This window comes from Schistocerca nitens, chromosome 9 (genome assembly GCF_023898315.1).
Source record: "Schistocerca nitens isolate TAMUIC-IGC-003100 chromosome 9, iqSchNite1.1, whole genome shotgun sequence".
NCBI classification, from domain to species: domain Eukaryota; kingdom Metazoa; phylum Arthropoda; class Insecta; order Orthoptera; family Acrididae; genus Schistocerca; species Schistocerca nitens.
The window spans coordinates 177,275,247-178,229,753 of record NC_064622.1 but is presented as its reverse complement, the minus strand read 5'-3'; the positions used below and the strand labels follow the sequence as shown (position 1 = coordinate 178,229,753).

Below are 954,507 nucleotides of genomic sequence, written 5' to 3'. Positions count from 1 at the left end.
ACGTTGACCCTGGACGAGCTGTCCAAGGGCATCCAGTAAGGCCTGCGTCTGCTGGTTCTGTAAGCGATAAAATTCGGACAGTACATCTGGAGATTGTGGCGAAGCCTGCGTGAGCTTAAACGCGTGCCTTTCGGCTTCCTCATAGTGGATTGGCTGTCTTGCCAATCCACAACAGAATAATTCAAACAAAATCTAACATAAGTAGTGCAGAAGTGCCACAATCAAGCAGTGTTAACTGGAAGCAAATTAACCTATTGAGTGAGTGTAGATGGGGATTTCTATGGATTCATTGCAGATGGTAAGGACAGACAGTCTTGTAAACCAGTTCTGAACACATTTTCTGAAAACTGTCTTTTGAATAGAGACACACAATGGAAATATTTTAGACCTAATAGCTACAAACAGGCCTGACCTTACTGGCAGTGTCAGTATAGAGATGGTTTAGTGATCATGATATCGTCATAACAATAGTTCTTTTATCACCATCATTGTTTTTTGACTCCAGTTTCCTGGGTGTGGTGTACAAGTGCTTGCCATCTCCTTCTGTCTTCATACATCTTCTGTTACAGGACAGCTTTCCATTTGTGTCCTTTCTCCTCCATATCTGATCTTACAGTCTGTATCCAGCGTTTCCTTGGTCTTCCCAATGGTCTTTTCCTACAAGGTTCAGGTTGAAATACTTATTGGCAGGTCTTTCGCTATTCATTCTCATTATTTGCCCATACTACTGAAGCCTGCATTTTTTTTATGACACAGGTAACAGGATCTTCAGTACCTGTTATTCCATTCACCACATTCCTGATTTTGTCCTATCTAGTTATTTGATTCATAGTTCTAATGAATCTCGTTTCTGCTGCCTGAATTCTGCTGAAGGCTGTGTTTAGTAGGATCTGTGTATCTAAACCATATGTAGGCATTGCTTTTTGTGGCATTTTATCATCCCAGAGAAGATTTCTGATTTGACTGAGAATTGGATGCTTTCTGTATCCTGCTGAGTATTTCCTGGTGATGGCTTTTGTGATCGAAATGCGAAAAAGATTCTACCTTGACTCCTCCTAGATAGTATTTGAGGTTGTTCCTTGTATGTTGATGCTCATTTCTACTATCTTTGTTTTGTTTATTTGTAGTCCGAAATTTTTGAATGTGGTGTTCCAGTCATTAAGTTGCTTCTGTGCTTGAGCTTCCCTCTCCCCATGCTATCAAATCATCAGCAAAAACCAGTGCATTTGGTTCGCTGTCTATTTCTTGATAACTTTTATGATCTTGTCCATTACTATTATAAACTGGAGTGGCGATAGACACGTCCTTGTTGGACACCTTTTTGTTTCAGACCATTCTGATCATCTGTTGCCTATCTGGACACAGCTGTAACACTTTGGGTATAGCATCTTGACTTAATCAGTTAGGTACCTTGGCACCTTTAGGTCGTTCAAACATTCCCATATCTCATGTCAACTAATACAATCACAGGATTTCTTCCATATTCCCAGTACTTCTCTGTCAGCACTCATACTGCAAAAATAAGATCCACAGTACCTTGGTCTTTCCTGAATTCATGTTGTTCTTCCTCAAGCAAAGGTTCTATTATCTTTCCAAGTATCATTTCTATGGTCTTTTCTGACTGCTTTAGGGTATGTGACAGCAGCATGATGCCTCTGTAATTTCCACATTTTTGTCTATTGCCCTTTTTGAGCAGAGGGAGAATGATCTCCTTTACTCCAATCTTGTGGGTGTTTGTTTTCTTCCCAAATCACTCTGTATAGCCAATTTAAGCATATATTCCAGCTTCCTTGTTCATATCTGATCTGAGATCATCAAACCCTGTCGACTTTACATTACACATGCTCTTTAATGCTGTTTCTACCTCATACCGTGTTAACGGGTGTCTGTTGATTTGGACTTCATTAATTACTCTATAGTTGTTGATGGTTGTGTTGTTACCATCTCCATTTAACAGCATGTTGAAGTACTTTTTCATTTCAACCCCAACCTCTCCATTTGTTCATATTAAGTTACTGTCATCTGTTTTCAGTGCAAGGATATTTACAGATTCATTTTGTTAACTCTTTAGTACGTTGTATAGTAATTTCCTACTTCCCTGACAGTCTTCCTCTATCCTTGTAGTAAAGTCCTCCCAGCACTTTTCCTTTTCTTTCTGGATCAGTCTTTTTACAACTAGTTTCTTTCTCTGGTATTCCTGTGCAAGATGCTTATTCATTTTGGCTGTCATCTGTTTTTGTTTCTCATGGTCTAATTTTCTTTCAGTATGTTCCTATCTTTTTCTGTTGTCTTCACCTGATCTTTCACCAAGATGTTTCCTTCTCTTATGATGTGGCACTCATTTTTTCCGTCTACTCCACCTTTCTCATTTTTGGGTAATTTGGCTGTTATTCTTGCTTCATAGCTTCTTTTCTTTTCCATGCCTTCAATAGCCAAGTCTTAATCTTTGGCATTCTCTTTTGTTTAAATTTTGGCACTTGAACATTTTAGGTCAGCAATTAATAGCCAGTGGTCGCCATCTAGGCCTCACTGAGTATGACTTTAACATCTGTAACGTACAACCACTTTTTCTATGTGATGATGAAGTCTATTGTAGCCTGTAACTCGCCATTCCAGCTGTATCCCATTACAGGTAAGTTGTTTTGCACACAGAAATCAATTAGGTTATCTCCTTCTCTGTTATTTTTTCTTCAAGTTCATTAAGAAAAATGCTCTTTCTGCTCCATGGTACATCCTATCTGTGATGCATATACTTGCAAAACTGCACGCTGTTTATTACCAGCCCTTAGTCTCATCTGAATGATCCCGTCACTCACGTATTTGACGTATGTCTGTATGTCTATATCTTTATGGAGGGTGAGGCTGGCTCCATGTTTTAAGTCACTGTTGTTACTACTCCAGTACAGCAGACATCTGATTCTCAGTTATTTCTTCCCACAGCTTTATTACTAGTTCTTCACATTTGTTGGTGAGAATGAGGATATTGAGTGTACCAATTTTCAGTCATTCCTTTTTGGGAGGGTTTTGGGTCTTTCGGTATCTTCAATGAGCAACAGGCATTTTTTTGTCATTAGTTCAAGTAGTATTAGAAGAACTGTCACGTATTTTGTTTAATTCATTCTTCCATCTGAGGCTTGGTTTAGGTATGAAAGCAGTATATATTTGCTCGGCAGTTGACAAAGCCTAACACAGTTAAGGATTTTCTTTCAGGGTTTATTCCCTTAGGCTTTGAAGACCCCTCTTCTCCATGAGGCTGTGGTGTCCTCTTCTAATTATTCCCAGGGAGTATGGGTTGCCTCATCGGCCATTCTGAAAGTGTCCTTCTCTGCCAAAGGTGCCATTAAGGTTTTCGCCCATTACCATGGGCATGGCTCCCACATTATGCCCCTTGACACTGGGTCCCTGCCTGAACTTAGATATCATTTCACTCCGGCCTACTCATGTGGAGGATGCCTAACACTGCAGTGTGTATGCACTACACAAGAATTACCCTAGTGGATGATTGGGAAAGTGGTCCTATCTTCCTTAAGCTGCATTAATGGTTCTGTAGAATGCCACCAACCTAAGATTGTGGTTACTGAAATTAATAAATCCATCAAGAAGACTAGGAGAGATTTTATTCAGGAAAGAGCAAATTAGCGGCCGTTCGCATTGTTCTTAATTCCAGTATGATGGCCATAGAGAAAGTATGGGCAATGTTTAAACTGATTTTAAAACCTTCTGTGGAGAAATATGTGCCAAATAAGTGGATTAGTGAAAAAGATCCAACTTGGTTTAAGAACAAAATTCAGACAATACTGAAGAAAGAGAGATTGTTGCATTCTAGGTTCAAAAAATAACACAGAAATGTCATCAGGGGAAGTTGGTACACATTTGTGTGTCTGTAAAAAGACTGATTCGCGAAGCAGACAACTTCCACCGCATATGCTAGGGAAGGATCTCGTTGAGAAACCAAGAAAATTAAGGACCTAAGTAAAATTTGCTCAGTGGATTGAAGGTTTCAATTCAGTCACTCATTGCCAGTCTGGTTTGGCAACAGAATCTAGCCAAAGTAAATTTGGAGTTTTAATTTTCACATTCAAAATATCATCCACATAGGAGGAGCATTAATTTTCACATTGAAAATATCATTCATGCAGGAGGATCGTACATACATGCTACCATTGGACTGTTATACAGGCTCTTGTATGGAAGAGACAGAAATAGGCATTGATGCCATTGAGAAGCAACTGAATGAAAGAGTTGAAAACGAATAAGTAACGAGGTCAGGATGGAATTTAAATTTGGTTTTATAAAGATTGTTCTTCAGCATGGGCCACTTACTTAGCTTGCACTTGCACAAATCTTTCACCAAGTGCAAAGTCCCAACTGACTGGAAGAAAAGCACAGTTGCGTCATGTATATAACAAGGATAAAAGAACTATCTGACAAAATTAGAGACTAATATCCTTAACATTCATTTGCTGCAGAATCCTTGAACACATTCTCATTTCGAATATAAAGCGTTTCTTTGAGTCAGAAATGCTTCTGTCCACAAATAAGCGTAGTTTTAGAAAGCATTAGTCATACAGAACTCAGCTTGATCTTTTCTCACAGGAGATCCTGCTGCAAACCATGGATGGACTGGCAACAGGAGGCAGATTCCATATTGCTAGATTTCCAAAAAGCATATGACATGATGCCCCACTGCAAACTTAAGGAAGGTATGAGAATATGGAATAGGTTCCCAGATATGTGAGTGACTTGAAGACTTCCTAAGTAATAGAAACCGGTACATTTGCTTCGACCGTGGGTGATCGTCGAAGACAAGGGTACTGTTAGGAGTGCCCAGGGAAGAGTGATAGGACCACTTTTATTGTCTGCATACATAAATGGCCTGGAGGGCAGGATGAGCACCAATTTATAGCTCTTTGCTGATGAAACTGCGGTCTATGGAAAGGTTTCATCGTTGAATGGCTCTAGGAATATAAAAATATTTTCGACAAAATTTCTAATCGGTGCGATGAGTGGTAGCTTGCCCTAAATGTAGAAAAATGGGAGTTAATGCAGGTGAGTAGGAAAAAGAACCCTCTAATGTTTGGATATAGCATGAGGAGGGTGCAGTTTAACTCAGTCACATCGATTAAATCTATGCGTAATGTTGCAAAGTGATATGAAATGGAATGAGCACATCAGTTTGTTAGTAGGTAAGGTGAATGCTCAGCTTTGTTTTATTGGGAGAATTTTGGGAAAATGTAGCTCATACATCAAGGAAACAGCATTATAGAATGGTAGTATAACCCATTCTTGAGTACTGTTAGTGCTTGGGATCCCCACCAGGTCGAATTAAAGGAAAACATCAGAATGATTCTGTGATGTTCTGCTTGATTTGTTATCGGTAGGTTCAATCAGCACACACATATAATGGAGACACTTCATGAACTCAAATGGGAATTCCTGGAGCAAGATGATGCTCTTTCTGCAAGGCACTGTTGTGGAAATTTAGAGAAATAGCATTTGAGACCAGCTGCAGAACGATTCTACTGCTGCCAATAAATGTTTTGTGTAAAGTCCATGAGGATAAAAATTGAGGCTCGTACGGAGGCTTCTCATCAATCATTTATCCTTGCTCTATTTGCGAGAGGAACAAGAAAGGAAATGACTAGTAATGCTACAAGGTATCCTCTGCCATGCACTGTATGATGGTTTGTGGAGCATGTATGCATGTGCAGATGAAGATATGTTTAAGGTAGAAGTTAGCACACCTAACAACTGGATGACAGATCGTGCATGGAGTGGAACACTTCATAACAAAACCCCACTTGGTTCACTTCAAACAGTTGGATGCCTGTCCACAGTCCTCACCATTAGTGCTTTGTTTTACTAAATCTCACTATTAAAAGACAGCACTTTGCACACATTCAAATTCGCATGATCACTTTGGTCAAATGATTTTACAATTTGAAGAGTATAACTGTGCATTCCCTTGTTTGTGTTAAGTTAATTTTGTAACGTATAAAGACACTGTGAAACAAAATTATGAGCAGTTTCTCACAAATAAGTACAATTTAGAAACAACAATGGCTAACCTGAACAAAATAAGAAGCTTTCATTCCTACTCCTACTTCTAACTCATAAGTGTTGAAGAAGAGCAGGAGTGATTGTGTGGCTCTTGATGTGCCGAAGCAGTCTTGTTCCTTTACGAGCTGCTTTATTCACAAATAGTTTCATCAACAAGAATAAATAAAAGAACCCTAAAATCCTTCTTATAACAGCTGCTTCCTCAGTTGCGCAGGTGCTGCAGAACCATATGTTTGCCGCCCAAAGCCATCAAACAGTGCAGGAAATTCCAGCTCAGTTCAAAATCTCCCACTACATTCAGCCACTCCTGTCTATAATTTGGAGGCTGTTGTTAAACCTACAAGAAACTCAAAAATAAAACTAAACACTTCAGACAAAATAAACTCCATCCCCACCACACCAAAAAGAAAAAAGGCTGCCATGCACAAACAAAAACATACTACTGAAAATTGAAAGAAATGTGTTATTCCGTAAGTGCTTCCATTCCATATTCCTCTACAGTGTTAAATATTCAAATATTCTTGGACTCCTGACTGTAAGATTTAAACATGAAATAAGTGTTTTGCTTTTCAGAGAAAGACACATTCAGCGGTCAACAACTTGGCTTGATATAGTTTTCCAGAGATTTGAACAGAGCTTGGATTGTGATAGATTTTTATACTTGAACTATAACTTCAAACTGAGGTAACTATTCCCGTAGCAAGAATTCAAAGTGTCAGAGCTAATCTTGTCGCTAGTGGTATAGTGTCTTTGTATTTTCCTTTACTATCAGTGGTCCAAAGTATTGCCTTGAAATCATGAACGAATACAATTATGAAACAGAATACTCCTTGCCATCATTCTCTCTCACAGGGTCCACACATGTTTCACAAAAGGTATTAATTAGCCCAGTGTTGCACTTCTTTCTGTGATTTCATCTTTGCTTCAAAATATACTGCTGTGGTGACAGTTGCTTCTAGCAATGTGGACAGCTTGATCACTGGAACAGTGAGTGTAGTTCTATCTATGTGTAAATGAAGTGACACATATTGAACAATACGAATGGAGCTACACACGTGCCTGGCAAACGAGGACATGGCAAACAGGTACAAGGCACACAAGTGTAAATGCATATTTAGGAGAGTAAACCATGATAGGACTATTCTACCTGGTTTGGAAGATAAATGTGACAGGTTAACTCTCTCCTACTTCAAGAAGAATGTAATAATTCCACTTACAAAGAAGCATGTGTAATGATTACCATACCATCATTTTAGTAATTTAAGGTGATAAAATGGCATGAGTTATTTGCAAATTAATAGAGAATTTTGTGGAAGATAACCTTTGGGAAGATCAGTTTGGATTTCCAGAGAAATGTAGAAATATGCAAGGTAATACTGACCGTAAGACTGGACTTAGAAAATGAGTTAAAGAAAGGCAATTTTACATTTAAAGCATTTTTAGATCTTAATTGAGTGACAATGTTGACTGGAACACACTCTTTGAAATTATGAAGATAGCAAGGATAAAATACAAGGAGCCAAAAGTGATCTACCACTTCTACAGGAACCAGACTGTAGTTGAAGAGTCAAAGATTATGAAAAGGAGACCGTTGAGAAGGGACTGAGGCAAGTCTGTTGCCTCTTCTTGATGTTATTCAATGTGTACATGAGCAAGCAATAATGAAAGCCAAGAAGCAGCTTGGGAAAGGAATTAAAGTCCAGGGAGAAGAAACAAAAACTTAGAATGTTTGCTGACAAAGAACACTGTAATTCTGTCAGAGGTGCAGTTGTGGGGAGTGGATAGTGTCTTAAAAATATGTTTTAAGGAGCACATCAACAAGAGTAAAACAAGGTTAAAGTAATGCAGTTGAATTAAATCGGGGATGCTACGGAAATTGGATACGGAAATGAAACACAAAAAGTAGCAGATGAATTTTACTATTTTGGCAGCAAAATAACTGATGAAGTGGTGAAGGTATAGGGGGAAAAAATACAACATCAAATTTATGTGACTATGTAGACTTTCCCAGCGTATTAGTATATAAAATTCTTGTCGGGTTTCCAGCCAGATCAAACTGCCATCTGAGCACAGTATTTCAGCGGTCCACCTGGCTGCTATCATCAGGCGAGAAAAGCTATGCTGCTCTCGCCAATAACTGATTCCACTCGCAAATGACTGCACCTTTATATGCATCGGAAGTACAAACATGCACGCGCTAGATACAGTACGCATGTGCTCAATCATTCCTGCTGCACCCTGGCGCAAAAAGAGTTGCAGCGCCGCCTCCAGTGGTGAATGCTTAAATGTTAAACTCTAGAGCCCCCTATAACTGGCTGGATAAGTCAGATCAAAAGTTGGAGGAAAGCAAGGTCATACCACTTCCAATACAATATCCCCCATCATGTTGAGACTTGTGGCTGAGGACAGCATTTAAACGTAGATTGAGTATTAACAAATATTTCATACCAATTTGTTGTTGTTGTTGTTATTGTGGTCTTCAGTCCTGAGACTGGTTTGACGCAGCTCTCCATGCTACTCTATCCTGTGCAAGCTTCTTCATCTCCCAGTACCTACTGCAACCTACATCCTTCTGAATCTGCTTAGTGTATTCATCTCTTGGTCTCCCTCTACGATTTTTACCCTCCACGCTGCCCTCCAGTGCTAAATTTGTGATCCCTTGATGCCTCAAAACATGTCCTACCAACCGATCCCTTCTTCTAGTCAAGTTGTGCCACAAACTTCTCTTCTCCCCAATCCTATTCAATACCTCCTCATTAGTTACGTGATCTACCCACCTTATCTTCAGCATTCTTCTGTAGCACCACATTTCGAAAGCTTCTATTCTCTTCTTGTCCAAACTGGTTATCGTCCATGTTTCACTTCCATACATGGCTACACTCCATACGAATACTTTCAGAAACGACTTCCTGACACTTAAATCTATTTAAAAATTGTTAATTAATTAATGATGCACTTTCAAGGAACTGTGTGGCGGATATTGATCTTGGTGAAGTGTATTCTCTCTGATTTTCAGAGATCTTTGGACCAGTCAGATGTTAACTTGTCTTTAAAGTCATGTTTCTCTTGTACCAATTTTGTATACACTGTCTTGTGTTAATAATAAATCACACACGATTGCAAGTTGTATTATTGGTGTTTATTTGTCGTAGACATAATTAACCACAGTGGTGACCCTGATATGATTTGAAAACACAACCTGGATCACTCATTTTGGCTGCCTCGCTTCTCTCAGGACTGATCAGGGCTGCCAGTTTGAGTCTCAGTTATTTACTTGCCTCTGTGCCTCATGCAGTGTTGCCAAATTTCACCACTGCTTATGAGCCACAAAGCAATTGCCTCACCAAATGATGGCACAGAACATTGAAAATGGCTTTAATGTCCCATGGTGGCCTCTGGTCCAAGGTTTTACGATGTGTCTTTCTGAGCATCCGATCAGCCCACTAAGACAATTTTGATGCCTCTCTTGCTGAACTACTTATATGATGAGCCTGTGGTCATCTCAGCCGAGTTCATCAAGGATACCCCCTCCCCCCTTTCATCTGACAATCTACCTGCTCCTGTTAAGCATGTTCATTCTCACATAGGCAATCTTTGCACACCTCCCCCCAAGGCCCCACACTCAACCTAGCTTGTTCATCCATTGAGTATATTCAAATTTATGATGCTCATGATGGCACAGTCCAAACAGCACTCTGACCCCCTTATTTGGGCACACATGAGGTCCTCAGCAGTTGTGGTCTAAATGTGATAGGGATACTCCTGAATGGCAAACTTCCGACAGTATCTCTGCAAATGAGACACTGCTTGCAGATGTCATTCCATGTCTAGCAGGCACTGTCAAATAACGCTCTTCACCCATGTCCACCGCCCCTTAGTCTGACCCTTCATCAATGTATCTTCAAGATGACCATTCCCCCAGCTTCCTGCCTCCTGTTACTTGCACCAATCATCAGCTGTTCCTTCCGACCTGGCACGAGGACTATATCATCTTGCACTTATCCGCTGTTCCTCGAGCAACGACTCACCTCCCCTTCATTTGTCCGCTGCGCTCCCCATTCCAAGAGGAGGGGGGGAAGGCTCTGTGGTGGATATTGACCTCAGTGAAGTGTGCACTCTCTGACTTTTCAGGATCTTTGGACCAGTCGCTTTGTTAACTCGTCTGTGAACTCATGTTTCTTCCTTATTTACTGATTTTGTGCATAGTGTTTAGTATTAAAAATTAATCACATATGATTACAAGACATGTTTTCAGTGTTTATCCAGTGGTGTGTGTGTGTGTGTGTGTGTGTGTGTGTGTGTGTGTGTGTGTGTGTGTGTGTAAGTAAAATTGCCCCCTTTTTTTGTTACTGTTTGCAGTATCATAATGAAGGAACAAGCTGATGTTGAGAGTAGATGTAGCACAGTGGGCCATTTGCATGTTGAATGATATGATGAAATAGAGCAATGAATGTAAACAACCACTTTTCCTAGAAGTCATATTTTTCAAATGCTGTTGATTTTGGTATCAACTAATTTTTTATCAACAGACCAGAAGAAACAAGGCATTGAGTCAATCTTTGTTAGTATATTGCAGCTTATATACATAAATAATACAGCTCTTTCATTAGTTAGTTACATGTTCTGTTTATCATTTGCACAATTTTTAACAAAATGATGTGTACTGAGTCAGTTTACAGGCTGCATGTTTCTGTAAGCTACATGCTGTCCATGTACAGGTTACTCTGTTGCAAACTGGTTTAAATTTAATTAGAACAAACACATTAGTCTTTAATATTACTCTCATGTGGATATTGATATGCTTGACTTTATTATTATTAATTCTCATATGCTATCAATCTGCAACAGATGTCTATTTATAATGTAGGAAAAGACAGATTGCTACACACACACACACACACACACACACACACAGGCATCCCGGCCCAAGATTCTGGAGTTGGCAGTCGTGTGTATGAGGTGTGCTTGCTTGTGTGTGTGTCTCTCTTACTGACGAAGGCTGTAGCGAAAAGCTATGTGTGAGTGCCTTTTGATTGTTTCCGTCTGCAACTTGATGTGTCTTCTTTATGGTAAGTAGCAATCTGTCTTTTCCTACATTGTTAATGTCCCTACTTGGAGTTTCCATTGTTTGATAGATGCCTATATTTGGAATGGATATAATTGTCTAGAACAAATGTTTTTAGGATGGATTTAAATTTGCTTTGCTATCTGTCAGACATCTTACACTGCCTGGCATCTTACACTGTTGGGCAAATGATCAAAGATTTTTGTGGCTTCATTTGAATTTCTTCTTGAGTCACTGACGTCTTTAGTAATAAGTAACGCACATAATTTTTTCTTCAAGTCATGTTGCTGTAGACATCACTGTTCTCAAATTTTGATGAACTATCTTTGTCATCTTCTGGGATTAGGCATTTGCATGTTCTGTAAAATTCATGTACATTATTAAATGCTGACCTGTTGCTCTTCCTATTCAGATTGGAGTTCTGAATTTTCTTGAGTAGTATTCTATTCATGTTTCCTCCAACACTATTCAGTTGTTTCCTCATTCTTTTCCATCAGTCTCCTGACTGACTGCGGCCCATCACAAATTCCTCTCCTATGTCAGCCTTTTCATTTCAGAGTAGCAATTGCAACCTGTGTCCTCAATCATTTGCGAGATGTATTCCAATCTCTGTCTTCCTTTACAGTTTTTACCCCCTATAGCTTCCTCTAGTACCGTGGAAGTTATTTCCTGATGTCTTAATGTACGTCCTATCATCCCGTCTCTTCTTTTCAGCATTTTCCACACATTCCTTTTCTCTCTGATTCTGTGGAGAACTTCTGTGTTACTTACCTTGTTAGTCCACATAATTTTGAACATTCAAATGCTTCAATTCTCTTCTGTTCCAGTTTTCCCACAGTCCATGTTTCACTTCCATGCAATGCTGTGCTCCAAACATATATTCACAGAAATTTCTTCCTCGAATTAAGGCCTCTGTTTGATACTAGTAGACTTCTCTTGTCAAGAAATGTCCTTTTTTCCAATGCTAGGCCGCTTTCTGTGTCCTTCTTGCCCTACCCATCATGGGTTGTTTTGCTGTCTAGGTAGCAGAATTCCTTAACTTCACCTAATTTGTAATCCCCAATTCTGATGTTAAATTTCTCACTGTTCTGATTTCTGCAGCTTCTCATTACGTTTGTCTTTCTTTGATTTACTGTCAGTCTGTGTTCTGTACTCATTAAACTGTTCATTCCAATCAACAGATCCTGTAATTCTTCTTCACTTTCACTGAGAGTAGCAATGTTGTCATTGATATCCCTTCACGTCATATTTTAATCCCACTCTTGAACCTTTCTTTTCTTTCCATCATTGCTTCTTTGATGTATAGATTGAACAGTAGGCACAAGAGATACATCCTTGTCTTATACTCTTTTTTTTAATCCAAGCACTTCATTCTTGGTCTTCCAATCTTATTGCTCCCTTTTAGTTCTTGTACAAATTGTATATTACCCATTCATTCTTTACAGCTTATCTCTATATTTCCCAGAATTTTGAACATCCTGTACCATTTAACATTGTTGAATACTTTTTCCAGGTTGACAATTCCAATAAATGTCTTTGGATTTTTGTTCAGTCATGCTCCCATTATCAACCACAAATTCAGAACTGCCTCTCTGGTGCCTTTACCTTTCCTGAAGCTGAACTGATTGTTATTTTACAGATCCTCAATTTTCTTTTCCATTCTTCTGTATATTATTCTTGCCAGCAACTTGTATGCCTGAGCTACTAAGCTGATTGTGCAATAATTTTCACACTTGTTGGCTCTTGCTATCTTGAGAATTGTGTGGATGATGGTTTTCTGAAATTCTGATTATATATCACCAGTCTCATATATTCTAGACACCAATGTGGATAGTCATTTTGTTGCCATTTCCTTCAATGATTTTAGAAAGTCCAATAAAATGTACCTATTCCTTATCTCTTATTTGATCTTAAGTCATCCAAAGCTCTTTTAAACTCTGATTCTAATACAGGATCCCTGAGATCTTCCCTGTTGACTTTCATTTCTTCTTCTATCATATCATCAAATAAGTCCTCCCTCTCATAGGACCTTCAGTGTATTCTTTCCACCTATCTGATCTCTCCTCAGCATTTTTCTACCTATCCGATCTCTTCTCTGTTTTTAACAGTGAAATTCCCATTGCACTCTTTAAAGTTACTCTCCTTGCTTTTAATTTCATCAGGGATTTTTTTGACTTTTCTGCATGCTGAGTCAGGCTTTTCTTATTAACAGCACATATACTCAACTCATTCTGAACATTTCCATTTTTAATGAAATCTTTCATTGTGTAGCCGTTCACTTTCCTCAAGAATCCCATATTTGCTGTTTGTATTTTACTTTCATACTTTTATTTCTCAAACTCTTGCTTCCATACAATAGTAACGGTATCACTACAGTTCTTTAAATTTTTAATTTTTGTATATTTTCAAGTTTTGTAGTTAACTGTTGCGCTTGTAAATGAAAAGCTGCACAGATTTCAGGTAATATATCATTGCAATCATTACAATAATCATTACATATCTCGCAGCCCAGATATATAAAATCTGACTCCTTTTCAATTATTTTGTTGTTAGTCACTATTTTTGACCTTACTGTATGTTTATATTGGAAGTTCTTAACGTTACTTACATAATGAAATTTTAATATTGGATGTTTCATTGCCAGGCTCTCTCAGGCCAGGGCAGGCCACAGTTTCAGGTATGAGGCTCTGCTGTGGCTGTCAACGCACTGATCATGTAACTACACCTGGATCAAAATAACATAGTGACTGACAACTAGGTGTTTACTGGATAGCTATCACAGCAATAACTAATCAGAGCACTAATTTAGTCACTCTTCTAGCTCTTTTCACAGTTGATGTATCGATCTGTGTCTTGGTCACCAGTGTGCTGCAGACAACAAATACAGTCTGTAACATTTGACACACAGTTCAAATCTGTGACACTTATTCCACTGCAAAGAATGCTTTAGTTGTCATGTAATGAAACTGAAAAATATTTTATTGCCATTCATGGCACCTTTACAGCACAATGGTTCACTGATGGTATTCTACTCCATGTTTTATTGCCCTTCACTGTAAGCCACCCTCGGCTTATATTTCAGCAAGGTAATGCCTTCCCACACACGATGAGAGTTTCTACTGCCTGTCTTCATGCTTGCCAAACCATACTTTGGCTGGCAGGGTCGCTGGATCTTTCCCCAGTTGAGAACATGTGGAGCATTATGGGCAGGACCCTCCAGCCAGCTAAGGATTTTGATGTTCTAACACGCCATTTGGACAGAATTTAGCATGATACCCCTCAGGAGGATGTTCAACAACTTTGTCAATTAATGTCAAGCTGAATAACTGCTTGCACAAGGGCTATAGGTGGACCAACACATTACTAACTTGCTCAATTTGTGAACCTCTTTCTCTTGAATAAATCATCCAGTTGTTCTGAAATTGTAATCATTTGTTTTTCTTTACATGTACATCACATCTACCAATTTCCATCCCATTTGAATAATTCTTTCATGGTGCATTGTTTTTTGAGTGTATTTTCAGCTGAATTGGTTAACACAGTTTATAATTTGCCTGTTGCTGTCATGCAAAAGATATTCACATAATGATTTCAATGAGTGAACTATGTATTATGTACTCTTAATCTATTTAAAAATATTCAAAATAATTATTTTTACTCAATCTTTCATTTAGTAGTTTAAATTTTTTTCAGATGATGTGTTGTCACATTCAAACTGTAGCAGTTTTCAGTTGTAGAAGCAATGATATAAAAATTATTTTTTGTTCCTTTTTTAGCAGGACTTACTTTGATTTAGGGAAAATTTATTTATTTCTTGGACAGAGTCTTTAATTTTAATGTTGTTTTGCATCAGATTTGGACAATATGCGTAGTTCAGTGATATTTACAATGGAAGGTAGTTACCGATCATCATTTGGAACTATTTATCTTTGCATAAAATGGAATATTGATATATGCCTTCAAGTTTTACTACAAGAACAATGTTTTACTGTGAAATGTCAGATTCATAATATCCTTGGAACACTGAGTCCAACCATCACATCTCTAATGTACCTGTAAATAAATGACAATATATGGTGCATATTGTAGAGGAGTTTATTAGCACCAAAGACTGTATTTTAATTCTTTTGGTAATAGGGTTAAGTTATCATATTGCCAAATGGAGAAATATTTAATTGTATGTTTGAGTATTTCTCATATATATTTGTTTCCAGAATAAATGAAATTCATGAGTCTTTTTAAGGTCCTCTTTAACAAATCAGACCACCGCCTCCCACCTTTTATACACACACACACACACACACACACACACACACACACACACACACACACACACACAGACTGTGACTGCTATCTCTGGCACCTCTGACCAGAATGAAAATCTCACATGGAATGAAAGCAGCAATCAGAATTAAGATGGGGAAGAGGTAGCAGGGCACAGGGAGGGATTGGGGGGGGGGGGGGGGGGTTGAGGAGAAAGGGAGAGAAAAACACTGTCTGGTGGTGGAGCATGGAGCACTGAACAGATAAACACCTTTTTGCAAACTGTCCGAGATGTAGGCTGCACTTGCGCTTGGCCAGATGATTTCCTGGTGAATGTACATTGCCTTAAATTGTCAGGTGACGCCCATACCTATATTGAATCAGTGCACACTCTTAGGGACACTATCTCTTTCGCCACATTAGAAGCTGGCTTGTCTTTCGCCACATTAAAAGCTGGGCTGAAAGAAAGGTATTCGGAATGATGCGACATGCGCTATTACAGGGATAAGTTATCCACCCTCCGCCAGAAGCAAGGAGAGGACGTAGAATCATTTGCTGACCAAATCTGCACTGTGGCTTGCCACACTTACATGCTGGGTTCTAATCTCGCATGTAACGAAGTGTTAATTGAGTAAGCAGAAGCCCATTTGATTGACGTATTTATACGTGGAATCGACCCGTACGTGGGAGGGGAGGTCAAAATAGCATCACCTGCCTGGTTGCATGATGTCATACGACTTGCAATGATGCGAGAGGAGGTAGCACATTTTGTTGCTAGTTCGGCGTGCCTGGACGAACAGCCGCGTCCAGTTTTCAAATACGAGCAGGCATGCCAACGATGTCGAAAGGCAGGTCATGCTGCCACACAGTGCCATGCATCTTATTGCTCTCAGTGTGGAATCATATGGCACATTAGTGAAAACTGCCCGCAGAACTCAGGAAACAGGTGCCCCTTGTATAACCAGCAGAGGGAACAATTCACCAACAATCAAACCCAACCCCGAAGACAGTCAGGAAGCAGTCGAGGGGCAAGTCACGCCACCAGACCGTGCCCCCTGTAAAATTTATGCATCCAGTCCGCCACAGTGTCGTAAATGAGGCTGCGAGTATCCTCCTCCAGGGTAAAATTAGAGGAAAGAAGGTAAGAGTACTTATTGACATGGGAGCAAAAATGAGGGCATGGGGATAGACAGGTGTTAAAACCAACCCGTCACCACATTAATGGTCTGACTGATGAGATAATCGTACCCGCTGGGTATCGTCAAGTTAAGCTGAAATCGGAGCCAGCTACTACGCTTTTGACATAGGTGTAATTTGGAAATGATTAGATTAGATTAGTTTACGTTCCATAGATCCATGCTGAGGAGATCCTCGTGGATGTGGAGCATGTCTTTTCTTTTTTTTTTTTTTTAAAGCTGAAATAACAATACTAATAGTATGAATATATACAATACATCATTTGTTTCTATTAAAAAATTCGTCAATGGAGTAGAAGGAGTTGGCCACTAGTAAGTCTTTCAGGCTCCTTTTAAACTGATCTTTATTTGTAACTAAATTTTTTATGTTTACTGGCAAATTATTGAAGATGAGTGTTCCTGAGTAGTGGACCCCTTTTTGAACTAAAGTAAGTGCTTTTAAGTCCGTATGCAGATCATTTTTGTTCCTGGTATTGTATGTATGAACTGAGCTGTTTGTTGGAAAAAGAGATATATTATTTAGGACAAATTTCATTAATGAGTAAATATACTGAGAGGCAGTAGTTAGTATACCCAGTTCTTTGAAGAGGTTTCTACTGGACGTCCGTGAATTTACTCCACAAATAATACGTATTACACGCTTTTGGACTGAAAACTTTTGTTTGACTTGAAGAGTTACCCCAAAATATTATACCATATGACATTATGGAATGAAAGTAGGCAAAGTATGCAAGCTTTTTCATTTTTATGTCGCCTATGTCTGCTAACACTCGAATTACAAATACAGATTTGTTAAGGCGTTTCTGCAGTTCTGTGGTGTGCTCTTCCCAACTGAATTTATTATCAAGTTGTAATCCCAGGAATTTAAGACTGTCAACCTCTTCTATCTGCTCTTCTTCGTATTTTATGCATATGCTGGGTGGAAACCTCTTACAGGTTCTAAAGGCAAGGTTTCAATGTCATCCTGGGGAGTGATTTTCTTCACCACTATCAAAGTGTGGTCGATTACAGAACGCAAGCCGTCCATGCCGGTGAGGAAACCCACCGTTTTGGCGGCTCCCATGTCAATCCGTCACAAGGAATTTGTGAAACACGGCCACTTCCACACAAACATGGGCGTTACGTACAACTACCTCTGTTAGAATCAGTGGTGGCACGGAGCACATTTTTTGGCTTGGGGTCAAATCCCGCAAACTGCCAAGAACAGCTGTATTGATGGATCCTCTCCGTCAAAACGATGTCCTTGACAGATTACAAGTCCATGTTAAATACAGTTTAACAATAGCAGAAATGGAGGGGAGAAATTTTATGTTCCTGTCTGTTTGGACAATTTTGGAACAAAGGAGGTAGAGATTCCTAGTGGTACCATTATAGCTAGCGGCCAAGAGATTGAAAAAGACTACCCTGTACAAGAGAAGCCAAAATCTAACCAAAAACACTGGCTCCCGGGACGTAACATATGTCATATCGCTCCCGTGCTCAAAGACAAATTTAAGGATCAGTTAGCTCATCTGCCTGTGGCTGACCAAAATAAATTGTACTCAGTCTTGGAAGAACGCTCCTGTTTATTTGAGGAAAGGTGTTATCTGCCGGCTACTGAACTCGTTTACCATGAAATTCCCACCGGAAATGCAAGGCTCATTGCACAGAAACTGTATAGACTTCCGTACCACTTCCAGCCTGTTGTGGAAGAAACTATCCAACAACAGCTAGAAGCAGGGATAATACAACCCTCCGCCAGTCCCTGGTCATCCCCAATCGTTGTGGTCCCCAAGAAGTCAATCAATGGGGAGAAGACCTACCATCTTTGCATCGATATGAGAGCAGTAAGTAAGGTAACCACTCCAGATATTTACCCTCTCCCCCGTATCGAGAAGACACTAGACAGGTTAGGAATTTGTAAGTACTTCACTACCCTTGATATGAAGAGTGGGTACCACCAAATACTGAGTACACCACAGGACAGGCCAAAAACAGCGTTTGTAGTTCCCTCTGGTCTATATGAATTTCTGAGAATGCCATTTGGGTTGCGCAACACGTCAGCCGCTTTCAAAAGATTTGCCGACCTATTAGTTAGAGGACTGAAACCCACAATGTGCCTAGTCTATCTAGATGATATTCTTGTTTTTTCCGGGACCATAGATGAGCATGTTACCCAGTTAAGAAATGTTTTGTCTAGACTAAGAAGTGCTAATTTAAGCTTAAAAATAGAAAAAAATGTTTCTTTGCTGAGAGTTAAGTGCAGCACCTTGGGCACATTATTAGTGCTGATGGAGTAAAACCGACCCCCGAGTAAAACCCGACCCCTGTCTAATTGAAGCAGTTAGAACCTTCCCTTCCCCTAAGAATGTAAAAGAATTGCAAAGCTTTCTGGGACTCGGCAATTACTGTAGGTGTTTTGCAAAGGACTATGCCACAATAGCTAAACCTCTTACCCACCTGTTGAAAAAAAAAAAAAATTATCCTATCAATGGACCACTGAGTGCGAATCTGCCGTGCAGCATATTAGAGATATTCTAACCAGTTACCCCTTGTTGATCTATCCCAATTTCGAAAAACAATTCATTCTCTCATGTGATGCATCCAACTTTGCTGTAGGAGCTGTTCTGAGTCAAATTATTGACGGCGAGGAAAGACCAATTGGTTACGCATCCCGTCAACTGAACCAGGCAGAAATTAACTACAATACAACAGAGAAAGAATTACTGGCACTAATGTTCGGAGGTAACTACCTTAGGTGCTACCTTTATGGGAGAAAATTTACAATAGTAACAGATCATGCAGCACTGCAATGGCTATTAAATTTAAAAGACCCTAGCAGTCGTCTCACTCACTGAGACCTGAAATTGAGTGAGTATGATTACCAAGTGCAACACAAAGCTGGAAGATTGCACCAGAATGCTGAGCACTTAGTAGAAAGGTGAGAGTAGCTCAAATAGGTGATGTACTAATTGATGAATTAAAAGACTCCCAGGAAAATGTTGCCAGTATCGCTCCCATCCAGATTTTGTTACAGAGGACGGAATTTTATATCGTAAGACCCCCTGGGTATTAGTAATACCAAAGGATTTGTAATCAAGAATTATTGCCCAGTGCCATAAGAGCATCCAAGCTTTCCACAGTGGACGACGAGCCATAAACGCCCATATTTCCGCAAAATATTGGTGGGACAGCAACACATGGCGAAATGTTGCTAAGTACATAAAAAATTGCCTACCATGTGCCTGAAGAGCACCACCCCCACGAATCAAAATTCCCTTACAATCTCTTCCCGAGGCATCTAAACCTTTTCAAACTTCCTGGCAGATTAAAACTGTGTGCCCGACCGAGACTCGAACTCGGGACCTTTGCCTTTCGCGGGCAAGTGCTCTACCAACTGAGCTACCGAAGCACGACTCACGCCCGGTACTCACAGCTTTACTTCTGCCAGTACCTCGTCTCCTACCTTCCAAACTTTACAGAAGCTCTCCTGCGAACCTTGCAGAACTAGCACTCCTGAAAGAAAGGATATAGCGGAGACATGGCTTAGCCACAGCCTGGGGGGATGTTTCCAGAATGAGATTTTCACTCTGCAGCGGAGTGTGCGCTGATATGAAACTTCCTGGCAGCTTCCCATTGACAAGATGAAGTATAGTTCCAACAAATAATGAAAATGAAGTGGGAGCTATTGCACAACTTTGCTTCACAACCATCGTGATTTTGAAATTATCTCCAGGGTCATTGTTGACAAGAACTACGCCATTCATGTTATCATGCAGTAGTCTAAGAATGTTAATGCACTTCACAGGACAGCCTATTTTAACTAAGATCTTCCATAAAGGTATCTCCCTTGACTGAGTCAAAAGCCTTGAAGAGATCTATGAATGCATTGTACAGAGGATGTTGTTCTGTACATTTCTGATGCATTTGTCTGGCACAGAAAATCATATCTGTGGTACTGCAATTAGATCAAAATCCACACTGTGATTCAAGTAAACAAACTTCAGTGAGAGGTGTCAGGCAGCGGACAGAAGTTGAACAAATCTTTTTCCAGCAGCAGATAGAAGGGATGTGCACAGAAGTTACCATAGTCAGTTCTGTCGCCTTTTTTTTGGAGATGGTGACTATCAATGCATCTCTGAAATGAGGAGGAATGGTTTTACTGCTCCATATTTTGATAAGGAGAATTAGTATACATTCAGTGACGACACGTCCATCTTTCTTGAAAAATTCAGCAGGGTTTCTTTCTGATCCAGCAGCTTTGTCATTTTTGAGTTGTTTTTTTAATAGCTATCTCAACTTCTTGTAGTGAAGGGACTTCACCAAGATGAGGTTTTGTAGGTTACTGCAGAACTATGGCAAATATTGTTTCATTGATATCTGGGTCTTTATTCAAGAGTTCTTGGAAATGGTCCCTCCATATTGTGTTAAAGGAGTTGTCCTTCAGGAAGGTAGAGCTATCCCTAGATTTAAGTGGGTTTAGACCTTGAGTTAAGGGGGCATATATAGTTTCCGTCATGCTGAAGAAAGTGGGAGTGTTGTTAGTTTCTGCTAGATGTTGCATTTCTTGAGATATCATCATCCACCATTTGCTTTTCAGAAAATGAGTTTTCTCTGCACTTCTGCCTTGCTTCTTGATAGTCTCTTTTTTTGGTGATTGGCTTAGGATTGCTCTCCCAAGCCTGGTGTGCCTTTCTCTTTTTGTTTAGTAGTGCCTGAATTTTTTGGTCATTTTTGTCAAATCAGTCTTGGTATTTGATCTTGCAGTACTCAACTGATTCTTCAGCAGCTGACATTATTGCAGCATTCAGTGCCCCCCCCCCCCCCCCCCCAATGTTCTTCAGTGCTTTCAGGGTGTTTACCCAGTAGCCTTTTCTTGAAGAGTTTCTGGAATTTTTCTTTATTGCTACTATCCTTAAAATGGTCCACATTCAATTTAGATCTTGCAGGGTTTCTTTGTTTCCTTCGTTGTGAGTAAATGTGAAGGATCATCACATACTGTATCAGTCAGTGGTCCATTCAGCAGTCATCAGAACTTGTCAATGATTTTGTGATAATGACATCACGTTGGTCTCTGTGTGCACAATTACGTAAAAATTTATGTGGCAGTATTTTGACTGTGTATGTTCCCATGAGGTTTAAAACTTATCCTTCTGCCTGAAGAAGTTATTAGTGATAACTAAGTTGTATGCTGAGCATTTCATGAGCATAAGAGTTCCATTAGAATTGCACTTCCATACCCCCTCTTTTCCAATTACCTTTGGCCATAGTGTTGAGTTGCTGCCAGCTTGTACACTGAAGCCTCCCAAGAGATTGATCTTGTCAGTTTGGGTTATTCTTGTTAGAAGCATTTCGGGTTGGTAGTAGAAGGCTTCCTTCTCATTTTCACAAGTAAGGGTCTGAATGTATGCACTGGTAACTGTAATGCACAGGTTATTGGTGAGTTTGAGGCATAAGCTCAAGAGTCTTTCACTTATGCCAGAAGATAATTCATCAAGGTGAGCAATAAGTTTGTTTGTGATAGCAAAGTCAACACTATGAATGTGGGGTTCATGAATTTCTTTCCATATATATTTGGATATTCCAAACATGCTGCATCCTTCATCCGTCTTTCCAACCAGAGGGGAAAGCTTGGTTGTCCCTGTGTCTGGTCTGCTGTTGAGGGCTTCAGGACCCCCTATCAGCTCATCTGCCTTCCTAGGAACCCATTGGTGTAGTAGAGGGGCTCTTTATACCAAGAGTATATCAAGAATTTTCTGTCAGGGTTTACTCCTTTAGCCTTCAAGGATCCTTCCTCATCCTACAAGACCGTGGGTTCCATCCATATTAGCCCAAGAAAGATAGGTTGCCTCTTCTGCAAGCTCTGCAGTTCTGAATTCCACATTCCCTGTCTTTGCTGCCATTAAGGTCTTCACCATATCCTGGCAAGGGACCGTCATGAGGTACTATCACCCAGGCCAAGTGAACCACGGTTTTTTTTTAACGAGGTGTTACTCCTCCCACTACTCCTTTCTCAACTGAGCTCAGGACTGTCTATGCTACATCATTTGCAAATAGGCATTAAAAATTTGTTCCATGGGTTGTTAAGCTATGCATGTTGCACAGATGGCTATGGGTACTAAATAAATTTTATGGGCTATTTCACTGTACATCAAGGTATAGTCAAACTGATAAAGGAGGGAAGTGTGGGGGGAGGAGGGGGGGGGCAGAGCTGTTTAGATGTAGCTTGCAGTAGTTTTCAGAAATTAAGAGGCCTTGTAAAGGATAGACTCACATTGAAAGCTGCGTTGACCCAGTATTTGCACTGAGGATAACGACTACTACTACTACTACAGTGTGTTGACTTTAAGGCAGCAGAGTTTAGAGGGAGCAGCAATGTTTGGGGGTTTCCAGATAGGCTGAAGCGGGTCGAGGAACTGTACGGGTAGGGGGGGGGGGGGGGGGGGAAGCCATGCCTGGCCTCTGCAGTGCTGGCACCATAAACTGCACATTGTGCTTCTGCGACAGCAGAAGTCTCACACACAAGTGAAAATCACTTTAAATGTTGTTTGTACATGAACATCATTAAAAAACATTCTAACTGCAGCCATTAAGCTGATTTATCAAAAGGAAAGGGAACAGTATGAAATAGAAATAAAATATACAACACACTGAGTGGCAGTTTTTCGTGTTTATTTCAAACCATATGGTCATTTGCTTCCACTGTCATGATATTCCCTTTATGTCTTTGTTTCTTCCTCACTTCTGATGTGGCTGTATTACAGATAATTTCATCAACAATGGGACTGTACTGTAATATCAGTCTGTTTTGAAATAGTATAGTAACCAGCTGTGTTTTCGTATGAAGCAATATGGCAGTAATGATAGGCACAATACAAAGCACTTTGGACAAAATAAAGGGCTTCTTCAAAGTGATATCTAACAAAAGATCTAAAATTGAGACTCATCTTTTCTTAAGAGGCATTTCCAGTGATTCACCAGGATGATTTTTTGTAATTGTTTGAACCTCCCAATGCTTTGCATGCTTTGTCCTGTGTAGGCCTATATGGCAGTTCTCACAGAAGATCTGTAAATTGATTGGATCAGTTCTTTCCAGCAATTCGCCAGGATGAGTTTTAGTAACTGTTTGAACCTCACAATGTTTTGCATGCTTTGTCCTGTGTAGGTCTATGTAGCATTTCTCACAGAAGATTTGTAAATGGATTGGATCAATTCTTTCCACTCCCTTTCCATTTTGCAGCATCCAATTGCATTCAATACAACTTTGTGAGCATCGCTATGTAGCACTGATTTATTATGGGTGACTCCTGAGATGGCCAGGAACTGTCTTATCACTCGTTTTGATAATGTACTGCAAATAAAAAACACTCAAAAAATTAAATGCAAAACAATAACAAAAACAGGCAACAATAAGTACCACACACAATACGGTCAGCTACCTAATGTTGGCTGCAGACAAAAAAACAAATGACTGCCGACTGAACCCTTCTGACATCTGCCAACTTCTACTGATTCTGGACTAGGGAGCAGTCTGCCAACTGAAAGTTAACAAGCTGTACAACAACAATAACATTTCACTGTTAATGTTGGAAGGTGGTAGCTCATCACACATAGCTGCAGGTGAGGCTGGATATTTAAGCCTTTGTGACAGAATGAGTCCCTCTTGGTGTACAGCATCAGAGGCTTGTAGATGAGACAACCAAGCAGACCTGTATATCTTGCAGTCACAATCATGTTGGGACCATACAAGGGTTATACGAAACTGAAACAGACTTCTTGGCTGCTCCCAAAGTCTTCTGATGGACATGCTGTGGTTGCTGTGAGCAACTGTGTCTTTAACAAGTTGCCTGCTGCACATGTAGTGATGTATGTTTCATCAGCATGCCAAGCAAGGCCATGACATCAAGTATAAAAGCTTTGTAGGCGGCAGCAGCTGGCAGTCAATGTGCTAAGCTGTTTCAGCTGTAGGACCCATTTAAAGTTATTATTAAAAACTGTGTCCACAAACCTCTTGTGGCTATCATTCCAAACCAGGAAGCTTAACAAAACAATACAACACACCACACAATAATACCACACAAAACACACACATACACAGAACACACACAACAAAAACAAAAACACACATACATTCATTTTTCAGAGATAAGTGTGAAGCTATTGTTTTCAGCACATCTCTGCAGTCTCTCAATTATTAATTAAAACTGTTAATTGGTTTCAGGGAGGCAGTGAGGAGCATAAAACAAAATCATCATCCAGCATTCCTGGAAACCAAATACACGGAGCTGCATGAGAATTATGATGCTTTCTGCCTCCGAGTAGTATTGCATCCTTTCTGAACACTGAATAAAATGCCCGTTATGTCATACACCGGAAAACCATTCATACAGCCACTTACAGCTTGATCAGGTTACCGACAGTGAAATGGTGTTTCCTTAATCAAAGTGGCTGACTGGATTCTAAGGGCCAGCCAAGACAGTGGCTAGTAACCCATTGCGATGTCTTTCCCAGGCAGCTAGTGGGTGAAATACTACAAAAGCTACTCTGAGATTCCAGATTTTAGGAGGAGATTTAAAATACTTTCTTCATGAGGTAGGAAATCATCCTTTTTCATGTATAAAGTTAAAAAGAATAAGGAGGATTTCCATAGAATTTTTTTGTGGTACCACATGCTGTAGTTTTTTTTTTTTTTTTTTTTTTTTTTTTTTTTTTTTTTTTTTTTTTTTTTTTTTTGACTTCACGTGTGCTGCAGACCAGCGCAAATCCAATTGTCACATTAAGAAAGCCAGTTGTAGACTTAGATGTTTATAGAACAGTAGTCCTAACTGCTCCTTTAAGTTACTGCTCAATCCCTGGGCTATGTCTCCTCCTTTGCTTGTCTGCAGAATCCCAGAATTCTTCTTCACAGACTTAACTGAGCACTTTGCACTCCATCATTAAATCATTGAGTTAGTATCTGATGTATTGGTGTGTTGGTAATATTGATTGCATTCAGGAACTATTGTCAATATTTCTTCTCACTTATACAATGGCATATCCAAAAGGTTGTGAGGTTCCCAGCATAGGGTCTGCAGTTAAACCTGTGCAGATCAAAAGGGATGCTTTTCCGATGTTTGGAAGTATGCCAAAGTCAGTATTTTTAATGATACACTTCAATGGATGTTACAGCTGAAACTGATTAACACTGCCAGGTGCTGCCACCAACACAGCAGAGCCTTTACACACGACACCATGGCCTTTCTTGGCACAGCGATGGAACATACATCATTACATGTGCAGCAGTCAATGTGGTAAAGACACAGCTGCTCAAAGCACCACAGCATTTTCACTGACAGACATTGGGAGCAGCCTAGAATTCTGTTTCAGTTTCATATAACCCTTGTATGGCCCCAACATGATTGTGATTGCAAGATATACAGCTCTGATTGGTTGTCACATCTACAAGCCTTTGATGCAATACATTAGGATGATTAGAGATTAGATAAGATTAGATTCAGTTTTCATTCCATAGACCCAAAAAATGAGCTGATTCGCTTGGGTGTGGAACATGTCAGAAAGTATAACATAAAACATTTGAATATAATACTTACTACCCTGATCATTTGTCAGGAGATAGTCAAAATAGGTTAATAAAATGTAGTAGACTGGAACATCTAATATTTTCAGAATTAACACACTGTCAAATGAACACTGTTATGCACTATTAATAAATTTATCATACACAAAATACCTAATCTTGACTGTTGTGACCAAGAGTTGTCAAAACTGAAATCTAACAGATATTTTTACTTAAGCTCGCTTAACAGTCTCTGTTAAGATATTCATCCATGGAGTAGAAGGAATTGACTATTAAAAATTCTTTCAAACTCTGTTTAAACTGTGCTTTATCTGAAACCAAGTTTTTTAATGGGTGCTGGCAATTTATTGAAAATGTGTGTTCCTGAATATTGGACCCCTTTCTGGACCAAGGTAAGTGATTTTAGGTCTGTAAGTAGATTGTTGTTATTCGTAGTATTGATACCATGTATTGAGCTATTGGTTGGAAATAGAGATGTATTAATTGCAACAAATTTCATTAAGGAATAAATATACTGAGAACCAGTGGTTAGAATACAAAGTTTCCTGAACAGGTTTCTACAAGATGTTCTTGAATTTGCACCACAAATGATTCTTATCACACACTTTTGCACCCTAAAAACTTTTGCTCGGTGTGATGAGTTGCCCCAGAATATGATCCCATTTGACATAATAGAATGCAAATATGCAAGTTTTTTAATATTTATATCTCCTACATCTGACATAATTCTCACAGAAAATACAGACTTGTTTAGGCACTTAAGCAATTCTAGGTTTCCCTTCCCAACTGAATTTATTATCAAGTTGTAATTCCAGCAATTTAACACTGTCAACCTCTTCGATCTGCATGTCTTCATATGTTATACTCATGCTGGAAGGAAATCTCTTACAGGTTCTGAACTGCATATAGTGGGTCTTCTCAAAGTTTAATGATAGTGAATTAGTTTTAAACCACTTATTAATGTCAGTGAAAATTTGATTAGCAGCTATTTCTAAATCTGTACTTGACTTGCTACTTACTGCAATGTTTGTATCATCTGCAAATGAAACAAACTTAGCATCTGGCAATGTAACAGACGAGAGGTCAATAATGTACATAAGAAAAAGCAATGGACCCAAGATGGAACCTTGTGGAACACCACATATAATTAACTCCCAGTCAGGTGAAGACTGACTGCTTACTGCAGAGGTGTTTTGCAATTACAACCTTTGTTTCCTGTTAGATAGATAAGACTCAAACCATTTTGCAGCATCGCCAGTGACACCATAATATTCTAATTTACTTAAGAGAATGCTGTGGTTCACACAGTCAAAGGCTTTTGACAGGTCACAGAAAATGCCAGTAGCCTGTAATTTATTATCTAATGAATTAAGTACATTCGTGTAAATAGCTTTCTCTATATCAGAACCCTTAAGAAATCCAAACTGTGGCTTGGACAATATATTATTTGTAGTCAGATGCTAAAGGAGAATATTTTTGAGAAAGCCAGCAAAAGTGAAATTGGGCGATAGTTTGATGGTATCTCTTTATCCCCCTTCTTGTAAAGAGGCTTAACTTCAGCATATTTTAGCCAGTCAGGAAATGTTCCGCAGATAAGAAATTGATTACACAAATAACTTAAGATAGAACTCAACCCCCATGAGCACTCTGATTAACTTTGTTGATATGTTATCATACCCACTGGAATATTTAGATTTTAAGGATTTTATGATGGATACTACTACTCTGGGAGAAGTGAGTATCATTCCATTTTACTGTAGATATTTTTAAAGACTGGTCTCCGATATTCCATTGCACTGTTCACCGAACCTGATAACCCCAAGCTGTCAGTAACAGAAATGAAGTACTTGTTTAAGAGGTTTGCAACACTACATGTACTTGTTACCAAAGTCTCATTTATTTTTAGAGCTATCTGTTTCTCTTACTTTTTGGCCCCACCTGTCTCTGTCTTCACAATATCCCATACAGTTTTTATTTTGTTACCTGATGTAATTATCTTTTTCTCATAATAAGGCTACTTCGATTTCTGGATTACTTGCTTCAATATTTTGCAGTATTCTTTGTAATACATTACAATTCTAACATCAGAGCTGTTCCTAGATAGTGCATACAATCTCCTTTTTGTCCTACATGATATTTTTATTCCTTGCGTAATCCACAGTTTATTTTTTGACTTCTGTGTGATTTGAGTTACCTTTAGGGGAAAATAATTTTCAAAAGTAGAGGCAATTTTATTAATGAATGCTTTGTATTTTTCATTTGAGTCAGACGTAAACATCTATCCAGTTCGTGTATTTGGGCAGTTTCCTGAATTTCTCAATTTTTGCCTTATTTATTACCCTCCTGTACTCAGATATAATAGATTTTTTATCCTGAGAAGTTTCAACATTTAAAACAAGATGCTGCATGTCATGATCAGATAGCCCATTTACTATTGGTTTTGTGATATGACTTTTCTCCCTAGATTTGTCTACAAAGATATTATCAGTAGCAGTCTGAGAGCATTTACATATCCTAGCAGCAAAGTTCACAGTAGGAACTAAATTGAATGATAGTGTTACTGACTGCAATAATTGTTCACTGACAGAGCTTTTCAATAAATCCACATTAAAATCCCCAGCAACCACTATTTCCTCATTTTTTTACTATGAGATGGGACAGCAGAGATTCCATATTTTTTTATGAAGAGGTTGAAATTTCCTGAAGGTGATCTGTATATTAGCACTGTAAAACTTATAGAATCTCATTTAATTGTTCTGGTATGTTCCAGCAAATTATGAAAAGTGTATCCCTTTGTTGTTTAACTCTTATTTTGCAAAACACAGCATAAATTTTAATTTCCGGTATATGAAAACTTCGCACATACGGTAGTAGCTTTGTTTACATACAGTTGCAACTAGGCCTAATTTTTGTAAACGTGTTTTTCTTCTTTTTTTTCGGTAATCTAACTTATTGTCACTAAAGTAAGTATGTTTACATACGATTGAGAGTAGACCTAATCTTTCATAAACGTGTTTTCTTGTTTTTCAGTAATTTAATTTGACTTATTCTTGCTAAAGTAAGATTTTTACCATGACGAAAGTGCCTGATGTGCCACAGAATTGTTAGCTGCAGGGTTTGGTGTGATGGCTGCAGTAGTTTTTTCTATTGGGGTGACTGTAGCGGCGTGGGAAATGGGGAAGTGGATCACACTCATCAGTGGTTCTGTAGGATATGCAGCAGAGATAGGAAAATAGTGAACCAGGAGGGGAAAATTGCTGCCCTTCAGGCACAGTTACAGCAGGCTAGGGAAGAGCTGAACAGGGTAAAGAGGGAGAAGGGTAAAGAGAGGTGGGAAGTGGCAACGGGTAACAGGAGGAACAGACCTAGAATTTTGTCAGACAGCTTCATGTGAATGTGAAGAATAAGTTTGACCTGTTGCTTCAGTTAGAAACTGATGAGCCTCAGACAAAGGTAGGTGTAGAGAGGGTACAACAAACTTTCAGTAGAAAATTGAATAAGAATGTAGGGAAGTCAGCAAAGAGAAAGGAAGTTTTGTTGTTAGGTAGTTCACATGCTAGAGGTGTAGGCCAACTTTTGCAGGACCAGTTATGATCAGATACCAGGTCACAATTTTTTTAACCTAGTGCTGGTCTGGCTCAGGTGACAGAGGATTTAGGTTCACTCTGTAAAGATTTTACCAAGGAAGACACCGTGGTTATTGCGCGTGGGCTGGGCAATAGTATTGAAAGAGATTCTGGGTACAATATAGAGTGTGACCTGGCAAAGATTGCATCAGCAACGAGACATACCAGTGTCCAGTTTGTGTCTGTTCTGAGATGCCATGACTGACCTCATTTAAACTCTTCTTTCGGGAGAGTTAATTTGGAGTTGGAACAACTACTTGGGTCGGATGCGGGGTCACATATTGGTTTGGTTCCAGTTGATTCTCTCAGTATGTGGGATTGTACTAGACATGGCCTACACCTCAACATGAAAGGGAAGGGTAAACTGGCTGAGCTAATAGCAGGAAACATAGGGTGGGGAGGGGGGGGGGCACTGCCATGAGTGGTAATATACCAGTGGTAATAGGTGTTGGAACAACACCTTTTTTAGGATAGGTAGGACAGAATGAAGTCAAGTTCTGAGAGAAGTAAAGATTGAAACAAACCTTCAGTTTGAGAAAGAAATCAAACAGCATAATCCTGGCATGTTGGATCAGCGAAATGGGCTGTTGGTTAAAAATTTACAGCAATCAGCAGAAATTTTATTTCCACCCAATTTCATCTCGGCAAATGTGAAATGCCAACTATCTTTAGTGCATCGAAATATTCGAGGGCTTTGAAGTAAAATTAATGAACTATTTATGTGCATTGATGAATTAGAGTCATCGAACCCAGATGATATAATCTGCACTCTGGTGTGACCACTGGTATAGATATGTAGATATGTTAAACCTTACAGAATTTAAGTTTGCCTCTTACTTCTGTAGACAAAATATGGAGAAAGGAGGAGTTGCCACATTTGTTAAAACAGTTTGAAATTTAAGAATATTGACGTTAATAAAATTTGTTTAGAGTAGCACTTAGAAGCATGTGCAACAGAGATAGAATTTCATAATAGGTCCTTTATAATAGTAGCCATATATAGAGCACCTTCAGGAAATTTCAACCTGTTTGTAAATGGTCTTGAAGATTTATTATCTCATCTAAAATTAAAAAACAAAGAACTAGTGGTTGCTGGTGATTTTAATATAGATGTCCTGAAAAACACTGTCAGTGAACAGTTACTGAAATCAGTTACATTGTCATTTAATTTAGTTTCTACTGTAAATTTCCCAACTATGGCATACAAATGTTCTAAGACTGCCATTGATAATATCTTTATAGACAATTCTAGGCAATTAAGCCACATTACAAAACCAGTAGTAAATGGGCTACCTGACCATGACATGCAACACCTAACATTAAATTTTGAAAATTGTCAGGGTAAAACATCTATCAGAACTGAGTACAGAAGGCCAATTAAACAGTCAAAAACTGAGAAATTTAGGAGATTGCTCAAAGAAATTAATTGGATGGATGTTTACAGCAACCAAGACACAAATGGAAAATACAAAACATTCATTAATAAAGTTAGCACTTTATTTGAATTTTTTTCCCTGAAGGTAACTCAAATCAAGCAGAAGCCTAATAAGAAACCATGGATCACACAAGGGATAAAGATATCATGTGAGACAAAAAGGAAACTATCTGATATTTAGGGACACCTTTTATACTAGCACTATAGCTCATTACAAAAATTACTGCAAAATATTGAAGAAGGTTATCCAGAAATCTAAACACCTGCATTACGATAATCATCATCAGTGTTCTGCCAAAAGGCAGGTTTTCACATGGTAGTTCTCCAGGCTGTCTGGTCTTCCGCATCCTCCTCAGGTCTACATAATTTCCTCTTCCCTTTATGTCGTCTATCATCTTGTATCTCCTTCTTCCTCTCAGTCTTCTCCCAGAAACCAATCCTTCCAAAGCATCTGCTAGCAAGCACACCCTTCTTAATGAATGTCCCAACCAGTTCTTTTTCCTTTCTCTTACAACCTTCAGCAGACATCTTCTTTCACCAACCCTTTCCAATACTCTTTCATTACACACTCTTTCCATCCAGCTTATTCTCTCCATTCTCATCCACATTTCAAATGCTTCTAACCTTTTTTCATCCTCTCGTCTCAGTGTCCATGTTTCTGCCCCATATACTGCCACACTCCAGACAAAACATTTGCCAAGCCTTTTTGTTAGTCCTTTATCTAATTTCTCTTTCTGTTGAATGACTCAGTCTCTATATCAATTCAAGTTTTCACCTCCTGGTGACATCTCAAGTCTTCAGTTATTGTGCTTCCAAGATATTTAAATGCACTTACTTGCTTAATGGTAGATTGTCCTATTTTAATATTGGACAGTCTGCGTCTTTTACTAATGACCATACTCTTTGTTTTTGCTGTGTTTATTTGCATCCCATACTCCACACAAGCTTCATTCAGATCTTTCAGCATGTTATTCACTGTCTGCTCACTTTCTGCCACTAATACCATGTCATCAGCAAATCTTATACATTCTATTCTCTTTCCACCAGTACATATTCCTCTTTTCCCATCTAAGCCTTTCGTAATAATCTCTTCAAGGTATACGTTAAACAACAGTGGGGAAAGGCAACAACCTTGTCTAATACCTCGCCCAATGCTGCTTCCTTCTGACATTTCATTTCCTATCCTTATCCTTACTTTTTGGTGTAAATACAGATTCTGTAGCAGTCATCTCTCTTTCCAACCTACTCCTTCCCTCTTCAAAATATCCATCAGCTTGTTCCACTGAACTCTGAACTGCATTGTGAGAAGAAGATAAATACATCCAGCAATAAAATAAAAACAATATGTGATATAGTTAAGTCGGAGACAGATAGGACCAGAAATGAGGAGGAACAAATAGCTTTAAAAATAAATGAAACCTTGGTAACAAATGCATGTTGTGTTGCAAATCATTTAAACAAGTATTTTGTCTCTGTTACTGATAGCATGGGGTTGTCAGGTTCAGTAAATAATGCAATGGCATATCTGAGACCAGTGCACACAAGCAATCTCAGTAAAATGGAATTGACACGTACTTCACCCAAAGAAACAGAATCCATCATAAAGTCCTTGAAATCAAAGCATTCTAGTGGTTATGATAACATACCAACAAAGTTAATAATAAAAGAGTGTTCATATGAGCTTAGTCATATCTTAAGTTATTTGTGTAATCAATCACTTATCACAGGAAAATTCCCAGACTGGCTTAAATATGCTGAAGTTATACCTCTCCACAAGAAAGGGGACAAAGAAATACCATCAAATTACCGACCAGTATCACTTTTGCCAGCTTTTTGAAAAATCTTTGAAAAAGTTATGTTCAAGTGTCTAATTAAGCACCTTACTGAAAATAACATACTGTCAAAGTCACAGTTTGGGTTTCTTAAGTGTTCTGATACTGAGAAGGCTATTTACACTTACAGTGAAAATGTCCTTAATTCATTAGACAACAAATTAGAGGCAACTGTCATATTCTGTGACCTGTCAAAGGCTTTTAACTGCATGAATCACAGCATTCTTTTAAGTTAATTAAAATATTATGGCATCACTGGTAGTGCTGCAAAGTGGTTTCAGTCATATCTTACTAATAGAAAACAAAGTGTGTCATTACGTAACACTTCAGCGGTAGGCCATCAGACATCATCTGACTGGGAAGAAATTACATGTGGTGTTCCCCAAGGTTCCATGCTAGGTCCACTGCTCTTTCTTGTATATATCAATGACCTGTCATCTTTTACATTACCAAAAGACAAGTTGGTCTTATTTGCAGATAATACAAACATTGCAATAAATAGTAAATCAAACATCAATTTAGAAAGGGCAGCTAATCAAATTTTTATTGACATTAATAAGTGGTTCATAGCCAATTCACTGTCATTTGTCCAAGAGGTTAGCATAGTACTCTCCAAAAATTGTTTGCCCGGTGGTGAGATAATCAACAAACAGAATCCCCTTTGCGTACCAAAACACTGATGCTATGACCTTTCCTGCCGAAGGAATTGTCTTTGCTTTCTTTGGTGGTGGGGAATCAGTGTGTTTCAACTGCTTTGACTTTTGTTTTGTCTCTGGGGTATAGTAGTGCACCCAAGTTTCATCTGTGGTCACAAACCAGCACAAAAAATATTGTTCGTTTCTCCTAAAATAGGCCAAACATTGTTCCGATATGACCATTCTCATGCATTTTTGATCCAGCGCCAATAGTTGCAGCACCCATCTTGCAGATAATTTTGTCATTTGTAATTCTTCAGTTGAAATGTGATATACTCTTTTAGATGACATTTGGCAAGCATGAGCAATTTCATACACTTTCAATAGGCAACCCTCCATGACCATGTATGCACTTTTGCAATGATTTCTGGAGTAGTGACATATCTTGGCTGACCACTGCACGGATCATCATCTAAGCTCTCCCAAGCACATTTAAATTCATTTGTCCACTTGGCAACAGTTGAATATGAAGGAGCAGAGGCCCCCAGTGTATTCTGGCAATCGGCATGAATGTCCTTTGCTTTCGTACCTTTCTTTACAAAGTACTTAGCCACTGCTCGAATCTTGATTTTTTCGATCTAAGGAAATCACTACATTGGAAAAACAACAGAGCCATGTCACTGCCACAGCTCTCTTCCAAGAACACTGATGTGGCATGTGTTTACAGGCAACTGTCCAATGAATATTCTATGAACAACTCGTTGCACTAGCCCTGACTTCTCGTGGTGATTCTGAGAACTTTCCAAACCACACTCGTACTAGCAAATTCCACCGACTTGAGTATGAGAAAAATTGCTTATCATAGTTATTTTGAATCTGTCATTAGATGTGGGATAATTCACTGGGGAAGTTCAAGTAGCATATCTTGAATACTGAAACTGCAAAAGAAAATAGTCTGATACATGTGTACTGCACAGCAAACAGACTCTTGCCACCAATTATTTTGGAAACTGCAAATCCTAACTATTCTCTCCATGTACATGTATGACATTACAATTTTCCTACACAGCAGACAAAAATTATTTGATCAGAATCGTTTTAACCGTACATATAACACAAGAAATAAAAATAATTTTATGCTATCCACACACCAGTTGGCATTATATGCACGGACTCCACAGTATATGGGGCTGACAATATATTACAAGTTAATGGGAAAAAAACATATTTAATAAGAAGCCAGAAATTTTAAAAATGAGGCTACAGCAGATTCTGTGGGAGAAATGCTGCTATTCAACAGAAGAATTCATAGGGGATGAAATGATCATTTGAGCAAGGGGTAATTAATTATTAGATTTTATTGTATGTATAACAAAAGTGTATTATTATTATTATTATTATTATTATTATTATTATGCTGTCTGTTAAAATCAGCTGTTCTTTGTATGTGGTGTAATTTTACCACAATTTGACGTGTCTCCTGCACCTCAATCAAATGATTTAGATTAAGTACGTTATGAGACAAATAAACTACAATTCACAAAAAAAAATCACAATAAGCCTTTTATTGGTTATATAGTGGCATCTCTTGCCTCTTTAGCTGCCTGGAAAACTTCAGCACAATGGGTCAGTAGTGTGGTGGATCATATAGCTGAAGTTATCCACCTGATCCAGGACTCTGTCTCTAAATTCAAACACAGCTTAGTTTGCTTGAAAGTGTCCAGTCTGACTTGTTGAACCACCTTCTGAGCAGCTTACTTACTACTGGTATAGGCAATATATTAATCATATACAGTTGATGTTCCAGACGCATGTTGAGTCTTGCCTTTATCTACGGTGATGATACAGGCTGGAGGAATGAATTAATTTGAGAGCCTCAACAAAACTTATACGAGTTTAGAATGGGGAACAGCAATGGGCTGAGGCGTGAGTTGGAATCTGTATCAGGTAGGGAGATCTGTTAGGGCAGTTCGTGCAGCTGTGGTAGCTGAAGTGCCAGTGTGGTGCAAAGATTAGTGCATCTGCCTAGTAAGCAGCAGACCTGGGTTCGAAGCCTGGCACTGGTACAAATTTAATTCATTGCTTCAGCCTACACCATTATCGTTACTTACTGCCATTGCATTGTGCCAAATCAGGAAGCTGTCATTGGAGTACAGATTAGCAATCACTTCTTGTTGATCAGCATATCTGAGAGCAAGAGATGGTGACAACATCAACAACAGAGACAAACCTGTAGCTGATACTTACCTGCTTTGCCTCATGTTTGGAAGACCTAAATTTTATGTCAACAAGAGACTGAACAGCAACCCCTGATGCTGCAGAACACAATAGCACGTGGTATTCACTAGAGAGAAGGAAGATGTCATTTAACATCCTGTCAAAAAGGTCATTAGAGATGGAGTACAAGCTTGCATAAAACAAGGATAGGAAATAAAATCACCAGTGTTCTATACAAAGAAACTATTCCAGACACCTTAGAAGCCACATAAAACTTAAATCTGCATAATTAGAATTACATATATCTAAAAACAAAGATGATGTGACTTACCGAACGAAAGTGCTGGCAGGTCGATAGACACACAAACATACACACGAAATTCAAGCTTTCGCAACAAACGGTTGCTTCATCAGAAAAGAGGGAAGGAGAGGGAAAGACGAAAGGATGTGGGTTTTAAGGGAGAGGGTAAGGAGTCATTCCAATCCCGGGAGCGGAAAGACTTACCTTAGGGGGAAAAAAGGACAGGTATACACTCGCACACACACACATATCCACCCACACATACACAGACACAAGCAGACATTTGTAAAGGCAAAGAGTTTGGGCAGAGATGTCAGTCGAGGTGGAAGTACAGAGGCAAAGATGTTGTTGAAAGACAGGTGAGGTATGAGCGGCAGCAAATTGAAATTAGTGGAGATTGAGGCCTGGTGGATAACGAGAAGATAGGATATACTGAAGGGCAAGTTCCCATCTCCGGAGTTCTGACAGGTTGGTGTTAGTGGGAAGTATCCAGATAACCCGGATGGTGTAACACTGTGCCAAGATGTGCTGGCCGTGCACCAAGGCATGTTTAGCCACAGGGTGATCCTCATTACCAACAAACACTGTCTGCCTGTGTCCATTCATGCGAATGGACAGTTTGTTGCTGGTCATTCCCACATAGAAAGCTTCACAGTGTAGGCAGGTCAGTTGGTAAATCACGTGGGTGCTTTCACACGTGGCTCTGCCTTTGATCGTGTACACCTCCCGGGTTGCAGGACTGGAGTAGGTGGTGGTGGTGGGAGGATGCATGGGACAGGTTTTACACCGGGGGCAGTGTAACCCCGGTGTAAAACCTGTCCCATGCATCCTCCCACCACCACCTACTCCAGTCCTGCAACCCGGGAGGTGTACATGATCAAAGGCAGAGCCACGTGTGAAAGCACCCACGTGATTTACCAACTGACCTGCCTACACTGTGAAGCTTTCTATGTGGGAATGACCAGCAACAAACTGTCCATTCGCATGAATGGACACAGGCAGACAGTGTTTGTTGGTGATGAGGATCACCCTGTGGCTAAACATGCCTTGATGCACGGCCAGCACATCTTGGCACAGTGTTACACCATCGGGGTTATCTGGATACTTCCCACTAACACCAACCTGTCAGAACTCCGGAGATGGGAACTTGCCCTTCAGTATCTCCTATCTTCTCGTTATCCACCAGGCCTCAATCTCCGCTAATTTCAATTTGCTGCTGCTCATACCTCACCTGTCTTTCAACAACATCTTTGCCTCTGTACTTCCACCTCGACTGACATCTCTGCCCAAACTCCTTGCCTTTACAAATGTCTGCTTGTGTCTGTGTATGTGCGGATGGATATGTGTGTGTGTGTGTGTGTGTGTGTGTGTGTGTGTGTGTGTGTGTGTGTGTGTGTGTGCGCGAGTGTATACCTGTCCTTTTTTCCCCCTAAGGTAAGTCTTTCCACTCTCAGGATTGGAATGACTCCTTACCCTCTCCCTTAAAACCCACATCCTTTCGTCTTTCCCTCTCCTTCCCTCTTTCCTGATGAAGCAACCGTTTGTTGCGAAAGCTTGAATTTCGTGTGTATGTTTGTGTTTGTTTGTGTGTCTATCGACCTGCCAGCACTTTCGTTTGGTAAGTCACATCATCTTTGTTTTTAGATATATTTTTCCCATGTGGAATGTTTCCCTCTATTATATTCATATCATTAATTAGAATTACATATATATTAAAAGGTATCAGATAGATTATATAATGGTAAGACAGAGATTTAGGAACCAGGTTTTAAATTGTAAGACATTTCCAGGGGCAGATGTGGAGTCTGACCACAATCTATTGGTTATGACCTGTAGATTAAAACTGAAGAAACTGCAAAAAGGTGGGAATTTAAGGAGATGGGACCTGGATAAACTGAAAGAACCAGAGGTTGTACAGAGTTTCAGGGAGAGCATAAGGGAACAATTGACAGGAATGGGGGAAAGAAATACAGTAGAAGAAGAATGGGTAGCTTTGAGGGATGAAGTAGTGAAGGCAGCAGAGGATCAAGTAGGTAAAAAGACAAGGGCTAGTAGAAATCCTTGGGTAACAGAAGAAATATTGAATTTAATTGATGAAAGGAGAAAATATAAAAATGCAGTAAATGAAGCAGGCAAAAAGGAATACAAACGTCTCAAAAATGAGATCGACAGGAAGTGAAAAATAGCTAAGCAGGGATGGCTAGAGGACAAATGTAAGGATGTAGAGGCTTATCTCACTAGGGGTAAGATAGATACTGCCTACAGGAAAATTAAAGATACCTTTGGAGATAAGAGAACCACTTGTATGAATATCAAGAGCTCAGATGGAAACCCAGTTCTAAGCAAAGAAGGGAAAGCAGAAAGGTGGAAGGAGTATATAGAGGGTCTATTCAAGGGCGATGTACTTGAGGACAATATTATGGAAATGGAAGAGGATGTAGATGAAGATGAAATGGGAGATACGATACTGCGTGAAGAGTTTGACAGAGCACTGAAAGACCTGAGTCGAAACAAGGCCCCCGGAGTAGACAACATTCCACTGGAACTACTGACGGCCTTGGGAGAGCCAGTCCTGACAAAACTCTACCATCTGGTGAGCAAGATGTATGAGACAGGTGAAATTCCCTCAGACTTCAAGAAGAATATAATAATTCCAATGCCAAAGAAAGCAGGTGTTGACAGATGTGAGAATTACCGAACAATCAGTTTAATAAGCCACAGCTGCAAAATACTAACACGAATTCTTTACAGACGAATGGAAAAACTAGTAGATGCCGATCTCGGGGAAGATCAGTTTGGATTCCGTAAAAATACTGGAACACGTGAGGCAATACTAACCTTACGACTTATCTTAGAAGAAAGATTAAGGAAAGGCAAACCTATGTTTCTAGCATTTGTAGACTTAGAGAAAGCTTTTGACAATGTTGACTGGAATACTCTCTTTCAAATTCTAAAGGTGGCAGGGATAAAATACAGGGAGCGAAAGGCTATTTACAATTTGTACAGAAACCAGATGGCAGTTATAAGAGTTGAGGGACTTGAAAGGCAAGCAGTGGTTGGGAAGGGAGTAAGACAGGGTTGTAGCCTCTCCCCGATGTTATTCAATCTGTATATTGAGCAAGCAGTAAAGGAAACAAAAGAAAAATTCGGAGTAGGTATTAAAATCCATGGAGAAGAAATAAAAACTTTGAGGTTCGCCGATAACATTGTAATTCTGTCAGAGACAGCAAAGGACTTGGAAGAGCAGTTGAACGGAATGGATGGTGTCTTGAAGGGAGGATATAAGATGAACATCAACAAAAGCAAAACGAGGATAATGGAATGTAGTCGAATGAAGTCAGGTGATGTTGAGGGTATTAGATTAGGAAATGAGACACTTAAAGTAGTAAAGGAGTTTTGCTATTTGGGGAGCAAAATAACTTATGATGTACGAAGTAGAGAGGATATAAAATGTAGACTGGCAATGGCAAGGAAAGCGTTTCTAAAGAAGAAAAATTTGTTAACATCGAGTATAGATTTAAGTGTCAGGAAGTCGTTTCTGAAAGTATTTGTATGGAGTGTAGCCATGTATGGAAGTGAAACATGGACGGTAAATAGTTTGGACAAGAAGAGAATAGAAGCTTTCGAAATGTGATGCTACAGAAGAATGCTGAAGATTAGATGGGTAGATCACATAACTAATGAGGAGGCACTGAATAGGATTGGGGAGAAGAGGAGTTTGTGGCACAACTTGACCAGAAGAAGGGATCAGTTGGTAGGACATGTTCTGAGGCATCAAGGGATCACCAGTTTAGTATTGGAGGGCAGCGTGGAGGGTAAAAATCGTAGGGGGAGACCAAGAGATGAATACACTAAGCAGATTCAGAAGGATGTAGGTTGCAGTAGGTACTGGGAAATGAAGAAGCTTGCACAGGATAGAGTAGCATGGAGAGCTGCATCAAACCAGTCTCAGGACTGAAGACCACAACAACAACATATATGAAAATCACCACATATTGATTTGTTCATGAGTGTACAAAAGGTTGATAATACAATTATCTTCTTAGGAGCTTCTGCTGTTGGAGCCATTACTAGCAGGCTAGTGATTGCAGTTAGAGCTAGTGGAATGGTATGCATCATCTACAAAATGGCTATATCTCCTTTAGCCCTCTTCCCACTAACAGTGTCTTTACCTTGGAGTCCAAGCATAAGTACAAAGGTTTATCCTGTTTTAAAAATCCAATGTCTTTAACTTGCAACTTGAACCTTTTTTATATGTTCCACTATAAAATCGGATTCATATTACCAATGAGATTATGTTATGTCTTTCCCAAGATCTTTCCACCAGAGTGGCGATAATGTGATGGTTGTGGAATGTACTGGCTCAGTCAGGCAGACTTTGATGTTTCAATATCAGCATTCAGATCAATCTCCGATCTGTCACTCAGGCATGGTTTTTGACATCTTCTTCTTGCAGTTTTCTGTATCACCAATTTCTCCTTCAATGGAAATGGTTGCAATTTGGTTACTGGACAGAACTTTTGATGATGCTCAGACTGTCTGAAGGTATGGACTTTGAACTAGTCTGCATTGGGCAGTCATATGTGAGGTTTCTCTTTTTTGAGATTTTGAATTTCAAGAAATACATTCATTTTCTGTAGAAGATGTGGGTATTTTTCTCCTCACACACATAAGAGATGCAAATGACATTAAATGTCTTTCCATTATAAACTGAATATGAATTGAAAGAAGGAAAAACTAATTGTATGTCCTTTTTTTTTTTTTTTTTTTTTTTTTTTTTTTTTTTTCATATTTAAAATGTCTGATACAGATGGAAAGGAAAAGTGAAAGACACACCAATTAATCATTTGCTTAGCAGCAAAATGATGACAACACTACCCAACCACAATGGACTGGTAAAGAAAGAGGTCACAGATTAATTTTAGTGCATGTTTCGAAATGGCATGCAGTTAGAATTAGCATGTAAAAAATTAAGATCTTAGATTCAGAATAATATCTATGATGAAATGTATTTAGGGATAATTAACATTCCAGTTTCCCCCTTTTTTGTTGGAAGGGCTCAATAGCTAACGACGTTCACGTCTTGTTAGAGGAAATATTTATTGTTGAAAATTAATGTTAATTGTAATGTCAGAGCGGCTCTGCACTGTTTAATGAAACTATGTCATAAAAATAATGTAATTAATATTACACTGCAATTGTTTTACATAGTTTGTTTTTAATAATCTTCTACTTGCATTGTGCATGGTCCAGACACATTAATGTGACCACTGATTATGTTTGACATCAATGCGCAATAACTACTCACAGATTTCAGCTGACAGCACTAGTAGTGGAGAGTATATAAAGCTGTAACATAGCAAGTTATTACGAAATAACAATCGATGCAGTAAGGCACGCAGCTATGTAGCATGGTGGCTTCAGGATGGCTATGTTTTTTCTTCCCTTTGACTCACAGCACAGCTGACGTTACCAGCTGTGAGAACGGTCTCAAGTAACATTCAGTCAGTATGCAATGCAAATTCATACCCCTTACAAATCTAAATAAACCATAGTAATTATCATCCAATTGTGTTCAAACTTGGTATGCAAACTTTTGTTATTAAGGAAGGGATCGTGTCAAAATTTCAGATACTTATCTATTATAGTTAGATAGATTGAGAAAATTACTTAAATACACTAAAACCAACAATTATGTTCCAAAACTCAGTTAGGAACAATAACTAAATGTCTTTTATTATCATCTGAAGTCATAACAAAGCTTGCAGTATATAAAATCACTTAATTGGAATTTTCTTTTCAAAACTTTAATTACTCTACGTTATGTAGTATAAAAATCATTCAAAATTATTATTTGCTTATTATTTTCTGGTGTGAATACACGGGAATGAATGAGAGACTGTATGCAGGACATAGGTTAAAACTTAAGTCATTTTATGTAAAACCTTATAAAATTGAACCGTGGGAAAATTGTGTTGCAACCACGATGCTGATGACATATGTCGATGTGTGCTTGCTTTTGTAAGAGAGCAGTCCAGAATAAAAGGCTGTAGTGGAAAAAGTTCCTATATTAATTTTAAAAATATCTTGCATTTTGTTCTATTTTATTAAACAATATATTAGAAATTGAAATTGTAATGACACAAATGACTATCTGATTAGCAGTTGGCTAAGGCAATTTTTGTCGTGAGAATGATCTGGAAGGATCATTCTGATTGATCATTCTGATTGGTCATTCAGATCAATAGCCAATCAGAACTAAGCAGTTCCTGCACACAGATAGTTAGATAGGCAGAGAGGAGACAAGCATCGAGAGAGTCGCTCGCCAACCTGCTTTGGGGTAACCCCATGCTAGATGTCTCTGTGAAAATAGTATGTAAAATGGAGAACTAGAGAGTTCATTGAGTTTAGAACCTGTCAAGACTCAAATGGCTTAAGTTACGAACATTTTGATGAAAGTGTGATATTTCTGAATTAATTACTTGAAGTTTTATGAGCGTGTGAAATTTTTGGTCATAGTGGCAATTCCGAGTGGAATATTCTGTGTTCTTTATGGAATACTTTGGCGAGCACTTCTAACACAGAAGACCACTGAAACAACCAAATGTTCAACTTGCTAATAGTGGTGGGTCAGTGACTGTTAGATAGCAAAATTAATCGGGTTGGACTTGCAGGAATTCTGGCTGCTTTTTCATGTGAAATATGTTGTAGAGACGGTCAACTTGGAATGAATACAGCATTTGCATTATTAAATACGGACTTGATAGCCATTTCATGTGCTTCCTTATGAATAAAAAGACGTTAATAGAATTTTCAAATGCTTACTACAATTAAAAGTGCATTCTCGTACTGCCCAAAATTTGTGAAAATTAACTTACAGGAACTGATTTGCAACTTGAGTTACGTGGCCTCTGTGTGGTAGGTATTAGGTAATGGTTTTATCAATGCTGCTTTACACTGCCTAGCGTGTATCTACTACTGCAGAGTGAGAGGACTTAAGAAGGAAGAAATATAGAGGTAGGTGAACAGTTCAATGAAAATGACAGAGTGAGTAAGGAGATGAAAGAACGAACGACCGAACCTGTGCCATCGCAAAGCATGTTGGGGGATGTGGAAAACAGTGCAGTCGTCATCATAATGTGGAAGAGAGTGATTTATTTGACATCCAAAAGGGCATGATCATTGGCTTTCAGGCCAAGAGTCCACACATTGTCAAAGTGTTGTATACTGTTTGCATGCCAGCATGACTAAAGTATAACATGAATGGCAAAATGGTGCTATCCAAAACTGGCACCAAGGCAATTGTAGTGCATCACATACTATAAATTATAGGAGTGTATGATGGCTATGAAGATCTATACTGGCTAATAAACATGCAACTGTTGAGCAACTGACCATCCATATGAGCCAAGGATCTACAAATAGTGTCTCCTCAACGACCATTTAGTGAATGTTGATGTGTAAAGGCCTCCACACCAATGCCTGGCTCATGCATCCATGCTGACTGCTGTTCATCAGTGACCAAGCCTGGGATTTGCATGACAAGAACACAACTGAACATCCACTGAGGAAACAGATGGCCTTTCAGATAAATCATATTTTATGCCCCATCGGACAGATGGCCATTGGTGTGAAATGACTGAAAGTAAAACCTCTGTAACCAGGAGGGAGCATTATGGCCCGCACAATGTTTTGGTGGCATTTCATGGGTGATATCATCATTCTGGAGGTCACAATGGATCAACACAAGTATACATCTATCCCTGGGGGCCATGTCCACATCTACATGCAGTTCATTTTTCCTTGGCACAATGGCATCTGCTAGTAGGACAACACATGACACACAGTTCACAGTGTATGTGCATTGTTCAAAGAGCACCACAATCCATTTATCAAACTCCCCTGGTGGCCACCAACCCCTCCCCCCCCCCCCCCCCAACCCCTCCGGATTTAAACCCAATGTAGAATCTGTCTGTGGGACCACCTTGACCTGGCTGTTCACACCATGGATCATCAGCCATGTAACATAGTATAGCTGGCCACGACACTGGAGTTCGTACGTCTCTACACCCCATCGGTACCTCCCAGAACCTCACTGGCTCTCTTTGTGCAGGTCCGCACTGGAAAAGGTGGTTATGCATGCTTTTGATAGGTGGTCACATTAATGTGACTGGATCATGTATTTTTTTGAATGTACAAATAATGAGGGCTTAGTTTTCCCTCTGCTACATAATTAGAAAAATTACTACTTGCTTCTTCATTATGTCACAGTGGTAGTCATATTTTATATAAGGACTTTTTTCAGGACTGAGATTATAGTTCTTTCTGGTGGAAGTGTGAAGAAGTGTCCAATCTGCAGGCTCATTAGAACTTCATATTACACTATAGTGAGAGTTCAACGCCATATGTAGCACATTTTTTTCTGGATTATTGAGTCATGGCAGTGTACGTTGAGACATTGCAGCGTCACATCGCAGGGTAGTGCACATGATGATAATTATCACTTACAGGGATTGGCCTACCTTTTTCCAGCAACAAGTAAGTTGAATGTTCAGTGCTAATGAAAGGAACAGAATTAGTCACACTGGAATATGTCCCGTGGAAGTGGTGGTTGAAATACACAGTTACTGAAGTTGGATACTTACTGGATGTGTTCTTGTCTTAAGCAGAACATTCTCTAATCTGTACACAGCCAAACTCCTATTTTGCGTTTTCGTGAAGTCCAGACTTAAAAAGCACAAAACTGAGGAAAATGCAGAATTGAGGAAAATGTTCAAACCCCCAAAAAACAAGCAAAAACACATGTAATTGGCATATATGATTAAAAATTGCAATCCTCTCCATTACTTTATATAAAATCTTTCTAAGTGAAGTAAATTAAATGTACAATACAATGTTTATACAATAATTTGTGGTAATAAATTTCATCAGTTCTTAAAAAATGACAGATGTGTAACAGCACGTAAAAATTAATCAAAGAACTGCAATTGGTATCTAGGTACAAGGTAATCAAGCCATTTTCCAGCATGCTACAATCACAAATTATATGTCTAAAACATGTGTTTGTGAGAGCCAGAAAAAAGTAAAATTTGATGAACATGTTGAATTAAACCAAAAACACAGCAACTAAGTGGTTAAACTATAACCATAAATGCAGACAACTGCTTAATGACAAACTTTGTAACCATTGCTGTTATTGTATAATACTTTTCTTAAAAGATGCACTTCATATACTCACCACCATTAAAAGTGTTATTTTAAGCTTGATGAGAGAAACAGAGACATGAAAAAATGAGTTTACTTCCTTAACTGACATTACAAGATTATTAGAAGTCTGCTCTGTGAATTTCTGTACACTGTATAAAATGCAAATCTGTAAGAAATCTCAGGTGCTACAGTTTCACTTCATGCCCTTTATCACTGCTACCAATCTTTACAATCTACATTGTGTGGTGTATGTGGTGCAAAGCATATGCGTGAGTGGTGTATGTAGTAGTTACAACTGTATTGTGTTAGATTTGAAAATGAAAGTCTTTAAAATGTGCTATCACAAAACCCTTGTTCTATTTCCGTGTGACATCTCTGTCACAGCACATCATCTGCACGAAAAGTGTATTTTCAGCAATTCAGAAAATGCTTTCACCCCTACCTGCACTCCCATCTTTGAAGGACCATGCCCCCTTCTCCACACATCCAGTAGGCGAGCTCATTTTATGTATGCCAATGTGGTGTGGTGGCTGCACTGGCTAGTGGGTGACTTAACAAGTCACCAGCCAATAAGAGTTCACTATCCAAAACTGGGCAACATTTCCTTGATTACGACTGAGCATATTCTTCAAGATTCAGTGTCTGGATTTAAAAGGTTGATGATTGACACTGTTACTGAATACAGTGCATTGGAAATACATGCAAAAAGAAACTGACGAAGGCTGTGGCCAAAAGCTTTATGTGAGTGTCTTTTGATCATGTCCGTTTGTGACTTGACGTGTCTTCTTTATGGTAAATAACAATCTGTCTTTTCCTATATTGTTGATATTTCTACCTGGAGTTTCCATTGTTTGATTCGATAGACTGAGTTATAAGTGCCACAAGAAAAGGTGGGGCTGGTCCCCTTCATCAAGTATTGGCTCTGTCATGAACACTTCATGTCAACTGTCTTGTTTTTCCATCACCGCTGCAACCTAGAAGTAGTTGTACCATTAGTGTATGGTGAAGCTAAATGTTGTGAGTTTTGTTGGTAACACCAATTGTGGATCACATCAGCATTTCCTCTTTTATGTCTCTCCTCTACACAATGATCTAAAATACTCCCTTAACTCCACCACCACCACCTGTGGTGCGAACCATCTGCCTTTTGTGCCACTTACAACTCATTCAGTCACATCAAATGTCAATAGGAATAAAATGAAAAGAAGTCAAGTGGACATTGAGTAAGAATTTAGAACTGAGGTAAATCTTATTAGGAAGAAATGTAAAATTGGGGAATCTTTAGCATTGATCTTATGGACTTTTTACAGGGCTTACAAATTTATGATGCAGAATCATGAAAAATGTGAAATCAGAGAATGTAAAATGGAAGTTCCTCTGTATTTCTTTAAAAGCATAATGGTTATTTACATAGACAATACTATACTAAATGTGCAAAGAGCAGTTTGGTAGACATTTAAAAGCCACCACGTAAAAAGCCACTTAACTAAAAACTTTGTTTTATGCCTCATTCAGGATGTGTCTGTGCAAATACAAATTAGTTGTATCATTTCAAATAACATCCACTTCATTGAATGTTTATCATTTCTTTCACATTCTATCATAAAGATTTCTTTTATTTGCTTTACAGGTCAGTGTATCCAGATGACAGGTTTTTGGAATCCAATTGTTATTCATGTAAACTCATAAAAGTACAATTCACAGGCAAGCCTGGAAACACAGAGTAAGGTATTGTGGATGGGCATTTACAAGCAGTGCATTGGATGGATAATTTAGAGCCCTCGCTCCATACAACAAAGAGACCCTATTGTTACATGACTCAACAGTGGCAGAGAATTGAATACCAATATGAGTGCAGGTATCTTATCGAGCTCCCTTTTAAGTCTGTTACTCTTTCAGCTTCCCCTGCAGCTTACGCATTACATCACTGCAGAAGGAAACACTATTGTAAGAAATGAGGATTTGGGGAGTTCTTTCATTAATGCATTATAAGGCTTTATTTTTATAAAATAGTGGCACCTTTTGAAATGATCCTCCTGTCTTTAGAGTATTATTATTATTATTATTATTATTATTATTATTATTTCTTTACTTTCTCAGACGTTAAGTCTGGTTGAGAATGGAAAGTGACGCGGACCTTGATCAAGCGTCACTTCCTATTAACTGTACGGTATGTGTTATATTGCATTTAGGAACTTTCGGGTAATTGAACATGTATCAATAATTACGGATTTCTGTAGTTGTATATATGTGTTTGGATGTAGCTGTATTGCATTGATGTACTGGTGGATATTGTGTGGTATGACTCCTGTAGTTGATACTATAATTGGTATGATGTCAACTTTATCCTGATGCCACATGTCTTTGACTTCCTCAGCCAGTTGGATGTATTTTTCAATTTTTTCTCCTGTTTTCTTTTGTATATTTGCTGTATTGGGTATGGATATTTCGATGAGTTGTGTTAATTTCTTCTTTTTATTGGTGAGTATGATGTCAGGTTTGTTATGTGCCGTTGTTTTATCTGTTATAATGGTTCTGTTCCAGTATAATTTGTATTCATCATTCTCCAGTACATTTTGTGGTGCATACTTGTATGTAGGAACTTGTTGTTTTAAAAGTTTATGTTGTAAGGCAAGCTGTTGATGTATTATTTTTGCGACATTGTCATGTCTTCTGGGGTATTCTGTATTTGCTAGTATTGTACATCCGCTTGTGATGTGATCTACTGTTTCTATTTGTTGTTTACAAAGTCTGCATTTATCTGTTGTGGTATTGGGATCTTTAATAATCTGCTTGCTGTAATACCTGGTGTTTATTGTTTGATCCTGTATTGCAATCATGAATCCTTCTGTCTCACTGTATATATTGCCTTTCCTTAGCCATGTGTTGGATGCGTCTTGATCGATGTGTGGCTGTGTTAGATGATACGGGTGCTTGCCATGAAGTGTTTTCTTTTTCCAATTTACTTTCTTCGTATCTGTTGATGTTATGTGGTCTAAAGGGTTGTAGAAGTGGTTATGAAATTGTAGTGGTGTAGCCGATGTATTTATATGAGTGATTGCTTTGTGTATTTTGCTAGTTTCTGCTCGTTCTATAAAGAATTTTCTTAAATTGTCTACCTGTCCATAATGTAGGTTTTTTATATCGATAAATCCCCTTCCTCCTTCCTTTCTGCTTAATGTGAATCTTTCTGTTGCTGAATGTATGTGATGTATTCTATATTTATGGCATTGTGATCGTGTAAGTGTATTGAGTGCTTCTAGGTCTGTGTTACTCCATTTCACTACTCCAAATGAGTAGGTCAATATTGGTATGGCATAAGTATTTATAGCTTTGGTCTTGTTTCTTGCTGTCAATTCTGTTTTCAGTATTTTTGTTAGTCTTTGTCTATATTTTTCTTTTAGTTCTTCTTTAATATTTGTATTATCTATTCCTATTTTTTGTCTGTATCCTAGATATTTATAGGCATCCGTTTTTTCCATCGCTTCTATGCAGTCGCTGTGGTTATCCAATATGTAATCTTCTTGTTTAGTGTGTTTTCCCTTGACTATGCTATTTTTCTTACATTTGTCTGTTCCAAAAGCCATACTTATATCATTGCTGAATACTTCTGTTATCTTTAGTAACTTCCCCCATGAACCATGGACCTTGCCATTGGTGGGGAGGCTTGCGTGCCTCAGCGATACAGATGGCCGTACCGTAGGTGCAACCACAACGGAGGGGTATCTGTTGAGAGGCCAGACAAACATGTGGTTCCTGAAGAGGGGCAGCAGCCTTTTCAGTAGTTGCAGGGGCAACAGTCTGGATGATTGACTGATCTGGCACTGTAACACTAACCAAAACGGCCTTGCTGTTGTGGTACTGCGAACTGCCGAAATCAATGGGAAACTACAGACATCATTTTTCCCGAGGGCATGCAGCTTTACTGTATGATTAAATGATGATGGCATCCTCTTGGGTAAAATATTCCGGAGGTAAAATAGTCCCCCATTTCGATCTCCAGGCGGGGACTACTCAGGAGGACATCGTTATCAGGAGAAAGAAAACTGGCATTCTACGGATCAGAGCGTGGAATGTCAGATCCCTTAATCGGGCAGGTAGGTTAGAAAATTTAAAAAGAGAAATGGATAGGTTAAAGTTAGATATAGTGGGAATTAGTGAAGTTCGGTGGCAGGAGGAACAAGACTTTTGGTCAGGTGAATACAGGGTTATAAATACAAAATCAAATAGGGGTAATGGAGGAGTAGGTTTAATAATGAATAAAAAAATAGGAGTGTGGGTAAACTACTACAAACAGCATAGTGAACACATTATTGTGGCCAAGATAGACATGAAGCCCACGCATACTACAGTAGTACAAGTTTATATACCAACTTGCTCTGTAGATGATGAAGAAATTGATGAAATGTATTATGAGATAAAAGAAATTGTTCAGGTAGTGAAGGGAGATGAAAATTTAATAGTCATGGGTGACTGGAATTCGACAGTAGGAAAAGGAAGAGAAGGAAACGTAGTAGGTGAATAATGGATTGGGGCTAAGAAATGAAAGAGGAAGCTGCCTGGTAGAATTTTGCACAGAGCATAACTTAATCATAGCTAACACTTGGTTCAAGAATCATAAAAGAAGGTTGTATACCTGGAAGAATCCTGGAGATACTAATAGATATCAGATAGATTATATAATGGTAAGACAGAGATTTAGGAACCAGGTTTCAAATTGGAACACATTTCCAGGGGCAGATGTGGACTCTGACCACAATCTATTGGTTATGAACTGTAGATTAAAACTGAAGAAACTGCAAAAAAGTGGGAATTTAAGGAGATGGGACCTGGATAAACTGAAAGAACCAGAGGTTGTACAGTGTTTCAGGGAGAGCATAGGGGAACAATTGGCAGGAATGGGGAAAAGAAATACAGTAGAAGAAGAATGGGTAGCTTTGAGGAATGAAATAGTGAAGGCAGCAGAGGATCAAGTAGGTAAAAAGACGAGGGCTAGTAGAAATCCTTGGGTAACAGAAAGTATATTGAATTTAATTGATGAAAGGAGAAAATATAAAAATGCAGTAAATGAAGCAGGCAAAAAGGAATATAAACGTCTCAAAAACGAGATCGACAGGAAGTGCAAAATGGCTAAGCAGGGATGGCTAGAGGACAAATGTAAGAATGTAAAGGCTTATCTCATGAGGGTTAAGATAGATACTGCCTACAGGAAAATTAAAGAGACCTTTGGAGGAAAGAGAACCACTTGCATGACTATCAAGAGCTCAGATGGAAACCCAGTTCTAAGCAAAGAAGGGAAACCAGAAAGGTGGAAGGGGTATATAGAGGGTCTATACAGGGGCGATGTTCTTGAGGACAATATTATGGATATGGAAGAGGATGTAGATGAAGATGAAATGGGATATATGATACTGCGTGAAGAGTTTGACAGAGAACTGAAAGACCTAAGTCGAAACAAGGCTCCCGGAGTAGACAACATTCCATTAGAACTACTGACAGCCTTGGGAGAGCCAGTCCTGACAAAACTCTACCATCTGGTGAGCAAGATGTATGAGACAGGTGAAATTCCCTCAGACTTCAAGAAGAATATAATAATTCCAATGCCAAAGAAAGCAGGTGTTGACAGATGTGAAAATTACTGAACTATCAGTTTAATAAGTCACAGCTGCAAAATACTAACGTGAATTCTTTACAGACAAATGGAAAAACTGGTAGAAGTGGACCTCGGGGAAGATCAGTTTGGATTCCGTAGAAATGTTGGAACACGTGAGGCAATACTAACCTTACGACTTATCTTAGAAGAAAGATTGAGAAAAGGCAAACCTACGTTTCTAGCATTTGTACACTTAGAGAAAGCTTTTAACAATGTTGGCTGGAATACTCTCTTTCTAATTCTGAAGGTGGCATGGGTAAAATACAAGAAGCGAAAGGCTATTTACAATTTGTACAGAAAGCAGATGGCTGTTATAAGAGTCGAGGGACATGAAAGTGAAGCAGTGGTTGGGAAGGGAGTGAGACAGGGTTGTAGCCTCTCCCCGATGCTATTCAATCTGCATATCGAGCAAGCAATAAAGGAAACAAAAGAAAAGTTCGGAGTAGGTATTATAATCCATGGAGAAGAAATAAAAACTTTGAGGTTCGCCGATGACATTGTAATTCTGTCAGAGACAGCAAACGACTTGAAAGAGCAGTTGAACGGAATGGATAGTGTCTTGAAAGGAGGGTATAAGTTGAACATCAACAAAAGCAAAACGAGGATAATGGAATGTAGTCGAATTAAGTCGGGTGATGCTGAGGGAATTAGATTAGGAAATGAGACACTTAAAGTAGTAAAGGAGTTTTGCTATTTAGGGAGCAAAATAACTGAAGATGGTCAAAGTAGAGAGGATATAAAATGTAGACTGGCAATGGCAAGGAAAAAGTTTCTGAAGAAGAGAAATTTGTTAACATCGAGAATAGATTTAAGTGTCAGGAAGTCATTTCTGAAAGTATTTGTATGGAGTGTAGGTAGCCATGTGTGGAAGTGAAACATGGATGATAAATAGTTTAGACAAGAAGATGGTTCAAATGGCTCTGAGCACTATGGGACTTAACATCTATGGTCATCAGTCCCCTAGAACTTAGAACTACTTAAACCTAACTAACCTAAGGACATCACACAACACTCAGTCATCACGTAGACAAGAAGAGAATAGAGGCTTTCGAAATGTGGTGCTACAGAAGAATGCTGAAGCTTAGATGGGTAGATCGCATAACTAATGAGGAGGTATTGAATAGAATTGGGGAGAAGAGGAGTTTGTGGCACAACTTGACTAAAAGAAGGGATCAGTTGGTAGGACATGTTCTGAGGCATCAAGGGATCACCAATTTAGTACTGGAAGGCAGCATGGAGGGTAAAAATCGTAGTGGGAGATTAAGAGATGAATACACTAAGCAGATTCAGAAGGATGTAGGCTGTGGTAGGTACTAGGAGATGAAGAAGCTTGCACAGGATAGAGTAGCATGGAGAGCTGCATCAAACCAGTCTCAGGACTGAAGACCACAACAACAACAACAACAACAACATTTTTCCTTGATTTAATTGAACATTCAGTTGGCCAAAGCCAGAATAACATAAAATTAAATAATAATTTGAAAACCAAATAATAAAAAATAAATAATTATTTTAAAATCACCTATTTATGTATGGACATTTGTATGTATATGTATTACTGTAATTTTGGTATAAAAAAAAGTGTATATTTCTGTTACATGAAAAACCACTGTATCGAGATACGAGACAATTTCTACAAGCCAGGTAATACGAGATTTGAGCATGATCCTTTAAAGAAAAAACCACGACTCGAGACGTTGCTGAAGCACAGTAAGAAAGGAGGTAAGGACATTACTGTTTTCCTTTGCCTTGGTGTGTAAAGTCAGTTAAGGAGTGTTAAATTCCAGGGGGAAAAAAAAGTTGCTCACAAAGCCTGCAAATTTTTTTGTCAAATTTTGCAAAATGAAATGTCAGCAAGTTGGCCGCTTTCTAGAATGACTGAGAATCGTCGCTAGAGTGTTTTGTCATAAATTGCCACACATGTTTATTAAATTCAGTGAGACATATTTTTTAAATTCATAGGCAAAGTTGGAATAAACTTTAAAATGTCTACACTGCCTGGAGTAGAGTCAGACGTAGACAGCGACGAGCAAAATATGGCAAGTCAAAAAACTCAAAGTAAAGAATTAATGGCGGGTGAAAATGCACCTATGGCTGAACATACTGAAGAACCCAACCAGAGTGAATCAGTTCCTACTAAGTTCGCAGAACTGTTCACATTTTTCAAAGAACAGATGCAAGATTTACATTGCGTTGTTCATGAACAAAATGCACACTTAATAGATGTTCAAAAAAATGTAATAGACAGTTTAGATGTGAAACTAAAAAATGTGACTGACAGTTTAGACACAAAACTTCAAAATCAGACTGACAGTTTAAATAGAAAATTTCAAACCTTGGCCACTGAAATTCAAAATAATATAACCGCATTAGCAAACGAAAATTTGAATGCCATAGCCCATCAGATACAAGAAAATGTTGCCACACAAATTCATGACGACCTTAATAGAAAATTCAGTAAAATTGAGACTAACTTCAAAAATATTAGTGATGAATTTAACGAAATTCAAAAAACATACAAGCACTTGACCGAAGCTGTCAATGATGTAACCAAGCAGGTCGCACAAGTTAATGCAGCACAAAGTACATTAGAAAATTATGTGTAGCAAATAGGTACACAGGTACAGAACTATTGAACAAGAGAAATCTGTAGAAGTGAAGTTTGTAGAGAAAGGCAATCAGTTTACTCTTGACTTTGTAAACTGGTTGAACATGAAGGATAACCAATTTCAAGAATGTTTATGGAATGAACTGCCTGTAACCGTAAAGAAAGCGACACATGAAACTTTGTCTGCAGCAAACATGTTAGGTGAAAACACCAAACAGATATCTGAATGGAAACAGACACTTACACAAGAAGTAAACACATTAAAGAAGGAGCTTGCAGCAATTAAAAAAACGCATCAGGTGAGTCTGATTTGCTTGTCAATAAGTTGCAAGAGATGCAGACTGTGACATCTCTAGCAGCGACATCAATCAGCTTTCGGCAAAAATGCCTAGTCTGCAACCTGTTCACGTAGCTTGTGAATAGGTGGTGGCCAGTGCTCTCTCTAACATACTTGTGGAAGAGAGTTTACTAAAATACAGACAATTCCAAAGTTTTACACCAGATTGCAAAATACCACACCCTGTTATTTTTATCAAAAGCTTACTTGGTATACTACCAAAATCATGGAATGATAAACAGAAAATACAGTTTGTTACTACCTATATTCAAGGTGATGAAGCCTTATGGGCAAGTGAAGTAATTAATTATTGCCATACTTATGAGGAATTCAAGAAAGCTTTTCCAAATAAGTATTGGTCAGCAAAAACACAAGAACATTTAAGGTGTGAGGTGTATAATCCCGAGATGTATGATAGTGAAGCAGGTACATTGAATAAATATTTTGAGAAGTATATAAATAAGACGAAATATTGGGATGAACCAACGCCCAAACAAGAAGTCATATGGCTTTTAAAATTAAAATTACCAGTCTGAATAAAAGAAAAACTACTTCATGTACCAGATTCAGATGTAGAACTTTTCATGTCAATGCTTGATTGTATTGACCTGTTGTATGAAGAAATGAAACTGAGTGGGGGCAGTAATGCTCAAGTATCAAACAACAACAGTAATAACTATTTCCAATATCACAATAAAACTGGCAATGGTCACAAAAATGGGAATAGTTCGCCTCAATCTTACAATGGTAATAATAACTTAGGACAAAGGGATGGAAGAAATTCTCCTCCTTTTAATAAGAGACACAGGCAATTCAACAGATATCATCCAGGGTACAGTAATTACAATAGTAATAACAATAATCAGCCAAACCACTGGCAACCAATACTGCAGCAGTCAAACAGTAATTGGCATCCTATTACAGGAACCAATACACAATCAGCTGGTGCTTCTGCACCATCGAACAATACCACTGAATACAATAGTTCTGGACAAAACTGGAGACAACAGCCACCAGTAAGAATTATAGAAGTGGTGGGCAACACTACGCCCAGCACTTCAGAGGCGTTAAACTAAATGCGAGCTCATACAGCCCTCTTATGGCAGTCGCAGAAGAAAGAGGGGGCAAATGTTGTGAGAGCTTGTATTTAATAACATATAATCAGGGCAAAAATCTGAATGATGAACTTTGCAAAGAAAACCATTTGTGTAAACTAACCAAAAAGGAAACAATCCAAGCTGCATTTCACACAGTAATAGGTGGAATACCAACCACAGTTACTGTCGACACTGGCGCTGCTACAAATTGTATGGCTTTAGAATTCTATAATAAGATTTGTGAACTTCAGACACCATATACGCTGCCTGCACACAATTGTAGGATCATTGGTGTGTTTGGAAATAAGTCAAACGGAGTACGTGTGCAGACTCATGTATTAGTTGAGGCAGGTAACATAGCTATAGAGAGCACATTCCTGGTTTGTGAAGGTTTATCAGTGAGCTGCATATGGGGAGTAGATTTCTTACAAGAAAGATATGCAGTAATTGACCTTTCTTGTGGCAAATGTGTATTAAAAGTGAATGGGAAGGGGATAGCCCTACCACTCATTAAAAGTAAACTGGTTCACAGTAAGATATGTCAAGGAGTCTGAATCAAATACATAAAACCAAATGTAATTATATGTGACAATCTATTTCCTATGCAGCCAGATCAATCACAGCCCAGTCAACAGCAATATGATGTACAGTCTTGCAGACAAGAAATACAAAGCAAAGTCTATGAATCAGTTTATTTAAACACTGTACAACAAAACGGACTGACTGACCTTTAAAACAAATATATATCTGTTTTTGATGAAAAGCCCAGTATAATTAAAGGATATGTGGATACAATGTAAGTAAAGCCTCAGGAAACATTTTGCCACTCTACCTGTTCTGTCCCATGAGCCAACAGAGGAGCTGTATCAAATGAAATCCATCACATGTTACAACAAGATATAAAGAAATATTTTACTGAGTGAACATTTCCTAGAGTGGATGGACCTATGTAAATATTATATGAATTTGTAAATGTGTTAGTATGTAAGACATTTCACAGTGTACGTAGTAGTCTTAAGACAAATTTATTTTCTTCTTGTGCATAAGTAGATCTTAAGTAAACCTTTTGCTGAACAACAATCTTTCACATTAGTAGTAGAAGTTCGGGAATAATCTTTTAAGTAAAGTCATTTCATTAATATTATGAAGAGAAAAGTAACAAGAAACTTATTTTGATGTTATCTCAGTAATATTTTCATGGATGCAATTATTCCATTTCTTTTTCTGTGCAATTCTAAGTAAAGAAACAAAGGCAGAAGTCATACAGGTGATAAAGTTTTTCTATCAGTAGATTTTAAGTTTTCTACAATTGCAATGATTTGTAGTATAAAATAATTTTCTGTTTATGCCTAACATGTAGTTTGCAAACATAAACAGCAGGCTACTGTGGATTGTGTTTTTAAAGTGAAGTGATAAAACTATTGAGATTTTACTCTGATAGTAGTGAAATGGCAACATTATGCCACAAGTAGATTCGTATTCTGCAGTAATTCTCATGACTAATTTCAATGGTACACACCAGTTTGTGAGGGGTAAAAACAGTCAGTGATGTCCTTAGCTCCAGTAGTAATGACTAAGCTCGCATTACATACTGAAGAAACACTGTAAAGCTAGGCTTCACTACCACAAACAGCCACACAACAAAATTAATGTTGCGAAGAATTATAAGGCAAAAAGTTAGAAAGCTATAGAACATAAACACTATGTAAATCATACAGTTAGTACCTACAACATAGTACATAAGCTGTGGGATTTTTCTTTGAGCACATTTGTAAGTAACATGACATGTACCAACAGGAGAAAGTGATAAGTTGTCAATGGAAAACAGAATTTTTCTTGATTTAATTGAAGATTCAATTAGCCAAAGCCAGAATAATATAAAATTAAATAATAATTTCAAAACCAAATAATAAAAAAATAAAATAAATAATAATTTAAAATCACCATTAAAAGGTGCATGGCAGAGGGTACATCCAATTGGCTGGTTATTAGGGTTTCTTCCTATTCCATTCACGTATGGGGTCCAGGAAGAATGATTGTTTGAATGCCTCTGTGGCTGCAGCAACTTTTCTAATCTTATCCTCATGACACCAGTGTGAGCAATACATAGAAGGTTGTAATATATTCCTAGAGTCATCATTTAAAGCTGGTTCTTGAAACTTTTTTAATAGACTTTCTCGGGACAGTTTACATCTACTTTCAATAGTCTTCCAGTTCAGGTCCTTCAGTATCTCTGTGACACTCTCACACAGATTAAACAAACCGGTGCCCTTCTCTGTATATTTTAAATTCCCCTGTTTGTCCTATGGTGCGAGTCCCACACACCATATTCTAGAACTGGACACATGCGTGATTTGTCAGCAATCTCCTTTGTAGACTGACTGCACTTCCTCAGTATTCTACCAATAAACCAAAGTCTGCCACCTGCTTTACCCATGACTGAACCTATGTGATCATTCCATTTCATATCCCTACAAAGTGTTACACTCAGATGTTTGTATGAGTTGGCTGATTCCAACAGTGACTCACTGATTTTATAGTCATAGGATACTATGTTTTTTTCATTTTGTGATGTGCAAAATTTTACATTTCTGAACATATAGAGCAAATTGCATATCTCTGCACCACACTGAAACCTTATCAAGATCTGACTGATATTTATGCAGCTTCTTTCAGGTAATACTTCATCATCGATAACTCATCATCTGCAGAAAGCCCAATTTTACTGTTTATATTGTCTGCAGGGTCATTAATATATTATATAGACTGCAAGGATCCCATCGCAGTTCCCAGTGGCACACCCGAAGCTACTTCTACATCTGATGATGACTCTTCATCCAAGATAACATTCTGTGTCCTCCCTACCAAAAAGTCCTCAATCCAGTCACAAATTTCACTTAGTAATCCATATGAACATACTTTTGACGATAAGCGTAGGTGTGGTACGGAATCAAATGCTTTTCAGAAATCAAGAAATACTGCAGCTACCTGGTTGCCTTGTTCCAAAGCTTTTAGTATGTCATGTGAGAAAAGTGCAAGTCGGATTTCACATGACTGATATTTTTGAAATCCATGTTGGTTGCCATTGAGGAGATAATTGTGTTCAAGATACCTCATTATGCTTGAGCTGAGAATATTTTCTAAGATTCTACAACAAAGCGATGTCAAAGATATTGACGGTAGTTTTGTGGATTACTTCTACTACCCTTTTTGTAGACAGGTGTGTCCTGTGCTTTTCTCCAAGAACTGGGTACAGTTTTTTATTTGAGGGATCTACATTAGACTATACTTAGGAAAGGGGCTAACTCAGCTGAAAATTCAGTATAGAATCTGACAAGGACTTCATCAGGGCGTGGAGCTTTGTTCAATTTTAGCAATTTCAGCTGTTTCTCAACACCACTGACACTAACACTTATTTCACTCATCTTTTCAGTGGTAAGAGGATTAAATTTCAGAAATTCTCCTGGGTTTTCCTTTGTAAAGGAACATTTGAAAATTGAGTTAAGCATTTCATCTTTTACAAAATTGTTAAGGCTTTCGTGGCCACTTGTTGACAAACTGCCTATTGGCTTCTGTCTCGGGTTCTTCGGCCGACGTTCATCTAATGATTTTTCTGACGTTTCGCCAGCACGAGTGGCTGGCATTGTCAAAGCTTCACCCTCCATTGCCGGTGGTGAACTGGAGGTGAGCTCGCGGCCGCAGACTATATGTACCTGGCGCGCCAACGTCCGAGGGCTTCTCCGCGGTCATTTCCGGTGCGGTTCTCCTCTTGCTACCTGCGACGGTCGTTCGCTGCAATACGGGAAGCCAGGATCCGTTTACCTTAAGGCTTTCCTCTTTCTTGTTGAAACTGTTCGCGTGTTTTTGGATTTCTACAGCTTCTCTGAACAAGCGCGTGTGATAGTGCTTCTCTACAGCCAGAACTTCCGTGTCGGCGAATTTTATTACGTGGTCGGTCTCATTCAGTGCGTGCTCTGCCACGGCTGATTTCTCCACCTGCCCCAACCTGCAATGTCGCTTATGCTCTTTGATCCTGGTGTTAATGGATCGTCCAGTCATTCCGACATAAACTTTTCCGCATGTGCAAGGTATACGGTATATTCCCGACATTGCAAGTGGGTCTCTTTTCTCCTTCGCCGATCTAAGACACTCTTTGATCTTCCTTGTCGGTTTGAAAATCGTCTTTACGCCGTGTTTGCGCAATATACGGCCGATCTGTCCGTCACTCTGGGAATGTATGGCAGAAAGGCCGTACCCGACATTTCTTTTTCTGGTTCCTTACTTCGCCGAGTGTTTAGCTCTGTTACACTTCTAATGTAATTTGTGGAGTACCCATTGCTCCTCAGAACAGTTTCCAGGTGTTGCATTTCTCGTTTGAGGTGTTGAGGCTCACATATTCGTCCTGCTCTCGTTACGAGCGTACTAATCATGCCTCTTTTCTGGCTCGGGTGGTGGTTTGACAGTTTGTGCAGGTATCGGTCCGTGTGTGTCGGTTTTCGATACACGCTGTGTCCCAGGTTTTCGCCGTCCCTTGTGACCAGCACATCTAGAAATGGCAGTTTCCTGTCCTTTTCTACCTCCATGGTAAATGTTATGTTGGCATGGAGGCTGTTCAAGTGTCTCAGGAATTCACCGAGCTGTTCTTCACCATGGCTCCACACCACGAAAGTATCATCGACGTACCTGTACCACACCTTAGGTTTGCAAGTCGCCGAGTCCAGTGCCTGTGCTTCGAATTGTTCCATGAAGAAGTTGGCCACCACTGGACTGAGAGGACTACCCATGGCGACGCCTTCCAGCTGTTCGTAGAAATCGCCATTCCACGTGAAATAGCTCGTGGTGAGACATGCATGGAAGAGCTTTTTGATGTCTTGCGGGAACATGGAACCAATGTGCTCCAGAGCGTCGCTGAGTGGCACTTTCGTAAATAACGAAACAACATCAAAACTGACCAGGATGTCGTTTGGCGCAAGTTTCAGTTTCTTCAGCTTCTCAATGAAATGTCCTGAGTCCTTAATGTATGTGTCGGTCTTTCCCACGTGTGGCTGGAGCAGAGAGGCCAAGTGTTTCGCCAGTTTATACGTTGGTGAGCCAGGAGCGCTAACGATCGGTCTCAGTGGAACGTTGTTCTTATGGATCTTGGGTAATCCATACAGCCGAGGTGGTAGGGCTCCTGTGTTGCGCAGGTTTCTCTGTATGTCCGCCGGCAGAGAAGACGCCTTGATTAATCGATTCGTATTCCGAGTGATACGCTGCGTCGGATCTGCACTTAGTTTTCGGTACGTCGTCGGATCTAATAGGTCTCGGATCTTTTGCTCATAATCTTCGGTCTTCATTACGACGGTCGCATTCCCCTTATCGGCAGGCAGTACCAATATACTCTTGTCGGCGATGAGATTCTTAATGGCTTGTACCTCTTCTTTCTTCAGGTTGCAAGCTGGTGGTTTTGCTCGGCGCAGTATCCTGGCTGTTTCAGTGCGTATTTCCTCTGCCCTTTCACAAGGAAGGGTCCGAATGGCTGCTTCGGTGTTGGCAATGATGTCCTCCATAGGTATAGTTCTCGGGATGATAGCGAAATTCCCTCCTTTTTGAAGGACTGACACTTCCTCTTCGGTCAATTGTCGTTCAGTGAGGTTGACCACTGTGTGTGACATGTCGGGAATCGCCTTGTCGGTCTGCTTCCGGCATCTTTCAAACTTTTTCTTTTGCCGCTCGGTGCAGCGCTCGAGTTCCACAAATTACATTAGAAGTGTAACAGAGCTAAACACTCGGCGAAGTAAGGAACCAGAAAAAGAAATGTCGGGTACGGCCTTTCTGCCATACATTCCCAGAGTGACGGACAGAATCGGCCGTATATTGCGCAAACACGGCGTAAAGACGATTTTCAAACCGACAAGGAAGATCAAAGAGTGTCTTAGATCGGCGAAGGAGAAAAGAGACCCACTTGCAATGTCGGGAATATACCGTATACCTTGCACATGCGGAAAAGTTTATGTCGGAATGACTGGACGATCCATTAACACCAGGATCAAAGAGCATAAGCGACATTGCAGGTTGGGGCAGGTGGAGAAATCGGCCGTGGCAGAGCACGCACTGAATGAGACCGACCACGTAATAAAATTCGCCGACACGGAAGTTCTGGCTGTAGAGAAGCACTATCACACGCGCTTGTTCAGAGAAGCTGTAGAAATCCAAAAACACGCGAACAGTTTCAACAAGAAAGAGGAAAGCCTTAAGGTAAACGGATCCTGGCTTCCCGTACTGCAGCGAACGACCGTCGCAGGTAGCAAGAGGAGAACCGCACCGGAAATGACCGCGGAGAAGCCCTCGGACGTTGGCGCGCCAGGTACATATAGTCTGCGGCCGCGAGCTCGCCTCCAGTTCACCACCGGCAATGGAGGGTGAAGCTTTGACAATGCCAGCCACTCGTGCTGGCGAAACGTCAGAAAAATCATTAGATGAACGTCGGCCGAAGAACCCGAGACAGAAGCCAATAGGCAGTTTGTCATTTCATCTTTTGCTTTGATACTGTCAATTTCAGTTCTTGTCTCATTTGCTAGGGACTGGACACTAGCATTGGTGCCACTAACAGCCTTTAAAATATGTACAACCACGATATCTTTGGGTTCTGTGGAAGATTGTTTGACTATATCCTGCTATGGTAGTCATTGAAGGCATCTTGCATTGCTCTCTTGACAGCGAAATATATTTCATTCAGCGTCTCTCTATCTATAGCCCTACGCTTTGTTTTACACCCATTATGCAGTAATCTCTCTTTCTTTAGAAGTTTCTTTACAGTGACTGTGTTGCTTGCTTAGCTGGGTGGTAAAGTGCATGCCTCCCATGCAAGTGGGCCCGGGTTTGATTCCTGGCCAGGTTAGAGATTTTCTCCACTCATAGAGAGGGTGTTGTATTATCCTCATCATCATTTCATACTCATCACCGGCACGCAAGTTGTCCAACGTGGCATTGAATAAAATAAGACTTGCACTTGGCGGCCAAACTTCCCTGAATGGGGCCTCCTGACCAACAATACCATACACTCATTTCATTCCCATTTACAGTGACTGTATACCATGGAGGTTCCCTCCCACTATGAACTGTTCTACTGGATAGATATCTATCCAGTGCATAATCAACTATTATTTTAAACCTGAGCCAGAGTTCCTCCTGATGCTCCTGCCCTATGGTCAAAGTCCCTGTGATTAGCAGAGTCAGAGGGGCACATTTTTTAATTTAGTGTCAGGTTATACAGACAGAATTTAAAGAAATTAGAACAGAACAGGACCATAACAAAAGTAACTGTTTCCAGACAAGTAAAACCAGTTTGTTTCATCAACACATAAGGGGGCTGAAAAACAAGTCGGATGAGCTTCTTCTAGAAGATGTGGAATATTCTGAAGTGATGGATGTTCTGTCCCTCTCTGAACACCATGTAACTACAGATATAGAAAAGTTAGGTATCATGTATCATAGACTTGTGTCATTACATAATGTGTAAAAATTTGATACACACGAAAAACATTGAAAGAGGCTGTTTTAGCATAGATCAAAACCTAGAAGCATGTAATTTTGAGCTGTTACTGCAGTAAACTTCTCATATAATTATAATAGCCTACAGATACCCTCCAGGAAACTGTTAAATGTTTATGAGAAATCTAGATGCTTTGGTGAGCTACCTGCCAAACATGAAGAAACAATTATAAGTTCGTAGAGGTTTCAATGTATATTCCTTTGAGATACTGACAGAAAAAATGAATTGGTATCAGTATTTGGGTGTTTCATTCTGATTTCAGTAAGTAATTTTCCAACATGCTTGTAGCAAGATAGCTGGACCTGATTGATAACATTTTTATAGACTGTGCTCCATCCAAAACAATTAATGTTTACCCAACTGTTAATGGTCTATTTTAATATGATGATCAATTAATAAAAGTAAACTTTGTAGTGCGTTAGACCTCAGAGATATGTACATATAAAGCCCTGAGATTTATTAATGAGAAGAGACTACAGTTTTTTAAAAATAAGTTAGAGGAGGTGGTATGGAATGAAGTATATATAGAAAGACTTGCTAATGTGAAATTCATTATATTCCATGGTAAACTTATTTCAGTATTTGAAAGCAGCTTTCGTAGAAAGTAATCCAGAAAGTCCATTTAAAAAGAAAAGTAGGCCATGTGTTGGTAAAGGGACTGAAACCTCAAGTAAGGGGACAGCAGTTTACATAAAGGCTACAGTAAGTCAAGATCTAATGTTACCTGTGTTAAAAAAAAAAAAAAAAAAAACTGTAATATTTTAAATAAAGTCTTTAAAGTGTTGAGAAATATGCACATCCTAACAAATTAATAATTCTGCTAATAAGATTAAAACTATATGAGATATTGTGAAAGAAGACACAGGACAATCAGTCAGTGTACAAGATACTTTAACAGTTAAACTAGATGACAGTGTTGTGAACGGTAATTCATAAGCTGTGGGTATTTTTGACAAACACTTTCTACATGCAGCAGCAAATACATAATTAAATGGTTCAGTTTTAGCAGCAAGATAATCAGGGGTGCCCGCAGAGGTGGTCCAGAGTGGATAGTTGCCCCTTGTAAGAATTCATTTAGTTTATGAGTATGAAAATGAGCCTGTGATCACAGAGACCACATCCTTAAGACCTACAATATCTGGAAAATTATCACTAAAATACCTTGAATATATAGATAATTTTATGTAAAAATGATATGAGACATTTGTGAAGTCAGTTATGAAATGAACTAGAGCAATGAAAAATTAACTAATTAAATTGTTAAAAAAGTTAATTAATCTAAAATACCAATGTTCTTCTTCAAGAAATGTCATTCTTTAAAGATGTACCAAGTTGTTCTATAATGATTTCGGAGCTGTTGCAGCATATGACAGTCAGCATGCAGAGAGTCTCAGAAAATATTTTTCAGAAATTAAGAAATTCAGCCTTCAGTTGCAAAGTAAAATTTTATTAGTTTACCTAGGTTTTGATGCCAATAATGGTATATTCTTCAGAACCTATAAATTGACTCATACGGTCATATGTTACACAATGAAATACATCATCAATCTAATGATTTCGTAATAAAGAAAATTGTGGTACTTACAGAAATTAAATTATTTTGAGGGCCAAACATTGGCCACATCACAGAATAAAATTAAAACAGAATAAAGATGCATAGTCATAAGATTGTGTCTGTCAAACGAAAAACATTAAAAACAAATATAGACGGAGCTACGCTGGCCAGAAATAAGAGTCACACGTAAGCAACAAGAAAACTAGGTGTCGCGAACAGTTCCGGAGTGAGGCTCAGCCAGCGGCCAAGTGCAAGCACAAGCACAAGTACAAGTGCTCGAGACAAGTTGTCTCAAAATTACTTAGAGCAAATGTAAATTATAAACAAATTGTGATGGGAAGCAGTCCTACAAATGGACAAACCTACATATTGGTACAGTACATTAAATAATTTACCTGAGAACTAGCTACAAAGTCAGGGCATGAAAATTTACATTCAAATATTATAATAAGAGGTCAAAGCCCCACTGCAGTAGCTAATAAATTAGTATGTGACACACAAGCATGCAAAGCATAAAGTATCTTGAACATAAAATAGGTAAATTAAGAAAAATCTTAGCAACTAGGTGTCATTACCAGTATAATGCAAAATACATAGAGACCCAATGTACAAGCGCACTATAATAAAGGGACAAAGCAGATAGGAAACAGCATCAGCCATTCGAAGCAGACTGTGGGTCAACAACTCCACTGGAGTAAATGTTGAAATCCTTAGAAATAATTTCTAGTTTTTAGTTGCAGCTGATCATTAAGTAAATTTTCTCTATCAATAATAAGACGTTAAAAAAAGAACTCCGTCAAAAATTCAGTATACCTGGCCAACAAACTCAAAACTTTAGCTTGTTCTGACATCACAAAACTCGTATCATTTAATATTATAAGTTTGTATACTATGTACCTGTTGAGCAGACAATGGACGTTACAGAAACCAATTTGCAATACCATAAAAAATTATCTGTCCCCGAGATTGATGATCTAATGGTTCTGTTACGCACCACTCTCAAATACAATTACTTCTCTTTTAATAACAAATAATATTCACAACCCTGTGGTCTAGCTATGGGCAGCCCATTAGCTGGTATCATGTCAGAGATTTTATAAACTCAATGGAGCAGATGTTTTTTCGGAATTATCCAGACTTGGCAAATAATGTAGTTTCCTATGCGAGATATGCAGATGACTTGTTGTTTGTGTTTGAAGGTCCCCATGAAGACCTAGAACTGTTATTTACCACTTTCAATAACCTCCATGAAAAAATTAGCTTCACACAAGAAAATGAGACAGTTGATAGAACCTTAGACTATCTTGATCTGACCATCCATTATTGGCATAGCTGATTCCACCCATCCTCAGGCCCATAAAATGGCCTTCTTTCACTCAAGTATTCATCGAGCCCTTTCCATTCAGCTTTCGCCAGTCAATTTACAGAACGAATTAAAGTCCTTGAAAACATCACTCAGAATAATGGATATAATCCCAGTATAGTGAGACAGTTGTTTAACAAAAAAACACGAAAGAAAAATACCACCCTTTCCAGTTCAGGTACCCACAATCAAGACCAGGCAACGAAATACATATCAGTTCCCTTTATAGGTAACGTATCCTATAAGGTAGGTCGTATATTAAAAAAGCTAGGGTGTAAAGTTTCATACTCTACCATGAACCACCTTAAAAAGAATTTAGTCCATTCTCTTCATAAAGGTACTGATAAATCATCTCTGTTAGGTGTATGTAAGATCACTTGTGCTGAATGTACCTGTTATTACATTGGCCAGACAGGAAGGGCTCTGTCTGTTGAGTTTTAAGAGCATCTGCCAACTAAAAGTGGTGATGGAACATGAGGATCTACGTTTGCTGAACATCTTGTCCCCCCCCCCCCCCCCCCCCCCCCTGCAGGTTCGGGGGTTAGAATAGACGGTATTCCTGCCTGTCGTAAGAGGCGACTAAAAGGAGTCTCAAATGTTTCGGCCTTATGTGATGGTCCCCTCTCGGGTTTGACCTCCATCTTTCTAAATTATTCCGAAGAGCGAGCCAATTGGGGAAGGGCGCCTTACATGGTGCACTGTATCCGTCGTGTATTGAGACCTTTAGCCGGCTTTTTCGTCGTTGCAATGGTGTCCCGCTCGTTTTCCATCTCTTGGGCTAGGATACGTCTCTGGGTGCGATTACCACGCTGCACTCTGCAGTGTTGCTTTTAACTGCAACGACGACCTTGGACATTTTTGCACCTAAGATCCAGCACGGTAACCAGTCCGTTGTGGTGGGGCCGCCATGTACCCTGTTGGTTGTAGCCCCCTGACAACACAGGGATCGCTCTACTGATGCCTTCGCCATTAACTCCCCACGTATGCCAAGGAGTAGATGCCCATCTCCATGGGGCATCAGGACTCCCGGCAATGGCCATCCTGCCAGGTGGCTATTGCTGCGGCTGGGTGGCGCCCTTGGGGAGGGCCCTTGGTCGGAGTAGGTGGCATCAGGGCGGATGACCCGCAATGAAGCGTGGTACATCATCTCTCGCTGGCAGCCAGCCACCAGCAGTCTCTAAGCGTTCGAGGGCTCATTTTAAAGCTAACGTTTATGACCCCAAATCGTTCCCATCCCTGGCCACTCCATGGGAGGAACGAAAGGCAATGAATGACAGTGACGTGTATTCGCCCAGGTATCTCGTCTGTACCAGAGCTGATGGTGACTCGTTTCTATCCGTGAAGCCTCAGTTCTTTGTAGAGCATTTAGAGGACAAGTTTGGGGAGGTGGAGGGCTTGTCCAAAATGCACTCTGGGTCAGTTTTGATAAAAACGGCCTCCTCTGCCCAGTCACGCAGGTTACTTGCTTGTGACAAGTTGGGGGATGTTCACGTTACCATCACCCCACATAAGAGTTTAAATATGGTCCAGGGTGTTATTTTCCATAGGGACCTCCTTTTGCAGTCTGATGACGAGCTGCGCGCCAATTTAGAGCGCCGAGGTGTACATTTCGTCCGGCGTGTTCATCGGGGTCTGAGGGACAATCAGGTAGCTACCGGTGCCTTCATCTTTGCCTTCGAAGGTGATACCTTACCAGAGAAGGTCAAGGTGATGGTCTACAGGTGTGACGTCAAACCCTATATCCCTCCCCCGATGCGGTGCTTTAAGTGCTGGAAGTTCGGTCACATGTCCTCTCGCTGTACTTCTAGCCTCACATGTCGAGATTGTGGACGCCCATCTCATCCCGATACTCCATGTGCTCCGCCTCCCATCTGTGTCAACTGTGGAGAGCCTCATTCACCTTGCTCGCCGGACTGCAGTATCTTACAGAAAGAACGCAAAATCATGGAATATAAGACCCTGGACCGACTGACTTACACTGAGGCTAAGCGGAAATTTGAACGGCTACATCCCGTGCGCATGCTGTCATCTTATGCCTCCACTGTCACTCCTGCTCCAGCTCCTTCAGCTGCAAGATATACAGTCAGCTCTCAGAGTGAGAGGACCTCACCTGCCCCCTTGACGATGGGGGCCCCATCTCTCGCTGTTGCTCCCACACCATCTACCTCGGGAGCAGCACCCACTAAACCAACGGGGACACCAGTCTTCACTTCTAAGCCGGAGAAGCGTAAGTCTTCTTCGGCTTCTCTCGCTCGGAAGGGATCCCTTGGGTCACTCCCTTCCCAGGTTCCTACCAGCGGCACAGCAGACACCAACCAGTGGCTGAAGAAGCCAAAGGTCGCTGGTCGACGGGCTTCGCGATCCTCTTCGGTCCCAGAGACTGACTACAATAAGCCCTCTCAACAATGGCAACCAAAGGAACGGCGAGAGAAAACGACCTTGAAGACCCGTAAGTCCAAGACACCTGTGGTGGCACCTACTCCACTGCTACCTAAAAGCTCTGCGTCTGAGGATGAGGTGGAGATCCTTGCGTCCGCTGAGGACCTCGATCTCACCGATCCCTCAGACGCAATGGATAGCACTTGCATGGGTGCTCCATCGGAGGCAGCAGGTGACCCAGCGGTGTAATCTGCCTTTCTCCGCAATGGAAAATACCATCCTCCAGTGGAACTGCAGCGGTTTCTTCCACCATCTAGCTGAGCTCCGCCAACTTATCAGCCTTCACCCTTTCTTCTGCATTGCTCTTCAGGAAACTTGGTTTCCAGCAATGCGAACACCCGCCCTCCGTGGCTATCGGGGTTATTATAAGAACCGGGCAGCATATGAAAGGGTGTCTGGTGGCGTCTGCCTCTATGTCCTTCACACTCTGCACAGCGAGTCTGTCCCCTCTCCAAACACCTTTAGAGGCTGTCACTGTTCGGGTGTGGATGCCACAGGCTGTTACCGTCTGCAGTCTTTACCTTCCACCGGATGGTGATGTCTCGCAGCATGTCCTGGCTGCGCTGATAGCCCAATTGCCGCCACCTTTCTTGCTATTGGGCGACTTCAACGCCCATAACCTTCTGTGGGGTGGGTCAGTGGCAACAGGTCGAGGTGCCACCGTTGAGCATTTATTGTCGCAGCTTGATCTCTCGATTTTAAATGATGGTGCCTTCACACACTTCAGTGTGGCGCATGGCACATACTCCGCCATTGACCTTTCAATCTGTAGCCCTAGCCTCTTACCGTCTGTCCAATGGAGTGTGCATGACGACCTGTGTGGTAGTGACCACTTTCCGATCTTTCTGTCACTACCACGGCGTCACTCTTTTGGGCGCCCTAGCAGATGGGCTATGAATAAGGCTGACTGGGACTTGTTCTCCTCCACTGCCGCTATTGAGCCTCTCTCTAATGATGACATTGATGCGGTGGTTCAATCGGTCAGCACCGGCATCGTTACTGCCGCCAAATCTGCCATTCCTCGTTCTTCTGGGTCCCCTCAGCGGCGGACTGTGCCTTGGTGGTCGCCTGAGATCGCTGCAGCGATTAAAGATCGCTGGCGGGCGCTCCAGCGTCACAAGCGACATCCCTGCGTTGAACACCTCATCACCTTCAAACGGCTGCGTGCGCTGGCCCGCCGCCTTATCCGCCAAAGCAAGCAGGAGTGCTGGGAGCGGTATGTGTCCACCATTGGCCTCCATGTCACTCCATCGCAGGTCTGGGCCAAGATCCGACGCCTCTATGGCTATGGGACCCCTGTCAGCGTCCCTGCGCTCGCACTGAATGGAGCAGTTTGTACAGACTCCGGCGAAATTGCCAACAACTTGGCAGAGCATTTTACTCTTAGTTCCGCTTCTTCCAATTACCCACTGGCCTTCCGCTCCATTAAAGAGCGGATGGAACGTCAGAGCCTTTCGTTTTGCACCCACCACCCATAATCTTACAATGCTCCATTCAGTGAGTGGGAATTTCGCAGTGCCCTAGCCGCTTGCCCTGATACCGCTCCTGGGCCAGATGGCATCCACTGTCAGATGCTGAAACACCATTCAGTGGACTGCCAGTGGCGCCTCCTCGATCTTTACAACCGTCTTTGGGTCGAGGGGGAGTTTCCGTTGCAATGGCGGGAAAGCATTGTCATCCCTGTTTTGAAACCTGGAAAGAACCCTCTGGAGGTGGACAGCTACCATCCCATTAGCCTCACCAACGTTCTTTGCAAGTTGCTTGAACGTATGGTGAGCCGGCGCTTGAATTGGGTACTGGAGTCTCGGGGCCTTCTGGCTCCATCTCAGGGTGGGTTCCGTAAAGGCCGCTCCGCCACCGACAATCTGGTGAGCCTGGAGTCGACCATCTGTACTGCCTTTGCCCGCCGTCAGCACCTGGTTGCTGTCTTTTTCGACATGCGGATATCGTACCTTCCACGTGCAAGTCGCGGCCTCGTATAGTTCCTCCCACGTCCAGGAGAACGGTGTGCCACAGGGTTCTGTTTTAAGTGTCTGCCTATTTTTAATAGCCATTAACGGGCTCGCTGCGGCCGTGGGAAATTCTGTGTCCGCTTCCCTGTATGCTGACGACTTCTGCCTTTACTACAGCTCTACTGCCATTGCAGCTGTTGAACGTCAGCTACAGGGCGCTATCCACAAGGCGCAGTCTTGGGCTGTAGCTCATGGGTTCCAGTTTTCGGCAGCCAAGACCTGCGTTATGCATTTCTGCCGGCGACGTACTGTCCACCCGGAGCCGCAGCTTTCTCTTAACGGCGAACTTCTTTCAGTGGTGGAATCACACAGGTTTTTGGGGGTGGTTTTCGATGCCCGGTTGACTTGGCTGCCTCATATCCGGCAGCTCAAACAGGCGTGTTGGCGGCATCTCAATGCTCTGCGATGTTTGAGCCACACCCGCTGGGGCAACGGCCGATCTACCCTGTTCCGGCTCTACCAGGTGCTAATCCAGTCTCGTCTGGATTATGGGAGTCTGGCTTATGGCTCAGCTTCCCCATCTGCGTTGCGGATGCTGGAACCAATCCTCCATAGCAGGATACGCCTTGCCACTGGTGCTTTCCGCACCAGCCCTGTGGACAACATACTAGTGGAGGCAGGTGTCCCTCCACTGCGGTTACGACGCCAACAATTACTGGCTGCTTATGCTGCCCATGTTTTTAGCTTGCCCGGGCATCCAAATTACCGTGTCCTGTTCCCGCAGTCAGTCGTCCATCTGCCAGACCGTCGGCCCCGGTCGGGTTGTCCGATCGCCGTATGCGTCAAGGAGCTTCTCTCCGGGCTTGGGTTTTTCCCTGTTCCACCTCCTTTCCGGGCACCTCTGCGTACACCCCTGTGGTGTGTTCCTCGCCCTTGGCTTCGGTTCGACTTGGCACAGGGCTTGAAGGACTCAGTCCCTCCAGAGGCCTTCCGCCGCCGCTTTTATTCCATCCTGGCCATGTATCAGGGTTCTGGAATTGTTTACACTGACGGTTCGATGGTTGCTGGTCATGTCGGGTATGCGCTAACTCTAGGGGACCATTCCGAACAACGTTCCCTGCCGGATGGCTGCAGCGTTTACACTGCTGAGCTGGTCGCCATCTTTCGTGCCATAGAGTATATCCGCTCCTGCTCAGGTGAGTCCTTCGTTATCTGTAGCGATTCCCTGAGTGGTTTACGAGCTCTCGACCAGTGTTTTCCTCGTTCTCGTCTGGTGATGGCTATCCATGAGTCCCTGCATACTCTTGCGCGTTGCGGCCGCTCTGTGGTCTTTGTGTGGACCCCCGGTCACGTCGGTATCCCGGGCAATGAACGTGTTGACCGCCTGGCCAAACAGGCCACCAGTGAACCCACCCTGGACATTGGCCTCCCGGAGACTGATTTGCGGGCAGTCTTCCGCCGCGAAGTTCTCTCGCTTTGGGACACTGAATGGTGCAATCTGCCCACGCCAAACAAACTCCGTTCTCTCAAGGCGACGACGCGTGTGTGGCAGTCATCCATGCGAGCCACTCGCATTGGCCACACCCGACTGTCTCACAGTTATTTATTGCGTCGTGAGGACCCGCCTCTCTGTCGCTGTGGGGCGGTTTTGACGGTGGTGCACATTTTATTAACTTGTCCGCTTTTAACTGTGCTCAGGCAGACATTTGCGCTGCCTGATACGCTCCCTGCCCTTTTACTAGATGACTCTGCATGGTGGACTTAGTTTTGCGTTTTATTCGGGCAGGGGTTTTTTATAGTTTCATCTGAGTGTTTATGTTTTTTAGTGTTGATTCTGGCTTTTAGCCTCTGATTTCAAACTGAGTTTTTAATGTGTTCTTGGTGGTTGGCTTTTCCTCTTTTTTTCTCTATGGTCGGCCAACCACCGTCACACTCTGTGTGTTTTAATTTGTTTTGTCTGATCTCTGTCGGAGTCTTTCTTGTCCTGTGTCGTCTGACGTCTTTCCTGCTGTTCGTTTTTTATTCTCTTTGGGCGGTTTTAATTTTTTGGAAAAAGGGACCGATGACCATCGCAGTCTGGTCCCTTTAATCCCACAAACCAACCAACCAACATCTTGTCCAAATGCCCCATGCTCCCAAGCCTCTAAAAGATGCAGAACTTTTGCATAATGAAGTCAAAGGATGTAAATTAGACAGCCTTGAAGAATTTCAAATTTTTAAACATATTATTCGTAGAGAAAATTTACTTAATTATCAGCTGCAACTAAAAACTAGAAATTATTTCTAAGGATTTCAACATTTACTCCAGTGGAGTTGACCCACAGTCTGCTTCGAATGGCCGATGCTGTTTCCTGTCTGCTTTGTCTCTTTATTATAGTGCAATTGTACATTGTGTCCCTATGTATTTTGCATTATACTGGTAATGACACCTAGTTGCTAAGATTTTTCTTAATTTACCTATTTTATGTTCAAGATACCTTATGCTTTGCATGCTTGTGTGTCCCATACTAATTTATTAGCCACTGTAGTGGGACTTTGACCTCTTATTATAATATTTGAATGTAAATTTTCATGCCCTGACTTTGTAGCTAGTTCTCAGGTAAATTATTTAATGTACTGTACCAATATGTAGGTTTGTCCATTTTTAGGACTGCTTCCCATCACAATTTGTTTATAATTTACATTTGCTCTAAGTAATTTTGAGACAACTTGTCTCGAGCACTTGTACTTGTGCTTGTGCTTGTGCTTGCACTTGGCCGCTGGCTGAGCCTCACTGTGGAACTGCTTGCGACGCCTAGTTTCCTTGTTGCGTATGTGTGACTCTTATTCCTGGCTGGCGTCGCTCTGTCTGACTATGCATCTTTATTTTGTTTTAATTTTACTCTGTTACATGGCCAACGTTTGGCCCTCAAAATAATTTAAATTTTGTAAGTACCACGATTTTCTTTATTACAAAATCATTAGATTGATGATGTATTTCAATGTGTAAAATATGTCCATATGGATCAATTTATAGGTTCTAAAGAAGATATCATTATTGGCATCGAAACCTAGGTAAACTAAAAAAAAATTACCTTGCAACTGAAGGCTGAATTTCTTAATTTCTGAACAATTCACGGTTGCTGTAGTAATGCACTATGTTAAAGATTTATAAATATTTTTCAACCAACTTTGATTCCAACAGGAACCATTGTGCACAGCAACCATAGATTGAAAGGAAGAAGAGGTGCACAGCTGTCAGCTGCAATTCTGTTAGCTTTTATTAGGCATGCAAAACTAGATTTCAGCTATAAATAGGCATCTTCAGTGCTAAAGTACAAGGAAAAATTACAGGATCAAAATAAATTTACTTTACATAGAACAATAAGAAACACCATGTTATCTAATAGCAGCTACCCACTCTTGTCAACATACCATTTTCATTACAATTCAATAGATTCACAGCAGTTTACATCACCGTATGTTCTTACAGGTGTATAGGCAGGACACTGATCTGGTTGTTTACAGCAAGTACGACAGCCTTAATTTACACCACATAGTATATGTAACACCCTCTATGTTACAAATTAACAAACAGAGTTTTGTTCCAATACAGTAGTTTAAAAAGCCTTTTTATATAATATCTAAAATCAAAAAGCATTTTCGCATTTCACTCTGAAATATTCAACAAAAGCCAAATTACAACTTACTCTCTTGTATCTTACTGGTTCAGCGATTCAACAAAATCTATGCAAAGGATCGTTAATCGGTTCACATACTATCTTATACAAAATTATTACATCACTTTAGAAATAAAAATTAACAAATTAAAAAGATCTGTTGAAGCTCATCTTGATAAAATACTGTTACATACAAACCGAAATTCATCAGAAGCTAAAGCCTAGCACAGTCACTCATATCATAGTGGTTATGTGATTCACTAAATATTTAATATGAAAGAAATAAAGTCCTAACAAACAATTTTTATGAAGACCTGTTAATATCATAGCAAATTAATCAAGATAAAAATTACAAGGCTGATTTAACCAGACACATTTAATAAAACATACAAATGACCTCTATTAACAAAAAAGTTCATACATAAATGTATTGTCTTAGTTGCAACTGCTTTGTACTGTTTGCAGAACGACGATCTAACAAACTGCCATTATAGCTATCCTTCAGATTAAAACTGAATAGTAATTTACTTGTTTCATGGTAAAATAGACATCACAATGGGTAGTACCAACAAAGTGGAAGAAAACATGGTCCTCTAATACTAATAAATTATGTTTTCACATACTATCATGCCAAGTGTTGTCTTTTCAAAGGCATGCTGAAATTCCCATATCAGCTCCCTCGTGGATCACGACATCTCTTGCCACAAAGCAGAAAATCATCGAAGAGCTCCCAAAATTGGCTGCTCCTTACCAATACCTGCTCATCAAGAAAGTCGATCCCAGATGATCTCAAATGGCAGTATATCTCCATCTCCTCTAGGAAGGCCATGAACCTGCCTTTCTCAGCCTTGTGCAATAACTTGATATCTAACCTCAGAGAGGGTAGGGTGTGTCCCCTCTCAACCAGGTGGGTAGCGAAGTTTGATCTCTCAACTATATTCCACCTATCCAAAGCTACATGCTCACCAAACCTGATCTCAAGTCTTCTACCTGTCTGTCTCGCATAACAGGCGTCACAGTTTGGACATTAGATTCTGTACACACTCGATTTGTTGTGTATGTTTCTTTTATCAACAACATTAAGCCGAAATATGCAGAATACTGTTTGTAGTTGAGAAGGAAACCTTTATGTTTTGTTTTTTGAAAACCAATGCCATTTTAGAACTAAAAGTGCCAAAGTACAGCAAGCAAATGTATTTGTTATCTGCATCTTCCACTTTGTTGCTATTTCTCTTACATTTTGGTATTTTTTTACAATCTTTTTTAAATGTTATCTTTGTAATGATGGGGTATTTGTTTGCCCTGTCAACATGTTGAATAGTGCCTAATTCTTTTTCATGTTCAGCTGGAGAGAGTGGGATCTTAATAAGACATTTAATAGAAAAGGAAAGAAAGCATTCTTATGTTGATTCAGGAGATTTGAATGGTAGTCAGTAATAATATTAGTATAAGTATTTTTTCTGTAAATTGTGAATCCATGCCTCCCATCATCGTTTCTGATGTTTAAGTTCAAAGAGTTAATGGAACCACTGGTTTCCATTTTGCAGGTGAACTTCATTTTTTGATGTAATGCATTGAACCTTTAGTACTAAAATAGACCCAGTTTTCAAAAAACAAAAAAATGAAGGTTTTCTGTTCAACTACAAATGGCCTTGGAGATATTTTGGCTAATGGGGTTGATAAAAGAAACGTACACCATGAATCGAATGTGTACAGAATAGAATTTGCAGACTGTGATGCCTGTTATATGGGACAGATAGGTAGAAGACTTGAGGTCAGGTTTGGTGAGCATGTAGCTTTGGATAGGTGGGATATAGTTGAGAGATCAAAATTTGCTGCTCACCTGGTTGCGAGTGGACACACCCTACCTTCTCTGAAGTTGGATGTCAAGTTATTGCACAAGGCTGAGAAAGGAAGATTCATGGACTTCCAGAGGAGATGAAGATATACTGCCATCTGAGATCGACTTGCTGAATGAGCAGGTATTGATGAAGAGCAGCTAATTTTGGGAGCTCTTCAACAATCTTCTGCTTCATGACAAGAAAAGTTGCGACCCAGGAGGGAGTTCATATGGGAATTTCAGCATGCCTTTAAAAAGACAACACCTGGCATGATAGTATGTGAAAACATAATTTATTAGTATTAGAGGATCATGTTTTCTTCCGCTTTGTTGGTACTATCCAATGTGATGTCTATTTTACTGTGAAACAAGTAAATTACTATTCAGTTTTAGTCTGAAGGATAGCTATAATGGCAGTTTGTTAGATCATCTTTCTGCAAACAGTGCAAAGTAGTTGCAACTAAGACAGTACATTTATGTATGAACTTTTTTTGTCAATAGAGGTCATTTGTATGTTTTATTAAATGTGTCTGATTAAATCAGCCTTGTCATTTGTATCTTGATTATTGTACTATGATGTTGTTTGTTAGGACTTTATTTCTTTCATATTAAATATTTAGTGAATCACATAACAACTATGATATGAGTGACTGTACTAGGTTTCAGTTTCTGATGAATTTCGGTTTGTATGTAACAGTATTTTATCAAGATGATCTTCAACACATCTTTTTAATTTGTTAATTTTTATTTCTAAAGTGATGTAATAATTTTGTACAACATAGTTATGTGACCCCATAATGATCCTTTGCATAGGTTTTGATGGATTGCTCCACCAGTAAGACATAATAAAGTTCATTGGAATTCAGCATTTCTTGAATGTTTCAAAGTGATATGCAAATATACTTTTTGATTTTTAGATATTATATAAAAAAGCTTTTTGAACTACTGTGTTGGAACAAAACTCAGTTAATTAGTGACAGAGGGTGTTACTTATACTAAACGACATAAACAACCGCCTCGGTGTCTTTCTGCCTATACACTTGTAAGAAGTGCCATGAGTCTGTTGATTTGTAACAAAAATGGTACATTTACAAGAGGGTAGCTGCTATTGGATAACATGGTGTTTACTTATTATTCTGTGTAAATTAATTTTGATCTTGTAATTTTTCCTTGTACGAGGGCGGTTCAGAAAGTAACCTCCGATTGGTCACAGTGCGGGTTGTGGGGGGAGTAGCGACGCCATCTGTGCATTCACGCACTCAACAGGTCAGTCAGCATCAAGCCGTGGTCGAGTGAACGTCGTACCTGCGCTAGTTTAGTTTTTGTGGCAGTTTGAAATGTGTGCTGCAATAGAAAACCCCACCAAATGTGAAGTGCGTGCTGTCATAAGGTTTTTTCCAGCCAAAGGATATTCTGCAGCAGCTATTCATCGTGAGCTTTGTGCCATGTACGGACCAAGATTCATGAGTGAAGGAGTTGTCCGTGAATGGGTACGTTTATTTAAAAGTGGACGAGAAAACGTTCATGATGAAGAGAGGAGTGGTAGACCATCATTGGTGACTGACGAACTCGTTCAGACAGTTGATGCAAAAGTTCGTGAAAATCGACGTTTCTCAATGTCGGAGTTGTCTACTGGTTTTCCACAGATTTCTAAGACTCTCTTGTACGAGATAGTGACAGCAAGATTGGGTTGCCGTAAGTTCTGTGCACGATGGGTGCCCAAAATTCTTACCGACCACCACAAAACTCAAAGAATGGCCTCTGCATTAGACTTTCTGTCACGTTATGAGGACGAAGGAGAACCATTGTTAAACAGAATCGTGACCGGTGACGAAACCTGGATTAAGTACGTGAACCCTGAGACAAAAGAACAATCAAAGATGTGGGCACATTCAAATTCGCCTACCAAACCAAGAAAAGCCTCGCAAGAGTTTTCTGCCAGAAAACTGATGGCAACGGTGTTTTGGGATGCCAAAGGGGTGTTGTTGGTTGAATTCATGGAACGTGGTACGACCATTAATCAAGACGTGTACTGTGAAACAATAAAAAAGTTACAACGGGCTATACAGAACAAACGCCGTGGTATGCTGACTTCCGATATCGTTTTTTTGCACGATAACGCCCGTCCTCACTCTGCTCGCAGAACAACGGCCCTTCTTGAGTCCTTCAAGTGGGACGTTATCAACCATCCACCTTACAGCCCAGACCTGGCGCCAAGTGATTATCACCTCTTCATGCATTTGAAGAAATGGCTCGGGTCACAGCAGTTTGATGACGACGAAGAGCTCAAAGATGCAGTCACAGGCTGGCTCCAGGCACAAGCGGGTGATTTTTATGCAGAAGGAATTTCAAAGCTTGTGAAGAGATACGATAAGTGCCTCAATCGCTATGGAGACTATGTAGAAAAATAGTGCAAAGATGTAGTTGTAAGATGTATATATTAAAATATTTTTATTTAACTTGGTGTATTTTTTTAAATCAACTGGAGGTTACTTTCTGAATGGCCCTCGTATTTTAGCACTGAAGATGGATATTTATAGCCAAAGTCTAGATTTGCAAACACAATAAAAAATATTTTTCATCATTTACTGAAACAACTGACATACACTCATTAATATTTTCTTATAGTTTTAAAAATGAATCCAAATAACGAAACATGAGTATCTTTATTTCACAAACGGATCTTACATTTGATACAATATCTATATTTTTTTAATACCCGTAACTGGTACAAATTAACAACACTAAGTGATGTGATAATGATAGTAAGCAGATAAACCATCAATTTATTTTCAGCATGTAGCAATGCTTTCTTAAGCAACATTGTAGCATTTTACTTTGAGGTATGAGCACTGTTCATTCTTGAAAACATTAAAAAATGAATTGTTGTGTTATAAAGGGACATGAAACATAAACATTTAAATACTCAGTAAAATCTTAAAAACTGAACTCCAGAAAACCGTACTATGTTGACCTACTGCTGTGTCATACTCTGGCATGGTCATGTTATGAATATGCCGTATGGTGGGGCATGCAGTCAGCATGTCACTCTTCCAGCTATTTTAATCTTTTCAGATCTTATAGCTGCTAATGCTCACACTCACTTCGCATCATGAGGTTCAGTGTACCCTGTACCAGTTCTCACACCAAAGAAAAATCACTGGTACACATCAGGGTTTGATGCTCTGACCAATCAGCCACAGAGGCAGGCCAAGTGTGGCATCATTCTTCAAAACTCAAGTACAGTAGATTACTTGTATGGCAAAAAGTGCAAACTTATATTTACATTTCTGTAGCCAGAATGGTCTACCTCTACAGCTGAGGTCCCTAATGCATGACTGTGCAGTGGTGCTTGACTCTGAGGTAAACAAACTGGCACAAATACTGGTGGTAGAAAATTTCCACAGCTGGTCTTTGGCTGAAAGGGGGAACAGAGGTGGTGGCATAAGGTTTCTGACCACCAGTCTTTGTGCCAGTGTCCTTGATTAAATTCGAAACTTCTCTGCTGTATCTTATAAAGTGAGAGCATGTGACAGTGTCGATGGTGACCTGTCCGTCAAATGGGTCGATAAGGTTGGTAGCCCCCTTGCCTCTCTCCGTGAGGAGTAAGCTATTTGTAGGAACCGAGTTTCAGCGTCTCAACTTCCTTTCAGCCACAAGAACACAAACCAAAAACTATACTGAAAAAGCAATCATCACAGCCACCAGCATGATACAGATACATTCCTGGCACTTCATAACGAGTTTGAGGAAAGCAATGGCAAACCACCTGCACTAGGACATTGCTTAGAACAGCAATGGATTTGTGCACCTTGTCCACTATGCTCTGCCCATGAATACTGGACTATTTTGACTCTGATAGACATAATATTCAGGATTTTAGTATTTGTGAACAATGTGTAACTACTCATAAATACAGAATGGCAACATGTCAACAAACTCTGAGCACTATTAATAAGCTATAATAAAATGAAATGAAGCTGCCAGGCACATGAGTGACAAAACTACTACAACTGTACATTGTCCTATTATGTAGAATGTCCGTGATGATATTTGTCTTGGAAATTTTGCTGTCCTAGGGATCAAGAAATTACCCACCCAATTCCCCTGTGAATACATGCATAAATTTTGGTAACTCATGTGGTTATCAGTGTAACAAAACAGCTGGACAACAAAATACTCTCACCTAAGCATACTCCTTCAGAATTAAAATAATGGTGTGCCATGCGGCTAAGTCAGTGATCAGTGATTTGTTTTGATATATATACATATCTTGGTTCATCCCTATGAAATCCCCAAACCACCTTCCCTACCCTCTGGCTCCTACCCTTGTAACAGCCCCCGGTGTAAGACCTGTCCCATGCACCCTCCCACCACCACCTACTCCAGTCCTATAACCCGGAAGGTGTACATGATCAAAGGCAGAGCCACGTGTGAAAGCCCCCACACGGTTTACCAACTGACATGCCTACACGGTGAAGCCTTCTATGTGGGAATGACCAGCAACAAACTGTTCATTCGCATGAACGGACACAGGCAGACAGTGTTCGTTGGTAATGAGGATAACCATGTGGCTAAAAATGCCTTAGTGCACGGCCAGCACATCTTGGTACAGTGTTACACCGTCCGGGCTATCTGGATACTTCCCACTGACACCAACCCATCAGAACTCCGGAGATGGGAACTTGCCCTTCAATATATTCTCTCTTCCCGTTACCCACCAGGCCTCAACCTCCGCTAATTTCAAGTTGCCGCCGCTCGTACCTCACCTGTCATTCAACATCTTTGCTTCTGTACTTCCGCCTTGAATGACATCTCTGCCCAACCTCTTAGGATTTTCATATGTCTGCCTGTGTCTGTATATGTGCGGATGAGAGAGTCTTTCCGCTCCCGGGATTGGAATGATTCCTTACCCTCTCCCTTAAAACCCACATCCTTTCGTCTTTCCCTCTCCTTCCCTCTTTCCAGATGAAGCAACCTTGGATTGCAAAAGCTTGAAATTTGTGTGCGTGTTTTTTATTGTCTCTATCAACGTACCAACGCTTTTGTTTGGTAAGTTACAGCATCTTTGTTTTTATATACACTCCTGGAAATTGAAATAAGAACACCGTGAATTCATTGTCCCAGGAAGGGGAAACTTTATTGACACATTCCTGGGGTCAGATACATCACATGATCACACTGACAGAACCACAGGCACATAGACACAGGCAACAGAGCATGCACAATGTCGGCACTAGTACAGTGTATATCCACCTTTCGCAGCAATGCAGGCTGCTATTCTCCCATGGAGACAATCGTAGAGATGCTGGATGTAGTCCTGTGGTACGGCTTGCCATGCCATTTCCACCTGGCGCCTCAGTTGGATCAGCGTTCGTGCTGGACGTGCAGACCGCGTGAGATGACGCTTCATCCAGTCCCAAACATGCTCAATGGGGGACAGATCCGGAGATCTTGCTGGCCAGGGTAGTTGACTTACACCTTCTAGAGCACGTTGGGTGGCACGGGATACATGCGGACATGCATTGTCCTGTTGGAACAGCAAGTTCCCTTGCCGGTCTAGGAATGGTAGAACGATGGGTTCGATGACGGTTTGGATGTACCGTGCACTATTCAGTGTCCCCTCGACGATCACCAGTGGTGTACGGCCAGTGTAGGAGATCGCTCCCCACACCATGATGCCGGGTGTTGGCCCTGTGTGCCTCGGTCGTATGCAGTCCTGATTGTGGCGCTCACCTGCACGGCGCCAATCACGCATACGACCATCATTGGCACCAAGGCAGAAGCGACTCTCATCGCTGAAGACGACACGTCTCCATTCGTCCCTCCATTCACGCCTGTCGCGACACCACTGGAGGCGGGCTGCACGATGTTGGGGCGTGAGCGGAAGACGGCCTAACGGTGTGCGGGACCGTAGCCCAGCTTCATGGAGACGGTTGCGAATGGTCCTCGCCGATACCCCAGGAGCAACAGTGTCCCTAATTTGCTGGGAAGTGGCGGTGCGGTCCCCTACGGCACTGCGTAGGATCCTACGGTCTTGGCGTGCATCCGTGCGTCGCTGCGGTCCGGTCCCAGGTCGACGGGCACGTGCACCTTCCGCCGACCACTGGCGACAACATCGATGTACTGTGGAGACCTCACGCCCCACGTGTTGAGCAATTCGGCGGTACGTCCACCCGGCCTCCCGCATGCCCACTATACGCCCTCGCTCAAAGTCCGTCAACTGCACATACGGTTCACGTCCACGCTGTCGCGGCATGCTACCAGTGTTAAAGACTGCGATGGAGCTCCGTATGCCACGGCAAACTGGCTGACACTGACGGCGGCGGTGCACAAATGCTGCGCAACTAGCGCCATTCGACGGCCAACACCGCGGTTCCTGGTGTGTCCGCTGTGCCGTGCGTGTGATCATTGCTTGTACAGCCCTCTCGCAGTGTCTGGAGCAAGTATGGTGGGTCTGACACACCGGTGTCAATTTGTTCTTTTTTCCATTTCCAGGAGTGTATATGTATACAGGGTGTTTCAAAAATGACCGGTATATTTGAAACGGCAATAAAAACTAAACGAGCAGCGATAGAAATACACCGTTTGTTGCAATATGCTTGGGACAACAGTACATTTTCAGGCGGACAAACTTTCGAAATTACAGTAGTTACAATTTTCAACAACAGATGGCACTGCAGTCTGTGGGTGCGCCATTCTGTACGTCGTCTTTCTGCTGTAAGCATGTGCTGTTCACAACGTGCAAGTGTGCTGTAGACAACATGGTTTATTCCTTAGAACAGAGGATTTTTCTGGTGTTGGAATTCCACCGCCTAGAACACAGTGTTGTTGCAACAAGACGAAGTTTTCAACGGAGGTTCAATGTAACCAAAGGACCGAAAAGCGAGACAATAAAGGATCTGTTTGAAAAATTTCAACGGACTGGGAACGTGACGGATGAACGTGCTGGAAAGGTAGGGCGACCGCGTATGGCAACCACAGAGGGCAACGCGCAGCTAGTGCAGCAGGTGATCCAACAGCGGCCTCGGGTTTCCGTTCGCCGTGTTGCAGCTGCGGTCCAAATGACGCCAACGTCCACGTATCGTCTCATGCGCCAGAGTTTACACCTCTATCCATACAAAATTCAAACGCGGCAACCCCTCAGCGCCACTACCATTGCTGCACGAGAGACATTCGCTAACGATATAGTGCACAGGATTGATGACGGCGATATGCATGTGGGCAGCATTTGGTTTACTGACGAAGCGTATTTTTACCTGGACGGCTTCGTCAATAAACAGAACTGGTGCATATGGGGAACCGAAAAGCCCCATGTTGCAGTCCCATCGTCCCTGCATCCTCAAAAAGTACTGGTCTGGGCCGCCATGTCTTCCAAAGGAATCATTGGCCCATTTTTCAGATCCGAAACGATTGCTGCATCACGCTATCTGGACATTCTTCGTGAATTTGTGGCGGTACAAACTGCCTTAGACGACACTGCGAACACCTCGTGGTTTATGCAAGATGGTGCCCGGCCACATCGCACGGCCGACGTCTTTAATTTCCTGAATGAATATTTCGATGATCGTGTGATTGCTTTGGGCTATCCGAAACACAGGAGGCGGCGTGGATTGGCCTCCCTATTCGCCAGACATGAACCCCTGTGACTTCTTTCTGTGGGGACACTTGAAAGACCAGGTGTACCGCCAGAATCCAGAAACAATTGAACAGCTGAAGCAGTACATCTCATCTGCATGTGAAGCCATTCCGCCAGACACGTTGTCAAAGGTTTCGGGTAATTTCATTCAGAGACTACGCCATATTATTGCTACACATGGTGGATATGTGGAAAATATCGTACTATAGAATTTCCCAGACCGCAGCGCCATCTGTTGTTGAAAATTGTAACTACTGTAATTTCGAAAGTTTGTCTGCCTGAAAATGTACTGTTGTCCCAAGCATATTGCAACAAACGGTGTATTTCTATCGCTGCTCGTTTAGTTTTTATTGCCGTTTCAAATATACCGGTCCTTTTTGAAACACCATATATATATATATATATATATATATATATATATATATATATAAAGAAAGAAAGTGATGAGACTTACCAAACAAAAGCGCTGGCAGGTCGATAGACACACAAACAAACACAAACATACACACAAAATTCTAGCTTTCGCAACAAACGGTTGCTTCGTTAGGAAAGAGGGAAGGAGAGGGAAAGATGAAAGGAAGTGGGTTTTAAGGGAGAGGGTAAGGAGTCATTCCAATCCCGGGAGCGGAAAGACTTACCTTAGGGGGAAAAAAGGACGGGTATACACTCGTACACACACACATATCCATCCGCATATACACTCTCACGTGGAATGTTTCCCTCTGTTTATATATATATATATATATATATATATATATATAGAGAGAGAGAGAGAGAGAGAGAGAGAGAGGGAAACATTCCACATGGGAAAAATATATCTAAAAACAAAGATGATGAGACTTACCAAACAAAAGCGCTGGCAGGTCGATAGACACCCAAACATACACACAAAATTCTAGCTTTCGCAACCAACGGTTGCTTCGTCAGGAAAGAGGGAAGGAGAGGGAAAGATGAAAGGATGTGGGTTTTAAGGGAGAGGGTAAGGAGTCATTCCAATCCCGGGAGCGGAAAGACTTACCTTAGGGGGAAAAAAGGACAGGTATACAACTACGCGCGCGCGCACACACACACACACACACACACACACACACACACACACACACACACACACACACATATATATATACAGACACAAGCAGACATATTCAAAGACAAAGAGTTTGGGCAGAGATGTCAGTCAAGGCGGAAGTACAGAAGCAAAGATGTTGTTGAATGACAGGTGAGGTAGGAGCGGCGGCAACTTGAAATTAGCGGAGGTTGAGGCCTGGTGGGTAACGGGAAGAGAGAATATATTGAAGGGCAAGTTCCCAACTCCGGAGTTCTGATAGGTTGGTGTCAGTGGGAAGTATCCAGATAACCCGGACGGTGTAACACTGTACCAAGATGTGCTGGCCGTGCACTAAGGCATGTTTAGCCACAGGGTGATCCTCATTGCCAACAAACACTGTCTGCCTGTGTCCGTTCATGCGAATGGACAGTTTGTTGCTGGTCATTCCCACATAGAATGCATCACAGTGTAGGCAGGTCAGTTGGTAAATCACGTGGGGGCTTTCACATGTGACTCTGCCTTTGATCATGTACCCATTACACCAACAACCTGACTACAGCTTTCGCATCCCGCAACTACCCTCCCGACCTGGTACAGAAGCAAATAACCAGAGCCACTTCCTCATCCCCTCAAACCCTGAACCTCCCACAGAAGAACCACAAAAGTGCCCCACTTGTGACAGGATACTTTCCGGGACTGGACCAGACTCTGAATGTGGCTCTCCAGCAGGGATACGACTTCCTCAAATCCTGCCCTGAAATGAGATCCATTCTTCATGAAATCCTCCCCACTCCACCAAGAGTGTCTTTTCGCCGTCCACCTAACCTCCGTAACCTGTTAGTTCATCCCTATGAAATCCCCAAACCACCTTCCCTACCCTCTGGCTCCTACCCTTGTAATCGCACCCAGTGTAAAACCTGTCCCATGCACCCTCCCACAACCACCTACTCCAGTCCTGTAACATGGAAGGTGTACACGATCAAAGGCAGCCACGTGTGAAAGCACCCACTTGATTTACCAACTGACCTGCCTACTCTGTGATGCATTCTATGTGGGAATGACCAGTAACAAACTGTCCATTCACATGAATGGACACAGGCAGACAGTGTTTGTTGGTAATGAGGATCACCCTGTGGCTAAACATGCCTTGGTGCATGGCCAGCACATCTTGGCACAGTGTTACACCGTCTGGGTTATCTGGATACTTCCCACTAACACCAACCTATCCGAACTCCGGAGATGGGAACTTGCTCTTCAATATATCCTCTCTTCCCATTACCCACCAGGCCTCAATCTCCGCTAATTTCAAGTTGCCGCCACTCATACCTCACCTGTCATTCAACAACATCTTTGCCTCTGCACTTCTGCCTCGACTGACATCTCTGCCCAAACTCTTTGTCTTTGAATATGTCTGCTTGTGTCTGTATATGTGTGGATGGATATGTGTGTGTGCGCGAGTGTATACCCGTCCTTTTTTCCCCCTAAGGTAAGTCTTTCCGCTCCCGGGATTGGAATGACTCCTTACCCTCTCCCTTAAAACCCACACCCTTTCATCTTTCCCTCTCCTTACCTCTTTCCTGACGAAGCAACCGTTGGTTGCGAAAGCTAGAATTTTGTGTGTATTATTGTGTGTCTATCGACCTGCCAGTGCTTTCGTTTGGTAAGTCACATCATCTTTGTTTTTAGATATGTTTTTCCTACGTGGAATGTTTCCCTCTATTAATTATATAAATTTTTTATTTTTTTTTTTCGTGGAGATGAGATGCTCCAGCCAGGTTGTGGCAGTGTAACTCAAGGCACCAGTAGAGAGAGACACACGAGCTGTATGAGGGGAGTTGCGGTTCTGCACGGAATGAAATGGAGGGTGCTGCCTGACGTAAGAAGACAATGCTTGGTGTCCATGGCTATGGTGGATGTGTTTATTTTGGGCCATGGCTGGAGATATCAGAACTGTGGCAGCCATGACTGAGGCTAGTGCTTATCATTACAGTAGTTACCATTTGAAATGGCTGAACACTGAACCATTAGTAGGACATTGCCGTAGCTGTCACTGATTGACATTAACAGTGAGCAACTTTATATATGAAGACAGTAACTGTTCTCGAAAGAACAGAATACTGTTGATGACCGTGCAGCTTTTCCCTGGAATAAATGATGACTAACTGAAACCCTCAGCTGCCGACAGGTGTTGTTGATATACCTAAATGTGGACAGCTGAAAATGTGTGCCCCGACCGGGACTCGAACCCGGGATCTCCTGCTTACATGGCAGACGCTCTATCCACCTGAGCCACCGAGGACACAGATGAATAGCGCGATTGCAGGGACTTACCCCTTGCACGCTTCGCTTGGTGAACTTCAAGTACTTATGTGGATTGTAACTTACTACCATGGGTGCCTAGTGCCTAATTGTGGGATGATGACTAGATTGTTAGCTTTAGCAAACACCTTACCTTAACACAGCTGTCAGTACATGTTATTCATTATACAATGTAAATCAGTTAGCAGCCAAAAGTTTAGTTGCTTTGGTGTTTGCAATTTATCTGCTTGCTAGGGTCATGTGACCTGCCTTCTTCTGAACTTTTGCTTTGACTCATTAAGCTGTTTATCTCCAACAGTTATGTATTATTTGATGTATGAATTATATAATTACAATTTGCAAATTTTGGGTCATTACTAAGCTAATTTTTATTGTGTAAAAGAAAGTGTAATTAAATTCTGCATTTGATTGGTAATATGGAACAGAGTTGTGCCTGGCCATTGAAACTATAAGCTTTAAAATTTATGTCTTCAAGATTGGTTGATAAGCGTGAAGATAGCACATGTTATCCATGCACTGCATTTTAATATTGATTTATCTTACAGGTTAAAACATCATTGTTCTTTCTGTCAATTAATTGTTATCTCTATCACTTATTTCAGTTAAGACAACTTGTACTGTGTGTCTAGTCTCACCCTTTATTTATTGAGTTTTTGTCTAGTGGTTAATGTGCTTATTTAATGACGGATTCGTGCCATTGATGGCGACCACTATTGATTCAAATTGAGGCATCTTTACTCAACTATGCTTATTATCAAAAGTTTGATCACATGGGGTATAAAGTGAAATTTGTGATTGGATTGAAGACTTCTTGGTAGGGAGGACACCGTGTGTTATCTTGAATGGAGAGTCATTGTCAGATATAGAAGTAACTTCGGATGTACCCCAGGGAAATGTGTTGGGACCCCTGCTGTTCACCTTGTATATTAATGTTCTTACAAACTATGTTAATAACAAAATCAGGCTTTTTGCAGATGATGCAGTATCTATAATGAAGCACTGCCTGAAAAAAGCTGCACAAATATTCAGTCAGATCTTGATAAGATTTAAAGTGGCACAGAGGCAGGCAATTTGCTTTCAATGTTCAGAAATGTAAATCTGTGCACTTCACAAAAAGAAAAAAAAAAAAAAAAACCATAGTATCTTATGAGTACAATACAATGAGTCACTGTTGGAATAGGCCAACTCATACAAATACCTGGGAGTAAAACTCTGTAGGGATATGAACTGGAATGATCACATAGGCTCAGTCTTGGGTAAAACAGGTTTATTGGTAGAATACTGGGAAAGTGCAATCCATGTCTTAAAAGGAGATTGCTTACAAATCAATTGTGCAACCCATCATAGAATATTGCTCAAGTGTATGGGACCCATACTACATAAAACTAAAAGGTATATTGAATGTATACACAGGAGGGAAGCATGATACCCTCTGCCATGTAACACATGGTGGTTTGTATAGTACTGATGTAGATGTAATGTAAAACTATCTTTCATTTATCTGCTTTTGCTAAACCTGAGTTAGGTTCATTTTTATCTTTTGGTCATGAAGCATAAGTGTTATTTTCTTCTACTGCTTCAAAAAGTTTCTGTAGGTACTGATGTGTGTGACAGTTTATTCTGGCACCACTAGTAGTAGTTTGTGTGTTAATGGCCTTCCACTTTTTCACTGCTGCCTGGCACAGTATTCTCATGTAACTGTTCTTGTTAAAGGCCAACTTGTCTGAACTTACTCATGCATTCTAGTAATTGCTTCAAATTGCTTGTGTGTTTGTTGACAGTTGGACAGCTATAATAAATTCTGAATTGATTCAAACAGTTGTGTATGTCTTGTAATGTCTATATTGCCAAAGTTTTGGTTGATTAAATTGCGTTATCATTTTGTTAAATGCCTCCATAAAATTTTACTATTTACATCTTGTGAAAGTTACCTATTGGGTTTTTGGAAATAAAGTTTGTTTAACTTGATTAAGACTTTACTGGCCCAGCACCTTACCACTCTCCCACCCTGTCCCTACTGCTTCAAATGGTTAGCAACTGTTAGGTGCTGATTCAAAGTAGCATACTGTGTTATATTTCTTTTCATTTGCTGAAGGGGTGTTAACTTTTAGTGTGTGGCCGTTGATCGGCATGTGCTAGTAAAGTAGGTCATTGTCATTGGAACTACTAGCAACCTTAGTGAGCTAACAGTGGGTGGTGCTCGTTGAGTAAGTGTTGTACAACGGCCTTCATTTCATTAATTTCATAGCATGAATGTGTCTTTACTGCAAAGTAGCAATCTATCTTTTCCTACATTGTTAATTTCAGGAATGAAGTAGATGATTAAAGAGAACATTTCAATGGGACTGATTGTCATTAGATCCATCAGTTTATTCTAAAGCAGCTGAAGGTGCACTTTATACATTGTGTGCTTTCCTACCCACGTATCACGCAGGGCAAACAAAAATCATGGTGCATACGTAAGTCGTCTTTTCACCATGTCAGGAAGTTTCAGGAAGCTGAAAAAATGTGTATGAATTCCAAAAGGCACAAAGATGCAGCAGAAAAGTCAATTTTGTTGACATTATGAAAAATGAAAACAAGAGTGTAGATTGTACCCTGTGGAAGAATTCAACGAGAATCCTGCAAAATTCATACAAATGAATCACTAAGCTGAAATCAGTTGTTTCTTGCACACTGTTTTGGGAATTACACAACTTCCCTTTAAGAGGAAACACAAATTCAAATACAGTTCTTGATAATTTATTACAGTTTAAAGAGTCAGATGGCAATACACTGCAGAAACATTTTGAAAGTGCCCCTCAAAAATGCCACTTAGTTTTCTCACATACCCCAAATAATTTAGATTCTGAAACAAACTGCACAGCCTTGTGTCATGCATTATCTTGGAGGTTGTACACAAGTGGGAACATGATGTAGCTTCCACATAAATTGATTTGAAAAGCAATGTTAAAGCATGTGGTAGTGGTTCAAAAGTGCAAAATGTTGAAGATGTTACCCGTCTGAAAATTGTAATGGAAGGAAAATAATTAATTTAGAGAAAGGGCTTACAACAGCATCAACAGGAAATGACAAATGGGAGGAAAACACAAAATCTGGGGATGTAAAAACAGGCATTACTATGAGGGGCATTCAATAATTAATGTAAAATATTTTTCTCTGAAAACAGGTTGGTTTTATTCAGGATTCAAGTACACCGTATTATCCCTCACTCTTTTGGCTACAAAACCCTATTCAAGGCTACGGCCTTAACCACCTTACTGGTAGGGTCTGAGTCTCAATGGTACCACTACTGTACTGGTCGACGTTGGAGCCAACATCTTTCTGCATCAATAACCTCCCCATCATTCCAGTACTGCTTATAAAGGAGTGATGCCTTCATTGGGCCAGATAGATTAAGTCTGAAGGTGCGAGATCCAGGTTATAGGGCGGATGGGGAAGAAGAGTCCAAAGAAGTTATGTGAGCTCCCCTGTGGTGTGCAGACTTGCGCAAGACCTTGCACTGTCATTTACATTTTTGTGGTAATGAACACGCTGAAGTCATTTCTTCAATTTCCTGAGGATAGCACAAAATCTTCAGAGTTGATTGTTGTATTATGCAGGAGGTCGTCAAAAAGAATTGTTCCTTCAGAATCCCAGATGATTATCACCATGACGTTACTGGCTGAGGATTGTAAAGGGACACCCTCCTCTACCATTACTTTTCTTCAACAGAAATTATCGATACCAAAAATACTTTCTACCTTTTAAATAGGTTAATATTATCTCAGCTGTTTAACTAAAATAATTTCATATGATTTTTACAAGATGATGTATATTTCAAGCTGTAGTCCATAAAATGAAACCACTTTATTTGCGTTGAATATACAGTTAAAATTACTTTTCTTTTAGAAACATTTGAAAATTATGAAATATTCAGCACATTTAAAATTCCTATTATTAACTGTGCAATCTGACAATATTTGTTATGTTTACTTCTGGATTCATTTATAAAATAATAATATAAACTGGTGAAGATTCATTTGTCAAGAACATTTGTAAACTCTTTGCAGTATTGATAGTACCGCAGAACAGTAGTAGTGGGCATGCCTCTGATGTGATTAGATGCGTTTTTATGTTTGCCAATAACAATGTACTTTTAGATTTTGATGTGGAAATTGGAAAGAGGTTGATAGAGAAAAATGTGGAAGAACAAAAATTACAGAAACAGAAATTACTTCACAGGCAATTCTTTCAAAAGTTATTGTCAATTAGAAACATGAGAACCCATAATACCAAAAAATTTCAGCTTCAAGAATCAACCCCTAGACGCGAAGAACTGGAGCCAACTACGAGAAAAGAAGATAAGTTCAAAAGTTTACCATACTATAAATCTTACTCCTCTTGAAGCTTATTAAAAGTGTTTATTATGAAGTCAGTGACAATCAACAAATGAGGGAGGGGTAGATTATGGAGTGCAGCTTTGAACTTTTTCTCAGAGGAAAGGTGGTGTGCCACCACTCCATGCATTGATGTTTTGTTTCCGGTTTGAAATAATGAACCCATTCTTCATACCTGTGATGATGATAGACAAAAAATTGTAACTAACAGCCTCTTAATATGCAAGCAATTCTCCACAGTTGGTCCTCTGTTGCTCTTAATGGTCTTCTGTTAGGTGGCGAGGATCCCAGCTGGCACGCATCTTTGAGTACCCCAATTGGTGGACAAGTGTGTCAGCACTACCAACAGAGACGTCCAGTTGAGCAAGGTGTTTGTTTGTGATCCATTGATCACTTTAAATGAATTTGTCCACACATTCCAACATTGCAGGAGTCACAACTGTATATGGCTCGTCAGCACATGGGAAATCGGTCAGGTTTGTGAGACCTGGTTGCAGTGATGATAGTCATCTTGTCCAAAGACTCGTCATGCTTTTGTTCACTGCCAGGTCTCTGTAGACATTCTGCAAGTGCCTAAGAACATCTGTGATGCTTTAGTTTTCTGCCAAAAGAAACTCAATGACAACACTCTGCTTGGAATGTATCTCCATTCCAGACACCTTTTTGAAGCCTATGTATAGTGCTGCCACCTATCGGAGCTTCAAGAAACTAAGGGCTGAAGCGAGAATATTGCACAATTGAACTGACCAAGGGGGGGAAAAAAAGTATCACATTACTTATTGAATGCCCCTTGTACAATTATACTGTTAGCTTGTTTATGTTTATAACATTGACCAGATCCACCGTAGTGACCAATAGCAGAAAATAAAGAAAAGATAACAATGTCCTAAAAATTTCTAAATCACATGTAGGCATAAATGGTTTTGCCCCTACCGACTTGACATCTTTGGAGTGCCCATAAAGAGAATATATTAAAAATGCCATTCCAGGAAATTTTATGCGACTAAAAGGAGCACCACATCATTAAAATTAATAGAATTATAGAAATTCTAAAGAACAAATGCCTTTATCATTATGATTGAATTTCCATGTTTTGAAGAAGTTGTTCTAACTTAGTAAGTAATGCTCTTACTGATATATTTAACCACAGTGAACTTTTTCATATGAAAATATGGAATTGTTAAACTGCTTTAGAAGAAAGGTGACAAGATATACTTAAAGAATCATGGACAATTTTCCTTGCTGACATCTTTTCCTGAATATTTGATGAACAATGTATTTAAGGGTAGCCTTACATTTAAACAGAAACAAGTATATTACTGTTTAGATTAAGGAAGGGTCGCATTTATGCATTCTCTTACTAAGTATTACAATATTTAAATAATAAAATATTGACATCTGGTATTCTTTTTTATTTTTTGAAGGTATCTGATTGTGTAGATCATACAAAAACAGGATGCAATAATAGGAGACATGAACACAGACTCCAAGTTCCTTAATGTAAATTAGCTTATGTATTTCAGCTTGTTACATTGCTGTAACCACATCCAATTTAAATTCGTTACCAGCCAGAATAACACCTGACTCACAATCTTGCATTGACGTTGTTGTTAAAAATTTAAATAGGGAATAGTCAGCGGTAAGAACCATTGAAAACTATGTCTAGGACCACACTTTTTCAGTTGAAAAAGTGAAACTGACCATAATAAACTTACGGAGCACCTTGTACACAGAGATAGCAGAATATGTACAAATCTGATGATAATAGTGAAAAGTGAGGCCATTTACATGAAATATTTAAATACAGTTTTAATTGGTCATGTTCAATAATAAAATATGAGGAAATCTAACTACACAAATAATATTAAAATTCCTCCAAAAATCCACAAACTAAAGAAATATATGGAATACCTATACGTGCTGTTCAGAGATACGAAATTGCAGAACTCCCTACAGAAGTAAAAAAGCACCAGAAAAATGTACACGGAATTCCTAGAGACTCTAAAAGTACACTATTATGTTGAAGAGGTCCAGTAAAGTTAGTACAACAGTTTGGAATACAATAAACAAAGAATGTGAATATAAAGAGAATCCAAGTTGTTGTAATATGGCACTAGAAGAAAATGGAATGTTGGTGAGTGATCCAAAGACACAAAGTGAGACCTTCATAAAACAGTTTAGTAAGCATACAAATAAAAAATTGAACAAATACTAAAAAAACTTATTTAAAATGAGCAATTTGTTTTTCCTAATGAGTGTAATGGAACATGAGACCCTAAAAATAATCTCAAAACTCAAAATAAAAACTATCTACTGGCTTGGATAGCATATCCTCTACATTACTTAAGGAATGCAAAAATTAATTAATAAAACCAATAACACATTTACTAAACAATTCGACTGAACAGGGGGACCATTCCCGGTCTTTTAAAAATTGCTGAGATATGACCAGCGTATAAAATGGGAGCAATCACTGACATGAATAATTACAAGCCAAATTCATTAACTTCAACACTTGTCAGGTTTTTCTTGGATGGAAAAAGACCTAGAGGGCACCCAAGAACACTCTGGAAAATGGGAGTGAGAATATCTGTGGAAAGGAGAGGTGTGACCTGGCAGCAAGTGGAGGAAGAAAAGTGGTGGGAGGACCAAGCCAAATGGAGAGGACTCGTCAGCACCCAGACCCAGCAGTAGCTGGAGCGGGATCCAGATACAACAACAAAAACAACTTTTAAGGTGGTTTGAAAGAGTAATTCTAGATGAAATTGAATATTTCTTCTGTAAATACACCCTATTAAACAACTTGCAGCATGGGTTCTAAAAGGGTGATCCACAATAACAGAAGTAGCACCTTCTTTCCATGAACTGCTAAACAGACTCAATCAAGGAAACAATGTCATTGAGAATTTTCTAGATTTGTCTAAGGCCTTTGATTCTGTGCATGCAGTAATATTAGCTGAATTAAAAACTTGCGGTACAAGAGGAAAAGCACTAAACTTTGTAAGTTGGTATCCCCAAAATAGAAGATAGTGTACTAAATTATGTTATAAGAATAAAAGTAAAATCCTAGCAGTAAAATCAACTACAAAACTACCTGTGAAGTCCCCAGGGAAGTATTTGTGGGGGCAATCTTATTTCTTGTATATATTAGTGACATAACACAGATGCAAAACTCGAAGCTAGTGAACTATGCTGATGATACATTATTAGCTGGGGACACACTGAACGACTAGTATTACATAGGAGTAAGGCAAACTCTGAGCAACCACAGAATATCTAACAATAAATAAACTTACTCTGAATAAGGACAAGGCTGTTGTCATGATGTTCTCCTTAAATTATATCCATTCTCATACTGAACCAATGTCTATATTTGAAAAATTTGATAAAAATAAGTTTTTAGGCACTGTGACTGAGGAACATCTTACATGGAAAAAGCATACCAGTTACACCTGTAAAAATATTAGCTGCAACATTTACTTACTGAAATATCTCTCAAATGTGACAACTCCTCCTGTCCTTAAATAAGTGTACTACAGATTAATCCACTCACGTCTGCAATAAGGGACTGAAATTTGAGATGATACACTCAGTCTACATGGGTAGGATATCCAGACTTCAAAAGAGAGCAGTTACGACAATTGTAATACAAGCAAACACGAGTCATGTAGGGACTACTTCAAAAATAATAATTTACTGACTGTGTATTTATTTTATGCCCTTAAAAATATTGTTGTTGTTGTTGTTGTGGTCTTCAGTCCTGAGACTGATTTGATGCAGCTCTCCATGCTACTCTATCCTGTGCAAGCTTCTTCATCTCCCAGTACTTACTGCAACCTACATCCTTCTGAATCTGCTTAGTGCATTCATCTCTTGGTCTCCCTCTACTATTTTTACTCTCCACGCTGCCCTCCAGTGCTAAATTTGTGATCCATTGATGCCTCAGAACATGTCCTACCAACCGATCCCTTCTTCTAGTCAAGTTGTGCCACAAACTTCTCTTCTCCCCAATTCTATTCAATACCTCCTCATTAGTTATGTGATCTACCCATCTAATCTTCAGCATTCTTCTGTAGCACCACATTTCGAAAGCTTCTATTTTCTTCTTGTCCAGACTATTTATTGTCCATGTTTCACTTAACAAATTTCTCTTCTTCAGAAACACTTTCCTTGCTATTGCCATTCTACATTTTATATCTTCTCTACTTCGACCATCATCAGTTATTTTGCTCCCCAAATAGCAAAACTCCTTTACTACTTTAAGTGTCTCATTTCCTAATCTAATTCCTTCAGCATCACCCGACTTAATTCGACTACATTCCATTATCCTCGTTTTGCTTTTGTTGATGTTCATCTTATACCCTCCTTTCAAGACACTGCCCATTCCGTTCAGCTGCTCCTCCAGGTCCTGTGCTGTCTCTGACAGAATTACAATGTCATTGGTGAACCTCAAAGTTTTTATTTCTTCTCCATAGATTTTAATACCTACTCCGAACTTTTCTTTTGTTTCCTTTACTGCTTGCTCAATATACAGATTGAATAGCATCGGGGAGAGGCTACAACCCTGTCTCGCTCCCTTCCCAACCACTGCTTCACTTTCATGTCCCTCGACTCGAATAACTGCCATCTGGTTACTGTACAAATTGTAAATAGCCTTTCGCTCCCTGTATTTTACCCCTGCCACCTTTAGAATTTGAAACAGAGTATTCCAGTCAACATTGTCAAAAGCTTTCTCTAAGTCTACAAATGCTAGAAATGTAGGTTTGCCTTTCCTTAATCTTTCTTCTGACATAAGTCTTAAGCTTAGTATTGCCTTACGTGTTCCCACATTTCTATGGAATCCAAACTGATCTTCCCCGAGGTCGGCTTCTACCAGTTTTTCTATTCGTCTGTAAAGAATTCGCGTTAGTATTTTGCAGCTATGACTTACTAAACTGATAGTTCGGTAATTTTCACATCTGTCAACACCTGATTTCTTTGGGATTGGAATTATTATATTCTTCTTGAAGTCTGAGGGTATTTCGCCTGTCTCATACATCTTGCTCACCAGATGGTAGAGTTTTGTCATGACTGGCTCTCCCAAGGCTGTCAGTAGTTCTAATGGAATGTTGTCTACTCCGGGAGCCTTGTTTCGACTTAGGTCTTTCAGTTCTCTGTCAAACTCTTCATGCAGTATCGTATCTCCCATTTCATCTTCATCTCCATAATATTGTCCTCAAGTACATTGCCCTACTATAGACCCTCTATATACTCCTTCCACCTTTCTGCTTTCCCTTCTTTGCTTAGAACTGGGTTTCCATCTGAGTTCTTGACATTCATACAACTGGTTCTCTTATCTTCAAAGGTCTCTTTAATTTTCTTGTAGGCAGTATCTATCTTACCCCTAGCGAGATAAGCCTCTACATCCTTACATTTGTCCTCTAGCCATTCCTGCTTAGCCATTTTGCACTTCCAGTCGATATCATTTTTGAGACGTTTGTATTCCTTTTTGCCTGCTTCATTTACTGCATTTTTATATTTTCTACTTTCATCAATTAAATTCAGCATCTCTTCTGTTACCCAAGGATTTCTACTAGCCCTCGTCTTTTTACCTACTTGATCCTCTGCTGCCTTCACTACTTCATCCCTCGGAGCTACCCATTCGTCTTCTACTGTATTTCTTTCCCCCATTCCTGTCAATTGTTCCCTTATGCTCTCCCTGAAACTCTCTACAACCTCTGGTACTTTCAGTTTATCCAGGTCCCATCTCCTTAAATTCCCAGCTTTTTGCAGTTTCTTCAGTTTTAATCTACAGTTCATAACCAATAGATTGTGGTCAGAGTCCACATCTGCCTCTGGAAATGTCTTACAATTTAAAACCTGGTTCCTAAATCTCTGTCTTAGCATTATATAATCTATCTGATACCTTCTAGTATCCCCAGGATTCTTCCATGTATACAACTTAAAAATATTGTGTTTGTAAAAAGAGACTGGTGAACTAGGCATACTGAAAAGAGACATTCACAATTACAACACACAACCCAGATGTGATTATCGAAGGATACGAACTGGTGAGAGGGCTACAGATCGCAGCCCAACTGCAACTGGATGACAATGCTATAATATTTTGCCAAATGATAATACGCAACCAAGCAAAAGTCTTTTTAAGAGGGAAACTGAAACAGTTGTTAATTGAAGGATGTCTATGCTCAAAAATTTCTGAGCTCCATTATTGACAGTTCTACTTTTGTATACTGCATTATACCAATGGTGGTGAAAGTTTATGTAATAACGTGATGTGCTACTTATTGTATATACATATTCATTATATGTATGGCATGATGATGATGTAAATGTACAAAAAATGGCAGTGTCCAAGATCGGAATTATTGTGGACAAATAATATTATTATTGTTACATTCTTAGAAAAACTTATTTTTCTGGCTTTACACACAACTGGCTTGAATCATACTTAACACACAGAAATTAAAGCTGTACTGCATAATTCAAACAATGTGGAAGAAGAGAAAATTATAGTGGCTGGGGAGAGATTACAAAGGGAGTCTCATGGTGTTCGATTTTGGATCCACTCCTATCCCTTGTGTATGTAAATGACGTTCCACATAACATTCAATACATACTTTTTGTAGACAATACCAGTGTAATAATAAGTCCCATTAGAAAGAAAGCAACAGAAGAGATTGTTAACAATGTTTTTTTAAAGAATTATTATGTGGTTCTCTAAAAATTGACACTCTTTAAATTTTTAGAAAACATGCTATATTCAGTTCTGTACATCAAAGAATGACATACCACATCAACAGTAGTCTGTAAACAGGGTAGAATACTCCAAACTTTTGGTTTACATATTGATGACAGCTGTAACTGGAAGCAGCAGCATTTTACTGAGCTGTTCAAACAATTAAGTTCAGCTGCTTTTGCTCTTAGTAACATTGCTTGTCTTGAGAACAAACGGCTCAAGCTCCTGACTTATTTTCCATATTTCCACTCAGTAATATTGGATAGAATAACTTTCTGTGGTAGCTCATCACTTAGAAAGTATTGATCAATTACGAATAATGTGTGGTGTTCACTCATATCTCTCATTTAGGCACTTCTTCAAGGAGCTGGGGACTTTAAACTGCACTATCATAATACGTATGTTCATTAACGAAGTTCATTGTAAACAATTCTCATAGTTTGAGAAGAATAGGGACATCCATACCTACAACACTAGAGCAAAAAATAGCCTTTATTACCCATTGTTAAGGCTGTCTGTGGCTCAGAGAGGGGTTCAATATGCAGCAACAAAAAATTTTTTGATAACTTTCTGAATAATGCAAAATGTGTGGCAGATAGCTAAACAAGTTTTAAGTCTAAACTAAAATAATTTGTCCTCAAGTACTACTCCTATTCCATGGATGAATTTTTATTTAAAAACTAGTAGACTGAAAAAGGGACCCCAGCTTTCAAATGTAGTTGCATAGGCAGGACTAAAAATATGTACATTAATGTAACAACTATCATGTACACATATCATGTGAACTGACTCATTCCACATCATTTCTATAGGAGAATTGGTCAAATGCATATGCAAGATGTAACAAACTAAAAATACACTGCTGGATATTGTTTAGCTATGGGACAAGGTCCTTCATCAGAAGGTGCGCGCGCGCACAAACACAAGACAACAGCGCTCAGAGATGACAGTGGACATGTGCGAGTTAAATAATATCCAACTGTCTACTTTAAATGTTCCCATCTGCGAATCAACCCATCCTCTACACGGTAAGTAGTAATCTATTCTAATGTTCATAAATTCTACGAACAAACTGAGATTGCTATGTCATCTCCTGTAACTTCATGAATCATTAACCTGTATATTTAGCACTTTAAGGAAAGAGTTCTCTGGAAACTGTGCATCTGATATCAGAATTTACCAACAGGTATGTGGGGAACTGTCATGGTTTGATCACATGGTAAAGAAAATCTGTAGAAATTTCTGCATCACCTCAGGAGGTTTATAGGGCACCTTCAGGTATATCAAGGATGTAAAATAAAATGGATGTCTACTTCTCCCTGAAATCTTGATAATGACAGAAACTAGATGGTACACTGGGAAATTCCACCTACAAGAAGAAAACATACATAGGTCTAGATCTAAGTGCCGCAAGTTCCTGCCATCCAGTTAAGTGCAATAATGTGCTCACCACCTTTGTACAAAGTATTTGAGTCATTTGCAACAAGAAAAGCCTGCTTGCCAAGTTACAACATCCAAAGAAAACCTTCTGTATGAAGAGTTACTCTGAAAAGCAAATACATGTGTTTTCCAGATTAATAATAATAATAATAATAATAATAATAATAATAATAATAATAAACCCCGTGGAGGCCCGGGAAAAGAATAGGCCTCCGGTATGTTCTGCCAGTCGTAAAAGGCGACGAAAAGAACAAACCACTAATAGGGCTAACCCCCCTTTTAGTGTGATTACTTGGTTCAGGACAGAACTAAAGAAGCCTCAGACAAGCGCCGTCATGGTCGGGGACGGCGCTTGAACCCTATGCCCGCCCACAATGGTAATGACACTGCTAGCCAACTGGAAAATGATTTAAATCCAAATAGAGGTGTTTTGCAGGATATGCTTCCTGCAACCACCCTAGAAGGAAAACAAAGACAGAGGATGAGATGGTCAGATGAAGTTAATCGACACCTCATGTTCTGTTATTACCAAGCAACAAACCTAGGAACCAACACAACTGGATACAGATCACAAGTATACACAACATTTATTACCAGATACCCAGAATTAAAATTTTTAACAGAACAACGACTAGCTGATCAGATCCGTGTAATAATCAAAAATAACAGGATACCCCAGTCAGAATTAGAAAACATCAAACAACAAGTACAACAAATACTGGAACAAAATAATGTGCAATTAGAAGAAGAAGAAGAAGAAAATACAGTAATGGACTCAAACATCCCAGAGCAAACAAACAAAGAACAACACGCATCAATTAAACAATCAGAGGAAAATGAAATTTTAAGACAGCCACCAGCACAAGCACAAATAGAACACGAAGTGACACACATGTTAGATATAGAAGAAAAATTTCAGTTGACATATATAGAATACAAAGACACAAATACAGACATTAGACCATTCTTGCATAGACCACCAAATAGCCCACAAGTCGAAACAACAATAAAAACTATCAACACAATCATACACAACAAAATAAATGAATACACAACTATGGAAGAGTTACAACTACTGGTTTATGTAGGAGCACTCACTACACTAAATATACACACTAGGCAGAGATCAGAACCAACCAACACACAGAAGAAACCCACAAAACCAGCATGGCAACACAGGCTACAGATCAGAATAGAAAAACTGAGAAAAGACATCGGACAGTTAACACAATTTATAAGAAATGAAATATCAGACAAAAAACGAAAAAGGTTAGGTAAAATCTCACAACAAGAAGCGACAGAGCAATTAGACGAAAAGAAGCAGAAATTACAAGCATTAGCCAAACGACTCAGAAGATACAAAAAAAGTGAAAATAGAAGGAAACAAAACCAAACATTCAACACAAACCAAAAGAAATTTTACCAGACAATAGATAACACACACATTAAAATAGACAATCCACCAAACATAACAGACATGGAACACTTCTGGAGCAGCATATGGTCTAACCCGGTACAACATAACAGGCATGCACGGTGGATACAAGCAGAAACAGACACATACAAGATGATACCACAAATGCCTGAAGTGATAATTTTGCAACATGAAGTCACCCAAGCAATTAATTCTACTCACAACTGGAAAGCCCCTGGAAAAGATAAAATAGCAAATTTCTGGCTAAAGAAATTCACCTCAACACATTCACATCTAACTAAATTATTTAACAGTTACATTGCAGACCCATACACATTCCCTGATACACTTACACATGGAATAACTTATCTGAAACCTAAAGATCAAGCAGACACAGCGAACCCAGCTAAATATCGCCCCATAACATGCCTACCAACAATATACAAAATATTAACTTCAATCATTAAACAGAAATTAATGACACATACAACACAGAACAAAATTATAAATGAAGAACAAAAAGGCTGTTGCAGAGGAGCACGAGGATGTAAAGAGCAACTGATAATAGATGCAGAGGTGACATATCAAGCTAAAACTAAACAAAGGTCGCTACACTACGCATACATTGATTACCAAAAAGCTTTTGATAGTGTACCCCACTCATGGTTACTACAAATATTGGAAATATACAAAGTAGATCCTAAATTGATACAGTTCCTAAACATAGTAATGAAAAATTGGAAAACCACACTTAATATACAAACAAATTCAAATAATATCACATCACAGGCAATATGGATTAAGCGTGGAATATACCAAGGAGACTCATTAAGTCCTTTCTGGTTCTGCCTTGCTCTGAACCCACTATCCAACATGCTAAATAATACAAATTATGGATACAATATTACTGGAACATACCCACACAAAATCACACATTTGCTATACATGGATGATCTAAAACTACTGGCAGCAACAAATCAACAACTCAACCAATTACTAAAGATAACAGAAGTATTCAGCAATGATACAAGTATGGCTTTTGGAACAGACAAATGTAAGAAAAATAGCATAGTCAAGGGAAAACACACTAAACAAGAAGATTACATATTGGATAACCACAGCGACTGCATAGAAGCGATGGAAAAAACGGATGCCTATAAATATCTAGGATACAGACAAAAAATAGGAATAGATAATACAAATATTAAAGAAGAACTAAAAGAAAAATATAGACAAAGACTAACAAAAATACTGAAAACAGAATTGACAGCAAGAAACAAGACCAAAGCTATAAATACTTATGCCATACCAATATTGACCTACTCATTTGGGGTAGTGAAATGGAGTAACACAGACCTAGAAGCACTCAATACACTTACACGATCACAATGCCATAAATATAGAATACATCACATACATTCAGCAACAGAAAGATTCACATTAAGCAGAAAGGAAGGAGGAAGGGGATTTATCGATATAAAAAACCTACATTATGGACAGGTAGACAATTTAAGAAAATTCTTTATAGAACGAGCAGAAACTAGCAAAATACACAAAGCAATCACTCATATAAATACATCGGCTACACCACTACAATTTCATAACCACCTCTACAACCCTTTAGACCACATAACATCAACAGATACGAAGAAAGTAAATTGGAAAAAGAAAACACTTCATGGCAAGCACCCGTATCATCTAACACAGCCACACATCGATCAAGACGCATCCAACACATGGCTAAGAAAAGGCAATACATACAGTGAGACAGAAGGATTCATGATTGCAATACAGGATCAAACAATAAACACCAGGTATTACAGCAAGCATATTATTAAAGATCCCAATACCACAACAGATAAATGCAGACTTTGTAAACAACAAATAGAAACAGTAGATCACATCACAAGCGGATGTACAATACTAGCAAATACAGAATACCCCAGAAGACATGACAATGTCGCAAAAATAATACATCAACAGCTTGCCTTACAACACAAACTTTTAAAACAACAAGTTCCTACATACAAGTATGCACCACAAAATGTACTGGAGAATGATGAATACAAATTATACTGGAACAGAACCATTATAACAGATAAAACAACGCCACATAACAAACCTGACATCATACTCACCAATAAAAAGAAGAAATTAACACAACTAATCGAAATATCCACAACAAATATACAAAAGAAAACAGGAGAAAAAATTGAAAAATACATCCAACTGGCCGAGGAAGTCAAAGACATGTGGCATCAGGATAAAGTTGACATCATACCAATTATACTATCAACTACAGGAGTCATACCACACAATATCCACCAGTACATCAATGCAATACAGCTACATCCAACCATATATATACAACTACAGAAATCCGTAATTATTGATACATGTTCAATTACCCGAAAGTTCCTAAATGCAATATAACACATACCGTACAGTTAATAGGAAGAGACGCTTGATCAAGGTCCGCGTCACTTTCCATTCTCAACCAGACTTAATGTCTGAGAAAGTAAAGAAATAATAATAATAATATAGAAAAGAAGGAGAAACCAGAACAAAAAAAAATTGTCTGACATTTCTTCCGCATGCAGAACTGCACACTGCCAAAATGAGATGCCAGAGAAATGGTACAAAATTTGTATTCCTTTCACTCAATATGCCACACTGAACACACAATGGGCACCATCAGAAATTAGCTGCGGATATGAATGTCTGGAATTTACAGAACTGAGTGCCAGTGCGGCATGTAATCCACTGGCCAGATGTGGTGCCATATGTCACAGTGCTGTGTGGATCACTTAACAAGTATTCACCTCTGATAAGAGTCTAGTCTTCAGGGCACTGCACAGCATAAACTAAGGAGATATGTTGCATTTTGAATAGTCATAGTTTTCGTGCCATGTCAGTGGGCTCTGGGAGTCTCTTCGAAGAAGCAGTGGAAGTACGAGTGCTTAATGATATCAACTGGATACAGTTTTCAATTAAGTTCTGCATGGGACAGTATGTTAGTGTGAATTCATCAAGAATGCTTCAGTTAGAGCTGTGAAGGCAGCATAGGCAACACCCAGACCCTCCAACTCAGGTAAGGATATACCCTGCTGAGGAAACTGTGGTCCAGCAGTTTAAAAAAGAAAAAAATCAAACCCCCAAGAGAACACAAACACTTCCCCTGAAGAATGACTAGTAGGAAACTTGTTGAAGGATTGTTTTAATATGACACTGCCACTTGTCTGATCTCTTGAGAACGCTTTATCAATGAGCACATGATATTTTGTAACAAAACACTTCTGCATGAAACAGTAACGGCAATGGCAATGGCAATGGCAATGGAAGGAATGGGGGTGGGGGGGATTTGCAGCTATACTTTTAACTGCTGCAATAATTTCCACAGTTTTATCTTTTGTGGTGTATGTTGGAGACAATGTAAATGAAAACAGGATAAGAAACAGAATTTGTGAAGTCCTAGTTAATGAGGCCACAAGCATAGATTCTGTTATCAGTACTGATACATACATGAATTCTGTCACCACTAGTATTACAACTCCTGGATGCTGTTATACAATATCTACAATGAAGAAACATTTATGGGTTTGGATAAAGCAAACAATTTCGTGTTCTGCAAATTAGACACAAATTTATTGTTCCCAGGTTTACATGACATGAGTCTGTGGGTGACAGCTCTTGATCACTCATTAGCAGATCACAGACTGTAGGCCTAATGCATAATACCCTGACCAGCACACTACTTAAAAAATCTTTCTTGCTGAGGAGATTTGAATTTGCTCATATATTCTCAGTATTCAGATTTGTCACCATACTAGTAAAATTACAATTACAGCAGCAATGACATTTCATAATGTTCAGTTAATAAAAAGTAAATCTAATTGCAAGAGATTTGGCTATACACATATAAAGGATTTTGTCACTGTAAAAGAAAAACAGGCCTTCTAAGAAAGGGCTGCTTTGAGTTCTTTGCTCTGTGACAGTTTTACTCTCTGACCTGAGGACTGTCATTTCAGGGTGGAAAAATTATCAGAGTAAAATTAAAATCTGTAGATTCAAAAATTTCATGCAGTAATTCACATTAATGCTTTTGAAATATTACAGCACAAGATGCACTGACCTTACATCATTTACAGCTGCACTAGAAAAAATATGGGATTCACCTACATTCTGGAAGTATATGTCAATAAAATGAAGGAAAATATAAAATTATGAATGCATTTCCTTGAGATATGAAAACCACAGAAATGGCCCAATAATAAAATATACAACTTATTAACTATCATGTATAAAATTGGCAATTACATTAAAAGTTGATTTTAAATGAATAAATACAAATTGTGCAATAACACTGATTTATTCAGGTTTCTGACCAAATAGTAGAATAGTTCAGAAACAAGCCAACTCTCTCACAATTTTAAGAAAAGTTTTTGTTTTAATTGTTTCCTAACAAAGTAAATATTTGGCTGCCAAAGGAAAAATTTCATATATTAGCTATTTATCTCACGATATTCTTCCTTCAGTGTTCTCTGTTCATTCATAATTAGTGCAGCAGAATGTTTTTATGTAAGTTATTAAATGCATCAACCTGTTATTTTTGGAACTGTGCACTAATGAGGGCTGTTTTCCAAAAATAAACTACCTTGACAACAGAAATAACGGTGCAAGTAAAAAAAAAAAGTATTAAAAATTTACTGCACTTGTTCCTTCTTAATGAAAAATGAAATAAGCATTGCAATGAGTCTCTCTTTTATTCTTTATGAAGCAGATATAGCAATCACACATTCTAGTGCCCATCTTCAGCTAAATACCATTCACTGTAAAATAAGAATGCTACAATATATTACTAATTATCAAATTAAAGTTTATTTGAGCCACTGTTATTGAGGCTGCATAATATAGGCTGGAACATAATAAACATGAGCAATATTCAATGGTATGGACAAAACAGACATATCATGTCACCATATTGTAACTTTCACATTTTAATTTTTAAGCAACATCTCTATATTTGCATTTCTGTTTACCAAGAGTTTTACATATTACAACATATGACTGCAACATACTTTTAACAAAGAACACCACCAATTTGATCCATAAACACTATCGTTTTATGAAATTTACACTTTGTTCAGCAGCAAGTATGAAGTAGCTTTGAAATCCAAAAGTTAGTGTAGCACAGCTTTCTTAGAACTTTACAGGCTTCCTTGTGATTCCATTACTATCCCACACAATACACTGTTTGGGTGCAAGTAATATTCAAGAGCATTGAGTTTCACTCACCATCTGGGATATTGCACAAATTAGGAAACAATGGCTCAATATTAATAAGGCAGATTAGAGAAACTGTGTGCAAATTTAAGTATACACACTATTACTCCAGTGATGACTTTAAAAAAAAAGCATGCATGTGTAGACTTACTGCTTCACCTAGCATACAATGCTTATTACAGCGGCAGGTTCTGGGAACTTTTGATTATACACACTGTGTGTGTGTGTGTGTGTGTGTGTGTGTGTGTGTGTGTGTGTGTGTGTGTGTGTGTGTGAGAGAGAGAGAGAGAGAGAGAGAGATAGGAGTTGTGTTCGCAGACAGAAAAAATCTACCAGAGCCAAATGGCATATAAAGAGAGAACTAAAAAAACAGGGGGGAAAAAACGTACTTCTAGTAAATTCAGCATAAATGCACTGTTAAATTTGCAACAGAAAAGACATGTTTAAAATCCATCTTAAAATGACACATAATTTGCTTACTATAAACAAGTGACTCAGCCATAACTTATTCCCACAATTAAATTACAATACAAAAATACAGTGCAGTTTTTATCACAGAGTAGAGTAATAACCTGCATATCATCTTCTTGCACTCCATCTTTATTTACAAACAGTGGGCAAAAAAATGGACACAAATTCTTCACTTTATTGGGAACTGCCTTTAAACATTTTTCTGCTTATTAATAAGCTGTAAACAAAGACTAGTTTCCATTATATAAAAAACTTCAGAAACTATACAGGAAAGACATTGTTGATATAAATATCTTATTCAAACTGCCCTCAACATACTAGTTTAAGATACACTAAGCTGGTTATTCTGTATTCAGTATGTCCAAAATCAACTCTTTCACAGAACAGCACAGCAAGTCTCCAAACATCTTGCACGGCTCAGAAACGTGAAGTAGATAACTGCAAAGCACTGCTTTTCACTCACACAAAACAGCACAAAATTGTGTAATGTAATAACAAAAGTGACAAGCAACTAAAACAAGGACCAATGAGTTTTCAGAGACAATACTACGATTAGAGGTAAACCGAGCTGTGCAAAATGAGTTTCCAATCTTTGAGATAACTTCACTTGTCTATGGTAGTAGTCCATCATCACATCATTTTCATAATGCACAAAAAAATCTTTAACAGTAACAACCACGGGCCAAAGTAGCAGTAGCCAGAAAGAACACAGTTTCACAGTGACAGTGGTGCTGCCTATCCATAACTGGCAGTTTCCTCACTCCAGAAGCCCAAAATGGAAATGAAATGAGCATTCTCTTTCCATTGATTAACAAATTCACAGGCAAGTTGTGTCCAAACCTCATACATATGGTACCATGCGAGACAGGCGCAGAATGAAGTCGAGAATGAAGAACCATGCACGACGAGCTGTCTGGGATCGCATCATCAACATCCTCCATATCACCAGTACTGCCAAAAGCTGTGTCACTCGATGAATCCAGAACATCCTGTAAACATGAGAGTTGGTTAACTACTTGACATAAGTCTAACGGAGGGAAGGGCGAAACTAACTAGAATTCAGTACCTGTCTGTTGAAGTGCATTACTTACGGTGCCTCCATTACACACTATTTTTGATCTGTTGACCTACCTCATTTATGGAGAAGTGCCAATCAGGTTGAAGTTTTTTTTTTTCATAAACACTGATTCACATGTTCAGGGATTTTGCAGTTTTGGACACAACAGAATGTGCTAACAAAGTTTTGATCACAAAATCACTATGAGCAATGAGACACGACATATAACTGAAATTCCTACACCAAGAAATAAATAAACCAGTTGGAGAAAGATCACCACTATGACTGAAGAGAGAAATACAAGTAAGAACCAATATGAAATAAATGTTTCATGTTCCTGAAGGTGTTAGTCCATCATGAATTTGTTACCCCTGGGTAACATAGTTAATCAGCATTCCTACCTTCATATGCTGAAAGACTGAACAAGACACTGAGAAAAAACAGACCATGTTGTTACTGACTAAAGACTGGATCCTTCACCATAACAGCAATAAACATCAAATAATGCTGAATGTGGGGCAGTTTTGTTTTGCAGCCTTCCTACTCAATGTTTTAACCCCCTTCTCTAAAATTAACTGATGTATAAGACAAGTGCTTCCACAATATACAACATGTGAAGCAAAAGTGGCCAACATAACAGCATTTAAAAACACAAATACTTCAGTCTATTTGATGCTTCTGCATCAATGATAGTTGGTCAACTGATTCAAAGGAGTGTTTAGGAGAAGCACCTAGTAGGAGATTGCATCACTAATACCCCCATTGAAAGTAATGAGAACATCAGACACTTCAGTGGTTAGTAAAGAAAGGAATAGACAGGAACTGTAAAATTACAAGAAAGAAGATTCTACAAAGTAACGGAAGAAAGTGCTTTTTGGAGTATCATTTTTCTTCATTAAAATGTAATTATTTGTATGTACAAGTTTATCTACACCCCACCTAACATGCATGCCTGGTCACTTCAGCAGAACAATGCTGTGTTGAACTTCAGAGGAAATCAAGAAACTGAAGACTGGGACACACAACTAAGATTTTACAATCCAATTATCATCATCTCTAGAGAAGTAACACAACTGAATAACATACAAAGTCATATAAAACGAAGTGATATACACAGTATACAATTTTAATTCATTAATTCATTCATCTGTTTTCACTCCATATGTATCTTGTCAGTACTTAATATAGAACCATAATCAGAGTTTTCAGATATTTAAGAGATTGGATTCTTTTGTTGCTACCCAAGATTATTTCTGTATCATTAAAGCTCTCTTCATTATATGTGTGAAAATATAATTCACACATTATTTGCAATACTTTACTGTAGTGATGACACACTGAGTTGCAGGCAGGCACACAAAATGGAAAGACTTTTACACACTGAGCTTTTGGTCAAAACCTTCTTTAAAAAATACACACACACACACACACACACACACACACACACACACACACGCACGCACACAAGTATTCATAAGCAAGCATACCTCACACACATGATCACTATCTCCATCTTCTCCACCCAGAATGCAGCTATTGTGTTGAATAAATGCTGCATTGTGGAATGGGGCACTGAAGGGGGAAGGATAGCAGGGTACGGGTGGCGGAGAGAGGAGTGCTCTCTGGCAGACTCGATGACTAGAGGACTAGATGATGGCAGAACAAGGCTGCTGGACACAGCTTCAGCTTCTGGAAAGCTGTGAGGGAAAAGGGGGGGGGGGGGGGAGCAGAAAAGAAGAGGAGCAGAGAACAGGAAAGGGTTGACGAGTGTGAAGGGTTGACGAGTGTGAAGGGTTGACGAGTGTGAAGGGCTGACGAGTGTGAAGGGCTGACGAGTGTGAAGGGCTGACGAGTGCGCTGGCCGAGAGGGGTGCACAATGAGGGTGAGGAGACAAGAATCGAGGGGAAGTGATTGGATAGATGGAGCGGAAATTGCTGGGTGGAGGTTGACGCCAGGATAATTTTGAGAGCACAGAATGTGTTTTAAGGCTAACTCCCATCTGTACAGTTCAGAAACGATGGTGATGGAGGGGAGGCTCCAGATGGCCCACATTGTCAAGCAGCATGTTCACCTGCATGTTGTGCTGTAGGGCAGTCTGCTTTGCTCTCAGCCACAGTTTGGCAGTGGCCATTCATCCTGGTGGACAATTGGTCGGTATTCATACCAATATAAAGAGCTGTGCAATGATTTCAGCATAGCTGGTATATGGCATTCCTGCCTCTGATGTGACAGGATTAGCTTGTGAGAAGACTGGAATAGGAAATGCTCCATAACATGTTAGTCCATCCTCCTGTCACTCCCAATCCCAGCCCCTTGCCACAGGAATCATATTCCTGTGGACAACCCAGGCACTAGACCTGCCCAATCCACCAAGTCACAGTCCCATCACAGGTTTATCCATTAGAGGCTAGGCCACCAATGGGAGCAGCCACATCATATGCCAGCTCTGCTGCAGTCATTGCACAGCTTGTTATATTTACATGACGACCAACCAGATGTCCTCAGGATGAAAGACCACCACACCACCAAGCTGTGGCCAAGAGCAGAGTAGACCACCCTGTGGCGCAACATGTAGCTGATCATGACATGCTTGATTTCAATGATTGCTCCACAACGCGGGCCATATGGATCCTCCCCTCCACCACCAGCTTTTCTGACCTGTGCAGATGGGAGTCATCCCTGTAACACATTCACTGGTCCCAAAATTATCCTGGTCTCAACCTAAGGCAACCTACTGTGCCCACACACTCCCTCCACCCAACAGCTTCTGTCCCCTCAGTATTATCACCTCCTCCCACTTCACATCCCCTCACCCTCCTTGTTCACTGATCTCTGTCAATGCATCCACCAATCTTCTTCCCTTCACTGCTCCCCTCCCCTCCCCTTCCCTCCCTCCCCCAAAGCCTCCCCATGCAGTGCCTGACAGCATTTTCCTGTTGCTGTCTAGTTCGTGCATGCTCCACCAGATATTAATATTTTGAAAGCAAAGGCAGTATCATTTCAACTTTCCTTCTTGTAAATGACGGAACTGGCTGTATGTACTGTTAATACCACTTTAATGTTGCATTATGATTTGTAGATATTCAAAATGGCATAATACCAAAATTGCAATAGTAAAATAAAACGCTAACATCTGAAAGCAAGACAGCATCATTTAAAAAATTTGTAGAAGCTGTGGATCCATATTACAAGAAAGTAATTTTACTTCTGTTTAGAGCTTATAATCTCTCCTGTATAAACTTCACAAGGTATATCTTTAAGGCTGGCGTTCAGTGTGCCATATGAGAATGTGAGGATATGCTTTAATCAAACAATGGAAAATCCAGGATGGAATGTAACAATATTATCAGAAGGAAAGTTGCTATTCACCATACAGTGAAGATGCCGAGTCCGAGTCACAGATAGGCACAACAAAAAGGGCGCAAGCGTGCGGCTTCGTCGTGTGTGTGTGTGTGTGTGTGTGTGTGTGTGTGTGTGTGTGTGTGTGTGTGTGGTCTTGTTGACAAAGGCCCACGGCCAAAAAGCTTTAATTGTGAGAGTCTTTTTGTTGTGCCTATCTGTAACTCAGCATGTCCGCCGTATGGACAGTAGGAACTTACCTTCTCATAATATTGTTACATTCCATTGAGGATATACTTTCATACACATTATGAACTACAACATATAATGAATACAGAACACACAAAATGAGCAACTATTGGATAGAAAAATAAAAAAAAGTAGTAATAATAATAATAATAATAATGATGATGAATCATGAGGGGAGGATGTGTGTTAAAATATCACTGTAATACAAGTTTCTAAAATTAGCAAGTGCACAAATTAGCATTCACCTTTGGAGTTTCCTTCGTGCTGAAGGCAGGTCATCGGGGCGTTCCTTGAAGATGAAGTGGCGTATGCCAAGCACATAACTTTCAACATATGATGACCAGTCAATCTGCTGCACATCAAATGGAAATATCTTTCGGTCCTCAGCACTTAAAACACTGAAAAGCTGACGAACATTATCGTCCTTGAACTGCCACTGCTGGGTTGAGAAGTATTCTAAGCAACATGCTGCCTTGTCTAGCTTTTCTTGGGTTCTTACCATTCTGAAAAGAGGAAGATCTGAAATTTGTACCATGCATTGCTGATCACAAAGTGCAGACCAATAGATACTGTACTACGCAACATTCGACAACATAGTCTGATGTATATAGCTTACCACTAATTACATGATTATAGCAAATACTCTGAGGAAAGGCATCCAGTCACAATCCTGTAACAGTGTTCATCATCAAACAACATTTTCTATTAATGTATGACTAACTACAGCAGATGCACAAAGAATTAAAATAAAAGTAGGAATGGTTTTATTTTTATGGTGGATACAAGTTTATTAACCTATTCCCAAATATGGCAATGTTGAGCCACAATAAAAATATTCTAAATGAGCTAACACAGCATGTGGTCAGTCAGTTCAGTTATGCATATGATCAATTTGACTGGGGAGGGGGAAGGGGAGATGCATTGGATGGTTAGAAAAGGTATCAAAACAGAGGGTGGATAAGGGGAGGGGCAGAGGGGACAGGGGAAAGTAGATGAGGTACCAACGGAAGGGAGAGAGGAAAGTAGACGAGGTACCAACGGAAGGGAGACAGGAGGGACTGACAAAACAGGGGGAGGGGAGGGAAGAGTACACAAGTGACTGACGGGAGGACCAACGCCGCGGCGGCTGACGGGAGGTGGGGTATTTAGAGTGAGGACTGACCTGACATGGAGAGAGGGAAGAGAGTAAAGAGGGAACCAACAGGTGGATGGATAATGTAAGGAAGGGAGCAAGAGGTGGAGTGATGGAGTAAACAGGTCTTCCAGAATTTGGACATACCTCCATTTTGATATAAATTCCTTTATCAGGCTATATGGATTCATTTATTCTTTTACAGTACACACATATTCGCAAAGTACATGTCTGTTGATAAAACAATGAAATGATAATTAAATGGACACCCTAGCTGCAAACAGGCGTTGATATACTTCATTGGGGACATGTTGAAAATGTGTGCCCCGACCAGGATTCGAACCTGGGATCTCCTGCTTACATGGCACATGCTCTATCCATCTGAGCCACCGAGGGCACAGAGGACAGTGCGCCTGCAGGGCCTTATCCCTTGCACGCTCCCCGTGAGACTCACATTCCCAATATGTCCACACCACTACATTCGTAGTGCGCCTAATATATGTTTGCCCATCATACTCATTACTTGTGGCAGATTAATCTACCAAGTAACGTACGAGTTTGGGCATAGCATGTGCGTTCGCACAAGAAGGTCAATGGCTGGGAAGCCATATTTTAACTATATAGGAAGGTAGAATCTGAAGTATATCAACACCTGTTTGCAGCTAGGGTGTCCATTTAATTATCATTTTATTCTAACAAAAGCTGCACAGTCATCAATGGTAACTGTTCTTTCCGGAACAGATACTACCTTCCTTTATAGTTGTTAAAACACTTGCTAAGCTGTAAAATATAAAACTTGGAAGACAGCTTTTTCTTTTTAAAGGAAACATATGACGAGTACAGCTAATAAGTTAATTATTCAATCAGACCAACTTTAATGTCAGTTGGTAGTGTTTCACACAAACGCATGAGTGCAATGCATCCTAAATTTTTCAACTTTCACACCATAAAAGCACATGCTGCAGAAGTCAAACACTTATATCTACATCTACAATTTTAAAATTGTGTTCTGCTTTTCTCCTTGTATGCAGTTTGTAAAAGCTGTACATTTTTACCTGAATATGCATGTATCCCATTGGGTGATGCTGAGGCAATTAGATTAGGAAATGAGACACTTAAAGTAGTAATGGAGTTTTGCTATTTGGGGAGCAAAATAACTGATGATGGTCGAAGTAGAGAGGATATAAAATGTAGACTGGCAATGGCAAGGAAAGTGTTTCTGAAGAAGAGAAATTTGTTAACATCGAGTATAGATTTAAGTGTCAGTAAGTCGTTTCTGAAAGCATTTGTATGGAGTGTAGCCATGTATGGAAGTGAAACATGGACGATAACTAGTTTGGACAAGATAAGAATAGAAGCTTTCGAAATGTAGTGTTACAGAAGAATGCTGAAGATTAGGTGGGTAGATCACATAACTAATGAGGAGGTATTGAATAGAATTGGAGAGAAGAGGAGTTTGTGGCACAACTTGACTACAAGAAGGGATCGGTTGGTAGGGCACATTCTGAGACATCAAGGGATCACCAATTTAGTATTGGAGGGCAGCGTGGAAGGTAAAAATCGTAGAGGGAGACCAAGAGATCAATACACTAAGCAGATTCAGAAGGATGTAGGCTGCAGTAGGTACTGGGAGATTAAGAAACTTGCACAGGACAGAGTAGCATGGAGAGCTGCATCAAACCAGTCTCTGGACTGAAGACCACAACAACAACATGCATGTATCTGTATTTAGCTGCCAGCTTTTGAGTTACTGTACTAAAATTCAGCCTGATACTTAAAATGAAAAAGCCAATAGATGAGAGATAAATAACTAACAGATGAGAGTTAATTTTTTTCAAAATTAAAATCGCATGAACTGACATGACATACAAATAAAAATTCATTCTCAAAAGGATCGAAACTCAGTTTAATGTTCCTGCATAGGAGTCACAATAGCTTCTGGTTATAGGATGCAACAGAAATGCAAAACTCTGTATTAACTTAAAATACTTTCATTAGAGTATTCTTTTCTAAATAAAATCAACAAAATTTTAAATTTAATAACAAGAAAACTTACAATGGCTTCTTTCCAGATATCCGTCTAGCAAAATCCATGGCATATGCAGGTAACACATGAAGTGTCCAACGAAAAATGGCATTAACAACACGATGCGTATGGCAGGTGCCATCTGGATACCACAAGACATCATTCACAGGATGTGAACGCATGTACAGGAAGCACAAGTCAACAAAGTGTTTCCATGTAATTGGCCGTTTCTGCCCAGTGCAGCAGTTGTATACAGCAATGCCATCAGGCCTGAAAAATTATAGTTGAACATCGTTACATTTCAACTCTTCAAATGTTACAGCTACTTCCACATGTACGCCTACAAAAATCATGTTCTAAGATGAGGTTTACATACATCTGGCTCAGTGATCTCCAGTTTAAAACATTTGTGTGTCACTTACATTTCTTTTTGACAAAGGTCTATAATATAACAGAAAATAATCATAATTTTTGAAAATTTGGAAGTTGTGAAATGAATAGACTTTAATAAAGCAAAGGAGAACTACTTTTACCTTACAGATGCTGTCCTCCATGCTGCGCATATCATCAAATTAATAACAACATCCACAGGTACCAAGTCAGCAACTTTGTCATTGGAACACATCATTGTGCGGAAGAAACCTTTACCAGCAGCAGCTATTAATCCTGTAGGTCCATTCAAGTTATCCACCCATCCTGCTAGCGGCTCACGCAGAGCTGACAGCACTATGGAAAAGACGAAAAAATTTGTCTCCTATCACTCATGAACTGACTGCTACTGAATATGTTTGCCACTGCTATAATTAATATGAAACAAAAACTGTAATTTACTGAAAACTACAGTAAATTCTGACTAATGTTTCTTACTCTTTGGAGGATATTTTGAACATGTGACGTGCACAAGTGTACCATCTCTCATGATTAAAATGCACTTTTAGATTAGTATAAACAAATGGTCATTCACTAATTCTTGAACTAACTAGAAACCTACAGATGATACACCCAAATTTAGTATTTGAATGACAAAAAAGAGAAAGGGTAAGTAATTCCTATAAATGACCAAGATTTCCCACAAACCAGAATTATTACTTTGCCAGTACAGGTCAGAATTGCTTCTTGCCCACAATATGCATATCGTTCAAAGTTTACAAAAAGTAATTCTGAAAATCCACAGTGTCTCAGTAATGTTCAAAATGTCACCATGAGTGATGGGTAGTCTCCTGCTGAAGACAACAATTTTCAAAAATTGTCTTTTTTGCTAAGCCAAATAACTTTGTTGTGTTATTTTGGTGCTTAGGCAATCATTCCAACACACACCAATAATCATTGCAAACCAGTACACAACAGGACCAATTTTCAAGTCCCCACTCTTGACAATAATATAAAGATGGGCCCATCTATTATAGAGCCAGAAATAACAAAAATGTTTGGAGGATTGTGACATTTCATACAGAACCACCCCCCCCCACCCCCCCACACACACACACAAACCTTTTCTTTTTTATTACATCTGTCATACTTCATTATTAATCAACAGGAGATGCCTTAATCATGTTATTAAAGAATTCTGTAAGACAGCTTGTTGGTAGAATATTCTATTTATTGCCTTGAACAAGAGGCACATGCAACTCAGTTCAGTGAAAGTTGTCTGCGTGGCTCTAGTGTGGGGGCCTGTCTGAAGGCACGAGAATAAACAACTATACTGCAGCATGACACAGTCAATGAAATAGCCACAAAAATGCTAACACCTCTTAAACTGTTAATAAAAGTGACTAACTGTTATATGTATGACACTCAGTGAAACTATTTGTTTATTTGCAATGTGATATAAATATATTATCAATAACAAAAACAGCTGATGTTAGTAACAGGAATCAATTGTCTACAAACATATATTATGTTGTATGAACTTTTTCCCCCTTTATTTCTTTTTCTTTTTTAGTTATGAAGTACTAACAAGGTCAACTAAGACGGACAGTAGTTGCTCAAACATAGCCCTGACAACTCGCCCATGCTAGGTCAAGCTTTATGCAGTATTTTTTGCTGTGGTACTAACAACAAGTGCTGAAGTTAGTACAAGTAACCTATTGACATAAGGTCACAATGTAATGTTTATGAACATTAATTTCAATAATTATGTTTTTAGGCAGAATGTTCCCACCATTGTTTAAACTTAATGAAGATTTGCACAAGATGGAGCATAATTAAATGCAATTTTCACTAATCAATTTATTTCATTTGTGCCTCCCCAATCCGTAGCTAAAAGTCTCCGATTTGATTATTTGTCATGGGAAATACTACCTCCAAAAGCAATAAAACTGGTGCTGTGTCTTTGTTAGTAACTCAACAATAAAGATCTTGCCAGTTTTTTCTTTAAATCTACTTCTCCCTGCACTGTTAAATCACCCAAAGAAGGTTGTATAATGTCACGAGTACAGATTTAACTAGGAGGAGGCTACAACATAAAGAAAGGCACATGTTTTTCAAAGATTACTTCGGTCCAGGTTTACCAAATGATTCTTGCTTGTTACACATTACTCTGGTGGGAAAGAGGAGACTGGTGCAACTGTAGAAACATCACAGAGAGATACCAGTTCTATGGTAATGAGGGCATTGTGTGTTCATTGTGGATGGGAGTACATAGCCTCTTGGTATTGGAGAAATGGTCTTACTGTCCAGAGGTAAGGAGATGGCCTGTAAGAACATGCATAGCTTATCAAATGCGTAGTTGGTCCATACATCCTCTTTGTGAAGACATTGAAGCATACTGCTTCCTTGATAGAAGAATTACTTTTAAGTGAAGATATCCAGTACACAAAATGATCAATGAGAACTCCGGTTATAAACCCTAAGAAGCATACTGCCCCTGGTTTACATAGAGACACTACATTGCAAAACTCATTTCTTGCAGCCACCAGCACCAAAATAGTTTTGTTAATGGCTGTCTACAGGATTACATCAGTGTAAACTTCAGTTTCGGCATTTTATGAGAGCCTAAGCACCATAGTCCTACGAGAAATGATGATTTGGCAGTTAAATTAGTAGTGGCAGAGTTCATTCTTGCCTACATGAATCGGTACAAAACAGAAAGAATGAAAATGTTTGGATTCTTGACTGGATGAAGATAAGATGTCAGTTCTGGTGTTCATAAACCTTGTTGAAACAAATTGTTGTGCAAGACCCTTTAAGCTACATCAACCGCCTAAGAATGATGTCACAAGAACTCCTCAGTCTTCTTAACAGAGTTCAAAATGCACTCACAAATTAAAATACTGAATGTGAGAATCATTATCTTCAGAACTGAAACTGCAGATCACATTGCATTTATTTTGGCAAGTGTCTATTCTCATTTGCCTCTTAGAATATCCATATCACACTGCAAACTCCACAGTCTGTAAGTTGGTTCCAGATACTTGTGATGCGTCCTAATTATAAAGTATTTTTCCAATTTTTGCACATGAAAGTTTTTTACTTCATAACATATTAAATTCTGGACTTTCACCATTAACTCCACATTTTATTGTTTGGCTAACTTCTGTATTTGCAAAGCTGTGCTTTTAACAAAGCTGGCTATTTGGTCAGTATCTTCAGTGGTTTCATACTGATGTAGGAGCACTTTCTACAGACAGGGATCTTTATTAATGTTGAGTGTCTTCTTATTTCTTCCTGAATGTATTTTGGTCAATAAATATGACACTGTCAATCCACCAACATTCGTATCACTAAGAATTGTCACAACTGCAATACTGCATCACACTTTCTTCTTGTAATGCTTTTTCGTGTCTGGAGATTTGTTTCAAAGCCTTTCAGCCCAATGTCGGACCAAGTCCAGTGTTTCTCTCTTCTCAAGCCATAGTTCGTCAAGGGTACACCTTGTGGGGCAGATGGAACACTGTATTTCTGGTCTTATTGCCCCTTCTTTCTTGTAATAAATATCATTAATGTCCCACAAACCCCTATGCATACCGTAACTACCCAGAAGCCAACTATGTTCTGTTTCCCTCTTCATGCTGCATTTCTTAAATCGGTGCCAAACCAAAAATCACATACAGCTGACAGCTGTGTGTTCTAAAAGTTGGAAAGTTCTAACTTTCAAAACTGCGCACTGTGCACTCACAGTGGCTACCAGTACCATTTTGAAACTTAGTTTCGTAATGTAGTGTGTCTATGTAAAAGGACCTTAGAGGTGCAATGGTGGCTGCTGTCAAGGACTCTTCCAAACATATGAAAAGTTCTTTCCAGGAAATGGACTGACTTAACAGAGCTCTCATATCAGCTCACAGAGAGCATGCCTTGTCACTACTAAGCATGTTAGTTTTGTTGTTGCATGAGAGATTTTCTAGTTTTGCTTTTGCAATATACGTTCTCATTTTGAGAAATTCCCTGATTAGTTGTTCAGGACACTGTTTTACTTCAAACTTCTTGTGATTAAGAGTTACATTGATCCTTAACACTCTTAACATCCTGTAAAATCAATGTGCTTTTGTTTTTTGATTATGCTCAACGTTCAAACACTGGTGCAAAAACAGTTTTCATAATCTGCATATTCTTGTAATATCGCAAATATTTTACTCTTAAGTCTAGATGCTAAATAATGAACATAAACATATCATGTGTGGTTTTGTGGGTAAGTAAGTAACCAAACAAGCACCTGACTAAAAATCAAAAGATCTGGGTTTAATCTGCAGGCAATTTTAGCTTTTTTCTGTTGCTTATTGTTTATTTCACCTCTAGCTGTAATTCAGTAATGTGAAAACTGTCAGGTTATGCCATGACTCAGAGTGAACACTGAATTGTACATTCCCCTATGACTACTTATGTAAGTCAGTTCAAAGATCAAAAGAATGTAAGGGCACACAATCCCTAATGCCATGCCCAACACAGCACTTTGGTACTGAAAGCAACCTTTGAGTCTAAGACTCCTTTACCTTAACCCCTTCATACAGGATGGCACATACTAGTTCCTTCCTCCTTTTACAGTGTGTCCCTCTGCAGGAGCACAGGAAACTCTCTGGCTGTGATAATTCAACATATCCCCACCACAGATGGCAGTTAAAGACAGACTGATGTACCCCTGTGTTGTTTATTATGTCATTAAAGTTTGCAAGTCCTACTGATGTGAAAGGACACTTATGGGGGATTTTGAGTGTCATAATCCATTTCCACAAATGCTCCTAAGTAATTCACCTGAACAGATATGATGATTATATCCCGACAGGGCCCAAAGTCACAATCATGTTTTGCACATAAATATATGTATGACAATGCACGACCTTGTTTTTAGTTGTTTTGGTAACATTCTCCCTAAATTTGAAATCTTTTGGTACAGCATTTCACAGTTTTTCTTTATAATGCTTATAATCATGTAAAATATTGTTTAACAATTTTAAGTTTATTTGTATAGCATTTTTTATAACACCGACTACTTATTATTCCTAGTTTCATAATTTTAAATTGCAGGGTTGTACTATAATTCCGAGTCTCTGTTCACAGACATGAGATAGAAAACCAATGGGTTATAAACATAAAATCCAAATCCAAGTAGCATACCAATTTAAACTAAACCATACAGAATAGTGACATTGTACACTGCACACTGGTCTGACTGATTGCTGTTTCATCCCTGACCATGGTCCCACTTAATGGAAAGTACAGAAATGACAGGTAGTTAAAACAATGTTCTTTTGACTCAGAACTTCCTTCATGCAACATCTGAACTATTACTACTACTACTACTACTACTACTACTACTACTACTACTAGACTGAGTGGACCTCAGTATAATGAAAAATCCATATTTTCACTAGAAATCTGCATCAAACCCTCTGTGGGTGTTCAACAACACAACAGATGCAACACAAGGTGTGTATAATATAAAACAAACTCTATGAAGAATTTTTGTAATTTGTTTACTTCACAAAAATTGTGTATACTGATGCTACAATGGTGTAGGGAAAATTTCAAACGAGGATGTAGCAGAATTCTTTATTAACCAACAAAATTTATGGAAAAATTTTCTAAATTTGCAATCTCTAAAAAATCACCCTGTTAAGGTAAATTGTTACTTGCTTGATATCAGAAAAAGAGAAGGACAAAATTTGGTTTTGAAAAAACTCAACTTTATACACATTTATGCCTTACAATAATTTCATGGCAAAATGTAGAGGGTATTGACTTGTGGGCCATATTTCATGTGCTAACATACAAAGAGAGGACAGAAAGCTGTGAGAAAGCCAAATACACATACAAAACAAATAAATGGTGCTGTCACCCAAGAACATAATCAATGGTTTATTTTAGAATACAGCTGGGCAGAAATCATTTTGCAATATCAAATTTTAAAGAAATAGGTCATGCCGAAACTTATTTATAGAGAACAGAAATGAACTCACCAATGGAAGGTCTAACTATGGCCACAGGAAGATTCCCACATTCTGTAAGTAACATACTTTCTGCAAGAGCCTTTGTAAAAGTGTATGTGTTTGGACGGTTGCCTATCAGTCTGAAAAATTGGAAAAAAAAGCCATATTGTTAAAGATGTCACTGCATGTTCATATTAATTACACAACAGTTAAGAAAGTCTATCTGATGTATTGACAAAGACCACTTCTTTTACAAATTGTACCTTGTATCATTAAGAAATTTTTGCTCTTCTGTGCTATTAAGTTAATAACCTGGTCTTTGCTATTTAGATGCTGGTGCTGAAAAAGATTCTAAACATAAATAAAGATATCAATACAAATAAGGAAAATTGTGGAACTGTCATATCTCATAGCACTTTCCTCCTAGGTTTTCTTGCTTCTGTTTTATGATATGGAAAAAAAAAATATTACACCACTGCCTCAGATACATCGGAGAGAAGTCAACGACTCTTCCGTATTTAGTATGCCTGCTTTTACGAAGAATCCTATTGGATGTTTTCACATTTTTGTGGCCTCTGTAGAGTGATTAATGAAATTCAAGGACACCAGTTTTTCCCCCTTAATACTGAATGCCACTTGGTGCCATGCTGCTGGTCTGCACCTGAGCTGCTACAATGCCATTTACCTATCCCTGTTTGCAGTGTCTGTAATATGGTTGGTCTCTTTACATAAGAGGAGGACTTTGATGTGGAATAATCAGCAGTATTACCAATAACAGTGATGCAGTCAGCCACTTCTTTGATGCTGCATTTCTGTGAAAATACTGCTAATTTCTTACACAGCATTCAGTTTGGGCTTTTCAGTGCCTGTGATTTCTAATGTTTTAAATGAGCCCTTTTTAGGGTACTTTTTCTGTAATACCGGGCTGGGGAATAACAGAGCAGAAATAATTTATGGGAAAGAACTCCATCCTGGAAAGCACAGATTGGAAAAAAATTAAGATACCAGTACTTTTAGATCCTTTAACCAACAGTTAAAAAGCATCATAAACAGCAAATATATGAGCTCATATTACTGCAAGAAACTTAATAGGTATTTCCACAGACGTGTTATATATAAGAGACCATCATTGGGAAGTCACACAAACTGATCAGATACTTTATACCACATACACACAAAAACAAAGTTTCAGTTCTTCTTCTTCTTCTTCTTCTTCTTCTTCAGTCCAGAGACTGTTTTGCTGCAACTCTCCATGCTACTCTATCCTGTGAAAGCTGCTTCACCTCTGAGTAACTACTGCAACCTACATCCTTCTGAATCTGCTTAGTGTATTCATCTCTTGGTTTCCCTCTACGATTTTTACCCTCCACCCTTCCCTCCAGTACTAAACTGATGATCCCTTGATAACTCAGAATATGTCCTAACAACCAATCTCTTCTTCTAGACGAATTTTGTCATTAGTTCCTCTTTTCCCCAATCTATTCAGTACCTCCTCATTAGTTATGTGATCTATTCATCTAATGTTCAGCACTCTTCTGTAGCACCACATTTCAAAATTTCTGTTCTCTTCTTGTCTAAACTATTTATTGCCCATGTTTCATTTCCAGAAATGGCTACACTCCATACAAATACTTTTAGAAAAGACTTCCTTCCTGACACTTAAATCTATACTCGACATAAAGAAATTTCTGTTCCTCAGAAATATTTTCCTTGCCATAGCCACTCTACATTTTATATCCTCTCTGTTTTGATCATCATCAGTTATTTTTCTCCCCAAATAACAAAACTCCTCTACTACTGTAAGTGTCACAGTCCCTAATCTAATTCCCTCAGCTTCACCCGATTTAATTCAATCACATTCCATTATCCTCATTTTGCTTTTGTTGATGTTGATCTTATATCCTCCTCTCAAGACACTGTCCATTCCATTCAACTGCTCTTTCAGGTGCTTTGCTGTCTCTGACAGAATTACAATGTCATCAGCAAACCTCAAAGTTTTTATTTCTTCTCCATAGATTTTAATTCCTACTCCAAATTTTTCTTTTGTTTCCTTTACTGCTTGCTCAATATACAGATTGAATAACATCTGGGATAGACTACAACCCTGTATCACTCCCTTTTCAACCACTGCTTCCCTTTCATGCCCCTCAACTCTTACCATACAAATTGGAAATAGCCTTTTGCTCCCTGCATTTTACCCCTGCCATCTTCAGAATTTTAAAGAGAGTATTCCAGTCAAGATTGTCAAAAGCTTTCTCTATGTCTACAATGCTAGAAATGTAGGTTTGCCTTTCCTCATCCCATATTCTAAGATAAGTCGTACTGTCAGTATTGCCTCACGTGTTTCAACATTTCTACAGAATTCAAACTTATCTTCCCCAAGTTCAGCTCCTACCAGTTTTTCCATTTGTCTGTAAAGAATTTGTGTTAGTATTTTGCAACCGTGACTTATTAAAATGATAGTTCAGTAATTCTCACACATGTCAGCACCTGATTTCTTTGGGACTGGAATTATTATATTCTTCTTGAAGTCTGAAGGTATTTTGCCTGTTCCTTGCTCACCACATGGTAGAGTTTTGTCATGGTTGGCTCTTCCAAGACTATCAGTAGTTCTAATGGAATGTTGTCGATTCGTGGGGCCTTATTTCAACTTGGATCTTTCAGAGCTCTGTCAAATTTTTCATGCAGTATCGTATTTCCCATTTCATCTTCATCTACGTCCTCTTCCATTTCCATAATATTGCTCTCAAGTACATCTCCCTTGCACAGACCCTCCACATACTCCTTCCACCTTTCTGCTTTCCCTTCTTTGCTTAGAACTGGGTTTCCATCCATGCTCTTGATATTCATACAAGTGGTTCCCTTGTCTGCAAAGGTCTCTCTAATTGTCCTGTAGACAGTATCTATCTTACCCCCTAGTGATACATGCCTCTACATCCTTACATTTGTCCTCTAGCCGTCCCTGCTTAGCCATTTTGCACTTCCTGTCGATCCCATTTTTGATACATTTGTATTCCTTTTGCCTGCTTCATTTACTGCATTTTTATATTTTCTCCTTTCATCAATTAAACCCAGTATTTCTTCTGTTACCCAAGGATTTCTACTAGCCCTCATCTTTTTACCTACTTGATCCTCTGCTGCCTTCACTATATCATCTCGCAAAGCTACCCATTCTTCTTTTACTGTACTTCTTTCCCCTGTTCTTGTCAATCATTCCCTAATGCTCTCTCTGAAACTCTCTACCACCTCTGGTTCTTTCAGTTTATCAAGGTCCCATCTCCTTAAATTAGTACCTTTTTGCTGTTTATTTAGTTTTAATCTACAGTTCATAACCAATAAATTGTGGTCAGAGTCCACATCTGCTCCTGGAAATGTCTTACAGTTTAAAACCTGGTTCCTGAACCTCTGTCTTACCATTATATAATCTATCTGAAACCTCCCAATGTCTCCAGGCCTCTTCCATGTATAAAACCTTCTTTCACGATTCTTAAATCAAGTGTTAGCTATGATTAGGTTATGCTCTGTGCAAAATTCTAGCAGTCGGCTTCCCCTATCATACCCGGCCCGATTGCTGAGTGGTCAGTGTGACGGATTGCCGTCCTACGGGCCGGGGTTGGATTCCCGGATGGGTCAGGGATTTTCTCCGCTCAGGGACTGGGTGTTGTGTTGTCTTCATCATCATTTCATCCCCACCCGGCACGCAGGCCGCCCTTTGTGGCATTGAATGTAGTAAGACCTGCACCAATGTAGCCGGACCTGCCCCGTAAGGGGCCTCCCGGCCAATGACGCCAAACACTCATTTCCATTTCCCTATCATTCCTTACCCCCCAGTTCATATTCATCTTCCACTTTTCCTTCTCGTCCTTTTTATACACCAGTCCCCCGTGACTATCAAATTTTTGTCTCCCTTAACTATCTGAATAATTTCTTTTATCACATCATACATTTCTTCAATCTCTTCATCATCTGCGGAGCTTGTTGGCACATAAACTTCTACCTGTGGTAGGTGTGGGCTTTGTGTCTATCATGGCTACAATAATGCATTCACTATGCTGAATATTATATTTCCGTAATATATCTAGAGACATAAAAGCACAGAACAACTTGATAACACCTTTTGAGGTACCTTTGTAATCAGTCAATGAGTCAAGATATATTTCATGAAACATTGGAATATACTCACCATAATGATGACCTGGTGAGTTGCAGACAGGCACATAGAAAAGATTCTTACACATTATAGCTTTAGGCCAAAGCCTAAAGCAGCTTTGACTGGTTGGAGCTACCAGTGGTAGCAGACATGTGCATGTTTGTGTGAATGTGTGTGTGTGTGTGTGTGTGTGTGTGTTTTCTTTGCTGAAGAAGGCTCTGGCCAAGCTATAATATGTAAAAGTCTTTTTTGTTGTGTCTGTGTGCAACTCAGTGGGTCATCTTTACAGAGAGTAGCTATCTATCCTTTTCCTAATATTGTTGATATTCCAACCTGGATTTTCCATTGTTAGATTAGAATGTACAGTAGTAATACTCATTTATAAATGTGGAGATATGCAAGTTACCTCTAATTATAATCCTATTCCTCTCCTTTCTGAACTGTCAATTATTATTATTTTTATTTATTTATTTATTTATTTATTTATTTATTTTTTTTTTTTTGAGAAGCTAACTTACACAACAGCTCACTTTGACTTCTGTTGAGAATTTTCTACAAAGAAAGCAATTTATGATCTAATGAACACTACACTGTGTTGTTTGCTGATAATACAAGTATAGTGATAAAGAAAGCAATTTATGATCTAATGAACACTACACTGTGTTGTTTGCTGATAATACAAGTATAGTGATAAAGACCCAACCATATCCATACCAGGCACTGCCTGAAGAACATTTGAATAGCCATACAACTGGTTTGCAGTAAACTACTGAAATCTTGACCTTACAAAAACCAACTACACAATTCCAGACAAATAAAAAACAGATTGTAGGTAGCAAAAATAGACATCAATGGGCACACACTAAATGACAATGTGTGTAAAATTCCTTAATATCCTAATGTATAACAAACTGAGGCAATACCAGCACACTGATAAATTAGGCTGAAGTTTAGTTCGACCTGTTTTGTATTTACAGAAGGTTTCTAGTTGTGTAGACCTACAAATGGTTTTACTGCAATTCTTTCACTCAAAACTCCTATAGCACAATCTTCTGGGCCAATGCACCTGATGTCAAGAAAGTATTTATTCCACAGAACTAAGGAAGTTCATAATGGACAATCTGCAGAAACTTGGCACACTTATGCCAATACCTTCACTTTATAATTGCACATTTTGAAAATAATGTGGGTGAATTTATAATCAACTGTAAAATTCACAATCAACAGCTACAAAGAAAACAAAATTCCATACGGATTATGCATACCTGTACAGCGCCTAGAAAAAAAGACTGATATTTGGTACTCAATTTTGTAACATACTGCTGACAAACATGTGATAGGAGATTGAAAATTCCAGGTGTTGGGTGGAGGGATGGGGGGGAGGAAAGAAGAGTACCTTATTGTACGGAGACATAACTGTCTAGCCAGTGTGAACCTACAGGAGACAAAAGTCTTAGTACTGCCTATATAAACACTTAGAGCATAAAATATGAATACTAACTTACACATCACTTACTTTTCTTCTATAACATGAGCTTCCCTCTCCAAATTTCTCTTTTTTATTGCAAGCTCTTATATTTGAGTTGATATGTAAAGTAATTTTCTGTTCTCATATCCCATCCTTATTTACCTTACACTTCTGGAAATGTCACATAATTTTACATTATTGCGAAAGGTTTTCTTTAAGCCTGCAAAATGTCAGAACATATTTGGTTTCTTTTTTTGTGCATCTTCTTTTTGTTGTTATGTGTATGGTCAGAACTATTTCTAGCCTTTCTTTACATTTACTGAAGCAGTTGGTCTAAACAGCTTACTAGGATAAGAAGTGTGAGATAACAGAATATCACATCATATCTTTAACTTTTGTCTGCTTGTATTAACTTGGGAAATATGAAGATAAAGCTTTTCTGAAAATTTCACAGCACGTCATGATTACGGCAGGGACTTATAAGAGTTGGAGGTGATCCTGTAGCTCACATATTGTATAATGGAAACAACACTGCTGCTAGTGTTTTTGGAATGTCATAAATAGCTTCCAAATAAGAAAGGATAATTTCATTAATGACTTCATAATAAACCACAATGCCAGTATAGAATGTCAACAGCATGTACTCTTACATCACCTCAACTGGTAGAAATTAAATAAAAAGCATAGTAGATACATCATTTCTAATATACATTGACCATTCAAGAAGTTGCGAGACTTATTTTATTTCTGGTGTCAGCAAAGTAACTATGGTGGCACCTTGAAATAACAACTGCAAACAACAAATGGGCATTCAACCAATCAGTTGGAAAAAGACAGAGTTAAGTTGCACAATAAGTCAAACATTGTCGTCTTACAAATTGCAACATCTCTAAATCGAGTGTTCAAGGCATCCAGAGTGATTTCAAGGACAGAAAAGTGTGTGCAAAGTTTTTTTTTTCTCTGATACACTTGACTCCCAAACAAAAATAGTGAAATGTGGACTCTTGCCATGACTTGATAAAAATTTGAAATGTGGACAATTGCTTTTTGGAAAAAAAGCATAAAGGGGAAAGAGTCTTGGCGTTACAAATAAGGACCTACAACAAAATGGTAAGCTGCAGAAATTAATGCTTTGATGACATACCAGACATTCAAGCCAATGCGATGTGCAAATTGGACAACATCCAAAAGAAAACTTTTCTGATGGTTTCATATGGTTGTAAGAATGATGTTTGTGTGGTTCTCAAGAAGAGTGGGGGGGGGGGGGGGGAGATGATGATGACTATGTAGAACACCTGAAGCATTAAAACCACAATCCATTTTTTTCTCCGTTTTTATCAAACAATTTTGAAGCTTTTTGAACTGATGGGATATATTTCCACTGCAATTAACGGTATATTAATGTCAGGAAGTTTTTCAGACACATTGGAAATAACCTAGGTAACTCCAGTTTTCAAGAAAGATTAGGGTTGGTCAGTTGGGGGGGGGGGGAGGGGAGGGAGAAGAAACCTGACAACAAGGTCATCAGTCCTTCCATCCAGGAATGGTGCATAGAAAGAGAAGAGACATCCATGAATGTTTTCTAATCTAGTCATGAGCTTCATAACAGTGACACAGAGAAGTAGAAATCATCATGGACATCTTTTGTGTTGTTGTTGTTGTGGTCTTCAGTCCTGAGACTGGTTTGATGCAGCTCTCCATGTTACTCTATCCTGTGCAAGCTTCTTCATCTCCCAGTACCTACTGCAACCTACATCCTTCTGAATCTGCTTAGTGTACTCATCTCTTGGTCTCCCTCTACGATTTTTACCCTCCACGCTGCCCTCCAATGCTAAATTTGTGATCCCTTGATGCCTTAAAACATGTCCTACCAACCGATCCCTTCTTCTAGTCAAGTTGTGCCACAAACTTCTCTTCTCCCCAATCCTATTCAATACCTCCTCATTAGTTACGTGATCTACCCACCTTATCTTCAGCATTCTTCTGTAGCACCACATTTCGAAAGCTTCTATTCTCTTCTTGTCCAAACTGGTTATCGTCCATGTTTCACTTCCATACATGGCTACACTCCATACAAATATTTTTAGAAACGACTTCCTGACACTTAAATCAATACTCGATGTTAACAAATTTCTCTTCTTCAGAAACGATTTCCTTGCCATTGCCAGTCTACATTTTATATCCTCTCTACTTCGACCATCATCAGTTATTTTACTCCCTAAATAGCAAAACTCCTTTACTACTTTAAGTGTCTCATTTCCTAATCTAATCCCCTCAGCATCACCCGATTTAATTTGACTACATTCCATTATCCTCGTTTTGCTTTTGTTGATATTCATCTTATATCCTCCTTTCAAGACACTGTCCATTCCGTTCAACTGCTCTTCCAAGTCCTTTGCTGTCTCTGACAGAATTACAATGTCATCGGCGAACCTCAAAGTTTTTACTTCTTCTCCATGAATTTTAATACCTACTCCGAATTTTTCTTTTGTTTCCTTTACTGCTTGCTCAATATACAGATTGAATAACATCGGGGAGAGGCTACAACCCTGTCTCACTCCTTTCCCAACCACTGCTTCCCTTTCAAGCCCCTCGACTCTTATAACTGCCATCTGGTTTCTGTACAAATTGTAAATAGCCTTTCGCTCCCTGTATTTTACCCCTGCCACCTTCAGAATTTGAAAGAGAGTATTCCAGTTAACGTTGTCAAAAGCTTTCTCTAAGTCTACAAATGCTAGAAATGTAGGTTTGCCTTTTCTTAATCTTCCTTCTAAGATAAGTCGTAAGGTTAGTATTGCCTCACGTGTTCCAACATTTCTACAGAATCCAAACTGATCTTCCCCGAGGTCCGCTTCTACCAGTTTTTCCATTCGTCTGTAAAGAATTCGCGTTAGTATTTTGCAGCTGTGACTTATTAAACTGATAGTTCGGTAATTTTCACATCTGTCAACACCTGCCTTCTTTGGGATTGGAATTATTATATTCTTCTTGAAGTCTGTGGGTATTTCGCCTGTCTCATACATCTTGCTCACCAGATGGTAGAGTTTTGTCATGACTGGCTCTCCCAAGGCCATCAGTAGTTCTAACGGAATGTTGTCTACTCCCAGGGCCTTGTTTCGACTCAGGTCTTTCAGTGCTCTGTCAAACTCTTCACGCAGTATCTTATCTCCCATTTCATCTTCATCTACATCCTCTTCCATTTCCATAATATTGTCCTCAAGTACATCACCCTTGTATAAACCCTCTATATACTCCTTCCACCTTTCTGCCTTCCCTTCTTTGCTTAGAACTGGGTTTCCATCTGAGCTCTTGATATTCATACAAGTGGTTCTCTTCTCTCCAAAGGTCTCTTTAATTTTCCTGTAGGCAGTATCTATCTTACCCCTAGTGAGACAAGCCTCTACATCCTTACATTTGTCCTCTAGCCATCCCTGCTTAGCCATTTTGCACTTCCTGTCGATCTCATTTTTGAGACGTTTGTATTCCCTTTTGCCTGCTTCATTTACTGCATTTTTGTATTTTCTCCTTTCATCAATTAAATTCAATATTTCTTCTGTTACCCAAGGATTTCTATTAGCCCTCGTCTTTTTACCTACTTGATCCTCTGCTGCCTTCACTACTTCATCCCTCAGAGCTACCCATTCTTCTTCTACTGTATTTCTTTCCCCCATTCCTGTCAATTGTTCCCTTATGCTCTCCCTGAAACTCTCTACAACCTCTGGTTCTTTCAGTTTATCCAGGTCCCATCTCCTTAAATTCCCACCTTTTTGCAGTTTCTTCAGTTTCAATCTGCAGTTCATAACCAATAGATTGTGGTCAGAATCCACATCTGCCCCTGGAAATGTCTTACAATTTAAAACCTGGTTCCTAAATCTCTGTCTTACCATTATATAATCTATCTGATACCTATTAGTATCTCCAGGATTCTTCCAGGTATACAACCTTCTTTTATGATTCTTGAACCAAGTGTTAGCTATGATTAAGTTATGCTCTGTGCAAAATTCTACAAGGCGGCTTCCTCTTTCATTTCTTCCCCCCAATCCATATTCACCTACTACGTTTCCTTCTCTCCCTTTTCCTACTGACGAATTCCAGTCACCCATGACTATTAAATTTTCGTCTCCCTTCACTACCTGAATAACTTCTTTTATCTCGTCATACATTTCATCAATTTCTTCATCATCTGCAGAGCTAGTTGGCATATAAACTTGTACTAGTGTAGTAGGCATGGGCTTTGTGTCTATCTTGGCCACAATAATGCGTTCACTATGCTGTTTGTAGTAGCTAACCCGCACTCCTATTTTTTTATTCATTATTAAACCTACTCCTGCATTACCTCTATTTGATTTTGTATTTATAACCCTGTAATCACCTGACCAAAAGTCTTGTTCCTCCTGCCACCGAACTTCACTAATTCCCACTATATCTAACTTTAACCTATCCATTTCCCTTTTTAAATTTTCTAACCTACCTGCCCGATTAAGGGATCTGACATTCCACGCTCCGATCCGTAGATTGCCAGTTTTCTTTCTCCTGATAACGACGTCCTCTTGAGTAGTCCCCGCCCGGAGATCCGAATGGGGGACTATTTTACCTCCGGAATATTTTACCCAAGAGGACGCAATCATCATTTAATCATACAGTAAAGCTGCATGTAAAGCTACATGTCCTCGGGAAAAATTACGGCTGTAGTTTCCCCTTGCTTTCAGCCGTTCGCAGTACCAGCACAGCAAGGCCGTTTTGGTTAATGTTACAAGGCCAGATCAGTCAATCATCCAGACTGTTGCCCCTGCAACTACTGAAAAGGCTGCTGCCCCTCTTCAGGAACCACATGTTTGTCTGGCCTCTCAACAGATACCCCTCCGTTGTGGTTGCACCTACGGTACGGCCATCTGTATCGCTGAGGCACGCAAGCCTCCCCACCAACGGCAAGGTCCATGGTTCATGGGGGAAGTCTTTTGTGGTGTCAATTACAAAAGTAAGACGAAGGGGATAGGGAAGTCAGCAGGAGAGCATCCCCAGGGCTCTGCATCAGGGAATGTCCCATCTGCAGCTGCCCCAACACACCTGATCCATTACAGCCAAGAGCATCCACTATTCAAAAGAGTATGATACCCAGAACAGAAAATTGGGTGTGGCAGAAAGGAGACTGACTGAATCTAAAAGTGATTAAAACAGAGTAAAACAGGGTTGAAAGAGCGGCCTGGTCAAAGAGGTAGAGTCGGGGATTGTTCAAACCTAGTACACAGTGGGAGACGCCCCATCCCCAATTGTCCTGGTCCTGCTCCAGAGGTACACTGAAATCTTAAACCAGTTCCATGGAAAACTGTAAGCCAGTTCAACAATTCACGAATCATCCAATAATAATACATCTGCCAATATTAGAGGCAATGAATCTGGAAGTGCATACTTAGCATAGAGGACCAAAAGGAGGAGGAATCCCACCAAGATATAAGTAACTGTTTGTAAGACTCCACAACCACGATGTGGGTGTGGGTGTGGTGTATTACACAAAAGGAAACTATTGCTTAACCTGGTAACATCGATGTGGAGACAACATAAGACTACGGATTCCTTCTGGTGAAAATGGAAGGAATGCTGCAGTAGTATCCTTGATTGTGTGGTGATTATTACGTGGGGCAATAGCCTACCAGACGTCGTTCCATTTCCTAGAGAGAACTTTGATGCCATGGCTAATAATGAGATATAATTTTTTTCTTTTCTTTTACTACCTTGTACTCCATGGACATATTGCTGATGACGTAGAATATTTTTCATTTGGTTATACAGTGTAGAACATGAAGTGTGTGTGACTACGTTTGCTGTGCTATTTTCTGTACGAGTTCCTTATGCAAAGACTTGGATTTTGTTTCTGGGGATCTTTCAAATAGTTTTATTAAATGTATTGTGTGAAACAGAAAGCAATAGGCAGAAGTGTTTTAAGAACTGTGGAGCGAGAGAGGTATCGGCAGTTGTCGGGTCGAACAGTGTGTAACAAACTGGAGGGTTGGTGTGAAAGCATGGTGGTATGGAAGCAAGTACTGACTACTGTGTGTAGCAATGGTGTGTGTTTAATGCAATATTAATACCTGACGTTTTTGTGTTAGACCAGTTTGGAATTTAACTTTATGATGGATATTCTAAAAGGACATTGTATCACGCAAACGCTGTTGGTATTTGCAGAACGATGTCTGTGGTGATGACAAGGCAGTCGTGAACAGACAGTATTGTCATCGTTTTAGAACTGAATTGCATTACATAAACTGAACTTAATATTGCTCTTTTTCTTGACTACGATACATGATGTGTGCTAAAACACTAACTGCCAATGTGGAAACTGTGAACTGTGTTGCTACGTAAGTGACTGTATTCGCAGGAATAGTATTATCGTGAACCATGAATATTAATAGTAGATGGACTGTCTAGCTTCACAATTGGTGAAGTATAGCAAGTGGAATGTTAATTTAAACATGTCATGTGGACCGTGCCAAACTGTCGTGTGTGAAAGCTGCAGTTGCATTAATACGACCTTCAGGTGCTGCATAAGCAGTTACTTTCTTCCGGCCTACGAGAAATGGATGCTACGCCACTTATTACCACTGACAGCCCAAACAAGATGTAAGGAAAGAGGACAGTTTAATGCCAAGGACACGACTGGATAAACTTCATTCATATCAGCAACTTCAAAATACTTCTACCGCCATCACCACCTCACACAGGCACAGAACAGCTAACACCTAAAAACATTCCACTTTCGAGAAACACAATTGTAACCAATTTTATTCCTTTATGCTTCGTAATAGACTATCTCTTAATATTTCTCTCTATAAATAAAAGTAGTGTATTGTAAAGACTGTTCACCTTCAGTGATTGCTGACCCCACCCCTAACAGTAGTTATTGCCATCATTTATTTGTTTCTGTTCTTCATAGTACTTGCATTAGTTGTTGCATGCGTTGTATGCGTCTTTTGGAAGGGCCTGCTTTGATGTGTATCTGCAGTACTTTAGACAGGAGAATTTATGTGTTGCACTGCAAAACGTGGCTAAACGTGAGATTTGAAGCATCTGCCATTGACATTATTTACACCAACCAATTACAAAGAACTAGCTTATTCACCATTGATTCAACTTAGCATATTGGAGGGAATTTTGAATCTGACACTTGTTAAAGTACGCAATCTTTGTTTACATGCCACTTAATGTGATAGTCCCATTCATTCATGTTTAGGTGCAAATTTATCTGGGTTAGTTACTTTTAAGCAAAATTACAGTACACTGTGTCATTATTTATCAAATTAGCTTCAGATTGTTTTACTGTTTTCCGCTATCAAAGGATTTTATTATCAGGAGTTTAACAGGATTCGGAAACTCCTCATATAGAGGTGTGCTTTTGACATTTCCGGAAGTAAAACAGGTTCGTGGGGTTTACACAATATTAATTTTCTTCCTGCAGTTTTTCTTTAAACATTTTCTGATTACAAATTCACGGTCACAGTAAATATCCAGGAACTGTTTTCTTCACAGAACACATCTCATCTGCACCTTCAAATCCACACCTGGTGTCAGCAAAGCAAACAGGCAAACAGAGAGCAAGTAGGTGCTCCTCTAGCCAAACGATTGGCCAGTTCCTCCCCGGGATACCCACATGACTTGAGACCCAGAGAAAGACAACTGAGCAGGCAGTATAATGAAGGCCAGTGAGATCATGAATAGCAGAGACCGAAAGGTTGCAAGAATAGCAACGGTCAATAGACTGGAGATTGCCCACTGAGTCAGCACATATTAAAAAATGGTCAGGGGAAGTCTGTTTACTAAAATGTAGACGCTGTTAACAGCTGTCAGCTCTGCTGTAAGTACAATGCCATAGTTTTATGGCCTTTGATTAAAAGATGGGTCCATACTGGAACTCTAAGAAATGGACCTAACAGATACCTAGAGGTCATGGCAATGACCAAGACTTTAGGACCTGGAAGAGATCGGCCCTAATCTGTGGCCTAGGAACCATTCAAGAATGGGTGTGTGAGAAAACATGGTGAGCAAAATTCAGGAAGGGGAGATGGAGATCTTGGCAGAGGGAAGGGAGGCACATTCCAACTGCTAGTTTCACCGGAGGTGTCAGGAAAACACCCCTCATGTATAGAGAGAATGGGAAACATTGTATGATCAGAAAATTGTTGAATTTTGATTGTATACAAGACCAAGAGCTTGTACTGTTGAATCTGAAGGGGCAGGATCCCCACTTCAACAAGAACACTGTCTACAGGACTAGTCTGAGCGGCTCCAATGGCCAGATGCACTCTTGATGGGGGTCAGGGCCTAACAGTTTTCAAGCTGAAGGTGCCACCAAGTCAAACATGGGAATTATAGTCCAGTCAGGATGAAACCAGGACCCAGTAAGTACAGATAAGAGTAGCACGATCTGCACCTCAAGCTGGGTGAGCGGTGAGCAAAGATATGGAGAGCAGCTTCTGCACGAAGGTGGACTTCAGGTAATGAATGTGGGCATCATTTTACCAAAAAGGAGGCCAGAGAAATGGGACTGTGCTACAATATTCAGGTACTGCATACCTAACTAGAGTTCCTGGTCAAGATGGACCATGGTATGATGGCAGAAATGCATGGCATGTGTTTTTATAGGAGAGAATTGGAAACTGTGTGGAAGAGTGCATGCGGAGGCCTGCCAAATGGTACCTTAGGTCTGGCATTCAGCACAGACCCGAGAGTGGGGGCTGTACCAAATGCAAAACTCATCGACATGCAACCCAATGGTGACCAGCAGCCCATTAGAGGTCACTAACCCATAATGGCGATGAGGAAGACAGAGGCCTGTGGAACGACTTTCTCTTGGACTCATGGGGAGACTGAAGTGCTGAGTAACTCTGAACAACCAGTGGGATAAAAACTGATGAATAAAAATTTGTAGGGGAACTAAAAACCCCAGGTCATGGAGAGTGAGTAAAATGTGATGGCTCCAAGCAGTGTTATACAGCTTATACAGTCGAAAAATATTGTGACAAGGTATTGGTATTTAGAAAAAAACATGTCAGATTGTCGTTTCCAATCCAAGCAGATGGTTGGCTGTGGATGTCCCTCCCGGAAACCACACTGACAGGGGGATGAAAGGTCCTAAGATTCAAGAAACCAGCATAATCTGTGGACAACCAACCTTTCAAGCAGTGTATAGGGTATGTTGGTTGGGCTAATCAACTGGCTGCTGTGGAGACATGTCAGGTTCTTGTCTGGCTTAAGAATTCAATAACTGTGCTATCTCTCCACTGCAAGGGGAAGGCACCTTTAAGCCAGTGGTGGACGAAGACCCTGAGGACATGTTGCCTTTGGTGAACATTCAGGTGCTGCATCATACGACTGAACTGAATCAGGGCCTGGGGATGTATCGTTGGCAGAGGCAAGAATCTGAAGTGAAAGGTTTGTTATAGGATTCAGCTTGGTGGGGAGTGAAACATAAGGAGATGTCTTCAACTTGTTACTTTTGTAGTAGAAAGGTAGCTGGATAGGAAGAGGATACTATTACTGTTACAAAGTGGGTCACAAGGTGTTCCACAAGAACCAATAAATCAGTACAAAGACCAATATGTGGGACAAGACCCAGAACAACTTTGAATGTTGGTGGCCTGTAAGACCACCCAAGATTAAGAGGCACACACCCACAGAGAGGAGATGTAGTGCTCCCAGCATTAGTTCTTACTGCATTAGATTGAAAAGTCACCCCTAATGTGCAGTCTCTTTAAAGTGATAAGGTTGGTTTAGGAAGGATGTCATTTGAATCAACATGGTGCTCAGCGGTTATCCTAGAACAGCTATTGCATTGTCTTTGGTCTACCATGGCATTCGTCGACTGTGAGGGAGATACTTAGAAAGGGGAGTAGCAGTTCCAGTGGTGTGGATCATCATGTCTGAAATGCCTTGCACAACCTCATGAATATAATCCAACATAGAGATGGCAAATGTAACAACAAAGATATAGAAAGGCCAGTTGGCTTGGTGAAGTGCCCAGTGTTGTATTTGGTCAGTCTGGCAGTAGTAAGGAAATGACAGAACAACCAGAAAGTGATCACTGTCACAATGTCACTGTGTAATGACCAATGTAGAGAAGCTACAAGATTACAGGAAGAGATCATCAATTAGAAGGCCCCTACCATATGAAGCAGCACTCACCCACATGGAGTGGTGTGTGCTAAAGTCCCCACACAGGAAAAAAGGGGGAAAAGTTGTTAGATTAATGTGGTCAATTCAATGTAAGTATATGGTCTGCCTGAAGGTAGGCGAATGTTGCAAATTATAATTGCTGAGCTTGTTTGCACCCACACCCCTATTGCCTCCAGTGAGATACAAAGGAGAATCCATTCACCGACGACATCTGTACGAACCAGAGTACAGATCCCTCCAGATGACTTCTCGGGACCAGCACAGTTGTGACAGAACACTCGATAACTGTGGAGCATTAGAAAAAATGGCCACCAATGGAGTGCATTTACTGTAGAGCAATACAAATCACGGAAGAGGAGACAATAAGATGTTGTGGTTCTGGCAGGTGACAGCAGTGCCATTACAGTTCCTCTGAATGGCCAAGTGACTGGTGTCCAAGCTAGGCATGAAGTGGCCAGGAGGGCTGGACATGGTGCAGGATCAATGCTTGTAACCAGTGAGGATGGAACCACACCACAAACATCAGCTCAGAATCCAACTGCATGGAGTACTGGAGGAGCCTTTTCCCAGTTCTTCTTCTTCTTCTTCTTCTTCTTCTTCTTCTCATCCTCCTCCTTCTCTTCCTTCATACCCTTTGGTGGGTACAGTTTGTTTAAGGGGCTATTCACACTGAGCGCAAGGACAGATGAAGAGTGGACTGCCCTGGGATTGTTTGATGTCAGGCCTTTGACTGGTGGTTGCCTCCGGAGAGGGAGCCCTGCCAAAGGTAGATGCCAAAGAAGAATACTTCTACGGTCGTGTGTGGGAATTGTTTCCCAGAGAAGCTGCTGTGGGAACCATGGGTGTGGAGATTGGTGGGAGACGGGAGATATGGTTTGAGGAAGACCAAGATGAGGGTGGGGTGAGGGGTCAGAGTCATGATGATAGTGTAATTAATTGTCAAATCCAACAGGATGTAGGCATTAATATTTCTTCTGTACCTCAGTATATGATTGACAATCAATAGATTTCTGTTACTGGAGCATCTGTTCTTTTTTGAAAACTGGTGAACATGGATGGTGATGTTCTGCACAGTTGACACATAAATGTGGATATTCACAAGGACATCTTCATGGCATGATTGTTGACAGCTGCCACATTTTGGACCCGCAGTGCAGTGGGATAACATATGCCTGAGGCCCAAACATCTGAAGAACTTCATAGGTGGTGGGATGCATAGTTTTGCAACATACCTGTACACCATGATCTTAACCTTCTCTGAGAGGACACTCCCTCCATACGTTAAGATAACGGTATCTGTATCCATACAATTATCCTTGGGCTCTTTTTGTACACTGCTGGTAAAATGTATGCCTCACCTCTGGTGATTAGACCACAGTTTCTGATCTGTTTGGAGTGCAAGATCTTTGAGGAAGGTGAGTCCTTGGATCATGTTCAAAGTTTTGTGTGGGGTAATGGTCACAAGTATGTCACCTAGATGATCACTTCCCTGCTGAGCTGTAGCCTGGGCAGCAGAGGAAGATTTAATTAATAATAACCCATTTTGCATTTTCCTCAGTCTCCACTTCCTCAAATTTGTCTTCAATGTTTTTGACAAAAATTATGGTTTCATTGCAGTAAAAATATCCACTTCAGTCATGGTACAGACCAAGTATTGGGTGACGTATTTTGCTCTTAGACATATGGCTTGTCCCTCTTCCCAAAGAGTGGCTGGAGGGAGGGAGGGCGGGGGGTGCGGGGGGACATTGTGGGGCCATATTTCTCTGCAATATAATAATCTTCCTCAACTGAAGAAACTGCTTGGGCCTTGTGGCTGCCAGCGGGAGAGAGTTTAATTTGCTTCATGTGTAAACCTTCCACTATGGCACCACCCAGTCCAAATGAGGGCTCTTTCCACGGGTACTACCCAGCCACATCTGGCCAGTAAATTGTTGTCTGGAACCTGTGATGGGTACATACTCCTTGACTTGCAAGGAGAACTTCCAGCTCAGGCACTAACAGTGCGATTCCTATGTGGTCAGAGGGGCTTCCACCACACAGGTACTTAAACAAATGGCACCTGCAGTATTCTGTACATTCAGCAGTCATAACAAAAATATTTTAAATAAATTGACTTTTCAGCTGAGCTACTGTTGTCTCTTAACTAAATTGTTTTAAGATTGACATCTGCATATTATTAATAGAAAATAGTGCTAAAGTCTTACTTTGGTGTTAGGGCATCAATGAGATCATCATCCATCCATTCCATGCATTGGATTATCTTGTCGGGATCATAGGGTGGAGGATATATCACTTCATTCACTTCCTCTCTATCACAATTGCAATACGCTGTTGACACATGGATTAGTGCCTGAAAAAAGGAAAATTTATTATATTAAGAGGTTACTTAAACATTTGAAATTCAACATAATTTCAAGAACTAGTCAAAACAGTACAGATAAATGTAACACTTAACAAATACCCACTATAACAAGAGAAGATATTTCCCATAAAATGGATCAGTTCCCTAACTGTTACAGATAATCATGGCAAACACACTTATTTCTGACTGACGTAATTGTTGGTTACAACTTGGTCTTTTCTTTTGTTTTAAGGTTATTACAATATACAAGAATCAAACTGAGAAATAAACTAAACTCAAAAATTTAATATTATGCCTTGCAATTTATTTTTATAAATTTAATGACTTCAGCTACAAAAACATCTACCATCCATAGTTTACAAGCATATGTACAGTGTGTTTACTGGAGAGGGGGAAGGTTGAATGTGTGAAAAGCTTCAATTATCTGCGTAGCACCGTATCACACGATGGAAGTTCCAAACTAGAAGTCTTAAACACAATAACAAAAGGATCTAGCTTCTTCCATCAAGTACGAAATCTAATCTGGGACAAGGAAGTCCCCCCAAAGAGCCAAACAGACCATGTATAAAACTTATCTCCTGCGAATCATGATATACAATCTAGAGGCCTGCGTCATAAATTAGAAGAGAATCAAATACAAGCATGTGAAATGAAGTTCCTTAGGTCAGCGCTACAAAAAAACTAGGAGAGAGAGAGAGAGAGAGAGAGAGAGAGAGAGAGAGAGAGAGAGAGAGCTAGGAATGATTATGTAAGGAGAGACCTGCAGGTGACATCAATTACAGAGGAGAGAATGAGTGCTTTGAGATTGAAGTGGTTCAGTCATGTGAAGTGAATGCACCTGACTCGAACTTCACTCCAGTATTTGGAGATGGAGGTACCAGGAAGAAGACCAATTGGGTGGCCTAGAAAGAGATGGACAGACCAGGTTAAGGAAGATCTCAAGAGGAGAGGAGTAACATGGGACGTAGTGGACAGAGAAAAGCTATACCAGGGCACAAACCAATGGAGACATATTGTTCACAAAGTTCCTACCCGGCTCGCTGGAAGGAAATGCCGATGATGATGATGATGTACAGTGTGTTTACCATGGTGCACTAGAATCATTTTCTCCCTCTGTGAATTGTGTGTGGGAAGGAAGACTGCTGGTAATCTCTGTATATGTCAAAAATTCTTTAATTCTGTCCTCACAGTCATTACATGAATTACATCTACATCTACCACATGACTGCTCAAATTTACAATTAAATGCCTAGCAGAGGGTTTATTGAACTAGATTCAAGCTAATTTTGTACCATTTCACTCTCAATCAGCGAGCAGAAAAAAAATTAAATCTTTACGTGTGATACAGATCCCACACCACATAGCAATACCCCAGGAGAGGCCAGACAAGCATAGTGTAAGCAGTTTCTTTAATACACCTGTTATATTTTCTAAGTGTTCTGCCAATAAATTGCAGTCTTTGGTTTGCTTTCCCTACAACGTTACCTATATGATCGTTCCAATTTAAGTTATTCATAATTGTAATCCCTAAGTATTTAATTGGATTTAAAGCCTTTAGATTTGTGTGGTTTATCCTGTACCTGAAATTTGGTGGATTCCTTTTGCTACTCATATGTATGGCTTTGCACTTTTCATTATTTAGAGTCAATTGCCACTTTCTGAATCATAAAATATCTTATCTAAATCATTTTGCAATTGGTTATACTCATCTGATGAGTCCACAAGATGGTAAATGACAGTATCATTTGCAAACAAACTAAGAGGGCAGCTCAGATTATCTCTTAAATTGTTTTTGTGTATCAGGAACAGCAGAGGGTCTGTAACACTTCCTTGGGCAACGCCAGATATTACTTCTGTTTCACTCAAAGACTTTCCATCAGCTATTTTGTACTGTGACTTTTCTGACAGGAAATCACAAATCCAGTTTCACAACTGAGGCAATACTCCAGAGGCACACAGTTTGATTAGAAGTTGCTTGTCAGGAATTGTGTCAAAAGCCTTCTGGAAATCTAAAAGTTACTCTGAAGTGAAAGTTACTCATGTTGCAACTGTTCTCAATTTCAATCCTGGAATATTTACTTCATCTTCTTTTGTGAAGGAATTTTGGAAAACTGTGTTTAGTAACTCTGTTTTATTGAAGCTGTCATCAATAACATCACCATTGTTATTGCGCAGTGAAGGCATTGACTGCATCATGACACTGGTGTACTTGACATACGACCAGAATCTCTTTGGACTTTTTGTCAGATTTAGAATGAGTGTTTCCTTGTGGAAATTATTAAGAACATCTTGCATTTAACTTCATGATAAATTAGACTGGTACAGTGTTTTAACACTCTTTTCCTGGAACGTCACGTCACAGGGTACGAGCGGCCCTCTGACTGTTACGAATCTTTGACTACATCTTGCCTATGCTTCATTCTGGCAGTCAAATCAACAGAAGGTGCTGATTGTTTGCTTAAGTCTGTCTTCATTCATTTGGGTTATTTCCTTTTTTATTTTATCATTTTTATATTCTGTGATCTACGTAAACTTGCTTTTAGGTGTATAATTATATTTTTAACCAAAATTCACCACAAGAACGCATCAAGATTATTGTCACTAACTACACTGAAACACCAAAGAAACTGGTATAGACATAAGTATTCAAATACGGAGATATGTAAACAGGCAGAATGCAGTGCTATTGTTGGCAATGCCTATATAAGACAACAAGTGTCTGGCACAGTTGTTAGATTGGTTACTGCTGCTACAATGGCAGGTTATCAACATTGAAGCGAGTTTGAACATGAACGGGTTACAGCATCTCCAAGATAGCAATGAAGTGGGAATTTTCCCATGTGACCATTTCACAAGAGTATCGTGAATATCAGGTATCCGGTAAAACATCAAATCTCTGACATCGTTGCGGCTGGAAAAAGATCATGCAAGAACGGGACCAACGACGGCTGAAGAGAATTGTTCAACATGACAGAAGTGCAACCCTTCTGCAAATTGCTCCAGATTTCAATGCTGGGCCATCAACAAGAATCAGCATGTGAACCATTCAACGAAACATCATGGATATGGGCTTTCAGAGTGCAATGGCCACTTGTGTACCCTTGATGACACACAATACAAAGCTTTATGCCTCACCTGGGCCCGTCATTGGACTGTTGATGATTGGAAACATTTTGCCTGGTCAGACAAGTCTCATTTCAAACCGTATCAAGTGGATGGACATGTTTGGGTATGGAGACAACCTCATGAATCCATGGAACCTGCATGTCAGCAGGGGACTCTCAAAACTGGTGGAGGTTCTGTAATGGTGTGGGACATGTGCAGTTGGATTGATGTGGGACCCCTGATATATCTAGATATGACCCCGACAGGTGACAAGTACGTAAGCATCCTGTTTGATCACCTGCATCCATTCATGTTCATTGTGCATTCCGACGGACTTGGGAAATTCCAGCAGGACAATGCGACACCTCAGAATTGCTACAGAGTGGCTCCAGGAACACTTCCCAGACATGAATATTATTGAGCATATCTGGGGTGCCTTGCAATGTGCTGTTCAGAACAGACCTCCACCCATCCACACTCTCATGGGTTTATGGACAGCCCTGCAGCATTCATGTGTCAATTCCCTCCAGCACTACTACAGACATGCCAAGTCCAACTCACATCATGCTGTGGCACTTCTGCATGCTCACAGGGGCTCTACACAATATTAGGCAGGTGTACCAGTTCCTTTGGCTCTTCATTGTTTTTTCTTTTTAGCAATGTATTGTATTTTATTAATTTTGTTGACTTATACACCTGGTAAGCCACTACAGACTTTAACAAGTGTATTTTTCTTTTTATTCTACATCATACAATATTTTATACATGCGTAATGATGTTAAGCTGATTGTGCATTTATTTTCTAACAGTGCCACTATGTCTCCATTACATTAGGACATGTTTTCAAAACAGGTAGGTGCATAATTTTCACATGTATGTCAGTAATACTTTTCTTTATGGCCTATTTTATTACCTTAAGCTTTACCACTCATTGTATTTGTGTGTTTCCCATGTCTGCTGCAGATCTGAATATGGTCACTGCTGACCAAAACCGACAGTTTGAGGACCCGACAAGTTTATGATAATAGATGGAAATAAATAAATTTTCTTCACTTTTTGGATCGCTATTCTACTTGCAACCATGCCACAGCTTCTGTACTATGAAGTATTTGGCCAGTGCTGCTCCTGAGGAGCAGGGTAATAAGGAGTATCTATGAGGAGCATCTAATGACAATGTTTGATCTACCTTTGACACTTATTGTTACCCAAATTATTTTGGATTCAGAACCTGTAAAAAGCTCACTAGACATTATTGTGTAATTTACAATTATAAAACATGCCGCCGCCACCGCCACCACCGCCGCCACCACCACCGCCACCACCACATACAAACTTCCTTGTTTCATAATTAACAAAATCACACATACACTATATCATCACAATGTCTTGATTTAGTAACTTTCTTTTTCTCCAAGAAAATACATGGATATGTAGTACAAGTAAAAGTTTAATGTCCAGAAAATGAAAAATCTTTGAGATCTATGTGGACAAAGACATAAAGGCTATAACAAACTCCATTTCATAACAGTATATGACAATTAAAATATTGATTACTCATAATAAAATTAAACACTGCCAAAATGGAGCTGAAGTAATGGCTTTATTAGCAATGGATTGTGTGTGCTCCTTGATTATATGTACCAATTATATCAATTAAAAAAAAAAAACCACACACATCACTGTGAATGATAATTTTTACCTCAAGGCCCAGCATACGATGACACAGCTCGACAAGGCGCTTTGTGCCTAGCATGTTAATAGTAACAGAGAGCTTCAGGGCTTCATCAAACTTCACTGTAGCAGCTGAATGGAAGACAACAGAAACAGTGCGAATCAGCAGGTTCTGGTCAGACTGGCTAATTCCGAGTTCAGGTTCTGTAACATCCCCTTGAATTGGCACAATTTTGTTCAGCTCTTGCGGACGCTCTTTCCTCAGGCGATCAAATAGCTGAAATTATTAACAGATATCATTAGCTACAAATATAAATATCATTCTCTCTCTCTCTCTCTCTCTCTCTCTCTCTCTCTCTCTCTCTCTCTCTCTCTAAAAATGGCAATTTTTTAAAATATAAACAGTGTGTATAATTCCTGCACATTCAGGTACGAATTCTGGTGGGAGATAACTTCTGTCATTTAGATTTCAACTACAAGTCCTGACAGCATCATTCTACCTCCAAAATTATGAGATGTTTAAGAAATTTGTTAGTCATATAAGGTTAGATATTTGTATGAAATTTACACACTGCCATTTTATAGTCTAAAATGAAATACACTATGAAAGTAGTAAAAGTTTTACACAGAATGCCATGATTAACAGTTTCAGCTGCAGTTTTATGCACACTGAATGTGTAAGTTACATTCAACTTAGTGGAGACCTAGAGTTTGCAGAATGCTACAAACCGACACATTTCATCACTTTTGTTGATGGAAGGATGCTAACGCAGCTCTGATGCGCAGAATCAACTAACTGTTTTTCCATGTGCATTTTTGATGATCTGGAAGTGTCAGTATTTGGTACCACAGAATTAGATGGTCAGAAAGATGAGGGGGAACTGGAAGAATCTTCAACATTAGACATAAAGACCAAACACAATGAACAATGGCCAATAACTCCACAATTGGTTTACAATTTAAAGCACTAGAGTCACACTGGGATAAATATTTACAATAATTTAGACAATCACCATGAGGTTAAAAAGAGAAACCTAATGAATCAGTATCTTTATATGTTCTGCTTTCTGCTGTGTTACTTGTAGCTGTCATTAAACATGATGACAACATTGAACTGTTGAAATGTGACAAGGAATGCAATAATAATAGTAACCCATAGTGTCTTACTTTTTACAACAAAATACTCTACAACACGAAAACAGCTGGGAGCACAAAAACCCATATAAAGATAATAAATCTATCACTTCCCTCTAAATATCAATGATATTTTGGGTTGAGTTTCACTCTGCATTCCAAAGTCATCCACACTTGCTTATTTGTTGCAGATACAGATTGTGAAGTGGGTGTTTACCATCTTCCTACGACATCAAACACGTGTAGCACTTTCTGTCACATTTCCTACTGGTTATGGGCTTTAATGTTTGTTACAATAAATATTCGATTGAGTCAGTTGTCAAGACCTTAGGTGGCATGCCATTTACATTGATTACAAAAGTTTTGTCATTAGATTAAACCACTGTCTTTGGTTCATCCACATTGCAGTGGGTTTTGGATATCATCATGGCATATGAAAACTTACTCGAACAATTGGAGTTTCAGAGAAACAAGAAGAATTGAACATGCAGTTCTCTTTCTAGTAGTATGCATAATAACTCACCTCACAGATATTGCACTAAATCTGACACTTTAGTGACACAGCTCATTGTATTGGCAAGGGATTCATTGGGAAATTGATTGATTGACTGTAGACTGTTTTGGCCACTGTTAAGCTGAGGTCCTCCCTAAATGCTATTCCCAAATCCACTCAACCAACAGGTTATGTCCTAACCCAGTTTTCACATGCATGTCTTTCAAGATGTAGTGTAGATGCCTGTGTAGTTGTTACATCAGTCTGTCTGACGCAAGATGGTTGGCAGTTGTACATACCAGGTATTCAACTTAAAGGCTGCCTTGGGTGGAACATCCTTTGAATAAATATAACTAGTTGCTTTTTTGTGGGTAAGTAATTTGGGTAGCACAAGAAATGATTGTTTTCTGTCACGAAATATACATCTTATTTGACAGTGGACTCATATAGGAACAAATGTACCAGCTTTACGTTGGCAGGGAATGTGCAGATGAACAAAATTCTTGCAGCCATCTTACATATTCGGCCAGAAAAAAGATTTTTTAACCAATCACATTACTCACTTTTACAATTGTGAAGTGATGGGGTGCCACGCTGGCAGAAGCCCGCTATTATGAATGGACGTATGCGCAACACTGAACGGTTGTAACATAGCTTTTTATTTGACTGTTGTACTTTAATGCATTAGAGTAATACACCTGCTGAATTGATAATGCATGCCTTCAGCTCATTATTTTGCTCCTGAAAATGAACAAGAGCTCGTAATAGATCTTTGACATTACTGGATTAATATAGGAGAGTAAATCCAGTGGTACAGTCTGCTTGCCATCACAATGGTTCTTGTTGCTTGTGAACTGTGCAGTACAATACTAATTCTGTAAGCTGATGTGCTGAGCACTGTCAGGCCTTTGACAGAAAATTAATTTCACTGTGGTCCTGTGAAGAATTCGAACTGCCAGCCTTCGGGCATATGCAAGAAACGTTTATTGGCTGTGTAAGAAGAGGTTAGTTTGCGAGTGTACGAAGGCCAAATCACTTGAGTGAGTGCCACCTGTTGGATAAAAAATTCCAAAGGCATCCACATTGTGGTGAGTGCACTTAGTAGTGTGGTTCCTGCAGCAGTTGCGAAACTGTCATCCATTACAGCAAGGGACTCTCTAAGATGGGGACGTTATTTTTCAACCTAGAGGAAGTAGTGTTTGCTGCATCTATTCATTGCAATAAATATCCAGATTTTGGCGGTATTTTAAAAAGTTGCTAACTGACACTGCCAATACTAGGTAGTCAGGGACCAATCTGCACTGGAAGTTTGTTAATCTTAAAACCCAATGCAACTTGTGTCATGTACAAATTTGCACGGAACTTCCACTCTTTCCTTTGGTGGTAGTATTCCTTGTGCATTCACGACTCTCAGGAATTGCATCTGTGTACCTCAAATTGGCAATACAAGGTATGTGCTGTCAAAAACTGTTGAGTATCTGCTGTAGGTGACTAAGGTACCGGACATCCATAGCTGACACATGTGGATCATTAATGAGTAGACAGCAGAAATCGAATTCTTGAGTGATTTTGTCAATGATCCACTGGAGTGTTTGTATGGCACAGCACAGCCCAAATGGCATTCCCAGAAACAGGATGCTTCCTCTGCTCATCGGGTTCCTGGGGCGTGGAACCACAATCAGTGCACAGCGCTACGAAGACACTCCGCAGAAATTGCAAAGTGCCCTGCGTCAAAACGCCCAGGAATGCTGTCGGAGGTAATCGTCCTGTTGCACGATAATGCCTGCCCCCACGCTGACAATCGGACAAAGGCTACGCTTCAGCAATTTGGTTGGGAACACTGCAACGTCCTCCGTACAGCCAAAATCCTAAACCTCTTTCACGACCTGCAGAAAGGCACACGTGGACGTCAGTTTCAGTCTGACGAGGAAGTGCAAGACTGGATGAGGTTGTGGATCTTCTTGATGGAATAATTTACCAACAGCCGTATGTATTGTAGAAGTTTATTTTATTTTATGAACTTCTATGTGCTACCAGTTTCGGCATTACATTGAGGCCATCTTCAGGCCCCACTCGTCATAGTCGTAAAATCGCTATACACGGAAGGAGCCATATAACTGGATCTGTGAATCAAATCGTCCTGCAACAGCTCTTGGTGGCCAGGCGACACAGACTGACACTGCCTGAAGATGGCATCAATGTAATGCCGAAACTGGTAGCACATAGAAGTTCATAAAATAAAATAAACTTCTACAATACATACGGCTGTTGGTAAATTATTGCATCAAGAAGTTCATGCCAGCCATTGTCCCACGATCCATAATGGATCAACGAAGAAGGTTGTGGATCAGTCAGCAGCCGATCAAATTCTACTTAATAGGAATTGAGTGTCTTATGTCCCAGTGGGATAAGTGTCTGAATGTATGTTGTGATTACTTGTGAACAGAACCATTCCATGATCCCCTGCTACACTGAATACCAAACACACATTAGATTCCATGATCCATTTGACTGCCACTCAGATACTGAATAATCCGTTGCAGTTTTTCGGGTTTAAATATCGCAGCTTGTCACTGTAAGTAAATTTACGCTTATAGTTACGACCCGCATGTTGTTGTGCATTTTGTTTTTGCCGCTACAGTACGCCACGATCGGCAACATGGTTACTGGGGAGCGCGAATTGCCAACAAATCGTATGACAACTGTAATATAGGAGAGATGGTGATACTCACCGGTCCGCTGAGGAGCTCTGCGATCCGCGCCTGCACGTCATGGCCGCGCTTGGGCCGGACCAGCAGGTAGATGGTCTTGATGCCGGGACACGCCCACAGCAGTTTCTCAACGAGCACCTTGCCCATAAAACCCGTGCCGCCCGTGACCAGCACCGACCGCTCGCTGAAGAACTGCGACACCGACACTGACGTCGACGCCGACGCCGGCGTCGGCAGCGCCACACTGACACCCCCGCTGCTGCCGCTGCCGCCGCCGCCGCCCCCGCCTCCACCACCCCCGTCCGCCATCTCGCCTGCTACACTGAATACCAAACACACATTAGACCTTCCAAGTTTTTGGAAGAAATTGATCACATTCTTTCAACAGCTACATCTACGTTTGGGACTGGCAAATTTTTAAAAATATCGGTCTATGTCGCACGTAAATTGAAGGCGAAGAGGGGGGAAGGGATGAGAAGGGATTACTGATGTCAGCTGGATCGGGACATTATGCGGAATCAACGGCAACGAGCGAAAATGTGTACCTGACTAGGATTCGAACCTGGGATCTACTACTTACTAGGCAGATGCGTTAACCACTGAGCCATCTGGGGACAGTGTTGTCGCAACTGCGCGGACCGTCTCGGCACGCCTCATGGTCGACCCACACTCCCATCGAGAGCCACCTATCCGCAGCCCCTGTCCATTTTCTTCATGTTCGCTACTCAGATTTCCACAGGAGGTCGGACGTACTATGCATCTACACTAAAGATCATATATGTTGTATCGATATTTTTAAAAGGTGTCGATATTATCGAGCCAAAAATACTTTTCAAATATCGATATTTTCGGCCCATTCCCAGGCTTGAGAAGTCTCGGGACCGTACAGACTTCACACAACAGGAACGTATTTTCCATTAAATACCAGTGCAGTAATGCGTGTGATTTTGTGTCAAGTCTACTTCAGTTTTACAGTGCGTCTATCAGACGCATGGCTGATGACATACGGAAGTTTGGGCCTGGCCGTCAGTCGTGGACGAATAACCAAATGGTACGGCATCCGCTCGCGATACGTGGGAAATTCGGTTCGTGTCGCGGTCCGGCACAAATTTTAACTATCGTCATTCCATTCTACAGCTGATGGAAGCCCTTATTCCCAATTGCGAATTCATTTGCTGTGTTTCGTAACGGCTGTGGTCGCCGCAGTGCCTGTTCCGTAGGACTGGCATACATGCCCAAAGGAACTTTGCATCGTGATCAGAATAAGACAGGCACTGCAATATCGTATCGTATCTTTTCTTGATCCAGAAACTCGGGACGTACGGAGAGCGCACACTCTGCCTCATAGTTGGGAGCAGCGAGTAGTAATTTCCACCAGTCTTAATACAATGTTGCCACCAAACGTGTTCATTTTGCACCTCGTAGCTAACATTTGCAGTGGTAGAAATGACACACGGAAGTTGCAAACTTTCATGAATATGCAGTGTAGATACATTCATGATGACCATTTGTAATACTGAATATGAAATTAAATTGAGCCCATTCTAAGACACTTACAGTAAGAGTAGCTAGAATGGGAAAGAAGTCTGCCAATGAGAACTACAGAGCCGATGAGTCAAGACAAGACAGACAATAAAGATTATTACTTTCGATGCTGAATATTTAACACCCATTAATCGAATGTCGATCATTTAGGCGCAGGAGATATATATATCGATATAATCACGAAAAAACATGTATATTTTATCATTGGTTATTTTTTTGCTCGTCCCTAATCTACATCTGCAAATACACTGTGTAGTGTACAGCAGAAGGGTACTTGGCGTGGCACCACATGTTAAGACTTCTTCCCGTTGAAATCGCGTATGGAGCGCAGGAAGATTTACTGCTTAAATGCTTCCGCAATCAGTCTAATCCCACCTGCATGGGCTCTGCGGGAACGATATGCAGGGTGCCGAGGACTATTTCTAGATTTTTAGCTTAATATTGGTTTTTGAAATTTTGTAAATAGGCTTTCGCGAGATTACTGGCATCTATACTTCAGAGCCAAGCAATTTAGTTTTTTTTGTTTTTTGTTTTTTTCCCCAAACAATTTCCGTGACACACTCCCATGAGAAACATACATCTGTGACAATTCGTACTGCCCATCTTTGTGTGTGTTCAGTTTTCCCGGTCAGTTTTATTTGGTATGGGTCCTACACATTTGAGTAACGTCCCTGGATGGGACGGAGCCTGTGCGATCATTCCATTTACATCCATACAAACTGTTAGTCTTTGATTCATGAATTCCAGGATGAATGTGAGAAACGCAGAAGTTGGGAGAGGTCGTTCTGTTTGAGCTACGGTGCGAAAGGTGGCAACTGATCCTCAATAATGATGAGTGTGAGGTCATCCACATGAGACTAATAGGAATCTTGTAAATTTCGGTTACTCAATGAATCACACAAATCCCAATGTTGCAAATTCAACTAAATACCTATGGATAACAATTACAAACAACTTAAATTGGAATGATCACGTAGATAATGTTGTGGAGAAGGTGAACCAAAGACTACGTTTTATTGCCAGAATGTTTAAAAGACGCAACAAATCTATTAAAGAGACTCGCTACATTAGGCTTGTCCCTAATCTGCTACAGTATTGCTGTGCAGCATGGGATCCGTACCAGATAAGATTAACGAAGGACATCTAGGAAGTTAAAAGAAGGGCAGCTCGTTTTGTATTACGCCAAGTAGGGGAGAACTTGTCGCGAATATGATATGCGAATTTGGGTGGCAATCCTTGAAACAAAGGCTCTTTTTGTTTCGGCGACATCTTTTCACGAAATTTTAATCTCCAGCTTTCTCCCCCAAACTCGAAATATTTTATTAATACCCACCAACACAAGGAGAAATGATAATTGTAATAAAGTAAGAGAAATAAGAGCTCGCATGGGAATTTTTAAGTGTCCGTTCCTCCCGAACAACGTTCGAGAGTGGAACGATAGAGCAAAAGAATGAAAGTGGTTCGATGAATCAACTGCCAGACACTTAAGTGACAACCGTAGAGTAATCATGTAGATCAAGATACAGACCTCATTAAGTTTGAGCTCATAATATACTTTAGGATTCTACAACAGAGAGACGTTAATAAGTTTTGGGAGGGGGTACTTTTGCGAATAGTTTCTGCTACCCTTCTTGCAGACGGGAGTAACCTGGGCTTTCTTCGAATCACTAGGCACAGTATTTTGTTCAAGCTAGCTACCGTATTTTCATCCAGCAGTGTAGCAAGAACTAACTACGCGGGAGTTTGTAATATTGTAACATCGCTACTGAATCCAAATTCGGAAAATGTATAAAACAGTGTACCATTAAAAAGCGATACAGACTGGAGAGAGACGGTCTATGCATAAGGTGAGCGGCGCATTGTCTTCTCTGACCAGAGAAGTCAGTGGTATGACAAGACAGACAGTGAAGTGGGAACGTGAACGAATGTACTTGGGTGTCTCCTCCACGTGAAAGGGTACAATATCAGCATGTGTGATCGAATCTATATTCCGCAAGACACCATACAGTATGTGGCTGAGTGTACTAATGATAACCCCCTCCTCCTCCCGCCCCCGCGAATGTTAAATGGCAACAAGGACTGTGACTAAGTCTCCGAATGAGCACGAATTTCTCTCGTTTTCCCCCTGCTGGTATTTCGTGGGATGTATGTGGGAGGATTATAACATGTGACTTTTCTTAGAACAAACGCTCTCGGATTTTAAATGACAAACTTCTCCGTAATGCAAAAGGCCTCTTGCAGCGTCCGCCACTGACCCACTCGATTAAGCCGTCGCGCTTACTCACCGATCCCATGACGAAACGTACATCTCCTCATTCGACCTTCCCTATCTCGTCCTTTAATCTAACCTGATAAATATTCGAGACTGATGAGCAACAATGAAGACTCAGTCGAACGAATGTTTCGTATGCCATTTCTTTAGTGGATCAATTACCGGTTCCGGTAGTTACTGGCTTTCTTCTTAGCTTTCGAGATGGTTATAATGTCAACTTCCGCCGTATGCAGCAGCCCCTGCATTAAAATACATTATTTGAATGTTGAGGCAGCTACTCACATCGATACAATTAACGCTTTACAATGTAGGCCTAATATTATGAAAAAAAATCTGAAGATGGGCGATGACTGCCGGATACTGAATCGCAACAGAGTGTGTAGTACAAGGAGTGTTATTAAAGCAAGTTATGTTTAGAAATTCTTCCACTGCAACGACGTGATCGCCATTTTGTGCATGCGCGCTGCGTGCCGCACTCCGTTGGCAAGCCACAGAGTCATTCGCCGTATTTAAGTTTATTTGGGAGTATTTGAAATGCCTCCTCCGATTGAGAATCCAACCGAATGTGAAATACGCGCTTTGATTCGTTTTCTTAGTGCTAAAGGCGTGAAAGCGGCTAATAGGTGCTGAATCTTTTTACAGACACATGCCTACCCTTATATTCTACGTTAAGGTTGCTGCGAACGGTTATTTCTAGTTTTTTTTTGTGGCTGTAACTGCTCCCGGTGATTTATCGCTAATAACGTAATCGAGCATTACAGGATTCTTCACCTAGTTATGGGCTGTACGTTACATTTATTTACGTCCAGGGTAAAATGCCACTCCCTGCTCCAATCGTCGATTCGTCCACGAATAGCCTCACACAGACATCAGCGTTATCCGCTATATCATTATCATAAATTATTAAGAATAACGGCCTTTAACACTCCCTTGGGTGACTCCCGAAATTAACCTTGCGTTTGTCCATTCTGTTCAGTTAAGAATTTGTTGAGTTGTAATTGATACAAAGTAGTGAATTCATTTAAAGATCAGGTCTCATAATCTGTAACCTTGTGTTTTGTTCACTAAACGAGAACACGGATCAGTATCAAATGCCTTCTCTGTTTGCGAAATCCATGTTACGTTTTATGGAAGAGTTTTTAGTTTTCACAAAGCGATTATGTACATGACTAGAAAGCGCCTTGATACCAGTGATATACATCGTGTGGTCTGCCCGACGACCCTTCTTGGAAGCGAGTGTCACCTATTTCCAATCGTTTCGTATCCTTCGTTGCTCCAGCAATCCATAGTAAACAGCTGATAGAAAGAAGAAGTTCTGTCACATAATTTTTGTAGAGTCGCTCTCGTAACTAATCTGCTCCAAGTACTTTCCAACTGCTTAACGACTGTAGCTTAACTATGTAACGTTGGAACAGCACTGGATGGCCAAATACGCAGGTCTGGTACGGTTTTCAAGGGAATCTTATGCCGTTATTTCAGCAACCTGGTTCCACGTTGGGTAGTGATGCTGGAGGTGGACAGCGATCACGAGCCGTTCTCTCCAAAGTAGACAACAAAGGCCCGATAATATTGTGATCTGGTGACTGGGGTATATCAGAAAACCAATCCTGGACTGTGTGAGCCGCGTAAACAGGAGCCATGTCGCCTTGAACAACCATTGTACCATGTGATGGACCTTAACAGCCAAAATGATCACGTAATCCTTGGCAGTAATGCAACTTTCCTAGTACCCATGGAATACAACAATACAGCTGCCCAAATTATCACAGAATCCCCTAGTGTTCACTCTTGGGACGTACACTCGACCAAACAGTGTGAAACAAGACTCATCCAACCAAATGACATTCTCGCATTGCTCCACAGTCCAGGTATTATGGTCTCGGGCACACGTTTTCCTCTTACAGGCATTTGTATAACTAATAAGTGGTTTTGAAATTCCACCTCGGCCTGCAGTTCCCTGCTTATGGACCTCCCTCCGTGTTGTTTTGCTGCTGACACGGTCGTGAGTGTGACACAATTCAGCAGTGACTTTTGTAGCTATCGTCCACTTATTTTTAGTCACAATCCTCTTTAATGATCATCCATCAAGATGACTCAACACACAATTTAGTACGCGCTGTCATTGCGTGAATAATGTTATTTCTGCTTGAAACGTAACAGCCCAGTAAGGCTTATTTAAAACGAACATTTCCCAGTCTAATTCCACGATCGCACATGTAAACAAAATATGTAACTCGCCTAGAAAAACTTATAACTGAAAAAATAACGGTTTAATCTATTTCAGTTCAAAGCGTAGAAGCTCTATAAATGAAGGGAATAATTCCCGCTAAGGGAGTCTCTAGTAGTTAATAAAAACAAACGTATTATTGTAATTTCTTATTTGAGAGTTTATTCTCGAATGGCATAACAGATAGGTACTAATATCATAGTGTACTTACTGTACTGAACAGACATACGTTTATATATGTATTTTCAGTTTTTTGTATAAATTTTAATTGTTAATTAATCAAATATTCATTTTAAACAATGCCGGGGATTGTTCGGGATTATTTGGAATATACACTCCTGGAAATGGAAAAAAGAACACATTGACACCGGTGTGTCAGACCCACCATACTTGCTCCGGACACTGCGAGAGGGCTGTACAAGCAATGATCACACGCACGGCACAGCGGACACACCAGGAACCGCGGTGTTGGCCGTCGAATGGCGCTAGCTGCGCAGCATTTGTGCACCGTCGCCGTCAGTGTCAGCCAGTTTGCCGTGGCATACGGAGCTCCATCGCAGTCTTTAACACTGGTAGCATGCCGCGACAGCGTGGACGTGAACCGTATGTGCAGTTGACGGACTTTGAGCGAGGGCGTATAGTGGGCATGCGGGAGGCCGGGTGGACGTACCGCCGAATTGCTCAACACGTGGGGCGTGAGGTCTCCACAGTACATCGATGTTGTCGCCAGTGGTCGGCGGAAGGTGCACGTGCCCGTCGACCTGGGACCGGACCGCAGCGACGCACGGATGCACGCCAAGACCGTAGGATCCTACGCAGTGCCGTAGGGGACCGCACCGCCACTTCCCAGCAAATTAGGGACACTGTTGCTCCTGGGGTATCGGCGAGGACCATTCGCAACCGTCTCCATGAAGCTGGGCTACGGTCCCGCACACCGTTAGGCCGTCTTCCGCTCACGCCCCAACATCGTGCAGCCCGCCTCCAGTGGTGTCGCGACAGGCGTGAATGGAGGGACGAATGGAGACGTGTCGTCTTCAGCGATGAGAGTCGCTTCTGCCTTGGTGCTAATGATGGTCGTATGCGTGTTTGGCGCCGTGCAGGTGAGCGCCACAATCAGGACTGCATACGACCGACGCACACAGGGCCAACACCCGGCATCATGGTGTGGGGAGCGATCTCCTACACTGGCCGTACACCACTGGTGATCGTCGAGGGGACACTGAATAGTGCACGGTACATCCAAACCGTCATCGAACCCATCGTTCTACCATTCCTAGACCGGCAAGGGAACTTGCTGATCCAACAGGACAATGCACGTCCGCATGTATCCCGTGCCACCCAACGTGCTCTAGAAGGTGTAAGTCAACTACCCTGGCCAGCAAGATCTCCGGATCTGTCCCCCATTGAGCATGTTTGGGACTGGATGAAGCGTCGTCTCACGCGGTCTGCACGTCCAGCACGAACGCTGGTCCAACTGAGGCGCCAGGTGGAAATGGCATCGCAAGCCGTTCCACAGGACTACATCCAGCATCTCTACGATCGTCTCCATGGGAGAATAGCAGCCTGCATTGCTGCGAAAGGTGGATATACACTGTACTAGTGCCGACATTGTGCATGCTCTGTTGCCTGTGTCTATGTGCCTGTGGTTCTGTCAGTGTGATCATGTGATGTATCTGACCCCAGGAATGTGTCAATAAAGTTTCCCCTTCCTGGGACAATGAATTCACGGTGTTCTTATTTCAATTTCCAGGAGTGTATATATATATATAGGGTTACCATATTGGCATAAGGGAGTCAGTACTTGTGTGATTTTGGACAGAGAGCATGTAGCTGGTTGTGCATAATTAATTCATTATTGTAAGTATATAACAACTTATTTCAGATTTGTCAAGATGTTTTTTAATTAATCTGAGAATACAATAAATGTTCAAGGGAAACAACAAGCAAGATCAAGCAAGATTAATTATTTAAAAAATAACTTTGTAGTTTTTTTCTTTTCTTTTTCTTTTTTTTCAGTCACTGTCTCACGACTTATGCAGCACTTGATTGGCAGATACGATAAGTAAAAATTACCCCTAACAATGATATACGCTTTACCTGTATGCGGTATAAATCTTCGATACGGTGCCGCTTGAAACACCGAACATTTCGCCTACGTAGGTTACGGAAACACCCACCATACGAGCCCCAACAATTTGTCCACATTCGACTTCACGTGTCTCCGGCATAATGCACGCAGAACCAGACAGAACACCACTGTTCCGACCACGACTGGCACTTGCAACGTACTGAGGACACTGCAGAGGTGCCCTTCGTGGTCAAATACAACAGTGCAGTCTAGCATTCCATTCATGTTGTGGCATCCATTTCTCGCGATGTTTACATATTCTTTGCAACCCCTACAGTTGCAAATGAGCGTACAGGTTCGTCCGGCGCTGTCTGGACGCTGCAGCATTCGAAGTGGTGTAGACCTCTACATCCACGGTTTCACTGTCTAGGTCTCACAAACGCCTCAGACTGCAATGGACACGCGAACGCCATCTCTTCGGTCACATTCTTCGAAGAACGAATGGTACAATTGTTCTGGTGTCCTGCAAGTTCACCTGCCAAGTCATCCACGGTGCGTGTGTCTGATATGGCTAGTCGGTAACTTGTTTGTCATGGGCCTCTAGCAGCCGTGCGGACGCTTCGTGAACTCGCACGGAAGTGAAACATTCTCCAGGTTCTTGCGCCGTTTTAAGAGGCTCTGTATGCAGTATGTTAAACCTTTGCACAAACTAAATTTTCTAGGTCAGAGATCATGGACTGTTCTGCACTCGTAATCGTTCGCGAACTGTCTTGCTCTGTATCTGTGGCCTGGATGACGAAAAACGGAGTGGCAGACCGTCTCTCTGTGAAGAACTACAGAAGAGAATTTGAGGCCTTGATGTCGCTATACTGGTATACCATAAGCGAAGAGATTGGAAGAAAACTGAAAAGCACTCATGGTTTACTTTTCAACATCTTACACAACGGTTCAAAGGGCTCCAAGCACTATGGGACTTAACATCTGAGGTTATCAGTCACCTACACTTAGAACTACTTAAACCTAACTAACCTAAGGACATCACACACATCCATGCCCGAGGCAGGGCTCGCCCTGCGACCGTAGCAGCAGCGCGGTTCCGGACTGAAGCGCCTAGAACCGCACGGTCGCAGCGGCCGGCCTTACACGACGTTTCGAGCATAACAAATGTTGCATCCTACTGATTTCTGCTACTGCTCACATCCGTTCAAGAAGCCCACCGAGTCGAGACAGCAGTGGAAATTTTGCGGTTGTGTCAGGCCAATATAGATTACTACTTTAGCCACGTAATCGTCATGGACAAATGCTAGCCGTATCATTACGATCCTGAGACAATGGAGCAAAAGAAGCAATGTAAACATGCGGATTCATGACTGCTGCAAAAGAAGAAGACCCAACCATCATCGGGCAAAGTGATGCTGGGTGGGTTTTGGGACTGTAATGGTACGGTGCTCTTAAAAAGGCCAAACTGTCACAGCAGTACACTAGCAAAATCCCTTGACGAGGGTACAGGAGGTGCTCAAGGCGAACGGTCTTTGAACAAAATCACCCCTTTGACAGCTTCCGACGTCAACGTCCCAACTCATCTTGACACACACACACACACACACACACACACACACACACAAACACACACACACACACAAACACACACGCACGCATTCTGCGATTTTGAACTATCGAATTTTGTCTCATCCCCAGATTCGCCGGACAGCTGAATGTATTCTTTTAGGTGTTAGATGTTACTGGATGTTTACGTAATTCATTTAAAGTGAACACAGTACACATTAACAAAGCGAAGCACCAGTCAGTAGCTTATTTTATAGGCTACACTGGCGATAGGCTATGTTAATTACTACCTGTAGTTAAACGTATCTGCTGAGATAAGCGAAAACGAAGGAAATAAAATTAGCTGGAGCGCTGTTGTGTGCTCATTTATACTAAATATCTTCTTTATCTACTTTTGCAGGGTAAAAATTGAGGTCTGTTTACAATGAATATTGTTATTTTGCATGTTGTTAACAGAAGCACAGGAGGTGCTGACAAGAGCTCTGGGAACGTTTTCTGAATGCTACAAGAACCTCCTGAAGCCAAACCCACACAAAACAGAGGTATGCGCTTTCTAACTGCTAAAAAGGCAGGCAGGAAGAAGACAACGTAATTTGGGAAGACATCGAGCCAGAGCACTGTTTCACACCCAAATACTTCGGAGTTGCCATTGCCCGATCACTCACTCACCGGCGGAGCTGCCCTAATACCAAACATAAGGTGTCAGCCCAAATAATCATTATGTGGAAACTTGTTGGTAGTGACGGGGTGCCCAACCCCAGGTGGTCCGTATTTGTGATATGGCACTCTGTTTCTCAGCTGGTAAAATTGCCTGCCCAGTGCGGTACAAATCCACTCACACGAAAGAAGTAGACTGTGACCTTTAATGGAAGGGCAAATCTAGTAACTGGGTGCTGGAAAGCAAGTACTGTTGCATGGCAGGCATTGATCCTCCTGACATACACCGGGAAGTAGCCGCAAGAGCTGAAAGGGGGAAGTCAAAGAAATTGAGTTAACACCAAGAGCTACACTATGTGATCAAATGTGTCAGAAAACCCCTCAAAACAAACGTTTTTCATATTAGGTGCATTGAGCTGTCACCTACTGCCAGGTACTCCATATCAGCGACCTCAGTTGTCATTAGACATCGTGAGATAGCAGAACAGGGCGCTCCGCGGAACTCACGGACTTCGAACGTGGTCAGGTGATTGGGTGTCACTTGTGTCATACGTCTGTTACGCGAGATTTCCACACTCCTGAACATCCATAGGTCCATTATTTCCGATGTGATAGTGAAGTGGAAACATGAAGGAACACGTACAGCACAAAAGTGACAGGCCGAAGTCGTCTGTTGACTGACAGAGACCGCAGACAGTTGAAGTGGGTCGTAATGTGTAATAGGCAGACATCTATCTAGACCATCACACAGGAATTACAAACCGCATTAGGATCCTCTGCAAGCATTATGAAAGTTAGGCGGGAGGTGAGAAAATTTTGATTTCATCGTCGAGCGTCTGCTCATAAGCCACACATCACGCCGGTAAATGCCAAACGACGCATCGCTTGGTGTAAGGAGCGTTAACATTGGACGATTGAATAGTGGACAATTGTTGTATGGAGTGAAGAATCACTGTACATAATGTGGCGATCCGATGGGAGAGTGTAGGTACGGCGAAAGCCCGGTGAACGTCATTTGCCTCTCCTCAGTGCAGCAATGCGTGAAGAAAGGGCTGCCATTCCCCAAGAAACCTTCCAGCACATGATTGAACGTATGCCTGCGAGAGTGGAAGCTGTCGTCAAGGCTAAGGGTGGGGCAACACCATATTGAATTCCAGCATTACCGATGGAGAGCGCCACGAACTTTTAAGTCTTTTTCAGCCAGGTGTCCGGATACTTTTGATCACATAGTGTATGTTGAAGCCTAGAAAGAGCTTTATACTGTCAACACCAGCACTAAATACATCAGGCAGCCAAAATAGATCACGTCCAAGCAGAGGTTCAGCCAGTAGAACTCTTACCAGCTGGACATAACCTGGGCTGAACAACATGAAGATCACTGAACGAAAGGGCGTTGGAAAATCTAATGAAATTGTATACAATGGTCAACACCGTGCGAATATGAGGAAGTACAGACAACGAAGGATCTGTGCCTGTGATTATGTTGTCCTGATTCTTGCAACGGGGAGTAGTTTTCAAATGCGCAAGAAAATGTTGCAGCAGCTACTCGTTTCTGCGCGAAGACAATTTGATTTCAATTCTCAACGTGTTTTTAAGCATAAATTCGTTGTATTGCTGTACTTGAAATTGTACATTTATAGAATTCTATGAGTATGCTTCTGACTCGAGTGAGTAAACAGACTCTTAAAATCTTGGGTTTACAAAATCCAACAATTTTTCGTAGCAGTGGCTAACGACAGTTTTCTTTTGTACATGCAAAAACCTTCATTTCCTGTTTAATATCTTCCAGAAGCTTGTAAGTCTTCATACCAAAATGTGTAACCCCATTCAATCTCAGACAAGAAGGCAAAATTGTTCAAATGGCTCTGAGCACTATGGGACTTAACATCTTAGGTCATCAGTCCCCTACAACTTAGAACTACTTAAACCTAACTAACCTAAGGACATCACACACATCCATGCCCGAGGCAGGATTCGAACCTGCGACCGTAGCAGTCCCGCGGTTCCAGACTGCAGCGCCAGAACCGCACGGCCACCGCGGCCGGCAAGAAGGCAAAGTCTTCATCGGAATTGATATTGTGTCTCTGGGCTATGAAAATCAGAGTCTGGCTGAAATTTAGTTTTATTATCACTCATAAATATCGTTACAGGCCGGATGTCTCTGAGAAGATGGTCGCACGCCAGGAGACTAGCGATGTTAATCACACGCCCAGCATGGCTGGCAAGGACCCGCATTGACTAATCGATTTATGTTTAGTCTACGTATTTATACTTGCGTAAGGATGTTTTACACTGGGTTCGCGACGACTGACGTGAAGGAGCATTTCTGAACAGTCATGCCTTTGGTGTTGAAAAAAAAAAAAAAAAAGGAATAAAAAAGGAAAAAACTCTCAGCAACAAAGGATTTAACTTATTAGAAGAAATGCATTCCCTATATCGTCTGTTTATCATTTCCATTTTATTTTTATTTAGTTTAATACGACGTCTTCGGCTGTGGAGCCGTCTCAAGTACACTACTGGCCATTAACATTGCTACACCACGAAGATGACGTGCTACAGACGCGAAATTTAACAGACAGGAAAAAGATGTTGTGATATGCAAATGATTAGCTTTTCAGAGCTTTTTTTGTGGGGTTTAAGGGCGCTCAACTACTGAGGTCATTAGCGCCCAGTCACAATTGTTAGAGCACATAGAATCTAGTAAAACTCAAGGGGAGGGGGGAGGGGGACACCAGAAAGTCCTTACAAAGATGCAGATAAAATAAGTAAAAGAGTTAGATGTCTTTGGACAAGCCAGTCAAAGTTATAAAACGAAGAACACGAGCAGCTGCTCGAGCGTCATCAGCTAAAATATCCGGTAAAGTAGATGGCAGGGACAGGACAACACGAGATTGACTAAAGCGGGGACACGACAATAAAACATGGCGCACTGTTAATGCTTGACCACAAGGGCAATGCAGGGCTGGGTCACCGGAGAGCAGGTAGCGTTGGCTAAACCGGCAATGCCCAATCCGCAACCTGGTCAGAAGGATCTCTTCTCGCCGAGATGGTCGGGAGGAGGTTGTCCAAGCAGTTGGAAACGGTTTTACTGCCCGGAGCTTGTTTCCTTGATTGGATGACCAAGTATCCCACCACAACGACACAAGCCTCTTACAAACAACCCCACTAACGTCAGATGACGGGACACAATGGGAGGCTGGCCGAGGCAGGAGGACTGCAGCCTTGGCTGCAGCATCAGCAGCCTCATTCCCAGGCACTCCTACATGGCCGGGAACCCACAGAAAGCTGACAGGAGAGCCACCCTCAGCGAAAGAATGGAGGAACTTCTGGATCCGTTGCACCAAGGGATGGACCGGATAGGGAGCTCCAAGGCTCTGAAGATCACTGAGTGAATCAGAGCAGAGTACATACGATGAATGGCGGTGGCGGCGGGCATACTGAACGGCCTGATTGAGAGCAAAAAGCTCGGCCGTAAAGCTGGAACATTGGTCGAGGAGCCGGTATTTAAAGGTGACGGCCCCGACGACAAAGGCACAGCCGACACCATCGTCAGTTTTGGAGCCATCGGTGTAAATAAAGGTGTGACTGGCAAGTCGCGCTCTAAGTTCGACAAACCGTGACCAATACACTGCAGCTGGAGTACCCTCCTTCGGGAGCGAGCTGAGGTCGAGATAAATATGAACCGGAGCCTGGAGCCAAGGTGGTGTCGGGCTCTCACCCTCTCTGTAGGTGGTAGGGAGGGCAAAATCCAACTGTCGAAGCAGGCGACGAAAGCGGACTCCAGGGGGCAGCAGGGCAGACACATACAACCAATACTGACGGTCGAGAGAATCGGCAAAGAAGGACTGATAAGAGGGGTGGTCGGGCATTAACAACAGCCGGCAGGCATACCGACACAGCAGTACGTCGCGCCGGTAGGTCAATGGTAATTCGGCAGCTTCAGCATAAAGACTCTCGACAGGACTAGTGTAGAAGGCTCCGGTCGCAAGACGTAACCCCCGATGGTGGATGGAGTTGAGACGGCGTAAGAGGGATGGCCGAGCAGACGAGTAGACGAAGCTCCCATAATCCAGCTTCGATCGGACTATGGACCGATACAAGCGAAGGAGGAGAGTGCGATCCGCTCCCCAAGATGAACCACTAAGAACTCTGAGGACATTAAGGGAACGTGTACAACGGGCCGCCAAATAAGAGACGTGCGGAGACCAACAAAGTTTCCTGTCCAATGTGAGCCCTAGAAACTTAGTTGTTTCCACGAATGGGAGAACAACGGGACCGAGATGTAAGGATGGCGGAAGGAACGCTTTATATCGCCAAAAGTTGATGCAAACCGTCTTCTCTTCAGAGAACCGGAAGCCATTTGCCACACTCCATGAGTATAGGCTGTCTAGACAACGCTGAAGGCAGCGCTCCAGGAGGCATGTTCGCTGGGCACTGCAGTAGATCGCGAAGTCATCGACAAAAAGAGAGCCTGAGACATTAGGGGGAATGCAATCCATAATTGGATTGATCGCGACGGCAAAAAGGGCTACGCTCAAGACGGAGCCCTGAGGCACTCCGTTCTCCTGGAGGAAGACGTCGGACAATACGGAACCCACACGTACCCTAAACTTTCGATCTGTTAAAAAGGTATCAATAAAAAGGGGCAGGCGACCGCGTAGACCCCACCTGTGCATAGTGCGGAGGATACCTCCTCTCCAACAGGTATCATAAGCCTTCTCCAAATCGAAGAACACGGCTACCGTTTGGCGCTTTCGCAAAAAGTTGTTCATGATGAATGTCGACAAGGGCACAAGGTGGTCAACAGCGGAGCGGCGGCGACGAAAGCCGCATTGAACATTGGTAAGTAGCCGTCGAGATTCAAGAATCCAGACTAACCGAGCGTTAACCATGCGCTCCATCACCTTACAGACACAGCTTGTAAGAGAAATGGGGCGGTAACTAGAAGGAAGGTGTCTATCCTTCCCAGGTTTGGGTATAGGAACAACGACGGCGTCACGCCAACGCATGGGAACCTGACCTTCGGTCCAGACGCGATTGTAGGTACGAAGAAGGAAGCTTTTGCCCGCCGGAGAAAGGTGTGCCAGCATCTGAACGTGAATGGCATCTGGCCCCGGAGCAGAGGACCGGGACAGTGCAAGCGCACGTTCGAGTTCCCGCATAGTAAAGGGGGCATTATAAGTTTCCAGATTCAGCGAGTAGAAGGAAGGTCGCCGAGCCTCTTCTGCCTCTTTCCTGGGAAGGAAAGCGGGGTGGTAATGGGCGGAGCTTGAAACCTCCGCGAAAAAGCGGCCGAAGGCGTTGGAGACAGCCACAGGATCAACAAGGACCTCATTACCTGAGGTCAGGCCAGGTACCGAGGAGTGGGCCTTAATGCCCGACAGCCGGCGCAGGCCACCCCAAACGACAGAAGAGGGAGTAAAACTGTTAAAGGAGCTGGTGAAAGAGGCCCAACAAGCTTTTTTGTTGTCTTTGATGACTCTACGGCATTGCGCTCGGAGTCGTTTGTATCCAATACAATTCGCCAACGTAGGATGGCGGCGAAAGGTGCGTAAGGCACGTCGTCGAGCACGGATAGCGTCTCTACAAGCCTCATTCCACCAGGGGACGGAAACGCGACGTGAAGAAGAGGTAGTATGAGGAATGGAACGTTCGGCAGCATTGATATAACAGCCGTGAGGTATTCGGCCTGACTGTCACAACTGAGAAACTCGTGGTCCGGAAAGGTCGCCAGGGAGGAGTAAGTCCCCAGTCAGCTTTCGGTATGTTCCAGCTCGAAGGACGTGGGGATGGAGTGTGGTGCAGGAGACGAACGACACAGGGGAAGTGGTCGCTCGAATGGGTGTCAGAAAGGACATACCACTCGAACCGACGGGCAAGAGTGGTAGAACAGATCGAAAGGTCCAAGTGGGAGTAGGTATGAGTAGAGTCCGAGAGGAAAGTCGGGGCGCCAGTATTGAGGTAGACAAGATTGAGATGGTTGAAGACATCCGCCAAGAGGGAGCCTCTTTGATAGGATGCAGGAGAGCCCCAAAGGGGATGATGGGCATTGAAGTCGCCAAACAATAAAAACGGCGGAGGAAGCTGAACAATCAGGTGCATCATGTCAGCCCGACTAACTGCGGATGACGATGGAGTGTAGACGGTACAAACGGAAAAAGTAAAGGCAGAAAGAGTAATATGGACAGCTATTACTTGGAGTGGGGTGGTCAATGGGATGGGATGGTAATAGACATCGTCCCGAACGAGCAACATGACCCCACCATGAGCTGGAATACCGTCCACAGGGGTGAGGTCATACCGCTCCAAGGTATAGTGGGTAAAGGCAATACAGTCAGTTGGGCGCAACTTGGTTTCCTGGAGACCAAGGACGAGCGGACAGTGCAGGCGGAGGAACAGTTGTAATTCCTCCCGATTAGATCGAATACCTCTTATGTTCCAATGTAACAAGGCCATCGCTAGTCAGAAAAAAGGGGGGAACGAGACGGGGGAAGAGCTGGTCACCTCGACGGCCGCGGAGGGCCAGGTTTCGAGGGAACAACGCTACAACCGGCGGGAGGCGGATCCTGTTCTATCGAGTCGTCGCCAGCTGCGGCCGCTGTCCCGGGTTGCGTAGGAGGGGCAGCATCATTTGCCGACAAGAGGCCAGCTGAGCGCCTGGCAGCAGAGCGTCCCGGCGAAACTGAGGACAGCCGGGAGCAGCGACTCACGGATGGAGCGTCAGACGAAACGCGCCGGGGTGGAGAGGGGGATAGAGTCTTCTTCTTGGAGGCCTTCTTGGAAGTCCGAGGAGGCACAGGGATGGTGGGCTGGACCCGAAGAAGGTCCTCACGCGCGGGGTCCGTTTTGGAACGCCGGACCTCGGAAGCCGGGGTCCGGAACGTTTCCCTGATGGACGCCTGAGAAGAGGATCGCTTCTCAGGCGTCGGGGGGGGGGGGGGGGGATAGGACGAGGAATGGTGGCCCCTGGGGCAGAGGGGGCGGGGGCCGCGGGGGAGGAGGATTTGGAAGGGAGGTATTTGGGAGGCGGAGGCATAGACCCCGGATGGGGGGAGGAGGTGGAGGGGGGACAGGATAGGGGTGAGGATACTGTGGAAGGAGTGGACACAACTGAGGCAAACGAAGTTGTCAACGTCACGGGATGGAAGCGGTCATACTTCTTCCTGGCCTCAGAATAAGAGAGACGATCCAAAGTCTTGAGTTCTTGAATCTTTTTCTCCTTCTGATACGCGGGGCAGTCTCATCAGATTGCAGCAGGAGGTCCCGATGAAAAATAACCCCCTGCGTCCTATTCAGTGCCAGATGCGGGACAATGGACACTGGGATGTCCCCAGTCGGTCGCACGCCTGGAGCGCCGCCGACTGTTTGGCGGAGGTGGTTTTGATAAGAACGGACCCCGAACGCATTTTACTGAGAGCCTCGATTTCCCCGAAGATGTCCTCGATGTGCTGAACAAAGGACATGGGCTTGGAGGTGGCGAACGTCCCCCCATCGGTCCGAGAACAGACCAAATAGCGGGGGAAGTACTTCGCCCCAAGCCGGCGGGCCTGTCCTTCCTCCCAGGGAGTGGCCAAGGGGGAAAGGGCAGGAGAACCAGAACCAGAGACAGTACTTTTCTTTTTAAAAGACTCGGTCGCAGAGCGACCTGATACATGTTGACGTTTCATCTGCAAAACGTCCGCCCCGATACCACCCACTCCGACCAGGGGCTCTCCCCACGGGCGCCACCCAGCCTCAGCAAGGGCCACCTGGCAGGATGACCGTTGCCGGGAGTCCTGATGCCCCAAGGAGACGGGCATCTACTCCTTGGCCGACGTGGGGAGGGTGCAGCTCAGGTATCGGCAGTACGATCCCTGTGTTGTCAGGGGGGCTACAACCTAGAGGGTACATGACGACCCCACCACAACGGGCTGGCTACCGTGCTGGATTTCGGGTGCCATGGAAAGTCCATCATGATCGTAGGTGCAGATGCGGACGCACTATGGGCGTAACTTGTACAACCCATCAGGCGTTTAGGCCCAATTTGAGGAATAGTGGGTATGGTTACAACGCCGTTACAATGCTGAGTGCCAAGGTCTTAGTGCACGGAGGACTAGTGATACACCACGTAAGGCTCGTACTTCTGTAGAATTTTGAAAAATGGAGGTCAAACCCCAAGGGGGACCATCACATGGAAGGCCGAAACGGTTGAAACTCCTTTTAGTCGCCTCTTACGACAGGCAGGAATACCTCGGGCCTATTCTTACCCCGGACCCGCAGGGGGACTTTCAAGGTTGTGCTTGAAAGCTGTAGCCATGATTTTCGTTCATTACAAACAGTACTACACAGCCAAACCACTCACTCTTGTGAAGGAGATAAAAATAAAATGTGTATGATAAACATCCGATACCGGTAACTTATTTCTTTCAAGAAGTTTATCGGACCGTGGATCCCGTTGCAACTAGATTATTTAAAGGACGTAACGTGGATGTAAGATTTTGGTGACTCTGCTTTAGGCATGACAAAAACGCATGATCCGGACACGCATTTCGAATATGAACAAACGTCAATTGATGACTAATTCGGATCGTCGGTTAACTGTTGTTGTAAGACAAACTGTCCTAGAAGAAAGATTTCTGACACATATTAGATACCTGTTTAACAGCTCGGGACTATGCTATCGTACAAGCCAACGAGATTTGACATATCTGTACGTCAGAAGGATTGCGTCTAAGTTCATATCACATCACCACTTGCTGTTCAGGTAAATGAAGCACCGCCGCTTGTAAGCCGGCACGGATTCATAAAAAACACCTTTAGGAGAATACACTCATTTTTCGAAGCTCGTCACTGATGATCAAAGTCGCATTATTGTTATACTCCCAAACTAGGCAGTTCTCGCCTTTTATACGGCACAAAAAAATCTTTAGAAATGAAGATCATCATTAGGTCACTACTGATTGGCTTCTCCGATACTGCCATAATTTTTCACAAGGATTTCGTTTCTCTTGGTCACTCAATAAATAGAGTTGATTAGCGAAGGAATTCCAGGGAGGACTTTAATTGTGACTGGAGAAAGGAGTACGGCATGACTGATTGGAATGCTTCACCGAGTCAAGAAATAATGTCATGTGAACCACTACCCATCTTTTTTTTGCAATGTTTCTTGCTAAAAGTACGACTTCATAATTTGATAAAGGATATCTTGCTGTACACTATGAGCTGCGCTTCTGAAGTATTTATTTGCCGGATTAGTATTCAGACATACTGCCCATCAGCAGCGGGTTCTGTACAGAGAACAGACAGACAAATTCGTGCATATCTCTGTTTGTAGCACAAGAACATTTTGTATATACTACAGTAGAAGCAGAGTAGTATTACATACATGCTGTGCACGGTTACACCAAACTTCGTGTGTCTGTTAAAAAATTGTAATGATCGCTAAAAATGTGGATCTAGAAGATATAGAGCCCAGTAAATATTTGAAATCTTAATACCCCTGCAAGTAACCATGCCTGAGGTCCACCCGGTTAGTCGTGCGGACTAATGCACTGCTTTCCGTGCGGGAAGGCGTGCCGGTCCTCGGCACGAATCCGCCCGGCGGATTAGTGTGGAGGTCCGGTGTGCCGACCAGTCTGTGGATGGTTTTTAAGGCGGTTTTCCATCTGCCTCGCCGAATGCGGACTGATTCCCCTTATTCCGCCTCAGTTACACTATGTCGGCGATTGCTGCGCAAACACTGTCTCCACGTACGCGTACACCATAATTACTCTACCACGCAAACATGGGGGTTACACTCGTCTGGTGAGAGACGTTCCAGGCGGGGTCCACTGGGGGCCGAACCGCACAATAGCCCTGGGTTCGGTGTTGGGCGGTGGTGGGGTGAGTGGACTGCTGTAGCTTGTTGCGGGGTTGTGTACCACTGCGGGCTACGGCGGGAACGAAGCCTCTCCGTCGTTTCTAGGTCTCCAGTTCCGTACAATACAACCATGCCTGCAAGACCACAATAATGCCCGTTATGAACCTTACCTTTCCAGTATACAGGTCGTCGTATCTACATGTTGTGATTGATCCACTAACTGTAGTGTCCTACGGCCAGGAAGTATGGCCAGTTATTGTTTCAGAGTTGTAACATTTTATGACCACAGACGTAAGACACAATAAATCCTATCGTACTAAGTGTTTTAATTATATTTTAAATATTCGCGGGTTTCTACGTTTTCGCCGGCCGGTGTGGCCGAGCGGTTCTAGGCGCTTCAGTCTGGAACCACGCGACCGCTACGGTCCTGTCTCGGGCATGGATGTGTGTGATGTCCTTAGGTTAGTTAGGTTTAAGTAGTTCTAAGTTCTAGCGGACTGGTGACCTCAGATGCTAAGTCCCATAGTGCTCAGAGACATTTTTTCTACGTTTTCAAGAGTCATGTCATTTTTAACAACTATAAAGATTTTATACTTGATAGACAATTAGTCTGGTGTAGACGTGCACAGTGTGCATGTAACATTATGTTCTACTTTCGTGCAGGCCTATACAGAATGTTCCTGTGTTATTGACTTCGATATGCAGACGTTTGTTTGTCTGTGCTCTGTATCAAATGCCACTGGTGATGTGCTGTATGTCCGAACACAATTGAAGTGCAGTTCATGATGTGCAATAGTGTCCATCAAGTACGTGCAAGCTGCGGAACACCAAACATACAAGATTTTCACAAGACGTCTGTAGTTTCTAGTCCACCACATTCACAAGAACCCAAATTTTAGGAGCTAAGAGAGCGTCCAGGAGATTGAAGCAGGATGCTTAACACGCTGTGTGTGTGTGTGTGTGTGTGTGTGTGTGTGTGTGTGTGTGTGAGAGAGAGAGAGAGAGAGATAATAATAATAATAATAATAATAATAATAATAATAATTTAAAAATGAGTTGCCGAAAGGTCACGGGAATGGTTGTCCGACCTGAAGCTGATCCTTGTACGCCCCCCCTGAATGATGCGACGTTTGGCGTGAATGTAGACACGGTATCTGAGCAGCCCTTCACAGAGAGGTGTGCTATGAACCTTGCAACACGTCGTACGCTTACTTACAAGGTTTGTCCAGAAAGCAAGTTCCGATCAGTCGCGAAATGGAAATCACCGGGAAAATCCGATAAAGCGTTGTACAGATGTGTTGGGCAGTGTTTCTAGTATGCCCGTCGATCGTGTTGCGTCGCTCTTTTCAGTTTTGAGTGAACAGTGAGCACGTAAATATGCGTAGGGAACAGCGTCTCCCGTTAAGTATGAGGGCCTGGTTCGAGATTTCTCCTGTGTCATGCAGCCCACATAACACAGCTGTCGAGCAGTTCCTTCTTCATGCCAATTCTCGGCCGCACACTGCAGGGACAATGAAGACGATGCTGCAGCGTTTTCGATGAGAAGTGTTTAATCACCCACAATACAGTCCATAACTGGCTCCCCCCGTGTCTCATCTCTGCCCCCAAGAACCGCTGGCTATGAAAACAAAATTTTTCCACAGACAACGAGCTGCAGACCAGTGCAGATAACTGGTCGAAAGCACAGGCGGTTGCTTTCTATGACGAGGATATTGGGAAGTTGATACAACACTACGACAACACTCGAAATTGTAGCGACGACTATGTAGAGAAGTAGGTGGAAGGTGTACCTAACTGTTGCAGGTAAAACGTTTCTGGTTTTTCAGTGTGGTTTACATTTCGCGACCGATCGCAATTTACTTTCTGGACAACCCTCGTATTTTGTATTTTGAACGTGGGATGATAACCGGTGGTAACTAATCAAAGTGTATCTGGGATGAAATAAGAATTAAGGTTTCGGAGGTCAATAGTGTCTAGGGTAGATCTTCAACACAGGAGAGAGAACGTTTCAACACGCGTAGGCCGAGAACAGGACGACCTCAAGTATTTGACGAACAGACTTCCACAGAGCCTAAGTGGGTGATCGACTGTCTACTGGGAATCAGGTAGCAGGCGAATTGAATATGGGTCGTCGTCATGAACTCTTTTCTAGCAGACTGTATATAAACAAATGCACCGGACAGACTTCAGCATTCGACGAGCAACTCTTGTCTCTTTGCTGGCATCTAGACATAGAGCTCCACGACTTGGCATGGGCCCGTGCCACCGTCTCTGGAATATGGAACAGTGGTGGCGCGTAGAAAAGGCCGATGAAACCCAATTTCAATCGTATCGAGCTGATGGGAGTGTAGACTGCGTATGCCTGACGAAGCTGCCAAGGTTATGTTCAGGCTCAGTTATGGCTTGGGCTGCCTCATTCGCAATCAGGCCCAATTGTCCGGCCGCCGAGATCCATCATTATGTGCACGTTACGTGGACATTCCAGTGCACCATCGGCATTCCTTTCTGGCATTAGAGCATCTCAATGAAAATGTAATGTTTCAAAAGGAAGCGTGATGTGTCATCGCTCTTTGGTTGCATATTCTGCAACCAATAAGATGTCTTTACGAAGGCATCTTCTCATGCGTGCTACACATGTCCTTGTTAGTCTTTTCTTCGTTGTGCTTAGAAAAATTCTGGTAAATGCCCGGCTATTAGCTAATCGCTTTTGGTGTTCGAGGTAGGTGTCCAAATGATGACCCTTATTTTGAAGAGAATACGGCCATTGCTCTGCTAGACTAATCACCCTGTCCGACTGGTAGCTGTGCAAATGGGACTCGCTCCCATCCCTTCATATTCTTCTTTTAATCCATGACAACATGATTTTTCAAAGTGCTATTCCTTGAATTCACTTCTTAAAGCGTATCGTCACAGAAAGCGCTGGCCATCGCGTCCCATCTGAGCCGTCTGTTTCACCATCTGCTTATTTCTGTATGCCTTCACGCTTTAGCCTTGCTTCAGTTTTTCATTTCTCGTATATTCTGGGAACACCTCTGTTTCGGCACCTTGTGCCGACAATGTCTGTGTTCTCATTCGTTATTTTGTCAACTATTTGGACTACTGTACCAGTTGTCGATGTAAATACAATAATCTTTTCGAGGCAAATCTTGAGCAAGCTCCAAAACAAACCGGTTTTTTGTTTTTGTTTTTGAGGAAATGCAATTCCACCAGGCTGTATTTTTACTTTATACTTTATTAAACACTATTAATTTCGAGCGTGGCTAATTCTAAGGGGCATCTAAAAACATTACACGCCGTAACTGAGTAAAAGATAAAATTATAAAAGACTCGACAAATGCATTCACGAGACCGTAAATAGTTGTTTGGTAGGTGTGCTGTGTGGTTATACAGCGTCAGATTTTGTCTTCTCATTTTTATTGGTTATATTGTGGCTTTTTAACTGTATTATTGCTGTAGTTCTTACAACCATTGTTACGCTGTGCATTTTATATTTCACATCGTGCACTCTGACGACTGTCCTGTGCATGACTTAGACGCATAGTCTAAGACTTTGTCTGATGAGGATGATACATCGACGTCTGTGGTCGGTAATCACTGTTTTTGAGAAAACACTGAATGCCATGCAGTAGTATAGGCTTTTATGTTTTGACTTCATTCAATTAGGCTTTGTTACGTTTTTAAATACAGCTGAGAATGCATCGTGCTGGAAGCTAGTAGTGCGCAATAAAGCACAGTTTTAAAATAAAGCCTGGTACAACCATTACTTTCTTAAGATTTATAGAGGCTGCGGTGCCCAGCCAGGAGAATTTGAAGTTAGTTCCTCTTCGGGATAATAACTGCCGTAATTTGTGTCCTTTCCAGCAGAGCCAACGAAACAATTGAAACTGGCTGAGAATACATTAACTTGAATGATGGGAGATGCTATCTAGTGGTAGGATTAACCAGGACCGAAACTCCTCATGCTGCAGACGTTTACGGACGTACATACACGTCGAACCCACTGAGAACGCACAGGCCATTGGCGGATATATCCGTCATGCCCACATGAAGGAATAAGTAGTACATTTTCCTTATCAAAAATTAATCAATTATTTGTGACCCAAATTTCCTCGAAGTTTGTTAGTGATGTTTTGGAGTACATCCGATTTTGATTCACTTTCATTTCATTTTATGGCAGTTTAATTCATGATTTAACCTTAATCATGAGGAAAGACTTTTCGCGAAGACGCAAGAACTAAGGAAAACATTCTTTTCAGGGGGAAAACAAGAGTTTAGCGTTGCCAGGGATACGGTGCCCTGCCGCTCTATTGCACCCGTCGCGGTCAATAAGGACGCAGGCAGCCAGCATGTGGCCAATATAGGGATCCAGGTTGCTGTGCTTCCTCACCGTGACGTCGGCAGCAAACGTGTCCCAGACGCGACACCGAGGACGATCAAAAGTGCGGTAACTCCAGCGAGTTTCGCTTTGGCGTTCAAATACAGACAAATACACATTGCTCCCAGAGCTTAACACTGGACGAAGTGATTTCATTTAGGGGGTTGGCGGTAATTTTTTCGCAATATTAGAAACTGAAGTTCCTCTTATTTTGATCCGTCATCAAACGTGCAAAACTTTGACTAGCTCTAATGGAACACAGATTTTGGTTAGATGGAACACAACCAAAGAGACTTCCTTTTTCATGAATTACAGAACCTCTTATTGCAACGATACGGGGGCATATATAACGTTTTCAGTTCGTTCGTCAGGAGCGTAAGCAAACTTAGCGGCGTGCTGCTCGTCATCAAGCCAGATAATAGGCTATGGCCTTTACAAAAAAATGGCTCTGAGCACTATGGGACTAAACTTCTGAGGTCATCAGTCCTCTAGAACTTAGAACTACTTAAACTTAACTAACCTAAGGACATCACACACATCCACGCCCGAGGCAGGATTCGAACCTGCGACCGTAGCGGTCGCGCGGTTCCAGACTGTAGCGCCTAGAACCGCTCGGCCATACGGGCCGGCTATGGCCTTTACACCTCCCACAGAAGCTGGCATGGTCTTTAAGGTGGTTATTCTCATTGTAATCCGATTTTTAACTAAATGTTCCGTAGATCTTAATGTAGATTCGCCATTCTTGATCCTCCCTTCCTGCGTCGACCTTCCGCATACAACACTCTCTCCGCCAAAGTTTTTCTTGCCCTAGTTTTCGAGGCTCAAATACGTTCCTGTTGTGAACGAAACTCCATTTTCTCAGTTGTTTCTGACACCCGGATAGATTCTCGTCTTTAGCTGGACGATTTTTCCACTGTTTTGAAATGTCTTTTACCATTCTGAAATGATTTGTTATGAAGTGTAAACTAAGCGAAAAGTCTTATAAAATTCGTAAGAAATGTTGTGAAATCTCTGAAAAATCCCCTTTCATTGTTTTCGGAATATTCGCTGAAACTATTAGAAAGAGCATTTTTTATGCGCTCTGTTTTTTAGTTGTTTCCGGCGCCAAGAGTACCTTTAGAAGTTTTATACAGTTACAAAGAATAAACGAGCACGTCATTGTGTTTTGCGAGGGAATTTGGAAAGAGGGGTAGTTTCTACGTTTTGATCAGATGTAGACAGTAGAAATTTTTCTCTTATTTTGATCAACAAGTGTGCGTATTTCATCAAAATCGGAATAAAAACGTGGATATCCTATAAAACAATAAACCCGCAGATGCTCTTTATATACGCAACAAATGGGCTACCTAAGTACCTGACAGTTCAACTGAAAATGACGAACTAAATCTTTCATATAATCGAAACAGTACTATTATTAACATCTTCCCGACAGTTAAAATGGCTCAAATGGCTCTGAGCACTATGGGACTTAACATCTAAGGTCATCAGTCCCCTACAACTTAGAACTACTTAAATCTAACTAACCTAAGGACAGCACACAACACCCAGTCATCACGAGGCAGAGAAACTCCCTGACCCCGCCGAGAATCGAACCCGGGAACCCGGGCGTGGGAAGCGAGAACGCTACCGCACGACCACGAGCTGCGGACCCTGACAGTTATACAGGATATATATCGTAACGAAAACGTGCACAATTGCGGAAAAGACAAGCCTAAGGACACCTCGCCAATCTGATGAGTTTTTTTCATCCTCTTCGCTAAGGCGTTATTTTAAGGCTGTGCACATTTGGTCAGCACATAGTATCCAAGTTGTTAATGCCAGCATGTAAACCGAATTCGCCAGGTCCTCTTAAACACCTACTTAATTTTTCTCTCGACGCTACGACGGACGCAGTTCAGTACCGAAAGGGTTGAAAACGAAGATTTTTGTGGCTGGGGACTGGTCATCTTGGAGATGACATTACACACCGCAGGCAGTCAGCAACAGAAGCAGGTACTACTTTACTAATGTAGGAGACTACGGTACAGGGATGTTGAGTGTGACACATGGAACTTTTCTGAGTTGGTCTTGCAGGCGTGCACGTATAACCTAAGAAAGCGGGACATAAGAGTTCGAGTCCCGGTCCGGCACAAATTTTCATGTCACTGACAGGTAGAACATCAACACCTAATACGGCTAGCTGATGCAAGCCATTCGCATTCAGCGAATTTCTTTCCATCTAATTTCTAATATACACACATGGTGTGTCCCATTTATATGAGGGTAATCCCAAAAGCAAGGTCTCCTATTTGTTATAAGTACATAGACTGTTTATTTCTACAATGGTTTACATCAGTTCACAGCTTGAACATTTAGCTATTTTTCGACATAATCACCATTTCTGTCATGCATTTTTGTAGACGCTGTGGCAGTTTTTGTATGCCCATGTCATACCAGCTAACCGCCATGCTGTTTAGAAAGTATGAACCTCTTCTTTCACATCGTCGTCGGAGCTGAATCACTGGGATCACAATTAACGCTGACGGGTACTGTGAGACTCTGAAAAAACTCAATTCAGAACCGGAGAAGAGGAATGTTGAGCAAGGGCGTACACATTCTCCATGACAACGCTTGCCCACATATCGCTCGGAAAACCGTTGCTCTCCTGCAACGGTTTCAGTGGAACATAATCACCCGCCCACCCTATAGTCCTGACTTGGCGCCCAGTGACTATCACCTGTTCCCTAGGTTAAAAGAACATTTGGCCGGAAAGCGATTCAGCTGCGACGACGAGGTGAAAGAACAGCATCGCGGCGAGCTGGTATGACATGGACATACAAAAATTGCCACAGCGTCTACAAAAATGCATCGACAGAAATCGTGATTACGTCGAAAAATAGCTAAATGTTGAAGCTGTAAACTGATGTAAACCCTTGTAGAAATAAACAAGTCTATGTACTTATAAAAAATAGATCTTACTTTTGTGATTACCCTCATAATATAGGAAACGTATAACGCAAATGCTGACTAATGCAATTTATTTAGCGACCGGTTTCAGTCAGGACCATGTTCACGGAAGTCAAATATGCAATTATAAAACCAACATTACATATCTTACATTATTCATACATTATTCGAATCATACATTATTGGTAATTCTTTACATATTTACTTCAGACTTTCGCAGGATACTGTAATAAAATATGGACAGCCATAGACTACATACTTTTCAAATATATGGAGTATGTAATATAAGATACAATAGGCAAACGTTGTTGGCAAACAAATTTTTGCACAATACTCTAACAAACATTCAGACGGACATAGGCTATGTGTTTCTTTAAACAACAATGTAAGAAACAGGAAAGTTGCGTAAGTGGCTTACCGGCTTATGATTAGAATACTACTACGGAATAGCAATTATCCGAAACTTTGTAATCCTACATGTTAACAGATTAAAAGCATGCGGAATATTGTCGTTGAAGCTACTATCCTCGCAAATCCAGCAGCTAGAGAGGTTTCTCTCATATACCATACACCAATGACCCCAACAGATTTACCTGTTCATTTTGACGGACTTCAATTTCCAATCAAGGTTTCCTTTGCAACACCAATGAACAAGGCTCAATGTCAGAAAGAAGGGGAGGAAGGAGAAGGACGACACTGGGGGGTGAGGGGGAGGGCGAGAACGACAGAGAGGGGGGGGGGTGGAGGAGATGGAGAAAGGGAGAGGGTGGAGGAGATGGAGAAAGGGAGAGGGAGGAGGAGATGGACAGAGAGGGAGAGGACACAGATTAAGATGTACATTCAGTTCCCATACATATTTAGCAACTGCAAAGCACTGCCATGTTCGCAAGGACAATGTATAGCTGAAATCAAATTTTGATGGATCGTGTTAATTGACGCCGTGCTAGGAAACAATGTTCATTTAACACCTTGCTATACTCTGAACAGACCACGTCATGAAGTTCAATACATTTGTTATAAGCTCAGTGTTTTCATGCTCCGGACTTTATTCATACTCCGCCCATATCCAACTATTTGAACCACCCTATCATTGCCCTCACTACAGGTGTCAGGTGCATATAATCTGTTTCCATGTCACATATTTAGAGATGTTTCTCTACTATTTTCCAATCTATATTATTAACCCATATAGTCCAATGAAGTATCACTAACACTGTACGAAAAACCACAAAATACCGTGGTGTGTGACCCAACAATTGTTATCAAGCTCCCGTATCTGTTTCCACCTCAAAGATGTACGAAGGGTTCACGGAGCGCGGCACGCGGCTGCTGGCAATTTGCCGCTTGCGGCGCCTTTGGCCAGGTGCCCGACGCATTCCGTTTGCTTCAACGGGGCCGCCGTGACACTAACGTCTAAGGACGCGATGACCAGCCGGTTAGCAACCAAGGTCGTTCTCCTTAGACTGTCCACAAATTCGAGGTCCTCGCCAGATGCAAACAGCCTTGAATAAATCTGGGGATGACACGGGCGAACAGAACGACGCGTATGTAAATGACTTTCCTGTTCATTATATTCCCACGAACCTTAATCAGGCATTACAGGAGCGAACTGTTTGAGAACAATGGCCCATAGTATCTCTGAAGACTGTGCCATTTTAGCGTTGGAGTTTGCACGCATGTGCTGATGTACAACTGTTTTAATACCACGTGTGCACTTTCTCTTGAGCATTAGACGCCTTGGCTCTCAATCGCCGCTGGGATTCAGTCCCCAGTTTGTCAACCTTGTCGATTAAAACGATACAGTTTGGCAGTCATCGTAGGGAATAGCGAGTAGTGCTAGGAGTGCCTTTGTGGCGGGGAGTGATAAGCCATCTCGTTGGCGCCATCAGATTTCCCTCAAGATTGATATTTGCCGTGAGGCAAGGGAAACGCTCGTACAAGTGTAATTATGAAGCGTAATGAGTGCTACCAACTGGGGATTTCAAGCTGATTTCATATTTTTGATTTCGAGAAGGCTTCTGACATCGTTCCTCACCATCGACTTCTAATTGTGTGTCTACACAGCCTGTCAGATAGGTCACAGTTCGCAGCAATCGACGGAAAGTCACCGAATAAACTAAAAATGATATCTGGCCTTTCCCAAGGAAATGATTAAGGTTCAAATGGCTCTGAGCACTTAACATCTGAGGTCACCAGTCCCCTAGAACTTAGAACTACTTAACCTAAGTAACCTAAGAACATCACACACATCCATGCCCGGGGCAGGATTCGAACCTGCGACCGTAGCGGTCGCGCGGTTCCAGACCGAAGCGCCTAGAACCGCTCGGCCACACAGGCCGGCGAAATGATTAAGGCCCTCTGCTGTTCCTAATCTATATAAACGATTTAGGCGGCCATCTGAGCACCCCTCTTTGATTATTTATTCTGTCCTTTTAACGTTTAGTAAATTCATCAGAAGATCAAAACTAAACGCAAAATGATGTAGACAAGATATCTGTATGACGCGAAAAGTGGCAGCTGACCCTAAGTGCGAAGTGCGAAGTCATTCACACGAGTACTAAAATAAAACCTTTAAATTTCGGTTACACGATAAATCACACAAATCTAAAAGATATTAATTCAACTAAATACCTAGGAATTACAATTACGCAAAACTTTAAATGGAGAGATCACATAGATAATGTTGTGGAGAAGGCAAACCAAAGGTCGTTTTACTGACAGAGTTTTACTGACAGAGTTTTACTGACAGAGTTTTACTGACAGAGTTTTACTGACAGAGTTTTACTGACAGAGTTTTACTGACAGAGTTTTACTGACAGAGTTTTACTGACAGAGTTTTACTGACAGAGTTTTACTGACAGAGTTTTACTGACAGAGTTTTACTGACAGAGTTTTACTGACAGAGTTTTACTGACAGAGTTTTACTGACAGAGTTTTACTGACAGAGTTTTACTGACAGAGTTTTACTGACAGAGTTTTACTGACAGAGTTTTACTGACAGAGTTTTACTGACAGAGTTTTACTGACAGAGTTTTACTGACAGAGTTTTACTGACAGAGTTTTACTGACAGAGTTTTACTGACAGAGTTTTACTGACAGAGTTTTACTGACAGAGTTTTACTGACAGAGTTTTACTGACAGAGTTTTACTGACAGAACACTCAGAAGATGTAACAGGTCTACTACAGAGACTGCTTACACTACGCTTGTCCCTCCCCTTCTGGTGCATTGCTGCGTGATATATGATTCGTACCAGACAGGACGGAGAACATCGAAAAAGCTCAAAGAAGCGCACCTCGTTTTGTGTTATCGGGAATAGGAGAGAGGGTGCAGTGAATATGATACATGAATTGGGGTGGCAAGCGTTGAAACAAAGGCGTTCTTCGTTGTGACTAGATCTTATCACGAAATTTCAATCTCCAACGTCCTCAGCCGGCCGAAGTGGCCGTGCGGTTAAAGGCGCTGCAGTCTGGAACCGCAAGACCGCTACGGTCGCAGGTTCGAATCCTGCCTGGGGCATGGATGTTTGTGATGTCCTTAGGTTAGTTAGGTTTAAGTAGTTCTAAGTTCTAGGGGACTAATGACCTCAGCAGTTGAGTCCCATAGTGCTCAGAGCCATTTTTCCAACGTCCTCCTCCGAATGCGAATACACACACACACACACACACACACACACATATATATATATATATATATATATATATATATATATATATATGTTACACATACCCACCGACATAGGGTGAAATGATCATCGTGATAAAATAAGAGAAATCAGAGCTCGTACGGAAAGATTCAAGTGTTAAATTTTTCCCATGTGACGTTCGAGAATGGGACGGTAGAGAAATAGTGTAAAGGTGCTTCGATGAACACTCTGCCAGGCAAGTAAATGTAAACTGTCGAGCAGTCATGTCAGCGCAAGTGTAAATCACAATAGTTGGGCCGCTGCATGAGGGTAATTGTTCTAGCTCCAGAATGAGATTTTCACTCTGCAGCGGAGTGTGTGCCGATATCAAACTTCCTGGCAGATTAAAACTGTGTGCCGGACCGAGACTCGAACTCGGGACCTTTGCCTTTCGCGGGCAAGTGCTCTACCAACTGAGCTACTCAAGCACGACTCACACCCCGTCCTCACAGCTTGCTCGCGAAAGGCAGAGGTCCAGAGTTCGAGTCTCGGTCCGGCACACAGTTTTAATCTGCCAGGAAGTTTTTATTGTTCTAGCTATTCTCTCGACATCGGTGCTACAGAAAAATATCGCCCACAGTGTACTTCTTCAATAGCACCATTTGTAGTTTGGACTACATGTAGGCAACACAATCTACTGTTACACTTGAGGTTGGATAACTGGTGTGACCGCTCCTACCGCATGTGCAGCGCGTCCCACTTAAACCTCGTCCACTGGAGAAACCAGACCTGCGTGGAACGGGAAAAGGAAGGAAGATCTGTGGCGACGAGTTTATCACAAAACTGATCACAAACTCAGACTGTAAAATGGCACTGAAATAATTCAGCCGTGACCTTTTAAAAGTAATCCTATCATTAACCTTAAGTGAGTTAAAAAAATCACGGTAGCCATAAAACTGGACAGCCTACGGGAATTTAAATTCCGCTGCCACCAACAGGAATCCAGTGCGTTTAACACTGTGCCACTTCGCTCCGTTCCGTAAAATGAAATACAAACTGCGATCAAGTCAGACGTTTGTGGTGACGATGGAACAAGTGCCACTCGCAACTCAGCTAGGAAGCCAGAGGAGCTTCTATTGGAGCACGAAAGACTGACTGAAAAGTGGGATACCAGCTGCCTTATTCTGTCTTCCTCAGTTCTTCAAAAACTTTCGCAAAAATATTGGCACGGGAGCATATTCGCGCTCTTTTTAATATGCAACTCACCCCTGACTCCCTCTAGCTTCCCCATCTGTAACTCACTCACACATGTTGGTCCATCGCTCTCAGTCGCTCACATCCATCCACTCCCACTTGCCCATTCTCTCTCACTCATTCGGCCCAACTCATTGTCATTATCTCTTTGTCGCTCTTCAACTATCACTGTCTCCTGTCTCGAAGCCACAGTCGCTTTCGTTCTGTCCAACTATTACTGTATCTTCTCACTGTCACTGTCTCCCTCTTGTTCTCCCTTACTGCTACTATCTCTTTCATTCCCTCACTCTGCTTCTGTTTCTTCTCACTGTCTCTATCTCTCTCTCTACCTCGCTGTCATCGTCATAGAATCTCTCTCTCTCTCTCTCTCTCTCTCTCTCTCTCTCTCTCTCTCTCTCCCATCTCCCTCTCTCTCTTTCATTTTCCCTGTCCCCCACCCACCTTCATTTTCACTTTCTCCTGCTCTTCATCCCTCTCCCACTGGCACTGTCTCCTTCACTCTTTTCCTAGCATTTTTCTGTCACTATCAGGTATGTTCCACTGCTACTGTGTCTCACTCTTCCTCACATTCCCATTGTCTCCTTTGTTATTTCTGTAACACAACCGCTATCTACTGCCTTCCAGTATTTATTACTTCTCCGTCTCCTCCTCCCTCAGCACAAAAATACGTGACTATGTTCGAATGCCAAAATTTTTGTGAAAATTTTACAGGTGTTGAGGAAGGCACAATGAGGCAGCTGGTATCCCATTTTTTTAAGTCAGTACCTTTCAATTTTAGGTGTATAAGTAGGGTAAGTTTGAACCTCTGTATGTGGGAAAGGGATAAAGATATCCAGAAAATTTTCAAGGGTGTTCGAGATCGGCATCTTAGGAATATACAAGGTGTTACAAAAAGGTACGGCCAAACTTTCAGGAAACATTCCTCACACACAAAGAAAGAAAATATGTTATGTGGACAAGTGTCCGGAAACGCTTACTTTCCAGCTGGTATCCCATTTTTTTAAGTCAGTACCTTTCAATTTTAGGTGTATAAGTAGGGTAAGTTTGAACCTCTGTATGTGGGAAAGGGATAAAGATATCCAGAAAATTTTCAAGGGTGTTCGAGATCGGCATCTTAGGAATATACAAGGTGTTACAAAAAGGTACGGCCAAACTTTCAGGAAACATTCCTCACACACAAAGAAAGAAAATATGTTATGTGGACAAGTGTCCGGAAACGCTTACTTTCCATGTTAGAGCTCATTTTATTACTTCTCTTCAAATCACACTAATCATGGAATGGAAAAACACAGCAACAGAATGTACCAGCGTGACTTCAAACACTTTGTTACAGGAAATGTTCAAAATGTCCTCCGTTAGCGAGGATACATGCATCCACCCTCCGTCGCATGGAATCCCTGATGCGCTGATGCAGCCCTGGAGAATGGCGTATTGTATCACAGCCGTCCACAATACGAGCACGAAGACACTCTACATTTGGTACCGGGGCTGCGTAGACAAGAGCTTTCAAATGCCCCCATAAATGGAAGTCAAGAGGGTTGAGGTCAGGACACCGTGGAGGCCATGGAATTAGTCCGCCTCTACCAATCCATCGGTCACCGAATCTGTTGTTGAGAATCGTACGTAAACACTTCGACTGAAATGTGCAGGAGCTCCATCGGGTGAAGAACATGGGGCCCAATCAAGACATCACCAACAATGCCTGCCCAAACGTTCACAGAAAATCTGTCTTGATGACGTGATTGCACAATTGCGTGCGGATTCTCGTCAGCCCACACATGCTGATTGTGAAAATTTACAATTTGATCACGTTGGAATGATTCCTCATCCGTAAAGAAAACATTTGCACTGAAATGAGGATTGACACATTGTTGGATGAACCATTCGCAGAAGTGTACCCGTGGAGGCCAATCGGCTGCTGATAGTGCCTGCACACGCTGTACATGGTACGGAAACAACTGGTTCTCCCGTAGCACTCTCCATACAGTGACGTGGCCAACGTTACCTTGCACAGCAGCAACTTCTCTGACGCTGACGTTAGGGTTATCGTCAACTGCACGAAGAATTGCCTCGCACATTGCAGGTGTCCTCGTCGTTCTAGGTCTTCCCCAGTCGCGAGTCATAGGCTGGAATGTTCCGTGCTCCCTAAGACGCCGAGCAGTTGCTTCGAACGTCTTCCTGTCGGGACACCTTCGTTCTGCAAATCTGTCTCGGTACAAACGTACCGCGCCACGGCTATTGCCCCGTGCTAATCCATACATCAAATGGGCATCTGCCAACTCCGCATTTGTAAACACTGCGCTGACTGCAAAACCACGTTCGTGATGAACACTAACCTGTTGATGCTACGTACTGATGTGCTTGATGCTAGTACTGTAGAGCAATGAGTCGCATGTCAACAAGCCATTACCTTCCTTGAATTGGGCCAACTGGCGGTGAATCGAGGAAGTACAGTACATACTGACGAAACTAAAATGAGCTCTAACATGGAAATTAAGGGTTTCCGGACACATGTCCACACCCATCGTTTCTTTATTTGTGTGTGAGGAATGTTTCCTGAAAGTTTGGCCGTACCTTTTTGTAACACCCTGTATAGTACAAATTTCAGTCAATTTCTGTGCGTAGTCGTTTTGGAATCCGCAGCTGGGATTTGGTCTGCCACTGACGGCAAAAATTGCGAGAAACGCTTTTTTTTGTTTTCTTAGGAACCGCCCATAAACTAATTCCGCCTTCGTAATTCTCATGAAACCCACTGTAGACTACATCAAATGCAAAAAGAACCAACCGATTTGTTCCATTTGCCTAAGCAGGAGGAAGTGTGTAATACTAATACTTTAACGCTGTAGTGTAGGATAGGGAAACTAAACCTATCCTCGTGCTGGGTATATAAATGGTCCCTAGCGTAATCGCTATCGGAAACACTTGTCCCTATTTTTTTTTATTACTAACATAACCCGAGGTCTGAGCACCGGAAAATCCCACTTTTAAGCGCAGTGCTTTGAAACATATTGGTAAGCGTGCTGTCGCATGCCTACCGGTATCTTAAGAAAGCTCGGGATTGAACTGACGTATTATGATGATGTGACGATGTTTTGAATTATGGGGCGCTCAACTCCGCGGTTATCAGCCCTCGTCCAAATTCCAAACCTTTTCTCAGTCCAATCTTTGCCACGTGCATGAATGATGAAATGATGATGACAACACAAACACCCAGTCATCTCGAGGCAGGTGAAAAAAATCCCTGATCCCGTCGGGAATCGAACCCAGGACCCCATGCTCGGGGAGCGAGAACGCGACCGCGAGCTGCGGACCTTACGTATTATGGACAGGCAATGTCTTACTGAGAAAATGGCTCCGGGTAGCAATTATGCACTGGTGTAATTTTCCAATACTTCTATATGTCTGGAATATATCATTATGCATTCGACAGAGGATATTTTCCCACCAAACAAGCCTCTAGGAGACTGTAAGGTTATTACATTTGCTATCAGGCGTCGCATGGTGGCTTTTATTCCCTCAAACACCGCAACTGTACGTGATCGTTTGGCTTCGTCCAAAGGTGCTGTCATAGAGAAATCATTTTCTATACACTATTTCCAAAACACACACACACACACACACACACACACACACACACAGATTATATGTAGTGTGTGTGTGTGGGGGGGGGGGGGGGGCGTGGCGGCGTTGATGCGGCAGAACAACATAAAGCACATGCAGTTTGTAACAACCCAGAAATGTCTTTCCGTGAGATATCATTAGATTTAAGCGCATTCAGTTGTCTGGCCACCAACATACTGATTTCGTTCCGATTTCTTATTAAAAACTGCTAGTAGAGAGTTAATATAGCTGAATGCTATGATTCAACGCTTCTTTCTTGTCAAAACAGCGCAGAGTACTGTGAGCAGAAACAGCTTGAAATAATTCGAGTTGATCTGCAGATAATTTTAAGTATATAACTTTCGACTATGTGATAAAATTGCCGAAAAAGTCGTATACACCAAATATTCTGCTAACAAAATATAATGTTGACTTTTTAGATCTCTTATCTCCGAATGCCAAACAATTAAAATATGATTGATATAAATTCCATCGGTGCCAGGCTGCCAACTTAAGGAAACACATTTCAAGTGTGTAACAAACCGCCACCTCTCCTACCTTCTCCAACCAAATACTGAGGATGAAAATTTCTTTAACCATCAGGATTCAAATAGTTTCCCTCGCAACCGGGCACCACGGCGCGTTAACGGCTACTCACTTTCTTACATAAGCGTATCTTCAAGATATTACAATGAAAAGATATTACAATGAAAAGATGTACCTTTTACATCGAAGTCCTTAGAACACCAGAAACCTCTCCGCGTTTAATGTGTTCAGGCATTACTTCCAGCTGATAACAGAAAAAGGGTTAAGTATTGAGAATGGTCGCATAAAAAGATGGTGGATATCGAACTTGGCCAGACATTGTAATTTGTAAGTGATGAACCTTGGTTTCACGTTTTCGGTCATACAAATAGACTAATCATTATTGGTCCTCTGAAAACTCTCATCTTCACAATAACTAAAAAAATAAAAAAAAACAAAAAAACGGAGTTATTTGCACGATTTCTGGTAGTATAATTACCGATCCGATGCTCTTTGAAACCACTGTCACAACAGACGTTCATCTTCTAATGTACAAGAACTACTACTCTCAATTATGAAAGGCAGTATTGCTTTTTAAAGCACTGTGGAGCTTCAAGCCACACGTCTCGTCAAGAGCTTTTAGATATTCATGAAGCCTTCACTATAAGGAAATGTTTATGACCGCCTCGTTCGCCGGACTTGTCTGCTTGTGATTCTTGTCTATGGTGATATTTGAAAGGGAGAAGTACACAAAAATAACAAAAAAACTGTAGGCCAACTGAAGGAAAATATACGCCTGAGTAGTGAAACAATCTGTCGTAATACAGAGTACAATGAGTTTGAATGTAATTTATGAGCTCATTTTCAACACACATCTGACCTAACACATCTAGACAGTCCTATGTATGAAATGCGGAACTGAATACTAGCACAAGCCGGCAGTTGTAGCCGAGCGGTTCTAGGCGCTTCAGTCTGGAACGGCGCTGCTGCTACGGTCGTAGGTTCGAATCCTGCCTCGGGCATGGATGAGTGTGCTGTCCTTAGGTTAGCTAGTTTTAAGTAGTTCTAAGTCTAGGGGACTGATGACCTCAGATGTTAAGTCCCATAATGCTTAGAGCCATTTGAACTGACTACTAGACGTCACTAGGGACGGACCCTGCGGTATACAAGAAGGCAGGAAGCATTGTGTTGTCAGTGCAGAACCAGTAACAGCAGAATTGCAGGAGAGCTCAGTGACTTCAAACGTGGACTAGTCATCTGACGTCACTTGAGCAAAAACATCATCAGTGACATTTCACTCCAAAATCTGTCCCGATCGGCTGTTGGATGTGATTGTGAAATGAAAACTGGAAGGAACAACCGCCGGCCGGCGTAGCCGTGCGGTTCTAGGCGCTTCAGTCTGGAACCGCGTGACCGCTACGGTCGCAGGTTCGAATCCTGCCTCGGGCATGGATGTGTGTGATGTCCTTAGGTTAGTTTGGTTTAACTAGTTCCAAGTTCTAGGGGACTGATGACCATAGATGTTAAGTCCCATAGTGCTCAGAGCCAAGGAACAACCACAGCTAAAACAAGACCAGGCAGACCTCATGTACAGACAGAAAGGAACTGTTGAGTATTAGGGAGGGTGGTTGTAAAGAATCGCATCAAATCAGCGAAAGGATTCACACTTGAGTTCCAAAGAGCTATCAGCAGTCCAGTTAGCACAATGACTGCGCATAGCCAATTAAAAAGAATTGGCTACGATGGTTGAGCAGCTCCTCATAAGCCACACATTTCTCTAGTCAAAGCTAAGCGACGCTTGAGGTGCTGTAAAGAGCTACGCCACTGGACAGTGGATGAGAGGAAAAATTTGGAAATTTGTGGTACGGTTGTATGGGACCGAACTACTGAGGTCATCGGTCCCTAGTCTTGCACACTAATTAATCTAACAAACTAACTTACGCTAAGGACAACACACACACACACACACACACACACACACACACACACACACACACGCCCGAGGGAGAACTCTAACTTCCAACGGGAACAGCCGCGCAAACCGTGACAAGGCGCCTAAGACCGCGCGGCGATGAGTGGAAAAGAGCGATGTGACGTGATGAAGCACGTGGTAACCTTTGGCAAAGGGATAGAAGGGTTTGGGTTGGTGAATGCTTGTTGGACGTTACCCGCCATCACGTATGGTGCCAACAGTGAAGTACGGAGCTGGTGGTGGTTAAACGGTATGGAGGTTTTTTTCGTGGTTACAGTGTGGTTCCCACATTGCGCTTAAGAAAAAAAAACCGCTAAATGCGGAAGGATATGGACACATTTTAAGACATTGTGTACCGCGTACAGTAGAGGAACAGTTTGGGGGCGTGTATTGTTTGTATCAGCATGAGAATGCACCCTATTGTGAAGCAGCATCGGTGAGGTAGTGGTTTTTAGACAATAGCACTTCCCCCCAGTCCCGTACTGAACCCAATGGAACACATTAGAGGTGAGTTAAAACGTCGACTGCGCTCCACACCCCATTACCTTATGCGGTTTCGGGTCCTGAGAAGACATTGAGACACCTCACTGAAAGTATCCCCAGCAGAATTCAGGTTTCCATGAAGGCTAAGGGAGGTCAGACCCTATATTAATGTCCACTAATTTCTTGCCGAACACTTTTGATCAGATGGTGTATGCTGAAAAACACCACCTTTTGACAGTAATCCTCGGCGCTGCTTCTGTATTGCGCGGGGCAATTTCTTAATGGTCTCGCAGTAACCACGTGCACTGATTGTTTGGCCTCGTGGTAAGAAATCAATCAGCAAAATGATTGCCCTTTTTCGTCCAAAAAACGGTGCACATGACTTTTCGAGGTGTCAAGATTTGCTTAGGCTTAAATTCGTTGGGGATGAAATGTGCCTCCATTCCATTGATTGCCGTTTTGTTTCAGGGGTGTATTACGATATCCAAGTTTCATCCCCCGTGACTATCCGAGAAAGAAAACCATCGCCTTCTTCATTGTAGGGTGTCAAAAACTGAAGTGCACTGCCCATCCGTTGTTTTTTTGTGTTGTTCAGTAACAATTTCGACTACCCAACGCGAGCAAAGTTTCCGAAATTTCAGTAACAATTTCATGAATTAGTGATCGTGAGATTTGCGGAACTTCCACAGCAAGGGCACCAAGTGTAAACTAATGGTTGTGCTTAATCTTTTCTTCAATTGTGTGAACCAGTTCATGAGTAACCACAGACTGGCGTCCACTTCGTTCTCCATCGTGCACTTGATCACGTCCTTCATTGAACAGTCTGACCCATCTTCTAACCACTGAATCACTCATAGCATTTTGTCTGTAAACCTCGCAGATTTGCCGATGAATTTCCTTTGGTTTAACTTTCTTTGCATTTAGAAAACGAATCACAGATCTGATTTCACACGCGTCATTTTCAATTACGGCTGACATAAAGAAGCACTACAAAGCACATGTCGTCAGCAGCGATCTGAAAATGGCGTACATGTCTTCTCCTTGAGTGCCCCGCATGCTCAGAACTGCGATCGTAGAGCTGCCGCGGATAGAGAGAGAAACGGAACTTACTTTGTGGACTACCCTCATATCTAGTGCATACATATTCTTTGTATTTACATCCAATGTTTGTATTCTGTGAATAAGTGTGAAACCAAGTGCAACTAAATACTGTGTATATTTGTGTGTACACCACATACTAAAAGGTATCAGATAGATTACATAATGGTAAGACAGAGATTTAGGAACCAGGTTTTAAATTGTAAGACATTTCCAGGGGCAGATGTGGACTCTGACCACAATCTATTGGTTATGAACTGTAGATTAAAACTGAAGAAACTGCAAAAAGGTGGGAATTTAAGGAGATGGGACCTGGATAAACTGAAAGAACCAGAGGTTGTACAGGGTTTCAGGAAGAGCATTAGGGAACAATTGACAGGAATGGGGGAAAGAAATACGGTAGAAGAAGAATGGGTAGCTTTGAGGGATGAAATAGTGAAGGCAGCAGAGGATCAAATAGGTAAAAAGACGAGGGCTAGTAGAAACCCCTTGGGTAACAGAAGAGATGCTGAATTTAATTGATGAAAGTAGAAAATATAAAAATGCAGTAAATGAAGCAGGCAAAAAGGAATACAAACGTCTCAAAAATGATATCGACAGGAAGTGCAAAATGGCTAAGCAGGGATGGCTAGAGGACAAATGTAAGGATGTAGAGGCTTATCTCACTAGGGGTAAGATAGATACTGCCTACAGGAAAATTAAAGAGACCTTTGGCGAAAGGAGAACCACTTGCATGAATAAAGAGCTTTGATGGCAACCCAGTTCTAGGCAAAGAGGGGAAACCAGAAAGGTGGAAGGAGTATGTAGAGGGCATATACAAGGGCGATGTACTTGAGGACAATATTATGGAAATGGAAGAGGATGTAGATGAAGATGAAATGGGAAATATGATATTGCGTGAAGAGTTTGACTGAGCACTGAAAGACCTGAGTCGAAACAAGGCCCCCGGAGTAGCCAACATTCCATTAGAACCACTGATGGCCTTGGGAGAGCCAGTCATGACAAAACTCTACCATCTGGTGAGCAAGATGTATGAGACAAGCGAAATACCCTCATACTTCAAGAAGAATATAATAATCTCAATCCCAAAGAAAGCATTGAATAAGTCACAGCTGCAAAATACTAGCGCGAATTCTTTACAGACGAATGGAAAAACTGATAGAAGCCGACCTCGGGGAAGATCAGTTTGGATTCCGTAGAAATGTTGGAACACGTGAGGCAATACTGACCCTAAGACTTATCTTAGAAGAAAGATTAAGGAAAGGCAAACCTACGTTTCTAGCATTTGTAGACCTAGAAAAGCTTTTGACAATGTTGACTGGAATACTCTCTTTCAAATTCTAAAGGTGACAGGGGTAAAATACAGGGAGGGAATGGCTATTTACAATTTGTACCGAAACAGATGGCAGTTATAAGAGTCGAGGGGCATGAAAGGGAAGCAGCGGTTGGAAGGGAGTGAGACAGGGTTGTATCCTCTCCCCGATGTTATTCAATCTGTATATTGAGCAAGCAATAAAGGAAACAAAAGAAAAATTCGGAGTAAGCATTAAAATCCATGGAGAAGAAATAAAATCTTTGAGGTTCGCCGATGACGTTGTAATTCTGTCAGAGACAGCAAAGGACTTGGAAGAGCAGTTGAACGGAATGGACAGTGTCTTGAAAGGAGGGTATAAGATGAACATCAACAAAAGCAAAACAAGAATAATGGAATGTAGTCGAATTAAGTCGGGTGATGCTGAGGGAATTAGCTTAGGAAATGAGACACTTAAAGTAGTAAAGGAGTTTTGCTATTTGGGGAGCAAAATAACTGATGATGGTCGAAGTAGAGAGGATATAAAATGTAGACTGGCAATGGCAAGGAAAGCATTTCTGAAGAAGAGAAATTTGTTAACATCGATTATTGATTTAAGTGTCAGGAAGTCGTTTCTCAAAGTATTTGTATGGAGTGTAGCCATGTATGGAAGTGAAACGTGGACGATAAATAGCTTAGACAAGAAGAGAATAGAAGCTTTCGAAATGTGGTGCTACAGAATAATGCTGAAGATTAGATGGGTTGATCACATAACTAATGAGGAGGTATTGAATAGAATTGGGGAGAAGAGGAGATTGTGGCACAACTTGACTAGAAGAAGGGATCGGTTGGTAGGACATGTTTTGAGACATCGAGGGATCACCAATTCAGTATTGGAGGGCAGCGTGGAGGGTAAAAATCGTAGAGGGAGACCAAGAGATGAATATACTAAACAGATTCAGAAGGATGTAGGTTGCAGTATGTACTGGGAGATGAAGAAGCTTGCACAGGATAGAGTAGCATGGAGAGATGCATCAAACCAGTCTCAGGACTGAAGACCACAACAACAACACCACATAATGCCAATTATGGGAACAGATTTAGTATGGATACCACGATGCAGTGCCCTGTAAATAAGGTAAGAACGTTTCTGTTACATAAAAGTTTCGTTACCGATTACTAAATTTCCGTCATTTTCGCAAGCCCCATCACCACAGCGTCTAGCTCCACAATATAATGTTCCTGTAACGCCACCACCTGATGATAATCTTGCAGTAGCTCGAAAACTAGTTTATGGTGCAATAAATCGTATCTAAAATCCAAAAAAGCTACTGGTTACATATTTATAGCTAGTTAAATCGCCGATTTAAATCACAGTTGCAGTTCGTCATCCATAACGGCTATTCTGTTATGAAATGTCGATGTGTCTATCTGTTGCCTGTTAATGACTGTGATGAGTGTATGTATAAAGCAGAGTTGCGTTATGGGTGAACGAAAGGGAGAGGGCGAAGCCTGATATCGGTATATAATTATAGCCTCCGCCTCTCGAATAGCACGAAGAGGGCGGGGGTCACTGAGCTTACGTTCCCGTCCGACAGAGTGATTAACATGCCACATGCCTTTACTCCATGAAAAGCTGGGAGAGATTTTGAATTTTATCCTTGGCTTTGGTGCCTAGTCTGGCTGAGCTTGACTCCACCAGTTCTCCTCCCAAGGCTGAAGGTTTCTTCCACTGAGAAGATTCGAATCTCCGTATCGTGCAACGTCGAACAGTGAGCGTTAGTGACGTCGGCCTTTTACTTTTATAGAGTTTCATCTTCGGATAAGGCTTTACACCAGGGATGGACACCCTCTGGTGACCCGCCGGCGTAATTCACGTACTTAAGCTCGCAGGCCAGCCCTTCACGCAAATCGGCAGTAGCGCTCCTAGCGCATTAAGTCAGAACTATGATATAAATTGCACACCTTTCCCGACACGTTATGGCAACAAATTATGCCTCAAAACACGCGCTTTTGAGAGTACTTTCATTTTATGTTCACTACGTGTTCAGATGTTTACATTTATTTACGCGTCGTGAACAATGTTTACTTACTACGAAGCACAGCAGCTGTCCAAAAAAAAAAAAAAAAAAATACCATTGCAAAATTCTGTAACGCCGTTAGTGAAGAAACAATGTTCGCGACACGTAAATAAATGTAAACATGAGAATGTGAGATGCTACGCATACTAAAACGTCGATATGGAAAACTGAAGGCCTATAAAAGTAACTAATTATAGCTGTTTCGCTATAAATTACATTAAATTCCAACACTTGCAATGTTCTAATACGCTGTTCTCTCTCCTTCCGGGAGCCGGATTAAAATCAGTCGTGGGCCACCGGTTGGACACGCGTGCCTGACACGAAATAAGGAGATGCCAGACCCCGTAAACCACCGGCTTCGAAGAGCTTCGGCATATTAGGACGCAGCCACACAGAAGTAAATCCTATGCAAGAATTATGGTCACTAAGATTGTGTTTTCCAAATCGGTCGAGATCGGCGGCCGTGGTGGTGGACCAGTTTCGAATTTAATTTAAAATAATGCATAAATTCTGCGACAGCTTTCATAGCTCAAACGTACACGCACGGACTAGCATCCGAACGTGATCTTTCAGCGCATTGCTATCGCCTCATTTAGATAAGGCTTCCCTCTTGTGTATCTGCAATGGATCGAAATCTCCGGAAGTATTGGGTTACGGGCCACATATTTATAACAACTTTTTCGTATTTCCGAGCGTTCTAAACACGCCGTCTTGTCCGAAGTGGAGCCTGCATCAAGACCTTTAGCAAGGATTTCATTGAAAAGCTGAAGCTTGCTGACCTTCCACAGGGGTTATTTTCGAGCGGCCCTCGACTAGTATTCCCAGGTTTGTCGAAACTATTTCAAATGGCTCTGAGCACTATGGGACTTAACATCTGAGGTCATCAGTCCCCTAGAACTTGGAACTGCTAAAACCTAACTAACCCAAGGGCATCACACACATCCATGCCCGAGGCAGGATTCGAACCTGCGACCGTGGCGGTCGCGCGGTTCCAGACTGAAGCGCCTAGAGCCGCTCGGCCACACCGTCGGCGTTGTCGAAACTGCTTAAGATGTTAAGCTCTTATATACTGAAGGCGGTAATTCTGTCCACTTTTCTGATGTATGATGAACAGTTGCTGCCAGGTTCAAGTGGCCTCCCGGCCAATGACGCCAAAAGCTCATTTCCATTTTTCTCTAGGCTGACATGTCACAAAAATGACGCTTATATTTTGAGCAGGCCAGTCCAGTAAATCAGTCAGATTTTTCCTAATCAAGATCTACTGCACTTTGCTTTAAATAGGCGATCAAATATCAAACAGTTACAATTGAGACAGAAGTAGGTCATTGAAACAAGATCATCTGAGCTGCAATGTACGCCATCTACAATAGGTTTGCATAGTCATTTATAGAATGCCTTACAATTCAGTGGTAATCATTCCTTAGCTCTAAACGGGAGTTAGCGGTTTTAAATGCTTCCCAAGTGTCAGCTTCAAATGGCGTCGTAAATGGTCGACTGAGGATCCCTGTTACTCTTACGAAATATTTCTGGCAGAGTTACCGAACTTGTGGAACCCTAAAGCCATCTCCCTCAGTTCTCTCCGTTGGCAGATTCTGGCAGAAAACACGCAGTGAAGTTGACGCGTTGTGCCTGTACTCACAGACTCTCCCACGCACAGTCTGCACCGCTCGCGCTTTCGTCGTGACGCCAGTGCCTGGACGTTTTGAGCTACAGCGCACCTAATTACGGGCCCTTCTTCCTGCCTGTCACGTTGGCGAGTAGCGCGCATACCTGTTGCGTTGCTCGGGGTGTAGTCGCGTCGTCGCAGTTGTGGCATTAGCTGCGCGTTCGTCGCAGCTGTTCCGGGCTCGCTGCCTCCTGCTATATACCACTTCCGAGCGGCTGTTTGTACTTCATGATTCCCCCAACCTGCAACAAGACAATATGCGCTATGTCAAGTTACTGGTTACTCTAGCTATAAAATACCCCAGAGGGCACATACTAAGCCACAGTGCGAGCATTTAGTAAGACGTTCCATAGATAACGTGAGCCACGCTTTCGGTACATTTCAAGCCTAAGGATATGGCGGTTTGTGTTGTTTTTGGGGAAGGAGACCAGACAGCGAGGTCATCGGTCTCATCGGATTAGGGAAGGACGGGGAAGGAAGTCGGCCGCGCCCTTTGAAAGGAACCATCCCGGCATTCGCCTGGAGCGATTTCGGGAAATCACGGAAAACCTAAATCAGGAAGGCCGGACGCGGGATTGAACCGTCGTCCTCCCCTAAGGATATGCGTAGTAGTGAGACTCGGGCGAGGTCTGTATAAAGCATATTATTACAATATTTTCAATATTTCTAGCAGGACAAATCACACTATCTTTCAGCTCGTGTTTGGGTGCTGCCATACAGCCATCCATCCGTCACAATAGGCCCTTCCATATTTTTAGACCTGTCTATAAATACACTGCAGCCAAGACGTCACCCTAACCTAAACTAAACTGAAATCCGTGCGAACAGGTCTCGAAAGGGCCAACGGTACTGATTGACTTCCGTGTCATCCTCAACCGATAAGTGTCACTTGATGCGGATATGGAGGAGCACATGTGGGCAGCACACAGCTTTCCCGGCCGTTGTCAGATTTCGTGATCCGAGCTGCTACTCCTCAATCAAGTAGCTCCTCAACCGGCCCCACAGGGGCTGAGTGCACCCCGCTTTCCAACAGCGTTCGGCAGACCCGGACGGTCACCCATCCAAGTGCTAGCTAGCCAAGCCCGACAGCGTTTAACTTCGGGTGATCTGACAGGAATCGGTGTCCCACTGCGGCATGGCCGTTGGCTAAGGCCTCACCCTCCTCCTATCAATTGTGACATAGATGATTATCGCTTAGTATCAAGAGGCGTCAGGTGTCACATTGTAAGAAAGAGAGAGAGAGAGAGAGAGAGAGAGGTATCTACTGCCCCCGCCCCCCATCTCTCTCTCTCTCTCTCTCTCTCTCTCTCTCTCTCTCTGACCGACCTCTCAATGAAAATACTATTGTTTCTGTATACAAACTTGATAGGTAACACGTCTCTATGCTCGCTGTGTGTGGGTTTGTCGACCATCTTAATCTTGGTGTCATCTCGTCTGGGTCCTAGAAACAATAGGAAGATTTTCGCTTCACAGCGGATGCGTGTCGAAATTTGGAAAATTTTCAATTACACGAAGCCTTGCTAAATATGAAAGTCACATTTAACGACAATATAAGATTTCTGAACAGACGGCCCGTGTTTGAAGCTTTAAATTCTAAACTGACGTCAAACACTTTTAATCCGCAAAGTCAAACAAAAATCTATTCAGAACATAATATGTACGTGGACTGCAGAATAATTAATTACATGCTTTTCACTAGTATAGTTACAACGGAAGGTGAACATTTTTTATTAATAATACTACAAAATTATCAAGCGTTCGCCATTCATCAAAATTTCGTAGAACACAAAGAAATGGGAAAAATAGTTGTTGCAATTCTTGTCATCGTAGACGGTTTAACAAGAGTTCTAAGTCAAAGTTTAGTGAAATAGAAGAAAGATATCTCGTTAGGGTTACTAAATCAGCCCAGCGACCAAAATACCGTCCATTTTCGGTTATTTTTACACGATACTGACTTCCTACACCGGATCGGATAGCCAGGCTTGTCAGCACGCCGCCGACGGCATTCATACAGGGGCGCGGCCTCTGATCGAATTTGCCAGGTGGATTAACGGCGACAGCTGGCGAATCCGGCAGCCAGGACGTGGTTTTTAGAACGTTTCCCCACATCTGTTTAGATGAACACCGGGCTGGTACCCACGCCTCGCTTCAGATACACGATACACTAACATTTAGAAAACTTTCAAATGTATCATACTACTAGCGGACACCTGGGAGTAGGGAGAGGAGAGGGAAAGGGAGTAAAAGGGTGGCGAAAGGAAAGGCGCACACTAACATTAACGATGCCAAATCTGGTAATAAACATGCCGACTCGATGTAGAAAGAACAAGAGAAAATACTGATTTCCCATTCCTTCCTGAACCTATGAGTGCATGTTTACGTTCGCCGTCCCGTCTTCGTCATGTCATCAGGGGACTGAACAGAAAATCAGACGGGGTCGGATAAGGTAATCGACTGTAGTTTTGTTGAAGAAACCATGGTAGCATCCAACAAACGATTTGGCAAAGCCTAAATGAGGATATTATGTTATTAATGTTACATTACATCTGTCTGTATAGAACAGAATAAAACCAATTGCTTCATGCCATACATATTTTGTCTTTATTCTTTGAACGGCACCATGAGTGCACTGGAGTATGAACTTCCAAGGTTCAGCTGGAAAGTGCGGTGAATGGTCTCCGAAACTAAAGGAAACCAAAGTTACACATAAAATACCTTTACTGGTCTTCAATGTAATCAGCATTAGCTACAATACACTTGTGACATCCGTTGTGAAGCTGTTGGAAACGGTCAGCAAACGCTTCTGGTGGAATCGCTCTAAGCACCGTGGTCACGCGCGGTCAATGCACGTGAACAATAGTGCTCACACTGTCTAATCTTCGATCCCTTTGCTCTCATTCTAATGTCACCTGCCGAGATTCCGCAAGCATTCGCTGCATTCGTTCGTTGTTGCTGAGGTTGTGCGTGTTGCCTCGAACGTGGCTCATCCTCGACATTGTCCTTCCCATACTAAGGCGTTCAAACCACCCAAACATACATTTTGCTCACTGCTTCAACATCGTACTCTTGCACTAACATTCGATGAGTCTCCGCCATCGTTTTCCCTAAATTCAAGTGAAACAGGTTAACGCATTGCTCCATTTTGTGCTCTGTTTCGCAATGACACGAGCTCGATGGCTGCTTGAGGATATCTTTGCGAATGAAAGCAGAAGAGTTGAAGATAAGCAAAGACCGTGTAAGCAGCCTTATTCACGAACATTAGCAGACGTTGCGGATATCCAACAACGCGTGACCGAGGTGCTTCGAACGATTCCACAAGAAGTGTTTGCTGACAGGCCACTAGAGGTATTTACATTTCAATTCTTGTTTCCATTATTTGGGTGTGATCATTCACCGAACTTTGCAGACGCTCGTTATAGTTATGTGTATACTATTTTGTTTTACGTACTAGGAGAGTAGATTGACAAGTCCATTTAATTTTCATGAACGAATGGAACATTTTTGCTGTACCTTCATGGTTGGTAAGCTTGTTAATTCCAAGGATCATATAATGAATTTCAACAATGTTGACAGCTATCTACACTGGTCAGTGTGTCGACTGTGTTTAAAAATGAAGAAAACAGAGTTCCGTGCCGTTATTAAACATTTTCATTTGAAGGGTAGCACTGCCGTACAAATCGAAAAAGAATTGGATGAAGTTCATGCGGACTATGCACCCTCATTAAAGACCATTTATTTTCGATTAATGAATTTAAACGTGGTCGGACAAGACGAAGGGCGCTCAAGGCGTCCAACTGAGGTCACCACTAAGGAAACCATTGACAAAATCCATGGTAAGGTACAGCAAGACCGCCGAATAAAAATGCGTGAGTTTGCTGAGGCTGTAGACAAGATCAACTGAGTGCGTGCTTAATATCCCTCACGCAGTACCGGCTATGAAGAAGCAGTGATCGAGGTTGGTGCCGCGATTGCTAAGTCGACCAAAAGCGCATCCTCCATAACATTTCAACACAATCTCTAGCGATGTTTAATCGCAATCCGCAAGACGTCTTGCGTCGAATTGTCACTGTTGATGAAACCTGGAGCCATAATTACACGCCAGAGTAAAAACGGCAGTCAAATCAATGCACAAAGGCAAGTGAAAGTGCACCGAAGAAAGCAATGATCATTTTGTCAGCAGCTAAGGTGATGGCACTGTTTTTTGGGATTCCCACGAAATAATCGTCATAGATTACTTGAAAAAAGACAGAACCGTAACTCGACTCTATTATGCTTCATTGCTGGATCGTTTGAAACTTGCGTTGGCTGAAAGAAAGACCAAGGTTGGCACGCAAAAAATTGCTCTTTCACCAGGATAATGCACCATCCCACACATCAGCGATAACAATGGCGAAAGTGCATGAATTGGGCTCTCATCCGCCTTATTCATCAGACGTAGCGCCAAGAGACTTCTTCCCGTTCCCTCACTTGAAACTTTGGCTTGCTGGGAAGAAATTTTCACCAAATGAGGATGTGATAGTTCCACTCTACGAGTATTTTGCAGTTTGACAGAACCTATTTTTCTGATGAGATGAAAAAGGTGGAGGATCGCTGAACCAAGTGTGTATCCATCAAAGGAAACTGTCGAAAAGTAAGGTGAGTTATATACGAAACACTTTTTCTTGCTTTTTTACCACACTAACTAAACCACCTTCGTAGATACTGTATTACAGCGCTCCTCGATCAACTGCATTATGCAGGCAGTATTGTTGGACAGCGTTGTCTTAGCATATTGTGTTCGTGAAACATTTTATATTGGGTAACTACAAATCTGTACGTTGAATTAGAGCGTACAGTAATTGTCCTCCGACAAGGCAACCAATGTGAGCTGATTTCAAGGAAACTACAGTACCTATCTCGCGGTTTTAAAAGCAAAATCGACGGTAAGAGCATATAGCTAAGAGATCCGTTCACAGGCACAGCAGAGGACAGCTGGTGAATGAACCGCAGCGGCTGGCCTCCGCGCCGCCCTTGGTGAGCTTATGTAATCGGTTCTTTGGCGCCACGCGCTGAGTCTCTTGCACTATCTCCAGTCTGGCAGTGGTGTCTCTGTGCTGACGTGTGTGAATGAAACATAACACGTAGGCGCTGTTCGAAGTCAAAGTCGTTAAGTTCCTTCTTGTAGATGGGGGGGGGGGGGGGGGCTCGGGTCAAAAAGAAGGAGAATGTCAAGGAGTTACGAATTTACACCAGCTTATCAACTGTGCACATTCGCCAATGGTTCTCAGTCGATTCAGCTGTTGAATGGATATGAGACTACCAATACAAAGGTTCGTGTTTCAGCCTCAGTTCCAGTACACTGTCAGGTAGCGTGGGTTGAAACTCTTTCATTGCTTTGTGCGTGGAAGATACATAGCGTCGCATGACATGCTGAGTGAGGCAGGTCGGAGGAGAGAAAGTAACATCACTTCTGATTAAATCATTTACTTTCTTGGTCCAGCAAGTTTATAGTCTGCTTTCTAGAACTACGATAGATGTCATTACGGACTACTATTAATGTAAAGAAAGTAGTGCAACTTTATACAATTATGCCGCGATTCATAGTCTGATTATTTGTCCCATGTGTAAACTGGATAAAACACACACCTATATAAGAACTTTTTATCATATATTTCAACCTCAGGTCACTCATATGGTACCATTACTGGTTTCGACATATTACCAAATTATCATCAGATCTGTTAAAAAAAAATATAAACCAAACTAATTCTTATACCCAAATGTACACACTTGAGTGCGTTACAAAATAACTCGCCAAATCTGCATTAAAGAACGTACAGTTATTTATAGAGATTAGTCTGATTTGTAATTTAGTTTCCTAGTCTTTTACTATCTCCCTTTTTCTTTTTTTTACGGAGATATTCCCATGATGACATGGTAATAAATCCAACGCAATAGTGATATCGTTTGATTCACCTGAAGCTGAAATATATATAATACAACTTTACATGACGATCACTGAGTTTTCCTCATGCAGTACGGATGTAGCCTGTGTACGTAAGAACTTTTGGAGAAACAACAAAACCTAATATGTTCCAAACCTCTGCACATAAAAACGGGATTTTCCGTTGCTCATTCCCCGGGGTGCTGTTGGTGATAAAAACGCAGGGTCAAGTGTATCGGACGGCCCTTAGTCTAGGGACCATTTGCATATCCAACAGAAGGCTCACCTCAGTGTCACTGTCCTACAGTACTAGGTCTTCTTCCTGTTTAGCCAAATGGAGTAAATCGGCTCCTTTTTGCATTTGATATAAACGGAGAGCTTGACGGGACTTACGGAGGCACTACTAGTTCATGGGCGGTTCCTCGGAAAACCCTTAAAAAAGGTTTATTTAAATATATTTTGGCCATCACCAGCGGACCAAAACCCAACCGACGATTCAGAGACGGCTATGCACAGCAAATCATTGAATTTTTAACCATGTATTTCTAAGGTCCCGATTTCGGAGAACCTTGAAAATATTCGAGTTATCTTTAACCAGATACAGAGGTTCAAAGTCACCGTACTTTTGACGTGAAATTATGCAAGAAAAATTGAATGACTAAAATGTGGGACACCAGCTGCCTCATTCTGCCTTCCTCAGCACCTCCAAAAAGTTTCGTAGAAGTATTATCACGTGAACCTATTCGCGCTTCTTTGTGCTGAGAGAGAAGGAGACAGAGGTAGTGGCAAAGAGATGGAAAAGTAATAAATACTGGAAGATGGCAGACAGTGGTTGTGTTATAGAAAGAGCGAAGACGAGCATGGCAGAGTGAGAGACAGAAAGGGACACAGCGACAGTAGAACATAGCTGACAGTGACAGAACAGTGCTAAGAAAAGAGTGAAGGAGACAGCGGCCCGGTGAGGGGCGAGGAGGCAAACACAAGGAGAAAGTGGTGGAGGGTGAAAGCCAATTATAATGAGAGACAGAGTATATTACGATGACTACGAATGAGAGAGAGAGAGAGAGAGAGAGAGAGAGAGAGAGAGAGAGAGAGAGGATACAGCAGCAGTAGGAAGGAAGGAATAAGATGCTAGCATTAAGGGGGAGCAAGAGGGAGACAACGACAGTGAGAGGAGACTGTAATAATAGGGCAGAACGAAGGGTACTATGACTATTACACAGGAGACAATGGCAGAGAGACTCAAAGAGAGTGACAGTGAATTGAGCTGACTGAGTGCGTGAGAAAGGGCAACTGGGAGTGGTTGGGTATGAGCGACTTAACAGCGTAAGTTACAGTTAGGGAAGCTTGTGGAAGTGAGGGGAGATTTGCATGTTAGAACGAGTGCGAATATGTTCGCTCGTCAAAATTTTTTAGAGGTGCTGAGGAAGGTAGAATGAGCATGCTGGTACCCAACTTTCCAGTGAGTCTTCTACATAAGCAACAACATAATCTCTTTTCTTTTTGTTCCCATAGGAGCATTTTTCCGCTGATTACTAAATACTCCATAAAAATGAAAACGAAAGAAAACGTATAAGAGGTTTACTAACGCAGAACAAACAACGGCAGTATTCGTGGCAGAGCTACGAATTGATAATTTCTTGTCGGTCTAGCTACGCAACAGCTACGTGATACACATAATGTAGTTCCCTAATTTATTAATAACGTCTCTTCTGGTTTTTAGCCGAGATAACGATTCCTGTTTCTCACACTATTTCGAGACTCATGTGGCGCTTTCTCGAGAGCTGAGACACTAGCGTGGTTTTATGTCTGCTCAACTGCCTGCTTACAAGCATCGAACACCAACGCTCAACAGACTACGTAAAACTGTACGCAAAAATTGACTGTCAATTCTGCTGGGAATTACACACATTGACCAACATGGATACCAATACAGCGTTCGTTATGAGGTCAATGTAACGTCAATACGTACACTTTACTTTTTCATGATCTCCATTATCGTAAAGGACAACTTCCTGTATTGGTCCGTAGCTGAAAGAGCATTCTTTTTGGAAACCGCAGTTTCACAGCCGCATCTCTCTCTATTATTTCATATTTCGCTACAGATTAGTGCTCCGACTTCGAAACTAACAGGGAAGAAAGAAATAGTAATAAAAAATTTTACTGTGCGACTTATTTCCGGAAATATGCTTCATATATTTATTGTAGGTTGATAGCGCATCTCCTTTTGCAACGTACGTACAGAATAAGGAAAACAGGCGCCTTTTCTAACGTTCACAAGTATATAAAGGCAATGCACCGTCGGACAGGTATCATGTGATTTAGGTCCCGTTTGCCACAATATCTAATCGGTGCAGATAGTTACGAAGTCACAGAATTATGAGCTTATTCTGCTAGAACCATGCCTAAGGAAATCCTGTGCCTGTTGATAAGTGCTGTCCTCTTACCTGAACAGCAATCTTGATCGTGACTCATTGTATCTAAAGCCCGTTAATCTAAGATTATTAAATACTGAAAACGATAAGGAAACATTTCTGCCTAAGTCTTCGTAATTTTACGAGTAGTTCTATCTGTTTCGCATGGAGATACATACGTAAGCATGTTTTTCCCAGACGTCTTCTGAGCCCATTTCCCGTCGCAATCTACGGAGATGTAGCGTAAAGTAAGAAGTTCAAACAAAATAATGCTGCTTTCTTTAAAAACTTAAAGAAGTTACACACTACCAATTTAAATATATACAAATGTTTCTCTTATTAATTTATATTCCAGGAACAACAAAAAAATTCGCTCTAAACAGTTGCTCCGAATACCATCTTTACCAAAGGAAAACGTGTGAACTATCACATACCCTCAATTTTTTGTATAATGATTCTAAGCGTGCTATCGACAGTTATGATTCTTTACCTGCCTGTCTTAAAAAGTAAGATTACGTAATATCAATCACATAGACCAGGTTAACTTGTTGGTTGACAAATGTGAGCAAGTTTTCCTTAGCTGCCCTTCTGCCTTTCGATTAAAGTGCGACTATACAGAAGTGGGTTTGTAGTGTTGCTCGGTATGAAAATCAAGGCTGCGCGCACTCCTGTGTGTGTGTGTGTGTGTGTGTGTGTGTGTGTGTGTGTGTGTGTGTGTGTGAGAGAGAGAGAGAGAGAGAGAGAGAGAGAGAGAGAGAGACTAAAAAAAAACAAGAATTAATCTAGTGCCGTTAAGCAAAGCGGAAGAAAAAACATATCTATTACATAGTCAGTGCCCGCGACCGCTAAGTGCTGCACGCAACACCCACTCCAAATGTGCCGCTGAAGAGCTTATCGAGACTTTATCGTCAAATGGAAACTAGCACTTTTCTTCAAATCCTAGAAGTCTGTCACATTCGCTGCAGCTGTACTGCTTCATGCAATTATGTGAAGAAACGATAGTGTTTTTTCGAGGAACAGGCTTGCTTTCTGACAGTTGCTTCGATGCAAACTTCTATTTTTGTTGTACCCAAGCTGCTCCTTCGTATGCGAACCTCATAGTTTGATATGCGTAGACACTAAGGAAATGTCAACGGCACTCCCACTAGGTAAATATAAAAAGCTTTTTTTAATTTCTCATATGTGAGTGATATGGCGAACCACTAACTGTTAACAGACAGACTGCATTCGGATTTGCCCCTCATTGCTGCGTTCCCGTCTTCATATAGCAAAATATCACTGAGACGTCTTGTGGCAGTTATAAGATTGAGGCTAACTTTTTCACTTTGTACCTGCCCGTGCAGCTAATAACTTAGGTGACACGGAGGCGTGCCACACTTCGGTCGATTTGTTGGCCCAGGTTAACAGCTACTGGCCTAGTACAGGAATAAACGCGATTCGTGAACACTATCGTCTTTATCTCAGTTGGACGTGATGGTATGGCATCAAGAAATGTCCAATCTAGCGTGAACGAGTTAGCAAACTTGCGTGAAAAACGAAAATAGCGGCGGGGTGGGGAGTAAGTGGAAATTCGTAATTATTAAATACCACCACCTGAATATTCAGGTCACCCGCGCAGCAAAACTTCAGCACGACATTTTAATTTATTACTTCTTTACTAAAGACTCTATATGCAACACATTTTGCAGATAGTGTCCGGTTATTATACCACTGAATATACCTACAAAATTGTATCATTGTATGACACACAGTTCAGGAGATACGTCACAAAAGAAAAAAAAATGCATGAAAAACTAGCTTTTGCTTAAAACGGAGACCACCCCAAATTACATATTGCAAATAAGTGCCAAGAACACTGCAAGGCAAAGGTCTTGGCGTATGACACCGTAATGTTGCTTGATTTCAGACCACGACCCATTATTCAGACTTTACCTTAACACTTTTCTTTCGAGAGTACAGTGTGACATTGTAGAGATTACTTAAGCGTCGCGAATGCGGAGTACTGGCACAAACCTAAATTTCTCTATTCATTTACTGATCATTCGACACCTCTAATTCGTGTTGTTCCGATATTTTTTTTCTTTCTCAATCACTGTAGCGCAGACGTCAGTGATACGCTCAACAAGTGAAGAAGTAATCACATTAGGACACGCCCATTTCGGCAAACATTCGTTATCTTACGCCGCACGGGAGATTAGAAAGTTGCAGAGACTACATTTCGGCGAAATTCTATCATAAAAGATGTGAGACGACACTTTTCACACGTGTTGTATGGCAGCTTCTCAGTGCATTTTTCAGTTAGTGGAACTAGCGACATAGTTCTATTGACCAGATTATTACGTTCGCGAAGGGCTAAAAACTAAAGTTAACTGCATCTAGTGAGTGCTAGAGGTGACCAGGGATGGACCAAAGCGTTACTGAAATTTGCAATTTGTGAAGCTCCTTCTCTTGCATAAATCATTCAATTTTTCTAATGTTGTAATCTTTTTTTGTCAGTGCACGTACATCACATCCACCAATTTCCGTCCCTTTCGGATAATTCCTTCGTAATACGTCTTTTTGTTTATCTTAGAGTGTTATAAAAATAACTTACTTGAATGTGAGGCAGACCGAGCCGAGACGTTTAGCCAGCTGTATCATATTCATAATTCTTTAGCCCGATATTTAACGGTTCTTTAGCAAAATGGCTTCCTTTCATTATACCTCGAAGACAAATGTACAGTTAGCACTAAAATCAATCTGATTTCAGATCTCGCGACGTATAAAATCATGTACGTCTTACTTGTTCAATAATTTTTTGACTGGAGAAAAATTCACCATCGACTTTGAGGCTTGAAATAACTTGCTTTGATGGAATGCAAACGTAACTAGAAAATTCAGGTAAGTACGCTGACGCAAGCAAAATATTAGTGACGCAGCATGCTCCTCGAATTGTATAGGTTTTTTTGTCTATTGTTAACAGTAAAATGACACACACCGATTTTTTAAATCTATTTTTATTCTTCCCTTCTCTCCTGAGAATTGAAAATTTCATTACGTGCTGTTAGTATGTCTTATATGTAACTAAAATATCTTCCAAATATTATATTTTAATATTTGATTAGTTCTAATACTACAAATCACGAGTGGCAGTATATCTCCAGGAATATCATAATGAAGGCGTTAAGACTGCAACTCTGTCTTTTGGACATTGGAAATCATTATAAAATACACACACACACACACACACACACACACACACACACACACACACACACACACATCAGAAATGGAATATACGAATCCTCATAGCGGTAGAAAATTTTAGTTAATGAACATTTGGCTGCCCGGCGAGTAGGAGCTGTGTGGTACAACTATTGATCAACGAACTACATACGAATGTATTTGGTTATATTGTGTGCCTCTCCACAGCATCTAACATGAACATTAACTTTTAACGGTGATCCGTGTCTTTGGTGAAGACTTCAAATTCGGATGTTTCCTTATGTTACCAACACGGCAATCACTGAACTCTCCACGAACCCATTGCAACCATGAAGAATTCAACAATGAAGAGGTACATTTATACACATAAAATTCTCACTTTACGAAGAAGAGGAGCCAGAGACCTGAACCATCCTTGTGAATACTTTATAAAATGTCAACTGGCTATCTACTGGATATTTGGATGAAAGTAATTAGAATTCGTTCGTTATTCACCAGTAAGTTTCAAGGATGAAGTTCTACGAAGAATAAAATGGGTTTCGTAAGGTTGAAACTAATTCTTTGCATGTACAGTCGTCGAAATTACGACATGAACGTGATCAAACAGATTGCTCATTTCCAAGAAGCAAAAAATTCTCTACGTGCGTTTACATATTCGCGTCGGACGAAAATTTCACAAACGGGTACGGAGCAGAAACTCTGTCACGAAACAGAGCCACTGATAGGACGAGAAGCAGTGCACCTGCGTTATCTGGCATGCGATAACAACAGAGGTAACGCCAGTTACATCACTGCGGCACAGATTATTTATCTGCACAACGTGTCTCCGGCGCCGGGGACGCACGCTTTTACAGCCAGCTAGCGGCTGAATCCTCCCATCCGCGGCACTTTGTTTATGGCCAGCACAGGAGTAGTGATATTTCAGAATATAGCTTTCTAATTGCACTTAACTTAGTGAAGAACACATACTTTCTGTCCATCATTATTTCGGGTAGACCGTGAAAATACTGCACTAATAAATTTGAGTATCTCTGTCGACGACAACGAATACGTATAATGATGATTAACGATGAAGAAAAAAACATGTCCAGTTGTTTAAAAAAGATTGATATTAAATAACCAAGATTTTTGGTTTCAGGACTAGAACATAACGACTATAAGAAACTTGATTTTTGTTCGTAGTATAACCAAGTAATTTAGGCTCTCCGGGATATTTTGTCCTCCTCCTCTAGACTGTTGCTAGTACTTACGTAGGTCTGAAGTCAACTTTGAGCCAGTCTCCAAGGGTAGTAAGCTATTGCAGTGGGTACTTGTTGCCGCGAATTAAGACTTCTGAAGTGTACTTGACTCGTTATCTTTGACCTTCGCTGTATTTACACTGCGTTCGTATGACATAACGTTTGCACCTGGTAACCATTTATTTTTCAGTTTGCTTCTTTCCTTTCTGCTGAGATGTCCTCAGCTACAAATGTTAGTTTTATAGTGCGTATTTCTTAATTGATTCCTTAATAGTCCAAGCTTAATGCATATTCGACCACTGAAGAATTTTCTTAATTCGGTTACCTGTATCGTCTCACATTTAGCAAAAAAAGCCCCGTAATTCTGACGCAATTTTTCTCGCTTGAGACCGAACCAGCGACCCCCCCCCCCCCAATTCTTTAAACAATCTAACTTACAGTATGAAACAGCTTCAAACGTCTGATTACAAATGAACTGATGTGTTAAATATTGGACGTTAAACATGAAACGAGAGAAAATTTGGAAAGGTTTCAAATTACGTTGAAACTTTGTTGGATTCGCTAATTGCTCTCATTATGAAATTCTGGATGAATTAGTCTGAGTAATTTGCGCTCTGTTTCAAGAAAAACTAATTTTTCAAACATCTCAATGTTTATGACGTCATCCCCCTGAACTGTGTGTCGTACAACGATATAATTATGCAGGTACAGTCAGTGGTATAAGTGGATACTGTCTGCACAATGTGTTGCGGGTAGAGTCAACAGTTAGGAAGTAACACATTAAAACGACGTGCTGAAGTGTTACTGCGCGGGTGAGCAACCGGTGGCCCACGAGCTGATCCAGCCCGTGTTTGGTTTCAATCCGGCTCGCGGAAGAAATTCGTCGGCGAGCGAGCTAGGCGCTGCAGAATTTTGCAACTAGCAACTATTGTAAACGTCGTAAGGAAACAAATAATGTGCATGACGCGTAAATAAATGTACACATCTGAAGATGGTATGAACATAAAACGTATGTACTCACAAAAACGTTTGTTCAGAGGCATCATTTCTTGGTGTGGGGCGTGGGGAAAGGAGTGCCATTAACACAGATGCGTTAACTCATAAACAATTAACATCATAACGCTGTAGTTTTGGTTTCATGCGCTAAGAGCGCCGATGTCGCTCCACCTGACGTTGTGGCACGTGAGATTCAGTACGTCAGTCAGACCCATGGGTAATCAAATGTTGCCCATGCCTATTCTACTGCATGAACAGCGAAATTGTGATAAGCGATAAACTTACTTTCTTTCATCATTTTGTGGTGGGTTGAAGTTTCGTAAAGGTTTTAAATTTTTTGTTAACTTCAGTGGAAGTCGTTAAGTGCTCTAATTCTCAACTAATAGGGGAATATAATATGTAACACTTGTCTTACCGTGTGGAACGTTTAACGTAAGATCGTAGCTCTTACTGAGAAGGTCATGACTAAATTTTCAATTTTGTCAGTAATTATATGAAATACTGAAAATTAAATTGTTGTCCCAGGAAGTCATTACGTAGACAACCTGCAACTTGGACCGAGTGACCGTGCACCAGGTTAGTCGTTTGGTAATATACGAGGGGCTTTCTATAGGTATTGCAAGGCATTTTTCTGATACCAGATTGGGTTTATTCAGGATTACCGTACACTTTATTTCCCGCTGTATTAGCTACAAAACCTTACTTTTCAACGTAATCTCTGCTCAATGCGATGGCCTAACGCCACCCTACTGGAAGGGTCTGCTTGCCCCCATGGTACCACTCTACTGGTCGAGGACGGAAACAACATCTTGCTGTATCAAGAACCTCCCCATCAACGCATTGCTTCCCGCCGAGTGCATCCTTCATTGGGCCAACAGATGGAAGTTGGTAGGTGCGAGATTCAGGCTGTAGGGTGGATGAGGAAGAACAGTCCAGTGAGGTTTTGGAAGTTTCTCTCGGGTGCGCAGTCTGGTGTGAGGCCTAGTGTTGTCATGGAGAAGTTCGTTTGCATTTTAGTGGCGACGAAGACGCTGAAGTCGTTTCTTCACGCTCCAAAATTGCTGGCGTCACAGCTTTGTGCACCTTGCCAGCACGCGGGAAATCTGACAGGTTTGCGGACCTTGTCGCAATGATGACAATTGCCACTGTCAGCGCCTATTAATATCTCCGATGCTCCGGTTTTCCGCCATAAGAAACTAAATGACAGCTCTCTGCTTGGGACGCACCTCTGTTACAGACGCTATTTTGATGGCTACCTGTAGCGATGCCATCTATCGCAACTTCATGTAAGTACAGAGTCTGAAGCGCAAATATTCAACGACGTCCCGTAATAAATTCCTCATTTTTCAGCCGAAACTGACCGAGAACAAAATGTGTTGCATTACTTATTGACAGTATCTCGTAGATACGATCCAGACGACGTACGCGATTTTTGCCTTTCGCAAGCAAGACGGCGCACACTGAGTTTGCGAGGTGCCGGGGCTAGTAGTGTATTTATCACTAAATTCTACTAGAATCCACATGTGTAAATCATGCTCTAAGCCCCCCCCTATTCTAACTCCGACTTTTGCTGTTGCACAAGGATAAAACAAATACGCGAACTGACTCTAATCAACCCTGCTAGTGGAGTAGAAGAGAGTTTGGCACCTGCAATAATTTAATTTGATAAATAAGTTAAATAAACAAAGGTTTCATTAGCATAGTGAGGAATGATAGGGTTGCTCTATTGATTAACAGAAAGAAAGTTCTGTCCAAAATAACAATATGATTTATTAAGATTAAACGCAGAATAGTAAAAGAGACACAGGAAATATAAAACATCAAATTGGCTAAAATTGGAGATTCATACAAACACAGTAAAGGTGAAGTTGTCCCTAACTTAGATCGTGAGGTTTAAGACGAAGTGGTATGTGGAGCCAATTCCTTTCCACTCAAATCTCAAGAGAGACACACAGCTAACCCAATAGTAATTGCTGCTACTCGAAACTGAACAAAGTTAGAAAAGGATGAACAGGCGCGCTCTGCTGAGCTCTGATTATCACCTAGGAAAATCCCTATCTGCCGGTGCTGCGGACGTACATTACCAACAGTCTTCTTATCTCCCAGAACACGATCTGGCGTACCGCAGGCGAGGGCTGGTTGCTCCGACGTCCTCGACCGAAAGGCGACTGCCGACTACTCAGAGCACCCGTACAGGCCGAACACCGAACATTCCCGCCCCCACGACAGTGGCCGTGGTTACGTTCCAATCAGCAACTCGAAAACCGGCGGAAATTCCACTCCATTGCCGGAGCACTACCATTCCACCAATGGAGATTCTTGGCGCCAATTTCTGTGCTGATTTTGCAGAAAGTGCGGGAATTTTCCCGCCACAACTGCGTGGGTACACAAGTCATTCCCACGCCTCGCTGGTAGCCCGCCAGAAAGTGTTTTCGCAAAGTTTCTCTGAAGTAACGGAACCTCTAGCCCAGCCGCTACTTCACACCCCAGCGGGCGTGTCTCTTGACAATGTCGGCGTCTGAAAAGCATTCACTCGACTGCCTCACACACGTCGGCTTAACTCTCTCCAGTTCCACAGAGCCCGCCTGTCACCGGCCCACCCGGGTGACGAGAGACGCTGCGTGGGAAGTACGCGTGTTAAGGAAAAGCAACCCTCCACCGCATGCAACTAGAGAGGAGAATCGTAAGATAGAAATATGAGAGGGGGCTCATGCCACCTCTCAAGTTTTCGTTTGTCATAGCCAATGTTCAAACACTTGTCCGACCATACTGGTTTGGATTTCCCGGGATTTCATTGAATCACTCCAGGCGAATTCAAGGGTAGTTCCGTTGACGGATGTACTCCATTTTTCCTATCCGCTTAATAGGTCAGGAGTCCAATACACACAGGAGGTGGCTACACGGGTAGCGGGGGCTGTGCGGAAGGGACTGGGCGGTTTGTTAGGTTAGAAGGTCTCAGGGAACCACAGAAAGGACGCCCATCTAAAAGGAGGCAGGTAAAACAGTAGTTGTAGAAACGATCGGCATTGTAGTTGCAAATTGTGGTACCCGTGTTGGGAAAGAACCAGATCTCCAAGCCCTAATATAAAGCACTGAAGCTCAAATAGTTATAGGTACAGAACGCTAGCTAAAGCCGGAAATAAGTTCAGGCGAAATTTTTTCAAACGTTCTAACAGTGTTCAGAAAGTACAGATTAAATACACTTGGTGGTGGAGTATTTACTGCTGTCGGAAGTAGTTTGCCTTTTAGTGAAGTTGAATTTGATAGTTCCTGCGAAATATTTAGGATAGAGGTTATACCTGACAATCGGACTAAACTATTAATTGGTTCGTTTTACCGACCCATCGACTCAGAAGTTGTAGTTGCTGAACAGTTCAAAGAAAATTTGAGTCTTATTTCAAATAGGTACCCCACTCATACAATTATAGTCGGTGGTGACTTCAATCTATCCTCGATATGCTGGAAAAAAATATACGTCTAAAGCCGGCAGCTGGCATAAAAAGTCATCATAAGAAATTGTACTGAATGCTTTCTCAGATAATTATTTTGAACAATTAGTTCATGAGCACTCGAAGCGCAAATGGTTGCAAAGCATACTTGACCTCTTAGCAACAAATAATCCTAGACAAATAGTGAGTATCGTGACGAATACAGGGATTAGCGACCAAAAGGCAGTTGCTGCTAGGCTGAATACCGTAATACCTACAACCATCAAATGAAACGCGAAGTGCCGCGCGGGATTAGCCGAGCGATCTTGGGCGCTGCAGTCATGAACTGTGCGGCTGGTCCCGGCGGAGGTTAGAGGCCTCCCTCGGGCATGGATGTGTGTGTTTGTCCTTAGGATAATTTAGGTTAAGTAGTGTGTAAGCTTAGGGACTGATGACCTTAGCAGTTAAGTCCCATAAGATCTCTCACACATTAGAACATTTTTTGAAACGCGAAGTGTATCTATTTAAAAAATCTGATAAAAACGCTCTTGCCGTCTTTTTAAAAGACGGTCTTCACTCCTTCCGATCTAATCACGTAAGCGTAGAAATGTTGTGGAATGATTTCAAAGAGATAGTATCGACAGCAATTGAGAGATATATACCACATAAATTAATAAGTGATGGTACTGATCCCCCACGGTACACAAAACGGGTCAGATCGCTGTTGCAGAAGCAGCGAAAAAGCATGCCAAATTTAAAAGAACGCAAAATCCCAAAGAGTGGCAAAGTTTTGCAGAACTTCGAAATATAGCGCGTACTTTAATGCGAGATGCTTTTAATAATTTCCACAACGAAACTCTGTCTCGGAATCTGGCAGAAAACCGAAAGAGATTCCTGCATACATAAAACACACCAGTGGCAAGACGCAATCAATACCTTTACTGCACGATAACAAGGTGAAGTCACTAATGACAGTGCCACTAAAGCAGAGTTATTAAACACGGTTTACCGAAACTTTCACCAATGAATACGAAATAAATATTCCTGAATTCCAATCAAGAACAACTGCCAAGATGAGAAACATAGAAGTAGATATCCTCTGTGCAACAAAGCACCTTGAATCAATAAAGTCAAGGCCACCGGTCCAGATTGTATATCGGTCAGGTTCCTTTCAGAGTATGCTGATACGATAGCTTCATATTAGCTATCAACCGCTTCTCACAGAAAGATCCGTACCTAAAGACTGAAAAATTACTCAAGTCATACCAATACCCAAAAAGGGAAATAGGAGTAATCCGCTGAATTACAGGCCCATATCACTAACGTCGATTGCAGTAGGGTTTTGGAACATATACTATGTTCGAACATTATGTATTGCCTTGAAGAAAACGATTTATCGACACATAGGACGGATTCAGAAAATATAATTCTTGTGAAACACAGCTAGCTCTTTATACTCATGAAGTAATGAGTACTATCGACAGGGGATTTCAAATCGATCCCATATTTTTAGATTTCCAGAAGGCTTTCAACACCGTTCGTCACAAGCGTTTTCTAACCAAACTGCCTGCCTATGGAATATCGTCTCAGTTGTGCGACTGGATTCGTGATTTCCTGTCAGAAAGGCCACGGTTGTAGTACAAGAGGGAAAGTCATCGAGTAAAACAGAAGTAATATCCGACGTTCCCCAAGGAAATGTTATAGGCCCTCTATTGTTCCTGACCTATATTAGCGACATAGGAGAAAATCTCAGTAGCCGTCTTAGATTGTTTCCAGATGATGCTGCCATTTACCGTCTTGTAAAGTCATCTAAATCGATGTGCAACTCGTTTTGGTCATCTGATGAGATACCTGTATGGTGCCAAAAGTGGCAGCTGACCCTGAATAAAGTAAAGTGTGAAGTTATTCACACTAAATTTCGATTACGCCATAAGTCACACAAATCTGAAGGCTGTAAATTCAAATTACAATCACCATAAATTGGAACGATCACGCAGATAATGTTGTGGGTCGAGCAAACCAAAGACTGCGCTTCATTGGAATAACACTTAGAAGGTGCAACAGGTCTACTAAAGAGACTGCTTACACCGGGCTTGTCCGCCCTATTCTGGAGTATTGCTGTGCGGTGTGGGATCCGCATCAGATGGGACTGACGGATGACATCGAAAAAATACAAAGAAGGGCAGCTCGTTTTGTATTATCGCGAAGTAGGGGAGATAGTGCCACAGACATGATACGTGAATTGGAGTGGCAATCATTAAAACAAAGGTGTTTTTCGTTGTGACAGGATCTTCTCATGAAATTTCAATCACCAGTTTTCTCCTTCGATTGCGAAAACATTATGTTGGCACCCACCTACATAGGGAGAAATGATCATCACGATAATATAAGAGAAATCAGGGCTCGCACAGAAAAATGTAAGTGCTCGTTTTTCCCGCGTGCCGTTCGAGAATGGAACGGTAGAGAGACAGCTTGAAGGTGTGTCATTGAACCCTCTGCCAGTCACTTCATTGTGAATAGCAGAGTAATCACTTAGATGTAGATGCAAACAAGGTACTGCCATTAATGAAACGTATGTTAAAACATGTCATGAGAATTTACCATGTAGGGGTTGCCGATGGAAGCCTAGCTATGGGCAAACACTAACTTTAAAAATGTAAGAATGTGCGCTCCGCAGTTTTAAGAATTCAGAAGTTTCTGAGGTTGTCTGGTCCGCTAACGTCTCGTTGATTCTACCAACCGGATAACCACTTGAGAGAATGCCCGTATCTGAGTTACTAGTTTGTTTTAACGTGCTGTGTTTAACTTCAAGGCCAAAAGTTAACGTAGACTCGTGAAGACGGTAGTGTGTTGTGTGAGACATCACGAATTGCACGTCGCATAAGATTTATCACGGTTACGACTGAGTGAATAGCACGTGGTTACCGCACTACGGTCGCACTCGCGAAAAGTGATGTTGAAAACTCATCCGGCAATCCTCATTTTGCTTTTCCGTGGTTTTCCTAAATCTATTAGGGCAAATGGTGGCAGGGGGGCGGCTTACTTTGAAAAGGGCATGGCCAACTCTGTCCCCCATTTTTTCCAACAGGAGTTATGCTTAGTCTCTAATAACCCGTTATCGACGTGACAAACTATTTTTTTTCCTTCCATATTACGCTTACAGACGAGTCACGCACTAGCCTGTTCCCTACGTCAGCAGAGACTCGCGGGAGAAGTGGTGATTTTTCGCTGTGCGATCTCACTGAAACTTCCTGGCAGATTAACATTTTGTGCCGGTCCGGGACTCGAGCACGGAACTTTACATTTTGTGGGAAATGCTCTTACTAAGTGAGATGGCCATGCGCGATTCACGACCTGCCGTCACAGTCTCATTTCTATTAGTACCTATCCCCTACGTTCCAATATTTAGACGTTCCCATTTATTTTATTTATTTAAGGTCTATACAGTGAGGTCAGGTCACGTTACCACGACCCTTTGCGAGGGTAGCTTTCTTGTGGTTTATGAGTTTCCTACCTTCCGCTAAGTTTTTGATGTTAGAAATACTGTGCCACACCAAACTGAAGCAGCGTTTCATTAAAAGGGGATTAGGCTATACCTGAAAATATTTACCTTTTATCATATGAGTTACCAAAACTGTTATGAACAATGTTTCAGAAAAAAAAAACAAAGTGCACTAAATATTTGCATCAAAATTTTAGTTTTTTTAGTGTGAACCTTTAGATTGTCTATTTCCTATCTATCTGATATTCCAAATACTGGTTTGAACTGGAAGTGAATGTTGTGTTTCAGGCAACGAAATGTCATGCTATCTATTCTGTGTCGCTTTGAAATAAACTCACAGATCCAGTAATCTATCTGGAAAAAAATTATATATCTATCTCTTCTTTTGAAGGATTTAAATAAACTCATTCCCATTAGTAGGAAGGCTTTGACCAATAGTTCACAGTCACAAGTTCGCAGGTGCGAATCTTTGATTCTTGCCTTACTTCCTGTGGTAGCCACCCGTGTGTCACTGTGTAGAATGATTTTTAAGTGTTCTAAAGACCCTTGAGGGAAACGACAGGATTTGTACACGCGACCTCACAGCTTCATTCAATATGTTGGTAGCTGTCTACTGATTTACAAACTTTTCAGCATCCTGTGCTCGAGCAGCAACACTAGGAGAAACGCTACGGCGGGCAATAGCATGAGCGTCGCCTAAGAAAGGCTACGATACGAGTTCCAGTCCTGATCCCACCAGGAAGTTTCACACTAACGAAAACTCAGCTCCACAATCAAAGATTCAGTTTGGGGATTTTGATAGTACGTTTCAACGACTTAACACGGTTGTATTCCTGTATGTTTCTATATGGGCACTCAAGCCGATCCCATAGCACAGAAGTCGGAGTTACATCAGGCAGAAGATCCAGACAGAGCTGGTTAATTCAAGAAACGTCACGCGTGTCAGCGGCAGACAGCAGGCGATAGCAGCGCTAAAGATTTGTTAACGATATCTCTTGCAGGTGCGTCACGTTTCCTGTGTTCTCTTTTCATGATCCACTGTCTGCCGACGTCACTGATAACGTTCTTCTGCAAATCCCCAACGAAACTGTTACACCTTCGTGGCTTCAGTGTGATATTTTTGACGGTGTAAGAGACTCTTTAGCTCACTTATATTATCTGTATACGAGTCAACTTAGGTACTACTGACGTTAGTTTTGTTCAAACAACTACTAGTAATTGCCCTTTCACATTGCGAGCAAACGCTAAATAATAACCATTTCGTCTCTCATTCCCCGGAAGATTTACCTTTTACAACATACGTGGCAGGCCCTGGACCTTAAATCTGTTGATTCACTTGGATACAATAGTAACACACCCCACGACTATTAAAGGCTGTATAATCTTCAACGTTAATTTCATTGCAAATGTCTTTTGGACGACATATCACCATGTTGTTACGTGTCGTGAAAGTACTCCTACTTTTCCCGCCTTTCCGCGAGTACACTACTACACTGGCGAGGAAAGAAAACTGGCGTCACCGAGATGGAGTTGTGCGACATAAACGAAAGTTAGAATTTTATATTAAAACCTTGAGCTGCTGACGGGCATTGATATATATCAACGGGGACAAGTGAAAGTGTGTCCCCAGACCGCGACTCGAACCCGGGATCTCCTGCTTACATGGGAGACGCTCTATCCATCAGCCACCGAGGGCACAGAAGATGGTGCGCCTGCAGGGACTGTCTCGCGCACGCCTCCCGCGAGACCCATATTCTCACCATATATATCCTCGCACTACATTCGTAGTGTCCCTACCCAACACAGTCATTACTCGTGGAAGATATTCTTACCAAGTCCCGTAAGAGTTCGGGTAGTATGTGTGCATCCGCACAGACGAGGAAGGTCATGGCCAGTATTGTGAGAATTATATACTTATATGGATATGGTGTCTGCTCTTTCGCACATGTCCGAAAGAACAGACACCATATCCATGTAAGTATATAAACGAAAGTTGGTAGGCGTGTTTCTACATCTGAAAGATGATGTATATTCAGATTTCGCGCCGGCCGTTGTGACCGAGCGGTTCTAGGCGCTTCAGTCCGGAACCACGCTGTTGCTACGGTCGCAGGTTCGAATCCTGTCTTGTTAGTTAGGTTTAAGTAGTTCTAAGTTCTAGAGGACTGACGACCTCAGATATTATGTCACAAATTGCTCAGAGCCATTTGAACGATTTTCAGATTTCGCGGCACTCTTGTAAGAGTGTCGCTAGTAGCGACACTATGTAGATGCAAATCAGATTTGCTTTAAATACACGCTGTAACTTTCGTGACGTTAGTTACCTGTGAGATTGGACGTGGTGAGTTGATGTTAGTCAAGGATACCTTCAGGGCGACAAAGACGCCATGAATTTGAACGAGGTTATATAATAAGGCTAGGAGGGACTTCATGTTCCTTCCGCGAAATTGCAGAAAGACTTGGTAGCAACTGTAGCCACTGTACAAGATTGCTGGCAGCGGTGGTTACGAGACTGTTCGGTCGCAAGATGACCGGCTTATAGACGGCCACGTGGTACTACAGAGGGAGCATACCATCGTGTTCGGCGTATGGGTCTGGCGCACCGTACTGCATCTACAGCAGCAATCTGTGCAGCAGTCGACACCACAGTGACGCAAAGAACTGTTACAAACCAGTTACTCAAGGACAACTCCGAGCCAGCTGCCCTGTAGAGTTTATTTCACTGAACCCCAACCACGGCCCACTTGCGACTACAGTGGCGTCAAGCTAGAGTTCATTGGAGGGCAGGGTGGAGGTTTGTTCTGATTTTGATGAAACTGGTTCTGCCTCACGTGTTGGTTAGGGGGCGGCCAGGTGAGAACCTGCACCGACCTGTCTGCGGTCTAGACACTGGACCTGTGTCTCGAGTTATGGTCTGGAGTGCGTTTTCTTATGACAGCAGAAGTACTCTCGTGGTTATCCCACGCACCCTGACTGCTAATTTGTTCGTCAATCTGGTGATTCGACCTGTTGTGCTGCCATTCAAATGGTTCAAATGGCTCTGAGCACTATGGGACTTAACAGCTGTCCCCTAGAACTTAGATCTACTTAAACCTAACTAACCTAAGGACATCACACACATCCATGCCCGAGGCAGGATTCGAACCTGCGACCGTAGCCGTCGCGCAGTTCCAGACTGTAGCGCCTAGAACCGCTCGGCCACTCCGGCCGGCTGCTGCCATTCATGAACGGCATTCCAGGGGGTGTTTTACAACAGGATAACACTCGCCCACATACCGCCGTTGTAACCCAACACCTACAGAGTGTCAACATGTTGCCCTGTCCTGCTCAATTACCAGATGTGTCTCCAGTGGAGCACAGATGGAACACTGGACGACAACTCCAGCGTCATCCACAACCAGCATTAACCGCCCCTATACTGACCAACCAAGTGCAACAGGCATGGAACACGATCTCACAAACTGACATCCGGCACCTGCATAAGGCAAATGCATTCAAGTTTGCTTGTTTGCATTCAACATTCTGGGCATTACGCCGGTTATTGACGTAACACCATTTCACATTTAAAATGGCTTGACTCGCGCTTTCAATAATCTGTGATCCTAAAATGTTAATCACTTAAATATGTAATCTAGCCAAATGTATTCCCGAAATTTCATTACCCTACATTAACTGTTTCTTGTTGTCGGGATATCGGGATCCCTCTTTCTGTCAGTGTGTAAGACTCTTCGAGTGCGTACAAGTAAGTCAGTAACAGGTAATGCACTGATTATTATTTTAATAAAGAACTGAAAAAGACCCAATATATAGTAGTTCTAGCTCTCGAATAAACAGGTTTTCGCTGGGTAACTGGCGTCTTAATTTCAGCGTTTACTAGTTCAGGTTTATCAACATTTCTGTGACGGTCTCCCGTGAGTCAAACAAACCTATAAACATTGCGATGGGTCAGTAAAAATGGTAGCCCCACAACTGAAGGACGCTGCTTTTATATCCGATGACTGACTGAACGTGTACTTTAGAAAGGCTGTGGAAGCACACCATCTCCGTGTGAAGAACCAAGCACTTACCCTGGTGCTAGAAGACATGCGCACCACAATCGAGGAGGTAGTGTATAAAAAGTGAAAATTCAGTTGGGAATTAGCTTTCATTTCACGCTACATTTTGAACATGACGAACATCGTCGTCCACTGTGTTCCGCGACTGCTCACACACATGTAACAAGCACGCCGAAACGAGGGAGCAGCGGACATGTTTACAGCTGTGCAGCCCATTCCAGATTGTTCATTCAGCCGTGTAATCACCATAGACGAGCGCTGAGCGCATTACTATGAGGGCGATACAAAGAAACAAAGCAAGCAGTGCAAACGTGTGGATTTACAGCATCCGAAAAAGAAAATCCAAGTACCACCGGGCCAGATGATACTGAGTGCTTTTTAGGTTTGCCATGGTGTGATACTAACAGATTCTGTTCGTAAGTGGGCAAATCCCCACAGGAGCATACCATCGAAATTGCACGATGAGGTTACACGAGGAAGTCAAAGAAGCGTCTCGAGGCACAGTCCAAGAGGACTTTTTGCATTTGTACAACGCTTCAGTTGATTTATCACAGGACACAGATACGCAACTTGTTTCTTTGGGATCTCAAATTTTGCTCTACCCTCATACTCTGTTGACGTGGCACCCAATGCCTACACTTTCTCTTCTCACGAGGAGAACACGGCAAGTGCCATTATCTGATTTCCCAGAATATTCGCTCGGTGGAAGAGGAGTCAAAGTAAACGAACAAATGTCTCGGCTTATCCGCAAATACTTGACAGTTTCTGAGGAAACGATAGTGAAAGTTTTCAACGTAATTTAGATACCATTCAGTGCGCGTTAATCTTAGCCGGTATGGTGGCGCAGTGGATAGCGTCGGGGCCTCTCACTTTGGCGCACCGCGTTCGTAACCGCATTATCCTTTTATTTATTTATTTTCGTTTATCTAGCCATGACCGTAAAAGGTTACTGCAGGGATGTTTCTTATTAAGTTAGGGGATACAAGGCCGTTATATCAACTGTAAAATTACAGTTGGGTTTCGCAAGGACTGTCACATTTATTATGTAATTTGTGTGTACATGGTATTTTTAAATTCTCAGATTCTTAAATCAATATTTATATGTATATTTTATTCCTATGTTTACTCTTCAGGAATATTTGGAGCATTCCCTTGGCAGATACCGATCGTAGAAACATTCGAGACACAGAAATTCAGAACAGCACAACATTCGTTCGAAGGCAGGTTTGCCACAGTGACATTTCTTCATATGAATCTCATCGAGAAAGAGAGGTCGTTAACAATGCTGAAGATTTCACGGATTGGCAATAATTTCACGGCAAACCACACATAACGGATCACTTTACCGAATATGTGCTTGCAATTAATTATTAATCAAGATACACTACAGGAATTTCACAGATAACTTAAAAAAAAAGGTCATTCATTTACTTTTCTAAAAATTCATTCACGAGATTTGCATTAGTAGATCAATAACAAAAACGTTATTTCAATACACAGTGCAAAAGAATCTTGTACTAATCTTTTACGGACATGGGCAGATTAAGGAAAAACAATAAAAGCAATAATCCGAGCCGCACGGGATTGGCCGAGCGGTCTGAGTCGCTGCAGTCATGGACTGTGCGGCTGGTCCCGGCGGAGGTTCGAGTCCTCCTTCGGGCATGGGTGTGTGTGTTTGTCCTTAGGATAATTTAGGTTAAGTAGTGTGTAAGCTTAGGGACTGATGACCTTAGCAGTTAAGTCCCATAAGATTAAAAAAAAAAAAAATCCGATCTCGAGCACGGGCCGCAAAACTGTGAATCCGCGACGCTGACCACCGTGCTATCGCTGAGGATGAACTATTTACACGCTAAATAGCACAAAGTACCTCGCACATTATGACGGTCGTTTCCTCTGAAACAATCGAGTATCTACGGACAAAACGAGACACGTGATAGTTTATTCTGACTCCTCTACCACTGGGGAAATCTCCTGGAAATCAGATTATGGCACTTGCCGTGTTCGCCTCGCAGGATGAAGAAACAATTGCGTGGCAGGCATTTACAGAATGACGAGGTTATTTTCGAGGTGAAACGTTTACTCGTCAGCCAATATGCTCACTTCTACAACCAAACTCTACTCCGAGTCATCCGTTGTCGGGAAAAATGTGTTGCACTGAATAGTGAATACGTAGAGAGGAACAATACCACCACCACCACCAAGTTTCGTGGTCGCAGCCTGATATTTTCAAGATGATAAATAAAAGACCTTACGACTATCTCTCGTATTGCCACGAAGTATCCTTTGTGATGCAATGTTATCACGGATGATACTTTGTAGCAATACTAGGGATGGTCATGAAGCTTCACTTATCACCTGAAGAAAAATAAATAAATAAATAAATCAGGCTGCAACCACGAAACTTGGTGGTGGTGGTGGTGGTGGTGTCATTCCTCTCTACATATTTGCGAAGAATGTATTATGTAGATGTAAGTGTTTTTGTATCAGCAATTCGTGAAGGTTTGTAGCCTCTGTGGCTAGCTTGTGGGAGAACTGAGCGGCAGCGAGCGAGCACCAATGTATGCGCGCCTCTGAGGCTAGTGGACGCGGCGGCACGCGCTTCCGGCGACAGTGGAGAAGCTGGCCGCGTGACCCGGTCACTGCCACTGGCAGTGGCCCACTTCTGCGGCTAGCGGTACCGCAGCTTCACGGGCCTGCCTTGGCCGTGGCCAACTTTCACAAGGACCCCACCGTTCGACATCTTCCCGTTGGCTGCGCACTGTACCGCCTCGGGTTCAAAGTGATTGCACTAGGACGTCTACAATGCGCTGCTTACAGCTCTCAGCGGTACGAAATTGCATAGTCAAACAGACATCTACATCTACATTTATACTCCGCAAGCCACCCGGCGGGATGGCGGAGGGCACTTTACGTGCCACTGTCATTACCTCCCTTTTCTGTTACAGTCGCGTACGGTCCGCGGGAAGAACGACTGCCGGAAAGCCTCCGTGCGTGCTCGAATCTCTCTAATTTTACATTCGTGATCTCTTCGGGAGGTATAAGTAGGGGGAGCAATATATTCGATACCTCATCCAGAAACGCACCCTCTCGAAACCTGGACAGCAAGCTACACCGCGATGCAGAGCGCCTCTCTTGCAGAGTCTGCCACCTGAGTTTGCTAAACATCTCCGTAACGCTATCACGCTTACCAAAATGACCCTGTGACGAAACGCGCCGCTCTTCTTTGGATTTTCTCTATCTCCTCTGTCAACCCGACCTGATACGGATCCCACACTGATGAGCAATACTCAAGTATAGGTCGAACGAGTGTTTTGTAAGCCACCCCTTTGTTGATGGACTACATTTTCTAAGGACTCTCCCAATGAATCTCGACCTGGTACCCGCCTTACCAACAATTAATTTTATATGACCATTCCACTTCAGATCGTTCCGTACGCATACTCCCAGATATTTTACAGAAGTAACTGCTACCAGTGTTTGTTCCACTATCATATAACCATACAATAAAGGATCCTTCTTTCTATGTATTCGCAATACATTTCATTTGTCTATGTTAAGGGTCAGTTGCCACTCCCTGCACCAAGTGCCTATCCGCTGCAGATCTTCCCGCATTTCGCTGCAATTTTCTTATGCTGCAACTTCTCTGTATCCTACAGCATCATCCGCGAAAAGCCGCATGGAACTTCCGACACTATCTACTAGGTCATTTGCCGCGCGGGATTAGCCGAGCGGGCTAAGGCGCTGCAGTCATGGACTGTGCGGCTGGTCCCGGCGGAGGTTCGAGTCCTCCCTCGGGCATGGGTGTGTATCCTAATTTAGATTAAGTAGTGTGTAAGCTTAGGGACTGATAACCTTAGCATATTAGTCCCATACGATTTCACACACATTTGAACATTTTTTTAGTAGGTCATTTATGTATATTGCGAAAAGCAATGGTCCCATAACACTCCCCTGTGGCACGCCAGAGGTTACTTTAACGTCTGTAGACGTCTCTCCATTGAGAACAACATGCTGTGTTATGTTTGCTAAAAACTCTCCAATCCAGTCACACAGCTGGTCTGATATTCCGTAGGCTCTTACATTGTTTATCAGGTGACAGTGCGGAACTGCATCGAACGCCTTCCGGAAGCCTAAAAAATAAAATCTTTTTCTTCGTTTATCCTACACCATCGGCCACTTTCACTTTTATTCTGCTCTAGAATGTAAGTAAATTTTGTAAGAAACTAATGGCAAGTTGATGTAGTTTCGTAATGCAGTCAACTGAAGGAAAGAAGAAATTGCTGTAGGCGGAATCTTCGAAGTACATTTCTTGTCCTAGGAAGCACGCATGACAATACGAGCTCTGTTAAAGAAAATCAACGCAAGAAATACAGAAACAGAAAAAAGCAATGCACTCCTCCAATTTGAATGAAACCGTTTTATCAATAAATGGAACATTTACAAACGTGCAAGTATCTGACAGTTCGGTGCTAAATACATACCATCTTGTGTCACAAAACTTGTCTTATTTCACACATTAGGTGTTCTGCATTAAGGTAAACTAATTTTGTTGGCGTGTTAAACAGAGGTCAAAAAATGGCGTCATAACCGGTTTAAATGTCTTAGCAAATCATCAGATGATCTGAATATGTTCCATAGTGCTGAAGTGTTTCAGGTTGGCTTGACCTGCTTGGTGGTTTGTTATACACGCATCAAAAAAAGTTTTGCATCATCTCGATTCCGAGAGTTCCGAAACCTGTACAGAAAATTGGAATAAAGATCAACATAAACATCATTTCCGCCCTTTTTATTGCTCATGAAAACCACACATTGCATGTTGTACCACCATACAGCGAGACCTTCAGAGGTGGTGGTCCAGATTGCTGTACACACCAGTACCTCTAATACCCAGTAGCACGTCCTCTTGCATTGATGCATGCCTGTATTCGTCGTGGCATACTATCCACAAGTTCATCAAAGCACTATTGGACCAGATTGTCCGACTCTTCAACGATGATTCGGCGTAGATACCTCACAGTGGTTGGTGGGTCACGTAGTCCATTAACAGCCCCTTTTCAGTCCATCTGGATAACATGCTGGCCACTCTAGTCGAGCGATGTCGTTTGTCCTGAAGGAAGTCATCGACAAGATGTGCACGACGTAGGCGCGAATTGTCGTCCATGAGGACTAATGTCTTGCCAATATGGTTGCACTATCGGTCGAAGAATGGCGTTCACATATCGTGCAGCCGTCGGTCCCACATAATGCCACCCCAAAACAGCAGGGAACCTCCACCTTGCTACACACGCTGAACAGTGTGTCTAAGGTGTTCAGCCTGACGATTGTCTGGTTGAAGACACATGCGACATTCATCGGTGAAGAGAACGTGATCCTATCCTGAGCGGTGCGATCGGCATGTTGCTGGACCCCTCTGTACCGCGCTGCATGGTGTCGTGGTTGCAAAGATGGACTTTGCCATGGACGTCGGGAATGAAGTTGCGCATCACGCAGCCTATGGCGCACAGTTTGAGTCTTAACACGACTTCCTGTGGCTGCACGAAAAGCATTATTAAACATGGTGGCGTTGCTGTCAGGGTTCCTCCAAGCCATCATCCTAGGTAGCGGTCTCCACTGCAGTAGTAGCTCCTGGGCGGCCTGAGCGAGGCATCTCATAAACAGTTCCTGTCTCTCCGTACTTGTCCGAACAACATCGTTTTGGTTTACTTCGAGACGCCTGGACACTTCCCTTGTTGAGAGTCCTTCCTGGAACAAGTAACAATGCGAAGCGATCGAACCACGCTATTAACCGTCTAGGCATGGTTGAACTACAGACAACACGAGCCGTGTACCTCCTTCCTGGTGGAATGACTGGTACTGATCGGCTGTCGGACCCTTTCCGTCTAATAGGCGCTGCTCACGCATGCTTGTTTACATCTTTGGGCGGGTTTACTGGCATCTCTGAACAGTCAAAGAGACTGTGTCTGTGATACAGTATCCATAGTCAAAGCCTATGTTCAGGAGTTCTGGGAACCGGGGTGATGCAAAACTTTTTTTTGATGTGTGTACTTCACCTCATGCACCAAACACTAAAATAGGCTGCCATCTGAAAAATACTTAATGTTGCTTACTGAATATTCGGTCGCCGATAAGTAGTATTAATCAGGGTCGAGCTAGTCTGTGTCCTGAATCTGTGTGCCTTCTTCCTCCAACTTGGCTCAGACTTCGCCTCCTTACAGGTTGCACATAAAGCTCCTGAAAATTAACTTCTCGTTCTCATTCACTCCATCCAATAAGTGAGATTCAATTCACCTTCTTACATTACCATCAAAATTACAACTCAATAGCCGGCAGGAGTGGCCGAGCGGTTCTAGGCGCTGCAGTCTGGAACCGCGCGACCGCTACGGTCGCAGGTTCGAATCCTGCCTCGGGCATGGATGTGTGTGATGTCCTTAGGTTAGTTAGGTTTAACTAGTTCTAAGTTCTAGGGGACTGATGACCTCAGATGTTAAGTCCCATAGTGCTCAGAGCCACTTGAACAACTCAATACATGATAAATAAGGATCGCTCTTTTCAGACATCACGTGCTCAGCCCTGTACCTGGTACATCGTCTATTCGGAGAAATCCATGTCCACCATCGTTAACTGCCTTGCGCAACAACGTGTTGATAAACGGTGTCGCCGTCGACCATTGCGAATTTTAACAGTGGCTCATCGGCCGCAGTGAAGCAGATCTCTAGTCAGTTCAGCGCTGAACAACAACAATAGTCGTCATCAGCAACAACCACCTCTATTTAGGGTATAGGAGTCTCTGTCCCAGAAGTGTAATTCTGTTCACGGCAAGCCAAGAGACAAATGTTACTGCGAGCGCAAAAACATTGCCATTGGGCGCTTGAAGTGTAGGAAAAAGGCACGCCGACGGCAGATTACAAGTACGTCGAAAACGACATGAATCCCAGGATGCCGCTTGCAAATAGCGTACTGGACAGGCAGGTGACAGAAGTCTTCTCGTATGGCGAATGCTTAGAATGGACGAAATGAGGCGATACAAGCCGATGTGCTTCACAATCGAACGAGACAGTAACCTACAGTCACAGTCAGAGTGTATACTTTCGTGGATTTCTCCTGCAGCACACCAAACGGGACTTAACAGCTGAGACATATTAAACAAGACCATCGATTACAAACTGCGCGAGAATGGTACGAGGAACAGTCCACGAAGATGCTGACTGCTGGCTTGCTAGTTTCCCGACTGCTTATGGCTTTCGTCCCTTGTTCTCAATAAAGCATGAGCAACGGAGTTCTTTGTGAATTATGGGCCGTCATCAGTTGATATTCCGCACTGTATCATTCTCCGCTCTTTTACTCTCACAGAACTGTGTTAATTTTCCAAGGAGGAAGTAGTAAACTATCTTCTATAAAGCCACTAGAAGGTGTGTGAGAGTTTCTAAGGGACTAGCCTCCGGCGAGAGGGGCTGCACAATCCGTGACATGGCACCTCTAACCGCGCGACCACTCCGCGCGGCCCGCTAGAAGGATTGACCTCGGAAGCAGAAACGAAAATTATACTGTATTGACCGACCAAGTGCAGCAGGAAAGGAACTCCATCCCACAAACTGACATTCAACACCTGTAAAACACAGTGCTTGCACGTTTGCATGCTTGCATTCAACATCCTGGCGGTTACAATGGTTATTAATGTACCAGCATTTCACATTTTCAATGGCTTATCTAGAGCTTATATTAACCTGTGATCTTGCAAAATTGTTCACTTAAATGTTAGATAGACGAATGAACTCTCGAAATTTTGTTACTCTACAGCGATTACTTTTTGGTGCTGCGATTTTTTTCCATCACTGTATTTTCCATAGAAACAATGACTAAACAATATACAACATACACAACGTAACTCAAACAAAGTTTTGTCCACTGAAGACACAATACTTAACATTGTTGTCGGAATACTTGTATGCAGCAAGCGGAATATCGAGCTTGCAGGTTACCGGTGCTTTTTCTTCGGAAAAAAAAGCAACAGAAAAAGAAATCACAATATTCTATACTACGTTTACGATAAAAAATAAAAAATTAAATCACAATATTTTGCACTACGTTTATGATAAGAATTTCTGGTTGTGAAGACGTAGATGAAAATATCGGAGAGTGGTTCAATAGCGGTGTCTATGGAAAAGGATTTGAGCAGCTAAGTGACGGGGCTATCATTAACAACGTGTTTTTGGTAGACGAAGAAAGCGAAAGGATTGTGGAACCCGGCACTCAATTACCATTATCTCTTATTGGTCTATGAAGGACGAAATTTGTTTGCCTATACTGATATTTTGACTGTGTAAAAACGATAACAGTCGTCAGGGAATAAATCAACTAACAATAGAAACAAAAAATATCGGGCCGTTATTTTCCGAAAGTGAACTGAAAGCAAGTAATACTAAATACAGTATGTTTAAAGCATAATTTTGCATATACTTTTTGTTTCAAACGAATAACGCGTAAGTAGAACAGCGGATGGAGAGAAGTGACATGTACCACGATTTTATATACAGTATATCGCAGTTACCGATAAAAACATGTATCCGTGTTTCTCGGTTATTCGGGCTCTCTCGAGTCTTTATTGAAGGCAGATAAACGGGACCTTGGAGTATGTACTTTCTGCTCGATGTCTCTTACTCCAGCGAGAAATCAGAAAGCTGGCCGCTGGCATGTGCCACGCATGCTAGCCGGTGCAGGATGTGACAGCCGACAGCTCCGTCACCTGTCCTAGCGACACGGTTTCATAGAGCCAACAGAAAGCGATATGCTACGTGTCATGTTAATAATAAAAGCCAGCTTGACTCACAGTATTTAACACAAGCATGCAGTGAACTGTTTGAAATACCCTGGGGTGACAAAAGTCACGGGATATCTCCTAACATCGTGTCGGCATAGCGCAGCAACTCTACGTGCGTGGACTCAACAAGTCATTGGAAGTTCCCTGCAGAAATACTGAGCCAACCTGTCTGCCTCTATAGTCGTCCATAATTATGAAAGTGTTGCCGGTGCAGGATTTTGTGCAAAAACTGGCCACTCAGTTACGTCCCGTAAATGTTCGAAGGGATTCATGTCGGGCGACCTAGGTGGCAAAATCAGTCGCTCGAATTATCCACAATGCTCTTCGAACAAAACGCGAACAGTTGTGGCCCTGTGACACGGCGCAGTGTCATGCATAAAAATCCCGTCGTTGTTTGAGAAAATTACGTCCATGACCGGCTGCAAATGGTCTCCAAATATCCGAACATAGAAATTTCCAATCAATGATTGGTTCATTTGGACCAGAGGACCTAGTTCGTTCCATGGAAACAGAGCCCACACCTTTATGTAGCTACTAACAGCTTGCACAGTGCCTTGTTGACAACTTGGTTCCATGGCTCCGTGGGGTTTGCGCCGCACTCTAACATTACCATCAGCTCGTAACAACTGCAACGTGAAACCATGACATGGTTTTCCAATCGCGTAAGGTCCAACCTATACGATTACAAGCCCAGGAGAGGGCTCTTTAACGCCAAATTTCGCCGCACTGTCCTAAAAGAAACGTTCTTCGTATGTCCGACAGTGATTTCTGCGGTTATTTCACGCAATGTTGCTTGTCTGTTAGTACTTACATCTCTACGAAAAGCCGCTGCTCTCGGTCGTTAAGGCTGTCGGCCACTACGTTGTCCGTGGTAACGGGTAACGCCTGGAATGTGATATTCTCGGCACACTCTTGATACTGGATCGGGGAATACTGTATTCTGTAACGATTTCCGAAATGGAATGTCCCTTGCGTGTTGCTCGAACTACCATTCCGCGTTCAAAGTCTGTCAATTGCCGTCTTGCGGCCATAATAGCCTTTTCACATGAACCATCTGAGTACAAATGACAGATTCACTAACGCATTGTGTACGCGATACTGCCGCTATCTGCATATCGTTATCCCATGACTTTCGCCGTCTCAGTGTATCAGTTACAAGCATCTTATTCTCTGCATGACTACCGCAACCTTCATCCACTGAAGCCTACTTACTGTACAGTCAATTTTAGTCCGCCCCCGGGTTCGATTCCCGGCGGGGTCAGGGATTTTCTCTGCCTAGTGATGACTGGGTGTTGTGTGCTGTCCTTAGGTTGGTTAGGTTTAAGTAGTTCTAAGTTCTAGGGGACTGATGACCATAGATGTTAAGTCCCATAGTGCTCAGAGCCATTTGAACCATTTAGTCCGCCCCACTTCATTTAATTAACGAATTAATATTTATTTGCGGCTCTGGATGTGCACTATCAAACTATCCCTCCTTTTATTAGAGTTGTTTCATAAATTCTTTCTCCCCATTTCGATGCAGTACCTCTTGGTGAGTAACTATCTACTCACCCATTCTCTGACATTCTTCTGTACCATCAGATTAAAGTATCCCCCGTGTGCAAAGTAACGGAGCTCATTTTATAATCTTTGAGCGGGAACGGTAATTTCAGAGTTTTTTTTCCTTCAATTAAATACGCAAAGTAGTACTTTTGTAACGCTATGCACGGCAATCATTATGATGACTCTTAGCGAAGCGCTTGGGTAGATAATTTATTCCAGCTGTTTTGTGAGAGAAAAATTGGACACCGCCTGCAGGTCACTGGTAGCCATAGGGAGCAGTATTTAGACCAGGGCTTCCCAACCTAGGGGTCCGCCGGCTCTTTCTAGGGGGTCCGCGGCCACCTTTCACCAAATCGTGTAAAATAATGAGTAAAATTATTGAATAAAAATGGGAAAATCAAATTCATCACTATTTCTTTTTCGTGTGAAAAACGTGTACTTTTACTTCAGGTCGTATCCCCAAGCAGCCTTTGCGGTTCCTAAGTGAGAACGTATGCATAGTTTAGTGCCGGAGAATGCGGCTTCTCTGATCGACTGTTTAGCAACAATACGGGGGTCGTTTGTGCGCTGGCTCACGGCGCTAGATGCGCTGAAACATACGCATGCGCGGAGCGAACTTCGTCGACCAATCACATCTCTCGCTGGCACGTATGCGGCCCCAGGCATCATTAAATGTTAAACTTGACTTGTCAGTGAACTACCTGTTTCATAAGTCGATTTTTGACCAGTTTATTACTACTAACATGGATCGGTACCTGAAGTCAGGATCATTGAAGAAGGCTGCAGTTTCTCCATCGCCATCACGAAATATGCATGCTACTTACAAAACAGTAGCCAAACAGACGAAGTGAACAGACCATAAGCGGCAGCTTGTCAACAGCGAACAGTTTGGACGTGACGTTGATTGCTCTTGGAGCTCCATCGTGTGAAATTTCAATTACCAAGTAATTTTAATCAGGCTATATTGTGTTGAACAAAGAGAGTAGATCCACTAGAAAGTGTCTGTATACAGTGGGAATTCAAATTGGTTTAGAGATGAATGAAAACAATTTGAAATTAACGATCCAAAGACTATTGATACTTCGGGGGGGGGGGGGGGGCGGCCGGAGTGGCCGTGCGGTTCTAGGCGCTACAATCTGGAACCGAGCGACCGCTACGGTCGCAGGTTCGAATCCTGCCTCGGGCATGGATGTGTGTGATGTCCTTAGGTTAGTTAGGTTTAATTAGTTCTAAGTTCTAGGCGACTGATGACCTTTGAAGTTAAGTCGCATAGTGCTCAGAGCCATTTTTGAACTTCGAAGTTACTATGCTGTTGACTGACTAGGGGTCCGCCATGGATTTTCGACTGAAGAAGGGGTCCGCCAGCTGAAAAGATCGGGAAGCCCTGATTTAGACAATATGAAAAAAAAAAATTTAAGCATTTACTAACTCATCATTTGCCTGCAATGAAGTGAGGACCAATGAGGTGGTCGCCAATGATTCCGCACCACACATTTACAGTCTACGGTCACTGTCGCTCTACCTGTCTGAGCCAGCGAGGATTGTCCACGGACCAGTAATGCATGTTCCGTAGATTCACTGCCCCGTGGTTTGTGAAACCCGCTTCATCGGTAAACAGGTAGAACTGCAACGCATTCTCTGTTAATGCCCATTGACAGAATTGCACTCGATGAGTAAAGTCATTACCATGTAATTGCTGATGTAGCGACACATGAAACGGGTGAAAGCGGTGACGATGCAGTATGCGCATGACACTACTTTGACTCAGTCCACCGGCTCTCGCAATGTCCCGTGTACTCATGTGTGGGTTCATGGCAACAGCAGCTACCACACCAACTGCACCCGCTTCTCCTATGACGGGCCTGTTAAGGACCCGTTTGCATGCTACGACCATACCTGTTGCATACAGTTGGCGGTAGATGTTTTGCAATGTGCGGCACGTTGGATGCTCTCTGTCCGGGTACCGTTCTGCATACACCCTGCAGGGTTCAGCTGCATTTCGTCGACACTCGCCATAGATGAGTATCATCTCCGCCTTTTCAGAGTTCGAATACACCATGGTCACAGTTCCTACAACACTACACTACAGTTGGTCTGCGTGCGGAGACGAATGCAGAATAACAATAGCAGCAAGCGCTACATGCGGACACTACGACAGCTAGACCAAACCACAACAGTGCACTACAGCCACACTCGTAAACACGGTCGTCATCGTAAACATGTCCCTGCAGATGCTGCTCGCCGACCGTGGCCCGTGTCTGTTACAACACGCAACTGAACGTCGGAGGTTTCAAGCGTCAACTTTAGGTTACAATATCTCCGGATGTAATTAACATTTTACAATGCAACAAACGGCACTGATTGCGTATTTGTTTATATGTTCAGATGTGCTAACAAAAGGGTTCTACTTTAAAAAATGTAGGTTTGTGTTAAAAAACATACTTCCGTGCATTTTTTTATGGTTTGTATTAACCAATTACACTAGCCCTTCTCCTCACGTTCGGTCTGTGGAATCGATTCGTCAGTATTTGATGTGGTTTACGAAATATATCCAGCGGTAATGTTAGGTGACTCACCCTATATATGAGGACTGGTGAAATAAGGTTAGTGCTCGACACTTTGTGGCCGTCGGGGTCATCAGAGACTGATCACAACATCAGGCAAATGCCAGGATCTTTTGTTGTCGAATCTTAAATAATTTAGGGAATTAATGGGAAACCTTCATTCGGAGGGACGAACGAAGATTTAAACCCTACTCCCTCAGAATACGAGTCCAGAGCTTCGGTCGCAAAGCTCCCTCGCCTCAAGAGGACTGCTAAATAGTCAGATGTCTACTACCCAAACAAGAAATAGGTCACATTCCTAATTTGATGCGTAGTTTTATGCTGACCGATCGTATTTTGCAAGTAATTATACTATTCAAATTACGTTCCGACAACATGCAAACAAAAGTATGCTACGTGGCGACAATCAGTACGAATATGTAACCGGTAATCGCATTAGTTCTCTTGATACAAAAATATTATTAGAAGCGAATATCTCGTGCAATCAAGGTGTCACTTCTTCCGGAAATAAGTGTTTTAACATTTCCGAATGAGATCTGTAATATCATTCGCAACCAGTGTGCTACACAATTCCGGTATACAGTGATTTCGACCTGTGCCCACTGTTTAAGTTTTGTACTAACTGATGTAAGTGTTCTTTTTAATTTTGCTTTTGTCATCAGTCAGTTGGTTTGGTGAGGCTCACCAGTGACAATCTCTCGATCTCAGAGCAGCATTTACACATGCTGCCTAAATTATTCGTGCATATATTCCAATCTCAGCCTTCACCTTTCGTCTTTTATGGCATCATCCGGCACTATTGAAGCTACTCCTTGATTTCTGAACCCTGCTCCATTATCTTGTCACTTATCCAGTATAGCCCTGCTTCTTTTGTGAAAGTAAATAAATAATAAAAAAAAAGAATTGGTGCAGGCACGACCAAACGTGTAAGCTTATGATCACTGTTAATAGAGCGAACAGCGTTCAGCAAGTCATGAAAAACTGGGCAGAAGCTAACTGAACAGTACGCATGTTGTGTGACAGCACTAGCGTATGCTCTTTACACAGGGTGATTCCATGATATAACAAACTTTAGGAGATGATGGAGAAGGGTAAAAGTATCAATTTGAAGCAAGGGGCCTTGGTCCGGAAACAACCGAGTCAGGAGTTGTAAGCTAAAATCGTTCTTATTCCTCTGACATCGGCGCGGATGCACCGGTACCGTTGTTGCGAAAATTGTAGGGTATGATGCTTTCGGAGGAGGCAGCATGGACCAAAACAAGGAAAAACTTCTAGTAAACATGCACTCTAATTTTCATATCTTAGCTATAAGCACTTGTTCATCTTCACTAACGTGAAACATATCTCTTAAGTTATCCATTTTAGAGCTCGTATTTGCTGGTTTTTTTCTTGTTATTGTCCATATTACCTCCTCCAAAAATACAGAAAACATTAAGCTTCCAGTAAAATATTTGTATTTCAAAATAACACAAGCAAGTGCTCATAGCTATTTTGGTAAGCATTTTAGAGCCCATGTTTACTAGGCTTTTATTTCATTTTTTGGTCCATGTAACCACTTCTGAAAGTTGCCTACCCTACAATCCCAGCAACAACAGTACCGGTACAAGTATTCCACTGTCAGAGGTATCAGAATGATTTTCGCTTATAACTTTCGATTGAGTCGTTTCCGGATCCGGATTCCTTATCTCAAATTCATACACTTGTCCTTCGCCATCACCCCTGAAAGTTTGCAGCATTATTGTGGAAACACCCTATATTACTACAGAAGTAAAGCAAGTGGGAGAACATCAGCGAGAACTTATGATTTTTTTCTCTTCTCATTAAATCAGGACAGATTTATAAACGTTACTGAAGTTTTTATTGCGTCTACGAATGACTTGCGCCGACGCTAAAAACGATTAAAGCGACACTTCATGCTTTCAGCATGGTACAAGAGATAAAAAGTTCAAGTTAGCGGTGCGACTGAATCCTAGTTTTGCCCAGTATCAATGGATAATTGTAAAATACTCTTTTTTTCTAATTTTCTACCTGTGCTTATTACGCAAGTGTAGATCACTGTTGAATAGTTTCGCTTTCTCAACAAACTTTCAAAACCCAGACGCTCCGTTCTCCTCTTTAAGGAATACATAATGGTCCTTTATGTCACCACTTCTGCAAAAATCTGTCCGACCTGGTTCCGGCAGAGACAAAAAATCGTACAAGAAAACTCTGTCGCGTCACATATCCTGTTCTATTCGAAACACTTTATACGTCGTTGAAACAACAGCTCACGAGCCGGGCACGAAATGCAGGCAGGGCCTGCACTTCCTGTCACATAGCATATTGAACATTTCTTCCAAACAGCACAGCAGCTGACGTCCGTAAGTCCATCGACGTCGAGCGTCAGTCAGCTCGCATTCCGCGAACAGGGGACATAAAGTAACCCTCAATGCAGTTCACGTAGAGTGATTCATGTCCACCGCCACGCACGCCGTTATAACTGTTGCGGAACACTTCTCCGAATTGCGATCCAATAACGTCATGCGTACTGTCACAGTTACAGCTATAAAATTAATGAATAAATTGACGCGCACTTCAAATTTCGCAACTATCTCCAAAATACAACTTACCAGCTATGCAACATATCCTTATTGATATATTTTTAGATGATAAGCCGTCTGGATATCGGTTCTAAAGAGAAACTAATATGCCTTTATGAATTAACAGAACAGTCGCATAATTTGTAACGATGTGTTTGATGTAGATGCTGGTAGGGGCATTCACGATCAATCTGCAAATGTGCACCACATCGCTATCAGTTGTCAAGTGACAGAGCACTTGACAAGGTCCTACATTAGATAACTATGCTAAATTAACAAAAATAAGCTTAGATTTTTGTGTATTTTATTTTTGCAATTATTTTAATAAAGAACTGAAAAATTTTCTGATGTCTAATAGCTTCTATAGCATTAAGAAATGTATAAATTATTCACATACGTCTATCACTTTCTTGTAAGATGTTTCTATTATTCAGTCATTAGACTGTATTTGGCGCAATCGGCTACGGAACAACTTGTTAAGCAAGCCTGGTATTGAACAATACCGATAGTGAGGGTGGCAAATATATATTACAGTACGTATAAAGGGTGCTCCAAAAGGAACGGTCAGGACATGACAGAAACGATCATTTGAAGCAAAACAAAGTCAAGGTATGCTTTTAGAGCCGTTGTTTACTAAACTTTTTTGTTTTGAATGATTGTTCCTGTCTTATGCGTGAATACTGACCACTCCTGCTACACAGGAAAGGATTAGAATATAAGGTACTGTTTTTATACGATGTTTTCATGTGATGTTATCTTTGGAAAGACTGTTTTCGTTTTTAGAATTTTACATTCATATAGATCCTCTGTAAATCACTGAAGGGCATGGATGAGGGTACTCCCCACTGCAACACATTAGGGTTTCTTCCCGTTCTATTCACGTGTGGAGCGCGGAAAAAGAAACTCCTAAATATCTTTGCGCGCGTAGTAATTAGTGTACTCTTCTCTATACAGTCTCTACAGGGGCAGTATGGGTTCCAGCATATTCTTCGAATCCTCAATACTGGCTCCAGTAAAAGTAGGCTTTCGCGGAATATTTTGCGTCTAAATTGTGATAGGTCGGTAAAAAGGGTGGCGTTACAGCTGAAGGACCTACTGAGCGTATAAATAACGAAAGTTGTGGAAGCTGTAGAAAAAGAGCAGGAGCTTAACAGTATCAAATTTTTAGTAGTGCTTACACACTTCGTATGGCTGCTAGTATTGAGTCCACAGCGGAACGAGTAAGCGCATCGTTTCATAAGCGCAAGGTCTCTGGATTAAATCTGCCAATATTTTTCTCATTCCCATGTAATTTTAACATCAGGTTTATTATAACTGTGCAGATTATCATCATTTACTAACACATTTATTATGAGGAGCAGCCAAATAAACTCCATCCTGGATGCTCTTTCGCTAGACTGACGATTCTCATCTTGTAATCCAACGGAACATAATTGTTGTCCATTTCGTCTGGCTCTTTTCGGACTCGTAATCGTGTGGTGGTGGTGAAGCGATTTCTTCAGTTTCTTCAACCAGACCTTATTTGTCAATTCCTTGGTGGGCAATTAGTTCGTCTTCTAACACGAATTCTTTCACCGCTATCATTTCAGATATGTTGCGAAATATTTCTTCTCCAATTTTCATGTGCTCTGCAGAAGGACTATAAGGGATGAGATTGTTTTGGAGAAAGAGTTTTTCGGTGTATACGAGCACCGTTTTTAAACGCACTTTTGAAATTTCACAGTAAAGCGATTCCGCTTCACAATCGGTTCATCTTCCCTTGCTCTACCTCGGTGTCTAACATACGAATGAACGTTGTGCTCTACACCAACGGAAAATCGTTTTTGCACATGCAGCTATTTCTCGCGGGTCAAATCTACCAGCAGGAATACAGTGAAAATGGGCTCAAGGTGAGTCGAAACGTACCTGCCGGAATACTATGGGAAACTACTTGTACTTCCAAAATTGTAGAGGAAAATTCTATTTTTCTAGGTAAAGATTTTGAAAGTAATAATGATTCATTAGATATTGATAATTTGCACATCATAATAAATATGTTGTTAGAATTACGCGAGAATGAAAAAAGGTGCTTGCAGCGAGATTCGATTCAGAGACCTCATGCTTAAGGTACTAAGCGCTTACTCGCTCTGCTGTGGTCTCCTTCAGTACTAGCGACCATACGCAATATATTAGCACGCCTAAAATTTTCAAACTCGATTTTCTCGAAAACGCTCGAGAGTTGCATCTTCCCATTCACTTATGTTGAGTCCTAGCCGTGCTACATACACACACTGTCAATATGAATCAAATTGGTCAGGGGAAGTTCGTAAACTGCCTTTGAAAGGAACAGGCCCATTACTGCAGAATTTTTTTTCGGACGTTTCCGTTGCTTACTTTTAATTTAGAACCCATCCACTAGGCGTGCACAGTGTCTTATACTGTACGCTGGAAAATCCCAGTGGTAGGTTCCACTGACTCGCCACATCAACTCGTACCAGGTTGTTGTGTACCTTGAATACTGCGACTGCGAACAGAGACAGTGATACCTGTGAGATTGTTCCACAAGGGACTTTACAAACTGCCTTTCTCAGATTTTTTTTTATGCTTGCAGGATTTGATGTACAGTGCTCCGACATCAAGTGCCTCAAGCGGCACGACGCAATCATCATAAAAACTAGGGAACAATGCTTTCGAACATTAGATAATTTCCGGTCACTTAACTGCGAAACAATCAGAGCTTTATTAATAGAGTTGCCGGTAGCTCAGCGCTTAGAGGAAAAGTCTAGAATCTCAATGATAGCAACTTTTATTTAAAATTCATATTTATTAATAAATAAGAACGTTACTTAAAAACAATCATAATTTTTAATAAACATAACATCTTTCTATTTTTAGTAATTAATCGACTGAAAATACGAGTATTCCCAATGAATTAAAATTTAGAACGAAAATTGGAAACATCAGACTAAAACGATTCTTCTAAGACTCTAAACCCCATTTAGGGAACAGCTTCGAACGTTGGATTATTTTACAAATAAGTTACTGTGTTAAATATTTGACTTTAAGCATGTAAGCGAGAACAATTTTAGAAAAAAATTGAAATTTGTTGCAAGTCGCTAAGTGCTCTCGTGCTCTTATACCGGATGAATTTAGTCTGAGTGTTTGCATGCCGTCAGTTACGCTGGCTCAAGATAGACACACCATTTCTACGTGTAACACTTGTTTTATTGTATTACAAATTTAACGTAGGATTACATCTCTTAATGAGTAGATTACGGCAGCATTTTAAATTTTTAAGTACGATCAATAGCTATGCGAAATATTGAAAATCAAATATTTGTTGCCCTGGAAGGCGTTAGACACACAACCGGCAACTGGCAATGTGCGGAATAGCGGTTTAATAATACACATACTTTCTTATTTCTAGAGATTGAGAGGTAATACTAATGTGTATAACTTTTCATTTCCCAATATGACATTTCGCATGTATACCAAATTTTAATTTTTTCAGGTGATAAGTAATTAAAATAGAAATGTTATCTTTATGAAGAAAATTGGAGGGAGAGAGAGAGAGAGAGAGAGAGAGAGAGAGAGAGAGAGAGAGTGCTCTTTGTCAGATGAATTCCGGCGCAGTGCATCGACAAATGTTGCACACCACAGATCTGCTCTAAATGCTGCACACCACAGATCTGCTCTGAGCGCAGCTGTTTTTTGACAGTTCATGATAAGGTATCGTGCAAACGAAGCCGACATATTCTCTAGAAGTTCATATAATATAGAGATCCACTGTGTACCTCACTAGATCATATGGAGTCCAAAATAACACTTTCGCACGAAATATGAAGCACAACAACAATAATTTTAATGTTTCCTTTCGAGAAACTGATATGATATTGGAGAAAATAGATCGTAGCTTACTACAAGACGAATTATGAAACAATGCACTATGCTCCTATAAACATCTTTTCACCCTTCCAACGTAGCAAAAAGTTAATCACGTGGACCAGATGAGACCTACCAAACAAGAACGCAGACATTCGGAACCTTCAAGTGCTGGGTGTGCTTTATAACATGCAGCAGTATTGGTTATTATCCTCAGCGACATGTCGTCTTGCAATTTCCTTAAATGATGAAATGCATAGCACCGTGATAATATGGCTCGACAAGTGAGCGTCAAACTTTTTAGCCGAGCGGTCAGGAAAGCAGGCGTACCACATCACGAAAAATGTTGTAATTGCAACGGTGATAATGTTGAAACGCAACATACATATGAATGTAATATCCACACGTAAGCCCTTCGTGATAGTCACACAATGTTATTGGTAAAACATTGTCTTAAAATTGCTGCCTGTAACAGCTGACTTTAAATCCAGGTCAGTGGAACAAATTTCTCGTATTGGCAAGTTAACGGCACACTATGTCATGTTAAATGAAAGAGGGACAGATGGGGATAGCAGTAGTAATCGTTGGCAGTTACAATGCAAAACAGGCAATGGAAGCCAATCGGGCAAAGAGAACAACAGTCTAGTTCCCACCGATAGTTTATCTGAGGGACTCACTCGATATTAAGTGCTCATTATCGCAGCAACTGCGGGAACACGATGTAATCGGGCCTAGCGACAATTCCTAAATTTCTACTGTGAAATGCCTCGGGAATCCTTCCAAAGAAACAGCTGGTCGAACGAGCTATTAACCTCTTTACTAGGGAGAAATTATGTTGGTTACTGATTATACAAGTTGGCCGTTGTCCTACAGAAAAACCAGCACACTCTGACAAAATGCAACCAAGATTGTACAACGTAAAACTGACTATACGAGCGTGGGGAGAAGGGAAGACAGAATGCCCAGCTGGCTTTTATTTGTCTCTGAAGGCTGTCGATGAAAGCAGAGGGCAATGCTCGCACTGATGATCGTGGGAGCAGTGCTGGAGTATTCACTCCTTAGACAGTGTAGCTTACAAAACAATAGCCTGTTACAAGAGCAATGAGAAGTTTGCTGCCGACATATTTCCGTTATCGTCTGACCAGCAGTCATTTGCACACAGAAATATGCCCTTCAGTGGGGGTGGGAGGGGGGGGGTGGAGGGGGGGATAAAAAGAGTGCACTTCCATAGGAACACGCGAAAAACGGAGAAAACAATACTCATCGACGAGTGTTCTGTTTCTACACTTTTGAATGCACCGACAACTGGCAATATTCAGTAGTAGAGCCAAGGAAATCTCTTCGTCAGTCTATACACTCGACAAGTCATTCTCGATATTCCCCAAGTAGTATACTTCTGCGACGTAATGTTGCTGAGTGTCATTAAAGAATGTTTTTCAAACCACTGACACATCCTACTTCTTGTATGGCTAACGCACATATGCATAAATTTCTTATACCATTAAAATTGTATGCGCACAGGGACTAGACTCGGACACTTGCCTTTTGTGGACAACGATTTTACCGATTACGCTAACCTCTTCCCTGGGAAACAAGTATATCTGGCCCCGACTGAAGATATGCCTTACCGCCTACGACAGTCAATAACCTCTCTTGCTTTCCAAATCCTACAAAAGCTGCGCTGGCACTATTCGGAGGAACCCTATCAGAGAGAATGGACTAGTCACAGCCAAAAAGTTCTTTGCTATCAACTCATTCTTAGTGAGCGGAAATAAAGTCACTTTAAGTACATTCTATCCTCAATGCTCATGTGCAATATTTTACGGCACATGAACATAATTCGATATATCTCAAACAGGACAAGACAAAGAAACAATAACTGTAACTGACGAACCTGCAATGTCGCGCCAGATCATAGGATTTCTCCCACCCGGTTACATGTCTAAAACGAATATGTAGTTTAAATATGAAACAGAGAAGAATACAGCATTGTAAGATAGAAGCAAGATAGAATGGAAAATGACAAAATGGTTCAAATGGCTCTGAGCATTATGGGACTAAACATCTGAGGTCATCACTCCCCTAGTACTTAGAACTACTTAAACCTAACTAACCTAAGGACATCACACACATCAATGCCCGAGGCAGGATTCGAACCTGCGACCGTAGCGGTGTCGCGGTTCCAGACTGAAGTGCCTAGAACCGCTCGGCCACACCGGCCGGCGGCAAATGACAGATCCAGGAGGGAATTACTACTGTTTATAGCCTCTACTTTACTTTGTAGATAGTTATTTACCTGACAAATCCCTAGTTGTTAGTAAACAGGAAATGAAGGAACCATTAACAAAAATACTTTTAACATTTCACTTTAATAGTGAAATGCAGTCTTGACGAATACAATATATATATATATATATATATATATATATATATATATATATATATATATATATATATATATATATATATATATATATCTATATCTGTTTGCATGCGGCTTCGCCCACGCACACGGATGTCACATATGTTGTACACATCTCCCCCTTCCCCTACCCTCTCTATTCATGCCTCTAACCCTGTCATCCTCATCCTCCACCCCTCCTCCTCATCCTCCACCTCTCCCTCACTCCTCATCTTCATCCTCTACCCCTCTCTCCATCGTCCTCAATCCCCTCCTTCACCCATCTCCCCCAACCACCAGTTCCATTACAGCTGCCTACATTTCCACCCTCTGCCTATCTCGCTTCTCCTCCTCCACCTCCTCCCTCTTCCTTTCCCACCTACCTGCCACGCTCTCCACACTATCTTCCACCTGCCTCCTAAATCTCCCGCCTCTCTCTGTCCATCTCTTCCTCCATCCTGTCCATCTGCTACTGCCGCTATCTGCCCATCTCGTCCGTCTCCATTACGGCCTTGCAGAGAGGCAATGTAGGAATCGCACATCTGCACTCAAAGTTCGAAGCTCATTTTCTGAGGATGGGAATGACCAAGGTTTCTGGGCCATGTCCAGTTTAAAAGTGGCACATGAACCATTCTATAGCACCTCACACTATGGCTATGCACTAAAACTCCTGTGGATATAAAGTGCAATTAACAGACCATGTCTTTGACACATGACACTGTGGTAGTTCTGCCTCGACACTGAACAGCTGTGTTTGCTAATAGTATCATTATGTGAAAATATTTTACTTAACCTAAAAGTTGAATTAAGGATGAATGAAATTTCAGTTGCCACAGAAAATCCTCATGTGTCTGAAGTGTTCCTTCTCCCTCCACTCGCTCTTTCACTACACAGGGGATTTTGGGAGGGGCGGGGAGAGGAAGTCAGAGTAGGTTTACACTCAAGGTATGATTAACAAATACCTTTTTACCCGCGGGTAGCCTTTTCGCAACGACCATTTTTCAGGAGTGAGAGGTCAGTTTTCGAGCCGTTGCCGTAATCCAACTGCTGATAAATTATTTATTATGAGGTCTCTCACACTTTGCTCCATGAGATTGGAACTTAATACCCGCCTAGGTGGTGTAGTGAATAAAATCTCTGCAGGCATTTAACAGGATGAAGATGGTGCTGCGCGGTGGGACACATGCTGACAGACGTCATGTCCCGGCTCTGCCGGCTTGACTTCCGTGAACAAACCAACCGCAGGCCGTGATTGATGGCCAACTTACTACACTTGCCTTCCGCTTACAGATTTTGTTGCTGCTGCAAAGAAAAGAAGTCCAATGAAAATGGTCACAGTTGTGGGAGGTCTCATAATAGCCTAAAAGAAGACTTTATGCCGCAATACAGCCGAGTATCCCGCGAAAAACCAGATCTCCCAAATCAAGCTAACCAGACGTCGTAACTCTACTATAACGTGCATCCGGCTGGTCACGGCTGTTACCCTTCATATCTTTACAGGATGAAAGTCCACCCAACTGAGAATACAGAACTCAACCATTTGATACTAGGGTGCTCACACACTGACAGACAATGCCACAGGGTTTTTAAGGCCTTGATCAGAGCACGAATTCCATAACCTACGTCTGTGACGGACCTGTTTCGACAGCTGACCACAACGGACTATGTCAGTATTGCCTGATTTCTGCAAGAAGCGGGTATCCAGTTATATGTCAGACACAAGGGTTCCAGCATACGAAGTTGTGATACATAGATTGTATTGAGTGTGTGAATCTACAAAGTGTACCATGAATGTTACCTGGAATTAATGTCATTTCTAATGCCTATTCTGTATATCAAATCTGTGGTTACTCACTTCTCTGCATAAATTGTAATTGCCAAAGGCTAATAAATAAAAAAAAAGAAACAAGCGCAGTCGAACTGCGATCCATCACAACGTAACTCTGATCGGCTTCGCGACTAAATTTAAATTTCACGTTTCAGATTGACACAACCAGGATCTATCCACCCACTGCGCTTATTTTATTCAAATGAGCATCCTGTGTATTTTGACAAATCTAACGCAATAGTTACTGCAAAAAATCTCTCAACTTCTTGACTTTTTCGAGAACACAAAGTATCAGCCAATATTAAAGCACAGATGACGAAGATTTCTAATAATCCGTTGAACAGTAGCTGGAAGTAATTGCGCTCCGTACTTTAATGTGAAACATTATGTTAATAGTCGTCCAATATATCACATGAGAGGGTGACTTTAGCTCAGGATCTGTGCATAACACCCGGCACGGTGAAATGCTCATTTCGAAAGCATCAGCCCAAACACCCCACTTGGGTTAATACACATTTCATAGGAGCAGCCAACAATACGTGAAATAAACGTTGAAAATTTACAGTCAAAATCACTACTTATTAATCATAGTTCGACTACTACAATCCAGAAATGAAACAGGGTCAGATGTAATTAAAAACTGGCATCCTACGCAAAGACATGTCCCTGATAGGGGAAAGTGCTACTGACTGTCATTAATGACTGCAGCGACATTTTTGTAAGAAATATGCTTGTAAAGGACAAAACATTAAAGCAATGCATAGGCAGTATCACCAAGATATTACGACAAAGATCCATCGAGTGATCACGGGCGGGAGAAAAATTACACCGACAGGGATTCGAATACTCCCCTACACGAAATCCCACCCATCGGTCATTTCTTCTAGTCTGCACTTACGAAACTAAGTCGATCCCCCTCAACCCTCCATATTCAGCAATAATAATGATTCCTCTTCTGCAATGAAAGAGTCGCTGAGTGGAATATATTTCACAGCGTGAACGACGTAACTGCTATGGAGAGTTTTTCCCAGCCAAACGACAGTTTTTCCCAGCCAAATGAAACACTTTTATACAATATTGCTCACTGTTTAGGAGTTGCATTATTTTATTTTTACGAACTTCATACATTTCAAAGTGCACTTTTTGCAGCAATCAAGTCACCAAACAACAGTTAAAACAATTACGAGGTCATGGAATAAATATTAAGAGATAGTTATCACTGAATGCTGGTACCCAAGTAAATGGTCGAATTTAGATTTGAAATCATAACAAACTCTAGCTCTTAAAACTGCAACAGCACGAAGTCAGCATATACACTGAGGGATACCACTTAATATCGTGCAGGATCTCATTTTGTTCGGTATAGCGCAGCACCTCGACGTGGCATGGGCTCAACATCTCGTTGGAAGTTCCCTTCAGAAATATTGAGTCGTGCTGCCCCTGCAGGAGTCCATAATTGAGAAGTGTTGCCGCAGAATTTTGTGCACGAACTGGCCTCTCGATTACGTCTCATAAATGTTCCATGGGATCCACGTCGGGCGATCTAATTGTTCAGAATGTTCTTCAAACCAATCGAGAAAAACTGTGGCCCAGTGACATGGTGCATTGTGTTCCATAAAAATTCCATCGTTGTTTGGGAACAAGAAGTCCATGAATGGCTGCAAATGGTCTAGAAGTAGTTCAGTTGGATCAAAGGACCAGTCCGTTTCATGTAAACACCGCACACGCTATTATGGGACCACTACCAGCTTGCACAGAGCCTTGTTGACAACTTGGGTCCATGACTTCGTGGAGTCTGCGCCACACTCTAACCCTACCACAAGATCGCACCAACTGAAATCGGGACTCATATGCCAAGTCCACGGTTTTCCAGTCGTCTAGGGTCCAATCGATGTGGCCACGAGCCCACGGGAGGCGCTGCAGGCGATGTCTTGCTGGTACCAAAGGCAATCGTGTCGTTCGACTCCTGCCAAAGCCCATTAATACCAAATTTCCGCCCACTGTCCTATCGTATGCGTTATTCGTACGTCCCACATTGATTTCTGCGGTTATTTCACGCAGTGTTGCCTGCCTGTTAGCAATGACGACTCTACGCAAACGCCGCTGCACTCGATCGTTAAGTGAAGAATGACGACCACTGCGATGTCCGTGGTGAGAGGTAATGCCTTCAATCTGGTATTCTCGGCACACTCTTGGCCCTGTGGACCTCGAAATACTGAACTCCCTTACGATTTCTGAAATGGAGTGTCCCATGCATCTCGCACCAACTAGCATTCCGGGTTCAAGGTCTTAATTTCCGTCGTTCAACCATAATCACTTCGGAAACCTTTTCACACGAATCACCAGAAAACAAATGATAGTTCCGACAATGCAGTGCGCCCTTTTGTGCCTTGTGTATGCGATACTACCGCCATCTGTATAAGTGCATATCGCTATCCCATGAAATGTCACCTCTGTGTAACAAATGTCTAAATCACATTAAGATTAATACCTGCTTGGATAAGTAAATTATCAGCATTTCAGTTTAATCACACAAACTAGTTACGAATGACGCCATATACATTCTGTAGTATGTTACTCCTCCAGAAATCGCATTTGAATGTTTGTTGTTTGTGAGAAGACTATCATGACTTGTGTAAGAACGAGAAATGTCTATTACCACATGTCGGAATTCGACAGCGAAAGGATCGTGCCCTATTGAAACTGTGGGGTTATCATTCAGCGATACTGTTGCTCGCGTCGGCCAGATTCCCACGACTGCCACGCGACGGGTTCAGGAAAGCCATACTCAACGCCATGCAGGATCTCAATGGCCACAAGTGACTAGTGCCCAAAGACACACAACGTTCACTCGGCCGTCCACAATCGTAAGGCCAAGTTACATACCTTTAGTGAGGAAAGGTCTCGTTTGCAGCAAGATAAGTATCCACTAGGGCAGTGTGACGAGGTGTGGCGGATCACTACCTGTCAGCATGGCGACCTTTGTTGCGGCTTCACATGACGTGGCGAAAGTGAAAGTCATGCCCACAGTGTGGCGGTCAACGAAAACACTGGGCATAGTATTGGCATTACATCTATTCAGACGGGTCCCAATTTTGCGATGGACGTGTCCCTTCTTGGAGAGATCGAAAGTTGCTGGATTTCATTTGTAATCGCCGTACATGTCTAGCACGTGGCATCATGGTATGGTATGCCGTGGGATACGCAACACCACCACCACTGGTTCGCATAGTCGGTAATGAAGACAGTAGCCATTACATTTTTGACGTGTTAAAGGTAGTGGCTGTGCCCAAACTTTGAGATCTGTTCACGTTATCTTTTAACAAGATAACATAAGACCGCACGTTGCCCGTGCTGTTCAGATCACCCTCGATACAGGTGAAATCTGACTTTTCTCTGCCAGCAAGTTCCCTAGAGCTCTATTATCGACAAGATTTAGTCATGGGTTGTCGAGATTGGCAAACCACCACTCGGCAGCCACTACGATTGACTTAGCCTGCAGTTGAAGCAGCATCCAGCCAAGTTCCCGTACCTGTCATCGAAGCTCAATCCGACTATGCCAGCTGGGTTAGAGCTGGTGTTTCTGCTAGAGGTGAAGCTCCGTGTACGAAATTTTGCACCCTGTACATGCCCACATCACCTACGAATTAAATAATCTATTCTTCCGACTATACAGTATACGCACAATAAATAAAATTTCATTATTTGCAATCATTTCTCGTGTTGCAATTGTAGTGGACAGCAGCGTAATGTTGCATACATACGGAAACTTTCGCAAGAAGATTACGATTTACAGTTTACTGAGAGGTTGCCTTACATCATATTCAAGTTTAATTTTTGCAAATGGTACGCAGACTCTCAACTGGCATGTGCCAAACTTAACGCAGGTTACCCTATCCAATATACTCTTAACGTTTTAGTAGGGACAGTACTATGGTCAACCATTATTTACAATTTGGTGACTCTTCTCTTTCAGTAACTGCGATCTCCGGTTAGTTCAACCAATTCAGTAGACAGACTGGAGGACATCTTGCAGTAGTCTCCACGTCAGAAGTGTTTCCTGTTGTACGGCAGAACACCGACTAACCTATAGACAGAAAGGTTAGTATTCACATTACCGTCTATACATTCCTTCACCTTCCAGAATTAGCCCGGTCAACTTGTTTCTGATTAAGTTGTACTGGGCAACAGTAGTGAGCGCGTGTTCGGTTATCGTGCAGCCCCCCCAGACTTCAAATCGGCTTTTCGCCAAAGTCGCTTCTCGTTTGCTCTCAAAAGCTGATTGGCTCCGTGGTAGTTCTTCGACCAACGAAAAATCATTGGGTTCTCCGTCAGCTAGAATCGCTGTCCACCCAGAATAAAGAACTAGGAACTCTGACGCCTTTAAGAAAGTGATGATTAGGAAAACCAAAAATGAAGGACGTGAACTGCCAAGCCAGTGACTACACTTTTCGCCTCAGTTGGGCGACTAGATTCGTGATTTCCTGTTAGAAAGGTCACAGCTTGTAGTAACTGACGCGAAGTCATTTAATAAAACTAAATTGATATATAGCGTTCAATAGGAGGTGTTACAGGCTTTCTGCTGCTCTTAAGCTATATAAACAATTTAGGAGAGAATCTGGGAGGCACTGTTAAGATTTTATGCAGATAATTCTGTCGTTTATCGTTTACTAAAGTAATCAGAAGATCAAAACGAATTAAAAAATGATTCAGACAAGATAAATGTACACTGCGAAAGATAGTAATTGACCCTAAACAAAATTTTGAGATCCTTCACATGAGTACTAAAAAAATGCGTTGAAGTTCGATTACACTATAAATCATAAAAATTTAAAAGTAGTCTATTAGATACCTAGGGATTAAAATTACAAAAAATTTAAACTGGAACCATCAAACAGAAAGCTTTGATTTTTATTGGCAGAACACTTAGAGGGTGTGACAAATACTCTCCATTGCCTAAAGTAATACGCAGCTCGTCGTCTAGGGGCTAGCGTTGTTGCCTCTGGATCACGGGGTTCCTGGTTCGATTCACGGCCGGGTTGCGGATTTTCTCTGCCCGGGGACTGGGTGTTGGTGTCATCATCTTCATCATCATCATTTGTGAGAGTGACTAGATTGGATTGTGAAAAATGGACTGTGTAAAAATTAGGACGTTGTACGGGCGCTGATGACCGCGCAGTTGAGCGCCCCACGAACCTATCATCATCATCGCCTAAAGTATGATTTTCTGTCCTCTTTAGAGTACAGATGCGTGTTATGAGATCCTTACTCGTAGGATTGACGACGGACATCGATAAAGCTCAAAGAAGGGCAGTTCGTTTTGGTTGGAGTTGTTTGGGGGAACAGACCAAACAGCGAGGTCATCGGTCTCATCGGATTAGGTAAAGAAATCTTCCGTGCCCTTTCAAGGGAACCATCCCGGCATTTGCCTCAAGCGATATAGGGAAATCACGGAAAACCTAAATCAGAATGACCGGACGCAGACTTGAACCGTCGTCCTCCCGAACACGAGTCCAGTGTGCTAACCACTGCGCCACCTCGCGCGGAATTATCGCGGAATAGAAAGGGGGGAGGGGGGAGTCGCGGTTATAATATGCGAGTTGGGGGTGGAAATCATTAAAATAAAGGCGTATTTCTTTCCGGCGAGATCATTTCACGAAATTCCTTCGCCAGCTTTCTTCTCAGAATGCCAAAAGATTTTGTTGACTACTACCTACAAATGGAATAATGATCATCGTTATAATATAGGGGGAAATGAGAGCTCACACAGGGAGATTTAAGTGTTCATTTTCCCCCACGTGCTGTTGGAGAGTGTAAAGGTCGACAAATAGTCTGAAAGGGGGTTCTAATAAACCTTTACCCAACAATTAACTGTGAATTGCAGAGTAATCATGTAGGTGTAACATGTCCTCATTACCAACTAGGTGCAGTCTTTAAGATTGTGACATTCTGATATGGTGCTTCTTCGCGCTGGAAAACGATTCAGGTGTCCGTGCCCAATTTACAGGAATATCAACAGGATTCAATTCCTGTTTAGCAGCAAGGAACTACTTCATGGACAATAACTTTCTTTTATTAAACTCAGCTTATTATCTCTCACTCCTCTTCCTTCCAGAGACATTTGACTGCACCAAACGGCGAGGTGATGACGTACAGTAACGCAGGTACTGAAAAGAGAGAGAGGACCTGCGAAGAGTTTACGAGCAGCCAAGAAAAAAAGAGCTGCAAGAAAACTTTTCTGTGGCTCCACAACCATTGCGACACAGAGCAAGAAAAGCTTGCTCATAACCAAGTTGTGATGGCAGCAAGGGCCTGCAGACTACTGACACAGGAGACGTTTTCCGGGCCGAAATGGCGCCCGGCTAGCTTTGTCGGAGGCTTTCCAACTCCTGATAAGACATGCCGTTGCTATGTTAGCTAAGCTGAATCAGTGTCTCCAGGTGAAACAAGGCTAAAGCACTCTGAACTGATTCACATGCGAATCCCTTATTCCATTTACTGTCAGTGGTAAATGCGTTATTATGTAGGTATCGGTACCTCTTCGCAGTGTCAGGGTTCCAAAATTAGTCTTCTTACATCTGGCTGATTCAGGATTTGTTGCAGTAGCTTGGAATTAATCCACTGTATCTCAAGCACTTTGTTTACGAAATATTAACAGCCAAATGTCTGTGCCTGTCTAGTACAAAGGTCGCACTAATTGTGGAATTCATCACAATAATGAAGGCGAAAGAGGCTATCAGTTTCCAGACGCGGATTACTGTTATAGACAGTGATAAGACAGGAGAAAAGGTTAGACCTTAATGATCAATGGTCAGCGAGGTCATTTGAAACCGAACAGCTCTGATGAGATGCTAACTGGAGTAAAACCTGCCGCTGGGTAGGTGGTTTATGGAAACTACGACAACCTATATCTACGGAATTTGAATACCTTTCCTCCAAAATACGAGTCTACTGTCTTAACTACTGCCTGACACAGCTCGGTATGGGCGGGCCAAGTTCTGCACCCACTATTACAAAATCAACTTAGCTAAAAATCCCATATATACAATTATTGTGGTTGCCTTGGAAGACTTAACATGTACCTCTCCTCGCTATGCAAGTCATTTCATCTCTACGTAACTACTACAGCCTACACCCAGTTGAATCTGCTTACTGCAGTAAAGCCTTGTCTCTCTCAAATCTTTTCCTCGCAAATTGACTATTCTGTGAAGCCTCAAGTTACCCTATCAACAGACTTTTTTTCTATAATCAACTTGTGTCATAAATTTCATCTCTTCCAATTCTATTCAGTACCTAGATATCCGATCTACAAATTTTATCTTCTGCTACTCGGTATTTCGAAAGCTTCCCTTTTCTTCCTATCTGTACGGTTATCGTCAGTGTTTCACTTCAGTACAAGGCTAAATTCCACACAAATATCTTCAGAAAATATTTCCTACCACTTAAACTAACATTCTATGATAAACTTCTAATTTTCTAAACTATCTTCCTTGCCTTTGCGTCTGCATTTCACAGACACACTACTTTGTCCGCCGACAGTTATTTTGCTATCCAAATAGCAAAACTCATTGACTACTTTTAACGACTTATTTCCGAATCTAATTCCCTCCGCATCGCCTCGTTTAATTCGACTACATTCCATTATTCTTGTTTTACGTGTGTTGAAATCCATTTTATCACCTCTTTTCAAGACACTGCTCATTCCGTTGACCTGCTCTTCGAAGTCTTTTGCCCTCTGACGATTACAACGTCTTCCGCAAACCTCAGAGTTTTTATGTCTGCCGGCCGCGGTGGCCAAGCGGTTCTAGGCGCTTCAGTCCGGAACCGCACGACTGCTACGGTCGCAGGTTCGAATCCTGCCTTGGGCATGGATGTGTGTGATGTCCTTAGGTTAGTTAGGTTTACGTAGTTCTAAGTTCTAGGGGACTGATGACCTCAGATGTTAAGTCCCATAGTGCTCAGAGCCATTTGAACCATTTTTTTATGTATTCTCGCTGAACATTACTTCTTTTATCAAATTTCTCCTCTGTTTAAAGATTTTCAACATAACAGCAACTGTTGAAATTCTTCACGATAAAGGATGAAGGTATATTTATATGTACCGAAACCTTGGTCAAGAATTTTAATAAATTTTTATCCTGCAACTGTTTTGGCTGTCATCCTTTCTCCTCTTTTTCATTTACTGCTTGCTCAACGTGAAAACTGAATATGCTACAGCGTTGTCAAACTATCTCCTTGCCTGTCATGTGTTTCGACACTTACTCGTTTAACCGCAGGCCGGTCTCTCTAAAAAATTTACCCTCCCTGTATTTTCTCCCTGCTACCTTATCAATATCAATGAGTGACATACCTGTACACTACTTCATTTATCTTCTACAGTCCAGTCCAAATCTCACGCAAACCAGTTCGGCTCTGAGATGGTCCACACAAAGCCTGTTGATAAAATGTCCACTATAATCAATGTTAAGATTCGCTGGTGATATTGCTACACTCAGTGAAAGTGAAGAAGAATTACAGGATGTGCTGAATGGAATGAACAGTCTAATGAGTACAGAATACAGACAGAGTAAATAGAAGAAAGACGAAAATAATGAGAAGCAGCAGAAATGAGCAAAACGAGCAACTTATCGTAATTGGTGATGACGAAGTAGGTGGAGTTAAGGAATTCTGCTGTCTAGGCAGCAAAATAACCCATGAGGAACGGGGAAAGGAGCACAGAAAGCAGAGTAGCACTGGCAAAAAGGGCTTTCCTGACCAAGTGAAGCATGCTGGTATCAAACGTTGGCCTGAATTTGCACAAGAAGTTTCTGAGAATGTACGTATGGAGCACAACATAGTATGGTAGTGAGACATGGACTTTGGAAAAACCGGAACAACAGAGAAACATTTGAGATGTGGTGCTACAGAAGAATGTTGAAAATTAGGTGGACTGATAAGGAATGAGGAGGTTCTTCGTAGAACCGGCGAAGAAAGGAATATCCAGAAAAGACTGACAAGAAGAAGGGACAGGATGATAGGAAATGTGTTAAGACATCAGCGAATAACTTCAATGGTACTATACGGAGATGTAGAAAGTAAAAACTGTAGAGGAAGACAGAGATCGGGATAAATGGCTCAAATGGCTCGGAGCACTATGGGACTTAACTTCTGAGGTCATCAGTCCCCTAGAACTTAGAACTACTTATACCTAACTAACCTAAGGACATCACACGCACCCATGCCCGAGGCAGGATTCGAACCTGCGACCGTAGCGGTCACGCGGTTCCACACTGTAGCGTCTAGAACCGCTCGGCCACCCCGGCCGGCAGAGATCGGGATACATTCAGCAAATAATTAAGGATGTAGGTTTGCAACTGCTGCTCTGAGATGTAACGGTTTGCACAGGAAAGTAACGTCCAGTCAGGAACAGAGGATATTGGAAATAGCAGAATCTCTGACCACCGACGGATGGGAAATTAACTGGGCGTGGTTTTGTTTACTCAACTGGAAACGCAACCACCTTGAGCTAGTTAGTTCACAGAAAACCAAAATCGGGTTGGCAGGACGTGGACTAGAAACACGTCCCTACCGAATATGTGCCCAGTATATTGACCACAGCATCACCTCGCTTCATTATTATGGAATGAAGCTACTGATGACTGAGCCATCCATCGGATAGTACCGTTCAGACTGACAGCTCCATTCCTGCGCGACCCTCAGGAACACCACACGCGCACTCAGCTTATTTCCTACGATAATTCGGCTATGCAGTGGGAACAGTCCACTTGTGTAACGATGTCTTTCATGTTTGGCGGTCGAACTGCCCCTTGGGGTATCCCACGCAACAATGCAAAGACAGAAAAGACAGAAAAGTGGGCACCATTATCTTAAGAAGTAACAACGTCACACATATAATCCAAATATTTATACATACAAAACTGTACATAAGGCAATCATGAACGAAAAACAAATACTTCATTATTTTAAATGCAAGGACTAATATGTAAAGATGCATTACCGGAACAGATATTTTCGCGGTACTTAAAGCATCTGTAACTGCACCTTAAAATCATGTACACTTACCTGAAATTCTAAAATGCACTGCCTCCGAGTAGAAAAATCTACTTCACAAATTTGACAATAGATGGTCTGTATGCAGTTTACGGGCCACGTTCACTGTAACTGAATATATAGCCGGGTAGTTGGAGAATTCTTTGACTGTACGAGACGGCTGCCGCGCTGGTTCAAGTCGGTAGCACCACAGCACAGTGACCGGAACTAACGGGCCAAACCGCAGGAAGGTGTGCGTCTGCCTATGCACGAAAGGCGTCCAGCCGGCGACTGAACGCCGTTGCGAGCGACGGCGTGGGCAAAGTGGCGCGCTGCGCGTGAGTCACCACGTGGGTGGAGCCGACGCTCGGCACGTTCCGGTGCCGTCCGAAGACGTCCGAAGCCCAGCGTCGTGGAGGCGCGGCCACGCGCTTTCCTCGCGGCCTTTGGCAGTCTTCCGCTCGCATCTGCCCCGCTGTATCCAACTCATTTTACCGCAAGCTCTACACAACTTTTAACGCTTTTGGTGTGGATGAACGAACACACTGCCGCTCGCGATTCCGGGATGTAAAATTTCGCCTGCACATTTAGCTATCTTTATACAAGATTTAACAAACATACTAAATAATTAGTTTAACAAGCAAACATCAGCAACGTGAGCTCATATTCTGAGGAGGAAAAAAAAAACATACACGCACACTTAAAAGATATCAGTCCTAGCAATTGCTCTGGCCGGCCGGTGTGGCCGTGCGGTTCTAGGCGCTTCAGTCTGGAACCGCGTGACCGCTACGGTCGCAGGTTCGAATCCTGCCTCGGGCATGGTTGTGTGTGATGTCCTTAGGTTAGTTAGATTTTAGTAGTTCTAAGTTCTAGAGGACTGATGACCACAGATGTTGAGTCCCATAGTACTCAGAGCCTTTTTGAACCAACTATTGCTCTCATGCGAAAATTTGGGTTATAATTCCGATGCTACGCTGTTATGATCTTCTGAACGTATAGCTTTTAAATTTGTGATCAGACCGGTTGTCACTCGCTCCATCCCACTGGAGTTGCTTAGTGCCCGAGCACGAAGTACTGTACACCGGAGTGCGTAAGAGGTTTGTGAACTGCTGTTTTGACACTGGTAACACGCTTTGTTAAAGTGCACTGTCTCTAACCTGCAACTGGTAACAGATCTCTCTGCTTCGAACATTTTTATGTTGCAATTGACAAATGAATGAACGAATGAGTGCGTCATTAAAGAAGTAGCGCAGCACTGTATAATTGTGAACAACGCTGTTGTGCGTTATTTTCTTTGGCTTGTAAAGCTGACTCTCTGTCAATGTGCATTATATTTCCAGGAGATGTGCCATTATTCATCGTGATTGGCTTGATCAAATTTTATATCTAGAATTATTAGCTTTTATTTCATAGTAATTCCTCACTTGCTTAGGTCTATCCAATTTCATTTTGAGGCGTATATTAATAAGAGAAAATATATATATATATATATTTGTGTGTGTGTGTGCGTGGTGTAAGAGAGGCTACCTTTCCCTTCCTCTTCCCTCGCCTTCAAAATCTCGTGAATAGGAGATCTGGTTGTCATTTCTTCATGCAGTGCTTTGAGCTCGGACATTAGGCGGCTGCAGTGGTGCGGAGCGAGTGACTAACAACCGGTGCGCGCCAAAGTTTAAAAGCTAAACATTCAGAAGGTGGTAACTGCATACTATGTTCAAAACGTCTCTCCGCAATGCCGTATGATTGTTAGCCGCGGATGATTGTTCGCCTGCCTGGGTTACTTCCCTACAAGTGGACTCTCCCAACATTCCACTATTTCGTTTATCTCAGCCAGTGTCAGTAGCATCGTTGGTGTGTCGTTACGTGTTGACGTGAACATTTAGTTTAGTTCTGTTTTTCGTTTGTTTCGTTTTTGTCACTGTTAAAACTGAATAACGTGTGTTTTTAGTCGAACAAGTGTTCAAAGCTGGCGGTAAATACACAGTTTCAGTTCGTCAAACATTTAATTCCGTTTTCCCGGAGACAACACTCCCATATGGCCATACTGTGCGACATCTGATTAACAAATTTCGAAGTACGGGTTCAGTGACAGATGCACCGAGAAGTGGTCGTCCTAGCGTTTTGTCTGAGGATAAACTACTTGATATTTCTGATAAAATGTCCATGAGTCCGAACAAGTCAGTAAGAATTCTCGCCCAGGAAATCGATGTTAGTGTCGGAACGGCCCACACAGTTGTAAGGAACAAATTAGAACTTTTCCCATATAAAGTGATAGTCGTGCAAGAACTGAAAAATACTGATCATGGCAAGAGACTGCATTACTATCAATGGTTGAAAAATTTCGTTCGACAAAATGGAAGGGATATTCTTAATGAAACGTTTTTCGCTGATAAGGCGTGGTTTCATTTATACGGGTACATGAACTCGCAAAATTCTCGTATGTGGAGTACTGCAAATCCATTGTGTATTCATGAGGAACCACTTCATTCTGTGAAAATAGTAGTTTGGATTGCAATTTCTAGACGTTGGATTGTGGGTCCCATATTTTTCAACTAAACAATAAACGCACAACGATACTGCAGTGATATTCTGTACCCATTCATAGGAGAACTTGTGTTAAGTGAAACACTGAACGGTTATTTTCAACAAGATGGTGCAACCGCGCGCATACAGCTCGCGTTTCAAAGTCACTGCTTGCTGATGTTTTTGGTGATCGCATAATTTCACAGGGACTTTGGCCTCCACGACCGCCTGACCTCACACCACCTGGCTTTTTCTTCTGGGGTACAGCGAAAGCAACTGTCTATAAAAACCGTCCAAAATCTATTGATGAATTGAAAACTGCAATATACGCTTTCACTACTTCTGTTACAGAAGGAATGTTACAGCTTGTGTTTGGAAACACGATTAGACGAATAGCATTGTGTATTCAACAACAGGGGGGGGGGGGACACTTTCAACATTTAATGTTAAAATCTGAAAGTAAAAATAAATACATTAATAACTTGTATTTCACTGAGTTTCATTTCGGTATATTCACTACGGCATAGGGCACGCGCGGCTAACAATCATACGGCACTGCGGAGAGACTTTTTGAACATCCCGTATAAGTATTATCACCCAAATTTTCGCGCTGATATAATGCAAGTGTATCCAGTCAGCCATGACACTGGAGGAAACTCACGAAGGAATATTAGATGTTGGGCCATAAAAGAACATACTGACAGACAACCTTTCTTACAGCTTTTACATGTGGCCATCAGGCCATCAAAACAGTACAATAGTAACTGGACAGTAGAGTTGGGCAACACGATTCTTTTTCCCGATTCCATTCCTACGATTCAATCTCACATCGCGAATCGATTCCTACGATTCGTTCACGATTCTTTCACGATTCATTCTAGTCTGCGATGGCACGAGTCTTACGGAATGCAAAAAGTTCTACATCTTACTCACAGATGGCAGGACATGTCTGAAATTGTCAATGGGGTTAGAATCGAACTGTGTCATGATAAGATATGCCAGAAATTGTTTATTTATGAGGAAACATGCATATGACGTTACAAGTGTGATTCTCGATTTATACGTGTAATGCCTTAATTGATGAAAGGTCACGTTTGATTTGATTGCATCTATTGTTTTATTTCAGTATGCCAGGAAAGAGGAGTCGATTTGTGCGAAAGGCGATGCAAAATTAAGTGGTATGCCAATTTGGCTGTGTCGCTTGAACGTATGTAACTACTCACATCTGTTTTATAGTAACAAAATCTAGCAGTGAGGCAGACGTGGTTTGGCTCATATCATCCTGTTTCTCTGTGCTAAGATGTCTTTCCAAGTCCACATCACCCTTGTAATTCATAAAGCAGCTGACAGCCCTCCCACACAACAAATTTAGCTTAACTTTCATTTCTTCTAAATACAAAGCATAGGCATTTTGCTTTTAATTTGTCTAAGAACTTGCCGCTGTCACTACTATTTACGTGAGAAGACGACATACTTCTAAACAGTAGGATTCAATCGTATACAGCGACATTACTTCACTAAAATTTAACATAAATCTGAACACGATAACATTCGAAAACTCGAACTTGACATTAATTAAAAAGCTTTTGTTTAAAGACGGTATTACACGGCGATCCGCCAAGAAAGGTGTTGGTTAGAGCGCCTATATTCTCTCTAATAAGGCTTGACTGCCATCTGGCGGTCGTAATCATTCGGCACGACTCGGCATGATTCAGAAGTTGCCTTCGAAGCATAGCATGCTAAGAATCGATGAATCGTTGGAACTTGGAATCGTCACGACGATTCGTCCGTATCACGATTCGATTCTTAAGATTCTTTATTTAGAGTCGTTCAAATGAACGATTCATTCACGAATCGCCACAACTCTACTGGGCAGTAGGAAGAAACACGCACAAAGGAGGTAATGCTCGTGGGCTGCTTACAACTGATACAAGATACAAGGTAAATCATACGTTCAGAACTAAAGAAAATGTGTGAAGAGGATATAGACGTTTCACTTCATGGAAAATTCTCATTTCTTGGTTACTAGGAAGAAACAACAAATAGAGTATTTCATACAGAAAAAATGCGAATTAGACACATCCACACTACGACAGAAGCAACAGAGGTAGTTACAGGAATTTATCTGGGAAGTAAAATCACGTTAAAAAAACAAAGAAGTTATTCGGATATTCCCACGAGATATTTAGGGAAACCAAATCGCGATATCGAACGGCCTAGCAATGTTAACACCGGTTTTCATCATATCACCGAATTTAAGCGTTGTCGGTGTCGGCTGGCACTTGGGTGGGAGATCTTCTTGGTCTGCCGAGGGCTGTTGGCGAATTGCGTGCACTCAACCCTTGTGAAGCCGACTGAGGAGGTGACGACTCTGGTCACGGAACACGACAACGGTCGTGAAAGCGGTGTGCTGACGATATGCCCCTCCATATCTGCATTCACTGACGCCTACGGGCTGAGGATGACACGACGGTCGATCGGTTCCGGTGGGCATTCGAAGGCCTGCTCGCACGGAGTATCAGGATAGAGTGAACACTGTTCCACCAGAATACAGCACAGGCCTGGTGTCTTATTCGCTTTGAGTTGTCTCAATTGCTGTTCAGCACTGGTGGATACTTACAAGATTCTTCAACAACGTGTGTGTGTGTGTGTGTGTGTGTGTGTGTGTGTGTGTGTGTGTGTGTGTGTGTGTGTGTGTGTGTGTGTGCGCGGTGGCCGAACATTATTATGGTAGTACCCTCATGTGTGAATACATTTTTACAAGGAGACTTCAGTACTTATGCTTTCTGTCTGCTATTTTCAGCTTCAGCACCAGGCTGATCCTACAGATATGTAATGGAAAGTGGATCCGTCAACGGATTTTTCACACTCTATGTGATCAAAAGTATCCGGAAACCACCAAAAACATACGCTTTTAACATTAGGTGCATTTTTCCGTCACCTACTGCTAGCTACTCCATACCAGCGACCTCAGTAATCATTAGACATCGTGAGAGAGCAGAATGGGGCGCTCCATGGAACTCACGGACTTCGAACGTAATCAGCTGATTGGGTGTCATTTGTATTATACGTCTGTACGCAAGATTTCCACACTCCTAAACATCCCTAGGTCCACTGTTTCCGATGTGATAGTGAAGTGGAAACGTGAAGGGACACGTACAGCGCAAAAGCGTACAGGCCGACCTCGTCTGTTGACTGACAGAGACCGCCGACAGTTGCAGAGGGTCGTAATGTGTAATTGGCAGACATATATCCCGACCATCACACAGGAATTCCACACTGCATCAAGATACACTTCAAGTAGTAGGACAGGCGGGAGGTGAGAAAACTTGGATTTCATGGCCGAACGGCTGCTCATAAGCCACATATCACGCCAGTAAATGCCAAACGACACCTCGCTAGGTGTAAGGAGCGTAAACATTGGACGACTGAACAGTAGAAAAACGTTGTGGAGCGACAATGTGGCAATCCGATGGCAGGGTGTGGGTATGGCGAATGGCCGGTGAACGTCATCTGCCAGCGTGTGTAGTGCCAACAGTAAAATTCGGAGGTGGTGGTGGTGTATTTTTCATGAAGGGGGCTTGCACCCCTTGTTGTTTTGCTTGGCACTATCACAGCACAGGCCTACATTGATGTTTTAAGCACCTTCAAAATGGTTCAAATGGCTCTGAGCACTATGGGACTCAACTGCTGTGGTCATAAGTCCCCTAGAACTTAGAACTACTTAAACCTAACTAACCTAAGGACAGCACACAACACCCAGCCATCACGAGGCAGAGAAAATCCCTGACCCCGCCGGGAATCGAACCCGGGAACCCGGGCGTGGGAAGCGAGAACGCTACCGCACGACCACGAGATGCGGGCTTTAAGCACCTTCTTGCTTCCCACTGTTGAAGAGCAATTCGATGATAGCGATTGCATGTTTCAACACGATCGAGAACCTGTTGATAATGCACAGCCTGTGGCGGAGTGATTACACGACAATAACATCCCAGTATTGGAATGGCCTGCAGTCCTGACCTGAATCCTATAGAACACCTCTGGGATGTTTTGGAACGCTGACAACGTGCCAGGCCTCACCGATCGACATAGATACCTCTCCTCAGTGCAGCACTCCGTGAAGAATTGGCTGCTATTCCCTAAGAAACCTTCCAGCACCTGATTGAACGTATGCCTGCGAGAGCGGAAGCTGTCATCAAGGCTAAAGGTGGGGAAACATCATATTGAAATCCAGCATTACCGATGGAGGGCGCCATTAACTTGTAAGTCATTTTCAGCCAGGTGTCCGGATACTTTTGATCACACAGTGTATGAGCCAATTTCCTAGGATTATGACATATTTTGCTAGGATAGTACCACGAAAGTTGTAATTAGGATTTATGCACAGCCCTTACACATGCTCAAGTTAGCATTCAATGTATCCCTGCATCTCTCTCTCTCTCTCTCTCTCTCTCTCTCTCTCTCTCTCTCTCCGAAGTGTGAAGGAAGGAGAGGTGTTTGCCGAGTTTTATTATTTTATTTGGTTCGTAATTATACAGCCCGTGGTTCCCGGTGTCTTTGGGCTTTGGCGATGGTAGTTGCTCTACGTTAGTCGGACTTCACTTAAATTTCTCAGTCCGCCTTTTATGTATGTTGTTAGCGGCCATCATTTCGACCAAACATGTAGACTTTCCCTAGTTTTCTTGACGAGCCTTTCGGCTCTGGTAACGCTCGTCCTTTATTAGTATAATAATCGGTCATCCCTATTCCACTTTGCAGATAGCCAGCGTTTGTAACCAGAGGGTTTAAAATTATTTCTTTAGTGTGTGATCAATCTAGCTATTTGTTGAAGGAATTTGTCAAAGAGTGTATTCAACAGCACTCCGCAAAACAAATTGTGCTTATCGTGTACGTTGTGTTTTCAGTCGATACTGGGCAAATTAAAGTCATCATCTACTACGACCGCGAGGTATCTCGATGCTATAGAGTTTACGTTATCTGTGAATGACTACGACCGTTGAGTACGAACATGGTAGCCGGTAGAAATATCAAATTATTAATCTATTTCACCGACCACAGTTAGTCTTGTCCATATAAGTTCGCAATCTGATTCACTATCGATCTAGCCAAAGCAAATGTTTCCGCTTCTTGTTGTAAATCCTCTACCTCCTAGGGAGTCCAACCTGTCTTTCTAATATACTCTCTACTTGCTGGGAATATGTCTCTACACTATACTTCGGATTTCAACCAACTCTGAGCATCTGCTATGATGTGAGAGCGACTGCATTTCAGAAGGCATGTGAGTCGTAGGACTTTGCTGCAACGCTCCGGTTGTTAACTACTAATATTTTAAGATTTTCACTGCGTATTTGTTTACAGGTCTACTGCAGCTTTCGGTTCACTGATGATGTCACAGAACGGACGAAGTCTCAGGTTTAAACGAACACCTGAAACCACACCCGGTAACCCTGATCAGACGTCGGAATTACAATTGTGCTAAGACCTCGTGAGTGTGGTTAGCTGTCTTCACCATTTCTGCCAGTCTCCTCCTCGAAGGACCGAGAATGATCTCTGATCCCAGGCGACAAACGACGTGACCGACGACGAGCAGCTGGCCGCATCCCGTGTCCTCACTGCTGCAGGGATGGTCTCTTGCACCTGGAAGACGATTTCTCCCGGGATACACACAGAGCGACGCTACTTCACTACAAGGAAGCATAATGCGCCTAACATTGCAACCATGGAGCTACAAATAACCGCCTCCTCCTCATTCTCATCTGTGGCTGCGTGGGTCTCCAAAGAGGAGAGAATGCTACTCGAGCAGGAGATAACCAGAACAGTTACACTTCTTTTCTTACGAGATTAAGAGTATGAAATACATGGATACAATAATTACGTGTGCCAATAAAAAATTAAATAGTAATATTGTTACTGCCAGACAGGCACAATTACCTTTGATGCAAAATGTTAAGAATGTACGGTGCAACACATTGGGAGAGGCGAAGAAAATGGTTTAATTGGCTCTGAGCACTATGCGACTTAACTTCTGAGGTCATCAGTCACCTAGAGCTTAGAACTAATTAAACCTAACTAACCTAAGGACATCACACACATCCACGCCCGAAGCAGGATTCGAACCTGCGACCGTAGCGGTCGCTCGGAGAGGCAAAGACATTGAAAAAAAAAAGACAAGTGAGGAACCGCAGGAAGGGTTGTAACACTGAACAGTCGTATTAAGGAAAACGTTCCATGTCCGTCCGTGCCAACTCCCAAATACGTCGTAGGGCATTTATTCCTGTGTTTTTCAGTTTTAGGAAGAAAAAGGACACCGAAGATGGTCCTGTAGGAGCTCAACATTCGCTCAGAGTAGCTAGGTCACTATAAGAATTACTTCTTGCTTCTCTAACTTTATAGAACTAACAAAGCTATATGGTAGGAAAAAAAATTATTAGTATATTCAACACACTTTGTTGGTCATTTGCACGTTTACTAACAAATGTTGCAAGCATAAAAAAGAACAGTGTTGATATAAACATCATTACTATCTACAGCGCAGGACATCGACTTTCTTATTATGGTATGTTATTGAGATTTGACACTCATGTGACAACTAATGTCCATTACAGCATACAAAATGTCCTTTTGGTAGCTCTGTCGTCTTATTGGCTAAATAGCAACTTCAAATACGATTCCTGTTTAGTCGCAGGACTTGTGTGATTTTCGTTGTGCATCTGTTCAGGTACGGTGCACGAGGACAGAGAAATTTAAGCCTTACTCTCATTCTACGTACCGATGGCAACAAATGGCTGCCCAAGTCTAAGAGTGGACGATACCGTCTCCAGCTGGATTAAGTATTATTATACTTTGAGGTGTTCAAAGGTGTCGTTCGTCTTATGATTGCTACAAATAAAAATCCATTCAAACAAGGTGTTCCGGTTCGGAATTTCACTAGAAGACAGTCCATGTTAAGAAAACTCACGATCTACGAACATTTCTCGTTCACCAAATTATCATTTGTCAGCTGAATACCACCACGCGGGGTTTGCATTTTTTTCTTTTCTCTTTTCCGTCGTTTTCTGCTATCATTGCAAGGTCGGCAGGAAATGAATTTTTGGGTATTGTGGATAAGGTGGGAACACCTTTGTATATATACAAAAACTTTATACTCTGCCTGCCACTACACAGTGCTTGGCGGACAGTACTCCGTATCGATGTGGACGACTTTTTGTCCTATTACATTCGTGTACGTAGCTAGAAGAAAACGTATGTATGTCTGGCTCCTAAACGTCCTTCCTTTACCGTGCGGTTAAAGGCGCTGCAGTCTGGAACCGCAAGACCGCTACGGTCGCAGGTTCGAATCCTGCCTCGGGCATGGATGTTTGTGATGTCCTTAGGTTAGTTAGGTTTAACTAGTTCTAAGTTCTAGGGGACTAATGACCTCAGCAGTTGAGTCCCATAGTGCTCAGAGCCATTTCGTCCTTCCTTTAAATGGAGCCGTAATCTCTCTGTGTATTCTCGTGGTCACTACGCGCGTTAGACAAGTACGATAGCGGCAGTACAATCATCCTGAATATTTTATCTCTAATTACGTCCAACATGATCTCGAGATTAACAGTAATTTTCTTCCAAAGTTGCACTTCAGTTACTTGAGTATCATCTTTACACTTCAGCATGGAGCGCAAAGGGTTGTTGTTGTTGTTGTTGTTGTTGTTGTTGTTGTTGTTAGACTGGTTTGATGCAGCTCTCCATGCTACCCTATCCTGTGCAAGCTTCTTCATCTCCCAGTACCTACTGCAACCTACATCCTTCTGAATCTCCTTAGTGTATTCATCTCTTGGTCTCCCTCTACGATTTTTACCCTCCACGCTGCCCTCCAATACTAAACTGGTGATCCCTTGATGCCTCAGAACATGTCCTACCAACCGATCCCTTCTTCTTAGTCAACTTGTGCCACAAACTTCTCTTCTCCCCAATCCTATTTAATACTTCCTCATTAGTTATGTGATCTACCCATATAATCTTCAGCATTCTTCTGTAGCACCACATTCCGAAAGCTTCTATTCTCTTCTTGTCCAAACTATTTATCGTCCATGTTTCACTTCCATACATGGCTGCACTCCATACAAATACTTTCAGAAACGACTTCCTGACACTTAAACCTATACTCGATGTTAACAAATTTCTCTTCTTCAGAAATGCTTTCCTTGCCATTGCCAGTCTACATTTTATATCCTCTCTACTTCGACCATCATCAGTTATTTTGATCCCCAAATAGCAAAACTCCTTTACTACTTTAAGTGTCTCATTTCCTAATCTAATTCCCTCAGCATCACCCGACTTAATTCGACTACATTCCATTATCCTTGTTTTGCTTTTGTTGATGTTCATCTTATATCCTCCTTTCAAGACACTATCAATTCCGTTCAACTGCTCTTCCAAGTCCCTTTGCTGTCTCTGACAGAATTACAATGTCATCGGCGAACCTCAAAGTTTTTACTTCTTCTCCATGAATTTTAATACCTACTCCGAATTTTTCTTTTGTTTCCTTTATTGCTTGCTCAATATACAGATTGAACAACATCGGCCGGCCGCGGTGGTCTAGCGGTTCTAGGCGCTCAGTCCGGAACCGCGAGACTGCTACGGTCGCAGGTTCGAATCCTGCCTCGGGCATGGATGTGTGTGATGTCCTTAGGTTAGTTAGGTTTAAGTAGTTCTAAGTTCTAGGGGACTGATGACCACAGATGTTAAGTCCCATAGTGCTCAGAGCCATTTTTGAACAACATCGGAGAGAGGCTACAACTCTGTCTCCCCTCTTTATAAATCGCTGCTACCCTTTCATGCCCCTCGACTCCTATAACTGCCATCTGGTTTCTGTACAAATTGTAAATAACTTTTCGCTCCCTGTATTTTACCTCTACCACATTTAGAATTGAAAGAGAGTATTCCAGTCAACATTGTCAAAAGCTTTCTCTAAGTCTACAAATGCTAGGAACATAGGTTTGCCTTTCCTTAATCTAGCTTCTAAGATAAGTCGTAGGGTCAGTATTGCCTCACGTGTTCCAATATTTCTACGGAATCCAAATTGATCTTCCCCGAGGTCGGCTTCTACTAGTTTTTCCATTCGTCTGTAAAGAATTCGTGTTAGTATTTTGCAGCCGTGACTTATTAAACTGATAGTTCGGTAATTTTCACATCTGTCAACACCTGCTTTCTTTGGGATTGGAATTATTGTATTCTTTTTGAAGGGTTGTTATGCCTCTAGAAACGCGCCTCAGGATTCTGAATTCGTTCACCATCTGCTGCAATATTTACTTGATACGGACTCTTAACGCAAAAGACTTGTCACATTCCCAACAATTTTGTCTTCCTTCGATTTTCCTACTGCTGATTCGAAGGCTCGACAAATTTCTCATCATTATCCCTAGATATTTAGGTGTGAGAGAGTTTCAAGAGCTGAGCTCCATATTGTAATCTCTTTATTATGTGGGATTTCTTACATTTACCAATTTGCAGTGAGCTGTTACTCGGTACAAAAAGTGGAAATTCTGTCTAAATTGCTTTGCATCTCCTTATGATGACCAGCAACGGTGTTTTCCTGCAGACAACAGCATCGTAAGCATATAGCTTGATAGTACAGCAGATCGGATAATAATTTAGATGTACTGAGCTCTTAAAGCGGAACGCTTATGCCTTATTGGGTACCAATCGATTTAGCTATCAAACATTCGTTCCGAACATTCGCCATCCTAATGGGCACATTTTGTCCCCTTAGTTAAGCTGACTGTGCGGTACAATAAATAGCACCTTACGGAAATCATGGATAATGGGAACTACCTGTTAAACAGCATCTAATATCATATCGTCTGTGAAACGAAGACGTGAGTTTCCCGTCAGTTTTTTTTCTCCTGAAACCACACAAATTCTTTAAGATCAATCTGTTTTGTCCAGGGAAGTCATGATGTTCTAACATAGGATCACGCAACAAACTGACAGTAGGAACAATGATGTACCATATGTGTGTACGTTCTTTTAGTAAATTAATAAATGGGCGTGGTCTGCGCTCTTAACCAGTGACGACGTAGTACTTACCGAGTGAAAGATTGTCGGCAGGTATGAGGTATGGAGGGGGTTATTTGCGCAGCGCATTCAATGTGGAATCTAGTAGAAATCCAATCAGTAGCCACATTGGAGGAGGAAACATGCAAGCAACACACAACCTGTTACGTAATGTATGTAAAGTCTTCAGTCTGCCGGCCACATTTGGAACATGTTTGCTAGACAAATTAGTTTCTTCGTTATCAGTGCTGACGTAAGTACAGCAAGGTACCTCTACGAGACTCAGCCCTACGTTTAGAGCCCTTTATACTTACAAGACACTTTTCATGTAATTTTCTACTCGAACCTGTGTGAAAGCTCAGTTTGCGCTGAGCAAGGGAAGGCTCGCGTGTGGGTCGGCAACCATAGGGCACGGGAGGGGTTCAGCGACTGGATGCGCAGATCGTGTCCACGCCGGCTGCAACTGCACACAGCCGGCTGCTACTGGTGCCGACTGCGAGCACTTGCCATTCGAAACCGGTAGTGGCGGTACTTAACGGGAAAAAAATACATCCCGCATGCTGCCTAACTGGCCTCTGAAATGTGGCGTGGGCCACGCGTTCCTAGAGCCTTGTCTGACACGGTTCAGCGCAGCCACATAAGGTGTCCCGAATTTGTAACAGTACAGGAGACTCCAGAAGTTCAGTGTCCCACTTTACACTGCTAGTATCGCGTATACAAGGTATAAAAGGGCAGTGCATTGCCCCAGAGCTGTCATTTGTTCTCAAATGATTCATCTGAAAAGGTTTCCCCACAGGATTACGGCCGCACGACGGGAGAACAGACTTTGAGCGCGGAACGCTACTTGGAGCTAGATGCATAGGACATTGCATTTCGGAAATCATTAGGGAATTCAATAGTGCGAGATCAATACGGCCAAGAGGGTGCCGAGAGTACCAAGTTTCAGGGATAACCTCTCACCACGAACAGCACTGTGGCCGACTGCTTCATTTAACGACCGAGAACAGCGACCTTTGCGTAGAGTTGTCAGTGCTAACAGAAACGTAGCACTGCGGGTAATAACCGCGCCGAAACCAATGTGGGACGTGCGACGAACGTATCCGTGCGTTAATTGAGATTTGCGTTAATGCACTATGGCCACAGACGACTTGACGCGAGTGCCTTTGCTAACAGCACGACACCGCCTTCAGCGCCTCTCGTGGCCGTATCGGTTGAATCCTGGACGACTGGGAAACCGTGGCCCGGTCCGATGAAACCAGATTTCAATTGGTAAGAGCCGATGGTAGGGTTGGAGTGTGGTGCAGACCCCACTAAGCCAAAGACCCAAGATGTAAACAAGGCACAATGCAAGGTGATAGTGGCTCCATAATGGTGTGCGATGTGCTTACATGGTTTGCACTGGGTCCTCTGATCCAACTCAACCGATCATTGACCACTTTCAGCCATTTATGGACTTCTCGTTCCCAGACAAGTGTGGAATTTTTATTGATGACAATGCGCTCCGTTTTAAGAAAAAATAAATTTTTCAAGCATCTCAGTGTTTATGACGCCGTATCTCCTGAACTGAGTGTTGTGCAACAACACAATTTTTCAGACACAGACATTTGTATATGTAGATACGGTCTGCAAAATGTGTTGCGCAAAGAGTTAGAAGTAAAGAAGTAATAAATTAAAACGCCATATCTGATGCAGTTTTACTGCATGAACAGCGAAAATGTAGTAAGCGATAAACTTTTTTCCTTTCAAAAAAATACTATGTAAAGGTTTGAAACTATGAGTAAAGTTCGCTAAAAGTTGCCCAAATGCTCTCATTCTCAAATATTGGACGAATATATGGTAAACTGTGCGCCGTGAGACACTGTTTCAAGACATAATACTTGTGTGTTAAAGCTTTAAGGAAAGATTATAGTTTTTTATGAATAGATTATGGCAACATTTTAAATTCGGTCGGTAACTGAATGAAATATTGAAAATCAAATTTTCGTTGCTCCCCGTACGCCGGTGATAGTCTTGAAAGACGACCTCGATTTTGATGCGATGGCGGCGCAAGCTACCTGAGGGATAGTAAATGTATTGACAATGGTTTCAACATCGTCCGCCAACAGATAGCGCAGCGACACAGCTACCAGAGCGCTCTATGTGTTTACCCTACAATAGGGAATTCTTACGGCCAGAAGGCTCGATGCGGTGCAGACAAGTGAAGTAAGCAAGCAAGCGGGCAAGCATGCAACAGAGACGCATCTGTGCTTCTTACAGCCAACTGAGCAATTTTGAAAGGGGCCAAATTGTGGCCTTCTGAGTGGAGGGACGTTCCTTTCGGAGAATTGCCACACAAGTTGGATGTGCTGCGTCAGTTATCAACGATGCTGGTATCAGTGGTCACATGAACATTTTTTAAATCTTTGAGCCCACAAAAACTTCACAGCGCCACATACTATATCTCTGTACCTGACGATGGCGTAACGTCGAAAACAGCTTTGTAAAATATTAATATTGTAGAATACCACATTATTGTCGGTAAAAACGGACCCTTATAGCACCATTTGTTTTCTGTCTGTCGAAAACTCTTTTCTTCAGCAACGGATAGACGTATTCCGTTAAAATTTGTTCCACATACTGTGCCCCTTGGTGGTGCAAAACATTGAAACTTCTAAGTCAATGCAATCAAAAGATACGAACATTAATGTAACATATTTCGATAGTCGCAAAGCCACTCTCCAAACCTATAGGATTTTTCCCGTTTGTCTAGAATCACGAAGTGAGTCAAGAAGCAAGGTGGATAAAAGTACAGGCACAAATACGAAATTTGTTAATTTATGATTATATCGCCAGAAAAAATATTTCTTTTCTCATTTGTTACCCGACGTGAGACTTAATTTAAACACTCAGCAGTTCTCCATTCATGTTGACTGGGTCGCAGTGGTAAAAGTCAAACATCAGGCAAGGAATGACTTCATTGCTCATATGACGCGTTTCGGGATTTATCAATCATTATCACATGTCCAGGAGTTATTGCTGCATGTAGATATGGCGTTTTAGGCTGCTTGTGAAAGAAACATTCACAGACTAGTTAAGCGCCATATCCATGTACAATAATGGCTCCTGGATTTCTGGTGGTCGATGAATTCTGAGACGCCTCATATGAGCAATAAAGTCATTCCTTGCCTGATGTTTGACTTCTACCATTGCGACACAGTCAGCATGAATGGAGAACTACTGCTTATTATACCAATGGTTGCCTTCCTCCTACAGCATAACTTCATGTCACATTTACATTATTGAAATTAAAACATCATCGAAAATCGTGGAATTCCTGGGAGCGATATCTTGGCAGTGTCGTTGTCGATGACAGGCAAAAATGGTCGCTATTATTTATTCCCGGAAAGGATGAACAATCAACATACTTAATTTAATTTGTATGGAATCCACTATGCGCGAATCCTACTCGCTCCGCCGCGCGGGATGAGCCGAGCGGTCTCAGGCGCTGCAGTCATGGACTGTACGGCTGGTCCCGGCGGAGGTTCGAGTCCTCCCTCGGGCATAGGTGTGTGTGTTTGTCCTTAGGATAATTTAGTGTAAGCTTAGGGACTGATGACCTTAACAAGTAAGTCCCATAAGATTTCACACACATTTTTTTACTCGCTGCTAACCATTTTTCGCGTTCATTATCTATCACTAATAATTATGTCGTGTGACCTTAGTCCATGTGAAACATCTGAAATGTTTGAGATTAGATCCAGGAAGTAAGATTACTGACTACGCATCGATAACTGGAAACCAATGGTTGTTCTATTCTTATCGCTTATAACACTATTTTTAGTGGTGTAAATTACTCCTGGAAGCTGTATTTGATATGCAATGTCGTCATCGGCATCTGAGACCGATAGAGGCATAATGTCCCTACGTAGCTCTCTGGTAATCGGCAGTGCTGCACACACACACCGCGCTTCAGGCCATCCATGCCTGCGTATCTGGAGCAGTGTGTTTCTCCGCTATCCCAGACGGCCCTAGTCGCGTCTCACTTCGTTACCGCTGGCTCCCGTTAGGGGCCAGTCGCTATGTAGACCGAAAGCGATCACTGCTCTGACTGCGGCCCCACTCCCTCCCTCCGTGCAGCAGCACGGTATTGTCGTTTGCCCTGCGATGTGTTATAGATCGTGTCGCAAAAATATACAACGTAAGATTATAATCAATCGCGTGAACAAATCAGAATGTCGACCGGCTGGTGGTCATCTTCAGGCTACGGACAGCTGTTATCGCCGAAACAAAAAGTTTTGTTATATCTTTTTTTCCTCGCCAGTTGAAATTGACAGTTAAAACCACTCAAAATAACCGGTTTCTGAAATAACCTAAATTCGGTTTTTTGTTCCTATTATTTCCTGTAAAAAAAAAAAAAACAGAAATCTAACAGATTGAAAAATGCTGACTCAGTTTCAATATACAAGAATGACAATATTAAACAGACAAATAAAAGAATACTTAACCGTCCACCGCTCGCTGTTTTTCTCGAAAAGTGGTAAGTCGTTACATTACGAAAAAATTACCAATATTATCCTACTGACTAATTTTTTGAAACTGCTGAAGAATTATGTTGTAATCTGTGACGACACCACTATTTGAGCATTACGAATAGTCAGTACTAAAGGGTGAAAACTGAGGAACTGAAGAACTCTGTTTTTCGTGTTAATTTGTCCGTTTTCCAGGGATACGACCAGATAAAGGCTCATTAGACATAGCCAGCAAATTAGCTACTTATTATTTTTATTGTTTACTGAGAATGAACTGTTGTTAATTTTTAAATTTATTACTGTTACCATAATTTCCTTCCGCTTATTTCACAGAAATGGCAGACAAATCTTTAATCTTTTAAAGCATTGTATTTCACTGCTAGATCAATTCGCAAAAATATTTCCAGACTATAATTGGTGACATTGTGCAACACAATGGATGTCCGGTGACGACAGGGAGAAACTGCCGTATAGATCAAATGGGGGTGAGATTTCCACACTGCACGTGCCCATGTGCATCAAATCACTTCACGCGGCAAAAAGGACATCGTCTCCGCAACGCTGTACCAGTTCTTAAGTTACGAGCTTGTTGTTCGTTTCTGAAGGTATGTTATTAAAATAGCACTGATCGCTTTTCTGATTTTCTATAGCAACGCAATATTTAAAACCAATGCAAATTTTATGAATAAAAACTGCTTCTATTTTTTAAAACTGTTTGTTTAAAAACGAAAAATGTTTGCACTGCTGCTATAGCTAATTGATATTTCGGTTTCCACAGTCTGTTATTAGTAAAAAATTAAGAAACACCGATTATTCAGAAATAAAATACCGGTATTGGTCTTAAACGGTTGATTTTCTCCATCCCTATTTCATACTGTCAATGGATAAAAATGACAAAGAAGCAGTATCAAATCATAACATCCGCTGCACAACTATCTACATAATGTGATTAAGATAAAACCTACAGGTACACGCTGCAAGCCGAGACGTACCGTTTTCGTGACGTTATCAGCGATACTAAGTCTCAGCAAGTAGAGGTCGCACTTTTCCGAATACAAACATGGGTGAACAGACAAAGAGAAAATTTCACTCTCTCTATAAAATCTGGACTTCCCTCTACAATTTCCTCTAGCATTACTGACAACAGAACGGGAACGTAACGTGCCGCTAAAATAGGTGCTTTTAGGAACTTTATTCTTTTCTACCATTCCACATCTAAAACTACAATTAATAAAAAAGGGACAGATCACTTTCGCCTAAGAAAATAGAAACATCACGCTTCTTCATTTTCTTGTAATAAGCGTGCCATTCTTATTTTAGGAAAAAGCTTAAATCCTGTAGCAATTGTTCCACTTATGCTGTTCATTTTCGCCAATTTACATCTAACACTAGTTCAAATGGCTCGGAGCACTATGGGACTTAACATCTATGGTCATCAGTCCCCTAGAACTTAGAACTACTTAAACCTAACTAACCTAAGGACAGCACACAACACCCAGTCATCTAACACTAGTTCCAACAATACATAACATAGCGTAAAAAAAATGTTCTGCAGCAACTACAAATAATTTCCATTGTTAAAAAAACATGTTCCTGCGGATACAAGATTTTCATTGCTATAATCGGCCTTTTTATCATCATTGTTAATTTCTTATCTAATGTCGATAATTTGAAGGACATACTGACAATGGCTAAGCTATACATCCACATTCGTAAAACCTCTTAATTTTTTTTTATTTCGGTTCGATACAGGATTTAGTTACGAATGTTAAAAGTTTTACGAAACGATCACTACATGACGCTATTGAGATATGACGCTACTATTGTTTGAATATACCGAGCGAGGTGGCGCAGTGGTTAGCACACTGGACTCGCATTCGGGAGGACGACGGTTCAATCCCGTCTCCAGCCATCCTGATTTAGGTTTTCCGTGATTTCCCTAAATCGTTTCAGGCAAATGCCGGGATGGTTCCTTTGAAAGGGCACGGCCGATTTCCTTCCCCATCCTTCCCTAACCCGAGCTTGCGCTCCGTCTCTAATGACCTCGTTGTCGACGGGACGTCAAAAAACACTAACCTAACCTATTGTTTGAATATTTGTGATGTAACTGAAACAGGACGCCTGGACACACTTTTTGGCATTCAATCACCTTTTGAAGAGACACATTACTTTCGATTTGTAGAATTTCGTTGAAGTCTTGATTCGGTCAGCGATGACTTTCTTAAAGATCAATCTAAATCAGCTGTTGGAATTTCTGGCAGATTAAAACTGTGTACCTGATCCGACTCTAATCTGGGATCTTTGCCTTTCGCTGCAAAGTGCTCACAGACTGAGTTATCTAAGCAGGAATCACGACCCGCCCTCACAGCCTTGCTGTGGATAAGCCGTTTCACCGCTGTATCCTTTCTTCCAGGAGTGCTAGTCCCGCAATCTATCCGGGAAACCATCTCCAAAATTTGGAAAATAGGAGATGAGTTATAGCGGAAGTGGAGCTATGCATATGGTTTGTTGGTCGTGCTTATATAGCTAAGTCGGTAGCTCACTGTACCACGAAAGGCAAAAGTGACAAGTTGGCCGGCCGTGGTGGCCGAGCGGTTCTAGGCGCTACAGTCTGGAACCGCGCGACCGCTACGGTCGCAGGTTCGAATCCGAATCCTGCCTCGGGTATGGATGTGTGTGATGTCCTTAAGTTAGTTAGGTTTAAGTAGTTCTAAGTTCTAGGGGACTGATGACCTCAGAAGTTAGGTCCCATAGTGCTCAGGGCCATTTGAACCATTTTTGACAAGTTGGGAGTCCTGTTCCGGCCTACAGTTTTAATGTACCAGCAATTTTCAAATCAGCGCACCTTCAGTTCCAGAGTGAAATTTCATTCTGTAAACCAGCCGTATCCAAAAACATCGATACTGGGCGCAACATGGTTGAAGAGGATCTGCTTGTGATTTACCGGGAGAGGGAGGCTCCCTTCAGGGTATGTAAGCTTGGAGACATTCTCCATGAACACAATACTTTGAAAAAGTATGTCCCCGATTAATTGCGCACAATTTGACCAAAGCCCAAAGTAGGCTGTGTTAGCTGGCGCAAGGAAATACCAAATAATTCGACCGACGAAAAAAGCGAAATCCATACATAACATCGTAACAAGAGCCGAAAATTGACTATATTCGTACGAGTCTGAAACCAAACGCAATCCACTGTTTGGGTGCTCCACGATGGGCCGATATCAGTGATAGTGGTTTCGTTCGAGAAGCCATTCCAAGAAAATGATTGTTTATTTCTTGGTTACACTAAAAATGAGATTCTTCAGCTTCTCCCGGCGTACTTTATCACGAAATGGCCCACGGGCGAATGGACGGATGTCACTTTCTAACAGGCACAATATATGATAACGTGGCTCGTAGCAGCCAACGTCGAAAATGAGTGCTATTTCGAGCAGACGGAAGGAGTAGCCATGGGGAGTTGACTATCACTAGTTGTCCCCAACATGTACATGGAACAGTTCGGGAAGGAAGGTCTGGAATAAGCTCACTTGTTCATATGGCCACATGGAAGAGACATGCCGAATGATTTCCTCACACATCTGAGTTCCACATCAGTTACACCACGGAAGTCATAGCGGATGGAGAGTTTCCTTTCTGGGTGTCCTGGTAGAGAGAAGAGCGGACGGCACGTTGGACCACAGAGTGACCTATACATGAACGCAGACAGTTGCCACCACCCAGAATAAGGGAATTGGGTGCTTAAAACAATAACGCAAAGGGCTCGCTGCCTCTCAGACAATGTATGTCTCAGCCAAGAACTTTATCATAACAGGACGGTGTTCCAGAAGAGCCACTAATAGGAATGGCAAATTCGGAGATCCCTACGTCGTATACCTACTGCACAACTGGTGGAAACAGAAGATGAATCACAGGAAGAGGCGGCAATTGCTTTTATTCCTTTTTTTAGCGCATTAGCCGGAAAGATAGGGCGAATTTTCTGGAAACACAAAGTGAAGAAAGTCGTCCACTCACCAGCTAAAACACGAGCACTGCTTGGTAGCTACAGAAATCCTCACCAATGTGGCAATACATATGTAGGTCAGATGTTGTGTACTAAGTTCGTTGCCAAGAACACCAACGAAACACCAGAATGCAGCAGCCTAACAAGTCGGCAGTCGCAGAGCATAGTCTGCTGTAATTACACTGGCTGGATTACGACCATGCTAAGGTTCTGACACTGAGGCCTAACTTCTGGGGCCGTGTCATAAAATAATCTATCGAGATTCAAATAAGAAAACAGCGGATCAGTCATGATAGTAGCTGCATCCTTAGTAAGGCATGGAAATCGCAATTACTCTGCTTTGAAAGAGGAAGGAGATATCCTACAACGAACTGACTAGGTGCCGCCAGCACACGTACCTTAGCGCGAACCTACGGCAGAGAAACAAGGTGGCGGGAGGACTGGGGGAGGTGATCATGGGCGCAGACAGTGAATATCGCGGCAATATCGGTTAGATGCGGTGGGTGGGTGGGGACGTAAGAGAAAAGCGCTGCGCCTACCCTAAGCGGTCAGTGCATCAGAGCACCTGAGGACGATAACGTGGTCGCCTGTGGAAGTCTTGTGCCTTTTGGAGACTGAGGTACCAATCATTCACCAGTTTACAATTTTGTATACTAGAAATTTTGTGATTACTACTTTGAAGGATCGAAAAGTTGATACAACAATTGGTTTGCAAAGAGTCAGCGATGAAACCAGGCAGAATACATGAAAACATTATACCATTCTTCATTATGACACAGTACGTCAGACAACTGATTATTTCAAGAACAAAAATCTGATTAATGTCTTACTGCCAATATTCACCTGACTTATCGCCTAATGACATCTTTTCGTTCCCGTATGTCGCAGAAAACAAAGTGTGGAACTGATTATAGTCACCTCAAGACGATACTGAATCATTCCAAAATCTGTTCTTATTAAGGTACCAACGTCAGAGTGGGGGAAAAAGCTTCCTCAATTAGTTTGGACGCGTGCAAAACAGTACGTCTGTATATTTTAAAGTACCTTTGAACCTAGTGTAAAACTTAATTGGATTGAAAGTCGATGTAGCATGACAGTTGGCAATTTGCTACATCGAATAAGAAGCCGGTTTAAGTGGTGATATTGCTAAAGCTACATCTACATCGATACTCCGCAAGCCAATTGACGAAATGTGGCGATGTGTACTTCTGGTACCACTAACTAATGCCCCCTTTCCTGTTCCACTGGCGAATTTTTTTTTTTTTTTTTTTGGTTATGGTTTTAGGGCGCAAAACTACTACGGTCATTAGCGCCCGGTCTGTGACGTAGGAAAAGGCAAAAAAACGAAACTGGAAACCAGCAGCAATGGCAACAAAACTCAAAAAATTGGAGAAACTAAAAACAGAAGGAAAGTTTTAAAAAACCACTATAGAAGGGGGCTGGTTGTCCCCAAAAAGAGCTTCAAATGACTCACGTCATCTCACTGGCACTAATAAACTCGAGAACGCGATCGGTTGAGCGCGTGTCAACTGCTAAAATGGAAGATAGATCAGGCGACAGCTGTAGACGGGCGCATAACGGAGTAAAATAGGGGCACTCAAGTAAAAGGTGTCTTACCGTCCACAGCTGAGAGCAGTGGGGACAGAGTTGGGGAGGATCGCCGCTTAAAAGATGTCGATGGCTAAAAAGACAGTGCCCTATCCGAAGTCTAGTTAAAATTTCCTCCTGCCGACGACGCGTTCGGGAGGAAGAGGTTCAAGCACAGGGAAGAGCTTTCACGTCCCGCAATTTATTATTGGGAAGTGTCGACCAATGTGCGTGACATAAAAGAACAACACAACGACATAAAACACTCCGTATATCGGCGAAGGGAATCGTGCGAATAGCTGGCCGAAGAAGAGAGACTGCAGCCTTGGCCGCTATATCGGCCGCCTCATTTCCACAGATACCAACGTGTCCTGGGATCCAGAGGAACGCCACCGAGACGCCCCCCCAAGTTGAGCAAGCGTAGGCAGTCCTGAATCCGGTGGACCAGAGGGTGGACAGGGTAGAGAGCTTGGAGACTGATGAGAGAGCTGAGAGAATCTGAACAGATGACATACTGTATCCGCTGATGGCGACGGATGTATTGGACAGCCTGGAGAACAGCGTAAAGCTCCGCAGTATAAACCGAACACTGGTCGGGAAGCTGAAATCGATTTGGGGTGTCGCCAACAATATAGGCACTCCCAACACCTAACGATGTTTTTGTGCCATCAGTGTAAATAAATGTGGCATCCTTCATTTGTGCGCATAGAGCAGCAAATGCCCGACGATAAACAAGTGAAAGGGGTACCATCCTTGGGAAACTGACAAAGGTCACGGAGCAGACAGATCCGGGGACGGAGCCAAGGCGGTGCTGTACCCCAAGTTGCCAAGAAAGTTTTAGGAAAGCGGAAGGAAAGAGAATGGAGTAGTTGACGGAAGCGGACTCCCGGTGGTAGTAGGGAGGAAGGGCGGCCTGCATACACTAAATCCAAGGAGGCGTCGAAAAAAATGTCATGGGCCGGATGTACAGGCATGGAAGACAGATGGCTAGCGTAACGACTCAGAAGGACAGATCGCCGATTGGACAGCGGAGGTTCAGCAGTCTCAGCATAAAGGCTTTCCACAGGGCTGGTGTAAAAAGCTCCAGACGCTAAACGTAATCCACGGTGGTGGGTAGAGTCGAGACGCCGAAGAATAGACGGCCGAGCAGAGGAGTAAACCATACTTACATAGTCCAATTTCGATCGCACTAAGGCGCGATAGAGGCGGAGGAGGACCACTCTGTCCGCTCCCCAGGAGGTACCATTCAGGACATGGAGGGTGTTGAAGGATCGCAGACAGCGAGCCGAAAGATAGGAAACGTGGGAGGACCAGCACAGTTTTCTGTCAAACAGAAGACCCAAGAATTTAGCGACGTCCGAAAACGGAAGGTTGACAGGTCCTAGATGTAAGGAAGGTGGAAGGAACTCCGTACGACGCCAAAAATTAACACAAACGGTCTTACTGGGAGAAAAGCGGAAGCCGGTTTCGATGCTCCAAGAGTGGAGGCGATCGAGACATCCTTGAAGACGTCGTTCAAGAAGGCTGGTCCGTTGAGAGCTGTAGTAGATCGCAAAATCGTCCACAAAGAGGGAGCCCGAGACATCAGGAAGGAGAAAATCCATAATGGGATTTATGGCAATGGCAAACAGTACAACACTTAGCACAGAGCCCTGGGATACCCCGTTTTCTTGGGAGAAAGTATGGGAGAGAGTAGTGTTCACCCGCACTCTAAATGTGCGCTCTGCCATAAATTCGCGAAGAAAAAGGGGCAGCCGACCTCGAAAGCCCCAAGAGAACAGTGTGCGGAGGATGTCTGTCCTCCAACAGGTATCGTATGCTCTCTCCAGATCAAAAAAATTGCTACTGTTTGGCGTTTCCGGAGAAAATTGTTCATGATATAAGTGGAGAGAGCAACAAGATGGTCAACTGCAGAAAGATGCTTTCGGAAACCGCATTGGGCAGGTGTTAAAAGACTGCGGGACTCCAGCCACCAAGCTAAACGGCAATTCACCATACGCTCCAAAACCTTACATACACTACTCGTGAGAGAAATGGGGCGATAGCTAGAGGGGAGATGTTAGTCCTTTCCAGATTTCGGAACAGGAACGACGATAGCTTCCCGCCATCGTCTGGGAAACGTACTGTCGGTCCAAATTCGATTATAAAGGCGAAGGAGGTAAAACAGACTATTGTATGATAAATGCAGCAACATTTGGATGTGGATACCATCCGGTCCTGGGGCGGAATAGCGAGAAGAAGAGAGTGCATGTTGGAGTTCCCGCATGGAGAAAACAGTATTTTAGCTTTCGCGATTTTGAGAGGAGAAGGCAAGAGGTTGCATTTCCGCAGCGCGGTTTCTTCGGGAGAAACGCTGGCGGGTAATTTGAAGAGCTCGAAATCTCAGCAAAGTGTTGACCCAATGAGTTAGAAATTGCGACGGGGTCCACTAACGTATCATGCGCGACAGTGAGCCCAGAGACCGGGGAGAAACTAGGCGCGCCAGATAACCGTCGAATCCGACTCCAAACTTCCGAGGAGGGAGTCAAGGCGTTAAATGAGCTAGTAAAGAAGTCCCAGCTTGCCTTCTTGCTATCGCGGATGACGCGACGGCATCGCGCACGGAACTGCTTATAGCGGATACAGTTGGCCAACGTAGGATGGTGTCTGAAAACGCGAAGAGCACGCCGCCGCTCGCGTATTGCGTCACGGCATGCCTCGTTCCACCAAGGAACTGGGGGGCGCCGGGGCAATTCGGAGGTGCGAGGTACTGAACGTTCCGCAGCTGAAAGAATAACGTCTGTAATATGAGTGACCTCATCGTCGACGCTAGGAAAGTGACGGTCATCGAATGTCGCTAGAGACGAAAAAAGTGTCCAATCGGCTTGGGCAAGCTTCTAGTGTCGCGGGCGCATATATGGCAGGTGTGGCTGCAATGGAAGGACACATGGAAAGTGGTCACTCGAGTGTGTATCAGCAAGGGCGAACCATTCGAAGCGCCGAGCTAGCGGAACAGTACCGACCGAAAGGTCCAAATGAGAGAAATTTGTCGTGGAGGCAGACAAAAATGTAGGGTCCCCAGTGTTGAGGCAAAAAAGATCCGCTTGGTGGAAGACGTCTATCAATAGTGAGCCAAGCGGAAAAGTATGTGGAGATCCCCAAAGCGGGTGGTGGGCATTGAAGTCCCCAACCAGCAAATAGGGGGGTGGAAGCTGACCCAAGAAGATGAAGGAGATCAGCTCGTGCCATTGGTGTGGACGATGGAATGTATACAGTACAAAGAGAGAAGGTGTATCCCGAAAGGGAAAGACAGACAGCGACTGCTTGGAAGGAAGTGTTTAAGGGGATTGGGTGATAATGGAGAGTATCATGGAGAAGAAGCATGAGTCCTCCATGTGCTGGGGTGCCTTCAACAGAGGGGAGATCAAATCGGACTGACTGAAAATGGGGGAAAACAAAGCGGTCGTGGGGACGCAGCTTTGTTTCCTGAAGACAGAAGGTGACCGGCGAGTAGGATCGTAAGAGGATCGTCGATTCATCCCGATTGGCTCGAATGTCGCGGATATTCCAATGGATAATGGACATAGGGTGGACAGAAAATGGAAGAATGTGACCAAGGTTGCCGTCAACTCAACGACCGCTCAGAGCTTGCGACCGACGGCGTGGAACGGCACTCAGCCGAAGGCAGAAGATCCTGATCCATAGGTTGTTCAGGAGCAGCTCCTGCCACCAGCGATCGGCCGGTTGATAGGCCGCCAGCAGTGCGCCTCGGCGACACAGAAGACGACCGAGGGCGGTTACCGCCAGGCGGTGCAGTAGATGAGACACGCCGTGGCGGAGAAGGAGAGGAACTGGGTTTCTTATTAGCCTTCTTGGAACCATGATGTTTAGATGAAGGAGGAACCGATGGTTGTGAAGTTGGGGTACGTAAAAACTCTTCACGAGTATGCTCTTTTTTGGAATTCCGGATGTCTGACTTTTGGGATCGAGATTTAGCAGAACCCGATGAAGGGTAAGGCATGGAGTGATAAGGGCGAAAGTGGGGAGGTTGAACGGGCGATCTTTGCGCTGGTAGATCTGACGACCGTGTCACTAAAGGTGAGATCACAAGTCTGCGTGGCCGCCTCCTTTGTTGGCTGAGGAGAGGCAAGGACAGTGCTGTATTTTCCTGTCTGAGGCACAGTGGGCTTTCGACAGGCGAATAATTTTCGAGCAGCAAAGGTCGACACCTTTTCCTTCACTCTGATTTCCTGAATGAGCTTTTCGTCTTTAAAAATGGGGCAATCTCGAGAGGAAGCAGCGTGGTCACCCATACAGTTGATGCAACGAGGGGATGAAGGTGGACAAGTACTCTCATGGGCATCCTTGCCACACGTAACACATTTGGCCGGTTTGGAACAGGACTGGCTGGTATGATTGAACCGCTGACACCGATGGCAGCGCGTAGAGTTTGGGACGTAGGGGCGAACGGAAATTATCTCATAGCCCGCTTTTATGTTCGATGGGAGTTGAACCCTGTCGAATGTCAAGAAGACAGTACGGGTTGGAACGATGTTCGTGTCAACCCTTTTCATGACTCTATGAACAGCCGTTACGCCCCGGTCAGACAGGTAGTGTTGAATTTTCTCATCGGACAATCTGTCGAGGGAGCGGGTATAAACGACTCCACGTGAGGAATTTAAAATGCGGTGCGCTTCCACCCAGACAGGGAAGCTGTGGAGCAGTGAAGTACGCAGCAATTTTTGTGCCTGGAGGGCGCTGACTGTTTCTAACAACAAGGTGCCATTCCGTAATCTGGAACAAGACTTCACAGGGCCTGCAATTGCGTCGACACCTTTCTGAATAATGAAAGGGTTGACCGTGGAGAAGTCGAGACCTTCGTCAGACCGAGAAACAACGAGGAAGTGTGGCAACGATGGAAGAACTGTCTGTGGCTGAGACTCAGTGAACTTACGCTTGTGAGCAGACATAGTGGAAGATGAGGAAACGATTGCGGAAGAATACCCCATGATTACCGGCGTCTCCGATGGCGCGCTCCTCCCTTGTGAGGGCGCTCTCTGAGGGCACTCCCGCCTTAGGTGATTGTTCACACCTCAGGTCACACCTCCCGAGAAACGGACGGAGGGACCAAACGGCACTTTCGCAAGGTATCAGCTCGGGTAATCACCCCTCCCTGGGCCTGGCCGTTACCAGGGGGTATGTACGTGTCCTACCTGTCTACCCGGGGCGGGGAATTACGCGTTACCCCGTCACCGGCTACGCATGGAAATGCGTGGGTCGGCCTTCAGACACGCACAGGGAGGAAAAAAGAGAAAGGGAAAAACAAAGAAAGGGAAAGGAAAGAAGAGAGGTCTCAAACGCCGCAGCGGAGAAAAGGGTAAAGAGAAGAGGTAAGGAAAAGAGAAGGGCAAAGGAAGGATGAAGACGTGCAAGCAGAGAAAGCGAAGAATGTGTTACAATTTCGAGCGTCCGTCTCTGGACGTAGGCACAAAACATACTCCCAGAGGGGGAGAAAGGGAAGGAAAGAGCCGGCGGTGAGGGAAGGGGGGGGGGCGAAGATGGGGGATAGGGAAGGATGCGGAAAAGGAAGGGATGAAGCCCCGAAAGGAAGGAGGGCCACATTAGCTCGGGGTCCCGTGCTCGCTATGCACGTATCCACAAAAGAGTTGTGGACCCCCTGGGGGGCCACTGGCGAATGAAGCATGGGAATAATGACTGTTGGTAAATTATTCATGCGTGATGTCCAGAAAGTTGAGAAAAGGTGTTGTTCTGAACTGTGGCCTGGTGACATTGCCAGAAGCAAGGGAGGTAAATGGTGGGACTGTTCGTATTTTGAGCGGTGAAATAAAAGGATCAAACTGATAGGTCAATAGTCCCTTCATCTTATACGTATAGAATCCGAATAATCCTCGAATAATCCTCAGACAAAGGATACAAAAAGTATAGTCTGGTAAGCCCAACTGAATCCAAGATCCAATAAGACGGAGATAGAAACAAGGAGAAGTAGGAGAGGAGTGAGAGAGAGTAAGATGGGCGAGCTGCACTGCCCACAATGCAATTGGAAGTACCTGGGGCTTGGTGTGCGGTGCGAAATACACCCTCTGCATCCGACTTGCACTACCTCATCCTCCATTACCACAAGCAAACGAGCAGTACAGCCAAGAGCATAAAATTTTTGAAAAGACAAAACATTAAAAATGCAAATATAAAAGAGTATGGGGAATAAAAAGATGAGAAATGCAGGACCCGTGCCACGACAGACCACTGACCAATGGCTTCTGTGGGTTTCCTGGGAGAGAGCAGCCACCAAGGGGTGCCCCCTCCAATCCATCAGGCAGTCAATGAGGCCAAAGTTCCCCAACTCACAGAACGAACAGAAACCACCTTCGCGGGTGAAATGTAAAACCAGGTCAGCACTTTGGCGTCATTTACTAGCACCAGAGGTAGGGTATCAGGAAGTCTAAAATGTTGCCGCAAAAAAAGTCAAATTTACGCAATCTAGTAGGATGTGGAACACAATCTGGCAGGCATCACATCGACAGTAAGGTGGTTTTTCACATCAGAAATGTGGTCTTGGGTCAGCAAAGTGTGACCAATGCATAGCTGGCAAATGATAGTCGGTTCGCTGTGAAAGGCCACATGGTCGCAGTCTCCTTTATTGCCCTTGGTCTGTTTGGGGAGTCCAGAGCTTACCATTCTGAATTCCAGACTTCCAAGAATTGATGGTATAGAGTAGATCGTAGGTCCAGTTCTGGGACCTCCATTTGCAAGTTTGGTATCCAGGTTGCTAAATTTGCCAACCAGTAAAGGGGTCCAAACAAAGGCGACCGACCGTTCAGCTTGATGGAGCTCAGAAAGAAGATCCTGGATAATTGTGACTAATAACTGACGAGGGTAGCACTGTTCTATAGCCTGAAGGCTGCTCAGGGACTCTCTGCAGATTAGAATCATCTTGCCAGTGCAAGAACGAGCATGGCTTAGGATTCGTTTTATGGGCAACAATTCAGCAGAGAGGACACTGCACCCATTCGGCAGGGAGCTTAGTTCACTGCATCATGCATGTGTGTATGCAAAGCTGGTTTGTCCATCGACTGCTGAGCAATCTGTGTGAACCACTCCTGAACCCAGAAATGCATCGTGAAAAGCCAGGATCACACAGTGAAAAACAATGGGGTCAACTGAATCTCTCATTCCAAAGGATAAATCCAGATCCGAGGTCAGAACACACGCCATGGAGGAAGGAGGGGGAGGGGGTGGAGGTACATGAAGGCTCCCTGAAACGAGGCGACAGTGGGGGAAGTTGGAGCTGAGAGCAGATTTGTACTCTGAGTTGTAACTCCAAATCACATGGTACTTCAGATTCTTACGGGAGCTGAGAGTGCGTTTATCATAACTGAGTAGCTGCTGTTGGTGCCTGGTCTATAAGAGGGACCCCAGCCTCTGTGAATAAGCTGTTCCCAGGGGTAGATCGAAAGGCTCCTGTTGGAAGTCTGACGCCACAGTGCTGTATCGGGTCCAGTTGTCATAATGCTGAGGGTTATGCCGAACTGAATGCCCAACTCCCATAATCAAGACGACTCCCATAATCAAGACGACTCCCATAATCAAGACGACTCCCATAATCAAGACGACTCCCATAATCAAGACGACTCGCATAATCAAGACGACTCGCATAATCAAGACGACTCGCATAATCAAGACGACTCGCATAATCAAGACGACTCGCATAATCAAGACGACTCGCATAATCAAGACGACTCGCATAATCAAGACGAATCCCATAATCAAGACGAATCCCATAATCAAGACGAATCCCATAATCAAGACGAATCCCATAATCAAGACGAATCCCATAATCAAGACGAATCCCATAATCAAGACAAGACAGGATCAGGGCTTTGTAAAGCTGCAGCAAGGTAGTGCATTCTCCACCCCAATTGATGTTACCGAGGCAGTGAAATGTATTAAGGTGTACTCAGCACTTTTGCTTAAGTTGGCGAAGATGCCACTTCAAATGGCCATCAAAGACCAGTCCCACAGAGCTTTAAGTCTCCACCACACTAACTAGTCATCCAGGTACAGGTCTTATTGTGGATGAACAGTACAACCTCGGCAAAGGTGCAGGGGGATACATATTACAGATGGTAAATCCTGAAATCTCCTTACCCAAACAGCCACAGCCTCCAAAGTTGTATCAAGGCACTCAAGTTTGCTACCTACAGAGTCTAGAACACGTGAGCGAACTCCACCCCACACCCTATCATAGACACTGTGATTCTTAAAATATCCCTAGTAGTTACAAAGGGTTAGGGTCTGCACTGCAGGGGCCACTGGAATCTTCATCTTCGAATTATTTTTATTCTTCTTATTCTTACTGGGGTTTAGATGGCTCGAGGGCTTCTCTGAAGCAGTTTGTTGTGTTGCAGAAGATCGCGAAGCCCCATGACCAGGAGCATGTGGCTCCTTCAACCACTGGCTGGTATCAGGTTGCACACCAGCAGAAACTTTGGAGGGGAGTGTCCCAGGGGTCCCTTGCTGCCATGAGAAAGCAGACGATGGTGATCCATCTCCAGTTGAGGGGGGGGGGGGGGAGGAGGGAGGAGAGATCGGTGTTACTGGCAGGTAGGAAACCATTGCTCCCAATGTGGGGGTGGAGGAAGCAGCAGGAGGAGAACCCCCAACCATCAGGGGCAGGCATGGTAGAGTGGCCCCGAGGGCCCACTGTAGGAGTCATAATAGCCAAGAATACTGCCATCAGAGAGGGTGACATCATCATAGCTGTAGCATACGTCATTTTCATGCATACAGAATTTAGAAGCTTTCACTTTTGCTTGGCCTCTTGGTATGTTAGTTTATCCATAGCTTTATATTACTATCTTTTTTCTCACACAGAAAGACGGTGCCTCTGGTGGTCAGGGAGAGTGGTGCTCGCCACGGTTGATGCAGAGGGGCACAAGGAACATTCATGTGCAACAGTCGTCCACAATCCCGAGAGAATGGGCTGGCATTGCAATGAGAAGAGATGTCCTCGAACATCATAAAGTTGAAAAACCCCATGGGGGTGTGGGTGGGGGGGGGGGGGACACGCAGTTTCATGTCACATCGGTATACCATCACCGTGGCATTTTCTAGCAATGAATCGTCCTCAAAGGCCAAGATGAAGGGTCTTCTACTAACACAATGTCCGCCCCAACAGCTGAGTGGTCAGCGCCACCGACTGTCATGCCAAGGGGCCCCGGTTCAATTCCCGGCTGGGTCGGAGATTTTCTTCACTCACGGACTGAGTGTTCTATCGTCTGCATCATCATCATCACCACCACCACCACCACCACCACCACCACCACCACCACCACCACCACCACATCCCCATCGACACGCAAGTCGCCGAAGTGGCGTCAGTTCAAGGACTTGGACCAGGCGGCAAGTATACCCGACGGGAGGCCCTAGCAACACGACATTTACATTTACTTGAACACAATTTTGTGCTATGTAAGTTACTCTTCATCTGATGGAAATGCACAGTGTGTTTTTTGGCATCCAAAACTGATGCGTCTTTTCAGTTATCTTGCAAAGGGTAAACACCACCTGGTAAATGACACAAAAGTTTTCTGGACGAACTGCATGAAAATACGTGAGAGACATGACTGAATTTCAAAAGAAAAAATATTTTACAGAAAAATAGACCCACCCACAAAGGTGCTTTGGCGATGGGGAAACTGAACTATTTGAAGTACAAACTGTTGGAACATTTAGCCTGTTCACCACTTTGACACTATGATGTCTACATACTCCAATATACAAAGAAATTTCTAGCTGGAAAAAAAAATTGCAAAATATGTTTATATAGTACACCTTGCAGAACAGCATTTCAATGATGAAATTTACTCACTGGGGAAAAGTTTTAGAAATTCTGTTTACCTAAAAGCAGACTAAGATGAAGAAAAGTCATTTTCAAACAAAAACATGCAGGTATACTGGCGATACGAGATGGAGTGTTTTCTTTTTAAGAACACCACGTACCTTACACGTGACTATGCACATAGATCCTTTTTAATATCAATATGTCAAGTAATCAAGCACATTTTTTGCAGAACAGTTTAGACAAAAATAGAACAGAAGCTTTCGAAATGCGGTGCTACAGAAGAATGCTGGAGATTAGATGCGTTGATCACGTAACTAATGAGGAAGTACTGAATAGAATTGAGGAGAAAAGAAATCTGTGGCACAACTTAACCAAAAGAAGGGATCGGTTGATAGGACACATTCTGATACATTAAGGGATCACCAATTTACTACTCGAGGGAAGTGAGGAGGGTAACTATCGTAAAAGGAGACCAAAGAGATGAATACAGCAAGCAGATTCAGAAGGATGTAGGTTGCAATAGTTATTTGGAGATGAAGTTCGCAGAGGATACAGTAGCATAGAGAGCTGCATCAAACCAGTTTTCAGACTGAAGATAACAACAACAACAATGCACTCTGCACAAAGTCTGTAGTGTAATGAGTACCACCTGTATGAGGTAAAATTTTAAATTAGTTAATGTAACTCTTCTATAGTTTGATTAGCAAGATTACGTTTGTAGCATAGGTAGAACGAGCAAATAACTTATAAAAGCAAATATTTCGTGAAAACTATGTTTACTGGGAAACCAAATTCTATCAGGGTTAAGTTTGTTATAGTCAATTTGATGGAAAATCAAGGCAAGCTGGGAAACCAAATTCTATCAGGGTTAAGTTTGTTATAGTCAGTTTGATGGAAAATCAAGGAAAGCAGGATTTTATTGCAGAGATTCCTTAGAGCGACAGCATCATTTACTCGTTGTTAAAAACAAACTCTGATGTTTACCGACCTGGAGGACGGTCTTATTTCTCAAGAGTATTACTTACATAAATGACGTGGGATACTGACGTCAATGGAGGTATAACCTTTGATGTTACAGACAATTCAAGAATTCCAGAATGAGATCTTCACTCTGCAGCGGAGTGTGCGCTGATATGAAACTTCCTGGCAGATTAAAACTGTGTGCCCGACCGAGACTCGAACTCGGGACCTTTGCCTTTCGCAAGGTTCGCGGGAGAGCTTCTGTAAAGTTTGGAAGGTAGGAGACGAGGTACTGGCAGAAGTAAAGCTGTGAGTACCGGGCGTGAGTCGTGCTTCGGTAGCTCAGTTGGTAGAGCACTTGCCCGCGAAAGGCAAAGGTCCCGAGTTCGAGTCTCGGTCGGGCACACAGTTTTAATCTGCCAGGAAGTTTCAATTCAAGAATTAATTATTTCCACACGGGTTGTGGAGTAATTGTTGCTTGTACCGGAATGCGGACTTTTTCACTACGCAAAGTTTGTGATGCACACATTTATTTTCATTGCGACAAAGCGACTGCGTGGATAACAAGTTGTTGCAAATTTATGTAGACTTTAATTCTGTATTTAATTTGCAGTAAGAGACAGGCCAGAAAACTGTTGCAGAAGCAACGAAAATGCATGTCAGGTTTAAAAGAATGTAAAATCGGCAAGACTGGCGATGTTTTCCAGTAGTTCGAAATTTAGCTCAGACTTCAATTCGAGATGCTTCTAATGGCGTTCTCAACGAAATAATCTGATTCGTAATACGACAGATAATCCTAAGAGATTCTGGTCGTACGTAAAGTACACCAGTGGCAATACACTTACTTGATCAAATCGACACTACACACACACACACACACACACACACACACACACACACACACACACACACACACATGCGCGCGCGCGCACGCTGTCCAGTTACAGACAAACAGGGTGTTTCAAAAATGACCGGTATATTTGAAACGGCAATAAAAACTAAACGAGCAGCGATAGAAATACACCGTTTGTTGCAATATGCTTGGGACAACAGTACATTTTCAGGTAGACAAACTTTCGAAATTACAGTAGTTACAATTTTCAACAACAGATGGCGCTGCGGTCTGGGAAACTCTATAGTACGATATTTTCCACATATCCACCATGCGTAGCAATAATATGGCGTAGTCTCTGAATGAAATTACCCGAAACCTTTGACAACGTGTCTGGCGGAATGGCTTCACATGCAGATGAGATGTACTGCTTCAGCTGTTCAATTGTTTCTGGATTCTGGCGGTACACCTGGTCTTTCAAGTGTCCCCACAGAAAGAAGTCACAGGGGTTCATGTCTGGCGAATAGGGAGGCCAATCCACGCCGCCTCCTGTATGTTTCGGATAGCCCAAAGCAATCACACGATCATCGAAATATTCATTCAGGAAATTAAAGACGTCGGCCGTGCGATGTGGCCGGGCACCATCTTGCATAAACCACGAGGTGTTCACAGTGTCGTCTAAGGCAGTTTGTACCGCCACAAATTCACGAAGAATGTCCAGATAGCGTGATGCAGTAATCGTTTCGGATCTGAAAAATGGGCCAATGATTCCTTTGGAAGAAATGGCGGCCCAGACCAGTACTTTTTGAGGATGCAGGGACGATGGGACTGCAACATGGGGCTTTTCGGTTCCCCATATGCACCAGTTCTGTTTATTGACGAAGCCGTTTAGTTTGAACATGGTGTTATAGTCGGCTCACGAACGATGGGACGCACCATCTCTGATGAAGCTTCGTCAGTAAACCAAATGCTGCCCACATGCATATCGCCGTCATCAATCCTGTGCACTATATCGTTAGCGAATGTCTCTCGTGCAGCAATGGTAGCGGCGCTGAGGGGTTGCCGCGTTTGAATTTTGTATGGATAGAGGTGTAAACTCTGGCGCATGAGACGATACGTGGACGTTGGCGTCATTTGGACCGCAGCTGCAACACGGCGAACGGAAACCAGAGGCCGCTGTTGGATCACCTGCTGCACTAGCTGCGCGTTGCCCTCTGTGGTTGCCGTACGCGGTCGCCCTACCTTTCCAGCACGTTCATCCGTCACGTTCCCAGTCCGCTGAAATTTTTCAAACAGATCCTTTATTGTATCGCTTTTCGGTCCTTTGGTTACATTAAACCTCCGTTGAAAACTTCGTCTTGTTGCAACAACACTGTGTTCTAGGCGGTGGAATTCCAACACCAGAAAAATCCTCTGTTCTAAGGAATAAACCATGTTGTCTACAGCACACTTGCACGTTGTGAACAGCACACGCTTACAGCAGAAAGACGTCGTACAGAATGGCGCACCCACAGACTGCGTTGTCTTCTATATCTTTCACATCACTTGCAGCGCCATCTGTTGTTGAAAATTGTAACTACTGTAATTTCGAAAGTTTGTCCGCCTGAAAATGTACTGTTGTCCCAAGCATATTGCAACAAACGGTGTATTTCTATCGCTGCTCGTTTAGTTTTTATTGCCGTTTCAAATATACTGGTCATTTTTGAAACACCCTGTATGTAAATAGCCAGAATACGGCGCCGTGGTCGGCAACGCCTATGTAAGACAAGTGTCAGGCACAGTTGTTAGATCGGTTACTGCTGCTATAATGACAGGTTACCAAGATTGAAGTGAGTTTGAACATGGTGTTATAGTCGGCTCACGAACGATGGGACGCACCATCTCTGATGAAGCGACGAAGTGGGAATTTTCCTATATGACCATTTCACGAGTGTACCGTGAATATCAGGTATCCGGCAAAGAAAAAAAAATTCAAATCTCCGATATCGCGGCAAGAACAGCACCAACGCCGACTGACGAGAATCTTTCAACGTAATAGAACTGCAACCCTTCCGCAAATTGTTGCAGATTTCAATGCTGGGCTATCAACAAGTGTCAGCGTGTGAAACATTCAACGAAACGTCATCGATATGGGCTTTCGGAGCCAAAAACCAACTCGTGTACCCTTGATGACTGCACGACACAAAGCTTTACCTCGCCTGGGACCATCAACACAGACATTGGAATGTTGAGGACGGGAAACATGATGGCTGATAGGACGAGTCTCGTTTCAAATTGCATCGAGCGGATGGACATGCACGGGTATGGAGACAGCCTCATGAATCCATGGACCCTGCATGTCAGCAGAGGATTGTTCAAGTTGATGGAGGCTTTGTAATGGTGTGGGGCGCGTTCAATTTGAGTGATATGGGACCCCTGATACGTCTAGATACGACTCTGACAGGTGACACGTACGTAAGCACCCTGTCTGATCCCCCTACATCCATTCATGTCCACTGTGCATCGCGACGGACAATGCGACACCCCGCACGTCCAGAATTGCTACACAGTGGCTCCAGGAACACTCTTCTGAGTTTAAACACTTCCGCTGGCCACCGAACTCCAGAGACATGAATATTGTTGAGTATATCTGCGATGCCTTGCAGGGATCTCCACCCCCTCGTCCTCTTACGGATTTATGCAAGCCCTGCAGGATTCATGATGTCAGTTAACTCCACCACTACTTCAGACATCAGTCGAGTCCATGTCACGTCGTGTTGCGGCACTTCTGCGTGCTCGCGTGGGCCCTACACGATGTTAGGCAGATGTATCAGTTTCTTTGACTCTTTTGCAGTATATATATATATATATATATATATATATATATATATATATGTGTGTGTGTGTGTGTGTGTGTGTGTGTGTGTTTGCGGTGAAACATCGATTTGGTCCAGTAGCCTTTATGAATTAAGACACAAAGGAATTACAGACGTCGACTGCAGATCCACAACAGGCTCGAACTCTTACGGGAATCGGCGAAATCCCGCGACTAATGAAAATAACGGACAAGGGGCACTAAATTAGTAGTGTGAGGGTAAGTTGAAAATTTGGGTCCGCTGGGAGGCGTGCTAGGTTAGTCCATGCAGTTGCAACAACGACGGTGCCTGGATGGCTCAGTCGTCAGAGCATCTGCCTATTAAGCAGGAGACTCGAGTTCGAATTCCTGTCCGGCAGAAATTTTCAACTTTCCCCATTTATTTCAACGAATGCTCGCTCGCAGCCATTGTCTGTAATTCCTTTGTATCTTAACACATTCAATATTTTCACTGCATGATAGCGATGATAACTTTACCGATGATAGCGCCACTAAAGCGGAGTTACTAAACACCCTTTCCAGATATTCGTTCACCAAAGAAGACGAACTAAGTATTCCAGAATACGATTCGAGAATTGTTACCAAGACATATAACTTAGAAGTAGACATCCTCGGTGTAGCGAAGCAACTTAAGTGAATAACGGCAAGTCTTCCGATGCAGGTTATATATCATGTAGATTCAGAGTATGCTGATACGGCAACTCCATGCTTAGCAGTCACATATAACCACTCGCTCGACACGACGAAAGATCCGTACCTAAGTAGTGAAAAGTTGCACAGGTCTGACTAATACGTAAGAAAGTAAAGAAGTAATCCGCTGTATTACAGACACTATCACTGACGCCTATCTGCAGTAAGATTTTAGAACATATATTGCGTTCGAACTTTATGAAAGACCTTGAAGAAAATTATCTATTGACACATTTCAGCACGGATTCTGGAAATCTCGTTCTTGTGAAACGCAACTGAACCTTTATTCCTACGAAGCAGTTCCTATGAGAGGGGATATCAAGTTGATTTCCAAAAGGTTTGAATACCGTTCCTAACAAATGGCTTCTAGTCAAATAATGCGTCTGTAGAGTATCGCCTCAGTTTTGCGACTGGATTCGTGATTTCCTGTCAAGAAGTTCGTAGTGACCGACGGGAAGTCAGTGAAAGAGAAGTAACATATCTGGCGTTCATCAAGGGAGTATTATAGGCCCTCTGCTGTTTCTCATTTATGTAAACGATATGGGAGACAATGAGAACAGCTCGCTTCGACTGTTTGCAGATAACTTTCTAGTTTACCGTGTAGTAAAGTCCTCAGAAGATCAAAGCTAATTACAAAATGAATTTGTTCGGCGAGGAAAGTGGAAATTGATCCTGAACAATATATAGGGTGAGCTGAGGTCTGCCGGCCTATGTGACCGAGCGGTTCTAGGCGCTTCAGCCTGGAACCGCGCGACCGCTACGGTCGCAGGTTCGAATCCTGCCTCGGGCATGGATGTTTGTGATGTCCTTAGGTTAGTTAGGCTTAAGTAGTTCTAAGTTCTAGGGAACTGATGACCTCAGATGTTAAGTCCCATAGTGCTCAGAACCATTTGAACCATTTTGAGCTAAGGATGGAGGGGAAAGAGGTGAAAGTTTGTGTCGGCATATGGCGTACCCCTCCAAATAGAACGAAAGGATCCGCCGACCTTACTTCTCCATCCGACGGACTGGTCACTATCAACAGTGTCGCATGTCATCACTTCATGAGAAGCTTCGGAGAGGACTGGAACTTAAACTAAGGTTCAAAATGGTTCAAATGGCTCTGAGCACTATGGGACTTAACTGCGGAGGTCATCAGTCCCCTAGAATTTAGAACTACTTAAACCTAACTAACCTAAGGACATCACACACATCCATGCCATAGGCAGGATTCGAACCTGCGACTGTTGCGGTCGCGTGGCTCCAGACTGTAGCGTCTAGAACCGCTCGTCCACCCCGGCCGGCCTTAACTAAGGATATGAGCGCAAAAGTCAGGTGACTAAGAGCTGTACACCAAGTCCCCTTATCGGCCAGTGTTAGCTATGAAGCTTTCTTCCGACACCAGTATTTGAACTGTCTCGGGATCGAGCGTCACCTCACATGTGTCCGTCCATTAGCGATCTCGGCTATCTTTTGTTAAAGTAAACTGTTTCTATGTGCTAAAAGACAACGAATCACAGTGTAACACAATTGTTGATACAAGCTTAACCATTATTAGTACATCCTTCGAATTATTTACATTAAGCAATGAATTAAAAACAAAAATAAAAATACACTAACGAAAAAAATTCCCTCCATCAAGAAGGAGTTGTGTGTGATAAACAGAAGTTGGTAAACGTTTTTCTACGCAGAAAACGTCTATTCAAATTTTGCGCCAGTCGCATAAAAGTGGAACCAGCAGCGCTACTATGAAGGTTCAAATCAGGTTTGCTTTAAATACACGCTTTAAAAAACGGTCGTAAACGGTAATTACCTTTGAGACTGCACGTAGTGAGTTGATATTAGACACGAATGCCCTTAAGACGACGAAGATGCCGAGTCTGAATGAGGTAGTGTAACAGGGCTACGAGGCGCTGCATGTTACTTCAGCGATACAGCTGAATGTCTTGGCAGGTCACAGGAAGGTACGGTCGCAAGTAGACCGGAATCTGGAAGGCCACGCACTACCGAGTGGAAGACCGTCGTCGTTTGGCGTTTAGCTGTGGTGCAACATACTGTATCTGCAGTAGCAATGTGAGCAGCAGTTGGAACGACAATGACACAACGAACTGTTACTTCAAGGACAGCTCCGAGCCAAACGCCCTGTAGCGTGCATTCCACTGTCCCCAAACCACCGCTCGTTGCGACTTCAGTGTTGTCAAAAGAGGCCTCATTTGAGGGAGGAATAAAGGTCTGTTGTGTTTTCTGACAAAAGCAGAAACTATTGCGTCACTTCATAGCAGACAGCTTCATGCGACGGAAGTGGCCTACGTAGTGACATGTGTGTCGCTGCCTGTCTCCCGCTGCAACTGGCGACGTTTGAATTCAAACGTGTTTGAATCTTGTCGCTGCAGCACGCGCGATAGTGAGCGACAGCAGTGGAGCGGACGAGACGGAAGCTATGAAACACTTATTCGATTTTAAGAAAGCTATTTGGTGAAAAAATTTGGTTCTTCCTCATCTTATAGCTTAATATATTTAAACGATAAAGGTCTGAATTTATTTTCGTTATTCGTCATAGTTACTGTGCTGCACGAAATTGAGTACATGGCTGCACGAAATTTTTAAGAATTTGCAGAGGTAAAATCACATCGCGTAGACTTTCTATATAGTTCATTTAAAGCCATACATTATTGCGTATGAAATGTAACCAATATATCTAAGTTGTATTTAAAGTTGAGACCGGAGTGATATCTCTCTTCATTCTTGAGATATTAGTTGTTATATCCGCGGATGAGTCGCTCGCGGCGCGTCCGAACCTTTCCTCCGCTACGGAAATCAAGTGGTCGTAAAAATCGTCGTTATCTCATAAAAGGTTCAAGATATCGAAAGGACGATTTTTGGAAATGACAGCAGGTAGAAAGTACTTTATTATTGTATGATTAACACTCGATGCGTTTCTGTAAACGCGCGAGCAGAGAGAAAACAAGACTCCCTATAAATTACACCATGAGGTTGTCCGAATTTTCATAGCAAAGGGAGAGATACAGGAAACGGGGAACCAAAGTGGCCAGCATGAGGTCTAGTTTTGCAGGAAAATATTTAACTGCTTGAAAGTCATTAGGGTAATTAACGAAAACTTAATGAGTTGAGGAAAAAGTGAAATACTTCACGAATAGCTGCTGCCAAGCTATGTAAATGAAGTGTCAAAAATTTCATCTGTTCAAGGCCTAGCTATTTTGCACATGAAAAGACACATTGGTGCAGTATGTAAATGTCAAAAAGGCTTCCTTCGAATCAAGTACGTTAGGAAGGCAAACGAGGAGTCAGTGAGATCATGCTTTCTGATAAGACTTGAAAATAAAAAAATGAAAGATATCAGTCAAATATTTTATGAAATGATTTGAGTAAAAGAAATAAGTAGATCAGAGAAACTTTCTACGTGCCTCTGAATGATGCTCGAAATCATGAACAGAAAATGAGGTGCACCAAACGTTTCCCTAATATTTTTTATTTCATATTCAAATCATATTTCATATTCAAATCATTACATAAAGCGTTTGACTTTCTTCTCAAAAATTTTGTATGCTTTACTTTTACAGATTATTTAGATTAATTGAAACGCTTGGCCTTAACACTGACTGCTGATGAATTATGTTCGCAACATCAAATATCCGTAAAATTTCATGGTTCATTGTAATTTATTAGGAACTTGATGTGTGTGATATACTGGGATAGGTGCGTATACACTTACAGATCAAGTTCTTTGGCAAGACCTTAAAAATACTCTTAGCGATGCAGTGTAAATAGTATACATAAAACTTAGTATACAGAATTTTAACTGAGTCAGTTAAAATATAATTATAAAGCTGGAATCGAACCAGTTTCCTTGTCAAGATACGTAATCACGATCTATAACGCTACCGCTACGCCACTTTTTTTTATAAAAACATTTATTAAAAAAACAATGTTACACTCCAAATACATACTAAGTTATGAATACATGAAGTTATTTAGACATTTCAGTTACTCTGACGTTAAGGAAAGACAACAGAGGATTGTGTTACTGACTAATTACCAGAAAGAATTAATTTAAACATCAAGAACAAAATTTTTAATGACATTCAAACTTCAACCTGAAGAAGTAAAATCTGCACTTTGAATTCCATGAGGTGCAATCTTTACAGAAGCATAATTTCTTTATGATGGATATCAGCAAGTTGATGGGGTAGTTTTAATTAAAACAATTTAATAATCATATTTGACAATTTCTGAAATACTTGAGAATGGCGGAAAGGAGACACACAATAAATTTGACTAGCCTTCCAACTACACTTTCTGGACATTAATTGAATCTGAAGTGATCAGATCTATATAATCAGTCTTTCACTGGATCAGATCTATATAATTAGTCTTTCACTGAGAAACTGACTTACACATCACAGTGCAAAACTGAACAGGGCAATGTGCCAGCCATTGAATATTACATTTATCAGATAGAATCTTATGGTTTTAAACAATCGATAAGAACATTTCTATAAAAACTGTCTATTTCCAAATTTCTAGTATAAGCCAATAATGCACCTTTAATGTTTTGTGTTTTGACACTATTTCGACACACAATCTCAATGTCACATAAGTTCTGTACATTAGCTTATAAGTTGCAAAAAATACTCTCTGAAGTAGAAAAAGTACACATCATTAATATACTGTAAAATCTTAAATAGTATCCTTAAGGTAACTACAATACATCACTGTCAACACAGTCTTCTTTTTTGTATTAACCAATGCCTATTCTTTCAAATACAATTTTTAACATATTACCGAACTTTTCTTGTGATTCGAATAGCTTCTAATTTTGTGAAACTCACACAGCATGTGTACCTTGAACTCTATGATGCTATCGGATCCTAATTTGTTAAGGACGTAGTTAACAAAATTTCCTAGGAACCAGTGCACAGCGTTATTTTTTGCTTCTGGGAAATAGCGTGCGTCAGGCCTGTGTATCAATGACAGCGATATATACTCGGGGGATGTTCTTGTAATCAGAGCTATTTGCTCTCGGATCCACTTCCAACTATTCATGTGACCACTGCAAGTATATCTGTGAATTACTGTGTCAACTAGATGGCATTGCTGACATAAATTTGTTTCACAGAGTCCGATTGCGTGCAGTCTTTCATTGGTGCTAACTATGTTGTTAACTGTCTTGTACCATGCCGTTTTTATGTTAGACGTGAGCACATTAGAACTAATGTTTTTCCAAATCTCAGTCCACTCAGTGTTTGGAAACTGTCGTTCTATTTTGTTTCTTCCTTCGCTTTTCTTTCGTTCCCGCATTATGGCTCTCGATGTTAAGTGTCGTGACTGCCTGAGTTCGACACTGACATAACTAAACTCAACATAGAAAATCCTCACGTGCTGTAAGCGACTGTTGATATTCTGCACGTCAATCGGGGGAAGCAGGCTTGGAGATTTAATGATCTCGAAAAGTTGGCTGGTTATGCTTTCTCGCGATTCTCTTATTAAATTACTTGCCTTCTGATAAAAAGAGCAGAGGCTTTATCCGTTATATCAGTTAATCCTAGTCCACCATTTTTAGGATCTAAAGTGGCTACTTTAGCAGGTACTCTGAACACTTCACCTCTCCACAAAAAGTTGGTGATTTTGGACATTATTCTCCTCGCTATCATTCTCGGTACTGGAAACAGCTGGGCAGTATAATAAGCCTTAGCAAGGATGCATGAGTTGATATACTGTGTTCTTTGAACTTGGTTCATATATCGAGTTAAATTCTCTACAATGGCTCCTTGCACTTTATCTGCTGCAACTTTCCAATTTAAAGCCGTCGTTTTCATAGGACATGCTGTCAGGGTGATCCCAAGTGTTTTATGTTGTCGGACTATTTTTGCCCACTCGACGTTGATATTATCAAAACCTCTGAGATTTAACATCTTACTTTTTTTTCGTTTTCATTGGCTCTCGATGCTCTACAGTACGAATCAATCACCGTTGCTAGCGTGGTTACCTCGTCATTATTCCTTATAATGACCCCTATATCGTCAGCACAGGCTCTTATAACTGTTTTATTTCCTGATAATGTTAAGTCTTTTAATGTAGCATGGACATGTCGGAGAAAAGGTTCCAGCGAAATGGCGAAGAGCGACATGGACAGAGGACTTCCTTGAGGAACACCTCGTTGTATTTGCATCGGCCTGGATTGTTGACAATTCACCGCTATTTTAGCATTTATTCCAGTTGCTATGTTCTTAATCAACTGTATGACCCTATCGTTGAAACCTATTTTCTTCAATGTCTGTAGAAGATATTCATGATTTACTACATCGAACGCTTTAAAAAAATCTAAAAACAATAAAGCACACTTTATGTTTGTTACAGAAGTTATTGCAATGATATCCCTGAATTCCGCTAGATTTTGAAAAATGGTTCTGCCTTGCGCACAGTTCTGATGTTGAGTAATAATTTTATCTGTAAGGCATGAAATTCTCTTGTTTATTATTCTAGCAATTAATTTATAATCAGAATTCAGCAGTGAAATTGGACGAAAATTATTTAAATCTTTGTTTCCATTATTTTTTGGCACCAAAACAATTTTACTCTCCTTAAACTCAGCCGGAATCATTTTCCCCTGAATAATCTCATTTACAATGTCCGTGATTTGGATGGAAAACTCTGCTGGCAGACCATCCGGTCCTGGGGATTTTTTTTGGTGGTGAGGCGCACAGTCTCTCATACACGTCTTCTTCAGTGACAACCTCGAGAAAATTTTCGTTATCATCTGTCAGCTGTGGGGCTAGGATGTCAAGGAATTCTTCCAAGGAAGCATCTCTACTTTGATGTACAGAATATAGCTCGCAATAATAGCGATAAATCTCGTCCATGATATCCTGCTGGGTTCTGAGAATCGTACCGTGTTTTGTTCGAATTTCATCATTAAAAGTCCTTCTCCCGTTTTTCGTATGCTTCACTAAATGATATAGGGAACTAATTTCATCTTCTGACACCGAATTTGCCTTCGATTTTATTTTCAACCCTTCCATTTGACTTCTCTTGATATTAAGTAACTTGGCTTTGACTTTTTTGATGTCTGCTATCCGAAGTGAGGAACCTGCTGAGACTTTATCATATAGATCTCTCAAAACGGAATAGTAATACTCTATAGTGCATTTCATTTCCATTGCGCTCTGGGCACTGTATTGAATAAGAACTTTCCTCAACTTTGGCTTTGCCATTTTAACCCACCAGTCAATAGCAGTGGCATATCTACTACGGGCTCGCAGGCATATTGCCCATGTTTCTTTAATCAGATCTTCTAAATCATGATTTACTAACAAGGAAGTGTTCAAATTCCACTGATTCTTGAATCGGCGAACCGGCTGTCTTGTTAGATTTATGCAAGCTAAGACACTTGAATGGTCTGAAAAGTACGTAGGAATGGTTTCTACTTTTGTCACGGAAGTTTCAAGATTTTTAGAAATATATAGTCTATCAATCCTGCTGCGTGATATTGCCGTGACATAAGTGAACTCAACACTGGAGGGGTATTTGATTTCCCACACATCCTTTAATTCTAAACCAGTAACTAGTTGTTTTAGTTCACTTGAGAAATTAAAATTAGGTAACTGATCTTTTCGATTTAAAACACAATTAAAATCACCTCCAAGTAATAACTGTCTTGGTGATTTCCTTAACAAGTATATCAGGTCATCTTTGAAGAAACGTGCCCTGTCAGCTCGATGAGAACTTCCTGAAGGGGCGTACAAGTCGACGATAGTCACATCATAGATATTTAGTCCTATTCCTCTTCAGGATTCCAGTCGTTCCACCTCGCTTACTGCAATCCCTTCCCTCACCAAAATAGCTGTTCCAACACTTGTTTCGGGAGACACATTTATGTAACTGACAAAACCGGGAATTACCAAATCCGAAATTAGAACTTCTTGTAACAGGGCAATATCAGTCGCGGATTCGTACAAAAATTCCTTAAGGGCCGATAATTTCAAACCGGTCGTGATTTTATTTATGTTTATAGTGGTGACAGAATAAGATTGCGTCATTGTGCTGTCACTATGTAGTTGTTTTGATGAACTAATATAGTTTCATGTGGTTCAGGGTTCAGTTAAGCTGTAACAGCTTTCTCGGAAGGCTGAACATGGAATAACACTTCAGTCAGTTTATTAGTTACTGTCCCGTTTTTTTCTGCTTCTAATGTTTTCTCTTGTAACGCAAGCAGACTGATTTCCTGGTAAACTTTCTGATTTTTCCTCCAGTGATTCGTGTACGACCGTTTCGGACTGAACATTCTTTGGGCTTGGATCGCCCCTACCGGATTTTCCTTTCCCTTGGTTACGAACTACATTTTCATTTGGTTGTGTCGGTATTTTACTTCGCGGCTTATCTGGAGCAGCAGCAGACGCTTTCGCAATTTCGGTTGCCGGCGCCTGCCCTGAGGTGTTGACCGTGATTTCAGTTTGGCCACCACTTCCTCTTTCTTTATTAATTTCACTCACTTTCTGATCGAGGGAAACAAGTGGAGACTGCAGTTTTGCAACCTCTCCCTGAATCTGTTTATTAACAGATAGATTCTGATCTTTGCAATCGACTACTGCACCTGATGTTTCTTGCAAATTAATGCTGCTTACACCCCCTTCATTTTCTGGTACCGTATGTGTATTATCTTTCTGTTCATTAGTTTCCATTCGCATTTTGCCTTCAGGTTCCTCTGCCTCCTCATCGCACTGTTTTTGCTTGCGAAGTGAGGGAGTGGGACAAGACAGCTCGTCCTCTGAACAACTATCAGTTATCTCCAGAGGTCGTTTTTTTCGGTTGCGTTTCAGTTTCACGAGTAGTGGCAACAGGGTTTACTTTTGTTGTTAACGGGGGAAATTGACTGTTATCGTGAAGGGAGACATCAGCTTGGCCCGCTGCGTTAACATCCTCAACCAGTTGTTCCGGGCTATTCTTTGGTAACAGATCATTTAAGGTAAGCTTCTGACGCTGTATCAAATTACTTTTAAGAACAACAGTTCGCCGCGGACATTCCTGTCTGAAGCGGCCGGTTTCGTTACATATATGACATGTAGCTTCCTGACCTGTATAGACAATTTGTGCCTTATACCCACAAACAGTTATGTGAGACGGAATATTCATCTTAACGTCCATCTCTACACAGCGGACCCCGTTAAAACACTGCAGTTTAAAGCGAGGCGACCATCTTTCATTTGCAATTGATTTAACGTCTCCGTAGTTTGAAAGAGCTTCCTTAATATTATCATTTTCAATTTCAATGGGAAGATTCAAGACACGAACGGTTTTGTAATGAATGTCCGCTCTATAGATGGAAACCTTACTTTTATAACCATTTCTATGCACAAAATCTACTTCATAGCCCCACTTTCGTAACACTTTATCAACAGTCGAAGCACTGATTAACTTGACAAAAACACAGTATTTTTCCTGATCCAGTTGCCAGGTGTGAACGGTTTCAGAATTTAGACCAATTACCTGTGTAATCCAGTCATCTATTTCCAGGGATGTCGGCTGAGCAGGACGGGATTCCTTGTCAAAAGCAAATACCAGAGTATTCTTCCTGAGGTTTGTAGCCATGGTTAATCCAGCGAAGCAATTTCGGTTAAACAACCGAAATTCCAAGTAGCAGCAGCAAGACCAGAAAGAGCGATCAGATCACAAGGAACAGGAACGAACACGGAGATTAACGGACGGACGACACTCGGCGGAGCACAAGTACAGCGATGTAAACACTGAAGTGCAGCGCAACAGTTAACAGCGGCCACTCGCGAGCGCGGCTGAAACGGAACGACGATACCCTGTTGTATTGTGGTATCAATCTTCACACTAATGTAGTTATTTAGTGTATTTAGTCATTCATTCTTCCGCATTTATTGGCTGTTAAAAGTTCTTGATCATGTGAAAAACATTCGTATTTAATTTATTGATGAGATAAGTCAAATGCTCCTCTGCTCATTCACGTGTATTCGAAGAATATGTATGGTGATCTTCGTAATTGATGATATTTATGAAATTCTCCATGGAGATTCCTCCCTTTGTAAATTTCATGCACAGCATTCCGTTTCGCTTTATTTTCTTAAGTAAACCTAATTTTGTAGCCTTGTTCTCCAGCTACAGTATTCCACAGTTTAGAGGCGCCGTTTTATAGAAGCAGCTGGTTGGCTCTAAGCAGCCATCTTGTAGCGCGAGATGGTCGTTCCCTCGCAGGACACCCAAACTTCATGCCCGATGCTGCTGCTTGTCGCTGGAGTGTCGCCTATCCACAGGTGGCTCACGTAGGGGCGACCTAAGCTTGGATGCTGAGTGCTGCCGTGGCTCGATGGACGCACAATAATAGCGTCCTGATTATATACCCACCGGGGGCTGCAAGACTGTCTATTTGGTGAATAAGGGTGCGATTTCATTGATGTGGTGAAACATACCAAGACACACATAATAGAGAAACTCTCAGTGGTAAGTAGCCTAAATTATCGTTTCCGCCTGCGAGAGCGCAGCATTGTAAATAACAGCAATGAATTGTTAGCGTTCCGTGATTTTGAACAAACTTGTGTATTCCGTGACTTTACTAATGATTTTTTTCCGGTAGTAGATTTAACTTCGGAAGGGCCGTGTACTATTGTTAAAAAAGAAGCGACAGCCGCCATTGCTGCGAGATATAAGAAAATAAAATATTAGTTTTTGTCAATATACGCTCTTGTAAGAAGTTGAATATATACTGTAATAGTTGAGCACGGAGAAGAACGCTGTTACGAAATAATAATTATCTTAAAAGGTAAAATTTTTCTCATTTCTGAAGTGAATATTATGCTCATCTTTCCTCTTCTAGTAATTATGATGCAAAGGGCAAGCAAGAGGAAGACTTTGGATTTTGAATGCTATGTAGTAATGAGTGTTCCCTGTTTAATAACACAATATTTTTAAATGAGCAGATTCTCTTCGGTGAAAAACGAAGATTTGTGAACCTGCCCTACCGATACAGACTACCATAGTTGTTCAGAATCGTATTCGTCTGACTTGCTTTTTAATAACAGCGACAAAAATTTTGCAGAGCTACATTACGACGCAGAGCTTGAGAAACTGTTTCTCACACTGGCTGTTAAGAAGATCGTTAACATTGGGTGCGCTCGATTGCACTCCAGAGATGCCACACATTACTGAAAAATTAATAATTTACTCTTTTTCAGCCAAGAAGACAGTAATTAAGATCCACAGCACTAAATATTTTATTTTTGATGAAAAGGTCAATTTCAGTTTTCATATTCAAAAGTAACACCAAAGGACAGATTTATTTAAATCATTTGACGCTAGGAAGGAAAGAGGACCTGGTAAGAGTAGGGAACAGTAGTTATAATTAATTTTGCAGCGGAAAGTTTCGAGGCTGCCTGTCTGTTCTTTTTGCTCTTATACTACATACTACTATACAGAAATACTAAATTTTTCTAGTGGCCACGGGAGGGTCATTACAACACACCAGACCTACACCTGGAGTTATGGTCTGGAATGCGATTTCGTATGTCAGCAGGAGCACTCTTGCGGTTAACCCACACATTCTGATTGCAAGTTCGTATATCAATCCTGGCGATTCGAACTGTTGTGCTGCTATTTATGAACGGCATTCAAGAGGGGTTTTCCAACAGAATAACGCTCGGCCACATACGCAGTTGTAATCCAACATGCTCTACGTAGTGTCGACATGTTGCCTCGGCCTGCTCGATCACCAGAACTGTCTCTAATCGAGCACGTATGGGACGTCAATTCCAGCGTCATCCACAAACAGCATTAACCGTCCCCGTATTGAAAGGACCAAGTGCAACAGGCATCGAAATCCGTCCCACAAACTGACATCTGGCACCTGTACAATACAATAAATACACATTTTCATGCTTGCGTTTAACATTCTGGCGGTTACACCAGTTATTAATGTAGCAGCATTTCACATTTGCGACGGTTTTTCTGGCGCTCACATTAACCTGTGAACGTGCAACGTAATCATATACGAGGGTGAGTCAAATGAAAACCTTAAATTTGTAATAACAAATCGAAACTTCGCGCCGTTATCCTGTACCTTGGTAAGCATGCTACAAACAGCGTGCAGAATGGCCTGTAGGTGGCAGCATAGTGCAGATGCACACATACCGTTTCAGAATCTGTATAAAGATGGCCGCCCCACTTGCGACTTGCACCAGAGAACAATGTTCTGTTATTCGGTTTTTGCGTAGCGAAGGTGTGAAACCTATTTAAATTCATCGACGAATGAAGGTTCAGTACGGTGATGCATGTTTGTCACAGCACCAAGTCTACGAATGGAGTAGGAAGTTCGCAAATGGTGTGACTTCAGTGGAAGATGCTCCTCGTCCAGGTCAGGCACAACGACTGTGACTCCACAGAACATTGCAGCAGTTGAAGTCATAGTGAAGGAAAACCGCCGAGTGACACTGAATGACACTGCAGCATGATTACAGATTAGTCATGGGTCAGCACACCACATTGTGCATGATGTGCTCCACTTTCACAAAGTGTCTGCAAGATGGGTGCCACGGCAGCTGACTCCTGAAATGAGATAACGACGAGTTGATGCTTGTGAAGAGCTTCTTCGGCGCTTTGAACGAGAAGGTGACGGCTTCCTTGCAAGAATCGTTACTGGGGACGAAACCTGGGTTCACTTCCATCAACCGGAAACGAAGAGAGCGAGCAAGGAATGGCGCCATTCCTCATCACCAAAACCAAAGAAGTTTCGAACAGAACCATCAGCAGGGAAGGTTATGCTGACTCTCTTTTGGAACGAAAAAGGCGTCATTTTGGGGCGTTACATGCCTAGAGGGACCACTGTCACCAGTGCATCATACACAGAACTCCTAAAAAATCATCTGCAGCCTGCAATCAAAGCAAAGTGACGTGAATTGCTGTCAGCAGGTGTCCTTTTGCAGCATTACAATGCAAGACCCCACACTGGCCGTACAACAGTTGCAACAATCACAGACCTGCATTTTGAGTGTCTTCCTCATCCACCACATTCATTCACCAGACCTTGCCCCAAGTGATTTCCATATGTTTGGACCACTCAAAGACGCAATGGGGGGAAAGAAATTCCGTTCTGATGAAGAGGTACGCCACGCGGTGCGTAAGTGATTGCGCGGACTACCAAAAGAATTTTTTTCTAAAGGAATGTATGCACTTTCTAAGCGCTGGAGGACTTGCATTGAGCGTGGGGGAGATTATGTTGAAAAGTGATACAGCTTTGTACCACTTCTGCACAATAAATAATATTAAAAAAAAAATTTAAGGTTTTCATTTGACTCACCCTCGTATATTACGAAGACAAATGAATTGCCGTAATTTCATTGTTCTACATTAGTTATCACTTGGTGCTGGGATTTTATTTTCCGTCAATGTATGTGACAACATCTGTCTACATTTTGAATGCAGAACTATTTTTAACAATAAATTCGTTCCATAATGAATTTCCACTTTGCAGCCGAGTATGCGATGATCTGAAACCTGCTGTTAAATTACAACTGTGTGCCAGATCGCGACTCGAACATGGGACTGGAGCTTTTTGTGGGCAAGTGCTGTACCGAGCGCGCTGTGCAAACAAGACTCACGACCCGTCCTCAGAGCTTTGTTTTCGGCAGTACCTCACGTCTCGTCTTCCATGCTTCGCACAATTTCTCCTGCATACCTTCTGGGGATAGCACTCCCGGGATATCGCGGAGAAATGGCTTAACGTTTAAACAATGCACTCTCAAGTGCTGAGTGAAACTTGACTGTGGAAACAATCCCCGTGGCTGAGGCTACACTATCTTTCGGCAACAGTTTCTCTTCCAGTACTGCTAGTCCCACTAGGTACGCGGGAGAACTTCTGTGAACTTACGAAAACACACCTGTGCCACGAGAGGTGTCCTAAACATTTAGGCCAGGCTGACGAAGGGCAGGGCAGCCGAAGTTTTGTGACTCGTGGATGTAAATACAAGAACGCAAACTGAGGGGCAGGTGAGAGAAGCACAGTGCCTGCTTCCGCCTTCGCCGCGGAGTGGCCGGGACACAAGACCACTGCGCGAGCGCCACGAACCTGGCGGCCGGCATAACAGACCGTGCTCCAGCGGAGTGGGAACGGCCGGTTTGTTAGCCCATTGTCCGCTCGCTGCAAATCTTTTCCAGCTTCTTATCGCGCAACCACAGCAGTAGGTGCTAAAAATGAAGGACAATATAACTGAAGCAATTCGCCCGTACATGGTTTTGTTTGGTGTTGTCTTCAGTCCAGAGACTGGTTTGATGCAGCTCTCCAAGCTACTCTATCCTGTGCAAGGTTCTTCATCTCCCAGTACGTACTGCAACCTACATCCTTCTGAATCTGCTTAGTGTATTCATCTCTTGGTCTCCCTCTACGATTTTTACCCTCCACGCTGCCCTCCAATGCTAAATTTGTGATCCCTTGATGCCTCAGAACATGACCTACCAATAGATCCCTTCTTCTAGTAAAGTTGTGCCACAAACTCCTCTTCTCCCCAATTCTATTCAATACCTCCTCATTAGTTACGTGATCTACCCATCTAATCTTCAGCAATCTTCCTTAGCACCACTTTTCGAAAGCTTCTATTCTCTTCTTGTCTAAACTATGTATTATACACGTTTCACTTCCATACATGGCTACACTACATACAATTATTTTCAGAAACGACTTCCTGACACTTAAATCAATACTCGATGTTAACAAACTTCTCTTCTTCAGAACGCTTTCCTTGCCATTTCTAGTCTACATTTTATATCCTCTCTACTTCGACCATCATCAGTTATTTTGCTCCCTAAATAGCAAAACTCCTTTACTACTTCAAGTGTCTTATTTCCTAATCTAATACCCTCAGCACCACCAGATTTAATTTGACTACATTCCATTATCCTCGTTTTGCTTTTGTTGATGTTCATCTTATATCCTCCTTTCAAGACACTGTCCATTCCGTTCAACTGCTCTTCCAAGTCCTTTGCTGTCTCTGACAGAATTACAATGTCATCGGCGAACCTCAACGTTTTTATTTGTTCTCCATGGATTTTAATACATTCTCCGAACTTTTCTTTTGTTTCCTTTACTGCTTGCTCAATATACAGATTGAATAGCATTGGGGAGAGGCTGCAACCCTGTCTCACTCCCTTCCCAACCACTGCTTCCCTTTCATGCCCCTCGATTCTTATAACTGCCATCTGGTTCCTGTACAAATTGTCAATAGCCTTTCGCTACCTGTATTTTACCCCTGCCATCTTCAGAATTTGAAAGAGTATTCCAGTCAACACTGTCAAAAGCTTTCTCTAAGTCTACAAATGCTAGAAACGTAGGTTCGCCTTTCCTTAATCTATTTTCTAAGATACGTGGTAGGGTCAGTATTGCCTCACGTGTTCCTTGGTTTTGTATGATACCAATAATTGTGATTACATAAAAATTAAATTAAAACAAGAAATTTGGGATGCTACCGCGAAAGATCTGAATACACAGTGGGGTGACAAAAGCCATGGGATACTTTTTGCCCGGCGAAGCGCAGCTACTCGACATGGCATGGACTCAACAAGTCGTTGGAAGTCCCCTGCAGAAATATTGAGCCATGGCTGCCTCTATAGGCGTCCATAATTGCGGAAGTGTTGCCGCAGGATTTTGTGCAAGAAGTAGCCTCACGACTGCGTCGCATAAATGTTCTATTGGATCCAAGTCTGACGATCTCGGTGGCCAAATCATTCGCACGAAGTGCCTAGAATGTTCTTCAAAGCAATCGCGAACAGTAATTATTGTGGCCCGGCCACATTGCGCATTGTCATCCATAAGAATTCCGTCGTTGTTTGGAGACATGAAGTCCACGAACGGCTGCAAATGGTCTCCAAGTAGCCGAACATAACCAGGACCCGGTCCATTCAATATAAATACAGTCCACGACCAGCCTGCATAGTGTCCTGTCACACACTTACCCTGCCATCAGCTCTTACCAATTGAAATCAAGACTCGTCTGGCCAAGCCACGGATTTCCAATCACCTAGGGTCCAACTGACATGGTCAAGATCCCAGAAAAGACGCTCAGGTGATGTCACGCTGATAGCAAAGGCACTCGCGTCGGTCGTCTGCTGCCACAGCGCATTAAGGGCAGATTTCGTCGCACTGTCCAAACAATCTTACACTACTGGCCATTGAAATAGCTACACTACGAAGATGACGTGCTACAGACGCGAAATTTAACCGACAGGAAGAAGATGCTGTGATATGCAAATGATTAGCGTTTCAGAGCATCCACACAAGGTTGGCGCCGCTGGCGACACCTACAACGTGCTGACATGAGGAAAGTTTCCAACTGATTTATCATACAAACAGCAGTTGACCGGCGCTGTCTGGTGAAACGTTGTTGTGATGCCTCGTGTAAGGAGGAGAAATGCGTACCATCACGTTTCCGACTTCGATAAAGGTCGGATTGTAGCCTATCGCGATTGCCGTTTATCGTATCGCGACATTGCTGCTCGCGCTGGTCGAGATCTAATGACTGTTAGCAGAAGATGGAATCGGTGGGTTCAGGAGGGTAATACGGAACGCCGTGCTGGATCCGAACGGCCTCGTATCACTAGCAGTCGAGATGACAGGCATCTTATCCGAATGGCTGTAACGGATCGTGCACCCACGTCTCGATCCCTGAGTCAACAGATGGGGACGTTTTCAAGACAACAACCATCTGCACCAACAGTTCGACGACGTTTGCCGCAGCGTGGACTATCAGCTCGGAGACCATGGCTGCGGTTACCCTTGACGCTGCATCACAGACAGGAGCGCCTACGATGGTGTACTCAACGACGAACCTGGGTGCAAGAATGGCAAAACGTCATTTTTTCGGATGAATCCAGGTTCTGTTTACAGCATCATGATGGTCGCATCCGTGTTTGACGACATCGCGGCGAACGCATATTGGAAGCGTGTATTCGTCATTGCCATACTGGCGTATCACCCGGCGTGATGGTATGGTGTCCCATTGGTTAAAGGTCTCGGTCACCTTTCGTTCGCATTGACAGCACTTTGAACAGTGGACGTTACATTTCAGATGTGTTACGACCCGTGGCTCTACCCTTCATTTGATCCCTGCGAAACCCTACATTTCAGCAGGATAATGCACGACCCCATGTTGCAGGTCCTGTACGGGCCTTTCTGGATACAGGAAATGTTCGACTGCTGCCCTGGCCAGCACATTCTCCAGATCTCTCACTAATTGAAAACTTCTGGTCAATGGTGGCCGTGCAACTGGCTCGTCACAATACGCCAGTCACTACTTTTGAACTATGATATCGTGTTGAAGCTGCATGGGCAGCAGTACCTGCACACGCCATCCAAGCTCTGACTCAATGCCCAGGCGTATCTAGGCCGTTATTACGGCCAGAGGTGGTTGTTCTTGGTACTGATTTCTCAGGATCTACGCACCCAACTTCCGTGAAAATGTAATCACATGTCAGTTCTAGTATAATATATTTGTGCAATGAATACCCGTTTATCATCTGCATTTCTTCTCGGTGTAGCAATTTCAATGGCCAGTAGCGTATAATTAAATGTTTCCCTGAGACATTTAAGTCTCTTTTTATTATCTACGATACTTTATTAAAATTTGTGCTGCTGCCAGGACTCGAACCCGAGTCTTCTTGCTTGCTAGGCGGAAATGCTAACCATTGCTGCACTAACTAAATGAATGAATGAATGAATGAATGAAAAATGATTCGAAGTTTTTGTTGGGAAGGGCACTCAGCTTAGGTACTTCGTGCAGCAATGTTGACCATCGTGCTGTGGTAGTGTAATGGTTTGCATTTCTGCCTAGCAAGCAAGAAGACCCGGGTTCGACTCCTGGCCGCAGTACAAATTTTAATTCATTTCGTCTGCTTCGATCATTGTCCTAACAGTTTTCGTCGTACGTCCAACATTGATTTCTGCTGCTATTTCACGCACTGATGCTTGTCTGTTAGCACTGACAACTCTGTGCAAACGCCTCTGCTCTCAGTTGTTAAGTGAAAGCCGTACAAATGACAGCTCCTCCAGTGCATTGCTCTTTTACCGCGATACTACTGCCATACATATATATGCATATCGCTGTACCATGACTTTTGTCACCTCAGCGTACATAATGTTAAGTATTATGCTTTATTACTTTTGTTTAGTTCAAATTTATCATGTTAAGCATCAAAGAAAGAGTAATGACAATTTTTTTTTTAAATTTCTGTTCTAATAATGGTAATTGTTTCTCAAGTATTTTTCTTTTGAAGTACTGTCTGCTTGCCAAGGCACACTTCCAACTGCCTTCAAGTAGTCAGTGAACTTCTCCCTTACAAAGAAAGCACTTACAGCACTCCTACTATTGTTTTGTATCAGTGGAAGTAGTCGATTGTTGGGCAACACTGCAGAAGCATCATCACCACCACCATCATGTCCATTGCTATTAACATTAAGATTAGTTCTGAAGTAGTCGTGTAGCAGACACGCCATCTAAACACAATGACAACACTGTCAATTTCAATGTCAAATAGTTTTCCGATAACGAGATTCGTGATTCTAGTATTCCAAAGGAGCATTCAGCTGTTTGCCTTGCTCGCGAAATCCTGTAATTGAAAACTTTGTATTTATAATTATCTGTAACGCTTCTGTTTGGGTATGGTCTCATTAAATTGTATAGTAGAGGAAAGGCCTCATCTGCCATATAGACTTACGGGAGCTGTTTTCAGAATCAGACGGTGGAGGTACATGTAAATTGGCTCTTTAATTTCTTAGCCAACGAACTACTTCAAAAATATATTCCCATGACTAAATATTTTCACTGAAAACTCGTTGTCAATAAGACACTGTGCAAGGTAGCGGTGCTCCACCATGTTGTGGGCTGTGATTATATGGAATGGACTGGGTCCTTTGGTCCAACTAAACCGATCAATGACTGGAGCTGGCTATGTTCGGCTGCTTGGGGACCATCTGCACCCATTCATAGACTTCATGTTCCCAAACACGTCACAGGGCCACAACTGTTCACGATTAGTTTGAAGAAAATTCAGGACAATTCGAGCGAAGATTTGGCCACCCAGATCGCCCGACATGAATCCCACAGAAATTTATGGGACATAATCGAGAGATCAGTTCGTGCGCAAAATCCTGCATCAGCTACACTTCCGCAATTATGGACGGCTATAAAGGCAGCATGGCTCAATATTTCGGTAGGGGATTTCCAGAGACTTTCTGAGTCCATGCCACGTCGAGTTGCTGCACTACGTTGGGCAAAGGCAGGTCAGACACGATATTAGGTGGTATCCCATGACTTTTGTCACTTCACTGTATACAGGCTGCAGAAAAGAAAACTGATAAGGGCAGGAAAGGGTGGGGCGGTTGAGGCTAAGCAAACTTTCAATTCCTATCCGTGGCTCGTTACGTTGGAAGAGATTTTTCTGTGACATTTACAGAGAAGGTCACAATGAATGTTAAATCGTTATGAAGTTACAAATTATTATACTGCAGATGCCAAAGTCAATTAGTTTAAGGGACTGTTACAGAGTTGCTCACAGCTGACAAAGCAAGTGTTACAAAACTGGAGATCCAATTAAGGAAATGAAGCAATGGCAATTTCAAAAAGAAATTCAATTCTTATTGCCATGTATGACAAACCAAAACTGAGACAATTATCAGGAAAGCGATGACATATAGTGAAGTGGCCTCTCAAAATGACAACGAATGTGAAAATATTGGAAGTATTGATAGTTAAGGGGAAGTTACATCTCAAATTGAGGGTCTGCAGATTTGGGCATCTCCTCATTAATCAAGCATCGATGTTATAAAGAATAGCCAAAGAAAATGAAGAAACTATGTTTCCAAGCCTATACAACATTCCATTGCGCAGCGTGCATAGAGCAAATAAAGGAAAGGGCCGTTGAACGTAAAAAAGATTCAAGACTCAAAATCTGCCAATGACCCACTACCATTTCTTCAGGTAAAAATATGCCAACAACAAATCAACATTTCACCCGAGATAAAACATTTGAAGCGGTTTCGCAAGCTGCCTCATCTCTCCTAGGAATTCGCAGTCTTTCAGCTCAAGAACTCGAACCACAGCGAAACTACGACGCAGCAAGTGCTACATAATAATCATACTCTTCGAAAGCCAACGGTATATATTTGACAGTTCTTTAGAACTCAGTGGACGTGTCTTTAATTACAGCTGCTGGGCCGGCCGGTGTGGCCGTGCGGTTAAAGGCGCTTCAGTCTGGAACCGCGTGACCGCTACGGTCGCAGGTTCGAATCCTGCCTCGGGCATGGATGTGTGTGATGTCCTTAGGTTAGTTAGGTTTAATTAGTTCTAAGTTCTAGGCGACTGATGACCTAAGCAGTTAAGTCGCATAGTGCTCAGAGCCATTTGAACCATGTGAACAGCTGCTGGGCCTTACGCTTAACTCGTGAATAGAAACAACAATTTTCCCCAATTAATTTTCCAAAGTAATCTATGAAACATTTGTTTATTTCTTTACTTTGTAAGAATTTCAATAAAACTTATATGAAGAACACAGAGTTTTTCTTCTCTTCTAGTCGATATTTGGGCATAAAACCCATTAGAAAATATAGATCTCCACGCAAGCTCGTGAATATAGTGGAATTCACTGCGGTCTGCACGTAAGTAACTCTTGAATTGTTTATCAGAAAACTGTGATAAGAAAGCGAATTCGCCATGAATATTTCTCTCTTTCATGTATCCGCTTTTCCATTCTTACATCTTCTGTTTTTATGTGATTATGTAATATCACCATGTCTTTTCCCTCGTCAGAATCTCACTCTGAACCATACCTTCACAAGGAAAGACTGTGCCCTGGGTAAACAAGGAAAAATTTCGCACCAATGGCTGAACTGCCTCACACCATTCGCACACAGTGTGTTGCGAAGTATTTCCTTCGTTTCGCTGTTCTGTGCTGCCTTGACCCGCCCTTCGTCGGCTGCGCCCCGCTGTGCGCCTGTACCTTTGCGATAACTCAGATCCTTGAATGAATTTTACTTTGTATCGGAGAGTGCGCTGAAATGAAACTTCCTAGCAGATTAAAACCCAGTCGGTAAGGCACCTGTCCGCGAAAGGTCACGGTACCGAGTTCGAGTCTCGGTTCGGCACACAGTTTTAATCTAACTGGAAGTTTCAGCTCAGATCCCTGCTTGCATTTGGGCCTCAGCGCAAGGAAGGTTTGTGCACGAAGATGAAAAGGCTCTGCTAACGCGCTTTAGTACTCTCATCATCAATCTTCTGCTCCTGTATTTCGTCAGAGCCCGTATAGTCTTAACTGATTGTGGATGGCGTGTGACGCCTTACTGCTGTCTCTAGACGGCTGGTATCAAACGTCAGACGCCATTGTTCCTTCTGTAACCGGCTAGTCTACTTTGCAAATGAGATCGGCTTATGCTGTACGTTCGGTGTAAGATATTACTTTCTGCAGTGGGTACACTTGCGACAGTGGGAACATCGACGGTTAAACTTCGATCAACACAATAATAGTTATCGACATGGATACTGGGTTCCACGGAAATGACGACGTTCGAAAAGGTTTTAATTTGAAGTCTGAAGTCGGACAGCCGGCCGGAGTGGCCGAGCGGTTCTACGCGCTACAGTCTGGAACCGCGCGATCGCTACGAGCGCAGGTTCGAATCCTGCCTCGGGCATGGATGTGTGTGATGTCCTTAGGTTAGTTAGGTTTAAGTAGTTCTAAGTTCTAGGGGACTCATGACCTCAGAAGTTAAGTCCCATAGTGCTCAGAGCCTCATTTTTTTTTTTTTTTTAAGTCGGACAACATCTGACAAAAAATATATGAACAGTTAACTGGTTTCTTCCATTTACTTTTATTGTGAAACCTTTCTTCTTGCCAAATTTCTTGATTCTACGTTAATGGGAAGCACCCTAGATATTTTAATCATTGAATTTCCGAGTATGAAAATATATCACAAAAATGGCTGCATCTTAGAAGCGTCAAATTGTTACACCAAAAAAGAGGCACAGACCTCAGTATGTGACAAATTTCAAATTGATAAGTCTACCCGTTCCTGAGAAAAAAGGGACTGAGCGGACGGACAGTCAGAAAACAAATGACAATTACAAATGAACAATTTTCGGATTTTTTCCTTAAGTTGTAGTGTGAAACCTTGCTTTCTGCCAAATTTCATGATTTTAGGTCAACTGGAAATACCCTGTGGGTTTTGATGAGCGAGTTCGCGAATATCAAAATATGAGACATGAATGGTTGTATCTTTGCACTGATTTACAAGCTTCAATTTTTACACCGCCAACTGACTAGTATGTGACAAATTTCAGCTTGATACGTCTACTCGTTCCTGAGAAAAAAAAATAAAAGATAAAAAACAGGAAAATAGCCCGTCATTCTGAAAAGAAGTAAAATTTGTCAAATAGTTTTACACATGAATGCTAAAATTGCGTACATAAAAATCCAAGTCTCTTATCGTTGATGCTGTTGTCGAACGCAGGTCATAAATTTCTTCATTCGAAATCATAGGAATATATGACATACGAGCAACGTGACATTCTAGGTGTGATAAATGTATACCATCAAAAAGAATGTTTACAATTCTTTTCACGACCTTACCAACACAACCGAAACTGAGTACCTCGCGAGCTGAAAATAGTAGTGTATACTGGGTTCCAAAAACCATACATCACTTATACCTAGTTGGCCTTGACTCTACCGTAAGGGCAGCTGAAAGCCTTGGTATTTGCGTAATACAATTACTGATGAAACAATAGCCATAATATCTGATAATATGTCAGTCCTGCAATTAATCAGAATCCACCACAACAGCCCAGTAGGTAATGCAAACTTAGGCATCACGCTTGAGATGGACAGAAAACATCGAAATATTGTAAAGGTTTTGATAAAACGACACACAGTAATTCAAATCTGAGGAAACACCAATAGCGGACACGATTCTCATACCCAAAGCAATTGACAATCAAATTTTTTTACGGACCAATTACGTTATCTACTTACGTTGGTGAGAAGTTACAGAACAAATTCGACCGCAACAACAGACTGTATCAGGGCTGGGAAAATTCGATATTACGGGCGCGGGCTCTCCTTGGGTTCGTATTGCCTGCCTGCTTGCCCCCCACCCCCACCCCCACCCCACCCCCCATATATACACACCCCTCTCTGGCAGCCAGCCTGTTGAATTTCTTACAATCCATTATCAATCATACTTACGTATTTATAGGAAGAAAACTATGTGGTGCATACTTGTGTTGCAACGAAACTAAGCTGTCACACAGTTCTTAATATACGAAAGCAGTTTTGTCCGTAAGCCACGGAAAATTTTATGTTCAGCGAAACTTTCTCTTTCAGGGAGAATGGTCTGCAGAAATGCTGAAGAAATGGGGAATGTCGTGGCTGCAACTGAAAGACAGAAATGAATGTTTGCTTATTTGTATTTTGGTTTTGAACGAATGTGCTGATGTAATGACGTCGCTCGGCTTGTAGTGTCTGTAGAAGTGTTCACGCCGAGTTAAATGTGACGGAGGAACTCTTGATTTTACCCCAATTCATGGGACATCCATAATCGACGTCATAGTTTCTTGCGCAGAAAATATAAGCATAAACATGATTCCAACCTGTGTCATTGCTTTGGTGAGAAAGAAGTTGGTATCTAGCAAGAAACATCAGCGATACAATATGTTCTACATTGCTTTAATCTGCTGGAAAAAATGTTCCAAAATAAGTTGCGTTGTGGACGTAATTATGAAGTCAAAATGTTGAGATCGTCCGGTTGTGGCCATCGGCTGATCACATCTTTCCTAGTAAGTCACTGACAATATAGCGATATGACTCATTTTTTCTGAATATCACTGACTGAGTAGAGGTGTTACCTTCAAAGTTTTTATCGATTTCCTAAAATCAGCGCTGTTCATGGAAATGTAAAAAAGGTCATCATTCTTCAAAAAACATCTTTTTCTGCTGAGAACTTTACACTTCGGTGCAAGATTAAATAAAATATGTTTCTTCTTCTCTTACCTAATAATAATAATAATAATAATAATAATATTTTGGCCGCATACTTTTTGGCCACCTTACAGTGAGCTGACACACAAACTACACTACTCGTTCCGTCGTTGCAAACCACAGATATACAAGCTCCAGAGACTTCGCTCGGCGACAGACACTACGCGTAATGGCAATCTGTGGCTAAGCGGGCGATCGAAGCTGAGATTTCGTCCATCATTATTAGCTGCAGGATGAGCTTCTGCAGTTAAAGAGACTTTTCAATGATGATGATTGGATTGTGGGGCGCTCAACTGCGCGGTTATCAGCGCCCGTACAAATTCCCAACCTTTACTCAGCCCAATTTCGCCACTCGCATGTATGATGATGAAATGATGAGGACAACACAAAGACCCAGTCATCCCGAGGCAGGTGAAAATCCCTGACCCCGCCGGGAATCGAACCCGGGACCCCGTGCTCGGGAAGCGAGAACGCGATCGCGAGACCACGAGCTGCCGACGGCACTTTTCGAAGCAAACGAGCATTTTCCGCAACAGATATTAAAGAGCTACAAATAAAATCTAAAGTGGATATAAGGAATAAGGAAGGAGACATTTAAAAACATAGCTTTTCTGCTATATACGCGAAACCTTTAGTTAAAAATTGATCGGATCCTTACCAAACAAAGTTAAGGTAATTTTTCGACCTCCATCGAAGAAATCAGTAGTTCTGGATTCCGTCAGAGATGACTTGATTCTCCGCATGGCTGGGGTTTACAGGAACCCCTCCAAGTATGGCCTCTCGTACACCGAGCAGACAACTTTTACACGCCATGAAACATGTATGGAACGCCATAGGTACACACGGCTCTTGCAGCCCAATAAATCAGCTGGGGCAGAACATTGCATCGGCACCGGTACTATATGCCAGTGGTCGCCAAAATTTTTTGCTCAACAGCCAATGCCAACATCGTGGGGCGGCACTTCGGACCGCATATGTACCGATCTTCTTATTAATTTGCAACCTAGATACATTAGTATATTACGAGCCCGCCATAGACTAGCTGTAGCAAGGAGCGGTAGTGGGTGACGTAAGTTGGCTAGCAGCCCCCAGTACTGATCATTAAAAGTCGGCATCATTTGGAACACTTCGTATTGACTGTTTCCTGTTTCTGGTTCAAAAATGGCTCTGAGCACTATGGGACTCAACATCTTACGTCATAAGTCCCCTAGAACTTAGAACTACTTAAACCTAACTAACCTAAGGACATCACACACACCCATGCCCGAGGCAGGATTCGAACCTGCGACCGTAGCAGTCCCGCGGTTACGGACTGCAGCGCCAGAACCGCTAGACCACCGCGGCCGGCCCTGTTTCTGGTTACTGACAAAGTGTTGCTCTGTTCTCTGTGCAAGCGGATTATTTAACTGATTAACAACCGTAATTGTACATATATTCATTATGCAGTATGAGACATCATCAAAATCAATCACTTCCTGTTTGGCTTCTTTACACCATTGTTGTACAGGAACTATGAACCACATGAGCACAGCAATATGATGCACTCGCAAATAATGTGATAGTTATAATCTTCTGAAGTAGGGCACTGCGTACCTGCAATCGTGTAAGGATATAAAATTTCTTTTATGCAACTGGTTGCTGATTATTTCGACATCCGATGACAAACTTTTAGGCTACTAACTAATGTGAATGTCACTTTTCTTCTACGCATCACGTTATATTATCTTAGCCTTCATTTCACTGTATATTCGTTCTATAGTTGAAATGCAAGAATGTCGCCGGCGGCCCTTAAACACTGATCGCTACATGTCGGCGGAATTCAGAACACTTACTGTTGACCGTGACCTGTTTTAGATTTCTGCAAATATCAGCGATCAAACCGATCTAACACTACAGTAGCAAGTGAAGCTTTTTGATCTTACTACATCTGCGAACGACCTTGACTATTAATAGTATTTGTGCTTTTATTTAAATGTACTACTGAATACGAGACACAATCACTAAAACTTGCTAAGCTATTTAAATGTCACTTTCCTTCCAATCACTGCGTTGTAACAGCCTTTATTAATTTAATGTTCATTGCTACAAATATATACCGCATTTGAAGATGACCATCTCCATAATGCGCGTTCATGAATCTACGGTACTTCCAATAGCAGCTGATCGGTATGAGTCGCAAACAATAAAACATTCCCCGTATCACATCCTCTAATTACGCAATGGTTATGCTATTTACCCCGCTACCCCTGAGGTAAGTAGCCAACTTAATTCCGCTCACGGACGGTAAGTGAATTAATATTAAGCACATCTGAAAGTATTGCTGTCTCTGTGAGTATTTTTGTTTATTACTGCCGGCCGCTAGTGGCCGTGCGGTTCTAGGCACTTCAGTCTGGAACCGCGTGACCGCTACGGTCGCAGATTCGAATCCTGCCTCGGGCATGGATGTGTGTGATGTCCTTAGGTTGGTTAGGTTTAAGTAGTTCTAAGTTCTAGGGGACTGATGACCTCAGCAGCTGAGTCCCATAGTGCTCAAAACCATTTGAACCATTTTTTTGTTTATTACTGAGCAGGAAATTACACACTTTCGAAGCTCTTAATGTTAGTTGACGTTTCTGCATTCAGCTGTTGGTTCCTAGATGCATATTGTTATAAAATATGACAGAACCGCGGACCGCACCAATACTTGATGTGGTCCGCGGATCGCAGTTTGAACACCGCTGATCTGTAAGGTACGAAAACTTCGAAATTCTAGCGTCGACGTAACTTTTTTGGAACTCTGTGGTGAAAGAAGCAGTTTAAATTCATTTACCGAAGAATTTAATGAACAGAGACTGCGGTTTCAACCTGGATAAACTGTGGAATGCGTTTTTTTTTTTTTTAAATAAACTCTGAAAGACATCGCTACAGTGCAGCTAATGATGAGACATAGGACAGCTGAGCATGGATCGCCCGCGGACCCACAGATTCATTTTGAGTCTGAAACGACGAAATGGGTAGTGTACTCGTCGCTCGAGTGAGTCTGCTGACTCTGAAGATGGCCGCAAGAAATGCTGCCGAAATATTAGAAGAGAAACAGTTTATACGACTGCACCCCCAAAATTTAAAGGATCAATTATTACACCCTGAAAACATCAGGGTGCACATGTTAACAGATGATTAATGAATATGACATGTTCTTCGTTTGTTGTTTGACGTGTAATGTTCTATTTGTGATGATTAAATTAAAAACGTATGAGAACGCTTCGAAAATGAGTGTGCTAAAACTACACAGGTCGTAATAGACAGGCATTAAATATATTAAATTTGTGATGATATCCCATGCTGTGGAACCAAACTGCTGACGTCATCGGTCCCTAGGCTTACACACTACTTAATCTAACTACCTTACGCTAAAAAAAAAAAAAAAAAAAAAAAAAAAAAAGAAAAAGAAAAAAAAAACACGCCCGAGGGAGTACTCGAACCTCCGACGGGAGGCATTAAACATATTGCGTTTATTCGCCATTGCGAATGTGGACAATCAACAGCTGCATAATGGAATGACGAAAATGAAAATTTGTGCCGGACCAGGACTCGAACCCGGATTTCCCGCTTACCGCGAGCGGTCGCCTTTTAATTCGACGATCCGAGCACATCTCACGGCCAGACCCGAACTTCCCTATGTCGTCAAGCATGCGTCTACAACCCGTACACGTACAACCATTTTGTATGTTTTCGTGCACGAGGGTGAGTCAAATGAAAAAGTTAAATTTATAATAACAAATCGAAATTTCGCGCCGTTATCCTGTAAGTTGGTAAGCATGCTACAAACAGCGTGCAGAATGGCCTGTAGGTGGCAGCATAGTGCAGATACACACATACCGTTTCAGAATCAGTATAAAGATGGAGCCCCACTTGCGACTTGCACCACGGGAGAACAGCGTTCTGTTATTCGGTTTTTGCGTAGTGAAGGTGTGAAACCTATTGAAATTCATCGAAGAATGAAGGTTTAATACGGTGATGCATGTTTGTCACAGCACCAAGTCTACGAATGGAGTAGGAAATTCGCAAATGGTGTGACTTCGGTGGAAGATGCTCCTCGTCCAGGTCAGGCATAACGAGTTGTGACTCCACAGAACATTGCAGCAGTTCAAGTCATAGTGAAGGAAAACCGCCGAGTGACACTGAATGACATTGCAGCATGTTTACAGATTAGTCATGGGTCAGCACACCACACTGTGCATGATGTGCTCCACTTTCACAAAGTGTCTACAAGATGGGTGCCACGGCAGCTGACTCCTGAAATGAGATAACGACGTGTTGATGCTTGTGAAGAACTTCTTCGGCGCTTTGAACAAGAATGTGATGGCTTCCTTGCAAGAATCGTTACTGGAGACGAAACCTGGGTTCACTTCCACCAATCGAAAATGAAGAGAGCGAGCAAGGAATGGCGCCATTCCTCATCACCAAAACCAAAGAGGTTTCGAACAGAACCATCAGCAGGGAAGTTATGCTGACTCTGTTTTGGGACGAAAAAGGCGCCATTTTGGAGCATTACATGCTTACAGGGAGCACTGTCACCAGTGCATCATATACAGATCTCCTAAAAAATCATCTGCGGTCTGCAATCAAAGCAAAGCGACGTGGATTGCTGTCAGCAGGTGTCCTTTTGCAACATTACAATGCAAGGCCCCACACTGCTCGTACAACAGTTGCAACAATCACAGACCAGCATTTTGAGTGTCTTCCTCATCCACCATACTCACGAGACCTTGCCCCAAGTGATTTCCATATGTTTGGACCACTCAAAGACGCAATGGGAGGAAAGAAGTTCCGTTCTGATGAAGAGGTACGCCACGCGGTGCATAAGTGGTTGCGCGGACTACCAAAAGAATTTTATCTAATGGAATTTATGCACTTTGTAAGCGCTGGAGAACTTGCATCGAGCGTGGGGGAGATTATGTTGAAAAGTGATACAGCTTTGTACCACTTCTGCACACTAAATAATATTTAAAAAAATATTTAAGGTTTTCATTTGACTCACCCTCGTACTTTAGAGTCGCTTGCCCGGTGTGAGCGTATAAATACGATACCGGAGTGCCAGTGTTATTACGAATTACGATGCGAAGTTTCTTTGGACATGCATGCATCGTATTTCAGAATAACACGGACACTGCAATATCTTATCTTAATAGGTAGGTGTGTGTCACCTGCGACGAGCAAGGCAACTGGAGTCTCTGCAGAAGATGACGGGCCGCCCATGCATCGGGCTCCCGCGGCGACAGACCTGCCCGCGGTGCCCGCGAGCCGCCTACCGGACAGCCCTCGAGACCAGCCCTCGATATACACAGACGGTAAAAGAAAATCCCAATACCAAGCAGGAGTTGTGCGACATAAACGAAAGTTGGCAGGCGTATTTCTTCATCTGAAAGATTACGTCTATTCACATTTCACGCCAGTCGCATAAGAGTGGCGTTAGAAGTGCCACTAAGAGGATGTAAATCAGGTTTGCTTTAAATACACACTGTAACGGTCGTGAAAGTGAGTTACCTTCGAGATTGGACGTGGCGAGCTGACGTTAGTGAAGAATGCATTACGTGGGAGGCTGTCTGCACACACACATTACGAAAATGGAATGCATCTATAAAGGAAATCGCATACAAGACAGTAATGCAACCAATTGTAGAGCGTTGATCAGTCATTATCGAGAAGGTATGACAACACACCTCCAACGGATTCAGACTCGCGCTATTAGAATCATAACAGGCCGGTATAAACCATACGAAAGTGTAACACAAATGCCCGGGGAACTTAAATGATAATCTTTGGAAGAAAGACGATACAGATTTCCTGAAACCCTGTTTGATGCATTTAGAGAACGTGTATTCGAGGAAGATGATGCGACTTTTCTAATGCCACGATCTTTTATTTCATGTAGGGGTCATGAGAATAAGAGGGGCATATAGACAGTAATTTTTTCCTCGCTAAATACGCGAATCGAGTACGACAGTAATTCGATAATATTGACACGATATACTCCATCACATACACTACTGGCCATTAAAATTGCTACACCACGAAGATGACGTGCTACAGACGCGAAATTTAACCGACAGGAAGAAGATCCTGTGATATGCAAATGATGAGCTTTTCAGAGCATTCACACAAGGTTGGCGCCGGTGGCGACACCTACAACGTGCTGACATGAGAAAACTTTCCAACCGATTTCTCATACACAAACAGCAGTTGACCGGCGTTGCCTGGTGAAACGTTGTTGTGATGCCTCGTGTAAGGAGGAGAAATGCGTACCATCACGTATCCGACTTCGATAAAGGTCGGATTGTAGCCTACCACAATTACGGTTTATCGTATCGTGACATTGCTGCTCGCGTTGGTCGAGATCCAATGACTGTTAGCAGAATATGGAATCGGTGGGGTCAGTAGGGTAATACGGAACGCCGTGCTGGATCCCAACGGCCTCGTATCACTAGCAGTCGAGATGACAGGCATCTTATCCGCATGGCTGTAACGGATCATGCAGCCACGTCTCGATCCCTGAGTCAACAGATGGGGACTTTTGCAAGGCAACAACCATCTGCACGAACAGTTCGACGACTTTTGCAGCAGCATGAACTATCAGCTCGGAGACCATGGATGTGGTTACCCTTGACGCTGCATCACAGACAGGAGCTGCGATGGTGTACTCAACGACGAACCTGGGTGCACGAATGGCAAAACGTCATTTTTCGGATGAATCCAGGTTCTGTTTACAGCATCATGATGGTCGCATCTGTGTTTGGCGACATCGCGGTGAACGGACATTGGTAGCGTGTATTCGTCACTGCGATACTGGCGTATCACCCGGCGTGATGGTAAGGGGTGCCATTGGTTACACGTCTCAGTCATCTCTTGTTTGCATTGACGGCACTTTGAACAGTGGACGTTACATTTGAGATGTGTTACGACCCGTGGCTCTACCCTTCATTCGATCCCTGCGAAACCCTACATTTCAGCAGGATAATGCTCGACCGCATGTTGCAGGTCCTGTACGGGCCTTTCTGGATACAGAAAATGTTCGACTGCTGCCCTGGCCAGCACATTCTCCAGATCTCTCACTAATTGAAAACGTCTGGTCAATGGTGGCCGAGCAACTGGCTCGTCACAATACGCCAGTCACTACTCTTGAACTGTGATATCGTGTTGAAGCTGCATGGGCAGCAGTACCTGCACACGCGATCCAAGCTCTGACTCAATGCCCAGGCGTATCTAGGCCGTTATTACGGCCAGAGGTGGTTGTTCTGGGTACTGATTTCTCATGATCTATCCACTCAAATTGCGTGAAAATGTAATCACATGTCAGTTCTAGTATATTACATTTGTCAATGAATACCCGTTTATCATCTGCATTTCTTCTTCGTGTATCAATTTTAATGGCCAGTAGTGTACGAGGGCAGTTCAATAAGTAATGCAACACATTTTTTTTCTGAAACAGGGGTTGTTTTATTCAGCATTGAAATACTCCAGGTTATTCCCCAATCTTTTAGCTACACAACACTATTTTTCAACGTAATCTCCATTCAATGCTACGGCCTTACGCCACCTTGAAATGAGGGCCTGTATGCCTGCACGGTACCATTCCACTGGTCGATGTCGGAGCCAACGTCGTACTGCATCAATAACTTCATCATCCGCGTAGTGCCTCCCACGGATTGCGTCCTTCATTGGGCCAAACATATGGAAATCCGACGGTGCGAGATCGGGGCTGTAGGGTGCATGAGGAAAAACAGTCCACTGAAGTTTTGTGAGCTCCTCTCGGGTGCGAAGACTTGTGTGAGGTCTTGCGTTGTCATGAAGAAGGAGAAGTTCGTTCAGATTTTTGTGCCTACGAACACGCTGAAGTCGTTTCTTCAATTCTGAAGAGTAGCACAATACACTTCAGAGTTGATCGTTTGACCATGGGGAAGGACATCGAACAGAATAACCCCTTCAGCGTCCCAGAAGACTGTAACCATGACTTTACCGGCTGAGGGTATGGCTTTAAACTTTTTCTTGGTAGGGGAGTGGGTGTGGCGCCACTCCATTGATTGCCGTTTTGTTTCAGGTTCGAAGTGATGAACCCATGTTTCATCGCCTGTAACAATCTTTGACAAGAAATTGTCACCCTCAGCCACATGACGAGCAAGCAATTCCGCACAGATGGTTCTCCTTTGCTCTTTATGGTGTTCGGTTAGACAACGAGGGACCCAGCGGGAACAAACCTTTAAATATCCCAACTGGTGAACAATTGTGACAGCACTATCAACAGAGATGTCAAGTTGAGCACTGAGTTGTTTGATGGTGATCCGTCGATCATCTTGAACGAGTGTGCTCGCACGCTCCGCCATTGCAGGAGTCACAGCTGTGCACGGCCGGCCCGCACGCGGGAGATCAGACAGTCTTGCTTGACCTTGCGGCGATGATGACACACGCTTTGCCCAACGACTCACCGTGCTTTTGTCCACTGCCAGATCACCGTAGACATTCTGCAAGCGCCTATGAATATCTGAGATGCCCTGGTTTTCCGCCAAAAGAAACTCGATCACTGCCTGTTGTTTGCAACGCACATCCGTTACAGACGCCATTTTAACAGCTCCGTACAGCGCTGCCACCTGTCGGAAGTCAATGAAACTATACGAGACGAAGCGGGAATGTTTGAAAATATTCCACAAGAAATTTCCGGTTTTTTCAACCAAAATTGGCCGAGAAAAAAAAATGTGTTGCATTACTTATTGAACTGCCCTCGTATATACTGGTGTAGGCGCGAGATCTTGCTCCCGAGCTAATTGCACGTTGTTTGCTTCAAATTAATGCAGGTGCATCTTATTTCAGTCTCAGTCAAGAAACCATTCTTTCGCGTGCATTAAAAATGTGGCCTACATAATGGACTAGTTCGTGGCAAACCCTGACGTGAATGCAGTGGCAGAGGCGGAAAGCCTTGGACCGAACCAACGTTCAGGACTGCCAAGAAAGTCGACTCCGCCATGAGCTGCCAGATTACTCAAGATGCGTTGCACGTCTGCGAGGCATCTGTCCAGACAAGTCTGGGCAGCCTTCCAGATTCCATTTGATGAATCTCGGTGGAATCTTCTGAGGTTCGTAACGCTATGCGTCATTTAGTCTGTATCCGTGGCTGAGATGGCAAGGCTGCCGGTGACCACGTGAGATGCTGCGTTCGATCCGTGGACCTACCAGCGTTTTTTTCTTTTCTTTTTCCCCTCGCCGGCCGCTGGTGGCCGAGCGGTTCTGGCGCTACAGTCTGGAACCGCGCGACCGCTACGGTCGCAGGTTCGAATCCTGCCTCGGGCATGGATGTGTGTGTTGTCCTTAGGTTAGTTAGGTTTAAGTAGTTCTAAGTTCTAGGGGACTTATGACCTCAGCAGTTGAGTCCCATAGTGCTCAGAGCCATTTTTTTTCCCCTCCTACGTAGGAGGGACTAGAGAATAGTCCTTGTGAGGAGCTATTTCCAGGAGAGTTACCTCTGTTTCGAAATCCGAAACTAATGGCAAAGAGAGCACTATGTTCGTCCAGTAAATCTCTCTCTGTTTCACTAGAATCATCACGCTACTTCTATGCACTTGTCAGCGTAGTCATGGTACACAACAACAGCATGCAGAATACCTACAACAGATGGTACGAGAATGAGACCATTCCATTCCACATAGTGTGAAGACATATTCTCGTAAATTATTAGAACTTACAGTCATAGCCTGTGGGAGACTGAGTAATGTCTTCTGAACGACATATTATTCTTTTACTGGAAGTTTGCGTGATGGTCCAAATTTCAGGTACGGTGGAGATTTATCAATTTCAGATAGGGAAACCCAGCCGCGAAACACGCACGCAAGCTATAAGGCACAACGACAACATTCCAAAATTACTGTTGTTCAGCTGATGAATTACACAAACACAGCCTGCACAAGGAACTAATTCCACAACAGACGTTTGAACTGGCGTCCCTCAGATTCACACAGTTGTAACAACGCCGCACAAACGTCAGTTGTACCAATTCGAAAAACCGCGGCGTTGTTCGTATAAGGTGAAAGCACAGATTTCTTGCAAGGAGATCATGTTAGTATCGCTACACCTCTCGTACACAAGACTTTCCAGAAGGTTATGTCCCTTCCCCCTCTCCGAAAAACCTCTCCCTCTTCTCCCAACCAACCAACCAACCAACCAACCAACCAACCAACCAACCAACCAACCACCCACCCACCCACCCAAGAACAAAACTCATGCGAGAAGCGGGACAAGCCGAATGAACGAGCTACTCACAAAGTAAGACCACTTCTTCTTTCGAATGGAACGTCCAACTTAGGTGGGATCCTCTCATGGGGAGGTACCATATTGGATGGATGTAGGGGGCTTCACCTTCATTGGTAATCCCAATACCGTTAAGACCCAGGGAAAGGGTACTGCCACCATCTGCGGAAGTTTTCAAGACGCGCATTTGGAGCAGACTCCCATTCCCGCCGCGATAAACCCTGTTCACATCGAGCTACTCTTGTAGATGACTTAATTACGATTAAAAATATCGATCACATGGAACGGCCAACGAGACGTCTACCTTAATCCTGTACCGCATACACTGAGGAGGTGGAAGGCTGCACATCAGCTGGAACTCTTCCATACTTTCGCTAAGCTGTTTCAGAATTATGAAGCAGTTCTCCGGAACGACTTCATAGAGAGCCTTCCACATCGTCACCAGACGTATAGTATAGCTGTTACTAACTGTATTGTTGTTTTCGAAGTGGTTTTCCGTTTTGTTACTGTTTTAAATGTATTTCTTCGGTCTAAGAACGTTACGAGCTACATTCTTGACACACCGTTGCATGTATGTGCTTTGCGATTGTTTCACTTTGTGCAGTAAATCCTTCGATACCTTTTTCAGCAAGTATGCTCTTGTTATTTGTTCAAATGTGTGTGAAATCCTATGGGACTTAACTGCTAAAGTCATCAGTCCCTAAGCTTACACACTACTTAGCCTAAATTATTCTAAGGACAGACGCACACACCAATGCCCGAGGGAGGACTCGAAACTCCGCCGGGACCAGTCGCACAGTCCATGTCTGCAGCGCCTTAGACCGCTCGGCTATCTTTATTTCTTAAGGTGTTTGACGCTAAAACACCAGAGACGCGACATGGCCAAGGGAGTCAGATTCAAGTACGCTCGTTCCCTTAACATGTTGCTCAAACACATTAGGCGTTCGCCTTCACACTCACTTCGTTAGACAGGCCGAAGTAGACCTATCAGCTTCAACTTAATATTCTGTGTCCTATCGGTGGGTTCTCAACACGTCTCTCCCTGAGCCTGCAAATGTGTTTGTACATGCTGCCATTAAAAAAAAAAAAAGTCAGTGTATTCACTCAAAGATTTGTTCTAGACATACGTAGCTTCTGTGAAAAGAAAATACTAGAAATAAAAGCGTACTTGGTTTGCCCTATGTTACGGAGCGGTTACTAAGTGTCCTTCAAACAACAGAACAGCGACGGACAATAAATTTACTCGTATATGCTCTGGTATTTAGTGCCTCATGGCGACGAAATCCTCTGCGCGCTGAATAAATTTCTCAGGCCGTCCAAGCACATGACAACCAAGTCCTTTCAGACAACCCGCACTTTTCCCAATATTCACCGTATTAAACAAAATCTACCATTTTCTTTCGTCACAATTAAATCCATTCTGGAAACATCCCTTACCACTTCCCGCCTTTTTTTTTATTAAACTCGCCGTATTGAAGAATTTTATCTCGGTTACTATTTAATTTAAAAAGTTATTTTGTTTAAGATGTGAAACAAATACATTAGTATACAAATTTTTAGAAAATAGAATTTGCACCCGGAAAGCTTTGAGGCAGACAGATGATTTTTTTACCACTCTCTTATTAGGTCATTATCTTGTCTGTGTTTGTTATGTACTAACCGATTAGGTACAGAGACTAAACATTCAACATAATTCAGAACTGGATGACACGACAGTATCAAATCACTTCCTTGTCCGGTGAGTGGCGGAGGGTACTCTGTCTACCTCTGCCGTTTCCCATATTTCCTGCCGCAGTCGCGAGTGCTTCGCGGGAAGAACGATTGCTGTAAGCCTTCGTATGAGTCCTGATCTCTGTAATTTTACTTTCACGGTCTTTTCGTGTGATATACATACGAGGAAGCGATATACTGATTGACACAGCTGAAGAGAGACTGAAATGAACCTGAAATTTATTACATATGTCTCTTTTGTAATCTCATCAAAATGTTTAAAATCGATAGAAAAATATCATACACCCAAAACTATAAATCAGAAAATAATTATTTAAATAAAAATCAAGTTTTAATATACCACGTTTTTAAATCGGACTAAAACGTATAAAATAATTTCTCCTGCCCTATACAGATTATGATAGCTATGAAAATACTTGTAAGGTTTAAAACGAAAGACGTGGGAAGCTTGCAATACGTAACAGATGCATAGATACTTCGCCTTCTTGCTATTATCTAATGCATGCGCCCCAAGTTTTCCGTTCTAAATCTTACAAGTATTTTCATAGCTATTAAAAATTCACAGTAAATTTTCAGGTCTACTGAACGGGTTTAGGAATCTGTAGCAAACGCACTCGCGTCGGTCATGTGCTGCCATGGCCCATTAACGCCAAATTTCGCCGCGCTGTCCTGACGGAGCCGGCCGTTGTGACCGAGCGGTTCTAGGTGCTTCAGTCCGGAACCGCGCTGCTGCTACGGTCGCAGGTTCGAATCCTCCCTCGGGCATGGATGATTGTGATGTCCTTAAGTTAGTTAGGTGTAAGAAGTTTTAAGTCTAGGGAACTGATGACCTCAGATGTTAAGTCCCATAGTGCTTAGAGCCATTTTTTTTTTGTCCTGTCGGGTAAGTTCGTCGTACGTTCCACATTCATTTCTGCGGCTATTTCCCGCAGTGGTGCTTGTCATAACACTGACAACTCTATGCAAACGTTCCGCTGCTCTCAGTCGTTAACTGAACGTCGTCCGCCACGGCGTCCTCCGCGGTGAAATTCGGTATTCTCGGCACACTCTTTGCACTGTGTATCGCGGAATATTGAATTTCCTAGAGATTTCCGAAATGGAATGTCCCATGCGTCTAGCTCCAACTAACCTTCCGCGTTCGAAGTCTTAATTCCTGTCGGTGGCGACACTCACATACGAAACTTGTTCATATGAATCACCTAGTACAAATAACAGCTCCGCCAGCGCGCTGCCCTTTTATAACTTGTGTACGTGATACTACCGCCATCTGTATATCTGCATTTCTCTATCCCGTTACTTGTCGCCCCGCCTCAGTATACTATTGAATAACGTCTTAGTTTTTAATCTGACCCTATGCGGACAGTTTCATTCTAATGTGTTGCTACGAACTTAACAAGATCAAGAAAACTTCACTACATATTAATTTAAGAACAGATTTCAGGTGTATTAAAACTTATGACGAATTTTTTAAAGTAAACTGAAGTCTTGTCAGAAGTAAATACAACATAGTTGGTCTGGTTGGATTAGTGTTGACAGCTCGAGTACGCTAAATCTTAGCTATAGCACCTGACGAAAACTAACGGGTTAGTGTACGAAATGTGGTTCATATTCTCGTGATATTTTCTGAACTTTCGAAGCCGGCCGCGGTGGCCGAGCGGTTCTGGCGCTTCAGTCCGGAACTGCGCTGCTGCTACTGTCGCAGGTTCGAATCCTGTCTCGGGCATGGATGTGTGTGATGTCCTTCGATTAGTTAGGTTTAAGTAGTTCTAAGTCTAGGGGACTGATGACCTCAGAAGTTAAGTCCCATAGTGCTCAGAGCCATTTGAACCATTTGAACTTTAAAAGAAGACAGCAGTATCGTAGGTGCAACCACATCGGATGGGTATCTGTGGGGAGACTAGACGAACATGGTTCGTAAAGAGAGGCAGTAGTTGCAGGGGCAACAGTTTGGACTATTAACAGATCTGGCCTTTAACAATAGTCTACATGGTCTTCATGTCCGTAGCTCGTGGTCAAATGGTTAGCGCCACTGCTTCTAGATCACGTTGTCCCGGGTTAGATTCCCAACCGAATCAGATTTTATCTGCCCAGAGACTGGGTGCTGTTTTATCATCAAGATCATAATCATAGACGCCCAAGTCGTCAAAGACTTCCATTAGACGGCCGAACTACTCCAGATGCCGTCTCCCGGCCTATAATGCCACACGATAATTTCATTTCATGGTCTTGATATCTTGGTACAGCGAAAGTCCGGCAGCAAAGTGAAACTAGAGCGTCCGAGAAAATGCAGTTCTACATCTACATCAATACTCCGCAAGCCACCTGACGGTGTGTGGCGGAGGGTACCTTGAGTATCTCTATCGGTTCTCCCTTCTATTTCAGTCTCGTATTGTTCGTGGAAAGAACGATTGTCGGTATGCCTCTGTGTGGGCTCTAATCTCTCTGATTTTATCCTCATGGTCTCTTCGCGAGATATACGTAGGAGGGAGCAATATACTGCTTGACTCTTCGGTGAAGGTATGTACTCGAAACTTCAACAAAAGCCCGTACCGAGCTACTGAGCGTCTCTCCTGCAGAGTCTTCCACTGGAGTTTATCTACAGTCTCCGTAACGCTTTCGCGATTACTAAATGATCCTGTAACGAAGCGCGCTGCTCTCCGTTGGATCTTCTCTCTCTCTTCTATCAACCCTATCTGGTACGGATCCCACACTGCTCAGGAGTATTCAAGCAGCGGGCGAACAAGCGTACTGTAACCTACTTCCTTTGTTTTCGGATTGCATTTCCTTAGGATTCTTCCAATGAAACTCAGTCTGGCATCTGCTTTACCGACGATCAACTTTATATGATCATTCCATTTTACATAACTCCTAATGCGTACTCCCAGATAATTTATGGAATTAACTGCTTCCAGTTGCTGCCCTGCTATATTGTAGCTAAATGATAAAGGATCTTTATTTCTGTGTGCTCGCAGCACATTACAGTTGTCTACATTGAGATTCAATTGTCATTCCCTGCACCATGCGTCAATTCGTTGCAGATCCTCCTACATTTCAGTGCAATTTTCCATTGTTATAACCTCTCGATATACTACAGCACCATCCGTAAAAAGCCTCAGTGAACTTCCGATGTCATCCACAAGGTCATTTATGTATATTGTGAATAGCAACGGTCCTACGACACTCCCCTGCGGCACACCTGAAATCACTCTTACTTCGGAAGACTTCTCTCCATTGAGAATGACATGCTGCGTTCTGTTACCTAGGAACTCTTCAATCCAATCACACAATTGGTCTGATAGTCCATATGCTCTTACTTTGTTCATTAAACGACTGTGGGGAACTGTATCGAACGCCTTGCGGAAGTCAAGAAACACGGCATCTACCTGGGAACCTGTGTCTATGGCCCTCTGATTCTCGTGGACGAATAGCGCGAGCTGCGTTTCACACGATCGTCTTTTTCGAAACCCATGCTGATTCCTACAGAGTAGATTTCTAGTCTCCAGAAAAGTCATTACACTCTAACATAATACGTGTTCCAAAATTCTACAACTGATCGACGTTAGAGATATAGGTCTATAGTTCTGCACATCTGTTCGACGTCCCTTCTTGAAAACGGGGATGACCTGTGCCCTTTTCCAATCCATTGGAACGCTACTCTCTTCTAGAGACCTACGGTACACCGCTGCAAGAAGGGGGGCAAGTTCCTTCGCGTACTCTGTGTAAAATCGAACTGGTATCCCATCAGGTCCAGCGGCCTTTCCTCTTTAGAGCGATTTTAATTGTTTCTCTATCCCTCTGTCGCCTATTTCGGTGTCTACCATTTTGTCATCTGTGCGCCAATCTAGAGAAGGAATTAAAGCGCAATCTTCCTCTGTGAAACAGCTTTGGAAAAAGACATTTAGTATTTCGCCTTTTAGTCTGTCATCCTCCGTTTCAGTACCATTTTGGTCACAGAGTGTCTGGACATTTTGTTTTGATCCACCTACCGCTTTGACATAAGACCAAAATTTCTTAGGATTTTCTGCCAAGTCAGTACATAGAACTTTACTTTCGAATTCATTGAACGCCTCTCGCATAGGCCTCCTCACACTACATTTCGCTTCGCGTAATTTTTGTTTGTCTGCAAGGCTATGGCTATGTTTATGTTTGTTGTGAAGTTCCCTTTGCTTCCGCAGCAAACTCGGTTGTTGTACCACGGTGGCTCTTTTCCATCTCTTACGATCTTGCTTGGCACATACTCATCTAACGCATATTGTACGATCGTTCTGAACTTCGTTCACTGATCCTCAACACTATCTGTGCTTGAGACAAAACTTTTGTGTTGAGCCGTCAGGTACTCTGTAATCTGCTTTTTGTCACTTTTGCTAAACAGAGCCGGCCGCGGTGGTCTAGCGGTTCTGGCGCTGCAGTCCGGAACCGCGGGACTGCTACGGTCGCAGGTTTGAATCCTGCCTCGGGCATGGGTGTGTGTGATGTCCTTAGGTTAGTTAGGTTTAAGTAGTTCTAAGTTCTAGGGGACTTATGACCTAAGATGTTGAGTCCCGTAGTGCTCAGAGCCATTGCTAAACAGAAAAATCTTCCTACCTTTTTTAATATTTCTATTTACGGCTGAAATCATCGATGCAGTAACCGCTTTATGATCGCTGATTCCCTGTTCTGCGTTAACTGTTTCAAATAGTTCGGGTCTCTTTGTCACCAGAAGGTCTAATATGTTATCGCCACGAGTCGGTTCTCTGTTCAATTGCTCAAGGTAGTTTTCAGATAAAGCACTTAAAAAAAATTTCAATGGATTCTTTGTCCCTGCCACCCGTTATGAACGTTTGAGTCTCCCAGTCTATATCCGGCAAATTAAAATCTCCACCCAGAACTATAACATGGTGGGGAAATCTATTCGAAATATTTTCCAAATTATCCTCCAGGTGCTCAGCCACAACAGCTGCTGAGCCAGGGGGCCTATAGAGACATCCAATTACCATGTCTGAGCCTGCTTTAACCGTGACCTTCACCCAAATTATTTCACATTTCGGATCTCCGTCAATTTCTTTCGATACTATTGCACTTCTTATCGCTATAAACACGCCTGTTGTGTTATTTGATATCTTCGTGGGTAAAATACTCTGCGGATAAAGTAGTTACTTTTATTATCTCCGGACGAGAACTACTCAGGAGTATGTTGTCATTAGAGGGATAGGGAGGGGGAGGGGGAGTGAGAGAGAGAGAGAGAGAGAGAGAGAGAGAGAGAGAGAGAGAGAGAGAGAGAGAGATATCGAGATCTGACGTTCTCTAACCCTTATCGTGGAATGTTAGTTCCATTAATCGCGTTAGTACATTAGAGAATGTAAAAAGAGGAATGGATAGGTTGATGTTAGATACATTGTTATGACGTGCAGGAGGGACATAACTTCTTGGCGAAACGTTTCTTAAGAACAGAAATTCGTTAACATTGAATATAAATGTAAATGTCAGAAAGTCCTTCTGATAGTGTTGAGTGTAGCCTTACAAGGGAGTTATACGTGGATGCTGAGCAGCACAAACAAGAAAACAAATTTTGAAACGAGGACTTGGAGAATAATGTTGAAGATTATATGGGTACTTCGGGTAACTAATAAAGAGATACTGCCTCTAATCATGTAGGGAAGAAATATACAGTACAACTTGAGAGAGAAGGGATGACAGATAGCATATAGCCAGAAGCATTAAGGAATAGGTAATTCCCTAATGAATGGAAATGAGTGCAGGCGGGGCGAGAGAGAGAGAGAGAGTGAAATTTACTACAGTAAGCAGGTTCAAAGTCGATGTAGAGTGCAGTAGTCAAAGAGATGAGGCTAGTTGCATTGGAAAGACTACTGCGCAGAGCTGCAGCAAACCAGTCTTCGGACGACGACAGTTACGAGGAGGAATCAGGAAGTAAAATATTGTGCAGAAATATTGTGAAGAATACGAGGTCTGTTCAAAAAATTCCGGAAATTTGTCCACAAAAGTTGTCTACGTTTACCTTTTACTTATTGTGAAAAGTCTCATTCGAAACTTTCTCCCCACAATTGATACACAGCTCCCAACGCCATTTCCACTTCCCGAAGCAGTCTTGGTACGCCTCTTGCTGGATCGCACGAAACACCGTCTGTGAATTTTCTTTTATCTGGTCTACCTGCCTATCTCCGTCCTTTCAACGCAGTTTTCAACTTTGGAAATAAAGAAAGTCTGCAGGGGCCTGCCTGGTCTGGAGAGTACAGAGGACGAGAGAGCACAGTGATTCGATTTTCTGTGCAATAGTCACGCGCCAAGGGGCATGAATGTATGGGTGCGTTACCGTTAAACAACAGCCATGAATTGCGTCGCCACATTTCAGGCCGTTTCCTTTTCACGTTTTCTCGCAGGCGTCGCAACACGTCCCGATAGTACCATCGATTAACAGTTTGTCCCTGTGGTACGAAATCATGATGAACTAATCCTTCAAAGTCAAAGAAAGCTACCAGCATGGCTTTGACTTTTGACCTAACCTAGCGAGCTTTTTTTGCCCTTTAAGAACCTTTCCCGAACCACTGTGCAGACTGAACCCTACATCATAAACGTACACTCACGTCTCAACATAAGTTATGATTCTCTTAAAGAACATCTCGTTCTTATTTGCGCGATCCAAAAGCTCTTCACAGATTGCGAGGCGAACGTCTTTCTGGTCTTGACTCACGAACCGTGGGACGAACTTGGCGGCAACACGATGCATTCCAAGATGGTGTGTCAGGACTTCACGACATGTTCCAACTGAAATGTTACGTTCTCTCAGACAGTCGGCCTTCGATTGGCAAGCACAATTTCGTTGACGTTCCTGACATGAGCGTCGTCGATAAGCGTCGAAGAGCGTCCTGAACCATGGTCATCTAACCTCCGTCCGGCCATTTTAAACCGTGTGAACCACTATCACTATAGGCTTCCTGTGTCGTTTGGTGTGTGTCTGTAAAGGTTTTGTGGCAACGGCCTTGCCGCAGTGGGTACACCGGTTCCCGTCAGATCACCGAAGTTAAGCGCTGTCGGGCGTGGTCGGCGCTTGGATAGGTGACCATCCGGGCCGCCATGAGCTGTTGCACTCAGCCTCGTGATGCCAATTGAGGAGCTACTCGACCGAATAGTAGCGGCTCCGGTCAAAGAAAACCATCGTAACGACCGGGAGAGTGGTGTGCTGACCACACGCCCCTCCTATCCACATCTGAGGATGATACGGCGGTCGGATGGTCCCGATGGGACACTTGTGGCTGAAGACGGAGTGCTTTTTTTTGTAAAGGTTTTCTTGTTCCACGCAAAATATACTGCAGACGCGTTGCTCCTTTAAGTCTGCCATCTCTAAATTCACAAACTGTGCAACACAACGTTCTACCCAACACAGCACTAAACAATAACAGGCATACAACACAAAGTTTCGGCAGCCACACTAAAACACAGACATTGTGCAGGGATGCCAACCGCATTTCGCTTCAACACATCACGGTGTTCCGGAATTTTTTTAACAGACCTCGTACACGAAGTTTGAACTCCGAGTGTAAAAAAAGGGTTGATGTGTGCATGAGAAATAAAGGCTGGAACTTACATGTGAGATTCCACATGGAGAATAGTCTGATATTCGGCAAGAGTGGGGAAGGGAACCGATCATAGCCTTATTAAAGAAGTCACGTCTTGATAAATTTCAAGAATCCGCGGAAAAGCTAGATATAGACGGCTTGACTGAGACATAACTCCACTTCTCACGAGTGCAGTTTCTGTAAAGCTGCGCTGTTGCTATGAGTACATGAGAGGAATACACGGTAAACCAGAACTAACTTTCAGAGGATGTTCAGGAATACCTTGTGAGTATTTTGGTATAAGAGACCCATGGTATGCGGCGGCTCGTTACAGTGTTATTGCATTTCGTTTGGTTTCTATCCCCAAGTGGCTTAGTACTTCTATTGCTCCTAAAATAGTGCACAACAGAGCAAATGTCGACGATATGTTCTTTTTCTTGTTTGGAAGCAAAGTTGTTCGATTCCCTCAGGTACTTGCTGTAACAACAGTACCGCCCACTTCAGTTCGTTTTTCCGGCAGTGTTAGTTGTACGTTAACAGTGATACACACCAGTACGGATAGTTGTAGTGGTGATGAATAGCCCCCGGGCGTGGGTTCTCTGCATGCAGTGGAACAACGGCACAAGGAGCCATGCTGAGCTGTTCCTACCAAGGCGGCAACCTCAATACAGTACTCATGCATCTGCATATATGCGTCTACGCGAAACAACATCCTTTCGTGTTAGAATGATAGGACTGTACAGATATTTTCATTGGATAAAGGTATTTTCACAGAAACAAAGGTGACTGGGGTAACAAACCGAATAAATCGTAAATACATTAGTACTCAGTAACGATATGCTGTGGATTGTGCGTCCGTTGTAACAAAATACTCTGAAGGTAACCCTGAACGGCCTCTAGGTTTGTCGTTGGAATTCTGGTTCACCCTGTATTTACTGAAACTGAAGTACATATAATGCAGCAACCCGCTATACACCTTTATTTGATACCTTAGTGAATGCTCAACCTCACGATAATAGAAAGTATTTAGCCGGACTGCCGCACCTTGAAACAGAAGCACTGTGTTCTACGTACCTCTGTGGACCGTCGACGACGCAGTATCAAAGTGCAGAACGAGCCTTGGTGCTTCTCGGTCTTATCCTCCCGTGAATGAGACGAGTAACCAGTGTTCGCGCAGTTCTCCTAAATATTTTTTTTCCGACCGGAAATCTCGTTGTCAGCATTCTCAGAAACCGTAGCGACTGTGGACAGAAGTTGTGAACGACGGTATTAGCTTTTATTCTTAACGCTCTGTTCGCTAACACTGCGTTCGGGCTGACCGCGAGAGCAATTTGCATTTAACAGTACCAATTTAAGACTGCTTCTTTTTTTCCCTTCAAGTAATTTTCGCAGCAGCACCAGTACAATATGAACATTAAACAGACATTTAGTTATACTGCTATCGATACTCTAATGCGTTGAGTAACTGATAGAAAAAATATTTTATTTAAAACACACACACACACACACACACACACACACACACAAACAGAGAGAGAGAGAGAGAGAGAGAGAGATCAATATCTATACAAATACATTCTCCTTCCGTATGAGGATGCATACGATCTCAATGTAATCATGACACTTGCAGCTGGACAATAAGCCAGCGATAGTTTAGTTAATAAGGGTCTGCGTCATGTAAATTGTACTCATGTGTTTTGTTCTGCTTGATGCCTGAAAGTGAGCACCAGTGACTTGAAAAGCATTGCAAATAGATCAGTTACAAAAGTAATAATCCATAAACAATGGGAGTGGGTGCGGTATAAAGACATAAGTTTTGAATCCGCGTTATGCAATATGAAACAGGATGCTTGTCTCTACAGTGCAGCACCTGCTACTCACACACATACTGAAGTACGGTACTCTGGACGCGTGAGTCATATTAGGATTAGGACGACACTGTGTCAGGTGATTAATCGTCCTGATTTCCTTGCACCCAACGGTTACAAGGAAAGACACTCTTACGATTACCTTTCGTCGTTAACAGTTATCAGTAAACCAGTTCATTCCTGAAATCATGCATTAGCGGGAATCCATGAAAAGGCACTTTTAACTTAGTTCCCCGAGAATCACTCCCACTGAGTAGGAACAAAATCTGTATTTTAGACCGCGTGTATCGATGCTGTACCTAGTTTGCTTTATTAACCCCATTTGTTACATAGTTTAATTCTTAATTTCTTTGCGTCTTTTTGGTACTTGCATTGTTTAATTCATAAATTTCGGGCGTATTACAGTATTTGAGAGTTGTAGCATCGCGTTTTAGTACCTGAATAGTGTAAAATCGCGTAGTCTCCTTCCGCCGCCAAGCAGTGTGTCAGCAGTGCGCAAGTAGCAGCATTACTGCATTTACTAGGCAATCTTGTATTTTAATAACCGTTTAAATTTTGTGTCGATTTGTTTGTGCCCTCTGTAGATTAATTCAGACGTTCTTTGCACAACAGTTTTTAGCATGGATAGGGACTGCAACTGCTGTATTCGGATGCAGGCTGAGTTGGCATCCCTTCGCTCCCAGCTTCAGGCAGTGTTGGCTTCGGTCACACAGCTTGAGGCTGTTGCCAATGGGCATCACTGTGGGGGTCCGGATGGGGGTTTGTCGGGGACGGCCAGCTCGTCCCACGCATCCCCCGATCGGACTACGACTGGGCTGCCCGGGATACTGCCCACATTGAGGCTGATCCCTCACCTGTCTTACAGTGGGAGGTCGTCTCGAGGTGTGGCAGGGGGCGAAAGACATTCCGGAGGGCTGAACGGAAGGCCTCTCTAGTTTGTCTGAAGAACCGGTTTCAGGCTCTGTCTCCGGCTGATACTGATGTTCGGCCGGAGATGGCTGCTTGTCCTGTTCCAGAGGTTGCCCCTCAGTCTGCAAGATCCGGGCAGTCGCAGAGGGTGGGCTTACTGGTAGTTGGGAGCTCCAACGTCAGGCGCGTAATAGGGGCCCCTTAGGGATATGGCAGCAAGAGAGGGGAAGAAAACCAATGTGCACTCCGTGTGCATACCGGGGGAAGTCATTCCAGATGTGGAAAGGGTCCTTCCAGATGCCATGAAAGGTACAGGGTGCACCCACCTGCAGGTGGTCGCTCATGTCGGCACCAATGATGTGTGTCGCTATGGATTGGAGGAAATCCTCTCTGCCTTCCGGCGGCTATCTGATTTGGTAAAGACTGCCAGTCTCGCTAGCGGGATGAAAGCAGAGCTCACCATCTGCAGCATCGTCGACAGGACTGACTACGGACCTTTGGTACAGAGCCGAGTGGAGGGTCTGAATCAGAGGCTGAGACGGTTCTGCGACCGTGTGGGCTGCAGATTCCTCGACTTGCGCCATAGGGTGGTGGGGTTTCGCGTTCCGCTGGATAGGTCAGGAGTTCACTACACGCAGCAAGCGGCTACACGGGTAGCAGGGGTTGTGTGGCGTGGACTTGGCGGTTTTTTAGGTTAGATGGCCTCGGGCAGGTACAGAAAGGGCAACAGCCTCAAAGGGTGCGGGGCCAAGTCAGGACATGCGGGGACCAAGCAGCAATCGGTATTGTAATTTCAAACTGTCGAAGCTGCATTGGTAAACTACCGGAACTTCAAGCGCTGATAGAAAGCACCAAAACTGAAATCGTTATAGGTACAGAAAGCTGGCTGAAGCCAGAGATAATTCAGCCGAAATTTTTACAAAGGCGCAGACGGTATTTAGAAAGGATAGATTGCATGCAACCGGTGGTGGCGTGTTTGTCGCTGTTGGTAGTAGTTTCTCCTGTAGTGAAGTAGAAGTGGATAGTTCCTGTGAAATATTATGGGTGGAGGTTACACTCAACAGCCGAGCTAGGTTAATAATTGGCTCCTTTTACCGACCTCCCGACTCAGCAGCATTAGTGGCAGAACAACTGAGAGAAAATTTGGAATACATTTCACATAAATTTTCTCAGCATGTTATAGTCTTAGGTGGAGATTTCAATTTACCAGATATAGACTGGGACACTCAGATGTTTAGGACAGGTGGTAGGGACAGAGCATCGGGTGACATTATACTGAGTGCACCATCCGAAAATTACCTCGAGCAATTAAACAGAGAACCGACTCGTGGAGATAACATCTTGGACCTACTGATAACAAACAGACCCGAACTTTTCGACTCTGTATGTACAGAACAGGGAATCAGTCATCATAAGGCCGTTACAGCATCCCTGAATATGGAAGTTAATAGGAATATAAAAAAGGGAGGATGGTTTATCTGTTTGGCAAGAGTAATAGAAGGCAGATTTCAGACTACCTAACAGATCAAAACGAAAATTTCTGTTCCGACACTGACAATGTTGAGTGTTTATGGAAAAAGTTTAAGGCAATTGTAAAATGCGTTTTAGACAGGTACGTGCCGAGTAAAACTGTGAAGGACGAGAAAAACCCACCGTGGTTCAACAACAAAGTTAGGAAACTACTGCGAAAGCAAAGAGAGCTTCACTCCCAAGTTTAAACGCAGCCAAAACTTCTCAGACAAACAGAACCTAAACGATGTCAAAGTTAGCGTAAGGAGGGCTATACGTGAAGCGTTCAGTGAATTCGAAAGTAAAATTCTATGTACCGACTTGACAGAAAATCGTAGGACAGAGAAGTTGCAGCATTAGAAAATTGTAGCGAAATGCAGGAAGATCTGCAGCGGCTAGGCACTTGGTGCCGGGAGTGGCAACTGACCCTTAACATAGACAAATGAAATGTATTGAGAATACATAGAAAGAAGGATCCTTTATTGTATGATTATATGATAGCGGAACAAACACTGGTAGCAGTTACTTCTGTAAAATATCTGGGAGTATGCGTGCGGAACGATTTGAAGTGGAACGATCATATAAAATTAATTGTTCGTAAGGTGGGTACCAGGTTGAGACTCATTGGGAGAGTCCTTCGAAAATGTAGTCCATCAACAAAGGAGGTGGCTTACAAAACACTCGTTCGACCTATACTTGAGTATTGCTCATCAGTGTGGGACCCGTACCAGATCGGGTTGACGGAGGAGATAGAGAAGATCCAAAGAAGAGCGGCGTGTTTCGTCACAGGGTTATTTGGTAACCGTGATAGCGTTACGGAGATGTTTAGCAAACTCAAGTGGCAGACTCTGCAAGAGAGGCGCTCTGCATCGCGGTGTAGCTTGCTCGCTAGGTTTCGAGAGGGTGCGTTTCTGGATGAGGTATCGAATATATTGCTTCCCCCTACTTATACCTCCCGAGGAGATCACGAATGTAAAATTAGAGAGATTCGAGCGCGCACGGAGGTTTTCAGACAGTGATTCTTTCCGCGAACCATACGCGACTGTAACAGAAAAGGGAGGTAATGACAGTGGCACGTAAAGTGCCCTCCGCCACACACCGTTGGGTGGCTTGCGGAGTATAAATGTAGATGTAGAAAGAAACTTATACATAAGGTTTTCATCCTCTGAAGGAAGTCGAGTGAACATTCCTTAGATTAGTTTTACATTTTGTTAAAAAAGATATTTAATAATATAAACTAAATTGCTGTAAATTTTCCCCAGAAGAAAAATTCAGTGAATACAAGGTAGGAGGTCATGTGTGTCTTATTCACCAGCTGAAAATACCGAAGTGAAGTTTGTCAGTAAATGGATTTATTCCTACCAATGAGAAAGCAGAAGCAAACTTTTGGTGGAACTTAGGTACCAAGCAATACGTGTGACAAATAGAACAGCTGTACAATCTTCGGATACTGACTACGAGGAGGGTGCAATGGTTGGGTACGTGGAGTAAAATTCCGTGACGCGGGGTACAAGTACTGCCAGGGCATCGAGAACATAGTTTCCCGGTAAATCTGTTAGGCCGAATTTCTGGACGTTTCCCTTGAAAAGGACATGGCTGATATGCTTACACATCCTTGTTAAATTAGCACTCGTGCCCCGTTATAATCGTATGATCCAATCTATTCCTATATAAGTTCGGAAATTTTCGAGAAATTAATTCAAGAGCTGCGTTTCAATCAGAACCTTTATTAATTGCATGGTAGTTAGCAAATTATTTTATGTTTTATGATACATACAGAACTCTCTTTAATAGTTAATTGAGCAATTCGTAGCGGAATTCCATTGATTTGTGTTCAAGTAGATATAAAGTACCTGTTGTCCAATATTAATGGTCTATACATCTTTTAATGCATGACCCTAATTTGTATAACAAGTGAAAGAGTTACTCAGGGTCCCGTGATAAGGAAGCGAATGCACGTCTACGAGCCGAGAACATATAATTTTGAGTTTGCCAAAAATGGTTCTTGTTCTGATCCCCTATTGCTGCCGTCACGAGTCAAAACGCAACGAAATCCGAGGTGGTGTTCTCGGTTGTGCTTTTCGAGTTCTCGACGTTGGTCCTCGAGAACGTACGATAACACGATTAGATGGGAAAGTCTTGAGTCTCCAACTGCTCAGCACCAACACACGACGGCTGACATGGCGCCTATCACATGTCACACGACGGTAACATGCGAATTGCTGCAACTAAACGATTGACTGCTAATATGGAAACTATTTGAGAATCCGTTCCAATCAGTACTCTGCATTTTCTGGCTCTCACAAATCATCCAGGGGAATTTATGGTGGTTTATTTACAGAGGGCCATTACTGGTGAGTCAGGTAACGTTCCTTGCCTAATATTTCCACAGTCAACGTAACGCAAGACTGCACATCCACCAAAGCAATACAGCTCAACAAAGACTTTCTTCAGAGTAATCCGTTTCAAAAGGAAGTTACAGAACGAAACATTACCCCCTGTTGAAGAAACTGAGAGCAAGAGTGTTTTCAGAATTATCACTGTCTTCATGAAAGTAAAGAGGACGACTACCTTCCTCCGCTAGCAGCGGTTTACATTACTATTTAGTAAAAATGTAAGAGGAATTATAAATACCAGGTGCTAAATCATGTGTGGTATAGGAGAATACCTGAACTGGTACCAGGGTACACACATTTCATCCGGACGTTAATGAATGCAACAAGATGAAACATTTAGTAATCAGAAGAGAACTGTTTCATTTCATCTCTGAACATAGGGCAACTTTTCAGGTTTATACAAAATTTAGAAGAAAAGTGGGCGCAGGAACCCAAGATCACATTTTCTAATACAGGCGCACACAGTCTAAATGGAAACAATACAGATCTCTCATACAATCATGACCCACTTATGAAGTCTTACGACTCATGGATGCATATAAAATTTTGGAATCCTTGCTGACAAAGAATCCTAGAAGGAAAAAAAATGGCTCTGAGCACTATGTGACTTAACATCTGAGATCATCAGTCCCATTAAACCTAACTAACCTAAGGACAGCACACACATCCATGCCCGAGGCAGGATTCGAACCTGCGACCGTAGCAGCAGCACGGTTCCGGACTGAAGCGCCTAGAACCGCATGGCCACTGCGGCCGGCTCCCAGAAGGCTCCTTTTATCGGAGCGGATCGGAAGCCCCACAGCAACGAAATGACACAGAAAAGCTAGTAGCACGAATAGCAAATCTCATTAGATAAAGCTTAAGGTGGCCAGTGCGATTTTTCATAGACTAATTATGACGACCCTTTCACAGAGATCTAATAGTTGGAAACAAAAACTAATAACGGTACAGAAAACTGTGAGGACGAGAGATTTGGATGCAAAAACTGTCTGTGTTGCACACATATACTGGGCTTGGGCAAAAACATGGAAACGCCACGAGCAAAGAAGCAAATGCAAATGCAAATGTTAGCCAAGCCTGCAGGCGGTGGATGTATTTCATCACGAGCTGCATTTACGTAATGTCCTCAACACATTTCAAGTGTCCGTCGTGCTCAGACCAGTGTTCTGTGTAGTTACGCGTGCATTATTTCAGAGCTAAATGAATTCGAACGTGGGCAAATTGTTGGTGCTCGTATGGTGGATGTTCCGTAACAACGGTGGAGCATGTGTTGGGTGTTTCAAGATTGATATCGCATACAGGAAGAGCGGAAGAGAAAGTAAAAGTTCTGTAATTTCATTTATATAAGTACCTGCACCTGGGTTTCAGGCTGGATCCCCCGATGACATTCGATGCTGAGATGTTATTCCAGAACATGGAGAGCCTCGGCTATTCCGTTCGTGGGTAAGGGGGTATTTATGGTAGATTGCCGCCCCAGTGAGAATTTGGATCGAGCGCGGAGACATGCCAGGGTAAACCGTACAGTTGTGCGAACCGCTGTGCCAAGGTGCCTTAGTGGCTAGCGTACCTGCCTAGTAAGGAGGAGACCCGGTTTCGATTCCCGGCGTTGGTCCAAATTTTCACTCGCTGTTTCAGTCTATATACATAAAAGCGGAAGAACCTCATCCGCTAATTTACAAATAGGGCGGAATGGTGTGTTGAAGGACCGTGACATATGGTCACTGAAGATTACTGTGACGAAAACAAGGGGACAACAGCTGCAAAAAATCACTGCAGAACTGAATGTCGCACTCGCGAACCACAACACCACGAAGGGAGCTCCACAATAGGGAACTACAGGGCGAGCTGGAAATCCAGAACCACTCATCGAAGACGTAAATGCCCCAAACAGGTCAATGTGGTGTTGAAGCCACAAAACCTGGACGATGGACCACTGGAAGAAACTCATTTGGTCGAATGAATCTTGTTACACACTGTTTCCAACTTTCGACCTGCCGGCCGCTGGTGGCCGAGCGGTTCTGGTGCTACAGTCTGGAACCGCGCGACCGCTACGGTCGCAGGTTCGAATCCTGCCTCGGGCATGGATGTGTGTGTTGTCCTTAGGTTTAAGTAGTTCTAAGTTCTAGGGGACTTATGACCTCAGCAGTTGAGTCCCATAGTGCTCAGAGCCATTTGAACCACTTTCGACCGACTTTACGTCCCAAGAGTGAAACATGGTGATTTGGGCAGCTGTATCATGGTACTCTATGGGATCCCACCGTTATTCTGCAAGCTCGCATTACTGTCGAAGATTATGGGACTATTTTGGATGATCAGGTCCATCCCACGCTACAATGGTGATGCAGTGTTCCAGGACGTGAGGACCACCACACAGCTTGCATCGACCAGAACCGGTTTTGTGAGCACAAGTATGAATTGTCTCATCTCCCCTGGCTACCATACCCACCAGATTTCAATATTATTGAGCCTTTGTGGTCTACTATGCCGCGTGCCGCTATCCACGCCCATCGTTGTTAACTGAACTTGCCTCCATTTTGCAGGAAGAATTGTATAGGATTCCCCTGAAAACCTTACAGAACCTGCATTTATCCATTCTGAGGCTGCTGGATGCTGTTTTGGATGCCGGCGTGTTTTCTACACCGTATTAGGTATGACTAGGGTGACCAGATGCAATTGTTTAAAAAGGAGGACAAACAGCTTCAAAAAGGAGGACAAAGGAAGAACAAAGAAGACACATCAAACGGGTCAAGTGCATAGTTAAAGTATTTAAGAGAAGAGCAATAGAACGGGACGAATTGTAAATTTAACTGTATTACGCTCAACTTTGCGAAAAGCAGGATACTGTAAAAATCCGCCTGGACCCCGGACAAAGAGCTAAAAAAGAAGACATGTCCGGATTAATCCGGACGTCTAGTCTCCCTAGGCATGACTATGCACTGTCTTTTTGGTATTTACATATTTTTGTCCATCCTCAGTACATTTATTTAAATTGTCTCAATTACATACAATAAGAAAGCTAAATACTAAGCTCCAACTGGAATAGAACACAGGCATGGGTAAAACTACTTACCCTTCCATCTTGTAACGTAGCTGCAGGAACCACGAGATAAATTCTCCCATCCAAATGTCGGATCACATGTCCTCAATCTATGGGACACTGCAGAAAGATTTCAGATTCGACAAAAGACAGTGCCACACAATCTATTCACCAAGAACCATATAATACCACCTCTTTCCTTCTCTGTGGGTAAATCCTGCTAACAAAACTAACTCCCCCCCTCTCTCTCTCTCTCTCTCTCTCTCTCTCTCTCTCTCTCTCTTCCCCCCCCCCCCTCCCCCACCCATCCAGGCGGCAATACCGCCAGCTGCTTCAGTAATGTTTTATGTTTTTGTGGTGTAATTCAGCTTGTTATTTATTCTATCCACTTCTTGCTACAGTAACAAGACGTTATATAGCTCGTGAACTTGCATGTTTTTAGCTACAGGAATAAATCGTGTAGTTTCCAAAGAAAGTGAGGCTATGGGAAAGACAAAAGATGTTTCACCTCGGAAAGTTTCGGCTGTGGCAGTACATCTTTCTGAAAATCGATATACACAGCAAGAAAATGCTGACACAATGAGAATATCACAGAAAATTGTCAGCAGGATCAAACTTTCAGTGGAGAAAGGTGGCGAATACAAGCCAAACAGGAAAGGAAAATGTGGACCTAAAGAAAAATCAGCCCTAGAACCATAAGAAGACTTACAAACATGGCAACAATGAACCATAAACTTACTTCTACAGACATGAGTCATCATGTGAAAGGTTTGGGTGTTGAAGTTTCACCTGTGACAGTGAGGAGGAGGCTATTTGAATGTGGTTTAAAGGCATGCCGACAAAGGAAAAAGCAGAAAATCACACCTGCCATGAAAACCAGAAGACTGCTATGGGCTTAACTACCTTAGGAGTGGGAAAGTGAGGACTGGTCTAAGGTATGTGCAATGATACAGTATATTAAGTGGGTCTGATCGTTAAAGTTAGGAGTTTTGGTTCGAAATTGTGATGTTTTATTGATACTGAAGAAATACATTTTTGAATTTTGGGACTGTTAAGGTCTCCCATGATACTACTCCCAACTTTGCTAACTTGCAATTTTGTACGCATGCTTCAGTGACGAGTCTGTATTCACTGTGATTGAAGAATGCAGCCAGTATGTTCGTCGCAGACCTGGAGGGAGTTCAAAGCTGAGTGTGTGAAGCATGCAACTTCCGTTATAGTCTGGAGTGTGATGTCCGTGAAAGGTCCTGGCAGGGTGCATATTGTTGAAGGGACAATGAGGCAAGAACAATATAAAGAAATCCTTGAAAAGGAACTTTTCCCCCAAATAAACGAGTGGTTTCCTAATAAAGATGACATTTTTATGCATGATGGGGCACCTTGCCACAAAGCCGAAAGTGTTTCCAAGTACTTGGAAGAAAAGCAACTGAAAATGTTGCCCTGGCCAGGGAATTGTCCTGCTATGACTTCAATTGAAAATTTATGGGCTATTGTGAAACAGAGGGTAAGGAAATTTACAATAATCATCCAACAAGATCTCATGGAGAAATTACAGGAAATCTGGTACCATGACAATGATATTAAAATGTCATGTGAAAAGTTAATAAAAACTATGCCAAACAGGATAAAAATGTTGATTAAGAACAAAGGCATGTATACAAAGTATTGAATGCACAAATATAATCTGTATGAGGATGTAAATGTGTAATAAATGTAAAGTTTTGGAAAAAATGTCTTTAATCTAATACTTTGAACACGTTTGTCGTTACATAACTATTCTCGTAACATTGGTACATTGGAATTAGGTCAATGCCATTGATCTCTATAAGCTATGTGGTACTGAACAGAGAAAGATTAGTGAATTCTGACGCTCATGTAGCTTCCAAAGAAATCACTATGTAATAGTGAACAGTTTACCTGAAGGAAATATGTGCGCATGTACATAAAAGCTGCAGTACAAACAAGTGGAAATGCTTACTTCAAAGCACTATTGAAAAAAGATAGTTATGTGCTTAAAATCAGTAGATTCAGAACGATGTTTTCTTTGGAAGCGAAGTCAGTGGAGAAGGAAGAATAACGAACAAGGATCGCTAACACCAAGGGAGCTCTGCCAACTGCCATTATGTGTGTATCGATGTGGCTGTTACGGGCAAGAAGCTGCGATGGCGTAAAACGTTTGCCCAATAATGTAGGAGTGAGTCCTGAACAGTATGAAATACGCACACACATCTTTGAGCAAGCTAAATGCGACCGAGTGAGAAAACAAGAAGTGGACAGCACCAACTTACAGCTGATGCTAGGGGTTGCTATGGAATTCGAAACACTCAGATTCAAGCAGAATTGAGTAATACTGTGGAAGTTGTGTGCAATATTTACCTAAGTCGTCCTTCATTGCTGAGCTCGTAGAATATTGATTGTCGTTAGTTTCTACACTAAACTTTAATTTTTGAATAAGAAAGCACGAGACACTCAAATGATGAAACAATTTGCAATACTGTAGTACTACATCACCAATTATTTTTATTTTTAGTTATAAAAAGCTGAAGAAATTTTGTAGACTGAATCATACGGTTTTCTTGATTTTTTGTAAGGATGAAGTTACATATTTTTTTGTATGTAAGTGAAGCGTGACTACTGTGACACGTGTATACGAGGAATAGTATTCGTTTCAACTTTTATTGCGACAGCACACAGCGTTGTTGAATCAATTTTGCACTTGTGTCACTGATACAACTTAACGTTTTTATAATAATTTCGCCAAAAGATGGAGGGAATTTTTTTCTAAATTTTCCAATATCAAGCGGTTAGAAAATTAGTCCCTCAGCCAAACGTAGTCCGTAGTCCGACAATCAGACAAAAGGTCTCAAAAACAAATAAAAGAGACATTAACAGCAAGCCTTGGTATTACTATACGTAACACATGGTCTGGTAACACAGGTGACTAGTAGGCCAAACATCTTTCGGGGCAAGTAATTTAAATGAGCAGCCATTATCACAGTAGCCCTGATTAGGCATTCGTAGCTCGTCAGACTCGGCAGATAATACGGCCCTTCCGTTACAAACACATTAGCCTTGATTGCAGAAGTGGGTCACAAATTGCAACGCGTACTGCATACTTTCCTATGTGGCCGTACCTTGCAGAAGATGGCGGATTTTTGTTCTGGGTGAGAGCTACTGCATCTTGGCAGAGCAGCTTGGAAAGTGTGAACATCTTTTAAGTCGATCAATCCGTAAATCTGAGCAGAAATTTTCACAAATTAAGATCATTCTGAAATCAATATGTAGTCGCACTCCCTAAACTAAGGATATTATACGTTTTAATACAGTTCTCATGTACCGATAGCTATAGTTGAAAAGAACATCCATCGTAAAGACATGCTCTTAATTACCAAGGAGATACGCTTGCATTCCAAAGAATAAATGATTTATAAAATGATTACAAGTTTTTTATTTACAGAAGTATGCTCTTTTCTGGAGTAACACAAAGCAGGGAAGAGTACTTTCGGCCAAGTTACGTTTTTAAATGTACAGTATTAGGCGGAAGGTGAGGGGGCGGGGGGGGGGGGGAGAAGGGAGGGGAGAAGGGGGAAGGGACCGCGGCTCCGTCACTAAGGCGTACAAGTATTATGTATTGATACTTGCGTGAAAATATCTTCTAAGTCACAGGAAATTTACACAGAAGACTATTTAATCCTTTTATAACAGTTGTGATAAAGAGCTTACGTCAGCTCTTCAATCTTCCGCCCTTAACGATGCTTTGAGGAGCCACGTAATCTTGCAGCAATACGGATGAACTACCAATGCAGCCATCGCTCACCATGAGAGAAGGCAGTACCATTTTCCCAAGTGTCAACGCTATGTTGCCTGGGAAGCGTAACATCCACAATGGTGTTAAAAGCCCACAGTGTATTTAGTGAAGACATGGAGCTGTTCGATTACAGTATCAAAACGATAAGGATAAGAATTACGTTTTGACAAGGTTACAGAGAAATGAGATTAAATAAATGTTTCTTAGAGTCAGGAAAAAAAGGTGAAAGAGAAACTTTCAATCGAGTTCCACTATCACGTCACACGACTGAGTATGCCAGCGAAAAAACGGCTGATGTTATACAAAAGTACTAGTCTTGACCATTCATTGCAACTTGTGGGCGGGCATCGCCCTGGTGCAATACGGATCCAGGAATGAGGTGGAGGAAGAGTTTCCTCGTATGGGCTTACTTTTTAGCGAGTGTAACCTAACCATTCGGGAAAAGGTTTGTTGAGCCCAGAAATGGCTAAATGGAAAGTTCACGAACAGGTACAGAAATGATAATATTAATGCATCTGTGCTTTCCTTATGCATATCGCACAATTATTTAATAGCGAGTTTGACCTACGAGATAGTTTTGTTTACAGATCTTTTTAATGTAAGCTTAATGTTTGTTCAAGCAGATGAAATGAAATACCACATTGTTACAAAACTTTAATTTGGACGGTTTATTGCGAAATTTAATTCAACAAAGTTAATAAAGGTTTCAAGGAGTCGACTTTTCTTTTTCAACACTGCAGAGATGAGCGGAGTCAACAGCTTACAAATGATCGGATCAAATGTTTTTCTTTTGAAGAAATGATTATCAAGACAAACAAAGGACAAAAAAATTATAACATGCGTGTCTAGGATACTGGTTTTATGTTCATGAGTACCCTGCTTCGCGTTCATTCACCCCAGTTCGGAATTTTGTGTATCACAGTTTAGTGAATATGTCCCAACACTACATTACTTGTTAAGGTTAATGGGATGTCAATTACAGATCCAAGGTACTGGGTTCAATGTTCGACAGGTCCTAAGGTAATTTCTGTCACCACTTTTTTCACAACTCACAGTTATATGTAAATGTGGAAAATGCTAAGTTCACCATGGTTCAGAGTCAACACTTAATTAAATGTCTCCCGATAACTAACTGTTTAAGACAGTTGAGAGAGGTTTGAAAAGGAAATGGCACTGATCTCCAATAGGGCCATATCTAGTAAAGGTTTGCTGCGTTCAAACCAATCTTCTATCGAGGACAGCTAAACTTCAACATAATATTCTTATTACTTCTACTTGTTTTCCATAGCGTTTTTATCATCTAGTACGAGGCCCGATTTTATGGCAAATTTTATTTTATTATTTAATTTTATGACCGGATTCCCTTCTTGACGCCACAGTTGTCAAGGTAACCTAAGGGAGGGAAGTCGAGTGCGTCATTTCCCTGAATCTTTTAAATTTTGTTCTGTTTGTGTATCGTTTTCTCTGAGGTGCATGTTGGGAGACATGTCCAGCATTTGCCTGAATGAGCGAAAGAGAGCGCCTAAAGACCGCAATGAGACAGGCCGGCATACCAGTCTAGGTCGTTAATCCGTCACGCCGATTCAATCCGGATCTCGCAAGCTAACGCTTTATGTATGGGAGCAGATCCTGAACTTTACGATAATACATAAAGATATTAATAACAATTGAAAGCAAAGTAAAAAGTTAAAATAGTTAAACAAGTTAAAATTAAAACAAACGTGAAATTGAACTCTCAAATTCTATCATATAAACATTCCTCATGTTTACTAAAAGGGGGTTAGGAAAGGAAAGAATGAGAAAAAGGTAAAACGTATAAAGCTGGTGTGCGCGTTTTGGATTGTGTGTGCTATACGCACGGTTATAATTTCTGTTTGATAACAGGTATTACTCTTTACAGATACAATGTAAAAACTGTGTCTCGACGTCTCAGGTTAGACGTCCCACACGCACTGACGTACCCGTTTAAACAGAAAGGTCGACTCCGTGAAACCGTTATTAACTTTGGTTAAATTAAAATTTGCAATAAACCGTCCAAATTAAAGTTTAGTAACAATGTGGTATTTCATTTTATCTGCGTGTGTGTGTGTGTGTGTGTGTGTGTGTGTGTGTGTGAGTGTGTGTGGGATACAAGTCACAGTTTCACTGGGGTTGACGTTGCCGAGGGCTAAGAGATCGCTCATGTGAGCCTGCAGCATCAGAGGACACAGTACGGGTCGTAGGACAGAGGGCAGTGTGGGACATATTTTGATTCATCTGCTGGGTTTTGTAGGGCTTGTGGGGATATCCTACGGCAGGATAGCTCCCAGCTTCACGTGAACTCGTAAACCTCTCAGCCAGCACTGTCAGTACTACGTTCAGGCGATGACCCACTGAGAGGTATCCGAAGTACGAACATGGAAAGTGTCAATGATCTAATTGTGAACAATTACTTTACTGAATTAGAGATTTCAGTCACTGAAGGCCTCTTTTTAACTTTTTCCGTTGATGTCTGCACATATTACACATGAATATTTTAGCTCCATCTGCTGCTTTGCTTCAGCCCATTTACTTGTACTGTGTTCGCTATTGTGACAGTTTTAATGAACTTATTTTAATAACATTCATTCCGTTCAGTGGTTTTGTCGCTTTAATAGTATGTGGTGGTATAGCATGTATTGTTACTATATTTTGCAGTGTATATCGTAGTCAGAAGTTTTTACAGTCGCCGGCCGGTGTGACCGAGCGGTTCTATGCGCTTCAGTCTGGAACAGCGCAACCGCTACGGTCGCAGGTTCGAATCTTCCCTCGGGCATGGATGTGTGTGATGTCCTTAGGTTAGTTAGGTTTAAGTAGTTCTAAGTTCTAGGGGACTGATGACCTCAGAAGTTAAGTCGCATAGCGCTCAGAGCCATTTGAACCAATCATTACAAGTTTCGCATCCCACTATTGTAACTGTCCTATGCAGCGCTCATAAAGGGCTTGGTCAAGGAAAATATTAATGGATTTTTATAATAGCTAATAATTTTATCTTAACTATTTTATTATGATTGATGTGATAACACCATGATAGTTACTTAATGGTGCGAGCGATCAAATGGACCAGTCCACCCCCCGCTGTCGATTCTTTTCGTGATTTACGTTTCTGAGAGTGCATCTATTTGAGCGAGCTGCACTGAAGCAGCCTTGGAATATCTACCTAAAGTCGTGAAAGAAACCAACGGGCTAGATAATAGGAGCGACACACAGTGCCTATTAGCGAGATGCGACACATGGGCCTGTCCAAACATGTGTTTGAAGAGGACCGCACGTGAACGTCTGCTAGTTATTTACTGTCTCACACTTCCCTCAACCATCATTTAGCTAACGTACTGACGTGGTTTCCCGCAGACTTGTCAACTTCGATTGGCAGTGTGGCGCGAATTATGTCATGATGTGACGGGTAAAGTTAGTCATAGGAGGAAGATTTGCTAACGACAATCCCTGAAAGGTATAATGAACTCCATCAGCTATTCGCTAGAAACACAAGAATTGGCGCGCGGGAAAGAAATCGGTCAGTGAATTGTGAACAGTTGCTTCTCATGGATTTATTGACATTTTCGAATGTGATTAAAACACCTGAATGCATACGCAAAAGCCCACTTAAATGAAGGTGCTAATGCAGGTTTACATAAATTTTGAAAAGTGTAGAATGTAAAAAATAATCATTCATAAGTACAAAGGATGGTGATTATAAAGACTGAAATATCAAAAGAATCATTGCAGAATTTGAATTTATGCTACCTATGCTACACGCTACAGGCCACTTAACAGATCATCTTATACATGGCGGAAAAAAACAGACTACAGAGCCCAATTAAAGCAGAAAACCATCAACAACACTTACTTACGGAAACCATTATACTTTGTATTCTTTTTCATTTAATTTTTTTGTTCTATAATTCTTTTTACTTGTACTTTTTTGTAAAGTTCAGCCTTTCCTTTCACTAAAATTTTAGTTTTCATGTTTCTGTGTACTGTAATGAAGTGTATACATTATTATTACAGTTCCGATTCAGTAAGACACTTTTAATTTAATACCCATATGTTCCAACAATGTCATTAGGTTACCATAATGCTCTATGGGAAATAAAAGTTATTTGTGTTTCCATTGTCCTCAAAATTAGAATCTTCGCATACTAAGAGGTAGGAACAACAGACCATGAGCTGCTACTTTTCAATATGGTGACTACTATTTATATGCCCTCAATTTTTATTTTCGTCTCTTTTAAATATCACACCGTAGTAAGCATATGCTAAATATAGGATGTGAGGATTACTTTTAACATGTTTAAAAAGCCCTACTTAAGGCATTTCGACATGTCCTGCATATGCTACGACGTAAGAACACGCACTTTAAGTATTTACTTTTCAATGTTTATTTTTCTTGCAAACTGCGTCTGTGTTCTAAGAAGATAAACAGTTTGTAACCAACAAGCGCCAGTGGAATAAATTGTGTGTTTTTCAGCTCATGAACATTACGACTTCCCTTTTAAGAAACAATTATCCAGTTTATCAATGGCTGAAAATTTTGCCCAATAAATTGTGATTTCCTCTATATCTACATGAATCGCGCTGGCAGTTCTGGTTCCTAATTGTTTACTGCAGCATCTCACCTGAGGTATCAAAGATTCTGCCTTCAGTTCATTGTTTTACCTCGTCTAGTGTCCTCTTTTAAGAAACGAATTTTCGTTACTGCCGGGAAACAGTTGATTCACGCACTAACAAGCCATAAAAGAAACCGATTTTTGAGGTTACTGAATGACCATGTCGACAATAGCTTACAGTCTCAGATCCCCAGCGCCGCCATGGTTCAAATGGCTCTGAGCACTATGGGACTTAACATCTGAGGTCATCAGGCCCCTAGAACTTAAAACTACTTAAACCTAACCAACCTTAGGACATCACACACATCCATCCCCGAGGCAGAATTCGAACCTGCGACCCTAGCGGTCGTGCGATTCCAGACTTAAGCGCCTAGAACCGCTAGGTCACAACGGCCGCCAGCGCCGCCATTCACATACGGTTGTCACAAAGCAATTATTCTGATTACACGCTTTTGTGCAATGAACACTCTTTTACTCAATGATGAGTTACCCCAGAATATGACGCCATACGAAAGCAGAGAATGAAAATAGGCGTGGTAAGCTAATTTACTGAGATGTATATCGCCAAAATTTGCAATGACCCTAATACCATAAGTAGCTGAACTCAAACGTTCCAGCAGATCTTCAGTGTGTTTTTTCCAGTTCAACCCCTCATCAATGCATACACCTAGAAATTTTGAATATTCGACCTTAGCTACCGATTTCTGATCGAAGTCTATATTTATTAATGGTGTCATTCCATTTACTGTGTGGAGCTGTATATACTGTGTTTTGTCAAAGTTTAATGAGAGCCCTTTTACAGAGAACCACTTAATGATTTTCTGAAAAACATCGTTTACAATTTCATCAGTTAATTCTTGCCAGCTGGGTGTGATAGCTATACTTGTATCATCGGCAAAAAGTACCAGCTTTGCATCTTCGTGAATATAGAATGTTGTTGTTGTTGTGGTCTTCAGTCCTGAGACTGGTTTGATGCAGCTCTCCATGCTACTCTATCCTATGCAAGCTTCTTCATCGCCCAGTACCTACTGCAGCCTACATTCTTCTGAATCTGCTTCGTGTATTCATCTCTTGGTCTCCCTCCACGATTTTTACCCTCCACGCTGCCCTCCAATACTAAATTGGTGATCCCTTGATGCCTCAGAACATGTCCTACCAACCGATCCCTTCTTCTAGTCAAGTTGTGCCACAAACTCCTCCCCAATTCTATTCAATACCTCCTCATTAGTTATGTGATCTACCCATCTTATCTTCCCCAAGGGCGACTTCTACCAGTTTTTCCATTCTTCTGGAAAGGATTCGTGTTAGTGTTTTGCTGCTGCGACTTATGAAACTGATAGTTCGATAATCTTCACTACTGTGATTATTATAGTCTTCTTGAAGTATGAGGGTATTTCGCCTGTCTCGTACATCTTTCTCACCAGATGGAAGAGTTTTGTAATGGCTGGCTCTCCAAAGGCTATCAGTAGCTCTGACGGAATGTTATCTACTCCCCGTGGCTTCCTCCGACTTAAGTCTTTCAGTGCTTTGTCGAATTTTTCACGCAGTATCGTATCTCCCTTCTCATCTTCCTCTACATCCTCTTCCATTTCCATAATGTTGCCCTGAAGTACATCTCCCTTATACAGACCCTCCTATATACTCCTTCCAACTTTCTGCTTTCCCTTCTTTGCTTAGGATTTGTTTTCCATCCGAGTTCTTGATATACATACAGGTGGCTCTTTTCTCCAAAGGTCTCTAATTTTCCTGTAGGCGGCATCTGTCTTTCCCCGTGGGATATATGCTTCTAAATCCTTACATTTGTCCTCCAGCCATACCTGCTTAGCCTTTTTGCACTTCCTATCAATCTCATTTTTTTAATGCATGTATTCCCTTTCGCCTGCTTCATTTAATGCATTTTTATGTTTTCTCCTTTGATCAATTAAATTCTATGTCTTGTGTTACCAAAGGATTTCTACTACCCTACTCTCTTTACCTACTTGATCCTCTGCTGCCTTCACTATTAGTTATCCATACTACTTCTACTGTATTCCTTTCCCTCGTTCTTGTCTAATGCTCCCTCTGAAACACTCTGCAACCTCTGGTTCTTTCCGTTTGTCCAGATCCCATCTCCTTAAATTCATGTCTTTCTTCAGTTTTAATCTACAGTTCATAACCAATAAAATGTAATCTCAGTCCACATCTGTTCCTGGAAGTGTCTTACAATTTAAAGCCTGGTTCCGAAATCTCTGTCTTACCATCATACACTGAAGCGCCAAAGAAACTGGTATAGGCATGCGTATTCAAATACAGAGATATGTATTGTTTATTGTATCGACAGGTTCAACTATTCTATTTCTCAGCTCTTTAAGAGTAGCTGCCATAGGTGGGACGGAGACTGTCTTATGTACCCCCAAGAAATAGTTCGTGAAGTCTGGTGACATGGGAGGCCAAAAGCAATAAACAAGATCTTGTTGTGCACCTTTCCCAATCCAACGTTGTGGGATGTTGTTAAGATAAAGCCGTGTCTCAAGGTAAAGTGAGGCGGGGCGCCGTCACCCATAAAAATGCAGCTACTGGAATCTTCGCGAAGTTGGGGAACAAACAGTTCTGCAGCATGTCCAAGTACAACAATCCCATCACAGTTTCCTCCGCAAAAATGAAAGGCCCATAAACACTGTGAACAGAAATGGCAGAAAACACATTCAGTTTCGGCGAGTCTTTTTCACGTTCGCCGACGACGCCAGGATTTTGTGACCCCCCCCCCCCCCCAAATTCTTACATTTTGGCGGTTTACTTAACCCGATGGATGAATCGTCAATTCGCCCGTAAAGATGAGTCGTTCGGGAAGATGACCCCTGTGACATCCTAGAGAACTGAAATGCGAAATTTGTGTACCTTCTGCTCTAATCGCCGGGAGGCAGTTACCAGATAACTGCAACTTGTAAGGCTCCATGTACAAGCGTCGTTTCAGAACACGTCACACCGTTGTTTAAGGTAGTTGAAGTTCCTGGCCTGCCCGTCCTTTAGATTTCCGAGGACTTCGTGTGAATGCATTTCGGATAAGCTCGACATTTTCATCAGACGTGCAAGACGTCCAGTGCTCTGCCCTTCGGATATGCAACCACCCTCCAAGAGTTTAGTATACCAGTCACAAATCTGCTTCTGCGGAGGCAACTTCTTGCTGAATCGAAGGCGGAATGCACGTTGCACTTGAAAAATGGATTGACTTCACGCAAATTCCAGCACACAAAATGATTTCTCTTGTGGTGTATTCGCCATGTTGCTACAAACAATAGCGGAGCTGTGTAGAACCTTCGAATTTTCCTCAACGGAGTGACACGCGCAATGTGTTTCTATCTTTTACAGTTTGCATGTAATAAACAACCGATATTTGTGCTTTCTTTTTTTTAATTTAATCACCTAGTATAAATGGCTCGTGTCTCACGCGACCCGCGCCAAAAACTCTATTTTACACACTTGGCCATCTGGAGCTCCCACTTCTTTCGCTTTATTTTCTGGTCAAGCCCTGAAACATATCATAAATCTGGACGAAGTACGTGATACGAGAAGGCGCGATCCCTTTGTGAGGTGAAAAGGATGAGAGGATTTCGTTTCGGGCGGCATCTAACCAGTCAGCACACACACACACACACACACACACACACACACACACACACACACACACACACACACACACACAATTTATGTATGTGAGAAGTTATTGTCACTGTATAGAAACGCGGGATGACCCGCGGAGGACCTACATTTGGTGCCGAGAAGGTAACATATTGCGTATAAATAAGCTGGAAGATCAATTGTTGTTCAATTACACGACTGTCTATCAATCACTGGAAACTAACAACCATAAAAATATAGCAGTATCCCTACGAAGCGACAATCTGGGAAGTCAATGTCAAGTAGTTATAACAACAAAAGATGCCAGGATGAGATTCACTGGAAGAAACAAGACCATGTATTTTACCCACGAGAGAAGTGGCTTACAAGACTCTTTCGATGGATTCTCGACTGTTATTTTTCTGGAAAACTTACCGGATAGGATAAACCGAGTAGATAGAAAGAGCTAATCAAACTCCACTGGCAGCCGCCGTAAGACCAGCGTTATGCACCGGACGGAGGATTACTGTTATATTCAGTGAGCGTACTTTCCACCAAGAGTCCTGCAATACATTACATCCCTCCACAAATATTTGGCGTACCATCAGAGAAATTCGAATTCCTGGAAATCTTACCGACTGCTGTTCTTTCCGCGACGCATTCGCACATGGAACAGAAAAATTGGGAAATGACAGTTTACCCGAAATATTCTCCGCCACACACCGTATGGCGTAGTATACTGTATAGCCATGAACGGTCAACCCCCCCCCCCCCATCCTCTCCAGAAGCGATGTGGATGACACTGATACACGTAATTTCATATAAGAAACATGGGGGCCGCAAATTTCGTGAAATACCCGAAGAGTGGATATGAATTTCAACATGTAACGTCACATCCAAAATACAGAGGGATTTTCGAGAGCGTGCATGAAGAGATAATTGTGCGATGTGCAATACTTGCATTCAAACAAACGGTGCAAATTTCTACCACCTTTCGTAAAAGCGATCTGTTGTAAACGTAGAAGTTGCAAAATTATTGTTCTTTCTGTCATCAATGAAAACCTGTTCTTATTTTGTGTTTCTTTCCTTTTGTCCCTTCTTTTTTTATTTACTGACGTTATTTCGTAAATAAGGAAAGCATACGTCATTTACTGGTAACGATGCAGTTCGGAATCTTACACAGAGTTACTTGTGACGTAATACGGCAGGTTTTTACTGTGCTGTACTTTGCAATAAACCAGCGGAGACCGTGAGACGAGTAAATGAATTAATAAATCAAAACTGCATTGTAAGCACGCAACTGTCGCACTCAATGAAGGAAAAAAAAATACTGCTTGCCAGACGAAAGACTCGAACACTGAGCCCCGTACGCAGAAGTTGCGCAGGTAGGCCGGAATCCACACCGAGGTGAACACTTTACTTGGATTGGGATGATCAGACCGACAGCCTCAACCGCTATACGTTCGGCGAGGTACGTCATCTGGTGCCGTCACATGTTCAACATCTGTCATCCCTTTTGTAGTATTTATCGACATTTGCAACCCCATATGTATTATATTAAAATACTTGTCCCAGCTTCATCTACGTCGCTTCGGGTGTTTTTAAACGTGAATGCGAATCACTCTGTTGATGTTGACGTGGATCATCGTGCACGGGCAACTCTTAAAGCGATTTGTGCACGGGTAACTCTTAAAGCGATTTGTGCACGGGTAACTCGTCACCTTGAAGCGATTTAAAGGATGACAGTTCTACATACATTGTGAAGGCAGAAAATACGATACGAAACTAGCGGAAACCACTGTTATCAGAAGAAGAGTAGCACGTTGTGGAGGTGGTGGTGGTTGTACACGATGTGGATGATAGTAGCTCACATGGCGAAGTAGTAGGTCCGCTAGGACATCACAGTTACCACCGTTTACAAAATCACTGCAAAGGACTGAACATGCCGTAGAGGCAGACGCTTGGGGCTTTTAAATTCGCAATTAGTAGCATACATACATCTGCTTCTCACGCAGCAACGCAACTTTTTACAAAAAGAATAGAAAGTTAAAAAGGATGTAAACAAAATATACATCAGTTTCCTTGAGAAATGAGTGACAAAATTTTAAGCATAACTTCAAGTGCTGTAATCAAACAGTACTGACAGAAGAAAATTGTGCCGCCTACGGACAACAAAAATTGTAACGCAGCAAGACCCATACGATTTAGCATTTTTAAGTGGCTTTCGGCAATTACTGTAAAACATAATGACACAACACTTTGCCGCCCAGACTTACAATCAGTTTCTTTCTAATCTTTGACCTATTCGCGTGATGTTTTATCTCTCCGTCTGCAATACACGAAGTGATAAGTGATAAAGTTACAACTGTTAACGTTTGGAGGATCTTACAAGGTGACCTTAAGAACTGCCCCCCCTTTAGCTTTCTTGATACTTAACAGGAAGTGACGAATGGCGCCGGACATCGAATTCCTTAAGCAATACTACGAATTCTCAAAACAAGACGACAAAACCGCCGTTGGAGATTTGATAGTTTCTAAGCGCTGTTAAGTATGAAACATTTATTTTTAACCAAATCGTCCGCAGCTCAGAGAGTAGTGTAATCCGATTGTAATCGAATTCGCTGGTTCGAATCTTGTTTGTAGCATACTTTCTTTGAACTTATTTTTAAATTCTGTGTTTATTAAAAAATAGAAACGATAATTAAAATACTGAATCATTATTATTTAATAAAAATAACTTTAATTGCTGGATGTACGAAAATAAATTATAATTTGATACATGCACGTGAAATGTCATTTTGTTAAAAGCAAAAAAATTATTCTCTTCAATAAAATTGTTCAGTTTCTGAAAAAAAAATTTGATTTTTCTGTTTGATGTTTGGCACTTTTGTACTGAACTTCAATTTATCGTTAATACTCGAATTGTCAAGCGAATAGTAATTAAAAATTTCCTGCTCTAAAAAAAATTACAATTCCATACTTAACATTTCCATTTGTAAATAAAGAGGCAAATAAAAAAATTATAAAAAATGTTACTAGCGAGAGTCGAACAAGCGACGTCATAATTACAATCCGATAACGTTGCGCACTGAGCTACTGACGAATTGTATTAATAAACCTCAAGTGTTTCGTACTTAACAGCACTCTGAAATCATGTAATCTTGCAAAATGATTAGTTCTGTTTGTTTTTCCAATCTCACCGCACTGCATTGCAATATTTATGAAACTAAGGTCTGCGTACTGACGCTCAAATTCCTCTAAGTATGCAGAAAACTGGAGAGGGACAATTGCTAATAGTATTGATTAGTTTTTTTTACTACGGTAAACACTGTATAAACGCTTTACGTGCACAGTATTTAACATCATTCGCCCCTCCCCCCACCCTCTCCCTCTCCACGTGTGTGTGTGTGTGTGTGTGTGTGTGTGTGTGTGTGTGTGTGTGTGTTTAGACATGTTTGGTGCTTAACGCCAAATATACAAGCTGAGGACAAAGTATTCGTATAGTAACAAAAAGATATCGTATTTTTAGATCCATTTTGCCTCGTAGCTTTCTACTCGAGCTGAATTACTTCTGACAATACTTTCCGCAAGTGAAAAATATTTATTAAATTGTGTTTCGGATACCATATTGAATTAATTATTAATTTCTCGATTTATAGGAAGGCTAGTGTACAACCGCTCCAATACGACAATGCATAGTACAACAAAGTCATGCCCAAACAAGGTTTCGGTTCGATCAATACTTTATTAGGAGAGTAAGACACTGCTGGCTGAAGCTAAAGATCTATCACGTGGCTCTTAACCTTTCAACGGACGGAGTATTTGCCGCTGATGAACAACCAAGCTTGAGCACTGGTGAAGTAATGTGTTTTAATACGATAAGACGGCTTCAACACATGCATGATTTCCGCAGGAGCTATTTTTTCTTGTCTCACCTCACAGTCTCCGTCTAGACTACGAGCAGCATTTAAGGAAGTAAACGTGATACATTAATACGGCTCAGTTCTCCCCCCCCCCCCCCCCCTTAAGTGTGTATCCTCTTAGAGCAGTGGTTCACAGCCTTACTGAGACCATCGCCCCAGAGTGCAATCCGATCGATATTAGCTAGTACCCAGCTCCATCGATCCCTCTCCACCCGCCACCATCAGCGTTAGCACTTAACCAAACTTTAGAAAGAAAAAGAATTTTCTTCGAAAAAGATTATTTTTAAAATGATGAAAGATATATGATATTCACAGTTTGTACGTGTCTAATTAAACCACAAACTTGTTCTAACATCTTTTTTTGGGAGAATGATGAAGCAACTGTCAGTGAATCTCGAGTGGTACCTACGACTCCTCCTCAGAAAAGGGAGCTAACTATCCATATTGAGAGTAGAGGCTTGTTGCAGGAAGTGCTTTCTCTGCAGCACTCTTCTCCTTATCGACACGTGCTTCACACACACGCTAGCACCATCAGTTAAAATCAACCAAATTTAAAATGTGCGCACTAAAGATGCTGTTTGTAAATTATTTGATTGCTATACTCCTTACCTCTGATCTGGCAGAGAAGACTTCAGACTGCCAATGCTTTATGTCTGAGCACTGCTACTACTAGAATGAGATTTTCACTCTCCAGCGGAGTGTGCGTTGATATGAAACTTCCTGGCAGATTAAAACTGTGTGTCGGACCGAGACTCGAACTCGGGACCTTTGCCTTTCGCGGGTAAGTGCTCTACCATCTGAGCTACCCAACCACGACTCACGCCCCGTCCTCACAGCTTTACTTCTGCCAGTACGTCGTCTCCTACTTTCCAAACTTCATAGAAGCTCTCCTGCGAACCTTGCAGAACTAGCACTCCTGGAAGAAAGGGTATTGCGGAAACATGGCTTAGCCACAGCCTGGGGGATGTTTCCAGAATGAAATTTTCACTCTGCAGGAAGTTTCATATCAGCGCACACTCCACTGGAGAGTGAAAATCTCATTCTGGAAACATCCCCCAGGCTGTGGCTAAGCCATGTCTCCGCTATATCCTTTCTTCTAGGAGTGCTAGTTCTGCAAGGTTCGCAGAAGAGCTTCTGTGAAGTTTGGAAGGTAGGAGAAGAGGTACTGGCAGAACTAAAGCTGTAAGGCACGGGTCGTGAGTCGTGCTTGGGTAGCTCAGATGGTAGAGCACTTGCCCACGAAAGGTAAAGGTCCTGAGTTCGAGTCTCGGTCCGGCACACAGTTTTAATCTCTCAGGAAGTTTCACTACTACTACTACTACTACTACTACTACTAATAATAATAATAATAATAATAATAATGTGTGAGCTTGTAGTTACTGTTGTGTTGTGCTGTCAGTTGCGAAGGAAATACTCACGCGAGCAATTTCTGATCCATCGTTAGATCTACTTAATACTCGGAAAGGGCGTATTCGTAGGATATTTTTGCGTATGAGACATATGTCTCTCAATTTTAGCGCCATAGATGCGCGATACAAGGTACAAAGAATGTGTATAGGGAGTGGACTATGCGGAGACGACGTCCACAATTCTTTACAGAAGCTGTAACCTCCACCACACAGGTTCACATCTTAATACAAGTACTGTATTTGAAAATAAATGTTTTACAGTATTACGAACCGACCGATACACAATCGAACCGTTTTCTTTTTAATCCCTCAGAAAATTTGACTGTAACGTTCAGGGTTAATTACCCCCGGGTTTGGAACCACTGCCTTAGAGGAATGGTCACAGTGTTTAGCAAAGTTATGGGCGGTGGACAACGGCTGGAGTGATTCTGCCTAGGTGAAAAAGTGATGTTCCCGTCGAACAGCGATCCACGCTGCCTGCTTCAAATAAAGCTTTTCCTGACCTTTGCTACTTGCGAGCAACAGGTGTCGCTGTCTGATAACTACGACTGTAAGACGTAACTTCGCTCTTGGCCTAAATACTGGCAACAGAGATCGCTTATCACCATCACGGTCTCTCGCCAATGAGCACCTAATTCGCTGAAATGGGAGTATTTGTAGATCTTCGGTGATATACAGGGTACATGATTTTAATAGATGGAAATCTTGTTTTACCTGCGACACCCATTTGCCCCTGACGCAACCAGTAATACTAACGTCACTGAATTATTTTGTAATAAACAAACAGGTATTGCTAACATCTCAGCTTGTATTACTAATTATCATTGACTCGTTCATCGAAAAAAAAGTACTATCTGTTGCCCGTCTCTACTTCACCTGAATGCTTCACATCAAATTACTGCTATTATCATTTCTTGGAACTACAGTGAAAGCTACACTGCGAACCAAAAAATTGTTAAGACAAGACCTAAATAGCAAACTGGTTGGCGGGTTCAGTCCGCAGCGTACCCTTTTACTTGTAAGAGTTTTAAAACATGAAATTGACTGAAGCATTTACGAGGACCCAACGGTACCAGTAAATACACAATTCCTCAAACCGATGCGACACATTGAATTCATGTAATCGAAAACTCATTTCTTCCACGCGACTCAGTCCATCCGTAATTTTCAATTAGCACACCCATTTGATTACAGATTATTTTCAGATGTGAACTTTGCACAAATCATGTTGAAAGTCTGAAGTAATCGGCACACAGCGATAAATCTCTTATGCAACGAGTGACTGTTCAAAATATGCGTAGGCCGGACGACATGAGCATTCAGAAAAACTAACACTTATTTTAACACCTGCATCAATTATAATAGATAAACATTAGAAGTAAGAAAACTGAAGGAAGTCAGACATGTTCACCTGAAGTCTAAGTAGTATACAGAAGCTACATTTCGGAGAATACCCACTTCAGACAAAGTTATCATATGACAACATTCGACATTTACGTAAATGATAAGCTTGAGAAAGATAAATCGCAAAAGTTAAAAGTCATTCTAAGACTCAAGCTCACCTGTGAAGCCATCGCTGAAAATGCAAGACAGAGCGACGATGCTCGGTTCTGAGGTATAATGTTGAGTTCTTGCGAAGGGAGAAATTTTCATCACTAATGCGTGGCCAGCACAGGGAGAAATGTGGTAGCCAACAGCCTACAGTTATAATAATATCCACTAATAACGGAATTTGAACGCCGAATCTCTCCGTAGTGTCACACGAACGGAGAGTATATGATAATGCGTATAAAACACAACGTAAAAAATTGAGTGACATTGAGAATGTATGACGGGCCAGGCGATGTTTTTTAGTTTTCTCCGGACTTAACGGATCAAATAAGCTCAGGTCATAAACAAGACTTAAAAAGGGTCATATTCTAGAGAAACCACCAATGGTTCATAAAGTTAATTGACATACAGGAATCTGAACGGGTAGTGGGTGGATTAAACTTTAGCGAAGAGTGACAATGAACACGGACCGTTCGTTAAAAAGCAACTTAAACGACCCGCTTCATTAGAGGCCTTTCGGTAAGAGTTTTTAAGAAAGTAGACCTCCTTCGCCATGTCTGCAGCATGGGATAAATTTGGCAAAACCTTTGATAGCTTAGATGACAAACGAACATTAAAACGTAATGAGTTAAAAAGTTGACACTGGCTCAGAAAGTGGTGTATAGTCAGCAGTTCGTTACAATGACAGCAACGTGGTACGGGATCGTGGGCTTGACAAATGACGATGGTTCAAAAGACAGTGCCCAGTATGAAATTTAGTAAAAATTATCTCCTAGCCGTGAGATGGGCGACACGAAGGCTCCGAAGCCGTTAACAAGAGTTTTAATTTTGCTAAGCATATTTCTGCGGATAGCCTAATGGTAAGAGGACTGCTCAAGGAAAGTTAGAATTTCAGGTTCCAGTATTCTTTGTACCAATTTTTAATTTCCCATTTCAGACGCATATGACACTACCTGCGAACTGTCCGGTAGACCAAGGCGTTTAGCTCGATGGCTTCCTACGTCCTATTCTAGAGGAGTAACCTCAATAACGGCAGCACTTCCCTTCCTTCCAAACCCTAATCGTTTGTAACAGCTCAAACGAAGCATTATCCAACCCAAGCAACCACCACCACCACCATTCAAGTACAGTAAGGTGACAGAAGTCTTGGGATACCTCCTAATAATCGCGTCGGACCTCGTTGTCCGGCGTAGTGCACCAACTCGATGAGGCATGGACTCAACAAGTCGTTAGAAGTCTCCTGCAGATGTACTGAGCCATGCTGGCTCTATAGCCGTCCATAACTGCGAAAGTTTTACTGGCACAGAATTCTGTGCAGGAACTGACCTCTATATTACGTCCCATAAATGTTTGATGACACTCATGTGGGGCGACCTCGGTGACCAAATCATTCGCTTGAACTGTCCGGAATGTTCTTCAAACCAATCGCAAACAACTGCAGCCCCACAACGTGTGAACGGTCTACTGTCGCCCATAAAAATTCCATCGTTGTTTAGGAACATTAAGTCCACGAATAGCTGCAAATGGTCTCCAAGTAGCCGAACATAACCAACTCCAGTCAGTGACAGATTCAGTTGAATCAGAGGACTTAGTCCATTCCATGTGAACAGAGCTCACACCGTTATGGAGCCACCACCAGCTTGCACAGTGCCTTGTTGGCAACTTGGGTCCATGGCTTCGTGGGGTCTGCGTCACATTCTAACCCCACAATCAGTTCTTACCAACTGACATCGGGACTATCTGACTAAACCACTGTTATCATGTCGTCTAGGATCCAACCGATATGATCAAGAGCCCAGGAGAGGTGCTGCAGGCGATGTCGTGCTGTTAGCAAAGACACTCGCGTCGATCGTGTGCTGCCTTAATCCATTAACGCCAAATTTCGCCGCACTATCCAGACGGATACATTCGTCGTACGTCCCACATTAACTTCTGCGCTTATTTCACGCAGTGTTGCTTGCCTGTTAACACCGACAACTCTCAACTTCACGCAAACGCCGCTGCTCTCGGTCGTTAAGTGAAGGTCGTCGGTCACTGCGTTGTGAGTGGCGAGAGACAATGCCTAAAAACTGGTATTCTCGGCACACGCATGACACTACGGATCATGGAATACTGAATTCTCTAACGAGTTCCGAAATGCAGTGTGGTATGCATCTACCCATCTACCGTCAACTAGCGTTCTACAATCAAAGGTTGTTAATGTCCATCGTGCGGCCATAATCCTGTCTGAAACCTTTTCAGATTAATCACCTGAGTACAAATGACAGCCCCGCCAAAGAGCTGCCCTTTTGTACCTCGTGGACCCTATACCACCGCCATTTTTATGTGTGCTTATAGCTATCCCATGACTTATCACCACAGTGTATGTCTATACGCACTGTTTGAATTTGGCGCTAAACCTGCCAAGAATTCTAAATTATCTTTTTTCTGATTGTTAACCGGACACGGCGATTTTTGTTTTATGGGCATTAGACCGTGGTCCTAGGCATATTTCTCTGCCGAGCATATTCAAGACTGGAGACATCAGAGGCTATAACCACTTAGAAAGTTCACAGCATCATCACCCAGTTGCCTAAGACAGCTGAGTCGTGCCTGCTTGTCTCCTGTAGCTTTTATTGAGAAAGAGTGAGTGCTGAATAAAGCAAACGGCGCCAAGTCCCACAACTACTCTAATTTCAATCCTCCTTTTCTGTTTAAATTGTTTTTGTGCTTCTGAATTTCTACGGCCTCTAAACATCCTAGCATAGTTATGATTGGATCCTGTCGTAACAACAGTATGGGAGAAACGATTTTTGTGGTTCCCAGTCCCGGCGTTACTGTTTATTTATCCGTGTTGCCCAGCTGACAATTCCTCTTTTTTTTCCTTAAGACGGGTGTTATGATCCTTTTCGTAGTTCGAACGTCCACCTGACCGCATATGGAAGGAATATCATATACGTCTGCTGTGGTAACAGGCGGGCGTATGTCCTTTGCTGTGTTGAAAGATTCACGCACCTTTCTTGTTACTTTAAACACCGTTATTACTGTCTGAGTACTCCACTGATGCGATCTGTAACTTTTCCTATAGTTGGTTCATTTCATTATAACAGGTCTTTTATGCCGTAGTGCTTTATTTACCTGTTTATCAGTGTGGCTTTTCTTCTGTCGGCAGTTTTCAAATGCTTGGAGCTCAAGTTACAGTGGTTGACAGATTCTTTTAGCCCGGTCCACCAACGTTCCGATCAATCCCCTTTTCTGCTTCGGACTGTGATTGGACTTTGTACCATAAAGTTCCGACGGGTTTTGTAAGTTTCTGTACATACAAAAATTAAATCTGACATTGTTTCTGTTTTTGATTTTACATTAGAATTAATATCACTCAGAAAACTAATAAAGCGTCTCAATTCAGCTACGTTTGCACTACGCAACATTACTGCTACAGGTGTTTTAAAAATGAAGGAACTTTATTTTGCTCACTTCCATTCACTAATGGGTTACGTAACTTTTTTTGTGTTGTAATGATTATATTTGGTACTAGCTTTAGGACAATTTGCAGAGACCTCTTAACAAAACTTTTGTCCTGATAAATACTTAGGACCAAATAACTTTGGGAAGACTGCAACCGTTTCTCATTAGTACAGGAAAAAAAGGCATATACAAAGGTTAAAAGCTGGACTCAACATCTGACATGTTGTCGAATACGACTGGATTACAGAACTTACATAGGGCAACTCCCCGTAATCCAGTGAACACTCATATTCATTCACTGGAACTCTTAAATATTTTAATTTATTTTATAATTAGCTTTGTACTACAATAGTCATTCGTAGTGTCACGTCACATCACTGTATTGCACTTTAATAAAATAGACGTGCTGGACTTCTTTCTACAAGCTAAAGATCTATAGAATACAAGTAATGTAATGCGATGCTCCTGTTCTTAATATGCTGACGTGCACAAGACATTCAAACTTTAGCTACTGAATGAAATTCCATATATTAGGCCACTGGTGAAACTTCCTGGCAGATTAAAGATGTGTGTCGGACCGGGACTCGTAACACGGAACTTCGCGTTCGACAAGATTCTGGGTTTGAATCTCGGTCCGGTACTGCCAAGAAATTTTAAAACAGCGCACAATATGCTACTGAGTGAACGATTATTCAGGTGAATGATAATCAACCTTTTTGCAGAAACAAGTACGTTGAAGGGTACTCACTTGCCGGTTAACTCGTCCTTCGCACGTGGCCGTTCTCCTGCAAACAAACACATCAATTACGCACGGGATAAACCCAACACGCATGTAAAGCAATATGAAGGCTCATTTGCACATGTAATTGTAAATTCAACCAAAAATGTAAAAAAAGAGCTGTCGTGAGCTCGCATTTCATTTTCAACAAAAAACTGCCAAATTTAAAAGGATGCAAAATTTCCAAATTGGCGTTCTTCTACAGAAGCTCGAAATTTAGCACGGGCTTCAGTGCGAGACGCCTATAACAGTTTCCACAACGAAAGTTTGTCTCGAAACCTGGCACAAAATCCAAAGACATTCTGGTCGTATGTGAAGTATGCTAGCGCCAAGACACAATCAATGCCTTCTCTGCGCGATAGCAATGGAGATACTATCGACGACTGTGCCTCCAAAACAGAGTTACTAAACACAGCCTTCCGAAATGCCTTCACGAAAGAAGACGAAGTAAATATTGTCACGTAGAGGACGGTGTAAGTAGATAAATGACGAACACTAACTTCACTTAAAGGTTTATTCGGCACTTGCACATACAAGAGTGCGGAACGAACTGCCTCCAGCCAGAAAACATACGGTATATATACAACTACAGAACACTCCAGTGCAATGATTCTTGCCATTTGTGGATACTTCTAAAACGTACACGAACCGAATATAGGAATTAAAAGTTTACAGTTCAGGTGAGTTTTGAACTCACGACCTTCTATGCAATAGCGTAGTATCATAACCATTACACTCGGCGACTGTGCTACTCAGCTTCTGCTGCGACAATATTCAAGAATTCCAATGAAGAACAGCTGCCAACAGGTGTAACGTAGACGTAGATATCCTCGGATTAGTGAAGCAATTCAAATCATTTAATAAAATCAAGTCTGCTGGTCCACACTGTATACCAAGTAGGTTCCTTTCAGAGTATGCTGATTCAATAGCTCCATACTTAACTATCATATACAACCGTTCGCTCGACGTAAGATCCGTACCCAAAGACTGGAAAGTTGGACAGGTCATACCAATATCCAAGAAAGGTAGTAGGATGGGTTGGGTTGTTTGGGGAAGGAGACCAGACAGCGAGGTCATCGGTCTCATCGGATTAGGGAAGGATGGGGAAGGAAGTCGGTCGTGCCCTTTCAGAGGAACCATCCCGGCATTTGCCTGGAGTGATTGAGGGAAATCACGGAAAACCTAAATCAGGATGGCCGGACGCGGGATTGAACCGTCGTCCTCCCGAATGTGAGTCCAGCGTCTAACCACTGCGCCACCTCGCTCGAAAGGTAGTAGGAGTCAACGTCGATATGCAACAGGATTTTAGAACATATATTGAGTTCTAACATTATGAATTACCTCGAAGAAAACGGTCTATTGACACACAGTCAACACGGATTTAGAAAACATCGTTCTTGTAAGACACAACTACCTCTTTACTCGCACCAAGTGTTGAGTGCTATTGACAAGGAAGTTCAAATTGATTCCGTATTTCTGGCTTTGCGGATGGCTTTTGACACTGTACCTCACAACCCGCTTGAAGCGAAATTGCGTGCCTATGGAATATCGTCTCAGGTATGTGACTGGATTTGTTATTTCCTGTCAGAGAGGTCACAGTTCGTAGTAATTGACAGAAAGTTATCGAGTAAAACAAAAATGTTTTCTGGCGTTCCCCGAGGTAGTGTTATAGACCCTATATAAACGATTTGGGAGACAATCTGAGCAGCCGTCTTAGGTTGTTTGCTGATGTCGCTATCGTTTATCAACCAGTAAAGTCATCAGAAGATCAAAACAAACTGCAAAACTATTTAGAAAATATGTATGTACGGTGAGAAATTTGGCAATTGAACCTAAATAACGAAAAGTGTGAGGTCATCCACACGAGTGCTAAAAGGAATTAAAAAAAAAATGTTTCAAATTGCTCTGAGCACTATGCGACTTAACTTCTGAGGTCATCAGTCGCCTAGAACTTAGAACTAATTAAATCTAACTAACCTAAGGACATCACACACATCCATGCCCGAGCCAGGATTCGAACCTGCGACCGTAGCAGTCGCGCGGTTCCGGACTGAGCGCCTAGAGCCGCTAGACCACCGCGGCCGGCAAAAGGAATCCGTTATACCTCGATTATACGATAAATTAGTCAATTATAAATGCCGTAAATTCAACTAAATACCTAGGAATTACAATTACGAATAACTTAAATTGGAAGGAACACACAGAAAAAGTTGTTGGGAAGGATAAACAAAGAATGCGTTTTATTGGCAGGACACTTACGAAATGTAACAGATTTACTAAGGATTCTACCTACACTACGCTTGTCCGTCCTCTTTTGGAATACTGCTTCGCGGTGTAGGATCCTTAGCAGATAGGACTGACGGAGTACATTGAAAAAGTTCAAGGAATGGCAGCATTTTGTATTATCGCGTAACAGGGGAGACAGTGTCACTTAAATGACACAGTGATTTGGGAGGACATCATTAAAAGAAAGGCGTTTTTCAATGCGCAGAAATCTTCTCACGAAATTCCAATCACCAGCCGGCCGGAGTGGCCGAGCGGTTCTAGGCGCTACAGTCTGGAACCGCGCGACCGCTACGGTCGCAGGCTAGAATCCTGCCTCGGGCATGGATGTGTGTTCTGTCCTTACGTTAGTTAGGTTTATGTAGTTCTAAGTTCTAGGGGACTGATGACCTCAGCAGTTAAGTCCCATAGTGCTCAGAGCCATTTGAACCATTTTCCAATCACCAACTTTCTCCTCCGAAAGCGAAAATATTTTTTTGATGGCGACCTACATACGGAGAAACGTTCACCATGATGAAATAAGGGAAATCAGAGTTGGTAAGGAAACATATAGGTATTAGTTATTACCGCGCGCTATAGGGTACTGGATTAGTAGAGAATTGTGAAGGTGGTTTAATGAATCCTCTGCCAGGCACTTAAAAGTGATATGCAGGGCACTCGTGTAGATGTAGAAGTAGGTGTATGACTATTTGCTCTACTTGAAATTATGCAATCCACAGCAAAATTAGAGTGATTGTGTAAATTAATACTGCACAACGCAGCACGCCGAGAGCTTAATTCAGATTACAATTATTACAGCTGCGGCATTTCTCCAGTGCAGCAAGATTAAACACCGCTGAGGGCGACGAATATATTATCAAACAACGTTTGAGGCAGTGGATCAACCCAATGACACGATATTTACGCTTCCCTCGTAGTAAGTGTGATGTCAATAACAAAACATCGAAGGAAAAAAATCCAAGTGTACATTCTTCGGTTTCGAGCCATCGTACTATTTAATTTCGTTCTTTCTACTCAATAATGTTTCGGTTCTTTCTACTCAATAATGTTTCGGAAGTCCAGCAGGCCGTTGTTTAGTGCAACGCACGTTTTCGACGACTCACCTGCAGATGTCTGCGACGTACCCAGGTGAAATGGGGTGATAACAAGCTACGATGAACTACTCTACTAAATGCAGTTCTTCACAATGAACATAAAACTTATTTCAGGCTTACATACGAATGAAAACAACATACTGCAATGCAAACGCCTTTAATATTGTGCCAGAGGCAGTTCATATCTGTAAATCAAATCTACAATGAAAGTATTCCTTTAAAAAGCACATTTAAATATGGTCATGTTCTCATTTTCATGAACCATTTGGACGTGTTCGGCTTTGAATGATTTTTAAAACCAAATCTTGTTTACTGAAGACAACAAACATCCTACTGTACAATGCTTGTTATACTACATCATATTACGTATTTCTCACAATTTAGTATGAGATATCACAAAAAAATTATAAATCGACATCTCTAACATTGATATGCAGGGCTTTACCGGAAGTTGTGATCCTACTCTTGCTTCACAATTACTTAAAAAATTTCGAATTATCATAACAGAACACAATGATTTAACAATGGCTTATTTATTATTAAGATCTTTCTTTGAGGTAACTGTTATATTTAAACATACAAACCAGAAATATCTTCTAAACAATCAGAAGCAATTTCCTCTACCTCTGTGCTGAACAACATGGGTGTACCGTCAATGACTGAGGTATACCAACTTTAGTAATCTCGATTTTGTCAGTGTTCTCCGTAAATAGTTTACAATAAACCACCAACGTCTTTCTTCTTGTCATATGAGACTGGATAGCCGAGAAGCATTTCAGCTCGTGGTTAAGGAAAGAGTTTTGTAATGGTCCATTCGCGTTTCTAAAGAGACTGCCGCTCTCGTACCTCTAGAATCCAGTTGCCTCCATATCTGTGAAAATGTTTGCCATAGCTTCGTCCATTGATACTGAAATTCGTTTCATTTCACTTATGTGTTCTAAATTCCGTAGGCATTTGGATAATAATTTCACCTCTCTCACTCTCCACTCTTCACCACGGTTCTTACTTTACCCGCAGACTGGTACACCTCATTATATTCCACTTTTCTTACAATTGTTGGACTTTTCCGTAGAAGTTTCTCTACTGTGCCGAAAATACAGTCAGCAGGTAAGTACCTGTGCCCTCGTAATAATAATTATTAGTACTATGCAATATTATTACGAGGGAGCACAAAAGCACAAACTGATGTTAATAGCTGCTCTGCGGGGAACTTCTGACCGAGACTGGAATTCGTGTTTGCTCTGAACCATGTACACTTTGTGATCAAAAGTATCCGGACACCCCCAAAAACATACGTTTTTCATATTAGGTGTATTGTGCTGCCACCTACTGCCAAGTACTCCATATCAGCTACCTAAGTAGTCATTGGACATCATGCGAGAGCAGAATGGGGTGCTCCGCGGAACTCACGGACTTCGAACGTCGTCAGCTGATAAGGTGTCAATTGTGTCATACGTCTGTACGCGAGATTTCCACACTAATAAACAGTCCTAGGTTCACTGTTTCCGATGTGATAGTGAAGTGGAAACGTGAAGGGACACACACAGCATAAAAGTGTACAGGCCGACCTCGTCTGTGGACTGACACGAGACCGCCGACAGTTGAAGAGAGTCGTAATGTATAATAGGCAGACATCTATCCGGACCATCACACAGGAATTCCAGACTGCATCAGGATCCACTACAAGTACTATGACAGGCGGGAGGTGAGAAGACTTTGATTTCATGGTCGAGCGGTTGGTCATAAGCTACACATCACGCCGGTAAGTGGCAAGCAACGCTTCGCTTGGTGTAAGGAGCGTAAATATTGGGCGATTGAACGGTGGAAAAACGTTGTGTGTAGTGCCGAATCACGGTACACAATGTGGCGATCCGACGGCAGGGTGTGGGTATGGCGAATGCCCGCCGAGCGCCATCTGCCAGCGTGTGTAGTGCCAACAGTAAAACTCGGAGGTGGTGATGGTGGTATGGTGTGGTTGTGTTTTTGGTGGAGATTGGCTTGAACCCCTTGTTGCTTTGCATGGGACTATCACAGCACAGACCTACATTGATGTTTTAAAGCACCTTCTTGCTTCCCACTGTTGAAGAGCAATTCGGGTATGCCGTTTGCACCTGTTCATAAGACACGGGCTGTGTTGGAGTGTTTCAGGACAATAAAATCCCTGTAATGGACTGGCCTGCACAGAGTCCTGACCTGAATCCTATAGGACGCCTTTGGGATGTTTTGGAACGCCGACTTCGTGCCAAGCCTCACCAACCGGCATCGATACCTATCCTCAGTGCAGCACTCCGTGAAGAATGGGCTGCTACTCCCCAAGAAACCATCTAGCACCTGATTGAACGTATGCCTGCGAGAGTGGAAGCTGTTATCAAGGCTAGGGGTGGGTCAACACCATATTGAATTCCAGAATTACCGATTGAGGGCGCCACGAACTTTATATTTTCAGCCGAATGTCCGAATACTTTTGGTCATCTAGTTTATCATGGCACACGTTCGATTTCACTTAAATTGCGCGAATTATTTAGCGTCTGCTTATCCTAAATATATACCATTCTATTCCGCACCTCTTTTTATATATACTGCGGACATCTTCGCCTTTGCGTGTCACCATCTCAGATATCGTCTGTGGTAATAAACGACGTGCTACTCACCCAAAACATGGTGTGTTCAGTATGACTGGAAAATTTCAAGATTCACTTCATTCTTTCTGTCACATTGCATTCCTAATTTTAGTTTCATATTATCAGTGAAGAAGATTACCGAAGCGAACTCTCACGTTTTCTCGGTGCAATTGATTAATAGCGTGCTTCTCAGTAGCCTGCCGAGTTGTTGTTTGCATTTTATGCACAATTTTTCGACGACCTAGCCAGCAGCCGTCCTCAGCTGCTCCAAGTTCTACAGGTTGTATGTACTCTTTGCCTGGATTCCAACCAGACTGAAGTATTGTTGGTATCACGCCACTATTTATGGCTGAGTTCGATTCCCGACGCCCTTTACACCTCTGATGCTCTTTTGGTTTTTAGAACTCGCACTGATATTCCGTGAAACGCAAATTCTCTCAGCGTTTACCAACTCTGATGGACGTAAGTCGGCGAGTTTTTAATTAATTGAATAAAGACCCGCAAGCGTTGTTTAAATTGAAACCACCGTTCGTGTTTGTTAGGCTTACTGACATCTTAAGGGAAACAACTAGTCGCACACTCGAATGAACTCTATTAACATTAATGAAGTCGAGTCGTAAACAAACCTCATTTCTCGATAAGTATCAGCTCCTTAATAACTATGCTTGAAAGAAATTTTTGGGTAAAACAGGGACAAACTTTCACGGTAGAAAATAGAACAACACATTCTAGCGGTAAGCAAAGGCAAAATTATCAAGAAAAAAGATAGCAGTAATAAGAGAATGATTGCGCACAGGCTTATGATTTTTTTTATGTCCTTTAATTTCGACTTCGACCTACTTTGGACTACGCGAAACAATTGGTTTGTTAGTCTTCTTCGCTTCCCAGAATCTCTTCATTCTTTCGCTGAGGTTCCTCCTCTGTTTTCCACTGTTCAAATGACGCTGGTCCTTGTACTTGGCTTTTCCTGCAACCCCCTGAATCTGTCAAACTTCGTTCGAAATATCTTTATCCCCAATTTCTTTCTGATTAATTTCAACTTACTGCATTTCCTTTCTTATTCCTTCGCCCCATTTTCGGGTCGTCTTTAGTTTGGTAAAGATTTTTTTGTCAATCTGCATTAGTCATTCTGATGCCCATAAAAATTCAGCCTTCTCCTGCATACATTGTCTCTGATCTTCTTCACATATTTATGTGGCTCTTTCTCCTCGTTTTCAATGCACAATCATTTCCTTTTTTCCGATCCGAAAATCATCCTTAAAATTGTTATTTCGTTCTCAAGTCCTTCCAGTTCTTTTGTTGTATTATCACAACGTTATGATGTCCAACATCACATGTAGCAGGAAGCGAACTTTCAGCAGACATCTAGTAGCTGGGCAAGGCGGGTGGCCTGGACGCTTCGTTACTTTATGTAAACAGAGGGCTCTAAAACACACAAGATGAGCAACACGAAATGAGTAAACTAATAAACATTTATCAGCTTTATGTAGAAAAGTAACACTCGGCTTTGAGCGCTGACAGGGTGTGAGGCTTGGTATTCTAAGCCTAGCGTGCTGAACTATCCTGACACACTGAAATTATTTTCAAACAGTTTGAAGTACATAAAAGTCACCATCCGATACGTCCGATTGTGAACAGTATGAACAGTGCATATCGTAAGTTAGCAAGGTTTCTTCAAGATAAAATATAAAAATCCTTTATTTTTCGAAATAATTATTCTTTCGTAAATAGTCAAAATCTACTCAGTAAAATCAAAGGTCTGCAGTGTGATATTAAATTTATTTCATTAAATATTACGGATCTATATACTACATTACCTGTCCAAACAACCACTGACATTGCTGAAAAAAAAAGTACTTTTAAAAACGGTATTTCTGATGAGCAAGTAACTGACCTAATTCGTTTGCTAAGGATAGTAGTAAAATACAACTATTTTGCTTTCAATGGCGAATTATAGCGCAGTGAAATTGGGAAGGCACTGCTGCTGAAGGGCCATTCCAGTGTTTTGCGCCTCCTTCTAATGAAATTCCTCCGCTAGTTCCGGAGGATATGCACCACGAGGGCAACGCCGTACCAACGCGACGCTCGTCTCCCCCCCTCTCCCTCATCGCCGCCATAATCAATCTACTATCCTGCTTCAGAGCAAAACGAGATATTGAAAAAAAAAGTCGGCTTCTCTACTTTGAATGCGCGTTTTAACTGAAATGTGTGCGTGACTTGGTGGCGTACTAACTTAGTTTCAGCAAAAAAAAAAAAGATTTGAAGTTTGACCACTGACCATTTTTTCTGGTTTTTAGTCACTTTTGGAGAGCGTATTGCCTGTATCTTTTTGTAACAATTTATCTTTAAGTAACCTACTCTTGCCGCAAGTTTGAAACGCTCGTACAGTTGAAAGTGCAGGACGCTAGCTTACGGGACGGGAATATGAGCAAGGCCGGACTCGAATTTTTGGATGGAACACTGGCCAACCCAACAGTGGTCTTCAAGCGACTCTCCACGAACATTTGCGCAAATGCTTGGGCTGGTCTTCACTCGCTGCCTCAGAAGATACAAAAACGGTTAGAACACTCAGAACAAAACATACACGATTCACAAACAAATATCGCACATAACATACCTCCTCTAGGTTAACTGAGGACGATGGCAACAGTAAGGGCATCTGGACACTAAGTGCAATAAAAATAAATCATGAAAACATTGGACTCCGCGGAAAACCTAGATGGGGAGGGGTGAGGGGTTTTGGATAACACACACACACACACACACACACACACACACACACACACACAGAGAGAGAGAGAGAGAGGTTCGAATACGCAAACATGCATTTTCATAATCGCAGAAATCAGCTAACAAAGAGTTAGAACAAATTGTCGGATTATTTACCAAAATATCCACTCAAACTCAAATCTAATGTAACGTAAGTGTGCTGTTTTTATTTGTCAAACCAACTGACAACCCATCAAATACGGCAAAGTTTTAGGCCAATAGCATCAGTGGAGTGCAATGAGACCCCTAAATTTCTGGGAATCTTTATCAGTCGAAGACTAATACTTTGTTATCACTTTAGTAACATTGTAAGACAACTCCTAGAGCTAGTTTACGCTGTCAAGCACCTGCCGCGAATGTCTCTGGAAACTGATATATCCATGTTTTGAAGAAGTTTACTTGCTCCTTTTCTCTTTCTGGCCTCTATTCATCACTAGGCTACAGTAAGCACGTATTGTATAGATTTGACAGGCGTAAAACTAAAGCTTCGAATTTTATCAGTGACACCATTTTGTCAACTGCTGTCAGTTGGTTTCCAGTATTCTCAAATTTTGCGCACCACACTTCCGCAGGAGGACATATAGGGGTTGGACAAAAATATAAGAACACCGCAAGAAAGGCTTGCTTGAACGTAGATGCAGATGGTAGCCAACTCCGCAGGTAGCGCTGTTCTATCTGATCACGAACGGCATCTGTGCAATGTCCTCGTCCGCAGCTCGTGGTCGTGCGGTAGCGTTCTCGCTTCCCGCGCCCAGGTTCCCGGGTTCGATTCCCGGCGGGGCCAGGGATTTTCTCTGCCTCGTGATGACTGGGTGTTGTTTGATGTCCGTAGGTTAGTTAGGTTTAAGTAGTTCTAAGTTCTAGGGGACTGATGACCATAGATGTTAAGTCTCATAGTGCTCAGAGCCATTTGAACCATTTTTTTTTGCAATGTCCTCAATACGTTGAAAGTGTCACTCGTGGTCAGAAGAGTGTTCTGTCCCGTTGTGAGTAAATTTTGTAGGAGCTAAGTGAATTCGAAAGTGCGCAAACTGATGTTGCAGGTATGGTGTTTCAAGAAGCATCATATCGAGGATTTATACCTCATATAGCGAAGACGGAAGAAAAAACGCAGTCCGATCAATGCTGGACGAAAGTATGTGTCGAGTCAACGTGACAAGCGGTCATTGACGACAGCTGAAAAAGTCACTGCGAAATTGAATGCTGCAATTGCGAATCCTATGAGCTCCAAAACAAAACGAAGGGAATCGCGAGGCGAACTGGAATTCTAAAACCACTCAACGGTGACGCAGATACCCGCAACAGGAAAACACGGAGCCCACGCCATAAAACGTGGGCTATGGAACAATGGAAGAATGTCATTTAGTCGGACGAGCCTTGTTTCATATTGTTCCCAACTTCTGATCGAGTATACGTTCCAAGAGTGTAACATGGCGGGGGTTCGATCATCATTTTGGCAGCCTTACTGTGGTATTCCATGGGTCCCATGGTTACTCAGCAAAGTCGCATTACTGCCAAGGCTTATGTGACCATTTTGGCTGACCGTGTCAATCCCATTGTACAATATTTGTTCCCAAATGGTGATGCCGTGTTCAATGACGTCAGGACGCTGTTCACACAGCACGAATCATCCATCCATCATTATGAGCACGAAGATGAATGCCTCATTTCCCCTGGATACCACAGTCATCAGATCACAATGTTATGGAGGCTTTGTGGTCTACTTTGACGAGAAGGTTGCGTGATCGCTATCTACCTACTTAATAATTACCCGACCTTGCCACTATTTTGCAGAAAGAACGGCACAAAAATCCCTTGAAAACCACATAGGACTTGTGCGTATCCATTCCGAGACGACTGGATCTTTCTTTGGTGTTTCCATATTTTTCTCCATCTCCTGTAGATACATACGTATATGTAGCGCGATTCAACTAAGCTGTTCACCTAACATGTTTCTGGAACAGTTTCAGGCATTGTAATTCTGTTTTCACCCAAATTAATTGGAAGACAGTCTTCCCTAAACTAAGTATACCCCCTTCTCACAACTACATTAATTACACGTACATCGGTATCGATCTCTTTTTTTTTCAGATGGAACCACAATAATTTCTGCAGCTAGAATCGTACTAAGATAAACTCTGTGTACTAGTTCCGACGATTTAAAACTCCGCATTGTTGCAGCATGAGCAATGTTATCTAAGGAAATCTCTTTACCCTGACGACAGTACGATTGCGAACATGTATTGCAGTAGACGGTGGGTATTTCTAACAAAAATGGTTCAAATGGCTCTGAGCACTATGGGACTTAACTTCTAAGGTCATCAGTCCCCTACAACTTAGAACTACTTAAACCTAACTAATCTAAGGACATCACACACATCCATTTCCGAGGCAGGATTCGAACCTGCGACCGTAGCGGTCGCGCGGTTCCAGACTGTAGCGCATAGAACCACTCGGCCATTCCGGCCGGCTATTTCTAACACTTGATAACATTAACAGGATTTTAAGAAGTGTTTATGACAACATTCTTGTGTGATTTTCTTTTTGTTGATGTTGCCGATGTAATTTTGGAATAAAAGTTTGTATTTTGACATTAAAATCATGCCGCAAAGTTATTATTTGACAATTTTATACCTCAAATCCAGGTTTACAGATCCATTCTGTAGCTGAGTTGCATTTTGCCAAGGTTCTGTCAGAAATAAGAACAAAATGTTATCGTAGTTAACTGGTGAATCATACTTAGACGTCATGCCATTTGACTGAGTTGGTGTGTCGGCCCAGCCACATGTGCCAAGTGTGATTAGCATCAGTAGACCACTATTCAGCTCTTGTAATTAGTCTGATAACTGCATCAAGCTGGGGCACCCCATCGGCCTGAGGCGACAGTTGCGTATATAACACGCACTTCCGCAGAAGCAATCTGTTTCACGTTCATACCAGATAAATCTGAATTTCTATATGGCGCAATTTCTTCGAAACTATTAATAGAATTTTGAAGAGTGAAATGGCGTTGACTTTGTCTCTTTAGAACAACGAAGATATTACTATATTCTCATTCGAAAAATCGTTGTGGTTGACGGTATCTCTGTACTTAATATACCTATGAAGAGAGACTAAGTGATTTAATGAGGACGTTTTCACAATTCATTTGGTGAAAACGGAATCACCGTATCTTAGATAGGTTCATGAAATAGCTGAGTAACTGCTTAGCTGAATCAACTGTATACTCGGAAAGTCATCGTGTAGTGTATTGCGGAGGGTACTCCTTACCAATATTAGTCGTTGTCCGACCTACCCCATTCGCGCACTGAGCATGGGAAAAGTGACCGTATGCGAGTAGTATACCTCTGCAAGCGCCCTCTCATTATATGCTAGTGATTCCCACCGCAAGATATTCGGCTGTAGCGAGAGAATGGAGCCGTCGACCACTGGTTCTCTAAATTTACCTACCAGCGTTTCGCGAAAGGTACGTCATCTTTCATCCCAGGATTCCCACTTTGTTGCCTGAGCATTTCTGCTACACTTTGTTAAGGACTATTCCGTACTTTTACGAGCCTAACAACACGTTTATGAACTGTTTAATGTCTACTGTCATGCCTACTTGATAAGGGCTGTGAAACACCAGAACACTAATTTAGAATTGGTCGCACTAACGTCTTGTATGCAATTCCCAGATACCTGCCAATAAATTGAAGGAATTCTTTCGCCTTTCTAAACACTAATTATAGGTGAGTGTCCTATTTCTTAACATTTGTTGGTATTACTCGAAAACTTAATACTTACAAGATGCGACGTGCTCACAATGTTCGTTACGAATTTTGTAATCAGATACTATCGGGTTCATTCTCTTTGTTACAGGCATTACCTTGAATTTACCGACATTTAAAGAGAGCTGCCATTCATTTGGGGATAACTATGAACCATCACTTAGACTGCACTGAACTCCAACTGCAGTCTATAAGGTGGTTTCAGAATCATTTCATTGACTACAGACATACAAGGTGTTCGAAAATCCCGCTACAAACTTCTAGGTGTTGTAGAGGGAAGTAGGTATATACTATTTTGAATAGGAACGTATTGTTTCCGTTCTACGACAGAGGAAAATCTGCTGGCACGGGGTTCCGGCCGCTGCACTAGAAATCGAAGAGAGGCCAGGTGGGATGGAGTGTGTGTGTACCAGAACATGCTTCGTAGATACCATTTGCGTTGCAGGCTATTTCGAACATATCACGCATGCCTGTGAACAATTATCATGGCTCCGTGCCGATAAGCTAGAAATCATCATACCCTGTGTTTTCTGTGTCGTCTTTTCAATCATTGTACTCCTTCCCATATATCTTCAACGCTTACACTACTATCTGAAAAACAGAGCAGAAATACTCGTTTTAACGAAGTAAAATCCTCTGTTCCGCTACACAACACTGCCATGCTATTCATTTTCTGTATCAGGAAGCAGACTTTGGAACAATCTTCCTTAAAATATTAGAGACATTTGAATCGTTTTAAATTTCAGAAGACAGCTAATGGCCCATCTTCTATTAAATTAGCTATCTTCTTGCAGCTCACTCTCGTCAATCATACCTCCCCCTCCACTTTTCCTCCACTTGTCTAGACAATTCTCTAGCTAAATTCGCTTCTTTCCTAGCAGCCACAGTCATTTTAATTTCAGTCCTCTCTTAATTCACTATTCCTTCCACTTTTAATACAAAACAAGGCATCAAAAGTGCTAAACTAATCAATATCATTCTTAATTCCTCCATTACATAATTATTATTTATATCAACTCTTCTTTTCATTAACAATGAAAATTATTATTGAAAAAATTGAAATTTGTGGTAAGGTCTTATGGGATCAAACTGCTGAGGTCATCGGTCCCTAAGCCCTACACACTACTTTAACTTAAACTAACCTAAACTAACTTACGATAAGGACAACACACACACCCATGCCCGAGGGGGGACTCAAACCTCCGACGGAGGGAGCCGCGTGGACCGCGACAAGGCGCCCGAGACCGCTCGGCTAACCCGCGCGGCGAATTATTATTCTTGTGCTTGTTATGTAGTAATTTTTGTATGTGTTGTTCCTGCTCAGATTTGAGAGAGTGCCTTACGGGGAAATGCTCGTGAAAATGACCAGAAATCTGAAAAAATTTCTTAGTCTCTAGAAAAGAGCATTTCACGCTGATTTCAAAAATGTATAGTATATGGGCATTATCATTTTCCGTTCGTTCTAAAATTGAGGTTGTACGTAACGTTGCACAGGGGCCACGCCCATCTGTCAGTCTGAAGTGCGTCAGAATACGTGATTCATTATTTTGTTCTTCCGTTTTTTGCATCGTTAGTTACGAATCGTTAACACAGCAGTATTCTAAAAGGCACTGACTTCCGGAACCAAAGTACAGGCATGTCTAGAAGGTTATGGTTCGAACGTAAACAAAGATCTGAGAATATAGGATTTCGGGCCGCGCAGGATTAGCCGAGCGGTCTAAGGCGCTGCAGTCGTGGACTGTGCGGCTGGTCCCGGCGGGGGTTCGAGTCCTCCCCCGGGCATGGTTGCGCGTGTTTGTCCTTAGGATGATTTAGGTTAAGTAGTGTGTAAGCTTAGGGACTGATGACCTTAGCAGTTAAGTCCCATAAAATTTCACACACATTTGAACATAGGATTTCGGAATTTCATATGCGTGTGGTTTTTGTACTTGTTGAGTGTTCTTTTGTTTCTGTGTGTGGGTTTCCTGTGATACAAATGTCGAGAGTAAAGAAATTTAGCCCCAAACGAAAGTTTCGCGGCAACCAGTTCCAAACAACCGAATAATACACATCAGTTGCTTCAAAAGTCGCCCGCTGAAACTGTGTCTACAGGCAGTGCTTCTAGACGTAAACTTTCGCTTTCTGAATGTAATAAGAACAAGCCTAGTAGTACTGTGAGCAGCAATAACTACGGAAATGTTATTATGAACCTAAATATGCTGTCAAGACTTTTGAAGAGTGCTGTGAAATGTAAGTTCTGAATTGTGAAGATAGAATTGACGTTTCTGAGGACATTTCAGCAAGGAAGGGTCTTTCAAGTCGGTTAGTGATTGCCTGTACGTGTAAGATGCACAGTGATACTATGAAATCGCCAGTAACTGACAGTCGACATTACAGTATAAATATTCAACTTGCTTATGCAATGCGATGTATTGGAAGGGGAAGGAGAGCTGCCAACACTTTTAGTGCAGTGATTGGATTTGCCTCCACCGAGGTTTGACAGACGCAATAAATTAATATATAATGCTTTACGTGTTGTAAGTGAACATTCAGTGAAAAGAGCAGCAGAGGAAGTAGCAGCCTTGTCTGAGAATACAGACATTCTAGCAGCATTTGATGGATCTTGGCAGAAGAGAAGTCATACTTCTCTGAATGGGGTTGTAACTGTCACATTTATTGAAACTGGTAAGACACTAGATTATGAATGTCTAACAAAGCACTGCCAGGGCTGTTCAAGTAAATTTATTGGCACCCATGTTTGTGTAAAGAATCTGATGGCCCACATGGAAACGAAAGGAGTTCTAAGTATTTTTGGAAGATCAGAGGTCAGTCGTGGTGTGAGGAATGTAGGCTACCTTGGGGATGGAGATTGTAAAGTACACACTACTGTTGTTAATGACAGACCATATGGGGACACACTGATAGAAAAGTCTGACTGTGTTAGGCATGTACAAAAAAGAATGGGAACTCGGCTGAGAAAATTATGTAAAGACTTCAGTGGAAAAAAACTGTCAGACGGAAAACACATGTGTTCCAGGTCGTCTTACAAAAAGTGAAATTGATTCTTTGACTCAATATTATGGACAAGAAATAAGGAGAAATGTAGGAGATTTGGAGAACATGAGACGAGCTGTTTGGGCAACATGGTTACACAGAGTGTCAACAGATGAAACCCCACAGCATGGTGTGTGTCCAAAAGGGGAAGATTCGTGGTGCAAGTACTGGTTGAGCAATGCTACAGGCATACTATGTACCCACAATCATTCCTTACCACTTGCTGTAATGGAGGCAATTAGGCCTATATATAGGCATCTGGCAAATAAAAATCTACTTAGGAAATGTATGCATGGTCTCTCTAAGAATGAAAATGTAAGCTTCAGCAGCTGTATATCTGAGAGAATACCCAAAACTGTATTTGTTGGGCTAACAGTGCTGAAGATTGGTGTAATGGATGCAGAAATAACATTCAATGATGGCGCAATTGAAAGGATCAATCTTATGAAGAAATTGAACATCCAGACGCGAAGGAATATGGCTTCAGCTCTAACTGCTATTGATAAGTGGCAGGTAACAGAAGCAGGGACAACTGCAGAAGCTGCTACCAAGGAGTGAAGGATAAAGAAGAGAATGAAGAGAAAGAGTATGGAGGATAAGGAAACAGGAGGACACCTGGAGTATGCAGCTGGAATGTTATAAACGAGAACAGTGGTAAGTTAATAAAAATGTAAATTTTTTTTGCTATCTACCGAAAACTTGAATTTTCATAATTCAGGTACACTTTTCTCCTAAATGACTGAAATTAAACTCACAAAAATTGGTACAGATATTTAGAATGACCTCCTCTACCTCGCTTGCCTACTATTTCCTGAAAAATTTATAACAGTATGATGATGCCGGTGATATTTGAGCTACATTTTTAAATATTTTTGCTGTAGTAAAATAAATTACTTGTCTTTTTCACATATCACAATCAGGGAAGGAAATTGGAGGCGTAAAACACTTTAGTGAATGTTGTCTATACTCTCTTTTTCCAAGCTGTGCAGTTAGTGGTTCCAAAGAAACTGGTACTGCAGTCTAAGTGTTCTTTGTTGTCTGTACCAAAATATAGTAAATATCTCAATGAATTTTTGGAAAATGCTTTGACTAATTGTGTGGAAGTATTTTGAGCTATTTCTCATTTATAGATTGGTTGCACTATGAGGGTGAAGGTGATGCTAAAAATGCAACCCGTTCAGGGGCGTGTCCCTATAAAGCCGTAAAGTGGTCAGGTTAAAAAAGCAAGAATTAAATAAATAAATCGGGTGCAACAGTTTCCCAATTTTATTGAAGACCTAATACATTTCCTCATTTCCGAGTCTAACTCTTTTTTTTCTCTCTCTCTCTTCTTCAAGAATCATTTCGAACGTTGCCAGACAGACAAGGTTTCCAGAGGCCACTAAATGTTGACAGACTCTGGAGGTACGGAAAGGAGAAACAGAGGAAGATATGCATCACTGCTGGAGCCCATAAAATCTCCCCCACTTCAATGAAATGCCGTTCTCTGTTACACATTCACTCCATGGCGGACAGTACGTCTGCAATAGTAGCTGCCGTACAAGGCCTAAGAGGGACAGAGCTACTACGGTGCGCCGACTCAGGCCGAAGTTCCACAGGGGTGCCCCGCACGATTCTAGTAACAGAATGCATCAGCGGCCCGCGATGCAATCGGATATAGCGGTACAGCGCAACCACGGGAACTTTATCCCCGCCGGCCTACATACTAGTGGGGGCTGGCGCTTTCTCCAGTGGTGGATCCCCGCAGCGCAGCACGCCCTTTGTGGCTAACGATGTTGCTCCAATTACTGGCATCGCAATTCCTGCAGAGGCAGCCCATTCGCTCAGTGATGCAGTTCGGTTCACTTCAATTTGCTCTGCCCTGATTCAGCGGCGAATTGTGCGCCGCTTTGTTCGTTTCCACGGACCTGCCATCATTACAGCCCCTTTCCCAAACGCAGAATCAACGTTAGTACGGTAGTGCAAAAGCAAATGCTTTTATACTACACATGCTGGTACGTACTTTAAGCATTAAATGAACTATTAAACACGTCGGTGAAGTAATAAGAAAGCTCGAATTACTCACTCTGAAACAACCACTACCTCATGAACTATTTTCAATCCAGTGCAAGTAACTACTTCAAGCAGAAGCTGGCTGCTTAATGTACATAACAATGCAGCGTCCAGGAGAGCTAATTCCTTTTTTCCTGTTGCTGGCAACCACATTAAATGAACTTATTTCGTATGCGCACGCCGGCATTAATTTTAACATTTTTTCCTTCCTTGTCGCCAACTAGAATACGGAACACTTTAACCAACCAGAGAGCTGTTAATTAGGGGGACCATGTACATTATCTTGTCTAACATTACAAGGATTTAAATTCTATGTTTGACACAATTTTATTGTTTATACATGTTTCCGCAATTCCTTACTAGTATAGCATTCGCCTTGAAGATAACGTTCGTAATTTAAAAAGTGCGTCTCTACGCAATCCTACACGAAATAGAAGTATCAGTGCATTCCATTTTAATGTCTTAATTTTCGAGTTAGCGTGACATTTGAAACTGGACTCCTACTAAAATTTGTTTTCTTTTATCCATTTGTCTATACTCTCTTTTTCCAAGCTGTGCAGTTAGTGGTTCCAAAGAAACTGGTACTGCAGTCGAAGTGTTCTTTGTTGTCTGTACCAGCTTTACTGTATGATTAAATGATGATGGCGTCCTCTTGGGTAAAATATTCCGGAGGTAAAATAGTCCCCCATTCGGATCTCCGGGCGGGGACTACTCAAGAGGACGTCGTTATCAGGAGAAAGAAAACTGGCATTCTACGGATCGGAGCGTTGAATGTCAGATCCCTTAATCGGGCAGGTAGGTTAGAAAATTTAAAAAGGGAAATGGATAGGTTAAAGTTAGATATAGTGGGAATTAGTGAAGTTCGGTGGCAGGAGGAACAAGACTTTTGGTCAGGTGATTACAGGGTTATAAATACAAAATCAAATAGGGGTAATGCAGGAGTAGGTTTAATAATGAATAAAAAATAGGAGTGCGGGTTAGCTACTACAAACAGCATAGTGAACGCATTATCGTGGCCAAGATAGACACAAAGCCCATGCCTACTACAGTAGTACAGGTTTATATGCCAACTAGCTCTGCAGATGATGAAGAAATTGATGAAATGTATGACGAGATAAAAAAAAAAAATATTCAGGTAGTGAAGGGAGACGAAAATTTAATAGTCATGGGTCACTGGAATTCGACAGTAAGAAAAGGGAGAGAAGGAAACATAGTAGGTGAATATGGATTGGGGCTAAGAAATGAAAGAGGAAGCCGTCTGGTAGAATTTTGCACAGAGCATAACTTAATCATAGCTAACACTTGGTTCAAGAACCATAAAAGAAGGTTGTATACCTGGAAGAATCCTGGAGATACTAAAAGGTATCAGATAGATTATATAATGGTAAGACAGAGATTTAGGAACCAGGTTTTAAATTGTAAGACATTTCCAGGGGCAGATGTGGATTCTGACCACAATCTATTGGTTATGAACTGCAGATTGAAACTGAAGAAACTGCAAAAAGGTGGGAATTTAAGGAGATGGGACCTGGATAAACTGAAAGAACCAGAGGTTGTAGAGAGTTTCAGGGATAGCATAAGGGAACAATTGACAGGAATGGGGGAAAGAAATACAGTAGAAGAAGAATGGGTAGCTCTGAGGGATGAAGTAGTGAAGGCAGCAGAGGATCAAGTAGGTAAAAAGACGAGGGCTAATAGAAATCCTTGGGTAACAGAAGAAATATTGAATTTAATTGATGAAAGGAGAAAATATAAAAATGCAGTAAATGAAGCAGGCAAAAAGGAATACATACGTCTCAAAAATGAGATCGACAGGAAGTGCAAAATGGCTAAGCAGGGATGGCTAGAGGACAAATGTAAGGATGTAGAGGCTTGTCTCACTAGGGGTAAGATAGATACTGCCTACAGGAAAATTAAAGAGACCTTTGGAGAGAAGAGAACCACTTCTATGAATATCAAGAGCTCAAATGGCAACCCAGTTCTAAGCAAAGAAGGGAAGGCAGAAAGGTGGAAGGAGTATATAGAGGGTTTATACAAGGGCGATGCACTTGAGGACAATATTATGGAAATGGAAGAGGATGTAGATGAAGATGAAATGGGAGATAAGATACTGCGTGAAGAGTTTGACAGATCACTGAAAGACCTGAGTCGACACAAGGCCCTGGGAGTAGACAACATTCCATTAGAGCTACTGACTGCCTTGGGAGAGCCAGTCATGACAAAACTCTACCATCTGGTGAGCAAGATGTATGAGACAGGCGAAATACCCTCAGACTTCAAGAAGAATATAATAATTCCAATCCCAAAGAAAGCAGGTGTTGACAGATGTGAAAATTACCGAACTATCAGTTTAATAAGTCACAGCTGCAAAATACTAACGCAAATTCTTTACAGACGAATGGAAAAACTGGTAGAAGTGGACCTCGGGGAAGATCAGTTTGGATTCCGTAGAAATGTTGGAACACGTGAGGCAATACTAACCTTACGACTTATCTTAGAAGAAAGATTAAGAAAAGGCAAACCTACGTTTCTAGCATTTGTAGACTTAGAGAAAGCTTTTGACAACGTTAACTGGAATACCCTCTTTCAAATTCTGAAGGTGGCAGGGGTAAAATACAAGGAGCGAAAGGCTATTTACAATTTGTACAGAAACCAGATGGCAGTTATAAGTGTCGAGGGGCATGAAAGGGAAGCAGTGGTTGGGAAAGGAGTGAGACAGGGTTGTAGCCTCTCCCCGATGTTATTCAATCTGTATATTGAGCAAGCAGTAAAGGAAACAAAAGAAAAATTCGGAGTAGGTATTAAAATTCATGGAGAAGAAGTAAAAACTTCGAGGTTCGCCGATGACATTGTAATTCTGTCAGAGACAGCAAAGGACTTGGAAGAGCAGTTGAACGGAATGGACAGTGTCTTGAAAGGAGGATATATGATGAACATCAACAAAAGCAAAACGAGGATAATGGAATGTAGTCAAATTAAATCGGGTGATGCTGAGGGGATTAGATAATGAGACACTTAAAGTAGTAAAGGAGTTTTGCTATTTAGGGAGTAAAATAACTGATGATGGTCGAAGTAGAGAGGATATAAAATGTAGACTGGCAATGGCAAGGAAATCGTTTCTGAAGAAGAGAAATTTGTTAACATCGAGTATAGATTTAAGTGTCAGGAAGTCATTTCTGAAAGTATTTGTGTGGAGTGTGGAGAGTAGCCATGTATGGAAGGGAAACATGGACGATAAATAGTTTAGACAAGAAGAGAATAGAAGCTTTCGAAATGTGGTGCTACAGAAGAATGCTGAAGATAAGGTGGGTAGATCACGTAACTAATGAGGAGGTATTGAATAGGATTGGGGAGAAGAGAAGTTTGTGGCACAACTTGACTAGAAGAAGGGATCGGTTGGTAGGACATGTTTTGAGGCATCAAGGGATCACAAATTTAGCATTGGAGGGCAGCGTGGAGGGTAAAAATCGTAGAGGGAGACCAAGAGATCAATACACTAAGCAGATTCAGAAGGATGTAGGTTGCAGTAGGTACTGGGAGATGAAGAGGCTTGCACAGGATAGAGTGGCATGGAGAGCTGCATCAAAACAGTCTCAGGACTGAAGACCACAACAACAATTATCCAGTTGATTAGGAAACTAATAGAACAACACAAACAATGATAATAAACATAGATAAAATCATTAGCGAATTTGGTGTTAAAGCAAAATTGGCAAACATAATTCGTGAATCTATAACAAATACGATGTACAAAGTTAAATTTATGGTAGAAGTATCTCAGCTACTGGAAATAATAACTGGCAATACACAAGAGGACCTTTACTGTTTAAAAGCGTTTTAGAAAAGAAATGCAACGCTCTGGAATTTGGAGCTAAAAACAATCACAAAATTGAACCAATAATTCTGGTAAGGAAAACAAATGAAATTAAGGTAAGACTTTCGGAGACGAGATCAGAAAACCTGACATAAGCTGTTACTAAAATATTCTGGAAACAAAACAGTGATTAGAACTGGCCCCAAAATTTCAGCTGAAAATACAAAATTCTGAATGAACAAAATCCATCACAAATACAAAAAAAATCACCAAAATGCATAGAAACACAAATAGATAAAATACAGCGAGTTAATAAATTTGGCCGGCCTGTGCGGCCGAGCGGTTCTAGGCACTTCAGCCTGGAACCGCGCGACCGCTATGGTCGCTTGATTAGATGTGACGTTACCCATTGGTTGGGTATACCATGAATTTCCTAAAATCTCACAAGGGGAGGCCACGACGTTGGGATCAAGGATTTACTTCACACACTGTACACCTTTTGAAGGTCATTAAAAACAACGTAATATGCAAGTGGTAAGGCGTACTACTCTGGCATTTCTGAGAAAACCGCAAGCGAAGTTTTATGCATCCACCATGTAACTGATGTATCTGCGCGTAGGTGCTGCACTTTAGAGTTCGTGGTGGTCAAGGGTTAGCGTTCGAGCTTCGTAAAACGAATGTGTATTAGGCGACGGTTCGACTCCCGCCCAAACTTTCGTTTTCTACTACAAGTGTAAATTCTGTGACACTCAAAAAATTGCACCTTCACGATTCGTTCTTGCTACTCATACATCAGCAACGTCTCACCGCTATGCATGTTAACTGCCAAATGGGGCCTGCCTCTGTGTCTGCAGCTCTAAGCATCGAGGTGTAAAGTAGTTTCGGGTACGGTACCTTACCTCATTGTACGTAATAAAAGGGATTTCGCGAATCACGACAGGCTTCCTTTTTCAGGAAAAATCTATGGGTTTCTTCATTTACTAATCCTAATAATTAAATTTAGTTAAAAATAGTAAGCAGTCAAATAACATGAAATTCACTAAAACTTCATGCAAATACTCGAGGTTTTTTTTAATTACATCACCTCTGAAATGTCATATAAATTAAATAATATGAACAGTGATGGAAAAAAATTAAATTTGAGCAGGAGACGAACCGTCGCCTCACACACGTTCGTCTTACGGAACTCGAACGCTAACCACTTCACCATCGTGAACTCAAACTTTCAGCTCCTACGCACAGATACATCCGTTACATAATAGACGAGTGATACAGAGTGTTTATAAATGAATGTCAGGGTGTTAACGCTAAATAATATTTATTACATTAAACTTAAAGTTACAAACGATACGTCAAAGGAAAGAGTAACTCAAAACAGTTGTGTTTGGCACCAGTGCGCATGTGCAGCGCGCAATGTTTCCGCCGCAATCCGCTAGACAGCGGTAGTAGCGAAGATGGCGACTAGTGAACAGAAAGCATGGTCTCCACGTTCATCCGACCTAACGCTATGCGATTTTTTCCTTTGGGGCTTCATCAAGGATCGTGTGTACGTGCCTCCGCTACCAGCAGACCTCCCTGAATTAAGATGGTTGGTTGGTTGGTTGTTTCGGGGAAGGAGACCAGACAGCGAGGTCATCGGTCTCATCGGATTACGGAAGGATGGGGAAGGAAGTCGGCCGTGCCCTTTCAAAGGAACCATCCCGGAATTTGCCTGGAGCGATTTAGGGAAATCACGGAAAACCTAAATCAGGATGGCCGGACGCGGGATTGAACCGTCGTCCTCCCGAATGCCCTGAATTAAGAAATCGCACTGAAGCAGCTGTTGCTATAATCACTGAAGACACACTTATCAACGTTTGGGAAGAACTGCGCTATAGACTTTGTGTGTGCTGTGTGACAAATGGTGCTCACATTGAACATTTACAAGGTTCTTGGTAAAACTGTTTGAGTTGCTCCTTCATTTGACATATCATTTATAACTGTAAGTTTAATATAATAAAATATTATAAAGCGTTAAAACCCCGATATTCATTTTTAAACACCCTGTACTTCTCTTGTGATTTTCTCGAAACTGCCACGGTAGTGCACCTGACTACTTACACATTTTGTTGTTTTAATGGCCTACTGAAAGTATACAAAGTTTGAAGTAAATTGTGATCCCGACGTCGTAGCCCCCCTCCCCTTGTCAGCAGTTTATCTAGGAGAATATTGTGGTTCACCCTGTCAAATGCCTCTGTACCTTTCAATCTAAATTTTAATTTATTACAAGACACTTCTGAAGTAACCTAGCAGACACTTTCTGATTCAACATGACGTCACTTGACAATATCCGTATGTTTTCTTATCAATCATTTTACCCATATGATCATTATCAGACATCATTGTGCGATTTAAAATTTAGCTTTTTAGAAATTATGCCTAAGATCGCAAACATTTATAGAAAGTCAGAGCCTACTTTTATTGGCACTGAGAACAAATTTTTGAAGAGAATTTTCCTCGAGTTAATTCCACTAAACTTGATATGAAAGTACTACTACTCTTGTTTGACAGTTTTTAAATAGGGTCTTTAGAAAGAACTGAGCGCTCTATCTAAACAGGAGGTCAGCTACAACGATACTGACAAGTTCCACGCAAGAGACGATGTTTCTGTATAAATACGAATTAAAATATGAACAAGGATACGTCGTTTACTTTTGAAATGCATTGTTTTTATGAAGTCTGATGACAGACTCGTACTCCGCAAATCAAACATTCATGTTCAAAATACCTATACATATAGGAAACTGACCTTCAGCCTAATTAAAAATTGACAATGACATCGAAAGACATTTGAAAATAAGTAGTTGTCTAAGACGAAAAGAGGAAGCTTGGGGGACAGCGGGGCGGGGGGGGGGGGGGGGGGGGTCGGTAGCGAGAGATTAGTTACTGACAGGAGTCATCGTCAGGGAGAAATTGGTATGCAACGTGTGCTACATGTGTTGCGTCAGTAGTTTCGTATGTCAACGACTTTATGGTGGCAACACTATTAGCCATTCTTGAATTTTAACCACCCTGTTGTTGTTCATGTGTTTTTATTGCAAGTGTAAAATAAACATTAAGTAAAGTTTTTCTTGTCATTAATTGGCAAAATAACCTTAGACGTCAAGAACCCGTGGACCTGCATCTCTGGACAAAAATGCTGACTCAAAAAATACACAAACGTTCATGGAATTTGTGGACATCGGGATCTGCAAATGCGTATTCATGGCGTCTCGTTTATTTGCCAAAAATAAACACACATGTAGATCACAAACCCATCAACCACATCTGTAAACACTCCAGCTAAGTGCCTTCTCAGATGTCTTCCCAATTCCTGTATTAATTTTTTGTTTGTTAACAAATGACTTTCAGTTCTGATCGCTTTTTCGGTCATTGCGCTTGTTATTTTAACGTGTATCAGACTCCCGTTGCCATTAGTTATTGTAGTACATTAGTATTTGTTTACTTGCTTCAGAAATTTATTTAAGATCTTCACATCTCATCCGAGTTGTCTGTCCACAAATAATTGAGGGCGTTGGATATAAGTGCTTCTCTGAGATGAAACTGACACAAAAAAGGATGTTACAAAAGAACAAAAACTTTAAAACAGAACGCAAGTGCTCTGTGAAGCGTTACTTCCTGACAGAAAATACTCGAACGCGGTTCATGTTCGCTTTAGGTTGCCCCTAGACTGCGCCTGCTCACGGCTGTGTACTACACCCAGCACACTTCTGCGCTCAGCCGGTCACCTAACTGCCAGGCGTAAGCAGCACAAATCCAGAAATTTAAATTTCTGACTGGCGAACACTGTCAGCTCTCCCGCTCATTACCTAAACAGTAACGACTTTCTTGCGAAATATTTTATTTAGTACATAAATTACAAACAATAGTGCCACAACAATAGACTCTGATGAACCGAAATACTCGTCCTCCAACGATCTACAAATCTACCACTATTATTTTAAAATAAGTTTCGATGTTATCGATGTTTGCGACAAGCCGTATGCATAATACGAAGCAGCCAACACTAAAGACCCAGTTTACTCACTAAACTAAGGGGCATCCTCTCGCGGCACAGCGATTTTGCATCTGAAGCACCGTATACTGGTAGATATTCTCACCAGAGGAGTAATGAATGGAAGAATGCAGTGCCTAACAGACTTTTTAACAGCAGTTTATCAAACCCTAAATAAAGCATGCCCCCTACGACTGTAGTCTGTTCCGCAAATGACAACTCATCACTCGCTGTCGGCCACTCTTTCTTCCACGGATAAACGAAGCTGTGCCTCAACAGAGAGGTCACTCCATGGACAATGATGTCACACTGTCACCGTATGGATCACGTCACCCACATTTCTTTGTGCTCGCACCAACTCATACATGCCCTGGGTTCTTTGCTTCAACGTACCCGAATATCCGAAACGATAAACCCGATAAAAAAAGGAAACTGCAGTAGAAAAGTTGGAGCCATTGTCTATGAATATTACCATAACAAAAATAGCAGTTCTTATAAACAACTGGCACTAGATCAAACGTTCACGTAAGATAACCTAGAGTTTCATCTCTCCATAGCATTACAAAATGAATCGTATGGGGCTGGGATACACAGAACGCGACCCGCGGGGCGCCTCATTCTTTTAACAATTCAGAACCAATTTTTCGCTTAGTTAAGGCAAAAACCGAGCCAATCATCAGGTAATTACCAAATCGCGGTGTATCACGTTTCGGTTTGTCTCAATAATGTTTCAGTAAAGATACTCTAAGGAAAAAATCTCAATTAAAAAAAAAGTAGTGATGAAATTACGATGATTGTTTGGTGTAGGCAACAAGTTTTATGCCGGACGGTGTGGCCGAGCGGTTCTACGCGCTTCAGTCCGGAACCACGCGGCTGCTACGGTCGCAGATTCGAATCTTGCCTCGGGCATGGATGTGTGTGATGTCCTTAGGTTAGTTAGGTTTAAGTAGTTCTAAGTTCTAGGGGACTGATGACCATAGATGCTAAGTCCCATAGTGCTCAGAGCCATTTGAACCATTTTTTTTTTGGCAAATATAAACACTAAAACATAATCGATAGCACATAGCTCCACCACTATCAAAACAAACAAAACACAACGCATCCCGCAGTAGCAAAACAAACCACACAAAATTATGAGAGGACAGTGCACGGAAGTGTAAATGTGTTAAGTGCAGTGGAAGTACTGTGTGCAAATGCAAATACTCAACACTTACACGGGGAAGAGGACGAAGAATGGAATAAACAACAAAAAGTCTGACCACTGCAGATGCTTTATTTGAAAGAGAAAAGTCTGGTCTGAATAAGACTTATTACAGTTACTAAAGACGACAACTAACCCATACAACTTGTAAATGTAAAACTGTGGGGAAAAAAACAAGATCAGGCTCGTTACTGTCCTTCGAGCAACTGATTTGTTACAGTTCGTTGTGTCACCGCAGTGCCAACTGCTGCTCAAATTGCTACTGCAGATGCAGTACTATGCGCCAGAGCCATACAAAGAACACGACGGTCTTCCCTCTCGTTAGTGCCACGTGACCATCCGTAGCCCATCTTGTTGCGACCATATTTTCTAAGGGCCACCGCTGCCAGCAGTCATGTACAGTGCCTACATTGCTGCCAAGTCTTTCTACAATATTGCAGAAGAAACACACAGCTCTCGTAGTACATGACCTTGTTCAGTGACGTGTTGATAATGGCGTCTTTTTCGCTTTACAGGCGCTCTTGACTAACATCAACCCACCACGTTTTATCACAAAGGTAACTAACGCACACGACCGTTACAGTGTGTATTTAAAGCAAACCAGACTTTTATTCCCATAATTGCGCCACTAGAGCCACTCTTGGGCGACAGACGCGAAATTTTAAGATACCTCTATCAGATGTAGAAACACGCCTGCCAACTTTCGTTTATGTCGCATAGCTCCTGCTTGGTTTTGAGATTTTGCAACACTTACTTTATTCACAGTGATGGTTAGCGGCCTTCGGGTCTTGCAAGTCTGTCCACCCCTGGTCCAGGGTATCACGGTATTACCAAGTAGTTGGTAGTCTTGCAACGCTTGCACAGCAGAGAAATTGTTTTGAAAGATGTTACTTTCGTCTAGACTATAGATTTTCTCGCAACAGTGTCAAATCACTATTGGCCAATTTCGGCTACATGGCTATTTTGAAGTGTACCTAAAAATAATGGAAAGGGAGCATATATTCTGTTTTTAAGAGACTTTTGTTTCTTAACTCTGTCTTGTAATTTATAGTTCCCTACGATATTTAAGGGCGAGCTTCAGAACAAAGAAAAATTTACTCTAACTTTATATTGCCAATGGAATTGCAATTGTCATAGGACTCACGCCTGTGTCTTAAAAAGGCCTTACAAAATAATGAACGAAAATAAAACAAGAGTGATGGAGTGTGGTTTATTTGCTTCAGATTATGCTGAGGGAATGAAATTTAAAAAAATAAAAAAAGCATAATAAAAAGTAACGGCACGAACAGAGTTTCTGGAATAGAGACAAAATATTTTAACATCAAATGTAAATTCAAGTTTTACGAAGTCAAGTCTGAAAGTGTATGTATTGAGTAACTTTGTACAGAAGTGAAACGCGGACGATAAGCAGTTCAGAGAAACACAGAGCAGAAGCTTTTGATATGTTGTCCTACAGAAGATCTGGGGGAAAAATAAATATACGGCAGAACTTGACTAAAAGAATAAATCAGTTGACAAAACACATCCTAAGGCATCAAGTAATCACCAGTTTGGCTCTGAGCACTATGGGACTTAACTTCTGAGGTCATCAGTCCCCTAGAACTTGGAACTACTTAAACCTAACTAACCTACGGACATCACACACGTCCATGCCCGAGGCAGGATTCGATACTGCGACCGTACCGGTCGCGCGGTTCCAGATTGTAGCGCCTAGAACCGCTCGGCCACCCCGGCCGGCAATCACCAGTTTGCTAATGGAAGAAAGGATGAGGGGGGTGAACGTTGTAGGCGAGGCCCAAGGCTCAAATACAGGAAGAATGTTCACATGGATTTAGGTTTCAGTAGTTATGCAGTGATGGAGATGCCTGCGTAGGATAGACTAGCATGGAGGGCTGCATCAGACAGGTCTTCGGACTCAACAGCAGCAAATGTTACAGTAACATCCGAACATCAAGAGCCGTGGTCGACTCGAGTCGATCTTGTAACATCGGAGAGCTTTCATTGGGCCTTGAGGCGCTGTTCCTTGCTCACCGAGAAGAGCAGTAAAGTGGTCGGGAGAACTAAAGCCCCTGCCGGGATTGCACAAGGAAAAACATACGACTGTCCAGCTCTGTCCTGTGAGATTCAGGGCGCGAGTAGACAGACACGGCAACACATATATGGCCAGTACTTTGGCTGTGGAGTTCTGATAGAAGACGTGCCTGAGGGTCTTTGAGACGATCCTTTAGTCTGTATAAGAGTGCTGTCAAACGAGATGCCTGGAGAGGCACCGGTTTAACTGCACCACGGTCGTTATTTGCGGTGAGGATTTCGGAGTGCAGCGCATAGCAGTGTGGGCCAGTGATTCCTCGTTAACTCCTGGTCGTTCTCATCTAACTAACGGTGTTAGCATTTGTTGACCCGCCAATGTCTGTGAGCCGTTACGTTTGTTCCTTTTTTGTAGTGTTTGAATCGAACGTAGAGACTAAGATTGTTTTGAAATTTTATGGTATGAGCGCAGTTTTTTGAAGCCTGCTGCTTGAGAGCTGTCGTAAAAAAAATTTCACTTAACATTAAATCCTCACACTGTGCCAGGTCAAAATCAAATGGCACTGAGCACTATGGGACTTAACTTCTGAGGTCACCAGTCCCCTAGAACTTAGAACTACTTAAACCTAGCTAACCTAAGAACATCAGACATATCCATGCCCGAGGCAGGATTCGAACCTGCGACCGTAGCAGAAGCGCTGCTACGGACTGAAGCGCGTAGAACCGCTCGGCCACTCCGGCCGGCTGTGCCAGGTCATCCTGGAATTTATATTCAGTGCATGTGAATTCGAGTCACTTAAAGCCTGAGGTATTATAGATTTGATGGGTGTTTACTCTTTAAACCTTGTTTTACTAGTAGTGCAGCTGATATAAAAGAAAATATTATATTGTTAAAAAATAAGTAACTTTAATGTTTTTCAATTTTAGTAGTGTTCTAAATTTCCTTGTAATACATTTCGGTGTTACAATAAATGTTTTGTATACATTAAAGATTTTATTCTGGGTAACCAGACCTTAACACTTCCAAGCAACCTAAGCTTTTGCTTTACTTGCTCTAAATAATCAATTAAACGGGCTCAATTAAAGTTATAGTTTTAATCGTGAAAAGTCAGATTACTCCTGCGTACTTTTTCAATCTGCATATTCGTTTGAGAATTGCAAGCGTGACAAGTCTCTTCCGACTCACGATTTCTTAAGCAGGCATCTAAAGACTAGGCGCTGTTGGCGGGACGTGCCAAACACTGGCCGGGCAGCCGGGCATATTTACACCATATGCCAATCCTCTTGGCACGGGAGCCAAGGGCTTGCCAGCACGGTGATTTAGCCAGAGCTCACTAACGACCGTTCGCGGCAGTGTATATTAACCTACATTCTGAGCAGCGACGGTTGCACTCCTGGGAGTTCATTTTGCCACCAGTGTTTCCCGAGTTCTTTGGATAGACGTTATCACTCGCTTCCGGAATGTCTATAATAATGACAATGCTAGAGGGAAACAGTAATGCGGAGCACACTACATATTATGGACAACTACGAATACGCAGTTCATCCAACGAATTAGACTACATTAGGAAATAAATTACCGATCACGAACAACGACGTTACATCTGCTCTTGTGACCCTGAAAACAAAAACGGAAAAAAATGCACCACCACGGAGGAGTTGAGAGACGTAAACGAAAGTTTCATCTCAAAGACGTAGATGCGTCAGTCGCATAAGAGTGGCGCTAGTAAGCCACTACGAAAATGCAAATCAGATTTGCTTTAAATTCACACTTCAACGGTCGTGAGCGTTAGTTACCTTTGAGATTAGACGTGGTAAGTTGATGTTAGCTTAGAGTGCCTCTAAGGCAATATAGACGCTATTATCAACACCTCACTGAGTTTGGACGCGGTCGCGTAATAAGTAATAACGCTACGAGAGCTGGATGTTCCTTCTGCGATATTGCAGAAAGATTTGGCAGGAATGTAACCACTTATACATGGACTGCTGGCAGCAGTGGTCACGAGAATACACGGTCGTAAGAAGACCACACTCTGGACAACCACGTAGCAGTACCGAGAGGGAAGACCATCGTGTTCGGTGTATGGCTCCGGCGCATCATACTGGCATCTGCAGCAGCAATTTGAGCAGCAGCTGGCACCACAGTGACACAAAGAATTGATACAAATCTGTTACTTCAAGGACAGCACCGAACCAGATGCCCTGTAGTGTGCAGTCCACTGACCCCTAACTAACGCTGTTTGCGACTTGAGTGGTGTCAAGTGAGAACGAACTGGTGAGGGGAGGGGGCAGGGGGGGTCTGTTGTGTTTTCTAGTGCAAGCTGGTTTCGCCTCGTTGCCAGTGATGGCCATGTGTTGGTTAGTGGAAGGCCAGTTGAGGGCTGCGACCAGCCTGTCTGCGTGCTAAGACACACTGTACCTACACCTGGAGTTATGGTCTCCGGTGCGATTTCGTACCAGAGCAACAGCACAGTTTTCGCTATTCCACGCTCACTGACTCGAAATTTGTACGCCAATCTGGTGATTAGACCCGTTATGCTCCCATTCATGAAAAGCATTCCAGGGTCTATTTTCCAACAGGATAACGCTCGCCCACATACCGCTAATGTAATGCAACACGCTCTACAGAGTGTCAGCATGTTGTCTTCGCCTGCTCCATCACCAGATCTGTCTCCAATGGGACACATACGGAACATCGTCCGGCGACAACTCCAGCGTCATCCACAAACAGCATTAACCACCCCTGTATTGATCGACCAAGTGCAACTGGCATGCAACTCTGTGCCACAAAGTAGCATCCGGCACCTTTACAACACAATTAATGCACTTTTCCATGCTTGTGTTCAACATTCCGGTGGTTACACCAGTTATTAATGTACCAGCATTTCACATTTACAATGGCTTATCTCTTACTTACGTTAACGTGTGATCTTGAAATGTTAATCATTTAAATATGTTACCTATACAAATATATTCCCGAAATTTCATTACTCTACACTAATTATTTGATGTGTTGCGATTTTTTCCCGTCAGTGTGCATCACCGATCACGAGCAACGAGCAACAACACTACAGCTGACATATGGTTCAAATGGCTCTGAGCACCATGGGACTTAACGAAGAGTACCTCTAAGGCAACACAGACTGAGGTCATCACTCCCCTAGAACTTAGATCTACTTAAACCTAACTAACCTAAGGACATCACACACATCCATGCCCGATTCAGGATTCGAACCTGCGACTGTAGCGGTCGCGCGGTTCCAGACTGAAGCGCCTAGAACCGCTCGGCCACTACGGCCGGCCTACATCTGACAGATTAAGTTCGTGTGACCCTGAATACATCCTTTATTCTAAATAACTATTAGAAAATTACTTTTGTAATCTTGTGCGGTAAATAACACCTGTATGGTTTTCTACAAAATAATTGTTGTTCTGATTTTTGCCGCTTAGGTTTTTTTCAGCAGCTTTTCAAACCGCATTACATTCACTAGACCTTACTACACCTTTCTGAAAATTACTGCTAGCAGTCGAAATAATTAACCAAAGAAGCCGATAAAGAAAAAGTACATACAATTTCAAACGCAAAATTACGGGACATCAACACTACAGTTGTAAGTTAGTTCAAGAAATAAGGTCACTTAGCTGCTAGTGGTCATCGATATACATCAATGAAGAAAGTTGAAAATTTTTGCCGGACCAGGATTCGAACTCAGATCTTCTGCTCACTAGGTAGGTTCTCTGACCACTAAGCCATCCTGACACGATGGTCATCGCAACTGCACGGATTATCCTAGCACGCCTCCCTTTAGAACCAAATTCTCATCTTAACCACACATTTCTGACGTAGCGCCCCTGTCCATGATCCTCATTACTCATGGCGTTTCGTCGATTCCCGTAAGAGTTCGAGCCTGTTGTGCCTCTACACTAATGGCGTTATTGGCAGCCTAGCCTTAATTATACGTATGGTGTCTGTTCTTTCGGACATGTCCGCAAGAACAGACAACACATATATAAAAGGTATATGTTCAAACAACTTACTAGAATATATCCGGGTGTCTTGTTCGACAATTGTCGAAGACAACAGTCAGGTACGTTCCCGGAAGATGTTTTAACATTAACTATGTGAAACTGGAGTTTCACATTAAAAGGTAGGTTTTTTGTTGTAGATTATTGCACAAGGTCATAGAGTGCTCAAAATGTTTCAGGATTGTCAAAAAGAGGTAAATAGATCCTAAGAGGAAGATACGGTACCACCAAGTTAATCTAAGATGCTTTCTAACAGGTAAAAGGAATAGATTGCGATAAATTTTTGAGGATAATTTATCTTACCTCGTCTAATAACGATATATTACAACGAACCACACTTAAGCTCCTGGATTATCGAAACATTTTCAGACTATTTCTCTACAGTTCCATTCTCGAAAAGCGCGTGGGAAAATTGAACACTTCAATCTTTCCGTACGAGCTCCGATTTATTTTATTACGAAGATTATTTCTTCTTATGTAGGATGAAATCAATAACGTATTTTTGCATTCAGAGGAGGAAGTTTGTAATCGAAATTTCGTGAAAACGTACCCGGACGACAGCCACTGCATAAGCTCCGACAACACACACGACATTTCACTTCATAGCTTTTGTTGTCAGCTGCTACGATTTTTTTTAAGTTGGTGACAAACACACATAAGCGTGTCGACTTTCAGAGCCAACACTTTCCTGGATTCATTTACGAGGGGTATTGTCAGTTGCTTGACACAGGCCGATAGGGACATATTTTAATAAGTGATGACAGTTCGTGGTTTTAGCACAGACCGGACATTCATCATTAATGATGGTTTTTATCGATTGAGGATGGCTGAGAACTTTGCCTAGCCACGTGGCATTCTGTAACTTCCTATACCATATTAAACACCATTAATACGCATCACAAGACGCAACTTTAAAGTTGGGAAACCGGTTGAGTGGGTCTTTAGTCGACTTATATAAATACAGCTACAGCGGACTATTGGACTTTTCGTTCAATTTTATATTTTAACAGTTTTAACACCCGTATTTATAAACCTGTTGTACTGTATGAACTGTTAATCAATTACATATTCATGAAAAGAACTTGCCCCAAACGAAAAACACCTTTGTTTTAATTATTGCCACCCCAAATAGCTTATATCCGTAACTCTCTCCGCTATTTCGTGATAATAAAAAAAACGACCTGCCCTTCTTTGGACTTTAACGATCTCCTCCATCAATCCTATTCGGTAACGGATTCCTTATAGTACTCATGTGGATGAACTTTCACTTTTCCTTATTTAGAGTCACCTGCCACATATCACACCATACAGATATCTTGTCTAAATCATTCTGCTATTGTTTCAATCTTCTGATGACTTCACTAGACGGTAAATAAAAGCCTCACCTGCAAACATTCTAAGAGGGCTGCTCAGACTGTCTCCTAAATCGTGTGCGCAGATCAAGAACAGCAGAGGGCCAAGAACGCTTCCTTGGGGAACGCCAGGTATCATTCTGTTTTATTCCATGACTTTCCGCTTATTACTACGAATTGTGACCTTCCTGACAGGAAATAACGAATCCAGTCGCAGAAACTGGGACTTTACGCCACAGGTGCGTAACTTGATTTGGAGCCTCTTGTGAAGAACTGTGTCAAAACCTTCCGGAAATCTAGAAATATGGAAGCAATCTGAGGTCCCCTGCCGGCAGTACTTATCATTTCGTGCGAATGAAGAGCTAGTTGTGTTTCAGAAGAAAAATATTTTCTATATCCGTACTGACTGTGTCAATTGGCAGTTTTCTTCGAGACAATTTACAATGTTCAAACACAGTATATGTTCCTAAAACCTACTGCAAATCGACGTCAGTGATATGGGTCTGTAATTCAGTGGATTACTGCTATCCAGTGCAACTTTCCAGTCTTTAAGTACGGATGTTTCCTCGAGCGAGCGGCTGTAAATGACTGCTAAATACGGAGCAACTGTTTGAACATACTCTGAAAGAAACCTAATTGAAATACTATCTGTATCGGAAGACTTGCCTTTATTAAGTCATTCAAGCTGCTTCGCTACACCGAGGATATTTTCCTGTTGGTAGCTGGTACATATTCGAATTCTGGAATACTTTGTCTTCTGTGGCGAAAAAAATTCAGAAACGTTACTAAAATAATACAATTATCCTCCAGTTCACAACTAAGTGCCTGATAGAGGGTTCAGCGATCCATCTACAAGCTACATCTTTATCGTTCCACTCTCTTAACAGTGTAAGGGAGAAACGAATACTTAAATCTTTCCGTGCGAGCTCTGATTTCTCTTCTTTTATTGTAACGCTCATTTCTCCCTATGTAGGTAGACAAACACCGATAAGAAAGTAGGTGACTGAAGTTTCATGAGAAGATCCAGCCGCAAAGAAAAATGTGTTAGTTTTAATAATTGCTATACCAATTCGCGTATCATATCCGTGGCACGCTCTCCTCTATTTCGCGATACTACAAAACGAGCTGCCCCTCTTTGAACTTTTTCGATGTTCTCCGTCAATTCTATCTGATGAGGCTACCACACAGCACAACAATATTCAGAAGAGGGCGGACAAGCGTAATGTAACCAGTCTCTTTGGTAGGCCTGTTGCGTTTTCTATCTGTTCTGCCAACAAATCGCAGTCTTTGGTTTGCTTTCCACACAACCTTGTCTGTATAGTTGTTCCAGTTTAAGTTACTCGTAATTCCTAAGTATTTAGGGTACATGTTCAGCGCATTTCAAGAACCTGTTGAAAAACTTTTGCTATGTTCAGCAGCTGTGACTGAGAGATTATTGAACGACATGTACACTTTGATGATCGAATCTTCGACATTATACTCGAATGTCAGGGACGTGTAATGTACAATAAACATTTGGTGTATCTACACGACTTTAGCTTCTAAAGTTGCTCTTATTGCTGGAGCGTTATTGTTACCGGAATAAAGAGCCTTCTTGTCTGATTACGAAGACCGATGCCTTTGACAACGTTTTTATCTTGACTGGTTAAGTCAGAACAAATGACGAACGTAGGACCTTTACAGGTACACGCTAAAAAGCGAAATAACTATCTGTGTCTCAGGGTTTGAGCGCGAGAGCTGCGACAGAAGATAGGGGGTAGCTAAGTGGATTGCCCTGTTCTTGCCACTTAACGGCAAGCACTTTCGACCTCTGGTGTTTGCTCTCCCTCCTCCTCCCTCGCTATCTGACGCGAGCACGAACCATCCAATCATCGCTCATCTTCCCACATAATATCACCGTGATCTCCAACTCGTAGCAAAGTTTCTGCTAGTTTCTATACATCCCTTCGTTTTCCCTAGGTTCAATTAAATGCAGTTTAAAGGTCGTTAATTACACAGGCAAGAAAGGGATTTCTGATATCAATACTCTTTATGTGATAAACCGTCTTTGGTTTTCTCAGTAGTCTTTCTCAATGCTGATACACTTTGTCCAATGAGATTTTAACTCATTTATTCAATTCATATTGTACGATTCGATCAGAATAGCGGAAGACCATTTCAATGCGAAAAGTGTACACAAGTTGTATAACTTCATTCAGAAGTTATTCTTTTGTCCTTCGTACAAGTGCCATATAAGCTTTACAGGGCGGTAGGGATCAAATAAAACACTGTAAACATCTTCCCTACTGAAACGGGTACAACTGGTAAAGTGTCCTTCAGTGCACCGTATCCCGACTGACAACGTATCCAAGTGAATGCGATAGTGGACTGACACTGTTTCTCTTGCATTAGTTAAAAACACAAGCGTAAGAAACAATATGATTCCTTTTGTTCAGCAACAGTTTAATCATGTGCTTTTGTGGGCACTTAATTCATACTTGGCCTCAGTTTCTCCTATTATGTACGGTCAGTTTCTTTTATCGCCTATAGTTTTGTCGTTAAAAGTTATTAACAAGATGGATACAATAGAAATATAATTGTAATCCTTTTCATCGATGAAGAACTTGGAAATAAACATCCTCCATGGATGATACCCCAAAACCTCCCCGATCTCACTCGCAGTAACTTCGTATTCGAAGTTGGGATCGAACAACAGTTTCCGAATGTCAGAAGCAAAGAAAGGTGACGGCTGTCGACATTTCTCTTGTCAGAGAAGGAAAACTATCACATTCTGCCATGGACGAGGGAAAGTAACGAACGTCGCTTTTATAATGGAAACAACCTGGTATATGTAAGGCATATTAGGGAAACTAGATAAAATATAAACTGGGTGCCTATGCGAGGATATGAATCCTATCCTACTACCGAATACAAGATCGGTGTCTTAACCACAGCGCCACCTCGTTCGTCATATTCTTCAATTCTTTTAATACCAGCTGCACTTCGCTCATGATCAGCAGAACCGTCCTCCTCCCGAATGCGAGTCCAGTGTCTAACCACTGCGCCACCTCGCTCGGTCGAGGGAAATAGGGTAACATACAATGTGTGCAAGATCCAAGAGGGAACAATAAGAGTGGAAGACCAAGAACGAAGTGTTCGGATTAAATAGGGTGTATGATAGGGATCTAGTCTTTCACCCCTTCTGTAAAATGCATACATCGAAGAAGCAATGACGGAAATAAAAGAAATGTTCAAGAATGGGATTAAAATTGAAGGTGAAGAATATCACTGATAAGATTCGCTGATGAATTTGCTATCCTTAATTAAAGTGAAGGAAATTACAGAATCTGCTGAATGGAATGAACGGTTTAATAAATACAGAATATTGACAGAATAAATCTAAAAAATAAGGTAACGAGAAGTAGAAGAAATGAGAAGAAGAGAGAAACTTAACATCAGGATTGGTGATCACGAAGTAGATGAAGCTAAGGAATTCTGCTACTTAGGCAGCGAAACAACCCATGATGGGTGCAGCAAGGAGGCCATCAAAAGCAGACTAGCAATGGCAAAAAGGGCATTCCTAGCCACGAGAAGTCTACTAGTATCAAACATTGATCTTAATTTGAGGAAAAAATGTCTGAAAATGTACGTATGGAGCACAACATTGTATGGCTGTGTGAAACATGGACTGTAGGAAAAATCTGAACGGAAGAGAATACAAGCATTTGAGATGTGGTGCTACAGAAGAATTTTGAAAATTAGGTGGACTGATAAGGTAAAGGATGAGGTGGTTCTCCGCAGAATCTGCGAGGAAAGGACTATATGGAAAACATTGACAAGAAGAAGGAATAGGGTGGTAGGACATCTATTAAGACGTCACGGAACAACTCCCATGATACTAGAAGGAACTGTAGAGGGTAAAAAAACAGTGAGGAAGATAGAGACTGGACATCCAGCAAATAACTGAGGACGTAGGTTGCAAGTGCTGCTCTGAGATAAAGAGGTTGGCACAGGAGAACAATTCGTGGCGAGGCGCACCAAACCGGTCAGAGGACTGATGACTCAAAAAAAAAAATCAAGGAAACACGAGACATTCATCTTCTTCAAAAAGCATTTGAGTTTGTGGCTCGGTGGCTGAGTGAGTGTCAGACTACAATGATAAGTCGTTCAGAGGATTTTTCTGTCACTACTTTCAGTTCCACTAATCATACTGTACACCTGAGAAATCTCCGTGTAACTGGCTGGGTAAGTGAGTTGAAACATCGTAGCCACTTCCAAAAAACAGAACTGTTAAACCATTATCAACATTTGTACTTGGCACACCCTTGCAAACGATATGTGCAATGAATGACTACCGCCGGCCGGAGTGGCCGAGCGGTTCTAGGCGCTTCAGTCCGGAACCGCGCGACTGCTACGGTCGCAGGTTCGAATCCTGCCTCGAGCATGGATATGTGTGATGTCCTTAGGTTAGTTTGGTTTAAGCAGTTCTAAGTTCTAGGGGACTGATGACCTCAGCAGTTAAGTCCCATAGTGCTCAGAGCCATTTGAACCACTTCTGAATGACTACCGCTAACCCCTAATAAGCCGTTTTCTTTATCGCCGTAGTTATTACTTCCTCTCATATACACCTTGTGAAATATGTTGCCCGACTCTTCTTGGAACTTACGCACTGTGAATTTATGCAGTGCACTGTGAATTTATGCAGTGAACTACTTCGTGACGCACAACGCCTATCTTACAGCGGCTACCACTGGAGTTTGATGAGCATATCCTAAAGCTCTCACACTTGTTATACGGACCTGTGGCAAAGAGGGGACCCTCGTCTTTGTATCTTTCTCTATTAACCCGACCTGGTAAGGTCTCCAGACTAACAAGAAATATTGAAGAACCGAACAAGTGTTCTGTAAGCCATTTCTGTCATGCATAAACTGGCTATCCTGAGGAGTGAATACCAGCTTGATATCAGATTTTTCTGCGAACAGCTTTATGTGATCTTAAGTCCCTCCAGATGGTTGCTTCTACGTATTTTACAGCTGTTACTGTTTCTGTTTCTGTTAATAAGTCATAAACAGAGTAATCTGACTATAATCGAGCTCTTCGTCTACTTCTGCGCAATAAGTTACATTTATTTACGTTCATTGTCAAGAGAACGTTCACTGACTAGTCGTCAGTCCTCTGCTGGTTTTTGTACAGTGTGTATCAAAGAAAATCACATGATTTTAAATCTCCATATTTATTGATAAAAATATAAGATAAACGTGGAATACTTCGGAAAATACTCACAAAATCTTAAAATTTTCAGCTATGCTATTACATATGTTCTACGTGTCCACCAGCAGAAGTTTTTCACTTCTAAGTCATGAGATGAACATAATTTCCTCCACATAGCGACAAAAAATCACATGGCGACATGTCTGGCGATCTTGGAAGCCATAGATGCAGGGCATTGTTTAGGGGTCCTGTGGGCCCTATCCAGCGTTGAGGCAGAGCGTCACTGAGAAACTCATGTACGTTGATGTGCCGGCGTGATGGAGTTCCATTCTGTTGGAAAATGGAAAATGAATTTATCGGAGTCGTCCTAAAGTTGTAAAAAAGAGCCAGTTCGGCAGAATTTGAAGACAGCTCATTCTGATCATCATGCTTTCTCAATAAAGAGGGGACTGTACACTTATTCACGAGAAATGGAACAAAAAAGTTCATTTTAGGTGAGTGTCTTTCGTGCTCAGTAATGTCATGATGGTTCTAAAGTTTCCACTTGTGCACATTACGTCGGTCTGATTTACCGCTAACATGGAATTTTGTTTCATCACTGAAAATTAACCATAGTAAAAATTTATCAAGGGTTGGTTGGTTTGTTTGGAGTGAAAGGGACGAAGCTGCAAAGTTATCAGTCCCTTCACCGGTTAAGTGGCAAACCAGGAGTAGTCGTCAAAGGCAGGAGGTGAAAAGCAAATCCTGTAAAGCCTACATGTAAATAAAACAACAAAAAACAGATAAAGCCCATAAGAAAGACAGCATACGCAGGTCGTGTCGTTAAAAGATCAGTCAAGGCAAGGCATTAAAACCACGAAACGAAAAAGAATAAAGAGAATAAAAAGGTGGAAAATGCAGAGTTCAGGCCGGGCCGCCACGTGGACTGTGGTGGTGTGAACGGGGGTGGGGGGACAGCTGGAAAGGGATCTCCAATAACCCCATAGGCAGTCAATGACGCCAAAAAGCCCTACCTTACAGGGATGAATAGAAACCACCTTCGCAGGCGAAATGTAACACCAGGTCAGCTGGGTTGGTGTCATCTGCTAGCACCAGAGGCAGCGTGTCAGGAAGATTAAGATGCCGCCTCTGTGAGTAAGTGGGCCACCGTCAGACGGGCTCCACATCGTCAGTGACGGTGATCCTCACGTCTGAGAATGTGGCCATGGGTCAGCCAAGTGTGGCTAATGCGGAGTCTACAGAGGATGGTGGATTCCCTGCAAGAAGCATGCAGGGAACACTGCCATATTGCCCAGGCTCCTTAAATGTCCTCAGTTTGTTTGCAGAGATCAGAGCAGACCATTCTGAGGTCCAGAATTCTAGCAATCGATGGCGTATAAACAATCAAACGTCTGGTTCTGGAACCCCCACTTCCAGAATCGGCGCCCGCATCTCGTGGTCGTGCGGTAGCGTTCTCGCTTCCCACGCCCGGGTTCCCGGGTTCGATTCCCGGCGGGGTCAGGGATTTTCTCTGCCTCGTGATGGCTGGGTGTTGTGTGATGTCCTTAGGTTAGTTAGGTTTAAGTAGTTCTAAGTTCTAGGGGACTTATGACCACAGCAGTTGAGTCCCATAGTGCTCAGAGCCATTTGAACCATTTAGCCAGAATCGGCATCCTGGTGGTCAGCTTGGCCAACCGGTCAGCTAGTTCATTTCCCGAAATGCCAGCATGACCGGAAGTCCAAACGAAAACGTCTGGCCGACCAACTTGATGGAGGTTAGAGGCCAGATCCTGGGTAACCAGCGGGTGAGGAGAGTAGCAGTGGTTTATAGCCTAAAGGCTGCTAAGGGAGTCACTACAGGTTACGATACTCTTCACAGTACAATAATGAACATGACTAGGGACTAATTTAAGGGCCATCAGTTCAGCAATACAGACTCAGCAGCCGTTTGGCAGGGAGTACAGAGTGTGTGTGTGTGTGTGTGTGTGTGTGTGTGTGTGTGTGTGTGTGTGTGCGCGCGCGCGCTCAAAGCCTGTTCCTCCGTAGACATCTATGAATACAACTTCCGAACCGCAATATTCACAAGAAGAGGAGTGGGCTCTACGGAATCTTTTCGACCAAAAGAGAATTCGAGTTAAATCGGAGGTCGGGGTATAAGCCATGGGGGCAGATGCGATGTCTCTCTGACCAGAGGTGACAGTGAAGGAAGTTGCAGTTCCGAACAGAGACACTGGAGGCATGCAGGAATTGTGGGCCTAGTTCTTCTGTGGGACGTGCAGCTCCGTTATAGGGCAAAGGATAAGGTATATAGCAAAATTCAGCACCTGTTGTTGGCGCCTGAGAGAGAATGCAGGGACTCTAGCCTCGACTAGTAGACTGTTCACAGGTCTAGTTCGGAAGGCTCCGGTCGCAAGTTAGACCCCACAATGATGAATGGGGTGTCGTATCCGCAATGCTGAGGGTAATGCTGAACCATACGCAAGACTTTCATAGTCAAGATCAGACTCAATCAGGGCTTTGTAGAGGCGCAAAAGGGTAGAGCGATTTGCACCCCAGCCGATGTTACTGATGCAGCGAAGTATACTGACGAGTCACCAGCACATTTCCTTAAGATGGCAAAGGGGGGGAAGCCACATCACCTGGGAATCGAAAACTAGTTCCAGAAAGTGTTGCGTCTCAACCACAAGAAGTAAGTGATCATCTAGGTAAATTTCTGGGTGTGGGTGGGCAGTACGACGCCGACAGAAGTGCATGACGCGAGTCTTGGCGGCTGAAAACCGAAAGCCGTGGGTGAGAGTCCATGACTGCGCCTTTTGTATGGCGCCCTGTAGGCGACGCTCAGCAACAACTATACTAGCGGAGCAATAATAAAAGCAAAAATCGTCGGCATATAAGGAGTCCGATAACGAAGACCCCACAGACACCGCTAGATCACTGTTGGTCAGAGGGGGACAGTCAGTACAGAGCCCTGTGGGACCCCGTTGTCTTGGTTATGGGGGTTACTTACAAGGGAACCTCCCCATCGCACCCCTCTCAGATTCAGTTATAAGTTGGCACAGTGGATAGGCCTTGAAAAACTGAACACAGATCAATCGAGAAAACAGGAAGAAGTTGTGTGGAACTACGAAAAAATAAGCAAAATATACAAACTGAGTAGTCCATGTGCAAGATAGGCAACATCAAGGCCAATTCTAACTTCGGAGCGCCGTGGCCCCTTGGTTAGCGTGAGCTGCTGCAAAGCGAGAGGTCCTTCGTTCAAATCTTCCCTCTAGTGAAAAGTTTAATTTTTTTTCAGTTCATGTGACAAACTCTTCTGTTTTCATCACTTTTTTGGGAGTGATTATCACATCCTCAAGAAAACCGAAATCGGGTAAGGTAGAAGAATCTTTTTACCCATTCGCCAAGTGTACAAGTTAGGTGGGTCGACAACATATTCCTGCCATGTGACGCACATGCCGTCACCAGTGTCGTATAGAATATATCAGACGCGTTTTCCTGTGGAGGAATCTGTTGACCTATGACCTTGCGATCAAATGTTTTCGGTTCCCATTGGAGAGCCACGCCCTTTCGTCTACTAATCGCACGGTTTACCGATGCGGCGCAGAACACAGACACTAAACTTATTACAGTGAACAGAGACGTTAATGAACGAATGGACAGATCATAACTTTGCGAAAATAAAGAAATTAAAATTTTCAATGGAGAAAAGATTTGAACCAAGGTCCTCTCGCTCCGCAGCTGCAGACGCTAACCACGGGACCACTGAGTCGTCAGCTGCCGTTAGCCTTCATGTTGCCTATCTTGCACATGGACTACTCAGTTTATTTTGCTTATTTTTTTATAGTTCCACACAACCTCTTCCTGTTTTCTCGATTGATCGGTGTTCAGTTTTTCAAGGCCTATCCAGTGTGCCAACTTATATCTAAATCTGAGGGGGGTGCGATGGGGAGGTTCCCTTGTTAGTAAAGTGCCCACTTTAACCTGAATGTATGGTGTGACAAAGTTCTTGACAAAAATCGATAGTGGACTCCGGAGACCCCACTCATGTATCGTAGTAAGGATGTGGGGACACCATGTCATGCCATAAGTAGGTCGAAAAAGACAGCGATGTGCAAAGGCAGGCTGGGTGGCGGACTCCTGGTGAACCAAATTATCAGCAGGGGAGCGGACTTCGCGAAAACCGTCCTGAGATGCGGTCATTAGACTCAGACTCAAGGAGCCAACACCTGCTATCTACGTGTTCGAGCAGCTTGCAGAGAACAACAGTAAGGCTGATTGAGCGATAACTGTCCGTCTTGAGGGGGTTCTTACCCGGTTTCAGTACCGGAACTATCTGGCTTTCTCGCTACTGAGATGGGAACTGACCCTTGATCCATATCCGATTAAAGAGGGCAAGGATATGATGCTGACAATCTACTGCGAGATGTTACTGCACTTGGTCGTGGATGCAGTCTGGTCCTGGGGCCGTATCAGGGTAATGGGCTAGGGTACTGGAGAGTTCCCATTCACTTACTGGAGCTTTATATGGTTCCAGGTGATGGGTAGTAAAAGGTAAGCGCATTCACTCCACTCGCTGTTTTATGAGCCGAAATGGGGGTGGTAGTTCTCAGAGGCAGAAGCGCGAGCGTAATGCTCAGCACAACGTTCGCCGGCAGCAACTGGATCAGTATAGACGACACTGTCCAAGAAAAAACCTGCTACACCTGCAAAGGGCTGGAAGCTGTAGAGTAGTCTGATCTTTGCCCATACCCGTACCTAACTACAACAGCGGAATCATACCGTTCCCAGGACTTTTGCTTTCGTCGTAGCGAACGTGGGCACGGAGCTGTTTACAGGCAATGATGTGGCCCAGTGAAGGGTGCCGCTTATGACGATGGAGAGCCCGCCTAAGATCTCTAATGGCTGCAGCAATCTCTGGGGTCTACCAGGGTACCGTCTTCCGACCGGTGGATGCTGAGGAAGATTGGCTGCCAAAAGAATGACTGCCGTTGTATGCTGAACAGGTGCATCGATACTGCCTTACGATGGTGGGCTAAGGACGATAGTAGAGGTGAACCCGTCTGGGCGGGCTTCCAGGGGGAGCAACGCTGAGGAAGGGACAGGAAGGTCGGGAAGTGGTAAAATGTATCGTCTTCCATGTCCTCTAGCACAGCATTGCTGAAGTCAACCAGTTTCCTTTTATCACCAACCCCCTAGAGCTTTCACTAATAATATTCTGTTTGTTTATAGAACAACCGACGACGTAACATTGCCAATTCTCTGCTTGCGTGGCGAGTAGACTTTCGTGAAATTCGCTCAAACGTTTGTCGAATTCTTTCCACCATGTCATCAGAAGTACGAGGTCGACCTGTACTCTTACCTTCGCACACGCATCCTGTCTCTTCAGACTGGAGATACCAACGACGAATATTTTTGGGTACAGGCGGATCAATGCCAAAACGCCGACGAAAGGCACGCTCGACGGCAATCATTGCCTTACTATTTGGAAACGGCAACACACAAAATGCCTTTTGAGTAGGCGCCATCTTATTTCTGACCGACTGCAAACTGGCAAGGCCCCTGACGGCCATCTTACGGCGATTTTTTGAAACTCTAGGCCACGCCAATTCAATCTATACGTGTTTGCTTGGTAGCACACACCATGTTTCATAATTATTACCGTCCAAATTAAGGTCATTCTTTTTTAAACACCCTGTGCATTTCGTCCCAGTTTTATGGCGTTGCAGCTATCCCATAGTCAACGAACAACGTCACGAAACTTTCGTCATTATCAGCTACGTTTGTCATATACACGATTATCCTAAACACGATGGACTGCATTTCAGGGGTTACGTTCTGATTATTTTGGTGTAAGAGAATCCCTTTTAACCGTGGTTTGTTGCAGAGTAATCCGAATCGCTCTGACAGCATTACTTCCGCCAGAATCTCATCTCCTACCTTCTAAACTTCACGGACGTTCTCCTGAGTACGCTGCGGGACTAGGACTCCTGAAAGAAAGGATATTGCGGAGACAAGGCGAAGCCGCAGTCCCGGGAATGTTTCCAGAATGAAATTTTCTCTGAAGCGGAGTGTGGGCTTTGATTTCCAGGTTGGAGTCCCCAGCCGGCACACCGTTTTAACTTGCCAAAAAGTTTCAAATCAGGGCACACTCCGCTGCAGAGTGAAAATTCATTCTTGTTGGCAATAGTGACGCCCACTTTACTCTTCGCCATCAAGCTTGCGTTCAGTATTGCTCGGTTTTCTCCCGTATTTGTTTTACTGACTTCGTTCGTCGTGAGTTACCAATGATAATTAGCAGTATGAATAGATTTACTGGTTAATAGTATGGGTTACTGAATCCAGTGGAAGGGCGACACAACGACTCTATGCTGAGCTGTTCCCGCAATATCGACGAACTCATCATTGTACTTCTGCATCTGAGGGTTACTGTATTACTCTGTGTGTGGCGTTGTAGGTTTCTGTGATTGCCTATTTTCCAATTTTGCGAATATTTTCACAGAAAAGCAAGCAGTTGGGGTAACAAACTGAATAAATAATAATTACATTATTATTCTGTAACGAGCCACCGGAGGCGACGGATAGCTTATACCACAATACTCAGTAAACATCCCTGAACAGGCTTAGAAATTTTGTTGGCAGAGTTCCGGTTCTCCCTATACAGGATGACTCTCTGTGATGATATAAACATTCAAAGATGATGGAGAAGGGTAAATGTATCGATATAGAGTGTGGGACCTTCGTCGGCAAACAACTGAGTCGACAGTTATAATCGAAAATCGTCCTGATACCTCTGACAATGGAATACAGCACCGGAACTGTTGTTGCTAAGACTGAAGGGTAGACAGTTTCCTGAGGCGGTAATATGGACCAAATGAAGGAAAAAATGTCTAGTAAACATGGGCTCTAAAATGCATACTTGTTCAATGGAAGAGATGTATCTCTAGTAGAAAAGAATAACAGGTGCTCATAGCTCTCAAGATATGCACTTTAAGCCGCACGGGCTGGCCCCGGCGGAGGTTCGAGTCCTTACTCGGTCATGGGTGTGTGTGTGTGTCTGTCCTTAGGATAATTTAGGTTAAGTAGTGTGTAAGCTTAGGGACTGATGACCTTAGCAGTTAAGTCCCGTAAGATTTCACACACATTTGAACATTTTTTTATGCACTTTATGGACTTTAAGTCCATGTTTACTGGACACGTTTTTCTTGTCTTGGCCCATATTACCATCTCTGAAAGTTGCCTACCCTGCAGTCTTAGCAGCAACAATACCGGTACATATCAGAACGATTTTCGCTTTTAACTTCATACACTTCAAATTCATACACTCATCCTTCTCCATCATCCCTGAAAGTATGTAACATCATCACGGAATCACCCTGTATACTGAAAAATTTAACGGCTCTCTAACGCTGCATTCGGGTACCTCAGAAGCTATATTTTCATTTGTCGAATTTATCTCGTTTTCAATGAGGTTCTAAGTTCTATCGCTAGGAAGCCCTGAATCCAGTGAAGAATTAGGTTCGATACTCTGAAAGCTCTTATTTTATTCACTAAACGACAGTACGAAACTGTATAGAATACGATATTGCTGTTTTTTTTTTATTTACTGGCGTAAGGCAATGGTCCAAACCATAATTCTCTGCCTGGTGGAACGGGGGGGGGGGGGGGGGGGGCAACTCTGCCCCTCTACAAGCTCCAGAGTATGCGTCGGCGAGACACTGCGACCTTAGGCAGCGGTCTGATGACGTCAAGAACCGACCGTTTCGTGGATACATACAAACAGTTCACATGCTGAGCTTGTTTTAAATCTGTAACGGCTCTCCGAGTCGAAGCTTTTGATGAAGTCTCCAGCAGTGGAAGACGAAACGTTATTCTTTGGACCATGGCCTTATGCCCGGAAACTAAATATCGGCAATATCGCAAATACTGGCTGTGGAAGCCTACATTGTATGTATCGAATGCCTTCCGGTCTGCGAGGAACACATCATCTAGCGCGCCGCTCTCTCCGGCGGTCTGGATATTATGGACGAACCTTCGTCTTGAGGATAACTTTATTCTCCATTGTCATTTTCGCATGGGAGACGATATGCGTTCATCGCATTTCTCCACTAATCATTTCTACTCCTGGCTTTCGTGATCTAATCCATTTTTCTCAGGCCCGTCGCTTCCCCATTCCCATTTACACAATCTTTCCATCTAGTCTGTGGCATTCCTCAGTCCTTTCTGCACTCCAGGTATCCTTAAGAGTGTCACCCTCGGTGGTCTTCCCTCTTGCAAGCTAATTAGGCGTCCTGGACACGTAAATCTTTCCTTCATCATTTGTTCTATATCACCTTGTGAGTATTGGTCTACCACTTCCGGTTTTTATTTTTATTTATTTATTTATTTTTTTAAATACTGTGACTGGAGGTCCCTCATGGGGCAAAATATTTTCCTTAATATTTTTCTTTTGGAGATAGCAGTTTTTGTTGATGGTTTTCCTTAATGCAAATGTTTCAGACCCACACAGAGCTGACAGGAGAATTGCACTATGGTATAGTTTGATTTTAGAACTTCTCGAAACTGCTCTACTGCACAGCACGTCTCTTTCGCAAAAATATGAGCTACTTGCCGCTGTGATCCTTGCCTTAATCTCAGTTCCCATTCCATTCTGCTCACTAAAATGCTTCGCAAAACCGAAATGTCTTTTCTTTTAAAAGTTACTTCATGAACTGTCGATGTTGAATCACTGGATGCCTTGTTGACAACCAGTGGCGGTCGGTTATGCGCTAATGTGCTACGGAACGCTATGAACATCACACTACAATTATGCCGTTTCTCTTTGAATGCGACCCGGAAATCGCAGTAAAGTTACGCCCTCTGTCTTTGAATGCGTGTGGTATGCTAATAAAACGGACAAAAACCTATTTAGTAGCACTTCTTTTGCAATAAATAGAAACCAGTGTCGAGTATTGAAATGGTCGTCAGCAGCACTACGATCAACTCGGGGAACGGACGCAGTTGCCTGTTTCCGACTGTGCTCAGATGTCACATCATCCCTTCCAGCACTACGAATGCTGACGTTGCTCGCACCACCAGCGATGTATTTTTCTTCGAAACTGCGTTTAGGAGCCGTTGTAACGGCTCCGTGACTGAGTGGTCTAGCACATGGACTGGTAATTAGTCAACTCGGGTTCGATTCGTGGTTTACAAACTTTTTCCATTTTATTTTATTCCCCACAATATTAAATTACTGATTATGAAACTTAAATACACTACTGGCCATTAAAATTGCTACACCACGAAAATGACGTGCTACAGACGCGAAATTTAACCGACAGGAAGAAGATGCTGCGATATGCAAATGATTAGCTTTTCAGAGCATTCACACAAGGTTGGCGCCGGTGGCGACACCTATAACGTGCTGACATGAGGAAAGTTTCCAACCGATTTCTCATACACAAACAGCAGTTGACCGGCTTGCCTGGTGAAACGTTGTTGTGAGGCCTCGTGCCGGGAGGAGAAATGCGTACAATCACGTTTTCGACTCTGATAGAGGTCGGATTGCAGCCTATCGCGATTGCGGTTTATTGTATCGCGACATTGACTGTTAGCAGAATATGGAATCGGTGGGTTCAGGAGGGTAATGCGGAACGCCGTGCTGGACCCCAACGGCCTCGTATCACTAGTAGTCGATATGACAGGCATCCTATCCGCATGGCTGAGTCAACAGATGTTGCAAGACAACAACAATATGCACGAACAGTTCGACGACGTTTGCAGCAGCATGGACTATCAGCTCGGAGACCATGGCTGCGGTTACCCTTGACGCTGCATCACAGACAGGAGCGCCTGCGATGGTGTACTCAACGACGAACCTGGGTGCACGAATGGCGAAACGTCAGTTTTTCGGATGAATCCAGGTTCTGTTTACAGTATCATGATGGTCGCTTCCGTGTTGGGAGACATCGCGGTGAACACACATTGGAAGCGTGTACTCGTCATCGCCATACTGGCGTATCATCCGGCGTGATGGTATGGGGTGCTACTGGTTACACGTCTCGGTCACTTCTTGTTCGCATTGACGGCACTTTGAACAGTGGACGTTACATTTCAGATGTGTTATGACCCGTGGCTCTATCCTTCACTCGATCCCTGCGAAACCCTACATTTCAGCAGGACAATGCACCACTGCATGTTGCAGGTCCTGTACGGGCCTTTCTGGATACAGAAAATGTTCGACTGCTGCCATGGCCAGCACATTCTCCAGATCTCTCACCAATTGAAAACGTCTGGTCAATGGTGGCCGAGCAACTGGCTCTTCGCAATACGCCAGTCACTACTATTGATGAACTGTGGTATCATGTTGAAGCTGCATGGGCAGCTGTACCTGTACACGCCATCCAAGCTCTGTTTAACTCAATGCCCAGGCTTATTGAGGCCGTTATTACGGCCAGAGGTGGTTGTTCTGGGTACTGATTTCTCAAGATCTATGCACCCAAATTGCGTGAAAACGTAATCACATGTCACTTCTAGTATAATATATTTGTCCAACGAATACCCGTTTATCATCTGCATTTCTTCTTGGTGTAGCAATTTTAATGGCCAGTAGTGTATATTTAAACACAAATATATTTATTATTATTACTTATTAAATATATTTAAATGCATAAATTTAATACATTCAACTCACGATAGCTACTCTTGTACGTGAACAGGCTATAGCCACCACATTGTACCATGTTGCAAAATTTTGTACGAGCCGCCACTACTCACGATGATGTGCTCAGTTTGTTCCCTCTTTAACTTGTATCCCTGCTTTCCTTACAGTATTTCTGTAAAAACTATTTGAGCTGCAAGTCCTGTTTAGTGCCACGTTTTAAAACAACATCGTCCACATATGCAAACCGATTTATTGTGTTATTACCCAGTCTTATTCGAGTTGGGTTTAATTTTCGGTGTTCCTTGTCTACCTGACCTAAAATTGAATTCACCAATATTGGAGAACTGCGTCTCCGCACCTAAGACCGGATCTGACTTCAAAGCATCATCAGACAAGAAAAATCATATACCTGTATCTCCAAACCACTAGACCCGAAGTCTAGCACTTGACAGAGAATTTTAAAAGGAAGCGATTGCATTCGGGACCATTAAGTTGCAGAGGGAGAAAGGGGCTGAAGCCTGTCAACTCGGCGGTGTGAAAACGCGGTCGGCACTTCGCTTTTTGCACTGCAGCCGTGGCGTCACGCGAGGGCCTGCCCGGTGCGCGGCCAACGCGGCTTATCTCGGTCGCTCGCCCGCGACAGCCTGCTGCCAGTTGCCCGCCGCCGCCGGGCTGGCCCGCTCCTCGCTGTGACGTCACGCGCCGCCGGCACAGCGATCCATACGCGCTCGGCTCCCGTCGCCGCCGCGCTCGGTCCGTCTCGGGCAGACGTCTGCCGAGCCGCCGCCGCCACGTGTGACCGGGTCGGGCACGCCCTCTTCACGCGTGCGCGCTTTTGTTACGCTACTCGTGCCCGCCTGCCCGCGTCATGACCTCGACCCTGTGCCAACTGTGTCGCTTAATTATGTACTCTGTGCGCTAGTACCCCTTTTGCCGCGATTCCGACGTGAGTGGATTTTACACTCACAGTCAAATTCGTATTGCTTTTGGGTCACTCTCCCTATCCACGCGGTAGAATTCTGTTGCCAAAGCTTACCGAGTTTATCAGGCATTGTTACGGGTCTAGTGAAAACGCACTGCATTGTGCCTGATCAGCTTGTTTATTTATCTATTTACTTATTTTTTGCGCGATCGATCCTAGCTTCAGACACCGGTATCGGTTGGGTTTTAATGGCTCGTTACTGACTGGGGAAGCATACAACCATCGGGTTACCAATTTTTCTCAAATTTCACATAGCTGTGGTACCTACTTCTTGCTGTAATGCTGGTTTTGGTCTTCAGTCCGAAGAATGGTTTGTGCAGCCCTCCATAATACTCTATCCTGTGCAATCCTCCACCTCCGAATAACTATTGCAATTCATATTCTTTTCAACCTGCTTACCGTACTTATCTCTTGGTCTCCCCTACAATTTTTATCCCCCGCCCCAACACTTTCCTCCAGTACTAAATTAGTATAACTTCATGTCTCTAGTCATGGTTACCACAGATTTCTTCTTTTCCCCCAAATCTATTCAGTACCACCTCATTAGTTACGTGATGTACCCGTCTAATTTTCAGCATTCTTCTGTGGGACTATATTTAAAAAGCTTCTTTTCTCTTGTCTGAACTTTTTACTGTCCACATTTCATTTTCGTATACCGTTACACCCCCGATGAATAATCTCAGAAAAGATTTCCTGACGCTTAAATCTATACCCGATGTTAACAAAATTCTCTTCTGCAGAAACGCTTTTATTGCCACAGGCAGCCTACTTTTATATCCTCTACTTCGACCACCATCAGCTACTTTACTGCCCAAATAGCGAAACTTATCTACTACTTTTAGTGTGTCGTTTCGTCATGTCATTCCCTCAGCATCGCCTAATTTAATTCGACTACATTTCGTTATTGTTGTTTTGCTTTTGTTGATATTCATCTTATATCCTCGTTTCAAGACACTGACATTCCGTTGCCCTTCCAAGTCCTCTCATGTGTCTCTCAGTATTACGTCTCTTGCAAACCTCAAGGTTTAAATTTCTTCTCCCTGAAGTGTAACACCCCTTCAAAATTTCTCCTTGATTTCCTACACAGCTTGCTCAATTTACAGATTGAATAACACCGGGTTACGCTACAACCCTGTCTCACTCCCTCCTCCTCAACCACTGCTTCGCTTTCATGTCCTTTGAGTCTTAACTGCCGTCTGATTTCCGTACAAGTTGTAAACAGCCTTCGCTCCCTGTATTTTACTCCTGAACCTTCAGAATTTCAAAGAGAGTATTCCAGTAAACGTTGTCAATAGCTTTCACTAAAATTACGAAGTCTGTAAACGTCTGTTTGCCTTTCCATAACATCTCTTCTAAGATAAGTCATTGCGTCAGTAGTTCCTAGAATGGTCCTAATTTATCTGGAATCCAAACTGATCTTCACCGAGATCGGCTTCTGCCAGTTTTTTCCATTCTTCTGTAAGGAATTCGTGTTAGTAGTTCGCAACCATGAGTTATTAAACTGATCGTTTGGTAAAATTCACACATGTCAGCACCTGCTTTCTTTGGAATTCGAATTATTACGTTCTTCTTAAAGCCTGAGGATACGTCGCCTGTCTCCCGCATCTTAAACGCGAGGTGGAATAGTTTTGTCATGGCCGGCTCTCGCAAGGATATCAGTAATTTGGGCGCAATGTGAACGACTCCTGGGGCTTGTTTCGATTTACGTCTTTTAATGCTCCATCAGATTCTCCTCGCTGTATCATATCTCTCGTATTCATCTAGGTTCTCTTCTCTTCCTATAAAATTGCTCTCATGATCATTTCCCTTGTATAGCCCCTGCATATACTACGCTCAGGAATTTGAGGACTCTACGTTCGAAGTTCTACGAGCCTGTTTAACACCGTATGTGAGCGCGAGATGTCATGCTGCGGCGTTAGCGCAACTGGCTGAGGTGAAAGAAAGAAAAAACTGGCCTATAGTACGCTAGAATCTCGTAATTGTTATTTTTTCCTATTCTTTCGCCAAATACTTGTATCGCTAGGACGAATGCTGCTTCTCCTGAAAGATCCAACGATAATAAGGAAAACCATAGCGTACATTCGTGGTGAGGTATAATCAAGATTGAATAAGAACTCGTGATTAAATGATCTCTTATTTATCAACACATTCAGATGTGTATCACAGGTGAAATGAAACCAGGCTATACGTTTTTAATATAAAATACATAGCATTTTTGATACGCACATGAAGTATCAATAAATGAACGATAATTTCAGGACTATTCCTCAATACGCCATCACTACGACGATTATTGCAGTTATACAAGTGTTTGGCAGAAGGTTAGAAAGAGGCAAGAAAACGTCGAGGCTAAAGCACTACAGCCAGAACTCTCACCCGCCGCCTTTTGGTTCAAATGGCTCTGAGCACTATGGGACTTAACATCTGCGGTCATCAGTCGCCTAGAACTTAGGACTACTTAAACCTAACTAACCTAAGGACATCACACACATCCATGCCCGAGGCAGGATTCGAACCTGCGACCGTAGCAGTCGCGCGGTTCCGGACTGAGCACCTAGAACCGCGAGACCACCGTGGCCGGCCACTCGTCGCCTTAGCGGTTTGCGCTAATGTCGCTGCTCGACAATTGTTGTTCGCATATTGCACTGGACAGGCTTTCAACCTCGATATCTAGAGCATATGTGAGAAGAGCATCCTACCAGATCAAAACTACAATCGTGCGAAAGGATAGGATAGGAAAAAGAACAGACCATGCTGTTATTCAAAGTAACCAGCCCAACATTTACGTTAGGCGACTCTGGGAAACAGCAGACAACCTAAATCTGGACGGCTGTTCGGGGAACTGAACCCTAGTCCTACAGAATGCTGCCTATAATGCAAGTGAGTTTGTCTTTCATTACATCGTTTCACTAAGCCAGCCATGAAGCAAAGGCTTCAGTGATGTGGGATGAGTCAAATTATATTAAATGGTATAAGCATAACTGCAGGTAACTTGCGTGCATTATACAAACAGCCTGTTACAGCTATTGACCACTTACATTGAGAACTATGTAAATTATTTCCCAACTATTTTGTTACTATATACAGGATGTTCCAGGAGTAACTGTCAGTGTTCAGGGAAGTAACAGAAACGATCACTGCAAGCAAAAACATCTAGTAAACATCACCTCTAAAACGCATACTTTAAAGAGGTAAGAGTACTATTTCATCTTCGCTATTGTGAAACAGATCTCTCCTTCTGACAAGTGCTCGTACCTCTTAACGTAAACATTTTAGAGCCCATGTTTCCTGTAATTTTTTCTGATCGTTCCTCTCACATCTCTGAATACCGACCATTTCTCCTCGGACATCCTGTATTCTAGCAGGAAGGCAGGTACTTTGAAAAACCTCCTGTTCCTCCTCTACACCATTTAATTACTGTATCTGTCGAAAATTTGATACTAAGCGTTCATCTGACTAGCAGTACACAGATAGTTGAAAGTGTTGTAAGTAAAGTTAACACATGTTTAATAATTTCGAGAAGTGAAGTGTTGCTTCAAATTTTGATAATTAACTAATTTACAATTTCGTGACAACCTGTTAAAAACTTCTGCATCACAATTAAAAGGCGTATTATAGGAGAAAGGCTGTTCAATAGTGAGATACATTTATTAGCTACAAAAAGCTTTTGTTAGGTAACCTACCCACTTCTCTACGTCATTTACCTTCATTTCTAAGCACTTTTCATAACATTGCACTAGTTTCTTGCAATATCTGTATTTTCTGCCCCTAACGTCATTATGAAACAAATCAGTAACTTTGAAACAACTTTATAAGGAGCGAGTAAATGCAGCCTACCGTTACGTAAGCCACAGATCGTAACGGTCTTGTCTCCTGGGCGTGCCATTCCGATCTCCATCTAGGACATTTCAATGGCTACTATTAAAGGTTCGACACAATGTCTACTCTCTTTCATTTCTCATTCAGGCCCACAAACCACGCGCACAGGTCTTGATAAATATACACCCAAAAATATAACTGTAGCACTCATTTTGTAATGACATGTGGCAAGGTATTACATACCTGCCAACTCCCCCGATTTAGGCGGGAGACTCCCGATTTTCCACTTATTCTCCCGCCTCCCGATTATTCCAGTATTTCTCCCGATTTTTACTAGTTATTGTCAAACCTTCGTTATTTGTTTTGAAAACCTGCCATTTCAGTTGTTTTTTTTTTTTTCGCCAGTTGCCGGAATCGGTTCGTATTAGTCGACCTTAATCGATACGTATCGAAGTTTATAGAAATCAGGAAGTCGCGCGCGATTTATATATCGATAGTTATATTTCCTCTTTCCCGCGCATTTTGTCGAATATGTACCCGTGTCCCGTAGTGCACATGTAGTAACCTTGGTAGTGCAGTGTTCTGCTTGGACGTGTGTTGATGCATATTGTCGTAGTGTTTTGATTCGGGGCTTTGTTTTTAAACAAGGCCAAAAAATATAATTCCGTCTTCTTAAAACAATTTTCGTAACAGTTTCCGTGCATTATCGAGGCGAAGAAAGGCCCGTTGTTCGCTTTTTGTACCGTTTGCCGATGTGATATTTGTGTATCACATGCTGGAAAAAATGATGTTTCCAAACATGTGGAAACAAAAAAGCACCGAGACAATTTGAAGTGCGTCAATAACAATAAAAAACTGGAATTCAGCGACAAAAGTGAACGTGATGGAGTGATAAATGCTGAATGTTTATTTACATCTTTTATTTTAGAACATAATTGCCGGCCGCGGTGGTCTCGCGGTTCTAGGCGCGCAGTCCGGAACCGTGCGACTGCTACGGTCGCAGGTTCGAATCCTGCCTCGGGCATGGATGTGTGTGATGTCCTTAGGTTAGTTAGGTTTAAGTAGTTCTAAGTTCTAGGGGACTAATGACCACAGCAGTTGAGTCCCATAGTGCTCAGAGCCATTTGAACCATTTTTGAGAACATAATTTGCCGATTCATTGGGCTGACCATGCGAGTCACCTGTTCCGGAAAATGTTCCCGGATAGCAGTATAGCGAAAAAATACAGCTGCGGACGGACAAAAACTGTCGCAATTATCGGAGAAATGGCAAAAAAGGAAAAAGAAGAAATCTTAGACATTTTGAAAACATGGCCACTTTCTATTGCAACGGACGGTAGTTTCTATGTGTTTTTTAGCCATTATATAGCTTTGTGGCGCCTTAAAGGAAAACTTTTCAGTTGTCTTAGGTGTATACAAAAATGAGCCACAGCCTTTTCATCTTTCATATCTCCTGATTTCTCCTGATTTTTAAAACTGAAACTCCTGATTTTTGGTTTTTGAAGGTTGGCAGGTATGCTATTATTTGGTTTCGCTCAGAGCCAGACTACTACAGCATCAAAACAATGACTTTTGTGGTTTAGTAAACTATCAATGAATGATGCTTTCGTGCTTTACAAGCTACCAATATTTAAATATAAGCAAAAGGCCCTTACTTCTCAAATGCACCTCGTAAAACTATTTTAAACCTTACAAAGTGACGCATAATCTACAGTCTCCGTTCGCTTTCATTATTTTTTCACATTTAATATCATTCGTTTTATTTATATTTTCGACCTGACGGTACTGAAACATGATTACATGGACTTAGAAAAAACTGCAAAAACTAATATCCGAAGTTACAAAATATGATGAGACGAATGTATAACCAGGCAATCGGTTCAAATTGAAAAATAAAAGGAAATTTGATTTAATATATCCTTTCCAGCGACATCAGAGATCAGTCATTTCCGTCAGTCTTACAGATATAACGCCACTGTTCGGAAAAACATTCAAATTTAGCCTCAAGGAACAAGTGAAACCAGCATCATCATCATCATCATCATTATTATTATTATTTTTATTATTATTATTAACCTGTCTTAAAGTAGTATTATAAGACAAAATACAAATGCCAACGGTTCTTAAGATAGGAAGTTAACAGTAACGTTGCGTCGACGACATGATCGTTAGAGTCTGTGGATATGCTCCAACTGGACCAGGGATTAACAAAGAAATCGCCTGTTTCCTTTTTAGAGATCAATCCTGACATTCGCCTTAAGCGATTTATTGAAACCGCAGGAAACATATCCTATAAGTACGAAGCACAGCAATACAACAACGAAAGCAAGAGCTTTCAACTTTTATGACAATGTCGTTCCGCAGTGGCTCAGTATTAGATAAAATCAGGCAACATTATCAGAAACAATCTCTAAGACTACTGGTAGGCTGACGACCAGTTCGTTTACATCACCAAGGTTACGCGAGTCATTTTAGTTGTCTAGCACATCGCGACAGTGAAGAGAGCAGTACTGGCTTCCCCTGACATGTATACAGCCGAAACTGCACTGGCAAAGGCGGGTATGCCTAAGCGTAAGGCTGAGACGCATGCTGGAAAGTGCACAAGCTGGTGGACTTGCACGACCAGTTGCATACAGGTTAGTAACCCGACCTTTCCAAGGTGAACGGATTCGCTTTTCACGAAATCCAACAACTGATGCGCCAACAATGCAGAGAATGCACTTTCAACGAGCCACACTCATTCAGACCAGGCAAGGAACCACGAGACACATACGTATTCAGTCCTTGTTTATATTCACACACACACACACACACACACACACACACACACACACACACACACACACTCGCCCGCGCGCGTAACTTTCGCGTGGCATCTGAGTGCCAAGTAACACAGCTGGATGAAACTTTGACCAAACATGGAAATGCTACATTATCGCACAGAACGTGACTGAAAGAAAGCCGGCCTCGGTGGTCTCGCGGTTCTAGGCGCGCAGTCCGGAACCGTGGGACTGCTACGGTCGCAGGTTCGAATCCTGCCTCGGGCATGGATGTGTGTGATGTCCTTAGGTTAGTTAGGTTTAAGTAGTTGTAAGTTCTAGGGGACTGATAACCACAGCAGTTGAGTCCCATAGTGCTCAGAGCCATTTTGAACTGAAAGAAATACGCAATGAGACGGACAGAAATGACAGTTCTATCCAAAGACAAGAATTACACAGAAGTCGCCGAAATTTATGGTGGTTCCCTGAACATTAAAAAAGATGAGACACGGTTCTTAACCCCTTGCCGTACCATTTAGTTCGACGAAATCTGTGGCCAAGCGGCTGGAGACGTCGCGTGCCTACCGGCTCAGCGTTATGCGCGAGACACTCGCATTACAAGCCGACATCGGATACCTGTTATGTAGCTATGGGCTTATTTGTTTCACACGACACTGCTCTTGCGGACATCAACACTAATTTAATTCTTGTTCCTCACATATAATATTTTAAACAATACTTCAAAATATACCTTTTTTTTTTACATAAACAGATTCAACAGAGTTCATGCTGACACCGCACGGAAAAGCCGACTCCTGCACAGTACACAACCAACTCCAAACAAAAACTGCCGTTTGTGGAAATGATTAAATTCGAGTAGTATGTCTATCAAGATGGTCACTGACTAGAATAAAAATGAAGCACTGAGAACTAAAAGAGCCAAAAGCACACCGTCTTCGATCTCACATTTAAGGGAATATCAGAGAAACCAGCGAGACAGCATTTCGTTAATGTTCATATATACAATGTGGGCCTACAGCACAGACAAATCTGACCCACCATAAGATCAACAGATATCAGGAGCATGAATAAATGCTCCCAGTTGATGATGATGTGCTTTATGGTTCTCAGCGCCTCAAATGGATTATTGTATGATAAAATCCAAAACTTAATATACTGTATCTCATTCGGAATCCCACAAAATAAGTTTTGCTATCGGTACAACTAACATATACTGATGTTCGATCTGATTCTACTATATAGTTTTTTTTTTTTTGTTTGGTTTTAGGGCGCAAAACTGCTATGGTCATTAGCGTCCAGCCCGTAACTTAGGAAACAGTAAAAAAACCGAAATTGAAAACAAGCAGCAATGGGAACAAAGTCATAAAATTGGAGAAACTAAAAGCAGAAGGAAGGCTTAAAAATCCACTACAGAAAGGGGTTTGTTATCCCCAAAAAAAGCTTCAAATAACTGACGTCATTTCACTGTCACTAATAAACTGGAGAACGCGGTCGGCTGAGCGCGTGTCATCGGCTAAAATCGACGATAGATCAGGCGATAGCTGTAGACGGGCGCGTAACGGATTAAAAGAGGGGCATTCAATTAAAAGGTGTCTTACCGTCCACAGCTGAGAGCAGTGGGGACAGATTGGGGGAGGATCGCCGCTTAAAAGATGTCGATGGCTAAAAAGACAGTGCCCTATCCGGAGTCTAGTTAAAATTACCTCCTCCCGACGACGCGTTCGGGAGGAAGAGGTCCAAGCGCAAGGAAGGGCTTTCACTTCCCGCAATTTATTATGGGGAAGTGTGGACCAATGCGCATGCCATAAATGAGCAACTTTGCGACATAAACCGCTCCGTAGATCGGTGAAGGGAAGCGACTGAATAGCTGGCCGAGGAAGAGAGACTGCAGCCTTGGCCGCTATATCGGCCGCCTCATTCCCACAGATACCAGCGTGTCCCGGGAGCCAGAGGAACGCCACCGAGACGCCCCCCAGGTGGAGCAAGCGCAGACAGTCCTGAATCCGGTGGACCAGAGGGTGCACAGGGTAAAGAGCTTGGAGACTGAGGAGAGAGCTGAGAGAATCCGAGCAGATAACGTACTGTATCCGCCGATGGCGGCGGATGTAGTGGACAGCCTGGAGAACAGCGTAAAGCTCCGCAGTATACACCGAACACTGGTCGGGAAGCCGAAATTCATTTGGGGTGTCGCCAACAATATAGGCACTCCCTACACCTAACGATGTTTTCGAGCCGTCGGTGTAAATAAATGTGGCGTCCGTCATTTGTGCACGTAGAGCAGCAAATGCCCGACGATAAGCAAGTGTTGGGGTACCATCCTTGGGAAATCGACAAAGGTCACGGAGCAGGCAGATCCGGGGACGGAGCCAAGGCGGTGCTGTACCCCAAGTTGTCAAGAAGGTTTTAGGAAAGCGGAAGGAAAGAGAATGGAGCAGTTGACGGAAGCGGACTCCCGGGGGTAGTAGGGAGGAGGAGCGGCCTGCATACCCTACATCAAATGAGGCGTCGAAAAAAAGGGCATGGGCTGGATTAGCAGGCATGGAAGACAGATGGCTAGCATAACGACTCAGAAGGACTGCTCGCCGATTGGACAACGGAGGTTCAGCAGTCTCAGCATAAAGGCTCTCCACAGGGCTAGTGTAAAAAGCTCCAGACACTAAACGTAATCCACGGTGGTGGATAGAGTCGAGACGCCGAAGAATAGACGGCCGAGCAGAGGAGTAGACTATGCTTCCATAATCCAATTTCGAGCGCACTAAGGCGCGATAGAGGCGGAGAAGGACCACTCGGTCCGCTCCCCAGTAGGTACCATTCAGGACACGGAGGGTGTTAAGCGATCGCAGACAGCGAGCCTAAAGATAGGAAACGTGGGAGGACCAGCACAGTTTTCTGTCAAACATAAGACCCAAGAATTTAGCGACGTCTGAAAACGGAAGGTTGACAGGTCCTAGATGTAAGGAGGGCGGAAGAAACTCCTTACGTCGCCAAAAATTAACACAAACGGTCTTACTGGGAGAGAAACGGAAGCCGGTTTCGATGCTCTACTATATAGTGATTGAACTGGTATATCCAACGAGTGCGCTACCGTTTAGCGGGATTTATGCCAAGAAAACGGAGATATAATCTGCTGCAGTGTGCTATCACCTGGTGGCATTGACGTTGTTTAATGGCAATGGTTAGCAGTGCACGACGCGAACTGTGCACCTTGTGTATCAAATCCGCATGTATTTGACATGTAAGGCAATTACGTCACACGAGCTGCGCCCAACTGAAGGTGTGCTCGCGATTCTGATGCCAAGTTTCACGTAGTTTAGAGGAGTAGCAATGTAGCAAGGCGCAAAAGATTTAGTGCCGTGTATTTCAGTTTACAGCATCTACTTTACACTTAACAGCATCCAAAGAAATATAACCAATAAATTCGCAAGGTGCCAAAAGTTAAGGTGTTCACAGGCTCTTGTGCTCTTACACAACAGCTGCCACTGTTTTTTTTTTTAAGCGGGTGTGCCTCTTGCTTTGCTCTACACTCTTACTGAAATCCGATAAAAATCGAAATGCGTCCGTTGGGTAGGTTTACTTGTTAGTAGTTCTACTTGGCATGACTGTTTTGAAATCAATGTGGTAGATGCGAAACAATTACGTACGCGTGTTCCCATGTCGTTTCACTTCGTACTTCGTGTTTTATGCACATTCTGAGTCGGATCGATATGAATCGAATGAACTCAATATTGCTCCTGGTGTCTTAAAAAGCGTTTCACCTAGTGAAGGCCGGCCGGGGTGGCCGAGCGCTTCTAGGCGCTACAGTCTGGTACCGCGTGACCACTGCGGTCGCAGGTTCGAATCCTGCCTCGGGCATGGATGTGTGTGATGTCCTAATATTAGTTAGGTTTAAGTAGTTCTAAGTTCTAGGGGACTGATAACCTCAGAAGTTAAGTCCCATAGTGCTCAGAGCCATTTTTTTTTTTTGAACCTAGTGAAGTTTTTCGCGCTTTTCGTAGTGACGTACAGACGAAAAAGCAGTGTTATGTAGTTACCGTCATGGCGAAAACTCAACACATATTTTCTTTCTCTGATGGTATATTTTTTATAGATAACGTACATATTTAACACAGACACGTTGTTGTTGTGGTCTTCAGTCCAGAGACTGGTTTGATGCAGCTCTTCATGCTACTCTATCCTGTGCAAGCTTCTTCGTCTCCCAGTACCTACTGCAACCTACATCCTTCTGAATCTACTTAGTGCATTCCTCTCTTGGTCTCCCTCTACGATTTTTGCCCTCCACGCCGTCCTCCAGTACTAAATTGGTGATCCCTTGATGCCTCAGAACATGTCCTACCAACCGATCCCTTCTTCTGGTCAAGTTGTGCCACAAACTTCTCTTCTCCCCAATCTTATTCAATACCTCCTCATTAGTAATGTGATCTACTCATCTAATCTTCAGCCTTCTTCTGTAGCACCCCATTTCGAAAGCTTCTATTCTCTTCTTGTCCAAACTATTTATCGTCCATGTTTCACTTCCATACATGGCTACACCCCATACAAATACTTTCAGAAACGACTTCCTTGCCATTGCCAGTCTACATATTATATCCTCTCTACTTCGACCATCATCAGTTATTTTGCTCCCCAAATAGCAAAACTCCTTTACTACTTTAAGTTTCTCATTTTCTAATCTAATTCCCTCAGCATCACCCGACTTAATTCGACTACATTCCATTGTCCTCGTTTTGCTTTATGTTAATCTTATATTCTCCTTTCAAGACACTGTCCAACACAGACACATCCGACATTAAAAAAATAAGTTCGACGCTACCATCCTTCCCCCGAGTGTGACTAATAATGTTTACGTTTAGATCGCATTTGATTCCACGAGTAACACTCGTGGTATTATGTGGATGGTAGTGCATGCTCTGCAACGTGCTCCCACGCTGGCCTCTTGGTCGGTAAGACGTTCTCGTGGCAGGACGTCCATTCCCTCACCAGTGCGGTTGACAACTGCTGGATGGTCGTTAGACGTGTGGACGTGCTGCAATACGTATCCCCAACGTGTCCCATACGTGTTCGATGGGATTTAAGTCGGACGGACCAGCCCATTCGCCGAATATTCTCTCGTGCCATGAGCTCTTCCACCTGCGCCGTTCGATGTGGTCGCGCACTGTCATCCATAAAAATGAAGTCAGGCCCAAATGTAGCTCTGAAAAGACACACATGGCGAAGGATTACGGTGTCATAATAACGCTGATCGTTGAGTGTGCTGTGTTCAGAGATTTGGAGTCCGTACACCCGTGCAAAATTATGCCTCTCCACACCATATCGTCTGGACCGACAAAACGATCATGTTCGATAAAAGCCCTGGGTGCACTGTGTGTTCTCACCCCTTGCCAATAGGCTAAGTCCAGCATTATCTAAAATGCAACGGTATGTTTTCTGCCTGATAAAGGTTTCTCTGAACACTTTAGTTCTAACTTTAATTATAGCCGGTGATCACTATGTTTGCTTACTCAAAAAACAGCTGAAATACGTACAGGCAACTGCAGCACGTACCCAAACGCTTTATGAAGTCTTACTTTAAAAAAGAAAAAAAAAGACATCATCTCAAAAGACTTCGCCCACTGTTAGGTGAAGTAAATTTCAAAAATTTTGAAAATAAGTTGATTTATCGCTCGTCAAAGGCTCTGCGGAAGATTTTATGAAAAGGAAAAGAGCAATACTTAAATAACAATAAATTCTTGTAGAAACAAACCATTCTTGCCATTCTACTAGAGTATTTTTGAAGCCACGTTTGCGAAAATTTGTATTTTCCCTCCCGGTTAGAAATAAAAAATTGTATATTTCAGTGTTTTTGGAGATTCAAACCACAAGAGCCTGACTGATTCACTGACTCATCACTGTCCAGCCTAAACCGCTAAGGATAGGAACTTTATATTCGGGGAGGGCGTTGACCTTATGGACTGTAGGAATTGCTTAATAAGGGATTTCTCGAAATTACACCCTTAAGGGGGTGAAATAAGGCATGAAAGGTTTTTAAGCTAGAACTATGAAAATTGGTACCTGGTTTCTCGGCCAAAAATATGGAAATTCCATGTTTCAGTATTTCTGGAAACTCAACCACTAAGGTGATGAAATAGTGTCTGAAAGAGTTTTTTTTTTAAATAAACCATTATTGAAGTTCTACTAAGGCGTTTTAAATCTACGTCCATGAAAACTGGTATTTGACTTCTAAAGAAATATATGTTAGGAAATAAAAGTTTCTATGGGAGTATTACCACAAGAACTCAAGAGGCAGAATTAACAAAGACCTCCGACTTCAGCTACCAGAATCGCTTTTTGGTACATTTGGAAAAGACTAGGCTTCTACGGCCTTAATTAACGTGAAAGATTTAGAAGGTGTTGCAATTTGTGAACAACATAAAAATTCGGCTAAAGAAAAAGGAAAAAAAAAAAAAACTGTGCAGACTATACATTCTATGTGAGTGAAGGAGCTGGCAGTAAGCTAGTATCGTTATAAACGATTCCGGAGTTAGAATGGTTGAGGCGTGGGCGTTACTGAATGAGGGCGCCGCAGACCACGTGGTGAGGCCGGCGGGAGAGCGGGTGGAGAGCTCGCCAGCAAACGGCACAGAGCGCCGCCTTCGGATGCTCGCTAACTCGATTACTTCAGACGGGAAGCCACGCAAGCCGCTGTTCGCAGCCCGGTGCCGCCACACGCCTTTCCGGCGGCGCTTAGCACGCCTCGTTACCACTATTTGTGTCACTCAGAAGCCGTGTGTCCCGTGTAGACCGCTTTGTCTGGGTCTGTATGTCCGTGTGGAACGGATGGACACAAAAGTGCACACTATCCGAAGCACCTGCACAAATACTACCAGCTTTTTGAAACAAATACCGCACGTATCAAATGCACACTGTGCAGATACATTTGCGCATCATATTATAACCTAATACACAGGGTGGTCCATTGATCGTGACCGAGCCAAATATCTCAAGAAATAAGCATCAAACGAAAAAACTACAAAGAGCGAAACTTGTCTAGCTTCAAGGGGGAAACCAGATGGCGCTATGGTTGGCCCGCGAGATGGCGCTGCCATAGGTCAAACGGATATCAACTATGTTCATTTTTTATTACATATTCGTGTAGTACGTAAAGAAATATGAATGTTTTAGTTGGACCACTTTTTTCGCTTTGTGATAGATGGCGCTGTAATAGTCACAAACACATGGCTTACAATTTTAGACGAACAGTTGGTAACAGGTAGGTTTTTTAAATTAAAATACAGAACGTAGGTGCGTTTGAACATTTGATTTCGGTTGTTCCAATGTGATACATGTACCTTTGTGAACTTATCATTTCTGAGAACGCGTGCTGTTACAGCGTGATTACCTGTAAATACCACATTAATGCAATAAATGCTCAAAATGATGTTCGTCAACCTCAATGCATTTGGCAATACGTGTAACGACATTCCCCTCAACAGCGAGTAGTTCGCCTTCCGTAATGTTCGCACATGCATTGACAATGCGCTGACGCATGTTGTCAGGCGTTGTCGGTGGATCACGATAGCAAATATCCTTCAACTTTCCCCCACAGAAAGAAATCCGGGGACGTCAGATCCGGTGAACGTGCGGGCCATGGTATGGTGCTTCGACGACCCATCCATCAGTCATGAAATATGCTATTCAGTACCGCTTCAACCGCACGCGAGCTATGTGCCGGACATCCGTCAAGTACATCGCTATTCCGTCATGCAGTGAAACATCTTGTAGTAACATCGGTAGAACATTACGTAGGAAATCAGCATACATTGCACCATTTAGATTGCCATCGATAAAGTGGGGACCAATTATCCTTCCTCGCATAATGCCGCACCATACATTAACCCGCCAAGGTTGCTGATGTTCCACTTGTCGCAGCCATCGTGGATTTTCTGTTGCCCAATAGTGTGTATTATGCCGGTTTACGTTACCGCTGTTGGTGAATGACGCTTCGTCGCTAAATAGAACGCGTGCAAACAATCTGTCATCGTCCCGTAATTTCTCTTGTGCCCAGTGGCAGAAGCGTACACGACGTTCAAAGTCGTCGCCACGCAATTCATGGTGCATAGAAATATGGTACGGGTGCAATCGATGTCGATGTAGCATCCCTCAACACCGACGTTTTTGAGATTCCCGATTCTCGCGCAATTTGTTTGCTACTGATGTGCAGATTAGCCGCGACAGCAGCTAAAACACCTACTTGGGCATAATCATTTGTTGCAGGTCGTGGTTGACGTTTCACATGTGGCTGAACACTTCCTGTTTCCTTAAATAACATAACTATCCGGCGAACGGTCCGGACACTTGGATGATGTCGTCCAGAATACCGAGCAGCATACATAGTACACGCCCGTTAGGCATTTTAATCACAATAGCCATACATCAACACGTTATCGACCTTTCCCGCAATTGGTAAACGGTCCATTTTAACACAGGTAATGTATCACGAAGCAAATACCGTCTGCACTGGCGGAATGTTACGTGATACCACGTACTTATACGTTTGTGACTATTACAGCGCCATCTATCACAAAGCGAAAAAAGTGGTCCAACTAAAACATTCATATTTCTTTACGCACTACACGAATATGTAATAAAAATGATGGTTCCTATTTAAAAAAAACACAGTTGATATCCGTTTGACCTATGGCAGCGCCATCTAGCGGGCCAACGATAGCGCCATCTGGTTTCCCCCTTGAAGCAAGACAAGTTTCGTTCTTTGTAATTTTTTCGTTTGATGCTTATTTCGTGAGATATTTGGCCCGGTCACTATCAATGGACCACCCTGTACAGGTTCGCAGGAGAGCTTCTGTAAAGTTTGGAAGGTAGGAGACGAGGTACTGGCAGAAGTAAAGCTGTGAGGACGGGGCGTGAGTCGTGCTTGGGTAGCTCAGTCGGTAGAGCACTTGCCCGCGAAAGGCAAAGGTCCCGAGTTCGAGTCTCGGTCCGGCACACAGTTTTAATCTGCCAGGAAGTTTCTTATCTGGTGCAGATCGGAATTAGTGCGTTTTACCAGGCCTTTCTTTGATAACTTAATTCCCAAATGCAATGACTCGTGCAAAGGTTATGTTTTCAGAAGAATGTGCCATTTATCACAGCTCACTGCTAGAAATATTGACGTTTCGGCTCAGGAAAATTCTCATTACACAGTGGAGTTAGAAAGGTACTCGCCTCACGTAATGAGATGAACAGTGACATCACATTATCTGCTTGGATAGTACTTTCTTGAAGGAACACTTATCTCGTCTGTCGTTGTAAATCTTCGCCCTTTCAACGGAAGAGGGGCAAGGTCTGGAGACCACGGAGGATGAGGCAGCACACTGATTTTGTTTTTTGTGCAACAGTTAAGCACCAGCAGGGATGAACGTGCGTGTGCGTTATCGTGATGTAAGACCCATGAATTGTCTCCCATATTTCAGGCCCTTCCATTCTCACATTTTCTCGCTGAAAAGTTACATTCTTCCGCAATCTCTCGGATAGTCAGTCTTCGATTGGCACGCACAATTTCACTGACGTTCCAGACATGAGCGTCGTCGGTAGACGTTGAAAAGCGTCCTGAACGCGGGCCATCTTTAACTTCCATCCCTCCATTTTTAAACCGTGTGAACTATCCGTAACGAGTACGGCTTAAGCACTCAGCACCGTAGACTTTCAGCATCATTTGGTTAGTCCCTGTAAATGTTTTCTTGAGTTTCAAGCAAAATTTACTGCAGTCGCGTTGCTCCTCTAAATCTGCCATTTCGAAGTTAGCAAACTTTGCAACACAACGCACTACTCAACGCAGCACTGAACAATAACTAACAAAATTACGACAATGAAACTCCAGCAGTTACACATTAAATACAAGCGTGTACAGGGGTGCCAGCCGCATTTCGCTCCAACGAAACATTGGCGCGAAATGACGAATGTTCCGGAATTTTTTGAACAGACCTCCTATAATGTTTCAGAATTCCTATTACATCCTTCTTGGACTTGTAAGAGGTGACTTAGTAGACAAATTTTCGATCAGGAACCCACGTCCAGGAATGTACCGTTCGCATATAAAATAAATTTGAAGGGTGCCATGTCAAATCTCCCGCTTCACGGTAATGAAGATGAGAAAAATGCGCCGACGTGGGTCCCTGTTGTAATTTTTACGTCCCGTACCATTTTCTTCGACTACAATAATGGCTTCGAGAAACTGCTACGTTCGCTTCTAGGAAGGTTGACTGTGATGCTCCACGGACGCGCCGCACTCTTGATTCTGAAGAGGACAGCCTTCCTCGCGTGCAAGAGAAACCCACGGCTAATACAATGAACAATGCCCATGCCATGGGGCATGGGGTAGCTGACAAGTCAGGGCTCACTAACTCCACTGCATGCGTACCGTGAAGCGGGAAATTTGAAAGTGATGCTATGTTCAAACGTATTTTATATCCAAACGATACGTTTCCAGACATGGGTTCATTATGAAAACTTTATCTACTAAGAAACACCCTGTACAGTCACTTTCTTAATACCAGCACCGCCTGGTAGCGAATGGAAATATGCAGCTTAAGTCTTTATAAACTAGACGCTTCGCATGAAGTGGATCTTCACGAATTCATTTCATGCTTCCGATAACTAGTTGGTAACAATTTCAAGAAGGTAAGTATCAGAACTACTCTTTTTTCTGGTTTAATGAATATTTAAATGTGTCTAATCGCCTGTAACTGTACAGCCAGGATTTGATGCAGTGCAGGGAAGGAAAGGAAAGGAAACAGTCCAACCACAAAACAAAACTTGCGCCTTGAAAATGAATGTTCGAGAAGACACGACGACAAATTCCTGCATCTTCCCATAGCTACGACATGGGAGCTTTACCCTCATGCCAATACGATCTCTAGAACTTTAAGGAAGCCCAACCTCTTACACTTTCTTCTTATTGCTGAAACAAATTTATTTTTCCCTCGTCCCCCCCGCCCCCTCCCCGTCTCCCCCTCATTTGCTGGCTTTCGGGTCGTACCTATCAGTCATCTTAACATTGCACAGGTAATGACAACACTAAGACACAGACCAGACAACGCAACACCCAGTCCCCGAGCGGAGAAAATCTCGGAACCGACCGGGAATCGAACCCGGGCGCCTTCGGTTAGCAACCTGCCGCGCTGACACCGCAACCACCGAGACGGACTTCATTCAAAATTCATTCATTTAATAGGCCCGTATCTCTCACATGTTCTTAGCTATCGTGTGTCTGAACGTGTATAATGAAATATATTATTTTTGACATGGAAGTTGGAGGAGGTCGCACTCTGGTAAAACATGTACATCACTTTTCTTTAAAATTCTGTCTAACAACGTTACTAATATGAAGTATGCTGCTCATATAAAACATGGAAAGCAAAATGAACAAACTTTTTCAAATGTTGACACGATTTCAGCTAACAAATTCAATCAATAAAATAATTATGAGAATATCTGCACTAATCATTTATACTGAAATTTACATTCGATTGAAAACTAGACAAAGATTATTGACTCTATCTCTTGAAATAACGTATCTCTGAAGCACACTTGTGGAACAGCATATTTCTTGAATATACATGTATAGTTACCTTTGCAGGTGACTAATCTGCTTTGATAACAGACACAGAATTGGTTTCAAGTAGCATTTAACTCCAATATAAGAGGAATAAAAGAACGTTGTCTCATTTGAACTGCAGACGCCAGCCATGTTTAACATGCCATGTGCGGCAACACTGCAGCTAAAATTTCTCCAGTGATGATCACATACTTTCCTCACACAGAGGTCGCCGTTCCTACGGCAAGTTCAAGGGCATCCGCAGTAACAGAGCTCATACGATTTCCGTGTTGCTGGACTAGCTCGGAAGATTGCAACAGGTTAACCTGGCTAGCAGGCTCTCGAATGCGAGTGCAAGGACTTTGTAATCTGTGGATAATAGACACACATTAGCTTGCATTAGTCTTCCTTCTATGTACAAATGCTTTGTCGTCATTTACTGACAGAAAAGGAATCAATAAAAAAGAATAAAGGAAAAATAGGGAATTACTATCAAGAACATAGGCTGACCATGACAACCTGATATAACGGGATTTAGTCTCTGCTGCAATGTGACGATAGAGGGCCGGCACACCATTCTTTCTACAGGGTATCACCTGTGACGTCTTGTCTGAGCGATGAATTGTACAATTAGTGGAGCACCTGCATAGTTCTGGTAGGCCGCTCGCCTGTGTGAGAGAGACACTTCTTTTGTGAGAGTAAAGAGGGGACTTATTCCTGTAATTTTAGGCCACTTGCTGTTCACACACACTTGTCTCCAGTCACCTGAACCTCAGACTCTTCCCATCATCTATAATCAGGCTGAACTTGGGAGTACAGAACAAACTTCATATACGAACCGTGTGAAAACAAGCATTCTTTTCATAGAAAAACTGACATTGCTGGAGCCAGACACTAGAGTAGTGTAAGCAAGATAACGAATAACCTTACATCCTTTTTTCGAAAGAATTAAAACAAGGGTAAAAAATCATTGAGATCGGGAGTGGGGAGATTACGTTCCGAGTCTCCCATATTTCAACGAACTGTTGGAATCAGAGAAAAACAGAGTATCTCCTTTTTCTGTCACTCAGTATCACTTTATAGTCACAAATATTTCTCGGAAAGCCATAACAGAGAATGGAACTGAGGAGGAAATGAATAAAGTCTACATGACATTTTGTCGGGGAATTTCAATGACCTTTGAACACAAGTGTCGCATAGTTTTCACGACCCACAATATATGTACCAGTATACGAAATGATACCCAGTGCTCTGCAGCGCCGCTCCACTGTAGTCTAAAGCTAAAACCACTTGGGTTTGGGTGTAAGATTTGTTTCACCCATTACCGAGTGCTTTCACTTTCCCCTCTGCCAGTGCTCTGTGTACGTAAAAAGCGTCAAGTCGCACCTTGTTTCGTGTTGCATGCGAAACTCTAGGACCCCTGTGCCCGCCTGTTTTGACGCTGGAATTAGGATGGGACATATCATCCCCAGTTGGAGGTTCAAATGGCTCTGAGCACTATGAGACTTAACATCTGAGGTCATCAGTCCCCTAGAACTAAGAACTACTTAAACTTAACCAACCTAAGGGCATCACACACATCCATGCCCGAGGCAGGATTCGAACCTGCGATCGTAGCAGGCGCGCGGTTCTTGACTGAAGAGCCTAGAACCGCTCCATTTGGAGGATGTTCCGTAAATACACTGTGGCGTACTAACAAATCTTCGAGATGAAACTGTTTTTCATCTTTGTGCGCTTTTTCTACATAAACCTCTAGTCCATATGGAGACTATGCAGGTCGAGAATTGTGTGTATAGGATACATTTAGTATCACTGGAATTTGGTCGACAAAGGCGTAATTCCTGAACACAATGGTGCATCAACCTCCAGCTTTATACCGGAAACATCCCTGCAGTATTTCCCCGAGTAATGTCATGCGACACTGTTGATGGTGATCCGTCCACCGAGTGGATCAGTCAAGTTAAAAGTGTTTAGATTAGAATATGTGAAACAGATTACTGAGTGTTTCAGTTTTACTACATATCCAAAGATGGATATATTGTAACCCTAAACCGAGATCGCCAGACGAGGATTTCAACTCAGTTCCTTTCGAATCCTATTAACTGACAATGTAGCTTCCAAGAAAAATTTAATTCACAACAACACTGTGTGAGTGCTAAGAGTTCTAATGCATTCATTGGTTGTAGATGGCGGGTTTCACGAGAACTCTGTACTGCCGAACGGCACGTGGTTTCTCTTTTTGTTAGTTTGATAAAGAACTATTAACGACTTCCACGCGGGCCTCGTCATATCACTCTTGTAAAGAATATTCACAGGTACATTTACATGCATTTATACAAACATTGAGTAGTATCTCAGACTCTGGAAAGACTTAATCGCTTACGAGAAATATCCTATATTTTAAAATATCCACAAAAAATAAATTTATATAAAGTCATTAAATTCAAGAAGTCCAATTTGCTGGAAAAACAAATACGGTGTGCTTAACCAACGCGCCACCTCGCTCGGCGAAAATACTCAACTTATGACGTGCGTAACAGAAATGCTACAAGCCGTTCTAACTCTTGCATAAAGGTGTATTTGTCTTCTTTCTTGCTAGATTGCTGTAGCTCGCACTCTCGGTTTGGACATGAAATATACAATCGGTGCCAACTTTCGCCGAACAGCGCTACATATGCGACTACTAAAGATATCTGTTTTATCCTTCACTCATGTCGCAGCACCTCAAGACACGTCAATGTTCATGTTTATAGCAGATCATTTCTGGACTTATATTTAGGAGATGGAAAGTACTGAGAGCTTCGGGTTTGCAGCTTCCCAAACGCGAATAACATGATTTCCAACCGAATCACTCCACTTTGAACATGTAACACACGAACGTCTTCCAAATTATTCTCGTTTTAAATGTATACCTAATAATTACTGAGGTTTTCCAAAATAAGGGGGTAAAAATCACAAAAACGGCAGTAACTTGGAAATAAACTAAGAAACTGATAGGTAAGTTGAGTATGTTATTACTACAGCTCTGCTGCACAGTACTATCACATACAAACAAGCGATGGTGTAATGTGTTTGCGTCATGTGAAGAGAGCATAAAACAGCACAGATGAGAGTGGGTTGGCAGCTGATGGTGTGAAAGTAAGAGAAGGCGTCTGACAGCCACTTGGTCCAATACCGCAGACACATTCTGTGGACTAACAACCATTCGCAGAGCCTATGGCAGACTGGAGGCACGTCAAATTCCGGCAAGGGTAGCTGTTGGTTAACTGTTCTGCCTTCTCTTGTTTACAGGCTGCGACATCATTTACTAAATACAGGTTTGGTAATCACCAGATTGAAGCACTAACAGCGGATGGTACGCCGCGCTTCAGTGATGGATATTTAATGTGACAAACTGGAAGGAATTGGATCGCTCTCGCTGAGACCACCGAGCGGATCTTACCATGAAGCACAATACTCAGAAGGCTGCATTACGTCAAAGCCGGAGGAGGACACTATGAAACGAGGACTATTCGGAAAGTAAGGTCCGATCGGTCGCGAAATGGAAATCAATGTGAAAAGCAAAAATGTTTTATTTGCAACAGTTAGCTACACCTTCCAGCCACTTCTCTACATAGTTGCCGCTCCGACGTAACAAATGTCGAAGCGTTGTACCAAATTTCCAATTCCCTCATCATAGAAGGCAGCCGCCTGTCTTTTTCGCCAATACTCTACGCTGGTCTTAAGCTCGTTGACTAAGCCAAAATGTTATCTTTATTGCCAGCCATTCATGTGAGCAGAGATGAAACTCTAGGGGAACCAATTACGGGCTTTATCGCGGGTGATCAAACAATTCCCATCGAAAACGCTGCAGGAGCGTCGTCATTGCCGCTGCTGAGTGCGGTCGAGAATTGTGATGAAGAAGGAAACGCATGACACTTGCGTTATATGAACTGCATGAAATCACGTGAAATACCTCAGCAGGCGCTCATCTCTCTCGGGAGACACTATTTACCCAGATATCTTTACGTGCTCACTATGCGCTCAGAACTGGAGAGAGTGACGTGACGCGACGCGACCGACGGGCATACTAAAGAAAGTACCCAACATATCTGTGTAAAGCTTCATCGGATCTTCACTGCGGCTTCCATTTCAAGCCCGATCGCACGTTACTTTCCTAACAGTCTTCGTATACAGTTCACTCCTCAAAACAGAAGGGAGGTTATTCGGTATGCACATCAGTGCTTAATGCGAACTGCAGAGCAATGTGAACTGTTCTCGCCATAGCGAGTTGCGGTAAGGTACAGTACGAGTTTTTTTATTTGTCGATGAGGAGGAACACGTTATCACGGTAACATCCCTGGAAAGCCTTAGTAGGATTCAGTGGCTGTACGAATATGGATGCACTGAGCTCCATGACTTACCTCCGATAACTGACTGAAGAGCTAAGGATATGACATTCTTGATATTTAAGAATTTCCTTAGCCGTAAACAACAGGAGAGTATAGAATGAGGTTTTCACTCTGCAGCGGAGTGTGCGCTGATACGAAACTTCCTGGAAGATTAGAACTGTGTGCCGGACCGAGACTCGAACTCGGGACCTTTGCCTTCCGCGGGCAAGTGCTCTAACAACTGAGCTACCCAAGCACGACTCACGTCCCGTCGGGGGCGTGAGTCGTGCTTGGGTAGCTCAGTTGGTAGAGCACTTGCCCGCGGAAGGCAAAGGTCCCGAGCTCGAGTCTCGGTCCGGCACACAGTTCTAATCCGCCAGGAAGTCTCAGGAGAGTATAGCTCCATGTTAGATGGAGACGCTAGAGGACAAACACGAATATCTTTAAAAGCCAATAAATTCAGCGCCTGGCGTATCTAACTAACAGTTTTGCTAGATCTCTTGAAGGTCGCGGTCCTCCTCTCCAGACCCTTGTCGCGTTCATATGAACACTACACCAACATAGAAAAACCACCATATTAACATTTGTGTGATCTCAAACAAGAATAAGTTTTCACATTTTAAGAATGAACATACGTTCTTTGTTTGGAATTATGTTTCACGTTTTATTCGTGTCACATGTGATCTTTTAGGCTAAGCTCCGTAAGTTGGAAGTTCAACCTTGTCTTGGAATTTTTGAAAACATAATCAACGATCCTAAAATTTGTTAAAATTACAATTTAAAACAGTCTTGATCGCAATATTTTTTTATTGGCGTGAGTGACCGGTTTCGACTCTATGAAAGAGTCGAAACCGGTCACTCACTCCAATAAAAAATATTTCAACAAGATTGCGATCAAGACTGTTTTAAATTTTAATTTCCAACTTTTTGAGCAATTGTTATTTCTTTGGGATTTTTCTTGATTTCTTTGGATACCATAGTACATTTTTACTGTCACAGAATCTGACTTTGGCGTTCTTGCTATCATTCGTATTATTCTGGAGTATACTGTCCCTTCTTGTTTGCGTTTCCTGCTCCCACAGACCGCTCTACCTCACTCATAACAGAGTTCGTAAGCACCGCAAAGCTGAAAAGCGGCTTTGAGCTGGCCCGGCGGGTAGAGGGAACAGCTTTTGCAACCCAGTTGCCTAGCAGAGGCGAGGCGAATGAACGCTTCTCACGACACTGCGGGTATATTGAACCGCGTGGGCCACCAGTCCCAGGCAAGGCCCGGCAAACGGCCAGCCTGCGTCGCAAGCCCCAGGCACGAAATCGTATCCACGTTAATCGTACTGGCGTATCGCTACAACCTACCACACGTCACGATGATCCAATAAATATTTTTTGAGGAAGTTTTAAAAGAGAGAGGGGGAGGGGGGGGGGCAGAGAGAAAGAAAGAAAGAAAGAAAAAGAGAGAGAGAGAGAGAGAGAGAGAATCCACATCAGAGTTTCACGCACCATCTTTAACTACAGAGGTAGGGCACAGGCTCAGGTCTACAATTATATGGTAAGGAATCGGCTGTGCCTTCGTTTACAGGAACATCCTAGCATTTCCCTGATGGTTATTAAGGGAACTAAAAACCTAAATCAGGATAACTCGAAGTGAATCTTAACGTGGCCGGGGAAGGAAAGAGAAGAGGTGGAGGGGGAAGGTGGGAGAAGAGCTGGAGATGGAGGAGGTGGAGGAGGAGGGTGAAGAAGTGGAGGTAGAATAGGTGGACGTGGGGGAGGAGAGTGAAGAGGTGGAGGGAGAATAGGCGGAGGTGGAGAAAGGGCGAAAGGTAGAGGTAAAGGAAGGGTACAGTAATAGGAGGAGGAACAGGTACACGTAGGGCAGGAGGAAGGGGAAGAGGAAGAAAAATATGAAGAGAAATATGTAAAGGAAGAAGGAGAAGAATATGTAGACAAGAAATGACAGAGCTCCGAGTTTACAAGATTTTAACGTCCCTTTGATGTAATGGCCCTTATGAATAGTGCACAAGTTCACTGAATGCGGATAGGGATGCATTAGCAGTTGTCTTGTTACTGGAACCCATCCATAAATTTCCTGAAGCAATTCGGAAAAAAAGCAACACGGAAAACGGAAATTGCATGGCTGAGGAAGTGCACGTTCTGCTAGTCAGAATAAGAGTTTCGCGCCATCATCAGTGCGGTACTTTTTTCAGTCTTAACACGTTATTCGAACACAATTTTGCATTAAGTCATGCTGATATAGAAATCCTTTCCTTCATGCTATAGTATGATATTACATCAGATTGCAGCGAGTGGAGGATGATGTGGGGGTGGTAGTGTGGTGACCTAGTGTGGAATCCAACGACTTGCTGTTTGGCCCATAGATATATTCAGTGCTCTTTTAACTGCCAGTTTATGTCGCATGCTGACCACAAACTAACAACACACTCGTACGACACACACCGTGGTCCAAGCTTTTCCGAGAGACGTCTCTTCGGCACTTGGTTAGTCAACGTTTATATCTTCGATTCAAGCTGCTTCTCAGCGAGGTTAAGCTGACCCCATTCCATATATTTTCACAAAATAAAAAGTTGGCTTGGTCATCGGGATTCGATCCATTACGAGACAGAAGCAACAAAGTCAACACTACCCCATAGAAGCGAGCTCACAAAAATTAATAATACTGTAACACAAGCTTAAAGCATTACTGTTACCGGTGTACTCTTTCCACTAGTACATAATCTTAAAAAAAAAAAAATTCCAGAGATTTTTCTTTCGTTTCACCTTTTTTTCGGACGCGTCTGATAATCATCTCATATGAGCCTCTTTTACGGGTAAATGAACTAAACGCATGGACGTAACCACAGACCTGTATCCCTGGTTCATCATTAGTATACTAAACTGTATATGATACAGGAGAAGTAGAACTTTAGTGCTGTCATCAAGTAAATGTACAAGTTGAAGTGCTTCATCCACAGAACGAAGCAATCAGCTAAAAGCACGCACACATACAACGAATTGAGAGCTCTCCAACTCTATTGTCGCTATTATTTGGAACAAAAGTTACTCTTTCCACTTTCAGATGAGGAAATTGGTATTTAATGACTCTGACTGATCAACGAGACCGCTGAAATCCACATCTAGCTTAAGTGTAGAATGGAACGCTCTCTTTGAAGCGGGTAGCGGGCTACGCGAAAATTGCCAACGGCTTTCATGATTGAACAAAGTCACTTCTAGACAGGCATTTAGGGAGCAGACTACGCCTGAAAAATACGATGCGCTGTTATGAAAATAAATTTTAGCTGCAAAGCGAAAGAATTACGTTTTTGTGACAGTTCGTGAAAAATCACCATTTCGCACTTCATTTCATTCCAGCATCCATGTCGCACCCGACTCTGCAGTCCATGCAACACTGACGTCACTGGCTGTGCTGCAGTCCAAGTTGCAGTATGAAACTCTCCGAGCGTATTAAAACCACGCTCAATGGATTTCTGCAGTTTTTCAAATCACAGCTCGTTCAAATCTGGAATGCTTGGTGCTCCGCAGCTTGCAGATATTTATTAAAGGGCATTTTCAACACATCGTGAGTTGCACTAGAAATGTTTATTTGCCGGAACCGGTTTTCAGGTTTAGAGTCCATCATTAGCGGCATCTCACAGAGTGGAATAGACAATTATAATTGCATCCATTTTTACAAAATGACAATTGTGTATGTAGTAGCAGTAACATAAGTCTACTTAGATAATGTACCTCTGTGACAGTGACTTGCCATTCAGATAATATGATAGGATCTGCAATATGTATGTAACTGCTGTCAAATCTTAGGCAGTGACAATTCTTGATAACTTATATGGCTACGGTGTCTATTCTTCGGACATGTTCTGGCAATACCAGCCATGACCCCCATCTTCTGTATGGATGCACACACATTCCCCAAACTCTTACGGGACTTGGTAAGAATGTCTTCCACGAGTAATGAATGTGTTGGGGTGGGACACTGATCAACGAGACCGCTGAAATCCACATCTAGCTTAAGTGTAGAATGGAACGCTCTCTTTGAAGCGGGTAGCGGGCTACGCGAAAATTGCCAACGGCAATACATACAAGGCAATACATACAAGGTGAGAATGTGGGTCTCGCGGGAGGCGTGCGCGAGATAGTCCAAGCAGTCACACTATCCTCTGTGACATAGGTGGCTCAGATGGATAGAGCGTCTTCCATGTAAGCTGGAGATCTCGGGTTCGAGTCCCGGTCGGGGCACCCATTTTCACCTGTCCTCGTTGATATATATCAACGCCCGTTAGCAGCTGAAGGTATTAATATAATTCTAATTTCATTCTTGATAACGTTTGACGTAACTGTCAGAGAATAAAAATGAAACAGAGGAAAGAGAGTCTACGTTGCCTTTTGTTATTTCTAAGATCATATTTAGATATATCTGTGACATGCCTTCATATATATACTCTACCTTCACATCCCAATTATCGAAAAAACAGTAGTTTACTTATACCAGGGTATGTCACATATGTAAGTATGGTCTAAGAAATAACAAGACACGTAATGTAGCTTTTTTGACCTGTCTGTTCCATGTTTATTCTGTAAGACAGTTGCGTCAAATGTTATCAAAAATTGTCACTGCCTAAGATTTGATAGCAGTAACGTACACGAAAAACTTAAATTCTGTTATAGGACAGATATCAGAGCATATCATTAACTTACGCGCATGTCACTGCTACACATATACAGAATGGAAGTAGACATAATACTGCTACTACATGTACGGTTGTCATTGTGTGATTTACGTACATAAAATTGTTTTTTTTTCTCTCTGTGTCAGATGCCACTGATGAAGGGATGTAAACCTGAAAACAGGATGTGGCAAATAAATATTTCTAGTGCAGCTCATGGTGAATAGAAAAGTCCTTTGATAAAAAGCTAGTTGATATGATGTTCATCAACAATTATGTAGTTTTTGGCAGGCATCGAGTGTTCATAACAATTTCTCCATCGCCAGTCCAAATAACAGACTTTATACCCGTATCGTCACCGTTCTTACGGTTATGAAATCTATGAACTATCAATATTTGCTGCCCAGCCTTGCACTTAAGATCGAACCGATGCCCTTGATTCAGAGTCTGTCTGTGGTTAGTGTGGTGTCAACGTTAGGCACCACGCTAGAGGTTGCGATAATCGATAGCGGTCCAGCACTTGGAACCTCTCTGGACTCGCTGGCGCTTGCAGCGCCGCCGTATGGCACGGACAGAATCTTGCAGATCGCACCGGCCGATCAGTTACAGGTCGTGAGCGAAGTCAGATTAGAATTGCCTTCAGCTCACTAGGTTCGCAGCCTCTAGTTCGCGCATATATTACGAACGTAATACCATAATTGTGTTATCTTGCTTGTTGTATAATCCAGTTAATGTTTGTTAACGAGTCATTTGTATTAAAGAAAGATAGTCGTTATTAGTTATGTTCCTGGAGTACAATAGCAGGACAAAGTTAAGCAAAAGTTATTTACTAAAGTATTCCAGTACTAATTACTATAGAATGTTCCAGATTCCTAAAACCTCCCCACTCGTGCTAGCCTCGTCATCCCACTGCAAATCTCAGGAGTATCGATCGAAAAGCATCCTGCATTTGTGTGAGGTTATGACGTGCTGCCATCGACCTTCACATCAGTTAGTATTTGATAAAACTGGTTGCTCTTGTTGAGCAAATATCACATGTCAGTTTGGTGACTATCATCCATTTATCTCAACGGACGATATAAAAACAGTAGGCGACAGTAATGTGTCTTGGGCTATTAACCATCCTCGGCGGAGACAGATGGAAGGGTACCGGGAAATCTGGTTTCGTATGTAACGTTACGCGTATGTAGGCGAGGCAATCAGCCGCCTAGAACTGGTACAGGGTAAGGTGAATTTATTTGCGGAGCTGTGCGCCCCCAATGCCGAGAGCACTTCGTGGCCGAACGAGGGCATCACACGGCCGTCCCTGGTAGAGCTCAGGTGCAGAGAGAATGAGCGCGTCACCAGAAACGGGTAGATCCCAGAGTGGGAATTTGGACAGCTGATGCTCGCATTGCTTTTGTGCAGATTATGCTTCAGGAAATGGTGGTGTCAGCCAATCTTAAAGATGGCCAAGTTACAGCTCTTTGAGATTCGACAATAACTCACATCAAATATTAATGCCAATCTGAATACATTTGCGATCTCACATAGATGAGGAGCATCCAGTGAGACAACGATATATGAATAGTTTCCTATTGTGCCGGTAACTTTATTTAAATTTTGGTTGCAAGTACTATTAAAAAACTGTGCTAATTTGAAAGTGGTCAGTCGCATGCGTTAGCGAGCTACAAAACTGAAAAGGGAATCAAAAGACGCTTCTGTCAAGAAGGCATACGTAATTGTTTAAAACATATTTGTCTTGTCATTTATCATGACCACACTTGGGCAAGAATACTGGCGTATTTACTTATGGACAAACCTTTGTTTATAACTACTATAAATCATCTGAGCGTGACAATGTATATAACATTTCTTTATTTAAATATTGTTGTAATATATTATCTTAGTCCGGGAAGCGTTCAAGTCAGTCAAATCATGTCTGTAGAGCTTGAGAGCTATGTACAGGGTGTTTCAAAAATGACCGGTATATTTGAAACGGCAATAAAAACTAAACGAGCAGCGATAGAAATACGCCGTTTGTTGCAATATGCTTGGGACAACAGTACATTTTCAGGCAGACAAACTTTCGAAATTACAGTAGTTACAATTTTCAACAACAGATGGCGCTGCGGTCTGGGAAACTCTATAGTACGATATTTTCCAGATATCCACCATGCGTAGCAATAATATGGCGTAGTCTCTGAATGAAATTACCCGAAACCTTTGACAACGTGTCTGGCGGAATGGCTTCACATGCAGATGAGATGTACTGCTTCAGCTGTTCAATTGTTTCTGGATTCTGGCCGTACACCTGGTCTTTCAAGTGTCCCCACAGAAAGAAGTCACAGGGGTTCATGTCTGGCGAATAGGGAGGCCAATCCACGCCGCCTCCTGTATGTTTCGGATAGCCCAAAGCAATCACACGATCATCGAAATATTCATTCAGGAAATTAAAGACGTCGGCCGTGCGATGTGGCCGGGCACCATCTTGCATAAACCACGAGGTGTTCGCAGTATCGTCTAGGGCAGTTTGTACCGCCACAAATTCACGAAGAATGTCCAGATAGCGTGATGCAGTAATCGTTTCGGATCTGAAAAATGGGCCAATGATTCCTTTGGAAGAAATGGCGGCCCAGACCAGTACTTTTTGAGGATGCAGGGACGATGGGACTGCAACATGGGGCTTTTCGGTTCCCCACATGCGCCAGTTCTGTTTATTGACGAAGCCGTCCAGGAAAAAATAAGCTTCGTCAGTAAACCAAATGCTGCCCACATGCATATCGCCGTCATCAATCCTGTGCACTATATCGTTAGCGAATATGTCTCGTGCAGCAATGGTAGCGGCGCTGAGGGGTTGCCGCGTTTGAATTTTGTATGGATAGAGGTGTAAACTCTGGCGCATGAGACGATACGTGGACGTTGGCGTCATTTGGACCGCAGCTGCAACACGGCGAACGGAAACCCGAGGCCGCTGTTGGATCACCTGCTGCACTAGCTGCGCGTTGCCCTTTGTGGTTGCCGTACGCGGTCGCCCTACCTTTCCAGCACGTTCATCCGTCACGTTCCCAGTCCGTTGAAATTTTTCAAACAGATCCTTTATTGTATCGCTTTTCGGTCCTTTGGTTACATTAAACCTCCGTTGAAAACTTCGTCTTGTTGCAACAACACTGTGTTCTAGGCGGTGGAATTCCAACACCAGAAAAATCCTCTGTTCTAAGGAATAAACCATGTTGTCTACAGCACACTTGCACGTTGTGAACAGCACACGCTTACAGCAGAAAGACGACGTACAGAATGGCGCACCCACAGACGGCGTTGTCTTCTATATCTTTCACATCACTTGCAGCGCCATCTGTTGTTGAAAATTGTAACCACTGTAATTTCGAAAGTTTGTCCGCCTGAAAATGTACTGTTGTCCCAAGCATATTGCAACAAACGGTGTATTTCTATCACCGCTCGTTTAGTTTTTATTGCCGTTTCAAATATACCGGTCATTTTTGAAACACCCTGTATTTTTGATGGGGATGGCCTTCAGCCAAAGAGAATTGGACAGTGGCGGAACACTGTTGGAGTCAAGTGGTAACTGGGACTTTTCCAGTGAAGAACTCAAGGGCGCAATTCTGGACACTTCATGTCCAGTTTGGGAAGGTGACAGACCTGTCTGTAATAACGAGATATATTCGATCGTGCAGGTGTTTAATCCTGGGCGGTGAACGGCCGCTACCACGACACCTTAACTTCTGAAGGGATTTTATACACTCCTGGAAATGGAAAAAAGAACACATTGACACCGGTGTGTCAGACCCACCATACTTGCTCCGGACACTGCGAGAGGGCTGTACAAGCAATGATCACACGCACGGCACAGCGGACACACGAGGAACCGCGGTGTTGGCCGTCGAATGGCGCTAGCTGCGCAGCATTTGTGCACCGCCGCCGTCAGTGTCAGCCAGTTTGCCGTGGCATACGGAGCTCCATCGCAGTCTTTAACACTGGTAGCATGCCGCGACAGCGTGGACGTGAACCGTATGTGCAGTTGACGGACTTTGAGCGAGGGCGTATAGTGGGCATGCAGGAGGCCGGGTGGACGTACCGCCGAATTGCTCAACACGTGGGGCGTGAGGTCTCCACAGTACATCGATGTTGTCGCCAGTGGTCGGCGGAAGGTGCACGTGCCCGTCGACCTGGGACCGGACCGCAGCGACGCACGGATGCACGCCAAGACCGTAGGATCCTACGCAGTGCCGTAGGGGACCGCACCGCCACTTCCCAGCAAATTAGGGACACTGTTGCTCCTGGGGTATCGGCGAGGACCATTCGCAACCGTCTCCATGAAGCTGGGCTACGGTCCCGCACACCGTTAGGCCGTCTTCCGCTCACGCCCCAACATCGTGCAGCCCGCCTCCAGTGGTGTCGCGACAGGCGTGAATGGAGGGACGAATGGAGACGTGTCGTCTTCAGCGATGAGAGTCGCTTCTGCCTTGGTGCCAATGATGGTCGTATACGTGTTTGGCGCCGTGCAGGTGAGCGCCACAATCAGGACTGCATACGACCGAGGCACACAGGGCCCACACCCGGCATCATGGTGTGGGGAGCGATCTCCTACACTGGCCGTACACCACTGGTGATCGTCGAGGGGACACTGAATAGTGCACGGTACATCCAAACCGTCATCGAACCCATCGTTCTACCATTCCTAGACCGGCAAGGGAACTTGCTGTTCCAACAGGACAATGCACGTCCGCATGTATCCCGTGCCACCCAACGTGCTCTAGAAGGTGTAAGTCAACTACCCTGGCCAGCAAGATCTCCTGATCTGTCCCCCATTGAGCATGTTTGGGACTGGATGAAGCGTCGTCTCACGCGGTCTGCACGTCCAGCACGAACGCTGGTCCAACTGAGGCGCCAGGTGGAAATGGCATGGCAAGCCGTTCCACAGGACTACATCCAGCATCTCTACGATCGTCTCCATGGGAGAATAGCAGCCTGCATTGCTGCGAAAGGTGGATATACACTGTACTAGTGCCGACATTGTGCATGCTCTGTTGCCAGTGTATTTGCCTGTGGTTCTGTCAGTGTGATCATGTGATGTATCTGACCCCAGGAATGTGTCAATAAAGTTTCCCCTTCCTGGAACAATGAATTCACGGTGTTCTTATTTCAATCTCCAGGAGTGTATTTCGAGACGTCTGATGTGCTCTACAGTAGGACACTAAACTTCTGTCGCTTGATTTACGGAACCGCGAATAGATACATTATGAGTTACTATTCTTTGCATCGCATTCACGAAATGGACTTAGTTTTTGCGAGTATAAGATGACTGTTTGCTCTCACCGTAACTTTACTGCAGTTAATAAGGGTATTTTCTGTTTGTGTTTTAATTGAATGTCGTAGGACTACTTTCCGTATATTTGAGATGTCCTTTCCTGAATAAACATTATTCATCATAATTCTCTGTCCTCTGTCTGGTTATTAAATTATTCATTTATCTTATTTCTGCGTATTTTAGTAATTCGTAATTCTAGCCGTGCTATTTGACTGCAGGTTATTATCTGCAGGGAATTAATTGCTGGGCACGAAAGCAGACTAGCGCGGCTCGAGCCTATGATTACATAGCGCTAGTCTTTTTAACGAAGCCGTGCATAGCCCCAGTACCTAAAGTGCGAATAACCGCAGGTACACATACAACTGGTCTGCTCGTATTGAGATGCTGTTTAGGAAGAGCAACTACACTCAGCAGTAACAGTTGGGTACAGTCGCACTAAGCAGGTTGCCATTGAAGTAAGCGTCATGAGTATGAGTCATTGGTAAACTGAGTGTACTTTCCTGTTTTCCTCATGGGGACATGGGCTGGACAGCGGCAATTACTCGTCAATAACACTTCCCACAATTTAGAAGCGAACGCTACCAGCGAAAAACTGCCGCGTGCATACCATGTGCTAACCATGGCATCTGCTGTAAGGGGCAATAGACAACAGCAGATGACCACCCCTTCCACGACATTGACCTAAAGTATCTAGAGTTTCTCAAATTGCGACGTAATGTCATGCAGATAAAGAAGTCCTGACGAAATTTAATGGACCCTGAGCAGATCGCTACACGAGTAGGCCCTTAGGAAGATCACTACAACCGTGGCCGATACGTGTTTTATTCAGCGACAGTTTTTTTAAAATGTGACACGCTGAAGTCTAGATAAAGGCAAGTGGCGTACTTCATTTCGTCCAGCAGTGTTTTCAGGGCTCGATGTGAGGTATTACAGGAACTAAACGGAGTATGTTATCTGTTGGCTCTACACAACATCCAGTGAAAGAGAACAGCGACGGACGACGTATTTTGAAGCGACAGACGACGTATTTCGAACCAAGAACTAACGAATATTGTCACATTCGCACGTCAGTGTACCCCAAACGCCATAGTCTAAACATGTTGTTGTTGTGGTCTTCAGTCCAGAGACTGGTTTGATGCAGCTCTCCATGCTACTCTATCCCGTGCAAGCTCCTTCATCTCCCAGTACCTACTGCAACCTACATCCTTCTGAATCTGCTTAGTGTACACATCTCTTGGTCTACCTCTACGATTTTTACCCTCCACGATTCCCCCAAATAATAAATCGGTGATCCCTTGGTGCCTCAGAACGTGTCCTACTAGCCGGTCCCTTATTTTAGTCAGTTTTAGCACAGATTTCTTTTCTCCCCAATTCTGTTCAGTACCTCCTCATTAGTTATGTGAGCTACCCACGTAATCTTCAGCATTTCTCTGTAGCTACACATTTCAAAAGCTTCTATTCTGTTCTTGTATAAACTATTTACTGACCATATTTCACTTCCATACATGGCTACACTCCATACAAATACTTCCAGAAAAGATTTCCTGATACTTATACTCGTTGTTAACAAATTTCTCAAACTCATCTACTACTATGTGTCTCATTTCCTAATCAAATTCCCTCAGCGTCACCTGATTTAAGACATCTACATTCCATTATCCTCGTTTTGCTATTGTTGATGTTCATCTTATATCCTCCTTTCAAGACACTGTCCATTCCGTTCAACTGCTCTTCCAAGTCCGTTGCTGTCTCTGATAGAATTACAATGTCGTCGGCACACCTCAAGGTTTTTATTTCTTCTCCCTGGTTTTTTAATTCCTACACCAAATTTTTCTGTGCTTTACTCCTGCCATATTCAGCATTTTAAAGAGAGTATTCCAGTCAACATTGTCAAAAGCTTTCTCCAAGTCTACAAATGCTAGAAACGCAGGTTTGGCTTTCCTTAATCTATCTTCTACGATAAGTCTTAGGGTCAGTATTGCCTCGCTTGTTCCAACATTTATACGGAATCTACCCTCATCTTCCCCAAGTTCGGCTTCTACCAGTATTTCCATTCGTCTGTAAAGAATTAGTGTTAGTATATTGCAGCCATGACTTACTAAATCGATAGTTCGGTAATTTTCACGCCTGTCGACACTTGCATCCTTTGGGACTGAATGGTTGGTTGGATTGTGGGGGTTGAAGTGACCAGACTACAAAAGCCCTCGGCCCCTTTTCAACGTTCATGTAACACCCACAAGGAACAAAAACAAGCATCGGAGAGGACAAGGGATGTCTCAAAACAAGAAAGACATAAACAAAGACCAGAAAAGAGGAATTAAAAACACAGTGTTTTACAGTGGTTGGCCGACCATGGAAACAAAAAAAGGAAAAGCCAACCACCACGAGACACACTTAAAAGACCAATCTAAAACCGTAGGCCAAAGGCCAGACTCAACACAAAAGAAAGAGACAAACCCTCAGATCGAGCGATAAAAGCCCCCCTGAACGAATAAAACTCAAAACTAAGCCTGCCATGGCAGCGTCATCCGTTAAAAGAGCAGGGAGCGTATCAGGCAGCGCAAACGTCTGCCTGAGCGCAGTTAAAAGCGGACCTTCCAACAAATGTGGACCACTGTCAGTGCTGAACCACAGCGACAGAGAGGTGGGTCCTCGGCGGCGCAATAAATAACTGTGCGTCATCCAGGTGTGGCCAATGCGCAGCCGGCAGAGTACAACGGAGTCCTTGCGAGAGGCCCGCAAGGAGGAGCGCCACACACCGGTAGTCTCCTTGACGATACGAAGTTAGTTGGGTGAATTCAGGGTGCACCATTCCTTGATACCAAGGACCTTCTGTCGCAAAACTGAACGGAGATCACACTCCGAAAGGCCAATCTCCAAAGCTGGTGCACCGATAGCCTGTTTGGCCAGCGTGTCAACACGTTCATTACCCAGGATGCCGACATGACCTGGGGTCCACATAAAAACCACGGAGCGGCCGCAACGAGCAAGAGTATGGACGGACTCCTGGATGACAATCACTAGACGAGAGCGAGGAAAACACAGGTCGACAGCTCGTAAAACACTCAGGGAGTCACTACAGATAACGAAGGGCTCACCTGAGCAGGAGTGGATATACTCTAAGACGCGAGAGATGGCGACAAGCTCGGCAGTGAAAACACTGCAGCCAGCCGGCAATGAGCGTTGCTCAGAATGATCCCGAAGAGTAAGATCATAACCAACTCTTCCAGCAACGATCGAACCGTAGGTATAGACCACGTCAGAGCCGTGAAACGCGGGAAAGATGGAAAGAAAGCGGCGGCGGAGGGCATCAGGAGGGACTGAGTCCTTTGGGCCGTGTGCCAAATCCAGCCGAAGGGGTATACGTATATGGGCCCGGAAAAGAGGTGGGACAGGGAAAAGCTCGAGCCATGGTAGAAGAGCCCGAACGCGAACCGCGATCGTACACCCAGACGGGGGCCGCTGTTCTGGAAGATGGACGACCGAGTTGGGGGACAGTTTGGGATTGGAATAATTATATTCTTCTTGACGTCTGAGGGTATTTTTAGCCTGCCTCATACATCTTGCTCACCAGATGGTAGAGTTTTGTCATGGCTGGCTCTCCCAAGGCTATCAGTAGCTCTAATGGAATGTTGTCTATTCCTGGAGCCTGTCTTCCAGTGCTCTGACGAATTCTTCCCGCAGTATCATATCTCCCATATCATCTTCATCTTCATGTACGTCCTCTTCCACTTCAATAATATTGCCCTCCTTCCATCTTTCTGTTTTCCCGTCTTTGCTTAGGACTGGTTTTCCATCTGAGTTTTCGATATTCATACAGGTGGTTATCTTTTCTCCAAAGGTCTCTTTAACTTTCCTGTAGGCAGTATCTATTTTACCCGCACTGATATATACTTCTACCTCCTTACATTTGTCCTCTAGCCATCCTTGCTTAGCCATTTTGCGCTTTCCTGTTGATCTCATTTTTGTGATGTTTGAATTCCTTTTCACCTGCTTCATTTACCGCATTTTTATATTTGCTCGTTTCATTATTTGAATTCAGTATCTCTTCTGTTACCCAAGGGTTTCTACTAGACCTCGAATTTTTAGCCTACTTGATCCACTGCGGCCTTCACTATTCATCGCCGGCCTGAGTGGCTGAGCGGTTCTAGGCGCTACAGTCCGGAACAGCGCGACCGCTACGGTCGCAGGTTCGAATCCTCCCTCGGGCATAGGTGTGTGTGATGTCCTTAGGTTAGTTAGTTTTAAGTAGTTCTAAGTTCTGGGGGGACTGATGACCTCAGAAGTTAAGTCCCATAGTGCTCAGAGCCATTTCACTATTCATCTCTCAAAGCTACCCATTCTTCTTCTACTGTATTTCTTTCTCTTTTATTTGCCAATCGTTCCCTAATGTTCTCTGAAACTCTCTACAATCCCTGGTTCCATCAGTTAATCCAAGACTCATCTCCTTAAATTCCCACCTTTTTGCAATTTCTTCAGTTTTAATCTACAGTTCATAACCAATAAATTGTGATCAAAGTCCACATATGCCCCTGGAAATGTCTTACAATTGAACATCTGGTTCCTAAATCTCTGTCTTACCATTATACAGTCTATCTGAAATCTTCCAGTGTCTCCAGGCCTTTTCCACGTATATAACCAACTTTCTAAACGCATTCCGAAGAAAGATGCCAACATTTTGACAACAAAGTTTATCAACATTTAAGTTCTGCTGTTAGGTCCCAACTTAACCACAGCCTCGTAATTCGTGACATAAGAGGAAAAAACAGTTGATTGATGAAAAAATCATTTTTGCGAGTGAAACTTTCACATTCCAAACTATCACAGACCTCCGGCTACGCTACAGGTCAGTCTGTCACCCCAAACATGTCTTTTAGCTTTCACATTCGATACGAAGAAAATCATGAATCAACAACGAACAATAGAATGGTTTCAATGTCGGCGCTGAAACTACAGGGTGCTTATAATTTAAGTTTAGCTACTTGAGAAGGCCCCTACGAAAAACGAGTGATGGTAGGTCAATGCAACTACTTGGAAACATTTTGAAGGACATGCGGAAGAGAAATAACGAATAAACCATTGAAAGAAACATTTTAATTTCCACATCATGGGGTAACATTTGTTAGTGGCGTACAATGTGTACGTTACAGGTTACAAACGTTGCTCAATGTGACGACTATCTGCATTCCCGACAGCCTGGAACCGTACTAGAGGTACCATTTCATAACTGTTCGCAGCACTTTTCGAAAGGTGGACCATGAAATGTTCAGTAGTCGTGACACAGCTCGTGTACTGCTTGAAGATCGCACATTGCGTCCCGCGTTCTTAGCCAAGGCAACACAAACTTCAACAATTTGCGGCGGAATTGACCGCCCGCGCTCCCCAGGTGCAATCCCCAAATCTCAAGTTAATTCGAACTTCTGAATCATGTTCTTCAACCCCGGTGCGGAAGGACGACCTGTCCAGATTCCTGTAACTTGTCGGTACTCGCTAAGAGCAACGGCAATATTGCTGTTCTGAGAAAACAGCTTTACGAGTAAAGCCCACCTCACTTTGTCCAGAACCATGTTGACCGTGTGCCACTGTAATGCACACTGCTGCTTGCGTTTCAAACCTACATCGTCGTACGAGTACCGGCGCCTAACAGCAAATCATGACATGAACACTACCTAACAACGGAAATCCTGCGGCGCAGTCTGGTCACTATTCCTATAAACTTATGTACTGATATGGTAAATACACTCCTGGAAATGGAAAAAAGAACACATTGACACCGGTGTGTCAGACCCACCATACTTGCTCCGGACACTGCGAGAGGGCTGTACAAGCAATGATCACACGCACGGCACAGCGGACACACCAGGAACCGCGGTGTTGGCCGTCGAATGGCGCTAGCTGCGCAGCATTTGTGCACCGCCGCCGTCAGTGTCAGCCAGTTTGCCGTGGCATACGGAGCTCCATCGCAGTCTTTAACACTGGTAGCATGCCGCGACAGCGTGGACGTGAACCGTATGTGCAGTTGACGGACTTTGAGCGAGGGCGTATAGTGGGCATGCGGGAGGCCGGGTGGACGTACCGCCGAATTGCTCAACACGTGGGGCGTGAGGTCTCCACAGTACATCGATGTTGTCGCCAGTGGTCGGCGGAAGGTGCACGTGCCCGTCGACCTGGGACCGGACCGCAGCGACGCACGGATGCACGCCAAGACCGTAGGATCCTACGCAGTGCCGTAGGGGACCGCACCGCCACTTCCCAGCAAATTAGGGACACTGTTGCTCCTGGGGTATCGGCGAGGACCATTCGCAACCGTCTCCATGAAGCTGGGCTACGGTCCCGCACACCGTTAGGCCGTCTTCCGCTCACGCCCCAACATCGTGCAGCCCGCCTCCAGTGGTGTCGCGACAGGCGTGAATGGAGGGACGAATGGAGACGTGTCGTCTTCAGCGATGAGAGTCGCTTCTGCCTTGGTGCCAATGATGGTCGTATACGTGTTTGGCGCCGTGCAGGTGAGCGCCACAATCAGGACTGCATACGACCGAGGCACACAGGGCCCACACCCGGCATCATGGTGTGGGGAGCGATCTCCTACACTGGCCGTACACCACTGGTGATCGTCGAGGGGACACTGAATAGTGCACGGTACATCCAAACCGTCATCGAACCCATCGTTCTACCATTCCTAGACCGGCAAGTTAACTTGCTGTTCCAACAGGACAATGCACGTCCGCACGTCCGCATGTATCCCGTGCCACCCAACGTGCTCTAGAAGGTGTAAGTCAACTACCCTGGCCAGCAAGATCTCCTGATCTGTCCCCCACTGAGCATGTTTGGGACTGGATGAAGCGTCGTCTCACGCGGTCTGCACGTCCAGCACGAACGCTGGTCCAACTGAGGCGCCAGGTGGAAATGGCATGGCAAGCCGTTCCACAGGACTACATCCAGCATCTCTACGATCGTCTCCATGGGAGAATAGCAGCCTGCATTGCTGCGAAAGGTGGATATACACTGTACTAGTGCCGACATTGTGCATGCTCTGTTGCCTGTGTCTATGTGCCTGTGGTTCTGTCAGTGTGATAATGTGATGTATCTGACCCCAGGAATGTGTCAATAAAGTTTCCCCTTCCTGGGACAATGAATTCACGGTGTTCTTATTTCAATTTCCAGGAGTGTAGTTTTTCGTCTATACTATATCAAGTTTAGCTATATCCACCCTGTAATTACCTCTTTACCCGCCTCTCATTAGTTACGTCGAAGTATCAACACAATGGCTACGTGAAAGAGACGCGTTGTCAACCTACAGGGGTTGGGCAAAAGTTATGGAAGCAACACGACAAATGCTTGCTTGGACATAACGCAGATTCTAGTCAAGCCCGCAGGTTGCTCTGTTTTATTTGACCTCGAGCGGCACCTGTGCAATGACCTCAATAAGCTGCAAGCGTCAGTCGTGGTCAGAATAGTGACCGTAGCAGTCGCGCGGTTCCGGACTGAAGCGCCTAGAACCGCTCGGCCACCGCGTCAGAATAGTGTTTTGTGTCGTGAGTGCATTATATCGGAGCTGTTCGAACGTGGGTAAATTTTTGGCGCTTCCGTAACTAAGGTAGCCGAAGTGTTTGGTGTTTCAAGAGATACAGAATACACGGAAAGCGGAAAGAACATAAGGGAAAGCTGAAACAACCATTCGATAAGTCACAATGAGGATGAAAGTGTGTGTTGAGTCATCGTGAGCAACGGTCAGTGGAAAGGGCCGAGACGAAAAGGAAGGTAATGACAGCTGCAAAATTCACTGCAGAGCTGAATCTTGCAATTGCGGACCTTGTCAGCGCCAAAACAACACTAAGGGAGCTCCATAGCCAAAGAACTGCAGGGCAAGCTGGAATTACCAAACCACAGATCAGTTATGCAAATGCCCTTAGTAGAAAACGTGGTGACGATGCCATAAAAGCTCGACAATGGCGGAACGGAATAATATCTCTTGGTCGTACGAGTCCCATTTCACGCTATATCCAACTTCTGGCCGAGTTCACGTCCGGCGTATGCAGTCCCAAGCGTGCGATGTCGATTGCTTGTGCAAGAGTGAAACATGGTGGGGGTTTGGGGATGATTTGAGTAGCCAAACCGCAGCATTCCGTACGCCCCACGGTTACTCTGCAAGGTCGCATTACTGCCGAGAATTGTGTGACCACTTCGGCTGGTCTGGTCCATGCCATGATACAATGTTTGTTCCCCCAACGGCTCGCATCGTTCAGGACTGGTTTTGTGAGCACGACGATGAATGGTCGCGTCTCCCCTGGTCATCACAGCCTCCCCGTCTCAATATTACCGAGCCTTTGCGGTCTACCTTGAAGAGAAAAGCGCGTGGTCGCTATCCACTTCCATTATCGTTGCCTGAGCTTGCCACTGTTTTGCATGAAGAAGGTATAAGACTCCCTTGAAAACCACACAGTGCCTGTATTTATCCATTCCGAGACACCTGCAGGCTTTTTTGAATGCTTTTATTTTCCTACACCATATTAGCGTCCGGTAGCATATGTCCGTGCCGACACACGTCCGTGTATCGGCCGTCACACAGAGGACCAAATGATGTTGTTGTTGTGGTCTTCAGTTCAGAGACTGGTTTGATGCAGCTCTCAATGCTACTCTATCCTGTGCAAGCTTCATCATCTCCCAGTACCTACTACAACCTACATCCTTCTGAATCTGTTTAATGTATTCATCTCTTGGTCTCCCTCTGCGATTTTTACCCTCCACCCTTATCTCACTAGGGGTAAGATAGATACAGCCTACAGGAAAATTAAAGAGACCTTTTGAGAAAAGAGAGCCACTTGTATGAATATCAAGAGCTCAGATGGAAACCCAGTTATAAGCAAAGAGGGGAAAGCAGAAAGGTGGAAGGAGTATATAGAGGGTTTACAAGGGCGATGTACTTGAGGACAATATTATGGAAATGGAAGAGGATGTAGATGAAGATGAAATGGGAGATACGATACTGCGTGAAGAGTTTGACATAACACTGAAAAACCTGAGTCGAAACTAGGCCCCGGGAGCAGACAACATTCCATTAGAACTACTGACGGCCTTGAGAGAGCCAGTCCTGACAAAACTCTACCATCTGGTGAGCAAGATGTACGAGACAGGCGAAATACCCTCAGACTCCAAGAAGAATATAATAATTTCAATCCCAAAGAAAGCAGATGTTGACAGATGTGAAAATTACCGAACTATCAGTTTAATTAGCCACAGCTGCAAAATACTAACGCGAATTATTTACAGACGAATGGAAAAACTGGTAGAAGTGGACCTCGGGGAAGATCAGTTTGGATTCCGTAGAAATGTTGGAACACGTGAGGCAATACTGACCTTACGACTTATCTTAGAAGAAAGATTAAGGAAAGGCAAACCTACGTTTCTAGCATTTGCAGTCTTAGAGAAAGCTTTTGACAATGTTGACTGGAATACTCTCTTTCAAATTCTAAAGGTGGCAGGGGTAAAATACAGGGAGCGAAAGGCTATTTACAATTTGTACAGAAACCAGATGGCAGTTATAAGAGTCGAAGGGCACGAAAGGGAAGCAGTGGTTGGGAAGGGAGCGAGACAGGGTTGTAGCCCGGCCCCGATGTTATTCAATCTGTATATTGAGCAAGCAGTGAAGGAAACTAAAGAAAAATTCGGAGTAGGTATTAAAATCCAGGGAGAAGAAGTAAATACTTTGAGGTTCGCCGATGACATTGTAATTCTGTCAGAGACAGCAAAGGACTTGGAAGAGCAGTTGAACGGAATGGACAGTGTCTTGAAAGGAGGATATAAGATGAACATCAACAAAAGTAAAACGAGGATAGTGGAATGTAGTCGAATTCAGTCGGGTGATGCTGAGGGAATTAGATTAGGAAATGAGACGCTTAAAGTAGTACAGGTGTTTTGCTATTTGGGGAGCAAAGTAACTGATGATGGTCGAAGTAGAAAGGATATAAAATGTAGACTGGCAATGGCAAGAAAGCGTCTCTGAAGAAGAGAAATTTGTTAACATCAAGTATAAATTTAAGTGTCAGGAAGTCGTTTCTGAAAGTATTTGTATGGAGTGTAGCCATGTATGGAAGTGAAACATGGACGATAAATAGTTTGGACAAGAAGAGAATAGAAGCTTTCGAAATGTGGTGCTACAGAAGAATGTTGACGATTAGGTGGGTAGATCACGTAGCAAATGAGGAGGTATTGAATAGGATTGGGGAGAAGAGGAGTTCGTGGCACAACTTGACAAGAAGAAGGGATCGGTTGGTAGGGCATGTTCTGAGGCATCAAGGGATCACAAATTTAGCATTGGAGGGCAGCGTGGAGGGTAAAAATCGTAGAGGGAGACCAAGAGATGAATACACTAAGCAGATTCAGAAGGATGTAGGTTGCAGTAGGTACTGGGAGATGAAGGAGCTTGCACAGGATAGAGTAGCATGGAGAGCTGCATCAAACCAGTCTCAGGACTGAAGACAACAACAACAACAACATGGCCAAATTCATTTTTATCAATATGTGCCCCGAGATATTTAAATTTCTCGGCCTGTCTCATAACTGCTTTGTCATTGATGTGTACTTCAAATTTAGCATCACTATTCACCACCAGATACTTTGTTTTTATTAGACTCATTTCTAGTCCCCATCTATTGTATTCCTGATATAATCCGCGTATCATGAACTCAAGGTCATAATAATCTTGTGCTATAATAAATATCTTCCTGGTATTAAAATTTAAATCTGTAAGAACCTGCACATTTAAATTTTCATACCAGAAAGATATTTACTTATTTTTTATTTTGCAAACAAACAGAATCTTTTGCTTTATGTCATAGCGATATCGCCAAGGCGACGTGTTTTTGTCACTCCACACTTCCTTGTGGAGAACTCCGTTTCTTTAGTTGGTTTCGTAAAGCAAATGCAGCATCTGCTGATCTTCCAAGAAGTCTAGGTAGGTTTCGAAAATCTGATGCTCCTTCCTATCATTTTGTTTATCTTCTGTTTACTCTTTTTAGAAAATACCTTTGCAAAAACAGTCACTTTGCCTCAACTTTGGTTCTAATTCGTTTGAAAGTTGGTAGAAGGTGTGCTGCGTCATCTTAAAACATTCATAAAACTTCGTTTCATCACTCATGAGATAAGGAAATAATGTTCGAAACTCTCCCTGTACTTGTCTTGTTTTCACCTTGCTTTCTTTCTTTTTCTTCTAAAGCAAGAGCTCTAAGTCCTCAATCACCGTTACGAAAATTAGGGAAAATAGTTACAACCTTCACATATAGAAACACAGGCCACCATTTCTGAGTCACTACAAGGAAATACAGAAACGCGGACGAACCTCGTTTCTTGTGGAAGCTAGAACAGACGTTCACTCGTCCCGCGCTCGCTCCTGGTACGGCCCGAATACGTGTGAGCGGTATTATTTGGTTTCCCATATTTTTGTCCACATGCTGTATCTCTCTACTGTAACAATAAAATGTTCGTGAAAATTCCATCACATCGAACAATTTCTCTAGTCGCGAGTACGGTAACCACACACGACAAAGCTTAAACTTTTGGAGAAACTTGTACAGTTTGTATATTATTGCGTTTGTTTAGCGACCAGGATGTTATTTTGGTAATGGACTCTGGATGTGTATTTATAGAATATTCCGTCGGTTCTTGGAGGAACACACAAATATTAAAAGCTTCAAAAATGGCTCTGAGCACTATGGGACTTAACTTCTGAGGTCATTAGTCCCCTAGAACTTAGAACTACTTGAACCTAACTAACCTAAGGACATCACACACATCCATGCCCGAGGCAGGATTCGAACCTGCGACCGTAGCGGTCGCGCGTTTCCAGACTGTAGCGCCTAGAATCGCTCGGCCACCCCGGCCGGCTTAAAAGCTTCAACACCAAATATTAATGTTCCACGATAACATTTATTTAATAGGTCCGTATGAACAGGCTTTCCGCTCCTTAGTCCATCATCAAATAACTTAATACTAAACAGATAGTCCACACAACTTCAGCAAGAATTCATAGCTGCACAAAGATTGTTGTGCTAAGATATGTGACTTTTATGACTATTAATACAGAATACAAGCATAATATAATACCTAAAGAGACTCTGGTGAAATAAATCTTACATTACAGTATACTCAAATATTAAAACCTTGTGAATTTATAAGCCAAAAATGTTCTGCAAGTGAGCTATGGCACATGCTACTTTATGCTATATCATGTGGACAAACAAGTGAATGAGGCGAACAGACTGAATAAAGGGAGGGGAAGAAAGACGTCTATAGAATGTGGGTGTGGAACTGTTATAACAAGCTTATTAGCTAATGGCGAAAGGAATGATAACTGGCTTCTACTTTAATAAGGGTGAGTACTGGAACAGTGTTTGGTCATTAAGGACCAGGTCAGGGTTCTCTGACTGGTGTTTATTAATGGCCAGAATTTCAAGTAATGTTAGTTTTTTTCCCTTTAGTTCGTTTATGGGGGACATCACACTCCACATCATATGAATGACGTTAATTCAGAGCAAGTTCGGCAAAGGTGGACTCTTTCCTTCTCAGTCTCCAGCTCCTTTCATGCTCAGTCAGCCTAGTAGTTATAGCCCTACCTCATTGACCTACATAGAATTTCTCACAGAGATTGCAGCAAATTCTATAAATTCTACTCTGTTCTAAATGTGGAATCATACCTTTACTGCTGAACAGAAGGCGGGCGGGCAACAGTATTCCTAGTATAAAAGGCTAGAGTATGTTTCTTGCATTTTAGTTTCCTGGAAACTAACTCTGAATTAATGTCATTCATATGATGTGAAATGTGATGTTCTCCATAAACTAACTGAAGGCAGAAAACTAACTTGAAATTCTACCCATTAATAAACACCAAACAAAGAATCCTGGGCTAGTCCTTAATGACCAAACACACTTTCATTACTCACCCCTATTTAAGTAGCAGACAGTTATTATTTCTCTCAACATTACATAATAAACTTGTTATAACAGTTCCACCCCTACATTCTATAGACTTCTTTCCCTCCTCCCTTTATTCGATCTGTTCGTCACATTCACCAGTTTGACCCCATATGACATAGCAGCCTGTGCCATTGCTCACTTGCCGAACATTTTTGACTTATACATTCACACAGTTTTAATAACCGAATATACTGTAATATAAGATTTATTTGTCCAATCCCTCTACATATTACATTATGCTTGTGTTTTATATCGATATAGTCCTAAAATGTCAAATACCTTTGTAAAGAAACCTTTGTGCAGCTGTGAGTTCTCGCTAAATCCTGTGCTTAGTATTAATTTATCTGGCGATGGTTTTTGTAAGCTAAAATTCGTTTGATAACGAAGTGTTAAATAAATATTATTCTGGAACATTAATACTTCGTATTCAAGTTATGAACAGGATGTGTACTTTTGCACCATCATTTTTACGGCTGCTCAAAGAGAGTCGGCAGCATCTGTGGGCGAGACTGGCGGCTCGCGTGGCTGGCCGGGCCGTCGCGTGACAGCGACTCATTCGCCCCCCCTCTCCCCCCCCCCTCCCTTCTGCCTGTTAAACGGCTGCCACGCCACGCCGGCGCCGACACAGCCGCCCACGGCGCCGCTTTGTAACGACGCCTCAAACGCGCGCACCCTCGCCGCTCTCAGCTCACACACATTATCGCTCGCGTGGGTTGTCGCAGCAACCCCAACGGAACAGAGAAAGAATGCCACCACACAAACATTACGTACAACCTAGTGCTTCCCAAAGTTCTTGTGATCCCATAACACACCAAGGGAAAAACCGAACGGTTAAAATCGATACCGGTATTTTAGTTCCGAATAACAGGTACTTTTCGGTACATTTTTGGGCCTCGGATGTACAGTAGAATCTCGAATATCCGCGGTAATTGAGAACTAATCTACTTATGCGCATGACCCGCAATTAAAGTACACAGTCACGTATTTGCGTTGTTCGGGAACAAAAATTAATTACAATATCGTAATTAAGATCACTTAACTAATGTTTATAATAATTCTTCTCTGATCATCATAGCACGACGGGGTAAAGAAAAAAAAAAAAAAAACGGAACAACACTGCCGTGGGCGGAGCTTGTGTAGTACACATTTCTGCCGCTAGGCGTGTATAGCGCAACCCATTGCCAGTTCAGTGCTGCCTGTGATGACAGGGCTTGTTCTGCTCTTCTGCAGCGACTGCTTTTGCTAGCGCTGTTTTGTTCTTGCTTCGTTTTTTATGATGACAAACTTAGGTGAACAACGTGCAGCTGTGAAATTTTGTTTTCTACTTTATAAAAATGCTGCTGAAATTGTTTTAATGTTGAAAACAGCTAACCAAGATGACGCCATGGGAAAAATTTAAGTGTAGGAGTGGTTTGCTCGATTTAAAAATGATGACATGTCGATTAATGACGAACTTCGTCCTGGACGTCCACCAACTGCCCGAATCAGTGAGAATATTGAAAAAGTTCGAGAGCTTGTGCTCACAGACCGTTTTATGAAGACTGCAACAGTATTCGTCAACAAGCACCGGATTTGTGGCAGACAAGAAACTGGTTCTTCCACCACAACGCACCTGCACATACAGCCATCACTTTTAGACAGTTTTTTTGGCTACAAATGGCATGGTTCCGTTGACACACACACACACACACACACACACACACACACACACACACACACACCTTACTCGCCTGACGTGGCTCCGTGCGACTTTTTCTTATTTCCACGTATGAAAAATTGCATGAAAGGACACCGATTTGAAAAAAAAAAGAGGTAGGGGCTGTCAGCCATTTCTAAAGTTGCCTACAAAAAAGTTTCGAACAGTGGAAGCACCGGTGGGAAATTTGTTAGTTCTAATGGAAAGTATTTTTGAAAAGGGGTAGAGTTTTTCGCAATCAGTTTGAAAATATATAGCTTTAAAAAAATAATTCCGATTTTTTGGCTTCCCTCGTAAAATTTAGGTACTTACAAAGAATACACCACTATCCAATTTCACGTTGCCGTACATAGGTTTGAGGCAAAATACAGTCCAGCGCAAGCAGTGTTCGAGCAGCACATTACTACTCTCGTGTAGTAACGTAAGATCATCGCCCACCCGAATCACGCCCGGGGCGAATAAATATTTTCAACAGAAAAAAAGAGAGAAACAGGCCGCAGATAATCCGCAAAGCGGATAATTTTTATAATAACCGAGTAAAAACCCTCAGCAGTGCTAAAGTATTTCGTTCGCGAACAAACCGTTTTAAAAAAGAACTACGTTTTAACCGTAAAATTTGCATTGGTTTGAAATATTGCGTTATTATAGAAAATGGGAAAACAATCAATGCTATTTTAATAACAACGCCGACCGAAACGAGCAAGAACTGGCACAACATTGCTGCCGTGTGTCGTGCCTTATGGTATGCGTTTACATGCAGTGTGCGAGACTCGCCCCCACTTGGTCTCCTGGTCTATACGATGGCTTCTCGCTGTCGTCTCGGGACGTCCGTTGTATTGCAGAACGGCAACAGCCCTAGTATGGAAATATTTTTTCGAAGTGACGTAGCAATGAAGTATAATGCCTCACTTGCTTTAAAAAGTTAAAGAACTTGTCTGCTATTTCTAGTAAATAAGCAAAGGGAAGGAAATTACGGTAACAGCAAAAAATTAAAAACTTAACAACAATTCATTCATAGTCTACAATAAAAATATAAAGTAGCTGATATCCTGCCAGTGTCTGCATTATATGCTTTTATCTCCTTGTAGCCCTTGAAAACGGACAAATTGACATGAAAAACAGAGTTCTTCACCGTTCAGCACTGACTATTCGTAACTCCAAAACAGTGATATGATCCCAATTACAACATTATTTTTAGCAGTTTCAAAAACTTTGAATCAACAGGAAAATATTGGTGATTTCTTGTAGTATTCAACCACTTATCACTTTTCAACGAAATCAGCGAACGCTGCACGTACTAGGTTTTCTTTTATTTGCCTACGTCATGTAATACTTCGATTCCGTGCATCCTGAAACTAAGAGGGTCAAAATTTTAAATGTTTGTTCGATTTATACGTTTATTACGGGAAATAATAGGAATAAAAAACCCAAAATCAGTTATTTCAGAAACTGGTTGCTTTGATCTTTTTTTGCCAGTCAGGTTAAACTGGAGTCGGAAAAAAGCGATTAACCAAAAACGCGTAATTTCAGCGACAACCGAAATCCTTAATACACACGCAGTGTATAGCGACAACTGAAAAAACGAATCCAGAGGTATTCTGTATAATTGGGACGAGTAATTGAGTTAAGAATAAAGTAGTACGCAGACGACTGCTTTACCGCCGAAAGACGAGGCGAGCCCCCTTTCTACTGTTACAGAAAGGTCGTATGGCATGAATGGATGGGAGATACAGATGGGCAGGTACAGCAGTCTAATTGCAAAGGTTTTCCCTACAACCCCCGCCCGCAGACACCTTTCCGTCGCTAAGTGTGAAAGCTGTGTATGTAAGTCTGTCAAGTTTCGGTGGCTAATGATCAATGTGTAGTGTCATATTAGTATAGGATGACGATGAAAGGGAGAGGGGGAAACTTAGTGCCGGCACATAGCCCAATCCTCTTGAATAGACCATGGGAACTCAAAGCTCAACGTCCCCATCCGACGGTCGGCTAATCATCAAAAGTATCACATACCCTCAAATCATGAGGCACTGCGGACAGGTTTGGAATTTAAACCAGGGCATTAGCTCAACGATCTCTCCTCCCTTTTCTGACCAAATACTTGCAGTGAAAATTGCATCCACCACTAGAATTCGAACTGGCTTATCTGCGAGTCGAGCGCTACCGCACATTCGTGCGTTAACGACCTAGGCTACGGAGGCGGTCACGAGTGCGTACGAATATCGATTATCGAGGTCGAAGCGCCGACAGCTCTGTCAGTGACGTTTAGTCAGTCACTTATAGGAGTTATGGTTGAAGCCAGTGGTGATGGTAGCGGTCGAGCGTGTCGCTTTTGGCGCGAACAGAGCCTCCCTCAACAACAGCTACCATTACAATAACTGGTGAGACAGTATTTTCTGTTAGGAGTTAATACAACAGTTGTGTGAATAGTATACCGGGTGGTCAGAAACAGTCTGGGAAGCTAAGAAGGGTGTTCAATAGTAGAGTGTCCTTAGAAAGACTTGGTAAGGGCGCAACGTTTACAATTATTTCTGAGCACAACCAAACCAGCAACAACCTTGCAAGCTATTCAGACTATTTCTGACAAATTTGTATAAACCAAAGTAACGGCAGTGTTCCTGTCTGCCGCTCCGGTCGTTATTGGACTGCAATTGAGACTAGATTACAGTGTTGGGAATGTACGTATCATCATAGTGGCAAATGACAAAACCGTTTTTAAATTCCGGCATGTCTCAATTTGTGTGTCTAAAGCTGCGTTTGCAGGGGCCATATTTCACGGCAGTACTGGACCGCAGTTGCGTTGCTTTCAACACTACTGCAGTGAGGCTACAATACATGGAAACTTTGTGGTGCGGCCATGCAAATATTACAAACGTTGCAGGCAGTTGCATATTTGTTGCCAAAGGATTGCCGGTGTTGCCCAAAGAGTATGGGGAATATTTCGTATTGCAGGGCAATGTGCATCTCTGTCCTTGTCTGAAAATTTCCCTCTCGCACTCATCTTTGTTTCCCACTTCTCTCTCCGAAAGCGTTGCAGACACGTGTGCATCTAGCCACCTATTTTGTTATTTCAGTAGCCTGATGTGACGAGTTTGTTGTGTACAGCAGTAGAGAAGTGAACAAACGAGAGAACTGAATGAATATCATAAATGCGATTCATCTACGGCAAGATCTACGGAACGTCGAAAGTAATGTATCGCTTGACACGATGTTGGCGATGAGGTTGAAATCACGCTTGACTGTTGTGAGCGTTATCGCATGTGTCTCCGTCTGTTGGTGAGCAAAAAATAAATTATAAATAAAAAATTGATTCTTATTTAAAACTCTATGAAATGCTTCAATACTACCAAAGCGTTTCATACTTCTGGTACCAAGTTTGTTATTGACGAATACTGCACTTTAAAGAAGTACATTATACTTCTGTGCCAATTACCAGTAGCTAAAAACAGGTGGGTGATCAGAAATCAGGTTGCAGCTGGCTGGCTCCGAACACTATGGGACTTAACATCTGAGGTCATCAGTCCCTTGAACTTAGAACTACTTAAACCTAACTAACCTAAAGACGTCACAAACATCCATGCCCGAGGCAGGATTCGAACCTGCGACCGTAGCGGTCGAGCGGTTCCAGACCGAAGCGCCTAGAACCGCTTGGCCACTCCGGTCGGCGGTTGCAGGTGGTACAGTCTCTCTTATTTGTATCGGTTTTGGCGATTCTTGGGTCAATTGCTTGTTCGAGATTCAGGTAAAGTCCTGCAAAAAGTTATGCATCGAGCATCAGTTAACGAGCTAAATTAGCTAAAACATTTCGCTTGGTTAAAAAAGGATGTATCCACAAAGCCCGATTCCTCTGGTCATTTCTAAATTAATTATCTGTGTGGTGTAGAAGCTAGAGAGCTGCATTCACTTCCACCAGCTCACGTTGGTCCGTTTTGTGACGATAGCGAGGCCTTGTTTACACACTTCTGGCCCGGAAATTTATTGCCGCAAAAGTTTCTGGGCAACAGTGGCCAGTTCCCTTGTAGTACATGTGGCTCCAATTCGCCTGCATGTAATGTTGCCGGACAGTAATGTCTGAATATATTGTCAGGGCAATATGCAATTTTATAGCCCGTTTAAACATACCTTAAAAGGAATATATTGGACTATACTGAAAATTCAACGATGACTACAACTACAACGAAACCTAAAATTTAATTCAAAAATAATGTACAACCATAATATGGTTGAAACACCTCCCTTTCCAAGGCAATTACATCTATCAAGCCGCGCGGTCTGATGCGCCTTGTAACAGGTTCGCGCGGCGCCCCCATCGGAGGTTCGAGTCCTCCCTCGGGCGTGTGTGTGTGTGTTGTCCTTAGCGTAAGTTAGTTTAAGTTAGATTAAGTAGTGTGTAAGCCTAGGGACCGATGACCTCAGCAGTTTGGTCCCATAGAAACTTACCACGAATTTTCAATTTTCAAATACTTATCCACTAGCTATGGTCACAAACTAAGTTTAGGCTGCCTTCATACTGCAATGAACAGTTTCGGTGATCAAGAATCCGCCGGCCGGGGTGACAGTCCGGCTTTCGCCGCCGTGCAGTGCGGACCTCCTGTTGTTTCCGCCTGCGGAGCGCGCGCGCGCTCGCTGTTGTTTACATTTCAGCGGCCGTCACTTACGTGTCGCTTATGTGCACTAGAACCATGGCCAACCGTTTTCGAAAATCAACATTACGATTCAACTTCCGCAACGAATACGCACGACCAAAGGCCTTGGAAGTGGAACGCTTCCTACGCGACTTTGCTAAGATCCCAGCTTCCGACATCTTGGGCATCCATTTGTCCATATTAAGCAGTACTGTGTACGTCAAAGTCGTCAATGACGCGGTATGTGAAAGAATACTTCGTGACACCAACCATGGATTACGCTTTTGCCACGCCGACGGCAATGTCGGAGCGGTCACTGTCGACCATGCCGTCTTAGGAATGCGCACCATACGAGTTTTCGAACTCCCGTTCGAGCTTCCGGCGGAAGACGTTATCGCGACTTTTTCCCCTATGGCACTGTACATGGCCACACTTCCGAACGCTGGGCGCAATTCCAAACGTACCCCGTTCTTAACGGTGTACGGCAGATCACCATTGACCTCCATCGTGGACGTGCCATCTTACCTGCAAATTAGCGGGTGCCGCGCGGTTGTCATATACGACGGCCAACCCAAGACCTGTTCCGGGTGCGGCAAAGAAGGCCACCTCAGATCTGAGTGTCTTCAGCGACTAATCACCCAATTGCCAACCGCTACCGTGGCTCCTCCAGCTCCGACGACGGTTTTACCGATCACCTACGCATCGGCGCTCTCTTCTCCTCCCACCGGCCGCCGCTCATCGGACCACGTACCGGTGACCCTCCCAGCTGCTACGGATACCGCCGGGGCCGACACGTCGCGCTCAAAGCCTGACGCTACTCCGGCGCCACTACCAACAGCGACGACTTCCGACACCCACCCGCCTGAACATATGGACGTCCCTTCATTTGACGTTCCCGCGACGGCCTTCCTCTCAGAGCGACGCGACTCCCTTCCGTCTTCCGACACGGAGGGACGAACCCGCAAACAACGTTCACCTAAGAGGCGCAAGAGGAGGCGCCGTACGGTCTCGGAACGAGACCGATCACCTCCCCCTGATGCTCCAGAGGCCGTCCGACCCGACGAGGCCTCGGAGAACCTACACGACGATACGAATGACGACAACATGACACCGACTGTGGATGTGTCGATGCCTACTATACTGTCTCGCTCAGGTGCTCCTGAACCAATGGACTCCACCGATGCGACTGCCGCCGAGACGTCCTCCGCCCCTACGACCGAAGTGGAACGTACGACCATCACAACGACAACGCCTTCAATGGTGTGGAGTGAGGACGTCGATGAGGACCCGGACCACACGCTGGGGACAGAGTCGCCCCAGACGGAAGCAGCGTTACGCCGCTGATAGCGCCGTCAGGTGGCGTACGGCACGACTCGCCGTTGCCACGCCCCTCTTCATCCTCCGCCGGTGGAGTTCCCCTCCACGGCGGGGTACAGCTCCAAACCTACCGAATAGCGACGATGAACACTAACACCATTAGCTCACCCGTGAAACTTCAACTGCTGCGAGAGATGATATGGGCGTCGGACGTCGATATCGCACTACTACAGGAAGTACACTTGGCCACACTTCCAGACGTCGCGGGATATAACACTTATCCTTCTCCTGGTGACCACTTGGGACGCGGCGTAGCCATCTACGCCAGAGAAGGCATTCCAGTGGCCGATATCACATACCTTCCATCTGCCAGAGGCATGGCCGTCACCGTCATGGGGACGCGTATCGTCAACATTTACGCTCCGTCAGGCTCCACCCGAAGACGCGACAGGAACTCTTCTATTCAGAAGAAATTGCTCCTTTGTTTCTTGGACGCTGCGACCATTACTTGCTTGGGGGAGATTTTAATTGTGTCTTGCACCCTAAAGATCAAGTGCCCCACTACAACACCTGTCAAATACTGCGTCTTGTCGTCCGAGATCTGTTGCTCCGCGACACTTGGGAAGTTCAGCACGGCGACGCGCCTGGACATACTTACCAGACGAGTCACTCCGCGAGCCGCCTTGATAGAATTTACGTCTCTCGGGAACTCACACCTGCAGTCCAAGGTGCAGAACTTTGGCCCCTGGCCTTTTCGGACCACTGTGCCTACATCTGCAACATTCTCTTCCCCAAGCAAGTGGTCTGGCGTAGTCGTGCACCGTGGAAGCTAAACACCTCCCATCTTCATGATCCCGAATGTCTTCAACGTGTACCGAGACATGGGCCACCTGTGAACGTCGCTTACCTAAATACTGCACGACCTTGACCTGGTGGCTGGAATGTGTCAAACCTACCATTCGACGTACTTTCAGTATGGAAAGGAAGTTGCTATGTGGCGCCGGCACACTACCGACTATTTCTACGCCGTTCTCCGCGACCTGGACGCCCAACCGCCCACCCCCGACACCCAGAGGGAAAGCAGCAGGATTAAGGCGCTAATTGTAACGTTGACACGCCGTAGACTGCAGGGGGCTATGGTGCGAACCCGACGTCAAGATTCGGCGGAACTAGAACATCCGACCATGCATCATATCACCTCCGATAGGAAACATCGACGACAACAACTCATCACCGAGATAACCACCTGTCGCGGCCAGCACGTCACTTGCCAGGCCGAAATCGTCAGTGCCTTTGTCGGCCACTACCGCACAATGTACCAGGAGGAGACTACCAACAACCACGCTGAGGAGTCTGTGTTACCACATAACTCGCACCCTCACCAGCGACGAAGCGGACGAGCTGATGGAGCCCATTACGCGTGACGAAATCCACGATGCAATCAAAAAAGGTGCTCTGAATAAGTCACCTGGTGTCGACCGATTGCCGATAGAATTTTATCGCGCTTTCTTCACACTAATGGCGTCACGGTGGACAACGATGTTTCAGGAACTGCTGACGATGGGGAACGCCGTACCGCCGTCCTTCGTCACGAGAATTATTATACCCATCCACAAACCGACCCCAGGTGTGACGACTGCACATTACCGTCCCCTGACTCTGCTTAACGCAGACTGTAAAATTTTTACACGCCTACTGGCAACGCGATGCCGCGAGGTCCTGCCCAGCATTCTATCCCCGGAACAGACAACTCCGGGCGGCTCACTTAATATACAAACGGCCACAGGAGAATGTCGCGATTTAATTGCACTGGCAGCGGCGTGCAGACTCCGCGCCGCAGTGGTTGCCATTGATTTTGACAGCGCATTCGACAAAGTGCGACATCTTTTTCTGTTCTCAGTGATGAACCGCATGGGTTTTCCACCAGCCTTTATCGACGTGATCCGACGCCTGTACGGCACCGCCGAATCGCTGATTCGGCGTGCACTCCAAACTATACGCACGACGGTGCGACAAAATCTTCTCCGACGACTCGATTCTTTACAACGTGTCCAATCAACATGTGGCGTCCAGAATTGTCCACATTGCACAGATCCTCCCGCTGCCATCAACTATTGGACGCAGCCTCCAGGCTGCCTTCGGATACTTCCTTATGGCCGGTACGCTCTTTAAGGTCCGCTACGACACGCTCACCCTTCCCCCGCGAGCGGGGGGCCTCGGCCTCGTCAATGTGCGACTCCGCGCGGCGTCCTTGTACATTTCCACCATGCACAAGCAGTGGCACGGGGGCACCTCCCGTACGCGCAGCTTGCTGGAAATTCTTGTGCCCGCGACCATAACACCACCAGTACCAGTCGGACACATCAAGCACCATCTGACGCACATTTCTGATTTCATCGTCGACTTCAGTTATGCTCACACACACTTACCGACCACGCGTTCTCCTCGACCTAAAGATTTTTACACCCCACTCCTTCGTTCCATATCTAGCAACAATATCGAACTGAGACATCCATCCACGCGGTGGCCCACGGTTTGGCGTCACATCCACCGGCCTATTCTTCCCTCCAACGTCTGGGCAACATGGTACCAAGTCGCAAATGAAAAAGTCGCCACAAATCATCGTCTTCACGCCATCGGACTAAAGGACTCTCCACTTTGTTCCATTTGCCACCTCGTGGATGACGATGTCCATCCACTGACTTGTGCTGCCACCAGTGACGTCTGGAAACTTGCCCGACAGTTTGTTGCGTGTTACCTCCGCGTTCCGCCGGACTCGATTGACCCATGGACTTTTATCCATCCTGAGAACACTTATTTCCCCGCCACCAAAAATCATGCGATTGTATGGGTCAAGGGATGGACGATCACCTACATGTATAATGGTGGCGACAAAACACGCCTCGATTTCTGGCAGTACTTACAAACCGCCCACAGTGAAGTCGAACACCGACCGCGCTACCGCGCCTTCTTCGCCAATTACCTACATGCGATCTTTACGTCACCCCCGCTCAGTTGGATGGTGCCACACGCCGACAGCACTCCCCCCCCCCCCCTACTGACATCTGAGACCCCCCCGCGCTACTCTCTACATTGTAACCCACAGTGGAGTAGGCGCATGGACACGCGCCTCCTTTCTTTTATGCACTATACCAGAAAACACTGGTTTTTCCCTCACTCCACTGTATATTGCTTCACACCTCTTAGCTTACATCTTTATTATTATTATTATTATTATTATTATTATTCTTTCTTTTTTTTCCTACATCTTGTTCATAAAAAAAAAAATTGCTCGCCTTGTACGAGGTATAATGTCTTGTGTTATTTTCGCCGGAAGGATGGCATTTCTGTTGTATTTAAGTTTGTACCAATAAAGATCTTTTGTTCACTTACCCTCTTCCTGGTAAAAAAAATAATAAAATAAAATAAAAATAAATCAAAAAGCTACTTTGAGGGAGTGATTCAGGGAGGGGAGGGGGCGACATCGCGGCCAGGCCTCGGGTTCCGACCCCTGCCCACCTTGTCTCCGCCTACTCATAACTGAACACTCTTTAAAAAAAGCGGTTCTAGGCGCTACAGTCTGGAACCGCGCGACCGCTACGGTCGCAGGTTCGAATCCTGCCTCGGGCATGGATGTGTGTGATGTCCTTATGTTTAGTTAGGTTTAAGTAGTTCTAAGTTCTAGGGGACTGATGACCTCAGAAGTTATGTCCCATTATGCTCAGAGCCATTTTTTTGATCAAGAATAGGGAGTTTTTACAACCCCATTTCATATAAAAAATGTTATTCTCCTCTTTTTCCGCAGGATGACCACACCACATGCGAAGGCTGTAAAGAACAACTTCAATCTTAGAACACTAAAGGTGGGAAAATGTTACACTGCTACTAAACCAAAGTGAAGTTTACTGCTCCATTCTTTATTCAAAGGAGGTTATAATGTGTAGGTTATTCATTAGTTAATTTCAATTATTTTATCTCTAATGGTGTGTTACATACAAAATTAAGTACAAAATATCCTGTTTTATACTCTACTGCAATCGTAAATTATATTAGGGTTTAGTAATCCGTTCTTAATATGTATATGTACTTCCGTTAAATATTTTTTTTTGTAGATTGCCACTGTAGCCTTAAGACGAGGTTGGTACCTCGAAACCTGTTGCTTTATTAAATAATTTAAAAAAAATTGTAACTGGTAGCGATCCGATCTCTGAAAAACTTTTTCATACTCCTTGGTATTTTTTTTTTTTTTGAGAGGAATAGGGTGAGTGCCAGAACCGAGTTTCTCTGTCTTCCTTTGCAATAAGTAATAACAAATTACATCTCAAAATAATATCAGCCCAGTTCAAAGAAACTGTTAAGTAGTTCTTAATGCGGAGCATAGAAATATATGGGAACGATAATACACGAATTGTGACGATCATATAGACCTAGTAGGAGATAAAGCGAACTGCAAGTTGCGCGACGCTGGTAGAAAACTGAGAAACTGCAGTTTGTCTATGAAAGAGACTACATGATGCAAATACTTTAACAGTATTCAGCTTAGGGCCGTTAAAGTATATTGACCCATATATGCTTGGGCTAATAGAGGATGTCTACCGTATACTTATAGGAGGGGGGAGGGAGATTGTGTGTGTGTGTGTGTGTGTGTGTGTGTGTGTGTGTGTGAGAGAGAGAGAGAGAGAGAGAGAGAGAGAGAGAGAGAGAGAGAGGGGGGGGGGGGTGATGTGGTTAGACACTTTAAGAAAGACGCTGTACAATTCACGAAAATCCGCAAGATTCATCTTTCAGAGCAGAAGCTTCTAATATTCTTTAGCTCGTGCAAGTAACAGCCCGCAAAGAGGCGTACAGTCCGTAACTGAATGGTCAGCGCAGCTGTCTAGAAATACAAAGTAATCGGGTTCGAACCCCGGTACTGACAAGGTATTTTTCCTCGGTAAGGGGACTGGAACGGAGTGCATCCAGTCTCGCGGTGCCAACTGAGGAGCTACTTCACTGAGTAGTAGTGGCTACAGGTCACGAAAACGTGACAACGGCCGGGAGAGCGGTGTGCTCAACCCCACGCCTTTCTACACCACATCCAACGACACCCCTGGCGGAGGGAGACACGGCCCCGTCGATCGATGCCAATGGATTCACTAGGGACTGTGAACGGAGTTGCAGAAGCATACAAGCAGTTTCTTTCCCACGCTATACCGGTGTATGTGAAAGGAATAAACCGAAATATGTGGTACGATAATATACTGGGTGATTCTTATTAACGTTTAAAAAACCCCCAAAGCAACGTAGCTAAAGGTGAGACAAATAATATAAGACACACGGGGATGCAAATTTCGGGAAATATCCCTAAAGCGGATGACAAATGTTGAACATGTGACGTCACCCGATTACGTTCCTCGCCACACCACTGCAGCGGTTGGACTTGTCGATCATACCATGGCCGATAGGGGGAGAGTGTCGCACATCACACTATTAGGTTACTCTTTTTTCGAACAACTTTTGTAAATATGATCTGTTGTAAACGCACAAGTTACAAAAATTATTGTGCTTACTGTAACCGAACAAAGCTGATCTTATGTTGTTTCTTTTCTTTTGTCCCTTTTTTTGGTTTCTGAACTTTATATAGTTAAGAAAACGTCGGTCATTTACCAGTAGCGACGCAATTCGGAAGCTTGTATTCATTTACTTGTGATGCAATACGATATGTTTTTGTGGTACTGTACATTGCAATAAACGAATGGAGACCGCGAGACCGCTAAATAAAATAGTAAGTTTTACCTCAATGTTGACACATAATTGTCTAATGAAATGCAAAAAAATACTTCCTGCAACACGCAAGACACGAACCCTGACCTCCACGCGTTACGATCGCGCACGTCAACCCAGAGCCACGACGACGTTAATACTTGACTTTGGGGGTATGAGATGAGCAGGGGTGACAGACCGATAGGCTCAACCGCTGCACGCGTGGCGAGGTACATCATCTAGTGACGTCACATGTGCAACTCTGTCAACTTTTGTGGTCTTTCCCGACATTTGCGGCACTATGTTCAGTTAAATGTCAACTTCATCTACGTCGCTTTGGGGATTTTTAAATGTTAATAAGAATCACCCTGCATAATTTCGAAAAATTTGTATTTAATAGTCATCTTCCCACACACCCTCACAATTCCCTCAGTCTGATCTCCCAAGAGACCTGTACAGTGGACGTTAAAATAATCGATAACGAGTTAGACCGAGCTCATTCGCATCATAGCTTAGTAAGCAATAAGATGCGAGCGGGCGCGCACGCACGCACGCACACGCGCGCGCACACACACACACACACACACACACACACACACACACACACCAATCACCTCAATTAATGTATGTGCTGAAGCATATTCACGGTCGGCTTAATGAATGATACATACACAGTTTATCGAGCTTACAGGCAGCGGCCCAGAAGGACTGCATCTCATTACTGACGTTTTGCTTGGCACTGCGCCCAGACTCTTCAATGTCTGGATTTCCTCCGGTTGTCGATTTTTATTTACTCAATATCAATACCAATCGTAGGAGGAACACCAGACCTCTTAAGAGATTCGCTGCAACTTCAGGGGAACTTCAGAAATGGCATGTAGACCTGTTTGACAAAGGTCCGGCAGCCCGATGAGTTCTTTATACGTCAACACGAATCAATACCAAGGGGTCGTGATGTTCGTTTTCCTATCATATAACAGACGTGTGTGAATTTAGCCAACCTATATTTTAACTATGATCACGGGTTTTCCCATTCAAGGAAGATAATGTTGACCAATTCAACGAAGACCACTTGGTCAGTTCAAGGAAGATGATGTTGGGCACTACACTACAGTCTCGAACCGCGCGATCGCTACGGTCGCAGGTTCGAATCCTGCCTCGGGCATGGATGTGTGTGATGTCTTTAGGTTAGTTAGGTTGAAGTAGTTCTAAGTTCTAGGGAACTGATGACCTCAGAAGTTAAGTCCCATAGTGCTCAGAGCTAAGATGTTGTGCAGTCCATGAATATGCGAATGCCGCACCCAACTTTTATCTGCTCTTTGCATTTCCACGTCACGTCATACGTATTACTCGAAGTAGATTTAATAAAGAGCAACAGAGACAGTGAGATGAGTTCATCTGTTTCGATATAAGAAAGTCACGTGTGACAGCGCTGTTGTGGCATACAATCGTAAGGGACAGAAATTAGAAAAGTTTTACTAAAACTCACTCGCAATGTCACAGGCAAATTAATGTCAGAGGCGGAAGCGGAAGCGATCCAGTACGTCGCAAGTGTGTCAGGTCGACGACACTATCTGCCGAATAAGAATACTCATTCAGCAGAAAGTAGACTGCGACAGAAATCTAAAGGCTCGCGACCAGCATATTCGTTAGCTCATGGGACACGTTTCAAGAGAATGTTTCATAAGAGCACATAGTAAGGGAACGACACGACATTTAACAGCCTGTTAAGTGAAAATAGCAGAATAAGGAGGATGCATTAGGTCATTACGCACCAAGCCTTGCGTCATTGCCACACGCTAGCTCCCTTTAAATACTCCAGCTCTCATCATAAATTTATCATTGGGATAGATGGCATTCATAGTAATAGCACTCGATTCTATGATTACGATACTATAGTGAATCTATGTCGCAGATACTCCAGCACAGTCTATGAATTAGCCATAGATGTACTCAAGATGTCGGCCTTCACCTGATGTATTTCACTACTGGCCATTACAATTGCTACACCACGAAGATGACGTGCTACACACGCGAAATTTAACTGACAGAAAGAACATGCTGTGATATGCAAATGATTAGCATTTCAGAGCATTCACATAAGGTTGGCGCCGGTGGCGACACCTAGAACGTGCTGACATAAGGAAAGTTTCCAACCGATTTCTCATACAGAAACAGCAGGTGACCGGCGTTGCCTGGTGAAACGTCGTTGTGATGCGTCGTGTAAGGAGGAGAAATGCGTACCATCAAGTTTCCGACTTTGATAAATGTCGGATTGTAGCCTATCGCGATTGCGGTTTATCGTATAGCGACATTGCTGCTCGCGTTGGTAGAGATCCAATGACTGTTAGCAGAATATGGAATCGGTGGGTTCAGGAGGGTAATACAGAACGTCGTGCTGGATCCCAACGGCCCCGTATCACTAGCAGTCGAGATGACAGGCATCTTATCCGCATGGCTGTAACGGATCGTGTAGCTACGTCTCTACCCCTGAGTCAACAAATGGGGACGTTTGCAAGGCAACAACCATCTGCACGAACAGTTGGACGACGTTTGCAGCAGCCTGGACTATCAGCTCGGAGACTATAGCTGCGGTTACCCTTGACGCTGCATCACACATAGGAGTGCCTGAGATGGTGTACTCAACGACGAACCTGGGTGCACGAATGGCAAAACGTCATTTTTTCGGATGAATCCAGGTTCTGTTTACAGCATCATGATGGTCGCATCCGTGTTTGGCGACATCGCGTTGAACGCACATTGGAAGAGAGTATTCGTTATCGCCATACTGGCGTATCACCCGGCGTGATGGTATGGGGTACCATTGGTTACACGTCTCGGTCACCTCTCGTTCGCATTGACGGCACTTTGAACACTGGACGTTACATTTCAGATGTGTTACGACCTGTGGCTCTACCCTTCATTCGATCCCAGCGAAGCCCTACATTTCAGCAGGATAATGCACGACCGCATGTTGCAGGTCCTGAACGGGCCTTTCTGGATACAGAAAATTTTCGACTGCTGCCCTGGTCAGCACATTCTCCAGATCTCTCACCAATTGAAAACGTCTGGTCAATGGTGGCCGAGCAACTGGCTCGTCACAATACGTCAGTCACTACTCTTGATAAACTGTGGTATCGTGTTGAAGCTGCATGGGCAGCTGTACCTGTACGCGCCATCCAAGCTCTGTTTGACTCAATGCCCAGGCGTATCAAGGCCATTATTATGGCCAGAGGTGGTTGTTCTGGGTACTGATTTCTCAGGATCTATGCACCCAAATTGCGTGAAAATTTAATCACATGTCAGTTCTAGTATAATATATTTGTCCAATGAATACCCGTTTATCATCTGCATTTCTTCTTGGTATAGCAATTTTAATGGCCAGTAGCGTACATGCTGCTCGCCGCCTACCATCTACTGATGGAGGAGCTGTCTGCTGACACCACCACCTTGCAGAGTGCTGCCAATACCAGATTTCAACGCAAAAGCTAGCAACAGGACCTCTTGTGGTCCCCGTTCCTGTTCATCACTCAGGAGCCTTAGGGTGCTGACACCTACCAAGGTAGGGATGAGATCAACCGACCATACGACTACTGACACCAGGTACATCGCGGATGCGTCATCACGGGTCATCGTAGAATTCGGAGTGAGACCGAGTACACTCAAGTAGCCCCCCGAAACGGCCACGCCTGTTGGCCGGCAGTCCGTCACGGCGCCAGGGTTGCTGATATCTCCTGGGCGCAATCGTTAAGGTGACTAACGGATGTCAGGATCAATCACGCAACTGCATAGAAATAAATTTAATTATTAATTATTGGAGAAATACTTCTATTAATTCTATATAACATACACGATATATATATATATATATATATATATATATATATATATATATATATATATATATATATATATATTACGAGTGGAATATGAACGTGTGGATAATATTCATTCAATTATGTAATTATTTCTTAAAAAGATGATAATTACTTAAAACAGGCTATATTTGTCTCACATTCTTTGTTAATCTATGTCATTCTTTTCTTTTGTTTTGTACCCTTTCGTCGTCTTCCTCTGATGTACATCGCCGACGTAAGACGCGAATCGATTTGAGGTCTGTTAAATGAAAAACATTTAATGTAAAATTATTGTACTTTTATGTTCATTTGCTGGTAAAAACAAATAGAGCCAAATGCGTTAAAAGTATTTATGATTAATTATTGAAAATTCACTTCCTCCTTTAATTATAATTTCGTATTAATTGTTTTATCATAGCTGCAAGAAGCGCAGCCATTGTTAGTTGCGATTATAAAGCAAGTTCGTCTGTACTTCTAGTTGAAAATAGCATGGGTTTGTGTTAAACTAATTTGAAAAACAATTTAATAATTTTCTTATTGGCAGCATCAATTTAAATGATTTATTGGGGAAAGGAAAATCTTAATTAAAAAAAAAAATCCTCTATCTTTTGTTGGCCGCCATCATAACTTTTATCGCAGCGGCAAATTTAAATTACTTGAAACTGCAAATTTTCAATATTCCGATGTGTAAGAAATAAATGTGCACCGGTGGTACTGAACTCTATTTATAAAAGAAGAAATTAATCGAATCAAAATGCATTTTCTAAGAACAGTGCTGATGGTATTTATTGTTGAACAAGATTTCATTGCTGATGTATGAGGCCAAAATTAAACTACGGACGAATCACGGAGAAAAATATTTTTTTGTAGCATACGTCAGTGCTGTGTGCGGGTGGTATTCTGTGGTTCCTTTTCATGATCAATTTGCTAAGAATAATTAAATCCATCGAAGACAAAAAAATTATAAAAGCTCTGATGTACGATCTGTAATTTTAGTGATATGAACACAGCTTACAGTCAACATTATTACACTACGTCAGGTGGAATTCTTGTGCAATTTGAACAAAATACTTATCCGGGAGAAGTTGTATTTTGAATAATGCATTATACATGTGTATAATATTGTCGGTATCATTTCCAAAAACAAATCAAGGCAACTGCTACAAAAAAAAAAAAGTGATTTCAAACCGCAGAATACCATAGAGTATCGTATCATCCATATTCATTGCACTTGTCGATGTTGATGATACACATAAACCGCCACATCTAGAATCACCAGTTCGAGCAACAGCCGAGGCTGGTGCGATAGAACGACGACTTGTAAACACTGTGAATAAATAACTGAACTCTAACAGCGTTTTACTATCGCCGTCGATGCTTCACAGTTTCCCAACAGTTATCCTGACTTCACGCACAGGTGTTTCCGCTCGGCACTCTGTAGCACAAACCACCTGCAAGTGCCAAGACAGTTAACACAATGTGTTCGATAAAGCTGTAAATTCAACTAAATACTTAGGGATTACAATTACAAATAACCTAAACTGGAACGATCACATAGATAATATTGTGGGTAGAGCAAACCAAAGACTGCGATTCATTGGCAGAACACTTAGAATCAACAGGTCTACTAAAGAGACTGCTTACACCACGCTTGTCCGTCCTATTCTGGAGTATTGCTGTGCGGTGTGGGATCCGCATCAGATGGGACTCACGGATCACATCGAAAAAGTTCATAGAAGGGCGGCTCGTTTTGTATTATCGCGAAATGGGGGAGGTAGTGCCACAGACATGACGCGTGAATTGGAGTGGCAATCATTAAAACAAAGGCGTTTTTCGTTGCGACAGGATTTTTCTCATGAAATTTCAATCACCAGTTTTCACCTCCGATTGCGAAAACATTCTGTTGGCACCCACCTACATAGGGAGAAATGATCACCACGATAAAATAAGAGAAGTCAGGGCTCGTACAGAAAAATGTAAGTGCTCGTTTTTCTCGGTGCCGTTCGAGAGTGGAACGATAGAGAGACAGCTTGAAGGTGGTTCATTGAACCCTGTACCAGGCACTTTATTGTGAAAAGAAGAGTAATCACGTAGATGTGGATGTGGGAAATTTGTGTAATAAGAAAGCCATTTGACAAAATAAAGTAAGTTTTATTTTTCAGCCTTTAAAGTAATCACTCTCGTCTCACAGGCAACTAAATGGGCATGCAGCAACGGTAAGTTTTTAGCAAAACCTATTTTGCAAGTATTTAGTTGTTATCTGATAGTGTGTTGAATGTCTTTCATCGTGGCGCCCATAGCTGAGTTTTTTGCCCCGAGGATCAGACAGACCAGGAAAAACTACTGGTACGATATACAGGGTGTTACAAAAAGGTACGGCCAAACTTTCAGGAAACATTCATCACACACAAATAAAGAAAAGATGTTGTGTGGACATGTGTCCGGAAAAGCTTAATTTCCATGTTAGAGCTCATTTTAGTTTCGTCAGTATGTACTGTACTTCCTCGATTCACCGCCGGTTGGCCCAATTGAAGGAAGGTAATGTTGACTACGGTGCTTGTGTTGACATGCGACTCATTGCTCTACAGTACTAGCATTAAGTACATCAGTACGTAGCATCAACAGGTTAGTGTTCATCACGAACGTGTTTTTGCAGTCAGTGCAATGTTTACAAATGCACAGTTGGCAGATGCCCATTTGATGTATGGATTAGCACGGGGCAATAGCCGTGGCGCGGTATGTTTGTATCGAGACAGATTTCCAGAACGAAGGTGTCCCGACAGGAAGACGTTCGAAGCAATTGATCGGCGCCTTAGGGAGCACGGAACATTCCAGCCTATGAATCGCGACTGGTGAAGACCTAGAAAGACGAGGACATCTGCAATGGACGAGGCAATTCTTCTTGCAGTTGACGATAACCCTCATGTCAGCGTCAGAGAAGTTGCTGCTGTACAAGGTAACGTTGACCACGGCACTGTATGGAGAGTGCTACGGGATAACCAGTTGTTTCCGTACCATGTACAGCGTGTGCAGGCACTATCAGCAGCTGATTGGCCTCCACGGGTACACTTCTGCGAATGGTTCATCCAACAATGTGTCAATCCTCATTTCAGTGCAAATGTTCTCTTTACGGATGAGGCTTCATTCCAACGTGATCAAATTGTAAATTTCCACAATTAACATGTGTGGGCTGACGAGAATCCGCACGCAATTGTGCAATCACGTCATCAACACAGATTTTCTGTGTACGTTTGAGCAGGCATTGTTGGTGATGTCTTGATTGTGCCCATGTTCCTCCACCTACGCACAAGGGAGCACGTTATCATGATTTCATACGGAATGCTCTACCTGTGCTGCTAGAACGTGTGCCTTTACAACTACGACACAACGTGTGGTTCATGCACGATGGAGCTCCTGCAAGTTTCAGTCGAAGTGTTCGTACGCTTCTCAACAACAGATTCGGTGACCGATGGATTGGTAGAGGCGGACCAATTCCATGGCCTCCACGGTCTCCTGACCTCAACCCTCTTGACTTTCATTTATGGGGGCATTTGAAAGCTCTTGTCTACGCAACCCCGGTACCAAATGTAGAGACTCTTCGTGCTCGTATTGTGGATGGCTGTGATACAATACGCCATTCTCCAGGGCTGCATCAGCGCATCAGGGATTCCATGCGACGGAGGGTGGATGGATGTATCCTCGCTAACGGAGGACATTTTGAACATTTCCTGTGACAAAGTGTTTGAAGTCACGCTGGTACGTTCTGTTGCTGTGTGTTTCCATTCCATGATTAATGTGATTTGAAGAAAAGTAATAAAATGAGCTCTAACATGGAAAGTAAGCGTTTCCGGACACATGTCCACATAACATATTTTCTTTCTTTGTGTGTGAGGAATGTTTCCTGAAAGTTTGGCCGTACATTTTTGTAACACCCTGTATTACGTTTAAATCGAGTGGGTACCCAAAGCAGTACCCGATTTTATCCAGAATCTGCGAAAAGACAATTGCCGTTTGCTAGCGAGTGGTGTCGTACGTTGGAAACTAATCACAGGGTCGCGAAAAAAATTCGGGTCTAACACGTTCACTGCGCAGCAGTAATCGACCCATGACATCTCTGCACAAGAGTCTATTGAGCGTCTGCCCTCGGGCCACGCGCAGCGCGTTGAAAGAACTCGATGAGGGTTGCATTCTCTCTGAATTGTTTCGTACGCGACTTCTTTTTTCGCGGAAAATTTGATTCCACGCACTGTCATAGGTTTTGGGGGATGGACTTACCGTTAACGCCTGTTTCGCTGACTGTAATAATGTTTTCCATAAAGCCTGCTAATTGTTTTAAATGAAAGGAAGGCTACAAATTAACGACCCGTCGAAGAACAAGTAATCTGAAACGGAACAATATTTGAAATTAATAAGGGGTCAAAAAAATAGGTCGTAGTTTTGAATGGAACATTCCAGCTAATGCCTCTGGTGATTCTGAAATACGGCATGGGACCTACACCACGATAGCAGGACGGAAACTGAACCCTGAGTCCCCAGAACCGTTGTTTACAGTTGATCGATAGCTAATTCAGAACAGTTTTTCCAAGCAAAAAATCTGTGACCGGACCACCCCCCATATGAGCTCTGATGATGTAGACGTTTTTGACATGTTGTCCCCATTCTGAAACCGAAACTTTACCGTGGCGTGGTGCTTTTCTCTCGTTATAGGAAGAACATCGACACCACGTTCACGAAATAACGATACTGATAAAGTATCAAGCAGTGACAGAGATTGCGTAACTTTACTGATGATGATGATCGTAGCATGTCTAAGAGGAAGCGAGCATTAACTCTCAAAACCTTGTACCAACTGCCCTATTTGCTAAAGCGCGGAGCCGGGTATTTAAGTAATGAGTACATTCCTATTCATTTTTGTGAAATACATAGACATAACGGAACCCTTCATTCTTCACAAGATTCCATAAAACTGTCACGCTGACAGCGTAGCAAATTTTTCGGTCCACGATTTGTGGGTCAAGTTGTTGGTATCTCCACCACCACCCACCATCATTATCGCTTTTCGTGTCTTGGTTCCCCTATTATGTGGTTGTGGCTATTGTGGATATGGAGACAATGTCTGAATTGGTTGCCGTCACAAAGTGCCACGTGGTTACGAGATGATGATGATCATCATCATCATCATCATCATCTCTCCTTTAGGGACCAATGACCTCAGCAGTTTGATCCCATAAGATCTTACCACAAATTTCCAAATTTCTCTCTCCTTCGCTTCAATGCATTTTTCAATAGGGAAAAATTCGAAAGTAAAACGTTCTTGACCTTTTAAGAATGTTCTCAAGCGGTAATAAATGCTTTTACAATGTTTTAGAATATTCTCGAATGTTCTAGAATACAACACGGTATCTGAACATATCGCACACTCCAGCAAACTCGTGCGAACCAATGAGTTGTGAAACGTAGTAAAGGCAAATGGACAGTTCGTTCAAAAAGTGTCCCGCTTGTGGAGAGAAACTACGCAAAGAAAGTATAATTACTGTGTGAGCGAACAATTTTAGGAACAAAACAGACATAGCTCAACAAACAAAGCAACGAATACAGAATAGGATACAAGAGGAAGAAAAAAATATTTCAATTCACTGATACAATAATGAAGATGAAAGTGTTAACTTCCCAACAGAATTACTAAGTTCACTCAATGTTTCCGGCGTGCCGTCGCAATATAGAAGCTTCTAAGCAACACAGAAATGGAAAATTTAACCCGAAAAGAAAGAGAAGTTAGTATTCATACCATGGATTCCACTCATTTTAACTAACGTAACAACATAGTTTTAAAAGGCTCAAATTGCATTAATTTGAGAGTACAATATGACATCAATAAAGTACAATGGCAAATATTACAGTGTTGCAGAGTGAATTTAAAAGAATCGTGTTCTCATGGAAAATTATAAGAATTGTGTTTCCGTGCTGGACAACAACAAAGCTTGAATGAAATTTTCACTCTGCAGCGGAGTGTGCGCTGATATGAAACTTCCTGGCAGATTAAAACTGTGTGCCGGACCGAGACTCGAACTCGAGACCTCTACCTTTCGCGGGCTATCCAAGCACGACTCACGCCCTGTCCTCACAGATTTAATTCCACCAGTACCTCGTCCCCTACCTTCCAAACTTCGCAGAAGCTCTCCTGCATACCATGCAGAACCAGCACTCCTGAGCACTTGCCCGCGAAAGGCAAAGTTCCCGAGTTCGAGTCTCGGTCCGGCACACAGTTTTAATCTGCCAGGAAGTTTCAACAACAAAGCTTGCTCGTCTTTGTATCCGTAAGCAAAACACCAAATATCGCGCATAAGAATATAATTTGAATAAGTTTGATGCTATACAAATGAGACGACTACGTAGACATTTTTCGCCAATTCAGAAAACAGATGGAAAATAAGATCAAGCGAAGCAGGCCTTTTTCAGCTAGGTGGAACAATTATATTTTTGGAGGATGTGCTGGACTACTGACGTTATGAAACAACTAATTTGCAACTACCTCGCAAGAACAGTTTTAATCACCTATGTAATGCATCACGAAACAGTTCCTCTCGAAATTAATAAGAAATTTAGATTCATCATACTATTTATAAGAAAACATTGAATTGATACGTACAGCATTGTGCCATTTTTTGCTGTCATAATTTTTTTCTTTTTCTCCCTCATGTACTGAATCAGACTGCCGCAAGACTTCTTACTAACACAATAAAAAACGTCTAACCAACTATTACACGGATCAGGAAGGTTTATCATTAATATTACGATACGTTTGAACAGCTGGGTTATGTGCGGCACTTGGACTTGCACATCAGGTTGCAGTGTTTAAACTTATGCCTTCAGTACCTTTTTTTTTAGCAAAATAACAGTATTTCATTTTAAAACATGGCAATTACGGTGAACCTTCCTGGCAAATCAAGTTGTTTAGCGGAACGAGGTACTTGCATTTGGTAGGCAACGCTATACCATTGTAATCCGACTCAGTGCTTCACCGCACGCTTTAATTTCGAAGCCGTACCTTTCTCCTGTTCCAGCTGTAGAGCAGGTTCTGATACAAACATTATTTGAGTCATGAAGCCGGCCGAAGTGGCCGTGCGGTTAAAGGCGCTGCAGTCTGGAACCGCAAGACCGCTACGGTCGCAGGTTCGAATCCTGCCTCGGGCATGGATGTATGTGATGTCCTTAGGTTAGTTAGGTTTAACTAGTTCTAAGTTCTAGGGGACTAATGACCTCAGCAGTTGAGTCCCATAGTGCTCAGAGCCATTTTTGAGTCATGAACTGTGGAAGTTCACTGAAGCTAATGATCGCGCGCCTCCTGAGTGACGTGTCAGAGCACACAGCCACAGATCTGTTCTTATGAGATATTTTCGATATTATTTCGAGTACCCGACAGTTCACAAACATTTACTATATGACGCTCTACACGTTTCCTCATGCAAGTGAAGAGACTTCTGTTAAATACGAAACAAGCAGGAAGAAAAAAGTAAACGTCGTTATTTTATTTAATTGTAAAGTAAGACGATGAACACTATTACATGGACTTTTTACTCTCTGCAATATTTGTTCCAAATTATACAGGTAGAAAAAAATAAGATATTTCAGCTTTGTGCCATTTATTCTTCCCCTGGTCTAAGATGATAACACCTTTGGAGACGGACTGCATGGGTGTGGGGTTTGAGAACTTACTTGCTCCTAATCTAACTTCCAGTGTGACCTGAGTCTTGTGATGTTGAGACCGTCGATTAGTATGCTTGTGGCACCAGCAAACATGATAGTTTCTTAAACGATCTTGAAATTATTTGAGGATCAAATGGTTCAAATGGCTCTGAGCACTATGGGACTTAACATCTGAGGTCATCAGTCCCCTAGAACTTAGACCTACTTAAACCTATCTAACCTAAGGACATCACACACATCCATGCCCGAGGCAGGATTCGAACCTGCGACCGTAGCGGTCGCGCGGCTCCTGGCTGTAGCGCCTAGAACCGCTCGGCCACCCCGGCCGACTAATGGAGGATCATTTACGCAGGTTAGAAGAGTGGGCCGTGTACCGAGTGCGTGGAACGACACACTGGACTCTTACTGGCGACGAGTGGTTTGCAAACTTCCGTCCGTTCAGCGACATGTGCATCTACATACTCCTACATACTACCCAACTACCACTATAAAATGCATAGCGGAGAGTACTTCACATCGTTTCCAGTCTTTCGCTAGCCTGTTCCACTTGAAAATGGGAAGAGGGGAAAACATTCTGCCTGGATGTATTTGAACGAGACCTAAAATTTGTTTCTTCACCTTACGAAGATGTCGTAGAAGCTTTCTGCGGTCTGTCACAGGTTGCCTAAGCCAGCGTACTGCAAGCAGCAGAATGGTCCGGTATTCAAGTAGGGAACAACCCGAGATGGTGTTTGTGTAAGGCCACGCAGATGGGGAAGGTCGAGACACAACACGGCTACACTAAAACAAGTACCCTCACAAACACCAACCGTATCAGACAACATTTCAAGCCCTTTTTGGGCGTTGGGTCTTTCCAGACAGACGAACGTGCAGGGAGGCGGCGGGCTGTGCGTACACCAAATTTTGAGAACCGGGTTCTATAGGATATTGAGACGAACCCTAGTACAAGCTACATGCAAGCGGCCCGTCAAAATGGTGCAAGCTAAAGTATGATTATGTGTACCCTGCATGACAACCGCTACTATCCCCATCACCTGGAATCCCGTGGAGGCCACTCTGAACATTTATTACGACGAAGATGTGATGCAGCTCCGTAATGTGTTCTCGGAGCGTTTGTTTTCTTTGCACGCACACCGTCCGTTTCTGGACAATTGTTCATACGATCCTTTTTTCCTACATTTCCGGTCAGGAATCCATCCCTCATATCAGTCCATTATGTTATCCTACTGCAATTGTGTAACTTTTTTTTACATGCCTTACAGACAGAAATCCAACTAATAAGGAGAGGTACCCACCGGTGGAATCAACTTTTGGAAACAATCTACACTGTGATGTAGGTTAAGGTCGTAGGTACCACATCCTTCAGCCATTGACCTTGGTGAGCCCTCGTTTGCGAGAAATTGACGAAAAAATTTTGGAATTTCATATGATACTGTTCAGCTTTAAAAAAAAGTATTTTTATACTGAGCGCCTACGTAGCGCAATGGTTAAGCTATTGTCATGTACAAAAAGGTTGTGTGTTCGAATCCTGTCTGGGGACTATGAATTTTTTTTATTTTTCAGTCTTTATCGAAATGACTTCGATCATTATTTTTATTCAATTAGTTGGTTTAAATGTACTTTTTATTTCTATTCCTTTCCCACATCATTTTAATCACCACAGTAACTTCTCCATTTTCTTTAATTTTTCTGCTATCATTCTTTTTCCATTTTGAATATTTGAACATTGAAGTTCATTGTTTTTATTTGTCTATCATAATATTTAAATACTTGAAAATGACGATCTATCAGTAAAAAAATGTGCTATGGTGTCAGAAAAGTGTTTCCTATTACAAGATGTACATTTTCTTGGTGGAAATCGTCATACATACATATAAAAGGCAACTATTTATTCTACTATGGACAAAATAACGCAGAAGACGATTTAATCGAAGGAAACGATTTATAAGTAAACATAATTCAAGGAAAATAATATAGATATAATTAACGCAATAAGATGGACAAAATTATAGGACGATAAAACAGAGGAAATTACACTGAAGTTAACACATGTAAATAATTAAAATCACACGAACAAAGATTCCACGTGGGAAAAAGAGGAAAGAAAAAAAGATAGCAAATGAAAATTTAGTACTATGATAAAAGTGTGCCAATGGAATAGAAATAAACTAACTAATCGAACGCAAATAATTGTCACCGTCATTTCGATAAAGGTTTAAAAATGAAAATAGTATAACATTACTTTTTTTATAACTGCAGACCATCAGGCGAAATTCCGTTGATTAATAGCAAACGAGGACCCGCCAGGATGAATGGCTGCAGGATGTGATACTTGGGTCCTTAACATACATTACTATTTCAGAAAGTTGATCCCAGCGCTAGGGACCTCTCCTTCTAAGAAATTTTTGGCCGGTGTAACATCTGTGACGAATTGCCTGTTGCTGCGCATATGCCTAACCTGCCCAGAGCAATGGAACTATACAAAGGTTTCACATTAAATTTCCGAATTTCGTCGCGTATGCCTCGCAAACAAGTAACGAAGTATTTTGAGTGTATAGCCAAGGTTATAATGTTGCACGAAGTGTGCCAGTAAATGAGTAACCTAACGTCAGCAGGGACGCTAGACAGGAGGGAGAACTATGTTTCTGTGATAAGGGTAGCGTGAGCTACGTGACCAACAGCTTAGAAGCTTCTGGAGAGAGCCGAGGTCAGGAGTACAGCGAGAGGCATTTAGTTTCCGATCTCAGTCTTCCTCAGACGCTGAACCTGCTTTACACTGCCCCCGGGACGGGACTTCGTTTCTCGTGACGCTTAGCTGCACAGGGGACATACAGGATTGCACAACACAGTCAATGTCTTAGTGCCTCGTAGGATTCGACAGCAGTTTCCAGTCCTACTTTGTTGTTCAGTCTCAATTATTATTCAGAGTTCCTCGTCCTTTTCCCCGCCGAGTTTCCTTATCTGAAAATATTCCAGCTTGTATTCACAAGAGACAGCCTCAGCTTCCATCCTAATCTGCTCGCAGGACAGAACAACTTGCGCATTACATTATGCACGCTTTCCTTGAACTTTATGCACACTGTAAGAAGGTTTTCTGGGAGGTTGCTGAAAAAAAAAAATGTTCAAATGTGTGTGAAATCTTATGGGACTTAACTGCTGAGGTCATCAGTCCCTAAGCTTACACACTACTTCACCTAAATTCTCCTAAGGACAAACACACACAACCATGCCCGAGGGAGGACTCGAACCTCCGCCGGGACCAGCCGCACAGTCCATGACTGCAGCGCCCTAGACCGCTCAGCTAATCCCGCGCGGCTTGCTGAAATCGATTGAGTTTGTCGGTATTGACTGCTTTCCGACTGCTGTCATATTTCAGTAGCGGACAACGTTGTTTACTAACTAGGAGAGTGGGCTCGACTTCGTAAAACCATCTACACTGGTACGTTTGTTAAGATCTCTGGTATCACACTTTGCAGCCATTCACCCTGGTGGACCCTATTTGCGAATAGTTACGAAAAAAAAAAATCGAAATTTTGTGTGACACGCAATAGCGTTAAAAAAGGTGTATTAAGTAGTGTGGTATTATGGCTAGGATTGTAGTTTCACTTGCATGAGGTTGTGGCGTTCGAATCTCGCCAGTTGCCGTAACTTTTTTAAAATATTTATCGAAATGACTGAATCATTTTTATTCAATTAACTGATTTAAATGTACTTTATTTCCATTCCTTTGTCACATTTTATTCATAGTATCAACATTTCCAAGTGCTCTCATTTTTCTTCCCGTCATTCTTTTTCCATTTGAAATCTTTGTTCAATTGTGTTTAATTAATTTTGTGTATTAATTTCGATTTAATTTCTTTTGTTAACATGTTTTTTTCTTCATATAATTGCGTTCATTATACCTTTTCCTCATTTCGTTTGGGTTTCGTTATACTTGTAAACCCTTCTTTCATTTAAATCTTCATATGCGTTATATTTTCATAGTACAATAAGTATTTGGGTTATGTTTTAAATGTTTGTATTATGATTACCATGCAAAAAATTGCACATCTGGTAACGAAAATACGTTTTTTACATCACTGCATAGTCAACAAGAATGGATTATATGGTCCTCTTGTTTAACTGACTGAACAGAATTTTCAAATAATTGAATGTTACAATAGATAAATACAGTTAAATCCATTTTCACAAAAATTCCCACTGGAAAAAGAATGATATAAAGAAAAAATGAAAAAATCGTGGGATGATTAAAATAATGTGACAAAGGAACAAAAGTAAAAAATTACATTTAAACCAATTAACTAAATAAAAATCATGATTAAAGTCATTTCGAGAAAGATTTTAAAAAATATTATTGCCCCTAATGAGAATCGAACCCGCATCCTCTTCCATATGACGCGATTATCCTATCCACTACACCGCACGGCCACATTACATAAATCGACTTCTTTTTTTAATGGTATTGAGCACCATACAAAATTCCGAGATTTTTTTCGTCAGTTACTCGCACGGAAGGCCAATGAGGGTGAATGGCTGCAGGATGTGATATCTGGGATCTTAACCTACATCACCATATACTGTATTTTATTTCAAAAACTCTATCCCACCGCTGGGGACCACTCCTTTCAAGTGTAACACGCCAATAAACAAGCCAATTACACATAATTCAGCACTAGTTAATTCTGCGTGTTCCTTTTGCTTTCGTGGACGTAGACGCATTAAAACAGAGTCGTTTGCTAGCTGAAGTTGGAAGTGATAAGAAAATGGTGAATCTAGTCGATTTCGTTCGAGTTCTTTCCATCCTGTAATTCGCAACAGAACAGCCACCACGCCGAGGACGTTACACGGCGCGAACAGTACAGCTCGCGGACGCGACCAGTGAGCAGACGTGGCGACAGGTCAGCTACCGGAGGGAGAGTCCATGAAGTGGCGGCGGCGGCGGCTGCTGCTACAGCGGCGGCGCCTGTCGTCCCAACAGCAGCAGCCCGATCGATAGCTGCGGCTGCGCACGCACACGCACTACCACGCGCGCTTTCCCCCGCGGCGTCAAATTGGCCGCCACGGCTCCACAGGCCTCCTTCCGGCCGGGGGTGGGGGCTGTCGGAGCATTATACGGCGCGCTAAACGACTCACGCCTGGCCACGTGTTCACTGCCTTTGCCCTTTCTCTTGACGACGCACAGTGGGCCAACTCGTTTCGAAACCTCCACGTAGCAGAAAAACGAATCTAAAATCTTACAAAACAGTTCTTATATGGTTTTTGGCGTCGCTCATTACGAATCCGACGTCAGAATTACAAAATTCAAATTATACAGGATATTGCGATTATGAACCACCATCAGTTGTGCACTGGAATGAAGACAACCAAAATTTGAAACGCACCGGAACTCGAACCGGAATTTCCCGCCTAGAACGAGCGGTTACCTTAATCACAGACAGATCCAAACTTCCATACGTCGTCAACCATGTGTCTACAACCTGCACTCGTACGTTAAATGTATTCTCGGTCATGTCAGAAGGTACACTGCATCGTACTTCTTCAAACATAGGCACTGTTATTTCGTAAAAATCAAACTGGCATACCCAGTACGGCGGATCAAAATTTGTAAATTTAGCGGATTCGAGGTTGCTGATAACGAATTAGAAGTCGGAATGCCCTTATTGAAATTTTTCACTCGATATTTTACATTTTGCAAACAAAATCACGAACGCGGATCGTACTTGCTACGAAGTTAGTTGATCCGTCCAGCCCCTGTTTACCGGCTACGTCAATTCAGTCTTGTTTCGGTTCAGCCTAGTTCCACCTCATCCACAATGTCGACAAAATTAATCGCAATCGGCTTTCATGGAGAGCAGTCAGCTGAAAAGGACTGCTTTAGACGATTTTGACTGTATAGCCGGGACTCGACTGTTACTACTTGCTGGCCACAGTACATCTCGCAGAAAGTCAAATGTTTGCTTACGCGTGCAGATTTTCCCATAGGAAGTAGCTGCTGAAAAAGAAATCATTCACAGTGTTTATCGCAGAATTATCCACAATACATTGTTTATCAAAAAAATGGTTCAAATGGCTCTGAGCACTATGGGACTTAACATCTATGGTCATCAGTCCCCTAGAACTTAGAACTACTTAAACCTAACTAACCTAAGGACAGCACACAACACCCAGTCATCACGAGGCAGAGAAAATCCCTGTCCCCGCCGGGAATCGAACCCGGGAACCCGGGCGTGGGAAGCGAGAACGCTACCGCACAACCACGAGCTGCGGACCATTGTTTATCGATTAATTTTTGATTCAGTAATTAAGCAATTGTTTGGCTGGTTGTTAACTGATTAACTAATTTATTGCACTGTAGGTTTCATAATACTGTGCATTAATATACAATAATTTCCAATATATTAGGCATTACTGCAAAGAACTGTGCATTACTACAAAATAATAATCTACTGTGCCGCACTGCCGCACGGTGGAAAAAATATGAACATCTACTAAAGACGCGTGAATCACTTAACAAAAGTGGAGCCATGCAGAGGAAATTTTGTAGCCGACGTTTTCGGACAATCTTGGTGGTAGTCTAGTTTTAAGGCTATATACGTCATTAGAGCGGTTAAAAATATAATAAACGTGCCTTTTGGAGTGCTACCTATGTTATTTTTTCCAACGACTGTGCAGGATATTAAATACGATATTCAAGCAATATTTGAAAAGTTTGTCGTCGACCGATTCACTGTTTTACCGGCAACTGTTACGGCACGTATCCCATCGACTTGATACTAGAATACCACCGCAGCACTAGGCGTTCCAAGAGCTCACCATCGGACGCCTGATAAACCTCCCATACGATAAACATTTTCTTCCCATACTTTTGCGAGCGCGTGTGGAGTTAACTGCATCCACTGCTGTTACTATGCGGAGTCTATTTTAACCTGAAGTTGCTGGGAGGGGATGTGTGCGCGCGTAACACACACACACACACACACACACACACACACACACACACACACACACACAATATATATATACTATATATATGTTGGCCCATTTATCTTGACCACCCTAAATAACTGTTTGTCTACGTGCAAATTACAAAATGTTTCAAACAAATGTTCTTTAGCCATCAGGGGGACATAATAAGCATGACTGCCTTCGTTGCAGCTTTGTTTTTTTTTACAAAGACAAGAACAGCGGTATGACTTTTTTAAATGGCACCCTGTATTTTTTATTCGATAATTCATTTCCTCTCTAAAGACCTATTTTAAAATGCATCACAGTGTACCATTCACTGAAACACAACGTAATTAATTACGTAATACAACATTGACTCAACCCAGGATCACTTGCTGGAGTTGTCAGGAAACAAATGAAAACCAAGTAAAAACATAACACAAAACTGACTGACCCTCCTGTACCAATGCCCAGGAGTAGAACATTCAAACGTGCTCAAAGGGGTGACCCTGCACAACGATACACTGGTGCACTCGTTGAATGAAAGAATTATTTACTGCTTCCAGTGTTGCCTGCTGAAGAGAATTACAAGCAAGCACGATACGTTCCTGCATGTCCTCTGCAGTTGTTGGAATATCGTGATCGACGACGTCTTTAATGCATCCGCAAAGAAAAAAGTTCAGAGGATTTAAATCAGGAATCCTAGCAGGCCAAGTAACTGTTCCTCCTCGACCAATCCATCTGGCAGGATACCTTCCGTTCAGAACAAGACGTGCACGCAAGGCATTATGTGCTGGACATCCATCGTGTTGATACCACATAAGCATTCTGGTTCTTAGCGGCACTTCATCCAGAAGTGCGGGAAGAATTCGTCTGAGGAAGTTGGCATACGCTGCGCTGTTTAGACTACCACTGATGAAATAGGGGCCAATAATTGTAGCACCAAGCATCCCACAACAGACGTTAACTCTCCATTGACACTGATGTTCCACCTAAGCCATCGTGTGCTGTCGCTGGACCAATAATGCATGTTCCTTGTATTTGCCTGTCCTTTGTTTGAGAAGGAACATTCATCGGGAAAAAGAACATTGGAGAAGAAGTTCGGGTTGGCGAGGATTTGCTACTGTGTCCACTGACAGAACGGTACACGATTCTGGAAATTATTCCTGTGTAATTCTTGATGTAGGTGTACATAGTAAGGATGGAACCGGTGACGTGTAAGAATACGATGTACACTGGTTTTAGGGATGCCAATCTCATGTTCAAGCTGTCGTGTGTTCACATGTGGATTCACAGCAATGGAAGCTAAAGCAGTAACTTCGACAGCTTCGTCTGTGCGAGTGCTAAGACAATTGCGTTGTCGTGGACTGAAACTTCCAGTTTCCCGAAGCGTCGCAACAAGACGAGGAAACAACCGTCGGGAAGGTGGGGTCTTGTCAGGATATCGCTCTCTGTACAGTTCCGCTGCCTGCATAGCATTTCGCCTACGTTCAACAACAACAATAATAATAATAATAAACGTTATGTCGATGCAGTTTGTAGGAAGGACAGCCTTTACTGTATGCCTACTCTACACAACAGTATTTAAAAGGACTAAACTACTGTACTTAATGTACCCATACATAAGAAAACAGTATTGCAATTCCTGTTTTGCTAACTTACATTCCCCACAGATGATTATCGTTTCTACCTTCTCTTCGTTGGTGTACATTCTACTCACATAACTCTTCAACTGACGATGGTTGACGGAATGACGGGTGTGCATTCTACTTATATTTACATTTGTGCTATGTCAACGTCAGTACGTGGATGTGTTCCATTACCCCGAGTACCTGCACTAAGTGCTGGGAGCGTCAATGTCAGTGTTGTGTTGTGTAATAAATAACGTTGTGTTTCAGTGAATGGTACACTGTGATACATTTTTGAATATGTATTTAGGAGAGGAAATGAATTACCGAATAAAAAATACAGAGTGCCATTTAAAAAAGTCATACCGCTGTTCATATCTTTGTAAAAAGCAAAGCCACAACGAAGGCAATCATGCTGATTGATGTCGCCCTAACGGCTAAAGAACATTTGCTTGAAAAATTTTGTAATTTGCATCTGGAAAAACAGTTATTTGGGGTGGTCAAGATAAATGGGACACCCTGTGTATGTAAGTGTAGTTAAGTACGACTTACTAAGTTTAGATAACTACGTTTCCCATTTGAGAAAATCGGAGTTTTGGGGAAAGCAAGCGTAGTAACGTATATCCTGTCACAGGAATCACTTTCGAGTGGGTCCCGACTGGTATGCCGAAGCACGTAGGAATCGATGGGTCACAGGATCTAGTCCCTCTGAAACGATTTGCGACTGTGGGCTAATACTAGGGTGAGTCAAATGAAAACCTTGAATTTGTAAGAACAACTCGAAATTTCGCGCCGTTATCCTGTATGTCGGAAGCGTGCTACAAACAGCGTGTAGAATGGGCTGTAGGTGGCAGCATAGTGCAGATGCACACACACCGTCGCAGTATCAGTATAAAGATGGCCGCCCCACTTGCGACTTGCACCACGGAAGAACAGAGTTCTGTTATTCGGTTTTTGCGTAGTGAAGGTGTGAAACCTATTGAAATTCATCGACGGATGAAGGTTCAGTATGGTATGCATGTTTCTCACAACAGCAAGCCTACGAATGGAGTAGGAAGTGCGCAAATGGTGTGACTTCAGTGGAAGACGCTCCTCGTCCAGGTCAGGCACAACGAGTTGTGACTCCACAGAACATTGCAGCAGTTCAAGTCATAGTGAAGGAAAACCGCCGAGTGACACTGAATGACATTGCAGCATGTTTACAGATTAGTCATGGGTCAGCACACCACACTGTGCATGATGTGCTCCAGTTTCACAAAGTGTCTACAAGATAGGTGGGTGCCACGGCAGCTGACTCCTGAAATGAGATAACGACGTGTTGATGCTTGTGAAGAACTTCTTCGGCGCTTTGAACGAGAATGTGATGGCTTCCTTGCAAGAATCGTTACTGGAGACGAAACCTGGGTTCACTTCCACCAATCGAAAATGAAGAGAGCGAGCAAGGAATGGCGCCATTCCTCATCACCAAAACCAAAGAGGTTTCGAACAGAACCATCAGCAGGGAAGATTATGCTGACTCTGTTTTGGGACGAAAAAGGCGCCATTTTGGAGTATTACATGCCTACAGGGAGCACTGTCACCAGTGCATCATACACAGATCTCCTAAAAAATCATCTGCGGCCTGCAATCCAAGCAAAGCGACGTGGATTGCAGTCAGCAGGTGTCCTTTTGCAACATTACAATACAAGGCCCCACACTGCCCGTACAACAGTTGCAACAATCACAGACCTGCGTTTTGAGTGTCTTCCTCGTCCATCACACTCATCAGACTTTGCCCCAAGTGATTTCCATATGTTTGGACCACTCAAAGACGCAATGGCAGGAAAGAAGTTCCGTTCTGATGAAGAGGTACGCCACGTGGTGCACGAGTGGTTGCGCGGACTACCAAAAGAATTTTTTTCTAAAGGAAATTAAGCATTTTGTAAGCGCTGGAGGACTTCCATTGAGCATGGGGGAGATTATGTTGAAAAGTGATACACCTTTTTACCACTTATGCACAATAAATAATATTTAAGGCTTTCATTTGACTCACCCTCGTACTTCAGAGAAATTTTGAGTGATGCTCCATGGAATTACATGCATGACGGTTTTACTCCGTTCGTCGCATGGTAGTGCTGCTGAACGATCACGTCGACTCACGAGGTGCTACCTGCTGGAGAGCACTTTAGGTCTACCTCAAGGAGCGCCTTTTAGTTAAACCCGAGACCCTCGCCAAGGGCGGAGACACGTAGGACCACGATGCGACCCTGGACTCGATCGAAGACCGTGCACAGCGTACCGTTACAGAGCGTCCTTCCCAAAAGCTCTTGCCGGAAGCAGTCTTATGCAGATAACGCGCATGCTAACATATGGCTTACAAGGTTCTGTGCTTACAGATTAAGCGGAGCTACCTGTGCAACATAATCTGTGTGTCGTCAGATGCACCCATTATAGCTGCATCTACGTCTACATCTACATGATTACTCTACAATTCACATTTAAGTGCTTGGCAGAGGGTTCATCGAACCACAATCATACTATCACTCTACCATTCCACTCCAGAACAGCGCGCGGGAAAAACGAACACCTAAACCTTTCTGTTCGAGCTCTGATTTCTCTTATTTTATTTTGATGATCATTCCTACCTATGTAGGTTGGGCTCAACAAAATATTTTCGCATTCGGAAGAGAAAGTTGGTGACTGAAATTTCGTAAATACATCTCGCCGCGACGAAAAACGTCTTTGCTGTGGTGGTGGTGGTGGTGGTGGTGGTGGTTAGTGTTTAACGTCCCGTCGACAACGAGGGCATTAGAGACGGAGCGCAAGCTCGGGTTAGGGAAGGATTGGGAAGGAAATCGGCCGTGCCCTTTCAAAGGAACCATCCCGGCATTTGCCTGAAACGGTTTAGGGAAATCACGGAAAACCTAAATCAGGATGGCTGGAGACGGGATTGAACCGTCGTCCTCCCGAATGCGAGTCCAGTGTGCGAACCACTGCGCCACCTCGCTCGGTTTTGCTGTAATGACTTCCATCCCAATTCGCGTATCATATCTGCCACACACTCTCCCCTACTACGTGATAATACAAAACGAGCTGCCCTTTTTTGCACCCTTTCGATGTCCTCCGTCAATCCCACCTGGTAAGGATCCCACACCGCGCAACAATATTCTAACAGAGGACGAACGAGTGTAGTTTAAGCCGTCCCTTTAGTGGACTTGTTGCATCTTCTAAGTGTCCTGCCAATGAAACGCAACCTTTGGCTCGCCTTCCCCACAATCGCAACCTTTGGCTCGCCTTCCCCACAATATTATCTATGTGGTCTTTCCAACTGAAGTTGTTCGTAATTTTAACACCCAGGTACTTAGTTGAATTGACAGCCTTGAGAATTGTACTATTTGTCGAGTAATCGAATTCCAACGGATTTCTTTTGGAACTCATGTGGATCACCTCACACTTTTCGTTATTTAGCGTCAACTGCCACCTGCCACACCATACAGCAATCTTTTCTAAATCGCTTTGCAACTGATACTGGTCTTCGAATGACCTTACTAGACGGTAAATTACAGCATCATCTGCGAACAACTTAAGAGAACTGCTCAGATTGTCACCCAGGTCATTTACATAGATCAGGAACAGCAGAGGTCCCAGGACGCTTCCCTGGGGAACACCTGATATCACTTCAGTTTTACTCGATGATTTGCCGTCTATTACTACGAACTGCGACCTTCCTGACGGGAAATCACGAATCCAGTCGCACAACTGAGACGATACCCCATAGGCCCGCAGCTTGATTAGAAGTCGCTTGTGAGGAACGGTGTCAAAAGCTTCCCGGAAATCTAGAAATACGGAATCAACTTGAGATCCCCTGTCGACAGCGGCTATTACTTCGTGCGGGACTGCGTTGCACAAGAACGATGTTTTCTGAAACCATGCTGATTACGTATCAATAGATCGTTCCCTTCGAGGTGATTCATAATGTTTGAATACAGTATATGCTCCAAAACCCTACTACGAACCGACGTCAATGATATAGGTCTGTAGTTAGATGGATTACTCCTACTACCCTTCTTAAACACTGGTGCGACCTGCGCAATTTTCCAATCTGTAGGTACAGATCTATCGGTGAGCGAGCGGTTGTATATGATTGCTAAGTAGGGAGCTATTGTATCAGCGTAATCTGAAAGGAACCTAATCGGTATACAATCTGGACCTGAAGACTTGCCCGTATCAAGCGATTCGAGTTGCTTCGCAACCCCTAAGGTATCTACTTTAAGAAACTCATGCTAGCAGCTGTTCGTGTTACAAATTCTGGAATATTCCATTCGTCTTCCCTGGTGAAGGAATTTCGGACAACTGCGTTCAATAACTCCGCTTTAGCGGCACAGTCGTCGGTAACAGTACCATCGGCACTGCGCAGCGAAGGTATTGACTGCGTCTTGCCGCTTGTGTACTTTACATACGACCAGAATTTCTTCGGATTTTCTACCAAATTTCGAGACACACAAAATCGTTGAACTTTTTATCATAGTGGATCACCAGAATCGACTAATGTGAAATTCTATGGAACTAAATCTTTCGTACAAATTTAGACTTATGACTGTTCGCGGCTGTACAGTCGCTGCCAACTCCAGACGCGTGAGGATGGCAGCTCCTATGCCAAGACGTCTCCAAGAGAGGTATGTGAAAATCAATATTTCTTGTCTCGAAAGTTAATATTTTGGTTATAAAACCTGAGTAGACTTCCAGGACATATTGCTACGGCCATAAACTTACGAATTACATGGTGCGTTACTGAAGCGGCATGAAGTTCGACCAGAAGGCAGAAGATTACTCGCTGGTTTACGAATCGGCTTCTCAGTGATGTGTAGGTTCGACGGATCCCAGCTCATATCTATAGACATTTACGCATCATAAACTGTCACTGGATGTATATCTACAGTCTAGCATCCATTCACAGAATCTGGAAACCACCGTTACTATTTTGTACGTATTTCAATTCATTAAATTTTGTTGTTGTGATACTTGCAAGATTTACGAGTATGTAACGAACGTGTGTACACCAAATATTTAACAAACGGTCCAAGAAATCACAATACTCGGCATTTTTTCTTTACTGTTACTAGTGCTCATACTATTGCAATACACTATCAAGCGTTCAGTTTTATTAAATTTACGAAAGGTAATGCCTAAATCTGTTGTTTCCAAATGGAACCATAGTCCCCTTTTAACAAAATTCTTTACATCGTGAACAGGTCGTGATACAAATGACGCCAATGTTAGCTGTGAAACATTTGGCAAAAATAGCCCAGAAATCTGAAAAGTATGACCCCATATTTAATGGTATATCAGAGAAATATCCGCCCAATTTATGTGCTAAGTAGATGACAACAGAAATCAAACTGCGATGTGTCGGCAGTCTTACTGTAACTGTCTAGGTAGTAAGAGTAAAATCGAGTTTCCATCTGTATCACCTTCTTCTCATCGTCAACCATAAGTGAGACATGTTATCGTACTCAAAACAATGGACTATTATTCGGAAAAGTGGGGCTCGAATATTGTTCGCTTGCGGAAAAAGTCGAGCTACTATCTATGAAAGGACGCAGCTAACATCGTTCCCCATCCTTTTCGAACCAGAGTTTGTGCTCAGTTTCTGACAACCTCACCGTTGACGACTTTTTTTTCTTTTTTTTTTTTTTCGTAGTCATAAATGCGACAAAACACAAACCTACCATCTGCACATGGAGACCAGTCATAGGAACAGCAAGTGTAAATAAAATGGTCCTGTAAGCCAGTTTGTACACTCCGCCGAAGGACATAGGTAAATCTTTGTTGAGTCTACGTTGTGTGTGTAGGATTACTTGTCTGCACTGCACCAAAGTTATATGCTCCCCTCCTCATTATTTTCCAAAATATGGCATTATCTCACGGAATTTAGGAATTTCTGCTGATACAAACTGGAAATTTATTTCCTGTTAAGTTACCGGACAGACAATTGTTGCTACCACCGCGAAATCACCATGTACAGAAAAAGCATTATATGAAATTATAAGTATATTGTAATTTCTTTTATTTAAATTCTTTACGCTTTCGACTTACTTAGTGCTGACCGTCTTTTCCAGTCTTCCACGGGCTTATTTTCTCACATATTAGCAATTCATTTCGTAATTAATTTTTACCATATTTCGACAGCACCACACCATAATGGCTTCATCCTTTGTCGGTTTCCCATGGTCCACGTTTCACGTCCACATAGTGGTGTGCTCCAGACGTACACTTTCTAGAACTTTTTTCCATGTCACTATGTGATACCAGTAGATCTCTTTTGTAGAAGAAACTTTTTCGTCGCCTGCGCCAATATATTTCTGATTTCTTTCTTGCTTCGGACTTCTATAACTTTGCGTCGTAGATACGAGAATAATTCAACTTTTCCCACAACTGTGTAAATAGCTACAGGTACAAAAGTGACTTCCGCAATGTCACAGTAAAATATTTGGCTACTTACATATCACATTGTCTGCATGTGAACATACGCTCTAGTAATCTTTATTTCGGCTGAAATGTTTGAAATTCAGGCGTGAACATTACATACCTCGGACCAACAAGCCGGCCAAGGCTTGCCAAGCAGCACTAAGAGTATATTTGTGTTTTTCTACCTGCGGCCAAGATACACACTCGCACTAAAAATTACGAAGTACGCACAGCGGTTCTCCAATGTCAAGCAACAGATATATTTTTGTTGTATAAGAAGGAGAGTTGCTGGATCTTTGACATTCCCTACTATTTTTCCTTTGTTGGGGACCACAGTCATAATACTCGTATACTTTTTAAATGAAATCAATGTCGCCATCTGCAACTTTTTTATTATTTATTTATTTTACAATCGTGATTTCGGTTGTAAAGCCGGGAGAAGTGCAAGGAGAAGACCGAAATCAATAAAACGTATGAATACAAAATGCACGGAATATGATAATGTTTTATGAGCAATTTAAGGAGCATTACTTACAATGCCCGTAGATATCAGACACGTCCGAACGACATATCTTCGAAATATTACACGCCATATTTGAACGTACATAATAGTCGTCTCATCGTAAGACTGGGTGCGAATTAAAAACAGGGATTACAGCTAGCCAGCCTGTGGCCGAGCGGTTCTAGGCGCTTCAGTCCGGAACCGCGCTGTTGCTACGGTCGCAGGTTCGAATCCTGCCTCGGGCATGGATGTGTGTGATGTCCTTAGGTTAGTTAGGTTTAAGTAGTTCTAAGTTCTAGGGGACTGATGACCACAGATGTTAAGTCCCATAGTGCTCAGAGCCATTTGAACCATTTGATAAACACAGGACTTACCAGCATTTATCAGAAACTCAACCCATAAAAGATGTCCTTAACGTTCAAATACGATCTCTCTGAAATAAACAGATCGTGGCCCAGAAACAATACACATATATGCCATGGTATAAAATCCTGAGCCATTCCGCTCTGTTTAACATTGAAGCGAGAACACGCACGTAGCAAAACAATAAAATATACAGTGGTATTACAGTCACCTCCACAAATCAGTGCTGACGTCCACACACATGATGAATTTGTGCGTCCTCTCTCTAAAATATGTTTACCGCAGCAGTGGGTTGGCGCCCCGTAATGTTGAAACCATGTAAGCTAATTCTGAACGACACTACTTCTAGGAAATGTGGGAGAACATATTCACATTGGAAGAATGTTCCGCACAGGACTTCGTTCTATTTATCGAAAAGTACATAAGATTCGGCCACATAATGGTTGACAATAACAGCCAGTACATTCAAAGCAAACTTTTATTGAACGGATCGACAGACCAGTGGGTGTACGTTCACGTCATACTTACATGCCAAATGTACTTTTGAACATGCTCCTCTTATAAACATGGATACGTTTATGAACATGAAAGCTCATTGATGTACAAACCAATTAGCAAGCCACACTCGAGAAATCTGTTGGCTGTACCTACTGTGGATGATACAGTTCCAATTTTTGCCCACGTAAGATTCTCAGATAAGTTTTTTGGATTGTCTTCACAGCTCTTAAAACGTACCGACTACTATGACACGACTGTTACCAACAGGGTGTAACACTGTCTTCCAGACCGGGAATTCAGGCGAACGGAACACGGTCAGTATCTTCCAAACTAATATAGATGGATGCAGTTCCTCGTAGGCCCCCAATGTCTGTACAGGTGCAAAAATATTGTGTTGGAGTTGCCATCGCCGAGGAAACAGTTCAGCACAGCGTCGTTGTGCCGCACTTTCACTGCGTACAATGAACCCATACACGAGGTGCATATCGGCCACCTCCTACCAACATACTGCTGTACATCACTCACTGTTAACGTACAACATGCGGGAAAACAAAACCGAGCACTACTGATGTAGTATCATAAAACTTATCTTTTGTCCTACACTGATTAACTAGCTTTCGCCGCCGGTAGTCGGCGCCTTGCCACGGTTCGCGCGGCTCTCCAACCCCCCCCCCCCGCCCCCGCCCCCCCTCCGTCGGAGGTTCGTGTCCTCCCTCGTGTGTGTGTGTGGGGGGGGGGGGGGTTGGATTAAGTAGTAGCGTGTAATCCTAGGGACCGATGACCTCAGCAGTTTGTTGGTCCCATAGGACCTTACCACAAATTTCCAAATTCGAACTAGCTTTTAATAAGACTGCAAACCCACAGAGTGCAGCATCACATTTCTTCTTCTGCTCTAGGCCGGACCATCATATACTTCACAGTTCAGTAAATAAAATGTACAGGGTGTTTATAAATAAATATCGGGGTTTTAACGCTTGATAATATTAATTACATTAAACTTACGGTTATAAATTATATGTCAAATGAAAGAGTGAAAGGTGGCTACACTGAGCCACAGCGCCAGAGTTCGCGCTAGAGAGTATTGTTCCGCCGCCTCCACTGGCAGTGATTATTGAGAACTCGTAGTGGGCAGTGCTTGGGGAGAGCTCGTGGTAGTCAGTGCTTGTTAAGAACTCGTAGCAGAGAGTGTTCGTTGAGATGTGCTAGTAGGGAGTGCTTGCTGAGATGTGATACTGAAAAGTTCTTGTTGAGATGTGGTAATAGCGAGTCGGTGTGGAGATATATTGTAATGATTAGAGTGATTTTGGTCAATATATGAAGGTAACGAAACTTGATTTATTTTTCATTATTTAATGTCGTAAATAATGCTTCATTACAGGTTCAGTCAACAAAGAATCTGGCTTGTGTTCAGGGATTAGAGTGTAATTCTGGTTTTCTTGAGTAATTATGGTATTTCTATTTCCTTTAATTAATTCAGTATAAATGATATTTAAAATTTCTTGTGTTGTTGAAGAAGAACCGTGCCAGATGCGTACGTTGAGTCATACTCCCACACACAGAACAGTTACACTTGTGCTTTGGTTTCGTAGGTTTTATAGTTGCTGGGGACTTAATTAATTAATTGTGTTAATGAAAATTTCCATTTCATTCCTTGTTGTTGTTCTATGCAGTCAGATAGCGTAATAATACTACTCAGGGCCAACCGTTTACGAGACATAGCGTAATCGGACATACAGCTACCAAAAATTAAAATTATTTTCATTTCATTTAATTAAGCCCCCATGCAAGAGCAACTCAAAATAGTTTTACCAAGAACCTTATAAATGTTCAATGTGAGCGACTGGTTGAACTTCACTGTACCCAAGAGCTGGATAGGCCGCAAGGAGCCCAATGACAGGGCTTGCTTTGCTTGGCCTCCGCAGTCAGTTTGGTGATTAGCGTCTTTGAGCCTAGCTGCTGGATGCTGTGCGGCTACGCGGCCGAGTACAGATCCTGTGGCTGATCGTCATCCGCCGGAAGCGCAGAGTGCCACAGAGCGTGCCGCGTTACTTCCTGCGACACGGTGCTAGTGCTGGTTTGCGTCACCTCTTCAGCAAACATCGACTTGCGCTGCAAAACATCTACACTCGCCGAAACGATTACGGGATCTGTCGAGATACCCTGATGCAGCCTGTACAAGAGGGGGTGGGGGGGCGGCTAATTTTGGTGCGCTATACCGTCCAATGTATGTGCTCAATATTATTACAGGAACAAGACTGGGTCCATCCACCTACACATTTGTAAACCATGCAAGTGACTAACAAAATGGAGACCGCAACTGCGGTCATTATTCGTCGGTATTGGGTACTCGTGCTCACTCAGACTTGAGTGACGCTGATTTTTATTCTCCCGCAATGTGAATCGTAGTCAGTAGGAAAGCAGATGGTCAGTCACATAACTAGACAGCAAATTTTACGGAAGTGCTTCGAAATTTCATGAGAATGAATACGCTTTAAAGCAAGATTATGAGAGGTCGTCCATGAGCAGGCACCGTCAGCCGATCGATAACTCTGGCTCTGGCCATCGAATTATGCTGCAGACTGCAACATAATTGGAGCACGTCTTGAAAGTAGCACACTAACGCAGAGTAGAAGCAGGAATTACTCGCTGTCACCGTCGTGAAGGTGAACTCTAAGCACGTACTATCACGATGTGCTTTTTTTTTTGTTTTAGGGCGCAATACATCTAAGGTCATAAGCGCCCAGTATAGAAGCATAGAATGCTGGGACCGTTTCGAGGTCCAATACAGAAGGGAAGGAAAAGCAAATCGAAAACGTCAAGACGTCACGGAAGAGTATCTAAAAGACGTCGACAAGCCGGCCGGAGTGGCCGTGCGGTTCTAGGCGATACAGTCTGGAGCCGAGTGACCGCTACGGTCGCAGGTTCGAATCCTGCTTCGGGCATGGATGTGTGTGATGTCCTTAGGTTAGTTAGGTTTAATTAGTTCTAAGTTCTAGGCGACTGATGACCTCAGAAGTTAGGTCCCATAGGGCTCCGAGCCATTTGAACCATTTCACGTCGACAAGACACCGGAGTCACCAGGAAGAAATCAAATCTCTTTTGTCACATTACTGCTTTTTAAAAAACTTAAAACGCGAGCCACAGCTCGCACATGCGTTAAATTGTCCGGCAAAGCGTTCGGCAGCCCGACCCTGAGACGTAAGTGGCTGAAATAGGGGCAGAGGATCAGTAAATGTCTGACTGTTAATGGCTGGCTACAGAAAGGGCAGCTGGGTGCAGGTCGCCACTCAACAAGTGGCGGTGACTAAAGCGGCAGTGCCCTATTCACAACTGAGCTAACATTACTTCCTCACGGCGAGACGGCCGGGAGGAAATCGACCAGGCTGTTGGGAGAGGTTTGACTTCTCTAAGTCTGTTCCTATGAAGGGAGCACCAATGGTCATCCCAAAGTGACGTGACACGCCGATAGAGAAAAGTACGAATATCTTGCGAGGGAACAGAGTTAAGAGGCGGGCCGACGGAGATGGATGCGGCCTTGACTGCAGCATCAGCCGCGTCATTCCCAGACACACCAACATGGCCAGGAACCCACATGAACATCACCTGGGCTCCCCCACCCGGGAACAAATGTAGGCAGTCCTGGATCCGTCGAATGATGTTGTGGACTGGACCTGAATCAACCAGACTCTGAAGGGCACTGAGGGAGTCCCAGAGCAAATCACACAGCGACTGAGCTGGTGCCTCCGGACGTAGTGAACAGCCTGATAGAGGGCAAAAAGCTCTGCGGTAAAAACTGTGCACTGGTCGAGAAGCCGGTATTGAAACTTATCATCCCCGACGACAAAAGCACAGCCAACACCGTGGGCGGACTTGGAACCATCAGTGTACAAAAATATGCTATCGGCAAGTTGTGAGCGAAGACCACGATCTGCACAAAAATGGTTCAAATGGCTCTGAGCACTATGGGACTCAACATTTGAGGTCATCAGTCCCCTAGAACTTAGAACTGCTTAAACCTAACTAACCTAAGGACATCACACACATCCATTCCCAAGGCAGGATTCGAACCTGCGACCGTAGCAGCGGCACGGTTCGGGATTGAAACGCCTAGAACCGCTCGGCCACAGCGGCCGGCCCACGATGTGCGTCCACTATCAACCAGATACAGTACTGCACGAAAATATTGGAACATGCTGGATGCTGGTACACTACAATGGTCAAGTATTAGGTTGGTACGTAAGTTCGTAGTGTTTTTGTTTTGAATCTTTGTAGTCCGGTAGTTATGGGTATGTTTATCGTTATCATTTTTTATTTGGAGATAGATAGTGGAGCTGTGGTCGCTACAAAATGGAGTGCAACGTGAAGAAATCGGAATATTTCCGACATCATCATCTGTTTGAGTTCAACAGAGGGGTGACAGGAGCGAAGACAGCCAGAAACATTTGTACCGTGTCTGGAGATGATGCCACTGAGCAGAACACGGCAAGAAAATGGTTTCCTCGTAATAAGAAGGACCGTTTTGACACTAGTGACTACGTTCAGAAAGATCTATGGGGTTTGAAGAAGATCGTTTAAACGCAATCATCCACAATGATCCACGTCAGTGAACTCGAGAACGGGCAAATGTGTTCATCTGCGATCATTCCAAAATTGTGCAACATTTGCATACAATGTGCAAGGTTGTGCGACATTTCCTTGCAACGTGGAAAGTTGAAAAATAGGGTTTTTGATGATGTTATGCATCTGGTGAAACAGCGACGGTATGGTGTACTACGAATTGCTTCCCCGAGGTGTATTTATCACTGCTGACACTTACTATCAAAAACAGACGTCTTGCAGACGCAATCCAAGAACGACTACCAGGAAGAGAGCGTGAAGAGATGCTACTCCGTCCACGTTGTGCTAGATTGACCAAAAAAACATTGTACAGGAGTTGGGTTGGGAATTTATTCCACACCCATCTTATTCACTTGATCTTGCGCCCTCAGATTTTCACCTTTTCCGCTCTCCAACAACCTTCAAGGAACTTACTTTCCAGCGAAAGGGCTCCGATCAAGGCTCGACGTGTTCTTCGCCTCAAAAATCAAGTGATTTCTACAGTCGCGGAATCGAAAAGTTATGCCATCGTTGGCAACCTGTTGTAAATAGTGAAGGAGAGTATATTATATTGATGACTAAAGTCTCTGAAACTTATGGAAAAGCGCTACGAACTTCTGCACCAACACAAGTTTCTTCTTTGAGAAGTCTATTTAGTGTGAAGCCACACAACTGACGTAATCATATCTAAAGAGAGCGTAGCACACAAAACAACCACTCATTTGTCGGCAAATGAGTCAATACAGTGAAGTCTCATCAATGGAAAGCGAACAACAGCCAAACCTGTGCACCTCCATGTCTGAAGAAGTTCGATAAATAACGTATAGGGGTACGTATCGTGTCTTTTGTTCACGGTGGTTGTACTGATTATCATTCCAATGGACGTCAGTTGGTGGATAAATTAGTGGTCCTGGACTTCAGTCCTATGAAATACTTTTTGAGACTGTCGGATGGCAAAATTTTCCTCTGCAATGACGCTGAATCCATTTCCTGCAGCAGTGTTGGACGTCAAGAGGCATAGTAATACACATCAGCGGAAGGGGAATCTGCCCAAAACTCTCTTGCCACACACAGTGACTCGTTACCCTCCAGAACGGTTTGGCACTTCGGGTGTACCATACGACACATGAACTACTCGTTTCGTCAAACCACACTGCTGTGTACTTTACAGAAAGCAGATATTATGTACACATCTATGAACTGTAAAGACAGTTATAGTAACCCAATTATTATGAAACTTTGGCCTTTTTTAATGATAATAACGATAATATTAATTTCCCTTTAATATTTAACTTCTGAAATACACATCGCCTGAAACACAGAATTGATGATTTTCCATAATAAATAACTTGCGAACACGCTAATGTTTTATGTAAGTCAGCGAAGAATTTCATTTAAGTACATCATTAAATAACCAAGTAAACAGAAATTTGGGTAAATGTCTAATATTTAGGTATTAGTTTCAGTTTCTGACAGCAACTTGTACTTTATCTGTTGGATAACATTTTAATTTGTTTGATTGTCTGTGTGACTGAGGGGATGAATGCGGCATGTATATGAATTACGAATCGTTGAAATTGTTGAACATTAATGGCGAGTTACCGTAGAAAACATTTTACAACCCTGATGTGAATGACGTATGTGGGCCGGCCGAGGTGGCCGAGCGGTTCTAGGCGCTACAGTATGGAACCGCGCGACCGCTATAGGCGCAGGTTCGAATCCTGCCTCGGGCATGGTTGTGTGTGATGCCCTTAGGTTAGTTAGGTTTAAGTAGTTCTTAGTTCTAGGGGGCTGATGACCTCAGAAGTCAAGTCCCATTGTGCTCAGAGCCATTTGAACCATTTGAATCTTTAGAGGGATTAAAGTTCCGTGTGGCGTGCTTTACAGTTGTAACTGTGAACTTTCAGAGTCCAAAAACGTGATCAATGATGATCTGAATGAGCATCCGAAACTATTAAGCATCGTATGGTTTTCCAAGCTGCTTTTTAACCCATGAAAAGTCTGTTTGTTTGGATAATAAATCGTTAGGTTCAAAGCTACGAGATACAGTATATTTTGTTACACTCAGGATGGAGCTTTAAATATGTCGACTTGCGCATGACTTAATCAGTACAAACGGACTATAATCGTACTTCTGTTTCTGAAACAATGCGCTAGTGTGGATGTAGTAGCAAAGTAGTTGTACGAGAAATGATAATGCAGAACACACACAAGGTGCGTTCAATAAGTAATGAAACTTTCTTTTCTGGAGGAAGGTTGGTTTTACTCAGGATTCCAATACACTGTATTATTCCCCACTCTTCTGATTACAAAACCCTATTTTTCAACATAATCTCCGTTAATGCGACGGCCTTACGCCACCTTACTGGGAGAGCCTGTATGCTCCACATGTTATCACTTTATTGGTCGATGTCGGGGCCAATGTTTTGCTGCATCAATAACGTCCCCTCGTGCACGTACTGCTTTCCTGCAGAGTGCAGGAAGTTGGAACGTGCGAGATCCGAGTGTAGGGTGGATGAGAAGATGCGCAACCTTGTGTGAGGCCTTGCGTTGTCATGGAAGACGAGACGTTCGTTTGAATCTATGTGGCGACGAACACACTGTATTTGTTTCTTCAGTTTCCTGACGGTAACAATACAGTTCAGCGTTGAACGTTGCTCCATGAGAGAGGACATCAAACAGAATAATGCCTTCAGAGTACCAGAAGACAGTCGCCATGACTTTACCGTCTGAGGGTGCAGCTTTGAACTTTTTCTTCAGAGGAGAGGTTGTGCGGTGCCACTCCATGGACTGCCGTTTTGTTCCGAGTTCGAAGTGATGAACGCTTGTTTCATCGCCTGTGACGATGTTCAACAAAAAATTGTCACGATTAGCCTCGTAACGTGCAAGCAGTTCTGCACAGATGGTTCTTTGTTGCTCTTTATGGTCGTCTGTTAGGCGGCGATCACACGACTTTGAATACAACTGGTGGACAAGCACGTCAGCACTACCAACGGAGACGTCCATTTGAGCAGCGAGGTATTTGTGATCCGTCGCACTATCCAACATTGCAGGAGTCACAACTGTGCGCGGCCGGCCGGTACGCGGGAGATCGGACAGGTTTGCGCGACCTTGCTGCACAGACACCTCGCCTAAGCACTCACGTCTCACCGCGCGTTGCCGCTGCAAGGTCTCCGAAGACATCTTGCAAGCGCCTATGAATATGTGCGATGCTTTGGTTTTCCACAAAAAGAAACTCAACGAGAGCTCTCTGCTTGGAATGAACTCTTCTTACACTCGCCATTTTGGAGGCTACATAGAGCGCTGACACGTATCTGAACTTCATGACATTATACCGGCTAAAGCGGGAATGTTTCGCGATGCTCCACAACAAATTCCGCACTTTTTTAACCAAAATTGGCCGAGAAAATTTTTTTTGCGTTACTTACTAACGCCCTTCGTATTTTACCCGAAAATATTTAGTAGTTACAGCCAGACCTAACGCAATAAACAAACTTTATAGGGATAAGACAGGTAAGTCTATGCACCCTGTTGACACGTATACTGCAGCTAGTTATAATTTCGCTCATTTGAAGAACATTATACGTCACTTCAGGGCAGGCTGTGCTTCTGAAGAAGTCACCAGGGTAATTTCGACATTAACAGAAAACGCACGAGATCGCGCCGCAGCAGCTAGTCATCATCACGTATCTTATTTCGCGACTAATGATGGCTGAGTACAATAAAAGCGCTCCACTTCAAGTGTCATATTTCAGAGAATCTCACGAACATAGAGCTGGATAACGACGCGATCTCGGTTCTCAAGAAAGGATTGAACTTTGCTCCGACACCTAAAGATGCACCCATCGCCGGCATCATTAGTGCAGCGGCTCGACTCCCACCTGAAACAGCGGAAGAGGTGCGTTGCGCAACCTGCAGGGCCATAACTAGAACTAGACCTATGAAACCGAATATTTAAAAAAAAAAAGAGGGCGGCCATCCGGAAGCTAAGAGAAAAATCCAGACATAGTGGTCTTACCGGCAGACAAGGGTAACTCTACGGTAATCTTGTCCCACCAGGATTACACCACGAAGATTCGGGACCTGCTTGATGACACCGCATACCACAAGATTGACACCGATCCTACCAAGAGGGTCGAAAGGAAAACTTTGGCGCTTCTCAAAGATTCCGGCTTCCCTGAAGAGGTCACAAAGAAGTTACGACCCAGGGCCCCTGTTCCTCCGAGGCTGTACGGCTTACCGGAAGTCCACAAGGAACACGTCCCGTTACGTACTATTATATTGGTGCCCCCACTATCATCTCGCCAATTACCTCAAGGAGCTGCTCAGCCCTCACGTGGGGACATGCCCACACCATATCCGTAACTCTTCGGATTTCTGGGAACTCATCAACCACCTCACGATTAAGGAATCTGACATACTTGTTAGCTTCGACGTGGTTTCCCTGTTTACTAAGGTTCCGTTACCTGAATCTCGGAAATCGTCGGCCGGAAATTTGATGAGGAAACCAATGATGTGTTCAGACATGTTCTAACGTCAACATATTTTCTATTTGACAGTGACTACTAAGAGCAGACCGAAAGCGTTGCTATCGGGAGTCCTCTCTCTCCCGTCGTCGCTAACATGTACATGGAACATTTAGAGGAAGAAGCCTTGGAGTCAGCGCAACTAAAACCTACCTGTTTCTTCAGATACGTGGACGACATGTTTGTTATTTGGCCACATGAAAGAGACAAGCTGACGGGATTTCTCGCACATCTCAGCTCAGGACACGAGAATATCAAGTTCACCATGGAGGTAGAATCGGATGAGATGCTCCCTTCTTGGATGTTCTCGTCAAAAGACGAGATGACGGCAGGTTGAGGGCACATCGTGTATAGAAAGAAAACTCAGAGTTATACCCACACACGGATAGCTGCCACCACCCAGCTCAGAAGAACGGCGTGTTAAAAACTCTTGCACATAGAACTCGCGCCCTCTCTGACGAGGACAGTCTCCAACAAGAATTGACCCATCTGAAGTCTGTGTTTCTGAGGAACGGTTATAAGGAAAGGCAAATCCGGGACGCTCTACGTCCGACACTCGCAACACAACCGGCGGAAAGTAAGGAAGAACCTGAGGAAAATACGGACATGGCATTCATTCCGTTTTGTGGGGCCTTATCGGGAAACGTTGAACGTATTTTACGCAAATATCAAGTAAAAACAGTCTTCTGCCCTTCAACTAAAACCAGAGTCTATCTTGGCACTAATAAGGACAACCTTGGTTTACGTAAATCAGGGGTTTACAAAATACCGTGCCAATGCGGTAAGGACTACATAGGCCAGACAATTGCAACAGCCTAATAAGTCTGCAATCGCCGAGCATTGCCTGTCAGAACTTCACGGCATGGATTATGACAAGACCAAGGTCCTAACACAGACTTCGAAATATTGGGACTGCATCATCAAAGAAGCTATAGAGATCGGAGTAAGAAAACCTGAACTGAATCGTGACAGCGGCTATTCCCTTAACCAAGCTTGGGAACAGCCATTACCCGGATTAAGGAGAAGATAGAAATATCCCAGAATGTACCGACTTCGAGGGCAGTGGGAGGAAATCCCGAAATGCCGCCGGCAAACCTTTCTGGGCGCGGACTACGAGGGAACACCCAGACGCGGGGCCACAAGCCGGACGTCGAACTCCGGCGCGGACGGCCGAGAGCGCGCCCGCGGCGCGGATGGCGGAGGGAGGGGGAGGGGAGGGGAGGGGAATCTGATATTTACCTCACGCCTGACGTCCCTTGGTAGTACATCAGCACACCTGACGATGGCAACAAGGTCGATTGCCGTAATGTGTCCTTTGTACACTCACACCAGGCTGTTCACCCGAGATTTATTTCATTACAGAGCAATTTGATAAGCATAATACAGCAATTTGTACTATATCGAAGGGTATCCTTCTTTGAATGACAGAGTGAAATACAAATTTGTGTCTGCACGATATGTGATGTTCCACAAGAACAATTTTGTTGAATGCTCTCGCTCTTTCTTGATCACCTTGTGTTTTTCACACTCTGGAAGAGATCGTACGATCCACGACAAGGACAGCCTTCGTCAGCCTGAGATGGGAATTGCTCTAGCTATTCGTTTCACGTGTGCTGACTTGTAAAACCAACACCTACATTATTCTCTCTTTAGCGACAGCGGCGTCAGCAGATGGCCTGTGAACTCTGTAGTTATTCGTCACGAGTAGAGCGAACTGAATGTAAGCATTCCTAATTAGTTCCCTGAAATACAGGGTGTCCAAAACTTATCTTTACAACTTAAGACTTCAAAGACTTTAAAACTGGAGTAAATATTAACAATTTTTTTTTTTTTTACCTTCCAGGTGATGCAATTTTGACGCGGAAGTGACCTTGGAAACCTGATAAAACGTGAACACCACAGGAGAAAGCTCAGTGTGTAGCCTGGTTCATACAGACGACGACCGATACTCCAGTGCAGCGAAACTTTTTAACACAGTGTGGAAGGCAACCACCGTCCCGACCAACTATTCAGGCTTGGTATACTTCATTTATGGAAATAGGCAGTGTTGTAGAAACGGTGCGTACGGCGGCCAGACAGTTGGAAATGACGATCAACAGTGCACAATGTCTTGCATAAGAGGTTACGGTTATATCTCTCCAAGGTGCAGCTGCTTTAGCGATAGGTAGATTGGACGAGGTGGTCCAATTCGATGGCCGCCACGATCCCCTGGTCTCACATCAGTGTACTTCTTTCTGTGCGGTTTGGCAACGAATCTGGTGAACCGAACCAAGGTCAGAGACCTATAGGACTCGAATGCAAGCAGATGCAATGGGTTTGTATACGGTACCGTGGAAATGTTGAATTTTACGTGGAGAGAGAAGGAATTCCGACTAGACATGTCGGTGCCACTAAGGGTGCACACACCGATGTGTGTGAATGAGGTAACTTAACTATATGAGTTGTCAGAAGCTGAAAACAATTCGAAAAAGATTCTGCTTCTATAACCGAACAGTAAATTCTATCCCGATGCAGTTTTTACAGTACTTCTGCATACTGCTAATGCTTTCCGATGTCAATAAGATTTCGGTGGGCAGCACAAATGTAGAGTGAAAAATCAATAACCGACTAAGTGCTAATAAACTTATTCCAAGGTATTCAGTTTATTTTGTGTTTACAAAAATATTTTAATGAAAACTTAAAAAATATTTTTATTTATTGTCTAAAGTAATAGTCACTCAATTACTGCAAAAGCTTTTTTAAGTTCCCTTCTTTTATCAATGAAAAGATTTCATCCTAAACAACGCAGAACATGCTACATGCGATACAGATATCGACAAAAACTAGGTAAGCATTTATCAGTTTTTTAATAATAAAGATCTTACAGATACACTATCCTGTGGTGCACAAAACTATTTTAAATGATTAATTGTTCGAAAAATATTATATTACCTATTTTAAAATACGGCCTCATCTGTTGAATACTTTTTCTTCTCAGATGAAATTTGTTTTTACTTTTTTGTAACGGTAAAACGAAGTTCTTTATTAGGTCAGTGGTAACCTTTTCTTGAAAATCGTGTAGGCGCTCATGTCTTAAAAGTTCACTGAACATTGTTTTCGTCTTGACGACACAAGGTAAAAATTTTTTCACTTGAATCCAAGTAAATTTGGAGACATTTACTATTGTGTTAATATGGCTACCGGCTGCTTTTTTACAAAAAAAAAAAAAAAAAAAAAAAGCCGTTCTCAGGCTAGAGCACGGTAACCACAAATGGACTGTTAGGTGCCACATTCTCAGTAAGGTCATTAGATACTTGGCAATCTGACATTCTTCCAGCCTGCTACATCTTTCAATCTAGGCAAGATCCCTTCCACACTCTGCAAACAACTGCAAAGCTTCCTGGCACTTAACCGGCCTTTGCCTCGACTGTGGGCCGACATATACCGCTCATGCTATCTTCCGGGCCTCGTATGCACTACTATAAATGAACTTTGTTCTTCTATTCTAATTAAAAAAAAACAGCACTTAGCCCGTTACTGATTTCCACTTTATATCCCAACTGTACAGACGGTGTTGCGAAAGGGTTTCCTGTGTGGGACTGACCTCTGTGTGAAGTTCACACTGTTGCTAAGGCTTTATGTCAAAAGAATCTTCCGTCGGTTCTTCGTATAGCAGCATTAAGACAAAAATTTTGTTTACTATTACTAAGGGTTCTCAAAGTGCGAAATGCATGAAATGTCTTGGCCATCGGTTTTTAATGACATCTGTCTAGAGTCAAACTGGGAAGGACCGTGCTTGAGCTTGAAATCTGTGAGTTCTGGGAACACTAAGTGTAATGGTGCAATCGCAAAATGTTAATTCAGTATCCATACTTACATGTTTCCTCAGCCTACTGCAACATACGCGAAACTAAGAGGGGCGGTAACAGTAAAATTGCAACCAACAAGGCAGGGCTTCTATCCGAACATCGCGCAAAAAAGAACTAGTAAAACGAGGGGCTCGACGTCTTTGCAAATAAGAAATTTGGTAGTCTTTTTGTTTAGCACAAATCTGCGACATGGCTCGACTGGAGTAGGGCAGTATCGAAATAATGTGCCCATTTGCATCCTGAGTCGACAGTAATTCTCCAGCTATTTTCAACACAAAGTACAGTGTTACTTCGTTCAAACATGTATTACTTTGTAGCACCGCAAGATAGAATCCAGACTCACAATTTAGTACAAATAACTTTGTGGTAGTGATGAAGGGTAATCTGGATTACGACGTACACGGAGGAACGCTATTAGAGTTTAATGTATCGTTGACAACGTGAACATTACAGACTGAAATATGTATAGCAAGTATATAAACCAGGCATGACAACCTCTGGTGACCTGCAGTCCTTAATCACATACTTACAAGGGAACCTCCCCATCGCACCCCCGTCAGATATAGTTATAAGTTGGCACAGTGGATAGGCCTTGAAAAACTGAACACAGATCAATCGAGAAAACAGGAAGAAGTTGTGTGGAACTATCAAAAAAAAAAATTAGTAAAATATACAAAGTGAGTAGTCCATGCGCAAGATAGGCAACATCTAGCAGCATGTAAACTCATGAACGCCGTGGTCCCGTGGTTAGCGTGAGTAGCTGCGGAACGAGTGGTCCATGGTTCAAGTCTTCCCTCGACTGAATATTTTACTTTCTTTATTTTCGCAAAGTTATGATCTGTCCGTTCGTTCATTGACGTCTCTGTTCACTGAAATAAGTTTAGTGTCTGTGTTTTGCGACCGTACCGCAAAACCGTGGTATTAGTAGAAGAAAGGACGTGCCTCTTCAATGGGAACCGAGAACATTTGATCGCGAGGTCATAGGTCAACCGATTCCTCCACAGGAAAACACGTCTGATATATTCTATACGACACTGGTGACGGCATGTGCGTCACATGACAGCAATATGTTGTCGACCCACCTAAATTGTACACTTAGCGAATGGGTAAAAAGATTCTTCTACCTTGCCCGATTTAGGTTTTCTTGTGGATGTGATAATCACTCCCAAAAAAGTGATAAAAACATAAGAGTTTGTCACATAAACTGAAAATAAAAAACTAAACTTTTCACTCGAGGGACGACTGGAACCTAGAACCTCTCGTTTCGTAGCTGCTCTCGCTAACCACGGGACCAAGGCGCTCTCTCACTCCCATTGTCCTTGAAGTTGCCTATCTTGGCATGGACTACTCAGTCTGTATATTTTACTAATTTTTTTCATAGTTCCACACAACTTCTTCCTGTTTTCTCGATTGATCTGTGTTCAGTTTTTCAAGGTCTATCCACTGTGCCAACTTATAACTAAATCTGAGGGGGTGCGATGGGGAGGTTCCCTTGTTAGTTGAGCTCGTGGGCCACCTAGTCATGTGGCTATGCGACAGCAGCGTTCCTAGCGCATAAAGACAAAACTATACAGTTTATGGGGTAATCCATCGACATGAATGGCACCTCTTCCCCGAAAAGACATGGCGCCAACTTACATCTACATCTACATCTATACTCCGCGAGCCACCTTACGGTGTGTGGCGGAGGGTACTTATTGTACCACTATCTGATCCCCCCTTCCCTGTTCCATTCACGAATTGTGCGTGGGAAGAACGACTGCTTGTAAGTCTCCGTATTTGCTCTAATTTCTCGGATCTTTTCGTTGTGATCATTACGCGAGATATATGTGGGCGGTAGTAATATGTTGCCCATCTCTTCCCGGAATGTGCTCTCTCGTAATTTCGATAATAAACCTCTCCGTATTGCGTAACGCCTTTCTTGAAGTGTCCGCCACTGGAGCTTGTTCAGCATCTCCGTAACGCTCTCGCGCTGACTAAATGTCCCCATGACGAATCGCGCTGCTTTTCGCTGGATCATGTCTATCTCTTCTATTAATCCAACCTGGTAAGGGTCCCATACTGATGAGCAATACTCAAGAATCGGACGAACAAGCGTTTTGTAAGCTACTTCTTTCGTCGATGAGTCACATTTTCTTAGAATTCTTCCTATGAATCTCAACCTGGCGCCTGCTTTTCCCACTATTTGTTTTATGTGATCATTCCACTTCAGATCGCTCCGGATAGTAACTCCTAAGTATTTTAAGGTCGTTACCGCTTCCAATGATTTACCACCTATGGCATAATCGTACTGGAATGGATTTCTGCCCCTATGTATGCGCATTATATTACATTTATCTACGTTTAGGGAAAGCTGCCAGCTGTCGCACCATTCATTAATCCTCTGCAGGTCTTCCTGGAGCACGTACGAGTCTTCTGATGTTGCTACTTTCTTGTAGACAACCGTGTCATCTGCAAATAGCCTCACGGAGCTACCGATGTTGTCAACTAAGTCATTTATGTATATTGTAAACAATAAAGGTCCTATCACGCTTCCTTGCGGTACTCCCGAAATTACCTCTACATCTGCAGATTTTGAACCGTTAAGAATGACATGTTGTGTTCTTTCTTCTAGGAAATCCTGAATCCAATCACAAACCTGGTCCGATATTCCGTAAGCTCGTATTTTTTTCACTCAACGTAAGTGCGGAACCGTATCAAATGCCTTCCTGAAGTCCAGGAATACGGCATCAATCTGCTCGCCAGTGTCTACGGCACTGTGAATTTCTTGGACAAATAGGGCGAGCTGAGTTTCACATGATCTCTGTTTGCGGAATCCATGTTGGTTATGATGAAGGAGATTTGTATTATCTAATAACGTCATAATACGAGAACATAAAACATGTTCCATTATTCTACAACAGATTGACGTAAGCGAAATAGGCCTATAATTATTCGCATCTGATTTATGACCCTTCTTGAAAATGGGAACGACCTGCGCTTTCTTCCAGTCGCTAGGTACTTTACGTTCTTCCAGAGATCTACGATAAATTGCTGATAGAAAGGGGGCAAGTTCTTTAGCATAATCACTGTAGAATCTTACGGGTATCTCGTCTGGTCCGGATGCTTTTCCGCTACTAAGTGATAGCAGTTGTTTTTCAATTCCGATATCGTTTATTTCAATATTTTCCATTTTGGCGTCCGTGCGACGGCTGAAGTCAGGGACCGTGTTACGATTTTCCGCAGTGAAACAGTTTCGGAACACTGAATTCAGTATTTCTGCCTTTCTTCGGTCGTCCTCTGTTTCGGTGCCATCGTGGTCAACGAGTGACTGAATAGGGGATTTAGATCCGCTTACCGATTTTACATATGACCAAAACTTTTTAGGGTTCTTGTTTAGATTGTTTGCCAATGTTTTATGTTCGAATTCGTTGAATGCTTCTCTCATTGCTCTCTTTACGCTCTTTTTCGCTTCGTTCAGCTTTTCCTTATCAGCTATGATTCGACTACTCTTAAACCTATGATGAAGCTTTCTTTGTTTCCGTAGTACCTTTCGTACATGATTGTTATACCACGGTGGATCTTTCCCCTCGCTTTGGACCTTAGTCGGTACGAACTTATCTAAGGCGTACTGGACGATGTTTCTGAATTTTTTCCATTTTTGTTCCACATCCTCTTCCTCAGAAATGAACGTTTGATGGTGGTCACTCAGATATTCTGCGATTTGTGCCCTATCACTCTTGTTAAGCAAATATATTTTCCTTCCTTTCTTGGCATTTCTTATTACACTTGTAGTCATTGATGCAACCACTGACTTATGATCACTGATACCCTCTTCTACATTCACGGAGTCGAAAAGTTCCTGTCTATTTGTTGCTATGAGGTCTAAAACGTTAGCTTCACGAGTTGGTTCTCTAACTATCTGCTCGAAGTAATTCTCGGACAAGGCAGTCAGGATAATGTCACAAGAGTCTCTGTCCCTGGCTCCAGTTCTGATTGTGTGACTATCCCATTCTATACCAGGTAGATTGAAGTCTCCCCCTATTACAATAGTATGATCACGAAACTTCTTCACGACGTTCTGCAGGTTCTCTCTGAGGCGCTCAACTACTACGGTTGCTGATGCAGGTGGTCTATAGAAGCATCCGACTATCATATCTGACCCACCTTTGATACTTAACTTAACCCAGATTATTTCACATTCGCATTCGCTAATAACTTCACTGGATATTATTGAATTCTTTACTGCTATAAATACTCCTCCACCATTGGCGTTTATCCTATCCTTGCGGTATATATTCCATTCTGTGTCTAGGATTTCGTTACTGTTCACTTCCGGTTTTAACCAACTTTCCGTTCCTAATACTATATGCGCACTATTTCCTTCAATAAGCGATACTAATTCAGGAACCTTGCCCTGGATACTCCTGCAGTTTACCAATATTACGTTAACTTTTCCTGTTTTTGGTCTCTGAGGACGGACGTTCTTTATCAACGATGCTGATGTTCTCTCTGGTAAGCCGTCAGGTATTTTATCGTTTCGCCCAAGGGGGGGTCCCTCTAACCTAAAAAAACCCCCGTGTGCACGCCACACGTACTCTGCTACCCTAGTAGCTGCTTCCGGTGTGTAGTGCACGCCTGACCTGTCTAGGGGGGCCCTACAGTTCTCCACCCAATAACGGAGGTCGATGAATTTGCAACCATTATAGTCGCAGAGTCGTCTGAGCCTCTGGTTTAGACCCTCCACACGGCTCCAAACCAGAGGACCGCGATCGACTCTGGGCAATACGCTGCAGATATTAAGCTCAGCTTGCACTCCGCGTGCGATGCTGGTTGTCTTCACCAAATCAGGCAGCCGCCGGAAGGAACCAAGGATGGCCTCAGAACCCAAGCGGCAGGCGTCATTCGTTCCGACATGTGCTACTATCTGCAGCCGGTCACACCCAGTGCGTTCAATAGCTGCCGGAAGGGCCTCCTCCACATTACGGACGAGACCCCCCGGCAAGCACACCGAGTGCACACTGGCATTCTTCCCCGACCTACCCGCTATTTTCCTGAGGGGCTCCATAACCCGCCTAACGTTGGAGCTCCCTATAACTAATAGGCCCGCCCTCTGTGACTGTCGGGACCTTGCCGGAGAATCGGCCACTGGCCCAACAGGCGAGGCATCCTGTGGTGGCTCGGAAACGATGTCATCACCACTAGGAAGCTCCCCGTACCTGTTGGAAAGGGGTAAGGCAGCTGCCACGCGGCCAGATCCCACCTTCGCCTTTCGGCCAGGCACGCGCGAGCCCACCACTGTCCGCCATTCACCCTGGAGTGATGGCTGACCGGTAAGATGCTCACTGCCGGAAGACGCAGCGACATCAGGGGTTCCATGTGATTCCAAGGCCACCGAAGTAGGCATAGGTCTCACCACAGTTGCCCCAACGCCACTACGAGCCGACGCCTGCGCCTCGAGCTCGATGAGCCTAACAGACAAAGCCTCCACCTGCCCCCGAAGAGTGGCCAATTCTCCTTGCGTCCGCTCACAACAACCACAGTCCCTACACATGACTATGTTTACCCTACTCTATACGGTGACAAATTCCCAAGATAATCTTCTGATGAGCTACTCTGATAATCAAGAAACACTCACTGAAATACGAGACGCGAAAACTACGCTAGGTTTTCCCAGAAAAACTATTTAAAAGCTAAGCGCAGCAAATAAGTACAAAATAAATTTCTCTCCTAACGATCAAGAACTGTTAGTTTCTATGCAGAGCAGATAAACACAAATAGAATCCCTTCCTTAGTGGAAGGTCGTAAACAAAATGCAAAATAAACGCTTTATACAAACAGTACTCGCTGCTGCTGGTGCTCTCGCTCTGGCTGTCACAAGACAGCCTAAAAATATGCGTTTTTGAGAGTACATAACATTCATTTTATGTTCAACTGTCTTCAGATTTATTTACGCCTCTTGATAGTTGTTTATTTGCTTAAGACGTATGACAATAGCTGTCTTGCATACTCCCGTTGCAAAAATCGGTAGCGCCTCGCTCTCACTCCCACAAACTTCTGCGGGCCGGATCCGGCCCGCGGGCCGCCGGTTGCCCACCAGCGATCTAAATGAGCAACAGCGCGACACTGTCAGTACGATACAATGCAGCTATCAAATTTGTGTTATTCTGCATCCTTGGCGAAACATTTTGCAAAAGAAATTATAAAAAATTCACCTAATTTTTTGGGCGAAAACGGTCTAGCTCAAAATTGGATCATCACACGACAGAGTTCTGATACAAAAACACTAACGTGTTTACTACTTTGCATTGCAAAAATATTACAAAATTTGTTTTGCCCCATCGTTTTGGATGTTTTGGGTCTTAAAAGAATTTATTTTTTCTGATTTTTCTTTTTTCTAACGGCTTTTGAATATTCCGCCTAGATAAGTTAACAAGTCTATTTTTTTATTTTTATCCATTTTTTTAACCTTCTGAAAATGTTGTGGCACAATAGCCTTCTATTAGTCATCAGTTGTCTGCTTCATATTGGAGTGTTTTGAGATCCATTTTAAGAACAAAAAAGCCAAAGTAATAAGGTAAAAAATTATGTAATGTTTTTGTAATGCAAATCAGTAAACACCTTATAACGCTCTATTTCTGTACCAATATTCTCAGTTCTATGACCAGCCACCTTTGAGCTAGACCGAATTAGATGATTGTCATTTTAAACGCAAAAAATTAGGAACTATTTAAATCATATGAAATATTTTTTTGTTTCGCTAAAGGCAAATGATATGTGTAGACCTGGGGGACGTTGGGTTTTCCGATATTCGAGATTTTTTTTCAATAAAACAACAAACGAATAACGAAACTGACTTTAGATCTTTATAGTACACCCTTAATATTGTATTATGTATTTTAAGTAAAAATACTTGCATCCAGAGGACACTAACAACATCGACGAAAGGCCTTCATGTAATGCGCGGGCGATTGGTGAGAGCTCTGAAAGTCAGAATTTTCAGCCTAGAACAAAATTTAAGAAACTGCGCTGTTGTTGGGAGGTCTGAACGCCTCAATTTTCAGCCTAGAACAAGATTTCAGAAACTACTGATACTGTATGACGTAGTACGTACGGATATCTAAAAAACTGTTTTTGATAAAATGGCGGCACACTGAAATTGAAGTCATTTTTTCGACATTAAGTCGTTACAAAAACGTACACCAAAAATCGAAATTAAAGAATATCGCAAAAATCTACGAACTAACGTAGAAAAAACGCAGTCAGAAGTTACAAAAAGGGATAATTAATTGCATGTATATTTCATGACTTACAGCTCTCGCCAACTTTAAAATGTTGTTAAAAAAACAGATGTTTGAAGTTTCAACTTGTGCTTTTTAACACTGAAATTGAACAAACCTTTAATCGACAATGCCGGCACCGTCAGTTGGCATTTTCGCTAATATCGAAACAGCAATTTTGACGAAATTTTGAATATAGATTAACTGGATTCCACTTACCAATCAAGGCGTTTTTTGCACGATTGGGATTACTTTTCCAAACTTTTGTATCCGTATAAATACATTCGTCATTTTCAAGCTCTCACGTTTTACTTCGTATAAAAAACAAGCGAAATGACAAGATAAGCAGACGCGAGACAAGCTCATGCTTTCAGACTGCTTACCATTAACGAATCATCTTACGAAGACTAATACTGTTGTGAATAATGTTTCATATATGTGATGTCTGTTCTTTCGAATCTGTCCGAATCCTGGTCCACATAAATTTTCGGTTTGCCCCATATCAATAACTCGGTGCCCACTGGCAGCTAATATCTTTAATTCCCTTGTGCCTTGAATAATATTTTAATTGATACCAATGCCCTCTGCGATACTATTTGAAACTGAAAGGATCCCTATTCCTTATATTTAAATGTTTCCCTGAGACATTTAAGTCTCTTCGTTATCTACGATAATGATCGAAGCAGAAGAAACGAGTCCTGGCCACAGCACAAATTTCAATTCATTTTTTCTGCTTCGATCATTATCGTAGATCCCTTTTCCGTCGGTTTCTATTTTTTTATTACATCGGTTGTATTCGAGCGCTCAGATGCGCCAAACCCCCATGTACTAAATCGCGGTTTTAACATATTTCAACATTTCTGGCACATTTAATATGGATGAACATTAAAAACAGTTTCGCTTTGGAACATTTTACGCTGATACATGTTTCCTTCGGCAAAGAATAATGCTCTAGTATCATTTTCACGGATTTCAGACTGACTGCTGCGTACAGATTCCGTTGTTCATTCGGTGAGCTGAGAGTGACATCCCACGCCTCGCTGAGTTGTAACCAGCGTCCCTGTTTATCAGATATACCGCAACTTTACTTCAATCACCTCCTTACGGTGGGATGGGGGGGGGGGGGCACGTACGTTGAAACACAGGGGTACTTTTACTGATTGAGAGATAATGGAACCAAACTTTGCACATGTTGTCATTACGTTTTCAGGTATAATCTGTTTTTTTTTATTCATTTTTCTTGTCAAATAATTTGATCGGGACGATGATGAATACTTTAAGAACACATACAATCACATGGGGAACATTTTTCAAAGATTACTGTACTTACCAGTTTCAAAATTTGGTAGGTTGTTCTTAATAATTAGATACACAAATCTGTGTACCAGTTTTCGTAATATCAGTCTTAGAACTCTAGCGACAATTACTTATGGTTATGATACATAGCAATTTTCATTTCACAAACACTTAAACAAATTTGTCAGTAATTCAACTGGAAAATTTTGTACCACAGGAGGTTGTGTTACAGTATGTACAAAGTTTTTAGAAAATTGCACTTTTTTATCTCCAATGATTCAGCTGAAAATTATCCTTGCATACTGAAATATAAAAGTTACGGGAAATGTATAAAAAAGATTGTATTAGAATTTATGCCAGAAACAAGTACCTTAATGTTTGCTTTAACCATACTTTTGGTTGTTTTGTTGTTGCTCTTTCTTTTCTAATCCGATCCTTCCGGTGTATAGTTTTGGTAACATCCTTCCTAGACATTTCATAACTAGGAACACACATATCATCAGTCTTCTCCAATAGGTTTTCAGTGACGTAACCTGCATCAAATACTAGTCTCGTAAGGGTCCTGATTCTTCCTGTGTTACCATCACTGAACAACAGTTAAGCACCATACGAGGAAAATTTAACAATAGTAGACGACCGAATGTTGTCTACGGATGTCTCTTCTAAATGTGGTTATTAAAGATTTCGTTCAGGTTTTTTGTTCCACTAGTGGGAGGTAGCGTTGCTCACGTCCGTAGGTTTAACCTTAAAATACCCTACACGTGCCTCCTGGGTGGTGCTAATTGAGCAACAGTGATTACAGGCAGCCAGACTATCCATTGGGCCTCCTGGTAATGACATATCAACTAAATAGCAGAAACAGTTCTTTTCAGAGCTCATTAACAAGAAACATTGGACCAACTATCAGTTCCACTAGTTTGCATTTCTTTAAAAAAATCTTAATTAATCGTATCGTACATGGGTTCACAGCTTTCTACACTCTACAGGTGTCTTCTCTGATGGCAGTAAATAATACAATATCGCAAACAGTGACAGAATCGTGTAGAAAAAGGCGGCGTGGCACTGCACATTGCGCTTCAGTCCGGAACCGCGCGACTGCTACGGTCGCAGGTTCGAATCCTGCCTCCGGCATGGATGTGTGTGATGTCCTTAGGTTAGTTAGGTTTGAGTAGTTGTAAGTCTAGGGGACTGATGACTTCAGATGTTAAGTCCCATAGTGCTCAGAGCCATTTTTTGATCTGCGCATGGGCTGAACAAGATAGTTTTACATCGTTTGTAACACGAATTAAACTCTGAAAATTGGAGGAAACATTTCTAACGTACAACAGAACTTAATAATATTGCCCTCGAACCTTTAAGTCTGGGACAGAATTTTTGTCAGATACGGATTTCCGGCTAAAAACCCGGGAAGACTTAAATGAAGCACTACACAACGTACCAAAAGAATTACTTTATATCTGAAAGGATTATTAGTTAATAGATAACTGGAGCATCATTAGCAGCACATTAATAAAAATATGAAACGATAATCAGCAGGAACATAGAAAAACATTTTTGGAAAAATAGTTTCATCGTGAGGGATAAAAGAAAGACTCCACGGTATAGTAATCTTATGAACGTATGGGACACGATAAACCAGAAGGAAACAGAACACGATTAGTATTGTCGAATGTAGAATTTATGAGCAGCTACTTCTCGATAATGAGAATCACGGTAATCTTAGAAATGTTACCAATGATTAGGAACAGTCTATGCTTCTCAATCAATAGGCTCAGCCTTTGTTTCGAAATAAATGTGACACTCCGAAGGAGAGAGTGCGCTATTTTGAAACTTTGTGTTAGATTAAAACAGTCTGCCGTTACGGGACAAGCTCATTTGTGGGCAATGCTCTAACCCACGGGTGGGCAACCGGCACCCGCGGGCCGCATCCGCCCTCGATTTGTTTCAATCCGCCACGGATGAAAGCTTGAGGATGAAATTCGGGATGAACATAAAATGAGCGTACTCGCAAAAATCGCGTGTTTTGATGCATAATTTGCTGGCGTGGCGTGTCGCAATTGGCGTCTCATTAATTCGTTACCCCCATTAACATTAGCGTTACGGACGCTGTAGCTTTGACGTTATAAGCTAGGAGCGCTACTGTCGCGTCACGTGACGTGACGAGGCGGCCCGCGCGCTTAACGTAAGTATGTTAATCAGAACTGCGTGCTACCAAAGGTTGCCCACGGCTGCTCTAACCGATGGAACTACCCATGCAAAACTCGAAAACTGTCCTCACAGCTTCGGCTCTGGCAGTATCCCTCCAAGCTCCCCTGCATATCTCGCTGAACTGCGAGGGATGTTCGACGAAGGCCGGTCGGAGTGGCCGTGCACTTTAAGGCGCTACGGTCTGGAACCGAGCGACCACTACGGTCGCAGGTTCGAATCCTGCCTCGGGCATGGATGTGTGTGATGTCCTTATGTTAGTTAGGTTTAATTAGTTCTAAGTTCTAGGCGACTGATGACCTCAGAAGTTAAGTCTCATAGTGCTCAGAGCCATTTTTTGTTCGACGAAGACTGGCACTATCGCTCATAAAACTATTTGTTGTAAAACATCACGCATACAGACTTCAGTCCACCTCAAAATACTCCCCCTCCCAAAAAAAAGAAATGCCCAAATGAAATGCACTTGCCCACCTCCTTTGCCATACCTGGAAGACGTGGAGGAAGCAAATGCTAGACACCTCTTGGCTCCGTGTGGTACCAAACCTGAAGTTCCTTTTTAGCCGTCGGGTTAAGAAAAAAGTAAAAAGGAGCCAGATCGGGATTATAAGGCGGATAGGGTACCTTACAGATGCGTTTTTGTGCCAGGAACTCGATACCAGCATTAGCAACATTTGGCCTGGCATTGTTGTGATGAAGCTTCCGTTGTCCGATGAGGTTCCTTTGTTTTCCTGGGGATGTAATCCGTTACCAATTGCTTCAGGGCGTTCTTACAATAATCTGCATTGACTGTAGTGTGTCTTTGAACTCTGTGAGTGTACACCATCCCCCTGTTAATAAAAAAGTGATGACTGCTGCTTTATTGGCTGACTTCTGCACTCGCGCCTTTTGTGGTGGGGGCTGACGATGTTATACTCATTCTGTGCTGCTCCGCTTCATCAGCAGTGACGATGTTTGTTTCCTTTTTGTTTTGTTTTAGGACGCGTGACTATGTTTTGCTACCCATGTCCGCTACACACTGTATCCAATAGAGGCAGACATCGAGGCGAGCCTGCATTTACTGTTGAGTAAGCTGTCCCGGTATCCATCGCGCACAAACCTAGACATCTGCAAATGTTATTTGAAAATTATGTGAGTGCTCGTAAATGATCTCCCAAGGATGTGTACAAACTGTTTCACAGGCGCGAGTCAACAAAAATGACACCTGCTGCGCTAACTGTTTCTGTTATGGCAGTAACAGGTGTACCTGTTCAGCCTATTCCCGACCATTTTTGAAACCATAATGCTATTGGTAACGTGCTCTACGATATGTTTCAGAGTCCTCCTAACTTTCACTCACATCGTTGTAGATTTCGGTAGCGTTTTTCTTCGAGAGAACACAAAACTTTATCGCACAACGCTGCTCACAAAAATGAACCATGGCGATGTCTGGAGTAGATTATGAACAACGTCACTCTCAAAGGTTGTCAACACTCAACGGACATGGCTGTCGCTGTGAAATTTGCACTGATTTTACGATTAGAGTGCTTAGCTCAGCGGTGCGAGGACAATGTCACACACGCAGGCACATACGAAAGGAAAAAGAAAGTGTCAATCTTTATTGAACATCCCTTTTAGTACTCTTGGAAGAAAGAATATCGCACATATACTTCTGTCCATGGTCGTTTCAGCACAGATTTTCACCCTTAAGAGTAAGTAACAATACCCTCACACTCAGTGTGAGCCAGTTTAGCACGGCTACCTGTCGGTATGTTAGCCACACACCTACTCAATGTGATGAGCTGCTATTTCTGTGGCTTTGTGAGCTCTTTAGATTGCAATATACTTATCGTTGAGGAGTCAAACGTCATTCGATCGAACATGCATTTCCACCGCACAGCTACACTCCTTGCAGGTTCTCCAGTTCCGGACACACTTCCCCGTGCGGGACAGAGTAGAATATCATTCTAAACGTCTCGCGTGACGTGAAGTGTGCGCTGAGACAGGCCTGGCCCCACTTATACTCAGGCCTTTGAGCTCTGTCTATAAAGGGTTGCTAGTGCGCTAATGACGTAATTACTTCAGTGGCCTTCATTAGCGAATAACAATGAACTCAGTTGTGAATGCCATTTACAATTTCCCCGAAACAGCGTCATTACCCATGACACGGAAGTCGATTTAGCTCATTTCTTGTAAATCCGACTTCAGTGTTTAGTCACAGATTCGTGTTCTAGAAAATTTGGGCACAAAGAACGGAAAGCCAACCACTTAACAGTCCAGGTTGCGCATAAAATTATATCAACAACTGGGCTGTACACCCACAAGCACACCATTCAGCAACAGTGCAGCTGCACTTATCATGCCAGCCACATCGGACTAATTGAAGTATATTTGAAGAACAGTGCAAATTAGGACGGATTTTGTCATTTAAAAATCGCAGAAAATGGCAGCAAGTGCGCCAATTCCCATACGGAAAAATATTCTAAACTTAGTGTAGTCCTAACTGTAATCTTTGGACTATTTGGCTTTTTCCGTCAACAACTATTCATGAAAGAGATTAGTGAGATACAGTTACAGGGAATATACATGAATGATAGCTATTGTCACGTCATCTTTCAATCTAATGAATGGGACTATAAAAGTGGTCTGTTGCTTCCACAATGAACTACAGCCGGTGTAGCTCACTTTACTGAACAAAGTATTATGTGAAGTATACAGGGTTGTGTGTATCCGCGTCTATATTCCACCAACTTAATAAATGACATTCAAACGTAAGAGTATTATACAATTCACCCTCATAACAGTTTTGACTTGACGTTTTACCATTGATGCAAACGTGTTTTTTTAAGTCGCCGTATAATCGCTAGTGTTGGAAACAGACAGACCAACCTCCTGATATATTTTGTCTATTTCAACTCAACAATATTTTATGGAATAATTCTCTATAGTAACTCATCACTTAGAAAGTACTGATTGCACGAAAACAAGCAGTAAGAATAACATGTAGTGCTCGCCCACTGTCGGCATATAGGTACCTCTTCAATGAGTTAGCTATTTTAATTGTCACAATTTGAGAAGAACAGTTACGTGCATACCTACAACACTAGAGGAAAGACGCTGTCGACGGTTCAGAAAGGAGTTCATTATGGAGTAACAAATTTTTTTATCACTTGCGCCATAACATAAAATGTCTGACAAGTACCAAAGCAAGTTTTAAACCTACCCTAAAATAATTTCTTCTGGGTAGCTCCTATTCTATAGACTAATTTTTATTATAAACTTGTAACCTGTTACTTTTAAGTGTAGTTGCATGAGTATGGCTAAAAATGTGTTCATTAATGTAACAATGATCATGCATACGTTACATGTAAGGTGACTTGTTCCACATCATTAGGATATAAGGCTGGTTCGAAGAATCTATGGAACATGTAATTAACTAACTAAAATGGGAATGGTAAATACAGCGTTTTGTATTTAACCATTGTATTTCCTAAAAAGCTACTTCTTTTCTGTTCCGTCTCATTTTTGGAAAGACAAGTAAGTCACAAAAAGGATGGGACAGAGGCTATGTGTCGGGTGCCTGCGAAATCTACTTAACACGCAACAAGGATTTTTCAGTTCTCTCGTTCATTCTCGAAATCAAGGGACATAACGGTCGCTGTTCATCTTCAACGGATATCCCGATAAACTTTTGAAACTAGTAAGCTACGTGTCAACCCCTGCTTACCTCAATAATTCTTCCTTGTACACCTGCGGGGCGGAACGGCGATTATCGCAGCTAATTTACTTAACAGGAAACAGAACTTTAAGTTATCATGTTGATTTGCCATGTTCGGAATTTCAATATCGCGGAAAAAGTGAAACAGTATTTCTCAAAACAAGCACTGCGACTTATTGGCCGGCAGCGCCGTCGATCTTACGCTAGATAAACAGGGTTGGCAGGAGTACGGTGGTACACATAATCTAACATACACTCAGGACACTTCTGCTCATTACTGTTATACAATACGATACTAGCGCTCCAAGCGGACAGTTAGCTATACTTTTGAATACAGTATCGGATGAGTCCTGCCCCCATGAACCATGGACCTTGCCGTTGGTGGGGAAGCTTGCGTGCCTCAGAGATACAGATGGCCGTACCGTAGGTGCAACCACAACGGAGGGGTATCTGTTGAGAGGCCAGACAAACGTGTGGTTCCTGAAGAGGGGCAGCAGCCTTTTCAGTAGTTGCAGGGGCAACAGTCTGGATGATTGACTTATCTGGCCTTGCAACACTAACCAAAACGGCCTAGTTGTGCTGGTACTGCAAACGGCTGAAAGCAAGGGGAAACTACAGCCGTAAATTTTCCCGGGGACATGCAGCTTTACTGTATGATTAAATGATGATGGCGTCCTCTTGGGTAAAATATTCCAGAGGTAAAATAGTCCCCCAATCGGATCTCCGGGCGGGGACTACTCAAGAGGACGTCGTTATCAGAAGAAAGAAAACTGGCGTTCCACAGATCGGAGCGTGGAATGTCAGATCCCTTAATCGGGCAGGTAGGTTAGAAAATTTAAAAAGGGAAATGGATAGGTTAAAGTTAGATATAGTGGGAATTAGTGAAGTTCGATGGCAGGAGGATGGCAGGAGGATGGCAGGAGGATCAAGACTTTCGGTCAGGTGAATACAGGGTTATAAATACAAAATCAAATAGGGGTAACGCAGGAGTAGGTTTAACAATGAATAAAAAAATAAGAGTGCGGGTAAGCTACTAGCAACAGCATAGTGAACGCATTATTGTGGCCAAGATAGACACGAAGCCCACGCCTACTACATTAGTACAAGTTTATATGCCAACTAGCTCTGCAGATGATGAAGAAATTCATGAAATGTATGATGAAATAAAAGAAATTATTCAGGTAGTGAAGGGAGACGAAAATTTAATAGTCATGGGTGACTGGAATTCGAGAGTAGGAAAAGGGAGAGAAGGAAACATAGTGGGTGAATATGGATTGGGGAAGAGAAATGAAAGAGGAAGCCGTCTGGTAGAATTTTGCACAGAGCATAACTTAATCATAGCTAACACTTGGTTCAAGAATCATAAAAGAAGGTTGTATACATGGAAGAATCCTGGCGATACTAGGAGGTATCAGATAGATTATATAATGGTAAGGCAGTAAACTGAAAGAACCAGAGGTTGTACAGAGTTTCAGGGGGAGCATAAGGGAACAATTGACAGGAATGGGGGAAAGAAATACAGTAGAAGAAGAATGGGTAGCTCTGAGGGATGAAGTAGTGAAGGCAGCAGAGGATCAAGTAGGTAAAAAGACGAGGGCTAGTAGAAATCCTTGGGTAACAGAAGAAATAATGAATTTAATTGATGAAAGGAGAAAATATAAAAACGCAATAAATGAAGCAGGCAAAAGGGAATACAAACGTCTCAAAAATGATATCGACAGGATGTGCAAAATGGCTAAGCAGGGATGGCTAGAGGACAAATGTAAGGATGTAGAGGCTTATCTCACTAGGGGTAAGATAGATACTGCCTACAGGAAAATTAAAGAGACCTTTGGAGATAAGAGAACCACTTGTATGAACATCAAGAGCTCAGATGGAAACCCAGTTCTAAGCAAAGAAGGGAAACCAGAAAGGTGGAAGGAGTATATAGAGGGTCTATACAAGGGCGATGTACTTGAGGACAATATTATGGAAATGGAAGAGGATGTAGATGAAGAAAAAATGGGAGATAAGATACTGCGTGAAGAGTTTTACAGAGCACTGAAAGACCTGAGTCGAAATAAGGCCCCGGGAGTAAACAACATTCCATTATAACTATCGACAGCTTTGGGAGAGCCAGTCCTGACAAAACTCTACCATCTGGTGAGCAAGATGTATGAGACAGGCGAAATACCGTCAGACTTCAAGAAGAATATAATAATTCCAATCCCAAAGAAAGCAGGTGCTGACAGATGTGAAAATTACCGAACTATCAGTTTAATACGTCACGGATGCAAAATACTAACGCGAATTCTTTACAGACGAATGGAAAAACTGGTAGAAGCCGACCTCGGCGAAGATCAGTTTGGATTCCGCAGAAATGTTGGAACACGTGAGGCAATACTGACCCTACGACTTGTCTTAGAAGCTAGATTAAGAAAAGGCAAACCTACATTTCTAGCATTTGTAGACTTAGAGAAAGCTTTTGACAATGTTGACTGAGAGTATGCAATGCAATTAGTAAAGGTAATAATAGAAAAATGTCACGACATTTGTCTTTCTCTAGTTTCCTAAGGGCCCTCAGAAGTATCACACTGGACACTGATAATTTATTTACGATTCTCCTGTAATTTGCAGTCATTTACTGAAGAGTGTCGTCTTTTAATAACAAAAAATGTTAGTACCAGTCGTCGGCCTGATCTTTTGAAAAAAGGACGTATCTACGTAACAACGTGAAGTTTTGATCGCTAAAACTGCAGCCAAATCAGTTAATGTAGAACATAGAAAACTTATAAGGGATGCAATATCTACATTACTTAACGAATCAAAGAAACCACTATAACTAAAGGTGGAGAGAGAATTCACACAAACGTGACGAACGTCATAAGCAATAAAACGCTTTCTCCGCACAGAAGAAACCAATTTCGCAAGTGCTGCTACAACTGCACCACGAGCGACAAGAGTCTTCAACAAAGTCGTCTTTTTGGAAAAAAAGTAATTAACTTCACAAAAATATTCTGTATTGGAAAGTTTAGTGAAGTGTAAAAATGTGTGAATCCATAGACTAAATGCAAAGTTTTTATGTATCAAGGAAAATGCCTATCGTAATAAGAACAGATAGCAACAGAAATGCATGCTTATCATGCATGAAATATTGTGTTTACATTTTCTTGCCTTTAACAAAGTACGCAGAAACTGTACAAAAATTCTAAAGTATTTCACTGACTCAGAGATTCCGCTCTTTTTAAATTTATTTCACAACGTTCCCGTTTCTTGATTACTTACTAATGCTTGCGCCACAAAAATATTTGTTATATTTCACAAATTACGCAACGTAAATAATTAAAAAAACTATCTTATGGCTGGCTTTTCGCCACTAGGTGCGCTAGTGTCGCGACTGTCTGTTAGATTGTGATTGATTCACAATAACTGTATGATTCTACATTTATCCCGATGCCACACATCAAAAATTCTAATGTCTCTTTGTAATTATGTCGTCTTGTTCACACGTGATGTCTCCTTTACTAAGGCACATTGTAACAATAAATAAAATCGATTGAACAAATTTTGTCAGAGTTTTTGGTAAAAACGGAGTACTTATAGGATCTGTTACGGCCACATTTCTCAGGAACAGGTAGAGGCGCCAAGTTGAAATTTATGTCACATACAGTCCCTTGGCAGTGTAAAAATGTAAGCTTCTAAGTCAATTAATCAAAAGATACTGCCATTTATGTCGCATAACCCCTCCCCCTCCCCTCCGCTCAGAGCGCAAGTCTAACTCGCTAATGTCACACTCCTTTCTCCTTGTCAATAAATGTAATGATACCAACACTGAGCTGCAGCGGGTCCGTGCGAAGGCATTTTTCCAGGATCACGTTTCGCGCCCGCAGAGCAACGTAATAATGCTCATTCCTTTCAGCGGGAAAGTGGCTGTATCAGGTCACACGACCGGTTCAGTTTCCGATACGGCGGGGTTTACGGTTTACTTTGTCGATAACTGTGGTTTTTCCACGAAGACGGTTGTACACGTAATTCAAAACAGTGTGCACTGGAGACATCAAGGGGAAGAACCCATCCCTACCGCCCCTCGAGCTGAAGGAAAGGAATTTTGTTTCTTTTAATTCCTCTCTCCATTCTCCTCCTCGTCCTCCAATGTCACCTTTCCCCCGATATATAGGTTTGCTCTGCGTGAAATGTGGTTACACAGTGGTATGTGATCCGCGTTTTATTCTACTTTCGTTACATTACCATCCACATTCTGTTCACAAGAACACCACAAAACTTTGTACGTGCGTTGCGACATTTCATAACACAGGAAGGGGAAATTTTACTACCTGGGTATAGTAGTCATCGTAAGGATAAGAGCAATCACATTCTCATGCAGTCTAGCCACCTTTTGGCGTCTTTCAATCACGGGTGCGTTACTTTCGTCTGAGATAAAAGCTGTTCCACAAAGGCGTTGGGTATTCAGCCTCACATGATCTGTCGCATCGACATATTTGACTGACTGCAAGGAAAAGCTTTAAACTTATTTTTCCCTTGAAGCTCAGCCATTGTTCACCACTGATATTAGCAGAGCGCGCTGGTTTGATTAAAAATAACTGACTTCAGCAAAAAGGTGAACGTTCCAAGTCACTCGACAGTTATAGTAGTAAAGAAATATTGTAGTAAATATGGCGCATCAACTGATCTTCAAACCCGAGAAGTGACTTTTCAGAATCATTTTGCTTGGAAACAGATGACGCATAAAACCAGAGTGCTGACAAAATTAACGTATCCCTTATTGGTTGGTTTGATGATTGAAGGGGCCAAACTAGGGGGTCATCAGATCCTTTTTCCTCGAACAGACAGGTCTAAATGACTGTAGATCAGAGGCGGCCTACGGCACGAAAACCATCGGAAGAAAACCCCAAGATCTACCAAAGACCAACGAAGGCGAGATAGACAAAAAAGAAGAAAGGAAGACACAAGAGGAAAGGCAGGCAATGTGCCCCATGCAGGGAGCAGCAGAATCCAATGAGGGAAAATACATCCCCCCCCCCCTTCCCTCCCCGCCACTTATCAGAGCATCCGCTATTGGAAAAACATTAAGAGGCGGTTGAACTGCCTGATGAGTAGATAACCATTATGTCATGTTTCAACACAAAACTGAATGTGGGGAATGAGTTCCTATATACCAGGTAGAATAATCCGACTACTTTAAGACGATATTACTTTTATGGGCAACCTGTAATAGGAAAATTACTATTCCGATAACTGTTACATCTACAGAAACTCCATTGTTATTCGTTAGAAGTTGAAGTACAGATAGCTGAAGAAAACAACGGTCTTACTTTGTTACCAATTTCAGAACGCGATTCCACTGCCTCTAGTGCTGCATTCTTTCAAGTTTATTGAAACTAGAAGTTCATCCAAGCGAAGCAGGGAGTGCGGAACAGACACGCAACGAAGCGCGCTTCCTCGTTTCAGGTCGGCGACAGGTAACAATTGGATTACTGCAAACACAAGTCGGCGCAAGGAATTCAGTCACGCGACAAAGGCTCTTGTCGCTGTACGCACTGCAGATGTTTGTTGATGCGGCTAATTCTGGTGAGAATACTGTGATTACAGTGCGATTTTTAATCGTTATGGAACGAAAGACACAACATCCCTTCTCAGTAATGAAACTATTGTATCGTTTACTCATATAACTTCCGTTTATGTTCCATAGCAGTTCTTGAGACGCTAAATCACATTAGCAGAAGTAACACTAATCGGTTCTCACGTGATATTCAGAATAAAATAGAACTAATTTATGAGCAGAGATGGAGAGCGAAATACGTATCACTCTCTTATCAAGTTCGTTTTGAGAGCTTCTGAACACACGTTGCTTCCGAATACAAATAGATTTTCAAATCTGTTGCCCTGTCATTCATCGCTGTATTCTTTGTGTTGTTGTTGTGGTCTTCCGTCCTGAGACTGGTTTGATGCAGTGGTTGCTACTCTATCCTGTGCAAGCTTCTTCATCTCCCAGTACCTACTGCAGCCTACATCATTCTGAATCTGCTTAGTGTATTCATCTCTTGGTCTCCCTCTACAATTTTTACCCTCCACGCTGCCCTCCAATACTAAATTGGTGATCCCTTGATGCCTCAGAACATGTCCTACCAACTGATCCCTTCTTCTAGTTAAGTTGTGCCGCAAACTCCTCTTCTCCCCAATCTTATTCAATACCTCCTCATTAGTTATGTGATCTACCCATCTAATCTTAAGCATTTTTCTGTAGCACCACATTTCGTAAGCTTAGATTCTCTTTTTGTCCAAACTATTTATCGTCCATGTTTCACTTCCATACATGGCTACACTCCACACAAATACTTTCAGAAACGACTTCCTGACACTTAAATCTATGCTCGATGTTAACTAATTTCGCTTCTTCAGAAACGCTTTCCTTGCCATTGCCACTCTACATTTTATATCCTTTCTACTTCGACAATCATCAGTTATTTTGCTCCCCAAATAGCAAAACTCCTTTACTACTTTAAGTGTCTCATTTCCTAATCCAATTTCCTCAGCATCACCCGACTTAATTCGACTACATTCCATTATCCACCTTTTGCTTTTGTTGATGTTCATCTTATATCCACCTTTCAAGACACTGTCCATTCCGTTCAACTGCTCTTCCAAGTCCTTTGCTGTCTCTGACGAACCTCAAAGTTTTTATTTCAACTCCATGGAATTTAATAACTACTCCGAATTTTTCTTTTGTTTCCTTTACTGCTTGCTCAATATACAGATTGAATAACATCGAGGAGTGGCTACAACCCTGTCTCACCCCGTTCCCAACCAATGCTTCCCTTTCGTGCCCCTCGACTCTTGTAACTGCCATCTGGTTTCTGTACAAATTGTAAATAGTCTTTCGCACCCTGTATTTTACCCCTGCCACCTTCAGAATTCGAAAGAGAGTATTCCAGTCAACATTGTCAAAAGCTTTCTCTAAGTCTACAAATGCTAGAAACGTAGGTTTGCCTTTTCTTAATCTAGCTTCTAAGACAAGTCGTAGGGTCAGTATTGCCTCACGTGTTCCCATATTTCTACGGAATCCAAATTGATCTTCCCCGAGGTCGGCTTCTACCAGTTTTTCCATTCGTCTGTAAAGAATTCGCGTTAGTAATTTGCAGCTGTGACTTATTAAACTGATAGTTTGGTAATTTTCACATCTGTCAACACCTGCTTTCTTTGGGATTGGAATTATTATATTCTTCTTGAAGTCTGATGGTATTTCACCCGTCTCATACATTTTGTTCACCAGCTGGTAGAGTTATTCTTTGTATAAATTGAAATATTGTATATTTTATGTTTTGAGGATACGACGATACCAGTTTTTCACAGGCTGAATATCGAACCACCAAAAAAATTTATATGTTGCAGTCCTGTAAATTATGCAGACTACAGGAAGAGATGAGAGTAAGCTGTAAGCATTTCACTATGTCATCAAGCGACAGTCACTGAACACCCACTGCAGTTGTTTCGAAAGTTGTCAACCACCTAAAAAATTGTCTCTAGAATCTTAAGTTGCGACTGTTACACCAATTAATCTTCGGCAAAAATTCTAACTAGTATCAACTGGAGTTCGCCTGAACAAATTTAGGGAATTCCACGGTGTCTTTAACAGGGAAGAACGGACCAGGGTTTAAATAAAGATCCCTTCGAATGAGATTCCAATTTCAGAGAATGTAATACCACATCCAACCTTTTCTTCTTATTTTATCTGTCGAAGGTACACACACTTGAGTATAGGACTGAGGTGGGAGGAAGATTCCTGAAAGAAAGCAGTTCTTTTGCATCCTTTATTCATACAGGCTAACGTTCACCACTATCAAAGAGTTCGTGTAGTTGTTAAGTTACCAGACTCGTATATGGTATGGGTGAAAATAAACTTGCACCAAGAGATTGTCGGAATTTCCTTTGACTTAGCGAGGTCAATTTTCTTCCGCACTATTCTCGAGCTACAGGCACACGGCCCCTCTGTCTACGGATTATTATCCACTGAGCTCTCTGCTACAGTACGTACTTGGCAATAACCTGCTGCAGCCAGAGATGCGCAAACTGTTCTTTCTTATTCGTGTTTTATTGCAGACGTAGAGCGGCAAAAGCAAGACACTGCGCATAACCCAGAACACAATTCTTTTTAAGAACTCGTCTCCTTCTTTGTAGCGCCGCAGTTCTTTCTCTTGTGTCAAACTCCATTACCTTCCTTTACAAGCACGAACGTCTTATAACCTGCAGTAAAATAATAAATTTAAAAAATTAGAACGCAGACTTCTGGAATTCTCCTTGCTTAGGATTAACCCTTTTGCTCACAGCGATAACATTACCATGAATTACAGAAAGCTGTTCTCAGACAGAGCAGTTTTGTTAAAATGAACTCAAATATATTCTGAGGCGAGGCAGTAATAATCCAACGAATAGAGAAACGCAATAAGCATTAGCTAAAGACTCCTAGTCTTTAACCAATACCATCAACTGCTTTACAGCACATAAATTAGATGTTTCTTAAAGAGGCTAGTGAAGTTACCGACTTGCTTTATGCAAAATCGCATAACCGAAATATTAATAGTTGTAACCAAGCAAACAACGTTACAGAGAAGTAATACTGAATACTGTCGAACCACGATAAAGCTCTAAAGAAAGTACCGTCAGTATTGGCGGATATGATACGTTTACATAATCTATAAGAATATAGGGAAACGTCACTATAGCTATGTTGAATGAGCTACGCTGAATCGCTCAGTTCCAGAATATCTACTTCTAAAGAACACTTCTAAGGCGACAGTGGTAACAGTAAAAAAGATAATTGGCGTATATCTTATTATAATAAAGGCCCCAAGAAGGTAATGAAAATTCGAAGCAAAGGAGTACCTACGGAACATTTAGATGACACACCGGAAGAAGTTTCAAACATTCACGCATCAGTACATCTTCTGTGATAAGAAAGATTGTACATACAATTTCCATTTATATCTAGTGTGGTGTTATCCTAAACTCCAACTAAATCTTCGCAACTTAGGTACAGCCTTGAGATTAATTCACTTTCCAGTACTTTGTTAGCAATACTATTATTTAGTAGTTTTCACACATTTGATGCCTGATGAGCATTAATGTTAAGTTCCCGCCGAAAAGAAACCAACGTAAATAGTAACAAAGTGACTGTTTACAGAAAATTTATGTATACAAAACCTCCATAATGACAGTCACAGAAAACTGTCAGTAACGAAAATGATTATTCAATTAACATCTTATACGAGCGAAGTCCACCGAGCGAGGTGGCGCAGTGGTTAGCACACTGGACTCGCAAACGGGAGGACGACGGTTCAATCCCGTCTCCGGCCATCCTCATTTAGGTTTTCCGTGATTTCCCTAAATCGTTTCAGGCAAATGCCGGGATGGTTCCTTTGAAAGGGCACGGCCGATTTCCTTCCCAATCCTTCCCTAACCCGAGCTTGCGCTCCGTCTCTAATGACCTCGTTGTCGATGGGACGTTAAACACTAACCACCACCACCACCACCACCACCACCACCACCACCACCACCACCAGAGCGAAGTCCATTCTGACAGATAACTATGTCATTATACATCCCAATACTATAGCAGGACCACAATCAGCTAGGAGATGGAGGTACAACCAATACGATAGCACTACAAGAATCGGCTAGGAGATGGAAGTAAAATCATCATTTACGCTGATTTAGACAAGGTCTCTTTGGGAGACACGATTAAAACGCATTTGCTACAAGGCAGGGCTCAGAAATGTAGGCCTATTTACTTCGTACCTATTATCAAGGTCGTACCATGTCCGCGTAGTCCCCCCCTTCGACGCTGGAACATGTTTCTTAAAATAACGCTGTCACCGTATTTAGAAAGTGGACCTTGGCCTTATCAGAAAGCCAACTGTTAGCATTTTCTGTTCACAGGAAGTATTATTAATATGTCCGACTTGCGTTTGTCTGCTCAAAGTAATGGAAAGTTATAACTTTATTGCTTCCTATCATCGTACACGTAGGGATGTTTTAAGATCTACATCCTGAAGCCTTTCCCCTCCATCCCAACAACACATTAGGACCACCGAGTGCTGCCTTCCGTGGACGTGTTTAGCCCCCCCCCCCTCTGGGTTTGAGATATCTTCACGTGTCTTTAACTGCACGAATAAGGCGAAATTATAATACGTGGGACAGAGATATTTTTAATTAAATACGGTACTCCCTTCTTTTGCAGTTGCAATCCTTCACTTTAAGCGTAATGGAGCTGCTTTCGAGCGTTCAATATTCTATCACCGTACGCAGACGCCATTGTTTAACCTGTGGGAATCTTCACATATGTATATTAATGTGAAGTACATTGGTGTATACACGGACAATCTCCGACCTTCAACTGCGTGACAATGGCAGTCCTATTCCTTACAGCAGTGGTCGTGAACTACGTTCAAAACAGTATTTGTGCAGGTCGCCGTTATGAGCCGTATGTTCTAACAACATGCATCTGGCAGCAGCCGAATCCAAAAACGCCAACTAACGTTCATAGCTTCCGAAGAGAGTAGTTTTCCTGCTCAGTCACAAACAAAAATACTTACAAAGACAGTAATATTTTAAGATGTGGTTAATTTCAATTGAGGTTGATGAAATCTGCAGTGAGCTATGTAAAATCGGTCGCTTACCTCAGGGACAGAGCGGTAAGTGGCGCGATCAGTGCATGGTTAGAAGACATGTTTCACTGCCTGCTAATGCTGACAACTGACAGGGGTGAGACACTCGTACCGATAAGCTGCTATGGTATAAGTTTTGACACGGAAGTAACAGGGATTCGGAATGCGCGTTAGGGACGATCATCTTCAAATGTGATACATATATGTAGCAAATAATGTAAAATTATGTTAAGGCTATCGTAATACGACGCCATGAATTGACTCAGATGAAGGACTTAACACACTGGACCATAAGCCAGACCTCGAGCTACTCAGCATACAGCAGCTGATCATTGAAGATACATTATTATACAAGACTCTACACTTGCATGTAGTAAGTCGCAAAATTACCTCGAGCAATTAAACAGAGAACCGACTCGTGGAGATAACATCTTGGACCTACTGATAACGAACAGACCCGAACTTTTCGACTCTGTATGTGCAGAACAGGGAATCAGTGATCATAAGGTCGTTGCAGCATCCCTGAATATGGAAGTTAATAGGAATATAAAAAAAGGGAGGAAGGTTTATCTGTTTAGCAAGAGTAATAGAAGGCAGATTTCAGACTACCTAACAAATGGCTCTGAGCACTATGGGACTCAACTGCTGAGGTCATTAGTCCCCTAGAACGTAGAACTACTTAAACCTAACTAACCTAAGGACATCACAAACATCCATGCCCGAGGCAGGATTCGAGCCTGCGACCGTAGCGGTCTTGCGGTTCCAGACTGCAGCGCCTTTAACCGCACGGCCACTTCGGCCGGCTGACTACCTAACAGATCAAAACGAAAATTTCTGTTCCGACACTGACAATGTTGAGTGTTTATGGAAAAAGTTCAAGGCAATCGTAAAATGCGTTTTAGACAGGTACGTGCCGAGTAAAACTGTGAGGGACGGGAAAAACCCACCGTGGTACAACAACAAAGTTAGGAAACTACTGCGAAAGCAAAGAGAGCTTCACTCCAAGTTTAAACGCAGCCAAAACCTCTCAGACAAACAGAAGCTAAACGATGTCAAAGTTAGCGTAAGGAGGGCTATGCGTGAAGCGTTCAGTGAGTTCGAAAGTAAAATTCTATGTACCGACTTGACAGAAAATCCTAGGAAGTTCTGGTCTTACGTTAAATCAGTAAGTGGCTCGAAACAGCATATCCAGACACTCCGGGATGATGATGGCATTGAAACAGAGGATGACACGCGTAAAGCTGAAATACTAAACACCTTTTTCCAAAGCTGTTTCACAGAGGAAGACCGCACTGCAGTTCCTTCTCTAAATCCTCGCACAAACGAAAAAATGGCTGACATCGAAATAAGTGTCCAAGGAATAGAAAAGCAACTGGAATCACTCAACAGAGGAAAGTCCACTGGACCTGACGGGATACCAATTCGATTCTACACAGAGTACGCGAAAGAACTTGCCCCCCTTCTAACAGCCGTGTACCGCAAGTCTCTAGAGGAACGGAAGGTTCCAAATGATTGGAAAAGAGCACAGGTAGTCCCAGTCTTCAAGAAGGGTCGTCGAGCAGATGCGCAAAACTATAGACCTGTATCTCCGACGTCGATCTGTTGTAGAATTTTAGAACATGTTTTTTGCTCGAGTATCATGTCGTTTTTGGAAACCCAGAATCTACTATATAGGAATCAACATAGATTCCGGAAACAGCGATCGTGTGAGACCCAACTCGCTTTATTTGTTCATGAGACCCAGAAAATATTAGATACAGGCTCCCAGGTAGATGCTATTTTTCTTGACTTCCGGAAGGCGTTCGATACAGATCCGCACTGTCGCCTGATAAAGTAAGAGCCTACGGAATATCAGACCAGCTGTGTGGCTGGATTGAAGAGTTTTTAGCAAACAGAACACAGCATGTTGTTGTCAATGGAGAGACGTCTACAGACGTTAAAGTAACCTCTGGCGTGCCACAGGGGAGTGTTATGGGACCATTGCTTTTCACAATATATATAAATGACCTAGTAGATAGTGTCGGAAGTTCCATGCTGCTTTTCGCGGATGATGCTGTAGTATACAGAGAAGTTGCAGCATTAGAAAATTGTAGCGAAATGCAGGAAGATCTGCAGCGGATAGGCACTTGGTGCAGGGAGTGGCAACTGTCCCTAACATAGACAAATGTAATGTGTTGCGAATACATAGAAAGAAGGATCCTTTATTGTATGATTATATGATAGCGGAACAAACACTGGTAGCAGTTACTTCTGTAAAATATCTGGGAGTATGCGTGCGGAACGATTTGAAGTGGTATGATCATATAAAATTAATTGTTGGTAAGGCGGGTACCAGGTTGAGATTCATTGGGAGAGTGCTTAGAAAATGTAGCCAATCAACAAATGAGCTGGCTTACAAAACACTCGTTCGACCTATACTCGAGTATTGCTCATCAGTGTGGGATCCGTACCAGATCGGGTTGACGGAGGAGATAGAGAAAATCCAAAGAAGAGCGGCGCGTTTCGTCACAGGGTTATTTGGTAACCGTGAAAGCGTTACGGAGATGTTTAATAAACTCAAGTGGCAGATTCTGCAAGAGAGGCGCTCTGCATCGCGGTGTAGCTTGCTCGCCAGGTTTCGAGAGGGTGCGTTTCTGGATGAGGTATCGAATATATTGCTTCCCCCTACTTATACCTCCCGAGGAGATCACGAATTAGAGAGATTAGAGCGCGCACGGAGGCTTTCAGACAGTCGTTCTTCCCGCGAACCATGCGCGACTGGAACAGGAAAGGGAGGTAATCTCTCCCCCTCCCCCTCTATATATATTAAAAATTGTAACGTTAATAGTTCTAATTTATGTATGTTATAACAATGATCATAACACTGATATAAGATGTTATTGTTGTGGTCCTCAGTGCAAAGACGGGTTTGATGCAGCTCTCCACACTACTCTATCCTGTGCAAGCCTATTCATCTCAGATTAACTACTGCAACCTACATCCCTCTGAATCTGCTCAATATTGGTCAAATGGCTCTGAGCACTATGGGACTTAACATCTATGGTCATCAGTCCCCTAGAACTTAGAACTACTTACACCTAACTAACCTAAGGACAGCACACAACACCCAGCCATCACGAGGCAGAGAAAATCCCTGACCCCGCCGGGAATCGAACCCAGGAACCCGGGCGTGGGAAGCGAGAACGCTACCGCACGACCACGAGATGCGGGCCTGCTCAATATTGTTATCTCTTGGTTACCCTCTACGATTTTTGCCCCCCCCCCCCCCCACGCTTCCCACCAGTACTAAATTGATGATCCCTTGATGCCTCAGAATATGCCTATCAACCGGTCCCTTCTTCTAGTCTGGTTGTGCCACAAATTCATCTTCTCCCCAATTATATTCACAACCTCCTCCAATCAAATGTTTCAAATGGCTCTGAGCACTATGGGACTCAACATCTTAGGTCACAAGTCCCCTAGAACTTAGAACTACTTAAACCTAACTAACCTAAGGACATCACACACACCCATGCCCGAGGCAGGATTCGAACCTGCGACCGTAGCAGTCCCGTGGTTCCGGACTGCAGCGCCAGAACCGCTAGACCACCGCGGCCGGCCCTCCTCCAATCCTCAGCATTCTTCTGTAGCACCACATTTCAAAAGCTTCTATTCTCTTCTTGTCTAATCTGTTAACAGTACACGTCTCACTTCCGTACATGGCTACACTCTCCATACAAATACTTTCAGAAAGGACTTCCTCACACAAAGCTATACTCGCTGTTAACAAATTTCCCTTCTTCAGAAATGCTTTTCTTCCCGTTGCCAATCTACATTTTATATCCTCCCTAATTCGACCATCATCAGTTATTTTGCTTCCCAAATAGTAAAACCTGTTTGTAATTGGACTACATTCCATTATCCCTGTTTTGCTTTTGTTGATGTTCACCTTATATCATCCTTTCAAGATACTGTCCATTCCGTTCAACTGCTCTTTCAAGTCCTCTGACAGAATTACAATGTCATCGGTAAACCTCAAAGTTTTTATTTTTTCTCCCTGGACTTAAATTCCTACTCCAAATTTTTCTTTTCTTCCCTTTAAGATATAGTAATAATATTTTTGTAATAATTTTTTGACGTATGTATTTTGAAAACTATGTATATAATCCTTTTACTTTTATGGATTTTATATACTTGACAAATTAATAGAAAGTGTAACTCCTTACACTGTATTGCGAAGACATAATCTTGTGTTGTAAAAAACTGCTGCCATCTGGTGGCGCGTTTGAACAGGCTGTATTCCGTTGATAGCGCCATAACAGTTTCCTTTCAGATGTCAACAAGGACACAACATGAGAATATTTTATACACGCCTTATGTGTTTTATGTATAACTACTGTGCGTTTTTCGCCCAGCTGTTCTTTTATTTTGTGACGAGAGACGGTCCTATGGAATATCGTCTATGAGGTATGTTTACTTTGAATTTTTATGCATTTTATATTGATTTGACATTAGAAATTTCCATAATTGTAGCTTTATATACATTACAGTTGTGTCCAATTAATCTGAGCAGTCGATAAAATCGACTGGCCCTGTAAATTTTTTTTTTCCTACACAGATGATCTGAAGATGGCGATTTAATTTCGCTGAAACTAGCAATGACTGTATTTTTGTGCGATGTCAGCGAATAAATTACGAGTTCGCCTCCAATATAGCTGACAATGCCAGGTAATCACAATGACATTCAAAACATTTAGTAAATATTTGTAATCGTCGCTCATTTTGCATAATGCATTTAATTACAAGTACAATAACTGTTATTAATAAAGTAATTATCCGCTCACAAAGACAACACAACAACACTTCGACAGGCTATTCCAGTGTAACAACGTTGCGGTTGCCGAGAGTGGCAGCAATCTGAAACAGAACAGTAGACAGAAAATGTTCCGAATAGTGTAGACTTAACGATCAATAGTTGGGGGCCAGCGGCCCACTTATCGCGCCCTCGTTATACGTAGTATATTTGGGGTTCATAATGTACAAATTTACGTACGTTACGAATTAATAATAATATCAGTACATATGCGACCCGAGGTGCCGCCCACAGTGTCAGTATTGGCTCATGAGCAAAATAAGTTTGACGACCACTGCCTTAGAATGTATGACAGTAAGAAGCGTGGCAATACTTCGCTTTTCTTGACCAACCTGTCGACATATCAAATGGCTCTGTGCACTACGGGACTTGACATCTGAGGTCATCAGGCCCCTAGAACTTAGAACAACTTAAACCTAACTAACCTAAGGACATCACACACATCCATGCCCGTGGCAGGATTCGAATCTGCGATCGTAGCAGTCACGCGATTCCAGACTGATGCGCCTAGAACCGCTCGGCCACAGCGGCCGGCTGACAGATATCATCATCAAACTCTATGAACAACAGAAAGAAGCACAGCTATCCAGATGTGTATTAGTTTCACATGGATAGATTCTGCCACTGGTCGTTCACCGTACATTCGTCTCTAATTCGACCTAGCAGTCTCGTCTCGCTATCACAGCACTAAATGCTATCCAACTCTGCATTCTGGAGCAGATGACGCGGGCGTCATACAGCTGAAATTACACACACACGCACGCACACGCACTCACTCACGCATTCGGGTTTAACGACCTATCGACGTCATGACGGAGCACAAACTTCGAATGTCAACAGATGTGGATCTAAGGGTGGGCGGGGGAAAGGTTGGTTGGTTGGTTGTTTTAGGTTCAAGGGACCAAACAGCAAGGTCATCAGTCCCTTGTTTCAAATATGCTCCATTCCGCTAATGGGACATCTGAGGAAAGTCAGAACAATAAAACGGAAAAAGGTAAAAACGTAAAAGGGCAGTCATGTTGGCATTGGTAAAAACAAAATGAGGGAAGTCGGCAAGGGAACGAACCCAACGCTATGCTAAAGCAGCATAGGCAAGACCACCTGTGACTTAAAAGGTGCAACCGCTAGAATGTAGAAATACGTATGGGAAAAGAAGACTAACCAGTCCTTAAAAAAAAGGTAAAAACAGAGTAAAAGGGGAAGAAAAGAGGATCTCTGTCAGGGAGGTGAATCGGGAATCTCCAAACACGGCTTACAGTGGGAGACGCCAAAACACTCACCGCCCTGCCCCAACACCAGAGAGAGATTAAAAACCTTAAAACTGAGAATAAAAACCACTTTCCCGGAGGAAACCAAGAACCAAAGAGACCATCCGGGAATCGTCAGCCAACATCAAAGGTAAAATGTGGGGGAGTCAATACTTAGCACGCAGAGCCAAAAGAAGGGGGCATTCAACCAAAATGTGGGCTACTGACTGGAAGGCTCCACAACCACAAAGTGGGGGTGGCTCATCACGCAAAAGAAAACCATGGGTCAGCCTGGTATGGCCAATGCGGAGACGACACAGTGTGGTCGAGTCCTTTCGGGAGAGGGGAAAGGAAGAACGCCACGGGCCTGGTGTCACCTTAATCGCTCGAAGTTTATTAGACAGGGGAGTAGCCTCCCAAGAATTGGCCCATGATGTGCGAAGTGGGATTTGATGTGAAGCCGTAAATCCGCTGCAGGAGGGGTTACAGAAAATGGGGGGTAAGTGACTGCTTCCCCAGCCAAACGATCAGCGAGCTCATTACCCGGGATACCCACATGGCCAGTGACCCAAAGGAAGTCAATGGAACAAGCAGCACGGTGAATATCAGCGAGATGGTCAAGGATGACAGAGACCAAGGGATGGCGCGAAAAACACCGGTCAATAGCAAGAAGGCCACTCATCGAGTCCGTACATAACAAAACGCGGTTGTGTTGGGACTGTTTAATAAAGGTAAGGGCCTGGGAAATTGCCACCAATTCCGCAGTAAACACCCCACATGTAGGTGGCAGCAAATGATTTTCCGTTCCAACAGAAGACGTGAAGGCATACCCAACATGATCAGCAGATTTAGAGCCATCAGTGTAAAAAACAACAGCATCCCGAAACTCCCATAAAATTTGGCGGAAAAAGGAACGGAACACCACCGGGGGGATGGAATCTTTCGGACCTCGGCGGAGATCCATCCGAATTCGAGGCCGAGGAACTAACCAAAGAGGGGTGGAGGGGAGGGAGCGAGGAAGACAGGACAAAGAAGGAAGCTGAAAATCACGGCAAAGAGACGCAAGGCGGAGCCCAACCGGTAAACCCGCCCGAGGCCGGGAGTCGGGTGGGCGACGTCCATGGTCTGGGAACAGGATAGAATAGGAAGGATGAGTGGGAGAGGAAATGATACTGAGTGCATAAGACACCAGAAGCTGGGACCGCCGAACAGAAAGGGGGAGGGGGGACCCCAGCTTCAACCAGGAGACTATCAACAGGGCTAGTAGTGAAGGCACCGGTGGCCAAACGGATACCACGATGGTGGACTGGATCCAGCACGTGCAGTGTGGAAGGAGCAGCTGAACCATAAACTTGACAACCATAGTCCAAACGAGGCAGAACTAGAGCACGATAAAGACGGAGAAGGAGGGAACGGTCCGCACCCCAAGAGGAGTGGGAAAGGAAGCGAAGGACATTGAGTTTACGGAAACATCCTACCTTCAGGAGTCTGACATGGGGCAGCCAAGTGAGCTTGTTGTCGAAAAGAAGACACAGGTAACGAAACTGTGGAACCACAGGCAATCGTTGTGCAGCAAGATAGAGCTCTGGATCAGGGTGGAGCGTAGTACGGCGACAGAAGTGGACCACCCGCGATTTTAAAGGAGAGAATTGAAACCCGTGTGAGAGGGTCTATGCAGAGGCACGCCGTATAGCTACCTGGAGCTGCCGTTCTGCAGATGCCATCGAGGAGGAACTAACCCAAATGCAGAAATCATCCACATACAGGGCAGGGGCGACCAAGGGACCGACAGAGGCCACAAGTCCATCGATAGCAATGAGGAAAAGAAGGACACTCAAGACAGAACCCTGTGGGATGCCCGTCTCCTGGGTCCGTGGAGAACTAAAAGCAGTACCAACTCGAACTCTGAATGACCGATGTATCAGGAACTGGCGGATAAAAATCGGGAGTGGGCCGCGAAGACCCCACTGATAAAGGGTAAGTAAGATGTGATGGCGCCAGGCCGTGTCATAGGCCTTGCGAAGGTCAAAAAATACTGCAACCAAATGGCGGCGCTGGGAAAAAGCCTGCCGAACTGCGGATTCCAAGCGAAGTAAATGATCGATTGGAGACCGTCCCTCTCGAAAGCCACACTGGTAAGGGGACAATAGATCCCGAGATTCGAGGACCCAATTGAGCCGACGGGCTACCATCCGTTCAAGTAACTTACAAACAACATTGGTCAAACTAATTGGCCGATAGCTGTCAACAGATAGGGGGTTCTTACCAGGCTTAAGGACAGGAACCACAATGCTATCCCTCCACTGAGAAGGGAAGTCACCCTGGAGCCAGATACGGTTAAACACCCGAAGAAGATGTTGCCGTTGTGTAGCACTGAGATGTTTAAGCAGTTGGTTATGAATGGAATCTGGGCCAGGGGCCGTATCATGAGAAGAAGATAGAGCAGAAAGAAATTCCCATTCAGTAAAAGGTTCGTTGTAAGATTCTGACTCACAAGGGGTGAGACATAAGGTGGAAGCTTCAGCCCGCTGTTTTTGGTGAAGGAAAGCAGCTGGACAGGAGGCTGACGCTGATGCCACTGCAAAATGGGTCGCAAGACGTTCTGCAAGAACTAATGGGTCCGTACAAATGCCATCTGGGAGGTGAAGGCCTGGGAGGGTGGACTGCCGATGGCAACCTTGGAGAGAGCGAAGTGTAGCCCATACCCGTGACAGAGGGACAGTAGAACCAAGGGAAGAAACGAATCGTTCCCAACATATCCGCTTGCTCTGTTTGATTAAATAACGGGCTTTAGCGCGGAGGCGTTTAAAGGTAGTAATGCTGGCTACGGATGGGTGCCTCTTAAAGTGTCCAAAGCTCGACGGCGATCACGGATGGCAATGGCAATGGCCGTACTCCACCATGGGAATTGCCGGCGACGAAATGGTCCAGATGAGCGCGGGACAGCAAGACTAGCAGCGCGAACAATCGCGTCAGACACGTCACGAAGGACGCCATCAATACAACCCGACAAAGAGGGAGAAAACACGACCTGTGCAGTGTATAGAGGCCAATCGGCGCGTTGGAAAGACCAACGAGGTAACCTGTCCATCGGGGAGCGGGAAGGGAGCGTGATAATCAACGAGAAATGGTCACTATCACAAAGGTCGTCGTGTGGCGACCAGTGTAATGAAGGGAGGAGAGAGGGAGAAGAAAGAGAAAGATCAATGGCAGAAAAGGTACCATGACCGGCACTGAAATGAGTAGGGGAGCCATCACAGAAGGCACAGGTCGTGGTCTGCAATAAATTGGTCTATAAGAAGACCTCGTCTAGATGGAAAGGCACTGCCCCACAAGGGATGATGAGCATTAAAATCCCCAAGGAGGAGGAAGGGAGGAGGAAGTTGCTGAAGAAGGGCAGTTAAGGCAGCAGGTGTAAGAGTCCTGTCAGGAGGGAGATAAACATTGCAAACTGTGACCGCAGAGTCTAAGTGGACCCTAACAGCAACCGCTTCCAATGTAGTTTGAAGAGGAATCCACGTGCTAGCAATGTCTATACGGACCAACGTACAAACGCCACCAGAAGCCCGCAGGGGTCCGACCCGATTTCGACAGAAAACACGGAACCCACGGAGGGTCGGTGAGTGAGCATCAGTAAAATGATATTCCTGGAGAACCACACAAGCTGCAGAGTAGGACGAAAGAAGGGATTTCAATTCCGGAAGGTGACGATAGTATCCATTACAATTCCATTGGAGAACCACAGAACGATGGTTTAAATGGGGGCTGAACACGCTAAATCCAGTCATACCGCCGGGTCCCCACCCGTCACCGACAAGGAGGGGGCGACATCCATGAACGACAGGTCAGAATCCGGTTGTGAAGACGGGGAAGGGACCTCCGGTGACACCAGAGGCTCTTTGTCCCGTGACTTATGTTTCTTCTTCTTTTCAGGCTGAGATCGAGGAGGGCTGTGTGGCATAAAGGAGCCAGCTGCAGCAAGATCAGGAACAGAAAGAGACCGGGCGACCTGGGGGCCGACAGACCGCGGCTCTCGCGGTCGTCGCGCGGCAGCAGACCTTTGGCCTGGAAGGTGCCGGGAAGGGGCATCCCGGGAGAGGCGCCCTTGACCGGCAGACGCCGAAGGAGTGGGACACTTCTCCGGCTGGGGAGGGGGAGCAGCGCCCAGAGGAGAAGGTGTGGGAGCCGCAGGGGAGGGGGGGAGGAGAGGGGTCCGGGATGGGGGTAAGGAAGGGGGAGGAAGGGGTGTAGATGTAACCAAGGCGTAACTAGATGTCATGGACACAGAGTTAAGTCGTGTATATTTCTTACGGGCTTCTGTGTAGGTTAAACGATCGAGGGACTTATACTCCTGTATCTTTTTTTCCTTCTTATATACCGGGCAATCTGGTGAACGTGGAGAATGACTACCATGACAATTTACACACACAGGAGGGGGAACACAAGGACTCCCCTCATGGAGTGGACGTCCACAATCACCACAGAGAGGGGCCTGTGAACAGCGGGAAGACATGTGTCCAAAACGCAAGCACTTAAAACACCTCATAGGAGGTGGGATGTACGGCTTCACATCACAGCGATAGACCATAATCTTAACTTTCTCAGGGAGGGTATCCCCTTCAAAGGCCAGGATAAAGGCACCAGTATCAATACGATTGTCTTTAGGACCCTTCTGAACACGCCGAACAAAGTGAACACCCCGCCGTCCGAGATTGTCCCGAAGTTCCTCATCAGTTTGAAGGATGAGGTCCCTGTGAAAAATCACACCTTTTACCGTATTTAGAGACAGGTGGGGGGTAATGGACACAGGAATTGTGCCAAGATGGGTACAGGCACGAAGGGCCGCAGATTGGGCAGCTGAAGCAGTTTTTATCGGCAACGAACCCGACCGCATCTTGCTCAGGGAGTCCACTTCGCCAAACTTGTCTTCAATGTGTTCCACAAAGAATAAAGGTTTGGTATTGGTGAAGGTATCTCCATCAGTCCTGGTGCAAACTAGATAACGGGGGAAAGGTTTTGCCCCTAGCCGACGGGCCTGACCCTCTTCCCAGGGGGTAGCCATGGAAGGGAAGGCCGAAGGGGCAAGAGAAGCAGCACATGAGGAATCAGATCCACGCAGAGAGACGGCCGCAGAAGAACGGCCAGAGTTATGGACCCGTATGCGTTTCATTTGCATAGCGTCCGCCCTGATACCACCCACTCCGATCAGGGGCTCTCCTCACGGGCGCCAGCCAGCCACAGCAAGGGCCGTCTGGCACGACGGCCATTGCCGGGAGTTCCGATGCTCCTCGATGACGTGCAACCACTCCAAGGCATGCATGAGGAGGTCACAGCTCAGGTATCAGAAGTGTGATCCTTGTGTGTTCAGGGGGCTCAACCAAAAGGGTACATAGCGACCCCACCACACGGGCTGGCTACCGTGCTGGCTATGCACCCTAGTATCAGACAAAGACGTGAAAGAAAAGGTGGAATGTACTAGGAGGGCGCACGTCGGAGACACTAGGTAAGGTGCTCTTCCCCAAATGGCTCACACTACGGAGGAGAAATTTTGTAATGGAGGTCAAACCCCAGAGGGGGGACCAAGGAATGCCAAAAGGAGGAGATGATTATGCAACAAAGCCGAATTGGAAAACCAACAGAACCAGGAGGATAGCGGGGGCCAACATAAGCAAGGACACCAAGAGAGGGAGAGGACAGGGCGAGGGGAAAGGAGCAAGGAGGGGAAAGGAGGGGAAGGGAAAGGAAATGCAGCCCTGGAGAGAAAGAATGCTGCAATGGCTCGGGGCCCCGTGCTCGCCACGCACATATCCACAAAAGAGTTGTGGACCCCCTGGGGGGGGGGGGGGGGGGCGGGGGAAAGGAAGGGGAGGTTATAATGCGGGTCACCGACATCCTCCCCTTCCGCAACTGATTGTTTAATAGAAGTGTTTATGTTTTTACATGTATCTATTTCCATGTTTCAGAGGTAACTTTCAGAGGATATAGAGGCATGAAAAAACTTAGTATCTCAAAAATGGCAAGGAATCTTAGAAGCTGCGTTTAATTGCTGTTATCATTCCAGCCCGGCAAAATTGCCCATTCATGGCTTGAGCGTTCCTGCGGCCAATAACAAATTCAGCATGGTTCGCGATTCCACAGGCACAACCGCCAAACCACAAAATGTTAAGGAAGGGAAGACAGAAAGGTAAAGACCTTCCACTGAGAAGAAAATAACAAAAGTTGCTTCCCGAAAGTAGGCCGAAGCGACTTAAAGAAACAGCAGCATCACATGGTGTTCATCTTCTCTTCAGGTATTGGGCAGGAATTGCCTGTTACGGTACCCAGCTCTGTAGCGGTCTTCCTCTGTCTCTTCTCCCATGGCACTTATAATTTCTTGCCTTTAAGGGAAGTATCTCACTCTCCATTCTTTGTAGATGTTCATTCCATTTTCTTCTGTAATCTCGAATTTTATCACTGAGGCTTAAGATTTGCAGTTCTTCTCTAAGATCTTGATTTCTTAGCCTGTCTTCTCTTGTGCAACCTTTAACACCTCTAAGGAATTTCATTTCTTGTGCCTGAATCCGGCTTTCTTGATTCTTGGTAATCACCCATGTCTCACTTCCATATAGCAGTGTGAGAACTGCAACAGTTTTGTAAAATTGAGTGCATTTCCTGGTTCTGTTTTTTAGGTTCCTGTTGATTGTTCCACATACCCGACTGAATTTTCTACGCTTAATTTCACTATCTCTGCTGCAGCCATATGTTATTTCACATCCGAGGTACATGAAATGGTTTACTTGCTCTGAAATCTTCTGATCTATCACTATTTTGGTTCTTTCTCCATGAAGGCCGTTGACTTAGTTTTTTCTTTTGAAATTTCCATGTTAAATTTTGGACTTATTTGTTTTAGAAAGTATATTCCTTTCTGAAGGTCATCTTCCTTATCTGCTAGGATCACTGGATCATCAGCATATAGTGAATTATTTAAAAGAATGTTCCTACCTAGGTAGACGCCTTTCTGAAATTCTGATTTCCATAATGTATTATTTCATTAATGTAGATGTTGAACAAAGTTGGAGAGATGCACCAGCCTTGTCGCACCCCTTTGTTAGTTGGTACCTCATTAGTTGTTTTTCCATTGAGATCTGGTGTGATATTTGTGTCTTGATATAAACTTTTCATTGCATTTACTAGATGCTTTGGATATCCGCGATTCGTCATTATTTCCCAAAGTTTCTGTCATTGACGTTTCAAAACCTTTTTTAATGGCGTTTCAAAATGAATATACGGCTTTTAAGGTTTTGTAGTAATTATTACATTCAACTTACAATTATGAATAATACAACTCATACAGTTTTGTTTGTATATTTGTGCGCAAAATGAAGAGTCTGGAGCAACCAAATAGTGTCAGAAGAACGTGTTGAACTAGTAGAGTCTTTCAAGCGTAGCCCCACGAAATCAGTTCGGAAGGCTAGAAGTTAATTACCAATACCAGAGCCGTCTAAGTTGAGACTTAAGTGGAAGCTTACAACTACGTCCTTATCGTTCGCAACAGTTACAAGCTCTAAAGCCAACACACTACAGTTAACGTGCTAACTTTGCAAACGAAATGTTGGTGCATGACTAAGATTTTTCTGGATCGACACTTCATGTAAGCGGAAATGTGAACACAAGCAATGAGGGCATCAAGGATCAGCAAATCCCCACAAGATAAAGCAGTTGCAACGAGTCTGCCCCAAACTGAATGTTTTTTGGGTAGTACCGGCGAAAAGTTTACGGGCCTTTCATTTTTCTGTTAGTAGTGTGTCTTATGTTGATGTGCTAGAACTCTGGCTCTTTCCTCAGTAGGAAGAAGCTGAACCACAAAACTTTACTAGGCAGTAAGATGGTGCGCCGCCTCACTAGCGTAACTCGGTACGCGAATGGTTAAACGCCGTTGTACCCGACCGCTGGATTGGCCTCAAGGGCCGCATGACTGCTTGTTTCGCATGGCCTGCACGTTCACCCAATCCGACGCCTTGCAGTTTTTACCTTTGGTGGCCCATAAAGGATCATGTGTGTGCTTCTGCTAACAGCTGATCAACTCGATTTAAGAAACAGGATTAAAGCAGTAGTTGCAACAATTATTCCAGACACACTGATCAAGATTTGGAAGACTTGGCCTATCGACTGTGTCCCGAATGACGAATGGTGCTCATATTGAACACTCACGTGAAAAAAGGTTGAATTGCTCTTTCATTTTGTGTATTATTTATAACTTAAGTTGAATGTAATATATGCTACAAAGGCTTAAAACCCGTATATTCATTTTGAAACACCCTTTACTTCATTTAGGAGATCGTTCAGTCATAGTATACGTACCGGTGTTTAGAATTTTAGTGCCTAGTGAAATAATGGTGAGGGAACACTTTGATATTGTTGTGTTAATTTTTTGGTTAATGTTGTGAGTTTTTATTGCTATTATAGTTTTTATATTAATTATGTGAATGTATGTATTTTCGGACATGTTGATTTCAAATGCAACATTTTTGGGAGCTGTAATTCCTCGATTGTGCTAATGCAGTATACTTTCAGTTGTTGCAAGGAAATTATTATATGATATATTTTATATTTATATGGATATGGTGTCTGTTACGAAAGAACAGACACCATTGATGACCTGCAGCCGTCTAGAATGACGTTAGAATTTTATATTAATACCTTCAGCTGCTGACGGGCGTTGATATATATTGTAAATGAAGTACAGGGTGTTTCAAAATGAATACACGGGATTTAAGGCTTTGTAGCATTTATTACATTCAACCATGTAAGCAGAAGATCCCGGATTAGAGTCCCGGTTGGGGCACATATTATCACCTATCCCCGTTGATATATATCAACGCCCGTCAGCAGCTGAAGCTATTAATATAGAATTCTAATTTTTATATTTTATTGTACTTAAGTGGTTATGATACGTTTTATAATATTTATTCTTATTATTACTTAAGGAAGTTTGCAGGCAAAAAATTTAAATTTTTGACGTTTTACAAAACAAGTCTTACAATATTCTTCACTATTTCCTGCACAAAATGGCATACAAATTATCTGTGCGTGACGTTCATAAGTATTTTATTTTTAATTTTATTATGTTACTTGCGTATCTCAAACTACCTAATTCCAGTGGTGCATCTCTATATGTGGATATCCTGGAAACTATGTCATATAGAAGGCTGTGATTTCACCAATCGATAGAAAAGACTGGCTGAGCATGTGTAAAGGAGGACGGTCACATGCTCAGAAATTGAAAACAAACCTTCACACCAGGCAAGCCAGCGAGGCGTGGACTGACTGATAACAATAGATCAGCTTCAGTATAATAGAATGGCCATCAGGAATAGCGGAAATGATTTAGAAAGTATGAAGAAAGCAATCTGGGCCTCATGCGTGCACAAACACGCAACTGACAGAAAACAGATACGTTCACTTTTCCCACCTCGACCTGAATCATGATGTAAATTCCGAAAGCTTTAGTTTTCAGGAGTGTGTTTTGAACACAGGAACTCTATTCTGAAGCTGCTGAAGTCATCAATCCAGTTCACAGGGATCTCGCTCACCTCGACTCCCGGAAGTGGGCGGACTCATAATCCCAATGAGTCTTTCAATAATATCAACTGGACAAGAACCCAAAAATGTGTTTGTAGGGTTGAATACACTGAAAAGAGGAGATAGTAGTACTTTATCAATATTCAAGAATGGAAATATATGGAGAAAAAGTTCTAATCCAGCTTAGCATCACCACAGTCTGTCATGCTGTAAAGGGGTTGAAATTAGAAAAGGTGAGACGCGAAAGCATAGGGTGCAGCCGTGTTCACCACCAAAGAAGAGAGGTCATCCACAAGGAAGACGGACGTTGGCAAAGAAGATGCGGACTATGCTGGAGAGTTTTTATCATTTTAAACGTGATTTTGTTAAAATGACTTTTTTTAACACCTTATGTACCTTCATATGAAAAACTGCGAGTATTTGCAACAGCTGCATCGAATTTTGTACATACTACACCTACTGGAGCACAATCATGGAAGTGATTTTAATAGGTATGCATCTAATGGTTACATGTACAAATATTCAAGGTAAAAATTGCATAATTATAAAAAATTCTATCTCTGGTTTTTTGTACCTTCTCTTAATTTTGCTTCAGTGGACGTAAATAACAACGATAAGTTACCTGTAAAAATATTAGATTGTTATCTTCATTGGTCCCAGACATAAAAGAACATAAACTTGGCTTATTTAACATTGACCACATGGGCCCTAGAAACTCCCCTTAGAATCATACACATCTGTGATATGTAAAAGGTGCGGTGAGTGCAAGTTATGGAGTGTTTCCCGAGTGGTTTGTTACCAGCAGTGTAATAGTAACGGGTCTTTTTTATGTCCGAAAGAACAGACATCACGCACTCATACTATTGATTCGCCTCGATGGGAAATGGACCCATAAACTTCAGAGAGGATGCACATTTACATTAGATCTCCCGCGGGAATCCAAAATTAACGAGCATGGATGATGCTAGTCCCTAGGTGGGACTGTGAGTCCGCCGGGGAGCGTGCCTAGATAGTTCACGCATTTGCGATAAAAACTGTGTCCGAGTGGCTCAGTGGTTAACGCAGCTGCCCTGTAAGCACGAGATCCCAGGTTCTATTCCCGGTCCAGCACACAATTTTACTCGTCGACGCTGATTCCGTACAAAGTCCTCATGCAGCTGATACCAAAAGTTCTTTCCATTACTTTCCTTTCCTTTCTCCCGCTTCCCCCTTTCAATTTACACAGTAGCGGGTCTTTTCGCCTATTTATGAGCAATATGTTATATTTAATTACGTTCAGGGTCAACTGCCTGTTCCTGCCCTAATCATCGATCCTCCGTACAACTTCCTGCAGTCTCACGGCGTTGCGACCTTCCTTCAGACAACAGCATGACCTGCGAACATCCTCATGGAGCCTTCGACGTTATCAAATGCATCATTTGTATTGCAAACGGTAACTGCTCTATAACATTACCTTGAGGTACACCTCATAATAAAATTAAAATTTTGCTTCTGCCGTTTTTTTTTCTCTAAGTTTGAGGCTTTACTGTGAAAATTAAAATTACGATTCCAAGTATTGGCCATCGCTGGCAGCGGGCAGCATATGAATCCTGCGGCGGAAGAACTGAACACCTTGCAGTTGTTCATATCACCGGAAGTGCTGGTCGGCCAGGCAGTGTGCCACTGACTGAAAAAAAAAATGGTGTTCAGAAGGAGCACTGTCCTGGAGAATATGACGGGTGGGATAGGACTTGCCATTTCAACGTTTCCAAGTAGTTTTTGACGGGTTTTGAAACGTGGTCTCGAGCACTGTTATGTTGCAAAATCACCTTTTCATGTCTCTGGCTATATTGTCGCCGTTCGTCAGTGCTAGGCTGAAACGCATCAATCGCTTTCGAGAACGATCTCTTATTACTTCCGCCGTTTTCAGCAGCTTTGAAAATCTTCTCTTCCACCGCCATTTCGGTCTTCGTCATGAACATCGCCGTTCTTGAAACGTTGAAACCATTCTCTGCACGTTCCTTAGCTAATAGGTGCCTCATCGTAGGTCCTACGCAGCATTTTATAAGTCTCAGCTGCAGATTTCTTCACGTTAATTATATCTTCTCGCAAATTACGTGAATCTGGCTCGGAAGCTGAAATATTCAATCGAAAATAACTTTATGATGCAATCAAAAATCTACTAATATTTTGATGGCGTTATGTTTACAAATGTCTAAGCGTATTGGATGACGACACGATCTATCATTTGCACCACCACTTGCCGTTACATCCATCTACTGGAAAACGGCGGAAGCGAAGTTGTAGATCTAAAATAACACTAATAAAAAAGCACCACGAAGGAATTATCCGAATGGGACAGAAATTGGTAAGTAAGATGTACATATACAAACAAATGCATACAGTTATTTGGCTTGGCACTGATTGGTAAGAGTTGTTGGATGTCCTCCTCAGGATATCGCGCGAAATTCTGTCCTATTGGCGCATTAGATCGTCAATATACCGAGTCCATAATGCTGAAACGTTCTGAACTGGGGAGAGATCTGCCATCTTACTGGCCAAGGTAGGATTTGGGTGGGCATTATCTTGCTGACATGTAAGCCCAGGATAGCTTGCCATGAAGGGCAATAAAATGGGACGCAAAATGTCGTCGACCTACCACTGTGCTGTAAGGGTGCTGCTTATGGCAACCAATGGGTTCCTGCTATGAAAAGGAATGACACCCTATATCATCGCTCTACATCTACATACATAATCCGCAATCCACCATACGGTGCGTGGCGGAGGGTACCTCGTACCACAACTAGCATCTTCTCTCCCTGTTCCACTCCCAAACAGAACGAGGGAAAAATGACTGCCTATATGCCTCTGTACGAGCCCTAACCTCTCTTATCTTTGTGGACTTTCCGCGAAATATAAGTTGGCGGCAGTAAAATTGTACTGCAGTCAGCCTCAAATGCTGATTCTCTAAATTTCCTCAGTAGCGATTCACGAAAAGAACGCCTCCTTTCCTCTAGAGACTCCCACCCGAGTTCCTGAAGCATTTCCGTAACACTCGCGTGATGATCAAACCTACCAGTAACAAATCTAGCAGCCCGCCTCTGAATTGCTTCTATGTCCTCCCTCAATGCGACCTGATAGGGATCCCAAACGCTCGAGCAGTATTCAAGAGTAGTTCGTATTAGTGTTTTATAAACGGTCCCCTTTACAGATGAACCACATCTCCCCAAAATTCTACCAATGAACCGGGGACGACTATCCGCCTTCTCCACAACTGCCATTACATGCTTGTCCCACTTCATATCGCTCTGCAATGTTACGCCCAAATATTTAATCGACGTGACTGTGTCAAGCGCTACACTACTAATAGAGTGTTCACAAATTACGGAATTCTTTTTCCTATTCATCTGCATTAATTTACATTTATCTATATTTAGAGTTAGCTGCCATTCTTTACACCAATCACAAATCCTGTCCAAGTCAAGTTCCTGGCTGTCCAGGCGTATGGTGGGCGACGGTCAGGTTCGTATCCCACCGCTGTCCGGGGCGTCTCCAGACACTTCTTCACTAGTCATCGGGCCTCAGTTTGAAGTGGGACTCATCAGTGAACAGAATTTTACTCCAGTCCATGTGATTGCAGGCCGAAGGGTTGTCTTGAGACGCCCCAGACAGCGGTGAGATACTACAGCGACTATCGCCCGCCATACGGCCTGACAACTAGGAGTCATAGTTTGGTGTGCCATTTCATTTCACAGCAGGACCCCTTAGTTTGTCATCACCGGCACTCTTACAGCATAGCTGTACATCGACGATATTCTACGACCCGTTTTGTTACCCGATTCATTAATTATACAGACAAAGCTGCTGCATCCTTGAGCCCCTGGTTCTCGATGTACGCTTTGGCGGTTGTTGGCTAACGCTACTGGTCAGAAATATTCTAAGTCCGAGTCTGAGTCGTTATCCCGTACGCGTGCATTTTCTCTGCTCAGGGACTGGGTGTTGTGTTGTCTTCATCATCATTTCATCCCCATCCGGCGCGCAGGTCGCCCAATGTGGCGTGGAATGTAAGAAGACCTGCACCAAGGCGGCCGGACCAGCTCCGCAAGGGGCCTCCAGGCTAATGACGCCAAACGCTCACTTCCATTTTCGATGGTAAGTCATTCTGGGCTTACATTTTCGAGCCATCTTGGGATTTTGACGATCTAACGCGGCAATTGGACAGAATTTGCCACGATATCCCTCAGGTGGACATCCGACAACTATAAACCAATTCCAAACCGAATAACTCCTTGGCTAAGGGCCAGATGTGGACCAACGCGCTACGGACCTGCTCAATTCGTAGAACTGTTTCTCTCGAATAACTCATATAATTTTTGTGAAATTGTAATCATTTCCAGAATGAGATTTTCACTCTGCAGCGGAGTGTGCGCTGATATGAAATTTCCTGGCAGATTAAAACTGTGTGCCGGACCGAGACTCGAAATCGGGACCTTTGCCTTTCGCGGGCAAGTGCTCTACCATCTGAGCTACCCAAGCACGACTCACGACCCGTCCTCACAGCTTCAATTCTGTCAGTACCTCGTCTCCCACCTTCCAAACTTCACAGAAGCTCTTCTGCGAACCTTGCAGAACTAGCACTCCTGAGCACTTGCCCGCCAAAGGCAAAGGTCCCGAGTTCGAGTCTCGGTCCGGCACACAGTTTTAATCTGACAGGAAGCTTCATTGTAACCATTTGTTTGTCTGTATATGTACATCAGATTTATCGATTTCCATCCCATTCTGTTGATTCCTTCGTGGTGTGACTTTTTTTTTTGTCTTTGAGTACATATTCCGCCTTTGTAGTTAAGTGGTCTGGCTGCTATGCAGAAGACCCCGTTCGATTCCCGGTATTGTCAGGGGTTTTTCCTTGGTGTGAGGACTGGACCGGGGTGCATACAACCTAGCGAGACCTAACGCGGGAGCTAACTGATTTAGAAGCAGCGGCTTCAAGGTCAATAAAGCCGCCAACGGCCCGCAGAGCAGTGCACTGACCCCTCGCCTCTCCACACCGCATACGGCATCTGATGACACCACTAACATAGGATGACACGGCGGCCCATTAGGGCCGCAATGCGGAGCTTTGTTTTGCTTACTTTGCATCCGTGTGCAAACATAACAACAAGTACACTCATCATAAATATTTTTATAGACAGCCGTCAAATAAGTTACAGTTTGCACTGCACTAGGTTTACAATTTTCAATCACTTTTGAATACATCGTGGGAGTAGGCAGTAATCAATGTTATTACTAATAGTTACTATTAAAATCAGTCTTCCTCACAAATTTATTTATTCTGGTAACTGGTTTCGATCAGGCCTGTGGTCATCTTCAGACCTACAAGTCAAATATAACGTCTGATCAGAGGGCTACATACACTGAAGAAAATTATATAAAACTAAAAAGTTGTAAAACTATGAATTACCAAAATGCTGCATGAGCAGGAGCCTCCTCCTGGTTGTAAATCACTGCTAGAAAGAGCACTTTTGACAGAATGATATCATCGCTAACCAACGGGTTAAATGTCACATAACGTAAAAATTTCGTAATTAAAAGAACATGACAAGAACGAAAAATAAAAATACATGGACTTATCTGATTCAGCAGCTATTGTTAAATAAAATATGTAAAAATATTAAACATATGAGATAAATAAAAATCGTTTCGACGGTACATGGGTTGCCCTCTCTGGGCTTGTTGGAGAACCATGTAGAAGCTATTGATTGCCATGGTAAGTATAGACGCTATTCCAGCTATTCCAGTTTTATATCAAGAGACCAGGAAGCGGGGTTGAACCATCGTCCTTCAATGTATGTAGTCATCTGATCAGACGTTGTATTTGACTTTTAGGTCTGAAGATGACCACAGGCGTGGTCGCAACAGGTTACCAGAATAAATAAATTTGTGATCAAGAATGATTTTAATAGTATCTATTACAATTTTCAGATCGCATAAATACTATTTTCATGGAAAACTTGTGTTACACTGAAATATGAAAGAGGTGTACGAAACATAGCACATAAGCGCACATATGTTGTAATATGACTGGTGCAGATCGCTTCTCGAATATATACAAGTTCAGTCACATTTTATTTCATACACAAAGTGGGCAGTAATGACTTGTGAGGTGGTTGAAAGGTTCTGATGCGAAACTGCGAATTCAGAGATATCCGTAGTCTACCGTGCAGTTGCAGTAAGAAGGCTTTAGTTCGGTGGGATCCTGGAGTGATTCCAAGGCCCTACTCGGCATATTCTGAAATTGTTAATCCCTGACGCGTGGCTATATCGGTGCCTTAGCCCCTGAGTGCCTACTTGTGATGTATCAAATATTTATTCGGGAGGGGGGGGAGGAGGAGGGAGGGAATGGGTGCTAAGAGTCCTGTCTTTCCGTTCAATATACGTGAAGAATTTAGCTCAAATTCAACAATATTCCTGTTTGGCTAATCCAGTTATTATGTGCTACGTCCTCCAATAGTGAAAGACCATCCAAACTCGCTACCAACTTAGTAAATTGTTTAGCGTATATGCACACCACAACAGGGGAAACTTGCAGAGCTCCCTCTATTTTCATGCTTGCTCACATTTAAATTCGTCACATTGGCTATAAGTTTTCTGCCGCTCCTCCAAACGGAGCTCCGGTTGAGAACATAAAACGCATTCTTATCATTCAATTCGTGGGAGTCGTCCCATGCTAAGTTCACTGGGTTATTTCCCGTATTTACATGAAAACGTGAGTTGTACAGATGAATTCTTGACTTCTTGTTCAAAAACGGTTCAAATGGCTCTGAGCACTATGGGACTTAACACCTGAGGTCATCAGTCCCCTAGAACGTACAACCACTTAAACCTAACTAACCTAAGGACATCACACACATCCATGTACGAGGCAGGATTCGAATCTGCGACCGCAGCGGTCGCGCGGTTCCAGACTTACGCGCCTAGAACCGCTTGGCCACTCCGGCCGGCGACTTCTTGTTCTTTCAGTCTTCCTAACGAAGTTCCGAATTATTAGCTTCAATTTTTCATGTTAATTTTCAGTGTTTCTGTTTTCCATGAGTAACATTAGACAATAATTCCATGTGGTTTTTAAATTTTAATAAAAGTTTAATAACTTTTGAAACAGACTTCCATTTAAAAACCCAAATTTCCGTGACTAGGTGACCCTTATTTAATGAATATAATTAGGAATGCACTAGGCCGGTCGGAGTGGCCGAGCGGCTCTAGGCGCTACAGTCTGGAACCGCGCGACCGCTACGGTCGCAGGTTCGAATCCTGCCTCGGGCATGGATGTGTGTGATGTCCTTACGTTAGTTAGGTTTAAGTAGTTCTAAGTTCTAGGGGACTGATGACCTCAGAAGTTAAGTCCCATAGTGCTCAGAGCCATTTGAACCATTTGAATGCACTAGGATGGTGTTTGAATGTGGTATGTAGTGGCCAAATTATTTATGGAATGTTTCGTAACATGCAAAGCTGTTTAATGCGGTGACGAGTGGGTAGCGTACGCACACGATTCTATTTCAGAGCCCAAACCATTACTAATGCAGATTAGTTTCAATTCGTTATGCTAAAGAAATACTGAATTTCTTTTTGAACAGAAATTCTGTGCACGTTTACCGGAGAGCAACGGGGCTTGAGGACGATACACTTACTTCAACAGTCACCCGTAATGTCCACGCAGACGTTACTTACCAGGCAGTTTACGCACATGCATGTTGGAGCACTGGGCACGTATGCAGATGTAGGCACACGAGCAGGCCAGAGCACTCGGCGCCACCCACGCACGTGCGTGCCGCCAAGTGGCGGCGCTTCCTACAGAAGCCAGACAGGCTGTGGGATGGCGACGGTGACGTCACCACTTCCGCCAGCGTTCCTCGAGAGCTCCGCCGCGAGTGAGAGGGCGCTCGGCGCTCAGCTACAAGGACGGGATTCGCAACACCAACTCTTGGCGACAATGCTTAGCATGGTTTCACGCTTATATCACGTACATTGCACAACCATCTGCGTAGAACACAAGAAAGATTCACGTCGACGTTGACGTCGTTAGAGACTGAGTACTAACATTGAGAGATCGATATTTGGGAGGGAGGGGGGGGGTGATGGAGGAGGAGGGGCGGGGGGAAGGGGCAATAGGAAGTGGTATATCCAACAATTCGCTTACGTGATCAATCAGGGAATCCTCGAAAATCATAATTACGAAGGCTGGACACATTTCTCCTGAATTAGAATCAGATTTGCAATATGGATAGTGGGCATAAATACGCGGTATGAGACAAAGACTTGCTAAAAGACATTATTTATATCTTATGTAATTTTATTTCTGTGTATTCAGACACATACATAGCCAAACGGGACATGTTGCCAGTCTACAAGGTGAATCGGAATTGTGAAATTTATTCGTTGTTTGCCGTTATTGACAACTAGCGTACTAGCGAATGCCCACGCGTCCCGATTCTGGGAAACTTCTCATGAGAGGACGAAACTTTGAATACTTACAATCATTCATTCCTAAAAAAAAATTCAAAGTTAAATACTTTCAAGACGACAAACAACATCAAAAATAAGAATATGAAATGGACACGAGTGTTACCCTGTACGTCTCTACAGAATGAAAGTTCTGACCATTCCACACTACGAAGAACTCGCAGTTCTGTATCACCGAACGTTCGTGTGTTGCCGCTACGCCTGTCAGTAGACCGAACTCTGTAAGGCAGTATTCTCAGTTTCGTCCTCTCATGAGAAGTTTCCCAGAATCGGGACGTGTGGCGTTCGCTGCGTACGCTAGTTGTCAATAACGGCAAACGACGAATAAATTTGAGAATACCCGGCAGCCAAAAATCGAAGTCCGCAATGCAAGATACAGTCAAGAGACAGACATTCATCTCTAAATTTCCAGATGTGAAGACACCGAGCCACAGCAATCGCAATATTTGAGTCTACTCCGTTAATTATCAATGGCAAACCCCATAAAATGTATTCAAGTGCCAATTATTTGTAGTGATAATATGTAATTACGAAGTAGGTTTATCGAAAATTCATTGTTAATATAACAAATGGATATGTAATACTCGTAAATATATTTAATAACAATGTAATTGACTAAGTAGCTGGGCAGCCGGAGGCCATATAAATAGAAAAAAAACTGAATAACGTGGTTGTAGTACAGTTATAAGGTTTATAATTTAAGTTGTTTACAAATCGCATGACTCTTGCAGTTTTTCTTTCTTTCCTGCTGGGACCTCGTTTTGTACTCGTTACTGGCGTGTTGCACTATGATAAAACATTTTTCGATTGTAGTTCGATAAAGTTGAGACTTTTTGACCTTCACAGACACATTCATCAAATGATCTTCAAATTGATAAAACATGAAATGTGTCGAAAACTTACGCAGAGGATGTTAGTGTACGAGAATTCGTCCTGTGTTTGAGTTATGCGTTATAAAATTAAAACATTTTTGCACATGCAATATACAAGTGATGTTTAATCCACGGTGAACTGCTAGAACACACACCATTTTGTATTTTATGGCAGCACGCAAATGCTCAACATTTACAAAACTTGGGATACCTACACAACAGTAACGAAAAACATCTTTGAAACTATTGTTGCGCCCATTTATTGTACTAAACCACTACGGGAACACTGTCATCCAACTGCAGTTGCGGATTGCCTATTTAAAGAATTTCAGGAGCAACGAAAATTTAATGTTCCATATTACCATGTCATTACTACCCAATTTAAAAATTTCAAGTGCTGTCAGTCATTTGTTAAAGGGTATAATACGTTAAACCTTTAACACACTAAGGCAAATATTACGGTTAGAAACTATTTGTATGTGTTAAGATAGCGTTGCTCTTGATGTGCAAGTAACGCAGATTACATTCATCTAGTATTTGGGAATGTGAATACTTCGTGATTTCCAACCAACTTTACACAAAATTTCAAACCTTTACGCAAGTCTCGCAGACATCCCCCACACAATGAGGAAAGGAAAAAAATTAGATCGATTATTTTAGCTGTTCACGCAGTAAAACTTCAGCATCAGGCGTAACGTTTTACTTTATTATACTTCTTTGTTACTAATTATTCGCAACACATTTTTATAGACAGTATCGACACATACCACTAAGTGTGTCTGCAAGAGTGTATCTATGTACGACACGTAGTTCAAGAGATATGACTTCATAAATAATGAGACGCGTGAAAAACTAACTTCTGCTTGAAACGGGGCGGAAACTACAGGGTGTTTCAAACAGGACTTAACAACTTTGAAAATTCATATAAATTAATTCATAGTACCTACAGAGGTGATTGTAGTGTCAATTTGTAGGGAAATACATCAAGTTTTGTCTCGCGTAGTTTGCCAGTGCTGAATCGCACCGTAAGGAGTGCTAGCGGTAGTTGCGTTGAAGACGGCTATCTTCATATGGCTCTGAGCACTATGGAACAGCTGTCATCAGTCACCTAGAACTTAGAACTACTTAAACCTAACTAACCTAAGGACATCACACATATCCATGCCCGAGGCAAGACTAGAACCTGCGACCGTAGCGGTCGCGCGGTTCCAGTCTGAAGCGCCTAGAACCATTCGGCCACCAAGGCCGGCTGGCTGCCTTCAATGGACCCGAGCGTGCTAGCTGAGTGTTTTGGTTTGAAGAATCGAAGTCGGCGACACAACGGATCAGCGTAATTTCCGTACCAAGTACGCTAAAGATCCTTCTAGTAGGCCTCGGTAAGACACGGGAAAACATCAGGTCGGCCAAGCACGTCTAACGCCGTCGTTGAGCGAGTGAGACAACTTTTGGCAACAGCCCTACGAAATCGACCCGGCGTGCATCTCTCTGACTGGATGACGTCCGGGATTTTTCAGTGGACACTTTCCAGGTCAATGGATTGGCGAGTGGTGGGGGCCATGCAACTGGCCGTGATGGGACCCAGACCTGACACCATTTTAAATGGGGCTTCATCCAGGATATCGTGTTTGTACCTCCTGGGCCGGCTTTTCTAACTGAACTTAGAGCAAGAATTTACGCCACCACTGTTTAAGTTACATCTGCAATGCTATAGGGAGTTTGGGAAGAAATTTACTTCCAATGGGATGTGTGCAGGATAACCAACGGAAGCCACAAACAACATCTTTCGTTTAAGACAAATAACTTTGTGTGTTTCCCAACAAAATAACACTAAACCCAGCTCTGTATCTTCTTTCAATAAATTTATATGAATTTTTAAAGTCGTAAAGTACTCAGACAATACTCATGTAGAATTTCAATACGAGGGCACTTAGCGACTAACAACAAATTTTAAACAATTTCAAACATTTTCTTCGCTTTTTATCGCTTAATATCAAATATTTAACAGTAAATATCTGTTTTTCGGATCTAAGCAACGATGCTGCCACTAGACGGGATTACAGCTTGACTTTACTTATAGAAAACTGAATATATATGTTTCCTGTATACGTGTATGTCTAACCGTATTGAGACTGAATAAAGAAAGGCTGTTCGTCACAACTCTGAAGCGAATACAGCTGACCGTAGAATGAAGCCACTTAGGAAAATATGTTTAAACGTCTCTGTAATTAACCTAATCTTGTCCTCACGATCCTTGTGGAAGCGATATGTAAGAGGGTTTGTGAGGCATTTCTCTTCACACTTTATCCTATGTGCAGGCAGAATTTGTATAGGAGATTGTCTTGGTTCATTTACTTACCGACTCGGTATCTACTAGTCGAATTTTGACCCGTATTGCGCGCTAATTACATGAGTGGTTCGGGAGTATCTTGGAGCAACGTAGGTCACCCACCTCTCTGTACCTAGTCTAACATCTCTTTCCTGTAGTAGTTTTCCCTTAAAAGTATCTGGTCTCGACCAGATTAATTCCGTTTCGCTGGGACGATAACAGGTGGAACTTTTGCACCTTCTGGAAGATCTTCCGAGCATTTAGAGTGCAGGGTGTCACGCTAGCGGGCCGCTTGGACTGTCGGACAAACATTTCAGAGATTATCCTCCTGGTTCAGCTTCCGCGGACAGTGAAATAGAAGACCGGTGTCCTCAACAGCAGAGCAGGAAACCGCTGGTGGAAGGGGTGACAACTACTTATAAGTAAACTTTGGGTGGAGTCCTCAGCTGTCCACTTGTAATCCTGTTGTGTGTGGTCTCCAGGCACGTTTCCTCAAGCAGAATATGTACCCACTCTTGCTTTTGCAAATTTCCAAACTTTGCACATCCAGTAGGAACGCTGTGCGACGCCCAACAAAATTTCTAGAATTTCCAACAAACAAGTCTGGATGAGGGAACGGAGAACACTTTTTCCGTTTCCATATACCTGTACCTCAATGGTGGATACATCTTTAACTGTATGATGGGGGTTAGTGAAAGGACGTCGAGATCCGTGATTGGAAGAGCACTTAGGCCTCTTCTGGGATTGGATAGAAGAAACAGAGCCGGGTCCTTTCCGAGGTCTGAAGCAAGACTATCAAAACAGAGAGGCATTCTGATTCGAACTTTTACTTGGTGATTCTACTCGGGACTTCGTGTCCGTACGCGTTTTCTTGACTTTGCTCTCCTGAGAAGTCTTTGAAGTTTCACTTTGGAACTTACTCGCATCCGCAACCAGTAATCAGAAGGATGAGATCCGCAATTCGCAGTCACATCACATCGGCTCAGTCCAGCAACAGTTAGCAAAGGTCGTAGTTCGGTGCACCGTGACTTCTGCAGCATCCTCGACGGCAGTCACGATAAGACCGCATTTGAAATGTGCAATCCCCACTTCTGAAATCGCGATAGATTGAGGGAAGAGGAGTTCATTCCTGCTTCCTATTTTTAGTCTTCCCAACTGGATCTACGCGCTTCACGCACTGACATGAATGCTTTTCGGCGACTTAATTGTTGCTTCAAACATCTTTTCTGTAACCACTCAAGTTTTTGTTTCGTTGTCGAGTTAACTCATTGAAGCTCATCCTCCTAGTGATTTTTCTTTCGGATCCTTTATTCATTGATATGTTGTGTGCTCTTTTCGAATTCAAACTCCTTTTTTTGTAATTGCACAGTTTTGCAATCACGGTTGTAAGTGTAATTGGTGTCCTTGATATATCTGGGCACCATCGTAATAGTAACTGTCCAGTATCAAGCTGATGGCGACCCAAAGAGCCATTCGCACCCTAATCAGTTTTCTATTTGAATTATGTAAATTCATTCTCAAATTGTTTTATAATCTCGTTGTTTGAGTACTAGGAAATTTTACGATGTTTTGAGTAACTATTATTTTATTACATGAAACTATTCTTCTGAAACCGTTACAGTAAATTATCCGATTGAAATTCCTAGGTCCTACAAACCACACGCAGCAGGCGAGGCCCCTGACGGGTTCAGGAAATAATGACGTCCCACATATCCAGCAGGAAGGTGAGTCAGTCGTGTTTAGGGCTGGATTTACGTCCTCCAGAAAGCAGGAATAAGTTGAACACAAACATGATTGAGCATACTTGGGATTAGTTGATATTACGGCAAGTCTTCGCACGAATTGTCCTCATAATGGTTGAGGCCACCGTCAAAGGACGTGACTCGCGTGAGCAGGAACGTCTCTATCACTTAGTGGACAGCGCACTAAGGAGGATCCAACCTATTGCAGCGGACGGGACTCAGCAACACGGTACTGAATGTTACTCAGCAGCAAATATTGATTTGTACAAAGATATGCACTTTCCAATAGACTGCCCTCAGTTTGGTGGTTGTTTTGTCTTTATCTCAAAACAACAGTTCTCGTTTCAAACTGCGTGTTCTTTCATTCTCTGCTCCGCTTGAATCCCACAATACAATAATTCGTACATATGTATGTGCTGCAAAGCTGTTTCTCTCGTTATGCTGTTAACATGCAGGCTGTAAGCAAATCGCAGAAATTATGTCTATACGAATTGATTTTCCTAAGAAAATTACGACACGTTAAGTAAAGAAAGCAAAATTTAAAAGTAATATATATACGTAAACTTAAAGGAGTCATTCTGAAATTCATAATTAACAGAAAGTAATCTTTTACGCTAATTTCAAAAATAAATAAGTCTGAAATGATGTCTGGCTTTGGATCGTCGCAATGAGTAACGAAACGTTGGACCCTAAATACCTAGACGTAGATCATAACAACAAGGTGATGGTCAGTTAGCTACCAGACTTTTAGCATAGTAACAACCAATTACAGAACGAACTTTCACACACCTATTTTGTCCACCGTTGGCGTATCGCTCAACTCCTCAGGTGCCAGATGTCAGCGTGTGATTAAAAAAAGAAAAATTATAGTTTCCTTAACAACTTTCTCGTTGTCTGTTTCTACGAGGTCCAACAGAATGCAAATTCATCAGCGACGACATTTTTCATTACACATATGAAACGGTTTCACACCTCTTAAGCTGTTTTATTTTATCTCAAAATTCTTTTGTTTCCACAATAAAATACGTGTGAGGTGCATCTACACTCCTGGAAATTGAAATAAGAACACCGTGAATTCATTGTCCCAGGAAGGGGAAACTTTATTGACACATTCCTGGGGTCAGATACATCACATGATCACACTGACAGAACCACAGGCACATAGACACAGGCAACAGAGCATGCACAATGTCGGCACTAGTACAGTGTATATCCACCTTTCGCAGCAATGCAGGCTGCTATCCTCCCATGGAGACGATCGTAGAGATGCTGGATGTAGTCCTGTGGAACGGCTTGCCATGCCATTTCCACCTGGCGCCTCAGTTGGACCAGCGTTCGTGCTGGACGTGCAGACCGCGTGAGACGACGCTTCATCCAGTCCCAAACATGCTCAATGGGGGACAGATCCGGAGATCTTGCTGGCCAGGGTAGTTGACTTACACCTTCTAGAGCACGTTGGGTGGCACGGGATACATGCGGACGTGCATTGTCCTGTTGGAACAGCAAGTTCCCTTGCCGGTCTAGGAATGGTAGAACGATGGGTTCGATGACGGTTTGGATGTACCGTGCACTATTCAGTGTCCCCTCGACGATCACCAGTGATGTACGGTCAGTGTAGGAGATCGCTCCCCACACCATCATGCCGGGTGTTGGCCCTGTGTGCCTCGGTCGTATGCAGTCCTGATTGTGGCGCTCACCTGCACGGCGCCAAACACGCATACGACCATCATTGGCACCAAGGCAGAAGCGACTCTCATCGCTGAAGACGACACGTCTCCATTCGTCCCTCCATTCACGCCTGTCGCGACACCACTGGAGGCGGGCTGCACGATGTTGGGGCGTGAGCGGAAGACGGCCTAACGGTGTGCGGGACCGTAGCCCAGCTTCATGGAGACGGTTGCGAATGGTCCTCGCCGATACCCCAGGAGCAACAGTGTCCCTAATTTGCTGGGAAGTGGCGGTGCGGTCCCCTACGGCACTGCGTAGGATCCTACGGTCTTGGCGTGCATCCGTGCGTCGCTGCGGTCCGGTCCCAGGTCGACAGGCACGTGCACCTTCCGCCGACCACTGGCGACAACATCGATGTACTGTTGAGACCTCACGCCCCACGTGTTGAGCAATTCGGCGGTACGTCCACCCGGCCTCCCGCATGCCCACTATACGCCCTCGCTCAAAGTCCGTCAACTGCACATACGGTTCACGTCCACGCTGTCGCGGCATGCTACCAGTGTTAAAGACTGCGATGGAGCTCCGTATGCCACGGCAAACTGGCTGACACTGACGGCGGCGGTGCACAAATGCTGCGCAGCTAGCGCCATTCGACGGCCAACACCGCGGTTCCTGGTGTGTCCGCTGTGCCGTGCGTGTGATCATTGCTTGTACAGCCCTCTCGCAGTGTCCGGAGCAAGTATGGTGGGTCTGACACACCGGTGTCAATGTGTTCTTTTTTCCATTTCCAGGAGTGTATAAACTTTGTGAATGTTTGTGTTTTTCCTCACGAAGTGCAAACTCATTTTTCTTGAAAATTTGAGATTTTAGTCTTTTGTTTTCCTTATGACTGGCTAGAATTCTTTTGAAAATTACTCTCATATTCTAGACTAAAAATTGAGAAGTGCAATATATATATATATATACAGGGTTATTACAAATGATTGAAGCTATTTCACAGCTCTACAATAACTTTATTATTTGAGATATTTTCACAATGCTTTGCACACACATACAAAAACTCAAAAAGTTTTTTTAGGCATTCACAAATGTTCGATATGTGCCCCTTTAGTGATTCGGCAGACATCAAGCCGATAATCAAGTTCCTCCCACACTCGGCGCAGCATGTCCCCATCAATGAGTTCGAAAGCATCGTTGATGCGAGCTCGCAGTTCTGGCACGTTTCTTGGTAGAGGAGGTTTAAACACTGAATCTTTCACATAACCCCACAGAAAGAAATCGCATGGGGTTAAGTCGGGAGAGCGTGGAGGCCATGACATGAATTGCTGATCATGATCTCCACCACGACCGATCCATCGGTTTTCCAATCTTCTGTTTAAGAAATGCCGAACATCATGATGGAATTGCGGTGGAGCACCATCCTGTTGAAAGATGAAGTCGGCGCTGTCGGTCTCCAGTTGTGGCATGAGCCAGTTTTCCAGCATGTCCAGATACACGTGTCCTGTAACGTTTTTTTCGCAGGAGAAAAAGGGGCCGTAAACTTTAAACCGTGAGATTGCACAAAACACGTTAACTTTTGGTGAATTGCGAATTTGCTGCACGAATGCGTGCGGATTGTCTACCGCCCAGATTCGCACATTGTGTCTGTTCACTTCACCATTAAGAAAAAATTTTGCATCATCACTGAAAACAAGTTTCGCACTGAACGCATCCTCTTCCATGAGCTGTTGCAACTGCGCCGAAAATTCAAAGCGTTTGACTTCGTCATCGGGTGTCAGGGCTTGTAGCAATTGTAAACGGTAAGGCGTCTGCTTTAACCTTTTCCGTAAGATTTTCCAAACGTCGGCTGTGGTACGTTTAGCTCCCTGCTTGCTTTATTCGTCGACTTCCGCGGGCTACGCGTGAAACTTGCCCGCACGCGTTCAACCGTTTCTTCGCTCACTGCAGGCCGACCCGTTGATTTCCCCTTACAGAGGCATCCAGAAGCTTTAAACTGCGCATACCATCGCCGAATGGAGTGAGCAGTTGGTGGATCTTTGTTGAACTTCGTCCTGAAGTGTCGTTGCACTGTTATGACTGACTGATGTGAGTGCATTTCAAGCAAGACATACGCTTTCTCGGCTCCTGTCGCCATTTTGTCTCACTGCGCTCTCGAGCGCTCTGACGGCAGAAACCTGAAGTGCGGCTTCAGCCGAACAAAACTTTGTGAGTTTTTCTACGTATCTGTAGTGTGTCGTTACCATATGTCAATGAATGGAGCTACAGTGAATTTATGAAATCGCTTCCATCATTTGTAATAGCCATATATATATATATATATATATATATATATATATATATACGAAATTTTACTAACATCTGAAATTATCACTACCTGGCAACGCTGTAAGACGGTGCGATGACCTTGATATGCCTGTTTTCGTGACTGCCATTATATAGTAAAGCTGCCCATAATAATAAGACTGCTAACACCCTGCTTATCGATTCCAATGCGAGCTCGCAGTTCTGGCACGTTTCTTGGTAGAGGAGGTTTAAACACTGAATCTTTCACATAACCCCACAGAAATAAATCGCATGGGGTTTAGTCGGGAGAATGTATCCTGAACGAAAACGCTCAGCTGTTGCTTCAGCATCCACACTGGATGCACAGACGAACGTAAATCGACATCGCCTCCACGCCAACCCCCCCCCCCTCCCACCCCCGATGGTCTATTGTCAATTAGTTTATTTTTTTTTTAATGGAGGTATAGAATCAGTTGGATGATCATAGTCCAATGCTCTAAGGCCGTATGGTAAGCACTCAAAAGTGATTAGGCAAGAGGAAAGCTATAGTACAAATCGCATCCCCAAGTATCCAACATAAGAAAACAGATCTCCTGACCTGTCGGTGTCTCACTTGTATAACAAAGTTGGGCCCTGGAGGGGCTGTTACCTCCAAGGAAGTAAAGTTGCCGCGCCAGTTGTTGCGCTGATTATCTTATCGTTTCTTGCTTCCGGGCAGAAATTTCACAGTATAGAAGTGTTACTAGCAAATTTCGAAAGCGGTACAAGCGATCTCAATGTCCGGAACTACAAACTTCGGCCCACGGTCGGTGGAATTTAAACGAGTTTTTCTCCGGTCGTACTGGGAGACGTTCCCAAAAGCAAAACATGAATAGGTAGAAACTTATAAAAATGGTTCAAATGGCTCTAAGCACTATTGGACTTAACATCTGAGGTCATCAGTCCCCTAGACTTGGAACTACTTAAACCTAACTAACCTAAGCGCATTACACACATCCATGCCCGAGGCAGGATTCGAACCTGCGACCGTAGCAGCAGCGCGGTTTCGGACTGAAGCGCCTAGAACCGCTCGGCCAAATCGGCCGGCTAGAAACTTATAAGTTTAGTACCAGAAAGAAGGAGTTAGTGTCATCCTGAGGGCGAGAAATATCATTACAGAGGTAGTTCTCTGAAAATAAATTCAAATAACTTCACAATTTAATATAATTAACTGAACGTTACCTTGTAATACAATACGCACGTTCTGTGGCTTTCAATCAATTTCAGCCTCCGGTGTATACTTTATGCAACGTGTCATGTGCAACACAGGCAATTCTGTATCTAAAATTTTAAGCATATAATAAAACGTCAAACAATTGTGTGTTCAAATGAGAAAGGTGGGGTATGTCAATTTTGATGCTTAAAGTTACTGTAGAGGATGTTCTTTGGGTTGTGTTTGTGTCTGTGTTTCCACTGTTCAGTGCTTTAGGTGTTCAGAGTATGTTATTCTAAAATTTAAGATTGTCTTCGACAGATCGGCTAAATGACCAGTCACCGAAGATTCATTTACTTACGTTTTGCTGAATTAATTTGAAGTTAATCAGAGTCTGTAATCGTACTTCTCAATGTCAGCACAGTCACCTCTGCCCGCCCGGTTAGCCGTTCGGTCTAACGCACGGCTTTCCGCGCGGGAAAGAGCGCCTGGCCCCCGGCACGAATCCGGACTTGTGTCGAGGTCCGGTGAGCCGGCCAGTATGTGGATGGTTTTTAGGCGGTTTTCCATCTGCCTCGGCGAATGCGGGCTGGTCCCCTTATTCCGCCTCAACTACACTATGTCGGCGATTGATGCGCAAACAAGCTCTCCACGTACGCGTACACCACCATTACTCTACCACGCAAACATTGGGGTTACACTCGTCTGGTGGGAGACGTTCCCTAGAGGGGGAGGGGCGGGGGGGGGGGGGGTCCACCGGGGCACGAATCGAACAATAACCCTGAATGAGTGGTTCGGTGTGGGGCGGCAGAGGGGCGCAGTGGACTGTGGTAGTCGTCATGGGGTTGTGGACCACTGCGGCTGCGGCGGGGACGGAGCTTCTCCGTCGTTTCTAGGTCCCCGGTTAACAACATACAATACAATACAGTCACTTCTAGTACAAACAGAACGTTTGTTTCATATATTCGTAAAACTTGAGTGGTTATACCGATAAATGAGGAAAGAGTGCACTCGCTAGACATCAGAATGAGCCCCGTATACTCGCTTTAAACTCGTCAGCTGGTACTGTGACGTCATCTCCGAAGTTGCCGTCTCAGTAAGCTCGGAGACTCTAGTCACCAGTCTCCAGCGTTGCCCATTTAACTGAGAATTCGTCACTTGATTCTGGCGTGGAGTACAAGTAGCCTCATCCCATCCGAAAAGAGAGCGAGTACAGGAATTCGCAACGGAGCCTCCCTGGCATTGCCGCTACTTATGCAAGTGTTGCGCATGACGATTAGTATACATCAATACAATGACTGATCTGTTAATAGTGAATATTGTTCTGTTTATATATCCAGTACATTTACATAGTATATCATTGTTTTTAAGACTGCTGTAAATTATTTTCAGTGAATGCAATAATTACTTTTATAGATACACAGTTTGAACACATTGCTGGGACTGTGACGACAGTAGAAGAAACGGGCACAATGATTTAGTGTATTCTCTAAATGGTGGTTAACTCTTAAAATAAATTTACAGCAGTCTTAGACAAAGTTACAGAAATGAACGCTAAGCTACACATCTCGTTATCAGCCCACAATTGCAAGTTGCTATGACAGAACAATACACAAATGCCATTCTTTTTGTTCGCGAGGACATAACGCTGACGTTGCTCTGTGCCACGTTCTTCTGCGGAACAGACTTTTTCTCATGATTGACGTACAATAAACAAGAATACAAACATTTTGTTTGCACTGAACGAACTCTGATTACTTTTCGTGAGAAGCGTGGATAATAACATCGATATTTTCGTATAACTAAACTCTCCCTCTTACGGAACAAATTTGTAACTGCATATACTGCATCAATTTTCGCCTTACACTATTCACAGTCTCACAAAACAAAGCTTCCTTAGGGATCCTCTCATCCCGACAATCTGTCACGGATGTAAAAGCAGCGTCTTGAGTTCATCTGTATGCAAACCTCAACATTCGACTTACACTCACTTCGTTTCTGAGCTCTAGTACTCTACGTTTTCTTTTCGAGACGGATATACAGGGGTTGGAAAAATTACAGAAACACCAAAAGCACACCATTACCATGCCTAATAAGGTTAAGAAAACCGTTGGCGTTCAAAGCAGCATCCAGTCGTCCCAGAAAGGATAAGTGAAAGTCCTGCGTGGTTTTCAAGGGAATCCTATACTATTCTTCCTGCAAAACTGTGGTAAGTTCAGGTAACAACGACGGAGGTGGACAGCGATCACATATCCTTCTATCCAAAATAGTCAACAGAAGCTCATAATATTGAGATCTGGTGAATGGTGACCAGGAGAACTGCGACTGTTCGTCCTCGCGTTCACAGAACTAGTCATGAATGCTGTGAGTTGTGTGAACAGGGGCCCTATCGTCTTGGAATACAGCACCACCAGTGGGCAACAAACGTTGTACAATGCAATGGACCTCATCACCCGAAATGGTAACATAATCCTTGGCAGTAATGGCAGAGTAACCATGGGGCCATGAAACCCCACGAATGGCTGCCCGAATCACCTAATCCCTGACGAGTTTCACTCTTGACATATAAACTCGACCAGGAGCTGGAAACTGTGTGAAACAAGATTCTTCCAATCAAATAATTTTCTTCCATTGCTCCGCAGTCCAGATGTAATGGCTTTGGCACCACGAATTCCTGTTACGAGCATTTGCATCACTGATTAGTGATTTTGAAATCCCAGTTCACCCTGCATCTCCCTGCTTATAGAGCTCCCGTCGCGTTTTGGTGCGAGAGCGTTATTCAGTTCCATAGTGACTTGCAGCAGTCTTACTCTTCGTGTTCATCTTAATGCCCTTTAATGTTTAATTGTCACCGTCACACAATACATACTTTCGTCCACGTTGTGACTTAGCGGATTATGTCTTTCTGGATTTCCATATGCGGCATAAACCTTTGATACGGTGCCCCTTGAAACACCGAACACTCCTTTTACCCTGGTTACAGAAGCACCAACAATTAGCGCAATCTCAAATTCACTTCGCGCCGACATAATGCACTCACAGCTACACAGAACACTCATTTGCACGACTGACGCTTGCAACATACTGAGAACGTCTTACAGGTGCCATTCGCGGTTAAACACAACAGCGTAACCTGCAGGCTTAGCTAGCATCTGCATTTAGGTTCAAGCGTACATTTATCGCGTTGTTTTCATATTTTGTCCCCGTTGGTTAGAACAGATTCTAACCACACTGATCCCGCCAAAAACTGACGGTGATCGAGCGCACTGTGACCACTGTGTCGAGACGGTGTTATCGGGCGACCTCTGGCGACCGTTGTTGGTGTCACTGAATGCAACTGTACAAAAATCCTATACTCCCGGTGAAGAGGGCCGGAAGCCAGTAATCGAAATTCGTGCTTCGCCCACCGTCCCGCACCACGATACTTACTTAATACTGTTCGTAACAGAGGCCTGGAGGCCACACTGCTCATGCGGAGAAGATTGCGTACCGTCTGGGTCGACACTGCCCTCTCAGTTGCCTCCAACAGGAAGCACGCAGTCTTCTTGTAGGCTACTCTTCTCGAGGTACGTACGAGCCTTGATTTATAGACAGCTGCTATCAGCTAATGCTGTTAACGACCACTACAAGGCAGATACTCTTTTTTTTCTTTCTTTTTTTTTTTTTTTTTGTCGCATACCATAGACTGAATGCTTGAATGATGTTTGGCAATTCGGCGGGCAACTTGTTATATTTCTGGCTTTGGAGCCATACGATTACTTCCCAAGATTCACTCCACCGTATGACAGACTACAGCGTGACGTAAGAGATGGGGTGGTGCAGTTAGCAGTTCCAATTCTGTGAGAAATTGCGCCAGGTTAATAGGAGGATAATCTGACGGGCTGTTAACACAGAAGCCAGCGTGCCAAATTTGTCAGAGACATTTATTAATATTTGATGAAGTATTATTGAGATTTTATTTTCTGTCATGCTGAACACTCTCTCAATAGCAAGCTTTAATCCACTTATTTCAGATCTTATCTTATAACAATTTTCATTCACATTAGACGAACGATGTTTAGGCGAAGCACTCCGTGCGCCTTCGGCTCCCGCCAAAAGTGCGCCACGAAGGACAGAGTAACAGTGTTTCCAGTTTTTGTGAACATTTTCTAGAAGACTTAATGCAACAGGATTGTGAATAATTCTACACCTAATATGAAATGTGAATCTTGAGACTGTCATCGAACATATGCAAAATGTCTTCTTAGTAGTTTATAGCTTTATCCGCTTTTTATATGTTCAAAGTAAAAGCTACTGGCATCTCTAATGTAGAACTCACCATATATTATTTAGTAGAATCGAAGCCTTAGTCATCTCAACAGTTATTTTACAGCCTCACTTCAAGAATAACGAACTCGCGGCGTGACCACTACAACTGCGATAAAACAACATATGTACAGGATATCAGGTTAGAGAAATGTAACAGAATCTCTGTTTCCTACTTTGAAGCGGTAGAACACCACTACGCCCCTCACTCGTGCAGCATTTCCAGTACACAAGGAGGCAGTTGCATGTTATTCGTTGTAACACGGTGGAGGGTAAACGAAGGAATAATTAGTGCTGGGAACGAGTGTTGATTTGAAAACTATTAACGACATCTTCAACACCTAGTTTTTCTTGATGGGAATACAATGATGGAGTTATAGTACGCAAGTAATTTAATGAGTAAACGGACAACCTGACAATGACAGCGACCTTTACGCGTGAGCTGCGAAATGGTGGCAGAATTTCGTGCTGGATGCGGAAAGAGTTATCGTGATCGATTTACTGCTGTCATTAAACAAAGGAAGGACAGTTACATTATCGTCCCTTCGATGACGAGACAGATAGAGACTGTATCCAAGCTGTGATAGGACACAGGTTTGGAAGGAATCGGCCCTCTCCTTTTCAAACGAACCATCCTGGCATTTGTTACAATAGATTGAGGAGAACAACATGAAATTTACAACGGAAAGGATTGACAAGGATTTGAACCACGCTCCGCTCGGCTGCTAGTACCCAGCTGTTAAGCCCTGCTTAACAACTAGTTTTGTTACGGTTAAAGCAGTGCTGCAGTTTTATAAAATGTAGCGGCATGCGCATTACTCCACGATATTGTCTGCGGAGGTCACAGAGTTTTGCTGACCGTTCGAGGAATGGGAACGCAAGACTAAGTGCAATGCACAGTGTTCTCTGCATATTAGAACCATTATCCATTGTAGTAATGAGAGACGGATGAGTAGAAACAATAACGTAGCTACAACCTCATTTATCATTTGGCTCGAGCACAACAGATCTTAACTCCTTACAAGATAGGGCTGACAGAGGTCATCGAAAAAGTTCAAAGCAGAGCAGAGCAGCTCGTTTCGTAATACAGTGAAATTGGAGAGAGTGTCACGGATATGGTATGCGTATTGGGAAGGCAATCACTAAAACAAAGATCATTTTTGTTGCGGCGAGATCTTATCACAAAATTTCTATCACCAACTTTCTCCTCCGTACGTGAAAATATTATGTTGACGCCCACCTGTGTGTCCCAGGAGGAGTGGTCTTGTAAACATCAGCTCTGAAATGCATACCTGAACAACTATGGGCACTTTCGTATCTTCGTTACTGTGAAACACGTCTCTTCTAGTGAAAAGTGCTCGTAGCTCTTAAGGTATGCATTTCGTTTCACAGCCCATATTTACTGCCTTTTTTGTTTTGAATAATCGAACCTGTCGTATCGCTGAATACTGATCATTCGTCCTGGGATACCCTGTATAGCGAGTAATTACCATCATAATAAAATTGGAGAGATCAGAGCTCGTTCGGAAAAATGTACGTGTTCGGTTTTGCCGCCTGTTGTACGGGAGTGGAACCGTAGAGAAATAGTCTAAAGGTTGTCCTACGAGCCCTCTGCCATGCACTTAATAGTGAACTGCAGAATAATAATGTCGATGTTTATCTGTTACACTCCCCAGAGCAAAGTATAATGCATCGCGTGGCGCACACGGCGTTGAATTGGCTTAAACTTTATGAAATGTACGCAGTTGTATACAAAGGACTAACTGTATGGGTCTGGTACAGACATAGAATGAATGGAAAATAAAGGAGTGAAAAAATTTACCGATGTGTATAGTACTTTTCAGAAATAACGGCGAACCAAATAATCTTAGATATATTTTACAGCCTGAATGGCGACATAAATAGAACAAATCTTTCAGTTCTTGCGATAAAAAGAATAGATTTAAAATACACGTTGGTCTGGATCATAGAAATAAAAAATCTGAAATGAAAAAATATTAATAATCAAAAATAAAGGAGAGAAAATCTTAAAACTCAAGTACTGAAGTTAGATTGTTACGCAGTAAAATAAAAAATTGCTTAAGTGCGAGTAGGACTCGCGCACTGAAGTTTCCATACAATCGTAATTACTGTATGTATACAGACAGTTCATCCATTTGGGAATCGAGATTCTCTACCATATTTGCCTGTTATCGACATTTATACTGGCACGATATCAGTCCCGGAGATTCTAAGATTTTCGATAATGTTATAATTTTAAGAAGATAAATGTGACATGAAGTCATGTAGGAGGCAAACTACCATTGTTATAATAATCAACTGTTCTCCAGATGAAAACTGTGTGCCGGACCGAGACTCGAACTCGGGACCTTTGACTTTCGCGGGCAAGTGATCTACGATCTGAGCTACCCAAGCACGATTCACGCCCCGTCCTCACAGCTTTACTTCTGCCAGTACCTCGTCTCCTACCTTCCGAGGTTTACTGAAGCTCTCCAGCGAACCTTGCAGAACCAGCACTCCTGAAAGAAAGGATATCCTTCCTTTCAGGAGTGCTGGTTCTGCAAGGTTCGCTGGAGAGCTTCAGTAAACCTCGGAAGGTAGGAGACGAGGTACTGGCAGAAGTAAAGCTGTGAGGACGGGGCGTGAGTAGTGCTTGGGTAGCTCAGTTGCCAGCAAGGTAGCTCAGCGTTTTCGGTCAGAGAGCTGGTTGGCCACTGCAATAATAACTGAAAAACTGAGTGGAAGGATCAACAAACGAACCTTAACGGATTTCATGTGACGTCCGCACCGACCAAACAACGATCAACAACTAAGAAAATGCAGTATATATGGTACAGCACTTGCCCGCGAAAGGCAAAGGTCCCGAGTTAGAGTCTCGATCCGGCACACAGTTTTAATCTGTCAGGAAGTTTCATATCAGCGCACACTCCGCTGCAGAGTGAAAATCTCATTCTGGAAACAGTTCTCCATTCAGGCTGTCTGGATCGCGATGGTGAAAGTCAAATTTCGGGCAAGGAACGACTTTATTGCTTATATGACGCGTTTCAGAATTTATCTGTCAGATATCCAGCAAAAAACGCGTCATGCGAACAATGAAGACATTCCTTGCCTAATGCTTGACATTTAGCATCACGACCCAATCAGCCTGAATGCAGAACTGATTGTTTCAATTCCAAGTTTGACGTCGGATAATAAATGCCAAGAATATTTTTTTCGTGTGATGTAATTACAAATTAACAATTTTCAGATTTTTCCTTTACTTGTACTGTGAAACCTTGCTTCTTGCCAAATTTCAAGAATCTAGGTCAAAGGGAAACGTTTTGATGAGTGGGTATGAAAATACGTGACAGAGTGGATCTGGATATGGTGGCAATCAGGGTGAGATGCATGGTTACTCATAGTGCTTCACTCTGCCAAGAGAGTGGAGCACTCATCAGTCTGCAGCTTGCTTGCGTCAGTGTCTTGATTGGGAAGCGTTGGGTGTAGTCGCAAAGCACAATTTTCAGTATTTGTAAGCTTAAAATCTGTGGTAGGTATTCCGATTTAAGCTGTAAAATAATGGTAGATGTATACTAAAACAATAACACTGCTTTGTATCCATCTGTGGTAGGTATAACTGTGTGCTTACCATTTAGTATGTATCTTAACCTATGTTTTGCATGCAGTTACATGCACTTTGTTGACATATTGGATTAGGTATCTCAACCGCATTTCACCACGGACGCTGGGGAAGACATATTTTCTTCGAGGTATCACGGCCATTCACAACTTTTATGCCTTGACATTATGAAAGAGCGCCAAATATAGGACAGTGGAATGAAGAAAGCCTCCAATTAGCAATGGAACATGCGAAAACTGGTAACATGAGCTGCTTTCGAGCTTCTGATACATATGGGATTGCATATAGGACTTTAAAAAGACGATTAGGGGAGAACGAAGACAAGAAAAAGAGGAATGGTACCACACAGTGAGTACCTTAGAAAAACTTTCTTTTGCTTTTCACTTGCAATCAGCACAACATTTAATTAATTAATTATTAATCTACAGAAAAAGTAACAAAGTTTCATATTAAAATAGATATTGTAATAATAAATTATAATTAATAGCTGTGATAATTGTCATACATGATGATACCACTTTTAATAAACAATATTATGTTGTGTTTTTAGATTGTCTTGCTGCAGAATACGAGGAACAACTTGTGTTATACATTGAGAGGCTGCAGGCTTCCGGACTTCCTGCTAATGGAGGAGGAGTGCGAAAACGGGCATTTCAATTCGCCGAAACCAATGGTATTGCTCATCGCTCCAAAAACATACTGGCGTGGCAGCGTGAGATTGGCTACAATCATTCTTGAGACGTTTTCCAGGTCTTGTGAAGAGGAAGCCCCAAAGAATTTCCATCGACAGGGCAATGGTTCTCACCAGGGGAGACGCTGGAAATTATTTCAAATTGCAAGAGAATGTTCTCTTACAGAATATTTGAATTGACAAACCGGGCCATATATTTAATATGGACGAATCTGGTTTCCGGATGAACCCCAGAGTTGAATCATTGATAGCTGAATAAGGTTCCCTAATGATCAATCACATGATATGAGGAGAAAAGGGGCAAACAATTACCGTGATAACATGTAATTCTGAAGTGCATTTTTTGCCTAAGCCTTTTATTTTAAAGCAGAAAGAGAGGAAATTTAAATGGGAGGAGTCTCATCTAAATGGTTCGAGAGTTTTCATGAATGAAACTTCGGGGTGTGCCAATTTCGCAATATTTATGTTATGGTTAAAGGAACATTTCATCCTGAGGAAACAGAAAGGAAAGGTTTTGCTACTCCTTGATGGCCATACATCGCACAGGTCTCATATTGAGAAAATGTTCAAAAGTTCGTGAAGTCCTAAGGGACCAAACTGATTAGGTCATCGGTCCCTAGACTTACACACTGCTTAAACTAACTTTTGCTAAGAACAACACACACACCCGACGGAGGACTCTAACCTCCGGCGGAAGGGGCCGCGCAGTCTGTGACATGACGCCTCAAACCGCGCGGCCACTCCGCGCGGCTGATATTAAGATGTTGAAACTTGCACAGAGACAATGTTATCTTTGTATGCTTGCCTCCTCATTCAACACCTTTCCTACAGCCACTAGACTGATGCCTCCTTCAAGTCGCTGAAGCACTTCTACAAGGCAAATTGTGTATTTGGACGATCTCTCGTCCGGACAGGAAAGTGCCAAGAGCCCAGTTTGGACCACTACTGAAGCTGACGAGTCAGAGAAGTCCAACGCCGTTAAACGCCAGTATTGAATTTGAAACCTGCGCTGTCTTTCCACTGACTGCCCAGACTATGCCAGAGGAAGCTTTTCCTATTTATGACTCTGTATTGGCGAAGATGAAGCCTAAAGAAACCAACGTTGCTGTTAGACCAGAAACTACAAGTGGAGAATACGCTCCTGAATTTATTCCTTTTGTAACTGCGGGACCCTCCATACGAAACAATGTAGCAAGTGAACCATTTAATTGGAAGTTAGCAATGATTCGGGAAGTGCATCTACTTCACATATTAGGCCAGGAACATCGTTTCAAGATACTGTCCCAATACCGGTTTTGGAACCACCTGAAGGCAGAAGGAAGAAATCAGCACTGGTATTAACAAGCAAGAAAAAGCTGAACCTCAAAGTCCACGCAACAGAAAGGCAATAGTACGAGAAAAACTCCATCACTCAGCAAACAACGCAGAAAAGGAAAATCAACAGCTGAAGACAATGACTGTTCAGTGCAAAATAAACTATTACGATCCCAATGGACCGGAAATCGACGGGATCTGTCGCATTCATTGTCAAAAATGACTTCATGAAACATGCACAGATGAAGCAGATATGTGACAAAGACGGTGTTGAAAAACAGTAAATATCAACCAAGGTAGAGGCGGAAATTACAATAAAACTGTTTACATTGTATTACTGTACAATGGACCATTATTGGAGAATGCATGTATTTCTATCAGTTTTTATTTTGCCATCTTACTCAAATTTTCGTGGTGGGATGCCTAATGGTTCAAATGTCTCTAAGCACTATGGGACTTAGCATCTGAAGTCATCAGCCCCCTAGAACTTAGAACTACTTAAACCTAACTAACCTAAGGAAATCACACACATCCATGCCCGAGGCAGGATTCGAACCTGCGACCGTAGCAGCAGCGCGGTTCCAGACTGAAGCGCCTAGAACCGGTCGGCCACTGCGGCCAGATGAGATGTCTAGCACATCAACATTAAACAAAGTATGCTATGGGTCAGAAGTATATTACTTTTTCATGTACATGTGTTTTACGTTTGAAAATATATTGTCAAACTTATTTGTTTAATCTCGTTTTGAATATTTCCAAATTTACCTTTTTAATTTCACAAACAACCAAAAAGTGTGGCATCTGCTCCCGATGTAGTCTAAATGGCCGTATTTTTTATGACACTGACTTAAAAAGCTTATAATTTGTATGTAATATCTCTTTATATTCTACTAAATATCCTTGCACAATTCTATGAGTGAATTACGTTTCCTACTTGACCATCTATATAATCGCAGAATCGATGCGCAAAGTAGTACAGTACTATTACTATTCCATGAGCGCATAATTACTCTTTGTAATATTCTCTCTGGTGTGTTGAGAGGACTTCTAGGATCTTCTCCGTGCCGAATAGCCGCACTGAATAATTGTAATTTTGCAATCGAGATTACTGGAAGAAAGAGATTGAAAATATATTGTAGGCTACTCAAGAAAATATATACTGAGCATTTACATCAAAGGTGTGTAAGGAATTTCATTATATATGTATTCTCCAATTGGAAATTTGCACGGGGGTGTCGATTCGTTAGTAATCAGAAGGGAACTTCCAATGAACTGGAAACGAACCTGCAATTATTAGATCCAAGAGCTCCATTATTTCATCGGATAATTAAACTCTATCAAAGCAAACTTACCGCTTGATCGGAGGTTTCCCGACTGACTACGCAACGCAAGAAAACCAAGACATTTTATTTACACAGGATTGCAGATCGCTTCGAATCATCGGACTGCGGACAAGGAGAGTCATCATCCGATTCTGATTAAACAAGTAAAGCTTAATTATAACTTTCTTGAGCGACTGTGATATGGCTGCTTATGAATGAGATCATTAATAAAATACTAATAACTAACTTTCCTCCTCACCAGCAACCAGTATAAACACAATATTAATTAAAATTATATGTACAATGCCAAGGGATCATAGATCTTAATGTGTGACAAATTTGAACTTTTTACGTCTAACCGTTTCTGAGAAAAAGGGTTCTTAACAGTCGGACGGACAAACGGCAAGAAAGCTATCCTCTAAGGGTTTCGATTTTACAGATTGAGGCACAGAATCCTATAATGAAAGGTAAGACGCACGGAAGAAAGAAAAATTCCGGAGGAACATGAAAGCATATTGGAAACCTGTTGAACAACAAAGAAATAGACGCATTTCTAGGTCGTCAATACGAAATTAAAATTAATGTCATTGAACTGATAAGGACACCTTGAGAGGAGACTAGGCAGTAAGTGAGCAACTCATTTAGCACCCTGGATTATAGCCTGGTACATTTGAAGGTTATATATGTGGACGGAGATTCGCTGCTTAATGGGAGCTTCAGAAAGCTATTCCATTGGTTACACAGGAAGCATTTAGGAAAACCCTAGAAAGATGAGATAAATTAGTTGCTGTGCGGTTGCAGCCCATGTAGGAATTAGAGCTCTAATGTATTTCCGGTCGCTTGATTTATGTTAACAGGATAACGCTGTGCTTAAGCGCAGAGCGACCTGTAGGCACGGGGAAACATAAATCAGATAGTATCGCGGAGCTGAAGCGCCTTATGCAGTTGGTGTGAAAAGAAGGAAGGGAGGGGGCGAGGCTGAATGCAGAGGAGGAAGGGTGAGCGAAGTTTCGCGGCGGAGCAGCGTACGTCGCCGGCGGCTATGGTGCGGAATGCGTAGCTACGCGGTTGGAGATGAGCCCGGGTCGCAGCGCGGCGCCTGCTGCAGCTGCCTGGCAACCGCCCAAGTCGACCTATCGCCAGTCGATACGCAGCCACTGCGGGTTTTCCAGCGCAAGCGATGCAGCCAGCTGTACAACTACTCGGCGGCGTCGTGACTGCGTTTGCGGCATGCACGCTCCGCTGGGGGCTCCTCCGTCTACGTTTGTATTCTGCAAATCATGGAAGTGCACGACAGAGGGTAATTCCCCCTGTAACGCGTATTAAGGTTCCTTCCCGGTCCAATTGTTTAGATAGCCTGGGAAGCATGACTACTCCAAAGTATCTGTACGCGCTGTAATCAGTGAAATCTTGTCTTCGAGGTCCACACGGAAGCGGTAGTTACAGGCCTTTAGTACACAGAGTGGGAAAACAACAACATGATAAGTTCAGAGCAACGTATGGGGACTTGGAATCTAAGATTTTTTTAATAACCATATGTCGGAAATATGCCGCTCTAGAGCTACGGTCATAAAACGATAGCCAAACAGCGAAGAGTGTGTAAAAGTTTGTCTTTCAAGAGAACGTGGGGTAAGTTCTAGAGTACTACTCCGCCCGCCAGCTTTGACTAGTGACATCATGCCGAACCCAAGGATGTTTCATATACAGCCAAGATTTGAAAACGACAACGATTATTCTTAAAAAAACAAACGAATATACCACAGTATCAAAAAGTAATACACAAATATATTGCATATTGTATTGTACGTTAACCGAGGACCTAGAAACGACGGAGGGGCTCCGTCTCCGCCGCAGCCGCAGTGGTCCACAACCCCACGACGACTATCTCAGTCCACTTCACCCTTCCGCCGCCCCACACCGAACCCAGCGTTATTGGCTGTCTCTGAGCACTATGGGACTTAACATCTATGGTCATCAGTCCCCTAGAACTACTTAAACCTAACTAACCTAAGAACATCACACACATCGATACCCCAGGCAGGATTCGAACCTGCGACCGTAGCGGTCGCGCGGTTCCAGACTGTAGCGCCTAGAACCGCTCGGCCACCCTGGCCGGCTCTACAGCTACAATTCTCCTAAATAGGTCAATTCTAGTTGCAGATTTCAAGGTTTGTTATTTTTTGCATTTTTGTAGCACATTTGTACTATGCTTTCCTTTAGGATTTTCATTTCTGGTATCGCTCTATGTCCTCATAGATTCCTGCCTAATCTTAACCTTGGAAATCTTGTCACATTCGGAAGTAACACCCAAATACAGAGTGAATCACGTAAAACTTGCGCCGCAAATATCGCACTAACGCAAAGTGCTACTAGCGTGTGGTTTTCACGGAATGGATGGATAGCCAAGGGCGCGTATTGTTACACAGGTTGTAATAATACTTATAAAGCATTTTTGCGCAAACATACACTTTTCAAATGGAATAATGCCTAGTGACATCGCCAAACTAAAGTAGGGTAAACTAGAATGTCACCGGTGTTTGTTGCAGCGTTCTAGTGCGAGTAGTTTACGAGATGTCGTATTTTGAAAAGTTCGCAACAGACATTTGTACGACATCTGTCACAGTACACATTAAAGAGCGATACAGGTGTACACATTAGATATGTGGATTCTGATCAGTAAGGAGACAATTGACCATCACGGGCTGTGTTCAAAATGACCATCGGCAGTGCCGATACACGCTTCCAGTTTGGTATGGAACGACTGCTGCACACGTGCTAGCATTTTAGCGGAGATGTCCGAGCAGGCTGCAGTAATATGTCGCTGCGTATCATCGGCTGTAGTTGGTTTGTCCTTGTAAACAGCGTCTTTCAGCTTTCTCCACAGGAAAAAACTACAGGCGTCAAATCCGCGGAACGCACCTGACAAAGTACAGGTCCTCTGTGTCCAGTTCAACGATTTGGAAGCAATTCGTTAAGACATGCTGTAGCACCACTGAGTGCTTAGTCTGCAGACGAACGTCGTTTAGCATCCGTGGAAGGTGGTCATTTAAGAGGCTGCAACACTTGTGCGCGTTCAGTGTTCTGTCTATGAGAAACGGGGCTATGAGATGGTGGTTCACTATCCCACGCCACATGTTTACGCTCTATGGACGCTGGACGTTCGACGTGACGGAACCAAGGGGGACTGCCAACACACCAATAGTGTATGTCTCGACAATTTACCTGGGCACGTGATACATCTGGAGTGTCCTGTCTTAATGCCCATGTACTGAAGTTAACACCATTCTCATAATCGTTTCCACGCAGATTTTGATCGAGAGAGACGTGACTAACCTACGACGATGGAGAATGCGTAGGACACTTGCCTGACTCATGCCACTTCCTCGTACGACTGTGCGGCAGATAACGTGCGGATCAACTGCAACAGCAGCACGAACATTACTTTCCCCCTCTTCTGTAGTCACTTGTTTCTTTCTGTGACCTTCATGTAACTGGTTGACTTGCCACATACACAGTACAAGAACGAACTGTGTTCTTCCTACACTCTCCATTCACCACGAGCAAGTCGGCTTTTTCTGCATTTGTAAATCCCATTGTCCACTCCCGACGTAATGCTTCGACTATCACCCACTAACCACCAAGTTGCAATGCACTCAAGGAACGCAGAAGCACACTATAAGTAAGCAATCATAACATCGTACCTAGAAACTATGCAGGTTGAAAGACACTAACAAGTGACAATGTGGAAAGTTGTTTAAATACGGTATCTCGTAAACGACTGTCACTAGAATTCTGTAACAAATACGACTGACATTCTAGTTTAACCATACTTTTGGTGTGGTAATGTCAATAGGCATTGTCCCATTTAAAAACTATGTTTGCACAAAAAATACACTTTGTACGTATTATTGGCTAACAATGTTGCCAATTTCGCGACTTTGTCGCTAGAAATGGCGACTTTTGCCTTCGTCTTAGCGACAAAAAAAAACTTTTTAGCGACAAAAATTATTTAGCGACTTATCTGGCGACTTTTGGAGTACTGACGACTTTTGAAGTACGAATCAAAACTATTTTGGGCCAGTATTTTCATTAACAAAACTAAGATTTTAACTATAGAGTAGATACTATAATGACTTTGTTCTAGATTTACTAAGTTAAATTAAGTTCTTAGCAGATCGTGTAGCATTGTTCAGCATTTAGCAAACCTGAATGTGGGAACTGCCTACAGAGTAAGAAAACATTGACTATAGAACAATTCATTATTCATTACCCACTAGCCTGTTATCGTCGATAGCGTATCGATCTATAATTCTTCAATTTATGAACTCCCTTTATTTTTCGAATTGACAAAAAACACACTTAATATTAAGTATAATAAAATACATTTCTGTCCAGCAACCACTAATTTTTCGAAATGTTATCTCGCAGTCAAATTATTACCACATGCACAGTGGTAACGCAAGAACAATTCGGTGGGGGCATCTCAGACATTATTACGTTTTAAACAATGAACAATAGGACTGATATCGAGTTACCGAGGGAGTAGATCGTTTCATGACCTCTAGTTTGCCCGAGTTTTGATGTATTTTCAGTTATTATAAATTGGTGAAATTGTTGTGGTGGCTTATATAATGGATTTACCGCAGAAGAAGCAGTACGCTCAAAAATATCGGGATGCGTGGGAAGCAGAACCTGAATTCAATGGGTGGCTGAAACCAGTCGTTGGAGACTTATCCAAGGCAAGATGTAAAGTATGTGCAACAGAGTTTTATGCTAAATTGTGTGATATTAGAAAGCATTCAAAAACTATTAAGCATAAACAAAAAATTGATTAAAAAAACACAAACCACTTTACCTGTGAAAATTGTTGCGAAAACTACAGTTAGAATAGCAAGCAGAGCGGAAGGCGCCCTTTCTTTATTTATTGCTGAACATTGTTCTATTATAGCTGTAGATCATTTAGGAATACTGTGCAAGAAGGTGTTTTCCGGTGATGAGGGCGCTAAAAACATGCAATTACATCGTACAAAGTGCACTAACATTATAACTGAAGTTTTGGCTCCATATTTTACACAATCATTGGTTGAAATATAGGTAACCAATAATACAGTGCACTAATAAATGAATCCACAGATGTATCCATATCTAAAATGCTAGGTATCGTTATACGGTACTATAGTGTAAACAACCAAACCACTAGATCAGCATTTCTCAAACTCGCTGTAGTAAAAACTGCAGATGCAAGAAATCTGGCTGCTGTTCTTGTGAATTCTTTGAAAGATCTCAAACTTCCAGTCGCTAATATGGCAGGAATTGGCACAGATAATGCTTCTGCAATTGTTGGAATAAACAATGGGCTTTTCGAACAACACAAGAGAGAATATGGTTTGAAGCATTTGGTATTGATCCGTTGCATTTGTCACTCTCTTCAGCTTGCAGTTTCGCACGCCTCAGTGAATACCATACCTAGAAACAGAGTTTCTTGTACGGGAAACCTACAATTGGTTCTCCATTTCACCCAAAAGACAAGAGGAATGTAGAAAGGTTTATGAGACAAGAAATTGAGGAAAACAGCCACTAAAAATTTTGAGGGTCTGTGCAACACGTTGGCTTTCAATTGAACCAGCAATACGAAGAATTCTGGAGCAGTGGGAAGAACTAGAGCTACATTTTTCACTTGCCATTGTTCAAGACAATTGTTACTTTTATTTATTTATTTATTTATTTATTTACACTGCCGATCTTTTGTACAAGATGTATTGTGACGACTCAAATCATCTTTACATGTTTTACCTTAAACATGCTTTAAAAGACGTACAAATAGCAATAAAAGCTTTTGAAGGAGAAGACAATGACCCCACTAAATTACAAGATACACTTGTATTTCTCATGTGGTCACTCGGACAAAACATAGTTTTTCCAACTGTTGATTTGTTGACAACACCAGTTCCAAGCGAACGTATGTACACAAATCCGAACCTTGGCTTTATGTTTGAACAGAAATTGTCTGAGTCAAATTTGTCTGACGAAAATAAAGTTTATTTGAAGAAGAGATGCATTCAGTTTAGTCTGAAACTCATAAAAGAAATTCAACAAAGACTACCAAGTAACGTTACGATCCTGAAAAAAATGTCAATGCTGAATGTTGAAGAAACACTTAAAATGAATAAAAATAATGCTTTAGCGGATGTAGCCAAAGAATTGGGTTTTAGTGGCTGCAAGAATGGCATAATATCTTTCAAATGGTTCAAATGGCTCTGAGCACTATGGGACTCAACTGCTGAGGTCATTAGTCCCCTAGAACTTAGAACTAGTTAAACCTAACGAACCTAAGGACATCACAAACATCCATGCCCGAGGCAGGATTCGAACCTGCGACCGTAGCGGTCTTGCGGTTCCAGACTGCAGCGCCTTTAACCGCACGGCCACTTCGGCCGGCTCATAATATCTTCATTAGGTGGAATAACACTACTAATACTGTTCGATTTTGGAGTGAGGTTTTGCAGTATAAAAATGCAGCAGGAGAGAATCCTTTTTCTTTGATTTCACAGCTAGCAATGGCTGTTCTATGCCTACCGCATTCAAATGCAGAAGTGGAAAGAATATTCTGTTCTGTGAACATTATAAAAACTAAACGTAACCGATTATCGTTAAAGACAATTAATGCTTTGATCATATTGAGAGACCAGCTGAAGAAACAAAATAAAGATTTTGCATCTTTTGACATACCGTCAGACGTATTGAAGGTTATTGGAAGGAACAAAAGTTACTCTTCTGTGATAAAACCAGTCGAACTGCAACAACATCTTTTGAGCGACGTTCAACCCTCTACATCAACTACAGTTCTGTCAGAGCATGAAACAGAAGAGTTATTCGATCTTCTGAGTGACGACGATGAATAGCTCACATACCGGTATGTATATATATTTTGTAACCTAATTTGAGTTCTTGCTTTCTTTTGTTACAAATATAGTTGTATATTTCTATTATATTTTACTACTGTGATTGAAACAACAATTTATGTGTTGCGTCAATTATGATAACATGTTTAATTAAACGTTAGCGTATTTTATATGTATGTTGTTGCAATCAATGTGTCATTTAATTGAGACAATATAGCAATTACGTATGAGACAATTTTTATTAATATTTTATTCCCCCCCCCCACTGGCTTTCTGCACCATTCACAGCACGAAATTATCAGTACACACCTAGTAAAATCAGTTTTAGCGACTTTCTAGCGACTTTTGATACTGAATCTAGCGACTCGGGTTTTTTAGAGTTGGCAACACTATGGCTAACAATACGAGACCCTGGTTACCAATCCACTGTTTGAAAACCGCAAATAAACAGCGCTTTCCATTTCCGCAATATTTGCAGTGCAAGTTTTAGGGGATTTACCTTGTGTATGTGAGATCCAAGATGATGAATATGACTGCTGTTCGTTTCATACATAGCACTTTAAGATGTGCTCTTTGGCTCCCGATAATTATGCCCTCAGAAATTGACATGTAATGCCTCGACTTTTTTATGCACATTGTCTAGTCCTAATGCGACAAGAGTGATTTAAGCACTGTGTAAGTACCACTACCTGTTTTTCTGGATCTGAGGATGCCAACACGTATTGGCAAAACCAGTAATCCAGTAATTGTGTTAACATAGCGACAATGGCAAATAAATTGGTTTTCGCCTCTTGCACTGAATGATCGTCATGTGAGGTAATGCAGTCCTTGGAAAAAGTCAACCTTCATGGTCTCGGATTATCTGTCCGGGTCGATTTAATGAAGACTGACAACACGCGTGGGGAATGCAGGTACCAGACTGAGATATTGGGAAGTGTGGTTCACGCACGAAAGAAGTACTTACAAAATCCTTGTACCAGTAATTACTGCGCATCGTTACCCTTAATAATAGGATACTTCGAAGGAGGTATCGACGTCACCCGCAAATAGGCACTGAAATAATTAAACGGTGAAAGCTGAAAATTTGTGCCAGACCGGGTCTCGAACTCTTTATTTCCCTTTTTAATCGTGGCTATCCGAGTACGCTTACTGTCAGAGCCAAATTCTCAACTTATCACGCACTACTATGTGACGTCCCTGTCCATTTACCTCATTTGTTCGCAGCGTTTCCTGCATTCCCGCGTGAGGTTCGGATCCTACTGTGCATCCGCATGAGGTTATCATAGCAGTCGAGTTTACAGATACGCTATATATGTGTGATTTCTGTTCTGGCGGATAGCCGAAGTGGTTAATGCGACTGCTAGCGTAAAGCGGGAAATCCGCCTTCGAGTGGCGGTCCGTCACAAATTTTGACCTTTCGCCATTGAATAATTTCAATTCCCAATTGCGGCTGCCGTCGGTACCTTCTTCGAAATACTGTTAATTACGGCTGCTGTACCAAAAACAGTGGTGACTTCGCTCGGAGACGTCCCAAAACTAACGCCACACATTATATACATACAGGGTGGTCCATTGATAGTGACCGGGCCAAATATCTCACGAAATAAGCAGCAAACGAAAAAACTACAAAGAACGAAACTCGTCTAGCTTGAAGGGGGAAACCAGATGGCGCTATGGTTGGCCCGCTAGGTGGCGCTGCCATAGGTCAAACGGATATCAATTGCGTTTTTTTAAAATAGGAACCCCAATTTTGTATTACATATTCTTGTAGTACGTAAAGAAATATGAATGTTTTAGTTGGGCTACTTTTTTCGCTTTGCGATAGATGGTGCTGTAATAGTCACAAACGTTTAAGTACATGGTATCACGTAACATTCCGCCAGTGCGGACGGTATTTGCTTCGTGATACATTACCTGTGTTAAAATGGACCGTTTACCAATTTCGGAAAAGGTCGATATCGTGTTGATGTATGGCTACTGTGACCAAAATGCTCAACGGGCGTGTGCTACGTATGCTGCTCGGTATCCTGGATGACATCATCAAAGTCTCCGGACCGTTCGCCGGATAGTTACGTTATTTAAGGAAACAGGAAGTGTTCAGCCACATGTGAAACGTCAACCACGACCTGCAACAAATGATTAAGCCCAAGTAGGTGTTTTAGCTGCTGTCGCGGCTAATCCGCACATCAGTAGCAGACACATTGCGCGAGAATCGGGAATCTCAAAAACGTCGGTGTTGAGAATGCTACATCGACATCGATTGCACCCGTACCATATTTCTATGCACCAGGAATTGCATGGCGACGACCTTTAACGTCGTATACAGTTCTGCCACTGGACACAAGAGAAATTACGGGACGAAGACATTTTTTGCACGGGTTTTATTTAGCGACGAAGCGTCATTCACCAACCGCGGTAACGTAAACCGGCATAATATGTACTATTGGGCAACGGAAAAATCCACGATGGCTGAGACAATGGAACATCAGCGACCTTGGCGGGTTAATGTATGGTGCGGCATTATGGAAGGAAGACTAATTGGCCCCATTTTATCGATGGCAATCTAAATGGTGCAGTGTATGCTGATTTCCTACGTAATGTTCTACCGATGTTTCTCAAAAATGGCTCTGAGCACTATGGGACTCAACTGCTGAGGTCATTAGTCCCCTAGAACTTAGAACTAGTTAAACCTAACTAACCTAAGGACATCACAAACATCCATGCCCGAGGCAGGATTCGAACCTGCGACCGTAGCGGTCCTGCGGTTCCAGACTGCAGCGCCTTTAACCGCACGGCCACTTCGGCCGGCACCGATGTTTCTACAAGATGTTTCACTGCATGACGGAATGGCGATGTACTTTCAACATGATGGATGTCCGGCACATAGATCGCGTGCGGTTGAAGCGGTATTGAATAGCACGTTTCATGACAGGTAGATTGGTCGTCGAAGCACCGTATCATGACCCGCACGTTCACCGGATCTGAAGTCCCCGGATTTTTTTTCTGTAGGGAAAGTTGAAGGATATTTGCTATCGTGATCCACCGACAACGTCTGACAACATGCGTCAGCGCATTGTCAATGCATGTGCGAACATTACGGAAGGCGAACTACACGCTGTTGAGAGGAATGTCGTTGCACGTATTGCCAGATGCATTGAGGTTGACGGACACCATTTTGAGCATTTGTTGCAATAATGTAGTCTTTACAGGTAATAACTCTGTAACAGCATGCGTTCTCAGAAATGTTAAGTTCACAAAGGTACATGTATCACACTGGAACAACCGAAATAAAATGTTCAAACGTACCTACGTTCTGTATTTTAATTTTAAAAACCTACCTGTTACCAACTGTTCGTCTAAAATTGTGAGCCATATGTTTGTGGCTATTACAGTGCCATCTATCACAAAGCGAAGTGGTCCAACTAAAACATTCATATTTCTTCACGTCCTACACGAATATGTAATAAAAAATGAGGGTTACTGTTTAAAAAAACGCAGCTGACATCCGTTTGACCTACAGCAGCGCCACCTAGCCAACCATAGCGCCATCTGATTTCCACTTTCAAGCTAGACAAGTTTCTTTCTTTGTAGTTTTTTTTTTTTTTTTTGTTTGACGCTTATTTCGTGAGTCATTTGGCCCGATCACTATCAATGGACAACACTTTTTCTTAAAGCAAGCTGGTTTTACTAAGGCTAATACACCACATTGTTCTCCACTCTTGACTACAAATCGCTATTTTTCATCATTATCTCCGTTGAATGCGACGGCTTTATGTCACCTTACTGGGAAGGCCTGTATGCCTGCATGGTCGACGTCGGAGCCAACATCTTGCTGCATCAACAACCTTCTACCATCATCCACAATACTGCTTCCCGAGGAGTGTGCCCTTCATTGAGCCAAACAAATGGAAGTCGGAAGGTGTGAGATCATGGGTGTAGGGAGGACAAGGAAGAACAGTCCAATGAAGTTTTGTGAGCTCCTCTTGCGTGTACAGATTTGTGTGAGGCCTTGCGTTGCATGAAGGAGAAGTTCGTTTGCATTCGTCGATAACCTCAAATGAGAGTATCCGCACGTTCCAACGGTGGAGTAGTCACAGCCGTTTGCGGCCGGCCGGTACGCGGGAGATCGGACCCACTTGCGCGAACTTCTTGGGATGGCGACAAACGCCTCGCCCAACGACTCAGCGTCCTTTTGTTCACTGCCAGGCCTCCGTAGACAGTCTGCAAGTGACTACGAGTATCTGTGATGCTCTGGTTTTCCGCCAAAAGAAACTCAGTGACGGATCTCTGCTTGGAACGCCACCTCCGTTACAGACGCCATTTTGTAGGCTACGTACAGTGCCGCCACCCATCGGAACTTCATGAAATTATAGGGGCTGAAGCGAGAATATTCCAAGTGTCCCGCAACGAAGTCCGCAGTTTTTCATCCGAAATTGGCCGAGAAAAAAAATGTGCTGCACAACTAATTGAATGCCCCTCGTAGTATATCGTAAGAATAACAGCGAAAAAGATAGAAACTATTTAAAGAAAAGCTATATGATTCTCACGAATATGCTTACCGTGCAAAAGTAATAGAAATGTCCAATGAGCTGCTGTGTGGAACGTTATAAGTTCCAGAAGTCATGTTCCAAAATAAGTGCAGAAACACTACTACTTCCAGCATTCATCCCGCGTTAATGACCAAGATGGTGAAATTAGCGAAATTCTAATTGATGCAGAAGGCTACGGATTATCTTGCCGTGTCCCACCTGATGCAAACCACACGACACGATGACTTGATGATGGCCATTAAAATTGCAACACCTCTAGAACGCCATATAAGAAACATAAAATTGGCATGGAGCACACTTCGTGCTTTGTTATGCAAATGATGGGCATTTCAGCGCATCCGGACAAAGTAGGTGTTGTGGTTGGCAGAAGAGCCAACACCGTGTTACTAGAGGAGGCCGAAAGGCACGCGTTTTAGCTCACGCAGGCTGGCGTGAGGTCTGGAACAGGACAAGGAAATTAGAAAAACAGACTTAGCTGATGGAATACTTACCTTTAATCCATTAATGATGAACGTCGGTCTTGACGGTACATGATTCACAATATCAATAGTAACTGATAACGGCACCTTGCTAGGTCGTAGCAAATGACGTAGCTGGAGGCTATGCTAAACTAACGTCTCGGCAAATGAGAACGTAAGTAGGCAGTGAACCATCGCTAGCAAAGTCGGATGTACAACTGGGGCGAGTGCTAGGAAGTCTCTCTAGACCTGCCGTGTGGCGGCGCTCGGTCTGCAATCACTGATAGTGGCGACACGCGGGTCCGACGTATACTAACGGACCGCGGCCGATTTAAAGGCTACCACCTACAAGTGTGGTGTCTGGCGGTGACACCACAGTAGGTATGACTCACCCCATTTAAATTTCGTATGCGAGGAACATTCCGCATACCAGGAAATATTATATAGCGGGTTTTTCAAACAGCAATAGCATTTGAGTATCTGCGAAGCTTGTTTTATGCACACCCCTTTTCACGGGATCAGCACGTTATCTGATTTCGGCAATCTTTGTGGTATCGAGTGGCCGGACGCTCCACAAGTCGCCAGCCCCTCACCCGGAACCGAATTTTTGTATCCCATCTGTCAGAGTCTATTCTTACCCCATGTGAAAGTGTGAGAACGTTTTTTAAGTGCTCGTGAATCGTGTAACTTAGGCGAAAATGGGTACCGGCCCGGTACTGATCTAGGCGGATGTAGAAACGCTCCGAGAAACCATATCCAGCTGGGAGGCACACCGACCCTCTCAGTCGATCCGCCCAGTGAATTCTATAAGGTGCCGAAGCGCCTCCCCTAATCCTAGAAGCAGCCTGCTAACGTGCGCGGATATTCAGGCGAGTCTTTTCAATTGGCCTGTACCTGATTATATGTTTAACTAATCTGTCTTTCCCATTCTGTTGATGTTATATCCATTTTATACATCCTTGCACTATTTTTTTTCATTTATCCAGTATAAGTCTACTACTACTACTACTACTACTACTACTACTACTATTATTATTATTTCTCCAGTTCTCGCATTTAAGTCTCCTCATATTAACAAATGATCAGAGAAGAAAATTGTGGGGGAAGCCAGAGACGAACACATCCAGCAAACAAGTGAGGACGTAGTGTTACAGCGCTTCTCTTGAGATGACGAGGTTGGCACAAGAGAGGAACGAAACTAGTCAGAAGATTGATAATTAAAAAAAGAATGTACTCAATACATTTACAAACTACTAATGAGAATTACTTCTTCACTCTTCAGAAGCAATACCACGTGTCATAAAACCTATTCCGGGAACTAAACGTACGTCGTCGTTGTCGTCGCTCATAAGATGCGAGGAATCTACAAAATTTCGAGTGGCAATCGCTGAAAACGAGACGCGGTGACTTTTTAGTTGAAGTAAGTACATAATGTCCGTAATACTATTGTAAAAGACGTAGACTGCAATCAAAAATAAGAACTATAGGAGGCATTATTCATTTCGGTTTAAAAATGATATTTCTACAGCCATAACCAGCCAACTAGCAAGTGGTGTATTTTGGAAAATATGTCTTATCAGTGTTATTTGGTTTCTAGCTGCGAAGAAGACCGTTTTCATTTCTGAGCCGTATCATCCGTGAAATACTCGCAGAGTATGTGCACAGGGCGACAGGGTTGCTCACACTGGATTCGACAGCAAATCGGTGCTGACAACAATAGTTCAGGTATACATGCCGACGTCGCAAGAACAAGTTGACGAAATAGAGAGGCGAAATGGAACGCGGTTACAGGGGAAGAAATCGAAGAAAAGATTACGAGAGAATATGGGCTTCGCAGTAGGAATGAGAAAGGAGAAAGGCTGAGTTCTCAAATTTCAGTTAGTAATAGGAAATACATTGTGCAAAAGTCACAAGAGGAGGAGATACACTTGGTAAATGACTGGAGATATGGGAAGATTCCACCTAGACTACATCAGGGACAGAAGAGGTTCCAATACCATATAACGTATTGTAAGGCACACCCCGGAGCAAATAATAACTCAGATCACAATTTAGTAACGATGAACAGCAGACCGAAGCTTAAGAGAAGTGTCTCAAAGAATCAGTTTGGAAGTGGGATACTCAAGTACTAAGGAATACCACAGTAGGCTGTCCAGTTGAAAATGAGTGGATGTCTCTAGACAGAGCAACTACAGAGGTTGGTAAGTCAAACACAGTTATTAGGAAGGCAACTACAAAGAAACACTAAAAGAATGTTTTAACTGATCGATGAAAGAACGAAGTACAAAAATTTTCAGGTAAAGGCAGGAATACAGCGATATAAAGCACTCACGAACGAGATTGTAAGCTTAGGGAAGCCAATGCTATCCTCAATGAATGGAATTAACAAAAAAATTGTTCAAATGACTCTGAGCACTATGGGACTTAACATCTGTGGTCATCAGTCCTCTAGAACTTAGAACTACTTAAACCTAACTAACCTAAGGACATCACACACATCCATGCCCGAGGTAGGATTCGAACCTGCGACCGTAGCGGTCACGCGGTTCCAGAATGACGCGCCTAGAACCGCACGGCCACACCGGCCGGCAATGGAATTAACAGTCTAGTGAGTACGGAAAATAGAGTGTAAACCGAAGAAAGACTAAAGTAACGAGAAGACGCAAAAATGGGAATAGCGAGAAACTTACAAAATTTATCATCACGAAGTAAAAGTTAAGATGTTCTGCTACCTCGGAAGCAAAATAATTCACGTGTACGAAGCAAGGATGGCATGAGAAGGGGAGCACAACAGGCAAAGAAGGCATTCCTGGCCAAAATAAATCTACTGGTCTCAAACATACGTCATATTTGAGGAAGAAATTTCTGAGAATGTACTTTTGGAGCATAGCATTGTATGGTATGGTAGTGGATCATGGACTGTAGGGAAACCGGAACACCAGAGATTCGAACCGTTTGAGACGCGGTGCTTCAGAAGAGAGCTGAAAATTAGGTGGACTGTAAAGGTAAAGAGTAAAGAGCTTCTTCGAATGGGCGACGAATGGAACATATTGAAAGCACTGACGAGAAAAGCGGACAGGATGATAGGACACGTGTTAAGACGACTGGGAATAGCTTCCACGGGACTAGAGGGTACTCTAGAGGGTACTGTAGAGGAAGACAGATTGGAGTACTGTATATCCAACAATATCTGAGGACGTAGGGCTCAAGTCCTACTCTGAGATGAAGTGCTCGGCACAGGAGAGGAATTCGCGGCGGGCCGCATGGCACCAGTCAGAAGATTGATGATAAAAGAAAAATGTGGAGGAGAGGGTGGTAATTTCTTGAATTCCTCCAAGTTACTTTAACAAGCAATCCTCCGTCTTCGACAATAGTTAAAAACTATAATATGTTGTGAACACCTCCGTGGACATACAACAGACGACTATATGGTTTTTTGGGGTAGTACCAGCAATACCCATGCAGCAAGAAGCAGTTTGTCAAGAAAACATATGCAGTTTACAGAAAAGTGCATCACACGCTTTCCTCAAGAATTGTACCGCCTGAATTATTTGTTCCTTATTACAACGTGTTTAGTTAAGGATTCACTGCCATATGTAGAATATGTAACCTAAACACTTAGGACTCCCTTGATGATAGAAATACCGTTACACTAGCAAGACACGATCCACGTAAACTTGTCCCGGATGTTCCCGTCGAAAATACTTGAGTGGAACAAGTCTGGGAAACAACTATCTATGCAGAGACCACAAACACAGGACTGTCGCGTTGGGAAAGATGTGTAAAACAGTCAAACGGGCGAAAATTATTTGTTCCTGTTGTTTCCGCGAGTCGTGTACATGGTCTCCCACTTTGCATTTTAGGACGGGGATAATCTCAGATTTCCGCCGGTGACAAATGCTGAAGAACAACTTCACAAGTGCGACATCATTCTCTAAGCAAAATGTGTTTCGCTGTAATGTTGAGAGAAGGCTGCTCTCTCTCTATATCGCAGCGTCAGGAATACGAGGACAAGAGAAAAAAAATAAGAAAAAGTCCCTGCCTGGCAGTTAAACACTGTTTTTCGGGTCGATAATATACTTAATCTTCGACACATACCAATTTTCGAAAATCAAAAGCTTGATTCTGAACTGACATTTGCGGTTGCGTTTTAGGAAACACTTCCAAAGAAATGAAGTTATAGGAATAATTACTTTTGCACGAAATAATAGGCAAGCTAAAGTTCTTTCAAGTGGCTGACGGTAATTTTACAAATTACATAACTTTATAAATGCTTGGAAGAGCAAACATGCATGCCCAAATGTTTACAGCATAAACGTCATCCTATATAGCAAATAGACAAACGACAGTGACTATAGCTACACGATGGGGGAGGAGGAGAGGACGGAAGTGATCACACAGCAACAGTACAGCAACTTATTCTGAACTCATCAACAGGTCTGTGTTTGTAATTTCCGTAGATAGCGTTGCCACAACATAAAAAAAGTATTGCGTAACAGGAATACAGCTGGTTATCCTGAAGTAAGTTTTCAACTTGGATATAAAAAAAGCATCTTGTAGCTAAAACTATTCAACTCTTGTGAAAGCCTACTGAAGATGGTATGGACATTTTGTTTTCTCTGTATTTAAGGATGTGTTCGGACACAGAAAACTCTTGTGTGTGTTCAGTGAATTAATGCGAACGTTTCTTTTCAACAAGTCATGTCGTTAGCTCGCCCGGTTGGCCGTGCGGTCTGACGCACGGATTTCCGGGAGGGAAGGAGCGCCTGGTCCCCTGCACGAATCCGCCCGGCGGATTTGTGTTGAGGTCCGGTGAACAGACCAGTCTGTGGATGGTTTTTAGGCGGTTTTCCATCTGCCTCGGCGAATGCGGGCTGATTCCCCTTATTCCGCCTCAGCTACACTATGTCGGCGATTGCTGCGCAAACAAGTTATCCACGTACGCGTATACCACCATTACTCTACCACGCAAACATAGGGGTTACACTCGTCTGGTGTGAGACGTTCCCTGGGGGGTCCACCGGAGGCCGAACCGCACAATAACCCTGGGTTCGGTGTGGGGCGGCGGAGGGGTGAAGTGGACTGCAGTAGTCGTCGTGGGGTTGTGGACCACTGCGGCTGCGGCGGGGACGGAGCCTCTCCGTCGTTTCTAGGTCCCCAGTTAACATACAATACAATACATGTCGTCAACTATAAATACCAAAGAAAGAATCATGTCCTGAGTCGAGGAAGGCCAACACGAACTTCGTTAATTAACATCCTTATGAACCTAGTGACTTTTCTAGCCTAAAAGTATTCTACCTGCTTGACTGTATTTGCTACAAAATTGACATCCAGGAATTATACAAGGGCGATCAAAAAGTTTCTGTTCGAAGACCGTACAGCCGAGAATCGGTTTGCCAATCAGGCAAAATCGCCGTGGCACTGAGAGAATCATCCCACCGACGCACCAGGTTGAAGATACCCTTTTGGTAAAGCGCCGTGTCCTGCTCCCTGAAGAGGTCCGTAACTTCTTGCTGCACATCCTTGTCAGACAGGAAACGTTGACCCTTCAAGGGTTTTTCAAGGGACCGGAGGCGAGATAATCGCATGGGGACAGATAAGACTACAAGGCAGGTGCTCGATGGCGTAATGGATGAGGCTGGCCTTCCAGATCGACCAGCGTTTTTGGGTCGAATTTCGATGAGCACAGAACTCGGCGCACCACTCCACAGAGGTGGTTTTCGACGGATATGCTGCCCAATACACAGTCTTCATTCTCCGATGGATATCTACGGTGTTTATCCTTCGGCAGGCTAGAAAAGAACAACAAACTTTGGTCCTCTTCGAACGTATTTGGTATTAACTTCGCCATCCTACATGTCGGTGCTTGCACATCAGCATCGGAGTCGAGTAACATTGAATATTTGCTGCAACGTCCCCTTCAAACGGAAACTTTTTGATGTACTTTACGGTGTGGAATGTAAACGATACAGACTGGACATGTTCCTAACCTTCAATTTATTTAGATATTACGGCTGTTTCTATGATCGCGAGATAATTTTACAGTTATTTTGTGGAAAGAAACAACTTGCAGCAGTGTTAGCTAGAGTAAACAGCTACAGTCTGTAGGAGTCTACACTGATGATAATGCCAGCGTCTCAGAAGCCAAGAGCCGGCCAAAGCGGCCGAGCGGTTCTAGGCGCTTCAGTCTGGAACCGCGCGACCGCTACGGTCGCAGGTTCGAATCCTGTCTCGGGCATGGATGTGTGTGATGTCCTTAGGTTAGTTAGGTTTAAGTAGTTCTAAGTTCTAGGGGTCTGATGACCTCAGATGTTAAATCCCATAGTGCTCAGAGCCATTTGAACCATCAGAAGCCAAAACAATTCCTTCCTCCTGTTGAGCCATCGTCATTTAGTCTGAAAAGTGATAGTCATTTCTTCTACTTTTCTTGGCAAAAGAAACAAAAATCTAAAGATGCCAAAATGAGATTAACCATTATTAACACGAGATACGTTCACTAAATTTTCAAGCAAAATATTATGGGTCTAACCATCTAAACGCCGAAGTAGTTTTTGTCTACGGTAAGTCAGCCACTGGACTGAAATCGCCCTTCCAGCCACTAGTTTGCCATACTGGTACCGAAACGGAAGACAACAAAGTGATAATCGAAGCATAGTATTCTCGTCTGAAGCGGGTCCACTGGAGAACTTCCATCGTCGCACGTGAGCAGAAATGAAGAGCAACTATAGTCAGACGATAAGGGATCGGCCATTGGACCTGTTAGGGCGCTCTTTGATTTTTAGCCTGTGTTTATTATGTTTTAGCGGTGGTTTATGTTAGTTTCCCATATGATCAGGGAAAGTAACAGGTGGTTCGAGATTTTAAGACTTAATACCTATATTACTGAAACCTACTTTGTGTAGAACTATAGAGCACTGATTATGCTCGTGTGTGACATTCTTTAGATCAATCAACTCTTCCGCAGAAATCCATACATATTATTGGACCAAATGCTGTGCGATAACGAGAAGGCTGTATACAGGATGAACCAGAGCTCCAACAACAAACTTTCAGAGGTGGTAGCATGGTCCAAAACAACAAAAAAGTCTAGTAAACATCGGCTCTAAAATGCATACCGTAAGAGTTATGAGCACTTTTTTATCTTCGCTAACGTGCAACATCTTCTTTACTGAATAACTGCTCATAGCTCTTACGGTATGCATTTTAGAGTTTACCAGACACTAGTAACTCGTTTTGGTCCATACTACCGCCTCTGAAAGTTTGTCGGTAGAGTTATCTTACTACCTGAAAAGCTTTAATGCAGCTCTCCTTTGCCTCTGAATAAATAAAACACTTACCTGATGAATACATGACCATAAATATAGTCGTTGGAAGACTACTTAGCAAAAAGAACTCTGATATGACTCTTCAGAACTCTGTTCATCGAGCACATAATAGAAGAGCAGCGTCAAAAATTTAAATGGTCTCTTGCAGGCAGGTCCAATTGTTGCGAAGTGCAGGAACACCTGAAGGATCGATTCGTGGTCGAAGTACTGCCAAATAATTATCAACATAATAAAAGAATTCAATGTGCGTAAATAAGCGACGAGACAGTTCAACTACACTACCACGCAGCATTCACTGGACTAAGTTACGTCCGTCAAGTATCACCGAGTATACATCCACATCAATAAATGGTGGATTCCGTAAAAGCTAGTTGTTAAAAAGGCAACATTTGTTAGTTAGACCCATGTAGGATTATATCTGCAACGATACTCAGCACTAACTGAAGCGTGAGGTACCACTATCATTTCCGCCTTTTCCTATTTTATTCGCAAGTGGTACACAGGAGGAACCACTGTCGGAAGAGGCAGTAGTGGCTTGTGGAGAATTTTATCAGTGCTCTACAATGTGGTAGCCTATCGCCTTTTGGCTTACAAATTATCATAGCTAAATTTAATGTATTAATTTTATGTACATAAAATGAACTGTTTAAAAATATTTAAATTTTAAAATTAATCTGTTTCTACTGGAAGAAATAAAATAAAATGAAAAAGAAATTATGGTAGCAGTGGGAATATAACCAGAGCCAGTGAAATGCCAGTCAGTGCAATGACCACAAGGGCACGGCGCATGCCGGCCGGGGTGGCCAAGCGGTTAAAGGCGCTACAGTCTGGAACCGCGCGACCGCTATGGTAGCAGGTTCGAATCCTGCCTCGGGCATGGATGTGTGTGATGTCCTTAGGTTAGTTAGGTTTAAGTAGTTCTAAGTTCTAGGGGACTGATGACCTTAGAAGTTAAGTCCCATAATGCTCAGAACCATTTGGCACGGCGCAGTTATGTCAACCGCTCCTCAAGATTCTCTCGCACTCTTCGCTTGTCTCATACGCACTTTCAAAGAAAAATACTGACCTTGTGTAGTACACAACGTAGAACTCCTAGTGCCAGAAGGGATGACGTCACATCAGAGCATACGCAGTCGAAAACTGACGGCTGCATCCCTTCTCCGAGATCATCGTAGTGCGGCTGAAAATTCCAGCACTCCACAATGGGTTCTAATTATCGCGGAAAGAACTCTACAAAACATGTACTCATTCGCTTTGTTTCCATACCAGCACGCATTCGAAGAGGAATGAAGTAATTCTAGTGTGATATTTGCACTGTTCAAAAATGGCTCTGAGCACTATGGGACTTAACATCTGTGGTCATCAGTCCCCTAGAACTTAGAACTACTTAAACCTAACTAAGCTAAGGACATCACACACATCCATGCCCGAGTCAGGATTCGAACCTGCGACCGTAGCGGTCGGGCGGTTCCAGACTGAAGCGCCTAGAACCGCCCGGCCACTCCGGCCGGCTCCTCGCAGTCAGTTGTAACTACGATGGCATGGCATTTAAACCATTAGACAAAATTTTTCTCCTATATACATTCTCCCTCCTGATACACAAGTTTAAACAAAAAATTGTATACAACAGTGAGCTATTTTGTTTTCTTCCTTGCAGATGGTATTTGTGGATTATCAGCTTATTATTAGAATAATACTTACGGAATAGGAACCCGTTCACAGAATAAAACTATTCGAAATACTCTCCTTGAAGCTACTATTCTCAGTAGGTGGAGGTCTCAGAGCCAATTTTCCCGCTCATTTTAAGTGACTTCAATTGCCAATCAAGGTTTCGTTTGCAATGACAATAAACAAGGCCAAGGTTAGAGAGGGGGAGACCAAAAGATGAACTGAGGGGTTGGGAGAAATACAACAGAATATGCCAGCAACTCTTACTGACAAGAGATATTCAGTATGTCCTCCGTGGGCACTGATGCATGCATGAACCCGCCGTCGTATTGAAACTAGGATGCCGCTGATGTATTCCTGGAGTATTGCGTGTGGTTTCGGAGCCTTCCATAATACGGGCACGAACCCTGGACATATTGTACTGGGTTTCCATTAGGGTTTCCACCTGTCCCGTATTGCACGGGACATCCTGAATTTGAGGTGAAAATCATGCCTCCCGTATTTTGAAATGTCCTCCCGTAAAAAGTAGCGTTTGTCTTTTTTGTCTCCCAATAATTTAAAATTTATATTTGATTTGAACGCCGTTGAAGTTCACAGTAGCTCCAGTATTTTTTTTCTATATGGGGCCTCAGAAGAAGGAAATCTCGTGATGTCTCGCCATTCTTTGGTAAAGTTGAGTATGCTGGGTTATACACTCCTGGAAATGGAAAAAAGAACACATTGACACCGGTGTGTCAGACCCACCATACTTGCTCCGGACACTGCGAGAGGGCTGTACAAGCAATGATCACACGCACGGCACAGCGGACACACCAGGAACCGCGGTGTTGGCCGTCGAATGGCGCTAGCTGCGCAGCATTTGTGCACCGCCGCCGTCAGTGTCAGCCAGTTTGCCGTGGCATACGGAGCTCCATCGCAGTCTTTAACACTGGTAGCATGCCGCGACAGCGTGGACGTGAACCATATGTGCAGTTGACGGACTTTGAGCGAGGGCGTATAGTGGGCATGCGGGAGGCCGGGTGGACGTACCGCCGAATTGCTCAACACGTGGGGCGTGAGGTCTCCACAGTACATCGATGTTGTCGCCAGTGGTCGGCGGAAGGTGCACGTGCCCGTCGACCTGGGACCGGACCGCAGCGACGCACGGATGCACGCCAAGACCGTAGGATCCTACGCAGTGCCGTAGGGGACCGCACCGCCACTTCCCAGCAAATTAGGGACACTGTTGCTCCTGGGGTATCGGCGAGGACCATTCGCAACCGTCTCCATGAAGCTGGGCTACGGTCCCGCACACCGTTAGGCCGTCTTCCGCTCACGCCCCAACATCGTGCAGCCCGCCTCCAGTGGTGTCGCGACAGGCGTGAATGGAGGGACGAATGGAGACGTGTCGTCTTCAGCGATGAGAGTCGCTTCTGCCTTGGTGCCAATGATGGTCGTATGCGTGTTTGGCGCCGTGCAGGTGAGCGCCACAATCAGGACTGCATACGACCGAGGCACACAGGGCCAACACCCGGCATCATGGTGTGAGGAGCGATCTCCTACACTGGCCGTACACCACTGGTGATCGTCGAGGGGACACTGAATAGTGCACGGTACATCCAAACCGTCATCGAACCCATCGTTCTACCATTCCTAGACCGGCAAGGGAACTTGCTGTTCCAACAGGACAATGCACGTCCGCATGTATCCCGTGCCACCCAACGTGCTCTAGAAGGTGTAAGTCAACTACCCTGGCCAGCAAGATCTCCGGATCTGTCCCCCATTGAGCATGTTTGGGACTGGATGAAGCGTCGTCTCACGCGGTCTGCACGTCCAGCACGAACGCTGGTCCAACTGAGGCGCCAGGTGGAAATGGCATGGCAAGCCGTTCCACAGGACTACATCCAGCATCTCTACGATCGTCTCCATGGGAGAATAGCAGCCTGCATTGCTGCGAAAGGTGGATATACACTGTACTAGTGCCGACATTGTGCATGCTCTGTTGCCTGTGTCTATGTGCCTGTGGTTCTGTCAGTGTGATCATGTGATGTATCTGACCCCAGGAATGTGTCAATAAAGTTTCCCCTTCCTGGGACAATGAATTCACGGTGTTCTTATTTCAATTTCCAGGAGTGTATATCTCGTCTTCTGCGGCGCACTTCCGTAGGTCTTCCCTTTCAGTTTTCCACGTAATTTTTCACGCTGTTTGGGACTGATTCTACGCAAATTGTGAAACTATCAAAGCTTATCGAAGACATCCGTATTAAGATGTCAGCTTCTGAAAAAAGTTCAATCAATACAGCTCGTACGAAGAAAGTTAAACGAATAACGTCCTATCAAAATAGCTGGGAATCGTCATTCCACGTGAGTGAAATCTGTTGTTGGACAATGCTGTAAAGTCCGATGTTCCATCTGTGCGTGCGAATTCTCTGCATCTCATGGCGGCGAGTCAGATCTTAGGCAAAATTCTAGAACTAAAACCCATATAGGAAGTACAACATCACAAAATAAAACGAAAAATCTGGATTCGTATTTTTCTAATCAAGTGACCTCTGAAACACAGCAAGATGAAGTGACTGCATCAGAACTAACTACCGTGTACAACATAACCACAGTTACGCCAGCATGAATTGCTCGAATAAACTTACCTTATTATTTGGGGATTCCAATGTTGCTAACATTGTTTCGTGTGGGAGTACGAAGAGAAAGTTTGGTGCATGATATATCGGCTCCAAAGTCTCTAAAAGGTGTTGTGATCGAACTTGTTTCTAAAAACTGTTTCTTTTCAATTGCAATAGATGCCAGCAATAAAAGTAATCGCAAAATGTCTCTCTCTGTGTAAGGTACTTTACAGCTACGAGTGGTGTACAAAGAAGTTGCTGAACTTTTATAAAAGTGCCAACGAAACCGCAAGTTCAATTCATGAGTGCGTCATTAAAGCATTTAGTGAAAATAGCCTCTCTTTAGACAAGGTTACTGCCTGAACTGCAGACAACAGTAGCATCTATTACGGTAAGCACAATTCTGTTTCTAAGCTCCTTCATGATGCATATCGCAGAATTTTGAAATGAAATTGCTCAGTTTATGTTGTCCATAATACAATCAGGCATGCAACTGATTGACAGACAGAGAAATGTTATTCTGAAACTACAGTGTCATTTTTCCATGTCTGCGAAGCGCCACGAAGATGCGAAGAAGTTTTTTATATGCTGATTAGGTGAAGACAAACACGTTATAACTCGCTGGGTTTCTTTATAACGTGCTGTGGAAAGATTAATCCACAACCGGCTTGCCATAACATGCTAGTTCAGATCACTGGCAGAGGGCTATTCCAAAGGTCTGAAGAAGTACTTTGATACAGAAAATAAACTTAAGGATCTATTTCTAGAAATCCATTTACTATTCTTCAGCAATGTAGCTAAGATTTTTGTTCAGTGCTTAAGATCTTAGGAAGAGACACTATTTCTATGATTGAATCTTATGACGAAATGTGCTTAATGAAGAGAACACTGGAACAAAGGAGAAAGCCTAGGTCTTCGTAATTGCAGTTAAGAATGCCATGGAAGCTCTCCCCCTTTCAGAAAGAGCAAAGCTGGAGCGAAGTTTATGCAGTTCTATCAAGGAGCCTTAAACTACCTTCAAAAATCGTAGGATGTTGCAGCGAAGCCACAATTTTTGTGGTTGAAACAGAAGCATAGATTCTTCCCTGGAAGCTGGTGTGAAATCCCTCCACTTAACTGAAATAATTGATATGAAGAGTTTTGGCTCGGGAACACTGCTGCCAGTATTTTGGAGAGTACAGAAGATGCCTCAAACAAGTGGTTGTCAGTGGTTACAAGTTATGACGGACGGACAACAGAAATTAACAAAATTAGAAAAAATCTTCTGTATTTTGTAATGAGCGTTCCTGGGTCAAATGCATTTGTTGAACGCATTGCCGCGTGGGGTAGCTGTGCGGTCTGACCACGGTTCGCTTGGCTCCCACGTCGGAGGTTTAGAGTCCTCCCTCGGGCATGGGTGTGTGTCTTGTCCTTAGCGTAAGTTAGTTTAAGTTAGATTAGGTAATGTGTAAGCCTAGGGACCGATGACCTCAACAATTTGGTCCCATAGGAACTTACTACCACCACTTGAACGCATTTTCTCCTGAATGCCTAACAAATAGACAGCATAAAGAGGTTCAGTAGATACTACTAATTACTATAAACATGACCATGTTTTGTAGGGAGTTCTGTCGAATGATACAGTTACACAATGCAATTTCAAAGTCAGCTAGGTCAAGTATTATCTGCATGTTGCGTCGGACCTAATGCACTCTACTGTGTGTCTTGTTAAAAGGGTGTAAATTTCTCTTACGTATTTCAGTAATTATCTCATTCTGTTAATGAAACCAATTATAATGCAACAGAATTCAGAGTTTTTATGAACTGTCCCTTATTTTTGTGAAAAATCCTATATTTTTAGGCTAATGTCCCTTTTTCCTTATTAAAAAATGTGGCAATCCTAGCTTCGATATACGAGAGCTTTCAAACGCACCCACAAATAAAAGTCCAGTGGCTTTAGGTCCGGAGACCGTGGAGGCCAGCCAGTTGGTTCATCTCTACCTATTCATCTGTCACCGAATCTGTTATTTACGAGGGTCACTCCAAAAGAAATGCACACTATTTTTGTAAAAATACAATTTTCATTCTGCATGTATGAAAGTTTTACAGTGTGTAGTTACATCCCTTCCGCTTGTTTTCAAACTTGGTTCAACCTGTTCCCGTGAGTGGCGCCGTTACAGCATGTCTTCAAGATGGCTGCTACACTTTACGTTCGTCAGAAGCAACGTGCTGTCATAGAATTCCTGTGCTGTGAAAACGAGACAGTGGGAAACATCCACAAGAGGTTGAAAAAGGTGTTTGGAGATGCTGCTGTCGATCGCAGCACAGTTAGTCGGTGATGAAAGTGGCACGGAAATATTGAGGATTGTCCTCGCAGCGGCAGACCTCGTGCTGCACACACTCCAGACAATGTGTAGAGAGTTAACGAATTGGTGACTGCTGACAGACGCATCACAATGAACGAATTGTCACGCTACGTTGGGATAGGGGAAGGAAGTGTTTGCAGAGCACTGAAAGTGTTGGCGTTAAAAAAGGTTTGTGAGAGGTAGGTTCCCACGATGTTGACAGTGGCTAAAAAAAAAAAAAAAAAAACGGTATGCAGCGAACTTTTGGAACAGTACGAGAATGGTGGAGATGAATTTCTTGGAAGAATTGTGACAGGTGATGAAACATGACTCCATCATTTTTCACCAGAGACGAAGAGGCAATCCATGGAGTGGAATCATGCAAATTCACCCAAGAAAAAAAATTCAAAACCACACCTTCTGCTGGAAAAGTTATGGCTACGGTGTTTTTAGATTCCGAAGGACCCTTGCTTGTGAACATCATGCCAAGTGGAACCACCATAAATTCTGAAGAAACTTCATGCTCGACTGAGTCGTGTTCGACCACATCCGCAAAAGCATAATGTTTTGCTGTTGCACTACAATGCACGGCCACATGTCAGTCAAAAAACCATAGAAGCGATCACAAAACTCGGATGGACAACACTGAAACACCCGCCGTACAGTCCTGAGCTGGCGCCATGTGACTATCATCTCTTTGGGAAACTGAAAGACTCTCTTCGTGGAACAAGGTTTGAAGATGATGACTCCCTTGTGCACGCTGCCAAACAGCGGCTCCAACAGGTTGGTGCAGAATTTTACCGTGCGGGTATACAGGCGCTGGTTCCAAGATGGCGTAAGGCAGTTGAGAGGGATGGAAATTATGTGGAGAAATGAAAATATTGTTGCTGAAGGATGTATCTACACACTGTAAAACTTTCAAACATGTAGAATAAAAGATGGATTTTTTTTTAAAAAATAGCGTGCATTTCTTTTGGAGTGACACTCGTAGAAGCCGATGGACATTAATTTCCATCGTGCATGAAATACATGTTTTGTTACATGGAGCCGGCCGGTGTGGCCGTGCGGTTCTAGGCGCTTCAGTCGGAAACCGCGTGACCGCTACGATCGCAGGTTCGAATCCTGCCTCGGGCATGGATGTGTGTGATGTCCTTAGGTTCTTAGGTTAGTTAGGTTTAAGTAGTTCTACGTTCTAGGAGCCTGATGACCTCAGATGTTAAGTCCCATAGTGCTCAGAGCTATTTGAACCATTTTTTTGTCACATGGTTAACGGCATCTCCGCTAACAGATCAGTTACAACATTCTCTACGAAATTATGATAACTTTGCCCGTTTAGCCTGGGTGGAAGTAACTGAGGCCGGCCGGCCGGAGTGGCCGTGCGGTTCTAGGCGCTACAGTCTGGAGCCGAGCGACCGCTACGGTCGCAGGTTCGAATCCTGCCTCGGGCATGGATGTGTGTAATGTCCTTAGGTTAGTTAGGTTAAATTAGTTCTAAGTTCTAGGCGACTGATGACCTCAGAAGTTAAGTCGCATAGTGCTCAGAGCCATTTGAACCATTTGAACTGAGGCCCTACCAAACAAACCACCAACAACGCCGGTCTAAACACTGTCAGAAAATCTTTGTTGACGACTTGCTTCAACAGTTGCGTGACGATTGACGTCTGTCCGTACATGTCGATTGTGAAAAATTACAATCTGATCTCGTCGAAACGACACCTGTGAACAGCACCGTCGCACTAAAATTAGGGTTGACACTTTGTTGAATAATTTATTCGCAGATGAGTACCCATGCAGGGAAATCAGCAGGTAATAGTGCCTGTACACGCTGTAAATGGTATGGATACAGCTCGTCCTCAAAATTGCCACGAAGTCCTGTCGTCAATATTCAATGTTGCATCTACATCTCTCGTACGGACATAAGCGCCGTCGTCAACTTCATGAAGAATTGCCGCCCGCCTCCCCCCCCCCCCTCCCCCCGTTGTAGTGTCACCGGCCTTCTAAGCCTCTGCCGGTCGCAAGTATCAGGCCCTAAGTCGATTTGTGTACAGTGCAATTGCATGAGACAAGTCAGCGATTAATCCACGTACTAATAAACGTGCTTGCAACATCGGGTGTTGATCACTGGAAACAGTTGACGTTACCTGTAACCAAGCAATGACTTATGTCTAGGGGGCCAGCACATCAATTGGAACTAGACATTGTTCCTCGAACCATTCCACCACATTCGTGGCCTTGTGACATGGCGCAGTATCTTGTTGAAAAATGCCACAGCCGTCGGGAAACATGATCGTCATGAAAGGTTGTACGTGGTCGGCAGCCAACGTACGATTCTGTTTGGCCTTCATGGTGCCTTGCACGAGCTCCAGTGGACCCATGGATGCCCAAGTGAATGTTCACCAGAACTTAATGCAGCCGCCGCCGCCACCTTATCTCCACCCCGCAATATAAGTGCAAGGAGTTATTCCCCTGGAAGACGACGGATTCCCGCTCTCCCATCGGCATGATGAGGAATGTATCGCGATTCATCAGACCATGCAACACTCTGCCTCTGCACCAACGTCCAGTGTCGATGGTCACGTTTCCATTTCAGTCATAGTTGCCAATGTCGTGGTGTTGACTGCATGGGTCGTCGACTGCGGAGGCCCATCGTTAGGAGTGTTCGGTACTCTGTATGTTCAGACACACTTTTACTCTGCCCAGCATTCAAGTCTGATGTCAATACCGCCACAATTCGCCGACTGTGCTGTTTTACTAGTCGGCCCAGCCTACGACGTCCGACATCTGTCATGAGGGGTGGCCAACCAACACCAGTACGTCCAGGACGTGGTTTCACCTTTGTTTCGCCACGTGTTTAAGTCGCTCACATCATCAATCCTCGAACACCCGGCAAGTCATTTATTTTCGAAAAGCTCTTACCGAGTCTCCGGGCTATCACAATCCACCCTCTGTCGAACTCGGATAGATGGCGGGCCTTCCCCATTCTCCACACGGACAGCACGCTCACTGACACTACATGCACCGTGCATGTATCTGACTAGCAGTCATTCCTCGCCAAGTGACGCTGCTGTCGCCTGGACTGGTTTATATCGTTGGAAGGTCGGTGACAATGTTCTGAATGACTGAATGTTATGACCAAATATGTTTACTAAAGAGAAAATTGGAACAAAGAAAGGAGGGAAGCTCTATATCCCTCAGAATGAACCAAGCTGGAGAGAAGTTTTATGCATTTCTATCAAGAAGCTTTAAACTACCTCTCACGGGAGAGAGAGGGACAAATTCTAGTACATTTTTAGGAATTGTGAGACAGCCCAGGTTCGTTAGTTTGCTTATGCAAAGATCGCAACTTGAGAAAGGACATTCCCGTTGCTGCCGCTGCAACAGCGAGCAATAATTGTATTCTATGTAGGTTCTTGAGACTTCTGTGTTTTCTGTTTTTTCTGTGTTCATAGGCACCAACTTGCCAACTATCCTTTTCCTTTGATTACGGCCTTTCTGTATATTACTTTTCACATCCTATAACTATAACCGAAGCTGTATAGTATTCATGAAATCCATCGTCCTCTCACAGTATTGGCGAACCATGAAGGTAGAGGGGCGGAAACGAAAGGAAACGAAAGGAAAGGAAAGGAAGATCTCCTGCTTACTAGGCAGTTGTGTAACCCACTACGTCCCTGCCGATGTCAATGTCCTCCATACTACTTGTAGGTTCTCACAGGTGGTCAGACGTAATCATGCATCCACACTGAAGAAGGTTGATTCGTTGCCCAACGAGGCGAATCAATCACATGAATGCATGGTGTCTGTTCTTCCGAATACGAGGTGCGACAATATAAAGTAATGAGACTTATTTTCTTTGCAAGATGTGGCAACCCTGCAGGCTTGCATATGCACCATATCTTTGACCTTGGTCTATGAGCTGCTTCTAGTCCAAGTGGCACATCGATGCAATTTCTCAGTCGTGAGTTGTGCTGTGATTAGTTAACACGTGTTTGTGTCTCTCGTCACATAAATGGAACCGCATAATATTGCGCAATTGTATGTCATTTCTTTTTGAGTTAAATTGGGTGAAAATGCAATGAAAACTTACGGTAAGTTTCAGAAGGCTTTTGGAGAGGAGGATATGTCAAGAGCTCAAGTTTTTCGTTGGCATAAAATGATTAGTGAAGGCAGAACGAATATTGACGATGAAGACCGCAGTGGACGACCATCAACCTCACGGACGGATGTCAACTTGGCCAGGGTGCGTGAACTCGTACGATCTGATCGAAGATTTTCCGTGAAAATGATTGCAGATGAACTGAACATCAATCGAGAAACGGTTCATCTAATAATAACTGAAGAAAGATTTGTGCAAAAAATGGTCCCCAAAAATCTCACACCACAACGGCGAGAAACACGGAAAAATGTGGCAGCCGATCTGTTACAGCAAACGGAAATCAATCCAGAATTGTTGAGCCGTGTTATCACTGGTGATGAAAGTTAGTTTTTTCAGTACGATCCAGAGACAAAACTCCAAAGTTCGCAATGGTGCTCAAAGGGATCACCCAAGCCAAAAACAGCTCGCATGTCAAAGTCAAAAGTGAAATGCATGCTTGTGTGCTTCTTTGATTCCAAGGGAATGGTTCATAAAGAGTGGGTGCCTCTTGGACAAACAGTTAACCAATATTACTACAAAGAAATTTTAGAAAGACTTCGTCAAAGAGTTCTTCGTGTCCGTGCCAACATTGCTGATAATCGGATTCTGCATCACGATAATGCGCCATTCCATACTGCTCTGTCAGTACAGCAATTTTTAACCTCAAAACAAATTTCAGTACTACCACAGCAACCTTATTCACCAGATATCGCTCTATGCGACTTTTTTCTATTTCCAAGAGTCAAAACGGCGGTCAAGGGACACCATTTTCAAACACAAGATGTCCAAAAAGCTGTGACGAGGGTCTTGGATGATATTACAGAAGATAAGTTCCAGAAATGTTACCATCAATGGCAGAAGCGCTGGAAAAAATGTGTGCAATCAGAAGGGAACTACTTTGAAGGAGACAACACTAAACTTGGCCAGAATGAGATTTTCACTCTGCAGCGGAATGTGCGCTGATATGAAACTTCCTGGCAGAATAAAACTGTGTGCCGGACCGAGACTCGAACTCGGGACCTTTGCCTTTCGCGGGCAAGTGCTCTACCAACTGAGCTACCCAAGCACGACTCACGCCCCGTCCTCACAGCTTTACTTCTGCCAGGTAGGAAGGTAGGAGGCGAGGTACTGGCAGAAGTAAAGCTGTGAGGACGGGGCGTGAGTCGTGCTTGGGTAGCTCAGTTGGTAGAGCACTTGCCCGCGAAAGGCAAAGGTCCCGAGTTCGAGTCTCGGTCCGGCACACAGTTTTAATCTGCCAGGAAGTTTCAACACTAAAGTTGACTAAAACGGTAAGCAACATTTTTTTCACATCAGTCTCATTACTTTATTGTCGCATCTCTTATGTCCGACAGAAAAGACACCACGCATTCATACGATCACAATTAAAACGACATTTAACTATTATTTTTTAAAGTACTTTAACGTACTCCTTAAATTTTTCCTCAAGAGCGCTGCAAATGATTGATACCAAGAGACACATGGGCGAGAAGTGCACTTTGAGTAACTATATCAAACATCAGTATGAATCATCAATAACCAAAAAGTGGAAGATGATCGACACTCTGATTGCAAACTAGTTTACAGTCATTCCTACTGGCATTTGTCTTACCAATCCACGGACCATTTGCTTTTACGATATATTCAGATCTATGTTTCAACACTCTGGAAAAGAAGCATCGGTTCACGAGTTAAAAGTTTTGGAAGCAGTTCGCTTATCCATCCCTAAAGACTGATATCCCTTTCTCTACCTAACTTGTTTTCTTGTGGAATGCAAATGCTGGAGAGCCGCACTGTCTTCCGGTATCAGTCTGTATCGTTCTGGCCCGGAAATGTACTGCTGCAGATATTGCGGGGCAGCACTCGCTGGCAATGTTGCCGTATATGTGGCTGTAATATTGTGTTGTCAAGCAATATAGTTGGTGGAAAGAGGCAATTTTTGTGGGCCGTGTAAACGAATTTGAAGTCTCCGTATTAATTCCGATTCCACAAAATTTTGTCGTCGAGATCATTTCGTGAGATGTGTCTGGGAGAATACAATATTTGTTTAGACTCTTATTGGATCATTCGCGCTTGGAACTTCAACAGTAAATCTCTCTGATTTACAACGCCACTCTTGTAATGTCTGCCACTGCAGTCTGTAGAGTAGTGTATCTTCACAACTATTTTCGCCTACTATACGATCCCGTGACCAACGGCCTTGCCGCAGTGGTAACACCGGTTCCCGTCAGATCACCGAAGTTAAGCACTGTCGGGCTGGGTTAGCACTTAGATGGGTGACCATCCGGTCTGCTGAGCGCTGTTGGCAAGCGGGATGCACTCAGCCCTTGAGAGACAAACCGAGGAGCTACTTGATTGAGAAGTAGCGGCTCCTGTCTCGGAAACTGACATACGGCCGGGAGAGCGGTGTGCTGACCACATGCGCTTCCATATCCGCATCCAGTGACGCCTGTGGGCTGAGAATGACACGGCGGCCGGTCGGTACCTTTGGACCTCCATGGCCTGTTCGGGAAGAGTTTAGTTTCATGCGATCCTGTGGCGAAACGCGCCACTCTTTGTTGGAACTTCCCTACCTTGAAACTGATGTGGTAAGGGTCTCATTACAAGAAGCAACATTCAAGATTCGGTCGAAGATGTTTTTTTGTTAGTTACTCTTTTTGTGGACAAATAATTTCTCAAAACACTCCCCGTAAATCTCAGCCAGGTATCAGCTTTTACTACAACTACTTTTATGTGGTCGTTTCACTAAGATCGCTTGGAATGGTCTGCCCCACGTTTCTATGGCTGTTACTATTTCCAGCGATTTACCTTTACCACTATAATCGAACGTAAGTGGTTGTCTTCTCCTAATCATGATACGTCAACATTTATTTATTTTCAATACGAACTGCCAATCCCTGCACGAATCATCGCTTCTCCGTTGGTCTTCCTGAGAGCGAGCGAGAGACGTTGGGAGGGCTGGATTCAAATTCATGATGGCTTTGTTTAGATGGCGCTGGAGCGTGACAAGAATGCTCACTACCCCAATAAGACGCTACGGGAAGGACGCTGATCACTTCAAAATATCAGCTTAAAATTCCTTGCTGTATCAATTGAGCAAGATACTACTCCCTCACCCACATATTACTCGTAATAATGCTGACCGTATACTTAAATTTTAAATTACGTTCGGACGTTCGACAAACAATAAGAAGGAAAAATAATGCGTTTGTATAATGACATGCAAGTAAATATCAGTAGGCCAACGGTAAAATTTTGTGATTCAGTCATACATCAAACTTTCTAAAACGCCAGACCAACGTAAAAGTAACAGACAACTTACTGTCTGAAAACCCTTACTGCGTTATATGAAGATATACTGATTCCAATTTCCGTCATTAAACACATTACTTCATTTTTATTAGCGGAGCGACAATAACCACCACGTCTTTAAACATGAGCTGTGCGTTACAAGTGCAAACCATCCTTTGACAACGAATGCCCCAGACTGGATACACTGTGAATTGAAGGTTACAGCAGATACATGAGTATCTGTAACACTAGGGACCGGAAATCTAACACACTGCACATCATCTTTTTTTAAAAAAACTAATAGTAATACTAATAATATACAGTTAACAATGAAAAACCGCGAGGAACAGTATTTTGGTATCGTATACGAGAAAAAAGCTGCGAAACTTCTCTCGCTATTTAACATATATATCTAACTATTAATAAACATTTGAATTCTTGACGAAATAAATCTCGTGTGAACAGCCTGGTATGAGTGTGCATAGGACACAATATTTCGGCAATCGACCACGTTGCCATCATCAGCGCACCTGATGATGGCAACCTGGTCGATTGCCGAAATATTGTGTCCTATGCACACACATACCAGGCTGTTCACACGAGATTTATTTCGTAATAAAATACGCCTGGAGAAGTTGATGATTCACATTTGAATTCTTTATTATTCACTACATTTTGACCGTCTAACTGATGGAGTAACCGAAAGTGAATGAAGTAACGAAGTTTTGGCTTCCGGCTAGGTGAGTATAAAATCGCATAAGCAGCCCGCGGATACTGAACTATTTTCAGGCTCTGTTAAGTTATCTCTGCTCTTCAGCACGTATCCATCGCCCTTTCCCACCCCTTCGCCTTTTAGACACTAAGGCAGGAGCGATACTGCGCTAAACGTTCTCTTTGCTCAAGCAATTTTTCTGTGAACTCCGCTGTCAGTCCGTCTCTAATAATCCGCCGTCAGCGGGACGTAGACCCCAAATCTTCCTTTCATTCTCCATGTCAGATTAGTTACAAGACATTATTTGAAAGATTAAAATCTAGTCCATCTAAAATATAAACACAGCTGTCGTGGAGAAAAAGGAATGTGTCTTACACAGGGCGGTCAATGCTGGTTGTGGATGACGCTGGAGTTGTCGGCCGATGGTGGTCCACATGTGCTCGATTGGAGACAGATCTGATGACCGTACACCCTGAGACAACATGTCGACAATATGTAGAGCATGTTGGGTTACAGTGGCGGTATGTGGTTGGGTGTAATCCTGTTGGAAAACGCCACCTGGAATGCTGTTCACGAATGGCCTCAACAGATCGTATCACCACACTGATGACAAATTTACGGTCGGGCTGCGCGGAATAATCACGAGAGGGCTCCTCCTGTCACACGAAATCGCACGCCAGACCGTAACTCCAACAGGAGATTCACTGTATATAGGCTGCAGACAGGCTGGTTGCAGGTGCTCGCCTGGTCTCCCAACCAAAACATGGCCATCACTGGTACCGAAGCAGAACCAGTTTTCATCAGAAAACACAACAGACGTCCATTCCGCCCTCCAGTGAGGTCTCTGTGGTGTCACTGCCAGACACCACACTTGCTAGGTGGTAGCTTAAATCGGCCGCGGTCCATTAGTACATGTCGGACCCGCGTGTCGCCACTGTGTGATCGCAGACCGAGCGCCACCACACGGCAGGTCTCGAGAGACGTACGAGAACTCGCCCCAGTTGTACGACGACGTTGCTAGCGACTATACGGACGAAGCCAATTCTCTCATTTGCCGAGAGACAGTTAGAATAGCCTTCAGCTAAGTTAATGGCTACGACTTAGCAAGGCGCCATTAGCCTTAAATAGCTTGTATATAAAGAGTCACTTGTATCGCCACAATCTCCAGATGTCTCATCAAGAACGATGTATACAAGGATGTATTAAAAGTTAAGCATATTCCAAAGATACGTATTTTCTTTATCACATTCATTAAGTCTCCTGTTTCAGACCTCACTCCATCCTTCGTGAGTTAGCGCGTGCATCTTGGCCGCCTCTTTCAATTAGTGTGCGTAGTGTTGGAAAGTCTGCCGACACTACAGTCTCACCTGACACCACTGAAGCCACAAACGGTGGTGGTTTGGGGTCAGTGGAAATGGATGCTACAGGGCGTCTGGTTCAGAGCTGTCCTTGAAGTAACCTATTTGTAACAGTTCGTCATGTCATCGTGGTGCCAACTGCTGATCTAATTGCTGCTGCAGACGCAGTACGATGCGCCACAGCCATACGCCAAACACGATCCTCTCGGTAGCGTCAAGTGACCGTCCGGGGCCCCGTCTTCTTACGACCGTGACCACCACTGCAAGCAACCATGTACAGTGGCTACACTCTTTCTAAGTGTTTCTTCACTTTCGCGGAAGGTACATGCCGCATCAGGTGTCACTACTGCCCGATCTCCTTCAAACCTGGTGAGCTCCTGATAATGGTGTGTTCGTCGTCTTAAAGGCATTCTCGACAGACATCAACTCACTATGTTCAATCTCAACGATAACTTACGCTCACGATCGTTATAACGCGTATTAAAAAAAAAGCAAACCTGATTTGTGTAATATCTTCATTATACACTAAAGAGCCAAAGAAGCTGGTACATCTGCCTAATATCGCGTAGGGCCCCCACGAGCACGCAGAAGTGCCGCAACACGACGTGACATGGACTTGACTAATGTCTGATGTAGTGCTGGAGGGAACTGACACCATGAATCCTGCAGGGCTGTCCATAAATCCGTAAGATTACGTGGGGGGTGGAGTTCCCTTCTGAACAGCACGTTGCAAGGCATTCCCATTAATGTTCATGTCTGGGGAGTTTGGTGGTCAGCGGAAGTGTTTAAACTCAGAAGAGTTTTCCTGGAGCCACTTTGTAGCAATTCTAGACATGTGGGGTGTCGCATTGCCCTGCTGGAATTGCCCATATCCGTTGGAATCCGCAATGGACATTAATGGATGCAAGTGATCAGACAGGACGCTTACGTACGTGTCACCTATCAGAGTCGTGTCTAGGCTTAGTGGAGGTCCCATATCACTACAACTGCACACAATCCACACCATTACAGAGCCTCCACCAGCTTGAACAGTCCCCTGCTGACATGCAGGGTCCATGGGTTCATGATGTCTCCATACCCGTACACGTCCATCTGCTCGATACAATTTTAAACGAGGTTCGTCCGACCAGGCAACATGTTTCCAGTCATCAACAGTCCAATGTCGGTTTTGACGGCCCAAGGCGTGGTGTAAAGCTGTGTGTAGTGCAGCCATCAAGAGTACACGAGTGGACCTTCGGCTCCGACAGCCCATGTCGATGATGTTTCGTTGAATGGTTCGCAACGCTGACACTCGTTGATTGCCCAGCACTGAAACATGCAGCAATTTGAGGAAGGGCAGAAGGGTTGCACTTCTGTCAGTTTGAACGATTCTCTTCAGTCGTCGTCGGTCCAATTCTTGCAGGATCTTTTTCCGACCGCAGTGATGTCGGATGTTTGATGTTTTACCGGATTCCTGATATTCACGGTGGACTCGTAAAATGGTCGTACGTGAAAATCCACCCCCTTCATCGCTTCCTCGTAAATACTGTGTCCCGTCGCTCGTGCGCCGACTATAACACCACGTTCAGACTCCCTCACATCTTGATAACTGCCATTGTAATAGCTATAACCGATCAACAACTGCGCAGTCACTTCTTGTCTTATACAGCCGTTGCCGATCGCAGTGTCTTATTCTGCCTGTATACATATATCTGTATTTAAATGCGCATGCCTACACCAGTTTCTTCGGCGCTTCAGTGTATAACGCGTTGTGGTCCCAATCATCCGTCCTCACCAACTATCCCTTCTGATGACTGGTTTCCATTTCACTTCAGTCCGTGTCAGAAGGTGGTAGGATTCGCAATACGTACGGGTGTTCCAGAGATCTTGGAGCTCTTCAACTGGTACGTGGAACGTCTGTGCATTATGGGAATATCTGGGTTAAAGTTACCTATTTTGCCAGATAATCGTTGCAGAGCAGCTGAAAAGCTTTCAACAGACGTGGATCTCGTCACACCTAGATGCACAGAGTCGAGGCCCAAGTGAAAAATCATCTAGTTTTTGACACAGACAGAGAGAGAGAGAGAGAGAGAGAGAGAGCACGACAAGGCTGAATTTCAAGTTGTATCACTTCTTTCGCATCTGACAACGTTTATTCATGTGATAAAATACCGAGCAGCGCCATGGTTCAGAGCCCACGTTGCTTTAGTTCCCCCTTTGACTAGCTGGGTGAGTCATTTCAGAAGTCACGGGAAGCCGAAGACATACCACTCGAATAGGACCATGCCTAGTAAACCAAATGTGTTCAAACCCACCTTCGGGTTTATGTAAGATTTACTGTGTTTATTACTTCTAGCAAAACGCAGGTTAGGAACTCTAGTGTCTCTAACAGGAGTATGCGTAATGTCTGCTTTGCGACAGTTGCGATATGAGAACGTGCGTTATCATGAAGCAGGTTACGTGGTTACAACAACAGACTCCGTACGGCCGTCCAGATTTAGATTTTCCGAAGTCTTCCAAAACAACTTCACGAGACTGACAAGATGGTTACGCTTGATAAGGCAACGAAAAATTTTCTCTCACAAGTCTGTGTGTTCTTTAATGACCACGCCGTTCTGAGGAGGTTTAAGCTTTAAACTCTTCTGAGCCAGTACATGGGGAATGTGTGTATGACAGCAACTTAAAAAATCCAAGAGCAGAGGCAAGATTCTGAGTGACGTACATCGTGTATCGAAGTGCATACGTGGGAAAGTCATTGAGCAGATATTGTTATTGCAGAGGAGACAAATTGTATATGATGACTAGGCATAACAGTCTGTTACTGAAGAAATCAGAAATCACGGATGCAAAGACTAGTCAGAGCATCGAGTAACTTCGCTACGAGAATAGCAACTGACAGTTCTAAACTCCGTTCACCGTCCTTCCGAAAATGCTGTGTATCAAAATACAGTAATAATGATCTATAATACGTGTCTTGTACGAGTATTTCCTTACAGATCTACATTTTGGTAATTTCCTGTAATATCGTAGTAGATCACAGACACTGTCCCTACTGTGGAGCAAGTTAAAATTGATATATTAAGGAACGACCGAAAAGTTCCTTTCGAAGACCGTACAGTCCAGTCCAGAATCGGCACGCCAATCAGGCATATTAGTCGTGAGCATTAAGGCAATCATCTGCACATGTTTGAGGATACCCATTTGGTAAAACATCGTGTCCTCTTCGTCCGACAGGAATCTTCGACCCTCCTAGGCCTTTTATTTTTTTTTTTTAGGGAACGACGGCATGATAATGCATGGGAAGATATCGGGACTGTCTCCGCAGTGGTTAGCATACTGTACGCTCATTCTGGAGGACGACGGTACAAACCAGCATCCAACCATTCAGATTTAGGTTCTCCGTGATTTCACTAAATCGCTCCAGGCAAATGCGGGGATGGTTCCATTGAAAGGGCACAATCTATTTCCTTCCCAATAGTTGACACAATACAAGCTTGTGCTCCGTCTCTGATGACCTCGACGTCGGCGGGACGTTAAACCCAGTCTTCCTAACTTCCTTTTTTAGAGTGTATCCCGCTTGAGATCGCGTAACTTCTGCTTTACGAAATTCGCGATATGAAAGCGTCTTGTATCGAATCGCGAACAACACGGAACTTGGCACAACATTCCACAACGGTGGTTTTTGGCAGCCAGGCTGCCCCACGTACATTCTTCATTACCCGATGAATGTCTATCGGTGTTTGTTTTTCGCCAGCCAAGAAAATAACAACAGAATGTTGGTCCTGTTTGGACGCATTTGGTAATAACGTCGCCATAGTTGACGTTTCTGCATTTCCCCCACGCACTTCGGAAAGACCCGACTGGCACACTAATCGCTTACCTACATGTCAGTGCTTACAAAGCCGCATCCGAGTCGCGCTACGTTGCGCTGCAGCAACGTCCTCAACCGGAAACTTTTTTGTCACCTCTAATGAATATATCACCAGTGATTTGTGATGCGTCGTACGCTCCGCTATAGACTAGTAGGTCAACTACACTGATGTGCGAAACTCATGGATGAAAGTAACTTTCGCATGATGTGTCACTGCTGAATAACATAGCTCGATGAAACTTGGGCCATACATAGAACTGCTACAGTATAGTACAGAAGGTAACATAAAAATAAGCAACTAGACGAACAGAAATGACACTTTTATTCAAAGACAATAATTACATTGAAGTCACAACCATTCGTTATAGTCCCCTGGACATTACCAACAGTGGGACATGGTTCTGAATTGCGTGCGTGATCACCACGGCTGGCCACAAGGTTGGTAAGGAGTTCTTGCGCTAGGGCATTCCACTCCTCCATCACGCACGGTTGACAACTGCTGGATGGGTGATGATGCATGTGGACGTGCAGCAGGACATCTCCCCAACACATCCCATACGTGGTTGATGGGATTTAAGTCGGAGGAACGGGCAGGCCATCCCACTCGCCATACATCCTCTCACTGCAAGAACTACTCCGCTTGCACAGTTCGATCCGGACGCGCATTTGTCATCTATAAAAATGAAAGAGCCCAATGCACCCTTGAAAAGAGGCACGTGGGGAACGAGTACAGTGTCACAATAACATTGTCCGCCGAGTGTACCTCGTTCAAACATTTGGAGGTCAGTACCCCCATGTAACATTATGTCTCCCGACACCGTAACAAATGGACCAACAAAACGATCATGTTAGACAACGGTACTGATTGCACTACGCATTCTCACCTCTCGCCATACAGGGTGGAAAGTATTTAAACCGACAAACTCTGGGAGGTTGTAGGGGACATCAAAAATATTTTTCCCTAATGTCATTATTTCCTATGAGGATTATTTAAACCGCTGGAGGCCGTATTACGCTCTTCAGTTGTTAGAGGTCGTATTACGATCTTCAGTTGTGGACAACTGCTGTCCACCAGTGTAGTAGTGCATTGTCTCTGTTTACTAGTGGAGCGATACACCTGGAGTGAGTACACTGATATGGTTGGTACTTACTACGTAGCGCACCACAACGGACGAGCTGCACAGCGGGTTTATCAACAATATCCTAATCGCAGTATCCCGCATCATACGACCATTGGTGCTGTGTACCAACGTATGCGTGTGACTGCGTCATTTAGCAGATTACCTGGACAGAGAAGCCGTCGCACGGTAAGAACGCTGCAATTTGAGGAAGCTGCCTTGCAACATGTGGAGCGGGAGTCTTCAATCAGCATTCGTGAAATTGCACGTAACATGGGGGCGAATCAGACGAATGTAAGAACAGTCCTTCGAGAGCAGTTGTTACGTCCACTTCACTTACAGCGTGCCCACAACCTGGAACCAGTTGATTATCCACCCAGAGCACAGTTTTCGCAGTGGTACCTGGAACAGGGAGCGAAAGGCTATTTACAATTTGTACAGAAACCAGATGGCAGTTATAAGAGTCGAGGGGCATGAAAGGGAAGCATGGTTGGGAAAGGAGTGAGATAGGGTTCTAGCCTCTCCCCGATGTTATTCAATCTGTATATTGAGCAAGCAGTAAAGGAAGCAAAAGAAAAATTCGGAGTAGGTATTAAAATTCATGGAGAAGAAGTAAAAACTTTGAGGTTCGCCGATGACATTGTAATTCTGTCAGAGACAGCAAATGACTTGGAAGAGCAGTTGAACGGAATGGACAGTGTCTTGAAAGGAGGATATAAGATGAACTTCAACAAAAGCAAAACGAGGATAATGGAATGTAGTCAAATTAAATCGCGTGATGCTGAGGGAATTAGATTAGGAAATGAGACACTTAAAGTAGTAAAGGAGTTTTGCTATTTAGGGAGTAAAATAACTGATGATGGTCGAAGTAGAGAGGATATAAAATGTAGACTGGCAATGGCAAGGAAATCGTTTCTGAAGAAGAGAAATTTGTTAACGTCGAGTATAGACTTAAGTGTCAGGAAGTCGTTTCTGAAAGTATTTGTATGGAGTGTAGCCACGTATGGAAGTGAAACATGGACGATAACTAGTTTGGACAAGAAGAGAATAGAAGCTTTCGAAATGTGGTGCTACAGAAGAATGCTGAAGATTAGATGGGTAGATCACATAACTAATGAGGAGGTGTTGAATAGGATTGGGGAGAAGAGAAGTTTGTGGCGCAACTTGACTAGAAGAAGGGATCGGTTGGTAGGACATGTTTTGAGGCATCAAGGGATCACAAATTTAGCATTGGAGGGCAGCGTGGAGGGTAAAAATCGTAGAGGGAGACCAAGAGATGAATACACTAAGCAGATTCAGAAGGATGTAGGTTGCAGTAGGTACTGGGAGATGAAGAAGCTTGCACAGGATAGAGTAGCATGGAGAGCTGCATCAAACCAGTCTCAGGACTGAAGACCACAACAACAACCTGGAACAGTGTGAAATGCATCCTACATTTCCATCCTCTGTGTTGTTTACCGATGAAGCAACGTTCGGGCGTGATGGAGTCTTCAACATCCACAATTCGCATGTTTGGAGTGGGGATAACCCACATGCCACAGTTATCAGCGCTCATCAAGTGCGGTTCTTCGTTAATACGTGGGTCGGTGTTGCTGGGGACTGTTTAATTGGGCCGTATCTGCTACCTAGGCCATTAAATGGCAGGCACTGTTACAATTTTCTCGCTAGAGCATTGCCAGAATTTCTGTAAGACGTCCCGCTCCCTACAAGACAACGCATGTGGTTCCAACATGACGGGGCGCCGACACATTTCAGCCGTCGTGTGCGTCGATTCCTCGACCGACGGTTCCCAAAAACGTGGATTGGCAGAGGTAGGCCTGTACCATGGCCTGCACGATCCCCAGATATGTCCCCTCCGAACTTTTTTGTGTGGGGAGAGATGCGCAACCTTGTTTCTGCAACTCCTGTTGCATCAGAAGAGGGCCTGGTTGCCCGGATAGTAGCAGCAGCAGGAACAATTCGCGATACTCCTGGGGTTTTTTGCCCGTGTCAGACAGAACATGATCGGACGGTGTAACCTTTGTTTACGTGCCAATGGAGGCATTTTAGAAAATCTACTGTAATTGAAACTGGGTTGTGTTAATCTGTTGTTTCTTGGTCATAAAAAAATGGAAAAGTATTTGTTGGTTTAATTGATTTGCCGCCAGAGAAATCTTCCTTTACTGGTTTAAATACTCCTCATAGGAAAAAAAATGACATAAGGGGAAAATATTTGTTTTGATGTCCCCCACAACGTCCCAGTGTTTGTCGGTTTAAATACTTTTCACTCTGTATAAGGGTACGTCCAGCATTCTCGAATATGATTGTCCGGCGAATGGCGTGGCCCGGGACACCATGATCCAGGGGCAGCAACGCTAGCCACTAGACCACGAGTTGCTACGGTGCCAGTGATGGCCATGTGTTGGTTAGGAGGAGGCCAGTTGAGGGCCTCCAACCAATCTGTTTATGTGGTAAACATACTGCACCTACACCTGGAGTTATGACCTGGGGTGCGACTTCGTATGGCAGCTGGACGATTCTCCTGGTAATCCCATGCATCCTGATTGTCGATGTGCATATCAGTCTGTTGATTCTATCTGTTGTGCTGCCATTCATGAGCAGCATTCCTGGGGGTGTTTTCCAACACGATAACGCTCGCTCACATAACGCTGTTGTAACTTACCACGCTCTATAGATGGTTGATGACCTGGTCGATCACTAGATCTGTCTTCACTCGAGCACTTATGGAACCTTATCGAACGACAACTTTAGCGGCATCCACAATCAGCACTAACCGCCCCTGTACTGACCGACCACGTGCGACAGACATGGAAAACCCACCAAGTGACATCCGGCATCTGTAAAACACAATGCATGTACGTTCGTATGCTTCCATTCAGCACTCTGGCGGTTACAACGGTTATTAAAGTACCAGCGTTTCACACTTACATTAGTTTATCTCGCGCTCAAATTAACCTGTGAACCTGCAACGTTAATCACTTAAATATATTACTCAGACAAATGTATTCCTGAAATTCCATTACTCTGCATGAACTATTTTTTGAAGTTGCGATTTTTTCCGTCAGTGTACTTTCCTGTCGTGATCGTTACGCGACACGTATGTGGGAGGAAGTAGCATGTTGCTCAACTTCTCGGAACATAAACTTGCAGGATTGTAATAGCAATCATCCCTGTGATAGGTTTCTTTAAACCTGATGACCTAATGTGGGTGGTGGGGGTTGGGGACGGAAGCGTTAGATGGACCGGCGGCCTTTGTTGTGTGTGCATTTGGTTTGCATGAGGCATCGGAGACATCACAACGCGCAACAAGCCATCAATGACCGTCGCAGTTTTCTAGTGATTATCGTTGTTGTGGACTGTTAAGGCAGCCAGTCCACAGTGAAGTAGCCGAAAGTCTGGAACAGGATTCGTAATGAATGTGATAAAGAAAAGAACGTAGCTACTAGAACACTTAACTTTTATATTGTCCTTTGGTATACAGCATTCTGGATGATACAAGTAAGACTATCTTGAGATACATGCAACGTTACAAATGGTTAGTGGCGCCTTGCTAGGTCGTAGCCATTAACTTAGCTGAAGGCTAGTCTAACTGTCTCTCGGCAAATGAGAGAAAGGCTTCGTCAGTGTAGTCGCTAGCAACGTCGTCGTACAACTGGGGCGAGTGCCAGTACGTCTCTCGAGACCTGCCTTGTGGTGGCGCTCGGTCTGCGATCCTGACAGTGGCGACACGCGGGTCCGACATGTACTAATGGACCGCGGCCGATTTAAGCTACCACCTAGCAAGTGTGGTGTCTGGCGGTGACACCACAATCGTTGCTAACTATTGACGCAGTGGTTCAAATATAGTTTCCCCAGTGACCATCTCTGATATTTTTCAGTACTACGATGGTTTGACATTAGTATAACTAAGTGTCGCGATGCGAAGTATTAATGTGACTACACGAAAAAACCTTAGTGCCATAACGTACAGAGGGCGGTAATTCGCGGCCTTTGGCAATGATTCTTCCATTCTGCAGCGGATGATGCGCGGTAATAAAGTCTTGCTGCCAATCCCAACATTTAACTGAGCCGTGAAATGCGATGGGACAGCTCATGTAACATTGTTACCCACGCTTTTAGTGTGCAAAAAAATTCTTTGCAGTGTAAATTTAACTGCTAAGAGAAAGTTTTATACAGGAAAGTAGTTCAGCAAGGTCTACAGAGGAGCTTCTGTTGAATTTCATTGCCAAAAGTTTTGCGCCGACACATATGTAACTCAGTTGTTTTAATCTGCACTGTAAGTTTTAGCTTCTGGTGTCAGCGAAATATTAGATAATCTTCATTCAGCAAAGGGTCTGGTGAAGTGTCCTATGGTTAGCACAATAAGTAAAGTAACAGCTTTCACGTACAATGATACCATTCAGTCTAAGATCGACGACTGTGGAGCAGCTGTCGTCTCCAACAGCTTAAGATGGCAAAGATATAGGATTAAAAACCTTCCTAAAGGTATACTGTAAGATCCACAAAACTCTCAAATGGAAAGCAGCGAAAGAGAACCACATGAATTTATATGTGGTAACAAGGAAAAATGAAGAGCTTACGCAAAACCTCTAAGATGCTTGTCTAATGAGTAACAGATTGAAATATATTAGACATGGTTGTACAAGGAAAGATGTTCTAGCAATAACGATAGTTAAAATTGCATAGAAGCACACTATATGGAAGAACATCTCATGCATACGCCGGAACAAGCTGGTGAAACTGGATGAAGCTGTTTCGGATTTTAATACTAAAGAAGGCGGAGAACGAGGAGGAGAAGAAGGAAGAAGGAGAAGGAGGAGGAGGAGGAGTGTTCAAATCTGAGAGGATCAAATAGCCTTTACTACAAACTCGAGTTACGCCATTTGTAAAGGAACACGACATCTTTCATTGCACTACAGATGTATCAAATGAACAATGTTCTATGTTTGGGCCTCGAACTAACTAGAAACGTCTGCATTCCCTTCAAATTAAAACATTTTGGAGGGCAACGGAGCGACTTAAACAACTCTCCCTGTTAGAAAATAAGCACATTCTGAACTGAAGCGTTTAGATTACCGAAGTACTCACAACGCAAATGATAAAGGCTGCATGGCTGAATTCGTCCAGGATGAGAAAACTCGACAAGGCTTCGGAGACTAAGCTGAGACTTATTAATGAATCCATTCGTCTTGGCACGGCTCGCTGGCTTTCCGAAGTGGGCGTCTGGATCAAGAGTTTGTACATCACAGGAAAGACGAAAGCTCCAAAAATAACACGTGCGCTCTTTTCCAGAACAAGCAGTTCAAGCGAAGCTACTCTTTTGACTTCATTCTCATCTCCTAATTGAGTTTCAGTGTTGACATTTCTTGCTCGGTTCGATAGCTTAAGAATAAATGCTCACGACAACTTATTTCTTCGGAGAGGTTAAGCAGTATTCAACTCGACAACTGATATCAGCTGGTTTACTTATCACACTTCGGGCAGATTCAGACTGACTACCGAAATAAGACTAACGTGGACACCAGCGCGCCGCGGGCAGTGCTTGCTGTTCTACTCAACCGAGCACGACCTAACGCAAACTTACTGCTGACAAGGAATGCATCTACCCAACAGGTCCCAATTTTTCTCATTTGCCGCAAGATTTCAATAACAATTTAAATGTAACAAATGCTTCTCTTGCACAGTGCGCTTCTCAAGCGTTTACGAGAAATCGAGTTTCAAAATTTTACGAACCTTTATACACTGCTGGCCATTAAAATTGCTACACCACGAAGATGACATGCTACAGATGCGAAATTTAACCGACAGGAAGATGATGCTGTGATATGCAAATGATAAGCTATTCAGAGCATTCTCACAAGGTTGCCGCCGGTGACGACCCCTACAATGTGCTGACATGAGGAAAGTTTCCAACCGATTTCTCATACACAAACAGCAGTTGACCGGCGTTGCCTAGTGAAACGTTGTTGTGATGCCTCGTGTAAGGAGGAGAAATGCGTACCGTCACGTTTCCGACTTTGATAAAGGTCGGATTTCAGCCTATCGCGATTGCGGTTTATCGTATCGCGACATTGCTGCTCGCGTTGGTCGAGATCCAATGACTGCTAGCAGAATATGGAATCCGGAGGGTAATACGGAACGCTCTGCTGGATCACAACGGCCTCGTATCACTAGCAATCGAGATGACAGGCATCTTATCCGCATGGCTGTAACGGTTTAAATCATCATGATGGTCGCATCCGTGTTTGGCGACATCGCGGTTAACGCATATTGGAAGCGAGTATTCGTCATCGCCATACTGGCGTATCACCCGGCGTGATGGTATGGGGTGCCAATGGTTACACGTCTCGGTCACCTCTTGTTCGCATTGACGGCACTTTGAACAGTGAACGTTACATTTCAGATGTGTTACGACCCGTGGCTCTGCCCTTCATTCGATCCCTGTGAAACCCTACATTTCAGCAGGATAATGCACGACCGCATGTTGCAGGTCCTGTGGGGGCCTTTCTGGATAGAGAAAATGTTCGACTGCTGCCCTGGCCAGCACATTCTCCAGATCTCTCACCAATTGAAAACGTCTGGTTAATGGTGGCCGAGCAACTGGCTCGTCACAATACGCCAGTCACTACTCTTGATGAACTGTGGTATCGTGTTGAAGCTGCATGGACAGCTGTACCTGTACACGCCATCCAAGCTCTGTTTGACCCAATGCCCAGGCGTATCAAGGCCTATAATTACGGCCAGAGGTGGTTATTCTGGGTACTGATTTCTCAGGATCTATGCACCCAAATTGCGTGAAAATGTAATCACATGTCAGTTCTAGCATAATATATTTGTGCAATGAATACCCTTTTATCATCTGCATTTCTTCTTGGTGTAGCAATTTTAATGGCCAGTAGTCTAATATCGCAGCGCCCTTATTGCAACCAGCGTAGTGCGTTTTCAACTCTCGTGAGCTAAAATTAGACAGAATTAACAATTATTTGCGAAAACGTCTGGATATACATATAAAAAAAAGAAAAAGAAAACGTTCGAATGTCGAATGGAGTAAAGTCTGTTCATCAACCTGTCCCCGTAACTCCCTTGACTTTGCACGATTGGGGAAAAATAGTTGTTTTATTGGAATCCCTGCCTGAAGCTGACGAAAAGCACTGCTGTCGGTACTGCACCGTATTGTTTAACTTGTGTATCCATGACTAATGTGAGCGGCGTTCAGGGCTACGCTGCTGAGAACCTGAATTCCGTCCACCGACAGGGCAAACAAAGACAAAGATAATGAGTTCTTTTATTATTCGCTTTGTGGAGGCCTCGCCTTGGAAAGCAACCCAACTTGATTAGGAGAAATGTGCTTTCGTTACGGCAGTGCCAAAGACAGGCCGCGTAGTCGACGTAACAAAATTACGGAACCACGAGAGAACATGCGTCCTGTAAGGGGAAGCAGGATTTCTCGGTGAATTTCATTGATGAAACCACCTCTAATTATCAGCCAGATTATGACGTATTGTCGCAACATTGCGACGAGTTTCCTATTCAGTAATTTAAGCCGAAGTCACGCGTGCTATAGTCGCTCAATCAGTTTAGCAGTCTCCAAAGAAATCCATTCATAAAAGAGCAGCTGATATTCAAGTACCGCGGTTAACAATATATGAGCAGATTAAAAAATTATTTTTAAAATGAATGGATTTAGACTGATGTTCCTGAACGCATTACCAGACGACATGGAGCCGTGAAGCTCAAGTTCCACATGCTTCCTCGCGGAAGCGCTATTTTCCGAAGAATGTCTCATCGCAGTTCAGACGGGAAGAATGTTTGCTGATCAAAGTAAAACCACAATTACATGCAAGAGCTGGAGAAGTGCCCTTCTCACGATATGACCCGGACTCTCTCTCTCTCTCTCTCTCTCTCTCTTTCTTTCTTTCTCTCTTTTACAGTATACGTGAACAGAAATTATTATTTGGACATGTTGCAAACGTTAGTATCTCAGCTAGAAGGCTAGGGAATCATGTATCATACCTGAATGGATAACGTGAATAGAAACTCTTGTTTTTACAGGTTGCAAACATGGTTAACACGTCAGCTAGAAGGATAGTAATCGTGTACCACGTGTGGATACAGGAGATGAAGTACGTTTTGCTATTCAGATGTGTGGGTTACTTGATGAATAATTACGAAGCTGCTAGATTAAACTGGTTTAGCAATGTCTCCAGTCTTACTCAAAAGACTGAAACGATTCCCGGATCTTACTACTCCATACAAAATATTATTGGGAATAATGAAGTCCCACGTGGCTCAACGTCGGTACAAGAGTAAAGAAGAAGCCTTTCTAAATAACTCTTGAGATTCTCTGCAAGATGCAAAGGCTGACATGAAGCGACATAAATCTCTATGAAACATACGATGGTGCACATACAGATACGCTGGATACATTATACGGTATTTTATATTATGTACGTACCGGTACTCCGATATATAATACACTGCTTCGACTGAAAGGGTAAGAGCGGTTCTCTGACACAGTACACCGAGGTGTCAAAAGTCGTGAGATACCTCAAAGTGTGTTCGACCACCTTTCTCCCGGCGAAGTGCAGCAACTCTACGTGATATGGACTCAACAAGTCGTTGGAAGCCCCCTGCAGAAACATTGAGCCTTGTTGTCTCTACAGCCGTCCATAATTACGGAAGTATTACCGGTTTACGAACTTACCCCTAGATTATGTCCCATAAACTTTCTATGGGATTCATGTAGGCGATCTGGGTGGGCAAACCATTCGCTAGAATTATCCAGAATTTTCAAGCAATCGCGAACAGCTGTGGCCCAGTGACATGGTGCATTGTCATCCATAAAAAGTCCATGGCAAGTGGTCTCCTAGCAGCCGAACATAGCCATTTCTAGTCAAAGATGGGTTCGGTTTGACTGGAATACAAAGTCCATTACATGTAAAAACAGCCTACACCATTATGGAGCCACTATCAGCTTTCACAGTGCTATGTAGACAATCTGCGTCCACGGTGTCATGGGGTCTGCGCCACACTAACCCTACCACCAGCTTTTTCCAACTGAATTTGGGACTCATCTGACCGGGTCACGGTTTACCGGTCGTTTAGGGTCCAACCGATGTGGTCACGAGACCAGTAGAGGCGCTGCAAGCGACGTCGTGCAGTCAGCAAAGGCACTCGCGTCGGTCGTCTGCTGCCATAGCCATTTCATGTCAAATTTCGCCGCACTGTCCTAAGAGACACGTTCGTCGTACGTTCCACATTGATTTCTGCGGTTATTTCAGGAAGTGTTGCTTGTCTTTTAGCACTAACGACTCTACACAAAGGCCGCTGCACTGTCCGTGGTGAGATGTAATGCCAGAAATTTGGTATTCTCGGCACACGCTTGACACTGGATCTCTGGATATTGAATTCGTCAACGATTTCCGAAAAAGAATCTCTCATGCGTCTATCGCTAACTACCATTGCGTGTTCAAAGTTTTAATTCCTGTCGTGCGCCCATAACCACGGCAGAACTCTTTTTAAATAAATCACCCCAGTACAAATGATAGCTCTGCCCTTTCATAACTTGTGTACGCGATTCTGCAGCCATCTGTATATGTGCATATCGCTATCCCATAACTTTATTTACCTCAGTGTAAATACACTATACCAACGTTCATTTCCATTACACCAGTACATCGATAAATTTTGCCAACATTCAGCAAACAAAGTTAATTTATTTGGATGCAACCATTACAAAAACCAAATCTTAAGACAATTCTACGCCTCAGTTTAAACAGATATTCACATCGCCCCTAGATCAGCAATCCAAAGTGAGTTGATAAGTCACACTGATTATCAATGTGATTTCCCACTGCACATGAACTGACATTGAGACTTCACAAAACATGAAACAGAAAATTTCATTCACTTACTGCTTAAATGCGGAACGCTCAGGTGGGGGACTTCACTAAAATTAAATCAAGTTCAGTTTTTTCGGTAATTTAGGTTTCATATTTTTATATTCTTTTAGTATCCTTGACTTCAAAAAACAGCTGTAAGCTAACGGCTTTACATATACTGTAAATAGAATAATTCATTATAAAATACGAAGATATCATTATGACTATGATATAACTATGTTGCGATTGCGTATTTCAATTCAGTTTTGCGGAGTATTCAACTTCACGGGACGTGCTATAGTGATCACTTCCAAATGACTCATTGTACAACAATATGGCAGTATCGTGCAGCAGCCCCAGAGATCTCCCACATAATACGAGGCAGTGCGTTTTCGGAATTCAGTATATCTAAAGAAATTATAGTGCGGCCATTGTTACTCTTTAAAAAAAATAGCTTTGCGTCCTTAGATTTACAATAATTATCTGCATGATATGGGAATGAGGATAGCGATACCGAAGGCTGGGGTTTTTGTCTACAATAATTCAGAACGGAAACGTCCCACTTTTCAATGAAGTCGCAGCAAGACCATTTTCAAGTCCCTTCAAAATCGAAATGAAAAACCCGTTACTAGTATACACAGTCTCTGTAAACTAAGCATTTCATATCTCTTTCATTCATCTATTTTCAAACAAGCATTATTAAGAACACCGCCGAGACCACTTGCAGAATTAATCGGTGACCGTACCGTATTATTGACTGAGACAAGGATTTTCTCATGTTCACTGGCAACAAATCGGTCAATCGAGTCAAAGGACACACAAAACTGAATACTGATTAGAAACCTGCATGCTTTTACAGGTTAGGTCCTGGGGCCGTTCGGCTTTCCGGCGTGCTGTTATGTACGTTTTATTTTACTAGAAAGAGATGGGACGGTAGCAGGACGACGGCGGTGGTGGGAGAAGAGGGTAGGCTATAGTTAAACTACATCTGTCGGAGCACACAGTCGATGAAACAATCTTCAAGGGACAGACGACACAGTTCCCCGTGTTGGTCGATAACCGAACACCGCCGATGGGTCGCCACGCTGCAGACAGCGTATTGTACTCGTAAAACCAAATGAGAAAGAACGAAAAATCTGTTCAGCAATTCTACTACTGAGCTGCGAACGTTTCCGAAACAGTGAGAAAGAAGGCTCTTCCTCGCAGCGCGGCTAAATTTAGTTCGTTGCTCGATTTGGCTGGCGGTATACATTAATGCATAGACAGTTTATACTGCTACCTTTCTGTCCTGGCTATAATGCGTATCCTCTAACCAGTAACGTGCCTGATTATAAGGCACGTTTTTAGAACATGAATATTTCTCGACTTTCACGCTACAAGTGTTACAACGCTAGTTACAAGACAGCCTATAGGTTCTGCTTTAGATATGACCTGTCATTGTATATACCATATTATTCTCCATTCCATAACGGAGAAATTCTGATCTGCTGATTTGAGTAATGAGGTGTCTCAGTGAAAGTGCGTTTTTCTTTGCTACAACACACTTAAGTAGTCTTAACTAATATTCATTGCAGAAGAGATGAGTAAAACCTATGCGTATTATGATTAGCCTGTATTCCCTAGACAATTTAATCTCGAGAAGGGTTACAAGGTTACATTTATCCGGCTCTCTTTCATCATTAAAACTTGAACAACGGTTGACGGAAAAACTAACGTGTCCGTACTTTCGACAACTACCGTGCCAGTCAAGCATTTGAGTGTTCGTTATTAATTGGACATACACCGCATGCACAGATCGCAGAAAAATAACACCTACTTGTGTTCGTTCCCAATGTTATTTTACGTACTGCATTACGGCACGTTAACGAGAGCGGAACAAGCAGTAAAAACAAAAACTAAACCTAATATTGGGCAAAGTTATCACTTTGCCACATGTCAAAATGAATAATGAAAATAAAACAGTTAAGTCACATTTACTGCAAACAACTTAAAAAATCGCATCGACAGTCAATTTTTCGGCATAATGTAGAGAACTCCAATTGAAGCTTGAGGGTTCTGTAACAATGTCGTAGCCAGAGAGACACGATGAATATTCTACTTCATTATCTTTATCTCTGGTCTTGAGTACCGCGTAGCTACAATGCAACTGTCGGAATAAGCGAAACAAAATGAGTTTTATAAAAACTATACTATCTAATTCGTTAGAGCTACTGCTCCCGTTTCAAAAATTGCCATGCAGGTTAAAAAGTAACTGTCAACAGAAAGAAACAGCTATTCAATTAGCTGACGGAAAACAAGTTTAAATCTTGCTATGGAGTTCAGGTTTCCTTATTTCGCCTTGTTCAATGACGTACACTGTATTTACTTCCAAGAAAGAAACTGTTCCTACTCCTTTCATTAATAAAAATAGGTACCAGTACGATCCGCGTAGTTAAAATTTGTATGTCGTAACAGTGCATTTTGTAAATGACATTTCCTGACAGAAAGGCTACCAAAAATGGGCGTGCCTTTGCCGCAAATATGCAGAGCTGTGGTACCGGTACCTACAAACAAAATACAAGCAGAACTCTAGCATATGACGAAAGTTGGTGCAGTGGTTAGGTTTTTCCCAACGTAGATTTTTTGTTACACATTTTAACATAAAGACATCTGATGAACTACCGCAGAGAATTTTGAAAAGCCGGATGCACAGCCGCAAGATACTCAAAATTAATGTCAAGTAGAGACTTACGATTTGCGGTTCCGTCTTATTATGCATACAAAACTCCTTAAGTCTGCAGTCTAATTAACACTGGTATCACAGAAGCGCTATAACACACAACAAATCAATGAGAAGTCCCTAAATCCAAACTGCACCAAACCACTGTCAGCCATGTTTCGCACTCTCTGAGACAACCACACATCGCGCTGCGTTGGGATCAATTTTCCCGGAACATCCAAAGAAAGTAATGCTTACAGCTCTCCAAGGATATCCGAGCACCAGTCAATGTTTTGCTACACCCTCGAATTATTTTTTACCGCTATATTTGAATATATAGAATTACAGTACATTGGAAGCTTTATATAAAAAACTGAAATAGTGATATAAAAAGCTTTTGTGTCGACGTGGTCTAAATAAAGCACTTCTGTACACTATTGTCACCTATCTTAACGGATGCAAATGCTTCAAACTTTGACCGCTAGATGTCACAACCAATCTGCAGGCGCCAACGACACTGCCGCGTTCTTGTCGGCCTCTCGTGGCAGGTCCTTGAACTACCATGCGTTGAAACTCGTTGGAGCCAGATTTAAATGGGGAGAAGTGATTAGCTGTATAACCAAGGTAAAAAATGAACTTATAGTGAGTATTATCTACTACGTGACCAATAATTGCGGTTTGTTTGAGTGTAATGAATGAAACTGGCATTGTACGAAGTAATAGCAAAAGAAAATATTTTTAGCGATAATTTAACTCTCGAAACGTAGCAGTACGGCGATTTTTGTGTTGTTTATACATTTTGTGAAGTCAATGTCGATGTAATAGAACCGTCATAAATCATTATCTTTCCTTGTGAATGAATGAAGATGATTTCGGTACTTTAACGACATCATTTAGTAAAATTTATGAAACAATTTTAGTGTAAGCGAAGTGTTAATACCTTCAACCAATAGAGGATGGAGTTAAACAACGACAAAGCGAAAAATTACACTTTTTCCTGAAACATTTCTGAAAGGAGATGGAAATTTTCTGCTATAATCATTAATATTTGCATGGTATCGTGTCATATGTCGCCGATAATAGCAGTCTACACCATCTCTTCTAATATAAAGTATGTAAAAGTGAATTTAGCTTCGAAAAATTTGCAAGGTTAATTACTACACAATTATTATCAGCAGACCACATTTTCAACGTTCTTTGTGCATTAAAGTCGTCTGAAGCCCACGGATTTTGTGATATAAACATCTTATGCAGGCTCATCGCTTTGTAGCCCGCGTTGTTTAACTCTCTTCTAATTGATATCGACCATAATTTTAACACTACGCTACCCTGTTTGGTACCAAGCATCATGAATGCAAAAAAGAGAAAAAAACGAAAACCAACTGTTTTCTGATCACTGAGCTTCCTAGTTCTGAAACGATAGGCGTTGGAAGACTTCGGACCGCTGGTGTTCTGTGTCTGACAACAGGCACTGCCATTGTAGATGTAACAGTAACTATTTGCAGCGTTGTAGTAGCCACTGCAAAAGCCAGTGGATTCGGGTTGGTCTGTAATACCTTGTTGCGAAATGCGTGATAAAGTAATACTGGATACATCGTGGACACCAGCAACTAATCCTCGGAGAGACTGTTAACAAAAGTGATGAAACAAGAAAAATAATTAACCATGGCGCTGAATGTTGCATTTCGAGAGGTGATCCGAAAATTGCAACGAATAAGCTGAGTTACTTGAACATGCCACTAAGCGTCTTTCAAGAAACATTTAATAGTTAGTTACGTGTATGTGTTTTCTACGTCCGTTATTGATGCTTTGAGAATAAAATGCACGTAGCTGTTGCACAAGTACTGCGTGAGGAAAGTGAAATGTGTTCCCTCCCACCTGTGTTTTGCTCCCCACGGCAATCAAGGCAACCAGAAACAAGCTCGGCAGTCTTCTGCTGTCCGTACATGGAGCGACTGAAGAGCAGGCGGTTTACATCGGCAACTGGTTGCCGAATTCCTGGTAACGCAGTTCCGCACACGGGGCCACTCAGAACCGAGAAACTGCAGTTGCCGTACGCGAGCCTGCGGAAGAGTACTGTTTGTCGCACTAGACTATCTTCCAGTTACAGTCGGCATGTCGAGCGAAGATTCAAGCCCAGAGGAAGATGTGGTTGTCTATTATTGTCACAAACGAATAAGAAAACGAAGAAAATTCTGAATTCATTCGTACATCCAAAGAAATGCAAACGGCAGGCTGTTCGTAGCAGCCAGAAGCTGTAACAGATCGATTCGAATTTCGTAGCTTTTTACAGAACGCTTAAATAGTTGATTTCTTCTGAATAACACATCGTTACTTCTGTTTTGAAAATCCAAATATCTTGAGAGGTACATACACGGAAATGAGGTGGTGATAGTTCGTGTTCGTTAAATCATATGTATGTGACCATCGTTGTATTTGCACATACCGGAGATTTGTGGCTTTTCACTATTGCGTTTCTACTTGACAGTGTAAGCTCACAGAACAACAAAGACCCACTACTCACACCAAAAAATATTGTCGCTACGACTTACAATTTTTGTACATTTGCTTTCATTGACACACAGTTAATTTCACGTTGAACGATAGGTATATAGTACACTACACATGTCATATGAAATTCTTTTCCTACTTCACACCCTGCTCTTCCATCAAATCTGTCCTGCAATAACCTGGAAGTTTGTAGTTGTTTATAATGGGATATTTTTCGATTTCCCGCACACAGCAAATTTTCACAACCCGCTCATTTATCTTCAGATCAAACAAATATAGAATTATGTTCGAGCAGAGGTGTACACATTCCGCTTTCAACGTGCCCGTGATTGCCTGTTAGCCGGGCAGGCAAGCCGCCGCACGTTATCAGCAGAACTCCCAAGCCAAGCTGCGCCCACCCCAAGCTGGCTAAAGGCATCTTGCTTGCCTGTGCCATGTAACGCAGCAGTTTATTGTGTTCGCTTTCAGTATAGTGTTACGAGTAGGGCTCGGACGTTTTTTACCCGAGTATCCAAAGACGATGCGCAATATACTGTGTATATTCATTCTGAGTCATTGTAGCCCAAAAAATTGTGGATTTCATTTATCCTTTTTTTCGTTTTCGGCATATTTCGGGCTTATTTCTTTACTTCGATTGAACGCTTTTCGCTGCAACTTCACCCTCTTTCGACTAATGCTAGCCATTATCAATTAGAACCATCGCAAGGTCACCATTAATACATGTTTCCTATAAGAAGCAGAACCATCTCTGAAAGCCGATATCCTTTGCATTTAAGAACCTGAAGATGTCTATTATAGTGGAACGCTAACTAAAGTATGGTTTTGAAAGTCTCTTTTCTATAACATTAGTGTGTTTCAGCCAAATATAAACCCAGTTACAACAATTTCAATTACATTTTCTGGGATAGTAGACACGTGTCTGAAAGAAGAAACTTTTCTTTCATACTAAGCTTTCTTCGCACTACGCTGCTTACCACCCAGAATGGGGTTTTTAATATCCACTGAGCTGTATATTTTTCCTATTTGTACATTATTGACCCCATATTTTTCAATCACTCCTTAACCAGTGCCTGGTATCTAGAGATTTTTGACACTTCCTATTCACAATTAACAGATGCAGAGAAGCTGTACGCAGTATTCCAGCAAGATGGAGCAACCGCTCACACATCCAACCAAAGTACGGCCACCGTCTCCAACGTGGTTCCTGAAGACAGACTTGTCAGAAGAGATCTCTGGCCCCCAAGGTCTCTGAACTTAACATGCTGTGCTTTTTACTTGTGGCAACAGCCTTGCCGCAGTGGATACACCGGCTCCCGTTAGATCACCGAAGTTAAGCGCTGTCGGGCGTGGTCGGCGTTTGGATGGGTGACCATCCAGGCCGCCATGCACTGTTGCCATTTCTCGGGGTGCACTCAGCCTCGCGATGCCGAGTAGTAGCGGCTTCGGTCAAGAATACCATCATAACGACCGGGAGAGCGGTGTGGTGACCCCACGACCCTCCTATCCGCATCCTCCACTTAGGATGACACGGCGGTCGGATGGTCCCGGTAGGCCACTCGTGGCCTTAAGACGGAGTGCTTTTTACTTGTGGAACTTACTTCGAAGCAAAGTGTATGCTGACAATCCTCGCTCAATAGACTATCTTAAACAGAACATTACTATAGAGATTAACAAAGTCAAACCTGCAGAGAGAACAGTTTGTTGCCATCTCACAAAGCCAGCGGTTCCTAGATGCCCATGTCCACCACTTCCAGCACGTTTTATTAACACGTAACTACATTTTTCTAGCGTTACCATTATCTATTCTTTTTCAGTTAGTTCATTATCACTTGTATCTCGGGCTTGAAGCGTACTGGTTTTATGTACTGCTTTTATATGGGACACACTGTATTTGTCGATCTTTTCCTGGCCGCTCTGGTCCTTTGTTCGGAATCGGTAGATGTTGGTAGGCTTCGGACCGCTAACGATCTGCGTCCGGCCACTGCCAACCTTACATACAGTGTTTGTACAAAATTATGGGAATACCAGAATCACAATCCCATGCCGAGTACTGTGTAGGAAAGCCGATGACATTCAAAACAGCTTCCAGTCACCTCCGAATGGATAAATGCAGGTACTGTATGGTTTTTAAGGGAATCTTATACCCTTCTTCGTGCAAAATAGTGGCAAATTCAGGTAACAGTGCTGGATGTAGATAACGAGCACGCACCCTTCTCTCCAAAGCAGGCCACAAAGACTAAATAATATTGAGATCTGGTGCTTGTGCTGGCCAGGAGAGATGCAACAATACATCCTCATGCTCACAAAAGCAGTCCTGGACGATGCAAACTGTGCCGTCTTGGAACAGAGCATTACCAATGGGAAACAAACGCTGTACCATGTGTAAGTAGGCTGTTTAGGTTTTTATGTTGGTAACGCCACGTAGCGCTCTATATGAAAATCACTGACTGTACAGTGTGAAGTCTGTGGCTGGTTTGCGTTGTTGGAATATTTGCTATTGTAGTGTTGGGCAGTTGGATGTGAACAGTGCGTAGCGTTGCGCAGTTGGAGGTGAGCCGCCGGCAGTGGTGGATGTGAGGAGAGAGATGGCGCAGTTTTGAGAGCGGATGATCTGGACGTGTGTCCACCAGAAAGAGTAAATTTGTAAGACTGGATGTCACGAATGACTTTTGAACACTATTAAGGTAAATACGTTGTTTGCTGTCTATCAAAATCTTTCATTTGCTAACTATACCTATCAGTAGTTAGTACCTTCAGTAGTTAGAACCTTTTATTTAGCAGGCAGTATTGGCGCTCGCTGTATTGCAGTAGTTCGAGTAACGAAGATTTTTGTGGGGTAAGTGATTCATGAAAGATTTAGGTTATTGTTAGTCAGGGCCATTCTTTTGTAGGGATTATTGAAAGATTGCGTTGCGCTAAAAATATTGTGTGTCAGTTTAGTGTTGATCAGAATAAGTCAAGAGAGAAATGTCTGAGTACGTTCAGTTCTGCTGAGTTGTTTCAAAATCAAATAACGTACGAGGTTTATCAGCACAGTAATTCATTAATTTTTCTAAGGGGACGTTTCACATGGAACAGACCTGTTTAGCCAAAACGATTACGTAATCCCTGGCAGTAATGCGACCTTGCAGAGTAAGCATGGGACTCATTGAATACCACGTTGTGGCTGCCCAAATCATCACCAAAGGCCCGCCATGTTTCACTATTGGGACCTAAACTCCTCCAACTGTTGGAAACAGTGTGAAACATGACTCATCCGGCGAAATGGTTTTCTTCCGTTGCTCCACAATCCAGGTTATAGCTTCCGCAGCATATTTTCTTGGTATGGGCATTTACATAACTGATGAGTGGGTCTGGAATTCAATCTCATTCCGCAATTCCCTGCTTATACAGCTCCCTTCGTCTTATTTTGGTGCCGAGAGGGAATGCGAATGCGACATTCACTTCTGCGGTGACTTTTTAAGCTGTCATCTGTTTATTTTTCTTCACAATGCTCTACAGTTACCGTCCGCGTTGTAACATAGAGCATGATGTTTTTCAGCTTTCCGTGTATACGGTAAAAATAGTCGATACGGTGCCTCTTGCAAACCAAACGCTTCGGCTACCTTGGTTACGGAAGCACCCACCATTCGAGTAGCAACAATTTCCCCACGTTCGAATTCATACAGCCCCCACATAATGCACTCACAACTACGGAGCACAATGTTCTGACCACGACTGACACCTGCAACGTATCGAGGACGTTGCACAGGCGCTGTTCGTGGCTAAATACAACAGCGCAACCTGCGGTCATGACTGGCGTCTGCATTTCTATTGGAGCATGCATTTATCGCGGTGTTTCTATATTTATGTCCAACTCCTGTGTCTAAAGATAACAATACTCTCAAGGCAAGCTTGCCTCAGCTAGAACAGTAACAAGAGTATGACTAATTACACAGACTTCCTCGAGACAAGGAAAACCACATATAGGATCATCATAAACACCAATAGAACGTAAAAAAAAAGGTCATCTACGACCAAGTGGAGAGGGATTTCCAGAGGAAGAACACCAGAGACTTTTATCGAACTATGAAATTGCAGCATGCTTTTTCCCTAGTCAACCCAGACACTTCTCCTCCAAAGACCACGTAGGAGCATGAAACTTAATAATCAGGATTACACGGCAGGGACAGTGGTCGTCACAAAAGCAGGCAGATCAAGGTCTTCTCGCCGTCTTGCGGTATTTCCATTTAGTGATAGTTTCAAATTTTAGTAAAAATCCCGAAAAATGTCACACACTTCAATTTTTAGTCTAAAGTATCGGCAATTCTTTCCGAAAGAAAATTATTGACAGTCGTCACGATGAAAAAGAGAACATTACAAGAAATTTTCAAGCAAACTTTTTTTTAAAATTTTAACTGTGGAACAGCCAAAAACACTAATATATTTGGACTGGAAAATGTATGAACATTCTCAAAGTTTATAGCTGCAGTCAATGTATATTTTATCGTGAACTCATAAATCTACTTCGAGGAAAAATAAATAAAATAGCATAAGAGGTGTGAAATAGTTTCACCTATGTAACGAGAAATGTCATCGCTGATGAATGTGCGTTCTGTTGGTCCTGTGGCATACGTTGAAGCCTGTCTTCTGGGCTTCGAGGCAATTCTTGGGTCATTTCAGCGATTAGCAGCGAAGATTGAGAATAGCAGCCTTGCTCCCGGAGATTCATCAAAGCTAACAATCGGCAGATTGTCCGAGAACAATTCGTGGCTTCCTGGTTCTGAGTCGAGTGAAAGGCTTGAGCTCCGAAGATTTTGTGATAAGTAAGTTTATAGCTTACTAGAGTTGCCCCATAGGGTTAAGAGTTGTAGGGTCCCCCTAAATGGGGTTGCGAGTGTACTATACATCAGAGGCTGTTTTTCATTTATTTTTTACCTTTTTAGGCGGCCCTCCATCCAATCCAGGTACTTGAGGAATGCCAGAAGTATCAGTGTAAGATCCAAAGAGCGCCCCCCCCCCCCTTGCAGATGGGAGTATTAAAATCCTATTGGTTAAATGTCGAAGCTTTCCAACTAAGTGCCATAGTTTGAAGGGCTCCTGATAAGCACTGAAGTTCACGTGGCACTAGGCACAGAAAAATTGAAGTTGCACTTGAGATTGTTTGGGCAAGACCCAGTATCAAGAGTGGGAATAAAGTTATAAGACGATTCTTCTGTCGACCAACAGACCTACGTCCTGATGTGACCGAAAACTTTAGAGAAAACCTCAATTCGCTTGCACATAAGTTCCCCAATCATAATGTAATCATTGGAAGACACTTTAATCATCCAACAATCAATTGAGATAATTGTACTCGTAGATATGTTAGTGGTGGGCATGAGAAGACATCCTGTGAAACATTACTAATTGCCTTCTCTGTAAACCGCCTAGAACAGATAGTTTTTAACGCAACTCATGATGAAAATAGATCTAATGACAACAAGCAGACCTGACCTCTTTGGGGATGTCCACACCGACACTGGTATCAGCGACCATAAGGAAATTGTAGCAATAATGTATACCAAATTACAAAAGGTAATTAAAACGAATAAAAATATTTATGTATTCAGCAAAGTAGACAAAGATGCAGTAGCGTCAAATCTCAGTTAGGAAATTGAAACTTTTATCTCAGGACAGGAGCATGTAAAAAACTATCGAACAAGTTTAAAAGCATAGTTGACAAGGCACTGGATAGATATGTACCCAGTAGAACATTTCATGATGAGAGAGATCATCCACCGTATACAGTTGCTGTAAGGAAGCTTCTAAAAAAATAGAGACTACTGCGTAATACATATAAAACAAAGCATAGGACTGTAGATAGAGAGATGCTGAATGAAACGAGCGTGGCAATCAGGAGAACAATACGTGAAGTCTTCACTGATTACCTTAGTAGATTATTGTGCCGCGCGGGATTAGTCGAGCGGTCTGAGGCGCTGCAGTCATGGACTGTGCGGCTGGTCCCGGCGGAGGTTCGAGTCCTCCCTCGGGCATGGGTGTATGTGTTTGTCCTTAGGATAATTTAGGTTAAGTAGTGTGTAAGCTTAGGGACTGATGACCTTAGCAGTTAAGTCCCATAAGATTTCACACACATTTGAACATTTACATTGTTGTGAAAGATCATTCACCAAACCCACAGAAACTCTGGTCGTATGTCAAGGCTGTTAGAGGAACCAAAGTTAGCGTCTACTCGCTGATGGACAAGACAGAACTGAAATTGAGAGCGGAAAAGCAAAAGCAGAGATGCTCAACTCTGTTTATAAACATTTATTCAGTAAGGAAAAGCCATGATTATTGCCCCAGTTTAATTCTCGTACCACTGAAAAGATGAATGAAATAGATATTAGTATCGATAGATATATAAGAGTCAATGACTCTTCCACGCCAACAAGCAAAAATTCCGTAAACACAGAACGCGTGAAACCGAACTCGCACTTTTTTCACATTACATCCTGAAAGCCACGGATCAAAGCAGTCAGGTAGGTGCAGTATTTCTCGATTTCCGAAAAGCATTTGGCGCAGCACCACACCACCGCTTATTAACAAAAGTACGATCGTATGGGATATCAGGCGAAATTTGTGACTGGATTTAGGTTTTCACGCGGCCCCTCCTGCCGGCGATTCGAGTCCTCCCTCGTGCATGGGTGTGTGTTGTCCTTAGAGTAAGTTAAAAAAAATGGTTCAAATGGCTCTGAGCACTATGGGACTTAACTTCTGAGGTCATCAGTCCCCTAGAACTTGTAACTACTTAAACCTAACTAACCTAAGGACATCACACACATCCATGCCCGAGGCAGGATTCGAACCTGCGACCGCATCGGTCGTGCGGCTCCAGACTGTAGCGCCTAGAACCGCTCGGCCACTCCGGCTTAGAGTAAGTTAGTTTAAGTAGTGTGTAAGTCAAGGGACCTTCACAATTCACACACATTTGAACATTTGAACACTTCTCTCTTCCTGTGTAGGAGAGGATACTAACCACCTCCTCTTCCTCAGCCATACCGTAGCATTGAAGATCGCCATCAACAACTGTGTGTGGTTTGAGGTTTCCGGGCGCTAAACGCCATCAACAAAATCAAGTTCTGGGTAACACACTTGTACGGAAGAGTAACTCCGTCAAATACATCAGGTAACGTAGGGATTAATTATTGTTTGGTGATCAGCTCTCGGTACAGTGAACAAAGTAAAATATATTATTTTTAAAAATGTGACAAAGTCATTATAGAGGAATGAAATCATTTTCAAGAGAATTATTAAAATAACTTAAAACAGCTGGTAGTTCGCACATAAAAAAAGAGTCTGGCGATCTATCGTCACAAGCCTTTAAAAATCTATCACGGAAGAGAAAGATGAGAATTCTCAATACCTGTTATACACTCGAATAATCGGCGGGCACCGAAAATCTGCTATGGAGGACTTTACAGCACCATGCAGAAACAATTTAAATATTTACATAACAATGAAAGAGCATAAATTTATAAAGATTGACTCGCAATAATTACTTCGCAACGAAAAAGTAAAAAATTACAACAACTGACACACGATTTCGGGGTTCATTGTCCTGTATATCAAGAAACACTTTGGCTAAATATGCAGGCATGGAGAGCGTGATGAAATTGGTGGTACGAATAGAAAATTTTCTGAAGTCATACGCATTATTACACAGTCAAATGAAACAGTTTTTGATGGAACTGAACGAAGAGTATGGAGACTATGTACACTCCTGGAAATTGAAATAAGAACACCGTGAATTCATTGTCCCAGGAAGGGGAAACTTTATTGACACATTCCTGGGGTCAGATACATCACATGATCACACTGACAGAACCACAGGCACATAGACACAGGCAACAGAGCATGCACAATGTCGGCACTAGTACAGTGTATATCCACCTTTCGCAGCAATGCAGGCTGCTATTCTCCCATGGAGACGATCGTAGAGATGCTCGATGTAGTCCTGTGGAACGGCTTGCCATGCCATTTCCACCTGGCGCCTCAGTTGGACCAGCGTTCGTGCTGGACGTGCAGACCGCGTGAGACGACGCTTCATCCAGTCCCACACATGCTCAATGGGGGACAGATCCGGAGATCTTGCTGGCCAGGGTAGTTGACTTACACCTTCTAGAGCACGTTGGGTGGCACGGGATACATGCGGACGTGCATTGTCCTGTTGGAACAGCAAGTTCCCTTGCCGGTCTAGGAATGGTAGAACGATGGGTTCGATGACGGTTTGGATGTACCGTGCACTATTCAGTGTCCCCTCGACGATCACCAGTGGTGTACGGCCAGTGTAGGAGATCGCTCCCCACACCATGATGCCGGGTGTTGGCCCTGTGTGCCTCGGTCGTATGCAGTCCTGATTGTGGCGCTCACCTGCACGGCGCCAAACACGCATACGACCATCATTGGCACCAAGGCAGAAGCGACTCTCATCGCTGAAGACGACACGTCTCCATTCGTCCCTCCATTCACGCCTGTCGCGACACCACTGGAGGCGGGCTGCACGATGTTGGGGCGTGAGCGGAAGACGGCCTAACGGTGTGCGGGACCGTAGCCCAGCTTCATGGAGACGGTTGCGAATGGTCCTCGCCGATACCCCAGGAGCAACAGTGTCCCTAATTTGCTGGGAAGTGGCGGTGCGGTCCCCTACGGCACTGCGTAGGATCCTACGGTCTTGGCGTGCATCCGTGCGTCGCTGCGGTCCGGTCCCAGGTCGACGGGCACGTGCACCTTCCGCCGACCACTGGCGACAACATCGATGTACTGTGGAGACCTCACGCCCCACGTGTTGAGCAATTCGGCGGTACGTCCACCCGGCCTCCCGCATGCCCACTATACGCCCTCGCTCAAAGTCCGTCAACTGCACATACGGTTCACGTCCACGCTGTCGCGGCATGCTACCAGTGTTAAAGACTGCGATGGAGCTCCGTATGCCACGGCAAACTGGCTGACACTGACGGCGGCGGTGCACAAATGCTGCGCAGCTAGCGCCGTTCGACGGCCAACACCGCGGTTCCTGGTGTGTCCGCTGTGCCGTGCGTGTGATCATTGCTTGTACAGCCCTCTCGCAGTGTCCGGAGCAAGTATGGTGGGTCTGACACACCGGTGTCAATGTGTTCTTTTTTCCATTTCCAGGAGTGTATATTACTGCAAAGTATGCTGGTTAAGTCAAGGGGCATGCCTGGGACGAATTTTTGTGATTTAAAACGTGGTATTGTTGAATTTATGAAGGAAAAAGAAGCCAGGAGCAGAACTGCAGAACTCGCATTTAAGATGCCTACAATAAGGCTTGGTTCGAGCAACGTCAAGAAAAACTTATTTTTGGTCTGATGGGGATGCATTTAAAAAGAAAATTGCGTCATGGAAGGGACAAATCCTGACAAAAAACACAGTCCATTTCCCTGAGCTCATGGGCGTTAAAGAAAACATGAATTTTGAAGAATTCGTTGTGGCGTGGAAAGAATTAGATATATAGTTTCCTAAACGTTTTGAGGACACTGGCGATCTAACATCTGTTTCTGAGCCGTTTTCTATATCTTTTGTTGCTTCAGTTGGAGCTAAGAGATCTACAATCCCGTTTAAAAGACAAATTCTATTACGTTAGAACCGTGCAGGAGTCCTGTGTTGTATTCCTTAGGAAGAGATTTCACGACTCCGTGATGAGGTTGCGAACTTGACGCAATATTTAGATTAAGATATGTGCGTGAAAGGATTTTTCCGATTATGAAACCCAATAAGCCACTAATACATGGCAGCCTGTGTGACGAAAATACGCGAAATTGTGTGCATTTGTTCATATGCCGACAGTTTGTATGAGATGAAAATTTTATTATGTCTTCATCGCGCCAAAAATGACTAAAAATTTCGAAAATTTGTTTTGTTTGTGATCTACATTGTTGAGAAATATAAAATATGAAGCCAAGTCTCATGCAAGCTATTCCATCTTACTTGCACAACTACACTACTGGTCATTAAAATTGCTACACCAATTTGAAATGCAGATGATAAACGGATATTCATTGGACAAGTATATTATACTAGAACTGACATGTGATTACATTTACACGCAATTTGGGTGCATAGATCCTGAGAAATCAGTACCCAGAACCACCACCTCTGACCGTAATAACGGCCTTGATACGCCTGGGCATTGAGTCAAACAGAGCTTGGATGGCGTGTACAGGTACAGCTGCCCATACAGCTTCAACACGATACCACAGTTCATCAAGAGTAGTGACTAGCGAATTGTCACGAGCCAGTTGCTCGGCCACCATTGACCAGACGTTTTCAGTTGGTGAGAGATATGGAGAATGTGTTGGCCAGGGCAGCAGTCGAACATTTTCTGTATTCAGAAAGGCCCGTACAGGACCCGCAACATGCGGTCGTGCATTATCCTGCTGAAATGTAGGGTTTCGCAGAGATCGAATGAAGGGTAGAGCCACGGGTCGTAACACATCTGAAATGTAACGTCCACTGTTCAAAGTGCCGTCAATGCGAACAAGAGGTGACCGAAACGTAAGTAACCAATGGCACCCCATCCCATCACGCCGGGTGACACGCAAGTATGGCGATGACGAATACACGCTTCCAATGTGCGTTCACTGCGATGTCGCCAGACACGGATGCGACCATCATGACGCTGTAAACAGAATCTGGATTCATCCGAAAATATGACGTTTTGCCATTCGTGTACCCAGGTTCGTCGTTGAGTACACCATCGCAGGCGCTCCTGTCTGTGATGCAGCGTCAAGGGTAACCGCAGCCATGGTCACCGAGCTGATAGTCCATGTTGCTGCAAACGTCGTCGAACTGTTGGTGCAGATGATTGTTGTCTTGCAAACGTGCCCATCTGTTGACTCAGGGATCGAGACGTGGCTGCGCGATCCGTTACAGCCATGCTGATAAGATGCCTGTCATCTCGACTGCTAGTGATACGAGGCCGTTGGGATCCAGCACGACGTTCCGTATTACCCTCCTGAACCCACCGATTCCATATTCTGCTAACAGTCATTGGATCTCGACCAACGCGGGCAGCGATGTCGCGATACGATAAACCGCAATCGCGGTAGGCTACTATCCGACCTTTATCAAAGTCGGAAACGTGATGGTACTCATTTCTCCTCCTTACACGAGGCATCACAACAACGTTTCACCAGGCAACGCCGGTCAACTGCTGTTTGTATATAAGAAATCAGTTGGAAACTTTCCTCATGTCAGCACGTTGTAGGTGTCGCCACTGGCGCTAACCTTGTGTGAATGCTGTGAAAAGCTAATCATTTGCATATCACATCATCTTCTTCCTGTCGGTTAAATTTCGCGTCTGTGGCATGTCATCTTCGTGGTGTAGCAATTTTAATGGCAGTAGCGTACATTGCCACCTAAATGCTATGTGTTCGCAATTTACCCCCTCCTCCCAATCACCCAGCTTAATCAGCGTGGCGTAGCGGTGAGGTACATGAGCAGCTAGACTCCATGATTCTGCAGGCCTGCAAGAGCACTGCACGCATGCACAATTCTTGGCGTACCTGCCCCACACGATGGATAACAGGCCATGATGCTCTACTGTTGATCCTCACCTCCTATTTCTTTGTGTCGCTCATCTCAAGTCAAATGTGGCTTCCTTGGTATCATTTTTAACTTTTATTTTCAACTGACGCCTGATTGCATGCGGAACTTGTTATTGGATACTAGTGTACTTCTTCCTCTCGATTTCAGTGATTGATATTCTTTTTCCAGTTTGTATGTAAATCTTAAATGCAGAAAGCGTTTCAATTGATGAGTCAAACCAAGTCTTATCCCATGGTTATTACTGGAGTATGGTCCTTATTGTTCACCTATAACCACTAGAAGCTTTCATTAAGTGATGCTCAAACTGAATGTTTGACTCATGCCCATAAGTAGGATTGAGTCAGATGCTTCTAAAGCCATCCGGTACAGCATTGCCTTCTTTGGATTCCATTCGTTAGTTGAAGCGATGGGCAGGCGAGGTGTACCATCGCGAATTGCTCTGAGAACATTTGGAAAAACTATGACATTTTGGCGTTTTGCAGGAACCGAGGCGAATGCCACCTATGCAATCTCGGGAAGCCACACAGGACGCAGTTTGTTGGTAGGCAACAAGATCTTTCTCGGAACTGGATATGGATACCACGAGAGGGTGGCTGCGGTTCTAGATCTGGTCGTTTTTCATTTCCCTGTCCGACAAGGTCTTGACGTCAATGTGCAACGGAACAGCATTACATTAACTTTTTCTTTACGTACGCACCATCGGCGGGTATACAGGATGGTCCATTGATCGTGACCGGGCCAAATATCTCACGAAATAAGCGTCAAACGAAAAAACTACAAAGAACGAAACTTGTCTAGCTTGAAGGGGGAAGCCAAATAGCGCTATGGTTGGCCAGCTAGATGGCGCTACCATAGGTCAAACGGATATCAACTGTTTTTTTTTTAAAATAGGAACCCCCATTTTTATTACATATTCGTGTAGTGCGCAAAGAAATATGAATGTTTTAGTTGGACCACTTTTTTCGCTTTGTGATAGATGGCGCTGTAATAGTCACAAACATATGGCTCACAATTATAGACGAACAATTGGTAATAGGTAGGTTTTTTAAATTAAAATACAGAACGTAGGTACGTTTGAACATTTTATTTCGGTTGTTCCTATGTGATACATGTACCTTTGTGAACTTATAATTTCTGAGAACGCATACTGTTACAGCGCGATTACCCGTAAATACCAAATTAATGCAATAAATGCTCAAAATGATGTCCGTCAACCTCAATGCATTTGGCAATACGTGCAACGACATTCCTCTCAACAGCGAGTAGTTCACCTTCCGTAATGTTCGCACATGCATTGAGAATGCGGTGACGCATGTTGTCTGGCGTTGTCGGTGGAGCACGATAGCAAATATCCTTCAACTTTCCCCAAAGAAAGAAATCCGGTGAACGTGCGCGCGATGGTATGGCGATTCGACGACCAATCCACCTGTCATGAAATATGCTATTCAGTACCGCTTCAACCGCACGCGAGCTATGTGCCGGACATCCATCATGTTGGAAGTACATCGCCGTTCTGTCATGCAGTGAAACATCTTGTAGTAACATCGGTAGAACATTACGTAGGAAATCAGCATACATTGAAACATTTAGATTGTAATCGATAAAATGGGGGCCAATTATCCTTCCTCCCATAATGCCGCACCATACATTTAACCCGCCAAGGTCGCTGATGTTCCACTTGTCGCAGCCTTCGTGGATTTACCGTTGCCCAATAGTGCATATTATGTCGGTTTACGTTACCGCTGTTGGTGAATGACGCTTCGTTGCTAAATAGAACGCGTGCAAAAAATCTGTCATCGTCCCGTAATTTCTCTTGTGCCCAGTGGCAGAACTGTACACGACGTTCAAAGTCGTCGCCATGCAATTCCTGGTGCATAGAAATATGGTACGGGTGCAACCGATGTTGATGTAGCATTCTCAACACCGACGTTTTTGAGATTTCCGATTCTCGCGCAATTTGTCTGGTACTGATGTGCGGATTAGCCTCGACAGTAGCTAAAACACCTACTTGGGCATCATCATTTGTTGCAGGTCGTGGTTGACGTTTCACATGTGGCTGAACACTTCCTGTTTCCTTAAATAACGTAACTATACGGCGAACGGTCCGGACACTTGGATGATGTCATCCAGGATACCGAGCAGCATACATAGCACACGCCCGTTGGGCATTTTGATCACAATAGCCATACATCAACACGATATCGACCTTTTCCGCAACACGGGTAATGTATCACGAAGCAAACACCGTCTGCACTGGCGGAATGTTACGTGATACCACGTACTTATACGTTTGTGGCTATTACAGCGCCATATATCACAAAGCGGAAAACGTGGTCCAACTAAAACATTCATATTTCTTTACGTACTACATGAATATGTAATAAAAATGGGGGTTCCTATTTAAAAAAACGCAGTTGATATCCGTTTGACCTATGGCAGCGCCACCTAGCGGGTCAACCATAGCTCCATCTGGTTTCCCCCTTCAAGCTAGACGAGTTTCTTTCTTTGTTGTTTTTTCTTCTGACGCTTATTTCGTGAGATATTTGGCCCGGTCACCATCAATGGACCACGCTGTATAAATCGTTAGAGTTCTAATAACTCAAATAACATCACTTACGCCCTCAACCTATGAAGTTTCTTTTAGTTTCCACCTTCCCTTTTGGGAGCTGCACTTTCCTTGTCAGGCAATGCATATCTCATTTTCAGGCTCAGGACGTCAGTCAGCAGGAGTAACGTGTTGATGATGAAGCGTTCCGCTGCAGAAAATTCGTTCCAAAATGACCAGTAAATACACCAGAGGCATTTACGTTGGGAAAGCCTTCGAACACTTATCATTAAGTTCATTATATAGTGGTTGCAATTTTCATCTCGGACCTTGTCTTTTAAACCGATCAGACACAATTAAGGCGAACACTTGCAACACGTATTGGAGGAACGTCAGTCGAAAAGTAGCAGCCGAGGTGAGGCGGCTGAGTACTGGTCAGTACCAGTGAGTCAGCGACTGATAAACTGCTCATCTCAAGGTCGCGACCTGTGGCTACGAACTGAATGCAGCCTCTGTGTGAGGCGACGCAGTGCTAAGATAACGGACTGGGGTTCTGGAGGAAGACTGTTCGTATCACCGTCCGGTCATCCAGATCTTGGTTTGCCGTGAAGTCACTTGAGGCAAATACGATGATGATTGCCTTGGAAAGGACACGGCCGATCTCTTTCCGAATCCTTCCTCAAACCAAGATTTTACTCAATCTACAATGACCTCTTCGTCGACGAGACGTTAAACCTCATTCTTCCTTACTGCCGAATACAGCTTCATTCGATCCAAGACGAGGTACTGCCGCGCGGGATTAGCCGAGCGGTCTGGGGGCGCTGCAGTCATAGACTGTGCGGCTGGTCCCGGCGGAGGTTCGAGTCCACCCTCGGGCATGGGTGTGTGTGTTTGCCCTTAGGATGATTTAGGTTAAGTAGTGTGTAAGCTTAGGGACTGATGACCTTGGCAGTTAAGTCCCATAAGATTTCACACACATTTGAACATTTTTTGAGACGAGGTACCGTAGCGAGTGAAGCAGGTTTAGGGCGAGGACGACGCAGGTACATTCGTGAACTAAAGGAATAGCATTCTGATTCTGGGTTTCCCGTAACTTCCCCAAATCACTTTACGCGAATGCCGTTTCGTTTCGTTATTAGGAGAAGAGCTCTGTTCATAGTGACACAGACGGCGATGAAACGTCAAACTATGTTCTCAATACCATTTCGTGAACTGAAGTGCATACAGTCCCTCAGTAGTTGAAGCTCGGTTGCTTTTTGCAGAAGAAACTAAGAAAGATACATTACCGCATCGGAATCAACTACTCTCGATGTTATTTACTTTACAAGGGAAGAGAATCATACTGTTAAATATCAATAAAAATCACGTCACCTTTGTTTCAGTTATGTTACTTACGTCACAACTGGTTTACTTACAAATGAATATCTTCAGGAGACCTGCAGTTCAACAAGACAAATTTTGGCTAAAAGCCACTAAGACTTGCACATTAAACAGGCCGTCCGTTCTAAGAGTCGCCAGGCGCTTTTTATCTGATGTTTCGGCAAATATTTTCAATTTCGCATTTGCAGTACGTAATATGAGTCAGCTCAAATACAGATCGTGCTGTCTTTCATGTGACGCCCGGCGTCGAAGGAAAGCGCGGGTTTGCTTCCCGTTACAAACAAAATGATTTTTAAAGCTGAATTTTACGCGACCATTCGATAAAGTGGTCCAAGTTACTCTACCACGAATTCATTTTATCGATATGCATTAAGAGCAATGTTAAAAGATTATGAATAACCAGAACTCCAGCAGCAAAAAATGTTCAAATGTGTGTGAAATCTTATGGTACTTAACTGCTAAGGTCATCAGTCCCTAAGCTTACACACTACTTAACCTAAATTATCCTAAGGACAAACACACACACCCATGCCCGAGGGAGGACTCGAACCTCCGCCGTTCATCGTTGATCGGTGTGTTTGTTCATTGTGGACGTCACATGACATCCGTTAAAGTTCGTTTGTTGATCTTTCGACTCAGTTTTTTTATTACAGAGGCCAAGCAGCTCTCTGACCGAACATGCCGGGCTACCGTATCGGCTACCGCTCGGCTAATCCCGCGCGGCCCTTCAGCAGCGACTGAACAGCGTAGCTGCAAGGCGGTAGCTGTCAGCCAAGGTCTTCTGCATAGTCCAGGTGCTGTGGAGTCAACGCGTATCAGGGTAGCACACGAGTCGCTGCTGAGGCACTGTTATTCTTCGTGTTTTACTGTCCCTGTTAATACATATCGATAAAACGGATTTCGGACTAGACTAATTTGGGAGCGCTCTATCGAATGAGCATGTAACATTTCGCTTTAAAAATTGCTTTGTTTGTAAAAATGTCGTGTGACTACGGCCTCCTGTCGGGTAGACCGTACGCCGGGTGCAAGTCTTTCGATTTGACGCCACTTCGGCTACTTGCGCGTCGATGGGGATGAAATGATGATGATTAGGACAACACAACACCCAGTCCTCGAGCGGAGAAAAATCTCCGACCCAGCCGGGAATCGAACCCTTTTTTTGTAACCATATATATTTATTTAAATATATTAACAACGATAACTTAAAAAAACATTTCATTCTATTAAACTATTATATTTCTAGACTTGGTTAACATTACTGTGATTTTATAGGTTTTCGTTTCTCTTATTGTTGTTCCTTGAACCCTTTTACATGGCCATTTGTAGTCTTTTTTTGGGGGGTAAAGCATTGGAGGACAGGCATAATAATTCATATATACACTCCTGGAAATTGAAATAAGAACACCGTGAATTCATTGTCCCAGGAAGGGGAAACTTTATTGACACATTCCTGGGGTCAGATACATCACATGATCACACTGACAGAACCACAGGCACATAGACACAGGCAACAGAGCATGCACAATGTCGGCACTAGTACAGTGTATATCCACCTTTCGCAGCAATGCAGGCTGCTATTCTCCCATGGAGACGATCGTAGAGATGCTGGATGTAGTCCTGTGGAACGGCTTGCCATGCCATTTCCACCTGGTGCCTCAGTTGGACCAGCGTTCGTGCTGGACGTGCAGACCGCGTGAGATGACGCTTCATCCAGTCCCAAACATGCTCAATGGGGGACAGATCCGGAGATCTTGCTGGCCAGGGTAGTTGACTTACACCTTCTAGAGCACGTTGGGTGGCACGGGATATATGCGGACGTGCATTGTCCTGTTGGAACAGCAAGTTCCCTTGCCGGTCTAGGAATGGTAGAACGATGGGTTCGATGACGGTTTGGATGTACCGTGCACTATTCAGTGTCCCCTCGACGATCACCAGTGGTGTACGGCCAGTGTAGGAGATCGCTCCCCACACCATGATGCCGGGTGTTGGCCCTGTGTGCCTCGGTCGTATGCAGTCCTGATTGTGGCGCTCACCTGCACGGCGCCAAACACGCATACGACCATCATTGGCACCAAGGCAGAAGCGACTCTCATCGCTGAAGACGACACGTCTCCATTCGTCCCTCCATTCACGCCTGTCGCGACACCACTGGAGGCGGGCTGCACGATGTTGGGGCGTGAGCGGAAGACGGCCTAACGGTGTGCGGGACCGTAGCCCAGCATCATGGAGACGGTTGCGAATGGTCCTCGCCGATACCCCAGGAGCAACAGTGTCCCTAATTTGCTGGGAAGTGGCGGTGCGGTCCCCTACGGCACTGCGTAGGATCCTACGGTCTTGGCGTGCATCCGTGCGTCGCTGCGGTCCGGTCCCAGGTCGACGGGCACGTGCACCTTCCGCCGACCACTGGCGACAACATCGATGTACTGTGGAGACCTCACGCTCTACGTCTTGAGCAATTCGGCGGTACGTCCACCCGGCCTCCCGCATGCCCACTATACGCCCTCGCTCAAAGTCCGTCAACTGCACATACGGTTCACGTCCACGCTGTCGCGGCATGCTACCAGTGTTAAAGACTGCGATGGAGCTCCGTATGCCACGGCAAACTGGCTGACACTGACGGCGGCGGTGCACAAATGCTGCGCAGCTAGCGCCATTCGACGGCCAACACCGCGGTTCCTGGTGTGTCCGCTGTGCCGTGCGTGTGATCATTGCTTGTACAGCCCTCTCGCAGTGTCCGGAGCAAGTATGGTGGGTCTGACACACCGGTGTCAATGTGTTCTTTTTTCCATTTCCAGGAGTGTAGCATCGACACATTGACTTTGAGTTCAAATTTCTGTATGTCATACACTTGTGATGCCACAGGCACATTGTGTATTCTGGTTTGATCTCTTCCTCTAGTTTGCACTGTTAGGTGGGACAGTATGAGGGAAAACATCAGCACGATAGATGGAGCAGAAGTGGACGAATTTTTTTTTACATGTACTACAGATTATACATAAATTGAAGAAGAAAGAAAAAATTGTGTCTTATATAAGAGAAGCAGAGACAAAAATGGCTCTGAGCACTATAGGACTCAACTGCTGAGGTCATTAGTCAGAAGCAGAGAGGAAAGTGTGAGTAAACAATATAAATTTTGTAGGGCACATAGTAAAGGAAATCATTCAAAAAAAATTACGAGTAGTTGGCACTTTCCACTAAGTAATGCTTGTATCCTAGACAATATAGTACCAAAAAAAATCACTATTAGTACTACTCGACATACTTTTGACACTGATTTCGCTGCGAGCATGACAGATTTATGGGGAGATGCACTTTGTATCACTGATTTCATTAAGAAGAAACACTTTAGACTACTTACTTCACTATTTGAGGGGCGAGGAGAAGCACTTTATCTTTTCTGTTGCACTTATTCACTTTCACTGCACACTTTCTTCTTGTGGTGAGTGTGGTGAGGTGGCTGGTGGACGTGCTGAGGGTCACAGGCTGGGGAGGACTCTGGCGATCGCTGTCTGCTGTGGAATCTGCAGGAAGTTTCTGAAGTTCTCGCGGTAGCGCCTGTGCTGCTGGGCCGTCTTGTTCTCCTCCCAGAACCCGGGCCCTTAGGATTGACATTCTGTCGCGCTGACCACTCAGCTACCGGGGGCGGACGCTTTGTTTGTAAGGGAAACATACAGATGCTTTCCGTCGACGCTGGGCGTCTCATGAAAGACGTGGTTTGTTTGGGCTGACTCTAGCTACACATTGCAGAAAATGAAATTGCAAATATCTGCAGAAACACCACAGAGAAAGCACCTGACGATTCTTAGGGGGGATAAACGGTATGACGTACATTGACAAGCCAAAACATTATGACCACTGCCCACCGAGACGTTGGATGCCTCCTGGTGCCGTTGCCGGCACGTGAAGCGATAACAAAAGTATGTAAGCGGAGCAGACACGGACGGGGGATCATCGTAGCGAAGATATGGGCTGCAAGTGGGTAATCCATTGAGATAAGCGACTTAGACACAACGCAGATCATTATTACGCAAAGTGAAACTTCCCCTTTTAAAATTTATACACGACTGTGCTTAAACTGACACACAATATTTTTTAGCGCAACGCAATCTGACTTTCAAAAATCCATACAAAAGAATGGCCCTGACTAACATTAACCTATAGTTTCACAAATCACTTACCTCACAAAAATCTTGGTTACTCGAGCTACTGCAATACAGCAAGCGCCACTACTGCCAGCTAAATAAAAGATTCAAACTATGGAAGGCACTAACTACTGATAGGGATAGTTAGCAAATGAAAGATATTAATAGAGAACAAACAATGTATTTACCTTGATATCATCATATATATAGCAGTTCATGACAAATTTCAAAATTCCGCCATCTCTCTCCCCACATCCACCACTGCTGGCGGCTCACCTCCAACTGCGCAACGCTACGCGCTGTTCACAGCCAGCTGCCTAACACTACAATGGCGAGTATTACAACAATGCAAAGCAGCCACAGACTGCACACAGCACAGCCAGTGATTTTCATACAGAGGTGGCGTTACCAATAAAAAAACCTAAACAGCCTACTTACATAGCCCCCATGCTACCCACAATAAATTTTACAAATTGGTTTGGGCATTGGCCAATACAGATTTGAAAAAAAATTTTCATAATTACAATAACAAAGAAATCAAATGCACACACTTATTGATACAATGTTGGTCAAAAGCTAAAATTTTCTCACAGTCCATAAAGATAGTCCTGATCATTCATCATAATAGTAATTACAGTTTTTTTTCACAGAGTCTCATTAATAAAAGAAATTGCACACAGAAGTAGTGGATTTCCATGCAGTCTTGAAGAAGTAGTGTTGTCCTTCCAACGGAAAGACAGTGCTGACTTTTGACATGCTGACAGGTAATGGGCTACAACAGAGCAAACCCACAGCGGAGTCAATCGAAGTTTTGAAGAATATCGTTTTGTAGGTCATCACAGAGCAGACCCACTGTAGTCCTGGTAGAGATTACGGTATTGGTGGGCCACCAGAGGCGCAGACCCACTGCAGTCCTTGTAGAAATAATGGTATTGGTGGGTCATCAAAGATGCAGACCCACTGTAGTCCTCGTAGAGATGGCCAGCAGCCATCTGTTGTGAGTGTGCAGGTGCACAATCACCATTGAAGAGTCTTGCGGATAATATAGCAAGTCCATAACCACCACTTGTGCACTCACAAAGTTTTTGGAATTGTCCTTAGAACCAGCAATGCTGTTATCCAGTCCCTTGCTGAATTATTAACACACGTGCAAACACTAACAGTCCCTACTTCTCACATATTGTCCATATACTATGACCAACAGAAATGTGTGCAGTGAAATTATACTTAATTTGAAGAACTGGTGTCAATTACAATTTTATAACATAAGAATACAATTACAAAGGTACAAAATACATCATTAAAGAACATAACAGTACAGATAACATTTGTAGTAATATGGGCTTTACAAAAGAATCGAAATAACATATACGTCAGTGTTACAAAAATAATGACATAAGTACATACATAAAGATCAGAATAACTTTTGAAATATCAACTTTACACATGAGCATTAAAACAAAACAGAATAAATAATGTCTAAGCATATTTACAAGGTAAATAACATATTATTAATGCCAATTATATTTGAGGATAACAGTATTCCTCATCATAGTGAATGTAGCTTAGTATTAGAAAAATTCTACAACATAAGTCTTATCAGATAAACATATAAATACAGGAAAAACATAAATACCCAAGGGTACACAAACACATAGTGGGATAACACAAGGAAAGGACAGGGTTTCTTTTACTGCAGTATTTTGCAAACAAAACTTTGTTTACTTCTCAGAGATCTCCCATTGTTCTTCATTATTTCCAAAAGTCCTATCTATACCTGCTTTCTGTACTTTTCTCGTATAGCTACTCAATGCATTTTTTCCAATTAATCGCTACTCATTCTCTTATAGGCTACCCCCTCTTAAGCTAACTTATATCTACTGAGCTCAGATGCTAAACTAAGGGACGAGGCAATGCAGCAGCACATAAAACAATTAACACAAACAGCAATGATCAAAAATACAAATGGCGAAGCAAGCAGCATAAATTACAACTAACATAAGGCAATGAGCAGCAAACAAGAAAAATAAATCAGTAGTAAAACTGGCTTAACAGAGTAACACAAATTAAAATTCAGTAGCACTATGCCTGGCAAACAGCAGCAAAAAAATGAAATAACGTATGCCTAAACATGACAAAGTTCAAGCAGAAAAAATATTACACTAAAAATAGCCATGTCTAATACCTATGTCACATCTTAACACTAGAGTGATGCATCACGATAACTTACTCTACCAAAAAAATTACCAAGTAGTTGAAAAGAAAATTATGTATACAGTTCCTGTTACTAGTCCCTTCTTATTGTTCTTTCCATTCCAAGAGCTCCTTTTTCGAAGAATGTGGATCATAAAGTAATTATTTAATAGATCTGCTGACAGAAAGTGTTCACATTAGCAAATGCATTTAATTTTATTTTATGAAACCAATGCTGCAAGACAGCTGGAAACCAGATATCAAATGAAGTAAGCAATTACGCAAACCAAAGCATAAAAATATCATTCAATAGTCATGTGACATTTCGTAAGTTAGTAGACATTCTCTCAACTCTCGTAGATATACACTTGTCCTAATCAGGTGTGCAGATGTAAGAATGTTTCCATGTTATTATTAGCGTGTCGTATTTACAATGCTTTCTACAAAGGAACGTCAATAGCGAGGATAATGGCCTCCCTTTTTTTTCTACCTGTGCCGCTGAAAAGGGCTCGCAATAATGGCTTTTTCTCCAGGCGTCTGACATACCTGGCCGCTCAGCTGGGTGCCCACGACGCATTACGTGCAGGTGGTCACTGAACTTTCTTACCGAAATATTTACGACACCAGTTTCCGCTACAGTGACAGTCTCATATAAATATATTTCACAGGTCAAGAATTTGGGTTACAAATCTGTAGAAACAAAATCCTATAAATATAACAGCGTCCAAAAAATTTTAGCCAGCATTGTGATACATTTACGCATTTACACACATTTCCTACCTCTTAAAGTATGATTCTTGGTTTCCAACATCCTTTTTCACAAGTCAGTGTCCCTAACCGCTACTCATTACTCCTTACCTTATTACACATATATATATATTCGTCAACACTTCTTTAATATTTCATTATATGAAATATGTAGCATAATCAAATTCCTCATATAGCATCAGCTTCTTGACCATAAACATACCTCAGCAGCATAATACACATCGTCGTCATAAAAATAACATCATAACACCTCAGTCAACTCTCAAAATCGTCGTAGCTTCCTCCGATAATTTCAAAACCTAAAAAGAATTCTCTGCTCATTTCAAAAGTGTTATCTACCTCAAACATACTTTAAAATCATGCTCCCTTACCAAATACATCTTTCAAAGCTCTCATAGTATCACAATGGTTCCAAAAAAATAGGAACAGTTCACAAAGTACAGACAAAATACAATTTCATAAGTGTGAAGTTACCCAACTGTGTAATTACGTAAACATCTGTCACTAATGTAGTAAAAAAATGTTTGTTTCTTTGTTAAATAATCAGATAGCTGTGTAATTTATGTGTTAGAGAAATATGGTACCGATGTGTAAAGTTGTATAAGCAAATACCATATTAACTAGGGCTCCTTGTGCTTGCCAAACACATGGCACACAAAGTAGGCGTGTACCCCCCTGAGGATTAATGTAATTATACCCTCAGGTGTTACAGATTACAGCAATGGAATGAAATGTATCACGGAAAACTTTCTTTGCAATTCAAAAATCTTTAAAAATAAATGTTTTAAGTACAAAATTAATCACTCAAATACGTGTCCTGTAGCGCTAAACTGTGCGTCATGTTGTAAGATAATCTCTGTGGAAGTCTCGTAGTTATCGTCCTCCGAAAGCTAAGTTCTGCAGAAGTCAATGTACTTACCTCATGATAAAACAAAAGTGAAATGCTTTGCGTATAGATATCTTAGTTATTACGCTTATTGTTGTGATGAAGAAAGTACTGTGCTGTGACGTATTGTTGTGCCACGGAAAAGGCTGTCTCATTGTAGCTATACCACAAAAGTTAAATACTAAAACATGTTTTACTTTCCAGAAGAATTCAGAAAAATTGTGCAGATATAAAACAGATACACTGCAAAAGCAACATTGTAAATTGTCACTCATTAGTAGCGTCGTGATAACATCGTGTAGCTGTCACATAAACTAACCACTGTGTCCTCTGGTATCTCACAGAAAGTACTTTAAATCCAGAACTTTTTTTTTTTTAAGTAAACCAAAATGTTGCATGAAAATCTCATTAGCGTTGCCGGCATATGTTCTAAGTATGTGATCCTTATAGTCGTTACGTGATAGTGGAACTAACGAGCAAGAATGTACACACACAATAACACTGTGACGTCTGTTCACTATAACAATGCATTCGTAATTTCTGTTTCAATAAGTTCTCTTGGTTCTTGACTGGATATTTAACTTCAAACATTGTTGCATGTTAACAGATTCTAAATCTGACAAGCATACTAGTAATGTAAAGTGAAAAATTTTATGGCAAAGACTAAGTTAAAAAGCAGATCATCTCTCAATAAACGGTTTTACATGTGAAATGTAGTGTAAACCTTTACTCTTCCTAATACGCAGAGTTTCAACTTCAACGCAATTATCATGTGGTATACGTCGGATTCTGTAAGGTCCATTGTAAACTAGAAAGAATTTGTGACTCAAGTGTTTCTTCTTATGTGACAATGAATGAGCTTTAATGAGAACTTTCTGACCAATATACAATTTCTTTGCATTTGCTTTACCGTGTAGTTTTCTCCTTTTGTCTGCTGCAGATTTTATATTTTTAAGAGCCAAATCAATTATGTCTTTGTGTCGAAGTTTACGTGTATTCGGGAAAGGTACAAGCTCTCCGATTCTGTTCGGTGGTTCTTCATTCTTCAGTACAAGAGTAGGTGGTAAAGCAGTGGAATCATGAGGCATTTCATTCAGCACGTTTTGAAATAAGTGTAAATATCTGTCCCAATGCTGATGCTTTCTGTGACAATAAAGTCTGCAAAGCTTATTGATTTCTTTCATAATCCGTTCGGAGGGGTTACAATGTGGTGAGTACAATGAAATAAAAACAGGTTTGGTTCAAATGGTTCAAATGGCTCTGAGCACTATGGGACTCAACTTCTCAGGTCATTAGTCCCCTAGAACTTAGAACTACTTAAACCTAACTAACCTAAGGACATCACACACATCCATGCCCGAGGCAGGATTCGAACCTGCGACCGTAGCAGCCTCACGGTTCCGGACTGCGTGCCTAGAACCGAAAACAGGTTTGATTTTATGGTTGCGAAGCATGCGTGACCAAACAGCAGATCTGAATTGCGGTCCGTTATCTGAAATGACTTTACTAACGTGTCCAACTTCACGTAAGAAATTTTTAACAAAGGCGTTGGATACAGACCGTCCAGTGGCTTTACGTAACGGTATGAAAGAAACAAATTTTGAAGTAAGTTCAACAGCGACTAGAACGTACGAAAATCCATTAGATGTTCTGACAAGCGGTCCCAAGAGATCAACAGCAGCAAATTCTTTTAATTTAGAAGGAATGATAGGAAACAGCGGAGCACGATGGGAGATAGTAGATGGTTTCGCCTTTTGACAAAGTTTACAAATGGACAAGACTCTTCGAATTCTCTTTTCCATACTGTTAAAATAACAAGTCGTTCGAAGAATATGATAACATTTTCGTGGGCCAAAATGTGCGTAGCTGAAATGAATGTACCAAATGAGCTTATTAACAAAATCGTCTGGAATGCAAAGTACCCACAGCTTGTCATCAACAGTGCAGCGTTTGAAGAGTGTGTTGTTTCTAACCAGGTAATAATGCCGAATCTGAGTGTGTGTCTTTTCATGCCATTTACTTTTGATGTCTTTCCAAATCGGATCTTTATCTTGTTCATGAGCAATGTCCTTTAAAGATGTGGTGATGAAGTTTTCAAAGGCGACTTTCTGAATGTAAAGAATACTGAAATTTTTCTCAATGTTGCCTTCTGTGTTACTTTTCTCAAACCCAGCCGGTGCGCGTGACAGCGCGTCCGCAACAATGTTCTCCTTGCCGGGAATGTAGACTATTGTGAAGCGGAATTCTTGCAGAAACAATGCCCAACGTCTTAACCTGTCATGATTTAATTTTGAAGACATAAGAAATTGTAATGCACGATGATCACTGTATACTTTTACGTGCTTACCAGAAAGAAAGAAACGGAATTTGTTAAATGCCCAAACGATAGCTAAAGCTTCTAATTCAGTAACGGAATAATTTTTTTCAGATTTTGTTAGCACTCGGCTAGCAAAAGCAATGATTTTCTGAACAGTAGTGTCATTTTCTGTGGCTTCTTGAAATAAATGGGCACCAAGACCGACTTTAGAAGAATCCGTGCTAAGGCAGAAATCTTGTGACAGATCTGGATGAGCTAGTATTGGCGCGTTAAGTAGCGATTCTTTCAAAGAATTGAATTCCAACTGTGCTTGTTCGTCCCAGTTCCAAATAGTATTTTTTCCAGTGAGAGAACAAAGTTTTGGTGTAACAAGGATTTGCATATTCAGAAAACGACGGTAAAAATTTACGAGACCTAGAAAACTACGGACTTGTCTTTTTGTGGATGGAACTGGAATGGCTCTGATTGCTTCTAACTTTTCAGGATCCGGCTGAATGCCTTCAGAAGAAATAATATGTCCCAAAAACCTCACCTTTGACCTACCGAATTCAGACTTTTCCAAGTTAACTGTAATTCCAGATTCTGCAAAAATACGTAACAAACTGTTGAGGATGCGATTATGTTGTTCCCATGAAGCTTCTGCTATTAGAATATCGTCCACATATAAGGTGATGTGACGTTTTAAGAACTCAGGTAATATGGAATTTAGCCCGCGAATGAATGCTGCTGAAGAAATGTTCAAACCAAAGGGAAGTTTCCGAAACTGATAACAAACGCCGAAACAAAGGAAAGCTGTGTATTTTCTACATTCTGGATGAAGTTCGATCTGATAAAAGCTGGACCTGAGATCAATGGAAGACAACACTTTTACACCATTAAAATTTTGAAGAAGCTCTTCTAACGTTTGCGGCCTGTCTGTTTCAGGAATGATGATAGTATTGATTTGTCTCGAATCTAAGACAAGCCTGATCGATCCATTTTTCTTCTCAACAACATGTAATGGATTGTTGTATGAGCTTACTGCAGGCTCAATAATGCCCTCGTCAAGCATAGATTGTATTTCTGTTCTAACACGGTCCCTATAATGTGCTGGAATTACATATGGTTTAACACAAAATTTAGTATGCTCACAAACACGAAATTGGTATTGAAATCCCTTGATTGTTCCTGTTTTGTGAGTAAAAACTGTGGAATGTGCTTGTAAAATCTCAAAAAGGTCCTGCCTATCAGTGTCATTACAATTCTCAATTGTTTGAATTTTATTCTGAATTAACTCATTAGTTTCAAATATGCCGTCGATATCATCCCTGTCAGTACTTGCAGAGTGATTGGTAGTGTCTAGTTCCGTAGAAAATTCCGAACTGTTGTCTAACAGAAGGTAAAGCCGATTAATTTCTTCGTCATGGTTTGAGAGCCAATCTTCAAATTTCAAAGCTATTGACTTACCTTCTTTCTCTAAACTTATTTCAGCATCGTGAAAGTTTAAGATTGCTTTGTATTCATTCAAAAAGTCTACTCCCAATATAATTTCCGTCGACAATAATGGAACAATAAGAAAGTTCATAGAGAAACTGTGGCTTTGACAAAAAAATTCTAAGTTGGTTTGTTGGCGTACATCTACACTTTTTCCAAAGATTGCACCTTGTAATTTAATCTTACGTAACGGAAGTGTGGGGCAATCGTTCGATTTGTTGCATTTGCTAAAGGCTGTTTCACTAATTACTGAAATGGGACTGCCAGAGTCAAGTACTGCCGTAAATTTTACGTCATTTACTGTAATGTGAATCACAGGATATGCAATGTTGTTATGTTTTACGTCGTGTTCTTGGAGTAAGATGTCCCTAATGTCTTCCATTTTTACGTAATTACTAGCTACGGCAGCTGCGTCGTTAGTTTCATACGTGTTTTTTGTGGCTGCCTGCAGTATGAGTCATTGCCTATTGTCTCTTTGTTGGCGCGCGTCGTTATTGGGATTTGGAGACCTAACTTCTACAAATTCACCGTGACGAAAGGGCCCTGCCCTGTTTAAATCCCGCCAGTTCTGATGCAATTCAGGTCTGTCGTTACGATCACATCGTCTGTCGTCATGTTGGTAGTTCCAGTAGTTTCTTTCTTGGCGGTTAAGTGGTGGAGAATTTCTCCCTGAATCGTAACTGCGCGCTGGACCGTTGCGTCTAAAGTTATTCTGTCTCCCGTAATAACAATTATTTTGGTTCCCATATTGTCTGTTTCTCTGATTGTCTCTGTAATAGTCATTACCGCGGAGAGGTGATCTTTCCCTGTAATTATTACTACTCTGCCAACGGTTGTCATACGGGTGGTGTCTGTTTTGGTCACGATTTACGTTATAACAATAGCCTTGTCGTGTATTATTTCTGTCATCGCGGAATTGTGACAGATGTGACCTGTAATTGTTGTGCTCCTGTTCCCGCATTCCCCGATTGTCAGTGTCAATTTCCAGTTCTTGTAACAGTCCCTGAAAAGCCTCAATGTCTTCTTTGCAACGTCCTGCTAAAATAATATGTCGTAAATGTTCAGGTAATTTGATTAAGCAAATGCGGATGAGTTCTGAGGGGCTGTATGGGTTTGACAGGTACTGATTCTTGTGCAACATGTCTTCAAAATATTTCACAAGACTGGAGAATTCAGATTGTTCGAAATGTTTCATCATTATGATGCCATGTTTTACTCGGTCTTGTGTGGCTTGAGACCAATATGCTGAGAGGAAGGCATGGTAAAATTCTCCTTCACTGTGGCAATCGGGAATGACCGATCGCATTCTTACAGCTGGTTCATTCTCTAAGTAGCCACACATAAATTCTAATCTGTGTTCTAACGACCAGTTGGGAGGAAAACAATGAGAGAATTGATGGAGCCATGCTTGTGGATGAATGTCGTTTCCAGAATTCTTGAATGTTTTGAATTTACGTGTAGTAATGAACAGCTTATAGTCAAAATCATCATGTCGGCAAGTCGCATGTCGGTCATTGTTACGTCGTTTCGGCGGTTCCATCTCAAAATTCGATGTACCTTGCCAATTTCTTTCATAATTTCCGAAGTGCCCTTTGTTGTTATTTTGTGTCTGTTCCGTATTTCTATGTCCCTCTTCCCGTACTGGAGCGCGAGTGTCCTCTGAAATATGTAATTCTTGTATTACTTGTGCCAAATGATCTTGTACTTCCCGGATTTCTCTTTTGTAATGTGTATTGATTTGATTTTGATTTTGTTTGAATTTTCTAATTTGTTCATACTCTTCTGTGTCAGTGAAGGCTACAGGTCTTGTGTCATTCAGATCATCATCTACCTTTGTAGATAAGTTAGTGACCTGATCCGAAAGTTCGGCTACTTTCTCCGATAGTGAACACATTTCCTCAGTGTGTTTTTCTGAACCAAGTTTCAGAGTGTCCATTTGTGTTGAAATCGAATCTACTGTGTTCTTCAAGTTTTCCTGAGTTTTTGCAAGTTGCGTAACCGAATCGGTAGATGCAACTGAGTCAAATTTAGCTTGCAAGGTCTCATGATCTTCATGAACAGTAGTTTGCAGTTCTTTTATGGCTGCTTCGTGATTCTGTAGTGCATTTTCATGACGCGAAAAAATAGGTTGGAAATGCTCACAAATTTGTGTTTTTACGTCATTACAGACTTTTTGACATTTCGATTCAATGTGATGTAACTCAGTAGTTAAATCCTCACGTGTTTGTTCAAGAGTTTGCTCCAATGAGTCTAACTTTTGAAGATTTTGTTCCATTGCGTCTAACTTTTTAAGATTTTGTTCCATTGTGTCTAACTTTTGAAGCTTTTGCTGTGTTTGTCTCTGATTTTGTTCCACTGTGTCTAACTTTCGAAGATTTTGTCCCATTTGTTGCATTAATTGCAATAATAATGTATTAGTGTCTGGAATCTGTTTCTCTATGCTTTTTTGCAGTGCATTTTCACCGGCAACATTCACATTTTGACAAGCAGAAAATGTGTCTTGACTCATTTGAGAAAACGGTGAGGACCCAAAACCTGAGTCTACAATATTTGCAAAATTGTGTCCTGTTATTCCCGATTCCTGAGGCGAGCTGTTGCCGACCGATCGATCGATATTGCTTCCCTCTTCACTAATTGCTTCACTGTCCACGCCATTGTTTGCCACCCGCTCCATTTCCCTATGCACAGTTACCAAATTACTACTTTGAATGTCTGTTAATTCATTACACGGTGGCGCTAACACACTGCTTTCGTCTTCGCTGTCATTTCTCAATTTACTTTGGAGCCTAGTGTTACGTTTTTCACACGCCATTATTGTCACAATATTTCACACGACAACACAGAAAAACACAATTTGAAGAGCAAAAATAGGGGAACACATTAACACAGCACTGAAAATAATATCTAGTTAATTGCAGCTGCGAAATACTTGGTGCAAATCTACATGCATGCCACACTTGTTTTACTGTACAACAATGAAAGACTGCAACTACAAAGGAGATTCTCTCTACAATTACGCGCTAGCAATAAACGAAATCTACACTAATTACACAAACTACATGAAAAAATCAGAAGATTCCAGTGAGGTATCCTAGGCTAAGGGTCGACATATGAAACGTCCCCTTTTAACAATTTATATATACGACTGTGCTTAAACTGACACACAATGTTTTTTAGCGCAACGCAATCTGACTTTCAAAAATCCATACAAAAGAATGGCCCTGACTAACATTAACCTATACGTTTCACAAATCACTTACCTCACAAAAATCTTGGTTACTCGAGCTACTGCAATACAGCAAGCGCCACTACTGCCAGCTAAATAAAAGATTCAAACTATGGAAGGCACTAACAACTGATAGGGATAGTTAGCAAATGAAAGATATTAATAGAGAACAAACAATGTATTTACCTTGATATAATCACATATATATATATATATATATATATATATATATATATATATATATATATATATATAGCAGTTCATGACAAATTTCAAAATTCCGCCATCTCTCTCCCCACATCCACCACTGCTGGCGGCTCACCTCCAACTGCGCAACGCTACGCGCTGTTCACAGCCAGCTGCCTAACACTACAATGGCGAGTATTACAACAATGCAAAGCAGCCACAGACTGCACACAGCACAGCCAGTGATTTTCATACAGAGGTCGCGTTACCAATAAAAAAACCTAAATAGCCTACTTACAAAAGCCTGTGAACGAGTATTTCGAAAACGGCAAAGCTCGTCGAATGTTCACGTGCTACTGTCGTGTGCATCTACGGAAAGAGGTAGGGCAGTGAAACTACCAGTAGGCGCTAAATGGTTGGACGTCCATTCTCTTCACAGAACCTGCGGTTTGGAGGCCTGTCTGATCTGTAATGTAGGATAGATGGTGATCTGTGACATCTCTGCCGAAAGAGCACAATACTGGTGCACACACAGGTGTTTCTGAGCACACTGTTCATCGTTCATTGTTGAACATGGAGTTAAGTAGCAGACCACCCCTACGTGTTCAAATGTTGAGCCAACGACATCATCAATTGCGATTGCAGAGGGCACGGGACGATAGTGATTCGACCGTCGATCGATGGAAATGTGTCGGCTCTTCGATTGAGTCATATTTTTGCTACACTCAGTCGCAGGTCGTCTCCACAAGCGCCGTCACCGAGGTGAACAGCGGCTCAAAATGTGCAGCGCACCACGGACAGAGGCTGGCGGGAGCAATATTATGAGACACATTCGTCTGCGCTTGCATGGGACCTGTGTTAGTAATCGAACACACGGTGACAGCTGCGATCTACCGCATCCCTTCATGCTTTATGTCTTCCCCGATGGTGACGTTATCTATCAGCAATATAATGATCCGCTTTTTCCCTGTAGATGGCCTCAGTGGTTCGGAAAAAAAATGGCTCTAAGCACTATTGGACTTAACATCTGAGGTCATCAGTCCCCTAGACTTAGAACTACTTAAACCTAACTAACCTAAGGACATCACACACATCCATGCCCGAGGCAGGATTCGAACCTGCAACCGCAGCAGCAGCGCGGTTCCGGACTGAAGCGACTAGAACCGCTCGGCTACAGCGGTCGACTCAGTGGTTCGATCTAGTTCGCTGAATGAGTAGATTATCAGATTATGTCGTTGCTGTTTTTCCATTTTCTAACGGTTGACATGCCGTTATCAGTATCACCTTACTCGATATGTGGCAGCCTTTATATTTTTCGGGCAAACTTATGTAGTTAATCGTTGTTTCAACGAATATTTTAGGCCATTAGAATGTAAGTTTGCTGCATTGAGCAGATGATCTGTGATCACAAGATTGTCCATATTTCTTCACATTAGAACAACATAACACAGTATGTTGTGTTGTTCTCTGTCTGATGATTATTTATGTCAACTTACATCGAGTGACATCTATTTATTCTACATTTGTTCATGAGGCTATAGTTCGCTTAGTAGATCTAAGTCGTTATCCACATACACGGTTCTTTACGTGCGCAACACTTTGTTAATCGCATTATTCAAGTAATACGATTATTTATCTTGTTCTGTAATTTTTGCCTGAACTCTGTCAATTTTGGATTTGTGCATTCAGTAATGTAGCGTCATCTATTGGACGTAACATAAATGTGCTTTTTGATGCACCTGTAGTTCGTATGTAGAACGGCAGATGGCCATTGATACCATATTCGGTTTCGTCATTGTGACAAATAAGTTTCATTTCCTAAATTTGTATGAATGGAATCATATTTTTAGCGAGTTTATCTCTTCTTACAATTTTGACGATCGTAATTTTGACGTATTTGTTATTATCATCTAACAAACACTGTTTCAGACATTTTCACTTGTTTGATTATTTAAATTTGTATTATCAACTATCTTCACTATATAATTTTTTGTATTGTGATATAGTCCTTATTGCTTGTATTTCACATGTATTTTATATAGGGGGCGCTTATTGCAACGTAACGCTACCTCATGTTGTCTTGTTGTAGTGTTGACCTATGATGTGTCAATTCACAACAGAAATCTGCCAGGGACAGTACTTCTACCTATGGCATGTATCGGTTAGAAAAATGGTATGTTATGACTCTGAATGTTAATTTCAGACATCTGTATATGTTGTAATTGATGTAACTACATTTTATTGTCAATTTTTTCGTTTGTTAAAGCAGTTGTTGTTTATGCCCTGTATCTTGTATTTGTTTTAGCACCGATGATGACTGATACCAGTCGAAATCGATTTGCAAGATGAATAAATTGCTACATTCTTTATAATTTTATAATGATCCGTATCTCGGAACCAGAACCGTGTTACAGTGGTTCAAAAATGGTTCAAATGGCTCTGAGCACTATGGGACTTAACTGCTGAGGTCATCAGTCCCCTAGAACTTAGAACTACTTAAACCTAACTAACCTAAGGACATCACACACATCCATGCCCGAGGCAGGATTCGAACCCGCGACCGTAGCGGTCGCGCGGTTCCAGACTGTAGAGCCTAGAACCGCTCGGCCACTCCGGCCGGCTGTTACAGTGGTTTGAGGACCATTATAGTGAACTCACGATCTAGTCTCGGCGACCAAATTTGCTTCACGGAAATCCTATCGAACCCATCTGGGTCGCTACCAGGCGGCATCACTGTGTACGCAAACCAGCGGCCCGTTATTTACGCGAATTAAATGACCTGTGCGTAGACATCTAATGCCACCTATCTCCACAAACCTACCAACAAACTTTCTGATCCCTGATACGCAGAGTCAGTGATGTATGTCTTTCAAAAGACGGAATAACAATTTATTAAGCAGATAGTCATAATGTTTTGGCTCATCAATGTGAACGTAATATACTCGTATGGTGACAACTTAGTTTCTCCTGACGTATAAAATTTTCAGATAACTTAAGAGAATGCAGTGGATGACAGTTGTCGACGACATTACCCGTCTATTTTTCCGTAAGTTGTTTGCACTCGTAAGCTATGTAACTCACACTGACAGTTCAACAACAGACTTCATAACTTATTTTCACAAATTGGCAGAAATGTGCCGGTGTTATAGCTCAAAAATGTCTACTCACCATATACAACGCTAGAATGCACATTCTGGAACACGTCGAGCACAATGAAACAATTCGCCGCCCGCCTGACATAAGCACAGCCAACAGTACTTGCAGGGAACGTGACATGTTGCGCTATATTCAGATCACCTGATATACTGCACTGTCCACGTTAGGCTACTCAACGAAAGAAGTAAACATGTAAACATACCGCTCGGCGTCTTTCGAGTGCAACATATCGATGGCACGATAATATTATCGTTTCCGACAAAGTTAATGTCCCTAAGTGCGAGAGTGTAACCTAATAAATACGTACAGATACATGTTTTTGGAGGGGGTCCGCCTTGATCAAAACACGACTTTTTTTAATTTTCTCCTATTACCAAGAAACGTTTATCTGAAGTTTCAGCATCATCAGTGTGCTTTTATTTTCTTTCTATTACGCAGAAAAAATGCTCTTTACTACTTGTACACATATGAATATGGATTCATAAGTAAGTATCTAGAAATTTTTTAAAAAAGACGAAGTTTTACACATATATACCTTGTTACCACATGCTGTGGTTTGCCTGGTTTTCTATGTTTTGCGTTATATATGCTTTCCTTTTACAGTTTGTCATCTGCAATCACATAGAACTTAATGTTTAAAAGTTATTTACTTCGAAAACTTATGACTCGGGATGTTTTGCTTAGGCCTAACATCACTTAATTCACTATGTAACTTTCACTGTCAGTGTTTGCAAACTACGAAGAACAAGATGGCGGAAATTGGAACAGCTGAATGTTTACTGGGCGGGAACTTTGAATGTTTGTGAGGTGAATCTCCATTGTGTGCGCGTCTTTGTGTAGCTGAAGGTTTGTGGGTTTTGCTTAATTATTTAGTTTTGTGTGGGTGGGTGTGTATAAAGGTTGATTTTGTTTGACTGGTTTATATGGGGGAGGAGACCACACAGCAAGGTCATCAGTTCCATCGGAGACTAGGAAAGGATGGGGAAGGAAGTCGGCCGTGCCCTTTCAGAGGAACCATCTCGGCATTTTCCTTAAACCATTCAGGGAAATCACGGCAAACCTAAATCGGGGTGACTGGACTCGGGTTTGAACCGTCGTCCTTCCGAATGCGAGTCCAGTATGCTAACCACTGCGCCACCTTGGTGGGTGGTTGATCTTGTCTGTTAATTCTTTGAGCGTAGAGAATCAGTGTGCTAACCATTGGGTCACATCGCTCTGTGGTTGATATTGGCTGATAGTTCTTTGAGGGCAGAGAACCGAGCGAGGTAATGATCAACTCGGAAGTGTATTGTGCTCCCCTCATGAAACTGAAGAAACGATTTCAGCCTCTTCAGCGATACAAAAAATGCAAACTAACTTCTCCTTTTCCATGGCAATGCGAGGCATCACTCAAGTCTGGGCAACCGAGAGGACCTCACAAAACTTCTCTGGACTGTTCTTCCTCATCCAGCTCGGATCTCGCACCTTCTGTCTTCCACCTGTTTGGTCCAATGACGGACGCACTCCGCGGGAAGCAGTACGTGGATGGAAGGAAGACTAGTGACGTAGTAAGACGCTAGCTAGAGAAGTCCAGCAGAGTGGTAACATGCGGACATACAGGCACTCCCAGTAAGGTGGCGTAAGGCCGTCTCATTGAACGGAGATTATGTTGAAAAATAGTGTTTTGCAGCCAAGAGAGTGGGAGATAACATTGTGTATTAGAATCGTAAGTAAAACTAACCTGCTTTCGGAAAAAAAATGTGGTGCATTACTTATTGAACGCCGCTCGTATTTGTAGAAGCTTTTGAAATGTGGTAGTATAGAAGAACATAGAGCAGACTGCGTAATAAATAAAGAGATACTGGGTCTAATTGGAAAGAAAAGAAATTTATGACACAACTTGACTACAAGAGGGGACTACATTGATAGGGCACATTCTGAGCTATCAAGGAATTGTCACTCTGCTACTGGATGGAAGTGTGCGTATTAAAAACTGTAGAGGGAGGCGAAGGGACGAGACAGTAAACAAGCTCAAATGAATGTGGGTTGCAGTAGTTATTCGGAGAAGAAGATGCGTGCACAGTGCAGATTGGCGTGGAGAGCTGCGTCAAACCAGTCTTCGGACTGCAAATCAAAACAACATACACAACCTAAAAAAATCTATGAGAAGTCAGACTTCAGAAACAAGCTAAAGAACGATATTTTCTGCAATTAAAGCAGAATACAAATTCTGTAACCAAAAGTTTGAACACTTGAAGATAAGCTGTAATCCTGGTACATTTGTGTACTTAAGGCGGCACATGTCATCATCGTGAGCAGGACTGGGTTATAGGACTTCCGTTAATTTTTTTTCTTTCCTAGTTTCACGTTATAAATTATATGAATGTTTCTTATTTGATATGCAATGAGGTGAGAAAAGCCATGGGATCGCGATATGCACTTACACATATGGCGGTAATGCTGCGTACACAAGGTACAAAAGGGCAGTGCATTGGCGGAGCTGTCGTTTGTACGTACGTGATTCATCTGAAAAGGTTTCTGACCTGATTATGGTAGCAGGAATGGAATTAACACTCTCTGAAAGCGGAATGGTAGTTGGAGCTAGTCACATGGGACTTCCATTTCGGAAATCGATGAGGAAGAGTGTGTGTCAAGAGTGTGCCGAGAATACCAAATTTCAAGCATTACCTCTCCCACGGACAACACAGTGGCCGACGGCCTTCACTTAACGACCGAGAGCAGCGACGTTTGCTTACAGTTGTTAGTGCTAACAGGAAAACAGTACTGCGCGATATATCCGAAGAAATCAAAGTGAGACTTACGAGAACGTACCCGTTAAGACAGTGCCGCCAAGTTTGGCGTTAATAGGCTATGGCAGTAGTGATCGATGCGAGTGCCTTGCTGCACACGACATCGCCTGCCGCGCCTTTCCTGGCTTATCGCCATACCGGTTATACTCTAGACGACTGGAAGACGATGGGCTAGTTGGATGAGTTCCTGCTTCTGTTGTAATAGCTGATGGTAGGGTTCGAGTGTGGCGAAGACGCCATGAAACCGTGGACCCAAACTGTCAACAAGATACTGTGCATGCTGATGGTGGCTCCATATGGTGTGAGTCATGTTTACATGTGAATGGACTGGGTCCCCTGGTACAAATGAACCGGTCTTTGCGCGGAAATGGTTACGCTCGGCTACTTGGAGACAATTTACAGCCATTCGTGAACTTTATTTCCCCAATCAAGCATGGATTTTTTATGGATGACATTGCGCCATGTTATCGGGCCACAATTGTTCGCGATTTGTTTGAAGAGCATTCTGGACAATTCGAGCGAGTGATTTGGCCACCCAGATCGCCGGAATCCTATCGAACGTTTACGTGATATAATGGGAGAGAGGTCAGTTCGTTCACAAGTCCTGCACCGGTAACACTTGTGTGATTATGGATGTCTGTAGAGACAGCGTGGCTCAATATTTCTGCAGGAAGCTTCCAACGATTTATTGAGTCCATGCCTTGCCGAGTTGCTGCACTACGTCGATCGAAAGCAGGTCCTATACGATATTAGGAGGTATCCCATGACTTTTGTCACAGTGTAAATGCAGCTTACAGAAATATTCAAGGACTTGTGAACCTCGCTATCTGCGACATATCTGAATATATAAAAAGGAACTAGAATTACAGTAAAGTACAGGGGACAGAAGTGGATGGTTGTCAAACTTCAAAGATTCATCGTTCGATTCCTCGTCGTTCCTACGCCTTCTTCTATCACTTATTGCCTCTTTGACATCTGACGATCGCTCGTGTGGGGGAAAGTTTGACTAAAAGAAGTTAGGTTTCTATGCTACAACGTAGGTCCACCTATAATCGGTTGAGCAAATCAGTTGGTAAGTTGGAAAAAGGTAACACAGTACCACCTTCAGTTACACTATGGCTACTAAAGGACTCTGGCGGTTATTTGTTAAAGAATATCAGAAATGAGTCTAATAGCGTGTCACCAAACAATACTTTCCATTCAAAATATCTTCAAATTACCTGTAGCGCTTCCGATTGTGAGCTTTCTCTCCATTGCTGGAGGTACTTTTGAGGAGTCTGACAATTCCAGTGCTCCAGCTGTTTCTTTTAAGCTGTAAAGTGCTATTCACAAAACAAACAGGTGTTACATTGACAGAACCCAACAAGTAAGTTTTTACAATATATATCGTTTTATTAAACGTGGATACAAATTTAAGTTACATTTTTTTTCTTAACATAGTTAGCATTACTTACAATAGGTACAATAAAAACATCTTATACAAAATATAAAACATGTGTTTGTAAATAACATCGAAACGATTTCTACGTAGTCCTTTTGAATATATAGAGAGGCGCTGACACTGAATTAAGCCAACAGTGCCAAAAACAATCCACGCACCCATACAAAATGCATAATGCAGCTCTTAGACTGCAATAAGACTTCTTCACTCTGAGTATGAAAACACGTGTTACAACGATTGCAGCGTTGGTTACTGTGTCTAGTGAGAGGGAGACATTCATCTGCTTGGAGTTGCATGACTGCTGATCCTGATATGCGTCTTTAAGCAAGAAAGACGTTCAGGAAAAAATATGAATGGAAAATACCGTTGTGAACGTTGGCTGTTTAAGTCTCTTACGACGTCTGAAATGGCCATATGAAGATGGGTTTTCTGCTGACAGTTTCTGCTCATTGCTGACAGAAAAAGAACCATAGAAAGCTAAACAGCTGTCGTCGGTGAAATTTTTTCTGTAGTACGGATGTCCGTTATGTGTATTATAATATTGAGAATTATACTGTGAATAAAAGATCACCGTAGGCACTGCATGTCGACGTTCCAGTTCCAATAAAACAAGTTCGCGTGCTCGTACTTGTAACATGTGAACTCTCACGGCCAGTATCTTCCGTAGTATTTGAAAAAAATGAAAATGATTATTCCATAAAAACACGGGAGAACTGCCGGATATCAGTAACGTCCTGCCACGATATTTCGGCACTCACCTGAAGATGGCCAGAAGACTCTGCGCCGAAGTATCGTGGCAGGACGTTACTGATATCCGGCAGTTCTCCCGTGTTTTTATGGAACAATCAGTACGCCGGGAAAGCTTTAAACATCACAATGAAAATGATATTTGAAAGACGGCAGTTACTTGTGTAGTGCTAGGATTTAACATTTTTATTCCCTATGCCATGTGACTATAGTTGTGTAACAGTTGTTATCAGAGCCTATCTTTATATTATCTGTGTTTGCTATTGTGTCTACATTCGTGCGATCTGAAACTCCTCGCCTGTCAGATGGTCAAACAAGCATGATCAAAATCATAAAGTAGCAAAAAGTATCACATTAGTACAATGGATTTTAAGATGTTTCAATTTTTTTGATAGATTGTTTCAGATGTATCGCTCTAATTATTTTTAAAATGTGTGGGAATTTTATGAATATGAGATGAAGAGTAGCTGTGAATATCTCGTCTCATATTGTGTATCTGGTAATGTTACAGTTGCTCATTGATGTTGGAGGTGGTAGTGTGAAGTTTAACGTACTTAACCCGAACCTCACAGGCTCACATTGGCATTAGTACCACAAATAAGGCGAACAATCTCTCAGGAACGCAAACGTTGTCCGCAGAAGTCCCGAAGTGTGAGTCGGGAGCCGCTCTCAACGGCCAAACGACTGTCCTCTGTCTCCGACAATTTCGCGAGGCGGGCGGCAGAGGGCATTGGAGGGGCGACGGTGAGGCGCGCGGCCGATAGATGGCACGCGAGTGGTCACTGGTGCCGGACGACGACGGGCACGGCCTGAGCGAGGCGAAGCACGAGCGCGAACGCCATTCGCCACAACTGGCGCGCCGCCTCGGACCGCATCATGAGCACCCGCCACAGCAGCACGAACAGCGCCACCTGCGTCGCGCGATGGACCCAGTACATCCTGCACACACAGACATACACGAGTTACACTGTGAGCACAAACAAGGAAGCTAAGCGTAGCTTCTGTCACATTTACTAACACAAGATAGACTCTCAGGTAGGGAGCATGCTGTCGAAAGTCCTGAAATTAGTCAAGCGTAAGTTTTATTGGAAGGGACAAGGTAATTTCCGAAAAACGATAACGCGAAAAATAACTGGAAATAAGTGGTTTTTAGAGAAATAACGCGGAATCTACGATTTTTACGAAATATCGCGATATGTTTGATTCTGCCATATAAAAATGTTATAAACCTCAGGGCCTCAGTTTACTAATACTCGTAACTGATTAGTTACTGAATGTTAAAACTGCGTATTGACTTCTAAGCTCCAGAAGGCTTAGGTTTGCGCACGGTTTTAAACAGATAGTTCATTTTCTGCCTAACGAACTTTGATGTGGTGACAAAAATAGCACAATAGTATGCAAAACTAACGAGGCATTTGGCAAAAAAGCACAGAATTTAGAGAAAACAATATTGACTTTTACAAAAAAACATGAATTTGAAAAAATACCGAATTTGGCAAAAATGACAATCGCGTTTGGCAAAAACTAACACCGAATTTGGCTAAAAAGTAACGTCTAGTTTTCCAAATAAGTAACATCAAATTTGGCAAAAAGATAATATCGAATTTGCCGAAAAAATCCACCGAACATGGCAAACAATCACACCATATACGGCAAAAAATAACGCCGAATTTGACTAAAAAGTACCTGTAAACTTGCTAAAAAATAAAATCGAATTTGCCTAGAAAAGAATGTCGAATTTGGCAAAAATAACACCCAACCAAGCAAAAATTAACATCAAACTTGGGAAAAAATAACAATAAATTTGGCAAAAAATAACATCATATTTGGCAAAAAGTAAGGCAAAAAGGTAATACCGACTTTGGCAAAAAATAACACTGAACTTAATAGAAAATAACGCCAAATTTAGCAAAAATAACACCGTATTTGGCAAAAATTACACTGCATTTTGGCATTACAGAGTTTATATTTGCATTTGTGCAGAGCCTCGTTATTCAAGTTCTACGCCCGACAAAGGATTCTATCCTCGAGATACAACTATGCACGCATGGTACATATCCTCTCAGCCAACCCGTATGTCACAGCACACACAGCGATACTGTGTGAGAGAAAAAATGCATGCTAGTACGGTTTCCAAACTAGCTGAAGTTCCCTCTTTTGCGCATTACGTTTCAGCGACAGAGTCAGCCGTTTCTTTATTTGTAAGTGACCTTACGTATGCTACTAGTCTGGGTGGAGCCCCATATAAAGACCATATTTAAAACCATAGCTGGTGGCACCCAATGAAGACAACTAGAAGGGTCTTAGAAATACTGTGCACAAAAAGGGAATAATCAGCTTGGTTGGAAATTACTATTAAATGCGATTGCAGGCTCTCTCGGCGTATTTCGGCTATGAAATCTTCACAGGTTATCAGCCGAGTGGCGTCGTCTTCTAGTCGCAACGTTTCAATGGATTGTGTATCCGTCATCTTCAGGGGAAGATCCATTGAAACTTAGTTTTCAACACAGGAATGGTATTACTTTGAAAAATCACAAAACCATCAACGACAGACAAGTACAAGAAAGATCGACTTTGAAAAAAGAAGGGAAACATTTAAGCTGGTAATGAACGCAATACACCACATCATTATAGGGTGTCCAAAATAAGATGAACTGCCCTAGTATTTAATAAAAAAATTCGTGATGTTGAAGAAAGCTCCACTACACGAAAAGGGAATAATGTTTAACTTTTGTTCTTTGGGGTCTGCAGTCAAAATATGTCTTTTAATCACATGATTGCCGGCCGGAGTGGCCGAGCGGTTCTAGGCGCTACAGTCTGGAACCGCGCGACCGCTACGGTCGCAGGTTCGAATCCTACCTCGGGCATCGATGTGTGTGATGTCCTTTGGTTAAGGTTTAAGTAGTTCTAAGTTCTAGGGGACTGATGTCCTCAGAAGTTAAGTCCCATAGTGCTCAGAGCCAATCACATGATTATTATGAATAATAACCGGCTACACTGCTATGTAAATTGTTTATATTTTATATCATTCACGATGAGCCCATTTCGGCATATTGCCATCGTCAGGTGCTCTTACATGTAACATCGTTGCTGTCATATTCTGTCTTTTTCAGAATTATTACTTTCTCCTAAGCGTAAAATCTGGTTGGGATGTCAAAGACTCTGATACTACTTACTGACGCATGGCACCTGATTTATTTACAACGCAAGTCCTCTCTATAAGGAACAAGCATTGTGACACTTAAATGTTTTATAGAAACAGTTTGTGGAACTCCAAAGGTTACAACCTGATTTACCCCAGAGAAGTGTGGTAGGACCGTTACTGTTGATAGTGTCTGTAAATGATGATGTAGACAATGTCTGATGCTATATAAGGCTAATCGCAGATAATGGGGTTGTCTATAAGAAAGTAGCAACGCCAGAAGACAATGTTTGCAGCATGACCTGCAGAGGTTTGATGAATGGTGCAGGTTATGGCAGTTCACCCTGAACGTAAATAAATTTAACATTTTGGACACACATAGGAGAAGAAGTCCACTATTGTACAATTACATCTTTGATGATAAACTGCTGGAAACCGTAAAATATCTAGGAGTAACTACTCAAAGCGTCCTTATGTGTAATGATGGCACACCATAAAAAAAAGAAGAAGAAGAAGAAGAAGAAGAAAAAGCAGATGTCAGGCTGAGATACATAGGAAGAATCTTAAGGAAATGAAAGTCATCCACTAAAGAAGTGACTTACAAGGCGCTTGTTAGATCGATTCTTGAGTGTTGTTCATAAATCTGGGACACTAACCAGGTAGGACTAATAGAAAAGGTTGAGAAGATCCGACGAGGAGCAACGCGTCTTCCTCACGGAACCGTTTAGTAGGTGCGAGAGCGTTACAGAGATTCTCAACAACCTTCAACGGCAGACGCTAGAAGAAAGGCGTTGTGCATCGCAGGGAGGTTTACTATTGAAATTTGGAGATAATATTTTCGGACAAGAGTCGGACAACATATTACTTCGTCTCACGTACGCCTCGCGAAATGACCACAAGGAAAAAATTCGAGAAATTGGAGCTAATGCAGACGCTTACCGACAATAATTTTTTCTCCCGTCACTCGCGAGTAGAAAAGGGAAGACGGATCAGATAATGACACCAGAAATACCAACCGCCACACATCGTCAAGTGGCTTGCGAAGTACTGATGTAGATATTTTCAGCTCTATCGGTATCACGTATTACGCAGCAACTGCATACCGAACGAAAGATTTAAAGTTATTGTAGAATTTTCCAAACTGCTGTCTATTACAGTTATAGAAGCTCTTTGTAATGTTAAGGGAATTCTGGTCAGCCTAGAAGTAGACGCTCCCCCTGACGCAAACACGTGATCTGAAGGACGCGCTGCGCACGAGTCAGGGGCGCCGCCTCCCAGTGCTTGCCTTGCGCAAGCGGCTACATTCGCTGAATAGCCTGACTGGGGCGCCGCTGCAGCTATTGTCGAGTCAGTTCTCGCTTACGGCGCGACACTCGAGACGGCCATGTGTGAGATTCGTCTGGACGGGCGGTTGTGAAAGTGTTTACTAACAGCGCACCGCGCAAGGTGACTGGTGCGCAAACAGAGCAGATCGACAGTGTTCGAGACGTCACTCAGCACGTAGTCGATCGGAGATTCAGTATCTTAATCGATGTTATCGGAGAACAGTAACTGAGTTGCGCTAGACCATATATAGTCAAAAGATTTAGAACACAAGATGTCCATTTGTTAGTGTAGTGTTAGCAGTTAGCCAACACTACGCACACTACTTGGTTGAGGAGGCCGAATGCACGCGTTAACTCACGCAGGCTGGCGTGAGGTCTGAAACAGGATACGTAATGAATGCTATAAAGAAAAGTACGTAGCTGCTGGAATACTTAACTTTAATCCATCATTGTTGTACATCGCTCTTGACGATACAAGTGAGACTCTGTAGATACATGCAATGTAATGCTAATGGCGCATTGCTAGGTCGTAGCCATTGACTTAGCTGAAGGCTATTCTAACTATCTGCTCTGCAAATGAGCGAGGCTTCGTCAGTGTGCATCGCTAGCTAAGTCGTCCGTACAACTGGGGCGAGTGCTAGTCCGTCTCTCGAGACCTGCCGTGTGGTGGCGCTCGGTCTGCGATCACTGACAGTGGCGACACGCGGGTCCGACATGTACTAATGGACCGCGGCCGATTTAAAGCTACCACCTAGCAAGTGTGGTGTCTGGCGGTGACACCACAGTTAGTCTATGTAATCTACACTATATTGTGAAAAACATCCCGATATCCGTATTTAAACGTGAAACTGACCAGCAGATGTCATGAGACGCGGACCCGCCAGTAAAAATGGAGGCGGGGATACTGGGTCTCCGCGCGGGATTAGCTGAGCGGTCTGAGGCGCTGCAGTCAGGGACTGTACGGCTGGTCTCGGCGGAGGTTCGAGTCCTCCCTCGGGCATGGGTGTGTGTGTGTTTGTCCTTCGAATAATTTAGGCTAAGTAGTGTGTCAGCTTAGGGACTGATGACCTTAGCAGTTAAGTCCCATAAGATTTCACACACATTTGAACATTTTTTTGATAGTGTGTCTTCATAGCAGAATTCAAAGATCAGGAAAGCTCAGCGACTTCGAAAGTGGACTAGTCACTGAATGTCACCTAAGTAACAAATACGTCAGGGACCCTTCAAAACCCTTCTAAAGGAGTCTGTTGATGATGTGACTTTGAGCCGTGCGTGACTCGTGTTGCCGCCATCATGTATTTTACACCCTGTTTTTAATGTACTTCCAACTCACTACGTTAATTTAAATTACTACTGTCACTTAGTTGCTGCTTTGCCTGACAGTGACCGGCGCTAGCAGCGCGTATCGATATATCCCCTCTCGTAGTATCTTTGCTCGACTGCTATTACTTCCCGGTCGTTGTCTGTCATCAGCGAGTTCGGGTCTGCCAGACAGTTGGAACGCGTCTGGAGCGCAGTCCGGACCTGCCAATCGGGGAGTTGTAATGCGGCACTAGTGCAGTCGGGTTGGAGCAGCAGTGAGGTCTGCGTCAGCATGGCTCGCCCGACCATTGCTGCCACGCATCACTTGAGCCGGGCCACGGTCTTGATGGATCGTCGGTCGGTCCTACCAGACGACGCGTTTTGGCTCGCCGATCGTTCATGAGTCGGCTGTGTGTGTGTGCGTCGACTCCCGACTTGTCTTCGTGCGTGCTTAGTTACTACTGGGTATCGTTCAGGTCTTCGGGGAAGTGTTTGTCAGGTTGTGTGTGTAGTTGCCGTTATTTCCTTTGACAAGTTATTTTAAAAGTTGTCGGCGTACTGCCTCTGAGAGGTCGGTCGTCTCGTCGGGCAACGTGTAACTGGTTCTCCGAGCGCTTCTGGGCTCCTTCAATCACCATCTTGTGGAACTTTGGTCGATCCCTTCCTGGTGCGGGGATGTCGCTTAGCCAATGGGCGTGTTTCCAGTGCATGGTTGGGTCCGAGCAAGTATTTCCGCCGTCGTGTGTCTGGAAGTGAGTGGGAGACGCACTAGCAGTGCAGTCGCTACGGAGCAGCAATCGCGGACGGACCAGCGGGTCGTTGGTCGGCTGCCGCGGACCAGGGAAGTTATCTCCGCGCAATGCAGACGGCTGGGTCCAGTGGCGGTCCCTGCGCGGTGTCGGAGTGTGTGTGGAGCTGTGCGATCGCTACGAGCTTCGTGGTTCACCGACCCAGGACATCAAAGTTGAGTAGTGGTTTCAACTACCCAAGTCACGTGCATTCATGTTGTGTGATTCGTTTCGGTGATTCGCTGTTGGGGAGGTTTCCCTGTGAGCAACACCGAGTGTTTCTATTGCTGAAATTTAGCCGCCATGCTCTGGAATTAACTACACTGGTTGACTACAATTCAAGTGTACCAGCGGAGTTTTTTGCATTGCGGCCGTTAGTGTTCTGGTTATCTGCCCTGGCCATTAACGTAATTTCAGGCAGCGTCCTTTTCTCACCTGTTGTCGCTGCCCAACATGGTGTGAAGTTTTCACAGCTAATACATATTTTATTGTGGATAATCACGTTCGTAACCCTTTGTGTTTGAGTTCTCATGTACTGATTGGTGGCAAGCAAGTCGTTGTGTCGGTCGGTCCGTAGCTGTTCCCTGGTTGGGTTCCGAGGGATCAAGAGTAGCTGGGCTCACCACCTGTCTCACCTAAGTGAACGAAGGCAGACCGACCTCCCTGGAGGCTTCTGAGTGCCGTTTCCTTTACTGTTTTTCTCACCGGTGTTTAATTGTCTGTTTATAATCTATCACAGCCGCTTGGAACCTTATTCATAAAATTAAACTTTAAGCAAAACTTTGCGACCTTCTACCTTTGAAAGGTTATGCTAATTTATTTTAAAATCATCAAAATTTTATTGTGGGCCTTCAGCCTTTGCATTGCAGCTTGTTTATGTTTGTCTATCCACTTTTGGAGAAAGAAAGCTGGCGTTCTACGGATCGGAGCGTGGAATGTCAGATCCCTTAATCGGGCAGGTAGGTTAGAAAATTTAAAAAGGGAAATGGATAGGTTAAAGTTAGATATAGTGGGAATTAGTGAAGCTCGGTGGCAGGAGGAACAAGACTTTTGGTCAGGCGATTACAGGGTTATAAATACAAAATCAAATAGGGGTAATGCAGGAGTAGGTTTAATAATGAATAAAAAAATAGGAGTGCGTTTTAGCTACTACAAACAGCATAGTGAACGCATTATTGTGGCCAAGATAGACACGAAGCCCACCTACTACAGCAGTACAAGTTTATATGCCAACTAGCTCTGCAGATGATGAAGAAATTGATGAAATGTATGACGAGATAAAAGAAATTATTCAGGTAGTGAAGGGAGACGAAAATTTAATAGTCATGGGTGACTGGAATTCGTCAGTAGGAAAAGGGAGAGAAGGAAACATAGTAGGTGAATATGGATTGGGGGGAAGAAATGAAAGAGGAAGCCGCCTTGTAGAATTTTGCACAGAGCATAACTTAATCATAGCTAACACTTGGTTCAAGAATCATAGAAGAAAGTTGTATACCTGGAAGAATCCTGGAAATACTAAAAGGTATCAGATAGATTATATAATGGTAAGACAGAGATTTAGGAACCAGGTTTTAAATTGTAAGACATTTCCGGGGGCAGATGTGGATTCTGACCGCAATCTATTGGTTATGAACTGCAGACTGAAACTGAAGAAACTGCAAAAAGGTGGGAATTTAAGGAGATGGGACCTGGATAAACTGAAAAAACCAGAGGTTGTAGAGAGTTTCAGGGAGAGCATAAGGGAACAATAGACAGGAATGGGGAAAAGAAATACAGTAGAAGAAGAATGGGTAGCTCTGAGGGATGAAGTAGTGAAGGCAGCAGAGGATCAAATAGGTAAAATGACGAGGGTTAGTAGAAATCCTTGGGTAACAGAGGAAATATTGAATTTAATTGATGAAAGGAGAAAATATAAAAATGCAGTAAATGAAGCAGGCAAAAAGGAATACAAAAGTCTCAAAAATGAGATCGACAGGAAGTGCAAAATAGCTAAGCAGGGATGGCTAGAGGACAAATGTAAGGATGTAGAGGCTTGTCTCACTAGGGGTAAGATAGATACTGCCTACAGGAAAATTAAAGAGGCCTTTGGAGAGAAGAGAACCATTTGTATGAATATCAAGAGCTCAGATGGCAACCCAGTTCTAAGCAAAGAAGGGAAGGCAGACAGGTGGAAGGAGTATATAGAGGGTTTATACAAGGGCGATGTACTTGAGGACAATATTATGGAAATGGAAGAGGATGTAGATGAAGATGAAATGGGAGATAAGATACTGCGTGAAGAGTTTGACAGAGCACTGAAAGACCTGGGTCGAAACAAGGCACCGGGAGTAGACAACATTCCATTAGAACTACTGATGGCCTTGGGAGAACCAGTCATGACAAAACTCTACCATCTGGTGAGCAAGATGTATGAGACAGGCGAAATACCCACAGTCTTCAAGAAGAATAAATTTAATTCCAATCCCAAAGAAAACAGGTGTTGACAGATGTGAAAATTACCGAACTATCAGTTTAATAAGTCACAGCTGCAAAATACTAACGCGAATTCTTTACAGACGAATGGAAAAACTGGTAGAAGCGGACCTCGGGGAAGATCAGTTTGGATTCCGTAGAAATGTTGGAACACGTGAGGCAATACTAACCTTAAGACTTATCTTAGAAGAAAGATTAAGAAAAGGCAAACCTACGTTTCTAGCATTTGTAGACTTAGAGAAAGCTTTTGACAACGTTAACTGGAATACTCTCTTTCAAATTCTGAAGGTGGCAGGGGTAAAATACAGGGAGCGAAACGCTATTTACAATTTGTACAGAAACCAGATGGCAGTTATAAGAGTCGAGGGGCATGAAAGGGAAGCAGTGGTTGGGAAAGGAGTGAGACAGGGTTGTAGTCTCTCCCCGCTGTTATTCAATCTGTATATTGAGCAAGCAGTAAAGGAAACAAAAGAAAAATTCGGAGTAGGTCTTAAAATTCATGGAGAAGAAATAAAAACTTTGAGGATCGCCGATGACGTTGTAATTCTGTCAGAGACAGCGAAGGACTTGGAAGAGCAGTTGAACGGAATGGACAGTGTCTTGAAAGGAGGATATAAGATGAACATCAACAAAAGCAAAACGAGGATAATGGAATGTAGTCAAATTAAATCGGGTGATGCTGAGGGGATTAGATTAGGAAATGAGACACTTAAAGTAGTAAAGGAGTTTTGCTATTTAGGGAGTAAAATAACTGATGATGGTCGAAGTAGAGAGGATATAAAATGTAGACTGCCAATGGCAAGGAAATCGTTTCTGAAGAAGAGAAATTTGTTAACATCGAGTATAGATTTAAGTGTCAGGAAGTCATTTCTGAAAGTATTTGTATGGAGTGTAGCCATGTATAGAAGTGAAACATGGACGATAACCAGTTTGGACAAGAAGAGAATAGAAGCTTTCGAAACGTGGTGCTACAGAAGAATGCTGAAGATAAGGTGGGTAGATCACGTAACTAAGGAGGAGGTATTGAATAGGATTGGGGAGAAGAGAAGTTTGTGGCACAACGTGACTAGAAGAAGGGATCGGTTGGTAGGACATGTTTTGAGGCATCAAGGGATCACAAATTTAGCATTGGAGGGCAGTGTGGAGGGTAAAAATCGTAGAGGGAGACCAAGAGATCAATACACTAAGCAGATTCAGAAGGATGTAGGTTGCAGTAGGTACTGGGAGATGAAGAAGCTTGCACAGGATAGAGTAGCATGGAGAGCTGCATCAAACCAGTCTCAGGACTGAAGACCACAACAACAACAAACATCCACTTTTGCCTTGAGGCTTTCAGCCTAGCTGTAATAAAAATATATTTTAATTATTTTATTTGCTATTTTAACTGCATTTTTATCTTGTTGATTTTTAAAATTTCTTGTTTGGAGGCCTTCAGCCGTGAAAGAATTGCATTTTGGAAACTCGTAGTTGTAAAAGTTCGGCTATGTGCCGCTTTGGTTGTAAATGTGTTATTAAATTACAATAAATCCCAATTTTAACGTGAAACTGACCCCAACCTTATTTGGCCCTTTCCACAGTTGTAATCACCTGTTCTGCCCTGCGGGTTTAGCGAGCGTTTCAACTATGAAGGGGGAACACGAAGGAACAACCTCAGCTAAACTAAGATAAGCCAGACCTCTTCGATCATTGAGGAAGGTGGCTATAAAAAAAATTGCAGGAAACAGGTGGAAGGGATCGCTTGTGAGTTCTACGAGAAGTCCAACTAGCACAAGGATCGTGGGTAGGGAGCAAAAAGATCGAAGAACAGTGATCGAGCAGCTAATCATAAGACACACATTTCTGTAGTCAGTGCTTAAGCGACGCTTGAGGAGGCATGAAGAGTGGCGGATAGGAAAAAACCTCAAGGAGGGGGCGCTAAAGATATCTTGAGCTACCTTTGCTTTTACCGTAATAAAAAATAATCAAGTCACGTGCTAAGTTTGACAGTTTTATTTAAACTGATTATACACATATACAAGACAATGCCATCTTATGATATAAAAAGTTACAACTGTTCTCTTCCTTAAATGATGAATTCTATGCCACTATTCTTCCTGGCAAATTGCTTAATTTTATAGCGTTTCGTGATGCAAAAACCCATAAATAAAGTGCGATGGACTATTAAAACGACGATAAATGTAAAATACCTGCAGGTGAGATAAATACTCTGTGAAAGTTAAGCATCTCCGTGCGAACCCGACAGCAAAGATATACAGACTGTATTAAGCTACGGCAAAGAGGATAATTATTCCATGTTGGAATTTGGAAGGGAGATGTTCTATGTCGGATTGAGAGGAGATTGTTGGAAGCCGCCATTAAGGCAGTAATCTATGTTTTTTGGTATTGAAGAAAAGAAATACATATAAAACCACAAAAGGAGTATCAAGTGTAGAGTTCATAACCCTTAATCATTTCAAAAGAAATATTCAGTGATTATAAAGACACAAGTCGTTCGGAAGTGTTAAGTGGTTTGATGGTGCGAACCTGCAGTTTTTCACGGTTTTGGGATTCGTCGAGAATATTTCTCCGAAGACCTAAATAATTTCACGAACTGAACTTGGACGCCACATTCCATACACACGACACAACATAGCACTTGGCTGTACCGATCGATTTCCGTAGAGTGATAAATTATCCTTATCGATTTCAGGTGGAGAAGTTCCAGCAAGAAGACTCAACGAGATCTGCTGCTGCGAAACGCATGTGGTATTACCGTATTCTTTAACTTACGGAGAGCAGTAAGCAATATAGATTTCATAACCACAGCAAACATAATTAAAAGGACTCAAATAAAATGAGCAAACAGTGGAAAGAAATCGCTAAACCAAACCATAAATAAAATCAATCAATAATAACACACAACCAAATTAATAAAATACTCATTAAATAATAGAGAGAATCAAAATAAGAACTTTAAAATCTCATCGTAAATGGGACAATCAGTGTCAGGGTGAATGTTCAACAGAGCTAAGCCATTAAGTCCATCCTCCTTCATCGTCGAATCGTCGCGACTTTTCTCGTAGGTACGGTATGTGTTATCTATGTATGTGCCAGACAGATACGTATAAAATACGATGACGCTGACGCGCTTGTTGCATAGGAAAGAACAACTACTCTATAACTCGATTCGGTCGAGTCGACTGGCGAAACAAACGAACGAATAGCGTACGGACTGACTGGCAGGGGCGGCGCGGGTGGCAATACGAGTGGCTACTCAAGGCAGAGGGGGGGGGGGGGGGGGGAAACGCGCTCTCAGCACGCTTACTATATGTATCCTCCACTGGAGTGACGCCACTGGACAGTGGATGACTGGAAACGAGTGACGAATCACGTTATACCCTGTGGCTATCAGATGGAACATTTTTGGTTTGGCTAATGCGTGGAGAACGTTACCTGACATAAAGTTTGATGCCAACGGTCAAGAACGGAGGAGGTGGTTGTCATGGTTACGCTGTGGTCCCATTATTGTGCTTAGGAAAGCGCTAAATGTGGAAGGATATGAACACATTTGGAAGCATTATGCACTGCGAACAGTTAGAGGAACAGTCTGGGAACGGCGATTGTTTTTACCAGAACGACAATGCACTCCGTCATCTACGTCTATATCTACAAGATTACTCTGCAATTGTCAATTAAGTGCCTGGCAGAGGGTTCATCGGACCGCCTTTAAACTATTTTTCTACCGTTCCAGTCTCGAAATGCGCGCAGGAACAACGAGAGCATAAATCTTTCCGAGCGAGTTGTGATTGCTCTTTTTTTATCATGATGATCATTTCTCCCTATGCAGGTGGGCACCAAGAGAATATTTTCGCAATCGGACGTGAAATTTCACGAGAGATCCTGTCGCAACGAAAAACGCTTTTGTTCTAATGATTGCCCCCCCCCCCCCCCAATTCACGTATCATGTCCGCCGGTCTCTCTCTCCCACAATTCCGCGATAATACCAAAAGAGCTGCCATTCTTTGAACATTTTCAAGGTTCTCCGTCAGTCCCATCCGATGCAGATCCCACACTGCATGTGAATACTCCTGAAGAGGGCTAACAGGCGTCGTGTAAGCAGGCTGTTTAGTAGTCGCGTTTCATTCTCTAAGTGTTCTGCCAGTAAATCGCAGTCTTTGGTTTGTTTTCTCCACAACATTATCTATGTGATAGTTTCAATTTAAATTATTCGTAACTGTAATCCCTAAGTATATTAGTTGAATCTACAGTCTTTTGTGTACCGCGTAACCACAAATTCAGTGTTTTTTTTTTAGTAGTGATGTGGATAACTTCACACTTTTCATCATTTAGAGTCGATTGCCACTTTTGGCACAATGCAAATATCTTGTCTAAATCATTTTGCAATTCGTTTGATCATCTGATGACTTTGAAATAAGGTAAATGACAGCATGATCTACAAACATCCAAGAGGCGTGCTCAGATTGCCTCCCATGTCATTTATGTAGAGTAAGAGCAGCAGAGGGCCTATAACACTTCCTTGGGGAGCGCCAGATATTACTTCTGTTTTACTCGATGACTTTCTATTTATTTCTACGAACTGTGACCTTTCTGACAGGAACTCACGAATCAGCTCACGCAACTGAGGCAATACCCTATAGGCACGGATTTGGATTACAAGAAGCTTTTCAGGAACGGTGCCAAAAGCCTTCTGGAAATCTAAGAATATGGAATTAATTTGACATCCCTTGTCGACAGCACTCATTCTTCGTAAGAATAAAGAACTAGTTGTGTTTCTCAAGAACGATATTTTCTGAATCCGTGCTGACTATTTGTCAATAAATCGTTTTCTTCAAGGTAATACATAATGCTCGAACACAGTGTATCTTCCAAAATCCTTCTGCATATCGACGTTACTGATATGGGTCTGTAATTTAGCGGATTACTCATAGTTCCTTTCTTGGATTTTGGTGTGACTTGTGCAACTTTCCATTCTTTAGGTAAGAATCTTTCGACGAACGAGCTGTTTTAGTGATTGTTAAGAGTGGAGGTATTGTGTCAGCATACTGTGAAAGGAACCTGACTGGTATGCAATCTAGACCGGTGGATTTACCTTCATTAAGGGGTTTAAGCTGCTTCGCTACATTGTGGGTACCTCCTTGAAAGTTACTGATGTTGGCAGATGTTCTGGATTCAGTAGCATCTGTGAGGCAGTGGTTTGTGCACAGTAATGTTCCTGAAATGCACATGCCTACTCAGAGTCTAGACCTGAACCCAGTGGATCAAAGATGAGTTTGAACGTCGACTTCACTCAAGACCCCAGCGTCCAAAATTAATACCTTATCTGATTTCGGCTCTTGAAGAAGAATGGGCTACAACTTCTTCACAGACACAGACACAGCATTGAAAGTGTCAACAACAGAGTTCACGACTTCATAATGGCGAAGGATGGACACTTCCAATATTAATGTCCACTAGCAGGTGTCCCGATACTTTTGATCAGATTTTGTATTATTTACTGTTGCCGTGCAAATGAAAACAGTCAATGTAAAACAGGAATGAAGATTAGGGTCTAACGTCCCGTCTACGACGCTGTCATTATAGACGGAGACATGTTCGGCATAGAGAAGGATGGGGAAGGAAAACAACCGTGTCCTTTCCAAACTGATTATTTCGGAATTGCCTTAATTTATTTAGGGAATCCGCGGAAAACGTAAATATGGATGGCTGGGCGTGTCTCTCAGCTGCGCCTCCTCGCATACTAAAACAGTCATTGCGTTAATTTCTCCTGTGGCCTGATGCAGATCGACTGGAATTATACTGCGTGGAATGGTAGAAAGTGGTTTCTATAACACGGAGGTTACGCGTGGGATCTGGTCTTATAACTGATGTGTTTACACGTGTGGAACAAAATGAGTGCTAAATGTCGGTCGCAACATACTACGTTTTCCCGATCCATATCTAGATGCGGAAAACAGTCGTTAACGAATCCATTCAGTTTGTAATACATTGTCTGTGCGAGTTTGATTCTTGCAGAGACCGTACGGGCCGACCGGGTGGCCGAGCGGTTCTAGGCGCTTCAGTATGGAACCGCGAGACCGTTACTATCGTAGGTTCGAATCCTGTCTCTAGGGTGGATGTGTGTAATGTCCTTAGGTTAGTTAGGTTTAAGTAGTTCTACGTTCTAGGGGACTGATGACCTCAGATGTAAAGTCCCATAGTTCTCAGAGCCATTTGAACCATTCTGAATCAAGACCGTACGGCCCATTTGTGCGAATCAGACACGGATTCCCCGATCAGTGATCGTGTGTGAAACTAATCTTGCTCTGTTCGTTTACGAGATCTTCTATTTACAGCGAGAGCTATGGACGACGCCATGTTCTTTGACTTCCAGTACGCACCGTTGCTTAGTCCACGAAGTACTTGCTTGCGCAATATGGGAAGACTGAAATGAAAGCTTAACTGCCAAACAGGACTTGCAGTACATCATTCAAAATAGAAAGACATTATCAGGAGTGGACGTAGCTTCTGTATAACTCAAGGAGCTGCAGCGGGACTGTCGCCTGTCAGTACTTATAAATGTGTAAATGAACTGGTAGCCATCTAAAGATGTTCGCAGACGGCGCAATTGTGTACATGTATGTGACGTCGATGGAAAATTGTTAGGAAATGTAGGCATAGTCCCGATATTGAGAGCTTGATGAAACGACTAGGAGCTTACAATTAATGTAATGGATCCAGCCGTGAGGTAACATTTCCTCTGTCGAAAGGGCTGTAACCCGGTCCGCTAGAGAAGATTCGCATTTATTAATTCTACCAAAGGACAAAGGTAGCGCCACGGCTCTTGTTTGATGGGACTTTTATGTGGGCAAAATGGGTAATTTACTTAAGGACTCGACTAGCCGAATATTGCAGAATAATCCTATTGAAGAAATAAACCGGAAGACACTTTCGCTTTTAAGAAAGAGATCGTCTTCGGTAAACATGCTTCAGAAAATTTCGTCCTAATGCTGCCGTTCCACCAAGATTACGCAGTGTGCCAAACATCCATAGACAGTAATTTGGATGCGTCTACCTGCAATTTGGCGAAATATCTATTATCCGTTCTCATCCCACCCTCCGCGAACTATCAGAACCATATTTCAATGTTTTTTATCCAGCGTTTGCAGTCTTTATGTCTTGGTCCCTTGGATTTGCTTGTGAAATTTGATGTACTGTCTTTTTTTACCCGGTTTCCTCTTGAATAGTTTTTGATCCTAATTAGTGAAAAACTGAATATGGAAATGATGAGCTTTGACATCATGTGCTGACGCCGACATGTTTTTATGGTTCTGTACCTCACTTCGTTGTTCATCTGTCTACCCGCCTGCTAAGAGCTCTTTTTCTCAAGAACGGATAGAAATATCAAACTGAAATTTACATACCTTTGCGCGCTAAAAAAATTTAGCTTCCAAGTCAATGCAATCAAAAGGTACGGCCATTTATGTGACATATTTTTGCACTCGCCATCTCACTCATCAGAACCTATAGCTGAACTACCTACATACATTATTAAATTTTTACGGAATCTTCAGAGCGCGAGACCTACTCGGACTTGTCCAGTTTTTTTATTTAGTAATGATTTCTGATGATGAAGTCCCATACTCCTTGACAGAGCGTAGGGGAACGATGCGGGTAACCCGCACCGCTGTACTAGGCAAGGTCCTAGCGGAGGTGGTTTGCCATTGCCTTCCTCCGACCGTAATGGGGATGAATGATGATGATGGCTCAAATGGTTCAAATGGCTCTGAGCACTATGCGACTTAACTTCTGAGGTCATCAGTCGCCTAGAACTTAGAACTAATTAAACCTAACTAACCTAAGGACATCACACACATCCATACCCGAGGCAGGATATGAACCTGCGACCGTAGCGGGCGCTCGGCTCCAGACTGTAGCGCCTAGAACCGCACGGCCACTCCGGTCGGCTGATGTTGATGAAGACGACACAACAACACCCAGTCATCTCGAGGCAGGTGAAAATCCCTGACCACGCCGGGAATTGAACCCGGGACCCCGTGCTCGGGAAGCGAGAACGCTACCTGAACCCGGGACCCCGTGCTCGGGAAGCGAGAACGCTACCGCGAGACCACGAGCTGCGGACTTAGTAATGATTAGTATTCTGCGAACAAAATGACTGAGTAGCTATTGACAGTCCACTATCCACGCAGGTCGCCAACTTATTTATGCAAGATTTTGAAGACAGGGCTCTGAGGATGGCTTCTTTTAAAGTCATGGTGCACCCACGTGGACTACACGCTGTCAACCACTTCTTTTTAGCTGCCTTCAGTCCAGCAACACGGTTGTAATGGAAGTCGAATGGGATGAAAAGCTTCCTTTTCTGGACGTACTGGTCTGCAGGAAGGGTGATGGGACTCTGGGACACTGTTCTTGTAGAGAACCAACGCTATGGACCGATATCAACATGCGATGAGTTGTCGTTCACCGTACAAACACGCAGTGGTCCTGGGGACAATAGTAAGGAGGCCTCGGGCCATGGAAGCCTTGACACAAGAACCAGAACGCTTTAAGCTTGTGTTCAAGCGCAGTTTATACGATGACAGATCCATTACGCTTTAGAGTTTTGATCTTCACCAGAACCAGTAGAAGACATGTACAGGATGACCTAAAAACCTGTTAACATTTGAAAATTTGATACTTCACGTAATAATGTAGGTAGAGAGGTAAAAATTGACACACATGCCTGAAATGATATGGGCCTTTATTTAAACAAAAAATGCACTAAAGATCAACAGATGGCGCTTCATAAGAGACAAAAGCAGTAGTTAGCATAACAAATGAATTCTAGGAAAGACGATGTTCTTCGTAACAAATGCTCAACATGTCGATCGTCCTTCATGAACAATACCTGTAGACGAGGGGCAATGTTGTGAACAGTACTGTACAGCACATCAGTAGGTACTGCGAGAAACTGCCAACTGCCGTCGGGCGTTGTCTTTTAGCGCGTATAATGAAGTCGGACAATCGCGGTAGACATCAGGCAAACCCACAACTAATAATCACACAGATTAGGAACTGGGGACGGCTCAGCCCGCGGTCCTCACCTGTTTATTTTCGCTAGAGATCTTTCACACATGTAGCATTATGGGGCGGAGCGCCATCCTACACAGAAATCGTACCTTCCGGCAGGCGTTTATCAACCGGGCTATGGACGATGTGATTCTGTTACATATAGCCGTACCTCACACCCGTCACGCTGACAATTTGAAAAGCAGCACCCCGCATTTCCTCGTAGAAAACGTGTCCGATCACAATTGATGTGGTATATTCACAACATACCGTGACTTTATCGTCATGTAGTGGGGTTTCCATGATAGTTCTAGAATTTTCGTTAGCCCAAATTCTGTTGTTGTGGGTGTTGACAGACCTTCGGAGTGTGAAATGAACGTCGTTGGCCCACAAAATTTTAGAGAACCACACGTCATTTTCCCACATTTTTTGATGGACCCACACCGCAAAGATCTCCGCGTCGCAAAAACTATGGCTGACGGTTCATAATGATGCTGGATTTTTTTACGAACAGTATTGGAGTGTACCCCTTAGTGCTCTCCAAACAGTAGTGCGTAGAATGCCGGTGCGACGTGCGACTTCACGAGCACTCTCTTCACCGTGCGAAGATGAACCCGCTAAAGTCTCCATTCCTACCTGAACTGTCCGAACAGCAAGGGCACTAGTGTCTAGTGGCCCATTAGGTTCTCATCACCTAAGCAACCCGTGGCTTCGAACTTCGTGATCAGTTTCTTCACACAGACTTTGTCACAGGACCTTTACCCGTTCGAATACCCTTCTTATGGCTACAGGATCGTAAAGCTGCTGTAGCATTCTCAAAGTAAAGCTTCACAGCTTGCCTTTTCAGGTGAAGTCAACATGCCGCAACTGTTGGTGCATCTGGCACCCTCTCTCACTACACGATTCTCATGCGGCGTCAACGACGCGTTGTTGTCCAGCGCCATCTGTTACTGGTTTTTGCACTCGTTTTTGGTTTCAATAAAACCGCGTGTCATTTCAGGCAACAGTGTCAAGATTTACCTCTCTATCTACATTACTCCGTGAACTAGTGTATTTTCAGATGTTAACGGACTTTTGGGTTTCCCTGTATATCTGTTGCTTTCCTACCACATAACTGGAAGCGTATCTTCAACGATGGGATTGATTTAAAAAATATACACACTTCAACGAATGTTTCGAATATCATAGAGCTTATCACAATGACTTCTTACAGTACACCAGTTGAGGTTTGTGCAATACTTTATTAACAAAATAAACATAATTACTTCTGAAAACAGGAACGACTTTGGTTAGTTACAAGAAATCATTATGAAACAAAGCAGGCTCTCTCCTAAGTGTACATCTTGAAAAAAAAAAAAACGGTGAAAATATTTCTATCATGATTATGATTAGCAGTCTTTAGTAGTGAGTACGTCCTCCCCGCACACGGATGAGTTCTTCCACTCTGTGAGGCATGCTCTGGATGAGACCATCAAGTTTATCTTGGGGTATGAGGTCCCACCCGTCAATGGCAGCTTCAGCGAGGTCTTAAACATTGAAGCTTCCTGGCAGATCAAAACTCGAACTAGGGACATTTGTTTTTCGCGGGCAAGTGCTCTACCACTGGGCTACCCAAGCACGACTCACGACCCGTCCTCACAATTTTACTTCCGCCAGTACCTCATCTCCTACCTTCCAAACTTGAGGACGGGTCGTGAGTCGTGCTTGGGTAGCTCAGTGGTAGAGCAGCTGCCCGCGAAAGGCCAAGGTCATGAGTTCGTGTCTCGGTCCAGCACACAGTTTTGGTCTGCCAGGAAGTTTCTTATCAGCGCACACTCCGCTGCAGAGTGAAAATTTCATTCCGGTCTTGAAGATCGTCAGATGGTTTCAGACTCTGTGCAATGGCCAACTTGAACAGGTCCCATGCTCGCTCAATTGCATTCATGTCTGGGGACTGTGCTAATCAATGCATTCGGTTGATTGCATCTTTGAAGACACCGAGACACTGCTAGAGTACGGTGCGGTCTTGCATTGTCACGGACTAGGATGGAGCTGTCACCGACGTCACGTCTGTAGGGCCTTACAGTCGTTTGTAGGACCTCTTGGAGATATCAGGTACCAGTCAAGTTACTGTAGATGGGAATTAGAGGGGTCCGCCGCCTCATCATTATTGCCGCCCAGAACATTACACTTCCTCCAGCAAACGGACGGACTTCCAGATCGTATTGGCGTTACTGGTGTCGTCTAGCGCTCCTCCATAGCCTAACACGCCTAGCGTCCGATCGCGAAGCAATCCTGGTCTCATCAGCAAACATGACATTACTCCATTCTGCAACGGTCCAGTGTTGATGTGCAAGAGCACAGGTCCTTCGACTACATGGGTTCCATTGTTTCAGTTCAAAACTTCTCATTGGTCTTCTCGAATGATGACCACTGTAATGCAATCCTCTACTCACTGTTTGGTCTGAGGAGACCGGGAGAAGTCATTTCAAATATTTCTGGCGGTTGATATTGGGCTTCCGTGAGTCGACAGTTGTAGGAAACGATCCTTCGTTGGTGTTGTCGTACGAAAACGATCACTGCGAGGTCTATCGTTCACATTTACCCTGTCTCTGTACTTCCTCCACACCTTAGACACACCACTTTGAGTGACATGTAACCGATCGGCAACATCTTGCTGTCTATGATCTGCTGAAAATAAAGTCAGTATTCTGGCTCTATCGAAGTGTTGTATACCTCTACGTGACATGTTACTGCAGTGCCGAACACAAACTGAACGAGGCTGTTGTTGATACTGGACTGCTCGCCGTGTTCCCTGCGGCAGCAGTATGTTTACATGACTGGGAAACAGCTACAAAGCATGGCAGTAACAAACACCATCCAGCATATGGGCTGAAACTGGATAATGCATGAAGTGCGTGGATCAATGAGGCCTCTGGAATCGTAGACCTCGTTTTACGATAATATTCGAAAGTTTTGTGGAGGAACGAATATTAGATGTCTGCTCTGTCTAGCAGCCAAGATTAAAACTCTCGTTGGCTCTCTCTGGAATTTAGCACCAAGGAAATCCGGTATTTACTGGATCCCTTGACACCGTGGCAAAACGTGACCAGACGATTCGCATTGTTCACGACAGATGTGTTGAACATCACCACACCATAGTCACTAGAATCTAAAGAACCTGCGGTGGCAGAGCACTTTCTAGCCAAGGGACACAGAATGACGTATGGTGAGCCGCTAGATCAGTGGTCGTCAAACTTCTTTGCTCAAAAGCCAACACTGACATTGTGAGGCGGGACTGTGGGCCTCATATGTACCGATCTCCATATTAATTAAAAATGGTTCAAATGGCTCTGAGCACTATGGGACTTGACATCTGAGGTCATCAGTCCCCTAGAACTTAGAACTACTTAAACCTAACTAACCTAAGGACATCACGCACATCCATGCCCGAGGCAGGATTCGAACCTGCGACCGTGGCAGCAACGCGGTTCCGGACTGACATATTAATTAGTAAGCTATATAAATTAGTATATTACGAGCCCCCAATAGACTAATTACATACGTTGGTCATCTGCCCCCAATTCATCGACCGGAACACTTCGTGTCGGCTGTTCTGTTTCAAATTGCTGGATCCGTCAGCGTCTCGGAAGCTCTCTGTAATTGCCTGAAACTTCCTGGCAGGTTAAAACTGTGTGCCGGACCGAGACTCGAAATCGGGACCTTTGCCTTTCACGGGCAAGTGTCGTGAGTCGTGCTTGGGTAGGTCATTTGGCAGAGCACTTCCCCGCGAAAGGCAAAGGTCCCCGAGTTCGAGTCTCGGTCAAGCACACAGTTTTAATCTGCCAGGAAGTTTCATATCAGCGCACACTCCGCTGCAAAGTGAAAATTTCACTCTGGCTGTAATTGCTTGACGAAATGTTTTCCCTGTGTGAGCAGATGATTAATTGATAACAGTAATTGTAACTATATTTAAATGTATTATGCAGCATAAGACATAATCAATTCTGTACTAAAAATATGTACCGCATTTGGAGATCACCATCTCTGTAAAGCACATTAACGAATCCATGTTCATTCTGTGTCAAAATGTATCTGAATGGTACGAAGATATTTTTAAAAATATCAGGAATCCGATATGTCGATATTTAAAAAATATAATTAGCGGATTCGATGTATCGCTAAAAATATAGGTATCTCGATGTATCGACTGAAAAATTATTGACATATCTGCCCATAAAAATATCCGTTGAACATTGTAAATATGCTGCCGGTTTTAGAACTGTATATATAAGTATTGATTTATTTTTTTAGATATTCTGTACAAAATGGTTCAAATGGCTCTGAGCACTATGGGAGTCAACTGCTGTGGTCATCAGTCCCCTAGAACTTAGAACTACTTAAACCTAACTAACCTAAGGACAGCACACAACACCCAGCCATCACGAGGCAGAGAAAATCCCTGACCCCGCCGGGAATCGAACCCGGGAACCCGGGCATGGGAAGCGAGAACGCTTATTCTGTACATCAACAAGCTAGCAGCCTGCCTTTTCCCACCCCCACCCCCCTCGTCCTTAGAGCAACAATTGAAAGGAAAACCATGCACGTTCACGCTTGGCGATAACCGCTTTGGTAGCTGCATGTAAGTGGCACAATAAAAGGTTCAGACTTTGTCACATATCGGGCTTGTCCAGAATACGTCATGTCGTCTTCCCTGTTTTTTCATTTCTGCCAACGTCAGATACCTAGCAGCTGTAGTGTCAAAATTGCATGCTGAAGCTAAACGTTGCAGTTTCTGTTGGTAGCGCCGAGCGCCGATTACGTCAGCATTTCCCCCGTCAAACTTCTCCGCCCACCTCAAAGACCAGTCTTGTCATTCAAATTTTTGTTCATCATATTCTGCAAATGTTTTTGGAGAACGCCGATGTGATGAAATAGCACACTAGTTGCGTTACAAATAGTTTTTTAACGCACAGGTGTGCTATTTCTTCACATTAGAAATCCTGTTATTCCATTCACCCCCTGCTCCTGTACAACTGGATTTCTTCTTTTGTGCCATAAGTACTTGCTTCACACAGTCAAAGAGAAAGACTGAACGTGATGAAATCTCCGTACTACTATAGTTTCAAAAGAACAACTTCAAATATTTACCGAAAATTGTGAAAAAATAATATACAATAGAAACATCGGCTCTCGATATTGCCAGTTTCATATTGATATATCGTGTGAAAAATGTCAGCGACATATCGACATCTCATTAATGAAATATCGATATATCGATATTTTAGCAACAGCTCTAGTACGAAGCTTCCTTGGCCGTGAGATGTCAGTACTGAAAGATAAAACTGTGAGACGTTCCCCTTCTCACATCCTTTAACTCCGCAGCGGTCGCGTTTCTTACAACTCTGCCCCTGACGTATGCGGCCAGCTTTGCTCAATTTACGGCCGAATTCAGCGACGCCAAGTAAAATTAATCATATCTTAAAATTTTGCTGCCCCTGTAACTATTTTTGTTTGTTATCGACAGCAAAGCTACACTCTTAAGAAGCTGTTAACACTGGTTGACGTTCTTGGACTCGCCTGTTAGTTGCTTGATGATTGTTAATGTAAAGTATGGCTGAGAACCGCGGGCCGCACGAATACTTGATTCGGGCCATACTTTCACTAGGCAGTTGAACTGTTGAGGTGCCGGGTATCCTGCCTGATATCAGAGTTGCCCAGGCACGATATTTCGACAACGTGACTCGTTAGCTGCATCATACCCGACACTTCAAGATCTCAACAGATTGCCGGAAAAGTCTGAAGAATAGATAGCTGTTTCTGCGTCTCGATATTGGTTCTGCGTGTTAAACGAAGCGATTGAAATTGGGCTAGCGGATAGTTTTACAAACAGCGACAAGGGCTATCCTGTAAATAAAATGTGGAGTCTTGTTTTGCACACAAGCTATAGTGATTCATCGTTTCTGTCAGCTTTCACCACGGGATCTACGTCATGTTATGCGGCAGCAGTGACAATTTCTTTCGCAGGTTATTTGATTCTCTGCTACAGATGAAACCGTTACCGTAGACGGCAGTTGTTGGTAATTTAAGGCAGGTTGTCAACCTCTGCAGAAAATTTCGCGGTTGTAGAAAGATACGAGGGTTGGAAATTTATTAGTGGCAACTATTTATTCACAGCTCGTACAAAATAGATACGTGTTTCAAAGTTTTACTGACCTTCAAAGTAATCACCAGCATTGTGTATAACCCGTTGCCAGCGATGTGGAAGTCGTAGGATACTCTTAGCAGTGCCAGTTGTGTTGACAGTTCGAGTGGCGCGGTCTATTGCCCGACGAATTTGTAGTAATTCTGATGCGAATGCCGTGAAGTCAGGGGTTGCAGTAGATGGTATAGCACTTAGCTGCCCCATCAGTCAAACAAATCAGTAACAGCTTGCACTGTACGTGCTTGAGTATTGGTCCTACAGAAAGTGTCATCACTTCTGTCTCTAAGCTGGTCGTAGGCTGTGTTCCAAAAATGAACAGCGTAGAGAGAGAAGTGATGACACTTTCTGCAGGACCTGACCATCATTTTGCAGGACAATGCTCAACCATGTACAGTGCAAGCTGTTACCGATTTGTTTGACTGAAGGGGCTGCTAAGTGCTGTACCACCTACTGAACTCCCCTGACTTAAGCCCTCGTGAGTTCAACTAGATTTCTAAACTGAAGGATACACTTCACGGCATTCGCTTCAGAACTGCTACAAATTCGCCGGGTAATAGACCGTGCCGCTCGAACTGTCAACACAACTGGCACTGCTAAGGGTAACCTACGACTTCCACATCGCTGGCAACGTGTAATACACAATGCTGGTGACTACTTTGAAACACGTATCTATTTTGTACGAGCTGTAAATAAATAGTTGCCACTATTAAAGTTCCAATCCTCGTATTTGTCAGAAGTTACTTTCCAAACACATGAGGTGTCAAAACAACCAAATACATCATGCAGTACATAATAATAGATGCGGGTAAACAAGACCTGTTGAGTGAGTGAGTGAATAAGAACGAATTGCAATGAGATTTAGTAAGCAGAGTTCGTACCCGAAGACGATGCCCAGACGCACCACAGAAATATTATGTCAAGACGACTGTTTGATTTGGATGCAGACTCTGTAAAACTATAATCGAGATCGCATATCATTTGATTGCTCCATAGGCAATCAGTCACAACAGTCAAGTATCTAGGAGCATCCGTCTGAGCTAGGGGTGGCACTTCAATCTAGCAACGGGCAGGCAGACAGGTACCTGACACAGGTTTACTCGTAGAATCCTAAAAAATTGCAATTCAGCGACGAAAGTGATGGTTTACTCTCGTTCCATCTGTTCCTAAATACTATTCGTCGATCTTCGACCATTATCAAGTTGACAGGAGAGAGATCTAAGCTTTCTTTTCTCTTTCTTGCGGAGGTTTTTCTTGACATTTTAAGCCCTTTTTGTTTCTGCCATCTTGTCATTTTCCTCCCCAACACGTCCACTACGTTCAGTATCTCATTTGCTAATCTAGTTTCCGCACCATCACCTGATTTAATTTTACTACATTGCATTACTTTTTTTACTTTCGTTCATACCTATTTTATAATTTCTTTGCAAGACACGTCCATTCCGTTAAACTCATCTTTCAATTGTTTCGCAGTCTCCGACTAAAGAACATTGTCACTGGCAAAAATTAACGATTTTATTTCCATCCCTGTGAATTTTAATTCATTTTAATTCCGTTTCCCAATTTGTCTTTGGTTTCCTTTACCATTTGTTCATTGTATAGACTGAATAACCCTTTCCCACTCCCTTATTAACTATTGGACTCATATTCTTCGATTCTCACAACTACAGAATGTTTTCGGTTGTAGATAACCTTTCGCTCTCTGCATTTTATCTCTGCAACCTTCAGAATTTCAAAGCGTGTATTCCAAGACACAATGACCATCACCGTGAAATTCTGGCGTCTTCAGAGTGGTGCCGACAATCCTGCCTGCTAAACAACCTCGAATCCAACAGAAAAGGGGAGTATATGATTCTGGTACACTGCACAATGTACACCTTAAGATACTAGCGGCGTTCAGTTAGTAATGTAACACATTTTTCCTCGGCAAGTTCTCTTAAAAATGCAGAATTTGCTATGGGGCCGTCGCAGTGAACGGAGATTATGTTGAAAAATAGCGATTTGTAACCAAAAGAATAGGGAATAATATAATGTATTGGAATCCTGAATAAAACTTACCTGCTTTCAGAGTAGATGTATTGCATTACTTATTGAACGCCACTCGCCACTTACAAAGTACAGATTGAGGTATGGAGGAAGGAACGATTTATTGCGAGCGTCTGTTTTTTTTTTTTTTTTTTTTTTTTTTTTTAGAAACCGGTATAAGGTAGCAGTATGAAAAACAAGAGCATGAAAGTAAAATGCACGTCGAGATTCGTGAATAATGATCATATTGTTAAGATACACATATATCATTCTCTGGAAAGCGGAGCGAATCTCCAAAAAAATTCCGTAAATCATGCGAAATATTCAGTATGCTGCGATTCGCGTGTCGCCAATGGCTTTCTTAATAGCAGTGGGCCGAATAGATTATTGCTGCGCTCATTTCAATGTTATTAGGGAAGGGCGTGTACCGCCTGTTTTATTCATGTTGCATCTACGATTAAAGCTAACACCGAACGGGAAGTTCGTCCTGTCAGGAGCGGGCCTTTGATCCTGACAACATGGGCAGAAGCAGTGACATAGAGTAACAGTATTTGAGAACATAAAATGGAACGTCTCATAGTTTCATTTGCAGTCAAAGCAAACGACAGACCTCGGTTCAATGGTAGCGAAACACCAGTGAAACAGAATGATTAGAACACGCACTAACGATATTTTAGAAGATGCAGCTGAATAAAAATTGATTTGCAGGATGATCAACAGGAAACAAAATGCACAAAGTGAGTTACCTTGCTGAGTCATTCTTGTCAATTCATAGCATTTTGCGTCTCTGCATGCTAGCTGATGCGGACCCCACCGAAATTCGCAAACGCCACACTACCCTAGCAATTACAGCCGAAAACAACGGCAAGGATCGCATTACAACTCCGAAGCAATCTCGTACCACTGGACAAGGAGTGCCAGTAAACCAATGATCTCACGTCAAACTTAGACAGCTACAAATTCATCTAAAAACATTCAACAGCCTAGATCGCATAAAATATTTCTTTATTTGAGACAGCCGGTTTCGATAGACTGTGCTGTAATCTTTATGTCTGTAACAAAATGCATATACATGGAATATGTCTCATAACATGAGGTAAGACGTAACATTTAAGATAAAAGTTTTAGTTTTGCTTTAGAAAAACCGGAAACGGAACTGTATATTTACAGACCACAAAATTCTTTTGGTTCTGAAAACGTTCTCACTTTACGATAAACGTCACGTCAAGTTGTCACGTGGATAAAAATCGGCACGTTATAAAAGGTTTATCATAATTAAAATATTTAAAAACGTAGAGCGCCTTGTGCAAAAGATCATATCCAAAATATATCGCTCATAGATGATTGTTACATCACAAAAACACAGCAGCACATATGTTTACATAAGCCGGACATAGTCTAAAAGAATTTAGAATTACCTAGATTATTTTCAGCCATAATTTAAGGATATGTTACGCATAATTTCAAAGCTTTTCCAAAATTTCACTCTCTGTCAGAGTCGTCCATGGAGAAATGATGCTTTTATAAGCCACCTAAGCTCCACCCTAGACCAGACCTAACGCAAAGCAACCAATTTTCCTGGGTTGGACGAAGAGTGTAATGTTTAGATTTAGACTCTGTACTGTAGCACAGCTATAGTATGCCCGTTCTTCCGATACGTATAAAAATTGTCACTGGGTCAAGGGATACTCAAAGCACTTGATCCCTAATCTCTGTGATCAATAGAACCCAGGACATGACCCCCTGTAAAACGCATTTTCGTGCGCAGCATTTTGGAACATGCTGGTGCCGTGTTCTACAGTACTGGATGTACCTGTAGGATTATATCGTTGAACGACACGTACCTAAGGAGACATGATGCCAATAAACATTGACATGCGTGTAAAACTAGCCTTTCTTAAAACGAAGCGCAGTTTACCCAGACTACACTCATCCTAAATTCATAAAACCAACAAAATGGCTCTGAGCCCTATGGAACTTAACATCTGAGGTCATCAGTCCCCTAGAACTTAGAACTACTTAAACCTAACTAACCTAAGGACATCACACACATCCATGCCCGAGGCAGGATTCGAACCTGCGACCGTAGCGGTCGCGCGGTTCCAGACTGAAGCGCCTAGAACCGCTTTATTTTTATTCCACAAAAACAGTAACAAAAATGGCTACAATGAAATGACATAAATAAGATGACAGATAATTGCAGTCATAAATTACAGCATTCAAAGAATGAGTCTTTAGCAGTAGCACAATTTAGCACCTTCATTGTCACCTTCAACTGGTGGCAGTTCAACATGCACTTTTCCTTCTTCTGCAGCCTGAGGTTCCTCATCATTTCCCAGACCCAAATTAATCATTGAGTAAACCCTTGATGTGTGTTACTTCCAGGGTAAATTACGTGGACAGAAGAGCAGTCCCGAACAAGCGACATCGCAAAATCCTTCACTGCCTTCTTATTTTTATCAGTTCCAGCCTTCTAAACGCATCCTCAGGGAGTTCAAGTTCTTCCTTTATATCAGACACCAGATGGTTGTCGCCATATTCTTGTATCAGCGGTGCTACTGATTTATTTTTCATGTGTGACTTGCAGGTGAGGTTAGGGTCGGGAACGTGACCCAACCCATTCCCTCTCTACTAGGAATACAGTTCCTAACCTATACCCATTCTGTTGAAGACAATTAGGAGCATGTTACCATATTTCTTATTTTGATTCTGATATTTAAGTATTTTCTCGAATTCATTTTCCATATTCATCTTGTATTCAATATGTTCATCGCTACCAATATTGTTAAAAACATAACTTGTATATTTGCCCATTAACCAAATCACTTCGTTATTTTTTGCCTGAGGGTAGTAACTTTCCTCTGGTCTGAAGAAAATGTTAGTCGGTACATTGTTTGCTGAAGTTCTTGTTATTTGAGCAATTTTCTCCCTGGTCCACCTCCAGTTCATAATCCGATCTCCACATGTGTAACGATGAGGCCCACTATCAACGAGGTTGCATATGCTACAGCGGTTAGTGTCACTTAAACCGATGGCAAAGAGACACTCATTTGTGCTGATGATGTTATTGACTACCTTGTACCACGTTGTTCTCACGTCAGACGAAAGCACATCACTACTGATGTTTCTCCAGACCACATTCCATGCTATTCCAGCATATTTAGTTTCTATGTTATTTTTCCTTTCATATTTCCGTCTTTCAGCTAAAATCGCCTTTGCTGAAACATTTTTGGACTTTAAAAGCTCGGCCACACTGGCCGGCCAATAAAACCAACATAATTAGCGTTTTGCGTCTTCGACCATAACGCGTTTACATATTTAACTTCAAATATTTAACACATTAACTGATTTGTAATCAGATGTTTTAAGCTGTTTTACACATGGAAGTTCGATTCTTTAAATAATCGTGGGTGGGGCCGGGGCTGGGCGGGGCGGGGGGGGGGGGGGGGGCGACGACGACGACGACGACTGATTAGATTGAAAGTATAGAAGTATAGTAAAGCTCCTAATGCCAGCCGAAAGTGTGTGTGTGTGCCATTGGACCGATTTCAACCAAACTTGGCACACGTCCCTTGACACGCACTAGACCGATTTCGACCAGACTAGGTACGCACGTCCCTTGCTGTCAGGCAACGATCACTTTGAGTGTAAAACCACCTACCTATCATAGTTCAGGAGATATCACGTCATAAACAGTGAGATGCGTCATAAACTGAGGCATTATGCGCGACGTTTAAATTTATTTCTTCTGTGCTACTCGTTCTATTCGCAGTAAATTTGGCAGACAATATCCATATATACCACTAAATGTACCTAGACAAAATATACCATTGTACGACATATAGTTCAAGAGATATGACATCATAAATATCTAGATGCGGGGAAAAATGCCGCGACTTGCATAAAATTTAATACATTTGTTCTTTACTTCTGAAACCTTACTGCTGTCAAGTCAACTTAAGGAAATCCTTGATACCTGGCAGCGCTTTTGACAGCTTTCAACTGCGAAGCGCAAAGGACTGTAGGCGAAAACAATAGCCGTCAATGGTGTTATGAAGAGGATTGCCACATAGATGTTAACAAAATCGTTTTGCAGAATCGCGAAACAGCTGCGCCCAGATGACGGGACATGTTTCTAGAAATAAAGTTTATAATGAAGTTCTGATTTAAATAAACATTACAGAGAATTCGTTTTTTGCCTACTATATCTTTTGATTTGCATACTGTACTAACAAATTTGTACATATGCATATTTCTTTATATGACTGTTTCATAATTTTGAATGTATTTTCACGAATATATGGAAATGCAATGATTTCCATATTACACTACAAACACGAATCATTTTTTTTGTTTCTGTTTCTAATAGAAAACTGGCAAAATGAATACCCGCGCAATACCAGTTTGTTCAGCTAGTTTTATATTCAAATGACAGAAGTATTACATCTGAACACAAAAAGAGACCGAAACGACACTTCCATTACTATACTCGGGCGCTAACTTTTTTTTCATCTTTATATATTTTACGAATCGAACCCAGGCCACCAATGCTGTAAGTGAACATTCTACCGTAGAGCCATATGGCCAAACGACGAAATAGGCAGTAAATTACATAATTAAAGAAGCTCGGAAAATTTCAAAGTCGATTTTATTGAGAAAATGTTAGAATTGCATTGAACTTTTTTGTGGGACTAATATTTGAGCTCTGAACGTAGCATAAATATAAAAAAATCACAGAAATCTGATTGCCTGCAGTCTCCTTGTGAGTAAAGTGTTATGGTCTTTGTGGTCTGGCACCCTACCACTCTCACCTTCTCGCTTGCTAACGTATTTCAGTTTTGTAAATGATCCACGGGTGAGTAAATACCTGACAAGAGAACCGTCAAACCTGTTAATGAAGGATTTTGATAAAGCTTAGGTATGACGTAGAGGGACTTGTCCTGAATAGCTGGCTAGCGGCTTTTCATGCTATTTGACGGCTGTAGTGAATTCGCCCTTCGTCTGCTCATCACACTCCTCTACTTTCTTATGGATCTTCTTTCGGCTGTCCTTCTGTAGAAGCTCTTGCTTCATGCGTTTCACTGCACTCTTTTGACACACACTGCAACACAAGTGATGCTGGCAATTAAAGCCAGTTGGTGGTTTACAGCGACTGGGATTCCAATAACGGGAGAAGGGTCAACAAAAAGTGAGGTTAGGTCTAGAAAACGCAGAAAGCGAACGTTATCAAAATATTTGGAATTTCAACCACGAACCACAGACGAAAACACATTTGAAGAAAGTGTGTTGTTATGATTGCTTTATTAACGAAATTACTATGGCGAAAATGACTATTTTTGGATAATTTTGCATGACGTGTACTGTTTAATGATGTTCTGTACTATGAAATTCAAAAAAAGTGCACGGAGCAGGATATGAAGACGTACCTTCTGCTTGGTAACTTTAACTGCTGCGCTACGCTTGTTTGGTAGAATCGTGGTTAACGTTACAGTTATAGACTGAGGTGACAAAAGTCATAGGATAGCGATATGCTCATATTCAGATGACGGTGCTATTGCGTACTCAAGGTATAAAAGGGCAGTGCATTGGTGGAGCTGCCATTTGTACTCAGGTGATTCATATGAAAAGGTTTTAATGATTATCGCCGCAAGACGCGAATTACACATTTTGAACGCGAAATGGTAGTTCAAGTTGTCGCATGGGACATTCCATTTCGGAAACCGTTGGGGAATTCAATATTTCGAGATCCACAGTGTCAAGAGTGTGCCGAGAATACCAAAATTCAGGTATTTCCAACGGACAACGCAGTGGCCGACGGTGTTCACTTAACGACCGAGAGCAGCGGCGTTTGCGTAGAGTTGTTATTGCTAACAGACAGGTAACACTGCGTGAAGTAACCGCAGAAATCAATGTGGGCCGTACGAGAACTTACCCGTGCGGCGAACTTTGGTGTTAATGGGCTACGGCAGCTGGGCTCTGGTAGCAGACGATCGACACAAGTGATTTTGCTGACAGCACGGCGTCACCTACAGCGCTCTATGTGGGCTTGTCACCATACCGGTTGAACGCTAGACGACCGAAAAACGACGGGGTGGTCAGATGAGTCTCTGTTTCTGTTGGCAAGAGCTGATGGTGGGGCTCGACTGTGGCGCAGACACCATGAAGCCACGGACACAAATTGTCAACAAGACACTGTATGAGCTGGTGGTGGCTGTGTTTGCATGGAATGGGCTGGGTCCTCTGGGCCAAATGAATCGATTATTGACTGAAAATGGTTATGTTGGAGACCATTTTCAGCCATCCATGAACTTCATGTTCCCAAACATCGACGCATTTTTAAGTATGATAATGCACCATGTCACCGGGTCATAATTGCTCGAGAATGGTTTGAAGAATATTCCGCACAATTCGAGCGAATGATTTGGCCACCCAGATCGCCCGACATGAATCCCATTGAACATTTATGGGACATAATTGGGAGCTCAGTCCGTGCAAAAAGTCCTGCATCGGCAACACTTACGCAATTATGGACAGCTGTAGAGGCAGATGGCTCAGTATTTCTGCAAGGGACTTCCAACGACTTGTCGAGTCCATGCCACGTCGAGTTGCTGCAAAATGGTTCAAGTGGCTCTGAGCACTATGGGACTTAACATCTATGGTCATCAGTCCCCTAGAACTTAGAACTACTTAAAACTAACTAACCTAAAGGAAATCACACAACACCCAGTCATCACGAGGCAGAGAAAATCCCTGACCCCGCCGGCAATCGAACCCGGGCGCGGGAAGCGAGAACGCTACCGCACGACCACGAGCTGCGGACTGAGTTGCTGCACTACGCCGCGGGCCAAAGGAGGTCCGACACGATATTGAGAGACATCGCATGACTTGCCTCAATGTACTAGGTAGGTATAAAACTTGAAACTCGATTTTCGCGGAAACTAGGGACAGTCGCATAAAAATCCGCTATCCAGACATTCAGGGCAGATCCCTCTACAAAATATCAAAGACTCATCAAAATCCATGATTAACAGGTCTGATGTTCGCCTTGCCGTTTTTTACGGACTGTAAGACCTTACAGACAATAAGACGAGTCTTAACTTTTTAGAATTTTTAAAGAATAACATTTTTACCATTAGATTACAATGCCAGACTAAACAAATTCTTAGTTTATGAAACCGAAATGACCTGTAAAATCGTCATCTGAACTTTCTTCTTGTTCTTCTTCTTCTTCCTCTTTGTCGTCATTGTTGTCCTCTTTATGTATAAAATGGCCTTCATTGCCATAGAGAGTGTTACTTATGCCGCTTTTCTTGAAAGATTTAACAATAATGTCTTTTCTCACTCTAGAATGTTTTATCCACCGACACATTTGTTTGATTGTAAGGCGTTTTAAAGATCCATTCGGCGTGAATTCCTGTTGGGTTTCATCCATCATCCATTTCTTCTATTCCTCTTACACTTTAAATGGTATTTTTATCGAGACATCAAGAGGTTGCAATTGTGAAGTAAGTCCTCGCGGAATAACAACATGCTCTAAATTTCCCTTTCACGAACTTTTAATATGATCTAGCACCTTTCCTTCTCTCCCACAACTTTGTTAATCTATAATCTCATACCAGCCTTGTCCATCTAGTCCTTGTCATGTACGTGAACAACACCCGGCGATATTTCAGAAGGTTTTGGCATTGTTTTGTACTTGAAAATGATCACTGACGAAGTTTAGTTAGTCTGTTAAGCTCCACTGCAGCGCTAGCTTACGAAGGTGCATTTGAACCTTTTTTTTATTAATTCCATTGCCATTTTGATGCTGTTCAAAAAATGGTTCAAATGGCTCTGAGCACCATGGGACTTCACATCTGAGGTCGTCAGTCCCCTAGAACTTAGAACTACTTAAACCTAACTAACCTAAGGACATCACACACATTCATGCCCGAGGCAGGATTCGAACATGCGACCGTAGCAGTCGCGCGGTTCCAGACTGAAGCGCCTTGAACCGCTCAGCCACCGCGGCCGGCTTTGATGCTGTCTTTGCATCCATTTCGATACGTCATATTCTAGTTTTGGCCATTTTGCATTCAGTCCTCTATTTGCACATTTTGTCTCCCTCACTTTTTTCAGTTCTTCTTTACTAACCCGCCAATCTTGAATGGCTTTTTCTGTCGGTGGAGGGACGAAATGCCGCTAAGCTGCTCTCTTCCTATGTTCTTCTGCATATGCTATTGCTTTAAGTTTATAGCCCACATCATATAACTTTTATTTTTGTCCATTACGAAATTAGCTACTAACAAAAATGTTGTACTGTATTGCGACAACAAATATCACTGTTGGTTCAGGTTACTGGCACCGTAGACTGCAATGACGCATCGCAAGCTACACAGTGTTTCGGGTCTGTGATGATGGGGCGGGAGGGAGACAGTGTCAGCTAGCTTGTGAATCCCCGTCATGTTCGTCGCATGCTGCTGCCAGTTGAATCCAGTGTTGCCAGATAGATTTGCGCGGCATCGAATATCTCCATCTACATCTACATGGATACTCTGCAAATCACATTTAAATGCCTGGCAGAGGGTTCATCGAACCATCTTCACAATTCTCTATTATTCCAAACTCGTATAGCGCGCGGAAAGAGTGAACACCTATATTTTTCCGTACGAGCTCTGATTTCGCTTATTTTATCGCGGTGATCGTTCCTCCCTATGTACGTCGGTGTCAACAAAATATCTTCGCATTCGGAGGAAAAAGTTGGTGATTGGAATGTCGTGAGAAGATTCCGTCGCAACGAAATACGCCTTCTTTTAATGATGACCAGCCCAAATCCTGTATAATTTCTGTGACACTCTCTCCCATATTTCGCGATAATACAAAACGTGCTGCCTTTCTTTGAACTATTTCGATGTACTCCTTCAGTCCTATCTGGTGAGCAGTATTCTAAAAGACGACGGACAAGCGTAGTGTAGGTAGTCTCCTTAGTAGGTCTGTTACATTTTCTAAGTGTGCTGCCAATAAAACGTAGTATTTGGCTAGCCTTCCCGACAACATTTTCTATGTGTTCCTTCCAGTTTAAGTTGTTCATAATTGTAATACCTAGGTATGGCCGTTTTCAAGGCTGTCGAGAATTTTAAATCGCACACTGGACATTTTAAAATTAATTTCGAGTATAAGACGCACCTGAATTACGGACGCTATTTTTCGAAGGAAAAAATGCATCTTATAGTCCGTAAAATACGGTAAGTGTTTTGTGGGTACGCACCTCCTGAGGTGGCTGCGGGCTGTGGGGAAGGTGCTGGGGTCTTCCTTGAGGATGAAGCGGCGGGTGCCCAGCACGTACTGCTCGAAGTAGTGGCGCCAATCGACGGCGGACACGTCGAAGGCGAAGTTGGTGGCGTCGGCGCCGCGCAGCTTGCCCAGCAGCTGGCGCACGTTCTCGCACGAGAAGCGCCACTCGCGCGTCGTGAAGTACTCCAGGCACGAGACGGCGCGCGACAGCTTCTTCTGCACGCGCACCATGCTGCAACAGACCGACAGCCGTCACGCTCTGACGCCGGATCTCGCCGGTGGACAGGGTCACAAACAGTTCACTTCACTGTGTTCCTAATCCGGCAACTGTGTATATTGTTCTCCTGTTTTCAGCAGGACGCTTGCACTAGGGATGGGGCATCGAAATACCGGGTGGCTATGATTAAAGTGCAGCTTCTCACGGAGGTTCAGTGTGGTCTGTAATTATGGTATGGCAGCGAAACTTAGTATACACGCTTGCGCGTAATTGTGGAACCGATTTACGGTGGAAAAAATGAGTTCCAATTTTGGCCACAAGGTGCAAATCTGGCGTTGTACATCATTTCATCGACGTCTCCGGTGTTCACATTGAACATGTCGTCCAAGTAGCGGTTCATAATAAAATCAACATTACGTTTTTCTCGCTTGACTGGTCTTCTCTGGTCACGCCCTGTTCCTAATACATTACATGTGGAAACACTTCTGTACTTATTATTGCAATCACAGCGCCAGATTTGCGAAAATTGAAACTAATTTTTTCCAGTGTAAATCGGTTCCGCATTACCACACTAGAACATCTACCAAGTTTTGCAGTCAAACGATACTCACAGCCCACACTGGACCTCTGTGAGTAGTAATTATAACCACTTGGTTACATCTGTATTCGATATAACCGGATGTCGCTGTACAGAATATCGATACACACTATAATCGAATTGAAAATATCGATATTTCGACTCATCCGTGCCAGTTATAAAGTTTTAAAATTCATGTTAATTATGATGGCACATGTTATATAACGCTTAGAGAAGCGCGTTTCAGGAATTAATGAAAAGTTAAGGAAAACCGGATTTAATTACATATTATTTTACTATATAAAGAGAGAAATCTTCACAAAAATAAAGAGTTACACTGCAGCATGTGAGAAAATAGGCAGGAAAAGTCGATTAAAATAGAGATGAACATTTTGGGTGTCAAAAAGTGCCTCAGTCAAGGTTTCTTTCTATGTGTTACAGGCGATGTTTTTATTCTGAAATCAGACTCAAAAGGTACCTAAGGCACTGACTCTGGTTCCTTTTAACACTCAACGTTGGTAATACTTCAAATGTTCAAGATACACGAACGTATAAGCTCATTTTCTGTGTACAAAACGCAATACGCGTCTCATACAGACTTCACATTTTTGTCATCTGAACTGTCTGTCAAAAAATGTATGAGTTGTATAAAGTAAAATATCCTGATACAAATAAGAAGTATTAGATTTTCAATACATATTTCAAAGAAAATTATAACCTAAATTTCGGAAAACCACAAATTCACGCCTGTTGCTATTATGAGGAAAAGAAGATGCGAATACGTGGTCCTCACTTACAGGATACTGCGAAGAGAGTCGCGACTGCAGAATTAATGGTGCACATGAGACGACCTAAACAATTCACATCTGCTCTTAATGAAACGACTAAAAAGAGTGAAGAAAATGATTAACACGTTAGGTCCTGCATTTGACTATACACAAAACAAAAGTTAAGTTACCAAAGATTTCTGTTCAGGAAATTTATTACTTGAGGCAATCCACAGTGAACGTTTTCTGTAATTCAACACTATGATGAATTTAGCCCATTACATCTACCATGAAAGTCAGGCCCACAAAGGACCCGATGAAGCTACTTCTTTCCTGTTGTACTTAACTATAAACCATGTATGCGAGACACTTACTGAGTTACACCTATTTTCAGATAATTCTCATAGGCAAACCATGAACCATATATATTGTCAAGACTTTGTCTAGCCCTAACTGATACGTGCGAGTTTAGAAGTATTAAACAGCTTTTCTTTCCTTTGCGTGGACATTCATACAATTCGTGCAACAGAACGATTGAGTACATATGTTATAATGATCAGGTGATTTTCAAAGACATAATACTTTTATCGTCAAGTATCTTTACCTAGTCAAAAACCTTATTCGCAAGGAAAAATATCTATTAAAAATTACAAAACTGAAGACTTAAAGAAAATTATGCCATATATTGCAAAAAACAAACAAAAAAACACTAAGCCTATTACGATCAACTTGTACTGAGGCCAGTAGCTTCTGTTTCTCTCGATGATAATGAATAAGGTTCAGAGAAACAAGTCAGTATAATGTATAATATTCATTAAATAGTAAAGATTTGTGGTTAGAATATGAGCTAACAGATCTGACTCATTATTTAATAAAAATATGCATTATTTGAAGCAAAACCACTATTTAAAATTTATTGAGTTTTAAAAGGTACCTAAGATAACAGGATAAAATAATTTTTTTCTGGTTTCCTATTAGGTATTAAGCATCGAAATGTTTACCTAATTCTAGGGCTATGTCATATTTTAATATATAACTTTATCGAAACAATATTTAATAGCACACAAGGAAAAAAGTTTGTTCTGTTTTTCTCAAAACTATGAAAAAGTGACTTAGGTGCTTTTTAATAGTCAGCTATTCAGATAATATAAATGAAAAAAATTATCAGTGCCAAATCTTATTTTCTGGAGAACTTAAAAAATTAATTTGTTGGTATGTTCTACTTTTAATATACTTCTCTGAGGAGAAATCACTTCGCTAGCTTTGGAAAATAGTCTTTCTGCTGGAATGAAGTCCTTATGGCAGATAAATAATTCCTACCTGTCTGATACAGACTGGAATTATTTTGAGATATTTCCCTCTAGATCGTGAATGAGTAATCCACTAATTGTCCAGAGATGGTATTTGTAAGTATATTGATCATTAGGGGCACATAATGTTGCATGAGCATACTAACCTCCAAATCTTTGAACAAGATGCACTTACTGGCCGATATTATTGTGGCACTGTACTCCATCTCCACGTGCATTATCTCATGGATGCATTCGATACTGACTTCATTTTTATGGATGAACTATTACTGCAACAGTCGATGAATGGATTCACATGATGTTTCCACAGTTCCATCCTTATGTTAGTGTGTTGTTTGACTTCTATTAGTTCAGTTATATGTGACAGGCACTGAGAACCACAGTCTACCAGTAATGGCACACTTACAGCTGGACATATATCTGTCGCCTTTTATGAAAATACAACAAGGTTATTCATCTACTATCGTGGGGTCTTCAGTGCAATCATTATAAATGTCCTGGAAGAAACCAGAGTCAACCACTACCATACGATATGGTTAGTTGCTGAAACGTAGAAATATTAGAAAAACTTTCACATAAATTTCTGGGAAACAGGTGTATCATGTCAAAAGATTAATTATTAATTATGATGTATAAGACAAATAATCCTTTTCGTAAGTAGTGAACGATATACACTCCTGGAAATTGAAATAAGAACACCGTGAATTCATTGTCCCAGGAAGGGGAAACTTTATTGACACATTCCTGGGGTCAGATACATCACATGATCACACTGACAGAACCACAGGCACATAGACACAGGCAACAGAGCATGCACAATGTCGGCACTAGTACAGTGTATATCCACTTTTCGCAGCAATGCAGGCTGCTATTCTCCCATGGAGACGATCGTAGAGATGCTGGATGTAGTCCTGTGGAACGGCTTGCCATGCCATTTCCACCTGGCGCCTCAGTTGGACCAGCGTTCGTGCTGGACGTGCAGACCGCGTGAGACGACGCTTCATCCAGTCCCAAACATGCTCAATGGGGGACAGATCCGGAGATCTTGCTGGCCAGGGTAGTTGACTTACACCTTCTAGAGCACGTTGGGTGGCACGGGATACATGCGGACGTGCATTGTCCTGTTGGAACAGCAAGTTCCCTTGCTGGTCTAGGAATGGTAGAACGATGGGTTCGATGACGGTTTGGATGTACCGTGCACTATTCAGTGTCCCCTCGACGATCACCAGTGGTGTACAGCCAGTGTAGGAGATCGCTCCCCACACCATGATGCCGGGTGTTGGCCCTGTGTGCCTTGGTCGTATGCAGTCCTAATTATGGCGCTCACCTGCACGGCGCCAAACACGCATACGACCATCATTGGCACCAAAGCAGAAACGACTCTCATCGCTGAAGACGACACGTCTCCATTCGTCCCTCCATTCACGCCTGTCGCGACACCACTGGAGGCGGGCTGCACGATGTTGGGGCGTGAGCGGAAGACGGCCTAACGGTGTGCGGGACCGTAGCCCAGCTTCATGGAGACGGTTGCGAATGGTCCTCGCCCATACCCCAGGAGCAACAGTGTCCCTAATTTGCTGGGAAGTGGCGGTGCGGTCCCCTACGGCACTGCGTAGGATCCTACGGTCTTGGCGTGCATCCGTGCGTCGCTGCGGTCCGGTCCCAGGTCGACGGGCACGTGCACCTTCCGCCGACCACTGGCGACAACATCGATGTACTGTGGAGACCTCACGCCCCACGTGTTGAGCAATTCGGCGGTACGTCCACCCGGCCTCCCGCATGCCCACTATACGCCCTCGCTCAAAGTCCGTCAACTGCACATACGGTTCACGTCCACGCTGTCGCGGCATGCTACCAGTGTTAAAGACTGCGATGGAGCTCCGTATGCCACGGCAAACTGGCTGACACTGACGGCGTCGGTGCACAAATGCTGCGCAGCTAGCGCCATTCGACGGCCAACACCGCGGTTCCTGGTGTGTCCGCTGTGCCGTGCGTGTGATCATTGCTTGTACAGCCCTCTCGCAGTGTCCGGAGCAAGTATGGTGGGTCTGACACACCGGTGTCAATGTGTTCTTTTTTCCATTTCCAGGAGTGTATATTAGTTCCTTCTGTGTCTACTTGGAGAATTGATGGTGGTCACGAAGACTGAAACCCTTTCCGGTGTATTGAAATTAAGGCTTGTTCTTGTTCGTTCTGTAATTTCTAATCTAAGGATGAATAAAACGAAAAGATTCGGAGTTAACTCATCTGTCCCAGATGAATATTATTTCTTAGCATCTACAAATAGAAGCTACATAATTGTGACGAATGTAAGGTCATAATCCGAATTTATGACTTGCTCCACGTCACAGTAGTATGCTCCATAGTTTTCAAATGTAAGAGATATGTTTTTTGGAGGCTCTGACGTATTTAACTGGGGAAAAACGTAGCTTATTACAATTCTAAAGAATACGAGTCAAAGATAAAGTTCAAGGTAACTACAGGTCAACAATTGTTCTGTTCAGTGATGTGCGAGCAAATGACTCCTTCAGCGATCGAAATGTTGCTACTTGTGTGGAAAGAACCCTGCTACACATCTTATACCTTCAATATTTCCTCCGATTTGTTTGTTTGTTAAAAACCGTTGTCGCCAAGCGTGCTGTACTTAGTTCACCTTGTCAAAAATGGTTATTTACAGGAGTACACAACAATGTGACTGATCAACACTCTGGTAGTTGACCATTCATTAGCTTCATACAGTCGAGAAATCCTTGGCATCAGAAGTAAATTCTTTTTACGTCAGTAAATGTTTGTGTTTTCGAAATTCTGGCTCACTGATAGTTGGGGATTAAATTTTTGGGCGTCAAAAGAATTAAATCATCTTCTCAGTGAATTGAAATTGCTAATAAACAATTTTTAACTGACAACTTGCACAAATAAGTAGTTTTTAATACGAATATTTGTGTTTGTTTATGCATATTGGTTGATTAATGCATATATAGGTTACTTCGAATGTACATGAATATAATTCACTCTTTTTAATAGATAAATTGTAAGCCTAATTGCAGGCATGTGGAATCTAAGAGATGTCGAAGGGGTTGCGTGCCCTGAGGCGCTAGAACAGCAATGGAACGCCACTGAGCTGTCTGGGTGTCGAAGTCTCTGTATGGGTACATTTTTCAAGTGCTCAGCAAATGCGCGAAGGTGGCATCGAGGGTGTTGCTGAACTGGGGGTATTAGAGGGACCCTTTGCCATTATATTCACGCCCGTGTCAATTTTACACCTCCCTGTGATCACACCACAGCAGGGTGCGAAACAGGAGGACCGGAAAAGCATGAACACCCTTTGCTGCTTCGGATCACGTTCAGATTTCGTCGAATGGTTTTGAATGGTCCCCAGTGGTTCCAACCTGTACATCAGAGCACACACTCCAAATGGGTGAGATCGGTTTCAATAGGGTTGTTGGCTCACGATGTCCCTAGAGAAAGGTTGAAACTTCCGGGAAGGGGGGGGGGGGGAGAGGGGTGGGATGTCACCAGTGCTGAACGTTGTGAAGAACGCCGTCCTGCTGCTCATAGCACTACTAACGGTCGTTTTTGGCTGCGAAAAGGTTAGGAATCAACGCCGCAAGGGAACAGGTGGTTTTGCTGACGCTGTTTATGCCACCTCCTGAGACCTTTTCGTGCGGATTCTGAGCGGCAGTGTGACTGGAATGCTTTCCTCGGCCACTCGGAAGAAGACCACGTGATTTCAACACTAGGCGTCGCCGTTCTGCTTCTATCTCAGGGGCGGCAGAAGAAGGGGTGAAATGTGTGTAAGAGGAGGTGTGGCGAACTTACTCTCATGTGACACGCCTACTGGTACGTTGGGCAGAATTGTGTTGAAATGTGGTGCCAATGTGACTTCTCTAACCCACCTTACACTTCGGAGTTGTAACCTTTCTTTCGCATCTGTCGGCACCCTGCTTTTTGAAGCGTCGCCAATTCGTTAGCTCGCAGGGCGGTTTCCTTTCGCAGCATTATAGAGGAAGATTGTCGGCACGTTTGAGCCAAATATCAAACTTCCGCACCGCAATGTGAAACAGTTACGGGGTTTCAACAAGGCGATCCTTCAATTGTGTTGTGGAGTGTAGATGCACCTTCTTCGTAGTTTCTCCATATCGTTTAAGGGTTATCCCGGAATGTAGCTACTGAATTACGTACCTTGTGACTATGACAGAACCGGATGTCACTGGATTCGTATTCGAATTCGTAGTGCCTCAAATCATGACAAGGAGATTCTGATTTAAGTTTTTCGTGGTTTCCAGAAATAGCCATAGACAAATGCTGCGATTGCTTCTTTGAAAATGTCACGGTGCATTTCCTTTCCCATCCTTCCCCAATCTAAAAATGGTTCAAATGGCTCTGAGCACTGAGGTCATCAGTCCCCTAACTAACCTAAGGACATCACACACATCCGTGCCTGTGGCAGGATTCGAACCTGCGACCGTAGTGGTCGCGCGGTTCCAGACTGTAGCGCCTAGAACCGCTCGGCCACCCCGGCCGGCTCCCCAATCTAATAATCTGGTCTTCTCTAATGACCAAAAGTCTTCGACGGGAAGTTAGTCCCTAATTCACAGAGTCTAGGCGTACTGAGTTAGGGAAACATAGTGCCTGTATTGTGAAAAATACCATCTGTGTGATGTGGGGCTGGAGACTAATGCAGTACGCCTGTTATGTGAAAGTTTGTGACTGCCCAAGTGTGGGGCCTACGGGGTGTTTAACAATATACACGGAAGTTACAATAGTCATTGGATAGCGATATGCATATATACAGATGACGGTACTGTCGAATACACAAGGTATGAAATGTCAGTGGACTGGCGGAGCTGTCTTTTGTACTCAGGTGCTTCATAGGAAAAGGCGTCCGACGTCACTATAGCCGCTCGACGTTAAGCACGAGACTTTGACGCAGAATGGTAATTGGAGCTAGAAGCATGGGTCATTTCATTTCGGAAATGGTTAGGAAATTCAATATTCCGAGATGCGCAGTGTCAAGACTGTGTCGAGAATACCACACTTTAGGCATTACCTCTCACTACGGACAACGTAGTGGACGATTGCCGTCAATTAACGACCGAGTGCAGGGGCGGTTGCGCAGAGTTGCCTGTGCTAATAGACAAGCAGCACTGTGTGAAATAACCGCATACATCAGTGTGGGCCTACGACGAACGTATCCGTTAGCGCACTGCAGCGAAATGTGACTTTCATGGGCAATGTCAGCAGACGACCGATCGAATGGCTTTGCTAACAGCGTGACATCGGCTGCAGCTCCTCTCCTGGGCTCGTTACGAAATTGGTTGGCCCCTAGAGACTGGAAAACGGTGGACTGGTCAGAAGGGCCTCGCTTTCAGCTGCTAATAGCTGGTGGCAGGGTTCTCTGTCAACAGGGAACTCTGCAAGCTGCTGGTGGCTCCATAATGGTGTGGGCAGAGTTTATTAGGAATGGACTGGGTCCTCTGGTCCAACTAAACTTAGGATTGACTGGAAGTGGTTATGTTCGGCTACTTGAAGACCATTTGCAGCCATTCGTGGACTTCATGTTCCAATACAATGCGCCATGTCACCAGGCCACAACTGTTTACGAATGGTTTATTAACATTTTGGACAATTCGAGCGAATGATTTAGCCACCCAGATCGCCCGACATGCATCTCATCGAACGTTTGGGGGGGATAATCGAGAGGCCGGTTCGGCAGAAAATCCTGCACCGACAACACTTTCGCAGTTATGTATGTCTGTAGAGGCAGTATGGCTCAGAATATCTTCAGGGGACTTCCAACAACTTATTGCTGCAATACGCCGGGAAAAAGCAGGTCCGACAAGATGTTAAGACGTATCCCATTACTTTTGTCACCTCAGTGTAAGTCAGGTATTCCTACACGATATAGTAGTGCTGGTCAAAACTAGACGAAAAGCGACAGTAATGGTATGTCCGGAAAGAAAAATCTGCTCACATAGGGGCCAGCCTGTCCTCTCATTCCCATATGTCTATTACGTCAAGGAGACACTATAGTCAGTGGAGCATGTGGTTACCACGCATATTGGTACATCCTTCAGCCATTTCCGTCAGTGAATTAGGCACTGTTTCATATATAACTGTCTCTATTCGGATTGTGTCAGATGTGTTGCCCACACGCTCCTGTAAAGGCTGCACATTGTGGGTGGGTATGGCTTTACCAATGCCTTTAATTATCCCCATAGCTGGAAATCCAGCGAATTAAAGTCCGATGGAAGATGAGGATTTATTACCGGACCTCGTCGACCAAGCCATCACCCACGGAACGTTGCGGAGATGTACTGTCGCACGATTCGTAGAAAATGGCGTGGTGCCTCATCCTGCATAACTCACAGTCGTTGTCTTTCTGCAAGATCATTGGTAATGTTGTTATGGCATTGGTAATTCATCGAGCAGCTTACTGCAACAGGTAGACGGCTTACACCACAGAATATTACACATTACCCGTCACAAGTAAAACGGCCCGTATTGCATTCCAGACATGTAATTATCGGAACTTTTGTTTCAGTTTTGACCAGTACTACCTCCTGTAGGGAAAGAAAATTCGTCCCACAGGAATGGGGACTGATTTCATATTTGTATAACAACTAATTCCATCTGTGAACGGATGCACAAATGAACTAGCATTGTATTTCGACTACCTTCCGTTTTAAATTTACCAGCTCTGTCATGACATACTGCTCATGACAACCGAAACATTAATATGATTTGAACTTAGGTCGTTAAAAGAGAATGGAACAAAGTGCGAACATTAAGTTTTGTTTTAAATCGGGTAAAACTGCCAATAACAGTTTTGATCTCGTACGGTCTGTTTATGATAGTGAAGTAATGAATCGCAGAAACGTTTTTAAGTGGTACGCAAGGTTTCGTGATGGGAGAAACAGCACTGTAGATGGTCTACGTCGAGGTGTATCATTGACAGTTAGAGTCGAAGAAAATGTTCCAAACGTGGCTGAAATTCTTTGAAATGATCGTTGTACATATACCAGGTTAATTGAGGTGCTCACCGGAATCCCTAAAACAGGCATTCTAAATGAAACTTTTCCACCGAAAAGAAGATTTGTTGTCGCTTTGTGCCCCACTCACTCACTGACGATCAAAAAGATTACTGAGCGGAACACTGCGGAGAAATGAAAAGATCAGCCGCCATGGACCCAAACTTCATGTCTGACATCGTAACGGGGCCTACGAGAAAAACTGGCTCCGCAACAAACTTGTGACGTCACAGTAGTCGACTTGTCCGCCACACTAAACGAATGTTCGGCTCCGTGCAGGGTCCATTGGAAATCAATATTAAATCGAAAAGGTACCCACTAAAGGTCTTAACATTGTCGTGTGCTGTCGAGAGCTTGAACGCATTTAAAGGCACAATCAAGAATTATTAAATTCGGCTGAAATAGTTACTCGCTCCCTGTCGGAGTGTGCTGCTGGCACTCGTAAGACCAGGCCTGTCTTCCTCGTGCATCTCGCATCGTAACAGGTGATGAAAGACTGTGTTTTCAGAACGAGCCACTTACTAAGCACCAAAGCTCGGAATGGAAAGATCCAGAATCTCCAAGACCGAAAAATATGCGCATGCAGAAAAGACGTGTCAAGACACTGGCTACTGTTCGTTCATTTGTTTTCTCTTTTTTAATCACTCAAAACGAATTATCCATGAAGAATTCACTCCAAAAGACCAGATGGTAAATGCAGATTACTAGTTGTCTGTTTTCAATCGTTTGTGGGCAAGGATTCTTCGAGTTCCACGTGAATACCGGAATCAAGAGTCTGCCTGCATAGCTGGGTGGTAACGTGCTCGCCTCCCATGCAAACGGGCCCTGGCTGGATTCCCGGCCGGGTCGGTGATTTTCTCCGCTCGGAGATGCGTGCTGTGTTGTTCTCGTCATCATTTCATCCTCATCACCGGTGCGCAAGTCGCCCAATGTGGCGTCGAATGAAATAAGACTTTCACTTGGCAGCCGAACTTCTCCGGCTAGGGGTCTACCGGCCAACGATGCCATAAGCTCATTTACAATTTTTTTTTTACCTGAATCAAGGAATATGGTATTTTCTGCACGACACTGCACCAGTGTACAAAAGCAAGGTCGTACGCGATTTCTTGGCACAAAACTGTATTGTGCTGCTTGAGCGTTCTCCTTGTTCACCTGACTTGTCTCCATCTGAATTCTGTTTAGTTCCAAAACTGAAAATATCAATGAAAGGAAAGCATTTCGACACGATTTCAGGTATCCAGAAGGCTGCGATCTTTGAACTGTAGGAAATTCCAAAGGTTTAGTGTAAGAATTGTTTCGGACAATTTTTGCAAAGCTTTCAGATGTTCATTGACTCACATGGAGCATAGTTTGAATAAAATCTCATGTAAACTAAAAATAAACAACGTCTTGCATTTTATTTCACAGCAGTCACCTTTCTTGTGGGGCGGACTGAGTATGTGACACTTTTTTTTAAACTCTCTGTATTCAAAAATGTTCGTTTCTCCCCAGTCTTCCTGCTTTCCTTTCCCTTCAAGTTCGCGCGATTTAAACGCAATACTTGTTTTCAAGTAACGAACGACGTTATTCTTGCGGCTAACCATTGCCAACTGTATACGATTTAAAAGAAGAGCTGACGAATGACAGGTGGAGGGAGGCTTTATACTCACATGGGCTTCTTCCCGGAGAGGCGTGCTGCGATGTCGAGCATGTAGGCGGGCAGCAAGTGGAAGGCGAATACGCAGAAGTTGTTGACGAGCCTGGAGCTCTTGAAGCTGCCGCCGGGGTACCAGAGCACGTCGCTGAACGGGTTCTTCAGCAGGTTCTCGTGGCCGATCTCCTCGACGTCTCGCCACCGGATCGGGTTCGTGGTGCCCGAGGTGCAGTTGTAGACCAGGATGCTGTTTGGCCTGCGCACAGCACAAGGGACCGTCACACGACAAGTACTACATCTTCTACTTTGAGACTCGCTCCAGTTCGTATCAGGTACCGTGAACTGAGAGTTATTCAATCTACAGTCTAATAATGCGACAACTGTTTCCTTCCGCAACCATACTTTTTCAGTTGCTACTTGAAAGAAGTTCATCTTGTACTCTCTGGAAAAGCAAAAAACAAAAAAAAAGCAACATCCTCAAGGACTGTGTTCAGTAGCACCTTGGCATAATATGTGCATACGAGGTGTGTGAGAAATACAATAGGACTGACAACACTGCGAGCGATCTGGCAACGCTGTGTTGTTCTACTTGCGTATACCGGTATGTTCATGCCTTCCAGATGCTCAGTCAGAGCTTCAGCTCCGTGCAGCTATCACGTGATTTTTGAGTACGCCATCCATGAAGTTGTGTTTTTGTTGTGTGTTACGAAAATGGAACAGCGGAATTTGGAGCAACGTTATGCTGTCAGGTTTTGCATAAAACACGTGAAATCCGCGAATGTGACTTTTGAAAAGTTGAAACACGCCTATGAGGAACATCTTTTATCAAGAGCACAACTTTTTCGTTGGCACAAATCATTTTTGGAAGGGCGAGAACACTGTGAAGATGAACCTTGCCCAGGTAGACATTCAACTGCAAACACCAGCGGAAACATCTAAAGTGTGCATGCTCTTGTGCGGTCAGACCGATGTTTAAACAATACGGCTGATAGGTGAGCTGTTAACCACTTCCGTACATCAGACTTGACCATGAATGGATCAGTCGTGTGATCCTGGATTTTTGAATGCGATCCTGACACAAAGTAGCAAAGTGAGGAGTGGAACACTGAGACATCTCCTCGACCGAAAAAAGCTCGAATGAGGAAATCAAAGATTAGAACAATGCTGATTTGCTTTTTTGACAGGAGGCGTAATGTGCACGAAGAATTCATTCCTCCAGTACACACTGCCAACCAAGTGTTTTACAAAGATGTTCTTGAAAGGTTCAGGAAAAGTGTAAATCGACGGAGATCGGATATTGCTGACAAGTGGATGCTCCATCGTGACATCGTCCCATGTCACATGGCCACTTCCATCACGGAATTTTTGGCCTCCAAAGGCATTCCTGTTGTTCCGCAGCTCCCCTATTCATCTGATCTGTGTTCTTGTGGCTTTTTTCTTTCCGCTAAATAGGAAAAATGCCTTAAAAGGATGTCTTTTGAGACTCTGGAGAACACTGAAAAGAAAATGACCGACGTGTTAAAGGCCCTATCACCTACAGACTTTCACCGCTGCTACCAAGATTGGGACCATCGACTCCGCCCGTGTATAGCTGCGAATGGAACTACTTTGAATGGGACAATATTGTTCTTTGAAAAAAATTAAAACTTTGATAAGAAATCAGTCTCACTCCTTTTCTCACACACCTCGTACCAAGGAGTGTTAATGACTCATCTTTCAAGGTTATTGGAGATCGGATGGCCCTCAGGAGGCCTGTCCGTGCGCCCCCTGTTTTGACTCTGCAGGCAGCATCTGTGCTGAGTTTAGAGGCGAACAGTGTTTGCAGCATTCATTGTAGGGTACGACCACGCCCCGCCGACGAGTACGTACTCCTGTTGAACAACTTCAGCCATTTGAACAGGGTCGCATTACTGGTCTGCAAGAAGCTGGATGGATGTATCAATGTGCTGCTGTACTTGTATCGGTGATGTGTCGCTGCCTTCAGCAGTGGTCTTTGGATCATTCCCATGCCCGTACACTACGTTCTGGACATCCCTGTAGTATAGACGCATTGTCAGAGGCCTCGAAAAATCACCCAGGGGTGAAATCTGGGCGCATGTTGCACCTGACCTGTCACCAAGGACTACTGGAAACCGTCGGCTTGCAACAGGACTAACATCACACGTTCCTCTGGCCAGGCTATCACTGCTACCACGACACCGTCAAGCACAGTTACTCTGATGTCCTGAAAGAGTTAACTGGAGAGTGGAATGACGTTCTGTTGCCTTCAGTGATCAGAGAAGCTTTTCTCTGTACGCGAATAATGGACATATGCGTGTATTGCGTAAATCTCATGAGCGGCTTATTTCGGAGTGTATTCACCTACGACACTGCGGGCGTTCGAATAACTACGCACCCTCCGACACAGTGTTTTGGCTGGTTTCGTTGCCTAGGGGCTGGGATACGTAGTTGCCGCATCAAAAACCAAATACTGCTGAGTCTACAGTATACAATATGAACAGACACATGCATCGAATGGTCGAAGGTTCCTATCATTGAGCAATTGCAAATTAATATAGACATTTATAAATGAAAGATTGCAATTAAATAAACTCTTCAGGTACTATCTTAACGACTTTAAATGAAGAGTACGATAGTAGAAGTACTTTTGAGTATGCGGTATACTTCTGCAAAGCGCTTGTTAGTGTCGATGGTCCAGCAATTAAATAAAATATAAGCTGAATAACAGGGAAACAATAGATGCCTACTGCACGTAATTAGTTGTGAACAACAACATAGCTCGCGAGATATTCACTTCTAAACACACACTACGTCCTCACTGTAGAAGCCACGGAAATCACACAAGACACAGGTCGGCACTCCGAAATATTTATATCCTCCGCGACTACGCGCAAACTGCTCCACTGTCCAAGTCTTTCCGCTGACTCCGCGTCCGTGGCGCCGTACTGTCCACGTCCAGCACTCACTCCCGTGTCCTGGGCCGTACCGTCAGGAACCCCTGCACTCCTAGAACTGCCTCGTGTCCTCTCTCCCGAACTCGCATCCATCCAGTCTCACCATTAACGAGCGCTGTGCTTGGCTAGAGCGCACCCTCCATGTCTCCTAGCCAACTCTCACTCAATAACATAATGAAACATATTCGAAACACTGGATTTGCATTTAAATACTTGAAATTAAATAAATATTCCTACGGCTGGACCAGAAACACGCTCTAACACACAATATTAAATACATAAACAATTAAATAAACATATATCATAAGAAAAGAAGCAAAAGGTAGGCCAGTAGCCTAATGTCTCTATGCTTTCTACAACACAGTAAATATTTAATCAATTTCTTCATGAATAGTATATATCGGATATAAACAAAGACATAGATGAATAAATATATAAGCAGGCTGCTACCGTTTTTTCGTGTAACTGTGTAGTACTTATGGCCTGACGCGATCGATAGTAATAGGCTACTTTGACCTCCAATAACTCATGTACTATTCAAGTTACATGCCTGTAATTCATACCAATTTAGGTTGACATTACTAGCTTTCTAAAGACACGACGATCGACAAAATCGTATGAAGCGTTCACATTTTGGAAATTCGTTGCTGGGTGTTTCTTGTATAATTTACCTTCGGATACTGAACTTTAAACTAATAAGGATATTTGAAATCTGATTACACCATCAGAATCGTCGTGCAAATAATAGTAATTTTGAGGTATGTTTCATCTGGCTACTATTAATTTCTATACAAACTGTGAAATGTCTGCCATGATGGTTTCACAAAGTCCACCATCTATGGCTCCCTCGGCTTACAAGTCTCTTTCATCGACACAGCGTCACCATGGAATTCCCAGCCAAGCGGCCGCTGGATCCCTCTTGCTTCGGCGGCCTATTGGGTGGTTTCAGGGCGCCACAACTCGCGCGTTACCTCACAACACACAGGTCTCACTGAAGGCTTTATGGTGTGGGGGCCCATCAGTTACAACTCGTGATCACATTTGATGTTTTTGCAGAGTAAAGTCACCGGGGCCCGCTACATTGCAAAATTTACTGTTCCCGTGCTACAGCCATTTCTTGGACAGGACGTTGATGTGGTTTTTCAGCAGGACAATGCACGTCCACATACGGCTGCTGCGACAACTTAATGGTAAACAACAACGGACCTGGCTAACAAGAATATTCGATCTCTCCACAACTGAACAGGTACGGGACATGGTGAAGCGGGAACTTACTCGCTCTCCAGAGCCAGCAAGAACCATTTCCGAACAGCAACAGAAGGTGCAAGATGCTTCGGACAATTTGTCGCATTCGGCACCTACCCTTTGCATGCGAGAATGCACGCGTGCGTCGCTGTAACTGTCTACTGACACGACTGTTTGAGCACCTTTTACTGTCTCGTGTGTTTCATTTGCTCTGAATTTGTTATCGTACTCTCCTACAACGATGAATACCTGTCACTATGCTTGTCAATAAAATGGACTTGTGCTTTAGGATGCTCCATTTTTGTTTCAACAGTGAAGATGTTTTTGTTGTGGTCTTCAGTTCAGAGACTGGTTTGATGCAGCTCTCCATGCTACTCTATCCTGTGCAAGGTCCTTCATCTCCCAGTACCTACTGCAAACTACATCCTTTTGAATCTGTTTAGTGTATTCATCTCTTCGTCTCTCTCTACTATTTTTACCCTCCACGATGCCCTACAATACTAAATTGTTGATCCTCTTTTGAAATTGAATTTTTGTTTTGTTTTAATGACACAAGATTCAAGTAATCGTAGCAGGCTGCTTCAGTGATCTACAAAGAAATGGGAGGTAACTGAGTGAAAATGTCATACGTTCTAAATACCAAATCTCATATTTGTAAGAGTCAAAAAAACAATATATTTCCTTCCACGTATAACTTACACGTCTCCAAAAAACTGAGAAAGTTTTCTGATACTATAGAATTGCGCTGCTTATTTCATAACTGCAAAAAACAATGATACAAATTGGAAAATAAATAATTTATTAAGAACGTTCTACGTGTCACACTAGTGGCCTGACTTATTCTAAGTGCCAATCAGAAAGTTCTTGTTACAAGTGTCATTAATACTGAGGAACTATGAAAACTCAAGGAAAAAATCTGTCTTACATCCGCCTGTTCTTCAAATCAGGTATTTCATATTTTACTGTAGAGCTCCCTACTCCGTAGAGGAATTAATAGCAACATTGTCAACACGTCTCTCTGTTTTGTAAGCGATAAATGTGGCTGGTCGTATGAAGCACAGCATGTATACATCATCCAATTTTGAATTCTCGTGTTTGAAAGCAGCAATTTTTAATAGCTATTTAATGCAGATGAGTATTAAATTCTTTGATCATGCTGCGTTTGTAGATTACACGCCTAGATAGAGAACAATGTTTCAGCAACATCTCCAATCAAAGAAGTCTGTTGTATGCGGTGGAATTGCGCGGAATGGGATCACAGCTTTAGCTTGCTCAATAATTTTGTTTCAGTCTGGCAGAACAACGACTTGGCAATCGAACTCCAAAGGGAGGCACTGCCTCTCTGATTTTGTACTTGGGAAAAGTTTATGGACATCCGACAGAGTACTGAGAACACCACAGAACTGAAAATACGTTTCGAATTTCCACTCTTCAGTTGTTTAACAATAAATTGTATACTTTCGTGTGTTTGCGACCTGTTTTGTTACGCATACTCGCTACCCGGATTCGGCACTTCCGCGTGCTCGCGGGGTCCTACACGACATTAGGCAGGTGTACCAGTTTCTTTGGCTCTTCAGTGTAAAAATGTGACATAATGATTTATCGACGGTTAATGCCTTCATAATATAAGAGTGCTCTCTCTGGACTGAGCTGTTATCATCAATAATTAGCAAATCAAACATGAAAAACGCTTGTTTTACAATTTGCGGTATGTGAAACATCCCCTTTGAAAAATTAGTCAATTACTGTACAGATAAACTTCTTACGTTATTTGATTTTCAAACAGCTGAGCAGAACTGAACGTACTCACACATTTCTCTCTTTACTTATTCTGATCAACACTAAACTGACACACAATATTTTTAGCGCAACGCAATCTGACTTTCAATAAACCCTACAAAAGAATGGCCCTGACTAACAATAACCTATACCTTTCATGAATCACCTACCTCGCAAAAATCTTCGTTACTCGAACTACTGCAATACAGCGAGCGCCAATACTGCCAGCCAAATAAAAGATTCTAACTACTGAAGGCACTAACTACTGATAGGCATAGTTAGCAAATGAAAGATTTTGATAGACAACAAACAATGTATTTACCTTAATAATGTTCAAAAGTCATCAGTTCACAATATAATTTACTCTTTCTGATGGACACACGTCCAGATCGTCCGCACTCAAAATTCTGCCATCTTTCTCCCCACATCCACCACTGCTGGCGGCTCACCTCCAACTGCGCAACGCTACGCGCTGTTCACATCCAACTGCCCAACACTACAATAGCAAATATTCCAACAATGCAAACCAGCCACAGACAGCACCCAGCACAGTCAGTGATTTTCATACGGAGCGCTACGTGGCGTTACCAGCATAAAAACCTAAACAGCTTAGTTACATAGCTCCCATGCTCCCCACAAAAAAAATTTTACAAATTGTTTTGGGCAATGCCCAATACAGATTTGAAAAAAAAATCATAATTACAATAACAAAGATATCAAATGCACACACTTATTGATACTCTGTTGGTCAAAAGCAAAAATTGTTCTCATAAAGACAGTCCTGATCATTCATCACAGTAGTAATTACACTGCACAAAGTCTGATCAATAAAAGAAAATGCACACGGAAGTAGTGGATTTCCATGCAGTCTTGAAGAAGTACTGTTGTCCTTCCAACGGAAAGAAGGTACTGACTCTTGACATGTAGGCAGGTTTCACTTCAAACCGAACAAATCTTTCGCCTTTTACTAAAGATTTCCGTGGAGGGGAATACTAAATGAGTCTATAACCAATTTTTCCAAGTTCTCGGCATGCTGTTATGTAATTAGGCTCTGTATGAAAATCACTGACTGTGCTGTGTGTAGTCTTTGGCTGGTTTGCATTGTTGGAATTTGCTATTGTAGTGTTGGACAGCTGAATGTTAACAGTGCGTAGCCGTTGCGCCGTTGGAGGTGATCCGCCAGCAGTGGTGGATGTGGGGAACGAGATGGCGGAGTTTTGAGAGCGGATGATCTGGACGTGTGTCCATCAGAGACAGTAAATTTGTGAGACTGGATGTCATGAACTGATAGATATATGAAGTATGAAAAATCCTTTTCAACCAGGAACAAAGAGAGAAATAAACAAATGCAACAAGTACAATAAACAGAACTCTACATCTATGAGTAATGATGAAAGAAGTATTAAAAGCTTCAAATCGCCAGCAAACAACGAGAATAATTGTGGATTTTGTTTCTTGAATTATTATAGTACGGAATCTTCGGCAAAGGATGACTGAATTCCCTTCCAAAAATGTAATGTCTGGTACCGCGAATTTTCCGTCGGTGCCCCAGGGGAAAAGCACTTTTCATGTGGAAGATGTCAACGACCATAATTGTACCAAGAAGTGATCAAAATTATACCCGGTGTGTTACATTTTCGAACAATTTGTAAGTAGGCTGTTTAGGTTTTTATGTTGGTAATCCCATGTAGCGCTCTATATGAAAATCACTGACTGTGCTGTGTGAAGTCTGGGGTTGGTTTGCATTGTTGGAGTAATATTCGCCATTGTAGTGTTGGGCAGTTGGCTGTTAACAGCGCGTAGCGTTGCGCGGTTGGAGGTGAGCCGCCAGCAGTGGTGGATGTGGGGAACGAGATGGCGGAGTTTTGAGAGCGGATGATCTGGACGTGTGTCCATCAGAGAGAGTAAATTTGTAAGACTGGATGTCGTGAACTGATAGATATATGATGACTTTTGAACGTTATTAAGGTAAATACATTGTCTGTTGTCTATCAAAATCTTTCATTTGCTAACTATGCCTATCAGTAGTTAGTGCCTTCAGTAGTTAGAATCTTTTATTCGGCTGGCAGTACTGGCGCTCGCTGTATTGCCGTAGTTCGAGTAACGAAGATTTTTGTGAGGTAAGTGATTGTGAAAGGTATAGGTTATTGTTAGTCAGGGCCATTCTTTTGTAGGGTTTATTGAAAGTCAGATTGCGGTGCGCTAAAAATATTGTGTGTCAGTTTAGTGTTGATCGGAATAAGTAAAGAGAGAAATGTGTGAGTACGTTCAGTTCTGCTCAGCTGTTTGAAAATCAAATACGTAAGAGGTTTATCAGCATAGTAATTCATTAATTTTTCAAAGGGGATGTTTCATATGCCATTTCAAGGCATTGAAAATATATCACAGACACGTCACCTCTATAATTATATGGCATTTAATAACGCATCGACGATATAAGCTCTCAAGACAAAAGCTGTGGTTTCGCATTCTGTCACATGCAATTTTTTGTTCGTGTTTGCGTTGTTAACACGTTGTGGGACTTTCTTATGAATATTCGATATTATTTACATTCTGTCTGATTTGAGAACGAAGGATGAAGCAAATGTTACAGACCTATTGGCTGAAGAAAACCAGAAAGACCAAGACAAAAACGGATTGAGGCCAGATCAGGCCGAAGAGACTAATCCCTAAAAGGATGACGTTGCTGATTTGAGGTAAGCGTGTACCCGTCAGATCACATAAGTTAAGCGCTGTCGGGTTGGGCTAGCGCTTGGATAGGTGACCGTCCGGTCTGCCGAGCACTGTTGACAAGCGGGGTGCACTCAGCCCCTGTAACGCAAACTGAGGAGCCACTTGATCGAGAAGTAGCGGCTCCGGTCTCGTAAGCTGACGTACGGCCGGGACAGCGGTGTGCTGACCACATGCCCCTCCGCATCCGCATCCAGTGACACCTGTGGGCTGAGGATGACATTGCGGCGGGCCAGCACCGTTGGGCCTTCACGGTTTGTTTAGTTTTAGTTTCTTATGAAAACCACCGCAGTGCCAGGCGCCGAGGCCGACCGGCGGGCGTGCGTTACCTCTGCGTGGCGGTGTACCAGGCAACGGCGATGAGCAGGTTGATGGCGACGTCGACGGGCACCAAGTCGGCCACCATGTCGCGGTGGCACAGGATGGTGCGCAGCACGCCCTTGCCCGCGCCCGCCAGCAGACCCGTCGGCCCGTTCAGGTTGTCCACCCAGCCGGGGATCGGCTCCTTCCACGCCGCCGTCACTGCGCACACAAGCACCGACAACATAACCTCAGCGATAGCCCTCTCTGAAAATGTCGAAAAACTGATTTTGTTTCGCTCAAACTATTCCCTGTGGGCAACGGCCTTGCCGCGTGGATACACCGGTTCCCCTGAGATCACCGAAGTTAAGCGCTGTCGGGCGTGGTCGGCACTTGGATGGGTGACCATCCAGGCCGCCATGCACTCAGCCTCGTGATGCCAATTGAGGAGCTACTCGACCGAATAGTAGCGGCTTCGGTCGCAAATACCATCATAACGACCGGAAGAGCGGTGTTCTGACCCCACGCCCCTCCTATCTGCATCCTCCCCTGAGGATGACACGGCGGTCGGATGGTCCCGGTAGGCCACTCGTGGCCTGAAGACGGAGTGCTCAAACTATTCCCTGTGATGTCTACTTCATTATAGTGTTCTTCCCAAGTTCGCTAGTAACCGCGTTGTCGAGTCAGAGTCCGCGCAGGGTACGGTGGCCGATACGTAGTAAACAGTTTTCGTTTGTTCGGTTGGGGAAGCCGACATTGCACGCTCTCGGCCGATCGGCGACGATATAATCGAGGCGCGCGCTCTGCAATCATTCTCAGACGATTTTACAGAAACAATTTGGTTAAAAAAAAGTTTGCGGTGCTTATGGCTTTTATATCAGCTTCTTGACGACATGCCCGTCGTTTCGTTAGTGGTCATAGTTACTGTGATGTTTCCGTTTAAGTAAGGCACTACGCGAAATTCACAAAATGAGGGTCGCTTTGAGTTTGCTGCGTATTAAATTAAGATAACATTTATGTATTAAACCAGGGACCTACAAACGACGGAGAGGCTTCGTCCCGCCGTAGTCCTCAATCGTTTACAGCCCCTCAACAGGCCACAGCAGTCCACCCACCCCACCGCCGCCCCACACCGAACCCAGGGTTATTGTGCGCTCCCCTCCCCTCTCCCTCCACCCTCCCCCCACCTCTCCCTGGGAACGTCTCATACCAGACGAGTCTAACCCCAAATGCTTGTGCGGTAGAGTAATTATGGTGCACGCGTACGTGGAGACAGTGTTTGCGAACCAATCGGCGACATAGTGTAACTGAGGCGGAATAAGGGGAACCAGCCCGCATTCGCTGAGGCAGATGTAAAACCGCCTTAAAAATCATCCACAGGCTGGCCGGCACACGGGAGCTCGACACTAATCCGCCGGTCGGATTCGTGCCAGGTACCGCACATCTTCCCACTCGGGAAGCAGCGCGTTAGACCGTTCGGCTATGGTAGGCTGGTTAACACACTCAACTTTTCTTTAGACTCGGGTGGAGGTCTCTATTATTCACCAGTCTCCAGAAAATTGATCTGACCTAGTACACTCATTTGCGATTCAGCGTGCCAGCGGTCCAGACAGAACGAAATATCCCACACACTCTTGCCGGCTGGAGTGGCCGAGCGGTTCTAGGCGCTAGAGTCTGGAACCGCGTGACCGCTACTGTCGCAGGTTCGAATCCTGCTTCGGACATGGATAAGTGTGATGTCCTTAGGTTAGTTAGGTTTAAGTAGTGCTAAGTTCTAGGGGACTGATGACCTCAGAAGTTAAGTCTCATAGTGCTCTGAGTCATTTGAACCACACACTCTTCATGTATTTTCATAAACGGTTTGAGATATCGAAATCAGATTTTGACAAATGATAGCGCACAAAGAGGGGAGTGTTCTGCCATATGATTATTATGTAAAATTCAATATCTACCATGTTAAAACATTAATTTCACACTTTTTCGATGGAAGAACGTAATTTTTAAGGATAATCCATAGCTGGTGAAACAAGAAATGATGTGGGTTTTGGAACAACATAAGCGAAGACATTGCGCACACTCTACTAGGCGATTTGTGAAAAAGCGTCTCCGAAAACCATTCATAATGGGGAAAAAACAGTCGACTCCATGACTAATGTGGCAACATACGATTTCAACCACGGCGTTACAGGAATTACGGAAATAAAGAAAAAAAGAACGTCGTGTGGCATCACGGCCTGGTGCAAGTCTCTCTATTGGCCGCCACTTTGACGACTTCAAATGGTTCAAATGGCTCTGAGCACTATGGGACTTAACATCTGTGGTCATCAGTCCCCTAGAACTTAGAACTAATTAAACCTAACTAACCTAAGGACATCACACACATCCATGCCCGAGGCAGGATTCGAACCTGCGACCGTAGCAGCCGCGCAGTTCCTGACTGAGCGCCTAGAACCGCGAGACCACCGCGGCCGGCTTTGGCGACTTGTATGTCCTTCAAACCAGCGGCGCTCTGTTTTCCTCAGGCCGGACCCAACGTTGGGCCGCCCGGGGTAGCAGTGCGGTCTTGGGCGCCTTGACACGGTTGGCGCGGCTGCCCCCGTCGGAGGTTCGAGTCCTCCCTTGAGCATGGGAGTCTGTGTTGTCCTTAGTTTGAGTTAGGTTACGTAGTGTGTAAGCCTACGGACCGATGGCCTCAGCAGTTTGGTCCCACAGAACTTACCACAAATTATTTTCCCAACGTTGGTTGACCTCGATGATCGGGCGGGAACCGGTGTTACTGATGTGGCAAGGCCGTTGGATTATGTAAATTATTAAAGACCTCGAACTTGAGATCGGTCCCTGTTACAACTTCTGCACAAAAGCATCCCGAGCGAGCAGAGCAGCGCACGACATAAGCTGCCAAAGAGAACGGCAGGATCACCGTGGCCGTGAAGACGGTTGGAGGAGGACCTCCTTTTGGATCTGAAAGGATAACTGTATAGCTGACTAGAGAATATGTTCACCTTAACCATAAAAATGTAACCCAAGTCTAAATGCGTTTTCTCGAAATTATGTTTTTCAAATTGACTATACATTTGATATTGATTCCCCATTGATGACGGCATTCTAAACTGAATTTTCAGTCTGATTACGAAGTAATTTTGCGATATCTTCAAAAGCTATTTCGGTGCACGGTTTAGTCTCGATATTGTATGCGAAGAAAATGACATATTTCGAAAACAAACATTTTGTTAGAAAGTGAATTGTACAACATTAGTTTTTTAGTTCCAGAAGGAAGGCTTCGGCATTTCCTGCCGATGATCAATTTTCCGGCTGCAAAGGACTCTTTCGCCTGGTGCAGCGGTTACAGGGAGCGTCCGATGTTGACACAAAAATGAGTTCTTAAAGACAGAAGAGTAGTGAATAAAATTATAACATCCGATTAAGCACTGCCTTCTACATCTACATCTACATCTATACTCCGCGAGCCACCTTACGGTGTGTGGCGGAGGGTACGTATTGTACCACTATCTGATCCCCCCTTCCCTGTTCCATTCACGAATTGTGCGTGGGAAGAACGACTGCTTGTAAGTCTCCGTATTTGCTCTAATTTCTCGGATCTTTTCGTTGTGATCATTACGCGAGATATATGTGGGCGGTAGTAATATGTTGCCCATCTCTTCCCGGAATGTGCTCTCTCGTAATTTCGATAATAAACCTCTCCGTATTGCGTAACGCCTTTCTTGAAGTGTCTGCCACTGGAGCTTGTTCAGCATCTCCGTAACGCTCTCGCGCTGACTAAATGTCCCCATGACGAATCGCGCTGCTTTTCGCTGGATCATGTCTATCTCTTCTATTAATCCAACCTGGTAAGGGTCCCATACTGATGAGCAATACTCAAGAATCGGACGAACAAGCGTTTTGTAAGCTACTTCTTTCGTCGATGAGTCACATTTTCTTAGAATTCTTCCTATGAATCTCAACCTGGCGCCTGCTTTTCCCACTATTTGTTTTATGTGATCATTTTATTTTACTCGAAAAATTGACGAAACTCTCCTATCTTGCGTGCGTTCAAATAGGACTACGCCCTTCGTTCCGTTTTCAAAAGTTCCTTTTCAACGGGGAATCCACGACTCAATTTAAACCTTGTACTACTCAAAAGATGAATGAAATAGATATTAGTGTCAGCGGTGTTGAGTGACAGCTTGAATTGTTAAAACTGAACATAGCTACATGTGCCGATGCAATAGCTATCTGATTCTTCACTGAATTTGTGGCTGAGTTACTCCCTCTTTTAACTGTAAGGGCGATCAGAAAGTTTCCGTTCGAATGTCGTACAATCTGTATGCTTATCATGTCAAATAGTCGTTAGCATTGAGCCAATCATCCCACTGACGCACCAGGCTGAAGATACCCGTTTCGTGAAACACCATGTCCCCTGCGTGAAGAAGTTCGTAAGTGCTTGCTGCACGCCCTTGTGCAAGGGTAATCGTCGAACCTAGAAGGTCTTTTTTAAGGTACCGAAGGCGTGATACTCGCATGGGAAGAGACCGGGACTATACGACGGGTGCTCTAATGTCCCCCATTTGTCCGTAAGAACAGAAGAAGCAAACACTCGATGAGAAAACCTTGATAAAATGCATAGAATAAAAAAAAAAAACGAAGGGAAGTAGAACTCACTAAAACATGTGTAACATTCTCAGGTAAAAAGAAAATGAATTCGTCAAACACGGATTCAAAGTATATGGTCTACATTACTTGATGATATTTGAGCGCAAACTGATTCAATGTACACATCGAAGTACACTCTATTAGGTACAAAGTCCGCCAGATGGCACTACTATACGGCGTTTATGACAATTATATGTTTTGAAATGCCGAAGTACTAACACACCGACTGATACAATGTAGATTTAAATCACATATAATGTTATATTATATCTATTACACACCCAGTTTATTATCTAACAGATATCCGTCTAGTACAAGTAGACTGGCGAAAATTATCACCGCAAGATGTCGCCAAAGCATAAAAAGGTAATTAAAACAAGTGATCATGTAGGTGAAATTCATGTATATAAAAACGTTATAATCGGTATACTGGTATTCCAACCATAAGAAAAAACAAAATTTAAAGAGCCCCCCCCCCCCTCCCATGAACCATGGACCTTGCCGTTGGTGGGGAGGCTTGCGTGCGTCAACGATACAGATAGCCGTACCGTAGGTCCAACCACAACGGAGGGATATCTGTTGAGAGGCCAGACAAACGTGTCGTTCCTGAAGAGGGGCAGCAGCCTTTTCAGTAGTTGCAGGGGCAACAGTTTGGATGATTGACTGATCTGGCCTTCTAACACTAACCAAAACGGCCTTGCTGTGCTGGTACTGCGAACGGCTGAAAGCAAGGGGAAACTACAGCCGTAATTTTTCCCGAAGGCATGCAGCTTTACTATATGGTTAAATGATGATGGCGTCCTCTTGGGTAAAATATTCCGGAGGTAAAATAGTCCCCAATTCGGATCTCCGGGCGGGGACTACTCAGGACGACGTCGTTATCAGGAGAAAGAAAACTGGCGTTCTAAGGATCGGAGCGTGGAATGTCAGATCCCTTAATCGGGCAGGTAGGTTAGAAAATTTAAAAAGGGAAATGGATAGGTTAAAGTTAGATATAGATATAGTGGGAATTAGTGAAGTTCGGTGGCAGGAGGAAAAAGACTTATGGTCAGGTGACTACAGGGTTATAAATACAAAGTCAAATAGGGGTAATGCAGGAGTCGATTTAATAATGAATAAAAAAATAGTAGTGCGGGTAAGCTACTACAAACAGCATAGTGAACGCATTATTGTGGGCGAGATAGACACGAAGCCCACACCTACTACAGTAGTACAAGTTTATATGCCAACTAGCTCTGCAGATGATGAAGAAATTGAAGAAATGTATGATGAAATAAAAGAAATTATTCAGATAGTGAAGGGAGACGAAAATTTAATAGTCATGGGTGACTGGAATTCGGTAGTAGGAAAAGGGAGAGAAGGAAACGTAGTAGGTGAATATGGATTGGGGCTAAGAAAAGATAGAGGAAGCCGCCTGATAGAATTTTGCACAGAGCACAACTTAATCATAGCTAATACTTGGTTCCAGAATCATAAAAGAAGGTTGTATACATGAAAGAAGCCTGGAGATAATGGAAGGTTTCAGATAGATTATATAATGGTAAGACAGAGATTTAGGAACCAGGTTTTAAATTGTAAGACATTTCCAGGGGCAGATGTGGACTCTGACGGCAATCTATTGGTTATGAATGGTAGATTAAAACTGAAGAAACTGAAAAAAGGTGGGCATTTAAGGAGATGGGACCCGGATAAACTGACTAAACCAGAGGTTGTACAGAGTTTAAGGGAGAGCATAAGGGAACAATTGACAGGAATAGGGGAAAGAAATACAGTAGAAGAAGAATGGGTAGCTTTGAGAGATGAAGTAGTGAAGGCAGCAGACGATCAAGTAGGTAAAAAGACGAGGGCTTGTAGAAATCCTTGGGTAACAGAAGAAATACTGAATTTAATCGATGAAAGGAGAAAATATAAAAATGCAGTAAATGAAGCAGGCAAAAAGGAATACAAACTTCTCAAAAATGAGATCGACAGGAAGTGCAAAATGGCTAAGCAGGGATGGCTAGAGGACAAATGTAAGGATGTAGAGGCTTGTCTCACTAGGGGTAAGATGGATACTGCCTACAGGAAAATTAAAGAGACCTTTGGAGATAAGATAACCACTTGCATGAATATCAAGAGCTCAGATGGAAACCCAGTTCTAAGCAAAGAAGGGAAAGCAGAAAGGTGGAAGGAGTATATAGAGGGTCTATACAAGGGCGATGTACTTGAAGACAATATTATGGAAATGGAAGATGATGTAGATGAAGATGAAATGGGAGATACGATATTGCGTGAAGAATTTGACAGAGCACTGAAAGACCTGAGTCGAAATAAGGCCCAGGGAGTAGACAACATTCCATTAGAACTACCGACAGCTTTGGGAGAGCCAGTCCTGACAAAACTCTACCATCTGGTGAGCAAGATGTATGAGATAGGAGAAATACCGTCAGACTTCAAGAAGAAAATAATAATTCCACCCCAAAGAAAGCAGGTGCTGACAGATGTGAAAATTACCGAACTATCAGTTTAATACGTCACGGATGCAAAATAGTAACGCGAATTCATTACAGACGAATGGAAAAACTGGTAGAAGCCGACCTCGGGGAAGATCAGTTTGGATACCGTAGAAATATTGGAACACTTGAGGCAATACTGACTCTACGACTTATCTTAGAAGCTAGATTAAGGAAAGGCAAACCTACATTTCTAGCATTTGTAGACTTAGAGAAAGGTTTTGACAATGTTGACTGGAATACTCTCTTTCAAATTCTGAAGGTGGCAGGGGTAAAATACAGGAAGCGAGAGGCTATTTACAATTTGTACAGAAACCAGATGGCAGTTATAGGAGTCGAGGGGCATGAAAGGGAAGCAGTGGTTGGGAAGGGAGTGAGACAGGGTTGTAGCCTATCCCAGATGCTATTCAATCTGTATATTGAGCAAGCAGTAAAGGAAGCAAAAGAAAAATTCGGAGTAGGTATTAAAATCCATGGAGAAGAAATAAAAACTTTAAGGTTCGACGATGACATTGTAATTCTGTCAGTAGAAGAGCAGTTGAACGGAGTGAATAGTGTCTCGAAAGGAGAATATAAGATGAACATCAACAAAAGCAAAACGAGGATAATGGAATGTAGTCGGATTAAGTCGGGTGACGTTGAGGGAATTAGATTAGGATATGAGACACTTAAAGTAGTAAAGGAGTTTTGCTATTTGGGGAGCAAAAAAACTGATGATGGTCGACGTAGAGAAGATATAAAATGTAGACTGGCAATGGCAAGGAAAGCGTTTCTGAAGAAGAGAAATTTGTTAACATCGAGTATAGATTTAAGTGTCAGGAAGTCGTTTTTGAAAGTATTTGTATGGAGCGTAGCCATGTATGGAAGTGAAACATGGACGATAACTAGTTTGGACAAGAAGAGAATAGAAGCTTTCGAAATGTGGTGCTACAGAGGAATGCTGAAGATTAGATGGGTAGATCACATAACTAATGAGGAGGTATTGAATAGGATTGGGGAGAGGAGAAGTTTGTGGCACAACTAGAAGAAGGGATCGATTGGTAGGACGTGTTCTGAGGCATCAAGGGATCACCAATTTAGTATTGGAGGGCAGCGTGTAGGGTAAAAATCGTAGAGGGAGACCAAGAGTTGAATACACTAAACAGAATCAGAAGGATGTAGGTTGCAGTGGGTACTGGGAGATGAATAAGCTTGCACAAGATAGAGTAGCATGGAGAGCTGCATCAAACCAGTCTCAGGACTGAAGACCACAACAACATCAACAAAGAGCTACACGCAAAGTGCTAGGAAAGGTGTTTTGCATGTACCAGTTTTGCAGTGATAAACATCAGTATATAAAATAAAATGCAACACACAATACATACGGAGTATAAGGATAGAAATACAACAGATGAGTGTGTATATAATATACGGCTCAAGATAAACAGTGAAAAATTAGCATTTGCCAAATCTTGTTGTAACGCATAATATGCAAACTACTGTTCAAAGGTTATGAGGTATAGTATACTGTGAGCGGACCATTAAAAATCTAGCGGACTTGTGTAATAATATTCCACTTATGATAGAACCAGTAGTACAGAAGAAACCAGCGTGCCATCATGTTTAAGTCTGGGAGGTGGCACGAAGGAAGGTGTTTAAACTTTTTAAATTTATTTTTTATATTTCTAGACTGTTGTGCACAACACATAATAAATTATGTTATTGTTGTCTTACGGCAAGATAACCCTGAAAATATGGGTGTTGTATATCATATTAAGTGATAGGTGCAATACCGAAAACATGCTTGCTGCGTAATAACAAGCGAACCATGAATAATACGCCAGTTAAACCGCCGTAATAACCCATAAATGCTTCCAAATGTATTAATGATTCGTCACAATGCTGCAATTTTTGTGAAAGCGCCTATGGGTTATTACAGTGGTTTAACTACTGCCTTTACGCAGTGAGCTTGTTTCTGGTATTGCATCTGTTAGTTAATATGATATGCAACAACCATATTTGCAGGGTTAGTTTGCTGTAAGACAAAGGCCATATTATTTATTGGTGATAGGGAGAACACGCTGAAATAAATAGATCTGATGACGGCTACAATAAGACGAAACCAGCAGTCTTGCAAAATTATTAATTGCGATTGAAGCTCTATCAAAATAAAAGGGTGGAATAATAAGATCATTGACGTAGAGGACAAGATGTTTCCAGTAACATGAGAGTTAGTCCGTCTTTTTCGATGGTAATAAAGTCTTATTTGGAAAATATGTTTCGCGTTTATTTAAAGCACCTTTGGTGATCATGGTAACAATTGTGGTTTTGCTTACAAATCTCTTAAACGAGATCATAACCAACTCCCATGTTTAAAATTACATTTACTACTCATGTTTTTTGACTGCGATTTATTTTAATGTTTTCTTCTAGACACAGTTATTGGATTTTTTTGGCATGCTGCATTGACACACAATATTTTATCATTTTCATGTTATTAAGAAACTACATTCACCTCGTTTTCTTTGTTTAATATCGCACAGAATGCGATTGACGTTTGTTTATTTTTGTAGCTGTGGCAGCGTCTGTTGTCCATCGAAGTCTCTCTCTCCCCCCCCCCCCCCCTCTCTCTCTCTCTGTCTCTCCCTCCCTCTTCTTGCTAAGACACGTCAGACGCATCACGCATTTCCTCTGGTAGGAGGGACACCTTATACGCTCACTGTCCAGTCACATTATGTGAACAAACTTGTCAGAAGTCTGAGTATCCACCTTCTGCATTGCGGACTGCTGCGAGACCTTCAAGAAGAGAGTCAGTGAGGTTCTGCGTGGTACCAATAGGGATATGGAGCCATGCCGACTCTAGTGTCGTGGCCAGCTGCGGCAGGTTTCTCGGTGGGGGATCCATGACGCAAACTGCATGTACGAGGAGATCCCACAGATTCTCGACTGGGTCTAAAACATGGGAGTTTCATGGTGACGGGAGTACGGTAAACTCATCCTGTGCTCTTCGAACCACTCACGTACACTGTGAGCCATGTAACATTATGCATTGTCGTGTTGGTAGATGTCATCGTGCAGAGGATAAACAAACTGCATGTAGGGGTGGGCACGGTCCGCAAGGCTAGTTGCATACTTGTATAGATCCACTGTGCCTTCCAGAATAACGAGATCACCAGGGAAACGTCAAGAAATCATTCCCGTGAGCTCAACGCTCCGTCCTGCGGGCTGGACCCTTCCGACGATTGTAGCAGGGTGTTAGCTTTCAGACGTTTCACTCCGTACATAACAACGGCCGTCTACGTCCCGTTGCGGTATTGGCGTGCAAATTCAAGCCTTCGTCGCTGATACGTAGCGGTCAGCTTGGCAGCATGAACAAGGCGCCTGCTATGGAGGCCCGTACGCAGCATCATTTGCTGAACGGTCGTTGAGGAGACACTGTTGGTAGCTCCTTGGTTGGTTTGGGCGTTAGTTGCGCGTCAGTTGCACGTCTATTCACCTGTGCACATCTACACATCACCTCTGTCATCTATGGCCCGCGGTGTTCTACAATTGCCTTGCCGCCGTTTTAGGATAGCGTCGTTTTGCCGCGCATGGTATACTTTATTCGCGGCAGCGTGTGAACAGTTTACAAACATTGTCATATCGAAAATGCTTCCATCCTTGGCCCGAAAGCCAATGATCATGCCGCTCTTGACGCCAGATAAATCTCTCCTTTCCACGTTACGACAACGAATGGATTGTTTTCTGTATTCCATCTGACACGCTTCACAAACCCTCCACTGCTACTACCGCCACCTACTGTCTGTGAGTGGTTATTGAATGTTGACGTCGCACATAGCTTCAGCTCCTGACGGACGTTGATATATATCAACGGGGAGAGGTGAAAATGTGTGCCCCGACCGGGGCTCGAACCCGGGATCTCCTGCTTACATGGTAGACGCTCTATCCATCTGAGCCGAGAACACAGAGAATAGTGCGACTGCAGGGACTATCTCGCGCACGCTTTCTGCGAGACCCATATTCTCACTTTCTACGTCCACACACGACATTCGTAGTGTCCCTACCCTACACACTCATTACTCGTGGAAGACATCCTTACCAAGTCCCGTAAGAGTTCCGCTAATATGTGTGAATCCGCACAGAAGAAGAAGGTCATGGCCGGCGTTGCCAGAACGATATACTTATATGGCTATGGTGTCCGATCTTTCGCACATGTCCGAAGGAACAGACACCATGCAACTGATGATGGTCGAAGTAGAGAGGATATAAAATGTAGATTGGCAGTGGCAAGGAAAGCGTTTCTGAAGAAGAGAAATTTGTTAACATCGAGTATAGATTTAAGTGTCAGGAAGTCGTTTCTGAAAGTATTTGTGTGTGTAGCCATGTATGGAAGCGAAACATGGAAGATAAATAGTTTGGACAAGAAGAGAATAGAAGCTTTTGAAATCTGGTGCTAAAGAAGAATGCTGAAGATTAGATGGGTAGGCCACATAACTAATGAGGTGATGAATAGAATTGGAGAGAAGAGAAATTTGTGGCACAACTTGAATAGAAGAAGGGATCGGTTGATAGGGCAGCGTGGAGGGTAAAAATAGTAGAGGGAGACCGAGAGATGAATACACAAAGCAGATTCAGAAGCATGTAGGTTGCAGTAGGTACTGGAAGATGAAGAAGCTTGCACAGGATAGAGTAGCATGGAGAGCTGCATCAAACCAGTCTCTGGACTGAAGACCACAACAACATCCATATAAGTATATCGAACACAGCTGGTGGTCACAAAAATGTGATTGGACTGTGTATGTTATATGGTTGGTGTGCATGTACACAGACACAGATACACACACACACACACACACACACACACAGTGAGAAAGAGAGAGAGAGAGGGGGAGAGAGAGAGAGAGAGAGAGAGAGAGAGAGAGAGAGGGGGGGGGGGGGAGTTTGATACATAGAAACACATATAAGGATATCACGCGCTGTCACAGCTAAAAACGCGGAAGAAACGACGATCGTATTCCGCGCGATAAAGAAAGGCGAACGTTAACGAGGTGAATAGGTAATAATATGAAAATCAGAAAATCTAGTGTGTCAGGGTGTTGCAGCGTGCTAAAAATTCGAACGCCTGTGGAATTGAAGTTGTTGTTGTTGTCTACAGTCCAAAGACTGCTTTGATGCCGTTCTCCATGCTATTCTATCCTGTGCAAGCCTCTTCATCTCCAAGTAACTACTGCAACCTACATCCCTCTGAATCTGCTTGCTGTATCTAGCTCTTGGTCTCCTTAAAAAAGGATTTTTACCACCCCACCCCTCCTTCCTCTATTCTTCTCACCAGTACTAAATTGGTGATCCCTTGGTGTCTCAGAATCTCTCCTTCTAGTCAAGTTGTGGCACAAATTTCTTTTCTCCCCAATTCTGTTCTGTACCTGCTCATTAATTACTATTCAGGAACTGAAGTAAAAGCAGTGAAAGTATTTCTAAATGTGGGTACTGCTTATCTCGTTAAATCGATTTGTAAGCAAAATCGTGACTGTTACTGTGACCACTCACGATACTTTAATTAAAAGCGAAACGCATCTGACAGGCATAAGACATTATTACTCCCTTATTACTTGTGAAACTGCTAATACAGTAGTGAAGTCTCTAAAATAGAACAGAAAAACTCAACATATAAGTTGTCCTACTTCGTGAATTTCGAGTAACACCTAAGCCCACGGCTGAAGTGCTGTGCTGGATGCCTGGCGGCCATGTTGCGACGTAGGCTGTGACTCACCAATGGAGGGCCGGACGATGGCGACGGGCAGGCCGCCGCTCTGTTCCACCAGCATGTGCTCTGCCAGCGCCTTGGTGAAGGTGTACGTGTTGGGCCGGTTGCCGATGATCCTGCGCACAGGAAAACACTTAGTCAGCCCACACATCTCCCAATCTGGGCACGCACACCGGTAATGGCGAAGGAAATGCACGTGTCTCTTATACATTAACCACGTGCACAGGACAGCGAATGGGATGTGTATGGATGGAAGAGGTTTTTCTGTCAGGGACGACAGAGAGCCAAATTCAATAAATTGTCGGTGTATACTGCAGGCAACGATTCACATTGCGTCAGTCTACAAAGGGTGTAGTTTTATCATATGCCAGTTGCATAGGCGACAGCGATGGTTGGCCAAAAGCTATAAGATTCTAGAGAAGATTACACGGCGCATGCATATTAATAGAGAGAGGCGCGGGAGACACAAGCTACAGGAGAGACAAAGGCAGAGGTCCTAAGGCCGCCTCCTCTGGAGGAGATGCGAAATACCGGGTGGCTATAGTTAAAGTGCAGATACGGACAGAGGTCCATTGTGGGGTTTAATTGTCATATGGCAGCGAAACTTGGTACATATGCTAATGCTTTAACACAGAACCGATTCAAGTTTGCCGGCCGCGGTGGTCTCGCGGTTCTAGGCGCGCAGTCCGGAACCGCGCGACTGCTACGGTCGCAGGTTCGAATCCTGCCTCGGGCATGGATGTGTGTGATGTCCTTAGGTTAGTTAGGTTTAACTAGTTCTAAGTTCTAGGGGACTGATGACCTAAGATGTTAAGTCCCATAGTGCTCAGAGCCATTTGAACCATTTTTTTTTATTCAAGTTTGAAAGTAAATTAATGCCACCTTTGGCCACCAGGTGAAAAACTGGCGCTCTGAATGCAAGAAAGACACATACGTATGTTTCCATATGCAATTGAATGGGAATGGGACATGGACAAAGAAGGTCAAACAAATCAAAAGGCATAATGATGATTTTTATTATTAACCATCTTGCATGAAACCGGTAGTTTCCACACATTTGCGCCGTTTGAAAGTAGGAATCACGTGCTCTACGAGAGGGTTTTGATAACGTGCAGATGCCGCGGTCCACCTGACGGGCCCTCTGGGTGTATTCTCTTCTGAGGAACTGACCAAGAATGAAGGTGATTGTGAATCCACACCACACAGTCACACACAGTGAGTGCAATGGCTCTTTGTGCCCGATACATCGTTTAATAGTACCCCGTATTCGACAATTCTGTGTATTCACTGCACCCTCTAGTGGGCATTGTCACTCCATAGACTACTGCCCGGCCACACGTCATAATTTCGATTCATGCCAGAAGCCGCAGAGCAAATTCAGAACGTTGCTGCAGATCATGAGGTTTCAGTTTCTACACCGTCTGGATCTTGTGCGGGTACCAGTGTAATACAGACTGCAAAACTTTCTTTACTGTTGGCCGTGGGATGGATAACTCTCGTGACACTGCATAAGCACTAGCATCACATGGGGCAGTTACAGTAACAGCATCCACTGGGATGCCACACGAAACTCACCAATGTTTCACTATCATCTTCTGTAAACCATATAATGACATTGGGCTCTCCTCAGACCTTTCAGTCGGCAATACTCTCTCAATGGAGCGCCGTAACTGCTGGCGTTCACAGTGCACCTGATCAGATTAGGGTCTAACCCTCTCTTATCTTAAGCCCTCTCTTACATCAGACCAGGCTTTCACGCATGCTGTATTTTTTCATCTTATTTACCTCATACATAACAATAATTTTAATATCAGTAACAGTTATAAACCAGTGTTAATAGAATTAAAGTGATTTGAATGTTTGTAGGGACAATGTAAATAAATTGTATTAAGAACTAATATAGCTAATACGAGCAGTACTTCTACTACTGCTGCTGCTACTGTCATTAATAATATAAAATAGATAGCGGCAGATGCAAATAATATATATAGGTGTATAGAAACGATATAGCAATTTAAGAGTAAGGGAAATATAGGTAGACTGCACGAGCTGAGAATACTGGGAAATGGAGATCTTTTTGGAAAGAAGGATGTAAAGGGGTAACTACTGCGTACAAGCAGAATGATATTATTTTTGCTTCAGCAGATATGTCAGATCTTTTGATGCAGGATATATTAGTCAGTTCTGTAATGCGAAGAGGGAGCTCATCCCAGAGTCGGATTCCTGCTACTGAAAAGAACTTCGAGAAAGTGATGGAGCACGACAGAAAGGAATTTGCTCTGGTGGGAACTGGTGTTTCTGCCATGTTGTTGAGACAAGAGCGTTCAGATCGAGGAGAGGTATGATGGACAGTTTACGTTGATAGGACAGTAGAGGAGACAGACTGAATGAAAATCTCTGCGCTTGTCTGTACGCAGCCAGGATAGCTCTGTATGTGATGGTGTAATACGAACAAAGAGTCGAACGTCGCGGATACAATATATGAAGGGTTCAAATGGTTCAAATGGCTCTGAGCACTATGGGACTTAACATCTGTGGTCATCAGTCCCCTAGAACTTAGAGCTACTTAAACCTAACTAACCTAAGGACATCACACACATCCATGCCCGAGGCAGGAATCGAACCTGCGACCGTAGCAGCCACGCGGTTCCGGACTGAGTGCCTAGAACCGCGAGACCACCACGGCCGGCAATATATGAAGGGCTTATTTCAATAGTGGTACAAGTCCATTTTTGTTCATTGTGAGATACAGATTCCTAAAGTTAAATGAGCGCAGAAAAATCTGCAGTTGAGATACCAGAAATATCCAAACATATGGCTTCTTGCTAGATACGAACCTTTCTTTCTGTTTGTTTGGATCATTAATTGCAGAAGTGTTATAGGCAGAAAAGTGGAGGTAATGGACTTGTACCACTATTGAAATAAGCCCTTCATATGGAACACGGGCGTTCGTAACTAGTTCCAGGCGCAGTGAGCTTTTCTGAGAAAGACCATGCAGGATAAATCTCTGTAATCAACAACTGGAAGCTTTTTAGATTACGTCACACAGTGGCTGTAATATGTTTAACACTGTGGCATTGATGGTGCAATGGACAAATGCAGGTATAGCGAAATAAGGCGGGAGGTGCGCAGCGGTACTGACTTGGGCGTGATTGCGTCCAGCAGGTCCTCGTCCATCCACTCGACGCACTCGACGATCTTCTCGGGGTCTGCGGGCGGTGGGTACACCATCTCCGACACCTCGCTGCGGTCGCAGTTGCAGTACGCAGTCGACACGTGCACCAGCGCCTGCAACATCACGCGTGTCTCGCGTCTCAACAACGCCGGCACTTCCACTTCATCACTCCTCGAAACGGTGGGGTGTTTCCCTATGGTGACTGTACGCTGTCTGGCCACTGCGAAGCGGCAACAAGGGACAGGCACCTGCCTCCGTAGGCGAGGGGGCCAACACGCTGTCCGCAGCTCGTGGTCGTGCGGTAGCGTTCTCGCTTACCACGCCCGGGTTCCCGGGTTCGATTCCCGGCGGGGGCAGGTATTTTCTCTGCCTCGTGATGACTGGGTGTTGTGTGCTGTCCTTAGGTTACTTTTGTACGTCGAATAACTCCAAAACTTCGGCCGCTGGCTAAAATGCATTCCAGCACAAAATTTAATTACATTAGATTTCCTACAAAAACGTCCTGTTCATTTTTGCTCTAGGAAAAATGGTTTTCCAGTAGCGAGCGAGAGATGAAAATCTTGCGCTTAGTTTCTTGAAGGCCAGAAATAACATTGCGGGTTACATAAAGCGACATGGGTTGAGACAGCTGAATCACCCTGTATGGAAAGCTCTGTCTTTATGAACAGACAAACACTCTATCCGCATGAATATGCCACAGGAAACAACTTGAATGAGACAAGAACTTGTAGTGAAGATTCGGACTCGTAGAAGTTTAAACGAACGACTCACCTCGAGCTTGTCCATCTTGTGGCAGAGTTGGACTAGGCGCTTGGTGCCGACGATGTTCATGGCGACGGACAGCTTGAGCTTCTCGTCGAACTTGACGGTGGCGGCCGAGTGGAAGACGACGGAGACGTTGTCGGCGAGGATCTTCTGGTCGGTGGCGCTGAGGCCGAGGTGCGGGCTCGTGATGTCGCCGCACACCGGCACCAGCTTGTTCAGCGCGTCCGGCCGCTCGCGACGCAGCTGGTCGAACAGCTGCGGGCACCACAACACGGCGCTGAAACTCGGTGCCTCCGGAGATTACTCCGTCAGTAGCAGTTATTCAGGGGGCGTGTCTAAGATCGTCTTTGCTTTGGTCGCAGACACATATGCTGGGGTGACAAAAGTCGTGGGATAGCGATATGCACAGATGCAGACGGCCGTAGTGTATCCTGTATACAGGGTATAAAAGGGCAGTGCATTGGCGGAACTGTAATTTGTATTCAGGTGATCCATGTGAAAAGGCTCCAGACGTGATTATGGTCGCACGATGGGAATTAACAGACCTTGAACGCGGAATGGTAGTTGGAACCAGACGCATGGAACATTCCGTTTCGGAAATCATTAGGAAATTCAATATTTCGAGATCCACAGGGTCAACGGAGCGCCCAGAAAACCAAATTTCAGGCATTACCTCTCACCACGGGGAACCCAGTGGCCAGCGGCCTTCACTTAACGTGCGAGAGCAGCGACGTTGGCATAGAGTTGTCAGTGGCATCAGACAAGCAATAACTACAAAAATCAATGTGGGACCTACGACGAACGAATCCGTTAGGACAGTGCGGCGAAATCTGGCGTTAGTTGGTCGTGGCAGCAGATCAACGCGACTGAATTTGCTTACAGCACGGCATCGCCTGCAGCGCCTCTCGTGGGCTCGTGACCATGTCGTTTGGAACCCTGGACGACATGAAAACCGTGGCCTGGACAGATGAGTCCCGATATCAGTTGGTAAGAGCTGATCGAGTGTGGCGCAGATCCCACGAAGCCGTGGACACAAGTTGTCCACAAGGCACTGTGCATGCTGGTGGTGGCTCCATAATGGTTATGCTCGGCTACTTTGAGTACAATTGCGGCCATTCATGGACTTCAAGTTCCTAAACAGCGATCGAATTTTTATGGATGACAATGCACCATGCCACCGGGCTACAATCATCCGCGATTATGCTGATGAACATTCGGAACAATTTGAGCGAACGATTTAGCCAGTCAGACGCCCCACATGAATCATATCGAACATTTATAAGACGTAATCGAGAGATCAGTTCGTGCACAAAATACTACGCTGGCGATACTTTTGCAGCTATGGTCGGCTATAGATGCAGCATGGCTCAATAGTTCTGCGGGGGACTTCCAACGAATTGTTCCCATGCAACGTCAAGCTCCTACACTACGCCGGGCTAAAGAAGGTCCGACACGAGATTAGGAGGTAGCGCATGACTTCTGTCACCCCAGTGGATAAGGGCTGAATAAGAAAACATTTTATTAGCTGTATGCTCACACTGACTCCTAAATCGCAGCCTATTCTCAACCATGTTTTCCCTAACGCTGCCGTACAGCAACACCGACAACTGTCGTCAGACACCATCGCCAGAGGTCGCCCGATGACATCGGCCGACAGTTCGGTCACTGGCGTCCGATCTCCTTCGCCAGTTTTCGGTGTGATGAATGCCACGGGTGTGTGGAGGATTATGCTATTACAAGTGCGCCGAATATGTCTCAATGAGATATACCTGTCTCAAAACGAATGTGGCTACTTGATCAATTTGCACCAAACTTGGTACACATAGGTAGCACTTACTATATGAAAAGTGTGGTGTCACCGCCAGACACCACACTTGCTAGGTGGTAGCCTTTAAATCGGCCGCGGTCCGTTAGTATACGTCGGACCCGCGTGTCGCCACTATCAGTGATTGCAGACTGAGCGCCGCCACACGGCAGGTCTAGAGAGACTTCCTAGCACTCGTCCCAGTTGTACAGCCGACTTTGCTAGCTATGGTTCACTGACAAATTACGCTCTCAATTGCCGAGACGATAGTTAGCATAGCCTTCAGCTACGTCATTTGCTACGACCTAGCAAGGCGCCATTATCAATTGCTATATATCTTGTGATGCATGTACCGCCAGAGCGATGTTCACCAATTATGGATTAAAGTTAAGTATTCCAGCAGCTACGTACTTTTCTTGATAGTATAATTACTTTACCTGTTCCAGACCTCACGCCAGCCTGCGTGAGCTTAAACGCGTGCCTTTCGGCTTCCTCCAAACCCCGTGGATTGGCTCCTGCCAATCCACAACAAAAAGAAGCGTTGTGGAGTTAAGAAGGAGTAGGGGAAGGGGTGGAGTAAAAAAGAAGTAAGATACCCAGATATAGAATGAGCTTATTACCCGTGGCCTTGCGAGTGTACGCACATGTTAAATATATTTCACTTATATTTAGATATTTCACACATATTTGTACACATATTTTACCCTTATCTTCAGTGAATTTTTCCCTCCAGTTTCATTTTCATGCAGCTCAGTGTTTATGACGTCGTATCTTCTGAACTCTGTGTCGTACAAGATATATTTTTCTTGGTGCATTCAGCGGCATTTGTGGATACTGTCTGCAAAAGTGTAGCGATTACGTGTAGTAGTAAATAAGTAATAAATTAAAACAGCTTGCTTCATGCGCCAGTTTTATTGCATGAACATCAAAATGTAGTAAGAGATAAACTTTTTTCCTCTCATCATGTTTGGGGTTATCAACGACATTAACTTTCTTCAATGTTTGTAATTAGATGTAAAGTTTGTTGCAAGTCACTAAGTGCTCTCATCCTCAAATACTGGATGAATAATGTATGAGTATTGCCGCCTAGGGTGCGACAGTGGTTTTCCACCCTCACTAGACCCCATTGGTCTGTAGGTGGTTCTTACCATTCCAGACAGACATTCCAGGTACCAAGTTTGGTCGAGATCTGTCGGGTGGGTTAGGAGAAGACGTGTTTATTCATCCATATATAAAACTTTTATCCATTCTGGATTTGGAACACTGCGACTGTCTTGTTAAAAGGTTTGAGGAATTAAGTGCAACCAAAAGCCGTTATTCTTCAATTTTTATTTACTCATGACCGGTTTCGAATCGCCTAGCGATCTATAATCAGGTGATACAATTTAGTTTGGAGTATTGTGGGGGTCGTGCATCTGTGGCAAATATAGAGACGAAAAAGTGAGCACTGTATGTGGGAAGAATATTAAGATCGTAAGATTAATTTGACGGCATTACTCACTGTTTTTATTCTTGTTGCAAGCACTGCTCTGGAACACATAATATATGGTTTCCAGTATCGTTAAATATCAAGTGAAAGAGGCACTTTTCCACCGATGGCGATTCGCACATACTTTACAAAATATAAACAAACCAAAGAGTGTGGCTGTTGTTGTCTCCAAAGAGTTTTGTGGAGGCAGAGATTTTCTTTGCTCATTTTTCTTTTTGTGTGGCATTCGTAATAAAATATATATTTGTTACATTAGTTTCTTTATAAAAATTAGTATTATGTTTTTACATTGCAATTTTTTTTCTATGCTATTTACAAAACCTACAACAAACTGTTTAGGACAATATTTCTGGTAGTGAAGTTATGTTACAATATAAAAACATAATACTCTTTGGAGACAACAACAGCCACACTCTTTGGTTTGTTTATATTTTGTAAAGTATGTGGGAGTCACTATCGGTGGAAAAGTGCATCTTTCAGTTGATATTTAACGATTCTGGAAGCCATACATAGTGTGTTCCAGAACAGTGCTTGCAACAAGAATAAAAACAGTGAGTATTACCATCAAATTAATCTTGCAATCTTAATATTCTTCCCACATACGGTGCTCACTTTTTCGTCTCCATATTTTCCACAGATGCACGACCCCCACAATACTCCAAACTAAATTGCATCATCTGATGATGAATCGCCAGGCGATTCGAAACAGGTTATGAATAAATAAAACTTGAAGAAAAAACGGCTATTGGTTGCAGTAATTCCTGAAACCTTCATCCATATATATTTTATGCTTCATAGAAAAGCTCATGGAACATGCAACTTTATTTAAAAATTTGCCACACCTGGGAATCGAACCCATGGTACCAAAGTGGTTTGCGAGCATACTGCCACACAGACACGCAGCCCATTGGAAAAAAAATTGCTCTAGAGTAATGAGAGTTGCATCAGTTGCTTTGGTGGATTGATATTTGAGTTCTGAACTTCGCTCACCACAAATATAAAAACATACGATATTCCTATTGCTGTGTGGTCGCCATGTGAGCTGCGGGCAGTACTCACGGTGTACGAATGTACTCGCACTTGCGATTACGGACAACCTTCAGCTGAAAAATGGAATGACGAGATTGAAAATTTGTTCCCGACCGGAACTCGAACTCGGATTATCCCCCAGACTCGAGCGGTCGCCTTAACAAATTCGGCTATCCTAACCCGCTTCACGACCAGACCTAAACTTCGTCGTCCGTGTGTCCTCAATTTTCGCCGGTACATTCGCAGCTGTAGTGGCCGGAGCGCCTGTTCCTTTTGCCATGCGTGCAGTGCAGTATCGCGCAATACTCACGGTGGCGTTGAGTAGCTCGTCGAGTCGCGTGCGGACGTCAGTGCCGCGCTTTGGCCGCATCAGCAGGTAGATGGTGCTGATCTCGGGGCAGGAGCGCAGCAGCTTCTCCACCAGCACCTTGCCCATGAAGCCGGTGGCGCCCGTCACCAGGAGATGCCGTCCGCGGAAGAAATCCGGGATGGCGCCCGCCGCCTCGCTCATATTGCCGGACCTGAAGAAAATCAGTAGAAACACCAGTCACAACACAGTCCTAGACCCAGGAGCAATGCTGCTACGCATAGAATATTCTATTCGTGATGGCTGTGGAACTATCTGTTTGTAGCTGAAATGGATTCGCAATGGTACACTGTCCAGTCACTTAATGTGACCACCTGTCAAAAGCATGAATAACCATTTTTTGCAGCGCGGACTGCTGTGAGATGCGCAGGAAGAGAGTCAGTGAGGTTCTGGAAGGTACTGACAGGGACTGGAGACTCCAGTGCAATGGCCAGTTTCGCTAGGTATTTCGGCTGAGGATCCATGGCGCGAACAACGCGACAGAGGTGGTCTCACAGCTTCTCGATTGGGTTTAAATCTGGGATGTTTGGCGGCCAGGGGAATACTTTAAACTCATTCTCAAGCTATTCGAATCAAGCATTTACACTGAGAGCTGTCATACGTTGCATTGTCCTGCTGGTAGATGCCAACACTCCGAGAAAAAACAAACTGCATGGTCGCGAAGGATATATGAAGGGCTTATTTCAATAGTGGTACAAGTCCATTTTTGTTAATCTTGAGATACAGAGTCCTAAAGTTAAATGAGCACTGAAAAATCTGCAGTTGAGATACCAGAAATATTTAAGCAAATGGCTTCTTGCTAGAGATGAACATTTCTTTCTGTTTGTTTGGATCATTAATTTCAGAAGCATTATAGGCAGAAAAGTGGAGGTAATGGACTTGTACCACTATTGAAATAAGCCCTTCATGTACATACTTGTGTTGATCCACAGTACCTTTCAAAATGATGGATCACTCAGGGAATGCCACGGAAACGTTTCCCGCAACATAACGCTTCCTCCTCCGTCCTGGAACATTCCGACAACACTGGACTCGCATTCGGGAGGACGACGGTTCGATCCCGTGTCCGGCCATCCTGATTTAGGTTTTCCATGATTTCCGTGAATCGCTCCAGGCAAATCTCGGGATGGTTCCTTCGAAAGGGCACGGCCGACTTCCTTTCCTAATCCGATGAGACCGATGACCTCTTTGTATGGTCTCCTCCCTCAAAACAACCCCAACCCAACCCCCATTCCGACAACTGTTGGAAGCTGTTTGCTTTCAGACATTACACGGCGAACACGCAACCTCCCAACCATCCGATGGAGCAAAGAACGTGATTGATTTGTAAAGCTACCTTTCGCCACTCAGCGGACGCCCAGTTCCGATATTGGCTTGTAAATTTCAGCCTTCCTCGTCGATGAACAGCAGTCAGCATGGGTGCATGAAACAGACGCTTGCTTTGTAGGCCCATACACAGCGACGTTCGCTAGACGGTCGTTGCGGAGACACCGCTGGTAGCCCCTTGGTTCACATGGGCCTTTAGTTGCTCAACAGTTGCACATCTACTCCCCAGTACACATCTCAGCAGCCGTCGCTCACACCTGTCATCTATGGCCCGTGGTGCACCACAGTTACCTCAGCTGAAGTATAGCCTTCCTATTGGCAGTGTGGAGGCAGGCGTTATCGTGCAACAGGGCGATTCTGTCCGACAGCATTCGCGGGTATTTTGACTTTATAGCACATCGCAGTTTCTGTAAAGTGTCTTCATAGTAGTGCGCACTGGTTCCACGCTCGAGGAATTCGACGAGCAGAGGAAGCATCATATTGCACGATAATTCCCGTCCCCACACTACGAGTTAGATGAAGGCTACCCCTCAGCGATTTGCTTGGTAAACAGTGCAATATCCTCCGTACGGGCCGGATGTTTCACCGTGTGATTTTCATGTCCTTGGAGACCTGAAGATAGTCATGCTTGGACGTCGGTTTCAACTGGATGAGAAATGCAAGAGTGGGTGCGGATGTGGATCCATCAGCGGCCGATTGCGCTCTACGAACACTAAATTGCATAACGTCATGGGTCCTAAAAGTTGATCATTATCGCTATTACCATTATCGACATTATCATTATCATCATCATCGCCAAACCGTAATTTTCTATTCATTACAAGACAAATTATCAGACAACAAGCCTAAAATGATAAATTTCCACACGAAGTCGTATAACTGTCGTAAGTAATCAGCGTTGTTTATTTTATCAACGGAATATTACGGAAAATGAGATATATTTCTCCTATTATACCCCCATAATGTTCACAGTTTATCGATTCTGATGTTATAGATTAATGTAATGCTGTTTACATAATCTGAGTTATTGCATCTCTTCTCAATTCTCTTTCTTCAATTGAATTTGAACTGCTACTGACACGTGTTCACGTTATCATTACATTTTACTGCTTTTGTTTTTTCCTGCCTTCTTAACTTTTCCACTGTTCGCGAATATTATAGAATGTATTCATTCTCTTCCATTTTATTTTACTTAATCTTATTCTATGTAATCTATTCCCTTGTGTTGTATTTGATTTTTGCTATGTCATGTTGCTGCCAAAGGACAAAATAGTTTTCTCAGCGTGTTTTTCAGCTTAGTGTGTTTCCGCTGTTTTTTGCTCGTGAAATCATTCCCTTCCATGAGATATTTATCTTGCGTCTCCATAGGGAATTTGAGTACGAGTAAGCGACAAGTGTCACTTACGTAAAGCAAATCGTAAACGAGTCGTTTGAAATCACCCGATGACAATTTCTGCAAACACGTCGGAACTTCAGGACATCGCTGTGTTGACATACGTGGGATCCACACGAGTTCTGCGGAGCTACCGGCTGCGTCTTTTCTCTGGTCTGTCGAAAACGAAACATCCCTTCTTTCCACAGAATGTTGGCATGCTAAGGCCTGTACATTGTCGGAGTTAGATAATGGTGCGCGTTATTTTGTATTCCGTTGCTGTCATTCTGTGATTGTTTGATCATATCGCGAGAACACTACAGCCGTTTATTTAAAATTAGAACAACTCCGCTTTGAAAACCGTGTCCCGCTGGATGTGCGTAGCAGCGTGGCCATACGAGTGAGGTTGTAGCTAGGTGTGTTCATCTTCAGGTACACATCACGGGGTTCTATAGCTCACCCAACGTCTTCTTAAGCTGCATGTTCCTCTCGCCACAGAAGATCAAGCTCTGTCATGGTTCCGTTTCCGAAGTGTAGTTGCAGCTGTTTGACTGTAGGAAAATACGGGTCTGCTTTTCAGTAAAGAGCACGTAAATTACTTTTAAGTGATGCCGCTTATATATTTACTATATTTGCTACAGCAGTTACACTAACCAACAATGAAAATGTAACTGGGATGAAATAAATGTTTGTTGACTATATCGACCACGATAACAACCAAAACGACAATGAAAAATAGCTGTGTATATTTTGTCGCTGTTTTTAGTCCGATCTCTTTGCAACACTGGGGAGGGGAAGAGGATGGGAGGAGCGGAGCTGTTGTAAACTTTGTTCTGTTCGTGCGCTGGAACAGCGTGTTACTGTAGTGTAGTCAGTGAATGTGCTCATTGTAATTTCTTTGATTCAAAGTACATCGCAAATGCGTAAATAGTGTTAACAATTTTTGCTACCATTGCGGACAAGCTACACTGAAATCGCAAAGGAGGCCAGTAACGCCATATATCAGGAAGGCGTAAGACTGTACTTTGGCAATGAAATCGGGGACCATAAGTCCTGAGCTGGTCATTTATGTTGCGTACCTTATGTCTCAAGTATTCATTCGTGACTGAATCGCAAAAGATCTTCCATGAGCTTTGCTATATTCATGATCTGGCGAGAACCATCAGACGATGTGAATGATTGTTATTTTGTATCGCGATTCCATTAACAGATGGTATTTCAAAGAAGAAAATGTCTTCCGTAACATGTCCTAACATACCGTCTGCCACGCGACCAATGGCTCACGGAGACGGACTGCCTGTTCCTGTTCCACCTGACTGTGATAATGAAACTAGTGCTGCAACATCACCTTCAAAACGCAGTTCTTCGAAAGATTCTGAGATTGTGTGTAACAACGAGTGTAAAGAGATTTACATAAATAACACATTGTGAACTAAACGACCCAATGAGAGATCTGGAATTGCCGAAAGGTAAAGCAGAACTGTTGGAGTCAAAACTCGGAAAGCCGTACGACAAGAGCTCCTTATGAACCTCGTGGCGAGCATGGGACCACATTGCACAACTTGCACTGCCGCCCGTGCTGGTCAGACATCCTAATAAGATCCATGTCGCTCCTTTTGTAATGTCCAGGAGACCACCATACACTACTGTCCATTAAAATTGCTACACCAAGAAGAAATGCAGATGATACACGGGTATTCATTGGACAAACATATTATACTAGAACTGACATATGGTTACATTTTCACGCAATTTGGGTGCATAGATCCTGAGAAATCAGTGCCCAGAACAACCACCTCTGGTCGTAATAATGGCCTTGATACGCCTGGGCATTGAGTTAAACAGACCTTGGATGGCGTGTACAGGTACAGCTGCCCATGCAGCTTCAAAACGATACCACAGTTCATCAAGAGTAGTGACTGGCGTATTGTGACGAGCCAGTTGCTTCGCCACCATTGACCAAACGTTTTCATTTGGTGAGAGATCTGGAGAATGTGCTGGCAAGGGCAGCAGTCGAACATTTTCTGTATCCAGAAAGGCCCGTACAGGACCTGCAACATGCAGTCGTGCATTATCCTGCTGAAATGTAGGGTTTCGCAGGGATAGAATGAAGGGTAGAGACACGGGTCGTAACACATCTGAAATGTAACGTCCACTGTTCAAAGAGCCGTCAGTGCGAACAAGAGGTGACCGAGACGTGTAACCAATGGCACCCCATACCATCACGCCGGGTGATAAGCCAGTATGGCCATGACGAATAGACGCTTCCAATTGGGATGTCGCCAAACACGGATACGACCATTATTATGCTGTAAACACAACCTGGATTCATCCGCAAAAATGACGTTTTGCCATTCGTGCACCCAGGTTCGTCGTTGAGTGCACCATCGCAGGCGCTCCTGTCTGTGATGCAGCGTCAAGGGTAACCGCAGCCATGGTCTCCGAGCTGATAGTCCATGCTGGTGCAAACGTCGTCGAACTGTTCGTGGAGATGGTTGTTGTCTTGTAAACGTCCCCATCTGTTGACTCAGGGATCGAGACGTGGCTGCACAATCAGCCATGCGGATAAGATGCCTCTCATCTCGACTGCTAGTGATACGAGGCCGTTGGGATCCAGCACGGCATTCCGTATTACCCTCCTGAACCCACCGATTCCATATTCTGGTAACAGTCATTGGATCTCGACCAACGCGAGCAGCAATGTCGCGATACGATAAACCGCAATCGCGATAGGCTACACTACGACCTTTATCAAAGTCGGAAACGTGATGGTACGCATTTCTCCTCCTTACACGAGGCATCACAACAACGTTTCACCAGGCAACGCAGGTCAACTGCTGTTCGTGTATGAGAAATCGGTTGTAAACTTTCCTCATGTCAGCACGCTGTAGGTGTCGCCACCGGCGCCAACCTTGTGTGAATGCTCTGAAAAGCTAAGCATTTGCGTATCACAGCATCTTCTTGCTGTCGGTTTAATTTCGCGTTTGTAGCACGTCATCTTCGTGGTGTAGCAATTTTAATGGCCAGTAGTGCATATTTTTTATTCTGGTTTACCGGTATAGACAATAATATACATGGTGATTCACGACGATATGCAAACATGTTAATATGTTATTCTACAAGTAAAACTAAAGAATAAAGTTCACATAAACATAGGTCCGCGCATGTTTAGTTACGGAGTTACGTCTGATAAAAGATTTTTCCTGAAATTTAGCAACTTCGCTAGTTTGAAGCCATCGTAAAACTGTACGAGGTTAAGGTAAAGCACGATTTCCATTTATTTTGTTGTTATTGATCTGGTGAATCTAATAAAACGAGTCCCAGACGTGTATCTCCCGCAGTTTTCCAGAACATTCAGAGAAGCAAAGAAGTAATTTCGTAAAATTTTTATTTTATTAAGTGCTTGGCCTAATTTGTTTTTTAAATTCCAGACAACTGCACAAAGTTTTCAACAGAAGTTGTGGAGAATTTAATCTTGAAAAAATGATGTAATCTGAAACTGTATGAATGTGTCAGATAACCTGCTTTTATTAATACCATAACACACTTGAATTCATGTGAAACTGGAAGGAACGAAGGTCAGTGTTAAGGAAGTTGTACAGTGTACATACAGTTTCACAATACAATCACAATAAACGTTCTCCACCGAGTTCAATGCATTCGGCTGTACATGTATGAACAGATTTTGTTGCTCGTTTCAGTTTCACAGGGTTGTATAATAATCTTTGATTCTCTGGATGTTCTGGAAAACTACTGCAGATACATGTCTGGGACATGTTTTATTAGATTCACTACACCAATAACAACAAAATAAATGGAAATCGTGCTTTACTTTTACCTCGTATAGGTTTGGGATGGCTTCATATTAGCGAAGTTGCTAAATTTCAGGCAAAATCTTTTATTAGCCGTAACTCCATATCTAAACATTTGGGGACCTATGTTTATCTGAACTTTTTTCTTTAGTTTTACTTGTAGAATAACATATTTACATATCGTCGTGAATCACCCTGCATTTGCAGCTGACAACTAAATTTTATTCTATAGAACACTTTGTATTTGTTTGCTGCTGTAAAATATTATCTTTGTGTTACGTTTTCGACTTAAATATTGCTTTACACAGAGTTTAGTTTTACCCGTCTCTGACGTGTGGTCTATATGGGCGCCCTACTTTCTAAAGGAAGAAGAGGTCTGGGACTCCGTAGCATTTGGCTTGCACTGCACTACAGGTAACATAATAGTCTTGTTCTACTCCGGTTGCTGTATAGATTGTTACGATGATATGGATTGACAAGTACTCTTGTAAGGTCTTCGAAATTTCACGTGACCTAATGAAGAAAACAATTATTCACTCACAAGCTTTACTTATCGGTTGGCTTCGGTGCGCGAAACGGTAAAACTTTCCGTAGAACGTGAAGTCCAATTCACTTCCACCACGCGCCTGGTGACAATTGAATTAGCAGCTGAACGCCACCTGGGTTTCCCAATAACGCCGACTTCTAAAGACAACATCTGGCGCAGGCCGTGCCAGTTTTATTAGTACCGAGCACTTCACGACCACTGCGCTCAGATCATTCGCAATCGCATTCCGACAAATCGCACTCTGTTCCATGAAGTGAAATTTAGTTGGAACTAGCGACCAATCCGGTCGTCGCACCGGACAGCTGGACGATCTTTAAATTATGTACAGAAACCCACCTCTTGGATCAGTCTGCATGTTAGTGAGGACCGTTCCAAGATCCCTACAGCAGCTCCTGAGATTACTCTCCACATACTGACAGAAGCGGCAGGGGACCATGTTGTTGTTATGGTCTTCAGTCCGAAGAGTGGTTTGATGCAGCCCTCCACGCTACTCTACCGTGTACATGATTCTTCATGTCAGAATAACTGCTGCAACCCATATCCTTTTGTACCTGGTTACTGTATTCATCTCCTGCTCCGCCCACACTTTTCTCCAGTACCAAACTGATGATACCTTGCTGTCCCAGAATGTGTCCTGTCAACCGATCCCTTATTTTAGTCAAGTTTTGGCATAATTTTTTTTGCCCAATTCTATTCAGTATCCCCTCATTAGTTATATGATCCATCCATATAATTTCAGCATTCTTCTGTAGCACCACATTTCAAAAGCCTCTTTTCTCCTCTTGTCTGAACTGTTCATCGTCCACGTATCACTTCCCTACAAGGCTGCATTCCAGGCAACTATCTTCAGAAAACACTTTCTGACACTTCTATCTATATTCGATGACAGCAAATTTCTCTCCTTCAGAAAAGCTTTTCTTGGCATTCTCAGTGTACATTTTATGTCCTACCTACTCCGGGTACAATCAATTATTTTACTGCCCAAATAGCAAAACTCATCTACTACTTTTAGTATATGGTTTCCTAATGTAATTCCCTCAGCATTGCCTAATTGAATTCGACTACATTTCATTACCGCTGTTTTGCTTTTGTTAATGTTCCTCTTGTATCCTCCTTCCATAACCCCTCCATTCTGTTCAACTGCTCTTCCAAGGTTATTACTGTCTCAGATATAATTAGAATGTCATCAGCAAACCTCAATACTTTTATTTCTTCTCCCTGAACTTTAATTTCTTCACTAGTTTTTTCTTCTGTTTCCGTTACTGCTTGCTCAATGTACAAATCGAATAACGCCGTGGATAGGCTACAACCTTGTCTCATTCCCTTCTCAATCTCTGCTTCCCTTTCATGACCCTCGGCTCTTATAAATACCGTCAGGTTTCTGTAGAAATCGTAAATAGCCTTCCGCTCCCTGTATTTTAACCCTGCTACCTCCAAAATTTCAAAGAGTATATTCCAGTCGACGTTGTCAAAAGCTTTCTCTAAGTCTACAAATGCTTTTAACATAGGTTAGCATTTCCTTAACCCATCTACTAAGTCAAGCAGTGTTCCTAAATTTCCCCGGATTCAAGCTGATCCTCCCCTAGTTCTTATTAAAAATGAAACTCCTCCAGCTGTAACTAGTTACTGCCCGTCATCCATGTAGAGCACTTATTGGTCTCACGGCGGACTTATAGTACTCAGCCACAAACAATTGATATCATCAAAGTGTACGGGCCTGAAGATGGCGTTGGCGCAACGTCGAAACTAGTAACCAAATAAATATGAAATCTTAAGTACAGCTGGAGGAGTTTCATTTTCAATAAAAATTATACCAGCTGATGTCCCACCATCATCCAGTTTAAATATGGATGTGCGAAGTTTCCCCTAGTTCGGCTTCCACTAGTTTTCCCAGTCTACCGCAAATAATTCGTGTTAATGCTTTGCAACCTTGACTTATTAACCCAATAGTTCGTTAATATTCACAACTGTCAGCACTTGTTTTCTTTGGAAATGGAATTTTTACATTCTTCTTGAAGTATGAGGGTATTCGGCCTGTCTCATTCATCTTGCACACGAGGTGGAATAGTTTTATCATGGCTGGCTATCGCAAGTATACCAGCAATTCTGACGGAATGTCGTCTACTACAGAGTCCTTGTTTTATCATAGTATAGTCAGTTTGAACAAAATCTTTATAAATCATATAGACAAATCTTCCTCCTGAATCAGACTGTCTATTAGTGAAAACCGTATCAAAATCCATACAGTTCTTCCTGAGATTGGCCTTGAGATACACACAGAAAAACGTGGCGGTGTGATTTAATTTAGTGATATCTATAGATCAAGGTCGACAGCTTCTCAACATCATATGAAGAAGAAAACTCTTACATCAGCAGTCCGCCTTTGTACTCTTCTCGGTAACTAATCCCTGAAAGCGACTGGCAGAGATATCGGAGTTTTCACTGTTTCACTGTTTTTAGTGAACATTGAGGATATTTTTTATTTTCTTGGTTCAGATCTCGTGTCGAAGACATTTAAAGGCCACAGGATGTTGTAAGGTGGACATGCCATTTTGATTATTGTAAGTTATCTATGTCCACGTCAGAGAGAGAGAGAGAGAGAGAGAGAGAGAGAGAGAGAGAGAGAGAGAACAAGTTATGTTAACTGTTAAAAGGCTTTCGCCTTGTTGTGGGACAGTTTTTGGCTCTGTGCAGTTTGATATGTTCTTAGCTGAAGTGTGGTAGGTGATGAACTTATTTTGTAGTGCTGTGTTGACTTGTGATTGTATCTGTTAAATGAAGAAAGATATATTGTAAAGAACAACAGGGATGGATATAATGTACGTACTGAAAGGTTGAAAGAATATGAACTTCCAATATTATTATTATTTTTTTTCCGAAGAGAAGAAGTTTGAGGTAAGACTGCAGCGCTGCGCAGCTAGTTTGTCGGAATGATTATTGCCAGCTAGTTAACTTGGTTCACTTGCCCAGAGCTGAGAGAAAGACCAACAGCTTCCCTGAGCCATGCATTAATATATCAACTGATTAAGCTGTTTGGGTTTTTTTAATAGAAATACTCTTTTAATTCTGTACCTTTTTTAAATCATTGTCCTCTTTGTTAAGCATAGTATTGTTGAGACCAATTTTATGTGTGAAGACCACTCGAAGTTTTACTCTTGTCTTTTTGAATACATACTTCATTCTAAAATCGTTGTGTTGGAATATCGTTTCATAGGAATAGTTACTCTCCCCATCCCGCTGTTTAAATAAATTTTATCACTAGCGCATTGTACTACATGGTATGCAAGAGTTTGAATACTGTTTGGAAATTTTATTTAAAAAATAGTAATCTAGCTTAGCCAATGCCTGCTTGCTGTTTGCTGTTGTACTTTCAAGAAATCTGCAGCAATGTTGTTCGGAAGCGAGATAAGTGGAAATTTTGATCAGTGCCAGACAACTGTTTTACCTCAGTTGCTCATTTAAGATAAAGACGAGTTGTATTCCGACCAGTTACAATTCGATTCAAATTAGGTTCTATTTAGTCAAAGATTAGCATACAAGTTTTGGTAGTACGTGGACTTTTTATAGAGTGGGAGGTACATTTGGCCTAAATACAGAAACACATTGTGGGGAACTTCTGCTTCAAATGATTGCTGCGCAAAGGAAGTCCTTCAGTATTTGCATTCGGGTCTATTGAGATCACCAGAAGAGTTACCGATGAGGTTCGTCTGAGACCATAGGTAGTGTTATGCCTGTAAAGCACTACTAGTTTATACGTAATTATTGTTTTTGAGAAAACACTTTCTCCATAGCAGTTAAAGAGGCTTTTATACTGTGAGTTCCATTAGAAAAAGGTGTGCTGTTATGTTTGTAGAAGCACATAGGAATTAACAACAGTCGGAAATAGCAGTGCTTAGTCGGTCCGTGCACGACAGCGCACTGTACCAAAGCGTTCCAACAGCGCGCGTAAAAACGCGATTTTTCAGGGGTCATATCCCGGGTTCTATTGATCACAGAGATAAAGGGTCAATTGTTTTGGATAGCCCTTGGCCTTCTATCGGAAGAACAGGCATATTGTACGTATCAAAATTAAAACATTACACGCCTCCTCCAGTACAGGCAAATTGAGCAAATCGATTGCTTATTTTGTATTAAATGTCGTCTACGGTGCGTCTTGGTCGGCTTTTGTTCACCGGCGGTTCCAGAGAAAATTGCAAGAACCGATGCCATTTTCCATTTTTCGAATATCTTTATCTGTTATCAAAGTATATCCGAAAAACAATTGTGGGGAACGCCACATCTGTAATTTATGTTCACGGCAAATCGTCGAAATTTTTACCATATTTTATTAAGATGTTCTTGGCGAACCTTGAAAGCTTTTTCGATGTCATCATCCGTTAGCGAGATCCAGAATTTCAAAGTTGTCGTACTTACGCGTATAAAATATGCACGTAAAATACGTACTGAGGAACAAATGTAGTTATAACTGACGGAGTGCACTCATGGGCATCGAAATTCAGCAAAATACTAATAACATATTTACTCTTTGAAGATACAAATCATAAGCTGGGCGTTTTCGATGAATTGTTAACGATGAGCAATGCATCCATAAAAAAGTAAAGCAAACGATTTTTGCTAGCCGTATATTATCCATACCAGTTTGTTGTCTACATGTGTCAAAGTACATAAATGTGTAAAGATATGTAAATAAATAGTCAAAACTTTAATGACGTATAGAATGGTGTTTTATAGAAGCAGTACACCATACTGTAGCAGGAAAAGAACGGAAACTGCGGAAAAATGCTCCTGTCGGAGAACAAGAAAAGGCGAATTTGTTCCTTTTTAAAAGACTCTGACATGCGAACAAATAATCTTCTTTGTGCTAAAAGAGACCAGTGTAGAGACGGTGGAAAACAGAGAAGACAGTGCCAGTGGGAGAGAAAGTCAGAAGGAGCCCATGTAAGCGAGAGAGTAGACAGCGAATATAGTGTGGAATCTGCGGGCCTGAGTCACACTGCGTCAAGTTTTAAGCTCCAGTACTCGATTTTATTGTGTTTCACTTTGACGTACGATTATACCTCGTAATTAGCAGATTTACACAGCATTTTAAACGTATACGTTTCGCCAGTAATTATATGAAAAACCAGCTTAGTGCCCGCTGTTTCGCTCGCGATAACGTAGTAATTACAACAAGAATAACTTTATATACTTATATTAGGCCTGAATAATTAATGTATTAAAGAGCCGCTTCGTTTTCTGTGCTATTCTGACAAAGCCGATATGTCATGGTAACTGTTTATTAGCTTCCCTTAGTTTAGTTCACAAACTGCAACACCTAAACTTTTCACGCTAATTAAGGAAATAGACATACGGTGTTTTCTGAATGTACCTCTGACCAAAAAGACATTCTGATAGCTGGAATCGGAGGTGTTCGTTAATCCTGCCTTTTGAGCTCAAATGGTGATATTTCCGTAGAAACTTTCATACCCTAACACATATTTCTTTATTTTTAGCCGAGGAGTCAGGTATCAATTTCCATAGATTTACCTTTAAAAATGTTTTCAAATAACGAAACATTTTCATAAAAATGTTCATCCTCTGCTTCACTCCCATAGCGGTTGAATTTCCAGAAACACTGAAACATGAATTGTTTTATTTCTAGCCGAGGAGTCAAATACTAATTTTCGTAGCCTTAGCTTTAAAAATGCTTTAGTAATTCTTTAATAATGATTTACTCAAAATACTTTCACCCACTATTTCAACCCCATGGGGTTAAATTTCCAAAAATTCTGAAATTCATATTTCTTTATTTCTGACTAAGATACGAAATACCAATTTTGGTAGTTCCAGCTTCAAAATTGGCTAAATAGTGACATATTTTGAAAAATCTTTCGTCTCGTGTTTCACACCCCCAAGAGTGGAATTTAGAAAAATCCCTTCTTAAGCGATGCTTAGGTATAAGATGAACACCGTCTAGAAATTAATGTTTGTATCCTTGGCGGTTTGGGCTAGGCGATGATGATTCAGTCAACCATGACATTTCCTTTTATATAACATAGAGAGAAAAATAATTTTTTTGCCCTGGGTGTCGTTGGATAGGCAACCAGCCTTTGGGACCTTGCTCCCGTGTGTCCATTTCAGTCGTTTGGTGTTTTCGTAATATAGGTTCACTTTACAGAGTAACATTTTTCTTTTCTTATTTAGTTGCCGTTGGATTCCAATCTATCGTAACCATGAGGAAGAAGGACACCTTTCTTAAAGTGAATGAACACGCACGCAGATAGGGTTCATATGAACGCACAGATCAGTCATCCCAATCTGGTGGAGTCGATAACCAAAATTTTAGAATTGAAAAGTTCAGTACACCAGCCACTTCGTAAGTTCCCGTCTTCTCTTGCATATAGAATAATTACTGACACAACAGATGACTAAATTTCAAGAGAAAAATCTATCACTTAAAAATTCACTTCGCATTGACAGCCATTTCGTCTCAGCTGGAGAAACGACAGATGCACAATACTATGCTTTTAGCGTCTGACCCGCGTAACTCAAACTGCTATCTACATCCGACAAGCACTTAGGTTTCCGCAAGGTAGATTCTACGTACTGGATGCCGAAACGAACTACTTTAGATAACGAAAGCACAGGTGGGAACAACTTAGTTATTTATCTGGAGGCCGTACTTCTTTGATGTGAGTAGCGCCTGAAAGATATACCTACTTAAACGAGAGTCGCTGAAAATTGGCTAATCCATATGATTCTTTCAATAGCGCAGTGGTAGTACCCTATTTATCAATAAATTACAACGCAGGTCATCACTTTTTGTTATTGACGAACATTTTTATTTAGTGTCAACTTGGAACTGCTTACTCGGCAAGAATTTGAGACGTGCAACTTGTCTTTGGTGCCGCACGACGCATTTCACGGCAACCCCTAATAATTTACGAAGATTGTTCATTGTGGAGCAACCAACGTCTGCTGCGATACAAAGAAAGCTGCGAGAAAATGGCGGTATGACACTAGAAGGTGCCGAACGATATGTACTTCTTGATTCAATAAGGAAGTTCTCCAGGCTCTGAACAGGACCCAGCATGTTGAACGCGAACTTGTTCGCACCGTAAGCACGTTGACAGAAGAATTAGAACCAGTTGCACCCTCGCTGCCTGCAAGAACAGTGCCACAGAAGCTTTTCCTCTCACTTGTCAGATAACAGTTTTCTCTGTTCTGATTGCAAATGTGTGTAATAAGTATTTTTTACTTAATTAATACTGTTTATTTAGTAGACAAGACGCTAGACAAGGATATAACAACAGTAACAGGCATGTTTCGACGCACGCTACTCTCCTGTGTCATTAAGCATGGGTTTGATGCGAACGTTTGGGCAAGGCGATGTACACGATTATCTTATTATCCGGTATATGCTTCCACCCAAACTGACTAAAGGTGACTGCTTGATCTTTCTGTAACATGTACGACTATCAAAAGCCATAGATATTATAAAAAATGGATGTATGTATGTTCCACGTCTCCTCCTATACCACTGGACCCATTCCAGACAAAGCTGATACACATATCCGTGACTGTCTGGCAACAATCGCTGTGGGGGTAACAACCACCTACCTATCGTAGTTCAGCATAAATGACGTCATAAACACTAAGATACGCAAAAAGCCGCCGCCTCATGCGTAACATTTAAATTTATTACTTCTTCGCTAGTAAATCTTTTCGCAACATATTTCGCACACGGTATCCACATATGCCGCTGAATGTACTTGCAAAACTATGTAATTGTACGACATATGGTTCAAGAGATATGACGTCATAAACACTGAGATGCGTGACAAACTACTGCATCGTGGGTGAAGTTTTGATACATTTCTTCTTTACTACTGAGACACTCCTACAGCCGAGTTAGCTTAAGTAAATCCCTGACACGTGCCAGCGCTTTTGACGGCTTTCAACTGTGAAGCGCAGTCGACTGTAAGAGAAAACAGTAGCCGTCTATAGAGAGGCATTGCCATAGAGACGTTTGCAAATTCACGTTGTAGGCATGCTATGCCGCTGCCCCCAGCGTACAGGAACTGTCCGGATCATCTACTTTCTTATCTCAAACAGTTCATTTTCTTGTAGTTTACGACCTAACGTTCGTATCGATGCTTTCTTCGTCATCCCGTATGCTTTGGACCCTACCCAGGGAACGGAGGATGGGGTTCGTCGAGTGGTTGTGTGTTATTGTACAAAATCGTTTTCAAAACGGGCGAAATTGACGTACCGATAAGTATTTCAAACTTGTAACTTACCTGTCTGACACTGACGGAGTGCACTCTGAATCCATCACGAGCGGAACGTGAACTGGCGGGGCCTATGCGTACTCGCAATTTATACGTCACCCGCGGGTGGGGGAAGTCTCTAGCACCAGTGACGTCACCTTCTGCGCTGCGCGGGACCTACTACCTGTAGCCGCGCCGTTACTTTTTTTATTTTTTAGGCGCCCTGAGCTAACATACATTTGTCGCAGTCATCGTATTCGATGTCGTCGCCACGTTTGTGTTCAAAGAAGGCGCCAGTAAAAGAGGAGTACGGTAGGTTTTTTTGGTGATTCTTGGTATTGCCCGTGCCATGTTACTTTCGCAAAATTTCCTCCTTCGACACGAAGAGCTAGCTTTTACTAGGATGGAAACACCTCTATCTACGTAGTATTAGGTTGGTGCATACGTTCGTAGCGTTTATCCATAAGTTTAACAAACACAACAGATACACGTAACAGAGCCTTTAGCCTTAAGTTTTGTCCTTCATTATTTAAACCAGTCTGCCAACGACTCCGCGACTGTAGAAATCACGTCGTTTTTAGGCGAAGAACTCGTCGAGCCATGTTCGAAGGGCATTTTCATCAGGAATGGAAGTTCCTCCAAAGTTGTTCGATAGACAGTGTAAAAGGTGAAAATCTGAGGGCACAAGATCAGTTGAATAAGGTGGGTGCGGAATGACTTCCCAACCCAACTCCTATGTTATCTCTTTTGTTAGTGTAGCAGCATGCGAGCGGGCGTTATCGTGGAGTAGCATAAGTTTACGCAGTCTTCCTCGTCGTTATTCCTGGACTGCGACTGCAAAGCGTCTCAGTTATTGACAATAAATATCGGCGGTGATAGTTACACCACGGGGAAGCAATTCGTAGCATACTTTACCGTCGCTGTTCCACTAGAAGCATAACACTATGTTTTGTATATGTATGCAGGTATTTGTACGGGGAGTTGAGCTAAATCATTCCTTTCTTTTCCTTATGTTAGCATAAAGACACCATTTCTCTTCACCAGTAACGATACAAGATAGAAACAATTGGTGTTGTTCACAAGCCAATTGACGACGAGCAAGCAGAGATGCAAACATGGTCACCCGCAGATTTTTGTGATTTTGGCTTAGAGCATGCTTTACCTACATACCTGATTTCTGAATCTTCCCCATTGCATGTAAATGTCGTACGATCGTGGGATGATCACAGTTCATGACGTCTGCCATTTCTCGAGTACACTGATGTGGATAATTGTGGTTTAATGCGTTGAAACGACCTTCATCAAAAGCCGAAAGTCTTCCTGAACGTGGAGATTCACTGATGACAAAACGATTCTCCTTAAAATGAGAAAACCATTTTGTTGCCGTGCTTTGTCCAATGGTATTATCCCTATACATGGCGCAAATGTTTCTGGCTGCATCCGCTGCAGTTACTCCTCTATTGAGCTCAAATAGTAGAATATGTCGCAAATGTTCATATTTCTCTACTTACCTCTCCATTTTCTAGCGTCTAATGGTCCACTCGGTTCTTCAAATGATAAAACAACAATATGCAAACTCAAATAGCAACATTAAACTACAAATAAAAATGAAAATCGAAAAATAAACCAATAGCAACCGAAATAACCTTATGCAGAACAAAAAAGCTAAGGACGTTTGTACCAACCTAATAATTTCATGTTACATCTTGAGAAACCTTGCAAGAGCTGGAAATCGTCACTACTGAAGATGCACAGGAAACATAATCTGTTCTCATTTCAGGAGAGGTACCAGTTCTCAAAGTTTTCCATTCTCACGAAGTATAAATACATTTTTTTTTTTTTTTTGGTATTTTAAACATAGCTGCGCTACAGCAACGGTTCCACGTGATAAGATTAAAAGCAGCCGACCAGTTGCAAAGGATAAAGTACTCTTTACCTAGGTTTCGATAGATTTAAATCTATCTTCTTCAGAAGACGGCAGTATTACATTAACATGGAGTAATATGTCCTTGTCGTTTTTACAAACATCTTCATAACTCCATTAGTCAAATAAAATATAGCCCTGAGAACAGGGTTTGTCAGACAAATAAAAATAAGTACATGGAAGTTGGAGAGCGCATAGGCGACTCATGCGCTCTCCAACTTCCATGTACTTATTTTTATTTGTCTGACAAACCCTGTTCTCAGGGCTATATTTTATTTGACTAATGGAGTTATGAAGATGTTTGTAAAAACGACAAGGACATATTACTCCATGTTAATGTAATACTGCCGTCTTCTGAAGAAGATAGATTTAAATCTATCGAAACCTAGGTAAAGAGTACTTTATCCTTTGCAACTGGTCGGCTGCTTTTAATCTTATAAATACATTTCTGGACTTTCCATTGTCTCCATGGAGCGTCCCCCATTAGTCTGTAACAGACTGAAAATTGTATAGCGGTTGAAGCGGCAGTAATTCAGTGGTGAGGAACTTTTAATGATAGCAACAGACACCGTATGACAAATATAACTGACGAATATAGTCCTCACATAACGTGCTGCATACCTTGGTTGTACACTTGGCATGCTGAAAGGGGAGGAAAGTTGCCGTTGTCTTCCCTTGGCAAGAAATTCACACATCAGACGTGTAACTTGTCGCGAGGATGACTGTGCTCGTGCTTCATAGTTTTGCGCATTTGTGTTGCACTGAGTGATTATAAATCTACATCACAGTCCGCAAGTCACCCGATGGTGTGTGGCGGAGGGTGCTTGTGGTACCACTAACTGATCCCTCCTACCCAGTCGCGAGGCCGGCCAGAGTGGCCGAGCGGTTCTAGGCGCTTCAGTCTGGAATCGCACGACCGCTACGGTCGCAGGTTCGAATCCTGCCTCGGGGCTGGATGTGTGTGATGTTTTTAGGTTAGTTAGGTTTAAGTAGTTCTAAGTTCTAGGGGACTGATGACCTCCGCTGTTAAGTCCCATAGGGCTCAGAGCCATTTGAACCATATTGAACCAGTCGCGAACGGCGCGTGGGAAGGACGTTAGTTGGTAAGCCTCTGTATTGGCTCTAATTTCTTGTCGTGGTCGTTACGAGAGATGTGTGTGGGAGGAAGTAATATGTTTTCCGCATAACCCTGGAAAGCGCTCCCTCGAAATTTCAATGGTAAACGTCTTCGTGATGCACAACGCCTCTCTTGTAACGTCAGCAGGCTTTGTTGAGCGTCTCGGTAACGCTTTCGCGCCAACTAAACGATCCCTTGAAGAAACACGCCGCTCTTCGTTAGATCTTTTCTATCTCTTAATCCCACCTGGTAAGGGTTTCAGGTTGACGAACAATACCCTAGAATTGGTCGAACAAGCGCCTTATAAGCCTTCGTGGATGAATTACGTTTCTTTAAGATGCTTCCATTGAATCTCGGTCTGGTATCTGCTTTTCCTACTGTTAGTTTTATGTGGTCAATCCACTTACGTCGCTCTGGATAGTTATCTCTAGATATTTTACAGTAATACTGTTTCCAGCAATTTCTCACCAGTAGATTAGTTGTACAGCAATTAATTTCTTTTCCTATGTACGCGCAATATGTCACATTTATTTACGTTCAGGGTCAACTGACAGAACCTGCACCATTCATCAATCCTCTGCAGGTCATTCTACATACCAATACTGCCTTCTGGCATTGCTACTCTGTTGTAGACAACCGCATCATCTGTGAACAGCCTTAGAGAGCATCCGGCGCTTTATTCTAGATCATTTATATACATTATAAACAGTAATGATCTTATCACACTTCCTCGGTACTTTGGGAATTACATTTACATCTATTGATTTTGTTACATTAGGAGGCAACGTGTTAATTCTGTCTGAAAGGAAGTATTGAATCCAGTCGCAAATCTGGCCCGATATTCGATGAGCTAGTATTTTTTCACTAAACAACAGGGCCTTCCTGGAGACAAGGAACAGGGCATCAACCTTAGCGCCGTTTTCGACAGCGATATGGATCTCACAGAAGAACAGCGTGAGAAAATTTTCGGAAGACATCTGTCTACGAATTCCATGTTGATTTTTACAGAGGAGGTTTTCGTTCTCCAAAAAGTCATAATTACTGAGCATAAAACATGTTCCATAATTTTATAACAGACTGAGTCAACGTTATAGGTCTGTAACAGGGTGTATCTGTCCTACGGATCTTCTTGAAAACGGCAATGACCTGCACTTTTATCCAGTCGTTAGGTACCCTTCATTGCCCCAGTGACCAACGATAAACAGCTGCTAGAAGAGGAGCAACCTACATAGCATATTTTTAAAGAATCTTATAGGTATCTCATCTGGTCCTGACGCCGTTCCACTACTATGCGTCTGTAGTGGTTTTTCTATTCCACGGTTCGTACGATAGTCCGCGGTGAAACGGTTTCGGAAGACCGAATTTCGGCGTTCTGTCTGTCATCTTCTGTTTCGGTGCAACTGTGGTCTCTGAGAGAATGAATAGATGATTTCGAACCACTTACTAAATGTAAATATCGTGTGACTAGGGCCTCCCGTCGGGTAGACCGTTCGCTGTGTGTAAGTCTTTCGATTTGACACCACTCCGGCGACTTGCTCGTCGATAGGGATGAAATGATGATGATTAGGACAGCACAACACCCAGTCCCTGAGCGGAAAAAAATCTCCGACCCAACCGGGAATCGAACCCGGCCCTTAGGATCGCCATGCTGTCGCGCTGAGCACTCAGCTACCGGGGGCGGACGAACCACTTACTGATTTTACACAAGACCAAAACCTCTTAGGGTCTTCAGTCAGATCGCTTGACAACATTTAACTTTCAAAGTCGCTGAACATTTCTCGCATTGCTCTCCTTATGCTCATTTTACAGGATTACAGGAACTAAAGGAAGGGAGAGGATGAAGACTGAAGCTGGTATATAACTCGCTCTCGTCGAATACCATCCAAAGGGCAGCCGAACTTCACGTCTCCACCCCACGGACGAATCGTCATCAGGAATGACGTATGCTCTTGATTACAAAAGACACTGTGGGCAGATTGGAATTTCACTCAAATTCTCACCAAGTCTGCTGGTCATCACGTCTGCTCCCCTCTCTGGCGAAATACAGACGATGATATCAGAGTTTGAACTTGGCTGAAAGCTACCACTAACTTTCGGTAGCGACATGTGACAAGGAAGTGGCGCTACCTTGATAATATTTTACTATGGTAATACAGTTTTCACGGAAGTTACGTGTGGTATACATAAGGTGCATATCGGAAGTCAATGTTTCTTCTTTTTTCTTTTTCTTCGCAGATCTCTTCCGCAGTAAAATTCTTACTGACTCTCGTAGCTGTAAAAGAATGATGAAGAGAATTTACCGTGACTTCGACCGATGAGCTTGCCTATTTTTCGCACGCTTTAAGTACCATATTCCTTTTTTTAATGTAGCTTAGGCAGATTAGAGTCCACCGTTTTAATTCCTATGTGGCTTCGCACTGTCACTTGTGTGTTTGACAGCTACTCTATCCGTAAATCCTTTATCTACCGAGAGTGATTTTGTATAAGTAATTGGGGACTGTTGGAAATAATATCTATAAGAATGATGAAGGCACAAAAGTGTCAAAGTGACACACAGTTATCGAAGTGTTGCTATTGACACAGCGGGCTTCGTGTTACACGAAAGAAGTGAAGTTTGAATTATTTTGACAAGCTGTTTCCCACCTGATGTCTGCTGGACGTACCTGGTGAAGTGTCAATGCGTTTATTACATGGGTCTCACATTTGAAAGACGCGGTTTAAAGTCCCTGTCCTACACTCTTATTTAGAATCATCTGTAGTTTTTATGAATCCATCCAGAAGAACTCTATGATGATCGCTTTAATGAGCATGGTCGACTTTTTTTTTCACACGTTCCCATCGAACTGTTTTGCGCCAACATATTATTTAGCTGTAACTTGAGGAGGGATCTCCGTCTGATGGATCACAACCAGAAATGCTTGACGCATTCATCCAAATGAAGACTAATCACTGTTACCTTCCTCTTATCAGGAAACATGAAATGGAGTAAGTAAATTAATTATTACAATAATGGAAGTGATACTGGAAGAGCCACATCTGTAGAAGAAGTTAAAAGAAAAAGGAAAAATATAAAAATGGAGAAGATGATGATGGTGATGATGAGTTGGGTTGAGGGGGCGCTCGACATCACGGTCATCAGCGCCCTGATGAAAAGTCAACATGAAATCTCATGGCTGGGGACGAAGGCTGTCCCCACATGCAGAAAAGTTTATAACGTACTAAAGTCTGCTGCCCTTCCCCACCAGTTTAGGGATGAGGCCCGATAGTTCAAAAAATTTCACCATTCTGTTAACACTGGTATCGGTATCTGCGAGGACGGTGGGCAGATCTGAAGTGACAGCAGCACGTCACAAACTTCACAGAAAGGTGGATCCCCCCCCCCCCCCCCCCCCGGAGGAGGAAGCAATGTATGAAAGGGCTACGCCCGATGCGCAGTCTGGTAAGCAAAACCTCCTTTCAGAGGCGAGGCTAACACGAAGTCCGCCAAGCTTTTGTGGTCGGATGGGGGCGACCGCATTTTGTTGTCCGACATCTGCAACCATTCAGTCTCCCCACTGATGCATCTGTCAGAAAATGACATAATGGTGTGCACGGGATGGAACATGGACGTACAGCACTATCCCAACATGCTTCCTTGGCAGCTTTATCAGCCCTGTCGTTACCCTCTATCCCAACGTGGCCAGGTACCCAACAAAAGATCACCTCCTTGCCACGGCGTTGGGGCCGCTGTAAGCAGTCATGGATGAGCTGAATGAGCAGGTCTACCGGATACATTTGGTAAAGCGCTTGCAGTGCACTAAGAGATTCGGAACAAACAGGAAAACTCGTACGGTGATGTGTGTGAACCCTCTCCAGTGCCATTAGAGTGCCATATAACTCCACATCATAATTTATAAATTGTTATGGAAGACTCACTTTAAAAACCCCATCAGGGAAAACTACAGAACAACCGAGAGCATTCCATTGCTGGGATCCATCTGTATAAATAACGATAAAACTATAGTACATACTTAAAATAGACGAAAACAAAGTTGTAAAAACCATATCTGGAGTACAATTTTTCGGGTATTGCGTCAAGCTTAAAATCACATGGGGCCTCCGAAGACACCAAGGCGGCAGTGCGTTCCATCCCTGGGTGTGTATTTTCACGCCCGAGTGATCCAGATCCTTGAGGCAGGCCGTAGCACGTATGCCAAATGGCTGGGTCGCTTTGGGCCGATTCCTGAACAGTCATTCGAAGGCGGGTCGGATCACTGAACTAAATGCCAATGATTGGGGTGACGCTGAGATTTTCAGCGCCTGTGGACCCAAAAGGATACGTCGCCGAATCCAGAGTGGTGGTTCACCAGCCTCTGCACACAGACTCTGAACTGGGCTGGTCCGAAAGGCTCTAGTCGATATCCGAATGCCTAGGAGTGCCGGCAAGTGCGGGAAATAGAGAAGAGAAAGCTGGGAGAGTAATGACTATGGGAAAGAGACCCTGGTTTGCTGTTGGAAAGGAGAAAGAGAGTTGAAATCTGCTGAAATGAAAGCTGCACCAGTAACAAGAGGAAAACCTTGAATGTTGCGTGATTTGCCATCAAATGCACCTTACTAGGTGATCTGCTCCACAAGTGTATGGTAAATAAGTTGGAAAAATATTGAGATCTATGCACAGGTACAGAAAGAGGTGAAAATCAGATAAACGGAAGTTACTGAATGATGGTAGGTACATGAAATGCGAGAAGAGACACTGAGCAATCCAATGTCTAAGAAAGCGATGAAGAATGTGTGACACTCAGCCCCTTGCTTGTTCGCATCCATAAGAAAGCGTAAGGGGCCTTAACAGGATAAAACAACTGAGAGGTATATATATATATATATATATATATATATATATATATATATATATATATATATCAGGCAGTCAAATGAAAATCGAACATCCACCACAACGGGACCATGGACTGGTTCCATTCAAAAGTAATCAACGCACGCGTCAAGACATTTATCCCACTGGGAGACGAAACGATTAATTCGTGTTTCGTAGAATACGATCAGCCGCTGACAGATCCACAATGGAACCCACTCTTGCACTTCCTTGTCCGACTGAAACCGACGTCCACCCATGTCTTTGTTCAAGTCGCCAAAGAAGTGAAAATAAAACAGTGGAAGATCCGGACTGTACGGAGGATGTTGCAGTGTTTCCTAACCATATCGCGCTAGTGTAGCCTTCGATCGATTGGCAGTGTGGGGGCGGGCTTTATTGTTCAACGGGATGCTTCCTTTGCTCATCGAGTTCCTGGTGCGTGGAGCCACAGTCAGTGTGCAGCGTTATGAAGACACTTTGCAGAAACTGCGACGCGCCATCAAGTTAAAACACCCGGGAATGTTGTCGTGTGGAATCATCCTGTTGTATGACAACGTCCGCCCCCACACTGCCAATCGGACGAAGGCTCCACTTCACCGATTTTCTTGGGAAACAGTGTTACATTCTCCGTACAGCTGACTCTTTCAGCGTATGAATTTTCACGTCTTTGGCGACTTGAACAAAGACATTCGTGGTCATTTGTTTCGGTCGGACGAGGAAATGCAGGAGTTCGGTTGTGGATGTACCGGCAACCGAGCGCGTTCTGTGAAACAGTAATTGATCGTCTCGTCGCCCAGTGGGATAAATGTCTTAATGCGTGCTTTTGAATCGAACCATTCCACTGTCTCGTTGTGGTGGGTGTTCGGTTTACATTAGACTGCTCCTTCTACAAATCTTACACAACCATTTATGTGTACTTCAAGTCGTCTGAAGTTTTCTCAGCGTTTCTGGCGTGTTGAATTACATCGCAGAAGTAGAGACTCGACAGGACTAACAACGGACTAGCTTTTGTTTTATTTCAAGTGGAATTTTTTTAAATATATCTCTGAACTGCAAGAGATGTTTCTTGTGTTCTGTAACAGTTTATGAATATCTGATCCGTATAATCCAAATCTCTATCATTAAATCCGCGAAGAAGATGTCTTTGAATATTTATCACCAATTAAATGTGTAGTGGTGACTTGATCCTAGTGTACACACATTATTCTAATACCATGTAGCAAGGCTATGGTCAAAAGTTCTGTTCCGAGAACATCTCAACTTCAAAAACTAAACCTCCAGTTCAGAACATACCACTATCAGCACCCTGAAATCACTCCAAGAGTGATATTGTAGTTCATCCCAATGTCGGTAATCTCTCGACTCATTTAGCAGCGTTATATGCTTCGATACTTTTTGAGCGTAAACATAGTGGAACTACTCGTTTTGGCCATAAATAAAGAATCTATTGCGTGAGATTCCAGCATCGATGCGTTTTTGAACAGTGTCATACGTGGCTCTTAACCTTTAATTTGGACATATCTCAAAATTTTAATAAAAGATTATTTCATAGTCTATTTGAGTAGATGAGCGCTTCCCAGTGTGATGAAGTGTATTTATAAATATATTTTTCTTTATTTAAAAAAATAGCGGGATGTTGTTATAAGCAACTAAGTATTTCCAGTGCCTAATGTATTAATTAAATTTTTATGGAAATGTTACTGTGTATTATTTATAAAAACGAACTTACAGAACGAGCTTGAAACCCGCTGGAAAGCCGTCACAAATCTTCTATGCAGTTCCGGTCTCTTTCAATGCGATTTCCATATTTTTGGAGCCCTGAAGAGTGACGTTCGGGGCCCTCGATTTGCTTCGGACGATGAGGTGCAACCTGGGTACAGCTATGGTTCCATAGGCAACTGCAAACCTAAATCAATATGTTCGGACTGAGATCTGTACGTCTGTATACCGAGTACGCGACCAGTGTGTCGATTGTTGGGAAAAAAATTAATGGAGAGTTTTACATTCTGTTGACTAGGTCATAAAGAGGGACCAGAAGTTCGAATTGGGGAAGGAAATCGGACGTGGCTTTGTCAAACGAACCATGCCGGCACTTGCCTTAAGCAGTGTAAGGGAATCACGGAAAAACCTACATCTGGATGGCCGGAAGATGATTTGAACCATCGTACTCCCAAATGAGAGCTCAGTGTGCTAAACATTACACCACCTCGCTCGGTCCCTTCGCTGTCGGCAAAAGAAAAATAACTTAGAGTAACAGCTGCATTAGACTATTAGGAAGGATGGCTGTGAGCTCATGACAACCACAAAGAGAAAATATTTTATTTTCGGATGAGCCAAGCAAAAAAATTTAGTTCGTGTAACGGAAAAGCAGAAGTTTGCAGTAAAGCTTGCCTAAGACTTACCTCCCAGAATGGCTTCACCAGAATGAAGACAAGCGGAAGACTTGTGACACTATTTAAATGAGAATTAATTAGTATCGAAGTAATATTAACGCTATCTATGGTTCGTAAAAGCTTTGTGGGATGAAAATTAAAATAGATGGTGCCATGAAAATAACGACCCAGAAGACATAGAAACTGAAGAGGAAGCATAAGGGCGAAGGTCTTTGGAAGCGGTGGTCTTTGACGAGGTAGCAGGTTGTGGATCGCACGCTTAGCTGATACCCGTTTTGCTTAAAACGTGTTACAAACATGCATTGCATTCCATCCTCAGTTTGTTTGCTATGAATTCCCGTAATATGTGGATATGAACCTTGCCGTCTGACAAATACGCACTTATAAATGCATGCTCGTTCTTTCAATGCTGGGACACTAGAGCAAACGAGTTGTGAAATGCATATTGTAATATTTCTGGCTTAGTCAGCCATCATATTAGGCTCCAAGAAGCTGTTCCCAGAGCAGTGGAGATGCAAGAAGTATATAGATGACGAAATGTGGTGTGAGGTACCTGTGACAGATGTTAGATTCGGTACCATTCCCGTGAGAAAGACCGCCTGCATAATGCTGCTTCCCTGTGATTGGCTGCTGTGTTCGGAGCAAGGGCGCCAAAACGTTAAAGTATAGTTATTATTATTAGTTAAACTAGTCATTGGAATGACTTCACTTTTTAATATGAATATCTCTCAACAGCTGCCTATAAATCAGTCATTTTAGAATTATTAAAAACAATTTAAATCAAAAACAAAAGACTGACGAAATTGCAGACGAAGCACTTCGGGGTCACGCCTTTTCTGGTATGGCGCGCGAAGTGTTTAGGGCTGTTCGTCACTCCGGACTAGACAGGCGAGAAGAACAGACATGTTGTCTGTCGTAGGATGTGTTTCCAATTTTTATGTAAGTTCCTGTTCGTCACTCTGGATTAGGCAGTTGAGAAGAACAGACATGTTGTGTGTCGTAGGATGTATTTCCAATTTGTATTTAAGTTTCTGTTCGTCACTCTGGATTAGGCAATTGAGAAGAGCAGACATTTTGTCTGTGGCAGGATGTGTTTGCCAGTATTCAGTATTAAAAGATTCACTCCGGTAGTCATGAGGCACAGACACGTACCACAAATAATGTGAAGATACATTTTCGTAAACATTGTGTTTGATCATGTACTTTGCTGTATCAGAAGGTGTTGTATTAAGATCATGTAGTCTTCTCGTGTGGCTATATTAATATACGCAAGTGGCATCCCAAAGAAGTGATACACTATTTCAGAAAAGAACCTCGCTAAAAGTCAGTTTCAGCCTCAAGAAACAGAACTTACGACCTGCGTGCTGGTTTCTGCTCTGGGGACATCAACTTGAAGACAGCAGGTCAGTGCCGGCCGCGGTGGTCACGCGGTTCTAGGCGCTCAGTCCGGAACCGCGCAACTGCTACGGTCGCAGGTTCGAATCCTGCCTCGGGCATGGATGTGTGTGATGTCCTTAGGTTAGTTAGGTTTGAGTAGTTCTAAGTTCTAGGGGACTGATGACCACAGATGTTAAGTCCCATAGTGCTCAGAGCCATTTGAACCATTTGAACAGCAGGTTAGTGAACTATAACAGAACCTTCGTATTCCACACAGTGCAGTGGAAACAACTAGGCGCCTCACGTGTACTGCGTGCACAGAACAAATGTGCTCAGTGAGACGTCATCTGCAGTAATGCACAGGAGGTAGAGAAGGATGATCGTTATTAACACAAACAATCAATCCATTCTTCCTTTCTTGCCTTAATATTCACAAGGAAATGGAACTGCTAAGTTCAGCCCTTTAGATTACACAATTAGACGTATTGGTTACGAAGCTACTAGATATTTCTTAAGAATGCTGCATTAAACGCAAAGTGTCACACTCTGCTTGTAACGCTGTAATCTCAATGTGAAATTTTAGTCAGCGGTCTTTACGAAATAAGTTGGTGGATCATAAAGACCGAAATTACGTATGAACAGATTTACATAACATATGAAGTGTTTCCCTTCTTTGTCAAAATCTACATACCCAATAAGTAATTTGTAGCATATGTGCTGGGCATGTTTCAGGCCTGTAATACTTTTAGGCATCCTCTTTAAAGAACACCGCATACATTCTGGAGCATACATACTACAGAGAATATTTTCTGCATCATGAAAATGCATTACCGTTACTTTGTTTGAAAACTGCTCAATGTGCTTGGTAAATGATCGACCGCCCTGTTCAAAGCGTACAACATAGTCCTTTACTCTGAGGACTTGTAATGTTAATTTATAATTTACGTATAAGGGGACAGAAATAACGGTAAGAACGAAGGATTCAAGAAGCACCAACTCAGTTGAACAAAAATGGAAAAGAAAATCAAATCTCTTTAAGTCGTTTAGACAAATTGAGTTAAACTTAAATCTGGTAGGCTGAACGGTGATTTAAATGTGTTCCAAATTAGAAGTACAGGGTTTTAGCCATCCTACCACATCAATCCGTGAAAGCAGATGCAAACTATTGTAACTATGATATTGATTTACTCTGTTAACTTAATTTTAAATTTGGCAACCATGATAGAATGCAAAGTTACTCTAGCACCACTGTGCAGCCACAGTGTAGTCAAACACTGGAATTAAACCCGTTTTTCTTGAATAAAATCTTCAATATTCGTTAGACTAAGGGATGGAGAATCGAATGAGTGACAAGAAATGTGGTGATCTCAGTGGAGTGGGTAGTTTCTGCAGCTGCTGACTGCTAGTGCAGTTTGGAAAGCGTCTGCTGTAAGGTTCCTCCAACTGGTTGTCAAAACTTTTAAGTGGTGGGCTCTGCAGTCCAACTTCTACTCCCTGCTTCTCCCCCCATCCACCCTCCTAAACCCCCATCCCACCATTCCGACTTGGGAATTCCGGCCGGCGCTTTATAACACTGCGTTTCTGCCGTCGCCTGCCAGTATCAGAATTAAATTACGACAATCACTTTCCCATAAATTATTTTAGTTAGAAATTTCGTGTCGAAACGAAATTGACTCTTTTCTGATAAGATTTCAATAACTACACCATTTCACTTACAGTCATAAAAGGAAAGACGTTCAGGGTTTAACGTCCCGTCGACTACTGCGGCATTAGAGATAGAGTACAATCTCCTATTATGGAAGAATGGGGAAGGAAATCGACCATGTCATTTCAAAGGAACTATTGCGGCATTCACCTTCAGCGGTAAATCACCGTGAACCAAACCTTAACCACCGTCCTCGCAAATGCGAATTCAGTGGCTTACCAGTGCGCAAGCGAACTAGTCGAGAAGCTCTTTGCTTTAGCGGTACTACTGTATGAGACTTACGGCGTTTGGAGATAGAAAATGGGATCTGTTTGGAGGAAACAAGAAGTAGAATAGCGGTGCGCAAAAGTGCTTTGGAAAAGCCGAAAAGTTGGTTGACAGTAAAAAGAAATCCGGTAAAACTAAAAGAGAGATTCGCAAAGTGTTGCTACTATACTGTAGTATTGTATGACAACGAATTGTGGTCAGATTAAAAGAAAGAGGAAAAACCTTTGATTGGCTTAAAATGCGTTTGTGGAGAAGAATGCTGAAAGTGAAATGGATTCACAGAATGACGAATGAATAGGTACTCCCAACAACATGAGTGCAAAGAAAACTAGAGAAAGTGATAACAAAGAGAAAAACATCTTGGCTGGGACATATACAGCGAAGAGCGGAAGAAATAAATCCTGGATGACATGAAAAAAGAAGAAAATTTTCAGTAGATTAAGGAAGGAGAAAATGGCACAGGAAAATGGGGAGCGTCCAGTCGATAGCAGCTCTAAGACAAGTATCCCAAATTAATAGAGATATGGATGGAATGCCTCGACACTAACGATCTTGTGCGTAAATAGCCTGACGTTTGAAACATGCTTGTGTCAACGTATGTTTAAACTGTCAGAGCTGGATCGTGTGACCAATGTTATGCCATTTCCCAGTGTATGGCATTAGGAGTTGTAGACAGTAGATTTCCTTCTTCTTCTTCTTCTTATTGCGGGGGTCCTACAGCTGTCGCCGCAAACCTCATCTCTGTTGTCAATCGCCTCAATCTCGTCGTTCTTTCTCAACCTTTTCTATTCCTCTTCTCTCGATGATTTTTGGATACCTCTTAGCCACACCTCCTCTTCTTCTTCTCCTTCCAGGAGGTTTCCATGAAAGCGCTCTCTTGGGCCATCTGTCTTCATCCATTCTTTCGAAGGGCCCAAACCATCCCAGCTGTCTTTCTCCTATTGTATCCGTAATACTGTGATGAGACTGTGTCCTTTCTCTTATTTCCTCATTTCTTAGGTGGTAAAGTCAGGAAGTTTTGTATGCTCTAAGTCTCTTGTTATTTCTTTCTGTGAGTTCCCAGCACTCATTCGCAAAGCTTGTTATTGGTTCCACGGTGGATTTGTAAAATGTAATTTAAGGGGGACGTTGATGAGAAACACACACTATTTCAAAAATGCACCAAATCCACAGTTTTGGAGATAAGGGATTCAAATTTTGTAAAATGGCTCTGAGCACTATGGGACTCAACTGCCTAGAACCGCCTACAACTTAGAACTACTTAAACCTAACTAACCTAAGGACATCACACACATCCACGCCCGAGGCAGGATTCGAACCTGCGACCGTAGCAGTCGCACGGTTCCGGACTGCGCGCCTAGAACCGCGAGACCACCGCGGCCGGCTCAAATTTTGTACCACGGTTTACATGAAAGTAACACATTTACATATAAAATCATTTGATTACATATATTCAACTTCTTTTTGAATGAAATTTGAAATTTTATTTTCAAAAAATAATTTATGCTCCTTTTCCTCAGAAAGCATTCAAGAGATTTCTACAAAAATTTCTGTTGCATCTCTTTATATGTTGTAAGCTTCTCTGATGAGATTTTTCGAATAGGTAAAATAGGAGAATTTTCATAATTTTTTAATTATAATTCCATAAGTACAATTTTAAATTCATGCAAAATTCCACGCACTTTGACCCACAGCTCAGCTTGCAATCAGAATTTCAAAATTTTCTCTGGAGGCAACGTTTATTGGGTTTACAGAAATATGTGTACAAAATTTCATAATTCTAGCATTCATAGAATCTGAGGAAAAGGTACATAAATTTTTAAAAACTAGTTTTTCAGGAAACGCAATTTGAAGTTGAACCTAACTTTTTTCCTTATGTCACTTCTTCAGAAGGCACCACATTTGTACTCTTTGTACTCTCGGTCGTCTTTCCCTTCAAGGCTTCACTTCTGGTTTCTTGTTGTCTGTCTTTTTTCCTTTAGCAGGTCTTCAACTGACTTTTCAGCTGCAGAGACGCGCTGTAAATCTATTTTTCTCAGGATGTCTTGAGTAAAATTTCCTATCTTGAAGCCCATTCTTTCTAATACCTTCATCCTCCCGACGTTCCCATCACTAAATACAATAACTGCATCACAAGTTGCAATTCTGATAACTGTAGCAGATGCTAATGTGTTTTTAGCGCATCGTGAGTGAATGTAGAGACTCATCTGGATTTTGGGTTTTGCCATAAACCTATAACTGGGCTTGACAAGATCCAGGATACAATTTGGAAGTCTGTCCTTGTGAATGTAGGGGTTGTTATCCCTCTGAGCTTGGCGTACCAGGGAGGCCGCGTCACACTTTTAATTAGTTTTCAGGCACTTCGGATGCGATTTCAACATTGAAACTTTGGGAACTCATTGTCCATGAGTTGTACTAACAAATAAAAAATAAATCGAAAATTGACATTTTTGGTCAGTTTCATCAACGTCCCCCCCTTAACCTCATTTTTGAGGACCAACGTACAGATTTTATGCGTAAAGGTATTTGATGAAAGCGAGTGAGTCTCAGGTATGGAACGGAAAGTTACAAAGTATGAGAGGTATCTTCTTAATGAAGAGTTGGTTTATCGCCAGCATAAGAAGTTCGAGTTAACAAGCGCTTAATCTTGGTGACGAGGAGCTCTGAGTCTGAGCAAGAGGATGGAGAACGGAAGGATGGAGTTTAGGGCCACTTCGACTTCGAGGGTAACGGAGATGGAGAACTAATGGTACATGTTTAGTAGAAGTAATTATCCGTGAGTTCTTAGGACACATTCAAGCGTTCATCCCGTCATTCAGACAAATTAAATGAACGAATCGGATTCAGCTTAACGTCTCATCGAAAATGTAGACAATACAGAAGTGAAGTATACCAACCCAATTAATGTACTCTTGGGGACGAAATACCCACGACGAATTTATAAAAGCACCTTGACACTCGCTACAAGTAATTTACGGGAATCTCGACAAATTTTAAACATGGTAATTGGTTGGAGAATAATCATATGATCCTTCTGAACAGGAGTCCATTGTATTAAGCGCTACGGCGCCCTGCTAGATGGAGAAATTCAGTACGAACCTGAGAAGCAACAGCACCGAGCGTCCCAAAAACTTCAAAGCCTCTCAGTTAGCAACGGATCAATTCCAACTGCGGCAACTGCATCAGCTGTATGAAGACAAGGGGGTAAATCATCTAGAGTTTGTCAGTTGCAACGACTGACGGAAGTGCACGATGAGTTCACGGGAAGTTTAGTTTTTAGCGACAAATCGGTATTTGAATTTGTTGTTCCGCGACCAGGGACGAGGCTATAATCGGATATCTATGGAAAAAGCTACATTGTTGTACATTCGGTAGATTTCTTCTGATTGCCATTAAATAAAAAAATCTTAAAAACTTCTCTTTAGAATTACATGTACATAACATCCGTAGTTATTACTTAACACATACGTAGTTATTGCCAGACTTTTATGTATATATGACATCTCTATACCCGTGCTGTCTGTGTCTAATAGAGCTACAGTTTTCGTCTGTCGCTTCCTTGAAAAGTGTTGAAGTGATGTTTCTTAGGTACATCACAAGGAGATTTCTCCTATTGTTTTGCTGCACATATCTTTACACATGCAAATTTCTATTTGTACTCGGCGAGGCGATAATGTGGGGCGTAGGGACCAGTGTTTTATGACGCTCGGCGGTTTGTCACCTCTCTCACGGTCGTTTTGTTAACAGTTTTCTGTTTGCAGTCTATTATTTTCAACTCCACGGGTGGGTCGTATACAAGCACGCAAAATACAGAGAAGACCTGACCTCCAAATTTGTTTCCTGAAAGTATAATTTAAAGCTGCTCCTGATATTTACACAAAATTCCTTGGAAGACTAATCTTAGAAATGCATGCAAACAACATTTGGAGCAACGTTCTTCTGTAACAAGAAGATAATTAAAAATCATTTCATAGGCGCGAATTTGGTCTATGTTTTGTTTACTTTTCCGTATACTATACGTTACGTTGTTATTTCAATAAAGTACAGTTTGTGTTGTTAGTGGCTTCGTACATGCTAACCATTTGACATTCTAGTAGGTAGCCAAAGTGAAAAAGTTCGGAAATAAGTGAATAGTTCATATAGCGAAGGCTCAGTTCTTTATTTACTTAAACAATAGAGATTTAAAGGTTTAGTATCCGAACTTTAGGCCTAAACTTTCTAAGAAAGTTAATAGATTAATAGAGTAGTCTAGGAAGTTATTCTTGTTTAATTGGTTTGCCATGAGTGAGAAGTGTATGACTTGCCGTAGGATTGTCAGTTCTGGGGTGTGCTGTGAGGGTTGTTGTAATTTCTTTCGTAAGGCTGACTGTAGTGACGTGGGAAATGGGGAAATTAACAAGGCTCATTTATTTTGTAGGATTTTCTAAGGAGATAGGAAGATGACGGAGGAGTAGATTTTTGCCCTGCAGCTGGAACTAAATAAGGCGAAACAAGATCTAGAAAGGTTAAGGGGGGGAGAAGGGAAAAGAGAAGTGAGAAATGAAAACAGTTGATAGAAGAAATAGGAACATGACTTTATCAGACAGTTTTGTGGTTAATGTGGAAAATAAATTTAAATCCGTTGTCACAGTTGGAAACTGACGAACCACAAGTATATGTAGTAGTAGACAGGACACAATAAACCTTCAAAAAGTGTTTGAGAAGTAAGATGTCAGAAAAAAGTTGTGAAGAAAATGGAAGTTTTGTTGTTAGGTCGTTCACATAGTAGAGGTGTTGACCAACTGTTGCATAATGAACTAGGGTTACCAGATCACAAGTTTTTTAAAACCCAGTGAGGATCTGGATCAGCTGGTAGAATATATAGGTTCACTGTGAAAAGACTTCATAAAGGAAGATATCATGGTAATAGTGGGTGCAGCAGGCAACAGCATAGACAGGGACCCTAACAGAGGGTGACCTGATGAAGATAGCATCAGCAACGACACATACTGATGTTGGGCTTGTGTCTGTTCTGAGGAGCCATGGCCGGTCTTATTTAAACTCTTCTGCTAGGAGTATTCATTTAGAGATGGAACGCCTGCTTGGATCAGGTACGGGTCTCATACTGGTGTGGCTCCTGTTGACTATCTAGTATACTAGGCATGGCTTTCACCTCAACAGGAAAAGGAAGGGAAATCTGTCTGGGCTAATAGTAGATATTTTAAGGGGGGGAGGGGGGGCGCTGCTACTGAGCGGTTCTAGGCGCTTCAGTCCGGAACCGCGCTCTTGCTACGGTCGCAGATTCGAATCGTGCCTCGGGCATGGATGTGTGTGATGTCCTTAGGTTAGTTAGGTTTATGTAGGTCTAAGTTCTAGGGGACTGATGACCTCAGATGTTAAGTCCCAGAGTGCTTAGAGCCATTTGAACCATTTTGAAAAGGGGGGGAGGGGGAATATCACATGCGGTAAAGTACCAGTGGTTACAAGTGACAGAAAAGCATTTTAGGGTAGGGAGGGTAGAAACAATAGATGTTCAGAGGCAGGTTGAAAATGACATTCACACTGATGAAACAGGCAGCCAGAAAGAAAATTTTAATACCCACAATTCATGAAAACACCCCTAATTGAAACCACTGGTGTTCAGAAATTGACAGAAAAATTAGGTCTTTTTTTCTGAGTCAGTAGTCTTCTAACTGGTTTTATGCGGCCAGCCACGAATTCCTGTCCTATGACAACCTCTTCATATCAGAGTAGCATTTGCAACCTACGTCTCTAACTATTTACTGAATATATTCCGTCTTCTTCTATAGTTTTTGCCATCTTCAGCTCCCTCTAGTACCATGGAAGTCATTCCCTAATATCTTAACAGATGTCCTATCATCCTGTCCCTTCTCCTTGTCAGTGTTTTTCACATATTCATTTCCCCTTCGATTCTGCGCAGATCCTTTTCATTCCTTACCTAAACAGTCCACCCAATTTTCAGCATTCGTCTGTAGCACCACATCTCAAATGCTTCGAACCTCTTCTGTTCCGGTTTTCCCACAGCCCATGTTTCACTATTATACAATGCTGTACTACAAATGTACATTCTCAGAATTTTTTTCCTCAAATTAAGGCCTATGATTAGATACTAGTAGATTTCTCTTGGCCAGAAATGTCCTTTTTGCCAGTGCTAATCTGCTTTTGATGTCCTCCTTGCTCCGTCCGTCATTGGTTGTTTTGCTGCATAGGTAGTAGAATTCCTTAATTTCATGTATTTTGTGACCACCAATCCTGATGTTTAGTTTCTCGCTGTTCTCATTTCTGCTACTTCTCATTACTTTCGTCTTTCTTCGATTTACTCTCAATCCATATTCTGTACTCATTAGGCTATTCATTTCATTCAGCGGTTCATGTAATTCTCCTTCACTTTCACTTAGGATGATAATGTTAACAGCGAATGTTGCTATTGATATCCTTTCACCATGAATTTTAATTCGACTCCTGAACCTTTCTTTCATTTCCATCATTGTTTCTTCGATGTACAGATTGAACAGTAGGGGGGAAAGACTACATACATCCCTGTCTTACACCCTTTTTAATCCGAGCACTTCCTTCTTGGTCGTTCACTCTTATTATTCCCTCTTGGATCTTGTATATATTGTATATTACCCATCTCTCCCTGTAGCTTACCCCTATTTTTCTCGGAATTTCGAACATTTTGCACCATTTTACATTGTCGAACGCTTTTCCCAGGTCGACTAATTCTATGAGTGTGTCTTGATTTTTCTTTAGTCTTGCTTCCATTATCAGCCGCAACGTCAGAATTGTCTCTCTGGTGCCTTTATCTTTCCTAAAGGCGAACTGAGCGTCATCTAACACATTAGGTATATACGGTTGTAATTCAGCCAGAGTACAAAATCGGTTATTCTTACTGCATCAGAATATCCGAGAACTGAGAGGTAAGCTTAATGGGTGTGCTGAAGAATTAGGCTTGAGAAAACCAGTTGATATAATCTACCTCTCTGAACATAATGTAACCACTGGTATAGATATGTTAAATGTTACAGGATTTAAGCTAGTCTCTTACTTCTGTAGAGAAAACATGGAGAAAGGAGGAGTTGTTACGTTTGTCAAAAACTATTTTAATTTCAAGAATATTGATATTAACAAATTTTTCTCAGAAAATCACTTAGAAGATTGTACAACAGAAGTAGTACTTCATAAGTCATTCTTAATATCAAGTACTGTTATGTACACATCATCTTCAGGAAACTTTAACCTTTTCATAAAAAATCTGGAAGCTCTGTTGTCTCATCTCACAGTAAAAAACAAGGAAATAATGGTTGCTGGTGATTTTAATGTGGATTTATTGAAATGCTTGGTCAGTGAACAATTATTGCAATCAGTAACATTGCCATTCAATTTAATTCCAATTCTGAACTTAGCAACTAGCGTATGTAAATGCTCTGAGACTGCTATTGATAATATATTTGAAGACAAATCTAGGGAACAAGTCATATCACAAAACCAATAGTAAATGGACTATATGATCGTGACTTGCAGCATATTATGTTAAATGTTGAAGCTTGTCAGGATATAACATCTACTTATAGGAGGGTAATAAATCAGACAAAAATTTAGAATTTTAGGAGATTACTGAACGATACGAACTGGATAGATGTTTACTATACTTCAGACTCTGGAAAATACAAAGCATTCATTAATAAAGTTATTTTCTCATTTGAAGATTGTTTTCCCCTAAAGATAACTAAAATCAAACAGAAGTATAAAAATAAGACGTGGATTACACAAGCAATGAAGGTGTCATATGGGACAAAAAGCAAACTGTGTCTACTATCTAGGAACAGCTCTGACGTTATCATTGTATTCCAACCATTGCTTCTTAGTATATTTCTCCTTAATGAACTTTGTTGGAAATAATATGTCTCTATTTCCAACCAATAACTCAATACATAGTGTCTACTAGGACATACATAATGTATACTAGGAATAAGAACAACCTACATAAAGACCTACAATCACTTACTTGGTCCAAAAAGGGGTCCCATATTCAGGAACACACATTTTCAATAAATCGTCAGCAACCATTAAAATTTGGTTTCAGATGAAGCACAGTATAAACAGAAGCTGGAAGACCTATTGGTAGGCAACTCCTTCTATTCTACAGATTAACGTCTCATCAGGGACTGTTAGACCAGCTTAAGTAAAAATGTCTGTTAGATTTCAGTTTTGACAGCACTTGGTCACGACAATCAAGATTAGGTATACTGTATATGATAAATTTATTAAAAGTTCTTGACTATGCTTCGTTCTGACAGAGTGTTAATACTGTAAATATTATCAGTTCCAGTTTACTGCAATGTATTCACATATCTTGCCAATCTCCTGACAAATGACCGGGAAAGTGAGTATAATTTTCAAATGTTCTATGTTGTTTATGTTATAGTTTCTGACATATTGCACATCTATGAGAATCATCTCACTTTTGGGACTATGGAACGAACACTGATTTAATCTAATGTAAAAAGCAGAAACCTTCAGGAAAGTACAAAAGTAACAGAATAATGGCATTACGGGCAGTAGTACTAACATTACTTTGGTCTTTTCTTTGAGATCTTGAGCTCTGGTTTTTCACCCAAGAGACTGATTTGTACGGTCGCTTCTTCTGTGATTTCTGATTACACCGCAACGTTATTAAGAACAGCTTCGCAGTTCACTTTCAATTCTCCTGACTTTCCTTCTAGACTCAGTTTTCTTTCCTTAATTGTCAAGTTCCGAGTTCCAAATTCTCACGGTCTTCTACAGGACGCAACCCAAGTGATGATAGTCAACCTCATATCTTACTCCCGTCTGAATTTCTAACGTTTGTGAGATTTATACCGTTAAGATAACTCTGGAGGTTGTGTTTCTGAGTGCCTGGTTGTAATGCCTAGCTTGGTTTCCATTCTTGAGTCTCTGATGACCCACTCCATCTCTTTCCACTAGCCGGCCGGAGTGGCTGATAGTCAACCTCATATCTTACTCCCGTCTGAATTTCTAACGTTGGTGAGATTTATACCGTTAAGATAACTCTGGAGGTTGTGTTTCTGAGTGCCTGGTTGTAATGCCTAGCTTGGTTTCCATTCTTGAGTCTCTGATGACCCACTCCATCTCTTTCCACTAGCCGGCCGGAGTGGCCGTGCGGTTCTAGGCGCTACAGTCTGGAGCCGAGCGACCGCTACGGTCGCAGGTTCGAATCCTGCCTCGGGCATGGATGTGTGTGATGTCCTTAGGTTAGTTAGGTTTAATTATTTCTAAGATCTAGATGACCTCAGAAGTTAAGTCGCATAGTGCTCAGAGCCATTTGAACCATTCTTTCCACTAACTCGGAGAGTTTTTAAAGACAGTGAACAAGAGTACAATATTTTTGACTTTCACCATTCTTCCCGATTCGGAAGCCGGATTTTCGACTTCATCCGTGGTATTCACATCGTATTTATTATTATCTTCAATTTTTGTAATTAAATCACTGTTTTAATTTATATGTTACGCTGTATCCTTGGTAACAATACTGCAGCACTGCCGTGCTTCGAAACAATTATGCATCATCTGATAATTGCGATATTGGTGGCAGACAGGATGCAAAGATGCGCAACGAGTGGACATTCTGTTAGACATTGCAGACAGTTTCACAACTCAAGCCAAGACGTTAGTGGCCGATCTAGTGATGGATCTACACTCTACCACATCCTCTCATGGGTCAATGCGCAACGATTTACATACCTTAGACTGTCAGGATCCGAGATGGGTCGAACGTTGTGACCTAATTTGTGGCTCCTCGAGGGATTTTCTTGAGAGGAGTGCACCGAATGCTTATGTGAAGGACAACGCATGCTTATGAAATACAGTGATGTGTTTTAATTAGGGTATTATCGACCAGTACGTAGGTGGCAACAAGATGGAAAGGAGGGTGAAGAAGCGAAACCCTTCCCACATGTAGGAGTACAAAGTTTTTATTCATTTCGGAATTCTCATACATTTCTACAAATGAGTAGATAGTCTTCATTTATCTGGGATATAATAAATTTTTGTGTCATTTATAAAATTAAGTCCTTATGGCTTGACATTTCTCGAAACTGACCAAATTATTTATATAAAAATGGTAATTTTAGAGCCTTTCCCTCCACTTTCCGCCCCTCCTGACCCCTCCCTGGAAAAATTTCTACGGACACCCATGGATGAGTAAGAAATGACACGAAAACGACGATATTCTGAGTCGGGAATCATTATTCTCGCATAACACCAAGACCGGGATAATGCTGCCATCTAGCGGACAGATTACTAGCAATAGCGGCACACATTTATATCCACAAGGCAATAAGAAGTTTGGGAATAGGCCGGGGGGATCGGTGTACAAACTGATGTTCATGATGTGGATGGCTCCGGTTAAGGTTTCCCTCCAAGGTCCATGTCTATATCTGTACGCCGCAAGCCACGATGCCTTGTTTTGCAGAGGTTACATAGTATCCCTACTGTCTTACATGATGCATTTGTGAATGTTACGCGAAAAGAAAGACTGCCATTACCCCTCTCTACAAGCCGGAATATCGCTGCTTGTAGCGTCGTTGGCACTGTGTGAGGTACACTGTGTGATCAAAAGTATCCGGACACCCCCAAAAACACACGTTTTTCATATTAGGTGCGTTGTACTGCCACCTACTCCATATCAGCGACCTCAGTAATCATTAGACATCGTGAGAGAGCAGAATGGGGCGCTCCGCGGAACTCACGGACTTCGAACGTGGTCAGGTGATTTGGTGTCACTTCTGTCATACGTGTGTACGCGAGATTTCCACCCTCCTAAACATCCTAGGTCCGGTGTTTCCGATGTGATAGTGAAGTGGAAACGTGAAGGGACACGTACAGCACAAAAGCGTACAGGCCGACCTCGCCTGTTGACTGACAGAGACCGCCGACAGTTGAAGAGGGTCGTAATGTGTAATAGGCAGACATCTATCCATCACACAGGAATTCCAAACTGCATCAGGATCCACTAAAAGTACTACGACAGTTAGGTGGGAGTTGAGAAAACTTGGATTTCATGGTCGAGCGGCTGCTCGTAAGCCACACATCACGCCACTAAATGCAAAACGACGTCTCGCTTGATGTAAGGAGCGTAAACATTAGACGATTGAACAGTGGAAAAACGTTTTGTGGAGTGACGAATCACGGTACACAATGTGGCGATACGATGGCATGCTGTGTGTATGGCGAATGCCCGGTGAACGTCATCTGGCAGCGTGATTAGGCAGTAAAATTCGAAGGCGGGAGTGTTTCGGTGTAGTCGTGTTTTTCATGGAAGGGGCTTACACCCCTTATAGTTTTGCGTGGCACTATCACAGCACAGGCCTAAATTGATGTTTTAAGCACCTTCTTGCTTCCCACTGTTGAAGGAGCAATTCGGGGAAGGCGATTGCATCTTTCAACACGATCGAGCACCTGCGTTGTCCGTGGTGAGAGGTAACGCCTGAAATGTGGTATTCTCTGCACGCTCTTGACGGTGTGGATGGCGGAATACTGAATTCCGTAACTATTTCCGAAATGGAATGTCCCATGCGTCTAGCTCATACAACAATTTCACGTTCAGAGTCTGTTAATTCTTATCGTGCGGTCATAATCACGTCGGAAATCATCCCACAAAAATTACCCGAGTACAAATAACAGCTCCGCCAATGCACTGCCCTTTTGTACTGTGAGTACGCGATACTATCGCCATCTATCTGTATATCGCTGTACCACGACTATTGTCACCTCACTGTATATCCCTTGCATAACACTTGTCAGGCACAATCGAAGTTGTTATCCATCTTCCGACTACAGGTGCAAGTAAACCTATGACAAGCGCACTAAGATCTCCGGTTCCTTGTTTCAGCTGCTATTTAGTTGGTGTACAGGGGACGAATGAAGCTGAAATTTGTAAAACTTGGGACTGTGACGAGGAATGTAGCAATGGCACTCCACTTCCATAATGGACTACGAGAGCAACAACACAGTTAGGATTTGTAGGAAAAGAAGCTGCAACGCAATGAAAAAGCACTGGAAGACTTCGCGGAAGAAGTTGCGACGTCCGCCACATAAAAGCATTTTTGAATTCAGACAATCTCACGTCAGAAACGTGTATCTGAGAATAATGCAATGTCGTCGTGACCAGGACGAGCACGTCACATCCGTGTGATACCCACCTTAATGATCGAAACAGGTGCTAACAACCTAGTGAGAAAAGCAGGCAAAACAAACATTGGTGTGAGTGGTTTCTACGTCATCTTCAGAAGGCAGAGGGATCCTGTACGTTCTTTAAAATCTGCTTGTTGACATGACTTGTACATGTTTGCCGCGAAAGGCGATGGGGCACCTGTGTTGATGTGTGCTTTTGAAGCAGCTGCTGACGCAGTTTACACAAAAAATGACGGCGATAACGTGCGCATCGTTAGCACCGTGTCACGCTGAGCACCTCCGATCCTGGTCAGACTGACGTTTTCAGGCAATTTTCTTAGAAACCCGGTTAACTGTAGCGGAAAATTTGGCTGGTACTGTACGAGATTTTCTGCTAACTCCTTCGACAAAGTTTGTTTTAATTTACGTAAGTTGTTTGTGCGTTCCGCAGACCTGCACGTTTAACGTAACCCGCGATGCACAAGCTTTCGACAGACTGAGGCGAGGCAAACTCGGATAGATTCCGCGCAGTTTACTGACGACAGCTGCTCCGATAAATCCGCCAGCCTGAATGCAACTCTTACGAGGTTTTCTACGCTCGCTTGGACTGGTTATCATCTGTCTCAAAAAATACGAAACATGTATAACTGAAACACTGTAAAACATCGAACAAAAGCTTACAATGTTCACCGATAGGTGACGCTCACGACTGCCCTTGCTTAAATTAACGGAGGACTGCAGCGACTGTCTGCGTATCATACCTTAAAATCAAATGAAAACTAGATTTGCCAAATCATGAAAAACAGTGGACGCCTTGTGACTTGATAAACGCTGTAAGGGAAAGAGGTTATGTTTTCTGTGTTTTACGTCGAACAACAATGCTCAGTCGTCGTTTGTGCTTCTGGTGTCTCTACATAAATGGCATAATGGCTCTGACTTGCTTTTTCCGTCTGAGCATTCAGTTTTTTTATCTTCAGCTTTTGGCAGTTTTTATGAAAAGTTTGCTTCGGCGACTAATAAATATTCTCTTCAGCCACGGAAGCTCAATGGATTCCTCATTCACTTAGAAAGTCTGAACTGCCACAGGAGGAAAAATGGTCACTGCACTACACTGCCGGAAGAAAAAGCAACACCCTCGAGGATAAGGTAATTTTATTGGCAAGTGAGATGACGGGCAGTTCATCATTGTAGGAATATACGAAAATAAATTCGGAGGAAATGAAGCACACATGTCACAATGAAGGGAGTCCAAACAGTCGCATCAATGCTCTGGTAGCAACCAAAACGTGCGCGTTCAGTTGACGAAAGAATTGCTGATTTTAGAAAATGTAACAGATCTACTAGAAAGACTGTCTCACTACGCTTGTCCGTCCTGTTTCGGAGTTCTGCTGCGCGGTCTAGAATCCTTACTGGATACGATTAACCGAACGTCTAGAAAGTTCAAAGAAGAGCAGTAAGTTTTGTATTATTCCGAAACAGGTGAGAGAGTATCACGGACATGATGCACAAAGGCGTTTTTCGTTGCGACAGAATCTTCTCACGAAACTTCAATCACCAATTTTCTCTTCCGAATGCGCAAATATGTTTTTGACGCCGACCTACGAGGGTTGAAACTTAAATGGTGGCAACTACTTATTCATAACCGATACAGAAGAGTTACATGTTTGCACCTGATACTGTCCTTCAAAGTAGTCACCAGCGTTGTGTAGAACCCGTTGCCAGCTATGTGGAAGGCGTAGTATACCATTAGCAGAGCCTGTTATGTTGATGGTGCGAATGGAGCGGTCTACTGCCCGTCGAATCTCTAGAACAGTTCTGAAGTGAATTCCACGAAGTGGTTGTTTCATCTTCGGAATCAAATCAAAGTCACAAGGACTTAAGTCCGGGGAGTATGGTGGATGGTACAGAACTTCCCAAACCCATCGACCGAACAGAGCAGCCACAGCTTGCGCTGTATGCGCCCGCGCATTGTCGTGCAAAATGATGGGTGGGTTGCGCAGAAAGTGTCGCCGCTTCTTTCGCAAAGCTGGTCGCAGATGATCGTGACTTTTGATTGCGTTTGGCAAGCACAAAGACAAGCAGTAGAAACTCTCGCCGTGCGCGGGTGGGCGTTATCTTGTTGAAATGTAAGCCCAGACTGGCTTGCCACGGAAGGCAGCAAAACGGGACGTAGAATATCGTCGACGTACCGCTGTGCTGTAAGGGTGCCGTAGATGAGAACCAAAGGGAACCTGCTATGAAAAGAAATGGCTCCACACTCTGACACTTCTGGCTGTCGGGCCATAAGGCGGGCGACAGTCAGGCGTACAGGGTGTCTACAGACAAATAGTTCAAATGGCTCTGAGCACTATGGGACTTAACATCTGAGGTCATCAGTCCCCTAGGACTTAGAACTACTTAAACCTAACCAACCTAATGACATCACACACATCCATGCCCGAGGCAGGATTCGAACCTGCGACCGTAGCAGCTGCGCGGTTCCGGACTGAAGCGCCTAGAACCGCTCGGCCTCAGCGGCCGGCCGTCTACAGTCATGTCTTCGGCTTGGAATCTCACTGGCTGAAATAGGATTGTCTTCAGTGATGAGTTCTTTTTCGAACTCAGCCCCGATGGCCAGCGAAGGCGTGTCCGAAGACGCCGTGGACAGCGATGGGATACTAAACTGTCGCTCGTCATACGACCCGACAACCAGGACTGATAGTAGGAGGTGCCATTTCTTTTCATAGCACGATCCCGTTGGTTGACATGCGCTGCACCCTTACACCCTTGCGCTACACCAAGCAAGGTGGCGTAGTGGTAACACACTGGCCTCGCATTCGGGAGGACGACGGTTCATACCCAAGTCCAGCCCTCCAAATTTAGGTTTTCTGTGATTTCCCTATATCGCTTCATGTAAATGCCGGGATGGTTCCTTTCAAAGGACACGGCCGATTTCCTTCTCCATCCTTTCCTAACCCGAGCTTGTGCTCCGTCTCTAATGACCTCGTTGTCGACGCGATCGTAAACACTAATATCATCCTCCACCATTGCGATACGTCGATGATGTTTTACGCCCCGCACCAAGCAATAATTTTCCTACTGGGTCGGAAATCGGTAGATGTGGTGTACATGAACGGACAAACAGATGATAATTTCATAAAAAATGGATGGTTTATTCAAGAGAAAGAGATTCACAAATTTAACTAGTCCACCTCTGGCTCTTATGCAAGCAGTTATTCGGCTGGGTGTTGATTGAGAGAGTTCTTGGAAGTCCTCCTCAGGACTATCGTGCCAAATTCTGTACAAACGGCGCGTTAGATCGTTAAAATACCGCGCTGGTTGGACGCCGCTGCCCATAATGCTCCTAACGTTCCCCACTGGAGAGAGATCCAGTGGCCTTGCTCGTAAAGGTACTGTTGGACAAGTACGAAGTCAAGCAGCAGAAACTTGGATGTGTGCGTGCGAGCATTATCTTACTGAAACGTAAGCCCAAGATGGCTTGTCACGAAGGACAACTATGAAAGACAAAGAGTTACCCATAGCGATACCGTCAGATTGCTCAAAAATATTGTTCACAGCAGTACCTCCGATGGTTCATTACAGCTTATCGGAACTAAGTTGGACATCTTACACCTATTCCAACATGGCTTATCTGGACTTACTTTTTATTTAATGAACAATGTTTTAAGCAAACTGTCGCTGTTGCTTTGGGTAGCCCCATGTCTCCCATAGCAGTTAACCTTTTTATGGAAGACTTCGAGGAAAAAGCACTTCAGTCAGCGGTGTTGAACCCTAAATGCTTCTGGAGACATGTGGGGGTGACCTTAGTATTCTGGCAACACTAAGCAGCAAGGCTTCCTGCATTTCTGGAATACCTTACCTTCCTCCATCCGAGCATTTGCTTCACCATGGAAGAGGAGAAAAAAGGGAGACTTCCCGTTCTTAGGTGTCTTGGTCCTCAGAAAAGAAGATGGTTCCTTAGGTCACAGCGCGTTTCGTAAACCGACTCACAGTGACCTGTACCTACGAGCTAGGAGCTGCCATCACTCATCTCAACGCAGTGAGGTGTTACGGACTCCTGTTAATAGGGCTAGAGTTATCTCAGATGCAGGGACCTTATCAGCAGAGCTTAGCCATTTTCGCTCTGTGTTTGTACAAAACCGGTATTTGGATAAACAGATCCGTAATGCATTTCAACCTGCACGCACTAATGCTCAAGAACAGCCAGAAGAAACGGAGAACTCAACGAGAATGGTTTTTCTAACCTATGTTGTTGGCGAGTCCTTTAAGATTGACAGGCTGTTCAAGAAACACAAAAGAAAATGTTTCATCCGCTCTCACCGGCCGCGGAGGCCGAGCGGTTCTAGACGCTTCAGTCCGGAACCACGCCGCTGCTACGGTCGCAGGTTCGAATCCTGCCTCGGGCATGGATGTGTGTGATGTCCTTAGGTTAATTAGGTTTAAGTAGTTGTAAGTCTAGGGGACTGATGATCTCAGATGTTAAGTCCCATAGTGCTTAGAGCCATTTTAACCATTTTTTTTCTTCCGCCCTCCAACGCGAATGAAAACTATGCTGGGTTCTGTTGAAGACAACCTAGGTCTAAGGGGACCAGGGGTGTATAAAAACCCGTGCCAGTGTGGGAAATCATACATTGCCCAGAAGTGTCGCACTGTCAAGGATAGACGCGCTGAACACAGACATCACACTAGACTGGGTCAGCCAGAAAAATCTGCTGTGGCTGAATACTGTGTTGACACGGATCACAGCATGAACTACAGAGAGACAACGATCCTTTTGTCCGCTTCCACGTACTGGGACTCCATCATTAAAGAAGCAGTCGCAGCACGCGTAAGTAACGACCTGATCGACAGAGACACGGAATTTCAACTCAGCAAGTCATGGGAACCAGCAATGGCAGTACAAAGGCATCGTCGGCTGCTGACGAACGAATCCGAGTCAACACAGACGGAGAATCGCAGTCCGCACACCTAAACTGGGCGCCAACGCTCAGCCCGCGCGCGCGCTCGGCCGCGATTTACCGCCGCTCGTTTTTCCGCGTCGTGAATGCCAAGACCTCGGCCCTTTCTCCGGCAGGGAGTGTTACATGTCGCCGTGCTCTACAATTCATCTACGATGACGTTATAACCGCATCCCTTGGCGCCTGCGCTTTTCCATAGAGTCGGCGTGTATACCGGCAAACCATTGCAGCAACACGTCAGTAAGCACGTGAAGATGACGACTAGCTGTCTCTTTGAAATATTGTTCAGCTTCCACAACATTATCCGACGCGACGCTCGTGAACCAGTGAAGCAAAAGTTTTCTTGTTATTTCATATCTGCATTTGGTATGTCCTCTCAATCTCCTCCTCGTCAGTTATTTTTCTCACCAAACGAAAAAACTCGTCTAATACTTTGAGTGCCTCATTTCTTAATCAGCATCAGATGATTTAAATGAAATACATTAATTATTAATTTGACTGCATCCCCTTACCTTAACCCTGTAAGTGTACGCCAGGGCCAGTCTGACCCAGGAGTTTTTTTTGTTTATAACTGCGCATGCGCCACCAGACAAACACAACCCACTGCCACCAATGTAAGTTCAGTATTAAGTGAAACCTACTAGAGGACGGACGTTCGAAGCTGTGAGACATTGTTGTTTAATTAATTTGTCAAAAATATTTTTGAAGAGTAACTGTGACCCTGGAGTACACACTGTGTAACCACTGTGTCGCTGAGTGTGAAGTACACTTACGTGCAAATGGCATGTATAAATGACATTTTACTAACGAAGTTGTTATATGGGAAAAATTGTTGTTGTTGTTGTTGTGGTCTTCAGTCCTGAGACTGGTTTGATGCAGCTCTCCATGCTACTCTATCCTGTGCAAGCTTCTTCATCTCCCAATACGTACTGCAGCCTACATCCTTCTGAATCTGTTTAGTATATTTACCTCTTGGTCTCCCTCTACGATTTTTACCCTCCACGCTGCCCTCCAATACTAAATTGGTGATCCCTTGATGCCTCAGAACATGTCCTACCAACCGATCCCTTCTTCTTGTCAAGTTGTGCCACAAACTCCTCTTCTCCCCAATCCTATTCAATACTTCCTCATAAGTTACGTGATCTACCCATCTAATCTTCAGCATTCTTCTGTAGCACCACATTTCAAAGGCTTCTATTCTCTTCTTGTCCAAACTATTTATCGTCCATGTTTCACTCCCATGCATGGCTACACTCCATACAAATACTTTCAGAAACGGCTTCCTGACACTTAAATCTATACTCGATGTTAACAAATTTCTCTTCTTCAGAAACGCTTTCCTTGCCATTGCCAGTCTACATTTTATATCCTCTCTACTACGCGCAAGTCGCCGAAATGGCGTCAAATCGAAAGACTTGCACCAGGCGAGCGGTCTACCCGACGGGAGGCCCTCGTCACACGACATTTCATTTCATCCTCTCTACTTCGACCATCATCAGTTACTTTGCTCCCCAAATAGCAAAACTCATTTACTACTTTAAGTGTCTCATTTCCTAATCTAATTCCCTCAGCATCGCCCGACTTAATTCGACTACATTCCATTATCCTCGTTTTGCTTTTGTTGATGTTCATCTTATATCCTCCTTTCAAGACACTATCGATTCCGTTCAACTGCGCTTCCAAGTCCTTTGCTGTCTCTGACAGAATTACAATGTCATCGGCGAACCTTAAAGTTTTTATTTCTTCTCCAAGGATTTTAATACCTACTCCGAATTTTTCTTTTGTTTCCTTTACTGCTTGCTCAATATACAGATTGAATAACATCGGGGAGAGGCTACAACCCTGTCTCACTCCCTTCCGAACCACTGCTTCCCTTTCATGTCCCTCGACTCTTATAGCTGCCATCTGGTTTCTGTACAAATTGTAAATAGCCTTTCGCTCCCTGTATTTTACCCCTGCCACCTTCAGAATTTGAAAGAGATTATTCCAGTTAACATTGTCAAAAGCTTTCTGTAAGTCTACAAATGCTAGAAACGTAGGTTTGCCTTTTCTTAATCTAGCTTCTAATATAAGTCGTAGGGTCAGTATTGCCTCACGTGTTCCCATATTTCTACGGAATCCAAACTGATCTTCCCCGAGGTTGTTAGAAGAAATCAATTGTGAAAGTAACTTAAGTGATTTTTCTGATGAAAGTACTTCTGAAGCTGACGCTCCTGCTGCAGTTATGGACACTGCCGAAACTGATCAGTCTCCCGAATCTTCAGACCGCGATGAGAAAAATATAGTCATCCACGATAAGAATGCTCATTGTTGGAACAGCTGCCCCTAATAGAAGAGGCTGGCCAGTTGTCGATAGCGTCGCAGTCCGCATTCCAAGAGTGTGGAAATAATGAATGAATGGATTTGTTAACAACTGAGAGCATCTAAAAAAGTCGTGTAATACTCGTATGTGCATTTCATTACATTCATTTCATTACATGCTTGTATGTTCACCTAACTAAACTGCAAGTAAAATCTTTCGATCCAGATCACTTTCAAGTTTCATCATTGAAAAGCACCAATGACAGTTTTTTCTTTGTCTCGAATTTTGGATGCATTAATACCCAATATTGACTGAATAAGTCCAGTATTAAAATATTCTATCTTCTGACAATTTATCCGTTAAATAATTGAGGCTCACTGTGACACTGGTGTACAGTTTGTGTGACAGTTTCAGAGGTATACACTACTAGGATTAATGCATTTATTTCTTCTACCTAAACTTTAATCCCCTTTCCGGATATCTCTTCGGTTTCTTTCACATCTTGCTGAATGTACAGACTGAATAACATGTAAGATAGGCTTTAAACCTGTCTCACACCCCTCTCAGTAACTTCCTCCATTTTACGCGTTTTTACATGTAGAACAGTAGTCTACTTTCTGTACAAGTTGCAGATAAATTGTCACTGTAAAAGCTTTTCCCAAATCTACAAATGCTATAAGCGTAGGTCTGTCTTTTTGCAATCTGCTTTCTAAGATAAATACAAGGGGTTGCATTCCCTCTTGTGTTCCTACAGTTCTCCGGAAACCAACTGATCTTCGAACTCAGCTTTTGTCAGTCTTTCCATTCGTCTGTAAAAATTCGCGTTAGTATTTTGGAACCATAAACTATTAAATCGATGGTTGAGTAATATTCACACCTGTCAGCACACGTCTTCTTTGGGATACGGACCATTAGATTCTCCTCACATACATTGTGTACCGGATTGGACAGATTTGTCATGCTTAGTCCTCCCAAGGATGTAAATAATTGCGAGTGAATGTCGTCTACTCCGGAAGCCTTGTTTCTGCTCAGGTCTGACAACGCTGTATCAAATTGTGGCAGTATCGTACTACTCATCTAACCTTCATCCATTTCTTTCCCTCCCATTATATCGTCTTCATTTTTTTTATTTTTGTATCCCTTCGACATACCTGTTTCACTTTCCAGCTTTATCGTCTTTGCTTATTACCGACTTACTAACCGACCTCTTGAAATCTATACAGGTGCTTCTGCTTTCATCAATGGTCTCTTTAATTTTCCAATAGCGGCATCTATCTTTCATAGTCATGCGTGTTTGTGAAGCTTTGCATTTTTCCTGTAGCCATTTCTGCTTCACTCTTTAGCACTATATATCAGTTTCATTTTTAGTTAAATTCAGTGTCTCGTGTGTTATCCAAGGACTGGATACAACACTAGTTCTTTTCCAGCTGCCTTCACTACGTCTTCTCTGAAAATTAATCATTTGTCTTTTGCTGTGTTTCTTGCCCCTGTTTCCGTCAATAGTTGCCTAATGCTTCCTTTGAAACTCTCAACTACCTCTAGTTCTCTTCAGCGTACCCAGGTCCCATCTTATTTTCCTACTTCTCTGGAATCTCTTCAGCTCTAATCAGCAGTTCATAACCAATAAATTATGGCTGTATTCAGTCCTCTCCCTGTGTATGTTATTCTGCCTAAAATGTGATTCCGAAATTTCTGTCTTACTATTATATACTCCTTTTTGAGCAGGTGGCGCTACATACCTTGCAGATATTTGAGGGAAATCATATTTAACAATCACCAAGAGCTGCAGATGTAGTATTCACCACCGATTTGAATCAACCCTCCATCATCAGGTAACACAAAATAATTTACATCACCATGTATGGTAATGTTCTCATTGCGGCATAAAAATAAGCAAATAAATAGATCTGGTATGTTACAGAAAGTACCACCAGTAGTAAAATGCGTTAACACAGTCGACAGTGAAACGAATTAATACAGTTATATAATCGTAGAAGACTGTCTATACCTAGGTTCCATCCCATCTGTGGAGGGGACTTTGGGTAGTATGCTTTCCATATTCGGTCTTTACGAGTTTGTTGCGGGGGTGCTCGGAGAATGCATGTAAAATGGTTTTACTGATCGTATGTATCATATGACTTTTTTAAGGTTCTTACGCGGCGTAATAGAAATGTGGACGGTTATGCAAAATATTCCGAGCCTGCGTCGTAGCTGACGCAAGCTTAGAGCGAATCAGGCGATACCTGACACCGTGCATCCGAACGGCAGGCTGACGTTGCACAGTCTTTCGCGTACCGGTGCAACGTACAGTGGAAACACGGATGCGTTGAGACCGTGTTCGAAGTGCTAAGGGGCAAATAAACTCCAAATGCAATGTGGAGATCATCAGTGCAGGGTAATCTTTACAATTCTACCAGCTCATGTTTCTGAGAGAGAGGGAGGGAGAGGGAAAGAGAGAGAGAGAGAGAGAGAGAGAGAGAGAGAGAGAGAGAGAGAGAGGGAGAGAGATGTAAATATCGTAAAATGGTCATGCACGGTCTAACAGAAGCAACGATGATGACGCAGATAACAACCGAGTGAGAAGTTGTGAAGGGTCAACATTGCTACCAGTTGGAGATTACGTCATAAGGTACAGTAGTACCGAGAGGAACGAATTTATTGATGGAAAAAACCATAAGGTACATAGTCCTATGGAGATAATCAATAACCTTGCTTTACTGACACTGAGGATGATTTAATTATTTGAATATGTTTATTAAAATTATTTAATTGTTATTTTAAAACTAGTTTGCAGTATTAGCACAAGGATACAATAGCAGCATCCAAAAAACAAACCAATGCCATTTGTAAGAAGCAGGGATGTTGTGTCTAGCAGAAAGAACGCTGTTTGTTGGTAATAATTAGTTTCTGATTTGTAGGAACAGTTAATTACTCTTGTTATTCTCCTCGCGTAGTAAACATGTTTTGAAAATTTGGCTTGTGTGCCTACCGTTGATTGTAGGTGTGTCTTTCGGCGGATCTTGTCTTCGTAAAATCTCGTGTAACATCTAACAAGTTTTACAGTTGGATGAGGCATGAAGCGAAAAGCAGTTTACACAGCTTGAAACTCACTTAGAAGGCCAAGCTCGCAAATTGCACACAGGTTTATACGTAACTGTGGCGTATCATGCCAAGAGAAATATGTCTTAAGGTGCGCCGACCTAGCTTCGAATCCGCCCGACTGATTAACGGCGAGGGTCGGTGTGCCGGCCAACCTGGATGTGGTTATTAGGCGATTTCCCACATCCCGCTAGGTGAATGCTGGGGTGGTACCCACGTCCCGCCTAAGATAAACGTTACGCAAAAATTTAGAATACTTTCTCACACTTGCACACAGAATTTACCTTTGACCCAGATAGCTGGGGTACATTGATTCCGTTCGGGTGGGGTGGGGGGGGGGGAGGAGGGTGAGTAGGAGACTGATGAAATAAGACGTTTAGTCTCCTTAAACCTATACTTAGCAGCACGTAACAGCACTCAATGTATCAGTGCCACTTTTTTATTTAGTAGTCTACGATTGCCAAATTCTTTTGACTTATGGAGTGCATTAGCTCATAAATTGATGTAGTGATGGATCTATGGCTAGACTTTTTTGTAAATTTGAAAAAGATCAATTTGGAAAAAAATGACGATATCAGACTGCTAAATAAAAATTGTTCACCGTAATTATCAGTCTCTACTTATTATAGCTCCTATGGATTCTCATGATAAGCTTACTGATGGAACAGGGTTACATTACCTCACAACATCCTTCAACTAGGTTTATTGGCTGTCAAAAGCAGTCACGATACGGTGTAGGGATGACGGTTGTAGCGGAAACAAACGGTTTTGGTTTCTACCGGTTCTTGTCGTATCTAGTTTAACCTAACTGTTAAAACTGCTCAAAATAACCGGTTTGTGAAGTAACCGATTTTCTGTTTTTTTTTTCCTGTCGTTGCTTCCAGTAATAAACTTAGAACAAAGTAGACTTCGAACAATGACTGAAAAATTCTAATGAGGGTGTAGAAAGCAGCAAGAACTGTTAAGGTGAAGGAGACGGGTGCGGCGACAGCGAGAGCGAAATATGACAAGTAGTTGATGACTTACCTGGATGGTATCAATTTTTCAATTTAAACGGTACAGTTACTATACCGAGTTTATTGCAGACTTTCTTTTCCAAGGAGCATTGTGTCGCAAGTGTGCTGTTCCTCCTTTGGTTTTTATATTTTAAACCAAATGGAGCATCGTACTTCATTGCTACCGAATTTCATATTACTTCCAAACTATGGATGGCACCATTCTGAAATATAACCGATGTCCGGCGAAGACAGCAATAAACTACAGTATAGTTCATGTAGGGGCAAAATGAAGGAAATAAGGTTACGATTCAACGTACAGTCGACAATGAGGTCATTACAGACAGAGCACAAGCTCTGAATGTTTTAAGGATGGTGAAAGAAATCGACCATGTCCTTTCAAAGGAACGATCATGGTATTTGACTGGAGCGACTTAGGGAAGTCGCTGAACACCTAAATCTGGATGTCTTGACGCAGATTTGAGATGTCGTCCTCCAGAATGCGAGGCCAATGTGCTAACCTTGCGCCATCACGTCACACGACAACAGGTACATTACTGTCACTGCAACGCTGCACCGATTGTTATGTGTTTGTTGCTAGTTTCTAACTTCAGACGTTGTTATTAAAATATTATAGGTATGGCTGCTTTTTCCGATTTCTATAATAATCGAATACTTCAAAGCAATGGAAATTCCACAAATAAACATTACTCGTTTTTTAAAAATAGATTTTATTTCTAGACCAAAAATTTTACCACTGCTCTTATGGCAGATTGATTTACCGGTTTTTTTACACGGTTATCAATAAAAAATGAAAATACCTGTTATAGCCGAGACCCGAATAAATACCGAAAAATACCAGTTATTCAGAACTAAAACACTGGTATCGGTTTTACCGGTCGCTTTTTCCCATCCCTACTATGATGTCTATGATACTAACGAGAAAACAATTTTCCGACTATAAACTGTACAACAGGTAAGGAGAAGCAGGAGATTAGTTGTTTAACGTCCCATCGATAACGCGGTCACAAGAGACGGAGCTCAATCTCGGATTATAGGAGGACGGGGAACGAGATCGGCCGTGCCTTTTCAAGGGAACCACCCCAGCTTTTGCCTGAAGCGATTTAGGGAAATGACGGAAAACCTAAATCAGGATGGCCGCACGCGGGTTCGAACCGTCATTCTCCCGAATACGAGTCCAGTGTGCTAGCCACTGCGTCACCTCGCTCGGTCACAATAGTTAGGTAAAAACGTCAACGAGATGAGCAATTCATTCAAGTACTTCGAATTTTCACACTATTGTCGAATCCCTGCGGCTAAGATCAGAAAAATTAACCAAGTACGCAAGCATTCTCTCTTCATCAGTACAAGAGCGTCATGAGTGCAGATTTAATCGTGTTATTTCGTTCAAGAAACATATTTTAAACAGAAAAACAACAAGGGCGCTTTAGAAGCAATTCGTGAACGACACTACACACGGTATCCCAGGAAGAGTGGTCAGTATTCAGTGATATGACAGAAACGATCATTCGAAGCAAAAAATGTCTAGTAAGCATATCTTAAAGAAATATGAGCACTTGTCCATCTTCGCTACTATGAAGCACTTCTCTTCTACTGAACAAGTGCAAATAGCTCTTAAAAAAAGTGGTTCAAATGGCTCTGAGCACTATGGGACTTAACATCTGAGGTCATCAGTCCCTTACTTAAACCTAACTAACCTAAGGACATCACACACATCCATGCCCGAGGCAGGATTCGAACCTGCGAGTGGTCGCACGGTTCCCGACTGAAGCGCCTAGAACCGCTCGGGCACTCTGACCGCAAATAGCTCTTAAGGTATGTATTTTAAAGCCCATGTTTGCTAGACTCTATTGAGCTTGGAATGGTCGTTCCTGCCATATCCCTGATTACTGACCACTGACCATTCCTGCTGGGACACCGTGAAGAGCCGAGCAATGCTTTGTATCAGATTTCCAAAGTGACGCTAAAACCGTGCGGTATTAGACTACGAGTGATTACGTCAGGTGCTCAGCGCTTGTCAAACTGGGTCAGGAGGCATTGCTAAATTCCTATTGTGACACTGCACTGTCACGTGCATAACGACATAGCTGAGATTCGCGCTTCCGTTTCTTTCCTAGCAGCCAAGGACAGACGGAAGAAAAACAAACCAGGGACATTCCGTAAGTGGTGCTTGGTATGGGTGAACTGGAGCACACAGAAACATTCTTTTACTACGGTTTGTTTGACTGTGCGTCACTTTAGGGGTCGTCCATTACTCACAAGATGCATTTTTTATAGTTTTTAACCTGCTCCTTCCCCTTGTATAGATTTGGTTTGATGAGGTCTGGTGGGAACACCGTTCCCTTCCCCCTCCCCCCTTTCTCTTCATGTGATGTTTAGCCCATAATCGGGCAAAAACACGTTAAAAATAAATCTTTCTGTTTCAGATATCGAGACACTTCAGTAAAACATGTTTTCTTTAGAAAGTATATTGAGGAGTGTTTTTAACATGTGATTAAAACACTTAATTTGAAACATGCTAATCCTGAGTGTGTGTATTGTGTGTGTGTGTGTATTGTGTGTGTGTGTATGTATTAAACTGGGGACCTAGAAACGACGGAGAGGCTTTGTCCCTGCCATAGCCCTCAGTGGTTCACAACCCCACAACAGGCTACAGCAGTACACTCATCCCACCGACGCCCAACACCGAACCCAGGGCTATTGTGCGGTTCGAGTCCCAGTGTGACACCCCCCCCCCCCCTCTCCCCCGTCTCACACCAGACGAGTTCAAATGGTTCAAAAGGCTCTGAGCACTATGAGACTTAACTTCTGAGGTCATCATTCCCGTAGAACTTAGAACTACTTAAACCTAACTAACCTAAGGACATCACACACATCCAAGCTCGAGGCAGGATTCGAACTTGCGACCGCAGCGGTCGCGCGGTTCCAGACTGTAGCACCTAGAATCGCTCGGCCACTTCGGCCGGCTACACCAGACGAGTGTAACCCCAATGTATGCGTGGTAGAGCAATTATGAATTATGGTGTACGCATATGTGGAGACAGTGTTTGCGCAGCAATCGCCGACATAGTGTAACTGAGGTAGAATAAGGGAACCCAGCCGGCAATCGCCGAGTCAGATGTAAAACCGCCCGAAAAACCATCCACAGGCTGGACGGCACACCGGACCTCGACACTAATCAGCCGGGCGGATTCGTGCTGGTGTCTGGCACGCCTACGCGCTCGGGAAGCAGCGCGTTTAGACCGCGCGGCTTGCCGGGCGGCCAATCCTGAGTAGTATTCGTTTGGACAGACAGACAGAGGTGCGGACAAGAAGATTGCTCGACAATAGTACTAACTGCTTTGACGGATTCCAAAAAATTGTGATTTTATTGATGTATTATACAGGGTTTTCGGAAATTCCTGTTACAAACTTCTAGCACTTGTATACATAGTGAGTATATAATATTGTGATTAGAGACTGCCGGCCGGAGTGGCCATGCGGTTCTAGGCGCTACAGTCTGGAGCCGAGCGACCGCTACGATCGCAGGTTCGAATCCTGCCTCGGGCATGGATGTGTGTGATGTCCGTAGGTTAGTTAGGTATAATTAGTTCTAAGTTCTAGGTGACTGATGACCTCAGAAGTTAAGTCGCACAGTGCTCAGTGCCATTTGAACCATTTTTTTGAATAGGAACCAGTTGTGACCGAGCGGTTCTAGGCGCTTCAGTCCGGAACCGCGCTGCTGCTACAGTCGCAGGTTCGAATCCTGCCTCGGGCATGGATGTGTGTGATGTCCTTAGGTTAGTTAGGTTTAAGTAGTCTAAAGTCTAGGGGACTGATGACCTCAGATGTTAAGTTCCATAGTGCTTAGAGCCATGTGAACCATTTTTGAACTCGTATCCGGAAACTTATCGTTTCCTTTCTACGACGGTTTCAAAATATTTTTTTTTAACGGTTCAAATCGCTCTGAGCACTATGGGACTTAACTCCTGAGGTCATCAGTCCCCTAGAACTCAGAACTACTTAAACCTAAGGACATGACACACACCCATGCTCGAGGCTGGATTCGAACCTGCGATCGTAGCGGTCGCGCGGTTCCAGACTGTAGCGCCTTGAACCGCTCGGCCACCCCGGCCGGGTACGACGGTTTCAATTCAGACGTGTAACGGGTCCACATCTGCTGAGGGAAGGAGAAAAGTCTCAGAGATGCTTCTCCTGGTATGCAATATGGTAGACTGGATGAAGAGAACAACATCAGACGGTCACCTGGCACCACTGAATGTCCGTCAGAAAATGTGCTGATGCTGCACCACTATATTTCTCGTGTGAGGATCGGAGACATCTCAAGAGACAATATGATGAAAGATGGATAGGCCGAGGTGGTCCAACCGAGTGGCGGCCGTGATCGTCGGCTTTAACACCTATGAACTACTTCTTGTGTGGTCGTGTGCAAAGTTAAATTTACGAGACTCCTGAAGAGATAGCGGAAGATCTGATGGGAAGAATTCTGGCCGCTGCACCAGGTGGGATAGAACATGCTTCGTACGTGCAACGTCTGTAACGACGTCAGTGGTCGCCACACCGAGCCGCTGTTGTAATGCATTTGTACTGTTTTTACGTACAGTATGCTGCGTTCTTTTTTTTGGGATAATATAAAGATGTAATGTGTAAGTGTTAATACAAACAAGTGTGCTTCAGAGATAAATTGATGTTTCGTTATGTTTCCTTTTGGATTCCTGTCTAATAACTGAACTGCATCACGCCTAATTGAATTCCTCAACCATAAGTGGATGAGTTAAACATCTGAACTGAAACTGTCGTAGAACGGTTCGATTCCGGACATGGGTTCCTATTCAAAATATTACGTTATCGCTCACTTCCACAAGTCCTAAAAGTTTGTAACGGGAATTTCCGAACACCCGGTATTCATTAAAGGTCACTGAACATTTACTTACTTTACAGATGAAAGACAACATTGTTTGTACCTTTCTTTGAACGATATGATTACGTTGCTTTTCAATCTCTTGATTCATATTATAACTAACGGATTGTCACGAACTCAGCTTAGCTTCCTTCCACAAACGATTAAGTTCTTCCTCGCAAGCGTATTTCGGCTTGTCGGCATGCCGCTTAATGTATGCGCTGTAAAAGTTTTGATACAAACTCATGTAGATAACAATAATATCGGTTCATCTAAGTTGCAGAATATCATGACTGACTCACTGACTGAGACGCAGCGATTTCAACCGGCGCGGCAAGGAGCTTCCCGAATGAAACCTGACATTTCTGTAGCACTGTTTTCGAATCGGGGAATACCAGGTATGCACACGGGTAAAGGATTCAGTTCGGTTCGAAGAGGCCATAAAGACTCGTGGATACTAATATTGTCTATGCTCGCAATTAATTTTACTAAACAAAATGTTATCCATTACAATAGTGTATATTCTCTGACTTAAAAAGTTGACGTTAGAGTTTCATTGGCCCCCTTTTACATGAGTTTTGGTTAGATTTTGCCGGACCCTCCCTCTATTTTGAGTTCACGTAATTAATGGACGTCCTCCTATCTGAAGTTGGTGGTGACCAATACTCAGGCGAAGAGTATCGTTTTGAATGATCGATAATCAAGTGTAAATACAAAGTTACGCCATCTGGATTAATTATTGGTGACAAAATTACGAATTTTAGTAACAGTGAAAAGTATAAAATAATGCACGTGGTTTCGTATTTGTAAATGATACTAGCTATTATACCAAAACTACATTATCGCAAAAGGCGGCGCAGTGGTAAGATTCTGGACTCGTAAGTAGCTTAAAACGACTGCCTGAGTTTTTTTTTTTTTTTTTTTTTTTTAAAGGGCATCACCGATTTCCTTCGTTATCTTTCCTCAGTCCAAGCTAGTAACACGCCTCTAACGTCATCGTCATCGACGGTATGTTAAATTCCAATCTTTCTCCCATCCTTCGCAATCTGAAAAGGGAGACGACGAGATTTGTTAACATGCGTAGAGTCAGTGTGCTACCGTTTGACTGCGTCGAAATTGAGCTAACAATTCGACTGTGAGTGGCTAATTTAGATATCTAGAATGTACTATTTTTGAGGAAAAGGAGTGAAGTACACTGACGGACCGAGGCATTATGAGCATTGTACACCGCGAGACTGAACACTAACAACCGATGGAGGTGGTGCGGTGGGTAGCACACTGGACTCGCATTCGGGAGGACAACGATTCAAACCCGCTGATTTAGATTTTCCGTGATTTCCCTAAATCATTTCAGGCAAATTCCGGGATGGTTCCTTTAAAAGGGCACGGCCGACTTCCTTCCCCATCCTTTCCTAATCCGATGGGACCGATGACCTCGCTGTTTGGTACGCTCCCCCAAATAACCAACCATGAACACCAACTGGTAGCATTGTGGGCACTTGACGTGGGAGGGAAAGTATGTAAGTAGACCATAGAGGAATGGGCAATGCGACGATACGGGCACCAAGTGGAGTATCCGATAATCATAAGGGACTTTAACAATGTAAATGTCGTAAGGATTTGTTGGCTGGCATGTCCCACGGGGTTGGTTGAGCCGGCTATCGTAAGGGATGGTCTTCTTCCGCGAACATTGGCCACGTATATTTGTGGAGTGTAGGTAAGTGTAATGGAAGCGCAATAGTGTCGTGTTATGTTTGTGTTGTATGATGAAATAAACAACTTGTCCATATTAAGTCTCGCTGTCGCCGCGCCCGTCTCCTTCACCTTCGCAGTCTTTGCTGCAGGCAATGAGACCGACTTCTGCCGCAGCCTCAACCCCCTATCGACTGTGACCTCCAGTTCCTACACCCTCATTAGAATTTTTTAATCTTTGTTCGAAGTCCGCAATTATTACTGGAAGCAACGACAGTAAGAAAACAGAAAATCGGCTACTTCACAAACTAGTTATTTTGAGCAGTTTTAACAGTTAGGTTAAACTGGAGACGAAAAGAACAGGTAGAACCGAAGATCGATTACAAGGCCATAGAAGAACATCTGGAGGACGTCATATGGTTTAAATATTGAGGACGAATATTAAGAAGTCATACGAAATGGGTTGATCTGTTATAGGTGCGGCTATGGAAAACGGATTTGTTGCAAGGTTTCAGGGAAAGCTATGTAAAAAAAAGTATTAAGTACGCTACCACGAGTAAATTTATAATTTGTGGTCCTTACCAAGTAAGCATGACGACAGAAAGCGAAAGAATTCAGAGATGGACTACTAGCATTATAACAGTTCGGTATAGACCTAGCCCATACGGCTGTGTCACAGTGATTTTCGGGGAATTTTTGTGGGAATCTTCGGAAGAAAGATAATGATAATGTTGGTTTGTGGGGCGCTCAATATCGTGGTCATCAGCGCCCGTACAAGTTCTAATCTTCCCATTTCCAGTCTCGCCACTGCCCGAATAATGATGAAGACAACGCAGAGTCACTCAGACCCCGGACAGAGAAATTCCCCGAGCCGGTGGGGAATCGAACCCGGGACCCCGTGATCCCGAGGCAGCAACGCTGTCCACTACACCACGAGCTGCGGGCGAGAAAGGTAGTGATGTCGTGAAAGAATCTTTAGCAAAGGCCGTGCTGCAGTACTGCTGTTACCATAGAGTATTATCACGAGCAGGGATCAAGAGATGTGAGACAAGGTCGCATGCAGAGACATGCTGATAATTTCTCCCGTTAAATGTTCGACGGAAATGGAAAAGAAAATAGCTAATGTAAAGAATTATACGATGGTCCGCGCTGTATATATTTACATGTAGAACGTGGACTGTGTTGTGGCCGAGCGGTTCTAGGCGTTTCAGCCCGGAGCCGCGCTGCTGCTACGGTCGCAGTTTCGAATCCTGCCTCGGGCATGGATGTGTGTGATGTCCTTAGGTTAGTTAGGTTTAAGTAGTTCTAAGTTCTAGGGGACTGATGACCTCAGATGGTAAGTCCCATAGTGCTCACAGCCAGTTTTTGAACGTAGACTGTAGAGATAATGAGCTACGAGATGTCGTGTTTAAGTAACTATACTGGTCTACACAGTTTGCAACGGCCAATGAACATTCATCACCCTACTCTGGCTGCATTCATAGTCGATCTGTTTCGCAATAGACTCACAGAACATCGATTCATCGAGTCCATCTTCTATTATCATAATACTGCTCATAAAAACAATGAAATTTTCCCGCGCTCTTGGTCTAAGAGATTTTGTTTCTGATGTGAAAGTGAGAAAATGGTTGAAACGTTCACCTATCGAGTGCGGAAAACCTCATGAAAGTCAACTTAAGGCCAGACGGCGTACCAGCAGAGACTAGTTAATAAGGCATAAGGATTAGGTTCTGCTTCGGTTCACCTTGCGTTTCGCAATCTGACATTCTACGCGTTATACTGTACGGGCAGCCGATTCAGACCGTCCTTTATTAGGAAGGAACGGCCCGCAACAGTTTCGCTTCAGGGTTGCATCACGGCGGTGACGTCTCGCTGCGGTTCTCCAAGAAAAACAATGGGGGGGTTGTTTTAGCAGGCAAACACGCGCCCGGAACTTTCCACGTAGGCCGCTGTTTGTTTTGCCTCGCCCGGTACGGCGCCTCGGGGTGTGTAATGTGGTCAGCACGCGCCACGGCGATGCGTCGAGCAGCGCCGCTTGCCTAACTTAACCTTAGGCGGGTCTCCTCCCAGGGAAGGCAGGGTCGGAAGGCTGTGCTCGACCACCCGCTGGCACTTTCAAACTGAATCAACAGACAGAAAATACACACTGTCCAAGATTCAGAATATATTGAAAAGACATTTTACCTTATCTCCGAACAACGCCAACGTATCCTAATTCCGGTTACCAGTATACCGAAAAAACTTCAGCAGCCAAAGTTTTCTAATTTCAGACAAAAATAAACACTGGAGTAGAGCAACTATTCAAAACCTGCATTGCTGACAATTTTCCGGAGTCTTTTCAGATATATACTGCCCGTTCCAAAACCCTAGTTAATGGCAGACTGGGCTGCGCGTTCCTAGGTCCAGGCACAACTTACGAGCTGAGTTCACTTTCCAGTGAAACTTCTAATTTTTATTTGTAGAAGCCACAGCTGCACTCACAGCTTTAAATTACTTGTAGAACTTCACCGTAAAAATCATTTTGAACTTACCAGATTGTAAACGGTTCCTCCAAGATACGTAGACACCATACCTTACCAAGAAAACTTATCCACTGGCAATGGACGTTACGAAAGCTACCAACGAAAACTACAATCTCGTAAGGAAGTTAAAATTTATGTTGATCAAAGGACACATTAATATTAAATGTAGTGAAATAGTCAACGAGTTACTGAAAATTTCCCTCTAAACGACTGTTTTATTAACGTCTTATTACTGCCATTAGACCTGAAGGGCTACATTATATTGAAGAACAAGGCGCCAATGGGAATCAATCATTGATACGCAGAAAAGGAAAATATTAAGGACAAATACAGGCAAACATTCTGTCGAAACCCTGGTTACAAGCAGTTAAGGCGACTAAAAAGTTTTTAAGTTCCATAATTCGCAAATTTACTCATGGGTCATTCTCCGGCCGTCTTCACCAAATATACGTCTGCGAATCTTTATTGTGTATGGGAGGGAATAAAAATAGCAGTTATCAATCAATTTTTTTGAATGTAAACTTCGTGTAATTTGATTTCATAGAACAGTTAACCAGATCTCATCAACCGTTACCAATATAGCCGGCCGCGGTGGTCTAGCGGTTCTAGGCGCGCAGTCCGTAACCGCGCGACTGCTACGGTCGCAGGTTCGAATCCTGCCTCGGGCATGGATGTGTGTGATGTCCTTAGGTTATTTAGGTTTAGGTAGTTCTCAGTTCTAGGGGACTGATGACCACAGATGTTAAGTCCCATAGTGCTCAGAACCATTTGATTTTTTTTCGTTACCAATATAGCACCTCTCGTTCGTAAAAATAATAAATCTATTCATTTTAAAATCAATTACAAAATTTTTAAGTAATTGTAACATTACCCCGTAAAATCCTAGAAAATTCCAAAACACTGAGAGACGGCTCAATGGGATTCAGGCAAAAATACAAAAAAAATCTCTCTTCTCTGCGGCAGTTCTCCATGATAGCGGACAGGCTGCTGACAAGAGGCTCACTCTTCACACGATACTCTGTGATCCTTGGATACTTTGCAGTCAGTCTACTAAATACATCCGATTTTCAGCGCTTATGCCGTGTTGCACTACATCAATAGTAGTGTTGTGACAGTCCTTGTACATCTGACCTGTACAATCCACTCACTGATGAAACCTGTGGTGTCAGCGGTATCCATGCGTACACCAATTATACAAATATAGTGTAGCACGACTATCATGTAAAGTTCTAAGCCGAGGGCATCTCAAACTTAACTACCAAATCACTAGTGCAAACGTAACATTACGGCTCTGCTTGTCCAAAGATTAGATGTAACAATTTATGGGGATATGAACTGGAATGATCAAATGGGTTAAATTGTGGGTGGGACAGGTGACTTACTTCGATTTGTTATTCGAATACACCTGTATTTATATGACTACTCTGCAATTCACACGTAAGTGTCTGGCAGAGGGTTCACTGAACCACCTTCAAGCTATTTGTCTACCGTTCCATTCTCAAACAGCAAGGTGGAAAAACGAACACTTATATCCTTCCGTGCTAGTTCTGATCTCTTTTATTTTACTAAGATGACCAGTTTTCGCTTTGCAGGTGGGCGTCAACAAAATATAATCGCATTCGAAGGAGAAAACTGGTAACTGAAATTTCTTGAGAAGACTGCGTCACAATGAAGAACACCTTCGTTTTAAAGATTGACACCACAATGGCCGCATCCTATCCATGACACTTTGGGCCATATTTCGCAATAACAGAAAACGGGCTGCCCTTTTTTGATGTCCTATTTCAATCCTATCTCATACAGCTCCCATACCGCACTGCAGTACTCTAGAAGAGGACGGACAAGCGTAGTGTTGGTAGACTCTTTAGTACACCTGTTGCATCTTGCAATAATTTGCCAATAAAACGCAGTCGGTTCGCTTCTCCCATAGCATTATCTGTTTTCCAGTTTAAATTATACACTTGAAGATAAACACCAACTGTCTCGCGAAATGAAAGTTTACTTACAAAGATTCAAGAACCATCTTTATTTAAAGTATCTGTGGTGTCACCAGACACCACACTTGCTAGGTGGTAGCCTTTAAATCGGCCGCGGTCCGTTAGTATACGTCGGACCCGCGTGTCGCCACTATCAGTGATTGCAGACCGAGCGCCGCCACACGGCAGGTCTAGTCTAGACACTCCCTAGCACTCGCCCCAGTTGTACAGCCGACTTTGCTAGCGATGGTTCACTGTCTACATACGCTCTCATTTGCAGAGACGACAGTTTAGTATAGCCTTCAGCTACGTCATTTGCTACGACCTAGCAAGGCGCCATATTCAGTTGCTATAATTACTTCAAGAATGTATTCTGAACAGATAGTATTGTGAATCATGTACCGTCAAGAGCGACGTTCATCATTAATGGATTAAAGTTAAGTATCAAACTAATTACGTCCGCTTTCTGAATTCTCATTCCTTGTCATGTTCCAGACCTCACGTCAGTATAGTTCTTCCCTCCTCACGCCATCCTGCGTGGGCTAAAACGCGTACATTTCGGCCTCCACTCGTAAAACGGTGTTGGCTCTTCTGCTAACACAAAAGTATCCTCTACGTATCGTTCCCGTATGGCACGAGAAGGCAAGATTTGTCTAATCCGCCGAGTGCAGAGGCATTTAAGCAAGCCTTCTTCCCGTGCTCAAAGAAAAGGAAAGAAACACAGCATGTGGTACAATGAGAAGTGCCGTCCACCATACACTTCGCAGTGTGGGCGTAGACAGAGGTGTAACTATTCAGTGGTGTTGAGAAATGAATGAATGGTGTAACACCAGCTTTTTACATTAATGTTTGTCTAGTGTGTGCAGTGACTGGTGTTCAGAAACGAACGGACAGTGCAGAACTTCCTTTTTACCTTCTGAAATAACTTTTCTGTAAGGACGTGCAACGAAGGGAGGTAGGTCATTTAGGTGTGTTTACACCTCACACTCTTCTCTGGAAAACGCATGCCGAGAGTCGGACAGAAAATCGCTTTGAATGTTTACATATTGACAGAAACCAGTATTAATTTGTGTCATGGATATGTACCTGACAGTTCCCGAAATGCCATAATTTCCAATATATATTTAAGGGCTGCGTGTGCACGAGGGGCGTTCAATATGAAATGCAACACTTTTTTTCTGAAAGCAGATTGGTTTTATTCATGATTCTAATACGCCATATTATACCCAATCGTTTGGCTACAATACCCTATTTTCCAACATAACCTTCATTCAATGTGACGGTCTTACACCACCTTACTGTGAGGGCCTGTATGCCAGTATGGTACCACTCTACTCGTCGATTCCGGAAGCAACGTCTCGCTGCCTCAATAACCTCCCCATCACACATGTACTGCTTTCCGCTGATCATATCCTTCATTAGGTCAAACAGATGGAAGTCGGAAGGTGCGAGATCCGGGCTGTAGGGTGGATGAGGAAGAACAGTCCAATGGAGCTTTGCGAGCTCGTCTCTGGCGCGCAGATTTGTATGAGGCCTTGCGTTGTCTTGGAGAAGGAGAAGTCCGTTTGCATTTTTGTGCCGATTAACACCGTGACGTCATTTCTTCAATCTCCTGAGGGGAGCACAATACGCTTCAGAGTTGATCGTTGCACCATGGGAGAAGACATCAAACAGAATAACCCCTTCAGATTTCCTGAAGAGCGTCGGCATGACTTTATCGGCTAAGCGTACGGCTTTGAACTTTTGATTCGGGGGAGAGGTGGTGTGGTTCCACTCCATACATTGCCGTTTTGTTTCCGATTCGAAGTGATGAACCCACGTTTCATCGCCTGTGACGATGATAGACGAAAAATTGTCACGATCAGGTTCGTAACGCGCAAGCAATTCCGCACACATGATTCCTTGTTGCTCTTTATGGTCTTCCCTTACCCGACGTGGAACACAGCGGGCACACACCTTTGGGCACATCAACTGGTGGACGAGTGTGTCAGCACTACCAACGCAGACGTCCAGATGAGCAGCTAGGTGTTCGATTGTGAGCCCGCGGTCACCTCGAATGAGAGTGTCCTCACGTTCCAACATTGCAGGAATCAAGAATTGCTGTGAGTACCGGGCGTGAGTCGTGCTTCGGTAGCTCAGTTGGTAGAGCACTTGCCCGCGAAAGGCAAAGGTCCCGAGTTCGAGTCTCGGTCGGGCACACAGTTTTAATCTGCCAGGAAGTTTCATATCAGCGCACACTCCGCTGCAGAGTGAAAATCCCATTCTGGAAACATCCCCCAGGCTGTGGCTAAGCCATGTCTCCGCAATATCCTTTCTTTCAGGAGTGCTAGTTCTGCAAGGTTCGCAGGAGAGCTTCTGTAAAGTTTGGAATGTAGGAGACGAGATACTGGCAGAAGTAAAGCTGTGAGTACCGGGCGTGAGCCGTGCTTCGGTAGCTCAGTTGGTAGAGCACTTGCCCGCGAAAGGCAAAGGTCCCGAGTTCGAGTCTCGGTCGGGCACACAGTTTTAATCTGCCAGGAAGTTTCATATCAGCGCACACTCCGCTGCAGAGTGAAAATCTCATTCTGGATTGCAGGAATCACCGCCGCGTGCGGCCGGCCGGCACTCGGCAGATCGTACAGGTTTGCGCGACCTTGTTGCGATGATGACAAACACTTCTCCTCGCCCAGCGACTCACCGTGCTTTTGTTCGTCGCTAGATCTTCCTAGACTTTCTACCAGTCAGTACGAATATATGCGATGCTCTGGTTTTTCGCAAAAAGAAACTCAGCTCTTTGGTTGGAACGTACCTCCGTTACAGATGCCATTTTGAAGTCTAGGTCTGTCGGAAGTTCGTGAAACTATAGGGGCTGAATCAGGAATATTCCACGATGCCCCACAGTATATCATCAAGTTTTACTTACAAATGTTGAACCTCCAGCGATTTGCGTTAAGGCCAGCTCAGTGCCAGGGGCACGCCCACTGGGATTAGCTCGGTGGGCATGGCCAAGAGATAGTAGGTTTATATCTTTTTAATGGCACTCCTGTAACGCTGCAGGATGTAATTGATAGTAGAGTAGGATTGAGTAGATAGCATGGTAGACTAACAGTAGATCATTTAGATACCCATAGAACCAACTTCCTATCCTGTAGTTGATACTAATAATAGAAAATAGAGTTTTGGTAAATGCTGCTGAAATGTAACCTTGTATGTAATTTAGACCCACTAATGTTTTTAGGTGGTGGGTTATGTTGTATAATATTGGTTTTTGATGAATAAAGAATTTTTTTCTTTAAAAAAATAGCAAAAAAATGTTGAACGTGGCTATATTTTGAAATACGTCAAATGTCTCATCTGTAATCAGCTTCCTGTCAAATTCTATAAAGCAACTCGTTGTGTGGTGGCATCTGCTTGTGTTATCCTTTGTCAGAGCTCCTCGACGTTTCCCGGAAGCGGAGGAACAAACAGTATGTCTTTAATGAAACCCAATACACAGAAGTCCATTGGCTCCCCTGATCTGTCCAGGTCCCCCCCCCCCCCCCATCTGCCCTTGGCTGTGGTGTGTCATCTTCGTGCCGACTTTTTAGTGCAGTGTTTCCAGTGAGTGTTAAGTGTTGTGTGTCTTTTTCCAAAGTGTTGAGAACGGGAATCATACTTTACCTGGGTGTGAATTTTATATCTCTTGCGAACAGAAACCCACTGCCGCCTTGTTATTTTAATTGTCTGTCTACTATTTTACCTGCCTGCTTCCTGTGTATTTTATTAGCATCGCCAACCTTTTGTTTTATGTTTTAACATTCCACAATTTTCCGCCGTTTTATAATTCAAGTCACCGTTTATCGCCTGCTTTTATTGTTTCTTATCTTCTTCTTATGTTTTAAAAATTCTGTAGGCTGAAGAGCGGCGTACTAAGCTGCTGCCAGCCCACCCCCTTCGGAGGAATCGAAATTCAATAAAGGAAAAAAAAAAAAGTCCATTGGCGTTACATCAGATGACCTTGATGGCCAGGATGTTATTCCACCACGTCCAGTCCAATTCTGCACATTCCTTCGGGCCGTGCGGGTTAGCCGCGTGGTCTAAGACGCCTTGCCACGATTCGCGCTCCCTCCCGTCGGAATTTCGAGTCCTCCCTCTGACATGGTTGTGTGTGTTGTCCTTAGCGTAAGTTAGCGTACGTTAGATTAAGTAGGAAATTATCACAAATTTCCAAATTTTCCATTCCTACGATGCCACACCATCTTGCTGGAAAACAAATTCTGGCCACGAAAGCCTTAACAATTTTGAACAAATTCTGTGCCTACATCCTATTGTAACTGAGGCATTCGATAAATTTTCAAACATGTCTATGTAAGGTATGTCAGATACAGCTGACTAGGTAAGAAAGAAAGGACCGTAAATCTTGTTACAGCTTACAGCGCAAATAACATTTACCTTATGTTCAATTATGTGACGTGGTTTCTGCTCACCCCATATCCGATCATTTTTTCCTGAAATGTGTCTGAACTGTAGTAGCGGATATGGGTTCATGAAACTACAAAAAACACTGCGCACGCGCGCTATGCGACTCCATGATGACTGTTAGAATAACTCATTCACGCATGCCACCTAGCGGGAACTAACAGTGTTAGGCTGGAATAAAACTTGAAGCTATACCGCATTCAGTGCTGTATCAATCATTTCTATATGTTATTTACCCTTTTCGCAATTAAAGTTTACTTTTGTATAACTAATTTATAACACCCTGTATTTATTTGTTTTATGGTAAAATAAGATCTACAATTTCCAATTTAAAAATAGCAACAAATGACAAGTCAATATTACAGATTCTACTTGACGCTCGTTCACAAATGTAGATGAGTGTTAGACATCCAGTTAATAGCATCAAGTGTAACTTCCAGGATTCATTCGACTTCTCACGTCACCTTCTCTGTGAGCAAATTTGGATTATGTGGCCAGCGGTTCGTTCTGTCACTCCACTGTCACATTCACGCCTAATGACGATATTTACTGTATCCGTAGTTCTGGCGTGTCCTGGTCGAATCCTGTTTATCTGTCACCAAATCTTCCTCGACAACTGCGAATTCTGGAGATGGTATGGGGATATCTTCGTAGCGTTTCCTGTGGATGTCTTTGTTCGACTTGCAGTTCTCTTCCTAGAAGAAAGGGTTGATGCGGCAACAGGTCATAATCTTCCCAGGGGAGTCTGTGATGTTTCAGACGGGAGGCGTAGAGCATTATCCAGTATGACATCGCTCTGGAGTATTCTCTGGAGCATGGGAGGATGGAGCCTGTTAGGGTGACCTGTTACCGTATCAAGGAGTCGAGCTAAGATGTTGATGAAAATTTCATCATCATTAGAAAAATGAAACAAAAAATGATCGCCATCATTTCTTCAAATACCGATGTAACTTGTTGTCAGAAAAAGAGGTACTGGCAACTTTATTCTCAGAAGCAGAGATATAATAATTGCTAGGTTGTTGAATGTAAGACGTCTAATTCTGTAGTGATATGAAGCTGATGTTCTTTAAGTGCCTTACAGTAGTCTGGAGTGCAGAAAAATGGAGGTTAGAGGTCGAAGCATGAACAGAATGCTACGACTCGTTGTCATCGTCTCATGCAAATTTTGCTACAGTGTAGCAGATGTTTTGGATATAACGCAGAAAGTGAGCGTATCATGTTGTGACAGGTTGGGATAATCAGGAGTGGTGACGTGTCCTTTGGGCTCAGCTGTGTGGACAAGCATACAAAGTGCTCCAGAACATAGGGAAGCGAGCAACCGTGGATCTAAGTACTGTGAGAGGTATAATGCTACTGACTGAACTCTGCTCAGTAATTTTCTGCTCTTAAAACTCCAGTCACATAACTAGGTTTATTGTGTATTCTTGGAAAAACCGCGTCATATTGTTTTCGCTCTGGTGATCAACAACAAAAGTTGCACAAGGAGCAGCCATACTTCGTAAAATGTAGATCATTATAAAGGATGATAGGACGTTACATTCCACGAGGTAATGATCACTGTTCATTCAGGTGCTACTCCTATTATTAGTTACTTATTGTATTTCAACCTGGTTGAACTACTAAAACTTTTCTGACAGTAATATTCGTGAAATAGTTTGGATCACCAGGCGTGGCATTTGAATACTTCATTATAACACGAAGTCACGTGCGGTAAGAAAACAGAACGAAACTACACTGTTAGTTCTGTGAGACTAGTTTACATCTAATACAATCAAGACATTACCTGCCAGCAGATAACTGGTTCTAAAGTGTTGTAATCATTTTCGATGAGGTAGAGATTTGCCAACTAAGCGGTAGGCCTAATTAGGAACGATGCTGAGGAATTTCTTTGGTCCAGAAAGCCGAATGTCATCAGAAGTCAACTAATTCATAATCCCTTTGCCAGAAGCGGAGAACTTGGAACAGAAGTTTGTTCTGTCGTCTGAAGTTTGACTGCGAAACACGAAATTCCATTTACTCTGCTAACTGGAATTGCAGTTGTACTCATCGCAGACGAAGCCGAAATAGCACGTTCGTAATTTTCACTGCATTCAGAACCCGGTTTGTGAGACACTGAGGACAGGAGACATAAATCTTTGTACTTTCGTTCACTGACCAAGCTAATGACTTTATAAATATAAAAAAGGAAATCTACGAGTAAAAGAAATTAAGGAAACTGGGACACTATAGTTTCTACAAGCGATGCTGTGTCCAACATAAAGATGACGTAACGAATGTAGGGATTAATGCTGAGTGTATTTTCTATTGAATGAAAGTTGGAATACAATGAAATTAGTATGAGGCGTCATTACGCTCTAGATGATTTATTACTTGACGACTACAACCGTGTAGGTAAGTTGCAATCTGAGATAAAATCGCACTCACTCTTTCACAGTCTCACCCGTGATCACCTGCACAATCGCAGTAGCTCATACCATGGAAGATTGCGTTAAATAATTCAGAGATTTTAAACCTGTCAGGTGATACTAAGTAAAAGAAGAGGAAAAGTAAAACACATTCGCCCGCCCGGTTAGCCGATCGGTCTAACGCACGGCTTTCCGGAGCGGGAAGGAGCGCCTGGCCCCCGGCACGAATCCGCCCGGTGGACTTGTGTCCAGGTCCGGTGAGCCGGCCAGTCTGTGGATGGGTTTTAGGCGGTTTTGCATCTGCCTCGGCGAATGCGGGCTGGTTCCCCTTATTCCGCCTCAGCTACACTATGTCAGCGATTTCTGCGCTAACAAGTTCTCCACGTACGCGTACACCACCATTACTCTACCACGCAAACAGGGGTTACACTCGTCTGGTGTGAGACGTTCCCTGGGGGGAGGACGGGGGGTTCCACCGGGGGCCGAACGGCACAATAACCCTGGGTTCGGTGCGGGGCGGCGCAGGGGTGAAGTGGACTGCGGTAGTCGTCATGGGGTTGTGGACCACTGCGGATGCGACGGGGACGGAGCCTCTCCGTCGTTTCTAGGTCCCCGGTTAACATACAACATACAAAACACATTCACAGGAATATGTCGCTGGCTGACCACTTACAAAAAAATACGGACGAGACAGCCACCCTGATAACACATTAATTTGTCGCCCTGAAATTTTAGGCAAAGAGTCGGACTGTTCACAAAATCTTTAAAGTCGTCTCACATTCGTCTGATTATTTGTTAAAATACAGGGCAAATCTGTTGGCAAATGAGCTGCCGCCCTTTGGTCTGAAAACAAAGCACAGTCTAGTAAAATGTGGCGCCCTGTGATCTGTACGCCACAAGCACGACATATTACAGGATCCTCTCGTCGAAGGCAAAAGAACTGAACACTAAGCGATTCATCTTCATCCTTGGTAACTGTGGTATCAAAAAAAAAGTGCAAAAATCTTCACTTTCCCCGCCCTCTGTAGATTCCAAAATCAAAAGCTCTCCCACATGGATCAAGAGGAACAGCATGTCAGTCGGCAATGATTGTCTATACTATTTCTGACAGGCTCAACATTTCAGATTTGTAGATCCCACCCTTCTAGCTGATTAAAAGTGTTTCATTAAGTACGTTGCATTTCAAAGCGTGCTCTCATGGGACACGAACATTCTCAAGGCTAAACCTGATTTCTCATGCGCAAGACGTCGTACCTCGCCATGTATAATTCACTACTCTTTGAAATTCACCAGTAAGCAATCTTAGCGCACGAATTTGCAATTCACGGACGTTTTACTGTTGCTTCTTGCACTTTACTCAAGAGTGCTCTTTTAATGGCACTTTATTAGATTACGGGAAGTAACCGTGCAACAACGATTTTTTGCAGCAACTTGTGTGTACGTGCGAAAAATAACGAAGGGTTACTTAAAAATGCACGCTGTAATTAATCTTGTCTCTGTAGTCCCTACGGGAGCGATAATGACGGAGTTTTAGTACAGTCCTAGTTTCCTCACTAAGTACAGGTTTTTGAAAACTTTGTAGCTAGGCTTTCGTGGGATGGTTGGCGTCTGTTTTTAAGCGCCCGTCGGTTGAGATTCCTCAGCATTTCCGTGGCGCCCTCTTCTGTCAAACATATACTATCCCATCAAAAGTATCTAGAAAAGTGTTAGTGGACATTAACGTAGGGTTTGTCCGTCCTTCGCCTTTATGACTGCGCGAACTTTGCTAGGGATGCTATCAATGAGGCGCCTGAATATCTGCGGAGGAATGGTAGCCCACTTTTCCTCAAGGGCCGAAAACGGCGACGGTACTGGCGTTGGACGCTGGTGTCTGGAGCACAGTCGACCTACGGACTCATCCGAAAGGTATTCTATTGGGTTGAGGTCGGGACTCTGGGCATGTCAGTCCATTTCAGGAATGTTACTGTCCAAAAACCATTGCTACACAGATACTACTTTATGATAGGGTGCTTTGTCATGCTGACATATCCATCAACAAAGTGGTCATCAGTCCCCTAGAACTTAGAACTACTTAAACCTAACTAACCTAAGGACATCACACAACACCCAGTCATCACGAGGCAGAGAAAATCCCTGACCCCGCCGGGAATCGAACCTATCCATCGTCTCAGAAGTGTTCCTCTACTGTACGCAATACTTAATGCTATGCAATGTATATATGTTCTTCCACATTTTTCTTAAGGGCAACGTGGTAACCACACCCTAATCACGAAAAACACCCCCGTACTGTAATATCACCTCCTCCGTACCCTACTGTTGCCACTGCTCATGGTGGCAGGTAACGTTCTCGAGCTATTCTCTCAAACCCTCTCATTGAACAGCCACAAGGAATAGCGTGATTCACCACTCCAAATCACTCGTTTTCAGTCAGCCACTGAGATGCATTTGTAGCTCCGGTGACATCCAATGACTAGTCCACGTTCGAAGTCTCCTGACCGATCTGTTCAGTTGTTACTGCTTCACTACTGAGAACACAAAATTCCCCTCCTTTTTAATATTGGCTGGTCCGCCTCTCGTGACATCTACTGGTCAGCTCCGCATAACACAAAGGTGTTCGGACACTTTTGATTGGATAGTGTACCAGCGACCATTCTTGCTACACTTTGCCGAAAAAGTCATGGTGACAGTCTTCTGGGATTGTGATGGCGTCATTCTCGTGTACGTGATGCCAAGAGGGTCTACCATCAATTCAGAGCCATACGTGAAGACTCTGAACAAACTCAAGAACCATTTCCGACGTGTTGGATCGGACAAGAATCCAGCATAAATCTTGCTCCATCACCATAATGCACCCCCACACACAAGTTCGAGAACCCGGGAACACATCGCCAAATTGGGTTGGACATCATTGCCTCATCCACACTACAGTCCAGGTCTGGCATCCTCGGACTTCCATCTCTTTGGGCCGCTTAAAAATTCTCTACGGCAACACACTTTGAAGATGACGAGAGTGTCAGTCATGCAGTGAAATCATGGCTACGCCTACGGGACAAGAGCTTTTACCAGCAGGGAATACACGCTCTTCCACAACGTTGGCGTACGGCCATAGGACGTCATGGAGACTACGTAGAAAAATAGGACATGGACAAGACATTGGTTCAAATGGCTCTGAGCACTATGGGACTTAACTTCTGAGGTCATCACTCCCCTAGAACTTAGAACTACTTAAACCTCATTAATCTAAGGACATCACACACATCCATGCCCAAGGTAGGATTCGAACCTACGACCGCGGCGGTCGCGCGGTTCCAGACTGTAGCGCCTAGAACCGCTCGGCCACCACGGCCGGCGGACAAGACATGTTGATGTACGTTGTCACCAAATTCTGACTCTTAACAATAAATATGTTCTGAGAAAAAAGTTTGGGGCATTACTTACTGAACGACGAATCACAGACGCCAGCAGACTCTGAGACGAAGCCCAAACATGAGTCTATCCAGGCCTCACTCCGAGACAGCAGTTGCAAAGAGATGTTGTATGGATGCTTTCACAAGAACTTCGGACTGCAGAAAAAACACAGGAAGAATGTGAAATCGTGGGAAAGGGGCCAATTCCCGAGTCACACACCAGTCCACGCAAGGTAAAGAATTTCCACCCTGCTCTGGGAGAAGTGGTCAAGAAACGCCGATCAGTCATTTTTCAGCATTGAAAATTTGATCCGCCAATGAACGCTGAGGGGAAGAAAATTTTGAAGAATCATTGACCTGAGAAATGGACGGGGAGTGAAGGAGTGAATCGGTGAGGCAGAGCGGAAGCAAGAGAACATGGGGTTCTTCCATCCATCGCCAACATCGGCCTTCCGAAATCGCTATATTACAGCTTTGGCCACGCAACCGGCAGCGGACACGCAATGCGGGGATCGTACCTGGGCCTCGTCGGAGACGCGATTGCCGATGAAAGCAGCCGACTCGCGCCGTACAGCTCCGAGGTGACGCACCGTACCAAAGTAGCGCCTGCCGCCGACAGCTCTACACGACGAACCATCACGAATAATGGTGACATGATTCGTCCCTCCCCCTTCTCCTTAATAACTCAGTCGTGTCGATGTCCTGTCAAATCGGCACTGAGATTTGTAGTTTTGTTCTGCTTTGCGTACACGGCACTGTAATAAATACATTTTTTCGTTTTTTTAATCACTAAGCAACCTGTTCCATTCCAACATCATCCCCTTAACCTCATGGCCTTTTGTGCTCGATTTCATTTAATTATTGATATTAGTAAATTGTTGGCGCCCAGTGTGGGGCGAACTCATTGGTAATTTTCACATTATGTAACATCGCAAAGGAGAATTCCTCGACTCCACGACGGTAAGAACAAAAAGAAAGCCAGTAGTCTGCGTGCCGACTCGCAGCGCTGTTGGCCAGGAGACAAGCGCGCCCCGAAAGTTCTGTAGTCTTTCTCATACGATTTTACAAAAACTATTCATGAAAAAATTTAATTTTTCTGTTGCATATAGCTTTAGATGTCACCTTCATGGTGAACTGCCATAATCTCGCTAATAGCCGTACTTATTGTGCTATTCGTGTTTAAATAAGACGCTGCTCGAAATACGAAAAAGTTTGCAATGGAAAATATGAGGCGCTATCATTTAGCGTCTGCTACATATTACACAATATGTTGCTGTGAATGAAATTTAGCTAAGATATTGAATTTTTATTTAGACTTGGGAGGAGGTCCCTGTCTCCAGTCTCAATAAAATTGAATTTATGGAGCAAGTTCACTTCCAACTTCTCATGTGCGAGAATGAAATATGCATAACATGCCTCATGTCTCCTGAACTGTTTGAGATATCTAAATGAGATTTTGGCAAATGTTGGCACACAATGAGGAGAGTATTTTGCCGTATGCTTAACATATTTAACTTTCTCACCTACGTCATAACAGTTGAAGCTACAGCTTTTATTTAATTTTTTTCAATCCAGTCGTTGATAGCCAGTGAAAAGATAATTTGCAAGTTTGAAAATAAACGTGAAACTTCTTCTATCACAGTCAACCAACACAATGAGGTTTTACATGAGGTATTGACTCTCCTGTCCCCTATTGCTTGTTTAATAAGATATTCTGTTTAAAAATTCTGTCGCAATAGCTATTTCAATGTGGGTTTGTGCAATTTATATTGTGTTTTGGCAAAAAAGCAAAATTTAACATGGCAGTTAAATAAACGCATGTATTATTCAAAACTCATCGCTGATGACACTTCTCTGAAGAAAAAAGTTTAACAACTCAGATTAAAAAGTAAATCACTAATTCTGTTACAATTTCAGAGGAATCCTCTGACCCAGTGCAGGTTCAATAATGAATGGTTGGAACTGCAACGTTTCCGAAGAATTTTCTTTCTACACCTCATTTACATTTTTTTATACATGAAAAAGTACACCAAATAGCGGAGCATCTTTCCGTTCTTACCCCTGCACGTAGTGAGGGAGTGAATCTCCTTACTACAAATATCCTTCAATTCATCACGGGTACTGACTCTGAAGAATAACTGGCAACATTCTGTAAGTTGTCAGTGTGTTAGCAGCTTCCGAGATGCGAAATAGTTTCGTTGTCCTGATAGATATTAGAAATTTAGTGTCTGTGTCCCTGTGGATAGTAAGGTTATAAAAATATGATAATCAATACTTTATGTCTCACTTGAGACTACCCGTTAAGGTTAAAATACATTAAAAATGTATATAATCTATCTTTGACATATCAGAAGACAATTAACCAACCGATTTGCTCCATTTGCCTGATCTGGAACAAGATTGTAATATTCAAACTTTGACCCTGTACTGTAGGACAGTTACAGTAACACAATCCTTCTGTTATAGACGAGTATACAAATAGTCCCTAGCCCAAGGGCTATCCACAACACTTATCCTTACCGTTCTGTCTCCAACAGAATATGAGGTATGAACCCCAGTATAGGTGTACCGATATGAGACATGATGCGCTAACATCTAACCTAGATCTACTGCTAAAATCCATAGCGATATTAGGCGTAATAGTAATAAATGGTGATAGGAATCCAGTACAGAGGAATACAGTTCAGAAGTGGTTGCTTACAAAGCTTGGAATTCAGGTAGGACTTTAAACATTAAAAGGAGTACCTCAGAAATAGGTAGAGGGAATGTGATGTAGAAAGATGCTTTATACTGACCGAGCTACTGTAATCACACATACAGATATGGTAACATGGTGGAGTGTATGGGTGAACCATAGTGTAAGGAATGTTAAGTAAGCAATGAATCGTCTCACAGCAACGAAATGGTAGCAAGTGGTTTCGAGCATGTAACTCTAGTGAATGGGTGAGCCATAGCATAATAAAAATATGACAAACGAAACTTTACGCACTGTCCTGTATACTTGAAATTACCTGAAAAATTTGGGTTTGACAAAAAGAGTAACCAAGTCTTTGAGCACAGCCAGGGAAGATTTCTTTGCAATTCGTGGTGTTTTGTATTTGTATTGTATTGCATTGTATGGAACTGGGGACCTAGAAACGACGGAGAGGCTTCGTCCCCCCCGTAGCCCTCAGAGGTACACAACACCACAACAGGCTACAGCCGTCCACCCACCCCACCGCCACCCTACACCGAACCTAAGGTTATTGTGCGTTTTGGCCCCAAAGGGGGCGTCTCACACCAGACGACAGACGAGTGTAACCCCAAATGTTTGCGTGGTAGCATAATTATGGTGTACGTGTACGTGGAGCAAGTGTTAGCGCAGCAATCGCCGTCATAGTGTAACTAAGGCGGAATAAGGGGAACCAGCCTGCGTTCGCCGAGGCAGATGGAAAACCGCCTAAAAACCATCCACAGAGTGGCCGGCACACCGGACCTCGACACTAATCCGCCGGGCGGATTCATGCCGGGGACCGACACGCCTTCCAGCCCGGAAAGCAGTGCGTTAGACCGCACGACGGTGTTTTGTATGTTTTTCATATAATGAATAAGAGGTCCGCTTGTTAATTGTTTGATACAGGGAAGGTTTATACCGTTTGTCGCTATGTCGAACTACATAGCTGGGTTGATGAGTCTTTCTTAGAGGGGCGGGTTGGTTTATTTTGGCTATGTAATTAGTTTAGTTTACTCGTAACTGTTTAGTTTTCTGGTAAAATGGCGTAGCGCATGCGCCCGCGGTTACCGAAGAAAGTTAACGTAAAAGTATACGACAGCGCTATGAAGCCAGAAAAGCAAATGATTTACACGTTGTCTGTGTACTTAGTTCAAACACGTATCGAAATATAGGAATGGTACACAACTGATGAAAGCTGAAATCATTGCTACGTCTCACATTTAAGGAACTAACTGGTGTAATACCAAAAATCTAAACGTTCGATAAAGGTGCTCAGTGACAGTTTCATTGCATGCTTTAATGGATGTGGTGTATAAGTTATGTAATTACTACAAGCTATCCTGGGGCGCTGGCAGTAATGATCTGAAATATAAGGAAAAGATTTAGAATGAACCTAAGTGAATGAGTACTTAGTACAAATAGATCATGTTCATGATTTAAAGTTTTATTTCTTTGAAGTTTAAGGAAATGAACATGTGGTGGAACTAAGGGTTTACTATTTTAACTCGATTATACAAATAGTTTTCTTAAATACTGTTTCTATTTTGTTGTGACTGTTACACGTTTAGAGCATCATTTGACTGAATTCATGTACGGCGAAGTGATGTGCTGAATAACATTTGTAGTAACGACTTATAATGACGACCAAACATGCAATTAATTGTTATTAGTTGATTTAGTACGACTGAACACGTATATTGCGTGGAGATTTCGTATTATTTGTGCAAGCGACTGAGTGCGGATGAACGTAGAGTTTCTGCAAGACGGGGCGACGCTAGCAGTGCGGTCATGCCTTGCGGCCCTTACTTCTCTGCCGATTAGTCCGTACAGCTGCGTCTGTGCCTGCTCTCTTCTGAAGTCTGATAGACTGTTGGCTTCGAGCTGTCTGTAAATTTATTAAATTTTTGTGTAATTACTAAATTATAACGGCAGACAGTTACTGAATGAGATGTTCTGAGATTGTGTGATATAGAAGAATGTATAAGGGGCGATCAAAAAAAGTTTCCGCTTGTGGGCGTTGCTGTGCCGTATATGTAATGTAGCGTGACTCCGATGCGGGTGTGTAAGCAAGGAATTAATGTCGCATTCGTGTCTTAACGACGATACGTGCGCTGCATGAGAAAACTTGAACCATGACGACGATATTACCAAGTGAGTCAGAACAGAACTGGCGTGCTGTTGCTCTTTTCTTGACTGCCGAAGTACAAACAGCTAGACATCCAGCGGAGGACGAAGAATATGTATAGGCAACGTGTCTGTCGAAAACCGCCGTTGTGGACTGGTGCACCTGGGGTGCTCCTGCTTCATAATGACGCACGACCCCACACCCACATCGCAAATATCGGAAAACCAGGAGTTATCCAACTCAAGTGTGAGACACTCGAGCGCCTCCCCCCCCCTCCCCCCTATAGTCCTAATCTCTCCTCATGCGATTATCACGCCTTCGGTACTTTAAAAAAGACCTTGATTAATCGACGGTTCCTGTTCGACAATGTTGTGCAGCAGACATTTACGGACTTACTGCTGCAGCAGGACACGGTCTTTTACCAAACGTGTATCTTCACACTGCTGCATCGGTTGGATGATTGCCTCATTGCTGACTGCGATGTTGCTTGATTGGCATATCGATTCTGGACTGTTCGGCCTTAGAACGAATAGTTTTTGATCCTCTCTTATACAGGATGTAATGGGTATACACGTACATATTTCTGTTGGTGATTGAGGACGGTGTACTGAACAAGGTTACGTCAGTATTTACACTCATGCTCATAAATTAAGGATAATGCTGATACATGGTGAAACAAGGCTCTGGAGGACAGTTTGCGGGTATGACCATGCGGTCCATTTGACCTGCGACCGTCGTACGGTGGTGCTGGCAGCAGTCCACATATGCAGAGTACGGTGCAGCGAGTAAGTGCGCAGACGTTTTCAGACGTGCTAATGGTGACTGTGTGTTGAAAATAGCTCAAAGAACACATATTAATGACGTTAAGAGGGGTTGAGTACTAGGACGACTGGAGGCTGGTCAAATACAGCAAGTTGTAGTACAGGCCCTCCGTGTGCCAGAAAGTGTGATCTCAATATTGTAGCAACGATTCCAGCAGACAGGAAACGTGTCCAGGCCTACAGTACGGGACGTCCACAGTGTACAACACCACAATATAACCGATATCTCACCATCAGTGCCCGCAGACGGCCACGGAGTTCTGCAGGTAGCCTTGCTCGAGACATTACTGCAGCCACTGGAACAGTTGTCTCCAGACACACAGTCTACAGACGACTGAACAGACATGGTTCATTCGCCCGGAGACCTGCAAGGTACATTCCACTGAACCCTGGTCACAGGAGAGCCCGTAAAACCTGGTATCAAGAACACAGTATATGGTCATTGGAACAGTGGTCCCAGGTTTTCACGGACGAGTCCAGCTATAGTCTGAACAGTGATTCTCGCCGGGTTTTCATCTAGCGTGAACTAGGAACCAGATACCAACCCCTTAATGTTCTTGAAAGGGACCTATATGGAGGTCGTGGTTTGATGGTGTGGGGTGGGATTATGATTGGTGCACGTACACACCTGCATGTCTTTGGCAGAGGAACTGTAACAGGTTAGGTGTATCGGTGCGTCATTTTGCACCAGCATGTTTGCTTTTTCAGGGGTGCAGTGGGTCCCACCTTCCTCCTGATGGATGATAACGCACGGCACCACCGAGCTGCCATTGTGGAGGAGTACCTTGAAACAGAAGATATCAGGCGAAAGGAGTGGCCTGCCTGTTCTCCAGACCTAAACCCCATCGAGCACGTCTGGGATGCTCTCGGTCGACGTATCGCTGCACGTCTTCAAACCCCTAGGACATTTCAGGAGCTCCGACAGGCACTGGTGCAAGAATAGGAGGCTATACTCCAGCAGCTGCTCGACCACCTGATCAACAATATGCCAACCCGTTATGCGGCCTGTGTACGTGTGCATGGTGATTATATCCCATATTGATTTGGGGTACATGCGCAGGAAACAGTAGCGTTCTGTAGCACATGTGTTTCGGGACGGTTTTCTCACTTATCACCAATACCGTGGACTTACAGATCTGTGTCGTGTGTGTTCCCTATGTAGCTATGCTATTAGCGCCACTTGTGTGTAGTGCCACGTTGTGTGGCACCACATTCTGCAATTATCCGTAATTTATGAGCATACGTCATTTGCAGGTCTATAATTGTAGCTTCTACAAGTCCTATATGTTTAGATTGGGTACTACCTCCAAGTACCTGTGGCAAGACCGTGCCATTAATGCTTATTATCCCGTGGGCAGCAAGTCAGGTGTTGAATTGTGGACGCATGGACTCAAAATGGACTCAAAACGGATAGTCTATACTGAAAAGTGGAATGCACTTTCGAGGGGAGCACGGCAAATGCCATAACCCGAATTCCCGGAAACTTTGCTCAGTTGTAGAGGGGTCCAAATAAGTGAACCCATGTCTTGGCTTATCCATAGATAATCGGAAAAAAGACGGTCAAAGTTTTAAAGGTATTTTCCAGGTACTGTATGTGCCTTTTACCGCACAGGTAGTGTCAGCCGAGATAGTGGCGCAGGGGTTAGCGTGGCGACTTCTTAATTCTGCGCGCCGTATTAGAAACCCAATTAGGGTAGGGTGGTACAATTTCGATATAGGTAGAGTTCCAATTGACGTAAGGTTTCGCGCCATTTTTCAGTTTCGTAGTGTTGGTAGCACTTGCCTTTGTGTGGCGTTGCAGTGCAGAAGGTTTCTGCAGCTCCTCCTGTCTTCTTCTTGAATACACCACTTCGTGCTACGGAGGCATAAATTTTTTCTTTTTCAAAGGTAAGTGAAGTTAGTTTTATGCGGACTTACGAACTGACTAGTTTCCATGTGCTTGCAAATTTTATATTAGTGAGGTTAGAGACTCGTTTTTTGCTCTCGTGTGTTCTGAGGCATCTCTTGAGGAAGACTGTGTACAGGTGCCGTCATCTCTTGGCACATTTCAGTACTATTTACTCATGTTTCACCCTTGCCAATAGTACATTTTCGATCAGAAAAATGTACAATCTCGAGACATGTTATATACAGTTACTACACGTAAGTTCTGTATATTTAAACAAATTTTCTCTTACGAGTTGTTAAAGCAAATCAATTATAAATTTTCACCAATCACCAGAAATTTTATCTGCACCAAGTTGTATCTCAGTCCTAGGGAATTGCATTGATGAATTAAAGTCACCCAACCCAGTTGACATAATCTGCCTCTCTGAACACCGTGTGACCACTGGTATAGGAACTAGGCCTAAGCACAATGAGAAACTCAGACAGGAGAGTACTGCAAATGTTAGAATAAGGAAAGGTTCTCATAAAAGTATAATTAAAAATAATGTAAGTATATTTCATCAAAATATTGGGAGTTTAAAGAATAAAGTAGATGAGCTTCTGGTTTGTTTAGAAGATTTAGAAGCTGAGAATGAAATAGATATACTATGCCTGTCTGAGCATCACATTGTTACTGATATGGATAAGGTAAATGTAAGTGGATATAAGCTCTCTGCACATGTAATGAGAGAAAATATGGAGAAAGGAGGAGTTGCCATATATGTCAAAAGCTATCATTGTGCAAAAAGTATAGAAACAAAAAAGTTTTGTGTAGAGAAACATATAGAAGCATGTGCCTGTGAGCTTAAATTAAATAAAGGCACATTTATAATTGTAACTGTATATAGGTCCCCATCAGGAAATTTTCATCTATTTCTGAAAAATTTGGACTCCTTGTTGTGCTATCTGTCAGACAGGGGGAAGCAAATTATTATTTGTGGGGACTTCAATGTAGATTCTCTGAAAGAGGGTAATAGGAAAAATGACCTTGAAGTATTACTCGGTTCTTTCAATTTGACACCCGTTATTGATTTTCCTACTCGGGTGGTAAAGGATAGCAGCTCACTGATAGATAACTTCTTTATAGACCAAGATAAGTTTAACCAGATAAATGCTCAGCCTGTTGAGAATGGTCTTTCTGATCATGGTGCACAGCTAGTTACAATATATGACATAGCTCCATTCAGCAATACTAAACAGTCCTCCAAAGTAGTACGTTCAGTCAACGATTTAACAATTGCAAATTTCAGGGAAAGCCTACAGCAGTTAGACTGGGATGAGGTGTACCGTGAACCTGATGCCAATTTAAAATATAATTTATTTCATGACATTTTTGTAAATGCATTTGAAAACTGCTTCCCCAAGAAAATAGTTAAATATACTCGTAAGAAACCTTGTAACAAACCATGGCTTACTAAGGGTATAAAAATATCTTGTAACCGGAAAAGGGAAATGTATCTGACAGCAAGAAAGAGTAGTGACCCAGAAACTATCAAAAATTATAAAAACTACTGTGTTATATTAAGAAAAGTTATTAAAAAATCCAGGAGTATGTGTATCATGTCTGAAATCAGTAACTCTGATAATAAAATTAAAACAATTTGGAATATTATTAAAAGAGAAACAGGTCAACCAAGAGCAGAGGAAGACAGTATTACCATCAAATTGAATGAAAACTTTACGAACAAAAAGTCAGAAGTTGAAAATATTTTTAATAATCATTTTCTAAATGTTGTGGATATAGTAGGATCCAGGTGTTCATTAGAAGATGCTAGGCTGTTAATGGAAGAGGCCATACCTATGCAATTTGATACAATTGAAATCTCACCCACTTCTCCCTCTGAAATTAGGAAAATAATAAACTTGCTTAAAAGCAAAAACTCACATGGAATTGATGGCATTTCCAGCAAAATACTAAAAGCTTGTTCTCAACAGATAAGTAAGATTCTCAGCCACCTGTGTAATAGCTCTCTGGAACAGGGCATTTTCCCTGATAGACTGAAATATGCTATTGTTATACCTTTGCATAAAAAGGGGGATAGATCTGATGTCAACAATTACCGTCCAATCTCCCTTCTAACAGCTTTATCCAAAATTTTTGAGAAAGTAATGTATTCAAGAGTAGCTTCACATATCTGTAAAAATGAAGTACTAACAAAATGTCAGTTTGGTTTCCAGAAAGGTTTTTCAACAGAAAATGCCATATATGCTTTCACCAGTCAAATTTTGAATGATCTGAATAACCGAACACCACCCATTGGGATTTTTTGTGATCTCTCAAAGGCTTTTGATTGTGTAAATCATGAAATTCTGCTAGACAAGCTCAAGTATTGTGGCATGAGTGGGACAGTGCATAATTGGTTTAATTCGTACCTAACTGGAAGAGTGCAGAAAGTAGAAATAAGTAGTTCTCGTAACATGCAAAGATCAGCACATTCTTCAAACTGGGGAACTATCAAGAATGGGGTTCCACAAGGGTCAGTCTTGGGTCCTTTGTTGTTCTTATTATATATTAATGACTTGCCATTCTATATTCATGAAGAGGCAAAGTTAGTTCTCTTTGCTGATGATACAAGTATAGTAATCACACCTGACAAACAAGAATTAACTGATGAAATTGTCAATACTGTCTTTCAGAAAATTACTAAGTGGTTCCTTGTAAACGGACTCTCACTGAATTTTGATAAGACACAGTACATACAGTTCCGTACAGTGAATGGTATGACGCCATTAATAAATATAGACCTTAATCAGAAGCATATAGCTAAGGTAGAATATTGCAAATTTTTAGGTGTGTCCATTGATGAGAGATTAAATTGGAAGAAACACATTGATGATCTGCTGAAACGTTTGAGTTCAGCTACTTATGCAATAAGGGTCATTGCAAATTTTGGTGATAAACATCTTAGTAAATTAGCTTACTACGCCTATTTTCACTCATTGCTTTCATATGGCATCATATTTTGGGGTAATTCATCACTGAGGAATAAAGTATTTATTGCACAAAAGCGTGTAATCAGAATAATAGCTGGAGTCCACCCAAGATCATCCTGCAGACATTTATTTAAGGATCTAGGGATATTCACAGTAGCTTCTCAGTATATATACTCTCTTATGAAATTTGTTATTAACAACCAAACCCAATTCAAAAGTAATAGCAGTGTGCATAACTACAATACTAGGAGAAAGGATGATCTTCACTATTCAAGATTAAATCTAACTTTGGCACAGAAAGGGGTGAATTATACTGGCACTAAAGTCTTTGGTCACTTACCAAATAGCATCAAAAGTCTGACAGATAACCAACAAGTATTTAAGAAGAAATTAAAAGAATTTCTGAATGACAACTCCTTCTACTCCATAGAGGAATTTTTAGATATAAATTAAGAAAAAAAACAAAAAATATTTAAAAAAAATTAAAAAAAAATAAAGAAAAACTAAAAAACACAATAAAATAAAGTTGTTATATTAACTTAAGTATGTTGTTAAATTAACCTAATTATGTCATGTATTGGAAAATTCGACTCGTTCCACATCATTACGAAATATCGTATTCATGATCCATGGAACTAGTATTAATCTAATCTAATCTAATCTAATCTAATCAAAACCTAATTTTTTTCTCTTAGATGTCCCGAAAACGACCAGAAAAGAAAAATCTACAATGAATGGGGTCGAACCGCCTTACATAAGGCAATAAAGAGTGTAATGGATGGACATTTGAGCCTTCGAGATGCATCACCATTATACGATATTCCTTTCAGCATTGTAAAGTTACCTCCTGGTTCCATTACAGAGATGGTTGAATCGAGTTACATTAATGATGAACTGTTCATTATCTTTCTTCGACGCTTCAAGAAATGCAGAACAGTGGGTAGTATTACAGTTCTTATTATTGACAACCATATCAGCCATACCAGCTTGGATGTTGAAGGGTACTGTCAGGAATATGAGATAGAACTTCTGGGATTGCCTCCACACAGTACACATATTCTACAGCCATTAGACAGAACTTTCTTCAAGTTTCTAAAGGCTCAATATCACAGAAATGCAACTGAGTGGATTCATCGTAACCCCAACGAAAGTATTACAAAACAAAGATCCTGTACTATTTTCTGTGATGCCTGGAGCAAAACTGCATCTTTTGGGTGTGCAACCAAGGCGTTCCACTGCACAGGAATAATGCACTTCTGCAAAGACATTGTTGCCTAGCAGAAATTTGCACCTTCAACGTTATTCGAGGCTCCTGCTCCTTCAATCCCCTCCAATCAGGCTATTACCAGTATTCTGACGAAGAGCGCATTATCTTTTAAAGATGTGAGCTAAGAGCACGGCAAATCCGTAACACCAGCATCCAGTTCCATTTCTCAGCACCGTGCTGTCAAAGATATTTTGCCCACTCCAGGGAAGAAAGTATCGCCTCGGAAAAGGAAAACACGACATCAATTCGACTCACTTCAGATTAAAACCTTTCCAACCAGGAACAAAGAGAGAAATAAACAAATGCAAGTACAATAAACAGAACTCTACATCTATGAGTAATGATGAAAGAAGTATTAAAAGCTTCAAATCGCCAGCAAACAACGAGAATAATTGTGGATTTTGTTTCTTGAATTATTATAGTACGGAATCTTCGGCAAAGGACGACTGAATTCCCTTCCAAAAATGTAATGTCTGGTACCGCGAATTTTCCGTCGGTGCCCCAGGGGAAAAGCACTTTTCATGTGGAAGATGTCAACGACCATAATTGTACCAAGAAGTGATCACAATTATACCTAGTGTGGTACATTTTCGAACAATTTGTAAGTAGGATGTTTAGGTTTTTATGTTGGTAACCCCATGTAGCGCTCTATATGAAAATCACTGACTGTGCTGTGTGAAGGCTGTGGTTGGTTTGCATTGTTGGAGTAATATTCGCCATTGTAGTGTTGGGCAGTTGGCTGTTAACAGCGCGTAGCGTTGCGCAGTTGGGAGGTGAGCCGCCAGCAGTGGTGGATGTGGGGAACGAGATGGCGGAGTTTTGAGAGCGGATGATTTGGACGTGTGTCCATCAGAGACAGTAAATTTGTAAGACTGGATGTCATGAACTGATAGATATATGATGACTTTTGAACATTATTAAGGTAAATACATTGTTTGTTGTCTATCAAAATCTTTCATTAGCTAACTATGCCTATCAGTAGTTAGTGCCTTCAGTAGTTTGAATCTTTTATTTAGCTAGCAGTAATTGCGCTCGCTGTATTGCAGTAGTTTGAGTAACGAAGATTTTTGTGAGGTAAGTGACTTGTGAAAGGTATAGGTTATTGTTAGTCAGGGCCATTCTTTTGTAGGGATTATTGAAAGTCATATTGCGTTGCGCTAAAAATATTGTGCGTCAGCTTAGTATTGATCAGAATAGGTAAAGAGCGAAATGTCTGAGTACGTTCAGTTCTGCTCAGCTGTTTGAAAATCAAATGTGAGAGGTTTATCAGCACACAGTAATTCATTAAGTTTTCTAAGGGGACGTTTCAAATTTTACTCCAACAACTAAACCAACACGTGTAATTGTGTAATACTTGTGTTGCATATTCATTAAACATCAAAGAAGAAGTACAATAATTTGAATTATTTCTTTCCTCAATATATTTCTAGTTACAATAGCCTTTGTCCCAAATGACAGAAATTGTACTATCTTACCTTGTTACTTGTATTTTTGTTTTTCATTTATATACCCACTACACGAATTTTTTCCAGTGTCAATTGATGTAACGTTGTCGTTATTCGTCTATTAAGTGCATGTCAGATGAATGAATTTAAAAAATGAGAAGTTACTTAAAACTGTTTTCGGTAAAATTCCAGTAGTGTATCTTGATTCAAAATCATTTGCAAGCGCCAGTTCCCGGATAAGTGACAAATTATGCATGGTTTGCCAGGAGATTATTGCCAACGCGCGAAATCTTCACCATTGTTAACGACATTTCTTTCCCAAGAGAGATTCATGCGAAGAAATGTCGTTGTGCCAAACTTGCCTTCGCGAGATGATCGTAGATTATGTCATATCTGTGTTTTGAATGTGTCTACGGTAGGTATCATCCAAGGGAATGGACCAAATCTTCCTGAAGAATAAAGATATGGATAATATATAACAATTGGTTTCAGAATGAAGTATCAGAATATGAGAATTTAAAAAGATTGTAACTCTTCAACATACCAAGCACACATATATTATTTAATAAATTCGTGGCTCTCATTGTGAACTTCGGTTGTAATTTTACAATTAATGCGACGCCCTTGTACCCCTAGTTTGGTAAGAAACGTTCATATAGTAACTTTTACGGACATGAGGAGATAAATGAAAACAATAAAAATAAAATAAAATAAAAAATAAAAACAATAAACTGATTTCGAACACGGGGCGCAAAATTAATAAGCTACGACAACAATCACTGAGCCAGCAGTTCGTCTGAGGATACTGCTCGATAAAAGGCACATAACATGCCTCGAAGTTTTTGACCGTTATCTTTTTCAGAAACGGACGGGTATCTACTGATAAGCCGAGAGACATTTTCGCTTATTTTGACTCCGTTCCCCTGAGCAAAGTTCCTGGGAAATCAAGTTATGACACTTGCAGTGTTCTCCTCGTTGTGGTGCACTTACGACCGTGCAGAAAGTATCAAGTAGTAAATTATGTGACTTGTTTGCGGGAAGACTGTTAAACGCAGAGAAAAAAACAAGCAACACACTGATGAGTGTACTAATTAAGATATTACATATAAAAATATCGGCACTTATACCTGTTACAACTTTTATATATGCAGGCTGTTTCAAAGTGTTTTGCAAACGCGTATCTTGAAGATTATGCAGCGGTGGGATCATTGCCTATACGTCCACTGCAATTTTGCCTGACTGGCATAACGATTCCGGACTGTACGGCCTTCGAGATACTACGAGTCGTATGTTTTTAGGTTCGAAAGGAAAGAGCAAACCATTAATGTTTATTTACCCTTGGGAAGTGGGTCAGGTGTTGAAGTGTGGACATGTGGGTGCATAACTTGTTTGCAGGTAGATTGTTAGACAACTAACACACTATCGTGGGTACACTTTAAGGTTCCACATTTAAAAAATCTACATTATACCCATTTCACCTTGTACGTATGTCTTCAAAGAGTGACTTTTGTTATTTAGGAACTTACTGGAAATAGATGAGCACAATTCCATTTCCAGCACAGGCCAAACCACAACGGAGACGAAGTTCACAAAAAGAATCTAGAAGATTTCGAGAGGCGAAATATACTCCAGATAAACAAGTCACTAATTTTAGATCAGCAGAAGAATTAATGCACGAAATCTCTCTCCGAGCATCTGTCAAACACAACAGGGAACACTCCAACGCACACACATTTTGTAGAGAGAACATACATTCTTACAGATAGACCAATACCGTGTAATCACTGTAAAATGAAATGATAGAGGAAATTTTTGTGCAGTGCATTATCAGTGATAAGCAAATCTGGACGTCGCGTGGTAGATTCTAGGAAATTATGTTGGTAAAGAAGCCATCTAGTGATTTGGCAACGGGTGACCAAGGTTCCCGAGATCTTGTAAAAGTAGTACTTCCATCTAGTCTGAGGGACGCAAAGGAAAGGTGATCTACGTGCTCTTCGTCTCCACAAGAGTAGAGAGGTGCCTCTACGATTTGCAGCCTGTGAAGACGTTCATGGAAACATCCATTGTTAAATACATGTATGGCTATTAAAGAGGTGAGGCGCCTAGGGATTGAATTTGTGTGGAATGTCGTGGTAGTGTTGTGTACTTCTTGCCTTTGTGTCTCGTTGTTTCCTCTCCTATCATACGTCTGTGCAGGACACGTCGGTGTTCCATACTTGGGATTGTTGGGTACGACGTCGTACACAATAGTAAAGGGAACTGTGCTACCGTGTGGTGCGGCAACTGTCTTCGTAGGAAAGCTGGACAGTTAAAACAACAAACAGATTTGCTTAACTTGTATTTCTCCAAGTGTACAAACAGCCATTAAAAATAATGCAGTAACAAAGAGAGTCCAACTATTTCAATGTCAACAACGATAAGGCTCCCTGAAGTGATCACAAGCGATGGAGTCACGTCGTGTCCCGTAGCAAAGTGGCTCGAGGTGTAAGTGGACGGAGCGGCTTCTGCTTGGCGTCCTATATCGCGGCAGCGGAGGGCGCTCCTAGTCCACAGCTGCTGGAGGCGTGGTTCAGCAGGAGCGCATCATTGGGTCCGCCCGATCAACAGGCTGCATCATTTCAGAAGGTGGTCGTGCTGCGGTTTTCGGGCTTGGATTCTCAGCTAAATTTCTGTTGTGCATGATGCATCTTCTCTCATTATCGTATCCAGGTACTCGTATTTAAATTCTTGAACTGGTTTAGTCTAGCTTGATAGTGCCTGCTCTTGTGCGGTTTTGCTTACGGTCGATGAGGAGTATCTTAGTCTTTGTTTCGGTAACGAGTAATGTAACCTCCCCTTCTGCACTCTCCATGGCTTCACCCACCTCCTTCGGTCAGGAGAGTACACCCAAACATGAGAATACTTAGTATATGCGACATTTCGCTTCTAGTTTCAGTCTCAGACAAACTTTCATGCAATATGTCGAAATAGCGATAGCTTGATCCATATTTAAAGCAGTTAGTTACTTGCTTGCTTTGCAACGCAAACTTGAGTTGTTTCATTTGGTTATAATTTATGACACCTTGATGCGTCATTAAATTTGATTTTGGAACCTGCCCAGATGAGCCAATCTTGTTTCGCTTTCCCCATACAGTCTTCCACACACTTTGGTACCTCCCCAAAATGTTAGCTTCATTATGTAATATGATTTGCGTTTTAGAGAAGTTTGTTACCTGTTAACTTATATTGCGCTTTTTTTAGTCATTACAGTAAATAAACATCTCTTAATCTCACCACTGTTTTGGCTACAAAATATATTTTCAACAAAAATATCCGTTGAGAGCGGCGGCCTTGCGTCATCTTACTAGGAGACTCTGTGTGCCCGCACGGTACCACACCACTGGTCGACGTCGGGGCCAACGTCTTGCTGCATCAGTAACCCCCACCCCATCCACATACTACTTTCCGCGAAGTGCACCTTCCATTGGGCTAAACAGTTGGAAGTCGGAAGGTCCGAGATCCGGGCTTTAGGATGATGAGGAGGAACAGTTCAACGAAGTTTTGTGAGCTCCCTACGGGTGTGCAAACTTGTGTGAGGCCTTGCACTGTCAAGGAAAAGAAGAAGTTCGTTTGCATTATTGTGGCAGCGAACACGCTGAAGTTGTTTCCTCAGTTTCCTGAGGGCCGGCCGGCACGTTGGAGATCGGACAGGTTTGAGCGACCTGGTTGCGATGGTACACAGACGACTCGCCCAGCAAGTCGCCATGGTTTTGTTCGTTACCAGGTCTCCGTAGACATTCTGCATGCGACTATTAATATCTGCGATGCTCTGTTTATCCGCCAAAAGAGACTCAATGATAGCTCTCTGCTTGGAACGCACAACCGTTACAGACGCCATTTTGAAGGCTGCGTATAACGCTGTCCCCTACACTCATGCTCATAAATTAAGGATGATTGCAGCATGTGGTGCTACACAATGTGGCACTACACAAAACTAGCGCTAATAGCATAGCTACATAGGGAACACACACGACACAGATCTGTAAGTCCACGGTATTGGTTATAAGTTGAGAAAACCGTCCCTAAACACGTGTGCTACAAAACGCCACTGCTTCCAGCGCATGTACCCCGACATCAATAAGGGATATGATCACCATACACACGTACACAGGCCGCACAACGGGTTACCATACTCTGGATCAGGTGGTCGAGCGGCTGCTGGGGTATAGCCTCCCATTCTTGCACCAGTGCCTGTCGGAGCTCCTGAAGTGTCGTAGGGGTTTGAAGACGTGCAGCGATATGTCGACCGAGAGTATCCCGGACGTGCTCGATGGGGTTTAGGTCTGGAGAACAGGCAGGCCACTCCTTTCGCCTGATATCTTCTGTTTCAAGGTACTCCTCCACGATGGCAGCTCGGTGGTGCCGTGCGTTATCATCCATCAGGAGGAAGGTGAGACCCACTGCACCCCTAGAAAGGCGGACATACTGGTGCAAAATGAAGCCCCGATACACCTGACCTGTTACAGTTCTTCTGTCAAAGACATGCAGGTGTGCACGTGCACCAGTCATAATCCCATCCTACACCATCAACCACGACCTCAATACAGGTCCCTTTTAAGGACATTAAGGGGCTGGTATCTGATTGCTGGTTCACGCTAGATGAAAACCCTGCGAGAATCAGTGTTCAGACTATACCTAGACTCGTCCGTGAACATAACCTGGGACCACTGTTCCACTGACCATGTTCTGTGTTCTTGACACCAGGATTTACGGGCTCTCCTGTGACCAGGGGTCAGTGGAATGTACCTTCCAGTTTCCGGTTAATAAACCATGTCTGTTCAGTCGTCTGTAGACTGTGTGTCTGGAGACAACTGTTCCAGTGGCTGCGGTAAAGTCCCGAGCAAGGCTACCTTCAATACTCCGTGGTCATCTGCAGGAACTGATGGTGAGATATCGGTCTTCTTGTAATGTTGTACTCTGTGGACGTCCCGTACTGTAGCACCTGGACACGTTTCCTGTCTGCTGGAATCGTTGCCATAATCTTGAGATCACACTTTGTGGCACACGGAGGGCCCGTGCTACGACCTGCTGTGTTTGACCAGCCTCCAGTCGCCCTAGTCTGCTACCACTCATAACGTCATCAATATGTGTTCTTTGAGCCGCCGGACAGAGTGGCCGAGCGGTTCTAGGCGCTACAGTCTGGAGCCGCGCGACCGCTACGGTCGCAGGTTCGAATCCTGCCTCGGGCATGGACGTGTGTGATTTCCTTAGGTTAGTTAGGTTTAAGTAGTTCTAAGTTCTAGGGGACTGATGTCCTCAGAATTTAAGTCCCATAGCGCTCAGAGCCATTTGAACCATTTTCAACACACAGTCAACCTTAAGCACGTCTGAAAACGTCTGTACACTTACTCGATGAACCGTATTCTGACATGCACCAACAGACCTCTGCGTATGTGGACTGCTGCCAGCGCCACCGTGCGACGACGCAGGTCAAATGCCCTTATGGTCGTACCCCGAGGTGATTTAAACCCGCAAACCGCCCATCAGACAGTTGTTTCACCAAGTATCAGCATTATCCGTAATTTATGAGCATGAGTGGATTTGAACTTCATGAAAGTGTAGAGGCTCAAACGGGAATGTTCCACGATGTACCACAACAAATTCCGCATTTTTTCAATCGAAATTGGCGGAGAAAAAATTGTGTTGCATTACTTATTACACGCCCCTCGTATAACTTACTGCACACCTAAGCTTGTTGCCCCCACTGTGATGGCTTTATCGTTGTGCACAGCGGTCAAATTGAGTGTTCAGTTATATTAAGGATCCAGAGGAAAGATCGATCTCTCCAATCTCTTATTTTGTACTGTCGAAGATTTGTTTTATAACGAGCATCGCACTTATGCTCCTCGACTGATCCAGAAGTGGAACCTAACCTGAAACAGTTTTAAAGACGATGGTACGCATAAAACGTCCTCCGAAATCGTATTAATTGATTTCTTCGAAAATTACTTTGAACCATTAGTTCAAGAGCTCCCTCCAAGTGGAAATGGTAGCGAAAACATTCTTGGCCTCTCAACACCAAATAGTCCTGAGCAAATAGGTATCATCAAGACGGGTACAGGTATTAGTAACCACAAGGTCGTTGTAGCGAGACAGACACCGCAGCTTGCAGATCCACCAAAAGTGAACGCAAAATATGTCTATTTAGAAAAGCAAATAAAAATTCGATTCACGCCTTCCTAAGAGTCAGTCTCCACTCCGTCCCAACTACGTAAGTTTATACCACATGTGGCTTAAATTCTAAGAAATGGTATCTGAGGCAAGTGAGAGATTTATACCGAATAAATTAATAAAATATGGTACTAATCCTGCATGGTGCACGAAACAGGTCGGAGCACTGTTGAAGAAGCAACGAAACAATTTAAATGAACAGAAAATCTCAAGGGGTGACGACTTTTTACTGAATCTCGAAACATAGCGCAGACTTCAATGAGAGATGCTTTTAATAGTTTCCTCAACGAAACTCTGTGTAGAAATCTGGCAGAGAACCCAAAGATATTGTGGCCGTATGTAAACTACACTAGCGGTAAGACAAATCGATACCTTCATTAAGCGATAGCAATAGTAATGTTACCTATGGCACTGCCACTAAACATGTGTTTCCGAAATTTCTTCACCAAAGAAGATGGAGAAATATTCCAGAATTAGAATCTAGACCAGCTGCCAACATAAGTAGCTTACAAGTAGATATCTTCGGAGTAGCGAAGTAGCTTCAATCGCTTAATGAAGGCAAGTCTTCGGATCCAGATTGCGTATCAGTTAAGCTCCTTTCAGAGTATGCTAATATGATAGCTCCACTCTCGGCAATCATATACAACCTCTCGCTCTACATAAGATCCATATCTAAAGACTGGAAAATTGCACAGGTCATACCAGTACTTAATAAACAAAACAGGAATAATCCTCTGAACTACAGGCTCATATCAAATGGTTCAAATGGCTCTGAGCACTATGGGACTAAACAACTGAGGTCATCAGTCCCCTAGAACTTAGAACTACTTAAACTTAACTAACCTAAGGACATCACACATATCCATGCCCGAGGCTGGATTCGAACCTGCGACCGTAGCGGTCACGCGGTTCCAGATTGAAGCGTGAAGAACCACTCGGCCACATCGGCTGGCTAACTTTCTTCTCCAAATGAGAAAATATTTTTTATGTCAAACTACAAAGGGAAAAAAAGACCATCATAATTAAATAAGTTAAACCGGAGCTCGTACGAAATGATGTAAGTGTTCGTTTGTCCCGCGAGCTGTTCTTAAGTGGAAGATGGTTCGATGACTCTGCCAGGCAAATCAGAGTGAACTGCAGAGTAGTCAGGTAGATGTAGACGTGCGCTTCTAATCTTCAGCATTCTCCTATAGCACCACTTATCAAAAGCTTCTATTTTTTTTTTTCTGAATTGCGTCGTCCACGTTTACCCGCCATATAAGGCTGCACTCCAGACAAATACCTTCAGAAAAGATGTCCTAACACATAAATTGTTATTATGTATTAATAAATTCCTTCTTTTTGAGAAATGCAATTTTTTCTATCGGTATGGATGTTATAGCTCTCGATTTTGGCCATCATCAGTTATTTCGCTGCCCAAATAACAAAACTCACCTACCTCTTACATCCTAATCTGATTCACGCAGTATCGCCTGATTTACTTCGACTGCATTCCATTATTCTTGTTTCACTTTTATTGACGTTCATCTCATAATCTCTTTTCCAGGCAGTTCCCATTACTTTTTAGCTACTCTTCCAAGTCCTTAGCCCTCCCTGGCAGAATTATATTGTAACAGGAAAAACAACGAAGTTTTTATTTCTTCTCGATGAACGTTGATTCCCTTTACAAATTTCTGCATTGTGTCCTTCACAGCTTGTTCGCTGTTGTACAGATTAAATAACATGTAAATAGCACAATAAAAGGTGTCCGATGGTTCCGTCGTTCGGTTTCGTCACATATCGGATTTGTCCTGAACACTTCATGTCAAGTTCCTCTTTTTTCATTTCTGCCAAGGCCAGCGACCCAACAGCTGTAGTGTTAAAATTACGTGGAGGAAGTGAACGTTACAGTCTCTGCAGGGAGCGCCGAGCGGCGACTACGTCAGCATGTCCTTTGACACGTCTCACTCCACAGCAAACCAATTTTGTCATTTAGATTTTTGTTCATCATTCTTAGCAACTGTTTTTCAAGAATGCCGATGTGAAGAAATAGTAGGCTAGTTGCATTATTATTATTATTATTATTATTATTATTTTAGCTCAACTAGTATACTATTTCCCAAGTTCGGAAATCTTGATATTCCATTCAGATGGCCACGCCCCTGTGCAATCGGATTTCTTCTTCTGTGCCATCGATAATTCTTTCGCCCAGTCAAAGAGAAAGATTAGTGATGAAAGCTGAAAACGTAGTAAGACTTCTCCACAGAGTGAAAATAAAATTATGTTTACTACAGTTTCAAAAAAACCACTTCAAGTAGTTACCGAAAATTGTGAAAAAATATAATATAAAATATCAGCTCTCGATATTGCCATCTTTGTATCGATAAATCGATTTATCGACGACACATAACGATAATTTTTAGAAAAGCTTCAATATATTGACATTTTCTCAGCAGTCCTAATGTGGAGTAGGTTCAGAATGGTTCAAATGGGTCTGAGCACAATGGGACTTAACATCTGAGGTCATCAGTCCCCTAGACTTGGAACTACTTAAACATAACTAACCTAAGGTCATCATACACAGCCATGCCCGAGGCAGGATTCGAACCTGCGACCGTAGCAGCTGCGTGGTTCCGGACTGAAGCGCCTAGAACCTCTCGGCCACCGCGGCCGGCTGTGGAGTAGGTAAATTTCTCAGTCCATCATAGAAATTGTAGTTTTGTACGAGCACAGAACGTAATGAAAACGACGCGAGGCAGCAGGCGACCGGAGCAGGTGCCGGCGCCGGTGTGCAGGAAGCGCGCCGCATTCCGGCCCTGGCGGCCGTTCGGGCCACTGTGCTCTTCCGCGGGCGCGCCGCTGCCGGCAGCCGTGACGCAAGGTTGCGCAAGCCGCGGGCGGCCAGCGAGAAAGCAGCCGAGTAGCTTTCTCCGCCGGCCGTGGCGTAACCCCGGGGCTCCGCGCCCGGGCCCGCTCCCGTGCCCAACTTCCTGCGCAAGAAGCGACAGCGAAGGCGGCAGCCGCGGCGGCGGCGAAGGCGCGTCTGCAAGGACGCCGCCGCGGCCTGCATACGCCAGCGCCAGCCAGCACGTGGCGGCAGAGAAACGACCTGGCCGCTAATTCCCAGCGAGGGACCCGCCGGGGCAGCGCGAAGGCGGCGCAACAGCTCCGCACCGGGTGTACGCTAGACTTTTGTCCACCGCTACCATGGGAACCTGTGCACCACTTAACGCCCTGCACGAGAGTGAAGATAGGAATGACCTCAGACTCTACACAGCGATAGTCGAGAAAATTTGTTATCTTTACTTATCTTTCGTATTCGACAGGTTTTTACGTTCCCCCACTCCGGGCGAGCTGACAGTGACCAAACAGGCGCTCTTCAGCCTTTACATTACGGTACACAGAGAGTTGCAGGAGGAATGATCCGTATTCAGGGGCAGGGCAGGAATATCATTCGAAACAACGAAATCTAGTAGACATGGGCTCCGAAACGCATACCTTAAGAGCTATGAGCACTTCTTCATCTCCGATACTGTGAAACTGTAAGCTCTTGCTTTCGGAATTTTGAGAGGCGGCAGTATGGATAAAAAAAAGGGAAAAAAGTCCTGTAAACATGTACAGGGCTATTACAAATGATTGAAGCGATTTCATAAATTCACTGTAGCTCCATTCATTGACATATGGTCACGACACACTACAGATACGTAGAAAAACTCACAAAGTTTTGTTCGGCTGAAGCCGCACTTCAGGTTTCTGCCGCCAGAGCGCTCGAGAGCGCAGTGAGACAAAATGGCGACAGGAGCCGAGAAAGCATATGTCGTGCTTGAAATGCACTCACGTCAGTCAGTCATAACAGTGCAACGACACTTCAGGACGAAGTTCAACAAAGATCCACCAACTGCTAACTCCATTCGGCGATGGTATGCGCAGTTTAAAGCTTCTGGATGCCTCTGTAAGGGGAAATCAATGGGGCCGCCTGCAGTGAGCGAAGAAACGGTTGAACGCGTGCGGGCAAGTTTCACGCGTAGCCCGCGGAAGTCGACGAATAAAGCAAGCAGGGAGCTAAACGTACCACAGCCGACGGTTTGGAAAATCTTACGGAAAAGGCTAAAGCAGAAGCCTTACCGTTTACAATTGCTACAAGCCCTGACACCCGATGACAAAGTCAAACGCTTTGAATTTTCGGCGCGGTTGCAACAGCTCATGGAATAGGATGCGCTCAGTGCGAAACATGTTTTCAGTGATGAAGCAACTTTTTTTCTTAATGGTGAAGTGAACAGACACAATGTGCGAATCTGGGCGGTAGAGAATCCTCACGCATTCGTGCAGCAAATTCGCAATTCACCAAAAGTTAACGTGTTTTGTGCAATCTCACGGTTTAAAGTTTACGGCCCATTTTTCTTCTGCGGAAAAAACGTTACAGGACACGTGTATCTGGACATGCTGGAAAATTGGCTCGTGCCACAACTGGAGACCGACAGCGCTGACTTCATCTTTCAACAGGATGGTGCTCCACCGCACTTCCATCATGATGTTCCGCATTTCTTAAACAGGAGATTGGAAAACCGACGGATCGGTCGTGGTGGAGATCACGATCAGCAATTCATGTCATGGCCTCCACGCTCTCCCGACTTAACCCCATGCGATTTCTTTCTGTGGGGTTATATGAAAGATTCAGTGTTTAAACCTCCTCTACCAAGAAACGTGCCAGAACTGCGAGCTCGCATCAACGATGCTTTCGAACTCATTGATGGGGACATGCTGCGCCGAGTGTGGGAGGAACTTGATTATCGGCTTGATGTCTGTCGAATCACTAAAGGGGCACATATCGAACATTTGTGAATGCCTAAAAAAACTTTTTGAGGTTTTGTATGTGTGTGCAAAACATTGTGAAAATATCTCAAATAATAAAGTTATTGTAGAGCTGTGAAATCGCTTCAATCATTTGTAATAACCCTGTATTTTCAAGAGATCTAGCTAGTAAGTATTTTAGCATTTAAAAAGATTTTTGCACCAAATTGTTTGTGTATTGTGCATTTGGATGGGACGAGGAGAGACAGTCGGTGATTCTTCTGAGTTAAGACAGAAGTAAGCACGAAAATTTCTCGAGTATAGTGTGCAGTGCTCAGGACCATTGTACGTGATTCGACTTGCTCATCTTACCGATGTTGTGTCCTTGTTTCAGAATAAAAGATGCACTGCGTTGTACGGGTGCAGTCAAAAGCGTAGCTAACACTATTAGATAACGCGAACATCACATACACGACAAATTCTGATGTCGCTTTTTACACATGGCCAACATGTTTCGTTCAGAAACGCCGCGGACATCTTCCTCTCTTTCTTCCGTAATTCGAGATTGTGCTAACCTCTAATGACTGGATGTTAAACGTTGCGTTCCCTTTCTTTTTCCTTGGGCTAAGTAATACTCATTGAGGTAAGCTGTCTAAGGTTAGAGGGACGAGGATTGGAAAACTCTATTTTATTTTGATCAGTATCGTCCTTCTACCTAATATTTCATATCGTTCAATGCCCTTCTCATCTTGGAGATAGGGCACCGCAATTCCTGTTATCAGCTTGATTAAATAGCACTTCCAGTATTTATTGTCACAATCAGCTTAGACATCTGGGCCATTCTCGGATAATCAATAATTAGTTACCACAATGGGAGTATGTTGTAAATCCGTGATTGCTCGGGCTACACTTTGGTTTCGTGCTATTGGAGCTGCCTTTAATCAAATTATAATTGATTGCTGATGACGCTAATGTTTTGTACATCCAGCAAGTAATTGAGGACGTAGGTTGCAGGTGCTACTATGAGATGAAGAGGTTGACACGACACAGGAGAGGAATTCGTGGCGGGCCACATAAAACCAGTCAGAAGACTGATGACTAAAAAACAAAAAGGGTATCGAGCCATCTGCGTCAATGCCATTATTCGGTGCTTCTACGAATCCTTTAAACATCGATTGAGAGTCACATGAATTGCTAAACCAGGACAATACAAAACAAATTAGCGAGTTTGTCCATACATTTCAAAACAATTGCAATTCACTGTCACATGAACTGTAGGAGTACCTAGTGCATAGCCTGCCAAAATGCAGGTCGTTCAACTTCAGTAGATGACGAGGAAGAAGTTCACGTACTACAGCTGTGATCCCCAACCTGGGGTTAATTAACCCCTGAGAGATAAAATGAAATTTTTTTGAGGGGTAAAACCTAAACTTTTCTACTCTGTTTCAGTCAGGAAACTAAATTATTTTCTAAAAATCATTACTATTATCACAATTTTGTAAGACTCTAATACTGATTACGTATGTACTTTTTCTCAATTAGCAGCATTAATACAATGGAGGTTACAGGTTTCTTACGTAGTCCAGCCACTACACACATATGTTGTGCTTTATCCCGTACATCGCTCATGATAAGAGTGAGACATATACGTAACAAATGCTAAGTATCATAAGAAAATCTCTTCTCTAGGTCGTAGATAGTACATGCAGTGGTCCAGAAGTTGCTTCATTACTCGCTTCGAAACAGATAAATGATTTGATTGACAGGACAACACAGCAGTAACTACTTAAGGTCTACACAGTATCATTATCATTATTATTATTATTATTATTATTATTCCTATTGCCATTAGTGACTCTGGTGAGACACCAAATATTAGCAGCCTGAAGTCTTCCAATTTCTGCCAATTCAGAAATAAGGAGTGGAGCAATCAAGTGCCTAACGAACAGTACGTATCGTGCACACATTTTAACTTGCTTGGTTTTAAATAGGGTTGCAGTGTGCAGGCCAAGCAAGTGCCGCAATGGAGAGGAGTAATGCAGGTTACTTACATTTTGTAACAAGTGTCTAGCCTCACACTGTGGATAGTACTTATCAGAGAACGGGTTGTGAGTAACACTTGCTATGCACCACGAATTCCTTCGTCATCCATTCTAACACACACACAATACACACACACACACACACACACACACACACACTCTCTCTCTCTCTCTCTCTCACGCACGCACACGCACGAACGCACGCTCACGCATACACAGACACACAAACCAAATATCATCCGTCCTTTATCTTTTAAAAATAAAGGTGTTCCAAGAAAAGTCTTTCATTCTACACTTTGGTTAGGTGCTAAAGTTGATGATAATGTAGAGGAGGAGGAGGGAGGGGAGGGGCAGACGGAAGGGGGGGGGGAGGTGTAGTACTAGCTAATTTCTAATTGCACTCAGGGATAATGGTCTAAGAAAGGTTAGGAACAATTGTACTACGGTCGATATGGTCATCGATATGCGAAACAGTTTGAGGAGGGTTGAGAAGTGAACATGACATCAACTAGCACCTAGCATCAAGCTAAGCACATTCCAATCAACTGGTAGGATAGCAGGAAACAACAGTTTGTCTGCAATAACATGGACAATAACAAAGAACGAAAAATCACATATATAGACAGCAGAGATAAAGTTCATGAGATATATAAGGAGCTGTAATAAAAAGGATAAAATAATAAAAAATGGGATCAGAATTAAAAATAATTTCAGTTAATGACAGTATAGAAGAGAATAGGAGGAAATGGAACGATTATGTTCAAAAAATGGTAGAAAATAGATTGCAGAAAAAAAAAAAGAATTGGTTCAAATGGCTCTGAGCACTATGGGACTTAACTTCTGAGGTCATCAGTCCCCTACAACTTAGAATTACTTAAACCTAACTAACCTAAGGACACCACACACATCCATGCCCGAGGCAGGATTCAAACCTGCTACCATAGCGGTCGCACGGTTCCAGACTGTTGCGCTTAGAACCGCACGGCCACCCCGGCCGGCAAAAAAAGAAGAATTAACGACCGATTGGAAAGAGAGAACTCGGTGGACGTCGTAAGGGGTGGATGGATGATAGAGACCAGAACAGGTGGCTACAACAACTAATCCTTGGAGGAGGTGGTGGTGATGATTGTGATGAGTAGTATCCTGCAAAACTTCTGTTTGGTTTGTACTGGACTACTGCTCAAGTGAGTGGAATCTTCATCAGATCGCACAGACAGATAATAAATAACGTTCTCGAAGAAAAGAGGTGTAGAAAATGATCACAGGTTGAGTAGGATGACAAGAGAAACAGAAAAATCTTAACTGGAAGAGAATCGAAGAATGCTGCAAAAACCTGTGCATAAAACTCCATGAACTGGCTTTCAGGACGAACGAAATATAATTATAGTAATAACACTTCGCATAGAGCTGTATATCCAATAATTCTTCTGCAGCTTCATTTCTTAATGGAAGTGGAACATAAACAAATGGATCGATAAAAAGTACCCCCTGCGACGCAATTTGTAGTGATCGGCCGAGCAGGTAGAGTTGTGAATGCTCGTAAAGTCACTGTACTATTATATTTGCCATGCAGCATAGGTAGCCTCTCGGAATGGATAGCAGTCACCATTGGCAATGCCATTTCTGTTCCGTACGGCATTAACTTCCAAGATATGAAATGGTTCAGCAGTAAAACTGATCTAGTGCACAGCTTGCATACTGAGTTACGTAACATCGACAGGGTCCAGGGATGGCAAGTGGCGTTCTCCATAATAGCGTGCACCACCAACTTGATATAAAATTATTAATTCCATTTATCTGGTTAAGTAACATGACAAGTTTCATGGTCCAGTCGCTTTGTCGGGACAATCGCAATGATACTTCATTATATCGTTGAATAAATGAGGTCAATTTCATCTACTGCTTATCTCATCTGTAGCAACGTGCGACGGATGGTGCACCCCAAACTACTTGTGCCCACACCGACTTTGTAATCTATTACTGGACACGCAACACATCGTAGTTTTTTCGGATTTGCAGAAAGGGCAAGTGTCCTATGTCCGCACTCTTGCAACAGGCATGTGGTCACAAAGCAGTGTCTGCTAAACGTTTTACCCTTCATTTGTCCAGTTTCGATTCCTACTAATCACGGTAGCACGGAAACACCTCGCCGTTTCCTTGACACCGTGCCCGTCACGTAAGCTATACGTTTTCATTCTCGTGGCTAGTACATGCACTGGCTGTATCCAGGCTTTCTTGTATATTTGGTACATCGACGTTTTGAAACGCTGCTTAGTCAGTCGTCTAGGTATGAGAAGTAAACAGCTGTTGTATCCTTCTGCTCGTTGCGTGACGTTACATGGTGTCAGCATCGACCATCGGCCGCGTCCTCCAACGCCTGGCCTACTTTCCAGGGGCACGACAGACTTACTGGCTTCCCTCTCTAGCCAGTTTCTCTTCCTTTCCTTCTCGGAAGCGACCGAAGGCGTGTCCACTCTGAAAAAGTGTGGAGTCTTTCACTGGGAAAACAGGGAGTGGCGTGCTTACTTTTGCTTAATAGATGGCAGCGAAACGAGTGTTACTGTCATTTTGGCGCCACAAAAATTAAAAATTAATACTATTACCTTTTTCTAGTCCTTAACTGTAGAGCTGTAAAGAGAAGTGATCATGGAAAGGAGAACAATAAACTCCTTGTGTCTTATACGGTACATTCACATGACAGCAGGTGAATGTTATCAAATTTAATCAAACAACCTCTCACAAACACTACTTATAAAGTGACGTTTGTCAGTGAAATTTCGCAACCATTCCAAATAAGGCGTTAGGCGGAAGACTGACTGTAACCCGTGATGTTTAACGAATGCGAAAAGAACTACAAGACCCACGCCCAACAAAACTAGAACAAGAAATAAAGGAATCAACTTCTCTTCACAAATGGCACATCGATCTTTTCCAGAGATAATTTCATCCTCGATTCAAATAAATCTTATTGGAAAAATTGCTGAGAAAACTAGTGTACAGTTATTCACATCCAAATCGAAATACGTGACTCACAGTTGGATGCCCCGAAGTCCTCGGAAGTAGTCTTGAAGGATGAACAAAGTTAGGAAATTCATATGTCTTGGAGAAATTATAGAAACAGATGGATTAAAAAAGAAACAAATGACATTAGAGTCTGAAAGATTGAGATTGCATAACTAACTATCCAGTGACTTCTGCAATAAATAATCAATCTCTGTAAACACTAAAATCAGGTATTATTCCACTGTAATGAGGTGCCGAGCACTCCACGCAGCAGAATGCATCTCTTTATCCAAAATGGAAGAAATGGAGAGAATGTGCGAAGAAGAGAGAAAAGTCCTTAGAAAAATACTAAGGCTGAAAGATGAATATCGGAAATAGATACTCGGGAATAACAAAGAAAAATGTAGGATGCCCCCAGCACCTTTCAGACCTATTCGGGAAAAAAGAACCACTGTTATTCACATACAGGTTGTGTCATAATTAATGACGTAAATGCATACAGTTGAAAGTACACGATATTAGAAGCAAAAGAGTCTCAGTAAACATAGGGTCGAAAATGCATACCTTAAGAGCTACGATAAATTTTTCATCTTCGATACTGTGAAACAAATCTCTCCTACTGCAAGTTCTTTGCTTTTTCTATTTTGGGAATTGGTAGCATGGACCAAACCAAGAAAAAAAGTCCAGTAAACATGTGCTCTAAAACGCATACCTTAAAAGTTACGAGCATTTGATCATTAGAAGAGTTGTGTTTCAAAATAGCAAAGATGAACAAGTGCTCATAGCTCTTAAGGAATGCATTTTAGAGCACATGTTTACTGGACTATTTTTCTTCTTTTGGTTCATACTACCATTTCCCAAAATATGGAAAGCAAAGAACTTGCAGTAGAAGAGATTTGTTTCACAGTATCGAAGATGAAAAATTGCTCGTAGCTCTTAAGGTATGAATTTTCGAGCCTATGTTTACTCAGACTTTTTTGTTTCTAGTATCGTGTGCTTTCAACTGTATGCGTTTACGCCATTAATTATGATACACCCTGTATAAAAACAATGAGGGAAAGCACACGAACTAAACTAACATTCTAATATTTCAACAATGAAAAGACCTACAGTACGAAGTTCAATGAAACTCAGAAATACCTACTAAAAATGAATATATATATGAAGAAAATATCATAAACAGAGAACGCTTGAGAACTTAAGTTAAAGGTTGGCGAGAGAAATAAAAACAGCAAATGCAGAAAAGTCCTCAACGAGGAACAGAGTAAACAGCAAAGTGAAATAACGTAAAAATATCTTTTAGGATTTATAGCTTTCAAAAATTTTTGGAAAATCATTATTTTGCACAGTAGCTCTGTGTTAACTTATCATGTTTGGACGCATGACCTGTATTTAATGTTGTTCTTTACGCTTGAAGATGGTCTGTTGCTGGACCGAAAGTGGTAGTTGAACAGAGGTATATATAGCTATTGCGCCAAATTATGATTTTTTGAAAAAAAATATGGGGAAGGAAGAAAAAAGAAACATTATTGGAAGTAAAAAGCCACAAGTAGTTGTTGTATGTGACACCTCGTTGGCCAGATCGGACAAAGAAAGACCATGTTCTTGCTGGAATGGTGTCACAAAGAGGCCAAAGCTGTTTCATTCCTTCCTCGTTTAAAATTAAACAAGAGCTTTCTCTCGGCCGGCCTCGACAAAGGCGATCCCATCTTGTCTCTCAATTATGCAGCAGAGTTTAACCTTTCGTCGACAGTGAGTACCATAGTAACAGTGAGTACTGTTGAGACACTTGCTTCCGTAAATCAAGGATGGTAACTATATTTAACCGAGTAGTCAGGTAAGAAATCAAACTAATGATTTGACTCAAATGAAGGCCTGTCAGAGGAATCGTGATTTGGTTATTTTGAAAAGATTGACAGTTCTCTCGAGAGTGGAAATCGAATATGCAGTATTATCGCTAGCTATTTTGCGAATATCCATGTAAATTGTGTAATACACCAGATCACAGCACATCAACAGAACTGAATGATTTCAAAGTGGGACTCATAAAGGAAACTGTAAAATACACTGAAGGAAAACATCGCAACACCAAAGGATAATTAATGTAGAGTAATGAAATTTCATGGATGCATTTGTCTAGATAACATATTTAAGTGATTAACAGTGCAAGATCACAGGTTAATGTAAGCGCGAGATAAGCCATTACAAATGCGAAATGCTGGTAGATTAAGAGCTGAATTACCCGGCAGCATGTTGAATGAAAGTTTGCAAACGTGCATGCATTGTGTTGTGCAGGTGTCGGATGTCAGTTTGTGGGATAGAGTGCCATGCATTTTGCACTTGGTCAGTCAATAAAGGGACGGTTATTACTGTTTGTGGATGATCCTGGAGTTGTCGTCCGATGATGTCTCATATGTGCTCGATAGCATACAGATCTGGTGATCGAACAGGCTAAGTCAATATGTCGACACTCGGTAGACAACTGCGGTATGTGGCTGAGTGTTATCCTGTTGGAAAACATCCGCTGGAATGGTGTTCATGAATGACAGCACAGCACGTCGGATCAGCAGACTGTGGTACAGATTTCCAGTCAGTGTGCTTAGGATAACCACGAGAGTGCTCCTGCTGTCATACGAAATCGCACCTCAGACCATAACTCCAGGTGTAGGTCCAATGTGTCTAGCACGCAGACAGGTTAGTTAAAGACTCTCCACTGGTCTCGTTCTGACCAACACACGGGCATCATTGGTACCGACACAGAACCAACTTTCATCAAAAAACACTACAGACCTTGACGCTGCCCTTCAATGAGCTCTCGCTTGACACCACTGAGGTCGCATGTGGTGGTGGTTTGGGGTCAGTAGAATGCACGCTACAGAGCGTGTGGTTCGGAGCTGTCCTTGAAGTAACCCATTTGTAACAGTTCGTTGTGTGACTGTGGCGTCAACTGCTGCTCAGGCTGCTGCAGATGCTGTACGATGCGTCAGGGCCATAAGCCGAACACGATGGTCTTTCCTGTCAGTAATGCCACTTGGCCGGCATGAGCTCGGTCAACTTGCGACTGTACATTGTCGCGACCACCGCTGCCTGCAATGATGTTCAGTGGCTACATTCCTGTCATGTCTTTCTGCAGTGTCGCTGGTGCTCGTAACGCTTTACACGATCTCCTTCAAATTCAATAAGGTATTGATAATGGCATCTTCGTCGTCTTAAAGGCATTCTTGACGAACATCAACTCTCCATGTCCAGTCTCAAAGGTGACTAGCGCTCACGGCCGTTACAGCATGTATTTAAACCAAACCTGATTAGCATGCTCTCTGCGGCGCCACTAGCGCTGCTGACATTCCAGTGGCACGTAATTTGAATAAACATCATCTTGCAGATGTAGAAACAACGCCTACCAACTTTCGTTTACATCGCACAACTCCTTCTTGGTGTTGCCACGAACTTCGAGACCTTCCCCTGTAATGTCAAGAATGCTAGTGTCTTTCATAACGTTTTACACCACGTGTGGAGTTGAAAGTAAGGCACTGAGCGGCTGAATTTGTTTTCCAACTCAGTGGCCGACCACAGACCGACATGAACATATTACGCAACAGCAGGAACGTTTGCAGGTCACTGAACTGATTTAACCACGCAGAACATATTCGCTGGATATACTTGTAGTTCCAAAGTGCCACTTAATATTTTCCAGTACTTCTACATCTACATCTACATCCATACTCCGCAAGCCACCTGACGGTGTGTGGCGGTGGGTACCTTGAGTACCTCTACCGGTTCTCCCTTCTATTCCAGTCTCGTATTGTTCGTGGAAAGAAGGATTGTCGGTATGCTTCTGTGTGGCTCTAATCTCTCTGATTTTATCCTCATGGTCTCTTCGCGAGATATACGTAGGAGGGAGCAATATACTGCTTGACTCCTCGGTGAAGGTATGTTCTCGAAACTTCAACAAAAGCCCGTACCCAGCTACTGAGCGTCTCTCCTGCAGAGTCTTCCACTGGAGTTTATCTATCATCTCCGTAACGCTTTCGCGATTACTAAATGATCCTGTAACGAAGCGCGATGCTCTCCGTTGGATCTTCTCTTCTATCAACCCTATCTGGTACGGGTCCCACACTGCTGAGCAGTATTCAAGCAGTGGACGAACAAGCGTACTTTAACCTACTTCCTTTGTTTTCGGATTGCATTTCGTTAGGATTCTTCCAATGAATCTCAGTCTGGCATTTGCTTTACCGACGATCAACTTTATATGATCGTTCCATTTTAAATCACTCCTAATGCGTAGTCCCAGATAATTTATGGAATTAACTGCTTCCAGTTGCTGACCTGCTATACTGTAGCTAAATGATAAGGGATCTTTCTTTCTAAGTATTCGCAGCATATTACACTTGTCTACATTGAGATTCAATTGCCATTCCCTGCACCATGCGTCAACTCGCTGCCGATTCTCCTGCATTTCAGTACAATTTTCCACTGTTACAGCCTCTCGATATACCACAGCATCAAATCTTCTAATCTCAATAGGTGCTGTTTCGTCATACTGATGTTCTAACGCTTTCGAAAGAAAGAACCATCGTAGATTTTGGAAAGAACGCTCTCGAGAATGACAACTGGATGAGAGATGGTGTCGATAACTGCTTCAACAATGACAAACATCAACAAATCCTCTCCTTCCATCATGGTACGACAATGACGTTTCTGTACAGTGGAGCACAAAGTCGTCTCCGTAGTAAGTGAGCCAACAATGAGACGCATATTTCGGAACGAATTATGAAGACATTTTCGTATTTTTCTGGATGGATGACGACTTTCTCGCCAGCAAGTGGCCTGGAAGGCTTCCGTGGGAATGCCAAGGGAGCTGGATATTTGGGCTGGCGGTCCATTCATAGCGTCGGCAGGTGTGGCAGCACTCCGCTTGCGTGACGCAAAAGCCCCGCGGTTTGCGTCGGGCCGGAATGCGTGGACACGCATTGCGTGCCGCGCTCTGGCAACAAACACGCTGCTCTCGCAATGCAACGGCACCCGCTCCGTTCTGGCCTTCCTAACCCTCGCAAGGGCTCCTTCTGCGACCTCGACAGGTGCTGGATGGAGTCTTGACTGCGCGAGCGGCTCCTCGTCTTACAGCCAGCAGCACTCTGATTCGAGATTCCTGCTGGTGCTTGTAAGGACGCAGTGCCGAATGAAAAGCGTCGAAACTTCAGTAATGAGCAGTAGACACTGCCCTCCAAAATTTAAGGACGTTGTGGATAAAGTAACACAACATGTTAACAAATCGGTGGAAACGAACGGAAGTGAGGGAACATATTACAACAGGTCTCCCAGTCGTGCACAGAAAGCTGGGCGTCACACTTTGTGAGGTCAGTGTGACAGTAGCGTCAAATGGGGCTGGTCTCACAACACGAGGAAGTTGAAGGAACGGGAGAAGGTACAGTGTACTGCACTGGTTTTCTTCACTACAATATGTAAAAACTAAACAAAAAGTAAACTCCTCCCGAACAGGCCATGAAGGCCCAATGGCACCGATCGTCCGCCGTGTCAATCTCAGCCCAAAGGCGTCACTGGATGCGGATATGGAGGGGCATGTGGTCAGCACACCGCTTTCCCGTCGTATGTCAGTTTCCGAGACCGGAGCTGCTACTTCTGAATCAAGTAGCTCCTCAGTTTGCCTCACAAGGGCTGAGTGCACCCCGCTTGCCAACAGCGCTTGGCAGACCTTATGGTCACCCATCCAAGTGCTAGCCCAGCCCGACAGCGTTTAACTTCGGTGATCTGACGGGAACCGGTGTATCCACTGCGGCAAGGTCGTTAGCACTACAATATGTCCCAGGGAAAAATCATCGGGAAACTGGAAGAAGATCGAGGTGTGACTAGTGTAGTCTAGGAGTTTGTTATACCCAATAGCACTGATTCACGTGCAAGGGTAGTGTTCCGAATCACACTTCTGCTGCCCGAACTAGAGGACGTGCTCGGCCACAGTCTGCTACGGCAGCAAATTATTGCTACAGTGTGCAACAGGCAAGAAGGAACCCACATCAACCAAGAGTGTAATTCCAACCAAATTGACCAGGACTGAAGGAGGCACAATCTCGCGCTCCTCACTGGCACAGCGACTTCATGGGGTGATCACTTTCCCCGACACCCGCACGTCAGCATAGAGACTAGAACAGCGAGGAGAGGCATCGCGTGTTCTTGTCAGATGAGAGCAGATTCAGGCTGAGTAGTGATTCCGGAGGTACCCGCTTATGAAGAGAGATGGTTCAAATGGTTCAAATGGCTCTGAGCACTATGGTAGGTAACATCTGAGGTCATCAGTCCCCTAGCCTTAGAACTACTTAAAGCTAACTAACCTTAGGACGTCACACACATCCATGCCCGGGGCAGGATTGGAACTTGCGACCGTAGCAGCAGCGCGGTTCCGGACTGAAGCGCCTAGAACCGCTCGACAACAGCGGCCGGCTGAAGAGAGATGAAAACACATAATGCACCCACGAACATCGTCGAACATGATCGTTTTGGTAGTCCAAGTGTTAAGGTGTGGGAGTCATAATACGGCACGGGCTTACTGATATCCAACTCTTTGAACACAGTACAGTCATCGGCCAACGTTATTATGATACTGTACTACTTCCCCATTTTTATTTTTATGAATAACAAGGCGCCACCACGTCGAATAGCTAAGGCGGATGAGCTCTTGGAACGAGAGGATATTCGGCGAATGGGCTGGCCTGCCCATTCTCCCGGCTCAAATCCCATCGAGCACGTCTGAGTGCTTTGGGGATACGTGCTAGAGTACGTCCACATGCAGCAGTTGTTAACCGCGCTGGTGGAAGTGTGGAACGCCCTACTACAAGAACTCCTAATCAACCTTGTGGCCAGGATGGGCGCGCGTTGCAGAGCATGCACTGCTGTCCATGTTGATCACACATTGTATTAAGGACCATGTCTGGCCATCTGTAATGTCCAGGGACCATCATAAGTCGCGGTGACTTCAGTGTAATTGTTGTCTTTGAATAAAAGTGTCATTGTTGTTGATCTCCTTGCTTATTTACTTCAGCTGCCTTCTGCAGAATAGTTCAGTAGCTCTTTCTACATATGATCCAAGTTTCATCGATTATTTTAGTTGGCAATGATACATCACGCGAAAGTTACTTTAGTCCTTAAGATTTGCACACCAGTGCAGGAAGAAAAGTGTCTCACTTATAGAGGTGTCGATACCTTGAGATATCGATACTTATCGTCGATAAAAATATTAGAGTAAATAAATGTAAATGTCATGTGACTGCCGGACGGAGTGGCCGAATGGTTCTAGGCGCTACAGTCTGGAACCGCGCGATCGCTAGGGTCGCAGGTTCGAATCCTGCCTCGGGCATGGATGTGTGTGATGTCCTTAGGTTAGTTATGTTTAAGTAGTTCTAAGTTCTAGGGGACTGATGACCTCAGAAGTTAAGTCCCATAGTGCTCAGAGTCATTTGAACCATTTTTGTCATGTGACTAGGGCCTCCCGTCTGGTAGACCGTTCGCCGTGTGCAAATCTCTCCATTTGACGCCACTTCGGCGACTTGCGCATGGATGGGGATGAAATGATGATGATTAAGACAACAAAACACCCAGTCCCAGAGCGGAGAAAATCTCTGACCCAGCCTGGAATCGAACCCGGGCCCTTAGGATTGACATTCTGTCGCGCTGACCACATTTCTTTTTTTTTTTCTTTGCGTTGTGTTTGGTCGTTTCGGACGTCACATGACATCCGTTATAGTTCGTTTGTTGATCCTTCCACTGTTTTTTTATTACAGAAGCCAACCAGCTCGCTGACCGAACACGCTGAGCTACCGTGTCGGCTGACTTTAGTCTCTTCATCTCTGTTTCTAAAATCTATTAGAGAGAGATTTCGGTTTGCACAGATTTTAAATACGTAGACTAATATGCTATCTGATCAAAAGTATCCGTACACTTCTATGTAATGCGGTATTGAACAACAGATGTTACCACAGGCGAACCCGCCAGTATAAAAGGAAACAAATAAGCAAGATTACGGTTTAACGTATCGTCGACAACGAGGTATTTAGAACCGGAGGACAAGCTCGGATTAAGAATGGATGCGGAATGAAATCGATCGTGATGTTCAAAGGACACTTCCCGGCATTTGCATGGAGCGATTTAGGGAAATCACCGGAAACCTAAATCAGAACGGACGTACGCGGATTTGAACCGTCGTCCTACGACGTCTACAGGGCTAACCAGTGCCCTATCTCGATCGGTGACTGACAAATCCATCTGGGGCATTTCAGCCCTTTTAAAGCTATCCAGGTCTATTGTTGGTGACGTAATTGTGAACTGGAAACGTGAAGGAATAGCCACAGCTAAATCAAGACTCCTGTATACCACCTGTTCTGATGGAATGAAAAAAAAATGGCTCTAAGCACTGTGGGTCTTAACATCAGAGGTCATCAGTCCCCTAGAACTTAGAACTACTTAAACCTAACCAACCTAAGGACATCACACACATCCATGCCCAAGGCAGGATTCGAACCTGCTACCGTAGCAGCCGTGTGGTTCCGGAATGAAACCCATAGCACCGCTCGGCCACAGCGGCAGTCTGTGATGGGATGATCTGAGAACATTTGGCGGGAGTGGGGGCTGTGCGCAGCAGAGGGACAGTTTGGAGACGATGATTGTTTCTGTCAGCTCGACACTGCATCTTGTCATAAAGCATTATCTGCCGCGGTAGTGGTTTGTGGACAACAATGTTCCTGAAATGGATTGGTCTGCTCAGAGTCCGACTTGAACCCAATGGAAAATCTTTGGAATCAGTCAATCAGACATGGCTGCATACCGCAGCGTCCAACATCATTACTACCTACTATGGTTTCGACTCTTGACAATAATGGGCTGCCACTTCCCCACCAGAGATTCAAAGAACAGGTATACATACTCCCACTATGCTCAGTTAGTTAATGACAGCAATAAGCTCTACATTTAAATCGCTAGTCAGTTCTGCCTTATAGAAGAACGTAGTTACTTGTGACGTGAACAGGTGCATTAAAATTAAAAGTTGTCTGTTGTATTTATTTCACATGTAGGAAGTGGGGAAACAGTCAAACAGATTTTTTTGCAGCGGTGGATCAGTTATATTTTCTATACAATAACTTCATCAACAAAACGTCACTGAATGTCCAAACAGGACCGAGAAAAGAACTAGTTGTTACACAGAGTTCTCAGTAACTTACTCAAAGAGTTATCATGTACTAATTTCCTTAAATGAGCTGTCCTGAATTTCATCAATGCAGTCCATCTTATATGTATCGTTGTATAATAAATTATGAGCACTAATGTAATAAACTGTGTAACATTTGGAAACCGTTTGCACACTTTCACATGGATAGCAATAGACGCATACAGCTGTCGTGCACGAATTCCTTTCAGGTGGAGGGGGGGAGGGGTGTAGGGGGAAGGGAGAGGTGGCGAAAGGGGTGGAGACAGGAAGGGTGACAGGCTACCTGTTACCACTAACATTGCCAAGGCCAGGAAAAAGGACTGTAATAATTTTCGTGAGCGACGTCGATAAAAGAACCTTATTACTTGTGTAAAAGATGTATAGGCCTTTGTTTGTATAGCTCCTTGGTCAAAGGATGAGTTTTCTTTTTTTTATTGTTGAGAATTTAATTGAAGCAGCCATGGAAATTGCTAGAGACAGATTGCTAAATTAACTGGACAGGGAGTATTGGTAATGACTTCGTACTAAATCCATTATATTGCATGTAACGTTCCTATTGCGGAAGCTTAAGTACTAAGCTTGTAGTGTACCGGTGGATTCCTCACATTGATTAAATATCCGAGCGCAGCCTTAGGAAATTGTATGACGTGAAACGAACAGAAAATCGTTAGTGCCGAGGACAAATGGTCGATTTAGACTTACCGAGAGAACGTTGGGAAGACACGTGCCGAGGAAACTACGTACACTAACCTCATGTGACCTAGTTTTATGTATGTAATGCCGTACAGATCCGTGTTACGATGGTGAGTCAAATGAAAACCTTAAATTTGTAATAACAAATCGAAATTTCTCGCCGTTATCCTGTAAGTCGGTAAGCGTGCTACAAACAGCGTGCAGAATGGCTTGTGGGTGGCAGCATAGTGCAGATGCACACATACCGTTGCAGTATCAGTAAAAGATGGCCGCCCCACTTGCGACTTGCACCAGGGAAGAACAGCGTTCTGTTATTCGGTTTTTGAGTAGTGAAGGTGTGAAACCTACTGAAATTCATCGACGAATGAAGGTTCAGTACGATGATGCATGTTTGTCACAGCAGCAAGTCTACGAGTAGGAAGTTCGCAAATGGTGTGACTTCAGTGGAAGATGCTCCTCCTCCGAGTCAGGCACAACGAGTTGTGACTCCACAGAACATTGCAGCAGTTGAAGCCATAGTGAAGGAAAATCGCCGAGTGACACTGGATGACATTGCAGCATGTTTACAGATTAGTCATGGGTCAGCACACCACATTGTGCATGATGTGCTCCAGTTTCACAAAGTGTCTGCAAGATGGGTGCCACGGCAGCTGACTCCTCAAATGAGAGAACGACGTGTTGATGCTTTTGAAGAACTTCTTCGGCGCTTTGAACGAGAATGTGGTGGCTTCCTTGCAAGAATCGTTACTGGGGACGAAACCTGAGTTCACTTCCACCAACTGGATGCGAGCAAGGAATGGCGCCATTCCTCATCACCAAAGCCAAAGAAGTTTCCAACAGAACCAACCAGGGAAGGTTATGCTGATTCTCTTTTGGGACGAAAAAGGCGTCATTTTTTAGCATTACAAGCTTAGAGGGACCACTGTCACCAGTGCATCAGATCTCCTAAAAATCATCTGCGGCCTGCAATCAAATCAAAGCGACGTGGACTGCTGTCAGCAGGTGTCATTTTGCAACATAAAGATGCAAGGCCCCACACTGCCTGTACAACAGTTGCAACAGTCAGAGATCTGCATTCCTCATCCACCATACTCACCAGACCTTACCCCAATTGATTTCCATATGTTTGGACCACTCAAAGACGCAATGGGAGGAAAGAAGTTCCGTTCTGATGAAGAGGTACGCCACGCGGTGCATGAGTGGTTGCGCGGACTACCAAAAGAATTTTTTTTCTAAAGGAATTCATGCACTTCGTAAGCGCTGGAGGACTTGCATTAAGCGGGGGGGGGGGGGGGGGAGATTATGTTGAAAAGTGATACAGCTTTGTACCGCTTCTGCACAATAAATAATTTTTAAAAATATTTAAGGTTTTCATTTGACTCACCATCGTAGTAGCGAGGGCTATTTCCTCAGTATGCTCTCTGTATCTTAAAACAAAATTTGTAGCAGTCTGATATCATCGAAAGATAGGGCAGTTGCCACAAATAATCTTATAAATTCCATATTTCTAATGACCAGCTAGTTGATTTGATATGTACAGCGTGGTAATAACTAAACTTTCGGCACTTGAGAAGGCCCCATCTAAAATGAGTTATCTTAGGAGAATGGCGCTATGTGGAAACATTTGTAAGGACATGATGAAGAGAAATAACGAATAACCATGGAAACAATTGTTAATTGTGTACCATGTTTACACGCCGGATTACAAACATTGGTTAATGTGACAACCATCCGCATCCATGACAGCCTGTAAGTTTTTACCGATACCATTTCACAGTTACTCGCAGCACTTTCGAACCGTGGACCAAGGAATGTTCAGCTGTCGTGACACAGCTAGTACATGTCCAGCATTCTTATCCATGGCAACAGTAGCTTCCTCAACATATTGTTGCTCAACTGGGAGTCGGCCTCTCCCAGGAGCAATTCCCAAATTGCCAGTTAATTCGAACTGTCGATACATATTCTTCGATCACTGTGCGGAAGGAGGACCTCTTCGTACCCCTTTAATGCGCCAATACTCTCGAAGAGCAGCAGAATTATGGCTGTTGTTTTGATAAAACAGCTTTACGCAAAAAGCTCAGTTCACCTTGTCCTTACTCATGTTGACTTCTGCAACTGCAGTGCTCACTGATGCTTACGTTCCAACCCTACGTCGCAGTACCAGTTCCCACGCCTAATGGCAAATCGTGACACTAACACTACCAACAACGCAAATCTTGCAGCACACATCCTGAACATCATTCCTATAAAGCTGGGTACCCATATGGTAAGTAGGTTTCCACCTGCACTGGCTCAAGTAGCTGAGTTTATTTTTAACCGCCCTGTGTTCAAAAATGTTCAAATGAATGTGAAATCTTATGGGACTTAACTGCTATGGTCATCAGTCCCTAAGCTTACACACTACTTAACCTAAATTATCCTAAGGACAAACACACAGACCCATGCCTGAGGGAGGACTCGAACCTCCGCCGGGACCAGCCGCACAGTCCATGACTGTAGCGCCTTAGACCGCCCTCTGTTATGATGCAATGTACACTGCAGTATCACCGAAGCGGTGCAATTTCTGACATGAGTTTTTTACTTAGTTTTCACTACAGGTTTTCAAAGGCACTTAACAAGTATTTTATCCACTGGCGTATATTTCTGAGCCGTTTAATGTCTGTCCAGCTGTCGGTCAAGGTGAAACCTATTTGTGATTGCTTCTTGGAAAGTGTGTTGATCTGCTTAGGCATCGAGGACTGGCGATATAAATATTCCAGGAGGAAAGATCAAGAATATGCCAGTTAAGGTAATTTTATCGTACCTACTGGCAACTGGTCGCACTTCAAATTGACCGTAAAAGACAGGAAAAGGAGGAGAAGGATAGTACAAGAAAGGCGCACCAATTGAACTCTTAGACTATATGAAATACTGTTTCAGGATAAGCTCGATTCAGCAAAAACATTGTAAATGAAAGTTGCGATCTATTCATTTTCATTACTTATATCGACATTGCAATTAAAATTTACTTCGGGATTCCATTAAAATAATATATAGTTAATTTTATAGAGGCCCCCTACAACATCACACAACATGCGAAACAATGCAATTCTAAGAAGTTGCTGACGCTGAAATGTGACTTCGTAGTCTACGGGTAGCGCGTTAGACTCCCCCGCTGAAGGGCGCCGGTTCCATCCCATTTACCGAGCTGCATAGCACAATGGTTAGCACACTGGACTCGCATTCGGGAGGACGACGGTTCAAACTCACGTCAGCCATCCCGATTTAGGTTTTCCATGATTTCCCTAAGACAATTACGGCAATTGCAAGGGGGGTTCCTTCGAAAGGGCGCGGCCGACTTCTTTCTCCTTCCTTCCCTAATCCGAGCTTGTGCTCCGTCTCTAAAGACCTCGTTGTTGGCGGGGCGTTAAACACTAATATCCTCCCCTTCCTCCTCGGGAACTTTTCCTCGTTCCTGTCACTCCAGGACGGCCCCACGTCCCCTCAGCGTGCTATCAGAATGAGTGCCGGGGATTCTTGATGGGAGCGAAAGGCGGTCGAAACTATCGGCTTACCACCCTTCCCCTACTAGTGCCGCGGTGAAATTTTTTTAATTTGGTTAGTTTCATTAGAAATCAGGAGCGTATGCTTTAAATTCTGTTTATAGAACGTTAAGTAGGATGGCTTTTTAGGTGCCTTTTGACACAGAGAATTTTCAGGTGCATTTTATTGTGTGTAAACATAAACACAGGATTGTGCATTTGTCTTTTTTGGCCTGTCTTACAGTTACTTTTGGATATGATATGCAAACAATGCAGACACTGACACTGCATGTTCCAGTCGTGAGTTTTTAACGTACTATTTTCGTTTATTCGTTCATATAGTTAACTGCTGTTTTATTGTATATGTTGTTTCATGCTTGCGGAGGTAACAATGTAACAAAAATACTGAAAGCAAATCATAAATACCTGCTTCTAAAGTTACGGGAGTAGGATCCTAAATGTCGCAGCACATAAACGCTATAGTGAATGAGACTGTTTTTGTACTTACGTATATGCCTCTCAGCCGTGGAGAATGACTGTGGATAATATTAAAAAGATACTTTCGTATAGTGTAAGCCAGTACATTATTGATTTTAAGTAGTGAAATTTTTCACTTAATCTGTTCAGTTCTTTAATTTTTGCTGAGTTTTATTTCTTTTTTGTGACAGCCTGGCATAGTTTCAAAATTAATGTTATTTGACAATTCAAAATTACGTTTCGGCCTGAGTTATTACTAAGTGGCTTCCAGAAGTAACTTTTTCCTCTGGTTAGCAGAAAATTCTCGAAGTTCAGTTCTTAGAGAGTATTGTGATGTCACCGATAATTTAAATACAGCATGTCCGGGCTAGAGGTACACAAAATTATTTGATGGTATTTGAGTATCTGTTAGGGTTTATAAGTTTATTTGTCTAACACTGTGCACAGGAGCGCATACCTTTTCATGCACGTTGGTTCAGTTTGAAAGATTCTCTATTCTCGTCACATGTTCATAAGCGAGACATGTATTATGTCCTTTGGTGCGTCATAGGTCCGTTGCCTCAAATCTACGAGATCTGGAACTCTCGTTCTGTAAACAGTGCCCTTTATAAATCCCCATGCACTGAAATCCAGTGGGCCAGATTGGGAGACGGAGGAGGCGAGGCAGTGGGACCCCGCATTCCGGTTCAACGCTCAGGAAACGTCTGATGGAGAAATGTGGTGCCTTCCCATGATACTGGAGAGCGGGGGGCACCATCCTGTTGCAAAATGACGTCGGGAGGCATTAGGCATCTGTGGAAGTACGTAGTTCGCCAACATGTCAAGATAGGTGTGCCATTTCATCGGTGCACAGGCGACATGCGACTTAGCGCTGTTCCTGAAATGGAGGGGATCACATCCTGGAATGTGTCTCTATCGACTGCCTTTTTAACCATACTAAAATGTGGAGTTCTTTCGTTATATGGATTTGTGTGTGTGCACTTCTAGCTCCGACACACTGTGTATTCACTGAGATTTAGATATGCTATGCCTGCACGTCTTTGTTCGTTTAGTCCTTGTTTTTTGGCGTATGTTCTTCGCATATTTTTGTCTTTCATATCTTACCACCTAGTTAGTTTGCAAGCTGTGTGTCAGGACGTTAGCTTGGAAGCAAGCTGTATTAAGCCACTTTGCACAAGGCCTCGTAGTGACTTCATTAAGCAGAATCCAACCACGGCGTTCCTAATTCCATATGGCGTACTACATCGTCTCCTTTGTATGACAGAATTGATCTTCTTCTGGATTTCTGGAGCATTTGATTTAGCAATCACCTGGCGTTTTCTTTGAAAAAAATCCATTGTGTTCTGTATCTAGCAATTTTTCTTCACCGGTTGACAGACTGTTATGTTGGACGTGATGCGTAGCCTGGCACACGTCTCTGAAGGCGACGTCGCTATCAACAACTCTTCGCAAATTATATGCGCAGTGTCTTCGTAACTCCCGTCCCCCCATCCCCCTCCTCCTCCGCTGCCGCCCCCGCCCTCACAGTTGGGGAGCACCGGGTAGGGGACGACCCCCGTCGTGGATCTTGACACGAGACGAAGTGATTATCGACTTGTTACCTATGAACGCTGTCCGCAGATGGGAAGCACACGTGGGACGGCGTGCAGAATTTGTTTACAACATTATTCTGGTTTTCTTCGACCGTGTGGTCGTCTTCTAAGCAATATAACTGCAGCAGTTTCCATTCTCTTATATGTTCTTGGTTGTTTTGAGTTCTCCCGTGTGATGGAAGACGGACGTATTAAGTAAATATACTTAACTTTTATTTCATGCCGATGTGGTTTATTTTATTTCAACTGTTTGCAATATCTTCTCTGTAACAGAAACAACTTGTATTAAAATTATATCGCGATTTTTGGAGCTGAAGGGAGAAAATAAAAATAGAATGTTAAAAAAAATTAGGAGGGCGCAGTTCAGGAAGCGGGAGAAATCGTAGTTAGGCCTCGGGTTTCAGATACGATTTTATGTACTGTATATAGACTGAAGCAGCGAGTGAGAATTTGTACCAAGGCCGGGAACCGCGTGCCAGGATAATCTGTGGAGTTTTGAAAACCACTGTACCAACGTGGATTAGTAGGTGACGCACCTGCCTAGCAAGCAGGAGACCCAGGTTCTGTTCGCGGCCTTGGTACAAACTTTTCACTAGATGCTTCAGTCTAAATACATAAAAAAGACCTCCCTAATCGGTTGATCGATTCCGCTCATCCATTTCATACATACATATTTTTGGACACAGGTCATATCATTTCCTAAAGTTTGAAATGTAATGTTATGGGAAACACGTGTATTTGCATGATCTTGTATTCAATTTACGATGGTATTTACCTGTTTACTAATTGTAATTATCACAAATACAAAAGTTCCCTAACGCACGCCTATGTGATGGCGCTCGACTTGGAGGTAAGCTGGTTCGTATCCTGACGGTGGATGAAAATTTCGCTACAAGTATTAACCGGCAAGGGGAGGAAAGGTGATGCTGTAAAGTTCCTGATCGCCAATCTTTGCGCCAACGTCCTGGATTAAATTCCGAACCTCTCCGCTGTCCCTCATTAAGTGAGGGCATGTGACACTGTCGAATTATCTTCGGCGCCCCCTTGGTGCTGTTTGAAAGGAGTATGCTATTTTCCGGCACTAGGTTACACTCTCTCCGTTCTCTAATCATCATCACACAACTCATATATAACACTATACTACACACAAATCCATTACAGTTTTACCTACGCTCTACAAATGCACATACTACACGACAGGATATGTGCGAACATGTCTTCAAGGAAAGGGACCAATATGTGCGGAGGAAGAACACATTTTCCGACCGACAACATATCCCGTGGGATATACCAGCCAACAGTGTCATTCGGCATTTATATTTAGCGTAACATAGTAACTCACCTAACGATAGGACCTACATTTGTCCAAGAAAGCTAAGCGCAGCGGAGTTTGTGGCACGGAACGACTTGTGTCCTTTGTCCAGTCTCCTCGGCTGGCGTCTCGCGCTGCAGCGTGTCGAGCAGACCCTGACCGTGATGCAGCCTAAGCTGCTGGAGAACCGGAGGCTCCAGCGTGGTCGTGACCGCCGCTGAACCGGCTCCAGCCTCCAGCCGTATCGAGGCCGCAGCCTGACTCAGCTCACTTTCTACTGGCGCTCGGAAACTTGCAAGTGCCGACTTCTCTTCGCTTACTGGGCAGTCCCCCTGAGCATGTCTTCTGGACAAATAAAACGGCAACTTCCAAGACGTGTTGCCTATCGAACGCGCGGGTCCGAACGATATGTATCGACAGCGAGACTCTCGTGGCGGCAAATATGGATATTGTTTATTTTGGTGACTAGAGCGACGACAAAAGACGAACGTTAATTACAAAGGAAACTAGTAATTTCACTTACTTTATTTGTCAGCCACGTGTTCTTCAAGGGCTATACCGCGGGTTGTATACGCCGCCGGAAGCAGTCCTTGTGCTCCGTAACCGTGCTATACTCTAAATATCTCTCTGAGGAATATTGCGAGAGTCTCAGGAGGTTCAATTTTCCGACGCAGCCGCAGATTGTGGAAATACAAGTGCGGGAATAGATACAGTTGGTCCCTGTCTTTCGGGCAGCTCTTTCTTTTACTCGACAATTTGACAGATTTGCACAAGCGCTCTATATTCTATGTGTGGACGGATGGATCGTCTGAAGAAACAAATTGCACACAATGATTTACAAATTCGTATTGGGATTCTTATTTCTTCAAGGTGCTGTAGGGCGTAAAGCCGTCTGTTGTAGCTTTGGTCCCTGGTAAAATGAAGTGCTTTGTGAGAGACAATAATGTTTTCTTGCCCGTCTAATGTACTCTTAACTATGAAGCACTAACGTGACCCCCTTTCAGCCCCTCCGAAGATCCATATATCTTCAATCTCATTTTTAATTGTCTTTCTTTCTTGTATTTCCGAGAGGCTGTATGTGATCATCCGATTCCAACTCTCTTGTTTTGAACACCAATAGGAACACTGTCATTCATGATCATCATGTAGCAGACTTCTCGAAATAATCTGTAGTACTCACAAACGATGTTTGTCGATAACTCAGTTTCGGACACGCTCGCTTGTAGCTGTAGTCTCTCACCCAACACGGGAATAGAATAATACTATTTTCGATGATCAACTTAAAATTATCGAACGATGTGATTTTCGTTATTGATGTCCTTTTCCGACACGCCGCACATTTATAACTGAAATGGGAAATCAGCATCGGCGCTTTTCTTACGAAGTTTCACACAGCTGTCTCCATGACATTTCACACAATTTCTGAAATCATCATTTGGCAGCAATCCGTATTCCCAACAGAAATCCAAACAAGACTGCACTCAACACAATATAGAATTTAAGTTTCGCCAGGTGAGAGTATCGCGACTCGAGACTATACTCATTCCTATTCACAACGCCGAACGTTTCACGGTGTTTCCTTAGCATCGCACTACACACTTCCCGTATCTCACGCCACGATAGCCGTGCATTTGATGTATTTCGTCGTTCGATATATATAGTTCAGGACCCGCGCGTTAGATACGCGGCACTTCTTTGAAATTACCAATAAATCTGTCAGAGAAACTATTCTCAACTTAGATTAAATAACCAAAGGATGAATAAAAGAAAATAGGATACTTTCAGGACGATCGTTCACTAAAACGAAACATCCTACTGCGTTATCTTGATAAAAGTGCGTAATCTTTAAAATCTTGAAAAGTACAAAGAACAGATTGCTCTTTTTGGTTTCAAATATCGACATGGAATCTGTATAAAGGAACGCGAAATTGATGAAAATGAACGAAGACCGTCTTTCACTAATGAAAGAAGCTCGCTGTTCCAAGTTTGGCTGCGTCATGTCGCACAGTTAGTCACATTACGTAACTTATTTTACTTTACATGTGGCAAGGAGCTGCCCTGCGAGTATCTTCCATTTCTTTCTGCCGAGTGCTCTGTTTGACAACTGGTTGTTGATGTTCATCCTAGCTGTGCCCTCTCGGATGTTATCTCGCCACTTCTCGTTCAGTCTACTGTCCCGGACAATGCTGTTCTAGGTAGTTTATTCTCCGTCATGCTTGCAAAATGATCAAGTCAGTTCACTCTTCTCTTCTTTAGCTCATCGACAATGTTACGGTGTTTCTACAGCTCTCCTACTTCTCCATTTTTTTCTCATCCAGTATTAGATGTTATTTTCGTCATATACAGTTCCTAAAATTTTACTTAGTATTTTTGTTTCGCGTATTAACAGTTTTTCTTCACCTTTGCTTTCTAAGTATTCATGCTTCACATCCGTATAGTGTTGCCGGTATAATAGTCAACTAATAGAAACGGATTTTGATGATAGTACTACGTGATCTTTTCTTTAGAATTTTTATGAAACTAAAATGTGTTTCGTTCGCTGTTGCTAGAAGGGCATCTCTTTCTATATCCGTTCTATTGTTGTTACTAAAAAGACTCCATAAGTGTTCATACTTGAAGCGGTCAACTATATCGAAAGTGAATCCATCTAGAACCAAAAGTGCAACACTTACCTTATGATTTTCTTACTGATGACCAGCTATTATATCTTTACTTAATATGTAATTCTGTTTCCTCGGCTACTTTTTATTACTTTACGTCATACTGATTAGTTATGTTTGGAGCTACTTATTAATACTACATAACCTCTGTATGCAAGTCTCTAAGACGAGATTAAACACAATAGTCTAAATACACTTGAAGAAAATAATGATGTTGATTAATGACAGAGGACTGGGACATTTTAAACAAACCTTAAATGTCGTTGACTAAGGTGAATTACAAAGAGCATAGAGCCAGCTCTAAATTCAACATACATCTTACTGTGCTTGCATCTGCTGTATCCTCCAGAAGAGACGAGACACAGTCATACATAGAGAGGGCGTCACACAGCGGAGCCAGCCTCCAGAAAAACACGACGTAGTTGTGGTCAAACACCACACATGATGCACACAACCAGGTTCGCACACAGAATTATTTTTCTGGGGGAGGGGAGGGGGCAGAGCTAATTTTACCTAGTGTGACTTTTTATATTATAATATAAAGACGGATTCGCTTAAGCCTTTTGACAAATCAGACAAGCGGATAAGAGTTGATTTTCTGTTTTCATATACGCGCTAATAGATTACATTTTCTCGAAACTACTGGATAAATGTTTAATTTACTGCAGTGTTCCTCAAGTATTGTACGCAGTAGAAAAACAAATACCTCGAGAAATTCAAGGAAACTAACAGAATGTTACAAAGTAAAGTCAGGTCATCGAGGGGATATGTTCTGTCCCGAAATTGCCCAGATGCAGCCATGCTGCACCTAAGTTTTTCCTTGTATGGTTAAATATGGCGCTGAGATGGAGACAAAAGAAGTTTATTAGCTCAGACCCGTCCTTAGGTGTTAAGCAAATACAGATCTAGTAATGTTATGAAACTGTTCACCACTTACTCTGCCTTAGGAGAGTTGAAGCCTCATATAGTTTTGTGAATCTTCCTCTGCTGTTTTTCATCAACTTCCTTACACCTGAAACTCTTTTCACTTGACTTTCAGTCACAATCAAGAATGACTAATATTCAGAAAGCATTTAGGTAGTAGAAAATTTCCATTGTATCTAGTATAAGCCCAAACATTTCGGGGATGGGTTGTGGGAGTTCAAAAAATGGTTCAAATGGCTCTAAGCACTATGGGACTTAACTTCTGAGGTCATCAGTCGCCTAGAACTTAGAACTACTTAGACCTAACTAACCTAAGGACATCACACACATCCATGCCCGAGGCAGGATTCGAACCTGCGACCGTAGCAGTCGCGCGGTTCCGGACTGAAGCACCTAGAACGGTGTGGGAGTACCGACGCCTGACGCGCCCACCCTTCCCCCTGCATGTGGGCCTGCACACAACACGGACTTCTTCATACTTCCGCATAATGTCACACAAATAATTCCCACGTGGACATCAATCCGCCAAATGCGGATGTAAGCAGATGTACAGGTTCTCTCAAAATGGTTAGTTCCACAGTATCAACTTCGTGCCTCAGGACCTACCTACAATTGGCGCTCAGAAGGGTTCAACTAGATATTCTACTAGTTATATTAGTCATCGTTCACTGTATTCAGGATTAGACCAGTGGTCAATAACAGATCAGTGCAAGTTAACATTTAACTACATTGCCATACATCATCCTCACACCCCATTTGCGTAATGTATAACTTTACTTAATAAAGGACTGTAAATCGTTCCTAGCATATGTTGTCATTATTTGGGCGGGGTTAGCCTAAACCTGTTTGACATTGTGACGAGGCTCTATACTTCCTGGGTGAAAGCGAGCCACTTCAATTACAGCAACTACTCCTCCTACCACACTTACTGGGTGATCAAAAAGTCAGTATAAATATGAAAACGTAATAAACGACGGAATAATGTAGATAGAGAGGTAAAAATTGACACACATGCTTGGAATGACATGGGTTTTTATTAGAACCACCCCATATTGCTAGACGCGTGAAAGATCTCTTGCGCGCGTCGTTTGGTGATGATTGTGTGCTCAGCCGCCACTTTCGTCATGCTTGGCCTTCCAGGTCCCCAGACCTCAGTCAGTGGGATTATTGACTTTGGGGTTACCTGAAGTCGCAAGTGTATCGTGATCGACCGACATCTCTAGGGATGCTGCAAGACAACATCCAACGCCAATGGCTCACCATAACTCCGGACATGCTTTACACTGCTGTTCACAACAGTATTCCTCGACTACAGCAGTTGTTGAGGAATGATGGTGGACATATTGAGCATTTCCTGTAAAGAACATCATCTTTGCTTTGTCTTACTTTGTTATGCTAATTATTGCTATTCTGATCAGATGAAGCGCTATCTGTCGGACATTTTTTGAACTTTTTTTTTTTTTGGTTCTAATAAAATCCCATGTCATCCCAAGCATGTGTGTCAATTTGTACCTCTCTATCTACATTATTCCGTGATTTATTCAGTTTTCAAATTTATACTGACTTTTTGATCACCCGGTATGTTTGACACCAGGAGTATTTCGTGAATATAACAGTATTCATATTTGAAAGTATTTTTCTCAGAGTTAAATAGAAAACTAGGAAGTCTTCAAATAAACCATGCATCGCTACATGTATGATAGTACAAAAATAGTCCAAAAAGTAGCTGGAATGACTAAAATGCGTAAGTTCTCGAATGTAGCAGCGTAAGACATTCCCCATCTTTAGAGTGAAAGATGGCAGACTGTATACACTTGTCTCAAATGTTGACACAGAATTCATTAAGAGGGTTATAAAACTTGAGACATTACGTCAAATATTGCTAAGTGATGTTGTTTAATTTTGTCACATTTGGGCCTGGGAGGAAGGCTTTGCATATTTGGCACAGGGAAGGCGCATTCCTGGTGTGGTGTCAGAGTCCTGTTGTCGGCAGAAGACAGACAGTGAACCTCATTAGGCGAGGCGAGCCTCCCCAGAGAGATGGGCAGTTTTCACGGAAGCGAGGCAGCAGCTTGCTTTGTGCTTTTGGGCTAGCCGAGGGCTGGGGATGCTGTGCCGCCACTGCCATCCCCAGACAATAACTGAGTACGACGTTTATAGCATTCCTGCACAAACATCGAACGTCGAGACACAGCGTTACTGCTAGGTCAGTGTGAGACAGACAGTGCTTTCACTCCAAAATTTTGGTCACCCAATCGAAATGAGTCACCCTGCCACCATTCTTGTCGCTAAGAAGTCCACGAATTAAGGAGACGCTGCTCTAGGCCAGTACGAATCTCGTATCCATTAATGTGCGTTTTTTATGAAAAAGGGAGGAAGGTTTTGCTGTGTTTCCCTGTTTTTTTTTTCATGAAATAAGCAATACTCTCGTCTTTCCATTGGCAATAGCAATGAGTCGTCCCCTCCATATAGAGTTTTGTGAAAGTAGAGAGTTGAGGAAGGAGAAGTAAGTTACGTGGCATTCGTGTTCTGGACACCGTCGACTGGTCTCCTAGTCGCCATCTGGTACTGAGGGGCGCACGTTATGCAGATATTGCGGAAATTAACCAGCACGATTCGTCCTCTGAGCAGTTCCCTACTTATTTGTTCTGGCACGAAACTTGAGTTGCCCATATGATTATAATTTGTGCTTTCTGTCTCATTAGTGATGGACTCGCAAGCTGTCAAGATAAGGATAACTTGTTGCGCTTTTTCCATGCAGTGCGCCATATGAGTTGATACGTCTTCACAGTGTTAGCGTCATTGTTGGTGTGAATTAGATACATAGTTTTGGAAAACTTTGCTATCTCTTAACTTGTGTATAGTGCCCAATAATTATAACAAATAAATATTCATTACACTCAGACTTGATTTAAATTACAAGATCATTTAAATTGTCCTACAACTAGGAGGCCCACTGATATTTTGAACATGGGTGCACTTCAGTAACGGTTACAGAATAGCAAGTGAAACAGACAGCCAACCATTGCATTGTATTCAAGTTTCTTGTCCTTTTGAGGAAGACGGGTTTAAACCTGTTGAAACGATGGTAAAGGTTAATTGAAAACCACCATTTATTGCAACTGGTTGGCTGTCTATTTCATCTGCTAGACCTGCTGATAATAAATAGGACCTGTTGCACACCTAAGCTTGCTAGTCTCATCGTGACGGCATTACGGTTATACACAGTCACCAAACTTGTGGCTCTTTCTCTTATTATTCAGTGAAGGTAACGAGCATTGCACTCACTCGTCTTGTTTGCTTATAAATCTATTTATTGACTAGGGAGAGCTGTGTTAGTTTCCCCTAGAATTATAAGTTAATTGTGTCATGACTATTTGGCTAACGACCTCACAGTACTCGGATGTAATAAGGAATAACATTTTATAGCAATATCATATCATAAACTATACATATGGGGCCCAGCCTTGTATGGAAATGGAACGTATTTTTTCATCAATGAAATGCGCTTTCCCTTGTATGTAACGACGGTCTCGTAAACTGACATACGACCGCGAGAGCGGTGGGCTGACCCCACGCATCTCCATCTCCGCATCCTGTGACACCTCTTGGCTTAGGATGACACGGCGGCAGGTCGGTACCGTTGGACCTTCATGACCTGTTCGGGCAGAGTTTAGCTTTTTGCATGCAACGATGCTTGGCTGTATCAAGAGGCCTGTTAATTTTCGTATTGGCTTTCTATGCTCTAGGTTTCCACTTATCCGATCACATTTAAGCGCTCATTGTCACTCTGGGTTCTCTAGATTTCATTAAAAAAGTCTGAAACCACGTTAATGTTTGCATATGAGGCTCGCTTGAGGATCAGAGTGGACGGTGGTGGAACGACAGTACTGCTCATTCTTGTAGTCATGTTCAGCACAGGACTACTGATTACACGGTGATGATGTCTGCAAACTTCACGGCTTCACACGAGGCGGCAATGATTTAAAATCCGGAGCCACCTACCTGTGACACGTGTGTCTGCAGCTGAATCCTCCAGCACCGGTGCTGTTGTCAGCGGCCGCTCTCCAGCTGGTCCTGCAGAAACAAAAGTCCCGGAGTCAGATGTGAAAGTAGCATGTCTAATCAATTTATGATCAGTTTGTACAACAATCAGTACTTATCACTGTGAGTTACTTTTTTTCTTAAATTTAATTTTAAACTTACTCTGAAACCTGTATAAATTTATTAGGAAACAGAAAATAAACTATTTCCTTTAATTAGGTAGTAGCAGAGAAATCCAGTGTTGTCCAGGTATTCATTTATATCTGTGCGTCCACGCCCGTACCAGCCTTGTGCTTAATGTTCATGACGTGATATATCCTGTATTATGTGCCAGACAATGTTATAATTTTGTAGGTACATTTAGCGGTGTATATGGATACTGTTTGCAACATGTATTGTGAATGGAGCTCGTTGCACACAAATAATAAACTGAAACGTCATGCACGATGCGGCAGTTTTTCACGCATCTCACTGTTTACGGCGTCATGTCTCCTGAACTACGTATCGTACTGTGATATAACTTTGCAGTTTCAGTCTGTACTATGCATGTATACCGTCTTCAAAATGTGTCGCGAATACTGTTAGTAGTAAAGAAGTAATAAGTTATAATGTAATGCCTAATGCGGTACGCTTACTGCATGAACAGCGGAAAAGTAATGAGAATTTTGTATTGGTTGTCAACGAGAGAAAATTTCGCAAAGGTTTGAAATTATTTGAAAAGTTTGTTGCAAGTTGCTAAATGCTCTCACTCTCAAATACTGGGTAAATAATGTCTGAGAATGCGCTTCATTTTCAACATACACCCCTTTGACACATAGGTGGTTCTTGCCCCCACAGCTACTGTTGCCTGACTGTAAGGTATATGGGTACCAAGTTTGGTTGAAATTGGTCCAATAGCTTAGTAGGAGATGTGGAACCTGCATACACACACACAAAAACACACACAAACACACACACACACACACACACACACACACACACACACACACACACATCCATCCGTTTTTATAGTATGTATGGAGTTGTCAGCATACAGTAGGGTGGAGGTGGGAGAGGTAGCAGTTTCGTCAGCAGTGCATGTATTGGATCATTAGTGAATGGGTGAACTGTCTCTTCGCAGATGAATTCCGTTGTTAGCTCCCAAGATCAAATTTTCGTCTCGAGGGAAAGTGGTGTCCGGTACAGCAACAGAAACATCGCGGAAAGTGACCAATTTGGTTTTTTGGCGGTTCTGGTGCGGAGAGGCACATTTTGGTTGTAAGATCTGACACTGTCGGGTACAAGAGATAACAGCGATCAATATCACTTGTTAAAAATATTAATAATCGTGATTACACTAAAAATAAAATTACGATTTGCTGATTACTGATTGAAGTTGACTAATAACCACTCTCACATCATGATTACTACAGAGTCAGTATCTATGTGCAATGTTGGCTGCAACACCATCGTTACTATGTGGAACTAAAATGGTTCAAATGGCTCTGAGCACTATAGGACTTAACATTTGTGGTCATCAGTCCCCTAGAACTTAGAACTACTTAAACCTAACTAACCTAAGGACATCACACACACCCATGCCCGAGGCAGGATTCGAACCTGCGACCGTAGCGGTTGCGCGGTTCCAGACCGTAGCGCCTAGAACCGTTTGGCCACTCCGGACGGCGATCGTGGGAGGGATAATGTTTATACCCAGAGGAACAGAGATGGGGCATTACAAACAGGCGCCCGAGAACTGCATGCAAACAGGCTCGAATCCCCAACAAGAAGATAAGTTTGTCAAACAGAATTATCGCATAAATACCCTGCACAGAGTATAAGCATTAACGTGTTGTTAATCAGAATAATCAGACAGGAATCTAAACTTCACTGTTCTCCCGCTGCGTGTCCATCTCGTTGGGATTGCACTACCTCGAAAACTAGTGAAAGTGAGAATTTACTTTTTCTAATATCAATTTTTTTACCATGAAAACTGTGACGAAAGTTGAAGCTACACCTCCGGTCAGAGATGTGACTGAAACACAGGCACGTTCCGTCTCCCTTCCTGGGACGAATGCCCTTGTGCTGTAATCTGTTCTTCATCCACTTTACAGTCCGTCCAAGTGTATGATTTGTGAGTCAGTTGCTGCAGTGTGTGGTCACAGCTGTTGATAGATATAGCCAGAGCGCTCGACACAATACCAAGTAGCTGTCTGCTATGACACTCATTTAAGATCATTTGACATCGTGCTCTTCGTTTTTGTGCGCGTATGACTATATGCGTTCCATCTACAGTTCGGAAATTTTGTGTAACTGAAAACTGTAAGTACAACGAATATTGATTTATTACCCTGTTTTAATAGCCAGTGAAACACCGGTTCCCGTCAGATCACCGAAGTTAAGCGCTGTCGGGCTTGGTTAACACTTGGATAGGTGACCATCCGGTCTACCGAGCGCTGTTGACGAGCGGGGTGCACTCAGCCCTTGTGAGGAAAACTGAGCAGCTACTTGACTGAGAAGTAGCGGCTTCGGTCTCGGAAACTGAAATACTGCAGGGAGAGCGGTGTGCTGATCACATGTCCCTCCATATCCGCATCCAATGGCGCCTGTGGGCTGAGGATGACACGGCGGCCGGTCGGTACCCCTCGTGCCTTGACGGCCTCATCGGGCAGATTTTACGTTTTACCCTATTTTAATAATGGTTTTGATTGTAAAATAACATTTGCTGCTGCCATTCACGATTTTTCTTTGTTTATTTTCCTCATGATGCATTTAGGGAGAATTTCGCATTATAAAGTGGGTTTTTCGGGAACTATAACATCCGTAGGCTTTATGTTTGCGAGGCATGAACTGCGGGAAATATATAAAAAATAGGTATAGTAAAAAATCGCGACTGGCTGCAACAAATGTTCTTTTACAAGAAACAGCGTCTTTACTAAACTACGACACTAAATCACTTTTATTTGTACTTTCTGCTCTGACCAATGACCGTGTTTATCGAGTACCATGTATGAACTAGTGAATGATTGACAGGTTCTCTAGGGAAAAGTCCGTGATCTGAAGATTACCGGTGATGGTCGGAACCGGTCAGTTGTGAAAGGATAATACTGTCGCAATAAAAACTAACATGATTCAACCCTGTTGACTAATTTATGGTTGGTATTCTACATTTACTAATAAAGTTAACGTTGTGACGTACAAAATTACTGTAGAGATAATAAATCCTCAGCGCACTTTGAGAACAGTAGAATGCTGACATTGTCGTACAACCAGTAACAGTAATTTACCCATACACTAGTTGATAGGTCCGCGTATAAAAGGAAATAAATGTGTTTACTAATGTAGGAACTAACTGTCAATAGGAAGAGACTTTTCAGATGGAAACTAGGTTCGTGTAATTGTGTTTGGCTTTTATAATGATTACTGGACTCTCTTAATACCTGATACTGTAACAAATAGTCATGACAGAAGAGAACTTGAAACATGCGATACGTCCTTAGGAAAACAATGGCGTGTGCTACGACGGTAGGATTCAGGCTGCGGCGGCCGGGGTAGCCGAACGGTTCTAGGCGCTACAGTCTGGAACCGCCCGACCACTACGGTCGCAGGTTCGAATCCTGCCTCGGGCATGGATGTGTGTGATGTTCTTAGGTTAGTTAGGTTTAAGTAGTTCTAAGTTCTAGGGGACTGATGACCTCAGCAGTTAAGTCCCATAGCGCTCAGAACCATTTGAACCATTTTGATTCAGGCTGCAAAGTCAAGGCAACGACTTGAGGTTTGTGACAACCCTGAGTTGACCTCTTGTAGAGTCTTCCTGTTAGCGCCTTTATATTTGCTGTCTCTGTGTTCGGAATATGCGACACGCGAAACCTCGAAACCGCGAAACCGCTCGTTTACAGTTTGTCCGGGCTATTTGCATAATTTTACAGTGTGTGTGCGTGCCTGCGTACGTGCGAGCGCATGTATGTGTGTGTGTGTGTGTGTGGGTGTGTGCGCGTGTGCGCGCGCTCACGCGCGTCTTCGCGTAACTGATGTAACGGTTTTTTGTGGTCGCATTTTACTTCCTCGACAGCATGTGTTACATATAAAACTATTGTACTGATCAAAATTCCGAGAACGCTGAGAATTATTGTTACCAACTTCACTACCCATATATCAGAAGCAAATCGAATGTGACCACGTCCCAGGTCGATGGCTTCCGCATTTCGTAAACGAACCAATTTACTGTACTGCTCAAAATATCTGCCTGTATGAACTAAGATACGCTAACAACTGTTCAAGATAAGTGCACACTTGTATATAAGACGAAGAACATTTCATTTCTCCTCCTTAATGCTGTTGTATATTAGTATGTATATTAATAAACGTACCGTTCACAAATCAATAACTTTGTCCCTCTCTGTTTTCTTTAGCCACTATCAGGTGTGTCGTTATATTTATTACAATTCATGACTTGTTTCTCAGACCTCTCTGGTATTAAAAAACTCTTTGTCCTTAAGTTATTAATGTGTTATGGAGACCGTCCACCTATCGTAACCGAGTGAACTTATTCAACTCGCTGATAAAATCTGTGAACATTTTAGCTTGGCTTCCACACTGTTATATGAACTTTTATTCATATACCGAGAAGAGTTGCCCAAAAACGTTTCGTTTTCAGGTGTCAGTACTGGAGGTTAGAAAATACTGTCTACGTTGCGCATGTGGATCACAGCACCCAATTTAATGCTCGAACCAGGTTTGGACCGAATTTATCCGATGCTACTGAATAGATGCAGGACGCACTGAGGCGAACACAATAAAGTGTGATCCAAATATTCACAGAGGATTTCAAGACAACGCTGGATAATGCAATGTGTGTGTAAAAAAAAAAAAAAAAAATAAATAAATAAAAAAAAATAAAAAGGGTTCAAATGGCTCTGAGCACTATGGGACTCAACTTCTGAGGTCATCAGTCCCCTAGAACTTAGAATTACTTAAACCTAACTAACCTAAGGACAACACACACATCCATGCCCGAGGCAGGATTCGAACCTGCGACCGTAGCGGTCACGCGGTTCCAGACTGTAGCGCCTAGAACCGCAAGGCCACTCCGGCCGGCTGGTCTCTGGTGGGCACGATTGCAGGCCTAATGTGCAAATACACTCTTAAGGTGAAAAGAAAACGCACCACGAAGGAATTAACCGAATGGGGCGGAAAGGTAGATGTGATTGACATGTACAGACAAACAAATGATTACAACTGCAGAAAAACTGGATAATTTGTTCAAGAGATAGAGCTTCACAAATTGACGAAGTAAGTAACGCACTGATCCACCCCTAGCCTTTATGCAAGTAGTTATTCGGCTTGTCATTGACTGTCTCATATCCTGAGGAATATCGTGCCAAATTCTGTCCAAATGGCGCGTTACACCAAAATCCAGAGGTTACTGGAGAGCCCTGCCCATAATGCTCCGGACGTTCTGAGTTGTGGAGAGATCCGGTAACCTTGCTGACCAAGGTAGAGATAACTCTTCGACGTCAAAGGGAGCAATATCAGCCTGTCAGTTAGTTCGAACAGGGCAGGTTGAATGGTCTCAGGAACACAGAAACATTGCAACTGGCACAGGGCATGAAGCTACGATAGTGATGCATGTGTGGAAACAGTGGACAGAAGGGGATCATTATACAGCTCCGAGCGGGTAGTGGAATAGACTTTGTGATCACAGCACAGAATGGTTCCCTCTTATCCGCATAGCCGTAATCCACAGATCAGCTTCGTGCACAGTGTTGGCTCGACGTTGGAGTATGGCAAAGAATGTGGACGTGTCATTCTCGATGGTTTGACACAATCTACTGAGGGCTGTACTAGGGGCACGCATGGTACCGTGTCGGTTTCCAGTGACCAAAAACCATCATTGCCTCAGACTGCACTGGAGACATGGACGCCGTCACGGGCTGCTGGATGGCAAAGTGGAGGAGTGTTTCCGGACGAGTTCCATGTCCACCTGACCTACAATTAAGGACCTGTGCGTATTAGACACTACCTTGGTGAACGCAATCGGGCAGACTGCATTATAGAATGGTATAGCGGTGAGACGCTTAGTGTGATGTTTCGGGGCGCCATTGGATATAAGTTGAGATTTCGCTTCCTAGCTATTAAAGGCAGTATGAACAGCAACCGCTACATCCGAGATGTTTTAGAAGGAAAGAAGGAAAATTGGGTTTAACGCACCATCGACATCGAGGTCATTAGAGACGGAGCACAAGCTCTGATTCTGTCAAGGATGGGGAAGGAAATCGGACGTTCCCTTTCAAAGAAACTATCCCAGAATTCCTGAAGCGATTCAGGGAAATCAAGTAAAACCTAAATGTGGTAGGCCGAATGCGTGTTTGAGCCGTCGTCCTCCCGAATGTGAGTCCAGTGTGCTAATCACTGTGCCATCACGATCGGTGGAGGTTTAGGACCTTGGGCACTGCCCCTTCTGGTTGCAACTCCACATGGCATATTCCAGCTGCAAAACGCCCAGCGACGAGGAATCTGCAAGCCTTCTTCGTAGAACGAGGGGTACCGCTACTTACCTAGCCTGTACGTTTGCCTGGCATCACCCGTGGAACGTTCTGGGATACGGTTGGTTGCCAACTTGTTCTTCTGGTCCTCCAGCAATCACTGTCGGTGCCTTGTGGACGCGCCCACCAATCGCGTGGCAGTGCATTCCCCAGTAACGTGTGCAGGTACTCATTGATTCTCATCGTCAAAGCGCATGTTTAGTTCTGTAATTCTAATCGTTTGTGTATCGTCATGTTACTAATCTATAGTATAAATTTCATTGTAATCACATGACTTCTTCCTGGTGTTGCAGTTTTCACAAACAGTAGTGTGTATGCCTCGATGTGACCATGGCGGTAATATTTGATCTTACGATGAGGTTTACCGACAAGAAAGGCGGAAACGATAAGCACATGTGAAGTAATCTTCACAGCATACCATAAGGTGGTTTGCGGAATGTAGCTGCAGATGTATATAGCCCGAATTTTTTTTTGAAATTTTGGAAAACATAGTCAGTGATTTTAAAATTTGTTAAAATTGCGATCAAGACTGTTTTAAATTTTAATATAGAGCCCGAAACGATTTAAACTACTGAAGACGTAAATGAAATTTGTGTGTCTCTGCAGGTTTTCGTGGGGGTTGTGAAACTATGATTCTGACGAAAAGTAAGTCATTCCGATAATTACAAGACACACAACCGTCCCCGGATGTACATGACACTTATCCGACCCCTGATGACGTACGCAGCTCCTGTCCGGGGATACGCTGCGCCTACACGCCTGGGCCGTCTGCAGCTCATACAAAACAAAGTACTCAAAATCATAAGCAATGCTCCACGATACACACGCATGCGGACCTTCACCGGGAATACCGACTTGAGACTCTCACGGAGGTAATCCACAAACTCACCACAAGACTATACAGAAACTCCAGACATTTGCAGAACCCGTTTATTCTGAATCTGGGGAATTACGACCACAATCATAGATGGAAACATAAAAGACCAAAAGACATACTTGTAAGGACCTAACATCTATGGCCAAGCACACGCAAACACAACGGTACAGGTGAGCCCCTGTTAATCAGACGCCATTACTGGATATCCAGCTGGAATACACTGCCGAATAACTGGCACCACGCAGGGAAGCCGTACCGTACACTGCATGCAGACAAGCTCCACACATCTCCCACACAGTGAGATGATCTACGGCCGATCTCCCACTACTGTATAACGATCTTGATTGTTCCAGGAACGTAGCGGCTGCAGCATCTGGGATACAACGCCAGCACTTGCCACGGTAATGATTCATGATACCCATACTAACAAATCCAACCTTGCATGATCGCAGCTAGTAAGCCACTACTGCTCTTACTACCCATCCCACTGTCGCAGAGGTTTTTTTCCCAAGGCACGAGCCTTGGCACTTTTTTCCCTCTGCTCTTCAAATCGCTACCCTCACTCGCGTTTCGTCCACTATCTATCACCTGATGGACCGTGTTAATGCGTAGTCTTACCCAGACGCACGGACAACATCACAGCCCAGCATCCTGTGATCCACTTACTAGACAACTAACATGTTGACGGAGGTGACAGTAGAACTTTTGGTTTGGTCACCACGTTGGTACGGGCGTGGAGGGGCCCCATCTCCAACCGTCTCCTAATGATAAAAATGAAGTGCTCCATTGTCAGGGACTGCTTGTTGACTAGAGCTTATCATTCTTTCTGTTTTTTTTTTGTTTTTTTTCCCTACAAACTCGATGTTTGGGCCGCTCTGCTGAGATCTTATTTATGAGTTCGCTGATGTGCTACGGAGGTTCTAATTTCATTCAACGTAAATGAGGATGCCCGAATAGCAGTGTCATCGCAACTCTTGCTAAACACTATACCAGTAGTGTTTCCTCAGCGTCAGGTCGATCGATATGCGTAATTACTGTTTCAACGGTTAATGCACTGTACGCCGCTAACACACCTGTCTCTGTCAGAAATATTTATCAGCTCCTGAGTGCTACCCGGTTACCTCTGAACGGCACATTAGCACGTCAGTGTTGTTTAAAGACTTCGACTACAGAGGCTGCATCAGGGATACAAAGTTTCCCTTTTGTTTGGTCAACTCTGCGACATGTAAGCGTCATTTTGATAGACAGCTCCGTCAGTTCAAACAATAATGCGTCCTTCCAACTATTTTTGCACAGTGCTTTACATTTACGTTGACAGTCAACTGCCAATTCTACGCATTTCTTCCTGGATTTCGCTACAGTATTCTGCCGGTGCGACATCCTACACTGAAAGGAAGAGAAAGCTTCCTGGTTTATCCAAAAGATCATTTATATAGGTTGTATCACAATTAATAGCGTGACTGCCATGGATGAAATCTGGTGTAATTTTATGACACCAGTAATCACAGGAAAATGTTAACAAAGATCTATGTCATCACGAAAGACTTCCACCTAACACAGTTTATAAGATGCCGGCTGCAAAACAGACGTTTCTTTGTTACTCTACAAAACAAGAGGAGCCGGTGGGGGGCACAGGGAAATGGTATCCCCCAAGGAAGTGTGTTAGCCCCACTGCTGTATAATATTTACACCAATGACCAACCAGTTAATCCTGTCACAAGATCTTTTATTTATGCAAATGACACAGAACTTGCCGCGCAAGGCAGAACTTTTGAGGAGGTGGAAGAAAAACTCACAATAAATCTTGAGGCATTAACTACTATGATAGCAACTACCTGAAGTCAAATCCCTCCAAAACACAAGTGTGTGCATGCCACTTACGGAACAGAGAGGCACGGAGGAAACTGAGAATAACCTGGAGAGGTCAACAGCTGACCCCTGTGACACCCCGAAGTACCTCGGAGTGAAGTTGGATCGGTCCCTCATCTTCAAGGAACACTGTACAGATACAAAAATGAAAGCCAGTGCGAGGAGCAACACTATTAGGAAAGTGACCGGCAACAACTGGGGAGCACACCCACAGGTCCTCCGCACATCTGCCCTCGCTTCTCCGCTGCTGAATATGCAGCACCTGTATGGCAGAACTCCAGCCATGTAAAACAGGTAAATATTGCCCTAAATGAAACAGGACGAATTGTAACCGACAGCTTCCGGGCAACCCCTGTTGACAAAATCTACCACCTCATGGGCGTAGCACCTCCAGACATCCGAAGGAGAACAGCAGCTGAAGTGGAAAGAAAGAACCAGGAGACGGGTCGGAGACACCCTTTGTTTGGATGCGAACATCAAACACCAAGACTCAAGTCGAGAAAAAGTTTTCTCCGGACAACGCAACCAATCCAGACATACCTGCAGACCATAGGATACAGCTCTGGGGTAGCTCATCATCAGAGAAATATTGGGACAACAACCCCCCCCCCCCAAAAAAAAACTAAAATGGCTATGAGCACTATGGGACTTAACATCTGAGCTCATCAGTCCCAACAGAACTTAGAACTACTGAAACCTAACTAACCTAAATACATCACACACATCCATGCCCGAGGCAGGATTCGAACCTGCCACCGTAGCGGCTGCGCGGTTCCAGACTGAAGCGCCTAGAACCGCTTGGCCACAGCGGCTGGCGGACAACCCCAAGGAAGAACTTGTTACAGGTCATCATCTTCCATACACGATAAGGAAGGTACTCAATAGACTGAGAACTAGAGTACTCGGTGTAAAGAGAACATGAAGAAATGGGGATACATCTCAGAGAACGAATTATGTGAGTGTGGTGAACCTCAAGACCATCAGCACCTACTCAACTGCTGCAAAGTGTCGGAACCTGTGTCCATGGACTGTCTGACTATCGCCAATGATAAGGCAGTTTGTGCAGCGGAATTCTGGGCAGCACATAGAATATAAATATGCACATATTCTCTGTAATACTTGTAATGTACACTCCTGGAAATTGAAATAAGAACACCGTGAATTCATTGTCCCAGGAAGGGGAAACTTTATTGACACATTCCTGGGGTCAGATACATCACATGATCACACTGACAGAACCACAGGCACATAGACACAGGCAACAGAGCATGCACAATGTCGGCACTAGTACAGTGTATATCCACCTTTCGCAGCAATGCAGGCTGCTATTCTCCCATGGAGACGATCGTAGAGATGCCGGATGTAGTCCTGTGGAACGGCTTGCCTTGCCATTTCCACCTGGCGCCTCAGTTGGACCAGCGTTCGTGCTGGACGTGCAGACCGCGTGAGACGACGCTTCATCCAGTACCAAACATGCTCAATGGGGGACAGATCCGGAGATCTTGCTGGCCAGGGTAGTTGACTTACACCTTCTAGAGCACGTTGGGTGGCACGGGATACATGCGGACGTGCATTGTCCTGTTGGAACAGCAAGTTCCCTTGCCGGTCTAGGAATGGTAGAACGATGGGTTCGATGACGGTTTGGATGTACCGTGCACTATTCAGTGTCCCCTCGACGATCAGCAGTGGTGTACGGCCAGTGTAGGAGATCGCTCCCCACACCATGATGCCGGGTGTTGGCCCTGTGTGCCTCGGTCGTATGCAGTCCTGATTGTGGCGCTCACCTGCACGGCGCCAAACACGCATACGACCATCATTGGCACCAAGGCAGAAGCGACTCTCATCGCTGAAGACGACACGTCTCCATTCGTCCCTCCATTCACGCCTGTCGCGACACCACTGGAGGCGGGCTGCACGATGTTGGGGCGTGAGCGGAAGACGGCCTAACGGTGTGCGGGACCGTAGCCCAGCTTCATGGAGACGGTTGCGAATGGTCCTCGCCGATACCCCAGGAGCAACAGTGTCCCTAATTTGCTGGGAAGTGGCGGTGCGGTCCCCTACGGCACTGCGTAGGATCCTACGGTCTTGGCGTGCATCCGTGCGTCGCTGCGGTCCGGTCCCAGGTCGACGGGCACGTGCACCTTCCGCCGACCACTGGCGACAACATCGATGTACTGTGGAGGCCTCACGCCCCACGTGTTGAGCAATTCGGCGGTACGTCCACCCGGCCTCCCGCATGCCCACTATACGCCCTCGCTCAAAGTCCGTCAACTGCACATACGGTTCACGTCCACGCTGTCGCGGCATGCTACCAGTGTTAAAGACTGCGATGGAGCTCCGTATGCCACGGCAAACTGGCTGACACTGACGGCGGGGGTGCACAAATGCTGCGCAGCTAGCGCCATTCGACGGCCAACACCGCGGTTCCTGGTGTGTCCGCTGCGCCGTGCGTGTGATCATTGCTTGTACAGCCCTCTCGCAGTGTCCGGAGCAAGTATGGTGGGTCTGACACACCGGTGTCAATGTGTTCTTTTTTCCATTTCCAGGAGTGTATATGTATGATAAATCATACTTAATATGTTATGTTCTGGACACGTATAAATAAATAAATAAACATGAGCAATAACGGCCCGGTAAACATGGATCCGCAAACAACTCATTTGCGAGATACAGTGGTTGGACAAAAATGTGGGAACCACGCGGTAAATGCGTGACTGAACATTAGTGCAGGTCCCAGCCCAGCCCGCAGACTGTGCAGTTGTATTTGGCCACTAACGGCAACCGCGCGATTTTTTCCGTACGTTGCAAGTGACAGTCGTGTTCAGAATTATGTTCTGTGTAGTTACGAGTGCATCACGTCGGAGTCGCGTGACTTCCAACGTGTGCAAATTGTTCGTGCTCATATGGTGGAGTCTGCCGTAACCAAGGCAACCAAGTGTTTGGTTTTCTCCAGGGGCACCAAAAATCGAAGATTTATACGTATACAGGGAAAGCTGAATAACATCGCCCGCTAAGCCACAACGAGGGCTAAATTATTTGTTGAGGGATCGTGACAGTCACTGAAGACGTTTGGGAGGAAAAATAAAGAGGTCGACGACAGTTGCATATTTCACTGGAGAACAGAATGTAAACGCGTGAACCTGAAACCTCCCCTTAGAAAAATTTATGAATTACAGTGCTGATAAACCTCTTACGTCATTTGTTTTTCTAACAGCTGAGCAGAACTGAACGTACTCAGACATTTTCTCTTTACTTATTCTGATCAACACTAAACTGACACACAATATTTTTAGCGCAACGCAGTCTGACTTTCAATAATATATATATATATAGCAGTTCATGATATACAGTATTACAAATTTACCCTTTCTGATGGAAACACGTCCAGATCGTCCGCTCTCAAAACTCCGCCATCTCTCTCCCCACATCCATCACTGGTGGCGGCTCACATCCAACTGCGCAACGCTACGCACTGTTCACATCCAGCTGTTCAACACTACAATAGCAAATATTCCAACAATGCAAACCAGCCACAGACTTCACACAGCACAGTCAGTGATTTTCATATATAGCGCAACATGGCGTTACCAACATAAAAACCTTAACAGCCTACTTACAAACCCTGTCAGCACCAAACCAACACGAAGGGAGCTCCGTAAGGTGGGAACTGAAGGATGAGCTGGAATTCGAAAACCACACATCAGTGATGCGAAAGCGTGTAACAGAAAAACGTACTACCGGAACCACAAAACCTAGACTATGGAGAATGGAAGAAAGAATATTGTGGAAAGGAAAATTGCTACTCACCAAATAGCGGAGATGCCGAGTCGCAGATAGGCACAACAAAAATACTGTCACAAATAGTAGCTTTCGACCAGTAGACGAAAATTTGTATAAAATCAATATTAAAGTGCAAAATAAGTCAATCAAATTCTAGAAGACTCTGGCCGAAAGCTATTATTTGTGACAGTCTTTTTGTTGTGCCTATCTGCGACTCAGCATCTCCGCTCTATGGTGAGTAGCAACTTTCCTTTCCACAATATTGTTACATTCCATCCTAGATCTTCCATTGTTTGAGAATGGAAGAAAGTAATTTTGTCGAATGAGTCTTTTTCACAGTGTTCCCAACATCTGGCCGTTTAGGCCCCAAGAGTGAAATGTGGCTGGGAACTGCTGATGAAATGGGCTCCAACGGCACTCTGAAAGATCTCATTGCTGCCAGGGATTTTGTGACCTTTTCGGCTGATCCACCACACGAGAGAAAGCTTGTTCCCCAGTGGTGATGTTGTACTCCAAGGCGATCGAGCCCTGTTCACACATCTCGCGTCGTCCAAGAGTGGTTCTGTGAGCACGAGGATGAACTGCCGCTTCTCCCCTGGCCGCCACAGTTATTAAGCCTCGATGGTCTTCTTTGGGTGCGTGACCGCTACCCATCTGTGTCGCCGTTCCACCAACTTGCCACTATTTTGATGGCAGAATGGTATAAAATTCGTTTGGAAACCATAAGAAAACTGTATTTATGTATTCCGAGACCACTGGAAGATATTTGAGCGCCAAAGGTTTTCCTACACAGTTTTAAACATATAAGATTTTCGATTAAGTCTCTGTCTAACTGAGCTCAAATTTCACCTATGACTCACGGCAGCTGCGTAACGGGGAACAGCAAATTTTTCTTCCTAATGTTCGACGACATATTCGTTGCACAAATGCCGGCCGGAGTGGCCGTGCGGTTAAAGGCGCTACAGTCTGGAACCGAGCGACCGCTACGGTCGCAGGTTAGAATCCTGCCTCGGGCATGGATGTGTGTGATGTCCTTAGGTTAGTTAGGTTTAATTAGTTCTAAGTTCTAGGCGACTGATGACCTCAGCAGTTGAGTCGCATAGTGCTCAGAGCCATTTGAACCATTTTGTTGCACAAATCTGTGAGGCTGCCTAAATGTAGGTAGAGAACAGCCTTTCTCCACCGTGCCACTAGGAATTTAGAAATTTGTGGTTAAGATCTTATGGGACCAAACTGCTGAGGTCATCGGTCCCTAAGCTTATACTCGACTTAACCTAATTTAAACTAACTTACGCTACGGACAACACACACACCCATGCCCGAGGGAGGACTCGAGCCTCCGACGGGAGGAGCCGCGCGAACCGCGACAAGACGCCCAAATACAGCGTGGCTACCCCGCGTGGTGTGGCTCTAGGGGGGGAGGGGGGGGGCGAAACCAGCAGCTTGCCGCTTTTTACCCCAGGAACCAATCCCCAGTACTGATTTGATAGCAGGCTGAGTGGATCTTGGCCCTTCATGTAGGGTCTGGAACGAGGAAAAATCTCCGCTCCTATTCGAGACCGAACCTAGGGCCTCCAGGGACGGAGTCTAGTGCCCCACCCGCTACATCACCAAGGCCACACGAGACAACACTAAACGTGACAATATTGTCCAAGGTGGACTGATGGAGCGGGACCTGTACCTTTCCCTTCAAGATTACCTGACCTCAGTCTTCTCCTTTTTTCTGCGCGGGGTCATTTCAGAGTTGAAATGCTCAGCGCTACGGTTGGTGAAGCTGCAAAACTGGAGCTACGAACCGTACAGTCCTGTCAAGATTTACGAGATGATCCAGGGGCATTTGAAAGCACTCGTAAGTTACTGCACAGACAAGTGCAGTGATGTATCCAAATGTGAGGGTGACACCTGGAATACCTCCTTTCTCAGGTGCGAGTGTACAGTAAATTTAACATGTAATGTACTGAAACAGTGTTGTATTTCTCATTAAGGTAAGTCGTGGGTGAAATTTAAGTTCAGTTAGATGGGGGCTTACTATGAAAGTTCGCATTTTCAAAGCTTTTTTTTTTTTCAGATATTCAGCAGCATGCATCACGTCAGTGAATGACATTAAGTGTTTTTTCCTTTTCTGCTGGAAACTGATTTTGCTAGCTCGTCGTTTACATACGACGAGTCTCGTTTCCGTAGTTTAAATTTTCAAATAATCCTGGGATATGAAACTTCCTGGCAGATTAATATTGTGTGCCGGACCGAGACTCGAACTCGGGACCTTTGCCTTTCGCGGGCAAGTGCTCCACCAACTGAGCTACCCAAGCACGACTCACGCCCCGTCCTCACAGCTTTACTTCTGCCAATACCTCGTCTCCTACCCTCCAAACTTTACAGAAGCTCTCCTGCGAACCTTGCAGAACTAGCACTCCTGAAAGAAAGGATATTGTGGAGACATGGCTTAGCACAGCCTGGGGGAAGGCAAAGGTCCCGAGTTCGAGTCTCGGTCCGGCACACAGTTTTAATTTGCCAGGAAGTTTCATATCAGCGCACACTCCGCTGTAGAGTGAAAATTTCATTCTGGAATCCTGGGATATACAATATACAATTTTTCGTATAAAATTATAAAATATAAAAAATATAGATTTAGTGGCTTACATCTATTTCGGTAGGTATTTACGTTTTACATGTCACTATATAGTGTCTTGGAGTGTCTGTTAAAGTTTGTCAGAACTTATCTTATGTTCGTTTCATAGCAAAATCCACTCCAGTGACACATATACGTTTACAATGAATTTGTTATTCATATTCGCGAAATTTCAGTGATAACAGCTATATTCAATGACGAAAGTGAAAATGGCGTCCGCAACAATAACACTACAAAAACGATAATAGTCAGAGAAAGCAAAAATCCCAAGTATCTCAAACCCCAGAATTTGCAAACTCTCGTACGACGATTTTAATCAATTTAGCATCGAACAGTCCTTAGTGTAAGTTAAGTAGTGCGTAAGCCAGTTTGGTCCCATAGTCCTTACCAAATTTCCAATTTTTTCCATCGAACAGTCACGTAGGTACTTCTCAGTTAGATTTAAGGAACACACGCGAAATTGTAACAGTAATAATTCCACATTTTACATACACTTATCCCAACATAAACAAAAGGCAGAAGAAACAGAAAATACAATGAAAATTCTATGTATTAAATGTTTTCACAGTTGCGGATACGAACAACCACCAGCTGTATAGAGGAATGACGACAATGAAAATCTGTGGCGGACCGGGATGCGAACCCGGTTCAAAAAAATGGCTCTGAGCACTATGGGACTCAACTGCTGAGGTCATTAGTCCCCTAGAACTTAGAACTAGTTAAACCTAACTCACCTAAGGACATCACAAACATCCATGCCCGAGGCAGGATTCGAACCTGCGTCCGTAGCGGTCTTGCGGTTCCAGCCTGCAGCGCCTTTAACCGCACGGCCACTTCGGCCGGCGATGCGAACCCGGAATTTCCGTTTAATGCGAGCGGTGGCTTTAACCACTTTGGCTATACTGTACGGCCACGGGCCACTGCAAACTCCAAACTTCCATACGTCGTCATTCCTGCGTCATAAACCACACTTGTGCACACATTACGTAATTCCCTTACAGGGAAGGATATTTTAATTGAAAGTCGCTGCATAGTGTCTGCGGATAAATAGGATATTGGCCGCGAGTCGTTCAAGGATAGCCAAAGCGGTTAAGGCGACAGCTCGCGTGATCATAAAATCCGATTTCGAGTCCTGTCATAACAAATTTTCACTGTCGTCATTCTCTTATACAGCTCATGGTTGTTCGTATTCGCAACTGCGGGCGGCTTTAGTCCCCACAGTGCCTTTTCCTTTGGACACTTATGCATGTTCGAAGGACCATTGCATTGTTCTTATTAACAACAGAGACACTGCAAGATTGGAAAATCCTATATCATGTACCAAAAGGAACCATACTGAATATCTTGGAGGAATTCGAGATTTATGTCGACACAGACTCACATCCAGGCAAAATTCTCTATGAACTGACAGAACTAAAGCACAAGCAATATGTAGAAAACTTAATTCACTTTCTCAAAGAAAAAGATACATTTCAGCGCCTCAGGACGACAAGAAATAAATCAAAACAAGAGAACTTCAACACAAACTATATCTTTGCTTAATACATGACGTCATAGAATAACACAATCTTTTTATATTGCTATTATCACTTAAATTCCACGAATATTAATTTTAAGTTCAAGGTAAACATATATGTTTGATTAAGTTGGATTGTGCTGTCACACGAAAAGTGCACACCAACAATATAGAGTTTTGACAATCTTCACCAGCACTAAAACTGAGATGTACAACATCTCAGACACTCCAAAACACTATATTGACACATGAAAGGTAAATATCTTACAAAATAGACGTAAGCCATCCAACTTATATTTTTTATAATTTTATCAAAAAATGTATATCATACGCTGCAAAATTAAATGTAAATGGTAAATTGGCGAAACGAGATTTGCCGTACGTAAATAACGACCTAATAAAATCGGTGTGCAGTAGAAAACAGAAAAATACTTGATATGTCGTTTACATTTCGAATACATTTGTACTACCACTCATGGGAAATTACCTGTCAAACGGATCGTTTGCAAACCGATGTGTGCTGGAACGTTTATGCTTGTATTATAATATAGTGTCACCCGTGACAGTTATCATTATGAATTTTGATAGGCCCTTTATATGCATGGTGACTCCTCTTCCATCCTTGTCTCAGCATGTGCGCTATTTCTGACGACCTCGACGTCCGCAAGACGTCACCTTTCGTTACTTACTCCGCGCTTTCCATCTCTCGCAGAAGAGCAATAGCGGAAAAGTGTGTCAGCGGTGCAGCGCTTAGAACCGGCCGCAACTGAGACAAGTACGCGTGCGTCAGCCTTCTCGGAGGAGCAAGGTGAAAGCTAGACAGGTCAAGGTAGGGCGCGCTGCCGGGAGCCGTAGGAAAGCCGAAGCTGTAAGGTGGCGAACGAGCGCGCGGGGTTACTGGCACCTCACACCGCCTCTCGCTGACGAAGCCCACCGTGTCGGATCAAAGTCGGCTGTGTGACAGTAGGCTGAATATGAGCTGCGCATTTGAAAGACCCAGTCGTGACATGACAAAAGAAACTACGGCCTGTCATTTTATGGAGAATAAACACTATTCTCGTACTCTTTTTCTTCCACTCCGTCTTATGATGGTGGATTTTCAACGCAGAAGCCGTTTATATGCATGTTGGGATTTACTACGGGAGCAAGGAAATAGCCGTCTTCAGTGGCCGAGTGGTTCTAGCGGCTTCAGTCTGGAACCGCGCTGCTGCTACGGTCGCAGGTTCGAATCCTGTCTCGGGCATGGATGTGTGTGACGTCCTTAGGTTAGTTAGATTTCATTAGTTCTAAGTCTAAGGGACTGATGACCTCCGATGTTAAGTCCCATAGTGCTTAGAGCCATTTGACCAAGGAAATAAGAAAATAGGCAGTGGAGTAAACTAGAATGGAGAACAAAATTATGCCTGTAATGAAAATCAACCCGAGGTGGGACATATAACCAGGAGAATCGTTGTTGGTTGATCAAAAATTTTCTGTCCTGTATTATTAAGAGATAAGAGAAGACCTACACGAATTTGTGTAGAAGACGTCAGAAAACATGAAAGACCAACATGGGTGCATGTAACTGGTTAGAAATCGAGAGGAGAATTTTATCCAATATTTCATGAGAAATTGCAGATGTTGCTGATGACGACGACTCGCAAATATATAAATATGTTGCATTATCTGTATGGGGATATGATGTTACAACTCTTTTAGTAGTATTATATCAATCGTCGTTTCTGATTTTCTTTTTGATCCCGGCGGAGGTTCGAGGCCCCCCCCCCCCCCCCCGGGCATGGGTGTGTGTGTTTGTCCTTAGGATAATTTAGGTTGAGTAGTGTGTAAGCTTAGCAGTTAAGTCCCATAAGATTTCACACGCATTTGAACATTTTTTTGTTTTTCTTTTCCTTTACTGCACGTTCTGCTTCCCCAACAGGACAGAATCACAGTTATTTATCCGGTTTTAGTATGAGCGAAAATGAGCAGAGTGGCACAAATGAAGCCGGAAGAGATACTCGGGCGCTCCACATCCTGGACAGGGGGAAACTCGGTGTTTTGCAAATGAGCCGGCAGGTGTGTTCGCTGGCGATTAGGTCACGCCCTGCGCAGCTGCAGACAGCCTCTCGCGGCGTGCTTCTCACGTAGAGCTCTGGCTGGGGTGGAGTGCATAGAAATGAACACCAGCCACTGTTGTTACTGAAGGCGTCAGGCGCCAGCCGGAAATTGGAAGTCTGTGAGCGCGCAGATATTGTCCAGTGTACCACTGCCCTCTTGCCCCAAAGTAGTTCTCTCAGACGATGGTGTAAGAAACTAAATTGGGCTTGAGCGATTATTGCATTCCGTTACAGCTCTGTTGTTTACGAAAAGACGCTTGTCCAGTTACAGCGCCTTTTCATATGGATAGACACTGGGACCGGCTAACACAGCTGTTCGTGTCACTGGATGATGGTACCTACAGGCGGTGCTCTCATTATAACTACTATGTGTATCTGTATAACGCGTATCATTGTGGTGATTGCCAGTACTGAGTTATGTTTCTGTGGATGATGGTTAGGAAGTGAAGAAAGTAAGGGAAGTGGTCAAACCAAGGGCCAGCACACAGCCTACTCCCCTCGAATAGCCGCAACGGGGCTTTCGGGCTTAACGTCCCCAGCGGCCGGATCACTATTATATGTGTTTTATATCCTTACTGCTTCTCCGGAGAGGATTGCGTTGTAGCCCAGAAATTTGGTTAGGCTGAACGTTTGGCAACCAGGCACTTTTATGTCACACCCTCTCCTGCTGTTTCTGGCCAAATACTGGTGATGATAATGTTCTCTGTCCGAATCGGTTACAATCCTAACAAACGAACGTCACATAGACAACTTTTTTCAATAAAAGAACACTATAACTGAGGATGACGTTCCTGAAACGATTATTTTCGTACACAACACAGTATCGAAGTATTGAACGTCACATCATAAAGGGAAATGGTGAAAGCCATATGAGCAGCCAACATACTAATGATTAAAAAGAAATAAACAACAACAATTATGTGTTGAAGGTAACGCCGGCTGCGGTGGTCTAGCGGTTCTAGGCGCTCAGTCCGGAACCGCGCGACCGCTACGGTCGCAGGTTCGAATCCTGCCTCGGGCATGGATGTGTGTTAGTTAGGTTTAAGTAGTTCTAAGTTCTAGAGGACTGATGACCACAGATGTTAAGTCCCATACTGCTCAGAGCCATTTTTTGTTGAAGGTAAAGAATGTAAACAACTCGCAACAGCTGCCGCGTTGCGTATTATGACGTCAATCCATAACAAGGACTTCGGCTCTAGAAGCGTATTCTTCTTATCTCTCCTAGCGTAGTCAAAACCAGCGACTCCAGTTTGGTTTTTGTTTCGCAATTCTGGGGAAAAATATTTTTTGTGGGAACCTTTAGCGAAACAGAAATCTTGGGGAAATTTTTAGCGAAGAAAACTCTGTACCGGGGAAATGGGTTAAGTGTTTTACCTTCAGAGCCTTACCACTAATGCCACTTCTGATATGTTAGTGCTAACAACATATACTCGTTTTTCTAGATAGTTACAAGGCGTCACACTCTTAAAATCAGTCGATACACCTTTCCTTGAGAGCCTATCGCGGCGATACATCTCCGTGATGTCACTATGACGTGTACAGGACCAGTTTACACTATGTGATCAAAAGTATCCGGACACTTGGCTGAAAATGACTTATAAGTTCGTGGGGCCCTCCATCGGTAATGCTGGAATTCAGTATGGTGTTGGCCCAGCCTGGATGACAGTTTCAACTCTCACAGGCATACGTTCAATCAGTTGCTGGAAAGTTTCTTGTGGAATGGCAGCCCATTCTTCACTGAGTACTGCACTATGGAGGAGTATCGATGTCGGTCGGTGAGGCCCGGCACCCATTCGGCGTTCCAAAACATCCCAAAGGTGTTCTATAGGATTCAGGTCAGGACTCTGTGCAGGCTAGTCTATTACAGGGATGTTATTGTCATGTAATCACCCCGCCACAGGCCGTGCATTATGAACAGGTGCTCGATCGTGTTGAAGGATGCAATCGCCATCCTCGAATTGCTCTTCAACAATGGGAAGCAAGAAGATGCTTAAAACATCAATGTGAGCCTGTGTTGTGATAGTGCCACGCAAAACAACACGGGGTGCATGCCCCCTCCATGAGAAACACGACCACACCATAACACCACCGCCTCCGAATTTTACTATTGGTACTACACACACTGGTAGATGTCGTTCACCACGCATTCGCCATACCCACAGCCTGCCATCGGATCCCCATATTGTGTACGTTTTTCCATTGTTCAATAGTCCAATATTTACGCTCCTTGCCGGCCGAAGTGGCCGAGCAGTTCTAGGCGCTACAGTCTAGAACCGCGCGACCACTACGGTCGCAGGTTCGAATCCTGCCTCTGGCATGGATGTGTGTGATGTCCTTAGGTTACTTAGGTTTAAGTAGTTCTAAGTTCTAGGGGGCTGATGACCTCAGAAGTTAAGTCCCATAGTGCTCAGAGCCATTTGAACCATTTTACGCTCCTTACATCAAGCGATGCGTTGTATGGCATTTACCGGCGTGATGTGTGGGTTACGAGCAGCCGCTCGACCATGAAATCCAAGTTTTCTCACCTCCCACCTAAATGTCATAATACTTGCTGTGGATCCTGATGCAGTTTGGAATACCTGTGTGATGCTCTGGATAGATGTCTGCCTATTACACATTACGACCCTCTTCAAATGTCGGCGGTCTCTGTCAGTCAACAGACGAGTTTGGCCTGTACACTATTGTGCTGTACGAGTCCGTTCACGTTCCCACTTCACTATAACATCGGAAACAGTGGACCTAGGAATGTTTAGGAGGGTGGAAATCTCGCTTACAGACATATGGGACAAGTAACACCCAATCACCTGACCACGTTCGAAGTCCGTGAGTTCCGCGGAGCGCCCCATTCTGCTCTCTCACGGTGTCTAATGACTACTGAGGTCGCTGATATGGAGTTCCCGGCAGTAGGTGGCAGCACAATGCAAGTAACATGAAAAATGTATGTTTTTGGGGTATCCGGTTACTTTTGATCACACAGTGTAGATCGTCTGGAAGTCTATCGACCTTCGTGATCGTATCGAGTTCTGAAGAGACGCCATACTGGATTTCGTTGCTTCAGTTGCGGTTTGTATATGGTGTGTTACATATTATAATGTATGCCCTATGAATATACACTGAAGCACCAAAAAACTGGTTTAGGCATGCGTACGTAAGCATCCTGTTTGATTACCTCAATCCATTCATGTCCATTGTGCATTCCGACGGTCTTGGGCAAATCCAGCAGGTCAATGCGACACCCCACATGTCCAGAATTGCTACAGAGTGGCTCCAGGAACACTCTTCTGGGTTTAAACATTTCCACTGGCCACCAAACTCCCCAGATATGACCATTATTGAGCATATCTGGGATGCCTTGCAACGTGCTGTTCAGAAGAGATATCCACCCTCTCGTACTCCTACGGATTTATGGACAGCCCTGCAAGATTTATGGTATCAGTTCCCTCCACAACTACTTCAAACATTAATCGAGTCCACGTCACGCCGTTTGGCGGTACTCCTTTGTGCTCGCGGGGGCCCTACACCATATTATGAAGGTGTACCAGTTTCTTTGGCTTTTCAGTTTACTATGTTTCAAATACTGATGTTATCTAGAAAACGCTTCGGTATTATTATGATTTGTTGTCAGTGAATATAAGATAATAATAGATCGGTGGTAAGAGACTTCTGCAGGTGTAAGTAAAACACACAGGTTCAAAAAATGGTTGAAATGGCTCTGAGCACTATGGGACTTAACTTTTGAGGTCATCAGTCCCCTAGAACTTAGAACTACTTAAACCTAACTAACCTAAGGACATCATACACATCCATGCCCGAGGCAGGATTCGAACCTGCGACCGTAGCGGTCGCGCAGTTCCAGACTGTAGCGCCTAGAACCGCTCGGCCACTCCGGACGGCTAAAACACTCAGGCACGGATTTTATGTTTTTACTGTAGCGTGGCGAACAGAGGTGGCAAGTTGCGAAGTGAGATATAAGTGGCGCGCTAACGGTAACAATGAAAAAAGCGTCCTGTCAGGCTATATGTTTTTATTTACAAATTTTTCGATATGCACGATTATTTTACGGTCCTGGTCGCATAATTCCATCTCTTCAAGCTGCCTACACTGATAACAAATAATAATTTAAAGGAATAGGTAAGTTTAAGAAAGCTGGAGGAAAGTTGCCGAAATAGTAACATTTTGAGGAGTTTTTTTGTTTGCCCTGGAGGGAACTTCGAAAACTCAATCTGATCAGTTACGATTTATTGTGGTGATAAAAAACTGACGTGTTTGAACCTGTTATCATTACATACGAGTCGTCGCTAAGGTGACTGAATTTCACTCTGTCATTTAGTATCGATTAAGTAGCTGTTAAATACAACTGTGGCATTTTCTGATAGGCTAGAAGATTGCAAAAGGAAAGGAAGGGAGATTAAAGGATGACGTCTTGCCGAGCATGAAGTTAATACAAAAGAAGAAATTGTTCTCGTAGACAAGGAAGTCGTGCCTTCTTCAAAGAAGCCAGCTCATTATTAGCCTTAAGTGATTTACCATAGTGATTTAGAAAAACCATAGAGTACCTGAATCCAAATGGTTGGGCGACGATTTGAGCTCCGCAAGCGAATGTAGAGTCTCAGTCATAGATAATCACAAGATTACGAGCAAATGTTGGTAATCAAATGAGACAGTATAGCGTTTGGCCTGTCAAGCTGATTAGGGAATGAACATGTGTGTACACTGAGTGGCCAAAAGCCATGGGAAAGCGCTAGGAGACTAATCCATCGTCCCCTGCTGATGCATATGCTGTGCGATACTCCTAGAAATGTGTTCCTGATGTTTCACACTGAAAGAGACGGCGATCTGAATCGCAGAAAACAACCGACTGTTCCATGTGGCTCTGCAGAAGTGGCCTGACATCAGTTTGTCAGAACTTGTGGTCGCCCTGTGGTGTGGTGTATAGTTGTAGAAACATGGTTTCTGCGATATTGCAAGACGATCATAGATATTGTATACCTCGGAAACACGAGATATTGTGTATAATGTTCGATATGATGCGATTCACGGTCATTATGCCACATTCAAAATCGGTTATCTCGCGACATGTTCCCCTCCCCCTCACATCATTGTCACAGGTTGCTCAGGTATCGTGTATCGTGTCTATCCACTACCCAAACGCTGCTTCTAGCCGCAAAGATGGGAAATTTTAGTGACAGGAGAAAAATCACAAAGGGAGTCCTGCAGGTTTCAATTTTGGGTCCACTCCCGTTCCTTATATTTTACATGTGAATATTCTTTCACTTAACATTCAACAAGCAAAACTGGTATTTTTTGCAGACGATACTATTATTATAATAAACTCAATTAGAGAGAAAGCAACAGAAGAGATTGTTAATGATATTTTTAAAAGAACCATTAAAATGGTTCACTGAAAATGGACTCTCCCTTAATTTTGAGATAACACCCTCTTTTAAGTTCTGTACAACAAATAGAATAATATCAACAATTTATGTAGCACATGAACAGGAGTCAGTTAAGAGGGTGGAATGGTCCAAATCTTTGGCTATTCATGTTGACGAAATCTTGAACTGGACGAAGCGTATTACTGAGTTTCTCAAACAGTTAAGTTCAGCTACTTTTTCTCTCCTTATAATTGCTAGTCTTGGAAACAAACGAATCGACCGCCAGACATATTTTGCACCTTTCTACTCAGTAATGTTTTATTTAATAATTGTCTGGGGTAACGCAACACTCAGAAAGAAAGTACTGATTCTACAAAACCGAGCAGGAAGAGTAATATGCGATGTTCACCCACGGTCGTCATGTAGGTACCACTTTAAGCAGTTAGGGATTTTAGCTGGACCATCATAATACTTTTCGACTCTGTAAGTGCAGAACAGGGAATCAGTGATCATAAGGCCGTTGTAGCATCCCTGAATATGGAAGTTAATAGGAATATAAAAAAAGGGAGGAAGGTTTATCTGTTTAGCAAGAGTAATAGAAGGCAGATTTCAGACCACCTAACAGATCAAAACGAAAATTTCTGTTCCGACACTGACAATGTTGAGTGTTTATGGAAAAAGTTCAAGGCAATCGTAAAATGCGTTTTAGACAGGTACGTGCCGAGTAAAACTGTGAGGGACGGGAAAAACCTACCGTGGTACAACAACAAAGTTAGGAAACTACTGCGAAAGCAAAGAGAGCTTCACTCCAAGTTTAAATGCAGCCAAAACCTCTCAGACAAACAGAAGCTAAGCGATGTCAAAGTTAGCGTAAGGAGGGCTATGCGAGAAGCGTTCAGTGAATTCGAAAGTAAAATTCTATGTACAGACTTGACAGAAAATCCTAGGAAGTTCTGGTCTTACGTTAAATCAGTAAGTGGCTCGAAACAGCATATCCAGACACTCCGGGATGATGATGGCATTGAAACAGAGGATGACACGCGTAAAGCTGAAATACTAAACACCTTTTTCCAAAGCTGTTTCACAGAGGAAGACCGCACTGCAGTTCCTTCTCTAAATCCTCGCACAAACGAAAAAATGGCTGACATCGAAATAAGTGTCCAAGGAATAGAAAAGCAACTGGAATCACTCAACAGAGGAAAGTCCACTGGACCTGACGGGATACCAATTCGATTCTACACAGAGTACGCGAAAGAACTTGCCCCCCTTCTAACAGCCGTGTACCGCAAGTCTCTAGAGGAACAGAGGCTTCCAAATGATTGGAAAAGAGCACAGGTAGTCCCAGTCTTCAAGAAGGGTCGTCGAGCAGATGCGCAAAACTATAGACCTATATCTCTGACGTCGATCTGTTGTAGAATTTTAGAACATGTTTTTTGCTCGAGTATCATGTCGTTTTTGGAAACCCAGAATCTACTATGTAGGAATCAACATGGATTCCGGAAACAGCGATCGTGTGAGACCCAACTCGCGTTATTTGTTCATGAGACCCAGAAAATATTAGATACAGGCTCCCAGGTAGATGCTATTTTTCTTGACTTCCGGAAGGCGTTCGATACAGTTCCGCACTGTCGCGTGATAAACAAAGTAAGAGCCTACGGAATATCAGACCAGCTGTGTGGCTGGATTGAAGATTTTTTAGCAAACAGAACACAGCATGTTGTTATCAATGGAGAGACGTCTACAGACGTTAAGGTAACCTCTGGCGTGCCACAGGGGAGTGTTATGGGACCATTGCTTTTCACAATATATATAAATGACCTAGTAGATTGTGTCGGAAGTTCCATGCGGCTTTTCGCGGATGATGCTGTAGTATACAGAGAAGTTGCAGCATTAGAAAATTGTAGCGAAATGCAGGAAGATCTGCAGCGGATAGGCACTTGGTGCAGGGAGTGGCAACTGTCCCTTAACATAGACAAATGTAATGTATTGCGAATACATAGAAAGAAGGATCCTTTATTGTATGATTATATGATAGCGGAACAAACACTGGTAGCAGTTACTTCTGTAAAATATCTGGGAGTATGCGTGCGGAACGATTTGAAGTGGAATGATCATATAAAATTAATTGTTGGTAAGGCGGGTACCAGGTTGAGATTCATTGGGAGAGTGCTTAGAAAATGTAGTCCAGCAACAAAGGAGGTGGCTTACGAAACACTCGTTCGACCTATACTTGAGTATTGCTCATCAGTGTGGGATCCGTACCAGATCGGGTTGACGGAGGAGATAGAGAAGATCCAAAGAAGAGCGGCGCGTTTCGTCACAGGGTTATTTGGTAACCGTGATAGCGTTACGGAGATGTTTAATAAACTCAAGTGGCAGACTCTGCAAGAGAGGCGCTCTGCATCGCGGTGTAGCTTGCTCGCCAGGTTTCGAGAGGGTGCGTTTCTGGATGAGGTATCGAGTATATTGCTTCCCCCTACTTATACCTCCCGAGGAGATCACGAATGTAAAATTAGAGAGATTAGAGCGCGCACGGAGGCTTTCAGACAGTCGTTCTTCCCGCGAACCATACGCGACTGGAACAGGAAAGGGAGGTAATGACAGTGGCACGTAAAGTGCCCTCCGCCACACACCGTTGGGTGGCTTGCGGAGTATGAATGTAGATGTAGATGTAGATCATTGCTTGTACAGCCCTCTCGCAGTGCCCGGAGCAAGTATGGTGGGTCTGACACACCGGTGTCAATGTGTTCTTTTTTCCATTTCCAGGAGTGTATATTCTTTATTGACATACGTCTTAAATAATCCATCAAATTTGAGAAGAATAGTGATGTGCATACCTATATCACTAGAAGGAAAAAATAACCTTTATTACCAATTTTTCATGCTGTCACTGGCTCAGATAGAAGTTCAGTATGCAGCCACAAAATATTTTTATTTTACCCTACAACATTAAACTTTTTAAATGTAGAAAAGTAAGTTTTATGTGTAGCCCAAAATCATTTATGTTGAAGAACTCCTTGTATTCCGCGGACGAATTTCTATCTAAAAACTGTAAATGTGCAGTTTGAAGTGTAGTTGTACGAGTAAGACTGAAAAATAGTGTGTTCATTAATGTTAACACTAATCATGTATTCGTGTTCTATAACCTGGCTCGTTGCACGTCCTTTCGACAGAAAAATCGTTCAAATGATACATGGAATTTTAAGTGACTAACAACAATCGGGCGTCACATATGGTACGTCTTAAAATGGGACAGTGCTTCCTGTGATTTTTCACTACACAGCTTAAAACTTGCTTTATTGAACTCGACATTCTAGATCCGAGCGCTAATACTCGATTTACGTATAACAGGCAAATAAGTGTTGATCCTACCCTTAAGAGTCCAAATAAAAATGCGGAAAAACTCATCAGAACTTCAGCCTTCGTGTTACGAGGAGAAAGATAGGAAAGAAGCAGCTCAAGCACAATGCGTGTAGCGTTGACGAGATGGATGGAAATACAAACATATGCAGTACAGGGTGGTCACAAAGTCTCAATCCATTTCCACGAAATAACGGATGCATCTATGTAGTATGCATGGATGTCTTTTGCCAATCGATGTATGCGTTTTCATCGCACTTCAGCATGTCCTCTGTACATTTCGAAGCATTGCCCCGGTCACTGAAGAGCAGGCCTGAATACGTTCGGAGCATACCAAGCGAAATAGCTGACGCTGATTCGAGCTCTTAGGTCCTGGAGATCCCTTACTATTGTTTTGCACCCCCGTGACTTAGTGTACTCCCAAGCGAAGAAGGTCAAGGGTGTCAAATCAGGTGAACGCGATGGCCGCAGTCATTCTGAGTCTCTGACCGTTCATCAACCGACGAATTTTCGGTTAAGATAACTCCTTACTGTAGGAGCAAGATGAGGGGCGCTCCATCCTAGTGGAACACACCAGTGTCAGCAATGCATTCTTGCTGAAGCTGTGGTTCCAGGGATTACTCCAGCACATCCAGGTAAATGTCTTCTGTAAATGTCTCTTCTGCAAGAATGAGTAGCTCATAAACTGACTCTTTGTGAATTCAAGCCACATACGACTTCTAGTGTGTCTTTTTGCCATTCAGTGGTAGCGTAAGGAGGCTCATTACCCCACATGCGGCAGTTATCTGTGTTAACATTTACGCAGACGTGGAATTTGGCCTCATAAGTAAACAACATCTGAGCCACGAGGTGTTCATTGTGTCAGCTTCCATGAACTCGTTAGAAGCAGCCTGGTGAACTGCGTAATCTTCGTGGCACCTGAATGTGGTACGCATAAAGCATAAAGTGTAAAACTTTCAAAATCGTAAAGTGTAAAACTTTCAAAATTGTTGATGTTGGCACGTCTAAATCGTTGCTTACACGTCTAGTGGATGCATCTGAACTTCTTTCGCCTGCTTTTCTGAATCGCTGAACACTCTCTTGCGTTACAGGAGGTCTCCCGAAGCGCCATTCGTCGACATCGTTTCTGGTTCCTACGAATTTATTTTTGCAAGTAACCGGATGTTTTCTCTTGTTAGTACTGACTTCTGAAATTTTCGAGTAAACTCCTGTTGCACCTTCAGGTAAGATAAACCAGGCAATCGCGTCGTGACAACAGACACACGATCTTCTACCGTAAGCATTCTTCTTGATTAGCTTAAAGAAAATGCCTCCATATCACAAAAGTGTATTGTAATTATGTGTTATGTAAATGCAACCATTGTATCTTAGAAATGTATCGAGACTTTATGATCACCCCCTGCTTAATTAACTCTTAAAGAGACACATCTCGACGAAACAAAAATTCCTACGATATTTATTTATTGCTGAATATCACTTCAGTACGCACAGTCCTTCAGCTAAGACGAATCGTGAGTTACAAAAAATGCAGAGTGTTTAAAGGAAAGTATCACATTACTACAGGAAGTAGTATTAGCTAAAACAAGGAACAAAGTTCCTATAATGATCTGCATGGAAACTAAAATCTTTCACTACAGACAGTGCTACATGCGTTTACCACGCTTTCTGACTCATTATTCACCCCTTATTCGCAATGAGTCACGCACTCTTTCAAATGCACCTGGTTCCATTCGGATTTCGTCACATACACCGGTCATACATTCCTGTAACGTCTGAACATTGTCGGTGGGTTGGGCATACACCACATCCTTTGAATGTCGCCATAGACGGAAATACAAGGGATTCAAGCCCGGCGAAGGGGAAGGCCATGCTACCGCACCTCCGCGAACAAGCCGCCGCCTACGTAACACTCAGTGACGTAATGTTCACGATCCGCAGAAAGTGGGCTGGTTTGCCGTCGTGCATAAACCACAGTCGTTGTGTTTCTGCAAGGGCAACTTTCTCCAATAGTGGTGGTAACTCATCGCGCTTAAGTCGATGATACACAGCGCCTTTAATCTGGTAAAATTTATGACCCCCGGAACTTTTACCGGCCATTCTTGCCCATACATTGTTACTGAGGCGATCCCGATAACTCACTTCTACAATAGAGGATTTGCATCTACGTGCCCATAAATATTGTGGTAACTTACTATGCTCTATACAGATTACTCGTCACAAATAAAATGGCTCATATCTCAACAAAAAATGGTTCAAATGGCTCTGAGCACTATGGGACTTAACTCATATCTCAACAGATATTGCTTCCCGGACATACAGGGTGTTACAAAAAGGTACGGCCAAACTTTCAGGAAACATTCCTCACACAAAAGAAAGAAAATATGTTATGTGGACATGTGTCCGGAAACACTTACTTTCCATGTTAGAGCTCATTTTGTTACTTCTCTTCGAATCACATTAATCATCGAATGTAAACACACAGCAACAGAACGTACCAGCGTGACTTCAAACACTTTGTTACAGGAAATGTTCAAAATGTCCTCCGTTAGCGAGGATACATGCATCCACCCTCCGTCGCATGGAAACCCTGATGCGCTGATGCAGCCCTGGAGAATGGCGTATTGTATCACAGCCGTCCACAATACGAGTACGAAGAGTCTCTACATTTGGTACCGGGGTTGCGTAGACAAGAGCTTTCAAATGTCTCCATAAATGAAAGTCAAGAGGGTTGAAGTCAGAAGAGCGGGAGGCCATGGAATTGGTCCGCCTCTACCAATCCATCGGTCACCGAATCTGTTGTTGAGAAGCGTACGAACACTTCGACTGAAATGTGCAGGAGCTCCATCGTGCATGAACCACATGTTGTGTCGTACTTGTAAAGGCACATGTACTAGCAGCACAGGTAGAGTATCCTGTATGAAATCATGATAACGTGCTCCATTGAGCGCAGGTGGAAGAACATGGGGCCCAATCAAGACATCACCAACAATGCCTGCCCAAACGTTCACAGAAAATCTGTGTTGATGACGTGATTGCACAATTGCGTGCGGATTCTCGTCAGCCCACACATGTTGATTGTGAAAATTTACAATTTGATCACGTTGGAATGAAGCGTCATCCCTAAAGAGAACATTTGCACTGAAATGAGGATTGACAAATTGTTGGATGAACCATTCGCAGAAGTGTACCCGTGGAGGCCAATCAGCTGCTGATAGTGCCTGCACACGCTGTACATGGTACGGAAACAACTGGTTCTCCCGTAGCACTCTCCATACAGTGACGTGGTCAACGTTACCTTGTACAGCAGCAACTTCTCTGACGCTGACATTAGGGTTATCGTCAACTGCACGAAGAATTGCCTCGTCCACTGCAGGTGTCCTCGTCGTTCTAGGTCTTCCCCAGTCGCGAGTCATAGGCTGGAATGTTCCGTGCTCCCTAAGACGCCGATCAATTGCTTCGAACGTCTTCCTGTCGGGACATCTTCGTTCTGGAAATCTGTCTCGATACAAACGTACTGCGCCACGACTATTGCCCCGTGCTAATCCATACATCAAAGGGGCATCTGCCAACTCCGCATTTGTAAACATTGCACTGACTGCAAAACCACGTTCGTGATGAACACTAACCTGTTGATGCTACGTACTGATGTGCTTGATGCTAGTACTGTAGAGCAATGAGTCGCATGTCAACACAAGCACCGAAGTCAACATTACCTCCAATTAGGCCAACTGGCGGTGAATCGAGGAAGTACAGTACATACTGACGAAACTAAAATGAGCTCTAACATGGAAATTAAGCGTTTCCGGACACATGTCCACATAACATCTTTCCTTTATTTGTGTGTGAGGAATGTTTCCTGAAAGTTTGGCCGTACCTTTTTGTAACATCCTGTATAAGTATAGGAAGTAATCTTCTGTTGTGTTGGTGCGTAACTTCTTAGAGTTTTTCCATAAGCTTATTAAACACAACAGATACACGTAGCTGAGACTTTAATCATCAGTAACATAGTCTCCTTCAGTACTTACAACTGTTTGATGACGCTGGGGTAACTTTCGATACCGCTACTGTTGAAAGCACGTGGTTTTGAGGCGAAGGACTCGTCGAGCCATTTTCGGAGCGCATTTTCACCCGAAAAGGACGTTCCATGGAGGTTGCTCGACAGAGAGCGAGAAAGGTGAAAATCTGAGGGCGCAAAATCAGATGAAGAAGCTGGGAGCGGAATGACTTCCCAACGCAATTTTTTCGACAGTCTAGCAGAACGGGGGCGGACCTTATTGTGGAGTGGCATTACTTCGCGTAGTCTTCCTTGTCGTTGTTCCTGGACTGCGTCAGAAAGACCTCTCAGTTGTTTACAATAAACGTCAGTAATGAGGGTTACACTTCGGGAAAGCAATTCGTAGTACACCACACCGACTCTGTTGCACGAGATGTAGAACATTAATTTTTGTCTTCGTACATCCATATTTAAATTGGATAATGGTGGGACATCAGCTGGTATAATTTTTATTAAAAATGAAACTCCTCCAGCTGTACTTAAGATTTCATATTTATTTGGCTACTAGTTTCGACGTTGCATCAACGCCATCTTCAGGCCCGTACACTTTGATGATATCAATTGTGCGTGGTTGGTCCCACCACGGACTTCTAGTACTCAGCCACACACAATTGATATCATCAAAGTGTACGGGCCTGAAGATGGCGTCGACGCAACGTCGAAACTAGTAGCCAAATAAATATGAAATCTTAAGTACAGCTGGAGGAGTTTCATTTTTAATAAAAAAATTATTTTTGTGGATGCGCGCAGATGTTTGTACGGGTAGTTGCTGCTTTGCTTAGGCTCAACCGTTTCTTTCTTTTCGCTATGTTAGCAGAAAGACACCATTTCTCGTCACCAGTAACGACACAGGACAGGAATGGTCGGTGTCGTTCACGAATCAGTCACCGACGAGTAAGCAGAGATGCACATATGCCCAAACGGTAATTTTTGTGATTTTAGCTTAGAGCATGCGGTACCCATACATCCATTTTTTAAACGTTACCCATTGCATGCAGATCTCGCACGATGGTGGAATGAACACATTTCATCACATATGCCAGTTCTCGATTACTGTGAATCATTGCGGATTAATGAGTTTAAACAATCTTCATCACACCCCGAAGGTCTTCTTGAACGTGTATAGATACTAATGGCAAGACATGTACATCTACATAGATGTTCCGCAAGCCACCGCGGTGCATGGCGGAGGGTACCCTATACAACTACTAGTCATTTCCTTTATTGTTCCACTCGCAAATAGAGCGAGGAAAAAGTGGCCGTCTATATGCCTCGCTTTCAGCACTAATTTCTCGTATCTTATCTTCGTGATCCTTATGCGCAATGTATGTTGGCGGCAGTAGAATCGTTCGGCAGTCAGCTTGAATTGTTGGTCCTCACTCCAGTTTCACGGGCACACTGTCTCACAGATTTCTGTGGCGAGCGAGTGAATTGTTGTAACATACGACGGCAGTTAGCTGGACTTGTTACTGTTACAGGTCGTCGAGATCGTTGTTTGTGTACATCTTTAACACAGCCTTCGGCTTCAGATTTGTCTCGAATACGACGAATCGTTAAACGTGTCGGTGGCTCTGTTTGATACTCATTTCGCCATTGCCGTTGAACCTCATTAATATTTTCGCACTTAAAATACCACTTCAAAACTGACTTCCTTTCACTGAATGTAAGCCTTGCACCAGCCATGTTTACTCGAGTAACTAGGTGCAACTGAGAACAAAACACTGACTATCTGGCGACTGTCATCTGACAAAACAAAACAACACAATACAACGCTTGTGTGGCGATTGCCGGAACTACAAACTATTACACTACCAAAGATGAGACAACTCCGTCAATTAATTTGCAAGTTATGTACTTTTAAACAGTGGATACATTTTTTTGGACCCCTCTGTATTCTAAATTATTTTAGCCAGGATATTGATTATTTAAGCAAGGTTATCGCAAACAAATAGGGGTGGATAAGAAGTGCGACTAGGCGGGAGCACAAGATCGGAGTGAGCTGCGAAAACAGAAGCTGGGTGTGTTGCAGCACAGCGCGACACCGGCAGAATGTGTGTGCTCACCTCGCTGTTAGCAGCAGACTCACGTGCCGTTGGCGTCACCGGTGCAACACGCGTGAAAGCGCGGCATCCGTACCGGAGAGGCAGAGCCAGCCAGCTGCGCGGTGGACTCCATTACCCACAGCACCTGTTCCGTGGCGCTCGCGGCGCACGGCGAGTCAAGGAACTCAGCTACACGTGGGTCTAGTACATCGCGGCCCTTGAGTATTTACGAAACAAGATGCGTGTGATCTTTGAACTGTTTGAATACGACCGCTGGGATGCGTCCGAGGAAAGTTGTATAGCGACAGCCTCATCTACCCCGATGACTCCTCAAGATATGTAATGGCGATCCAAACACTCAGGTCAACAGTAGGAAATGGGGCGTGGTCAAAGTAACACGTGATGAGCAGAGATAATGCTTGTCAGAAATAAAACTTAACTATCGATTGTCGTCTTGTCAAAGATAAAATGGTTCAAATGGCTCTGAGCACTATCGGACTTAACATCTCAGGTCATCAGTCCCCTAGAACTTAGAAGTACTTAAACCTAACTAACCTAAGGACATGACACACATCCATGCCCGAGACAGGATTCGAACCTGCGACCGTAGCAGTCCGCGGTTCCGGCTGAAGCGCCTAGAACCGCTCGGCCACCGCGGCCGGCTGTCAAAGATAAAACCGTGTAGCGATTCGGCAGAGCTACTGTCCATATGTCGCTAAGTTTCACTGCCTCCTCTTTCCTGTTATCTCCAACAAGGATTATCTCTGCTCATCACGTGTTACTTTGACCACGCTCTCTCTCCTACTGTATTTACGTCGCTCTCGGACGTCCGACCGGTCAGTCGGCAAGACTCAGCGGAGGAGCGCCTCTGAGGACGGCCAGTACAGTCCTGGTCGAAACGCCAGGAACAGAAGAGTTTCTTGGGCCACTACCTCACATCCCGAAAGGTTTACCAGAAGCTATGTCATCCAGTTACGAAAGCCTTCATTCTATGAAGTAATGGAATCTCTGCAACACTATGTCATCCAGCACCACTGGTCGGAGACTAGCAGAAGCCGGACTAGGGACTTACTGTTACACGCGTACGCTGTCATTAACACCACATCACAATGGGCTGCATTTGGAGTGGTGCTGTGAACGGGAAAACATGGACTGCTGATGAATGGCGTCGTATTGTGTTCAGCGACGAATCGCGTTTGTGCACTGCTGCTCAATGACAGTCGTTGGGGAGTACAGCTTCAATCTGAGGAGAGGTCCCGTTATCCCGATTTTTTGAAGTGGCATTGTGGTGTTACTTCTGGCGGCATGGCTTGGAGATCCATATATTTTCCTACTGTCTTTATTGCAGCCGCTAATGTGACAAGCAAATCGTGGTTTGGGTGCTGAAAAATCGTGTACGCACGTAAGAGTGTGTGCGTGAGTCTTAGAGAGAAAGGTGAAGTGTATCAGGGCGCTGTGCTCGGCTTGCAGACGGCCGTCGCCGGATGTCGCAACTGCGGGCGTCGTGCGTCGTGCCTGAGCCGGGACAACCCCAGTACGTGCCGAGGGTCGTGCAACACCCGGACGCTTGCTTCGCCGAAATAACTCGTTTCTCGACCCCTTGAGTTTTTCACCGAAGCGCGCTCACCTCCAGTACTGACCAGCCAGTAAGAGTTTTATCGTAACTGACAGAAAAAAATGCAACAGCCTCAAGGACTACGTTTAGTGGCACCAAGACATATTACACTAAGTGATCAAAAGTATCCGGATACCTGGCTGAATATGACTTACAAATTCGTGGCGCCTTCCATCGGTAATGCTGGAATTCAATAAGGTGTTGGCCCGTCCCTAGCCTTGATGGCAGCTTTCAGTTTCGCAGGCGTACTGTCAATCAGGTGCTGGAGGGTTTCTTGGGGAGTGGCAGCCCATTCTTCACGGAGTGCTGCACTGAGGAGAAGAATCGGTGTCGGTCGGTGAGGCCTGGCACGAAGTCGGCGTTAAAAAACATCCCAAAGGTGTTCTATAGGATTCAGGTCAGGACTCTGTGCAGGCCAGTCCATTAGAGGGATTTTATTGTCGTATAACAACTCCGCCACAGGCTGTGCATTAAGAACAGGTGCTCGACCGTGTTGAAAGATGTAATCGCCATCCCCGAATTGTTCTTCATACTCGTACAATGATGAACCACCTGTAGTATCAGTTGTCAATAAAACGATGTTGTCCTTGAGGGTGCTGCATTTTTTTTCCGGCGGTGTAGATTTAAACGAAACCAAAGTCTTGAACATGATGTCCTCCTCGCCGTGTCCGGCGACAGCGACTCCGTCAGTCTTCTCTGTCCTTGTTGTGGTAGGCTCGGATGTGGCTCGCGAATCCGAATTTCGCTTTGAATGTCCTGTTGCATGAAGCACAGTGAAGTTGACCAGTAGAGTTGTAAGTATACGTGTAGACAGGCTTGAGCTGAGATTTTCGGAGCTCTCTTTTAGCATCCAGGTTCATTAGACGCTTTTGCTCGAATTGTTCGATGCTCTTATGTACAGTTGATCGCCACTCCTATCGGCGCAATGCTAGCTCCTCCCAACGGTTGCTTGGAATGCCACAGGCTGCAAGGTGGCGTTTAATGGTATCTTTATATCGCAGGTGTTGACCACCTTTCCTCCTCTTCCCGCACGAGAGCTGCGAGTAAAACACCGCTTTAGGTAGCCTACTGTCATCCATGCGTACTATGTGACCACTCCATCTCAGTTGATGTTTCATTATTAAAGCTTCAATACCAGCCAGTTTCACGCAAAATCTCCGTGTTTGGGACACGGTCTTCCCATTTGATGCGCAGAATTGATCTCAGACATCGAATATGAAATTTATCTAGCTTCTTAATGTCAGCTTTGTAACAGCACCAGGTTTACGAGGCATAGAGTAAGGTGGATAATACTACTGCTTTGTAGACTGCAACTTTTGTTTGTAGTTTGAGATCATGTGATTTCCATAATCGGTCATTAAGCTTACCGAAGGCTGAGGCTGCGCTGGCTATACGCGCTGCGATTTCCGTTGTCAGGCTGTTGTCACTTCTAATTTGGCTTCCCAGGTATTTGAAATTTGACACATTTTGCAAGGGTTTGTTATTTATCTCAATACTGGAGTCATCTGCATTAAGACCTCTAAGTGGCTGTTTGAGAACTTGCGTCTTAGTGGTGCTAATGGCTAAGCCAAATCTTCTGCAGGAGGCATTTAGCAGATTTATGTAAGTCTGAAGAGTTTCGCAAGAATTAGCCATCATGCATACATCATCCGCGTAGAGAATCTCTAAGATGGATAGGTTGGTTACGCGACTTTTTGTTCTGAGGCGAGAGATGTTGAAGACACTTTTGTCTGTCCTTGTGTCGAGACTAATTTGATTACTACAAGCTTTGGTCGCGTCTCTCATAACAACTGCGAAGTAAAGTGAGAAGAGTGTGGGAGCCAGAACACAGCCTTGTTTTACACCACATGTCACGGGAAACTGTTCTGAGAGCTTGTCCTCATGGCGGATTTTTGCCATCATGTTTTCATGAAACTGCCGAATCAAACTGACAATTTTGTCAGGGCACCCAGTTTTCTTTAATATGATCCAGAGAGCTTCCCGTGGGACACGATCAAAAGCTTTTTCCAGGTCTACAAAGCACATGAACAAAGGCCGATGTTGCTCTAAGCTTTTCTCTTGCATTTGTTTGACAACAAATATGGCATCCACTGTGCCTCTGTTTGGGCGAAAGCCACACTGGGTCTCTGGTAGCAGTTTTTCTGCAAAGTGTGTTAACCGGGTGTTAATTATGTGGGCAAGGACTTTTCCCGCTGCTGAGAGAAGAGAAATGCCCCTGTGGGAGCTGCAGTCTGATATGTCACCTTTGCCTTTACAGATCTTGGAAATACAAGCATCTTTCCAGTCTTGTGGAATCATTTCATACTCCCAAATCCTTAAGATCAGAGCAAACAATGGTTTCTTGATGTTTGGCCCCCCATATTTATATAGCTCTGATGGCAAGTTATCTAATCCTGCTGTTTTGTCATTTTTCAGCTTAGCCAGTGCTGAAATGAATTCATCGTAGGAAGGGGCATCCGCAAGTTGTTCCTCAACTGGCAGGTCTTCAGGTGCTTCTATGTATGGAATATCGGTTGTCTGATGGTCGGGATTAAGAACGTCATTAAAATGTTCCGCCCACCGAGACAGGATGTCACTCTGTTGCGTCAGCCGACAACTTTTATCTTTGTTATAGACTGGTGCTATCTTCCCAACTCTTTGACCAAAGATAGTTTTCAGGGACTCAAAGAATCTGCCCGTTTGGTGTGTGTCGGCATATAACTGTATTTCATTTGCTTTATTTGCCCACCAACTGTCTTTGAGAGCACGTACCTTCACTTTCAGATTGTAATGCGCTGCTCTACGCTTGTTATCATCAGGGGTGCGAAGAGAGGTTCTGAAATCATTAATTAGCTTTCTGATCTCTGAATCTGAGTCGTCAAACCAGTCCTGGTGCTTCTTCTGAGGCTTTCCCAAGACTTCTGAAGCACATCCACGCAGTCTGCTAGCGTATGCACTCCACTGTTCATCTACAGGGGCAGATTCAGATATCAAAAGGCCATCGACACCAAATTTTTCATCCAGTTTTGCTCTAATAGTCTGATCATTGGCCAAGATTTTGCAGGACAATTTTGTTGGTATTTTGTGTGAAGCTCGGCGTGGTGCCTTCAAAGTTATCTTTAATTTGGACCTCACGAGTCGATGGTCTGTCCATCCCTGAGCGCCTCTCATTGCAAGTGTGACCAGTACGTCACCAAGATCTTTTTTCCGTACTATCACATAATCCAGAAGGTGCCAGTGTTGAACATAAGTGAGAGCTGAACGAAGCCAAATTAATTGTAAGGGGAGCAAATCGAGAAGCATCCAATGAATTAGAAAATAAAATTTTGCCAACCTTTCTGACTGGAAATCATAAAAGTTTTGATCTTACATATAGCTCGTAAGCGGATAGTAATCATCTATACAGTTACCCAGCACTCTTAACTGCGCCGTAACGGAAAACAAGGGGACTGCTGAAGTACTGAATTCAGTATTCAAAACTTGTTTCACCGCGAAAGACCGTGATTTACTTCCTGCTTTCAAGTCAAGGCACGAATGTCTAAATGACAGATATTCGGATAATTTATCGCGGAATACGAAAACAAATAAAATCGTTCAATAGTGAAAAAGGCATTTGGACAGGATGAGATGCCTGGAAGATCGTACAGAGATTGTGCAAAAGAACCTGTTTCCCTTCCAACAGTATGTTTCACAGGTTGCTAAAACAACGAAGGGTATCTTGTTCTGGGGTATCGAGAAGCGCTGGCACGAAGGCGAAGATCGCAGGAGCAAAGAAGGGTGTGAGACGACGTCATCCAATAGCCCGCTGACAAGGACCGCACCACGACAGGAGCGCCCTCTAGCCGAAGAACATGTAAGCGCCGCTCCTGCCAGACCGGGACCCGCAGACGAGAACAGCATTCGCACAGTATTAGCACAGTTCTAGCAGAGAGCACTACGACAGCACTGACGAGTGATCCATATCAATTGCTTACATGGACCCTGTATACAGCAAAGGACTCTGTTTGCATGGCGCCCATCGCTTGCGACACTTTCCTATAAATACAAAGTTAAGTATTGTCAATCTGCTTTAATGAAACGAAACTATTAATGTGATTTGCTTGAACTGTTGTATAGCATTCCGAGAACGCAGTATCCTTTAGGCACCCTATACGAGACGAGTGGCCATAACCCCACATATCTAGCTACTGCAAAAAAATCGCAGGTCATTTCTATTTTCAAGAAGGGTCGCCGCACTGGTACACATAATTAGAGGCCTATGTTACTGACGATAATCTGCTGTAGAATCGTGGAACACGTTCTGTGCTCACGCATTAGGACTTTGCTGGAGAAAGAAAATAATCTGCATAAAAACCAACATCTATTCCGTAAATAGAGGTCTTGTTAAAAACAACACACTGTCTCCACCCACTAAATCTAGAGCACCATAAAGAAAGGCTCTCTGACTTACCGAAGGCGTTCCATACATTTCCCCAGTGCCGTTTAGTGAGCAAGGTACGCGGTTAACCAGCGTCGGACCAGATTTATGACTAGAGCAAGGACATGACTCAATACGGTTTTCATAATGGAATGAAATCGACAAGTGGAGAACCCAAATGAAGAATTATGGGGCCGTTACTGAGCTAGTGGACGGCAGCGGAAGCCCTGTGATGCTTTCTGCAGACGATACCGTTTTTCACAGCAAGGCTGTCGCGAAACGCAGAGTCATCTGTAGGGAATAGACGATTGGCGCAGGAAATGGCAGTTGACCCTGAACGTAAAAAAATGTAGCATATTGCGCGTAAATAGGTGAAGAGGTCCACTGATTTTCAGTTACGTTATTAGTGAAAAATGGGTGGAAAAGTAAACAACCGTAAAATACCTAGGAGTATCTGTCCGAAGCGACCTAGAATATATGGCAGGCTATTAATTGGGAGAATCTTACGGAAACGAAATTCATTCACTAAAGGAATGGCTTACATAACACCTGTTCGACCGATTGCTGAGTATTGTTCATCAGCCTGGGACCCTTACCAGGTAAAATTAGCGGAAGAGATGAAAGTGATCCAACGAAGAACGGCACATTTCGTCACATGTTTGTTTGGTAATCCTGAGAGCGTTGCAGAGGTGCTGACCCAACGGCAATATCAGTCGCTATAAGAGCAGGTTTGAGAATCACGACGGAAATGGAAATGAGCGTTTGGCGTCATTGACCGGGAGGCCCCTTACGGGGCAGGTCCAGCCGCCTTGGTGCACGTCTTACTACATTCGACGCCACATTGGGCGACCTGCGCACCGGATGGAGATGATGATGAAGACAACACAACACCCAGTCCCTGAGCGGAGAAAATCCCAGACCCATACGGGAATCGAACCCGGGCCCCTTAGGACGACAATCCGTCAGGCTGACGATTCAGCTACCGGGGCGGACAGAATCACAATGGGAACTGTTGACAATCCGAAATTGTGAGCTGGACAAAGAGTTGGGCAACATACTGCTTCCTCCCGTTTATGTCTCGTGAAATGACCATGATTAGAAAATGAGAGACATGAGAGCACATTGTTGTTGTTGTTGCCTTCAGTCCTGAAGCTGGTTTGATGCAGCTCTCCATGCTACTCTATCCTGTGCAAGCTTCTTCATCTCCCAGTACTTACTGTAACCTACATCCTTCTGAATCTGCTTAGTGTATTCATCTCTTGGTCTCCCTCTACGATTTTTACCCTCCGTGCTTCCTTCCAATACCAAACTGATGATCCCTTGATACCTCAGAACATGTCCTACCAACCGCTCCCTTCTTCTACTCCAGTTGTGCCACAAGTTCCTCTTCTCCCCAATTCTATTCAGTATCTCCTCATTAGTTACGTGATCTACACATCTAATCTTCAGCATTCTTCTGTAGCACCACATTTCGAAAACTTCTATTCTCTTCTTGTCCAAACTATTTATCGTCCATGTTTCACTCCCATGCATGGCAACACTCCATACAAATACTTTCAGAAACGACTTCCTGACACTTAAATCTATACTCGATGTGAAAAAATTTGTCTTCTTCAGAAACGCTTTACTTGCCACTTCCAGTCTACATTTTATATCCTCTCTACTTCGACCATCATCAGTTATTTTGCTCCCCAAATAGCAAAACTCCTGTACTACTTTAAGTGTCTCATTTCCTAATCTAATTCCCTCAGCATCACCCGACTTAATTCGACTACATTCCATTATCCTCGTTTTGCTTTTGTTGATGTTCATCTTATATCCTCCTTTCAAGACACTGTCCATTCCGTTCAACTGCTCTTCCAAGTCCTTTGCTGTCTCTGACAGAATTACAATGTCATCGGCGAACCTTAAAGTTTTTATTTCTTTTCCATGGATTTTAATACTTACTCCGAATTTTTCTTTTGTTTCCTTTACGGCTTGCTCAATATACAGATTGAATAACATCGGGGATAGGCTACAACCCTGTCTCTCTCCCTTCCCAACCGCTGCTTCCCTTTCATGCCCCTCGACTCTTATAACTGCCATCTGGTTTCTGTACAAATTGTAAATAGTCTTTCGCTCCCTGTATTTTTCCCTGTCACCTTTAGAATTTGAAAGAGCGTATTCCAGTCAACATTGTCAAAAGATTTCTCGAAGTCTACAAATGCTAAAAATGTAGGTTTGCCTTTCCTTAATCTATTTTCTAAGATAAGTCGTAGGGTCAGTATTGCCTCACGTGTTCCAATATTCCTGCGGAATCCAAACTGATCTTCGCCGAGGTCGGCTTCTACCAGTTTTTTCATTCGTCTGTAAAGAATTCGCGTTAGTATTTTGCAGGTGTGACTTATTAAACTGATTGTTCGGCAATTTTCACATCTGTCAACACCTGCTTTCTTTGGGATTGTAATTCTTATGTTCTTCTTGAAGTCTGAGGGAATTTCACCTGTCTCATACATCTTACTCACCAGATGGTAGAGTTTTGTCAGGATTGGCTCTCCCAAGGCCGTCAGTAGTTCCAATGGAATGTTGTCTACTCCCGGGGCCTTGTTTCGACTCAGGTCTTTCAGTGCTCTGTCAAACTCTTCACGCAGTATCGTATCTCCCATTTCATCTACATCCTCTTCCATTTCCATAATATTGTCCTCAAGTACATCGCCCTTGTATAGACCCTCTATATACTGCTTCCACCTTTCTGCTTTCCCTTCTTTGCTTAGAACTGGGTTTCCATCTGAGCTCTTGATATTCATACAAGTCGTTCTCTTATCTCCAAAGGTCTCTTTAATTTTCCTGTACGCAGTATCTATCTTACCCCTAGTGAGATAAGTCTCTACATCCTTACATTTGTCCTCTAGCCATCCGTGCTTAGCCATTTTGCACTTCCTGTCGATCTCATTTTTGAGACGTTTGTATTCCTTTTTGCCTTCTTCATTTACTGCATTTTTATATTTTCTCCTTTCATCAATTAAATTCAATATTTCTTTTTTACCCAAGGATTTCTATTAGCCCTCGTCTTTTTAGCTACTTGATCCTCTGCTGCCGTCACTACTTCATCCCTCAGAGCTACCCATTCTTCTTCTACTGTATTTCTTTTCCCCATTCCTGTCCATTGTTGCCTTATGCTCTCCCTGAAACTCTGTACAACCTCTGGTTTAGTCAGTTTATCCCGGTCCCATCTCCTTAAATTCCCACCTTTTTGCAGTTTCTTCAGTTTTAATCTACAGTTCATAACCAATAGATTGTGGTCAGAGTCCACATCTGCCCCTGGAAATGTCTTACAATTTAAAACCTGGTTCCTAAATCTCTGTCTTACCATTATATAATCTATCTGATACCTTCTAGTATCTCCAGGATTCTTCCATGTATACAACCTTCTTTTATGATTCTTGAACCAAGTGTTAGCTATGATTAAGTTATGCTCTGTGCAAAATTCTACCAGTACATAAGGATGTTTATCGACAGTTGTTCACCACTCGGAGGACACGCCAATGGAACAGAGACGGGGAAAATGATGTACCAGATGTTTTCTCCGCCACGTGACGTGACTGCGAGGTATATACAGGTTACAGATTTAGACAAAAATATTGAAACACCGCTAGAAATGGATACTTGGACATAAATGCAGATGCCAGTCAAGCTAGCAGGCCACACTGTTGTATTTGACCACGAAGGGCATTTGTGCAATGTCGTCAACACGTAGGAAGTGTCAGCCGTGGTCAGAACAGTTTCTTTGTAGTTGTGAGTGCACTGTGTCAAAGCAAAGTGAATCAGAAGGTGGGAAAATATCTTGTTCTCGTATGGTGCGTGCTTCCGTAACCAACCGAGCCGAAGTGACTTCGTAGGCTTTTCCGGCGTAATAAATCTTGAAAGTCTCTTCGGGTTTTCTGCCGGATCCTACAGTCAACTTGACTCGATATTTCGGCGATCCAGCTGGTCGCCATCTTGATGGAGAATGCTGTTTGTGCTGATGAGTCCCGCAGAGAACTGACGCCAGGCTGCAAATCGACGTCCTATATAGGCCACCGTTCAGTACACGGAGCATGCGCCGCCCATCAAGGCTGCAACCCTCCAAGACAGGGGGGTGGCGCCGCCCTTAGTAGAACACTGCTGGCAACGATATATCGCACTCAGGGTTCGCACCGAACAGCGTTCTATTTTGATGCGGGATTCCACGTCCTGCTAAGAGGAAACTCATTGTCTCTGTTTGATTAAATTATCCGCCAACCTAATTTCAATCGCCTCTTTATAGACACTGTTCCAAAAACCGGAAATGTTGGCAACTACCACAGTTTCATTAAATTTCATACTGTTTTTGGAACAGCGTCTATAAAGAGGAGATTGAAATTAGGTTGGCGGATAATTTAATCAACAGAGACAGTGGGTTTCTTCTTAGCAGGACGTGGAATACTGTACTATCTCGCATCAGAACTGACCGTTCTTCGGTGCGGCCCTGAGTGCGATATATCGTTGCCAGCAGTGTTCTACTAAGGGCGGCGCCACCCCCCCCCCCCCCCCCCCTGTCTTGGAGGGCAGCAACCGTGATGGGCGGCGCATGCGCCGTGTACTGAACGGTGGCCTATATAGGACGTCGATTTGCAGCCTGGCGTCAGTTCTCTGCGGGACTCATCAGCACAGGAAGCATTCTCCATGAAGATGGAGACCAGTTGGATCGCCGAAATATCGAGTCAAGTTGATTGTAGGATCCGGCAGCAAACCCGAAGAGACTTTCAACCTAGCCGAAATGTTTGGTGCTTCAAGAGGCAACGTCTTGAAGATTTATAGCGTATACAGGGAAAGCGGAGAAACATCATCCGCTAGGTAACACCGCAGACGAAAGATTGTATTGAGCGATCGCGATTGACGCTCATTCAAGAACATTGTGACAGAAAGTAAGGGGACGACAACAGCAAAAGTCGCTGCAGAACTGATGCCACACTCGTGAAGCCTTTCAGCGCCAAAGCAACACGAAGGGCGCTCCATAAGCAGGGAACAGCATGGCGACTTGGAATTCCAGCGTCACACGTCAATGATGCAAATGGTCGTAACATAAAACGGGGTGCCGAAGCTATAAAACCACCACTACGCACCAATGGAAGAAAGTCATTTGATCAGATGAGTCTTGTTTCACACTGTTTCCAAGTACTAGCCGACTTTACCTCACACGAGTGAAACACGACAGTGTTTCGGTGATGATTATGACAGCTATATCGTGGTATTCCATGGGCCGGAAGATTACTCTGCAACGTCGCATTACTGTCAATGATAATTTGACGATTTTGGCTGATCAGATACATCCCCAGTGGCGATGCTGTTTCCTAAGACGAAAAAGTCGCAGTCCGAACGGCTCGCATCGTGCAGGACTGCTTTTGTGAGTACGAGGATGAACTGTTGCTTGTCCCTTGGCCACCACAGTCAGTAGATCTCAATCTTTTTCAGCCTTTATGGTTTACTTTGGAAAGAAGTGTGTGTGATCGCTATTCACCTCTATCATCCTGAACTTGCCACTATTTTGCGGGAAGAATGGTATAGCACCCACTTGAAAAGTTCATAGTACTCATACATATGAATTCCGAGACGATATGAAGCTTTTGTAGGCACGGTAATGGTTCTGTTTTCGGTATTTCCACATTTTTATTCAACCCTTGTACACTCATGTTCGGACAAAAACAGACCACGTTGAACGACCAGAGATAGGACGTTCATGCAACAAGGACATCTACATTAGCATGTTCTGCAGAAATGATAGCATTTGAACCGTGTCGGCCTGCGGGTTCAAGGTCAACATCGATATCGCGGCTCAACACCACCCACAGGTACAATATGCCTGCGGCTCCCGTTGTCGTACGCCTACACCGAAGATAAAAGAATGCCGTTTGGCTAGGGCCTCCCGTCGGGTAGACCGTTCGCTTGGTCTTTCGAGTTGACACCACTTCGGCGACTTGCGATGGGGATGAAATGATGATGATAAGAACAACACAACACCCAGTCCCTGAGCGGAAAAAAAAATCTCCAACCTCGTTGGAAATCGAACCCGGGCCTTTAGGTAAGACATTTCGTCGCGCTGACCACTTTTTTTTTGCATTTTGTTCGTTGTTGATCGTTGTGTTTGGTCGTTGCGAACGTCACATGACATCCGTTCAAGTTCGTTGTTGATCCTTTCACTCAGTTTTTTATTACAGAGGCCAACCAGCTCTCTGACCGAAAACGCTGAGCTACCGTGCCGGCTATGTCTTGAGGAAACTTGTAGGATGCCTCGCAGGCTAATGCGCGAACTGTAGCGTCAAATTAGTGAGTTTGAAAGAGGACGCATTATTGGCATGTGAGAATGTGATGCACCTATCCGGGAAATTCTTGCTCGTGTGGGACGAAGTGTTTCGGTAGCGCGAGATGGGTCAGGTCATCCCCCCTCCCCCCGAGAACATCGACACTTCATCTGAATGGCACTGCAGGACAGATCTGTGTCTGCGTCCTCTCTGGCGCAACAGTGTAACACATCGTCCACTTCGCAGCCTGTCTTTGATGAATGTGCAGAAACATGCTAGACGGCATTGGTGTATGGAACAACGTTACTGCGGACAGGAATGATATCAAATAGTGTTTTCAGACGAATCCATGTTCTGTATGTTTGATAACGATGGCCGCATTTTGGTTCACCGCAGATTGGTGGAGCGGCATCACAGTGACTGCATTCGCACAAGACATACATCGCCAACTCAAGGCCTTGTGGTGTGGGATGCTATTGGGTACAACCTCAAATCACTGTTGGTGCGCGTCCATGGCACTGTGAGAGGTGTGACGTACCTGAATGACATCCTGCGACCCGTCTTCATACCCTTTCTGCACATCACGCCATACGCCATTTTTCAGCAAGAGAACGCACGACCACATGTTGCTGCATGAACTCGAGCCTTCTTGGTGTTATAGGATCTCAGCCTTCTGTCCTGGCCCAAGAGGTCACCAGACATGTAGCCGATCGAAAATGTGTGGGATATGGTGAAACGACGGATGCAGCACTGTCACCCATTGCCAACCACCACAGATGAACTTTGGAACCAGGTGAACGCAGCAAGGCCGGCTATACAACAGGACGTCATTCGCACCTTATACGCGTCGATGCCATAATGTATGGAACAAGTTATCAGGGCCCATGGCGAGTCCTCTACCTAATAGGCAACAGGACGCATGCTGAACCGACGTGACTGAAATGCTAACCATTTCTGCAGAACACACGAATGTACATGTCGTATGAATTAGAACATCCTATCTCCAGTCGTTCAAGGTGTTCTGTTTGTCTGTACATGAGTACATATGGAGTGACATGCCTCAGCTGCCTGAACCTGTGAATATTCGAAGAAGTATCAGCGGTAACGAGTGCTGAACGGTAGTCTCCAAAGAGAGGCAAGATGGCAGATTATGGACCAGCACGTTGCGGGACCTTGGCCTCGAAATTTGTGGTAGGAGATGGCTGCTGTTTCCCGCTCTCCCGATACTGCGACCTCAGGCGAAATGAGGCCACTGGGGTAAACTATAGTTCTTTCTTGGGTCACCAGCTGGCTCTGTACCTGTCCTCTCAACTCCAAACCTCTCCCAGACCGAGCGAGGTGGCGCAGTGGTTAGACACTGGACTCGCATTCGGGAGGACGACGGTTCAATCCCGCGTCCGGCCATCCTGATTTCGGTTTTCCGTGATTTCCCTAAATCACTCCAGGCAAATGCCGGGATGGTTCCTCTGAAAGGGCACGGCCGACTTCCTTCCCCATCCTTCCCTAATCCGATGAGACCGATGACCACGCTGTCTGGTCTCCTTCCCCAAAACCAACCAACCAACCTCTCCCAGAAAAATAGCGTCTGTACCCAGCCGACAGGTGGAAAGCGTCAGGGAGGCATAGCATTTTTGTGATATATTACAGGGTAGAATATAAATTTAGATATTAGGAAGTCTTTTCTGAAGGTGCTTGTGTAGAGTGCAGTCTAGTACGGAAGTTAAACGTTGACGATAGAAGAGACTAGGATCTTTCGAAGTCTGAGCCGCAGAACAATGCTGAGGATTCGAGGAGTAGACCAAAGAAGTAGTGAAGACTATGTTTATCGCGTAGGTAATAACGAATGTGACTAACGCAGGTTGTCCGTATCTGTATGATAAATATAATTTGAGTTGCAACTGAGTAAGAGTGGCTGCAAATACTAGCAATGTAACTAATAAATGGTAAACTGGGTATAAATGAAGCAAAAAAGACGTTTGTGGTACATCTTGACTAAAAAAACAGATCGCCTAACAGCACATGCTGAAGCATGAGGGAAATCGTCAGTTTCGCAGTGAAAGGAAGTGTGGGAGTAAAAATTATGGAGGCAGACCAACGCTTGAGTACGCAGTAGTCTTTCAGAGATGAAGAGGTTTGCTACAGTGTAGGCTGGCGTTGAAAGCTGCATGAAAACCAGTCTTCGGACCCAAGACACAAGAACAGAATCACAGACTTGAAAAGGAAATAAACAATTATTCTAAACTAATCTCGACCGACGGTGTTAATAACTGTTAAACAGTGATTTGTAAGGATATGTTAATGCCGAAACTCGTGATACAAGCGTCTGCTTCATGACAAAAGTCATCACATGGAGGGATTAAGGTGCGAACCTAGAGTTGCGCTCTACCAAAGCTACGGGATGGTAGTTTTGCTACACTACATAAACGAGATAATTAATGGCGGGATTACGAGTAGTATAGGTAGCAGTCGTAGGGAAAGAAAAATAAATGAATGTGTAAGAGAGAAACTAGACGCCAACGACTTTCCTCTTGCTATTTTATATTACACACACACACACACACACACACACACACACATATATATATATATATATATATATATATATATATATATATATATATATATATAGGAAGAGTTTCCTGTTGTTACTGAGAAACGCTGAAGTTGTTTATGGATAACTGAGGCATGTATAAGTTCGACGAAGTATTGAAGCGATGTCTGCCATATTTTTAATTGGCGTTTTCCTTTTATTTTTACCTTTTTGTTGAGGAAATGGCGTATTCTATCCCTATGTGGTAAATCTTTACTGTTTTCTTCATTCTTGCTAAAACATCCTCCTGTTTCACATTACAAATAAACAATTTTCGAATAAAATCTCTATTACACACTGACAATTTCAATTTTGCTATACATACTGTTTGCTCTGAAGTAACAGGCAATAGGATAACTACGTACAACAAAACATTCTGTAGCTTACCTAGCTCTTTGTGTATCCTCACGCAGGTTCTAGACGACTCACTGCTTCTGGTTTTTAGTGGATTGCAGTAAGACACTGATCGCATACGTAAAGGACGCGATCGTTATAAGATAACGTCCAATACGTATGCAACACACCTGACGTACCGGTAATACGGGTTCTACTAGGACATGAGTCGTTCACAGTTTCAGAGGGACTTGTAGTTTCGTAAATGTATATCAAGAGAACAGTTTATTAATTAGTGCATCAAGTGATGTTTTAACAATCACTAACAATTGTAAATCATTAAGCACTCCTGTGGAAAAGAACTGTGTCAAGTTAAGTAAATCTTTTTATCATTTATGTAATATAGCGAACTAATATTCCATGCATCCTAGTTCCTATGTGCCATCTCACCAAGCACTCAAAGAACCCACAGTTATGACCAGATAATGGTAATTTCGTCTGGTCACAACACCTCAACTTTAATTCCTTTTCGTTTACTACTTCCTCAACGTGCAGACTAAATAACACCGGGGTTGGCTATAAAAATGTCTCGCCGGCCTGTGTGGCCGTGAGGTTCTAGGCGCATCAGTCTGGAACCGCGTGACCGCTACGGTCGCAGGTTCGAATCCTGCCTCGGGCATGGATGTGTGTGATGTCCTTAGGTTAGTTAGGTCTAAGTAGTTCTAAGTTCTAGGGGACTGATGACCACAGATGTTAAGTCCCATAGTGCTCAGAGCCATTTGAGCCATTTTTATAAAAATGTCTCACTCCCTTCTCAACTACTGCTTGCCTCTGATGCTTTTCAACTCTTATTATTATAGTCTTATTTCTGTATGAGTTGCAGAAAACTTTTCACTCTTATCCCTATTCCCTTCAAAATTTCAGTGAGTGTATTCCAGACAATATTGTTAAATACTATAAACAAAATACCGAATAAAAAGTAATTATCCGTTACCTCAAACGTGAATTCTGAGCAGGCTGTCTGTAGCTGGTCCTTCATTTGGTAACGAAATCAGTCTTGGAAGCACGTGAAGAAACTACTCGTAATGTCCGCATCAACATGTAAAGAGTATTGACAGCCGAACACCGCGTTTTCTACAATTCGACAGCACGTGAGTAGGACAACGAGAATTCACATGCATTTTCACATAATGTAAGACCACGTTATAATTCCAATCCTGCACGCTTTCGTTTCAACAACACACAAAATGTCGTTGGTCATCATTGTACGAGGGCGTGCCTAAAAGTAATGCCTCCAATTTTTTAATGTAAAAAAAAAACTCCTAAAGCCATTTAAATAAAACAAAAATTATTAACATTCAACATCTTTATTCTTCATATCTACGTATTTATTTCTCAACTTAGTCACCGTGGCGACGATCACATTTCTACCAACGAGAGACCAATTCGTAGATGTGTTTCACTTTGTTGACGGAGCCACAACTACACCTCTGCTTGCAAGGCCTCATCACTATCAAAGTGAAGTCCTCAAAGGTGTTCTTTAATCCTCGGAGACAGATAAATATCGGATGGGGGCAACTGGGGACTGTATTGAGAATGATCCATGGCAGTGAACCAAAGACGTCAGATTACTGCAGATGTCGCAGGGCACGTGAGTGGTGTGCCATTGTCTTGCTGAGGGAGAGGGTGTTCCATTTGTGGACGAACTATTCGAATTCTTTCTTTCAGTTTTCTAAGGGCTTCTCACGCACCAACTTACGTAGACATGTTACACTCCGCCATGTTAAACACTACAATTCAGAGCCCTTTAGCGCCAGAGGGTTCAGCTTGGTCAGCGAAGCGGGAAAGTTGACCGTGTACTATCTATAACCTTTAATACCTTAGTAGATGTTAAGAACAGAATAAAAAATCAGAGGTAATACTTTTCAGCACGCCCCCGTACGAAAAGACCCTTCCCACTAACGCAGTCATATTATTTCGTTAAGTATCCACGTGTGTCGATGCCTATGGTAACTGTGTTTACGCCTCTCTGGCTGAACATTTTTGTTACCAGCAGTACTTATACATCATGGAGTCTTACGGTGACGACGCCAATAGACTATTTCTTTCAGCACCCGATAAATTCCAGAACGGACATTTGTTACCATTCTGATCAGATTTTTACCGTGAACATGTCATATCTCCAGTTTCTTAGAAGCTTATCAACGATTGACGTTGGTATGCTTAAAGGGCGAAGATGGATTACCTGTTTCGTATGTGATTCTCCATATGAAAGAACACGGATGTTATTTTTCTGCTATTGATGGTCCGTGGAGGTGAGAAAGTCCCCCATGAAGCAATGAAATCGCGACTCGGCTGTAGCCTTTTCGAGCTATCCATATTGGTATCTCACTGAAAGTTATACGGAACCTAACAAGAAACGTAAATGAACGTAGTTTCTTTGCAGCACGAGTCACGTTTCGGCTGCAGGTACTCAATGGTAGACATATTTACCAAGATACGGAATAAGCCGTTGCTGCAAATTCTATTGAAAACTCAACAAACTGGAGTACTCCACTGGAGAAGATATACGAAGAGAAGGAAGCGACGCCAGTTTTGTTACAACTGGAGAGTAGCAGAGGATTCCATAGCGGTTGTAATACAGCCATTGCCAAGCAAAGTGCGCAGAACGGGACGCGTCTGGATATTAAGTGGCCCTGTACTGGATGGAAGAAACATGTGGCAAGAATACGTGGGCAGAATGACACGGTCCAGTAGAAGTCAATGCCATGACTACTGGGGAGGCCAAGGGTTCGTTATCACTGCCCTGCTCACACATTTTCCTAAATGTAAACTGACTGTTTCTAGATCGATGTTAGGCTTACAGTTTGAGAAATGTAGGTATACTATTCGTTATCTTCTCTGTTTCCTTTATGAATGACGTGTTGTGAAAAGAAAAGTCCCGTATATGGTCGTCCTTTATTGTAAATTTACGACCGAGGCCTCTCAAACACTATTTCTGCCTTTGGCATGTCCGTAACGAGTGGCGTCTAATTCTATCCTGTTCCACTTGTGATTGTCTCTTTCCAAGCGTTTCATCCAGTCATACGTGGCAGATGTTTTCATTATTTTGATATTTTTTCCTTCAATTTTGTAACTGAATGCCCTTTCTGTCTTCCATGGTATGAGGGCAGTATGTACGCACATCTGTTCCTGAACTGCATAAGCTTTGTGCTATGTGTTATCGTATTTTAACTGTTTGTGTACCTATTTTCTGAGGCGGGACACTGGGAACCACCCCAGCGTTCGCCTGAGCGAACGTTGAAAACCGCGTAAAAACCACGCTCGAGTTGGCCGGTGTACCAGAGCAAAGGGCGTTAAACTGCCGTCCGGATTCGATGCGGATGTGCCTCACCTTCCTGTTTCGTAAGCTGATGCCCTTGTCTAGTTTTGAATAACGTACCAATAAGATTACTCCCATGTATGGATTTTCATTATCCCAAACTCAAAACCGAGCTACATGTAATACTACTGTCCATGTTCGAAACAATGTCATCTTTTTTCCAGCGATTCCCATGAGTGTATCCTGAGAATTCCTATATAATTTTTATGTAAACTGAACCAGTAAATTATACCCTAGCAGCGAAGTTATGAATTGCTCCACTCTCTTTCTATAGTCCAAAGACTGGAACAACACTCAAGAACAGGTCGTTTGTGATTCTTGCGTATGTTGCCCAATGTCAGTAAACAATACAAACAACACTATCATTTGGCTGTCGTAACAAGCAGTTTTATATTGTTTCGCGGTGTTACCATGAGAGAAAATAATTACCCTGATGGGAGTTTTTATAATGTTATCGATTTTTATAATCTTTCATAATAGTATTATGACAATATACAATATTTTTATAATATAACGTAATCGATTTTATAATATAAACAGTCTGCTTGAAGCTATACTTTTGTGTATGAAGATCATATGGATTCATCCATGTGAGAGGTATTCAAAGCCTGGATTTTGTGCTCAGTCACTATGGATTTTCTTACAGTTAATCAGTGATGATGATTTTCGTTAGGTAATCCATGAAAGTACACTGATACAGACCGTTTGATGATATTTCCCGAATCTTTTGCGTAAAATAGGAACAAGAGAATTGTAAATTGTAGTCGTAAGAAAGCTGGGGGAGGATTTATCTTTCGTTAACAATGATCTCAGAAGTTAAATCTTATGATACATAATTCATTTTCAATAGCTGTTAACAAATTCTCCTTAAATCTCTAACGCATGTGATCTGAAACTGTGATTTGTAGTGTTCCAATAATGTGTCAAATGAAACGTATCAGAAACGCATTAACATGTTCCCTTTGTTCTGTTGACTGAACGTGTTACAAGTATGTGATAAAATCTTAAAATTAGAACCATATATTTGCACAGTATGAACCTTACGTTAATGTACGAGCGTCATTCAATAAGTAATTCCCCACAATCTTTTTCTCAGAACACATTTATTCTTAAGAGTTCGAATTTGGTGACAATATCAGTCAATATTTCTTTTGCATGTAGTGTTCTTTTTCATAGTTTCCATCATAATCTATGGTCTTACGCCAGCTTTGTATAATAGCATGTATGCCATGTTGGTAAAATCTCTTGTCCTGGTTAGTGTAGCCATGTTTTCACTGCGTGAATTACGCCTTCATCATCTTCAACGTGTGTCCCATTATCCCAAAATATTTTCTTCACGATTTTTACGGTAGAGGGAGCTGCCTTGAATTTCTCCATTTTAGGTGATTGCGGAAGGTGCCACGCCAGCGATTGTATTTTTGTTTCCGCTCAAACTACTGCACTCATGTTTTGCCACATATAACGATCCGTGACAGAAATGTCTTTTCTTTTAATCTTGTGGTCTGTTGTGAGTATTCGTGGAACCAATCTTCAGCACATCTGTGAATATCCAAGAGTCTCAATCGTTCACACGCGCTTAGAGAGCTCACAGGTAGTTGTTGCGATACCGGGAACTGCACGAATAATGGAATCGGCGCTATTCACCATGTCGGGAACAGTGGGTGATAGGACGTCCTGAGTGTGGCCGATCGTGACAAGGGCGCCCCTTCCTGGCGGCAAGGGAGGGGAAGGGGGTGGGTGGTGAGCACGTACCCCCTCCATACTTGTACGGAGTGGAAGAAATATGGTGTAATCCGGTGTTTTTCTTTCAAGAAAATGAGTAAAAAGTGGATATTACATAGGTTTTTAACATAATCGGAACTGGAACTTTATTATGGCTACTTACAAGTCGCCATTCGTCTTCCAAAACATTAAAAATACTCCATCCCCCCCAGGTCCAGCCTCTCCCCTACAAACAACCGTACGTGCGCACTTCCTGACGCTGTATCTCTCTTTATCCGACGTCCAACAGTAGTCTTGTAAAATTACCATACATTGTTCACAAACATTTATGGATTTTCACCAAAAATCCAATTACAGCACGACGCTTATAACGAGCGTCTTGGGTAGGCACAACTTGATGGTTCAGCGCCGCTCTGCCATCTGTTAGAATTGTTCGAAACTTTGCACGCACGCGGAAAAAACATCATATCTGAAGCATCTAAAAGTATGTTTTCCTATATTGTATTTGCGGGCATCGGCGAAAGATAGAGACGATCGACAGCAGCGGTTTCCAGCCTGGGGGTAATTATCCCGTGAGGGGTAAAATGTAATTTTCTAAGGGGTAAAAATAAACGATTCGATTCAGTTTCAGTAAAGAAACTAAATTATTTTCAAAAGATCATTATTATTATTGAAATTTTGTAAGACTCCAATACTGATTATATAAGTTGTCAATAATCACTTTTTCACAATTAGTTGCATTAGTGTGGTGGACGTTACAGATTTCTCACATAGTCCATCCACTACACACATATGTTGAGGTATTCCCCATACATCTCTGATGATAAAAATGAGACACATACGTAACAAATGCTAAGTATCTCAAGAAAATTTCTTCTCCAAGTTGTAGACAGTGCCTGCAGTAGTCCGGAAATTGCTTCATTACTCGCTTCGAAATAGAGAAATGAATTACACAGCAGTACCTACGTAACGGCTACTATAGTGTTGTGCATAGTATTATTATTATTTTTGTTACTATTACTGGCTTTTGTCAGACACAAAACAGTAAGAGCCTGAATACTTCCAGTTTCTGCCACTTCAGAAGTAAGAAGTGGAGCAATCAGGTGATTTGTGCACACATTTTAGCTTGGTTGATTTTAAATGGGGTTGCAATGTGCAGGTCAATCAAATGCTACAATGGAGAGTAGTAATGCAGAAGGAGTATGTTCTGTAACACGTGACTATCCTCACTGTGGATAGTTAGCTTTGTTATATAAGAAAGAGTTGTGGATAGCACGATAGCACGAATTCCTTCGTCATTCGTTCTACCCCCCCCCCCCCCCCCCCCCACACACACACACGCATACAAATTACATTCATCTTTCATCATTCAAAACTAGAAGTATGCCAAGAAAAGTCTTTCATTCTACACTTTAGTTAGATGCTAAAGTTGGTGATAATGTGGGGAGAGGGGGGGGGGGGAGGCTGCAGACGACAGGGGGAAGGGGGAGGACAAGGGTACTAGCTGATGTCTGATTTCGCTGAGGGGTAAAGGTCTAACATAATTTGGGAAACACTGATCTAGAGTTATATGAAATGCCGAAGTAAAAATTTCAACAGCCAAGATCGCTGGTTATAATTTTATTTATGATTACCGGTTTCGTCAAATCTAAGTCGTCCTCATCTGATCTATAAAACATATAGATCGGAAATACAAGCATAATCAGGTTCGATATAATAAGTTGTGATACATATTTTCACAAATGGATGTATTCAACATACCTTATGCAAACACACTTCAGTTAATCTTCACGATATGTATAATATATCGTGTCAAGTCATAACACGTAATTACAGGACCATGAAGACAGTGATACAACGGCATGCCAATAGTAAACCAAGATTTATGTAACATATAATGCATGTTACACCAACTGCACAAGCTCATATCCACACAACGTATGAAAGAAGACAGAAGATCACAAGTCAAAGCAAAGATGTTAGGAACTACCACCAGATGACAGTGTAGTAGTAAACATAGATATATATAATCGTCACAAATAAAGCATAGGGAAGAAGTTAAATCCAAGGAATACACAAAACAATGCAATGTATACATCTTTGAATGTCATTATATCAACTAATTATCCAAACCAGAGTATATTGGAATAACAAATTTCTTCTTTTTAATTTTTTATACAATTTTTATAGAATTTTTTAACTTTATTTAAAAATTTCTTTAGAATTAAAAATCTTATAAAAATGTGAAAGACAGTACAGTACATCAATGGTACTAAACTACTGCATTTATACTCACAAGAGATATAAGATAAGTACAATGTGGAACTTATATCGCCATTAAACAATCTTACAGAAGATCACTCGATGTCTCGGTGATAAAAATACAGAAACAATAAACGAAGAACGTGAAATGTGTGTAAAAAAAGGAAGAGTGGATTTCCGTTTTTCAGTATACTCTGGTTTGGATTATTAGTTGATACAATGACGTACAAAACTGTAGATATTGCACTGTTTTGTGAACTCTTTGCATTTAACTTTTGCCTTATGCTTTGTTAGTGACGATTGTATTTCTGTGTGTCTACCACTGCAATGGCACCATCTGGTAGTTCCTAACATATTTGATTTGACTTTAGATCCTTAGTCTTCTTTCATCTGTTGTGTGAATATGAGTTTGTGCAGTCGGTGTGACATGCATGGTATTTTACGTGAATCTTTTTTGTTTTCAGTGTCATGCCGTTGCATCACTTTCTTCATGTTTCTGCAATAACTTGGCACGATGTATTGTACATAAGATGGAGATTTATTGAGGTGTATTTGCACAAAGAACGTTGTATACAACTATTTGCGAAAATATGCGCCCTGTAATACCCCAAGTAGGGACGTTACACATGTAAATGGAACAATGTATGTAAAATTTAATAGACGGGCCGTCTTCCAAACACAAATGTTGAAATTTTACTTTTTTTCTATTTTATTAGGGAATATACTCTACGTTTTTCGTCTTTATTAGGGAATATACTGCCTTATGGATGCTTCAACAAATTAATTTACTATTCAAGCAGTTTAATTCCTTATTTTGTTTATTTAAAAATCAACTTCTGATATCTAACTGTAATAGCTTTTCATTTTGCATCACAGAAATTGAATATTAAGAGCAGTCCACTTTTACTTGGTTTTGTATTACTATAGAAATACCTGCAATTATTCTCGATCCTTATCATGTTCTACTGTTCATTACTGATTTCACTCACAGCAGCATGCAGAAGTAATCGACCTTTGCGTCGTGTGTTGTTCTCTTATTAGCAGAGTTATAGCTGTTGATTGGTATGACGTACACTGCAGCCAACTGCGTTGCAATTCTAAACAGCGGTCGCAGTGTCAACTCTGAGTCTGATAGTAACAGTCCAGTTGGGACTATGTGCATAAACAAGTGATTTTAATGTTTTAACTCTACATTTTCTGCATTGAAGATGGCCACGCAGTAACAGAAACCAAGATATGCAAAAAATGTCAGCTGTGGCTGATTGCTGTACCCTTCACTACTTGAAATGAATACAGTCGCTGGGCACAAGTGTTTCCCCTATGGAATCTAATCGAGCTATAGCTGTCGTCCTCGTTTTACATTCAGTTTACATACAGTGCATTGTCGACCTTGGACACTTTGAATTGTCTTCATAATATCTTTGTTTATCTCATCTAGCGTCGTTTGTTTTTCGGTTGGTACGTGATAGCTTCCTACGATACCTATTTTACTGTATTTCACCCTCCGTTTGTGCATGGACAATTTTGTTAGTTCATGTTCCTGTACTTATTATTCATTTTATCTGTGTTGATTTTGTGTGCTATAAGCTAATGAAATGCGACAAAATGCGTAGTATGAAAACAAGCTTTATATGGACTCAGAAAATCGCAAGAAGATTGTTGTGCAAAAAGCAAAAATTAATGCTGTCGTAACAAACCACTCACAATTATGATCACTTATTTTCATATTTCACTTCCAAAAGATACTTGGTATTTATTTTTTCGGTAATCTTTGTACGAAACGTTCGGAAGAAGAACGTTTCTGCGTGTTTCCAAACAGCTGATCGTGAATTCGCTTGAATAGCAGTAACTTGCAGGAGGTACCGGTAAGGATAGGATAAATCAACGGCGAAATGGTCAACCACTTTCGTCGTAGATATTTCCAGGTTTCTTGCAGTTTCCAATAGTTGTTGATACAATTTGAGCAGTCATACTCGTGACCTTCAGTATGTATTTTCATTTTTGAGATCCTCATCGGTCTGTAAACGAATGCTGCCAACTTTGAGTCAAGAAACCGATGTCGTTTGGTTTCCACGCTAATACTTCTCGATTAGCTCAGGAGAAATGTTTCGGAGGCGAAAACACACGAAAGTATGCCGTAAGGGCCATGTAGGACAATAAGGAGTTATGGATGATAAACACGCAACACTTGCGTAATATTCTACAATATTTATTATTAAACTAACCGGTTTTCAGCTGTTGGCTATCATGAGTAAGAGATAAGTACGTGTGGCTTTGAATTTTGTGAGATCATATCGGTCGGTGTAAAATGTTGATAGCTGAGACGTAGTGATGAAGATTCGTATTCATGACGTGTGGAGTTCGAATCTTCGAAGGGCATTTCGATATAGGTTTCCCAAGGTTTCGCCAAATTACTACAAATGAATGTTGTTATCTCAATCCCTTTAACAAGCCTGCTGTATGTATTCTTCCCAATCATCCAAATGAACTACTGCTCCGTCTCTGACGACCTTCACATCGGTAATGACGAGACCCTGCTCTGATCATGATAGCCTAAGGGCTTCGTGACCCTACAGCAATAGAACAATGAGAAAATATTCCGAACATCCCTAGTATCGTCAAATGTCGCGGTTTCTCATTTCAGGCCAAATATTTTCTAAAGGCAGCAGCATACATTTTATTTAGAGTGCTGCAAGTCATTTTTCTCAGCGTTTCATCAGCCATTTCTTGCTCCAGACAGACCTGAAAAACAGCAATCTTATTGCCCTAAGACGGTGTGTTCTGATGGCTGTATTAATTCTAGAAAGAACGAACCGTAGCCGCGGTTGTAGCATGATTTATGTTGGTCACCTCAATAGGTACACCACGTTCCAGTTCAAAGTAGTGCGTGATGTTACGTCACAATGCAAGCACCGAGGCTTAGGCAAGCACGGAAAGCTAGAGCGGAGACAGACTTGTCGGGCGGCCACGGCGGTTTGTAGTGAACGTTATTAAATTCACTGACGATGACGGAAAGAACTGAGTGAGGGCTTTGACGGTAAAGGTGACGTAACGTGCTAGCAAAATGGTTCAAATGGCTCTAAGCACTATGGGACTTAACATCTGAGGTCATCAGTCCCCTATACGTAGAACTACTTAAACCTAACTAACATAAGGACATCACACACATCCATGCCCGAGGCAGGATTAGAACCTGCGACCTTAGCGGTCACGTGGTTCCAGACTGAAGCGCCTAGAACCGCTCGGCCACAACGGCAGGCGGAGAAGAATCACCCTAGGGACATACAGAGTAGTGGAACATTTGAGACTCCTTGAACAGTCTATGTTCCGGAGTTGGAGAAGCATCGTTAATAAACGGCGATTATCAGACGAATCGGTGCTGTGAGATTGTGGACAAGAGCAGGCTCTATCCATCTCTTAAAGTGTTAACTATGCCCAAGCACCTGAAGTGTTGAGGAAGACGTGGCTAACTTTTGGTCTAAGATTTCCTAGGCATATAATATGACATGTGACAAGTTTGTTCACACATACATTGTAGTTTGTTGTTACTTACAATATTTTCATGCTTCAAAGTACGCTTGTACCCTTTTGCTCAAACAAAGTTGTCACTAGCTCTTGTTAGAGAGTCATACTATCTCATTTTTCATTTTTGGAATTATATCTTTTTGCCCAAAAAAGAGTGAATTATTTTGTCTATGGGGATTTGGTTTAAGATGGTATCAGAAAGAACGAGTGTGGAAGAGACGGCATATTATCAAATAAAGCAAACTATATTAGATTTTTACGAACGACAAAATATCAGTATTAAAACGGATGGTGATTTATTTAGACGAAACGTGAATTTATAAATAATGAATATATGATTTATGGCAAAGTGATAACGTGTCCGAGAAGTATTGTCAGTATACAGTGTAGGTCAAAGAGTAATTTCTATGGTACGCAGAACCTTCATGTGTAGACGTGTAGCATCTGACAGCTCTCCACTTTATGTTAATATATTCGGGACTGCGCCCGAGACTCGCTCGTGCACTGGCATATCATTTGGCCATGATAAAACGAGTCATTCACAAAAAAAAGAATGACCTTCACCCTTATTATCTAAATAACTTGAAAACACCGCTAACTTACACTTGTTTAGAGGTCTGATGATGTCACTGTCATCGGAATTGTCCTCAGAACCATAAAAACATTCATTCATGCAGTCATCCGGATCTCCATTCTCATTAGGAACATCTGAATCATCATCGTCAGCCGGCCGGTTCTAGGCGCTACAGTCTGGAACCGCGCAACTGCTACGGTGGCAGGTTCGAATCCTGCTTCGGCCATGGATGTGTGTGATGTCCTTAGGTTAGTTAGGTTTAAGTAGTTCTAAGTTCTAGGCGACTGATGACCTCAGATGTTAAGTTCCATAGTGCTCAGAGCCATTTGAACCATTTGAGCCATCATCGTCAAAAACATCCGAAAATATTTAAGATTCATTTATTACCTCCCGTTTTCTGAATAGGACCATCTCTAAACGCAGGAGAAACTTGAAGGCGAAAGTAGTAACTATATGAAATATCAAAATATAGTCAAAATACTAAATACGCAAAAAGTACATGAAAGGCTATCAAATGTTATAAATGAATACTAGTGTAAACTCTGAAATAGGAGAAGCAGTTCAAATATATCACAGCACACAAAACACTAGTTATCTCAGCCCGCATCTCGTGGTCGTGCGGTAGCGTTCTCGCTTCCCACGCCCGGGTTCCCGGGTTCGATTCCCGGCGGGGTTAGGGATTTTCTCTGCCTCGTGATGGCTGGGTGTTGTGTGTGATGTCCTTAGGGTAGTTAGGTTTAAGTAGTTCTAAGTTCTAGGGGACTGATGACCTCAGATGTTAAGTCCCATAGTGCTCAGAGCCATTTTTGAACTAGTTATCTCGAATCCGTCAGTTACGGATGGCGTGAGAAACAGGTGCAAACTCGGGACCTTTAGCAATGTGCTAACTTTAGAGGAACTTGTTACTGGGCTACGCAACGGTTTATACATCATCGTTTCTTATTCCTGTTCTTAAGGGGAAGGAAATTCTCACCATTTACGGATAAAAAACGGGCCACATGCTACCAACGAAACGAAACAACTGTTAATACTCTCTCCATAGGAGTGTGTAATATGAAAACACTGTACGAAGAACAGAGAACTGTTTAGTACTTTCCACTGTGATTAGTTTTCAGTTCTTTGGACTATCAAACCTTCATTTGTATTTATAAATTCATTATACGTTGTGAAAGGGATCTTTAATGATATTTTAAATTTGTGTTTATCACCTGATCGATTCCTGAACTCGATAGTTAATGGAAAGATTAACTTTGCACGAAAACAAATTTTGAAAGTGTTTATATTCGTGAAAGCAATGTATACAAATAATATTTTTAACAAGCTACACAAAGTTCATGTCCTGCATTTACCGTAACCAAAATTTAATTTTGTCTCATTTTCTGAATCATGTACATTGTCCGAAGCCATTTGAAATAAAATAAAACGGTAAAAAAAGTACAGGAGCGTGCGCTATTACTACGTCCCCTACATGTTGTTTGAGCAAAAACACAATGGTGCTGCCACCCTTATCGGGCCATCGATTCGCTTTGCCGTATGATACTTTATAAACACTAAGATGAAACAATGGGCTTCGAATCTTCAATAAAACGTGCTAGTGTAGATTTAGAAAAAAGAAAAAGAAGGGTCAGGTACGAGCAATACTGGCGCTCTGAGGGTTCCGTTAACAGGTGACCCATCCAGAGTGTCAGGAACCTCGACGATTTTTAAGGGACCATAGATCTTAGTGTGTGGTATAAATTTCAACTTGATGCGTCTACTCGTTCCTAAGAACAGAAGTCTTAACAGACGGGCACGGGTAGACAGTCGGACCAAAAAATGTTTCTCGTGTGGTATAATTACATATTAACACTTTTCGGATTTTTTCCTTTATCTGCATGTGAGACGTTTTTGCTTGCCAAATTTCATGATTCTAGGGTTAATGGGAAGTAGTATATGTGTTTTGATGAATGAGTTTGCTAGTATCAAAATGTGTGACATACATGACCGTATCTTATATTTGCATTTCCTTACAAAGTTCAGTTGATTACATCGCCAAGGCACCGAAGTCCTTAGTGTGTGACACAAATATCAAGAGGTTGAAAAATCAGCCAACCAGTTGCAAATAAAGATTAATAAATTGACGTTGTTGTTGTTGTGGTCTTCAGTCCTGAGACTGGTTTGATGCAGCTCTCCATGCTACTCTATCCTGTGCAAGCTTCTTCATCTCCCAGTACCTACTGCAACCTACATCCTTCTGAATCTGCTTAGTGTATTGATCTCTTGGTCTCCCTCTACGATTTTTACCCTCCACGCTGCCCTCCAATGCTAAATTTGTGATCCCTTGATGCCTCAAAACATGTCCTACCAACCGATCCCTTCTTCTAGTCAAGTTGTGCCACAAACTTCTCTTCTCCCCAATCCTATTCAATACCTCCTCATTAGTTATGTGATCTACCCATCTAATCAAAAAATGGTTCAAATGGCTCTGAGCACTATGGGACTCAACTGCTGAGGTCATTAGTCCCCTAGAACTTAGAACTAGTTAAACCTAACTAACCTAAGGACATCACAAACATCCATGCCCGAGGCAGGATTCGAACCTGCGACCGTAGCGGTCCTGCGGTTCCAGACTGCAGCGCCTTTAACCGCACGGCCACTTCGGCCGGCCCCATCTAATCTTCAGCATTCTTCTGTAGCACCACATTTCGAAAGCTTCTATTCTCTTCTTGTCCAAACTGGTTATCGTCCATGTTTCACTTCCATACATGGCTACACTCCATACAAATACTTTCAGAAACGACTTCCTGACACTTAAATCTATACTCGATGTTAACAAATTTCTCTTCTTCAGAAACGATTTCAAAAATTTGTAAAAATATCTTTTCAGGACTAGTGAGCCTTGTTACATCACATACCACTACTTATGAAGAAGATATTATTACAAATATCGAAACCTAGGTCAAGGGCTAATAAATCTTTATTTGTAAGTGGTTGGCTGATTTTTCAACCTCTTCAGATATACATAGTTGCTGTTTCGCAGCCATGTTTAAAATTTTGACATAAATATCAGCTTGATAAGCCTACCCTTTAATGAGAGAAAAGGTTTTTTAACAGTCGGACAGACAGATAGACCGACGGACACGAGGTGTTACTATTTAGGGTTCCGTTTTCACCGACTAAGGTACGGAACTTTAAAAAAGACGAATTAACATAAGACGAGGAAGAGAAGACAGAACACTGTCTGACAAGGGGAGGCCACGACGTTTGGAACGCGGATTTACTGCAAACTTCGTACACTCGTAGTACTCCATCAGGACAATAAAATGTGTAAGCAGTAGCGCGTACTTCTCAAGCGTAACTGAGAAAATCGCGAGACAATTTCGGTCGTCAAATTTATATCTGTGCGTGGCCATTTTTACCATGGAGCGGCTGTAGCCCAGTGGTGCCAGCACGGTAGCTCAGCGTGTTCGATCAGAGCGTTAGCCACCCTTCCTAATAAAAAAACTGAGCGAACGGATCAACGAACAAAATGAACGGGTGTCATCGGACGTCCGTCCTGAACAAATACAGCGAACAATATAGGACAAATTTTTTTTTTTTGAGTGGTTGGCGTCAAAGCCGCTGGATCGAGTTCCGTTCGTCAGTTTTTTTTATTTTCAACAGAGTCGTTTTCTTTACTATTTATATTACAATTGATATGATTATAATGTAATATTCGTAACTATCGACTAGTAAACAAACAAACGCATAAAGTAATACTGAAAATATATGCTTGTCCGTGATTTGAGAAATCCCTTATACCTGGAAGGAGCCCGCAACGACTTGTTACCTCCAAGTTTTGACCGGCACAGACGGCTTTAGAAAGATGTACAATTAATCGTCGCTTTCGATTTTACAAGTTGCAGGAGGTATTTTTCGTAAAAACATGGAAAACAAAGTTAAACGGCACCAGCTGCATTGAATAAATGCTATGTTTCCGCATACGCAAGGTCTTTTCACGTTTTCCGTGGAAAAACAAACCTCGTTAACATTTTCGAAAACTTCTCTTTCAGACGATAATTTCGAAGCAAACCATGCATAACGCAATATTTCCCTAAAAATCGGTGCTGATAATTGGTTATGCAGTATCGAGTGTATTTTAATAGCGTCTTCCGAGAAGCAATTTCTCGTTCTCCTTCGATTAAATACGAACAGTTTTGAAGACACGGACAATCATACATTTTCAGTATCACTTTATCCGTTTGGTCATTTACTAGTCGATAGTTACGAATATTATATTATTTGTGATAATAAAAATTAGCAGACTGCCAAATAAATTGTCAATTTAGTAAAAGTTTTTTAGAAAACATTTTGTCCTATATTGTTCGTTGATCCGTTCGCTCAGTTTTTTTTCTTAGAAAGGGTTGCTAACGCTCTGATCGAACACGCTGAGCTACCGTGCCGGCACCACACAGCCGCTCCATGGTAAAAATGGCCACGCACAGATATATATTTGAAGAGCGAAATTATCTTGCGATTTTCTCACAAGGGAATCTCCCCATTGCACCCCCCTCAGATTTAGTTATAAGTTGGCACAGTGGATAGGCCTTGAAAAAATGAACACCAATCAATCGAGAAAACAGGAAGAAGTTGTGTGGAAGAATGAAAAAAACAAACAAAATATACAAACTGAGTTGTCCATGTGCAAGATAAGCAACATCAAGGAGAGTATGTGTTCAGGAACGCCGTGGTCCCGTGGTTGGCGTGAGCAGCTGCGGATCGGAAGGTCCTTGGTTCAAGTCATCCCTCGAGTGAAAAGTTTAATTTTTTATTTTCAGACAATTATTATCTGTCCGTTCGTTCATTGACGTCTCTGTTCGCTGTAATAAGTTTAGTGTCTGTGTTTTGTGACCGCACCGCTAAACCGTGCGATTAGTAGAGGAAAGGACGTGCCTACCCAATGGGAACCGAAAAAGTTTGATCGCAAGGTCATAGGTCAACCGATTCCTCCACAGGAAAACACGTCTGATATATTCTATACGACACTGGTGACGGCATATGTTGTCGACCCGCCTAACTTGTACACTTGACGAATGGGTAAAAAGATTCTTCTACCTTGCCCGATTTAGGTTTTCTTGTGGATGTAATAATCACTCCCAAAAAAGTGATCGTATCGGACGAACAGATAATAACTGTCTGAAAATAAAAAATTAAGAAAGGAAGACTTGAACCATGGTCCTCTTGTACTGCAGCTGCTCACGCTAACCACGGGACCACGGGGCTCGTAAGCCCATAGCCTCCTTGTTGTTGCATATCTTGTGCATAGACTACTCAGTTTGTATATTTTACTTATTTTTTTCATGCTTCCACACAACTTCTTCCTGTTTTCTCGATTGATCTGTGTTCAGTTTTTCAAGGCCTATCCACTGTGCCAACCTATAACTAAATGTGAGGGTGGTGCGATGGGGAGGTTCCCTTGTCAGTAACGCTTGAGAAGTACGTGCTACTGCTTACACATTTTGTTGTCCTGATGGAGTACTACGAGTGTACGAAGTTTACAGTAAATCCGCGTTCCAAACGTAGTGGCCTCCCCATGTGATCCAAAGAGACACGCGAGCGCGGCTTACCTGCGGGTCGGGTCACGTGTTGCGGGCCGCAGCCGACGGGAGGCACGCAGGCGATTGTTGGGGCAGGGCGCGCTGCGGGCTGCCTGCGGGAGCACAAGTGCGTCGCCGACTGTCGGCCGCGAAGCGCCGTCCGCCGCTGCCGGGGCCCGGGTGGTAGGGGCGGGGGTGGGGGGAGGGGTAGGAAGGCGGCGCCGGGGAGGGGGCGGCCGCGCGACGCCCGAGGTCAGAGCGCGGTCCCGCTTACCCCGGAGGATCTGCCTCGCTGCTTTCTCAGCACCAATTACCAAACACTCGATGCCACAGGACAACAGTATGGTGTGACAGACCGCTGTTGTTTTGATTTCTCTTCCCGTTCGCTCTCGACTCTTGTCGATCTATTGAGGATTCCACCGGCACAATTACTCGTCAAACGTATGCCCCGTGTGACTTGTCCTCAAATATGGCTCTGAAATTTTTACAATATTTTGACAGAAAAATTTACGCTAAAGAACAAAGAATCCTTGAACATATTCTCACTTCGAATTTAATAAATTTTCTTGAGACCGAGAAGCTTATGTCCACGGATCAGCATGGTTTTATACGAGGCCTGTCCAGAAAGTAAGTTACGATTGATCGCGAAATGGAAACCACAGTGAATATCAGAAATGTTTTATTTGTAACAGTTAGCTACGCCTTCCGGCTACTTTTCTACGTAGTCGCCGTTCTGACTTAGACATTTGTCGTATCGTTGTACCAACTTTTCAATAGCCTCATCATAGAAGGCAGCCGTCAGTGCTTTCCGCCTATTCTCCAAGCTGGCCTACAGCTCGTTGTCTGTGCCAAAATGTTGTCTTCATAGACAGCGGTTCATGTGACCAGAGATGAAACTCAGAGGGAGACAATTACGGGCTATATTGTGTGTAATCAAACATTTCCAATTGAAAACGATGCAGGAGCATCTTCATTGCCCCTGCAGAATGCGGCTGAGAATTATCTCGAAGAAGAAACAGCACGACAGATATGTAATGTTGGCTGCATAGCTTCAGGCGAAATTTATCACCAGGCTCTCGTACTTGGTGGGAGACACTATTTTCTAGACATCTTTACGCGCTCACTGTGAGCTCAGAAATGAGAAGAGCGACGTGATGCTATCTGGGGTCATACTAGAGACACTACCCAACACATCTGTGCAAAGCTTTATCGGATTTTCATAGTCGTTTCCATTTTGCGACCGATCGGAACTTACTTTGTGGACGCCCCTCGTATCTACATCTACATACATACTCCGCAATCCACCATACGGTGCGTGGCGGAGGGTACCTCGTACCACAACTAGCCTCTTCTCTCCCTGTTCCACTCCCAAACAGAACGAGGGAAAAATGACTGCCTATAGGGCTCTGTACGAGCCCTAATCTCTCTTATCTTTGTGGTCTTTCGGCGAAATGTAAGTTGGCGGCAGTAAAATTGTACTGCAGTCAGCCTCAAATGTTGGTTCTCTAAATTTCCTCAGTAGCGATTCACGAAAAGAACGCCTCCTTTCCTCCAGAGACTCCCACCCGAGTTCCTGAAGCATTTCCGTAACACTCGCGTGATGATCAAACCTACCAGTAACAAATCTAGCAGCCCGCCTCTGAATTGCTTCTGTGTCCTCCCTCAATGCGACCTGATAGCGATCCCAAACGCTCGAGCAGTACTCAAGAATAGGTCGTATTAGTGTTTCATAAGTGGTCTCCTTTACAGATGAACCACATCTTCCCAAAATTCTACCAATGAACCGAAGACGACTATCCGCCTTCCCCACAACTGCCTTTACATGCTCGTCCTACTTCATATCGCTCTGCAATGTTATGCCCAAATATTTAATCGACGTGACTGTGTCAAGCGCTACAATACTAATGGAGTATTCAAACATTACGGGATTCTTTTTCCTATTCATCTGCGTTAATTTACATTTATCTATATTTAGAGTTAGCTGCCATTCTTTACACCAATCACAAATCCTGTCCAAGTCATCTTGTATCCTCCTACAGTCACTCAACGACGACACCTTCCCGTACACCTCAGCATCATCAGCAAACAGCCGCACATTGCTATCCACCCTATCTAAAAGATCATTTATGTAGATAGAAAACAACAGCGGACCTACCACACTTCCCTGGGGCACACCAGATGATACCCTCACCTCCGATGAACAGTCA

General features: G+C 42.9%; 2 protein-coding genes, 2 non-coding genes and 2 pseudogenes across 8 annotated transcripts; 2 read left to right on the top strand and 4 right to left on the bottom strand.

Annotated features, from left to right (window-relative positions):
- Positions 1-86,342: 86,342 nt before the first annotated feature.
- Positions 86,343-86,416, bottom strand: Trnat-ugu (transfer RNA threonine (anticodon UGU)). Its single transcript has one exon. It is a non-coding gene; the product is annotated as a tRNA-Thr (tRNA).
- An 18,987-nt stretch (positions 86,417-105,403) lies between these two features.
- On the bottom strand, positions 105,404-639,654 carry LOC126202966 (putative fatty acyl-CoA reductase CG5065). 5 transcript variants are annotated; one of them, XM_049937103.1, is made up of 11 exons: positions 639,484-639,653; positions 365,293-365,329; positions 192,782-192,919; positions 147,611-147,911; positions 143,280-143,528; positions 138,318-138,463; positions 120,359-120,468; positions 114,500-114,692; positions 113,997-114,236; positions 111,054-111,311; positions 105,404-107,151 (listed from the first exon to the last, which is right to left on the bottom strand). In XM_049937103.1, exons 4-11 carry the CDS (start codon positions 147,896-147,898, stop codon positions 107,004-107,006), a joined length of 1,632 nt encoding a protein of 543 aa, XP_049793060.1. In that variant the 5' UTR covers positions 147,899-147,911; positions 192,782-192,919; positions 365,293-365,329; positions 639,484-639,653; the 3' UTR covers positions 105,404-107,003. The 5 variants fall into 5 exon arrangements, with proteins under 5 accessions (XP_049793060.1, XP_049793063.1, XP_049793064.1 ...); XM_049937106.1 differs by lacking the exon at positions 192,782-192,919 and having other exon boundaries at positions 639,484-639,654; XM_049937107.1 differs by lacking the exon at positions 365,293-365,329.
- LOC126204480 (5S ribosomal RNA) lies at positions 618,733-618,850 on the top strand (annotated as a pseudogene).
- A 40,359-nt stretch (positions 639,655-680,013) lies between the features above and the next one.
- Positions 680,014-952,426, bottom strand: LOC126203120 (putative fatty acyl-CoA reductase CG5065). The gene is made up of 10 exons (XM_049937367.1): positions 952,331-952,426; positions 885,887-885,958; positions 758,350-758,560; positions 753,724-753,972; positions 752,920-753,065; positions 749,784-749,893; positions 736,922-737,114; positions 727,901-728,140; positions 716,324-716,581; positions 680,014-681,735 (listed from the first exon to the last, which is right to left on the bottom strand). The coding sequence occupies exons 3-10, from the start codon at positions 758,548-758,550 to the stop codon at positions 681,576-681,578; spliced, it is 1,557 nt and encodes a 518-aa protein (XP_049793324.1). The 5' UTR covers positions 758,551-758,560; positions 885,887-885,958; positions 952,331-952,426; the 3' UTR covers positions 680,014-681,575.
- On the top strand, positions 734,786-734,902 carry LOC126204709 (U5 spliceosomal RNA). Its single transcript, XR_007540517.1, has one exon. It is a non-coding gene; the product is annotated as a U5 spliceosomal RNA (small nuclear RNA).
- Positions 867,181-867,298, bottom strand: LOC126204510 (5S ribosomal RNA; annotated as a pseudogene).
- Positions 952,427-954,507: the final 2,081 nt, after the last annotated feature.

Bases quoted from the DNA above. Each gene is read 5' to 3' on its own strand.
- LOC126202966 (XM_049937106.1), bottom strand. From the start codon at position 147,898: ATGGCGGACGGGGGTGGTGGAGGCGGGGGCGGCGGCGGCGGCAGCGGC. The intron at 143,529-147,610 runs GTGAGTATCACC...TAATAATTTCAG, and splicing joins CAGAGCTCCTCAGCGGACCG to CTATTTGATCGCCTGAGGAA. The intron at 111,312-113,996 runs GTAAGTTTTCTT...TCCTCTTTTCAG, and splicing joins ATATCTGGAAAGAAGCCATT to AATGGTAAGAACCCAAGAAA.
- LOC126203120 (XM_049937367.1), bottom strand. From the start codon at position 758,550: ATGAGCGAGGCGGCGGGCGCCATCCCGGATTTCTTCCGCGGACGGCAT. The intron at 753,973-758,349 runs GTGAGTATTGCG...TGGTGCCCGCAG, and splicing joins ACGAGCTACTCAACGCCACC to CTGTTCGACCAGCTGCGTCG. The intron at 681,736-716,323 runs GTGCGTACCCAC...CTGTGTGTGCAG, and splicing joins GCCCGCAGCCACCTCAGGAG to GATGTACTGGGTCCATCGCG.